This window comes from Triturus cristatus, chromosome 7 (genome assembly GCF_964204655.1).
Source record: "Triturus cristatus chromosome 7, aTriCri1.1, whole genome shotgun sequence".
Classification (NCBI taxonomy): domain Eukaryota; kingdom Metazoa; phylum Chordata; class Amphibia; order Caudata; family Salamandridae; genus Triturus; species Triturus cristatus.
This window is the reverse complement of record NC_140590.1, coordinates 1,323,550,478-1,324,703,910: the sequence shown is the minus strand read 5'-3', so window position 1 is coordinate 1,324,703,910 and position 1,153,433 is coordinate 1,323,550,478. Positions and strand designations below refer to the sequence as shown.

Genomic DNA, 1,153,433 nt, shown 5'->3' with positions numbered 1-1,153,433 from the left:
ACCATGGGACTCTAGTCCCAACTTTTTTCTAGCTCTGTAGAGCTCCAGGGCCTCCTTATCTAGGGCTACCTGATTTCTTCTGATTTCAAGCTGAGCTTGCTCATACTTGAGCAGTCTCTCCCTCCTCTCCTGAGAGGTTTCCCTCCTATGAGAGGAGATAGGGGTCCCTTTAGATGAGTAAGAATGGTTAGACTCCACTGAGAGAGATCTTGACCTTCTAGGCCCACTACCAACTCTTCCATGAGGGACAAAGAGGGGCCCATTGTGGCCCTCTCCATCACCTTCTAGGGAATTGGATTTTCTAGGTCCAGATCATTGCCATCTGCCTGGTCAGCATCAGAGGTCAGGTCATGGGGAGTTTCACCCCTAGGCCCTTCCTCATGTGCTGTACCACCCACTCTGCCTGCCCCTCCAGACCCTATAGGTCTTCTGAGATCATCCAGCCTGAGTAACTCTATGAGATGCTGGGAGGTTGGACTTTTGCCTGTCTTCAGTTTCCGAGCTGTGCATAATGCTCTCAGTTCCAAGAATGAAAGGTTATCATACTTGGAAACTAGAAGCCCATTGGCTTCTGGCAGGGACCCACTGGTTCCTGGCCTTAAAGACATTACTAGTGAGGTGTGGTGTTTTGCACTACCTACTCCAGTGTGGCCTACTAAACTCTCGTGAGTTGTAGAAAGGGTGCGCTAAGCCCTTAACACACAACTCTAAGTTCAGTAGAACTTAATGTATTCCAAAGCTTGTATTATATGTACCTAGGGTACCTTTAGTGGTTTTCAGTTAGTCACTCAATTGAGATTATCTGGTAAAACAATAGCAAGCTGGAATCCCAACGCTGCACACCAATGTGAGAAGTTAGCCTGGTATATGCTGTCCGCTAGTTATAGTGGGCACCTTGTACCAGTCCAAACAACCCCTTATTGGTTATAGGTTAAAGACAACCTTTATTGAAAGCTATCCTAGTGGTAGCTATGGAGAGCAGCCTTCAAGCTAAGTCTTGAAGGATTGTAAAGCAGCTTGTTTTACCAGTCTATAATCTCTTGAATGGCTAAATGAAAGACAATCACACCAGGTATATATATAAAATATATGTATTTATTTCTAAACACACCCTCCTAGTCTCTTTATGAGGCTAGAGGTCAAAACACATAAGTTACACTTCAAAATATGACAGTAATAAGCACAAATACACGTCAGGCCCTAGGGGCAAGCCAAACCATATACTAAAATAGTGGTATAAGAACCACGACTTAAGGCACAAGGCCTAGAGCCTGTAGAATCGCTGGGACCCCAAGGAACCACCCAAGGTAGTGACACAGGGGACCCACGGGGGCCGTGTGCAGTGCGGGAACACTACCGCGAGCTCCCATTAGCTTCTATGGAGCAAGTCGCGGTCGTCACTTAGAATTGAGTCAGGACCAAACCCTTAAGACATAGCAAGTTCTAGGGCCAACACCCATGGGAGCACCAGAGTACTCGTGTTACCTCACCCAGGGAAGCAGGGTGCATAGGTGTCAAATAGTGTCGTGTCATGTCGTCGATTTCAATGGGAGCTGGCGAAGAAGTGCTGCTGCCGAGAAGATGAGAAGTGTCCGAAGAGATCCAAGCCTGGATTGAAGATGAGTAGAACCTGAAAGCAGAGGGGACAGAGTCTGGGTCACTAGCCAGTGACGAGGAAGGCGATAGGCAGATGCCCACCGATGTCGGGTGCTTCAGGTGAAGAAGGTGAAGCTTGACTCTTCAGCCACGAGGACCAGCAGGTGTCGAGGATGACCAGGAGCTGGATTCGAGCTGTCTCATGAAGGATGTCGAGTGCTGCAGCGTCGGTGCCCGGATTGGACACAACAAGCCTTGGCAGCAGCAACCCATGCAGAAAAGAGAAAGATGCTTTGGTGAAGACCAGCAAGGTCTGTGGGACTGACCACTTGGTAGGGAGTCAGGGCATGTCTGGAGCAATAAGGGAAGCCCAAGGAAATTCAAAGTTACCCCCTCAGGGATCCAGCAGTCGATGGACCAGGGATTGCGAAGGTACCTCGTGACGAAACACAAAATGGCAGCCCACAGGTCACTCGAAGTGACAAGGCTGACAATCTTCAGTGGATTCAGTGCTTGACATGGGGGCTACAAGTCAGCCTAAGCATGGCTTCAGGAGATGTCAAGAAGTCAATGCACTTGCAAAAGTGCACAGTGAGCAGGAGTTCCGGTTCCATTCTATTCACGAGGGCTGCGGGTCTCAGCTTTGCTGGGGACTCGGGTCAGCATCTGAGATGTCTGGAAATCCTCTTCCTGGGCTGCAAATACTTCAGAGTCTGGCAGGAGCTTCAGAAATGCAGACTGGCAAATTGCTTTGTTGGTGCCTGCCAAGCAGGGGAGTCACTCCTTGACCCCAAGGGAGATTTCTTCAGTCCTCTAGTCTTGAGTAGAGCATCGAACTTCCAGGATTCAGCTTGAGAGTTTCGTCCAGGGATATCTAAAGTTCTGGTTACAGGGTTTCCTGTATGTTATAGGAAGGGGTTGGACTAAGTCTGGGGACCCACCTATGGGAGGGTTTGGAAAGAGGGGTGGCTACACCCATTTCCTTTGTCCAGTTTCGTGCCAGAGCAGGGGCTGTAAGCCCCTGAACCGGTTTGAGCTGGACTATGAACAGGGACACCAAATGTGCCCCTAGTGCAGGACTTCAAAGCACTCTGAGAGTGCTCCCACCTAGCCCCAATACAGATCAGCCTGTCTGGGAGGTGGTTACACCTCCCTGTGACAGGAAACCTATTGTCCAGGCCTCCCCTGCCGGCGTTTCGGTCAGCAGCAGGAGGCCAGACTTGTGTCTGTGGCTGCTGCATCAATTTTATGATGCCAAGGCTCTATTAGATTTCTACCGGGTATACCAGTGCTGCCATGTCACTCCCTCTAGAAGGTTGAGATCATACTCCCACACCAGTTACTGGTGTGGGGGTATGATTCCAAGGTGTTTGAACAAACAGGACATGTTTCCGTGCAGCCAGTCCAAAGTTAGCATTTACCGTTTGGTTATAATGCACTTAAGAGTATATGGTCAGGCTGCACCACTGACAACGCCAAAGAAAAGATTCCGAAGGCTGCAGAGGGGCTCAGCTCATGCCTGGGCACCCTCTTACATATAACCAAGCACTCTGCCTTCAGGATTGTTAAGGCCTGCCATAGCAGTGACTTATAGGTTTGTATGTGCAGTGGTAGGTGAGGTATAGTGAACCTATACAGACAGACAGGAGGGGTACAGAAAAGGGCAAGATGGGTGCAGAAAGAAGCAAGAGAGGAGCAGAAAGAGGCAAGAGGGGTGCAGAAAGAGGGAAGAGGGGTTCAAAAAGATGAACGAGAGGTGCAGAAAGAAGCAGAAGAGGTGCAGAAAGAAGCAAAAGAAATGTAGAAAGAAGCAATAGAGGTGCAGAAAGAGGGATGAGGGGTGGAGAGAGAGGCAAGAGAAGTGGAGAAAGAAGCAAGCGAGATGCAAAAAGGGGGAAGAGGGGCGGGGAAATAGGCAAAAGGGGTGCAGAAAGAAGCAAGAGAGGTACAGAAAGAAACAAGAGAGGTGCAGAAAGAACTAACTGAGGTGAAGAATGAGGCAAGAGGGGTGAAGAAAGAAGGAAGAGAGGTGAAAAAAAGAAACAAAAACGTGCAGAAAGGAGGAACAGAGCTGCAGAAAGAGGAAAGAGGAGTGCAGATAGAAAGAAGAAGGGTGCAGAAAGAGGCCCAAGGGGTGCAGAAAGAAGCAAGAGAGGTACAGAAAGAAACAAGAGAGGTGCAGAAAGAACTAACTGAGGTGAAGAATGAGGCAAGAGGGGTGAAGAAAGAAGGAAGAGGGGTGCAGAAAGAGTCATGAGGGCTGCAGAAAGAAGCAAGAGAGGTGCAGAAAGAAGAAATATAGGTGCAGAAAGGGGGCGAGGGTTGGAAAAAGAAGCAAGAGTGGTACAGATAGAAGCAAGAGAGGTGCAGAACAAAGCAACAGTGATGAAAGGGGGAAGAGCAGCTGAGAAAGATAGATGTAAGAGGGGTACAGAAAGAAGCAAGAGATGTGCAGAAAGAAACAAAAGAAGTGCAGAATGAAGCAACAAAGGTGCAGAAAGAAGCAAGATGGGTGCAGCTAACTATAACGGACGAATTTCTCTGGTTTTGTACGACTGAAATGTCAGGCTAACTATAACGTCTGTGAAACCTGTGTTTTGTTTCAGTGAATATATTTATATATTCACAGAAAAAAAACATAGGTTTCAGGGGTGTTATAGTCAGCTGGCCATTTCACTCGTACAAAACCATAGAAATTCCTCTGTTATAGTTAGTTCTGCTAACTATAACTCGCGCGCCCGCAATGCACTGCTGATGATGTCACATATTGCATCATTCATGACATGGTCAGTGACATCACTGATGACATCTCAAATGACATCCCTGATGACATCACTGATGACATCATCCAGTGAATGTGGTTTAGTTTGAAATTTAAATATGTATTATATATATACCAATCTGTATTGAAGATTGAGTGGATATATAACTGTCTGGACGGAGGATTTAGTAGCTGTCTGACTGTCTGTTTAAGTGAGTAATTAAAAGTGTCTCACTTAATACATGGATTACTAACTAAACTATGTGAAAGTGTGCATCACTGCGTCTGTTGTTGTATAACATGCTGCATCAGTTGGTCACTAACTACATGAGTCTGTATATTAGTTATTGATTAGTAGGATGAGTTTTTGTATGGGACACTGAGTTTGTGTGTGGTTGGATGGGGTAAGTGTAACTCTATGAATAGATGTGTGAATGGTTGATTGACTAGGTGTATAGGTTTAAGAGTGCATGTGGAAACAGTTGTTTGGGTGACTGAGTATATTTATTTGTGTGTTGGTGAGCGAATATATGTTTTAGTTGTACATCTTCAACAAAGTAAAAAAATAAAAGGCATTGTATGTGAGAGTTGGTGTATATAAATAAGTATGTGTAAGAGTCAGTGATTGTGAGAGTAACTATATGAATGAGTGTATAATTGTAATGGTGATTTTTTAACATATTAACTATGAGTTACTATGTGTTTGAATAAATGAGGTGTTGTTGGATAATTGTGTAAGTGAGTAAATGTATGTGTGATTAATTTTTTTCATGAGTGAGTAGGATGACTGCATAACCGACTAAGATGACTGCTGATGTGTCACTGTCTACATATGTGTATAAGTTCATTTGATAGTGTTCTATTAATTAGTGACTGCATGTATAAATGATTCAGTTGTTGAATGGGGAGTTGTGTGTGTAGACTTAGGAATCAGTGAGTGGGTATGTAGTAACTGGTATTGGTATGTCAATGGATTCAAATATGGTACTCTGTATTTTACAATGAGTGGTGAAAGGTTATACTAGTGTAAGATGAGGTGTATCAGATTGGCACGCGGATGATGTCATCAGTGATGTCATTTGAGATGTCATCAGTGATGTCATCAGTGATGTCACTCATCATGTCATGAATGATGCAATATGTGACATCATCAGCAGTGCATTGCGGGCGCGCGAGTGATAGTTAGCAGATCTAACTATAACGGAGGAATTTCTATGGTTTTGTACGAGTGAAATGGCCAGCTAACTATAACACCCCTGAAACCTATGGTTTTTTCTGTGAATTTCTAAGGTTTTTTAAATGCTAATTTCTAACTATAACGTCTCTGAAACCTATGTTTTCTTCAGTGAATTTCAAAGCTTTTTTAAATGTTAATTTCTAACAATAACGTCTCTGAAACCTATGGTCTTTTTTAGAGAATTTCAAAGGTTTTTTAAATGCTAATTTTTAAGTGTGATAGTAGCTATACCTAGTTTTTTGTACTGATTTTCTAGTTTTTTAACTGTTTATTAATAAATATTTTATTCATTAAATAACATTATATATTTTTCTGAAATTTGCAAAAAAAAAGAATTTAAAAAAACAATCAAACTGAAATATTGATTCATTTTTTTGTTTTCATTTTTTATTTTAATATATGTATATTATTGTCATTAAAAAAAAATTCCAAATTTTTTTGGAGTCGCGCACTCAAAGCCTACACATCACGGTGAGTGTGAGGATTCTAGCCGCCATTTTAGAAAAGTTGTGAAAGATCCGCGTACGGTGTGCGACGGCTGCGTGTTTTTCAGTTACATCATATACATTTAATATGACGTGATGGTATGCGACCAGTCCGCGACTCCTGCTCCCGCGCATTCGCAACACATGCGCATTATGGTACGAGATGCTTGCGCGGTGACGTCATATACATGCTGGGGGCGCACTAGGTGTGCGGCTCCCGCAGAAAAATGTTATGTTCCAAAATGATATGTATGTGTCTTTAACCCCTTCGCTGCTAGGCCTTTTCCCCTCCTGTGCTAAGCCTTTTTTGGGGTATTTGGGGTAGTGCGCGCTTAGGCCCCTGTAACTTTTTGACCACATTAGGTATCCATGCCAAATTTGCGTCCTTTTCTTCCAACATCATGGGGATTCTAAAGGTACCCAGGGTTTGTGGATTCTCCTAGAGGGTTCCCAGAAATTAGTCAAAATACAGCAACATTTTTTTTTTTTTTAAATGGGGAAAAGTGGCTGCAAATGAAAGCGTCTGGGTTTTTCTCTGCAAATGATATAAAAAAAGGGTTTGTGGGGCTGAAATCACCATTTCTCCAGCTTTTAGGGAATGACAGATTTTTGTCAGAAATCCAACATTTTTTACACAGTTTTGACATTTTTCTGGGACATACCCTATTTTTGCTATTTTTTGTGCTTTCAACCTCCTTCCAGATAACGGTAGAAATGGGTAGAAAAGCAATAATGGATCCTGGAAAGCTATACATTTTTGAAAAGTAGACAACATTCTGAATTCAGCAAGGGGTCATTTGTGTAGATCAATCAAGGTTTCTTTATAGAAACTAACAGTTAAATATGGGAAAAATTAAAAATTTGTTGAAAAAAGCAGCCTTTTGAGTCAACGTTTTCACCTGTAACTTCTTCTAATTATGACATCTCTTTGAAAGCAATGTACCGTTACATCCGGTGGACCTTCCTGGTTGTGGGGATATATAGGACTTGTAGGTTCACCAAGAGCCCAACGAACCCAGAGTAAAAAACTGAGCAGCATTTTGTAATGTTTTTTTTTTTTGTTCCGGGTATATAGCAATTATTGTGGGAAAATGTATACATGGAAAAATCGGTATGAAAGACACCTATGTATTTCTGAAATGGGAACAAATTACAGAGTTTAGAAACAGTGCATAATTGCACATTTTCGAAATTGGGAATACTCATACTTGCATGACAATTATTGGTCATTTTTCAAAATGACTTTTTTTTACACAATGTCTTTCATTTGGAAGGGAGAAATGCATCAAAAATCAATAGGTAATAACAGTTGCTTTACAAATCTGAACTACCCCAAGTCTCCCGATAAAAATGGTACCTCACTTGTGTGGGTAGGCATAGTGCCCACGACAGGAAGTGGCTCAAAACCTAAGGTGAACACACCACATTTTCACACTGAAAATTTACACCTTTTTTGCGAAGAGTCTAGCTGTAGTTTTTGAACCCTAGCCCTGCCGGAACCTAGGGAAACCTAGCAAACCTATACATTTTTGAAAACTATACACCCAGGGGAATCCAGGATGGGGTGACTTGACTGCCTTTCACCATGGTCTGTTACCCAGAATCCCTTGCAAACGTAAAAAATTGACAAAAAAAACACATTTTCCCCACATTTCTGTGATGGAAAGTTCTGGAATCTGCGTGTATCCACAAATTTCCACCCACCCCGTGTTCCCCAAAGTCCTACGAGAAAAATGGTACCTCACTTGTGCGGGTCAGCCTAGTGCCCGCGACAGGAAACGGCGCAAAACGCAACGTGGTCACACCTCAATTTTGCAGTGAAAAATGACCCTTTTTTGGCAAAGTGACTAGCTGTAGTTTTTGAACCCTAGCCCTGCCAGCACCTAGGCAAAACTAGCAAACCTTTACATTTTTGAAAAATAGACACCCAGGGGAATCCAGGATGGGGTGACTTGACTGCCTCCCACCATGGTCTGTTACCCAGAATCCCTTGCAAACGTAAAAAATTGACAAAACAAAACACATTTTCCCCACATTTCTGTGTTGGAAAGTTCTGGAATCTGCGTGGATCAACAAATTTCCACCCACCCCGCCTTCCCCAAAGTCCTACGAGAAAAATGGTACCTCACTTGTGTGGGTCGGCCTAGTGCCCGCGACAGGAAACGGCGCAAAACGCAACGTGGTCACACCTCAATTTTGCAGTGAAAAATGACCCCTTTTTGGCAAAGTGACTAGCTGGAGTTTTTGAACCCTAGCCCTGTCGGCACCTAGAGAAACCTAGCAAACCTATACATTTTTGAAAACTAGACACCCAGGGGAATTCAGGATGGGGTGACTTGACTGCCTCCGACCTTGGTCTGTTACCCAGAATCCCTTGCAAACGTAAAACATTTACAAAAAAACACATTTTCCCCACATTTCTGTGATGGAAAGTTCTGGAATCTGCGTGGATCCATAAATTTCCACCCACCCCGCGTTCCCCAAAGTCCTACGAGAAAAATGGTACCTCACTTGTGCGGGTCGGCCTAGTGCCCGCGACAGGAAACGGCGCAAAACGCAACGTGGTCACACCTCAATTTTGCAGTGAAAAATGACCCTTTTTTGGCAAAGTGACTAGCTGTAGTTTTTGAACCCTAGCCCTGCCGGCACCTAGGGAAACCTAGCAAACCTATACATTTTTGAAAACTAGACACCCAGGGGAATCCAGGATGGGGTGACTTGACTGTCTCCCACCATGGTCTGTTACCCAGAATCCCTTGCAAACGTAAAGAATTGACAAAAAAAAAACATTTTCCCCAGATTTCTGTGTTGGAAAGTTCTGGAATCTGCGTGGATCCACAAATTTCCACCCACCCCACGTTCCCCAAAGTCCTACGAGAAAAATGGTACCTCGCTTGTGCGGGTCGGCCTAGTGCCCGCGACAGGAAACGGCGCAAAACGCAACGTGGTCACACCTCAATTTTGCAGTGAAAAATGACCCTTTTTTGGCAAAGTGACGAGCTGAAGTTTTTGAACCCTAGCCCTGCCGGCACCTAGGGAAACCTAGCAAACCTATACATTTTTGAAAACTAGACACCTAGGGGAATCCAGGATGGGGTGACTTGACTGCCTCCCACCATGGTCTGTTACCCAGAATCCCTTGCAAACGTAAAAAATGGACAAAAAAAATACATTTTCCCCACATTTCTGTGATGGAAAGTTCTGGAATCTGCGTGGATCCACAAATTTCCACCCACCCCGCGTTCCCCAAAGTCCTACGAGAAAAATGGTACCTCACTTGTGCGGGTCGGCCTAGTGCCCGCGACAGGAAACGGCGCAAAACGCAACGTGGTCACACCTCAATTTTGCAGTGAAAAATGACCCCTTTTTGGCAAAGTGACTAGCTGTAGTTTTTGAACCCTAGCCCTGCCGGCACCTAGGGAAACCTAGCAAACCTATACATTTTTTAAAACTAGACACCCAGGGGAATCCAGGATGGGGTGACTTGACTGCCTCCCACCATGGTCTGTTACCCAGAATCCCTTGCAAACGTAAAAAATTGAAAAAAAACCCACATTTTCCCCACATTTCTGTGATGGAAAGTTCTGGAATCTGCGTGGATCCACAAATTTCCACCCACCCTGCGTTCCCCAATGTCCTACGAGAAAAATGGTACCTCACTTGTGCGGGTCGGCCTAGTGGCTCGCGACAGGAAACGGCGCAAAACACAACGTGGTCACACCTCAATTTTGCAGTGAAAAATGACCCCTTTTTGGCAAAGTGACTAGCTGTAGTTTTTTAACCCTAGCCCTGCCGGCACCTAGGGAAACCTAGCAAACCTATACATTTTTTAAAACTAGACACCTAGGGGAATCCAGGATGGGGTGACTTGACTGCCTCCCACCATGGTCTGTTACCCAGAATCCCTTGCAAACATAAAAAATTGACAAAAAAACACATTTTCCCCACATTTCTGTGATGGAAAGTTCTGGAATCTGCGTGGATCCACAAATTTCCACCCACCCCACGTTCCCCAAAGTCCTACGAGAAAAATGGTACCTCGCTTGTGCGGGTCGGCCTAGTGCCCGCGACAGGAAACGGCGCAAAACGCAACGTGGTCACACCTCAATTTTGCAGTGAAAAATGACCCCTTTTTGGCAAAGTGACTAGCTGTAGTTTTTTAACCCTAGCCCTGCCGGCACCTAGGGAAACCTAGCAAACCTATACATTTTTTAAAACTAGACACCTAGGGGAATCCAGGATGGGGTGACTTGACTGCCTCCCACCATGGTCTGTTACCCAGAATCCCTTGCAAACGTAAAAAATTGAAAAAAAACCCACATTTTCCCCACATTTCTGTGATGGAAAGTTCTGGAATCTGCGTGGATCCACAAATTTCCACCCACCCTGCGTTCCCCAATGTCCTACGAGAAAAATGGTACCTCACTTGTGCGGGTCGGCCTAGTGGCTCGCGACAGGAAACGGCGCAAAACACAACGTGGTCACACCTCAATTTTGCAGTGAAAAATGACCCCTTTTTGGCAAAGTGACTAGCTGTAGTTTTTTAACCCTAGCCCTGCCGGCACCTAGGGAAACCTAGCAAACCTATACATTTTTTAAAACTAGACACCTAGGGGAATCCAGGATGGGGTGACTTGACTGCCTCCCACCATGGTCTGTTACCCAGAATCCCTTGCAAACATAAAAAATTGACAAAAAAACACATTTTCCCCACATTTCTGTGATGGAAAGTTCTGGAATCTGCGTGGATCCACAAATTTCCACCCACCCCGCGTTCCCCAAAGTCCTACGAGAAAAATGGTACCTCACTTGTGCGGGTCGGCCTAGTGCCCGCGACAGGAAACGGCACAAAACGCAACGTGGTCACATCTCAATTTTGCAGTGAAAAATGACCCTTTTTTGTCAAAGTGACTAGCTGTAGTTTTTTAACCCTAGCCCTGCCGGCACCTAGGGAAACCTAGCAAACCTATACCTTTTTGAAAATTAGACACCCAGGGGAATCCAGGATGGGGTGACTTGACTGCCTCCCACCATGGTCTGTTACCCAGAATCCCTTGCAAACGTAAAAAATTGACAAAAAAAACACATTTTCCCCACATTTCTGTGTTGGAAAGTTCTGGAATCTGCGTGGATCCACAAATTTCCACCCACCCCGCCTTCCCCAAAGTCTTACGAGAAAAATGGTACCTCACTTGTGTGGGTCGGCCTAGTGCCCACGACAGGAAACGGCGCAAAACGCAACGTGGTCACACCTCAATTTTGCAGTGAAAAATGACCCCTTTTTGGCAAAGTGACTAGCTGTAGTTTTTGAACCCTAGCCCTGCCGGCACCTAGGGAGACCTACCAAACCCACACATTTCTGAAAACTAGACACCCGGCGGCTTCCAGGGAGGTATGGCTTGCGTGGATCCCCCAACGTTTCCTTACCCAGAACCCCCTGCAAACCTCAATTTTAGCTGAAAAAATCACTTTTTTCACACATTTTGGAGTGGGAAAGTTGTGGCATCACCGGGCTCACACAAATTTACCACCACCCAGCATTCCCCCAGGTCTCCCGGTAAAAATGGTGCCTCACTTGTGTGGGAGGCCCAAGTACCCGCGGCAGGCAAGGGCCCAAAACGTAGTGAGGTATCGCGATAGGCCATTTTGATGTCGCCTCACTACGTTTTGGGCCCTTGCCTGCCGCGGGTACTTGGGCCTCCCACACAAGTGAGGCACCATTTTTACCGGGAGACCTGGGGGATCGCTGGGTGGTGGTAAATTTGTGTGAGCCCGGTGATACCACAACTTTCCCACCCCAAAACGTGTGAAAAAAGTGATTTTTTCAGCTAAAATTGAGGTTTGCAGGGGATTCTGGGTAAGGAAACGTTGGGGGATCCATGCAAGCCATACCTCCCTGGAAGCCGCCGGGTGTCTAGTTTTCAGAAATGTGTGGGTTTGGTAGGTTTCCCTAGATGGCCGCTGAGCACCGGGCCAAAAACCAAAGTGACTCCTCTTGCAAAACCAGATTAACTAGTGTTCCTTCAGCGTGAGAATTTTGGAATAATATTGCAAAGAGAATGTGCCAGACATTTTGAGGTTTGCAGGACATTGGGGCTAAAAAAACTTTTTGAATTCACAAGAGAGACATCACCATGAACTCCCATGGGTTTTCGACAATATCTACAGTTGGTGGGTTATTCTTACATGGAAAGTGTACCTTGGCAGAGAAACTAAAGACAAAGGGCCCGATTCACAGAACTAACTTAAGACAAAATCCTAAACTTTCTACCATTTTGGTATTCACAGAAGGCACTTACTCATTTTGGTATTCACAGAAGGCACTTACTCCTTTCGGTATTCACAGAAGTTAGGAGTCCTAACTTTAGGACTCCTAAATGTCTTCTGTGAATACCGAAAGTCTTAAAATTAGGATTTTTCTCAGTTTAGTAGTAGTATAGTTAGGACTCCTAACTTTAGGACTCCTAAATGCCTTCTGTGAATACCGAAAGTCTTAAAATTTGGATTTTTCTCAATTTAGCAGTAGTAAAGTTAGGACTCCTAACTTTAGGACTCCTAAATGCCTTCTGTGAATACCGAAAGCCTTAAAATTAGGATTTTTCTCAGTTTAGCAGTAGTATAGTTAGGACTCCTAACTTTAGGACTTCTAAATGCCTTCTGTGAATACCGAAAGTCTTAAAATTAGGATTTTTCTCAATTTAGCAGTAGTAAAGTTAGGAGTCCTAACTTTAGGACTCCTAAACTGAGAAAAATCCTAATTTTAAGACTTTCGGTATTCACAGAAGGCATTTAGGAATCCTAAAGTTAGGACACCTAGCTTCTGTGAATACCGAAGTGAGTAAGTGTCTTCTGTGAATACCAAAATGAGTAAGTGCCTTCTGTGAATACGAAAATGGTAGTAAGTTTAGGATTTTGTCTTAAGTTAGTTCTGTGAATCGGGCCCATGGATTCCTGCACAACCATCTATTCCTCAAACACACACACATACTGGTTGGATTTGGCACGAGGGCGAGTCATGGTTCAGTGTATTACATTTTATTAACAAGAGATTTCACAAAAATGAAATGCACTTTCAATAATTAAATTCACAAAAAACCAAACCAATGACTCACAGCTTGTGAGCAGTAAAGCCACGTCAAGGCACCAACCACTTTACAGGCCATTCACACACCTTTCATACGTGATACAAACAAGACCATTCGCACCACCAGGCACAAAAGCAACACATTACAAAATTCACCAAGAAGGGACAAGGTACACCCTGCTTCAGAAAGACAAATATTACTGCACAGCCATCTAATCCTCAAGCACACACACATACTGGTTGGATTTGGCACGAGGGTGAGTGATGGTTCAGTAGATACAATTGTATTAGCAAGTGATTTCACAAAAATGAAATGCACTGGTAATAATTGAAAGGGCGAGAAACTGAACCATTGACTCACAGCTCGTGAGCTGTAAAGCCACGACAAGGCACCATCCTCTTTACAGGCCATTCATACACCTTTCATACGTGTGAGACATACAAAACCATTCACACCGCCAGCCGCGGGCCCATCACATAACAAAACTCACACCAGCACACAGCGCCATTCAAGGGCCCATCACTTTCACACGCCCACAATCCAGACACAGCAACTACACAGCCTGATGGATTGCGTGGAGTGGCACTCAGCTAGCAGTGTGTGGAGTGACCAGCAGAAAGTCACTACTCACACACAGCCAGCCGAGCACCAGTCCACACACACCGCTAGCAGAGCACCAGTCCACGCACACCGCTAGCCAAACACCAGTCCACGTACACCGCTAGCCAAGCGCCAGTCCAGGCACACCGCCAGCCAAGCGCCAGTCCAGGCACACCGGCAGCCAATCGCCAATCCACGCACACCGCCAGCCAAGCTCCAGTCCACGGACACCACCAGCCAAGCACCAGTCCGCACACACCACCAGTCCACGCACACCGCCAGCCAAGTACCAGTCCACGCACACCGCCAGCCAAGCACCATTCCACGCACACCGCCAGCCAAGCTCCAGTCCACGCACACCACCAGCCACGCACCAGTCCACGCACACCGCCAGTCCATGCACACCGCCAGTCCACGCACACCGCCAGCCAAGCACCATTCCACGCACACCACCAACCAAGTGCCAGTCCACACACACCAACAGCCAAGCGCAAGCCTACACACACCACCATCACATTTAGGATTTTTTTAGAAAAAAATAAAAACACAAACAAATCGCAAATAGATACAAATCTTCTAACAGAAAATCAGCAACTAAATACATTGCACTAACACCAACCTTGAAACAGAATCAAATTATCCAAAGAATACAGACCAGGCAGTTCACTTTACCACTCATGAATGCTCCCAAAAATTATTTCGCATGTGGTACGCTCTAAAACAAGCAGGGACACACAGTGCAGGATGAGAAGGACAGTCGGGGCAGTACATACGACTCTCAGTCCGCGTACCTCTTCGCCAACAGACTCTACATCTCCTACTAAATCTTTTGAGGGTGTGGGAGGAATGTGATCTGGAAAGTGGCGATCTTTCAATCTAGCAACATCCTCCACCACTCCAACTCTAGGAACACTTGCCTGTTCCACTACAACAAGGCTGCCTATTACAGACTCCTGAAACTTAGCAAAAGTCATCTTTGACTCAGGGCAAGAATCCTGGAACACAACAAAAGCATTAAACATTGCCAAGTGGAAAAGATGGATAGCCAACTTCTTGTACCAAATGTAAGCCTTACGAAGAGCAGTGTAAGGTTCCAACCTCTGATCTACTCTGTCAACACCACCCATGTGCCTATCATAGTCTAAAATGCACACAGGTTTGTGCGCTTCAGCGACCTGACCCCAAACAGTCACAGGTGCAGTGCTTTCATCATGGATGGTAGTCAGCATGTAGACATCTCTCCTGTCTGAAAACTTCACAGCAAGAAGCTCCTGGCAACGCAACGCACTGCACTGTCCCCGCACAAGCTTTTGACAAACAAGTTCTTTCGGGAAACCTTTACGGTTAGAGCGGATTGTGCCACAAGCAACAGTGTCCACTTTGGCCAATTCCCTGAACAACCGCACACCAGTGTGGAAGTTATCTACATATAAATGGTGGCCTTTGTTAAAAAATCCTCTACCAAGTTCCCAAACAATTTTCTCAGTCACTCCAAAAGTGGACAGACAACCAGGGAGGTTAATCCTAGATTCCTTACCGGTGTACACCCTGAAATTAGAGACATATCCAGTCCTACTGTCACACAGCATATACAGCTTTATTCCATAGCGTGCCCTCTTACTAGGAATGTATTGCCTAAAAACCAAGCGGCCCTTGAACAACACCAAAGACTCATCCACTGCAATTTCTTTGCCAGGGGCATAAATCTCAGAAAATCGATCAACAAAGTGATCAAGGACAGGCCTAATCTTAAAAAGACGGTCACACTCAGGGTGATCTCGTGGCAACGCTAAACCATTATCAACAAAATGCATCATCCGAAGCAGAAGCAAATACCTGTCACGACTCATGACTGACGGAAAAATAGACGTTGCCATCAAGGGACTGCTAGACCAATATGAAGACATTGATGGCTTCCTTAGCAAGCCCATCAAAAAAGTTAAACCCAAGAACTTCATCTCTTCAACATTTGTGGGAGTCCACCGGGTAGCTCTAGAGTATGGCTTAAGACTGGCACTGTTGTCCCTCAAAAACTGTTCGGCATACAAATTAGTCTGCTCAACAATCTCTGCCAAAAACACATCGTCCATAAACAACTGAAAAAAATTTACCGGCAAAAAGTTTTCAGTATTCACTGTAGACCCTGGAACACCAGTAAACTCTGGCAATGCCGGCTGCACCATGCCAGGGGCAACCCAGAGGTCATCACTTTCAAAGGGAAGCCTTGCAGCCCCAGCCTGCAACCCAGATGCCTCTTGCCGCACTACACCAACGGGAAGCCTTGCAGCCCCAGGCTGCAACCCAGATGCCTCTTGCCGCACTATCGGCACATCAGTCTCCTCCTCTAACACAGGCACTTCATCCGCACTAAGAGTATCTTCATCATCCGATGACTCCATACGGAGAGAAAACTCACTGCCAGAATCGTCCCCTGCCTCCTCTCCCTCAGATGCAGAGTCAGTCTCTGAACCATGGTCAGAGCAAGACTCAAACAGCAAACCAACAACCTGCTGAGCAGTAATCCTGCGGCTAGCCATTATACTTACTAAAATAGAAGACTGCACAAACAAGTCAACAACAACCAACAATGTGCAAACCAAGTAAGTAAAGAAATGTGTACCTTTATCACAAAGATCAATGTACTCAAAAACTATACAATTCAATTACAAGAGACAGCTGCACTCACCAGAAACCAACTCTGCAGTGACACAGCAAAAACCAACGATATCCAACTAGAAAGAAGAAAAAAAAACAAATTACTCACAAGACAACAAAATACACATCGAGCACCAAAGCAAAAAGTTTTTGACACTCAAAAAACAAACATACTGCTATTATTACACCATTTGCAAAAAAAATTCATGCAGAGAAATCAAACACATTTACATTGTACAAAAAAAAGTCTCTTACCAAACTACACAAACATCAGAACCACCAGTAACAACACGGCAAACTGAAAAGAGCAAAAGCCTTCACCTAGAACAAAAAAGTAAAAAAAAAACATTACTATTGCAATTCACAAAAAATATAACAATATACATTATAACATGCTATGTTACTACCCAAATGGTCAATCGGGTTGTGTGCCAGGTGGGGCAGAAAACAGCAGGAAAAAAAAAGGCTACTCTGTCCCGGGGCGGGTGGGCCTAATACATATTGTAAAAATTGCACCCTGGAAGCGACACTTGCCAAAGGGGTCACTTCCATTTTTATTTACACTAATTACCTGGTGTCTAGTGGGCTTTTCTGCCCCCCCCCCCTGGGGCCAGAAAAGGCTACACAAAAAACCGATCTGCCCCTACGGGGGGGGGCAGAAAAGTCTTGAAAAATATTTGGGCCCCCAGGAAGCGACCCTTGCCCAAGGGACCGCTTCCTTTACTCAAAAAAACACATCCCTGGTGTCTAGTGGGCTTTTCTGCCCCCCTGGGAGCAGAAACAGGCCGAAAGACGGCTGATCTGCCCCCAGGGGGGGCAGAAAAGTCTTCCCATACTTTATGCCGCCAAGGAAGCGACCCTTGCCCAAGGGGTCGCTTCCTACATGAAGATAAAGACATCCCTGGTGTCTAGTGGGCTTTTCTGCCCCCCCCCGGGGGCAGAAACGGACCGAAAGTCGACCGATCTGCCCCCAGGGAGGGCAGAAAAGTCTTCCCGAAAATTATGCCCCCAAGGAAGCGACCCTTGCCCAAGGGGTCGCTCCCTAAATGAAGAACAAGACATCCCTGGTGTCTAGTGGGCTTTTCTCCCCCCCCCCCGGGGGCAGAAACGGACTGAAAGTCGACCGATCTGCCCCCAGGGGGGGCAGAAAAGTCTTCCACTAAATTATGCCCCCAAGGAAGCGACCCTTGCCCAAGGGGTCGCTTCCTAACTGAGGATAAAGACATCCCTGGTGTCTAGTGGGCTTTTCTGCCCCCCCGGGGGCAGAAACGGACCGAAAGTCGACTGATCTGCCCCCAGGGGGAGCAGAAAAGTCTTCCAGAAAATGATGCCCCCAAGGAAGCGACCCTTGCCCAAGGGGTCGCTCCCTAAATGAAAAACAAGACATCCCTGGTGTCTAGTGGGCTTTTCTGCCCCCCCTGGGGGCAGAAACGGACCGAAAGTTGACCGATCTGCCCCCAGGGGGGGGGGGCAGAAAAGTCTTACTATCAATTATGCCCCCAAGGAAGCGACCCTTGCCCAAGGGGTCGCTTCCTAACTGAATAAAAACACATCCCTGGTGTCTAGTGGGGCATCCCTGCTCCACGATCGCGACGCTGTGCGCGATCGTGGGACAGGAATGCCCAGCATTGAGACATCAGGGGAGAGGAAATACTCTTTCCTCTCCCCGATGCCTCAAGGCCTCCCAATTCCGCCCCCCCCCCCGCCACACGGGAGCCAAACACTCACCTTCTCCGTTGGACGCGCTGGAAGAAATGAATTCCAGCACGTCCAACGCTTCCTGATGACGTCGGCGCGCGCTGTGCGCGCTGACGTCATCAGGAAGCGTGGGGGGGGCCCGGGGGTGGCAGCGGAAACTCTTCCGCTGCCAACCCCCCAATTGGTGCCAAGATCGCGCACCCAGGGGGGAGCGCCAGCGCTTCCCCCAGGGGCTGTGCTCATGACGGAGCGGTTCCGTCATGAGCACAGCCCAACCGATGCTCATGACGGAACCGCTCCGTCATGAGCATCGAAGGGGTTAATATACATATTAGGGCAAGAGATTATCTAAGATATTCATAAAAATAATATATTTGTACTTATAATAAACTTATATTATTTTTAAATATATTTTCGCGAAGTCGGGTGATTGCATCGTGAGCGCAGAGAACCAGGTCAGCAGAGCTCCTGTAGACCCAGAGAAACCAGGTCAGCAGAGCCGTTGTAGAGCCAGAGAACCAGGTCAGCAGAGCTGCTCTAGAGCCTAAGAAGTAGGTCAGCAGAGCTGCTCTAGAACCAGAGACCCAGGTCAGCAGAGCTGCTCTAGAGCCAGAGACCCAGGTCAGCAGAGCTGCTCTAGAGGCCGAGAACCAGGTCAGCAGAGCTGCTGTAGAGCCAGAGAAACCAGGTCAGCAGAGCTGCTTTAGAGGGAGAGAACCAGGTCAGCAGAGTTGCTTTAGAGCCAGAGAACTAGGCCAGCAGAGCTGCTTTAGAGCCAGAGAACAAGGTCAGCAGAGCTGCTCTAGAGGCAGAGAACCAGGTCAGCAGAACTGCTTTAGAGCCAGAGAACCAGGACAGCAGAGCTCTTTAGAGGGAGAGAACCAGGTCAGCAGAGCTGCTTTAGAGCGAGAGAACCAAGTCAGCAGAGCTGCTCTAGAGTCAGAGAACCAGGTCAGCAGAGCTGCTTTAGAGCCATAGAACCAGGTCAGCAGAGCTGCTTGAGAGCCAGAGAACCAGGTCAGCAGAGCTGCTTGAGAGCCAGAGAACTAGGTCAGCAGAGCTGCTTTAGAGGCAGAGAAACCAGGTCAGCAGAACTGCTTTAGAGCTATAGAACCGAGTCAGCAGAGCTGCTTTAGAGCCAGAGAACCAGGTCAGCAGAGCTGTTGTAGAGCCGGAGAACCAGGTCAGCAGCGCTGCTCTAGAGCCTAAGAACTAGGTCAGCAGAGCTGCTCTAGAGCCAGAGAACCAGGTCAGCAGAGCTGCTGTAGAGCCAGAGAAACCAGGTCAGGAGAGCTGCTTTAGACCGAGAGAACCAGGTCAGTAGAGCTGCTTTAGAGCCAGAGAACCAGGCCAGCAGGGCTGCTTTAGAGCCAGACAACCAGGTCAGCAGAGCTGCTTTAGAGCCAGAGAACCAGGTCAGCAGAGCTGCTCTAGAACCTAAGAACTAGGTCAGCAGAGCTGCTCTAGAGCCAGAGAACCAGGTCAGAAGAGCTGCTGTGGAGCCAGAGAAACCAGGTCAGTAGAGCTGCTTTAGAGGGAGAGAACCAGGTCAGCAGAGCTGCTCTAGAGGGAGAGAACCAGGTCAGCAGAGCTGCTCTAGAGCCAGAGAACCATGTCAGCAGAACTGCTTTAGAGCCATAGAACTGGGTCAGCAGAGCTGCTTTAGAGCCAGAGAACCAGGTCAGCAGAGCTGCTCTGTAGCCTAAGAACTAGGTCAGCAGAGCAGTTCTAGAGCCAGAGAACCAGGTCAGCAGACCTGCTGTAGAGACAGAGAAACCAGGTCAGCAGAGCTGCTTTAGAGGGAGAGAACCAGGTCAGCAGAGCTGCTTTAGAGCCAGAGAACCAGGTCAGCAGAGATGCTCTAGCTGACACTGACTGATTGACACTGACTGACTGACACTGACTGATTGACACTGACTGACACTGATTGACTGACACTGACACTGACTGACTGACACTGATTGACTGACACTGACTGACTGACACTGACACTGACTGACTGACACTGACTGACACAGAGTGACACTGACTGACTACTCTCTACTACTCTACAACTCTCTACTACTCTCTCTCTACTACTCACTCTGATACTACTCTACTACTCTCTAATACTCACTCTCTACTACTCTACTACACTCTACTACTCACTATCTACTACTCTCTACTACTCTCTACTACCCACTCTCTACTACTCTCTACTAGTCACTCTCTACTATTCACTCTCTACTACTCTCTACTACTCACTCACTACTACTCTCTACTACTCACTCTCTACTACTCACTCTCTACTACTCTCTACTACTACTCACTCTCTACTCACTTTCTACTACTCACTCTCTACCACTCACTCTACTACTCACTCTCTACTACTTTCTACTACTCTCTCTCTACTACTCACTCTACTAATCTCTACTACTCACTCTCTACTACTCTCTCTCTACTACTCACTCTCTACTACTCACTCTCTACTACTCTCTACTACTCACTCTCCACTACTCACTCTCTACTACTCGCTCTCTACTACTCACTCTCTACTACTCTCTCTACTACTCACTCTCTACTACTCTCTACTTCTCTCTACCACTCACTCTCTACTACTCTACTACTCACTCTCTACTACTCACTCTACTATTCTCTACTATTCACTCTCTACTACTCACTCTCCACTACTCACTCTCTACTACTCTCTACTACTCACTATCCACTACTCACTCTCTACTACTCACTCTCTACTACTCGCTCTCAACTACTCTCTACTACTCACTCTCTACTACTCTACTACTCTCTCTACTTCTCACTCTCTACTACTCTCTCTACTACTCACTCTCTACTACTCTACTACTCTCTCTCTCTACTACTCACTCTCTACTACTCTCTCTCTACTACTCACTCTCTACAACTCACTCTCTACAACTCTATACTATTCACTCTCTACTACTCTCTACTACTCGCTCTCTACTACTCTCTCTCTACTACTCTACTACTCCCTACTACTCACTCTCTACTACTCTCTACTACTCTCTCTCTGCTACTCTCTACTACTCACTCTCTACTACTCTCTCTCTCTGCTACTCACTCTCTACTACTCACTCTCTACTACTCACTCTCTACTACTCTCTACTACTCACGCTCTACTACTCACTTTCTACTACTCACTCTACTACTCACTCTCTGCTACTCTGTCTACTTCTCTCTACTACTCTCTACTACTCACTCTCTACTCTCTACCTCTCTACCTCTCTCTACCTCTCTCTCTACTACTCTCTACCTCTCTACACCTCTACCTCTCTACCTCTACCTCTCTACCTCTCTACCTCTCTCTACATGCATATATATATATGCATATAAATGCATATGCATTTATATATATGTATGTGTATACATATATGTATACATACATATATAAACATATATATAATCTGCATATCTATATAAATACAAATATAAATGCATGCATACATATACATACATATGCATGTTATGTACATGAAAGTTTGAAAAACACTAATAGAAGCAAAGCTAAAAAGCCACCTAATTACAAACAGAATTGTTTTAACTTAAACGACCTATTGCATTTTCAATGCTTGTTTACTTTGGTTCCATCAAGAAGGCATTCAGATGTGTCACACATTTGTCATAAATTCTGAATGTTAGCACTCTAGTTGCTCATTAGATCACTGTAGTAAAGCTACTGCTCACCAGGGAAGTCTGCTGCTAGTATTCAAAGTGCATGTTTCAGTCTGCATGTCAGAATTTTTTAATAAAATAGAAGAGGATTTGAGAAGTCAAAATGTGCCCTAATTTTTCTTTCTGCAGCACTAATCATAATTTCTATGGCAAAATGAACCCCCTCATTTTGTTCCTTTGCAAATCAAATGTTTTAAGTGTTACCACTTTATTCCAATCAAGATGGCTTCAGGTGTGCCATACCTTTGTCATAAGTAAGACTGTTAGCGCTCTAGTTGTTCTTTAGAACACTCTGGGACATTCTGTCATTATATACTTTGGCTACTGGGTGATATTTGTGCTACATTTGGGCTCTTTTGTCTCTGGTGGCCATCTTGGGAGACTTATTTGTTATGAAGTTTCCTAATTTCCTCATTTACTACAGTCTCCTCAGTAGGAAATACTTTCAGTTTTTTACTTTGATTCCATCAAGAAGGCATTCTGATATGTCACACATTTGCCATAAATTCGGAATGTTAGCACTCTAGTTGCTTATTAGATCACTGTAGTAAAGCTACTGCTCACCAGGGAAGTCTGCTGCTGGTATTGAAAGTGCATGTTTCAGTCTGCATGTCAGAATTATTTTATTGAAATAGAAGAGGATTTGAGAAGTCACTCAAAATGTCACTAATTTTTCTTTTTTCAGCACTAATCATAATTTCTATGGCAAAATGAAACCCCTCATTGTGTTCCTTTTAAATTAAACTACTCACTCTCTACTACTCACTCGCTATTACTCTCTACTACTCACTCTCTACTACTCACTCTACTACTCTCTACTACTCTCTACCACTCACACTCTACTACTCTACTACTCACTCTCTACTACTCTCTGTCTACTACTCCCTCTCTACTACTCACTCTACTACTCTCTACTATTCACTCTCTACTACTCTCTCTCTACTACTCACTCTCTACTACTCGCTCTCTGCTGCTCTCTACTACTCACTCTCCACTACTCACTCTCTACTACTCTCTACTACTCACTCTACTACTCTCTACTACTCTCTACCACTCTCTACCACTCACTTTCTACTACTCTACTACTCACTCTCTACTACTCTCTCTCTACTACCCACTCTCTACTACTCACTCTACTACTCTCTCTACTACTCTCTACTACTCACTCTACTACTCACTCTCTACTACTCTACAACTCTCTACTACTCACTCTCTACTACTCTCTACTACTCATGCTCTACTACACTCTCTACTACTTGCACTCTACTACTCGCTCTCTACTACTCACTCTACTACTCACTCTCTACTACTCACTCTACTACTACTCGCTCTCTACTACTCTCTACTACTCACTCTCTACTACTCCCTACTACTCACTCTACTACTCACTCTCTACTACTCTCTACTACTCACTCTCTACTACTCCACTACTCTTTACTACTCACTCTCTACTACTCTACTACTCCTTACTACTCTATCTCCACTACTCACTCTCTACTACTCTCTACTACTCACTCTACTACTCTCTACTACTCACTCTACTACTCTCTCTACTACTCTCTACTACTCACTCTACTACTACTCGCTCTCTACTACTCTCTACTACTCACTCTCTACTACTCCCTACTACTCACTCTACTACTCACTCTCTACTACTCTCTACTACTAACTCTCTACTACTCCACTACTCTCTACTACTCACTCTCTACTACTCTACTACTCCTTACTACTCTATCTCCACTACTCACTCTCTACTACTCTCTACTACTCACTCTACTACTCTCTACTACTCACTCTACTACTCTCTCTACTACTCTCTACTACTCACTCTCTACTACTCTCTACTACTCACTCTCTACTACTCACTCTCTACTACTCTATCTCTCTGCTATTCACTCTCTACTACCCTCTCTCTACTACTCTCTACTACTCTCTCTACTACTCACTCTACTCACTCTACTACTCTCTACTACTCACTCTCTGCTACTCTCTCTACTACTCGCTACTACTCACTCTCTACTCTCTGTTACTCATCCTCTACTCTCTACCTCTCTCTACCTCTCTCTCTACTACTCTCTACCTCTACACCTCTACCTCTACACCTCTACCTCTACACCTCTACACGCACACATATGCACATATATATATGCATATATATGCATATATATATGTATGTGTATATATATATATATATATATATACATATATATACATGCATGTATAAACATATATATAATCTGCATATTATCTACTGGCGGTCGCCGTAGATAGTTATAGTTAGGACCTATTTTCAATAGGAAATCCGCAACATTCTATTTGGAATAACTTTGGCCAGCTGCGGTCTGCTCCTATCCTGAAAGTTTCACGGTGATTCGTCAAGCGGGGGCCGAGAAAAAATGGGAGTCCTAAAACACGTTTTCCCCATGCAATTTCCCATAGGACCTTTAGCCGCAGCTACAGCCCGAACTGCTGAACGGAATTACACCAAATTTGGCAAAGAGGTAGTCCTTAGTTCAGACTCGTGCCTTTTGCTTAAATGGTGTAAATCTGTTCAGTAGTTCCTGAGAAAATGACATTTAAAAGTACATATATATTTATGGCCTCGGAGGATCCGCGCACCCTATGCGCACCCAGTGCGCACCCTGCCGTGCACGAGCTGTATTCTAATTGGCTGTCAACACTCCAAATCAGGAAGTGTTGGCAGCCATCTTGTGCCTCGGTAGAACCAAGGCACAAGAAACCTAAAAAACAAACACAAAAAGGGGGCAGGGTAGAAACACCCTGACCCCCTAGGCCTGCTCAGGGGGTCCCACAAGGACACCCATGGCCAAAAAAAGCATTTTTTGTAAACAAAAATCGGCGCAGGTCGCGCACCCAGCGCGAATTTCGGCCGAAAAAAAAAAATGAAGCGCTTCTTTGGTAATTGGCCCCCGGGGGGCCAAATCCCGGGGGCAATAGTTATGTAAAGGGGGCCCGAAGGGGGCCCCCAGCCCCGGGGACCGCCACCCCAGGGGCTTTATTTAATTATGTGCGGGGGGCTCTCAGGCCCCCCCACCCCGGGGACTGCCACCCCTGGGGCTTATTTCAATTGTGTGGGGGGGCTCTCAGGCCCCCCCAGCCTCAGGGACCACCATCCCCCGGGGCTTCTTAATATTCATTGGGGGGGTCTCAGGCCCCCCCAGCCCCGGGGACTGCCACCCCAGGGGGCTTATTAATATTTGTTGGGGGGGCTCTCAGGCCCCCCCAGCCCGGGGACCGCCACCCCTGGGGCTTCAAGTTCTTTGTTGGGGGGGCTCTCAGGCCCCCCCAGCCCCGGGGACTGCCACCCCGGGGCTTAAAAAAATTAGTGGGGGGGCTCACGGCCCCCCCGCGGCCATGGGGACCACCACCCCCGGGCCTTTATTTTTTAAAAATATACCCCCACACGTCTGGGGATCGCCACCTCTCCGGGGCTCTAAATATGTAAATTGGGTGGTCTGTGATGGACCCCCCAGCCCCGGGGACCACCAACCCCCAGGGCTTTGAAACAGGTGGGAGGGGGACAGCGCCGCCCCCGTCCTGGAGCCCTTGATGGCCCTGGGGACCGCCACCCCCCAGGGCCGTCTCCTGCAGTGTCCCGGGGTGCCCACCCCTGGGACACTGCTGTTTGCAATGACAGGGCGAGAGCCTCGCAGCTCCCACCCTGCCATTGCAAACTGCTTTGCTATGTGGAAGAGAGAGCAGGAAACCTGCTTTCTCTTCAAAATAGCAAAGCAGATTGCTTTTCCACATGGGGAGCAGCATGTTAGCTGCTCCCCATGTGGAAAAGCAATGCCGGCTCCCGCAGGATGCGGGGAGCCGGCTGGGACCGTGGGGGGATTGGGGACCACCCCACGGTCCCCAACGGAGTGGGCCAGCCCCGGGGGAGGGGGACCCGGGGCTATTAGTGGCCCGGGAGGGGGGCCACACGGCCCCCCTCCCCAAAATGATTTTTTTTTTAAATAAAAAAGTGCCGGCCCCGGGGGATGGGGCCCCGGGGCCATAAGTGGCCACAGGAGGGAGGCAAGGCAGCCCCCCTCCAAAAAAATAAAATAAAAAGGGCCATGCCCCGGGGAATGGGGTCCCTGGGGCAAATTATGGCCTCAGGAGGGGGGCCACGCGGCCCCTTCCCGATTTTTATAGTTTTATTTAAAAAATTGGGGGCAGGCCCTGGGGGATGGGGTCCCCAGGGCTAATAAATTAGAAAAAGAAGGGGGGCTACACAGCCCCCCTTCTTAAAAAAAGCCCCAAAAAAACGGGATCGGGCCGGAGGCCACGCCCCCTTCTTGCACCACTCTGCAAACGCGCCCCCTGGCGCGTTTGCAGAGAGGGAACAAATTCCCCTTGAATACTGGGGGTCCCTGGGGGCCAACTAGCCCACCAGGTACCTCCAGTATACGTCAGGGAGCTGCGTTGCAGAGAGGTGTTCTGAGGCCACGCCTCTTTTTACACCTCTGTGCAACGCAGCTCTGTGGCGCTTACTGGAGGTAGCTGGTGGGCTAGTTGCACCCCAGGGACCCTCAGTTTTCAAGGGGAGTTAATCCCCCAACTTAAAACGCACCACGGGGCGCATTTGCACAGTGGTGAAGGGAGGGGGCGGGGCCTGAGTTCACATGTGTGCAAACACGCCCTGTGGCCCGGTTCACGTTGGGAAATTAATTCCTTGTCAATACTGAGTCTCCCTGGGGGCCAACTAGCCCACCAGGTACCTCCAGTAAGCGCCACGGAGCTGCGTTGCAGAGTGTTGTAAAAAGGGGCGTGGCATCTAAGCACCTCTCTGCAACGCACTCTCCTGGCGCATATTGGAGGTACCTGGTGGGCTAGTTGGCCCCCAGGGACCCACAGGATTGAGGAGGAATTAATTCTCTAACTTAAAACGCGCCACAGGGTGTGTTTGCAGACATATCACCTCAGGCCACGCCCCCTTCCTTCACCACTGTGCAACCGCACCCTGTGGCGCGTTTTAAGTTGGGGAACTAATTCTCTTTCAATACTGAGGGTCCCTGAGGGCCAAATAGCCTAACAGGTATCTCCAGTATGCACCAGGGAGCTGCGTTGCAGACAGGTGTTCAGAGGCCACGCCCCTTTTTACACCTCTCTGCAACGCAGCTCTGTGGCGCTTACTGGAGGAACCTAGTGGGCTAGTTTGACCCTGGGGACCCTTAGGATTGAAGGGGACTTAATCTCTCAACTTAGAACGGTGACAGGACGTGTTTACACAGTGGTGAAGGGAGGGGACGGGGCCTGACGTGATGTGTGCAAACACGTCCTGTGGCACGTTTTAAGTTGGGGAAAAAATTTCACTTCAAACCTGAGGGACCATGGGGGCCAAGAAGCCCACCAGGTGCTTCCAGGAAGCGCCACTGCGCTGCGTTGCAGAGAGGTGGTGCAGGCCGCGCCCCTTTTGACATCTCTCTGCTACGCAGCTCTTTGGCACTTACTGGATGTACTACGAATTCCGATTTACTTACCTGTTATCAGGAGAGACCTCAGTGCTGCATCTTCGAGCTCAGTACTGATCCTGAAAAGTAATTCTAACCATACTTACCAGTAACTTGAATTTCCTTCCATAGGCTAACATTGACTGGTTTCACTTGGAAATTCTCCTAAGTGTGGAGTTTTGGAACTTTAAAATATTCACCTAAAATCATCCGAAGAACGAATTCCGATTTACTCACCTGTCAGGAGAGAACCCAGTGCTGCATCTTTTATCACAGCACTGACCCTGAAAAGTAATTCTAACCGTACTTACCAGTAACTTGTATTTCCTTCCATAGGAATCCATTGTCTGGTTTTCAGCAGAAAAGTTTCCAAGTGTCTATTTTCACAAACTAAAATTATTCCTTAAAGATTGCATGTATGACTTAAACGCATTCTTTCAACTGTTTACAGGAGATGCACCAGTGCTGGATCCAGGATCCACCACTGAGTAAGAAAAAGTGACGATAACACTACTTACCTTCTAAGTGAATTTCCTGCCATAGGATAACATTGGTGATTCTATGTGAAAATATTTGTCACCTTTTAAAATACAATAATATTCCTTAAAAATCCAAAACGCTTTTACTCAACTGTTTACAGGAGATGTCCAAGGACTGAATCTAGGATCCAGTCCTGTGGTTAGAAAAGTAATCCATAAAGTAAATAATTGCATTTAACTAGAAATTCACATTGAGCTCAATGGTGCATTGTGTTTGAAATTGTGTTGCCAATTGCAACAACTGTAACTACTGTACTTAAAAGTCTATTGCCTATTTGCAGAGTATTTAAACTAAAGTAATTCATTCTGAGAAAGTATATTTTGTAATGTATAATGTAAATATTATGTAATTTAAAAAATAAAATATCTAAAAATATATAGTTTAAAAAAATGTAGGAAATCAGTATAAAAAAATCAATATACATTTAAAAATTGTCATTTACAAAACCTTTGAAATTCACAAAACAAAACATAGGTTTCAGGCACGTTATAGTTAGGAATTACCATTTAAAAAACCTCAGAAATTCACTGAAAAAACCATAGGTTTCAGGTGCGTTATAGTTAGTTGGACATTTCTCTCAAACAAAACCATTGAAATTCCCCCGTTATAGTTAGTTCAGCTAACTATAACTCGCGCGCCCGCAATGCACTGCTGATGACGTCACATATTACATCACTCATGACATGGTCAGTGACATCACTCATGACATCACTGATGACATCTCAAATGACATCACTGATGATATCATCCTTGTGATAGAGTGGCAGACAGCCTCTCGCCATAATAGAACCTTTGATACACACACTCAAAAATAGAAACTAACATTTTCAAAGGAATGGACATAGCAATACCACTTACAACACACCAATTCAGTAATTCCAAGATCTACACACATATCCACTCATTCACCAACAGTCCTATACAGTCACTCATACATGTACTCACTCATCATATGTACTTCTACACCTATACATCCTGTTACACAGTGATACTCATCCATAGAGTTACTCAGACACATAGTCACACATGCAAACAAAGTATCAAACATCCATTAAATTGCATGTATACAGTTATACACACACCACCACACTTACTGCTACAGAAACTTACACATACTTACTCTCTTAAACAATCACTTATAGAAACACAGACTAATTTATACAAGAACTCTTCCAATCTGTCACTCTCATATATACTCACTTATATACACCAATACTCACAGATACTAGTTTAAAACATATGTAGTTACTCATAAAGACATTATTGAGACAGTCATTCACTCACTAACACACCCATACACACACTCATCCACCCATACATGCTGTCTTCAACACATACAAACAGTGAGTCACTCATTCATGCATCTATGCACTATGTAATACCCCCACCGAACCATACAGACACTCAGACACTCACACTGATACTCAAAAAAACAACTAATAACCTAGATAGACACTCATGTAGCTACTCAACAACCCATGCAGACACTTATACACAAAGTGAGAGACTGATACAGATATTTACATATTTAAAGATTACTTACTAACCCATGTATTCACTAAGATACACTTAATCAGTCAGTTATTGAATCAATATTCCCCCCAAAATTAATCCATTTAGATACTTATATACCCATTTATTCTTCCATCGACCTTGAGATATACATATATAAAAAAAATTTGATTTTCAGAAAAACACACATTCAGTGGATGATGTCATCAGTGATGTCATCAGTGATGTCATTTGAGATGTCATGAGTGATGTCCTGAGTGATGTCACTGACCATGTCATGAGCGATGTAATAAGTGACGTCATCAGCAGTGCATGCGGGCGCGCGAGTTATAGTTAGCTGAACTAACTATAACGGGGGAATTTCAATGGTTTTGTACAAGAGAAATGCCCAACTAACTATAACGCACCTGAAACCTATGTTTATTTCAGTGATTCTATATGAATACAAATATAAATGCATGCATACATATACATATACATATATGCATACATATGCATGTTATGAACATGAAACTTTGAAAAACACTAATAAAAGCAAAGCTAAAAAGCCACCTAATTACAAACAAAATTGCTTTAACTTAAAAGAGGGCGAGACCTATTGAATTTCCAATGCTTGTTTACTTTGGTTCCATCAAGAAGGCATTCAGATGAGTCACACATTTGCCATAAATTCTGAATGTTGGCACTCTACTTGCTCATTAGATCACTGTAGTAAAGCTACTGCTCACCAGGGAAGTCTGCTGCTGGTATTCAAAGTGCATGTTTCAGTCTGCATGTCAGAATTTTTTTATGAAATCGAAGAGGATTTGAGAAGTCAAAATGTGCCCTAATTCTTCTTTCTGCAGCACTAATCATAATTTCTATGGCAAAATAAACCCCCTCATTTTGTTCCTCTGCAAATTAAATGTTTTAAGTGTTACCCCTTAATTCCAATCAAGATGGGTTCAGGTGTGCCATACTTTTGTCATAAGTAAGACTGTTAGCGCTCTAGTTGTTCTTTAGAACACTCTGGATCATTCTGTCATTGGGCTATACTTGGGCTACATCTGGGTGATATTTGGGCTACATTTGGGCTCTTTTGTCTCTGGTGGCCATTTTGGGAGACTTATTTGTTATGAAGTTTCCTAATTTCCTCATTTACTACAGTCTCCTCAGTAGGAAATACTTTCAGTTTTTTACTTTGATTCCATCAAGAAGGCATTCAGATGTGTCACACATTTGCCATAAATTCAGAATGTTAGCACTCTAGTTGTTCATTAGATCACTGTAGTAAAGCTACTGCTCTCCAGGGAAGTCGGCTGCTGGTATTGAAAATGCATGTTTCAGTCTGCATGTCAGAATTTTTTATTGAAATAGAAGAGGATTTGAGATGTCAATCAAAATGTGCCCTCATTTTTCTTTCTGCAGCACTAATCATACTTTCTATGGCAAAATGAACCCCCTCATTTTGTTCCTTTTTAAATTAAATGTTTTAAGAGTTACCACTTTATTCCAATCAAGATGGCTTCAGGTGTGCCATACGTTTGTCATAAGTAGGACTGTTAGCGCTCTAGTTGTTCTTTGGAACACTCTGGGAAGCTGCAGTAGAACACAAAGGAATCAGCTGACAGTCTCTGCCATTGTTGGATGTGCATGTTTTATTGAGAATGTCAGACTTCATTCTCACATGACTGAGAAAGATAACGTGAATTTACAGAAAATATGCTCTCAGTTTAGCTTCTAGATCACCTTCCAAACCTCTGTGGGAAAAGCATGAGAAAATAGTTTTCTCTCAAACATGATTCATGATATCCCAGCAGAAGGCTTTTTCACATGGTAAAATCCCACAGAGGTTTGGAAGGTGATCTATAAGCTAAACTGAGAGCAGATTTTCTGTAAATTCACATTATCTTTCTCAGTCATGTGAGAATGAAGTCTGACATTCTCAGTAAAACATGTGCATCCAACAAGGGCAGAGACTGTCAGTTGATTCCTTTGTGTTCTACTGCAGCTTCCCAGAGTGTTCTAAAGAACAACTAGAGCACTAACAGTCCTACTTATGACAAACGTATGACACACCTGAAGCCATCTTGGTTGGAATAATGTGGTAACTCTTAAAACATTTAATTTAAAAAGGAACAAAATGAGGGGGTTCATTTTGCCATAGAAAGTATGATTAGTGCTGCAGAAATAAAAATTAGGGCACATTTTGAGTGACTTCTCAAATCCTCTTCCATTTCATTAAAAAATTCTGACATGCAGACTGAAACATGCACTTTCAATACCAGCAGCAGACTTCTCTGGTGAGCAGTAGCTTTACTACAGTGATCTAATAAGCAACTAGAGTGCTAACATTCTGAATTTATGGCCAATGTGTGACACATCTGAATGCCTTCTTGATGGAATCAAAGTAAAAAACTGAAAGTATTTCCTACTGAGGAGACTGTAGTAAATAAGGAAATTAGGAAACATCATAACAAATAAGTCTCCCAAAATGGCCACCAGAGACAAAAGAGCCCAAATGTAGCACAAATATCACCCAGATGTAGCCCAAGTATAGCCCAATGACACAATGATCCAGAGTGTTCTAAAGAACAACTAGAGCGCTAACAGTCTTACTTATGACAAAAGTATGGTACACCTGAACCCATCTTGATTGGAATAAAGTGGTAACACTTGAAACATTTAATTTGCAGAGGAACAAAATGAGGGGGTTTATTTTGCCATAGAAATTATGATTAGTGCTGCAGAAAGAAGAATTAGGGCACATTTTGACTTCTTAAATCCTCTTCTATTTCATAAAAAAATTCTGACATGCAGACTGAAACATGCACTTTGAATACCAGCAGCAGACTTCCCTGGTGAGCAGTAGCTTTACTACAGTGATCTAATGAGCAACTAGAGTGCTAACATTCAGAATTTATGGCAAATGTGTGACACATCTGAATGCCTTCTTGATGGAACCAAAATAAAAAACTGAAAGTATTCCCACTGAGGAGACTGCAGTAAATGAGGAAATTAGGAAACTTCATAACAAATAAATCTCCCAAGATGGCCACCAGAGACAAAAGAGCACAAATGTAGCCCAAATATCACCCAGATGTAGCCCAAGTATAGCCCAATGACAGAATGTCCCAGAGTGTTCTTAAGAACAACTAGAGTGCTTACTGTCTTACTTTTTTTTTTTTCCAAAACCTTTATTCAGCAGATACCATCAGTACACGGCAGTTTGCCTACATCCACTTCGGGTCGGCAGCATATCATAATAGGCAGAGGAGTAGAAATTTACACAGCGGATTGCCAACAACCCAAAAGGGCCGGCCGCGTAACAGTATATATGGGTTTTGCAGTTTAGTGGACCAAGGATGCGTTAGCCCAAGAGTCAGAAATAACAACCACATAACACATTACCAACTAGCCTCCCGGTAAGAAAAAATAGTCCGAGAGTGAAAATCTCATATCGAGCCAGAGAGTATCTGGGTCAGCAGACCTCAGTCTTGAATGCGGAAGCGTTACCATGCATATCTCAACAGTATAATCAACTCTTTATGTAGCCCCCCTAACACAGCGAATTCGCAGCAGGCCGCGCGATGTCCCCAAATATCCCAGTACCCATTAACCCGCTGCAGGTGACCGGGCACTAGGAGCCCGTGAGAGCAGTGTGTGGTCTCGTCAGCCTAGGATGCCAGAAAGAGTCACATTTGTTAGCCGGCTTTCCTGGTTTCAGAATGGACATGATAATGGCCTCTCTCATTGTGAGCGGCAGTGCCTGTGTCTCCTGGGCCTCTGCACACACCTCCCGCAGAATGGGGGCCAGCTGGTCAATGAATAATTTGTAAAAGTCACTCGGCAGCCCATCCGGCCCAGGCGCCTTACCAGATCGCAACTGGAGAATCGCCTCTATAAGTTCCTCATTCGTAAAGGGGACACATAGGAACTCTCTCTGATTGTCCTCTAGGTATCCCAGCGTGATATCCCCAAAAAACTGCGGGAAATTCGCTGTATTGGTCCCCTTTGAGCGATAAAGCTCTGCATAGAAGTCAGTGAAGGTCTGCAGTATCCGATCACTATCTTTCTGGCAAGTACCTTCTCCGTCCTCCACCTCTAGTATGTAGTTAGCATATCAAGGCTGTCTGATATCCTGCGCCAAGGCTTTCCCGGGCCTCCCCCCCTCTCCGTATCGCCGCACCTGGGCGTATTTCCCTCTAAACTTCACCTCTCTGTCCGCCGTGTCTGTGTACTCATTCAATAGCTCCCTCATCTTGGCCCTGCCCTCTCCATTACCCTTCCGCCAAATATCCGCTTCGAGATTTTTGAGTTCCTCCTCCAGCAGGTGTAGCCTTCTGCGGATGTCTCGCAGCACTCCAAAGCTTTTGGCCATGCATACCCCTCGTATGGTGACTTTAAACGCTTCCCATAGTGTGCCCACATGGTCAACCGACCCCCTATTCTGTTCGAAGAAGTCTGTAATTGCCTCCCCCAGTTCGACTCTAAATACCTCATCAAGCAGCGCCTTCGGGGCAAGTCTCCAGCACCTGGGACTATTAGTCAAAGTCGGGACGTCAACCTCCAGGCATACCGGGGCATGGTCAGACAGGGTTCGAGCCAGGTGAACTACACTCCGTACCCAGGAGCACATTCCCCTGGACCCAAGCCAGTAATCCAGTCTCGACCAAGACTCATGTATCGTCGAATGAAATGTCCCTTCCCGCTTCGCTGAATGTCTGTGTCTCTACAAATCCACCAGCCTGCCGTCCTCCAACAGTCCCCTTAATGCATCCTGGCTTCTCGTGTAGTGATGGGGCATATGTGAAGAGCGGTCCACTACCGGGTCGCAGACTGTGTTAAAGTCTCCCGCCCAGAGTATGTGAGTGGCCCCTACTGCAAGTATCTGCCCCCAAAGTACATTTAAGGTGTCCGGATTGTCGATATTGGGACCATAATAGCTGATAATAACCACTGACTGTGTGCCCAGGGCTCCCCACATCATGCAGAACCTACCCTCCCCATCGCTCCTCGTACCAGCGCATCTAAAGGGGGTCCCTCTCTTAACCAAAATGGCCGTGCCTCGCGCATACGAGGAGTAAGCAGAAAATATCCTATCAGAAGCCCATCTGCTACCAAGGGTGGGGGAACATCTGGGGTCAGTGTGAGTTTCCTGTAATGCCACTATGCTGATGTCGTGTCGGTCGAGGTAAGAAATTATCTGCCGTTTCTTCCTGGGATCCCTCAACCCCCTTACGTTCCATGATAAAAGTTTCAGACTATTCCGTCAATCTCCCTCCATGGTCGTGTAGCAGTGTCCAGGAGGAGTGTCCATGTTAACCCAGTGCATGGTGCGCCAGTCCCCAGAGTTGTGGAGTATGTTGTCGTATTAGCTGCTGTAATGCAGTGTGGCAACGCTTCTAAAGTGTATCCAATTCTATCTCTACCGTGTCCCACTCTCATTTCTCCGTGAAGCTCTCCCGCATCCCTCCCGTCCCTCTTCCCCTCCCACATCGGAGCCCCAATTGCGCCGGCATCCCAAAACCCTCCCTCGTCAACCCCCTTCCATAACATTATTCGAAAAAAAAAAAAAAAAAAATGCAAACAAAATAAGAGCCGTTCAGTCGCAAGACCTTTCCTAGCCCTTAACCTTTGGGTGCAGGGGACCTCCCTCAGTGGGGCGCTAGTGTGCCTCTTAAGCCCTCGTGTCCCACCGTACAGTAGAACTCTCTGCTCCCTCCCCAGTGAGGCTGGTATGGAGAAGGGTTAGAGTCGAGGGTGCCCGTCCCAATGAAGCAGACCCCTTCGAGCCCAGTGCAGGCCAACAGTCAGGCTAATTTGACATTAGCTTGAACAGCGCAGCCTATGCTGCTCCATGGGGCCCACCAGTTCAACATCTTAAAAGGACTACCCAAACATCATGCAAGGTACTCATCTGTCGACGGTAGCTCAAGCACAGGATATCTTCCGTTCAGGCAGTTGTCTGGCGGCCCAGAGCATCTCTCCGGCATCCGCCAGACCGTGTAGCGACAGTCCTGCCCCAAGGTGCCACGAGGGTGTCTTTTCTCCTAGCGCCGTTGTAGCGCGTAGTTGTGAAACACTGTATCTGTTCTAATCCATCAACGATGTTGGTGCACGTCATTCAATCCTCAGCCATGGGTGAGTGCGATCCTGAATGTACAGCATTATTTCCGTGTGCCGGAGACTGCCGTCTCAAGGTCTTGAGGAAGTCCTCCGCCTGCTGTGGGTTGGTACAGATGATTGTGCGATCACGGTGTCGTATCCGCAGTTTGGCTGGGTAGAATACTCGACGTTCGCCTGGCGCAGCTTCTGTTTCACCGATAAATATTTCCGTCGAGCTTCTTGGACCGCCAGGGTAAAATCTGGATAAATGAAGAACGGATTTCCGTCGTACTGTAGTTTCGGAATATCCCTCGCTCTGCGCAGAGCCACGTCTCGGTCCCTATAATTAAGCAGTCTTGCCACTATGGGTCTCGGCGGTGCGCCAGCCGTAGGTCGCGGGCCCAACGCCCTGTGTGCCCTCTCAACTATCAAATGCACTGAGAAGGAGTCCGCTCCCAGCAAGGATGTGAGTAGTCTCTCCACGTAGTCTTCCATCCTCCCTGTGGCCGTGAATTCCGGTATTCCCACCAGGCATATGTTATTTCGTCGACTGTGTGCCTCCAAGTCTTCGCTTTTAGCTGCAATCACCTTCAGTAGTTTATCCATTTGAGCCATTTGTTGAGCCATTTCTGTGGAGCTGTCCTCAGTGGCAGAGATTCTCTTTTCCGCCTCTTTGATCTGCTCGTCGTGCTTGTCCACCTTCAGCACCAGAAAATCCTACTGGGTGTTCATAGTGTCCATTTTCCCCAAGAGGGCATTTAGGCTCTACTGCATTGCGATAAGCATGGTTTTTAGTTCAGCACTTGGGGCAGCCTCAGGAGGGGTCAGCGGCCCAGGGGCAGACTCGCCCGCATCTTCAGTAACAGGGCGTGTAGTCGATTTCTTCTGGTCAAAAGGGAGTTTGGACTGGCGTGCCTCCGCCTTTCCCATGATGACAGTCTCTCAGGCTGCCCGCACAGCAGTGGGCCTCAGTCCTCGTCTGCTCAGCTAAGCCTCCGTACCGGCCCTTCAGAGCTCTGTCTCCCGGTGCCAGCCGCTCGCCGCTGTTCCTGTCGTCTATGTGAGCTGCGTCCCCGCGATATGTTCTTACTTAGGAGAGGTTCTGGTTCTGTTGCTGTGCTGTTTCCTCCTCTGCATTCAGGGGGGTGCGGATATGTCACATAGCGCCAGCATCCGCTGGTAAGTGCTTCGCCTATCTTCCCCCACCAATGCGGTGCCGCCTGCTGGTCAGTCAGCGTTCCTGTTAAGTCCAAGGGGGGGCCTCCTCTCATGCAGCAAATCTACCTTTTCCAGCATATAGATCTAGGCCCAGCAGCGCATCTCGGGCTCGCAAGGCATCCATCGTGCCGGGTCTGCTACGCCCACTATGCCCCTACTATGCTCGCTGTGCTGGCCCGTAGTTTTGCGGTTCTTGAGGTTTACACTTTGCACGCCTAGGCACTCAGGTTTGCCGGTATTGTAATCAGGGGGTACAGATGTGCAGTATCGCCCCACCACGCACTGTTAAATTCTCCCCGGTACCTTCCAAGTCTGTGTCTTGTTGCCCGATGGCCAGCAACGCAGTCTCTGCGTCCTGCTTGGGTCCCGAAAGTTAATCAGGGCGGGCACGCTCTGATCGCAGCAGTCCCTACTCACGATTCGCTGTTCGGGGCAATCCGCTCTTCGTCGCCCTTCCAGGCCAGCTCCGTCATATGCCTGACCCAGGCCGTGCATCCAAGAAACTCTTTCTCTCTCACTTGCCGGAACCGCGTTCCCCGATGCTCCGAGCAGCTGCGATGAGCTCCATCACATTAGGGTGCCATTAACGGAGGCTCGCCACTCTCAGGGCGCTCACCAGCATTGCTCCGCCATTCGCCCATAGTCACCTGTCCATTTCGTCAGCGGGCGCTTCGTCCGTGAGCCTAAAGCCGCATGGCCGCACTGGCTCTAAAGTTGTCTCCGCAGCCGCAGTGTTCGTCCGTCAGAGAGGTACGCTGCTCTCCCAAGACGGGACCGGGCTCAATATCTCCTCCGTAAATTGACAGAGCGCTACCAAACTTTCAGCGAGTCTTCCTTAGCCCGAGGAGTCCACTTTGCCATGCAGTGCACTCGTGGGCGAGGGGTCTTTACGTGGATTATTGTCGGATATCGGGGTCGGGCGTCCAGAGCCTCACATCAGTGCGGCCATCTTGGTTCGGCGCCACCTAGCGCCCCCCGCTTACTGTCTTACTTATGACAAACGTATGACACACCTGAAGTCATCTTGGTTGGAATAAAGTGGTAACTCTTAAAACATTTAATTTAAAAAGGAACAAAATGAGGGGGTTCATTTTGCCATAGAAAGTATGATTAGTGCTGCAGAAATAAAATTAGGGCACATTTTGAGTGACTTCTCAAATCCTCTTCCATTTCATTAAAAAATTCTGACATGCAGACTGAAACATGCAGTTTCAATACCAGCAGCAGACTTCCCTGGTGAGCAGTAACTTTACTACAGTGATAGCAACTAGAGTGCTAACATTCTGAATTTATGGCAAATGTGTGACACATCTGAATGCCTTCTTGATGGAATCAAAGTAAAATACTGAAAGCATTTCCTACTGAGGAGACTGCAGTAAATGAGGAAATTAGGAAACTTCATAACAAATAAATCTCCCAAGATGGCCACCAGAGACAAAAGAGCACAAATATCACCCAGATGTAGCCCACATGTAGCCCAATGACAGAAGTGTGCAAAATATTTATTTTTTGTGTATTTGCAGTTTTATATAGTGCAGACTTGTCAGTATTGGAGTGCTTTACATGAGCATTGGTTACATCACACAAGATCAAATTCATTTTGGTTGTAGACATGGGGAGATTAAGTGATTTGACCAGAATCACAGAATGTTGAGCTGAAGCATAAACTCCAACCTGGTTCCCCAGTTGCAAAGTCTGCAGCTCTGGAAGTAACACCACATCCTCTCCCCTAGGTGCAACATTTAATCAAGTGGTCAAATGGATAAAAAAACATAAAGATTACAAATAATTTAAAAGTTCTTTGTCGCTATTTGAAAACTCAGAAAATTTGTCCTCATTTTAGTTTTTTAGAGCACTAACCATAATTTTGATGCAAATAAGACCCACTCATATATGTAATTTCTAAAGGAAATACTCTAGGTATTACAATTTTTATTACATCAAGATGACGTCAGGCGTTCCACACTTTTGTAATAAATATAGAATGTTAGCAATCTAGTTGTTCATTGGGATACTGTTGAGAGGCAGAGGCCAGGGGCACGGACTCTGAAAATTGAAGGCAGGTAGGAGAGTGCAGATGCAACAATTTGACCACACTGGGCAGGCGGGAACGGCAGTGGCAGCACAACAGACTATGGAGGGCAGTGGAAAGGGGGGCAGGGGCAACAAACCAACAATACAGGACTGGCAAGAGAGGCTGTGGCAATATATTAGACCATTGTGGGCAGAAGGAAGAGGCAGTGGTAGTACAACCATACATGCCAACAGACCTGTTTCAGCCAGGAAACGTCCAATGTTTTTAAGCTCAAATGGGCTTTATTTGATCTGTCTCCTATCTACAATCTCCTCTTTTTCAATGTAACTCAAAGGGGAAAATCAATACCCCAGTTTTTTTTCAAAATCTCCCTCTTACCAAGATCAAAATGTTCGCAAGTATGGTACATTGGATCATAGTAGGAAGGAGGAATTGGGGTAGGGACATGGAGTCGGATAACAGAGGACAGGAGGGACATGGAGAGGTGCACCAAACTGACCCTACAGGGCAGGCATCAGGGTTTGCAGCAGCACAATACACCACACAGCGCATGCGGGATGGAAGTGCAGCACAACAATCCATAGACAGCAATAGGGAGGGGACAGGACCATGCACATGGACAACAGAGAACAGAGGGGAAAGAGGCAATGATAGCTAGCTAACCATAATGGACAGACAGGAGAGAAAGCTGCAGCATAACAGACCATAAAGGGCAGGAAGGACGGATCAGGGGCATTACAATGGAACAGACAAGCCAGGAGGGAGGGAACAGGGGTCTGCACATGGAAACAGAGGGCTGGGGGCAAGGGGGCAAGGGGGCAAGGCAGGTGCAGCAAGATGACCATGGAGGTCAGGCAGGATGGGCACTAGAAACAAGACACACCATGGAGAGCACCAATGAGACTATGATGGCATGCACACAGACCATGGAGGGAAGGTGGGAGGGGGTCAGGGGCAGCTAGCTGACCACAGAGGAAAGGTGGGAGGGGCCATGGCAGCACAGAAGACCATGCATGGCAAGTGGGAGGGTTAGTGGCAGCACAATGGGTATGATGGGCAAGAAGGAGGGTGCAGGGGCATGCACAAAGGACCATGGAGGATAGAAGGAAGGGTCAGGACCTGGGCACAGACAAGAGAGTTCAGGGGAAGGGGACTCACACAGACCGCGCGGGGCAGGCAGGAGGAGCAGTTGCAGCACAACAGACCAGGGAGGGCAGAATGGTGTGGCAGTAAAATGGACCATGGAGGACAGGATGAAGGGGGTAGGGGCATGGCATGTGGACAGGCAGGGTGGAGGTGGCAGGGAGAGGTTACAGTCATCTGACAATGCTAGGCAGGTGGGAGGGGAGTGGCAGCTCAACAGAACACTCAGAGTAGATAGGAGTGGCAGGTCCATGGAACATGGTGGGCAAAAAGGATGGAGCAGGGGCATGGAGGGCAGGGGGAAAGAGACTAGGGGCAGCAAGCTAAGCACAGAGGCTTAGCAGGAGGTCAATGATGGGCCATAGAATTGGGCAATGGAGGGCAGGAGGAGTGGACTGGTACATCATGCTAAATGGAGGGCAGTGGCAGCACATCAGACCATACATGGCAGGAGGGAGGAGGCTAGTCCATGGATTCAGACAACAGAGGATAGGGAGGAGGTGGATGGGGCAGCAAGCTAACTGTTCAGAGAAGGTGGGTATTAGGAACTTTATTGTTTTTAAAATGTGTGTCTGTGCGAACTACTTAAAATAAGAACAAGTATGCAGCATAATGTCACTTTTATTCAGGAAGAAGAGGACATTTGTGACTGTGACTCCGGGCTCACTTGGCAGAAACACCCCCTGACCCTCCACCCCCCATCGCAAAATGTAATGCCCGTGAAAAGGGTAGGTGGACGCAGTGTTATATAGAACATAGTCCTGAGAGCAAGATTGAAAATGAAAACTAGATATAGTATATGGTATAAACTATGCACCAAATAGTGTGGCATAAGATGAACCGGGGCGTGAAATATAATATGCAATACTTTGTGCGCAATGACAGATTCATTGAAGAGCGCAAGATAGCACAGGCACTAGCGCGTGCTATGCGATATGCGCCATGGAGTGTAATATGCACAGGGCAGTGTTGTGTAACCTAACTAGTCTCTAAAGTTGTAATATAAAATATGTGCTGGGGAGTGTAACGTTGCAAATGCACTGTGACAAGGATATGGATCCCAGATTGTAATATGTATGGCATTGCGCTGTGCGTTATAACATAGGCATCGAGGAAGGCACGTTAGATGGGGCAATATAACCTGTGCGAAGGCAAGTGTGGCATGACATATTCACGGGGTGGTGTTACAGTGCACATGGGCTAGAGAGTGTCATAGCATACGCACTAGCTGATGGAATACAACACAGAGGTGTGAGGCACTCGGCGGGCACTGGTGGGTGTAACACAGCATTGGGCTCAGCCAGGAGCACGCTGTGACTCTCAAGTGAGGTTCGTCTCCTTTCCAGAGAGTAAAATAAAAAGTATTACACATCCGGCGGTGGATGTGTGTTTTATTAACCGTGAGGGGGGTTTCTTGCATAGTTTGGTCGAATTTTTGTCGAATCCCCTTTTAATGGCTTGGTGTGCGTGTATATTAAATGTGCCCGTCAATAGCTATCCATGTTTGTATAAATAAACGACAAGGGTGTCTACTTGGAGAGTACCCACCGGCGGGGGCGCCGGGATTAGGCGCGGTAGGGCGTCAGACACGTCAGAGCTTCACTAGCGGTGTAAATACATTCCATGTGGATTCAGTCTATGCATGTCGCCTTTTAATGAATATCATGCAAATCGTCATGGTGATAGGTACATACGGTTTGTCCAGCATGTCCTAGGTTTTTCTATAAATATATATATTTTTTAAATAATAAAAAACAAAGGCCGGCCCCGGGGGATGGGGTCCCCGGGGCCATAAGTGGCCTGAGGAGGGGGGCAACGCAGCCCCCTCCTAAAGATTTTTTTTTTAAAAAGGCCATGACCCTTGGGGTCCCCGGGGCTGATTAAGGCCTTGGGAGGGCCACATTTATTTTTTTCAACAAAAAAAATTAGGGTGCAGGCCCTGGGGGATGGGGTCCCCAGGGCCAGCAAATTAGAAAAAGAAGGGGGGCCACACAGCCCTCCTTCTTAAAAAATAAAATAAATAAAATACCAGCATCACGCCGGAGGCCACGCCCCCTCCTTACAGCACTCTGCAAACGTGCCCCCTGGCCAGTTGTAAGTTGCAGAATTAATTCCCCTTCTATACTGAGGGTCCCTGAGGGCCAACTAGCCCAACAGGTATCTCCAGTATGCGCCAGGGAGCTGCGTTGCAGACAGGTGTTCTGAGGCCACACCCCTTTTTACACTTCTATGCAACGCAGCTCTGTGGCGCTTACTGGAGGTACCTAGTGGGCTAGTTGGACCCTTAGGATTCAAGGGGACTTAATCTCTCAACTTAGAACGGCCACAGGGCGCGTTTACACAGTGATGAAGGGAGGGGACGGGGCCTGAGGTGACGTGTGCAAACACGCCATGTGGCGCGTTTTAAGTTGGGGAAATAATTCCCTTTCAATCCTGAGGGACCCTGGGGGCCAACTAGCCCACCAGGTGCGTCCAGTAAGCGCCACTGCTCTGCGTTGCAGAGAGGTGGTGCAGGCCGTGCCCCTTTTTACACCTCTCTGCAATGGCGCTTACTGGACGTACCTAGTGGGCTATTTTGCCCCTAGGGATCCTCAGGATTCAAGGGGACTTAAGCTCCCAACTTAAAAAACGGCCACAGGGCGTGTTTACACAGTGGGGAAGGGAGGGGACGGGGCCTGAGGTGATGTGCGCAAACACGCCCTATGGCGCGTTTTAAGTTGGGGAAATAATTCCCCTTCAATCCTGAGGGCCCCTGGGGGCTAACTAGCCCACCAGGTGCTTCCAGTAAGCGCCACTGAGCTGCGTTGCAGAGAGGTGGTACAGGCCGTGCCACTTTTTACACCTCTCTGCAACGCAGCTCTGTGGCACTTACTGGAGGTACCTAGTGGGCTAGTTGGACCCTAGGGACCCTCAGGATTCAAATGAACTTAATCTCCCAACTAAAAACGGCCACAGGGCGTGTTTACACAGTGGTGAAGGGAGGGGATGGGGCCTGAGTTAACGTGTGCAAACAAGCCGTGTGGCGCGTTTTAAGTTGGGGAAATAATTCCCCTTCAATCCTGAGGGACCCTGGGGGCCAACTAGCCCACCAGGTGCTTCCAGTAAGCGCCACTGCGCTGTGTTGCAGAGAGGTGGTCTAGGCCGTGCCCCTTTTTACATCTCTCTGCAACGCAGCTCTGTGGCGCTTACTGGAGGTACCTAGTGGTCTAGTTCGACCCTAGGGACCCTCAGGATTCAAGGGGACTTAATCTCCTGACTTAAAACGACCACAGGGCATGTTTACACAGTGGGGACGTGAGGGGACGGGGCCTGAGGTGACGTGTGCAAACACGCCCTGTGGCGCGTTTTAAGAGGTAGTTTTAATCCCCTGCCCTATTATATACTAGGGGCTTACAGAGGAGGTCATGCTGTTCACAGGGGGACCCCAACGCATAGTGTTCCCTAGTGTATGTAGGTGTTTTCACTGTATTCTGAGTGTCTTTTAACATAGCACTGGCTCTAGGACTGGTTAGTCAGACTCAGTTACCACCAGTATCCGTCTGAAAAAGTTGAGGGTACAGGATGATTTTGCAACAAGGCTCCTTTCTGCTCTTCTGTTTGTTCTTACTGCACGTTATCCTTCTTCCTGCACTTTTCTTCGTCTTTGAGGACTTCTGTTGCTTCTTTCTGCATTTCTTTTTTTTCTTTCTGTGCGTATTTTCTTCTTTCTTCACATGTCCTATCTCTGTAGGCATAGTTAGAAATTAGCAAATAAAAAACCTTTGAAATTCACTGAAAAAACCATAGGTTTCAGGCACGTTATAGTTAGGAATTAGCATTTAAAAAACCTTAGAAATTTACTGAAAAAAACATAGGTTTCTGGGGCGTTATAGTTAGCTGGACTTTTCACTCGTACAAAACCATTGAAATTCCCCCGTTATAGTTAGTTCAGCTTAATCTATAACTCGCGCGCCCGCAATACACTGCTGATGACGTCACATATTACATCACTCATGACATGGTCAGTGACATCACTCATGACATCACTAATGACATCTCAAATGACATCACTGATGACATCATCCTTGTGATAGAGCGGCAGACCTCCTCTCCCCCTAATATAACCTTTGATACACACATTCAAAAATAGAAACTAACATTTTCAAAACAATGGACATACCAATATCAGTTACAACAACCTATTCAGTAATTCTAAGATCCACATACACTCATTCACCAACAGTCCTCTACAGTCACTCATACATGTACTCACTCATCATATGTACTCATACACCTATACATCCTGTTACACAACGCCACTCATCCATAGAGTTACTCACACACATAGTCACTCATGCTAATAAAGAATCAAACATCCATTTACTTGCATATACAGTTATACACACACACCACCACACGTACTTCTACAGAAACTTACACATACTTAGTCTTTTAAACAATCACTTATAGAAACACATACTTATTCACACAGGAACTTTTTCAAACTCTCACTCTCACTTATATACACCAATAGTCACATATACTAGTTTAAAACATATGTAGTTACTCATAAAGACACTATTGAGACAGTCATTCACTCACTAACACACCCATGCACACACTCATCCACCCATACAGTCCTGCACACATGGTGTCTTCAACACATACAAACAGTGAGTCACTCATTCATGCACCTATGCACTACGTAATACCCCCCACTGAACCATACAGACACTAAGACACTCATACTGATACTCAAAAAACCAACTAATAACCTATATAGACACTCATGTAGCTACTCACCAACCCATGCAGCCACTTATACACAAAGTGAGAGACTGATACAGATATTTACATATTTAAACATTACTCACTAAGCCATGTATTCACTGAGATGCACTTAATCAGTCAGTTATACAATCAAATTTTCAAAAACAAATCATCCATTTAGAAACTTATATACCCATTTATTCTTCCATCGACCTTGAGATATACATATATAAAACATATGTAATTTTCAGAAAAACACACATTCACTGGATGATGTCATCAGTGATGTCATGAGTGATGTCATTTGAGATGTCATCAGTGATGTCATGAGTGATGTCACTGACCATGTCATGAGTGATGTAATATGTGACGTCATCAGCAGTGCATTGCGGGCGCGCGAGTTATAGTTAGCTGAACTAACTATAACGGGGGAATTTCAATGGTTTTGTATGAGTGAAAAGTCCAGCTAACTATAACGCCCCTGAAACCTATGGTTTTCTCAGTGAATTTCTAAGGTTTTTTAAATGCTAATTCCTAACTATAACGTGCCTGAAACCTATGGTTTTTTCAGTGAATTTCAAAGGTTTTTTTAATGCTAATTTCTAACTATGCCTACAGAGATAGGACATGTGAAGAATGAAGAAAAAACGCACAGAAAGAAAAGAAAGAAATGCAGAAAGAAGTAACAGAAGTCCTCAAAGACGAAGAAAAGTGCAGGAAGAAGGCTAACATGCAGAAAGAACAAACAGAAGAGCAGAAAGAAGCCTTGTTGCAAAATCATCCTGTACCCTCAACTTTTTCAGACGGATACTGGTTGTAACTGAGTCTGACTAACCAGTTCTAGAGCCAGTGCTATGTTAAAAGACACTCAGAATACAGTGAAAACACCTACATACACTAGGGAACACTATGCGTTGGGGTCCCCCTGTAATTAGCATGACCTCATCTGTAAGCCCCTAGTATATAATAGGGCAGGGGATTAAAACTACCTCTTAAAACACGCCACATGGCGTGTTTGCACACGTCTCCTCAGGCTCCGTCCCCTCCCTTCCCCACTGTGTAAACACGCACTGTGGCCGTTTTAAGTTGGGAGATTAAGTCCCCTTGAATCCTGAGGGTCCCTAGGGTCCAACTAGACCACTAGGTACCTCCAGTAAGCGCCACAGAGCTGCGTAGCAGAGAGGTGTAAAAAGTGGCACGACCTGAACCACCTCTCTGCAACACAGCTCAGTGGCGCTTACTGGAAGCACCTGGTGGCTAGTTAGCCCCCAGGGGCCCTCAGGATTGAAGGGGAATTATTTCCCCAACTTAAAACGCGCCATAGGGCGTGTTTGCACACGTCACCTCAGGCCCCGTCCCCTCCCTTCCCCACTGTGTAAACACGCCCTGTGGCCGTTTTAAGTTGGGAGATTACGTCCCCTTGAATCCTGAGTGTCCCTAGGGGCAAAATAGCCCACTAGGTACGTCCAGTAAGCGCCATTGCAGAGAGGTGTAAAAAGGGGCACGGCCTGCACCTCCTCTCTGCAACGCAGAGCAGTAGCGCTTACTGGAAGCACCTGGTGGGCTAGTTGGCCCCCAGGGTCCCTCAGGATTGAAAGGGAATTATTTCCCCAACTTAAAACGCGTCACAGGGCGTGTTTGCACACGTCACCTCAGGCCTTGCCCCTCCCTTCACCACTGTGTAAACGTGCCCTGTGGCCGTTCTAAGTTGAGAGATTAAGAGATGCCGGTCTTTTATTTATTTTATTTTTTTCAGAAGGAGGGCTGTGTGGCCCCTCTTCTTTTTCTAATTTATTGGCCCTGGGGACCCCATCCCCCAGGGTCTGCACCCTAATTTTTTTGTTAAAAAAAATTAATTTGGAAGGGGGCCGCGTGGCCCCCCTCCCAAGGCCTTAATCGGCCCCGGGGACCCCAAACCCCGGGTCATGGCCTTTTTTTTATTTTAAATTCTTTAGGAGGGGGCTGCGTTGCTCCCCTCCTCATGCCACTTATGGCCCGGGGACCCCATCCCCCGGGGCCGGCCTTTGTTTTTTATTATTTTTAAAAAAATTATATTTATAGAAACACCTAGGACATGCTGGACAAACCGTATGTACCTATCCCCATGACGATTTGTGTGATATTCATTAAAAGGCCACTATGCATACAATGAATCCACGTGGAATGTATTTACACCACTAGTGAAGCTCTGACGTGTCTGATGCACTACCGTACCTAATCCCGGCGCCCCCACCCGTGGGTACTCTCCAAGTACACACCCTTGTCGTTTATTATACAAACTTGGGTAGCTATTGACGGCCACATTTAATACACACGCACATCAAGCCATTCAAAGGGGATTCTACAAAAATTCGACCAAACTATGCAAGAAACCCCCCTCACGGTTAATAAAACACACATCCACCGCTGGATTTACTCTCTGGAAAGGAGACAAACCTCACTTGAGAGTCACAGCGTGCTCCTGGCTGAGCCCAATGCTGTGTTACACCCACCAGTGCCCGCCGAGTGCCACACACCTCTGTGTTGTATTCCACCAGCTAGTGCATATGCTATGACACTCTCTAGCCCATGTGCACTGTAACACCACCCCGTGAATATGTTATGCCACACTTGCCTTTGCACGGGTTATAATGCCCCATCTAACGTGCCTTCCTCGATGCCTATGTTATAACGCACAGCGCTATGCCATACATATTACAATCTGGGATCCATATCTTTGTCACAGTGCATATGCAACGTTAGACTCCCCAGCACATATTTTATATTACAACTTTAGAGACTAGTTAGGTTACACAACACTGCCCTGTGCATATTACACTCCAAGGCGCATATCGCATAGCACGCGCCAGTCCCTGTGCTATCTCGCGCTCTCCAATGAATCTGTCATTGCGCACAATGTATTGCATATTATATTTCACGCCCCGGTTCATCTTATATCACACTTTTTGGGGCATAGTTTATACCATATACTATATCTAGTTTTCATTTTCAATCGTGCTCTCAGGACTATGTTCTATATAACACTGCGTCCACCTACCCTTTTCACAGGCATTACATTTTGCGATGGGGTGGAGGGTCAGGGGATGTTTCTGCCAAGTGAGCCCGGAGTCACAGTCACAAACGTCCTCTTCTTCCTGAATAAAAGTGAGATTATGCTGCATAGTTGTTCATATTTTAAGTAGTTTGCACAGATACACATTTTAAAAACAATAAAGTTCCTAATACCCACCTTCTCTGAACAGTTAGCTTGCTGCCCCATCCACCTCCTCCCTATCCTCTGTTGTCTGAATCCATGGACTAGCCTCCTCCCTCCTGCCATGCATGGTCTGATGTGCTGCCACTGCCTTCCATTTAGCATGATGTACCAGTCCACTCCTCCTGCCCTCCATTGCCCAATTCTATGGCCCATCATTGACCTCCTGCTTAGCCTCTGTGCTTAGTTTGCTGCCCCTATTCTCCTTCCCCCTGCCCTCCAATGTCTTTGTGCATGCCCCTGCTCCATCCTTTTTGCCCACCATGTTCCATGGACTTGCCACTCCAATCTACTCTGAGTGCTCTGTTGAGCTCCCACTCCCCTCCCACCTGCCTAGCATTGTCAGATGACTGTAACCTGTCCCTGCCACCTCCACCCTGCCTGTCCACATGCCATGCCCCTATCCCCTTCCTCCTGTCCTCCATAGTCCATTTTACTGCCACACCCTTCTGCCCTCCCTGGTCTGTTGTGCTGCAACTGCTTCTGCTGCCTGCCCCGCGCAGTCTGTTGTGAGGCCCCTTCCCCTGAACTCTCTTGTCTGTGCCCAGGTCCTGACCCTTCCTTCGATCCTCCATGGTCCTTTGTGCATGCCCCTGCACCCTCCTTCTTGCCCCTCATACCCATTGTGCTGCCACTAACCCTCCCGCTTGCCATGAATGGTCTTCTGTGCTGCCATGGCCCCTCCCACCTTCCCTGTGTGGTCAGCTAGCTGCCCCTGACCCCCTCCCACCTTCCCTCCATGGTCTGTGTGTATGCCATCATAGTCTCACTGTTGCTCTCCATGGTGTGTCTTGATTCTAGTGCCCATCCTGCCTGACCTCCATGGTCATCTTGCTGCTCCTGTCCCCTTGCCCCCAGCCCTCTGTTTCCATGTGCAGACCCCTATTACCTCCCTCCTGGCTTGTCTGTTCCATTGTAATGCCCCTGATCCGTCCCTCCTGCCCGTTATGGTTTGTTATGCTGCATCTTTCTCTCCTATCTGTCCATTATGGTCAGCTAGCTACCATTGCCTCTTTCCCGTCTGTTATCTGTTGTCCATGTGCATGGTCCTGTCCCCTCCCTATTGCTTTCTATGGATTGTTGTGCTGCACTCCTGTCCCGCATGCCCTGTGTGGTGTATTGTGCTGCTGCAAACCCTGGTGCCTGCCCTGTAGGGTCAGTTTGGTGCACCTCTCCATGTCCCTCCTGTCCTCTGTTATCCGAGTCCATGTCCCTACCCCAATTCCTACTGCCTACCATGATCCAATGCACCATACTTGTGAACATTTTGAACTTGGTAAGAGGGAGATTTTGAAAAAAAACTGGGGTATTGATTTTCCCCTTTGAGTTACATTGAAAAAGAGGAGATTGTAGACAGGAGACAGATCAAATAAAGCCCATTTGAGCTTAAAAACATTGGACGATTCCTGGCTGAAACGGGTCTGTTGGCATGTATGGTTGTACTACCACTGCCTCTTCCTTCTGCTCCCAATGGTCTATTATATTGCCACAGCCTCTCTTGCCAGTCCTGTCTTGTTGGTTTGTTGCCCCTGCCCCCCTTTCCACTGCCCTCCATAGTCTGTTGTGCTGCCACTGCCCTTCCTGCCTGCCCAGTGTGGTCAAATTGTTTCCTCTGCACTCTCCTATCTGCCTTCAATCTTCAGAGTCCGTGCCCCTGGCCTCTGCCTCTCAACAGTATCCCAATGAACAACTAGATTGCTAACATTCTATATTCATTACAAAAGTGTGGAACGCCTGACGTCATCTTGATGTAATCAAAACTGTAATACCTAGAGCATTTCCTTTAGAAATTACATATATGAGAGGGTCTTATTTGTATCAAAATTATGGTTAGTGCTCTAAAAAACTAAAATGAGGACATATTTTCTGAGTTTTCAAATAGCGACAAAGAACTTTTAAATTATTTGTAATATTTATGTTTTTTTATTCAGTTGACCACTTGAGTAATTGTTGCACATAGGGGAGAGGATGTGGTGTTACTTCCAGAGCTGCAGACTTTGCAACTGGGGAACCAGGTTGGAGTTTCTGCTACAGCTCAACATTCGGTGATTCTGGTCAAATCACTTAATCTCCCCATGTCTACAACCAAAATGAATTTGATCTTGTGTGATGTAACCAATGCTCAAGTAAAGCACTCCAATACCTGACCAGTCTGCACTATATAAAACTGCAAATACACAAAAAATAAGTGTGGGCTACATCTGGGTGATAGTTGTGCTGCATTTGGGCTCTTTTGTCTCTGGTGGCCATCTTGGGAGATTTATTTGTTATGAAGTTTCCTAATTTCCTCATTTACTGCAGTCTCCTCAGTAGGAAATGCTTTCAGTATTTTACTTTGATTCCATCAAGAAGGCATTCAGATGTGTCACACATTTGCCATAAATTCTGAATGTTAGCACTCTAGTTGCTCATTAGATCATTGTAGTAAAGCTACTGCTCACCAGGGAAGTCTGCTGCTGGTATAGAACGTGCATGTTTCAGTCTGCATGTCAGAATTTTTTAATGAAATAGAAGAGGATTTGAGAAGTCACTCAAAATGTGCCCTAATTTTTCTTTCTGCAGCACTAATCATACTTTCTATGGCAAAATGAACTCCCTCATTTTGTTCCTTTTTAAATTAAATGTTTTAAGAGTTACCACTTTATTCCAATCAAGATTGCTTCAGGTGTGCAATACGTTTGTAATAAGTAGGACTGTTAGCGCTCTAGTTGTTCTTTAGAACACTCTGGGAAGCTGCAGTAGAACACAAAGGAATCAACTGACAGTCTCTGCCCTTGTTGTATGTACATGTTTTACTGAGAATGTCAGACTTCTTTCTCACATGACTGAGAAAGATAATGTGAATTTACAGAAAATATGCTCTCTGTTTAGCTTCCAAACATCTGTGGGTAAAGCATGAGAAAATAGTTTTCTCTCAAACATGATTCATGATATCACAGCAGAAGGCTTTTTCACATGGTAAAATAACCTTAGAACACACCACAATTCCTAAAATTAGTATGGTACCATCAACAAATGATTTATAATGTAACTAAAGTCTTAAAACCTTCTATTAACTGCAATGCTTTTTAATGAGGTGCTATCATGTATATCGGTCCCAAGATGGCTGCCACCACTTCTTGGATGAAGTACAGACAGCCAATCAGATCTCACGATGAGATGTGTGGATAGGCTCCGCCCAGATATATCTATATTTTTAACTCTAATTTTCTCAGGAACTACTGAATGGATTTACACCATTTAAGCAAAAGGCATGAGTCTGAGCTGAGGACTACCTCTTTGCCAAATTTGGTGTAATTCCGTTTAGCAGTTCGGGCTGTAGCTGCGTCAACAGGTCCTATGGGAAAATGCATGGGGAAAACGTGTTTTGGGACCCCCCCTTTTTTCTCGGCCCCGCTTGACAAATCAGGATAGTAGCGGACCGGAGCTGGCCAAAAGTTTAGAAAATTTCGCGAAGATTCGTCAATCGGCGCCAACGTTATTCCAAATAGAATGTTGCGGATTTACTATGGAAAGTAGGTCCTAACTATAACTACCTACTGGCGACTGCCAGTAGGTAATATACATATATATATATCTTATCTACTCGCGGTTGCCAGTAGATAGTTATAGTTAGGACCTAGTTTCCATAAGAAAAGTGTTTTTTGTTTTCCCAATAACTTTGGCTCCGGTTGACGAATCTTCGCGAAATTTTCAAAACTTGTTGGACACTCCAGTCAGCTCCTGTCTTGAAAGTTTTGGGGTGATTTGCCAAGCTGGGGTCGAGAAAAAGGGGGGTCCCAAAACATGTTTTCCCCATGTTATTTTCCATAGGAAAGTTTAGACTCGGCTACAGCCCGAACTGCTGAACGGAATTACACCAAATGTGGCAAAAAGGTAGCCCTTGGTTCAGAAAGAACTCATTTTGTTAAATGGTGTAAATCTGTTAAGTAGTTCCTGAGTTATTCAAAAAATAAAAAGTTTCGATATCTGGGCGGAGCCTAACCCTCCGAGCACGAGCTTGGCTCTACTTGGCTGCCAACACTTCAAACCAGGAAGTGTTGGCAGCCATCTTGTGCTCGGACCGAGGGAGAAAGAAAAGGTGAGGAAAAAGGTTAAAATAACAAGAAAAGGAGGCAGGGTAAAAACACCCTGACCTTCCAGGTCTGCTCAGGGGGTCCCATAGGGACCCTTCCAGGCCCAAAAATTGCCAGGAGTTTAATAGGCACATCCGCTTCATACATTCAGGATTAACGGAAAACAGTCACTGCACATTGGTTCCTCAAAAGGTGCCACCAAATTGACATTAAATAGTTACAGCCCGAACTGAAATGTTTAAAATTGAGCCCAGGTGAAACTTCAATTACGCAGGTTTAATTTATATAATTCCCGAGATTTTGTTATAATTTTTCAATGCCATATTCTGCGATATAACGCCACACGGAATTTCTGCGGGTTAAAAAAACAAATACTATTGAGAGCCCCGTAAGAGCCGTAACAACATGAAAGGACAAATACGAACAGCTCTTCTTTGCGACGCTTGTATTTCTTGTGCTTTTTAGTGCGAAATATGTAATTGGCTTAATTTTGGTTGCGATGACACAGCACTACAAATATTTTTCCGTATGTACATATTAAAAAAGGGGGAAATTAAGCAAATGTCACACCCCTTCTTAAGACATGAGAGAAAAAAAAGCAGTCGCTGCATATTCATGCCTATTTGCAGATTAAAAGGGGCCCTGAGCAAATCAACTGTGCGACTATGCACTATTCCTGGGGTTTTCAGACAGCAGGACCTCTCATCGCACAATAAATCACAATCCACTACTTTTTGGTTTAGCAAAAAAGGCCACTTTATTAAGACAGGTGTCAAAAATTATATTTTACTCTGAAACACAATTGCCATCATGTGAATAAACCAAATCCCAATTTATCTTGACCTATCTATGAAAGCATAAACCCCCAATATATCCCCCCAAACAGAAACCTGTAAATTTGATACTTGTATAGCGCACTACTCACCCGCAAGGGTCTCAAGGCGCTTGTACGAATACCGCTGTGGAACCCATCCTGGCTTTCCCTGTGAGGCGTCCACTCCTGGGCACCCCCAAGGTGGAGGCCAGGCATCCTTAGCGTTGTGGGTGCCGTTGTGGAGATTAAGCAAGCTATTGCCCAGAGTTGCACTCCATGATTGGAATAGGCACTGAGGCGAGAATTATCAGGTCCGTGGAATTTTTGAGCCCAAGACCCGCCGAGGCGGGGAATTGAACCCTGGTCCCAGGCTAGACCTCTGCATCAGGGTCTGCCGCTCTAATCATTGAGCCACACTTCTCCAAACAACAAATGACTCCTGTTGCTAGATCCCCCTCATTCTCATTTCCGAATCCCCGTGACCGAGTCCCCCACCTCCCCCATTTGAGGATGGGCAATCCCGCTCCAGTCTGCCCACCCCCAACCAAAAAACCCGCAATCCAGGAAAACCGATAGCGTTTTCCTGCCCCACCCAAGCAACACTCCAAACTCTGGTTATGCACACCAAATACTCTCTTTCCAAATTTGAGATATCAAATCCCGTAATTCCAGTAAATAGAACGCTTGCGCCATTGTAGACAAATGCACCCCATCTTCCCGAAAAAGATGCCCTTCAGTGCTCCGTATGTGAGAATGTGAAAGCACCGTTATTCCCATGCCCTCACAATAAAGTCTCATGGCTCTATTAAGTTTCCTCCGCGCTTTCTCCATAGCTGCGTGGTTTCGTGCTCCTTTCCAATGCAACCGCGTTATGAACTCTGTCCAAACCACCGTGGTACCTTTCCTAGTAGCCAAGATGACTGTCAAATCACGCTGCATCAACTGTATTAAAGTCAGGCCAGATAAGGCCACTAGGTCATTTTCACCCAAATGAATAATGAGCAGATTTGGACGGCCCATGTTGGAACACATCCTGGATAACATGGAGAATAAACCCCCCCAGCCCATTTCTCGCAACATTTGGATTTCCATCTCCCAATACGATGAATTTTGGACCAGGACCACCCCAATCTAGCCGCCTCCGTTGCTGCCCCAATACGGAAAGAGTGTGTACCAAAGCACAAAGGGTTCTCCCCCAATAAAACGAGCACCTTCCTCATCACTGCCAACAACTGTGCTACTGAAATCAGAGTCCCCTCACCATGACGAAATATTGCCCCAGGAGAAACATAACTAGAAGCCTTGAAAACCTCCCATTCCCTCACCGGGCAACACTGACCCACCCCACTCCTATTTAAGAAAACCCATTTGCCCCTGTCCAACTGATCCGTTTTGGATACCCTCAACCAGAGACGCAACCTGTGCTCTTCCAGGAAAACTTCCTCACTCTGTATACCTGCCCTGTGTCGCAAACCCAAAAGCTCAGATGCCCTGAAAGCCCCAAAACACAGCCATACAAAACAGAGCCGAAACAAACCACATTCAGACTCATTATAGCAGTAAAACGGCAGCTGCAATAGCATCCTTTGCAACAAGTCAAACGTCACAGGCCGGCGCAACTGTTTGTTGCCAGCCTGAATCCTACTCAAACCTCTGAGTAACCTCTTCACTAACACCCCCTTTACCGGGTCCCTCCCCCACCTCAACTGCCCATAAAAAGAAATCCCAGCCAGTTTACCAGATATTTGCAGATTAAAAGGGGCCCTGAGCAAATCAACTGTGCGACTATGCACTATTCCTGGGGTTTTCAGACAGCAGGACCTCTCATCGCACAATAAATCACAATCCACTACTTTTTGGTTTAGCAAAAAAGGCCACTTTATTAAGACAGGTGTCAAAAATTATATTTTACTCTGAAACACAATTGCCATCATGTGAATAAACCAAATCCCAATTTATCTTGACCTATCTATGAAAGCATAAACCCCCAATATATCCCCCCAAACAGAAACCTGTAAATTTGATACTTGTATAGCGCACTACTCACCCGCAAGGGTCTCAAGGCGCTTGTACGAATACCGCTGTGGAACCCATCCTGGCTTTCCCTGTGAGGCGTCCACTCCTGGGCACCCCCAAGGTGGAGGCCAGGCATCCTTAGCGTTGTGGGTGCCGTTGTGGAGATTAAGCAAGCTATTGCCCAGAGTTGCACTCCATGATTGGAATAGGCACTGAGGCGAGAATTATCAGGTCCATGGAATTTTTGAGCCCAAGACCCGCCGAGGCGGGGAATTGAACCCTGGTCCCAGGCTAGACCTCTGCATCAGGGTCTGCCGCTCTAATCATTGAGCCACACTTCTCCAAACAACAAATGACTCCTGTTGCTAGATCCCCCTCATTCTCATTTCCGAATCCCCGTGACCGAGTCCCCCACCTCCCCCCTTTGAGGATGGGCAATCCCGCTCCAGTCTGCCCACCCCCAACCAAAAAACCCGCAATCCAGGAAAACCGATAGCGTTTTCCTGCCCCACCCAAGCAACACTCCAAACTCTGGTTATGCACACCAAATACTCTCTTTCCAAATTTGAGATATCAAATCCCGTAATTCCAGTAAATAGAACGCTTGCGCCATTGTAGACAAATGCACCCCATCTTCCCGAAAAAGATGCCCTTCAGTGCTCCGTATGTGAGAATGTGAAAGCACCGTTATTCCCATGCCCTCACAATAAAGTCTCATGGCTCTATTAAGTTTCCTCCGCGCTTTCTCCATAGCTGCGTGGTTTCGTGCTCCTTTCCAATGCAACCGCGTTATGAACTCTGTCCAAACCACCGTGGTACCTTTCCTAGTAGCCAAGATGACTGTCAAATCACGCTGCATCAACTGTATTAAAGTCAGGCCAGATAAGGCCACTAGGTCATTTTCACCCAAATGAATAATGAGCAGATTTGGACGGCCCATGTTGGAACACATCCTGGATAACATGGAGAATAAACCCCCCCAGCCCATTTCTCGCAACATTTGGATTTCCATCTCCCAATACGATGAATTTTGGACCAGGACCACCCCAATCTAGCCGCCTCCGTTGCTGCCCCAATACGGAAAGAGTGTGTACCAAAGCACAAAGGGTTCTCCCCCAATAAAACGAGCACCTTCCTCATCACTGCCAACAACTGTGCTACTGAAATCAGAGTCCCCTCACCATGACGAAATATTGCCCCAGGAGAAACATAACTAGAAGCCTTGAAAACCTCCCATTCCCTCACCGGGCAACACTGACCCACCCCACTCCTATTTAAGAAAACCCATTTGCCCCTGCCCAACTGATCCGTTTTGGATACCCTCAACCAGAGACGCAACCTGTGCTCTTCCAGGAAAACTTCCTCACTCTGTATACCTGCCCTGTGTCGCAAACCCAAAAGCTCAGATGCCCTGAAAGCCCCAAAACACAGCCATACAAAACAGAGCCGAAACAAACCACATTCAGACTCATTATAGCAGTAAAACGGCAGCTGCAATAGCATCCTTTGCAACAAGTCAAACGTCACAGGCCGGCGCAACTGTTTGTTGCCAGCCTGAATCCTACTCAAACCTCTGAGTAACCTCTTCACTAACACCCCCTTTACCGGGTCCCTCCCCCACCTCAACTGCCCATAAAAAGAAATCCCAGCCAGTTTACCAGAAATGGTATTGTGGGAAACACCTTTGTCAATCGGATGTAACACAAAACTTAACAAGAACTGCTCATCATCCATCCTCCCCGTAGTCCCAGCACACATGTTACTATAGCATAAGAACTCGCTCCATGCTTGCTGGTAGCTCCGCCACGTAGAAGCTGCTACTGATTGCTCTACTAGGTCGGCAATTCTTAGTCCCCCCACTCCCAGATACACTGCGGGACCTGAGTCTTGTGGGGTTCGGCCCCAGGAGCCAGTCTGCGAAATTGCTCCCACTGCAAACGAGATAGAGAATCTGCTATACAGTTGTTGACTCCTGAAATATGTCTTGCCTTAAACACAATGTTAAGCTGTAGACATTTGAGCATAAAGGCCCGCAATAAATGTAACACTCTCAAGTCCCTTGCTTTCTGGTGATTAATCAGTGCCACCACCGCTAGATTGTCCACATTAAACAGCACTGAACGGTTCTGAAATTCCTCACCCCAGACATACAAAGCCACTAGTAGAGGGAAGAATTCTAAAAAGGTGATACTGCGCCCTTGCGATAACCAACGCTCAGGCCACTGTTCAGCGCACCAACGCCCCTCCCAGTAAATGCCAAAACCTTTTGCTCCAAACGCATCCGAGTAAATCTGTACCTGCCAAATCATGTCTTCGTCCGCAAAAAACAGAGACGCTCCGTTAAACTGTTCCAAAAAAGTCAACCAAATGGCCAGATCAGCCCTAATGGCCGCAGAAAGCTGCACTCTATGATGAAGGAGAAACGCCCCAGACATAGACATCCCCTGCCTCCTACAGAAGGTTCTCCCAGCCCTGACGACCCTACAGGCAAAATTGAGGTAACCCAACAGCTTTTGCACCTTCCTGAGCTCCAATTTGCGTTCCCCAATCACCGAGGACAAAAATGTGGAAATCTCCTGCACCTTCTGAAGTACTGGGTTTTTCAGAACCAACCCAGCGGTGCCAGGGGACACACCCGAAGACTTCGAGTTCTTCCTGTTTCGGACCACAGAAACACAGAGTCTTCTAGGTGAAGTCAAAGATCGTATTTATTGGCTGCAGACCAATCACAGGTATCCGAGAAGTACAACACGGTGTATGTTCTCAGGAGACTGCTCCCAACCAAAAACCAGTCTTTTCTTATATACAAAATATTACGCTCTGGGCAACACCGCCCCTATTTTACAAGTGGTCGTTCACATATTTTCGCTTCAAAGAAAGAGCACAGTCATGATGATAATCCCACATTTCGGCTCGGTCAGCACATAATTATTTACCCAGCGAGGCTCAGAACCCTCATCAGATATCAGCAGACCCCAATAAAACGGACACCTCCTACTCGTAAAACAAGCCATAAAGTAGGAAACAGAGTCAGGTGTGAAAGGGATTAGTCAGGAGTCGCGTGGGATACGCGACTTTATGATGTGTTGGCCCCTGATGCTAATCCCATAAGGCCGCAGTAAAAGAAACCGGCCGGGCAGGACTGACCTAGGGCAGCGGAGTCAGTTTGCATAGGTCACAAAGAATTCAGAGAAAGATTGCGTGTCCTTTAGGCCCAGGCATGGCCTCAATGCGCAGCCTATGTGAGGGCAACCACAAAATGGTTACCCTTTTAAAATGGAACCCGAGGGTTCGACATGTAGTATCGTATACACGGTGAATTCATCGGTGAAACATGACGAAAATACTCAAACATACCGCATTAGTCATTTGCGGTTCGCTGATACCAATATCGGCAGGGTAGGACCATGCTACCAACATGGTTCCGAAATTTACAGTACCACAGACCCTCCTTTTGCCCTTACATAGGCAATAACTATACTCATACTAATCTGAGTCCAGGTCTATATTCATAAGGCCATGGAGATGTTGCTGTAGCATCATCCTATTGCTTAGTTCGTCCCTTGATACAGGTTTCCTTACACATGATGTAACACAGAGGCTACACACTACAGGAGCACACTGTACACATAGACAGAACAGGAAAAGAATGGCTAAGATCGTCCCAGTGACTATTAGAATCTTCCATCCCCAAGCTGATATCAGTTCCCAGAACCACCCCATCATCGACCAGTCTCCTTTATCCACATGAATGGATTCGGAAATCTTATGCAGTTTGGAGATGGCTTGATAGACCGTCGGAGCGCTATCTGGTATGCAAATACAACAGCTTGATTGGATAACCTTGCATACCCCACCACAGTCTGCAAGTATGACATCTAGAACCATACGGTTCTGCAACGTCATGAGGCGATCCACTTGGAGCTCAGCTGTCAAGTTACCAAGGGCACCAGCCGTAACATTAACAGTGGTTTCAACTACACGAGTCAGTTGTCTCAGGTTCCTACTATTTACCATTGGTCCCCAAAACGTCAGTAAACCCAGGAAAAAGTCTCCCGCTTCCTGACCGGCAGTATCCTCCTTACTAACAACGCCTCTCACAACTCTGGTCTTGTGATAATCAGAGGCGGCAGTAAATGTCGGCGGTAGCAAATTTGCAACATAACACGTGCCCGAGAAATCAGGGGGCAACCATGTATATGCCCGATCACTACAAACAAAGTATGTACCCTTGGCAGCCAAAAATGCAGGGGAAAACTGTGATGGGAAAATGTACGTTTCAGCACAGTCACTCTTCCCTAACTGAGCTCTTGGATTCTGACCATTACCTTGTAAACAGAACCGACCTATGTGGGGTACGACCCAAATCGGGGATGAACTTTTACGCTGTTTCTCGCCCAGACTAATGCTATACCCCGTCGCGTTCCAACCCACATAAGCTCGCAACTCATCCTTGGGAATAGATGAATATGCGTCGATATCTCTGCTCATATCAGCAATTCCTCTCATCAAGGCTTTATTGTTCGTGCTAGGTCTAGTGAAACGCGGTGGTCGCGGGGAGTAGGTTTCAAGCGCAAATAGAAACATAGTCTGGAATGCCCATGATGACCCATTATAGCTAAACGGCAGCACTAGATATGGGATACCCTTATTAATGGTATGCGGCATCAAACCACACACCCAGCAATTTGTCGTATTCATAACTAGTTGGTGCTGGTGCAGAAGTTGAATAAACAAATTGTTTACGAACTCAGAACGTCTAGCTTGTTCGTGTTCAGGCAGAGGGTGGAAAGAGTGTGAGGAAACAGTAGGAGGAGGTATGGGCTGTATAGTGGGTGCAAACGGCACTTGAAAAGACAATAATACATAACCTACAGAAAACATCATCATGCAAAATAGGACAAACAGGCATAATATTACAAAACGTTTGCTATTCATTACTTTACATATTCTGCTCTTAAAATTTATTTCCTCAGCGGGTCTCTTCATCTCGAAAAACTCCATCCTCTAATCGTGCTGTCCGCGGCGGATGAGTGTCTTCTGCTAAGGAGTACACCTGTCAGTCCAGGGAACGCCCTAGACCAACCAGACCGTTGACCTAACGTCTCCGGCTTGTACCCCAAAGTCTTGGCACCGCGGCCCTGCAGCTGAACCCGGATGGTGGTTCGAAAAAGCAAAAATAAGAAAGTTTTTCAGATGGAAGAGAGAGCTGCACTTCTCAAAAAAATATCAAAGAAAAAGAATTTTTATTTGTCCATAGTTCTCGGCCTCAAATTGTAGCGACTTCTTGTAGGTACTGTTTGGTCTTGAAACAAGAGTTCAGGCTCTGTAGTGTCCAATTGAATTGACGGTGGCACAGTTTCTTGCAAGATATCATCGCTTTCCTTCTGAGAAAGCGTTCCTTTTACTCGTGCATCGCTAAACGGCAGAAAACGAGGCACAGTCTCAGTCTCTGAGTCAGCGATCCCTTTCTGGACCCACTGGTCGTAAGGCAAAGGCAAAGGGACCCTTTTGCAGTGAACGCCGTGAATCCAGTTCTTTTTCCCTTTTACTCGAACAGCCGATCTCGTGGAAAGAAGGACGAGATGGAGGCCGGTCCAACAGGGCTCGTCATTTTTCGTCCGCTGAAAGTTTTTGACCAGCACCCATGACCCAGGATTAATGGGATGTCCTGGAGCTTCAGAGGCCTGAGGCAGAGTATCATGCACCTGTTGGTGTAAAACACGCAATTTAGCCGTCAATTCATACAAATAATCAAGCAGTACTGGGTGTTCGATCTCACTGAATTTTGTAGGCCTTGGCACTCCCCATATGTTGGCCGGGCGGCCAAACACGATTTCGTAGGGACTAAGTCCCACTCGTGAATGCACAGTCATTCTTGTTGATAGGAGTGCTAAGGGCAGAGCGTCAGGCCATTTAAGACCAGAACTCGCTTGGATCTTGGCTAATTTGAGCTTCAATGTGCCATTATAACACTCTACTAGTACAGCTGATTGGGGGTGATTTGCAGCGTGGAACGTCTGCTTTATACCTAGTCCCTCACATACATTCTTCATCACTCGTCCCACAAATTCACTCCCATTATCACTCCATACCATTCTTGGCATTCCAAACCTAGGGAACAATTCCTTGACAAGGGCTTTAGCGGTGGATAAGGCAGTATTGTCTTTTAGGGGATATGCTTCTATCCACCTTGAAAAAGCGCAGACAATAACAAGTACATATTTCAAATTGTTGCACCTTTCCATGTGGAGGAAATCTAGCTGCAAAACCTCAAACGGATACGTTGGAGGCGCAAAATGACCAGCTGGAGTTGGGGTTCCCCTACCAGGATTGTATTTCAAACATACCATGCAATTTTGACCACATTCTCTGCACACTTGGGAATTCCAGCATTCTGCCATACTGGAGCTAACAACTTACAAATCCCTTTCACACTGATATGCGCCATTCCATGTGCCATCGTGACCACTGGAAGCACATATGCATCAGGTAACAACCATCGCCGGTGTTCTGACACATCAATCCAACAACCATTTTCATCCAATTTACCCTTACTTTCTTTCCACATGCTCAATTCTTTCTCTGTGGCTTCAGCTTGAAGGGACTTCACACTCTCTATCGTGTCTTCACACATTCCAACATCACCCACCCATCTTGCAGGGCCTGCAACATACATTCGATTCGTCACATCTTTTGCCGTTTCTTTCGCGATTTCATCAGCAAATGCATTACCACGACCAACATCACATCAATAATCTTCTTGTGTGCACTGCATTTCACAATCGCAACTTGTAATGGTAAGGTCAGTGATTCAAGGAGATCATTCACCAACTGACCATTCTGAATCTTAGTTCCATGCGAAGTCAGGAACCCACGTTCTTTCCACGAGCGCCCAAAACTATGGGCCACGCCAAAGGCATACTGACTGTCAGTATATATGTTCACTTTCATTCCTTTCGACAACACGCATGCACTTGTAAGTGCAATTAATTCCGCTGCTTGAGCCGAATTATGTGGTATACGTGCAGTTTCAACAATCGTGTGCAAAGTCGTGACAGCATATGCAGCAGTCGTATCACCATTCGGAAGCTTGAAACACGAGCCATCCACCCATAAGATACCATCACACTCAACCAGGGGAGTATCTTTAAGATCCACTCTCCCTTTTGTTTCTTCATCTGTTCTGAACAGACAATCATGCTGTTCAATCTCATCTGTGTCTGCTGAAATCGGTAATAATGTAGCTGGATTCAACGTGTTGCACCTCTTTATGTGCACATGACTCGCTAGCAGTGTCAACTCATAACCTGACAATCGAGCACTAGTTAAGTGCTGTGTCTTGGTCCTGTTTAATAACGTGTCCACTGCGTGTGGCACCATCACAATCAACGTGTTGTTCATTACTAACCCAGCAGACTGTCGAATAGAAACAGCTGCTGCCGCTGTGGCTCTCAAACAACTTGGCAATGCCTTGGCTACCGGATCCAAAGTCGACGAAAAATACGCACATGGACGCTGTCTGTCTCCAAAAGACTGTGTCAGCACTGACAACGCACAACCTTCTTTCTCGTGAACATACAATGTAAAAGGTTTACTGTAGTCGGGGGTACCCAACACAGGAGCTGAACATAATGCCTTACGTAATTCCGAAAAACTTTTCTGACACTCTTCAGACCACGGGACGGGTTTCGGTGTATCTTTGCATGTTAATGCTATCAAAGGTTTTGCCAGCAAAGAAAAACTTGGGATCCACTGCCTACAGTATGAAGTAATACCCAAGAAAGCACGCACTTCTCTCTGTGTTCTTGGCACGCTCAATTGTGCAATGGCCTGAATTCTTTCTGGGGTTAGTTTCCTACCCTCCTTTGACAAGAGATGACCTAAGTAGGTCACTTCTTGTCGACAATATTGCAGTTTTGAGAGAGACACTTTGTGATGGAAGGCAGACAAATGACGCAACAATGACAATGTAGTTTCTTTACAAATCTCTTCAGTATCCACGGCGATTAGTAAATCGTCAACATACTGAATAAGGGTAGCACCACTAGGTAAGACAATTGTATCAAGCTGCGCTTTTAAAGCCTGACTGTATATTGATGGACTTTCACAGTAGCCCTGCGGAGCGCGTTTAAAGCGGAAGCTGCGACCTCCTAAACTAAAACCAAAAATATCCCTGCTTTCCTCTGCAATCGGAATGCTAAAGAAAGCATTCTTTAAATCAATCACTGAGAACCAAGCAGCGGAAGCTGGGATCATAGTTAACAAGGCAGTTATGTCAGGGACAACTGGAAACTGTGGCACAACTATCTTATTTACCTCTCTAAGATCGATCACAAATCTGTAAACAGGTGGCTGAGAAGGGTCAGTACGTTTTAAAACAGGCAAAACAGGACTATTGCAAACGTTGCCTCTTGTCTCTTCGATTACATCCTTTTCAATCAAGTCATAGATGTTCGCTTACAACGCTTTCTCACCTTCATTAGAGATCTTGTACTGGGGAATGCATGGCAATTTAACATTGGCTTTCAAAGTGACCACATATGGCGGTATTTCCAAGCGACCCACATCGTTAGGACCAGTAGCCCAAAGGACATCCGGAAGAGACGAAAATTAAGCTGGCAGTTTATTCTTCGACAAATACATTGGAGAAATAACTTCCCTACCCAGTGTAAGCTGTACTCCCGAGGGGGAACAATACAATGTCGCATGTAATCTCTTTAACAAATCCAATCCTAACAGATTTTCACCACAACCTGTCGTTAGGATAAGGGGTGCTTTCAGCTCACAAGGTCCAACAGAAAGGGGCATAGGACTAGAGATCGGGTTCCTAACCGGGGCGCCAGAAAAACCTACTGAAACATTCATTTCGCCAGACAAAGGCGCGCCAGGGAGTTTTGAGTGCATAATTGAACTCTTTGCAGCACCAGTATCCAATAGAAAAGGCTCTGATACACCCGCTGTAGTCACCTTGACATACGGTCCACTCTGGTTCACTGGCACTGAAACAACTCCCTCTCTCTGTCTATGGCTGTCCTAGTAATCATCACCTTCCGCGTTTCCATCTTCTGCATAATAGTCGTTATTATAGTACTGAGCTGTCCCACCAGTTACATTGGCCTGCTGATCAAAACTGTTCATCGTATTTTGAGGCGGAAGAGGACGCGCGTTCTGGGGAACATTCCCACGCCCTCTACCTCTAGGAGCTTGCTGACCACCTCTACCTCTCGCGCCATAAGCATTATTCGTGCGCTGCAACAATATAGGACAACTATACTTAAAATGACCTTCTTGTTTGCAATACGAACACTGATTGGGACCCACAGGAACACGCGGTTGGGAATACCCGAACCTTTGCGAGTTACTCTGAAACTGTTGGGGTTGTTGGTAGTTACTCTGACCTTGCTTATAGTTATTCTGATCTCCACGTGGCGGGTAAGCCTGCTGTAGAAGAACCTTTGTCTTTAATTCTTTTGTTTTCTTGTCTACTCTATCCTTCTCATCTTTATCCCTATTTTCGTAATACTGTGCAGTAGCCAGTATTTGCGCTGATGAGGAAACAGCCCAAGAACTCTCTGAATCTTTTAATTTCTTACACAACTCGGGAAACAAATTATGCACAAATTTATCAACAAATAACCGTTGACCACCTTCCGTACTCATGTCTTGACCACTGTGGTCGATAAATGTTTCTTCAAACCTGGTGAAGAAATCAGACACTGTTTCGTCTTTCTTTTGTTTGCATGCGGATAATTTATCCCAATTCACACGCATTGCTGGCATTAAAGTCTTCATGTAGGTAATAATTCTACCAGGGAGTTCTGCTACTAAGGGCTCAGGTTTCGCACCACCAACTTGTCTAGTGTCTGTAGCAATGATATTAGCCCATGTGCCACCTAGTTCTGCAGCATGATCTGCATTACGAATCAACCCCCATAAAGGCTGCGGAACGACATTCCCGAACATCATATCTATGTCAGCTAGGTTCATGACACACGATTCTGCAGTCTGTGATAACTCCTTATAATATCCTGCGGGGTTTTTACGGGGGTCAGGCAATGTCTGCTTAAGCGCTATTACTTCACCTCGCTTCCATGGCACGTGTACCCAAACACGCTGAAAATGTGGCTGAACAGGTGGATTAGCATTTAATTCACCAGGTCTCCAAACTGGAGGAACCACACACATCGGATATTGGTGCGCTTTTACCTTTTTCCCTACAGGGAGCTCCTGTTCGAACGACGACTGATGACAATCCCCATTCCTGAAGGACAACAATGTCGTAACTGCTCTATCAACATCGCGTCCCACAATCGTGCCTTTCTCAAAATCGAACCGTACATGACACAACTCCTGCGGGCTTGAATCTAGACCATGATCTTCCAATTCCTCACAGACGAATTCACACATTTTCTCGAAAACGTATCTCTGTTTTGGTGCTTCCCATTGATGAAAAACATTTACAACAGATTCCACATCATATCTTGAAGGAAAAACAATCCATTTATGTGCCATGCGGTTTAATACTTCTTTCTCTTCAGAACCTGGCAGCTGACTACGCAACTGCGTACGTTGTGAACCAGGGGTCGTACTAGATGACCCGAAGAGAGGCGACATAAAACTAGTGACCGCACTAGCTATTCGTTGTCGTGTAGAAGGAGAAGTTGAGGTAAGAACAGGGGGAAAGACAGAGGGAAGAAAAACGGGTGCAGATACAGGTACAGGGGTCGTATCAGGAAGAGCGCCGAGGGAGGCAGCTGATGTACTAGGTAAAGTCGCAGGAAGCGCAGAAGAGATAGGCAGCGAAACCGGCGGCCCTTGAGAGGGCTGCGCCGTAGGCATAGGAGCCGGCTGAGGAGGAGCTGGCGGCTGCGGGAAAGCTTGCGGCAAATTAACTAGAGGCCGTACATTTAAAGGCTGCGGAGGCGCTGTAGCGCTCTGCGCATACGGGGGTGGCGAACTCAGCAAATGTGACATTAGGGGATCTTTCTACTTTTCTTCTGACGCATCTTGCTGAAGGGGCGGCAAAACTGGGTAACATTCATCAATCACTAGTTGACGTTGCCTGCGCAACTGCTCATTCATTTGTTCTTCCTCATTATCTTTAAACTGTAAGGCTGCTTGCATTATCGACATACCTTTCTCTCTTTTATTTTTCTTCGCTAATTTAATTTCTTTCTGTTTGGCTTCTTTTCGCCATAGGCGGAAAGAGTCAAACATCGCCGGCCGGGCTTTCTTTTTAAATAATTTAACTTCTAAGTTATCTAGGATTTCTGTGTCGAAACTACCATTTTGGGGCCATTTTAGAACACCATCCTTCCTGGTGTATCGAATCCATACTTCATTATACGCAATGGGGCCCACGCCATGTTTCACATAAAGCTCATACGTTGGAGTTCCAATTGGAGGAACCGGACACGAATCCTCTAATCGGGAGTCCCTCTTACAACCCAAACAAAACAAATTTCCAACTATACTAGAACCAGGCATCGTCGCTCACTAGTCTAGTTTCAAACTTCAAAGGATTATCGAATACGATAGTCTCGTGAATACACGAGTCCTTCGGCTTTGGCACTTGCAAGTTCCAAATCAAAGCGATCCCGAAGGGATACCAAACCAAACTAAGGACTGGGAGACGCTCCACTTATACTTAACTGAGGTATCGATGACGTCACCAGAAGACTCGTTAAATCGTTTCGCTCTACCAAATCATCAAGGGTCCAAAACAGGGCGATAGTCAGGGCAGCAGTCCTTTGTAGCCGTCGGGACGCGGAGAACCTCGCAATAAAGACTTTCGGACCACGTCGACATGCAGGGGTCGATGAAGTGGCGGCCTTCCTCCAGAATTTTCACACAAAGCTCCTCACGAACCTCTGGCTTGGACCGGTACCGCTGAAATCGCCCCACGTTGGGTGCCAACTGAAGTACTGGGTTTTTCAGAACCAACCCAGCGGTGCCAGGGGACACACCCGAAGACTTCGAGTTCTTCCTGTTTCGGACCACAGAAACACAGAGTCTTCTAGGTGAAGTCAAAGATCGTATTTATTGGCTGCAGACCAATCACAGGTATCCGAGAAGTACAACACGGTGTATGTTCTCAGGAGACTGCTCCCAACCAAAAACCAGTCTTTTCTTATATACAAAATATTACGCACTGGGTAACACCGCCCCTATTTTACAAGTGGTCCTTCACATATTTTCGCTTCAAAGAAAGAGCACAGTCATGATGATAATCCCACATTTCGGCTCGGTCAGCACATAATTATTTACCCAGCGAGGCTCAGTACCCTCATCAGATATCAGTAGACCCCAATAAAACGGACACCACCTACTCGTAAAACAAGCCATAAAGTATGAAACAAAGTCAGGTGTGAAAGGGATTAGTCAGGAGTCGCGTGGGATACGCGACTTTATGATGTGTTGGCCCCTGATGCTACTCCCATAAGGCCGCAGTAAAAGAAACCGGCCGGGCAGGACTGACCTAGGGCAGCGGAGTCAGTTTGCATAGGTCACAAAGAAGTCAGAGAAAGATTGCGTGTCCTTTAGGCCCAGGCATGGCCTCAATGCTCAGCCTATGTGAGGGCAACCACAAAATGGTTACCCTTTTAAAATGGAACCCGAGGGTTCGACATGTAGTATCGTATACACGGTGAATTCATCGGTGAAACATGACGAAAATACTCATACATACCGCATTAGTCAATTGCGGTTCGCTGATACCAAAATCGGCAGGGTAGGACCATGCTACCAACATGGTTCCGAAATTTACAGTACCACACTTCGCCGCCGGCAACCTGGCTACCATCAAAACTGTGTCAATTTCAATTCCTAAGAAAACCAACGTTGTACTGGGACCTTCTGTTTTATCTGGAGCTAAGGGCACCCCTAGCTCTTGAGCCATCCTCTGCAAAGCAATCAGCGCCGCCTCACACTGCCCTGTGTTCTGACCCCCCAATGAACAAAAAATCATCTAAATAATGACAGATTAGAGCATGACCAGTAAGGTAGGTAAAACGCCACTGCAAAAATGTGCTGAAGGCTTCGAAAAGGGCACACAAGATAGAACACCCCATGGGCAGCATTTTATCCACATAAAAAGCTCCTTGAAAATGCATTTCCAACAGTTCAAAGTCAGAAGGATGAATGGGGAGTAACCGAAAAGCAGACTGGATGTCACTCTTAGCCAATTGTGCAGCCCTCCCGGCGGAGCGTACCAGGAGCAGGGCATCGTCCACTGACGCATAGGTCACACAAGAGTCAGCTGGCGATATAAAATCATTAATTGAGGAACCTTCTAGCCACGACAAGTGGTGTATCAAACGAAATCCCCCATCCTTCTTTTTGGGCACCAACCCCAGTGAAGAGACAATCAAATTGGGCATGGGACATTGCATGAATGGACCAGCCACCCTGCCCGCGACCACTTCGGACCGCAAATTCTGTACAACAACCTGAGGGAACTCCTTGGCCGACTTCAAGTTATCTGACCACCTGCTCTGACGCGGGCCCTGGTAACCAATCTTAAAACCCTCCTTAAAGCCCCACCATAGTCTGCTGGCAGCAGCATTGTCCGGATACTCCCCCAGCCACTGTCCCAAAACATCCAACTTAATTGGGGCAGGAGCCTTTAGACACAAACCGGAAAGCCTGTCCTCTACCACACTGTCCCTTTCCTTGGTCACCAAACCTCTGACCAGCAAAGCATTGCGTGAGGGGATGTCTGCCACCACATTGCGAGCACTCGTGATTGTACTTGCAAAACTGTCTGCTGCAAAAACCCCTGTTGAAATTCCAACAGGCCCCAAAAGTGACTGACTGACCTCTGCCAGCAAACCCCGCCCCAGGCTGAGCGGGGCGAGATGGAACGGGCCGATAAGAAACCGGCAACCCACTGGCGGTATGCGTGGTAGCCTGCGGCTGAGAAGACGCCATCCATTGCAACCAGAGTTCAGAATCCACATCACCCCCGGGTCTATCAGGTGAAACACTTATACGAGCTCTGAATTCCTCGTCGTAAGACAACCAAGCATAGCCCCCGAAGTAACTCTGAGCCTTCCTGATAATATCCATGTACTTAAAAAGTGCTACCGCTCTATCCTGAAATTTTTCACAATATATGCTAGCAAAAATCAAAAAAGCAGAAGTCCAGTTCTTAATTGTTTTGGGGACCCTAGGCCGCCGTGCCAACTCCCACTCTTCCTCTTTGGAGCCTTCCTTGGCTTGAATATCCCGATGCAACAATTTAAAAACATCGACAAATTCGTGACTCCAAATTCTGCTTTTTGTCCTGTCCGATAAATGTGACCCTAAAGACATACCAATTCCCATGTAGGGCAACTTCTTGTGGATATTCCTGTCTTCTACTCTGGCCTCCTTGACTCCCCCACCCTTCACCTGTACGTCCGCAGCGCCAGTGGCAGAGGCGCCCCCCACCCATAACGCCCCTTGCACATTACCGGGGCGCACATCCCCAGAAGGAACCGTCTCCATCAAAGCTTCCCCCCCAACTCCAATGGACCTGGTAGCTTTTGGTAGGTTACCCCCTTGTTGCCAAGCAGCCCACCACCCTGACGTACCTTTTTGCAACTGAGGCGCTGTGTGTTTGCTGTCTTGCGGGTCGACCCTTGGGCGAGTGCCAGATGTAGGAGCCCGCAGCAATGCTTGGTCCGCACTTGACTAAACACATTGTGTTGCCCCGAAACACCCCTCTTACCCCCAATGCGGCCCCAAAATGTTCTCCTACGGCCCCATCATCCCCTTCTCGCAGTTCCCCTTCTTCCAGATCCTCGCTGTCAACATCCAGTAACAAAGCATCTCCCCCGCTACTGCAATGTGGCTCAATGCACCCCCGTCTGCCCCAATCACCCCGTCCCTTAGCACCAATACTCTGGGTCACTGGTGCTGCAAGTGTTGGGTCACCTTCACGGGAAAGGAAATCAGCTCCAGATCGCCCTCCCTCCAGAGGCCCCCCAGACAGAGCCGCAAATTGCTCCGACCGCGATATACTCCTGCCAGCCGCCTTTCGTTTTGACTGAAAAGGCATGGTGTCGCTGCAGCCGCTCTGACTGTATGCTTCCTGAACTCCTAAGGAACTCCCAAGGACACCAAGCGTGCCACCCAGAGTCCCGCCAGATGACCCACCAACCCCCACCCATACCCAATGACCCGCCCGTGGCTCCTGAACCGCCGGCTGGGCAGACCCCACCAAACGCACTTCCGGGGTGAAAGACCCAACCGCAGCGCTGAGCAACTGCCGCACGGCCTGGCCGCTGCCCTCAGCACCCGACGGTACTGGGCCCTGACCTTGCAATTGAGGAGGCCCTGTACTCCCTGGAACCCCCTCCGCCTCACTCTGCGCTCTGACCTGCTGCCCTGCATTGCCCGTCAATGATGTCCCGGGCACCGGGGTACCCTGGCCCCCTAAGCTGGTTTCTAGTGGAAATAGCCCTGACTGCTCCACCAAGCGAGGGCCCAAAGGCAAATGGGAGGGGTAACCACTGGCTGCAGGCGGGGCGGGACTCAACAAATAATTCTGACCGTGTACCTGGACCAGCTGTGCTCCCCCTGCCATGCAATACTCACAGGCTCCGGGGCTACAGCAGTGTCATGTCCTACAAAGGCTCCGGAGGGCACAGTCACCCCTGCACTGCGCACCCGCTTCCCCGCCCTGCCACTCATAGCGCGCGCCTCTGACCGGCTAGCAGTGCCTGTCCCCCGCCTCCCAGGTGCACTGATAGACTTCCCCCGCCTAGCGCCCACGGCAGTGCGCCACCTGCCTAAAGCGAGGCAGGCGGACGCACATACCTTGGGGGCATCTGGTGAACGCTCTCTCTGTAATTCGTGCTCCTGCAGGCCAGCCGCCCTGCCTTCCGACGTCCCATCCGGCACCTCCGCTGCCTCCTCCGTCTCTACCACGGTGTTGGGGGACATGCAGGCCGCCACTGCCCGCACGACACCGCCAGCCGACTTCCTGGGCCGACGCTCAAGGCCAACCCACGCCTGCCCCGGGACGCCGGGCTGCAATAAATCTGCTCTGCCCGCCGCACAGAGCACCCGGACCGTCTCCCTGACTTCCTCATGTGACGCCATACCAGCAGTACGGAGCGAGACGCAGGACAATCTAGTCAGCAACCCCTCCTCCGGGCTCCCCTGGGCACAACCTCCTTCCCGCCCTAGCCCACCTTCTATTTCTAACCTCACCTCCCGCCTCCCTGATCACCCCCTCCCTCACCTGCGTGGCCGTTCCATTGTGCAAAACACCCAGGGGGAGACCGGCTCGCGCCCAGCTCCCCCTGGGTCCCCCCTTCAACATTTTCCTTATGGGCTTGAAGCACATTGTCTTAATTGCAGGGCGATCTGAAGATGTTTACACATTGTCAGCTATGCAGGTGTATTAGTGACATCCTTTCTGCAGGGTTACCCCTGGTGCCAACTACGTGAAATACAAATGCTGGTTTGCCGACTTTTGGAATCTCTGATTCACTAAGGGTCTTAAGTTCTTCGTCATATTCCGACCCAAGGGTAAACTCCTGTTTATACTGTGGGTCGGAATTACACGTTTGAAGGTATTCAACGCATCCCATAGTTTTATGGATGCACTAAATAACTAATTCTTCTCATTTTCGACAGGTGAAACCTGCAAAATGTAACGGGTAAACATATGATATTCTACCGTATCATGCAGGTTTTGGTGCGCTAAGCACCAAAATCCGCATGTTATTCGACATGTACTCATAATAGGTGTTATTTGTCGCATCCTATAAACAACATACTCTGTGGTATCGTTATTTATCAGGGTTATACATAAAGCCTTAGATCGTAAGCTCTCTTTCATTTGGTTTTAGTGTATTTAGGCCAGTGTGAACATCTTCCACTTTCAAGAATGAGTCACACCCCTGCCATTGTGTGGTTGTGTTTTGGCGCCATTTTGCAGTATACAGTTCGATTTCTGCATCACAGGATTTTAAATGTGCACTTTACTGCTTTTGCGCGGCTGCAAGTTAATTTTTAATCAAACTCAAGGTATCCAATGCGATGCATGTTAAAATAATTTCTCGACAGGTAATGTCCTTGACAGAGGTGGGAACTCCCAGACGTGCAATGTTGTGATAGTTATAATACCTGCCCCCCTCCCCCCACACCAACACAACCCGTACAGAGACGGGAACTCCAAGAGAAGCCCCATATTTTCATTTTTCTGTTTATTAAAACCCCTATTAAAACCCCTCTGTCTGATTGGAAAGAATTCAATACATCAACCACCTGTGCGGACAATACCAATGTTATGGATACTACAGTAGAACAGCAGACATAGCCGACAGACTATTTACATGAATTATCACATGCTGAAATAGCAAGACATTCAAGCCCAATAACATATATTGAGGAGGCGAATTACCATTTCTAGAATATATTTTACACTTTAGAGTTATACTGTAATACAAATGTATAGTTCTGTTTGTGCATATGTTTAAAAAATCAGTTTTACCAGAGTATTGACACCCAGATTCAACGTCTGACCGGGCTTTACCATCAAGATCCATTGATCCATCAATAAATGGTGCATAGTAAGTGGACTCGTCACCCCTTCTCCTGGTTCTCTTGACCCAGCTGCCATGCTCTCCACCAGTGGCGTCACGAAACTTGAGGCCCTCCCCATGAAAAGTACAAGCAGCCCCCCACGCTCTGGACTCAGTCCAGAGCTCTCAAGGCAGGGAACAGGCCGGTGCTGGAGGGGGGCGCAGGAGCTCGCCCCCGCTCCGCCGGGGCCGTGTAGGCTTTTGTTATGCCACTGCTCTCCACTTATTCCTTCAAAACCAAGGCAAGCACTAAAAGCACCTCCGGCAGGTGTCCCAGAGTAAACTACGTAGCAACCTTCACGAACTCCAGAACCTCAGTTTTCGGCCATAAGCAGACTGATGACATCCCTCAGTCCTACATAACATCCAGTGTCTGAAAGGATGCACTTCAAAATACACTGCATTGCTCTAAAAGCTCCAGGCTACCACAGTTCTTGTGATCTAGGTAAGATTCTATTACATGACAACGAATCATGTGTAAGGTTGGCCCTCCATGAGTTGCACAGTGTTCCCTGGTGAAGCACAAGGGGTTGCGAGAGGTTAAAATACATATAAGGCACGACCCTCAGGAATGCCCACCACCAAAGATATAAAAGAGACTTTCTGTGACTCCAGCGTAGGGTAAAACCATTTCTCGACACATTAGAATGATTTCCTAAACATAGAAAAGGGCAGTTACAGGGTTCTCCAAAATTTCACCAATCCCGTTTGTCATTATTTTTTGCCTTCCTGCTAATAAAAACTTCTTAAATGGCAGAAAAGCATCTACAATGCTAGATTAAAAATTGCACACATTAACAAATATGTATAAAAAAAAATGCTTGGCATTATTCTGTTTTCCGACCACAATCTCACATTGTTTCCAGCTGATGCCTGCCCTAAACTCAACCAGTAGCCCAGCATTCAACATGGTTTGAATGACTTCAAAGATGTGTGAGAAAATCACCAGTGGCAGCCACACGCAGGGCCACTTTTTCTTCAACAGGGTGACAGATATCTACACTACACAATAAAATGCTGGCCCTGTGACCTATGGCCTTTCCCCTTTCACCAGCTTTGTAAAAGTTGGTATCCTTCTACAAATGTAGGCACATTTGAGGGAAAACCGCTCCGCACTCCATGAGGGCACTTTTGTGACAATCGTGGGCTGCATCTTGCAAATGGAGATGAAAACACGTTATTCATGGCATCAAAGATATTTACCCACCAACACGGAGTCCATGAGTGTTAAATACAAATGTAATGCCGAGAGGAAAGAATCTCGGACTAAAAATGTAGAAAAATGATTTTTTGGGTTGCAAGACTAAACATTTTTTTGTATGCTTGCCATGAGTAAGAAGAGTCTGCCAATAAAACCAGGCTACCTGTACCAAAGCCGTACGACTAAAGCAGTGTTAGGATGATTATCTTGTTGTGTAAACATGTAGTGAGATCACTGAAAAATATGCAAAGGATTATTCACAAAGCATGAACCAGAAGGTACAAAAAATCTAACTGGCTGAGCTGTGTTCTGTGTCTTGCTTATGAGGAACTAAGTTATCTAGGACCTTTTTTCCCAGGTTTTCCGAGGTTTCCCCAGGTGGCCAATTTTTCCGCCCAGTTTTCCCAGGAGTGAGCCAAACGAAGGGATGAATGGATCGAACATCAAATGTGAAAAACTGCATCTCCCCTTGCAACAAAACTTTTCTTCATTGTAAGAAACAACAAACGAATATGTCAAAATAGAAGGCGCGCACATCCATGTGTACGTGCTTGTGTATGTATATATATATACATATATATTATCTACTGGCGGTCGCCAGTAGATAGTTATAGTTAGGACCGTGTTTCCATAGGAAATCTGAAAATTCTATTTTGAATAACTTTGGCGCCGGTTGACGAATCCTCGCGAATTTTTCAAAATAGGTGGGGCGCTCCGCTCCTACCCTAAAAGTCTCGGGGTGATTAGTCAAGCGGGGGCCGAGAAAAAAGGGGTCCCAAAACGCGTTTTCCCCATGCATTTTTCCATAGGGACCTTTAGTCCCAGGTACAGCCCGAACGGCTGAACAGAATTACTTGAAATTTGGCAGAGAGGTAGTCCTCAGGTCAGGGATGTGCCTTTTGAATATCTGGAGTCAATCTGTTCTGTAGTTGCTGAGAATATTTTCAGTTAAAAGTACATATATATCTATAAGCGCGCACTGTGCGCGCACCGTGCGCGCACGGTGACGTGCGCGAGCGCAATTCTGATTGGTTGTTAGATGTCAGTAAACATTCGAATCGGTCGAAATCAGGAAGTGTCGGCCGCCATTTTGTCTCTCGCAGTCTGAGGCAGTGAAAAACAAAGGTGGAGAATGTGAAAAGGGGGCAGGGTGGACAGTTCCTGACCCCCTAGCCTTTGTCAGGGGGTCACTGAAGGACCCCCAAGGGTGAAAAAAACATTTATTTTTTTGACGAAAAAGCGCGGGGTGCGCGCACCGTGAGCGCACGGCACGCACAACGCATCGTGGGTGCTCGGTGCGCGAAGCGCACCGAGTGCCCACAGCGCGCGCACGGTGCGCGAAGCTCACGGTGCGCGCACGGTGAAAAACCTGAAAAAAAAAATATTAATAAATACATAACTTGGCATTTAAAAAACTGTACAAATTCACTTAAAACACCATAGGTTTCACACACGTTATAGTTAGGAATTAGCATTTAAAAAACCTTGCAGGGGGGCGTGGCCAAGATGGCGAGGTGAGCGGACGTCTCCTCGACCGGCTCCTGCTCCTCTGAGCCCCTGGACCTAGTTCTGGCGCAGATTCTCCCCCAGCTCTGCGGGAGAAGTAGCAGCGAGGCTGGCGGAGCACTACCGGAGGCGACTTGGTAGCCCGGAGCACTCAAAATGCGCTGACGGCGCCCTCCGGACCAGCGGGCAGGACACGCCGGGAGGAGGCGGAGCGCCAGGCCGGACTAAGTGAGGGCGGGCCCGGACGCGTGCGTACGCGAGTGCCCAGGCCCGGTGAGGCGTCCTTCTGTGTGGTGGGGGCGAGGTCCGGCGCTCGTCAGCACAGGACGGTGGGGGACGGAGCGGAGTGACCGCGACACTGGTGGAAAGCAGAGGAGCGGATCGGCCCCAGAGCGCCTGCACCCTCCCTACGACTGGCCACGAGGGCCTTCTGCACGTGGGGCCCGGACTTGTGCGCGGGGTCCCTGGACCGCTGCGGAATCTTGGAGTGAGAGAGGGATCTCCGGACCGGCTGAGTGGATCGGCACCGGCGCGTTGAAACACCGGGGGGAAGCCCAATTGCGACAGAGGCGGCCGGAGAAGGGCCGCGCCACAGAGCACCAGGAGGGGCAAGTTCTACGGCGGACCGCCGCGCGCCCGACAGCGCTGGGATCATGAGGTGAGCCGGAAGGCGGATTTTCAGAAGAGGTGCTGGGCAGATCGGCCCCCTCCCTCCCCCCCCCAGTACTAGCAGAGCGGGGCGGGGGTGCGGTTGAGGCCAAGGAAGAACGCCGGGGGGAGCAGCGGCTCACGGACTGGGGGACCTGGAGGTGAGGAAGCGACACAGCGACCGGAGCGGGCCCGGGGTCGGGGCCCAACAGAGAGCCGGAGCAGGGCCAGCGGAGGGTGGACGGTGCAGGGCACACAGCCCCGGTCACGGTTGGGCTCTGCTGAGCGCAGGCTGGAGAAGTAGACGCCTGACTGACGCTGGTCGACATCTGGTGCCCCGCTCATAGCGCCCCGGCGGCTGGAGGGCCTGGCTTACGAAGCAGCGTTACTGCGGGAAGGCGGAGAAGGCCACGAGGCAGTGGGAGGCACGGCCCAGTGAGGGGAACGCGGAGGTGCGGGGTCTTGGTGCCGACCCCGGCAGAGGACCGGCGGCACGGCGGCCGCGGGTCATGTCCCCGCCTCACGAGCATGGCGGGCAGCAGAGGAGGAAGGAAAGGCACTCTCCCCAAACTACTGGGTCGACACCCGCAAAGAGCGGAGAGGGGGCAGCAGTCGCCCCATGCCTCCGGCGGTGCTTCGGAACCTGACGATAGGGAGGCCCCGATCACCAGGTCCTTTATGGAGTCCCTCTTTGGCTCTCTGAGGGAGGACTTCCAAGCCCTGAAGAAAGAAGTGGCCAGGGAAGTACGGGAGATCCGCCGAGACGTGGACGGCCTGGGTGAACGAGTAGCCACAGTGGAAGATGCAGGGAAAAGGAGAGATGAGGAGTTCGAGCAGCTACAACAGGAGGTGTTGCGACTCAGGGACCAACAGATTGATCTCCAGGCACATGCCGAGGACCTAGAAAACAGGTCTCGGCGGAATAACGTACGGGTTCGTGGTGAGCCGTCGGCGGAGGAGGGATCGGACGTAGCAGGCTACCTGAGAGATCTGTTCCGAGAGGTGTTGGGGGAGCCGGAGGAATTCTCCATTCGAATAGACAGGGCGCATAGAGTGGGGGCGCAACGGAGGGCATCGATGCCGCCCCCAGACATTCTGGCTTACCTCCCGGACTACCCACTCAAAGAACGTATCATGACAGAAGCAAGGCAACCCTTGACCTTTCGGGGGCATGCAGTGGCGCTATATCAGGATTTGTCAGCTATCACGCTCCAGAAACGGAAAGCATTCAAAATAGCCACAGACTTCCTGAGAGAACGGGGAACACCCTATGCCTGGGGCCATCCCTTTAGACTTATCTTCCGCTGGAATGGAACCTTGCACCAACTACGCTCCCTGCAGGAAACGTGCGGGGTCCTGGGCATCACAGCAGTGGAGGACGACTCGGCTTCGCAGCGCCGGGGGCGCCCCGGAGGGGACGGATGGCGGCGCGTGGCCGGGCGGCGCTCCAGGGATCGACCGGCGCGGCCGGACTCGCCCACCATCAGGGCTAGCATGGCCGATGCAGTAATGGAGGTGGCCGAGAACACGGGCCCCAGCGACAGTGCGCTGACGGCGTAGGAACACTCCGGGGGGAGAACACTACAGCTCACTTTAACTCACAGGTTTGGGGGCTGGGGGGGAGGGGGCGGGCGGGGGGAGAACGGAGGCTGAACGTCCAGTGGAGGGATTTACCAAAGACTTGTTCCCTAGGGAACCGGGATTGGACAATGAGGACTCAGGTGTGGGAGTGGGGGAGAGATGTACAGGAGGGGAGGGTCTCGGGGATGGGGGCTCGTTGCCACGGGGTAAACTAGAGACTGGGAGGGGGAGGGAGTTTCTGTTGAGGTTGGGAAGGGAACGGGAGGGAGGGAGATCTTACAGGGAGGGGAACAGGAGGCAGGGGGTTCGGGGAGGGGGGGGCATTGTCCAGTGCGGGACCGGCATTATGGTTTAGACTACGACTCCACTGATATGGTATATGGGTCCTCGAAGGGTCAGCGCGAGCACCACTATCTTTTCACATGACACCCACAACCCTTAAAATAGTCACGCTTAATGTGCGGGGCCTTAACAATCCGACTAAACGGCGTGCGGTACTGTCCCTGTTGGAAAACACTCAGGCGGATATTTGTCTGCTCCAAGAAACGCACCTTCTACCTCGAGACTGCGCCAGGCTGCGCTCTCCCTCATTCCCCACACAGTTCTTTTCCTCCTGTACCACCAAAACAGCAGGTGGGCGATCCTGGTGGCTCAGCGCTTTCGGGGAGAGGTTCTTCACAAACAAGCAGAGCAGAAAGGCAGACTCCTGGTCTATAGATTCAGGGTAGCGGGTCTCGCCTTCACGATAGGGTCGGTCTACAGTCCGAACGAGCGGCAAGAACGCTTTCTTAGCTCGGCGCTGGGGGAGGTAGCAGCTACCCAGGACAGGCACCTCATCATAGGAGGAGACTTCAATTTAGTATTTGACTCGACACTTGATCGATCCGCCCAACGTTCACCGCAGGCGGGGGAGTTCTCGACGGGGTGCAAGGCTCAGCTGGCAGACATGGACCTGCTCGACCTTTGGCGTTGCCTACACCCTGGGGAAAGGGATTATTCCTATTACTCACACGCACATAAAACGTATGCACGGCTAGACCACTTTTTGGTCACCGGGCCTGTCTGCGCCCTCGCCGCAGCAGCAGACATAGGAGTGATCTCCATGTCGGATCACGCTCCAGTGACGGCTACTTTTTCATTACCACCGGTCTCCCGTGCCCCACGGGTGTGGCGTCTCCGGGACTCCTTACTGCACAGAAAGGAAGTCATCAAACAGGTGACGGCTAAGATTCAGGAATACCAATCCCATAACGAGAACCCGGCGACCTCCAGGGCTACCCAGTGGGCCGCTCTGAAGGCGGTGCTCCGAGGGGAATTTATCGCACTCTCAGCGGCGGATAACGCACAACGACGGTGTAAAAGGGAGGAGCTCACACAGAGGGTCTGGGAACTGGAGCACATACACCGCCGGACGGGGGCCCCCCGGATTTGGCGGCAACTCCAGGGAGCCAGAAAGACCCTGGTGGCTTTAGATATGGATCGCGCAGAATACGCGGCGCTCCGGCTCAGGCACGCCTAATATACAGGGGGGGATAGGTGCGGCCGATTGTTGGCAAGCAGGCTCCGAGTAGCGAGACAGAAACACCTGGTGAAGACGATCACGGACTCCACGGGGGCAGCGGTTACGGAGGACGCCCTTATTACAGAACGCTTCCTCAAGTACTATGCTGACCTGTATGCTGGGGAACCCCCAGATGCACTAGCAACGCAAAGGTACCTAGACTCGGTCTCTCTGCCATCATTGACACCCCTACAGGCGGAGGGTCTGGACAGGGAGATACGGGTAGAGGAGGTTATCTCGGCCATTGCCAATCTTAAACATGGTAAATCCCCGGGACCGGATGGCTACACCTCCCTCTTCTATAAAACGTTCTGCGCAACACTCGCACCGATACTCACGTGCCTTTTTAACACTTTCGCAGAGCAGGGGGCCATACCGCCGGAGCTGCTGCAGGCGTCCCTGACGGTCATCCCTAAACCAGGGAAGGACAGATCGCAATGCGGCTCTTACAGGCCGAGATCTCTCTTGAATGTCGACCTCAAACTCTACACTGGGATCCTAGCAGCTCGCTTGGTTCCCCTCTTACCGGGACTTATAGACCCAGATCAGGCGGGCTTCGTGCCGGGACGACAAACGGTGGATAACACCAAGCGGATTACACACATCATTGAGAAGGCGTCACGGATCCGGGGGGAGAGAATGTTGATGGCAGTGGACGCCGAAAAAGCGTTTGACCGAGTGCACTGGCCATACCTGGAGCGGGTGCTGGAAGAGGTGGGGATAGGGGACAAATTTCGCACAATGATTTTCAATTGCTACAGAGCCCCTACCGCGGTGGTGAGGGTAAATGGATGCACCGCTGGGAGTTTTGCTATTGAAAGGGGTACGAGGCTGGGGTGCCCGCTGTCACCTTTACTTTTCGCCTTATACATGGAACCATTCGCACAGCGCATTAGGAACAATCCGGCGGTGACGGGAGTGAAAATGGGCGGTTTTTACCATGCAGTTAGCTTATATGCGGATGATGTGATCTTCTCCTTGGAAGATCCTCTTACAGCCCTGCCGGCTTGTATTGAGGAATTGACCGCTTTTGCGACGGTGGCGGGATTTAAGATGAATATGGGGAAGTCCGTGGCCCTGGATCTCTCCCTAGCGCCGGCGACCAGAACCCTCCTGCAGAGGCAAGTCCCGATAGTGTGGTCAAGGGACCTGGTGCCCTACCTGGGGATCCAACTGGCTCCCACCCTGCCCGCAATGACGGCAGCTAATTACACTGCGTTGGGAAGGAAGATACGGGAGGAATTGACCAAATGGGACCGCACTACTCTCTCGCTGTTGGGCAGGGTGGCGGCCGTTAAAATGACCATTCTGCCTCAGGTGCTCTATCTGTTTCGGGCGCTTCCGCTGCAGCCCCCGGCCGGGTGGCTTCGGCGGATGCAGTCCGACCTGGGGCGTTTTATTTGGCGGGGTAAGAAACCCAGAATGAGGAGGGCACTCTCACTGCTGGCGCCGGAGGCCGGAGGCCTCGGCATTCCTGATCTCCGCAAGTATTTCCAAGCGGCACAGTTGCGCTATCTCGTAGAATGGAGCAGGTGGGGATCAGATAAGCCCTGGCTTTTTCAGGATCAAGCGGTGGCGGGCAGGCCACTGCAGGAAGTGCCGTTCCCACGCAGGGCCCACCGCCCAGCGAACCTCTATGCATCCTTCGTCACCAGAGTGCCACTGCGGGTTTGGGATGCCACGAATCTCGCACATGGGTTGACCACATTTCCCTCCACGTTGACGCCTTTGGTAGAGAATTCGGACTTCACCCCAGGAATGGAGGGAGGCAGGTTCGCTCGCTGGCGCACGGCGGGATGCAGGGCTTTGTGCCATCTGTACGCTCCGGAAGGGGTCATACCCTTCACGAGCTTCCGACAAGACTATGCCTTTCCAGAGACGGAGAGAATGAGATACTTGCAGGCCCGCCACTGGGCGTTGAGCACGCAGGTGCGTGAAACGGCGGACAGACGACTGCTCCCTTATGAGCGCTGGCTCTTGACTCGTACATCCGACACCAAGCTCATAAGTGATCTCTATAAATTTATCCAAAGGCCCGCTTCACACTTCTACCACCCGGGACGGGAAAGATGGGAGAGAGAACTTGGTAGGACCCTGAGCCATAAAGAATGGGAACAGGTGGCGTACAGAGCTAGACACTCGGCATATCATACGGGCCTAACAGAAACCCTCACAAAAATCTCCATTTACTGGTACTACACCCCGGACCGCATACACGCCATAGATAGTAGCAAAGAGGCCACTTGCTGGAGGGGCTGTGGGCGGGTGGGAACGCTGACCCATATACTGTGGGAATGCCCCCTTCTGGACGCCTACTGGAAGGAGGTGTTAGACAATGTAGACGCCCACTTCAAGATTGAGCTGCCGCGCTTCCCCGCCTATATCCTATTGGGTCACCCGAACGCGCTAATGTACCCCTTAAAATCTCGCAGAGGTAGGGAGATAGCAATAGCGCTAGGGTCGGCCATCCAAACCATACTTACACATTGGCGAACCCCTGCACTCCCCACCGTCACCGGATGGCTGCACAGACTATGGCATGTGCTTGGAATGGAGAAGATGACATTGGCGGCGGCGGGGGAGGTAGAGCAGTTTCAAGATATCTGGCAGCCATTCCAATCCCTTCTGCCCACAGAATTTAGAGAACTGACCTGCCCGAGATACCTTAGACTCTTGCGGCTTCCAGGGAAGGAGGGCTCGCCTTCTTGACCACACCAGAGTAGGGGTGCGCTGGGGAGGGGAACGCGGGACCACGGGAGATCAAGCATAGGCCGCACTGGACAAGGGAGGGGGGAAGGGGGGACGCGGGGGATCGGGGAGTTGGGGAGGGGGGGGGAGGGGGGTGTTGGGGATAGCCATTGTTTTGTTTGTTCCTTTTCTAAAAACTTGGGAACGGAGAGTGTCCTCAGGAACCGGTCTTGGCTTCGGGACCTACCACCCCGCCGGAGCCCTTACAGCCAAGGGATGACACTCGGTCAGGCATGTACTGGTGGGCTCGCTGGCATGAGATATACCCCTCATGGGGTAGGACACTGCGGGTAAGTTTCCCAACCCTAACCCATAGCCAAGAGGGGATTCTGTGATTCCCCTTAGATTCAGACGTGGCCGGCCCCGAGGGGTTGTAGGCGACATGCTGTGTATCACATTGACTTAGCAACAGCACCCGGGAAGGGCTTCAGATGTGCTGATACTTAAGTATGAAAAATTGCCGGCCCGAGGGGTAGTAGGCTGTAAAAGCGGCTGCCGTTGATGATCTTTTATTAATGTCAATAAAAAGATTCAAACCTAAAAAACCTTGCAAATTCACTTAAAAAACCATAGGTTTCACACATGTTATAGTTAGCTGGACATTTCCCTCGTAAAAAACCAATGAAATTCCCCCGTTATAGTTAGTGCAGGCAACTATAACTCACGCGACCGCAATCCTCTGCTGATGACGTCAGATATTACATCACTGATTACATATTATGTGTCTTTCTGAAAAATAAATATTTGTAATATATGTATAGCTAAAGATTAATGGAAGAAGACATGGGTAAATAGGTGTCTAAATACAGTGATGTAATATCTGACGTCATCAGCAGAGGATTGCGGTCGCGTGAGTTATAGTTGCCTGCACTAACTATAACGGGGGAATTTCATTGTTTTTTTACAAGGGAAATGTCCAGCTAACTATAACATGTGTGAAACCTATGGTTTTTTAAGTGAATTTGCAAGGTTTTTTAAAATGCTAATTCCTAACTATAACGTGTGTGAAACCGATGGTTTTTTAAGTGAATATATATATATATATATATATATATATATATATATATATATATATATATTACCTACTGGCGGTCGCCAGTAGGTAGTTATAGTTAGGACCACGTTTCCATAGGAAATCCGCAACATTCTATTTTGAATAACTTTTGCGCCGTTCCACGAATCCTCGCGAATTTTTCAAAATAGGTGGGGCGCTACGCTCCGCTCCTACCCTGAAAGTCTCGGGGGGATTCGTCAAGCGGGGGCTGAGATAAAAGGGGGGTCCCAAAGCGCGTTTTTCCCATGCATTTTTCCATAGGACCTTTAGACACAGCTACAGCCCGAACGGCTGAACAGAATTACTAGAAATTTGGCAGAGAGGTAGTCCTCAGGTCAAGGAAGTGCCTTTTGTAGGTTTGGTGTAAATCTGTTCAGTAGATTCTGAGAAAATAGCCTTTAAATCAATATATATATCTGAGCCAGCTTACGGTGCGCTTACGGTGCGCTTACCGTACGCGTACGGTGGCGTGCGCGAGCGCGATTCTGATTGGCTCTCAGATCTTAGTAAACATTCGAATCGGCCGAAACCAGGAAGCGGCGGCCGCCATTTTCTCTCTCGCACTGAGAGTGTGGATTAAAATACAAAGCACAAAAACATGTAAAGGGGCTGTTTGGACAGCTCCAAAGCACATAGCCATGTTGAGGGAGTCCCCAAAGATCCCCCAAGGCAAAAAACGGAATTTTTATTTTTTCGCTAATTTCGCCGATTACGCTTGCCGTACGCGTACGGTAAAAAAATATTAAAAAAAAAAAATTATCCACACTCTCCCCACCCCGTGTGCAAATGGTGCCCGAAGGGCCCCATTTGTGCATGGCTTATAACTGATGTGAAAAATTAAAATATTACATTTCAAAACGAAGTGCATCATATGTCCTCCATGTGAGCACGGTGCGCGAAGCGCATCGTGCGTACATGGCCCATCTAGCGTAATGTGGGCACGCGGTGCGCGTAGCGCACCGCGTGCCCACCGTGCGTGCACGGCACTAACTGCGTAAAGTGGGCGCGCACCGTGCGCGCACGGAACGAACTGCGTTAAGTGGGCGCACACGCCACGAATGGCGTAAAGTAACTTAGCATTTAAAAAACCGTACAAATTCACTGAAAAAACCATAGGTTTCACACACGTTATAGTTAGGAATTAGCATTTAAAAAACCTTGCAAATTCACTGAAAAAACCATAGGTTTCACACATGTTATAGTTAGCGGAAATTTTACTGATAAAAAACCAATGAAATTCCCCCGTTATAGTTAGTGCAGGCAACTATAACTCACGCGACCGCAATCTTCTGCTGATGACATATGTGTCTTTATGAAAAAAAAATATTTGTAATATATGTATAGCTAAAAATTTATGGAGGAAGACATGGGCAAATAAGTGTCTAAATACAGTATTAGCATCAGCAGAGGATTGCGGTCGCGTGAGTTATAGTTGCCTGCACTAACTATAACGGGGGAATTTCATTGGTTTTTTATCAGTAAAATTTCCGCTAACTATAACGTGTGAAACCTATGGTTTTTTCAGTGAATATATATATATATATATAACCTTTGAAATTCACAGAAAAAACCATAGGTTTCAGGCACGTTATAGTTAGAAATTAGCATTTAAAAAACCTTAGAAATTCACTGAAAAAAACAGGTTTTAGGGAAAGTTATAGTTAGTTGGACATTTCACTCGTACAAAACCAGAGAAATTCCCCCGTTATAGTTAGTTCAGCTAACTATAACTCGCACCCCCACAATGCACTGCTGATGAAATCACATATTACATCACTCATGACATGGTCAGGGACATCACTGATGACATCACTGATGACATCATCCAGTGACTGTGTGTTTCTGTAAAGTTTAACCTCTTGAGTGCCCATGACGAGATGGTCTCGTCATGGGCCGCGGTTGCGCTGTGCCCATGACGAGACTATCTCGTCATGAACCCCGCCCGCTAATGAAAGGGCCGGCACAGGGCGGGGAAAGGGCGGGGCACTCAAGGGGTTACATATTTTTAATATATATATAGGGAAAGGTGTATTGAAGAATGAGTGGGTGTATAAGTGTCTGAATGGATGATTTAGTAGGTGCGTGACTGACTATAAGTGAGTGATTAAACGTATCTTACTGAATGCATGGGTTAGTGACTAAACTGTGTGAATGTCTGTATTCGTCTGTCTGTTGGTGTGTAAGCGGCTGCATGGGTTTGTGAATATCTACATGAGTGTCTATATGGGTTATTGATTGATTGTCTGAGTATCTGTATGGGTGCCTGAGTGTTTGTGTGGGTGGGGTATATGTGACTCTGTGCATAGATGTGTGAGTGGCTGATTCACAGGGTGCATGGTTTCAAGAGTGCATCTGTGATGGACTGTATGGGTGGGTGAGTGTGTGTATGGGTGTGTTAATGAGTGAATGTATATCTCAGTGGTACATGTGTGAGTAACTACATATTTGAAAGGCAGTATATATGTGTGTTGGAGTATATAAATGGCTATAAGTGTTAGTGTGTGATTGTGAGAGTGGCTGTATGGATGAATGTGTGCTTGTACCAGTGATTGTATAAGAGCGTAAGAATGTGCTAGTATTTGAATGAGTAAGTGAGCTGGTGTGTGTATAACTGTATAGGTGAGTAAATGGCCATGGGAATAATTATTTGCATGACTGACTAGGTGTGTGAGTACCTCTATGGATGAGTGGCGGTGTGTGAGTGTCTATATAGGTGTATGAGTGCATATGATAGTCCTGTACTGAGTGACCATAAGTATGAGTGACTACGGATGAGTGAGTGGATGTGTGTGTAAGCCTAAGAATCAGTGAGTGGGTATGTAGTTATTGGTGTTGGAGTGTCTATGGTTTTGAGAATGTCGGTCTTTAATTTAGAGTGGGTGTATCAAAGGTTATATTAGGGTGTGAGAAGATGCATCAAATTATCACATGGATGATGTCATCAGTGATGTCACTGACCATGTCATGAGTGATGTAATATGTGACGTCATCAGCAGTGCATTGCGGGGGCGCGAGTTATAGTAAGCTGAACTAACTATAACGGGGGAATTTCTCTGGTTTTGTACGGGTGAAATGTCCAACTAACTATAACTTTCCCTTAAACCTATGGTTTTTTCAGTGAATTTCTAAGGTTTTTTAAATGCTAATTTCTAACTAGAACGTGCTTGAAACCTATGTTTTTTTCTGTATATCTATATATATATATTTAAGATAGAAAACAATTCTGCTGCCTCACGACAGGTCGATTTTCTTTGGAAGGAACGCACTCACTCGTATTTTCAGAAGTTCAAGGCGGCTTTATTTTACAATCATTGCCGTACCCAACGCGTTTCGCCTTGCCCTTTAGGCTTGTTCATGGGATACTGCACTCTCAATATTGACATCTTTTATTTCTAGTTACAAACATTCACTTCCTGTTTGTATGTGTGGTGCATTATGGTGATTGTAGTTCACTTCTACAAGAAGCTTACAAATACGTAAGTTTACAAAAAGAGAAAAACACCTTAAAGTGCATGTGTTAATTCAGTGCATTAATACAAAAATTAATAATTGATTTGATTGGCCATACATGCTTTATGTCCGTTTTAAATTCTATGTGAATTCCGTTCAAGCTCTCTAGTGAGCATTCATGGGATTTTGTTCACACTTCACAAATATCTTCATGTCGTTCCTTTTCATTTTAAATTGAAGCATTTTAACCCCTTCTGTGCCCATGAAGAGCTGGACTCGTCATGGAGCACAGTCGCGCTGTGCCCATGACGAGTCCAGCTCGTCATGAGGCATTCCCTGGGGAATCTCTCTGGTGCGGGCACCAGTGGCATTCCCTTTCACTAAAAATAGCCTCGGGAGCTGGGGAAGACCTTCCCAGCTCCCGAGGCCCCCCCCTGCTTTCAGTGTAATGACGATGGCGCGCACGTCGCGCCTACGTCATGACACTGAAACTGAAATGAGCCAAGAGGCTCATTTCAGTTTCACTTTCGACGTGCTCAGGGGGCTATCTCAGCCCCCTGAGCACGTAGAAAGACGGAAGAGGTATCGTTGGAAAGGGGAGAATCTCCCCTTTCCAATGGTACCCCTCCCCAGTGGATCCCTGCTTGGGGATCGCCACAGGAGGGCGATCCTAAGCAGGGATCCACCCACTAGACACCAGGGAGGGGGGAGCGGCCCCTTGGGCAAGGGCTTTGCTCCCCCCTAATTATTTTGGCACCATGGAGTCTTTTTGCCCCCCCTGGGGGACAGATGGGGGCAGTAGCCCCCAATCTGCCCCCGGGAGGGCAAAAAGCCCACTAGACACCAGGGAATTTGAAAAAAAATAAAAATATAAATAGGGGTGGGGGCTGCCAAAAATGGGCAACCCACCCCCCAATTATCACAGTCTTTCTGCCCCCCCCCCGGGGGGCAGATGGGGCATTGGCCCCTAATCTGCGCAGAAAGCCCACTATACACCAGGGATTTGTTTTCAGTTTTTTTTAGGGTGGGAGCTGCCTGAAACGGGCACGCCAATGCCCCCACCCACCCGCCACCATTACAGCCTTTCTGCCCCCCCTGGGGGGCAGATGGGGCATTGGCCCACAATCTGCCACCCGGGGGTGGGGGGGCAAAAAGACCACTAGACACCAGGGAATAAAAAAAAATAAAAAAATAGGGGTGGGTCTGCCCAAAATGGGCAGGTCATGCCCCCACCCCACCCGCCATCATTACAGCCTTTCTACCCCCCCTGGGGGAAGATGGGGCATTGGCCCCTAATCTGCCCCTTCGGGGGGGCGCAAAGCCCACATGACGCCAGGGATTTTTTTCGCGCACTTTTATTTAGGGTGATGGATTTTATTTAGGGTGGAGGCTGCCCGAAATGGGCACGCCAATGCCCCCACCCCTCACCACCATTACAATCTTTCTGCCCCCCCCAGGGGGCAGATGGGGCACTAGCCCCCAATCTGCCCCCCCAGAGGGGCAGAGAGTCCACTATCCACCAGGGATTTTTTTTGCCCAATTGTTTTTAGGGTGTGGGCTGGTCGAAACGGGCACGCCAATGCCCCCACCCTCCCCCCCACAAAAATGACAGTCTTTCTGCCCCCCAGGAGGCAGATGGGAGCTGTAGCCCCCAATCTGGCCCCCCCTGGGGGGCACTGAATGCCCACTAGAAACCATGTCTTTTTTTGTTTTATTAGTGTAGGGGTAGGGGCTCCCCAAAACGGGCATGACAATACCCCACCCCACCCCCAGAGAAATTCCAGTCCTTCTGCCCCCCCGGGAGGGCAGATGGTGGCAGTGGCCCCTGATCTGCCCCCTGGGGGGGCAGAAAGCCCACTAGGCGCCAGCGAGTACGCAGGCTTTTTTTATGCGTGGAGGTGGGGCTGCCCAAAATGGTCATACCAATGCCCCCACCCCCACAAAACATAGCCACAGTCTTTCTGCCCCTTTAGGGGCATATCGGGATAAAAGCCCCTTCCCCGATTCCCCCCCCAGGGCGGCAGAAAGCCCACTGGGCTCCGATTTTTTTTAGCAATGTGCATACCTGTGGATTTTGGGCCCTAGCGCAGTTGGCACGTAGGCAAACCTAGCAAACCTGTACATTTTTGAAAACTAGACACCGAGGGGGATACAGGATGGGGTGACTTCACTGGCTCTCACCAGGTTCTGTTACCCAGAATCCACTGCAAACCTAAAAATGTGTCCAAAATAACACATTTTCCTCACATTTCTGTGGTGGAAAGTTCTGGAATCTGCGTGGGTCCACAAAATTCCACCCACCCTGCGTTCCCCAAAGTTTTCAGAGAAAAATGGTACCTCACTTGCGTGGGTAGGCCTAGTGCCCGCATCATTCAAGGGCCCAAAACCTATTGAGGAGACATCAAAATTACCGATCACAAAATAACCTGGTTTTGCAAAGGGGGTCCCCATGAGTTTTTGGCCACGGGCTTGGCAGCCATCTAGGGAAACCTACCAAACCCACACATTTCTGAAAACTAGACACCCGGGGGATTCCAGGGAGGTATGGCTTGCGTGGATCCCCCAACGTTTCCTTACCCAGAATGCCCTGCAAACCTCAAATTTAGCTGAAAAAATCACCTTTTTCACACATTTTTGTGGGGGAAGTTGTGGCATCATCGGGCTGACACAAATTTCCTACAAACCAGCATTCCCCCGGGTCTCCTGATAAAAACGGTGCCTCACTCGTGTGGGAGGCCCAAGTACCCGCGACAGACAAGGGCCCAAAATGTAGTGCGCCTCAACAGGCAAGGGTCCTGAACGTAGTGCGCCTCACTACATTTTGGGCCCTTGCCCGTGGCGGGTCCTTAGGCTTCCCACACGAGTGAGGCACCGTTTTTATCAGGAGACCCGGGGGAACGCTGGGTGGTAGGAAATTGGTGTCAGCCCGGTGATGCCACAACTTTCCCACACAAAAATTTGGGGGATCCACGCAAGCCATACCTCCCTGGAATCCCCCGGGTGTCTAGTTTTCAGAAATGTGTGGGTTTGGTAGGTTCCCCTAGGTGGCCGCCGAGCACTGGGCCAAAAACCCAGGTGACCCCCCTTGCAAAACCAGTTCGTTTTGTGGTAGGCAATTTTCATGTCGCCTCAATACGTTTTGGGCCCTTGCCTGTCGCGGCAGAGCTAGGGTTCAAAAACTACATCTAGGCACTTTGCCAAAAAAGGTTCATTTTTCACTGCGAAATTGAGGTGTGTCCACGATGTGTTTCCTGTCGCGGGCACTAGGCCGACCCACACAAGTGAGGTACCATTTTTTTGGAAGACTTTGGGGAACACGGGGTAGGTGGAAATTTGTAGATCCACGCAGATTCCAGAACTTTCCACCACAGAAATGTGGGGAAAATGTGTTTTTTTGGGCAATTTTTTAGGTTTGCAAGGGATTCTGGGTAGCAGAACCTGGTGGGAGGCAGTCAAGTCACCCCATCCTGGATTACCCTGGGTGTCTAGTTTTCACAAATGTATAGGTTTGCTAGGTTTCCCTAGGTGCCGGCAGAGCTATGGTTAAAAAACGACAGCTAGGCACTTTGCCAAAAAAGGGTCATTTTGCGCTACAAAATTGAGGTGTGTCCACGTTATGTTTTGCGCCGTTTCCTGTCGCGGGCACTAGGCTGACCCACACAAGTGAGGTACCATTTTTCTCGGAAGACTTTGGGGAACGCGGGGTGGGTGGAAATTTGTGGATCCATGCAGATTCCAGAACTTTCCACCAGAGAAATGTGGTGAAAAGGTTTTTTTTTGGCAGTTTTTTAGGTTTGCAAGGGATTCTGGGTAACAGAACCTGGTGGGAGGCAGTCAAGTCACCCCATCCTGGATTCCCCTGTGTGTCTAGTTTTCAAAAATGTATAGGTTTGCTAGGTTTCCCTAGGTGCCGACAGAGCTAGGGTTAAAAAACTACAGCTAGGCACTTTGCTAAAAAAGGGTAATTTTGCATTGTGAAAATGTGGTGTGTTCACATTGGGTTTTGAGCCATTTCTTGTCGTGGGCACTATGCCTACCCCTACAAGTGAGGTACCATTTTTATCGGGAGACTTAGGGTAATTCAGGTTTGTAAAGGAACTGTTATTACCTATTGACTTTCGATGCATTTCTGCCTTCCAAATGAAAGACATTGTGTAAAACAGAAGTCATTCTAAAAAATGACTGATAATTCTCATGCTAATATGAGTATTCCCAATTTCGGAAATGTGCAAATATCTACTGTTTCTAAACTCTATATTTTGTTCCCATTTCAGAAATACATAGGTGTCTTTCATACCGATTTTTCCATGTACACATTTCTACAGAATAATTACTATATACCCGGTACATAATAAAAAACCATTGCAAGTTGCTGCTCAGTTTTTGGCTCTGGGTTCGTCGGGTTCTTGGTGAACCTACAAGTCCTATATATCCCCACAACCAGTAATGTCCAGCGGATGTAACGGTATATTGCTTTCAAAGAGCTGTCATAATTAGAAGAAGTTTTTCAACACATTTTCAATTTATCCTATATTTAACTGTTAGTTTCTATAAAGAAACCTTGATGGATCTATACAAATGACCCCTGCTGAATTCAGAATTTTGTCTACTTCTCTAAAATGTATCGCTTTCCAGGATCCATTATTGCTTTTGTACCCATTTCTACCATTAACTGGAAGGAGGTTGAAAGCACAAAAAATAGCAAAAATAGGCTATGTCCCAGAAAAATGCCAAAACGGTGTAACATCTATTTTGACAAATTGAACAACAGCTCAATGAAATTAAAGTTCACCTATGAAATCAATTCAAAACGAGTGGTATTTCTGGACACAGAAATATATGTGGAAAACAACTGCATCCAGACATCTTTGCACAGAAAACATACATCAACAAATGCAATACTACATGGAGAAAGCTTCCACAGCGAATCCCTGAAGTGGAGTATCCCCTATGGGGAATTTCTAAGACTGCGAAGAAACTGCTCAGAGGACACAGAATTTCTGAAACACAGCCAATTAACAGAAGATCGATTCCTCAAACGCAAATACCCGAAAAAGGTTATCAAAAAAGGTCTGCAAAACGTGATGAACCAAAAACTAACAGAAATTTTGCAGAAACCACCAAAGAAAAAAGAATCAGATACAACAAAAATAAGATTAATAACTATACATTGTGCAGAAAACAAAAAGCTAACTGCTATAATCAGAAAACATTGGGGAATCCTAAAACTAGATCCTATTTTGTCAAAATTAATTGGTGACCATCCCTACGTAACATATCGCCGAGCGAAAAACATAGCGGTACAAAAGGGGGTGGTGATGGACGGAGCATCAGAACCAATCAAACACCCACACCCAGTCAACAGATCTGGGTTTGATCCATCACCATTCTTTAGCCCACTCTGCCACCCCAGTTCAGACATGGCCATATGCAAATCAGTTTGACCCTGTGCCTCATGGGAACAGTCCAGCCCGAACTACCAAGCCATGTCTTCCCTGGACCGGAAACAAGCTTCCTAGGACCGGTTTCTGGCATTTCAGCCGTCTTCAGCAAGGCTTGCTTGAATCCAGTAGCAAAGTGAGCAAGGGACTCACGTCTGAGCATACCCTGCCAACTTATGGCGAACAAAGCGGTACAAAAGGGCGTGGGCTGAAATGCCAGAAACCGGTCCTAGGAAGCTTGTTTCCGGTCCAGGGAAGGCATGGCTTGGCAGTTCGGGCTGGACTGTTCCCATGAGGCACAGGGTCAGACTGATTTGCATATGGCCATGTCTGAACTGGGGTGGCAGAGTGGGCTAAAGAACGGTGATGGATCAAACCCAGATCTGTGGACTGGGTGTGAGTGTTTGAATGGTTCTGATGCTCCGTCCATCACCACCCCCTTTTGTACCGCTTTGTTCGCCATAAGTTGGCAGGGTATGCTCAGACGTGAGTCCCTTGCTCACTTTGCCACTGGATTCAAGCAAGCCTGGCTGAAGACGGCTGAAATGCCAGAAACCGGTCCTAGGAAGCTTGTTTCCGGTCCAGGGAAGGCATGGCTTGGCAGTTCGGGCTGGACTGTTCCCATGAGGCACAGGGTCAGACTGATTTGCATATGGCCATGTCTGAACTGGGGTGGCAGAGTGGGCTAAAGAACGGTGATGGATCAAACCCAGATCTGTGGACTGGGTGTGAGTGTTTGATTGGTTCTGATGCTCCGTCCATCACCACCCCCTTTTGTACCGCTTTGTTCGCCATAAGTTGGCAGGGTATGCTCAGACGTGAGTCCCTTGCTCACTTTGCCACTGGATTCAAGCAAGCCTGGCTGAAGACGGCTGAAATGCCAGAAACCGGTCCTAGGAAGCTTGTTTCCGGTCCAGGGAAGGCATGGCTTGGCAGTTCGGGCTGGACTGTTCCCATGAGGCACAGGGTCAGACTGATTTGCATATGGCCATGTCTGAACTGGGGTGGCAGAGTGGGCTAAAGAACGGTGATGGATCAAACCCAGATCTGTGGACTGGGTGTGAGTGTTTGATTGGTTCTGATGCTCCGTCCATCACCACCCCCTTTTGTACCGCTTTGTTCGCCATAAGTTGGCAGGGTATGCTCAGACGTGAGTCCCTTGCTCACTTTGCCACTGGATTCAAGCAAGCCTGGCTGAAGACGGCTGAAATGCCAGAAACCGGTCCTAGGAAGCTTGTTTCCGGTCCAGGGAAGGCATGGCTTGGCAGTTCGGGCTGGACTGTTCCCATGAGGCACAGGGTCAGACTGATTTGCATATGGCCATGTCTGAACTGGGGTGGCAGAGTGGGCTAAAGAACGGTGATGGATCAAACCCAGATCTGTGGACTGGGTGTGAGTGTTTGATTGGTTCTGATGCTCCGTCCATCACCACCCCCTTTTGTACCGCTTTGTTCGCCATAAGTTGGCAGGGTATGCTCAGACGTGAGTCCCTTGCTCACTTTGCCACTGGATTCAAGCAAGCCTGGCTGAAGACGGCTGAAATGCCAGAAACCGGTCCTAGGAAGCTTGTTTCCGGTCCAGGGAAGGCATGGCTTGGCAGTTCGGGCTGGACTGTTCCCATGAGGCACAGGGTCAGACTGATTTGCATATGGCCATGTCTGAACTGGGGTGGCAGAGTGGGCTAAAGAACGGTGATGGATCAAACCCAGATCTGTGGACTGGGTGTGAGTGTTTGATTGGTTCTGATGCTCCGTCCATCACCACCCCCTTTTGGAGCGAAAAACATAGGCGATAGGAGTGTTCACAGCCACTGCCAGGAAACACCAATAACAACTTGGCTTCAGCGAGAGGGCTTTTTGCCTTGCAGACAATGTAAAGTATGCAAAATTGCATCAACAACAAAAGAGACCGGAATTGTCAAGGGAAAGAAATGGAAAATTAAACAACATCTGACATGCAAAAGCACCCATGTAGTATACTTAGTAGAGTGTCCCTGTGAAAAACGCTATATAGGGAGTACTATTTTTGAAGTGAAAAAGAGAATCCTGGAACATGTTCGAGCAACCATACATAAAGATCGATCAAACGCTATGGCGAAACATATGGAGAAACACCACGAAGGAAAATGGAAGTTATTGAAATATTGTGCCCTGGAACAAATAACACAATCTGAAAGAGGAGGAGACCGTATCAGAACTCTGAGACAAAAAGAATCCTGCCATATTGTAACATTCAGATCCTTGGATCCAAGAGGCTTAAATCAAAATGAGGAACTGTATGTACACTTGTAATCAAACAAATATATTTCTCTGAGAATAAAACAAATAAATACTCACCAAAGAGGATAAATGAACGTGTAAATAAGCAAAAGAAATTTAAAATGCTGTAATTTAAAATAAAAAGGAACTACATGAATATGGAAACAAACTGAGATATTTGTGAAGTGTAAACAAAATCCCATGAATGCTCACTAGAGAGCTTGAACGGAATTCACATAGAATTTAAAACGGACATAAAGCATGTATGGCCAATCAAATCAATTATTAATTTTTGTATTAATGCACTGAATTAACACATACACTCTAAGGTGTTTTTTTCTTTTCGTAAACTTACGTATTCGTAAGCTTCTTGTAGAAGTGAACTACAATCACCATAATGCACCACACATACAAATAGGAAGTGAATGTTTGCAACTAGAAATAAAGATGTCAATATTGAGAGTGAAGTATCCCGTGAACAAGCCTTGAGGGCAAGGCAAAACGCGTTGGGTACGGCAATGATTGTAAAATAAAGCCGCCTTGAACTTCTGAAAATACGAGTGAGTGCGTTCCTGCCAAACAAAATCGACCTGTCGTGAGGCAGCAGAATTGTTTTCTATCTTAAATACAAACCGGCGTGGCCCTGCCGGAGGCAAACGCACCATCTTGAAATTGAGCGCCAGCGTCAACCTTTGGGCTTAAAATGTGGCAATATAATATATATATATATATATATATATATATATATATATTCACTGAAAAAACCATAGGTTTCAGGCACGTTATAGTTAGGAATTAGCATTTAAAAAACCTTAGAAATTCACTGAAAAAACCATAGGTTTCAGGGGCGTTATAGTTAGCTAGACTTTTCTCTCTTACAAAACCATTGAAATCCCCCCGTTATAGTTAGTTCAGCTAACTATAACTCGCGCGCCCGCAACGCACTGCTGATGACGTCACATATTACATCACTCATGACATGGTCAGTGACATCACTCATGACATCACTGATGACATCTCAAATGACATCACTGATGACATCACTGATGACATCATCCAGTGAATGTGTGTTTTTCTGAAAATTACATATGTTTTATATATGTATATCTCAAGGTCGATGGAAGAATAAATGGGTATATAAGTGTCTAAATGGATGATTTGTTTTTGAAAAATTGATTGTATAACTGACTGATTAAATTTATCTTAGCGAATTCATGGCTTAGTGAGTAATGTTTAAATATGTAAATATCTGTATCAGTCTCTCACTTTGTATATAACTGGCTGCATGGGTTGGTGAGTAGCTACATCAGTGTCTATATAGGTTATTAGTTGGTTTTTTGAGTATCAGTATGAGTGTCTGTATGGTTCGGTGGGGGTATTACATAGTGCATAGGTGCATGAATGAGTGACTCACTGTTTGTATGTGTTGAAGATAGCATGGGTGTGTTAGTGAGTGAATGACTGTCTCAATAGTGTATTTATGAGTAACTACATATGTTTTAAACTAGTATATGTGACTATTGGTGTATATAAGTGAGTATATGTGAGAGTGAGAGATTGAAAGAGTTCCTGTATGAATAAGTATGTGTTTCTATAAGTGATTGTTTAAAAGACTAAGTATGTGTAAGTTTCTGTAGAAGTAAGTGTGGTGGTGTGTGTATAACTGTATATGCAAGTAAATGGATGTTTGATTCTTTATTAGCATGAGTGACTATGTGTGTGAGTAACTCTGTGGATGAGTGGCGTTGGGAAACTGGATGTATAGGTGTATGAGTACATATGTTGAGTGAGTACATGTATGAGTGACTGTATAGGACTGTTGGTGAATGAGTATGTGGATATTAGAATTACTGAATAGGTTGTTGTAACTGGTATTGGTATGTCCATTGTTTTGAAAATTTTAGTTTCTATTTTTGAATGTGTGTATCAAAGGTTATATTAGGGGGAGAGGAGGTCTGCCACTCTATCACAAGGATGATGTCATCAGTGATGCCATCAGTGATGTCATTTGAGATGCCATCAGTGATGTCATGAGTGATGTCACTGACCATGTCATGAGTGATGTAATATGTGACGTCATCAGCAGTGCATTGCGGGCGCGCGAGTTATAGTTATCTGAACTAACTATAACGGGGGAATTTCAATGGTTTTGTATGAGTGAAAAGTCCAGCTAACTATAACACCCCTGAAACCTATGGTTTTTTCAGTGAATTTCTAAGGTTTTTTAAATGCTAATTCCTAACTATAACGTGCCTGAAACCTATGGTTTTTTCAGTGAATTTCAAAAGTTTTTTAAATGCTAATTTCTAACTATGCCTATAGAGATAGGACATGTGAAGAAAGAAGAAAAAACGCACAGAAAGAAAAAAAAAAATGCAGAAAGAAGCAACAGAAGTCCTCAAAGACGAAGAAAAGTGCAGGAAGAAGGATAACGTGCAGAAAGAACAAACAGAAGAGCAGAAAGAAGCCTTGTTGCGAAATCATCCTGTACCCTCAACTTTTTCAGACGGATACTGGTGGTAACTGAGTCTGACTAACCAGTCCTAGAGCCAGTGCTATGTTAAAAGAAACTCAGAATACAGTGAAAACACCTACATACACTAGGGAACACTATGCGTTGGGGTCCCCCTGTGATTAGCATGACCTCCTCTGTAACACCTAGTATATAATAGGGCAGGGGATTAAAACTACCTCTTAAAACGCGCCACAGGGCGTGTTTGCACAGTCACCTCAGGCCCCGTCCCCTCCCTTCCCCACTGTGTAAACACAACCTGTGGCCGTTTTAAGTTGGAAAATTAAGTCCCCTTGAATCCTGCGGTCCCTAGGGTCCAACTAGACCACTAGGTACCTCCAGTAAGCGCCACAGAGCTGTGTTGCAGAGAGATGTAAAAAGGGGCACGGCCTAGACCACCTCTCTGCAATGCAGCGCAGTGGGGCTTACTGGAAGCACCTGGTGGGCTAGTTAGCCCCCAGAGGCCCTCAGGATTGAAGGGGAATTATTTCCCCAACTTAAAATGCGCCATAGGGCGTGTTTGCACACGTCACCTCAGGCCCCGTCCCCTCCCTTCCCCACTGTGTAAACACGCCCTGTGGCTGTTTTTTAAGTTGGGAGATTAAGTCCCCATGAATCCTGAGGGTGCCTAGGGGCAAAATAGCCCACTAGGTACGCCCAGTAAGCACCATTGCAGAGAGGTGTAAAAAGGGGCACGGCCTGCACCACCTCTCTGCAACGCAGAGCAGTGGCGCTTACTGGAAGCACCTGGTGGGCTAGTTGGCCCCCAGGGTCCCTCAGGATTGAAAGGGAATTATTTCCCCAACTTAAAAAGCGCCACAGGGCGTGTTTGCACACGTCACCTCAGGCCCCGTCCCCTCCCTTTACCACTGTGTAAACGCGTCCTGTGGCCGTTCTAAGTTGAGAGATTTAGTCCCCTTGAATCCTAAGGGTCCCTAGGGTCAAACTAGCCCACTAGGTACCTCCAGTAAGCGCCACAGAGCTGCGTTGCATAGAGGTGTAAAAAGAGGCATGGCCTCAGAACACCTGTCTGCAATGCAGCTCCCTCGTGCATACTGGAGATACCTGTTGGGCTAGTTGGCCCTCAGGGACCCTCAGTATTGAAGGGGAATTAATTCCCCAACTTACAACTGGCCAGAGGGCGCATTTGCAGAGTGCTGCAAGGAGGGGGCGTGGCCTCCGGCGCAATGACGGTCTTTTATTTATTTTATTTTTTTAAGAAGGAGGGCTGTGTGGCCCCCCTTCTTGTTCGAATTTATTGGCCCTGGGGACTCCATCCCCAGGGCCTGCACCCTAATTTCTTTTGTTGAAAAAAATAAATTTGGCCCTCCCAAAGCCTTAATCGACCCCGGGGATCCCAACCCCCGGGTCATGGCCTTTTTTTTGTTGTTAATTCTTTAGGAGGGGGGCTGCGTTGCCCCCCTCCTCAGGCCACTTATGGCCCCGGGGACCCCATCCCCCGGGGCCGGCCTTTGTTTTTTTTTTTTATATATATTTATAGAAACACCTAGGACATGCTGGACAAACCGTATGTACCTATCACCATGACAATTTGCGTGATATTCATTAAAAGGCGACTATGCATACAATGAATCCACCTGGAATGTATTTACACCGCTAGTGAAGCTCTGACGTGTCTGACGCCCTATCGGGCCTAATCCCGGCGCCCCCGCCGGTGAGTACTCTCCAAGTAGACACCCTTGTCTTTTATTTATACAAACATGGGTAGTTATTGATGGGCACATTTAATACACACGCACATCAAGCCATTCAAAGGGGATTCGACAAATATTCAACCAAACTATGCAAGAAACCCCCCTCACGGTTAATCCACCGCCGGATGTGTAATACTTTTTATTTTACTCTCTGTAAAGGAGACAAACCTCACTTGAGAGTCACAGCGTGCTCCTGGCTGAGCCCAATGCTGTGTTACACCCACGAGTGCCCGCCGAGTGCCTCACACCTCTGTGTTGTATTCCACCAGCTAGTGCGTATGCTATGACACTCTCTAGCCCATGTGCACTGTAACATCACCCCGTGAATATGTCATGCCACACTTGCCTTCGCATGGGTTATATTGCCCCATCTAACGTGCCTTCCTCAATGCCTATGTTATAACGCACAGCGCTATGCCATACATATTACAATCTGGGATCCATATCTTTGTCACAGTGCATATGCAACGTTAGACTCCCCAGCACATATTTTATATTACAACTTTAGAGACTAGTTAGGTTACACAACACTGCCCTGTGCATATTACACTCCAAGGCGCATATCGCATAGCACGCGCCAGTCCCTGTGCTATCTCGCGCTCTCCAATGAATCTGTCATTGCGCACAATGTATTGCATATTATATTTCACGCCCCGGTTCATCTTATATCACACTTTTTGGTGCATAGTTTATACCATGTACTCTATCTAGTTTTCATTTTCAATCGTGCTCTCAGGACTATGTTCTATATAACACTGCGTCCACCTACCCTTTTCACGGGCATTACATTATGCGATGGGGGTGGAGGGTCAGGGGGTGTTTCTGCCAAGTGAGCCCGGAGTCACAATCACAAACGTCCTGTTCTTCCTTAATAAAAGTGAGATTATGCTGCATACTTGTTCATATTTTAAGTAGTTCACACTGACACACATTTTAAAAACAATAAAGATCCTAATACCCACCTTCTCTGAACAGTTAGCTTGCTGCCCCATCCACCTCCTCCCTATCATCTGTTGTCTGACTCCATGGACTAGCCTCCTCCCTCCTGCCATGCATGGTCTGATGTGCTGCCACTGCCCTCCATTTAGCATGATGTACCAGTCCACCATTGCCCAATTCTATGGCCCATCATTGACCTCCTGCTTAGCCTCTGTGCTTAGCTTGCTGCCCCTATTCTCCTTCCCCCTGCCCTCCGATGTCTTTGTGCATGCCCCTGCTCCATCCTTTTTGCCCACCATGTTCCATGGACCTGCCACTCCTATCTACTCTGAGTGTTCTGTTGAGCTGCCACTCCCCTCCCACCTGCCTAGCGTTGTCAGATGACTGTAACCTGTTCCTGCCACCTCCACCCTGCCTGTCCACATGCCATGCCCCTATCCCCTTCCTCCTCTCCTCCATGGTCCATTTTACTGCCACACCCTTCTGCCCTCCCTGGTCTGTTGTGCTGCAACTGCTCCTCCTGCCTGCCCCGCGCGGTTTGTTGTGAGGTCCCTTCTCCTGAACTCTCTTGTCTGTGCCCAGGTCCTGACCCTCCCTTCTATCCTCCATGGTCCTTTGTGCATGCCCCTGCACCCTACTTCTTGCCCATCATAGCCATTGTGCTGCCACTAACCCTCCCGCTTGCCATGCATGGTCTTCTGTGCTGCCATGGCCCCTCCCACCTTCCCTGTGTGGTCAGGTAGCTGCCCCTGACCCCCTCCTACCTTCCCTCCATGGTCTGTGTGTATGCCATCATAGTCTCAATGTTGCTCTCCATGGTGTGTCTTGTTTCTAGTACCCATCCTGCCTGACCTCCATGGTCATCCTGCTGCTCCTGCCCTGCCCCCTTGCCCCCAGCCCTCTGTTTCCATGTGCAGACCCCTATTCCCTCACTCCTGGCTTGTCTGTTCCATTGTAATACCTCTGATCCGTCCCTCCTGCCCTTTATTGTCCGTTATGCTGCAGCTTTCTCTCCTGTCTGTCCATTATGGTCAGCTAGCTACCATTGCCTCTTTCCCCTCTGTTCTCTGTTGTCCATGTGCAAGGTCCTGTCCCCTCCCTATTGCTTTCTATGGATTGTTTTGCTGCACTCCCGTCCCGCATGCCCTGTGTGGTGTATTATGCTGCTGCAAACCCTGATGCCTGTCCTGTAAGGTCAGTTTGGTGCACCTCTCCATGTCCCTCCTGTCCTCTGTTATCCGAGGCCATGTCCCTACCCCAATTCCTCCTGCCTACCATGATTCAATGTACCATACTTGCGAACATTTTTTCAGTTCAAAAGATTTTTATTGGATAAGTAAAGGTGTCAGTACATAAGAAAAAATAAAAACATAACTTCATAAGAAAGAAATAGGAATGCATGGCGAGGAAAATATACAATGAATCAGAGGGAACAAAGATTTGAGGCTATATGCCAAAAAACAGCGCTGAAAATAATGAGCAATGAAATAGGATGTAAAAACAGAAAAGTGCGAATGAACAACAAGGTCAATCAGGGAGGCTTAGAGACCTCTTGCTGAAAAGGAGACACATGAGAGGAACGTTTAGCACAAATATCTAGATACAAGGTTACAGGAAGCCATAGATCATGTTGTTTAACAGCTAAACTAAGGGGGTGCACAAAAACAGTATCTAGCCTGTGATTATGGCAAACATTGTACCACCATGCTCTGAAAGAAATGTTAGTAAAATTCTTACAATTAACAGTGATTTGCTGGAATGCGACAGCTAGCAACAAATCAACAATCTGCGTATTAAGGTCATTGTCATCCCAGCAGGGAGAGAGGCTCCCTAAAGAAATATTTACATAGGAGAAGGGGGATGTAGTGTGGAATATGGTGTTGATTTGGGCCCAAACTTGTTTCCAGAAGGTGTGCGCAAGAGTGCAAGAAAAAAGCATGTGAAAAAGAGTGGCCTTAGGTGTCGAACAGGACCAACAGAGATCCGGAACAGAAGAAAACCTCTTATTCAACATCTGGGGTGAGAAGAGAAGTCTGTTATAAATAAAGAAAAGGGCTTGTGTGAGAGAAGCAGCCCTAGATGTCTTACGAAGTTTGGTCCAAAGTTTATCCCAAAGGGAGATGGGCCAGGAGATGCCAAAATCAGATTTCCATTGTTCCTCAACCTTGGATTTTGGCCTAGGAGTGAGGAGCGTATGAAATGAGTGGTATATTGAGGAGGCTGTGGGATAGGTGCGCAGCAAGGAATGAAGCTGCAAAGTAGGATTGGGAGAGTGAGGCCGGATGGGGGAATTAGAAAGAAGGGCATAAGTAGACATAACTGCGTTCTTAAGCATGAGATATTTGCAAGCAAAGGAATGGGGGAGATGAAAATTTTGGCTAAGAACAGAAAAGGATAAGAAATCAGACTTAGAAAAGAGTTGAGATACCCAGATCAAACCTCTTTGTCTCCAGGTTTTCCAATAGAGGGGCTTGCGATTGATGGAGATACTATTATTATACCAAATAGTGGAATTGAGAAATTCGGCTACAGAGGAGGGGGGGCTTGGGTGAGTGGAGAGAAGCAATTTGGTAGTAAACTTGTGAATAGGGATGGAGGTAAGCTGGGGCTTACGAGAAAACGAGAGGTATTCAGCAAAAGAAAAAGGGGATAAAGAAAGACGTTCAATGACAGCCCATAAGGGGGGTGACTCACCAGGATCATGCAACCAAAGAGAGGCTTGTCGCAAAATGAATGCCTTGTGGTAAGCGGGAAAATCCGGAAAATTAACCCCACCCTCTGATTTGGGGAGTTGCAATCTGAGTAAGGACATACGAGCTTTTTTGCGGGACCAAAGGAATAGAGAAAGAATAGTGTTGATTTTCCTAAAAAACTTAGCAGGGATAGGAACTGGGATGTTGGAAACGGTGTAGAGGACTAGCGGAGAGAGCATCATTTCAATTGTGTCAAGACGCCCCCACCAGGAAAGGTATAGCGGGTTCCATCTAGAAGTGAGGTCAGATAATTTCTGGATACATTTGTTAAGACACAACGAAACAGTATCGGGAAGGGAGGGGGTAATGTGCAGACCAAGGTATTTGATGTGTGTAGGGCTCCAAGTAAAATTGGACGCCGCAAAATCCGGTTTAAAAGTAAATTTAGTAAGGGGTAAAATTTCACACTTGTCATTGTTCAGCTTATAACCAGAGATCTGGGAGTAATCATGAACTTCAGCCAGGAATGCAGGAATAGAAGTGGCGGGATTTGACATGAAGAGTAGAATATCATCTGCATAAGCAGCAAGTTTAATAATTGTTTGGGAAATTTGGAAACCGTGAATGTTAGGGTTCTGACGGAGTTTTGAAAGAAAAGGTTCCAAGGCCAGATTAAAAAGGAAAGGGGAGAGAGGGCAACCCTGACGGACCAAACCCAAACCACTTTAGGGCGGAGAAAAGGAAAGTCCACTCTACCCTATCAAACGCTTTTTCCGCGTCTAGGGCGATTGCTGCTAGCGAGTCTTGGAACTGTGGGGATTTGGAGAGGACATTAAACAAAAGTCTGGTGTTATCTGTGATGAAACAACCTTTAATGAAACCAGACTGTTCAGGGTCTAGCAGTTCAGGAAGAAAGGGGTCCAGTCTTATGGCGAGAGATTTGGCGTATAATTTGTAATCGATGTTAACCAAAGAGATTGGTCTATAATTCTTGCAATACTGGGTATCTTTCCCTTCTTTGGGTATAACACAGATGTGAGCGTCTGAAAATGTACCCGAGGAAGAGCCACTAATTATGAAGGAGTCAATAAGGGAATGCAGCCTGGGTAATAACAATTTAGAAAAATGCAAATAAAATCAACTGTGAATCCGTCTGGACCAGGGGCTTTGTCCTTCTTGAGCGACTGAAGTGCGGTAAGCAATTCGCAGCTAGAAATGGGTGATTCGAGGGCAGACAAATCAATAGGAAAATTGGGAGGTGCCTGAATGCTGGAAAAGAAAGTAGCAAGAGACTGAGCAGTGGGATGTGTTTCAGAGGAGTAGAGTGTGGAATAGAACTGAGAAAATTGCTCCAAAATGTCAACATCTGTATGCTTTAAAACAGAATTAACATCATAGACAGACTCAATATTCAACTTGTTTTGCTTGACTTTTAAATAATTTGCTAAAATCTTTCCCGCTTTATTCCTACCCCCATAAAACTTTGAACTGGATTTCAACAAATACAGTGAAGCATCTTCGGTGGAATGTTTATTGAATTGCATCTTGGCATCAATGAGAGCAGTCAAACTTTCCTGCGAATGAGACGTGTAGAAAGAATGCTCTAATTTTTTAATCGTAGAAAGGAGATCGCTAGTGAGTTTGCGAGCATTCTTGCGTTTACTAGCCACAAAACTAATGATGAATCCCCTGGCTGCCGCTTTATAGGCGTCCCAAATAACGTGTGAGGGCATGGTGGGAGAATCATTAATAATAAAAAATTCTGTGGTGAAATCAACAAAGGAGGCGGTAAATTTGGGATCAAGAAGTAAAGCATTATTAAAACGCCATCTTTTTGGTCCAGTGGATTTGGGTAGGATGTCGATGTTAATCAAAACGTGGGCATGGTCAGAGAGTAAGATGGGGCCAATGTCAGCATGGGTGAGGGATTGAGACATGTGATGAGAAAGAAAAATGTAATCGATGCGTGATTGCGAGTGATGAGTCGGGAAATAAAAGGTAAACTCTTTAGAAGTAGGATTGCAGAGACGCCAAGCATCAATGAGTTTGTGTTGGGATATCGCTTGAGCAAAGAGCTTATGAGATTTATTAGGGACAAAAGAAGCTTTAGAGTGTCTGTCTAGAAACGGGTCAAAGGGTAAATTGCAGTCTCCCGCCAAGATAAAATTATCATCAATGTATTCAGTAATACGAGAGGCCATTGTGCGCCAAAAGGCAGGATCACCACCAGTAGGGGCGTAAATATTAAGTAGGGAGATGGGAACGCCCTTCGAGGAAAGTTTGACATACAACCATCTACCGTCAGGATCTGACTCAGAAACCAAAAGCAAATGAGCGAGAGACTTGCGGACTAATACAACCACACCGTTCCTCTTACCATCACCAGGAGACGAAAACACAGCGCCTACCCAACCTCTTTTGAGCTTAGCAGCTTCAATATCAGATAAATGAGTTTCTTGTAAAAAGGCGATGTCTACATTTAATTTGGCTAAGTGAGAGATAATTTTTTGTCTCTTGATAGGAGAATGAAGACCTTTAACATTCCAAGAAACAATTCGGACAGACATCAAGGATTAATAAAAGAGTAAACTAGATAGAGAAGAGGAGAGGAGAAAAGAGCCTCACACAAAGTAGGGGCACATGGAAAAGAGAAGATGAAGTAAGGATAAAGAAAATGCAGCGCGAGCAAAAGAAAAAGAAATAGGAGAAGAACCAGAAAAGCCATGTAAGTAGAAAAAGACCCATAAAATACTAAGAAAGATAAGAAGATAAGGCAGAATTCAGAAATAATGGTAAGGAAAGGCCAAGGGGAACTGAGATATGTAAGAAGAAATAAGCATAGCCAAGAGATCCAATATATAATGAGAAGAGGAAAGACAAGGGGAAGAAAAGAGAAGGGGGGCAATGAAGAAGGTAATGACACCAATAAACCTGAAAGTATTGAGGGAAAGGGCAGAATAGGAAAGTATAGAACAAAAAGAAACACGATAAAAAAGGGTTGAAGGGTACTTACGGGGGGTATCATGAGAGAAATACAACCAGGGACTAGGACAAGCGATAACGTACGTAGAGACGAGGGGAGGGAGGTAGGGCCAACTGGGAGAGGCAGGGCACTCGGGATGAATGGAACGTCCAACCAGAGAGACAAGACGGAACGGAAAACAATGATCTGTGGAGGGAGAAAAATAACAAGGTTAAGTGACCACAAAACAATAAAGGCATACAACAAACAAACGACCAACTGAAGAACCAAGACTGCAATGTCAGAGGCTAAAATAAAAAATGTAAGCTTGAACAGGAAAACGTGTAAGCTGAAGAACCTGTGAAAATGGAAAACGGCAGAGCATAACAAACTAGGGAATCAAAATACAGCTACAGAAAAAGTCATGGTGGGATAGAAGATGAAGGACCAGACAGCTCCATATCAGCATGACCGCAGGAATTCAGGAAGCTCCGAAGTCGCACCGGGTCTTCATATGTTGTAGTCTTGTTATTGTGAGTGACTTTAAATAGGCAGGGGTGAAAAAGACCATATCTAGCACCAATGGAGCGGAGGTCCGGTCTCATGTCTAGGAAGGCCTTGCGACGGTTTGCGGTGGTTCTGGCATAATCCTGTGCAAAGAACAAAGTGGAGCCCGACCATGTAAGACGAGGAGAGGCTCTGGCAGCTGAAAGAACTTTCAGCAGGTCTGTGTATTCTAGAAAATACATTATTACACCTCTAGGCTTCTTTGGCACGGAGAGAGAGGAGGACGCTCGACCAAGCCTGTGAGCACGCTGGATATTGAGTGAGGTATCATCAGGTAAGTGCAGAAGCTTAGGAAGAAAGGACTTGAAAAAATTGATTGGGTCATTCCCCTCACAACCTTCCACCAGTCCGTAAAGACGGAGGTTATTGCGTCTGTTACGATTTTCAAGGTCCTCCACCTGCTTCTGAAGAGAAGAAATCTGCACCTGCATATGAGAGACTTTGGTCACAGAGTCCTGAAGAGATGAGACATCTCGCTCTACTGACGACACTCTCTCATCCATCGAAACCCAGTTATCAGTGAGAATCTGTAGTTTAGCGTTAGTCTCTTCCATGTAAGGGCGTAAGGCCCGAATCTCTTCAAGGAGTAGTTCCATAGAAATGGTCGAAGAGGACTTAGGAGGTGAAGGTGGGTCTTTTTTTAACCTCTTAGAATTCGCTTTTACTGAGGGTTGTGAGGAAGGTTCCATATTTGACGTCATGTCAGTTGGAGGGAGAGATTGAGATGCTTCTAAGTGTGCCAATGCCGTGAATAATTTGGAATTTTTTATATAATTGCGCCTCTGAACTTTACTTGAACAGTCCGCCATCAACAGGTCTGTGGGGCGTAAGGTGGTTAATAATTCAGTGCGCGACTAAACAAAAAAACAAGAAAAAACTCCAAAAATCGGATTAAGTTAGAAGTGTGCCAGGTAAAAAATTGGAGTCATGAGTATCAGAAGCTAAAGTCACAAAATGGCCGCCGTGTGTGAGAAGATTCAAAAATTCCATTCAAATCCATGAGAAAAAAAAAAAGAAGAAAAGTCACCTTAAAACGCTGGTCAGCAACATCTGTGCTTCAAGGGATGCTGGAGTCACTTCCATATGACGAGGTATCCAGAGATCCCAAACGCGGTAAAACGCGCTGGTGCGGCAGTTGCGGGCAAAAATAAACAAAATGGCGGTCGCGGCCGATGACGAGCCGCGACCGGAGGTGAAATGGGCTGTAAAGCCTGAAATAACGAAGCCTCAGCGTCGGAAAAGGAACAGGAGTGAGCCCGTCATGTTCCTACACGAAGAGCTTCCCTCCGTTGCTCAGAAGAGGTGCGCGGACCGCCGGTACACTCTGGGGTGGACGGAGCCTCTATCCGAACGCCGCCATCTCCCGCGGGCGCCTAGCCACGCCCCCACTTGCGAACATTTTGAACTTGGTAAGAGGGAGATTTTGGAAAAAACTGGGGTATAGATTTTCCCCTTTGAGTTACATTGAAAAAGAGGAGATTGTAGATAGGAGACAGATCAAATAAAGCCCATTTGAGCTTAAAAACATTGGACGTTTCCTGGCTGAAACGGGTCTGTTGGCATGTATGGTTGTACTACCACTGCCTCTTCCTTCTGCCCACAATGGTCTATTATATTGCCACAGCCTCTCTTGCCAGTCCTGTATTGTTGGTTTGTTGCCCCTGCCCCCTTTCCACTGCCCTCCATAGTCTGTTGTGCTGCCACTGCCCTTCCTGCCTGCCCAGTGTGGTCAAATTGTTGCCTCTGCACTCTCCTACCTGCCTTCAATTTTCAGAGTCTGTGCCCCTGGTCTCTGCCTCTCAACAGTATCCCAATGAACAACTAGATTGCTAACATTCTATATTTATTACAAAAGTGTGGAACGCCTGACGTCATCTTGATGTAATCAAAACTGTAATACCTAGAGCGTTTCCTTTAGAAATTTCATATATGAGAGGGTCTTATTTGCATCAAAATTATGGTTAGTGCTCTAAAAAACTAAAATGAGGACATATTTTCTGAGTTTTCAAATAGCGACAAAGAACTGTTAAATAATTTGCAATCTTTATGTTTTTTTATCCAGTTGACCACTTGATTAAATGTTGGACCTAGGGGAGAGGATGTGGTGTTACTTCCAGAGCTGCAGACTTTGCAACTGGGGAACCAGGTTGGAGTTTCAGCTTCAGCTCAACATTCTGTGATTCTGGTCAAATCACTTAATCTCCCCATGTCTACAACCAAAATGAATTTGATCTTGTGTGATGTAACCAATGCTCATGTAAAAAACTCAATAACATGACAAGTCTGCACTATATAAAACTGCAAATACACCAAAAATATGTGTTTTGCACACTTCTGTCATCGGGCTACATGTGGGCTACATATGGGTGATATTTGTGCTGCATTTGGGCTCTTTTGTCTCTGGTGGCCATCTTGGGAGGTTTATTTGTTATGAAGTTTCCTAATTTCCTCATTTACTGCAGTCTCCTCAGTAGGAAATGCTTTCAGTTTTTTACTTAGTTTCCATCAAGAAGGTATTCAGATATGTCACACATTTGCCATAAATTCTGAATGTTAGCACTCTAGTTGCACATTAGATCACTGTAGTAAAGCTACTGCTCACCAGGGATGTCTGCTGCTGGTATTCAAAGTGCATGTTTCAGTCTGCATATCAGAATTCTTTTATGAAATAGAAGAGGATTTGAGAAGTCAAAATGTGCCCTAATTTTTCTTTCTGCAGCACTAATCATAATTTCTATGGCAAAATGAACCCTCTCATTTTGTTCCTTTGAAAATTAAATGTTTTAAGTGTTACCACTTTATTCCAATCAAGATGGCTTTAGGTGTGCCATACTTTTGTCATAAGTAAGACTGTTAGCGCTCTAGTTGTTCGTTAGAACACTCTGGGACATTCTGCCATTGGGCTATACTTGGGCTACATCTGGGTGATATGTGTGCTACATTTGGGCTCTTTTGTCTCTGGTGGCCATTTGGGAGACTTATTTGTTATGAAATGTCCTAATTTCCTCATTTACTACAGTCTCCTCAGTAGGAAATACGTTCAGTTTCTTACTTTGATTCCATCAAGAAGGCATTCAAATGTGTCGCACATTTGCCATAAATTCAGAATGTTAGCACTCTAGTTGCTTATTGGATCACTGTAGTAAAGCTACTGCTCACCAGGGAAGTCTGCTGCTGGTATTGAAAGTGCATGTTTCAGTCTGCATGTCAGAATTTTTTAATGAAATAGAAGAGGATTTGAGAAGTCACTCAAAATGTGCCCTAATTTTTCTTCCTGCAGCACTAATCATACTTTCTATGGCAAAATGAACTCCCCCATTTTGTTCCTTTTTAAATTAAATGTTTTAAGAGTTACCACTTTATTCCAATCAAGATTGCTTCAGGTGTGCAATACGTTTGTCATAAGTAGGACTGTTAGCGCGCTAGTTGTTCTTTAGAACACTCTGGGAAGCTGCAGTAGAACACAAATTAATCAACTGACAGTCTCTGCCCTTGCTGGATGTACATGTTTTACTGAGAACGTCAGACTTCATTCTCACATGACTGAGAAAGATAATGTGAATTTACAGAAAATATTCTCTCAGTTTAGCTTATAGATCACCTTCCAAACCTCTGTGGGAAAAGCATGAGAAAATAGTTTTCTCTCAAACATGATTCATGATATCCCAGGAGAAGGCTTTTTCACATTAAATCGCCTTAGAACACACCACAATTCCTAAAATGAGTATGGTACCATCAACAAATGATTTATAATCTAACTAAAGTCTTAAAACCTTCTATTAACTGCATTGCTTTTTAATGAGGTGCTATCATGTATATTGGTCCCAAGATGGCTGCCAACACTTCTTGGATGAAGTGCTGACAGCCAATCAGATCTCACGATGAGATGTGTGGTTAGGCTCCGCCCAGATATATCTATCTTTTTAACTCTAATTTTCTCAGGAACTACTGAACGGATTTACACCATTTAAGCAAAAGGCACGAGTCTGAACTGAGGACTACCTCTTTGCCAAATTTGGTGTAATTCCGTTCAGCACTTCGGGCTGTGGCTGCGTCAACAGGTCCTATGGGAAAATGCATGGGGAAAACGTGTTTTGGGACCCCCCTTTTTTCTCGGCCCCCGCTTGATGAATCACTGTGAAATTTTCAGGATAGGAGTGGACTGGAGCTGGCCAAAAGTTTGGAAAATTTCGCAAAGATTCGTCAATCGGCACCAACGTTATTGCAAATAGAATGTTGCGGATTTCCTATGGAAAATAGGTCCTAACTATAACTACCTACTGGCGACTGCCAGTATATAATATATATATACATATATATATATATATATATATATATATATATATCGATATCCGCAGATTTCTCAGCTTTGCCATGTCATACACGGACACGGACCACAAAGTAGGCGCAAGTTTTATATCTTTATTTTCTTGATGCGCTGCGTTTACATATATTATTTTTCCGAGCACTGTCATTCTGGTTTCCGGCAGGCACAGCAGCGGGTGCAAGCATTGGGGTCGAATCCAAGTCCTGAATTCAAATTTCAAAACAAGGACGCTGCACTCTAGAATCCAATATTCAATATTTATTCACATATGTAACACTTCACCGACACGTTTCAGCCTCACAGGGACTTTGTCACAGTAAGTCTTTCTTCCATAGCACTATTTATACATATCACATTAGCCTAATATGCGGCATTGTGGGTATTGTAGTGCATTTTAACCGTTCACAATATATTACAATTATTTACAATAATTTACAAAATCGACTGTTGCTAGTATGTAATGTGATGGCCTGCTGAATCAACCAGGATCTTAACGATTGTTAGTCTAGTACGTGACATGTTTAGATCACAATTGTCCTTTATTGGCAGTCATCAGCTTATTTCTAATACTGCTTTAATGGTCTAGGGGTCAACTTTGGGATTATTTTTCGATTTGTGTGTGGTTCTTTACCATGTTATTTCGTAATTCCATGGTTACATATTTAATTCTCCACAATTTCCAATTCCGTTTAAGTAAACTTGCTCAGTTCTTTTAATACCCTTCATTACCATTGTTTACCCAATGTCTTTCAATGTCCTCCAGTTTCGCTGATCTACTTGATTTTCTACTCTATCCAACATGTTGAGTATTGATTTTTTCAATTTTTGATGATATTTTAGAGCTGTTTTCCTTGGTAGGATGGTCATCTCATTTTTAGTTGGACATTATCTCCTTGCTACTGCTTTTTGCTTTCCAGTTTGAGTCCAGATGTACATATAATTCTTCGTCGTTGTTGTTGTTGATCCCTGATGGTACCTTCATTTTTCAATCTTATTATGTAGCTTGATTTCATTTGTCAAAGTTTTTTATTCTGTCCCCACCACCTTCATTAGTTGCTACTGCATGGATGCCAAAGAAGCTCATTGCCCCCCAGTTGCTATTTTGGCATTGTGCCATGTGTTTTGCTGTAACATGTCATGCTTTTGTTTTTCACCGCTCTTATATGTTCTAGGATCCTTTTCTTTAACATGCAGATTGTACATTCTACATATCTTAGTCCACAATTGCGTGGAACGACATATATCACGATTTTGGTGATACAGTTGATCTTTTGGTTTATCTCTATTGTCTTTTTTATCTTTGTCGTGTATGTTTTTCTTTTTTATTCCAATTTTGCATGCTTGGCAAGTATTGCATTTCAAAAATCCTCTTTGTTTTCCCAGACCCAATTTGTTTTTGGTTTTTGCCTGACAGTGGCTTTTTACCAGCCTATCCTTTAGTGATTTTGTCTTCCTATATGTTACCAATGGTCTGGGCCCCAACATGGAGCTAATGTCAGGATCATTTCCAATCAAATGCCAATATTTTTGTATTTTATTCACAATTCTTCCACTTTCTTTACTGTAAGTGATTATAAATCTTGAAGTGACTATTGATCTATTAGAGACTGGAAAGTCTCCCTCTCTAATGCAGGATCAAGTTGCTCCTGTATCTATGAGGAATGCATACCTCTTGTTATTGATATCTACTGTCACAGTAGATTTCTCATGTGGCATGTGCGTCACTGACAATACTGGACAAATAGAAATACTTTGTGGGTACCCTAATTGTATATATACTCCCAGGAAAGGATTTCCTCCCCTCACAATGACACCTTCCTGTCCACATTGAGGTGGAGTCACAATTGGGGGTGTTTGGTAATTCTGCTTGTTGTGCTTGAGACAGGTAGGAAACAAGTTTATTTAGACAGCTGTCCATACAACTTTCTAAAAACTCAATTGACAAATACCATCATTAAAAGGATCCCCGCCTAACTACCCAGCACCCCCTACATTTCATCATTAAAATTCTGTTTTACAAACAGTAAAAACCGAGCAAACCCAATGGCCACGTCTAAATAGCACATTTCTGACAATAGCTCCACAGCTTTCCTCCTATGGAGAACATCATATTTAAAAAACAAAGGTCTTAAAAACGTAATGAGTTGCATGATAAAAGACACAGTCCATAAGTATAAGCAGAAGGGAGCATTTAACTTTCAAGGGGCAGGGGCAAACACCACTATTATTCTGCACCCTTGTCCTGTGTGGGCAGGATGAATAGATTGGATTGGATTGCATCCCACCCTAACCCTTAATATTTAATTTCTCAATCCTGGGTCTGGTAACAGCGATACATAGGAGAAAACATTGTCCTGGCCCAGTGTAGAGATTGAAAAGCTGATATGTTGGTTCCTTGCTTGGATACAATAGGTCAATTGATTCAGACACCAGAGCAACAGATTCTCTCAATGCATGCTTGCCTGGGAAGGGGAACCAAGATGTAATTGTACCACTATCTGAATAGTATTGTTCTTCAGCCTTTATCCACATCCTTTCACTGAATTGAATCTCTTCTCAGCACAATTTGGAGACTTTAACCACCTCATCATCCTCCAAAAATGTGTTAAAGTATCTTAGAGCCAGAGTAGAAGCCGCCATGTTCCAGGAGACCAGGTTGCACTCTCTCCTTATGGCCTGAACCATAGTGCCTTGGGGGAGTGATAAGAGTCTTTTAAGCACTACCCATTCTAATCTATCCCATTCACAGGTAGGATCAAGGGAAAAAACATCTCCTCCATACAGACCTAGCGGAGATATCTTCCCTTCATAGGCCCTTAGTAATGGAATATGGGATAGCCCCCCGAAACTACTATTAAATTTGGATAGACAACTAGCTTGTAATAGGGTCTTCTGCTTGGTGCCATCCCAGTGTGAACCCCAATTCAGATTCCTCCTAAAGGTGGAGCCCAAGTATCTATATTGATCGACTTGCTCCACCTCCCCTGTGTCTAAGTGCCAGGTGAAACTCTTTACTTTTTTAACGAAGATCAAAATCTTGGTCTTTTCCAAATTAATGTGGAGCTGGTTCTGCTTGCTGTTGTGCTTGAGGTATTACTGGTTGTTGCACATTTTGGAGTGGCGTCTGAGGCACTTATATATTTTTGGGGGGTTTGACTGTGTCTATACTGCTGTGTTTCCTGGCTGATTTTAAACTCCTATCCCTCCATTTTGCTCATCCCATCTCCCAGTTCTGAAGTTTCTAATAAAATGTCCCTAATCTCTGACAATAATGACATACTTGATCCACACTCTGGGGACCTATCCTACCTCTTCCTATTCCTCCTACTCCTCTACTACTTCCCTGTGCAATTATACTATCCTTTTGCTGTGGGTACTTTTGTTGGGTGGTCCCTGGGATCGATCCCACAGAAACTGAAGTCATCTGAATGGTGGCTCTTACTACAGCTCCTTCCACTGTTCCTTTCTTTTCCAACTTTTGCTGTACTAACTTTGCAGCTGCTTTCTCTGTTACATCCTGTTTGTTTCTTTCTTTTTCTGGCTTTGGCTTACGAAAATGGATTATGTGTCCCTGTGTCTCTGTCCAGGGTTTGGCTTCTAATGCCACTATGTAATCAAGATTATCCTGCACATCAGACGGTAACCCTTTCTATACTACGTTGTAAAATAACACAGAATTTCTTCCTGTTACTTCCCAACCCTGACCTATTTCTTGGGTACATTCTTCCTTCATTCTACTAAGAAACTGAGAGGGGTCCTCATTTGGCTGCATTGACTGCGCCATGCAGGACACAATGTCTGGCCAGTCAGGATACATTTTTCTCAGGGGATCCCAAACTACCGTCCAAACAAAGTTAAAGGGAGATCCATCATATCCAGTCTCAGTGAGGGTAACATTTCTCAATCCAGCTTTCTGAAAGACAGTGTCTGTTTCATCTCCCATGAGAGAGCTAAGCAGACTCTTTATATCCCCTACTGCCAAGGTGATGCCTGCAGTTTGCTTTCCAAAAGCTCTCATCCATTTCCCTGCTCCCTCTGGAAGCAGTGGTAACCATTTCTTGAGATTTTCCTTGTCCATTTGTGGCCAAGGAACATAATGAGGTGCCCCAGGACCCTTGCGTATCAGGTGCATCTGATGTAAGGGAGTGACATAATGCTGGGGATTGTACTGTCTAGCATATTTCTGCACCACGTGCAAACATTTCCGCATGTAGGGATAATCCTAGTCTGGATCTCCCTCACCATAAAGAATGAAATCTTTAGCATTTACCAAATCGCATGGATCAAAGAACCCTTCTTGTGGCCATGAACTCATTTGTGGAGCTAACCTTTCAGTACAATCCACCAAATTATCCTTCTGTGGCACAACACTGTACCAGCTATTCTCTCCTTCAGCAGCTATCACAGTAGGGGTGAGAACTGCCCTACGCAGAACTGATTGTGCACTCATCTGCTGCACTGGTCTATAATGTAGTGTCAATCCTCCCATAGCCTCACAAAATACCATCCCGGAGTCTGGCTGACCCTATCTTTCCTGAAACAGCCACCACTCAAGCCCAGTCGCTCGGGGTTTCCTAACTCTAGAGAACATATCCCGCTCTCTTTTTCTACTGTCAGTATGATTAGGCAATCCCATTGCATCCCCTTGTGTGATCAAAATTGATAAGGGGTCTTTCTTGAGTGCTAATATCATGAGTGAAGTGCCTTGCCTTTGGAGGTTGAAGTATCTCACCCATGTCATCTAAACGTTTATATATAAACTCTATTCTATTTGCCATCCTCACAAAACGTCCCTGAATCTGTCCTGAAAGGTTAAAATAATACCCTTCTTATCATACTTCTCTCCTATCCTCGCAACAACCAAAACCTGAACACTTTCTAGTGAAACTATTGGGTTCCCTTTCTCCTTCTGCCAAGGTGGTAGACTACCTTCAGTTCTATCTCTTTCTTGGGATACTGTCCATTGCACCATACTAGCAGCCCTATCCACATAGTCATTCCATCTAGCATCATCTGCATCTCTCTGCTGTGGGGTAGACATTTGCTCCCCAACGACCCTTCCTGTTGTGTCTCTTCTCTGCAAAAAGTGTGCTGTTGCTGATAAAACATGAGATTGGTCATTACTATCTCCTGGGGTGAGGCTGAATCTAAATGCAATGTAAACTGTGCTTATAGATGTCCTGAAAACTGTGAGTCACCCACCCTTACTTTCTGTCTGGCTGTCCTCGTGTGCTTAAGTTTACACATCTGTGGGCGACATTAGGAATTTGTCTTGGGTATTGTGAAGGTGTATCAACTTCAGGGCTCTCAAATCCCACTGCAGCTTCCTTTAGCTGCGTCAGTGAATAAATACCAGGTACCTTGGGAGAAGAACTCATAGTATCATATGAGGGTAGAGGAGCAGACAGGGTACTAGGGATATCAACTTTTGAGGAGTTCTCAGACTTTTCACAAAAGACTTGTCATAAGGCTAAGGTGGCTTCTCGCCTCTGCAATTTGGCTCCTGTATATTTACGTTTAAGATGCGTACTAATATGCTCTAATATTTTGTCATCAAACGTCCCTTAATTTGGCCAGGGATATGTGTGTTTCTGAGTAGCTTCAAACCATTCTAAACAATATTTTTGCAATTTTCTCTGCTAATTTGGAAATGTCTTTTGCATATGCTCTAAGGGAGTCTCCATGATCACTTGTATTTCTAACACTTCTACAATTTCAACTTTTATTTATCCTCTTTTAAACTATATACTAGTCCGCATAAAGAAGAAAATTCAACAATTGTATTTTGTCAATCGCATATTAAACATTATACATTACAATAACATTACGTTACAACATTACACGGATGTATGTCGTTACAACGCATACTTTTACAACGCATGCACTTACAACGCATTTTTTACAACGCAACATCCACTACAACGCATTCCATTACATCGCATGACACTACAACGCATTTTTAAAAACTACCTTTACAACGCATTCCATTACATCGCATACTACCTTTACAACGCATAATATTACATTGCATTTAAGGTAAGTATTGGATAGTATAGGGGTAAAAATTACTATTCTTACTCCAGGGGGTGCAACAGTAGGGTAAGTGTTGGATAGTATAGGGGTAAAAATTACTATTCTAACTCCAGGGGGTGCAACAGTAGGGTAAGTGTTGGATAGTATAGGGGTAAAAATTACTATTCTAACTCCAGGGGGTGCAACAGTAGAATAAGTGTTGGATAGTATGGGGTTAAAATTACTATTCTAACTCCAGGGGGTGCAACAGTAGGGTAAGTGTTGGATAGTTTTGGGGTAAAAATTACTATTCTAACTCCAGGGGGTGCAACAGTAGGGTAAGTGTTGGATAGTATAGGGGTAAAAATTACTATTCTAACTCCAGGGGGTGCAACAGTAGGGTAAGTGTTGGATAGTATGGGGTAAAAATTACTATTCTAACTCCAGGGTGTGCAACATTAGGGTAAGTGTTGGATAGTGTAGGGGTTTTAATGTAATATTATGCGTTGTAATGGTATGCGTTGTAAAGGTAGTATGCGATGTAATGGAATGCGTTGTAAAGGTAGTTTTTAAAAATGCGTTGTAGTGTCATGCGATGTAATGGAATGCGTTGTAGTGGATGTTGCATTGTAAAAATTGCGTTGTAAGTGTAGTGCGTTGTAATAGTTGTGTTGTAAAGGTTGTTCCCCCATTACACATCAACATTACTCTGTGGCCTATCTCCATTTACACGCATTTACCATCAACATTTAAAAAAATGCTTCAACTGCTTCTAAATATTAATCACCATTTTTGTAACTCTAAACAGAAAATGCAACTAGCTACTCTTGGCCATTTCCCTCTGCACTTAGAGAGGATAACCTTTTCAAACCATGCGTCTCTCAGACTATTAAATGACATCTGGGCATTAGGTCCAAGATAGAAATTTAGAGTTTTCAGATCGTACCTGGAGGTAAGGTTTAGCTATATCAGTTTTTCAGCTGTCACTCTATGTCAAACATAGGAATACATATTGGCACCCCCAATTAATTAGAAATAACAAGTTATCCAGCTACATAGCACCATTCCTGATATTGTGCAACACATGTACACAATCTTGCATGTGATACCCTTATGTCTCTTATATCCTTATACCTCTTGTATGTACATCTGTGTTTACCATTGCCAAAGGAAACAAGTCAAACAATAAATAAAAGAAACATGGAACATAGTCCACATTGTCCTCACCTTTTAAAGATGACTATCCCTCGATCTCACCTGTCCCCTGAGAACAGGCAGAACTTCAGAGAACACAGTGTCTGCTTACCTCATCAAAAGTGTGCAATAATCTATGCAGTGGAGGGTAGGTGGTATTCCAGTGTCAGCAGTCAGGTGAGGGCAAGAGGGACTCCAAGGCTGTCTTGCCAACTGTTGCTGGGTAATTTTAAAAATGAAGATAAAGGCAGACTCCTCTTTGGCATTGTAAAAACAGCTCTTTACTACTGAGACAGAGAGAGTAGCAAGTCCACACGAGTAAACAGCTGGTCTTAATCTGTTGCTTCGCAGGCAGGTTCTTTTATAAGAGTTAAACAATGGGGGTTACAAAAGTTCAGAAAATAGATTACTAGATCGGAACATATTGATACACATTAATTATTAAAAAAAATGAAAAATGAGAGTGACCCTAGTCTTTAACCTAATTCTCTACACATCCTTTATTGCAGTTTCCAACAATTTTAACAAACTAAGTATTATTCTACTTTTTAATGCATGTGTATTTGGGTTGAATTGATGTTTATTGGTTAGTGTGCTTTATCATTGTGCCCCTAAGACCTCTTATCAGATTCCATATGTTCTTTGCTAATTTGGTCACCTGCTCATATTCTTCAATCATCTTCAATCGCATTCTTTTTTAACCAGGACAACAGAATACGTGCTAGTGTGCTAAGGCCATAAACAACGTTAAGCTTGCTGAACACAAGCTTTCCTTTAACTATGACCTTACAGATCATGCACTCTATTCTACAGTAAACTCTTCACTTCTACCTCATCAGCACACATTTTTTGGACTGCACTGTTCTTTTCCCACGTATAACTGTGTGATGCTCTATACTGATGTTTGCTGTTGTGCCATGTTTTCCCATAACAGTCTGTGGTGGCTATTTTGTTAGAAAAGCTTCCCAGGCCTTATTTTGTCCAGAGTAAGATTGAAGCAGTACCCTGGGATATTTTTACAGACATGGTTACTTGAGCTATTTTCCCCATCCTCACCAATTGCAGAGCCATACAGGGGGTTTAATTAAGCATTATACTCTTCCCATCACCAAAAGTTATTCCCCACTTGAGGGACTCAATGACATCAAGTGACTTCCTGGGGTGCATCAACTATAACACTACCTTTTAATATTGCGGCTGAAGAGAATTTAAATCCCGCATGGACAGACCAAAGGGTCTATAATCAGATTAATTGAATCATCTGGAATTTGGCAGGAATGATTGCAAAAATTGTAAATTCGGATTGGATTTCTTTGATAAGCAATTTCAATCTTTTATGTCTCCAGTAGACTTGAGCTTTAGACCTTTTCCATGTTAATGGGTATTTAACCATTCACTAATCTGAACTTCAATCTAAAGAAGGAAGGGCCAAGAGTGGCCTGATATACTAGTATCCACTACATTTCAGGCAAAAATCTTCTAATTGGAGTTGAATTCCCCGTATTGCCAGATTTTGTGGTTGGCACCTCCTGGGGATTGTGATTTGATGGTGATAAACCATTACCATAACTTGTTTTGCTCACACAGTGCTGCTGTTATTAAAGAGCTGGAGTTATCTTTGGGGACCTTTTTACTGAATAATGACAGGGTGTGTGCAGTATAATTTGGGCGGGAGATTTTAATGCCCGTTTATGTCCCTTGCCATCTAAGCAGGTATGTGGTTTGACTGATTTTTGGGGGAGGTATCAACTGTAATTTACCCATGATGAGTATGGGGCAGCTCTTAATAATTTGATTGTCAAATTTAGGCCTCGATAACTCTTCTCACCATTCGCAATTGCAAGTAAAATGTTATTAGATCAAGCTATTTTTAGGACCTACTAGTCCCATCTGGCGAGTAAACTTAGGCTGGTAAGGAAAGGTGTTCTGTTCATTCAGAAAGTGAATGAGTAATAAAGATGACATTACATTATTGTTTTTATCTTGACACATTTGCTGTCTGTTCAAGGAAAGAGGTCAAATGACAGTTTGTTTTTTAAATAATTGCTGCTTGGAAAATAAGGGTTTATTTTTCTCTCGCTTACTAGAGTTAGAGGTTTTTGTCAAGTGAGCGGTCTGAAGATGTCAGTTATTTTTCTCTAACACATAACATTTAAATAAATAGCATGTATATTAATATTTTTTTATTTTTTTTGTTAGTCCTCATTGTGTAATAAGCGGGTAAAGAAAGATTGTAAGATACCTTTGTCGAGTATTCTCAAAGCTGCTCCCCCATGTGAAAGCAGAGGTGGAAATCCACCTTCTATGAAGGGCCCAACTCTCTTTTTATTAGCCTTTTCCAGTGGGAGGTTCTTTTGCAGGAGAAAACCTTAACAGCTCTCCTGTCTCATTGCTTATTGCCATTGTATGTAATCATTGGACTTCCCACTCACCGATCTTCTTCTCCTTACCTAGTTAATTTCTTAACTGTCCCATTCCCAAATTTCCCAAAAAGCTGTTCTTTAATTTTGCCCCCTCCTACCGTCTAGGTTCTGAATCCTCTGAACTGACAATAGCCAGTCAGACTGCAATGGGGGGCCTTTTTGTATCCACCTGATACATATTTCCCTCCTTGCAAGCAAGATTAATACAAATAACAGTCTTTTTTGTGCATTATTTAGACGTTGCAAACAGGGTTCCCAGGTACGTTCTAAGAAGGCCCCAAAGAAAATTAATTCTGCGCTTACCTCAATTTCTTGTCTCATCGCTTTATTTAGAGCCTTAACCACATTAAACCAGAACCGTTGGAGTTGAGAACACTGCCAAAACATATGGATGTCGTCAGCTCTCACTTCCCCACATTTTGGACAAAAAGTTAATTAATATTGCAAATATTAATATTGCAAATATTCTAAAATATATCAGAAATTATGAAAGCAAATCTTTTTGTAATTAAGAAGTGTGATGCAAACAAAGAGTTAAATAGTAGCCAAACAAACCAGAGCACTTGGTGATGTGAAAATGACACAAATTTGCAGAAACTCTATTTCCAGACATCATTATTTGTACACTAAATATATTTATCTGTAAAGCCACATGTCAGTGGGAACGTTTGGGGCCATTTCAATGTAAAACCTGTTGATTACAAATGACAGTGTGCTACCACTTCATATTTTTAGTTATGTATTTATTCAAAGCGAGTTTTTAAACATGATTTGAGAAACATTCCTGGTCCCGCCCAGATGAAGATGGGGTTAATGCACTAAGATGCAATTCAGGGGTCATGTGTATCCTATATGTGGCTAGATTTGTATTATATATGGAAAAGGGTTTAGTCTATTAAATCAAACAAAAAAGTTCTTTTACAGCCGACATGCTGAGCTCGCACATTTGAAGGAACTCTCATATGTTATAATCATGAAAATGGTGGTTCAATGAATTACATTATTTGCCCACGATCACATCATTTGAAACCAGTTTATGGGTCAAGAGCATTACAAATAGGTCGAGTAGATTATTTAAGTCACTAGACCTGCAGGTCTAGTAGCATTTTTATAATTTTTCGAGGCCTTAAATTTATTTTCATGTTTGCACATAATGTGGGCCTTTTACCTGGCTCTGTGTCATTTCCATCAACATGTCAGTAGAAGACTTTCTAGAACAATAGGTCTTAACTGTATCAGTGACAATAAACCTTTAATTGTAAATCTCTTATTGAATTTTAAAGTAGTTATTTCTTCTGGTTATTCAACAGATATTGAGTTATCTGGAAATGGTGGCTATTCGATTTGTTGGAGTGACATAAATAATACATATTTTTAAAGGGATCTTATCCAATTAGATTTTCATGAATTTGTGATGTGTTTATTAGCAGGATAGAAAGTTATCTGAGGAGTATTTGTTGCCATTGCTAAATCTATAAAGAAGCTACTGACAGTGCAGAAACGCCCTGTGAGGGGAAAAACATGTGGCCTGGTTTGCATGCAAAAAATCAAAAAGGGAGTGGACCACTTGTCCTGTGTAGCCAGGGTCTTATCACTGTTATTTCCTTCGTAAAAGAACCCTCATAACTATACACAGGTACTGGAGGCGGCATGAACTGGGTTACCGCTTAAGTGTAAAAGTGCAGCATCATCATAGGGTCTTTTTCGAATGTACGCTGCCCTCCACCCGGAGGAAGACCTTCTGGTTCAACAGTAGTGTCCAGACATGAAAAACAAAAAATGTGAGAGGGTTCGTATTTAGTGAGTTAAAATCTCTTGGTCATTGTTTCCATAGTGACTTTATTCTTGAAAGCTTGATCAGAGAGTTAAAAGAAAGAAGTGCGGGGTGAGACGGAGTTACTGGTCTGCCGTACTTTTCATGATATAGGGGTCAACATGTTTCAGCCTTCTGCAAGGGTCTAAAGGCTTTCATCAGGACCGTTATTTGTAGGAAGGCGCTCTGTCGCTCCTAAAGTGAGAAAACTTGTCACTTGTTCTGAGTAGAGGGGTCAGATCAATAGTATCTGTACCTCAGACAAGGTTAATAATATTCTTACGTGGATGCCCGGAGGCAGGCCGAGAATTCATTGCGATTCTCGCACGTTCGGTGTCTGCATCTGCCTCTTCTCGCGGTACACCCCTGGTTTGCATGCTCCACACAGAACAGGAACTTATGCAAGGCCTGGCTAGATCTCCCAGTGATCTTGAGTAAAGTACGCAGATGTAGACTTAAGTAATCACTTGCCTTAAAGACTAAGAGGGCACTATTAGACATAAGACCTGAGATTCTTTATTAGCTGCTAGCTTTAATATATATAGTACATCTTGTTCGAGAGTGAACACTATGCCCTAATTCAATGAGGCTTCAGCCCCCACAATAAAGGCTAATATTCTGGCTAACAGTGGGATCAATCACATCGAAGAAATTTCCTCCCAGACTAATTGTGAATTAGCTAATTCTTTTTTTGACATTATTGACATGGTTCTTACAAACCAGTTGGTAATCTTTCAGTTTAAATAGGGCCTTTTAATCTTAAATAGGAGTCGAAGTGGTAAGGCCTCCAGCCTGCAAGGAGTTTCACTTAACATGTTTGAACATTGAGATATTGGCACCTCTTTTGACTAATGTTCTCAACTCGGAGGCTACGTTTGGCCCTCAAAATGCCTGGTCTGAATCGATAATCATCCAATTTTCAAGAAAGGGAACAGTGCCTTAATGTATATCTTTTAATTCATAAATATACTGTGGCAAAAGGGGGCCCTTTTTATTTTGCTTTTATGGATCTGGCCTGCACTTAGACGTCAGATCAAAATTATGGGAGGTTCTTTTATCTTTAGGTATGGACCATGGCCTGGTGTCTTTTTTATGAGCCCTGCATTTTGATCTTAGTGGCGACGAAATATGTGAGCCAAACAGCGAGTACACCAACAGATTTTCCCTGGTTCAGGCTGGGCTGCGTTCTTGCCCCTATACTTTTTCTTTTGTAGATCAATGGCTTGGACAAGGCTCTGGTGGATGGGGATAGAGACATGCTGACCATGCGAGGACGGCGTGCCCCAATTCTTTTATATACAGATGATGCAATCTTGATGTTGCTTACACAAAACGATCTTCAGTCATTGTTAGACTCTTTCGTTAATTTCAGGGTTGGTCTAGGTCTACAAAGGAATCTTGCCAAGACTTCATCATGTCCTGTGGCCCTAGGAATCTGAAACTGCGCTGTTTTGCTCTTCAGGGATCGCCCATTGGTAGAAGTTTTTTCCCATACTTGGGGGTTACTTTTGATTCCTGAGGATCTTGGGGCCCATGTCTTGAGAAGATATGTTCTAAGTTCTATAATCCAATGGGTTTTTTGTTCAGCTTGCCCTCACAACTGGGCTTCAGGCCTGTAGTGGCTCTTGTTGAGATTTAGAAAAGGAAGTGTGTAGCAGTTCTCACCTATAGCTCTAGCCTATGGGTATACAAGGCTGTAGAGCAACTGCAGGATGAGGTAAATAGAGTGTGCAGATGCATTCTTGGGGTGTCACCAGGGTTGTCTACTTATTCCTTCTCTTGAGGAACTAGGTTTGTCATATGTTGCTGATGCCATCATCCCGGCCCCTCTGATGTTATTGTGTTCCATCTGGCATAACTCAGAGGCTTCCCTGAACAGGGAAATAATAAAGGACTATCTTGCTTGTGACAGCAGCCTTCATAATCCCTGGCTCATTAAAGTTACGTCTGACTCCTTGAGACTTTCAGAGATATTTTAACGCCTATTGACATCACTGCAAGGGATAACAGCTGTCTTAAACTCCATTTTGGTGACCTTAGGGGTAGGAAAGAGAGCTCTGTGACCTGAGGAAACATGCTGTTCGAGATTACCTGCTGGTACAAACATCACCTGGGCCTGAACCCGACCTGGCCATGGCCCTGAAAGATAGAGACATGGTCATTTTAACAAGATTCAGTATGGGACAGATAAGATGCCAGTTTTCTTTTCCACTGGTTCCATTTGATCGGAAAGGAATTTTAGCTTGTCCCTGCGATGAAGGTTCATTGCAGACTCTGGCACACTTTGTGGTTTTTTGGGGATTTTATGTTAACTATACCAGTTAGTTCCACTTTTAAGGGACACCCTTCATTCTCGTAATATTTCTGCTCTTTTATATTTGCCATCGCTTCCCTCACCCGAGGTTTGTGCAGGTGTGGTCACTTTCTTCAAGCATGCATTATGGTTTAGGCATACTTTATTGTTTTAAATGCTGTATGTTTTGTCCCTTATGACCACTGGATGTGTTCTGGAATGGATATGAACTTTACTAACTGATGAGGGTTTTGATTGCTTTGTACAATATATGCGGTCCTGGTTTTATTCTTTGTAATGTTTATTGTCTGGATGACTTTTAATGTTATTGCATTGTTTAAATGACATGACTTATTCTGTTTTTTTGTTGTTTTTAACTTACTATATGTTTGTGCTTTTATGGTTTTCATAAACCGAAAAAAGCTCATAATTGATAATTGAAGAAAGGGCACAGAGAAGACCAGAAATGTTCTTAATAGATATCACATTTAGACCCCCATGGTGAAAGTTGTAGTGTTTATCTTACTTGCTATATTGGAAACTTGGGCAGTGGAGAATGTCTTGTCAGAATTACAATATGGTTTTAGGAAAGGGCTAGGCACAGTTGAAGAATCCTTCATCTTATAACCTTTAACTAGCAATTATACTCTGGTGAAACATGGAACACTGCACCTAGATTTTAAGGATTTGACCAGCACTTTTGAATGCGTCTCACATTCTAAGATCTGGCCAACCATGATAGATTGAGGGGTGGAAGAGGGTATAGTCATTTTAATGAGACCATTGTATTGTAATGCCTCAGTGAATGTGAGATTCGGCCGTAATGATGAATGTTCCAAGTCGTTCAAGATAGGAAGGGGTGTCAGACAGGGGTGTGTATCAGCACCTTGTTGGACTTGGCCCTTCTGGCAGGTTCACCCCTAAACTTTTTGCAATTATCCTAGCCTTTTTGCCTATGTAGTGTTGTTGGTTTTAGACCCCTAGGCACTTTAGCACAGTGTCCCCGTGTAAAGTGCGTGCGCTCTGTGTTACATTTAGTGAGACCGGCCTGCCTTCCCATAGGAATGCATGGGGGATATGTGTATCCATGGTAATTCCTGATGTAAGAGGAGTGCAGGGTCAAGTTTAGTATGTGTGAACTCGTAAGAATAAATGCTGCGCAATGATGTGCGCAGATTTATTATAACTATAGAAGTGCCACTTCTAGAAGTTGGCATTTCTGTGTTCTGTGTGTCTGCCTGCCTGATGTGTAGTGCATGTCTGGCTTGTGATTGGCAGGTGCTGGATGGTGTGGGGAATTCCAGGAGCCAGGGTGAGTCAGCCCAGTGGTGAATAGAGAGATCTGCATGCAGATGGGAGGGAGGAGTTGCACCTGGGACCTGAATAGGACTGTGCCTTCCCTCCACAATGCTGGCTCCGCCCCCTGTGGTGCGTCTGAGCACCTAGCCCCCACCTGACAAAGGGGAGAGGAGCTGAGCACAACAAAGTGCTCCAAAGCTTCCCTAAACCAGTTGCATCTGGTTTCCCCCCAGCCCGGTGCTGTGTGAACAAAGGAAACCTGTGTATAAGAGAAGGGGCTGTGACCCCATGAAAGTTGTTCTCTGTGGTGCTGTTCTAATTTGAGGGGGGCCTGTTGCTGCGGCTGGGCTCCAGGAGGAACCGCCACTAGGGACTGCCTCCCTGCTGGAGGGCCCTGTGAGCTGGCCTGCCTGGGCCCAGCCCTTGCCCCCTTCTTCCTAAAAGGCTCCCCTGGACTTTGGACTGCAGCGCCTCGCAGCGCTTTCTTTTACATTGGGAAGAGCGCTTTACTTATCTCTGAAGAGCGCTGGACTTTTGCCCCCTTGGGAGTGCTGTATTTTGGCCCAGGAGGACTGCTGGTGGCCTACAGCGCGAGGCTGCCTCGTGCGGGATTCCCCTGCTTAGCGTGGGGAAAGCGGGAGCCCACCCCGCATTATTGTCACGTTTATGCTGCACCTTGCTGCCTCGTAGCGGGTGCCTACCCCGCCTTTCGCAAGGAAGCGCGGCGGGTGCCCACCCCGCATCTTGCCGCTTGTGTGTTCATTTGGGAGAAGCGGGTGTCCACCCCGCGTAGAGGCACCGACTTTTATTATTAATAAGAAGCGGGTGCCCACCCCGCGCATGGTGGCCAATTTCCATTATTGATAGGAAGCGGGTGCCCACCCCGCGTTGCCCCCGCACTTAGAACTCACAAATGGATCACCGCCGCCAAGCCCGGCAAAAGCAGGAAGCAAGGCGGGCCGCCTGACTGTGGGTGGGGCCGCGAGACGGAAGCTGAAGTCCGGCCGGGGCAGCCCCAGAGCGACCAAGGGATCTTCGAAGCGGGACCCCCGTAGTGCGGAGGGAGTCCCGCCGGCAGCCTCAGCGCAACCAGGAGAGGAGGAAGCAGCGCCGTGTCCGCCCGAGCCCCGCGACGCGACCAAAGTTCTGCCGGCAGTGGAGGAAGCTGAGACGTTGCTGCATGATGAGGCCCGGTGAGTGAGGGCTGGGCGGGATACTCTGGGGCAGCTCCTGTCTATGAGCGGGCCCGCCGTTGCAGGCCGCTCCCACGTGGTGTGCCTAGTTGTCCCTAGGGCCAGTGTTGCCCGTTCTGGCTGACTGAAGAGGGCTCCGCCTCCTGCTGACTGAGCGGCCCCGCACCTGCAAGCCGGCTGCTCCAGTGGTGCCCAGGCCTATTTGCATTTTTCTCCAGCTGCCCCGTTTTGGCAGTGGGCAGCTGCAACGGTTGGGCGCAATTGCAGGGACCACATGAGGGTTCCCAGGGCACCGTAGTGCCAAGGCTTATCCCCCAGCTGCCCCACGTGATAGAGGGAAGCTGCAACGTTGCGCAGTCCTAAATGGGGCACAGTGAATGCCCGGGCCCATCTTTGGATTTCCCAGCTGCCCAGCAATTAGAGGGGCAGCTGCTACGTTTAGGCAAGTTCATTGCGCCCACTTATTTTCGCTGCTTATTTGCAGCCAGCCCTGACATTCTGGACATTGGGTGTTTGAACCCCCCTGGGGGAGGCCAGTTGGCCTGGGATACATTTCAGTGTGTGAAGCCCTGATTACTGCTTAATTTGTCTATACTGATGATACCTATGCCTAATGTGATTTAGTGTTTATGAGGTTGGTGCAATATGTTTAGGCCTAACGTGAGTGAATGAATGAAAGGAGTTTTTATAAAGCGCGATGGCAACCCTGAGGCGTCCCAGCGCTAGCGAACTGAGTATACATGAGTGGGAGGAGGGACCTAGTCAGTGGTGGTAAACAGCAGCGTTTGTAACCCCTTGCGGAAGGAGAGATGGTTGGGCTCTGAACGCAGATAGAGAGGGAGGGAGTTCCAGAGTCTTGAGGAATTATAGGAAAACAGCTGTCCGCCCGCTCTAGATCTGTTAATTTTTGGCACCAAGGTCAAAAACAAAGACGCCGACCTAAGATGCCTGGTTGGGAGATAAGGGGAGATCAGAGAATGGTTAATGGTGGCGCCAGTCTTCCAGAAGGCGTGGTGGGCGATACATAAGCTTTTAAAAGCAATTCTTTCCCTAATTGGGAGCCAGTGCAATTTCCTTAGGCCAGGTTTTATAGAGACAAGACGGGGGACTTGCAGGAGCATTCGTGCTGCACAGTTTTGGATGACCTGCAGTTTATTGATGGTGGAGACTGGGGTGCCCCTAGATAGAGGGCGTTGCCATAATCCAGACGAGAAAGTACCAGTCCTTGTGTCATGATCTGTCCGGCTTTAAAGGGGAGTCTGGAGAGAATTTTTTTGATAAGCCTGAGCATACCGACACAGGTGGCTGAAAGCTTAGCCGCCTGGTGAGAGAAGGTAAGGGTCTTATCCAGCCAGAATCCTAGGCTCTTAATTGAATCCTTGGGAGTAGGAATGGGGCCAAGGCAAGATGGCCAGCGGAAGTTATTGATGGCATTTGAGGGGTTGCCCAAGAGCATCATCTCTGTCTTGTCTCCATTTAATTTAAGACAAGAGGAGTTCATCCAAGAAGCGACTGCTTCCAGGCAGTCCCTCAGGTTACTAGTAGTCTGTGTCAGGGTTTGATCAAGAGCGACTACTAGCTGCGTGTCGTCTGCATAGGTTACAATTTTTATCCCGAAAGGGCGGACGATTGCAGCTAGCGGGGTCATATATATATTAAAAAGTGTTGGACTTAAAGACGAGTCCTGCGATACTCCACACCCTAGGGGTTTGCGAGGGGATATAGCCTCATTCTCGAAGACCTGAAAAGAGCGGTTGGACAGAAAGGACTTAAACCAGTGGAGAACCTGGGTGGAGACTCCCAGGTTAGAGAGTCTCTGAAGAAGGATGCTGTGATTAACAGTATCAAATGCAGCACTTAGATCAAGGAGGAGGATGGCCACAGTCCCTCCTTGATCAATAATCTTCCTAGCCTCTTCCGTCACTGCAACCAAGGCGGTCTCAGTCCCGTGTAGGGGCCGGAACCCGGTTTGGGAGGGATCTAATAAATGGTTGGTTTCGAGAAACTCCGTCAATACCTTGTTGACATGTTTCTCGAGAATCTTGCTCAACCAAGGTAAGAGAGAGATTGGACGATAGTTAGACGGGTTGTTACTATCTAAGTTAGGTTTTTTCAACAGAGCCTTTACCATAGCCTGTTTCCAAGGTAGCGGGACTATGCCGGTGGTCAGAGAGGCATTAAGCAGATCCCTGATAATCGGCATGATGAGTGGGCTGACCGAGATCAAAGAGCACAGGGGCGCGGGGTCATTAGGCGAGCCAGACTTAACCTGGGACATCAAAGCCTGTAGGGTGGCCAGATTCAATAGAGGAAGCTTTTCCAGAGTGGCCCGGGACAGTTCCTCCGACCCGGCATCTTTAGTCGATGTTAAAAAAGATTGGGTATTTGGGAAGGTGGAGTAGATCGCTTGGATCTTACTATGAAAGAACTCTGCCAAATCGTTACAACGACGTTGGGCGTCCGAAGAGTTGGGAGTTTTTTCTGGGAGTTTGAGAAGAGTTTTGGCGATGTTGTAGATCTCTTTAGGCTTAGACGCAGCTGCATTAATTTTTGTTTCGTAGAAAGCAGCTTGTGCCGTTATGATTTTTTGTTTATAGGTTTTTATGGCAGCTCTATAGGCCCTTTTCCTGGAGGGTGAGAAATCTAGCCGCCATTTCCTCTCTAGTTTTTTACAGTGTCGCGTGCTTTCTCGCAAGTCTTGGGAATACCAAGGGGCAGTTTTTGTGGCACGTTTAGGTTTACTACTTTGTAAAGGAAGTATTACATCTAGAGAGTTCAGAATCCAGTTGTTGAAATTAAGGTTGGCCAGGGTAGGGTCCGATATGGGGGGTGGTCTTGATGATCCGAGGGCCAAAGTCCAGTCCACTCGGGAAAGTTTAGACCAGTTCCGCTCTGCCCGAGTAGCAGTAGGCGGAGGAGGGGGGCTGTGCACAATAAGCAGCTTGAACGGGATCAGAAGGTAATCTGTCCAGGGAAGTGGTACAGGGTTTTCCACCAGGAGGTCAGAGCAATTGCTAAAGATAGGATCTAACAAATGACCCTTACAGTGAGTGGGTTTAGTGACTAACTGTAGCAGTTGTAATGCAGCAAGGTTTTCGGACAGATCAAAGGCATTATGGTCCTCGGAGTTGTCAAAGTGAATGTTAAAATCTCCTAACAGAGAGTAGTTGGCCGAGCTACACACTGAGTCGGCTAGTAGGGGAGGAAGGCCCTGGAGAAATTGCCCCATAGGTCCCGGTGCACGATAGATAAGTGTCCCAGAGAAGGTGTAGGTGGCAGAGAAATCTAATGCGAAGGATAGGCTTTCACAATCAGGTATGGAGTTGGATGAGCTCCGACAATTGTATCCTTCCTTATAGATAATGGCCAAACCACCTCCTCTCCTAGTGGGGCGATCTACCCGTAAAATCAAATAGCCCCTAGGAAGGGCATTAATAATATCAGGGTCAGATTCAGAGTGGAGCCAGGTTTCCGTCAGAAATAAGGCGTCCGGTTCGATTTCCTCTAGGAGCAATGAGATCTCAGTACTATGTTTGGGGAGAGATCTGCAATTCAGTAGGTACATACGGACTGGAATAGCTTGGCCCGTAGGAACCCCAGGGAGTTGAAAACCACAGTGGGGACAGGTCACTCCTTGATCTATGGGATTGCAGAAGGGGGCACACAGAGGAGAGACCTTCCCTCTAAGTGAGAAGAGGGCCTGGGAGCTATACCTCCATATAGTGGACAGAAAAGGAGCAGGTTTCCTGGCCCCGTGCCCCGGTTGGCCGCGGACGGGCGCAGACGGGCTTGCCTTTGGCGCGCCTTCGGCGTGCCGCCGGCGCACCCGCTGCGCGCGTCTACTGCGCGCTCGCCCCATGCCCCTCTTTTGTAGCGTGAGGGGAGCAGACGCTAGACTGCTCCCTGCGCTACTACTAAGATGGCGGCCGGGCGGGTGATAAAGAAAGTACTGGGGAGCGAGGAGCTAAGGTTGCACAGGAGGTGAGTGCCAGTAAAAAGATCGTGACAATATTTATAAGAATGCTTTTTAAAAACACAGGTCACAAGAATAAAATCAGGTTTAAAAGCTACCTGATTAAAAACCACTCTTCGTATCCCTCCAACCTCACGCAATACTCGATAACGCTGCAGCGACTATCTCCCGGCTCAAGCCTCAGGAGTTTACGCCGCTGCACGCTCGCACCATGCCCCTCTTTTGTAGCGTGAGGCGAGCAGACGCTAGACTGCTCCCTGCGCTACTACTAAGATGGCGGCCGGGCGGGTGATAAAGAAAGTACTGGGGAGCGAGGAGCTAAGGTTGCACAGGAGGTGAGTGCCGGTAAAAAGATCGTGACAATATTTAAAAGAATGGTTTTTAAAAACACAGGTCACAAGAATAAAATCAGGTTTAAAACAGGTTTAAAAGATACCTGATTAAAAACCTGAGTATTATTGCATAGGGTGTTCCTAACTTTTACCAGTAGTTACTGGTTGTGCGCTACATTTACTATATGTTCTACATTTACAATTGGTGATTTGTGATGATTCTGACGGTGGTACATTGGCCCTGTCTTGTGTAAATAGTCCCCTGTAAATTCTGCCTAGTGCCGGTTGGCACAGTGTAAATTGTGTGATTATTATCTAATGTTCTTATTATAATACAAAGGCTATTTTTATATATAACCTTGTGTGGAGTTCCTTTTGTGGTGGGCCTAGGGTGTTGTTGCTGTGTGCGCGTGCAAACGCTTTACACATTGCCTCTGGGATAAGCCTGACTGCTCTTGCCAAGCTACCAAGGGGGTGAGCAGGGGTTATCTTTGGTGTGTAACTTCCTTGCCCTGACTAGAGTGGTGGTTTCTGCCTGGCTTTGGCGCAAGCCTTAGCCAACCAGAAATCCCATTTCTAACATTGGTGATCAGTGGTGGGATTAGGACTTGCGTTTGCGCAGTAGCATAGCGACGACTGGCTACACTACAAAACTCTGCATTTTAGATAATCACGTGTTTGGGGATTATTGTTCTGAGTTTTATTTTAATTCTTCTCCTAAAAGTGCCATTTGAAAATTGTGTACTCTAGCTTCAGCTCAGACGCCTAGGTCTCTTGTGTTGCACCTGTGCTTTAAAAACCTTGCCAGAATGGAACCTACCTTTAGTGCATATAATCTGTTGGAATACAGTATGTTTGAGTTAAGGGGGTTCTGTGATGAGAGAAGTTTAGCAGTGGGTGAGGAAGACACTCGGCTATCCCTTAGGACAGCCCTGCTACACTGGCAACAGGATAGATGGAGACAGATAGGCAGGGACCAGGCCGCACTCCAAGAGGGTGGTGGGTCTGAGGGTGACCCTGAGGAGTCTGAAGAGGAGGAAGAGAATGACAGGACAGGGATGCCCGTAGATAGTGAGGACCCCATAGATAGGGAGTCCCTTGCTGGGTCCAGTGTCAGGGGCAGCGCCCCACCCCTTTCCCTATCCCCAGAGGAGTGGGTAGATAGGAGGGAAGAAAGGGAGCATCAGCTGGCTTTGGAGAAGCTCAGGTTAGAGCATGCCAAGGAGATAGCGCAGCTGAATGTGGAGGAGAAAAAGTTTGATGCCAAGAGGGTCTTAGCGCAGGAGAGGATGGCGGAGGCTGAGAGGGCCTTCACCAGGGAGAAATTAGCTCAAGAGGGTAGAATATCCCCTGAGTGCAGTTGTGGTTTTCTGGATTCACCAGTAAGGGTGGGATCCAGTGGTGGCAGCAATATAGAGTCCAGTTCAGAAAGTCCCATCCCCAGTTCCCAAAGTATGGTACCTTGTTCCCCAGAGTATAGGTTGAAGTTCAGGGACAGTAAGAAACTGTCTCACCAGTCTTGGGTGGATTTTGCGGATGATTGTTTTGATGCACTGATGGCTTGGCTGATGACTAACCCGGAACATGATTTTGATGGACTGCTTTATATGATTATGAAAGAGCAGATGCTCAGTCGTTGTTCTCCAGGGTTGCGCCAACACCTGTTGAGGTGTGACTCCTTTTGTCCTTGGGACCTTGCAGAGGAAGCAGACCGCTGAGAAGGTGCCCGAGGTTCTGAGGAGGCATGGGAAAGCGATTCCAAAAGTAGTGGCTCAAGTATCTTCCCGTCCTGTATTGGGGAAGAGGTTCAGAGTAGCCCAGCTAGGTCCCAGAGTAGTGAGAGGGGTGTAGGGGCTCACGTCCTGTCTCAGTGGAGTAGGAGTGAGTGGGTGACTGAGTGTCCCCAGGTGCCCGAAACCCAGTCTCAGAACCTGGATGGTTTCTTCAGGGAACACCAGGTTGGGAGCCTAGGCTGTCCTGTTAGTCCATTTGAGGAGGATCACCTAGTGTCTGGAGAACCTGGAGCATCTGTAAATAGAGCTCCAGTGGTTCTGGTGTCTGGCAGTGCCGCTCCAGTAGGGAGGGCACAGAAGTCCGAATTGAGGGGTGAATGGGGGATGTGTTCCCCAGTGGAGGAACCAGTGGGCCAGGGACCATCCAGCAGGGCTGAGTTCCCTTGGAGTGACCATGGTGACACCACTTCTGTTCTGGGGGATCTTCACGCACTGTCGGGTGGATAGGGGACAGGAGATCTGCGCCAGGCAGACGGTCACGCAACATATGAGTCATGTGTTACCCTCGGGGGGATGGTGTGTGAGTCTCCAGAAGTCCTGGCGTGCCAGGCAAGTACTCAGCCAAAGGGTTTAGACCCACGGTTGGGAGGCCAGGTTCAGGATCTGCCCGACCTGGAGGGAAGGACAACTGTAAGCAGTGTCCTGATCGATGTAGCTGCTAGCGGCACCACTCCAGTTGGGAGGGTGCCGAACTCTGGAAGGAGGTGCAGAGGGAGGGAGTCCCCACCTCTGACCCCGGTGCAACCTGAGGGGTTAAACCCTAGGTTGGGAGGCCAGTTCTTGGAAATAGGTCCTGAACTGGTGGGAGAGTTGTGTTATAAGGGTACCTCTCAGAAGAAGAGAGGGCGGAACCCTAGAAGAAGAGGTAGGGGGAGGAGAGCCTCGCCCGTGACTTTTGGTCAGCTTGAGGGTGCAGACCCTAGGCTGGAGGATCGGTGGCAGTCTAGAACTGCCCTGATGAGGGGTAGAGTGGAGCATGGTTACTATGTGCCCGGGGTTACTACCCCCCACTCTGTGGATAGGCAAGGACCAGTGGCGTCTGGATGGCCTAGGGCCTGGTCCTGGCCGCGGACAGCTAGGGAGTACCAGTGGGGTAGCCCAGTTGGTCCGCAGAGCTTTTACAGAGGAAACCACATGGGTTCAGAGTGGCGTAGAACAGGAGGGTGTCCCTGCCGTTGCGGGCCCGCATCCTTGTTCTATCGCCCAAAGCAGGGAAGCCCATCACGGTGGTGATTGGTCTACCCTGCGTTTTGGCTGGAAGGGGGTTGTGTTGGACTTGGCCCTTCTGGCAGGTTCACCCCTAAACTTTTTGCAATTATCCTAGCCTTTTTCCCAATGTAGTGTTAGTGATTTTAGACCCCTAGGCACTTTAGCACGGTGTCCCCGTGTAAAGTGCGTGCGCTCTGTGTCACATTTAGTGAGACTGGCCTGCCCTCCCATAGGAATGCATGGGGGATATGTGTATCCATGGTAATTCCTGATGTAAGAGGAGTGCAGGGTCAAGTTTAGTATGCGCGAACTCGTAAGAATAAATGCTGCGCAATGATGTGTGCAGATTTATTATAACTATAGGAGAAGTGCCACTTCTAGAAGTTGGCATTTCTGTGTGCTGTGTGTCTACCTGCCTGATGTGGAGTGCATGTCTGGCTTGTGATTGACAGGTGCTGGATGGTGTGGGGAATTCCAGGAGCCAGGGTGAGTCAGCCCAGTGGTGAATAGAGAGATCTGCATGCAGATATGAGGGAGGAGTTACACCTGGGACCTGAATAGGACTGTGCCTTCCCTCCACAATGCTGGCTCCGCCCCCTGTTGTGCGTCTGAGCACCTAGCCCCCACCTGACAAAGGGGAGAGGAGCTGAGCACAACAAAGTGCTCCAAAGCTTCCCCAAACCAGTTGCATCTGGTTTTCCCCCAGCCCGGTGCTGTGTGAACAAAGGAAACCTGTGTATAAGAGAAGGGGCTGTGACCCCATGAAAGTTGTTCTCTGTGGTGCTGTTCTAATTTGAGGGGGGCCTGCTGCTGCTGCTGGGCTCCAGGAGGAACTGCCACTAGGGACTGCCTCCCTGCTGGAGGGCCCTGTGAGCTGGCCTGCCTGGGCCCAGCCCTTGCCCCCTTCTTCCTAAAAGGCTCCCCTGGACTTTGGACTGCAGCGCCTCGCAGCGCTTTCTTTTACATTGGGAAGAGCGCTTTACTTATCTCTGAAAAGCGCTGGACTTTTGCCCCCTTGGGACTGCTGTATTTTGGCCCAGGAGGACTGCTGGTGGCCTACAGCGTGAGGCTGCCTCATGGGGGATTCCCCTGCTTAGCGTGGGGAAAGCGGGAGCCCACCTCACATTATTGTCACGTTTATGCTGCACCTTGCTGCCTCGTAGCGGGTGCCTACCCCGCCTTTCGCAAGGAAGCGCGGTGGGTGCCCACCCCGCATCTTGCCGCTTGTGTGCTCATTTGGGAGAAGCGGGTGCCCACCCCGCGTAGTGGCGCCGACTTTTATTATTAATAAGAAGCGGGTGCCCACCCCGCGCATGGTGGCCAATTTCCATTATTGATAGGAAGCGGGTGCCCACCCCGCGTTGCCCCCGCACTTGGAACTCACGAAAGGATCACCGCCACCAAGCCCGGCAAAAGCAGGAAGCAAGGCGGGCCGCCTGACTGTGGGCGGGGCCGCAAGACGGAAGCTGAAGTCCGGCCGGGGCAGCCTCAGCGCGACCAAGGGATCTTCGAAGCGGGATCCCCGTAGTGCGGAGGGAGTCCCGTCGGCAGCCCCAGCCTGACCAGGAGAGGAGGCAGCAGTGCCGTGTTCGCCAGAGCCCCGCGACGCGACCGAAGTTCTGCCGGCAGTGGAGGAAGCTGAGACGTTGCTGCATGATGAGGCCCGGTGAGTGAGGGCTGGTCGGGATACTCTGGGGCAGCTCCTGTCTATGAGCGGGCCCGCCGTTGCGGGCCGCTCCCACGTGGTGTGCCTAGTTGTCCCTAGGGCCAGCGGTGCCCGATCTGACTGATTGAGGAGGGCTCCGCCTCCTGCTGACTGCGCGGTACCGCACCTCCCAGAGGGCCGCTCCAGTGGTGCCCAGGCCTATTTGCATTTTTCTCCAGCTGCCCCGTTTTGGCAGTGGGCAGCTGCAATGGTTGGGTGCAATTGTAGGGACCACGTGAGGGTTCCCAAGGCACCGTGGTGCCAAGGCTTTTCCCCCAGTTGCCCCACGTGATAGAGGGCAGCTGCAACATTGCACAGTCCTACATGGGGCACAGTGAATGCCCGGGCCATCTTTGGATTTCCCAGCTGCTCAGCAATTAGTGGTACAAAAGGGGGTGGTGATGGATGGAGCATCAGAACCAATCAAACACTCACACCCAGTCAACAGATCTGGGTTTGATCCATCACCGTTCTTTAGCCCACTCTGCCACCCCAGTTCAGACATGGCCATATGCAAATCAGTCTGACCCTGTGCCTCATGGGAACAGTCCAGCCCGAACAGCAATTAGTGGGTAGCTGCTACGTTTAGGCAAGTTCATTGCGCCCACTTATTTTCGCTGCTTATTTGCAGCCAGCCCTGACATTCTGGACGTTGGGTGTTTGAACCCCCCTGGGGGAGGCCAGTTGGCCTGAGATCCATTTCAGTTTGTGAAGCCCTGATTACTGCGTAATTTGTCTATACTGATGATACCTATGCCTAATGTGATTTAGTGTTTATGAGGTTGGTGCAATATGTTTAGGCCTAACGTGAGTATTATTGCGTAGGGTGTTCCTAACTTTTACCAGTAGTTACTGGTTGTGCGCTACATTTACTATATGTTCTACATTTACAATTGGTGATTTGTGATGATTCTGACGGTGGTACATTGGCCCTGTCTTGTGTAAATAGTCCCCTGTAAATTCTGCCTAGTGCCGGTTGGCACAGTGTAAATTGTGTGATTATTATCTAATGTTCTTATTATAATACAAAGGCTATTTTTATATATAACCTTGTGTGTAGTTCCTTTTGTGGTGGGCCTAGGGTGTTGTTGCTGTGTGCGCGCGCAAACGCTTTACCCATTGCCTCCGGGATAAGCCTGACTGCTCGTGCCAAGCTACCAAGGAGGTGAGCAGGGGTTATCTTTGACGTGTAACTTCCTTGCCCTGACTAGAGTGGTGGTTTCTACCTGGCTTTGGCACAAGCCTTAGCCAACGAGAAATCCCATTCCTAACACACCTTTCCTATTCAATTTGCTTAGCAATGGTTTAGAAAGCTATTTAGTCCAAAAAGGTCAAGACATGTCCCAAGTGGGTAATTGTCCACCCCAATTCTACTTTACGCAGATGATACAATTGCCAATGGTCTGCAAATTTTATTAGATGCTTTGCTACCTATTTGGACAAGCTTGACTTAAAGACCAATTTGGGAAAAACCTTTTTCATGATATTTGTTCCCATGGATAAAAACATTCTGCTCCATGCAGTACTCGGTACTACAATTAGGAAACTTTGTTCCTTCTCTTACCTTGGTATTCAGTTTTACTCAGCTGGGCATTAGGTTCAGCAGAGAGCCATTAGGTAAGAATGGTTTAATAGCTCTATTGAGTCTATATTTAGACAAGCCCTTAAGAGAGATGACTATGGTGGTTTACAAATCTAAATGTCTCTGTGGTTGGTTATGGAGCAGGGACTAGGCAGGCCAACCAAGGGAACCATCAAAAGTCAGTAAATCTTTTTTTTGAAGAGCACACTGGCGGTACCACCAAGTTGCCTCAAATGATATGTACCACTGGGAAATGACTTTATGTTATTTGGATGACTTTATTAGCTTCTATCCCCTCTTGCTGTGGTATGCTGTTTGGACAAAGCTAGAAGGACAAGTTACTTCCCTTCAGTAACGCTTTATCTGGTAGAGACATGATCTAGCTGCATATTCCTTACCTGTGAGCTTCCAGGCGTCAGGCTGGATCTGGAAGATTTTTGAGATGAGGACCCCAGCGCGCCGATAGGTGACGTCGACTTTGCATGACGTCGTAAGCATCGGGTTTGTCGTCATCGTGATGTCTGCATTGTCTATATAAAGGCCACCCGGCAATCTCACGTTGGTACTTTTCACAAATTTCCACGCCAGAAGTGCGGAGCCATGAAGTGACTGACTAAGGTGTGTTAAAAACAACTAAGGCCCTCAAAGGAAACAGCCCTGACACTAAAAACTGATTCACAGTGCGGGGAGAATGGGCGGGTTGGTAAGGAATCTGCGACTAGATCAAGTCTCTCTCTACCAGATACGGCGTTACTGAAGGTAAGTAACTTGTCCATCTGATAGAGACATCTAGCCATAGATTTGTTACCTGTAAAAAGATACCCAAGCAATACCATCCGCGGAGGAGAGACTGCAGGAAAGTTTCAAGCCAAAAAGTTCTGCAGGACAGAATGGCCAAAAAGGCCCTCCCTGCAAACCCGATTGTCCAGGCAGTAATGCTTGGCGAACGTGTGCAGAGATACCCACGTGGCTTCCTGGGAGATGTCAAGAACCGGAACACCATGCAGAAGAGCCGTGGTGGCTGCCTTAGCACTGTTTGATTAAGCTCTAAGGCCTTCAGGAGGCTTTTTCTTTGCCAAGGCATAACAGATCCTAATGCAGAGGATGACCCAACGTGAAATGGTTCTCTTCTACACAGCATGTCTCTTCTTTGCTCCAAATACCCTACAAAGAGTCAGTCATCCACCCGGAACTCTTTAGTGCTATCAAGGTAGAATGAAAATGCTCTTTTTGGGTTCAGATGGTGGAGATGCTCTTCTTCCTCACAAGGATGCGAAGGAGCATATAAGGAGGGCAGGGTGACAGATTGCCCTAGGTGAAAAGGTGTCATCACACTAGGCAAAAAAGAAACCCTAGTACAGAGCACTACTTTGTCTGGAAAGATGGTCAGGTAAGGAGGCTGAGATGATAGAGCCTGCAAACAGATCTAACCAAGGCTCTCCCTACTGGTGAAAGAGACCTTGCGCCACCTCCGGATAGAGACATCATTCGTGATCCGCTAGGCATCAATGGCTGAGATCGTCCGCTCTAGCATTTAGGGAACCAGCCAGGCGTTGAACCAACAGGGACATGCTCTGTTGTTCCAGCCAAGTCCAAAGACGCAGGGCCTCTTGACAGAGGGTCCATGACGCCACCTAGCCCTGTTTGTTGCAGTACCACTTGGCGGTAGTGTTGTCTGTGAACTCTTGAACCAGCCTCTCCTTCAGGGACAGTAAGAAGGCTTTCAGTGCCGAGTTGAAGTGGAGTCCTGCTTCCGCTGGAGAACAGACTCCTCTAATCTCCACCTCTCCCAGATCGCCTCCCCACCCCAGAAGTGACACATAATTCACCACTGTGAGATCCGGGTGGGGAAGAGAGAGGGGTCTGCCTCTGACCCAATCACGGGTTGTCAGCCACCACTGCAGATCGTTCGTTGTGCCCTCTGATATCTGAAAGAGGTCGGTGAGATTTCCCTGATGCTGCCCCCACTGGAACTTAAGGTCCCACTCCAGAGCATGTTTGTGCCATCTGGCATGATCCACTAGCCGGATGCAAGCGGCAATGTGGCCCAGCAGTCTCAGAGTAATTATCACCGAAATCCAGGATAGAGGCTGAAACATCGGTACCATAGCCTGAATTTCCTGGATTCGCCGCTTGGGAGGATAAGCCCCGAAACTGCACTGTGACCAGAACTGCTCCGATGAAAGGTAACCTCAGGTGTGACTTTGGCACATTGATAGTGAACCCTAGCGAATCCAGGAGGTTCACTGTAGTCTGGAGGTAGGAGATGACTACTTGGGATGAGCCTGCCGTCAACTTCTAGTCATCAAGATAGGGGAAGACTGGAACCCCTGATCTCCGTAGATGGGTTGCGTAGATGGGTTGCGACCACTGCCGTCACCTTTTGAACACCCTAGGGGCACTGGTGAGACGAAGAGGAGCACGGTAAACTGAAAGTGCTTGTGGCCCACTGTAAACCGCAGGTAGCGGTGATGTTCAGGCTGTGGTAGCCACGAAAGGAGCGAAAGGAGCGAGAGGCCCAAGGAAATGTTAAGGAGCTCTAGCACTGCGTTCCCCCTGTCTCCAAAGAGATGAGAGCCATCAAGAGGAATGTCCGTAACGTTGGCTTGGACATCACTTGAAAAGCCAGACATTCTCAGCCAGGCATGGTGCCTAACGGTCACCACCGAGGATATCACTCAGCCCATTGAGTCTGTTGTATCTAGGCCTCAGCGTATGGCAAACTTTGCTTCATCTCTCCCATCAGCCACAGCCTGGGAAAGGACAGCCCGGGTCTCCACCAGGACTTGTGGCTGCACTTGTGCAACCGTTTCCCATAGCAAATAGGAATAACGGCTTTAGAGGCATGCAGTGGTTACCGACCGCAGTGCTAGGCTGGTGGAAGAGATCTTCTTACCAAAGCTGTCCAACCTTTTGAATTCCCTATCCGCAGAAGCAAATGCACCACAGGAAGTAGAGGCTTGGACATCAAGCTCTCTGGGGTGGGGTGGGGTGGTTGGAGAGGAAAGCTGGGTCGCCCGGTGCAGGGCGATGGCAGCAGGTAATAGTTCTGTTCACAGGAGCCCCTGTGGTGGGCTTGGACCAGGTGCCCAGTAGAACATCTTTCAAGGCATTGTTAAATGGTAGCAAGGGTTTCGGGGTAGAGACACTAGGCTGCAGGACCTTCGTCAAGACATTGGTCTTGACCGCCACTGTAGGAAAGCTGCAGGTACAAGACCTCCACGGCCCTACGCACCAACATTGGAAAGGAAGCTTCCTTCTCCGTACCCATGGTAAAGAAGAGACAGCATGCCATGCATTGGGGAGGTTTTCAACCCACTGGCATCACCCAGGTCCTTGCACCAGTCCATTTCCTTGTTGTAAAGCAGGATTGCTAAGGGATCCTGCTGCCCCTCCCAAATTGTGTCCAGTCTTAGCCTTTCAGAATAAGGCATGGCCACACAGGCTCATTGGTGCCGGTGGAAGCCCAGCCGGCTGTGTCATCCAGAATGATGATGGGGGAAAAGTTGCTGGTGGGGGCAGTGACCTTGAGGGTTTTGGTGTTGGATGCGGCACAAGGGAAGGTTGAAGTGGACCTTCCTCCAGACCGCTACCATGAGCGAGATCTATGGGGAGATATTCGTGGCGCTGAACGGGCCACAAGCAGCTCTAGGGGCCGCTCTAGGAGCCGCTCCCTCAAAGCTGTCGGCGCCATGGCCCAGCATTCGGAGCATGACTTTGGGTCATGGTCACGCTCTAGGCACCAAAGACATACAAGATGGGGGTCTGTGACCGACATGGCGCCACGCGGTTTGAACCCCGCTTTACAGCAATAAATGCAACAAAAAGTAAAAAAAAAAGCCTGTCAAAAAATGACAGTGGGTAGCTCTCTTTGACGGTTCTGCGCTGGCTGGCGTGGAAAGAAAAGAACTGTCATCAGCCCGCCGGGGTGGCGCCTATATAGATGATAAGGACGTCACGATGACGACGAACCCACCTACGACCACGCAGAGCTGACCGACACCACATATTGGCACGCAGGGGTACTGCTATCAAAAATCTTCCGGATCCAGCCTGACACCTGGAAGTTCACAGTAAGGAATCTGCGGCTAGATGTCTCTATCAGATACTTATTTCAGTAGGCTAGCACTCTGGGAATTTCTATCTCTAGATCAAGCTCTCCATATCACCTTTTTTGACTATTTAGCAAACGTGTAAACGAGTAGGCAATTTTTACATTTTTAACAATACTGGCTCTCTCTGTTCTATGTACAAAAATTATATTAATCTTTCTTCTTGGATTCATGCTGAGCGAAGCGTGCTCAGTGGGAAGCAAGCAAAGCTATCAACATTTCCCATTCTTTACTTCTAACCTCCAAGTGTCTGCAATTTTATTTGTCCGTTCTTGCCAACTCCAAAACACAGGAATATGCTGACTCACTTTCAGCTAACAAAGTAAATTTCAAGGTTGGTTTTCCAGAAATGGGGGCATGGTTGAGAGATCACCATCTCGGTCTGTTGATGAAACCTCACTGCAAAGCACTCGACATTGTGCGTTATTCTCAAAATGTTATAAAGAGGCTAGATTCTGCTGTCTCCGACATTATTGATCACATTTGGTTTAAGACAACATAGACCTGTCTTGATAATTCTGCAGCAATTACAATTCTATTGAAATATGTTCCAAAGAGAACGGGTTGCAGCCATTTTTTTAATTTGCTGTATTTGATTACCTGAACTTTTTGTATTATTGATAGATTATCTTTTATGATGGATTGCCCAAATAAGCATTGAATGATTACGTCCTGGTACCAATTAATAAAACAAGACAAGGATTCAAGTCAAATCCATAAAGGTTTATTCAAAAGTAGAATCATTACAGGAAACAAAAAGTAATTAGTTAGTCAATATGAATTAGCTCAAATAAAAATAGTCAAAGTCGCAATGAGCTTGTGAAAATAACCTAGAAAATGATTGCTTATTTTCCATTGGAAGGAAGCTAGCAACACTTTTACTTTAAACAAATACACACACACAGATGATGATGTGCCTCTGAAATAAAATTATTTTCTGAAAGAGAACAGACACTTACACATGCTCAGCCTGTGCACAGGAAACGAGGAAAAATACTATTACATTTGTATAATGGAATATAACAACGGTCAGTTTATTCTAGTCACTGACTACTCTCAAAGGTTTAAGCAGGGGCCTTTAATGTTAAAATGAGAAAAACATCCTGGAAATGGCTCCCACTAGAAGGCAAATTAGTGCAATTGTATTTTATCATTAAACAGACACAGTGGAAAGAGCTTATTTTTTCTAAAATGGAAAAGCACATGGAACACTGAGTGGAGAGGCTCAGCTTGACTACCTAATACCTTCTGTGAGAAGGTGGTTCTGACCATCTGAGCCGCGCGATGTTTCACTTTTTTGACACCTAATTTTTTTGCTTTTACTGTGGGAGAGACTTATAAGCTGAGACTCACCTACAGTGAACTCATGATGAAACAGACTGCATGTGGATTGCACCGGTGTCCACTTTGTGAGAGAAGGCCGCTGCGCTGCAGCCGGGGGAACATGTAGACACGTGTGAACAAACAGGTGCACCCGTGGAAGGACTGCCGGGGGAGATTCCTGTTGTGCGCAGCCCAGGAGTAGGTACAGATAGAATGGTGTGTCAGGAATTATGCAGAGTTGGGTGGTGACATGGAATAGGCTTTATAGTATGGGAAGACACATGTAAGGGAAAGTCAGTGTGCTTTACTGTTTACACTGTTGGAAAACAGTATTGACAGGTTAGACATCTTCAACTACAAATCAATTGGTCTGTGTTACAAAACATTCCACACTAAATTAAAAAGTTAGACAGATCATCAACTCAAGCTGGCACATTTTAAACAGTGATCCAGAAGAGCAAAAGAAATTACCAAAGCCCATGTTTGCCCATCGCCGTCACAGAAATATAAAAGATATTGTTACAAGATCTAGATAGGTGGAAGGTACTGCATTCATTCAAAAAACCATCGATGGAACACTTCCTATAAAAGGAACACTTAAATGTTCAAAATGTAAGTCCTGCGAAAATGCTGTAGAGGGAAATACTTTCACCCTTAATGGTTACCAAATTATAGCGAGGAAAATGTTCAATTGCAAAACCAAAAACGTGATATATCTTCTATTATGCCCATGTGCCATGGGTTATGTGGATGAAACTTCGCAGGCGTTTAACGTCTGCCATACGGAACACCGTTCAGCAATACACACATCTAAACCCAATGCCCCACAGGTTAAACATTTTTTGGAGCAAAAACATACCCCAAATGACTTACGATGGTTTATCATTGAAAACATTGAAATTCCTCAGGGAGAAAGAAGTGACGAAGTCCGAAAAACACGCAAAGTTTTTTTAATTTTCGTTCTGGACACACATAAACACGGTTTAAACAGTGATTGAAAAACTTTATTCGGTAAGAGAATGACATACCATAAAAGTGTTTACACATAAAAATACATTGATATTTGTACACGTATCATTTTTACAAAATTAATTTGCTTGGTTTAAACAAGTGGAGATAAGTGCAAAGATGGCAAGAGCAAGTTAAAAAGGATAATGTAAGATTAATTTAAAAATGGTAAAATAAATTAAGAGAATTGGGGCAATGTATGACAGTGCAAAAACAAACCCCCCGGTGGCAGTTTTAAGATGCATAGGGGGGCTAATCCCAGTTCATCGTAGGGTATGTTTAAGTGGATTCGCAGAAAGCATCTGTCAGGGTGTTATTTAAACAGAGATCTCCATCTAAAGGTTAGCTCTATGGCGTACACAAAATTTTAAAAACATTGCCATATTTTTTGCCAGTGATTCTGTTTCTAGCATTTGAAGGGCCATAAAAGCTGGGCGGCACTGATTTAAGCCCAAGTGTTTCAGAAAGGGAATCAGGTATAGCTTTCTTGGCTCAGCATAAAATTTGCAAAACATTATCGCGTGAATGGTAGTTTGGGGGGAAAGGTCATCACAGGGGCACGGCATCAATTGGGTACTCCAATCGTTTTGCCCAGGGAAAGTGATTAAACGATGGAATATGTTCAGTCGCATTCTGGTCAGTAAAAATTTCTCGTAGTTGCTCAGGTTGGAGTTCAAATATGGCTCGATTTGATCTGTTGTCTGTATTGAGGAGAACAGTGGGACAGAGTTTTTATTTAGTTCGAGAGCCAGGCGCAGATCACTTAGATGGGTTAAACAAATGTCTCGCAGCCTTTTTCTGGGGATTGATGTGTTATTTTGGGGATTTAGGAAGAGATGCTCAAGTTCTAAGTCCGTTAAAAACTTTTTGACGTATGCTAGCCAAGTGATTGATGTTCCGTGGTCCAAGTTCCTGCAATCATTTATAAGTTCCTGGGTAAATTTTAGTTCTGGTGTCGTCCAGATACGATGCCATAGAAGGATAGGCTGCATACGAATCACGTCCGTTATGTATGGAAGGCCCAGTTCATTGTGAATGTTAAAAGTTGGGGTGGACGATGGGACTCCCAACAGGAATTTCATAAAGGAATTTTCTGTCTTTTGGAGTAAAGTGACGTGTGCATTTCCCCAAATTCCGGCCCCGTAGATAGCTGTACTGAGGCATTTTGAGTTATAAATATCTAACACTTCCTTTGATGCTCTTTTGCCCAGCCTCCGAGCAAACACTTTCAGGGCCGTTGTTGCTTTTAAAAACTGCAAATTTCTGCTCTCTATTGCGCTTTTCCAGGTAGATTTATTGTCTATCACGACTCCTAGATAGGGATAGGTGGTGGTGTCCTCTATTTTGGTGTCGTGTAGATAGATGTTTTTCTTGTTACGTAGGTGTTTCCCTGATGCCATCACAAAGGTTTTTTTGATGTTAATGTTTAGATCCAGTTGTTTCATAAAATCTGTATATCTGATCAGGGCCCGTTGTAGCTCTAGGGGGGTGCGGGCGAGTATGACTGCGTCGTCCGCGTATAGGAGTGCGGGGATTGGGCGTTGTTTAATATGTGGCTGGTCCTGGCTGCCTTTTAGCAAAGCTGCTTCTAGTCCATTAGTGTAAATGTTAAAAAGGAAGGGGGCCAGGACGCAGCCTTGCCTTACTCCCCGTTCAATTGCAAATGATGATGTTAGCTGCCCCCCGATGCCATATCTTACTCTAGTGATGGTATTCGAGTAGTTTTCCCTTATATAGTTAACCAGATTGAGATCAATGCCCAGTTGTGTCATTACGGCCCAGAGCTTGGTGTGATCTACGCAGTCGAAGGCTGCGGATAGGTCAACGTATGCCATGTAAAGACTGCCACCCTTTACGTGGACATACTTCCCTCTCAAGAGTGTAAGATTGAGGACCTGCTCTATGGTGCCTCTGCCTTCCCTAAACCCGAACTGAAGGTCGGATAGAGTATTGTTCGATTTGGCCCAGTTTTGTAAACGTGCTAAGAGAATTCTACCTACTACTTTGCCGAAAGAATCCAATAATGAGATGGGTCTATAGCACGTAGGGTTATTCCTATTACCCTTTTTAAATATGGGCACTAAGATCGAGTCAGACCAGGAGGTTGGTAGTCCTACGTAACCCAGTGCGTTTAAGACGTTTAGTAACAGGGGGGCCCAGAGGTCGATGTTTGATTTGTATAAGTCCATAGGGACGGCATCAGGACCCGGGGCCTTTCCTGATCTGCTAGCATTCAGGGCTTGCTCAACCTCTGCAAGCTCAAAGTTCATATTTGGGGGGATGATTCGGGGTGTAGATGCGTAATGATTGTGTGATTGGAGCCCGTCTGGTTTTGAAAAGATTTTTGAAAAATGGGTGACCCACTCTTGTTCTGAGATGGTAGTCTCAAGTGTGCCGGTTGCTTTCGGTCCTGACAGAAAAGAGGAGTTTACAATCTCCCAGAATGTTACCGAGTCTTTATTTTGGCAGCTGCTATGTAGAGCAGTCCAGTGTTCTTCTTTAAGTTCTCTTTTCCTGGATGCTACTGCCTTGTTGTAATTTTGTCTAGCTGTTAAAATTTCGGAGACATTTCTTGGGGATTTTTTGAGGGCAATCTTGAGGATTTTATGGGCTCTTGAGCATACTGAATTAAACCACCTGAACTTGGGTTTATCCTGAGGTGTTTTCTGTGCCCGGGATTGGACTGTCAGGGCATTCTTGACATGTAATGTTATTAGGTCGTAGTTAGCCACAATCTCTTCGGGGTTAGTTGTCTCAGTTAAACAAGCTTCAAAAGCAGGGCGGGCTGCATTAATTATAGTTTCAAGGATAACAGTGGGACTGATTTTTGACCATTTCAATGCATAACCGTTTGAACGGGGCATAGAGATGAGTTCTGCACGGAGTAGTGTTTCTGGGTTTTTTTTTGGGGCAGTGGTTTGGATTATGACTGTCAGTGGGAAGTGATCACTGAATGCACTGTCGTGGGTATGGACGTCAGTGATCAAGTTGGGGAGGGTATTCCCTACTAAGATGAAGTCGATGCAAGAGGATAGGCCTCTGCCGTGGAAAGTTGGGGCAAAAGGAGTTATAGGAGTGGTGAATTCATTTGCAAAGGCCAGTTGTAAATGGATCATGTTCTCATTCAAGACAGACCCATTTTGCGAGTGTGAAAAATGGGGAATGTTGTTTTGTGTGTGATCCAGGTAGCCACAGTTACCGTTTAAAGCGTTCTTGCATAGTGCTGAGTTAAAGTCTCCCCCCCAGATTATTATTGGTTCCCTACCTTTAACAGAGGTTAGTTGTTTTTGTAAGGAGACACGGATTTCTTTTATAACCCCTGGGAATCTATCTTCCGGGAGATTATTATAGAAATTAACAATTAAAATGGGTGGCATTCTACTTATAGTGATAGGTATAATCTGGTATTGTGGTTCAACTTTAAGGGTATGGGACTCCAAGGTTGGTATTAAGTTTGTGACATATATTGTTAATCCACCCTTTGCTCTACCAGATGTAGAAGGGAGTGCTGGGCTGAAAAAAGTCTTATAACCGTTTATGTGTAAAGGAATTATTGACCATGTCTCCTGGAGAGCGATAATTTCAGATCCTTTAATGAGTTTTATCCACTCTTCGTTTTGGATCTTTGAGCGAAGGCCTGATATATTCCAAAAAGTTATTTTTAAGAGTAAGTTTGTTTTTTTGCATTTAGGGTTTGTCCTACGAATGTTTTGATTATGTGCAATAGGATCCATAATGGTACTGGTGTCACCCTCCCTGTGAGATATAACTGTCAGGGGGGAAATAATTTCGGGAATGTTGATCTGTTCAGCGTTGGGTGTGATCCCTTGGTGTTTTGTAGGTGTTAAGTGGGTTGAGGAAGGGAAAATCTGTTGTTTCCTTAGGTGTAACTCGGATTCAACAGTTGGTAGAAATAGAGAAGGGGCAGTAGTCAGAGTTTCAGGGTTACTCATTGATGATAACTGTCAATCCACCTCTTCTAGTGTGTTGAGCTGTTCAAATCGATTTTGGGTAAGGATGCACCCATTCCCGTTGTAAGTATTTATTTGCTCGCTCTGATAGAAATAGTCAAGTGACACCATATCAATATGGTTGATTTCATATATTGTTGTCCTATTGGTTCTCAGTAGGGAGCGGACTAAACCTGGTGATCTGAAATTTACGACTATGCAGTCGCCAGGACTTTTTTTTATGGAGTCACCGATCCAGCCCACTCTCCTCACCATCAAGATCTGATTTGTGTGTCTTGGGTGGAAGTGGGTATTTTTAGCGAGCCAGTGGGTGACCTTGTTCCTTAACGAGGCCCAGGATTCAGTGGAATCTTTTTGTAGAAAGGGGACGTTTGTCAGGACCAAAACATATGGCCGGGCAGCTGGTGGTAAGTGCAAATGATCGTTGTTAGGGATAGTAGTGTGGTCTGCCCTCTTGCTTTGGCTTGAAACTGCATTAGAACTCGGAGATGGATCAGGTTCAGTGTTTGATCTTAAAGTTCCCTTTGTTACATGGGTCTTCATCGGTCTGGTTGTCGAATGGAAAGTAGGAGTGTTTGCACTGGGATTGTTGGAGTGGTTAGTTGGAAGTAATGAGTTCCGATTTGGTTGTGGATTGAGGTGACTGGTTGCCAGCGATGTATTAGTCGAGTTTTGTTTGGTTATACCGTCAAGTAGCGTTTTAGTCAGTTGGACAAATTTATCCTCGAATACCGAGGAAAGTAAGGAGATCATTTCCCCTAGTTTTATTTCAATGTCCTGACTAACAGCTAACTGTAATGTCTTTGCACTACTTTCCACTGATAGCTTAATTTTCTCGCCAAGGGTAGATAGTTGGTCTTGAGGGGTTGGGTCGATTTCCTCGGTTTGTATGCCTATGTCACGGGTGGTTGGATTTGATGTGGACTTTCCCCCTTTGCACGGCTGGCCTTTTTTGTGTGTCCCCATCCCAGTACTCGTTTGAGTTTTACCTTTCCCTCGTGTTAAGGGGCCCTTTGATTGTGATGCGTCTGCATTCAGCCGAAGTCTAGTTCGATCAGGTGAGGTTGGGGAGTGATTAAAAGAAGTATTACTGGGGGCGTGTTTTTTTTTTACTTTCTTTGCATTTTTGATCGGGATCTGTTCCGTTATTGAATTGTCAATTGTGTATAGGGTGTCAGAAATATGCCCTGTAATATCGTTCGGCGTTTGTGATGTGTCTGTGGCACCAGAGGTCTGGGGGATGGAAATTTCATCAGAAGCGGGGACTATAGTGGAGATAGGTATGGAAGTCGTAGGGGGTGAAGGAGCGTTTACAATGTGTCCTAACGACGAACGTTTTTGAAAAAGGGGCTCCATAGATAAGCGGCGCTCAGTAATAGCTATCTCCTGCTCCAGGACAGAGGCAGCCCTGGTGATAAAATGGTCTAAAGTCCCCCTGACTGACCCCCCCACCGCTGGTTTCTTAGTGTGGCTTACGCGGTTGGTCATAATGACTTAGTGATGTACGAAGCCGAATAGGGCAGCTAGCTGATGTGGTAATAGCAAACAGAAAGTTATCACAAAAGTCAGTGAATTACGGACAGTAATGACTTAGCTGGCCTGCGTACAATCAATTAGGAACAGGATCACTCCCTAGGTTAACCGATCCGGAGTGGACCCCGCCCTTGCGAGAAGTGGGGATGGTGGACACAGGTTAGTGATCACAGGTCACGTGTTATCAGATAGCAGCGGGACTGTCACTTTCCGTCTCCTGAAAAAGCGCACAACTAGTGTCCACAGTAATAGGGTAATTTCTTTACATCGGTCTTCTTACTGACATTGGGCAAGTAGGAATTAGTGTCGTTTTACAGTACCTCCAGGCCAATGACAAGGGACGTGGCTCTGCTCTGCTTCTTCCTGCCTCTGACGGCCACAGACGGCCCGCCCTCTGCCCGGGCTCAGCCCGGCGACGCCCGCGCGCGTCCCGCGACGCGGGGGAGCCTCGATTGAAGTAGCGCCTCTGGGCGAGCTTTCTGCCGGATGTGGGCGGATCACAGAATGGCTGCTGGGGGCTGTAGTCCTCCTCTACAGCGGCCTCGGTGCAACAAGAGGCGGCGAGGGAGACTACCAGCAACAGTACCAAGAGGTAAGAGGGACTCTGCCCCCAAGCCCAGGAGCCAGGTACAAACTGCTGCGTGGCGCTGTGTAGGCTGTGGTTCAAGGTACAGTGAAATACCCTGGGAAAATGTGAACCGATACAATTGCCAATAACAACTTAAGCACTATATCTTAAGTCCCAGTTTTATCTGCTTTAAGCACAATAGCGTTTATTCTCATTTCTAGATACCAATTTAACAACTCTAGTGACCATCTACTGCATTCAGCCTAAATTCTACTATATTATCCGTCGATAGAGTAGTGCTGGTTTAACTATCTCAAGTTCTAAAAATGTTTTTTTTTTAAACAAAACTTTCCTGAATCGCATTTACATGCTTATATCTAATTTGGTGTATACTTTCTATAAATATTTATTGCCGCAGTCATTCTGAGTTATAGACGATACCAGTCTGTCTTCAGTTTGCTCTATAGTGTGGCACTCTCGCTTTTCAAAGCATTCACCAGTGAAGTTATTTTAGCTATAGGCGATAACATAGCCTGTCTTTAATTTCTATCGTTTTATGATGACTTCTGTGCGTATGGCGTCACTTTGTTATTTGAATATGCAAGACATGTCCGGTTTAGACGTACATCTGCCTTTTTAAATGCTCGTCCCTCCTACTCCACACCCAGGACCATCCCACGTAAGGTTGCACGGCTGCTCGTTTGGAAGCGTTGACCCCAAGTAAGTAACTAGCTATAGTCCGTGCTGCTTACATGTCTACCGCTGGGTCCGTTAGATATAAATCTCTAGGTATATATAGCTCTCGCCAAAAGAGTGTTATAGTAGTGCAGCATAACAGTGGGCCTATTTAGATTGCATGTTTTGCATTAGCTCTATTCACATTCTATAGGCAGTAAAAGTTATACTTGTCTATTGCCAGCGTTTTTAACTACCATCGGAACTAACCGATATTTATGTGACATGTTCAGAAATTAAATGCGCACAGTCATGCTAATTAGCTGACTTTAAACACGAGTGCGGCACACGCATCATTGACCTTCAGTATTGCGCACCGGATACACCTTAAGTGTAAATAGGTTCTAGGCTATAATTCAACGCTCCAGGCTCATTTTTATAAAACATTTAGTGCGATTTCAAACGCATGTTCTTCCTTTAAAAGTTCACGATGTATTATAGCTTTTGTGCCATAGCAATACATCACATCCTTGAATTACCGAACGTACAGGCACACCTTAACATATATATATTTTCAGTGGCACAGTGTTTTTCACAATACGCTTGGGTCATTTTTGCGTGTACTCATTTCGTCTTTCCATCTTCACAGTGATCATCCTTTGTTACATCTTGAGACGACCATATAGTTTTGACAACTATATATGTGATTATTTTGAACAACTAACAAAGTGAAGTAAATATCCACACATATTTAAATGTCTAAGCATATCTTTATACATCTCTGTTTAACAGCAATATAATGTGATGCTGTTTTTATTATAGTTTCAATATTTCCGCACACAACAGACCTATCAGCCTGGATGGTCGCTATTCTGGACACTTGGGAGCAAGTACCAGTACCTCCTTGATTGACTTATATAAGGACCCCTTATTTATATTGGTTTCAGGTAATTGCTGTCCCTTCATTTAACCCTAAAATTTCTATTTAGGAGCCATATATAGATCTCAATACATTAAAAAAAATTCTCTACATCATTTACAGAATATTATATCTTAAAGAAGTCCTTATTTATTCATAAACGAGCAACCTGTCTGCCTTTGAAAGTAGGTAATGTAATAAACTAGAATAAATATCTATTCATAGTTCTAGTTTCAAGTGCTAACCTCCGATGTCATTTTCTCTTTTTAGTTTAGGTAATTTATATACCTTCTTTGGTTCCAAATATCCTTTTTGGTTCCATCTGTAAACTAATTTAGGTAAGCTCCATGTGTAATCTGTTGGACCCACTTTTTGTCACATCATGTTACTGCTCTGAGTTAACATGAGGTTTGAAATAATTTGGTATCAATGGGGTCCCAAGGGGATCGCTGCACGAGCAGCTGTCCCCTTGGGGAATTTCGCGCGGTGGAACAGTCCACACAGCGCGTGAGGGCTCTAGGCAGGCAGGGGGCGAGGCTTAGCAGCACAAGCAGAGCAGGCAGCAGTTAGGGAAAACTGTGTTTTTTTCTGGGAGGAGATTGGGAGGCTGTCGTTTTTGTGACCCACCCACCCTCCCTATAAGAATAAAATACAAAAAAAAAATACAAAAAAAAGATAAAGTCACGTTAGGTCAGGTAGCATTTTCCTGGTTCGCTGATTTTCCTTTGGGGGCGTTTTTTCTTGGGGGTTGGATGGTCTGGAGCGGGCTTATCCTTCCCTCTGGGGTGGGGGAGGGGCGTTGGAAAGGTTTATTGGGATTGTGCATTTCATGGGGTATTTTTGATGAGAAGTCTTGTGGGGAATATTTGGTTGGATAGCAGAAAGTTTCAAGAGTAATGACAATGGGGTTTTTGCTCCAAGAATGTTTATTGTAGCAAGATTCTAATTTATGTTGCCTGGCCTAATAAAGTGACCTTTTATGCTAAGTGCAAATATTTGGTGTGGTTGTTCTTATTGCGCGAGACACCTTTGGCTTCTAAGCTTTCGCTCACTTTTTTGGTGATGATGAAAGGTCTATGATTTTATTAAAATAATAACTAATATACATCTATCATACCTGATTCACTTTTGCTTAATTTTGTCTGTACACACCTTCTCTATCTTTTCTTTCGTTCTTTTTAAATTTACACATAGATTTATTTGTTGTACTTTATGATTATATGCTATATAGCAAGTAACAATGAATATGTATGTTACCAAGACTCAGTGTACACTGTATGTTTGTAAATTGTTATATATATGTCTATTTGTTTGTTTAGGAAATTTCTGTGGCTGTCCTGAAGAAGGCGCTTAGCACCCTGAAACGCGCGTAGAGAAACAAATAATTTTTCCATCATTAAGCCACTACGTTTTAACATGAAACAAACCCTTATATCCAAGTTTGTTTTTTTGTATTAACGTTTGAATTACCTGGATTGAATTGTTTTATATTTGTCTGTATAATACACATATGTCTGTTATGTTGTTAAGTATAGTATGTCTCGTTTGTCTCACAAAAACTTTTTTATCATGAATTAACATTAATAAAATGAGATTTTTAATATAAATATTGAGTACACTGAGTCATGTCCATATCAACGTAGTATAGGTCAATACATGACCAGTTTATTGACTAGGTTTCCTTTTCTCAAATATACACTGTAGGAACACTCCATTACTCTCCTATGAAGATGGTGACCGCATGGGGTAGTTTCACTTCCCTAGGGCCTACAAATTCCAGACATGCACCAAAGTACACTGTAAGTTGTGTAAAAAGAAGTATTCTGCTGAGTCCAAAGCCATATCTGTACTGCTTATGGGTCATCCAGAACTGTCATATTCTTATGACTCAGCTCATTACCAGTGCCTGCCTGGGAGTGATCCTGCCAGGCTGGATTAACTATCTTCCTCCCCAAGCTAAGGCATCAGAGGCCTAGCCCTTCACTGCAAGCATTCTAAGGGCGAAGATCTTGTCTTCAAGAGGGAGAGATGGGGTGGAACTGCAGTTTATCCATCAGCAGCTGTCGCCCACTGCCAGGCACCACATCTGCTCCAGGCCATGAAGGCAGCCAGGGGGGAAGGGAGCTTTTCAGAGACAATGTGGCACAAGACCCCTGGATGACACAATTTTGAACTATCCCAAAGGCCTATGCTGGAAGGAGGGAGCAGGGGTGGAGAGGTGATGTGTCGTTGCAGGATAGGGCAGAAGAGCCTTCCTGCCAGCCCCCTCTAAATTCTTTTTGAAGGTCTTCAACAGGAAGAGGAGCACTCTCTAGGGTGTGGTCTTGTGGAGAAAGACTGATGATGGAGCCTGGCACCATGGGCAGTTGGAAGGAGGAACCCCCTGACTGTCCCAGGACCCTGGACTGCGTTTGTGGGGGAGTCTAGGACCAGTGAGGATAAGCCTGGGCCACTGCACAAGGAGAAGAGAGGCCTAGGAGGAGAGCCAGGTGAAAGGCTGGCACAGGGAGCCAGTGAAGACAGCTCCCTGCTGAGTTCACCCTCTCGGAGGTGAGGAGGGAAGCGAAAAGTGATCCAGATGGCTAGGGCTGCCCATCAGGAGTGAGAATTAGTCAAAATGGTGCAGATTTGTCCCCCGGGGGCTGAGATATGCCCCCCAGAAGGTAGGTGACCTTTGACCTCTAATGGGACCGACGCTGAAGCGTGTGGGGCTCCACCGCTGGTCTTAGATGTGCCCCCGGTGTGGGTCAGGTCCCGGGGGCTGCCCCCCAAAGAATAAAGTTGAGGAGTCCGTCGCGCTCCCTGTGAAATTGCCCAAGAGGGGTGCCAGGAGCCCATCTTGGCCCCCGATGACACTGGAGTATGGGAAGTGCAGTTGCGCCCCTGCGAAGAGATCTATGGGGCCTGGGATTCCCAACTCCGGGCCCCGATGTCTGCAGCGGGAAGGCGGGGGGAGTGCCATCGCACTTCCCCCCTTGCGGGAGAAGACAAGCCAGGGAATGCCGCTGCGCTCCCCGCCGAAGATTTCCCAGGAGCCGGGGACCCCAACTCCAGGCCCCAAAGCCAAGGCAGAAGCTGGGGAGCGCGGTTGCGCTCCCCATGAAGGTTGGCCAGGGAGGGGCCCGGGATCCCCAACTTAGGGCCCCGGTGTGCGTATGGAGGAGTGGGGAGTGCCACCACAGCAGCGGGAAGGCATGGGGAGTGCCGTCGCACTCCCCCCGAGGACTCACCAGTCCAGAAGCAGCCTCCTCCTCCAGAATGGAAGGCCGGCTCCAGCGGCAGCACGCGAGGGTGCTGGGCCGTCGGGCAGCCGGCGAGGGCAGCCAGGGGTGGGCTCAACGTACCCTAAAGGAAGGGGTCCGGGTAGGACCGGGCCCCCAACGAAGGTTAGAAGCAGCTGAGGCCGCCAACGAGTGCGGCTCTCTCCGAGCAGCGGGGAAGCCACTGCTATGTTATGCATCAAAAGAGGAAAAGTGCCCCATAATGCCTAGCGGGGCAGGTGGAAACCTGCAGGAAAACCTACGTTTTCGGCGTGTGGTGGCCCCAGGGGGATGGGGCCACCACTGTTGGTGTGTAAAGGTGCAGGGGGAGCGGCAGGAGCAACGCAGACTCCCCAGCACAAAAGATGAAAGTTCCTCCCTAAGTCTCTGGGGGACTTGTAGGAAACAACCCCTCCAGGATTCAGCCATCCTTCAAAGACAACCTTTGGCTGGAACTTTCGTTCTATAGCTGAGTGTAAGCGGGTGAGACTGCACCAAGGTGTGAAGGGCTGAACTGGGGATGTCTTGAGAAAAGAATACCCTAGAGGTGAAGAGGTGTAATAGCACAAGAGATGCATTTTCATGATGTTGTTTCTTGTGAGGGACTGGATGTCACATATGTATTGTGAAACCATAAGCAAAGTGGGGTTATGTTGCTTGACATGCCTGCCAGGGTGTCTGGCTGTACATACTTAATCCTGTGATTATAATAGTGATGCCTTTTGGGGGCTTTAATTGCAATGCGTTATACCTGTTATCAGAAATGATATGTACCTGCCATTCTAAAGGGATGCTTAGACATGTATTCTTTCTACTGCATTAAGTGATGAACAACCCAGATTGTTAGCCACTGTGATTCAGGGGTGTATACTTTATGGTCAGTATAAGATGCTCAGTCAGGGTTATGTGTCACAAGGGCCGGTGTTCCCTTTATAAATGCTTGTTGAGATAATGGGGCGGGTCGCCACTGGTATGGTGCCAGTGGGCAGGGCCCTCACACCAGGTTATGGTCAACCTACTGCATTAGGAGGCAAGATGATGTGCGGACATGGGAGTGGTGGTACTAGACCCCACCCCCTGGGGGAGGGGTGGGAATGTTATGCAATGTCACAAAGTAATTCCAACAGCTTATGTATATTTGTAAATTGTTGCATGGTATTGAGTAGTGTGCATGTTTAATAAATGTACTCTTCCTTTTGTAAAGAAAAGTACAGACTGGACAATCACTTATTGAGTGTTATTTCTGCGTGCCTGCAAATGGCGATTACTATCCCACACCACCTCCCTTGAGTAAGCCTTTGACTGCTCTACAACGCTACCCTCTGAGAGTCAAACACTACACTGGGGTGTTTTGTTCCCAGTGAAGGACAAATGTAGACATGTTATTTGTGCAGGCCTCACGTATACTGCCTTGTTTTCCAACACCTTACCATCTATATAATGTAATGTATCCATGGGTAATTATGGCTTTTTCACTTTCTTTGATTCCAACTTAATACTGGACTGTATTCTTTTTAGCTTGCTTCTTTCACTTTGTTCTTTTTGTGTGTAGCACTGTGACATCGGTTTCCAAATGGTCAGCACAAATAATAGGTGATGGAATCAAACTCAGACCAGTTGACTTTCCATGCTTGAACTGTGGATCAACATAGATCAGACGTCCAAGAATACATCTTGTACTAGGATTGAAGGCAAGGCAGGTACGCTGAGACTCATCTCCATCCTGTGTTCCAGAATTTAAGGAATATGTTAACTTAAAAAACACAGAGATCCATGTTGGTGAAATGCAGTTTCTCTACATCTTACGAACCTTAACGGAAAAGTTACCTACCTTCAGTATCAATGTATCTATAAGAGACATATATAGTTATACATTTCTTACCTTAGAATTACCCCCAGGTGTCAGACAAGGTTTTTGTAGCAGTACTCCTGCGCTTTGGTAGGTGGCATCGGTCGACTCTGCGTTCGTCGGCGTCGTGGTCACCCGGATGACATTGCAGTGTCTACTTAGACGCTGCCTCTGCGCACCAATGTCAGTTCTGACACGACTTTCCACGCCAGAAGCGCAGAGCCATGCAAGACATTGACCACTGGTGCACACAACTAGGAGTTCCTATCCCTAGAAGTCAGTTCGAAGGATGGGTGGGGCGGTAAGGGATCTATAACTACATATGTCTCTTACAGATACATCGTTACTGAAGGTAAGTAACTTGTTCATCTGAAATAAACTGTAGTTATAGATTCCTTACTTTAGAATAGATACCCCAGCAATACAAACCGAGGAGGTGGGTCTGTGAACTAAGTTCACACCAGGAAATCCAGGAGAACAGAACTGCCATAAGAGCCGTCTCTCTGGACTTGGCTGTCCAGGCAGTAATGCTTTGTGAACGTGTGCAGGGATGCCCACGTGGCCGCCTGGCAGATGTCAACCAACGGAACTCCATTTCCCAAGGCAGTAGTGGCTGCCGTCGCCCTGGAAGAGTGGGCGAGTAGTCCTACTGTAGGTTCCTTTTTTGCCCAAGAATAGCAGATCTTAATGCATAAGACAACTGATCCAGAAATGGTACGTTTGTGCACTGCCCGACCTTTCTTGACGCCCTCATAACCCACGAAGAGTTGATCGTCCACCCGGAAGTCTTTAGTGCGGTCAAGGTAGAAGGACAGAGCATGTTTTGGGTCCAGACGGTGGAGTCTCTCCTCCTCTTTAGAAGGGTGCGGAGGCAGGAAGTAGATGGTCAATGTGATGGTCTGGCCTATGTGGAAAGAGGTAAATACTTTGGGCAGAACAAAAGGCCTAGTACGAAGGACCACTTTGTCCGGATGGACAGCAAGAAAGGGATGTTTGGAAGAAAGATCCTGACGCTCACTCACCCTGCAAGCAGATGTGCTGGCAAGCAGGAAAGCAGTCTTTAAAGTTAGGAGGCGAAGAGGACAATTATGTAGTGGCTCAAAGGGAGCACATATATTATAATTGAGGACAAGATTCAAGTCCCACTGAGGCATTACGAAAGGAGAAGGAGGAAATACATGAGTAATGCCCCTCAGAAATCTATTAACAACAGGGGACTTGAAAAGAGACGGCTGATCTGGAAGGCGAAGAAAGGCAGAAATGGCTAAAGATAGCCTTTAAGAGTGCCCAGAGCAGAGCCCTGCTGGGCCAAGGCGAGAATGAAAAGTAAAACCTCTGAAAGAGGGGCAGAAAGGGGATCCACAGCCTTTGCTGTGTACCATGCCACACATTTGTTCCATCTACAGGAGTATACTGTTTTAATGGAGGGATGCCTGGCTGCCAAGATGATGTTACAGACTTCGGGAGGAAGATCGAAAGCTGTCAACTGTCGCCGTTCAATCTCCAAGCAAGGAGGTGGAGACTGGACAGGTTCGGCTGGAGGACCGTCCCCTTGTGGTAAATATTTAAATTACCTGTACTATTTTTTATGCGGAAAAGTCTAGTAAGAATAACTCAGTCAAAATAAGAGGCAGAATCCGTGGTATTAGAGGTTCTGAAAAGGGCTTTATTCCTTACAAAGGAATTATGGTTCGAACCAGGCAATCTTATTCCATCACCACGAAGGTTCAGGAAGGGATAGGCAATACATTATTGACAAGTAACAATATATATATGAAAAGCATTGCATTAAGACAGATGCAGGAGGCGTAACAGCTGATAATACAGATAAGAATACACATACGTAATGAAAATGGGCGTAATAACAGGCGTATACTAGAAACGTCATTTAAAATGATGTCACAAGTGGGTGGATCCATAAGAGAATCCTGCAGTGTCAGCAGAAATATTTGGCAGAGATGCGCGCGCAGCCGCATGACGTGTGATTGACGTGCAACTAGAGGGTGAAGGGGAATTGACATTTAGCTCTACATGTGGAGACAGAAGTCTGGGGGGTCAGGTCAACCTAATCCCAAATCTTATCTAATATCTTTGTTTAAGGAACTGTTTTATCCAAAAGGAAAGGTCTCTCGGACGGAATCTATTCTATACTGACTGTTAGTGCATGTACAAGCGTCTATGTGTCTACATGGGATGCGAGGGGGCAGGAATCTTCCATGGTAACAGGGGCTATGAATTACTTGCATAAAGACAGCGAGGCCGAGCTCTTTGCTCGGTAGCTGGAAGGATGTTTACCTAAAACTACTAGACAGGAATGCATTGGATGAGGAGCGAAGCAGATAACTTGAAGGCTGAATACAGTTTTTGGCAGGCAACAGGCCGCGTCAGGCACCGTTGGCCGCGCAGGGAGTAGGACAAAGTTCATGGATACGGATGCAGGTCCAAGCTGGAGCATTTCAGAGGCAGAAGCAGGAAAAGGCTTGATGGCAGAATTCAGGGCCTGCTCGCCTGAACTGTAAAATGTGAAAAGTGAACCATATAAAGTCGGTGGCCAATCATACTTAGGAATGGAATATTCGACCCATTCATGGCGGATCTGAAAGAGGACATGTTGACGTTGGACGCACATGTATTTGCGTCTTCATAGCTGGAACTGGAGGGAACATACATGTACTTGTAGCATGTACATGGAGCCGTTGGGGTCTAAGATAGGGGACACAATTGACCATAAAAATTCATATTTCCTCATTCCCTCCTTGTCCCCTACGGACCCTTATGAAATATCCATCTTCATCAATCCATCAATCTGTTCATATAGCATCATTTGTTCTTCTTTCTTCTTCCGGGATCTTGAATGAAAATTCGAAGGCCCACATTGTAGACACAAGCAGCAACTGAATAGAATGAGAAAGCCAATACCTGGAAGGATAGGATCCTCCATCCCCAGGCTGACAACACGCTCCAGAACCAACCGGACCAAGTCCAGGTGCCTGGATTCTGGTGTATCTGGCTTACGATCTTATGAAGTCGAGTTATGGCTTTATATACTGACGGCGCGTTTTCTGGTATGAAAACACAGCAACTTGATCCGATGACCCTACAAGCTCCGCCCCTATCGGCTAGGATGACGTCAAGGACAAGACGATTTTGAAGAACAACAATCCGCATCGCAGACTGCTCCTCTGTTAAGTTGCCTAAGGCGGAAGTAGTTTCATTCACTACTGCTTCAAGGGTTCTAGTTAATCTACGTATCAACTTACTATTAGTGACTGTACCTATGTAGGGAAAGAAACCTTTATTAAAATCTGTGTATTGCTCCCATGCTGTTTCGGTGTAGTCGACAATCGGGAGATCTCTCTGCTGTCTATTGTGTACTAAATGGGTATTCCTATGGTAATCAGGCGGGGCTAGGAAAACAGGTGGCAGAAGGAATGCAATGTAACAGGTACCATCCCAATCTAGGGGTAGGCGTATGTATGCGGTGTGACCACAGATGAAGTAGGAGTGACGAGAAGCTCTAAATGTAGATTTGCCTTTATCACTAAATTCTATTACAGTGGTACATTTACTATGGCCCATGTGTATTGAACCATTCTTTCTTACACATAATTCGCCTCTAACTGGAAATACTGACATAGCGGGCAAGATTGGTGCAGCTTCGGATTCAACATTCAGGATCATGAGATTAAGTGTAAAGTTACCTAATCCATATACTTCATTTTCTAGATCAGTTCCTGTTCTTTTGGGAAGTCCCTCCTTGTTAGGGTAGCAGACTTTAAGTAAAACTAGGTTCAGGTTTCCCCAAACCCAGTTGTCTTGATAAACTACTGAATTTGAATCTAGGGAATTAATCAAACTAAACCATGCTCCACAGGAGCCATTGTGTGTGAATGGATACGGAAAGAGAGGCAGAACTCCCTTGTATTTCTGATAGGGAGGGAGTCGGCCACATATCCAACAATTTGTAGCATTGCTGGTCTGATGAGAATGATGTAACATACTAATGAATGTGTTGTTGCGCAGCGCAAATCTATAGGACAACTCATGCGGGGGTAATTCGCTAAAAGAATGTTCGGCAGTAGCATTGAAAGCACGCTTGGAAATAGGGTAATACATGTGTAATAATATACTGGTAATGATAATCAGAAGACTTAGAAAAAACATAATTAACAATGTCACTATGCAGTGACTACGAAGTGATTTACAGTACGCATGTTTCTTGAGCTGTTTCTGTCTATTTCTCTCTCTATTTCGGTCTAGAGGATACATGTCAGAGACAAATTCAACCGATTCACCTTGGAGAGGACTTAAACAATCAAATTGTCTGACTTGCTAGACCTTAGTTTCAGTTTATAGTTTTCCTTTTCTGTTTTGTCAACCAGGGGGAGTTTTGAGTCAGTCTGTGAGGGAATGCAGGGCTGATAATTCAAGTCGGATGATAGTCCATGAAATTTTTTGATATGACTCGAGTGCAACCACCCTTTACGTCCCTCAATCTTCACAGCTGTCCTTGTGGTCAATAAGACGAGTTTAGGCGACTGCCAGCGAGGCTCCAGCGGGTTCCTTCTGTCGAAGTTCCTTATAAGTACAAGATCTCCCGGAACCACGTCATGGGGCTTCACCTCAGTGTTATCGGGAAAAGCTGCAGCTACCTGTGAACGACAAGATTGTAGTGCAGACATCAAGGAAGCCAGGTAATCTGTCAGCATATTACAATCAACATCAGTTATTTTACGGGGTATAGGCGTCCCCCACATATTTGGTGGTCTACCGAAGATCACCTCATACGGGGATAGCCCTGTTTGAGAGTGTGCTACCATTCTCATGTAAAAGAGCGCAACTGGTAAAGCTACTATCCAGTCGACACCTTTTTCTCTACATACCTTGGACAGTCTAATTTTCAAAGTTTGATTATGCCGCTCCACGAGACCTGCTGCCTCGGGATGTCGGACACAGTGGAATTTCCATTGATAGCCTAACAGAAGTGAAACATGTTTCATTAGCTCAGATGAGAACGGTTGGCGATTATCTGAGTACACATCACGGGGCAAACCATACCGTGGGAAGAATTCTCGAACTAACTGTTTGGCAGTAGTCGGAGCAGTGTAATCTGAGACGGGATACGCCTCTGTCCACCGGGAAAGAGCGCATACAACTACGAGGACATATTTGAATCCTCGACATCGTTCCATCTGGATATAATCCATCTGGAGGACTTCAAAAGGGTGATCGGGGGGTTGAAATCCACCCTGTTCTACAGGTACGCCTTTTCCTGGATTGAACTGACATCAAATCATACAGGTACGTACTTTCTGTTTAGCTGCTGCTCGCAAGTGTTTATTGAACCAAATGTGTTGAATACTGTCTAGCATAGCTTTCTCTCCTAGGTGCGCTGGACTATGTATTGTGTTAATGATGACTTGAACCATGGAGTCAGGAAGAAACCATATAGATTTTTCCTTCGTCATCCATCCTTGATCCGTTTGGATCCCTCCTAATTCAGTCCATCTCTTTATTTCTTCTGGTGTAGCATGTGTCTGTATGTCAATTACATCAAGAGCGGGATCCTTAACTGTCATGCAGTGTGTTGGTGTCGGAACTATTGTCTTTGTCGTGTCAGTTGTATGAGTCTGATTCTGAGCAGTCTGTTTAGCTGTCCTGTCAGCTAGGTCATTACCCTGAGAAATAATGTCAGTCACTTTTGTATGGGCTTTACACTTCATAATCGATATTGCAGTCGGCAGATGTATTGCATCTAACAGAGCTTGAATAAGGGGACCGTGCTGAATGTGGGCACCGTGAGAAGTTAAATAACCTCTCTCTCGCCAAAGCACGCCGAAGTAATGGACGACTCCGAATGCATAACGTGAATCTGTGTATATGTTGACTTTCTTATTTTTGGCTTGAATACAGGCTTGTGTCAGAGCGATGAGCTCTGCTGCTTGAGCTGACAAGGTATCGATACAATTTGTTTCAATAATTTCAGTGTCTGTTGTGACTGCATAAGCGGCCACTAACTCTCCTGTATTTGTTCTCATGCATGAACCATCTACATACAAGGTTAGGTCTGGATCTGATAATGGAATATCTGTCAAGTCTTGTCTGGGTTTCGTCGTAATAGTAATAACTTCAATACAATCATGTGCCAATGGGTCTGTTCCACTTAATGGCAAAAGTGTGGCAGGATTTAATGTACTACAACGTCTGATTTCTATGTGTGGCTGGAACAATGTCAATTCATAACCCGTCAGTCTTGCTATAGTCAAGTGTTGTGTTTGGGTCCGGTTCAAGAGAACCTCTACTGCGTGTGGTACTTGTACTGTCAATTGATGTCCTAACACTATGGCATCGCTTTGTCTGATTGCTAAAGCTGTTGCCGCGACTGATTTCAGGCACGCAGGAAGAGCCTGAGCTACGGGATCTAATGTACTGGAAAAATAAGCACATGGCTTGTGTGATCCTGCTTGTTCCTGCGTGAGTACTGACAAAGCAGTACCTTCACGTTCTGTAACAAAAAGTGTAAAATGTTTGCTGTAACATGGTGTTGCTAAAACAGGTGCTTGACATAAAGCTTTCTTTAAGCTTTCAAAAGCTTGTGTATGTTCCTGAGTCCAAGGGAGGACAGTCGATGTCGCTGCCTCCTGTGTTGTCAACTGAATGAGTGGTTTTGCTAGAAATGCATATTGGGGGATCCACTGCCTACAGTACGAAGTGAGGCCTATGAATGCCCGTACCTCCTTTTGTGTCTTGGGTGGCGGCATGTTAACAATTAACTGGATACGGTCGGGTGTAAGCTGTCTTCCCCCCTTGGACAGCAAGTGCCCAAGGTACACAACTTGCTGGACACAGAATTGCAGCTTTGAAGGGGACACTTTGTGCCCCTTGTCGGCTAAGAAATGTAAAACCGTCAGTGATGCTTTTTCACATTCAGGTTCGCTTCGGGCGGTGATCAGCAGATCATCGACGTATTGAAGCAGGGCAGTGTGAGCTGGCATGTGGATACTGTCAAGTTCTCTTTTCAGTGCTTGGCTATAGATGCTGGGGCTTTCTGTGAATCCTTGAGGTGCGCGTGCGAATTTAAAACTTCGTCCATTTAAACTGAATCCGAACAAATATTGGCTTTCCGGATCAATTGGGACGCTAAAGAAAGCGTTCTTGAGGTCAATTACAGTAAAGAACGTTGCTTCTGAATCTATGGCTGTTAGCAATGAAGAGATATCTGGGACCACGGGGTATTGTGGTACAATGCATTTATTTAATTCTCGCAGATCAATAACTAATCGATATACTGGTGGTGCTTTTGGATCAGTTCGTTTAAGAATCGGAATTATCGGGGAATTACATATATTGGAGTCCGTTTCTACAACCACTCCTTGTGCAATGAGCTCGTCAATGATTTGCAGTAAAGCCACAACAGCATCTGGCGGTAACTTGTATTGTCGTATTCGTGGTAATACTACTCCTGTTTTGAGTGTGACTCGATATGGTGTAATGTGCATACAACCTACATCAGTGGGGCCTTGTGCCCATAAATGTGCAGGTAGATTCTGTAACCGGTGATCCATGTCTCTAGACACGTAGTGACCTTTAAAGTCTCGCAAAAATAGTCGTACTCCTTCCGGAGAACAACATATTACAGCTCCTAGAGCTTTCAATGTTTTTATACCTAACAAGTTTTCTGGGCATGATTTTGTGAGCAATAGATCTGTAGTCCGTGTTAATGGACCGACTGTTAATGCAAGCGGTTGCGATACTTCGTTAATAGTGGGCTTTCCTGAAAAACCAAGGGAAATATTTTGTGAGCCTGAGAGGGGTACCCCTGGGACTTCGCTGTGACGGATAGTGGTTCTGCTTGCCCCTGTATCGAGTAGAAACTTTCTGTCTTTCCCTAATACTTGACTCTGCACATAGGGACCCTCTTGATCTACAGGAACCTCAATAAGGGGTAGGCCAACTTCCCTCTCTAGGCTATTTCATGTGTAGCGCTGATACTCTGGATAGTCATTTTGTGCATATTGGTACATCTGTTGTGTCGTGTTTTGCGTTGCGGCAATAGGCTGTGGCTGTTGTTGTGGTTGTTGTTGTGGTTGTGGTGCGGTCTGTTGTGGAACTGGCATAGGTTGCGCATGCTGAGGGACTTGTTGTTGGATCTGATCCTGTCTAGGCGGACGTGGTCTCTCTTTCGTTATACCCGTAGAGATATTATGTTTCAGAACTGCGCAATCGTGTATATAATGACCTGGCTGTTTACAATAGTTGCATGTCCCTCTAACAGGACCTACTGAATCATTGGACTGTGTCGTACCCTTTTTATGACCGTCAGCTGGAACTGACTGAGCAACAAGCATTTTCATTTTCGTGTCTTTCATACGTCTTTGTTCATGTTCTTGTTCTTCTCTAATTCTATTGTGATGATATTGTAACATTTGTAACATCTGTGACGGTGTGTTACCTTGCCAGGTACTCTCGAATTTTAATACCCTATTCTTAACTTGGGGCAGGGAATTCTCAACTAATTTTGTCACAAACAGATGTGGATACGACTCACTACTTGCTTTTATGCCACTATTAATACCAAAACATTTTTCAAATCGGGAATAGAAATCACTAGTGTCTTCATCTTGTTTTTGTTTACAGGCTGAAATTGCACCCCAGTCTTCCTTTTTCGTAGTTAATAAACGTGGTAGTACCTGCACTAATAATCCTGGCAATGCTGTAGTCTTTTCCCCAAGCCCTGAACCTGCAGCTCGGGCTTTTTCTTTGGTTTCTAGTGCTGTCCAATCTATCTTTTGGTCTCCCACCTCCCATTCCTTTTTTTTGAGTTTCTCGTAAATACCGGCAGGCAATAAAACTTTTAATATTTTCATAATGTCAGGATAAGTATACTCTCCCATGAGTAACATGTCTTTTATTTCACGGTGGAAACCTGCTGGGTCTTTGTCATGGCTGGGTACTACTTTCTTCATTTCTAATAATTCAATTTTAGTTATGGGCGTGTACACAAACACACGCTTAAAAGTATTGTCCTCACCTCTGATTGGGTGCACTTCGCGTAAGGGATTCTGTCTGTCTATGTGATACGTTTTTCTTTCCTTGGGGGGAACTGAAACATGTTCTGGGCATACGAAGACAATGTACTGGTGTCGATATTCTAGAATTTCTTTAATTAAATCAGTACCTGAACCTCTCCATTTATTCGTGAGTAATTCTATCAGTATATCAGGTAGGGGACCAGGATCGGAGTGTTGGCTTCTATATAATATAACGAGGTGTTGTATCATGTATATACCAGCTAAACGCTGTTCGTCTGGGGTAAGATTCAAAAACGTGTGTGCTAACGCATCATCACTGTATTTTTCAGAACTGTCAGCCCATTGTACTGCTGACCTGGCTAATTCTTGTTCATCCATAGAATCGAGCATATGATACCCCCTTCGGTCTCGGAGTAGTTTATCAGCAGCCTGGAATAAGTGTTCAGGGGACTTCGTATTTAGCATAGGGGCTTGAAAATGTCTGTTACATTCTGGACGTATCGGACGTATCGGGTCATTAAAGTATCTGGTATTGTTACAAGGTCTTCCCCTACCTACATAAGCTATCGTTTCTAATTGTCCAGTGGGCATTTCTGATTCTTCCTCCTCCTCTCCCTCTGATTCAGTTTTGTCTGCCTCCAATCTGGCTTTATGTATTCGTTCTACTTCTTTGCGGATCTTTCGGCACATAGCTACTATACACGTCTGTTTATCATGTTTTCCCTCAGATATATTCTGACCCCATCTGGTAAGTACTTGCATTTCATCCTGATCTACCTCGGACCTATCTCTGTCTCTGATCAAGCAGTTTATGAAGAAGCGTAACAGTAGTCTCTGTACATCCACTTTCTGGTATTCCATGGCTTCGTCAATACTTTCAGGGCCTTGCCCTGTTTGGACAAAGCGATATATATTGTCTAGATGTGTAATCATTCCTGGTAGTGTCGTTAAACACATTGAAGCTCGTCGTATACGTAGTGATGATAGCAGCATTCTGTCATTTTTACCGGGCACTGGATCATATCTACAATCTACAAGATGTTCCTTAAACATGTCGGACGTTGCTATTTGGGGTGTACGTTGGTTTGCTAAATCTCTAAGAGACGATTTACTTCGTGATGGTGGCGTGGCGAAAATTGCGGCCGCACCTCCTGTCGCACCTTCTGAGGTGCTAGGCACAAAAGGATTTGTGGGATGTAAGGTAGAAACTGTGGATGCAGGAAAAGCGGTGGAAACAGATGGACCTATTGGAATATGTGGAGGAGTTTGTGGTTGCGGAGTTGGGGGCGGATGATCTCGGGGTCGAGCACCATCGACAGGTGGCGTGTGTGGTGGAACATTAACATATTCGGGAGCTACATCGTCTAAATAGGAGGAAAGGAAAATATCTTTTGCGGTCTTGGGATGTGCTTTAATCGGGAGTAATGGGGGTGGCAAATCTTTCGGTATTTCCGGGGTGGCCTTAGGTAAACCTTCGGCCAAAAGAGGATACATACCATTCATAAGAGTGTTTCGTTGTCTGTCTACTTGTTCTGTTTTTACTCGGATACCTTCCTCAACTAATATGTTTTCTCGGGCTTTATTTGAGTTCTCCCTACTTTTCTCTTCCAGTCTGAGCGCTTTCTCTGTGCGCCTATGCGATTCTTTACGCCATAGTTCAATGGCATCTTTCTGTGACTGTCTGGCTTTCTTTTTCCATAATTCTTCTTCTACTCTCATGATGCAATCTGCATCCCATGTCCCAGCTGCGGGCCATCTTTGACTTTCTGCTAGATCCTTGGTGTAGTCCACCCATAAGTCAAGATATAATACGGCATCTAGGCCATGTTTATGATACATAAAGTACCCCGGAGTGTCCCTAGGTGGAATGGGAACAGCTTCTTCGAGTACTCCTTTTCTAGTTTTGATCTGTCTTAATTTTGAAAAGAACGGCATCTTTAAACCTTGCTACTTGATTCTTACTTGAACTGGACCTGAACACAATTAATACAATAAACACAATAATGAACACTCATTCATACCACAATTTTAAACACCGTAAACATTTAACATTTAACATTTAACGAACAATAATAATTAGAAGAAAACTAGTTACTGACATAATACTAATACTAGATAATACTGAATTATATACAACACATACTGGATATACTGCTAAACAGTACAGATACACTGCTAAAACAGTGCAGACCGGATCTGTGTACCCAAACCCGTCAGGACCGGCACAAACCAATGTGCACGTCTAAATGCCTCCCCAGCAATGGTACTCACCGGGTAGCACGGAACGGAAGGCCTCGGAACTGAACTGAACTGGACCGGACTGGACTCGACTCGACTCGGAACTTCGGAACCTGGTGGGCCTCTGTATACCTCGGATCTTGCTCTCTCAGCTAGGCTCTGGTCGGGATACTTCGCACTTCTCACCGCCTCGTCTGGGTGTTGATCGCAGCCTCAGTCACCCCCGCTTGGCCGGAGGGAGATACAGGAAATCCTGCGGGTACGCGTTTTTATCCGTTCAGCTGTGGCAGGGGACCGGGCCTGCAACGCACCTCCGGCGCGTGAGATGAGAAAGTGTCCCTATTCGGGCGCCAAATTATGTGGTAAATATTTAAATTACCTGTACTATTTTTTATGCGGAAAAGTCTAGTAAGAATAACTCAGTCAAAATAAGAGGCAGAATCCGTGGTATTAGAGGTTCTGAAAAGGGCTTTATTCCTTACAAAGGAATTATGGTTCGAACCAGGCAATCTTATTCCATCACCACGAAGGTTCAGGAAGGGATAGGCAATACATTATTGACAAGTAACAATATATATATGAAAAGCATTGCATTAAGACAGATGCAGGAGGCGTAACAGCTGATAATACAGATAAGAATACACATACGTAATGAAAATGGGCGTAATAACAGGCGTATACTAGAAACGTCATTTAAAATGATGTCACAAGTGGGTGGATCCATAAGAGAATCCTGCAGTGTCAGCAGAAATATTTGGCAGAGATGCGCGCGCAGCCGCATGACGTGTGATTGACGTGCAACTAGAGGGTGAAGGGGAATTGACATTTAGCTCTACATGTGGAGACAGAAGTCTGGGGGGTCAGGTCAACCTAATCCCAAATCGTATCTAATATCTTTGTTTAAGTAACTGTTTTATCCAAAAGGAAAGGTCTCTCGGACGGAATCTATACTATACTGACTGTTAGTGCATGTACAAGCGTCTATGTGTTTACATGGGATGCGAGGGGGCAGGAATCTTCCATGGTAACAGGGGCTATGAATTACTTGCATAAAGACAGCGAGGCCGAGCTCTTTGCTCGGTAGCTGGAAGGATGTTTACCTAAAACTACTAGACAGGAATGCATTGGATGAGGAGCGAAGCAGATAACTTGAAGGCTGAATACAGTTTTTGGCAGGCAACAGGCCGCGTCAGGCACCGTTGGCCGCGCAGGGAGTAGGACAAAGTTCATGGATACGGATGCAGGTCCAAGCTGGAGCATTTCAGAGGCAGAAGCAGGAAAAGGCTTGATGGCAGAATTCAGGGCCTGCTCGCCTGAACTGTAAAACGTGAAAAGTGAACCATATAAAGTCGGTGGCCAATCATACTTAGGAATGGAATATTCGACCCATTCATGGCGGATCTGAAAGAGGACATGTTGACGTTGGACCCACATGTATTTGCGTCTTCATAGCTGGAACTGGAGGGAACATACATGTACTTGTAGCATGTACATGGAGCCGTTGGGGTCTAAGATAGGGGACACAATTGACCATAAAAATTCATATTTCCTCACCCTGCTGCTGCGACAAAAGATCTTCCTGAAGAGGCAGTCTGATCGGAGGATTGATGGCCATGCTCAAGAGCTCCTTGTACCAGACTCTTCATGCCCAGTCCGGAGCCACAGAATTACTTGGGCCCGGTCGCGCTTGATCTTCTGCACTCTGGGTAGAAGTGGTACAGGTGGAAAGGTGCACAGGAGGCCGCAATTCCACAAAGGCGTCTCCAAGCGAATGCCGGCTTGGAAACTCCAACGTGCAGAACTGCTGACATTGCACGCTCTCTTCAGTGGCGAATAGATCTAACCAAGGCTCTCCCCACTGCTGAAAGAGACCTTGCATCACCTCCAAGTGAAGATTCCATTCATGATCTATCATACACCAGGGGCTCAGTTCGTCCACCCTGGCGTTCAGAGAACCCGCCAGGTGTTGAACCACCAGGGATTTGTCCTGATGTTCCAGCCATGTCCAAAGGCAAAGAGCCTCTTGACATAGGGTCCACGACCCCACCCCACCCAGTTTGTTGCAGTACCACATGGCGGTGGTGATGTCCGTGAACACCTGCACTACTCTTCCTTTGACAGAAGGAAGGAAAGCCTTCAGTGCAAGACGGATTGCCCGAAGCTCCAGAAGGTTGATGTGGGGCCTGGACTCCACCGGAGACCAGAGATACTGATCTCCACCTCTTCCATGTGGCCGCCCCATCCCAGGAGTGACCCATCTGTCTATATTAACACAACGTGATGCTGGGGGTACTCCCAGTATCGAAAGGGTTAGAGAGGGAATCTTACTTGGAGTATATCCTCCCTTCAAAGTATTATTCACACAAAAAATACTCCAATTTACCAAAAAATGGTCAGGGTTGTTAATATGTTGTTTGTGTTGGAGAACAGAGAACAAAAGAGGGGAAACGTGTGGGGCCTCTCTGGTGAGAGGTTGTGCTAAGCACAAACTTGTGTCAAGGAGAGAACGTTTCTTGTTTTAGTTACCCTCACACACCCTAGTGGTGTCATGCTTCATCATCGGGTCACCCCGACCCCTATAAGTTGGGGTGGGTTCGACCACAATGTTGGGAGCTCTTTTGAGAGATGAAGATAGGGGGGTTAAAGATAAAATACCTCAGGCAGACCCCCGGTTTCCCTTTATTCTTGGGTCTGTCTGGGTCAGTCGAAAATTTGAAAAACGAGTCTTTGTGGGGTATTATGGTCCTAAGACCCTAGTGCCGACATGTTTCAGTCCAGAGTGGCCAGAAAAGGTCCCGGACTTTCTTCAGGGCAGAAGGTCAACCCCTATGTGAGGGCTCTAACAGAAAGGGGATTCCCTATACTTTCTGTGAGGCGAGGGCAGAGTAGCTACTCCTCGCTGTATGTTTAATGTATGTGTATCTGTAAATAGCCAGTCTCCATCTGAAAAATTATAAAGGTGGATAGATACACCTTAAAAAACATTTAAAAAAAAAAATCTTTTTAAGCAACGTTCAATCCTAGTCATACCCTATAAGTGTATGGTGATTACATGCTGACCTTTATGTGCACTCATACTGTATAGCTCTGTGACATACTAGTTATATGTGACAGATCTAATGAAGTGGCGATTTTACTTGCATTCTAACACTATCTGTGTGTTAGTCGCAATATCTTTACCAGTAACAGTGTCGCACCAATTTAAAAACAGTCTCAAGCTATAGTAATAACTCCACCGTTTTTTACAAAAAAAAAGGCTAAATAAACCTCCTGCATGAGTTAATAACCAAATAAACACCATGCATGTATGGACACACTCATTCAATGCGTACACAAACTCTTCATACCGTCATTCAGACTCACCAAATGTGGGAGGGCTCCGCGATTCACATAGGACCGGAGCGATAATGTGGGTAGTCCTATTGTAGAAGATAGAGGTATTGGTGAGGGACAAGCCAGCCATTGGGAAAGGATTCCCCTGGAGAGTATAAAGGAGGCTAAGATCGGGTATGCTGACACCGAATGTGTCATGAGGCTATATGAGCACTTACTTCACATGAAGATCTCACCCAGCATTTCAACCTGTTGTGGTTCCGGTCCTCGGCTCGTGCGAATAATGAGCCTCGAGAGCCGGTATTTAAACAAAATAATGGCACCATGGAGTACGGGAGCGGAGTACGCCTTCCCCGGATGAACCGGAAGTGCTGCTGCCGCCGTGACCTTGCGTGGTGAGAGTCACAAGCATGATGGGAAATGTAGTTAGAACGCTCAGCAATCGGTTTGAGCGTTCCAGAATAAAAGACAGCTATAATTACTAACGCCCTACCCAAAGTGTGGGGAGGGAAATTAACAAGAAGTCTAGGGTGCCTGGGCAACCACATGTACTTAATAATTCGAGCGGAGAAAAACCAAAGGCGGGGACAATGATCCGCTTGAGATGGTGTGTCAAAGTGCGTTGTTAATAAAACGGTGGTTTTACATCAGAAGGTGTTGACTACAAGTTATCAATAAAGTACGAGAGAGAGGGGGGAAATTATTGTGCAGCGGGTGTAAAAAACTCACGGTGCAGATCTATCGGTTAGTGATCAATAAAAACCGAGTTTTTGATTATTTGGAGTCCTTATTATACAGATTGTAAATACCCATTCTACGCCGTAGATTAAACGGCATAGGGGGGTGTTTTACAGATTCCATGGTGCTAGAAGAAGTGATCAGTTGAAATCACAGGGTTAAAAGAAGTTGTTAGTACATCCCTTCAGATAATTAATTTATTTTACAGGGGAGGTACGTTCTAGATTGAAATACTGCACTCATGTATGAATGGGATGTCTGATTCATTTGTTAAGTTGGCTCCACGGGATGCCGTCGTTCATCCCCGTCTGATGGGTTTTCAAACGGTATACCCACCAATTGTTCTCTGTCTAGTAGTCTTTTTTGTAGGTTCCCACTACCCTTCACTTTCTCAATAACCGTCCATCTTATGTCAGTGTCTTTATGATGTTTCTCCACATTGATCAGGTAAATGACTGATTCTGTGTTGCAGTTAGTGTGGGATCTTTGTTCCCATGGCGTGCGTAGGCCTAGATCGATACTTTTGGTAGGTTCAGTGAATTCACATACTACACATGTCCCACATGGGAAGTGGTCTGTGACTGGTACGGTATTCCACAACATCATTTGGCTGTCACTTCTTGGTTTGTATGTGTCTGTATGGAAAAGGGAGTCTTTTAGGCTCCTGTTTCTCTTAAATGAGAACATCGGTTTCTCATATGTTAGCTTGTTGGATGTGAGTATTGTCCATTTCTTATTGATTATTTTTTTTGATGCTATTAGATGAGGAGTTGAAGGTGGTAACACAAATCATTTGTTGTGGTTGAATTTTCTCTGTGGTTTCCAAAAGAGCCTCTCTCGGGGTGTTCCGTGATCTTTTCTTAGCTTTCTCAATGATTTTTGTAGGGTAGTTCTTATGCTTTAGTTTTTCTGTAAGTACTTGAGCTTCCTTCCTGTAATCATGGAGTTCGGAGCAGTTCCTGCGTATGCGTAGGAATTGTCCCACCGGTAAGTTCTCTCTCAGAGACCGCGGGTGTGCGCTGTCAAATCTTAACAGGCTGTTTTTGTCCGTAGGTTTTGTGTATAAGGAACTGCTCAATGTGCCGTTGGAGGCAGAAATGTTGATGTCTAGGAAGGAGATCTTCTCTCTATCTTTGTTCAAAGTGAACTGCAAAGGTGGGTTCAGCTGATTGATCCAGTTACCGAACTCTACCAGAGTCTCCTCTTCTCCTTTCCAGATCAAAAGGACGTCGTCAATATAACGGTACCATTTACAAATGTTACTGCTGTATGGGTTCAAGGTTCATATGTGTTGATCTTCGAAGTGGCTCATGTAAAGGCAGGCAATGCTAGGAGCAAAGGTGCTGCCCATAGAAGTACCATGGACCTGTAGGTATAGTTGGTCTTCAAATATAAAGATATTTTCAGTGAGTGCTAATCATATCAGAGTGATGATCCACTCAACAGGGGCTGTCCATTGCCAGTCTTCTTTTCTGGGTACTTCTTCTATAACTGTAATGCTCTCATTTTGAGGTATACTGGTGTATAGGGCCTCAACATCGAGACAGACCAAGATGTTATCAGCTGGATTATACTCACTGTCTGTAAGAAGGTTGAGTAAATGTTTGGTATCTTGTACGAAGGATGTTATATGTTTCACTAATGGTCGTAAGAACCAATTGGTGTATTTGGACAGTGGTTCGAGGATTGATCCAATGCTGGATACTATCGGTCTTCCAGGTGGCAGTATTTTCCCTTTATCAATTTTGGGAATAGTATAGAAAAGGGGAGTCCGCGGTTCAACCTGGTTTAGGAACTCATGTTCTTTTTTGGAAATCCAACCTTTTTAAAGGGCGTCTGTTGTCATAGAGGAGATGGTTTTCCTTAGTCTTTGTGTAGGGTCTCTGTTGATCTTCCTGTAGAGCTTGTCATCAGTCAGGAGGGTGAGACACGTGGTCTGAAAGGTCTGGGTGTATTGAATCACTGTGGCCCCACCTTTGTCTGCCGGTTTTATGATCAGGTCTGTCCTGTTACCCAATTTCTCCAGGGCATTACGTTCCTTGTTACTCAAATTATTGTAGGCGTTCTTCTGTGGTTAGAGTTCCTCAATCTCTTTAATTACTGCTTCCTCAAAGGCCAGTGCTTCCGGAGGCATCAGATTTGATGGTGGATAGAAGGTGGATTTAAGTTTCAGATCTGTATAGTTCCCATCTGTTGTAATGACTTCTTTGTTGAGAAAGAAAGTTTTTAGTCTGATCTTCCTGAAGAATTCCCCCAGTTCACACCGTAGTTGGAATTTATCCAGATGAGTTGTTGACAAATCCCAGACCCTTCTCCAGGACGGTCATCTCGTCACTACTAAGGGTGATATCTGTAAGGTTGACTATCAGTCCCTCATTGTGCTCATTCCTGGTAGTTGTTGGTCTCTGGTGTTACTTCTCGTGTGTGGTCCTGGTCTGTCTTCCTCCCATTGTATTCTTCTGTTGCCTCGTCAGCCTCGTTTGCCTCTCCTTCCGCCCTGTCCTAAAAAACGTTGGTTAAATTCAGGTTGGAAGTAGGGTCCTGTGGGGTACTGTGGTGGGCCATGGTATGGTATTGGACCAAACGGGCCAGGCCAAGGGTACATCTGTGGGGGACCATAGTTCTGATTGAAACCGCCTCGTCGTGGTCTTCTGGGTTTATTATGCCAACTCCTGTTAGATCCCTCACTAGACCAATCGCCCTGTTCTGAGTCAGATGACACAGACTGGCCGCTGCGAGATGAACCGGTGTCGGAGAGTTCTTGTCCTTTACAGTCATCTTTTATGTATGGGTATATTTTCTCATGACTAAATTTTTTGAGATCCTTTTGTAATTTAGCGATTTTATTTTGCATCAAGTAATCTTTATGTTCTGTTATCTCCTTATTGACTTCTTCGAGTTTCTTCTTGTAGAGTGTCAATTTGATTTCTGTAAGTAGATTGTCTTCAATAGTCTTGATCTTTACTAGAATGGCATCTGAGAGGCGCTTGGCGGTATTGATGATCAGGATTAGCCAATCCAAGGAACATCGCCATGCAATCAGTGACCATTCCTTTTTGAAAAGGGGATCGTCTAGGAAAATCCTAGGTGCGTTCGTGACCAACAGTCCTGTTGGTGTAGCATTTCCCCGAAGGTACTCAGTCATGATGGCTCCATGTAGAAGGACACGCATCTGGCAGCGTTTCAGTTCTTTCAGCTCATCCCGATTTTGTGCTTGGGTGAGACTTTGTCCAATATTAGTATCAGGTAGTAGGGATGGGCCTACTAGAATGGCGGATGCATCATCATCCGTGTAACCAATTCCAAAATGTTCAGCCATGGTAAAAGTGTAGTGTGCTGTGGTGTGCGTTAAGTGGGTGCAAAATAAACTACCACGAGAAACTATAAAACAAAAAGATGCTGTACTCTATCTGAGAAAGAGCTGGATCTGTATAGATCCTGGTCTGACTCTGAACCCACAGCTGTGCGCTGCTCAAAGTATATTAACACAAAGTGATGCTGGGGGTACTCCCAGTATCTAAAGGGTTAGAGAGGGAATCTTACTTGGAGTATACCCTCCCTTCAAAGTATTATTCACACAAAAAATACTCCAATTTACCAAAAAAAGGTCAGGGATGTTACTATGTTGTTTGTGTTGAAGAACAGAGAACAAAAGAGGGGAAAAGCGTGGGGCCTCTCTAGTGAGAGGTTGTCATGCTTCATCATCGGGTCACCCTATAAGTCGGGGTGGGCTCGGCCACAATGTTGGGAGGTCTTTTGAGAGATGAAGATAGGGGGGTTAAAGATAAAATACCTCAGGCAGACCCCCGGTTTCCCTTTATTCTTGGGTCTGTCTGGTTCAGTAAAAAATCTTAAAAACGGGTCTTTGTGGGGTATTATGGTCTTAAGACCCTAGTGCCGACATGTTTCAGTCCAGAGTGGCCAGAAAAGGTCCCGGACTTTCTTCAGGGTAGAAGGTCAACCCCTATGTGAGGGCTTTAACAGAAAGGGGATTCCCTATACTTTCTGTGAGGCGAGGGCAGAGTATCTACTCCTCGCTGTATGTTTAATGTATGTGTATCTGTAAATAGCCAGTCTCCTTCTGAAAAATTATAAAGGTGGATAGATACACCGTAAAAAACATTTAAAAAAAAATCTTTTTAAGCAACGTTCAATCTTAGTCATACCCTATAGGTGTATGGTGATTACATGCTGACCTTTATGTGCATGCCTCCGGTGGAGGAGAAATCTCCTCAATGTGCCACTCATACTGTATAGCTCTGTGACATACTAGTTATATGTGACAGATCTAGTGAAGTGGCGATTTTACTCGCATTCTAACACTATCTGCGTGTTAGTCGCAATATCTTTACCAGTAACAGTGTCGCACAATTTAAAAACAGTCTCAAGCTATAGTAATAATTGCACCGTTTTTTACAAAAAAGGCTAAATAAACCTCATGCATGAGTAAATAACCAAATAAACACCATGCATGTATGGACACACTCATTCAATGCGTACACAAACTCTTCATACCGTCATTCAGACTCACCAATTGCGGGAGGGCTGCGCGATTCACATAGGACTGGAGCGATAATGTGGGTAGTCCTATTGTTAGTGTTGTAAAAGAAGATAGAGGTAATGGTGAGGGACGAGCCAGCCTTGGGGAAGGATTCCCCTGGAGAGTATAAAGGAGGCTAGGATCGGGTATGCTGACACCGAATGTGTCATGAGGCTATATGCGCACTAACTTCACATGAAGATCTCACCCAGCATTTCAACCTGTTGTGGTGCCGGTCCTTGGCTCGTGCGAATAATGAGCCTTGAGAGCCGGTATTTAAACAAAATAATGGAGCCATGGAGTACGGGAGCGGAGTACGCCTTCCCCGGATGAACCGGAAGTGCTGCTGCCGCCATGACCTTGCATGGTGAGAGTCACAAGCATGATGGGAAATGTAGTTAGAACGCTCAGCAATCGGTTTGAGCGTTACAGAATAAAAGTCAGCTATAATTACTAACGCCCTACCCAAAGTGTGGGGAGGGAAATTAACAAGAAGTCTAGGGTGCCTGGGCAACCACATGTACTTATTAATTCGAGCGGAGAAAAACCAAAGGCGGGGACAATGATCCGCTTGAGATGGTGTGTCAAAGTGAGTTGTCAATAAAACGGTTGTTTTACATCAGAAGGTGTTGACTACAAGTTATAAATAAAGTACGAGAGAGAGGGGGGAAATGATCGTGCAGCGGGTGTTAAAAATCACGGTGCAGATCTATCGGTTAGTGATCAATAAAAACGGAGCTTTTGATTATTTGGAGTCCTTATTATACAGATTGTAAATACCCATTGTACGCCGTAGATTAAACACCATAGGGGGGTGTTTTACAGATTCCATGGTGCTAGAAGAAGTGATCAGTAGAAATCACAGGGTTAAAAGAAGTTGTTTGTACATCCCTTCAGATAATTTATTTATTTTACAGGGGAGGTACGTTCTAGATTGAAATACTGCACTCATGTATGAATGGGATGTCTGATTCATTTGTTAAGTTGGCTCCACGGGATGCCATCGTTCAGTCCCATCTGATGGGTTTTCAAACGGTATACCCACCGTTGTTCTCTGTCTAGTAGTCTTTTTTGTAGGTTCCCACTACCCTTCACTTTCTCAATAACCGTCCATCTTATGTCAGTGTCTTTATGATGTTTCTCCACATAGTGTGCTGTGAGTCTGGTTGCTGTGATGGCCCTCCTGATTGTACTTCTGTGTTCGCTAATGCGGATCTTGATCTTGCGGCTGGTCATACCTACATAAAGTAGGTCAAAGGGACATTTGATCAGGTAAATGACTGATTCTGTGTTGCAGTTAGTGTGGGATCTTTGTTCCCATGGCGTGCGTAGGCCTAGATCGATACTTTTGGTAGGTTCAGTGAATTCACATACTACACATATCCCACATGGAAAGTGGTCTGTGACTGGTACGGTATTCCACAACGTCATTTGGCTGTCACTTCTTGGTTTGTATGTGTCTGTATGGACAAGGGAGTCTTTTAGGCTCCTGTTTCTCTTAAATGAGAACATCGGTTTCTCATATGTTAGCTTGTTGGATGTGAGTATTGTCCATTTCTTATTGATTATTTTTTTGAAGCTATTAGATGAGGAGTTGAAGGTGGTAACACAAATCATTTGTTGTGGTTGAGTTTTCTCCATGGTTTCCAAAAGAGCCTCTCTCGGGGTGTTCCGTGCTCTTTTCTCAGCTTTCGCAATGATTTTTGTAGGGTAGTTCTTATGCTTTAGTAGCCATGAAAGGGGCAAAAGGCCGACTGACTGGGGCGAGAAGTTGCTGCGAGGCCCAAGGATCTGGCAGTGGCCCTGGAGTCCTTGAAGCTCTCGAAAGCGTTGTCCAACTTGTCACCAAACAGGCAATGGCCATCAAAAAGCATGTCCAAAAGTGTGGATTGGACATCCCTAGAAAAGCCAGATGTTCTTAGCCAGGCATAGCGCTTCAGGGCTACCGACATGGAAACAGTCTTACCCAGCGAGTCGGCGGTATCCAGCCCATGCCAGATGGTGAACTTAGCTGCGTCTCGACCCTCAGCAACAGCGCGGTCTACTCGGGGCACTGTGGCCACATTTGCGCGACCGTATCCTACATCTGTGTATAACGGTCCAAGAGACATGCAGTGTTCACCGACCTCAATCCTAAACTGGGGAAAGAAAACATCTTCCCCAGATTGGCCAGCTTCTTGGATTCCCTATCTGGGTGAGCAGTAGGGAATGCGCCTTTCGAGGATGAGGCTTGGACCACCAAGCTCTCAGGTGTAGGGTGTTGGGAGAGGAAAAGTGGGTCACCCGGGGCTGGGCAGTGGCGTCGGGCAATCATATTGCCGACAGGAGCCCCTGTGCTGGGCTTGGACTAAGTGCCCAGAAGGATGTCAGTGAGAACCTCATTAAAAGGCAGCAGGGGCTCAGAAGAGGCTGCTGCTGGCCGAAGCACCTCTGTCAGGAGGTTAGTGCTGACAGCCACTGTAGGAAGCTCGAGCCCAAGGCCTCAGATGCCCTACGCAACACCACAGCGTAGGAAGCTCCCTCCTCTGTAGCCACAGTAGGGGGAGAAAGCATTTCAAGGTCTGGGGAGATATTCAGACCACTGGCATCCCCCAACTCCTCTCGCCAGTCCGGCTCCTCAAGTTGGTCTGCTAGAGGGTCAACAGACCCATACCAGTCCTCCTCACCCTCCTCTGGCTACCACTCAGTACGGTAGGGAACGCCAGGGATGAACAGCTGGATAAAAGTACCCTCCGGCGCCGGTACCGACGTTGGTCCGGCAGCGTGATCAAATCGGGGGTGAGGCGGGGGTCGATGCTGGTTGGGGGCACAAGTGACGTAGGGGACGTCGTCACTGGAAACGGCACCAGGGAAGGTACAGTGAGGTCTACCAGTGCAGATTGAGATCCTGGTCTGGGTCCTTGGGGACCCCCCCAAGGCCGGAGCTACCGGCATCGAAGGCCTAGGGCACCCAGCCAAGTCTGTGGGTACGAAGGCATGCTTGCGTAGTCGGGCTGCCCAAAGATACTGAGCAGCGCTTCGTAAAATGCATGGAGCTGGGCAGGGGAGGCTCCGGGGAAAGGAGGTAAGCGTGGAGCCATCTCAGCAGCCTCCGAGGAAGGAGCCAGAGAGCGACGACGCTACAGGTCCCATGTCGTGTCGGCCGACAGATGGGGAGAAGCCAAAGAGCGACAATGCTTCTTGACTTACCCAAGTAGTGTGAAGACTTTAAGGACGAATGGTGGTGACTCCGCGACCAGTCCTGTGACCTTACCCTCGACCGGGACCTTGAAAGGCACAGAGCGGAGTGCCAGGCCTTTCAGATCTCGGGACAACTTCAGCAAAGACTTCGGGTTCAGGGCCTGGCAGTTGGAGCACAACTTCGGGTCATGGTCACGCTCCAGGGACACACAAGGTACAGATCGGTGACCCACATCAACTTGAGACAGGAGTCATAGGGCTTGAAACCGGGCCGACGGCTGGAAATTCCGCGTACACCAGGAGTCGAAGACTCAAAAAGATGTCGAGAAAAGTCAAAAAAGGGTTAGTCAAAAAGTGACTAAGGGGCACTCTCTCTCCGGATCTGAGCTGGCTGGTGCGGAAAAAGAAAGAACTGATGTCAGCATGCAGAGGCACCGTCTAAGTAGACACCGCAACATCATCCCGGCGACCATGATGCTGAACGCAGTCGACCAACGCCACCTACCGACGTGCAGGAGTACTGCTACAAAATAAATTCTCTGGATCCAGTCTGACACCTGGGGGTTAATTCCAAGTTAAGGATTTTATAACTACAGTCTCTTTCAGATTATGATTTATGTGTGTATAAAAATACCCAACCCTTTTTATCTGATAAGTCAGAGCAGTGGGCACTGACAATTCAAAAGTCTGCACCTGTGTTATTTTTTTCTTTAATATCTTTTTATTGGTAACATAAACCAAAACAATCGGCAAAGCATATTACAGGAACATAAAATCTTGTTCATATGACATAAACATTGGGGCATTTTTGACATTGTGGGCACACTGCAAATATTGGAATGGGTTTTAGGGAGACACGGGTTCATCTTCCATGGGGGCCACTGGGGCGGCACATATATCTCCCCGATAGGTGTTCCAGTTACCCCATACAGCAGACCATTTTTTGGGGCAACCCCGTGCCACATAAACCGTTTTCTCCCGGAACATACACCAGTCCAGATTCTGTTTCCAGGTGTCAAGAGTCGGAGACGATATCGCCCCCCACATTTGCGCTATGTCGCGCTTAGCTACCATTGCTCCCAGTGTGGCCCAGAGTCTCTCCGCTCCGGATAAATCAGTGGGTTCCCAAACGTTGAGTAGACACCTTTTAACCTCTGGGTGGATATCTTTATGTAGAACTTCCCTCATGACATTATGTATCCCCCTCCAGTACCCCTGGATCCGCTCACACTCCCAAATGATGTGTAGGAAAGTGCCTGTCTGACTACATTGCCTTCTGTATTCTCCCCCCCTTCCCATATGGACCAGCTGGGGCCCGTAACATAGGTTCTGTGCAGAATTTGCAGTTGCACCAGACGCAGCCGCGCTGAGATTGCCTCCTCTCGGGGAGATGCCACCGCCTCGCGCCAGTCCTCATTGTCAAGCTTTAGGCCGTCTTTCCCCCAAGTCTCCCGTAACTTGTCAAGAGGATCCGGGGTGTTATTAATCGTTTTTTTGTAAATTAATGATATGGCCTTCTGTGGGAGCAACCCGTCAAGCAACATGTCCTCGAGTGGGGAAGACTCCGGGAGGGAGGAGCCCCTCTGTAAGATTGTTACCAGGGCATGGCGGACCTGCATGTAGTGAAAAAACTCAGTGCCTGCGAGCTCGAACTGTTGCTGTAGTTTGTCAAACCCAATTACGTCACCCTTCACCCAGAGGTCCCCCACCCGAGAGATATCAATGAGGTCCCACTTGTCAAATCCCCTAGAGGAGCGTAGACTGCCGAGCTGTTCCGAGTCCCACAGGGGTGTCGCCAACGTGAGCCTCCGGTCCCAACCCAGACTTTTACTCGCCGCATGCCAGGCCTGAACTGAGTGCTTGGTCGGCCCAGTTAAGGGGAGTTTCCTGGGGTTCGCATACAGGGCTCGGTTAAAGTTCCCGTCCAGCGGGAGGCGTGGCCGAGCCGAGCTGCAAGATGGCCGCCGTGTAACGGGGCTCTGCCGGCCGAACGCCAAATCCGTCAGCTCATCTGTCTAATACCGACATCCTGTACCGACAAAGCTGAGGCGGAGGGTGCCCGGACGTAGAGGCATCGATTCCTGCAATCCGGACCGAAATCGGTGGCGGCGATCCGGAGCTCTGTTCCCTTGATGCCCAGACGGCGGCTCTCCTGACTCCCGGCCGGGGCTCCCAGCTACGCAAGTCCCGTGTCGCGGGCCGGAACACGACGTGGAACGGCCGCGGCTGCCGGAGGGAGGCACATCCTGCTGTTCCTGGCGCCCCGGACGGCCCGGGGGGCCCTAATCTTCGGCGATCACCCCACATCCTGCAGTCCACATGAGCGCCGACTGGGCGGCCGGGGGAGCTGCCGGTGCGGCGCCAATCCTGCTACCCTCGACGAAACCCCGAGTGGTGAAGTGCGCCTTCCTCCTGCCTACGCCGGGTGCACAATAACTGCGGGGATCTAACGACTACGAAGTGAGTGCCTGCTGGGCGATCGCCCCAACTGCTGGTCACTAGCTGTGTGCCCATTTGGAGGGACAGCCCCGGCCGCGGACCCGCGCCTGGGGAGAACTGCAGGCCTGCTGGGCCCGATTGTGAGTTGGAGATTCCCGCTGGTGGCGCAGGCGGAAAGGCGGCCTTGAGTGAGAGCAGATTTGGCATGGTAGGCCCGTGAATTTGTCCGGGCCCCCTTTTCCTCCCCCCCCTCCCTCTGAGCCTCTGATGTGGTGACCCCTTCGCTGCGCCATGGGGAAGACGGACGCTAAGCAGAGGAAGCTCCAGTTTGGGAAGCACATGGCTCAGGACACTGAAACTGTCCCAGCGTCCCAGACGGTGGTCCCTGAAACACAGCTGGCGCCGACGCAGGACGGCGACGATGTCAAGAGCATGTTTCGGGAGCTGAAGGGCTGCCTAAAGGAGATTGACGGAAAGTTGGACTCCATGGCCCGGCGCCTGGACGGAATATCGCACAAGGTGGATCAACATGAAGAGCGACTGGCGGCGGTAGAGGCGCGGGTTGCCGACTGCGAAGAGAGTAACGGTGATACCCGGGAGAAGCTGCTACGCATGGACAAGGTCCTGGAGGTGATAAAGGGTCGAAACGAAGATTTGGAAGCCCGCTCTCGCAGAAATAATGTGAGAATTATTGGTATTGCGGAATCCACGAACATTGGCAATATGGAGCACTTCGTCGAAGGGATGTTCCGCGACCTGTTTGGTGAGGCCCTGTCGGCCATGTTTCTGGTTGAGAGGGCGCATCGCACATTGGGGCCGCGGCCGGTGCCGGGGGCGCTGCCGCGCCCGATCCTAGCCAGGGTCCTAAACTATCGAGACAGAGACACGATCCTACGGCTGGCACGTGAACGAGGTGAGCTTACATTCCAAAATATGGCGATATCCCTATTCCCCGACTTCACCCAGGCTGTGCAGGCTGCCAGGCGAGAATTCTTACCGGCTAAGCGGATCTTCCAGAAAGTGGGGACAAAATATGCGATGTTATATCCTGCTAAGTTACGGGTCCACCACGGGGGGAAACCGATGGTTTTCACGGCGGCGGCGGAAGCACTCAAATTTGCGAGGCAGGCGGAGCGGACGCTGAGAGACAACCGTGCTGGGCAGGGGACACCACCGCACGACCAGCTAAGTGACGTTGAATAACCAGGCCTACATTTTATGTACTAGTGAAACTGGAACATATAGAGACGCCGGACAGCTTGGTTATACCGTATATCACTTGATGTTCTATTACGGGGACTCTGAACTTATAGCATGTTGTAGCTGCCGGTGGGAACGGAGAGGCTCAGGGATACGAGGTTCGGGGAATATTCCTGAACACTGGCAGAGAACTTGCGAAGGGATCGGTGTTGGGCTTACCCCGCCGCAGGCAGATAGTTTATATGTCCATAGGCGGTAATGTTCGGCCACCCTGTCGCCTTTTGGACAGGGGAGTATGCCGGTGACCCACGCCCTCACAGGGATGATTCCCATAATTTCACTGATGCAATGTTGTTGTTGGGTTAGGTGGAGGGGGGGAAAAATGTCTCAACCTGATTGGGGGGTTGGAGTGGGTGGTAAGGGGATTTTGTTAATGTTGTTTGGTTTTCTTACACTGCACGATTTGTATATACCACTACAGGATGATGTGGCCCTGCCGCTGGACGCTGCCATGTTCTTATTATTGGTACACTATCCAGAGCGAGAGCTCTCCCTGCGAAACCAGAGCGCGCTACCACTGCTGACCCCATTGCTGCGTAGGATCCACCACCGCACACATACCTGACCGCGCTGCGCTGTTTCACATGGAATATTCGTGGTCTGAATGACCATCGCAAGATCAGACTGACCCATGCATATCTGACACGACACCAAGTTGACATCTGTTTCCTTCAGGAAACGCACTTGCCCCAAGTAGCCGGGGTGAGGCTTCAACATGCTAGATGGGGCGAGATACACACGTCCGGCTACTCCAGTTACTCCCGGGGAGTGGCTATTTTAATACGGCGAGGCCTACCCTGGCAAACATATCGGGTGCATGCCGACACTGAGGGACGCTACATAATACTGCAGGGGAAGCTTTTTCATATGCCGGTGACACTAGTTAACATCTATGGCCCAAACTCGGATGACCCTGATTTCTTCCGACATGTCTGGCACAAGACGCAGTCGCTGGGAGAGGGTGCATGCATGTGGGGCGGCGACTTCAATGCGGTGATCTCGCAGGAACTAGACAGGGAGGGAGCGGCTCGCGTACATCACCCACATGTGGCCGACCTCCTCCGTGGCCTAATGACGGACTATCAGCTATTGGACTCGTGGCGAGTGCTGCACCCCGAGGTACGGGAGGGCACCTGCTTCACCCCACACAGGGGAGCTTGGTCCAGGTTAGATTTTTGGCTTTTAACCCCACAGGTGCACGCATGGGTTTCGGACGTCGGGCACAGGGCGCGCACCCTTTATGACCACTCGCCAGTGGAACTGCTGCTACGTGTGCCACAGCCATATGTGACGCCCTTTGCGTGGCGCTTACCAGCGCAGGCCCTGACCAATCCGGTGTTTCGGGACGACATATACCAACGCGTGACGGAATATTTTGAACAGAACACTGGCTCTGTCGCGTCGGAGGGCACCCTGTGGGACGCTTTCAAGGTGGTGATAAGAGGTCACTGCATCGCGGGACAGGCCGCGGTGCTGAAGGCCATCAGGGGAACGCTGAAGCGGCTGGAGGACAGCCTACATAATCTAGAGGTGCAGTACTGTTCGGACCTATCGGCGACAACTCTGGCGGAAACACGCACCAAACTCACCGAATACCAGGCTGAAGCAGATAGGGAGCTTAAGTTTCTGACTAAACAGGCTGTGGCCCGCAGATATGGCGAGGGGGACCGGCCGGGCAGGACGCTGGCTCTGCTGCTGCGCTCGCAGAGGCCATCCCCCTTCATCTCCTCAGTGGCAACACCGGAGGGTGGGCATGCGTATACTCCTCCAACGATTCTAGATACGTTTCGGACTTTTTATAAAGACTTGTACCGTGCCCGGGGTGCGCCGTCGCTGACGGAGCTGTCGGGATACTTTGATACGATCCAGCTCATTTGGTTCAATGCACACCAAAAGGGGTACTTTGATCGCCCCTTTGAGATAGAAGACGTTAAAGAGGCGATAGGCGCATTGGCGGCCGGGAAAGCGCCGGGACCGGATGGGTTACCGGCGCAATTCTACAAGGAATATGCGGACCTGCTGGCCCCCAAACTACTGGCAGTATATGATGAGGCCGTTGAGGCGGGTGAGCTCCCGGAATCGATGAGGGAGGCGGTCATTATCGCCCTCTTAAAACCGGATAAAGACGCGCAACACTGCGATTCCTATAGGCCGCTGTCCTTAATTAATACGGATGCAAAGATCTTCGCGAAAATGCTAGCATTGCGATTGCAACCGGTACTGCCACTAATGATACGCCCTGACCAGTCGGGCTTTGTGCCGGGCCGCTCTACGTCTCACAATCTTCGAACCTTATTTGGGGTGCTACACTACTTAGCCCCGCATGTAAAAGCCGTGGCGGTGCTGTTGGACGCAACGAAAGCGTTCGATTCCCTGGAATGGGGATTCCTGTTCCCATTGCTGCAGCGAATGGGTATGAGTGAGGCATTCATTGGCTACATTCGCTTGCTGTATACCAACATCACTGCCCGGGTACGGGTGAACGGGCTCGTCTCTGCGCCCTTTGCCATCGGGAGGGGTACGAGACAGGGCTGCCCCTTATCGCCCCTGCTATTTGCCATCGCCACAGAACCCTTGGCGGCTCGTATCCGACAGCACCACGCAAACCGGGGCATTGGTTTTTCATCGAGGGCACTGACCGTGTCTCTATACGCGGATGATATTACTTTATATGTAACTGACCCGCAGGACAACCTTTCGCCCATGACCGGAGAATTGATAGAGTATGGCTTGCTATCGGGTGTAACCATTAATTGGGAGAAGTCGGTTATTCTACCTTTGACGGCCGGGACGACTCGCTTTTCCCCGAATTGCCCGCTGAAGTGGGCGGACGGCCCGGTGCGAAACTTGGGGGTCTGGATCAGCACCGATATGCAACAAATATGGTCAGAGAATTATGGGCGGGCACTGGGCTGGGTCGAGGAGCGGGTGGGCCGCTGGAAGCATTTGCCCCTTTCGCTGGCGGGCAGGATTGCAGTGGCCAAGATGGTCATCCTGCCGAAGTTCTTATACCTCTTCGGGAACATTCCGCTGCCCCTGACTGCTAGTTTTTTGCGCCAATTGCGCTCGCAGATGGTGGAGCTGGCGTGGGGTGGTGGGAAGCCGAGAGTGGCGTGGGAGACCCTCACTGTCCCGCAGCGGCAGGGAGGCCTGGCGGCGCCGGATTTCTCACTCTATGCATACTGCGCGCAGGCACAGTTTTTACACCACTGGGTCCACCCAACGCCGTTCCAGCCACATGTGGCGATAGAAACGGATAGAGCGGCGCCGTTGCCACTCGCCGTGGCCCTGTATGCGCCGCACAAGAGGAGATGCACCGACATAGACCCGGTGCACGCACTTAGATGGGCCTGGGATGGGCTGAGGCGCAGGGCTGGACTGGACCTCTTGCATGCCGGATCGATACCGCTGCACAATAACCCGATGTGGGCCCCGCTGCACAATATGCGCACTGGCGAGCGGGCTGCGGCGCACGGCCTTCGCACGGTGGGAGATTTATTCCCGGGTGGTTCCTTCATCACGCTGGAGCAGATGTGTGGCGAGGAAGCTCCGACGCTGTTGGACACACTACTCTACTACCAATTACGCCACACAGGTCAAAAACTGTTTCCTACGTTTCCGGCTCCTCCGCCAGATTTACCAGCCCTGGAGAACGTACTAGCGGTGGAGTCAGGACGCAAGCTTATATCCAGATTGTAGCAGCGTATGCAATATAGCCATCCAGTGGCGATCCCAGCGGCCCGTGAGCTGTGGTCTGCGGAATTGGGTGCCGACATTTCTGATGAACACTGGGATCTCTGCTGTAGACTCCTGGAGGTCCTATCCCCCAATTACCGACTTCGCCTAATACATTTTAAATATATTCATATGGTGTATCGTACCCCACACCGGCTCCACCGCATGGGCTTGAGAGAGTCCGATGCTTGCTGGCGGTGTCACGCGGGCGGGGCGACCTTCATACATATGGCATGGGACTGTCCCCCGCTGGCGGCTTTCTGGGTCAAAGTGCTGAACATAGTAGGAACAATCACTGGTCTGCAGCTCCCATGCACCCCGCAAGTTACACTGCTAGGTATATTACATATGGTCAAACCCAAGCACCGGAAGTTGCCAGCGATGCTTCTCCTGCTGGCCAAACGCCAAATTGCGATGCACTGGGGGGTGGCTACAGCGCCTAGTATTAGGGACTGGGTTCGAAGCGTAGTATATTGCCAGTCACAGCTAGCGCTATATTGGGAGCTGATGCCGACGCGATCCAGGCCAAAGGATATCTGGGAGCCCTTTACTCACTGGTTGGCGCAGACCACGCTTCAAGCACTGTAATTCTCATGTACATGTCCTGATATTGCTGGGAGACGGATGCGGGTCGGATTGCATGTAGGTCACGCTGGATTACATAGATGGATCATGGGACAGGGCGGCGGGGGGGGGGGTGGGTGGATGTTTGGGTCAAGCGCATGTTGCGCGAACACTTTGCGAGGGAGAGTATCTATGGTATTACTGGCGGTGGATTGATGAGCGGCTGTATCGTCCATAACATGTTATGTGTACTCAGCAGTGAGTTGTGTTGTTTTCTGTTGTTTAAAAATGCAAATAAAAAGATTTAAAAAAAAAAAAAAAAGTTCCCGTCCAGCAGCAGTCACCTGTCCATGGCAAAGCCTGGGTCACCCGGTCTGCGGTAGGTACTTTGGTTAGTGGCGGCAAGGTGGGCTGCCCAATAGTATTTCTTGATGTTGGGGAGACTTATACCACCATTGTACGAGTTAAGGACTAGTTAAGTGCTATTCGGAGCCACCCATCCCATAACAACTCCCTCTGCAAGCCTTCGATTTCTCTAAAATATCTCGCCGGGACCAGGTCAGGGTAATTTTGCAGGTCGTAGAGGAAGCGGGGCAGGGACATCATTTTAAAAAGGGATGCTCAGTCCAGCAACGAGAGTGGGAGTGCCTTCCAGTTGGCAACATCCCGCCTTAGTCGCTGCAGTGGCGGGGCAGGTTTTTCTCATAACGGAGCTTGGGGTTCGCAGTGACAAAGATTCTCAGATAGCGAAAGCCATCCTTCACCACTTGCACCGGCCAGTCTCTAGGGAGATCAGGTGTGTCTCCTTCCAGGGGATACAGGAGAGATTTGTTCCAATTGATTGATTGATTGCCAGAATATCTACAGAAAGTCGTGAAGCTGTCCAATACACATCTGAGGGACATTTTGGGAGAGGCCAAATAGAGGAGTACATCATCCGCATAGAGTGAGAAGCGGTCCTCCCAGTCTGCCAACCACCGGAGTCCTCGTATGGCCGGGTCCCGACAAATCCAAGCCGCGAGTGGCTCCAGGGAGAGGGCGAAGAGCAGGGGCGACAGCGGACACCCCTGTCTGGTACCCTGATTTAATCCGAAGGAGTTAGATCGTTTGTTAACTACCACCTGTGCCAAAGGCTCCGAAAAGAGGAGTCTAACCCATGCTGTAAAGGCAGGCCTAAACCCCATCTTGGAGAGAACTGCGAAGAGATAAGGCCATTCAATGGTGTCAAACACCATGGAGGCATCTAGGGACAAAATCACAGCTGCCTCCTGGATGATATCCACCCTTCCCAGCACCCCATGCACTCTTCGCAGATTCAAGGCCGTATTGCGTTGGGGCATAAAGCCCGAGTGGTCCGGGTGCACTAGGTTAGTTATTACCGGCGACAACTGGGTGGCCAAAAGCTTGGTCAGGATTTTAGGCTCTGCATTAAGCAGGGAAATGGGTCTGTAGGAGGCGCATTGACTCCTAGGTTTGCCCTCCTTATGTATGACAACCAGCGATGCTAGGCGCTGGTCTGGTGGGAGCGATCCCACTCTTCTACTTTCTTTAAACATGGCTCGTAATTTTGTCCGGTCGTAATTTGTAGAGTTCGATCGGTAGTCCATTAGGACCAAGCACCTTCCCTGGGCGGAGGCTCCTAATCGCCTGTACGATTTCATCGTTAGTGATGTTGCTGTCCAAGAAACTCTTGTCATCCTCTGAAAGGTCTGGGATTTGGATGTCCCGTAGGAGGTCGATAGAGTCTGGCTTGAGGAAGGATGTTTGTGTTTGATATACCGCGCTATAATGCGCAGCAAACTCACTAGTGATTTTGATGGGATCTGTGATAGTTTCGCCCGTGTCGATCGTCAGCTCGGGAACAAGTCTGTTGGCCCTTTCTTTCTTGTCTTGCCAGGCCAGTAGCTTCTCGGCTTTGTCTCCCCATTCATACACCCTGCCATATCTCTCTCTCTCCCACGATTTGGCCCTGTAATTGGCGATACCCTTATATTCATCTTTCTTCAGGTGCAACAGGTGTAGTGTGTCTGGAGTCGCCTCCTCCCCCAGTTCTTCCTCCAGTCAAACGATCTCTCCCTCCACAGTTTTGAGCTCCTTGTGTTTTTCTTTCTTGAACACCGCTATAAGGGAAAGGGCTGTCCCCCTAATAACCGATTTAAACGCCTCCCACAATGTTTGGAGGAGTCGACAGAACCCTGGTTCTCCTGGAAGTAGTATTCGATCGCTGACGACAGCTCTTTGCGAACCACTGGGCTCCGCAAATACCAAGGATTAATGGGTGCTATTGTGCCTACCCGTAAGTCTCCGAGGACCAGCTTGGCACACATGGGGGAGTGGTCAGAAATGCCACGCGCCAGGTGTTGGACCTCTTGAATATGAGTACGTTGGGAGGCTGGCGTGAGGAGGTAGTCTAGAAGAGAAAAGATATGATGTGCACCCGAAAAGAAAGTGTGGTGTATATTGCTGGGGTGGAACACTCTCCATACGTCCGAGAGGCCGAAAGCCTCCAGGAAATCAGGGAGCCAGCGACTCGATGGGCCTATGTCGCGCGGGGGGGGGGGTGACGGTCCAATGAGCCGGAGGCCACAGCGTTAAAATCATCTCCCATCAGAAAGAGACCTTCAGGAAGTGAGAGCAGTTGGGTACCCAAATCTCTGAATGTTTGGCTCTGTAGCCCAGGCGGGACATAAACCGAAATTAAGGTTAGTGTGTTGCCCTCCCACTGCCCAGTAATTGCAATGTATCTCCCCCATTCATCGGAGCGCGCACCCTGGACTGAGAAGGGGAAAAAGTTTTTGATCATGATTCCCACGCCCCTGGCGGTGAAGCCGGAATGGAGCATAAGTCTATACCCCCATCTGTTCAAAGCTTTACACGTGTTACCAACAAGATGTGATTCCTGAAGGAAGACCACATCTGGAGAGTGGCGTTTGAGATACGGTAGGACTAGGGTACGTTTCACCTTGTCCCCGAGCCCATTCACATTCCAACTCAATAGGGTGAAACTCTTATCCCAGTGTGTACCCATGACAGTGTGTCTTGTGGGAGTCCTCCTCCCAGTGCCATATTAAGCATTTTTGCCGATTGAACTGCAACAGACAAACACCCCCCACAACTCCCATCCCGAACCCCCCCTCCCTGCTTCCCTGCACTCTGGGCCTGAAACTGCCCATGAGACTAACTTTGCAGAGTGTCTATCGCCCAATTGGAGAACTAACAGTAGCCAAATGAGGGGAAAGAAGCTCCACCCCCTGCGCACCACCCATACCCCAGAAGAGACAAAAGTAATTCCCAAAGCGGAACAGTCACCAGTGTCTTTGTATACAGGAGACTTGGAATGCTTCGCCCAGTACAAACATTCCAGCACAAACATTACAGCACATTATCATCGCCGTCCAGTTCTTCTCATCGCCACTCTCGGTGGGGGCAGAAAGTCAGCGGGGGTTATGTTCCCCGGCATCCCTCCACCCCTCGAGCCAATCTGCAACCACCTCCGGATGCTCAAAGAACCAGGCCTTTCCATCCGCTTCAACCCGAAGCCGGGCCAGGAAGATCATCACATATTTCAGACGTTTGTCTCTCAATTTCTTCTTTACGGCTGGGAAGGACCGCCTTTGCTTCTGTACTGCCTGACTAAAGTCTGAAAAGAAAGAAATGACAGAGTTCTCGTACTTGAGCGGCGGGGTGACTCTGGCACTCTGCAATATCACAAATCGGTCCCGAAAGTTAAGCAGTCTGGCCAAGATGGGACGGGGAGGAGCTCCAGGCTTTGGATGCCCTCCTGGGATTCTGTGGGCCCTCTCAACCACAAAGAATTTCAATAGGCCCTTGGGACTGACGGATAAGTATAGGGTCCTCCACAAACAGATCTGGTGCCTGCCCCTCCGTTTCGCCGGCACCCCAATGATGCGTACGTTGTTACGTCTGGAAAGCCCTTGTAGTCATCCAACTTGCCTTCAGCGAATTTTCTAAATGTTTGGAGGACTTGGATCTCATTTTGGAGTTGTGAGACATTGTCGATGAGACTTTTGGTGGTCACCTCCAATTGTTTGATTTTTTCGTGCGTTTTGGTGAGATCTGCTCTAATGAGTATCATTTCAACCGTGATTGCATCTGTTGCTGCTCCATAGAGGTTCGCACCCCTGTGATTGCTTCCATGACGTCTTTCAGGGTAAGTTCGAGGGGGTCTCCCTCTGACGAGAGAGGTGTTCTGGGACAGCCGCCTTAGGACAGGTGTAGCGATCCAGCTTGTTCTGCTGCGTGACTTTTGGGCCTCTTTCCCCCCGACATCGTGTCACAACGGGGTGGGCCTCCCTTGCTCCTCTCTGCCCCTTGGGTCTCGCCGGCATTATCACGGTGTCTCCCGTCAACTTCGAGGGGGGGGGCCACGGGCGAATGATCTCTCCCTCGCTTATTCCTGGACTGTGCAGTGGGATGGAGACGGTGCCTTCCTCCCCGTCGCTGCAGTTTAGGCAACACCACCACTGGTCGGGAAACACTCGGGGGCACTGGAAGGTCTTTGACACCCACCCCCTCGGAGACTGCTATCTCCTGTCACAGAGGCCACCGCCTCAGGAGGACAAGCCACGCAGCGGCAGGGAGGCGCGAGTTGCCACCAGCACACCCTTCCCCGCTGCGGGCTCCGGGGGCCACTACACCTTGACGCGCTATCACCGTAGGGGGGGAAATCCCCGGACCTGTCTCTGGCAACACCCGCTCCTCGCGGACCAGGCTGCGATGTCGAGTGGCGCTTCCCGCATGCTCACACAACTTCCTCGGCCTCAGATTCACTCCAGGCCCTGGCTTTTGGTTGCAGGGAGGCCGCAAATCGCGACGCTCGGTGTTCATGGTGTGTGGCTCGGCGGGTCCAATTACGGGCTCAATCGGGTCCGCGGCCCGTCTGGCAACTGTACCCCTGCTTGGGTCACGGATATATGTGGCGGATCAGTGGTTTTTAGGCAAAGGGTCCTGAGCTACTCTAGATCGCGGCCATCATGCTGTATGGCGTAGCCACGCCCCTCTGCACCTGTGTTATTGACAATTTTCTCATATGTGCATTTTCCTTAGATGCGGACTCATATAGCCCTCTAATCCCTTTAATTAAATAAGTATTATAAAATTGTCTCTGGATCCAAAATATTTACAATGTTTAAGAACACGACTGTCCTTCTAATTGATCACTTGTGTACAAGCTGAATAAAAAACAGGTAGTAGCAGCAGCAAAGCCTTTTCAAACTTTTCTGCCCAAAACGTAAACCATTATACTGAAAAAAGGAGAATGCTCCATCAGAAAGCACAATCATTTTTATTGGAAACATATTATTAAATATAAAAAAAATTACAAAAATATATTCTCTTTCTTTCAACATTTTTTAGATTACATTCGTAGCACATCTGATTAGGAAAAAACAATATTTCATGAGTTTAAAGGTTTTTTCAATGGTATTACATTACGTTTCAATAGAACCACAGTACATTTTAAATAACAAAGGGGCAGATGTACTAAACGTTTCTCTGGTTACAAACAGTTTTCTTCACCGTTTGCAACCGCCAACTTGTTTTTTAGAAAGTACTTAAGCCATTTTATAAGTCTGTAAACTTTTACCAACTCCTAAAACGGTTTTGCAAATCGGTAAAAATTCACAATTTGGAAGGGGAATGTAGTAGCAATGTTTGCCAAACACAAAATATTGAAAAAGAAAAGGTTACTTGAGGCTTATTTACAAGCCCCTTGCACCACCCACACACGCCCCTTTTTACCCATGTTAAAAGTGACAGCGGCACAAGGGGCTTGAAAATAAACCCCCTTATTTGTAGCCTTAATTATCCATCGTGGGTGACTTCATTGAAGGCCTAAACGCTAGAATAATTCCTTGATGCATATGTGGACCCAAGAAGACATCAATTTAATGTAATTGTCCAAAAATGTCTCTTATGGGGTGTGTAGGTCCATTTGATGTACAGCCCTCCTTGGAAACCTACTCGAGGCCTTATTTTTCCAAAATGTAGACTTCTATAATCCAGTGTGCCTATTACAAGATTCTATAGCAGAATCCCAAATCATTAACGGCTTAAAAACATTTAACATGAAAGGGTAAATGCATCCTAATAGGCTTGAAGCGAAAAACTGAAGAAAAGTGTCATGTTTCTGAGATTTCAGGAGTTGTCGATCCATGGTGCATTGTACTAGAAGTTGTTTCCCACCGCCATATATTGTTTTTATGGTGGAATAAATATTAGATGTTGTTTATACAACTCTACCTTATCCAGCCGGGGAGGAGGGCAGGTCATTTGTTCCATCAATGAATATTCCTACAATGCAAAACTAGGACTGCAAGTAACCTTTTCTTCAGCATAGAAAGATCTTCACTGAGTCAAATATGTTTGAATAGAGTAGGAATCAGAAAGTTTTCATCTGTAGCAGCAACAGGGCTGCAGAAACAAACTATGTTAATACATTATAACCATTACAGAGCATGTCTGGTTATTTGAAGAGATTTCACAGTGTCTCTTGGCGGACAGCAGCCTCAGTTTGAGTGTCTGAATCTAGATAATAATGTTGGGAATTAAATGATGTCCATGCAGCAGCATCACAGATTTCCTTTACAAGATTTCTATTAGTTGTGGTTGCTTCACCCTTTGTTGAGTGTATTCCTGGTTTTCCTGGGAGAGGTTGATTTGGTAATTGGTAATACCATGAAATGCAAGCCACAATTTATCTTGTAATAACCTGTTTAGATGAGACTAGGCCTTGCTGAAGAGGACCATAACTGACAAAAAGTTGCTTTGATTTTCTTGGGTCTTTTGTCTTGTATAGATAGAAGTCCAGAACTCGTCTGACATCTAAGGAACAAAGTGAATGCTCTACTGAAGAGGATGAATTGGAAGGAAACAGAAGATAAAAAGTTTGATAGTTCGATTTATATAAAAAGCTGAAACTACTTTGGGTAAAAAGTATAAAATATTGAGCACCCATTTGTCTAGGTTGCTAGGACTCCACTCTTCCTGAAGACACACTGCTTCCTCTACTGCTGTGGTCGACAAAAGGGAAAGGGGTGGTTGGAGCAAAGTCTGTCAATGTCTATTGCCTGATGAATGTCTCCCTCTGGAGTTGGATGTCTGCAGTTGTGTGGGCTTTATCTTGGTGTTCTTCCATTGATATGGTTGTTTCTGGCCTTCCTACTGTTGGTTCTGCGACTCGTAAGGCTGTAAGTATCTCCTGCCTTTATGCTGGTGCTGAAGTCTGTAAGTGGTTCTGCGCTACTCTAGGCTCAAGCCTTAAAGGTCTTAGCCTCACTAATTTTCATCATTTCTTCTTCAGTATGCTGACTGAATAAGGCGGATCTCGTGAAGGGAAAGTTCAAGATCTTTAGCCGGGCCTATGGCTGGAGGATGGTTGAGCAAAGCCATAATGACCGTTTCAAAGATATTCCATGGTAGTATACAGTTGCTGGTAGGTCTGCTGAGATACAGCAGCACTTACCTGGTTGGACACCAGGGAGCACTCGTTTACCATCTCCAAGAAATCCTGCAGCTGATATTTGATTGGATGATTGGTGAAAGATGTCATACCTTCCCATATTTCCATCTGATATCTACCTTGGAGGGAAGTTGTGTTGGCATTTTTAAGGTGAGTGGCAGCAGATTTTTCTACCAGCTGCTTCCAATGTTTCGCTCTTCTGTTCTGGAGAAGCTGTTTACAGGTGCTGATGCGGTAACTAGTCACAATATCGAAAAAAATATATTGGCTGGATAGAATATCGAGGTTTTTATATAGAATGGACAAAATAACGAATTGCAAAAATATAGTGGTGCAGAATATCGAAATGCAGGTAAGAAATATTGATTTCCATAATATCGAAGTCAGTAATATCGTTTTTTTTTGTGTGTGTGTTTTAAGTGTTAGTATATGTGTTAAAGGTATGTATTATTTTTGTAATCTATGTTAGAATTTTGTAAAAGTAATTCATTTTATGTTAATTTTTTTTTTTTTAATTTAATTCCGTAGCAGGAAGTAATTTATTTATAATATATATTTTTAGCATTATTAAGAATTAGTTAATTATATGTTAAAATGTTTTTTGCGTAATTTAATTCTGTAGCGGGTTGTGGGTTTATAGGGGAATAGGGTGGGAAGTAATTTAATTGAAACTAATTAATTTTTAATTGTATTACTTAATACATTACTATGTAATAAATTATATGGTTAATTAAGTTAATTAATTTATTATTAATTATTTGATTAATCGCAATTAATTAATTGGTAATTATGGTAATTGTGTTTGTTTATTAATTAGCAATTTAGATATTGATTAACAATTAATGTGTAACTATGTTAATTATATGAATTCTAATTAGTTAATTAATTGTTAATTAATTATATTAATTTATTAATATGTTACAGTATTGTAGGTGATGTTTAGAGGGAAAATAGTGGGAGGTATATTAATTTTTACAAAATAATGAATTGTTAATTATTGTTAATTATATTGCAGGAGTGGGTACATTAAATAATTCCCCTACGCTATCCAACACTTTCCTTACTGTTGCACTCACTGGAGTGGGAATAGTAATTTTTACCGTCCTGCTATCCAATGCTTTCCCTACTGTTGCACTCACTGGAGTTGTAATAGTAATTTTTACCCTCCCGCTATCCAACGCTTTCCCTACTGTTGCACTCACTGGAGTGGAAATAGTAATTTGTACCCTTCCACTATCCAACGCTTCCCCTACTGTTGCACTCACTGGAGTGGGAATGGTCATTTTTACCTACCCGCTATCCAACGCTTTCCCTACTGTTGCACTCACTGGTGTGGGAATAGTAATTTTTACCCTCCCGCTATCCAACGCTTTCCCTACTGTTGCACTCACTGGAGTGGGAATAGTAATTTTTACCCTTACGCTATCCAACGCTTTCCCTTCTGTTGCACTCACTGGAGTGGGAATAGTAATTTTTACCCTCCCGCTATCCAATGCTTTCCCACCTGTTGCACTCACTGGAGTGGGAATAGTAATTTTTACCTACCCGCTATCCAACGTTTTCCCTACTGTTGCACTCACTGGAGTGGGAATAGTAATTTTTACCCTCCTGCTATCCAACGCTTTCCCTACTGTTGCACTCACTGGTGTGGGAATAGTAAATTTTACCCTCCCGCTATCCTACGCTAAAAATATTGAATATTTTTTAATAATATTAAGTTAATATATGTATAAAAAAGATAAAACGCATGTTTATTTTTTTTAACTTACATTAATTATTTATTAATTTTAAGGTTATTTAAGTATTTTAAGTATGTTTTACTTAATTATATTTATTATTTCATTAATTTTACATTACTTTTAAGACATTTAAAAAATTCGATATTTTCACAAACTATCTTACTTACAACGATATTTTGGATTCAATATTTTTGTACTTACCTATTTGTAGATAGGAATTCGATATTCTGGTAGTCGATATTTTGGCACCGATATTTTTGCAGGTCGATATTTAGCTCCTCGATATTCTGTCAGTGATTCTGCTGATGCATGTCTGCGCTGTACAGATGTGAAAATAACCCAGATCAGGTTTTGGGTTTTTTCCTGGAATTTAGCATCCTGCCGACAAGGCCCCTTTCTTTTTTAAGAGGGGTGGTGTTGCCATCCTCACTTTCTCTTCAGCTCTATATAACATTCACAGCACTAATGGCAAAAGTGACTTTGGAAATTATCTAAGTTGCAAAGTTTCAAAGATGACGGACACCAGAGGTTGAGGAGTATACTTGAATATTAAGTTTTGACACTGTCCATGCAAGGACTCCTGAATCATAATATTGTCAACAAGCGATACCTGGGATGGTGAGGCAACTGGAGAGGTAGGTATCTATGAGGGAGTTTCATCAGAGTCTGTATAGGAGATCTTGATCTTGAATGTGATCTTTGCCTTGTCCTTTTTTCAGGCATGGTCTAGGCCTCCTTAAATGTGATATAGAAGTAGGCCTGGGTACCATCCTTTTAGGGGATAAGCAGAAGTCTTAACAGCATCTGCACTGTATTTACAAGAGAAATGGTTGGTCTTGTGGGTCGATGGAGGAAGTGGTGCTGGATCAGGAGAGAAAACTGGCCTTGGTGTACTTTCCTCTTGTGCAGCTCTCTGTCTCTTCCAAGGCTAAGGCGGTACTGAAGACGAAAATAACCTCAGTGTGACTTTAGATGAGGCCAGACAGCGTGGAGATACCATTCTGAGTAAGTGAACTGTAGATGTCAAGGGCACATAATGGACTGAAGAATAAAGATAGGACCATTAACTTCAATGGGGAGTGCTTCGATGTCATATATGGCATTTGTCTTGACATCGATGAGGACTGAGAGTGTGCTGACATTGGGTAAAGTCTTTTCTTCAACGGCAATGGATCATGCTGGATAAAATGCCAGACGTAATCGCTGCATTCAAGTGCAGCATCTTACATTAGGAGCGGTTCCGAAGAAGAGACGCTGGTTCTAATGCACCAGTATCTCCATTATATATTTGTGGTTATTATATCATAAGAATCCACTGACTTTGGCATGATCTTCGGTACTTGGAGTTTCATAGGAATACGTTGTTGACCCCCATTACGGCTCTACTCCTTGAAATACAAATTGAGATTACTGTCTTTGTCTGTTACGAGACTGGCTGATTAGCCTAGTACCATTTGGATTGTTTCATCTGGTGGACTCATATTGAGGAATACCCTGAAGAAATCCTGCGTTACAGGACAAAACGCGATGGCTGTTTTGCATTATAAAGAAATAAATATTAAAGAAGAAATTGTTTCAAGTCGCGCATGATTGAACTATAACTTTTTCTATGGACTTGTGATTTCTGAAGTGGTGCAACTCTGATCTAGTTCTTTTGGGCAATGGGATGTATGCTGATGCTGTGAGACCCTTCTTTGTCTTCGACAGCGAAGGTGGATTTTGAGTTTGCGTGCATCGAAGACCTGGAGTGTCCCCTATGACAGTATGGTACCGGTGGCAACTTCATAGCTTTTGATTTTAAATTCAAATTACGTCAAGAGTAGTTTTGTCTGTGGTGTGACTTACCACAAGTTATTCTTTCCCTGGAGCTCTGTCTGTGGAATTCTTTGCTAGCAGAGGCTGCTTTTTACAAGCCATTTTAGAAGCCGATCTTCCGGGTTTTTCCTTTTTTTGTCTTTCTTTTATTGCCCTCATGTCTTGCAGGATTCCTCTCAGTCTTATTCTTTTCCAGTCCTTCAAGGTTCTCTTAGACATTTCTTTGACAAATGTCACAGTCTTTTACAGAGTGGAAGGTAGCTTCTTTCTTCCAGAAGATGGACATTTGGAGAATAGAGAAGGCATTGCTTACAGAAAAAGTCTACTAAGAAACAGTAAAACTTATTTTTGCACTAAACAGGTTTAAGCCTTAAACTGTTGAGTAAAAAGGGCAGAAAAAACTTTCTGACAGAAATTGTAAGAAAAAACAAACAGGTGGAAAGCCTCCCAAGTGTTCTGAAATTCTTCCACCATGAGCTAGAACAAAGAACTGGTATTGAAAGGCAACTGCCAGTACAATGCATCATGGGTAGGGAGCCTCCTGGGGACTTGAAGATAGAAGACACTTTTACTCATTTTTTCAATCCTGGCCTATTAGCCTGAATTTCCTTTCATGTTACACAGTTTTAAGCCATTATTGCTTTGGTATGCTGCAAAACAGTTATGAATAGGTATGTGGGATTCTAACAGTCTACATCTCGGAAAAAATAGGGCCTTGGGTATGCTTCTAAGAGGTGCTGTACATCATATGGATTTAGGCACCCCATAAAGAAAATCTGTGGACAATTACATTAAATTCATGTATTCTAGTGTCCAAGCATGCAGCAGGCAATTGTTTGAATATTTATGACTATCAATCAAGATCCTACAATGCAGAATTACAGACTTCCGAGTTGGGATGCTAATGTATACGCGAAAGGAAAGGAGTCCCCTTAACACTCCTTCCCCTGAGTGAATATAAATAAATGTCTGCTGGGGAGGAGGCAGTGATCCAATGAACCACTGCCAACTCTCAAACTTTTCACAAAAAGAAAATGTGTTTTTAAATGAAGCACTGTTTCCTTTGAGGAAAAACAGACTACATTAAAATAAAAAAACGTTTATTATAAGGCTATCAGTCATGGGGGTTTGCTGAACCTATCAGGCCACCATTCCTACGCTGGCCACCAACTGGAGGCAGTAGCAATTTGCAGCCAACCTCATTAATATTTCTCAGGTATTCCAGATTGCGACCCATTCCAAATCAGAATTTAGCAAAACCAACATGTTAGAACATAAGTCAGACTGTTAAATAATTTACTGGTGGCAAAAATACTGGTGACAAACTGCCACCACATGTTCGCAACCAGTAATTAGTACATCGGGCCAATAATTCATAAAGACATTTTAGAAACATGAAATTATTTTTGGCATGCAATATATTGGTCCTACTCTTACTTGTTGTGTGACCAGAGCGTTAAGTGCCTTTACCGGATGGGAACAGGTAGATGTTGCAGTGGTTAAATGTTCCCATGGCCTCTGTGGTTTTGTGGGACTTGCATAGCATCATTTAGTGCTTCTCGGTGTTTAGAAGCCTCCAGTACCATCAGTTACTGTGTGACCACAGTGATACTGTCAAAAGACACTAGTGCCCTTAGTTGTGATAATGGGCCACTATTCCTCAAGTGCTTGCAGTTAGCAGTCTTCACTCCTCTCAGTGAAGGGGTGTCACTAGCTGAGTCAAGGGACAGACTCCCTTCAGCTTGTGATTGGTAGATCCTGTGCAGAGACAGTCACTGGTTTTCCTGTGCTGGAGAACCCTCACATCCCTATGCACAGAGCCTTTCAGGGACAGCTGGGTAGAACTGGACATCATTCACAATGAAGGTGTTGGATCTGCAGGGACTCCTTGGTAAGGCTGTATCACACCATTACCGAGAGCGAACACCTTCAAGCAACTCCTTGACCAGGTGCATGTGCTTTATCTGTTCTCCAAAAACAGTAAACAGTAAAAGTTACTAGATCGCAGGAATTACAGTGCGAGAGACGTCGATGTACCACAGGTCCCTGGAGCCCCTTTGGTGTAGGGGGCACACCCTTCAGGGGGCTCTCAGTGAACCTAAAGATTCTAAATATCTGTAATTTATGGAGACTCAGGAGCCCATCACCACTCTTTTCAAGGAGGCCCTATCATCTTGTGGTATGCCACTGGACCACCATATTTCACGCCAGTTCCTGGAAAAATTACTGATATGTAGCTTTGACTCTTCTTTATTGATTTCTTGCATAGCTTTTCAAGCTGTGTCCTGGGATTAATTAGGAGCAACAGTTCAGAAATCTGTAGTATTCATTTATAGGCCTTATACCTTTCTTTATTCTGCACTGAAAGCATGCCTCCTTCATGCTGAAGAAAATGAGTGGAGTGCAGGTCAGGAGATTTTCGCCTCTGAGATGTTCCCTATACAATATGCCCACTCAATCAATTAATTCGGCTACAAAAGTATCCATAGAAGTACATTTAAAAACCACAGTGAATATTTTAAAAACATTTTAAACAAGCATTTCATAAGAATCAATATAAAATTCAGAGAGTGACATCCACAGCCTGTCATCAGTCAGGAATAAAACTATAAAACAGTTCTAATAGGAGTTCATTGTAAAACGAGCCCGGACAGCAATTTTCAGAAACGTGCCCACATAAAAGATACACTCATCATTAAGTTGTAGCAGTTTGCTATATGCTTTTCTAAAATCGATAAGGCTGAGCCTCTTAATTAGGGTAACAACATTATCTTTGTGTATATGGAGTAAAAACCGCAAAAGAGTAGAAATTTAACATAGATTAGCCTGAACTCCCATCACACGGGCAGGGAGACGTATCTAGATTTGCCTGAAAGCCTAAAGGAAAACATAAATATCTAACAGTGCCCACCCTATAACGAAACAATAAACTACGCTCCCAGTGCCCAAAGGTTTTGTTAAATATCTTGCGATTGATCTATTTGCTCCAATATTCATACTCGACTTTGAGGTCTCGATCACCAATCTTTCAGACTGAGGGATTTTAACAAATCTGCGTGCAGCTGTTTTTTGCTAATAGTATGTTCCTACTCATAGGCCCTCACACAGCAATTATCAAAATAAATATGACCGTAGTAAAGCTGAAGAGGAAGGTGCATGACACATCTCTTCTTTCATGCATTGATACCCCATTCACAGCCACTCTGAATGGGAAATAGAAGTCAAACGGCAATTTCCAAAAAGTTGCAGGTTGGCCACGTGGATCCTGGGGATACACTGTAGTGTCAATAAAAGAGAGTATAGTCTCCAAAATAACTGGACTCTGGCACTGTAGAAAAAGATAAAGAAATGATTAGTCGACCACTTTCCCATCCCTAAACATAATGCTATGATAATTACAGACTCAGTAAACCTCTCACTGCTATGCTTACAAGTAGGTGGTCCACTGATTGGATTAATTCTGCATGCATCTTCCCAATGTGCTTCCTGTGGCATAACGCACCTAATGGAGGCCTCCTATCTCCCGTCTGTCCAAACACATGGTGAACTGAGTGTGTAGAACCATTCCCTCTCCTTCACAACCTGAATAAAAGGCTTTGCAGAAGGCACATTTGGACATATTAATTCAGTTCAGCAAGAAGCACTGCCAAATCTCCAATAATTCCTGGACTGCTGCAACTGAGCAAAGACCCTTACATCCAGAGCCCTCCAAGACGAACGAAGTGTTTAATGAGCTCCTATCACCAAACATGTCTGATTTACAAGTACAGGGGTAATTAATGGCCGTCAGAATTATCCCTTGGTAAATTCTAGCAGATCAAACCTGCTGCAATTAACCTGGGGAAAGTGGCCGGTAAATACTGTACATGTGTAATTCGACACGGTAAGCAGTGGAATTTACAGGTTATTCCCCATTTTCTAACTGAAAACTCTGAACCGGAGGTTTTTACCGCAACTGGTATATACCCCACCCTACAGTATCGACATTTGTCAATGTGGTAAATACCTCGTCCCCCATCGATCCCATTCGGAATCAGGGCCAGAGTCATGTTAAATGTGAGAGAACCCTCTTTATTATAAAAAAATATCTTAACGATGTGATACTATGTTCCAGTTCCCAACTATCAACGAACTTGTTACACTGTGTTAATATAGGTCACATTTACTAGTCCACAACTTGAAGGCGTAGGTGGCTACTTAGGTTAATAGTGCATCCACTGCTAGTAGTCACTTAATCTACAGTAGTGCGAGTATTTCCTAGGCGAAGATGGGGTATGCAATTGAATAGTCTAAACCGCTTCCTTTTTGTAAGATGAAGGTAAATCTGTATTTCGATAGTCAGAAACTGGCTTTGTCCTACTGGACAGTGATTTTCCTGGAATACTGAATGTATTTACATTGCTTTCAAGAATTTTAAAATAAGGAATCAGGGAAAACCTTTCCACAAACTGCAGAGAACCCAGGAAAAAACAGACGTACGTCTATGGAAGTAGGCGCAAGCGGTTGCAGACTGAATCCATCATATCTTCTCCACACACAATACTTCCCGAGACCTGGCTGTCCTGTTGCAATACGTTCTGGTGCTTCTCTTCCCACCAGAGACTTCAAGGAACATGCAATACTTTATAATGCATGCCTCTCCACATCATCAGAAGTCTGAGATAAGCCTCCACCACTATGAAACTTGCCAATGCACACCTCTGATGCAGCTCTCTACTAATGCAAGACTTCATGGTCCATGCCCCTCACTACAAGCTTTCACGATAAACTCCTTCCCACTGAAGGCCTTCCTGAACCTTGACTCTCCCACTGCAAGACTTAATGACTCCTGCCACAGCTATTGTGAGATTTCATGATGTGCTTCTTCCCAACGAAGAACTTTCTGAACCTTACCTCTATCATTGCTAGACTTTCCATTGAAAGCCTCTCACACTACAAGACTTTACAAAGCATGCACCTTTCCCACCCCTCTCCCGCCTTGTTACTTACTAATACATGCAACACACTGTGTAGTGCGGCACACCTTTCTGAGAACCAGACAATCTCACACACTTCTCTAACACTGCAAGACGTCGTGACTCCCAACCTTGCCATACTGTAACTTTGAGATGCACTTCTTCCCATAGAAGGACTTCCTGAAAGTCATCTATCCCACATCTACAGTCCAGTGCATTTCCCCTTCCTATCGATGGACTTCCTGAAAGTAATCTCTCCCACTGCAACAGTCCAGTGCATTTCCCCATCTACCCCTCTCCCTCAACTTTATTTTCTGGAGGATGTCTTTCACAGGGCGTGTTCAAATGCATGTCTCCTCCGTACTTTGCTTACCGTCAGCAGTGAACAGTGACTTTTGACCCGAGCTCCAAGCACCTGGGCCTGTGGGTTGGACCTCAGCCCCACTTCTGCCCATAGCACCTGTATTTCCAAGGACACAGGAACGATGCAACCAGTTGAGCAATCACCCTGAGTCTAGAGAAAAAAGAAAGCATAAAAGTAATTTCAATTAGAGAGCGGGAGACAACACCACTTTTAATTCCCCCTTCCCAACGGAAAGTTCCTCTCACTGTTTTGTTTTTCAAATGTAACATTATTAGACAGGACATGCCAATAAAGCTATAGATTAGTTCACCGATGAAGATCAATTAAGCAAAGGCCACCTAAAGTGTCCTTTGTAAGTCAGCCACGAGCCTACCTTCAAGACTGCACTGTATTGGTTGCAGGTGGCTAGCTTATATTTGAATATTTGACTGCATTGTCAGTTTGCGGTATCTCAAAACAACATCAACAATGCAGAATACGAAAAAGGATTCCCTCACGCCTTGGAAACAAGAGTCCATTGTCTGCATCTTTGGGAGCCAATTACTTCTAAGCCTTCCTGTCTCAGGTGTGGCTCAGTAAAAACATAGTTTTTAGATGTGCTGGTGGAAAGGCCAGAGACACGGGGGGACATATATTGGCCATGTACTGAGATGACCGCAGCTAGAATTCCCACATAACTTCTGGTAGCACGAGGGGCAATTTATCTTAATTTTTTCTGGGATAGGATTATGAATTACAGTTATGTCCGGAGGAAACTTCTACAATATTCAGTTGTTCTCTGTTGGGTAAAAGTGTAATGCGCATTTTCTACTGTCATTTTCATTTTGATAATGCGTTTGTAATATGGTTATACCTTCCATGGTATAATTCTACTGATGAACAAGTTACTTACCTTCGGTAGCGCTTTTTCTGGTGGATACAGTATCTGCCTGTGGATTCCTCACCTTGTGAATATCCCCTGCGCCAGCATTCCACGGAACTTTTTTCCCCAGCTCTCTACGCCGACGTGGACGACGTCATAAGGCATCGGCTCCGCTCGCGACTCCGTATGACGTCACCGGAGCCATAAGAGAGCCACGTCGGCGTGATGACATCAGTTCCACCCATTTTTTCCGTGCCCCCGAGGCGCACAGGTGGACCAACGACAAATTCAAAGTATACACAGTATACAACATACAATCAAATATACATAGTACATAAACAAAAGGAAAGCTAAATAAAACAAGCATTTCCTACCAATGTACCAGAAAGCATTACAACATCTCAAATAAGACAACTTTTAAGGTATACAAAGGTGGACAACGGGGAGGCGGGTGGGCCAGTGAGGAATCCACAGGCAGATACTGTATCCACCAGAAAAAGCGTTACCGAAGGTAAGTAACTTGTTCTTCTGATGGATACATCTGCCAGTGGATTCCTCACCTTGTGAATAGATTCCCACAGCAGTCCCCACTCCCGGAGGAGGGTGTCCACCTTTCCTATACCAGAAAGTCTTGCAAGACAGAGCGCGCAAAGTGGCCCTCCCTCCTCATCTCGGAGTCCAAGCAATAATGCTTTGCGAAAGTATGGAGGGAGGCCCAAGTCGCGGCTTTACAAATATCTGCCACAGGAACACCCCTGGCCAAAGCAGATGTAGATGATTTAGCTCTAGTTGAATGAGCCCTAATACCCTCAGGAGGAACCTTACCAGCCAGGGCATAGCAGATCTTGATGGTAAGGATGATCCATCTCGATAAAGTGCGCTTGTGCACCGCTCTTCCTTTAGAATGACCAACATAGCCCACGAAGAGCTGATCGTCCAGACGAAAGTCCTTCGTTCTGTCCAAGTAAAAGCTCACAGCTCTCTTTGGGTCCAGGCGATTAAGTCTTTCCTCCTCTTTGGAGGGATGAGGAGGTGGATAAAAAACAGGGAGAGTAATAGACTGCCCCAAATGAAATGGAGTAACTACTTTAGGCAGGAAAGCAGCCCTGGTCCTAAGTACCATCCTTTCAGCATGTAATGTTAGAAAAGGGGGTTTAGAACTAAGAGCTTGAAGCTCACTCACCCTCCTTGCCGAGGTTATGGGTACAAGAAAGACCGTCTTAAAGGACAAAAGCCTCAGAGGACAGCTATGAAGAGGCTCAAACGGGGACCCCATCAGAAAAGTTAAGACAAGATTAAGGTCCCACTGTGGCATTACAAAAGGAGAAGGTGGAAACTTGTTTGTAAGGCCCTTGATAAACCTTAGTACAATCGGAGATTTAAATAATGACGGTTGATGAGGAAGACATAGAAAAGCCGATAAGGCCGAAATATAGCCCTTGACCGTGGCCACAGCACAGCCCTGCTGAGCCAAGGAAAGAGCAAACTGAAGCACATCAGAAAGATGGGCTTTTAAAGGGTCAATGGATCTCTCTCCACACCATTTAGCAAACTTAGACCACCTATATGAGTAAATGGACTTGGTGGAGTGTCGCCTGGCCGATAAAATAACATCCACCACATCTGGCGGGAGAGAGAAGGAATTCAGGTTGCCCCGTTCAATCTCCAGGCATGAAGGTGTAAGCTCTGGAGGTGGGGGTGTAGAACCTGCCCCTCCGACTGCAAGAGGAGGTCTGCCCTCAGAGGGAGACGGAGCGGAGGGCACACGAGGAGAGGTGGAGAAGATCTGTATACCACACCCTTCTTGGCCAATCCGGGGCGACCAAAATAACTTGGGCCCGGTCTTGGCGAATCTTCCTCAGAACCCGAGGAATCAAGGGTATGGGAGGAAACGCGTAAAGGAGTTGTGAGCCCCAACTCAACTGAAACGCATCCCCCAACGCCCCCTGCATCGCATACTGGAGACTGCAAAATGTCGGGCAGTGCGCTTACTCGTGGGTGGCGAACAGGTCCACCCGAGGGGTTCCCCACATCCGAAAGACGTAACGAACCACCTCCGGATGGAGCCTTCACTCGTGGTCGGCGGAGAACTGCCGACTGAGACTGTCCGCACGTACGTTCAGCACCCCGGCCAGATGATTTGCCATCAGACAAATCTGATGGTCCTGAACCCAGGACCATAGACGCAGAGCCTCTCTGCAGAGACAATGCGACCCCACTCCTCCCTGCTTGTTGACATACCACATCGCGGTAGTGTTGTCCGTCAGGACTTGAACAGACTGACCACGAAGGGAAGGGAGGAAGGCCTTGAGCGCCAAACGAATCGCCCGCAATTCCAGAAGGTTGATGTGAAGCAACCTTTCCTCTGGAGACCAAAGTCCTTTGATCTCCAGATCCCCCAGATGCGCACCCCACCCTAAAGTGGATGCATCCGTTATCACTGTGGCCACCGATGGAGGTAGATGGAAGGGCTTTCCTTGGGACAGATTGCCCTCCACGCTCCACCAAGATAGATCCGCTGCAGCTTCTCTGGAGATCCTGATCGACTCCCTGAGATCCCCGTTGTGTTGATACCACTGCCTGCGGAGGCACCACTGGAGCGCCCTCATGTGCCAGCGTGCATGGTTGACCAACAGAATGCAGGAGACGAACAGACCGAGCAGGCGAAAGACCTTCAGAACTGGAAAAAACGCTCCATTTTGGAATAAAGGGACCATCTCCTGAATGTTGAGAATTCTTTGAGGTGGAGGAAATGCTCGACACACAGTAGTGTCCAGTACTGCCCCTATTAACAGGTTGCGTTGAGAGGGCACCAGGTGAGATTTGGGCACTTTGATCGAAAAACCCAAGTCGTATAACAGTCGAGATGTTACCTGCAGATGATGTTGCACCATCTCTGGGGACTCTGCCTTCAGAAGACAGTTGTCCAGGTAGGGGAAAACCGGATTCCCCGACCTCCTGAGATGGGCTGCCACCACTGCCATCACCTTCGTGAAGACTCGAGGTGCGGTAGTAAGACCAAACGGGAGGACCGCAAACTGGTAATGTTGCGACCCAACCGTAAAACAGAGATACTTCCTGTGCGACTTCAGGATTGGGACATGGAAGTACGCGTCCTGCAAGTCGAGCGATACCATCCAGTCTCCTTGCTGCAACGCTTGAAGAACCTGCGCAAGGGTCAGCATCTTGAATTTCTCCTGTTTCAGGTAAAAGTTCAAGACTCTGAGGTCCAGTATCGGACGCAATCTGCCGTCCTTCTTGGGAATCAGGAAATACCGGGTGTAGCATCCCTGACCCCTTTCCTGCTCTGGAACCACCTCTATCGCACCCTTTTGAAGCAAAGCTAGCACCTCCTTCTGCAGAAGAAGTAGATGGTCCTCTGAGCAGTAACCCTGGCAAGAAGGGTAAGGGGGAGCAAACTCCCGAAAGGGAAGGGCGTACCCAGTCTCCACGAGGTTTAAAACCCAAAGGTTGGTTGTAACTGATCTCCAACCTCGCAGAAAGTGGGACACCCGACCCCCCACAGGTCTTACATGTTCCAGGATGGGGGATCTAGGGCTGCTTCCCTGAAGCTTCATTGGGAGCAGAGGAGGCAGAAGATGAAGAGGGGTTGCAGCCAGAACCTCTCCGACCTCTTTGTCTCCCTCTATAGGACCTATAGAGGGGATTCTGCTGCTGCTGTTGCTGCTGAGGCTGCCGGAAGGAGCGAAATGAAGACCTCCCAAAACCTCTGAATTTCTTAAGCCCAAATCCTTTAGCAGGAGCCTGCAGACCTAAAGAATTAGCCGTCACCCTGCTCTCTTTAAACCTCTACAAGGCGGAATCAGCCTTTTTACCAAAAAGTCTCTGTCCGTCAAATGGCAAATCCACCAATGTGGCCTGAACGTCCGTAGAGAAGCCAGACGAACGAAGCCACGCTTGCCTCCTAGTGGCTATAGATGACCCCATTATCCTTGCCACGAATCAGCCGTATCAAGCCCCGACTGAATCACCTGCCTTGCAGCAGCCCGAGTGTCCATGACCACTTCCATAAAGGACGCCTTATCACCTTCTGGCAACTTAGGGGCTAAAGATTTCATTGAGTCCATAAGAGCATGAACATAGCGCCCTAGCAAGTAGGTGGCATTAGTGGATTTAAGCGTCATGCTCCCAGAAGAAAAGGTCTTTTTAGCCGCCTGATCCGCCTTCTTAAACTCCCTATCCGCAGGAGTCTGAGGAAAAGCCCCTGAAGCATGCTTCGAGCATGACGCCTGTACCACCAGACTTTCTGGAGAAGGGTGTGAAGATAGAAAACCTGGATCCCCAGGTGCCACCCTATATCTTCTCGCCACCTGCCTGGAGACTGCCGGCGAAGAGAGTGGCTTACGCCAGACGTCCATAACTGGCTCCAAAATAGCCTCATTAAAAGGCAGCAAAGGCTCACTGGTCGAGGTAGGCGAATGTAACACCTGAGTCAGAAGGTTAGGTTTATACTCCGCAGAGGGCAACTGCAAGTCCAGCAACTTTGCGGCCTTCTTTATCACAAGATGGTAAGGAGCCAGTTCCTGCAGTGGAGAGGACCTAGAGGAAGAATGCTCCCACTCCGGAGTCGTATCCAGGCCACTAGCCTCTTGAATGCCTTCAAATTCGTCGGAAGATGTAACCACCTCTCCTTCTTCCGCCTCCACTCTATAACGCTCCTCTTCCAAGACCCTCTGGGCCTCTCTCCTTGAACGGATCCGAGGAGCTGGCGTCGGTGGCGCCGTACGCGGAGTCTGTGGAACCGAACGTGGAGCCGGAGGTGACGGGGTCGGCGGCGCCGGCGCCGAAGGAGTCGGCAACGGCGTCGAGGAAGGCACCGTAGAAGGTCGATCCAATCGAAGTCGAGATGGATCCCCAGACGGCGCCGGAAACTGCCACGAAGGCGCCATCGGCAGAAAGGGCATAAACGGGGCCTGAGCATAATGCTGAGGCACTCCCAGAGTATATGCCATAGGGACCAGTAGGTGCGCCGGATGGGAAGGCAGCCCGTTGGAAAATCCCATACATCGCATTTAAAAAATGCGTCGAATCCGCATCCGGAGTCGGGAACTGCGGATAAGGGAATAATCCTGGATCCGGCTGAGGAGTACCTGGTACCGGAGCCGCAGTGTCCTCAACAGGCGCTGTAGGATCATCTGGCTCTGAAGAAGGCTCTTTTTCTTGCTCTTGCTCGGCCTCCGAAGCCGAAGTCTCCACTGGAACCGGTGACTGCGCCGGTGACTGTGCCGGTGACTGCGCCGGGGACTGCGCCGGGGACCGCGCCGGGGACCGCTTCGGCGAAGGAGATCCCTCTGGAGACTTAGATGGAGAAGGAGACACATCCTTACTTCGACCTCGAGGCGAAGTCGATCTCAACGCCTTGCTCTTCGAATACCGGCGCCGAAAGGAATGCTTCCTCTTCTTATGATGTTTCTTCGATGACGACTCCGGTCTCGATCTTTCCTTCTTCCTACCTCTCTTCTCCTTCTTAGCCTTGGCCATGAAGAGCTTCGCCTCCCTTTCTTTCAAGGCCTTGGGATTCATCCTTCTGCAGCTGGAACAATCTTCCACGTCGTGGTCAGATGAAAGGCACCACAAACAATCTTCATGGGGGTCTGTCATTGACATGTGGCCCCCACATTCCCTACAGGGTTTAAAACCCGACTTCCTAGTCGAAGACATGACAATTTTCTCCAACAGTAACACACTACACAACTACAAAGTAGCAGGAGAGTGCTGGAAAAACCGTTGCGCGTCGACGGCGCGGAAAAAAGGGAACTGACGTCATCACGCCGACGTGGCTCTCTTATGGCTCCGGTGACGTCATACGGAGTCGCGAGCGGAGCCGATGCATTATGACGTCGTCCACGTCGGCGTAGAGAGCTGGGGAAAAATGTTCCATGGAATGCTGGTGCAGGGGATATTCACAATGTGAGGAATCCACTGGCAGATGTATCCATCAGAAAGATTAAGTACAGTGGCATATTCTCTGGCACAATAATTCTATTATCATATTTCTTTTTTTTAATTAAATATTTTTTTATTTTCACCATTGCACAGTTAGCACATTTCATCGCACAATCTCCAATAGTACATTTAAATTCTTATAACATATTACATATCAAAACGTTTCCATCATAAACAAAATTCATCAGAGCATCCAACTTATTTCAATAAATTAATATCATCTCGAGTTTCTACAACAGATGCCAGAAATTCATCCAAAGCTGTCCTAACTTAATCCCTCAATCCCAGACCCTCTCTCCATCTTATAATGGGGTCCCATATCCTTAACCCCAATCTCCTCCCTTTTCTACCTTTCCGGGCATATATATTTTTTTCCAAATTATAAGTTGATAAAAGGTTAGACAGCCAGACTTGCATTACTGGGGGGGTTTTATCCAGCCAGGCCCTGGCTATGCAGAGCCTATAAACTGCCATTGCGACAAAAATAAACTCCCTCTGGTTAATATTGGTATCTGTGACTATCCCTAACAATATTTCTGGGGGTTTTAAGATAATCTGGATATTCAGGGAGGCATCGAGAAACTTCTCTATCTCTTTTATGACTGTTTGTATTTGCGGACATACAGCAAATACATGTATTAGGTCTGCATCAGGGGAGCTACATCTTGGGCATGTGATACCTACGCTACCCCCCCATTTTGCTATCTTTGCTGGTGTGAAGTATAGCGAGTAGAGGGTTTTATACTGCTGTGATTGCAGCGGCGCTGAGCAGAGCAGAGTACGCCCTAGGTCCAGTGACTCTTTAAACCAACTAGCCTCACCTGCCAGCTTGTCTGCCCACTTTCCACTATACTTGTCCATATCATCTGATTTTCCTGCTAACAGGTTCGCGTAAAAACTCCGAATAGAACAGTCCCCCCCTAGCCTTATTTTCTCCAGTATTTCTACCTTACCAAACCCCACACTCCCACCCTGCTTATTCCCCAGAAAACTTCTTAACTGCAAAAATTTTAAAAAATCCCTCCTGTCTAATCCAAATCTGCTCATTAAATCTGTAAATTGAAACACCCCCTCCGTACTCCTCACATCCCCAATCTGTCCTATCCCCTTCTCCATCCAGCCCGCCATTGTGACATCCCCAAAAATCTGCATTGGGAGGGAGACATTTTTATACAACCTGGTGTACCAATTATATCGGCCCAGGCCAATTTTTTTCGTCACAGCATTCCAAATCTTAATTGCGGCTTGGACTGTCTTAGATCTGGTTCTTTTGTAATATGCGAAGTCAGTACATTTAAGAAAAGAATTCTCCACCTCCGATCCCAACACTATAGAGTATATCCTAGATGAATCATTTGATGCTCTAACGTCCAAAGCGCCCCCACCTATCAGCCCCCGCATATATTGGAGTGCAGATGCCCAGTAATATAATCTGAAATCAGGCGCCCCCCAACCTCCTCTCTCTCTAGGCAAAGACATGAAACGATATGCCCTACGGGTCTTGCCATGGGCCCAAATGAATCTATTCAACATATTTTCTAGATCTTTAAACCATTTCACCTCAAACCACAACGGTATTGTCCTAAAAAAATACAAAAATTTTGGCAATATTAACATTTTTATAACGTTGGTGCAGCCCATTAATGACAAATGCAGATTGTTCATTTGATCCAGATCCGTCTTAACCTTTAGCATCAAGGGCGCAAGGTTATTCTGTATCAGTGAGTCTAAGTCAGCTGTGATTGCAACCCCCAAATATACCGCTGAGTCCACAACTCTGTGATCATTGAAAACAATATGATGGTTACATACTATTTGAGTTTTGGAACTATTTAGACTGTACCCCGATATTTGCCCAAATCTTTGTGCTTCGGACTCAATTTCCCCTATGGCCATGCTGGGATTGGGTGTCAAAATGGCCACGTCGTCGGCATAGGCCAGGGTCTTTACCTCACATCCATTCAATCTTATTGGAAGGATCCTTTCATTGCCCTCCATTTTCCTTATCAATGGATCCAGGTAAAGAGCGAATAGTAATGGGGAAGATGGGCAGCCCTGTCTAGTCCCTCTCCCAATCCTAACTGCTGCCGATTTACCTCTATTAACTCTAATTCTTCCTGACGGATTCTTATACAGAGTCTGCATTGCAGTTATAAAACTGTTCCCCAATCCATTCCACTTTAATGTTTGCCAAAGGTATTCCCAGGAGACTCTAACGAACGCCTTTTCGGCATCCAAAAATAGTGCCGCGATAGGGTCCCCCAGGACACCCGCCGCGTCAAAGGTTGTAATCACCTGCCTAATGTGTTGTGTAGTGCCTTTGCCTGGAATAAACCCATGCTGAGTGTGGCTTACTAATCCCTCTATTACCTCTGCAAGCCTTCTTGCTAATATCTTGGAGTACACCTTAGTATCTGCGTTCATCAGTGTAATAGGCCTATTCGACCCTGGGAGTGTCAAATTTTTACCTTTTTTTAAGATGAAAATGATATCCGCTTCCCCCCATGATTCAGGTATCTTGTCCCCCTTCTGCGCCTCCAACATGACATTAAACATATCGATTCCCATAACTTGATAAAACACTTTGTAAAACTCCACGGGGAGCTGGTCTGGGCCGGCTGCTTTACCTGATGGTAACATACTTAATGCCATAAGAAATTCCTCCAGACTAAAGGGGGAATCCAACCTATCCTTTTCTTCCACAGATATACCCGGAGGAATAATATCACTAAGGTAGCTTTCAACCTCACTTGTGGTTCCTACCCTGCCCCTGGTATATAGCTCTTCATAAAACTGCCTGAATACTTCCCTTACTTCAGTTGTTTCAGTGACCATAATTCCGTTCCCATCCGTAATCTCCACAATGTCTGATGCTGCTAGTCTCTGTCTGGTACGTACTGCTAATAAGTGGCCTACCTTCTCGTTTAGCTCGTAAGCAGCTTCCCTCTTAGTTAGATAATTCTCTGCTGCTTTTTTTGAGATACTTTCTGCCGCCTCCGCCCTAAGAGCCACTATTTTTAGCAGATGTTCTTCTATTGGTGCCTTGTCTCTTAAATCCTGCGCCAGTTCCTCCTCAACCCTTATCAACTTTTGATAAACTTCCTTGTTTTTAAGTCGTGTCCTTTTCTGGGCTGAAAACACATAGCTCATTGTCTCACGCCTTACACCGGCCTTAAAGGCATCCCACACCACTCCCAAGGGAGCCGTACCTTTATTAATTCCCCAATAGGCCCTGATCCATTCAGTCATGTAGACCCTGTATCCTTCATCCTTCAAAAGGGCTCTATCGAATGTCCACTGCGTATCTTTTCGCCGTGCCTGGCCCAATCTAATAGTTAAAATCAGAGGACTATGATCCGAAACAATTCGAGGTTGTTTTTCTATTTGTGCCTCTGACAACAAGGGGGTTGAAATCAGAAAGTAATCCAGTCTAACGAGTATCTTATAGGGGGCCGAATAGAATGTACTACCATCAATACCTGGGTTCAACTTAACCCATGGATCCACTAAAGAATTATTTGAGACCATATCTGACAGTGCCCTATGGGTTCTCTTTTTTCTCCCTGCATATACCCTCCCCGTCTGTACAAATGAGCTACTGGGATCATGAATATTAAAGTCCCCACAACATATAATTGGCTCTGGCCATAGTGCCAACTCAGTATCTAGAAATTGGAAAAGTTCAGGATCGTCTTCTGTCGAACCATACACAGAAACTATGGTACATTTTTCCCCCTTAAATTTTATTTCCAATATTACCCACCTTCCCCATTGGTCCTCCATTTTCCTTATCACCTCTACATCAGTGGATCTCCCTAGTACAGCCACCCCCCTATGCTTCGTCCCTTGCTTAGTATTTGCCAGCACGACGAACCCTAGGTGGTCCATAAGATAACCCTTAGAGGCTTTGACGTGTGTTTCTTGGAGGCAAACCAAATCCAACTTAAGTGTCCTAAGTAATGCCGCCACCCTAAGTCTTTTACCCGAATCGTTGAGACCGCAGATATTAATAGTAGCAATCCTACAAGTCATTAAAATACATCATAGGTTTTGTCCAACTCTGCATACCTTACCCGATCTAACACTTTGCTTTGATAATGTATCCGATAGTTATCGCGTAACCTCCTCCTTATGTCTAGTGCATACTGTAAAATGTGAACTCCCTGCGCGCTGGACTGTGCTTTCCTGTGCTTCTTCTTACACCCTACCTCACCTTTGTTTACGTTTTTAACCCTCTTTTTACCCCCTATTCCCCCTAATTCCACCCTGCCCCCCCTCTGTCTCCCCCCCCCCTCCCCCCCTTTACTGGCAAATAGGTCCGTGAGACCTATGTGTAGCCGCAATAGCTTGTGGGGATCGCTCCTCTCTCCCCCCTTCACCCATCACCCTGTGTGTCGTATACCCCTCCTCTGTGTCTTTATCTTAAGTATTTCACTATTTTGTATGTGCTGTCCCCTTGATAATAGTCCAAACAGCGGTATACCAAAGTCTAGAGTCTTCCTCTACCAGTGCATACACCCCGCTTCATCTCATTCCAATCCTTGGATTTTAACAGTTCTATGTTTCTCAACCCCCTTTCTGTGATTTAATCTCCTCCAAGAACTGTTGGGCCTTAATCTCGGAGAGGAAGATATTTGTTCTGCCCCTGGTAACCACCTTTAGCCTTGCAGGAAATAAGAGAAACGCCTCGGAACCTAGGGCCTGGAAAGGTTTAATGAGCTGCCTGAGTCTCCATCTTCTCTCAACCGTTACGTGGCAGAAATCTGGCCTGGCGAAGAAGGTGGTTCCCTCAAAGGATCTTTTCCTGTCAGGTCTAGCCTTATCCATTATTTACTCCCTGAGCAGGTAATTCCCAACATATATCAAGATGGCTCTAGGCAATGCATGTTGACCTGCCTGCCCCTCGCCCCCTCTGCCTTTTCTGATGGTGAAGGGAAATCTGTGGGCTCGTTGAATCTCTCTTTCCCACTCCCACTGTGATTTGGGGAAAGCTCCTCTTAGCAAGTTAACCACAAAGTGCATAATGTCATCCCCCTCTGCTCCTTCCGCCACGCCCAAAATGCGAATGTTGTTCCGCCTCTGGCGGTTTTCGAAATCCTCCAACTTCCATTGCAAATCGCTAGTCAATTTTTCCTGCTCCAGTTTGAAATTCTGCCATGCCCCAACATCATCCTCTAGCTTCCCGGTCCGCTCCTCCACCTCAGTCACTCCCTCGATGACACCTTCATACAGTTTATTAACCTTCCTGAGGGTATTATGGATTTTTTTTGTGGCTTGCCTAGCCCTTCGACTTTCTGACCTTGCTTCCCCTTGCATCTGCTTAAGTGTGGTGCAAATCATATCAAAGGGGGCCAGATACTGCGCTGGAATGGGGGTATTACCTGAGGTCTGGGAGTTACCTTCCTCTAAGTAGGTTTGTGACGTTGCAGAATAGTCCCAGTCTAACTTCTTCCCCCCTACTGTAGGTGATTCCAATCCTCCACCATGCCTTCTACCCTTTACACTTCTCTTTTTATGCGTGGTTTCTTTCATTGATGAACTTGATCCAGAGCTTGTTTCTCCGTCTAACTCCCCCTCCTCTGAGGTGTCGTCGCTTGACCGGGTAGTATCGGTGTCTTCATTCACTGAGAAAAAGCATTCTCCTTCCAATGAGGCTCCCTCTCTTTTCTCCAGTCCCAAAATTTTATTATCTGCAGCCAGTGAAGCACTTTTTCCTGCTAAGCTAAGATTGCTGTCCTCATTGTTTATTTCTTTTTCCCTTTTATCGCTCATCTCAGCTTCTAGTTGAATTAGCGCCTCCATCATGTCTGCGCTTCCAGCTGACCCGGGTCTATATGGCCCCCCGATTGTGTCTGGTATTAAGTTATTACTAGGCCCCTTGGTCTCCTTCAGCCCGCTGTTGTTGAGGCATGTAGTCTGCATTACCTTAAGTGCTGTGGCTCCTGCGTTACCTCCGTCTCCGCTGCCGCTGCCGCTGCAGCTACTGGCGAGTGTTGCTGCCAAGTCTCGGGGTTGCCTAGCGACCGCTGCCTCCGCACCGGGAGCGTCTGCCGTTGCGTCCTCGAGGACGTTTCTGTTTACGATTTGCTGCGTGTCCGGCTGGGAGCTTCTTCTGGATGTGAACGCCTCCATCAAGGTAGGCTGCCTTAGTGCCGCTTCTTTTCCTTTGCTTAAGCCTTGCCTTGCAATTGTTGAAGTATCCTCGGTGAAGTGATCCGGGTCTTGCCCGGGCCGGGGTCGATCGATTCTTTCTGCTGTCGCTGTCTCTGATTTTGAGCGCACCTCAGCCTTCTCCGCTTTCTCCGCTTTTTCCGCTTTCTCCATTTTCTTCCCCTTTTGAGCTGGGGGTATTATTTTCCGTATGGCGCCAGGCCCCCGCTGTTGTAATCCCGGGGGTACATCATTGCTGCTTCTTTTTGCATTTGCATGGACACCTCTACCACCCGTTCCTTGCTGGTTTGTTGGCGTATCCTGATGCGCTTTTGTCTTCTCCTTATCCTTATCCTTGTCGGCTTTAGTTAAGCGTGCCGGCATCCTCGCCAGTTGTGCTCGAACCGCAGCTTTCCACTCAGTTAATTTTAGCAATAACCAGGTAATTTGTACTTTAGTTGCAGGGTATTTTGAACGGACCCTGGTTAGTCCTGGCTGCAGCCAGGTAGTCAATATAGTCCTTATTCCACAGCCATCAGGGTATCACGGGGAGAGAGGTCTGGAGCGACTTCTCACCACAACCTCACGGCGGCCACCTTGCCCCCATCCTCTCTATTATCATATTTCTAGTGGCATCTTAATTCTAATGGTATGGTTTCTTGAAAACTATAATTATGATAATCTACTCATGCTCACGGCAACTCTGCATGATCTGCTGTATAATAATTTATTAAAATATTTATACTTGCACACTGCCCTTTATGGCATCATTTCTCATGCCACTTAACTCTTTTCAGAATTTCTAATGCAAAAGTTGCAAAATGCCTTATTGCAAAATATATGAAATATTGTTTTTCCACTTGGCACTGAAATGCTTATCGAACAAGAATAGAGATACCTTCATGGTAACTCTTAGGATATAGACTCTTTTCCCATTATGACTTGTTGGTGCCTTTCTACCTTCTGGCAGGATCAGAACCACTGCGTCTATGGCTACTTTATTACAGAACCTTCTGTTGTCATAGGCAGACACCCCACTCTTGTGGCATGCCCTCCGCAGTGTGCTTCAATTTGAAGGGGGGGGGGGGTTTGAAATATAGACATTAGGGAGCTATGACTTGGAAGGATCACCCACTTTTTCTGCTCAGAATGCCTTCTAAACCTAAAACTATGGCTAGAGAAACACAGTCTCCTTACGTTTACTTGATGTTAGAGACTACAGTTCCTGGAGAACGTCATGTGTCCTGCGTTGCCAACATTTCCACAATAGAAACTTTACCCATACCTCACAAGTGGATTTGCATATTGTATGGGAGGGGAATGGGTCAAAACCGGAACCATGTCACTACCCTTGCAATATGTACTATACAGGGGATTAGCTTGATATTCTCTCACGCGATGTGTGCATCCACATATGTACCTATGCTTTCTTTTTGGTTTTCCCTCTATTCTTTTCTCATAGTATTATTTTTTAGGTCTCGCCTAGCATTGCAGCGTGCATGCGGTGCTTGCTCTGCGAGACATATTGTGAACGAAGAGATTTGGGAAGGGAACTTGAAGCCCCGCCACTCTTTCATTGGCTGGCATCACAGTTTATGTAAAACGGTGGCCAGCGATTGAAACTGAGGCTTTTTGGTTGCCACCCTTTCCCCTTTTCGTTCGGCCCATCCGGACAGGATTGTCTGCTTCACGGCTGTCATGAAGCAATTTCTTTATAGGGGCCATGTGTTTCTAATTAATTCATCGCTTGCTTAGTTCCGCAGAACGAGCTTTAGGGGCCATCTGTTTCTAATTACACCTCGGGATGCAACCTTCCAAACGAGGCGCATTTACATAAACGCGACTAATGGTATCGCCTCGGCTGCCTCTTTGCCAGGGTCCCTTGTAAACATCGCAAATTAGTGTGGGGTTTTTTGCCTCCTGTTTTATCCTGCCTCTGGAAGGTGAAGCATGTCGAGCAGGGCGCCCTGTCCCGGGGCCTCAAAGAGGAAGGGGACGGAGGCGTTTGAATTTACGTCTAGCTGGACAGCTGCTGCGTTCTCCACAGAACCGGCCCGCGCCGCCTGAGTCACTGCCATTAAACCGCTTCCCACAGGCCGAGAGGAAGCCGAGCAGCCCCGCCGCACTTCTCGCTGGAGGAGGACTAGCCACGTGCCGCACAGGACGAACACATCTCCGGAGGCACCCACCGCCACAGCCTCTCTTCATGGAGCTGTTGTGCTGCGAGGCGCCAGCGGTGAGGCGAGCCCTGGCAGACCCGGCGCTGCTGCGGGATGAGCGTGTGCTGCTCAACCTCCTGCGGGTCGAGGAGAAATACCTGTCGTGTTGCTCCAACTTCAAGTGCGTGCAGAAGGACGTGCAGCCCTACATGCGCAGGATGCTCGCCACATGGATGTTGGAGGTTTGTTTCCTAAAGACCACCTGCAGTCCACGCTGAGGGACCCGGATACCTCACGGTGTGCCCCCAACCACACAAGGAACCTCTCCCCAGCACTTGCATATTTTTGCACATTTTGCCCTTCTCTACCCTCCCTTCCTGGCTGGCGGCTGCTGCTCTTCTAATACTTAAGAAACGTTTCGGAAAGTCCCCTCAGGGAGGGCTGGCTCGCGGCCCAGAGGGGGGCATCCTGCATTAACTTTTACCTCTAAGGAGGATAATACCATAAAATGTTAACATTATTGACACACAAGCAGCTGTTTCTTCCTATTAAAGTGGGTGTCTACGTATTGTAGATTTGAGCTGTAGGGCGGGGGTGTCGATTCCAGAAAGTGTTTGTTGGGTGCCATGAGTGTCCCAAGAGTGGGAAGGATTGAGGCCCCTGGCTCACACCCGGCAAAATACCTTGGGGTGTCCATCCTCGTGGAGCTCGGCTGTACTCCGTGAGACCCGTCCACTTCAGCCTCTGAGACGGGAAGAACACCCCAGCCCTCCTTTAGAGGCTCTGTACGCCCCCCTCTTCATCCCTCACCCGCCCGGAAAAGACATCCCTTGGTAGCCCTTAGCCCCAGCTTTGTTTTCATGTATCGGGCTTCTCTGTCCAACCTTCCTTTCATTTTTAATGATTTTTTAAAACTAAATGTCGGCTTGAGCATGCGAGACTTTTGCTTCTCCGTTGGTCTTTCTCTGCCCCCCACATGTGCCTGGTCTCTCTCCCCCTCTCTCTGTTCTATCTCACTCTGTACCTTTATGTCTTTCTGCCCCGTCCCTCTCTTTTGTTTCCATTCTCCTTCATCTTTAGCTCCTTTCATGTGGTTCTCTTATGTCACACTCTTTCTCGCTTTCCTTTTTCATTCTTTCTTCTCTCCCATCTCCCGCTCTTTTCTCTCGCAAGTTCGCTGTCTCCCGCTCTTTCCCACCGATTTGTTAGGTAGTTTCTCTCTCCTTTCTCGTTCATTCTCTCCCTCCAGCTCACCTGCTATTGATCTTTTCTCCTCCACTCTAACTCTACGTTCCTCAATCTATTTTTCTCTTCTCTTTCATTCTCTCTCACTCTTCGCTTCTTAGTAAGCGTTATAAAAATGCAAATACTTACCTCTTCGCCCTTTCCCTGGCTTTCCTCGCCCTTGTTTCGCCTTCCATTCTACCATCTACCGACCCCTAGAACTCTTGCAGACTTTCGCTCTTTCCTTCTCACTACCCCTCTACCATCTCTATATCTTTCGGTTCCTTGTCCCCTTCTCGCTTTCATTTATGTTTTTCACTATTTCTCCCGACCCCTTTATCCTTCCCTTTTTTCTTCCAGTCGCCCTTTTCAGGCACTGCGGCACTGCGGCCTTCAGGAGCCCTCCATGGTGGCGCCCAATCCTGGTGGGCTCGGCTCAGGTCTCCGGGGGCCCCGGCGCAGTACCCGGCCGTGAGCAGTATGCAGGGTAAGGCCGGTCAGTGAGCTTTATTCCTTTCGGTCTGTGAACGTGCGGGGGGCACAGCTCATCTCGCTGTTTGTATATAGACATGGTTGCAGTTATTCTTACATAGTATAAACTAACCTCTGGGTATGCCGATCTGTGGCACTCTTTTTAGGTCTTCTCTCTCTGCCCACCCCAACACACTCTTTTTTATTTATTTTTAACTTTAATAAGCGTGGCGCCGTCTTCACAGACACTGCGCTATGCAAGGCAATAGGTGTTGCTTTTGGTATTATAAATAACAATGCCTTTTAGTTTTTTAAAGGCATTGCCATTTACAATGTCAATAGCTCAAAATAATGTCATTGCGAGACCTATTGCATTGTAAATGCTTGTCATTGTTTATTGGGAAGCATGATGTTCACTTTGGTAATTCAGACACTGAAATCAACATTTAGGGGACTGATGTGGCTATCTTTGAGACAAATGTCTTGTTACTCAATAACAATGGTGAGAGAGGGAAGAAAGCCCTGGAAGACTGGATAGATGTCAGCTTAAGTATAGGTTTTGAAGAGAGAAAAGCTAAAACCTAGAGACACGGGTAAGTAAACAACGTGAAATACATCCGCAGGATGGAGACTTCTGTTAATAGGATGAAGACATAAAAATACAGATATTTTATTACAGAAACAATAAATAATAATCAGTGTTGTTAGTATGTTGATTGGTGGAAGACACTCATTTAAAGGAGAGCTTGCTTGAGGTCAAGTGGAAAAGGTGAGGTGGTGCAGTAGATTTAATAGGCCTAGAAGAAAAATATGTTTACTCTGATGTCTAGCGCTTGGAATTCTTAAAAGTGCTAGTAAAAAGCCTCAAATGACCCTACTTTTACGGCGTTTGGGATCTGCAGATTGGCGGCCATACATAAGTTTCTTTGTTGTATTTATAATATTGTCCGCAAAAAATGTGGCCTTCTTTCTGTGAGTCTCACCCAGGCTGAAAACATACTACCTTACGGTTCTTTCCTATGTAGTCCTGTACTAGAATGTCTGCCAAATTATACAGATTTGCAGATCATGGCAGTGCAATTTTCTTAAAGCTTAACCTTTCAGATGATTTTTTGGGCTGGAGGATCAAGAGGTTTTTCTTTGTTATTTCGTTTTGGTGTACAAAGAAGAAAGGGCGCATCCTTTAATACGACTTCCCAGAAACAAACCCCGTAGGACAGCTTAAGCATTTCTTATTTTTTTGCCCTGCCTTCAAAAATGTTCTGTTGAAATTCTCACTTGAGGTGAGCAATACTGTTGGACCTGTCAGCCCTAGGGTGGTCTCCCCATCTATTTTTGATCGTGCCTCATTTTTTCCACCCTCATTTTGATGTTGGACTTAGGTCTCCGGGCGCCTTTTCATTGCCAATCAGTGTTAAGGTGCAGGTGCTCCCTTCTCCCAAGATGGCTGCCACAGGCCCCTGCTACTGCAGAGTGGTCTTTCTTAGTAGCACCCTAGCTGCCAGGAGCTGGCTGGAACCCCACAACAATGTTGCGACACCAGCCCGCCTTTTGTTTGTCCCATAGGTAGAATAGGGAAGCTCCTGGAATGTGCTGGAACCTTCTAGAAGGGAGGTGTGGTTTTACTTTTGCCGCCTTGGCTAGAGGTCACCTGACCTAGGGCTACATAAGTGAGGGAGGGAACTTTTTCCAGTCAGTTGGCCAGTTGGGGTGAAGCAGAGCTGGAGAATCCATGCCGGAGTGTAGGCGGTAGGACCTAGCCAGGGACTTATGCCTCTGAGAGTGACAGGGCTTAGGTGATGCCTCTTAAGTGAGTGAGGGATCCTGTGAAACCCACTGATCTTGCCCAGCAGTAGGAGGACCCAGGGAACCTCTGCCCAGCCTGACTAGGAAGGACCTAGTCGCCAACTCATCCCCTACCCCCCAAGGAACAGAACCCCAAGGGCGCCAGTATCATCTGCGCCACAAAGACTGAATATTGAAACTGCAGAAGCGACATCCTGAAACTTCATGCCAAAGCTGAATATTGTAACTTCATGAAACGACTGATTGCCTGACTGCTGGGGATCGACCAGGTACTGGCGCTGTGTCTCCTGCGCTGCCAGACCTGACCTGGGACCCCCTGCGTGGATCTGCTGTCGAGCGCGGAGCTGGCCGAGCTCCCGCTTAATTTGTGACCCGGCCTGGTGCGAGGACCCGCAACGCGATCACCGCCGTGGCCCGTAGGCCTCAGGGACATGTCAGTGTCAAGTCGGGGCCTGCGGAGAAGCCCGGGGCCCCGCCGCTGCCATCGCAGCGTGAGACGGAAGAGCGAGTGTCTGGGAGTGTCCCGCGCCGTTGCGCGCATCAGACGAAGGGCCCGGAGCGGAACCGAGCGACGAGACCAAGGTAACCCCCGGGGGCTGGGAGGTAGCGCGGCCGTGTGGCGGCCTGAGACTCGCCCCCCCCTGCTCCCCGGGAGTCGTGGAAAGGCCCGGTGCGCCCCCTGCCAAGTGGGAGCGACACCGCATGCAGAGACTGTGACTTTGCCCCCTCCGTGGGATTTTCCTTCGTAATTGTGAGTCTCCCCTCCGTGGGATTACCCTCTCCTGGGGACTGCCGTTCGCAGGACTCACCAGTGCTCAATGCGTTCTATGTTGGAGTAGCGCTGATCATTCAATTATATTTACCAGCGCTCAATACGTTCTATGCCTCAGTAGCGCTGATCATTCCTTTGTATTCAACAGTGCTCAATGCGTTCTATGTTGGAGTCGCGCTGATCGTTCAATTGTATTTGCCAGTGCTCAATGCGTTCTGTGTCTAAGTAGCGCTGATCATTCCTGTGTATTCACCAGTGCTCAATGCGTTCTATGCCTAAGTAGCGCTGATCACCCATTTGCATTCGCCAGTGCTCAATGCGTTCTATGTTGCAGTAACGCTAATCTGTCCTTGGTACGCACCCATACTCAATGCGTTCTAAGTCTAAGGTGCGCTGACCCCACGTGTTTCATTCACAAGCGCTCAGAGCGTGCTAAGTCCAATTAGTGTGTAACCTCAGTTTGTGGTCCCAAGCGCTCCATTCTCCAGTGGAGGTCCCAAGTGCAAGGCGCTTCCTGTACCCACAACGCTTTATCCTCAGGGTAGGCTTGGAAATGCTCATGGTACTAGGCAAACATTATACGACCCCAAGTTATGCTCATGTGCCTTTGTTTCTTCGTAGACACCAGTAGCGCCACGTGTGCAGGCCCCGGTCCTCAGCACTAGGGAAGTTCATACTGCAGGGATTGCTGAGGTAACCGTAATGAGATGCTGTAATGCACATGTTAAAGTGTACAGGTAATGAGATGCTGTAATGCACATGTTAAAGTGTACAGGTAATGAGAAGCTGTAATGCAAATGTTGATGTGTACAAGTTAAGATACATTGCCCTCCAAGATTACCGTGTGTGCTCCTTTGATTAGATAAAATCTGATTAATTTGCATTCACCTTATTGTGTGGCGTCCATTATTGTGTGCGTTTACTGCTTCAGAGGATGCGTGTGTTGTATGGTCGCTTAACACACAGGCCTTTGGGTGCCCAGCCGCTCGTGTCACGTTACCCCCTTAGGGCCTGGAGACCCCAGGTCTTACATTGGTGGCAGCGGTAGGATATTAGGACCTGTGACCATACAGCACCCTTCCGTGAAGTGGAGGGCGCCACAATTAAACGCCTGTTGTTTCAAAGCTCTGCAACTATTATTTGCTGCATTTATTTAATTCCACTGTCCAGGCTGAGAGTGTAAGAGAATCCTGGTTAGCTGGTAACTGTCACCCATATCCTAGGAATTTCTTCCTTAGTATCTAGGTCCCCACCTGTCAAGATGGAATTCCGGTTAGCTGACCTCGAGGGGTACTCGGTGAAGCAACTGAGAGAGTTCGGGCAGGGGATGGGGGTGCCTGGGGTGCGGAGGGCCAAAGGACCGGAACTCCGTACCGCTATAAGGGCATGGGTAGAGGCCCACCCAGAAGGGAGAGAGGATGAGGGACAGGAGGCGCCAGATGCACCTCAGGAGGAGAGCGCCCAGGAAGTACTATGTGGATATGTCTGAAAATGTGCCCCCAGGGAGACGTTCTGGGGCCAGTAGTAGGACAGGATCTAGGAGGAGCGCGTCTCCAGAGGAGTACGAGGACAGGAGGGAAGAGAGGCAATTAAAGTGGGAGCTAGCGAAACTGGAACATGAAAGAGAAAGAGAAAGAGAGAACAAGAGATGGGCAATGGAGGAAAAGAAGCTGGCGCACAAGCTTCAGCTGAAAGAGTTGGAGCTGCGCGCCCTCCAATTGAATGCGTCCAATAAGGACAATGGTGGCAGCATACCTAAAGAGTCTCACGAGTCAAAATTCTACCTACCTAAGGAAGTCATTGCCAATTACACAGTGGGGGATGACATTGCTAAATGGTTGGAGGCATACGAGGTAGCCTTGACTGCCCATGGGGTACCCGAGAGTAATTGGGGAGGTGGTTTATATCGGTATATACCTCCCAATGTCAGGGACACCCTGCTATATTTGGCCAAGGCGGATCAGGTCAGGTATGCCCCCATGAAAGAGGCTTTACTGAAAAAATTTGGTCTTAACCCCGAGAGGTACAGGCAGAAGTTCCGTGGCAGCCATAAGCTGTCCACACAGACATGGGTGGATTTTTTTGATTATGCGAGAAAGGCACTAGATGGTTGGGTGCGTGGCAGCGAGGTGCAGGACTACCAAGGGGTGTATAATCTTTTTTTACGGGAGCACCTCTTGGAAAAGTGCTTTCCGGAGCTGCGCCAACATCTGGTGGACCGCAAGTTGATGGATCCCTGTGAGCTTGCGGAGGAGGCAGATATCTGGGTGAGCACCCGGGTGTCTCACAAGGGCCCCGGGGGAGATGGCTCGAAAGGCGGACAGGGTTTCCCCCAGAAGAAAGAGGGGGAGATAAAAAGGTGGAGTTCTCTAAAGGCCCCCAAAATAAGTTTGGGAAGGGAGTAGGAACCCCACCCCCGTCCAATTCCACAAGACCCACTTACCCTGACAGGAGTCAGCAGCCAAGGATTGTGCGGTGCTACGAATGTGGGGAGATTGGACACTACAAGGGAGATCCCAAGTGTCGCAAGTGACCCCCAGCCCCAACGGGCGGGAAAAGTCCCGGGGTGAGTAGTATAGCGCTTGGGGTGGAGCTGCCCTTAGATAGGGAAGGGGAGTGGACAGGCCTGACCCTGGTTTCACTCGGGGATAGAGAGGTGGTCCCCGTAGTGTCCCTGCCCCCGAACAATGCTAAATATCAGCAGAGGGTGAGAATTAATGGGGAGGAGGTGGAGGCTCTGAGGGACACAGGTGCCAGCATGACCACTGTAGTGAGGCGGCTGGTGTCCCCAGACCAAGTAGTCCCCGAGGAGTTCCATCCGGCCGTATTGGCTGACGGCAGTGTGAGTCACTATCCAGTGGCTCGTGTTCCATTTGAGTGGGGAGGAGTCAAAGGCCTACTAAGAGTTGCGGTGAGCCCTGCCTTGCCTGTGGGGTGCTTGCTAGGGAACGACCTGGAGCACACCAAGTGGAAAGATGTCGAGTTTCGAGCTCACACCGAGATGCTGGGATTACCAGGGTGGACTTGCGTAGTCACGCGGTCCATGGCTGCCCAGCATGGAACTCACCCTGGGTTGGAGCCTGGAATTATGGCCCAACCCAACACCAGAAGAGGAAAGAAGAAGGTGGTATAGGACACGCCCCGTGAGATGGATGGGAAGGCCGCAGAGGTGCCCCCGGAGTCCGTGGAGGTGGCTGTCGTTCCTGTGGAGGACTTGCCAACCCTTGCTGACTGGCATGTGGGAGGAGGGCCTACCCGGGAGGAATTTTGTCAGGCACAAAGGGCGTGCCCCACGCTTGAAGGCATGCGGCAACAGGCCGAAGCCCAAGTGGCCAGTCAGGAGATGGGAGGATATCATGTGTATTGGGAGGATGGTTTCCTATACAGTGTGCCCAGGGTGCCGGTACATGGATCTTCGAGGGCCATAGTGGTCCCCCAATGTTACCGGGCCTTCCTGCTGGAGTTAGCCCACGAGATACCCTTAGCCGGACATCTGGGTCAGGACAAAACCTTTGCACGGTTGGTCCCTCATTTTTATTGGCCCAGGATGAGAATCGCCTCAGACACCTTTTGTAAGACCTGTAAGTCTTGTCAGGCAAGTGGCAAGACTGGGACTAAATTGAAAGTCCCATTGGAACCGCTCCCCGTGGTCGGGACCCCTTTTGAGAAGGTCGGTATCGATATTGTTGGGCCATGGGACCCTCCAACCGCAGCGGGACACCGGTTCATTCTGGTTTTGGTGGACCACGCCACTAGGTACCCAGAGGCTATTCCTCTGAGGACCATCACTGCACCGGTGGTGGCGCGGGCACTATTGGGGATTTTTACCCGAGTGGGATTCCCCAAGGTCGTGGTGTCGGACAGGCGCACAAATTTCATGTCGGCCTACATGCAGGCCATGTGGAAGGAGTGTGGGGTGACCTACCGGTTCTCCACTCCTTACCACCCCCAGACTAACGGACTTGTAGAGCGCTTCAATAAGACATTGAAGGGAATGATCCGGAGCCTGCCAGAGGGCTTGAGGCGTAAATGGGACGTCCTCCTCCCCTGCTTGTTATTCTCCTACCGGGAGGTACCGCAAAAGGGAGTCGGGTTCAGCCCGTTTGAGTTGCTCTATGGCCATCCCGTTAGGGGTCCCCTCAGTTTAGTGAAAGAGGGGTGGGAGAAGACTTCGCAGAAGCTTCCCCGTGACATTGTCAGCTACATGCTGGCATTCCGCAGCCAGATGCCCAAGCTGTGGAAGGCGGCCTCAGAGAACATAGAGGCTAGCCAGACCGTGATGAAAGAATGGTATGACCGCAACGCTCGGACGGTCGAGTTGGACGTTGGACAGAAGGTGTGGGCCATGGAACCTGGGGAGCTTTGTGCCCTCCAGGACCGGTGGACTGGTCCGTACGACATTGTGGAGCGACGAGGCCAGACCACATACGTAGTGGATTTGAAGACCCCCCGACAGCCCCTCAGGGTGTTCCACGTCAACCGCCTGAAACCGCACCATGAGCGATCAGAGCTTGCTCTCCTGATGGTGACGGATGGGAGCGAAGAGGAAGAGGAAGAGAGTGAAGCTCTTCCTGACCTTCTAGCGGTACAAGAGAAGGATGTTTCGGTGGAAGGTGTAGTCCTCTCCCCATCCTTGACCCCAGAGCAACAGAGGGACTGTCGCCATGTCCTGGGACGGTTCGCCTCGTTGTTCTCCCTCACGCCTGGAATCACTCATCTGTGTACCCATGATGTGGACACAGGGGACAGCCCCCCGGTGAAGAACAAGTCTTACCGGCTCTCTGACCGAGTGAAGGATAGCATCCAGCGTGAGGTGTCAAAGATGCTGGAGCTGGGGGTGATAGAACCTTCCAGCAGCCCGTGGGCTAGTCCAGTGGTGTTGGTGCCGAAAGCGGCCCCACCGGGTACGACGCCGGAGCTTCGGTTCTGTGTGGACTACCGGGGGTTGAACTCTGTCACGAAGACAGATGCTCACCCCATCCCACGTGCAGACGAGCTGGTGGACCGGCTGGGAGCAGCCCGGTACCTCAGCACCATTGATCTGACATCCGGATATTGGCAGATTGCCATGGCCGAAGGAGCAAGGGAGAAGACAGCGTTCTCCACCCCCGAGGGCCACTACCAGTTCCGAGTGATGCCCTTTGGGCTCAAAAATGCTCCGGCCACATTCAAGCGGTTAGTGAATCAGGTACTATCTGGTCTGGAGTCCTTCTCAGCGGCCTACCTGGATGACATAGCTGTCTTCAGTAGCACCTGGGAGGACCATCTGCAACACCTCCAGGAGGTATTGCAGGCGCTGCAACGCGCTGGCCTAACCATTAAAGCCAGCAAGTGCCAGATTGGACAGGGATCTGTCGTGTACCTGGGACACCTGGTGGGCGGAGGTAAGGTGCAACCCCTCCAGGCCAAAATAGAGACCATCTTGGCTTGGGAGCCCCCCAAGACCCAAACAGAGGTCCGAGCTTTCCTCGGCCTCACTGGGTATTACCGCCGGTTCGTCAAGGGATATGGTACCATCGTAACCCCATTGACGGAATTGACCTCGAAGAAGCAACCTCGCAAGGTCATATGGACAGCTGCATGCCAAGAAGCCTTTGACACGCTGAAACATGCGATGTGTACCGCTCCAGTACTAGCAACACCGGATTTCAGCAAGGAATTTATTGTGCAGACCGACGCCTCAGAGCACGGCATAGGTGCGGTGCTCTCGCAACTCAACACCGAGGGCCAAGATCAACCAGTGGCCTTCATATCCAGAAGACTCCTCCCACGGGAACGGCGATGGAGCACCATTGAGAGAGAAGCCTTCGCGGTGGTCTGGGCCCTGAAAAAGTTGAGGCCATACCTCTTTGGAACTCACTTCCTTATCCAGACCGACCACCGCCCCCTTCGCTGGCTCATGCAGATGAGAGGCGAAAACCCCAAGTTGTTGAGGTGGTCCATTTCCCTACAGGGGATGGATTTTCGGGTGGAACATCGGCCAATGCTGACGGTCTCTCCAGGTTTTTCCGCCTTAGCGATGAGAACTCCCTAGAGGTTGGGTAGCTCTCCCCTCTTTCGGCTGGGGGACACGCGTGTTGGACCTGTCAGCCCTAGGGTGGTCTCCCCATCTATTTTTGATCGTGCCTCATTTTTTCCACCCTCATTTTGATGTTGGACTTAGGTCTCCGTGCGCCTTTTCATTGCCAATCAGTGTTAAGGTGCAGGTGCTCCCTTCTCCCAAGATGGCTGCCACAGGCCCCTGCTACTGCAGAGTGGTCTTTATTAGTAGCACCCTAGCTGCCAGGAGCTGGCTGGAACCCCACAACAATGTTGCGACACCAGCCCGCCTTTTTTTTGTCCCATAGGTAGAATGGGGAAGCTCCTGGAATGTGCTGGAACCTTCTAGAAGGGAGGTGTGGTTTTACTTTTGCCGCCTTGGTTAGAGGTCACCTGACCTAGGGCTACATAAGTGAGGGAGGGAACTTTTTCCAGTCAGTTGGCCAGTTGGGGTGAAGCAGAGCTGGAGAATCCATGCCGGAGTGTAGGCGGTAGGGCCTAGCCAGGGACTTATGCCTCTGAGAGTGACAGGGCTTAGGTGCTGCCTCTTAAGTGAGTGAGGGATCCTGTGAAATCCACTGATCTTGCCCAGCAGTAGGAGGACCCAGGGAACCTCTGCCCAGCCTGACTAGGAAGGACCTAGTCGCCAACTCATCCCCTACCCCCCAAGGAACAGAACCCCAAGGGCGCCAGTATCATCTGAGCCACAAAGACTGAATATTGAAACTGCAGAAGCGACATCCTGAAACTTCATGCCAAAGCTGAATATTGTAACTTCATGAAACGACTGATTGCCTGACTGCTGGGGATCGACCAAGTACTGGCGCTGTGTCTCCTGCGCTGCCAGACCTGACCTGGGACCCCCTGCGTGGATCTGCTGTCGAGCGCGGAGCTGGCCGAGCTCCCGCTTAATTTGTGACCCCCCCCTGGTGCGAGGACCCGCAACGCGATCACCGCCGCGGCCCGTAGGCCTCAGGGACGTGTCAGTGCCAAGTCGGGGCCTGCGGAGAAGCCCGGGGCCCCGTCGCTGCCGTCGCAGCGTGAGACGGAAGAGCGAGTGTCTGGGAGTGTCCCGCGCCGTTGCGCGCATCGGATGAAGGGCCCGGAGCGGAACCGAGCGACGAGACCAAGGTAACCCCCGGGGGCTGGGAGGTAGCGCGGCCGTGTGGCGGCCTGAGACTCGACCCCCTGCTCCCCGGGAGTCGTGGGAAGGCCCGGTGCGCCCCCTGCCAAGTGGGAGCGACACCGCATGCAGAGACTGTGACTTTCCCCCCTCCGTGGGATTTTCCTCCGTAATTGTGAGTCTCCCCTCCGTGGGATTACCCTCTCCTGGGGACTGCCGTTCGCAGGACTCACCAGTGCTCAATGCGTTCTATGTTGGAGTAACGCTGATCATTCAATTGTATTTACCCGCGCTCAATGCGTTCTATGCCTCAGTAGCGCTGATCATTCCTTTGTATTCAACAGTGCTCAATGCGTTCTATGTTGGAGTAGCGCTGATCGTTCAATTGTATTTGCCAGTGCTCAATGCGTTCTGTGTCTAAGTAGCGCTGATCATTCCTGTGTATTCACCAGTGCTCAATGCGTTCTATGCCTAAGTAGCGCTGATCATCCATTTGCATTCGCCAGTGCTCAATGCGTTCTATGTTGCAGTAACGCTAATCTGTCCTTGGTACGCACCCATACTCAATGCGTTCTAAGTCTAAGGTGCGCTGACCCCACGTGTTTCATTCACAAGCGCTCAGAGCGTGCTAAGTCCAATTAGTGTGTAACCTCAGTTTGTGGTCCCAAGCGCTCCATTCTCAGTGGAGGTCCCAAGTGCAAGGCGCTTCCTGTACCCACAACGCTTTATCCTCAGGGTAGGCTTGGAAAGGCTCATGGTACTAGGCAAACATTATACGACCCCAAGTTATGCTCATGTGCCTTTGTTTCTTCGTAGACACCAGTAGCGCCACGTGTGCAAGCCCCGGCCCGCAGCACTAGGGAAGTTCATACTGCAGGGATTGCTGAGGTAACCGTAATGAGATGCTGTAATGCACATGTTAAAGTGTACAGGTAATGAGATGCTGTAATGCACATGTTAAAGTATACAGGTAATGAGAAGCTGTAATGCAAATGTTGATGTGTACAAGTTAAGATACATTGCCCTCCAAGATTACCGTGTGTGCTCCTTTGATTAGATAAAATCTGATTAATTTGCATTCACCTTATTGTGTGGCGTCCATTATTGTGTGCGTTTACTGCTTCAGAGGATGCGTGTGTTGTATGGTCGCTTAACACACAGGCCTTTGGGTGCCCAGCCGCTCGTGTCACGTTACCCCCTTAGGGCCTGGAGAACCCAGGTCTTACAAATACCAAAATGATACCCACTGCAGGACTATAGTCCCTTCTGGGGAAGAGAGACATGAGTGAAAACATGTTCTACTGAGCAAAGAATATAGCACTATGATAGGGGACAGAAAATAAAGCATAATTTTGCTTGGATTTCTGTGAGGAATCCAGTGTGACGTGGAGACTATTTTAATAACCCAGGGGATATATGCGGAGGAACTTCTACTTTTTTTAACAAACCAACCATCAGTCTAAGGGAGGGGAACATTCCCAGGTATGGTTGTGAATGTGACAGACATAAAATGTTCACCAGACGACATAGGCAAAGATATTCTTCAAATAGCCTTATCAGCCTGTACATTAGCCTGGGAGCAAATATCCAAAGTCCAGTATTTGCAGAATGCCCCGTAGTAATATGATTGTGGTTACAAACATCGAGCATCATTTCAACATTTGTATAGAGCTGTATTCCGACATTCGGCTGTACCTGGGGATCAACTACACTAGGTTTTCTAACTGTGAACACAGTAGGGGCAAGATGCTAATGTATCAAGGGGTAGTCTAAGAAAACATAGATTTGGCATCATAAGAGTAGAAAGGCGGAAGACAGATAGAAGAGACTAACACAGGGACTGTGTATTGTCACAGTTGCAGCATGATGGACTTTGAGAGCAAATTGGAAGTATAATGCATAAGAGGAGGAGTGAAGTGTGAGTGCAATATGCCAACATCCCGTTTACCGTGGAGCTGTTTTAGGGATGGTTTGCACATCTCTGATGTACCTTAGATATCCCCACCAGGTGTAGGTGGAAACCTTGCTTAGTTCATTCCAGATGTTAAGAATCGTTTTGTGGGTCAAAGGTAAATATCGTGTAAAGGAGGCTTTCTGGAGGTTGGAAATCAAAAATGGCGTTCATGGGGTCGTTTCTCCACACAGTGTGGACCTGTACGGCTCTGCAACACTTCTGGTCGGGCATAAGATCCTGTTTGGGGCAGGTGCTGGCATGGTACATTCCTGCCGACCCCCGTTTGATACTCCTACACAGTACCGAAGACATCGGGGGGAACAGATATAAACAGCATTTATTGTTTCTAGGGCTTACACTAGCGAAACGCGACATTGCACAACACTGAAAGGCAACACTCCCACCTAGCATTGGTACCTGGAAGAAAGCAATGGATAGGTGCCTGTCCGCTGAAGTTGCAGTATTTCAGGCTAGGGGTTGTCCGCAAAAACACAAAAATATCTGGGCAAGATGGGCCGCGTATCGTGGTATAGACCTGTCACTTCTGGGGTCAGTGGCTCCCTCTGATCCAATAGATAGGTTGGTTGTGAGCAATTCACCGATATAAGACAATGGTGTAGTTGTAGAGGTAAAAGGGGCATGATTGCAATACAATTACAAGATAATGTAATGATGATGTATGGTGCGTGGTTGGGGAAGGGGAGGGGGGGTTAGGGTCTGCTGCTCCGCAGACTTCATTGGGGATGATATATGGTGCCTTGCTAATGTATATTGTTTTCTTACATGCTTGATGCTCGCTGGGCTTGCCCATATGGTACCTTGAAAACCAATAAATTTGTTGTTAAAAAAAAAATGGCATTCATGCATGCAAGTATTGTGCCCCAAACGTCTTTTAATAGCGAGCACCCAAAATCATGAGCTAGACCACCAGTTTTTGACTGAAAACTACAGCATTTGTTATTTTAGTTGATACCCAGTTTATGTAGTAGCCTGCTGGGTGTTCAATAGGCTCCATGGAGGGTGAAGAATTTCGAATGTGATAGTTATGGGGTAATTGTTTTGGTGAACGAAATATGACATTTTTTTCTGTCAACTGACTTGTGTTGGACTACGTGGGGTGGGTAGAGGACCATTCAATTGGCTATTTCTGATGAGTTACATGTATAGTTTGGAACTCGAAGGCTTAAGTAGAGAGATTTTTTATAATTTAGCAATTGAAACAGGAGAGATGGACCTTCTTGATTGGTAGAATTACAAGTTCTTGTGATCGAAGCTCTAAGTTTAAAAAAGTTGTAGAATTCAGTATTATTCTGTTCATAAATGCTTTGTATTGCAGCAAAGTAATGAGGGTTATGTTTTTTTAGCTCAGATCTTCGAGAAAGAGGGTTGCTTTCTGACACAATTCCTCCCACATGATGGGCATTCCATTTATCTTGAATTTGTAATTGAGCCATAGAGAACTTCTATCAGAGTCCTTGACTTTGATAGTTGGATTTTTTAAAATCACTTCTTAGAATCACTTCTTTAGTATTTTTTAATATAATCTTGTAGCGAGTAAGCTTAATTTGGGGTATCGAAAGAAACAAGACTAAGGATAGGTGTTCAATAGGGCTTCCTCTAGAGATATTCAATGGGGTGATGATTACTCTTAGTAATCAACCAGTGTACTCCTTGGTTTAATAGAAATGCTGATTGATAATTCTTAACCTCCTCGCTGCTAGGCCTCCCCCGTGCCAAGTCTTTTTTTGGCTATTTGTGGTAGTTCGGGCTTAGGCCCCTGTAACTTTTTGACCACAGAAGGTATCCACAACAAATTTGCGTCCTTTTCTTCCAACATCATGGGGATTTTAAAGGCACACAGCGTGTGTTGATTCCCCTGGAGGAGACCCAGAAATTAGCCAAAATACAGCTACATTTTGGTGGGGGTTTAATTGGAAAAAAGGGCTGCAGAAGAAAGCGTCTGTTTTTTCCCTGCACATGGTATCAACAAAGGGTTTGCGGTGATGAAATCACCATCTTCACAGCTTTTAGGAATTGACAGACTTTTGTCACAAAACCAGCATTTTTTACACATTTTTGCCATTTTAATGGGACATAGCATAGCTTTGCTATGTTTTGTACTTTCAACCTCCTTTCAGTTAATGGTAGAAATGCGTATGAAAGCAATAATGGATCCTGGAAAGCTATTCATTTCAGAAAAGTAGACAACATTCTGAATTCAGCAAGGGGTCATTTGTGTAGATCCTTCAAGGTTTTTTTTTAAATAAAAACTGACGCTGAAAATAGGAAAAAATGAAAATGAGTTGAAAAAACAGCCATGTATGCCAACGTTTTCACCTGTAACTTCTTCTAAGTATGACAGATATTTGAAAGCAACATGCGGTTACATCCGCTGGACACCTCCGGTTGTGGGGATATATAGGACTTGTAGGTTCACCAAGAACCCGAGGAACCCAGAGCCAATAACTGAGCAGTGTCTTGCAATGTTTTTTGTTGTGTACCGGGTATATAGCAGTTCATTTGGAAAAATAAAAATAGTGAAAAAAAGCGTTATGAAAGATACCTATGTATTTCCCAAATGGGATCAAAATATAGAGTTTAGAAGCAGTAGCTATTTGCACATCTCCGAAATTGTGGCTACCCATACTAGCATGTGAATTATAGGACTTTTTTTCGTTTTTCAAAGTGACTTCTTTTTTGCATATTGTCTTACATTTGGAAGGCAGAAATGCATCGAAAGTCAATAGGTAATAACAGTTGCCCTTTTTATTTATTTTTTTTATTTTAGAAACTCATAAAGCGCACAGCTACCCCAACGGGGGTGTCCTGGTGCTAAGACAGGTGGCAGATGCAAGTACCAGTAGGGGGCTAAGGGCTGGAAAACAGCCATGTCTTCAGCACACGTCGGAAAATACTTTCAGACTTGGCCAAACGCAGGGAGAGTGGCAGAATTCTGTGTTGCCCTAAGTCTGCTGATAAAAATGGTACCTCACTTGTGTGGGTAGGCCTAGTGCCTGGGACAGGAAATGGCCCAAAACGCAATGTGGACACTCCATACTTTTACTGTGAAAACAGACCCTTTTTTTTTTTTTGCAAAGTGCCTAGCTGCGGATTTTGAACCATAGCTCAGCCGGCACCTAGAGAAACCTATACATTTTTGAAAATAAGACACCCAGAGGAATCTTGGATGGGGTGACTTGAGTGGCTGTCACCAGTTTCTGTTACCCAGGATCCCTAGCAAACCTCAAACTTTGTACAAAAAAACACATTTTCCTCACATTTCTGTGATGGAAAGTTCTGTAATCCCACATTTTTGTGTGGGATCACTGTGCCAGCACAAATGCCCTACCACCTAGCGTTCCCCTTGGTCTCCCGACTAAAATGATACCTCAATTGTGTGGGTGGACCAAAGGCCTGTGACTGTGAAGGGCCAAAAACATGATGGCTACTGCCCCCATCTGCCTCCTGCGGGGGTCAGAAATACTGATCCATCTTTTTGGGGAGTCGGGGCACTGGCATATCCATTCTGAGCAGCCCCCACCCCTGAATTAAAAAAAAATATATCCCTGGTGCCAAGTGGACTTTCTGCCCCCCCCCCTCTGGGGGCAGATAAGGGGCTACTGCCCCATCTGTCTCCCGGGGAGGAGGCAGAAAGACTGTGGCCATTTTTTGGGGGTGGGGGCATTGGAATGCCAATTCTGAGCAGCCCCCACCCATACGTGCAAAAAAATCCCTGGTGCCAAGTGGGTTTTCTTCCCCCCCCCCCCCCCCCCCGGGGGCAGATCAGGGGCTACTGCCCCATCTGCCTCCTGGGGGGGACAGACTGTGGCATTTTTTTTGGGGGGGGCATGCCCTTTCTGGACAGCCTCAACACCTACGTATACAAAAAAAATCCCTGGTGCATAGTGGGCTTTCTGCCCCCGAGGGCAGATAAGGGGCTACTGCGGCAGACTGTGGCATTTTTTTTGAGAGGGGGATTGGCAAGCCCATTCTGGCTAGCCCCCACCGAACCTTGGAAAACAAAAAATCCCTGTAGGCTTTCTGCACCTCCCCGGGAAGGGGGGGGGGCAGATGCAGGGCTATCTCCACATCTGCCTTCCAGTGGGGGGCAGAAAGACTGTAGCATTTGTTTTGCGATGGAGGCATTGGCATACCCTTTCTGGGCAGCCCCAACGCCTACGTATATAAAAAAAAATCCCTGGTGCATAGTGGGCTTTCTGCCCCCCGGGCAGATCAGGGGCTACTGCCCCTTCTGACTAATGAGGGGAGGGCAGAAAGACTGTGGCATTTTTGTTTGGGGGGGTGGGGGCATTGGCATGCCCAATCTGGGCAGCCACCCACCCTGGACTTTGGAAAACAAAAAATCCCTGGTACCTAGTGGGCTTTTGCCCTCTGGGGGGCAGAAAGACTGCAGCATTTTTTTGGGGGGTGGGTGCATTGGCATGCCCATTCTGGGCAGCCCCCACCCCTACCTATATATATTTAAAAAACAAATGGTGCCTAGTGGGCTTTCTGCCCCCCCCCCCCACACTGGTGGGGCAGATTAGGGGCTATTGCCCCCATTGGCCTCCTGGGTGGGGCAGAAAGTATTTTGCCTTCTCTGGAGGGTAGGGTGGGGGCATTGGCATGCCCATTCTGGGCAGCTCCCACCCCTGGCCTATAAAAAAAGAATCCCTGGCATCTAGGGTGTTTTCTGATCCCCGGGGTGGGGGCAGAAAGACTGTCTCTGTCAAATGTTTATGGGGGGAGCCGAGGCCCTTGCCCAAGGGTCTGCTGCCCCCTCCCTGGTGGCTAGTGGGTGTATTCCTGCTTGGGAATCACCCTCCTGGGGCGATCACCAAGCAGGGATCCACTAGGGAAGGGTATTATTGCAAAGGGGAGATTCTCCCCTTTCCAACAATACCTCTCCCAAGTTTTCAGTGCTCAGGGGGCTGAGATAGCCGCACGAGCACCAAAACATTGAAACTGAAACTTAGTTTTAGTTTAGTTTTCAAGGCAATGATGTCAGTGCGCCATGTGCGCGATTGTCATTGCATTGAAAATTAAAAAAAGGCCTTGGGAGGTTGGGGACGCTCTTCCCCGCCTCTCGAGGCCAACAAAAAATAAAAAAGGCAATCCGTCTGCTGTCTGCAGCAGAGGGATTTAGTGCCCCTGTACTCATGACTGCGAGAAGTTGGCCTGATATATGCTGTCCACTAGATCTAGTGGGCACCTTGTATCAGTCCAAACAGCCCCTTATTGGTTATAGGTTAAAGACAACCGTAATTGAAAGCTATCCTAGTGGTAGCTTTGGAGAGCAGCCTTCAGGCTAAGTCTTGAAGGAATGTAAAGCAGCTTGTTTTATCAGTATATAATCTCTTGAGTCACTAAATGAAAGATATCCACACCAGGTATATATATATCAAATATATGTATTTATTACTAAACACCCCCTCCTAGTCTCTTTATGAGACTAGAGGTCAAAACACTAAGTTACACTTCAATAATCACAGTAAAATAGCACAAATACACGTCAGGCCCTAGGGGCGAGCCAAACCATATACTAAAATAGTGGTATAAGAACCACGACTTAACTAGACATAAGGCCTAGAGCCTGTAGAATCGCTGGGACCCCAAGGAACCACTCAAGGTAGTGACATAGGGGACACACGGGGGCCGGGTGCAGTGTGTGAACAGAGCCGCGAGCTCCCGTTAGCTTCTATGGGGAAAGTCACGGTTAGGTTTTTAAAGATTAGGGACATTTAGAAATGTGTCAGGACCAAACCCTTTTGGACTTAGGAACTTCTAGGGCTAGCACCCACGGGAGCACCGGAGTACTCGTGTTACATCACCCAGGAAAGCTGGGTGCATAGGTGTCTTTTGGTGTCGGGTCGCGTCGTCGATTTCAATGGGAGCTGGGAAAGAAGTGCTGCTGCCGTGAAGATGCGAAGTGTCCGCAGAGATCCAAGACTGGATCGAAGATGAGAAGAACCTGAAAGCAGAGGGGACAGAGTCTGGGTCACTTGCCAGTGACCAGGAAGGCGATGAGCAGATGCCCACCGATGTTGGGTGATTTCAGGTGAAGGAAGTGAAGCTTGACTCTTCAGCCACGAGGTCCAGGAGGCGTCGAGGACGACCAGGAGCTGGATTCGAGCTGTCCCACGAAGGATGTTGAGTGCTGCAGCGTCGGTGCCCGGATTGGACACAACAAGTCTTGGCAACAGCAACCCACGCAGAAACGAGAAAGATGCTTTGGTGCAGACCAGCAAGGTCTGTGGAACTCACCACTTGGATGGGAGTCAGGGCACGTCTGGAACAACCAGGAAAGCCCAAGGAAATGCAAAGTTACCCCCTCAGGGACCCACCAGTCAATGAACCAGGGATCGCGAAGGGACCTCGAGACGAAACACAAAATGGCGGCCTACAGGTCACTCGGAATGACCAAGTCGACAATCTTCTGTGGATTCAGTGCTCGAGGTGGGGGCTACAAGTCAGCCCAAGCACGACTTCAAGAGACCTCGAGAAGTCAATGCACTTGCAGAAATGAACAGTGACCAGGAGTTCCGGTTCTACACTACTCACGAGGGCTGCGGGTCTCAGCTTTGCTGGGGACTCGGATCGGCCTCTGAGATGTCTGGAAATCCTCTTCCTGGGCTGCAAATACTTCGGAGTCCGGCGGGAGCTTCCAGGATGCAGACCGGCAAATTACTTCGTTGGTGCCTGCCAAGCAGGGGAGTCACTCCTTGACCCCAAGGGAGATTTCTTCAGTCCTCTTGTGGAAATATAGATTTTTCTGGTCAGTTATGTCCCCTATCTTGGACCCCAACGGTTCCATGTGCATGTCACAAGTACATGTATGTTCCCTCCAGTCCCAGTTATGAAGACGCAAATACATGTGCGTCCACCGTCAACATGTCCTTTGACAGATCCGCCATGTATAGGCCGGATATCCCCTTCCTAAATATGAAAGGCCATCGGCTTTATATGGTTCACTTATGCCACTTTTCAGTCCAGGCAAGTAGGCCCTGATTCTTTCATCAAAACTCCTCTTGCCTTCTGCCTCTGAAAGCTCCAGCCCGAGCCTGCATCTGTGACCATGAACTTTGTCTCATTCTCTGCGCGGCTCACGAAGCCTGACATCAGCTTACTCTCTGCCAAGAACTGTATTTCACCTTCGAATTATCTGCCTCCCCCTCAGCCGATGCATTCCTGCCTAGTAGTTTAAGTAAACATTCTTCCAGTTACCAAGCAAAAAGGCCCATCTTCTCTGTCCTCATGCAAGTAATTCATAGCCCTGTTACCATGGAATATTCCTACCCCCTCGCATTCAGTGTAGACACTTAGACGCTTGTACACGCACGCACAGTCAGTATAGAATAGATTCTGTCCGAGAGTCCCTCTTTTATGGATAACATAGTTCTTTAAACATAGGATGTTAGATATGATTTGGGATTAGGTTGACTTGACCCCCCAGACTTCTCGTCTCCACATATAGAGCTAAATGTCAAGTCCCCGTCACCCCCTAGTTACACGTCAATTACACGTCATACTGCTGCGCGCGCATCAATGCCAAGTATTATCTTATAGATCCACCTATGTATTACATCATAACCAATCATGTTCCTTTTTACTCATTATTACACCCATTTTCGGTTACGCAGACCAAACGTCCATGTCCTTATCAATTGTTGCGCCTACTGTATTCACTTCATTATAATGTATGTACTATAAAAGTTACTTCTTGTCAATAAAATATGTACTTCACTTCCTGAACCCCCGTGGTGATGGAACTTGAAGCATCCGATTATAATCGATTATTGGAATAAAGCCCATTCCGAAACTCTAATATCACGGATTCTGCCTCTCATTTTACTGAGCTATTTTATAATGTTTCTGTATCAAATTCAGTCCCGGTAAAGGAATTTTTATTTACCACATGATGGCGCCCGAACAGGGACACTTTCTCATCTCACGCGCCGGCGGTGCGTTGCAGGCCCGGTCTCCTGCCACAGCTGGACAGACAATAACGCGTACCAGCAGGATTTCCTGTATCTCCCTCCGGTCAAGCGGGGGCGACTGAGACTGCGATCAACACCCAGACGAGGCGGTGAGAAGTGCGAAGTATCCCGACCAGAGCCTAGCTGAGAGAGCAAGATCCGAGGTATACAGAGACCCACCAGTCCGAAGTCAAGCCCAGTGTCCGACGAGTCGAGTCGAGTCGAGTCCAGTCCGGTTCAAGTTCAAGTTACTGAGGCCTTCCGTTTCCGAAGCTACCCGGTGAGTACCATTGCTGGGGAGGCATTTCTGACGTGCACATAGGTTGTGCCGGTCAAGACGGGTTTGGGTACACAAATCCGGTCTGCACTGTTTTAGCAGTGTATCTGTACTGTTTAGCAGTATATCAAGTATTCCGAAGTATTCCGAAGTATCTAGTTATTGTCTAGTTATTGTCGAGAATTAAGCTTGGTGATTAGTTATGCAGACGATCATCATTGTTGTTTCAGTTAAAGGTTTAATGTTAAATGTTTAAAGTGTTTAAGTATGTTCTGTATATCGTGGTATGAATGACTGTTCATTATCGTGTTTATTGTATTAAGTCTGTTCAAATTCAAGTATCAGGTCAAAATCAAGTATAAGGTCAGTTCTCAATATGCCGCTCTTTTCGAAATTAAGACAGATCACCACCAGAAAAGGGGTTCTCGAAGAAGCCGTCCCTATTCCTCCTAGGGACACTCCAGGGCACTTTATGTATCACAAACATGGCTTAGACGCTATATTATTTCTTGATTTATGGGTAGACTATACCAAGGGGTTACCAGAAAGTCAGAGGTGGCCCACAGCGGGGACCTGGGATGCAGAGTGCATCATGAAAGTCGAGGAAGAGTTATGGAAAAGAAAAGTCAGACAGTCACAGAAAGACGCCGTTGAATTATGGCGTAAAGAATCACATAGACGAACAGAAAAAGCACGTAGACAGGAAGAGAAGAGTAAAGAGAATTCCAATAAAGTTCGAGAGAATCTATTAATTGAGGAAGGTATCCGAGTGAAATCAGAACAAGTAGACAGACAAAGAAATGCCCTTATGAATGGTATGTATCCCCTTCTGGCCGAAGGATTACCTAAGGCTACTCCAGAGATATCGAAAGACTTGCCACCCCCATTATTCCCAATCAAGGTACATCCTAAGGGGCATTCTAGAACCGCAGAAGATGTTTTTCTTTCCTCATATTTAGATGACGCAGCTCCCGAGTATGCTAATTCCGCCCCACGTAGACCGCATACCAGGGAGGTCCAACGCCAAGATCCAGCACCCGGATCCCTGCAGCAACAAATCGAGTCACAAGTTCCGGCAAGCACATCTGTTTCTGCATCTGTTCCTACAAGTACTTCTATAGCTGAGTCCACACCTATAGTTGCTGTGTCACGTTCGACGAATCCTTTCACACCCGACGCCCCAGACGGGGCCACGGGAGGTGCTACCAATATTTTTTCTACGCCACCTAGAATAAATAAACTTATTTTCCAAGAGTCAGCGCATTCACGTACACCCAAATTCGTAAGTGATCGTACGCTTAAGGAACTTCTTATAGATTGTAGATATGACCCGGTGCTCGGTAAAGAGGACGAAATGATCCTGGCATCATTACGTATCAGACGAGCCGCAGGGTATTTAGCGAAGCTACCAGGAATGACTGCGCATCTAGATAAAATATATCATTTTGTTCAAACAGGGCGAGATCCAGAATGTATTAACAGAGCTATGGAATACCAGAAAGTAGAGATACAGGGGGAACTGTTGCGTTTCCTCATAAACTGTGTGATCAGAAATCAAGACCGACCGGGGGTAGATCCGGAAGCAATGAAAATTCTTACAAAATGGAGCCAGAATATATCAGAAGGGAGACACGATAAGCAAAATTGTATAATAGCCATGTGCCGAAAGATCCGTAAAGAAATAGAACGCCTACACGAAGAGAGATTAGAGACAGACGAGTTCGAGCAAAGCGAGGAAGAAGGGTCAGGACTGCCCGCCGGACAGTCAGACACCATAGCCTATGTAGGTAGAGGAAGATCTTGTAATAGGAATCAGACTAGATGTCATACTGACCCAATACGTCCAATATGTCCAGATAATGACAGGAATTTCCAAATACCTATAATTAACATAAGGCCTAACGAGCATTCGTTCCAAACCGCCGACAAACTACTCCGAGAACGAAGGGGTTATCATTTTCTCGATTCTATGGATGAACAAGACTTAGCGAGGGCAGCTGTTCATTGGGTGGACAGTCCCGGAAAATATAGTGATGAGACAGTAGTACGCACATTTTTGAATCTCACCCCAGATGAGCAGAGGTTAGCTGGGATTTATATGATTCAACAACTCATTATACTATATCAGAGTCAGCATTCGGACCCTGGTCCCTTACCTGACATATTGACTGAATTGCTTATGAATAAATGGAGAGGTCCAGGTACCAAATTAATTAAAGAAATTCTAGTATCTAGAAAGCAGTATATTCTTTTTGTATGCTCAGAGCATGTCTCATTGCCTGTCAAGGAAAGAACGACGTATCACCTGGATAGACAGAATCCCTTACGAGAAGTACACCCAATAAAAGGCGAGGACAATCAGTTTAAACGTGTATTTGTATATACGCCTATATCGAAAATAGAATTGTTAGAAATGAAGAAAGTAGTACCCAGTCATGACAAGGACCCAGCGGGTTTTCACCGAGAAATTAAAGACATGTTACTCATGGGAGAGTATACCTACCCCGACATTATGACAATATTAAAGGTGTTGATGCCTGCTGGCATTTATGAGAAACTCAAGGAAAAAGAGTGGGAGGTAGGTGATCAAAAGATAGAATGGTCAGCATTAGAAGCAGAAGAAAGGGCCCGAGGTCCAGGTTCGGGGCTTGGGGACAAAACTAAAGCACTACCAGGTCTACTAGTACAGGTACTGCCACGTTTATTAACTACGAAAAAGGAAGATTGGGGTACAATTTCAGCCTGTAAACAGAAGCAAGATGAAGACACTAGCGATTACTATGCCCGATTCGAGAAATGTTTTGGTATAAATAGTGGCATAAAAGCAAGTAGCGAATCATACCCGCATCTGTTTGTAACAAAATTAGTGGAAAATGCCCTGCCCCCAGTAAAGAATAGAGTATTAAAATTCGAGAGTACCTGGCAAGGTAACACTCCAACACAAATGTTACAAATGTTACAGTACCACCACAATAGAATTAAAGAGGAACAAGAACATGAACACAGACGCATGAAAGACACGAAAATGAAAATGCTAGTTTCCCAGACAGTTCCAGCCGAAGGACATAAAAAGGGTATGACACATTCCGATTCAGCAGGACCTGTAAAAGGGACATGCAATTATTGTAAAAAGCCAGGTCATTACGTACACGATTGTCCAGTGCTAAAACATAATATCGCCATAGGTAAAACACAAGAAAGATCACGGCCACTAAGACAAGATCAGAATGAACAAGGAGCTACGCAGCATGCCCAGGCCATGCCAGCCGCACAACAGCCAATACAGTTTGTGCCAGCTGCACCACCGTTGCCTGTTGCTGCCACACAGACAACAACACGACAAATGTATCAGACTGCACAGTATGAATATCCGGAGTATCAACGTTACGCATGAACTAGCCTAGAGAGGGAAGTTGACTTACCCCTTATCGAGATTCCTGTAGATCAAGAAGGACCTTATGTACATAGTGAATTATTAGGTCAAGATAGAAAATTTTTACTCGATACAGGGGCAAGTCGAACAACTATAAAACGAAGTGAAGTCCCAGGGGCACCCCTCTCAGGCTCACAGAATATTTCCCTTGGTTTTTCAGGAAAACCTATTGTTAATGAAGTGTCGCAGCCTCTTCCACTTACGATAGGACCTCTGACCCGAACTACAGATTTATTGCTTACTAAATCATGTCCAGAAAACTTGTTAGGAATAAAAACGTTGAAAGCCCTAGGAGCCATAATATGTTGTTCTCCGGAAGGAGTAAGGTTGTTTTTACGTGATTTTAAAGGTCACTATGTATCTAGAGACATGGATCCCCGACTGCAGACTTTACCTACACATCTATGGGCACAAGGCCCTACTGATGTTGGTTGCATGAATATTACACCATATCGAGTCACACTAAAGGCAGGAGTGGTGCTACCACGAATGCGACAATACAAGTTACCACCAGATGCTGTAACGGCTTTACTACAAATCATTGACGAGCTTATTGCCCAAGGAGTAGTTGTAGAAACAGATTCCAATGTATGTAATTCACCGATAATTCCGATTCTTAAACGAACAGATCCTACAGCTCCGCCAGTATATCGATTGGTTATTGATCTGCGCGAGTTAAACAAATGTATTGTGCCACAATTTCCTGTGGTCCCAGATATCTCGTCATTATTGACAGCTATTGATTCCGAAGCAACATTGTTTACTGTAATTGATCTCAAAAATGCCTTTTTCAGCGTCCCAATAGATCCGGAAAGCCAATATTTGTTCGGATTTAGTTTAAATGGGCGTAGCTTTAAATTCACCCGCGCACCTCAAGGATTTACAGAAAGCCCCAGCATCTATAGCCAAGCACTGAAACGAGAACTTGACAGTATCCACATGCCGGTTAACACTGCCCTGCTTCAATATGTCGATGATCTGTTGATCACCGCTAGAAGCGAACCCGAATGTGAGAAAGCATCACTGACAGTTTTACAATTTCTAGCCGAAAAGGGGCACAAGGTGTCCCCTTCTAAGCTGCAATTCTGTGTCCAGCGAGTTATTTATCTTGGTCACTCGCTGTCCAAGGAGGGAAGGCAGCTTACACCCGACCGCATTCAGTTAATTGCTAACATGTCAATACCCAAGACACAGAAGGAGGTGCGGGCTTTCATAGGCCTCACTTCATATTGTAGACAGTGGATCCCTCAGTATGCATTTCTAGCAAAACCACTCATTCAATTGACAACACAGGAGGCAGCCGCACCGACTGTTCTCCCTTGGACTCAGGAACACACACAAGCTTTTGAAAGCTTAAAGAAAGCTTTATGTCAAGCACCCGTTTTAGCAACGCCATGTTACAGAAAACGGTTTACACTCTTTGTTACAGAACGCGAAGGTACGGCCTTGTCAGTACTCACACAGGAACAAGCAGGAGCACACAAACCATGTGCTTATTTTTCTAGTACATTAGATCCCGTAGCTCAGGCTTTGCCTGCATGCCTTAAATCAGTAGCAGCAACAGCTTTAGCAATCAGACAAAGCGATGCCATAGTGTTAGGACATCCATTGACAGTTCAAGTACCACATGCAGTAGAGGTTCTTGTAAATAGAACGCAAACACAACACTTGACTGTAGCGCGACTTACAGGATACGAGCTTACATTGTTTCAGCCACATATAGAAATCAGACGCTGTAACACATTGAATCCTGCCACACTTTTACCAGTAGTCGGAACAGACCCACTAGCCCATGACTGTATTGAAGTTATTACAATAACAACAAAACCCAGACAAGACTTAACCGATGTCCCATTGTCAGATCCAGACCTGACCTTGTATGTAGATGGTTCATGCATGAGAACAAGTACAGGAGAGTTAGTAGCCGCCTACGCAGTCACAACAGATACTGAGGTCATTGAAACTAATCGTATAACTACTTTGTCAGCTCAAGCCGCAGAACTTATCGCTCTGACACAAGCCTGTATTCAAGCCATGAATAAAAAAGTCAACATATACACTGACTCACGTTATGCATTCGGAGTTGTACATGACTTCGGCGTGCTGTGGCGAGAGAGAGGTTATTTAACTTCCCACGGTGCCCACATTCAGCACGGACCCCTCATTCATGCATTATTAGATGCAATACATCTACCCACTGAAATATCAATTATGAAATGTAAGGCTCATACGAAGGTTACTGATATCATTTCCCAAGGCAATGATCTAGCCGACAGAACAGCTAAACTGATTGCTCAAACTCAAACCCCCGATATGACAAAGACAATAGTCCCGACACCGACACATTGTATGACAGTTAAAGATCCTACTCTTGACGTAATTGACATACAGACACATGCTACACCAGACGAAATAAAGAAATGGACTGAATTAGGAGGGATCCAAACGGACCAAGGATGGATGATGAAGGAAAGGTCTGTATGGTTCCTTCCTGATTCAATGGTCCAAGTCATAATTAACACTATACATAGTCCAGCACATTTAGGAGAAAAAGCTATGCTAGACAGCATTCAACACATTTGGTTCAATAAACATTTACGAGCAGCAGCAAAACAAAAGGTCCGTACCTGTATGATCTGTTGTCAGTTCAACCCAGGAAAAAGCGTTCCCGTAGAACAGGGTGGATTTCATACCCCTAATCATCCTTTTGAAGTACTCCAGATGGATTATATCCAGATGGAACGATGCAGAGGATTCAAATATGTTCTGGTAGTTGTCTGCGCTCTGTCCCGTTGGACGGAGGCATACCCGGTTTCAGATTACACTGCCCCGACTACTGCCAAACAGTTGGTTCGAGAATTCTTCCCACGATACGGTTTACCACGTGCTGTTTACTCAGATAACGGCCAGCCGTTCTCATCCGAATTAATGAAACACGTTTCACTTCTGTTAGGATATCAGTGGAAATTCCACTGTGTCCGACATCCCGAGGCAGCAGGTCTCGTAGAAAGACATAACCAGATACTGAAAATTAGAATGTCCAAAATATGCAGAGAGAAAGGTGTCGACTGGGTAGTAGCGTTACCAGTTGCACTCTTTTACATGAGAATGGTAGCACACTCTCGAACAGGGCTATCCCCGTATGAGGTGATCTTCGGTAGACCACCAAATATGTGGGGGACGCCTATACCACGCAAAATAACTGATATTGACTGTAATATGCTGACAGATTACTTGGCTTCCTTGATGTCTGCACTACAATCTTCTCGTTCACAGGTAGCTGCAGCCTTTCCCGACAACACTGAGGTGAAACCCCATGACGTTGTTCCGGGTAATCTTGTCTTTGTGAGGAATTTCGACCGAAAGACTCAGCTGGAGCCCAGGTGGAAAGCACCCAAGTTGGTCCTGTTGACCACAAGAACAGCCGTGAAGATCGAGGGCCGCAAGGGCTGGATTCATTCAAGCCACATCAAGAAATTTCATGGACTATCTTCGGATATAGACACTGTGCCCTGCACTCCCTCACAGACTGATACAAAACTCCCTTTTGTTGAACCTAACAAATCTGAAAATTACAAACTAAAGCTTAGGCCCAACCAGTCGAGCAATTTGATTGTTTAAGTCCTCTCCAAGGTGAAGCGGTTGAATTGTCTCTGACATGTATCCCTTGGACCTGAGTAGAGAAAATACCCGAAAAATGTTGAAACGACAGGCGTATTGTAAATCACTGCGTAGCCACTGCATAGTGACATTATTAATTTTGTTTTTATTGAGTCTTTTAATAATTATTACAAGTATGTTGTTGCACATATATTACCCTATTTCTAGACATGTTTATAATGTTGCTGCTGAACATTCTTTTAGTGACTTACCTCCGCATGAATTGTCTTATAGACTTGCGCTGCGCAATAACACTTTCATTAGTATGTTACATCATTCCCATCAGACTAGTAATGCCACCAATTGTTGGGTGTGTGGCCGACTCCCTCCCTATCAGAATTATGAAGGAGTCCTGCCTTTCTTTCCACATCCATTTACACATAATGGCTCCTGTGGAGCATGGTTTAGCTTAATTAATTCCATAGACTCAGACACAGCAGTTTACCAAGATCATTGGGTATGGGGAAATCTGAACCTAGTTTTACTCAAGGTCTGTTACCCTGACAAGGAGGGTCGCCCCAAAAGAACAGGAACTGATCTAGAAAATGAAGTATATGGATTAGGTAATTTTACACCTAATCTCATGATTCTAAATGTCGTATCTGAAATTGAACTAGTCTTACCCACCATGTCAGTATTCCCAGCGAGGGGTGAATTATGTGTAAGAAAGGTTGGTTCCATACATATGGGCCATAGTAAATGCACTACTATGGTAGAATTCAGTGATCAAGGAAAATCTTCATTTAGAGCTTCTCGCCACTCCTACTTTATATGTGGTCAGACTGCATATATGCGTCTACCTCTAGATTGGGATGGTACCTGCTACATTGCATTCCTTTTGCCACCTGTTTTCCTAGCTCCTCCTGATTATTACAGAAATATTCATTTAGTACACAACAGAGAACGGAGAGATCTCCCCATTGTCGATTACACTGAGACGGCATGGGACAAGTATGTAGATTTTAATAAAGGCATCTTTCCCTATATAGGTACTGTTACTAATAGTAAGCTGATACGTAGATTAACTAGAACCCTTGAAGCAGTAGTGAATGAGACTATTTCCGCCTTAGGCAATTTAACGGAAGAGCAGTCTGCTATGCGGATTGTTGTGCTTCAAAATCGTCTTGTCCTTGACGTCATCCTGGCTGATAGGGGCGGAGCTTGTAGGGTCATCGGATCAAGCTGCTGCGTATTCATACCAGAAAATTCGCCATCTGTATATAAAGCCATCACTCGCCTTCATAAGATTGTAAGCCAGATACACCAGAACCCAGGCACTTGGACTTGGTCCAGTTGGTTTTGGAATGCGGTATCAGCCTGGGGATGGAGAGTTTTATCCTTCCTAGGTATTGGCCTTCTCATACTATTCAGTTGCTGTCTATGTCTACAATGTGGACCAGCAATTTGTGGTCTGTGTGCCACATCGTGCATTCCACATCAAGATTTTCATTCAAGATCCCGGAAGAAGAAAGAAGAACAAATGATGCTATATGAACAGATCAATGGATTGATGAAGATTGATATCTCTTGAAGGGCAAGTAGGGGACAAGGAGGGAATGTGGAAATATAGATTTTTCTGGTCAGTTATGTCCCCTATCTTGGACCCCAACGGTTCCATGTGCATGTCACAAGTACATGTATGTTCCCTCCAGTCCCAGTTATGAAGACGCAAATACATGTGCGTCCACCGTCAACATGTCCTTTGACAGATCCGCCATGTATAGGCCGGATATCCCCTTCCTAAATATGAAAGGCCATCGGCTTTATATGGTTCACTTATGCCACTTTTCAGTCCAGGCAAGTAGGCCCTGATTCTGTCATCAAAACTCCTCTTGCCTTCTGCCTCTGAAAGCTCCAGCCCGAGCCTGCATCTGTGACCATGAACTTTGTCTCATTCTCTGCGCGGCTCACGAAGCCTGACATCAGCTTACTCTCTGCCAAGAACTGTATTTCACCTTCGAATTATCTGCCTCCCCCTCAGCCGATGCATTCCTGCCTAGTAGTTTAAGTAAACATTCTTCCAGTTACCAAGCAAAAAGGCCCATCTTCTCTGTCCTCATGCAAGTAATTCATAGCCCTGTTACCATGGAATATTCCTACCCCCTCGCATTCAGTGTAGACACTTAGACGCTTGTACACGCACGCACAGTCAGTATAGAATAGATTCTGTCCGAGAGTCCCTCTTTTATGGATAACATAGTTCTTTAAACATAGGATGTTAGATATGATTTGGGATTAGGTTGACTTGACCCCCCAGACTTCTCGTCTCCACATATAGAGCTAAATGTCAAGTCCCCGTCACCCCCTAGTTACACGTCAATTACACGTCATACTGCTGCGCGCGCATCAATGCCAAGTATTATCTTATAGATCCACCTATGTATTACATCATAACCAATCATGTTCCTTTTTACTCATTATTACACCCATTTTCGGTTACGCAGACCAAACGTCCATGTCCTTATCAATTGTTACGCCTACTGTATTCACTTCATTATAATGTATGTACTATAAAAGTTACTTCTTGTCAATAAAATATGTACTTCACTTCCTGAACCCCCGTGGTGATGGAACTTGAAGCATCCGATTATAATCGATTATTGGAATAAAGCCCATTCCGAAACTCTAATATCACGGATTCTGCCTCTCATTTTACTGAGCTATTTTATAATGTTTCTGTATCAAATTCAGTCCCGGTAAAGGAATTTTTATTTACCACACTCTGGTCTTGAGCAGAGCGTCGAAGGTCCAGGATTCAGCGTCAGAGTTTCGTCCAGGGTAATCTAAAGTCCTAAGGACAGGGGTCCCATACTTATACTAAGGTAGGGGGTTAGACATACTCTGGGGACCCACCTATGGGAGGGTTTGAAAAGAGGGGTGGCTACACCCATTTCCTTTGTCCAGTTTTGCGCCAGAGCAGGGGCTGGAAGCCCCTGAACCGGTTTGAGCTGGACTATGCACAGGGACACCAAATGTGCCCCCAGTGTAGGACTTCAAAGCACTCAGAGAGTGCTCCCACCCAGTACCAATACACATAAGCCTGTCTGGGATGTGGTTACATCTCCCTGTGACAGGAAACCTATTGTCCAGGCCTCCCCTGCCGGAGTTTCGGTCAGCAGCAGGAGGCCAGACCCGTGTCTGTGGCTGCAGCATGCATCCTGTAGCCCGTCCGTCTCGTTGGAGGGAGCAATAACGGCTTAGTGGCGGTTTAAAGGCTGATTGTGAGCTCGCCACCTGACGCTAGGATGGCGGCGAGCAGCACATACAGGAACAGGAGGCCGAAGCAGCAGCACCCAGAATGCAGCACACTTCAACTGCGGCAGTGAGGAGGCGCTGCTGGGAGACCCAGATTCTTGCCCTTCGTGCCTACCGCACAACCAGGCAAGCAAGTGCCTAGAGGTGGTGTGGAATCGAGGACGTATCCCTGGAAGTCAGACACTGTCCGGAGCTCTGCGGCGGGGGGTGGAGCGGTCGCATGAGGAGCAAACCAGCACGATGCAGCGTATGGCCTAGCTGCAGCCTGGGCCTCGAGAGAAGTGAGCGGGCGCATGGGATGCTTCACGTCCGCTAGCAGCCTAGGAGACCTGAGGGGCTGTTCCTATACCACAGCCTCCAGCTGACTTAATGCACTCCGATCCCCCAGTTGAACTGGTGAGTGTGGGATGTCGATTGCAGCCACAGGATGGGCGCTGAATAATTCTTACACTGTTGCTCGCTCAGTGCTTCCGCCCCCTTTCAATTCTTGCTAAGGAATACAACCTTGAGGGTCGAATATATCAGCACTGGGTGACTGGGGGAGCAGATAGGGGCAAGCGGATGGGCCTTCCCCCACACCCCTCTTAACACTTGTTAAATGCCACATAAGCCCAGCAGACTGTGGATAGAGACCGGCTGAACAGGCAGGGGAACCCACATGAAGGCACAGCCCTCACAGAGTAAACACCCCTACTTTAGAGCTGCAGTTGAGCCCAGACCTAAACAGAACTCCCAGGGAAGCAAGCTGTGCTGCAGCCAGACAAGTACAAAGTCAAGTGGTGTGACGGCTGGGAAGAGTGCGCCGAGGATAGTTGGCACTATACAAACTGCGGACTTGTTACCCTGAACTGCCTCTCCCCCACAAAAAAACTGCGTGTGAACTGACCTAGTCCAGTGCTGGTCCGTAGGTGGGGTACACAATGACGTCAACTAGGTCCAAAAAGGAGACCACAATTAAAGACATCTTTACTAAACCCACGACTAAGAAAACAGGGGCGAACTCTGGTGCTTTGTCCCCTGGCCCGGTCAACCAAATGGAGAGACTTGATGAACACTAAGAGGCTCCCTTACCCGTGGATTCATGGAGACCCTCTTTGGCTCCCTACGGGACGATATAGCGGCCCTGCGCACAGAAGTCTCGAAAGAAGCAAAAGACCTGCGCCACAACATGAACGAATTGGAGCAAAGAGTGGACTTGGTCGAACTGTCAGGAAATGCCTGAGAAGAAGAACTCAAAGAATACCGTAAGGAAATTTTGGAACTCAAAGACTGTAACACAGACCTCAATTACCATCTAGAGGATTTAGAAAACAGATCCCGCAGATCTAATATACACATCAAGCGTGTTCCATTGCAGGCCTATGCTGGTCACTTGGAAGACTACGTGCTGCACCTGTTTGGCCAGGTCGCCCCAGAACTAAAAGATAAAGAGATATCACTGGACCGCACTCACAGAGCTGGTAGACCTACCTCAACACCTGGTACTCCGCAGGATATCCTTACAAGTCTTCATAACTACAAACAAAAGGAGCTCATAATGTCTGCAACATGTGACCAACCCATGTATCCTTTGAAAGAAATAAAATTCGTCTTTTTCAAGATCTCTCCATTATCACTTTACAGCGCAGACGTGCCATGAGGCCCATAACAAACTTCCTGAGGGATAAGGGAGTGCTATACAAATGGGGATACCCCTTTAGACTGGTCTTCCCCTGGGAAAGGCAGACATACACGGTACGGACACCACCTGAAGCGGCGCAGATCGTGGGACTCGAACTGGAGCAGGGGGCTTCGTCACAGCGGGCTGATTCCCGGGCAGCATCAGTGGGGTCACGCAGGCGGCGTGGCCCAGGAAGCAACTCACCACAACAAATAAGTAAACCTACCAAGACTGAAAGCATCAAGGAACGCTCGGCACTTCTGCAGCACCTTACAGTGAGGAAGCAGTCGCCAGATCAAACAAACAAATGAAGATCATGGACATTGGATCGCGGTGAAGGAACACCAGCTACAACCAGAGGACCTATGTGGACCTGGAATCTTTGCAAATTGAAAGGATGTCAACTGATGGTGCCACTGGGTTGATGCGGTAATGGATATCTCCCTGGGTCACCATTTACATGACTGAGAAGCTGGCGGCGCCAGAGGCTTCCGCATCCTCGGTACTAGTTAGACATTGGCACGGATGGCGGACAACATGGACCCCTATCACAAAATCACAAGTTGTGCACCATTTGGTGCTTGTTGTTTATTCTGTTTCACTGTTTATACTATATTTTTATGTCTCTTGCACTGTAATTTGTCAACTGTCATGTTTTGCCACATCACTCTGATATACAATCCCAAACCACCACGTCGGAGACTCAAATGGCGACTTTCACCATTGAATGGGTATGGTGAGAACATTTAGTTTAAATGCGAGGGGTTTAAACTCTCCTACTAAGAGAATAGCACTATTGTCCCAGTTAATATCTGTGCACTGCGATATATGCCTTCTGCAAGAAATACACCTTATTAAGAGAGATTGGGGCAGGGTGCCATCTAAATGGTTTGATCGACAATATTGTTCGGCAGGTCCAGGGAAAAAAGTGGGAGTCACTATAATGCTTGCTACGCACTTCCAAGACCAGGTCCTGCACGCCAGAAGTCATTGGTTTGGTTGCTCCCTCGCTATATAGCATTAAAACCCTGGGACCGCTATGTTCCTTATCAAGAGACCACCCCCTTTTGACTGAGGCTAATACGACATCTTGACCCCTTGGGCTGTGAAGCATACTCATCGCTGCAGCCATATAATTATGTATATACACATGAATATAATATGATACAGAGCCCCTCACACCACGCTATATAAATTGCTCATGATCTACAGATGAAATTCTGACTACAAAGTGAATTGTATCGGCTGCGCCCTGACGAAGGAACTGTTGGCAAAGGTTCCACACCGAATCGCGCGTCGGCGCTGCTCTCAGTCTTGAAACTATTTTTGTATTTTGTGCATGACAACTGTTTCTTGTTAGTTAGTGTGTTATGTACAATCTATGTCCTGCTCAGTTGGGTTATGTATGGTATGATTGATGTTCGTGTGGTTTGTGGTGTCATATTGTTTTAATATATCCTCTGCATTGTTTTTGCTTTGGAGTTTCTCTGTTTTGAATTCTGTACAGCAAATGTTTTTATATAAATGAACTTACATATATTTTTAAAAAACAAGACTTTTTGATACAAGAAAAACAATTATAAATAGTTACTTTGTGGGATAATGTTGCTGTTTCTCATCTAGGATGTATGACCTATGTATTAATTAATGATTAGGGAGAGGTTTTCGTGTTTGTTTCTGGTTTCTTCCCTGCCCTCCTCTCCCTACATTTAGAATCCCAGGGACCCTCTTTAGTTTTTAGTTTTTTGAGCAGGTCCTGCACGCTCATCAGCCGTAGCAGGCACGGGGCGATTTCTCGGTGGGCCATCAAGGTGGGGGCCTGTTTTGAGCCCCCGGGGGTCCGTTTTTGTTACCTGGGGCCGGCAATATCGCCCCCCTGAATCAAAATCAGCCAAAACTGGCCCTAAAAAACAGCTCAGCCGCACATCCACCCTCCCCACGGGGGGCCGGCTGAACAGTTTGCCAGGGCCGGTTTCGGTTCCCAGTCCGGCCCTAACGCTCATTCCGAAATTACGGGTCATATGCTCTCACTACGCCTTTCATACTGACGTTACCTGACCCTAAGATAGTGATAGGGGGCGACTTCAGTCTCGTCTCTGACACCTCATTAGATAGATCAACACAAAGGAAGGGATCTACTGGAACTTTTTTCCCGCAGGGTATTAGATGGTTAGCAGATGCGGGGCTGGTAGATGCTTGGAGGAAATTGCACCCCACCACACAGCCATATTCCTTCTTCTCAGCTGCCCACCAATCATATGCTAGAATTGACTACTTTTTAGTGTCAGCCGCATTGCTTTTAATGGTGACACGGTCCGAGATTGATGTAGCTTCTATTTCAGATCATGCACCCATTCATAGCACACTTAGTTTTCACTTGCGCGACCCACGAGGCAAAAACTGGCGTCTCAATCCTAAATTACTATCTTATGAGCCGCAATCAAAGAGGTAGAGAAAACCATTACAGGTTATTCAATGACAAACAACGACTCACACATAAAATAGACGCACTATGGGATGCACTTAAGGCACTGGTGCAGAGGACATATATTGCCATAGCTGCATGGCTTAACAAGGAACGCACAACGAAACGAGCAGAATTGGAGAGGTAAGTAGGGAATTTGAAGAGGAAGCATTGGACGACAGGTTGGCACCGCACGAGGCGTCAGTTGACCATAGCCGGCAAACAACTTAAGGCCCTGGATATGGATGCTGCCAATTCACTATTCCTATGTAATTTCTTGAAGATTACTTTACAGATTACTTTTTAGAGTACTTGTTACATTACTTTTCTACTCAATGTGAAATGCCTAAATATCACACTGAGACATTTCCTAGCTAAAAGGGAAGTAAAACACTTTTGCAATAAAACAGAGTCCCTATGTTTCCATACAAACACCCTCAAAACGTAGAAGTTAATGCAATCCTATGGAAAAAATGAGGTTATAGGTTTGCAGGTAAGTAAAAGGTCTTGAGGGTTGAGTTTCTGAGGTTAGAATAAGGGTTCCCCAGGGCCAAGGATGCACTCAAAAAGCACCCTCAGCTGCACTAGGGCGGCCAGGTTCAAGGTGCTGCAGCCCAATGTTAGCGTACTGGGCTAGGGCGGGTGTCGGTTGGTGGCAGCTCACAGGCAAGCCACAGGGTTTGAGGGAGCAAAGCTACTAGGGTTAAGATCAGGGCAAAGAGGGATCCAAGTTGGCACACAAGGTGCACCCACAGTGGCACAGGGGCAACAGGGTGCTGGATCGGCGTTGGAGCCCTGTTATTTTCAATGGGAGATCTCTGGTTGGAACAAACACTGCAGGTTCGGGCAAGGAGGCTTTCTGGAGGCAACCACCAGTTGGAGAGGTAAGTTTGGATGCTGGGGGTTGTCTGGACATCGTTGGTTCGGCTAGCCAAGGTCGTGGGGCGTCGGCTGCAGGGGTGGCTTTAGGCATTTCTTTACCAGCTCTGGTCGCAGTCAGGGGGACCCTCCAGGTAGAGGCCGCAGGCATCGTAGGGAGGCTTGAGGTAGGTCAGGGGTCACCAGAGCCAAAGTCAGGATTGCTGGGGGTGTGGGGCCACTTTAACTCAGGCTGTGGGCATCGGCTGCAGAGTGGTGAAGACTGGCAGATTCAGAGTCTGGTTCTTCAGCAAGTTCAGTGCTCACAGGAGACAAAGTCTTTGTAGACAGGGCAGGGCAGGTTTTCCGGGGGCTGCTGGCTGCAGGACACACTGGGATTCCGCTGGAGGTCAGGACAGGCCGGTAGGGCTGGGGCCACGGCAGTTGTTGTACTCCGCTTCTTCCTGGAGCACAGCTCTCCGGTCCTGAGGGTCGGGGTTGGCAAAGGTGGGCACACCTCTCCTCCTATCTTGGTTTTCCTGCTGATTCTCCTTCCCAAAGTGGGGGTTAGAACTGATGGGGACTAGTTGCTGGGAGCAGCAAACGGTTGGGTCAGCTGACAATGTGGCCAGCCTTTGAAGTTTCTCCTTCGTCGACCCTGTCCATCCTGGGGGAGGAGGATTGTCACCTCTACCCAGGATGTACTTTGTTTCAAGACCCCGAGAGGGGAGGCTCTCGACCCAGGGGTCCAGAAACATGTCTTGGGTGGCAGCTGGCGAGCAGCCAGTAAACCAGGACACAAGAGTTAGGTCGTTTTTCAGGGACCATCTCTAAGATGCTCTTTGAGTGCATTTGGCATTAAATCCTACACTGGCATCAGTGTGGGTTTAATGTGCGGAGAAGTTTGATACCAAACTTCTCAGTATTCAGTAAAGCCAATATGGTGCTGTGGAGTTCGTAACAACAAACTCCCAGACCATATACTCTTTCTGGCTTTACTGCATTTACATTGTCTAAGAATGGACTTAGACACTGTACAGGGCTCATCACCTGTACCCTCACCAGTGGTATAGTGCATCCAGCTAGAGGGGTGTCTTACCTATACCATAGGCAGTGGATTGTAGGCATAGAACACAGGCATGTGTTCCATGTCGACTGTTAACTTTTCTCTGCACCAAAACACACAGCCTGCAATAACAGTGTGTGTGTAAGATACAGGGCCTCTAAGTGTGGCCCAATAGGTGCTGCAGTCCTTAGAGGCCTTTCCTAGTCACAGTGCCCTTGGTACCCATGGTACTTTTTACAAGGGACTTACATGTGGGCAGAGAGGTACCAGTTGGGGTTGCAAATGTACAGTTTTAGGGAAAAATATAGGCCCTGGGTACCTGGTTAGCAGGAACTCAGAGCGCACTTAGTTAAAGAGCATCAACATCAGTCAAAAAGTGGGGGGCAACCATGCAAAAAGGGGCACTTTCCTACAAACATCATATGCAAAATCTATTCCAGTTAAAGGCATATGTGGAACATGTTGAAGGCTGCTTAGCCTCTTTCAGGATATCCATACAGTCTTGTGGCAGATTCAAGGGTCCGTACTGCACTAGCTCAAGAGCCATGCCGCCAAATTCAAAGAAGAGAGATTAGGCTGTACCATCTGGCCTCTGAACTTCGGTGTGGTCTGCGTGGCAGATGTGGATGGAAGGACTGGTAAAAGAGGTCCGTGAACGACCATTTATGTGGCCACTCCGGAGCTAAGAGGATCATCTTGGTTCTCAATAGGGACAACTTGGAGGAAATTGCACCCCACCACACAGCCATATTCCTTCTTCTCAGCTGCCCACCAATCATATGCTAGAATTGACTACTTTTTAGTGTCAGCCGCATTGCTTTTAATGGTGACACGGTCCGAGATTGATGTAGCTTCTATTTCAGATCATGCACCCATTCATAGCACACTTAGTTTTCACTTGCGCGACCCACGAGGCAAAAACTGGCGTCTCAATCCTAAATTACTATCTTATGAGCCGCAATCAAAGAGGTAGAGAAAACCATTACAGGTTATTCAATGACAAACAACGACTCACACATAAAATAGACGCACTATGGGATGCACTTAAGGCACTGGTGCAGAGGACATATATTGCCATAGCTGCATGGCTTAACAAGGAACGCACAACGAAACGAGCAGAATTGGAGAGGTAAGTAGGGAATTTGAAGAGGAAGCATTGGACGACAGGTTGGCACCGCACGAGGCGTCAGTTGACCATAGCCGGCAAACAACTTAAGGCCCTGGATATGGATGCTGCCAATTCACTATTCCTATGTAATTTCTTGAAGATTACTTTACAGATTACTTTTTAGAGTACTTGTTACATTACTTTTCTACTCAATGTGAAATGCCTAAATATCACACTGAGACATTTCCTAGCTAAAAGGGAGGTAAAACACTTTTGCAATAAAACAGAGTCCCTATGTTTCCATACAAACACCCTCAAAACGTAGAAGTTAATGCAATCCTATGGAAAAAATGAGGTTATAGGTTTGCAGGTAAGTAAAAGGTCTTGAGGGTTGAGTTTCTGAGGTTAGAATAAGGGTTCCCCAGGGCCAAGGATGCACTCAAAAAGCACCCTCAGCTGCACTAGGGCGGCCAGGTTCAAGGTGCTGCAGCCCAATGTTAGCGTACTGGGCTAGGGCGGGTGTCGGTTGGTGGCAGCTCACAGGCAAGCCACAGGGTTTGAGGGAGCAAAGCTACTAGGGTTAAGATCAGGGCAAAGAGGGATCCAAGTTGGCACACAAGGTGCACCCACAGTGGCACAGGGGCAACAGGGTGCTGGATCGGCGTTGGAGCCCTGTTATTTTCAATGGGAGATCTCTGGTTGGAACAAACACTGCAGGTTCGGGCAAGGAGGCTTTCTGGAGGCAACCACCAGTTGGAGAGGTAAGTTTGGATGCTGGGGGTTGTCTGGACATCGTTGGTTCGGCTAGCCAAGGTCGTGGGGCGTCGGCTGCAGGGGTGGCTTTAGGCATTTCTTTACCAGCTCTGGTCGCAGTCAGGGGGACCCTCCAGGTAGAGGCCGCAGGCATCGTAGGGAGGCTTGAGGTAGGTCAGGGGTCACCAGAGCCAAAGTCAGGATTGCTGGGGGTGTGGGGCCACTTTAACTCAGGCTGTGGGCATCGGCTGCAGAGTGGTGAAGACTGGCAGATTCAGAGTCTGGTTCTTCAGCAAGTTCAGTGCTCACAGGAGACAAAGTCTTTGTAGACAGGGCAGGGCAGGTTTTCCGGGGGCTGCTGGCTGCAGGACACACTGGGATTCCGCTGGAGGTCAGGACAGGCCGGTAGGGCTGGGGCCACGGCAGTTGTTGTACTCCGCTTCTTCCTGGAGCACAGCTCTCCGGTCCTGAGGGTCGGGGTTGGCAAAGGTGGGCACACCTCTCCTCCTATCTTGGTTTTCCTGCTGATTCTCCTTCCCAAAGTGGGGGTTAGAACTGATGGGGACTAGTTGCTGGGAGCAGCAAACGGTTGGGTCAGCTGACAATGTGGCCAGCCTTTGAAGTTTCTCCTTCGTCGACCCTGTCCATCCTGGGGGAGGAGGATTGTCACCTCTACCCAGGATGTACTTTGTTTCAAGACCCCGAGAGGGGAGGCTCTCGACCCAGGGGTCCAGAAACATGTCTTGGGTGGCAGCTGGCGAGCAGCCAGTAAACCAGGACACAAGAGTTAGGTCGTTTTTCAGGGACCATCTCTAAGATGCTCTTTGAGTGCATTTGGCATTAAATCCTACACTGGCATCAGTGTGGGTTTAATGTGCGGAGAAGTTTGATACCAAACTTCTCAGTATTCAGTAAAGCCAATATGGTGCTGTGGAGTTCGTAACAACAAACTCCCAGACCATATACTCTTTCTGGCTTTACTGCATTTACATTGTCTAAGAATGGACTTAGACACTGTACAGGGCTCATCACCTGTACCCTCACCAGTGGTATAGTGCACCCAGCTAGAGGGGTGTCTTACCTATACCATAGGCAGTGGATTGTAGGCATAGAACACAGGCATGTGTTCCATGTCGACTGTTCACTTTTCTCTGCACCAAAACACACAGCCTGCAATAACAGTGTGTGTGTAAGATACAGGGCCTCTAAGTGTGGCCCAATAGGTGCTGCAGTCCTTAAAGGCCTTTCCTAGTCACAGTGCCCTTGGTACCCATGGTACTTTTTACAAGGGACTTACATGTGGGCAGAGAGGTACCAGTTGGGGTTGCAAAGGTACAGTTTTAGGGAAAAATATAGGCCCTGGGTACCTGGTTAGCAGGAACTCAGAGCGCACTTAGTTAAAGAGCATCAACATCAGTCAAAAAGTGGGGGGCAAACATGCAAAAAGGGGCACTTTCCTACAAACATCATATGCAAAATCTATTCCAGTTAAAGGCATATGTGGAACATGTTGAAGGCTGCTTAGCCTCTTTCAGGATATCCATACAGTCTTGTGGCAGATTCAAGGGTCCGTACTGCACTAGCTCAAGAGCCATGCCGCCAAATTCAAAGAAGAGAGATTAGGCTGTACCATCTGGCCTCTGAACTTCGGTGTGGTCTGCGTGGCAGATGTGGATGGAAGGACTGGTAAAAGAGGTCCGTGAACGACCATTTATGTGGCCACTCCGGAGCTAAGAGGATCATCTTGGTTCTCAATAGGGACAACTTGATGAGGACTGTTGAGATCAGGGTTGCTGGCAGAAAAGCGTAGAGAAATCTGCCAGATGATTTGACCCATAGCGCCTTCCCCAGCGACCTTGGCTTGAAGTACCTCGAAGTGAAGCTTTGCCATTTTTTGTTTTATGCTGCGGCAAACAAGTTGATGGCCGGAGTTCCCCCCCGTTGAAAGATATTTTGAACAACATCGTCATTTAAGATCCACTCATGGTTTTCTTGCAGGAGTCTGCTGAGGGATCAGCTTGAGCATTCTGGACTTGGAAGGTGAGTTGCTATAATCATACGACCCATGGCTAGAAGCCATTTCCGGATTGTCTGGAGCTCGTGTGACTAGGGACTGGACCTCGTCCCTTCCTGCTTGTTGAGGTAGAACATAGTTGTTGTATTGTCTGTCTGAACAAGCAGGGAGTGGCATCTGCACATTGGATGAAAAATATAGTATGTCTATTCTCTCTGTGACAGCTTTCCCTGGATTTGGAAGTGATCCATGTGGGCTCCCCATCCCAGTAATGAGGCATCCATGACTATAGTTTGAGGAGGAATTTCCTGATTAAATGGCGTACCTTTAAAAATTGGTTAGAAAGCACCACCATTTCAGGCACAACTTCGCATGAAAGGATAGTTGTATCCTGTCTTCCCAATTGCCTGCCAGTTGGTCCCACTGGTCCTTACGACATTCCTGTAGAGGTCGCATTTGGAGATGGGCATTCGGTACGAGAAAGACGCAGGAGGCCGAGGAGGGAGAATACTGTTCTCACCATTGGATGAGGGGCTTTCATAAAAGCATGACACTTCATTAAGCGTCTCTCCTCCGAAAGACACACTTTTGCCCGTATTGTGTTGACGGAAGATCTCAGATAATATAAGGTTTGAACTGCGACAGAGGTCGACTTGTGGTTGACCTGACTGCCTAACCTTTGTAGGAGATTGCAAGATCAATTGTAATAAAGCTGAGCTTCCTGAGACGTGGACGTCCTGATTAGCCAACCCTCTAAGTATGGGTAGAAGAATATTTTGTGTCTCCTGAGATAGGCATACATTACTGCCATACATTTGGAGAATGTCCTAGGTGCTGACTTCAGGCCAAATGTAAGTACTTGGTACTGATAGTGGTCCTGCCCCACTACAAGCCTCAAGAACTTTCTATGCTTTCTGGCGAATGGTGTATGAAAGTATGTCTATTGAAGATGGATGGAACAGAGCCAATCCCCCTGGTGTAATTGGGGGTATAATGCCAGCATCCGGAACTTTCCCCACCGAATCCACTGGCGGGCTGTTTTGAGGTCAAGAATGGATCTGAATTAATTCTGGTCTTTCTTCTTGACAAGAAAGTACCTGGAATAAATGCCTATATCTCGTTGTTGGTGAGGAACAGGTTCCACTGCCTGCTTTAGTAAGAGGATGTTGACCTCCGGTCGTAACAGAGGGAATTGGAAACTGGATGATTTCGGAGGTATGGAGGGTGGAAGACTGGTGAGTCTCAGACAATATCCATTACGAACAATATTAAGAACCCAGGCATCTTGTGTTATGTTTTGCCACTGTGCCAGACATTGGAGGCTTCCCCCTACAGGAGTGGGTAACAGAAAAAGGGGAAGTAATGATTCAGAGTTTTGTCCTGGTTGGTTGCTTGCCTTCTTGAGCCAGCAGCTCGGCAGATCTTCCTCTAAGCTGCTTGGTTTGATATGGTTGATAGGGACGTTGGTGCTGTTGTTGTGCACCGCTTTGCTGGCGCCCCTGTTACCAGCGAGGGGTTTGAACCCTCCGGGAATAGAAGCGGCGTTTGTAGGGTTGGAATGATATTCTGTGTTCCCTGGTTCTCTCTAAGCTGACTGCCTTTAGATTTTCCATTTCTGCCTTCAACCTTGCCATCTCATTGTCAGTATGGCTTTCAAATAGAGTGCTACCAGAGAATGGCAGATTAATTATCCCCTGCTGCGATTCTGGCTGGAGAGATGTAAGGCGGAGCCAAGAGTGCCTTCTAAGATCGACACTGTGGCAGCACTTATGAGCTGCTAATAGAGACAAGTCTGCAGCATCACTAATAACTTGATTACAAACCATTAATCCATCATTTAGGATTTGCATGAAGTCTTGTCTCTAGGGAGATGTTCCGCAAACTGGTTCATGGATTCCCACAGTGCCCTGATGTCTTGACCGAGATCTTCGTGGTGTATGAGGAAGATGGCGGGAGCTCCTGGAAGAGGTAGAAGTGTACCTTGGGCTCAGTCGATGGAGCCTAGAATGATGGTGCGACCTAGACCAAGATCTGTTATTTGGACTTGTGCTGGTGAAGTTGGAGGCAGTGGTGGAGGAGATGGAGTTGGAGGCCATGCCAGAGATGGCGGAGGAGATGGGGATGGTGGTGGTGGAGAACATGACTGGGGAATATGTTCTAGAGTACTCCGAATCTGGGGAGAAGTAGATACATCTTGTCTTCTTTTTTGCCTCCTGTAGCCTAGACAACTTCAAGAGTTCTCGGTGTCGACCAACCACGATGCCTCGATGTTGACTTGCTTGTCGACAGTGATCGCCGACGGCATCCTCACATCGGAGTGTGCCTCGACATCGAACTTAGAGGTTGCCTTGACATCGATCGTCTTGATGGCTGCATAGTTGATGGGCTCCTCGATGTTGAACTAGGACTATAGGTCGACGGTGTAGTTATCGACGTTGATATTCCTTGCCTCAACGCTGATCTGTGGCGCTTCTTTGACGTCGAACCATGGATAGACATGATCAGGTCTGCGCCATACCTCTCCTTGATGTCGATCAGACAGAAGGCGTTATTCTGCCATTTTCTTCCTCGCACTCACTCCAGAGCCAGATGACAGCCTGGTAGACGTCTGACCCTCTCCTCGCCCTGAGGTACCACCGTCAGACTGCACCTGTTGTCTTTTTTATTTTATTTATTTAAACCACTTGTAAAGAGTATTTGTCACCAACTGGTGTCCTGGCACTAAAGTGAGTGGGTAGCTACCGCTGCTGGTGTGAAATCATCCAGGGAGGAGCTACATATGCAGGAAGGCTGTTGCAGATCTAAGAGATGGTGACAGCTTATTCTAAAGTTGGGCCACTTCAACTGAGAAAGCCCAGCCCCCTGTCCTGTCTTCCGAAACTTATTGACACAGACCAGGTGTGCGGTGCTGGAGAGGAGGTGTTGCCCTGGGGTATAACACTTCAATATCCTTTGTAGGGATACCGCACAAACACCCTTTAGAACCTTGAACACAATGCACATAGCCTTGAATAAAATCCTCTGCTTTAGAGGTAGCCAGTGCAGTTCTTTCAAGGCATCAGTGGCTGATGATCTGTGAAATCTGTTTAAGGCAAGTTTTGCTGCAGCCATTTGAACTCTATACAGTCTGTTCAGCAGATACTCAGGCGCCCGAGTAACAGGGTATTAAAGTAGTCCAGCTTACTGAGTATAATGCTACGTACGACAAGCGCATTGGCTTGATGGGATAACAATAGTAGCACTTTTTTTGAGGCTTTGTAATAGCGCAATGCATATGCCAGCTACTTTTGTAATATGGTTCTCTATAGATAGCTTATTATTGAAAGTGACCCCCAAGTTACCGAACATGTCGGCTTGTGCTATCTCATCACCAGGTGGGATGGGTCAAAGGTTGGGGGGGGAGTCATGGGGTTCTTGTTCGCCGAACAACACAGAAATTCTGTTTTGTCTCCTTTTTTTTAATGAGTTTGATTCAACCAGCTCACTATTTACAATTTTTGGAAAGCTGTTACTATCTCCTCTTGGTTATTATAGAAGGATAAGATCAGCTGAGTGTCATTCACATAATTAACCACATTAATGCTGTGCTTCGTTATCAAATGGACAAGTGACCTCAAATAGATATCAAACAATATCAGGATGAGCCTTGCAGTACTCCCTATCGCAGCATTTTAAATGCAGATAAGTAGGGCGGCAGAGAAACCACCTGACACCTGTCTGGAAGGTAGGCCTCCAGCCAATTGAAATTAACCTGGACAGCAAGACTTTGTGATCTACAGTGTCAAAGGCAGCGGACAAGTCAAGCATGATCAAAACTGTTGACTGTCTACGTGCATTCGTAGATCATCCAAAGCAATAAGTAAGGCTGACTCTGTAACATGTTGTACCATGTACTGGTCGAAAGCCAAATTGCCCATCCTCATGGAGGGACAGAGATTCGGCGGTACCATGAAGGTAAATCTTCTCTTGGTCTCTCAGTGTGCCTCTTGAAAAGTTCCTGCAGTGATGGCAAGACTCAAGAACATGATCTTCTGGGATGCAGAGTATGAGGGTCTGTCTTGGCCTTTTTTCTCCCACAGGCTAGGCTTTTTAAAAAATAAAAAAAAATGGCATTTTTCTGTTAAAAGCCTCTAATTTATGTCAGAAAAAGACAATAAAAGCCAGGGAGAGACCAAAGATGCAGAATGAAAACCAAAATTCAGTTGTGAATTTTGAGGAGAAAAGCCAAAATTTGGCTGAGGCTCAATGCTCCAGGGTCCTGTCAGCAGGAGCCGGAAAAAGAAACTGAAGCAACTGCCACCAGCTCAGCATGATGGGATACTGGCAGTCCCTCGGTTCTTAAAGGTGCAGCCTCTATTTTTAACTCGTATAACGACAGCCTAGAGGGCTAATCTGTCCTGCTTTCCTTCATCTTTATGTTCTATCAAAAAAGGGTTGGCGAAAGAGATTTATGCTGTTATATTAAAACATCATGAAATTATGCACTTACATAATTCTCCTAGCCCTTTTTTTAAGTACAAGATGAAGAATTGGGCCCTTGTTGCCTAGTCCTATAGGCAGCATCATATTTTTCTTTCTTAAGTGACTGCAGCCCTTACAGAAGAAAGGTGAACATCCACACTTAAAAAGAAATACGTTGAAAAAGTGCTCTGGAGTCCCCACATGTGGGTGGGACTGTTCAGTGCTTATGACTATAAATGGAAATCCCTTACGAGAGAAGTAATGCTTGCATCTGTTGTGAGCGCTCTGCTACATCTGAGATGCAATACTGCATCCTAGTGTCAGGACAGTGTGGATGCTGAACAATTTATTGAAGAATTGCTGGCAAAATTCGAAGTTTACAGTAATACTCATGACCACATAATTCACACCAGCTTTCCTCACAGCCCCTTAGCCAGCAAAGCATAAATGCTTCAATGATACAGACTCTCTGAAAATTCACAAGATAGTCGTAGAGGCCAAACTGAATTCACTTCGAATGAGTACTGAGGTAGGTGCCTACAATGGCTCCAAGAAGCCTCTGACAGACTGGGCTGCTGCCCACAGTTTGAAGTGCAGAAACTTTTGTAGACAGTAAAGGTACCTAGCAAGGGTCTGGCTTTTTTCTAATCTCAGAATTAATTTTGGGCCACACTTACATTTTAGTTTATTGACCTCTTACCAGCCACACACTGCAAGCTGTTAGTAATTTGTGCCTTTCTCTAAGCTAGAGCTTTGAGAACACAAACTGTGAAAAAAATCTTTGAGAACAAAGGCAAAAAGGCTTGTTCACTCATATTGCTTTCTCTTTTGTCTCCAAATGTTAGAACAATTTCTGTCCTAAAGATCTCTGACATTGATCAAATTGAACAAGATTAATTTGTCTCTAATGACACTGTAAGGTGATCTTTGACTAGCAGATTGAGTTCCTTAAGCACAAGAGGCATAAAGAAAGAGTTGAGGAGATGAGACCATTGGAGCATTTCAAAATGTTCAAGACAACTTGCAATAGAAGTACTAAAATAAAGGAAGGCAAGAAAGGGGTAGAAATAGAAGCAAAGTCTAGCAAAGATTAGAGCATTCCAGCTAAATGTATTAATCTAAAAGTAAAGCAACCCTTAAAAAAGGTATTAACTTAAATTTCTATACAGGTCAGCAAAACCAAAAATGTTAGCACATTTTCCAGGGAACCAAAGAGGGGCAAGAATAGCGCTGTTACAACGAATCATCCTATAAAAGGGAGGCCAAATACTTAACGATATTCATGAGGTAACCACAAATATTCAATTTGAACACTCAAACCATATACAATTGTAATAAGTCGAGATAACTGATAAAACGAAGGGAACACTTGGGAGAGTGACATCATTCTGCAGAGTTAGAAAGCATGAAGAGAACAAGCATTGGCATAGCCAATAGGTCTTGCCTTTGGGACCTTATAAGTATTTAGTTATGCAGGAGGTCCCAAAGGCGTGACCTATTGGCTATGCCAATGCTTGTTTGTTTCGAGAATATGGTAACCCAATGCACAGGGCTGACACAAACCCTTTCAATGTATGTGCAGACATCTGAGGTGATTGGTTGACAGTGTTGCTAGTGTTGAAGATTCACTCCATATAAAGTATATAGGAACAGCTCTCAACCTAAGTTCTGGGAACTACCTGGGCTCACCTGCGCGCACATATGCTGGAGCCTATCTGTGTGTGTTTGCGTTTAATTTCAAGTGGTCCATCAGAAATACATATACTTAAAGAGCCAGTCAATTAACACCACCTCTATCGATTGGTCAACGGAGTTCAATAGGGTTCTTGGACCCAGAATGTCCACTTTATAGATGTTGGAGGGGCTACTAACGCCCCTGATTGCACTCCATACTGAAGCAAGAATACTTGTGAACACCCTTGCTAATTCCAAATTATATGATTTTCCCAAAAATTGCGTAATTTCCATCTACTGTATTTGTTGACCTACTCGGAAAATCGGAAGCAAGCTTAAAATAAACTTGCCCAAGCCAATGGTGGGTGTGTCCTGATCAATAAACTGGGACTGGATGAACCTGTGGTTGCTGTGCACTTGTTTAGTAAACGGGATTGGCTAAATAAGTGGTGACCTTACACTGGCGTGACTTGCTCCTCCATTGTATCGCACGGCGAACGCGTGAGACGTCGGAGCTCCATGCAGGCCCATGCTGGATGCTGAAGAGCAGAGGCGGGAAGGGAGCAGCGTGCGCCGTGACTCAGGTCTGTGTGATGTGAGTCACTTAGTCACCCACCCTCAGCCAGATGTGCAGAGTCACTGGCCAGCAATGCAGGACTCACTGTGACTATGCTGAGCCCACTAGGAGCAGATGAATGCGGGCTTGGACCCCTGGCCTCAGGGAAGACCACAGGCCTCGGCATCCTCGATCAGATCCCAGGGAACGCTCAGGCCCCAGCCCCCCAGACTCGGGCTGGGCACCATAAATGCGAGTGTGGAAATACTGTTGGCGGTGGGAGTAAGTGACGGGAAGGGAGAGAGTGGGCAGGGACTGAGGCAACATCGAACAGTGCATTGGAGAGGATAATAAAAGACGAGCGAGGAAGGAAAGGGTCGTCGGTGTGGAACAGATAAAAGACAGGAGAGAAGTTGAAACAAAATGTAAGACAATGACTATGTAAGTTAAACAAGGATCAAAGTGGATACGAGAGAGGGAGAGAGTGGCAGGAGCTTGAAACAAGACCGGGAGTGAGCAGCAGCCGCGGCAGAAGTGTCATGTGACACGGCATGGCCTGATGGAGTGGGAAGGGGAGGAGTGTAGTCCTAGGGAGCTCGAGAGCGAGCAGCAGCCAGCTGCCAGCCTGTGCGCCCCTGCTTGCTCCCGAGAACTATAGGCTATGGGAGGGAACATTTAAAGAGAAGGCGGGACAAATCCGAGCCTTTGGCCATTTGCTTGATTTCTTTTGTGGAAGCCTTAAGCAAATGGCCAATCAAATGCGTGGCCGATGGCCGAAAAAAAAACAACACAAGCAAAAAAAGTGCCAGATGGAAGTCCTTACTAGAAGCCTCGCAGAGCAGCGCATGCGCGCTGGCTCAGGCGAGACCTAAAAAGAGTCTTTACCAGTGAAGGAGTTTATAAAGTACTCAAAGTCAAGAGTAAAGGAACCCGGGTAATAAAGGTATGAAACCTGAACACTGTGGAAGATACAAGAACAGGAAAAAATAGTTACTGAGAGAAGCCTACAATAGTGTACTGGTAGACTGAAGAACAGGAGACAAAATGTAGGGAAAATCATTATGACTTTGGAACATTCTTTGTTATGCATCCTTAACTATTATGTTGCACCGTAGAAAGAGGAAGCAATATAAAGAGCATCATTGTAGACAAGTTAAGACACTAGCACTCAGAGACAAAGATTGTAAGCAGAAGAAGGTTAGAGTTTTGGGAATGAATAAGAGGGGTGAACTCCTTGTTCAGGTGAAGTATAAAAATGTGCGTTTTTATTTTTTTACACATGGAAAGTAGATCTTCATTGCAATTGATGTCTTCTGGAAACAAATTCCAGATTAAGAGAAAGATGATTAGCAGTCCAGTGAAGCAAGAACTTCTTCATGCCTAGTCAAAATATTTATTCGCTTCTCACTTATCTCTTAATCCACCAGACATATCTAACGGGTTATGTAGGTGATATACCTGTTTTTCTGAGTGGTTTGTGAATTATACAAGCCGCTTTAAATTTAATTCTCACTTTCAAGGGAACTCGATGAGTTTTGTTTAATAAAGTGACGGGTTCAAATGTCTTTATGGCTCAGGTCATTTTGGCTACAGAGTGAAAAAATATCTTACCATTATGGTAAATCCTTTCTGGCGGGTACAGAAAGCTAACTGAAGTGAAGGAGAAATGCTTAGCATGACCTTATCAGTGCGTTACTCTCCCCACGCACAGCTCCGCCTGAAGACTATTGCCCCTTGCGCTTCCAGGTCTCATGTGTTCAAGGTCCTCCTCCAACCGCAGGCACCTGCATGCGCTTCATCCCTGGTGGTCCAGTGGTGAGTCTCTCTGTTTTCCTGTTTCCCTCCTGTTTCTGCTGTGTTTGCCTTTTGCTTTAAGGCTCTTTTCCTACTTTTTGCTATTTTCCATTTCCTCTATTTCTCCTCTCTGTGCCTTTCTGTTCTTCCCGCCCTTGGAGCAGCTCGTCTCCCGTAGCCCATCTCCACTCCAGAACCGCTTTTCGCCTTCCAGATGTCTGGATCTCCCACTCCCCAACACCACTTAATGGTGGCTGTTGTTGGCCGCGCCAAAGGCAAGCCCGTCTGCCCCTGGACCATGCCCGGCGCCACAGACCCTGGTTCTTGGTCTGCCACCAATACGTCGCCAGCACCCTCCACCATGCGCAGCCGAATGACACCCAGGGCCCATTCACCTGCCGCAACGGCAACCTCACCTTCGCCTGCCTCCGCACACCAGACCCACCAACTGCACAACCTACAAGAACCTGACCCGACCACCTCAGCTATATCTTACTCAACACCCGCTCCCTCAATACACACACTGTGGAGCTCTGGGACCTGCTCGACTCCATCTCTCCCGAAGTCTCCTTCTTCACAGAAAAATGGATGAACCCCACCTCAGCCCGAACATCGGAACCACCATCCCAGAAGGCTACAAAATCATCCACAAGGACCGTGCCAACTGACCAGGAGAAGGCATTGCCATCATAAACAAAAACACCCTCCGCCTCACAACAAGCTCCGAAGACCACTCACCTGACATGGAACAACTCCACTTCCAGATCCAGACCAACCCAAAGACAACCCTCCCAGGCACCCTCATCTACAGACTTCCTGGACCCCACCCCTTCAGAGAAGCCATAGCCGACTTCATCGCACACCACGCTCTTGCCTCAACAGACTACATTCTCCTCGGCAACCTCAATTTCCACCTGGACAACCATGACGACCACAATGCCCCATACCTACTGGAGAACCTCACCACCATCGGATTCAAACAACTGGTCACCTCTCCAACCCACTCAGCAGTGCAGGAAAGTAGGATCTGCTTCTTATGGTTACCCGCACTTTTTTCTGGATGTTACACTGTTTTTGACTAGTCTGACTGGGATACAGCTAATCACGACCCCAGTCTATCTGCTTTCTCCTTTAAAACTGTTATTCATGTACTTTGGTACACTCCAGATTGGAAAATGAGGTACCCTTATGAGCCCCTAGTATATGGTACCCATGTACCCAGGGCATAGGTACCACAGAGGCCTCCCATGTGCTGAAGAATGTATTATGCCACCCCTGAGAGGCCATGGAAAATGGAACTACTGGTCTGCTACTGCACCCTGTGTAAATTGGTGCTTTCACCACTTACTTTAGATATAGGTTCACTATAGCTATAGGTCACTACACTTAAAACTTATAAGTCACCTCTATTCCAAGGTTATTTCGCCCGGACCAAATGGCGGTCAAAGATCAGCCTTTGCAGATATGATCCCGACGCACAAGTTACTTACTTGTGTAATGATATATCTGTAAGAGACATTAGTTAGTGATAGATTCCTTACCTTAGAATACCCCCAGGCGTCAGACTGGAACCGATCCGGAAAGTTTTTCGTCAGCAGTACCCCCGCGCGTCGGTAGGCGTCATCGTGTGGCTCCGCGTACGCCGCTGGCATCGTAGCTACGGAGATGACGTCGTCGGAGCTACTTAGACGCACCCATGTGCGCTGATGTCAGTTCTGTATACTACTTTTCCGCGCCAGGAACGCAGAGCGATTCCAGAGACCGACTACTGGTGCAATAGAACTAGGGCCCTGAAAGGGATGACCTGAACCCTAGAGAACAGTTCGCAGAACGGGGAGTATGGGCAGGCGGTAAGGAATCTATCACTAACTAATGTCTCTTACAGATATATTGTTACACAAGTAAGTAACTTGTGCATCTGAAAGAGACACATTAGTGATAGGTTCCTTACCTTAGAATACATACCCAAGCAATACCAACCTCGGTGGTGGGTCTGCGAAGTAAGACAACACCAGAAAGTCACGGAGAACCGAACGGCCAAAGAAGCGGTCTCTCCGGACTTGACTGTCAAGGCAATAGTGCTTAGTGAAAGTATGCAGCGAGGCCCAAGTGGCTGCCTGACAGATGTCCTGCAGGGGGACACCGCGTACCAATGCAGTAGTAGCTGCCATCGCCCTGGTAGAATGTGCGCACAGCTTTACCGGAGGTTCCTTTTTAGCCAGAGAGTAACAGGCTTTAATGCACAGGACAACCCAGCGGGAGATAGTCTTCTTGTGCACAGCCCGGCATCTCTTGGCGCCCACGTAGCCAATAAAGAGCTGGTCATCCACCTGGAACGGTTGTGAGCGGTTGAGGTGGAATGAAAGCGCACGTTTTGGGTCCAGACGGTGGAGCCTCTCTTCCTCTCTGGAAGGGTACGGAGGCGGAAAGAAAGTGGACAGAGTGACAGTTTGCCCCAGATAAAAGGCAGTGACTACTTTTGGTAGAAAGGAGGGACGTGGCCGAAGCACGACCTTGTCCGGATGAACCCACCAGGAAAAGAGGTTTGCATGAAAGAGCTTGGAGTTCACTCACGTGCCTAGCGGAGGTGATAACCACCAGGAAGACAGTTGTCAAAGTCAGTACCAGTAAAGGACAGTTATGAAGAGGCTCACAAAAGGAATAGAAGGGAAAAGGTGAGTAATACCTTTGAGAAATCTATGGACAACAGCCTGAAAAAGGCTGAAAGAGCAGAGAGGTAGCCCTTAACAGTGCCCAGAGCAGAGCCCTGCTGGGCCAAAGAGAGAAGGAACAATAGGACCTCAGAAAAAGGAGCAGAAAGGGGGGTCCACAGCTTTCGCTGTGCACCATGCCACAAATTTGTTCCACCGGCAGGCGTATACAGTTTAGGTGAGGGACGCCTGGCTGCCAGAATCACATTACAAACTTCAGGAGGCAAGTCAAATGGAATCAACTGTCGCCGCTCAATCTCCACTCAAGGAGGTGGAGGCTGGGCAGGTTCCGGTGGAGGATTGTCCCCTGATGCTGTGACAGAAGATCTTCCCGAAGAAGCAGTGGGATCGAAGGATCCACGCTCATACTGAGTAGCTCGGGATGCCAAACTCTTCGAGCCCAGTTTGGTGCCACAAAAATAACTTGGGCCTGGTCGCGTCTGATCTTCTTCAGCACCTTGGGTAGAAGTGGTATAGGTGGAAAGGCGTACAACAGACCGCAACTCCACTCACGACGAAAAGCGTCTCCGAGCGAGTGCCGCCTTAGAAGCTCCAACACGCAGAACTGCGGACATTGCGCGTTCTGTTTGGTGGCGAATAGATCCAACCAAGGTTCTCCCTATTGCTGAAAGAGACCTTGTGCCACCTACGAGTGAAGACGCCATTCGTGAGCCATGATGCACCAGCAGCTGAGCTCATCTGCCCCGGCGTGCACAGAACCTGCCAAGTGTTGAACCACCAGTAGAATGCCCTGGCGGTCCAGCCACGTCCAGAGGTGCAGAGCCTCCTGACATAGGGTCCACGACCCCACCCCACCTCGCCAGTTGCAGTACCACATGGCGGTGGTGCTGTCCCAGAACCCCTGCACTACTGTCCTCTTGACTGAGGGAAGGAATGATTTGAGTGCAAGCAGGATCGCCGTAAGCTCCAACTGAATGATATGGAGCTCGGACTTCGTCGGAGACCAGAGGCCTCTGATCTCCGCCTCCCCCATATGGCCGACCCATCCCTGGAGGGACACATCTGTTACCACTGTGTGCTCCGGTTGGGGAAGGAAGAGGGATCTGCCGCTGATGGACGCGCTGTTCGGGAAGATAACCCGAAATCGCGCCGTGTCCAGAACCGCTCCGATGAAGAGGAGCTTCTGAGAAGGAGTCAGATGTGACTTCGGCACCTGGACGGAGAACCCCAGCAAATGCAGGAGGTTGGACGTAGTTTGGAGGTGTGAGACGACTGCTCGGGGCGAGCCTGTCGTCAACAGCCAGTAGTCAAGATAGGGGAAGACTGAAACCCCTGATATGCGTAGATGAGCTGCGACCACCGCCATCACTTCTGTGAACACCCGAGGGGTGCTGGTAAGGCCGAAGGGGAGTACGGCGAACTGAAAGCGGGAGCATTTTGAACTTTTCCTTCCGAAGGAAGTAAGTGACGTACCGGAGGCCTAAAAGAGGATGCAGGCCCTTGTCCTTCTTTGGAATCAAGAACCAAGAATAACAACCACGACCTACTATTGGCGTCGGACCGTGCTCGACGGCCCCCTCGGACCAAGAGGGCCGGAACGTCCTGCTGGAGAAGAGCCAAGTGATCCCCCGACATGCGGTGGTACGGAGGGGGCACGGCTGGAGAGGCAGTCCGGAATGGGAGGAAGTAGCTCCTTTGGACTATCTGCAAAACCCAACTGTCCGAAGTGATGGTGTGCCAGTGGGGGAGGCGATGGCGAATTGTGCCACCCACGAATTTTGCCGCCCACAGACGTTTGGGGGGCCCGAACACCCCGGACTAGGAAGGTTTGGAGGCCGTGGTGGCAGGGGCGGCGGCGAACTGACCCGGCCGCTGGCCCCGCGACCCACCTCTGCAGGTCCCCTTTCAGCGGCTGCGCCGAGAGTGCTGATGCGCAGGCCTGCAGCTTTGACAGGAACGTGTTTGGACGCATCGTCCCTGCCAGGAAAGGAACGAAAGGCAGACCCCGAGGGAGTGCACGTGGTGGAAAGGTCCAAGGACTGGGCCGTTGCCTGGGAGTCCAACGTGACATCCGGGTTGTCACCAAAGAGGTGCGTGCCATCAAAGGGCATGTCCAACAAAGCATTCTGGACATCCCTGAGAAGCCAGTGGCTCTGAGCCAGGAGGAACGGTGGAGCGCCACAGTTGTGGAAATTGACAAGGCTGCATCTCTCCCCTTGGTAATTGCTTGGGAGAGTACCGTCCGAGATTCTGTCGGACACTGAGGCAGCAGCAGCGCCACTGTGTCCCACACAGAGTGGGAATAGCGGGCCAAAAGGCATTCTCCGCAGTCCCAAAGTGGTAGAGGTAAAACCTTGTTCCCAGATGCCATTGTGCTACACTCCTATCCACAGGAGTACCTGTGGGAGGCGTGGACCAGGCGCCTCGAGGACATCTGTAAGTGCGTCATTAATGGGCAGCAGCGGCTCCTTGGAGGAGGCCCCTGGCCGAATCACCCCAGTCAGGAGATTGGTCCTGAGAGACACCGTAGGGAGAAAATGTACCATCCTGCTCCGTAGCCACGGAGGAAGGGGACAGTGTACCGGGGCGGGGAGATAAATCCAGATCGCTCGATCCTGCATTCTCACACTGAGCTGCGAGAGGGTCCAGAGCCAGAGGCCAGAGCCATCAGTGGGTCTGAGGCCAGGAGCCAACGGCGGGGCTGAGGCCGGAGCCAACGGCGCCCCAGGGTATCTTGCCAGCACTGCCGTGGCGTGGCCAAAGGGGGCAGAACCACCCAAAGGTTCCACGGGCCCGAAGGCGCTCCGGAGGGACCCGAAGGGGCAAATAAACGGCCCATGGCCGATAGGAACAGTTGTATTCCTTCCGGAGTCACGTACGGCCCCAGGGAAAGCGGGTAGGCTGCCATAGTAATATCCAAAAGTTGAAGAGCGATAGTGACAATCTGCTAAATTTAGCTAGGGCTGAGGGCTGGATAGGTGAAGATGAATATAAGTTTCTGTGCACTAGCTCCCCCATCACACCAGCCATATATGGACTGCCGAAGGTCCATAAAAATCTAAAAAATCCTCCGATGAGACCTATCCTGAGCAGTATTGGCTCCCTATTAGAGCCTTGAGCCTCTTAGCAACTTGTACAACAGCAAAAATCATATCTTAAGGACTCGGCTCATGCGATTACGGTGTTCGAAGGGAAGGGTATCAACAGGGTGACCCAATTTTCGGTCACCCTGGATATTGAAGCCCTTTATACTAACATACCACAGGATGACACCGTTAGAGTGATCAGGTCCTTATTAGAGGAAGCAGACCTCCATGGTGGCAGCATGGACTTTATTGTACCATGTATAATCATGGTATTAAAAAACAACCTTTTCCTTTTTGAGGAGGATCTATTCCAGCAGGTGAAAGGGACCAGCATGGGAGCCACGTGTGCTCCCAGTCTGGCCTGCCTCTTTGTAGGAGAATTTGAGAACAAACACATCTTCATTGACAATATTATTTTTATCTGGGAAGGATGCCAGGAAGAATTGGAGGATTTTATCAGTTCGATAAACTTAGGGGACCCCAACTTGAAATTCACATCCAAATTTAGCAAAGATAGGGTCAACCTCCTAGATATTTGCATCAAGGAAAGTGAGGGCCAGTTGGAAGTTGAACTTTATAGCAAGCCTACCGACAAAAACACCCTACTACACTATAGTAGTTTCCAACCTAAAGCGCAAAGGGACAACATCCCCTTTGGGCAATTCCTGCGATTATGCAGGAACTGTTCTTCCATGTGTGACTTTAATAAACATTCAGAAGTTCTTAAACAGAAATTGAAAGATCGGGGCTACCCGAGGAGATTAATCAATCAATCTTCCAAAAGAGCGAAATACTATGATCGCAAGTATATGCTGGATCAAAACAGGGTCAGAAATTAGGACCAAAAGAAAGATAACATTGTTTTTGTAAGACAATTCAGTGAGAACAGTAATCAGATTAAAAACACCTTAAATAGGAACTGGAAGATTCTTAATGATGGGCAGAATTTGAAACTAGAAAAACCATTGTTTGCCTACAGAAGGAATAGTAGAAATAGTTTGTTAAGACTAATAGGAATTGTAACAAAGAGGGGCAAGGCACCCTATATGGCACAGGGGCGATTGCTAACCATAAATGTGGTACCTGTTCTATTTGTGAACACTGTATAGTAGCTAAAAACATTGTTGTCAATGGTCTGGAGATTAAGTGCAGCAGTCTTAATTATTGCCGTAGCAAAAATCTAGTGTACCTACTGATCTGCCCATGAGGACTGGGTTACGTGGGCGAGACCGGTAGGGAACTTAGGTTCAGGGTTCAAGAACATAAATCGGCATTAAGAACGGGTAAAGAAAATGCACCCGTAACGGAGCATTTCTCGAGTCTAGGACATGGCTGTAATGATTTGCGGTGGTTTATACTTGAGAGAATATCCAGAAACATGAGAGGGGGTGACATAAACAAATAAAGAAAATTGAGAGAACAATGGTTCATTTGCAAACTAAATACTGTACAGAAGGGGCTAAATTCTCGTGAGGAGTGGATTTGATAATCTCTTCAAAATCTGTATATATTAGTACGAGTCAACTGAGAAGCTCTGGACCATACAGCAGATATAGGATTAGTCTGTAAAACAGGTAGATTTATATAACCCACCTATGTTTATTGGAACAGAAGAGGTCTTATACAATAATATATATATATATATATATATATATATATATATATATATATATATATATATATATATATATATAATATCTACTGGCGGTTGCCAGTAGATAGTTATAGTTACAACCTAGTTTCCATAGGAAATCTCAAAATTCTATTTTGAATAACTTTGGCGCCGGTTGACGAATCCTCGTGAAATTTTCAAAACTAATGGGGCGCTCCGTTCAGCTCCTACCCTGAAAGTCTCGGGGTGATTCGTCAAGCGGGGGCCGAGAAAAAAGGGGGGTCCCAAAACGCGTTTCCCCATGCATTTTTCCATAGGACCTTTAGACACAGCTACAGCCAGAACGGCTGAACAGAATTACTTGAAATTTGGCAAAGAGGTAATCCTCAGGTCAGGCATGTGCCTTTTGCATATATGGTATAAATCCGTTCAGTAGTTATTGAGAAAATCAAAAGTAAAATCATATACATATCTGCGCGGAGCCTAACCACACATCTCATTGTGAGATCTGATTGGCTGTCAGCACTTCATCCAAGAAGTGTTGGCAGCCATCTTGGGACCAATATACATGATAGCACCTCATTAAAAAGCATTGCAGTTAATAGAAGGTTTTAAAACTTTAGTTACATTATAAATCATTTGTTGATGGTACCATACTCATTTTAGGAATTGTAGTATGTTCTAAGGTGATTTTACCATGTGAAAAAGCCTTCTGCTGGGATATCATGAATCATGTTTGAAAGAAAACTATTTTCACATGCTTTTCCCACAGAGGTTTGTAAGGTGATCTATAAGCTAAACTGAGAGCATATTTTCTGTAAATTCACATTATCTTTCTCAGTCATGTGAGAATGAAGTCTGACATTCTCAGTAAAACATGTACATCCAACAAGGGCAGAGACTGTCAGTTAATTCCTTTGTGTTCTACTGCAGCTTCCCAGAGTGTTCCAAAGAACAACTAGAGCGCTAACAGTCTTACTTATGACAAAGGTATGGCACGCCTGAAGCCATCTTGATTGGAATAAAGTGGTAACATTTAAAACATTTAATTTAAAAAGGAACAAAATGAGAGGGTTCATTTTGCCATAGAATGTATGATTAGTGCTGCAGAAAGAAAAATTAGGGCACATTTTGAGTGACTTCTCAAATTTCATTAAAGAATTCTGACATGCAGACTGAAACATGCACTTTCAATACCAGCAGCAGACTTCCCTGGTGAGCAGTAGCTTTACTACAGTGATCTAATGAGCAACTAGAGTGCTAACATTCTGAATTTATGGCAAATGTGTGACACATCTGAATGCCTTCTTCATTGAATCAAAGTAAAAAAACTGACAGTATGCCTACTGAGGAGACTGCAGTAAATGAGGAAATTAGGAAACTTCATAACAAGTCTCCCAAGATGGCCACCAGAGACAAAAGAGCCCAAATGTAGCACAAATATCACCGAGATGAAGCCCAAGTATAGCCCAATGACAGAAATCCCAGAGTGTTTTAAAGAACAACTAGAGCGCTAACAGTCTTACTTATGACAAAGGTATGGCACACCTGCAGCCATCTTGATTGGAATAAAGTGGTAACATTTAAAACATTTAATTTGCAAAGGAACAAAATGAGGGGGTTCCTTTTGCCATAGAAATTATGACTAGTGCTGCAGAAAGAAAACTTAGGGCACATTTTGACTTCTCAAATCCTCTTCTATTTCATTAAAAAGTTCTGACATGCAGACTGAAACATGCACTTTGAATACCAGCAGCAGACTTCCCTGGTGAGCAGTAGCTTTACTACAGTGATCTAATGAGGAACTAGAGAGCTACCATTCAGAATTTATGGCAAATGTGTCACATCTGAATGCCTTCTTGATGGAACCAAAGTAAACAAGCATTGAAAATGCAATAGGTCTCGCCCTCGTTTAAGTTAAAGCAATTCTGTTTGTAATTAGGTGGCTTTTTAGCTTTGCTTTTATTAGTGTTTTTCAAAATTTCATGTAAATAACATGCATATCTGTATATGTATGCATGCATTTATATTTGTATTTATATAGATATGCAGATTATATATATGTTTATATGTGTATGTAAATACATATATATACACATATAAAATTACATTTGAGAAGGAACCAAACTGATGCACAAAGTATGTGAAAGGGGCAGTTACATAATTTGCGAAATTTTGCACATTTGATCTATTTTGCACAAATGATTTGTTTACATATATATTAAGAATGTTTACAAGTGACTATGCCCTACATTGTAGTTTTAAGTGGTTTTATATTTTTTTATACAAAAAAATATATATATATTTTTATACAGAAAATGTTCTTAGCGATATTTCTATGTATTTATTATATTTATATTATCCACTATAAAAATGTATTTTACAATACTGCATTTTACGCAGTTTAAAATAACAGTTCACAAATGCAATCAAGTTTGTTTTACCTCATGAATGTTACAAACACCTACCTCGTAACAACACATGATGTGAGAAGCGAAGTATCTCTACTATGTTTATTTGGTGATGGTCACGTGATGTATGATGCAATAGGTTAAAAACAGTGGCGGATGTAATACCCTGTGTGTGATCAAGGGCACTCAGTGCTCGAAACGCGTCGCAGAGGGAGTTAAATGAAATAAAATCTTCCTGCCTGAGCCGTTAGGGTCCGTTTCTCCTTTTCTTTCGCGTTGGGATAAGCTGTGAAAGCAGAAACTTCGTGATAGTGTGGAGACTGTACTATTTACATATATATATACACATACATATATATAAATGCATATATGTGCATATGTGTGCGTCTAGAGAGAGGTAGAGAGAGGTAGAGAGGTAGAGATGTAGAGGTAGAGACGTAGAGGTAGAGAGGTAGAGGTAGAGAGGTAGAGGTAGAGAGGTAGAGGTAGAGAGGTAGAGGTAGAGAGGTAGAGAGTAGTAGAGAGAGAGGTAGAGAAAGGTAGAGAGTAGAGGATGAGTAATAGAGAGTAGAGAGTAGAGAGAGAGTAGTAGAGAGAGTAGTAGAGAGTAGTAGAGAGAGTAGCAGAGAGTGAGTAGGAGAGAGTAGTAGTGAGTAGTAGAGAGTGAGTAGTAGAGAGTAGTAGCGAGTGAGAAGTAGAGAGTAGTAGAGAGTGAGTAGTAGAGGGTGTAGTAGAGAGTAGTAGAGAGTGAGTAGTAGAGGGAGTAGTAGAGAGTGAGTATTAGAGAGTGAGTAGTAGAGAGTGAGTAGTAGAGAGTGAGTAGTGGAGACTGAGTAGCAGAGAGAGAGTAGTAGAGAATGAGTAGTAGAGAATGAGTAGTAGAGTGAGTAGTAGAGAGTAGTAGAGAGTGAGTAGTAGAGAGTAGTAGAGAGTAGTAGAGAGTGAGTAGTAGAGAGTAGTAGAGAGTAGTAGAGAGAGAGTAGTAGAGAGTGAGTAGTAGAGAGTGAGTAGTAGAGAGAGAGTAGTAGAGAGAGTGAGTAGTAGAGAGTAGTAGAGAGAGTAGTAGAGAGTAGTAGAGGGTGAGTAGTAGAGAGAGTAGTAGAGAGTAGTAGAGTAGTAGAGAGTGAGTAGTAGAGAGTGATTAGTAGAGAGTAGTGGAGCCGTAGAGAGTGAGTAGTAGAGAGTAGCAGAGAGTGAGTAGTAGAGTGAGTAGTAGGGAGTAGTAGAGAGTGAGTAGTAGAGTGAGTAGTAGAGTGAGTAGTAGAGAGCAAGTAGTAGAGAGTGAGTAGTAGAGAGAGTAGTAGAGAGTAGTAGAGTAGTAGAGAGTGAGTAGTAGAGAGTGAGTAGTAGAGAGTGAGTAGTAGAGAGTAGTAGAAAGTGAGTAGCAGAGAGAGTAGTAGAGAGTAGTAGAGTGAGTAGTAGAGAGTGAGTAGTAGAGAGAGAGAGTAGTAGAGAGTGAGTGGTAGAGAGTAGTAGAGTGAGTAGTAGAGTGAGTAGTAGAGTGAGTAGTAGAGAGAGTAGTAGAGTGAGTAGTTGAGAGTGAGTAGTAGAGAGTAGTAGAGAGTAGTAGAGAGTGAGTAGTAGAGAGTGAGTAGTAGAGAGAGTAGTAGAGAGGGAGTAGTAGAGAGGGAGTAGTAGAGAGAGAGAGTAGTAGAGAGAGAGTAGTAGAGAGTAGTAGAGAGTGAGTAGCAGAGTAGTATAGAGTGAGTGGTAGAGAGTAGTAGAGAGTAGTAGAGAGTGAGTAGTAGAGAGTAGTAGAGTAGTAGAGAGTAGTACAAAGTGAGTAGTAGAGAGTGAGTATTAGATAGTAGTAGCGAGTGAGTAGTAGAGAGTGAGTAGTTTAATTTAAAAGGAACACAATGAGGAGGTTCATTTTGCCATAGAAATTATGATTAGTGAGGAAAAAAGAAAAATTAGGGCACATTTTGAGTGACTTATCAAATCCTCTTCTATTTCATTAAAAAATTCTGACATGCAGACTGAAACATGCACTTTCAATACCAGCAGCAGACTTCCCTGGTGAGCAGTAGCTTCACTACAGTGATCTAATGAGCAACTAGAGTGCTACCATTCAGAATTTATGGAAAATGTGGGACACATCTGAATGCCTTCTTGATGGAATCAAAGTAAACAAGCATTGAAAATGCAATAGGTCTCGCCCTCGTTTAAGTTAAAGCAATTCTGTTTGTAATTAGGTGGCTTTTTAGCTTTGCTTGTATTAGAGTTTTTCAAACTTTCATGTACATACCATGCATATGTATGCATATATGTATATGTTTGCATGAATTTATATTTATATAGATATGCAGATTATATTTATATGTTTATATATTCACTGAAAAAAACATAGGTTTCACACACGTTACAGTTACGAATTAGCATTTAAAAAACCTTGCAAAGTCACTTAAAAAACCATAGGTTTCACACATGTTATAGTTAGCTGGACATTTCACTCGTAAAAAACCAATGAAATTCCCCCGTTATAGTTAGTGCAGGCAACTATAACTCACGCGACCGCAATCCTCTGCTGATGACGTCAGATATGGTGTTTTAAGTCAATTTGCAAGGTTTTTTAAATGCTAATTCCTAACTATAACGTGTGTGAAACTTATGTTTTTTTAAGTGAATTTGTACGTTTTTTTAAATGCTAAGTTATGTATTTATTAATATTTTTTTTTTTTCAGGTTTTTCACCGTGCGCGCCCCGTGCGCGCGCTGTGGGCGCTCGGTCCGGTTCGCGCACCGAGCGCCCACGATGCGTTGTGCGTACCGTGCGCGCACCGTGCGCGCATCCCGAGCTTTTTCAGCAAAAAAATAAATGTTTTTTTCACCCTTGGGGGTCCTTCAGTGATCCCCTGACAAAGGCTAGGGGGTCAGGAACTGTCCACCCTGCCCCCTTTTCACGTTCTCCACTTTTGTTTTTCACTGCCTCAGACTGCGAGAGACAAAATGGCGGCCGACACTTCCTGATTTCGACCGATTCGAATGTTTACTGACATCTAACAACCAATCAGAATTGCGCTCGCGCACGTCACCGTGCGCGCACCGTAAGCGCTTATAGATATATATGTACTTTTAACTGACATTTTCTCAGGAACTACTGAACAGATTGACTCCAGATATTCAAAAGGCACATCCCTGACCTGAGGACTACCTCTCTGCCAAATTTCAAGTAATTCTGTTCAGCCGTTCGGGCTGTACCTTGGACTAAAGGTCCCTATGGAAAAATGCATGGGGAAAACGCGTTTTAGGACCCCCCTTTTTTCTCGTCCCCCGTTTGACTAATCACCCCGAGACTTTTAGGGTAGGAGCGGAGCGGAGCACCCCACCTATTTTGAAAAATTCGCGAGGATTCGTCAACCGGCGCCAAAGTTATTCAAAATAGAATTTTCAGATTTCCTATGGAAACACGATCCTAACTATAACTATCTACTGGCGACCTCCAGTAGATTATATATATATATATATATATATATATATATATATATATATATATATATATTCCAAACGACATTGCACTCCCCTCCAGGGTTCAGCAAATCAAGCCACACCACCGTCCTTCGTGACCAACTTTATTCAGGCAGTACCAAATACCATGCATTACGCGTTTCAACTCTAACGAGTTTTCCTCAGATGCAAATACCAGAGTGGCAACCTCAACGTTTCTTTATGGAAGTAGATGAAAAAACGGGAGGCAGTGATGAGGGTCACGTGATTAACTCGATTTTTCAAATTATTAAAGAGACATTGCTCATAATAGCGGCCCCTTTCCAAGAAATGTCTCATAATCGATTTGGAATCAGTGCATAATTCATTTTTATAGTTCTTATATACGTCTTCATAAGAATTCATTAATTATATTCACGATTACTTGCACTGATTAATGTTCCACAATATTAAGGGACCACATTATCCAGAATGCAACAGTGATGTTTAAACAGGTCCGTGTTCCCTCATTTTTCTCAATTATAGTTCTTAGTTGAATACATTTGACTTGAGCTTACTTGCTGTTCCTCTTTACTGCCTTTCAAAGGATTCAATTCCACATAGGGCTGAGTCGAACTGCAAGCAAGCTACGGTCTTGCCACTCGGTGTAAACTGTCAACTTGATTTAAAATCCTTTTGCCTTTCACTCCTTTTTCTTGAAGGCACGGTGTGCAAGGATAAAATACCCGCGCAAATCCTGGCTGATACTTCCAAGTTTCCAGAATCAAATCGTGCGGGCCTGCATCTCTTGCTGGCCCAGCTTCAATCTTTGGTACTGCCTGAATAAAGTTGGTCACGAAGGACGGTGGTGTGGCTTGATTTGCTGAACCCTGGAGGGGAGTGCAATGTCGTTTGGAGTATTTGGGGAAATAACGCGTCCCAACCGGCCCCGGTCTGATAGGCTGAGGCATCCTGCAGCGTTGCTTTTCGTATGGAATATATATATATATATATATTTGTAAAGAATGACCGATTGTTTTAAAATCAGATAAGGATTAGTCTATGGAAGATTTGGTCACCATCTTAATCGGGTTAGAGATAGAAATAGGGAGAACGGACATGAAAATAGATAATATACAGGTTTTTGTACTACCACAAGTTGTTTAGGGAACGATCCCTATAATGACCTAGTCTAAGTTAAAAAAGAAGATAATTATTGACACAGAAACAACGATGTTTCAAAATAACAGAAATCAATATGAATAATTAAGCATGGTATAAGTACGCGCCGACATAGGTGCCGATCACGATCCGGTAAAAACCGGGTACGAACCGTCGGACGGAGCATATTCTCCGTCCGACGCGTACCCGGTCTTAAAAATATACAAACATGGAATTACGATTCGCACGGAAACACCATTTCCGTACGAATTGTACAAAACCCCGACCGACGAAAATAAACATACAAATGTGATCCGGGAAAGCGCCGACGTGACGTCGGGACGCACGCAGCCTGCCATTCACGAACCAGGAATCACGATTCGCACCGACGTCATCGCGCATGGTGAATATTTTCCGGCAGCCAAAAACTGCCGGGAAATCAGGACGACGCGAACAAGGAGTACCTGTACGCGACGGACAGACATGGACCCGAACCTACGTGTCATCCCGGCCCTCATAGCAGTCGACCTCCTCCACAGGTTACAACGCAGACGCCGCAGAAGGTCAGAACAACAAAGGGAGGGGGGAATGGGGGGGGGCAGGACCAGGGGCAGGCCACAAAACCCCCACCAAAGTCACACAGCACACATGCCCTGGACATACCTGACCCCCAGGCCCTGGTCACTACGAGGGGGTGGGGGCGTGTCCAGCAAAGCCAGCGTCCGCCACAACGGAAGTGCTTGACGACGCGAACCGGCAACACAACAATACAGGTACGTCCCGTACCCACGCCTTAAGAACGTGGGTACGAGTCGTACCACGCCCACACCTACGTCATCCCAACTATGGCGGGACGGCTGTACCCACGTGGCAAAGGCCTGGGTACGGCCCGCACAAGCATCACATAGCGTGGGGACGCATATGTACGGACCGTACCCCCACCCCCGTATGCATGGAGCGTACCCCCAATCGCAACAGTGTAAGTACGACCCATACCCCCACCCCAACAGTGTATGTACGACCCGTACCCTCACCCGCGTACGTATGGAGCGTACCCCCACCCCAACAGTGTATGTACGACCCGTACCCTCACCCGCGCACGTATGGAGCGTACCCCCACCCCAACAGTGTAAGTACGACCCGTACCCTCACCCGCGGACGTATGGAGCGTACCCCCACCCCAACAGTGTAAGTACGAGCCGTACCCTCACCCGCGGACGTATGGAGCGTACCCCCACCCCAACAGTGTATGTACGGCCCGTACCCCCACCCCAACCGCGTATGTACGGCCCGTACCCACACCCGCGTATGTATGGAGCGTACCCCCACCCCAACAGTGTAAGTACGACCCGTACCCTCACCCGCGTACGTATGGAGCGTACCCCCACCCCAACAGTGTAAGTACGACCCGTACCCTCACCCGCGTACGTATGGAGCGTACCCCCACCCCAACAGTGTAAGTACGACCCGTACCCTCACCCACGGACGTATGGAGCGTACCCCCACCCCAACAGTGTAAGTACGACCCGTACCCTCACCCGCGGACGTATGGAGCGTACCCCCACCCCAACAGTGTAAGTACGACCCGTACCCTCACCCGCGGACGTATGGAGCGTACCCCCACCCCAACAGTGTATGTACGGACCCTACCCCCACCTCGTATGCATGGAGCGAACCCACACCCATGTATGTTCTAAGCGTACATATCCTGAAATAGGAGGGGTGGGTGCAGAGTCCTCCCAGCAGTGCCCAGAGACAGGAGGGGTGGGTGCAGAGTCTTCCCAGCAGTGCCCAGACACAGGAGGGGTGTGTGCAGAGTCCTCCCAGCAGTGCCCAGAGACAGGAGGGGTGGGTGCAGAGTCCTCCCAGCAGTGCCCAGAGACAGGAGGGGTGGGTGCAGAGTCCTCCCAGCAGTGCCCAGAGACAGGAGGGGTGGGTGCAGAGTCCTCCCAGCAGTGCCCAGACACAGGAGGGGTGTGTGCAGAGTCCTCCCAGCAGTGCCCAGAGACAGGAGGGGTGGGTGCAGAGTCCTCCCAGCAGTGCCCAGACACAGGAGGGGTGTGTGCCTATCACTCCCAGCAGTGCCCAGAGACAGGAGGGGTGGGTGCAGAGTCCTCCCAGCAGTGCCCAGAGACAGGAGGGGTGGGTGCAGAGTCCTCCCAGCAGTGCCCAGACACAGGAGGGGTGTTTGCCTATCACTCCCAGCAGTGCCCAGAGACAGGAGGGGTGGGTGCAGAGTCCTCCCAGCAGTGCCCAGACACAGGAGGGGTGGGTGCCTAACACTCCCAGCAGTGCCCAGACACAGGAGGGGTGTGTGCAGAGTCCTCCCAGCAGTGCCCAGACACAGGAGGGGTGGGTGCCTAACACTCCCAGCAGTGCCCAGACACAGGAGGGGTGTGTGCAGAGTCCTCCCAGCAGTGCCCAGACACAGGAGGGGTGGGTGCAGAGTCCTCCCAGCAGTGCCCAGACACAGGAGGGGTGTGTGCAGAGTCCTCCCAGCAGTGCCCAGAGACAGGAGGGGTGTGTGCAGAGTTCTCCCAGCAGTGCCCAGACACAGGAGGGGTGTGTGCAGAGTCCTCCCAGCAGTGCCCAGACACAGGAGGGGTGGGTGCAGAGGCCCGCAGCAGTGCCCATGGAAAAAAAAGGGTGGAGTACCCACAGATCCAATTGCCACAATTGTCAGTCAGGTGCACAAAGACCCTGCAGTACATGTAACACATGTGTGCGAGGCTGGGAGTACACACATGCATACAGCCTAAAAGGGAACATGTCCACATGAAGTCATGTCAACAGACTACATACACAAGTACAGTGATCACCAAGGATGCCACGAATGATGCAGGTGGAGACATCGCTCTGCATGCATGGCCAAAGTTGAAGGGGTCCGTCACACACCCAGCTAATGTAGACACAGCTCAGCGCTAAATATTGGGAACACCCTGCAGGGAAGATGTCAGGGTACACAGAGGAAGGAACACACCTTGGGACAATTTCACCATGCAGGAACTGCTTACATGAACAGAGAAACCTAGCTAACACCTTGTGATGGCACACAGATACCAGGGTACCCCCTATGACCAGCACACTACTACATTTCCCACACACCCAACACATGATCACCACCCAAAAACATGTAGCAGCCCCACCAACAGCAATACCACCAAAGCAGTAGTGTTCTAAGCAAAAAAAAAGGCTTTATTCAGCATTTCCAAATAAAGTGTGTGTGGATAAAGTTCAATATTTACAAAGCCCATAGGGCAGTCCATGAGTCACAGCTGGATGGGGGACACAGTGGGACGCGTGTCCCCTAGCTTGCCTGCACAGTCAGACCCCTTCGTCTTCCACAGCGGGGAGGGCATCATGTGGGGGGAAGGACCAGGCACCACAGGGACATGAGGGCGAAGGGTAGGCGTGCAGGGATGGAGGACTCCACCACAGGGGGTGGGGCAGGGCCAAAGGCGGAGGCCAGGATGTCGCTGCACACCTTAGCAAGGTCCTCCAGCGTCTCCCCTGCACCCGAAGGAACCACAGGCCCCAAGGAGGGGGGGGGGTCAGAGGGATGGGTCGCAGCGCCACTGGGGGAGGGTGTGGACAGGGGGGGGACTCAACCACCCTGACCGGGGACTCCCTTGACCGCTTGCGGGGTGGTGTCACAGTGGGGCTCAGGGACAGAGCGGCCATGAAGGAGTCCTTGCCGGATATGTGGCCAGGAGAGCTGAGGGGGAGGGGATTTAGAGGGAGTGGATTTGGTGGAATGCGGACTCCCACTCTGGCTGCGTGACTTACGTTTGCCCCCCGACCCAGTGGGTGTGCCTACTCCACCCTGTGCGTGCGTGCCAGGAGGTGTGCGTATGACCTTCCCTGCTGGTGTGGTGCCGGTGTCTGTTGTGGTGGGTGCATGCTGACAACTGGGTGTACGTGGGACAGGCATGGGAGTGGGAAGTGTGGATGGGTCAGGGGTAGGGGGTTGGACGTAGCGCTGCAGGAGACCCACTGCTGCAGTCAGTGTCGAGTCAATGGACCTCAGCAAGTTGTGTTGGTCAGCCTGCGATGAAAAAATGCCATCCAAGTATGCCTCCATGTTGTTCAGCACTTGGCTGTGGCCATGGAGGACATTAAGCATCGCAGCCTGACCAACCTGCAACTGCCGCTGGATGTCCACAGACTCGGCATTGGCGGCAGCAGTGGAGACAGGGGCAGGGGGTGCGGTGCCTGGCAGGAAGGAGACATGTGGTGACCGGGCACGCTGGGAAGGGACACGAGCAAGTGGGAGGCGGCTGGTGGCAATGGAGGGGGCGGGGTGAGATGTTGTGCCGCTGTCAGCTGCTGGTGCAGCCTCCGCCCACTCGGAGAGATCATCCTCGGACCCGTCAGCTTCATATTCTGTCGTGCCAGTGGACAGGTCCTCGGCCTCACTGTCCTCCGCCTCAATTCCACTCAATGTGCCAGCCACGATGTCAACGCTGGCACTGGTGCTCGGTCCCTCCGCTCCGTCTGTGCTCATGTCTCCCTCCGTGTCCCCCGACGATGCTGTGGGCAAGGTGAAGAGACAGCAATTAATCACACACCTGTATACATATGTCACATGAGTCCAATCTACATAGGTTACGGTGCATAGCCTGAAAAAAAAGATCAGTAACATCTACAAAACAAGGTACAGATGTAGGGCATGCAACACACAGTTGGTTGACCCACCATGCCACTGAAAAACTATGGAGAGCATGACACAATAGCAAATGACATGAAATGGAGTTTGACAGAGGAGCCAGGCCCTGGGGACAATCCAGCACTGCATCTGCACCACACAGCGTTCCCGAAAATAGGGATGAGCAGGGACCATATCCATGAACTTGAGGCACATGCTGCATAGGTAATACTGAAAACATGCCCACCATGACTGGCTCACTGCACCTTGAGTGTATGTCCAGACAAACATCACACACTGGCCAGACCTAGAAAGGAGAATTCTGGTTTTGACATGTAGGCTTTGCCCGCACCAACCACCCCCTACATGAGACAATTTGTTGAGACACAGGTGGCACTTACATCTCTTAGTCTGGGTGAAATACACAGGGGCTGCATAAATGCAAGATTGGACGCCAAATACCCAAGGTGCGCCTGTCCAAATACTCATGTACAAATGGCCATCATCAGATGATTGTAACAAGACACACAGGCACTGGCCACCGTGAGTATGAACAAGGCTGTACAGTGGACACTTGTACTACATTTTACGTCAATATACATGGTGCCAGGGGACAATGGCACAGAGCACAACCTATGCTGTAGACACTGAGAGTGTCCACGTTTTGTGATGACACACATGACACCTATGAAAATATGCCCCAGGGGACAGTAGTGGCCACACAACTCCATGGTCCTGAATGGGAATGACTGCAACACACGCCACCATCCCTGCACTATGCGTATCGCACACTCATGCACATCATGTCACAGGCCACAACATAGGACATGCGTGCTGTAAGGCATGACACTTGAGAGACTAACTCCCATGTCTGGACTCAGCATCAGTGCCAACTGACATGGAACCCACATGTACTGAACTGGACAGGGCACAGGCAAGGTCCCAAAACCTGTTACACACCACCCCCACACATGATGCTACGGGCATAGTTCACGTGGAGAAAGCGCCAGCCTACATTACCTTGTGAAGGAGTGACTACACACAGACCAGGGAACACATTGCAAGGAGGGGAAGGGAGGCAGGAGAGCACCGCTATACTGTGGGTAACTGGATCTGCACAGCACCTTTAAACCCTGGCAGTGTATCCATGCAACTGTGCACTTACAAATGCTGGTGACACACAACAAACACACATGTACCTACCCCCTTCCTGCTGCTGCTTCTCCTGTAAGCGCCTGTCCAAGTCTGGAAATACCACCGCCAGCACACGCTTGTGGATGTGGGTCAGACGGCGGCGCCCGCGGTTCTTATGGGTCTCAGGTGAGTCCCCCAGCAGGACCCGTGCGATCCTCCGCATCCAGCACCGGATATCCTGCCAGCGTTTCCTCACCTGGGCCAGGCGCCGCTTGCGACCATCCGCACTCCTCACGGCACTGACGGCGGTCATCCATATCTGCTTCTTGGCAGAGGCGCCTACCTGTGAGGATGAACAAGTGACACTACATCAATACACCAGGCACATGTCACAGAGAGACATATTAGAACAAATTTGCTGTTTACAACAAGGCATAGTATGCATCCAACGCATTGCACCTTTGTCATAGGGACATGATCCTCTGGGGAAGGGCAAAAGCAGTACGTGCCATTGAAAGTACACAGGTGGAATGAGGGCAACGACACAATCAATGATCCAGGCTCACACTGTGCATCACAAGCTACACCAGGATAATGTGCAGCATCTCTAAGCAGTCACATGCCACAGGCCACTGACACTACCGCAGCAGAGTACACAGACACACACAGGCACAGGACATTCACCTGCCATTGCCAAATGCGGCGACAAACCTCACTCTGCACATGTGCCACTAGACGGGGGGGCTCACAGGTGTGGGGCTGGCCCTGCACATCAGACACACAGCACTGCTCCCTGCTCACATCACATGGGCAGGGTATATCCATCCCTCATGCAGCCCGGGTGCCACACTCCACATATGCACCCACCCACATGACAGGGGACTTACACACACACCGATGTCCAGGGTACGAACACATCATGTGGACACTCTCAGCACAGGTACACAGAACTAACACACATCTGTGGGTACAGTCACCTGTCACACTGGGCTGACCACATAATAAAATGAGGACTGTAGAGGCTACATTCCCAGGAGGACAAGACAGGCAGAATGTGGCATGCACCATGCAGTGATTGTCACAGTAAACAAAATGCAAGTGAGGACGGCAGACATGCACCACAGCATGCACTGGCTGGGAGACATCAGGCATTCCCCCCCCGGGACCCCCCCTACAGTACATAGCATGTGTGCCACACCTGGACACAATGCCAGAAGTCAGTCACAAACAAGGGACACAGTCTGTGCTAGTAGACTCTGCACTCACCTGATACCCTGGTCGGCCATACAGCAGGGGGTACTGTGGGAGGATCACATCCAGCAAAGCCAGGTTCTCCTCCAGGGTGAAAGGCTGTGACCTCTCCACAGACCTTGACATGGTTCCAGGGAATCAGTAGCAGCAGCTGGGTCGTCGAATACAAAGATGTGCAGGCAAGTGCTCCCTCATGGGACCTGGCTGCCTTATATCTGCCTTGCTGGCCTGTTTCATGCACAGGAGTACAGAGTGATTGGTCACTCACATTTGCATCCTATGTTTCCTCCAATCCCTTCAAACCTAGCAAAGTCAGTGGGTTCTTATTGTGTTTTTTTCTTGAGCATGATGTCAACTCCAGAACCACATTGCAACAAAGTAGATTCATTCAAACTGACTACTGCTGTGCACCTGCAGAAAAAAATTCAAACTTTAAACTTGGTCTCCATGACAACCAGCATGCATGTAGGCCTTTATACTTGTCCCTCATGTGTCCCCTATGTAATTTGGAGTTTCACACACAGGTACGGTGCGTACCGGGGCCCTAGGGCACCACAAATGCATAGCAACGGCCCGTACAGGCGTGTGTACGGTCCGTACCACTATGAGTACGCATACGCGAGAACACCCATAGTGATAGTGAGCGTACAGGCGTGTGTACGGTCCGTCTCACTATGGGTGTTCTCGCGTATGCATACTCATAGTGATAGTGAGCGTACAGGCGTGTGTACGGTCCGTCTCACTATGGGTGTTCTCGCGTATGCGTACTCATAGTGATAGTGAGCGTACAGGCGTGTGTACGGTCCGTCTCACTATGGGTGTTCTCGCGTATGCGTACTCATAGTGATAGTGAGCGTACAGGCGTGTGTACGGTCCGTACCACTATGAGTACGCATACGTGAGAACACCCATAGTGATAGTGAGCGTACAGGCGTGTGTATGGTCCGTACCACTATGGGTGTTCTCGCGTATGCGTACTCATAGTGGTACGGACCGTACACACGCCTGTACGCTCACTATCACTATGGGTGTTCACGCGTATGCGTACTCATAGTGATACGGACCGTACACACGCCTGTACGCTCACTATCACTATGGGTGTTCACGCGTATGTGTACCCATAGTGGTACGGACCGTTCACACGCCTGTACGCTCACTATCACTATGGGTGTTCACGCGTATGCGTACTCATAGTGATACGGACCGTACACACGCCTGTACGCTCACTATCACTATGGGTGTTCACGCGAATGCGTACTCATAGTGATACGGACCGTACACAAGCCTGTACGCTCACTATCACTATGGGTGTTCACGCGTATGTGTACCCATAGTGGTATGGACCGTACACACGCCTGTACGCTCACTATCACTATGGGTGTTCACGCGTATGTGTATCCATAGTGGTACAGACCGTACACACGCCTGTACGCTCACTATCACTATGGGTGTTCTCGCGTATGCGTACTCATAGTGATACGGACCGTACACGCGTGGGTACGCTCACTATCACTATGGGTACACATACGGCAGCACTCCCATAGTGATAGGGAACGTACACCGGCCCTCTGAGCGAATGTACGGTGCCTTTCACACATCACAGTGGTGACAGGCAGCACACCGGAAGGAATAGGGCTGACATACCTGTCCATGGATGGACATCAAGGCATTGTCTGGGCAGTACTACATGTGTGGGGCACAGGTGTGAAAGGCTGTGATTTGGCACCGAGAAGGCACCAGATGTATGATGAGATGTGTACAGATGTTATGTGTGACGGTGCAATGTGTGCCAGGCATGCCCTTAACTCCTTTGACATGTGTGCATGTGGTACTGCACACTTGGGATGAGCGTCACTGGCATGGCACAGTCAACAACACACGCAAGTGTCCCCTGATGCCCGCTACGGGGGTTACCACACCAGACATGTCACTACCCACGGTGCACGATGTGACTATGTCATGTATGTGTGGGGTGTCCCCATTAGCTTGATGTTGGTGCTCCCTCAAAAGCATCAGCTGTTGCAGCAACCAACATGTGTCTGTGTGTAGATGGGCATGGCACACTGTTACGCACACCAGGCCACAAGTGGTATCGGATGTGAGGTGCGTATGTATGCATGTGACACGGAGTAGCGTCACAAGGACATGTCTGCATCCTCTATGTGAATGTGTGGTGAGTCATTACATGTACACCTTATTGGCAAGGTGTGTGGGCTGTCCTAGTGTAATGTCATGTGACCTGTGGCTCTAGTGTTCCGCTACCAGTCTCTGAAATCGACAGCCTACTTCTGCTGATGTGTTGATGTATGTCACTCCTGTGTTGCGTCTGGCTGTTCACTTACACTGGGACACAGCTAATCCCATGCCATGGCATGTGGAGGTTTACAATCTCCGTGTGTAGCTGGGTCTTGGTAGGAGTGTCACCTGGCAGCCATACGTGTCCAGGGCATGTGGCACATACCTGACTCCGTATGTCGCATATGTGTATTGACAGATTAACATGTGCTCAGCACCAAAAAATTGTTGTTGTAGTGCACTCACTCTTCCTTGTCACTTCCAAATTACTGCAGAGCGCCGCCTCTTCCCCGATCAATTCCGGACTTGGCTGACATGCGGGAGAATGACTGTATCCGGTGCTACCGCTTCCCCCAACCGTTGATTGAGGAGTTGACGGCGAGGCTGGCACCACACCTGCAACCGCTGCACAGGTATCCTACGGCACTGACACCCAAGCTGAAGGTAATGGCAGCCCTACATTTTCTTGCCACGGGTACCTTTCAAAATACCATAGCTCATGTTGGTGGCATGTCCCAGAGCATGTTCTGCCGTGTGCTGCATGATTTCTTAGAGGCCATGTTGCTTCACCTGGATGAGTTCATCCATTTCCCAACCCCTGAAATGTTGACTGGGGTCAAGCGTGGATTCTATGCCCTGGGAGGGATGCCCCATGTCATTGGGTCCATAGATGGGACACATGTGGCTTTGGTACCACCACAGGCACAGGAGGTAGCGTACAGGAATCGCAAGCACTACCACTCCATCAATGCCCTTGTGGTGTGTCTGTCCAACATGGTGATTTCACATGTCTGTGCTCGTTTTCCAGGATCAGCACACGATGCCTACATCATGAGGCGTAGCAGGGTGCCTGAGATGATGACGCAGCTGCGCAACGAACGAGCATGTGTTGTTGGTGGGTACACTCTGTCCTGTATTTTGCGTAGACTTCCAGCACGACCGCTTCTCCTGTCCTACTTATGTCCATGTGCTTCCCATGTAGGGGACGCTGGCTATCCCAACATGCCTTGGCTGCTGACACCTCTCCGCAACCCCATCACGCCGGCCCAGCTCCGCTACAACACCGCCCATGGCCGGACAAGGCGAGTGATAGAGAGGACATTTGGCCTCCTGAAGAGCCGATTTAGATGCCTCCACAAGACCGGTGGCGCCCTCCCATATGCCCCGGCGAAGGTCTGCAAAATCTTCATGGTCTGCTGCATGCTGCACAACATGGCAGTTGAGAAAGCTGTGCCACTCATCCTGGATCAAGATGATAAGGACCATCCACCCGTGGAGGACGAAGGGCTTGGCAATGGGGCTAGTGATGTGGAGGATGTGGTTCCGCAAGAGGACATCCGGAGTCGGCTCATACACGACTTCTTTGCTTAGTGGTGAGTACCAGTGTCTGTGTGTGCACGCATTGGTCCCCGTGTGGCATGTGTTGCCATGTGTGTGTCCATCTGCATGTATGGCACGTGAGTCAGAGGTGTGTGTGGATGTGTCACTCGAGTGATGGTGCCAGTGATGAGTGTATTTCCACAGTCATAATTGTGACCTAGCATGTTGTCATCCTTACATGTGTCGCGTACATGCACATGCAAGTGGCTGTGCTTTTTGTGGCTGACTTCTTGTGTGTCTCTCATCCCCAGGTACTTGCGCATGCTGTCTGCTGGTTGCATTGTTGTGGCACTGCTATTCCTCATGGACACGTCATCGTGTGCTGACTCAGCGTTACACGCACGGACAAGTTTGGAAGTCTCCTTAGGGTAAGGGATGCATCAGGGGTGTATTGGGTGTGGCAGTTGTTTACGATGTGTGCACACTGCCCCTGTCGATGTTTGGTTCCTCTGCAGACATGTCGCATCACCATGGGACACATGACATGCAGCTGGGTACACCTGAATAGATGGTCAGACTTGTTGACAGTCATCAGTGATGGGATTGTGGATTGTGATGATGGCATCAATGTGTGTTACACTGCCCTTGGACACATACGGTTTGCATTGGCTTGACATGGTGTGGGACTTCCACATCAGAGGATCAATGGTGTATGGCAGCCTCTCCGTGAGCAGCAGGGGGTGTTTAGCTGTTAGCCGACACTTGTGTGCCAGTTCCATGGCTATCACGCATTTGTGCTGCAGAAGGGGGGTTCCAGTGTTGGATCCACATGTTACTCCACATGACCTGTTCATGTGTACTCCGAGTTGCCTCTGCATTCTCAAATACATGCATAATAAAGGTGTCCCTATGCCTCCAAGGTGCCTCTTCTCAGTCAATGCTGGTGTGTTGCCACGGTGCATCCGGCATGTCTGGCATGGTTTTCCGTGATAATGGCTATGTGTCTATGTGTAGAGTAGCAAGATGCAAGCTGTTTGTGTTGGATTAGACTGTGTATTGTGCATGATGTCCATGACTGTGTGTGTATTGTGACATGTGCCATCCCCATGCATCCAACGTTGGCCAGGCCACCATTCTCTGCATCCACCTGACTCAAGCTTGCAGGACATGGTTCTGCAACCTGTCCACACATACCTGGGTGCCCCACAGGACACTCCACATGATCCCTGACCTCTGCGCATGGCTGTCGCTGTACTCAAAATGTCTGTCGGCACGGTTGTGCGGCCACCCCCTCAGCTGGTTGGGCCCATCACAGGTGTGTATGGTGCTCCATGTCTGTCTTGCCTAATACAATGTGACCCATGTGTGTCCTGTGCCAGACTCAGGCCCCAGGGTGTGGATGGTTGAAGTCAAATGAGAACTCCGGCATGGTTAGACTTTACAAGACACATGTAGGTAATAATGCAAAATGTAGGCATCTTCTCTTTATGGTGTAACTTTTTATTTTGGTTGGTGTACGTGGGGGGGGGTATGACATGAGGGGCTTTCCGGGTGTGTGGAATCCAAAGTTCACTAGGGGAGTTGGTGTCCTTGCCATTAGAAATCCTCAGAGTCCATGCCACAGTCTTTGTCAACATTGGTCAGACAGTGACCAGCAAGTCCATGTGGCAGAGAATGTCTTTTGCTGCTGTGCTGCTGTTGGTCCAGTGGGCCAGGTGCCAGGCCAGGTGTCCTGGGAGATGGTGCTGTTGCGCCGACCCTCACATTCTTTTCCGTGGACGACCCGCCCTCCTGCGGGGACCCTCAGAAGCAGGCCGTGACAATGTTTGGGATGCTCCATCGGATGTTTCCTCCTCCTCCTCCTGATCCCTCCCTGTGGGTGGTGATGTTCTACGCCTTCTGGCACAGGGAGGGTTGCCCATGTTGTCGGCCATCCGACAGAGTGTACTGTGAATTCCCGTGAACACCGTCACGAGCTCAGCCTGTCTGTCCTCCATCCTCCGTTGGTGTTGCAGTAGACAGGCATGTTGCTCCGCATGTTGCTGGGCCTGCTGGGTCTTGATCTCCTCGAGGATGGACACAACCTGGGCCATGCCCGTGGTGTCCTGCCGGTATGTGTCCAGGATGTTTCGGACATGGGAATATACCGGTTCCCCAGCCAACAGGTCAGGCTCGCGCCTCCGCCGTCCTCCACTCCCACCACCCCTGCCCACTTGCACCCGGACTGCCCTTGTGGGCACATCGGGTCTCCGGGACCCCTGAGGTGTGGCATTGGCGTTGTCGCCTGCCTCCTCCTGGGTGCCCGGTACACCGTGTCCCTCCTGGCCAGCCTGGCTGCATTGTGGTGGTGGGGCAGGGATCCTGGGTGTCTCCTGGGATGTGGCAGGAGTGGGGGTGGTGGTTGGCCCAGTTGTACCTGACGCAGGTGCTGCAGGTGGTTGGACACCAGAGGGGCCAGGTTGGTCGGGGTCGGGTTCGTCCACAGAGTGGTGAGAGTCGTCGCTGCAGGTGGGTCCGTCATCCCGCCGAGCCGGGTCCTGTGAGTCTTCCCCCCCCAGTGTTGGGGGGTGATCCACGACGTTGACCTGTGTGTGAGAGAGACAATGTTAATTTTGTTCCATGCAACATCCATGTTTCATTCGTTTCTAAGTTGGCACATTTCCTCTGGGAATTTGGATATGTCTTGCATTCCACTCACAGTGCACTTGTGCATGGGTATGTCCCTTGGCCACAGCTTTTGCGACTTTACCTATGTGTGGCACAGTCTTACTTGCTGCATCAATTGTGACTGCAGTCAGCAGTGGAATGAGCAGGTGTGGCGAGCCATGCATTGGCGCCTTTCGTGTTGCACTGTACGTGGGCACATGGAGTTGTTCCACACACTTAGATAATGCAGGTAGCTGGTGTTGTGCTCGTGCACAGGTTGACACATGGCCCAGTGTTTTGCCATGGAGAAGAGGGAAGATTCAGGCACTGGCCACCCTTGTCTACATGCACGCAGTCCACCTGCTGACGAGCAGACATTCCCACACCCCCCACGGCTGAATTGGTCTCCCTGTGTGTCCCTTTCTCACTCCCTCTCTGTCCCCCTCTCCCTCCCTCTGTGTGTCAGCCTCCTCCCTCTGTCCGTCTCCCTGTGTCTCCCTCCCTCTCTCTCCCCCTCTCCCTCCCTCTGTGTGTCACCCTCTGTCACCTCAGCCCAGCTTCCTAGGCACACACTTTTTGCAGATCTTTGACTGGCCCTTGGCTTGTTGATGTGAGTTTGTTTCTGATCAGCAGGCACCCATTGGGTGTAGTGTGTGTGTCTGCGCTGCTGCTGTGGTGGTGTGTGCTGCCACTCTTTCACAGTGTTGGCTGTTCATTAGCTGCTGTCATGTGCAAAAACGTGCCGTCACCCCCATGTGTTAATGCAAGGCGTCCGCCATTTGCTGGCAAGTCTTTCCTGTGTGGGGACACACTGTTTGTCTGGCTGTGACCTAGGCCATATGGGCAGGGGGCATTGTTGTCTGCTTCTGAGTTGCACTATGTGATTTTTGTGACCCACACTCCCGCCATCCGGCTTACCGTGTCTTGTGTTGTTGTTTTCTGTGGCCTGTGACTTTGCATTGTCCAGCTGGGTGCATGGGGCATGGTGGCGCCAGTGGCATGTGCGTGTTCATGGAGTGTGGTTGAGTCATGCGATAGCTTGGGGTGGTTGCGTGCCTGTTTGTGAGTTTGGTTGTGGATGACGTTCCCCCCATGTGAGGTGAGTTGTTTGTGTACTCACCCGGGTCTCGGAGTCCGTCTAATCCGTCCACTGCCACCACCGGCAGTATGGCCATCATCCTCTCCTCCCAGGGATGGTAGTGTACGGGTCTGCGGGGCGGCCCTCCTCCAGTGACGTTGGCCTGGTTGTGGTCGTCAGTCATTTTGGCTCGGACCCTCCTCCGCAGATCGTACCACCTGGCTTGGCATTCATGCCTGGTCCTTCTGGTGGCCGCAACAGCATTCACAGCATCAACAATCCTCTGCCACATGGCTGTTTTTTCGGTCATGCAGGTCTGTCTGACCAATGTTCCAAAGAGGTGTGGCTCGACTCTGAGGATTTCGTCGACAAGGACCTCCAACTCTCGGCTAGTGAACTTTGGATTCTTGTTAGTGGGCATGGTGTGGGTGTGGATGGTGGGGGGAGGGTGTGGATGGTGGGGGGGTGTGTGTGGATGGTTGTGGGTGTGTGGGAGTGGTTGTGCAGGTGTGTGTGTGAATGTGATGAGGGGGTGTTTGTGAAGGTGTGTGTGTGAAGGTGTGCAAGTGTAAGGTGTAGTTAAGGTTCAAGTATGGTGCTGTAGGTTGTCTATGGGGTCTGGCAGCAGTGAGTCTGTTGCAAAGGCTCATGGTTTGTGTGTGTGGGCCCTTTTTATTGGTCCATTGGTGGGTGTGGCTGTGTTTGAAGTTTGGGTGGGTGTGTTATAAGGAGTGGTTGTGTTTTGGGCCTCTGTTTTGGATTTTGGCAGTTGCAGGTCAGTGAATGTGTTGTTTTTGTGCTTGTTGGACATGTTTTGTGGCTTTGTGCCATTCGAATGGTGTATTCTTGTGTTGTTTTGCTTTGTCCTGGTTGTGTACGTGCGTTTTTAGCGTGTGTACGGTGTGTACTTCGGGAATTTCGTTGTACAGTGCTGTCTTTGTGTCTGGCTTGGTACGACTCGTACATGCGCGATGTTGTGTGAAGGTGCTGGTGTTGGGGCCTGGGGTGCGCTCCGTACTTACAATGTTGTGGTGGGGGTACGCCCCATACGTACGCGGGTGAGGGTACGGGCCGTACATACACGGTTGGGGTGGTGGTACGGGTCGTACTTACACTGTTGGGGTGGGGGTACGCTCCATGCATACGCGGGTGGGGGTACGGGTCGTACATACACTGTTGGGGTGGGGGTACGCTCCATACGTACGCGGGTGAGGGTACGAGTCGTACATACACGGTTGTGGTGGGGGCACGCTCCATGCATACGCGGATGTGGGTACGTGTCGTACATACACGGTTGGGGTGGGGGTACGCTCCATGCATACGCGGATGTGGGTACGGGTCGTACATACACTGTTGGTGTGGGGGTACGCTCCATACGTACGCGGGTGAGGGTACGAGTCGTACATACACGGTTGTGGTGGGGGTACGCTCCATGCATACACGGGTGGGGGTACGTGTCGTACTTACACTGTTGGGGTGGGGGTACGCTCCATGCATACGCGGGTGGGGGTACGTGTCGTACATACACGGTTGGGGTGGGGGTACGCTCCATGCATACGCGGGTGGGGGTACGTGTCGTACATACACGGTTGGGGTGGGGGTACACTCCATGCATACGCGGGTGGGGGTACGTGTCGTACTTACACTGTTGGGGTGGGGGTATGCTACATGCATACGTGGGTGGGGGTACGTGTCATACATACACGGTTGGGGTGGGGGTACGGTCCGTAAATACACGGTTGGGGTGGGGGTACGCTCCATGCATACGCGGGTGGGGGTACGTGTCGTACATACACGGTTGGGGGTACGGTCCGTACATACACGGTGGGGGTACGCTCCATGCATACGCGGGTGGGGGTACGTGTCGTACTTACACTGTTGGGGTGGGGGTACGCTACATGCATACGCGGGTGGGGGTACGTGTCGTACATACACGGTTGGGGTGGGGGTACGCTCCATGCATACGCGGGTGGGGCTACGTGTCGTACATACACGGTTGGGGTGGGGGTACGCTCCATACGTACGCGGGTGAGGGTACGGGCCGTACATACACGGTTGGGGTGGTGGTACGGGTCGTACTTACACTGTTGGGGTGGGGGTACGCTCCATGCATACGCGGGTGAGGGTACGGCTCGTACTTACACGGTTGAGGTGGGGGTTCGCTCCATGCATACGCGGGTGGGGGTGCGTGTCGTCCATACACGGTTGGGGTGGGGGTACGCTCCATGCATACGCGGGTGAGGGTACGGGTCGTACTTACACGGTTGTGGTGGGGGTACGCTCCATGCATACGCGGGTGGGGGTACGTGTCGTACATACACGGTTGGGGTGGGGGTAGGCTCCATGCATACGCGGGTGAGGGTACGGGTCGTACATACACGGTTGGGGTGGGGGTACGCTCGATGCATACGCGGGTGAGGGTACGGGTCGTACTTACACGGTTGGGGTGGGGGTACGCTCCATACATTCACGGGTGGGGGTACGTCTCGTACATACACGGGTGTACATACACGGGTGGGGATTCGACTCGTACATAGGAGGGCTGGGGGGTGTTGGGCGCGTATGCGGGCACATGTCTCCATGGTTGCTATAGGAGTTCGGTGCGGACGGTGTTTTTTCCATACGGTTGTAACATCGGACGCACGGGATGGATCGTAATTCCGCGGTCGGACTTTACTTTTTACATTTGTACGGTAAATCCTCCGGGGACGTGTCGGACACATTTTCCGACCCGAGGACGTGTGGGGAATGATTCCCAATGCGATTCGTATGGACTTTTTCCCATGCGAATCGTGATTGCCAGTTTGTACGGCACTTGTACGATTCGTACGGTAAAAAGACCGGATACGAGTCGTACGGGGATTTTTTTTACCGGATCGTGATCGGCACCAGAGTGTTTATCTACAAGAGCTATGAGTGGTTATTAGCCCCCAGATTCATGTATTGTTTAATATGGGACCAATTTTTTTCCCGGTTTTGATGAGGAAAAAAAAGGAATTAGATGAGAGTAAAGAGACCCACGGGTCAACTAGAGTAATGTACTCGAACGAAAAAGCCTAATAAAGTTTTTCGTGTTGACGAAATACACTCAAAAAGAAAGACAAAGAAACGATGTGGAGTGCCTTTTTGGAAAACATCAATCATCCGGTGACGTATGAATGATCTAGGATGGGATGCAGGCACGTACCGACGTTCAACAAATTACGCTGGAAAGAGTGCTTTAAAAATAGGCGACAGGCATGGCGCACAGATATTGAAAGAAAGCACCAGGACGGACGTACTGAGACGCCGCCGGCTTCGGCTTGAAAATAAATAGGTGAGCGTGTGTCCAACGGTCGGGTTCCTGATTTTTCAATGGGGTTAGGAGGATCTAGAGAAGTAGTACGAATCGTCATACTCTATTAGGTATGAGGAGGGGAGCTATAGGCATTCAATATTTTAAATAGAATATCTTTGCTATTATCGTAACATCGTAAGTGTGGGAAGTAGCGTTGTTTATAAATATAGAAGAATGTTAGTAGCGTTCGTTTAATCATTGAATAATAGGCTGGGTCACGAAACATTGGGTCTAGATAAATGTAATTTAAACTTGGTATTTAACACTTGGCGTAATAATAAGGTGTGGAGCCGAGTTTAATGTATAACCTGCCACATAACACTCTGCAATTTTCTTTTATCCGCGTAGTAGTAACACATTGAGTTAAATAAGTGGTGATGTAGCGGTGTGTGACTTAAAATATGCCACGTAATATTCGGCATTTTCTCCTCCTTCCGTATTGGAAGAAACATATGGATTCATAAGTTTAAATGTTGGTAATAGAGATGTTTAGTCGCTCCCATGTCGCAGGATAGGTGGGTAGGGGGCCCTAATTAGATTGCTATGTACATTAAATGCAGGAATTATATTTACACAGATCCATTTTCCATTTCAGAGCCTGATATTACGAAAGTAAAGCTCTATTGGAATTAAAATTCTTTGCGGGCCCATCAGAGGAACAGTTGAAACAAAAAAGGCTGGTTTAATATTTCTCATAATAAATAGAGAAAGTATACCGAACTGAGTATCGGAACTTTGTGTTTAATAAAAAGGTAGGTATATAAAAAATAAGGAAATCAAATCATTATGAAACCATAAATAATATCTAGAGGATAAAAGGTTACCAAATGGCATTTATGTAATTAAATACAGGGCTGAAGCGGAAGCTGTGACTCTAAGGCCAGGTTGCCGCTCTACACCAGGTGCCCAAGTTATACATGACAAGTAACAATCTGCTGTACCTATATGTTTCAACTAGATGCAATTGTCAATTTATAAAAAAAGCCACTCTTGCTAGACCATGCGCTCAAATATATTATATAACTGTCAAGTCAATATTTTATTTTTATTTTCAAATTAATCAAAACAAGAAATGAATGCATAAATCATGTATTTGCATAATAATTAATGTACATAATTCACTGAGACCCAAAACACAATAATTCCCATGGACAATCTTTCACACAAATCATTCATACATTCTCAATCTCATATGGACCCATTCAAACCGTGAACACACACTGGACATTCGCCCCAAAATATACAAAGTTGTAATTCGTTGCCCCTAAGCATATGTCACAACAGACAAATGTTTTTCTCGTAAAGAAGTCAAATTGTTGATATGCAGTTCAGAATTTGTGGCTAAATGAATCCAAAAGGTGAAAAGGAACTTTTGTTCAGATGCATAAATGACAAATCTTTGTACATCTACACAAATTAATCAGTGGAGTATAAGGCTAGGGGACAAATAAGATCAAGACGCCGACGCTTGTTTCGGTGTTAAACCCCCTTTCATGGGGTACCACCTTCTTCAGGGTGTGAGGGCTTATTCATATCCAGAGTCCATGGGCCCAGGCAGACGTAGATAAAACTTCAAAGACGTCCAAAAATCGAGTGGAAACGATTAAGAAGATACACGGGCCTCAAATAATGGATATCGATGAGGTTTGCCAAAGGGATGTTGCAGTCACTAGCAGCGAGCAAGTTAATAGAAGAACACTCGTCCACCAGAGGGAGTCGTTGGTCTGGGAAAAGAGTTCACCATTCTCAGTGTAACGTGCGCTTCTTAAGTGATAAGTTTCATGGGAGGATAACCGGGTGGTCTGGTCGTGAAATTGATCGGCTGATAAAAACTCAAATTCAAAGGGGCAAACAAGCCTAGCAAAATCGGCAACAGCGACAGTTGGCCATACGGTCCGTCGGGCTGATATGACGATATTCAAGAGAACAGCATCTCCATCTGACAGTTCGCTCCCACACAAGAAAGGTTTGAAACAGCCCAAGTTATACATAACATAATATATGAGGTAAGACATGAGGGGAAGATTCCATTGGAGATCTACTACGAATAGAATTAGTAGTGAAAGAAAGTATAACAATACACAGATCAAACAATATATAAAATAGATTTCTTCTCGTTTTTCCTCTCTGTGTCCTTAGACAAAAAATGGAGTAACCGGGATTCATTTCATATTTTTCATATGATTTTGATACCTCGGGGCCAGTTCTATCGCCTCAAGTAAGTTATTATATATTATTCCTTATAGCTCTTGAATGGAGAAATGTAGATATTGATGCACTAATGCGTACATGATTGGTTAGAGGTAGAAGCTACCCTATGACCTGCGTGAATGGTGTTTGGCAGAGTAAGTGGAACTGATTGTTCAAGTGGGTTGAGATCATGTGGGTTTGTGGTATTGGCATAAAAAATATCTCTCTTCGATGTATGATAGATATATGTAAGGTGTTAGTTGACTGATGATATTATATTACAAATATGGCTGTAATAGAGATTGAAATGATGTTATTGTATTTTAAAACAAAAATATTTGTTTATGTTTATAGATTTTAAAAGAAAGGGAGTAACAGTGCCCTCTCTCTTCTCTACTATTTGCCTTGGCCCTAGAGCCTCAAGCGGCTTGGATCCGGAAGGACCCTGTCATCCGCGGTTTGCGTGGTCCCCAGACTAGGGAGACCGTATTTCCCTCTATGCAGACGATATTCTGTTGTACATGACCTCCCCTAGAAGATCCCTGATTGCAGTGCTTGATATCCTAGCAATTTTTGGCAGGTACTCTGGATTCAGCATCAACTGGCAAAAGTCCCTTCTCTATGTCCTAAGGGAAGAGCCGCCCCAGATACCACGTGCGTGCCCACTACAAATCGCAGCGGAAGGTTTTAAATATCTAGGGATCTATGTTTTCCTTGACCGTTCGCTCCGATATACCCGCAATCTGGTCCCTCCGTTACTGAGACTTAAACGAGACATATTGCACTGGAAATCGCTCCCTCTCTCACTGTTGGGCAAAGCAGCTCTTTTTAAAATGATGTCGTTACCCCGGTTTTTGTACGTATTGCAGAACTCCTTTGACCCGGTCCCTAACCCCTATTTTAAAGAAATTGAGGGGCTGCAGCGAGACCTCTTATGGGAAGGAAAACCATGAATAGCGCTGCAAAAATTAACCCTCAACTGGTATGATGGTGGAATTAGCCTACCAGACATTAGAAAGTATTATTGGGCATCGCACCTTGCAGCAGTCAACCATGGTATCTATGGCAGACCGGATGACCCGGGCTATAACATGGACAGGTGGCTCCTCCCTGGAGGGAACTACAACCATGTATTGTATTCAAAACCAGGTAGATATCTTCTTACAGGCCCCACTAAGCATGTTTGGCACACAACCAATAGATCGTTGGGGTGGGGGAAGGAACTTACTCTAGCTACACTTCAGAGCCCGCATAGAGGCTATTCCCGTAATCGAGACAGGAGAGAATCATTGCCAAAATAATAAGTTTGAGAGCATCGGGGGAAAAAAACGGGACACTTTCCGAATAATCCGGAGGGAAAGAAAACAAGAGGAAACAACTGAGCTAATCTGGGCATGCATGGAGAGGTCCCGACTGACTTTGATGCCCAGGGTCTTTGCAGAGGCCGCCGATACTGGCGAGGGGCCTAAGGTGGAAGGCCAAAAGGCGGCAGACCAAGGGGAAATGGTGGGGCCAGTCAGGACTAACTCCGTCTTGTCCAGATTAAGTTTAAGTTGGTTGGTGTTCATCCACTCGGAGATGAAAACTAGGGCAGAGTGGAATTTAGGCAGGGAGTCCAAGGGAGAGGAAAGATCAAAGACCAACTGGAGGTCATCCGCATAATTATATACGGAGACCCCCATGTCAAGAAGAGAAAGAATACGGGGATAAATGTAAAGATTAAAAAGAAGAGGGGATAGGGAGGAACCCTGGGGGACCCCGCATGAAACCAAGCGGGTGGGGGCAGAAAAGCCAGAGAGATGGACCGCCTGAGTCCGTTCTTTAAGAAAGGAGGGGAGCCATGAGAGGGCAGTGCCCCGAACGCCCGCTGCGCTGACACGGCCAAGAAGGATGGAGTGATCGACCGTATCAAACGCAGCGGACAAGTCAAGGAGCACCAAGGCTTGGGGAAGGTTGGAATCGGCTTTACTCTTTAGCTCATCTAGGACGGACAGGACCACTGACTCAGTAGAGTGGGCCGGGCGGAATCCCGCTTGGTGGGAGGCCAAACGATGGTTGTCCTCAATGAAAGTGGAGAGACAAGAAGTGATGTGACTCTCCAAGATCTTCCCTAGGTATGGAAGAAGCGAAATGGGTCGAAAGTTAGACGGAAGGGAGGGGTCTAACCCAGGTTTCTTTAAAATGGGGAAAACTATGGCCGATTTGAAAAATTTCGGGACTAGGCCTGAAGAAATAGAGGCATTGAGGAGGGAGAGGGGAGGGTCAGGGCAGTGAATGAAGAGCTCTCTCAGAATGCGAGCTGGAACGCAGTCAGCTGGAGAGCCTGACTTCACTTTCTGGAGTAGAGCAAGAAAGGAATCCAAAGAGATAGGGGAGAACTGGTCAAGAAAGGAAGAGGACGGAGAAAAGACAGGGGGAAGAGATGGCGAAGAAGCTGAAGGGATGTTGGATTTGATCTTCGCAATCTTCTCTATAAAGAAGTCATTCAGGGATGAACAGAGAGCTTGGGACGGGATGAGATTAGGGTTGGCCCTGTCAGAAGCAACTAAATTGCGAACTATAGAGAAAATCTCTTTGGGCTTATTGGCGGATGATGTGATTTTATCCGAAAAGTAGATGGTTAGCTAAGAGAGACTTGTATTTAGCTCGCAAGAGAGGACAGTAGTTGCGCCTCCAGAGGCGTTCGGAACACCTAAGGTCCAATTTAAGAGTTTTCAGCTTGTCCGTAAACCACTTTTGGGCATCATGGGGGCGACAGGCCTTGACTTTTCTGAGAGGGGCAACCAGGTCACAAGAGGAGGACAGCCAATGATTCACGGCGTCAACTTGAAGATCAAGGGGGAGGTTAGAGAGATCAGGAGGAGAGGAAGTGAGGGAAGCACGGAGAGAGTTAAAATCCACCCGGTTCCAATTACGAGCAGAAATATTCTTGGGTAGGAGGAGTTTCTCTGGTACGCCGAGCTCAATGGAGAAGGAGATCAGAGAATGATCGGACCATGTGCATGGGAGAATGGTAGGGGAAAGAATAGTGCGGCTGGCTGACCATATTTAATCTAAAATATGACCATGAACGTGGGTAGGGGAGTGAACATGAGGAAGGAAGTTAAGGCACTGAAGAGTGGCCGAGAAATCCTTAGAGAACTGGTCTTCTCTGGGGTCGCCCGGCCAATAATTAAAGTCGCCCAAGAGGAGCACAGACGAATTATTGACCACAAGCGTAGCCAGGAGTTCCTGCAAAGCAGGGACAAAGGAGGGCATGTTCTGAGGGGGGCGATACACAAGAACTATTGTAAGGGGAACCAAAAGATTAACAGAACGTGCAACTAAGAAATCAACGCCAAGCATGGGAGGATGAGGTAGAGGCTGAAACTGAAAACTGGAGCGGGTGATCATAGCCACACCCCCACCGGTTTAACCATCAGGGCGGTCCGCCCGAAGGGCGTAGTAAGAGTCGGGGAGGGTGGATAAAAGATCGGGGAGGGAGTCGGCTGAGAACCAAGTCTCTGTAAGGAACAGAAAATCAGGGGCTTCAGTGTCCAGTAGATTGAAAAGCTCAAGCTGATGCCTGCCTGCTGATCGAGTGTTTAGAAGGTAGGCAGTAGCCACAGTGGGTGGAGGAGGGGGAGGTGGGGCAGGGGGAGAAGGAGCGTTTAGCAAGGGGGCAAGAGAAGCAGAACCAGACGAAGGGGGCGAAGGCGCAGAGATGCCCAGAGCGGCTATATGTTGAAGCAGGGGAGGGGCGATGGACTGGATCGAATTAAAGGACAGCAGTTGAGCTGGGGTGTAGACAGGAGCAGGAGCAGGGTGCGTGGCCCCTGGTCCCGGCCGGTCGCGGACGGGCGCAGACGGGCTTGCCTTAGGCGCGCCAGCTGCGCTCATCCGCTGCGCGGCCGGGAAATGCACATTATATCGGAAAGGGAGGCGGGGCGGGGCCTGACGTCAGTGGGCGTGGCCTGTGGGATCAGGGAAATGGCGTCAAGAATGTAGCCCGCGGCAGCGATAATATCGGCTGCGTGGGGATGCCCAGAGCGAGGTGAACAAGAGTGAGTGCCCAGGGGAGGGGGGGGGGAATTAAAAGTAAAACACAGTATCACAACAAGTTTTTAAAAATAATTGCAAGCGTTCTCCCGGCTGCGCCTCAGGAGATAGAATGTCCACTGACTCGCGCTAGTAGTCAGCGCGCTTTAAATACCATCGGCGGGGGGCGGGGCCTGACGGCAGTGGGCGTGGCCTGTGGGATCAGGGAAATGGCGTCAAGAATGTAGCCCGCGGCAGCGATAATATCGGCTGCGCGGGGATGCCCAGAGCAAGGTGAACAAGAGTGAGTGCCCGGGGGGGAGAGTTAAAAGTAAAACACAGTATCACAACAAGTTTATAAAAATAATTGCAAGCGTTCTCCCGGCTGCGCCTCAGGAGATAGAATGTCCACCGAGAAGCAAGGCTGGAAGTAAAAGAGGTATACAAAGGCGAACAGGTGGATATGCTATCTCGATCTGCACATCATCATATGTACATAAGTCATGAAAATTAAAATGTGTCACTCTCCATCCATTTAGTACTGGGTGCTAGAACGGTGCTAAATACTCATCCACCTGGAGTATTATACCTTTGGATCTACAGAGTAGTCCAAATCAAAATCCACCTCACAAGCACTCATCATTTTGCATTTATAACGATTGAACTGTTTGAGGAACTTTCACAGTGACTTTGCTTTGGTGTGCTACAGTGTCTGGAAGTAAAAAAAAGGCACAGATACAGCCAGCCTTCATTCTCAAAAGCAATGACTATAAGTACAAAGTGCGTGTTTACGCACCACTTGCAGGTTTGGAAAACACAAATGAAAGGTATTGTCATTTACAATGTCAACAGCTCAATCGCTAACAAATGCGAGACCTATTGCATTGTAAATGCTTGTTAAATACAGTGCACCCTGCCCTATGTGCCTTAATGGTCTTCCTTAGGGTGACTAATATGCATTAAAAAGTTTAGGCCTGGAAAAGATTTATTTTGCCAGGTTGAAATGGCAGTTTAAAACTGCACTAAAGGCTGCAGTAGCAGGCCTGAAGAACAAGTTACTTACCTTCGGTAACGCTTTTTCTGGTGGATACAGTATCTGCCTGTGGATTCCTCACCTTGTGAATATCCCCTGCGCCAGCATTCCACGGAACTTTTCTTTTCCCAGCACTCCACGTCGACGTGGGCGACGTCACAATGCATCGACTCCGCACGCGACTCCGTACGACGTCATCGGAGCCATAAGAAGCCCACGTCGGCGTGATGACGTCAGTTCCACCCATTTTTTCCGTGCCTTCAAGGCGAACAGGTGAACCAACGACAACTCCAAGTATACACAGTATACAGAATACCAATACATATACATAGCATACAAAGCAAAAGAATGCTAATCAAACAAGCATTTCCTACAAATGTACAAGAAAGTATCAAAACATTCCAACAAGACCTCTTTCATGGTATACAAAGGTGGACAACGGGGAGGCGGGTGGGTCAGTGAGGAATCCACAGGCAGATACTGTATCCACCAGAAAAAGCGTTACTGAAGGTAAGTAACTTGTTCTTCTGATGGATACATCTGCCAGTGGATTCCTCACCTTGTGAATAGATTCCCACAGCAGTCCCCACTCCCGGAGGAGGGTGTCCACCTTCCTATACCAGAAAGTCTTGCAAGACAGAGCGCGCAAAGTGGCCCTCCCTCCTCATCTCTGAGTCCAAGCAATAATGCTTTGCGAAAGTATGGAGGGAGGCCCAAGTCGCGGCCTTACAAATATCTGCCACAGGAACACCCCGGGCCAAAGCAGATGTAGATGACTTAGCTCTAGTTGAATGAGCTCTAATGCCCTCAGGAGGGGTCTTACCAGCCAGGGCGTAGCAGATCTTGATGGCAAGGATAATCCATCTCGACAACGTGCGCTTGTGCACCGCTCTCCCTTTGGAATGTCCAACATAACCCACGAAGAGCTGATCGTCCAGACGAAAGTCCTTCGTTCTGTCCAAGTACAAGCTTACAGCTCTCTTTGGGTCCAGGCGATGAAGCCTTTCCTCCTCTTTGGAAGGATGAGGAGGAGGATAGAAAACAGGGAGAGTAATGGACTGCCCCAAATGAAACGGAGTGACAACTTTTGGCAGGAAAGCAGCCCTGGTCCTGAGAACCATCCTTTCAGCATGCAAGGTTAAAAACGGGGGTTTAGAACTAAGAGCTTGAAGCTCACTCACCCTCCTTGCCGAGGTTATGACTACAAGAAAAACAGCCTCAAAGGACAACTATGTAGAGGCTCAAACGGGGACCCCATCAGAAAGGTTAAAACAAGATTAAGGTCCCACTGAGGCATTACAAAAGGAGTGGGAGGAAACGTGTTTGTAAGGCCCTTGATAAACCTCAGAACAACCGGAGATTTAAAAAGTGACGGTTGATCAGGAAGGCATAGAAAAGCCGATAAGGCCGAAAGATAGCCCTTGACCGTGGCCACAGCACAGCCCTGCTGAGCCAAGGAAAGAGCAAACTGGAGCACATCAGAAAGATGGGCTTTTAAAGGGTCAATGGATCTCTCTCCACACCATTTAACAAACTTAGACCACCTGTAGGAGTAAATGGACTTGATGGAGTGTCGCCTGGCTGATAAAATAACGTCCACCACATCCGGCGGGAGAGAGAATGAACTCAGGTTGCCCCGTTCAATCTCCAGGCATGAAGGTGTAAGCTCTGGAGGTGGGGGTGTAGAACCTGCCCCTCCGACTGCGAGAGGAGGTCTGCCCTCAGAGGGAGACGGAGCGGAGGGCACGAGGAGAGGTGGAGAAGATCTGTGTACCACACCCTTCTTGGCCAATCCGGGGCGACCAATATGACTTGGGCCCGGTCTTGGCAAATCTTCCTCAGAACCCGAGGAATCAAGGGTATGGGAGGAAACGCGTAAAGGAGTTGTGAGTCCCAACTCAACTGAAACGCGTCCCCCAACGCCCCCTGCATCGGATACTGGAGACTGCAGAACGACGGGCAGTGCGCGTTTTCGCGCATGGCAAACAGGTCCACCCAAGGCGTCCCCCACGTCCGAAAGACGTGACGAACCACCTCCGGATGGAGCCTCCACTCGTGGTCGGCGGAGAACTGCCGACTGAGACTGTCCGCACGCACGTTCAGCACCCCGGCCAGATGATTTGCCATCAGACAAATCCGATGGTCCTGAACCCAGGACCATAGTCGTAAGGCCTCTCTGCATAGACAAAGAGACCCCACCACTCCCTGCTTGTTGACATACCACATCGCGGTCGTGTTGTCTGCCTTGAGCGCCAAACGAATCGCCCGCAATTCCAGAAGGTTGATGTGAAGCAACCTCTCCTCCGGAGACCAAAGCCCTTTGATCTCCAGATCCCCCAGATGCGCACCCCACCCTAAAGTGGATGCATCCGTTATCACTGTGGCCACCGATGGAGGTAAATGGAAGGGCTTTCCTTGAGACAGATTGCCCTCCACACTCCACCAAGACAAATCCGCTGCAGCTTCTCCGGAGATCTTGATCGACTCCCCGAGATCCCCGTTGTGCTGATACCACTGCCTGCGGAGACACCACTGGAGCGCCCTCATGTGCCAGCGTGCGTTGTTGACCAACAGAATGCAGGAGGCAAACAGACCGAGCAAGCGAAGGACCTTCAGAACTGGAACAACCGCTCCACTGTGGAATAAAGGGACCATCTCCTGAATGTCGAGAATCCTTTGAGGAGGAGGGAATGCTCGACACACAGTAGTGTCCAGTACTGCCCCTATGAACAGGTTGTGTTGAGAGGGCACCAGGTGTGATTTGGGCACATTGATTGAAAAACCCAAGTCGAATAACAGCTGAGATGTCACCTGCAGATGACGCTGCACTATCTCTGGGGACTCTGCCTTCAGAAGCCAGTCGTCCAGGTAGGGGAAAACCGGAATCCCCGACCTCCTGAGATGAGCAGCCACCACTGCCATCACCTTTGTGAAGACTCGAGGTGCGGTAGTAAGACCAAACGGGAGGACCGCAAATTGGTAGTGTTGCGACCCAACCGTAAAACGGAGATACTTCCTGTGCGACTTCAGGATTGGGACATGGAAGTACGCGTCCTGCAAGTCGAGCGACACCATCCAGTCTCCTTGCTGCAACGCTTGAAGAACCTGCGCAAGGGTCAGCATCTTGAATTTCTCCAGTCTCAGGTAAAAATTCAAAATTCTGAGGTCCAGAATCGGACGCAATCTGCCATCCTTTTTGGGAATCAGAAAATACCGGGAGTAGCATCCCTGACCCCTTTCCTGCTCCGGAACCACCTCTATTGCACCCTTCTGAAGTAAGGCTAGAACTTCTTTCTGCAGGAGAAGCAGATGGTCTTCCGAGCAATAACCTTGGCAAGGAGGGTAAGGGGGAGGAAACTCCCGAAAGGGAAGGGCGTACCCAGTCTCTACGAGGTTCAAAACCCAAAGGTCGTTTGTAACAGATTTCCAACCCCGTAGAAAGTAGGACACCCGACCCCCCACAGGTCTTACATGATCCGGGATGGGGGATCTAGGGCTGCTTCCCTGAAGCCTCATTGGGAGCAGAGGAGGAGGAAGAAGAAGAGGGGTTACGTCCAGAACATCTCCGACCCCTTTGCTTCCTTCTATAGGACCTATAGAGGGGATTCTGCTGCTGTTGTTGCTGCTGCTGTTGGGGCTGTCGGAAGGAGCGAAAGGATGATCTTCCGAATCCCCATGACTTTCGAAAAGCTGAACCCCTAGCAGGAGCCTGCAGACCCAAGGACTTCGCCGTCAATCTACTGTTCTTAAATCGTTGAAGGGCAGAATCTGCTTTCTCCCCAAACAGCTTCTGTCCGTCAAATGGCAGATCACCCAACGTGGCCTGAACATCCGCTGAGAATCCAGAGGAACGGAGCCAAGCCTGCCTCCTTGCGGCTATGGACGACCCCATAATTCTCGCCACCGAGTCCGTCGTATCCAGCCCAGACTGGATCACCTGCCTGGCAGCCGCCTGAGTGTCCGCAACAACTTCCAAGAAGGACGACTTATCCCCCTCAGGCAACTTAGGGGCCAAAGATTTGATAGAGTCCATCAAGGCATGAACATAACGCCCCAGCAAGCATGTGGCATTAGATGACTTCAGCGCCATACTTCCTGAGGAGAAGGTCTTCTTGGCCGCCTGATCAACTTTCTTTGACTCCCTATCAGCCGGAGACTGAGGGAAAGCACCCAACGCATGTTTAGAACATGAAGCCTGCACAACTAGGCTCTCCGGAGATGGATGTGTGGACAAAAAATCCGGGTCTCCTGGTGCAACTCTGTACCTCCTTGCCACCTGTCTGCAAACCGCCGGAACTGAAAGAGGCTTCCTCCACACCTCCAACACTGGTTCCAAGATGGCCTCATTGAAAGGCAACAAAGGCTCCGAAGCCGATGTCGGAGAGTGTAACACCTCCGTAAGCAGGTTAGATTTGTACTCCACAGAGGGTAGCTGCAGATCTAACAACTCTGCGGCCTTCTTAATCACCACATGGTAGGGTGCCAATTCCTGTGGAGGAGAAGACCTTGCAGAAGCATGCTCCCACTCTGGGGTCGTATCCAAACCACTTGCTACCTCTATTCCTTCAAACTCATCCGAAGAAGAGTCGACTTCACCTTCTTCCACCTCTGCCCGATATCTTCCTTCCTCCAATACCCTTTAGGCCTCCCGCCTCGACCGGATCCAGGGAGCCGGCGTCGTCGACGTCGTACGCGGCGTCGGTGGAGCCAAAGGTACCGGAGTCGGAGGCACCATAGGTGGAGTCGGCGGCGCCGGACGCGGCGCCGATGGAGTCGGCCTCGGCGTCGAAGAAGGCTCCGAAGACTGACGGTCCATCCGAGGTCGAGCCGGATCCCCAGCCGGCGCCGGAAACTGCCAAGAAGGCACCATCGGCATAAAGGGCAGAAAAGGGGCCTGAGCGTAATGCTGCGGCACCCCTAGCGTAAACGCCATCGGACCCACGGGACCAGTTGGTGCTCCGGATGGGAAGGACGCCCTATTAAAAACACCATACATGGCATTCAGAAAGCCTGAGGGATCCGTACCTGGAGCCTGGAATTGAGGATAAGGGACCGTCCCTGTATCCCCTTGTGGAGTCACCGGCGTCGGCTCCGCAGAATCATCCACCGGAGCCGCAGAGTCATCCGGCACCGGAACAGCCTCCTCCTGCTCTTGCTCATCCAAAGGAACATCAGACTCCACTTGACCCGGAGTCGAGGCCTTGGACGGAACCGGTGACGGCGTCGGGGAACGAGCTGGAGCCCGCTTCGGCGAGGGAGACTTCGGAGACTTAGAAGGAGAAGGTGACAAGTCCTTGCTCCGACGTCGACGGGGCGAAGCCGACCTCGACTTCCTGGACTTCGAGGACCGACGCCGAGAAGAATGCTTCCTCTTCTTGTGGTGTTTCTTCGACTTCGACTCCTCACCGATTTTCTTCATGAAGAGCTTAGTCTTCCTCTCCTTCAGCGCTTTAAGATTCATGCTCCTACAGCACCCGCAATCTTCCATGTCATGATCAGAAGTAAGACACCAAAAGCAGTCCTGATGCGGATCCGTCATGCACATCAGGCCTCCGCATTCCCTACAGGGCTTAAAGCCCGACTTCCTCGTCGAAGACATACTGAATTTAACACAGTAACACAGCTAAACTACAAAGTAGCTAGAGAGCACCGGAAAAAAACGTTGCGCGTCGACGGCGCGGAAAAAAGGGAACTGACGTCATCACGCCGACGTAGGCTTCTTATGGCTCCGATGACGTCGTACGGAGTCGCGTGCGGAGCCGATGCATTGTGACGTCGCCCACGTCGACGTGGAGTGCTGGGAAAAGAAAAGTTCCTTGGAATGCTGGCGCAGGGGATATTCAGAAGGTGAGGAATCCACTGGCAGATGTATCCATCAGAATCATAGCTACTTTAGTGGGGGGTACAATGAGTACTGCAGGCCATGAATAAAGGTAGTACGACTTTTCTATGGACTTACAAGTAGATTAAATCTGCCAATGAGGTGTAAGATAATGATACCACGTTTATAGGAGACAGCACAAGCACTTTAGTAGTGGTTAGCATTGGTAAAGTGTGCACAGTCCTAAAGCCAAACAAATAACACAAATTCACCAAAACAGGCGGTATGAAGGTAAAACATTTTGGGAAATACCAGACCACGGATTATGTCAGTTCTAATTGCCTCAGCCTTATAATGTTCCACTGTGCACCATGTGATCCATTGCAGGAATACGCACAATTCAGCATGCTGCTTTTAAAGCTTTCCAGAAATTTAAACAGAATTGTTTGTGGGAGTGCTGATGTAAGGAGTGTTTTTTGTGAGGGTCAAAATGCCAAAATGTGTTCCCTACCTCCTGTCAGGAAATCTTGAACGGATTGCGGGATGGCGATAATGGCGTGGCGAGCATGCGTTGTCTCATTTTCTAGGAATTCTCCCTCTCCCTCTCCCTCTCCCTCTCTCTCTCTCTCTCTCTCTCACTCTCTCCCGCTCTCCCGCTCTCCCGCTCTCCCGCTCTCCCTCGCTCTCTCTCGCTCTCTCTCACTCTCTGAGTAAATCAAGTCAACAAACTCTATTTGGTTAGAACCATAAAAGTCATACAAACAATAATAAAACTCATGTGTGCAAAACAGCAATACAGTTCACCCATTATAATCTAATTACAGGATAGAGTACATTAAATCCCACTATCAAGGTTAATCACAGCTTGACCTAAGCCTGATGGCGGGCCTTAAAAAGCTAAGAGTGTACAGTACAGTGTCATTTGAAAGGAGTTGTAAAAAGATAAACGCAGGCCTCACCCTACTAAAACAAGCCTTTTAAGAATAGGAACAATAAAAGACTCCTACTAAAACAAGCCTTTTTAAGAATAGGAACAATAAAAGACTTTCTAGGGAACTCATAAAAAGTACAAAACATTAAAATCTTTCAACATGTCCTGAGGAGACTAGTAGTCACAGCCACAGGGCATGAGACACTGCCCTCTATGAGCACCACGTGGTTGGGCCAGCAGGTAATGGAAAAGGTTAAGCCGAAATCTTGTCAGTAATAAGCGATCATGATTACTTTTAATAGCTAAGAGGTATGGTTCAGTAGTTGGGACGGTTTTTAATATGATATACCTTCGCACGCTAGGCTTACTCAGTTCTGTTTCCTCTCTGTCATAGTGGCGCCTTCTTAAAAAACACTCTTTTACCCAGGTAAAATCCTTCATACGAATGACTTCTGGTTTATCAAATCAGTCCACCCTTCCCTGACTGCAAAGGTCTACTCTTACATGCGATTAACATGATCAAGGGAGAAACAGTCCTTTTGAATATCCTTGCTAAGTGAATTTTATTTCTTTGCCCAAATGTTTATCCACAAGGCCAATGGGCAAAAAGTACCCGTCTCAAGAAGGTATTTTCAGCGATTTGCAGGGCCTCCAACGGGGTATGACCCTATAACTCGCTCCCATAAATGGCCTTCGCAATGCATTTGGCTCTATAAATCTTGAGACGGGCCCCTACCGATTTTTCCCCCATTCTGGAAACGAAATTAAAGACGGCTACAGTCCCTCTTACCAGGTACCCTTTCTTACCTGTAATCAGGGGGGCACCAACTCAGGGCGTCGTCAAAAACCACTCCCAAATACGAGAAGACATTTGTCTTTGGGATTGATAAGGTCTTACAATCTTGAAGGTGAACTGCTTAGCCGAATGAGGTCCCACCTGAATGACAACCAATTTGCTTTGATTGACTAACATGTCCAAATCCTTCATGAAGTGAACAAAGGAGTTAAACAATAGTTGCAATCCCTTGGCTGTCCTCACCATGAGGACAGCATCATCTGCATATAGGACTGGCAGGCTACGCCTACCCACCTGTGGGCAATCAGCAACTCTCTGAGTAAAAGGGATGTTGTTTAGTCTCTCACATTTATTTGGGTTTTTTTTCTGTGATTATTGTCACAAACAGTGCTTACAGAATTATAATATGTGACATGCAGAAATGGTGTAAAGTGAAATGTACATACGCACTCTTGACACCCAACTTGGCTGAGAGCATCCCAATTTTGGTTGAATCAAGGAGTAACAGTGAGGGAGCATAGAAGTGGTAGACATATGATTTACGCATGCTGACATGTAGACGCAACGCAAACACCTGGTGTAGCTGCATAACTGTATAGAACGCCCTGTGTTCTTGAACTCTTTGGCCCGCATAACCGAATAATTTGTTTTCAAAGTGAAACTCAAAACAGTCATTTTTAGAAAAGGTGAATACATCACTCCTCACCTGAAGTAAAGATTGACATTTGTGCATTATACAGAGTAGAAGAAAGTTACAAATAAGTAGCCATATTAGTGAATATTTCATTTATGGACATGCAATGTACGTCTCTTTATCATTGACAGTTTGGCCTATTCAAAATAGTTGTTCATGGAGTGTATTTTTATGCGTAGTAGCAGTGCGGGACAGAGCGACTAAAAACTGATATGCATTTCAAAATGGCACCGATCTTACAAATCAGCAATCTAAAAGGCTATTTGGCAGTTTTATCATATCTCCCAAGTTCTCCCATTTGACGTGTGACAGCTTCGAACTGTCCTAAATTTTAGTTACTAACCCTTTGCATTCTGGGATTTTGAGTCTCAATTCTACTACAATAAATGTGGGTTTGAAAACAGATCGGCACAACACAATAAAAAATTATTTTGTATTAATGTAACCGGGAATTATAAGAGCGGACACAAGCTTATGCGTGAAGAATGCATCTATAAACTCCTTGGTGGACGCGTCATCAAGCCATACTGGATTTCTTACAATATAGCTGCGTTTACTAGTTTGATTATTCAGATTTAAGATCTGATGGATATTAAATAAACAGCAGGCAATCTGTGAAGCGGGTGCCACGGTGATAGCCCAAAAAATAAACCACGAAACCGGGCGCCATGCTGGGCGCCGTGATGGCACAATACAAAATAAAATAAATAGTCCCTAAACATTACAAATGACAACTTGCTGCGTAACAAAACTGTAGTTGGTCGGTGCTCCTTGTGATACAATGGAAGTGATGTATCGGGAGCACCAACCAATAAGGAGCCAGCAAATAAGACTGATGCAGGGATCGGCCTATTGCAAGCAGCAGGTGGGATTACATGCCCTCTACTCACTACAACAGGTCTTGCAGACAGAGCATGGGCACTGATGCTCGACCTAAAAAGATCTATTGGTGTGTTTCTCCAACGGCCTGGCATCCTTCTCACCTTTCAAGTGGTTTAAAAAATGTTCCTTGAGGAGGCTCCAATCTCCTGTTTTAAGAAACTGTGGGCTATTAAAAAGGTCCATATTACCTAAGGAGCGGGCGGCAGTTTTGATATAATTGAACCATGATATCTTGTGACCATACATACATCCGGGACAATCCTCAATCAAACTCCTATTAAAATTCAAACTCTTGTCACACCACACTGAGATCCAAAGTAACAATGGGGCAAGTTTAATTTGATCCTTCACATACTCCAATCCCAGTTCTTCATCAACAATCATTGTGCCATCCAATGACGAACTGCTGTAAAACAGCCAAGAAGGTGTACTTGAATATTAGATGGGAGTTTTGTAAAGGAGAATGAAATCTGGGTACAACCTGCGAAGAGTTGATATGATAAACCTAAGAAGGAGACTATATCCTCAAGAGAGATACTATATAGAGAACAGAAGATATCCAAGTACTGAATCTTGTGGAACACCCACAGTGAGAGGAGTGGGCATAGAAATCATAGGATCCCAGGTGATTGTGAATGAGTTAGCTACGTAGGTGGGGATCTAAGGCTTTGCTGATACAGTGATGCCTAGTGAATGCCGGGATTAGGATAATGTGCAACACTGACAGTATAATTCTGCAGAAAGGTCAAGAAGATGAAGACTGTGGGGAATGACTGGTCGGCTAAGGTGGCGGACGGACCATAATTATGCTCCAACACTAAAGCCCAAAATCATCCTACATCAACCTGCTTTGTAGTCCGCTACCCCTGCTTGATCTACCCATTGTCCACTGAAGTGGCGGTGCACAGGGCAGCATGGGAAATATGAGACAGGAGACAGTTATGGAGTAGGATAGATGGGCACAGCCTAGACACCCAGCTGTAGTGAGAGAGGTGATGAAGGCCAGGGCCAAAAAAGGAGGCCAAATTCAGAGGTAGAGAAAGGGTGCTGGAGAGACCACCGGGGTGCTGGATGTACATTAGTGCCTGTAGGAGAGGGCTAAGCTGGGTGAAGTTTGCTGGCTGCAGGGGGATGCGGACAGACAGCATATCGTACACCTGGGAGAAGGAGTGGGAGGAAGTAGGCGAGAGCCTTCCCCTCCACGATTGTTTATCTCAACCATTCGAGGGGACTCACAATGAGCAGGGGTGCTGGGCCTAACATCAAGAGGAGAGAGTAGTTCCAGTGAGGGAGGGCCGCTGAAGCGATAACACACCACTGGGGCCTGCTCGGTGGCGAGACATAGATCAGGGTCCATAGATATTTGGAGAGACCTGGGCTGGGCCAAGGGTCCCAGTCGAAGTGAATACAGACGGACAGAAAGAAAGGCTATGTGAAGAGGTTCTAACCTCTCAGTTTGACTACAGCTCACACAAAACTTTATGGTGTGCACAGTTGCCCCCTTGACTCCCAGGGTGGGTGCCCAATGGATCGTGGTGGAGCCATGGGGAATGTGGTGGTTGAAGGAGGCTCCCTTAGCCAGTTTGGGAACAACTGGGGCAAGATGCACAGCAGTAACAGCTCAAGAGCATGTGGGCAGGGCCTTTGTGCCCACATCCGGGAGTCATCAATAGCAGATAAAACAGCCCTTAGGTAAATTTCAAATCCTGGTGGCTGAAGGATATGGTCTCTGGAACTAACGAGGAGGCTTTAATTTGCATGAGAGTAAGATAACACCCCACAGACTGTTCCCCAAGGGAGAACACCGTAGAGTGTGAGGGGTGGACTTCTTGAGTTGAGTCCCTTCTTCCGTCCCTCTGAATGCCTTGAGTGAACTGACATTGGAGCAAGAATTCCACTGACCACAAGCACTGCCTCCATGGATACAAGAGCAGATGGATTGGCTTCATCCCCCTCAAAAAAATTAGCCTGGTTCTTTGCAAGTGAGCCAAGGGTCAGTCTGGTCTGGGGGTAGGAGTGGGCTCCAGTCTCTTGAGCTGCACATCACATCCAAAGATAAACCACACTCGGCAGGCAAACAAGCCACATTAGACAAATTTACCCACACTAAAGCTCCAAAATCCCTTTCTGCTGGAGGGGAGACCACTGACCCTATGTTTATAGGGTCATTCATGATGGACAGGGCTGCAATTCTCCTACTCATTAATGCATCCATGGAGACACTGGAAGCTAAGACTGGGGCCATGGGCTCTAATGTCAAGCTACTGAGGCAAGACCTAGGACTGTAGGCTGAATAACTGAAGCCGACCTGGAAGATACTGTGCAGGGGCGGCCGCCCTGTAAGGGCGGAGGAGCGCCGCCCTCCTGCCACCAGCAGAAAATAAAACGATAATAAAACGGGTTTTAAACGCATTTAATTTTAATCCCTTGGGGGCGGGTCCAGGGGATGAGTGCTGGTGGGCACTCCCTTCACTGCGCATAAGGTGTCTGCCCAGCCGTCTCAGGCCGACCAAACACCTCCTGCGCAGGGAAGCTCTCTCCAGTACCAGCTGTGTTGCTGGGGCTGGAGGGAGCAGGCACAGTCTTCCAGTCTGCCTGGGAGCGCAAGTTGCTGATGCTCCAGCGAATCCTGAAGCTGCTCTCCTGCGAGAGCAGCTACAGGGTTGGCCGTAGGGCAGGCTGGGAGCCTGTGCCCAGGGCCAGAAGGAGGATGATGCGATTTGCAGGAGAAACGGCAGCCGCAAGGTAGGTTTAGTTCGTTTTTATTCTTTATTTTTTTGTCCCCCAAACCCTCCCCACCTCTCTCCTATGGCCCGGCATGCCCTCCCACTTTGGCAGGGTGTGGGCCCCTACTTATACTTTACAGACTTTGCAACAAAAGATTACCCACCAGTCAATCATATTTAGAGATCTAGAGGATGGGGTGGGCCGGACCCACAGATATAATTTGTGTGTTGTGGGGTTCCCAAGGTGTGTGAGTGGGCGTCCCCTGAAAAGGTCTTAGACCATTGGCTATGATCCCTACTCCACCAAGAAAGGTTCACACACTGCTTTGTCATTGAACATACACATAGAGCACCTACACAAAAACTGCCCCAGGAGCCCTGGCTCACCTCAGGATCGCCCGATTCCTGAATTATAATGATAGGGATGAAATCCTGCATTTGCTTACACTTTGGAAATGTTGATTTACAACTCTCACAGAATTATGATCTTCCTAGATTATACAAGGCTTGTACAACATCAATGAAAATCATTTATGAAAGTCAAGCAGAAACTGCAATTGCTGAATATTAGATATATGGTCCTGTTTGTGTCCAAACTGAAAGCAAAACACTAGGATAAACACTTTTTTTTTTAGTTTCCCGAGGCAGTGTGGGAATGGAAGGCAAGGCAAACCATCTGATCAAATGTACAACAACAGTTTACAGAAGCCTTGCAACGAGATGTCGGACATCGATTGCCAGAGGAGACTTGCAATTGATCCACCACCATGCAACTTTGTCATGATGATAATGATAGATACGAGTCAGTTTCAAGCCTACTGAATGGAGATCCACTGTTGCTAGTCAGTGCTTACAGTACGAGTTACTTACCTTCGGTAACGATGTATCTGGTAAAGACGTTTTCTAGCCGCAGATTCCTTAACTTAGAATAACCCCACGTGTCAGGCTGGATCCGGAAATATTTTTGCAGCAGCACCTCTGCGCGCTGGGGGACGGCGCCACACAACCCCGCCCTGACGCCGTCCACGTACGTGACGTTAGTAAGGTCATATAAGTCCCTCCTGGCGCGCTGACGTCAGTTTTCTTTGGAGAAACTTTTCCGCGGTACAACGCGGAGCCGCCAATAACAAACTGTGAAAGTATGTGAACAGTGTGCGAGGGATGAAAAATCTGTGAATAAAGAAGGAGGATGGTGCAAGGCACCATCGTAAAAGACAGAATTAGACACTGCCTACATGCAAGTGAAAAAGCTGTGAGAAAGAACCCCACAAGCTAAGCGAAGACCCTTCCCGAGTGCAACAAGGGAAGAATATCTCAACAGACAGAAACAGACTGTCATTACCATGTAGAACAACAGGCAGAAATAGACTGTCATTACCATGCAGAACTGTGTCGTCTAGCAAGAACGGAGCACAGAGAGAACAACAGTCCACTGCAAGAAGGTATGAAAAGAGTCGCACTGCCCCTATAGTAATGGAGGTCTGAAACATAGGCAACAGATCCCCAAAGTAGACGACTGTAGAGGAGACCAGAACCCTGAGCCAATAGAGAGGGCGGGAAGGAGGGAAGGCAGCAGGAAAAGAAATGAAAATGAAGATGAATCTCCTGGTGAAGGTTAATCAAAAGGCATGATTTTACAAGTAAGAAACCCCTGAGAGGAAGTCAGCTGTATTATAGCAATTCTCAAAGGGGTGCAACAATGTGAGCACCTGTGAGATAAAAATCAATAGCAACTGAAAGAGGCCAGCGGAGAACCCCACTTGGCAAGGTCCTCGCACAACGGGGAGGCTGGGTAGGCGTTAAGGAATCTGCGGCTAGACAACGTCTCTACCAGATACATTTTTACCGAAGGTAAGTAACTCGTACATCTGATAAAGACATCTAGCCGCAGATTGCTTAACTTAGAATAGATACCACAGCCACACCCCAGGAGGGAGATTGGTCTGCGACAGAACATCAGAAAGCGCCAAACACTTGAGCCGGCAGCAGCGTGACGGACAATGGGGAAGGCTGTGGCGGAACAGCCAGACAACAACCCAAATAGCTCGAAAGAGCAAAAGATAACGGGATGCAAGACATCTCAAAAATGCCAGAATGGCACTACACCATACCTGTATAAGTATGAGAGGTAGAAACGGCACCAGCCATATACCAGAACAAAAGAAAGAGAGAGAGAGAGATGAAGAAGGACCACTCTCAGCTTAATGGTGCACTATGTGAACACCGATCAAAGGTTGAGAAGAAACATGAAGAGATGCAACCAGAGCCTACCAGGCTAGCCCACGGAAGGAAGGCCGGAGAGGCTACAGCCAAGAATCAAAGTTCAAGAGTAGAAATCAGCAATGTTTTTAGAATTGCAGGCGGGGACAAGAAACACGCCAAGTGCATACCTAGTCCCAACATAAATAAAAATCAGGTGCCCTTATGTCGAGATTTAAATCCTCGTTTACTAAGCCAATTTCTCCAGTTTTAGAAATTTATGGGACAAAGGTCCTGAGCTCTTGCCTGTATGGTGCCGAGCTTTGGGGCCTCGAAAATCTGAATAGCTTGAAGACACTAGAAAATGCGTTTTTGCGTAAGGTTACAAACCTACCTTCAAGTACACCAATGCGACCTCTACTTCTGGACCTTGGCAAAAAGCCACTTGAACATTTGGCGAAGCTCCGTCCAATACTATATTGGCGTCGACTTTGGTGTACAGATGAACTTGTCCATTACAGGAGTGGCTTTGTGGACTTAATTGAATCTGACAGGTCCCAAAAAATTAAAGTGGTTAAACGGGATCAAACTCCTCCTGGGTAGTTTAGGCTTGACTGAACTTTGGAAAGATCCCGCAAATGCTGTTTTCCCATCTAAAGAAAATTTGAAAACATTATATTGGGAATGGGTTTACAAGCTGGAAATTTCCCAAGGTCTTTCCTCCCAGCTATTGTGCCGTTTTTTCGATCTAAAAACCTACCCTCTCCTAGAGGAGTATTGGGATATTATCGAAAAAACTATAGATCGCAAGCTATATTTCCAGCTACGGGTGGGTACTTTACCCGTTGCAGAATTTACTTCTAGATGGGGGGGCAAAGGAAGTAAGAATGATAGGTGCTATAATTGTCTGGAAGAATGCGAGACTATAGGACATGTATTATTCTTCTGCCCAAAGTATGTAGCACCCCGGGAAAGATGGATAAAGCCAATTTGTAAACTCCTGGGTATCAGAAGGTATGCTATAGCTCTTCGCATTCTAAGTACAGACCCTGCACCCCCGATCTGTATAGCTGTGGCCAAATTTTTAGGGTGGGCCTGGGGCATAAGGTCAAAAACCTTGAGGAATGCTGTAACCCTCCCCACTTAAAATCTAACGTCATTATTGAACTCTATTCGACGTAAATACCACATACAAATAGATAGGCCATGTGTCCGTAAAACTTAATCTTGCTAATTTCCATGTAACACAAGTCTCCCTGGGCTGACCCTATAAAGAATGTTCCCTCTTTTTTGTTTTGTTGTTTTACACAAGTTTTAAACAAATTTGTTAGCTTGACGGTTGTCCAAATTTAATTGTATTTTAACTCTTTTTTAGGTAATTTATTAACTACCATTTTATGTAATTACTGTAAATGTGCTTTTATGACTTAATTGCCGAATAAAGCTTATTGATTGATTGATTGCATACCCAGTCCCAAAAGGGGGAACAGGGGCGAACAGTAACAATCTTAAGCACGCTGATGCAGGCCACCACAGAAACATGCACAGAGCAAACAGCCACACAGACCATAAGGTGGCATAGCTAAAATAAGCGTAAAACGGCCACAGAGACCATAAGGTGGCAAAGCTAAAATAAGCATGAGGCTGCTCGACCAGGTAGCCGGAAGACCAAGGTGAGAGCCAACACATGAAATGTAGATATGCAGGGTGTAGACCTAGGACTTTTGACATCAGAAGAGCCGTCCCGCATGCCCAGCTGATATAATATAGGGTGAACTTAAAGAAGGAGGCACACCAGAAGGAAGGTGCAGCAGAGGCACCAAAGTACTAAGGTGTAGAAACGGAGGAAGAATCGCAGAATTTCAGACGACACCCTCCAACTGGAAGGAAAGTAACCCTTGTCCAGAAGAGAAAATCGTTCAGTAACTGAACACGAAGAAGGGAGCAGTTTAAAACCCCCCAGTAAGTGGAACGCAAAAAGGGGCCTTATCGGTAATTCCGCATGCCGCACTGAAACATGGTGACTTCGAACCTCGAGGAGAGGTGTAGAGTTAGGAAGAAGAGTACCCATGGAACTTGTATATATACATAAATACATATATATAGCAAAAACGGGTAAACCAGCCACAACTATGCAACATGGTTGTAGAGGAACACACCTGGTGCAGTAACGGCAGACTGAAGCTGCCTTTAAAGCGTGATGAAGTACCCGAAAAACCTCCCAAGGAGGAGAATGAAGCACATAAGCAACATGATCCATGACGTATAGAAGATGACGCTAAGGCACAACATTGAGCACCGTACAACGGCAGATAAGATTGAGCACTGTACAGTGGCAGAAAAGGGCACCAGAGGACGCATAGAAGCCAAGGGATCTGTTAGTCCCAGTTGACATAAACAGAGCTATAGGATAGCAAACAAGTACCCCACACGGAGTATGTACACCCCAACAATGGGGAACACCTATTAGGACAAGCCACAGTCAGAGGAACAATCTGTGGAACACTGCCACAGTAGGCTAACTGCCAGTTTAAAACGCATAATGCATCCAAAGGAGGCTAAATGGAAGGGTAATCACCCCTGACCATGGGAAAGGAAGACCTGAGGCTTACTACCAGCCTAAAACACATACCGCATCAAAAGGATGCTGAATGAAAAGGCACCACCCCAGAACAAACGACTGAGGAACACAGGCCTAAGGGGTGGGCAAAGGCCCGCAAGGAGGCGCTGATCAGCCGGGTCGGCGTGAGCATCAAACAATAAAACCCCATCAAAGAATAAATCAACAAGTCTCTTCCAGGTATTCTCCGGAAGACGCTATCCCGTAACCAAGCATGGTGCCACAAGGCGACTAGACCAGCCATAGCCCGGCCTAAGGAATCAGCAGTATCCAAGGCGGAGCGGATTGTAAACTCAGCAAGGTCACGGCCATCATGGAGAAGATGAATGAGGTCAACAAGAGCGCCTTCAGTACTGGTGGAGACCAAAGACTCTGCAGAGTCCCACAGGGCAGAGGTAGCCCGAGCCAGGACACACACAGTATTTAGTGACCGTAGTGCAGCACTAGTGGAGGCAAAGATGTTCCGACCCCATGACTCAAGCCATCTGGACTCCCGGAAGGGAGGAAGCATTAGCCAGGGCAAGGAAGGGAAGGCAGTTTGTAAAACTAATCCCTGAACGTCTGGATGTACAAATAAGAAGACCGTATCAAGTGGAGCAGGACGGTGGCGGTGCAAGACCGAACGAGCCACCGGATCACCGGAAGCTGGCCGAATCCAGGTACCCAAAAGGGCATCATAAAGAGAAGCTTCAAAGGGCAGAAGCAGCTCCACATTCCCTGACCCACAGTGAAGGACATCAAGTAAAGGGTCCACAGACAAGGGCGCCGAAGGGGGTTGCATGTTCAAAATCCGAGTGGCCAAGGAGACCACTCTGAGAAAAGCCGCACCAGCCTCGGTAGCCCTCCGAGGAGGGGATAGTAGCTCATCAGTAGGTGAGGGCTGTAAGCTAACCCTCCCAAGACAGTGAGGGTGCGACCAATGCCCAGCTGAGGGGATCCACATTGACGAATGGGGGTCCTGACGAGGCTCTTGATGAGGCGAGGAGCCTGCTCGGTGCGGGTGCTCTTGAGGAGGCAGGGATCCTGCCGGATCCACATATTCTAAGGGAGGCAAAGGCAAGAATACATCCGGCATGGCCGGGCGCGAGGCCGACGCCAAACTTTCTCCGGACGCTTCCGGAGAAGAGGCAACAACCCGGCATCGATGTGGCGCCAAAATGACTTTCGTCGGCGCCGATCGAGCTTCGTCCGGTACCAACTCAGCTCCATCCGGCATCGAGTCGGCCCGTCCGGCGCCAAATCTCCGACAAGCTCCCCCTCCAAAGAAGGAGGAGGCGCTGGAGCCGGGGATGCAAGCCTCCGGTGCCGTACCGGCGCCGACTCATCCTCCACCACAACCGGCTCCAACACCGAAGGAAGAAGCGGAGGCAGAGCCGGGGAGGCGACAAGCTCTCCTTCCGAAGAAGGAGAAGGTGCCAGAGCCGGGGAGGCAAGCCTCTGGCGCCGCACCGGTACTGACTCAGCCTCAACCACAACAGGCACCAACTCCGAAGAAAGAAGCGGAGGCAGAGCTGGGGAGGTGAGTCTACGGCGCCGGAACGGCGCTGAACCTGGCTCAGGACAGGTGGCCGCCTGCCCAGAAGGCTGGGGCGTGCACAAAGCGAGGATTTGAGCACCAGCAACCACCTGTTAGGGAGCCCTATGGGACTATGCGGTGCGGCAGAGGTGCAATGGGTTGTAGAGGGGGACCCAGCCGGACCGCGCCCTAACGATACCACATCTCCGACGGGTCTGGAGGGCAAGGGCTTATTTGATGCCGGGGGCAAACCCACCGGCGAGTCCGTCGGGGACCCCACAGGTAGCGGAGGCCTCGAGGACGCCCCAGGGACAGGAGAGGACCCAAGGGAGGTCTGCAGAGCCTTGGCATAGGCCTCCATCTGGGCCCGAGTCGCCCCTGCACCCGGATAGGGTGGATAGAGGGGAGACTGTCGGGGCGCACGGCCGGAATATTCCGGGAACCAGTGCCCTTGACAACAGATGAAAGTGAGGTTGAGTACCTCGGGAACATGCGACTTACCAAGAAGTGGTGAACGACGGCCCCGGGCCCCAGATGGCGATCGACGACGGAACTGCGTTGAAGAGGCCGGGGGACGAGACGACTCCGACCGGGACAGCCGTGCCGAAAGAAGCTTCGGCTTGAGGTGTTGGCAGGCGTCACAGTCTGTGGAGTCGTGGGACTCGCCCAGACACCACATACAGATAAGATGTGGGTCCGCCGCGGAAATTTGCCACAAACAGGAAGTACAAGATTTAAAGCCCTAAGGCATCGCACACTGTTCCAGATGCGAAGCGTCGGAAAAGGACCGGGAGGGACTTATATGACCTCGCTGATGTCACGTACGTGGACGACGTCAGGGCGGGGTCGTGTGGCGCCGTGCCCCAGCGGGCAGACGTGCTGCTGCAAAAGAAATTCCGGATCCAGCCTGATGCCTGGGGATATTCTAAGTTAAGGAATCTGCGGCTAGATGTCTCTATCAGATACCCTGCAGTCAGTGACGCGACATTCTGGAGGTTATTATGAGCTTATTATTGTGACTCCTTGAGGATTCAGTGATTTGGGGGTTAGGGGATGGATTGGAATGGGGTGGTCAACACATACCGGGAAAGGTTGCGAAGTACTGCCAACTCAAGAGGTCAGAAGACAGTGATGGCTAGCTTCACACAGGCTCTAGACCTGTTCAGTGTATAGCACACTTTTCATCCTTGCCAAAGCAGCTTCACATTTTATTCAGGGACTCACAAAATATTCTCCAGTTTGGACTATTTCCTTCTTCCAAAGACAGAGACACAAGGTTATTGGGACACAGATGCTGGAAAGAAGCAGTTCAGAACACACTCCTCTTGAGATGCACTTTCGCGCAGGTGTATGTTGCCCCAAGCTATGATGGCTGTTAGGAGTGTGGCCCCTACAAAACAAACAATGCAGAATGTTCAACAGGCGGTTGAAAACTTATTTTTTTTTCTTCTATAAATAAGGGAACAGTGGAGTCTCAAGAGACCCATTAGGAAGCATTCACGACTGCATTTAGGGGTGACATTATTAGTTTTCAGACAGAGAGCAAACCTAAGAAGCAACAGGAAAATGTCAAAGTAGAAGCTCAGATCCTGGATCTAGAGCCCCAATACACACACTCCCAAAAGTCCAAGACACAAAGTAACTGGTTACACACTAACACAACACTACAGCAGTTATTACATGACTATGCTTGGAAGGCATGCCTCAAAACCCTGCTGCATTTATTAATAGAGGGACAATGCTAGCAAAATGCTCCACCGCCTTTGTCAGGATCTACACCGTCACAACCCCATATATCTTGATGGAGGATGGCTCAGTCATTACAGGGGGGAGAAAGATAGATAACAGATTTACATAATACTACACTGATATATACTGTCTAGAGTTGGTGGTGCCAGGGAAAGCAGTGAAGGGTTTCTGTGTCAGATCTTCTGCTGAGAAGACTTGCAGCGGAGGAGAAATCCTTCTTTGAGGAGGACCTTACGGGGGCCGAAATAATTGAGGCGGTGAGCCAACAGCACCCTGAAAATGTGCTGGAGACTGTGGTGGGAGATGTGCGGTGGTTGATCATTGTTCACCGGGCCTGCACACTGCGAAAAGAATAGCTGTAAACAAGCCAGCTTGACCCCGGACCTCTATTCCTCCTACTGCCCCATATCCTTGCTTAATTCATATTTTAAAATAATTGTGAAGGCTTTGGCGAAAGTGATCTCTTCAATCGTATCCCTGGATCAGTTTTGATTTTTGCTGAAATGTGCCACATAGCACAATAAACAGTCATACACAATGCTTTGGCACTATCTGACCTACTTGACAGGCCTGTGGCTGTGCTCGCCAAGACACAAAAGAGATTTGATTCTGTGGGATGGAATTATTTGTCCACCTTACTGAGAAAACTGAACGTAGGTCCTGAATTGATTAAATATGGTATGCTATTATAGATAGGGCTGTTGACCAATGTGAGAGTGGGAAGTGCAGTATAGTACTCATGCCCAATGCAGAATGGCAACAGACAAGGTTGTCCACTGATGCCGCACTGATGCCAATGACAATAAAGCCATGATAGAATGGATCACCGTATTTGTTCAAATGACAGGGTTTGAATAGGCACCCAGGGAGATCAGAAAGAAATGCATTATATGCTGATGATGTCTTGGTATTCCTTGGTAAATCGTAATTGTCCAGGTTAGCGAGGAACACAGAGACATCATCAGACATACCCTCACCCTATTCATTGCAGATTTAGAAAGTCAGGCCAATTTCAACCCTCTGGAAGCCAAGCTGCTGTCTGGGGAACTCACTGCTCCACAAAATTACATTTATCTACAGGTCATTGGTAAAACGCACGCTGGATTCCTTTAGTGCTTTGAGACAGGCATCGGAGGGCGATCTAGAATTCCTGTCCGATACGAAATTGGCAGAAGGCCTTATATCCGCGAAGGGAGTTAGCCATTTCATCCAGATATGGGTTGTTACAACTAAAAATATTTCACAGTGCACCCTTTACTCTCAATAAATTATAGAAAATGGGTGCAGTGGCCTCACCGACATGTCTCAGATGCTACTCTCAAGAGGGGTACTTAATACCCTATGGGACTGTCCGGTCCTTAAGGGTTTTCTGAAAAAGCATTCTTTCCACTTTGGGTGCAGTGCTGGGATGGAGGATTCTTGAAGATACCAAGATGATTATCCTACACATTAATACAGGGCTAGATAATAATAGGTACAAGCTTGTTCTGCTGCGATTGGACTCAATAGTAGCCAAAGGGGACATCACATGTAGATGGAAAGAAAGCAACCCCTGCCCCCCTCTCCACCCCACCTTAGCAGCAGAGGAATGGGGAAGGGCATAGACCAGTGCATGAGTATGGAGTAGCTTATCTTTGTATACAGGAGCTGCCCACAAAAACAATTCAACATTTGATCAAAGGGGCTTTAATATCGGGGGCAAGCATTGAGCACAGCTATTGATACATTCAGTTCAGGTTGGTTGTAGGGCATGGTGTGGAAGGGGGTGACATCAGCACAACAAAGAAGATAAAAAGAGGTGAGCACGGGCTGCTTTTGTTCATTTGTGTAATTGCCTTTTGAAGAATTTTCTTTTACATTGTACTCTTAAAATCAATAAAATGTGTTGTTAAAAAAAGAGCTGAAGAATGCTAGTTATGGCACCAAGTTGTGATAAAGTTAGATACACAAGTAAGAGTTCTTTTGATGCAATGATGAGGACAAAACCCAATTTTGAGGAGATTGAGGACAAGTTTTTCTAAGAGTTTTGAAAAGATAAAAGGTTGAGATGCCAGGTGGTAGATTGCTAGGAATTATGAAATCATTGTTAGGGTTTTTTAAGAAGAAGCAAGACCAAAGCTGGTTTGAAGCAGCCATAGGTAACAAGGCTTCTCTAGGCAAGTATTCAAAACATGTTTCCTCAGCACAAAACCTAGAAATCCTTCTTAGAGACCACGCTGACCTTAGATTCTAAGCCATTTCTAAGTCCTGCCCCTTCCACTTAAAAATACTAAGCTGAATATTCCCTTTTCTGCCCATTTCACACAGTGTCACTGTTGCAAATACTTTCTGCCAGCCTGTATTGAATTTTGGCAATTCAGTCTCCCTAGGCTTACCTAAAACAAATGACAGGATCAGCTGGAAAAGGCTTCAGAATGCCACTGTGTAAATAAAGCTTAACTTGAAATTGTGTGTCTTTTGTTAACTTGAAAAATGTGACCACGTACTTGCTTATCACAATCAGCCTCACTAGCTCCCTAATATTAAATGAACAATTCAAATATGCTTGCTTAATGCATAAAGTTTATTGTGGTGTGAGTAATTCATTCTTTTCAGAAAATTCAACAAGTGTATTCCAACACACTGCCTGAGAGCTTATGGCGAACATGGATCCCGTAGCAAAAAAATCCAGACTTCAATCCTGAGGAGCATGCTCGTTTTAAGTTCAAGGTGCCTTCCTTCGGAACTCCTTACCTGCTCATGTGAGACCTGAAGCCATCTTTATTAAATTCATAAAGGTCCTTGGAACCTGTTTTTTTAACCATCAAATTAACTGTGGTCTCTAGTCACATTCCTGTATTTTCTCTGTGAACATTCATTATGTTTAGTGCCAAAAGACTCTATATAAGAGTATTTGTGTACTTTATACTCATAAATAAAGTAAATGAACAAAACCTTTGGCAAATGGAAAACGTCTTGGCCCATTTATTTACAGCCTGTATATTTTTTATTCTCTGGTGCATCTAAGAGCTCCATGGGTATTGCTACATGATTAAGAGACTGGTCAGTTTCAGATGATACAGTTTGTAATTTATACTAGTTTTACACTACATGTGTAAGCGTCCCTGTTTAATCTACCTTACCATGGGAAAATGGTCAAAGCTTGCATATTTGTTAAAATCAGGTCAATCCTGGGATTTGATGACTGGCTACTTAGGAACTCCTATTCACTGTGCTAGCTCAAGCCAGTGAATTGAAAGCTGAAGTCAGAACCTGTCCTTAACTGACTTTCTTGCTTCTTTGCTGTATAAGAATCCAAAAGAAGTAGTAAATATTTGTCAAACTAGAAATGTTCACGTTTGCGCATTGCCCAATGTAAGTTAGCATTCACTGCGCAATTTTCTTAGTAAGCGTCAGTTTAGGCCGTTCGAAACTGATCTAGTTTAATTCAGAGAAATGCTCCATTATAAGTTTTGTTTTCTGCCATGTAGGTCTGTTGCCATAATGAGTACATTCTTCCAATTAGCGCATACCTTTCTCACTAATTAAAGGCCCTCTCCCACTTGTCTGGTGGCGGGCCCGTATGGAACAACGCTAAGATATGAGCGCTGAAACTGTTTTTTTCTGTATTCAAATGCTTAGCTGCACCTGCCTGGAAAATTCCACTGTGGGCGTGTTTTAGCCCAATTACGAAATGTACATAATGTATCTCTATGCTTGTTGGTTTCAGTCCCTCTGCAGCACTGCTAGTGACTGGGCCGACTGGGCTCCGCTCTGAGAGTATATGAATAAAAAGTTATTGGTTAGTATTTTCTACTGTCTGACCGACTCTTCATTAGGTATGGAAGGTTGAGGGGTGGCCATTAGTGACCCGGGTGACCCTAATTGGGCCACTTCCTTCAGTTGGCGCCCGAACAGGGACTCTTTCAGGTGATTGAGCCAACCCCTTTCCGCAGACGGGGGGAGGCTGAGGACATCGTCGGGTTGGACTGACAGTCCAGGGATCTTTGCACGAAGAGTACTATTTGCTCACAGCTGCTACTTCTGTCCTGCAGGATGGTACCTCACCCAGTGGTCACCCCGACTGGTGCCTGAACGGCGAAACCCTTGGATCGGACCGTTTGGTCTGAAGAGTCGGCAGTGGAGAACTGGTCCGTTTGTGCTACTGATATCAGGTGAGTTTGTTTTCGTTCTTTGGGGATATGATACCATTGTGGTTTGAGTTTGGTACGGTCTGAGGACTGTTTTTGCAACTACTTTACCAGGTAAAAATAACAAACTTGTTTTCCGTTTAAAATGCCTGATCTCAGTAAAATCGTGTTGTCGTTGTTGTTCTGCAGATGCTCGATTGGAAGAAGCTCTGCCGGCGCCTCCGGAAGGTAGCCCTAATTTTGATATGTATGTGAAGCATGGTCTTGGCCCTATTATGTTTAGTATATTATGGCACAAATATACAAGGGACAATGCCGAGTTGCAGTGGCCGTTGACGGGCTCTTTTGATGAACAAAAAATTATTTATTTACAGGAGCAATTATTTAAGAAAGGAAGTACACAGTCCATGTGTCGGATGTCAGTAGCTTGGCATGAACGAAAGTCACTAACCTCGGAAGATCGTCAGCAGGAACAATGACATGCAGACAGGCCTCTCTATTCCCCTGAGCGCAGCCCCAAATAGAGTGAAGTAAACACTGCTATGCGCAGATGCACCCTGGGGAAAGGGGAAGTGTAAAAAACAATAAACACAGCTGCCAAGCCGGGTCCTTCTAGTCCTACTTCATTTGTCCGTAATATAGTGTGTCGTGGGACGTGTAGGGGTCCCTTGATGATAACTGAATGCACAGAACGAGAGAAGAACCATGGGATTAGAAGGAGACAGAACAGTAATCAACTCCCACCAGTCTGTTCTAAAGTTAAACACACCCTTTACTTACTACTGGTACCCTTGTAGTCTCTCTGTTGAGTCACAGCGAGCAATCCTGAACAAAAAGGAGTTGCTGCGGTTACCTCACAGCAGCGGTGTCAGGAAACAATACCAAAATCAGCAGCAGCAAGGAAAAACAAACAAAATAAAACAGACCAAAAGGAGTTGCCAAGAAAAGCACACCTGCGCGACTTTATCTTTTGGGCACACCTAAATACCTGTTTCACAAGGCGCCTTGGAAATGTTGAGAGCCGTAGCATCCACCTGAGGCCAAGGGGAAGCAGTTCACGGAGCCTCGGCAGTCCAGCGGGGAATACCTTCCGCTCTGCCTAGCTCCAAAACATGCGGAAGTTCAGGAACCAAAGGTAGGATTACAGATAGCGGGAGAAGCGCCCCTGCGCTGTTCTCCCGTTAGCGTCGTAATGTCGGTGATGTCCGGGGATTAGGAGAAGGCTTTTAACACACCCAGGCAACACAGCAGATTCGCCATGATGGGGAGAGGTCTCTGAAGGCCGACGGCTTCGCTCTGTAAATTTTCTTTCCAGGGACTCCGGGCATAGCAAAGTAGTTTCCCTGAAGCAGTCTCCTAAGCAGCTGGGAAAAAACAGGCGGGAGGAAATGTTCCGCTCACTCGGAACGCTGGAAGCAAAGAGATTGCAAAGCCCCGAGCCTCTGCAGAGGCGGGGCTTTGTAGCTACCGCGCGGGCCGTAATGCCGGAGTCTGCTTCCGGTGCGCCAGGAATAGGACTGCTGGGAATGGTAGTTCCCTGTGCTCCGTGTGCCCCCCAGTGGTCGCGCGCCTTCCACACTGTCACAACTAGTCTCTCGCTTGGCAGCTCTATGAGGGGAATGCGTGTTTCGCATACCCTGCCCCCCATACGCAGCCCACGATCGCTACACCATGTTTGACTCCCTCATAACTTGGCAGAAGGAGGCTAGACAGAGACAATTAAAGATGGAAAGAGATGCACAGAAGGGGAAAAAGCAAATATTAACGCAAAAAGCTGTGGCATATAATAGAGAAAAACAAGAGTCTGGAATTGAATGTGAATATAGGAGATTTCAATTGCATATTGATAAGTCTTAGTTGGTTTATAAAGAATTGACAGAGGCTGCCTCTTCTACTGTAATGACTCTTGCTGATAATGAAATGTTTTTATGTCTCCTCGTTCGGGTTGATGTTTGGAGACAGGTTCATACTCAGAACCATGTCGAGGAGTTGGGTGGTCCGTGGGATGTGATTAAAAGATAGGATCAGGAAAGGAAGCTAGGTGATAAACCCCAAGCCAATATACTTGCTTTGCCAGGTCGTATTATTACATATATGCATTCCCTTATTTCGCCTAAGATGGTAAGCTGGGACAAATTGACGGCTTGTCGCCAGAAGAAGGATGAAAGTGTGTCTGATTTCTTTACCCGGTTTGAAGATAAGTTTTAGAACTATAGTGGTCAAGATATGTCTGTTGAGGGTGGAGTTTGATTGCTCATTGACAGATTCATTTCTAATCTTCTTCCTGAAATTACGACTCGTTTACAGGCATCTGAGAGTACTTGGTCCACCTCTTCCCCTTCCGTTATTTTGACTATGGCTCCGTATTACGAACATTGAGATCAGGAGCAAAAGGATAGGACTGATAAGAAACCTAAGGATTTAAAAACAAATGAGTTGTTGCAGTAAACGTTTAGGGAAAACAGTAGGGGGAAAAGTGGTCCTTCTAGACAACTTCCTTGTACCAGTAGGCAGCCTTCAACGACACCTTTAGGGCCAAATCAGTGTGTGTATTGTAAGGAGAAAGGTCATTGGGGTAGCCAGTGCCCTGTGCTTTTACAGAAAGTTGCAGCTCCTAGAGGCCGAGGTTCTGGTGGGAGAGGTAGGGCAACTGAGAGAGCTCAGAATGCCATGGTTTCACTGGGTTGCTCAGATAATAATTACATTGATGACCCTTGTGATGGCCAGTACTATCATCATAATTACGATATGGATGAGGTGAAGGGTATGTCCTATAGCTAGGACAGCCAGGGAGAGGGACCAGTTCAGATACCTGTCGATCAGCGTGGCCCTTATGTCCCAGCAGATTAGCAAGGCTCGACTAAGGACTTTTTGGTGGACACATGTGCGACAAAGAGTTCTGTTTCTCGACATATGGTCCCTAGGGCAGCCCTATCTGGCCACAATAATGTTTTGGTAGGGTTTTCAGGTGTACCGGTTGTAAACCCCATTTCACACCCCCTTGCATTGACTGTTGGTCCTTTTATTGTGCAATCTCTGTTTTTGTTGACATCCAACTGTGGTGAGAATTTGATGGGTTTGGATTTGCTGAAGAAGTTGAATGCTCCTATCTTTTGCTCTCCTGCAGTTGTCTATATCACTATGGGTCTGGATGTGAGTACTAAACAGCGTTTGTCTCAGGATGCACCCTCCCAGCTGAATTTGCTGATGTCCCACCCACTCTATGGGCTATAGGTGACAAGGATGTATGGCTGTTGCATATACCACCAGTTTCTTTACAAGTTAAAGAGAATGTTGTTTTGCCTCACATTCCTCAGTATAAGATACCATAGGCAGGAGAATGGGCTCTTCTTCAGATTATTCAGGATTTGATACAAAAGGGAGTAGTTGAGGAAACGTCTGCCAATATTTGTAATAGTCCTATTCTTCTGATTCTTAAAAAGGCACCCTCAGGCTCCTCTGAGGACGCTGATAATGTTTATCCCTTTGTGATTGATCTGCGCAAGATTAATAAAATAGTGGTTCCACAGTTCCTGGTGGTTCCTGATATTACTACGCTTTTGACAATAATTCCTTCTACCGCTAAATTCTTCTCTGTTATTGATTTGAAAACTGCTTTCTTTAGTATCCCTATCCATCCAGACAGTAGATGTTTGTTTGGGTTCACACTGGCTGGTAGGAGTTTTAGATTCTGTAATGCTGCTCAGGGCTATACTGAGATTCCTAGTATTCATAGTCAAGCATTAAAGAGTCAATTGGATTCACTATTGCTTCCTCCAGGTAATTTATTAGTGCAGTATGTTGATGACCTCCTTATTGCTTTTGATACGGAACAGGGTTGCAAAGACTGTCCAGTCAAATTGTTGTTGCATTTGGCCCATCATGGACATAAGGTTTCCCTTTCTAAATTTCAGTATTTTCGACAGGAGGCCACCTATTTAGGTCATCTACTGAAGAAGGCGGGTAGGAGGTTGAACGCTGAGCGCATCAGCATCATGGTTAAAATGCCCATTCCACAAACTCAGAAAGATGTGTGTGCTTTTATAGGCATCACTTCCTATTGTCGTCAGTGGATACCTAACTATTCCCTACTAATTAAACCTTTGCTTGCTTTAACAAAGAAAACAGTGAATGAGCCTTTGCCTTGGATGCCTGAATGCCAGCAGTCTTTTGAGCAATTGAAAACTGCACTTTGTTCGGCTCCAGTGCTTGGATCACCTAAGTATGGCAAACCGTTTGTGCTTTATGTCCACGAGATGGCAGGCTGGGCGCTTTCTGTTCTAACACAAAAGTTGGGGGTAAGCAACGGCCATGTGCTTATTTCTCGGCTGTGCTTGATCTGGTCGCAAGGGCCCTCCCGAGTTGTCTGAGACCGGTAGCGGCTGTGGCCACTTCAATCAGACAATTGGCTGGGCTCGTGCTTGATACTGACCTCACAGTTATGTTACCCCATGCTGTGGATATACTTTTGAATAAGACAAAAACACAGCACCCCACCAGTGCATGTCTCACCGGCTATGAATTGACCCTCTTTGCTAAGCATATTACAATTAAGACATGTACTGCTCTGAATCAGGCCAGATTACTACCCCTCCCTTCTGAGAACGATGAAGTCGATAAACATGATTGTATCTTCCGGATTGGAAGGAGAGGTGAAGGGACGGGTAGATCTGACTGATTCTCCTTTATCTGACCCCCAAGGAGAACTATATGTCGATGGCTCTAGTTTTAAATTACCAGATGGCACCACAACGGCAACCTATGCTGTCACTACATTACACACAGTGGTAGAAACATCACAAGTCCCCTATCAGTCAGCTCAAGCTGCTGAGCTCGCTGCTCTTATTTGAGGTTGTGAACCGAGCGTGGGACTGGTTGTCAACATCTATACTGACAGCCAGTATGCCTTAGGGGTCGTGCACAATTTTGGACGACTCTGGGCAGAGAGAGGGTTCCTTACTTTCCATAGCACCAAGATTCAGCATGGGCACCTCATATAGAGGCTTTTGTCCGCTTTTACGCTCCCCAAGAAATTGGCCATAATTAAATGTAGAGCCCATTGGAAGGTTACTGATGACGTGGGTAGAGGAAATGCTTTTGCAGATCAGACATGTAAGGAAACAGCCCGAACAAAGATGAAACGTATGTTTGTAGCAGGTCCAGCTAGGTGGGTACCTTAAGTTGTCATGTTTGAGAATACCTTTGAAAGTGTAGCCACAATGGAAGAATTAGTGAAATGGCAGGAGAGTACAGCACAGTTTAATAAGGAAGGATGTTGGATCGATAAATCAGGGAAACAGAGATGGATGTTGCCAGATGCATATGTTCTTCCTGTGGTTACTATGGCACATGGTTCAGCTCATATTCGCGCCAAGGGCATTTGTAAGCTGATAGCCCCTGTATGGCAGAATGACAATAGCTCTAAGACAGCTGCACATTTAGTGAAATATTGCATGGTCTGCATGATGCATAATCCAGGGAAGGGTACCCCAACACCATCTGGTAATTTTGCACCACCCACTTTTCCTTTTGAAGTCCTTCAGATGGACTATTTACTTAAGTATATTTTAATGGTTGTATGTGCATTTAGGTAATGGGTTGAGGCTTACCACAATAAAGCTAATACAGCCATTACGACTGCAAAGGTACTCCTGAAGGAGTTCTTTCCTCGTTTTGGCTTGCCACAAGTTATCTGGAGTAAAAACAGAAGTCATTTTAATGCGAAAGTGATTCAATTGATTTGTGAGGGTCTCCATGTAAAGTAAAAATTCCATGCTGTCAATCATCCACAGTCAGCGGTTTGGTTTAGAAGTACAATGGTACTCTCAAACTGAAATTGTGGCCAGATGCCTTACCATTAGCTCTTTTGTCAACAAGAACAACAGCACATTCTAGGACAGGATTGTCTCCTTACGAGGTCGTGTTTGGGCGCCCGGTATTGTCTGGGGCGTTCTGGGTTCTCGTAGGTTTTCTGATCTTGAGTACCCTGTATTGCTCGATTACCTTGGCCAGTTAACAGAAAGTTTACGTTCTATTCACCAACAAGTGCAAGAGTCCCTACCTTCCACACCAGAAGGACCCGGCCATGATATCCAGCCCGGTAACTTCATTGTGTTGCAAAACTTCCAGAGGAAGAAAAGTTTGGAGCCGCGCTGGAAGGGTCCTGAGCAGGTTTTATTAGCGAAGCGGCCTGCTGTGAATGTTGCTGGCCATAAGAATTGGGTCCATGCGACCCACTGTCGGAGGATTCCCTTACCATTACCCTACGACCAGTGGGTCAAAGACGGAATTGGGGAAACGTAGTGCGAACAGCTGCCCCGGTATTTCCCTTTCAGCGATGCCCAGTTAACGTAGACACAGACGGATAAAGAGAATGAGGATGTGTTGAAGAGGCTGTTCCTCCGGAACTTTGAGCTATCCAAGAGCCTTTGTTCACTGATCACACGGTGTCTAGGGCTACCAGGTACAATTTGCACCCTCGGTTGAGGGAAACTGCCTCTAAGGAGAAAAGAGATAAGGGATTGACTGCGTAAGACAGGTTGTACTGAGTTATAGTACCAATGGAATTAGTTGAGGTTAGTGAAGGATTTCTGCTTACTTTATTCTAGTTGTTTGAACATTAGATAGGGAAGACCGAAGTATACCCTGAAGGTATACCATCTTGATCGACGTGGGATACGAGCTTAGGACAGAGCAAGCTCCACCACCGGTGCTCAAGAGCGCCAATGAATTGATGGACAATAGGAGCCTGTACCAGTAAGGCTCTGACAGACACTGGGAACTTGTATATTTTTCCTTGCATTTTGATCCCATCCCTATCATCCGTTATGCATCCCTTTGGTAGACAGGTTGTGAAGGAAGACCAGCTAGTGATTCTTGTTGCTCAGCATAATATGGTGTGGTCATGCGAACAGAATGCGTGTTGCTTTTATGGTTTTGTTGCTAATAATATTGTGTGGGGTGTCATGGGTTTTGGAAAATGATTAGGATGTACCTTTACGTAGCAAGGGTAAGGTTATTCATCCGACCAGAAAGAAAAGGACAGCCCGAGTAATATTTTTCTAGATACACACAACAGATTCTTTGGAGAAGGGACAGCTTGCTACCCCAGTGAATCTGTCACTAGTTTATGGACTGCATATCCATTGTCACTTGTAAATTATACATATACTCGTCCACCGCAATTTACAGAAGTGAAGTGAGTTTTTGGTTTTGGCTGTCCAGGACCGTGCTTATATTTTATAAAACCATTGGGATTGGGTTTTCCAGGTTGTGATAATAATACATATTGTGACAATTTTTATATGGAAGCATAGAACGTCACTTTGGTGGGCTGGCATTACAAGGAATTGATAGTCACCTGGGAGGCTGGTAATTATTCTGCTTGTTGCCCTATTCTGAATACCACAGACACTTCTCTGTATATCAATTGTTCTGGAATAGTGTTAATATGATCCCTTTAGTGAATGACAAAGATTCGAGTACTTTCGGAATGAACACTAGATATGTTGAAGGACCGATTTATGCACACCCAGGGTTTTTCTTTTTGTCTAACGGTACATATTCCAACGTGGATAATGGTACAGACGATGTGGATCTCGGGATGGTGTTGACCTTAGGTGTGCCTTGCAAATATACTAAGACTAATGTCCACTGGGTTAAAAGGACTTTGACCAAGGAATTCTGTGAGGGAGTGACCGATAAAGAGGTCAATAATTATTGTAATGGGATCACTTTTGGATACATAATTTCTTCCATTTTCACTTTGGGTGGTACTTCAATGGCCAGGTGTGAAAAAAGCTAGAGAATATTTTGGGTGCAAGATGCAAATTTTATCTAATACTACCGTAGCAGCTTTACGCGACATCACCACTCAGTTGGAAAGTATGCGAATACATTCAGAGCAGACTAGATACGCAGTTGATTTTATCTTAGCCAAGAGTGGTGGTGTATGCGCGGTAGTGGGAGACCAGTGTATGGTCAGGATCAAGAATATGGAAAAGAATATTACCAAGCATATTCTAGGCATCCTCGAGAATGTCAAGGGAATGGGAAGTGGAAATTGGAGTTAGTCTCTTTTTGGTGGCTGGGGCTGGATTCTTGAAAAGGTAATGTACCCGATTGTGATATTGCTGCTTTGCTGTGTTCTTATTCAGTGCCTCTCCTTCTATTGCTCCTATTTTTCTCACCCCTTAACGGAAAATATCGATTCATGATACCAATGTTGCAATTATGGTACAGAAAAAAATAGTGGACCTCATGAATATAGATGAGGGCATTTTCGAGACTTCTTCCCTCCTTACAGTCTCCTTTCCCGATACTGAAAACATGGAATGCTCATAAGGATTTCATTGTTATTTTTTGTGGTTTCCTGTTTTCCTGGTTTTTTGTTTTCCTTGTTGCTGTTAGAAAGTGTTCTGGCTCATGCTAAAAGGGGGGGTCTGTTAAACTACAAATGTTCATGTTTGCGCATTGCCCAATGTAAGTTAGCATTCGCGGCGCCATTTTAGGCCGTTGGAAACTGATCTAGTTTAATTCAGAGAAATGCCCCACTATAAGTTTCGTTTTCTGCCATGTAGGTCTGTTACCGTAATGAGTACATTGTTACAATTAGTGCATACCTTTCTCACTAGATAAAGGCCCTCTCCCACTTGTCTGGTGGCGGGCCCGAATGGAACAGCCTTGGACTTTGTAACTTTGTGCAAGATATGAGCGCTGAAACAGTTTTTTTCTGTATTCCACTGCTTAGCTGCACCTGCCCGGAAAATTCCACTGTGGCCGTGTTTTAGCTCAGTTACAAAATGTACATAAAGTATCTCTATGCTTGTTGATTTCAGTCCCTCTGCAGCACTTCTAGTGACTGAGCAGACTGAGCTCCGCTCAGAGTTTAAATGAATAAACAGTTATTGGTTTGTATTCTCTGCTGTCTGACTGACTCTTCATTTGGTTTGAAAGGCGGAGAGGTGATCATTAGTGACCCGGGGGACCCTAATCGGGCCACTTCCTTCATATTCCAGGGTTGAGGTCAGAGAGACTGAAATAACATACCTCCAAGTGAAACTGCATAATTTGTGCAGATTACCTACCACGGAATTCTTGAACCCATGATCACTCACTCATTCATATACACACAAACACACACAAGGTTTCAGTTGCAGGATACCCTCCCGGTTGATAATGTACTCTGCAAATTTGTGTAACATAACACACACACATGCGTTTGTTGATGTATAAATAGTGAAGCAAAAGCTTAGTCGTCCACAACTTTCAATAGTTCACTAGCATGGCTTTTCAAGAGGGTATGGCCAGTATTGTAGTTCCATTTATCTACATCCTTGCTCTCCCCTTTCTCCTTCATCCATCGCATTTTAATATTACCTGGCTGCAGTTCTGATAAATGACCTGGATGCTCCAATCAGTGGAATTGCTTGGATTTGCATTGCCAAACATGGCCAGATTTTGTGGCGGTTGTGTCCCCAGAAGGGTCTTCATTAGGTCCTCAGCAAAGCCTGTGCAGGAGTTTGATGCCACCTCACTGAAAAGAGATTGAAATAGGAAATGCATGAAGTCCCAGGAGGATGAGTAAAAGGCGAGGTTCCAAGAGGGTAGGTGTGATAATCTAAAAGGATAGGGGTTAGTTTCCAGTCTGGCAGGGGGAGATCCAGAAGGTCCCACAAGAAAAGAAATGGCCCCTGGGTGATAAAAACAAAAATGTAATTGGTTGACAGTGGTGATGTCCCAAAAGTGCAGGAATCTGGTTACAATGGGGAGGGGTTAAAGAGTGGAAGATGGCAGTGGTGGGGGCCAATGGATAATGAGTATGGAACCTATGGGCAGAGCAGAAATCTCAGGAGGACATAATACAAATGCCAGACAACATAGAAATGAGACCATCTCCATCCCCAGGAAAAGCCCCAATCCTCCCCAGTTTTTCTGCTTGTCCCTCATCATATGCCACTATTTACACTTTATTTTAGAGAGGCTTCATGCCCCTCAGCCCCAGAGGACTTCTTGACTTACCTAAACCTGCAGCCTGTCCTCATATTCACACCGAACAGAGCGGTGGACCGACTGTGAGCAGAGCAGGTCCCATCGTTCTGGCTCTGCATGATTGTCACCTGGGTGTTTGATGTTAAGAAGACATCATGAATGTAGAGAGTCAGGAAGCAATGCGTGGGGGTATAGCCTCTGAGAGGTGTGCCACTTTAGGATTTGCAGACTCCGAAATGTAGCTTATGGGGTGCAAATCTAAGAACAAGGTACTAGGTTAAGTCTGTGGAGTGCATGGTCGGCCTAGTGGGAGCATCTTTAGTAGGCAAGGACTTGGAGGGTTTGTAGCTAGAAGTACGGATAGCAGGTTGAGCGAGCAGTGGGATAAATGACTTCTGCACAACTGTAGTGGAAGAGGGTCACAGGCTACTTTGCAAAATTATTTATCCGAGAATGCATCTGCATAGACATAAGTTATAACTCTCATTGGAGATCCAGTACTTAGCCAAATTGGGGTATTTTGCAGAAGTAATTATACAATTCAATATAAAATCCGGTCAGTTTTGAGCTTGTGGAGACAGGTAATGTCTTCGCATCTCCTTTGATCTACGAAAGCATAAGTAAATTCTCCCATGCTATCCCCATTTCTTTCCTCAAAACAAGGCTTAGTTCCCGCAACTACCTCTGCCCAGCAACTGGTTGTTCTTATAACATACAGTTCCTAGATGTACTAACATTTTTATTTCTTCTGCTCTGGAGCACCAATAGGAGTTTTTAAAGAGCAGAAATATGAGTGTTTAAAGAGTATGTTATTCTTTGTGTCACAAAAGGGTGTCTTCAAATGATTCATTTGCAGTGCCAGAAGGATACAGGAATTCTTGTGTAACCAACAGATGTCAAGAGAGCAGCCCCTACGATGTACCCTGGGTTTCCACTCCTCTGCACAGCTCCCTGGACGATCTGAAGTGAAGACTGGAAGGGAGAAAGAGGTAAAGCATAAGACCTACAAACATTAACAACCTTGAACTGGTTTACCCTGAGCTTAATAGGCGGAAATTACAGGAAAAATCTCAGGATGAAGAACAGTAAATGCTTAACAGTTAAAGGCATCAGACAAAACAATAACCATTCAGTCTCAGCACAGGTAAGGGGTGGCATCACCCAAGAAATTTGTCCTTCCATGTTTAGCACAGCAAAAGTGCAACAACACTGCCTGAGTACAAGAAAGTTGCAGGTAAAATACGAAAAATGAATCACAGCTCAGTATGGAGCTCTTACAGTTAAAACACCTAAATTGCTGAATCATCTTACAAAGGACAAGGAAACAAAATACTGGATCAATCTTCGTATAGAAGAATGAATGTTTATTATAGGGAAGAAACATACAAACGTGCAAGCACTGCATGAGACCGTGCTTACAATGGGAATGTTGTTGGGAATGCTACATGTTGGTCAAGTTGGTGTTCGGTATGTGGAAGTTGCACCTATCAACACCCAAATAATGGAATCAACTGTTAAGTAAGGGGAGGGTACTGATTAGCAGCACAAAGTAGATCACACCAAATTGTTCAAGGCTGCAATGGGTTTGAAACTTCCAAAAGCGTCATAGCTTGTTCAGAATGGTAAGAGGGAGACTGACAACAGCTCCTAATAGTAAATTATTCCATTCACTACAACAATGGCGGCTGGTGATATCTGAAAATGGTGAGGCATTTACATATGCCATGACTTTTATATAGCAAGCAATGTGAACAGGTTTAATGGACAAACCTGGGATCCAGGGTGGGTCCCTCTCCAGAGAAAGAAATGAAAAAAAGATTGCCACATGGTACATTTCAAAGCAAATGAATGTAGCAATAAAGCAATGTGAAAGTATAGTCTTGAAATATTAATGACATTAAAAACTGTCCCATATCTCACTGCAATAATATGTTGATCTGTTAATGTAATGTGTAAATTGTACAGCGTGACAACTTTTGCACTTTAAAATTTATGCGTGCTCACTTTCTTGCACTGCATGCAACATTAACTTTGGAAAGAAATTCTCTAACCACCAGGCTTCGGGAAGCACCTAAATCTACTGGCTGCAACCAGTCACATAGAAATATGTGCAGACAGGTCTTTAAGTGAGATGAAAAAAGTACAGGCTCTCTATAAAGAAACATGTCAAATAATTGTCTGTGATTCCCATAGTGTGCCAACTGACAAGTATTTTGGTTTACTGGTTTCTCTCTGAGATGTAATTGTATCCGCATAAATGACATAACAACTAAGCTACACCTAAAACCTTTCACTACGATTGAGTTTGTCAAAGGATGTTAGTTGTTTAAAATAAATGAGTAACAACAACGATTTGTTGTAAATGATTAACATTGGACATTTTTTGTTAGAAATGGGGGTCTCTAGTTGGCAGAGGTAGGTACTTTTGTCCAAGTAGGGACCCTTCTTCCTAGTCAGGGTAAGGGAGTTACACTATCAAAATAACCCCTGCTCACCCCCTTGATAGCTTGGCACGAGCAGTCAGGCTTATCTCAGATGCAAAAAGAACAATTGATGGACAGAATGCAGAACAATGTCATACATTCACCCAAGTATAGATATCTGGGCCTAAATCCATTGTGTTTTTGCTCACCATGCCATTCCAGTTTGAACTCAGCCATCTGCAAATCAGTGTTGATCCTGTACCCCATGGGAGGTGAAACCCCGAAACCAGTCCAAGGATGCTTGTTTCCAGTCCATGGAGGACCTGGCCTGGCAGTTCAGGCTGGACACAAGCATCCTTGGACCGGTTTCGGAGTTTCACCCTTTATCAGTCAGGATAGCTCGACTCCAGCGGCATGGAGAGCACGTGACCCACGTCTGGGCATACCAGTCCCACTCAGTGTGACAAATGCAAAAAGAACAATTGATCGACAGAATGCTGAACAATTTCATACATTCACCCAAGTACAGAGATCTGTGCCTAAATCCATCATTTCTTTGCTCACCATGCCATTCCAGTTTGAACCCAGCCATATGCAAAACAGTCTTGACCCCAGTTCGAGCTGGACTGTTCCCATTCTGTCCATCAACTGTGTTTCTTTTACTTTCTCGCCCTAAGTGTGCCGGGTATGCCCAGACGTGGGTCCTCAGCTCACTGTGCCACTGGATTCAAGCTATCCTGGCTGATGAGGGGTGAAACCCCAAAACCGGTCCTAGGATGCTTGTTTTCGGTCCAGGGAGGACCTGGCTTGGCAGTTCGGGCTGGACTGTTCCCATGAGGCACAAGGTTAAGAATGATTTGCATATGGCCAGGTCTAGTCTGGGGTGGCATGATGAGCAAAAGAATGATGGATTTAACCCACATCTATTGACTGGGGGTGAATGTTTTGATTTGTTCTGCATTCCGTCCATCAACTGTGTTTCTTAGGCTTATCTCAGGGGCAGTGTGTAAAGCATTTGCACATAATCACAGTAATACATTGAAGACACTACAAAAGGACACCACACCAGTTAAAAAAAATATCTAATTTTTTATATATCCGAAACAAGACCAAAAACGATAAAAAGCCACATTACAGTTCTCAGAAATCTTCAATAATTAAAATAGACTTGAAATACAGTTCCTTGAAGTCAATAGCTCCGTCTGGGGCTATCACGGCATCGTGAAAAACAAATCTAAACTGTTCTGGCTGACCACGGCGTCCCGAGCCAGCTACGGTGTCGGGAAGACCCACAAAACAGTACCTTTAGAAATGTAGGTTGTTGGTGACCTCCCGACGAGCCCCGAAGGGCTGGCGTCCACTTGCGTTGGTTACGGAAGTCGGTGCAGGACTCGTCCGGCCCTTGAAGTCACACGCGTTGCAGATCGAACTCCTCGCGGTTGAAGTCGGGAGCGCTGGTGTTGGCAGGCATCGGGGCTGCAGTGCAAAGTGCAGCAGTGCGTGGCCCTCAAGTCTTGGCGCAGGCAGCGGCTTGGTGAGGGTCGTCTAGCGGCGTCGGTGAGAGCAGGGCTGCGGTGATCATCGCGGTGCTGGCAGGTCACGGTGCAAGCAGCGGCGTCATCATTTCTGAAGCGCTGTCGTCGGCTGACAAACTGGAGTTGATAGTGTCGGAGTCGGTGGGCCAAGGCTGTGGTACGGGATGAGGATGGTGCGTTATGTAACTTACGATAAGTGCCCTCGAACCATGGTGCAAGCAGCGGCATTGAACGTCGTCATCGGGGATACCAGGGTGATGGTGTGAAGCGAGGCGGTGGGGAGTGTGGTGCCCACAGGTCTCGGTACAAGCAGCGGCTTGGTGGTGGCAGCAGGTGGCGGCGGTGAGACCAGGGTTGCGATGCAAAGTGCGGTCGTGCCCTCTCCAGTGCCTTCAGGACACGGAGTTGGCAGGGGCGTTGTTGACGGCGTCAGGTTGCTTTTTTTCTGTTGGAGCACAAAACACACAATCCCCATTGCTGGTAACAGATGAACCTGAACAGGTCTGTGCTGTTCCTGAGACTTCTTGAACAGCAAGCTCTACCTCAGGCCCTTTGAGAAACTCACAAAATGAAAGTTGTATAAAGTTCAGTACAGTCCTTTCACTGCGCAAGATAGAAGCAGCCAAGCCACTGCAGGCCAACAGAGCAAAGCACATTGCAAAGTAGTAGTCTCTCCTCACAGCTTCACCAGCTCTTCTTCTTGGCAGTCTTCTTCGTTCCAAAAGAGTTCTAAAGTTCTGGTCCCCAATATTTATACTCCAAATTCTTTTGTCCTCTCAGGCAGAGTGTGTCTGTGCTTAGTCCAAACCAGTTTGGTCCTCTCTGTCCCAGCTTCCCAGAAGGAGGCAGAGACAACATTGTCTACAGCAGACCAGGCCCATTCAGGTGCAAGGAAATCTCCCACTACTCTAAATGAAGGCCAGGTCTATTCAGCCCAGCCCTGACTCATCCAGACTCTCTGGAGCCACTGCACATCCCCAGCCCCTGTCACTCTAAAGTCAGACAGTCAGTACACATCCTAGCAGAGGCACAAAGGATGGCTAAGCATGAAAATACCTACTTTCTAAAAGTGGTATTTTCAAACACAGAATGTAAAAATCACCTTTACTAAAAAAATGATCTCTAGATTCTGAGTTCAGGCATACTAAACTTTATGTTCTCATCTGGTCTCAATGGGGAGTTATATTTATAAGATGTTATAAAGTAACTCCCATGCTTTCCCATGGGCCAGATAGCCTTTCAATAGTGAAAAATTAAATTGGCAGAATTTCACTATCAGGACATGCCACACACATATGGGCATGTCCTTCCTTTCACATACACGCCACCCTGCCCTCTGGGGTACCTTGGGCCTACCTTAGGGGTGCCTCACATGTAAGAAAGGGGAAGGGTAGGGCCTGGCAAGTAGGTGCACTTGCCAAGTCGACATGACAGTTAGAAACTGCACGCAGACCCTACAGTGACAGGTCGGAGATACCTTTTCAGGGCTACTCCTGTGGGTGGCACAATCAGTGCTGAAGGCCCACTAGTCTCTAACAACGGAGGGTTTGGATCTAATCAGCAAGGCTGAGCCTTTTATCAAAATACAACAAACACCTTGCCTGTACTGATAGCTTCTTTCAAGAGGCAAATCTAAAGGAAACAAAAACCAAATTAATGTCACCCAATTCAACATTTGTCACAAAATATATTTTTAATTTCAAAAATCATTTTACATACATCTTATCACGTGTAACATGTATCACAATTCAAAAAGTTTTTGGACAAAACACACCACAGAACCAATGTTTGACCTACCAAAACAATGAATGACTTTGGGTCATTATAACATAAATGGACAACATCAATATGACTGACTCATAGACAAGGTTCATCTGAGCCAGTTTCCTGAAGCGGGCAGTTTGGTTCCTGAAGACCAGCATGTAGCTAAATACATCCTGGGGGGTGTTCCTGGGAGCTACCTCCCAGCCTTCCATGAACAAACTAAGAGGTCCTCTCACAAGGTGCCATACAGAAGCTCAAAGGAACTGAACCCTAGAGACTTCTGTGGTACCTCCGTGTATGCAAAGAGAAGGCATGGCACGAGGACATCCCACTTACACGTCATGGGTTCTGTTAGACCCTTGATTATGCCCTTCAGTGTTTGGTTGAATCTATCCACCAACTCGTTACCTTGTGGGTGGTAAGGAGTGCTGAACTTGTAGGCTACACTACACTCCTTCAACAGGGATGCCATATACTTGGATATGGAATTGGTCCTACGGTCAGAAACAACCTCTCTGGGGAACCCCACGCAGGAAAAGATCCCCATTAACCCCCGGCCAACCACTGGCGCCGTCGTAGTCCAGAGAGGGATTGCCTCCGGTTACCAGGTGGCATGGTCCACCAAGTCCAGGATGTACGTGTTACCCATGGCTGTCTTGGGATCGAGTGGCCCCACAATGTCCATTCCAACCCTTTCAAAAGGGTTCCAACAATTGGAAAAGGTTGGAGAAAAGCTTTACCCTTCCTCCCACTCTTACGGTACAGAGACAGAATATCGAGTACAAAATATCGAGTTGCACAAATATCGAGTCATCAATATCGACTTAAGGGAAGTAATGTCTATTTTAAAAATATCTAAGTGTTTAATATCGTTTACAAAAATATAGTTGCTAAAAATATTGATTTTTATCATTATGTATTTTAGTATATATTTTATATGTATGTGATGTATTTTTTGTAAAAGAATTGTTTGTATTTTTAATATATGTGTTACATTTTTAGAAGTTATAATTTTACTTTTATTAGAATTTTGCGCTTTTAGTTCCATAACGGGTTGTGGGTTTCTAGGGGAATAGGGCGGGAAGTAATTTAATTGTATTCAATTTATCTTATTTTTTTTATTGAATTTTGCGCTTTTAGTTCTGTAGCGGGTTGTAGGTTTATAGGGGAATAGGGTGTTAAGTAATTTAATTATATTACATTTATAAAAAAAAAAATTTTGAATTTTGAGCTTTTAGTTCTGTAGCAGGTTGTGGGTTTATAGGGGAATAGGGTGGGAAGTAATTTAATTATATTGAATATATTGATTAATTTTTATTTTTTAATATTTGTTTAATTGAGATGTTAAAGTTAAATATGTAAAATAAATTATTATTTATTCATTATTAATTGGTTAATTAATTCTAATTAATTAATTGTTAAACAATTATGGTAATTGTGTTATTAATTGTAGGTGTCTGTTGTGGTGTTTATAGGTGTATATGGTGGGAAGTAAATTATTTTTTATTTATGAATTAATAATTGGTTGTTAATTTTAATTAATTAATTGGTTATGAATTTTGGTAATTTTGTAATTAATTTTAGGTGAGTGCTGTAATGTTTATAGGTGTAAATTAGTGTGAAGTAATTTTTTTAATTTCTTTTATTGAACTTTCCGTCAATGACATACAATCAATATACCAGCAATTACAATAGGCATGCAGCCAGATCGTGAACAGTAATGAAAGAAAAAAAAAGGAGAAAAAGAAGAAGTGAACAAGCATCAAATGACATCTGTAGCAATAAGAGCAGTCAGTCAGTCAAAAATACTTTATTTGGCAACTTAATGTCATAAAAGAACACAGTACATTCAAAATTACATTTCATTTATAAAAAAAAGTCCTATCATAGTATTGACTTGGTGGCCTGCTCATAAAAATCCAAACGTAAGAAAGAAACTTTGTAAACCGGGTTCAGCGTGCAAATATGCAAGTAGAATTAAAGTGCATAGAAACTTTGCTAAGCATACAGTACATATTTTATGTAAAGTGCGAAATGCAGTCAAATAGACTCGTCTTAAAAGTAACACATATTCGTCCTCATGATTAAGGAGTTTAAAATACAAAAGAAACAGGCCTCCTGGACCTCGTGGCTGAAGAGTCAAGACACCCATCAACTCACCTGAAGCACCCGACATCTGTGGGCATTGGTCTATCGTGCCCTCGGTCACTGGCAAGTGACTCAGACTCTGTCCCCTCTGCTTTCTGGTTCTTCCATCCTAGATCCAGGCTTGGATCGCTTTGGACACTTCTCCTCTTCACAGCAGCAGCACTTCTTCGCCAGCTTCCAATGAAATAGACGACGCGACCCGACACCAAAAGACACCTATACACCCGTCTTCCCTGCGTGAGGTAACACAAGTACTCCGGTGCTCCCATGGGTGCTAGCCCTAGAACTTCCTAAGTCCAAAAGGGTTTGGTCCTGACTCGATTCTAAGTGTCCCTAAACTTTAAATTTCCAACGGGAACCCGCGGTTGTGTTTACACACTGCACACAGCCCCAGTGGGTCCCCTGTGTCACTACCTTGGGTGGTCCCAGCGATTCTACAGGCTCTGGGCCTTGTGTCTAGTTCAGTCGTGGTTATTATACCACTTTATTGGTACATGGTTTGGTACGCCCCTAGGGCCCAAACGTGTATTTGTGCTATTACTGTTGATTGCTAACTTGTAAATTAAGTACTTCGAACTCCAGTCTCATAAAGAGACAAGAGGGGTGTGTTTTATTTTAAATACATATATTTTAAATATATACCTGGTGTGGTTGTCCTTTCATTTGGTCATTCAAGAGATTATAGACTGGTAAAACAAGCTGCTTTACATTCCTTCAAGACTTAGCCTGAAGGCTGCTCTTCATAGCTACCACTAGGATAGCTTTCAATAAAGGTTGTCTTTAACCTATTCACCAATAGGGGTTGTTTGGACTGATACAGGGTGCCCACTATAACTAGTGGACAGCATATATCAGGCCAACTTCTCACAATGGTGTGCAGCGTGTGGGATTCCAGCTTGCTATTGTTTTACCAGATAATCTCAATTGAATTGATCAACTGAAAAACACTAAACGTACCTTAGGTACATATAATATCAAGTTTAGTATACAGTAAGTTCTACTGAACTTAGAGTTGTGTGTTAAGGGATAGCACACCCTTTCTACAACCTAAGAGAGTTTAGTAGGCCACACTAGTGTAGGTAGTGCAATACACCACACCACATTAGTAATGTCTAATCAGCTAGGAACCAGTGGGTCCCTGCCAGAAGACAGTAAGCTTCTCCCCTATAGATATGAGGATCTCTCCTTTGCTCATCTTAGGGCCTTATGTTCCATTAGGAAGCTGAAGACAGGCAAAAGCCCAACCACCCAGCATCTCATAAAGATAGTCAAGCTGGATGATCTCCCTTGACCTAATGGTTCTGGTGGGGTAGGCAGAGTGGGTGGGGCAGCAGCTGAGGGTGGGCCTAGGGACGGAAACTCCCCTGACCCTACCTCTAATGCTGACCATACTGATGACAATGATCAGGATCTGCTGAACCCAGTTCCCCTGGATGAGGAGGATGACAACAATGCTCCCCTCTTTGTTCCTCCAGGAAGAGTTGAAAGTAGGGCTAGAAGCGATAGATCTCTCTCAAGGGGATCTGTCCAGTCTAACTCCTCTATAGGGACCTCTGTCTCTTCTCACAAAGGGAGGGAAACCTCCCAGGAGAGGAGAGAGAGACTGCTGAAGTATGAGCAAGATAGGTTCAACCTCAGAAAGCAGCAGATGGCCCTAGATAGGGAAGCCCTAGAGCTCTACGGAGCTAGTAAAAAGGAGGGACTAGAGTCCCTTGGTGGCAGCAATTTCCCTAGAGACAGGGAGAGGTCTTATGACCATAGAAACCTAAGTAAGATTGTCCCTCCCTACCAGAGTGGTGATGACATCCACAAAAGGATAACTGCCTTGGAGAGGACCTGTAAAGTACAGAAGGTCCCTCAAGGTCAGTGGGCAGCAATCGTATGCCTCTCCTTTGCAGACAAAGGTAAAGATAAGCTCCTGACTGTAAGAGAAGAGGATGCTGATGATTAGCAGGTCTTGTAATGTGCACTAATAGATGGGTTTGGCCTAACCACTGAACAATACAGGTTAAAGTTCAGAGATACCCAAAAAGCACAAAATCAAGACTGGGCTGACTTTGTTGACTGGGCTGCTAAGGCTCTGGAAGGTCGGTTATTGGGCAGTAAAGTGTGTGACTTCATAGGATTGTACAATCTGATAATGAGGGAGTAGATTCTTAATAACTGTCAAAATCAGCTGTTGCACCAGTACCTGGTAGACTCTGATCTGACCTCTCCCCAAGAATTGGGAAAGAAGGCAGACAAATGGGTCAGAACCAGGATGAGGCAGAAGGTACAGAACCAAGGTGGTGACCCAAAGAAGCAGGATTCTAAGAACTCTGACAAGGGTGGGGACAAGGGTAAAGACCAGAAGTCTTCTCAAGGGCCCCAAAAATCTTCTTCTAATGGGGAGTCACAGTCAAACAAGGGAAAAGGCCAAAAGAAACCTTGGTGCAAAATCTGTAAACAGAAAACTCATTGGACCAGTGACTGCACCAAGTCCAAAAAGCTACTTAGGCCACCATTGCCCCTAAGGCAACTGTTCCCCCTAGTACAGCTACAATAGGGGATGGCAATGTCCAGAATAAGGGTATAGTAGGGTTGACCCTGGGTTCTGAGCTGAACTCTGGCCTAGTCAGAGTTCCAACTCAGGGTGTGCTCGTCTGTGATGGGGGCATGGATATGTCCCCCTGTGTGAGTCCCAGTAATCTGGGCAAAAATAAACAAAAGCCTTTGATAAATGGAGTAGAAGCTTGGGCATTCAGGGACACAGGAGCAAGTGTCACAATGGTGACAAAAGATCTTGTGGATCCTGGGCAGATTATACTTGGTGAAATGTACCAAGTGACCATTGCTAGCAATGTCAGAACAGACCATTCTCTGACAGTTGTTAACTTCTCCTGGGGAGGGGTAACTGGCCTTAAGAAGGTTGTGGTAAGTCCAGACCTACCAGTGCAGTGCATGCTTGGCAATGATCTAGAGACTTCAGCTTGGGCTGAAGTGGATCTCAGGACACATGCAGAAATGTTAGGGATCCCTGCTCATGTCTTTGCTGTGACTAGGTCACAGGACAAAATGTCTAAAGCTGGACAGGCCCTGGATTCTGGAATAATGGACCAGGTGCCTCACAAGAGGAGAAGCAGTAGGGTTAAGGCAGAGCCTTCCCACCTGACTCAGAATGCTGATCAGTCTCCTCAGGGAGATGATCTTGAGCCTGAAGAAGGAACTGTTCCAGAGGAGCTTGAACCTGACCAGGTTGAGTTCTTGGGGACAGGGGGGCCTTCCAGGTCTGATCTGAGCCAGGAGCAGAAAACCTGCCCCTCTCTTGAACCCCTCAGAAAGCAAGCTGCCGATGAGGCTGCTGGGAATGCTAGTGGGACCCATAAAGTTTATTGGGATGATGGACTCCTTTACTCAGAGTAGAGACCCCAAGCCTGGTGGATCCAGGTGGTTGGTTATACCTCTGAAGTTTAGGGGCTTCCTATTGACACTAGCCCATGGTATTCCCCTAGCAGGACACCCGGGCCAGAACAAGACTTGGGACAGAATTGTCCCTCACTTTCACTGGCCCCACATGTCTGAAGACACATGGGAGTTTTGTCGCTCCTGTGTAACCTGCCAAGCCAGTGGCAAAGCAGGTGGCACTACAAAGGCCCCCCTGATACCATTACCTGTGGTCGGGGTGCCCTTTGAAAGGGTAGGGACTGACATTGTTGGTCCCATGGATCCCCAAACAGCATCTGGGCACATATTTTTACTGGTGGTAGTGGATCATGCCACCAGGTACCCAGAGGCAATTCCCCTAAGGACCACTATAGCATCTGTGGTGGCAGGCGCTCTCTTTAGTGTGTTCTCAAGAGCAGGCTTTCCTAAGGAGGTAGTATCTGACAGGGGGGCAAACTTCATGTCTAGTTACTTGACTGCTATGTGTAAGGAGTGTGGAGTGAACTACAAATTCTCCACACCCTATCACCCACAATGCAATGGTTTAGTTGAAAGGTTCAACAAAACCTTATAGGGCATGATTAAAGGACTCCCAGAGAAGCTTAGGCAAAAATGGGACCTACTCTTACCCTGCCTTTTATTTGCATACAGGGAGGTGCCTCAAAAGGGGGTTGGCTACTTTTGTTTGGTAACCCTGTCAGGGGTCCATTGTGTTTGGTGAAGGAAGGATGGGAGTTACCTCTCAAACCCCCAAAGCAAGAGATAGTGTATTATTTACTTGGTCTCCGTTCCAGGATGGCTGAATACATGAAAAAGGCAAACAAAAACCTTGAGGTTAACCAGGAACTGCAAAAAGCCTGGCATGACCAAAAGGCTGTACTGACTGTTTACCAGCCAGGACAGAAAGTGTACGTGTTGGAGCCTGTGGCCCCAGCAGCCCTCCAGGACAAATGGAGTGGCCCCCATACAATAGTTGAACAGAAAGGGGAGGTTACCTACTTGGTAGACCTTGGAACCCCTAGGAGTCTCCACAGGGTACTTCATGTCAACAGACTCAAACCATATGTTAACAGGGCAGACATGGGCTTGCTCATGGCTACTGATGAAGGACAGGGGGAAGAGAGTGACCCACTCCCTGACCTGCTTTCTCAGAACCCTGATGATGGGTCAGTTGATGGTGTAGCCTTGGCAGGCAGCCTCACTGCCCAGCAGCAAACTGACTGCAGAAACCTTCTCAGCCAGTTTAGACATATGTTTTCTCTGACTCCAAGTCAGACCACCTGGTGCACTCATGAAGTGGACACTGGGGACAGGCTACCTGTGAAGAATAAGATCTCCAGGCAACCTGACCATGTCAGGGACTGTATAAGGACAGAAGTCCAAAAGATGTTGGATTTGGGTGTGATTGAATCCTCAATTAGTCCTTGGGGTAGTCCAGTAGTCCTGGTACCTAAATCTCACACAACAGACGGCAAGAGAGAAATGAGGTTTTGTGTAAACTACAGGGGTCTCAATGCAGTCACTAGGACTGATGCCCATCCCATCCCCAGGGCAGATGAGCTAATAGATACTTTGGCCTCAGCCAAGTTTCTAAGCACATTTGACCTTACAGCTGGCTACTGGCAGATCAGACTAGCTGATGATGCAAAGCCAAAGGAAGCATTTTCTACCCCTAGTGGGCACTATCAGTTTGTGGTAATGCCCTTTGGTTTGAAGAATGCACCTGTCACTTTCCAAAGGTTGGTGAATCAAGTCCTTACAGGCCTGGAAGACTTTAGTACAGCATATCTGATGATATTGCTGTCTTTAGCTCCACCTGGGGGGATCACCTGGTCCACCTGAGGAATGTTTTGGAGGCCCTGCAAAAAGCAGGCTTAACTATCAAGGCTACTAAGTGCCAGATAGGGGTGAGTCAGGTTGTGTACCTGGGCCACCTTGTAGGTGGAGGCCAGGTTCAACCATGACAAAGCAAAATCCAGACCATCATGGACTGGGTTGCTCCAACTACCCAGACTCAGGTGAGAGCCTTCTTAGGCCTGACTGGGTACTAAAGGAGATTTGTCAAGGGGTATGGATCAATAGTGACACCCCTGAATGACTTAACTTCTAAAAAAGATGCCAAAAAAGTTTCAGTGGACAGCTAGCTGTCAAAAGGCATTTGATGACCTGAAGCAGGCCATGTGCACTGTTCCCATTCTACAGAGTCCTGATTACTCCAAGAAGTTCATTGTCCAAACAGATGCATCTGAATTGGGGGTAGGGGCTGTACTGTCACAATTGAATGATGAAGGTCAGGATCAGCCAGTTGCTTTCATGAGCGGAAGGCTGACCCCTAGAGAGAAACGTTGGTCGGCCATTGAGAGGGAGGCCTTTGCTGTGGTTTGGGCTCTGAAGAAGTTGAGGCCATACTTGTTTGGTACTCACTTCCTAGTTCAGACAGACCATAAGCCCCTCTGATGGCTAAAACAAATGAAGGGTGAAAACCCCAAACTGCTGAGGTGGTCCATTTCCCTACAGGGGATGGACTTTACAGTGGAACATAGACCTGGGAGTAACCATGCCAATGCAGATGGACTCTCTAGGTATCTCCACTTAGAACATGAAGACTCAACTGGTCAAGGTTAGTTTAATGTCCCTGCGTTTGGGTGTGTGTGTGTGTAGGAGAGTAGGATCTGCTTCACATGGGTACCCCCACTTTTTGCTGGTGTTTCACAGTTTTTCGTCCTTAGTCTGGCTGTGGTCCTGCCAATCAGGACCCCAGCCTAGCTGCTTCCTCTCTAAAATGGTTTCCATGTACATTAGGTACATATCTAATTGGATTCTGGAGTGCCTTATAAGCCCCTAGTATATGGTATACTATGTACCTAGGGCATAGGTACCTCAGAGGCCTACCAGGGGCTGAAGCATGTATTATGCCACCCCTGGGAAGCACTCCAAAATGACACCACAGGTCTGCTACTGCAGTCTGGGTAAGGTGGTGCTTGCACCCCTTACAGTGGCATAGGCTACCTATATCACTACCATTGCACACACATATAAAACCTATAAGTCACTCCTATGGCAGGCCTTGACAATCCTGAAGGCAGAGTGCTTGGTTTTTATGTGAGAGGGTGCCCCTGCATGAGCTAAACCCCTCTGCAGCGTTCGGAGTACCTCCTCTGATGCTGTTTGTGGTACAGCCTGACCATATTCTCTTAAGTGCATTATAACCTCGCGGTAAAGGTTAACTTTGGGATGGCTGCACGAAAACATGTCGTGTTTGGTGTCAAACGCTTTGGAATACTATCCTCCCACCAGTTTTGGAGGTGGGGGTAGCATTCCACCCTTCTAGAGGGAGAGATATGTTCACACTGGTCTAACCCGGTAGGACTTTCTAAAGACCTAGCATCACAAAATGGAAGCCTCTGCCACAGGTTTGGCCTCCTGCTGCTGACCGAAACTCTGGCAGGTGAGGCCTGGACAATAGTTTTCCTGTCCCAGGGAGGTGTAACCACCTCCTCAGACAGGCAGATGTATATTGGGGCTGGGCGGGAGCACTCTCAGGTGCTTTGAAGTCCTGCTCTGGGGGCACACTTGGTGTCCCTGTGCATAGTCCAGTTCAAACCGGTTGCAGGGGCTACCTACCCCTGCTCTGGCGCGAAACTGGACAAAGGAAATGGGTGTAACCACCCCTCTTTACAAACCCTCCCATAGGTGGGTCCCTAGAGTATGTCCAACCCCCAAACTTACTATAAGTATGGGAACCCAGTCCTTGCGACTTTAGATTACCCTGGACAAAACTCTGCAACATATATCCTGGACCTTCGACGTTCTACTTTGCTTAGAACACTGAAGAAATCTCCCTTGGGGTCAAGGAGTGACTCCCCTGCTTGGCAGGCACCAAAGAAGCAACTGACCGGTCTACATCGCTGAAGCTCCCGCCAGACGCCGAAGTCTTTGCATCACCAGATGTGGATTTCCAGACTTCCCCGAGGCTACCCTGAGTCCACAGCAAAGCTGAGGCCCGTGGGTGACGTGGAACCGTGACCCCTGGACACCATGAACTTTTGCAGCAACACTATCTTCTTGGTCTTCCTCGAAGTTGTGTTTTGGGCTCTGAGTAACCCCAGCCTTGAGCATCTCCTGCACCGAAGATTGCTGGCCTCCACTCCACGAGTGACCCGTGGGCCAGTTTCAAGAGCGACCGCTCGAGGCTCCTTCGCGATCGCTAGCCCGTTGGCTAGTAGGTCCCCACGAAGGAAAATCCTCTTCTAATTGGGCTTTCCTGGTTGCTCCAGACGTGCTCCGACTTACCCTCGCTGGGTGAGTCTCCCAGACATTGCTGGTCTGCACCGACGTCCTATCTCTGTTTTCAAGTAACTTGCCGTTGCCAAGGCTTGTTGGGTCCAATCTGGACGCCGACACCGCAGCACTCGACAGACTTAGTGGGACAGCTCGAATCCAGCTCCTGGTCATCATCGGCGCCTCCTGGACCTCGTGGCTGAAGAGTCAAGACCCCCATCAACTCACCAGAAGCACCCGACATCTGTGGGCATTGGTCTATCGTGCCCTCGGTCACTGGCAAGTGACCCAGACTCTGTCCCTTCTGCTTTCAGGTTCCTTCCATCTTAGATCCAGGCTTGGATCGCTTCGGACACGTCTCCTCTTCACGGCAGCAGCACTTCTTCGCCAGCTTCCGTTGAAATCGATGACGTGACCCGACACCAAAAGACACCTATGCACCCCGCTTCTCTGGGTGAGGTAACACGAGTTATCCGGTGCTCCCGTGGGTGCTAGCCCTAGAACATCCTAAGTCCAAAAGGGTTTGGTACTTGGGACCAGCCTGTTATACAGATAGGATTATGGTCACAAAATTCACTAATCTGGATGAAAAATCTGTGACCAAAGAAAATAAGGGGGTAGATACGAAGGTAAAATATATAAAAGTCTCCCACCCTTTGCCGATAAAAGTGGGAGCGATGTCAGTTTTCCCCAGGGGCAACTTATTCATGACTGATGTTAAATCAAATTCAGGCAGAAGAGAGTTAAGCTCAGTGCCCTGAGGGGTATGTTCCATGTGCAAGCCTGATTGACGTGCACAACCCATGGCTTCCACTCCTCTTTTCTGATATCCCCACACATGTGGATTTTAAAGTCCCCTGTTAAGAAGATATAATGACAGTTCTGAACAATCAAAATGCAACCCCGTAATACTGACCCCAACTGCGTTATGTTACCCTCACCCTTGTGTATAGTTCACGCATTGTAAACATTTACCAAGAGGAGCCTGCTCTTGCCACTAGACAGCAACATCACTTGTACATTGGGCGAGGCATAAAGTACAGACACTGAGATGTCAAGGACGGAATTGCTGGGACAAAGAAGGTTTTATAGCCGTTCAGGTGATAATTGTTCACAGTGGCCCAGGTTTCCTGGTGACAAATCGCGTCAAAACTTTTCAATAGGGCCAACCACCCAGGGCTGTCTATCTTACTTGCCAGCCACGCGATGTTCCAGGAAAGGAACTTACACCCTCCATTCTTACTCAATGCCAGTTCCAGGGGTGGAACATTCCACTGTGATGCAAGGACAGTGGGTTCCAAAGGGCCCGCACAGCTTCAATTGCAATCTTCCAACGTGCTCAACGGGGCAAATCTATTTGCAGTGCTTACCCCTAAAGTCCCCTCAGGGCTGCCCCCGCAAACCCCCTCACGCTCATGTTCGGGACCTGAATAAGAATTACCGGGTCGGTAAAAGAAACCCAACGGGAGTGCCAGAATTGCAAAATTCCAACCCCTGTACTTGGACTGCGCTACTAAACTTAAAATGTGGTTTACAATAAATGAGTTATTAAAATTTACAATAATACATTCCCCTTGCCAACATTTGTTGTTTCCCCCAACTCACTCAGTCCGACCCACCATAAGAATTTGGTTTTTCACCCTAAGACAAGGGTCAATGTTAGAACTGAGCCAGTGCACCACCTTGTTCTTTAGCTGTCAAAAGTCTTCCTTGGAACCGGGTTCAAGACGCGGGTACGTTAGCTAGCACCAGGACAAGTGGGGTGGACTCAGGAAGGAGGTAGACAGAGCCCACACCACGAGAAGGGAGTATAACATCAGGCCCATCTCGCTTGACCGCGTAACGATGCAGACCGCCAACAATGGCACTCTGGGATTGGCGAGGCAGAAGAGAGACAAAATTCGAAGTGTTAACCCCCCTATTGGTGTTTGAGCACTCAGGAGGCTCGGGCCTGATCATGGTTGGTACTGTGGTGACAGCTGCTACAAGCTTTGGGTGCTGTTTAGCAGTAGACACCACCGCGTCTCTTGCCCCCAAGCCACTGTCGCTGGAACTAGGGATTGCAATCAAGGTCGAAGGCCTTATAGGGGGGAGGCTTGTGGTAAGAGAAGCACGGTCCCTTTGCAGGGAGGCTGTTAGTTCACTGAGGGTCTTTTCCAGTACGGCAAGACAATTTAAAATAGGGTCCAATATGATGTCCAGAACTGACAATAAAGAAGCTTGAAGTGTGTCTAGCGAAAATGCATCTGTGCATCTGGGTTGGGTGTTGCCGGGCGTGCTGCTGGAGTTAACTGAGGTCCAGTCTTCTTACTACGTTTGCATGACCCCCCTCCCCCCCCCCCCGCCGAAGGGGGATTCCTCTTTGCACCTCCAGCACTCAGGCCATTGCCAGGAGGCTTTCCCGGTCCCGGTATAGACCCAGAAACTGGAACTAGCGATAGAGCACTGCGTCGGGTGATGACTATCAGGGAAAAAGGAACAATACCACCCGCATGAGATGGAGACAGATCAACCGGATCTGCTAAAAAAGACTGAGGATGAGTGAGTGTCAACCTGTGGGGTGGACGGGGAGATCAATGTGGGACGGTGGGCAGGTGAACGAGATAGACGTCTGACAGCCAGTTCAATCTCCTTGTCCAGGAACCCCGGTGCACGCTGGAAAAATGCAGCCACAGTGCCACCAATGAGTGAAGGCTCTTTGCTTGTAGGCCCTGCCACCACCCTGCGCCTACTCATTGTGGGTGTACTTGGTCTTATGAGAATGAGGGTAAGGAGCTCAAGTCAGTATTACACCCGGCACACGTAAAAATCAGAATTTCAGCTGGGAAATGATGAAACAGTTCAATCCATAGGGGGGTACAAATTTCCAGGCTGACTTAACCCAAATGCTTCAGGAGATCAGCTCCATAACCAATGAGAGACTAGTAATCCAGCAAAATAGTTAGTGCATGAGTAAGGAATAGCAGTGGAGATGGTAGTGAAAAAGGAGTTTGCTCCCTACCTGATCGTCCGCGACTTTCGTGGAGAAAGAAACTTGACTTGAGGAAAGGCGGGAGATGGATAATCCTGCTGAACGGAGATCTAGAAAAAACGAAGAACGAGGCCAAGTGGGTAGGCCATGACCGGCCTCCTCCAGTCTCGGACATGGAGCCCGCGGTAGAATTTAAAGTGCCTCCTGCCGCTTGCAATGACGCCTATGGTGACCAGCCGCAATAGAGCTTGGAAACTAGTGTCCTGGTGGCAGCCAAACAGCAAAGGGAGCAGGTGAGCAAAACGGTCGTCCTGCGCTGCGGGAGCCCGCGGTAGAATTTAAAGCGCCTCCTGGTGCTTGCGATGAAGTCTGCGGCGACCACCTGCAATGGAGCCTGGAAACTGGAGTCCTGGTGGCAGCCAAACAGCAAAGTGAGCAGGTGTACAAAACGGGCGTCTCCGCTGAGGGATCCCATGGTAGAATTTAAAGCGCCTCCTGGTGCTTGCGATGACGTCAGCGGTGACCAGCCGCAATGGAGCCTGAAAACGAGTGTCCTGGTGGCAGCCACTCAGCAAAGTGAGCAGGTGAGCAAAACGGGCGGCCCAAGCTGCGGGAGCGCGCGGTAAAATTTAAAGAGCCGCCTTGGGCTTGCGATGAAATCCGCGGCGACCAGCCGCAATGGAGCCTGGAAACTGGTGTCTTGGTGGCAGCCAAACAGCAAAGTGAGCAGGTGAGTAAAACGGGCGTCCCGCGCTGCGGGAGCCCGCAGTAGAATTTAAAGGGCCTCCTGGTGCTTGCGATGACGTCCACGGCGACCAGCCGCAATGGAGCCTGGAAAGTGGTGTCCTGGTGTCAGCCAAACAGCAAAGTGACTGGCCATGTGTAGTCAATTAATGTTTATTAGTTTTTTTATTAATAATATTTTTTAATTGATTATTACGTATGTTAATTATGTAAATACATTTAATTAAAAATGTTGAAGTGTTTTGTTATTGGTGTGGTGTTATAGGGTAGGAAATAGAATAAATACATTAATGTTTTAATTAATTTTTTGTTTGTAAATATTTTCTAGTTTAAAAGAATAGTTTTTTGTAAATATATTATTTTATTATCTACAGTATTTGTAGGTCTTTGTTATATGTAAATAATATTATATGTGTTCTTTTTATATGTTTAATATATATTTTTTGTAAATATTGTTTATTAATTTAAATGTTTTTTTATTTTTAATGTTTTTGAGTGTGAATAGTCATTTTTTTACGGTATCAAACACTTTCCCTAATGTTGCATTCACCAGAGTTGGAATAGTAATTGTTATCCCTCCGTTATCCAGCACTTTCCCTACTGTTGCATTCACTGGAGTTGGAATAGTAATCTTTACCCCTCAGCTATCCAGCACTTTCCCTCCTGTTGCACTCACTGGAGTGGGAATAGTAATTTTTATGTTTCCGCTATCCTGCACTTTCCCTACTGTTGTACTCACTGGAGTGAGAATACATTTTTTTACCGCTCCGCTATCCAGCACTTATCTTACTGTTGCATTCACTGGAGTGAGAATAGTTATTTTTACCCCTCCGCTATCCAACGTTTTCCCTACTGTTGCACTCTTTGGAGGGGAATAGTAATGTGTGCCCCTCAGCTATCCAACACTTTCCCTACAGTTTCTCTCACTGGAGTGAGATTATTAAATTTTACCCCTCCACTATCCAACACTTTCCCTACTGTTGCACTCACTCGAGTGGGAATAGTAATTTTTACCCCTCTGCTATCCAACTTGTTCCCTACTGTTGCACTCTTTGGAGTGGGAATAGAAATGTATACCCCTCTGCTATCCAACACTTTCCCTACTGTTGCACTCACTGGAGTTGGAATAGTAAATGTAATTATTTTGCTATACAACACTTTTCCTTCTGTTGCACTGATTGTATTGGGCAATTTAAGTTTAAATGTTTCTTATTGTTTAATGATTTCATTTATTCTAGAGTTTTTTTATATTTGAAATTATTTATATATATAAATATTTTATTTTTATACAATTTTAAAGTTTTTAAATAAATGAAAGATAATAGTTTATTAATTATTTTAAAGGTAATTTATATATGTATAAATTATGTTTGTGTGTTTATTTCTTAATTAAGTTTATTTGTAATATTTTGTAAAACAGTATATTAATTTAATTTATTTAGTTAACATTAATATTAATAGTTAATATATTATATATATAATATTTTAGTATATATATATTTAAAGCAATATTTTTTACATCTATATTTTTCACATTTATATTTTTGATTCAATATTTTTGTTCTTACCTGTGTAGGTATGGGATTTGATATTTTTGTAGTCTATATATTTTTTTCGAAATTTTGAACATCAATATTTTTAACATCGATATTCAATCAGTGAACCCACTCTTACCCCTTGCCTGGCAAGCTTGGCAAGACCTTCAATTTGGGGCCAAAAGTTGTGGGTGACACGCCTGTCAAAGGTCTTGTCCTGCCCCAAATGTCCTGCCAAAAGCATGTTGTGAGCCAGACTCAGTAGGAAGGTCCTGAAGAGCTGGTGTACCCCCCGACCTTAGGCTCGCGGTACTGGAGACCATTCTACCAGTAGATCTATTGTGATCCAGACTGATCGCCAGCTGCCTGGTTTGAAGCCTGCTGCCGCAAACCTTCCAGAGAAGGGCGTTCTTTCTGCTCCCTGCAAAATTCCTCCCTGGTGGAACCACCTACTTGCTGCCAAGGGTCAGCTCAGATAAGTCCTCCTGTTCGGCTACCTGCTTCCCTGTAGGTACAGGGGTCCCCCTCAAGGTCAGCCTCCTCTCAGATTGTGGGAACCTCGGGGTGGGTTTCCTGCGCCCCCTGCCCTTTCTCTTGGCAGGAATCTGGGCCACTGTTTCAGGCTCCAGGTCTTTCTGATCACCTTTTCTGGCCGCCATTGACTGAGTGGTCACGCATACCCACTCTGGCAACCCAAGCATCTCCAAGTGAGACCTGAGCTCAACATCCTTCCACAAGGACTGCTCTAGGTCATTTCCTAGCAGACAAACTATAGGCATGGTAGGGCCACCCTCAAGGGACCTGAGACCCCCACCCATTCAAAGGGAAAGGGAACCTGCGCCACCATACACTGGGGTTTTAAGTTGTCCACGGCAACTACTTTGTGGAATGCCCCGGGGACTACTTGCTCCTCAGAGACCAGGTGACACCAGACTGAGGTCACACCGGCTTCAGTATCTCTGAAAACCTCTACCCTTTTCCAATTGATGGTCACCAAGGTGCTGTATTTCTTTGTGTTAGGGGCCACCTGGTTACCAGGGGCCATCTCACGGTCCCCTGGTGAGACGAGGATCATTTCTGCGGGATCCCCACCCTCCTGTGGGAACACCTTATCCCCAAGCGCTACACTAGCCAACACCTTGGTCTGCCCACCGGTGGGCCGCTGGTCCCTCTTGGGGCTCTTGGGATCCCCCCTTTTGTGACCCACCTGCTTACAGGCGAAGCACGTTCGGGGGGCGGTCTTAGTAGGCTTTCCTGAAGAGACGCCTTGCTTTTCATCTCCTGGGAGATGGGAACCTTTACCCTGGGTATTAGTTTGGGGTCCTTTAGAGAACTCCTGTGCTTTTCCTTTGTACCCCCCACTTTTCTGCTGGGGACCCTGCCCACCTTTGGCAGAGTCTCCCCAAAATGCTTTCTTGTGGACCCTGGTACACACCGAGCGTTTCGCCTCCATAGCAAGCTTCCTGGGGTCAGTCAGCTTACTATCAACCAAGTGCTGACGCAACTCTGCAAAGCATAGACTAGACATGGTCTCCCATGCAATCAAATTGTAAAGCCCCTGTAAGTCGGTCACATTACTGCCCTACACCCAGCCATCTAGTGACCTACAGAAGGAATCTACACATTCCAACCACGTGTTGGCATCCGTTTTCTTACTGGACCTAAACTGATCCCTTTTCAGGAGTGAGACCATACCTTGTGAGAAGTGCTTCCTTCATGTCAGCATAGGTGAGGTTACACCTCTTAATTAATGCCACTAAAGTATCCCATTTTTCTTCTGGGAAAAGAGGCCACAATCCTGCCCCCCAATTCTTGTCAGGGACCCAATTCATGTGTATAGATGCCTCATAACCCTGAAACCATCTTTGTATGTCATCCCCTCTTTAAATCCGTGCCTACATTCTTGAGGATGTGCACAAATCTATCTGACTGTACTGATGAATTGCTGCCACAATCAGTGCTGGATTTGCTCTTCAACTCCAGCTCCTTGAGCACACACTCATGGTCTGATAACATCCTCTGTGATTCCATCTTGAGCCTCTCAAGCTCTATCTCATGCCTCCTAGCTTCCCTTCTGTCCTCCAGCTCCTCTGGGGACAAACCACTGCTACCTGGCCTGGAGGGACCCCCCCTCCCAAAAGCACACCTACCCTAGGAGTAGGCTCCTCCGCCTCCCAACTAAGATCTTCAGACTGCCCACTGTCATGTCTGGCTGCTACCCAGACCACAGAGCCTTTTGTAGCTCCTCCTTCCTGCTGAAGCCTCTAACTTGGACCTTCAGGTTTTTACAAATAGCCTTTAACTCCTTGACGTTGTAGGTTTCCAACCTTTCCTCCTCAAAGGCCACCTCTAGAGATGCAATTGATGATGCTTCTGGATCAGGCATGATGTTCTAGGACGTTGAAGTTCCAAAACGATAGGATCACAAAAATAGACCAGATAAAAAAAGTATTTGGCACGTTATGGTCTGCGTTATGGGAGTAGTGAACACCAATCACTGCAAGTCAAGTGCAAACACAAGTCCTATCCTCACCGCTGACAACCAATGTTAGAAATAGGGGTCTCTAGTTAGCAGAGGTAGGTACCTTTGTCCAAGTAGGGACCCTTCTCAATAGTCAGGGTAAGAGAGTTACACTCCTAAAATAACCCTGCTCACCCCCTGGGTAGCTTGGCACGAGCAGTCAGGCTTACCTCGAGGGAGTGTGTAAAGACACCACAAAAGGACACCACACCAGTTTAGAAAAATATCCAATATTTTATATATCCAAAACAAGACCACAACCGATAAAAATCCACCATACAGTTCTCAAAAATCTTCAATAATCTAAATAGAATTGAAATACAGTTCCTTGATGTCGATAGGTCAGTCTGGGGCTATCACTGCGTCGTAAACAACAAATCCAAACAGTTCTGGCTGACTGCGGCATCGAGGGCCAGCTACGGTGTCGGGAAGACCCGCAAAACAGTACATTTAGAAATGTAGGGCATCTGCGGACTCTCGATGAGCCCCAAAAGGCCGGCATCCGCTGGTGTTGGTTCAGGAGGTCGGTACAGGTTTTGTCGGGCCCTTTAAGTCACACGCATTGCAGATCGAACTCTTCGCAGTTGAAGTTGGGAGTGCCGGAGTTGGCGGGCATCAGGGCTGCGGTGCGTAGTGTGGTGCCCCCAGGTCGCGGTGCAGGCAGTGGCTCAGTGATGGTCGTCCACCTGCATCGGTGAGACCAGGGCTGCGGGGCGAAGTGATGCAGTGCTCGTTGCAGTGCTGGCAGGTCACGTTGCATGCAGCGGCGTTGTCGTTGCTGAAGCACTGGTGTCGGCTGACAAACTGGAGTCGATGGCACCGGCGTTGATGGGCCAAGGCTGCCGTGCGGGATGAGGATGGTGCGTTGTGTAACTTACGAGCAGTGCCCTCAAACCACGGTGCAAGCAGCTGCGTTGATGTTGGCGTGGAGCGGCATAGTCAGGGATACCAGAAAGAAGGCATGAAGCGAGATGGTGCAGAGTGCGGTTCCCACAGGTCGCGGTGCAAGCAGTGGCTCGGTGGCGGCATTAGGTGGCGTAGTTAGTAAGACCAGGGTGGCGGTACAGAGTGCGGCGGTGCCCTCTGCTCTGCATTCAGGACACGGAGTCGGCAGCGGCACTCTTGACGGCATCCAATTGCTTTTCTTCTGTGGCAGCACAAAACACACAGTCCCAGTGCTGGTAACAGATGAACTGAAGTCTTTGCTGTTCCTGAGACTTCTTGAACAAGGGGAAAGCTCTACCTCAAGCCCTTGGAGAAACTCAAAAAAAGGAAGTTGCAGAAAGTTCAGTCCAGTCCTTTCACTGCCCAAGATTGAAGCAGCCACTACACAACACAGGAAAGCACACAAAAAAGTGGTAGTCTCTCCTCACAGCTTCTCCAGCTCTTCTTGCCAGTCTTCTTGGCTCCAAAAGAGTTCTAAGGTTCTGGAGTCTGGGTCCCAATATTTATACTTCAAATTCCTTTGTTCTCTAAGGCAGAGAGTGTCTGTGCTTAGTTCAAACTAGTTTAGTCCTCTCTGGCCCAGAGTCCCAGCAGGAGGCGGAGACAGCATTGTCTACAGCAGACCTGGCCCACCCAGGTGCAAGGAAATCTCCTCCCACTACTCTAAATGCAGCCCAGGTCTATTCAGCCCAGCCCTGACTCATCTCGACTCTCTGGAGCCACTGCACATCCCCAGTCCCTGTCACTCCAAAGCCAGTCAATACACATCCTAGGAGAGACATGCAGGATGGCTAACCAAGAAAATACCTACTTTCTAATATTGGTATTTTCAAACACAGAATGTAAAAATCACCTTTACAAAAAGATGCATCTTTAGATTCTGAGTTCAGACACACTAAACTTTATTTTCCTATCTGGTCCCACTGGGAAGTTATATTCATTAGATGTTATAAAGTAACTTCCATGCTTTCCTATGAGCCAGATACCCTTTCAATAGTGAAAAACGAAATTCTCAATATTTCACTATCAGGACATGCCACACACATCAGGGCATGTCCTACCTTACACATACACTTCACCCTGTCCACAGGGCTACCATGGGCCTACCTAGGGGTGACTCACATGTAAGAAAAGGTAAAGGTAGGGCCTGGCAAGTGGGTGCACTTGCCAAGTCGACATGGGAGTTACAAACTGCGCGCAGACCCTGCAGTGGCAGGTCGGAGATAACTTTTCAGGGCTGCTCCTGTAGGCGGCACAATCAGTGCTGCAGGACCACTAGTAGCATTTGATTTACAGGCCCTGCCACACACAGTGCACTTTACTAGGGGCTTACCAGTAAATCAAATATGCCAATCATGGAAACACCAATCCATACTAACAATTTACAACATGAGCACCTGCACTTTATCACTGAACAGCAGTGATAAAGTGTGCAGAGACACTATACCAGCAAAAAGCGAGAGGTCAGAAAAAAAAGGACAGGGAAAACACACCAAAAGATGCCAAGTCTAAGGTGTTCCAATTCTGAAGTAGTGACTCTGTGAACTAAATAGCATGGAGGCCTGTGGAAGGAGTTTTGGCCTTCAGTTATGTGTGCTTTATGTTAGATATGTATCCTCTTTTTCTCTGCATATCTTGTCCTTCTGCACATCTACAACGACCTCTTTTTCATCTTCACCATCCGCTTTTCACTCGTCCCTGATTGAACTTCCTGGCATCTCTATCACTTTACTGCCCCCACGCTGTAGGAAAGTAGGATCGGCTTCTTATGGTTACCCCCACTTTTTGCTTGATATGGCACTGGTTTGACAAGTCTGACTGGGATCCTGCTAATCAGAACTCCTGACTATCTGTTTTCTCATTTAAATTGTTATGCATGTGCTTTGGTACACTCGATTGGATACTGGGGTACCCTTATAAGTCCCTAGTGTAGGAGAGTAGGATCTGCTTCACATGTTTACCCCCACTTTTTGCTGGTGTTTCGCTGTTTTTCGACTTTAGTCTGGCTGGGAGCCTGCTATTCAAGGCCCCAGCCTAGCTGCTTCCTTCCTAAATCGATTGCATGTACTTTAGGTACACCACAGAGTGGATCCTGAGGTACCCTTGAGAGTCCCTAATATATGGTATACTATGTACCCAGGGCATAGGTACCCCAGAGGCCTACCAGGGACTGAAGCATGTATTATGCCACCCCCGGACAGCCACCCAAAATGATATCACAGGTCTGCTACTGCAGCCTGGGTAAGGTGGTGCATGCACCCCTTACAGAGGTATAGGTTCACTATAACTTCACCTATAACTGCACATACAAACCTATCAGTCACTCCTATGGCAAGCCTTAAAATTCCTGAAGGCAGAGTGCTTGTTTATATGTGAGAGGATGCCCAGGCATGAGCTGAGCCCCTCTGCAGCCTTCGGAATCTCTTCCCCGGGGTTGTCAGTGGTGCAGCCTGACCATATACTCTTAAGTGCATTATATCTTAAACGGTTAATGCTAACTTTGGACTGGCTGCACGGAAACATGTGGTGTTCGGTGTCAAACACCTTGGAATCATACCCCCACATCAGTTCTTGAGGATATGATCCCACCCTTCTAAATGGAGAGACATGGCAGTACTGGTATACTCAGTAGACACTTAACACGGCCCTGGCATCACAAAATGGATGCTGCAGCCACAGACACAAGTCTGGCCTCCTGCTGCTGACCGAAACTCCGGCAGGGGAGGCCTGGACAATAGGTTTCCTGTCACAGGGAGGTGTAACCACCACCCAGACAGGCTGATGTGTATTGGGGCGGGGTGGGAGCACTCTCAGAGTGCTTTGAAGTCCTGCACTGGGGGCACATTTGGTGTCCCTGTGCATAGTCCAGCTCAAACCGTTTCAGGGGCTTCCAGCCCCTGCTCTGGTGCAAAACTGAACAAAGGAAATGGGTGTAGCCACCCCTCTTTCCAAACCCTCCCATAGGTGGGTCCCCAGAGTTAGTCCAACCCCTTCCTTAGGTATAAGTAAGGAACCTCTGTAACCAGATTTTTAGATATCTCTGGATGAAACTCTCAAGCTGAATCCTGGACTTCGATGCTCTACTGAAGACTAGAGGACTGTAGAAATCTCCCTTGGGGTCAAGGAGTGACTCCCCTGCTTGGCAGGCACCAACAAAGCAATTTGCCGGTCTACATTTCCGAAGCTCCCGCCGGACTCCGAAGTATTTGCAGCTCAGGAAGAAGATTTCCAGACATCTCAGAGGTCGACCCGAGTCCCCAGCAAAGCTGAGACCTGCAGCCCTCCTGAGTAGCGTGGAACCGGAACTCCTGGTCACTGTGCATGTCTGCAAGTGCATTGACTTCTTGACGTCTCTTGAAGTCGTGCTTGGGGTTACTTGTAGCCCCCACCTCGAGCAGAGAATCCACCGAAGATAGTCAGCCTAGTCACCCCGAGTGACCCGTGGGCTGCCATTTTGTGTTTCCTCTCGAGGTCCCTTCGCGATCCCTGGTCAATCGACTGGTGGGTCCCTGTGAAGGTAACAATGATTTTCCTTGGGCTTACCTGGTTGCTCCAGATGTGCCCTGACTCCCAACCAAGTGGTGAGTTCCTCAGACCTTGCTGGTCTGCACCAAAGCATCTTTCTCCCTTCTGCGTGGGTTGCTGTTGCCAAGGCTTGTTGTGTCCAATCCGGGCACCGATGCTGCAGCACTCGACACCCTTCATGGGACAGCTCGAATCCAGCTCCTGATCATCCTCGATGCCTCCTGGTCCTCGTGGCTGAAGAGTCAAGCTTCACCTTCTTCACCTGAAACACCCGACATCGGTGGGCATCCGCCTATCGTCCTCCTGGTCACTGGCAAGTGACCCAGACTCTGTTTCCTCTGCTTTCAGGTTCTTTTCGACTTCGATCCAGGCTTGGATCTCTTTGGACACTTCGCATCTTCACGGCAGCAGCACTTCTTTGCCAGCTCCCACTGAAATTGACGACGCGACCCAACACCATTTGACACCTATGCACCCGGCTTCCCTGGGTGAGCTAACACGAATACTCCGGTGCTCCTGTGGGTGTTGACCCTAGAACTACCCAAGTCCCAAAGGGTCTGGTCCTGACTCAATTCTAAGTGCCCCTAATCTTTAACAATCTAACCGCGACTTTCACCAGAGAAGCTAACGGGAGATTGGAGCTGTGTTCTCATACTGCACTAGGCCCCCGTCTGTCCCCTGTGTCACTACCTTGGGGGGTTCCTTGGGGTTCCAGCGATTCTACAGGCTCTAGGCCTTGTGTCTAGTTAAGTTGTGGTTCTTATACCACTATTTTAGTATATAGTTTGGCTCGCCCCTAGGGCCTGATGTGTATTTGTGCTTATTACGGTCATATTTGAAGTGTAACTTATCTGTTTTGACCTATAGCCTCATAAAAAGACTAGGAGGGTGTGTTTAGAAATAAATACATATATTTTATATATATACCTGGTGTGATTGTATTTCATTTAGCCATTCAAGAGATTATAGACTGGTAAAGCAAGCTGCTTTACATTCCTTCAATACTTCTCTCCATAGCTACCACTAGGATAGCTTTAAATAAAGGTTGTCTTTAACCTATAACCAATAAGGGGTTGTTTGGACTCTTACAGGGTGCCCACTATAACTAGTGGACAGCATATACCAGGCCAACTTCTCACACCTAGTATATGGTACCCATTTACCCAGGGCATTGGTACCCCAGAGGCCTCCTATAGGCTGAAGCATGAATTATATAACCCATTCGAGACCATGCAAAATGGAACTACAGGTCTGCTACTGCAACCTGTGTAAGCTGGTGCTTGCACCACTTACTGTAGCTATAGGTTCTCTATATCTATAGGTCACTACACTTAAAATGTATAATTCACCCCTATAGCAGGCCTTATCAATCCTGAAGGCAGGGTACTGGGTTTTTAGGGAGAGGGTGCCCCTGCATGAGCAGAGCCTCTCTGCAGCCTTTGGAGACCATTCTCCCGGGTTGTCTGAGGGTCAGCCGGACATATAGGTAAAGGTGCATTGCAACCTCGCAGTAAATGCTATCTCGAAAACAGCTGCATAGAAACATATCGTGTTTGATATCAAACACCTTGAAATCATACCTCCACACTGCCAACCGGTGTGGGAGGTATGGTTCCACCCTTCTGAAGGGAGCTTCGTAGGGTCACTGGTCTATCCGGTGCCAGCCTTCTAGACCAGGTCAGCACAAAGTGGATGCTGCCGACAATAGACACATTTCTGCCCTCCTGCTGCTGAGCCAAGCTCGAGCAGAGGAAGGCAGCAAAATAGGCACCCTGTCACAAGGAGGTGTGACCACCTCCTAGACAGGATTCAGTGTATTGGGGCTGGATGGATGCACTCTGAGAGTGCCTGAAAGTCTGCACTTGGAGCACATTTGGTGTCCCTGTGCATAGTCCAGCTCACGTCAGTTCTGGGAGCTGTTGGCTCCTTCTCTGGCACGAAACTGGACATAGGACATGGGTGTAATGACCCCTCTGTCCTATCCCTCTCCTGAGAGGGTTCCCTGAATCTGTCCAACTCTCTCTAGTGGGTAAAAAAGGGCTTACCTGGCTGTAAGACTTTAGATTTTACGTGGACAAGATTCTGCAAGAAGAAACCACTGACCTTCGACCGTCTGGACACTCTGGACTATGCGGGACTTCGACTGGGCCCGACTTCGTCTACCTCTCCGTCCAAAGCTTCGTCTGTGCCCTTGCTCCATACAGGCTCTGTGCAGGACCTGTTGTTCACTAAGGACAACTGAAGAATTTCCATTGCAGGGAAGGAGTCACTCCCCTGCACTAGCAGGCACTTCAACGCAACTGACCGGTCTGCTGCTTCCGAGCTCCTGCGGACTCCGAAGATTGTTGGCGATTCCCGAGCTTTTGCATTGGACTCCCTGAGGTCCTAACCCTGAGCAGTATTTGCACCAAAGAAATCCGGCCTCCTCGCGTAGAGTGCTCTGTGGGCTGGTACTTTGCAATCTTGCTCGAAGTCCCCTCGCGACTCCTGGTCATTAGGCCTGTGGGTCCTCCTGAGGGTCCTCTTGATTTCTGTTTGGCTTCCCTGGTTGCTCCAGATGTCCCCATTGCTTGCTGAGTCCCCTGGACCTTACTGGTCCACACTGTAACCTGCTTGACCTTCCTGCGTGGGTTGCTTTTGCTAAGGCTTGTTGGTGCTCCAGACGGACACCGACCCCTCAGCACTTGACATCCTTTGTGGGACAGCTTGCATCTGGCTCCTGGTCGTCATCAACGTCTCCTGGTCCTCGTGGCGGCAGAGTTAAGCCTCACTTCTTCGCACCCAAAGCACCCAACATCGGTGGGCATTCGTCTACTGAGCCTATGGTCACTCTGAAGTGACCCAGACTCTGTCCCATCTCCTTTCAGGTTCCTTTCTTCCCGAATCCAGGCTTGGATTCCACCGGAACCTTTTCACATTCACGGCAGCAGTACTTCTTCGCAGCCCTCCGCTGAGAACGACAGCAGTTTCTGACCCAAACTCCAGACCTATAGACCTGGTTCCTCTGGGATAGGTAATTCGGCTACTACAATATCCACGGGTGGGATGGCTCTCTAATCTCTTAAATTCCAAAGGGTTTCCTTGAAGTCCTCCTAGAAGGGTCCTTAAACTGTGAAATTGCAACCACGACTTCCCCATAGAATTATACAGAGCCCGCGGTCGTGTTAGCACACTGCACCCGTCCTCCGTGGGGTCCCTATCAACTCACCTTGGGTGGTTCCTTGCGGTCCCAGCGATTCTACGTGCTCTAGACCTGGTCTTGACCCGAGTCATGGTCGTTATACCACTATTTTAGTATATGGTTTAGTCTCCCCCTGGAGCCCACTTTGTATTGTGCTACTTACAACTGTTCTATTGATGTCGTATTGTGTGCTTTGTTTTCTATCCTCATGTAGAGGATACTAGAGAGTGTTATGTCAATAAATACATATTTTTATATAACTACTGTGTGGATCTCCTTTCATTTAGTCAGTTATTTAGTTAAGCTTTATTCGATTATAAAATAGTCATAAAAGCATATTTATACAACGATAAAATCGCATGTTACAGAAAGATGGAAAACCACAAAATTATAGGATAAGTTAAACATCAATATAGTATTTTCTACAGTTAAAAACAGATTTTAAAAACAACGAAACAGATAAAGTTACAAATTCTTCCCCAAGGGATTGCATGACTATGAATGCAGGTCGGCATTGTCGCAGGCCTAGTGTTCTAAGCATCGGAAGAATCCACCTTTTCTTCTGGACTGTGTAAAATTTACAAAAGAATAAAACATGCATGGTGGATTGTGCTGACAAATCATCGCATGGGTAATTAGACAGCTGCCTAGACCAATCGTTATTTGCTGGAAAACTAAGCGACCTATGGACAATGCCCATCCTGAAACGTGTTAATAAAGATCTTTCGGAGTCAGAGGACACAAAAGTTAAATACAACTGCATCTTAAAAGTAGTCAGGATGTTTTGGTGAGACAGAAAAGAGATTTTTAATATCTCTGTATTTAATATAATATTTTCAAGATACTGCAAACAGCTAAGTTTAAAATCTTTCCTATTTACTTTAGTCAAGGCATTGGGGTTATCAAAATATTCTTGGTATCCTAATGTACAAAAGAATTCCTTGGCATACCTGTGCCAACTTATATGTGATGCCCCAGGTAACCCACAACAATCAGTAATCATTTGACGATTTAAAATGTGTGAGAAGTTGGCCTGATATATGCTGTCCACTAGTTATAGTGGGCACCTTGCATCAGTCCAAACAACCCCTTATTGGTTATAGGTTAAAGACAACCTTTATTGAAAGCTATCCTAGTGGTAGCTATGGAGAGCAGCCTTCAGGCTAAGTCTTGAAGGAATGTAAAGCAGCTTGTTTTACCAGTCTATAATCTCTTGAGTCACTAAATGAAAGATATCCACACCAGGTATATATATATAAAATATATGTATTTATTACTAAACACACCCTCCTAGTCTCCTTATGAGACTAAAGGTCAAAACACATAAGTTACACTTCAATAATCACAGTAAAATAGCACAAATACACGTCAGGCCCTAGGGGCGAGCCAAACCATATATTAAAATAGTGGTATAAGAACCACGACTTAACTAGACACAAGGCCTAGAGCCTGTAGAATCGCTGGGACCCCAAGGAACCACCGAAGGTAGTGACACAGGGAACCCACGGGGGCCGTGTGCACTGTGCGAACACAGCCGCGAGCTCCCGTTATCTTCTATGGGGAAAGTCGTAGTTAGATTTTTAAAGATTAGGGACACTTAGAAATGAGTCAGGACCAAACCCTTGTGGACTTAGGAAGTTCTAGGGCTAGCACCCACGGGAGCACCAGAGTACTCGTGTTACCTCACCCAGGGAAGCCGGGTGCATAGGTGTCTTTTGGTGTCGGGTCGCGTCGTCGATTTTAATGGGAGCTGGCGAAGAAGTGCTGCTGCCATGAAGATGCGAAGTGTCCGAAGAGATCCAAGCCTGGATCGAAGATGAGAAGAACCTGAAAGCAGAGGGGACAGAGTCTGGGTCATTAGCCAGTGATTAGGAAGGCGATGAGCAGATGCCCACCGATGTCGGATGATTTCAGGTGAAAGAGGTGAAGCTTGACTCTTCAGCCACAAGGACCAGGAGGCGTCGAGGATGACCAAGAGCTGGATTCGAGCTGTCCCACGAAGGATGTCGAGTGCTGCAGCGTCGGTGCCCGGATTGGACACAACAAGCCTTGGCAACAGCAACCCACGCAGAAACAAGAAAGATGCTTCAGTACAGCCCAGCAAGGTCTGTGGGACTCACCACTTGGTTGGGAGTCAGGGCACGTCTGGAGCAACCAGGGAAGCCCAAAGAAATACAAAGTTACCCCCTCAGGGACCTACCAGTCGACGGACCAGGGATCGCGAAGGGACCTTGAGACGAAACACAAAATGGCGGCCCACGGGTCACTCGGAATGACTAGGCCGACAATCTTCGGTGGATTCAGTGCTCGAGGTGGGGGCTACAAGTCAGCCCAAGCACGACTTCAAGAGACGTCAGGAAGTCAATGCACTTGCACAAAAGCACGGTGACCAGGAGTTCTGGTTCCATGCTACTCACGAGGGCTGCGGGTCTCAGCTTTGCTGGGGACTCGGGTCGGCCTCTGAGATGTCTGGAAATCCTTTTCCTGGGCTGCAATTACTTAGGAGTCTGGCGGGAGCTTCGATGATGCAGACCGGCAAATTGCTTCTTTGGTGCCTGCCAAGCAGGGGAGTCACTCCTTGACCCCATGGGAGATTTCTTCAGTCCTCTGGTCTTGAGCAGAGCGTCGAACATCCAGGATTCGGCTTCAGAGTTTCGTTCAGGGTAATCTAAAGTCCTAAGGACTGGGGTCCCATACTTATACTAAGTTAGGGGGTTGGACATACTCTGGGGACCCACCTATGGGAGGGTTTGGAAAGAGGGGTGGCTACACCTATTTCCTTTGTCCAGTTTCGGGCCAGAGCAGGGGCTGGAAGCCCGTGAACTGGTTTGAGCTGGATTATGCACAGGGACACCAAATGTGCCCCCAGTGCAGGACAACAAAGCACTCAGAGAGTGCTCCCACCCAGCCCCAATACACATAAGCCTGTCTGGGAGGTGGTTGCACCTCCCTGTGACAGGAAACCTATTGTCCAGGCTTTCCCTGCCGGAGTTTCGGTCAGCAGCAGGAGGCCAGATCCGTGTCTGTGGCTGCAGCATCCATTTTGTGATGCCAGGGCTCTATTAAGTTTCTACCGGGTATACCAGTGCTGTCATGTCTCTCCCTCTAGAAGGGTGGGATCATACTCCCACACCAGTTACTGTTGTGGGGGTATGATTCCAAGGTGTTTGACACGAAACACGACATGTTTCTGTGCAGCCAGTCCAAAGTTAGCATTTACCGGTTGGTTATAATGCACTTAAGAGTATATGGTCAGGCTGCACTACTGACAACCCCGGAGAAGAGATTCCAAAGGCTGCAGAGGGGCTCAGCTAATGCCTGGGCACCCCCTCACATATAACCAAGCACCCTGCCTTCAGGATTGATAAGGCCTGCCATAGGGGGTGATAGGTTTGTATGTGCAGTATATGGTGAGATATAGTGAACCTATATCTCAGTAAGGGGTGCATGCACCACCTTACTCAGGCTGCAGTAGCAGACCTGTGGTGTCATTTTGGGTGGCTTTCCAGGGGTGGCATAATACATGCTTCAGCCCCTGGTAGGCCTCTGGGGTACCTATGCCCTGGGTACATAGTATACCATATAGTAGGGACTTATAAGGGCACCTCAGATCCAATCTGAACTGTACCTATAGTATATGGAATCATTTTAGAGAGGAAGCAGCTAGGCTGGGGCCCTGAATAGCAGGGTCCCAGCCAGATTAAAGTCGAAAAACAGTGAAATACCAGCAAAAAGGTGGGGGTAAACATGTGAAGCAGATCCTACTCTCCTACAAAATGGTCTTCTCTGAAGTCCAAATATGATGCCAGAGGAGAATTGGTTGAATGGCAATGACATCCGCTATATAAGATATACTTGGCTCCAACTGGCAATTGAAAGTAGAGACACCAACCGGGACAGCAAGCAGGTATCTAAGAAATCTGTTTTCGGCCCTCTGTAAAGATGTCACGTCTACATGTTCCCAAATACCCGCTCCATAGGTCACTATTGCGACACATTTAGCCTTGTAAATTTGAAGTAGTTCTGAAGGAGAGCGTCTGCCCAATTTCTTGCTAAAATTAACCAGGGCTGCCAGTGACTTTGAGAATAACAGTCTCCTTAGGGTAACAGCCTGTGTTCACGTGCCAGTATGATCAAATAAGACACCCAAGTATGAAAAGGTATTGGCACACTCGAGACGATTCTTCTCTAAGAAGAACGGGCGACACTTTTTACTCTCAGGTCCACATATTAAAATGAATGTTTTGGAGGCGTTTACTGTAAGGCCCAAATTGGATATAAAGTTCACAAAACTAGCTAATACCTTCTGGAGTGCGGGCCATAAGCACCGCGTTATCCGCGTACATGAGCACAGGAAGTGAGCACTTTCCTACCGCCGGGAGGTCCTGGCAATCATCTCTCAGAACCCGATCCAAGTTGTTAATATACAAGGTAAAAAGAAAGGGTGCTAGGACACAGCCCTGCCTTACACCTCTTCCGACAGTAAAGGAATCAGTGCACTCACCCCTTGTCCTGAATCGAACCCTGGCCCGATATACAATTGTCTCATTAATGAGACTAGGGATGGTTCCATGCCCATCCTCTCCAAAATCGGCCATAGTTTTTTATGGATGACACAGTCAAAGGCCGCGGACAAATCCACAAAGGCCAGGTAGAGAGGGCCCCTTTTCGCCTTAGTATATTTGGCATTAGAGAATTCTAAATTTAGGCACTGATCTATAGTGCCCAAGCCCTTACGGAACCCATATTGTATATTACTGATAATAGAATAATTATCAGCCCAGTCCTGCAAACTAAAAAGGAGTACTCTTCCAATTATTTTGACCGTGGAGTCTAAAAGCGAGATAGGCCGATAACACACTGGGTTGTGTCTATCCCCCTTTTAAAAATTCGGAACCAGAATCGATTCACTCCAGGAAGGAATAAGGCTGGTCGAAATACAGGCATTAATGACTTTTGTTAAAATGGGTCCCCAGAAAGTAATATTATGTTTGAAAAGGTCCACAGGAATGCCATCAGGGCCTGGGGCCTTACCACTCTTGCTCATTGCGATTGCCTCCTCAATTTCATTAAGATCTATTTGGAGATGTGAATGGTAATTTACAGTCTGGTAGTCTACCCTATCCCCCACCAAGTCATTACTACTTGTTTCAGGACGGGGTGCAGAATATAATTTAGAAAAGTGATCAACCCATTCGCCCTTAGAAACTGCTATCTCTAGAGTTGTCCTCCCTGCATCAGCTAAAAAGGGAGCATTGACCACTTTCCAGAACGCTGAAGAATCTTTCAATTCTGACACAGCTCTCAGGGCATTCCATGCCTCCTCCTTTAAAAATGCAGTGCAAGTTTGAGTTTGGAGTGGGCTTTAGAGCAACTAGAATCAAACCATCCTTTATTTTGAAGGGTTTTCTTGCTTGAGTTTACATGAAGGGTTTTACCAATGAAGTCTGCTATTTCAGAAAAACCCTCCACTATTTCCGACGCAGGATGGTCATCTCCTAAACATTTTTTAATGGCATCGCTACAGTTAGAAGACACCTTTCTCATAAACGACTCCGGATCAATTTTTTTTCAACTCAGCGCATAGCCATTTTGTCTAACCAATGTAACATGATTAGCAAGGTGAGTGGATGAAACCTTCCCTTTAACTAATCTACAATCAACCTTGACTCCAATACTCTGCGGGAAATGATCGCTAAGGGAAATGTCATAAGTTTGGAAATTTGTGACTCTGGAGGCATGTCTGGACGAAATTAGGATAAAGTCTAAGGTAGAAGACAGCCCTCGTCCATTAAACGTTGGGCTGAAGGAGACCGGGGTGCTGAATAAATTATTTGCAAAACCCATGTCTCTAGTGAACATAATATCATTTATAATATCCCCAGGTCCTGAGTGATTAAAGTGAGGGCAGCTAATTTCTTTGTTATAGCCCAGACCACAGACACCAGTGTCCCAGTAGTGGCATAAATTGATGTTAAAATCTCCACCCCAAATTATAAACAAATCTTTAGTGAAGGCCACCTGGATCTTTGTATTATGATGGGATATGGCCCCCAACACTCCTGCCAGCTCTTCACATGGGGCATTATTATAAAATTTCACTACAACTATACCAATTGTTCTGTCCAAATCCGCCCCTATTATTTGAAAGCAACGATCAGCTGTCAGTGTTACAATATTCCCTAGGTTTAAGTAATGTGCTATATAGATGCACAGCTCTCCCATGCGATGATGCAGCTGAGGGTACGTGAAAGGTTTTAAAAACGTTAATGTGGGTCGGTTCTTCCACCCAAGTCTACTGTAAACATAGTACGTCAAACCCAGGCACAAACTCTGCCCACTGAGGATTCACAATCTTTGACTTTGGGCCAGCAATATTCCAAAACCAGAAGCAACAAATACTGTCTTTAGTAATTCCCTGTGCAACCCTCGGACTTAATCCGGAGACGGTATCAGCTTCAGGAGGGGTTATTGGGCTATTGCCCAAGCTATGGGAGAAAGGGACAGCTACAATTCTCCTCAGTTGCGCATTCTTGGGTGGTCAATCACAGGTCTCTAACCCCGAAAGAGGTGCAAATTGGTCCTCCAAAGGGATTCCCTGGCTAGGTGCCTGATTGTAATTATCCAGGGTTTTACCTGGATAAGATGGCATTTCTGAACTCAGTAATGGGAGAGGCCTAAAGAAATAACTCAGGGGTAGTGCTGTGATCAGCGTACCTACAGGGGGAAATCGATACAGGTAGTCAAGAATGGTTTTGGCAGCATATGGATTGTTAAAATTGATCACAATACCCTTTCAAGGACACACCCAGCCATCCTGACCTTCTAGCCATAATCATTTGGTTTGCTAGATGCCCCCCCCCAACCAGAGCCCATTACATGTCGATTCAGCCAATGAATTGCCTTATCCATCAGCTGGACAGTAGTTTCCATTTGGCCCTCCCTCAAAATGGGATTTTTTTTTAAACCAGTACTAACGGTATTGCTGCCGGAGGAAGCTAAAGGGAGGAATGCACTTTATTTTGAAATTGACTTTGGTTAACCGTCTTGCCATCATGCCCCCCATGGGTTGTTTGAACATTGTTAGAGGTGGAAGAACCGGAAGGAAGTTGGGCCCTACTAATTTCCTGATGGTCAGCATGCTGGAGGTTAATACTATCATTGTTAAGGGTAGGACCCTGATGGGGACCACCCAAGGTCTGAAACTGGTGCTGATGCATTACAGCTCCCCCCCCCCGTTGTTTGCGGGCGGTGCTACCCCCTCCGAGAAACCTCATGCCTGTGAACCTGGTGGGGGTCAAGTCTAGCTGTTTCATTCTCTATTTCCGCAGGTGTCACCTAAGACTGTCCCTCTACACCGTTCAGCTGAGAATTTTTTGCACAGGAATGAGGTACTTTGCAGCCAGCATCTAACAGCGTCAGCCTCTCCTCAATTCTAGATAGCTTATAGAGGACAGGGTCAATCAAAACGGAAAATATAGTTTATACCCTTTCCAGAAAAATCTCATCACCCAGATGCGATGGTAAAGAACTAATCTCTGAGACTTTACAGATAATTGGTTCCGCATGGACCACTTCCAGTTCGTCAGTCCTAACACGTTTCCCAGCTCGTACTCCTCTAGTTGCGTTGTTCTTAGCGGATCCAGCCCCCCTTCTTCTTTTAGCTGGCAGCTCAGCACGTCCACTAGTACTGGGAGCAGGCACAGACACAGCCTTAGCCCGCGTCACTCTATCGCTGGGCTGTGTCGCACTTGTAGGAGGGGATAGAACAGGCATTATGACTCCGCTCTCGTGAGGAAAGTGTCCAGCGTGCCCACTACGCCACCGTTCCCTTTACTCATATTTCGATGCGTGGAATAAGCCCCAGAAGAATCCACTTATGCAGTACAGAAGAGACCTAAGCGGAGAAGCAAGAAGAGGCCAAAGGAAAAGCGGAATACCTTCAGAATATGCGGATGTTAGAGGAAGACTCAAGCCTCCTTCGGGCTCCGCGGGCTCTTGTGCGCTACGGTGTGACCGGTGGCAGCCCAAGTGCTGCTGGGACTCAAGGTACGGTGCTCCCCACGGGAGTTCAGCAGGCAGGAAAGCTATGTGAGATGATGTCGGGTCTATCTGATCTGAGCTCTCTCCAAGACCTACACGTCTCCTGCCCTGCTCCTCTCACCAAGCTCTCACTGCGGCTCCTGATGCTCCTGATGCTTGAGGTGCCCTGCCCCCCCCCCGCCCGCGACACCGCCGGGGGTTTCCAGCAGCCTCCTGCAGCTCCTAATGCGGCTTTTCACGGTTCGGCTCCTGGTTCGCGAAGCCCGGCTCTTGGCCCCCCGCGACTCTTCTCCGCTGCCGGTAACCGCTGTTCTCCCGCTCTCCTGCTCTCCCGCGCTCACACTCGGTCCCTTACAAGACCAGGACTGGAATCAGCCAAGCGGTTAGAGTAGAGACGTGCAGGCCTCAGAGACACACATTTAGTCAATATATGAGGTGATGTTTCTGGTAAAACAAGCTGCTTTACATTCCTTCAAGATTAAGCCTGAAGGCTGCTCTCAACAGCTACCACTAGGATAGCTTTCTAAAGGTGATCTTTGACCTCATACATCATGAGTCGTTTGGACTGGTGCATGGTCCCCACTTTAATTAGTGGACGGCATATACCAGGCCAACTTCTCACATTGGTGTGCAGCAGTTGGGATTCAAGCATGCATTGTTTTACCAGATACATCTCTTTGTATTTATTAACTGAAAACCACTAAAGTATTAGGCACATATAATACTTAAGGTTAGAAAATGTAAGTTCTACTGAACTTAGGGTTGGGTAATTCAAGGGTCTGGCACACCCTTTCTCCAACCTAAGAGAGTTTAGTTTCCACTAGGTTAGGAAGGTGCATACACCATACCACACTTAGTTATGTCTTCTAAATAAGAAGCCAGTGGCTCTCTGCCTTCTAGGTACAATGGATTTGCATTTCAGGAATTGAAATTCATGTGTGTGTCTAGAAAGCTGAAGACAGGGAGAAATGCCAACACCCAACGTCTCATTAAGGTATTGCTCTTAGATGACCTTAGAAACACCCCTGGGTCAGATGAGGTAGGAGTGAGAGGGGCAGGGAATGAAGATAGGTCAGGAGGTGACAACTTTTATGACCTAGACTCAAACATCGGCCAAGAGGATCAAGATGATTCCCACCTGGACAACTGAGATCTTCAGGAAGAAGGTGGGGAAGGCCCCAGTGGCCCTCTCTTTACTCCCCCTGGAAGAGTGCAGAGTTTACTTAGGAGATCAAGATCTCCCTCTGCAGAATCTAACCATTCAGGACAGTCTGCAGGGACCTCCATATCTCATAAGAGGGACCACACTTATCACAGACAGTGCCAATTTCTAGAGCTTGAGAAAGTCAAGCTTAGGCTCAGGCAAGAGCAATCGGCCCTAGATAAGGAATCCCTAGAACCCCAGAAGGCTAGGAAAAGATTGGGACTAGAGTCCCATGGTGGCAGCAACAGTGTCCCTAGAGCTAAGGAACATTCTTTTGACAATAGGAACCTGACCAAGATAGTTCCTCCCTACCATGGTGTGGATGACATCCACAAATGGATAACTGCCTTAGAGAGGGCCTGTAAAGGACAGAGGGTCCCTCAAGAGCAGTGGGCAGCTATCTTGTGGCTCTCCTTTGCTGAGAAATATAGAGCTAAGCTCCTAACTGTTAGAGAAGAGGATGCTGACAACTATTCAGTCCTGAAGAATTTCCTCATTGATGGGTTTGGCTTAACCACTGAACAGTACAGGATTAAGTTCAGAGAGAAACAGAAGGCACAGACTCTGGTCTGGGTAGACTTTGTAGATTGTTCTACTAAGGCTCTGGAAGGCTGGTTACTTGGCAGCAAAGTGAATTATTCCAAGGGATTGTACAATTTGATTATGAGGGACCAGGTCCTTAATAATTGCCAAAATCAGTTGTTGCATCAGTACCTGTTTGACTCTGATCTGACTTTTCACCAGGAATTGGGAAAGAAGGCAGACAGGTGGGTCAGAACCATGGTGAAACAGAAAAACCAGACCACAGGTGGTGACCAGAAGAAGCAAGCTGCTTAACCTTCAGATAAGGGTGGGGAAAAGGGTAAAGACCAGAAGTCTTCCTCAGGGCCTCAAAAACCTGCATCTAGGGGGAGTCACAGTCTAACAAAGGTAAAGGCAAAAATAAAACTTGGTGATTCCTGTGTAAGGAGTAAACCCATTGGACAAAAGATGCCAATTGTTCAAGGGCCAAGGATCCTCCTACCACCACCACTGCCCCCAAAGGCAACTGTTCCCCCTAGTTCAGCTCCAAGTGGTGGTACAGGGAACAAAGGTATAGTACGGTTAACCTTGGGATCTGAGGTGGGTTCTGGCCTAGTCAGAACTCCAGCTCAGGCTGGACTTGTCTGTGATGGAGGCATAGATATTGCCTCCTTATTTGTAAGCCCCAGTAACCTGGGCAAATACAGAAACAGCCTTTGATTAATGGTAAGGAGGCCATGGCATATAGGGACACAAGAGCAAGTTTCACAATGGAGACAAAAGATCTTTTGGATCCTGACCAGATCATACTTGGTGAGAAGTACCAAGTGACCAATGCTAACAACGTCAGGACAGACCATTCCTTGGCAGTTGTTTTTTTAAAAACTTGATTAGTTTTCAACAAAAGACAGACAAATACTACCTGATGTCTCGTCAGCCACACAAGGAAATAATAATATTAAATGTACTAAAATCTCAGAATTTGTAGCTGGAATACAACAGTTTGGCTAAAGACCATGCTCGCAGGTTACATGTGCTGGATAATGTTTACAACTTTGACTTTACAATTTACTACAATCCCATCTGCTTCATTTAAATCCCTGTGCTGGAAGCGAGGCCTCAATGTCTACAGTGGTTTCCCTTGCTTCCGCTTCTGCAGCCGATTGCTCCCTCAGATATGCACGCAAAGGTTCCCAAATGTCTCGTTGGCGAGATGTGGGTGGCATTAGCTCAGCATACACCGTCAGTTGCTCTTGGCAGAAGACGAGGTCGTGAAACCAATCCTTAAACTTTGGTGCCCTCCCTCACCCCCATCTACTAGCCACCCTGCGTTTAGCCAGGTGCAGCTCCAGCGATATGTACCACCTGAATGGTCCCTTGAGGTCTTTAGTGTGCCCCAATATTGTGATAAGTGGAGTGTTAGATATGTGTAGTCCTGCCATCCGGCCAAGGGTTGCAGTTATTGTGGTCCAATATGATTGTATGGGGGCGCATTCCCATGCTAGGTGTAAGAAATCAGATGCCTCCCTCCCACATCTTTCGCAATTATCATTTTCCCTAAGCCAAAACCGGAATAGTGGTGCCGGAGTATAGTAAAGGCGGTGAAGGTATTTGAAATGTATTATTCGCAATCTACTGCTTGCCGACTTTGCTGGCAGCAGATTTCCCATTGGTCGTCGTGATAGGGGATTCCAGATCAGCCTACCATCTTGATCGCAGTACATGAGAAGCATGAGGGCTGTCTGCTTGGGAGGCTTGGTAGAGCATAGATACCATGTTTGTTGGGGAGAGAGCTGTAGTAGCGTGTATAGCGGGGCCAGTGTGGGTGGTTCGGCGGAAATATCAGGGGTAGCGGACTTATCATCATACCTAAGCCGTAGGTACATAAATAGTTCCATGGTAGTGGGTTGGCAGTTTTTAAAGAAGTGTTCCTGTGACCGGAATGTTCCATTTTCATATAGTGCACCCCAGGTGTGAATGTCAAATTTGCAAAGCATTTGTCGGCACCCTCCCGCGCTCGTGACTGGAATGTCTGGCCTGCCTGGTAGCGGCAGTAGCGGGGAGTATAATGTGTCTACGTTCAGGCATTTGGCTATCGCCCTCCAAGCTCTGTTTGTGCATTCCACAGTGGTTGGGTCGGAGTCTTTGGGATTGATAGGAGTGCTTATGTAAGCCGAATATGGGGTCGGCACCATGGGCCAATGTTCTGCTGCAAGATGTGGCATGTATAGTGGTGGATGTATCCAAAAAGCAGCGAAGTGTGCCTGAGCGCAACAATAATATAGCTCCATGTCAGGTACTTCAAAACCTCCCTGATCGAAGGGTAGGGTAAGGACTTCCCATTTTTATCAAAGCTATCCAGCTGGCCATCGAGAGAGGCATTGCTATCCATCTTGTGATAGACTCCGTTAATGTGTCCAGCGCGGTGCCACAGTTTGCCCTTATGAGGTGTACCCTGTCCCTAGTGATTGCTATTCCTAGGTATTTTATCTCATCATCACACCTGGTTAAGAGGAAGTCTGAGGTGTATCTTTTTACCGCGTCTGTGAGGGGTAAGATTTGTGACTTACTCCAATTAATGTTGATCCCAGAGAGCCTGCAGAAACGCCCTTAGTATAGAGTTTAGACTCTCCTCAGGATCACATAAGTATAAGGTAAGTTCGTCGGCAAACAAGGATATGAGGATTTGTCTTTCGGGGTATATGAGGGCATGTTCCCGGTGATGTTGCCGGAGCTTAGCTGCAAATGGCTCCTTAGCCAGGGGGAATAAATGGGGGGAGAGCGGGCACCCCTGCCTAGTCCCCCCGGTGATATGAAACCTGGATGAGCACATGCCATTGTTAAGTATTTTAGCCTGTGGTTTGGTGTACAATGACTGGATCCACGCTAAGAAGGGGGTGAGGAGCTCATTCTTGTCAGTACAAAAGCCAGATAGTCCCATTCGAGGAGTCAAAGGCTTTGGTGGCGTCCAAAAGGACCGCCACCGCAGCCTGGTCTGGGTCGATGTCCTGCATGCGGACAAAGAGGGTGCGTAAGTTGTGCGACGTTGCCCTACCAGGTATAAACCCAGATTGGTCTGGGAGGACCAGCGCTGTCATCAGAGGGCTTATTCGGTTAGTGAGCAGTTTCGCCAAAAGTTTGGCGTCGCAGTTTATCAATGAAAGTGGCCTACAGGAGTCGCATTTATCCCCTGGTTTCCCTGGCTTCAGTAGAGAGATAAAGTGCTTTGCGCATTGTCTGCGGGAGCATGCCTGTTTCCCTTGCCTCTTCATACACGTGTCTTAAAATCGGAATGAGAGCCTTACTATATGTTTTGTAAAATTCCACAGGCAGGCCGTCTGGGCCGGGGGCCCGGCCAGACTGCAGCTGCATGATTGCTGTGAGTATCTCCTCGTCTTCAAAGTCCGCCAGTAGAAATTCCCTCTGAGTGTCCTCTAACCACCCCAGCGCTACATCAGCAAAGTACGGCTCGAAGTCAATCGATTGCACCTGGTGAGTTTTGTAAATAGTTGTAGAAATCAAGGAATATGTCCAATATATCTGGAGTATCCCTGTGCACTCGGCCCATTTGGTCCGTGATTTCCAAAATAGTGCCTGAAAAACACGGTTTCCGGGTTAACTCTGCCAGAGCCTTCCCGGGGCGCTCCCCTTTCCCATATTGGCGGACACTGTGGTACTTCCCTCTGAATTTGCCTTCCCGTTCTGCAGTTTCTTGGTAATCTGTCAACTTATCTCTAATCTGTTCCTGTATGGCAGCACTGGGAGTAGAGCTCAGTTGTTCCTCCAGTTTTTTTAGGTCTGTTTCTAATGTACGAAGCATGTCCTGGATGTCTTTTAACATGCCTCCCCCTTTTGCGATGCAGACCCCTCTAATAGTCACTTTAAACGCTTCCCAGACAGTGGAGATCTGATGCACAGTGTCTATGTTGCGTGGAAAGAGGTCTGTGATCTCTTGTTCTAATTCTGAGCGAAATAGGGGATCGAGCAAAGCATACACAGGTAACCTCCAAGTTTGGTGAGGTGACACTAAGCAGGGCGGGGTAAGGGTTATCAGCACGGCAGAGTGGTTGGAGTAGGTGCGCGGGATGTGTCTCGCTGTCATGATCCATGATTTTAAACCTCTGGTTAATAGCCATCTATGAGCAACCATGTGGAGTGTGTTGAAGATTGACATGTGCCCTCTCTAACTGTGGGGTGTAGACATCTCCATGCGTCTATCAGTCCGTGAGTGGTAACTATCTCTGAAAGCTGGCGTTGGGCCCCTGTGTAGTGATATGGTAATGGACGTTGTTGATCTATTGTCGAATCTGGACATTAAAGTCTCCGCCACAAGCCACATGAGTGGAGCCTGTATCTTAGAGTTTACCCCATAGGACGTTGAAAAACTCAGGATCGTTATGATTGGGTTTGTAGCAGAAACCAATAGTTATGGACTGAGACGCCAACTGTCCCAATATAAGGCAATAACAAACCAGGGGGTCGGCGAATGCTCCAATAGGTACGTATGGGATTTTTTAAAAATTAGGATTACTGTCCCCCGGGCATAGGTGGAGTACATCGAGAAACATCTATATGAGGCCCACCTGGCAGCGAAAGTGGTCGGGCCGATATGAGTCTCCTGGAGCATGGCGCAGTATATGTTGTGTCTATCCAGGTAAGCTAAGACGTGTCGCCGTTTCCTGGGGTTTCCCAGGCCCCTCAAGTTCCAAGTGAGGAATTTGTAGCTAGAAGGGCTTGGTAGAGTAATTTACAGAGTAAGGGAATTGCATTGCATAATAAGTCAACTGAAAAAGCTCTACCTGAGCAGGACGGTAGTCTGTGATTGTGTCTGTGCATAAAGTGTTGTTGAACATTTTCAACAGTCCCTCCCACCTCCCCGATCGGCAGCCCAATCCTGCTGTGCTGTATAGTCCCTCCCTTCCCACCCCGCTCAATATAACAGGAAAAATCAGCCATTACAAAATAGGGGAAAATGAAAAAGAAAGGAGGAAAACCGTAAAATGTTAACATTCTGGGGATGACCCTTTGGGAAGAAGCGCCTGAGGGCACAGCAGTCTCCCCTTGTCGGCACGAGGGTACCCAGGCTCTAGTTCAGTGCCACTTACGCCTTGAATACATGTCCATGTCATGTGTGGGGAATACAGTTTTAATGTCCAATGGTATCTATGGCGGGCTAGGTCGTCTACCAGGCGATGTCTCGTTGCCAGCTTTCGATGCACAGTTGAGCCCCATGTGACTCTACTGCCTGCTTCGTACATCAGCTCACCATGTCAGGGGGCGAGTCGAAAGAGCGAGTTCTTGGGGAGAGCATCTCAATCCTGGCAGTGTCACTCTATGTCATATAAGACTGTGCTTGAGTGGGTCAGGCTCAGCGACTGATTGTTTCGGGGGGATCTCCGGAGAGTGTTTTTCAGGAAATCGGTGACATGTTGCGGGTTGGTGAAGTAGTGCTGCTTGCCCTGGTGTGTTACCCTGAGTTTCGCTGGGAATAGCATGGCGTAGGTTATGTTGGCCTGCTGTAGTTTCTTTTTAACTGGCAGGAACTTTTTCCAGGCTTCCTGGACTGCCAAGGTGAAATCCGGGAAGATGGCTATTTCATAACCCTCAAAGGAAATTGTTTTGCGTTCTCGTACTAGTCTCATGTCTGTGTCCCAATCCTGATTGAGCATTTGAACGATGATCGGTCTTGAGGGAGCCCCAGGCAGTAGACGAGCACCCAGGGAGTGGTGGGCTCTTTCCACTACGAACATCGTGGAGAAGGTGCTTCTTTCAAATATCGTCGCAAGTAGGCGTTCCACCAATTCCTTCATCCACCCTGTGTTGGTAGATTCCGGAATGCCAAGAATTCTGATGTTGTTGCGGCGCAATCCCGACTCCAAATCGTCATTTTTCGCCACTATATCTTTCAGCAAGCGCTCCATGTTGTGTTGTTGGTCCGTCCATCCTACGGATGTGTCCTCCAACTGGGAAATGCGCTGTTCAGTCTCTTTGATACGCCCGTCATGTTGGTTAAGCTTATGGGTGACGTTGTCTATGCGTGTATTCATTGCGTTCATCTTGGCTTCAATTGATGTGAGACTATATCTCATAGTTAGGAGTAGTTCCTTAAGATCATCTGTAGAAGTTTGGGAGCCGGAACCAGGGCCCTCCGCCATTGCGTGCTCTGGATCACTTGAAGCTCTGGTGGATTTGCATGCCTCAAATGGTAATTTGGACTGTCTACCGTCCGTTTTACCCACAGCTTACTCTCTATCTGATATGTTTCCGCTCGCTGCGCCAACCAGGAGAGCAGGCTGTGCTGTTCTGGTATGTTCAGCGCGCTACGCGTCAGTGTCAGGTCCTGCCGATTGGTCTTTTAAGTGAGGATAGACCAGGGCTAGCTCATGAGGCCCTCTCCAAAATATATCGTTCTTGTTAGGGTGCTCCAGGACCGCACGCAAGGACGGCCTCCCACAGCCCTACAGGGGCGCAAAGCGCACAGTGTGGTCCCGTCCGTGAATGATTCTCGTTGTAGCCTCTCTTACTGCTTACTGCTGCAGGTTAATCCGTTCTTGGTCCACCACAGTGTCATGGTTCGTCTGCTCTGTTTGCCTGTGCGCGTCAGGGTTTCTCATGTAAGACGCGATATCCTCACTTCCGGTGCCTGCCATGAGCGGTCCAGCCTTTCGCTGGAAACATCAGGACGTCATCAGCGCTTCCGGGGGAAACCGCTTATCAGCTGCGGCTTTCCCCCGGTCCGGCGCTTCGGATTATCGTTACCGCTGCCTGTCCCCGGTGTCTCCTTCAGACGCTGTCCCTTAAACCTTCCCAGGTAACCATTACGCCGCGCTGGAGCGCTAGACAGTTACTGCTACTGCCGCGCTGGAGCGCTTGTTAGCTGTTGATCGTGAACAGGGCTTACGCGCCGGAGCGCTAGACAGTTCCTACTACTGCCGCGCTGGAGCGCTTATTGCCTTGCCATGTCCTTGTATGTCGCGCTGGAGGCCTTGCTGATTTTTCCATGTCCTTGTTTGCCACGTGCTGGAGTGCTTGCTGATTTTTCCATGTTCTTGTTTGCCACACGCTGGAGTGCTTGCTGATTTTTCCATATTCTTGTTTGCCACGTGCTGGAGCGCTTGCTGATTTTTCCATGTTCTTGTTTTCCACGCGCTGGAGCGCTTGCTGATTTTTCCATGTTCTTGTTTGCCACGCACTGGAGCGCTTGCTGATTCTCCCATGTTCTCGTTTGCTGGGCTGGAGCGCTTATAGAATTTGCCTGTGATTATTTTGTACCGCGCTGGAGCGCTTATTGGATTTTGCCTGTGATGTATGTTTACCGCGCAGGAGCGCATAACTACGCACTAGGGATTTGTTTACTGGCAATCCTACCTGTAGGGCTGGTGAGCTTGTTGTTCCTGTGCTGGCACCTAGCCCTTATACAGGAACGTCTTTACTTTGTTCTATAGTGCAGGAGCGCTAGCTACTTGGCAAGACTTCAGTTCCTTTCCTTTCGATGGTGGCAGACCTTCTGAAAACTATACCAGAGGTAATCGCTGTCTCACACATGAGTGCTTGTTTGTGAATGGTCGCAGGTTAATTGTGTTGATAGTAACAGGTATCCCCTTGTCTTCCTGTCCAGTTGGCGCCCACGGTTCTCTACACAGAGGGACTTCCACTACTCCACCCTGACACCACCCAGATCGTTAGCTACCATCCCTACTCCCATCTTCATTCTAGTTCGTTGCCCATTCGAGTGCGGGTAAGGTGGGCATGGGGACAATAGCCCATGTCGTTTCTGCAAGTTCTCTCCGCAAGACACAGGTAACTTGTGGGGGAGCCTGACACACAGCCGGGCACCCTCTGCATCCCTCTTAATTGTTGTCTAGGTCCAGTAGTGGCAATCAGCAGCCCTGCCTTCTCTCACCGGAGCACGGAGCAGGATTAAGTCATGATACCCAACAATACATTTAGAAAGGCACCGGTTCCTTCCCGTGTGGCACGCAGTACCTCCTCACATTGAGCCTCAGCTGCGCGGGGTCCACCAGACAGAACCCAGCCTGCAGATCGTGTTACGCCATTTCCATTCCTCCCTGCTGCTCACACAGTCTCCACGGACTGTTGTCTCTTATTTAGCGGCAGCGGTGTGATCAGCGCAGGTCCCTGTCACAGCAATCCCAGTGTGCCGCCGCGTAGCAGAACACTCAGGGGAGCCAGGCCAATTCTGTGTACGTGCAGCCTTTCCACCCTCTTTCGCTTCGCTCTCGCAGTTTACTCACAGTCGTTGGCAGGTACGGGGCCTCGTGGTCTTACCCTTGTTTCACGTCGCTGTTAGTGGGGTCCCTCTCAGCAGTGGCATGTGTTGTCACGCGTTGTTAGCGCATCAGCAGCTGGGGGTCCCCCACAGCAGTCCCGTTACAGGGAGCCTCCGGGAGGTCGGATAGCAGACAGTCCCCGTCTGGAGTCAACAGCGCCCCCGCCGCCAGGAGGCGCGCTGTTATGGCAGTTGCTCGGTCGCCATTTTCTACGCCGTGGCTGAAGCCAGCAGTTCACTCGGTGTGTACAGTAGTTTTAGTGTCTCACGAAGCTTTTTAACGAGCAACAAAGCTGCAGCAGGGATTCCGGTGCCTGTTCTCACGCTGTAGCATTTCTGGAACAGACGTTAGGGCAGGATTAAAATGGATCTTGTGCCTAGGCAGCAAGGAGCCTCAAGCAAGTGCGGCCATCTTATATGCGCGCCCTCTTGCGCCCCCATTCCTTGGCAGTTGTTAATTTCAGCTGGAGAGGGGTAACTGGCCCTAAGAAGGTTGTGGTTAGCTCAGACCTCCCTGTGGAATGCTTGTTGGGCAATGATATGGAAATTTCAGCCTGGGGTGAAGTGGAACTCAGGACACATACAGCAATGATGGGCATCTCTGCAGATGTGTTTGCTCTGACTAGGTCTCTGGCCAAACTGTCTTCAACTGAACAGGCCATGGATCCTGAAAAGATTGACCGGAAACCTTCCAAGAGAAGTAGAAGGAGGGGTAAGGCGGTTTCTTCCCCCCAGACCAAGAGTGAGGATCAGTCCCCTGAGGGGGATGATCCCAGTCCTTGTGAAGGAACTGTCTCAGAGGGACTTGAACTTGATTAGGTTGAGTTCTTGGGGACAGAGGGCCTTCTAGGGTAGAACTGAGTTAGGAGCAGCAAACCTGCCCCTCTCTTTAACCCCTCAGACAGCAAGATGCTGCTGAAGCTGCTGGGAGTGCCAGTGGGTTCCACAGGATCTACTTGGATGAGGGACTCCTTTATTGAGAGGGTAGAGATTCCAAGCCGGGTGCCACTAGGTTGGTCATACCTCTGACATTTAGGCGCTTCCTCCTGACACTGGCACATGATATCCCTTTAGCAAGACACCTAGGCCAAAGCAAGACTTGGGACAGGCTCCCTCACTTTCCCTGGCCTCATATGTCAGAGGACACAAAGGAGTTTTGTCACTCCTATACCACCTATCAAGCCAGTGGTAAGTCAGGTTGTACCACAAAGGCCCCCCCCAATACCACTACCTGTGATGGGTGTTCACTTTGAAAGGGTTGGGATTGACATAATTGGTCCCATGGATCCTCCAACTGCATCTGGGCACAGATATATTCTAGTGGTGAAAGACTGTGCCACTAGGTACCCAGAAGCAATACCCCTTAAAACCACCACAGCTCCTACGGTGACCAGGGCCCTCCTGGGAATTTTTTCCAGAGTGGGATTCCCTAAGGAGGTCTTAACTGACAGAGGTGCAAACCGTATGTCTAGTTATATCACTGCAATGTGGAAGGAGTGTGGAGTAAGTTACAAATTTACTATACCCCATCACCCACAATGCAATGGGTTAGTTGAAAGGTTCAACAAAACCCTGAAGGGCATGAACATGGGCCTCCCAGAAAAGCTTAGGCGAAATGGGATGTTGCCCTGCCTTCTCTTTGCCTACAGAGAGGTCCCTCAGAAGGGGGTTGCCTACAGCCCTTTGAACTTCTGTTTGGGCATCCAGTTAGGTGTCCCTTGTGTTTAGTGAAGGAGGGATGGGAGTTACCTCTCAAACCACCTAAACAAGTCATAGTGGACTATGTACTTGGTCTCCGCTCCAGGATGGCTGAGTATATGAAGAAGGCAAGTAAAAACCTTAAGGCTAGCCAAGAGTTACAGAAAGCTTGACATGACCAAAAGGCTGTACTGACTGTCTACCAGCCAGGACAGTAGGTATGGGTGTTGGAGCCTGTGGCCCCAGCAGCTCTCCAGGACAAATGGAGTGGACCACATATCATTCTTGAGCAAAAGGGAGAGGTCACCTACCTGGTGGACCTTGGAACTCCCAGGAGCCCCCACAGGGTGCTACATGTGAACAGGCTCAAGCCATATGTTGACAGGGCAGACAAGGGCTTGCTCATGGGTCAGGACAGGAGGAAGAGAGTGACCCTCTCCCTGAACTCCTCTCACAGAACCCTGATGATGGCTCAGTTGAGGGTGTAGCCTTGGCAGGCAGCCTCACTGAGCAGCAACAAACTGATTGCATGAAGTCCTCAATCAGTACAGACACATGTTTTCCCTGTCTCCTAGTCAGACCACTTGGTGTACCCATGAGGTGGACACAGGTAAGAGTAGGTCTGTTAAAAATAAGATTTACAGGCAACCTGATCATGACAGGAACTAAATCAGGACTGAGGTCCAAAAGATGCTGGAATTGGGAGTGATTGAACCCTCAGATAGCCATTGGGTTAGCCCAGTGGTCCTGGTACCCAAACCTCATACCCAGGGGGGTAAAAGAGACATTAGGTTTTGTGTAGACTACAGGGGGCTCAATGCAGTCACTAGGACTGATGCTCACCCTATTCCTAGGGCATATGAGCTCATTGATACTTAGGCCACAGTCAAGTTCTTGAGTACGTTTGACCTTACTGATGGTTATTGGCAAATCAGACTAGCTGAAAATGCCACACCCAACACAGCATATTCAACCCCTAGTGGGCATTATCAATTTATTGTGATGCCCTTTGGCTTAAAGAATGCACCTGACACATTTCAAAGGTTGGTGAATAAAGTTCTCACAGGCCTGGAGGACTACAGTGCAGCTTATCTAGATGATATTGCTGTGTTTAGTGACACCTGGGAGGATCACATGGTCCACCTGAGAAATGTTCTGGAGGCCCTGCAGAAAGCAGGCCTTACTATCAAGGCCATTAAGTGCCAGATAGGGCAGAGTAAGGTTGTGTAACTGGGCCACCTTGTGGCTGGAGGCCCGGTTCAACCACTGCAAAGCAAAATGCAGACTATCATGGACTAAGTTGTTCCAACTACCCAGACTCAGGTCAGAGCTTTCTTGGCCCTGAATGGGTATTACAGGAGGTTTGTTAAGGGATAAGGATCTATAGTGACCCCCTTAAAAGATGTGACTTTTAAGAAAATGCCTAAGAAAGTTGAGTGGACAGTTAGCTGTCAAAAGGCATTTGATGACCTGAAGCAGGCCATGTGCACTGCTCCCATTCTACAAAGTTCTGACTATTCCAAACAATTCATTGTTCAAACTGATGCATCTGAGTTGGGGGTAGGGGCTATGTTATCACAACTGAATGAAGAGGGTCAGGATCAGCCAGCAGCTTATATAAGCAGAAGGCTGACCCCCAGAGTGAAACGTTGGTCAGCTATTGAGAGGGACGCCTTTGCTGTGGTATGGGCTCTGAAGAAGCTGAGGACATACTTGTTTGGCACTCACTTAATTGTTCAGACAGACCATAAGCCCCTCTTACGGCTAAAACAGATGAAGGGTGAAAACACTAAACTTTTGAGGCGGTCCATTTCCCCACATGGGATGGACTGTACAGTGGAACATGGACCTGGGAGTAACCATGCCAATGCAGATCGACTCTCCAGATATTTCCACTAAGAAAATGAAGACTCAACTGGTCAAGGTTAGTCTCATGTACTTTCGGTTGGGGTGGGGGGGGTGTAGGAAAGTAGGATCTGCTTCTTATGGTTACCCCCACTTTTTGCTTGATGTTGCACTGTTTTGACTAGTCTGACTGAGATCCTGCTAATAAGGACCCCAGTCTATCTGCTTTCTCCTTTAAATTGTTATGCATGTACTTTGGTACACTCTAGATTGGATATTGGGGTTCCCTTATAAGTCCCTAGTATATGGTACCCATGTACCCAGGGCATAGGTACCCCAGAGGCCTCCCATGGGCTGAAGCATGTATTATGCCACCCATGAAAGGCCATGCAAAATGGGACTACAGATCTGCTACTGCAACCTGTGTAAGCTGGTGCTTGCACCACTTACTGTAGATATAGGTTCACTATATCTATAGGTCATTACTCTTAAAACTTGTAAGTCGGGGTGTGGCCATGCAAGATGGCTGAGTGGACGTGATCCACATCAGCTCCTGAGCCCCGAGACTGACACACGCTAAAAAAGCGTATGTAGAGGACCATACCACGTCTGATCCGGTCCAGCCTGGAGTTGTGCCGAAAAGAAACACCGGGAGTCGCAGATTCCTTGAGGTCAGAGCGGTAGAGAGGCGAAACCGCTGTGGGACCGAGAGCGCGGAGCAGACCCAAGATGGCGCTGAGGATCGCAGCCGAGGGGGGTCAGTGGTGGCCTGACTGAACACGGACCCAGCAAGACTCGGGACAAGGGCGGGGTAATCTGAAACCGCATATCCGACTGCGTTGGGAGGCAAGGTGGAGCCGGCCGAGGCTCAACGCGCACTAACACTGCTCCTGAGGCAGATCGGAGCTGCAGACCAAGACATGGCCGTTCGGGAGAGTGCAACATTCCTGCAGCAGCGACGCGGCCCAGAGATGAGCGGGGCCCAGAGGCGGTGAACGCTTGCAGAGTACAGGCGGTCCTGGGGAGTCATTCCATACGGTGAGCTGATACTGTGAGGCTGGGAAAGACAAGCCTTAGATGGAACAGTAAATGGGACCACAAGCCTGACCTTAAGATGGCGCCCGATCAGGGGAGGCTCTCTGAGGCGGCTATACGGACCTCGGCAGTCATATGAACACTGTCTGATGGGGCAATTCTGGCAGAGCCACACTCGCTGCATGCACCCTGGCAATAGCAGCAAAGACCCTGACATCCCGGGCTGGCTGACATAGCAACACTCCAGCTGCCTCATCCTAAGATGGTCCCTACAGAGTGATCCTTATAACAGGCCGGGCTCCATTTCGGCACATAACACGCGTGCCAAGACAGCACCCAAGAGGTTACTATCCTGAGGGGCGACCCGCGGCCCGGCTGAAGTAGGCACATCTCACTGCCCTTATGCCACCAAAAAAAGCGACTAACAAGGTCTCCAGCTACTCTGCACCAACAGAGAAGGGCCAATCTCACGTCGAAGGGGAGCAGACACAGAAGATGGCGCTCACCAGAGAAGACCTAGTGGCTTCCCTTCGGGACATTAAAGCAGAATTTTGCCTGGAAATTAATCAGGACCTATGGTCTTCCATAGACCAACTGAAGGCCGATATTACTGAGCGTATGACAACACTACAGCAAGACGTTGATGCCTTAGAGTCCAGGGTATTGGAAGTGGAAGAACAGGCCCAGGAATTGGACACTTGCTCCTCTAAGTTACAGGATACGCAGCAGGCTCTCTAGGCGCAACTCCATCAAGTACTCCTGAAGGCAGAGAACTTGGAAAATAGGTCCCGAAGTAAGAACATTCGGATACAAGACCTGGAGGAAGGAGCGGAGGGGCCTGATCTGGAGGCCTTTGTGGAGGGCCTCTTCGCCAAGATCCTGAGCCCCTGTCAGATGAAGCTCAAGATAGAAAAAGTCTATCGTGTAGAGACCCCACAGGCAGGTAAGCACAGACGCACCCGAGATATGCTCGTCAAGATGCATTTCTTCAAAACAATAGAAGCGATCTTGAGCGTCGCAAGAAAAAAGAAGAGACCTCTTTCCAAGGTTACAGGTGTGCCCTCTTTAGGACCTGGCACCTTCTACACTGGCATGCAGGCAGCTGCTGCGTCCAATTACCACTAAACTGCGAGAGGAAAATGTGCGCTACCGATGGACTTTCCCCCTTGGACTCGCTTTCGAACATAATAATAAATTCCATCACATCTCGGATTTGACAGAGGGCCTTCGCATTCTGGGTCTCCCGATACCCGACGACAAAAGTGGCCCAGACCCTCAGAAAGGAACAGGAGAGACACAGAGACCTGTTCGGCCCTGGGACAATGTTTGGAAAGGCAAGCCAAGCCAAAAATGTTAATGGAGTGATTAATTCGTACGCAAGAACTCGGTTGGTTTCTGGGGCAGCACTACTCCGGGACACTCGCTATAAGGGACACGTCGTAGCCGAGAGGGCTCGTACCCACTCCTGGTTAAAGACTTGATACCAAAGGAAATGATGGATGGAGTGTTGAACATTGCAAGCACTCACCCCCAGTCAACTGATCTGGGTTTAATCCATCACAGTTCTTTAGTCCACTCTGCCACCCCAGTTCAGACATGGCCATATGAAAATCAGTCTGACCATGTGCCTCATGGGAACAGTCCAGCCCGAACTGCCAAGCCATGTCTTCCCTGGACCGGAAACAAGCTTCCTAGGACCGGTTTCTGGCATTTCAGCCGTCTTCAGCCAGGCTTGCTTCAATCCAGTGGCAAAGTGAGCAAAGGACTCAAGTCTGAGCATACCCTGCCAACTTATGGCGAACAAAGCAAAAACCAAAGGAAATGATGGACGGAGTGTTGAACATTGCAAGCACTCACCCCCAGTTCCTTTGGTTTTTGCTTTGTTCGCCATAAGTGATGGATTAAACCCACATCAGTTGACTGGGGGTGAGTGCTTGCAATGTTCAACACTCTGGCCATCATTTCCTTTGGTTTTTGCTAAAGACTTGATACACCAGACTATTACTAATCTTGATGCTTTCCAAGGGTTCTCTATACACACAGCATGCGGCAGTCAGGGGTCCGGACCCTGTCCGTACCGCCCTGTATCATACAACTCTTCATTAAGAAGAGCGGCGCTGGGAGCCCTTTGGCTCTACAGCGAAAAGTTTCAAAGGGGTTTTGGGGTTCTTATTTTAAGGGGCTGGAGTGAACCTGGTGGTAGTGAAGGAGAGAAGTCGGCCAATGTATACACAAGGGGGCTTCAGGCATTCTTTTTGGACCAGCTCAGGACACGGGTGTACCCAGAGGGGGAGGCTCAAGAGGATGGGCGAAGATCAGGGTGGGGAGACAGAAGAGATGGGGAGGTTGGTCATTTTTTCCAATGGTTTCCATAGCATCATGGAATGTTAAAGGTCTAAACTCACCCCTCAAGCGGCAAAAAATCTGGAAATACCTTAATGATCACCAATTTGAGGTAGTGGCGTTGCAGGAAACGCACCCCAAAAAGACCAAAGAGCTACGACTCCGTCACAAAAGTTATCCCTTAATTTACAGTTTGTTGGGCCTGTCAGCCCTAGGGTGGTCTCCCCTTCTATTTTTGATCGTGCCTCATTTTTTCCACCCTCATTTTTATGTTGGACTAGGTCTCCGGGCGCCTTTTCATTGCCAATCAGTGTTAAGGTGCAGGTGCTCCCTTCTCCCAAGATGGCTGCCACAGGCCACTGCTACTGCAGAGTGGTCTTTCATAGTAGCACCCTAGCTGCCAGGTGCTGGCTGGAACCCCACAACAATGTTGCGACACCAGCCCGCCTTTTTGTCCCATAGGTAGAGTGGGGAAGCTCCTGGAATGTGCTGGAACCTTCTAGAAGGGAGGTGTGGTTTTTCTTTTGCCGCCTTGGCCAGAGGTCACCTGACCTAGGGCTACTTAAGTGAGGGAGGGAACTTTTTGTGTTGAGTTGGCCAGTGGGGTGAAGCAGAGCTGGAAGAATCCACCAGGAGTGTAGGCGGTAGGGCCTAGCCAGGGACTTATGCCTCTGAGAGTGACAGGATTTAGGTGCTGCCTCTTAAGTGAGTGAGGGACCCTGTGAAACCCACTGATCTTGCCCAGCAGTAGGAGGACCCAGAGAACCTCTGCCCAGCCTGACTAGGAAGGACCTAGTCGCCTTCTCCATCCCTACCCCCCTGTAACAGAACCCCTTAAGGGCGCCAGATACATTTGCGCCAACAAGACTTCACCTAACATCTGAGAACAGAAACTTATATGCCAAGCACTGGGACTGCGTGTCCAGATTGAACTCTAAACTTATATGCCAAGCACTGAGACTGCGTGTCCAGATTGAACTCTAAACTTATATGCCAGCAACTGAGACTGCGTGTCCAGACTGACCCCTGAAGCCGTATGCAAAGCAGATTGAAGAGCCACCGGGGATCGACCAGGTATTAGCGCTGTGACCCCTGCGCTCCCTGACCTGGTCTAGGACCCCCGGCAGCGTGCTCCGCTGAGCGCGGAACCCCCATCCTTAACTTGAGCACCCCCCTGTGACGTGGAAGCCAGCGCGCTCACCGCCGCGGCCCGGAGGCCGGAAGAAGTGCCCTGCAGAGTCGCGAGGCCCGCGGAGAAGCCCGGGGCCCCGCCGCTGCCGTCGCAGCTATGTAAGAAGGTGCGCGAGGCCTGGGCCGAGTTTCCCCATCGTCGCTGGAGCAAACGCCTTCCGACGCCGAGAACGAGGTAAGCCCGGAGGCTGGGATTGTCCCTGGTGCGCCCCCTACTGGTTGGGAGCCTCACCGCACCCTCAGCCTGGGTTCCCTCTCCGTAGGAGTCCCCCTTGTCTTCGCGACAGAGAGACCCCGCCGAGGGATCCCTCCCTGGTGCCCCCGTGACTGCACTGAAGCGCGGTGCCCTACGAACTGCACCGGAGCCCGAGAGACTCGCTCCGCAAGTCCCGTGCGCTCCCTGCTGACAGCCCCGTGGGAAGCCTTGACTGTCCTTGAGCACGAGTGGCGGTCTGATATCCCTGCTCCGTTCTGAAGTGCTACGTGCTATTGATTACGAGTAGCGCTCTGTTATTCATGTGCCATTTTGAAGTGTTTCGTGCTATTGATTACGAGTAGCGCTCTGTTATTCATGTGCCATATTGAAGTGCTACGTGCTATTGATTACGAGTAGCGCTCTGTTATTCATGTACCATATTGAAGTGTTACGTGCTATTGATTACGAGTAGCGCTCTGTTATTCATGTGCCATATTGAAGTGCTACGTGCTATTGATTACGAGTAGCTCTCTGTTATTCATGTTCCATATTAAAGTGTTACGTGCTATTGATTACGAGCAGCGCTCTGTTATTCACGTCCATATTGAAGTGCTACATGCTATTGATTACGAGTAGCGCTCTGTTAGTCATGTTCCATACTGAAGTGCTAAATGTCATCTATTACGAGTAACTCTCGGTGCTAGATGCCCCGTTCTGAGGTCGTCACCAGTTAGCGCGCACAGCGCTGTAGTCACCCCCCTAAGGCGCTACAGGAAAGTGAAGCGCGCTTGGACACCTACGTGAATAGTAGTTGTCCCTCAGGCAGTACTGATATTTTATGAATTGCATTTAGGGTACGACCAACTTTTATAGCTCCTGACTGACATGTATATCGCTAGGAATTGTGTTATCAGCGTATGAAATGTACTGCTACCTCATGAACTGCATCTAACGTGATCTACTTGGATAAACTTGAGTATTTACATAACTCCTACAGTGTGGCGTCACTTATTGTGTGTGTTCCTCGTCCCATGTGAGGTGCGTGTTGTATGGTTGCTTTACACACAGACCTTTGGTGGCCCGACCGCTCGTGTCACGTTACCGCCCCATAGGGCCTGGAGACCCCAGGTCCTACACAGTTCGTCTGTCAACACCAAGCAAAAGGGAATTGCTCTCCTCTTCCACAGTTCGGCAAAGTTCCAACCCGAAGCCATAAAGACTGACCGGGAAGGCAGAGTAATTATGGTAAATGGGAAATTGAGGGGCAGACTGCACTTTTATCTCTTTCTACGCCCCCAACTCTGGGCAAGCGTTGTTCATGAACTCCCTGCTGGACTTGATTACAGAGTTAGCTGAAGGTCCCGTAGTACTTCTGGGAGAAGTAGACAGTTCCCACTCTCAAAGGGCGGCTATCAATAATTTCACTAAAGGGATTAAACAGAAAATATAGACCCTTGGCCTATGTGATGCATGGCGCACGCTACATCCCACCACCAAAGATTATACCTTCTCTTAACATGTACATCAGTCGTATTACAGGATAGATTACATTTTTATAAGTCAATCTCTGCTAGGTCCACTACGGGCGGCTTAGATACTCCCAATTTCGATTTCAGATTATAGTCTAGTGACCATTAATCTAGAATGGGGTAGCACAAAGCCTGATACGTCCAGATGGTACTTTCTGATCTCGATCACCAGGGACAAAACCCTTCAAGATGAACTAAGGGCCTCCATTCTGAATACTTTGAATTAAATCACCCAGAGGCCACTTCCCCCCCAGAATAACTGGGACGTGTTTAAAGCAGTCCCACGTGGTAAATGCATCCAACTTAATGCTGCTCTGAACAAACAGAGGACTAAAGAAAGAGTAGAACTCAAGGGGGAACTAGAGAAAGTGGAGAAAGCCCACAAGGCAGCGCCATCTCGAGTACTGCAGCGACAGCTTAGCGCATTGAAGGGTAAACTTAAATCTATTTACAATAATAGGGCCAAATATACCCTATTGAAACTTCGGCAGATATCATATGACCATAGAGACAAAGAGGGGTACCATTTAGCGAGACAGCTGCGGGAAAAAAAGGGAGCGTGAATACATAGCCGGTATTCAGGATGGGGATGGTCGCATAACCCATTCAGATGAGACAAAAGCCAGTATCTTTGATACATTTTATGGGGATCTTCACACAGGCACACCTCCAGATACAGCCCTGCAGCAACACTATTTAGACTCTCTGGATCTTCCCTGCATCCCATCAGTGGAAAATGACCGATTAAATGGGCCAATCACTGCCGAAGAAGTCGGGCATGCTATCGCCAAACTCAAACTGCACAAAGCTCCAGGGCCTGATGGCTTGACAGCGCACTTTTATAAGATTTACGCGTCAGAGCTTATGCCCCACCTCACCGGGCTCTTCAACGCAATAGCTGAGGAGTCCACTGTTTCGCCCTCTATGGCTGAGGCAGTGATCGCCGTTATCCCTAAACCAGGGAAAAATCCCCAAAGTTGTGCCGCTTATAGGCCCATTGTGCTGCTGAATTTAGATGCAAAAATCCATTCTGCAATCTTGGCCGCTAGTATAGAAGACCTAATGCCCACACTAATCCACCCTGATCAATTAGGCTTCATAAAGGGAAGGCAAAAGCAAGATAATATTCTAAGAAACCTCTAAATGTAAACTTCCGGCAATCCTGGTGGGACATGTTGCTGAGAAAGCCTTCGACAGGGTGGATTGGTCTTTTCTCTTCCTTACCATGCAGAAGTTCGGCTTTGGGGATAGATTCCTTAACATGGTCAAGGCCAATTATAAACACCTGCACTCCCGAGTACAGGGCAACGGATACCCGTCACTTTCATTTGCCCTTAGCAGAGGCACGCAACAGGGATGCCCACTCTCCCCTCTCCTATTTGACCTTAGTATCTTACCCCTGGCTGTTCAATTTAGAGCCAACGCAAATATTAAGGGAATACGCTTTGGGGGTACAGAGCATAAGGCATCATTATTAGCTAACTATATTGCTAACGTTCACGAATCCAGGCTCCTCACTACAGGCACTACGGGTAGAACTAGGGAAATTTGAAGCAGTGGAAGGATTTAAAGTTAACCTATCAAAATCCTCCATACTAAATCTCACACTCCCTGAGGGCGAAGCGAGGAGACTGCGAGGCAAGACCTCTCTACATGGGCTAAACATTCCATTCTATACCTAGGCATCCAACTAAGCCCGAGAATCGAAGATCTGTACAAGTCCAATTATCCCTCATTGGTGTTGCAACTCCTGGCTTGGATGAATAAACATCGTCAAAATGACGGTATTACCAAAATTCTTCTACCTATTTCAGGCACTCCCAGTTGTCCAAGACTATGATCAATTACCTAGATTACGTTCTCTCATTACTAAATTTATTTGGCAGGGTGGAAGAGCACAACTTCCCTTTCACGTGTTACGGCGCTAAAAAAACAGAAGGAGGGGTGGCTTTACCAGATTACGCTCTTTATTACCAAGCAGCACAGTTAAGGGTGGTTGTAGAATGGTCCATGAGGGAGTCCGATAAACATTGGCTCCACATCGACAGGGCGATAGTGGGCAGAACGATCCGGGATGTCCTTTGGAAACGGAAAAAAGGTAGGCCAGCAAATGCATGTATCAGCACCCGACATGAACCACACTTAAAATTTGGGACGAGATCATGAAAAAAGAGGGTTGGACTGCTTTCCCGTCCCCTTATGCTCCTATTCATTTCAACCCTGATTTCCCTCCAGCATTACGCGAAGGGCCTTTTGACCGATGGCGAGAAGGGGATGCCTGATGGTGTCAGACATGTTCCACAACTTTGACGTGCTCTCGTTTGAGAGCTGTCAAAGGGAGTACCAGGTCCCAAAAAGAGAGCACTTCCATTACCTCCAAATCAAACACTGGGTATCCCTGCCGCAGGTGAGAGACGCTGCCACTAGAGAACGTAAACCGATAGAGCAGCTGGAACAGAGGGCGGGCACCAAGAAAGGGGCAATCTCATCACTGTATGCCATGTTATTATCAACAGTACACGCCCCACGGGCACAATACATGCTTTTCTGGGAACAAGTGATCTGAAGAGATATTACGGAGGAGGATTGGAAACATATATGGGGGGACCTAGTCCGGCACAACCATTCAGTGGCCTTGAAGGAGGCCCACTATAAGACACTTTTTGACTGGTATATTTATCCCACTAAACTCAAATAGATCTTTCCAGACACCTCCGACCTCTGTTGGGGAAGCTGCAGCCTGCAAGGGGACTTTCACCACATATGGTGGGATTGCCCCGGTATCCACGCTTTTTGGGAGGAAATCCTTTCACATATCAAAGACGTACTTGGTTACCCCATTCCGACAACTATAGAGGGAGCTCTTCTGGGTATCAGGGATCCTGATCTTGAACACCAGACAAAAGCAGACAAGGCGATAATGTAGGCATGCTTAGGGGCGGCCAAACTAACAATAGCAGAAGCCTGGAAGAAGGAGGACACGGCAGCCGTATCTTTGTGGCACTCCCGACTATGGAGAATTCTCACCATGGAAACGTTGGCCGATATTTCTGGAAATGATTACAAGAAATTCAAGTATAAATGGGGCCTACTATTAACCTTTCTGTCCCATGGCCTGACATCGGCAGTCTGCCCCACTTCAATAAGAGCCATGCACTTATTCGAGTTCTGAAAGTGTCTGGATGGCGACCCCATACAGAGCCATATGGAACAGTAGTGTCCCATTGGGGAAAAATTGATAAGCTAGCAGTACCTTGCCTCTAGGACACATCTGAGGGCCCAACAGTTGATTTCAGAGGTACCACCACCACCGGGGAAGGCTAGGGGGCGTTTGTTTACTGTTATAGTTTGGGGGGATGGCCCTACTTTTTGATTCAAGAAAACAGGCATGCTTTGTAACATGGGGTGCGACGGGGCTTCTCAACGTGAAAAACTGGACTCATATTAGCAGCATGTATATGTACGAGGTCCTGAGCACTTTCCTGTGTAATCTGTGTTAATTGATTGACATGCTGAATAAAAAGACCTTTGACAAAAAAAAAGTATGTCACCCAATAGCAGGCCTTATCAATCCTGAAAGCAGGGTGCTGGGTTTTTAGTGAGAGGGTGCCCCTGCATGAGCAGAGCCTCTCTGCAGCCTTCAGAGAGGGTCTCCTGCTTCAGAGTGAGGCAGGACACACAGCCCAGACTTAAATACATCGATTTACTTCGAGATTCAATCGCATCACTAAATAATCGATCTATTTAATATGTTATGTAAATGTGCAGTTATTTCCGAGGAGAGCAGCCCCACAGTAATAATGGAGAAACCACCCGTGCTCTACAAAGAAAATACAGTATATCAACCTTAAAATGTGAATCAGGACATGCTTTCTTTACTTTAACAAAACATCCAAAACATGAATCAATTCATATCCACTAAAGGTGGAAATACCTTACATTAATCAGCTAGTGCTTAACTAAGGTGGGATGTCTTCTATCATCAATCATGCAGTCCTTTAACTAAGCAGAAAACATATTTTAAGACACAAAACATATGTGAAAAGCCATTAACTCAAATGTTTTAAATAAATTACTTTTCTCACCCGGAAGAACACACTGAACCTTTGAAGAAATGAAGCCCCTGGGTCACCTGACAGGTTGGTCAAAGTGAAGAAAACAGACACATTCTGGATTCCTTGTGTTCCGTTGTAATCTATCACATAGCTCACCTGTAAAGTCAAGTATAGGAGTCTTAAGAGAGGGTGAGATCCACCATGAGCAAACGTCAGATCTAAGCATAGACAAGCATTCAAGGAATGAGGTACATCCAACACGGCAAGTCTTTGCACAATGCACCTTCCAAGCACAATGCAATGTAAAATTCATGTGAGAATTGTTTATTACAACAAAAACAAATATTAAATGCAAAATGACCACTCCAACAAATGAATCGTTTAAATTATTTCAATCTACTTCTAAGAGACAATTAAAAAAAAAATCTCTATTTCCCCATGACATCAGAAAGAGGCTTCAACATTATTAGATCCTTAGTAAAGCTGCTGTAATGTGGGAACAAAGGTTTAACCAATTTTTTTTCTTCTGAGATGTAAACATACCAGAAAGGTTAAAGTCTGCCAAATTATGTCATACATTCATTTAAAAAATTTACTTTCCTTGTTCAGTTTTCTTTGTTGCATTGTACCCTTTATCACCCAATCAGGCCTTAGCCTACAACTTAATAAGCACATTCTAAAAGATGGCTACGCCAAATATTACCCAACATGAGCTCAACACGCTGGTTCATTTTCAAGAGGAATCACTATCCAACATCTGCACTCAATGGTCCGAGAATGGGGCGTGACCGGGCAAGATGGCAGGATAGACATTTCTACCAACGCGCCCGTCGACACAGGCTGAATCCGGTCATTATCCTGCAGTACTCAGGCAACAATTCCCCACTGATCGCCTAGGATGATGACCCTTTTGCCCTGGGGCCCAATCTACTCGCCCAGAGCGAGTGGTGTGCTTTGGCAGGAAGGTGGCCTTTGGGACAACAGCGCCATTTTCCCTACTCCGCGTAAGACTGGGTGGAGCGATGCCTAGAAGCTGGAGACGGGACAAGAGCTTGAGAAACGGAAGAGCAGATGCACTAATGGGTCCCGCCGAAAAAGATGATCCGGTGAGGAGTGACAGCCCGGCTGCCTCGCTGTGATTCCCGCTTGCATGGAGGGGAGCCGGCTCCTGCGTGGAGTCACCACTCTGGGGCAGCTAGCCTGGGACAGTGAAGTCTACATTGGGGGTGGAAGTGAGCTGAATACCCTGCGTTCACAGCAGAGACTGTCCCTAGACGGTGCGGGGAATCCTGCTGAGAGCTTAACCGGATGTCCATCGGAGTGGTGAACCCTTCATCTACCGAGCTTCCGTGGTGAGGGGGTGGTCTCAGGCATGTGAGACCGCAGTCGGAGGTCCCACGCGGTTGACCCTTGGTTACACTGCCTTTGAACTGGGGCGCCTTGAGGGGCAGCAACCTGATGTCTGGAGTGGAGGATCCTGGCTGGCACGACTGTAGATCTCGAGGCGGCCGGAGCCACACACTGCGGGGCCGGCCAGGGCAGCATCTTGTGGTGAAGATGTGGTGCACGGCAGGGGAACGGAGAGGGGCAATCTGCGGGCCCGAGGTAGAGATGACCCAATGAAGGCTGCCTGGCGGCCAGATGGCTGCCTCCGAGTGACTCCTGCTGACCTGGAGAGCGGCAAGCTCACGCGGGGGGCTACAGTTCTTGGTGGCTGGCCCATGAAGACCAAAGCTTGCAGTGACAGCAGAAGGTGTGCCGGGGTCCCTATGCGTGGAATTGATCCTATAGTCGAAGTGTGTGGAGACGTCTGTTGGGGGCTGTCCGGGCGCCCAGTGGAGTGAGAGAACCTCTACTTACTGGACTCTCGAGCTGAGAAAGGAAGGTTTGGGTTGCACCAAGTCAGATCCCTGCAGATATAGAGACTTTATGCAAGGTAGGTGTGTGACTGAGGTGGGGGGCTGGCTTTCTCCCCGGCATGAACAAACACATGCAGTGAGTGACGAGGGCTACCTGGTGGACCCGGTGATGTGGACCCGGTGGGAGTCGGGACACACAGTGTTGAGGAAATCCAGAGTCCCATATCCAGACAGGGTCGGGGGGGCTGTGGGGTTGCTCCTGCATGTGGTGGCCCGCTGGGCGATCGGGAGTCCCACCCCTGGCCAGTGCTGATTCCCTGAAGTAGAGTTGAGGCCCCCGTTGCCTGCACTGTCTTGACGGTGCCCCCGGGAGACCTCGGAAGGACTAAGAGAAGGGGTGGTTGCCCACTGAAGTGATCTCCCTGAGATTTGGGGACAGCGTTTGACTGAGGTGGTAGAAGACACCTAGGCGGCTGCTTGCCCAGCCTGTGAGGTGCGACACCCCTGGAGTGAAGATTAGGACGTTGTCAAGAATTCCTGTCATGCGAGGGGAGGAAAACGGTAACCAGCGTAAACGGACTACATCTCCCAGGATGCTTAGCGGTTGAGAGGTTATGTAAACAGGAGAGCTGTTACATAACTCAAGGAAAACACGCCCTTATGTAAACAGGAGAGCTGTTACATAACTCAAGGGAAAACACGCCCTTATGTAAACAGGAGAGCTGTTACATAACTCAAGGGAAAACACGCCCTTATGTAAACAGGAGAGCTGTTACATAACTCAAGGAAAACACGCCCTATAAAGGGAGGAACCGGGAGGTACAAGGCTGTCGGATATTGTGTTTACACCGACGTACCTGCTTCGTGAAGAGCAGTGTTCCGGAGTGGTGCTCCAGTAAGGCAAGAACGGAGGTAGGTCGAGTCGTTACTCCCTGGGCCGTGTCTTGCCCCATCATCCCCTGTGAAGGACCCGGAAGCCCTACCGGTCAACCATTGAGCTTCGCTTTTTGACTCGGCTGAGTCAAAGCGCAGTGGCGCTTTTGCTGGTTGGAGTCGTAACTCCCAGCCCGACCAGAGATACAGGGACTGCCAGCTGTAACGCACACCAGGAGGTGTTTGCCGCGTTACAGACTCGGAAGTCCACAGGATCGATCGAGCGGCTGCTCTCGGTTCAGTCTTCTTGCTTTTGATTGGGGTATCGGTGACGCATCACCAGGAGGTGACTCCGCGTCCCGGTGCAATCTGAGGAAGAGGTTGAGCGGCTGCTCCCTTCAGGTAGAGACCCCGGCTGGGTGTTTCCCTGACTCCTCGATTCTCCCCAACACTCGTCGTGCCCCTCACAGCCTACCGATTGGCATTGTCGGCCATTTCATTTCTGCCCTCTGTTGGCATACGCCGGGATCGGCGTATATGCAGAGGACGGTTAGGACCATCCGTGCTGTGGGCTGGTAACGTACTTAGCCTGGAGGATTCCAGTGACTATAACTTTTGTTTATTCGTTGTATTGTTTTTGCCTTCATTAAAATAACTAACCCTTCACAAGTGGTTGCGTCCTCATTATCGTGTCTGTTAAACGATCCTGAGACGTTCAGGGCGTTACAAAATATCCGACCGTAATAACACTAACTGTCTCCCGGTCGATAACAGACATGGCAACACTTGATGATGTGCTGGCTGCTTTAGCGACCGTGCAAGTTGAAGTGGCTGCCTCTAGGCAAGAAACAGCCGATGTAAAAGCCAGACTGGATGCTATCCAATTGGACCCGCTCACGCCCAGCACCTCCCTCACGAACCAGACCCCTGCGGTAGTAGTGGAAATGCCGGTAGCCATCCCCTTGGCAACACCAGAGAGGTACAGTGGGGATCCTAACACAGTGCAGGTATTCCTCACACAAGTGGCGCTACATTTATCGTGCAAACCAAAGGCGTTCCCCACGAGTCAGGCTCGTGTGGCTTTCCTTATTTCCTATTTGGCTGGAAACGCGGCACAATGGGCCGTACCTCTGGTGTGCAGGGACGACCCCATCTTATGTGATTGGGGTGCTTTTCGCGAGGAATTCCTGAAGGTATTCGACAGAAGGGCTGACTCGTACACGGCGGACCGTGAAATGCTTGAGTTGAGACAGGGATCCAACGACCTGGTGCAGTATCTCAACGCGTTCCGACGGCTAGTTGCGGAAACCAAGTGGCCTGTTGCTAAACAGACGGCGCTCTTCCATCACGGGCTGTGCGATGAGCTCAAAGACGCCGTGGCTCATATTGACCCTCAACCCAAGACATGTGAGGGCCTTATCAACCTGGTATTACGGCTGGAACATAGGCTGAGTGAAAGAAAAGGGGATCATGGGAGAAAAGGAAAATCCCTTCCATCCTATGTGCCGGTGGGAAGTCCTGAAACTTCCACCGCATCCAAGGGAGAACCCATGGACATCAGCGCAATACGAGCGAGCCTCACAGCCACGGAGAAAGAGTCACGCCGTAAACAAGGATTGTGCCTATATTGTGGCAAAAAAGGCCACTACGTACGTGAATGCCCTGCCAAACCGAAGACGTCACGTTCACGGGCCAACCGGTCGGTAACAGCTGTGGTGGACATACCGGCGGAAAACTAGAGGACTCCCAGACCAAAGAAGGGGCATCTCGGAGTCACTCATCCATCCCTTCACTCTCCAACTCGGTCACTAAGGGACACCGACACCTGTTTCTCACGGTGCACGTGGGAGTGCATGACCAGTGGATACCCGTTGTGGCCATGGTGGATTCAGGGGCCACTGGCATGTTTATGGACCACAACGAGGCATGCAGGCTAGGGCTAGTGCTTCTTCCCAAAGCTGTACCCGAAGACGTCTATGCTGTAGACGGAAGGCGATTGGTGACGGGGCCCATCGGGCAGCACACGGGGGTCCTTCCGATGAGATATGGGAGGAACCATTTGGAACAAATCGATTTTAACATCATCCGAGCGCCCCAATATGGCGTCATATTGGGATTGCTGTGGCTACAGAAACACAACCCCTCTGTGGATTGGCCAACACATCGCGTCGAAATGACGTCACCGTATTGCATCCTGCATTGTGGAATAAGAACGGAATCCCTTGACGCAGATGAGAGCGGGAGTCAGACGGTGGCTACAGCGGCAGAAAAAGATGTGGCTCTCCCCCAGGCTTATCACAGTTTTGAGGATGTATTTGATGAGGTGAAGGCGGAAGTGCTACCACCACATAGACAGTTTGACTGCCAGATCGACCTGGTGCCAGGGGCCAGCGTTCCCAGCGGCAGGCTGTATGCCCTGACGGAGCCTGAAAACGTGCATCTCCGGGGGTACCTGGATAAACTCCTCAAGCTAGGATTCATCCGCCCGTCCAAGTCTCCGGCCGCCTCGCCACTCTTCTTCATCCCGAAAGCTAATGGGGAGCTGAGAGCCTGTGTGGACTTTAGGGCATTGAATGCGATAACCATAAAGAATCGGTACCCCTTGCCTCTCATCAGTGTACTGCTGGAACAGGTCAAGAAAGCTCGTATCTACACCAAGTTGGATTTGAAAGGGGCATACCATCTGGTGCGCATGAGGGACGGAGACGAGTGGAAGACCGCCTTTAAGACCAGGTTCGGCCTTTTTGAGTACCTCGTCATGCCGTTCGGTCTGTGCAACGCCCCGGCAGCCTTTCAGTACTTTTTGAATGAGGTATTCAGAGAGGAGTTGGATATCTACGTGGTCGTATATATCGACGACATCCTCATCTACTCGTCCAGTGTGGAGGAGCACGTACACCACGTCAAAGCTGTGCTCCAAAAGCTGAGGGAAAACAAGCTGTTTTGTAAACTCAGCAAGTGTGACTTCCACGTCACGTCCGTGGAATTCCTCGGAGTGATGCTGAGTCCAGAGGGACAGGAGATGGCAGAACGAAAGATCAAGGCGGTGAAAGAATGGCCGGTGCCCCAAAGCGTGAAGGACGTCCAAAGTTTCATTGGCTTCGCCAACTTTTACAGGCGGTTTATAGATGGATTTTCAGGATTGGTGGCCCCAATCACACAGCTACTGAGGAAGTCCAAGGAGTTTGTCTGGTCCCCTGAAGCGAACACAGCCTTTGAGGCCCTGAAAAGCGCCTTTGGTAAGGCGCCGGTGTTGGCTCACCCCGATCCGGATCTCCCCTACGTGGTGGAAGCGGACGCTTCGGATGTGGCGCTGGGGGCTATCTTGTCCCAACGCAACCACGACACAGGGGTGCTTCATCCCGTTGCGTACATGTCCCGCAAACTCAACGACGCCGAACGCAACTACCATATTGCGGAGAAGGAGCTTCTCGCAATCAAGGACGCCTTTACCGAATGGAGGCATTGGTTGATGGGGGCAAGACATGTGGTATCGGTGTACACGGACCATCGGAATCTACAGTTCATGACGGCCACAAGACACCTTTCTCCCAGGCAGCTGCGGTGGATGATCTTCTTTGCGGGGTTCAACTTCCGCATCACATATCGGCCGGGGACGGAAAACCGGAAGGCGGACGCCCTGTCCCGTCAATCTGCAGTTAAGGAACCATTGCCTGCGACCGAGCGTTCCATCATTTCCCCGAGGATGGTATTGGGGGTTATCCAACCGGATACTTTCCTGAGGGGAATAAAGAGAGGGATCAGGTCATTCGCATGGCGGAGGTGGCTCCTCAGTCACAGAGAATGGCAGCTGAAGGACGGGATACCCCTGAAGGGCAGGTGCCTGTTGATACCCACGCCTAGGCTAAGGAAACAAGCATTCATCTGGTGCCATGACTCTCCATGCGCAGGTCATTTGGGCTTTGAAAAAACGGTGGCTAGCATGGGACGGCATTTCTGGTGGCCAACCATGAGAGTGGATGTCAGGAGGTGGGGACAGGAGTGTCCTACGTGTGCTACCATGAAGGCCGACCATGGCCGAACCCAAGGGCTCTTACATCCACTTCCGACCCCGGATAGACCATGGGATAGCATATCACTGGACTTCGTGGTGGGCCTACCGGTAGACCAGGGGATGACGGCAATACTGGTGGTGGTGGATTACTTGACGAAAATGGGGCACTTCATCCCCTGCAAGAGAGTCCCTACGGCCGGGGAATTGGCGTCACTACTCCTAAAGAATGTGGTACGACTGCATGGATTACCTGGGGTGATCGTGTCGGACCGGGGGTCGCAGTTTACTGCGCAATTCTGGAAGACTTGGTGCACTGCGCTGCATGTTAAGACCGCCCTGTCCACCAGCTACCACCCTCAAACGGACGGCCAAACCGAGCGCCTGAACCAAACGCTCAAACAGTATCTGCGATGTTTTGTGGACCAGGGCAGGGAAGAATGGGTCGACTTGCTATGGGTTGCAGAGATAGCCTATAACAACGCCACTCACAGCTCCACACAGTCATCTCCGTTCTATAGCAACTATGGCCAACATCCCAGGTTCTTGCCATTTCTACATCCGTTCAGAGAGGACAGGATTCCCGCCACAGCGGACAGGGTGGCACACATAAAAGACACGTTGATGCGCTCAAGGGCTGTCCTAATAGAGGCCAAGAGACGATACAAGGCTGCGGCCGACAGGAAGAGAAGGCCCGGGCCACTGTACCGCACTGGAGACTACGTCTGGATATCCACAAGAAACATGAGGTTTCGAAAGAACAGTGTGTTCCATCCCAAGTACATGGGCCCATATCGCATTACCAAGTGTATGGGTCCCGTGAACGTGAAGGTGTGCTTGCCCCAGTCATTGCAGATACACCCTGTCTTTCATGTATCATTGCTCAAACCAGCACCCTCCAAGCCGTCTGGGACACCTAGGCCGGTATGCGTGGAGTCGGAGGTGGAGTATGAAGTGTCGGGCATACGGGCGTCCAAATGGCGCAGGGGGAAGCTGTGGTACCTGGTTGCGTGGAAAGGCTATGGCCCGGAGGAGCAATCATGGGAACCGGCTGAAGGGGTTCATGCTCCGCGCTTGGTCTCCTTGTTCCATCGGCGTTTTCCTGCCAGCGCTGGACCCGTGGGGAGCCGCTGAGAGGGAGGATGTACTGTCAAGAATTCCTGTCATGCGAGGGGAGGAAAACGGTAACCAGCGTAAACGGACTACATCTCCCAGGATGCTTAGCGGTTGAGAGGTTATGTAAACAGGAGAGCTGTTACATAACTCAAGGAAAACGCGCCCTATAAAGGGAGTAACCGGGAGGTACAAGGCTGTCGGATATTGTGTTTACACCGACGTACCTGCTTCGTGAAGAGCAGTGTTCCGGAGTGGTGCTCCAGTAAGGCAAGAACGGAGGTAGGTCGAGTCGTTACTCCCTGGGCCGTGTCTTGCCCCATCATCACCTGTGAAGGACCCGGAAGCTCTACCGGTCAACCATTGAGCTTCGCTTTTTGACTCGGCTGAGTCAAAGCGCAGTGGCGCTTTTGCTGTTTGGAGTCGTAACTCCCAGCCCGACCAGAGATACAGGGACTGCCAGCTGTAACGCACACCAGGAGGTGTTTGCCGCGTTACAGACTCGGAAGTCCACAGGATCGATCGAGCGGCTGCTCTCGGTTCAGTCTTCTTGCTTTTGATTGGGGTATCGGTGACGCATCACCAGGAGGTGACTCCGCGTCCCGGTGCAGTCTGAGGAAGAGGTTGAGCGGCTGCTCCCTTCAGGTAGAGACCCCGGCTGGGTGTTTCCCTGACTCCTCGATTCTCCCCAACACTCGTCGTGCCCCTCACAGCCTACCGATTGGCATTGTCGGCCATTTCATTTCTGCCCTCTGTTGGCATACGCCGGGATCGGCGTATATGCAGAGGACGGTTAGGACCATCCGTGCTGTGGGCTGGTAACGTACTTAGCCTGGAGGATTCCAGTGACTATAACTTTTGTTTATTCGTTGTATTGTTTTTGCCTTCATTAAAATAACTAACCCTTCACAAGTGGTTGCGTCCTCATTATCGTGTCTGTTAAACGATCCTGAGACGTTCAGGGCGTTACAGACGTGTACGCTCCTAAATTATCCAGAGGTGCATCTGGTGTGTTTCCTCAGATAACATGCTCCTCGGTGAGTGGCAACAATGGTGAAGGAGAAGGGAAAACGGGCGGCCCAGACCAACAAAATCCTGAACTATGTACAGCCCATAACACAGGGTCCCGGGGCACAGGAGATGACCCTGACTGACCAGGTTGACGGGGTTCAGCAGACTGCAGAGATGACCCCCTCCCACGCAGATGTGCTGGCTGCGATCCAAACCACACGTGATGAGATGGTCCATAAGATAGACTCTGTTACCATTGATGTCAAATTGCTGCAGTGTGATCTACGCAAAGTATCGGACTGGGTGACTACTACCGAACATAATGTAGACACCCTACAACCACAGGTCAGTACACTCTGTGACACTGTCCCTGACCTCCAGAAGCTAGTGATGCGCTTAGATGACCGGGCGGAGGACTCTGAAGGGAGGTCACGAAGGAATAATCTATGTTTTGTAGGATTCCTCCAGAAAGCGGAGGGGTACTCTGCCAAAATATTAATGGAAGATTACAACTGTCCTGGTCCCCAAGAGGCTCTCTAAATTTTTCACCATTGAGCGAGCACACAGAGCACTTGTTCCTCCGCTGCTAAGAGCTATTATAGCCCGGCTATTCATTTTCAGGGACTGGGACACCATCATACAAACTATCTACACCAGAGGGCCTTTGCTGTTTGAGGGGCACCCTAGTTCAATCAACCTAGAAAACACGCAGCGAGTACAGGACCAGCGGAAAACTCTTCTTGATCTAAAAAGACATCTTTGGGATCTTGAACTCAATTACAGTCTCCTCTTTCCTGCCAAACTGTGAATCGAAAGCCATGTGAAAGCCTTGTCTTTTTCTCGCCCGCGGCGGCAAGTGACTGGCTGGACTCCCGTGGACATCCATGTGCCTGTCTGGTACCCTCGACAGAGTTGTCACGATCGTCAGCATCGGGCAGATCTGCTGAGATCGAAAGTGAATGGATCAGTGGAGGTCCCATGATAAGACTAGGAGCCCTGGATGGATCTGAGTTTGCCCTGATGGGATGTAACGTGCCATGAGGGCAAACTCAGCAGAGCAAACTCAGCAGGGCAAACTCATCAGGGCACCCAAAGAGGCTGTTCCTGATTCAGATGGGGCATCTCAAGACTAACTGGTAGACCAGAGCCCGAATGAGGACACTGCCATTAAAGGCTGGTGGTGATCCAAGCAAAGAACTGAAAAAAATATTTGGGCCAGCTAAGTGGAATGATATGTATCTGTGGTGATGTGAGGGAGCTCTGGAACTGATATGTGGGGGATGTTTGCATGGAGTACTGTGTAAGGGGGTACCATAGAGAATATCTGAGCGGTGTTGCTGGGGGTCTTAACCCCTCAGAGGTTGGCACCTGGGTGGTGGGCTGGAGGGCCTTGCCTTGCACCCCACCAGCTGACCAACCACTAGCGCAGCACAAATGTTTGTGAAAAGCAAAGAAACAAAAATAAGACAAGCATTGGCATAGCCAATAGGTCTCGCCTTTGGGACCTTATAAGTGTTTAGCCATGCAACAGTTGCATAACTAAATACTTATAAGGTCCCAAAAGCGAGACCTATTGGCTATGCAAAGCGGCCGCGAAAGTGAAAGTAATCGCGGTAAAGCGCGGCGCGCGCGCCCGCGCACATGCACTGTAGCTCTAGGCTGGCCTGGTAGCACTTTTTGGAACTCTCACAAAATGTCTCGCCAGACCAGCGCATGCGCTGGGTCAGGCGAGACCTAAAAAACAGAATGAGGAATAAGAGCTTGTTGTTACTTGTTCTTTTTTGTTCTTATTGTAGTTGGGCTGTGGGATGACACTCGCAAATCCTTATCCTGTCTGATCTTAGACCAGGTTTGATGGTGGTACTGCCCTAGGGGAGGGGGGAGTTTGGGTTGGAATATGATTTACCTGTTGCAGTATAGTTGGGGTTGTTGACCCTGCTTCCATGTCCGAGAAATATGTTTGCAATGCAAGGCCAGTTGGGTCCCCCTGGCTGAACCGGTTGTGCAGGGCTGTCCCGCTGATGATGGGCAATGTGAGAGTAATATGTGACCCATGGCTGCCTCCCTAACAAAGTAGATTACCTGGAATGTCCGTGGTACCGCTGCCTTTGAGAAACGCAGATGTGTGTTTGCTTATTTGAAATGGTACGGGGTGGCAATGGCATGCATGCAAGAGATGCATATTTAGGCGGACTCCCTACCATGCCTGAGGAAACGATGCTGAGGGCAGCTTTATACCACCTCATATTCAGGCTTTGCATGGGGGGTCATTATTCAGGTGGCTCCAGGGGATCCCTTTCAATATTTGTACCATGTGGCGGATCCCAAGGGGAGGTATGTTATTTTACATGGGAAGATGGAGGGGCGGGACATATGTATCATTAACATGTATGCCCCTAATGTTGACTGCAGTGATTTCTTCCCTGCTGTGATGGCAGCAGCAACTCCCTATTTGGGTGCTGCGATAATATTGGCAGGAGACGTTAATTGTGTCCTTGGTGGATCGCAAGCCTCTTCGTGCCCATAGCTAAACGCCGCTTGACTGGGACACATAAGAACATTCTGGATGGCATGCAGTTATGTGACATCTGGACAGACTGTCACCCTGCAAAGAGATGTTCTTTTGCCATTCCCCGGCGTCTGGGAATTTTAGCCGCTTGGACTACTGTTTCCTCTCACCTGAACTCACACTCAAAGTTGAGATTACCTACCTACCCAGATACCTCTCGGATCACTCACCTGTTCTGTTGAGTCTTGGGGGAGTCACACGACCGCCTGGCATTAACAATGTGGCGCCTTAGAGCGCCTTTTGTAGCTACGGTCTCGGATGCCCATACAAATTACTTTGAGGAAAATTGGGGGTCTGCTTTGAGCCGGGCGCTAGAATCCCACTAAGGAACTTCACATCCAGATTCAAGAGCGAGATTGGCCTGTAGGAGCTAGTGAGCAAAGGACCCCTATCACGCATGGAGGCCGGCAAACAGTTAACCTCGAGTGCCTCATTGTAGACCTCCAAGAGGCGGTCAACCAGCAGAGGGGCAAACCTATGGTAAAACTCTGCCTGTAATTGAGAACATCCAACATGCATCAATCTACCGGACAATGTATGCAATGCACAGGTACACCTTTTAAGGAGTGACAGCTAATATATGCCTGCCTATACCCAGAGCAGACAAAGTGGCTGACACTCAACATAAGGCAATCCTTGTCAATGCACAGGTAGACACGCAAGAAGCAGTGACCTGCAACATCAAAACATCAAAGCCCATTCATGAGTGGACAACATTCTTCATGGCTCAATCTTCAATGCACTTGTTGCTGAATGTGCACAGTTGAGAGGTGGAAGTTTTTTTGGGGGGACAGGCAATGTTTAAAGGCCATGACTCTGAGCGGGCAAATAAATGTACTCATGGTGTATCAGGGCCGAACTACTAATGCACTCCAAACCAGATGGGCAAGGGACTCCCTTAAGGAACAAGAGCTTCAGGATAGGGAGGGAGAGCAGTCTCTGCTTACCTGAGAAGGCACATAGACTAACAGGCTGAAAGTCATAAAGGCACAATAGATAACACTGAAAGACTTAATTGTTCAGTCAGTACTTTACAAAAAGAAAATAAATGTAGCAATTATGTTTAAAATAAGCAAATAAAACCATAGAGTACCTGCCAGGCCAAAGGTTACACCCACAAACATTCATACAGCTATAAAGATGTTAAAGATTGTCCCACTGAGCGTTATGACTAAATATATCCAATGGGTAATCAATCCTTTGCGTAGGCTCGGATCTTTTTTAAAGTGACAGGGTTCACTAAAAAAAGTGAGCGATAGAAGGGATACAGGGAACAATACCAATATTCAGCATACACTTTCATGTAGTCGCTCTCCTGCCAAGGATGACCTTGAATAAAAGTTAGCGCTCCTAAAAAATAGTATAAGACCTGGATTAAAATAAAGGACACCTACAAATAAAAATTGCCAACCCAAAGCCGTATCCAAAAATCAAAGAGCAAGGATTTTTCTTGGGTGCAGTCAGTGATGCTGTTGGTGACCCAGTGTATCGCTGAAGAATACAGCCCAGTTACTGGAGCATATCCCTCTGGCTAGTGAAAGGGATAGTTAGAAAACAGTTGGCCAACTCCCACTATATGGTACAAGATGCCCTTATTCTCTAGGTGTTTGTATCTCAGTTGCAGTAGAAATTTTCTGTTGGCCTTGCACATACAAGATAAGGGGGCAGCACTAGTCACTACAAGCTAGGAAAATACTAATATATATTGGGACTAGTGCGGGCTTAACATTAGAATATTCATTTCTGTATATTAATTACTGTTATGTTTGCTTTTGCTTAAATTGGGATTCGGGCCTACTAGGCCGCAGTACTTAAAATGGAGTTCAGAAGTGGCCACCATCATGTGAGCGCGATGTCGACTGCGCAGACTCGGATGGCTCTGAAGATCTCCAAGCGATCTCCGACGAGAACCGAGATGTTCCTTGTCAATGATAGGAACATGGAGGACTGCTAAGATAAGAACTAGTGTGAATGACCGATGGACAATGAGAGACCTGTACAAGAAAGCTTACATGTTGTTACTTCTGAACTTTTGCCTGTGAAACTACCAAAAAGAATACAATTGAGAAATGTCATGCCCGGTCTCATGGGAAACAGGCAAACATGGGAATATTGAAGAGACTTGCAGTTATCAGAGGGTTTAGCCAATCAGAACACTTTTCTACCCCTAAATTGTTGCACATTATCCTAAAGGTAAGGAGGAAAAGGGTATAAAAAGAGAGGGATTTGGAAGAGAGGGTGGCATTCTCGCTGTCGGAGGCTGTTGGTGTGGCGAGTCGATTTGCGGGATTATTGGTTCGTTGGTGTGATCGCCTGGTCCCTTGGCAAAATCCTGGGGACTGCGTCGTGCTGAAGGAGATTTCCTGGACTTACCTGGGTTTTCTTTGATTATAAAAGGACGATTCCATCTGAAGGGATTTTGATTATTGCTGTGGGCTGACGGGTTCTTCTGGAGGTGGTCGCCAATATTCAAATTTAGGTGTTATGTCAATTTATGTTCAAGTTCAAGGATTGGAAATCGTTCTATAGAAATAAGATTTGAACTGTAATCCTGAATATGCCAACACAGAGTGAACTAATTTAGATAAACTAAACTTTGATTAATAAGAAATTAGTTTGTGATTTCTTTTATTAGGCATTAAGAGTTAAAAGAAAGGTTCCGAAGCTTTAATGTGTTTTAGCTGGTTCTAAATCACCATCAGCCAGTCCAACTAATTGGTCCATCGAGCAAGTGGTGGAGTGCCTTGATGCTAAAGTTAGGATTCGATAGGTCCAGATATATATAATGTATATAATATAAAGGAATTATTTCCGATAGGTAACAAAGTACCCCCACATGTCCAGCACTTCTTTTCCTCCTGTGTGCAGACTAGAGTGAGACGTGTGAGTGTTGGTGTTATGGGCCCCACCAATGAATGCGTGTGTGTATGAATAAGTGTGATGACGGGTCTGTGACGCAGGGAGGATATGTAAATTTGCCCTTTTCCGCTGGAGCAGTTTTCTGGTAGCAGAGGATGGTGTATTGCATTGGTTTGGTGATTATTGATTTATGTTCTAACATTCTATGTTGAGTCGTGTTGTGTTTTATGTTGTCAATTGGTTTGAAGGCTTCCGGGACGTAGGAAGTTGGTTGCCCTGTATGTAGACGGGGAAACGTGTGACAAGTGAGGTCGCACGGGGTATTGTCTGGTTGCCCTGTATGTACACGGGGAAATGTGTGGCAAGTGAATTCGCACACCGCATTGTCTGGCTTCGAGTTGGTAACATTGTTGTGTGTTATCGGTAGGGACATTTCTGTGTGAACGTGCGTGAGTGCAATAGCAACAGGTTCTCTTGTGAAACTCTGGCCTTAATTCTCAGGAGCAGTGTAGTCTCCACATGTATTTTATCCCCAGAGAAACAGTTAGCCTTTTTCCCTGTTAGAAGAGTAAGGTAGAGGGAAGTGCTACTTTATCGGCGAAGCAGAATAATTCTGTGGTAGGGTAGAGGTATGCGCTGCCTACTGGAAATACAGAATTCTTGTGTAAATGAACAAAACTATCACTTTGGTTTAGTGAAACAGGCAATGGTGGTGTTTTTATGTAGTTACTAACAGATTTTGATTAAAGAAAACGCAAAGAAAGTTTGCTGATAAAATTTGTGAATGAGGGGTCAGCAGAAGCAGGAGTAGCGAGAAACGCTGACGTCAGAAAGACCGCGCTGGGATTGACCAGCCGTAGAGAGACGAAGTTTTCACGGATTGGTGCGTTGGTATGAGCTGCGCTTGGAGTGGAGAATTTGCCAGTGTGATGTAGACGCCCCGGATTGGTGCGTTAGTGTGAGAGTCGCGCTGGGATTGGAGAACTTCAGGAGTGACTTAGACGCACAGGATTGGTGCGTTAGTGTGAGTCGCACTGGGATTGAAGAACATACGGAATTGTCGCAAGGGAAGTGATTTGAAAAGTCTAGTGATACAGAACTAGGAAAGACAAAATGATGCACTACGATCTACCTGAGAAAGAGAAAAAATCACGGTTGGGAAAAATTTAAAGTCTATTTAAAAAGGATAAGCCAATTGTGACTAGGGAAGGACAGATACTTCCTCCTCTGAAATCGCCTGCCTCTTTTATGGTAGCGAAATATGGGTACCATACATGTATTTGGCTAGAGAATTGGGCAAAGTATACAAAAGAGGATGGAGTGCTAGCGTTTCCAGAAAGTGGCTTGTTTAGTTTAGCTGCATTAAGAAACTTAAGGGAAAGAATGATGAGGCTAGAACCGAGACCTAGACCTACTCAGTTCGAGGCTTTGACGGAGTGGGAAGAAGAGATGTATGAAAGGGAATGACATCGGAGTGGAAGAAGGTATAATTACATGTTTGGTAGACATTGTGGTCAAGAAAGTCATGAGGATCGAATGAGAAGATGGCGGAACGCAAACATGACTGATGGTATGTTTCCGTTGAGAAATGCTGAAGAGACAAGTGGCAGAAAGTGTACAGAAAAGAGAAACAATACAGGGTCAGAAAGTTATAAGTATAGTGTGAATTAATTGGAGGATGAAGTGCTAGAGGACATGTTTTATAAAAGTCCTCCCCGTATCAACCAAATTCAACGTTGCTGATGCTGAGTGCGCTGGTAAAAGAAACCATGTAAATAAAAGTCTTGAGCAAACGCCACCTGATTTAGGGAAAAATAATCCATTTAGAGACTCTGAAATGTCACAACCTGTTAGGACTGGAAATGAAAATTCGGATGAACTAGCTAGAACTACTCAGAAATTAACTGAGAAAATTAGAGAATTAACCAAAAATATGGAAGCAGTAAATGTACCTGTAACTATAGGACCGGTAATGCCTAACTTTGATAAACAGAAAGATAGTGAGCATTGTTTAACTGTTCCCTACAATAGTAGTAAACGAGTCGAGACAGAAAGAAGTGGAGCTGGATGAAATGCATGGGGAAAAATGGCAGGCACATCAGGTTTAAGTACTCCTAAAAATCTGACTATAAATCAAAGTCCAGCAAGTAAGACGCTGATGACAACAGAATCGGCACCCAAAACCCCAGAGAGAAATACGGAGAGAATAACAAGTGAAACAATCCCTGTAGGTCCCATTTCTGAAGAATTAAGTGATTGGTTAAGGAGTTTACAGCGGAAAGATACAGAACCTCAACCTTTAGATGTGGCAAAATTAAAAGTAACATTGGAAGAATTAATAGTAGGGACTATTCCAACTGAAAAAATAAAAACATATCAGGATGAGGAGCTAATGTTTCTCTGCAAAAGTATAACTTGGAGAGCAAGGAGTTTGCATGAGAAACTTGAAGAGACAGCGAGTGAAATGGGTATTGACTTTGAGAAAATAAGGTCATTACAGAAACCATATAGAGTAGATTTTTCTGAGAAAGATATTGAAAATCTGAACACTGCAGGGAGATTGACTCAAATTAAAGAACTGATTGCCTTGTTAAGGAAATGGGGTGATGTAGATAGATGGAAAAGTAGGTGGTTTTGAAAGAGAGAGGATACGACAGATAAGACTTTTTCGGCATTTCCGGTAAGAGAAAAGGAGCCAGTAGTAACTGAATGTCTCATGAGGGAGATCCCAGGAGGGGGCTATGTACATGTTCCCTGGACTAGGCAAGATATTTTGTCATTTACCAATGATTTCCCGAGGTTAAGAGAAAAACCAGTTGAATGGTACCGACAGGTGGAAAGGTTTGTTAAATTATCAAAAGTGTTGTGGATAGATCTGAATGGTCTTTTTGATATAATTGTACCTGCAGATGTTTGGGCAGAATGTAAAATTACAATAGGTTGGCCAACTCAAGAGTACCCAAGGGATCCTAAGAAGGGAGCCCCTGATCCAGAGGTTATGAGGAAATATGAACAGATAATTACTTTTTTGAAAAACAAAGTGCCGCCAAAGGAAACGGATTGGGTAAAAATTGATAGAACTCACCAAGAGGTTAACTAATCTGTTCACGCCTACTATGAAAGGTTGCTGTTAGCTTTTAAGCAATACAGTGGTGATGAGAAATTGAGCAAGAAGGATTTAAGTAATTTTGTATATCGATTTGTTTATGGTTTAAGACCTGAGGTAAGCGAAATGATTAAACAGCATACAGTGGCTTGGCAGAATAAAAAGATAGATGAAGTGTTACGACATGCAAAATATTTTAGTGATGAAATCGAAGCCAAACAACGCAAATTGAAAGAGGCGGCGATGTGGGCACAAGTTAAGGTAGCGGAGAGACAAGAAGCCCAGCTGATTAAACAGGCTAATGGCATGGACCAAGTTAGACAAAAACCTAATATTGGAAAAGGAAAGGGACAAATCAGCTTAGAGGAAGCAAAAAAGAAATGGCCATGTAATAATTGCGGAAAATTAGGGCATTGGAAATCCGAGTGTAAATTGCCCCCGAGTGCTAATGGTGATAATGCATCATTGAATCCACAGGTGCAGAATGAGGTGAGTTGTCAACCGCCGCGACAGCAGCAGGTTGTTACCCAACAGTGTCAGGTGCCAAAGCCACCTTTTCCACAGAGCGTAAATCCTCAGAGATGCAGTAATGAGACAGGATTCTACACCGAGGAACAGGTAACGAAGCTACTGCGCGCTAGTGCTGTTTCGCAGTTGTGGCTGCAGCGCGATGAAAGTGAGTCAGAAGAGAGTTATTGACGGTGCCTAGGAGAGGAGTGCGTACTTGGCACAACTCTAGAGGTAGACCAGACAGGACCCTTTGTGGATGGAAAGGTAAATGATGAAAATATTACTTTCCTCGTGGATACTGGTGCTACTCGTTCAACTGTTAGATTAGCTGACATTAAAAATCTTCCTCTCTCTGGTGACACAATCCAAGTAGTAGGAGTCTCAAATAGACAGATAAATCTTACTGATCCTGTTAAAGTTAAAATAGGGAAATTCACCGACATGCATCGATTTGTCGTGTGTGACACTAGCCCCGTGAATTTGTTAGGGAGAGATTTGCTATGCAAAATGAATTGCACTATCTTCTGTACCCCTGATGGTATAGCTTTTTAAACTCCTGATGAAGATGTACTGTATAGAATGACAATGGCAAATTCGGAACTTGAACCTACTGAGGCATTTGTTGTATTTGATCCGGAGGAATTGCCTCAGGAATTGAAGAAGACAATGAAACCCGAGGTTTGGGATTTCACGGAAGAAGATATGGGATTGATGAAAATAGTATATCCTTTGAAAATAACTGTAAAAGAAGGAGTAAGCTACCCGAATATTCCCCAGTATAAATTGACACCAGAAATAATTGCAGGAGTGACGCCTGTAATAGACAAGATGATTGAACAGGGAATTTTGAGAGACATAATGAGTAGTCCATGTAATTCTCCGATCATGGGTTTAAAGAAGCCTAACGGAACTTTCAGGATAGTACAAGATTTGAGAAAAGTGAATAAAAGTGTTGTACTCTGCTGTCTCATTGTACCGAATCCTTCGGTAATCCTGTATCAGATTCCCCATGATGCGGAATGGTACACAGTCATCGACCTGTGCCATGCTTTCTTTTCTATCCCATTGCACCCCGATAGCCAACAAATTTTTGCTTTCCGGTTCGGCGAACGTACTTTGGCATGGTGCCGTATCCCACAGGGGTAGACAGAAAATCCATCGATATTTAATCAAATTCTAAAGAAATCCTTAGAAGATCTGAAAATGCCCGAAAGTTCAGTGCTAGTGCAATATATCGATGACCTATTGGTGGCATCAAAGTCGCGAGAGGCATGCGTAGTGGACACAGTTGCATTGTTGAATCATTTGGCGGATGGAGGTCTTGAGGTATCCCCATCAAAATTACAGTTTTGTAAGAAGGAAGTACAATACTTAGGGCATAAGATTGAGAAAGGCCTGAGAAAAGTGACTGCAGATAGGATCAGGATAATAAAAGGAATGAGAGCACCAATGACTCAGAGAGAAGTGAGAATGTTTCTTGGAATGGTGGGATATTGTCGCCAGTGGATCAGCAACTTTTCACTGATTGCGAAACCTTTGGTACGCTTGACAAAAAGCGATGTGAAAGACCCCCTTGAGCTGAATAAAGAGGAGATGAAGGCTTTTAGACAACTGAGAGACAGCTTGTGTGAAGCACCAGCTCTTGGAATGCCTGATTACGAAAAGGAATTTGAGCTTTATTGCAGTGAAAGAGATGGATGTGCACTCTCTGTGTTAGTGCAGAGGCATGGAAAATTAAGACGACCGGTTGCATACTTTTCAGCTGTACTAGATCCTGTAGCTGTAGCTTTGCCTGGTTGTTTGAAAGCAGTGGCTGCTACCTGCAAGAGTCTGGAGCAGAGTGAAGGAATTGTGATGGGATATCCTGTGAGAGTGTTTGTTCCCCATGATGTTGCAATCCTTTTGACAAGAAGCCGCACAAAATTTATGACACATAGTCGTCTAACTAAATATGAGAAGGTCATTCTGGGTGCTACAAATGTGAGCCTTGTAAGGTGTCTTAATGTAAATCCATCAACATTGCTACCTGATGCTGTGAATGTGGAAGTGAAGGATGATGTGGATCATGATTGTTTGGAAGTGCTTGATTTTTGCACTAAGTCGCGTCCAGACATAAAAGATGTGCCTCCGAAAGAAAGTGACTATGTGATGTTTGTGGATGGGTCATGTCTGAGAACTGAAGAGGGAATTCTGAGTGCTGCATATGCAGTATGTACTGTAGCGGCTGTGTTGGAAGCGTCTTGCCTGAAAGGAGTAAAATCAGCTCAGGTTGCGGAATTGTTTGCACTGACCCGAGCATGCAAGTTGGGAAAGAATCTGCGAGTCACTGTGGTTACTGATAGTCAGTATGGGTTTGGAGTGGTACATGATTTTGGACAGATTTGGTCTCAAAGAGGGTTCTTGACGTCGAGTGGTACTCCGATCAGGAATGCTGAAGTGGTTGGAAAATTGCTTGAGGCGATACAGCTGCCTAAGCAAATTGCAGTTGTAAAATGCGCAGCCCATTCAAAGGGTACAGACTATGTGTCTGCGGGCAACGAATTTGAGAATGACATAGCACAGTATTGTGCGCAAAACCAAAACTCCTTGAATCGGAATCGAGAAAAGGAAACTAACTCATGCCCCTTGCTTTTTACTAACATTGTGAGTACCTGGGATTTGGTGAGGCAGCTACAGGAAGAGGCAGGAGAGGAAGAAAAGAAACAGTGGATAAAGTCAGGATGTGCACCACGCGAGGTAGACAAGGTTTGGGTTTATCGTGATGGAAGACGAGTAATGCCTGATAGCAGGATCTCTACCATGGCACGATGTACCATGGACAGGCACATATAGGTAGGGATGCCATGATTAGACTTTTCAAACAGACCTGGTATAACGCCAACTTCCAGCTTGTAGCTGAGAGCCTTTGTCAAAGATGTCCTACATGTCAGCAATATAATCCAGGAAGGAAAACAGTGGTGAGTTTGGAAACTATAGGACGGGAGAGAGGTCCCTTCACCAGAATACAGATTGATTTAATTGAAATGCCCCCATGTAATCGGCTAAGATATGTTCTAGTAGTTGTCTGCTTGTTTTCACGTTGGGTGGAAGCTTACCCGACTAGAAGGAGCGATGGAGTTACTGTAGCGAAACTCCTATTGAGAGAGTTCATTCCTAGATTTGGTTTCCCAGTAACGATTGAATCAGATAGAGGAAAGCATTTTCAGAACGAGATTATAAAATTGATTTGTGAAGCACTGAATGTACAACAGAAACTACATTGTGCCTATCGTCCAGAGGCATCTGGAGTACTGGAACAAATGAATGCCACCATTAAAAACAGATTGGGAAAAATGTGTTTGGCCACAGGTCTAAACTGACCAGATGTCTTGCCTCTGGTGCTCATGACTATTAGGTCGATTCCTGATAGGAACACTGGCCTGAGCCCCCATGAATTTATTATGGGTAGAGCGATGAGACATGTTTTAATTCCTGTCAACAAACTACTGCCTATATCTGATGACTTCGTTTTGGATTATTGCAAGGGGTTGGCTGATTCCGTTCATTCTGTGATTCCTCAGGTTGGACCGGATGCAACCACCCTTGAAAAGAAGCCAGCTCATGATTTGAGTCCTGGAGACTGGGTGCGAATCAAAGTGCATAGAAGGAGAAATTGTCTGGTCCCACGCTGGGGGAAACCACGTCAAGTGAATCTGACAACGACGACTGCTGTGAAGTGTGCCAAGGTAAAGAATTGGATTCATGCTAGTCATACTCTTCGAATCCCTGGTCCTATAAATCGATCTGAGGAAGAGTATTTGGAAGAGTCTGATACCAGTTCTGAGTCAGAATCAGAGGAAGCAAGAACAAGACAAACTCCAAGAACGGAAGAAGCGGAGTTGAGCCAAGTTGCGGAGCCAGAGAACATACCACCGAGGAGACGACTGGAAATGTCTGACACTAGCTCCGAATCAGAGACTGAGCAGGTGGGGATACAATAAGGGATAAAAGAGAATATTGAAGAAACTGAGCAAGAAATTCTTGATAAAGAAGCACCAAGTTCAAGCACGAGAGAAATTCCGCCTGAAATCATAGAAATAGAAGGTGAGGAATTAGATACAGAGAGAGAGGGTAAGATTATTGCGCAAGACCCCGCAGGAGGTGTAGGGACAACACACATCCAGGTAGAAGAAGGGACAGTTAGTCAGCAGGAAGACTGCGTGGAAGAAACACGAGGAGGGAAAAACATAGATAGTGAACCTGAGGTCCTGAGAATAAAATCTAAGGAAAGTAAAAGTCAAACCGATACAGAATCTGAAGAAAGTGAAGGAGAAGGCCAAGGAGGACGTATTTTGAGGAAAAGAGCTTGGAAAACAGAGCGAGGTGAGAAGGGGAACAGGTTGAAAAGACCATCAAAAGAGGAAATTCGGCCTAATAAAATTAAAAGATTAAGATACCGACTAACGAGAGTAAGATCTCCTAACGCTGAACAAGTGAATGAAGTGTCTAGTCAAGAAAAATCAGAAGACACTGATCAGGCAAACTTGAAAAAAGAGAAGAGAATAAAGAAACCCAACCAGAAGTACAAGTCACCAGAGTGGACATATGTGGCACTTCCTGATATACAAGAGGAAGCATACAGCCAAGGAAGTCTAGGAGTGACTGTACCGGAAGTGGTTGAAGAAGAAGATTCGGAAATCCTGAGAGTTATCTTATCTGATATCACAGAAGAGACGGATGATCAGGAAGTTCTGAACCAAGATTGTGAAAACGGAGACAAAGACGATCCATGCACGGATTGAAGTGACAAAGAAAGACGCAGAGAATTTAAAACATTGGACAAGACAAGTAACTGAAAGAACCAAGTAGGCCCCAAAGCCTTAGGTTTAGATAAAATTAAGTTGTGAATGAAAAGAGGCTAAGTCAAAAGACACTGATCATTTCCGAAATGGCAAACCTACATGTGGGTTTCTCCGAAGATCGAGCAAAGTGTGTTGTTGTTGTACAGGATTAATAATGCTTCTATGGATTATATTAGCAATAACAATTTCATTTAAGGTGACGTTTGAAAGGGTAGAAAACCACACCGCGAACAGGACTAATAGAGAAGAGGTTTATGATACTCATGATACTAAACTGATAGGTAGAACAGATTTCCACAAGGATAGGTCTATAAATGATTTTTCTAATAATGATTTTTTTCAAAGTTGCTGTACGAATATGTAAAGACTATGGAAGTTAGAGATTGCTATGTTTGTATGCAGTTACCTGCATCGGTGTCAGAAGGTGTCACCTATCATCACCTTCCTTTGACATATGGGATAACTTGTAGTGTATTAGCAAGCTTGTTTTATAGAACAGGGAAATTAGAGTATTATTATACTGATGTAGGTAATGTTTTCTCACAGATACCTGTAGTCCCTGAACTAAATAAGGTGATTCCTGGTAGAATTGTAGGTGAATTTTTCTTAGAAACTAGAGAATTAACGTTAGAAGAAGTGTTTAAGAATAATCTTACTTGTAGTTTGAGAAAAGAAGAAAAAAATGTTTTTTGAACATGATAGAAGAAAGGAGGATTAAGATGCAAAGAAAGGTATCTGGGGAAAAGATGGAAACAACATTTTGGGATGCTGAAAAGGAAAACGATTTCAAGGGAGAAACAAATCCTGCAATGGCTTTGGATTGGCCTCAGAGAGGGAAATTGTGCATCAGTAGAGATAACACTGTTTATGATAATTATTTTGTAGGTGCAAGTGAATGCCATGATGTATATAAAATCATGGGAGGATGGTGATTCAAAGGAGGAAATGATCCGGTATTCCCTGGAATAAATTACATCTGTGGGAACAGGGCTTATTATAGGTTACCGGACCATTGGTATGGTACATGCTACCTAGGCCTGGTCTTCCCAAAAATATTTCATGTGGGAAGGGGAGAGGACGGATTGCACGAAATAGATAGACAACTAACGCGTAGGAGGAGGGAAAGTTGGTCAGAAATTGTAGGGGATATTTTTGGAGCACGGATACCAGCCATTGAAATATCTCTGAATGCTCATAAAATTAGAAAATTGTCTACAGTTTTGGTTTGCTTATCGACAAGCACAGCTGGAGGGTTCTTAATGGTAAATACCGAAATGGTTGCCATGATTATGCAAAATCGACTTGCCCTTGATATTATATTAGCCAAAGAGGGAGGAGTCTGTGGAATGCTGCAAGTACAACATTGCTGTACTTACATTCCTGACGAGAGCTAAAATTTAAAGAAATACATTAAGAATATAACTGATTTGCATGAGGAAATTGTTCCATTGGAGGTTGAAAGTGTTTGGGAGAAGCTTGGTAAAGGTTTTTCTACAGTAAAGGGTTTATTATCAAAATGAGGTAGTTCATTTGTAGGTAAAATACTAATACCAGTGACTTGTGTGGTAATACTGATAATGATCTTAAGATTAGGGTGTGTATGTATAAAAAGAAGAAAATTACAAAATAAAATAAAAAGAGAAATTGTGAAAAGAAAGGAGAAGGAAATAAGAGAAAGAGAAGTAGGAGATATAGAACTAGAAGAATGGAAAGAGAACATGTACAAGAAAACAAGAGAAGATGAGATGGGAGATATTATGATGTAACGAAACAAAATGTAAGGCAACTGAGTAATAATTTCCGCAAATTCTTTTGACATTTATTGGGATTTGTGGTGATGTTAAAAATCACCAAAGGGGTGATTGATGGAACAGGTAAAGCAAAATTTTGTATACCTCCTCTATTTTGCATGAAATATTAATTACATAATCATTCTAAATATTAATTTGTACTAATTGTGTGGAGTGGTATAATTAATCAACAAAGTGCACCTTAATAAACACGAGCTACACGTGGGAATAAAATGCTAATTGCATGGCAACTAATTAAATGATTAACTGTGGTACGCAAACTAACTTTAGGATGTGTTGAAATAGATAATTACATGATTCATGTTGCTTTTGTGATGGTTTGTGCTTCCAGTGCTGCAGAATGGTGAGTATTATTGCTTTGAATGTTGCCACAAGCTAGGAAAATACTAATATATATTGGGATTAGTGCGGGTTTAACATTAGAATCTTCATTTCTGTACATTAATTACTGTTATATTTGTTTTTGCTTAAGATGGCATTCGGGCCTACTAGGCCACAGTACTTAAAATGGAGTTTGGAAGTGGCCACCATCATGTGAGCATGATGTCGACTGCACAGACTTGGATGGCTCTGAAGATCTCCAAGCAACAAGAACTGAGAAGTTCCTTGTCAAGGATAGGAACATGGAGGACTGCCAAGATAAGAACTTGTGTGAAAGACCGATGGACAATGAGAGACCTGTACAAGAAAGCTTACATGTTGTTACTTTGGAACTTTTGCCTGTGAAACTACCAAAAAGAATACAATTGAGAAATGTCATGCCCGGTCTCATGGGAAATAGGCAAACATGGGAATATTGAATAGACTTGCAATTTTCAGAGGGTTTAGCCAATCAGAACACTTTTCTACCCCTAAATTGTTGCGCATTATCCCAAAAGTAAGGAGGAAAAGGATATAAAAAGAGAGGGATTTGGAAGAGGGGGTGGTACTATCATTCTCGCTGTCAGAGGCTGTTGGTGTGGAGAGTCGATTTGCGGGATTATTGGTTCGTTGGTGCGATCGCCTGGTCCCTTGGCTAAATCGTGGGGACTGCGTCGTGCTGAAGGACATTTCCTGGACTTACCTGGGTTTTTTTTTATTATAAAAGGACGATTCCATCTGAAGGGATTTTGATTATTGCTGTGGGTTGACGGGTGCTTCTGGAGGTGGTCGCCAATATTCAAATTTAGGTAAATATAAGTGTTAGGTCAATTTATGTTCAAGATCAAAGATTGGAAATCGCTCTACAGAAATAAGATTTGAACTGTAATCCTGAATATGCCAACACAGAGTGAACTAATTTAGATAAACTAAACTTTGATTAATAAGAAATGAGTTTGTGATTTCTTTTATTAGTCATTAAGGGTTAACAGAAAGGTTCCGAAGCTTTAATGTGTTTTAGCTGGTTCTAAATTACCATCAACCAGTCCAACTAATTGGTCCATCGACCAAGTGGTGGAGTGCCTTGATGCTAAAGTTAGGATTCAATAGGTGCAGATGTATATAATATAAATGAATTATTTCCGATAGGTAACAAGGTACCCCCACATGTCCAGCGCTTCTTTTCCTCCTGTGTGCAGACTAGAGTGAGACGTGTGAGTGTTGGTGTTATGGGCCCCACCAATGAATGCGTGTGTGTATGAATAAGTGTGATGACGGGTCTGTGACGCAGGGAGGATATGTAAATTTGCCCTTTTCCGCTGGAGCACAAGCAATGATGAAAGGAAGCTGTGACTTTGAATAGCAATGTCTCCAGAAACATATGGTTCAGAACAATGCTGCAAACTGTTAGGGATTCTGTATTATCTCCTCCAGTCAGCAATATTTTACCTCACACAGGACATGCAAAGACTGTCTACTTCTATCTAACTGTTAGGCTGAGAAAAGGTTGGATAGGAAACTTCCAGGCATAGGGCATGGTGGGGGAATTATGCATAGTGACCCTTCTTGATGATGGAGGCAATGTAACAGGTCCTTGACCCATGATACGCTTTCTTCTTCTTGAGCAGCTGAGTTGGGTGACCCCATGGCCCCTGGGCAGACTCAGTTCCTCAAGTTGTCCTTACAAGGGCCCTTTCAATCAGCAGGGTCTTGTGTTAACTTTCCGGAGATCAGTTTACTCTTCCTGTAAGGCCAGGTTGAACAGCTCTAGCAGACAAACTGGTCTTCCTTATTTACTTAAGTCCAGCAGCAAGGAGACGTTGCAGGCTTTCCCACACTTTGACCAGCCTGGAGGGAAAGTAGAAACTTAGTACATTGCCCTTTGATCATGCACTTTTGCACAGACCTCCTGAATGACAGGACAGAATGAACAAACCAATTAATGGCTTAGGGTGGGGGGAGATACTTGTACTCTTCTGGTGGTTCAGATAGGCTGCTAGAACCAGAGGATCTGCTACATGTAAGAGCTCAGGGGATCCTCCAATCCTGGTAGAACATGCTACAGCCATGTTTTATGCACTCCTTACCCAGTGTCTACACAAAGAATAGTTTGAACTGCCTCAGGTGGTATGTGTATTGGCTTCCGCTGAATGCACCATTATCAGGGAAGAAGACCACAACACAAGAAATGGGTAAAAGACAGAATACTCACCCCTAGGACAAAAGAAGTGGACTGAGATCTCTTCTACCCAAAAATAAATATAGCATTTCATCTGGCAATCCTTGTTTATGTTAATGGAATTAAACAATACCAGGGTGATCAAGGGTGTGGATGAAGGCTCTGAAGCACATGTTTGAAAGCATCTTTGCTGGTCACTGCCCACAGCCGCTGGTGGAACAATATAGAACCACTGTGAATTGACATTATGATTTGTTTGTTTTACGGGTCACTAGATAATAGGGGTAAAATGACTGACAGTTGTCTTGAAGGGTAGGTTAGTCACTGGGAAGCTGCAGCTGTATGGGTAAATGGTGAAGGTTAGGTTTCAGTGGCGGCTGGTGACATTTGAAAGTGATGTTGCATAAACATCAGGCATGACTTTGATATAGCGAGCGATGGGGACAAGGTTAATGGAAAAACATGGGATCCAGGGTGGGTCCCTCTCCTGAGAAAGAAATGAAAAAAGATTGCCAAATGGTACATTTCAAAGCAAATGAATATAGCGATAAAGCAAGGCTTATAAAATAGCGTGAAAGTATAGTCTTGAAATATTAAACACATTAAAAACTGTCCCATATCTTACTGCATTAATATGTTGAGCAGTTAATGTAATGTGTAAATTGTACAGATTGACAACTTTTGCACTTTAAAATGTATGCTTGCCCACTGTCTTGCATTGCATGCAGCATTAACTTTGGAAAAAAATGCTCTACCCACCTGGCTTCGGGAAGCACCCACAGCTGCTGGCTGCAACCAGTCATATAGAAATATGTGCAGACAGGTTTTTAACCCCTTCGCTGCCAGGCCTCCCCCCCCCCCCCCCGTGCCACGCCTTTTTTTGGCTGTTTGAGGTAGTTCGTGATTAGGCCCCTGTAACTTTTTGACCACATAAGGTATCCATGCCAAATTTGCGTCCTTTTCTTCCAACATCAAAATGGGAAAAAAGGGCTCGAGATGAAAGCGTCTGTTTTTTTCCCTGCAAACGGTATTAAAAAAAGGGGTTGTGGGGCTGAAATCAATATCTTTCCAGCTTTCCGGGACAAGCAGAATTTTGTCAGAAAACCAAAATTGTTTACACAGTTTTGGCATCTTTCTGGGACATAGCCTATTTTTGCTATTTTTTGTGCTTTCAACCTCCTTCCAGTTAATGGTAGAAATGGGTATAAAAGCAATAATGGATCCTAGGAAGCTATATATTTCTGAAAAGTAGACAAAATTCTGAATTCAGTAAGGGGTCATTTGTGTAGATCCTTCTAGGTTTCTTTGTAGAAACTAACGGTTAACTATAGGAAAAATTGAAAATTAGTTGGAAAAAAACAGCCATTTGTGTCAACGTTTTCACCTATAACTTCTTCTAATTATGACAGTTGCTTGAAAGCAATATACTGTTACATCCACTGGACCTTTGTGGTTGTGGTGATATATAGGACTTGTAGGTTCACCAAGAACCCGACGAACCCAGAGCCAATAACTGAGCAGCGTGTTGCAATGTTTTTTTTTATGTACCAGGTATATAGCAATTATTCTGGAAAAATGTATACATGGAAAAATCGGTATGAAAGACACCTATGTATTTCTGAAATGGTTACAAAATATAGAGTTAAGAAACAGTAGATATTTACACATTTCCAAAATTGGGAGTACCCATACTAGCATGAGAATTATAGGTCATTTTTCAAAAAGAATTCTTTTTTACACATTGTCTTTCATTTGGAAGGCAGAAATGCATCAAAAGTCAATAGGTATTAACAGTTGCTCTACAATTCTGTGTTACCTTATGTCTCCCGACAAAAATGGTACCTCACTTGTGTGGGTAGGCCTAGTGCCCGCGACAGGAAAAAGCTAAAAACGCAACGTGGACACAACATATTTTGACAGTGAAAAATTACCCTTTTTTTGCAAAGTGCCTAGCTGTAGTTTTTTAACCCTAGCTCTGCCGGGACCTAGGGAAACCTAGCAAACCTATACATTTTTGAAAACTAGACACCTAGGGGAATCCAGCATGGGGTGAGTTGACTGACTCTCACTAGGTTCTGTTACCCAGAATCCCTTGCACCCCTAAAAAATTGTCAAAAAAACAAAATTTTCCTCACATTTCTGTGGTGGAAAGTTCTGGAATCTGCGTGGATCCACAAAATTCCACCCACCCCGTGTTCCCCAAAGTCTTCCGAGAAAAATGGTACCTCACTTGTGTGGGTAGGCCTCGTGGCCGCGACAAGAAACGGCGCAAAACGCAACGTGGACACACCACATTTTCACAGTGAAAAATAACCCTTTTTTTGCAAAGTGCCTAGCTGTAGTTTTTGAACCCTAGCACTGCCGGCACCTAGGGAAACCTAGCAAACCTATACATTTTCCAAAAATAGGACACCCAGGGGAATCCAGGATGGGGTGGCTTGACTGGCTCTCACCAGGTTCTGTTACCCAGAATCCCTTGCAAACCTAAAAGATTGTAAAAAAAAAACATAATTTCCTCATATTTCTGTGGTGGAAGGTTCTGGAATCTGCGTGGATCCACAAAATTCCACCAACTTCGCGTTCCCCAAAGTCTTCCGAGAAAAACAGTACCTCACTTTTGTGGATAGGCCTAGTGCCCGCAACAAGAAACGGCGCAAAACGCAACGTGGACACACCACATTTTCACAGTGAAAGATGACCCTTTTTTTGCAAACTGCCTAGCTGTAGTTTTTGCACCCTAGCTCTGCCAGCACAAAGGGAAACTCAGCAAACCTATACATTTTTGAAAACTAGAAACCCAGGGGAATCCATGATGGGGTGACTTGACTGGCTCTCACCCGGTTCTGTTACCCAGAATCCCTTGCAAACCTAAAAAAGTGTCTAAAAAAACAAATTTTCCTCACATTTCTGTGGTGGAAAGTTCTGGAATCTGCGTGGATTCACAAAATTCCACCCACCCTGCATTTCCCAAAGTCTTTCGAGAAAAATGATGCCTCACTCGTGTGGGAGGCCAAAGTACCCGCGACAGGTGAGGGCCCAAAACGTATGGAGGCAACATAAAAATTGACTATCACAAAACAACCTGGTTTTGCAAGGGGGGTCACCTGGGTTTTTGGCTCCGGGCTCGGCGGCCACCTAAGGAAACCTACCAAACCCACACATTTCTGAAAACTAGACACCCAGGGGATTCCAGGGAGGTATTTGTGTCAGCCACGTGATGCCACAACTTTCTCACTCAAAAATGTGTGAAAAAAGTGATTTTTTCAGCTAAATTACAGGTTTTCAGGGGATTCTGGGTAAGAAAACATTGGGGGATCCACGCAAGCCATACCTCCCTGGAATTCCCTGGGTGTCCAGTTTTCAGAAATTTGTGGGTTTGGTAGGTTTCCCAAGATGGCTGCCGAGCCTGGAGCCAAAACTCATGGGACCCCCTTGCAAAATCAGGTTGTTTTGCAATAGGTAATTTTGATGTCGCCTCCATAGGTTTTGGGCCCTTGCCTGTCGCGGGTACTTGACCTATCCATGTAAGTGAGGTACCATTTTAATTGGGAGACCTAGGTGGAATGCAGGGTGGAAGGAAAATTGTGGTTTTTCTGACAACAGATTAGTATGACACAGTAATGCAAGGAAAATGAGTGACTGTAGTCACATTTTGAGGTTTGCATGGCGTGAGTAAAAAAACATGATGGATCCATGAGAGGCACACCACCCAGCACTCCCCATTTCTTTTTTTTTCACTTTACAGAAATATCTAAAGTTGGTAACTTTTCCCTTGAGACAGACTACACCTTAGCACAGAAAGACAAATGAGACAAATAAATCTGCCGGTCCACCTGTTCCTCAAGTACACACACATACTGGTTGGATTTGACACAGGGTGAGTGAAAGATTCAAAATGTAAATTTTTATTAAAAAGAGATTTCACATAAAGGAAATGCACTGATAATAATTTAAAGGTTAAAAACCAGAACCAATGACTCACCGCCCGTGAGATTTAAAACCACGGCAAGGCACCAACCTCTTTACAGGCCATTCACACACCTTTCATACATGACACACAAAATCATTCACACCGCCAGCCGCAGGCCCAGCACATTACAACATTCACATCACACAGCGCCATTCAAGGGCCCATCACTTTCATACGTCGAAATGACTGACACCACAATCACACTGGCTGGTGGTGGACATAGTGTCTGCAGTGGTGTTTGACTAGCAGAGTGTGTAATAACCAGCAGCAAGTCACTACTCACACTCTGCCAGCCAAATGCCAGCCCACGCACACTGCCAGCCAAGTGCCAGTCCACGCACATTACCACCCAAGCGCCATTCCACGCGCACCCTGCCAGCCAAGTGCCAGTCCACACACACTTCCAGCCAAGCGCCAGTCCACACACACCGCCAGCCAAGGGCCAGTCCACGCACACCGCCAGCCAAGTACCAGTCCACGCACACCGCCAGCCACGCGCCAGTCCACACACACTGCCAGCTATGCGCCAGTCCACGCACATCGCCAGCCAAGCGCCAGTCCACACACACCGCCAGCCAAGCGCCAGTCCACACACACGGCCTGCCAAGCACCAGTCCACGCACACCGCCAGACAAGCACCAGTCCACGCACACCGCCAGCCAAGCACCAATCCACGCACACAGCCAGCACATATTTTATGCAACAACAAAAAACACAAACCAATTGGCAATAGATCCAAACCTTTAACTACAAGCACAACTGCTCTAACTGAATACATCACACTTTTGCCAACCATGAAATCTGAACTAAAATATAAAACAATACAGACCTCTCACTTTACTTTAATGCTCATGGTTGTAACCAAAAACTCTGTTGTGTTTGGTATAATTTAAAACGTGGGCACACACAGCCCAGGATTAGAAGGTGAATAGGGGCAGTACATACGACTGTCCTTCCGCACACCTCTTCGTGCACACACTCTACATTTTTTAGCGGGAAAGTCCTTTTTAGCCGTGGGAGGAAGGTGATCAGGAAAGTGGCGATCTTTCAATTTAGCCACATCCTCCACCACTGCTTCTCTAGGCACTCCTGCCTGTTCTACTAAAACAAGCTGCCTATCAAAGACTGCTGAAACTGAATAAATGTCATCTTTGACTCTGGAGAGCAATTCTTAAATACAACAAAAGCATTGTAGCTTGCTAAATGGAATAAATGAATAGCCAACTTCTTATACCAAACGTACGCAGTACGAACAGCAGTGTAAGGTGTCAACCTTTGATCTACTCGATCTACACCACCCATGTGCTTATTGTAGTCTAAAATGCACATAGGTTTGCGCACTTCAGCAACCTGACCCCAAACAGTCACAGGTTTAGTACTTTTATCATGGATGGTAGTCAGCATATAAACATCTCTCCTGTCAGAAAATTTCAGAGCTAGAAGCTCATCACTATGCAAGGCACTGCACTGTCCCTTCACAAGTTTTTACAAACCAGCTCTTTTGGGTAACCGTTACGGTTAGAGTGGATTGTGCCACAAGCAACAGTGTCCACTTTGAACAATTCCTTGAACAATGGCACAGCAGTGTAAAAGTTATCTACATATAAATGGTGACCATTGTTAAAAAGTCCTCTGCTCAGTTCCCACACAATTGTCTCTGCATCTCCAAAAGTGGACGGACAATCAGGGGGGTCAATACTGGAATCACTACCAGTGTAGACTCTGAAATTATAAACATATCCAGTACTACTCTCAGACAGCATACACATCCTAATTCCATAGCGTGCCCTCTTGCTAGGAATGTACTGCCTAAAAACCAATCAACCCTTGAACAGGACCAAAGACTCATCCACAGCTATTTCTTTCGTGGTCACATAGATCTCAGAAAATCGATCAAATAAGTGATCAAGGACAGGCCGGATCTTAAAAAGACGGTCACAATCAGGGTGATCGCGGGGCAATGCAAAAGTATTATCAACAAAATGCAACATCCGAAGAATAAGCAAATACCGATTAAGACTCATGGTTGCAGGAAGTCTAGCTGTTGCCATCAAGGGATTAGTAGCCCAATATGAAGACAGAGATGGCTTCCTAATCAGGTCCATCAAAATAGTTAAATCCAAAAACTTCTTAAGCTCATCCAGATTTGTGGGAGTCCACCGGGTAGCTCTAGAGTGGGGCCTAAACCTGGCACTGTTGTCCCTCAAATACTGTTCAGCATACAAATTAGTCTGCTCAACAATCTCAGCCAAAAATACGTCGTCTATAAACAACTGAAAGAAATTTATAGGCAAAAAATTTTCACAATTCACTCTACACCCTGCAACACCGTTAAAGACAGGCAGTACCGGTTGCACCATGTTTGGATCAACCAATAGTCTAGCACTTCCAATGGGAAGCCTTGCAGACTCAGGCTGCAATCCAGATGCCTCTTGCTGTACTTCAGTGTCCTCCTCTAAAACAGGCACTTCATCCGCACTGAGGGTAGCTTCATCTGCACTGAGTATAGCTTCATCATCAGATGATTCCATTAGGAGAGAAAACTCACTGCCTGAATCTTCCCCTCCCTCCTCTGCCTCAGATGCAGAGTCAGTCTCATAATCATGGTCAGAAGAAGACTCAAAAAGCATCCCAACAATCTGCTGAGCGGTCATCCTGCGGCTAGCCATAATCCTTTGTTATACAAGTAAATTGACAAATAAGTCAACAGTGCCCAAAGTGTATACAAAAGTAATAAACAAAGTGTGGATTTATAAAACTAAAAGAAAAACTAAAAGCATATAGCAGTAGCAATGCAAAGTCTATCAATACAAAGCACACAAAGACCTATATCCTGTAAAACAATACCACTCACTTGCCAGAGGCAGCTAGATTCACCAGAACCTACTCTGCACAGACACAGCAAGCACCAATATCCCACTAAAGAAGAAAACACAAAAAGGTTACACAAAAAGCAACACAATACACATTGTGCACAAATACAAGGAAAATGGCAAAGACACTCAAACAAAAGCTAAATAGGCTTCTAATATTACATCATTTCCAAAAAAACACATTCAAGAAGGTCACATTTGTAGTAAACAATATAAAAAAATGTTTCCTTGCCAAACACTTGCAACTCTACCAGTGCCGAAACCACAAGCACAATTTTCAACAAACCTTTGCCCTAAAAGGAAAAGGAGAAAACAAAATGTTACAATCACAAATAATGGCACACAGACCATCAGCCAAACACACAAAATTTCCCCGGGGGCACATGGGCTTAAAAATACAAGGCCTATGGGGGTAAAAACAGCCAGAATATTCACCCCCAAAAGGGGCCACTCCCCAAAAATTTTGCACCATAAACAATAAAATCCCTGGTGGTCTAGCAGCTTTTTCTACCTTTTGCCCTAAAGATATATGGCCGATCTGCCTCAAGGGGGGGGGGGCAGAAAAGGCCAAACCAGTCATCCCCAAAAGGGGGTGACCCTTGCCCAAGGGGCCACCCCCCAAAACATATGTATATAGATTTCAAAAGTCTGTTTAAAGACGCTCTCCCGCCTGCCAAGATGGTGCATTCTGAGGGTGGCAGTCTTCCGATGCAGGCTGCCATGACGTCTTAACCAACAGGGCTCAGCTGGGCCTCCTCCAATGGGAGGTTGACTCCTTGTATGAATAGTAGACCGATGCAGACATCTAGCTCCAAGCATATGATCAAGGCAATACTGCCGAAACGCGTCATGCTGTTGCTGTCTGTCCTGCCATAAAGCATTTTTCTCCATGGAATCCCCTGCCGTGTACCCTCCGGTTCTTCGATTGAAGTAATCTTTTTTTGCATACATATGTATATACATACATTAAAAAAAAATCCTGGTAGTCTAGAGGCTTCTACCCCCCTTGGGGGTAGATGGGCCTAAAAATAGAACGCCAATCTGCCAAGGGGGGCAGAAGTAACCAAAACATTCATCACCAAAAGGGGAGCAATCCTTGCCCAAGGGATTCCCCTAAATTACTAAAAATGATGAATCCCTGGCATCTAGTGGGTTTCAAGCCACCCCCCCCACCCAGGGGCTAGATCAGCAGAAGAAATGGAGGTAAAAAAAAAAAAAAACATGGGAATGACCCTTGCCTAAGGGGTCATTCCCAAAATGCACATAAATAAATTCCCTGGTGCCTAGTGGGTTTCTGGGGGGCTGATTGGCCTAAAAACAACAGAATCAGCCCCCAAGGAGGGGGGGGGAACATGGACAAAAATAATCACCCCCATGGGAGCGACCCTTGCCCAAGGGGTCACTCCCAAAATGTGCAAATAAGAATTCCCTGGTGCCTAGTGGGTTTTTGCCCCCCTGGGGGGCTGATCGGCATAAAATCGGCCAAATCGGCCCCCAGATGAGGCCAAAACATGGATATATGTGCCCCCAGGGGGGCAAGCCTTGCCTAAGGGGTCGCTCCCCTAACAAACTAAAAAAACATCCCTGGTGGTCTCACCCGCGATCGTGGAGCAGGAATCCATTAGAAAAAGGCACAGGGGGGGAAGGAAAAACTCTTTCCTTTCCCCCTGTGTCAGTTTTCCTCAACCCCCCCCCCCCCCGAGAGAAGGACTTACCCTTTGTGTCCTCTCTCTGGACGCGCAGGTGGCTAATGGCTTCCAGCGCGTCACCGGCAACCTATGATGACGGCGCGCCGACGTCATCTGATTACCGAGGGAGGGGTTGGGGGAGGTAGCGGAAGGGCTTCTGCTGCCTTCCCCAGTGGTGGCATGTAGGGGGGTGACCCACGGGGGGAGCGACAGTGCTTCCTCCATGGGCTAGGGCCAGGACGTGATGCTTACGTCCTCGGCACAGCTCCACCGTTGCCGAGGGCTTAAACATTATGTCCACGGCACCAATAGGGTTAAGTGGGATGAAAAAAGTAGGGGCTCACTATAAAGAAACCTGTCAAATACATTTTTGTGATTCCCATAGTGTGCCAAACGACCAGCATTTTGGTTGACTGTTTTCTCTCTGAGATGTAATTGTATCCAGATAAATGACATAGGAAATGATCTACACCTAAAACCTTTCACTTTGATTGACTTTGTCAACGGGTGTTAGCTGTTTAAAATAAATGAGTAACAACAATGATTTGTTATAAATAATTAACATAGGAAATGTTTAAATTATGAAATAGTGTGTCTGTGAATTAAATAGCATTGAGGCCCGAGGAAGGGGTTTTGGCCTTCAGTTATGTGTGCTTCGTGTTAGGATATGTGTCCTCTTTCTCACTGCATATCTTGTCCATCTGCACATCTACAACCACCTCTCTTTCCTTTTCAACATCCTCTTTTCACTCTTCCCTGAATGCACTTCCTTGCATCTCTGTCACTTCACTGCCCCCAAGCATACACTGCACTCCCCCAAATGTAAGCACTTTATTTTCTCTTACTTTTGTCTTGCAAATATTTTACTAACTGTGTACCCCTTTACACACACATCCACAGATTTTCAGTTGCAAATTGAATACATAAACATTGTTCTATGTGCTCTGCAGAGAGGCCAACACACTGACATGCACTTTGTTTGGCTTCAGCCTTAGTGCCTGCACGCTCAATCAAAGCACCTCATAAACACCTGGCATGGCTCAAGCCTCAAAGTATGCACAGAAAAAAATACAGATAAATAAGAACATTATAAAATAGCCCGGTTTAGGGATGAGCGATAGTTCTGCAGCCAACATTGTGGGTGTGAGGCCCGTACTATGGATGAGGGAGTAAATTAACCAGAGCATGTGATACTTCAAATAAAGGAAAAAGATCTTAAAGGTGACTGGCAGGCCCCCCTCTCCCTCCCAAGAGCCATTTTAAGTTTGGCAGCCAAAAAGGACAGTTCCATGTCCAGGGTGAGCTTTGGTTCCAAAAGCACCCCAGGACAGTCCTGAAGATAAGAGTGGATAGCCATCTGATCTTCCCCCTGCAAGTGTAGAGGGCCCGGTAGTAGGCGCTAAAAGTCTCCTTCTTGTCGGATTCTCTGACCGCATAGCCCGAGGCCTCAGTGTGTATTTCAGCAATGTGGGAGTGAGCATTCTGGTGGCAAAGCCTACGAGTCAGCAATGTGCCTACTTTGTCTCCCCATTGCAGTAGTTTTTGCTTAAGTGCCAAGAAGGAAAGTTACGCTTGTTGACCCAATGTGCATGTAACGGACCTTGAAGCAGTGCAAGCTGCTGTTTATTACGCCCCAAGGGATTACGTTTGTCAATTCCCTCTAGAGTACGATTCTCTTACGTGAGTTTAGTTTCGAATAAGCATGCTTCACGCGATCTGGGTATCACATTGGAGAAAATGACGCCTCTTATGGTCGCATTGAAGCCCAAAGCATATGAGGAGGGGTGTCAGGTAGAGCAAGGAGTTCAAAATACTCCTGAATTGCATCCTGGATGGCAGTCCTATCTACAGGGTCATGCAGCAGTGCACAAGCTTTTTGTGATCACTGACTGTAGATACAATTATCTTTCTTTATCTATGGGTCTGGTTCCATTGGTCTACCTGAGCAAGAGAGCTCCCCGTGAAGGTAGCCTCTATGATCAAGAGATATACTCTTCTATTGGGTGGATGACCAAATGAGAATACTGATCACGATAAGAATTGATGGGAATCCAGCCTCTGCTCTAGATTTCCTTGTTTTGACTTTTTATACATACTCCTGTCTTCTCACATGCTTCTTTTTATTAGTATTAGACCCCCACTTCTTGTTGTGGTTTATATAGTAATTTTGGGAAACAGAACTAGGGCAGGTCGTTAAAATATCCCTTAGACCCTATCTCTCTAAGTGCGTTGTTGTTAGACATGAAGACTGCACAGAAAAAGTTAGTCTGCAATAACATTTCTAGTTAACATACCCAACTTTTTGGACCAACAGGTACGGCATCCCCTGCAAGGGGGGTTGCATAGCACCCGACCAATGTCTCAGGCGCAGTTTCTTTGTACAGGTATCTCCTGTAGTGTCAAGATCTCCAACGCGACCAGCTCAATACTCCTCAGTCCACCCCTTCTGCACCATCCTCTACTGGTTCCCGGCAGACTTGGGGAATTCCCATTCGTAGACTACCTCCGTTCAGAGGAGCGCGATAGGTCGAATCAGAACCCCTTTTGCCTCCTCTCTTTGCAGTGCTCTTCCCTCGGCCTGAGCCAAATGAATGACCTCATTCACCCAGGTTTCCAGGCAAGGGGTTCAGGGCGTCTTCCAAGCCATGGCTACACACCGTCTGGCCAAGGCCAGAGCTAACTCTATAAATCTATTCCTCACCTTCTAGGAGGCCGGGCTGTGGAAGAGGCCCAGGAGGCAGATCAAAGGTGCATTATCAAGTGATCTATTCCTATTGAGTCCAGCTACAACCTCGCCCCAGAACACCGTGAGTCTGGGGCATCCCTAGGTCATGTGGTCAAAGTCTGAGTCCAGTGCTGCCCAGCAAGGACATCTCCTAGGGTCCCCACCATTTACAATCATAATCCTATGAGGGGTAAGGTAAGTCCTATGGGTATAGATGTACAGTAAATATTTAAGGCGTAAGTTGCAAGAAGCCTTCTGAGGATAAGTAAGTACCCTCTTCCAGTCAGCGTCCAACATGTCCCAACCCAGTGCAATCGCCCAGCAGGCCAGGAAGGCATCTAGTGGTTTCAAGACTAGTCCATTGGGTGCCCTGTAAAACAATGTGACCAGGAAGGTGCCCGCTCCCAACGTCACGAAGAGCCAAAGGAGCGCATTCGTGGGTGGCTCCACTTTCGCAGTGCCCCACAGGTCTCGTAAAGCACGAACAAGTGCTTCGTAAGTAAGAAATTGACCTGGAGCCTGCTCCACCAGCTCTCCGAACGAAACTATAGCATTCACCTGGAAGCAGTCTCCCAGAGTCACCAGGACCACCTCTGTCCATGAATCCAATTGCCCTGCAGTTAAGAGGCTCACCATGGGGGGAGTCCACCAACGGGAGCTCAGGGGCGTTAGAAGTTGGCACCCCAGTGTGTCGCAGCCCTCATTTTCAGCAGGTCAGGGCAGAACACAGCAGGATACCCGAGCGGTGAGCTCGTATTGCCAGGCTTCACAACAACAGCTCTTGGTCGCGCTCAATGTCTATCTAGCCAATTTTTGAGAGGCCTGGGCCATCGAGCCACCTCATGATCCATGGAGTTGGACCAGAAGGAAGTACAAATCAAAATATGGTACCACCCCAATCCTCCCTCCAGTGTGGAAGGTGTGGAGGGTAGCCAATGCGACACTCTGCCATTTCAAATCAACTCCCGGAGAAGTGCGTTGAGTCCCCGAAGCCAAGTCACCGAGATCCTCACCAGGAGGTTTACATAGAAATAAAAAAGTCTTGGGAGCATGACAATTTTAGAAAGCGCTATTCAGGCCTTGGTGGGCATCCTGAGGGAGCACAAGAAAGTTACCATGTCAACTTAAGGGCTATTAAACCACTTGGGTTTATGTGAAGTAATCTAAAAAACGAATTATATAGTGCAGAGGAGGACCATTCCACCTCCTTTTGCTTGACTCAACTTAATGGCTATTAACACTTAATGGGTTTGTGTTTAGTTATTTAGAAACCCAATTAGAGGAGGTGCTCAGGAGGACCGCTCCACCTCCTTTTGAATTACCTTTCTGTGAAGAAGCAGCGGGTACAATATAAATATTGTATAATTCTTAAGCTCAAAATAACGGATCAGGCATGCTTCTTACAATCTATGAACCAATGGCATCGATAGCATGAAATAATGTGATCTGTTTTTATGAAACAAGTAATACCAACTATATTTAATCTAGTGCCAAAAAACAATCATTAATTGTAACCGTTGATTCAGCATTTATATGGAGAGCGACCGCAACCCATGCAAAGCATTGGTGCCCTCCGTGGTAGATAAAAGGGTGTCTCCATTAGACAGTTATTGTAGCAGCAGAGCTCCTCTCTTCTGTAATTATACAATTATGTATAAGTCTTTTGTTGGGACACAAAATTTCGTTTTCCTTACAAACATTACTACTTTTCCCAACCACTCGTCCTGTAAGGCAGAAAGTAGGTCTTTTTTTAAATGTATTAATGAGCCATCCACTCCATTAAAGCTTAGTTCATCTGTGTATTACGATAGCAAAGTTAATGACTGTGGTGAAGAAAAGGAAACAACTGCTTATTCAACATCCTAAATTCCCTTCGGGCTTCCAAATACATACAACAAGCCTGAGGTCACTGCTAGCTGATACTCTTAAATGCAATACGGAGCGTGATCTACTCATGTGTGAATGGTTCACTGGAAAGCAATGCTGGATATTAAGAAACAGAACAGTGAAAAAACCCACAAAATTAGAAAAACAGGTTATTAGGGATCTATACTCAGGTTCCGCTATCCAATACTGTCTTTGTAACATAGCTCTTAGTGTTGTTTGAGTACACTGTGCCTTGGGATAGAATGACTATTTCATAGTGGGAACCAGTGGCATGTTCATGATCACCTGTGCTTGGGTAGCTTCATTCTTAAGTATTGTTCTGAGACCTCAACAACCTCTTGGTCGACATTTTCTGGGGGTCAGGGCAGGTGTAGAATTTTGCTCCATAAACTATATTTACCTCTGCCAAAGGGTGGACCTTTTCACCTGACTTTGAGGCTTATTATCTTGTAGTCCAGCTTCGTGGACACTGCAGTGACTGCAAACTGTGGGTGAGGTAGCAGGGGATGTACAAGGTTCCTTGGTGTGGCCATGATTACAGAGGCCTTCATTGACTATTGTAAACTGGACACCGAAAGCCCTATCTCGTGGAAGGTATACGAGTACTCCTGGGGCAAGTATTCAAAGATTCGCTCGTATGTGCCATATGCACCAGAGCTGCCTCTCTGGTGTCTCCTCAGACTCTAAGAAATGTCTATAACAATGCACCTAAAGATTACGTTAGGTGCGTGCATAATGCATGTGTGTGGCTTATATGACCCAAGATTGTTGACAGATTTTGTGCGGCTCAGAGAAAAATCCGATCTGTTGATGGGCTTATGTTCAGAGAATTAAACTCGCATGGGGAACAAAAAATAGGACTCCTAAGACTGATGGTGGGCTTTGGTGACTCTCAGAAACGAGTTACAGAACTGTATCAACCTCTTAGAACTTTATTTAAATGTGTACTGAGTAACCTGAGAACGAGATGGGGAACGAATTCTGTATGAGCATTTACAGATAACGATTAGACCTCAGCACTGAGTTTTGCAGCAAAGGTTTTGCTAAATAGAAAGTTAAACTACTTCAATTTATACCTAGGTGTTTACACAACATTTATTTATCCTGGTGACCTTCATTCCTGTTCTCGATGTGAGTGCTTGCCTTTTCCAGCAGGAATTATGGTTTACTTTAGTGGAGTAGGTCAAGGCTCTCACAGTAAGAAATGTCATATTTGAGGCCAGGGTATGCCGTTTAGGCTGATATCTCGGGCCCAAGGCTGAGAGGCCTGCCTACAAATGTATCGATTTGGCTTTGCTATCGGTCAAACGCTCGACATCCATGGTTTAACATCTCCTAGTGCTGCAAGCACGGCGTCATGGAAGTCTGAACCCTATAAATGGGAGACCGCTGACAACAAATCATACCTTTCCCGTAGGAGACTGTGGACAGGCAATATACATAGACTGGGATACCTTTTTTATTCAAACTCTACAAGAAATCTTTCACCATAATTACCCTGGAATACCCTTTGTCCCCTCTTTCTCGACATGCTATAAGTAAAGGCAACTACTAACTGATTTACCACAAATTTGCCCAGTCACTCTATGTAATCAAAACCATTCTCCTTTGTAGGGCATGGTGGCTAGCTCCTCTTCACCTTCTGCTTGTGTACACGCTCCCTAAAAGTAACTTTATGCATATCACTATTGACTCCGTCTGTTCTGTTAATTGATTGTTTTAATTGGAACCCATAATGAAACAGACACCCTGTAAGAAGTATCAGCATCAAGTATTTCCACAAATTGAGTGCATTAAAAAAATCAAATGGTTTGATATAGATCTTTAACCCCCAACTCTAGAAGAGGACTACAAAGTTTTTCTATGTAAAATCCATTCTGCTCCTATAACTGCCTGACTTCGGCCATGTCTGTGCAATCCAAGTGCTGCACAAGACAGAAGTTACCTACACAGGGGTTGAAGCCTGCCTAGCTACATTTGTACGTAGAGTTGCATTTGGGGCTGCAGCAAAGATAAAGTACCCGCACTTCTATATTTCCATTCAAAACACTCCTGGAAACATACGTGTGACATTCTCCCTGCTGAATAACTCTGTGTGCAACCGATAATCTGCATTTAACATGCTCCAGTTCCCTTAACAACATTATTAAATCACGAAGCAGCATCCCATGTACGAGCCAGAGAAGCCTTTGTTTGGTTGCGTCCCTATTTCCAGTTTGAGTGGTGCGTTTGTGGTGTTGGAGAACTATAGCAGGAACACTGAATCTATGTCAGAATACAGTATTCCTAAATATTGTGGCATAAATGTTGTTTGCAAAAACATTATTAGCTCCAATGTTATGAATTACATCTAGAACACAAGTCTTATGTCAAACGATATATTGAAAATTATATTCTAATTCCAGAGTTGGACACTATTTGGTGGACATTTTGCTCCAAACACCTAGTGATTCAGAGAACTTGCATAAAGTCATACAGATAAAGATATGTGTTACAAGACGGAGCTGACACCTTCATTAATTGTATGTATATTTGTATGTGTGCTTTCCGTAGTGCAAACCAAGCCAAAAGGTAGTAGGGAGCTGTACAGGGTCTAAAACATGCATAATATCAATGACTGATAGGAGACGTGTCTGGTTTGTGAGCTACTAATGTGTTGTCATGGAGTGTTCTTTAAAGAAAGGCAGCTTCTACTCTTCATAAATTGGTCACAAAAGGTGGGTGGGAGGACTTTGCCTGGCATACCTGCCCACAATTGACCCAGATGCACTGTGGTAAATGCAGTGCATGATAACACTCACTTTAGTTTAAAGTGTATACTACTCATCTTTGTTGGAGCAGCCAGTGCTGGGTATCTTTAGACAAGCATTTTAGGATATTTGTCCTTCTCCTGTAGAGTAACGCCTTAAATTTGAGGGCACTGGCAATGCTGCACCCACTCTTCTCAGGTTTCTGTACCACTCCCAAAGCATAGGGTTTTCCTAAATTGGAGAAGCGTTGAGGTGGTCCTGGGGGAATTGGGAATGTTGTTCTAGATCCTAATTGTGTAGATAGAAAAAAAACCTGCTCTCTTGTTTATTATCTTCTTTTTTACGCTTCTTAATCTTCAGTCTCATGGTGTGGTGTTCTGGCTGTGGGAGCCAGGGATGGTAATCTTGCTTGCAAGATAAGCAGATGTGCTGGACGTGTAGCTGGTTATGAAGATTGGGCATGCCGGCAAGGGTAGTCAATAGAGTTCCACCAGGATGGGAGTGATGTGATCATATTTCTTTAGACCCTGGATGAGACTTGGTGAGGCATGTAGGATGCCCTTAAGGAGTGACAGTGTGGAGTCTGGGGAAGTGATGGATCAGGGCGTTACCATCATTCAAATGCAAGATTACGAGGGCTTGAAATTGCTTTCAGGAAGGAACTGTTTCACTTTCTTTAGTGGCACTAGGCCCTCTCCTTTTTTGGCAATATGTTCCTTGAGGGCGAGGCAGGGGACCGGGGTGCATTTAAGTGACTTCGCATTCAGTAAGAGTTGCGGTTCAAAGCCATCAAAGTTCATGTTGTTGAGGCAGGTTTGTAATGTTTCTGGATTGTTGCTCCTAGCAAGTCTGTTGATCTTGACAAATAACAGGAATTCTGTCTTGGTTTGGCTGAGCTTCAGACAGGTACTGGACATCCAGGTCTGATGTTGTGGAGACGTGGTTTTGGGCATTGCATGTCTAAACCAGTGGAGACTTTCAGGCAGAATTGCATCTCATCGGCATTTTAACCAAATCTGAATCTGCTATCTGTGAGTATAGGACCGAGTGGCTTCACGTAAAGGCTGAAGACGAAAGAAGACTGTATGAACCCATGTGGAACACCTAAGGGACATAGATATTTTGGGACCTAGAGGTATCATATGTCCCATACAGGCCCATTGTTGTTAGCCTGGGCACATGGTAAGCTGCTCTCTGCTTTGCACACGTTATCAATTAAATGTAGCTTGCTTTGTGCCATGCTGCACTTTCACACAGAACCTGCTGTTTGCGTCCTGTTCTTGTCTGGGATTTAGTTTGAACACTGTAGACAAGGTCAAACTACAATGCCCCTTGTTATCCTGTCCTGGTCAGACTTTAGCATCTAGACACAACACACAAGTGCAGCTGTTGTTTGGGAACACATACTCTTTGTCATATAGGTAGCCACAAACATGAAGCGACACAGATGAGATTGTGACCGTACCTGAGATGTAGAACCTTCATCTGTGTATGATAAGGTAGGGGGTCTGCTGAAAACACCCAGAGATCGTCTGATATATAACCACTTTACTTCTATAGAGGGGGAGGGGGTTAGTCCACCCGGTCTAATATCATGACAGCTTCTTTTATGATTTATGGATTTTCTATGGACCCAGTTGCTCAAACCTTTCTAAAGTCATATTCTTAATACTTGTATGTTGGATTTTTGTCATATTGGTCTTGTTGAGTTTAGATAAAGATACTTTATTTTTCTAAACTGGTGTGGTGTCCATTTGTGGTGTTATCACTGTATTACTGTGTGTTTTGAGTACAAATACTTTACACATTGCCTTTGGGATAGACCTGTCTGCTCGTGCCAAGCTACCCAGGGGGTGAGCAGGGGTTATCTAAAGTGTGTATCCCCATACCCTGACTAGAAGCAAGGGTCCCAATTTGGACAAATGTACCTACCTCTGCCAACTAGAGACCTCCATTTCTGACACCAATATCAATATCCTAAGAAAAAAATTCAAGACAACGCAGTATATTTCCAAAGTTTTTTTCAGTCACAACCTGGCTCCGGAGAGCCGTGACTGGTCTGCATTTACTACCCTTGGTTCCCAGCGTCGATACGCACGTTTACCAATGGGGTATAAGAACGGCCCCAGTGTTTTTGCGGCGCGTATTGATTCCCTTTTACATGACATTGATCCTGAAGCGTTGTCATATGTCGATGACATATACCTCACTGATGATTAACTAAATCCTCATTTGCCGAGAGTGGATCGCATTATTGGGCGATTCCCTGAACAAGGTTACAGGCTACATTTTGTCAAGTTCCACATTGCGTTTCCTGGGGTACTATATCTTGGTTATGAATTGAGCAATGAAGGTAGGGGTTTAACTGCAAATTATTTGGAAACGTGCACAATTGCAACCCCCTTCTTCCATTAAAAAACTGCAATCTTTGCTTGGTGTTTTGAATTAAGGTAGAACATAAAATGCCGATTATGCTCAGTGAATTGAACCTCTCACTCTCTTCGCTTCCCGAACATACTGCGGCCTTACATGATTTGCAGGCAGATCTGCTAGCAACGCAGTTCCTACAGACCAGACTTAATATCACAAATTTGTTCATCCAGATTTTTCCGGGTACAATTGCTTTCACATTCAATGAGAGTGACACGGTCCCCATCGCTTATAAATCACATTTGTATACTTCTGCTGAAAGGCGTTTTGCTTCTACTGAGAAAATTCTGACTGGGGTGCAAATGACCATCCTTAAAGAACAGTCACATGTTCAAGGTAAACGCATCTTTGTTGTTTCCCCTGTGTCTGCCTTAGAGGTGGTCATAAAGTCTAGTGTTCCTAATTCAAAAGACCATCACCCCAATGGATTCAATAGGCTACGTCCTTAACATCTGCTGATGTTTTCTTTGTTTTTGACCCCTCCTTGCAAACGCAGGAGTTTCTTCAATATAAACATGTTATTTCTGCCTTCTTTGCTTCTTCCTCTTGATCAGTATAAATGTATCATTTCTAAGCAGACTTATTCTGCAGCTTTTGCTGTTGTTGTAGGCAATATGAGCAATGGGTTTTTTAACTACAGTTTGATTCATACACATTCTCTAGGAGACTGTAAGGCACAATAGGCTGAGCTGAAAGTTCTGCTTACCTGGAAGCAGTCGCACTGATTGTTAGAGGACGCTTGAAGTAAACAAAGACAATGAGAAGGATTTCACGAGATTGATTCCCGCGCCCACCAACAAGGAACGGCTGTAACTTATAAGCCTTTTACCACAATTTACAGCGTCCACATGTAAATGCCATCAAAACTAATTACCAAGGCTACCTACCATCCACACCATACCACACCACCGCAGACAGCATAAATCACAGCCCTGAAACATAAATCCATAGGACAAACACAAGACCTACTTTTTGGCAGAGATTGGCTAATCTCAAACTAAGCTCTTTTAAGTTCCAGGTCCTGAGGAGAACCCCACCTAACTATTTTTGGGGGGTTTGAAACGCGTTGACCACATCATAACTAAACAAGTGGTTAAAAACATACTATCAGGCTTACTCTCTTTTGCATTTTGTAATTTTTTTTTTTTTTTAAAGAATTATGAAATTGCTTGGGTACCCTGAATAGTACACTGTTTGGTCAATGCCCAGACCAGGGTTGTTTTGTTGCAAAACACTGTTTTTCCAAATAATTTGCACCGATTTGAGCCTCTTTTCCCCTTTTTGCCTTTTCACTGTCTTTTTCACGTCTTTAACATTTTTTTTTTTTTAAATCTTTTTATTAACTTTGCTCATGTTCTCATTCAGTATACAGCTGTGTTCACAAGGCATGAAGGAAAACCACAGTACATGGTACAATCGCAGGCAATCTTGACAGTACAATGGTTCGATTACATTTTTTTACGCAGCCCCTGGACTTGTATATCGTTTCCTCTGCCCTCTGACACCAGTCCAGATCTCGGAGCCATTGGTCCCATTGCGGGGGCGCCTGCGCTCCCCAGCAACTGGCAATATTACGTTTCACCACCCTGGCTGTCATGGCCAACCAAATCTCATTATATCTGGACCAGTCTGTGGGTCCTTTAATCATAAGTAAAAGCCACCTAGGCTCCACCGGGACCGGCGAACCCACCACTGTATCCATCATGTGTGCTACTTTCGTCCAGAAGGGTACTATGTTCTGGCATTCCCAGAGGATATGGTAGAATGTCCCCTCCCCCTCGCACATAGCGGGGACAAGCTCTTACCCCATGAGAATAGGTGTGTTCGCGGGTAATACACCCGATGCAAAATTTTAAATTGTACGAGGCGGAACCTTATCCGGATTGCAATTCTGCGGGGGCTTTGCAGGGCATCCTGCCAATCTTCTTCCTCCAGGTCTCCAATATCTCCCTCCCATCTGTCCCGCAGAGACACCAGTGGATCAGGCATATTATTTATGAGCTTATGGTAGATAGTGGACATCGGTTTTTCGAGAATGGGATCAAGGAGGAGCCTGTCCTTCATGGAAGAGTAATCTGGGATTGAAGTGTCTGAGTGTATGTGAGAGCGCAGGGCGTGTGTGAGGCGCCGATAGTGATAATGTTGGGAGTCGTGTAGTTGGTATTCTTGTTTGAGATATTCACAGGATTTAGGGGCATCCCTTTTCCATACGTCGCCCAGGTATTCAATCCCAATTAATTTCCATCCCTTGAAGCCTGTTAGCCTCTTTACCTCTGTTAGCTGCTAGTGGGGTCCTGCCTCTTAGGGTGCCTGCCCACCCCAGAAATGTATTGGCCTCCCGCCAGCATTGGAGCACCACCCCGTGTGTGAGGGTAGATCCCCGCGCAACCTTCGCGAGTATAGGAGCGGCTCGCAATTGCCTCCTGGCATAACATACCTATCGACTCTGTAAGCTGGTTCCGAACCCAGCGCGTAAACCCAGTCGTTGATCACTTGCAGCTGGGAAGCCCAATAGTAGAATTGGACATCCAGGAGGGCCAGCCCTCCGTCATACACTCCTCTTGTGAGCTTTCGCATCGCTATCCTCGGGCTCCCACCCTCCCATAGCAACGTTCGCACGGCCTTGGATATACACCTGAACACTCCGCCTGGAACCGGGTACGGTGTATTTTGTAAGATATTCAGGAGTCTCGGCAATGCCAACATTTTCAAAAGCGCAGCACGCCCCATTAGGGAGAGAGGCAAGGACCTCCAGTGGGTCACGTCCGATGCCAGCCGCGCCAGATGGGGTTCAAGATTTTTGGTGAAGAACTCCGCCCTGTCCCTGGTGACATACACCCCCAGGTACCTGAATCCATCTGCCGCTATTGAGGCTGAGCAGCACCTCGGGATCCTTGGTGGCGGGCCCGATAGGGGATAAATGAGGTATTTGGCCCAATTGATCGTATAGCCAGAATAGCTACCAAACGATTCGAAGAGGTGAAGCGCCTGCGCTATCGAATGGTAGGGTCTGGTCATGTAAGGGATGATATTGTCTGCGTACAGAGATATACGCTCCTCCCACTCATCATTGAGCGCCAGGCCCCAGAAAGACCTGTTCCTCCTAATCCAGTGCGCCAGCGGCTCAAGGGCCAGGGCGAAAAGAAAAGGGGACAGGGGACACCCTTGTCTAGTTCCCCTGCGCAGGGGAAATGCTCGGGACATCGCTCCATTAACTCTCACCCTCGCTACCGGCTGTTCATACAGCAGTCGCACCCAGCTACAGAAAACCGTGCCGAAGCCCAGTCTCTGGAGAACCATGAACAAGTATGGCCACTCAATGCTATTAAAGGCCATTGAAGCGTCCAGCACCATCAAGGCCGTTTGAGTGCTGCCCACAGCCTCCGTCATATAAAGGACCCCGTATACCTGTCTCAAATTGTGCAGAGTGCTCCTATGGGGCATGAAACCTGACTGATCGACGTGGATCAAGTCCGGTAGAACCGACATCAGTCTCGTCGCCAAGGCTTTGGCCTAAATCTTGGCCTTCACGTTATGCAGCGAGATGGGCCGATAAGAGGAACACTGGTCAGCCGGTTTCCCAGCCTTATGGTGTTGCAGGGATTCTGCTCATGCACAGAACTATGCGCAGGAAACCAGGACCTCAGTGAATTGGGGTGTACCAAAAACTCACCTCAGTACCCAGAACTCCTATCCGACTAGCATCAGTGTCTCATTCGTACTCCGTATCCTCTCGAAGCTACCAATCATTAGACAACCCAGAACAAGCGACTTAGAGTACTCTCAGGAATGGTGGGAATCAGAAATACCTGTTCGTTATTATTCTCATATCAGTCCACAACAAGAGTAATCAGAGACACAGTAAAGTTTAAAATGTTTATTTTATAAACTACGTGTCCTAAGATGCAGTAGTTTGGCTAACATAAGCAGACAAATAATTAAAAATAAAACCATCAGCATTGTTACAATACCATAGAAAATGAAGGGAGAAATCCTATTACAAATGATAGTGGAATACAACCACCCTCCCTTCGATAGTAAGCTAGTATTATTAAACTAATAGAAGGTCTCTATGTTTGAATGGGGAACCCCATACCATAAATAACAGCGTAGGTGAATCACATCACAGGATCAGCTTTGCTCTGTGTCTGGAAAAGGTCTTCTCCAGAATGTGTATCTCATGCATGCAAACTGCAATATTAAAGGCGCTCGAGTTTCAGACATTTGCAGCTGTGTGCGTGTTATGGCTAGAGCGTGGGCCGATCAACCTGAATTCAAAAGCATACATTGTTTGTTGGCCCTGACTGTTTCTGCACACAATGTTCAGACCAAGGTCACGGTGCACGTCTAGGGATGTGAACAACAGACCGTTCCTTTGTGAAGAAAAAGCAAGCAAGCAGTTTTCATAAAATAACATCTATCTACAGTGTCATTGTGACAGGTGTGTAAGGCTAGCACGGGAGTCCGAAGGAAGAAGCAAGATTCTAATGGCTTTTAACTGCTCTTTTATTTCGTTTTGTATGACTGTTTCTTTGTTCAAGTCTTTACGTGACTACAATGGAGGGTTTTCCAAACAAAATACTGTTCCTCGGGAAGGTATCCGGGAATAGTCCGTCGGTTCACTCTTGTCCACTTCGGGGTTCCGAGTTAACTTCACTGGAGAATAGGTGGACCCTTGTCGTTGGCTCCTGGGTTGGACTTGTCACTTCAGTCGAATGGGGCGGTATGTAAGATAAACAAAAAAATAGTCAGGAGTCAGGCGGGGATATATCTTTTACACGTAGTGCGGGAAGGGGTAGTGAGGATACACCAGTGAAGAGCCTTAGAGCGGGTGACTGAAGGGTGTGCACGTGAAAGAGGGAGGGGGATGGAACCTTTCACCCCGCCGGAGTTTTGCACCGACGTCTCGGCCCTCAGGAGTCTCTTTCTCTCCCCCTCCTCCTTCTACGTTTTCCCGACCCAGCCCGCTACCCGGCTCCGTACCTGAGAGAGCCACACCCCTCCTGAGGTGTGGTTGGGCGAAAAACCGGGTCGTTGGCCTCCGGGCTCTCCTTCGTCCTCGCGACCTCTGCTACCGCCGTCCGTACTCCTCTCGTCCTCTGCTACCGCCGTCAGTAATCCTCTCGTCCTCCTCGCTCCTTCTCCCGCGTTGTCCTCTCTCTCCTAGTCTCTCTCTTCCGGTTTCTCCCTCTCGTCGTCGTCTCTGCTTCTTCTATCTGCCTCGCGCTGTGGGATTGGTTCCCTCCGGTTGACGTCTCCTCCGGGGGCGTGGCTTATTGCTGAATCCCTGAAGTTAAAGGTGCAGGGAGCCGGATTGGTGCTCTCCCCTGACCACACTGAGGCATCACTGGAGTCCCAGTCAAAAGGCTGTAATGTAAAACAAATCGTCGTTGTCAAGAGGAGGGGACCACCACTCTTTGCTACCGCTGTACCCCTTTGTTGGGAAGCTAGGAAAAGCGACGTCCGCCTGGTCACAGTCGTGAGCAAAAGCAACAAAAGTGGCAAGATGGCATTTTAATGTCTAAGACGCTTATGCTAACATAGCAATGTGTGTACCTGTAGTTCCGCCTCCACTACACCCTCCCTTGATCAGACCACGAACAAATAGGGATAAAAATTAGGAATGCAGAGTTAAAGTTCGACAGAGACAGAACCAAGTGCATGTATTGGTCATTATGATTGGTAGTGAAAGTTCGAAAAACCAGCTTGAAAAAGAAAAAATACATAACAACACGCAAAGGCTCGACAGAGCCCAGTCGTTGAGTTAACGGGGGAAACGAAAAAATTGAAAGGGGGGAAAGAGAGAGAAAAAAAAAACGTCAAAACGTTTGGAAAGTTCCACATTGTCAGAGACAGAGTCAATCCATCAACGTATAAGCACAAAAAGTAGCAACAGCTTCCAAAAGGAAATCATTATAATGTTCTGCAAAAGATTCCGCCATCCAGTCTAGCAAAGTAAAGGAACATACATGTTCTTCGATAACTGGAGCCTCTAGTACAATCAGAGGACAACTTGCGTGTTCTTCAAGATAACTTCCCGCCAAGAAGTTATACGCCGCCGTATAGATATCCCAATTCCCTAGGACTCCATGTGCCGCGCCACAGGCCATAATCCCGATACCAGAACAGTCCAACTCATGAGCCACTAAGGGACTCATCAGTCGATCATAATCCGGGGCAGGAGACACCGAGTTTGACAGGCACAAATCCAGAGCCCATTCGAAAGGACTATCTAGGCAATGAAAAACAGGTTGCACGCAAGTAAAGTAGGAAAATCGGAAGGACAGTCCATAGGCCACGCTTAAAGTGGTCAGTGGCAATGTTCCATAATATTCAAGCATCCGGTTACAAAGTTGGAGCAGCCGGGGTAGGCTGTTGTGTGACACATAATGTGCAGCCATTGCGCAGCAAGCAGACCAACAGGAGCACAGCAGCCGTGAGGGCGAGAATCAACGGGAGCCCGCCGAAGACGCTGGAAAAAATAGAATGAAAAAATGCCGGTATCACACCAAAGATTGTTTAGAAGGAGGTCACGAGGCCGGAGCCCACAACTTTGAAAAAATGCGCCAATCCAGATGTTGACGAGGCATTGAATATAGTATGAATCAGAGCACCCAAAAGAAGGAGGAGATCAGTATTTAAAAGCGCATGAACCTTGGTGCGGGTATTGGCCACGTGAAGGACGAATGTTTCACGGGAGGAAGTCAGAGCGACTTCTTTTTGAGACAATAGAGCCCTTATTCTGCTCATCTTGTCGAACTCTGCTTTCAAGGTTGGAATGGAAGGCCAGATGGATACATCCAGTCTCCCATGCGGGGGTGGGAAAAGGACATTTTTACAGCAGACCACTCGTTGTGAGACAGTCACAATGTAGGGAATTCCCACCAGCATCCCACAGCAAGCCTCATTATTCAAAAGCAAATAACTACCGTTAGCTAACAATGTAAAAGTGGGCGTGATAGCTGGTACAGGAATCCCTTTTAGAACGCAAGCCAAATTCGGCGCCTGAACGTTTCATGCACCATGCAATTGGATGTGCCTAAAGACTACTGAGTGATCAGGTGTGGAAGTGCATTCCTCACCTTTCAAATAAACCTCCTTACCATCTCTCATGCATCTGTATGTAAATGGGAGTGACCAAACTTCATGCAGGAAGGCGGTACCCAATGGTTCATATCTGCCTAGGGCATAGTGTTTCATACAGGAACTGAACTTAAACAAGGGAAACGGCAAGGTGATTAACCCGTGGATAAGCCACACAGCGGAGTTCAATTTGGCCACAGAGAAAGGCAAAGGTTCCAACTTTTCAATATGCACTGAGTATGTTGCATCTTTCATGGACATGAACTGTTGTTTTGTAGTCAGAATAAACGTCAGGAATAAAGATGACGTATTCATGTAGTCCCAGGGAACCTTCCCAGCTTTCAATGTTTGCAAAGTCCATGCAAACTGCATTATAGAACGCAATTGATTTTGACCATGCTATAAAACAGACATATCATCCTGTACAATATCCACAACAGATGAAACAATATTATCTAATGTGTAAATTCTGGAAGAAAGGGTGTTAATGCTATAATGGATGACAGCTAGCACTTTTTCCAAATTTGCTTGATCAATAGCTCTCAATCTGGAAGCAGCTTCAATTTGCGATAATTTCCAAACTTCGTTATAAATAGCATACACCCACCCTTTGGATCTGCCACCCACAGGACCCTTAACGAAATCATTCAAATCTATTTTGTCATGTAATTTTGATAAATGAAGTTTAACAGATGTCAAGGTGGAATGTTGCAGCCAGTTCTGACATACCTTCCCCACAGAATAGGTTGTAACCGAATGGGAAGATTCAAACGGGGGTCCACTCTAACCTCTGTATACCCAGGGTATAGACCCAGAAAACGATGTTGACAGGAATCTGAGGTCTTTTGCCATATCAACCATCCTTCGTGATCTAAATCGGAAATGTTGAAGGATGTATTAGTAATGTATGACTGCAACGCATCAAGGGACAGATATGTGTGATTATCCCATCTTGGATAAGCACCTAGATCAGGAATAGAGGGGGAATTCATCTTTTTAGAAGTAGCCAATCCAAAGCAGGTGGTTTGAAAAATGGTAGAATTCAAAAATAACATGTGGTTTGGGATAAGGCAAGCACGATGCAGAGCTTCGGTCCCTTGTACCTGCCATGTCTTAGAACCCCAAACAGAGTTAAGATCAATCGTATCTTTCCACAGCTCATATCCCCCAATAGCCAATTCATCTATAAAGGACTTAGAATACAATAATTTAGTATGTGCCAGTCTAACTTTGGAAGCCGACTCCGCCGCCACCTTAAAATAAAAGGCTTCAGGTTCAGAAACGCTGAAATCAGTAAAATATGTAAATTTGTTCACTAAGGTTCTGGAGCTGCCTTCAACCGGTGACGGACAATGTTCCCATTGCGTATAATTAACAACATTTCTAAATGTATTTGCTTTATGAAGGAAATGATTGCCACAGTGTTGGTAGCAAAATAGCTCCCCATAATTAGCAGTGTCTAAATACAGATCTTCGCGGTACAAAAGAGAGTGATGATGGACGGAGCATCAGAACCAATCAAACACTCACACCCAGTCAACAGATCTGGGTTTGATCCATCACCGTTCTTTAGCCCACTCTGCCACCCCAGTTCAGACATGGCCATATGCAAATCAGTCTGACCCTGTGCCTCATGGGAACAGTCCAGCCCGAACTGCCAAGCCATGCCTTCCCTGGACCGGAAACAAGCTTCCTAGGACCGGTTTCTGGCATTTCAGCCGTCTTCAGCCAGGCTTGCTTGAATCCAGTGGCAAAGTGAGCAAGGGACTCACGTCTGAGCATGCCCTGCCAACTTATGGCGAACAAAGCGGTACAAAAGAGAGTGGTGATGGACGGAGCATCAGAACCAATCAAACACTCACACCCAGTCAACAGATCTGGGTTTGATCCATCACCGTTCTTAAGCCCACTCTGCCACCCCAGTTCAGACATGGCCATATGCAAATCAGTCTGACCCTGTGCCTCATGGGAACAGTCCCGCCCGAACTGCCAATCCATGCCTTCTCTGGACCGGAAACAAGCTTCCTAGGACCGGTTTCTGGCATTTCAGCCGTCTTCAGCCAGGCTTGCTTGAATCCAGTGGCAAAGTGAGCAAGGGACTTACGTCTGAGCATACCCTGCCAACTTATGGCGAACAAAGCGGTACAAAAGAGAGTGGTGATGGACGGAGCATCAGAACCAATCAAACACTCACACCCAGTCAACAGATCTGGGTTTGATCCATCACCGTTCTTTAGCCCACTCTGCCACCCCAGTTCAGACATGGCCATATGCAAATCAGTCTGACCCTGTGCCTCATGGGAACAGTCCAGCCCGAACTGCCAAGCCATGCCTTCTCTGGACCGGAAACAAGCTTCCTAGGACCGGTTTCTGGCATTTCAGCCGTCTTCAGCCAGGCTTGCTTGAATCCAGTGGCAAAGTGAGCAAGGGACTCACGTCTGAGCATACCCTGCCAACTTATGGCAAACAAAGCGGTACAAAAGAGAGTGGTGATGGACAGAGCATCAGAACCAATCAAAACATTCACACCCAGTCAACAGATCTGGGTTTGATCCATCACCGTTCTTTAGCCCACTCTGCCACCCCAGTTCAGACATGGCCATATGCAAATCAGTCTCACCCTGTGCCTCATGGGAACAGTCCAGCCCGAACTGCCAAGCCATGCCTTCTCTGGACCGGAAACAAGCTTCCTAGGACCGGTTTCTGGCATTTCAGCCGTCTTCAGCCAGGCTTGCTTGAATCCAGTGGCAAAGTGAGCAAGGGACTCACGTCTGAGCATGGTATAAAGATAGAATATCGACGGGAAAATATCGACTAGCGTTAATATCGTGGTAAGAATATCGACTGTGAAAAATATCGTAATAGAAAATATCTTTGTAAAAAATATCGTTTCGTGAGAATGACAAAAATATCGTCATAAAAAAATATCGATGAACAGAATATCGTTGATCAAAATGTCGTTTTATATAATATCGACAGAAAAATATAAGTTGTTATAAAATTTATAAAAAAATATGTATTATGTTTTTAAAAAACTTACAAAACTCCTACTAGTAATAATATGTGTTAAAAAATATTTTCTACAAAAGAATTGTTAAAATTTTAGTAGCGGGTTATTGGTATTATAGGGGATAAGGGTGGGTAGTAATTTAAAATTTGGTTTTTAAAATATTTATAAAATATAAACAAATTAGAAAATATTTAAGAAATCCAAATTTTAATTTGAAATTTCGAATTGTTCACGAAATTAAATTTGTAAATAAATTTTATAATTTCAAATAAAAATTTTAGGAGCGGGTTTTTGGTATTATAGGGGATTAGGGTGGGTAGTAATTTAAAAATGTAGTGTTTAAAAATTGTATAAAATATTAATAAATTAGAAATTTATAATGAAATCAAATTTTAACATCGAAATTTAAAATTTTACACGAAATTTATTTTTTAATATTAATAAAAAATATTAGATTAATATTGAAGAAGCGTTATTTTGGTATTATAGGGGAATAGGGTCTAAAAAATAATTTAGATAGAAAAATGTATATTGTTTACTAACCTGCACATTTCCTGACTTATGTTGGATTGGAGTTAGAATAGTAAATTATTATAAAATATAAACAAATTAGAAAATAATTAAGAAATTTACAATTTAATTTTAAATTTCTAATTGTTTACGAATTTAAATTTGTAATTAAATGTAAAAATTTCAAATAAAAATTTTAGGAGCGGGTTTTTGGCATTATAGGGGATTAGGGTGGGTAGTAATTTAAAAATGTAGTCTTTAAAAATTGTATAAAATATTAATAAATTAGAAATTTATCATGAAATCAAAATTTAACATCGAAATTAAAAATTTTACACAAAATTTATTTTTTAATATTAATAAAAAATATTAAATTAATATTGAAGAAGCGTTATTTTGGTATTATAGGGGAATAGGGTCTAAAAAATAATTTAGATAGAAAAATTTATATTGTTTACTAACCTGCACATTTCCTGACTTATGTTGGATTGGAGTTAGAATAGTAATTTATTATAGTTTACTATCCAGCACTTTCCCTGAGTTATGTTATGTTTGGAGTTAGAATAGTAATTTATTATGGTTTACTATCCAGCACTTTCCCTGACTTATGTTGGATTGGAGTTAGAATAGTAATTTATTATGGTTTACTATCCAGCACTTTCCCTGACTTATGTTGGATTGGAGTTAGAATAGTAATTTATTATGGTTTACTATCCAGCACTTTCCCTGACTTATGTTGGATTGGAGTTAGAATAGTAATTTATTATGGTTTACTATCCAGCACTTTCCCTGACTTATGTTGGATTGGAGTTAGAATAGTAATTTATTATGGTTTACTAGCCAGCACTTTCCCTGAGTTATGTTATGTTTGGAGTTAGAATAGTAATTTATTATGGTTTACTATCCAGCACTTTCCCTGACTTATGTTGGATTGGAGTTAGAATAGTAATTTGTTATGGTTTACTATCCAGCACTTTCCCTGAGTTATGTTATGTTTGGAGTTAGAATAGTAATTTATTATGGTTTACTATCCAGCACTTTTCCTGACTTATGTTGGATTGGAGTTAGAATAGTAATTTGTTATGGTTTACTATCCAGCACTTTCCCTGAGTTATGTTATGTTTGGAGTTAGAATAGTAATTTATTATGGTTTACTATCCAGCACTTTCCCTGACTTATGTTGGATTGGAGTTAGAATAGTAATTTATTATGGTTTACTATCCAGCACTTTCCCTGACTTATGTTGGATTGGAGTTAGAATAGTAATTTATTATGGTTTACTATCCAGCATTTTCCCTGACTTATGTTATGTTTGGAGTTAGAATAGTAATTTATTATGGTTTACTATCCAGCAGTTTCCCTGACTTATGTTGGATTGGAGTTAGAATAGTAATTTATTATGGTTTACTATCCAGAACTTTCCCTGACTTATGTTGGATTGGAGTTAGAATAGTAATTTATTATGGTTTACTATCCAGAACTTTCCCTGAGTTTACAATTTATTTTTGATCAAAAGGGTATTTAGTCCTCTGGAACGCGTAGACCCTCAGTTTGAGTCGTCACATACTGTAACTACATATTCTGTGGTAAAGTTATGTCAATCCTGGCTGCGACATTCCACCTTAGCATCTGTCAAAGTTCATTTATCGAAGTTACATGACAAAATAGATTTGAATTATTTTGTTAAAGGTTCTGTGGGTGGCAGAACCAAAAGGTGGGCGTATGCTATTTACAACGAAGTGTTGAAATTTTCGCAAATTGAGGCGGCTTCAAGATTGAGAGCTATTGACCAAGCAAACATGGAAAAGGTTTTAGCCGTTATACATAACAGCATTAGCACTCTCTCTTCCAGAATTTATACATTAGATAATATTGTTTCGTCAGTTGTTGATATTGTGCATGATGATATGTCTGTGTTATATAATGGTCAAAACCAGTTGCCTTCTGTTATGCAGTTTGCATGGACATTGCAGACGTTAACGGCAGGGAGGGTCCCTTGGGACTATTTGAGCACTACATCGTTATTCATTCCTTTTAACCTTACTGATAAGCAGCGATTTATGTCCATGAAAGATGCTACATATTCATTATTACATATTGAAAAATTAGAACCGTTACCTTTCTCTGTGGTGGAAATCAATTCAGTCACGTGGCTTATACACGGGTTGATAACTCTACCGTTCGCACTTCTTAAGTTTACGTTTTGTATGAAACATTATGCTCTGGGTAGATATGAACAGCTGGGCACCGCTTTCATACATGAGGTTTGGTCCCTCCCCTTTACGTATAGATGTACTAGGGACGGAACTGAGGTTTATCTGAAGGGTGAGGAATGTACCACGACACCAGATCATTCCTTGGTATGTAGGCACATTCAATTACACGGTGCATGCAATGTACAAGCCCCGATTTTGGCCTGCGTCCTACGAGGTGTCCCAGTGCCTGTGATTACGCCTTCTTTGACGCTGCTTGCAAACAGTAGTTATTTAATTTTGAATAATGAAGCTTGCTGCGGGATGTTAGTGGGAATCCCATATATAGTAACTGTATCGCAGAGGGTTGTCTGCTGCAATAATGTTCTCTTTTCACCCCCGCACGGGCGGCTGGATGTTTCCATCTGGCCTTCGATTCCAACCTTGAAAGCAGAGTTCAACAAGTTGAGCAGAATAAGAGCTGTATTGTCCCAAAAAGAGGTGCCATTGACTTCCTCTCGTGAAACATTTGTCCTTCACGTTGCTAATACGCGCACTGAGGTACAGGCGGTTTTGAATACTGACCTCCCCCTACATTTCGGAGCTTTGATCCAAACTATTTTCAATGCCTCGTCCACGACCGGCCTGGCTCATTTTTTTAAATTTGTAGGCTCAGGCCTCGTGACCTCTTTCCAAACTATTTTTGGTGTGATTCCGGTATTTTTTCATTCGATTTTCTCGAGCATCTTTGGAGGTGTTCCGCTGCTTCTGGCGCTGGTGGCAGGTGTGCTGCTTTTAATTTTCATACTACGGAATGGCTGCTGTTTCTGTGCCACACGAGCACCTGTCCCGTCTGCATCTTCTTCGTGATAGGATGCTTGACTTTTATGGTACTCTGCCATTGGAGACTTTAAGCCTGGCATATGGATTATCCTTCAGGTATTCCTACTTCACCTGCGTGCAACCTGTATTTCACTGCCTGGATTGTCCCTTTGAATGGCCTCTGGATTTGTGCTTGACCAACACGGTGTCTCCGGTGCCGGATTTCGATCGACTGATGAGGCCCTTAGTGTCTCACGAGTTGGCCTGTTCTGGTGTCCGGATTATGGCTTGTGGTGCGGCGCATGGTATCCTGGGTAATTGGGACATATCAACGGCTGCCTACGACTTCTTGGCTATGAGCTATTTAGAGGAACATTCCGGTTGCCCTCTGATTGTGCTAGAGGCTCCGATGGTTGAAGAACACGTATGTTCCTTTTCTTTAATTAATTGGATGGCTGAGACTTTTAGTGGCCCTGCAAACGATTTTTTGTTGGAAGCAGTTGCCACGTATGCTGCCTATACATTCATGGATTAACTGAACTATCGTCCTTTGCGCCTGTGCTACTGGACAGCAACCTAGCGCAGCATTCATTTTTTTTTTCTAATCATTGTGTTACTTATAGTATTTGGATGATAGTAGTTGTTAATATATGAAGTAAATTGTACATTTACTTAGCAAGTTTAAATATTTTTTATCAGCTATCTAAGTAGACATGGATAAGGTAGTTAATAAATGTTTTTACATGTAAGTTTCTGGTCGTTGTTGATAAGTTCAACATGTTCTTTTTTCACTCTAAAGAAGAACACTTTTTAATTTAGGGAGTTTATCTACTTTATGCTAAGTTCGAATGAAAAAAGCAATGGGATTTTACTTACTTCAAGTGTAGTATGACGTTTTGTAGTTGTAGTCTTAGGTTTGTATTCTCTTCTCTCAGCAAGGTAACCGTTTTTCTCCAAGTTTGGCCCAAAAATGGTAAATTACGTTAAGTGTATAATTGTTTTTATATTAGTGAGTTAATTAATGGTAGCTTTTGATTGGTTCAATTAGTGAAATTTCAAAATCATTGGTCGAGAACGTTATTTTGAATTAGAAAACCGTTAAATAATTATATGTGTGAATAGTTTTGTAAAGTAAAATAGTTTAAAAAAGTGTGTAAAATAAAAGAATAGTGCATATCGAGTTGGTAATAAAAAGACGATATTTTTTGTATATTTCTATAAGCAGATAGGTTGTCGATGTTAGTGTAGTCGATATATATGTCTAAGGTCATGTTATTTAAAATAAAGTCGATCATGTAGTAGTCGATATTTATGTTGTCGATATTAGTGTGAACGATATTAGGGTTGTCGATAAAAAAAAAAATCGATATTTGTGTGAATCCTTGTTTAAGTATAGGATGACGATATTTATGTAAGCGATATTTTAGTGACGATATTTATTTCTGACGATATTTATGTTAACGATATTCCATCATGGAACCCTGAGCATACCCTGCCAACTTATGGCGAACAAAGCGGTACAAAAGAGAGTGGTGATGAACGGAGCATCAGAACCAATCAAACACTCACACCCAGTCAACAGATCTGGGTTTGATCCATCACCGTTCTTTAGCCCACTCTGCCACCCCAGTTCAGACATGGCCATATGCAAATCAGTCTGACCCTGTGCCTCATGGGAACAGTCCAGCCTGAACTGCCAAGCCATGCCTTCTCTGGACCGGAAACAAGCGTCCTAGGACCGGTTTCTGGCATTTCAGCCGTCTTCAGCCAGGCTTGCTTGAATCCAGTGGCAAAGTGAGCAAGGGACTCACGTCTGAGCATACCCTGCCAACTTATGGCGAACAAAGCGGTACAAAAGAGAGTGGTGATGGACGGAGCATCAGAACCAATCAAACACTCACACCCAGTCAACAGATCTGGGTTTGATCCATCACCGTTCTTTAGCCCACTCTGCCACCCCAGTTCAGACATGGCCATATGCAAATCAGTCTGACCCTGTGCCTCATGGGAACAGTCCAACCCGAACTGCCAAGCCATGCCTTCTCTGGACCGGAAACAAGCGTCCTAGGACCGGTTTCTGGCATTTCAGCCGTCTTCAGCCAGGCTTGCTTGAATCCAGTGGCAAAGTGAGCAAGGGACTCACGTCTGAGCATACCCTGCCAACTTATGGCGAACAAAGCGGTACAAAAGAGAGTGGTGATGGACGGAGCATCAGAACCAATCAAACACTCACACCCAGTCAACAGATCTGGGTTTGATCCATCACCGTTCTTTAGCCCACTCTGCCACCCCAGTTCAGACATGGCCATATGCAAATCAGTCTGACCCTGTGCCTCATGGGAACAGTCCAACCCGAACTGCCAAGCCATGCCTTCTCTGGACCGGAAACAAGCTTCCTAGGACCGGTTTCTGGCATTTCAGCCGTCTTCAGCCAGGCTTGCTTGAATCCAGTGAGCAAGGGACTCACGTCTGAGCATACCCTGCCAACTTATGGCGAACAAAGCGGTACAAAAGAGAGTGGTGATGGACGGAGCATCAGAACCAATCAAACACTCACACCCAGTCAACAGATCTGGGTTTGATCCATCACCGTTCTTTAGCCCACTCTGCCACCATACAGATCTTCAGCATCAAAAGTAGCATAATATTTCAAATCAGAAAAGAGTGCCTCTATAGCCTGAACGTCCCAATCATCAGAGCGGATGTTTTGTTTCACAACATCTCCCATAGAAACACAAAGTACATTGGGGATATTAATCACCTCTGTGGGACCATGAATTTGAAATTTAACAGCATCCCACACAACCCCATCCAACACAGGCCAGTCAGTAATATTCACAAAGTCTAGTCTCTTTTCATGATGTGTGATGAGGAGTGGGGGGCCAAAGTTCCATCAATTAGTCTAATTGCAGATCTTTCGGTGAGATAGTGTCCATTTACAAGACGAAAAAATACCACCACAAATCCAATGGACATAAACAAAAAAATACTTATGAGCAATGTAATGTAATGTAAGTCCAAGGGGCTATTAAAAAATGTCTCTTAACCCCTTCGCTGCCAGGCCTTTTCCCCTCCTGTGCCACGCCCTTTTTTGGCTATTTGGGGTAGTGCGCGCTTAGACCCCTGTAACTTTTTGACCACATAAGGTATCCCCGCCAAATTTGCGTCCTTTTCTTCCAACATCATGGGGATTCTAAAGGTACTCAGGGTTTGTGGATTCTCCCAGAGGGGTCACAGAAATTAGCCAAAATACAGCAAAATGTTGGGGTTTTTCGGAAAAATTGGAAAAACGGGCTGCAAATGAAAGCATCTGGATTTTTCCCTGCAAATGTTATCAAAAAAGGGTTTGTGGGGTTGGAATCACCTTTTTCCCAGCTTTTCGGGGATACCAGACTTTTGTCAGAAACCCAACATTTTTTCCACAGTTTTGGCATTTTTCTGGGACATAGCCTAATTTTGCTATTTTTTGTGCTTTTGACCTCCTTCCAGTTAATGGCAGAAATGGGTACAAAAGCAATAATGGATCCTGGAAAGCTATACATTTTCGAGAAGAAGACAAAATTCTAAATTCAGCAAGGGGTCATTTGTGTAGATCCATCAAGGTTTTTTTTTATAGAAACTAACAGTTAAATATAGGATAAATTGAAAATTAGTTGAAAAAAAAAAGCCTTTTGTGTCAACGTTTTCACCTGTAACTTCTTCTAATTATGACAGCTCTTTGAAAGCAATATACCATTACATCCGCTGGACATTACTGGTTGTGGGGATATATAGGACTTGTAGGTTCACCAAGAACCCGACGAACCCAGAGCCAAAAACTGAGCAGCAACTTGCAATGGTTTTTTATTATGTACCGGGTATATAGTAATTATTCTGTAAAAATGTGTACATGGAAAAATCGGTATGAAAGACACCTATGTATTTCTGAAATGGGAACAAAATATAGAGTTTAGAAACAGTTGATATTTGCACATTTCTGAAATTGGGGATACTCATACTAGCATGAGAATTATCAGTCATTTTTTAGAATGACTTCTTTTTTACACAATATCTTTCATTTGAAAGGCAGAAATGCATCGAAAGTCAATAGATAATAACAGTTCCTTTACAAAACTAAATTACCCTAAGTCTCCCGATAAAAATTGTACCTCACTTGTGTGGGTAGGCATAGTGCCCGCGACAGGAAACGGCGCAACATGCAACGTGGTCACAACTCAATATCGCAGTGAAAATTTACCCTTTTTTGGCAAAGTGCCTAGCTCTAGTTTTTGAACCCTAGCTCTGCGGGCACCTTGGGAAACCTAGCAAAGCTATAAATTTTTTAAAACTAGACACCCAGGGGAAACCAGGATGGGGTGACTTGACTGCCTCCCACCAGGGTCTGTTACCCAGAATCCCTTGCAAACCTAAAAAATTGTCAAAAAAACCACATTTTCCACACATTTCTGTGGTGGAAAGTTCCGGAATCTGCGTGGATCCACAAATTTCCACCCACCTTTCGTTCCCCAAACTCTTACGAGAAAAACGGTACCTCACTTGTGTGGGTCGGCCTAGTGCCCGCGACAGGAAACGGCGCAAAACGCAACGTGGTCACACCTCAATTTCGCAGTGAAAAATGACCCTTTTTAGCAAAATGTCTAGCTGTAGTTTTTGAACCCTAGCTCTGCGGGCACCTTGGGAAACCTAGCAAACCTATACATTTTTGAAAACTAGACACCCAGGGGAATCCAGGATGGGGTGACTTGACTGCCTCCCACCAGGGTCTGTTACCCAGAATCCCTTGCAAACCTAAAAAATTGACAAAAAAAACACATTTTCCACACATTTCTGTGGTGGAAAGTTCCGGAATCTGCGTGGATCCACAAATTTCCACCCACCCCGCGTTCCCCAAAGTCTTACGAGAAAAGCGGTACCTCACTTGTGTGGGTCGGCCTAGTGCCCGCGACAGGAAACGGTACAAAACGCAACGTGGTCACACCTCAATTTCACATTAAAAATTGACCCTTTTTTGGCAAAATGTCTAGCTGTAGTTTCTGAACCCTAGCTCTGCTGTAGTTTCTGAACCCCGTGTGCTTCCAGGGAGGCATGGCTTGCGTGGATACCCCAACGTTTCCTTACCCAGAATCCCCTGCAAACCTCAATTTTAGCTGAAAAAATCACATTTTTGTGTGGGAAAGTTGAGGCATCACCGGGCTGACACAAATTTCCTACCACCCAGAGTTCCCCCGGGTCTCCCGATAAAAACGGTGCATCACTCGTGTGGGAGGCCCAAGTACCCACGACTGGCAAGGCCCCAAAACGTATTGAGGCGACATGAAAATTGCCTACCTCAAAACGACCTGGTTTTGCAAGGGGGGTCACCTGGGTTTTTGGCCCGGTGCTCGGCGGCCACCTAGGGGAACCTACCAAACCCACACGTTTCTGAAAACTAGACATCCGGGGGATTCCAGGGAGGTATGGTTTGCATGGATCCCCCAACGTTTCCTTACCCAGAATGCCCTGCAAACCTCAAATGTAGCTGAAAAAAATCACCTTTTTCACACTTTTTTGTGTGGGAAAGTTGTGGCATCACCGGGCTGACACAAATTTCCTACCACCCAGTGTTCCCCCGGGTCTCCCGATAAAAATGGTGCTTCACTCGTGTGGGAGGCCCAAGTACCCGCGACAGGCAAGGGCCCAAAACGTATTGAGGCGACATGAAAATTGCCTACCTCAAAACGACCTGGTTTTGCAAGGGGGGGGGGTCACCTGGGTTTTTGGCCCGGTGCTCAGCGGCCACCTAGGGGAACCTACCAAACCCACACATTTCTGAAAACTAGACACCCGGGGGATTCCAGGGAGGTATGGCTTGCGTGGATCCCCCACCGTTTCCTTACCCAGAATGCCCTGCAAACCTCAAATTTAGCGAAAAAAATCACCTTTTTCACACATTTTTGTGTGGGAAAGTTGTGGCATCACCGGGCTGACACAAAATTCCTACCACCCAGCGTTCCCCCGGGTCTCCCGATAAAAACGGTGCCTCACTCGTGTGGGAGGCCCAAGTACCCGCGACAGGCAAGGGCCCACAACGTATTGAGGTGACATAAAAATTGCATACCTCAAAACGACCTGGTTTTGAAAGGGGGTTTCACCTGGGTTTTTGGCCCGGTGCTCGGCGGCCACCTAGGGGAACCTACCAAACCCACACATTTCTGAAAACTAGACACTCGGGGGATTCCAGGGAGGTACGGTTTGCGTGGATCCCCCAACGTTTCCTTACCCAGAATGCCCTGCAAACCTCAAATTTAGCTGAAAAAAATCACCTTTTTCACACATTTGTGTGTGGGAAAGTTGTGGCATCACTGGGCTGACACAAATTTCCTACCACCCAGCGTTCCCTCGGGACTCCCAATAAAAACGGTGCCTCACTCGTGTGGGAGGCCCAAGTACCCGCGACGTTGGGGGATCCACGCAAGCCATACCTCCCTGGGATCCCCCGGGTGTCTAGTTTTCAGAAATGTGTGGGTTTGGTAGGTTCCCCTAGGTGGCCGCTGAGCACCGGGCCAAAAACCCAGGTGACCCCCCTTGCAAAACCAGGTCGTTTTGAGGTAGGCAATTTTCATGTCGCCTCAATACGTTTTGGGGCCTTGCCTGTCGCGGGTACTTGGGCCTCCCACACGAGTGAGGCACCGTTTTTATCGGGAGACCCGGGGGAACGCTGGGTGGTAGGAAATTTGTGTCAGCCCGGTGATGCCTCAACTTTCCCACACAAAAATGTGTGAAAAAGGTGATTTTTTCTGCTAAATTTGAGGTTTGCAGGGCATTCTGGGTAAGGAAGCGTTGGGGGATCCACGCAAGCCATACCTCCCTGGAATCCCCCGGGTGTCTAGTTTTCAGAAATGTGTGGGTTTGGTAGGTTCCCCTAGGTGGCCGCTGAGCACCGGGCCAAAAATCCAGGTGACCCCCCTTGCAAAACCAGGTCGTTTTGAGGTCGGCAATTTTCATGTCGCCTCAATACGTTTTGGGGCCTTGCCTGTCGCGGGCACTATGCCTACCCACGCAAGTGAGGTACCATTTTTCTCTGAAGACTTTGGGGAACGCAGGGTGGGTGGAATTTTGTGGACCCACGCAGATTCCAGAACTTTCCGACAAAGAAATGTGACGAAAAAGTGTTATTTTGAACACATTTTTAGGTTTGCAATGGATTCTGGGTAACAGAACCTGGTGATAGCCAGTGATGTCACCCCATCCAGGATTCCCCTCGGTGTCTAGTTTTAAAGAATGTACAGTTTTGCTAGGTGTGCCTACGTGCCAACTGCGCTAGGGCCCAAAATCCACAGGTATGCACATTGCTAAAAAAATAAAAAATCGGAGCCCAGTGGGCTTTCTGCCGCCCTGGGGGGGAATCGGGGAAGGAGGTTTCATCCTGATATGCCCCTAAAGGGGCAGAAAGACTGTGGCTATTTTTTGTGGGGGTGGGGGCATTGGTATGACCATTTTGTGTAGCACCCACCCACACGCATAAAAAAAGCCTGCATACTCGCTGGCGCCTACTGGGCTTTCTGCCCCCCCAGGGGGCAGATCAGGGGCCACTGCCACCATCTGCCCTCCCGGGGGGGCAGAAAGACTGGAATTTCTCTGGGGGTGGGGTGGGGTATTGTCATGCCCATTTTGGGGAGCCCCTACCCCTACACTAGTAAAACAAAAAAATCCATGGTTTCTAGTCGGCATTCTGCGCCCCCAGGGGGGGCCAGATTGGGGGCTACAGCTCCCATCTGCCTCCTGGGGGGCAGAAAAACTGACATTTTTGTGGGGGGGAGAGTGGGGGCATTGGCGTGCCCGTTGCGGGCAGCCCACACCCTAAAAACAATTGCGCCAAAGAAATCCCTGGTGTTTAGTGGGCTTTCTGCCCCCCCCGAAGGCAGATTAGGGGCCAATGCCCCATCTGCCCCCGGGGGGGGCAGAAAGACTGTAATATTTGGGGGGTGGGGTGGGGTGGGGGTATGGGCCTGTCCGTTTTGGGCAGCCCCCACCCCTATTTCTTTTTTTAACAATTCCCTGGTGTCTAGTGGGCTTTTTGCCCCCCCGGGGGGGCAGATTGGGGGCCGATGCCCCAGGGGGGGCAGAAAGGCTGTAATGGTGGCGGGTGGGTGGGGGCATTGGCGTGCCCGTTGCGGGCAGCCCCCACCCTAAAAATAAAACTAAAAACGAATACCTGGTGTTTAGTGGGCTTTCTGCCCCCCCGAAGGGGCAGATTAGGGGCCAATGCCCCATCTGCCCCCCGGGGGGGGCAGAAAGACTGTAGTAATTGGGGGGGGGGTGGGGGCATGGGCCTGCCCGTTTTGGGCAGCCCCCACCCCTATTTTTTTTTTTTTTACAATTTCCTGGTGTCTAGTGGGCTTTTTGCCCCCCCGGGGGGGGGCAGATTGGGGGCCGATGCCCCATCTGCCCCCCAGGGGGGGCAGAAAGGCTGTAATGGTGGTGGGTGGGGGCATTGGCTTGCCCGTTGCGGGCAGCCCCCACCCTAAAAATAAAACTACAAACTAATCCCTGGTGTTTAGTGGGCTTTCTGCCCCCCCGGAGGGGCAGATTAGGGCCCAATGCCCATAATCTGCATTGAAAGTGAAAGGGGTGGGGCCTCGGGTGCTGGGGAAGCTCTTCCCCAGCTCCCGAGGCTATTTTGCACGAAAGGGAATCCCTCTGGTGCCCGCACCAGAGGGATTCCCTAGGGTATGCCTCATGACGAGCTGGACTCGTCTTGGGCACAGCGCGACTGTGCTCCATGACGAGTCCAGCTCGTCATGGGCATACAAGGGGTTAAACCAAGTAGCAAAAATAGAAACTTTCGATGGGGGATTGGAAGTTATAGAGTTAGTGTCAAATGAAAAACGTGACTGGTCAACTGCAGTAGATTATAAACCAGGCAACGACACATCTGTGGGATAAGCATACTCTGTATCTTCAGATTGACCACCAGCCGGTGGAGGCAACAAAGGATTAGTAACTGTATGCATCTCGATGGCAATATCATGCCTGGTTGTAGATGCCGGAGCCAAAACAGAATTTCTCAGCATCGCTGGACAAGAGACCGCTGGAGTCATACTAAGAAGAATCGGCTACTCGCTGTAGTTTGACATTGACATTGTCAATGGAGATGTACCTGTTATTCTTGCGACCAGGGAGTGGAGGTAAAATTACTGTTCTTGTACCCTGCACGCCAAGCACTGGTACTGGTGCACGATAAGAGGGGCCAAACTCCTTCTTGTTCTCCATCTTCTCACGGACCAGGTCACCAACTCGAGGTACCCAGCTGACTACCGGTATCCGAAGCGCAGCATCAGTTGTGGAGGGCAAGTGTTCCTTTGCAAGACTGTCTCTGGTCTCTTGTAGATTCTGCAATACAGCACAGTGATCATCTGTGTCAAAGGGTGCGGCTGATGCCGCCATGTCTAGGCCATCAAGGTCCGGGACAAACATTTTTATGCCAAAGAGCATTTCGTATGGGGTCCGCCCACCCAGAGACCTTCTAGGGAGATTATTAAGTGCACGTTGTACGTTATACAGGTGGGCTAACCAGTTCCTGCCAGTGCCTAAAACCCTAGCTGTCAGGGATTGCTTTTAAGTCACGATTAATTCGCTCCACAACACTATTGCCCTCAGGCCTGTATGGAGACGAAAATTTGACTTGGACCCCCAAAGAACTCATGGCTTCTTTGTACGCCTTAGAGGTGAACGCAGGACCTTGGTCAGAATGAAGGGTTCCCCATGCACAAATTCCCACAAAGACACGCAAATCCCTGATGACAGTTCGAGCATCAATACTCCTTTGCGGCCATACCCAAAGAAAACGTGTGCACGAATCCACTACAACTAAGATGTACTTATACGCAGTATCAGAGGAGAAAGGACCGCAGTGATCTAAATAAACACACCCAAGTGGTTTATTAGATATGTACAACTGTGTCTGTGGTGGACGCGCAGCTGTTGAAGGTTTAATCTGCTGGCATATGTCACAATCAAAACATAAGCACAAGTCTGTTTATACAATCCGCGCCACCAGTAACGTTGTTGTAAGAGTAACAGTCGCTGAAATGCTGGCATGCGCAGAAGCAATGCCTTCGTGAGCCGCTGTTATCAACGATAGTCTGCAGTCCGCGTTGGGAATCAATCTGTCACCAATGTCGTTAATTCTCACATAAGGAACTTTATCAGGACTTAAATGATAAGAGTACCTAGAAGGGAAACCTCTAGGGTAATTACTTCCCTTCTCTGTTGCAGCTATCGCTGCCAAGATGTCATCATCAACCTTACTTTTGGATCTTGTAACTGCTGCAACTAGATATGTCGCCACTGCTGTTTTCGCTGCTTCATCACCTAAGCTGTTCCCGACAGCGTGGACACCAACTCGCTGGTGCCCAAGAGTATGAATTATATTCACGAGAGGCAGATTCTGTTTAAGTTCTGCTACTCAAACCCAAAGCATTTTATGCTTGATTGTGCTACCCTTGGAATCACGATATTCATTTTGAGACCAAAAGAATAAATTGTCATTAAAAGACTGAGCACAGTAAAACGAGTCACTCACTATAAGAGTTGTAACTCGTGGATCAGCAAACTCCAGTGCAAGCACAAGAGCACGTAGCTCTGCCAACTGTGCGGTACAATCACCCAATGACTGTGTATGCACGACATCAGACTTGAATTCACCATTGACGAAAGTACCAGTTACAATTGCGCAGGCGGCTGAATAAGCATGCTTCGATCCCGTCGCCGGTTGCGCCGAACCGTCTGTGCAAATAATACAATGGTAATCTTCAAGCGGGCGCAAAGACAGAGGAGCTGGATGAACTAATTCATACTGCAAGTACTCCTGAGTCTGCAATGAGGCATCAAAGATGTAGGTGACATCCGGTGATGTCAAGGAAGTGGCCCATTGTATCCAACGTGGATGCAAAGCTTTAGAATTAGGTACACTGGCTTTCGTCACAGCCTCTAGGGCAGGATACGGTGTGACAACCAACATGCGTTTCCCCTGTGACAGCGCACTCTCTTTAAGAATCGCCATCTGCACCGCAGTCAAAACTTTTTCGACCATTGAAAAGCGCATTTCAGCCGAAGGGTACAGGTGTGATTTGTAAGCAATGGGGACTGTGTCGCCCTCATTGAACGTTAAGTACGTGAAACCCACTGCGCCAGGCACAATTCTTATTACCAGGTTAGTGTGGTTATCACGTGTCAGTAAGTATTTCGAAGCAAGAAGGTCAGCCTGCAAAGATTGCAAGATAGCTGAATGTTTTGGCAGCCAGCTCGATTTGGAAAAAGTAGGTTGTACCAATGCATATAGCGGCTTGATACGCTGGGCATAATCGGGAATGTAAGTACGCCCGAAATTTAGAAAACCCAGCAGAGATCGTAGTTTTTTCAGCGTTGTCGGAGCACACAAACACACACACTTCTCCAGGAAGTGAGGGTCTAATCCTTGACCTTCATTGTTAAGCTCATAGCCCAAAAACAACACTGTATATTCTGCAATGTGAGACTTCGCAAAGTTGAATTTGTAACTGAAGTCCGCAAACATAACAATGATGCAGTCAACGCGACACAGATGCAGCCATAATTCGTCGTCTGTGAGATAGATATCATCAACATACGAGTACGCATCAGGGTCAATGCTCTCCAACAGAGAGACTACACGTGCGGCAAAGACGCCTGGGCTGTTTTTATAGCCCATGGCTAATCTCTTAAACTGTTTTTGTTTGCCGCCAGAAGTAAAGGCTGTCCATTGACTACTAATAGAGGACAGATTATGGCTGAAAAAGCCATTAGATATGTCAAGTGTGGTCTTAAACCTTTTTCTCATGAGACTATCAACGAGGGCAGAACTCTGGGTATTCTGTACAGCACAAGTCCGACAATGAGAGTTCAAATGTCGATAATCCTAAACTAGGCGGGACGGCCCATCAGGTTTAGTTACAGTGAATAAAGGATTATTCATGGGTGACACACATGTCTCAATTACACCTTGATATTCCAATTGTTCAAGGATTTCTGCGACGTGAGATCTAGCTTTGCGGCGCATGGGATATTGGGGTTGCGGCTGGGGCATAGACCGTAAAGGAATTTCATGGCTTGGCGACAATTTATCCCACCCAGCCTGAGTACGGTGCAAGCACCTGAGCCCATCTTCTGCAAACTTTTGAGCGTGATCCTTTGGCACTGTGTGCGCGAAGGACGGGAGGATTACCTCCTCTCCTCTAGGAGCGGCCAAAATGAAAGATGGGGGCCAGTCTGCCTCCGCTAACAGAATGTCATATGTAGAGGTCAGATTTTCCCCAAAAATCCCTTTTATATTACGTTGTATGTCACCTTCTATAAAAAAAAAAGACTATGTCATATAGTCTATCAGGGGGAGCCACACTAGTATCCGCAGTTTCTACAGTAGTGAACGTATCAGTTGCCGCCGCCTCCAGATATGGACACAGTGCTTGCCACACTACTGTAACCTCCACTGCGCTGTCGAGCAGCGTTAGTGACCATGTCAAGTTCCGAAGCTGCGTTCTCACTATCTGTGGCATACCTCGCTGTTAGTGCAGCAACTTTCTTCTTCTGAAACGGGGGACGTTGACATGCAAACTCGTCCTGCTTGCCTTTACTGTCAGGCTGACGGGGTTGCTCACGTCCTTGTCGGGCACCCCGACCTTTGCCACGTTCTCCGCCACCGGACTGCAAGACCGAGGTTTCCTGTGAAGAACGAGGAGAACGTTGTTCAGTAACCTGAAATCTATCAGGTGACCAAATTCTAGTACGATCGCGCAAATCGTATGTGCGTTCTCTAGTCACCTGTACAGGTGACGTGGGACGAGACCCCTGTTTCTGCTGCTGCTTTCCTTGTTTCTTAGATCTCCAACTTTGTTTAGGAAAAGCTGGACAATCTTCTTTGAAAGACGAACTCACCTTAGTTTGCTGTTGCACATCTGCGTTTTGAACAGAAGGCTTAGTCCCTAAACTACTGCGGCCTATGGTTCTATACACCTCCGTAATAATTTTCGAGAAAAAAGCAGAAAAACAGTTGATGGACAGAATGCAGAACAATGTCATACATTCACCCCAGTACAGAGATATGTGCCTAAATCCATCATGTTTTGCTGTTCGCCCTATGTGGGAAGGGTATGCCCAGACGTGGGTCCCGTGCTCACTACGCCACTGGAGTCAAGCTATCCTGGCTGAAGAGGGGTGAAACCCCGAAACAGTTCCTAGGATGCTTGATTCCAGTCCAGGGAAGACATGGCTTGGCAGTTCGGGCTGGACTGTTCCCATGAGGCACAGGGTCAAGACTGATTTGCATATGGCCATGTCTGAACTGGGGTGGCGAGCAAAATAACAATGGATTATACCCAGATCTGTGACTGGGGGTGAATGTTTTGCCAATGTGCAACATTCCGTCCATCATCTTGTGTGTTTTGCTGTTCGCCCTATGTGGGAAGGGTATGCCCAGGCGTGGGTCCCGTGCTCACTACGCCACTGGAGTCAAGCTATCCTGGCTGAAGAGGGGTGAAACCCCGAAACCGGTCCTTGGATGCTTGATTCCGGTCCAGGGAAGACATGGCTTGGCACTTCGGGCTGGACTGTTCCCATGAGGCACAGGGTCAAGACTGATTTGCATATGGCCATGTCTGAACTGGGGTGGCGTGGTGAGCAAAATAAGGATGGATTAAACGCAGATCTGTGACTGGGGGTGAAAGTTTTGCCAATGTGCAACATTCCGTCCATCATCTTGTGTGTTTTGCTGTTCGCCCTATGTGGGAAGGGCATGCCCAGACGTGGGTCCCGTGCTCACTACGCCACTGGAGTCAAGCTATCCTGGCTGAAGAGGGGTGAAAACCTGAAACCGGTCCTAGGATGCTTGATTCCGGTCCAGGGAAGACATGGCTTGGCAGTTCGGGCTGGACTGTTCCCATGAGGCACAGGGTCAAGACTGATTTGCATATGGCCATGTCTGAACTGGGGTGGCGTGGTGAGCAAAATAACGATGGATTAAACCCAGATCTGTGACTGGGGGTTAATGTTTTGCCAATGTGCAACATTCCGTCCATCATCTTGTGAGTTTTGCTGTTCGCCCTATGTGGGAAGGGTATGCCCAGACGTGGGTCCCGTGCTCACTACGCCACTGGAGTCAAGCTATCCTGGCTGAAGATGGGTGAAACCCCGAAACCGGTCCTAGGATGCTTGATTCCGGTCCAGGGAAGACATGGCTTGGCAGTTCGGACTGGACTGTTCCCATGAGACACAGGGTCAAGACTGATTTGCATATGGCCATGTCTGAACTGGGGTGGCGTGGTGAGCAAAATAACGATGGATTAAACCCAGATCTGTGACTGGGGGTGAAAGTTTTGCCAATGTGCAACATTCCGTCCATCATCTTGTGTGTTTTGCTGTTCGCCCTATGTGGGAAGGGCATGCCCAGACGTGGGTCCTGTGCTCACTACGCCACTGGATTAAAGCTATCCTGGCTGAAGAGGGGTGAAACCCTGAAACCGGTCCTAGGATGCTTGATTCCGGTCCAAGGAAGACATGGCTTGGCAGTTCGGGCTAGACTGTTCCCATGAGGCACAGGGTCAAGACTGATTTGCATATGGCCATGTCTGAACTGAGGTGGCGTGGTGAGCAAAATAACAATGGATTAAACCCAGATCTGTGACTGGGGGTTAATGTTTTGCCAATGTGCAACATTCCGTCCATCATCTTGTGTGTTTTACTGTTCGCCCTATGTGGGAAGGGTATGCCCAGACGTGGGTCCCGTGCTCACTACGCCACTGGAGTCAAGCTATTCCTGGCTGAAGAGGGGTGAAACCCCGAAACCGGTCCTAGGATGCTTGATTCCGGTCCAGGAAAGACATGGCTTGGCAGTTCGGGCTGGACTGTTCCCATGAGGCACAGGGTCAAGACTGATTTGCATATGGCCATGTCTGAACTGGGGTGGTGTGGTGAGCAAAATAACGATGGATTAAACCCAGATCTGTGACTGGGGGTGAATGTTTTGCCAATGTGCAACATTTCGTCCATCATCTTGTGTGTTTTGCTGTTCGCCCTATGTGGGAAGGGTACGCCCAGACGTGGGTCCCGTGCTCACTACGCCACTAGAGTCAAGCTATCCTGGCTGAAGAGGGGTGAAACCCCGAAACCGGTCCTAGGATGCTTGATTCCGGTCCAGGGAAGACATGGCTTGGCAGTTCGGGCTGGACTGTTCACATGAGTCAAAGGGTCAAGACTGATTTGCATATGGCCATGTCTGAACTGGGGTGGCGTGGTGAGCAAAATAACGATGGATTAAACCCAGATCTGTGACTGGGGGTGAATGTTTTGCCAATGTGCAACATTCCGTCCATCATCTTGTGTGTTTTTCCGTAATAATTTTAGGCAACTCTCGGGGTTTATCGTCCCTTGAGGTTACCAAGGATGAGAGTGGCAACCACGTCGAACACACCGACAAGCCTCATTCCCAACTCGAACGCCGCCTCCGGACAGTGTTGATCTTGAACACGTTTGATCACGGAAGGAAGCACGGCCATAGATGGGGTGCCGAAGCACTTCGAGTAGACTGCTGCAAAAACCTTACCCCAGTTCTCACAATCGGCCACTTCTGGGACTAAGTCTTTCTGCAAACTAATGGTGAGTATCCTATGTTTCTCCACAGGAGTAGTGTGCGGAAATACTGTTTCCAGCTGGTCAAATTTCTCAGCAAGCCAATAAGGCAAATCATCCTTATTTTGGGGGCGCTTACCCATTACCGAATAAACCATGATGGGACTAATTACAATCCCGGCCGGGCCAGCTGGCTGCCCCGCGACAACAGGTGCCCCTACCTGCACATTGCGGGAAGTGTATTGCTCTAAAGCCCGATGTACTATAATCAGGGCTGTATTTAGTTGACGTAACTCATCCACCATAGCAGTTAAATAATGAGGATGAGGTGTAAATCCGGCCAGTACCGGCCAAGTGGCCCCTGGAATGGACAAAGGGCCCAAACGAACCGGTGTAACCGTGTGGGGGAGGGCGCCATTAAACCATATACGATGCTGCCAAGCCGAAATAGGAATCTCCCTTGTCCTATATGGAGTGAAACGTACTATCGTCCGCATACACCGCCGGCATAGTAACCCAAGAGTAAAACAACTCATAGGGATATGATGCATCGGCATTCACCACAAAGATATCAGCCATCCCATCGTCCGGCACCCCGAACTGCGTCAAAGGTCGCCGGAGAGGTGCGCCGCAATAGCGACCGCAGCCATAAGGACACAGAAAAGAAAAACAATCTATTATAACAGTAGCAAAAAAACGGGTTCAAAAAAATAAAAACCTTTTTAATTGACAAGCTTGTTTTAACCTATAGAGTAACTATTAGGTAGGTTAAAACCGTCACTCCGCCTATCCGGAAACAAGAGTGAGGGCGTCGTTGTCTAATATAAGCACTACTAAGGCGTCTCAAATCATAAGACCAAACGTTAGGTGCGCCATGTTGCAGGGATTCTGCTCATGCACAGAACTATGCGCAGGAAACCAGGACCTCAGTGAATTGCGGTGTACCAAAAACTCACCTCAGTACCCAGAACCCCTATCCGACTAGCATCAGTGTCTCATTCGTTCTCCGTATCCTCTCGAAGCTACCAATGATTAGACAACCCAGAACAAGCGACTTAGAGTACTCTCAGGAATGGTGGGAATCAGAAATACCTGTTCCTTATTATTCTCATATCAGTCCACAACAAGAGTAATCAGAGACACAGTAAAGTTTAAAATGTTTATTTTATAAACTACGTGTCCTAAGATGCAGTACTTTGGCTAACATAAGCAGACAAATGATTACAAATAAAACCATCAGCATTGTTACAATACCATAGAAAATGAAGGGAGAAATCGTATTACAAATGATAGTGGAACACAACCACCCTCCCTTCGCTAGTAAGCTAGTATTATTAAACTAATAGAAGGTCTCTAGGTTTGAATGGGGAACCCCATACCGTAAATAACAGCTTAGGTGAATCACATCACAGGATCAGCTTTGCTCTGTGTCTGAAAAAGGTCTTCTCCAGAATGTGTATCTCATGCATGCAAACTGCTATACTAAAGGCGCTCGAGTTTCAGATATTTGCAGCTGTGTGCGTGTTATGGCTAGAGCATACATTGTTTGTTGGCCCTGACTGTTTCTGCACACAATGTTCAGACCAAGGTCGTGGTGCACGTCTAGGGATGTGAACAACAGACCGTTCTCATATGAAGAAAAAGCAAGCAAGTAGTTTTCATAAAATAACATCTATCTACAGTGTCGTGTGCAAAAGCAGCAAAAGTGGCAAGATGGCGTTTTAATGTCTAAGACGCTTATGCTAACATAGCAATGTGTGTACCTGTAGTTCCGCCTCCACTACAATGGATGACTACAATCGTAGCTTCTCGCTGATCAGGTGGGAGCTTCCCCACTTCCTGGGCCTCGAGGAACATCTGTCGTAGAGGGTCAATGACAACGTTGGCCTGTCTCTTATATATTTCCACTGGGAGCCCGTTGGGACCTTGCGCTTTCCCGGCCTGCAGGGAGTTGAGGGCTTCTCCCAGTTCCGGCCCCGTGAGATCAGCCTCAAGACGGTCTGTTTGTTCCTGAGACAGTGTGGGAAACGCGAAGTCGCATAGGAACTCCTCGCAATCCAGCTCTGTCCTGGTGCAGACCTGTGTGTAGACCGTCTCATAATATCACGCAAAGGCCTCCGCTATGTCAATGCCGGTAGTCGCCAAGGACCCCGACCCATCCCTCACCTCCGCCACCCAGGATCACTCCCTATCCCGGCATTCAAGCCACGCCAGCAGTTTCATGCACTTGTCTCCCGCATCGTAAATCCTATGTTGCGTGGCGAGGGAGTAGGCACGGGCCTCACCCTCCGCCAGCGACCGAAGTTCCTTTTGCTTGAGGGCGAGATTGTGGTCCAGCGAGGGTGTCCCGCTGGCCCGTCGCTCCAAATCCCCAATTTACCTTTCCAATTGCCAAATCTGTAGCCATTCCTCCTTCTCCTGGGCTCCAATCAGCGCTTGGGCCTGGCCTCTCAGGACCGTTTTATAAGCTTCCCACAAGGTTAGCTGGGAGTCGACCGAGCCCTGCTTCTCAGCGAAGTATTGTTGGGAACACTCTCTTAACTTGTCGGTTATGGAGTCGTCTCTAAGGCACCATGGATCTATCCTAGGCAAGGCTGTCCTGACAGTTGTCGCCCCTTTGAGGACCACGCCCACCGAGGAGTGGTCGGAGATTCCCTGGGCCATAATGAAGGGTTCCGCAAAGTCCCCCAGTTGGTCTCCCCTTGTGAAAATGTGATGTAATCTGGAGAAGGACCCATGTCTGGCGGAGTAGAATGTGTAGTGCCTTTGGGAGGGGTAGTGTGTGCGCCACATATCACTAAGTCCCATTGCTGTAACAAAGTCCCGTAGGCCCATTTCTCCCTTATTGCCCTGCCTCACCCCTGAGTGATCGAATTCGGCATCCATGACGCGTTTGTGTCTCCCCCAGTACGAGCATTCCCTGTGGAAGGTTCGTGAAGTGGGAATCCAGTTTTTTAAATGTCGGGGCATGCAGGCCGGGTGGGATATAACACGAGCTAAGAACTATTGTTCGCCCCTCCCATCTGGCTGCCACGGACGCCAAACACCCAGAATCCTCCGTCCATGTGCCTGTGAATACCGCAGGCAGGGCATTGCGGACGAGAATCCCCACTCCCCTGGATCCAGACGTGAACCCCGAGTGGGCCACCATCTTGTAGCCAAATCGGTCTAAGGCCTTGCATCTGTTCCCACGCAGATATGTCTCCTGTAGGAGCACTACCTTCTGAGGAGTGGCGCTTCACGTGCTGCAGCACTAATGTCCTCGTGACCTTATTGCCCAAACCATTGACGTTCCACGTCCAAATCTTTATCTGTGCCTGGTCACCCATTCCCATACATGGGCCCGTGATATCTCGGATCTAGCCCCATCCTTTGCATATCCCCCTGCCGAAACAACCATACATTTGAATTTGAGTCGCCATGAGCCAAACATAAACTTCCCCACAAACCAAACCTCCCTTCCCCAGCCCCAACCCCCCTCCCTTCTAAGTGGGCCCCCAACCACCCACCAATTAAACTCGCAGAGTGCCTGTCGCTCCATCATCCCCATGTCAACCAAAAGAGCCTGCAAGAAAGAGACATACCAGATTGCCGGAGTGCACACCCCATGGACGGAACAAATTAATGGACCCCACCTCACCACTCCAGGCCCACCCCCCCCAGCCCCAATAACTATTTACAACAATGGGAATATTCTTATACAAGCCTATAACGATAATCTCGATATCATTGACAGGCTCTTTCCTACAATCAAGAAAGCAGTAAATAATAAGAATAGCACACTCACCACACCATCGCATCCCCAGGATTTAGTGGCTTCCCTAACTCCTCCCCAAAATACCACATCATACTCGCCCATTCTGTACTATGTCGACCCTGACATTCTTTCTAGCCCCCAAGACATGGCCGACCCAAACACGCAGGGGCTTCCTGTCCCAGTTATGACTCAGATGCTTCCAGCCTCTATCCTCTGCAATGCAGAAACCACCAGTAATCACTACCAACTAGACTGTTTGGACAAGTCCTCTCCCGGAGCCCCCAGATCAGAACAGTCAAGGTTAGGCTTTGCTACTGATACCATCATGTCTGACGCAATATTGCTAGCCCTGCCTTTTTCGCGGGATGGCACCAAACGAGATGCCACTAACACAGCACTCTACTCCCTCCGTGCACTCTTAGCTGATCGCTTAGACCCCCCACACTCACTGTCCTCTTCGCTACTTGAGGGAATTCTTACACCAGACACTATCACCCCTCCCATCCATTCACTGAATACAGTGACCTTTCCCCAATTTCAGGAGGAATCCCCCTCCCGGCTGTCTAACCATTATTCCACTCCACCCAGGGATGTGAATCCTTCATTCAAAATGGATCGCTTGGACTCCTCCCATCCACTGTCCTCCTCGTTACATGAGGGAACTCTTTCACCTGATACAATCACCCCGCCCATCCACTTACTGAACATAATGACCTTTCAGGTGGATGCTCCGTCCCGGTTGTCTAGCCTTATACCACCCCACTCATGGATGTGGATTGCACATTAAACATCCTGGCTCAACCTCCTTCATTGACATCCAATGACTCTATCCCAATCCAAATGGAGAAAATGTCTTTGCAATCAGAACACACTGGAAATTCACCTTCCATAACGGGCCTTACACCCAGACCTAATATAGATATCCACAAGCATTTGAAGACCATGCATTATGACTCTACGAGTGGCTCGTCCTCTATAATTGATCAGACGTCCTCACCGTCTACTTACCCTCCCAATTCAGTCTGGAGCACACAACTTAGCGAGCTAGCCACTGGTCTATCCCATCTCATGGATGAAATGCATAACCTTTCTACTATCACTAAAAAACTGCTTATCCTACACAGAGCCACCAATGACACCATGAACCAAATCAGTCTCCAAATGAGAAACTCCACCCCAAAGAAGGATCATTCGGAGAACAGTAGTCAGTATAATGAAATCAACATCCAACACGCCAGATACATCCCCAAGGTCACACTCTCCAAAAATACTAATCCGGGTAGTTTACCCCCTCTATGTGTCCTAGGAGGTCATCCGATGTACTATCTGATAGTGACATTGACGACCTGCTCTCATCCTATGTCCGGGATTCTGATAGCAGTAAGTCCCATTGTGACACCATCCAAACCATTGTAACCAATCCCCTCAGAGAACCGACTCAACAACAGATCTATAAATAGAGACAACCTCGCAAATATCAACCTAGAACAGACTACCTTAAACCATTCTATTAATAAGTTAAAGTGTGGGCGTAGCATGTTTGCTAGCAGATCTGCTAGCAAACATGCTACGGAGATATTCAATCTCATTCTAGAAAATGATTTAGATATTATGGTCCTCACTAAAACCTGGTTGAATAGTTTCTCCTCACCCATCCTCGACTTACTTGTTCCCCCTTCCCACGACCTGATACGATTAGATAGAATTGGGAAACTAGGGGGGAGGGGTAACCAGCATTTATCGTAACTCAATATCAGTCAAGCAAGCGGACTCTATTGGGCTTTCTTCCTGTGATTATCTATGCATTAATATCTCTGATACTAAGCGCATCGCCAACAAGCTACACATATTCTACCACCAACCTGAGGATAACTTGACTTGTATTGATGAGATAATGGAGATCATGGCTTCTAATGTCAATTCACAAGTTCATCATATCTTCTTGGGTGACTTTAACCTCCATTGGAACAACGCAAACAATCATATTGTAGGATGTCTTAAAGAGTTTCTGTCAGTACAGGAGCTATCTAAATTCTGTGACAGCCCAACTCATAAACAAGGGTGAGAAATTAGACCTCATCATTGCAAAACCAAACATCGTCTTACTAGAATCCATCACCCCATGCGATTGGAATGATCATTATTGCATCCTCTTCTCCATCATTAGCAAAGTTACTCAAAAAAGGGGCCAACCATCAAAAATAAGGCAATGGAAAAGGAACTTACAAAATATCAACCCCATCACCCTGTTAAACCGGTGTAACTCCGCCCTGACCCCCAGGATGGACATTACTGATGTACATGACCTCACAACCTTCTACAATGTGTTGTTGCTTGAAATATTGGACTCCACAGCTTCCCTCCAGGAAAATAACGTATCCACTAAGATTTCCAAACCATGGTTCAACAAGGGTCTGAACGGGGAGCGTAGACACCTAAGAGTTGCAGAGCGTCTATGGAAATCGGCTCCTACCACTGATAATCTTGAGCACCTGAGAAGACTAAGGAACTCTTACAATAGGAAGATTCTTAAGGCAAAGGCAGACCTTTTCATAACTCAGCTGAACCAAGCTAGCAACCGGCCAAAAAAACTCTTTGAAATCGTCAAGCAACAATCATGCAATACAACTAACTCTGGAATCAAACGACTTGGCCATACCTACCTGTGATGTGCTTGCCAATTATTTCCACGAAAAGACTAAGTCCATCGAACTTGATATACAATCCAAGTTGGCGCTACCGCAAACTAAGGGTAAAGATTCTAACTGTAGCGATTTATTCAAAGTACTCTTTGATAATCCAGGGGAAGTCACAAAAACAATGCCTCTTGGCACACCTTTTCGCCAATCTCTCAACAAATTATAGACAACACTCTTCAAGCAATCAACCCCTCCAATCATTTCTCTGATCCCCTGCCCCCCGCCTTGTTCAAAATTTTAAAACCATCTATTCTACCATTATGGGCTAAAATTGTAAATGCCTCCCTAATTCAAGGAGTCATTCCGGACTGGCTTAAAATAGGGCAGGTCACACCTATACTTAAGAAGGCTGACGCCACTCCATCTGATCTAAACAACTACCGGCCCATAACTAACATCCCTACTTTGGCAAAACTATTGGAGAAATGTGTACAAATCCAATTATACAATCACATTGAACACTATAACCTCTTAGATATTAACCAATCAGGTTTCCGTCAAGGGCACAGCACAGAATCTGCACTCACCCATATTATGGATGACATCCTCAAAATACTGGACTACAATGAATCATGCCTACTGATTCTTCTTGATTTGTCCTCTGCCTTCAATACGGTCAAGCATGACAAACTTCTGTCCCTACTGGAACGAAGGATGGGCCTCTCGGGCACAGTGCTGCAATGGTTCTCCTCCTTCTTGAATAACAGAACTCAAAGATTCAAGATGAGGAACTCACTCTCGCAATCCTCTTTGGTCACCCTTGGTGTTCCTCAGGGATCTGCCCTATCACCCATTCTTTTCAACCTCCTAATGGAGCCTTTGGCGAACGCATTGATATCTGCGAACATCCTGTATCATTTATATGCTGATGACACCCAACTGTATCTGAAAATCACCTCGCCAGAAGATTTCGTTGCCCTCAACTCTATTCTACTGAACACGCAAAGCTGGCTCACTAACAACCACCTCATGCTGAATACCAAAAAAACTGAATTCATCCTTATCTCGCCACCGAGCCACACACCAAAGTTAGACTTATGGTTAAAACACCTAACCTCCTTTGACTGCGTCCCCCTCATCATTGACTCAGCAAAATCACTAGGAATCACCTTAGACAAACATCTGAATATGCAGTCGCACATTTTTAATGCCTCCAAGGGAGCTAATTACAAGCTGAGTATACTAAGGAAACTCAAACCCTTCCTCCCTCAGGCTGATCGAAAAATGGCAGTACAAGCCCTTGTGTTACCCAGTTTAGATTACGGGAGCACCACCGTCTGTGGTCTTCCTAAATACAAGCTGGCTGGATAATGTCACATCTCTCCAACTTTGAAAGCCTTGAATTGGCTGCCCTACGAGGCAAGAATACACCTTAAAGTGGCCTGCATGACACACAAAGCAATTCACAACAATACGCCTAGTTATCTGGCTTTAAAGTTGGAAAGGTCTGGAGGCTGCAGACAACTTCGAAGTGCAAGCACCCTCCTTCTGAAACCCCAATCCTTCCATAAGAAGAGAACCGGCTGTAGAGCTTTTTCAGGGATCGCACCAAGGATCTGGAACTCCCTACCTCCAGCAGTTCGTGGAATCACTTCCCTTGCCGCCTTCAAAAAAGAAGTAAAAACACTACTAATTAACAAATACATACCATAAGTCTGATTTCTATGATGTCACTGAGTCATCTTAATGATTGGAATACTTTTGCCGACTTCAAGTGGAATGATTGAGTCCTTATTATGTATGACGAATATCACTACCCTTACTGTTCAATTGCTGTATGTAGTGTAAAGCTTAGCTAGTGGTGGGTCTCCCTTGGGTTTATCCATACACCTCTTATCCACTGGGATCTGATCATAGTTATAATATGTATGTTTGCTAGCATACTCATCTAAGGTTCTTTAACTGTATATTGTTCTACGTCCTACAGTATCATGGTCCTCTATGTTTGTTAATAATATATCTTCTATTCCTTTTGTACGAATTGACACTTTTGAATGTATGTATACTACCTCAACCAATTTTTGTTCTTATACTGTAAAGCGCTCTGATATCCTCGTGGGTCACGTTCGTGCTATATAAACTTTATAAATAAATAACTAATGCTGAGACCTTATATCTTCACAGGTGATAACTGTGAGACCCCGACCTTGCAACATTGGAGAGGGCCACATTCCCGGAGCGTCCTGCCCGTCACCCAAGGAAATACCAGGAGCCATGTAGCATGCCGCCCGCCCCCTCTCGCGGAGGAATCACCCCATGCAACCCTTACGGCAATAGTCACTTAATTGGAGTCTGCTCGCTCTCTCGGGTCTCTCGTGGTGGCGTATGTTTATTCTGAACTTCCTGGCCAATGCGATTATGGGTTGATCGCCGCGGACCACTCTGACGGCCCCCGGTCCGCCAGCCCTCCATCCAGTCGTTCGCCTCTGCCGGTGAGTCAAAGATATATGCCTTCTCGCCATCTAGGATCTTAAGTCGCGCTGGGTTCAACATCATATACCCTCTCTTGACCCCTTCGAAGGATCTGCGCAGCCGTTGGACATGCAACGTGAAGTCCAGGAAGAAGCGAATTGTGGCGTTTTCCAACTGCAAATCTCCGGACACTCGCGATGCCTGCAGGATGGCGTCCAGATCCCTATAGTTCAGGATCCGGGCAATAATGGTGCGTGAAGGGGCCCCAGGCTTGGGCCTCCCCCCAATGTGCGGTGAGCCCTTTCCACTGAGAAGAAGTTAGAGAGGCGTTTCGGCTTCAGATGTTTAAGGATCAGGTCCTCCACGAAGCAGTCCGCAGGACAGACCCTCCATTCCCTCCGGAACCCCTACGATGCGGCTATTGTTGTATCGTGCCCGACTTTCTTGATCTTCCAGGTGAGCCACAATGTTCGTTTGATTTTTGGTAAGTATGGAAACCTGCTCCTCAAGCCTCTTCGTTTTGGACTGTAGGCTCCCAATGCCGCTTTCCGCCTCCTTGTCTGACACTTTCCTGAAGTCTGCGCGGAGTAGGTTGACTTCCTCAGTGACTGAGCCCAACTTGGGTTCCATATTGCAGCGCATTTCCTTTATGACCATCAAAATGTCCCTAAGCGAGGGGTCAGGCCCGCTATCCTCTGCCCCGCTTTGCTGGCTCCTCCGTGGTGGCCCTCCTCCCTGCCCATGGCGACAGTGTATTTGTTGATTTGATCTGTTTGGCCTTGCGCAGTCAGCCTGTTGCGTCCCATGACTTAAGCCGTGCCTCAGCAGTCTAATCGGTCCGCCAGTCCCCCGGTATGGAATCCACGCACTTGCGGGCCACCCAGACTCCTCTGCCGATCACGGTGTTCTCAAGCCTCTTGTTGCGTGGCTGGCGCCCGATCGCGTCTGGCTCCCAGGTCAGGAAGTAACCTCTGGTCCCGCGACTGGCTCCTAGTTCAGAATATAGCCGAGCAGCCCACAGTGCTCTCCAGGCGGCCTCTAGGACCTCACCCTCACTTCCCACAGATTGGAGTACAATTCTGGCCCAGTCGCAGCTGGGGGTCCCCCGGTATCTCGGTGTGCGCCGCTTTTTTGACTCCTCCGCTGTTCTGGTCCGACGATTACAATGCGGTCCTTCACTGAGCCCTGTACCGCAGTTTCAATCTAGTCCAATATGTGCCTTATGGGGACTCAGGGCCGCCCGCTGGACAGGCCACAGCCCCCTCTGCAGTCCTCACCAAACGCTGGACGCAACCCGCTGCACTCTCAAGGCTCGCCCCTGTCCAGGGTAGGGCCAGATTTCATCAAGGCTTGAATACTGAGGAGCGCCTCCCGTGCCCCACTTACTCCAGGCTGGGGGGCAACAACAACAGGCCTGTCACTCGCTGGGTCCGTATGTGCCGAGGCCTCAGCTAAGCCCATCACTCTAGGCCCTGAGGTCGCTGCTGCCACTCTCCACACCCAGCCTTTCAGCGTCACCAATGGACGCGTCAAAGTTGGGCCTCAGCTCCGCCCGCTAGGCCAGCCACGGTGCTCCTGCCTCTGCCGCGCCCGACTCGTCACTGTCACTGCGCGCCCCAGGACGCAGGTTTGTTACCGAGCCCCAAGGCACTCAGCGGGCCGTAACTGCCAGGGCAGCCCAAGTCTCCAGCACACAGGGCTTTCCTCGGGGCCAGTCGCAGCCCCCCCCCTTTCCGCAGCCCTCCTCAGTGGCAGTAGCTCCGCGCCGCAGCCGCCCGCTCACAGCTCCCCAGGCCCGCCGCCAGTCGCCCTCGTTTAGCAGCGGCGCTCTGCGGCGGCGGGTGCCATTTTCTCACCGCAGGATTCAAAGCCCGGGCCACCGGGCCAACGGCAGGCAAACACTTGCGCTCGGCTCCTGTCATCCCCAACTGCTGTCCGCCACAACTCCACAGCCACACGAGCCAGTAGCCGCCTGCAGCACTCCTCAGCGGCAGAAGCTCGCCAGCAGCACCCCAGGCCTCACCAGCATTCGCGATCCTTCATTACTTCAGGATGTACAGCCCGGGCCTCCAAACAACTGCTGTAAAACTCTCATGCTCGGTTCCTGACGTCTACGACTGCTGTCCGCCAACTCTCCTCCGCAACACGAGCTGGTAGGTGGCCTTTCTATATCGGATAATGACGGATTTCGGGTGTTTTGCTGCGATCTGCTAGCGCAGCTTTCCAAGTGTGCGGCCATCTTCCTTGGCTGCAGGCCACGCCCCTCCACGTCTTTAACATTTTGGAACTTGAGCTTGTTTATTCGTTCTTTGAATTGTATAATTTGTTGTCTACGTCATGTCTAGTGTCGTCCAATATATGTGATGAATAGTACACGGAATACATGTAATGTATGTGCTTTAATATATGTGGTCTATGAAACAATTGGTTAGTGTACATTTGTGTTAACCATTGAGATTTTCAAAAAATTGACTTTGCAATTTTTTATCAAAACAAAAGAATAAAAAATAAATGTTTTTTCAGTCACAATAAGTGTCACATGTGATCTGATGGAATAAATGTTGACCAAATATTAGTATTGGCATGTGTGTTGTTTTGAGCTTTTAGCTCTTGAGCATTCTGATCCCGATTCACTCACACTTATAGTGTGGGATTCCTTTTACTGTGTCTTTTGATGACAATTTACATTTCTGGAAACAAAATTATCTTCAGGATTCTAAAGGTAGCACAATAAAGCATAAAATGCTTTAGATCAAGGTGGCTCATCTTAAAGTTCACCTACCTCTTAGAAATGTAGTACACACATTGGGACATCAACATGTGGGAACGCATGCTGTTGGGAATTCAATGGCTAATGAAGCAGCAAAATCTGCAGTTGCCACAACTAAAGTAGCCGCGGCTACACGTCCTTTGACTACAATTGATGATGGCATTCTAACTGCCATTGCTGCAACTCAGGATGGTACGCCATTTCCAAAGGGATATCCTTCTAAATACACATATCAGTTAAATGCAGGGAAAGTTCCCTTTGTAACCATTCCTGGATTAGGTGATCGCTTGATACCCAACTTGGAAATCAGACACTCCTTGATAGTAGCCACTCATGAGAGTATAGCCTCTGCGCATGCAGGGGTTGCTGCCACGGTTTCACTTTTACAGCAAAGTTATTGGTAGCGAGGCTTACACCAGCAAGCTAGTTGTTATGTCCTGTGTTGTGATGTCTGCCAGCAAATTAAATGTTCAACTGTATCCACTCCACCTCAGACACATCTCTATACATCAAATAAGTCTTTTGGTTGTATTTATCTTGATCATTGCAGTGCCCGTGTTTCAGATAATGCATTCAAATATATTTTAGTTGCAGTTGATTCATGCTCCAGATTCCTTTGGGTCTGGCCACAGTGCTCGGCCAACACTTAAACTGTTATTAAGGATTTTCAGGTCTTTGTCGAACTTATGCCTGTGGTGCTTTCTATTAAGACCAGGGTCTGGCATTTGCCTCTAAGGTGTACCGTGATCCAATGGCGTCGATGGGGGTGCAGGCACGTTTCTCGTCTCCATATAGGCCCAAGGGCAATTCTGCTGTGGAGCGGATGAACCAAGACTAAACGCAATCTTTAACAGCAAGGGTATTAGGTATGGGTTGTGGCTGGTTATCTCAGCTGTATGAGGTTCAGCGGGCACTTATTAACCTCCCTAAAAGATCTCTGGGTGGGGGACCCTGTACGAAATGCTCTGTGACATCAAGATGTATGTTCCAGACCTTGATGGTTTAGACGTTGTGGAGGCAGCCGCAACCTTTGACGTAGTTAACCACTGTGCAGTCTTACAGGATCTACAAAAATGATGTAATGCTCTGGCTAACACCCAATTGCCTTTGTCTCTTTCATCGATGCTGCTGTTCAGACTCCTGTTTCTGGATGGCCTTTAGTTGGTGATCTAGTTCGTGAAAAGGTGGTGATCAAGAAAGAATTTGGTCCCTCCTACTGTGCTCCTGTTCCAGTGCTTGGTCTTCAGGGTACCCGAAGTGTGATTTTACCTCCAGTTCCAGGATATAAAGATAATTGCTTCCGTTCTATTGGACATGCCAAGCTACAACCTATAGCCAATACTAAACAGTATGCCATCAAGTTGTTCAAATACAGAATGTCACTTTACAACCCATGAGCACCATCCTTCCTGACTCTCCCCGGTTGCAGTAGGGGGATGTTGAATCTTTCATTGACCTGGTACCTGTTACACCTTCTTCACACTCTGTTATGGATATTATTTATTCTCATCCTCCAGTCGAGGTCCCTACTGCAATACAAGACTCAAGTCTATATGTAAAATTGCAGCCTCCTTTATTCCAGCTGAATTATTCTGGTTACTATATCGATCTAAATAACTTTTCTTCGGACAGTTCTTCGTTGTCTTCAGTTTTGCACACACAACCAGCCCGAATTTGCGTTTTCATCTCCTGGTTAAAGCCAACTCATCTAGTCCCACCCTGGATATATATCTGGATTGTGTTTTCAATGGTATGTTTGTTCATGTGGATTGAATTTGTGACTGTTTTTTTTCCTTTTAATCAATGGCCATTACCTCTGAGAACATTCTGCTGCAGAACTGGTCGAAGGGGTGTTGGCCCCACATTCTTCCTCACATAAATTAAAAAGAGACCCGCTTGGGATGTTGATACTGTGAATTCCATGTTTTCTGAATGTCAATACTACACTGTCTTTGAATTTCAAGATTTATATTTAAATTCCGCCAACTATGCTGATTTATTCTGTTATCAACATTGTTTACATCATTATTTGCATAGAACGAATATACAGCGTCCCCAATATAATTACGCTCAATGGTAGCATTGCCAAACTCCACTTTGGGGTAGCTCAAAAACACAAAGGATGAAATATACATATTTCACCAGTTATGTTTCGGACCTGAAATCATAATATTTTAAATAGGTACCTTTTCACTCAAAGAAATATATGCTTACTCAAACCAAGCTAATCTATACAGCGTCCTTCATTGAGGAACTAGCCCTAAAAGGCTATTATTATAGGAAAGACAATATCAATTTAAAATCAATTTGGACCACTAGATCCTGGTATGTCCAAGGTACAGAGTCCCTGTTTGGTGCATGTATCATACCGACACAAATAATTTTTCTAAATAACACAATCCAACAGACTACTTAATGGAATTGGCAAAAATTAAAGACTTGAATACTCCTACTATTCCCTCCTTTGCCCCTTTTGACGATTGGCAATCTTATACAAATTATACTAAAGACCAATTAAATAGTATGATACAAAAAGGGTACATTTAATTCTTCATTTATGGCTCCGGGTGGGTGGTTACTATGGCAGATAGACACTCATTTTTGTTATGTTTTTTTTTTAAACTCCACACAGGATTCAAATCAAATCGACCTGATCCTTGATAGTTACAATCCACACACCCTAACACTGTTACCACTTACTCCATGGGTAAATTATGTCAACAATGGTTGGAAATTCCACATTATCTGCCGTAAAACAACATATTTCTCTCCTGTCCAAAGAAATGAAATTGTCTGATTTCCTTTTGGGTCCAAAATCCCCCCCGTTCTAATGAAGTTTAGAAATGGTCACAAATGGAAGCTGCCGTGTATTTAAGCCAATTTGATCAAGATAATTTGGATAAAGTACTTGCTGTAGTAGACAGCAGTATTAATACCTTGTTAACTCACATTTATACCTTAGATAATATAGTATTGTCTGTTATTGATATTGTGCACAATGATATGTTTATGTTATATCTTGGCCAGAATCAACTTAGATCCATCACGCAATTTAGTTGGACTGTCCACACACTTAAGATTGGCCGCATTCCCTGGCATTACCTCAATTCCACTGCTTTTTTCTTATCATTAAATTTGACAAGTAAACAACAATCAATGGCTATGAAAGATGCTTGTTATACCACGTTACACATAGAAAAACCTGAACAGACACAATCTACAATAGCAGAAACACCATCCGCAGTCTGGTTAATGCACGGGTTTACTCTACTTTTCAGTTCACTGCCTGTATGAAACGGATGTATGATGATACAACGCAATCATTTAGATCGCGGTACATTACATCGCTGTTTTTACAACGCAAGTCGTTACAACGACTTGCGCTGGAGGGCGCTGGACTTAGGAATAGTATGATTTACTATTCCAACTCCAGCCTACGTAACAATAGGGAAGGTGTTGGAATAGTAAATCACACTATTCCTTAGTCTAGAGCGCCATCCAGCGCAAGTTGTTGTAACGACTTTCGTTGTAAATGTATTGCTGTGTTTTGACTGCGTTGTAAAGGTCGTTTTCTGTATTAAACAATTCTGGGTGGGTACATATGAATCTCCTGGGAGCAGTTACATACATGAATTGTGGCCCTGCCATTTACATATCGTTGTCAAAGGGCTGAGGGAGAAGTTTTTCTTACAGGGGAGAAATGTGACTCCCTCGACTATTCCCTCGTTTGTCAAATGTAAAGATCCATGGCACCTGTAATGTCTCTGCCCCTAATCTGGCTTGTTGTTTAAAAGGACCTCCAGTTCCTGCTATTATTCCCTCTCTTACATTGCTTTTGAATGGAAGCTATCTTGTTGTTAATAATCAAGTCTGCTGCAGTCTGCGGGCAGGAATCCCGCATGTGGTGTCCGTTTCCCAGTTAATCACTTGCTGCAACAACGTCCTGTTTCCCTCTCCACACGGGAATATTGATAGTTCATTATGACCTTCCATTCCAACTCTGAAAACAGATTTCAATAAACTAAGCAGAATCAAAGCTTTATTGTTTCAACAAGAAGTGGCTCTAACTTAAGCTTGCGAAACCTTCGAATTGCAGGAGGCGAGAACCTCTAGTGAATTGTTAGACACAAATCCCCCCCTACATTTACATTACAAATATTTAATGCATCTGATACCATGGGCCTGACCCACTGTTTTTAAGTTGTGGGCTCCGGCCTCGTGACATCCTTTCAAACTATTTTTAGAGTAACACCAGCATTAATACATTTAATTTTTTTCAGCGTGTTCAGTGGGTTCTCGCTGCTGCTCGTCTTGAATTTGGGCGTTATAGTGCTGTTCCTACTATTCCGTAATGGATGCTGCCTTTGTGGCCCTTCCCAGGCAGGCATCACTGCAGCTGTACTGGGAATGCATGCTCTGGCTCTTTTGAGTAATGGCCCTAGACGCTCTGGATGGTGAGTTTTGTTCAAACTTCCACTATGCTTACTTCACCCTTGTGCAAACTTTCAATGGCACAAGCTGCCCTCGATTTCAAACTGCTGATGAGTGCCTTAGTGGACCATTACCAGGACTGTTCCTTGGGCATGCCACTCATTCATAACCTGGCATTATGGTCATTGGCCGGCATTGGGTCCTGTGCAACGGCACAGCATCTTTTGGATCTCAGTCTCAACGACAACTGGTACTGAGAAACATGCGTGTTCCTTAGCCTTTCTCAACTGGATGGTAAATATCTGTACCTCGGAAGGTTCGGATCTTGTATTAGAATCGCTGATTTATCAGTTAGCATCCTACATTTTGTGTACCCACGATACGTTTTAATTGACTGCTACGATTTGACAATATTTTTTTTAACTCAGATTTCAACAACATATGTTTCTTTTTGTCTATGCCCTCACATTATTACATGACTGAACTACTTTTCAAACATTTTGGTTCTACTTATTACCTGGATTCTGTCATCATGTAGGTGCTAACATCCTGACCAAGGCGAGGATGTCTTATATTCCGTACAGGCCTATTGTCGTTTTCCCTTATGTTAGCCTGGGCACCTAGTAGGCAGCTCTTTGCTTTGCACACGTTACTATACAAACATATCTTGCTTTGTGCCACGCTGTACTTTCACACAAAACCTGCTGCTGTTGGCATCCTGTTCTTTCCTGGGATTTAGTCTGAACACCGAAGACAAGGTCAAACAACAATGCCCCTTGTTATTCTGTCCTGGTCAGGCTTTAGCACCTAGACACAACACAAAAGTGCTTCTGTTGTTTGGGAACATGTACTCATTGTCATATAGCTATGCATAGCAATGAAGGAACACAGATGAGATCCAGACTGCACCTGAGATGTAGAACCTTCATCTGTGTATGCTGAGGTACGGCGTGAGCTGCAAACACCCAGAGATCTTCTCATATATAATCACTTTGCTTCTTTAGAAGGGGAGAGGGGTTATTCCACCCTGTCTAAATTCATGAAAGCTCCTTTTATGATCTATGGTTTACTTACTATGCTGACCATATTTGTGGCATCTTCTTACTTGCTGTGGCATGTATACTGCATACTAGAGCACAATAGTTAAAATAAATATTTTAAATGTTTCTTGTATCTCTGTCAGATCTTATTGTGGACAAATATGAGTGTGAGAGCGAAAGGGTGTTTTCTGTCACCGTGATTCCTGAGAGTGTCTGGAGTATTGCATTCTGGGGTGTCTAACCACTTGTTCCTCTGTGAGTGAGTAGACGGGCAAGTGAGACACTTTAGCTAGTCAATCCCCGGCTCATGGGTACAAAGGTGGTAGGATAACTTAATCCGTACCTACTAAGCTTCTATGGTCCCAGGCATAGTTCTGTGATTCCGCAGAATCCCTGCAACAGAGGTGCCCACCTGAACAAAAGGTCTTGGTTGGAGAGGTAGGGCTCTGTTTTTGTTTTGTGCATGACTGCAAGTAACATACCCCGGAGATTCACCAAAGATATCTGAATCCTCCATCACAGCTGTTAGACCTGGCACCTTGGCGTGAGTCTCCCTCCCACTTTTTGCCGATGTGCCTCAGATGTTTTGCTGGTGTTAGCTGCTCAGGGCACTGTGCCACTGCCAATCAGTGCCACAGTGCAAGTGCTCCCTATGAAAAGTGTACCTGTAATTGATTTCCATGATTGCCTTATTTGGTCTACTGTCAGCCCCCAGTAAAGGGCACCAGGAGTGCCAGGGTTTGTAAATACAAATGCTGTTAGTGGGCCTGCAGCACTGGTTGTGCCACCCACAGAAGCAGCCCTTTAAAATATGTCTAAGGTCTGCCATTGCAGAAACTGCGTGCAGTCTGGTACTGTCATGCTAGCTGGGCAAGTGCACACACTTGCCAGCCCCTAAAAACCTTCCCTTTACTTCATGTGAGTCACCCCTATGGTAGGCCCAAGGGCAGGGTGCATTGTAAGCATAAGGTAGGACAAGCCCTGATATGTGTGGCATGTCCTAATAGTGAATTACAGCCATTTTCGTTTTTCACTATTGTAAGGCTACATGTTCTTATAGGCCAGAATGGGCTGCTGGAATTATTACACTCTATAATCCCAGCAGGCTCAGGGAACATGGTAGAAAGTCAAGTTTAGTATGCCTGAATTCAGAATAATAAAATACTCCTTTTAGTAAAGTTTATTTTAATATCCTGTGTTCGCAAATGCTACTTTTAGAAAGTTAGCATTTGCTTGCCTGCTTGTTCAGCCCGCCTCTGCTAGGATGTGTTTCTGCTGTGTGGTTTCTGTGAGTGGCAAGGCTGGGGGATTCCAGGGGACAGTCTGGGCTGCCAGATGGTGAATAAAGGGATTACCCCCAGGATAGGTGGGAGGAGTGCCCCTTGACTCTGAATAGGGCTGTGCTCTGCCACCTCGCTGCTGGCTCCACCTCCTGCGGAGCGTCTGGTGTCCCTGCCCCGCACCTTCAAAGAAACCTCAACAAAATGCTCCGAAAACGGGGTGAACCCAGGCCCCCTGGCCTGCAAACACAAAAGAAACTGGGTATAAAGGCAGGAGCCCTGCTCCTAAAGAGAAGTCCTGCTGGTGAAATTACGAAGAAACCGCCGTCAACACCGAAGAAGAAACCCCCCCCAAGGACTTGCTGCTGAAACTGCGAAGACATCGCTGACCTCTCCCCCTGCTGCTGGAACCGCACCAAGTGCCTCCCCGTAACGCCAGACTGCCGTGAAGCTGACATGCGCCTGCCCGCCCCGTGTGACCCGCTCTGCCAACGAGCCGTGTCCACACCGTGCCGCCGGGCTGCCCACACCCGCTTCGCCCTCCTGTGAAAGGGACACCGTATTGGCCGCCGTATCCCCACTGTGGGGGAGAGACCTATCAGAAAGCCGCGCAGCACTCCGGGGACGCGCCGTACATCTGAAGCGTACGGCCTCACAGCTGATCTACACGGACGCGCCGTACATCTGAAGCGTACGACCTCACAGCTGATCTACACGGACGCGCCGTACATCTGAAGCGTAAGGCCTCGCAGCTGCTTTTTGAGTCCGCTCCGTACCTCTGAAGCGTACGGCCTCGCAGCTGCTCTTTGAGTCCGTGCCGTACATCTGAAGCGTACGGCCTCGCAGCTGATCTTTCAATCCACGCTATACGCCTGAAGCGAACGGCCTCGCAGCTGACCTGAGAAGCCGCATCGTGCGCCTGAAGCGTACCCCTTTGCAGCGGACCTGCCAGTCCGCGCCGTGCACTGAAGTATACTACTCAGCCCCTTTGCCACAGAGGCCGCGCCGCACGAAGGGAGCCGCACTGTACGTTGGGTACAGGCCGCACTGTGCCTCATTGCTGCCTCTTGAAAGACTAGACCTCTGCCTTGTGCTCCCCGGACCCGAGAGTCCCTCCGTAGCAGAGCTCCGCCTGGTTGGTGGTGAAAATTGGCTACCGTCCCGTCCCGCTCCATTGGGACGACGCGCAAGAGCGCCGAAGCACCGCTCTCGCCCCCCTCCTCCTTGAAGGAGAAGAAACCTACAGTCGCGAGCAGGACGAGTTGGGGGCCTCTTCAAAGCACTGTCCACGAGCTAGAAACCCTACTCAGGGAAGCCACACATCCCCGCTTAAAGAAGGTATTGTGTGCGCCAAAAAAAAATACGTTATTTATGGTCTTGTATATAAGCCTGCCTAAGAAAGTATATTTTCATATAAAGGTTACATATTTTGATATAAAGCACAGCCTGGTGTCCATTTGTGGTGGGGTCATTTGGGTTACTGTATATATCTTACAAATGCTTAGCCTATGACGCCCAGAGATTAGCCTTGTCTGCTTGCGCCACACTACCTAACGGGTGAGCAGGGGTTATTTGAAAGGGTGATCCCCTTATCCTGCCTAGAGGAGAGGGTCCCTGTTTGTCACAAGTGCCCACCTGTGCCAACCAGAGACCCCCAAATCTAACAATAGCTAAATGATAACATTGGTCACAGACTGAAACATAAATGCAAAACAATGAAATGGCATATTACCTTTATAACGTATAGAACTGACTCGGAATTCTGTGAAATATCATATCATACTTCAGACCTATACCACCTTTTTGAGTAAGCCTTGCATACTCCACTATACTACCGCTTCAACAGTCTAGTTTACAAAGGGAGTCATGGCCAATGGAGTGCGAAAATGCAAAAGCCCCTGGGACATTAGCTGTAAACAAAAGTGCCCACCAAGATTAATAACCAGTAAATACTAGCTGTTTAAGTTACTTGGGAACATGCTTCACAATATTTTCATGTGGTCTAGAGGGAGGCAGTCCTTTGACTGGGACTTGAAAATGTAAATAGGTCAATGAGTTGGTATTGAGGTTGACTGTTCTAGTGGATCTTCATATGTTCTTTCTCAAACCCTCCAAATGTGGTTCTGACGAGATGGACTTCACGACAGAATAAATTCTATTTTTCCAGATCACTGCTTGTTCCAAATTACCTGGCACAGTCTTTTATTTCAGAAGCTGCTAAGTCCTTAGAAGGCAGTTCAAGCACTGCAGAGAAGGAGGGCAGTGAAGGGCCTGCACTGTGACACATGAAATATGTCTTTCTTGTCATCCTTATCATAATCAGGCTGTTTGAATAGTGAAATAAAAACCTTTCATTGTATCCTATGCTGCTATTATTCCTGACTAGAAGTAACCTCTTTTGAAGATTCGGGGAGAGTTGGGAAAACTGTGCAGAAAATGAAAGCCCACCTGCATGCGAACCTTTTAAGTTGGAGGGTTAGAAAGTAGTTTAATACTGTATTGTAGAGCCATGCCTCTATAGCCCTTTGAGCATGGTCTTCAGATAATGAGGTGCATAACCATATACAGTTTTCTGGGTCAACGTTAATTGCTTTAAATTATATTGGAGTAACTAATGTGGCTGTCTGAGCACAGGCATAGTGTTCAGTTTTCTCTGAATTGATGATTGCCTGAGCGTTGCAGTTTTATAACAAACTTGGACATTTCTTGTTAGGCAAGTTTGCATTCTGATCACTGAGGTAATTAAATAATCCTTAATGGGACTATAGACTTTACAATTGTAGGCATATGGGAATCAGACAGGAATATTATTTTGATCGTTACAGCTCATTTTAATGAATAGAAGTAGTCACTATTCAATTAACCAGTTACTCATTGACATGGTAAAGTAAAAAAAACACTCTTGCAAGGCTAAATGCCAATCCCTGTGCTAACAGAATTTTCTCGGCAATTGGAAGTATGAGTTCTGTGATAATTATCAAGTCCTCACAGTTTACTTCTAATACAATCCAACAGGTCAATCCCAACCAGAATAATATCCCGAGGAAAAGGCCCAGAAAAATGCAACATCATATGGAATTAGAAGTGTTAAAAATAGATTTTTTATGTTATGCATCATTTTCAAGTTCAAAACTTGGAATAGGAAGCATTTACCCCATCCAGTAAATATCTCACCCTGGGGTAATCATATTTAAGTTGTTTGGTAAATGTCCCACCCTATTCCACGCAACTTGGCATTAGCGGCCAAGAGTCTTAATTTTTTCGAAGGGAACAAAAGTGAGTATCCATTAGTGATACTTAAAGATTTTGAAATGTTTCCACGTTATTCAACACAAATTAAACACTCTGCTGGAGAGTAGGGATAAACCTAACTTATCGGACATAAACTGATGGAAAGGATTGTCAATCATCAGTACATTGTTGGCAAACAACTCTTCAGGAGTGACAGAGTACACCTGATAAACTTAACTCTATTTCTGAACCTCATATATTAAACTGAACCGAAATCAACAAAAACAATGTTGACAAACAACAACTGTACCAGAGAAGACCATTCTGAAATAATCAGTACCCAACAAAACCTTAGGAAATGGACTGTAGACTTGTCTTTCACCTTTTCTCTTCTCCTCTTTCCTGTGTTTCTTGTCCTTACATTTAGGAGGAACTTTCTAAAGCAAACTACTAGTTGGTTGCCATTTTTTAACATCTTACTCTCCACCTCCTTTTGATGTACCTTGAGTGGATAGGGTGGAGTAAGAGCATACTTTTTTTCTGGTGCAGCGACTCTAGACTTCACTTTAGAAGATTGAATAAAACGGAAAATACAATGTCCTTTCAGGCTGGAAAAATGCCGAAAGAGAAGCAAGACCCAAAGAAGATAATAAAAAGTCTGCATCTTGCCCTATAGGCATGAAAAAATAGTAACTGGGTCGGGATTCAAGTATGCGGGTGGCCTAGGGTTCAAGATGACTCTTGCACTGTAGATTCCATCTATAACTTTTAAATGACAGATATAAATGACAGTTGTTCCACTGAAACCTTTGTGTGATCTGTAACTGCACAAACAATCAATTGTAGAATCTCTTTCTTTACGAAAGTGCATTAATTTTTACTGTGCAGGTGGACCAAAGAGAATTATAATCAAAAGGGAAGATAGGTCTAAATACAAAAGCAACCCACATATCAGCACGCGTGATTAACTTATATCTGTGACAATGAAGCACTGAGAAATCAAATATAAAACGGTGGCTATAGAAAGTACAAATGTTTTTCCTGAAATGGATAAAGAAATTTACTAATGTACAAAAAAAGGATAATTTTAGTTTTTTGAACCATCATGCCAATTTCAATCAAAAATTGATAAGAGAACATGGCTTTCTTTCAAACATGAGGCACCAAATCAAGCATGAGAATCAAAATGTTTGATATGGTGGAATCACTTCAAAAATTCACATGTCCTAAAATCAGTGGTGTTATCAATACATAATTGAAACCGTGCCTAAAAGCTGTCATTTGTACAGATTCTGTGCTGTACCTCTCATAAATAGTCATCCACTCCAAACAGTAAAATTCATTTGAAAGATCATTTTATATCCATTTTTCATTGTCTGTATTACTTTGGAAATCAGGAAAATGACAGGGCCACCAAAACAGTTCAGATGTTATACTTGATGTAACATTCCAACTAAAATAGAACCATGACCGTTATTGATCTGCACAGTAGAGTAAGGCCATTGCCTTCACTTATGGCTCTTCGACTCCCCCCTGATCACTAACTACATGGGATTCCCTTCATTTTTTATTATACTGCATAGATTAACAATATATGCAGAAATGTTCACTGGTCAGTGGTGTTGGCTATTAGAAACGTTTTGTTTTAAAATAAAAGCTGCTGGTCTTCTACCTTGGACACTATATTGATGCAGCTACTGCCAAGCAGGGATGGACTTGCGGCGGTCGAAGCAAGAGTGATTGGCACCTGAAAGTGGGTAGAATAAAAACATGGAGTTAGACAATGGGCTTTTAAACATCGCATAAACGGTTTTAGACACAAAACACTGATTTTAATGAAGGTAAAATGGCTTAATCCATAAATGAGTTGCCTGTGATATGCAAGGAATGATGATTTTTCGAATTATGCAAAAAGAACAAATAATGTATGGAATGCTGAACAAATCAAACATTCGCCCTCAGTCACAGATCTGGGGTAAATACATCGTTTTGTTTTTGCTCGCCATGCCATTCCAGTTTGAACCCAGCCATATGCAAATCAGTCTTGATCCTGCTCCCCATGGAACTCTTCCCATGAGGAGTAGCGTCAAGACTGATTTGCACATGGCTGGGTCCAAACTGGGGTGGCATGGTGAGTATAAGAAAGATGGATTTAACACAGATCTCTTCACTGGGGTGAGTGTTTGAAATGTTTCAGCAATCCATCCATCCTCTTGCTGTGTTTGTGATTATTCTACTCATGACAAGAGAATGTAGATTTTATTACAGACATATAGGCTAACATTAGGCATGCATTACTCCTTTAAAGCTCACTCCTCACAGCATCTTCAAAGTACAACCAAAAAAGCACTAACATTAGCTTGTAAAATAGAAATATTCATTGCCCTTATCTTCCTTCTCACTAAATTATCTCTATAAATGCTCCAAAATGAGTTTGCCAACACGGTCCATGAAATTCCTATGCCATACGTTCCATTCACCATTTATCAATTTATTTGTATGGACGTATCAATATGGGAAATCTAGTATCTACTTAAAATAAACTATTTCTGGATGGATATTATTAGCTTGCATTTTGTGTGCTACTGGAAAACAAATAGGACGCTTGAGACAGCTTAAAGCACTCATCTAAAGATGCCATGTTAACTCATGTGCCAGTGGTAGAGATATGTAGACCTGCTACCCTGAGATCATTTCATATGCTTGCAAAGCACTGTTATCTAGATTCTGACTACAGAATGGAAGCGCAAGTTGGCCAAACCTCTTTGCGTAACTTGTTTGTCTAGCACACTCCTTCAGTGTCTTGGCTGTTTCCTTTATTACATTCTTTAGATTCCACTTATCGAAGGGAGCTTACCATTCTAATCAACATTCGTGAGTATCAGCAAAGATCCTGTGACGGAGAAGAAACCATTTCTTAGCTATAATACTAGTTCTTCATCATAGGAATCTTTTCTGAATTCATGAACAACTCTCCTTCCTCCCCAGAAATCAAGAGAGGTCAGGCTTACAATTTTATTCTACCTCTTTATTGCCTGCATAAATTCAAGAAGAACTGAATGCAAACTGCCTGGAACATTGACTCATGGGTTTCCAGGCCAGAGAAAAACACATAGTGCAGTTATTTCTTCATAGAACTCTCCTACATATTTTTCCCTTTTATTTTTATGGACATATTCCCCACTCTGTTTTTTAACAATTCTGGGAAAAGGTGAGCCAGATAATGTCAGTGTGCCCCCAGAATATAGAGGTATGAATATCAATGGAACCAAATATCATGCACACAATAACAAAGGACAAAATATCATAAGGTAAGAAATATATATCTTCAAGATGCATATATGTGGAGTTAAAAATAGTAAATCTATGCTTACTCTATATGCACTTACCTTTCAATATTTTGTCCCTCTTTAGTCTGTCCACAATATTAGTATATCACAGTATTCTTAGCCTCGATATTTCATAGCAGTCTGCATGTCATCAGTAAAATCTAAATTATGGCTGGCCGTCACACAAGATGCGTGGGTTCTTCAAACAGTGAGAGGTTTTCACATAGAGTTCATAGGGAAACCAGTTCAAAAAGTCCCTCCACGTCCCATTCATTTTTCTACCCAAGATGCGGCCCTTGTGGACGAGGAAGTGGCATTCCTCCTCCACAAAGGCGCTGTCTCCCTTACTTCCTCTCACCCCCAGGGGTTTCTTAGCAACATCTTCTTGGTCGACAAGACAGACGGTGGCAAGAGGCCTGTCATGAATCTGAGCGAATTCAACGATAGGCTGGTATACCGCCATTTCAAAATGGAGGGGATTCACCTCCTTCGGGGCGTTCTCCGCCCTTTCGATTGGATGGTCCGTCTGGACCTCAAGGACGCCTATCTGGTGATCCAGATCTTTCCACCTCACCGTCGTTTCCTGCAGTTAACCTGGCGCAACCGGTTTTACGAGTTCACAGCCCTTCCTTTCGGGCTCTCTTCCGCACCCTGGTGTTTCACCAAAGTACTCAAACCGGTGGTGGAATTCCTAAGCGCGCGGGGCATCAGGTTGATTGTGTATCTCGACGACCTTCTCCTGATGGCCCCCTGTCCCAGTCAACTGATGGAACATCTTCAGATGGCAGTGACTCTGCTCCAGGATCTCGGCTTTGGGATCAACGAGAAAAAGTCACTATTACAGCCAACTCAGTCCGTTACCTTCTGTGGGTTCGTCATCGACTCCACGGCTTCCACTCTCAGTCTGCCAGCCAGAAAGGTTGCCAAAATTCACCACAAGTTGCGTCGTGTCCTGGCCAAACAGCAGGTATCCCTTCGGCAGCTAGCCCGGTTGGTGGGTCTGCTGTCAGCTTCAATTGAGGCCATCTTCCCCGGGTCGCTCCACTACAGGGCCCTCCAGCGCCTCAAGACATACTTTCTCCAGAAAGGGTATCCGTACTCTCACAAGGTCGTCTTATCCGACGAAGCGAGGAGCGAGATCCAGTGGTGGTTGACCCATATGGAGGCCTGGAACGGCAGAGCGATCTTCGGGTCGGCTCCAGATCTCTTTATCGAATCCGATGCCAGCAGGCTCGGCTGGGGGGCATGGTGCAGAGGCCTCTCTACGGGAGGGTTGTGGTCTCCCGAAGAACAGAAGCGACATGTAAACTGTCTAGAGCTCCTGGCGGGTTCCTTCGCCGTGCGGTGCTGGACGAGAGATTCAGTGCAGTCGTGTGTACTCCTGAAAATGGACAACGACTCGGCAGTCCGCTACATAAGCCATCTCGGGGGCACCAGGTCGAAAGCCCTCTCAGACCTGGTGGCGAGTTTTTGGCAGTATTGTCTACACAGCCAGGTTTCAGTCACAGCGGAGTACCTGCCGGGTCGGGACAACGTGGAAGCGGATTTCCAGTCTCGCCATTTCCGAAACTCCAGTCTCTGGAAACTAAACCAGCCGTTTTTTGCATCTCTCCACGACCTCTGGGATCCATTCACAGTGGACTTATTTGCGTCCAGGCTGGACCATCAACTTCCGAGGTTTTTCAGCTGGAGACCCGATCCTTTGGCGGTAGCCACGGACGCATTCCTCCAGGATTGGAGCATGGAACAGGGCTATGCGTTCCCTCCATTCGCGATGATCACCCGGTCGACTGCTCAAGTCCGCAGACAATTGGCAGAACTAGTCATAATTACACCTCTTTGGAGGTCTCAAGTGTGGTTTCCGGTTCTTCTGGAACTTTCTTGGGATTTCCAATCCTACTCCCCCGGTTTCCGACTCTTCTCACGAGTCCGGACGGGTCTCCACATCCGCTAGTGTCCACGAATTCACTGTGGCTCATGGCGTGGTGGATTTCAGTGGCAGATGGCAAGCTCTGGGCCTTTCGCGATCGGTTGAGGTCCTCATCTCCAAGGCTTGGGCAGACAGTACCGTCAAGATGTACAAGTCTGTGTGATGGTCCCGTTGGCGTTTGCGAAGGGGTGCCGATCCCTTGGTCGCAGACGTGGTTCACGTTGTGAATTTCCTGGCGCAACTTGCGTCTGACGGATTGGCCTATCGTTCTAACAACACCTTTAGGTTGTCCATTTCCTCGGGTCATGTCCCGGTTAGTGGCTCCCCCAGGGGCGAACACCCCATGGTTTGTAGACTCTTGGTGGCATCCGGCTTTCTTTACCTCCGGAGCCGCGGTATTCTGCATTGTGGGACGTTAACCAGGTTTTGAACCTTTTTCTCTCCTGACAACCTAACAGGTTCCTCTCAAGGAAGGAGCTTTCTGCGAAGCTAGCAATGCTTTTGTGTCTGGTATCTTACAGGAGGGTCACTGATGTGTGAGACCTTGATATCACTGGCCGGGTATTCACTCCGGATGGAGTAACGTTTACTCTACTTCGACTTACAAAATGCCACGGTTGTGGGCAAGCTTTGAACAAGCATAATCCTCGCCTCCAGTCCTGACATAGAATGAAAAATTTCCTAGCTAACATAACGGAAAGTTTCAATTCTATTAAGGACTCGGAGACGAGGATTATCCCGCCCTGTGCTCCTGGAGGAGGACCCTCCCCGTACTGCAGTAAGTACTTGTTTCCATCAGTTCTATCTGTGAGGTATTATGAGTACTGTTCCTGTTCTCATTTGACATGCTTAAATTGCAGGTAATACGTCCTTGTCGTTGCAGGTTCTGATGCTCACAAGAGGACACTAACAATGAACTATATGGGTCTTGGAGTGCCCTGATTGGACATTGGTTCCCTGTCTCGGATTGGTTGTTTCATGTGTTTTGTTTGACTACCTTTTTCCCTATGGTTCATGGGAAATGTAGTCTTTTGTTAAACCTTAATGCTGCTATATGCCTATAAAGTGAAGAAAGAAGGCATAATCCTCGCCTCCGAGTCCTTAATAGAATTGAAACTTTCCGTTACGTTAGCTAGGAAATTTTTCATTCTCTTCTCATGCCTAAGGGAATTAAAATTCTATGGGTTCAGATTTTCGCTTTAAATTTTATATTTTAGCACCATCAATGAAGCCGGCGGAGGAAGTGTACGAGTCTAAGGCTGCACTCAGGAGTGGCTCGGATACAGTTTAAGTATTTACTTTGGCCATCTGTTTTCATCCCATAATGCATCACATTGGTGTACACTCTAGCTCTCTGAAAGCCACACCCCCTGCCTACGGCGAGCTAATTCAAAGACATGGCAGCTGTCCACATCATTACTGGCTTTACTGTGACTACACGCTTCCTGACCTCCTCTCAAGACTAGCTTGTCTCGTAGAGTCGCCCAGCTCCTGTCTCACATCGGATTGCTGCTTTTAACTTGTTTTATTTCATTTGTTCACATTTTTATTAGAATTTTTTTTTTTATGTTCCCAGTAGAGACAGGTCGTGGAGAGTCAAATGGTAAGCTCAGAAACGGGTGGGATCCAGTTAAGTATTTACTTTGGCCACCTGTTTCAATTAAATAATGTGTCACATCAGTGTGCCCTCTAGCTCTCCTGTTCCCACACCCCTTGGGTATACCAGGCTATTTTAAAGATGCAGCAGCATGTCCGCGCAGTGGGCACACTAAAGATAAGCTCCCTCTGTGAACGTCTGCGCTAGGTGCCAGGACTCCTGGACCTGTGACACAAAAAAGGTGTCCCTTACTCGTACATCAGAAGAAAAACTGTTTCTCCTACCACCTTCCCAGTTAAATGCACCAATCCCCACTCTCCTAATCTCTGTTCTATTACTGGACTCTGTCTCAACTGTCCTCTTCCCCCCCCCCCCTTTTTGATCTGAGAGAGACATTCCTTCCTTGCCTGGTCAACAATACACAAATCTGTGCACAAATAAGACTAGCTCAAAAACTACCACACTTAATGTTTCCTACTAAATTCTAAATCGCTTAGTGAGCATCAAATGAGAGTTCACCAGTTCATTCTTCAGTCATCCCGATCTGCTAACCTTCACCTTGCAGCCCCGAAATTGCCTCATCTGTTCCTCAAAATGATAGCAATCAGTGACTCAACAGACTTCATAAAGCTGGAGGTGGCATAACCATCTTTTTACTGATCCTCCCTCCAGTGCACTATTCAAGTATATAATACCAAGTATCCAAGTGAAGAGCTGTTCTTTCCCATCCAGGTGTCACCCTCTTTCTGTATGTTGGGTGTGCTGATATACCGCCCTATGGGTCCCGGAACCAATTTAATTGACAACATGATAGAGCAGCTGTCGCCCCAGAAACCTAAAATTGCTAACTCAACAGTACTAGGGGACCTCACCTTTCATTCTGAAAACAAGACCTATCCATATTTTGAAGACGTAATTGACAGATTGTCCAAACTGTGCGTTGTTACTCAACATGCTCCCCACTCATACTGGAGGCCACCAACTTAACGCAGTATTTTTCAACTGCTGGATACTCACGACCCCGCATCTTTTACCCCTCCCTTACAGCAGTCACTTTTGCAATATCCTTTGAAGGGTACTACCTGTCAGAAGAAAATCAGAAACTCAATGGGCTCAATATTGAAAATAATCATGCTGTTACAAACATCAATCCCTACAAACATCAATCCCCCAACATTCAACTCTGCTCCATTACAAGATTGCTAGTGCCGTCGCCATTTTTAATACTTTGATATCCACAGCACTTGAGGCTCTTGCCCTGGTTAAGACCTCTCTCAGTGTCACCGTCACATGTCGACCTTTCCCTTGGTAAAATGCACAGCTTTGTAATGCCAAGCATAATTGCAAAGCCTTAGAAAGGGCTTGGGAGAAGACCATCACCAATCAGCAAAAAAGGCTTATAAAACAGCCATAAAAACTTTCCAGCATCTGGTCAGGAAAGCCTGCATTAAGTACTACTTTATATCCATTGAAACAGCGGCAAACACGCCCTGAGCAGTCTTCTCCATTGTTAAATCCCATCATTTGCTCGCTTTCCTTATGGGACAATCTCTCACTTTTTTCCATGTGGTAAATAATTTTCCTTTACCTGGACTGAATTTGATACAGAAACATAATAAAATAGCTCAGTAAAATGAGAGGCAGAATCCGTGGTATTAGAGGTTCGGAATGGGCTTTATTCCAATGAACGATTATAATCGGTTGCTCCAAGTTCCATCACCACGGAGGTTCAGGAAGTGAAGTACATACTTTATTGACATGAAGTAACCTTTATAGTACATACATTTACAATGAAGCAAATGCAATAGGCGTAACAATTGATAAGGAAAATGACGATTTGTCTACGTAACCAAAAATGGGTGGAACAAGGAGTAAAAAGGAACATAATTGGTTATGATGTCACCTATAGGTGGATCTATAAGATAATACTTGGCATAGATGCGCGCGCAGCAGTATGACGTGTGATTGACGTGCAACTAGGGGGTGAAGGGGACTTGACATTTAGCTCTACATGTGGAGACAAGAAGTCTGGGGGGTCAAGTCAACCTAATCCCAAATCATATCTAACATCCTATGTTTAAAGAACTATGTTATCCATAAAGAAGGACTCTCGAACAGAATCTATTCTATACTGACTGTGCGTGCGTGTACAAGCGTCTAAGTGTCTACACTAAAATGCGAGGGCAGGAATCTTCCATAGTAACAGGACTATGAATTACTTGCATAAGGGCAGAGAAGCCGGGCCTTTTGCTCGGTGGCTGGAAGAATGTTTACTTAAACTACTAGGCAGGAATGCATCGGCTGAGGGGGAAGCAGATAACTCGAAGGTGAAATACAGTTCTTGGCAGAGAATAGGCTGATGTCAGGCTTCGTGAGCCGCGCAGAGAATGAGACAAAGTTCATGGTCACAGATGCAGGCTCAGACTGGAGCTTTCAGAGGCAGAAGGCAAGAAGAGTTTTGATGACAGAATCAGGGCCTACTTGCCTGGACTGTAAAATGGCATAAGTGAACCATATAAAGCCGGTGGCCTTTTGTACTTAGGAATGGAATATCCGGCCTATTCATGGTGGATCTGACAGAGGACATGTTGACGGTGGACGCACATGTATTTGCGTCTTCATAACTGGAACTGGAGGGAACATACATGTACTTGTGACATGCACATAGAACCGTTGGGGTCCAAGATAGGGGACATAACTGACCAGAAAATACATATTTCCACATTCCCTCCTTGTCCCCTACTTGCCCGTTAAGAGATATCAATCTTCATTAATCCATTGATCTGTTCATATAACATCATTTGTTCTTCTTTCTTCTTCCGTGACGAATGAAATCTTGGTGGTGGAATACACGATGTGGCACACAGACCACAGATCGCTGGTCCACATTGTAGACATAGACAGCAACTGAATAGTATGAGAAGGCCAATACCTAGGAAAGATAGAACTCTCCATCCCCAGGCTGATATCATACTCCAAAACCAACTGGACCAAGTCCAAGTGCCTGGGTTCTGGTGTATCTGATTTACAATCTCATGAAGGCGAGTTATGGCTTTATATACTGATGGCGAATTTTCTGGTATGAATACGCAGCAGCTTGATCCGATGACCCTACAAGCTCCGCCCCTATCAGCCAGGATGACGTCAAGGACAAGACGATTTTGAAGCACAACAATCCGCATAGCAGACTGCTCTTCTGTTAAATTGCCTAGGGCGGAAATAGTTTCATTCACTACTGCTTCAAGGGTTCTAGTTAATCTACGTATCAGTTTACTATTAGTAACAGTACCTATATAGGGAAAGATGCCTTTATTGAAATCTGTGTATTTTTCCCATGCTGTTTCAGTGTAATCGACAATTGGGAGATCTCTCCGCTCTCTGTTGTGTACTAAATGAATATTTCTGTAATAATCCGGAGGAGCTAGAAAAACAGGTGGCAAAAGGAATGCAATGTAGCAGGTACCATCCCAATCTAGAGGTAGACGCATATATGCAGTCTGACCACACATAAAGTAGGAGTGGTGATAAGCTCTAAATGAAGATTTGCCTTGATCACTGAATTCTACTATAGTAGTGCATTTACTATGGCCCATATGTATGGAACCAACCTTTCTTACACATAATTCCCCTTTTGCTGGGAATACTGACATGGTGGGTAAGACTAGTTCAACTTCGGATATGACATTTAGAATCATGGGATTAGGTGTAAAATTACCTAATCCATATACTTCATTTTCTAGATTAGTTCCTGTTCTTTTGGGGCGACCCTCCTTGTCAGGGTAGCAGACCTTGAGTAAAACTAGGTTCAGATTTCCCCATACCCACTGACCTTGGTAAACAGCTGTGTCTGAGTTTATGGAATTGATTAAACTAAACCATGCTCCACAGGAGCCGTTATGTGTAAATGGGTGTGGAAAGAATGGCAGGACTCCTTCATAATTCTGATAGGGAGGGAGCCGACCACACACCCAACAATTAGTGGCATTACTAGTCTGATGGGAATGATGTAACATACTAATGAAAGTGTTATTGCGCAGCGCAAGTCTATAAGATAATTCATGCGGAGGTAAGTCACTAAAAGAATGTTCAGCAGTAACATTATAAACATGTCTAGAAATAGGGTAATATATGTGCAACAATATGCTTGCAGTAATTATTAAAAGACTCAAGAAAAACAAGATTATTAATGTCACTATGCAATGGCTACGCAGTGATTTACAATATGCCTGTCGTTTCATCATTTTTCGCAATTGTCCATGATTCAGGTCTAGAGGATACATGTCAGAGACAGATTCAACCGCTTCACCTAGGAGAGGACTTAAACAATCAAATCGTCTGACGTTCTAGGCCTCAATTTTACTTTATAGAGTTCGGTTTCAGTTTTTTCAACCAAAGGGAGTTTTGAATCAGTCTGTGAGGGAGTGCAGGGCACAATGTCTATATCCGAGGATTGTCCATGAAATTTCTTGATATGACTTGAATGGATCCAGCCCTTGCGGCCCTCAATCTTCACGGCTGTTCTTGTGGTCAGCAGAACCAACTTGGGTGTCTTCCACCTGGGCTCCAGCTGAGTCTTTCGGTCGAAATTTTTCACAAACACGAAATCACCCGGAACTACGTCATGGGGTTTCACCTCAGTGTTGTCGGGAAATGCTGCAGCAACCTGTGAACGACAAGATTGTAGTGCAGACATCAAGGAAGCCAAGTAATCTGTCAGCATATTACAGTCAATATCAGTTATTTTGCGTGGAATAGGCGTCCCCCACATATTTGGTGGTCTGCCGAAGATCACCTCATACGGGGATAGCCCTGTTCGAGAGTGTGCTACCATTCTCATGTAAAAGAGTGCAACTGGTAACGCTACTACCCAGTCGACACCTTTCTCTCTGCATATTTTGGACAATCTGATTTTCAGTATCTGGTTATGTCTTTCTACGAGACCTGCTGCCTCGGGGTGTCGGACACAGTGGAATTTCCACTGATATCCTAACAGAAGTGAAACATGTTTCATTAATTCGGATGAGAACGGCTGGCCGTTATCTGAGTAGACAACACGTGGTAAACCGTATCATGGGAAGAATTCTCGAACCAACTGTTTGGCAGTAGTCGGGGCAGTGTAATCTGAAACCGGGTATGCCTCCGTCCAACGGGACAGAGCGCAGACAACTACGAGAACATATTTGAATCCTCGACATCGTTCCATCTGGATATAATCCATCTGGAGGACTTCAAAAGGGTGGTCAGGAGGATGAAATCCACCCTGTTCTACGGGAACGCTTTTACCTGGGTTAAACTGACAACAGATCATACAGGTACGGACTTTTTGCTTTGCTGCTGCTCATAAATGTTTATTGAACCAAATGTGTTGAATGCTGTCTAGCATAGCTTTTTCTCCGAGATGTGCTGGACTATGTGTAGTGTTAATTATAACTTGGACCATTGAATCAGGAAGGAACCATACAGACTTTTCCTTCGTCATCCATCCTTGGTCCGTTTGGATCCCTCCTAATTCAGTCCATTTCTTTATTTCGTCTTGTGTAGCATGTGTCTGTATGTCAATTACGTCAAGAGTAGGATCTTTAACTGTCATACAATGTGTCGGCATCGGGACTATTGTCTTTGTCATGTCGGGGGTTTGAGTTTGAGCAGTCTGTTTAGCTGTTCTGTCGGCTAGATCATTGCCTTGGGAAATGATATCAGTAACCTTCGTATGAGCCTTACATTTCATAATTGATATTGCAGTGGGTCGATGTATTGCATCTAATAAAGCATGAATGAGGGGTCCGTGCTGAATGTGGGCACCGTGGGAAGTTAAATAACCTCTCTCTCGCCACAGCACGCCGAAGTCATGTACAACTCCGAATGCATAACGTGAATCAGTGTATATGTTGACTTTTTTATTCGTGGCTTGAATACAGGCTTGTGTCAGAGCGATGAGCTCTGCGGCTTGAGCTGACAAAGTATTTATACGATTAGTTTCAATGACTTTAGTATCTGTTGTGACTGCGTAAGCGGCCACTAACTCTCCTGTACTTGTTCTCATACATGAACCATCTACATACAACGTCAGGTCTGGATCTGACAATGGGACATCGGTTAAGTCTTGTCTGGGTTTTGTCGTTATAGTAATAACTTCAATACAGTCATGAGCTAGTGGGTCTGTTCCGGTTACTGGCAAAAGTGTGGCAGGATTCAATGTGTTACAGCGTCTGATTTCTATGTGTGGCTGAAACAATGTAAGTTCATACCCTGTAAGTCGTGCTATAGTCAAGTGTTGTGTTTGCGTTCTATTCACAAGGACTTCTACTGTGTGTGGTACTTGAACTGTCAATGGATGTCCTAACACTATGGCATCGCTTTGTCTGATTGCTAAAGCTGTCGCTGCTACTGATTTCAGGCATGCAGGCAAAGCCTGAGCTACGGGATCTAATGTACTAGAAAAATAAGCACATGGTTTGTGTGCTCCTGCTTGTTCCTGTGTGAGTACTGACAAAGCAGTACCTTCGCGTTCTGTAACAAAGAGTGTAAACTGTTTTCTGTAACATGGCGTTGCTAAAACCGGTGCTTGACATAAAGCTTTCTTTAGGCTTTCAAAAGCTTGTGTATGTTCCTGAGTCCAAGGGAGAACAGTCGATGTGGCTGCCTCCTGGGTTGTCAACTGAATGAGTGGTTTTGCTAGAAATGCATATTGCGGGATCCACTGTCTACAGTATGAAGTGAGGCCTATGAAAGCCCGCACCTCCTTTTGTGTCTTGGGTATTGGCATGTTAGCTATTAACTGAATGCGGTCTGGTGTAAGCTGCCTTCCCTCCTTGGACAGCGAGTGTCCAAGATAAATAACTCGCTGGACACAGAATTGCAGCTTAGAAGGGGACACCTTGTGCCCCTTTTCGGCTAGAAATTGTAAAACTGTCAGTGATGCTTTTTCACATTCGGGTTCGCTTCGGGCGGTGATCAGCAGATCATCGACGTATTGAAGCAGAGCAGTGTTAACTGGCATGTGGATACTGTCAAGTTCTCGTTTCAGTGCTTGGCTATAGATGCTGGGGCTTTCTGTAAATCCTTGAGGTGCGCGTGAGAATTTAAAGCTACGTCCATTTAAACTAAATCCGAACAAATATTGGCTTTCCGGATCTATTGGGACGCTGAAAAAAGCATTCTTGAGATCAATTACAGTAAAGAATGTCGCTTCGGAATCAATAGCTGTCAGTAATGACGAGATATCTGGGACCACAGGGAATTGTGGCACAATGCATTTGTTTAACTCGCGCAGATCAATAACCAATCGATAGACTGGCGGGGCCTTTGGATCTGTTCGTTTAAGAATCGGAATTATTGGTGAATTACATACATTGGAGTCTGTTTCCACAACTACTCCTTGGGTAATGAGCTCGTCAATGATTTGCAGCAAAGCCACTACAGCATCTGGTGGTAACTTGTATTGTCGCATTCGTGGTAGCACCACTCCTGCCTTTAATGTGACTCGATATGGTGTAATATTCATGCAACCAACATCAGTAGGGGCTTGTGCCCATAGACGTGTAGGTAAAGTCTGCAGTCGGGGATCCATGTCTCTAGATACATAGTGACCTTTAAAATCACGTAAAAACAATCTTACTCCTTCCGGAGAACAACATATTATAGCTCCTAGAGCTTTTAATGTTTTTATTCCTAACAGGTTTTCTGGACATGATTTAGTAAGCAATAAATCTGTAGTTCGGGTCAGAGGTCCTATCGTAAGTGGCAGAGGTTGTGACACTTCATTAACAATAGGTTTTCCTGAAAAACCAAGGGAAATATTTTGTGAGCCTGAGAGGGGTGCCCCTGGAACTTCACTACGTTTTATAGTTGTTCGACTTGCCCCTGTATCGAGTAAAAATTTTCTATCTTGACCTAATAATTCACTGTGTACATAAGGTCCTTCTTGATCTACAGGTATCTCGATAAGGGGTAAGTCAACTTCCCTCTCTAGGCTAGTTCATGCGTAACGCTGATACTCAGGGTATTCATACTGTGCGGTCTGATACATTTGTCGTGTTGTTGTCTGTGTGGCAGCAACAGGCAACGGTGGTGCAGCCGGCACAAACTGTATTGGCTGTTGTGCGGCTGGCATGGCCTGGGCATGCTGCAGCGCTCCTTGTTCAATCTGATCTTGTCTAAGTGGCCGTGATCTTTCTTGTGTTTTACCTATGGCGATATTATGTTTTAAAACTGGACAATCGTGTACATAATGACCTGGCTTTTTACAATAATTGCATGTCCCTTTTACAGGTCCTGCTGAATCGGAATGTGTCATACCCTTTTTATGTCCTTCAGCTGGAACTGTCTGGGAAACTAGCATTTTCATTTTCGTGTCTTTCATGCGTCTGTGTTCATGTTCTTGTTCCTCTCTAATTCTATTGTGATGGTACTGTAACATTTGTAACATTTGTGATGGAGTGTAACCTTGCCAGGTACTCTCGAATTTTAATACTCTATTCTTTACTGGGGGCAGGGCATTTTCTACTAATTTTGTTACAAACAGATGTGGGTATGATTCGCTACTTGCTTTTATGCCACTATTTATACCAAAACATTTTTCAAATCGGGCATAGTAATCACTAGTGTCTTCATCTTGCTTCTGTTTACAGGCTGAAATTGTACCCCAATCTTCCTTTTTCGTAGTTAATAAACGTGGCAGTACCTGTACTAATAAACCTGGCAGTGCTTTAGTTTTATCCCCAAGTCCTGCTCCTGCAGTTCGGGCCTTTTCTTCCGCTTCTAACACTGACCATTCTATCTTTTGGTCTCCTACCTCCCACTCTTTTTCCTTGAGTTTCTCATAAATGCCAGCAGGCATCAATACCTTTAATATTGTCATAATGTCGGGATAGGTATACTCTCCCATGAGTAACATGTCTTTAATTTCTCGGTGAAAACCCGCTGGGTCTTTGTCATGACTGGGTACCACTTTCTTCATTTGTAACAATTCTATTTTTGATATGGGCGTATATACAAATACGCGTTTAAACTCATTGTCCTCGCCCTTTATTGGGTGCACTTCTCGTAAGGGATTCTGTCTATCCATGTGATACGTGGTTCTTTCCTTGACGGGCAATGAGACATGTTCTGAACATACAAAAAGAATATACTGCTTTCTTGATTCTAGAATTTCTTTAATTAATTTAGTACCTGCACCTCTCCATTTATTCATAAGCAATTCAGTCAGTATGTCAGGTAAGGGACCAGGGTCCGAATGCTGACTTCGATATAGTATAATGAGTTGTTGAATCATATAAATCCCAGCTAACCTCTGTTCATCTGGGGTAAGATTCAAGAATGTGCGTACTACTGTATCATCACTATATTTTCCGGGACTGTCCACCCAATGGACAGCTGCCCTGGCTAAATCTTGTTCATCCATAGAATCGAGAAAATGATAACCCCTTCGTTCTCGGAGTAGTTTGTCGGCGGTTTGGAACGAATGCTCGTTAGACCTTATATTAATTATAGGTATTTGGAAATTCCTGTTATTATCTGGACATATCGGAGGTATTGAGTCAGTAAGACGTCTATTATTATTACAAGATCTTCTTTTACCTACATAGGCTATAGTTTTTGACTGTCCTGTAGGCGGTCCTGACCCTTCTTCCTCGCTGTGTTCGAACTCGTCTGCCTCTAATCTCTCTTCGTGTAGGCGTTCTATTTCTTTACGGATCTTTCGGCACATGGCTATTATACAATTATGCTTATCATGTCTACCTTCTGATATATTCTGGCTCCATCTTGTAAGAATTTGCATTGCTTCCGGGTCTACCCCCGGTCGGTCTTGATTTCTGATCACACAGTTTATGAGGAAACGTAACAGTTCCCCCTGTATCTCTACTTTCTGGTATTCCATAGCTCTGTTAATACATTCTGGATCTCGCCCTGTTTGGACAAAATGGTATATATTATCTAGATGCGCAGTCATTCCTGGTAACTTCCCTAAATACATTGCGGCTCGTCTGATACGCAATGACGCCAGGGTCATTTCGTCCTCTTTACCGGGCACAGGATCATATCTGCAATCTATAAGAAGTTCCTTCAGCGTACGGGCACTTATGAGTTTGGGTGTACGTGAATGTGCTGACTCTTGAAAAGTAAGTTTATTTATTCTGGGTGGCGTAGAAAAGATATTGGTAGCACCTCCCGTGGCCCCATCTGGGGTGTCGGGTGTGAAAGGATTCGTCGAACGTGACACAGCAACTACAGGTGTGGACACAGCTATAGAAGTAGCTGTAGGAGCGGATGCAGAAACAGATGTGCTTGCCAGAACTTGTGACTCGATTTGTTGCTGTAGGGATACGGGTGCTGGATCTTGGCGTTGGACCTCCCTGGTATGCGGTCTATGCGGGGCGGAATTAGCATATTCGGGAGCTGCGTCATCTAAATATGAGGAAAGAAAAACGTCTTCTGCGGTTCTAGGATGCCCCTTAGGATGTACCTTTATTGGGAACAATGGGGGTGGCAAGTCTTTCGGTATTTCCGGGGTAGCCTTAGGTAATCCTTCGGCCAGAAGGGGATACATACCATTCATAAGGGCATTTCTTTGTCTGTCTACTTGTTCTGTTTTTACTCGGATTCCTTCCTCAATTAATAGATTCTCTCGAACTTTATTTGAACTTTCTTTATTCTTTTCTTCCTGTCTACGTGCTTTTTCTGTTCGTCTATGTGATTCTTTACGCCATAATTCAATGGCATCTTTCTGTGACTGTCTGACTTTCCTTTTCCACAACTCTTCTTCTACTTTCATGATGCACTCTGCATCCCAGGTTCCCGCTGTGGGCCACTTCTGACTTTCTGGTAATTCCTTGGTGTAGTCTACCCATAAATCAAGAAATAATATGGCGTCTAGGCCATGTTTGTGATACATAAAGTGCCCTGGAGTGTCCCTAGGAGGAATAGGAACGGCTTCTTCGAGAACCCCTTTTCTAGTAGTGATCTGTCTTAATTTCGAAAAGAGCGGCATATTGAGAACTGACCTTATACTTGATTTTGACCAACTGACCTGATACTTGATTTTGAACAGACTTAATACAATAAACACGATAATGAACAGTCATTCATACCACAATATACAGAACGTACTTAAACACATTAAACATTAAGCATTAAACCTTTAACTGAAACAACAATGATGATCGTCTGCATAACTAATCACCAAGCTTAATTCTTGACAATAACTGGATACTTCGGAATACTTGATATACTGCTAAACAGTACAGATACACTGCTGAAACAGTGCAGACCGGATTTGTGTACCCAAACCCGTCTTGACCGGCACAACCTATGTGCACGTCAGAAATGCCTCCCCAGCAATGGTACTCACCGGGTAGCTTCGGAAACGGAAGGCCTCGGTAACTTGAACTTGAACCGGACTGGACTCGACTCGACTCGTCGGACACTGGGCTTGACTTCGGACTGGTGGGTCTCTGTATACCTCGGATCTTGCTCTCTCAGCTAGGCTCTGGTCGGGATACTTCGCACTTCTCACCGCCTCGTCTGGGTGTTGATCGCAGTCTCAGTCGCCCCCGCTTGACCGGAGGGAGATACAGGAAATCCTGCTGGTACGCGTTATTGTCCGTCCAGCTGTGGCAGGAGACCGGGCCTGCAACTCACCGCCGGCGCGTGAGATGAGAAAGTGTCCCTGTTCGGGCGCCATTCATGTGGTAAATAATTTTCCTTTACCTGGACTGAATTTGATACAGAAACATAATAAAATAGCTCAGTAAAATGAGAGGCAGAATCCGTGGTATTAGAGGTTCGGAATGGGCTTTATTCCAATGAACGATTATAATCGGTTGCTCCAAGTTCCATCACCACGGAGGTTCAGGAAGTGAAGTACATACTTTATTGACATGAAGTAACCTTTATAGTACATACATTTACAATGAAGCGAATGCAATAGGCGTAACAATTGATAAGGAAAATGACGATTTGTCTACGTAACCAAAAATGGGTGTAACAAGGAGTAAAAAGGAACATAATTGGTTATGATGTCACCTATAGGTGGATCTATAAGATAATACTTGGCATAGATGCGCGCGCAGCAGTATGACGTGTGATTGACGTGCAACTAGGGGGTGAAGGGGACTTGACATTTAGCTCTACATGTGGAGACAAGAAGTCTGGGGGGTCAAGTCAACCTAATCCCAAATCATATCTAACATCCTATGTTTAAAGAACTATGTTATCCATAAAGAAGGACTCTCGAACAGAATCTATTCTATACTGACTGTGCGTGCGTGTACAAGCGTCTAAGTGTCTACACTAAAATGCGAGGGCAGGAATCTTCCATAGTAACAGGACTATGAATTACTTGCATAAGGGCAGAGAAGCCGGGCCTTTTGCTCGGTGGCTGGAAGAATGTTTACTTAAACTACTAGGCAGGAATGCATCGGCTGAGGGGGAAGCAGATAACTCGAAGGTGAAATACAGTTCTTGGCAGAGAATAGGCTGATGTCAGGCTTCGTGAGCCGCGCAGAGAATGAGACAAAGTTCATGGTCACAGATGCAGGCTCAGACTGGAGCTTTCAGAGGCAGAAGGCAAGAAGAGTTTTGATGACAGAATCAGGGCCTACTTGCCTGGACTGTAAAATGGCATAAGTGAACCATATAAAGCCGGTGGCCTTTTGTACTTAGGAATGGAATATCCGGCCTATTCATGGTGGATCTGACAGAGGACATGTTGACGGTGGACGCACATGTATTTGCGTCTTCATAACTGGAACTGGAGGGAACATACATGTACTTGTGACATGCACATAGAACCGTTGGGGTCCAAGATAGGGGACATAACTGACCAGAAAATACATATTTCCACATCCATTATACATCTGCTATGATTTACGCAAGCTTTCAGTCTAACCCATCTTTTACCATGGCAATTCCTCTGCAGAGTTGGGCCCTAATGATTCTAGCTTCCAACATCAAGAGTTATGCAATCTATTGTTACAATTGAGCACGCTTCCAGAGTTCTCAAAACATGCAATGGTCATACCACTTTAAAAAGGACCTCTGCCCAAACAGTCAGTGCTCAGCAATTTCCACCCTATCTCTCTTTCCTTCCCTTTCTCTCTAAATCATAGAAACTTGTGTCAACAAAACTCTTTGCAACTTTCTGGAAACTAACAGCCAACTTGATCCATCCCAATGGGGCTCCATTGACCATTATAGAACTGAATCAGCTCTTTTTATGGTCACAGGAGATATTAAATCCTAGATTGGGAATCAGTCATTTACACTGCCACCTTACAATTCTAACACCCTACCCAACCTTCACGGAAGTCCGCAAGACTCCTCCTTAAGTCATACTCTATTTAATGTCAACGCCATTTTGCTTGCTTTTCTAGTTAGATCAGTCAGTTTTCAAATTGCTTCATACGCAGATGATACTCACATCACCATCCATATTTCAGAAAAATGTGCTTCTACACAACCCTAGATAGATTCTTTGAATGCATGAGTGAAGTTTCCGAATGGCTGAAGGCCAATGCCTTAACCTTTTGGATGGTATGGATGTGCTGAACACATCAGATGCTAAGGATGTATCCAGCTCGTGCTGGCACTAGAGTCAGAAAATCCATCAGGTGCTTAAACCAGAGGGATTTCCTTCATTTATTTTCAGGTCGGACTACAAAAGAAGAGTTTCTCCAGCAGCTTGAGGCTGATTTTTAGGTGGAGCTTAGACAGCGCTTGCACTGTCAGGGGAGCCTTTGAATTGTTAGACCCGGTGGGCCTTTGGTGTGTTGGTGGCGGTGCTGCGGTGAATGGAGGTGCATCGGAGGGCAGGAACTACATCTCCCTGCAGCCCTCGCGGTGCGCACGCCGCCTACGCTGTCCACACGTCAGCAGACGCTATAATCGGGGCCAGGACTACCGCAGCGCGGGAGCCTTTGAATTGTTGGACCCGGAGAGCCTTTGGTGTGTTGGCTGTTGGTGGCGGTGCTGCGGTGAACGGAGGTGCATCGGATGGCAGGAACTACATCTCCCTGCAGCCCTGGTGGCGCGCACGCCGCCTACGCGTTAGGAGACGCTATAATCGGGGCAAGGACTACCGCAGCGTGGGAACCTTTGAATTGTTGGACCCGGTGAGCCTTTGGTGTGTTGGTTGTTGGTGGCAGTGCTGCAGTGAACGGAGGTGCATCGGAGGGCAGGAACTACATCTCCCTGCAGCCCTCGTGGCGCACATGCCGCCTACGCTGTCCACGCATCAGGAGATGTTATAATCGGGGCCAGAACTACCGCAGGGCCGGTCGTGACCGGGCTGGGACCCCCTTTTTCATTTGTTGTTTGGAGATTCCTGTTCGATACGGACCATGGTGGTCTAGCACATTGAAACAGTGGTGCTTTGCCCCAGTACCTTTTTCCTGTTACCCTGTGATATCATCAGAAGCAAAGTAGGTAGGATTGTTCTTTGTGGTGGACTGGTCTTGTTTTATGACTGCCTGGACCTGAGCAACAGTTTGATAACATTGTTCGCTTGTCTAGAGGGTGAGGAGGTTCTATTTACCCCCTTCTAGTCAGCGTTATTTGGCATTAGAGTTTTTTGTTTCCATCTCCTGATCGTTTAGTCATGGTGAGGCGCAAGGCTGCGCCAGAGCACTGTCTCGGTGAAGCGAAAGATTGGTTCTACGGCTCCGGTTTCTACTATGGATTTGTTTTTTACAGAGAGCGGCAGCAGTGATAGACAAGGAGATCGAGTTGGTTAACAGGCACCTCTCGAGGTCTCCAACCAGCATTTCTCATCTTCACCTTGTCGATACTATTGTGCCCCAGATAGAGGGTGACAACGAACTGTTGAGCCTGTCCAGTAGCTCCGGAATTCTTGTGGATTCGCAGATCGGCGCTGGGGAAACTAGTGTGCTAAATACCCATTCTAAGCAAACACGAACGCCTCTCTTGTCTGCCAATATAATATGTAAAAATATCTCTATACAGGGAAATGCTGGTCCCATGAACAGTAAGTCGATGGTATTGTCTCCAGCCTCTAGAAGCATAAATGTAAATCCGGTAGCCAAAGGGAACCTGCGGTCGGGTGTTGGCTTCAAAAGGAAAATTCTATCTACTGGGGATAAAGCGAAAAAAACAAAAATCAACATGGGCTTTAAACCCCCGGAACCCACTAGAGCACTTCCACCTACTATTTCTCCTACTATTCCTACCTCGGATTCTTCCGGGACATTGGATGCTTTTCAGGCAGCGATGACTAGTTTGCTGGACTTAAAACTGGGCCCTATGCTGGAGAGGCTGACTCGGATCAAGGACCATAGTATCCCGGGATACTAATCTCATATCGTCCGTATTAGGAGAGCCAAGTGTTTACTTGGAGCAGAGAACTGTGTGGGACTCCGGTGTGCGGACTAATATGACGAACAGCATCGTGGATCAGCCACAAAATCAACCACAGAAGCAGTCTGTTGTACAGTGGGGGTTTGGAGCAAAGAACATAGGCGCAAGCGAGAGAAGGGATACCTCTGCACACGTTAGAGCTACGGTTGAAAGCCATTGTTCAAGGGCTGGGATGTTGGTTAGCAGAGAGGACTAGCTATCGAGTTTACCAATATTTGACTTACCGCCTGAATCTACCCCCTATGTAGTCGTTCTGGGGAATGTCCCATCACTCGCCCATGGGAACAGTGAGGATTATGGGCAGTTAAAAAACAAAATACTTCATTGGCTATCAAATAATACCGTTCTGGGTGCACGGGTGGCTAATAATATCATTATGGTCCGTAGAGTTAATTGGATTGGTAGCTCCTGTAAAGTGGGTACGGGCGATTGTGTTATCATTAATTTTGATAGTCCTCATCTTGGTGGTAGGATATTGTCCAAGGATACATATCCTGTCTTTCCCAAGTCCAGATCTGCTGTTAGGGCCTTACCACTAGGCTTTTTTTATAAACCCGATTCCCCAGGGGATATTTACAGGAAAGGTCCCATGGAAGCTCCCCGGGGTGGGTGGCTGCAAAGATTTCCGCCTACATCTGCGCAACCGCCTATACCCGATGTTCACACAATTTCCTTGTCAGGTTGTCAGTATACTGTCCCTCCGTTAGATTTAAATAATAGATGCTCCCCATTAGTAGGGTTGGAGGAGTGTGATTGACTCGGGAGCCCTCCACTTTCTGGTATTGAACTTGATTCTATCAAGCAGAAGTTCTCTAGTGGTAGCCGCGGAGGAGTCTTGCGTGTCTGCCAACAACATTCTCTCATGGAACGTTGCAGGCCTGGCTAACAAGTTTCACGATCCAACCTGGCTGCAATTTGTGAGTCAGTTTCTGGTCATTTGTTTACAAGAAACATGGTTGGTGGCCTGTGATTTTTTGGGAAGGATGTAAGGCCTTTTTTGTGCCAGCCTCCCACTCAGTGGGTGGAAGACCCAAGGGTGGCCTTGTTACTTACATATCTCTGGCAGTTGACTGCCAGAATCAGGTTGTGACTTCACCAAGTTCAGGAATATTTGCGTTGATATTAAAAAGGGGGGCTACTAAATTGGGCCTCATCAATTTTTATAATTCTGTGGCATGCCCTTTAGGTGCCTGTAATATTACAGTCCTGGGTTCCTTTATAAAGCAGTCCTTTGGTTCTATTCTACATAATCTCCTAGTTCTCTGTGATTTTAATATCCATCCTTGTGGAGACCCAAGGACAACCAGAATTTCAGAGCTAGGCTGCCCTCGGATGAGGGGGATTCAATTTGAACATCTTGCTGAGGGAGAACTATTAAATAATTTATTAAATGAACTTGATTTGATATCCCTCTTGTCCTTATCCAATCCGCATAGTACATCTTCTGTCCCCACTTTCAAAGGGAGAGGCAGCGGCTCTTTTATAGATTACATTTTAATTTTATCCTCGTTACAAGCTTTATTTTGTGGTTTCACCATTGAGGAAAGCGCCTATAGTGACCATAACCAGCTCTGTGTCGAAAAGTGTGGTCACCTTTTATCGCGTATTAGCAGTGTGGTAATTAAGGGCACGCTAAGACCAACAGATGGTCCCAGATCTCTCCAGATGACTTTTTTTGTGCAGTAAGTTAACCCTGTGCCTCTGAGTTAGCAGTGTGTACCTCTCCAGGTACTTGCCCATGCGAGGTTATCAGTGCTTATAATTCTATTGCCACCAAAGTTGGTGAACTCTTAAGCGTACTAAAACAATAGGAGCCACAGAGGGAGAAGAAACGAGCAAGGCCGCCCCCCACTCAATACACTATAACATCCAATGGCCTGCTCTAGGATACACCGATTTATATACTGATCAACAGGGTTTCCAATTTTTTATAATTCCCTAGTGTATGTTTCCTATCACTATTCATAGGTTATGGTGTATCAATTTAAAAGTGTCAAAAAACCATCATAAACACCAATTCTACCCCAAATTGACTAAAAAAAGGTGAGGAGGGAGAAAGAGCACCTCACGGTAGTAACACCAATGGGGGTTGCTGGTTGGTACTCACCAGCATGCCCACTTATCATCATCGGTTGATCTTACTCCATGTGAAAAACAAAGAAATTATAGCATACTAATATATAATTTCAGTGTATTAAAGTGGTGAAAATAATAGTGCCAAGTGTTTTCATATGTGTCCAATGACCCCAGTGAGAACATAATAGTTTTTAATTCTCACAATTAAAAAACAGTGGTGCTTACTAGCTTATCGTGACTTTATTGAATGCTGTAAGCTCCCACATTAAAAATGGTTTCAATCAAACCATACCCAGTTCTATAATGCCAACATGTTTCATTGCCGACCCATCACGCAACTTCTTCAGGGCTATGGGGTTTCAAATCACCTTCACAAATGATTCACCTAAAACCTCTGATGGTATGATACAAAAGACACAAGGAAAGCCAGTTTAAAAGAACCGTCCAACATTCCGGACGCACTCATGAACTCAACAATGTTAATCTGTAAGAATGTACTCAATTCCGTTTTTACCAGAAGGTTGCGAAGTCTTCTCGTACCAGCAACCGTCTCCAAAATGGAACACGTGTCTTCTAATCACGTGCCCCTGGGGTGACTACCAAATGACTCATCCCCTATGAATATTTAAAACAAGGAGACATTCCTTACATCTTTACTATTGTTGTATTTTTTCCATTCAGGACATTTCCTGACACATACGTAGCGCATCTATTCTTAGTACACAAATTCGGAGGGTGGCTTGAACACGTAGTGCTCAACCCGCTAATCATCCGTAAATCGTATGGCGATGCTCATGTGTAAATATGCCACTAATCACGTCACGGCAAAAACACGATCTTTTATAGCGATCTTTTCTTGCCTTCCGCTCTATTGGTATGCCTCAAACCAATCTCAAGAACTCATGGCTTCACCAAACATCAGCTGCTCAATAGTCAACTATACCCCCGTATACCATAACATTACGCTTCAGAACTTCTAAATCTGCAACGTACTGAGCCCAGGTGATGTTTCAAAACACACCGCCATTCCATCAATCACTCAACTCATCCATGCCACGTCCCACCAGCGTGTGTGCAGCTTCCTCATTGAGCTCACACTACGCACGGCTTAAGGGACGTGGTAGACCACGCCCACTTCCGGCGCGTCATTCATTCAAGAATATGTATATGCTTTCCCGATTTGGTGGCCATCTTGGAATAGAATGAATACCGGGAAAACAGCCATATCCGGATATATCTCCACGGGACTCGTACTCAATCAAGTCTCTTATTATCACATATCGCAAGGGTGTTTTTACCTAAAGATCATAGGCAACAAACTATCCAATCCTGCATTACCATTGGATATTGTATAATCCATGTTTGTAACAACAATTGAGTACATTCTTACAGATTAAAATTGTTTTTAATGTGGGAGCTTACAGCATTCAATAAAGTCACGATAAGCTAGTAAGCACCACTGTTTTTTAATTGTGAGAATTAAAAACTATTATGTTCTCACTGGGGTTCATTGGACACATATGAAAACACTTGGCACTATTATTTTCACCACTTTAATACACTGAAATTATATATTAGTATGCTATAATTTCTTTGTTTTTCACATGAAGTAAGAGCAACCGATGATAAGTGGGCATGCTGGTGAGTACCAGCCAGCAACCCCCCTTGGTGTTACTACCGTGAGGTGTTCTTTCTCCCTCCTCACCTTTTTTTAGTCAATTTGGGGTAGAATTGGTGTTATGATGGTTTTTTGACACTTTTAAATTGATACACCATAACCTATGAATAGTAATAGGAAACATACACTAGGGGATTATAAAAGATTGGAAACCCTGTTGATCAGTATATAAATCGGTGTATCCTAGAGCAGGCCATTGGTTGTTATAGAACTCTTAAGCGTACCGGCTCGCAGAACCGTGATTTCTACTCCCAGATGGCTTGATTCTTCCTGCTCTAAGGCTGCGAAAAAGTTGAAGGAAGCCCTGTCAGTTAACCCGAGAAACCAACTTCAGGTTTGCGCGTGTCGCAAAGAGTATAAAATAATATTGGATAAACGGAAGGCTATCCTGAAGGAGGAGGCTTGGAGGGAGTTGATAAAGTCTAGTACCTTGAGGAACAGCTCCAGGTTTTGGAGTATTGTTAATAGACCACTCTTTGAATATGAAGCAAGGGGGGCTCTAGATTCACACATTCTGGAGGAGGAATGGGTGCTCCATTTTAAATCAATATTTGACAGCCCAATGGAGCAAATTGGTGAGCCTGGCCATGATATGAACGCCCCTGTAGTGATTTTTTAACAAGGAGAGGTTGAGGTGGGTATCGCCGGCTTATCCAGCAATAAAGCTCCAGGACCAGACGGTATTCCCCCGGATTTGTTTAAAAGTCTGAACCATCTTTCTGGGCACCGGTCCTCGTGGCTGTGTTTAACGCAGCTGCTTCGAACGGTTGCCCTGAGTCCTGGGCCACCTCTACCAAAGTCCCTGTTTTCAAGAAGGGTGATCGGAATAGCACTTTTTGCTATAGGCCAATCTCACTTCTTGACTCAGTGGTCAAGGTTGTGGGCCATGTACTTTTAGAAAGATTATCCACCTGAGCGGAGGAGCATAAGATCTTGTCTGACGTTCAGTTTGGATTTCGTCCTGGGCGATCAACTGTAGCTCAATACCTTAATTTAACTATGTTATTAAGTAAATATACAATTGAGCGTTCAGGTACTGTCTACCTAGCCTTCATGGACTTGTCTTCCGCATTTGATTGCGTGAACAGGGTCAAACTATGGCAGTCCATGAGGGTAATGGGGGTAGAGAATAACATTGTTAATTTTTTAGAGGATCTTCATAAGTCAACAAAGGCCAATGTTAGATTTTCCCAGGACCTTCGTGTCTCACGGGACTTTGGCATAAAGAGGGGAGTACAACAAGGCTGTATTTTGGCCCCATTTTTGTTTAATCTTTATATTAACGACCTGGATAGAGCCTTAAGAGATACTGGGGTAGACTACCCGCATGTACGGCGGCATGGTCTCCCCGTCCTACTTTATGTGGATGACGCTGTCCTCTTATCCAGGACTGCTTTAGGTCTGCAATCCCCGTTAGATGCATTTTCCCACTTCATGGCGGATCGGTGCCTATCAATCAATAACTCTAAGTCATATATAATGCAGGTGGGGTCTCGAACAAAAAAACACAACACCGGGTCAGTTCAATTGAAGCGGGATGTCTCCAGGCAGTTGGAAAAGGGAGTGAGGGAAGAAAACAACTAAATCCCCGCACCGAGTAAGTCCTAGCGTGTCCTCCCTCTAAACGGATTCCCTTCCCTGTGCGTTCCCTGACAACCCCTGGAGTTTCACCCGTACCTTGTGAAGCCACCCTCCTCCAGGAGAGTGGCAGGGCGATGAGCAGTCTCGTTGGCCTCCTGGCTTGACGTCTGTCTCAGTGTTCGCGTCTTTGGATAGACCTCTCTCCATCTCGTCTGCTTCTTTTGGCGTCCACTTCCCTGGGTCCTCTTCGTCTCGGGAACTTGCTCCCGCCCTCGTTAGATTTTCCCCTCCTCTTGAGGCGGTGTGCGTCGTATCCGATAGGCCGGGTGAGGGACACGTCATCATCCCCACCCCCTGAGGTCCGTCGGGCAGGATCCTGTTAAAGGGTAAATGTACCAGTGGGGAAACAGGGGAGCTCAGTCCAGGATTCGTCATCGGAATCCCGACATACGCCCACTTGTGTTCTGGCTGAAGTGTTGGTTGAATTAAGAATGAATCCTTAATCACCTGATTTTAAAAAAGAGTGCATGTCTCTTGAGAACGTTTTCCGAATACTGTGGCTTATGTATATTAAAAGTAGCCTTGAAGGGTTAGGGCGTGCTGATTTATACTTTAAGCCTGAAACCACTGTAAAAAAGGACGTGGAGTTAATTAGGGAATCCTTTCTCACTCTAAGGAAATTGGATAGGGACGAGCGGGAATTACGGAAACCAAGTGTTCGCACTTTTTTAACGTTAAAAACAACTCCTCATATAAATAATCATATAAAGATGTTAACAGTGTGGGAAATTGCAGGGGCGTGGCTAGCTGGACAAGATGGCGGACGCGCTTTACTGCAGTTCCGCATTGAGGCCCGGTTATCCGGCAAGAATTAATGGTCCCGGGTGGCATCCAGACCTTATTGCAGGCGACACGGACTGAGAAAGCCGCGCTGCACACTGCGGTGGCGAGACTGGGGGCTGAAGCGTGCCGCAAGCCGGTGAACGGACCCATGCTGCCCCTGGACGGGTTGCGGCTGGCAGACATCTTGCAGGCTGGGCGCGGCATCTCTGAGGAGGCTGGTGACCTGGGGTCTGCTGCAAGGCGGAACTAAAAACGGCAGCTGACTGTGGACGGCCCGGGCGAGGAGACACCGGTGGGCGGAGGTGACACCCCGACACCAGATGACGGAGGCCGGAGATGTAAGAGCAGTGTGCCGGAGACGAAGGTGAGGCAGACTGTGTGGGCCTAGAGGCGAGGAAGCCGGAGTTGCGGGGCCCTGCCTGTGGGTATCGACGTGTGCACTTGACCCCGTGGAGCAGCAGTGAAATGCGAACCGGAAGAGTGCGTTGCATAGCTGGGGTATGGGGGCTGGATCGAGCCTAGTCCCAGCAGGGGAGAGTACTTGCATATGGGACCGCAAAAGCTCCCCTAAGGTCCGCCCAAAGGGGGACGAACTAGGCTACTGCTAAGGCCGAGGCCCGGGGAAGTGTGTATCCTGAGAGTGCCAGACTGGGGCACGGCCAGCGGGAGTGAGGTCCGGAAGTGCCATCTACCCGGGCTGCACCCCAGACCACGAAGGGGGGTGGCGTGTGGAGTATGGGAGCCCCCACTGAGATGGGGTATGAACACCCCAGGCTACCGTATCGACCCTGGGCGCTGAGGTGGCGGACATTTTCATGACACGCTACGCCGCAGAGGATCTCGCTCACATCAACAAATATTGCCACAATTGGAGACCGGTGTTAGGCAGGAGCGCCCCACAGATTTGAATCCAGAGGCGGTGAAACGGCTACCTGAGTAAGCGCCAACGCTGTGAAACTAGCTGCGGCGTGGATGAAGGGCGATAACAAGTGAACCACACTGCCCTTCCGCATGATTGATCACAGCTTTCTGGTGGTGGCCCGTATCAGAGGCCGCTGAATGCCGGTAGCAACCGCAGATCAGAGAAACGGAGGGTTCTGTGGCCCCTGAAGTGAGTCACGCAAAGTGCGCTGTCCGTTACTGGGGACCGGGTCGAGCCTAGGCCCAGCAACAGGGCACAGGATAGTACAGCAAGCGGGTCGTACCGCCCTGACATAGGATTGGATCCAACTCTGTGGTGGTGGCCCAAGACAAGTGCTACAGTCGGTTGCCAGTATCCACAGATAAGGTGAGCCAGAGGCCCTGGGGCTGACACGACTAAAGCCACGGTGTTTCTTCTGACGTGTACACTGCACTTCAGAGAAGTATGACTGGTGGCTGGCCCAGCGCACACCTACACAGCTGACCTAGCCCCTACCAGTCTGACAGCAATAATGGGCAGACAACGAGCAGCACAGGCACGCAGTCCACGACGTCCTCGGCGCCACCCAAGCACCCAGAAAATGAACTAGAGCCTGACAACAATGCATACAACGCCACACTGGAATCTAAGATAGACAGTGTGTTGCAGGCGGTTACGCAATTGAGTGTGTCCCTGTTGCAAACGCGCACATCACTGGAGGGACGAATTGATAAGGTCACATCAGACTTCACAATATTGGACACAGATCATCGCAAGCTGGCTGAGGGGGTTGACGAGATGGAGGCTGAAATTGAGGAGATCCTCCCCACCACCAACGCATCTGCGGCTGAAGTGCGGACACTAGCATAGAAACTGTGCATTCTGGAGAATAGGATTGACTATGCGGAAGGGCTCTCCTGCCGCAATAATGTACGCTTCCTGGGACTCCCACAGGGAACGAAGGGACAAAATGCTGTCACTTATCTTTTGGGGTCTTTATCAATACACAAGCGGTTTTTATTGACCAGGTTTCGCATGAATCTTTTTCATCTCCTGCTAGCCAGGCCTAAAGGGAGCAGTAGAGGTTAAGTGTTGGCACCCTGCGGCTGCGACGGACAGTCTCTGCAGGACCTGCTACATTTTATGTTTTTCTGTAATTTTTTTGCGATTTGTCTTAGGTATTTTTTAGTCCCTATTTTAAAGAGGATGAATTTTACCCAGGCTCGTCCTGCCCTCATGTATCTTCAATTGTTGAAGGGGGATTGTATATTTTTTATCGTTGGATACTTAAAATCTACTATGAAAACCAGGGTTTGCTTGGATAAGTAGCCATCTGTTTGTAGAATTATTAAGGACCTAGAGGTTAAGGAGGACCAGCTCATCCTTTAAGGGTATTAATAATCCATGGGAGACGTTTTTTAAGGTACTATGCACTGTCATTGATTAAAATGGGAGGCTGTGGAATGGGTTCACCTCATATTTTAAAAAGTGTGTTACTTAATGAAATCATGTTTTAATGTATGATAGTTTTTATGCAACTTTTATGGTTTTATTTTGTGAAACCGAATAAAGTTTAACTGATTGATTGATTGATCTGTTGTATGTACTTTGTGGGGACCTACTCCTCCTACCAGTTTGAATTCGCTGTTGTCTATGTCATTCAAAAAGGATAGCCTATAAATGGCTAACGGCTGGTGCATATCTTACCTTTTTTCAAAGTTAACTCCCATGGACTATTGCCTCGTGTACGCTGCCTGTTCTCATTTGTTTAAATTACATTATGCTTGTCTCCCTTTGCCGTCTTGCCCGCCCCACCAGTCCTCCTTGTCTCCCTGTGCCGTCTTTATTTAATTTAAATTAGTAGAGATCCCCCGCTCCCGAGTCTGCCATTCTGATTGCTTTTAACCGACCCAACCAACGCAAATAAACGTAAGCAAAAACCAGCGGGATGAGGGGGTACATGGGTTAAAAGGAGAGGGGCGTACAACTGCTTGTGAGTTCGCCTTTTGTTTTTTTAAAGTATGATTTTACGGTAGAAATGTGTGAAGAAATGTTTTTTCTTTCTTAGTGTGGTCATTGTGTACATTTGCCTACTTTTGGATGTTTTTCAATGGCTTGTTGCCCTTCTTTTTGTGTTGACGATTAGACGCTCCGACTCATTATGCTGCGCCTGTGGCCGCCTTTGCATGTTGTGCGGGTGGGGCTGCTCCATGTTTCCTACATGCATGCTGATAGTGACCCTGGCTGCCCTGTGGCTACAGAGCAAACACTGCAGGGTGTCAGCAAATCCTCTCAAGAACTGCTTGTTTTACTGTTTGCATGGAGTATCCAGGGAACAGAAAAACCTCATATCCGTGCATTGTATGAGGTGGTTATGATGTGTGCCCCTGTATGTGCAGAACAAACAACTGCAGGGTTGAAAGCTCCACTCTGCCCTACGTAAACAGGGCCGGCCCACTGAACATTTAGGGACAGATGCTGACATTGCAGGCGGGTTAAAACAGTGATTGTAGACTCAGCGGGACGCGAGTAAGCCCACATTAAGCAGAAGTAATAACAAAAGGAGAGCCTTCAAGGAGGTATTTTGTGAGCTGGGGGGATAACATGGCACAGGGGCCGGAATTCGCTCCCCTCTGTATGTGCAAAGCAGCAGTCTAGCCCAAGATGTGAAGCGTTTCATTGTACCCTCAAAAGTGTTGCCCGATGATTGGCAGCAGGAGATAAAATGGCCCGGGTCAGAGCAGGTTACAGCCGGTAACACGTCCCAGTATCTAAAGCTGAGTGAGATGGTGAAGGGCACTTTATTTACAGGAAGCCTAAAACAAGAGCAAATAATCATATAAAGATGTTAACAGTGTGGGAAATTGCAGGGGCGTGGCTAGCTGGACAAGATGGCAGACGCGCTTTACTGCAGTTCCGCATTGAGGCCCGGTTATCCGGCAAGAATTAATGGTCCCGGGTGGCATCCAGACCTTATTGCAGGCGACACGGACTGAGAAAGCCGCGCTGCACACTGCGGTGGCGAGACTGGGGGCTGAAGCGTGCCGCAAGCCGGTGAACAGACCCATGTTGCCCCTGGACGGGTTGCGGCTGGCAGACATCTTGCAGACTGGGCGCGGCCTGTGTATCTCTGAGGAGGCTGGTGACCTGGGGTCTGCTGCAAGGCGGAACTAAAGACGGCAGCTGACTGTGGACGGCCCGGGCGAGGAGACACCGGTGGGCGGAGGTGACACCCCGACACCAGATGACGGAGGCCAGAGATGCAAGAGCAGTGTGCCGGAGACGAAGGTGAGGCAGACTGTGTGGGCCTAGAGGCGAGGAAGCCGGAGTTGCGGGGCCCTGCCTGTGGGTATCGACGTGTGCACTTGACCCCGTGGAGCAGCAGTGAAATGCGAACCGGAAGAGTGCGTTGCATAGCTGGGGTATGGGGGCTGGATCGAGCCTAGTCCCAGCAGGGGAGAGTACTTGCATATGGGACCGCGAAAGCTCCCCTAAGGTCCGGCCAAAGGGGGACGAACTAGGCTACTGCTAAGGCCGAGTCCCGGGGAAGTGTGTATCCTGAGAGTGCCAGACTAGGGCACGGCCGGCGGGAGTGAGGTCCGGAAGTGCCAACTACCCGGGCTGCACCCCAGACCACGAAGGGGGGCGGCGTGTGGAGTATGGGAGCCCCCACTGAGATGGGGTATGAACACCCCAGGCTACCGTATCGACCCTGGGCGCTGAGGTGGCGGACATTTTCATGACACGCTACGCCGCAGAGGATCTCGCTCACATCAACAAATATTGCCACAATTGGAGACCGGTGTTAGGCAGGAGCGCCCCACAGATTTGAATCCAGAGGCGGTGAAACGGCTACCCGAGTAAGCGCCAACGCTGTGAAACTAGCTGCGGCGTGGATGAAGGGCGATAACAAGTGAACCACACTGCCCTTCCGCATGATTGATCACAGCTTTGTGGTGGTGGCCCGTATCAGAGGCCGCTGAATGCCGGTAGCAACCGCAGATCAGAGAAACGGAGGGTCATGTGGCCCCTGAAGTGAGTCGCGCAAAGTGCGCTGTCCGTTACTGGGGACCGGGTCGAGCCTAGGCCCAGCAACAGGGCACAGGATAGTACAGCAAGCGGGTCGTACCGCCCTGACATAGGATTGGATCCAACTCCGTGGTGGTGGCCCAAGACAAGTGCTATAGTCGGTTGCCAGTATCCACAGATAAGGTGAGCCAGAGGCCCTGGGGCTGACACGACTAAAGCCACGGTGTTTCTTCGGACGCGTACACTGCACTTCAGAGAAGTGTGACTGGTGGCTGGCCCAGCGCACACCTACACAGCTGACCTAGCCCCTACCAGTCTGACAGCAATAATGGGCAGACAACGAGCAGCACAGGCACGCAGTCCACGACGTCCTCGGCGCCACCCAAGCACCCAGAAAATGAACTAGAGCCTGACAACAATGCATACAACGCCACACTGGAATCTAAGATAGACAGTGTGTTGCAGGCGGTGACGCAATTGAGTGTGTCCCTGTTGCAAACGCGCACATCACTGGAGGGACAAATTGATAAGGTCACATCAGACTTCACAATATTGGACACAGATCATCGCAAGCTGGCTGAGGGGGTTGACGAGATGGAGGCTGAAATTGAGGAGATCCTCCCCACCACCAACGCATCTGCGGCTGAAGTGCGGACACTAGCATAGAAAGTGTGCATTCTGGAGAATAGGATTGACTATGCGGAAGGGCTCTCCTGCCGCAATAATGTACGCTTCCTGGGACTCCCACAGGGAACGAAGGGACAAAATGCTGTCACTTACACGGAGAACTGGTTGAAGACTTTGATGCCACCAAACACACTCTCCCCCTTTTATGCAATAGAAAGGGCGCACAGAGTCCCGGTGGGGCAGCGACAACCAGGAGCTGGACCCCATCCGTTCCTAATTCGACTCCTGAATTACAAAGATCGAGATGCAATATTGCAGGAACTATGTAAGCTGGAAGAAGTCAGAGTTGACAACTCTAAGGTGATGTTCTGCCCAGACATTTTTCTTGGTGTGCAGCAGCAGAAAAGCACGTTCCTGTCAATTAAACAGAAGTTGCGGGAATTAGAAATCAAATACTCACTTCTCTTCCCGGACCGGCTTCGAGTGGTGAAGGATGGAGTCACACATTTCTTTAATGCAGCAGAAGAGGCGTGGGACTGGCTTGAAACAGAGGGACACAGCGTGTCACCGGGAAAACGGAATACAACCACGAACTCGCAACACAGCAACCGCAGGAGCTGGCAAAGGCCTCGCAAACGCATCAGGAAATGCCCACCGCAATTCAAGGCTGTCCCTGACTTACAGCAGCGCCTACAGAAATGCCATGCTGCCCTGCAGACAGCGGCGACAATGAGAAGGAGCCCGGACCGTACAGACACAAATGCCTCATCAGAACACTCAATGAGCGCAGACAGGGCGTCGGCGACCTGGCCGTTAGGTGAAGACTCGCAGCCAATGCCTGAAGCGAGGCCCTAAAGAGCGGATGACATTATGTAATGTACACATGGGGTGTCAACATACTTATTAAGCAGTGATTAGAGAGGTCAGTTATCCTAGAGAAAAGAGTGTAGTGTTGCGGGGTGGAGATTTGACAATATGACTTGAGCACTGTTGTAAGCGTAGCTCTGCTGCCTTCCCTCCCGCTGCCTTCTCTCCCGCCATGGGTCCGGCGGCATTGCAACGCCAACAAGAAGAGGCGCAGGGACCATAACAAATTGTTGTCATAGGGCCAGAGCTTCAATTAGCTCATTACGCATTCAGTTAGGGCTACCCCACCCTCCATACACCAAGTAGTACGGCACACAAAGCCGATAGTTGCCGCGAGGCACACTTCAAGGTTTGGGCAGATACTTGTTGTCCCTCTGCTCTGTCCCAGTTATACCACAAAATGTCTAATCCCCCATATAGCATCTCACTATCACATCACTGGAAACTGCGAGCAGCGCGCTGGCGGAATAAGCCTAGTCCACATGCGTGCGCCACCCGCCCCTCTTGCGGAGCAGCAAGCCGAAGAGCCATACATGTATGCTGCATAGCTAAAGGATGCCACCAACAACAATAATAACCTGGAATGTCAGGGGTATGCACACGCCAGCGCGCCAATATAACACAAATGCATACTTGAAGAGACATGCAGCGCACTTCGCGTTATTGCAGGAAACGCACATATCGCAGCCCGAGATATACAGGCTACAGCGCAAATGGAGGGGACAGATATTTGCCACAGGGTACTCATCTTATGCATGGGGAGCACTAGTTTGGGTCAGGCCAGGCACACAATATGTTTCGGAAGCAACGGAAATAAATGGATTGGATACAGGATTAGATAGGTTCTTGCCGCCACTACAGCAGACAACTGCAGCGACTAATGCCAAAGGCTTGAATGAGTGCTTCGTAGTTGGGGGCTTGCAGATTTATAGAAGACATTAAATCCAACACACGCCTTTACTCATACTACTCGCACCCCCAGGACCTACACGTGCGAATCAACAGATTTGTGGGAAGCATGGCACTGGTGGTGGATTGCGTGAACGTGGACTACCTGGGGCATCACATTCTGATCATAATCAACACATAATACAACTAAGTGGGGCAGATCCAACGCCATCGACTAAACTATGGCGTCTACAGGCAGTAGCACTGGAGGACCCACCCTTTCGTGACTGGTTGGGTTGGCCATAGCCACATACTTTGACACAAACAAAGGCTCGGTGACTGATCACGGGACACTATGGGGCGCTTACAAAGTGGTGGTACGGGGACAATGCCTGAGCCTGACTTGGAGTATATGACAGCAGTTAGACCGTGAAGCTAAATACATTGAGGACACCCATATCAATTTCGAAACCGACTTAGCAGGGGGCATTGCCGTGCAGCAGGCGCTAGACGATCAAAGACAAAAACACTCTAAGGTAATGGAAAGACTACGCTGTCTGAATTATGCAGCGCATTCTGCCCGTACTCATGCTTCAGCTGACAGAGCGGGGAGACTATTGGCACGTCTTATACAACAAGACCGCGCGCAGCACCTGACGCTGAGCTTACGATCCGGAGCGGGTCAACTGCTAATGCGGCAATGCGAAATACATGCCGAATTTACTGCCCACTACACCTACATAAATAAACAAGAATTTGCAATGCAATAGGTCTCGCAATTGCGAGATTTTGAGTTATTGGCATTGGCCTTTTATTTACGTTTTAAAAACTAAAACATAAATAAAAGTAATTGTAATTTATAATGCTAATAGCTCAAAGTTGCGTAAATGCGATACCTATTGCATTGTAATTGCTTGCTGTTGTTTATGGGGGGTGCTGCGGGAGGAAAGTAAGTTAGGCGGAGCAGTGTGCCTTTCTGACGCCGGAGCCAGCTGGGGCTTTGCTCATGGAAAGTGGGCAGCGCTGGCAGTAAGACCATGAGACTTGTTTTTAGAGTGTTTTGAGTCAGTAAAAGCGCAGTAAAAAAAGCGGTGTTAAAAAAAAAACAGGCAATTATTACTTATACAACAGACGAGAACATTTTGCAAATGAAAGTGGTTCAATAATAAATATAGCTGGAAATGACCTTTGGGCCTTGTCAGAAGACAGGGGGTGGGTCCTGACCAACAGGGTCTGTGGGAAGAGCCTCAAGGTAATAGAGGGAGCTGGTCCCTGTTTGAGGTTACGTCAAACCTTAAAAAAGAAGGCCCTGATTACTGGTGGCCTGGGGCGGGGTAAAGTATTTATTGGACGAAATAAAATATGAAATCCATGGGTGCCAAATGTATTACCAGTTTGACACCAAGGTAGAGGAAAAACTACTGTATTACGGTGCTTATAGCACCACAATCCGCATGTCCCAGTTTTTATTGGCATTTTCCCCTTTTTAATTTTTGGCAGGTTTGAGAGTTGGTGAAGGTTAAGGACGGTGCCGTGTTTATGGCACCCCGTGATTACAGCGAGGGATAAACAACATCACAACATTTATTAATGCGATTTTTGAGCGATTGCAATTTACCGTACGGGACATGGAATAACATAATCTCTGGGTGATGTTCTGCCTTCTGTTTTTCTACTGGAAGAATATACTTGTGAGAGTGCTCGGTTTCAACAATGTCTTATAATTGCATAGAGGTTACTGTACGGGAAGGTCACCCCCAGAAGAAACTTCACAGTACCAGTAAAACAATCAGAAAAACACAATTTCTGAAGTGTTCAAGAAACGGGTGAGCCATAACATTCCAATAATGCGTCTGTTTTGAGAGAGGCCCGCGTTTGAACAGATTATTTGTAAGAGTATCCCAGGTGTGCGAAGGAGTGCACGCGTGCATTAGTGACCATTGTGCAGGGGGCTTTAGTGCAAGTGATAAACCGGGCCAGCCGACTCCTGTATAGGCAGTAAATTATAGCTATAATTATAATGCACTGGTTCCCGGTGCCACTGCACCTGATGCACCATTGGCAACTACGCCCCTGTCTAAAATACGGTGTGTGGAAGTCTGGTGCACTGTACACAGATCAGTGAGAGCATAAGCTGGGCAGAACAGGGTGTCTGAAAGCAGGAGTTATGGAGAACGAATGTCTGTGAGCGAGCTCGGGACTCTGCACGTGTTTGCGGGGCTGGAGTGTGAGGAGGACTATGTGTCTGCGAGCGTGGGTGGTGAGCTGTGGAGAATTCCACAGAGGCGGACGTGTGGTTCCAGCCAGACGCCGCACAGACCTGTCCGAAGGCAGCAGTTGTGCGCACGTCCTGGGTGTAGAATATTAATGTTTGTGAGTGCAGCTAGGGCCTGTCTCTGACCGAAGAGGGCGAAGGCAGGCGTGTGCAGCATAGGGTGAATGCGAGCCTTTGTAACTGTTCCTCAGTAACAGCGCATGTGTGCAACATGGCGTCTGAGTACAGAGGTGAGCTGATCAGAATTGTGTGTGAAATCGGCAACTGTAGGAAGTTTGGTTTTGGATGGGGGGGAAGGGAAGGGTGGAGCAGCCAGTAAACAAGCTACCAGCACACCCTCATACGTCATGGCAAAGAAAGATGGCGTCGGCCTGTCCAGATGCGCAGTCTGAAAAATGGACAGGGCGGTAAAAAAGAAGCCCAATTCCAAATGACATGCCAGCGTTTACCCTAAACGATGACGGCAGCCAATGGAAAAGAGGGGCAGGGCTTCAAGTCCCCTTTCGAAACCATATCGATAACAAAAGCCTCGCAGAGCGAGCAGTGCGCATGCGCTGCAACGCAGGTCTGCGAGACCTAAACAGTGGTACAGGCAAGAAGCGTATCTGTCCCAGCTACCCATGCCAACGGTAGATGACTCTTAACGAGCTGAGCTGAATGAGCCACTAACGCTGTTAGAAGTGCAGTTAGCGATTCAGTCATTGGCCACGGGCAAGGCGCCAGGTCCGGATGGACTGCCGGCAGAATTTTACAAATGCAAAAACAACAATTGATGGACAGAATGCAGAACAGTGTCATACATTCACCCCAGTACAGAGATCTGGGCCTAAATCCATCGTTTTTTTGCTCACCATGCCATTCCAGTTTGAACCCAGCCATATGCAAATCAGTCTTGACCCTGTGCCCCATGGGAACAGTCCAGCCCGAACTGCCAAGCCAGGTCCTCCCTGGACTGGAAACAAGCATCCTAGGACCGGTTTCGGGCTTTCAGCCCTCGTCAGCCAGGATAGCTTGATTCCAGTGGCATGGAGAGCAAGGGACTCACGTCTGAGCATACCCTTCCCACTCGGGGTGACAAATGCAAAAACAACAATTGATGGACAGAATGCAGAACAGTGTCATACATTCACCCCAGTACAGAGATCTGGGCCAAAATCCATCGTTTTTTTGCTCACCATGCCATTCCAGTTTGAACCCAGCCATATGCAAATCAGTCTTGACCCTGTGCCCCATGGGAACAGTCCAGCCCGAACTGCCAAGCCAGGTCCTCCCTGGACTGGAAACAAGCATCCTAGGACCGGTTTCGGGCTTTCAGCCCTCGTCAGCCAGGATAGCTTGATTCCAGTGGCATGGAGAGCAAGGGACTCACGTCTGAGCATACCCTTCCCACTCGGGGTGACAAATGCAAAAACAACAATTGATGGACAGAATGCAGAACAGTGTCATACATTCACCCCAGTACAGAGATCTGGGCCTAAATCCAACGTTTTTTTGCTCACCATGCCATTCCAGTTTGAACCCAGCCATATGCAAATCAGTCTTGACCCTGTGCCCCATGGGAACAGTCCAGCCCGAACTGCCAAGCCAGGTCCTCCCTGGACTGGAAACAAGCATCCTAGGACCGGTTTCGGGCTTTCAGCCCTCGTCAGCCAGGATAGCTTGATTCCAGTGGCATGGAGAGCAAGGGACTCACGTCTGAGCATACCCTTCCCACTCGGGGTGACAAATGCAAAAACAACAATTGATGGACAGAATGCAGAACAGTGTCATACATTCACCCCAGTACAGAGATCTGGGCCTAAATCCATCGTTTTTTTGCTCACCATGCCATTCCAGTTTGAACCCAGCCATATGCAAATCAGTCTTGACCCTGTGCCCCATGGGAACAGTCCAGCCCGAACTGCCAAGCCAGGTCCTCCCTGGACTGGAAACAAGCATCCTAGGACCGGTTTCGGGCTTTCAGCCCTCGTCAGCCAGGATAGCTTGATTCCAGTGGCATGGAGAGCAAGGGACTCACGTCTGAGCATACCCTTCCCACTCGGGGTGACAAATGCAAAAACAACAATTGATGGACAGAATGCAGAACAGTGTCATACATTCACCCCAGTACAGAGATCTGGGCCTAAATCCATCGTTTTTTTGCTCACCATGCCATTCCAGTTTGAACCCAGCCATATGCAAATCAGTCTTGACCCTGTGCCCCATGGGAACAGTCCAGCCCGAACTGCCAAGCCAGGTCCTCCCTGGACTGGAAACAAGCATCCTAGGACCGGTTTCGGGCTTTCAGCCCTCGTCAGCCAGGATAGCTTGATTCCAGTGGCATGGAGAGCAAGGGACTCACGTCTGAGCATACCCTTCCCACTCGGGGTGACAAATGCAAAAACAACAATTGATGGACAGAATGCAGAACAGTGTCATACATTCACCCCAGTACAGAGATCTGGGACTGGAAACAAGCACACTAGGACCCGTTTCGGGCTTTCAGCCCTCATCAGCCAGGATAGCTTGACTACAGTGGCATAGAGAGCACGGGACCCACGTCTGGGCATACCCCCACTCGGGGTGACAAATGCAAAAAGAACAATTGATGGACAGAATGCAGAACAATATCATACATTCCCCCCCAGTACAGAGATCTGGGCCTAAATCCAGGGAGGACCTGGCTTGGCAGTTCGGGCTGGACTGTTCCCATGAGGCACAGGGTCAAGACTGATTTGCATATGGCCAGGTCTAAACTGGGGTGGCATGGTGAACAAAAGAATGATGGATTTAACCCAGATCACTTGACTGGGGGTGAATGTTTTGATTTGTTCTGCATTCCGTCTATCAATTGTGTGTCTTTTGCATTATATATCAGTGCACAAAAGACGGCCATTTTACCTCAGTCGTTGTGTGAGTCCCTGCCTGTTTCGCTGCCTAAGCCGGACAGAGATACGGAACTCCTGGGCTCCTACCACCCACTGGCACTGCTAAACTCGTACTATAAAATACTTGTCAAACTATTGGCAAGTAGACTGGCCCCGATGGCCCCGCGACTAGTGCATGAGGACCAAAACGAGTATGTACCGCCGCGCAGCACGTCTCTCAACTTACAGCATTTTTTCAGAATCGCCCACTACTCTAGAGAAGGCTGGCCACACTCGGGGTGCCTAGTGTTGGACCTAGAAAAAGAATTCGACACGCTCGAGTGGGACTTTCTCTTTGCCACCCTAGCCAAATACGACCTAGGGGACAGCTACATTGGCCTAGTTAGATTGCTCTACACGTGTCCTATGGCAAAGGTTAAGACAGGCCCATATGTTTCTGAGCCCATCTCGACTGGATGAGGAATGCAGCAAGGTTGCCCCCTTTCCACGCTATTGTTCGCACTGGCCATTGAACCGCTGGCGATAGCCTTGCGTAGCACGATGGCTGACTGGGAAATACCGCTAGGCGATGGGGTGCACGCTGTGTCCCTCTATGCCGATGACCTTCTGATATATTTGAGTGATCTCCAACAGCCGTGTGACGCAATAGCAAAGGCACTTTCAGACTTTGCCGCTCTGTCTGGGTTACGCGTTAACTGGTGCAAGTCATGCCTTTATCCCTTTAATGACACCACCCAAGATTCTGCGCTAACAGTCAATGTCACACTAGTACGCTGTCAGCAGACTGCATTTCTGTACCTAGGGATTCGGAAGTATAGAGAACCACTGGATCTTCTTGAAGGTAATTACACCAGAACAGTGACGGCGCTTGGGTCGCAGGTGGCGTTTTGGCGCACACTGCCTCTGGCCACTATGGGCAGAGTGGCGCTATTGAAAATGGTGGCACTCCCACGATTGTTATACCACTTTGCAAGCCGGTATACATCAAGCCTGCGGTGTTCTGATCGTTTGAGGCGGACATGCGGCAATATATTTGGAATGGCAGCCGAAATAGAGTGGCGTTAGCCAAAATGTTCTTACCCGTGGATGGCGGTGGGATGGCAGTCCCAAATATGGAGCACTATTATCTGGCAGCACAGCTGCAGTGGGTGGCCCGCTGGATCAGTGAGAGGCAGCTCACTGACACTGCTACACAACAACCGGGCTATACCAAAGGGCAGATAATGTCCCTGTATCACCCGGGTAGGAGGAGACAGGGTCCTACTCAGCAGCTGGTGATAGTGGAGTATGCCTGCTTCCGGCGAGTCCTACGACTCACCAGAGAGGTCACCACATATGCACCCTCACTTCCGCTATTGGGCATGCCGAGGCAGTGACAAAGGACTACAGTGGTGGAACTAAGTGCATGGGAGGACGCGGGACTCCAGACTGTGGGGGACTTATATCAAGACGGGCAGCTACTAGCATTTGACACGCTTGTGAATGACTATGAACTACCGCAGGGCCAGTTTTTACTACACGCAGCACTCATTAGATCGTTGCGGTTGCTCTGGGGTGACATGGCGGACGAACCAAAAGCGCACTTAACACTTCAATATCTGCATTTAATGGGGACCGGACGGCATCTCGTACGGTGGTTGGCAGGGTCGCTACGGACACATGCAGCGGTCCCACTAGTGAAGTTAAGAGGGCACTGGGATGCAGATCTGCAGAGACAAAGCACGGACAGAGAATGGGTAACAATATTAGAAAGCCCCGCTTACAGCAAGGAATGCCAGGTTTAGGCTAATACAATATTTCATAACACAAAGAGCATACATGACACCGGCTTCAATCAATAGAATATTCAACCGAGTAGATGCGCTGTGCCCTCGCTGTGAACTGGTGGGAAGTGACCTGATACACATGCTGTGGGCATGCAACAAGCCGGCCAGCTACTGGGAAATCACCACAACACACCTAGCAAGCTGCACAGACCGCACACTGGAATGGAACTGGGAGGTTTGCTTACTGGGGCTGTATCAGAGGCAGAAGAAACACAAGGTGACAACCCGCTTTACAGATCTGGGACTTATAGTGGCAAAGCGCCTCATTACTAAACGCTGGAAATCCCCTGACCCCCCCATCAGTGGAAGCATGATATCACTCCATGATATGCTGGGCACAGGCGGAAAGCGCAGCGCTTAGGAGAGAAGATGCCATTGAAATACGTAAGAAACCCCTAGCTGTAGCCTGGGACACAATACTCACGGACCTCCGAAGCGTGTGGCAGGAACACTCGGAGACACAGGGTTTATCCCAAGCAACGAGTGGGACGCAAGAACACGCGGAGGGATCCCAACGATAGCTAGTGCCCTTCCCCCCTTCCCCTTGCTCACAACGGGCATTAATCCAGGCCTAGACTATGGACAGTATGCACACAGCAACCCCTGACACGTATCCAAGGTAACAGGCATTGACAATAGGCATAAGTTAACGAAATGTTGTCGACGAACAATGTTGCAGGATTTATATCGTACACAGCAGCAGCAACACCACCTGCGCTTAATATACCAATTCAGAGAGATGCAATGCCCTCACCCCTTCACCCCCTATCCTATTGTTCTCCCCCCTACAAGCCAATATGTTATTAACAGCAATGTTGTGTACATTCTAGTGGTATGTTTTTTGTCGTAATATTATGTTGCTATAAAAAGTTCTGTACCCTGTTTATCTCCGGTTCCAGATATGAAACTTGCAGTCCAAAGGGGTATTATTTGTGACAAGAACTGCCTGTAAGAGATGTAAATATGCAATTTCCGTTGTCCGTAACTGCTGTAATACATGAAAATTCGTAAAACCAATAAAGAAAAAAAAAAAAAACAGAGTGGGAAGTTGCAAGGTCTGTGGACTTACAACCTTGCATTTGTGTTTTTTCAAAGTTCGGGAGCTTCTTTAGTGAGAAGCAACCAAAGTTTAGATCAGAAATAGGAGCAGCTTTGGTGCGGCGTAGCAGCAGGAAATGGGCCGCTCAAAAGCACTGGGAGGAATGGCACTGTTAGCAGCCATATGCCCTGCCTCTTGCTCTGAGCACCCGAGCACACACACACATTTTCTCTTGCCTAAACATCCGCCCTCGCCTGCAATCCTCTTCCCCACACCCAAATTTAGTTAAGGCACTCAAACACCCTAGCACCCTGTATCCCTGGCCACACTCTCCCCTCTGCCAGCCTTTTCATTGGTGATTTCAGGAGGGTGAAGCTTCAATCCCCTAATTTTTTTGCTCCTCGATGTCCTGCCCAAGTTTATCTGATCAAATTCTTAATAGTGAAGGTCTTGGCTAACAAAGAGGTCCCCTAGGAGTAAATATATTATACATTAAAAGGTCTTGGCTAATGACAGACCTAATATTAACTATAAAATATACATAATTTGACTAACATCAAAAGGACTTTCACACCTGAAAACGAATGGCCTGCGTCCTTATGACCAATTGTTACAGACTTTCAGCCAGTCCTTTGCATCCATTGTGTTTTTGGTGTGTCATTCATAGTTTAAATATACCCACGAAAGCCTAAGGCCAACTACGGCCATTGTCTAAATTCACTGCGAGTGACGGCTCTTTCACGAGGAGGATATTCTTTTTTTGTTATGAAATTGGGTGTGGTCACAAGCAATAATAAATGCCATCTTAGCATATAGGGGCAACTATAAAAAATTGTTTTTTTTAAATCAGTCAAAAGTTTAATAAGAACACTTGGCAACACACAGGGTTAGGCACATGAGAGATAGCAAAGTAAAGTCTAAAATCAGTGCAAAAACACAGCTGTCCATATCGTATTAAAACTCCTTTCCCCCTTATTTCTTTTAAGCCTTAGGATGGCAGCCTCGGTTTCATATATTTAAGAGAGACGTGTCCACCCCTCACGTGCTGAAGACCATCTGACTAATCCATTACAGCAGTACACAAGAGGGCAACTGTTGCAATGGAGATAATTACAGAGATTCGGAAGCCAGCCTCGGGTTTGAATCCCAACATAATATTCCTTATAGAGAGATAGACATCTAGTGATAGGTGTTGGATTAACAACAGGGCAATTACAAACCTGTAGCTATTTAAATGCGCACAGCTGGTAATCAAATGGATAACATCTGCACCATGCAGCCATACTTCGGGCACATGCTCCTGTTGTTAGTGTTAATGTTAGCCCACTTATCAATCTTCTCCGATGTGTAGCACACATTCAAAGGGTTTCCAGCCCTGGGCTTTCCCCACAATTAGCTCCAAAGACAACAACTCAGAGAGTGCACGATGTTCTTAAATGCAAGCCCAGCACTGGATGCACAGTGCCTTGTAAACATCAGGCAAGTTGGCATCCTACCCAGTGGCAGAGGCCAGCATTTTAATCATGTCTCCGCATGCCTTTGATGGGGCTCCTGAGCACTCTCAGGGAATGTCACTGACCTTTTGGATGATTGGCAAGAAGTGAGCTGGAATGCTGCACAGAGGTGCACAAAGTTCAATGTGATGATGCAGTTTCACTGCTGATGAGGAGGGAAGTAAAGGAACAGAGCCAGACTGAGAGAAACCACTGTTTACTAGAGGCATGGATTGCTGGTGAAACCCTAGTGTCACCACATTATAATAATTATAGTGCTGTTTAAAAATAGCATTATGCGTGTGGCCCTGGGAACGTCCGTGCAGGCTGACGGGAACATCTTTATTACCCCCAGGTCCCTACGTCCTCGACACCGTCATGGACAAGTGAGATGTAACTATCTCACTGATAGAAAAAAGAACGCAGGAATGCTGGACCTATCCTCCCCCCTCCCATTGGGAGTACATAAGGAGTACCGGTCCCAGCATTCCTCCTGTTCTTTTTTCTGTCATCCTGACAGTGTGTGGACGCGGCAGGAGCGGGGGCGCTCCTGCCTTGTTTCTGGACTTACGTGGTGGCTGCTGGTTCATACCTTGTGCCGGCGGCCCTTCGTTGATGGCCTCTCCCTCCCTGCCGGGCTTGGGGGGAGTGGCGCGGGCTTCTTTGGATCCTTAGCCGCGCGGCGGTGTAATACCGCGTTGGCTCTTTCATGGCCCGATGGCCGCCCCTCCTGGCCTGCCGGGCTTGCTAGGGGGCGCGGCCGGTGTGCTGCTCGTTGATTGGATTGCAGCTCCTTCCCCTTCCGGGTTTCGTCCTGCCTGACTTCCGGTTTTTGGACGTGGGGACAGAAGTCAGGCACCTCGAGGTTCCTGGCTGTGGGAGGCTCGTTTAAAACGAGCCGATGGGGTGAGTACCGCATAGCGGTTGTTTGCTATTGAGTTTTGGCTGTGTTTGGTGTATTACTCTGCGATGGGGAAGCATTCTAGGAAACGTCATCACCGGGAGAGGTCTTCATCTTCCTCTTCCTCTACTGCTTCCAGGTCTCCTTCCCCTGCCAGGTCCAGGCGCCGTGATGCTGGTGGTGATTCGCATATTAAACGCTTGATCAGGGAGACTTTGACCGAGATGGGTGATGTTGGGTCCCGTCGCAGGTGCCCTGCTCCTGTTTCTTCGGACTCTAGTGGCGATGAGTCTGCGTGGTTGGGGGACGGAGAATTGAAGGGCAAATATGTGGACAAAGACGCAATGCCCAGTATTCTGAAGCATGTTAAGGTGAACATGGGGTTCCCTGACGAGGACGCACCTAGTACCTCTAGGGGCCCTTTGTTGAGGCAATTTCAGAGTGCTGCCACAGTCGATGTTCCTGTACATCCCTTCATTAAAGATGTTTTGAAGCGCAAGTGGGCTGATCCTGATCGCATTTTGATTCCGCGATTCATGGCTCGGCTTTATCCTCTGCAGGATATGGCTTCTGATCTGCCGGATTCTATTCCTATTGACTCCTTTGTGGCTAGTTGGGTGGGGCGCTCTTCCCTTGCTGAGGACGCTGTGCTGAAAGATCCTGTTGACAAGAAAGCGGATGTCGCACTCCGAAAGGTGTATTCTGGTTCCCACTTGGCCTTGCGGGCTGGCATCTATGGGACTTATGTTTCGCAGTCCCTGCTGTCTGACCTGAAGTCACTCTATCAATCTATGGACAATGCCACGGACTGTTCGGGTTTGCTTGAGCAGATCGAGCGTCAGGTGGAGCTTCTGTCTGATGTCTCCTTTGACGTTGTGCGTGCTTCTGCTCTGTCCGGAGGGGCTTGTGTGGCTGCACGTCGCAGTCTTGTCCTTAAGGACTGGAAAACTGACTCTGCACAGAAGGCATGCGCGTTGAGGTTGCCTTTTCAGGGTACTATGTTGTTTGGGGGGGAATTGGAGGCCAAATTGCACAAGCTATTTAAGGAGAAAAAGCATTCTTCTTCTTTTAAAGTTTCCGCTTCTGCTCCTGTCCCTTCTAAATCCAAATCTTTCTTTTGTCCTGCCTTTCGTAGACAGTTTGTGAGGGGCCAGGGTAGGTTTGCTTCTGGCCGTGGTCTGGATCGTAAGGCTAAGTCCCCTCCGCCTGCCAAGCCGCGTTCCTGACTCTTTGGCTGTGGTTCCCGGGTTGTTGGTAGGAGGGCGGCTGCGCTTCTTCCTGGATGCCTGGGTTCAGTCTTGTTCCGACGTCTGGGTGTTGGAGATCATTCGCCAGGGTTATACTCTGGAGTTTTCGGTTCCTCCTCCAGACTCCGGTGTGCGGCCGACTCCCTGGCCTTCGAGTCGTGTGAAGCGGTCTCATCTTTCTCAAGGGATTCTGGACCTTCTTTGGAAGGGTGCCATTCAGGAGGTTCCTCCGTCAGAGAGAGGGGTGGGATTTTATTCCCTTATCTTTCTGGTTCCCAAAAACACGGGGGGTTTCCGCTTGGTTTTAGATCTGCGGGTTATGAACAAGTGGGTGACCAGGATTCCTTTTCGCATGGAGACGTTGCAAAGGGTGATTCCTTTGGTGCTGCCGGGTCACTTCATGTGTACCCTGGATCTTCAGGATGCGTATTACCATGTACCGATCCATCCTCGGTCCCGCAGGTTTCTGCGGTTTTGTGTTCTGGGGCGTCATTACCAATTCATGGTGTTGCCATTCGGTCTCCGGTCGGCGCCGAGGGTGTTTACGAAGGTGGTGGCGCCTTTGGTCGCGTGGCTTCATCTCCAAAGGGTGATGGTGTACCCTTACTTGGACGACTGGTTGATCCATGCACCGTCTCGGGTCCTGTTGCTGGAGGCCAGGGAGGTGGTGTGCTCGGCGTTGCGGGCCCATGGTTTCCTGATCAACTTGCCCAAGTGTCAGCTGACGCCGTCTCAGGACATGGTTTTCATTGGGGTCCGCTTCCGTTCGGATCTGAACCGTGTGTTCCTCCCCGAGCCTCGGATTGTGACGTTTGTGTCCCTTGCCCGGCGTTTCAGGGTCGGGGGTGCTTTTCCGGTGCGCCTTTGGTTGCGTCTTATGGGTCTGATGGCGGCGACTGTTTTTACGGTGGCATGGGCGCGTTTTCATCTGCGCCCCCTTTGGGTGTACCTCCTGTCTCTCTGGGATCCCCTGTCCCGCGATTTGCATGTTCTGGTTCCTGTGTCTCTGGTGGTCCTCCCGGTTCTTCTATGGTGGTCTGTGAGGGGTCATCTGTCGCTGGGTCTGCCCCTGCAGTCTTCTCCTTCTCTGGTCTTGACGACGGATGCCAGCGCCTTGGGTTGGGGTGCGACCTTGGGGTCTCGCTCCCTTTAGGGTCATTGGTCCCTCCTGGAGAGTCGCCGGTCATCCAACTGGAGAGAGCTCACGGCGGTGTCCCGGGCTGTGATGGGTTTTCGGGGTCTGTTGCTCGATCGGAATGTGTTGGTGCGGTCCGACAATATGGTGACGGTGGCTTATCTGAATCATCAAGGGGGGATTCGTTCGGCCTCTTTGAATGCGGTGGTGATTCCCCTGTTTTGTTGGGTGGAGGGCCATCTGCTGTCTCTGACGGCGGTTCATCTTCGGGGAATGGACAACTGTGTGGCGGATGTCCTGAGTCATTGCTTCCGGGATTCTCTGGAGTTGTCTCTCACCCCGGTTGCGTTTCGGCTTGTGTGCGGGAGGTTTGGGCGTCCCTTTCTGGACCTCTTTGCCTCCCGGCACAATGCTCAGCTCCCTCGCTTCTGCTCCCGGTTTCTGCAGGAGGGTTGCTGGGGGGGTAGACGCGCTGTCGCTTCCTTGGCCGTCTCGTCTCCTCTATGCCTTTCCCCCTCTGGCTCTGGTTCCCAGATATCTGGCCCGTCTGTGTCAGGAAGATCGGGAGCTGATGGCGGTCCTGCCGTTTTGGCCTCGGAGGTCCTGGTTTCCGACGGTGCGTCTTTTGGCGGTTCAGGGTCCCTGGTTTCTTCCCCTGTCTCCGTCTCCCCTGCAGTCTTCCCCGTCCCTGTCTCTTCTCCGGTTGAGGTTGTCGTGTGGAAGTTGAGAGGCAGGGTTGGAGACGGCGCGGTTTCCCGGAGCATTTAGCGGTGGCTCTTCAGCGTTCCCGGTGGCCTTCTACCCTCAAGGCTTATGATCGGCATTGGGGTAATTTTGGTCGTTGGTGTTCGGCGTTGGGCGTCTCCCCTTTGTTCTGTTCCTTGCAGGTTGTCCTTCAATTTTTGTGGGAGGGTTTTGAGAAGGGTTTGGCTGTGTCTACTCTGCGTGCCCAGTGGGCCGCTGTTCGGGCATTTCGTTCCCCGTGGGGGAATCTTTCGGATATTGAGGACTTGGTCTCTCGTCTTCTCCTCAGTTTTTCTATTTCTCGGCCTGTGCCTCGTCCTTCTTTTCCCCTGTGGGATTTGCCTTTGGTCCTTCGGGTTTTGATCAATCCTCCTTTTGAGCCTTTGGATGAGGTGGATTTGAAATTTCTCACTCTCAAGGTGGTGTTTCTGGTGGCTGTCACATCTGCTCGTCGTCTTGGGGAGTTGGGGGCCTTGATGGCGTGTGCTCCTTTTCTGTCGGCGGGTGGGGTGGTGCTCCGCCTTGATTCTTCTTTTGTGCCGAAGGTTTCTTCGCAATTTCACAGGTGCCAGGAGTTGGTGTTGCCTGCCCTGGGGTCTGTTTTGGATTCTCCTGGTGGTCCACAGTGGTCCTTGTTGGATGTTTGCCGGGCTTTGCGCATTTATCTTGCCCGCACGGCGGTGTTTCGCAAGTCGGACTCCCTTTTTGTCTCCTTTGGGGAAGCTTCGCTTGGGGGTAAGGCTTCTTCTGTGTCGATCGGCCGTTGGCTGAAGCAAGTCATTTCCTTGGCCTACTCTCTGTCTGGGTCTCCTCCTCCTTTGGGGGTGCAGGGTCGTTCTACGAGAGGGGTGGCTGCATCTTGGGCGGAGGTTCGGGGTGTTCCTCTCTCTGAGATTTGTAGAGCTGCCACGTGGGCCTCTTCTAATACTTTCATCAGGCATTATCGGCTCCTCAATCTGTTGGGGGATGATGGAGGTTTTGCATTGGGGGTGTTGAGCTTTGTTCGCTCCTGATGTTTTTTTCTTAATTGTTTCCAATAAATCTCTGGGTTTGTTTGCTGTCCTGGTGGTTTGTTGTGTTTTCTGGTATGAATGCCGGGGTTTGCTTTGGTATTTCTCACTTGTCCATGACGGTGTCGAGGACTACGGGACCCGGAGTAATGAAGATTACCGGTAAGTAATAGGACATTACTGTTGGCAATGCTTGTGTCCCCCTGCCTGGTCTCCACGCACACCCATGCGATTGGCACTGGTTGCATGTTTTCTCACCATTGCCCGCTCTCTTATCTTGTTTCACTGCTGCTCACTGTTAAAACAAGCATTTACAATGCAATAGGTCTCGCTATAACATTATTTTGAGCTATTGTGATTGTAAATGTCATTGTTCTTTCTCCCTTCGGTGTAATGCAAAATGGCAATAGCTCACTTTGTTGTAACTGCGAAATCTATTGCATTGCAATTATACTAGTGTGAGTTTTGTATTGTAAATGGTACTGCCTTTATTAATGTGATATTTTTTTTTGTCACATTAATCTAATGCATTAAAAATTTAAAACCCACTCATTTTGGAATAAGGACTCTGAGTGGATATTACATATACCCATTGTTACTATGACTGCAGTTACAGGTGTGAGATTACGGTCACTGCAGCTATAGGTGTGATGTTACCATTGTTGTGCTTATCAAAGGCTAGTTAAATATTATTCGTCAGTGATGGGGAAAATTAGATGGGTGAAGTAAAATCGGGGCCAGAGACCAGAGCATGGGAAAAGAAGCTACCCACATTGAGGGCTCCAGGGTTTACAGGCCCAACTAGCCGACCTATAGTGTAATTAATGGCTGTTCTTTAGGGACAGCAGCCATGTCATATTTAAGGTATTTCCTCTTAGGATACATTTGCACTGAAAGGTTCTAAACGGTCACAATCTTTGGCTGTCTAGAAAACCTGGTGCCACTGCAGCCCCTGTGGACCGGAGCTGGGCACCCCTGTGGACCGGAGCTGGGCACCGTTCCCCCACCCGCCCCCCACCCGTAAAGCGGAGCTGGACACCTCCCCCCCTGGACCGGAACTGGACAGTTACACCACTTCCACTAATTATACACACCCTCCCTCACTGCTGATAAACCCGAGTTTGAGAGATGGACAAAGGCTAAAGCCTCAGTAGGGGTCAAGGGGCAGCTCCTGGGTTAGATGTGATAGAACGGGAAGGTAAAAGTCCAGCATCTTCCAGCTCGCAGCACTAGGAGCAGTTATGAGCTCCAGACTCAGCCCTGGCACTGCCCCATTTCCCCCGGCCCTCTCCACGCCGAGGCGTGTGAGACTCGTATGTGCAAGGACAGCCTCAATGACTAGCGCCGACCCACTTAAGGCTGATGAAGCGGGGCTCGTAGCCCCAAAGCCGGGTAACTGGAGCGCAGCCTCAGCAGAGTGGCCCTGGAGGCGACCAAGTGCAGATGTCCTAAAGATAACAAACCCCAAAAGTGCAGCCGTCTGGCATCCTTGACGCCAGAGGTCGGCGTTCCTCAATCTGGCTTCCGGATAGAACATTTATTCTGCTTTCCAGAACCCGGGGCTGTATGTGAAGAAACTGACGACGGACTGACTGCTGTGTGGTTTACAAAACATTAATGGGAGATTAAACATCTAGGCTGAACTGTGCTGCTAATGAATGGATACACATTGTGCAAAACATAAGCATTAGATGGTTGTCTTGATCTGATAAGATAAGATTGCTTGTAAATTAGCTTATTGATTATTGATCTATTTTGACGTTTTTGGTATATGTACTAATACTAAATGTTGGAGTCGTAATGTTGAGTTATATGTAGTGCTTCTGGAACTTGGAAGCTGGAAGCAGTTCCGTAGTAGGGCAGAGGAAAGTGTATATGCTGCTCTCGGGAAAGACGGGATTGTAAGGAATTACGTGTGACAATTGAAGTTGCGCGTTCACATTGTCTGGGTTCGGAATCAGTGACATTGTATGTTACTATTTAGACATTTCTAGTATATAAGGAGTGTGTATCGTAGTGAAGGTTATCTGTGAAACTCTGGTCTTAAGTCCCAGGGATCCGTAAGGATTGCCGTTAAAGCTTATTGCGGGAGGAGTAATAGGTATTCTCTGGGCTTGTTTGCAGAACTGGGCAGAGGTAAGCTGCTTAGTTGGTGAGTTATAATTTTGTACAGAGACAGGTTGTTCTCGAGAAGCAGGATTCTGTGTGTATGTACTATATTTTTCTCGTATGAATGTGCGTGAATGCATATACATTTATTGATTGTAAGACTCTTTTGGATACGTCCTAGAGGAAACAGTTATAAGATGTATGTAAAGTTGTTGACTCTTGAGAAATAGACACTTTTTTACTATTCTGTGGTTAGCGAAGCAGACAATGGAGATGTTTTCATGTCGTAACTAATAGATTTGTAGAAATTTTGACACACGAAGTCTACTGAGAGTTTTTTTTTGTAAAGGAGGGGTAGACGAGTGACAGAGACAAGAGACAGAGACTGCAGCGGTTACTGACGTCAGAAGGTTCGCGCACTGATTGAATAGTAACTCAGAATAGGGTTCACGCTAAGATTGGTGCGTTAGTGTGAGTCGCGCAGGGATTGGAAGAACTGTTTAGTGACGTAGACGCTCCATACAGAAAGAGTAGAGAGTTTGGTAAGCGTTAAAATGTATTACCAAGAAGAGAAAAAGAAGAAAACCTTCTTTGGAAAGGTTAAAAAGTGGTTTAGCAAGGATAAAGAGGTTAAGACAAGAGAGGGTGAGTTGCTACCTCCAGCGAAAACACCTGCATCCTTCATGGTTGCGAAATATGGATTACATACCTGTATATGGTTGCAGAATTGGGTTGGCTATACTAAAGAAGATGGTGTTTTAGCATTTCCAGAACATGGTTCATTTAATCTGGCCGTGTTGAGAAATTTACGGGAAAAGATGTTATGCTTGGACCCGAAGCCGAGACCTACACAGTTCGAGGCTTTAGTGGAATGGGAAGAAGAAGTATTAAATCGAGAAAGACAGAGAACTGGAGGTCAGTACAGGTATATGTTTGGGAGGAGACATGATCGTGAGACACATCAGGATCGAATGAAAAGATGGCGAGATGCTACCATGTCAGAAGGATTATATCCTATGAGAACAGTTGAAGCTTCGGCTCCTTCAGAAGAAAGGGTTTCTGAAACAGATAGGAGAAGATATGGAGAGTACGAGGATGAGGTCTTGAATGATATGATGTACAAGAGACCACCTCCGTATAGATCAGAATCGGAAGAGAGTACACCAGTTGTTTCTCCGATAAGAGATACAGTTGAGAAAGAAAAAATGACACCTGAATCAAGAAATAATAGTTCTTTCAGAGAGGAAAATGCCAGAAATGCCAGACAATTAGCAAAGACAACAACAGAACTGACTGAGAAAATTAGAGAGTTAACGATGAATATGGAAGCTGTTACAGTGCCTGTTACTATAGGTCCGGTAATTCCTATGTTTGACGGACAGAGAGCAAGTGAAAATGGGCTGGTAGTTCCATATATTGCAAATAATTCAGCTGGTCCTTCAGGAGATTCAGGTAAAAGAACAGGGAGAAATGACCTGAGACAAACAGGACATGATGCAGGTAATGAATTCATGAATGTTAGTGATTCTAGTAGTTTAGGGATGCCAATTTTAGAACCGCAGAGAAAAATAGTTACAGCGAGAAAAACTGCGGAAATAACAGTTGATGACCTAAATGACTGGATGAAGGTTCTTCAGAAAAAGGATAAAGATTCACAAGTTGTTGATGGGGTTAAATTACGTATAGAATTAGAGGAGCTTGTGACAGGAACAGTTCCGACAGAAATCCTGAAAAGTCATCATGATGGTGAATTATTGTTCATGTGCAAGAGCATAACATGGAGGGCAAGAAATACACATGATAGACTGAGAGCGATAGCAAATGAGCAAGGAGTTGACATTGATAAAGTAAAGGCTTTACAGAAAACGTACAGGATGGATTTCACAGAGAAGGACATGGAGAATTTGAATAATTCTGGTAGAACAGGACAGATTAAAGAAATGGTGGCATTATTGCGTAGATGGGGTGATGTGGAAAAGTGGAAGGATAGGTGGTATAAGAAAAGGGATGAATCTGAAGATAGAACAACTTACTCAGCATTTCCAGTGAGAGAAAAAGAGAAACCAGTGGAGCAGTTTCCCATGAGAGAAATACCTGGAGGAGGATATGTACATGTTCCATGGACCAGACAGGATATTTTATCATTTACGAATGATTTCCCTCGATTGAGAGAAAAGCCCGTCGAGTGGTATAGGCAGGTAGACAGGTTTGTGAAATTGTCAAAAGTGCTGTGGGTTGACCTGAATAGTCTGTTTGATATAATTGTTCCAGCAGACTTGTGGACAGAGTGTAAAATAGTTGTGAGTTGGCCTAGTGAGGAATATCCAAGAGATCCAAGAACAGGGGCACCAGATCCAGAAGTGATGAGGAAGTACGATCAGGTGATGGTATACCTGAAGAGTAAAGTTCCTCCAAAAGAGACAGACTGGGTTAAGATAGATCGAACACAACAGGAAGCAAAAGAATCAGTTCATGCTTTTTACGAAAGGCTAATACTGGCTTTTAAACAATTCAGTGGAGATGAACACCTGGGTGACAAAGATTTGAGTCATTTTGTATACAGATTTGTATATGGTCTTAGACCTGAAATTAGTGAGAGAATTCGTGAACACACAGTGGATTGGCAGAGTAAGAAAGTAGATGAGATTCTGAGACATGCAAAATATTTCAGTGATGAAATTGAAGCAAAACAAAGAAAGCTGAAGGAAAAAGCAATGTGGGCACAGGTGAAAGTTGCAGAAAGACAGGAAGCACAGTTAGTGGAACAGGCAAATAATCCAGGAAATAATGGAGGAAATAGACCGAGATTTGCAGGAAAAGGAAGGGGAAGTCTAGAGGAAGCCAAAAAGAAGTTCCCTTGTCACAACTGTGGCCAGCTGGGACATTGGAGATCTGAATGTCCTAATCCACCATTAGCGAATAATGAGGGTAAATCCTTAAATCAACAGGTGCAGAATGATGGGAATAACCAGCAGCAACAACAGCAGAAAGTTGTGAGACAGCAGCAGAGTCAAGAGCCAAAACCACCTTTACCGCAGAATAGAGGGGTACAAAAGTACAGTCAGGATTCGGGATTCTTCAATGATGAGCAGGTAAACAAACCAAGACGTACTAACAAAGTACAGCAGTACTTGTTAAAGAGTGAAGGGAGTGAGTCTGAAGGTGATTATTGACGGTGCCGAGGAGAGGAAGAAGAGTGCATACTTGGTGCAACTCTAGAAATAGACCAGGCAGGACCATTTGTGGATGGGAAAATAAATGAAGAAGGTGTTACTTTTTTAGTAGACACAGGTGCGACAAGATCAACTGTCAGGTCAATAGATGTTAAAAATCTTCCTCTCTCGGATGAAGCAATCCAAGTAGTTGGTGTAGCCAATACACAAATCAGAACACGTCTTACTGAACCAGTGAAAGTACAGATAGGGAAATTTTCAGACATGCACAGATTTATTGTCTGTGACACAAGCCCAGTGAACCTGTTAGGTAGAGATTTATTATGCAAGATGAACTGCACAATTTTCTGTACACCAGATGGAATAGCTTTTGAGACACCAGATGATGATGTTTTCTACCGGATGACTTTAGAAAATAGAGAAAGTGAATTAATTGGTACATTTCCAGTGTTCAATCCGGAGGATCTGCCTCAAGTGCTGAGAAACACAGTAAAAGGAGCAGTTTGGGATTTTACAGGAGAGGATGTGGGATTGATGAATAATGTAGATCCAGTGAAAATTGCAGTGAAAGAGGGAATTGCATATCCTAACATTCCTCAGTACAAAATGACACCAGAGATAATTGAAGGGATAACTCCTATAATTGAGAAAATGATTCAGCAAGGAGTCCTAAGAGAACTACTGAGTAGCCCGTGTAATTCACCGATAATGGGACTGAAAAAGCCTAATGGCAAGTTCAGGATCGTGCAGGACCTGAGAAAGGTTAATCAGATTGTGGTGGCATGTTGTCCTATCGTGCCGAATCCATCGGTGATTCTGTATCAAATTCCACATGATGCTGAGTGGTATACAGTGATTGATTTGTGTCATGCATTCTTTTCAATTCCATTGCATCATGACAGCCAGCCGATTTTTGCATTTAGGTTTGGCCAGCGCATTTTAGCATGGTGTCGTATCCCACAGGGGTATACGGAGAGTCCTTCGATATTCAATCAGTTATTGAAAAGATCGTTGGAAAGTTTGATCATGCCTGAAAGCTCAGTGCTAGTACAGTACATTGATGACCTACTGGTGGCATCAAAGACACGTGAAGCTTGTGAAGTGGATACCATAGCTTTACTGAATCATCTGGCAGATGGAGGGTTAAAGGTATCCCCAGCCAAATTACAATTTTGCAAGAAAGAGGTGCATTATCTTGGACATAATATTGAGAAAGGTCTGAGAAAAGTGACTACTGACAGGATTAAAATAATCAGAGAAATGAAAGCTCCAAAAACCCAGAGAGAAGTGAGAATGTTCCTGGGTATGGTGGGATATTGTCGTCAGTGGATAATTAATTTTTCCCTGATAGCAAAGCCATTGATTAAATTGACAAAAAGTGACATGACAGATCCATTGGATCTAGATGCAGAACAATTGGCAGCATTCGAAGAGCTCAAAACAAAAATGTGTGAAGCTCCAGCTCTGGGTATGCCAGACTATGAAAAGGAGTTTGAGTTGTACTGCAGTGAGAGAAATGGATGTGCACTTTCAGTGTTAATCCAGAAACATGGACAATTGAGAAGGCCTATTGCGTACTTCTCATCGACACTTGACCCTGTAGCTGTGGGTTTACCAGGTTGTCTAAAATCTGTGGCTGCAACATGCAGAAGCCTGGAACAGAGTGAAGGAATCATAATGGGATATCCTGTAAGGGTATTCGTACCTCACAATGTGGCAATTCTTTTGACAAGAAGCAGAACTCAGCATATGTCAAATAGTCGGTTGACTAAGTATGAGAAAGTGATTTTGGGAGCATCAAATGTGACTCTTGAAAGATGTACGAATGTGAATCCAGCGACACTTTTGCCGGATATTGAGAATGTGGGTATAAAGATGGAAAATGATCATGATTGTTTGGATGTGCTTGAGTACTGTACGAAACCAAGACCAGATATCAAGGATGTTCCCTTGCCTGAGAATGATCATGTGTTGTTTGTGGATGGATCATGCCTGAGAAATGATAATGGTGTGCTTTGTGCAGCATATGCAGTGTGCAAAGTTTCAGAGGTTATGGAAGCATCACCATTGAAAGGAGTAAAATCTGCGCAAGTTGCTGAATTAGTGGCATTGACAAGAGCTTGTGAGATTGGGAAAGATTTGAGAACAACTGTGTTGACTGATAGTCAGTATGGATTTGGAGTGGTGCATGATTTTGGCCAACTGTGGCTACAAAGAGGTTTCTTGACATCGGGTGGAGCTCCGATAAAGAATGCTGAGCTGATTGGAAAATTGCTTGAGGCGATACAGCTGCCTAAAGAGTTAGCAGTTGTAAAATGTGCAGCACATGTTTCAGGAGAGGATTTTATCACTGTTGGCAATAGATATGCTAACGATGTGGCACAGTATTGTGCGAAACTAAACCAATCAATTAACAGGGAAAGAGAAAAAAAGGAAATGTCTTTCCCTTCTGTGATGTTTACTAATGTCCTAGAAACGTGGGATGAAGTGAAACAGTTACAAGATGAGGCAGGAGAAGAAGAGAAACGAGATTGGGTTAAGGCAGGATGTGCTCCAAGAGAAACAGACCATGTTTGGGTCTACAGAGATGGCAGACCAGTGATGCCAAACTCAATTTTGTCGTCAATGGCAAGGATGTATCATGGTCAGGGACATCTGGGGAGGGACGCGATGATTAGGTCCTTTAAACAGACCTGGTATAATGTAAAGTTTAGGACAATTGCGGAAAGCATCTGTCAAAGGTGTTTAATTTGTCAGCAGTTTAATACCGGGAAAAAGACAGTGGTGAGTTTAGGGACAATTGGCAGAGAAGGAGGTCCTTTCACAAGAATGCAAATTGATTTCATTGAAATGCCCCAAGTGAACAGACTGAGGTATGTCCTAGTGGTAGTCTGTTTGTTTTCAAGGTGGGTGGAAGCTTACCCGACAAGGAGGAATGATGGATTAACAGTGGCAAAATTACTGTTGAGGGAGTTGATTCCTAGGTTTGGGTTTCCAGTTACAGTTGAATCTGACAGAGGTAGACACTTTCAAAATGAACTCATTAGTTTGATTTGTGAAGCATTAAAAATACAGCAGAAGCTACATTGTGCATACCGACCAGAGGCTTCTGGTGTGGTTGAGCAGATTAATGGCACAATCAAAAACAGAATTGGAAAAATGTGCTTAGCCACTGGCATGAAATGGCCAGATGTTCTGCCTCTAGTCTTGATGACTATGAGATCTACTCCAGACAGAACTACAGGATTAAGTCCGCATGAAATCATTATGGGACGTGCAATGCGTCATGCATTCGTGCCTGTGAATAAGTTGATGACAATAACTGATGACATGATTTTGGATTACTGTAAAGGCCTGGCTGACGCAGTTCATTCTGTGTTTCACCAGGTTGGAGAAGAAGCTACCACACTTGAGAAGAAGCAAGCCCATGATCTGAGTCCAGGTGACTGGGTGAGGATTAAGGTGCACAGAAGAAGAAATTGCTTGATTCCAAGGTGGGGAAGGCCGAGACAAGTTATTCTGACTACAACGACTGCAGTAAAGTGTGCTGGAGTGAGACACTGGGTACATGCAAGTCATACTCTGAGAATTCCAAGCCCGAGAGAGGGAACTGGTGAAGAGTATTATGAAGAGTCAGATTCCAGTGATGGTGAAGATCCTGAAGATACAGAATCAGTGAGAAAAGAAGCAGAGAAAGCTTCAAGAGATTCACTGCGAGTATCAGAAGGAAGATCAGATTCTGATTCTGTGAAAGAGCCTGAAGTTTCGAATAGCAGTGGAGGAAAAAGAAAAGAAAAGAGAAAACACATTGAGACAACTCCTGAATCGGAAGAGGAGGAGATTGAAGAGCCACTTGAGATTATTCTTGAAGAAACAGGGTCAGAAGAAAATAGAGAGGGACAGATTGCGGAAGACCCCCGAGGAGGTGTAGGGAACATTGATGAGGAGCTAGGTAAAGGGATAAATAGACAGCAAGAAGATTGCGTGTCGGAGACCCGAGGAGGGACAGAAATAGGGAAGTCTCAAATAGTGGTGAAAGAATCTGTGGAAGAAAAGAAAACTGCTAAGAAACGAAAGCAAAAGGCAATTGAAACAGAATCGGATGATGAGAATGAACAAACAGAAGGTCGAGTTCTGAGAAAGAGAACTTCGATTGGAGAAAGGAATGTTAAGGAAAAGCCGAAAAAGGTTGTGAAAGGAGATCGTTGGCCTAACAACAGAGTGAAAAGACTGAGATACAGGATAATAAAAGCAAATACATCGGGAGCTGAACAAGTGAATGAGGTATCCAGTCAAACTTCAAAGGCTGAAGAAGAAGAATCAAAAAGAACAAAAGAACCAGTAGAAATAAAAAGAGTTAAAAGACCCAACCAAAAGTACAGATCACCGGAATGGTCTTATGTGACACTGTCTGAAGAAGGAAAAGAAGAAACAGTGACTCAAGATAATCCGGAAGTGGTCTTGAGAGAAGTGGTTGAGGAAAATACTGGTGAAATTCTGAAAGTACTCTTGACTGACATCAGAGAAGAGTCAGATACTGAGGATTCGAGTGTTGGAGATCTGATACAATTTGATGTTGAAGAAATTGGAGTGAAAAACGATGAGTATCCAAACTGAGTAAAAGAAGGATTCACTTGGACTGAGTGAACAGAAAGATCTTTGAAGAAGCTGAAGAGTTTGGAATAAACGTTGGAGATTTGAAGAGTTCTAATTTCAGTAGTGGAGTAGTAGAAGTTAAAGCAGAATGGCTAACATAGAGGATAATCAAAATAGATGTGCCTTCTTAAAAAGGTGGTGCAAGATGTGCTGCTGTTGTACTGGAATATTAATGCTTCTATGGGGTGTTTTAGTTTTATTAGTTACTTTTAAGGTTGAATTTGGGATGGACACAGAAAATATGACTAATATAGAGAAGAATTCACAAAAAGAAATTCCAATTAGAAATAGTTACATACACAAAGATAGGTCAATTAACAATTTTTCTAGTAATGTTTTTTCTAGACTGTTATATGAATATGTGAAGACAATGGAAGTGAGGGATTGCTATGTCTGCATGCAGTTACCTGCATCCGTTTCAGAGGGTGTTACTTATCACCATTTACCAGCTACATATGGTATTTCTTGTAGTATTTTAAGTAGTGTTTTTTATTTGTTAGGGAAAATAGATTATAAGATGTCTAACAGAGATAGTATTTTTGGGCATTTGCCAATGAACAAAGAGCTGAATCCAGCTAAAGAAGCTAACACTTTTGGTGAGATTTTTATTGAAGAAAAAGGACTAACATTAGATTACATTTTTAAGAATAATTTAACTTGCAGTTTGAAAGAAGAAGAGAAAGCTTTCCTGGATATGGTAGAGGAAAGGAGAGTGAACATGCATGAGAAAGCAGGGAAATATGAAGTGAGTGAGACTATTTGGGACATTGAGATGGGAAAAGAGTTGAGAAATGGGGCTAGTCCAACTTTGGCTCTAGATGCACCGCAGAAGGGTAAACTATGCATTACCAGAAGGAGATCCCAATATGATACGTATTTTGTGGGGACTAGTGAGTGCCATGATACATACTTCGTTGCGACTGGTTGGGGTTTCAGAGGTGGAGAAGATACTATTTTTCCAGGAGTGTACTATGTGTGTGGGAACAAGGCTTATTACAAGTTGCCTGACCATTGGTATGGCACATGTTATGTGGGTTTGGTTTTTCCTAAGATTTTTCATACAGATAAAATAAGTGATGTAGAAGATATTAACCTATTAAAACGTTTTAAGAGAGAAACTTGGTCTGAAATTGTGGGTGATATTTTTGGGGTTTTGATTCCAGCAGTGGGAATTTCTTTAAATGCTTATGGAATTCGGAAATTGTCCACAGTGGTTGATCGTTTATCGACAAATACCGCAGGAGGATTTCTTTTGGTAAATACGGAGTTAAGTGCCGTACGTGCCATGTCTATGCAAAATCGACTTGCCCTTGATATTCTTTTGGCTAAGGAGGGTGGAGTTTGTGGAATTTTGAAAGTTCAACATTGTTGCACTTACATTCCTGATGAAAGTAGAGACCTGAAGGTCTATATCAAAAATATTACTGATTTACATGAAGATTTAGTACCACTTGAAACTGGGAGTTTATGGACTAAACTAGCTAATAAGATGATAGCTGTTAAGGATTTTATTGCAAAAATAGGTAGTACTATTATAGGTAGAATATTGTTTCCCTTGTCTTGTATAATTGTTGCTTTGCTGATACTGAGATTAGTGTGTGTGTGTTGTAAAAACAGGAGAGGGAAATTAGAGAAATTGAAAAATGAAAAGAAAAGTAAGAATTCGAAAAATTCGAAAAGAGAACCAGAAGAGATTGAATTAGAAGAATTGAGGGAGAGTGTTTATTTAGAGACTAAGAGAGATGATGAAAGAGTGACTGGTGTTTAATGTTGTGTAAGGGGAAAAGACATTTCTGATTTCTCCTAAAATGGGACTAAATTTTCACTAATTTTTTTTTGGGTTTATTTGGTGATAAAATCACCAAAGGGGGGATTGCTGGAGCAGAGTTTTCTGTTAGAAAATTCTGTTTTTTTTTTGAAGCTCTGGCATGTCTATGCGTTTTATTAATTTATTAATAATTAACAACTAATTATTTGTCTTGTGCAAGTGCGTTCTATTAATCAACCTGTTTGTCCTAACACAAGAGAAGGTTACACGAGGGTCAGCATGTGTGTGCTGTTTATGTATTCACAATAACGTGCAAGTTTTCATGTTTAAATGTTGCTGTGTGCTATTTATTTTGAGCACAAAAACGCTGTCTGAATTAATGCTCTATATGTCGCAAAGCTAGATAAATGCATACACATAAGGGTGTTAGTGGGGTTAACACTGTCTAATCATTATGATGTAGTAATCTTTATTTTATCTTTTTAATTAAAGATGGTCTATTGTGGCCTATGGAGGCCTTCATGAAATAACTGAGAATAATTTGAAGCCTGGCTGAGCTGTGGTGCCGGCAAAATCTGTGATGTGACAAGGGAGACCTCTGCTGGAGTTCAGTTAACAGAAAAACTGACGGTAGTCCTTATATGGAAGTTTCCGGGAGGACATCAGCAAGCTTGGAGGATCTCCAAAAAGAAATGTTCGTCCTTGGTGAACAATAGAGCCTTAGAAAGAACTCTGTGCAAAAGCTGGTTTGCCGAGGGAAGTGAACTTTAACAGTTACAAAACTTGATTCCTTTTCCGAGGATTGCGTATTAAGACTTTTCTTGAGCGGAGATTTCAGGATGTTGCAGAGTTACATCCCTTCCTTCTCGTTCTGCTCAGTGATACAATTTTTGCTTGATTAATTCATGTGGGTATTCATTGTATTTTGCATTATAAAATGTTAGCTTAGGGAGGGCTCTCCCCACACTTTCTTTCGTCACCTTGCTGCGTGAACTAGCGTTGCTGAGGACTGATGCTGAGGACCTTATCCTGAAAAGACTTTTGAGAGACTGGTCCTGACCCGTTCTGACACTAGTTAGAATAGGTAACTATGAGAAATGATTTATTCTGATTTACTCTGATTAATTTTAGATAAAGCAATATAACTTTTAAACATGGTGTTGGTTGTTTCTTTCCTTGTCATTTATTGAAGACTTTATGATTATTGTTTATAGATTGTTTATATTATGTTAGGCAACCACTAAACTGGTCCTATCGCCTAGATATAGATGCAGGGTGCTTTAGGAGTTTTCTTCCCACAGGTTTGCTGCTGGTAGAGTATTGGAGCGTATGTTAGTGAAATGGGCCCTAGCGTATGATGAATGTATGTGCGTGCAACTGTGAAATTACTCTATCTGTGGTAGTGGGCATATTTCTGATACCCTGATCTGTATCAGTGGTAAACCCAATAACTTACTTTATCAGCACCATCAGATTGTCACTTCCTTTGGGAGAAAAGGTTTTACTTTCAGCAGGAAAAAAAAAGGCAACGGTGTGCTTAGCAGGGACTTCTAGGCACGACTGTAGACGAAAACGGTAGCCAAAGCAGAGAGAGAGCTGGAGAGTGCTGCCTGCCCAGGATCACACAAGGTGATCACTAGTGAAATTCAGTCGCAGAACTCGGGTCTTCTTGCATCCTGGACCATCAGCTTAACCATGAGCACACACCCCCTTCAATGGTTTAACACAAGCTGAAATGTCTTGTGAATAGACAGGTTTCAACGTGACTTAACACTCTGATGGATAAAAGGCAGGAATCCAACTTGAGTACTCAGACAAGCCTTTCTCGAAAACGGAAAACACATTTAAGAAAAATAGTTTTTTTTTATTAGAAAAAGTAAATAAGGGGCAGGTGGGTCAGAGGGTTATTCCTGCAACCACATCAGGCTCCAGTAAACACAAGCCGAAATGTCTTGTGAATAGACAGGTTTCAACGTGATGGATAAAAGACAGGAATCCAACTTGAGTACTCAAGCAAGCCTTTCTCGAAAACGAAAACCACATTTAGGAAAAACTGTTTTTTTAATTAGAAAAAGCAAATAAGGGGCAGGTGGGTCAGAGGGTTATTCCTGCAACCACATCAGGCTCCAGTGACAAGTGCAGGCAAAAGCACAGACGACGCAGAAAGAGTAATAAAATAATGCTGCTCTACAGGTGCAGAAAGTAGGAGATACCGGAACTCAACACACACAACAGGTAGGAACATCTTATATAAAAAGAAATGTTTTCAAAACCTTGTGAAAAATTAGAGAAGTATAAACAAATCAAGCGCTCGCCATTGCGGGAAGGCAGCCGCTTGTTTATATTTGCATTGCGCCTTCACTTTCACTTTAAGTGAAAGTGCGATGCAAAAATAAACACGCGGCTGATCTTGAGATTAGAAATTGCTTCACGACAGCCGTGAAGCAGATGAGCCAGTCCGGATGGGCGGGACGAAAGGTAGAAAGGGCAGTGGCCAAAAAGCATCATTTTCAATGGGAAGCCAGATTTAGCATAAATGCTGACGCCACCCAATGAAAATGATGGGCGGGCTTCAAGTCCCCATCTGAAATCTGCTCTCTCACTATATGTCTCGCAGAGCGAGCAGCGCATGCGCTGCAACGCTAGGCGAGACTGAAAAACAAACACATTTTTTAAACTGAACTACCAAATTTTCTACAAACACACTGTAACATCATTCTCTAAATCTAGATTTTCTCCTAAAAAACATTACATTTTCGCATGTTTATGCTCATGGTGCATATGAATTCCCGTAACACAAGTCATTTCTCTATTGCACAGCAGCATCGCACTCCAACATTCTATTCTTTTTGTCGTGATTTGCAACTTCAGGCCACAAGGCTAACAAGTTTGCTCAGACGGATTTAAAACTCCCTAGTCCTGTGTTGTAAATGGGTGAGGGAGGGGAGCATTTTTTCGTTTCTACTCCATTTAGCTAATTGCCAGTTTGGGTAGCTGCAGAAGTGTAGTGTAGTCCTAATAGTACCCTGTCATGCAGGACCTATGCTGTTTACGGAAAACATATACTGTGGGTCTGGTGGCAGACTGACTCCATGCACCCCCGCCACATATGTTAGCCTATGGTTTGCATTAGCTAGCTCGCAGTGCCAATAGAATCTTCTGTTATCAGAGAGATTAGTTTTTGGCAACATTAGAACACAATAGCCTCAGACTTGTTAAAACAATATACTACTTTTCACCCAGTCACTCGTACATGCTTGTTTTGTTCTCAGAGAGATACACAGAAGAAACAGTCAAGCGTTTTTACAATAAGAATTTATTGTACCGTAGTTTTTCTCATGTAAAATAAGTGCGCTGTTACGACTGTAACACAGTAGCAGAGATATAGAACCAGCAGTACAGTGAATAAAAAGGAATAGTATTGTTCTACCATTTTTCAATAGTAATGAACACATACATGAATATGAAATGCATTTATAAAATAAAGTGCGTACTCCTAAGATGCCTGACTAGATGTACCTAAGTGTACCTAGCATGTGAGTAGGTGCTACAGAGCCTAAGCCTGAGAGCCTATGAGCCAAGAATCCCACTAGGCTTTAGTCGGAACCCCATACCTGAATAGTGAAAGTGTGGGACTTCGTCCTGGACTTGAGCTGTACACCCCGCAAGGGATTGTCAGACCACTGTCAGCTGGAGCGATGGCATGCCGGAGCCGCAGCGTCTCTGGTCAGTGTGTCGGTCTTGAAGTCTCGGTTCCCTCCTGCTTTCTGATAGCAAGAGGTGCTGTATTTATACAGCCTATGTACGTGTGTTACCCATTGTTCAGTATGAGGATGACGTTGGGGATTAAACCTTGTGCGTCGATGGGAGAGGTGAAGTATACCTCCTGGAGAGTGTACTCATCAATTATTCATATGTGCTAAGGATGACGTCTTAGCAATATCGATTGGGAAAACCCACCCTCGGCATGGAACTAGGCGAAAGGTTTAGTTCATAATAGGCTGCAGTCCTTATAAGGCGTGATGTCCCTATAAGGCATTCTGTCCTTATTTTGAGTTATGTCCTTATAAGGCTCGTTCATATGAAATAACGGGAGCGGATGTAGGGAAAGTGTACGATGTTCCCTGGACCTATATTAGGGTACCGATATGAAATATAACACCCACTTATACTTAAAAATAATAATAAACATTTTTGAAATACACATTTTTAACAGGGTCAGTGCATAAAATTATCAAGTACTCATTTAAAATGTTTCTAAAAATGTTTAAAAAACGAGGAAAAATGTTCTTTGGTAATGTGTTGTAAAGTTCCGCAAATCACAGTTCTAAACGAGTTCGATCACACAAGTTGAACTACTGTAAGCGTACCTAGAAGGCCAGGCTTTGAGATAGAAAGTGTCAATTTGAAAAGTCTCTTAAGTGAGAGATGAAAAAAAATTGAATGGGAAGGAAAAAGTTCCATATTTGTCCCCAGCACACGGTGAGCCAGATTCAGATTAGAAGTCCTGGCTGGGAGACATAACATTACCGCTGCCTGCTAAAGCAGGGGACAAACATTGCAGTAACTTGCATAGCACGTCAACTGTGCATAGATGTAACTCCTCATTGCCAACAGCTGGTGTGTAGGCTTCCGGTACCGGATTCGAAACCTCGGTCTCAATGCTGGAGCTGAAATTTAATTCAGTCGTGAAAGGCAGCTGCGGTTCCTCAAGGAAGGCATGCGTCAAGATGGGAATACGCTGGGGACAGAGTTGTGCATGGGACCATAAAGGTTCCAGCCTGGAGTCTAAGTCCGCTGGCGTCTCCGTCAGAGGTGTCAGACAGATATCCAACTCGCATTCGCAATCTCGCTGGCGGTAGACGATAGACAATGATCAGGATTCCAGCTACAGCGAGCAGTATCAGAGGTAGACCCCCGAAAATGCTTCCAAATATGGAGTGTATGAAGTTAGGAATAACTCTGTGGATAGTCTGGAAAGTGCCAAGGAATCCGGACCCTATGGTTATGTTATGTTAAATTAATTTTATAATGCGCACAGCTACCCAAAAAGGGTTTCCCTGCTCAAACCTGGAGGAACCATAAAGTGTAAAAAGTGAAGATTATTGATTAAACAGCCAGGTGTTTAGTAGCTTGCGAAAATTAGAGTAGAGTGTTTCTTGCAGATCATTGTGGGAAGAGAGTTCCATAAGAGTAGGCCGAGATAAGAAAAAGAACGGCCACCCATTCTTGCGAGTTTGATCCTAGGAATCACAATTTTTTCCTGAGTCGAGGAACGTAATGGGCGGGAAGGCTGATAGGGGCGGACTAGATTTTGTAGGTACTGAGGAGCAGTGCCAGTCTTGATCTTGAACATATAGTTCAGAGCTTTAAATTTCGTCCGATTTTCCACTCTAAGCCAATGCAGCTCTCTCAAGGCATTTGAAGTAGAGAACATTCTTGGGATTCTACAAAGTAGTCTAGCGGCAGAGTTCTGCACCACCTGGAGCTTACGTAACACATCCCTATTAGCCCCCCAAAAAAGAATATTTCCATAGTCCAGTCTAGATGTTACAAGTGCCTGGACTATAGTCTTTTGGGTAGCAATCGGGAGCATCCAGATGATTATCTTCAACCATTTTAAAATGGTGAAGCAGGTGGCTGCAGTTTTTACCGCATGGTCTTAAATAGGTGTATAATGCCACGCGTATCAGACATATTAAAGATACGTCACACCATTTCTACGAAATGTAGGGGGCAGTTGGTGCGGATTAGTGCCTGTATCTCTGTCGAGGTCCTTGCAACTTAAAGTTCAAAGGTTTCTCGAGCGGAGGTTAACGGCACGGTTTGTTGTAAAAGTATTGGCTTTCATTGTGCTCAAAGCATCAAACTGTATCAACGAAACATTCAGTGAATGCCATATTAGCGCCTTCCTGACTGTATTTGTCGGAGGAAACAATACTTGCATACAGCAAGTAACCCTGGTGTTCATAGTGACCAGATATGCAATGCCTGGAAGCATGCCACAACAACCTTGATCGTTCAGCATCAAGTAACTCCTATTCGAAAGTAACTTGAACACTGGCGTTATCACTGCAGCTGGTGTTCCTTTCATGTGGCAAGACAGATTTGAAACTGAACCATTACATGCTCCGTGCAAAACGTTATCTTGGCATATGAGGGAACCGCTTAAAGCGCTCTTGCAGTTGGTACCACTAAGAAACACTTCTCGATCCCCACTCCAGCATCGAAATCTATATGGTAAATCCAAGAATTTCTTAATGTACTCTTTACCCAATTTTTCATATGTGCCTGCCTGCCTTTGCGCAAGGCAATAGTGAAACTGAAATGTAGTGACCGGGAGAGTGATTTGGCCGTGGATTAGCCACTCAGTTGATGGTAATTCAGCCACTGTAAATGGTAGCCTGTCCAGTTTTTCAATTTGCAGCATTGTATATTTAGCTCCCCCTTGTGCCATTTCTATCTGTGTATCAGTTAGATTGTATTCTGAAAACAGAGAGGTAATGTTTGTAAAACACCAAGGCACAAGGCCTGCACGCAAAGATTGTAGCGTCCAGCTCAATAACATAATAGAACGTAACTGTGATTGGCCGTGTTGTAATATGGCTAAATCCTGTTCCAGTATGTCAATAGCAGAAGATACAATGTTGTCCAATGAATATACTCTGGAGGTCAAAGTTCTTAACCCATTATCCACCACAGCAAAACCTTTTTCTAAGTTTATATGGTCTATTTCCCGTATTCTCTCTGCGGTTTCTTGTTGGGAAATCTTCCAGATTTCATTATAGGCAGCATAAATGCCTGCATATATGAAACGTTTTTGATGTTGTTTCCTAGGTCCTAGTAGAAAGTCCCTAAAATCCATGTCCTGTGAGAGTAAAGGTAAGTGTTGTTTCACTTCTATAAGTGTTGAGGTCTCTAGCCATTGTAGGCACAACTTCCCAACACTATACAATGTCACTACCCCTGGATGTTCTCTCTGTACATAACGTGGGTCTGGCCTATGCTTATTGAGTCCCTCAGTGATGTGTAGGAACCTTTATGACATGTGTTTGTGTCTAAGGACCAAGCCGCCCACTCCTTCCAATTGGGGTCTGTTCTATTGTACTTTAGTATGCTATCAATTGTTGCCCCTTCCTTTGTAGACGAATTCTGCCACCCATGTGTTGGTGTAGGAAACTTTGGAGAGTTCAGGTCCTTTGTCTTGGCTATTCCAAGACAAGATGTCTGTTGCACAGTATCATTTAAAAAGATCATCTGCTGTGGAATGAGGCATGCTCTAAATAGTGCCTCTGTACCCTGGACTTGCCAGTCCTTTGACCCCCAAATCGATTTTGTGTCAATTTCGTCTTGCCATAGGTCGAAACTCTGTTCAGACAATTGGGCCAAAAAAGAAGCAGAGTAAATCTGTTTAGTGTTTGTCAACATAATTTTCAGTGCTGATGTTGGTGCAACCTTATAGTAAAATGAGGCTGGATCTGTGATGTAAAACCCTGAAAAGTATGCACATTTTTGTGCAAACGCTTGTGAACTACTTTTTGGTGGTGTTGGGCAATGTTCCCACTGATTGTATTCAAATACATTACTAGGTGAAATGGATTTGTGCTGAAAATGATGACCAAAATGTTGGTAACAGTACAATTTGTCGTAATCTGATGAATTTTCTAACATTTCATTATTAGAAAATGCAGCAGTTTTCTCTAAATCAGATAACATGTTATTAACTGTTTCAGTATCCCAATCATCAGAAAATGTACTGGAGGTAGTGAAATCATTTAATGAGATTTTAAATACATGATTAATTTTTAAAAGTTCGGTCGGTTCAAATATGTTAAAATCAACCTTGTCCCATATTATACCATCCGGTATAGGAACAGCTGTGATGTTCACTGATGACACGTGTCTTTGTTCACGATGTGACGATATGTGTGGCTTCAGGAGGATGTTGACCTTTCGGGCTGTGGAATCTTGTTGTAGATAATGTCCATTAATAAGCATACTAAAAGTCAATACTAAACCTAGTCATAAAAGAAAAAACATTATCCCAGAAATTACGAAGAGTTCAATTCAAGGTGATACCAGGCATGTCTTTTGAAGAAAGAGAAGAAAGTTCTTGAATTCTTGCTTGAATGGTGTTTTGGTTGGCGTCGTTTCCGATTCGCTTGGATCCAAAGAAAACGTAACAAAGTTAATGAAATAGCCAGAAGCAGTTCAATCAATTGTTGGAAGTACATCGGGATTGTTTGAAATGTCCTTTTCCTCTCGACGAGGCATGTTGATGTAGACATCTGTGTTGGGTCTAATTGCAACTTGTGAAATATTCTGATTTTCATTTCGAATTTGAATGTTTGGTTCAAGTAGAACAAGTTCCATAGCATTGTTGCTTAGTCCTTCATTCCTTACAGGTGGCTCTTCAAACATGATGAGTCTTTCTGTTTGAACTTCTTGTATTGTAGCTAGAGGACGTCTACTACAGCAGAGTCCACTAGGCCTACTGTTTTGTATCGGCCACATAGAGTGGTTTGATTAAGTCGCTTGAGACAAATCTTTTCTCCTTTTTTCCCCGCAAGAGGCAGGAGCAGCACAGTTCTTGTTCCGTGGACTGCAAGGACTGGTACAGGGTTTCTGTAACAAGGTCCAAATTCCTTTTTGTCTGCAATTTACTCTCTGACCAGATCCCCGACTTTTGGGATCCAGACAGGTCTTGCCGTGACTACCTTGACTTCTTCAGTGGCGGTCTGCTTAAGATGGACATTGCTTTGTTTTGTCCTCGATTCATTTAGATCATGTAAAACAGCCAAACAATCATGGATATCAAATGGTTTTTCATTCGCCACTGCGCCTTCACAATCAAGATCAGGTACCCACATTTGTGTCCCAAAGAGGACTTCATATGGAGTGACTCCCCCTAGAGAGTTTCTTGGCTGGTTATTTAATGCCCCCTGTACCCCATAAAGGTGTGTGACCCAACTACCGCACTTGCCTAATACCCTAGCTGTTAAAGATTGCTTTAAGTGCCGTTTTTTTCTCCCCACAACAGAATTTCCCTCAGGATGATACAGAGATGAGAACAGCAATGCTAGGCCCATTCCTTCCATGGCCTCTTTGTAAGCCCGAGAGTTAAAGCCAGGGTCGCGGTCAGAGTGTAACGTGCTAACTGCGTATGTACTGATAAATACTCGCAAATCTTTTATAACAGTTCGAGCGTCAGCAGAACGCTAAGGCCATACCCATAGGAATGTCGAGCAGGAATCCACTGCCACCATGATATACCTGTAAGCCCCGTCCGTTTGTAAGGGGCCGCAGTGGTCCAAGTACACACATGCGAGAGGTTTGTCTGACTTTAGTAATGGCATCTGTGCTGGATGTGTAACGGTGGAGCCTTTCCTCTGCTGACAGATGTCGCATTTCAAGACATAGCCTTTAGTTTGCTTAGATAACCCTGGCCACCAATAGCGCTGTTTCAGTAAAGAAAGAGTCGCAATTACACCAGTGTGCGCAGAGCCTAAACCCTTGTGTGCAGCTAGTATTAAACCTTGCCTATGATCCATATTTGGTATTACTCTATCCCCCACTCCAGGAATCTGAGCAAATGGTAAGTTTTGTGCATCTAACTTGTAGGAGTATTTGAGTGGAATTGTTTTAGGTACTGCCGTGCTGCCTTTGCGTGATGCATTGACAGCTACCGTTATATTTCCGTCTATTCTCGGTTTTGAACGAGTCAGCGCAGATACGGAAGCTGTGCGTACAGCCCCCTTTGCGGCTTCATCAGCCAATGAATTCCCTGCAACGTGCACTCCATCACGTTGATGACTCAGTGTATGGCTCACGTGAGTCCTCGGTAGCTCGGATTTCAACTCTGCAACCTGTTCCCATAGCATTTTGTGCTTAAATGTGCCACCTTTTGCGTCTTCAAAACCGTCTAGTTCCCAATGTTGTAAGTACTCATTGTACAACTGTACACAGTAAAAAGAATCACACACGATTAGTGTGGGGAATTCGTGATCCGTATTTACAAGTGCCAGTATTCGTGATTTTAATTCTGCCAATTGAGCCATGCAGTCTCCTAGAGATTGCGTTTTTGTGCAACTAGGATGGAATTTGCCATCACACATGCGTCCTTTAACGATAGCACATGCTGAAAAATATTGTTGTTTACTTCCTATGGCTGGTTGCGCAGATCCATCAGTGTAGATAATATATTGATACTGTTCAAGAGGCAAGATTTCATTAGGTAGAGGATATTCTTGTTCATATTGGAGGAATGCCTGAGTTTTTAAACTGGGATCAAATCTGTATTCAATGTCTGTTGCAGTAAGAGAATTCGCCCATTGTATCCACCTAGGATGTAACGCTTTCGCATTTTGGAGGCTGGCCTTTGTAACAGCTTCTAAAGCTGGTACTGGAGTCACGACAATGATGCGTTTCCCCTGAGCCAGTGCTCTTTCTCTTCTCTTGCTACAGCAGTCTGAACTGCTGTCGGGATTTTTTCTGTTGAAGGGAATCGCATTTCAGCATTTGTGTACAGGTGTGATTTGTAAGCGATTGGTACGGTTTCTCCCTCATTAAAGGTCAAATAAGTGTCCCCGCATTGACCAGCTATTATTCGGATCACTAAGTGGCGTACGTTTACACATGTCTGTAAGTGTTTGGAAGCAATCATGTCTTCCTGGAGTAAACAAAGAATATTAGTATGTTCTTGTGTCCAATCTCTGGCTGAAAAGTCAGGTTTGATTAATTCATAGAAAGGTTTTACCCTTTGTGCGTAATCTAAAATGTATGTTCTGCCGAAATTTAGGAATCCTAGTATTGATTGTAAATTTTTCAATAGTTTTGGAGGCTGGAGCAGCGCACACTTTTCTAAAAAGTTAGCTGTAGACTTTTGCCTTCACTTGAAAACTCATATCCCAAAAATAGGACATTGAGGTGGCTATTTTTGACTTATTAAAGTTGAATTTGTAGCCTTCTGCTGCCAATCCCATAATAATGGCGCTTACCCTGGTCAAGTGCCTCTCTAAGTCATCGTCAGTCAGATAAATATCATCCACATAGGACAACACTTCTCCATCAAACTTTTGAAGTAACTTTTTTACTCTTGCAGAAAATACACCTGGGCTGTTTTTATACCCTTGTGCCAAACGACAGAATTGTCGCTGGGACACTAACACACTGAAGGCGGTCAGATACCTGCTTTCAGGTGCTATATTGTGTCAGAAAAATCCATTTGAGATATCAAGTGTGGTTTTGTATTTTTTGAGCACAATGTTATTCATTAGTGCGGCACTGTGTGCATTTTTGGACAGCAAATGTCTTTGTGCATGAGTTTAAATGTCTGTAATCTAAAACTAGACGATATGTATTGTCAGGTTTATAGATGGGAAACAAAGGATTGTTAATTTGTGAGGTACATTTTTCAATGACCCCCTGGTATTCAAGTTGATCTAAGATCTCCCTGACCCGTTTTTTAGCTTCTTGCTTTAATGGATATTGCCTCTGAGCATTAGGTGAAACCTTTAATGGGATCACGTGGTAGGTTGAGTTCTCATCCCACCCTGCGTGATTTTTATACAACGCTGGAGCTTGGGCTACTGCCCACTCCTGTGCATATGCATGTTTTACGGGAACGTAGTTGGAAAACGCAGGAAAAACTATACTTTCTCCCTAGGGGACTCAATTACGAATGCAGGCGGCCAATCTTGTTCTGCTAACAGGATGTCAAAACCAGGTGATAAGTTCTTCCAAAAAAGAGCTTTTACTTTCCTGGGCTTGTCCCCCTCCAGCCGGAGTGTTACTTCATATAACTTATGTGGGACACTGACCCTGTTTTCTGGTGTTTCCACCATGATGTAATCATTCAACTCCGCTGTCACCAGAAATTTCTTCAGGTTCAGACAAGCTATTGTTACTTCTGCCACCCTGTCTAGCATCGTCAGAGCCCATTCCCCGTTCAGAAGTTGTGTCCTCAGAATTCTGGGCATGTCTGATTTCAGACCAGCAACTTTCATTTTAAATTAAGGTTTTGGATTTTGCTTATCTTCTTTTTTAGAAGTAAAGTCTTGATTGCGCTGCTTGTCTCTGGACTGTCTGCGCTCCTTTCTGTGTTCTGACCTTTCTTCGAGCCTTGAAAGGAATGAGAGGAACGTGTATAAGTATCCTGATACCGGTCAGGTTTTCTAAGATTGTCCCTATTCCTAAGGTTGTACATCTTTTCAGAGTACTCCTGTTAAGGAGAAGTACTTCGGGACTGAGATCTCTTGTCTTTAGAATGTTCTTTTTTTCCCACTTCTTTTTAGAAGTAGGTGTCTGTTTAAAAGTGTCCTTTTCAGGACTGCCCTGTAGTTAAGATGCAACGCTTTTACCCCCAAACTATCCCTGCCTAATTCTGCATACACAGTTTCAATTATTTTGGGTAGTTAATTCTCCTATTCTAATGGAGTGAACTCCCTTAGGCGTTGGCAGATTGCCACTGATGCTGCTTCCCCTTTAATGTTAGCTAGTATCATCATCATCATCATCATCATAAGTCTTTATTCGATTTAAAAGAAAAATCATAAAAGACAAGCATAAATACAAACATTACATGTGAGATACATTAAAATATTTTGAATAAATAGTTTACAAATTCTTTTTAAAAGACATTAAACTAGTCAGAATGACAACGAGTATGACAATACATAGTAAAAAAAAAACCTTCAACTAAAATAATTTGAGGGAAGAATTAATTCGGGTTTACACTAAGTAACAGCAGTTAGCTAGTATTATGGCTGATACCTGGTCATAGTTGTTTAACAACTAAATCCCTAAGTTTGTTCATAGTCATTTTGTATTTGTCTTAATACATCTGGTACTACTGCTAATGAAGGAATACCATGTGTTCTGGTATATATGGCAGCAAAGACTGTACCCCATGAGGTGTAATCTTCTAACTGTGGTGTAATCCCCATGGGCAAACAGATTGTTAACATTCTGTATTTTTCAAATGGTGTATTTGGGAATACTGCTTCTAACTGGATTATTTTCTGAGCTACCCAGAAAGGAATTTGTTCACTTTTTGTGGGCACTTTGCCCATTACCGCATGTAATGTTTGTGGAGTAATTGTAGTACCTGAGCTCTGTGTAGGAGCTGGATTTGGTGTAATTACTGTTGGTTGGACTGCGAGTGTCCTTAAGACAAAGTTTGTCATGTTTCTGTAGCGTTTTATCAACTCTTTGTATTAAACAAGTAGTTCATCCTGTGCCATTGTGTCAATGTCTGGATGTGGTGCATAGGTCGCTAATATCGGCCATGTTGCTCCTGGAATCCCTAAAGGACCAAGCCTTGCTCTTGTTTTTATGTAGGGTACGGCGCCATTAAACCAGAAAATATGTTCCTGGAAAGTAAGCAGAATCTCAGTCTCCTCCAAAGGAGTGTAGACCGCTGGAATGTCATCATGTAATAATGAAAAGTTTTTGTTACAGCATCGGTTGCTGGTAATATAACCTATGAGTAGAATACCTCTGTTTTGAAATCTTCGTGTGCCTCTATCACGAATATTACTACACCTCCTCTGGGTTGTAACCCATGTTTGAGTAGTTTAACTGTTAAAGTTTGTCTTACTTTGGGTGCAATTTCTATTGCATCCGCGTCGACCTCACCAGTTTGATTAGGTCCTTGGTTTAAAACTCCTGCCTCTCCTTCCTCGTCCGCCATCGTGTTTAAGACACGGAATTATTGTCCAAGGACAGTGTGAAAAAGGTTTTATGCACAATTTTGGGAAGGTTTCCTTTCAAGCTTGATTAACCAACAGCCAATCCATAGGATGTCTCGCCTACTCAGCTGTGACAAAGTTTTTTCCACTTACTCCAGACGTCTCTGGGTTTTGTAAGTAGGGTCTCTGAGATTAAGCACGACTGAGCTACTCAGTTTCTACTGTTGAGTAAGTGCGCCACCAATATACCACGTTGGGCACCATGTAGTGTAGTCCTAATAGTACCCTATCATGCAGGACCTACGCTGTTTACGGATAACATATACTGTGGGTCTGGTGGCAGACTAACTCCATGCACCCCTGCCGCATATGTTAGCCTATGGTTTGCATTAGCTAGCTCACATTGCCACTAGAATCTTCTGTTATCAGAGAGATTCGTTTTTGCCAAACTTAGAACACAATAACCTCAGACTCGTGGAAACAATATACTTCTTTTCACCCAGTCACTCGTGCATGCTTGTTTTGTTCTCAGAGAGATACACAGAAGAAACAGTCAAGCGTTTTTACAATAAGAATTTATTGTACCGTAGTTCTTCTCATGTAAAATAAGTGCGCTGTTACGACTGTAACACAGTAGCAGAGATATAGAACCAGCAGTACAGTGAATAAAAAGGAATAGCATTGTTCTACAATTTTTCAATAGTCATGAACACATACATGAATATGAAATGCATTTATAAAATAAAGTGTGTACTCCTAAGATGACTGACTAGATGTACCTAAGTGTACCTAGCATGTGAGTAGGTGCTACAGAGCCTAAGCCTGACAGCCTATGAGCCAAGAATCCCACTAGGCTTTAGTCGGAACCCCATACCTGAATAGTGAAAGTGTGGGACTTCGTCCTGGACTTGAGCTGGACACCCTGCAAGGGATTGTCAGACCACTGTCAGCTGGAGCGACGGCATGCCGGAACCGCAGCTTCTCTGGTCAGTGTGTAGGTCTTGAAGTCTCGGTTCCCTCCTGCTTTCTGATAGCAAGAGGTGCTGTATTTATACAGTCTATGTACGTGTGTTACCCATTGTCCAGTATGAGGATGACGTTGGGGACTAAACCTTGTGCGTCGATGGGAGAGGTGAAGTATACCTCCTGGAGAGTGTACTCATCAATTATTCATATGTGCTAAGGATGACGTCTTAGCAATATCAATTGGGAAAAACCCACCCTCGGCATGGAACTAGGTGAAAGGTTTAGTCCATAAAAGGCTGCAGTCCTTATAAGGCGTGATGTCCCTATAAGGCATTCTGTCATCTCCTTATAAGGTTCGTTCATATGAAATAACGGAAGCTGATGTAGGGAAAGTGTATGATGTTCCCTGGACCTATATTAGGGTACCGATATGAAATATAGCAGAAGAAACTATAAATATTTCACTTCCATGAGTAATACTACAAGTCTGTAACTCATTATGTTAGACATTACTATTTTTTTATTTTTCATAGAAGAAAAGCTTAATTCAGTTCTAATGGAAGAGCTACTTTGTCTTTCAATATTTACTGTAGGCAATCTCTGTACTACACTTCTCCTATCTACACAAAGGTGCAGTGTCATATTAGACTCCTATGCTCTTTTTCGGTTCATTGAGACTTAGAGTGATGCCTTCCTTCACCCATCTAGATGTCTTTGCGTCCAATTGAATCTCTTTCCTTTTAAATGCAATAGCACCTCTTAGTTTCCTCCACGACTCTTCTGCCTATTGCCCTAGTTGTACAAGTTTGTGCAGCTGAAGTTATATAGCGGCATGTCGTCTGTTGCCAGTTTACAGACCTGTACTTAACATTGCTCAAATGTTTCAGCAGTATCCGAGTGATGCAGCTGAGTCCCGCTTCCCAGTGGTAATTCCCCATTCTTAGGGGCACATGCATCAAGCAATTTTGTCTTCACAAAGAATCGGCCCGTTTGCGAACGCAAAAAATGCTTTTCAGATACATCAAACCCTATTTTGTGATTTGGTAACCTGTGTTTGCGATTGCTAATAGGAAGGGGCGTGTTTAAGGCATCTCTTCCTAATACCGAATTGCATCGGCATGTAGGAATGTTTCTGACAGAAATGCAGTTGCAAAACATTTGCATTTTACCACCTACTTTAAGTAAGTGGTAACCCGAATGGGAAGGGGTCCCTTGGGGAACCCTTCCCCTTTGTGAATGTTTGTTACTGCGTTTTGTAAGAGCAGACAGTGGTCCCACCGGCCACTGTCTACTCTTAAAAAATGAAAAAAATATTTAAATTTTTGTTTTAGAAACGTGTTCCATTTTACTTTAAGGAAAATGGGCTGCATTTAAAAAAATTGCTTACTTAAAAAGCAATCACAGACATGGTGGTCTGCTGACCCCAGCAGGCCACCATCCCTGTGATTTTTTTGATTCCTAGGGGGTTGCAAATTGCGACCTACCTCATTAATATTCATGAGGTAGGTAATTTGCAATCCCCTACGAATCACAAAAAGAGTACAACACACTTTCATACATGCCGTTTTGCGATTTCCTAATTGCGAATCGCAAGGATTTACAATTAGGAAATCACAAAGCGGTTTCTTCATGCATCTGGCCCTCAGTGCTCTAGGCAGTGATGCACCTGCTTCTCTGGTCCCAGTGGTGAGTCCTCATTCTGACTCATCTAGACAGTGCTGCTAGCTTCTTCTCGTATTCCGTCAGTAATTCATCATTCTAAGTCCTCTACACTGTACTGCTACCTGCTTCTCTGATTCCAGTGGTAATCATCATTCTAAGACCTGTAGGCAGTGCTGCTGTGTCTCTGTTCATACATCCACTACACTCCAAACCAAACCAAAACACATAGGTAACAGACATTATCTTTTACAACGCCAATGGCTCTAACTCTAAAACATGCAAGACCTATTGCATTGCAAATGCTTGTTTTTGTTTGTAGTGAATGTCATTACATTTAAAGCGAAATAAGCTGATGGGATGCATCAGTGCTTGGAGCATATCTCAGCTCCCTGAGCACCGATTTGCATAGGGGAGGTATCGTTGGACAGGGAAGAATCTCCCTTTTCAAATTATGCCCCTCCCTAGTGCATTCCTGTTTGGAGATCAACACAGTAGCGTGTCCCCAAACAGGTATACACCCACTGGGGACCAAAGATGACTTTCAGAGAGGAGCTGGGGCACCTCCCATGGTAATGGGCTCCACACCATCTCCAAGGCACAACAGACTTTCTATCGACCCCTGGGGGAAGGCAGGAGGTCTTAACACCCAATCTGCTGCGAAAACAAACTAAACGTCAAGGTATCGATTGATTAGCAAAGTTGAGGGGGGGGGGGTCAGCTCCCCTACACAAGTCCCCACTCCTAAAAATGCCAAAACATTTCACCCCAAACTGCCCCAATTGGGCAGAACTCTCACAAGAAACAAGGGAAATCTATGTGCCAAAAACGGGGCAGCTCCGGGCTAGTGTTCCTCCTCCTCTTAGGCACAACAGATTTTCTACCCAGACCTACCGTTGAGGTAAATATGGGGTTTTTACCTATCTGCCACCCTGGGGGCAGAAAGCCCACTAGACCCCAATGGTAAGAATAGGCCCAAAAACAAAAGGAGGAATGCTCACCCAGGCATTGTGTTGTGCCCCTACCCCAGGAAGGATGCAGCAGTCGTTCTGCCCCGATTAGGGCAAATTGGGGCTGCTTATCCAAAATCTGTCCGAGGTGGGGCAGAAAACCCACAATACATCAGGGAAAAATATGCTCAATGAAAAAAAGAATCCGGGAAAAATAAGCTAAAAAAAAAAGGCACAGTGGTTTCCCCCAGGCATCGCATCCTACCCCTAAATCTAAACAGGTGCAATAGTCTTTCTGCTCCCCTCGGGTGGATTAGGTGATTACCCAAAATCTGCATCCTGAGAGAGGCAGAAAGCTTACTACACACGGGGGGCGGAAAAAGCAAGTCCCAGGGAAAAAGGAAAGTGGCAGCTCATCACACTGTGCCACCACCCCAAAACGGGCACAACAGTCTTTCTGCCCAGCAGTTCGCCGTCCCGGTGGGGGCAGAAAGCCCACTAGACACTAGGGAAAATAGGTTCAAGAAACAGGGGGGAAGAGGTAAATGGCTGTAGCTCACAAAACCATCGAGCTGTGCGCTCACCTCAGAACAGTTGCATCAGTTTCTCTGCTACCTTGGAGGTGGATTGGGATAATTACTCAAAATCTTCCCCTGGGATACAAAAAGACAACAGGGGAAATATTGTGCCAAAAAAGTGTTAAGGTGGTGACAACCCTGGCATTGGGTCATGCCCCTGCCCTAAGCCAGGAAACCCAGTCTTTCTATCCACCCTCAGGTGGCGGAGAGGGGTTTGCCCCAGTTTGCCCTGTGGAGGATGTGGGGGTTCAGGGCTATAGAAAGCCCATTGGACACCAGGAATATATTTCTTTCAGAATATAATGGGGTGGGGTCTTGCCCATCCTAACATCATGCCCCTCTGCTAAAACCTCAACAGTCTTTCTACTCCCCTGGGGACTAAAACATCCCCATCCTTATGGCAAGAGAGAGGAAATGGCAATACTGTTAGGTGCTGTTTTTACATAAGGGCCAGCAGAGTGAGGCTAATTTCCAATATCATCCTACTTGTCATGCTGAATGGCTGCACTTTTCGGGATTCAGGCAACTACCACCTGGGGATATCTACCAAACAGACATTTCTGAAAACTACACACCTAGAGGAGTCCAGGGTGGTCCTACCACTCAGGATTCCCCCCACTTGTCCCGATAAAAAACTCTACCCCACTTGTGTGGCCACATTAGTCTTTCATTCCCTCCTTTTTTGCTTGCTTCCTTTGGAAAAATGTGAACCTGTCTACAGACAGCCCTCAAATTTCTCAAGTGTGTGTTCAAAAGCTTTTCCAGGTCCTGGTTCTCTAGGCTTTTTCTCCACTCTTTGAATACTTTCAATCCTCCTAGACCCAAACAATGCAATAGAATATTTTTATTTTTCTCAGGACTAAATTCTTCGTCTTCAAATGCTGAAATGTAGTTTAAAAAATCTTTCCACTTTATAGCAGGATCTAAGTCGGAGATCACAGGTGGTTGTGGAGATGTCAAGTTTAAAGGTTTGGGTAGCGCTCTGTGGTGTTCAGATATTTAAGTCCTACCTTTATGTTGTTCACAATTTAGTACAATCTAGTACATGGTCGCACACTATATTTATATTGATTCAGAGCTTGTCGTTCTGTGTTCCTTCTCCATGGTTTCCAACTCCAGCTGAGTCAGTTGGCGTTGGGATTTCGTGGAGACAGGATCTGCAGGACATGGGCTCCCACTGCTTTAATAAACGTATTCCTCGATCTTACACCTGCTTATGCCTACTTGATGCTGCATTTACTTACTTCAAATTTGTTGACGAGAAAAATTCTTTGGGAGTCCATCACTAGTAACATTTTACAGAACCTGGCTACCACTTACCGCTTTGTGTCGAGATTCCTGTGGCTGTGGTCGTGCATGTTGGATTTAGCATTTTCTTAGAGCTCGTGTCCAGTCTACCGCTTGTGGCGAACTACTCCACACATCCAATCAAAAATCTAGTGAGAACCTCATTTTGATAAAAGTATCAACCAATGATAGCATGTCATGCGAGCCATCCCTCTAGCTCGTTGATGAAGCGTGATTGCTTCAGCACGCGATAGCAATCGATCAGCGCATGCAGCACGAGCCATCTCCCTAGCTCGTCGGTGAAGTGTAATTTGCTCTGCCCTTTCAAAGGACGCAGACATCAGAGTCTTGCATGACTGTCTTCATTTGGAAGATATCAGACAGCGCAGTGACATCATCACATCACGTTTTTGGAAGCCATATTGAATTGGGAGGAAGTACCATTATATTGATTTGAAGGTGTGCCGCTCGGGATCTTCGTTTGTTGCCGCACAGGGAGTCAGCCCACAGGACTGCGAGGACCAGCAGCCAGCAGCCTGCTAACACACACCTGTTGCCTCTTCCTCTGGGGCTCCGCCTCTCCCTTCTGGACACTACAAGACGCCTCACGGCCCCCGCTTCGCGGGAGCCGCTCGGGATCTTCGTTTGTTGCCGCACAGGGAGTCAGCCCACAGGACTGCGAGGACCAGCAGCCAGCAGCCTGCTAACACACACCTGTTGCCTCTTCCTCTGGGACTCCACCCCGTTTTCTCAGGTAGATTACAACGTGCCCATAGTCACGCAGCGTGGGACACAGCGTGGGACGCAGCGCGGGCGAAGCCCGGGCCAAGGGCGGGCCCGTTTTAGCCCGTTATAGACCGTGCAAGACCGGACCGGGCCATATCTCTTGGTTGTACATGTATTTTATCTCCTCCTGTTTGTAGCCTGTCCCCCCAGAGATACTTTATTCTCCCTATTTAGAATATGTCGACTAGGGAGACTAGAAGTAAAGCTCTTTCCTCTAGTACCTCAATATAGGGGACTCTGGATTGCTTTTTACTGAGAGCCAACTCTTTGATCTCAAATGAAATTACTATCCTGGAAAGGCGTCTCTCGCATGGTATTGATAATGCTAAAAGATCATCTCTTGGCCATTTAGCAAATGCGAGAACACCTGATAGCCACGAAATGCAGCTAGAGTCAGTATCTCCTAGTGATTGTTTACAGGCAAATATGTCCTTGGCCCCAGTGTGCCAAAAATGATAAAAACACCGATATCCTCTCCCCTTCTAACAGTCCTAACCTCCCATCTGCTCCTAATTAACGGCTTTATAGTGCTTCAAAAATTAATAACAAGCAATCGCGAGCTATTCGAGAGGGGGCTGTTTCCAAAAGAAAGCGGGGAGCACAGGTTGGGGGCGGTAAAAAGAGGCTAAGGGTGGCTGATGATCTATCCCATACAGGCACCTCTCGAGGGGTAAAAGACAAGGCAGTCTCCATTATACTAAATGATCCAATTATTCCACCGGCTCCCCTTTTTACTCTGAGCTCTCCGATAGTCCACCCACATACTACGAATATTAGTGATGACACACCGGTTAGGGTCGATACTCAAATCCAAGTTTCTGTAGATCTTTTGAAATCTCTTTTGAACCCTCTTATTGCCAGACTGGACCAAATAGATCTCAGGCTGGCAAATATAGAAGGGCTCATTAAGCCAAGGTCTGAACTTCTCCATACCACGCAAATTACAGAAAGAGTCACGGGTGTCACTGTACCGATAGAGTCTTCATCTATCCCCTCTTCTATAACAGCTGTCTCAAGTCTGGCAAATCCTCCTCCCCAATTATCGGCTGTTCGTGAAGTACCAAACCATGTTGTCCCCCCTCCTACTCTTGAGGTGACAGACAAACCTATCTTGGACATAGAGCAAGACAATCAGGAAATCAATGGTCCAGGGAAGGGCCAAATACTACATCTCCCTCCAGAAGCAGCGCCTCTGGTAGTCGTCCTAGTTGGAGTCCCTAAACTTACTAACACAAAGGATGAATCATTTGTTTCTCTAAAGAACAAAGTAGTAAGCTGGCTAAATAAGCATAGACCTCTTCCCCCAAAATATTTGGGTGAAATAATAATGGCTAGAAGGGTTTCATGGCTGGGATCGACTAAGAAAAGTATCCCCGGAGACTGTGTTGTTGTAAACCTAAGGGATTCTGTAGCTGTTTCTTTTATTCTTGGCTGCCCCCACCTAGAGGAAGAATCTCTGATTCGAACGCTCCCATTGGCATTCTTTTACCCACCATATGTTAGGAATCTCGGTGAGGTCTTGGAATCAGGGTGGACTCGGGTGGGTCGGAGAAGTCATTCTAGAGGGGTTATGAGCAATTATCCTCACCCAAGCACTCTCCCGTATTTTAGGGACAATAACAGGTTTAGATGCTTGAGTGAAATAGATTGACTAAACACTAACCCACCGAGTATTCCGCCCTTTGTCCCTATGGACAGTGATAACATTTCTTACACATATTCTAGACTTACATCAGCCAGTAAGGGTGGTTTTGAGGGCTTTGATGTTCCCAAGAATTTAGTAACTAGAGCTCCTCTTGCTAAAATAACCTCAGGTGACTTGGATAAGTCTATTCATAACAGCTTGGGGGATGCAAACCTCATAGTCACTGCGGACATCGTAGGCCCAACCTCGGAAGCTTCACTCACTCTTGCACCAATAACAATTTTATCATGGAACTTAGCTGGCATTGGCAACATGTGCCCAGATTGGGGTCTGTTTATAGATAAGTACGACATATGTCTTTTCCAAGAAACTTGGGCAAGGGACGAACATCACCGTAGTGGTTTTGCCTCTTTCTCGATTCCTGCTAGATGGGCGGGGAGGGGCAGACCATCCGGAGGTCTGACAATTTGGGTTCGTACCCATTTGGGATGCCAGGCGACAGTGGTGGATACTTCATCCTTGGATGTGCAATGTGTGACCTTGGCATGGCCGAATGATCTTAGGCTCACTCTGATTAATGTCTACTCTAGACCGGTAAACATTACAGCGGAGTCTAATACCATTGATGAGCTCTCCGCATTTTTAAATACTATTCCTCAGGGCTTTATTACTCTAATATGGGGAGACTTTAATTGTCACTTTGAGCCGTTACCGGGTTTGATAGATGGTGATATCCTGGAGGAGGATGCATATTGGGCAATACCGCCAGTGGTGGGCTTGCCACCCAGATCATGGACGCCTCTTGTTGTTCAGATTATGGCCCTAACTCTAAAACACTCAATTAGGGCGTGCAACGGTCGCTTCCAATCTGATGTCCCCACCAAGTGTACTTATAATAAACCTGGCAAAGAGTCTAGGTTGGATTACATATTCGTTGATACAGGTGCTTGGGATAAGGTTCTGGACTTCAGGGTTGAATCAAGGGAAGATAGTGACCACAACCCTTTGATTCTTCAGCTTCTGTCCCCGGGGAATCTAACTGACTCAAACATTGGAAACAGCGACCCCGATACAGGCTGTGATTTATCCAGCAACAGGCGTAGGCTGAGGTGGGAAAAATTAGTTAACCACCCTGCCTTATTACCTGAATTATATGGAAAGATAACCCCGGTCCTTGAAGTTGTCGCCTCTCTACCATTGCATGTCCCTACCTCTGAAACCTATAAAAAACTCGAGGAGTTAAATCAGGAGCTAAATACTATTCTGGCCAATGTTTTAAATCCTATAGTGGATAAAGAGCGTAGGAGCCGCAATACACCTACTTGGTACAATACTGCTTGTAGAAAATCAAAAACAGAACTCCTTGAAGCTATCAAATTTAACAATAACAAGGCACTAGTTAGACAAAAACGCTGGGACTACAAGCAATTAGTTGAACATGCAAAATCTGAGTGGGATAGTGATAAATGGGATAATCTAATTGAGGCTCTCCATAACAAGCATTTGCAATGCATTAGGTCTCGCATTTACGCGAGTTTGAGCTATTGACATTGCAAATAACAATGCCTATTGGCATTGTCATTTACAATGCCAATAGCTTTAACTCGTGTAACTGCGAGACCTATTGCATTGCAAATGCTTGTTATCTTTACGCCCACTGCTGTCAGTAGGAACAAGCATTTATGGCAAAACAACGCCGGCACTGTGCAGCTCTGTGCACTCAACCCCCACGCACTTTATCCTACCCCATGTCGCACTTCCCCCCATGTGATTGAATATAAGCCTAAAGCCCAGGTCACATTGTGTCAGGAAAGCAGGGCATTGTGAAACATAAGTGAACGCACACAGAAAATAAAATCGAAAAGCGGCGGCCGTTGCTCAAGGGCAACGTCCCGAGAGTGGTGTTTGCGAATCAAGTGAAAGTGCACACGGCATGCAGAAAGTGTAAGTGTGTTAGCATGTGGTGAAAAGCAATCAATGCTTAGGTTGGGGCTCCTGCTCCTAGATTAACAAAAGATGGTGACGCAGATAATGATCAAAGTCCTTCCTGCCGGACTGTTAAACGGATTGCTTGAGGGAATGTTTCCCACAAGGAAACAAATCATGGCAGCTGTCTGCTGTTTCCCACTCCCAGGACTAAGCAAACGTCTTTGAAACGCACTCTTTATTTTATATATAGAACTTTCGTTGTAGTTGTGCGCTTTTGAGCACTCGTGTGACTTTTCATTCCTGTGTCACTAGTGCACACGTATCATTTAATTAAGTAACAGCGCTTAGACACATTAGGAATGTGGTATGAAGTGTTATATAAAAGACGAGTTATTGATATTATAATTTGAAACTCAGCCTTTGCTCTCACTTTGTAAAGACCCGGCAGTATCAAATCAGAGCCACATTTCAAATCTGTTCTTCGCATTTCCCAAAAAAACACAGAATAATCAACAAGGCTATATATATAACCCCTGTACAGATCTTGGCGCTCAAAAATTCATTAAACTGTTCATCATTCCACTTGTATACCTTTCGTCTTCACAGTAATAGTATTAATGGCATATTTTTACAAACTCCAGAATACTGCAGACCTTGGGATGTCAACACGCTGTAATAGCCTAACAATGTCAATGTATCAACCTCAGAATGATAAAAGGCAGATTCGGCGCTCACGCGATTCAACCCGTCCACACCAGATGTCAGCAACGAGTGTTGAAGCCACTAAGCAAACTACTTTGAAACGCACTCTTTTTTTTATATATAGAACTTTCGTTGTAGTTGTGCGCTTTTGAGCACTCGTGCGACTTTTCATTCCCGTGTCACTAGTGCACACGACCCTGCCCTCTGCCGATTTTCTGAAAGAGCACTTGGTGGGTGAGTGGGCGTTTGGAGTGCCAAAGGGTCCGTGCGGGAGTGAGGTGGGAGGGCACTGCGGGCATCGCTGGAGGTGGGAGGGCACTGCGGGCATCGGTAGAGGTGGGAGGGCACTGTGGGCATCGCTAAAGGTGGGAGGGAATCGCTAGAGGTGGGAGGGAGGTGGGGGGGCACTGTAGGCATCGCTGGAGGTGGGAGGGCACTGCGGGCATCACTGGAGGTGGGATGGCGATGCAGGCATCGCTAGAGGTGGGATGGCACTGCCGGCATCACTGGAGGTGGGATGGCACTGCGGGCATCGCTGGAGGTGGGAGGGCACTGCGGGCATCGCTGGAGGTGGGAGGGCACTGCAGACATCGCTGGAGGTGGGAGGGCACTGCAGACATTGCTGGAGGTGGGAGGGCACTGTGGGCATCGCTAGAGCTGGGAGGGCATCGCTGGAGGTGGGAGGGAGGGGGGGGCACTGCGGGCATCGCTGGAGGTGGGAGGGAGGTGGGGGGGCACTGCGGGCATCGCTGGAGGTGGGAGGGAGGTGGGGGGGGCACTGCGGGCATCGCTGCACTTTGAGGGTCGGGCTTCTTCGAGACGGGCAGGGCTCCTAGGCCACGAAGGCACAGAGGCCTGCGCAGAAGGCAGGCCTGGATCGGGATGAAGCCATCCTGTGCCAGGCAGAGCCAGCGGGTTTAATTAGCTCGGGGGCTGCCCCAGTGCCATCACCTCGAGCCCCGCGCACAGAACTTGCTCAGTTGCTAGGGCAACTATGCGCTTTAAACAAGTGGTCTCTGAATGGCTGTTGTTATTGAGTGCTTTTACATGTTTAATTATAAAACTCAGATGATCGACTTGAAAGACCCAGTCCTGTGTGCCCCGATCATGAAAGGAGGTTGGTTCTGTGCAGAGGTGCAAGTCCTGCCCGCTCAGTCCAACTGTCATCATTGTGTGGGGACTTTGACACCTAGAGACGGAGCTACTTTGATCTTAGGGGGTGGGAGGGTGTCTCCGCATGGGGCATGACATGGACAATGGATAAAAAGCAGAGAGGGAGGGCGGCGGAGGGCCAGTCGCCCCCCAGAGAGAGATTGCCGGAGGCACCGAGAATGAGAGACGGGCGGCTGGGATGTGCGGGGAGGGAGCGCCCCTCCGGGGACGAATGGGGGAGGCTAATGGGGGGTGGAGGCGTGGATTGAGCTGGGGCCTGAGGGCAGGGCAAACACCCTTTGTGGGTGAGGGGGGGGGGGCAGGGTGCTTCCATGCAGGTCTCAGCAAGTCTACGCAGGGTGGGCGGGGGGAGGGGGGAGAGATTAAGGAAGAGGTACTGAGGCCGCTTCATCTGTACCAGTGCTTTCCAGAGCTTTAGATGGGTTAGAAGGTTGCTTCTATAGAGCGAAGACCCCAGATACACAGCATTGAGGGGAATGTCTCCTCCAGAAACGCTGTGGCTGGACGTAGGCGAATGTGGCACTTCTGCGCCAAGGGGCAGAAGTGTGTGGCAGCGCAAGTCACACCAAGCACTGAAGCCGGTGGTACTGTCAGACACTATGGCTCAGAACGATACAGCGTCCGCAGACACACTTTGCCAGAGCATTGTCGAGTGTAACACCCAAATGCTACCACTCCATAACCCTGAACACAGTGACACTGTAATTCACGCACCACCAGACATTTTGCGCCACGGCAAAATGTAGAGTGTGGCGCTGCAAGACACGCAGGTGGCATGACACTTAAGAGCGTGGAGCCGCTGAGCCGTCTGCACACTGTAGATAGAGCCTGGCTGGCACTCGGGGACCCACCAGGCCCTGGCATTAAATGTATGCGGCTTGCATGCTATCTGCATCAGGGCATTGCTGAGTGCAGCGCTGCCAGACACACTTCCTGATGCCATTGGACCGTGTGCCACCCGCAAGCCATCTGCATTGAAACGGTTCTGAGTACCGCACTGCAAGAAAATGCACTGTTTTCTTAGAGCACTCAAGTAGGGAGAACTGTCCTTCAGTCAGGGCACAAGTCCTAAAAAAAGAAGTGGGGGGGACGCTGACGTCATGAAAGGTGGCTTGCACCATCAGCATGCACTGTGTCAAAGCGGCCGTGCGGCCCGCGAAAGTGAAAGCAAACGAGTGCTTTGAGGCCTCCAAATGGTGCGCGCGCCCGGCCGACGCACATGCACTGTATTTGGAGGCCTGAAAGCACTCGTTTTCACTTCCAAAACTCGCTTACTATAAGTCTCGCCAGAGCAGCGCTAAAGCGCTGTCTCAGGCGAGACCTAAAAAAGACTCTCGCAAATTTTGGCAAATTGTCAATACGGGCTCGTCTGAACCCGCATCGGCTATAGCTCCTAACATTGCTGCTAGTGTGTGGGAAGCCCACTTTTCCTCCCTCTATGGTAGCGTGCCCTCCACCACTGGTATTGAAAAAAGGACCACACTTCCCCCAGTCCAATATGGGGACGACTTTTTGGAACAGGAAGTTCTAGATATAATTTCTAGTCTTCAAGCCGGTAAAGCACCCGGCTTGGACAAACTCCCTGGTGATCTTTTTAAAAATGAACCAACGATTTGGGCACCATATTTAACGGCGCTATTTAATGCAGTTCAAAAGGGTATGGCAATACCCAGTACTTGGTTGGGAGCAGAAATAGTTCCGATTTTTAAGAAGGGCTCCCCCCTACTTCCGGCAAACTACAGGCCTATAAGCCTTATTGATGTTCCTCAAAAGATCTTTGCAAAGTTGATTTTAGAGCGCCTTGTGGACTGGATAGAGGAGTTCTCTATCCTGAGTCCTTACCAGGCAGGGTTTAGGAAGAACGTCTCAACTCTGGACCAAATCTTCCGCCTCATGATGTTATATTGGAAAACTGTAAAGGTCGAGGGTGGTTCTTTGTATATCGTATTTGTGGATTTACGTGCGGCCTTTGACTTGATCCCTAGATCAAAACTATGGTCCGTATTATCTCAGTTGTGGGTATCCCTCCATCTTTACTGAACATGATTATTCGCCTTCATACGGGCAACTTTGCGCAAGTCAGGTGTGGGAAGAATGGGGCATTATCATCTAGTTTCTCTGTTGACAAGGGAGTCAGACAGGGGTGTGTTTTGGCTCCAACCCTTTTTTGTTTATATGTCAACGGAGCTTTCTCACATCTAAACAAGGTTATAAATAATGATGCCCCCAAACTTGCCGGTAAAAGGGTACCAGCGATAATGTTCGCAGATGATACGCTATTACTCTCTAAATCCCCGATGGGTTTACAGCGAGTCCTGAATGGTTTCGAATTATTCTGTTTGGAACTGGGTTTAGAAATCAACACCCTTAAAACAAAATTTATGATTTTAACCCATCCACTACGACTCGCTCAAATCCACTTATAGGTGGAACTCCTTTGGAAAGGGTCCATACCTTTGAGTATTTGGGGCTCACTTTAAACGAAACAATGTCGTGGGCCCCGCATCAAATTAAGGCCCAACTGAAATTAGTCCAAGCAATTGGGGGGATTATGAAATTTTTCAGTACATCAACTGTAAAACCGCTTGCCCCGCCCCTTGAAATTTACAAAGCCCAGGCAAGGGGTCGAGTGGCCTATGGAGGTGAACTCTGGGGGACTAAATGCTCCTCGGAGATTACATCCATAGAAACCAGGTTTCTAAGGCAATTGCTTGCCCTCCCCTCAAGCACTCCTTTACTTCCACTGAGACTCGATCTGGGCTTGCGACCAATTGATGAAGTTCTTGGTCTCAAACCACTATTATTTTGGCGGAGGATCTGGACTACTCCAGAGCTTCAGGTATATAGAAATGAACTCACAGAAATTCTGAGCCTACCAAATGTAGGGAGACACCCCTGGTTTAGCTATGTGAAGAAGGAACTAGGATTATTAGGCCTACCACGATTATGGTCGGACCCGTTGATAACATGCTCTACTGTTCCCCGAAAGCTTCTTATCAACTCCTACTATGAAGCCAAGTTAGCAGCCCTTATTCGTAAATCTCAATCTTCTATACACGTACTATTTTTCTGTCCTGCTTACAAAAAAATTAGGAAATGTTGGATAGTGCCTGTTTGTAGGAATTTGGGGTTTATTCTATGCATGCCTGCCTATCGGGTCTTCAAAACAGATCTATCCACTCCTATAGTTTTTGCTGTATCTTCATTTCTTGTGTCTATGTGGAGGAAGAGAAGATCTTGTGTAACTACAGCTTGAATTTTTAGGTATTTAGTTCAGGTAAATAATTTTTATATGCATTGTGATGTATGTGTATGTGGACCACTAATTGTACTTTTAGCTAAATTGTCTGTACTTTTATGACTATGTGTCGAAATAAAGATTGAGATGATGATGATAATTTGAAGAAGCATTTTCACAAACTTTGAATGCATCCTGAGGAGAAATCTTTACTGATTCAATGATTGTTGACAAGACGCTCAATGATTACATTTATCAGAGAAACCAAACTTTACACTTGAGTGGTATGTGCTATCTAAAAACATTGTTTTTTTCATATTACTGAATACAATAATAATACTGTATTTTTCAAGTTACCTAGTGTAGGAAAGTGCCCCTTCTTACATGGTTATCCCCCACTTTGTGCCTGACTTGATGTGCCCTGGGTCCCTGCCAATCAGGTTCCCAGGGCTGGTGTTCTTTCCCAAGACTGAACATTTTTATCCACCATTGGCACATCCCTGGCCACAGGCCCTTGTAAAGGGTACCAAGGGCACTGTGATCAGGGAAGGCCTCGAAGGGCTGCAGCACATATTGTGCCAACCTTAGAGTCCCTGCACCTTAACACACACACACACACTGCCACTGCAGGCTGCATGTTCTGGTGCAGAGAAAAGTGAAGCGTCAACATGGCACACATCCCTGTGTGCCATGCCTGCAATCCACTGCCTAAGGCCTAGGTAAGTCACCCCTCTAGCAGGGTGCCCGAGCCCTATGGCAGAGGTCTTCAAACTTCTTTGCTGTGAGCCTCTTTAAGCAAATGTTTTAAGGTTAGGCCCCCCTCCAAAACTTTACGGCAAGGATTGAGTGAGTGGGAAGGAAAGGGCTGCGCGCAGGAGGCATGGCTCATGAGATCATTTCAGGAGTACTTTTTCTGAAGTTCATAAACCACACTAAATATGAGACTTATAAAACAGCAAATTAATCAAACAAAAACAGCTATTGACCCAAACATACTGCCCCCTATAATTGAGGTGTTGTGAGCCCCTCGCACTCCCGGTCCTCAACACAACTACACTTGCTACACAAATGAAAACTTAAGTCCCGAGTAGCAAGCTATCTCCTCTGTCTCTTATACCCCTTCAACACCATGCCGGACCATCACGCTAATCTTGAAACGGGCATTGCAGGGAAAAAAGCACCCACATGTTGTCTTCCTTTATCTGCAATGGTGCCCTTGGTCCTAATGTTAGAAAATAAGCTCCCATGTATCTTTTTTAAAGTGAGACAGTCATAATTGTGATGCAGTGGGCCCTCTGACCACTGGGCCCCATACAGCTGAACCTGCTTCACTAATGTTAGCAATGGCCTTGCAAAGAGGGCAGTCTCCTCTGCACTTTGTTAAAAAACATGGACTCCCATCAAGCCACACACTCTTCCCTGCCATCTCCCTGAGGACTTCTCCACTGCTTTCATTTTCCCCCTCCCGTGGGCTATTGCTCTTAGGCCCAAATCAACACTGGCAAGTGTACAGTGGGCCCTAATACTAAGAAGGAAGGATAGTAAACAGCCATAATTAAGGTTTAGCTGGCTCCATATACCTCTGGTTCCTGGTGCCACTATACCTGCAGAACCAGTGGTTCGTTCTGCCCCTTTATGTTAAAATGCAGCCAGGGTAACCTGGGCTCTGATACTAGCAAGGAAAATGGGCACCCACTCCACTTCAAGGTAAGACGGCCATAATTGAGCAGCAGTGGCCACTTACACACCTGACAGCATTACCTGCTGCATTAATGGATGGCCCTTTTCTATATATAAATAAAGGCTCCCTTATATCGTCCCCTTCCTTGGGGAATCTCTCTGAGGAAGCAGTCTCTGGTTATTTGTAACCATAAAAATGAAGACCCCACACAGTGCTTTCTCTTCTGGGCCATCTCGTAGACTATATTTATGAATCTCACTCTTTTCGTCTTTCTCCTGGACCATTACTCTGAAGCCCTAGGGGTCAAGAGGACCAGAAATCTGCATCTGAATGGAAACCAGCAGACTTCCTCCCTGCTACCTCCTGGACTCACCTTTTACAAAAACAACTGCCCCTGAATGGTTAGTGCTGACTTTGAGGTGCCTCTGCTGGACAGCAAGAGTGGGGTGGTAGTCCAAAAATGTAAAGAAGAAACAAGGCTTTATTTTTTGTATTTTTATATAGCGCGTACTAGGTATCAGAGCACTTTAAATGAGCACCAGTTGCATTACAGACAGCCACGTTAATTGCTTTTCACGTGCTGAGAGATTAAGTGATTTGCCCAGAATCACAGGATGCTTGAGCCTCCCATCAAGACTCGAACCTTGTTCCCCAGCTTCAAGGTCAGCCACTATGGCCGTTACACAACATCCTCTTACAAACCATCCCAAGACCCAGAAGGAAAACATACCGTTTGGGCAGTTTTTCTAGTTGAGGCAAAATTGCACCAGTTTGAAAGACTATGATACAAGATCCACCATGCTGAAATCCATGTTCACATCTAGAGGGTATCCTAGAAGATTGGTACATGGGGCGTGCAAACGTGTCCGGTTCTACGATAGAGATTACCTACTGGGAAACCATCCACCTAAAGGGGAGCCTAAATTGGTCTGTGTAACCAGACATTCAACTCTCAATGAGAGAGTTTGCAAGATTATATGTGCCAATTGGCACATTTGGAATGTCAATGCGGATCAGAGCGCCCCGCCCTATGTTTGCCCATAGGAGTAACAAACATTTAAAAGACCATGTAGTCCACTCTCGTATGAGCACTAAGACACCCTACATTCAGAAAACAATTGACAGCCAAGATGCAGTAGTTGGTAATTACAAGTGTTCACAATGCAAAGCATGTGAAAATGCCATTATCACTGCAACTTTTGCACAGAATGTGCAACACATTGTTATGAAATTATTTACCAATTGCAAGACTAAGAACATTGTATATCTCTTATTGTGCCCGTGTGAATTAGGATATGTAAGGGAAATATCTAGATCTTTAGCTACACGACTCACGGAACATCAATCCGTCATTCATACTAAAAAAATCATGGGTCCCCTTGTGAAACATTATCTTGAGATAGGGCACAAACCTGAGGAAATTGATTGGCTTATACTGGAAAAAAATAAACCACAAATCAGGCTGTGATCCCGACGCTACAAGAAAAAGCAGAGAAGTATACTGGATTTTCACTTTGGATACGGTGTCCCGTGGCTTAAATCAGGAAATTCCATGGGAACAGGCCATACGTTATAATGCTGGTTGAGTTACAAGCCATATGTTATAATGCTGGTTGAGTTGCAGGCCACATGTTATAATGCTGGTTGACTTAACCTTTCTCTTCTTTCAGCATTGAGTTTAATTGTCTGACTGACTGGGCTCTATGCCATTCCATCACATATCAGATACATTTACTCTCGGGAGATGGTCTTGCCATTGTGTCCCCGTTATCATCTGTCCTGATAAGCATTGCATTGATAGTAGGTATAGTTTTTTTTATCTTTTTACTTTTTTAGCCACTCATCTCTATACTTCCCACTTCATTAGCAGATTGTGGCTCTTCTTCATATAATCGTTTACCCGCATTTTGTAGATTAATTATTTTTGATGGTCCTATTAATACACTTGCTGGGAATAGCTGGACCAACACATGCAGACCAACACTAATGGATGGCCATTTTTATATATAAAAAAAGGCTCCCTTATATCGTCCCCTTCCTTGGGGTATTTCTCTGATGAAGCAGTCTCTTGCCATTTGTAACCATAAAAAATGAAGACCCCACACAGTGCTTTCTCTTCTGGGCCATCTTGTAGACTATATTTATGAATCTCACCATTTTCCTCTTCTCCTGGACCATTAGTCTGAGGCCCTAGCTGCTGCCCCCGTGGGCCCTCCTGCTCCCGTGCTCTCTCTCCCGATCACGCTTCCTGCCTCACAGCTGCCCTGCCCTCCCCGACCTCTACTTATTGGAGGCCCCTGTGCGGCCGCGCAGCCGGCGTCCCGAAGGTAAGCCCGTCTGAGCCCGTCTGCGAACCGACCGCGACCAGTGCCAGGGACCCTGGATCTCTGACCTCCCACCGCTACAACTCCGCTGCCCTCCTCGCACTTAACCCCGGAAAGATCAACAACTGCCAGCTATCCACGCCAAACACCACCCACGGCAATTCTCCTGCCGCCAGACCATTTTCACCGCCCCCGCTGCCAACACCGCTGATGCCTTGAGGTACATCCTCCTTAATGTGCACTCCCTGCACAGACACACCGTAGAGATCTGGAACCTCCTGGACACCCTCTCACCAGACGTCGCCTTCTTTACGGAAACATGGACCAACGCCTCCTCCACCACCGACATCGCCATCCCGGACGGATACAAGATCCAAAGGAAGGACCGCCCCAACCACCCAGGGGGAGTACTCGCCATCGTACACAAAAGCTCTCTCCACCTAGAGTGACGCCTTCTTTGCCGCCGAACATTTGCACTTCCAGGTCCAGACAAGCCTCAGAACCACACTTCACAGCACCCTCACCTACAGACCCCCCGGCCCCGGTGCCCCATTCACCACCACCTCACTGACTTTATTGCACCCCACACCATCGCTTTCATGGACTACATACTTATCGGAGACCTCAACTTCCACCTCGACAACCCCAGCAACCCCAACTCCACCTTCCTCCTGGGCAACCTCGCCAACATTGGACAGAGACAGCTCGTCACCACGCCTACCCACAAGGCGGGACATAACCCTCAACCCCATCTTCACATTAGAAAACAACATCCAATTAAGCCACGCCATGCAACCCCCTTGGACGGACCACCACTGCATGCACTTCCTCGTCAACAAACCCACGCCGCCCAAACCTGCCCAGTGCCCTCAGCGAAGAAACTGGAGCAAAGTCACAGAGGATCAGCTCAACTCCACCTTCAACTGCGACACCCCCACCTCCTCGACCAACGCAAACATCGCAGCCAGGGAACTGCATAAATGGATCCTAAATCGTGCAGACAAATTCGCACCCCCTACACTGCTCCAAAATACAGCACCCCAGGAAGGCCACCTGGTTCACTACCGACCTCCAAGAAGCCAGACGCTTCTGCAGACGTCCCGATAAGAGCTGGAGGAACAGCAAAACGCATGAAGACCACACCACCTACAGGAACGCATGACGGAATACCACCAATGCACAGGAACCATTAAACCATTAAAATAGAATCTTCGCCAACTCCAAAAAGCTCTTCAACATCATCCAGGAATTCACCAATCCCCCAAGCGAAACCACGGACATCACCCCCTCCCAGGACCTCTGCGACAAGCTTGGATCTTACTTCCATCTGAAAACCAAAAGCCTCTATGACAACTTCAATGACCAGACACCGCACTCCGCAGCCACTCCCTCCACCGGCAACGCCAGCCACCCCACCATCTCCACCTGGACGCTGGCCACGAGCAAAGAGACCGCCTCGACCATGAAAGGCATCCACTCGGGGGCCCCTACAGACCCCTGCCCACCACACATCTATCACAGAGCTGCCACCACCATCGAGCCAGAACTACGATGCACCATCAACCCCCCCTTCAAGACAGGCACCTTCCCCGATGACTGGAAACACGCAGAAGTCAGACCCCTGCTCAAGAAGCACTCAGCAGATCCCACGGACCTCAAGAACTACCGGCACCTCGAAGCAAAATTTACTGAGAAGACTGTCAACGCACAACTAACAAGGTTCATAGAAGACAACTCTGTCCTTGACCCCTCCCAATCCGGATTCCGCAGCAACCACAGCACCAAGACCGCCCTGCTCGCCGCTACAGACGACATCTACTCCCTCCTCGACCAAGGACACACCGCGGCCCTGATCCTGCTCGACCTCGCTGCAGCATTCAACACCGTCTTCCACCGCAGCTGCCAGACACCGTGACGCTGGCATTCAAGGAACCGCCCTCGACTGGATCCGCTCGATCCTCACTGGCAGAATCCAAAGAATGAGACTGCCACCCTTCCTCTCCGAGCCCACGGAAATCAACTGCGGAGTCCCCCAGGGATCATCGCACAGCCCAACCCTCTTCAACATCTACATGCCCCCCCTTGCCGCCATCGTCAGACAAGATGGCCTCAGCATAGTATCCTACGCCGATGACACTCAGCTCATCCTCTCCCTCACCGAAGACCCCACCACCATCAGACTCAACTTCCAGGAAGGAATGCAGGGCGTCGCATCCTGGATGAGAAACAGCTGCCTCAAGCTCAGTTCGGAGAAAACAGAAGCCCTCACCCTCAGAACCTCCCCGTCAGCTTGGTGGCCCACCTCCTTCGGCAGCCCCCCGACCCCCACGGACCACGACAAAACCTCTGCATCGTACTCAACTCCTCACTCTCCATGAACCGACAGGTCAACGCCATTGCCTCCAGCTGCTTGAACATCCTTTTGCATGCTCCGCAAGACTTTCAAATGGATCCCCCCCGAATTAAGGGAGACCGTCACCCACGCATTCATAACCAGTAGACTGGGCTACGGAAACGCCCTCTACGCCGGGCTCAAAAAGTCTCTACTCCGCAAGCTCCAGACAATACAGAACACCGCAGCCAGACTCGTCCTCCGCATCCCTCGACACAAACACATCACCCTACACCTACGGACCTCCACTGGCTCCCCGTCGAGAAGTGAGTAATTTTCAAGTTACTCACACATGCCTACAAATGTATCCACAACATCGGACCCCGATACCTTAACAAGAGAATCTCCTTCCACGTACCCAAAAGAAACCTCCGAAATGACAACCTTGCCCTCGCCAAAACCCTGCGCATCCACAGAGCCAGAACAGGAGGAAGAGCCTTCTCCCACATCATGACCAAGACCTGGAACGAGCTTTCGATCGACATCAGATGCACCCCCTCCCTGAGCATCTTGAGAAAGACACTCAAGAACTGGCTTTCGGCTGAACGGAGCAGCTCGTCCCCCCAAGTGCCTAAAGACCTTCACAGGTGAGTAGCGCACTTACAATTCCCTGATTGATTGATTGAGAGCTCTGCATCTGAATGGAACCCCACTGACTTCCTCCCTGCTACCCCCTGGACTCACCTTTTGCAAAAACAGCTGCCCCTGAATGGTTAGTGCTGATTTTTGAGGTGCCTCTGCTGGACAGCAATGTAGTGCAAACAGTTAAAGAAGAAAAAGGCTTTATTTTTTGCATTGTTATAGAGCGCATACTTGACCCGAAGGTATCAGAGCACTTTACATGAGCACCAGTTGCATTACAGACAGACACATTAATTGTTTTTCACGTGGAAGGAGATTAAGTGATTTGCCCAGAATCACAGGATACTTATAAAAATGCTTACATTAGGTAAAGTCTGATCACTTATTACTAAAAGCTATATTTTGTAGGAACTTGTTTTTATTTCAAACACTGCATCATTTTGAAGCAGTCTATATTAGACTTAGTGTAATGCAACTATAAAATAATAACTTACATATTCACAGAGCTTTCTGTCACAAGTTGGGACCTTGCAGCACTATTAGTACAAAGGTCACTATTTACATTTATTGCAGAGGTATTCGTGCCCCCCCCAGGAAACCATCCACGGACCCCCAGGGGGGCGCGCCCCACAGTTTGAAGACCTCTGTCCTAAGGTGAAGGTAAATAGGCATGATCCCTGTACCCCTACAGTGTCTAAGTCCATTCTTAGGCTTTGTAAGTTGGTTATTACGAACTCCACAGCTCCATAAAAACTTTACCAAAAGCTGGGAAGTTTGGTAGCAAACGTCTCAGCGCACACTGTGGAGAAGTGTGGCTCAATGATTAGAGCGGCAGACCCTGATGCAGAGGTCTAGCCAGGGACCAGGGTTCAATTTCCCGCCTCAGCGGGTCTTGGGCTCAAAAAATTCCACAGATCTCGCCTCGGTGCCATTCCAATCATGGAGTCCCACTCTGCAACTCTGGGCAATAGCTTGCTTAATCTCCACAACGCTAAGGATGCCTGGCCTCCACCTTGGGGGTGCCCAGAAGTGGACGCCTCACAGGGAAAGCCAGGATGGGTTCCACAGCGGTATTCGTACAAGCGCCTTGAGACCCTTGCGGGTGAGTAGTGCGCTATACAAGTATCAATTTACAATTTAACCCACACTGATGCCAGTGTGGGATTTCATGTAAAAAGCACTCAGAGGGCATCTTAAAGATGCCCTCTGAAAATCGACCATCCCTGGTGTGGTTCCTGACTGCCCCCCATTTGCCTCTACCAGACAGGTTTCTGGACCCCTGGGTAGAGAGCCTCTGCTCTCTGGGTACTGAAACAAAACACATCCTGGGCAGCAGTGCCTTCTCCCTCACGATGGGTTGGATGCACATAACATGTGTATTTACAAAGTGCACGTTCACCCCTAACGGGGTATCTTGGCACTGAATAACAGATGTTCATTGTTACCCAATTCAATGGTACTCATTTTATCAACCTCAGATGGATGAAAGGCTGAGTGGACCCACCGGGAATTGAACCTGTGACCATGAGGTCGAACACAGGCCCCTGCAGTAGATGCATTAGTCCACTGAGCCACCAGGCCCGGTGAAAGGGGAAGCTACAAAGGCCTGCTGCCTTTGGCCACTGTCCCTGCCTTTTGCTACCTCCCGCCCCCTCCCCCCAACTGGCTCTCACCAGTTCTGGGTGGGAGAATCAGAGAGAAATCCAAGGTAGAAAGAGAGGTGTGCCCACCTTTGCCAAACCCACCCCTCAGATAAGGAGGCGAGGTGAAGAATACATCTCAGTCCCCTCCATCTTGAAGATAGACTCAGACAATTAGGAAGAGGCTCATGCCCCCTCCTACTGGAGGGTGGCATAACAGGAGGTGTACCCACCCCAAGGAAGGGACCCATTCGTCCCGACCATACACCTTTTTTTTTTTTTTTTCTTTTTTTTGAAAAAGTTTTTATTGAACAATAATTCGGTTACAAGTATGGGCCTACAACCACCCGGGCCGGCCGCTAGGTACATAAGGAAATATACACATATCAAGGCTGCAGTTCGTTCCCAGGGCACTGCCCCGCAGTGGCTCAAGATAGTTCTCGAAGAACAGCAAGTGTCAGTCCAACAAGAACAGAAACAAAAGGAAAAACAATAAAAACAAAAGGCGAGTTACGAGGGATACCAGTGCGGTTCATGCTCCCCCCGGGAAATTCCAGTCAGAACATTTGAGCAATCCGCTAAAGAGAGGAGTACCGGGAGGCCGGGGACGGAGGGGGGGGGGGAAGGGGGTCAAGGGAGATGAACGTCCATATGTAGTTGTTACAAAAAAGCGCCAGGAGCCGTCAAGGGTCAGGGGGACATGGCGATATCAGTGTCTACCAGGGGGGGCGTACAGATGCCTCCGCGATACGCATTCCATTGACCCCAAATTCTACCCCATGCCCCCGGCTTGCCACGGGCCACATACACTGTCTTCTCCCGAAACATACACCAGTCCATATTCTCCTTCCATACTGACACGGTGGGCGGCCGTTGAGCGCCCCAAAGTTGCGCTATATCCCTCTTGGCAATCATGTTCCCTAGGGCCGCCCACCGAGTCTGAGCCGCGTTGTAGTCATTGGGCTCCCACACATTCAGGACACAGCGACGCACCTCCGGCAGCAGCACAACCCCGGTGACCTGTCCCATAACCGTGTGGACCCGGCGCCAGTAGTCCGCCACCTCGCGGCACTCCCAAAGGATATGAAGAAAGGTGGCGCTGAGCCCGCAGCCTCGTTTACAGAGCCCGTCGTCGGAAAATCCCATCGCGACCAAGCGCGGACCCGTAACATACACCCGGTGGAGAATCTTGAGCTGTACCAACCGGAGACGAGCCGGAATGGCAACCTCCTTGGGGGACGACAGTGCAGACTGCCAGTCTTCGTCGTCCAATTCGACCCCATCCCCAGTCCAAGCCTCCCGAAGGCGCACCAGGAGATCCGCCCGGTGATTAATCAATTTTTTATAAATTAAAGAAATAGTACTATCAGGGACATGTCCGTCAAGTACGCGGTCCTCGAGGGGCGAGGAAACAGGGATCTTGGTCCCCTCCCCGAAGACCGAGAGCAGGGCGTGTCGAACCTGGGCGTAGCGGAAGAACTCCCTGTCGGTCAGCTCGTATTCGGCCTGGAGCACCGCGAAAGTCTTGACCGCGCCCTTGTGCCACAGGTCTCCCACTTTGCTGATACCAATCGTGTCCCACTGGTCAAACCCCTTGGTGGTCCACAAGCTGCCCAGGCGGTCGGAGGCAAACAAGGGAGTAGCACATGTCATTCGCTCACTCCAGCCCATGGCCGCAGTGGCAGCCCTCCAGGTCCGCACAGCAATCTTAGTAGGACCCGTAAGGGTCCGGTCAGCCAGGCGGGAATAAAGTGCCCTGTTGTAGTTCCCGCCGGGAAGCAGGAACTTGTCCATCTCATACGCCGGATTCAAGCCGGGCGCATACGTGGCGTGGTTAATGGCAGATAGCTGCGAGGCCCAATAGTACCTGCGAATGTCAGGAAGCGCGATGCCCCCGTCATACCAGGGGAGAGTGAGCTTGGCAAGAGCAATACGCGCCCGGCCGTTCCACACCAGTCTCCTCTGCAGGCTCTCCACCTCCCGAAAGTAGGCCACTGGGATAACGTCGAAGGAGTTCTGGAGTGCATAGAGGAACCTGGGAAGGGACATCATTTTAAACAGCGCGGCCCGACCCAGCGGGGACAGGGGCAGCCTGCACCACCGGGCCGTGTCCTCACGCAGTCGCCGAAGTGGACGCAGAAGATTCTGCTCGTAGCGAGCCACCGGGTCCAGCGAAACGTATATCCCCAGGTACTTAAAGCCGCTCAGAGATATTTGAATCGGGAGCCGAGGCGGCAGGAGAGGAGGACCACCAGCGATGGGATAAACGCAGGATTTAGACCAATTGATCGTGAGACCCGAATTGTTCCCAAAGGAGGTCAGAACGTCAAAGAGGACGTTGAGTGACTGCCGCGGTGAGGTGAGATACAGGAGAATGTCGTCCGCATACAGCGAGACCCGATCTTCAAAGCCCGGGCCCCACCGGATCCCTCTAAGCGAGGGCTCCCAACGGAGCCAGGCAGCGAGTGGCTCCAGGGCGAGAGCAAAAAGCAACGGGGACAACGGGCACCCCTGCCTCGTGCCCCTGCCGAGGGCAAAGGGCCGAGAGACCCGCCCATTCACCACCACTTGAGCCATGGGTCCCGTGTAAAGGAGCCTCACCCAGCCAATAAATCCCTCTCCAAAGCCGAATTTATCCAAGACGGCCCAGAGGAATGGCCACTCAATAGTGTCAAATGCCATCGTGGCATCCAAAGAAACCAGCACGGCCGGTTCGGTGAGGAGCTCCGCCCTGGCGAGGACCCCGTGCAGACGCCGCAAGTTAAGAGCGGTGTTGCGGTGCGGGATAAAGCCGCATTGGTCCGGATGAATAAGGTCGCACATGACACTCAACAATCGATTGGCCAGGACTTTCGCCAGGATTTTAGGCTCCGCATTGAGCAGTGAAATAGGCCGGTAAGAGGTACAGCGGTCACGCGGCTTGCCCTCCTTGGGGAGAACGACTATAGTGGCCAAGCGCTGGTCGGCCGGGAGGGAACCCGCCGCAAGAGAGTCGCGGAACATGCGGCTGAGGAAGGGCGCAAGCTTATCAGGACGCAATTTGTATAGTTCAATGGGCAGACCATTAGGACCCATAGCCTTGCCCGAGCGAAGGGAACGAATCGCGGTCGCTATTTCATCCGACGATAAGGGGGCGTCCAGCCGCTCCCGGTCCTCAACGGACAGGCCGGGCAGAGCAATATCTCTCAGTAGGAGGCGAGAGTCATCCTCGTCCCTGTCAGTCACCGGGGAGTACACCGCCCGGAGGTGGTCAGCGAAGCATTCCACAATCTCCTCCGGCTCAGTCACACACACACCATCCGCAGCACGCAACTCGGGGACCACACGATTCACTCTCTCCTTTTTGTCCAGCCATGCAATCAACTTTCCCGCCTTGTCCCCCGCGTCATACAATCGGCCCTGCTGCTCCCTATACATAGTTTTGGCCGCGTCAGTGACCAGGGACCTATATTCGAACTGTTTCAGGCTAAGGGCATGTAGCCCGTCCGGAGTAACATTCGCCTCCAAGGCCGACTCCAGCCCCGAGATGTCAGTCTCCAGCTTCACCACCGCCTCGCTCCTAACCTTCTTGGCCACCACTATCTGGGCGAGGGCGTGTCCACGTATAACAGTTTTAAAGGCTTCCCAAAGGGACAACGCAGACGACACCGACCCCTCGTTTTCACTGAAGTATTGGTCCATGGCCTTAACCAGGCTGTCACGAGTCACAGGGTCCCGCAGGTACCAGGGGTTAATGGGAGCTATCCGCCCTGCGGACCGCGACCCGGTGTCAAAGACAAGCCACAGCGGAGAATGGTCGGAGATACCACGCGCCAGGTGTCTGACCTCTCGAATCCGACCAGTCTGCGCCGCGGGCATAAGGAAGTAGTCTAACCTGGAGAGACTCCCATGCGCCCCCGAATGAAAGGTGAACTGGCACTGGGTCGGATGCATTAGTCTCCAACTATCCACCAAGCCGAAGGTCTCCAACATCCCACCCAGCCATGACTGGGCAGCGGGGAGGGTCCTCGGTGGGTGACGGTCCAGTTCACCCGAAACCACAGAATTAAAGTCCCCGCCCATGAGCAGGAGGCCGTCCGGGAGGTCAAGCAGCATTCGACCCAAATCAGTAAAGGTGGAGGTCTGGAGGCCCGGGGGGACGTAGACTGAAACCAGGGTAAGGGGCTGCCCCTCCCACCTCCCAATCAGACACACATAGCGCCCTCTGTCATCCGAGACTATCCTCGTGATCTCCACCGGAAGGGAGGCTCGCAGGAGAATGCCCACCCCCCTGGAGCCAGTTGTGAAACCAGAATGGGCTACGAGGCGGTATCCCCCCCTGTTCATCGCATGGCAGACATTGCCGACCAAATGCGTCTCCTGGAGAAACACCACATCAGGGGTCAAACGACGCAAATATTGCAGTACAACACCCCGCTTAATACGGTCCCCCAACCCATTGACGTTCCACGACATAAGCCTCAACCCGTCTCCCCCCATCCCCTCCAATAGATCAAGAGGCCCCCAGCCCGCAGCACCGCTCCCAAATATGGATAAAAATCAATACCTCGCCCTGTAAACAGAAAACACACAACTAAACAACCCCTCTTCCCCCCCAACCCCACCCCAAGTCCAACGCCCCCCACCCTGCACCCCTGCGGGCCAAAGACCCCCCCCAACTTGCAGTGTGCCTGTCGCCCCACTAACCCCATTCTACAAAAAGACCCCGGAGGAGGAAAGGGACCCGAACCCGCCCGCACCCCTCACGGGTCCTGGTAAAACACAGTATGCAAAAGAAGTAAGACCCAACTGTACAGTGCAAAACCGCAAAAGCAAGGACCAAAGGTCAGTCTAAGGGGACCCGTCACCTGCGGTGCCCCCAGAGGGCCCGGGCCGGCCACCCCCGTCCGGCAGCGAGTCCAGCCAGTCACTTGCGGCCACAGGAGTGTCAAAAAAGGCTGTCCGCTCTCCATGCTCCACTCGAAGTTTCGCCGGGTAGAGCATCGAATACTTCAGGCCTAGCTCGCGGAGACGGCGCTTCACCCCCTGGAATCCCATCCGCTGTTTCTGGACCAGTTGCGTGAAGTCCGGGTAAAAGTTGATGGTCGAGTTCTCGTAGCGGACCGGGCCACGGGTCCGTGAAGCCTGCAGAATAGCATCGCGGTCCCTGTAGTGGAACAGTTTAGCCACGATAGGCCTCGGGAGGGCCCCCGGCCGCGGCCGGCCGCCCGGAACTCGATGGGCCCGCTCCACAGCGAAGAATTTGCTTAGGCCAACCGGGGACAACTGTTGCAGGATAAGTTCCTCGACCACGAGGTCCACCGGGCGGCTGTCGGAGGACTCCGGTACCCCAATGATGCGGATATTGTTGCGTCGGGCCCGGCCCTCGAAGTCCTCAAGCCGCCGGGCCATATGGTCGTTGACCACTCTAATGTCCCCAAGCGCGGCCCGCAGATCCGACACCTCCGCACCCAGGGTGGAGGTCCGTGTATCAAGGGCCTGGACCTTCTCGTTGGTTTTAGAGAGGTCGGCCCGAATCAGGGTGACGTCGATCGCGACAGTGTCGATCTTACGGGCCAGGGCCTCATATTGCGTCGCGATAGTTTCCCTGATGCCCTCGATGGCACCCATAATGTCCTGTAGGGAAGGTTCCGCAGCGACGGTCGTGCCTCCCCCCGCAGCATCCGGGGAAGGGCCAGCAGCGCTAGGGGACCCCCTGCCCTGGGTATAGCGGTCCATGTTGTTGCTCTGGACCGCTCCCCCGCGCAGTGAAGCCTTGGTCTTGCGCCCCTCCGGACCCCCTTTGCCCGCCATGTGAGCGCAGTCACTCAATGGGACCTCCGATCAAGGGGTGCGCGGGTGCCAGCGAAAGGACCACAAACTGTCGGTGTAGGGGTCGGAGGCGTCAGACCCGCCAGTAGCAGATGGAAGCAAACCTCGGGCAGAGGCCCAGGAGGCACCTCGCCACCTCGAGCACGCACGCCAGCTGATCTCCTGAAGGCCAAAACCGAAACCGAAAGTGCTGAATCGGTAACTGGCACCGCGCTGAGGCCGCTGTTGTTCAATTGCAGCCCGGCCCCACGGGTCACCTTCACCCCGGCCACCTCCGTCGGGTGGGTCCCAAAAGTTCCGGCGACGATAGCTCAGGATTCCCAGGTCCGATTAGAGTTTTGAAAAGAGATATATAGTCAGCTGGTCTTCATCTCTCAGATTCCATACACCAAATCAGGATATTCTCAGGATTTATTCCGAGGAGCAGAAAGGGTCCGGGGAGCCCTGTGCTCACGCGACCATCTTGGATGCGCGCTAGGCTCCTCCCCCGACCATACACCTTTAAAAGAATCATGGGTGTTTTGAAAACAATCACAATGCTTTTCCAAACAAATGTGATCATGCACAGCTGGTTATTGACCAAGGATGAAAACAAGTGGTGACCCTTATACAGAATAAATCTGCCGTGCCAGGGGACATGTTTATGTAAGTCAGGTGCAGGGATTATGATAAGAGTACCGAGAGCCTGGTTTCGAAGAGACAGGAGCAAGCGACTGGGTAAAAAGTTGCCTGTTTAGAATCGTTATTGTCATGTGGATGGGACAAATGTATGTAATAGGGGTATACATGACAGGGCAAGCCGAGGGTGAAACAAATGGATACTGAGGAAGGAAGATGGCGGACTAATGCCGCCGTGTCTCGCAGCACTGCAGGGTCTCTAGCCCCGGCTGGCTGGCTATCCTAACACGATGATGAGAGGCACCAGATGAACGGGGGATTATTCACGCTATAAACTGCAATTGCTCTGCTTCCCTTACGCGGCTCCGTATTTGCCGTATATGTTTGGACCTGGCTGTAGTCTTTGGCGGCATTGGCGGAACTCGAGGCGGGTCTGCTGGCGAGTTTGCTGGTCGACTGGCTCCCGCTACTCCATTGGATCGGGACTCGGCTGGCCACGCCTTACCGCTGGAGAGGTAGAACCAGGGAAGGGGATGGCGCCGCCGAAAAGCACGGCGAAATCAATTTGCGCCACTCGGATAGCAGGCTTGCAGGGAGAGGACAATGCTAAAAATAGAGCTAAAGCTGTCCAGATGAGAGCCGGCTGACCCGCACTGCGGATTTTAGAGGCAGGTAAGACCGCTGAGCTGATTTCAGAGGTGGAATTTCGTGCTCAAACGGCAGATACAATTGCATCGATACTATGTAGCGCAACAACTAAAGAAACTCTAGAGACTTTGGAGACTGATTTGGCTAATAAGAGATCATTACCGCTATTGTCCCAGGACACTGGAGGGTGCACTGAGGAGGAGCCACAGGCTGGCGAGGATCTACCTTTGGGGCTGGAGCACAGGGAGAATTGGGAGAGTGGAGAGCTGAGGGTTTCTCCGGCAGCGCAAGCTGATGACATTATAGAACTCTCTGTTGTGAGGGCTAGTGACTTTGACGAGCACGGATTGGAGATTAATGGGGAGATTAACAGGGGGAGCCTTGGTAGCATCTACCAAAGCTATGATGTGTTTAGCCCGGAGTTTGATGGTTCTAAGAGTACTCAAGCGGGTCAATGCAATGCTTCTGGACATTCGGAGACTTAATCCACTTAAAGCGACTGGGGCTCAGGTGTTTTTGCAGGAACCTGACAGACTGAAAGTTATTAAAGACGGGCAGTCATTATTTTTTGTTTCAGATCAGGAGGGTAAGCAGGCTTTAAGTAAATGGCAGACCGCCTGAACATTTGGTGGGACTTCTGGGCTCATGACGAATGTTACAATGTTGTATTTCTGAATTTTGGTGTTCTGTCTTTCTGTCTCGGTTAAAGTGGCAGGGGAAGGACAGAGTAGAATTATAAAGAGACCGGGTCCTGATGGCCTCGGCGTAGAAAGGGGTTCCTGCTCATATCCCCTCTTTCTACTTTTCCTCCTTTTCCCCCTTTTTTTCTTTCTTTTTTTGAGGGGCAGCTGGAGCCTGGCCTTGTGGCGTGCGGAGACGTCAGCTGCCATATCGAGCAGCAGCTGTTGGGGCAGGTGATTCCTTCTCTAGGAAACAGGGTGGGGGTGGATAGTTTGTTTTTGCGGGGGGGGGGGGTGATGGGTACTACAGGGAGGGAGTGGGGTATAAGGAGAAAAAATGTCAAGAAGAAAGTGTACAGTCCTATGTTAAGTGATGGAATTTGGTTGTTATTGCTACTTTTGGGTTGAGGTTTTGCAACTTAATTAAACGGGCATTGCACTGATAAGGTGTTTAGCTTGGAACGTGTCTGGATTGAATGGGAGATCTAAAAGACAATTAGTGCAGGAGGAGCTTAGGGCATATAAACCTAATTTAGTATTTCTAACAGAAATGCATATAGCATATAAAGATCGGGGCTTTCTCAACCAATTGGGATTTCAGAATGTCATGTGTACCACTTAAAGTGTGTCGATCAGAGGGGCTGCCATTTTGGTATCTAAAACATTAGTCTGTCAAGTCCATATGGTGCTAGCAGACCAAAGAGGGAGGTGGGCTATTGCTCAAATCGAGATTAACACCGTGAGATATGTCTTTTGGGTTCTTTATGGCCCCAATGTTGATGACTCCACAATATTTGATGATATTTGTTTAGAATTAGTGGGATGGCAGGGCGTGATTATTTTGATGGGAAATTTTAATTGTGCCATGAACTATGGCTTGGATTCCTCTAGCCGGCCACTTGCCCCTAGAATGAAGAAGGTGAGAGCTTCAATTTCAGAACTAGGCCGATTAGACTCACTGCAAGATGCCTGGCGTTATCTTTTTCCAACCACACCGAGATGCACGTATTATTCTGCACCACATCGGCAGTAGTCTAGGATTTACATGGTCTGGGTTTCAGATACCATCTTGACGGGGGCGGATATGGAGATTTGTCCCAGGATTACTTCTGATCACAACCCCATAATTTTTTCCTTTATGGCAAACTCTACTCCTAGAATAGCTCGCCAATTTTCCCTCTCTACGGTATCTGGTTATGGATTCTGAATATTTGGCTTTCATCTCTAGAAAAATTTTGGAAGTTTTTATAGATAATATAGAGTCTGCCCCGCTCTGGGTTGTATGGGATGCTATAAAAGCATTTATTAGGAGAGTCACTCAGCAGTTCATTCGACGACAAAATCGAGAACGGGAGAGACAAACCAAAGAGGCTTATCTAAAGCTTATTGGCCGTGAGCTTCTGCTTTCCGAGGCTGTTCGGCTGAAAAAGCTAGATCAGGACTCTTTGTATATCTCCCTTCTGGAGCAGAGAGCAGCGATAAATAGAATACTAAGAGAGAAGGTAGCGTTTTGCTTTACCAAGCATAAGACACTACAATATGAATAAGGGGATAGGATGGGGAAAGTCTTAGCTCATCAGTTTATGGATAATCGCCTTAAAACTAAGATTAAGAGTATTAAAGGGGCAGGCGGCGTTATTTATAGGCGCGCCTAGGAGATAGCTGACCAGTTTTCTATATTCTATCAGCAATTGTATTCCCCAGATCCAGCACAAGACTTGACTGAAATGCAGAGTTATTTACAAGGCAGTAATCTGCCGACTTTGTCCGAAGAGGACTCCCTGCTACTAGAACAGGGGATTACTGTTGAGGAAGTTCTGGAAGCAATCGGGGGGCTACCATCAGGAAAGGCGACCGGGGATGATGCCCTCCCGGTAGATCTCTATAAGTGCTGCAAAAGTCTACTGGCCCCGGTGCTCCGGGATGTAATCTCCCAAGTGGGGATCACAGGACGAGTTCCAGACTCATGAAATACGGCCAATATAATCTTCTTTTAAAAAAAAGATAAAGCGAGGAACGGGCATCTTAGCGCCCAATTTCTCTACTAAATGTAGATGCAAAGGTGTTTGCTAAGATACTGACCACCCGGTTAGCTCTAATGATGACCAGCCTAGTTTCTCCCCAGCAGCATGGGTTTATTCATAGGAGAGATACCAACGCCCATGTCAATACGGCAATAACTGCTTTTGATGCTGTGGGGAACTAAAAACTAAACTGGGCCTGGTTTTAGTGGATGCAGAAAAGGCATTTGACCGGGTGGCCTGGGAATATCTCTGGGCAACACCTATTGCAGTCGGGGTTATGGAGAATTTTCGAAAAATGATTGAGGTTTTGTATCGTAACCCGATGGCCAGATTACAGTACTTAAATATTCAAACTACCCCTTTTCCCATACGTTGTGGTACGAGGCAGGGTTGCCCCCTCTCTCCTCTTCTATTTACTCTTTATATAGAGCCATTTATTCGGGCATTGCTGGCTAACAATTTTATTTGCCCGTTGAATATTGGTCAGCGTCCCCTTAAACTCACGGCATATGCCGACTATATAGCTATTTTCGCTGAAAAACCAAGGGAGGCTATAGAAAACATTAATAGGGAAGCAAAGAGGTTTGGATGTTTTTTAGGCTATAAGCTGAATAGCAACAAAACTCAAGTTCTTCTTAACTTTCAATCGGAACTTCTGATTGAGGGGTTTGTCCGAAGGCCACATATTTGGAGGTACAAATTTCATCTAAAATTGAACTTATACACTCATTAAACTACGACTCTCTACTAACTAATGTTACCAAACAACTGAAGTTGTGGCATAAACTTCCATTAAGCATTTTAGGCAAATGCAACGTCATAAAAATGAAGATACTCCCTAAATTTCTTTATCTTTTTAGATCAATACCCTTACGAATTCCAAATGAGTTTTTTAAGAAACTGGATGGGGCTCTGAGCAGCTTCATCTGGGGCTATAAGAAATCAAGACGTGCCATTGGCTTGATGAAGCTTCCATATAATCAAGGTGGTTTAGACCGCCCTGATTTTAAACTTTATTTTTGGGCCACTTTTGTTGGCCGATTACGTAGCCTTTTGAACCCCGAGCAAATGGATTTTAGGCACTGGCTGGTCCTGGGAGAAAAGAGCCAGATGTTTTTATATCGAATTAACAACCCTAATTATTTTAAACGTGTACGGTTCAAGACCATTAGAGATTGTGTACATATTTGGCAGGGTATTAAAATTTGATCTTCCCTATCCCTTGTACATAGTAAATTACCTCTTTGGGGTAATCCAATGCTGACTGGAATATTTCAGGATGGTACGGCCCGTCAGTGGGCTAGTTATGGGGTGCACTATCTTGGGCAATTTTATGACTGTAATGGCTTTAAGAGATTTGAGAACCTCCAGCTGCTGCATGATATCCCTCAACGACTGTTTTTTTAAGTATAAACAAGTTAGGGATTAATTTATTACTTAACTGTTCAGAGCGTCTCTGGGTCAGATATGTTGGATTGTATGTATACTCAGAACCGGCGTGCCACCATTAGCAAGGCGTATAAAATTCTGTGCCAGAGCAGAACAGAGGGTTGCAAGAAATTGGCTAACAGGTGGAGCGAGATTCTGGGGGAAAATCTTGCAATTGAAAACATGAAGATAGCTCTGGATACTATTGCCCGGTCTGTACACTCTGTGAACCTACGGTTGGAGCAATTTCGGACACTTTGTTTACTTTATTATACCCCTGAGAGGATTGCCAGATGGTCTCAAGGCAGAGTGGGGGGGGGGGGGGGGGGGGGCAATTATGGAGGGACACGCCAGAACTGTCCCAAATGTGGTTTATTTGCGGCTGGCATTGTTCATATGTTTTTTTTTTTTTTTTTTGGAAAACCTTTATTACAATTTCAGAGACATACAAATATGGGCCTACAACCAACAGGCCGGCCGCTAACGCACAGTATAAACCTAGGCACAGCTTTACATTCACTTCGATGAAGCAACAAAAGAGCTACTGGGGTGCTAATCAACCCCGCCGGCCGCAGCCGTAGTCCATAAATAAGCAAAGAAAGGTTTCATATTTTGAAAAAACAAAAAACATCACACACACAAGGCAAAGGGGGTTAATGGCAATAACGTGTGCTCCCCGCATCGAAGGAGTAAACAAACCCAAGGAGATAGAGGGGGGGGGGGGCAGGCAGAAGAAACCAAAGTCGCATATCGCAGGAGCATATAGGAATGCGCGGGCTAGGGAGACAGAGCAGCATCCATCTCACGCGTCTGGGGCGGGGCGCAAATACCTCCACGATAGGAGTTCCAGGGACCCCACACCTTAATCCGCTTCCCAGGCTTGCCTCTCGCCACATACACCGTTTTCTCTCTGAACATACACCAGTCCATGTGTTCCTTCCACGCTGAGACCGTTGGCGGCCTCTGGGCGCCCCACAGTTGTGCAATGTCCCGCTTCGCTACCATATAGCCCAGAGTCACCCACTGCGTCTGCATCACATTGTAATCAGTCGGCTCCCAGACATTCAGCAAACATCTCCGTGCCTCCGGCAACAAGGCAATATGCGTGACTTCTTCTAACACCGCATGCACTCTACACCAAAACCGAGTCACTTCCGGACATTCCCACAGGATATGGAGGAAAGTCCCCAGTAATCCACAGCCTCGCTTACACAGTCCATCCACCGAGTACCCCATACGCATCAAACCAGGCCCCGTGACGTACACTCTGTGAAGTATCTTAAGCTGGACGAAACGCAAACGGGCCGGGATAGCCACCTCTTTCGGGGAGGCCACCGCGGACACCCAATCTTCATCGTCAAGTTCCAAGCCGTCGGCAGTCCATGTCTCTCGCAATGAGGTCAGCAAACCCATTCGATCATTGATAAGCTTCTTATAAATCAGCGAAATGGTGCTGTCCGGCACATAGCCGTCCAATACTCTGTCTTCCAACGGGGAATACTCTGGAATAGCCGCGACGTCCGGGAACACGGAACACAAGGCATGGTGAACCTGAGCATACCGAAAGTATTCCCTGTCGTTCAGCTGATATTCAGTTTTCAGCATGTCGAACGTCTTAAATTTCCCTTTCGTCCAGAGATCCCCTACCTTGCTGATACCAATCATATCCCATTTCTCAAAGCCTTTCGTAGTACACAGATAACCCAGACGCTGGGAAGGGTACAATGGCGTTGCCCGAGTCAAGCGATCCCTCCACCCCATCGCCGCATTTGCTGCATGCCACACCTGCACCGCGACCCGCGTCGGGCCAGTCAACCGCGCATCAAGGGACCCCGAGTATAGTGCTCGGTTATAATCCCCGCTGGGCAATAACAATTTGTCCATCTCAAATGCCGGGTTCAAAGCAGGCCCATACATCCCGTGATTGATAGCAGACAACTGGGAGGCCCAATAATATCGTTTAATGTCGGGGAGAGCGATCCCCCCATCATACCACGGTAGGGTTAGTTTAGCGAGAGCAATTCGCGGCCGCCCATCCCAGAACAATCGACGCTGAAGACACTCCACCTCCCGAAAATAGCGGGCCGGCACTGCGTCCATAGTGTTCTGCAGGGCGTACAAAAAGCGCGGCAGCGACATCATTTTGAACAACGCCGCCCGGCCGAGCGGCGAGAGCGGCAGCCGCCGCCAACCCGCTATATCCGCCCTGAGGCGCTGAAGGGGGGGGGGGAAGATTCCGTTCATACCGGGCCACCGGGTCCAGGGTTATAAAGATTCCCAGATACGTGAACCCCGACTGCGCAACCTGGATAGGGCACCCCCGCGGAAGGGGGGGGGCCTCCCCGGAGAGAACGTACACACAAGACTTGGCCCAGTTAATGACCAATCCGGAGTTGCGACCAAAGGAGCTCAACACATCCACCAATACAATAAGCGATTTGCGCGGAGATGCAAGATACAAGAGGATATCGTCCGCATATAGGGAGACACGATCCTCGTACTCCGGCGTCCATCGAAGGCCACGCATCGAGGGGTGCCACCGCAGCCACTCCGCAAGGGGCTCCAAACAAAGCGCAAAGAGAAGAGGCGACAGCGGGCATCCCTGTCGGGTGCCCCTACCCAAAACAAAGGGAGCCGACACCCGTCCGTTGACCACCACCTGTGCCAGTGGGTTATCATAAAGCAATTTCACCCAACCGATAAACCCCGGGCCAAACCCAAACTTCGCCAATGCTGCCCAAATATACGGCCATTCCAAGGTGTCAAACGCCATGGTAGCGTCAAGAGACGCCAAAATGGCCGGCTCACGGATGAATGGCGCTCTAGCGAGGACGCCATGCAGTCGCCGCTGGTTCAAAGCGGTATTGCGATGGGGTATAAAACCGGATTGATCTTGATGAATCAGGTCGCCCACAACCCGGATCAGACGATTGGCCAGTACCTTGGCAAGGATTTTGGGCTCCGCGTTTAACAAAGAGATAGGCCTGTAAGAAGTACACCGATCCCGCGGCTTCCCTTCCTTATGGATAACAACAATAGTAGCAAGACGTTGGTCAGGGGGGAGGGAACCCGCCGCCAGAGCCTCAAGGAACATGTCCCGGAGATACGGCGCAATCTTATCTGGGCGCAACTTATATAATTCGATGGGAAGGCCATTAGGACCCATGGCCTTACCAGAGGCAATAGAGCGAATGGCCAAAGCAATCTCATCCGGCGACGGGGCCGCATCCATCAATAATGTATCCTCATCAGATAGAGATGGCAGAGCAATGTCTCGAAGCAGTAGTCGAGAGTCTTCCTCTGATCGCTCTGAGACCGGAGAGTACACCCTGTGAAAATACTCCGCAAAGCAATCAACAATATCCCCGGGGTCCGTCACCCGCACACCATCCACCCTCTCAACATCCGGCACCACTCGACTCGCTCTCTCCCTCTTATCCAACCAAGCAATCAACTTCCCGGCCTTATCACCCATATCGTACAAACGCCCCTGTTGCTCCCTGCTCATACTCCTAGCAGATTCGGTAACCAGCGCCTTGTAGTCGGCCTGTTTAAGTGCCAACACATGCAGTCTGTCATCCGTAACACCTTGCTCCAAATCAATCTCCAACTCGGTGATCTCATTTTCTAGCCGAACAACCTCCTGCGCCGCGCATTTTTTGGTATGGGAAATGAGAGACAGAGCCTGGCCCGGAGCACCGTCTTAAAGGCCTCCCAAAGGGAGATGGCGGAAGACACCGACCCCATGTTGTCATTAAAATAGTGTTCCAGGGACTTAACCAGGTCTGCACGGATCGTGGGGTTTCGTAGGTACCAGGGGTTGATCGGCGCCACCCTCCCCTCCTCCCCCAAGGCGATATCTAGGTGTAGCAAAAGAGGGGAGTGATCAGATATACCGCGTGCCAAGTGTCGCACTTCCCCGATCATCCCAGCTTGGGCCGCAGGCACTAGCATATAGTCAAGCCTCGAAAGACTACCGTGGGCCCCAGAGTGGAAGGTATATTGCGCCTGTCCAGGGTGTTTCAACCGCCAGCAGTCTATCAGTCCCAGGGTATCCAGAAAGCCCCCCAGCCAGTTCTGGGCCCGAGGGAGGTCCCTAGGGGGGTGTCGATCCTCAACTCCGGAAACCACCGCGTTAAAATCCCCCCCCCAAGACCAAAACCCCCCCTGGAAGCCCAAGTAGCAGGCGCCCCAAATCAGCAAAGGTGGCTGTCTGCAGGCCCGGCGGCACGTAAACCGTGACCAGCGAAATCAGCTTACCCTCCCACCTCCCCACCAGCGCAGTGTACCGCCCTCTGTCGTCATGGAGCACCTCATCCACCACCAACGGGAGAGAGGTCCTGACTAAAATGCCCACTCCTCTCGAGCCAGAGGTGAAACCAGAATGGGCCAGAAGGCGATACCCACGTCTGTTCATGGCGTGGAAAGAGTTCCCTATGAGGTGTGTTTCCTGCAGAAATACGATGTCAGGCGAAATACGTTTCAAGAACTGCAGGACTACCCCCCGCTTTATCCTGTCCCCCAGTCCGTTCACATTCCATGAAAGAAGTCTCAGCCCCTTACCCCCCATCCCTCCCAGCACAAACTATCCCCCTCCCGGAGAGCACAATCATAATAGCACAACAAAAAACATTACCCCGCCTTGTGAAACAAACAAACAAACCCCAACCCCACCCCATCAACCCCAACAGAACTCCCCCCACCCTGCACCCCTGCGTGAGCCCGAACAGCCCCCCCAACATGCAGTGTGCCTGTCGCCCCAATATGAAACTCACTACAGAAAGGACAAAAAAAGGGGGGAAAAGAAAAAAAAACCCTGAAGGAGGAAAGGGCCCCAGCTAGCCCCCCGCAACCTCCAAATACCACGGGGCAAAGAGTTACAAACTGGAGTCCAGTGGAGCCACAGGTGCAAAACGTTACCAGTCCAGTCCATCGACAGGATCACAGTTCCATTCCTACGCCGTCAAACCCTCTCCGCTCTCCGCCATCCGACCTTCCCGACCTCGACTCCTGGGTAGGGCGTCCAGCCACTCTCCCACCGCCTCCGGCCGGTCGAAGAAGTGTGAGCGACCATCTAACTCGACCCGCAGCTTAGCCGGGAATAGCATCGCATACTTCAACTCCATGTCTCTCAAGCGCCGTTTGATGGCCGAGAATCCCATCCGTTGCCTTTGAACCGCTTGCGTGAAGTCGGGGTAAAAGCTAACATTAGAATTCTCAAATTTTACTGGCCCAGTCACCCTCGATGCCTGAAGGATAGCGTCTCTATCCCGAAAATTAAAAAGTCGGGCAATGATAGGCCGCGGGGGGGCACCCACCTTCGGTGCACCCCCTGGAATCCTGTGGGCCCGTTCCACGGCGAAGAACTTGCTCAGCCCTTTGGGTGCTAGATGAGTCACCACTAGATCCTCCACAAAAAGATCCACAGCAGACTCCTCCGATCGTTCGGGCACCCCAATAATACGGACATTATTCCGCCTGGCCCTGCTTTCGGTGTCCTCAAGGCGACGATCAGTCAGGTCACTGGCGAGCTGCAACCTCCGCACCGTCGTCTGCAAAGCGGCCACATCTACCGTTAGACTCGACGCCGCTTGAGTCAATGAGTCGACCCGGTCATTAGTTTTGGACAGGTCTGCTCTGACCAAAGTGACATCAATCAACACTGAGTCCAATTTATTAGCCAAGGTATCAAATTGCTGGTTCACAGTCGCCTTCATCTCCTCAATGGCCCCCATGACATCCAGCAGAGTCAATTCGGATGATGCGCCCGAGGCCTCCTTGGGCGGCTCAGGCGATTTACGTGATCCACTAGGGGATCCCTTTGGCTGCGCATAGCGGTCCATATTGTTGGCCTGGGAATAGGCTCCCCTCCGGGTAGACTTGGGTTTCAGCTTATCGCCGTCCACTCTAGTCGTCATCGTCGGCGACCACCAAGGTCAGCCCCCTCCAGCACCCGGAGGAAGGCCAGGAGACCAGGGCCACCAACTGAAATAGGCCCGCTTACAGTTCAAGAATCAGGCTATGCACCCCGTCCTCGGCGCTGCTCACCCAATGTCCCGACGTCAGTTTCCGCAGATCAACACGAAACCGAAAGTGAAAGCACGGGGTCCGGGGCTGGGCCAACCTGGCACGCCGCTGTTGTTCACTTCGCACCCGGACACTTCACCAACTCGAGTTCGGGATCACGGCCGAAAAAGGCCGCAAACTTCAGATCGCCACAAAACCGGTTCCCGGAGTCCAATTTCGATTTAAAAAACGAGTGGCACCTTAGTGCAAGATCATAAACAGAAGCCCATCGAGAAAACCAGGATTATGACAGGATAGACGTGGGAGGTTGCGGAGGCCCTCGGGAGCCACAAGCCTACGCGGCCATCTTGGTTGCGCGCTAGGCTCCTCCCTCGTTCATATGTTTGTTAAGTGTCCTGCTCTAAGGGTATTTTGGGATAGGATATCAACAGTAATTAAATGTAGACTTGGCGGCAACCTTCCGGTCTCGACAACTGAAAAGATGTTAGGGTACAAGGAAGACTGCGGACGGAATAGGTCTAGATTGTCAATTATGCTTGTTGCTGCCCGGCTTACGATTGCTAGAGCCTGGATCTCTCCAAAACCCCCTACTGAGATCGAATGGTGGCTAATTCTTAAAGAAACTGGGGAAAGGGAAAAAGCGCTGGCCAAAGCAAGGGGTTTACAGGCTCTGCGAAAGTATAGGTCCATATGGGGCTGCCTAGAAGAGTCATAAAAAATATGTTTAAAGTTTATTGATCACCATATGAACATATGGTTGCGAAATACTTTAGGCCATTTCCCACCCTTTTGATTTTTAGGCTTCTGTTGTCGTCTTGTTCCTTCTGATTTTTTTTATTATGTTTGTTTTGCTTATACAACTGTACTTCTTCTTGACAATGAAAATATATAAAAAAAAAAAAAAAAAGACAGGGCAAGCCAAAAAGACATGACAAGATGAAAAACAAGCATTTGCAATGCAATAGGTCTCGCATTTATACGAGTTTGAGCTATTGGCATTGTAAATGACAATGCCTTTTATTTATATTTTAAAAACCCACACATAAATAAAAGGCATTGCCATTTACAGTGCCAATAGCTCAAACTCTTAACAACTGCGAGACCTATTGCATTGCAAATGCTTGTTATGGTGAGTTCATGTTTACTATGCGAGCAAAATAGTGAGTAAAGCATTCTGCACTTGCATTTTTACATGTAAATGTTTGTGTAAGCAAAATGTAAAACGAAAGCTAGCAAAGGCATTGAATTAACTTTAGACGTTGTTTTAGAAAAAAAGAAAGGATAAAAAAAAAAAAAGGAATATGCTGTGAAAGGAAACAGCAATCCTACAATAAACTGAAAGTTAGCCTCCTAATTAAGATAGTTATCAGTGTTGCCGTGGCACCCTTTCAGCTGAATGTGTTTGAAAAGCGTTCACACCTCGGTTTGGGAAGAAGACCGAATGATGCGCCAAGAAGTCTGGAGTGGTGTGAAAAGTTTGAATAGTTTGTAGATGTGTTTGATGTGGAGTCTGCAGTGGTACAATACAGAGAAACGTCGCCTCCTGGTTAAGATCGGTATCACTGGTAGGAGCTGTATATGCGGCTTTCATCAACTTGTACATATTGATGGAAACAACAAAGTGGGAAGTTTCAAACTGAGACCAGAATGTTGTTTTAAAGTTCCCTTTCCGTTCCCGCTCTAACAGTTGCACTTTCAAAACGTTAAAATAGGACGGAAGAAAAAAAAACTATGAAATTATACAAAGTGTTGTGCGGTTAAGTGGACAAAAAGTGTAATTACTTCTAACTATATGCACCCTATGGAAACCAGTGTGTTTGTTTGTTTGAGCACACACACAAAAGCACACATACAGAAACTACCAAAAACACAAGCACTCTTACAATCACATGCTCCAGAACAAAAACACCCAAGGACATAAACACAAGTACATGCAAACACACACACACAGACACACACACCATCACACGCACAGACATGCACAAGCACACACACATGTGCGCGCACACTCTCATACGCGAACAGAAGCGCGCACACAAGTACGCATACAGAAACATCCACAAGCACGCATACAATCCCATGCTCTAGTACATAAACACTCAAGTACATGCACACACTATTACACGCACAGACATAAGCACACATACAAAAACATCTGCGCGCAGAAGCACACATAGAATCACATGCTCTAGTACAAAAACACAAAAGTACATGCACACACCATCACACGCACAGACATGCACAAACACACACAAATGTGAACACAGTCTTTGATACACGCACAGACGCACACACAAAAGCACTCATGACACATTTCTCCAGGACTGCCGCAGCATTGATGGCACACAATGGCAGGTTTGGACAGACTAATGAAAGACATCTGCTGCCGGTTCCGAAAGTGAAAACAGTTCTCGGATAATTTACCAGATAGAAGGGGGCGCGGGGTCACGAGCAGCGACGGGAGAGAGGGAAGATGATAGACGCAAGGCAATAATGGGTAGTAAGCTGGTTAAGAAACAAACGACGTCGAACCGTGCACATGCGGTTTAAGTAAGGTGTATGTTTATGTAAAAAGCCTGTAGTTTTGCAGAAAGGCGACATTGACATTCCCGGGTGTTTCAACCCTCCGGAAAGAAGCAAAGAAAGATACTCGTTTAAACTGATCGGCAAATAAAAACAAGGATCGGAAAAACAGAAGTGTACATATAAAGGCACTGTGGAGGCTGTGACACAGGGCCCGTTGCCCCGCTACGCCTTACGTCACAGCGTCGTTGGTATATCTGTGTCTGTTATTCTTGTAAAAGGATACCTTTGTGTACCAATTGCGACAGTGAAACTTTTCCTAATAGGGTTTCACTTGTTTTGGACCAGATGTTTTAGGGCTGTGAAGCGTTGTCACACCAGCCAGAGCTTTAAGTAATTATGTGCTATCTTTTTCAAGCAATTCGGCAGCGGAATGTGAACAGAGGAGCTCGGCTCCTTCCTTTCATAGACACAAGCCCCCCGCCACGAAAGTAAATGGTACCGCTCTGCGTGCCTGGAGACAGCAACACCCGTCTCCAGAATGGAACAAAGCTTCAGAGGGGCGGCACTGCGGCGGGCAATCGAGTAAATCTCTCGCAGGAAGTGGGATAAGGGAGGGGGTAGGGGAGAGAGGCAATGCAGGCTGGCAAATGGTGAGCACTTTTCGCGGGCGGCCGTGAAAGTGAAAGAAAACGAATGCTTTCAGGCTGCCAAATGGTGCGCGCGCCCGGAGCACATGCACTGTAGTTGGCGGCCTGAAATGCACTCGTTTCCACTTCCAAAAGTCGCTTACTATAAGTCTCGCCAGAGCAGCGCTAAAGCGCTGTCTCAGGTGAGACCTAAAAAGGGAGATGCGATCAATTACAATACCAACAGAGGGAAGGAACCCGTGTGGACTGAAAAGAGCACTGCAATGGTGTTGAACCAGAGCATAGGAACACACGTCCGAACCAGACGGCAGAAAGAACACAATCTAACAATGGAGTCAATGACCATGCACATTACCAGCAAGAGGAGGAGTCACAGTACCTTGTGACTCTAAAGACTTCTTCAAAGAAAAACAAATTGCACACATCTGGGCCCAACACTAGATGGCAGGAGTATGCACAGCATGTGAATCTGCAGCCACACGTGCCTCAAACAAGTTATTTCTAGATTCAAGTTTTTGGATAACAGAAACTGTTCATTTTATCTATAGTCAAGAATCAGAATCAGAATCAAAAATTGCTTTATTCGGTTAAAATTTAAAACCATCAAAGCACATAACAATAATTCATGGTACGGGTAAATACAAAAAAGTTCACAAAAAAAATTAAATACAGTACATTGGCACTAAACACAATAAAAGTATGTCATTTAAAAAATGTCTATATTATCCATAAAACCATTTCTACTTCAACATTCCATCTTCAATAATTTAAAAAAAAAAAAAAAAAACAATAGTCCTGAGACCTGTGGAGAATTACTAATAAAGTTGAAATTGTGCCCTATTTCTACACCTAATAGCCCCTGTAATGAAGCTAGCTACCCCAAAACATACCAACGGAGTCTCAAGCATTTGCAGATAGGCCAGTGCAGGCCTCACTTGCTCAAAGTTTCTTGAGGATAGGCAAATTATATTTTTTACGCTGTAAAGAGTAAAATTTACAAAAGAAAACCATGTGCAACATATTTTGTTCAGAAGTATTATCAGAAGGGCAAGGCCCCAGGGTTCCCTCTTTGAAAAAACCCTTAGGGTAAGCCAATAGCCAGGGAAGCATGCCATGCTTAAACCTTATTAACAAAAACAGATGGAATGGTTTGTTTATATAGGTCAGGTATGACTGAATCTCCCTACCTGTACTTAGCATGACAAACCTCCTAACTGCCGGCTTTCCCAATTCTTCTTCTTCCCCCAATAGCATCGCTTTACTTAAAATTGGCTCTTAAAGGCCTTTATTTTCATTTTACTCAGTGCACATGGACTATCGAACAATTCAGGACAGCCGAATGACTCCAGGTTACTTTTAATATATCGAAACCATGGGATAGACATTGCTCCATCAAGGGACAAACGATCTTGAATAATAAGTTGGCTTAAATTTGGAGGTTGTTGTGCCCACACTCAAAGCCAGCCTAATAGCGGCGCCACAGCAATTTGATCAACAAGATAGCCCACCCCCAGATCTTCGTGTATATTAAAAATTGGTGCAGAAAAGGGAAGTGACAACAATTTGCGAAAAAAGGTATTTTCAACTATTTGAATTTCGGGGGAGGCCTTATAACCCCATACCTCGCTACCATATAGGGCCATAGGTACACACTTAGCTCTATAAATTTTCATAAGAGCGGGTAGGGGTTTACACCCCAAACGTTTTGCAAAGCCCAACAGCGCTCCTGTAGCTCTAGCAAGAATGTTCTTTTTCTGTGCGCGTTGCATAACCCAAGATCTTCTATCATCAAATAAGATCCCCAAATATGGGAAGGACTGCACTTTTGTGAGCTCCTGCCCGTTACAGTAGAATTTAACCCTTTTCGCCCTCCCAGCACCTATTGACATGGAATGTGATTTTTTGAAATTTATTGATAAATCTAAAGAAACCATAAAATCATGAAATCCATTTAAAAGAGCTTGTAACCCTCTCGCGGTTCTCGCCAATAAAACAGTGTCGTCGGCGTATAATAACGCGGGAATCAATTTTGAGCCGGCTTTAGGAATATCTTTGCTAGTCAAACTTAAAACCTCACCCAAATTATTAATATAAAGCGAGAAAAGCAGGGGGGCAAGAATACACCCCTGTCTAACCCCACGCTTTACCTGCCAAGCATCTGACAGACTCCCGTCTTCACTATAGCGGACGACAGCGGTAGTGTCCTCATGGATAACAGCCAGAAAGGATATCAATACTGGGTCAAGCCCCAAAACAACTAATAAAGCCCATCATTTTTGATGGGTAACAAGGTCGAAAGCAGTGGACAAATCCATAAATGCTAAATGAAGGTCCCCCTGCTTAGCGACCGTGTATTTCCCGATTATAAGATGCAAATTAAGGCTTTGCCCACTGTACCCTTTCCCTGTCTAAACCCGTATTGTAGGTCAGAAATTAAAGATTTATCTTCCAACCAATTTGTTAGTCGAGCTAGGACAACTTTACCCATTATTTTCATAGCGGAATCCAAGAGAGAAATGGGCCGATAACATGCCGGATCTTCTCTTAGCCCTGTTTTAAATAATGGGACAATAACGGCTTTGCCCCATGATTTAGGAGCACCGGCCTTAGAAGCCGCATTAAAAACAGCTGTTAAAAGTTTTGCCCAGAACCCTGGATCTGCCCCGTAAAGGTCCGCGGGCACACCATCCGGACCAGGGGCTTTACCTTTTGCCATTGTCTTGATGGCCTCCAGGACTTCTTCCTTAAAAAGGATTTTTGAGGCTAAATTACTGTCCGCATAGTTCACTCGGTTAGGATCTTGAATCTCCGAATAAAGGCCACTAAATTGGGCCACCCAACTATCTGGTGGGATGAGACAATCCTTATTAGTGTTCTCCAGCTCATTGAAAAGTGGACTATTAATCACCTTCCAGAACTGGGTACTATTTGTCAAAACACTAGCATCTGACAGTTCGTCCCATACCTTATTTCTTAACTGAGTTTTCCTATCCTTAATTGCTTTTTTATAGGACCTTCTTGCCTCTGCAATCTTCTTTGAATCTTTGTCTCTTTCTTTCAGAGCCAACATAAGTACAGAGTGAGCACTAGAACAAGCATGGTCAAACCAATTTTTGAATTTCTTGGGCCTTGGTTTCCCATGAATGGTGAGATTGCCCACTACTTGTTTAGTTATCCTATCAAAGGCACTGAGAATTTCCAATGGTAGCGCCACAGACGACAAACATAGACTAAGATCCTCGTTATTATCATTATGTAGATTCTCAAGGAAGTCAGCCGGGGTGATAACATCCCATCTCAGGCGTCTACCTTGACTAGTAGAAACTAAGTTTGTATTAGAAATCAAAGGCAGTGAGATATCCTTCGGTAAGGCCCTCACTTTGATTTCCATCATGAGAGGATTATGGTCGCTTAAGGCATTTTGAATAACACAGAGGGAACCTATTAAATCCCTCAAAAGGCAAGATACGAAGATATAATCAATCGTACTATAATGACCTTGACCAGTGAACATAGGAACACAAAAGAAAGAATCTTGAGCAAGGGAATATAAATGAAGGGCAGAAACAATACTCTCCAGATATTTCCCACCCTTGGAGTGTTCAAAATGGATAGCCTCTTGCCGGCAAAGATCATGATTATTAAAACCATAACAATTAAGATGACATACGTGAATGTTAAAATCGCCAAAAAGTAAAAGGAAATATGGTGTGACATTTTTTGCATCATACTCGTCCAGGAATATGAACAATGCTTTTAGGTGTTCTAATTCATCACACCTGGTAAATGAATTATAAAAATGTACCACTAAAAATAAGGGCAGATTAGGACCTTCAAGTTTAACTACCAAAATGTGTGGGGAATTAGTCACTATCAGTTCAGCACTATATAGTAACTTTAAGCTAAAATAATAACAAGAGGCCCCCTCGAGCTCTTCCCATAGCGGAAGGCACAGCATATTTAATAAAAGACTGATACCCATCCAAATAAAAGGGGTCGTTCGCCTCCCATGTTTCTTGAAGGGCAATTATGTGGTAGGTAGTAACGAAGTCCCTCCAGTTTTTATCGTCTCTTTTAGAACGCAAACCAGCTATGTTCCATGATAGTGTCATAATTTTATCCATTACTGGGATACCCCCCACCCGCCCTAACTCTTGTGTTACAGTGTTCTCCAAATTAAGTGGAAGGGATTGAAAATCAGCTTCCACACTAGAAACGGGAAATACAACATTCAAATTACCAGTAACGTTAGTAGGAACTAGACCACTCCCAGCCTGCGGAACATCCTCAGTGTTCATCTGAATAATTCCTTTCTCATATGCTGACTGTAGGGGTAGAATAATATCTATTAAGTCACTACAATTAGCCCTATGTTCCGTAACAAACTCCCTGGAAGATGAAGGCCCAGGGTGATTAGAAGGGACTACACTAGTTGCATAATTATGGGTGTGAACACTATCCACACTGAGTCAGTCATTTGCATCTAAAGTGCTAAGGGCGTCATATCTATTACTTAATGTCAATGATTTGCTAGCAGGGACGAACTGAGGAATATGCTCTCCAGTTCTTACAGGCCCTTGTTTGTGAGGTGGGTAAAAGAAACCCAGCGGAAGGACATTAACATACTCCTGATGTATTCTAATCGACCCTGCCTGCCTCAAAATATGGTCTACTATGTCGGGGGAACTAAAATTCACTACGACACAATCACCCTTAAACGACTTGTTTGACTTCCCCACCCATGGAACCCTTCTTACCATTTTAAAACAATCATAAAGATGGCTCCCCAAAACTGTCTTACCCGCCAAATAGTGAAGGGCTTTATTTTTTAATGAGGACCAATGCTCTTCCCTGCCATCACAAATTTTCGGAACATTAGCTAAAATAACAGTGTATGGACAAGCCTCCGGCGGCAAATGCAAAGGATATTCCTTTCATGTGTTCTCCCCAGGAGGACTTGGTTTTTCGATCTGCCCCTTCATCCCCACATTAATACCACAATTTGTTCCCGAAACCAATAGTGGACGGTTTATATCACCAACAACAGGGACCGTCATGGACTCGACCAACTCCGAAACTCTAGAAGTAACTACACTTAAAGGACGGAGTTCGGATATATTTTGCCTCAACAACGGTGCGTTCTGACCCGCTATGTGACGTTCGATCAGAACAAGTCTATCATCTATCTTGTTGAGTCTATCCATGACTGGCGATATAATCGCTCTCAATCGCTCTTCCATAAGCTTAATCAAATCAGCCGACTTATCCCCCATTATGACAGCTTCCCCTTGGTCAATACACTCAGTACAGCCAATGCTCTTATCCGCCACTGGTTGTACCGTCAAACTACTTTCCTTTCGTTCGAGCCCGTGTACAGAATCTTTAAACCTGGGTTGCTTAGCTTGTTGTCGGCTTCCTTTAGAGGCATTATTAGCTTTTCTCTTACCCTTAGATGTTTTAACAGGGGCAACAGAAGAAATCCTTAACTGCCTAGTTCGTGTAACTGGAGGAGAAAAAGAGGGGGTAGGGACATTCGTGAGAAGGGGCGTGATAGCAGGACTGGACTCTAAAACAGAGCCCAAAGGAGGAAGATGTATAGCATGCACGGCACCTATACCTAGTGTAGGATCACCAGATTGTGACTCCAAATTAAGCAGGGTTAATGGCTCTAGGGATAACCTCCTTTCCACCATTTTTATTTCCCTAGAAACGGCATTTTCTGCTTTTTTTAAATAGGCATCTAATGACCTCGTGGCCCCTGTAACAGAGGCCTTAATGTTGTTTTTTGCCATGGCTTACACAGCTCACAGTCCTGAATGCGCTTCTCGCAACAACAACCAATTCCAAATGTTCCAAGGAAGGTGAACCTCAAGGTCCCGCTGCTTAGGGGTTCACCCCAACTCTAAGTTGAACTCACCAATGTTAGGGGGATGGCCCAGCCCAGCCTTGTACAGCCCCGGACGGCCACAGACGGCCCGCCCTTTGCCCGGGCTTAGCCCGGCGATACCCGCGCGCGTCCCGCGGGGCGGGAGGCGTTCCGCAGTTAAGTAGCGCCTCCGGGCGCTGGTGGTGACGTCAGCGGCGCGCCGGTAGCTGCTGGGGCACCTGGGGGATGTGATCCGTGGCTGCTGCGGCGTTTCTATGCCTCGCGCCACTGCCCCAAACCGCCGTTTCGTCCCCGGCACGGCAAGTGGCTGGGAGAAGTGGCGACATTGGAGGAGTTTGTGCGTTGGGATACTATTGGTATTACTCTACTCGGTGACGTTTGGTTGGGATCCCATACTGTCTCTTTTCAGGAGCTGCAACAGTCCTATGCATTATCTAAGACTCAATTCTCTAGTAGTAGTAGTAGTAGTAGTAGTATTAGTAATGTACTTTATTCGGTAATGATTGAGCATCAAAGTGTACACAAACAAGATACAATAACACTAAAACATGCTTTAAAAGTACAATTAAATACAAATAACAGTCCATATGTACTTTATCCTGCTCTAAGAAATTTATAAACAAGGAATAATCCTATTGTGTTCCATAATGAAATAGAGTACAAATTCATCATCACCCCCTAGAATAAAATACATCCACAGCATCATACCAATTCATAATACAACATTTTCAATTGGCAGGCATAAAACAAGAACGGTGCAATACTACCAACAAGTAACCGTGCATAATACGACCAGCAGTCATGTGTAAAAGAGCAAAAAGGTTTACACTTTACTGTATTCCAGTAAAGATTATCACTATAAGAGAGAATTTAAGAAAATATCCTGAACAATTTACAGGGACAAGTTACAAAAAGAGTTTAAAAAAAGGCAACTATGAGTACTTGTGCAATTCACACAGCTTAAATGGCGGTTTTTAAAATGTTGTTCCTCATTAACCAGATTGCTTGTAAAAACCTGCTCACTGCAAATACTATTTTTGGGGTAGTGTTAAAATGCTAAAAGCTACCTGGTGTCTATGAGTTCCCATATCACAGCAGATTGGCACAATCCATTTACTGCGGGATTGTAGTACTCAGGGCAGAAAAACATTATGGGTAATTCATTTTAGTCATTCAAACCAGATGCTGGACACAATAGAATCTTGGTTCTTGTGCCATTTATGGGTAAAGGATCTTAAAGGAAGGGTTCCATGTCGAAATTGTATATACAAACCTCTAGCTAGAGGTGAGAAAATTAGATCAAGGAATTGCTCTAAGATCGGTGAAAGCTTAAAATCTAAAAATGAGTTAGTCAAAGCACCATTTGAGCTATTTTTTATATATCCCTTATTTATATAAGCCCAATAGCGAGCTTTCACAATCTTTAGATCGTCTTTGCAAATTTCCCCACACAAGCCAAGATGAGTTTAACCCAAGGGAGAGTCCTGGCTCTTGGAAATTTTACTAAGTCTATAAGAGTCTTTATAGACTCCTAACTCAGGTGAAGACCAAAGACGGACCCAAAACATTAAAAAACATTATTTAACAAATCTGTTTATTGAAATTTTTGAGGAGAAGCATGGGAAAAACAAAGGAAAGCAAGCATCATCAAATGTTGTTTCAATCGCTGACAAGGCAGTGTAAGCTTACGTATCCTCCCGCTGTAGATGCAGGCTGGGCATCATATAATCAATAGGCATCATAGAGTACACAGAAGCTAAGCATAAAAAAACACTGCGCTTTCAAGATGTCAAACAGTCATTAAATATATCTGATACCTTGTAGGATACAATTGAATAGGGGGTTCGGGTCGTCCCCGAGAACTTCAGGACAATGCCAGACATTCCACAGTGATGATTAAAAAATAAAACTCTTGAAGTAACCAAAAGTGGGAGATTGCAAGGAAGGGTGATAACCGGAAGGGTGGACGAGAAGGTGTTGTTTAGTTAATAGCAAGTGGGGAAGAGAGGGGGCCTTATTGCCCAGTCCGAATGTCAGGGGAAGCTGTCTGTGGGAGATCTCGGGGATATGGCAGAAGAGGGTCCTCAAAGAGCTGGAGGGCTCGTAGTCAGGAGGGGGGCATAACAAGCGTTTTCTATCTGAGAAAGGTGGTGGACTAGGGGTAGCCAAGTATGATTGAATTTGGTATCCGTGTGCGTAAGGCGGGCTTCTCAGTAGTTCCATTGCCATGACCTGCCAGTGGCTTAGGAACCATGTAGAGATTGTGGGGGGTGTTGTGTGTAGATTTAGATTCCGTATATAGGTTTCCCGATTTATGCCCTTATATAGGTACAATTCATATTGCCCTTATTTAGGCATAGAAAATCCAGTTCTTATTTAGGCATTGTCCATTCTACCCAAATACAGGCATGGTCTCCTACATCCGACAATCCACGTCACAACAAGTTCTTGGAAAACCAGACTCTTAAGCCTTTAGGAACTTCCCTTGCTTGGATATTGATTTCTCCAAGAACTCATTATTATGCATGAACATCTATTCCTTAGGGGTTCATTCATGACGTTCCGATGCCTGACTTTTACGTCAATACTGGCATTCCTAAATACCTTCAAGGTATAAATATACCTGCACTTGCCCTGGCAAACCACGGTTCCGGCACGATTCAGCACGACTGCCTACTTGCAGTTCGCCACGACAAGTTCGGAAGGGGATCGAGTTCCAGCCTGATGCACTGACCAGCCGCTGTCATCCTCGTCGCAGATAATCCAGCTCCAGTGTTTCTGACTCCCCTTGCGGGGTGTTAGATATCGAGTCCCGGAAAGAGATTCCAACCTCACAAATTCTAAAGGTATGGAGCAGACTAGAACTTAGAGAAACTTTTGGCAACTCTTGGCAAAACTAAGACTATAGCTATAGTTAGCTATACTTTAGAAAACAGCACCTACTTCTTACCGCGTACTACACTTAGGTTAGGTACACTGGGGTAGAACAATTTAGAAGCATCAGATGAGTATTCACATTTTTAGCCAGTGTTATTTATGTATGTATTTTAATTAATATATGTCATAGCTACAAACCATGCTATTGCAGTATTATTTTATCTTACTGCTAACTCTGTACATATTGTAATTCGCAGCCTGTCTTACGATTGTAGCAGTTCATATCTCTTGCATGAGAAATAAGACTGTTCAATGAACCCTTTTTATTGAAACGCCCTTCTCTCTATTTCTGTGCAACTCTGTAGAAACGAAGCATGCACGATTGACTGAGTGAAACTGTTATCTATTGTTTCCACGGTTCTGAGATTGTTCCGACTCCAAGGGAAACAAAGTTGTCATGTTTACGCGGTTGTCAGAAACTAATCCCTTCTTGTATCTTCGAGAAGTTTCTAGTGACCTCTGAGTTAGCTGGCACACACAAGTAATTAAGTTTAATGTACTCGCTCAAGACATACTGACCTCAGTCCTATGTCAAATCTATAGTGTATATTATTCCAATGCGCAGAGTCCATCAGGGATATAGGAACTACACTACATGGCGCCCAACATTTGGTAAGGCACTAATTTAACGCTAGACACTGAAGTAACTCAGTCGTGCTTTTCTCAGAGACCCCTACTCATAATACTCCATAAGACATCTGGAGTGGGTAGGGCTAATATCCGCCATAGCTGAGTAGGACAAAAATCCTATGTATTAGCTGTTGGGTTTGTTCAACGTTGAAGGATACAGTGTTCCAAAATATTGTGCACCTTATCTTCGTTCCCTTGAAGCTTGCTCTGAAAACTTTCATTAAACAATGACCGAAAAACGGCACAAACACCAATACTGGTTGAACTGCGGCTGACCAAGTCACAGCAGCTTTTAATCGTACAGGTTTTCATGAAACCGACGAGGATGCTATAATCATCCATCCAAATTTACGGAGAGCCTTCACTCTAAAACTTATAAAACATGGCCTAACACCAAGTGGTGGTAGAGCAGTTTTTGTGATAGAGGCACATGAATCTCACCAGGCAGAGGTATTCTATTCATGGATGGTATTCCCAGAATCAAATCCAGTAACACACTTGTTTCACTTCTACAAAGAAGATGATCCACCTGAGGAATATATTCCTTTCGAGGATATTGAAATTCCACTAACATACCAGGAGCATGATTTCTGGTTTAAAGGCGCCCTAAAACATTACAATCACATTACCAGGCTCGGTCCACTAGGTAGACCAGGAGCAACATGGACGATTTTAGCCGGCTACACACCTGACCCCGACATTGAATCAATGTCGGACGAGGAATTACTTAATAATATACAAAAGCTAATAGAAATATACAGTTAAACAAACAATCCTACCTCTTCTAAACAGAAATGGGAAAATAACAAACAACATTCAAAAGAGAAAGATTCTCAATCCCGAGGTAGGTCTCCTCAAAAGGAGCCCTCTGAAAGGAGGTACAACCTCAGGAATAGGGAGAATTTGAGAAAACCTGACAGGTATCAAGAATACTGATACAAGTTCCTCTCGTACCTTTCAGATATCGTCACAGACATACGAAAGAAGAGGACGGTCAGAGAACAAAGAATAACGCGTGAAGTCCAAAGACGATCAACACGTTCAGAAAAACGAACAAAAACCTAAATTCTCCATAAAGAAGGTAGCAGGTCTTAAGATCAGACATGCCGAGGATACTGAGAACACAACTTAAGAACGGAGAATGGGCTCAGACAATGTTGTGGACAGTGCAGCCGAAATTACAGTAGCTCGCCAGAACCTGAAGGGGCTTCTGGAGACAGTGGACATGAATGAAGACATTCAAGTGGAAACTGCAGACACCAGGGTTAGTTCTCCGCATAGGTTATATGAAATAACACTCTGGATGGAGGGAGACATTCCAAGAAAAGTAAAAGCACTCTTGGGAGCATCTTTGAAGGGGTTATGATATACTTCTAGCAGAACAAGACTGGCCAACAGAATTTGTCAGGGAGTGCCCACATGGCGAAGACATCATTATGCACGCCTTCTCTAACCATGCTCCAGTACATTTAGAATATACTTATGCCAGGAAATGGGCAGTGGCCCAAGCACCAGCATTATACAAAAATCATGTAGGATGGGATGAGGACTCACCTCACCACAAAATCCAGTTCAAAAAATCAACCAACTGCACAAAGGCAGTACCCAGTTAAGCAAGAAGCAAAAAAACAGGTCAGGGAGATCTTAGATCAACTTGAATACCAGGGGGTGATTGAAACATGCACCTCATCAATGAACAATCCTTTGTTTCCTGTTTCCAAACCAGACAATACATATCGTCTAGTTTTGGATTACAGACACTTAAACTCTTGTTGTAAAACATTAGCAGTGCAAAATGCACACAGTACAGCATTAATGAATAACATTGTGCGTAAAAAGTACAAAACCACATTAGACATTTCAAATGGTTTCTTTTGTCAAAATATTGCACCTGAAAGTAGATATTTGACTGCTTTCTCAATAATGGGGACTCAGGGTCAATTTTGTCGACTCCCACAGGGGTTCAAAAACAGCCCGGGGTTATTCTCCGCAAGAGAAACAGAGTTACTATAAATTTATGATGACGAGGCATTGTCATATGTTGATGATATATATCTGACAGACGATGACCTGGACAGACACTTGAACAGGGTGAACACCATTATATTGGGCTTCGCCTCGGAGGGTTATAAATTCAACTTTAAAAAGTCCAGAATTGCCCATTTCAACGTCCTGTTCCTTGGATATGAACTTTGAAGTGAAGCCAAAGCCTGGCAGGCAACTTTTTAGAAAAGTGTGCGCTGCTCCAACCTCCAAAAACGCTGAAAACTTACAGTCGATTCTAGGTTTCCTGAATTTTGGAAGAACTTACATTCTAAACTACGCAGAGAGGGTTAAACCTCTCTACGAAATAATGAAGCCTGATTTCAAAGCCACAACTTGGACAAATTCACTTCTACAGAAAAGATTCTGACAGCAGTTCAAACCGCTGTACCAAAAGCAAGAGCTCTAGCACAGGGGAAATGAATAATGGTCGTGACTCCTGTACCAGCCTTAGAGGCAGTTACTAAAGCTAGCATTCCGAATGCAAAAGCTTTACATCCAAGATGGATACACTGGGTTAATTCTCTTGCTGCAACTGATGTTGAATATGTTTTTGATCCTTATTTGAAAACACAAGCATTCCTGCAATACCAACACGAATGTCCTCTGCCTATTGAAATTCTCCCTCTTGATCAGTACAAATTTATAATTTATACTGACGGATCTGCACAACTCGCTACGGCGAGTAAACAAGCTTACAGTGCAGCATGCACGATCGTTAAAGGTTGTATGCGCGATGGCAAATTCAGACCAATGGTCACAAAAACACAATCTCTAGGAGATTGTTCAGCTCAGCGAGCTGAACTACAAGCATTCAAGATGGCACTTGAAAACACGGATCGTGAATTCCCCACACTCATAGTGTGCAATTCTTTTTACTGTGTTCAATTTTACAATGAATATTTACAGAATTGGCTTCAAAATGGTTTCAAGGATGCAAAAGGTGGCACAATCAAGCATAAAACGCTTTGGGAACAAGTAGTTCAGTTGCGAAACGGACGACAAAACACTCACATGATACACACACTCAGTCATCAACGTGATGGCATTCACGTTGAAGGGAATTCATTGGCTGATGAAGCCGTGAAAGGGGCTGTGCAAACGGCTTTCGTAGCTGCAATCACTCGTTCAAAAACAAAAATAGACAGTGAAATAATGCTGGCTGTCAATGCTTCAAGCAAAGGCAGCGGTGCAGCGTTACCTAAAAAATGTCCACTTATATATAATTGATGCAAACAATGTTCCGTTTGCTCGAATCCCTGGAGTGGGGGATAGGGTAATGCCAAACATGGAACATAGATTAGGACTAATCCTAAAAGAACTTTTAAAGAACAAGCAACAGACTTTTTTCATCTCCTGAAAAAGACTTATCTGGTTTCACCATGGATTGAACTATGGATTGTTTTGGGAATATTCTTCTTTCTACTTTGGTTAGCTTTGGTATTACCTCTGGGTATGCTGAGAAATGGAAGGTATATTCAACTGGACACAGCAAGTAAAAGAGTGAACTTACTTCTCCAGCCACATAATCATCCCATCGTGAAGCAAGAGACTTATCAGCAATGAACATCACAGCCGTTCCTATACATGATGGTATAGTTCGGGACCAAACTCAATATGAAATTTTTGGCCCGTCGGAGCTTTTGAAGATTCCACATTTATTTAAGGTTTCATTAAGTGACTTTATTACCTCTAGTACCATTTCTGATGATTTTGATGATAGGCATTGGTATCTTCCTATCGTTCAGAAACGGAGAATCATTCCCACATTGCTCCAAGGCCTCTATAACATAGTTAATGTATAAGGAGAAAAGCGTAGATGCAAGAACACAGCCCTGGAGTACACCTCGCTCAATGGGAATACGCACGGTTAATTCTCCATTGTGACCTCAGCATACTTGAGCATAATTTTTCTCGTGCAATTTGCTAATTAGTTGAACAAGATTACCTGGGAGCACCCATATTTGTGAAAACTCACCATAAGCTTGAACATGGAATAAGCGACTCTTAAATCAATAAAAGCCACATAAAGCTTTTGGTTTTGTACTAAAACATATTTCCAATACAAAATTGTAAAACTAAAAATCTGATCAGTTGTGCTAACCTTTGCTCTAAAACCTGCCTGAAGAGGGGACAAAATTATGTTTGCATCAACCCAATCATTGAGTTTCTGTAAGATTTGTTTTGCAGAGATTTTTTTTGTGTTATCAATCAGGTCGATCAACCTATAATTTGAGTGAAAACTTGCATCTCCCTTTTTGTGTATTGTTATAATCTCTGCCCTGAGCCAAGAATCGGGCACCTTGCCCCCAGACGCTATTTTATTTGATAAAAAGTTTAAATAAGATGTCCAGATCAAGAGCTCTGTTTTATATAAGTCTTCAGGATATTTATCCGGACCTGGAGCCTTAGTAGATCTTAAGGAATCAATAGCTCTATTTGTATCATCAAGGCCAAAGACAACAGGGACATTAGCTTCTGTAGGGGTTGTAATATGCAAATTTGTAAAGGCATCTGAGTTGTTATTACTCCCCAGGACATTACGGTCTCCTGTGGCATAAAGGGTAGAAAAATGTGTCACCCATTTATCAGGCAAGATACTATAATGATGTGAATTATCATTTTCAGACTTGGTTTGAGCCACAAGACCCCAAAACAACCTAGCATCATTTGTTTTACTGGCGGCTAACAGATCCTGCCAGAGTTTCTTGTCCCAATTCCTTTTTGCCTTATTCAAAAGTGCATTATAAGTGTGTCTTGCTGCACTAATTTTAGACCGATGCCCATCTATAAAGGCCATTCTTAGTGACAACTTGACTGATTTGCAAGCTTGGTCAAACCACTTTGTCTCTTTAACAGAATTAGGTTTCGCATAAAGTACATCTTTATAAAAAATCCTTTGCAAATCTTTAAACAGCCGATTGTGTATATTTTAAAATAGGAATCTCTGTTTCATTAAATCCCACATATTTCTCCATGGTTTGGTCTTGTCCGATTATAGCATGGTACTGGGAGAAAGTAATAGCTGATGTTTTAGGCCTATCAATAGAGCCTTCTCCCCATCAAGTTTTATTGGAAGTATACTATGGGGTGAGTGGCTCTCGGGCAGACAAGGTATTCCTGGGCACTGCCCTGTTGGTTGCTAAAAGTGACATTGCCTACCACTGGAAGGCAACTACAGCACTAAAGTTGTCGAAATGGCAATCCGGAGTGGATTGGTGCGTTCAACAAGACAAAACTTTATGAGGCATGTGGATGTCGGACCACATACAACAAGATTTGGGGCAAATAGACTGGGGGTTTGGGACGGGACATGGAGTAATTGTGATTTTTTGGGTTGTGTGACCCTTGACCCCTTATTACGTAATGTGTTCTCTGCAGTATTGGCTCTCATCCTGATCGCATGTGATGTGGTTGGTGTCCTAGTCAGGACCATTTCCGTGACTTGTTTTATTCCTCGCAACAAAAATATTAAAGTTGTTTATCAAAAAAATATACGTTGCTAAAATGATCGACCTACGCTTCAGCTGAAATCACGGAGTCTAATGTAGGTTTATTATATCCAGTAAAAAAAGGTTAGTTAACCACGTTCCAAAAAGAGGCACTGTCCCTCAATTTGGCGGCCTTACCCTGTTCTTTTAAGGCAGTCCTCCTCAACTCAGATCTCAAGGCTTCCAAAATAGCTTTGTAAGACCTTTGTGCTTCCAAAATATCTTCTCTGACGCGAGGAGTTTTAGGTAGAAATACTTTTAACTTATGAGCCATAGTACACTCATGATTAAACCAACAAAGAGCAGATGATGGTTTAACTGCTCTATTACACCTGAATCCATTATCAACTACCACACAAAGGAAACTATGGGCATCTATAATCGACTTTGTGGACTTCTCCACCAAGGTCAATATTGAAAAAGTTCCTTAACCAGATTAGCCAAAAAGGTTCCCTTATTTATTATCTCCCATTTAATTCTTATACCTCTATTATGTAAATTGGATAGTGGTAAGGTCTCCTTACTTCCATCCTTACTCCCTGAGTGCAAATCAAGAGCCAGTAACAAAGGGTTATGATCAATAATACAAGAGGCCTTAACCTCATGACCCAATATATTTGCAGCCAAATCCAAGGAAAGGATGAAGAAATCAATTTCATTTCCCTTGGAGGCTCCTGTAAAGAAGGGGAGTAAAGGGAACCCATCCACCCTAAATTATTTTACGAAGACCACATTTTTAGATACCATAAACCTATCCATAGGGTCCCCAATTGGCGAATGTTGAAAATGCAGGGTGCCACCTCCATCCTTATCTTTAGCTCCACAGGGTGAGGGTTCATTAGTACCACATAGCTCAATGTTACAATCACCTGCCCAAACTATGAGTTTCTCTATTATAACCTTTAGTGAAGGATTCTAGACCAATCTCCAGGCCCTCAATTACCTCCATTACTCTGGTGTCAAATACATTATACAGGTTTATCAAAATTAAATCAAATGAGTACAGGGTCTGTAAGAAAATGAACTGAAAATGTGTTGAATGGGTAATGATTCTAGATGAAATGCCTGTGCGTTTGACAGAAATTAAAATAGCTTAACCCCCCCTCCCGCCCTTAGCATGCCTTGAACTAGTTGGTAAAGCTCTGCTACAGAAGGAGTAATACTCATCCTCACTAAAGTCATCCTAGGACCATGTTTCCTGCATTAAAATAATATCTGTTTTTTTCGGAAATCCAGTCCAAATTTGTAAGCTTATAACGGATACCAGCTATGCTCCATGACAGGAGCCTTACTCCCTGCCTTTCTGCCCCAGAACAACCAGGGTTATCCAAAATGGGTATAGAAACCCCTGATGACAAACTAGGGCATGCCTCCAAGAGCCCCTCCAACCTCTCGGACACATGAACCCTCCACCCAATTGTGCCCTGATAAATTCCAGACTGCATGACTCCCTCCAATCTGTGGGAAAGTCAGTCCTGATCTTCTAAAGCAGCAATTGGCACAAAATAGTTCCAGATTTCAACATTAGTGGGCCTCTGTCTCCATTCTCTTGCTCTGCTTTTTCTCTCCTTTTCACTTGTTTTTTTCCCTCACTTCTATCTCCCCCTTCACTCTCCTTCTGTGTCTTTCCACCCATTTTTTACCCTCATCTCAATCTCCCCCTTTCACTCGCCTGTGTCCTCTGTGTCTTTCCTCCACTCTTTCTTGCACTTTTGCCTCTCTTTTTGCCTTTTTCAGCCCGTTTTTCCCCACAGCTGCTGCCCCTGCGGCCCCTCCCCCCAGCATTACCAGTGCGACCGGCCCAATCCAGCTCCCCTCCCCACCTCCCAGCTGTCCAGTCCTCCCCGACCACTACTTAATGGCGGCTAGGGCGCCAAAGGCAAGCACGTCTGCGCCTGTCCGCGACCCGACTGCGACCAGCGCCAGGAACCCTGGATCTCTCCCAGCGGCACTCCACGCTCTCAATCCAGGCCACAACAACAACTGCAAGCTAGCATTACCAGCCGACACCCACGGACCCTTCAGCTTTCACCGCTGCTGGCACACCTGCAGCACCGCCAAGACCACTGACCCAGCACAATCCGCCCGCAAGAACACAACCGAACCGAAGACTCTGCAATGCATCCTCCTCAAAGTCCGATCCCTCCACAAGCCCGCCACTGAAATCTGGGACCTCCTCGACAGCACTACCCTGGACGTAGCATTCTTTACTGAAACCTGGACCAACACCACCTCGGGACCGGACATCGCTATTGCCATTCCCCAAGTATACAAGATCTCCAGGAAGGACCGCCCCACCCACCCGGGAGGAGGAATCACCATCGTCCACAAATCCACCCTCCGCCTGAGCACACTTCCCGACAAGCCTACAGACCTGATGGCACACCTTCACTTCAAGATACTGGCCAGCCTTACCTCCACGCTCCTAAGAACCCTCATCTACCGACCCCCTGGATGCCGCAGACTTTTCGCCAACTCCATCACGGGCATCATCTCGCCGCATGCCATCGCGTCCACCAACTACACCCTACTGGGAGACCTCAACTTCCACCTCGACAACCAACTGGACCCCAGCACAACATCCCTCCTGGACAACCGCCACAACATTGGACTCCGCCAGATCGTGACTGAACTCACGCACTCAGCAGGACACACCCTCGACCCCCTCTTCACAACAGGAAACTCCATCACCTTCAGCCACACCATCGAACTCCCATGGACTGACCATCGATGCGTCCACTTCACCTTCAGAACACCCACCATCCACAGACACCAGCACCTGCTCCCACGATGAAACTGGACCAGAATCACCGACGACCAGCTAACCTCATCACTCAGCAACTCCACCCCAACCATCGCGGAAAATGACGACGCCAACACCGCAGCCCGAACCATGCACAGATGGATCTCCGACAGCGCCAACACCATAGCCCCCCTCAAGAAAAACAACACCCACGCCAAGAAAGCTAGATGGTTCACCACCGAACTTCAAGGGTCCAGATGCACTTGCCGCCACCTCGAAAAGGCCTGGAGGAACACCAAATCCACAGAAGCCCACAACAACTTCAGAGCCGCCACCAATGCCCACCACCAACTCATCAGAAAAACGAGGAAAAAAGCGATTGAAGACAGAATCTCCACTCATGCACACAACAGACACGAACTCTTCATCATCATCAAGGAGTTCGCCCAACCCACCAGTGAGTCCACCGACATCCATCCCTCACAGACCTCTGCGACAAACTCAGCATCTTTTTCCACCACAAAATCAAGAGCATCTACGACAACTTCGATGAAGACAACCAACACACTGAACCCTCACCAACCACCCTGACACCCTGAAGCCAGCGATCGACAACTGGACAGCCCTCACCACCGAAGACAGACTAAAGACAATGAAGTCAATCCACTCCGGGGCCCCCACGGACCCCTGCCCCACCACATTTTCAACAGAGCAGCCGACACCATCGCACCCATGCTCTGGCACAACATTAACCGCTCCCTGGCAACTGCCTCATTCCCTGACGACTCCTTTCAGATAGTGTGGAGCCCATTTCTAAAACTGCTCTCCACGGGTTCAATGAAATCACCCAACCAAAATATTTTGAGTACTGAGACTGTCAGAGCTAGGGAGAGACCAGGAACTGGCCGCAAATGAGTAGCACGAGTCACCAACGACACAGGAATGAGACACAACATATACGATTTGGAGGATACCGGAGGGGGAGGGGGGAGGAGTTAACGTTATTGGTTTACTGCACAAAGGTAGAGCTACGACATAATGCACTCCACTTACTGTAGCGAAACTGCTTAAATTGTATACTATATTACAATTGCAATATGTTTGTATTGGTACAAGGTGACACGTGGAATGAACACTGTCTTACATTCTACTGCTTTAGCCTTTGGATTGTTCTTCAATATTAAAAATACTAATAACCAAATTTAAACATAAAGAAACTGATCAACCACCATTGCTGGTTGAGCTATAACATTCTCAATCATAGTGGTCTTAATTCTCTATTGTTTACCAAATGGAGGAAAGCTTTTGGGCTCAATACTTTGAAGATTGTCATTAGGCTGCATTTCATTGCTTACTCCCATATCTAAGATAGTAGTACTTGAGTCATTTACTACTTTGGCCTCTGAAAAATGTACTAATCCAGCAACCTGAGAGGCAGATATACCTTTTGGGGGCGGTATGGTTAAAGACATCATTCAACTTTTAATAGCTGTTTCATTGGTTTTGTCCATATCTGGATTTGATATAGTTATTTTTGGGGAAATCAAAAATCCTTCTTATATGTAGGCTTTTCTTGCAAGAGACACCTTTTTGAACCAGCACGTTTTTTCTTCAGTGTCCCTGAGGAGGAGGTCAAAATATCTTTCTGAGGGGACCCACACGAATGATGAGACCTCATTGATTAAGATACTATTTATACAGTCACTGTTATATTCTTATAGTCTCTGTTCCAGACAAGAAAATCAATTGGACCCAACAAGCAAACTTCGCCTAGGGTAAAAAGCCTGGAAAGTGCTAATGAAGCATGGTGCAAGAGCAATTACATGCCCCAACTCTTTCAGGCATGAGAAGCACTCACCTCTATATTCTAAGTCAGCCTTCTGCTTACACCACCAGGCTGTCTTCACTAGGTTTCAGGAGCAGAGCTTCGCCTCATCAATTTCTTGGACCTTGAAGTTTTGCTGCAGATTTGATGCCTTGAATTCTCAATCAGCCAGCTCTGCAGTGGCGGCTGGTGACATTTGAAAGTGGTGGGCGTAACATTGTCGTACTGCACTGGCTACGGGGGGCTTGGGGGGGGTTAGAGGAAGGTTTGTTGCATTTTCATAAACTAGAACACATATCTAATGTTGTTCTAGAATCACTTGTAGCATGCTCAGGATGCATAATTACAAAATGCATAATTCAGAAGGAGATTGACTGAGAGAAAGCTTGAAGCAGATGTGCTTTCCGTGGTGAGACGTTTTTCCAAGGAATAAACTGTTAACTTCGCAACCGTCTCCTGACGTGTTTCTTCCACATGCTGTCATATTGTAAACCTGCTCATACTTAAGCAATCTGAGCCTATGGCATATATGACTTACCGCCCGCGGTATAAACACGCACACCTGGCTTGGCAGTTCGGGCTGGACTGTTCCCACAAGGAACAGGGTCAAGACTGATTTGCATATGGCTGGGTCCAAACTGGGGTGGTGTGGTGAGCAAGAGAATGATGGGTTAAACCCAGATCCTTGTGACTGGGGATAAATGTTTGCATTGTCCAGCATTCCGTCCATCAATTGTTTCTTTTGCATAAACACGCACACCCACATACACAAGAACAACCTGGCTAGGGCACTCACAAGTTCACGTGCGGAGTCCCTTTCATGCTCAATCGCTGCCTGGTTGTAAAGACCAACACAAGACGTTGCCTTGTACTCTGTACTACACTAAGGGACCCACCCATACGTCAGTCTGGCCTCTCACACAGTGTGGTTGTACCTATGCCTCACACGTGCACAGTCGCGGCCGGCATGACGGGTGGGTTTGGGGGTTAGGTAATGGGGTCGTCGCGGGGGGATGGGGAGAGGCGGGAGGGGTTTAATTAAAAAAATATCTAAAATAAAACTCACCGTCCCGCGCCGCCTCAGCGTCTGGACGGGTCCAGACTCCCGCTGTCCTGCGTTTTCCAATTCCTGCAGCCCAGCTCTCATCGTCATCAGGTAAGGCAGCCTCCCCCTCCCGCCAATCACAACGCTGCAATGGCAGAGTTGTGATTGGTGAGGAGCAGCGGAGAGCGCCCCAGCCGGGCCATTTTCCCTGTGTAGGCTGCATGCGGCAGCCTACATAGAGAAAAAAGGAGGAGTGCGCATGACTGCTGTGTTCGGCCCTGGGGCCGACCAAACACTCAGTACCCACAACAGCAACTCACCCCCGCGCTCGAGCAGGACCGCCCACCTGCCTGCCCCCAACCAGGCACTTCTGCTTTCTCGCAGTGTGAGAAGCAGAAACATAAAATGGTAGTTTTTAGGTCTCACTGAGCCAGCGCATGCGCGGCACGGAGGGACATTTAGTAGGTGAGTTTTCAAAGTGCTACTGGCTGGCATAGCGCTTGCGTTCACGCGAGTGTGCACGCGCGCTGCCGCCATCTGTCTTTCACGGGTCATTAGCACCACTCGGCCGCACATCTTTCGCTTTGATCGAGAATGGACTACAAATGCAGCCTTCTTCTCCAGCCTATTACCAAACTCCTGACTTTGATGACATCTTTCGCTTTGATCGAGAATGGACTACATATGCCGCCTTCTTCTTCAGCCTATTACCAAACTCCTCACTTTGATGAGGGCTCTAGTAAAACTCCTCACTTTGAGGACGTCTTTCGCTTTGATCGAGAATGAACTACAAATGCCACCTTCTTCTCCAGCCTATTACCAAACTCCTCACTTTGATGAGGGCTCTAGTACAGCCTATGAGAGCCCGCCTTTTCTTGCAGCCTATCAATACTTACTTCCGCTGTGGTGAGGTCTTCCTAGCCTATCGACGCTCCCCTGTCTGTAGTTCGCGTTATTCCACTCTGGAAGATGTCTGCTCATCTTGCATTTCCTTTGCTGCTCTGTGTGTCTGCCGTCCTATTGCTGGCCGTTGCCTATGAGACTCAGTGCTGCAAAAAGAAGGACGTCCAAGACTACAATGATGCAGACATGGCGCGGTTGCTTGTAGTTAATGTAGCTTTTTGCGGATTTCCCCAATGTCAGGAATGTGTAGTGGTGTGCTAATCTTTGTGTGTGGGCCAATGTGTCTGTGTGTTTGCCTGATTGTGTGTGTTTGTTTTTGTGTATGTGTGTATCTGTGCGTTTGTTTCACTGTGTGCCTGTTTTTCTCGGGGTGTTACCATCTGTCTGTGGTTTATGTGGGTGTCTGTTTACGTATAAGCGTCTGTGTGCATGTATGTGTCTTTGTGTGTTCGTGGTGTGCATGCCTGTTTGTGTGTCTCTGTCTCTTTCCCTCAATCTGTTGTGTCTGTGCGTGTGTGTATGGGTGTTCGCTAGTGTGCATGGCTGTTTGTGTGTCTGCGTCATCTTGCCTTTACCTGTTGTGTCTGTGCGTGCATGCGTATCTCTGTGTTCATAACACTGCGGGTGTGGGGGCATCAGACGGCGGGGGCAACGTTCGCTCAGTAATACCATACTTAGGGCCTCATGTAGGTAGCGAAATACCGGTCGGTAACGGCCGATATTCGGTAAATATGCCGTTACCGACCGGTATCCAGACAAGTGAGATGTAGGAGTCCAAAAACCACTTTTCGGTAAATATGAGGCGGTAAATACCGATTCATAGTTACCGAATTCTAAAATACCAATTCATATTTACCGAATACATAATTAACGAATCGGTAAATATGAAGTGGTAAATATGAAGTGGTAAAAATTTAAAATGACATGTAGGAGCAGTCGGTAATTAAGAAATCCAGGAAAATCGGTAAATAAGAGTCGGTAATTAACACGGATTGAAAGCAGGTGGTAACCATCAACAGTGCACATAAGCAATCCCAAAATGCAACAGCGTGGACAACATGGCCGCCATGTACGTCATTGCAAGGCGCCTACGTCTACAGGCAGCAGGACTGAGGGTGTGGCGACGGGAGGAACAAATCTACAGACAGCGCATCACACTACTCCAGCTGACTGATGCAGAGATACATGAGAGGTACAGGCTACACCCCGAAACCATCATGGACCTGATAAGGGACCTGCACCCACTCCTGGACCAGCCAACAAGAAGGGCGCACGCCATACCACCACATGTGCAGGTGATCTGCAGCCTACATCTACTGGCATCCGGCAGTTATCAGGTGGTGATAGCTGCGGTGGGTGGTGTATCCCAGAGTTGCCTGTCCCGTTTCTTCAGGAAGTTCCTGGATGCCATGATGCAGAGAATGCACCACTACATAAGCTTCCCAAACACACAGGCTGCACTGCAGAAAACAAAAACAGACTTTTATCACATGGCACAGTTCCCCCATGTCATCGGCTGTATTGATGGTACACACATCCCAATCTGTCCACCAGCTGATACAGAGCACATCTACAGGAACAGGAAGTCCACCCACTCCATCAATGTGCAGGTGATCTGTGATGCAGGGAACATCATCACAGATATTGTTGCAAAGTTTCCTGGGAGCACCCACGACTCTTACATCTTCCAGAATAGTGGGATCTACACACGACTGAGTGCCGGAGAATTCGGAGAGGGATACCTGCTGGGTAAGTAACAGTGACGCCCCTTGAAACCTGCAAATCAGAGTGTATAGAGGCATGTAACTGATGGTTCCCTTTTACTCATCCAGGCGACAGTGCATATGCATGCCGTTCATTCATCCTCACTCCCTACCTACACCCAGCAACCCAGAGTGAGAGACGATACAACGTGGCCCACAAAACAACACGCAATGTGGTGGAGCGCACGTTTGGACTACTGAAGAGCAGGTTCCGCTGCCTCCACAAGAGCGGAGGCGCACGCCAGTACAAACCCATCACCTGCTGCAAGATTATTGCCACTTGTGCAATGCTGCACAACCTTGCCACGAAAAAAGGTACAGATGTGGAACTAACATATTTTGAGGACAACGAGGATGAGTCAGGCCAGCCAGAGGGCAGCGCAGCTAGAGTGCCAACTGCAATCGATGGGAGAGAGAGACGGGCAGAGATCACATGCAACTATTTCTGAGTAAGTGAGGGGACACAGCGAGTTGTGAGAAGTCATGACGTAGTTTAATGTGGCACCACGCCATGAACACATGAACAGGCCAATCTGGCAATATACCATCTATACAAGGAGTATGTCCAGGGTTACGTCACCCAATGGGAAGTGGCTAAGCAGGGCCACATCAATGTTTGCGCATACGCGCTGCAGTGGTGGATTGCACGGCCTGTGCATCCTCACTAGAGCCAACCCCAAGCCCCCTGCTGCTCCTGCGTGCTTCGGGGACGGGGGGTGTGATGCTGCTGCTGGTGTCGATGCTCTCCGCAGCATCCCCTGCAGCAGTTGTCGACGCCTGACTAGTCAATAGCACCCCTAGTGCACTTGTCACCTGCACCATCCCCCGAGACAGGTCGCTGCAGCACTGTGTTAGGCCCTCCTGCATCGTCACAGAGCGCCGGCAAAGTAGGGAAGTCGCAGTTGCCAGACGGTTGAGTGCCCTGCTGGTAGTGTCCCTTCTCTGGCGTTCCCGGCGCCGTGCTTCGATGTCAGCATCTAATTTGCTGCACAACTGCTGGATTGACTGGGACATGTCCCGAATGCCCGCAGCCATGCCGCCGATGTTTGTGTCCATGTTGACTAAGCTTGTCTTCATCACCCGCATGTGCCTCTGGACTGACATAACTGCCTTTGATTGCAGGCGCTGTTGCTTCAACATTTGGCCCTCGAGCCCCAAGAAGACACCATGGCCGTCAGTGGGTGCTGGTGGACTCTGGACACGCGACCTGCGGCGCCCTCTTGCTCCCGTCTGTGCTGCCTGTGAGGTGTGGGGCACAGTGGGATGGCTCCCTTCCTGGGGCCCGGTGCGGTCTTCTGGGCCCATGCTGTCGTCTGACGAGGTGTCGAAGGCTCGTAGCCTGGCTGCTGGACGCCTCCTCATTCTCACACCTGCAAGCGGAGATGTGGCCGGTGATTCGAACATGAGTGGCGATGCTGGCTGTGGTTGTGGTGATGCTGGCTCTCGGTGAGGTGATGCTGGCTCTGTGTGCGGCGAGGCTGGCTGTGTTGGTGGTGCGGCTGCAAGTGGGCCTGCTCCCTGGTCTGAACTCGTGCTGGCTAGAGGTGATTTTTGTGGCCGGTGTGCCGTCTCCCCTGCAGCATGCCCTGTACTGCATGATGTCACATCTGTGGACAGAAAAACAACATTGGCTCAGTGTCCCCGAAGGGCTGCATTGCAAGCGTCACAATAAATCATTTCACATTCCAATCTGTCCTCTGTCTCCTTGTGCCTCGAGTGCGTGACATGCCTTGTTGCCCTGTAACATTTACGTCATGGTTAGTGTTGCCCTGACTACATCTCCCGGAATGCAATGCCTGTCTGCACTGACACGTGTGGACTGCAGTGTGATTCTCGTTTCACAATGGGGAATGTGGGATAGGGGTAGGGGAGGCTACATTGCTGTGCTTTCGTCTTACCTTGGTGTGTTGCGGCTCTGGCAGAGCTGTCGGCGTCCCCAAGACCCACGACGCTCTCTTGCTCGATTGTGGCCGCCACCAGCTCCTCCAGTTCGGTGAGGGCAGGTGCCCTGTTGGTTCCACCTCCGGTCTGGCTGGCCTCCTTCTGGATGTCGCCCATCTTCCTCTTGGTCACAATCCTCAGGTCATACCAGCGCTTTTTGAGGACCTCAATGTCCCTGTGGGTCACTCCCACAGCATTGACCTGCGCCTGGATGGCCAGCCATATGTTGCGCTTTTCGGCCTCAGGCACTTGCAGGGATTGCCTCCCAAACAGCTTCTGGTGCTGCTTCACCACCTCCTCCACCAGCACCTGGAGTTCCTTGGGGCTGAATTTGAGCTTCCTCCTCCTTTCCCCTCCGTCTTTCTGTGTTCTCTGGCTGGACATGCTGTTCGTTTCCCGCTCGCACATGCAACTGCTCCCTGCCTCTCCTCTGCACTCCAAGCCTCTCCAGGGTCGGCTAATTATGTACACCTGCCTGGGTGTGGCCACTTCGGCTAATTGTGTACACCTGCCTGGGTGTGGGCAGTTCCTGGTTGGGTGGGCTGTCGTTGCACAGGATTAGCTGTTTCGTCAAGTCATGTGATGTTATTTACCGAATCCGTACATACCGATTCGGTATTTTCCGATTCGGTAGATACCACCTCGGTATTTTCGGATTCGGTAGATACCACCTCGGTATTTTCCGAATCGGTAATTATCACCTCGGTATTTACCGAATCGGTGAATTCCGATTCGTATTTACCGAATGTTACCGAATCGGTAACTGTTACCGAATTTTTACCTACATATAACTTACCGATTCTAATTTACCGATTCGGTACGGCTCGGTATTTAAGAACCGGTAAAATTTATTTACCTACATGAGGCCCTTAGTATTCGCTGTTGACCCTTGAGCAGTCCTCGTGGAACTCTGTTTGTAGTGTTCTGTTCCTGTAAGTTTCTTGCGCTGTGTGTTTCTCATACAGGTACCTTCAGCCGCTATACAGAAGGCTATGCACAGCCAGTCCCTTGCCATCGCCCTCTTTGGTGCTGTGTTAGCTTTCTGCGTTGGCAGACCTGCATATCCGTTTGTGGACGCAAGTTGTGTGTGCGCGTTAAAATGAAAGGATCTTTTTTTTTATGTAGGTCTGCTTTCCGAGTCTAAGCGCTGTACAGTCGGCATTCATGCCTATTTTATATATGGTTGTCCAAGCTCACCCAATGTGTATGCTGCATGTTGTGTGGGAATGCTGTGTGTTTGTGTGCCCCGCTCGTTAAACACATCATATGCAGGATTAGCTTTTAAAGGATGTTTTCCAGGGTAGATATTAAGACAGTTCTATTTATGTTTGTGTGTTTATGTGTAGTGGTGTGCATATCTTTCTGTGTGGGCCAATGTGTCTGTGTTTGCCTGATTGTGTGTGTTTGTTTTTGTGTACGTGTGTGTCTGTGCGTTTGTTTCACTGTGTGCCTGTTTGTCTCGGGGTGTTTCTGTCTGTGGTTTATGTGGGTGTCTGTTTATGTATATGCGTCTGTGTGCATGTATGTGTCGTTGTGTGTTTGTGAGTGTGCATGCCTGTTTGTGTGTCTGCGTCTTTCCCTCAATCTGTTGTGTCTGTGCGTATGTGTGTTCTCGAGTGTGCATGGCTGTTTGTGTGTCTGCGTCATCTTGCCTTTACCTGTTGTGTCTGTGCGTGCATGCGTATCTCTGTGTTCATAGCACCGCGGGAGTGGGGGCATCAGACGGCGGGGGCAAGAGTCGCTCAGTAATACCACATTTCTGACAGCAGCATCTCTGATACAAACCATAACGCGCGAAGTGAGTGGCCCTCCGGGGGGCTGCGGGGCCTGGAAGCGGACTCACTCCGGCGCATCTGCTCTGTGTCTGTGGTTTGTCTTCCCAGGAGACTGATTCATCCCAGCCGGGGCCGATTCAAGCGTGAGTCTCTTATCAAGTCTGAGACCAACAGATTGCCAATGTCCTATCTGGACTTGAGAATTCTGGATGAAATCCCGCCCACCTGTGTGCCCTAGCTCATACCTCACTATTGAAAAGGTTTGTTATGGAGGCCCGCCAAGAGAAAAATCATTGTTTGGTGTAAAGCATTTTCTCTCTGTCTTGAGTCCTAAAGGAATCACCGATGACTGGACCTTTTCTGTGGTTGTTACTGTTGCTTAACACTGAGGGTAAGAGGCACAGGTACTACTGCAGACCAACTAGAAACCGAAGTTTAGTGTAGAGCATTGCTCCCCTGGACCATTGAGCCAGCGAGCAGCCTCTCTTTTGTATTTTAACAAGGTGGATTACCACTTTATTAAACTGTGAGATTGCTGCTCTTCCAGTTTAGCGATCTCCGTCTGCAAGGCAAACCGAAAGTGAAGGGTCCTCCAAGAAGCTGAATACTTACGGCCGGGCATGACGGGTTCCAGCCATCCCCTGTGCTCTCGTACTACACATTATATCGGATTTTCACATAAAGCAAACAATAGCCTCAACTCTGTCCGGCTGATATATATGGTCTTCATCCAAAAAATCACTCCGTGCATTTTATTGCCGAGACACTGGCCGAGCGAATTCCAAGCAATGTAAAGTCAAGGAGACAGTTTCATCTATCACCACCTGTTATCAGAATGCTAACAAATCCATCCCCCAGATACCAAGAACTTATTGTACCATTGGAAACAAAGTCAAATCTGCCCTTGTTTGAAAAATGATTCATAAACAGAATTTGCGAGCAGTCTCGTGGTTATAACATAACACCTCTGTCAAACATAACTGGTTGGATTCATGCTCGGTAACACACACACTGGTCAGAGTTCTACAGAATGACGTTAACATTCCATGCTCATTTACATTTTTTCTGTTTTCTAAGTCCAAGTTTATTGATAGGTCGAAAATTTAAAAGTACTTATATACAGAAATCCAACCAATATTCATCACCTCAGCCACACTGTAAACTTAACCTGGCATGTTACCTAATATCTTTCCCCTTGTTATTCAGGCTGTGTGCAAAAACTTCGACACCACCACTATCGTAGATGTGTAACGTTTCCAAATTCAATAGGATTCGCCTCTCTCTGCTAGACTAAGGGGTCGGCACAGAGGCACTATCTACCTACTTTTGGCTTTAGCATATGAGGGGCATATGAATAACAAATGTTCATCTGCTACTGTGACAGTTTCGCAACAGAAACCGTAGAATGACCCCTGCTTCATACCCCCCCATTAGGCGTGAAAGCTGCTACTTGAAGTGTCCCATACCTGAAATGTAAAAACAGTGATCGTGCACATGCCGGGCTTATAAAATCTTAAAAAGCCTCGACCTTGCTTGTGGATTTATGGAGTAAGAAAGAATTTATTAAACTGCCTGTGTTATTTTGATGCTCTCTGCAAGTGGAACTTTCTCATAAACCAGCTTTTTCACAATGTGTGCACCTCCTTGGTGGCAGCAGCAGAGCTCTTCGCCAAATTTTTGCAAGCCCGGGTTGGTCAATGCGTTTTCATGAATCCCAGCCATTTTATTTTTGCCGTGAAATTCGTTTTCAAAATGTCTGCCAGCCCCTTTCTAAATTGGCACAGTTGATTAGTGCTCCAAATACATATCCAATATAGCAAAGGTCTTAATGCAGCCAACACGGCTATTTCATGAATATCTAGGTCCAAACATATTGGTACAAGTGGTGTCCCTTCCTTAGATGAGTAAGGGCTCTAAGGAAATTATTTTCCGCAACACTCAAGGAGTCTGTGTTGATGCGGGCCCATAGTTCTGCACAGTAGAGAGCTGCTCTCCTTGCTTGAGCCTGATACATTTCCACAGCTGGTAAGATAGGGTTCCAGTGGGCATTTTTTGCAAATTTACGTATTGCCCCAGCTCTGTGCTTCACTTTGATTGAACGTTTTAAAATCTGCGGTTCCCAAGACCCTGTTTCAGCTAGTCTGATGCAAAGGCAGTGAAACTCCCATACTCTTCCTAATGGTTAATTCCGTACTGTGATGGCCCCCCTCTCGCTGCCTCTCTCAAGAACAAACTCAACACAAAACTGATTGAATCTATCAATCAGATTTTTCAGGCCCCTCTTGGTTTTAGACAACAAAAGTGTGTCAACCGCAAAAAGGAGCACAGGGATTTTGTGCTCTGCCAGAGAGAGAGGTGTCAGTCAGTCAAGTATCTTTATTCAACTGACTTGCAGCCATAAAAGAGTACATCATAAAAATGATTTAAAAGCAATTAAAATATGATGCAGACAACGTATGATAAGCTTCATGACAGTGGTAATTTATAATCAGAAATGTAACAATGATAATTAAGTCAATGTTTCAACATAATAGCAGCATGACATACAGACAACGTATATTGAGCCTTATGGCAAACCCGCATCCCATAAACCCATAAAAATCCCAAAATTGTTCATTAAAAGCCAAGTGCAAAAGAGTCACTTCCCAACCACATTTCATAAATGGACAGCTGTGGAAATGTATCTGTAGACCATTAAACAAGTATATTCATCATTTAAAAGCTGAAAGTGATATAGGGCTGGCCGACGCTTCCTAATATTTAAAATTTTTAAAAGGGGATGATAAAATCCCGCCTCGGCTTGTAATAAAGTTGACAGAAAAACAGGAATGCAGCATATTCTGTGTAGATTTGGAGTCAAAGGGCAAAGTTCCAGTTTAGCATCACAGTAAGCTTTGCATGGATAGGAGACCAGAAGGTGTGCAATGCCAAACCTGAATCTGATAAAACATTTTGACATGACATAAATAAAAAGAGAGATAAGGCTCAACGCTTGAAGGGCGTACCAGAAGCAAGTGTTCAGAGACCCTTTTTTTCCCATCTCCAAGCGCTCACTGGACAACCTTAGACAGGATAAAAAGTACTTTTTCAGCTGGATTTCTTGAATCTTTACAACGCGCTCTGGGTTGTGAAAACAGTCCACCAGCCCCAATGTCTCTAACAGTTTTTTTTATGTAGCTAAACCATGGTATCTTCAACATGTGATCAAGTTTAAAACAGTCCAAAATGATTGCGTGATTAAGGGCCGGCTCATCTTTTGCCCAAATTGAAAGCCATAGTAAAAATGGTGCAGTTTGTATGCGATGGGTTAAAGGAGTCAAACCAAATTCATTATGATTAAAGGTAGTGGGGAGCCTACCTGGAACTGTTAATAAACGTCTCAGAAAATTGTTCTCAGATGCTTGGAGGCAAGCCAGATTGCAAGATCCCCACACTCCAGCCCCATACAAAATTACAGAACACGAGCAGGCCTTATAAATATTAATTATTTAGTTAATCCGTCTTGAGCCTAATTTCTTCGCAAACCTAAATAGTGCCTCCAGGTTTTGATGAAAACTTCTGACCCTTGTTTCAACTAGATGGTGTCAAGTGCTTTTCTGGTCAAAAGGGATTCCCAAGTACGAAAAAGTTGGGACACAAGACAAACTTTCATTATTAATAAAACATGATTTTAAAAGAAGGGGGGAGATTTACCTGCCACCATGATGTTAGTCTTTAGGGCCAGTTTGGTCATAAAATCATTGAATCTAGTCACAAACTTTTGCAGGCCCACACTGGTTCTGGACATTAACACACAGTATCGGCATAGAGTAATGCTGTGAGATTTCTAGTGCCTATCTTGGGGACATCAACATGCCATTGATTATTATAACTTTCTAAGTCATTAATGTAAAGACAAAGGGGGGTGTCATTAACACTCTTCAGCATCTAGCTGACACAGTTATTAATAGAAAAGATAAAGAGTGTTGGTACAAGAAGACAACCTTGGCGCACACCTTGTTCAACTGGGACGGCCTCGGTCAAATCCCCACTCGTGCTACACTTTGACAAAGTTGCCCTGGTAGAGTAGCATAATTATGTGCAATAGATTAGGGAGGAGCCCATCCCTCGAAGCACCTCCCACAATTCCGCCTAGGCACCAGCTCAAATGTGGGGGGCTCTGTCTACTGCTGTTTAAAAGGCCCAGGCTACTATACCTTGCTGCTCCCTTCGCCTGCCGCCTGTCTCCCCTGCCGCCGCTGCCGTTCTTGCATCCCGGCGCGGCCGCAGTGAGGGGAGGACTACATCTCCCACCAGTACTTGCGGCAGGAAGCCGCACACGCCTCCTCGGCGGCCGGAGGTGTACTTAACTTGAGGAGAGCCCCGGTGGAGCGGGGACTCTGTCTACTGCTGTTTAAAAGGCCCAGGCTACTATACCTTGCTGCTCCCTTCGCCTGCCGCCTGTCTCCCCTGCCGCCGCTGCCGTTCTTGCATCCCGGCGCGGCCGCAGTGAGGGGAGGACTACATCTCCCACCAGTACTTGCGGCAGGAAGCCGCACACGCCTCCTCGGCGGCCGGAGGTGTACTTAACTTGAGGAGAGCCCCGGTGGAGCGGGGGCTCTGTCTACTGCTGTTTAAAAGGCCCAGGCTACTATACCTTGCTGCTCCCTTCGCCTGCCGCCTGTCTCCCCTGCAGCCGCTGCCGTTCTTGCATCCCGGCGCGGCCGCAGTGAGGGGAGGACTACATCTCCCACCAGTACTTGCGGCAGGAAGCCGCACACGCCTCCTCGGCGGCCGGAGGTGTACTTAACTCGAGGAGAGCCCCGGTGGAGCGGGGGCTCTGTCTACTGCTGTTTAAAAGGCCCAGGCTACTATACCTTGCTGCTCCCTTCGCCTGCCGCCTGTCTCCCCCGCCGCCGTTCTTGCATCCCGGCGTGGCCGCAGTGAGGGGAGGACTACATCTCCCACCAGTACTTGCGGCAGGAAGCCGCACACGCCTCCTCGGCGGCCGGAGGTGTACTTAACTCGAGGAGAGCCCCGGTGGAGCGGGGGCTCTGTCTACTGCTGTTTAAAAGGCCCAGGCTACTATACCTTGCTGCTCCCTTCCCCTGCCGCCTGTCTCCCCTGCCGCCTCTGCCGTTCTTGCATCCCGGCGCGGCCGCAGTGAGGGGAGGACTACATCTCCCACCAGTACTTGCGGCAGGAAGCCGCACACGCCTCCTCGGCGGCCGGAGGTGTACTTAACTCGAGGAGAGCCCCGGTGGAGCGGGGGCTCTGTCTACTGCTGTTTAAAAGGCCCAGGTACTATACCTTGCTGCTCCCTTCGCCTGCCGCCTGTCTCCCCTGCAGCCGCTGCCGTTCTTGCATCCCGGCGCGGCCGCAGTGAGGGGAGGACTACATCTCCCACCAGTACTTGCGGCAGGAAGCCGCACACGCTTCCTCGGCGGCCGGAGGTGTACTTAACTCGAGGAGAGCCCCGGTGGAGCGGGGGCTCTGTCTACTGCTGTTTAAAAGGCCCAGGCTACTATACCTTGCTGCTCCCTTCGCCTGCCGCCTGTCTCCCCCGCCGCTGCTGCCGTTCTTGCATCCCGGCGTGGCCGCAGTGAGGGGAGGACTACATCTCCCACCAGTACTTGCGGCAGGAAGCCGCACACGCCTCCTCGGCGGCCGGAGGTGTACTTAACTCGAGGAGAGCCCCGGTGGAGCGGGGGCTCTGTCTACTGCTGTTTAAAAGGCCCAGGCTACTATACCTTGCTGCTCCCTTCGCCTGCCGCCTGTCTCCCCTGCCGCCTCTGCCGTTCTTGCATCCCGGCGCGGCCGCAGTGAGGGGAGGACTACATCTCCCACCAGTACTTGCGGCAGGAAGCCGCACACGCCTCCTCGGCGGCCGGAGGTGTACTTATCTCGAGGAGAGCCCTGGTGGAGCGGGGGTTCTGTCTACTGCTGTTTAAAAGGCCCAGGCTACTATACCTTGCTGCTCCCTTCGCCTGCCGCCTGTCTCCCCTGCCGCCGCTGCCGTTCTTGCATCCCGGCGCGGCCGCAGTGAGGGGAGGACTACATCTCCCACCAGTACTTGCGGCAGGAAGCCGCACACGCCTCCTCAGCGGCCGGAGGTGTACTTAACTCGAGGAGAGCCCCGGTGGAGCGGGGGCTCTGTCTACTGCTGTTTAAAAGGCCCAGGCTACTATACCTTGCTGCTCCCTTCGCCTGCCGCCTGTCTCCCCTGCCGCCGCTGCCGTTCTTGCATCCCGGCGCGGCCGCAGTGAGGGGAGGACTACATCTCCCACCAGTACTTGCGGCAGGAAGCCGCACACGCCTCCTCGGCGGCCGGAGGTGTACTTAACTCGAGGGGAGCCCCAGCGTCGCGGGACCGTGCGCAGGTGGCGCCGGGCTAAGCCCGGGCAAAGGGCGGGCCGTCTGTGGCCGTCCGGGGCTGTACGAGGCTCGGCTGGGCCTACTCTCTGTGGTATATTGGGCCCCTGGGTAACGTTCCAACCATTACGGGGATATTCATCTGTGTTGTACTTCTCCTTTTGTCCTTGTTTTCTTCTCCTGGTTTGGTCACCTATTACGATTTTCTGACACTAACATTGTAAGTTATGGGCAAGAGGAAGTTGCTAGATGTCACTGGAGTGTCTCAAGCAAACACAGGTGGGGCAGCCAAACGGAAAAAAGCTAAGAAGTCCTGTAAGAAAGCCCTATCGAATGGCCCTGCCGCAATGGACCGTATTGAATCTTTGGTTGAGGACTGTGAACTGATACTACAAGTTGCCCCGGATGCAATATCCACATCCGTGACGGAACCTCTCACATCGAGAAAAAAACGATCTGGCACTAAGTCCATCCCTCAAATGTTCAGCAAAATAGCCCCTCGTCATCCAGCACCCCAAAATGAGGAGCGAGGGAGTGATGAGGGAAGCGCTCTGGCGGCCAATCCTGGACCAGATTTTATGACAATTGATGTAATCCCAGTACCCCTTGACCCTGTAGTGATTGTGTGCTCCAACCGCTATGCAGCCCTAACTGATAATTCTGATTTGGCCGCACTACCTGAACCGGACCTAGAGCCTGACCAACGACTTCTGACTAATATGACAAAGGAATGTGAGCCCCAAGATCGAACGGGTGGGGGGGCATTAGACGTCAGGCAAACTGTTGATTTGTTAAGACAGGAAATTGGTGAAATGAAAATACTAATCTCTGAACTGATGTCGATTATCAAAAAATCTGTCCCACACTTTGTATTAACCCCTACTGACAAACCTCTACATCCTGCATCTTGTATTCCAACTCAGCCTGCCACCTTAAGATATATTGAAACTCACACTTCCCCAGCCATTTTATCTGAATGTAGCAGAATAGAACCAAGGGCAGCGCACAGAGTAGGCCCTAACTCTGTTAACCTTCCTAAGAAGTCCCATTTGATCCCCACCCTACCCAACCATCTTAGTCAGACCAACCAATTGCGTAGTAATCTTGACTCTTGTCTACCTATACCCTCCAATTTAGCCAAAACATCTCTAGCCCCTAACAAGCCCACGGTCTATATGGTTGGGGTTCCGCTAGCAAAAGGTAGAGAAGATGAAGGATCATTAAAAAATAAGGTCACCCATTGGATACGTTATGTTAGAGGTTGTCGATCCCTAATAAGGGATGATATTATTCGAGCACAAAGACATAGATCTGAGGATAGTCTCACAGAAACTGTTGAACTTACTCTGGCTAACCACTCCTTCGCTGAAGGCCTCTTAGCTTTAGAGTTTAGAACTTCTTCTTCAGGTTCATCTGCCATCCAATTTAGGCGATACCCCCGTCAAACTTAATAGGAGAAGGGGTGTAGAACAGGACCTAAAAGAGGCAAACCACTCTGTGCTTGATAATATTGACTGACTAATTCCTGATGTGATGTCAAGTAATCTAGGTACTTCTTCTGGTTATGATATGCAAATGGCCCAATCCCAAAAATCTTCTGTTACAATTCATAATATTAATGCGATCGATGTAGGTGGAGCGAATACACCCCAATTGCATCTATCCCATGTTAACGCTACTGACATCTCACCGCCCCCTCTCCCAAACCTTAAAATAATCTCATGGAACATTGCCGGCCTGCGAACCAAACTTTCTCTTCCAGATTGGAATGAGTTGATTGCAGGCCATGATATATGTATCTTCCAAGAGACCTGGAGCCTTGTTCCATTACATAAACATGGCTATGCCTGTTTTTGTGTTCCAGCAACCTCGAAGGGGCGAGGACGCCCCTCGGGAGGACTTATAGTCTGGGTGAGTATCGCCCTCAATCTTGAGGTTTTTTCAACATTTCCCCTGATATAATGAGATTGACGCTGAGAGGGTCCAGGGGCGGCCCTGTCATTGAGCTTTTTAATGTCTACATTAGAGGAACAAGTGGTGGCTCCAAATCATCGATATTAACAGATTTGGTAAACAAACTCTCTTTGTGTTCACCTGATTCTTTTATTTTGGTGACAGGTGACATGAACTGTACGTTCGAACCCTTGGCTACAGATGATTTTCTTGAGGTGGAGAATGAGGATGCCAGGTAGTTTATACCAGCATTAACACTACCTCCAATTAAAAAATGGACACCAGTAGCAATCCAACTAAATGCTATAACATTAGAATTTGGCCTAAGAGCAGCTAATGGACGTTTCCCATCCGATCTCCACGGTGCTAATAGATTCAATAAAATGTCTTGCCCATCGCGAATTGATTATATCTTGATTGATCGACGACTATGGAAAAACGCAGTGGATATGGCCATAGTTCCATCTATCGAAAGCGACCATAATCCTCTGTGCTTAACTCTGAAGAGTCCATGGTCTTCTGTCCCATCAGGCTTTGGTGTTGATGCCATTATTCTTTCCAAAGAAGTAGTTCCATCAAATTGCAGGAGATACCTCAAATGGCCTAAAATTATTTGTAATGAGCAGAAAATGATAGCCATAAAGGAGGTCCTGCTAGCTAATATCATGGAACTGCAAAAAGCATGTAGTGATCCAGATGGGTGCTTAAGGGTGGGGACCATTCATAACGACACAGTCACGAAGATAGGTTCACTTTTTTCGATATTCTGTCCTTTGAGAACCTCTAACAAATCTCATAACGTAGCAGGCTCATGGTATAGTCCAGATTGCAGGCAAAAAAAGACTATACTAATATCCGCCGTTAAAACCTCTGACTCTTGCCTAGTGCAAAGAGCTAGAAAAGAGTATAGAAAGGCAGTGACGCAAGCAAAACGCGTATGGGAGGAATCCCATTGGCAGGATCTTAAAGCCGCTAGTCTGGCTAAGGACGGAAATTCTTTTTGGAAATTGTGTAGAATGTCCTCAGGTTCGGATTTTGACACCATACCTAATCATATTTCTAGTCAAGAGTGGTTTACACATTTTAAAAAACTTTATTCTGGGGAGGATGCACAAAGCCCTAGACTTTTACATCATCCAATAGTAAGCACCTCCACTATAGATACATGTGATCCTTTTGTTGAGTCTGAGGTTTTGATTGCCATTAATAAAATAGTCCCTGCTAAGGCTTCTGGCCCAGATGGTCTCCCTGGTGACTTGTTTCGAGCTGATTCTCGAAATTGGGCAAAGTATTTTACTCTTTTGCTCAATGCCCTCATTAATGGATCATCTGTTCCGGACTCATGGAAAGGAGCTGAGGTGGTCCCAATATTTAAAAAGGGCTCTAGGGGGGACCCTGCAAACTACCGACCGATCAGCCTCATTGATGCTGGTCAGAAGGTGGTTGGCAGAGCTTTGCTGGAGAGAATCCTGCTATGGGTTAATGAGAATAATATTCTGTCTCATTACCAGGCAGGATTTAGATCAAATACAGGCACAATTGATCAGGCCTTTAGACTCCTCCTCTTGCACTGGAAGGTGGTCACGATCGGCAAAGGCAGTCTTCATCTAGCTTTTATAGATTTGAAGACTGCCTTTGACCTGGTCCCACGCGACCGCCTGTGGTCAGTCATGAGGGAAATGGGCGTGCCCAAGCCGATCCTTGACCTTCTGATTCGCCTGCATGAGGGCAATTTTGCCCAGATTAGATGGGGAACCCAGAATCAAAAAACAGTAAAAATCCCTGTTAATAGGGGAGTTTGCCAGGGCTGCGTTTTGGCACCCACCCTATTTTCCCTATTTGTGAATGGGGTGGTAAAATGTTTACAAGATATTCCAGCAGATGCTCCGGCCCTGGCGGGCGATAAGGTTCCCGCCCTCCTTTTTGCAGATGACACCCTGCTAATTTCTAAGACCCCGGCAGGGTTGCAGAAGCTCTTGGACAGATTTCACCTGTTTTGCAATTTAAGAGGACTGATCATAATCACCCTAAAGACCAAACTTCTTTCGTTTAACTCACGTAGGCCATCTAAATTTATTCTCAAGTTAGACGGAGTCCCTCTCGAGTTTGTGAAAACTTTTGATTATCTTGGCATTAGAATCTCTAATAACATTAGTTGGAGACCCCATTTAGATAAGATGCTTCTTAATCACAAGCGGGTTGCGGGGGCCATTATCAAAGAACACCGCTCCTCACAGAGCAGACCCATCGCACCCGCCTTAGTGATTTACCAAGCAAAAGCTGTCAGCTCAGCCCTGTATGGTGCTGAGCTTTGGGGCTTCGGTGACGTCAAAGAAATTTCTGGGTCAGAAAACAAATTCTTGAGGGAATTGGTCTCAGTCCCAAGGTGTACTCCCCATAAACCTTTATTTTGTGACTTGGGCAGGCGTGCAATTAAGGATTTGGCAAGACTGCGTCCCCTGCTTTTTTGGGCCCGCTTATGGCGAACCCCCGAGTTATCAAAGTACGTAGAGGGCCTTAGAGAAGTGATAAACACTCCGGGCTCACATAGAATTGGCTTGGCTTCTTCTACAGTTAGGATTTAGAGAAGCTTGGGAGTCCGGCAAACCAATAAACAAGATCGATCTTAAAAGAGTTTACTGGTCATGGATTGATACCCAAGAGATTAGTAAACCTAACCAAGGTAGATTAACAGAAGCCTTTTACTCACACAAACAAATAGTCAGCCTTGAGCCCTACCTTGACCTCATCCAGAAACCAAGAGACAGAACACTTTATGTTCAATTTAGAATGGGCACATTACCTACCCGAGAGTATACTAACAAATGGAAGCCTCCCCTCCAGACCAAGGCATTTTGTCCGAGCTGTAGTGAGAAAGCTGAAAGCATGGCACACCTTATGTTCGAGTGCCCGGCTTATAAAAACCCAAGAGGCAGATGGCTAAGCCCAGTCTGCAGACAGCTGGGCACATCGAACTATCGTGTAGCCCTCAGGATTTTGCAATCAGATACCAGCACAGTACTGGTTTGTGGTGTGGCCAAATTTCTAGGGTGGTCTTGGATAATTAGGGTTAAGAATCTTTGCCCTGATATGATTTCTTAGCTTTTTTTAAAAATTCTTTTTTACCTTTTTAGCTTGTTTATTATCAAATCAAAAGCTTTGGGACATATATGGAAATTTAATCTTTTTTACTCGAATGTAAATATTCTGCATCAAATGTATTTATTTAACTTTTTAACATTCTCTCCCAATCGATAAATTGCATTTCTTATGTATGTATGTTGTTGCTTTTATGATACAATTTTTATCGAAATAAAGCTTTGATGATGATGATGATGAATGTCACAAAAAGTTCACCCATCCTCCACTTTGCAACAAGGAAACTGAAGGCCTGATCAACAGCACTAGTCTTGTGCCTAAAGCCTTCCTGCAGGTTTGAGAGGATATGGTTCTGCTCACACCAAACTAGAAGCAGCTCCAAGACCTATTTACAAAAAACCTTTGGCAAGTTATCCATAATGCTGATTGGGCAAACACCTGGATTCCCCCTTTTTAAAAATTGGCAAAATCTCATCAGCCCTCCAGGATGTAGGGATGAACCCCTCTGTCATGATTGCATTTGAGATGGCGTTTATGTAGGGCACCCAAACAGCAGTGTCAGACTTGAAGAGATCTGCAGGGATCTCATGAAGCCCGGTACTTTCCATTGTCTAAATGAGGCCACAGCCCAAGCACTTTCCTCCAACGAGGAATCTATTGGAGGCAGGTTGTGATTCAGCGGACAGCTAGCATCCCGGAGGGGGGGGGGGGGGGGGGGGGAGGAGGGGGGGGGGGGGAGAACAGCTCTCTCTATTTCGTGAGATGGTATATATAATTTTCTAAAATGGACAATCCATTCACGGGGTAAGATTGTAGACTTGGCTGGCTTACCCATTTTCCCGCCACCTAGATTGACGAAAGACCAGAATTTCCTTTATTGGTTGTTGCTGCATCCAAAAAATTCAGGCAAATACCATTTCCACATTTTGCTTTGGCTTCCTTTAAGTTAGCTCGGCAGGCAGCCCTGTTTTCTCCGATATCCCAAATGACTCCCATTTTTATAGCTTCCAGAAACTTTGTCTTAGCAATTTTACAGACTCTATTAAACTAGCCCTTTGGGGCAGTTAGTTTTGGTATCCCCAAAGCTTCCTTGGTGAAAAGATCCCTTAACTTTGAAAACACTACATTGTGCTCAACTAAAATGATGGATACATTGTTCCCCAAGATAACTAACATTCATTCCATGTGGGTGGCAAGAATTAAATATAGATCCATCCCTACATTATGTGAAGAACTCACTGCCTCCCACTTGGCATCCCTCCTACTGTTTATTACTTCTAGATGGTCCTGGTGGATAATTACTCCTGTTTTCCAATTTTCCTGGCTTCCCACTACCAATTTTCAGCAGTGAGCTTGTGATTCTAGTCTTGTGTCAATTAGTAAACATGGTGCAATCCAGAAGAAAATTTTGTTTACTAGCTCTCAGTTGTAGGTCTAAACAAACAACACAAATGTCTCCCTTCTAAAGGCAGGAGAATGAAAATGGAAATTGGGAGTAAGATCCTTTCACCCTCCCAGCTGTCAGAATGAAACAAGGGCCAACTTCACTAAATGGTTTATTTTGGGGTGATGTGGCAGTCCTGCCTCACTGACAGGGTCAAATGACTATCAGGCTGCTGCCAATCTGTTCCTGTTTTTAGAGGTCTTGCGCAGCTCACTTGTTGTTAGACCCTATGAGCAAATCTAAATGATATTAAAAAAACAAATGCCCAGAGAAGCATTTTAGAAAAAATTTCACTTTAAATTAAACATTCCAGTGTCAGAATATAGGAGGCTGATGGCTTTCCACTTACAAATTTAAAGAACAAACCAAAATAAAAAATTATGATCACAAATAAGTATTTTCCTTCTGCTTTAAGGTATAATAAACAACTGGATAGTGACTATAACCTTGAAAATATGTTTAACCACATCAGTAATCTTCATAGCGATAAAGTACAGAAAATAGGTTTATGCAGTCGCACCCACTTTACCTGTTGTGATATAGAGCCATTCACCGCATTAGGAACCTACAAGAATAGAAAATAATTTCTGTGTATTAATAGGTCATCCTTGTATGCAAAATGTAGAACAGAATAAATATCTATCAATCTGAAGGCTCCCTGTTCGCTCTTTGTATGTTTTATCACCTCCCCTCCCTTCTCTACACAATGCCCCTCTCTCCACATTTGTTTTAAACATGTGCTAGGTGCATTCAATCTCGCTTATCCGCTAACAACTATGGCCCATCTTGCAATATTGCTCTAGTACCAGTAACATAGTTCAAAAAACAAAACTATTTTAATTTTGATGCCAGAGGTCTTAATTTTTTTGCCACATTGGCGCATGGAATTTACCAATATTATACACAATAATGATCTTCAGCACTGGGATCAGCTGCAGTCCTGGCCCCTTCAGATGAGACTGGGCATATGGTTGCTTCCCCATCCAAACCACTCAGCCTGCTGCCAAATGCAAACAAGCATTTGCAATGCAATAGGTCTCACATTTGCGAGAGTTTGAGATATTGGCATTGTAAATGAAAATGCCTTTTATTTATGTGTTGTTTTTCAAAACAGATAAATACATGCCAATAGCTTAAACTCTCGCAAATGCGAGACCCACTGCATTGCAAATGCTTGTTGAACACAGTAACAAAGTGCAAACCCACCTCCTCAAAACAAAAAAGCCAATGGAAAATGAACAGCTTCAAAAATATCTAAAAGCTTTTGTCAGCCAGGCACATATGGCAGAGTATATCTTACATATCACTGCAAGCATCGGGAGAGCCATATCATAACACCACTGCTTTCTTTGTTAAAAGGTGGCCCATGCTGACAGACTATAACAAGCATTTGCAATGCAATAGGTCTCGCATTTGCAAGAGTTTAAGCTATTGGCATTGTAAATGACAATGCCTTTTATTTATGTTGTAAAACCAACACGTAAATAAAGGCATTGCCATCTACAATGCCAATAGCTCAAACTTTCACAACTGCGAAACCTATTTGCATTGCAAATGCTTGTTTTTTTAGCTATCTGCTTCGCTGATAGGGGCTTCTTTCATTTTGGTGGCCAAAACTATTTTTTGTCCAAATCCGACCCAGGACAGAAGTCAGTACCACGAACATCCCCTTTGCTCAGCTCATGCAAGCAAGCGGACGCCTCGTGGCCTGGTGATGACAATTATGCTTTTATCGGGATAATCGCACGACCTGTACAGAAGGTCTGGTCTTCAAAATATGTGGACCAGGCTCTAAATCGCAGTGCACTTTACATCTCATTGTTTAAAAAAAACAGCATATTAGGAAAAGATCTAGAGCAAAGTGTGTTTAATGTTATGTTAACTCATGAGATTTGAACCTACATCACTCGTAAATGTGGGCCTTGCTGTGCTCTGAGGCCGACTGGCCAATAGGGAGAGTACCATAAGGTATGTGGTTAGTTTGTGTGTGTATGCCTTGTTTTTGATATGCTAGAGTAAAAATCACACGTCTCATATTTCACTCAACCAGACCAGTCCACTCAAAAAACGCACCAGCCAAGGTTTTTGTTCACACTTTTAAATAGGTTGCATCTCGTAAAAAATAGATATTTTAGAGGAAGAGAATGGGCCGAAAGCACAGCAGCCACTTTGTACAAAAAGTCTGCTATCTCTCGTGATGTTTTCCATGCGTTTAGCTTTCAAAATAATGTGATGGTATGGGAGTGTTGGGCAACCCTGAAACGGAGCTGGGGAAATCGGAGGATTTGTGCAGAGAACAAAAACAAAACTAAACTAAACCCCTACGGAAGAGGGCGCCTCTGACGAACAGCGCAAAACACATTTATTTTGAGGACAGATGTTGTTAGTCAGCTAGTGATATACTGAAGGGGGTTGGGGGAGCTGATGACGCAAGCGCCTGCGGGGTGTATGCCGAGGCACTACGGCTCTGAGCTTAGTTGGTAACGGGACAATCTGTGATTCTAAAAAAGCAATTGTTTGTAGCGCACTATTATTCCACGCCGGCCCTCGAAGCACTCTCCGGAGCAGTGCTTGCAGAGGCAGATAAACATTTGGAAATGTCCCTTCTTGATAGCAGCAGCTTCCTTTAACTAGCGTTGCGAAGCCAAGGACTGTTTAAACAAGATGTCGCCATTGCGCAAATTAAAAAAAAGTGCTTACCGACTTAATGAAGGAGACAGGATAACGCCGCAAGCAAACGATCGAGTCCGGATGGGCCGGTCGAGAAGGAGACAGGGTGGTAACAAAAGAGCCTGGTTTTCAATCAGAGGCCACCGTTCAGCATAAATGATGACGCCAGCCAATGGGACTGATGGACGGGGCTTCAAGTCCCCTTCTGAAATCTTATTGATCACAATAAGCCTCGCAGAGCGAGGAGCGCATGCGCACTCCAGTGCTAGGTCTGCAAGATCTAAAAATGACATACAGAATTAGCTATAGGTACTTAAACACAACAGCTGTTTGGGGAAGTGTAGGAATGCGCTTGTCGGTTACTTGCCACAAAAGAAATGCACCAAACAGCCTCGCCATATAGTGTTTAACAGCAGCAATGAGACCAGGTTTCTGGACCTCCAAGTGAAGAAACAACTCCCATCCAGTCTCTGTAGGCAACCCTGCCTCAAAGGCAGGCTGAGTGAGAGCAGCATTCTGCCATCACCCAGCGCTAAAAAGGCTGCCTTTGTGTTCCAAAGTCTAGGCTTTCATGCAACATGTCGATTACTGGAGATAACAGAAAACACCGGATACGTGTGCTGTTTACTCAAACCTGGCATAAATATACCATTTGTTGTGCTTTTACGAATGAGCTGGGAGGGGAGAGGGAAAAAGACTTAAGCGGGGGTGTGAGTTGTAAGCAGGGCTTTGGGAGAGCAGGAAGACACATGCACCCAATGTAGTGCTTAAAGATAAATAAAAATGTACCCTGAGGAGTGCTGTGCAAGGATACAAGTCATCCAATCAAAAGGATGGTAAGAAGCTATGCTCCAGAGGAGGGACAATCACAAGAAGAGGAATAAAACCCATTGTATAAGAAGTAAGCAAATGAGCAGCGAGAGAGTCAAATTATTATTAGCAGTGAGCTGACCAAAAGTCCATTTTGTGAATTGGATATGTACACAATAGAGGTCTGAAAACAGACAGCTAAATCTAGTAGGTAGGTAGTGCAGAAAGAGCAATGGTGGCACAATATATATATAAATAATTTCAGTTTCAGTGAATAAGAAAAATAAAAGCGGAGACGGGCACAGGAACCACCGGAGGAGCTCAGGAATGGGGGAAGGCAAAGGTGAGGAAGCAAGAAGCGGCACCAAAGGAAAGAGCGAAAACACATGCACCTCTGGTACAGTGCTGAAAATAAAAGGATAAAAAAAAAAATAGGTGCCCGATTGAAGCAACATCGGCAGTGGAATGGTACCATTTAACTAATCTGAGCAATGTGAGACAGAACTGCTTCTGGGCAGGACAAACAAAAGGATGGGAAGGAATGTGACAGAATCAAGAAAAGATAACTGAGACAGACAGAGGACTCCAGTCTTGCGCAAGGACGACCTGACCCAAAATGCACTCTATGTACATTGGAAAGAACAAGGCTGGCCATCTGACAGTTAAAGGTGTCTGTAGCCGAGATGTAGAAATCAAAATAGCAATATAAATAAATTCAACAACTGCCAGTTACTGTGTTTAACCACCACGGCTCATTGGTCTATATACTGTCATCTTTGCTATGTAAACGGTTTCTGTTTAAAATGTTACATGAAATAAGTTACAAATAAATTAAATAGTAAATAATCACAACTGTTACATTCCAGTGATTTCTAAAACAAACAAAAACAAGACAAGCCCGGCGGAGCGTGGGGGCGCGCGCTTGGCGGGGGATCGCATTCCAGGCGGGGGAGCGGACCCTTTGAAGTGCGATGCCAAACGCATTGCATGGCGGCACGATGCGCGTGATTGTGCGCGTCCTCGCCATGCAATCCGCTTTTCGGAGCACTTTTAAATGCCCCTTACAATAGTCTCGCTTTGCGATCGCTTACGCGATAGCAAGGCGAGACCTAAAAACACTGTGGCCTCCTACATCACTGTGCACAATGCATGACTGACTTCAAGCAGGCACACAATGACATCCAGGGAGAGGGCTGTGACGTAACACACTGTAACAGCTTTCAAATTGAATTTTTAAATGCTTTGCAAACTTTCTCCGTCTTTTTCTTCAACGTAGACTTGACTGCTTGAGAAAACCACAAAAAGTACTTTGCAGAAACTAGTTGAGAAAGATTTTCTCTCAATATATTTAATGCACAAAATAATATAATAGAAACTATCACAATAATTTGAAATACATATCACATTAATTTGAGTAGGCGCAAGGTCTAATGTCAGGTCAAAACAGAATGGTCGAACTTTTCCCCTCCTCCCCCTCAATTATAATATCCTCCCACCGCATGGCGGAATACACTTGTTTGGCATCTGCCAACATTCTAGGTTACTAACTGCATATCAGCTTTCAGTATTGCAAATATTGCTTTCAATATCACAGCTGTGTAAAGACCTGAGAGCAATCTCGATAATGCAAACGTATTTTTTACAGCAACATTGTGTCCTTACAATGGTTATTCAAAGAAAACTGCAGCAAATCTCAATTCCTTTAGCTCACAATCCATCCAAATAGTACTATTCGTAGTCTACTCATCCAGCAAAGGGCTGCCCCCACTGAGACATCTCTTCTCTAGGATCGTCCCATGGTTTGAGGAAAGGTTTGGAGGGAAATATGACAAGTTACTCCATTACTGTGGCGCCCTGACTTGCACAGCTTAAGTTCACCTCTTCAGACAGCTAAACAGGGAACTGTTCTTTAAAGGGAGGCTGTAACTTTAAATTAAATTAAAGGATACCTTCTGCATGGGCGTGTATTAACCCGTTCCCCACTCATGACGGAACCACTCCGTCATGAGCCACGGGCGCCGTGTGCTCATGACGGAGTGGTTCCGTCATGCTGCGGCCGTTGGCGGCCGCTCCTCCCACGCGGCGCTAACTCCACGCTTGTGCGGGCGATTAGCGCAGTGGGTGGAGTCATGACGGAACCACGCCGTCATGAGCACAGCTCACCCGTGACTCATGACGGCGTGGTTCCGTCATGAGCACAGCGGCGCCGTCAAGCTCCCAAACCCCCCCAGCGCTGCGGCGGAATTCGCGCCGCAGCGAAGGGGTTAAGTGAATTGTCCCACATCCAGCCATGCATCTCCACGGTTTTCTCCATGTGTACTCGCACTCTTACTCCATGTTTCCAGCGAGGAGCACGTGCTAATGAGGATGGACTAATGACATCTGAGTCACCATAATAATGGTACATTTTAATGACTTTCGCCGGCGCCCTGATCTCCCGCCCGCCTTCCCAACCGGTTGGGGGAGATATCCCACCATAAACAACTGAATGTAGGAGACTGCTTATGCGTAACCAGGAAACAAACATAAACAAGCATTTGTAGCACACGGACACCGGTAGAAAGGACTTGAGAGCAAAGCAAATGAGCAGCCTGAGAAGATTTATGGCCCAGAGGAAGACAAGGTATGCGCGGCATGTGGTTGTTGTGAGGGCTTGCAAGAGAGACTCTGGATGCCTGGCTCTGCGAGTTTGGTGCTCAGCCATGGGAAACAAAAGAGAGGAAGGGATTAAGGGTGGGTGCTTGGTGGGAGGGTGACTGAGGAAGACGGATTATATTGTTCTTTACCATGCTACTATACGCATCGTGTTGCATAATTAATTGCAACGCCAATAGCTCAAAATGTTAATAATGAAAGACCTATTGCATTGCAAATGCATGTTTTTTTGGGTTTACATTAGATTTTGCTGACAGCACATCCACTGTTTCAAGTGAAAACACAAGGGTGTTTAATGGCCCCCGTACCACCCCATGTAAAATTAAGATTGGAAGGAATGGTTGAATTAACTAGCAGGCCACATTTTATGGATTGAGCAAGTTGGGCAGCAGTGTGATTAATAATCTAATTTAGCAACAAGAAAGCTCCTGCGATGGATGTTTACATGGTTTATATTGTAACTGATGATCAGGTTCCTGCAGTGCAGCCTCGGAGCTAATCAGATTTCCCAGGGGATCTGTGGCATCTCTGCAACCAAACACGAATCCTGCAGGAAGAAAGATTTATTTGAATCCCTGGTATGCAAAGCAGCCACTTCCATAAAGCAACGGGGAACTAAGTGAAATCTCCTGAACCCCATTTTGTATCCCTGTGAAAGGCGTTTGATTGTTTAAGTCCTCGGGCTCTGCTGACGGAAGACCAGAAACACCAGCATCGGGGCCCTTCACGAGGACTGCACCGGTGATGGCGCAATCTGCACTGTCGCCTGCAACAGCTGACTGCAGCAGCAATGATGTTAGACCTGGCACCTTGGCGTGGGTCTCCCTTCCATTTTTGCTGTTGCCTCATGTGTTTTTGCTGGTGTTAGTTGCTCAGGGAACTGTGCCACTGCTGTCCAGTACCACAGTGCAAGTGCTCCCTATTGTAAATTGATGTATGAATTTGTCATTCCATGATTGGTTGATTTGGTTTACCTGTCAGACCCTAGTACATTGCACCAGGAGTGCCCAGGGCTTGTAAATCCAAATGCTGCTGGTGGGCTTGCAGCACTGGTTGTGCCACCCACAGAAGCAGCCTGTAAAAGAGTGTCTAAGGTCTGCCATTGCAGAGCCTGCGTGCAGTCTGGTACTGTCATGCTGACTGGGCAAGTGCGCCCACTTGCCAGTCCCTAAACCTTCCCCTTTCTTCATATCAGACACCCCTATGGTAGGCCCAAGGGCAGGGTGCATTGTAAGGATAAGGTAGGACATGCCCCGGTGTGTCTGGAATGTTCTAATAGTGAATTACAACCATTTTCGTTTTTCACTATTGCAAGGCTACCTGTTCTCCATAGGCCAGAATGGGAAGTTTGATTATTACATTTTATAATCCTAACTGATTCAGGGAACATAGTGGAACTTTTAATTTACTATGCTTGAACTCAGAATGATAAAATACATCATTTAGTGAAGTTGGTTTTAACATTCTGTGTTTGAAAATGCCACTTTTAGAAAGTATTTATGAAGAAACCGAGCACGATCCTTGTGCTCTTTTCCTGGTGCACTGCGCCAAGTGGGAACAACTCCCTCCAATGAATCATATTCCTCCAAGTAATCCACAGTAATCTGTTAATCAATCCAGTTTTCTTTCTCCTTATTTCGGTTTAATTAATTTTCTTCACCACAACGGAGACAGTAAGATGCAATCTGTAATCTTTATTAGTCATTTCAAATACATACTGTAGGCCATTTCAAGCTTCGTACAGCAGTACGCACAAACTGATCTCTATGTAAAAATGAGCGCGATATAAATTATCCCAATGCATTTCGAGCATACTGAGCTCTTCGTCAGGGGAATCTAAAACGTAAAATAGAACAGTGTCACTTGATTATGCCATTATAATTCATGTATGTTACCTCTACTATTTCTGAACATAGTGAAAATACAAATATAAACCACTTAATGAATCATGCCCCCTCCCTTCATCAAATCATTATAAAAGGAACAGTGATAGTAACTGCAGCTCTCTGGTGTCCTCCCGCCTTGTCCATGTATGCTAACTCTACTATTTCTAAACATTGTGAGAATACTAATACAAACAGCTTCATAAATCGAGCCCCCTCCCTTCGTCAAGTCATTTCAAAAGAAACTGTGATAATAACTGCAACTCTCTGATGTCCTCCCACCTTAACCAAACATATGTATAACCCGATTCTTTAAGCGAGCCACACTCATTTACTTCCTATGAAACCACAATTCCCATTCCAATATTCTCCTGTTTTCACTCATGAATAACTTTTACTCTAAGCCATTCATTACCATGCTCCTTCCCTTCCAATCACACTAACCTACTAGTTCACTCGTACCTTCAAAACACTGCCTTCCTTTCTTATTATCCCTCGCTGTAACGTTGATATACCCACATTCCCTACCTCACCCTTTTTCTTTCCTATTCGCATCCACATGCAGTCACTCCAAACAGCCTCATCTGCTTTCTCTCCTCTCCATGAAAAGGTCACGTCCTTGTGCTTGCTGTTAATGTAATCCATCCCTACAAGCTCGCATCCTCTTAAATAGCCGTCAAACCTGCTCCTAATTACTAACACGTGACTCCTACCACCACACCCGTTGTTATCAGAAACCTCCCCCTAAAATCTCCACCTCACCGACTACAACTCCCACAATGCTCTCTTCAATCCCCCCCCCCCCGCAGAAAAGGACATCAGACACTGTCTATAATTGAGTTTCTAACTCCCAAGTGTCATAATAAATATATGCAATGAAATAAACCTTTTTAACCACCCTCAAAGTAAATGGTCCTCTGCAAATTAATAGCGGTGACATACTATACTGAGTCACTGAAACTAAAGTCAAAATCAACGTTTCTAAACAAAAAAAATCAAAGAGTTAAATCAAACTCCATGATTGTGTCCATAAAAATACTATAATTATCAAACACCTATTTAAACTCAAAAATGCGATGAAAAAAGTTGTGACAAAATGCTTCATGAAAAAACGACATGTCCATATCAAATGTTTGGTAATGTTACTGTTCCAATTTGTACGCTGTCTCCGCGAGAAACAGAAAGAACCGCTCGGGTTAGGTTTTCCTCTTCTGTTTGCAGTGATAGGCCCAGTTCAAGGTGTGACAACACACCGAGAAACAGGATGAAAATGGAGAGCGCGAGAAGCTAAAAAACATGGAAGAAGATAACCTTTCTGTGGCCGAGTGTCTTGAGAAACTAGTGCACCATTGAAGATCAAAGAATCGAAGACGCGCTTTTAATTTCCTTGACCTCTGCAAGGCGATCGGCTCACATAATGCTGCTGTGAGGGGAATGGCTTTTGGGCACTGAGACAACTTTCTTCAATCCGCTGCCGTGAGGGGAACGGCTTTTGGGTGCAGAAGGACTACTTCTCCCATAAGGCCCTGCTCTGCGCAGAGAATCGGCATCATTAGAGGGCGCCAAAAGCCCGGGGCACACGCAGCGCGGGACACGCGCGGACGGGCTTGTCCGCGCCCGTTGAAGCCCGAAGGAGTCCGGGCTGGGCCACCTCTCTAACAACTCCAGATGGGTAAGCGCAAACATCTGGGTAACTCTGTGTGACGGGGCGTTAGACACTGTAGGACCACTCACCCATGAACGGAACTGCTGTTCAAAGGACGCATCGTTGACCCCTTCTTTCCCCCTGCAGCAACCCGAGGTGCCAGGACAATCGGAAGAGAGGTATCCCTATTATTCACAGGACTGGCCCGTGGAAAACGAACAGGGCTCCTTTAATTTCGCCTTTCGGGACGACGAGACCCCGCCCACTGATGACGTCACGTTGCTGGGATACACAAAACCCGTAGAAACCCGGAAGACGACGGACGGCGTTTCCCTGGAGGAGGAAGGTGATTCTGAGCGGAGAAGAAGGACGATTTGTGAGTGGAGAAGAGGAGGTTGCAGCACGTTGGAGGAGAGAACGGACGGAGACGACCCCGACAAGCCAGGAGGCCAACGATACCACGAAGCGCCCGGCCACGTTCCCAGGGGAGGAGCGTGGCTCGAGCAGGTACGTGGAAGGGTAGCGGGCTGGTTAGGGAAAACCGCCTCACCTCCTCTGTTAAACCCAGACTCGTAGTACCTGTATTGTATTCTGTACCCTGCCCTAGTGTACCCCTCGCACGTGCACCCCTTCACAGCCACAACCGAGAGAGCGCACTGAAAGCACTGGGTTTCCTTCACTCCCGGCCCCTTTTGCCCCGGCTCACGAGACCCCGTCCTAATTCCTGGTTCTCATTTCTTTTGTTTCCACAAACGGAGTGCCATCTCTCTGAGGGATCCCCATCGCGTACTCGGCATCAGCAAAAGAGGACTGGCCAGAAGACCGCCCAGAAGCCCGCAGATGAACATATCACTAAGTGCGTCCCAGACAGCGAGAAACGCCCGGAAGACCCCTGGACATCATATCGTTGTACAGGACTGAGTTGAGAGAACCCCTGCATAACGTTGAGAATAAAGCACTCAACCAAAACGTCATCCACTTGTTTTGTCGTCTCTGTCTCACCGGCCCCACCACACTGGTGTCAGAAGTGGGATTTACGGTCCGTCTGTAAGACAAGATGGAAGCCCTTATCCAGCATCTTATCAAGGGACAGGAAAAATTGGAATGGGCGGTGCAGAAGCAGATGACGTCAGCCCAAGCAGACCGGGACCTTTTTCAAAACACTATTGCGGCCCACATGGAGAGCCTGCAAAAGCCACCTCCGGTCGCAATAGTCCAAACACCCCTGGAGACTCGACCCCTTTCCGCTCCTCACCCCTCGGGAATAGCCTTACAGAAATATACCCCGGGGGAGGACCCAGACGTGTTCTTGATGAACTTTGAGAGGGCCGCCAGAGCAATGGGATGGCCGGAGGAAAAGTGGCCCTTCTTCTTGGCGCCGCTCCTGTCAGGGGAGGCACAGTTTGCATATCAGGTGGCCAACCCAACGGGCAATACGCCCTATCCAACAATCAAAGAAGTCATCTTGGATCATCTAGGGCTTGATAGTGAGGCCTACAGACTCCACTTCCGGAAAGAGAGGGGTACACCTGGCGAGAACCCCAAAACTCTGTTTTTCCGATTGAAGATGGCCGCGGATAAATGGCTAAGACCGGCCACCAGCACTAAGGAGGAAGTGATGACCAAAATATACTTAGAGCAGTTCATGGAGGCCTTGCCGTATGCCTCTCAGAGGTGGCTCAAACAACACCCCGGGTTGTCACTGGAGCAAGCCATCGAAATGGCAGCTAACTATGCCCGAGCACAACCTAAAATCACGGGGTGGGACTATGAGAAGGGGACAAAGACACATACTCCCATCAAAACCGAGAAAAAGAAAGCGGTACCAGATACAATGAAACCTAGAACCCTAAGACTTGATGGGCCATCGGTCCGAGGGCCCCAGTGTTTCGAATGTGGAGAGTGGGGCCACATAGCTCGACTATGCCCCAAGAAACGAACGACCGAAGAGCCCATGGAGGTTGGATATCTCCCCAAAACCATAATGTATGCCGCCGAAACAGGACCCTCATTTTACGTGAGTGTGTGGCTAAACGGTAGAACAGTAAAAGCCCTCTTAGATTCGGGATGCAGACAATCTGTAGTCCAGAAAAGGCTGATACGTCCCCATCAATATGTCCGGGATGTTCTAGTACACATAAAGTGCGTCCATGGGGATGTTAGGCCCTACCCTCTTGCACAGGTCACAATGAGACCCTATGATAAGGACTCGTGCACAGTAAGGGTAGGAGTGGTTGATTCCCTGCCGGAGGATGTAATTCTGGGGGTGGATAATCCGGGGTTTTTGTCCCTCTTTAATAGATCGGTATCCACTGCGACAACCCCTAGGACAGTAACGACCCTTATCTCTCCCGAGCCATGGGTCACGGACCGCAGTTTTCGTTTCGCCCAAGCCAATGACTCCACTCTATTCAATGCATGGGAAAGCGCACACATGTCCCGGGATCAGGACACCCCGAGATATCCGAGATTCCTCATAACCAAGGATCTCCTATACCGGGAGGGGGTAGAGGGGGGGGGACCCTCAGTTAGTGGTGCCCGTGTCTTTCCGAGACCAGGTTCTCTTCTTTGCCCATACCCATCTCACCGCCGGACACAGTGGGACAGAGAAAACCACACTAAAGAAAATGCTTTCGGCTGAAGGGCCTGAGTGGGACCGCCTCCTACCGTTAGCCCTCTATGTCTTGAGAGCACAGAAGCAGAGCAGCCTGGGATGTTCAGCCTTCGAACTCCTATATGGCAGACATCCAAGATCCTTATCAGAAATGACCAAGGACGCATGGGAGATGGAAGGCGAACAAGAACAAAGGGCCCTCCTCGACTACACCCAGCAGCTCCGGTCCAAAATAGGAAAATTGCGGAGCTTGGCATATACCAATTTGGAGTTACAAAGACAGAAGCAAAAACGATGTTATGACAAGGGAAAAAAACTACGGACACTAAACGTAGGGGATTGGGCATTGATCCTGCTTCCGGCCTACGCCAGCAAAGAACAAAATGAGTGGAACGGGCCTTATGAGGTGGTTGGTACGATTGGAGATACCACCTATCGATTACGACTTTCACCATCAAAAATACAAACATATCAAATAAACTTATTAAAGAAGTGGATAGGACCTCCCCCAACAAGCGCCCACTTGCTCCTACCCCTACCACAAAAAGAACCCTCCACCCTGAACGAACTAGTTATAAGTGATGAACTTCCACGAATACGACAGCAGCAACTACAGGAAATTCTCCTCCCATTTCAGGACATATTTTCGAACAGACCAGGGAGAACATCATTAGTGGAACATAATATCGAGACCCCGGCTGGACAGAAGGTAAAACAAAAACCCTACCGCATCCCGGCGGCTCGAAGAGAGGCCTTAAAAAACGAAGTCAGAGAGATGCTGAATCTCGGGGTGATTCGACCCTCGAATAGTGACTGGGCATCACCTATTGTTATGGTGCCGAAACCAGACGGCTCGCGTCGTTTCTGTATGGACTTCCAAGCCCTGAACGCCATCTCTACGTTTGACGCCTATCCCATACCGCGGGTAGACGAGCTGATCGAAAAGCTCGGAGAAGCCACCTTCATAACCACGCTAGACCTGACAAAGGGTTATTGGCAGGTACCCCTCAGGGAAGCCGATAGGAAGAAAACAGCATTCATCACGGACGAAGGGTTGTTCGAGTTCACCGTGCTACCCTTCGGCCTTCATGGGGCCCCGGCTACCTTTCAAAGACTTATGAATGCGATTCTACAACCCTTCCCGTCATTTAGCTCGGCTTACCTTGACGACATCGTCGTATACAGCGACACTTGGGAGGAGCATCTGGAACACCTAAAAACGATCCTCACCGCACTACAAAAGGCCGGATTACACATAAACGCCAAGAAATCTAGAGCAGCGTTTAAAAAAGTCAATTATCTTGGCTTTGTGTTAGGTGAGGGCTCCATCACACCCCAAACCTCCAAGGTCCGAGCTATTCAGGGAACCCCCTTTCCCCGTAACAAAAGAGATCTGAGGGCATTCCTGGGGCTTATCGGATACTATCGTAGATTCATCCCCAACTTTGCAGACACTGCTGCCCCTCTTACGGATCTGCTGCGCAAGGGGGTAAAACAACGGGAGTTCCTACAGCAGAATCCTATGGCTTTGCGCGCCTTTTCAGATTTTAAAGACACCATCACAAAACAGCCGGTGTTATTATCCCCTAACTTCTCCAAGCCCTTTATACTGGCCACAGACGCATCAGACCTGGGTATAGGGGCGGTGTTGTCTCAAGAGGGAGGGGATGGGCTCGAACACCCCATACTATTTGTCAGCAGGAAACTATTCCAGAGGGAGGCCAAGTATCCAACTATTGAAAGGGAATGCCTGGCCATAAAATGGGCCATAGATAAGCTCCAATATTACCTGGAAGGGAAACCATTCATCCTATATACCGATCACGCCCCCCTGCAATGGATGCATAGAAATAGGAGTCAGAACCCCAGAATCCTACGCTGGTTTCTAGCCTTGCAGCCATACGCTTTCACCATCAGACATAGGAAGGGCAGAGATAACGGAAACGCGGATTTCTTATCGAGGGTCTTCCCTCTCCCCGAACGGGAGAATCCAGGGGGGGAGGAGTGTGACGGGGCGTTAGACACTGTAGGACCACTCACCCATGAACGGAACTGCTGTTCAAAGGACGCATCGTTGACCCCTTCTTTCCCCCTGCAGCAACCCGAGGTGCCAGGACAATCGGAAGAGAGGTATCCCTATTATTCACAGGACTGGCCCGTGGAAAACGAACAGGGCTCCTTTAATTTCGCCTTTCGGGATGACGAGACCCCGCCCACCGATGACGTCACGTTGCTGGGATACACAAAACCCGCAGAAACCCGGAAGACGACGGACGGCGTTTCCCTGGAGGTGAAAGGTGATTCTGAGCGGAGAAGAAGGACGATTCGTGAGTGGAGAAGAGGAGGTTGCAGCACGTTGGAGGAGAAAACGGACGGAGACGACCCCGACAAGCCAGGAGGCCAACGATACCACGAAGCGCCCGGCCACGTTCCCAGGGGAGGAGCGTGGCTCGAGCAGGTACGTGGAAGGGTAGCGGGCTGGTTAGGGAAAACCGCCTCACCTCCTCTGTTAAACCCAGACTCGTAGTACCTGTATTGTATCCTGTACCCTGCCCTAGTGTACCCCTCGCACGTGCACCCCTTCACAGCCACAACCGAGAGAGCGCACTGAAAGCACTGGGTTTCCTTCACTCCCGACCCCTTTTGCCCCGGCTCACGAGACCCCGTCCTAATTCCTGGTTCTCATTTCTTTTGTTTCCACAAACGGAGTGCCATCTCTCTGAGGGATCCCCATCGCGTACTCGGCATCAGCAAAAGAGGACTGGCCAGAAGACCGCCTAGAAGCCCGCAGACGAACATATCACTAAGTGCGTCCCAGACAGCGAGAAACGCCCGGAAGACCCCTGGACATCATATCGTTGTACAGGACTGAGTTGAGAGAACCCCTGCATAACGTTGAGAATAAAGCACTCAACCAAAACGTCATCCACTTGTTTTGTCGTCTCTGTCTCACCGGCCCCGCCACACTCTGATAAGGGGGGTCTAAAAGCTAAAATACCCAGAAAGTCACCATCTATAATCTCTTACCTAACCTCTGCCGTGGGTGCCTTGAATAAAGAAATAGCAAATGCGGAAGAGGAGCTAGGCTTGGACTCAAGTGAAGCATCTAGGGAAGGGATCGAGGTGACAGCACTCTTGGCATCTGCCCCCGTACCCCTGGACCCTGTGGTATTGATTAATGCTCCCAAATCAAAGACCGGTGCTCCTCCCTCTGCTTTGGCCAGTATAGATGGCATGCCTAGCCCCCAGAGCACTTATACTTTACCATGTGGTAAATTAGAAAGGGCTCCCCTGGAGGGGCCTACTGGAGTAAAACGTTCCCACAAAAAAACTATAAAGCGCTCCAAGGGCTCTAAGAACAGCACCTCTAAGCCCGTCCAGGGAATTGATGAATCTACTCAACAGTCTTTGCGGTCCCTTATTGAGGATATTTTTAGCACAAGATTCGAATTAATGCTGACCACTATTGCTAAGAACATTATTGACACTATGAATTCTTGAGTGGCTGATCTAAAAAAGAAATGTGAACATTTAAACACTATTATGGACTCCCGTCTGAGAGAAAAATCGTGTCCCATGTTTAACAATATTCATGTGTTTCCAGCAGCATCTGGTTTAGCTAATAGAGGGAACAACCAATCGAGTGATTTGCTGCCATCCTTGGGTAGGGGTGGTACCCTGAAGTCAGGGGATAGGATGGATGTCCCTCTTACCGTGAGCCAAAGGGATCCTAATGTTACTCCCTGTAACGACACGAGGCAACCTAGAGGGCAGCCAATAGCCATGAGGGAGAATTCTGAGCAGTATAAGAATTCTATATTTTATAACTACATACTCAATGGAAGTTGCAGTTGCAATTTTAAAGAAGGACCCTTCCCAATGGACCCTGAAGAAACCCTGTGGAAGTTGGAAGGTTGGAGAGTCACCCCACGAGTGGATACCCCAGGAACCAGGATACCTACAACCAGGGAGAATCGACTACGTGCATTGTAGGGGTGTCCTGCTCATGTAAGTTCACCCTCACACCTAAACCCGAGCACCCTGCATTCAGGATTGAAAGGCCTGCCTTAGGGGAGACTAATAGGTTTTAAGTGCAGTGACCTCAGATATAAGGAAACTTATATCTGTTGTAAGTGGTGCTAGCACCAGCTTACACAGGCTACAATGGCAGGCCTGTAGGCACAATTTGAGTGGTCTCTCATGGATGGCATAGTACCTGCTTCAGCCCATTTGAGACTCCGGTGGACCTATGCCCTGGGTACCTTAGTACCATATACTAGGGACATACAAGGGTACCCCAGTAGCCAATCTGGAGTGTACCTAAGAACTCACCATGTCCAAATTTAGGGGAGAGGCACAGATACTGGGGTCCTGATTAGCAAGATCCCAGTCAGACTAGTCACTAAAACATAATGACACCAGCAAAAAGTGGAGGTGAACATGAAAGCAGATCCTACTTTCCTACAGTCGCGCTCCATTCCAATGGGAGCTCCCAAAATGGATTCTCAAGCCTCTCAGACAGATGTCACTCAATATGTCCTTTCAGGAATAGAGGGAGGAAGGATGCGACCAATGGGGGAGGCACTTTCCACTTGAGCACTACACCTCCTTTGAGGATGCCCGAACGGAGTTTAAATTAGGCCAGGGTAACTTCGTGAAACATGCTGGGCTGGTGGAGGTGGCTAAGCATGCATGGTCAAGCTACCCTGCTGCCCCACCGATCTCCCACACCCTCGAGATCCTTCTTACGTGCGGCTTGAGCAGATACTTAATCACGTTTGATACAAAGCTATGCGGTCGGACACAAAAAAATCTCCTCAAAGAGCTCTGACAGCCTGGAATCTCAATCTAGAAAACCAGACAGAAGAAGCCGACGGATAGCATATGCAAATTAATACATACTGTCGCTAGTAATGCCCGCTTTCGGCACATACACTATGACTTTTTGCAGAGACCTTATTTAACACCAGTGCATTTCCATAGAATAGACCCAGCTCGCCCAGATACATACCTATGGTGCAATTCCGGCAAAGCAGACTTCCTACACCTGGCGTTGTCATGCGGAGCCGTGCACTCCTTTTGGCAACTGTAGTCAATGAACTAACACGAGCTACACAGCGACATATTGAATTGACCCACCAGTGCTGCCTTCTGGGATTGTTTAAATTCCCACGGAAATGGAAGATGACCTATAAATTTTGCCAGTTGGCGATGGGTTTGGCCCGGCATAGGGTAGCCATTACAACGCTCCCAAACAATAGACATGTGGCATAAAGATGTGGCGGAGTAGTCCCTAGTGGAAGAAATGCACATACATTTAAGGAGGAAAGATGACAAACTCGAAACACTATAAGCACGTGGCAGGCATTGACAGCCAATCTCCCAGCCTCTCCTTCTGACAATGACTCTTTCTGGTCACTCACTTGCTGTGCAGAAGGGAGCAGAGGGGAGACTTGTGCACCATCTACTGTACTAAGGGGAGCAGAGGGGAGTGCGGTGCTTCACGGAGCACCGCTGGGGAGTGTACTACAACTCTCATCTCCACTGACATCATTTAGGGTTTCTGCTCCCCCCTCCCAGGACCTTCAAAAGCACGCTGCGCTCCTGTGGCACGGGACATGCCAGGGCCGCACCCGTCGGAGCCCGGAGGAGGATGGTCTGGGCCACCCGTCTAACGACCATCTTCCGAGAGGGTTCCAGTATCATTTCTCTGCGGTAAGGAGTGCCTCCTATAATGGGTAAGAGAAAGGCAACAAGTGAAGCCCAGAGGGGAGGGGGGGGGTAGTGAATATACTAGATGCCTTTTTGCTAAGGGCTGCTAGCGCACTGTCACATGAGATAGACCTTACAGAGCTTTGACTTTAACTGGAAGAAACTAAAGGTCTCCAAGCCCCACTACCTTTGTTAACTGTGACTGGTCCATTACTGCCGCACCCGTCGGAGCCCGGAGGAGGATGGTCTGGGCCACCCGTCTAACGACCATCTTCCGAGAGGGTTCCAGTATAATTTCTCTGCGGTAAGGAGTGCCTCCTATAATGGGTAAGAGAAAGGCAACAAGTGAAGCCCAGAGGGGAGGGGGGGTAGTGAATATACTAGATGCCTTTTTGCTAAGGGCTGCTAGCGCACTGTCACATGAGATAGACCTTACAGAGCTTTGACTTTAACTGGAAGAAACTAAAGGTCTCTAAGCCCCACTACCTTTGTTAACTGTGACTGGTCCATTACTGCGCAAAACATCTTCCTTTGAACCTCAAACCTGCGATCAGTCGTATTTGGCTTCGGCCTCTGCAGATAACCAAGCCCCCAGGGAAGAGTTCAACACTGAACCAGCTGCTAAAAGGAAAAATGGCGGGAAAAGAGCAAAACCAAATCCAATAAAAAACTCTAAATCAAAGAGACTCCAGATAGCGAGTGAAGGAGCACCAAGTTTGCGACATTCTTCTTCTGCTAAATCAACCCCTGTAACGATTTACGAAAAGGGATGGAATATACTGGAGAATGTTGTGTCTCTTTTTCTACAGCCGTTAATAGATAGACTCACTAAGATAGAAGATTAGGTCTACTCAGGCCACCGGACACTACAGGGGAAGAGAAGGCAGCGATAAAACCGGGAAATCCTAAAGACTTGATTCGTTTGAGAGCACAAGGAAAGGGAAATATCCTTATGGACCCAGCGCTGCCCCCTGCAAAAGGTACCCACACTTTCTGCCTTATGTCCTACCAGCCTCGAGCAAGCCCCCTGGGGCTCTCTCAAGGGACCAGCTATAGGGAGGTCATCACAGCCAGACAGAATATTATCTTATACTCCTTATACTGATGAGAGGGACACAGTACATGGGGCGGGGGCAACATCTCATATGGGAGATACGAGATTTAATAAAGGCCATCAGCTGTTCTTACTGGTAGATCTCTCTCCTGCTTCCCTACCTTTAGTCCTGGTTTTAGCAAATGTCCCAGAACTGAGGGAGGACCAGAAGGAATCCACAGTGCAAATGATGGATAACTCACTGTTCTGGTAGAATAAGTACGGAGGTTTGGGGTTAAAAAGTAACGGGGGCCCAGCTCATAACATCATAACGGCAAGAAGAGTGAGTTGGGTGGGTACCACACATAACATTTTAAAAGGAGACTGCATTGTGGTTAATTTTTTACAACCCCGAGGTGGTGAGCCTTTTTCGAATGTCGCCTATGTGACGCACCGCTCCCTGGCACTCAGATTTGAGCCCTGTTGTTGGATTTCTTTTATGCCTCAATTGCTCTGGGGAAACCAGAACCATATATACACGCATAGGGAAGGCATAGACCTCATTACAGACCACATCAAACGATCATGAACCCTTTGGGTAACTTGGGAACCTCTAAATGGGAAACAGGAAATAGATTTGCTTCTTTAAAAGGGCTTGATAGTTATACCTATAGCGGATCTATCTAGTCAAACCGCAGAACATCCGGAGAGCATAACAAACAAGGAGGTAACTCGCCCAGGGGTTACAGATGGGGGCGATGGTAATTGGATAAAACTAGCTTTCTGGAATGTCGTAGGCATTAAGGGGAAGGTGGCCAATATGAACTGGTTAGATGTTTGGCAAAAGTACAACATAATTTGTCTACAGGAGACCTGGGCAACCGATCAAACTGCCATAGATGGGTATCGTTCTTTCCAAACAGAGGCAGTACCTGCATGTGCAGGCCGAGCGAGGGGAGGTCTTTTAATGTTAATATATAATACCCTCCCAATAAGCCTAAAGAAATTCTTGAAGGTGTCTCAATTTTATCATTTTTTGTTACTAGAAGGTCCACGGGGGACAGGACTGGTTATTGATACATTTTTACAATAACAACTTTGGAGCTAATATGCACTTGGTGGTGACACAATTGGAGAATGAGCTCGATAAAATGGGGTTTGGAACTAGAGAGAACTTTAATATCGTGTGGGTGGATGTTTTTAACACACAATTGTTTGTGGTATTGTGGATGTGGATAGGGCCCCGGCAATCCATTTCGCTCACCATGAATACGGCCAGAGTCTGAACAGAATACTCTCCATCAGAAACCTGGAGATAAGGAATACTCGGACTGAGTCTTCTAGGGAGTTCATAAAGACTTTTATACGCAAAGACTACGAGTCAACCATTGACTTCTTATTGACCTCTGAAACCCTTGGTGGGAAATTGACACAAGTGGAGTCAACATTAACCCCTTTTAGCAAACACGCCATCCTCTCCCTCTCTATAGCACTAGGTCTCTAGTGTGAGCGGCTAATTAAAATCATAGAGACACCGGTCCTAGGAAGAAAGAAAGGCTATCAATTAAAATGGGCTAGCGTAGATAAGGTACATATAATTTATGAAATAGTAACAAAGAACATAGACTGTATACAAAACTGTTTGTTTACAAATCTTTCCAATAACCTTCTCATTTGTGATTTTACCAAACTACCAGAGGCAGTAAAATAGGCCCTGTTTTGTAATAAAAGCTCAAACAAGGCTCCGGTTGGGCTGTGGTTTGATCGTGCCTGTTTTCACGCGTTAAAAGCTCTCCATGAGGCCATAAAAGAAGCCCCTAGAGACCAAGGGAGGATAAAGCTACTCCGTAAGGCATACAAAGATCCAGGCAACAGAGAGAAAAGGCCCTGAAAGAATAGGCCTGGGAACAATTAGAAAGGGCAGCTCTAACTAATAATAACAGGGATTTCTGGAGGGTGGTAAACAAGCCCTATTTTAAGGACGCCAGCGATCCAACTCTGGAATCCCATGTGGAAGAGGACACCTGGGTGGCTCACTCTGAGACAATTTTTAGGTCAGGGGGAACTCGGATGACTGAGCAGTCTTCAGTCCCTCAGGTCCATTTAGACCCCCTTGTGTTTACTGTTGAGGAAATTATAAAGGGTCTGGAATGGTGCAGCAGGGCGAAGGTCCCAGGCCCAGATGGGGTCCCAGTAGACATTTTTCTCGAAGATCATGTTTGATGGGCCCCTTTACTGCAGAACATATTTAATGCTATAGTTAAGGCTGGCCCCCTGACATCGTGGAGCACAAGCATCATTGTCCCGATCTATAAAAAGGGAGCCAGAGGTGACCGAGGCAATTATAGGCCCATATCTTTGTTAGATACCACCTCAAAACTAATGAAACAGCTACTATTACATCGGCTGGAAGAATGGGCCTGTGATAAAAATATATTGATGCCGGACAAATATGGCTTCCAGTGGGGAAGGGGTGTAGGATCTGCTTCACATGTTTACCCCCACTTTTGGCTGGTGTTTCACTGTTTTTCGACTTTAGGCTGGCTGGGACCCTGCTATTCAGGGCCCCAGCCTAGCTGCTTCCTCTCTAAAATGATTCCATGTACTTTAGGTACAGTTCAGATTGGATCTGAGGTGCCCTTATAAGTCCATAGTATATGGTATACTATGTACCCAGGGCATAGGTACCCCAGAGGCCTGCCAGGGGCTGAAGCATGTATTATGCCACCCCTGGAAAGCCACCCAAAATGACACCACAGGTCTGCTACTGCAGTCTGAGTAAGGTGGTGCATGCACCCCTTACTGAGATAGAGGTTCACTATATCTCACCATATACTGCACATACAAACCTATCAGTCACCCCTATGGCAGGCCTTATCAACCCTGAAGGCAGGGTGCTTGGTTATATGTGATGGGTGCCCAGGCATGAGCTGAGCCCCTCTGCAGCCTTCGGAATCTCTTCTCCGGGGTTGTCAGTAGTGCAGCCTGACCATATACTCTTAAATGCATTATAACCAAACGGTAAATGCTAACTTTGGACTGGCTGCACGGAAACAAGTCGCGTTTGGTGTCAAACACCTTGGAATCATACCCCCACATCAGTAACTGGTTTGGGAGTATGATCCCACCCTTCTAGAGGGAGAGACATGACAACACTGGTATACCCGGTAGAAACTTGAGCCCTGGCATCACAAAATGGATGCTGCAGCCACAGACACGGGTATGGCCTCCTGCTGCTGACCGAAACTCCGGCAGGGGAGACCTGGACCACCTCCCAGACAGGATTATGTGTATTGGGGCTGGGAGGGAGCACTCTCTGAGTGCTTTGAAGTCCTGCACTGGGGGCACATTTGGTGTCCCTGTGCATAGTCCAACTCAAACCGGTTCAGTGGATTCCAGCCTCTGCTCTGGCATGAAACTGGACATAGGAAATGGGTGTAGCCACCCCTCTTTCCAAACCCTTTCATAGGTGGGTCCCCAGAGTATGTCCAACCCCCTAACTTAGTATAAGTATGGGACCCCAGTACTTAGGACTTTAGATTACCCTCGACGAAACTCTGAAGCCGAATCCTGGACCTTCGATGCTCTGCTCAAGACCAGAGGACTGAAGAAATCTCCCTAGGGGTCAAGGAGTGACTTCCCTGCTTGGCAGGCACCAAAGAAGCAATTTGCCAGTCTGCATTGTCGAAGTTCCCGCCGGACTCCGACGTATTTGCAGCCCAGGAAGAGGATTTCCAGAGATCTTAGAGGTCGACCCGAGTCCCCAGCAAAGCTGAGACCCGCAGCCCTCGTGAGTAGCGTGGAACCGGAACTCCTGGTCACCGTGCATTTCTGCAAGTGCATTGACTTCTCAACGTCCCTTGAAGTCGTGCTTGGGCTGACTTGTGGCCCCCACCTCGAGCACTGAATCCACCGAAGATTGTTGGTCTGGTCATTCCGAGTGACCCGTGGGCCGCCATTTTGTGTTTCGTCTCGAGGTCCCTTCGCGATCCCTGGCCCGTTGACTGGTGGGTCCCTGAGGGGGTAACTTTGTATTTCCCTGGGCTTCCCTGGTTGCTCCAGACGTGCCCTGACTCCCAACCAAGTGGTGAGTCCCACAGACCTTGCTGGTCTGCACCGAAGCATCTTTCTTGTTTCTGCGTGGGTTGCTGTTGCCAAGGCTTGTTGTGTCCAATCCGGGCACCGACTCTGCAGCACTCGACATCCTTTGTGGGACAGCTCGAATCCAGCTCCTGGTCATCCTCGACGCCTCCTGGTCCTCCTGGCTGAAGAGTCAAGTTTTCCCTCTTTCACCTGAAATCACCCGACATCGGTGGCCATCAGTCCATCGCCTTCCTGGTCACTTGCTAGTGACCCAGACTCTCTCCCATCTGCTTTCAGGTTCTTCTCATCTTCGATCCAGACTTGGATCTCTTCGGACACTTCGCATCTTCACGGCAGCAGCACTTCTTCGCCAGCTCCCATTGAAATCGACGACGCGACCTGACCCGACACCAAAAGACCCCTATGCACCCGGCTTCCCTTGGGGAGGTAACACGAGTACTCCGGTGCTCCCGTGGGTGCTAGCCCTAGAACTTCCTAAGTCAAAAAGGGTTTGGTCCTGACTCATTTCTAAGTGTCCCTAATCTTTAAAAATCTAACAGCGACTTTCCCCATAGAAGCTAACGGGAGCTCGCGGCTGTGTTCACACACTGCACCCGGCCCCCGTGGGTCCCCTGTGTCACTACCTTGGGTGGTTCCTTGGGGCCCCAGCGATTCTACAGGCTCTAGGCCTTGTGTCTAGTTCAGTCGTGGTTCTTATACCACTATTTTAGTATATGGTTTGGCTCGCCCCTATGGCCTGACGTGTATTTGTGCTATTTTACTGTGATTATTGAAGTGTAACTTATGTGTTTTGACCTCTAGTCTCATAAAGAGACTAGGAGGGTGTGTTTAGTAATAAATACATATATTTTATAAACATACCTGGTATGAATATCTTTCATTTAGTGACTCGAGATTATAGACTCGTAAAACAAGCTGCTTTACAATCCTTCAAGGCTGCTCTCCATAGCTACCACTAGGATAGCTTTCAATAAAGGTTGTCTTCAACCTATAACCAATAAGGGGTTGTTTGGACTGATACAAGGTGCCAACTATAACTAGTGGACAGCATATATCAGGCCAACTTCTCACAAGTGGCACGATCGATCAGTGCTTAAACCTGAGCCTTGTCATTGAGAAATACACCAGGGCTAAGGGGGAAATAATCTACATGGCCTTATTGGATTTCTCAGCCGCATTTGATTACGTAAACCACCGTAAGCTATGGGAGATAATGGAGGCCATGGGGGTGGACCCACCCAATTCTTACATTTATCGGACAGCTCAATTCCCAGACCACCGCTTCAGTGCGGTATGGTAAGGACGAGGCTTGCACCCGCTCGTTCTGGATCTTACGGAGGGTTAGGCAAGGATGCGTTCACGCTCCATTCCTGTTTTCATAATACACGAATGGGGTTGAGGCAGCATTGGCGGGCACGACTCCAGGTATCCCGAAATTTGGGTCTTTAACTCTGCCACTACTCGCATACGCAGATGACACTGTCCTAGTGGCCAGAACAGGCAGGGCCTTGCAACACACGGTAACGTCTTATGCCTTCTTTTATGACTTCCCTTGATTTAAGTATTAACAAATCAAAATAGTTTATTTTAATAGCAAACCCCACAGGGTGTGGAAAACACCATCCTTCCACTTAGGGACTCACAAATTAGTGGTAGTAGATTATTTCCCTTACCTGGGAATCATATTTAATAAAGGTCACACCTGGGCCCATATGGTCAAAAATAGGGTATTAGCGATGGAGAGTAGCAATGGCAGCAATTATTAAATGTGCCAAGAAACTGGGAACCAAACCTATAGAACAAGTTACTTACCTTCGGTAATGCTTTTTCTGGTGGATACAGTATCTGCCTGTGGATTCCTCACCTTGTGAATATCCCCTGCGCCAGCATTCCACGGAACTTTTCTTTCCCAGCACTCCACGTCGACGTGGGCGACGTCACAATGCATCGGCTCCGCACGCGACTCCGTACGACGTCACCGGAGCCATAAGAAGCCCACGTCGGCGTGATGACGTCAGTTCCACCCATTTTTTCCGTGCCTTCGAGGCGAACAGGTGAACCAACGACAACTCCAAGTATACACCGTATACAGAATACCAATACATATACATAGCATACAAATAAAAGGAATGCTAAACAAACAAGCATTTCCTACAAATGTACAAGAAATTATCAAAACATTCCAACAAGACCTCTTTCATGGTACACAAAGGTGGACAACGGGGAGGCGGGTGGGTCAGTGAGGAATCCACAGGCAGATACTGTATCCACCAGAAAAAGCGTTACCGAAGGTAAGTAACTTGTTCTTCTGATGGATACATCTGCCAGTGGATTCCTCACCTTGTGAATAGATTCCCACAGCAGTCCCCACTCCCGGAGGAGGGTGTCCACCTTCCTATACCAGAAAGTCTTGCAAGACAGAGCGCGCGAAGTGGCCCTCCATCCTCATCTCTGAGTCCAAGCAATAATGCTTTGCGAAGGTATGGAGGGAGGCCCAAGTCGCGGCTTTACAAATGTCTGCCAGAGGAACACCCCGGGCCAAAGCAGATATAGATGACTTAGCTCTAGTTGAATGAGCACTAATGCCCTCTGGATGGGTCTTACCAGCCAGGGCGTAGCAGATCTTGATGGCAAGGATAATCCATCTCGACAACGTGCGCTTGTGCACCGCTCTTCCTCTGGAATGTCCAACATAACCCACGAAGAGCTGATCATCCAGACGAAAGTCCTTCGTTCTGTCCAAGTAAAAGCTTACAGCTCTCTTTGGGTCCAGGCGATGAAGCCTTTCCTCCTCTTTGGAAGGATGAGGAGGAGGATAGAAAACAGGGAGAGTAATGGACTGCCCCAAATGAAACGGAGTGACAACTTTTGGCAGGAAAGCAGCCCTGGTCCTGAGAACCATCCGTTCAGCATGTGAGGTTAAAAACGGGGGTTTAGAACTAAGAGCTTGAAGCTCACTCACCCTCCTTGCCGAGGTTATGGCTACAAGAAAAACCACCTTAAAGGACAACAGCCTCAAAGGACAACTATGTAGAGGCTCAAATGGGGACCCCATCAGAAAGGTTAAAACAAGATTAAGGTCCCACTGAGGCATTACAAATGGAATGGGAGGAAACATGTTTCTAAGGCCCTTGATAAACCTCAGAACAACCGGAGATTTAAAAAGTGATGGTTGATCTGGAAGGCATAGAAAAGCCGATAAGGCCAAAAGATAGCCCTTGACCGTGGCCACAGCACAGCCCTGCTGAGCCAAGGAAAGAGCAAACTTGAGCACATCAGAAAGATGTGCTTTTAAAGGGTCAATGGATCTCTCTCCACACCATTTAACAAACTTAGACCACCTGTAGGAGTAAATGGACTTGGTGGAGTGTCGCCTGGCCGATAAAATAACGTCCGGGAGAGAGAATGAACTCAGGTTGCCCCGTTCAATCTCCAGGCATGAAGGTGTAAGCTCTGGAGGTGGGGGTGTAGAACCTGCCCCTCCAACTGCGAGAGGAGGTCTGCCCTCAGAGGGAGACGGAGCGGAGGGCACGAGGAGAGGTGGAAAAGATCTGTGTACCACACCCTTCTTGGCCAATCCGGGGCGATCAATATGACTTGGGCCCGGTCTTGGCGAATCTTCCTCAGAACCCGAGGAATCAAGAGTATGGGAGGAAACGCATAAAGGAGTCGTGAACCCCAACTCAACTGAAACGCGTCCCCCAACGCCCCCTGCATCGGAAACTGGAGACTGCAGAATGACGGGCAGTGCGCGTTCTCGCGGGTGGCAAACAGATCCACCCGAGGTGTCCCCCACGTCCGAAAGACGTGACGAACCACCTCCGGATGGAGCCTCCACTCGTGGTCGGCGGAGAACTGCCGACTGAGACTGTCCGCACGCACGTTCAACACCCCGGCCAGATGATTTGCCATCAGACAAATCCGATGGTCCTGAACCCAGGACCATAGACGTAAGGCCTCTCTGCATAGACAAAGAGACCCCACTCCACCCTGCTTGTTGACATACCACATCGCGGTCGTGTTGTCTGTCAGGACTTGAATCGACTGATCGCGAAGGGAAGGGAGGAAGGCCTTGAGCACCAAACGAATCGCCCGCAATTCCAGAAGGTTGATGTGAAGCAACCTCTCCTCTGGAGACCAAAGTCCTTTGATCTCCAGATCCCCCAGATGCGCACCCCACCCTAAAGTGGATGCATCCGTTATCACTGTGGCCACCGATGGAGGAAGATGGAAGGGCTTTCCTTGAGACAGATTGCCCTCTACGCTCCACCAAGACAGATCCGCTGCAGCTTCTCCGAGATCTTGATCGACTCCCCGAGATCCCCGTTGTGCTGATATCACTGCTTGCGGAGACACCACTGGAGCGCCCTCATGTGCGAGCGTGCGTGGTTGACCAACAGAATGCAGGAGGCAAACAGACCGAGCAGGCGAAGGACCTTCAGAACCGGAACAACCGCTCCACTGTGGAATAAAGGGACCATCTCCTGAATGAAGAGAATCCTTTGAGGAGGAGGGAATGCTCGACACACAGTAGTGTCCAGTACTGCCCCTATAAACAGGTTGCGTTGAGAGGGCACCAGGTGAGATTTGGGCACATTGATCAAAAAACCCAAGTCGAATAACAGCTGAGATGTCACCTGCAGATGACGCTGCACTATCTCTGGGGACTCTGCCTTCAGAAGCCAGTCGTCCAGGTAAGAGAAAACCGGGATCCCTGACCTCCTGAGATGAGCAGCCACCACTGCCATCACCTTTGTGAAGACTCGAGGTGCGGTAGTAAGACCAAACGGGAGGACCGCAAATTGGTAGTGTTGCGACCCAACCGTAAAACGGAGATACTTCCTGTGCGACTTCAGGATTGGGACATGGAAGTACGCGTCCTGTAAGTCGAGCGACACCATCCAGTCTCCTTGCTGCAACGCTTGAAGAACCTGCGCAAGGGTCAGCATCTTGAATTTCTCCTGTTTCAGGTAAAAATTCAAGATTCTGAGGTCCAGTTTCGGACGCAATCTGCCGTCCTTTTTGGGAATCAGAAAATACCGGGAGTACCATCCCTGACCCCTTTCCTGCTCCGGAACCACCTCTATTGCACCCTTCTGAAGCAAGGCTAGAACTTCTTTCTGCAGGAGAAGCAGATGGTCTTCCGAGCAATAACCTTGGCAAGGAGGGTAAGGGGGAGGAAACTCCCGAAAGGGAAGGGCGTACCCAGTCTCTACGAGGTTCAAAACCCAAAGGTCGGTTGTAACAGATTTCCAACCCCGTAGAAAGTAGGACACCCGACCCCCCCACAGGTCTTACATTATCCGGGATGGGGGATCTAGGGCTGCTTCCCTGAAGCCTCATTTGGAGCAGAGGAGGAGGAGGAAGAAGAGGGGTTGCGACCAGAACCTCTACGACCCCTTTGCTTCCCTCTATAGGACCTATAGTGGGGATTCTGCTGCTGTTGTTGCTGCTGCTGTTGGGGCTGTCGGAAGGAGCGAAAGGATGATCTTCCGAATCCCCTAGACTTTCGAAAAGCTGTACCCCTAGCAGAAGCCTGCAGACCCAAGGACTTTGCCGTCAATCTGCTGTCCTTAAATCGTTGAAGGGCAGAGTCTGCTTTCTCCCCAAACAGTTTCTGTCCGTCGAATGGCAGATCAACCAACGTGGCCTGAACATCTGCTGAGAATCCAGAGGAACGGAGCCAAGCCTGCCTCCTTGCGGCTATAGACGACCCCATAATTCTCGCCACCGAGTCCGCCGTATCCAGCCCAGACTGGATCACCTGCCTGGCAGCCGCCTGAGTGTCCGCAACAACTTCCAAGAAGGACGACTTATCCCCCTCAGGCAACTTAGGGGCCAAAGATTTGATAGAGTCCATCAAGGCATGAACATAACGCCCCAGCAAGCATGTAGCATTAGATGATTTCAGCGCCATACTTCCTGAGGAGAAGGTCTTCTTGGCTGCCTGATCAACTTTCTTTGACTCCCTATCAGCCGGAGACTGAGGGAAAGCACCCGAAGCATGTTTAGAACATGAAGCCTGCACAACTAGGCTTTCCGGAGATGGATGCGTAGACAAAAAATCCGGATCTCCTGGTGCAACTCTGTACCTTCTTGCCACCTGTCTACAAACCGCCGGAGCTGAAAGAGGTTTCCTCCACACCTCCAACACTGGTTCCAAGATGGCCTCATTGAAAGGCAACTAAGGCTCTGAAGCCGACGTCGGAGAGTGCAACACCTCCGTAAGCAGGTTAGACTTGTACTCCACAGATGGTAGCTGCAGATCTAATAACTCTGCGGCCTTCTTAATCACCACATGGTAGGGTGCCAATTCCTGTGGAGGAGAAGACCTTGCAGAAGTATGCTCCCACTCTGGGGTGGTATCCAAACCACTTGCTTCCTCTATTCCTTCAAACTCATCCGAAGAAGAGTCGACCTCACCTTCTTCCACCTCTGCTCGATATCTTCCTTCCTCCAAAACCCTTTGGGCCTCCCGTCTCGACCGGATCCGGGGAGCCGGCGTCGTCGACGTCGTACGCGGCGTCGGTGGAGCCAGAGGTACCGGAGTCGGAGGCGCCATAGGTGGAGTCGGCGGCGCCGATGGAGTCGGCCTCGGCGTCGAGGAAGGCTCCGAAGACTGACGGTCCATCCGAGGTCGAGTCGGATCCCCAGCTGGCGCCGGAAACTGCCAAGAAGGCGCCATCGGCATAAAGGGCAGAAAGGGGGCCTGAGCGTAATGCTGCGGCACCCCTAGCGTAAATGCCATCGGACCCACGGGACCAGTTGGTGCTCCGGAAGGGAAGGCAGCCCTATTAAAAATACCATACATGGCATTCAGAAAGCTTGAGGAATCTGTACCTGGAGCCGGGAATTGGGGATAAGGGACCGTCCCTGTATCCCCTTGTGGAGTCACCGGCGTCGGCCCTGCAGAATCATCCACCGGAGCCGCAGAGTCATCCGGCACCGGAGCAGCCTCCTCCTGTTCTTGCTCATCCAAAGGAACATCAGACTCCACTTGACCCGGAGTCGAAGCCTTAGACGGAGCCGGTGACGGCGTCGGGGAACGAGCTGGAGCCCGCTTCGGCGAGGGAGACTTCGGAGACTTAGAAGGAGAAGGAGAAGGTGACAAGTCCTTGCTCCGACGTCGACGGGGCGAAGCCGACCTCGACTTCCTGGACTTCGAGGACCGACGCCGAGAAGAATGCTTCCTCTTCTTGTGGGGTTTCTTCGACTTCGACGACCTCGAAGTCGATGACTCCCGCCTCGACTTCTCCTTTTTTCTCCCTCTCTTCTCACCGATCTTCTTCATGAAGAGCTTAGTCTTCCTCTCCTTCAGCGCTTTAGGATTCATGTTCCTACAGCACCCGCATTCTTCCATGTCGTGGTCTGAAGAAAGACACCATAAGCAGTCCTGATGCGGATCCGTCATGGACATCAGGCCTCCGCATTCCCTACAGGGCTTAAAGCCCGACTTCCTCGTCGAAGACATACTGGATTTTACACAGTAACACAGCTAAACTACAAAGTAGCTAGAGAGCACTGGAAAAAAACCGTTGCGCGTCGACGGCGTGGAAAAAAGGGAACTGACGTCATCACGCCGACGTGGGCTTCTTATGGCTCCGGTGACGTCGTACGGAGTCGCGTGCGGAGCCGATGCATTGTGACGTCGCCCACGTCGACGTGGAGTGCTGGGAAAGAAAAGTTCCGTGGAATGCTGGCGCAGGGGATATTCACAAGGTGAGGAAGCCACTGGCAGATGTATCCATCAGAAAAAGTCATATAGAGCATCTATAAGGCTAAGACAGTTTCAGCAACTACCTACGGAGCGGGGGTGAGGGGCACGTCTTAAATCGAACAGTTGCAGATTACTGAGGATAAATTCCTAAAGCGGCTGATTTCCCTCCAGGTATGCTCCAACTTCAATTGCCATATGGAATTGGATTTCCCTTATATTAGAGGCTTGGTAAAGGTAGCCCCTTTAGTTTTATGGCATTCAATTTGGAGGAAGAACACGCTATTCTTAACACAACATTTTATAAAGGATTGCCTTGAGTTAGATAATGTGCATGAAATATAATGGTAGCATTACGTAAGGTCGACCCTGAGCACTTTGGGTCGGGAGGATTTGTGCAGAAACCCTAGTGAATGCCTCCAAATATCTAAGAAGGTTTCAAAATAATTTTTGGGGTTATGTTGGTACGAGAAAGCACGGAGATAAACAAAGTCAAGCCAACTGTGAGGAATTGTAGGAAAAAAAACTTTTTAGGGGTTCACTGATGCAACTGGTCCTTAAACCAACAAAGAAGAGAATGGCACGGAAGCTGGAATATCAAAATAACAAGTTTATTAACCTCACATGAGGGAGACTGCTTCAATACAGTACCCTCAGGCCACTGTATGAGACAGTCTAAGGAGTACAGAGATCATGGGTCCTTTATACTGTATTTACCGCTGAGCATGCAGGGAGACTCAAAAAGAGGCAGTACAAGTGTGCTCATAAATAGCTAGTTACATATAAGGATACATAAGAATCGCTTAGTCAAAAGAGTGGGAGGGGTTACAATATAGCCTGACAGTTCTCTAAGAGCAGGTGCAGTCTGGCAGCTACGGGTCTTTCTGAGCATGTGCAAGGCTCTGGCTCAGTGCTGAAGGAGTTAACTGTAACAGATGACACAAGCAGAATACAAGGGCAGGCAACAGTGAAGAGGGAGAAAGCACATGGCGAGCACATGGCTAACTAAAATGGCTGCCAAAAACAAAATGGCTTCAGCTGATGCTAACAGCCATTGCAGCTAGTTTCCACAGATATACCGAAACCTCCCGACTCTAGCAGAGGGCGACTACCACTATCTAGAGGAACTTCAGAACTTATGAGCACAGATTCATCCTAGTGAGATTTCGTATAGATCTTTTTCCCCTGATGGTGGGTTATCCGGCGGGAAAACATAAGCTTTGTGACCTGAGCGCTTGCCCATGTGATGGAGTCTCAAAACAATCAGACCTCCATATCATCCTTTTATGTGAATTGTATAAAATGGAAGAGCTAGATATATATTACCAGTGCTGAGACAATACAACTTCAGACAATGTAGAGTAGCCCTCAGATTTCTTAAAATACTTGGTAACCCCTTTATTTGCTTTGTAGTAGCCAACTTCCTTTGGGCTTGTATGAAGAGAAGGAAAATGTTTAGCCATTTATAATAATATTGAGATGTACTTGGAATTTTAGGGGTTTTAAACTGTACTATATGATGAATTTTATGTTTTTATTACGGATGTATTGTGCTTTTATGATCTTTGTTTTGCTTAAGATTGAATAAAGCTTTTATGACGATGATGATGATGATGATGACTCAGATACGGAATCAGACCCTCGGAAGGGCGGGATCACCGAGAATCTTCCTATTGCCAAATATGTATGCTTTTTAATGATATGAACATGTGTGGTTTCTTAGACTGCCGGTTGTATTTTTTGGTAAAACTGAAAATAAAATTTAAAAAACAAACAAAAACAAAACAAATGTATCCTGCAAAAAAAGACGTTTGTTGTATGACTTTGGTGTTCCAAAGAGTGTCGCAAAGCTGCTTCCCCAAAGCAATGCAGGAGGTAGAGACAAGAGGGTCAGTCACTGCAGGATTTGCCAAGTCAAGCAAGACATTGTCTGCATATAAGGCTATACGATCTTAATGGCCGTCACTCCATTTCCTGTGCATCAATGCGGATGAGTTGAGCCAGTGGCTCGATAGCAAGTATGAAGAGGAGCTGAGACAGAACAACCCTGTTTGGTCCACCGACCGATGGGGAAAGCGTGAGAGAGGACTTCATTACTCTGGATCCGCGCCGTAGGATTGAAATAAAGACCCTTGACCATTCCACTGAAGTGAGGTCTGATGCTGGCCGGTGCCAGCACCAGCTGAAGGTATCCCCAGCCCACTCAAAGCATTTCCAAAATCAATGAAAAGCAGGGCTAAGTCAGGAGGCAATAGATGATGCTGGACAAGGGCCACAAGAAGCCGTCTAAGGCAGTGTCTTGTGCTACGGGTCGGCATGAAGCCATACTGATCAGGATGTATCCATGTGCATAGAACCTGTTTGAGCTGGGTGGCCAGGAAGGTCGCAAGGATCTTAACTTCCCCATTGATAAGGGATATTGGACAACTATCTGCACATGCTGGGGATGATGGCAGTGCTTTGAGGTTCACCACTATCGCGGCAATGACTATCTCTGCAGGAAAGGCCCCAAACTCCTCAACCTCCTTATAGAGGGCTAGAAGTTGCAGGGTAAAGACATCAGTAGTATTCCGCAGGAAATCAATGAGGACAGGGAGTCTTCCCGGGAGGCATCTCCAAGGCTGCCCCAATCTCCTCAGCCAAAAAGGGCTTGTTTAATACTCTGGCCTCGGTCGGAGACAGGTGGGGGAGGATAACATCTTTAAGGAACTGAGCAGCGTAGGCTGCGTCTCTCCCGGAGGGAGTGGTGTATAATTGATGATAATAGCAGGTAAGCGCCTGTGTAATCTCAGGTAGGAGTTACTGTGTTTGTCGACGATTTCAAGCACACCCCTCTGTACTTGCTGGTAGGAGGCCAGCCAGTATAGCAGCTTCCCATTCTTGTCTCCCCACACGTAAATCCTGGCCGTCATAGCACACCAAAGATATTTAGCAGCTTCCATGGATTGGAGGCAACTTTCTTCACGTAGAAGATGCAGTTGTGGGAAGATATCGCCACCGGGATCACTGCGAGATTTCTCTCTAGCCGGAGGGCACGCGCCTGCCACTGAGTGATGTGAAGGAAGCGGGCGCGCTCTGGTACACGGATATGTCCTCCCCAGGCAAACCCATATATAGTGGCCTTACTGGTGGCCCAGAGGGTGCCAACAGCACCAATGGAGCCCTTATTATTTTGGAAGTACAATTGTAGTTCTTCATTTAAGGTTTTGACGTCAGTGTGGTCTTGGAGATAACAGGCATTAACACGCCAAATGGGTTGTGGACCACCTTTTGTGGAACCAAGAGGGAAGAGAGGAGGAGCATGATCAGATATGCCTCGAGAGAGAGAATCTGGGCAAGGGAAATGGAACGACAATCGAGGGCAGGCATTAAAACTAGGTCTATTCGCGAATTGGAGCGATGTGCAGCCGATGTGTCTGTATATTGTCGGTGCCTCTGGTTCCGTATCCTCCATATGTCGCAGAGACCCAATGTATTTGCCCAGTTAGGGAGAACATGGTTCTGGAACGCCTGGAAGTCTAGGGAGGTCCCATGGCATCATCCTCTGGGACAGGGACTGCGTTGAAGTCCCCGCGATCATTGCCAGCCCTGTGGAAGATTCAGGAGGATCTTGGACAGGTCGCAGAAAAAGGTGCCCAGGGCCGCAGTCGGAGCATACCTACTCACCAGATTGATGGTCTAGCCTTCGAGCATTCCAGTAAGGACAAGAAGGCGGTCCTGTGGGTCGCAGACTTCGTGGGAACCCGAGAGGGGGAAAGAAAAGTGCAGCGGAATGGCCACTCCACGGGATCCACGAGTAAAGCCCGCATGAAAGACCCTATTGTATCCCTTATGTGACAGGACAGGGCAGCGGTCACCCCTAATGTGGGTTTCGTAGAGCAGGAGAGCCTCTGGAGGTGTTGGTGAGCAGAGGTAAGGACTGCAGTGTGCTTTACCGAATCCAAGAGGCCATTAGTGTTCCAGGACACGATGCAAAAGGGTGCGATCACGGGAGTAATAAGTGACTTGTGTAGCAAGGAGGAAAGGAAGACACCCTGGCCGCTATGCGGACAGGTGCGCTCGCTCGCAGTGTGGTAGTGGAAGTCGGGCCTTGGAAAGTGCTGCATGGAATATAACACGGGTGTGTGTCTGTAAGGAAAGGAAACATAAGCAGGCAATAAAACAAGCTAATACTAACATTAACAACAGTAACCTTGTACTGAATCCCCACCCCATACTTCTATCCCAGAAGCATCTGTAACCCTAAAAGGGGAAATTAGAAAGGAAATCAACATATACAGAGGGGAAATCAGGAGTACTGGACCCCTCAGCAGTTCACGGATAGGGGTTACTCCTCTAGGAGCTACAAACAGGCTGACTCTGGAGAATTGAAGAAGTGGGATTTGTTGGTAGAGCCTGGCAGGGAACAGGAGACGGTATTTTAAGCCCATGACCCTAAGTTTCTGCTTGACCTCGATGTAAGAGTGGCGTTGTTGCTGCACCTTCCGGGTGTAGTTAGGGAAGAGGAGAACCTTAGCGTCTCAACAGCAATTTTCTGGTCGGGAGCAGGCTTCCCTCACGATCGCATCTCTGTCCCTGAAATTTAAGATACGTATCCTCATTGGTCTCGTGGAGGATCCTGGCGGAGTTTTGGGGGTCAAAGACCAGTGGGTCCTTTCTATGCTGAACCAGGAGGACAATTGGTCTGCGGGCATCCATGATTTAATCCACATCTCCAGAAAGTTACCAAACTGCTGAGGTTTATTGCCTTCTGGGATGCCGATCACGTGCACATTATTGCGCCTAGAGCTGCTCTCAGACTCTTCAGTGTGGCTGTGCAGGTCTGATGTATACATGAGAAAACTGGAGACCTGGGTCTTAAGGCTCGTGACATTCTCCTCTACTGTGGAGATCCAGGACTCAGCTTCAGTGATCCGGGCAATGGTATTTCTGAGGTCTTGGCGGAGTAGCGCCATATCCATGCGTACCTGTCTAATTTTAGATTCCACAGCCACTTGTGAAGTTTGGTTGGTTTGAAGAACTGTGGCAAGATCTCCGGCAGATGAAGAGCTGTTGTCCCTTCTCCCAGCGCCTCCATAATGGCCATTCACAGGTCCAGAGGTATATTGCTCTATTTGGTCTGTGAGGTGGCTGGGCGGGTAGGCTTGTCTTTAACCACGTCGGTGGTGCAGGGGCTCTACACAGCACTACTCACGGTAGAGACACAGCCCCCTTGACACGACTCAGCTGCAGCGCGAGCAGCCACTCTTGTAATGATAGGGAGTCTCCTCCACGATTTGGAGAAAGGGCAAGAGGTGAGGGCTTGTTGGGCATCATTGAAGGCAGTGATGAACATGCCGTCGAGAGTTTTCCCACAGTGAAGCTGAAGTGGAGCAGAGAAGGCCCCAGTATGTGTGGTGGGAGGTTCAGGTCGAAGTATAGGCTTTCCAGAGTATGTCAGGAGAGGCAGGTCAGTATGAGGCCCCGCAGAGGTAGTCAGATAATGATCACCACCACCCATCACTGCTGACGGCCAAGGGGAGCATGGATTTCTGCTATCATCTCCGGGCGTAAAATTGCAGATAGCTGAAGGAGGCGGGGGTGGCATGCACAGGCAGAGCTTGCGGCTTGTGGATTAGGAGACAGAGCAGGACCAGGTGCCGGATGGGGAGCAGTTGTGCCCTTCCTAAAACCTGACCCAGTCCTCTCACTGCCCGGCACTCACTCAGGCCGCTCCGGGGACCAAATAAATTAGTGAAGAGGGCTCTGGGGCCACACGTTCCTACCCATAGTCTAATTACAGGCTGTTGAGCTCAACTAGCATGCCTCAACGCCACATAGCCGGTGGCCACCAGTGAAAAACAGGTCCTTCAATCTCAGTTCCAGGGCCCTGGGTTGCCCCAGCAGTCGGCTTCATCCAGCAGGGATATTTGAAGTATCTGACCCCTTGAGTTGCAGGCAGTTGTGAACAGGGATGCAGAGCCCCTGAATCACACTTTCAGTGTGCTTGACCAGGTCACGTTCTCTCAGGGCTCCAGTGCCCCAGGCGGTCGCGATGACACCTCCTCCTCGCCAGGCTCCCTACAAGGACCTACCCAGGCGGCACTTAACTGATCTTCACACCCCGGTGAGTCTCCCGGTATTCGGGCCAGAATGCAGGCTTCGGGGGGTGAGAGGTGGGGGTCAGAGGAGGGTTTTCAGCATCAACCACTGGTCCCTCATCTCACGCTTCGGGCAGCCAGCGTCAGCAGGGGTGAGCAGGTCACCCCCAGGGCCTCTTCACGGTGCGAGGTGGTCGTAGGAGGCGGACAATGCCTTCGGAACCTCACTTTCTTTTAGCACGGCCACCTCTGCTCCAGAAGGCCCAAGCCAAGGAGCGGCCTCTCCCCCTGGCAAATGCAGCCCAACAGCACAGCAGACACCAAATTGGCACCGCAGGATGCTCTGCGTCTCTTATCGCCTCTGCAGCTTTGTCCTGCAGTGTAAGCCACAGAGACTGTAGAGGGACGTCCGATGGCAGGTTCGTTGTTGGATAGTCGCAGGATTATAAAGGGTCTATGGACAGCTCCATTAAGGAGCGTCCGCCATGGAGGTATATTTTAATGCAAAGATTGTCAATAGTATCACCTTTATTGAACTTTCTTTGATTAAGTTCTCTGGATTTCCCCACAGCAAAAAGGATGCCAGGGGCGGAGTCCCATATGAGTAACTCTTGACTCTCAACCTATGCAATCCTAGGGAAATTGTAGATGATTCAGGTAATTGCCTAGCCACCTGTAAAAGGGCATGCCAAGGGTTCTGTAATCGAGTATATATTTGTTCCAATGACAGTTAATTATCTCGAGTCCGGGCGAGGTAGGAGGGATTCATGCAACTGCCTTTAGTAACCGTAATCCCTACATGGTCACTGTATATATTCCTAGCTATAGTATTGTATCATATTCAAAGCGTGCAGTCTGTTTCACTTAGAGATGAGAGGTTACGTTATAGTTAAAAAAACATTGTTTACTAGAGGGGAGTGGCTAGGTGGAACAAATTCCGATGCTTTTTATTTAACTTGGGATGTTGCATTCGGTATCTTCTTTTATCCACGGGCTGGAACTGAGGACTTACAGTCCAGTTGGTTCGATACTTCCTGTAGGGCAGCCAATAAGTTACCTACATTCTGCTCTGAATTCGTACCCGAGGTGTAAGGAGGTTATAGCTAGAAGTAGGACGGTATATAAAAATACACACAAAATTAGGAAACACGCCCTTAGAGAGGAAACATGGGCTACTCTTGTTTCCTTCCTGGAGAACCTTGATTCTAGAATGTTTTGGGAAATCGTTAAAAAGACCATTCCTATAAGACCAAATTGCCAAGTTCTTGTTAATCATATAAAGGTGGAACAATGGGTTGCCCATTTTAGTGTAATACATGCATCTGATTCAACTTTTTCATTCAATGTGCACCCGCTAATGTCAAAGGTGGGGGAGAGGAGATGGCCAAACGGCTAGGGCAGTCGACCTTGAATCTGGGGAACTGGGTTCGAGTCTCGGCAATGACACTGAACATCATGTGATTCTGGGCAAATCACTTAATCTCCCGTGCCTAACCAAAATGAATGTGTGTCCTCATGAAACATAACTGGTGCTATGTAAAGCGCTCTGATACCCAATTCGGTTCAAGTTCGCGCTATATAAACCTCTGCACAAAAAAAAAGTGAATGTTCCACTGGGGATTCAGTTTGAGTTTCGGGAGGTTGCCCTTGCTATTGCCCAGGGACCGAGCGAAAAAGACCTGCAGTCCTGATGGGGTACCCCTGGATCTGTACAAGAACAATATGGAGTTCTAGGCCCCTCTTATAATGAAGGTTTTAAAAACTCTGCTAGTAGATGCATACTTCCATCTTCTTCTTGGCACTCCGCCATAATCATACCTGCTTTCATGAAGGGAGATAGCCAGAACCTCCTATCTTATAGGCCCATATCCCTTCTTGATTCAATTGTAAACGTTATTGGGAGAGCTAAGCTAGATAGAATCCAGTCATAGTGTGATGAGGCTAATATCTTGTCGAAAGTACAATATGGTTTTAGATCAGGGCTTGGTACGAGTGAACAGTGCCTCAACCTCCACATGCTGATGAGCATGGTGCTAAAAAGGGGTCTTTATTTTGTCCTTCATGGACTCAAGTTTGACGTTTGACTGGGTTAATAGAGCCAAATAATTGTTCAGCTTTTTGACTTGGGCATTGATCCATCTTCCGTTGATTTTCGCAACATATTTCCTTTGGATAAGTCTGTTTCAGTGAGATTTTGGGAGAGTGGGGAAAGTACAAGCCCTTTTTCCATAAATAGAGGAGTTAGACAAGGGTGCATGATGGCTCCTGTTCTATTTTTTACTTTACATCAACAGCCTTTGTCCCTTTTAAAAAATCAGATGGTCAAGATATGTGTAGGAAAGTAGGATCTGCTTCTTATGGTTGCCCCTACTTTTTGCTTATGTTACAATGTTTTTGACTAGTCTGACTGGGATCCTGCTAATCAATACCCCAGTCTATCTGCTTTCTCCCTAAAATGTTATGTCATGTACTTAGGTAGACTCCAAATTGGATACTGAGGTACCCTTATCAGTCCCTAGTATATGGTAAACATGTACCCAGGGCATAGGTACCCCAGAGGCCTCCCATGGGCTGAAGCATGTATTATGCCACCCATGAAAGGCCATGCCTCTCATGGCAGTTTCCAGAGAAAGTGGGTAGGACATGTAATGAGGACAGGTCAGGAGGTGACACCTTTTATGACATAGACTTAAACCCTGGCCAGGAGGAACAAGATGGTTCCCACCTGGACAAATCAGATCTTCAGGGAGATATTGAAGAAGAAGGCCAAGACGGTCCTCTCTTGACCCCTCCTGGAAGACTGAAGAGTTTACCAAGGAGATCTAGATATCCCTCTGCAGAGTCACATCACTCAGGACAGTCTGTAGGGACATCTGTATCCAGCAGGAGGGACCACTCTTTTGATAGGGATTACCAATTTCGTGAACTTGAGAAATCTGGCTTAGGCTTAGGTTCCGGCAAGAGCAATTGACCCTTGATAAAGAGTCCCTAGAAGTCCAGAGAGCTAAAAACAAGCCGGGACTAGAGTTCCATGGTGGCAGCAACAGTGTCCCTAGAGTTCAGGAACATTCTTTCGACAATAGGAACCTGAGCAAGATTGTTGCTCCCTACCACGTTGGGCATGACTTCCATAAATGGATAACTGCTTTGGAAAGGGCCTGTAAAGTTCAGAGGGTCCCTCAAGAGCAGTGGGCAGCTATCTTGTGGCTCTCCTTTGCTGACAAAGGTAGAGATAAACCCCTCACTGTTACAGAAGAGGATGCGGACTATTACTCGGTATTGAAGAGTACTCTCATTGATGCTTGGTTTAACCACTGAACAATATAGGATTACGTTCAGAGACACCCAGAAGGCACAGAATCAGGACTGGGTAGACTTTGTGGCTAGTGCCTTTAAGGCTCTGGAAGGTTGGTTGCTTGGCAGCAAAGTGAATGATTTCAAGGGATTGTACAATTTGATTATGAGGGAGCAGATCCTTAATAATAGCCAAAATCAGTTGTTGCATCAATACCTGGTTGACTCTGATCTGACTTCTCCCCAAGAATTGGGAAAGAAGTCAGATAGGTGGGTCAGAACCAGGGTGAAGCAGAGAAACTAGAATTATGGTGGTGACCAAACGAAGCAAGATGCTAAAACTTCAGATAAGGGTGGAGACAAGGGTAAAGATGACAAGTCTTCATCAGGGCCCCAAAGACCTGCATCTGGGGGGAGTTACAATCCAACAAAGGAAATGGCAAAAAGAAACCTCGTGTTATTTATGTAAAAAAAGACCCATTGGACAAAAGATGCCAATTGTCCAAAGGCCAAGGATTCAACTCCAACCACCATGCCATGAGGCTGTGTCATCCCCCCACACTCAGAGAGAGGGTCAATCTCTTGAGGGAGATGATCTCAGTCCTTGTAAAGGTACTGTCTCAGAGGAACTTGAACCTGTTCTGGTTGAGTTCATGGAGACAAGGGGGCCCTTCCAGAGCAGATCTGAGTCAGGAGCAGCAAACCTGCCCCTCTCTTGAACCCCTCAGACAGCAAGCTGCTGCTTAGGCTGCTGGGAGTGTCAGTAGATTCCACAAGATCTATTGGGATGAGGGACTCCTTTACTCAGAGAGTAGAGACCCCAAACCTGGTACCACCAGGAGGATGGTCATACCTCTGAAGTTTAGGGGCTTCCTACTCATCTTGGCACATGATGTTATGTTATGTTAAATCCATTTGTACCGCGCACAGATACTCAGCAGAGTGTCCCGGCACAAACTCAAGGGAGAGGGACCACTAGGTAAAGAACTTTTCAAAACAAGAAGGTTTTAAGCCTCTTTCTAAAGATCAGAGGATCAGGAATACTGCGTAGGGTCAGGGGTAAGGCATTCCATGCTAGAGCAGCTTTACGCACGAAAGAGCACCCACCCAGCCTCTTGCGTTTGAATCTCGGGGTCAACATCAGGAACAGGGAGGAGGACCGCAACTCTCTCCCTGGTTTATAAATAACAAACCTCTTCTGGAGGTAAACAGGACCCAGCCCGTATAAGGCCCTGTGGGCAATCACCAGGGATTTGAATTTAATTCGTGCCTCCACTGGAAGCCAATGCAAAGAGGGCAAATGAGCGCGTATACTACACCTGCGAGATAGACCCAGCAGAAGTCTGGCAGCCGCATTCTGAACAATCTGTAATTTGTTCAGAAGGAAACCAGGGATGCCGACATAAAGTGCATTGGCATAATCCAAGCGAGACAAAATCAGAGCGCGGACCACCGTTTCTTTGGCATGTCTGGGTAGAAAAGGCAAAAACTTCTTCAAGGCTTTTAATATGCCAAAACAAGACCCTGCCAGCTTTTTAACCTGAGTGGAGAAAGACAGATTCTCATTGAACCAGACCCCCAGATTTTTTGTAGCCGTACCCATAGCCTTAGGCATGGGAAGGCCAGGGGGCCAAAGCCTCTCCCGGAAGTTATTGTAGCGATCGCTAGTACATTAAAGAGGCTCGGGATGCGATATACGCGGTCCCGTGTCAGGATTGCCCTATCGAGAGTCAAAGGACGGCGTGAAACCGTCTAGGGGCCCTCGAGGTGCTGGGGACTACAACTCCCAGCTGCCCGCCGGCCGGAGAACCGGAAACGGATACTCGCCTCACGGCGTGGACAGACGCTACAAAGCCCCGCCTCTGTTACGGCGCGGGGCTTTGCAATCGTCTTCCAGCCTGAGTTCGAACGGAATTCCTTCGCTGCTCTTGTTTACGAAGCCACAGGTTAGACACCGCTGTTCCTTGTTGACTGCTCGTCCAGACGCTTCCTGAGCACCCCGCTGCCCTCACCTTCGGTGCTCCGCTGAACGGACCAGGGATCTGGTCCTCCTAGCTTCGCTTCCTCCTCCCCCATCTTGGCTTGTTGGAGAGGAGTTCCTGGGAGCTTTCTCTACGTCGGAACCCGAACCCTCAGTGTCCCGGAGTTAGGCAGAGCGGAAGGTAATCCCCGCAGGACTGCTGTAGCTCCACGAGACGCTCCCTGGTGGACACCGTCGAAGCTCCGGATATCCTGTGATTATTGACACTTTACAATTCAGGTATTTAGGTTGAACTAATAACTGTCCTGGTGCGCAGTTGCGCTCACTCTAAGGTTTTCCTTTGGGTTCTTCGTTTACCAGTACTTGCACTTATTTTTCTCTGCTGCCATTATAACGTGCCTAGACCCTGCTGAGGTGCAGCAACTTCCAAACACCTCATTGAGGTTGCACTGGTCCTCAGAGCCTCTATACAGAGTTTTAAGTCGCATCCTCAGTAAGTACAAAACAGGTGTAGGAGTAGTCACATCTAGGAAACGCTACTGTACTGTCTCTCCCTAACCCCATGATTCCTCTCTCCTGTGTGCATACAGTCCTGCTCCCTAGATCTCTACACGTCCCCCAACACGCTAGAGGGTGAACAGGAGAAGGAGGACATCGATTGGCAGCCACGTTTATTGTTTTCTCCACTTCCCCTTTCCCCGAGGTGTAGTGTTGCATAGCAGCTTTAGAGTAGCTCTATTCGTTGCTACGCTCTGGGGAATAGAGAGGCCATTCTGCAAACCATTGTTCCCGCTGACGATCTTCAGAGGTTAGTGGCTTTATTACATGTTGTACGCCATTGACATCCGACAGATTGCAAAGCCCACGAAAAGTGGTCAGCCTGAGCAATGGATACTAACGTGGTTCTCGCCTCACTGGTGGAGAGCCTCACCGCTCTTCAACAGGAACTACACACTTCTAGAACATAAACCCAAGAGTTAAAAAGCGAGGTAGGATCCCTGCGAAGAGAGGTAGCGGGTATCTCCAGAGCAGGGAAAACGTATGCCTTTGGTAAGGGCTCGTACATCAAAGAAGGGACTCTTCCCCCTCCTTCATCTAGCGGGGTGGGTTCACAGGGTGCAAGTTTCTTATCCAACCCCGCAACACTACCACCTTCCCAAGGCACCTCACCCACCGTCCACATTGTACAGAACCCTGGTGTCCCTTTAGCGCCCCCTGAACGTTTTTATGGGGACCCAAAGAAGTTCGAGATATTTCTCAATCAAAGCAGACTCCATTTCCTGTGTAAGCCTGTCATCTTTCAAGATGATGCATCAAAGAAGTCGTTCATGATGTCATACATGGGGGGTAATGCTGCTAGCTGGACTATTCCCTTAATGGAGCGGAATGATCCCGTTCTCCACAACTTTCCGGAATTCTGCATCGAAATGCGCAAGCTCTTTGACAGGAAGACGCATATGATGGCACTGGATAAAGAACTGATTACCCTTCGGCAAGGGTCTCAAGACCTGCTCACGTACATCACTACCTTCAACCGTCTCGTGGTAGAAACCGATTGGCCACAAGAAAAACGGACAACTCTCTTTTATCAAGGGCTACGTAGTGAGATGAAGGATGTCCTCTCTCAAGTAGTACGACTGCCAAATACTTGTGAAGAATTGATAGAGCTAGTGGTCCAACTTGACCATCGGCGGCAAGAGAGAAAGGGAGATAGAAAGATAGAAGCCGTGGGGAATCCCGTTTCTCTGTACCCAGGTCCCGTACATTCCCAGAGGAACATGTAAAGACTTCAAACGGAGTAGAGCCTATGCAGATTGGGGGAATCAGAGGTCCCCTTACCCCAGAAGAGAGGGAGAAAAGGCGCCAACAAAAGCTCTGTTTGTATTGCGGCAAAAGCGGACATTTCATCAGGGACTGCCGAGCCAGAGCAAGAGGACCAGACCGAGGAGTAGTGGCCAAACCGCAGACACCCGCCGTTCCGCGGACGGAAAACTAAAAAACCCAAGTATGGACGGGATCTCCTCCTTGGGTTATGGATCACATCAGATCCCTTCTCTGCTAGCCAACACCATTCAGCCCTCTGTGGCTCACATCAATGTGAACGTTACCTTATGGGTCTCCACCACCAAGTCTCTTTGTGTCTCTGCCTTAATCGACTCCGGAGCCACCGGGAATTTCATTGATCAACAGTATGCCCAGAATATAGGAGCGCCTTGTGAACGTAAAGACACCCCTGAGATTGTAAAAGCAGTGGACGGCAAGGCGCTGACTTCTGGTCCTGTTCGTTTCCACACTACCCCTTTGGAAGTACGAGTGGGTGTAGACCATTACGAATTTATCCAATTCGATTTGATAGACGCCCCGCAGTTTCGCCTAATCCTCGGAATGCCATGGTTAACCCTGCATGACCCTGTCATCAGATGGACTGATCGCACCATTTCATTGAATTCCCCTTTTTGTCGAGAACATTGTTACAGGAGGTCCTTTGTGCAGGACGACGCCATCAACTCCCAAGCTGCGCTGCTGGCCACAGGATGCGAAGAAAAGAAGTTCTGCTGCTCGACGTCCTTACCCGATGAGTATAAAGACTATCAAGAGGTCTTTGACAAACAAAAGGCCACCCAGTTGCCACCTCACAGACCCTACGATTGCCGAATAGATCTCATTCCCGGAGCCGACATCCCATGCAGTCGGGTGTACGCTCTCACGGAACCCGAAACACAGTATCTCAAGACTTATCTAGAAGAGAACCTTGCCTCCGGTTTCATTCGCCACTCTACTTCCCCAGCTTCATCTCCTCTTTTTTTTATTTCTAAGAAGGACTGTGACGAGCTCAGAACATGCATAGACTACAGAGCCATAAATAAGGTAACAGTCAAAAATCGATATCCGTTGCCTTTAATACCCGTGTTGCTGGACCAATTGAAAGGAGCCCGAATCTTTACCAAGTTGGACCTCCGAGGTGCCTACCACCTAGTAAGGGTCAAAGCGGGCGACGAGTGGAAAACGGCGTTCCGGACAAAATTTGGGTTATATGAATACCAGGTGATACCTTTTGGTTTATGTAACGCCCCCGCGGCATTCCAATTTTTTATGGACGACGTGTTACGTGGATTGCTGGACACCATATGTATTGTCTGTATCGATGATATTCTGATTTACTCTGCTGACCTTCAGGATCACATTATACACGTGAAGACGGTGTTGAACAGGTTACTAAAACACTCCTTGTTCGCCAAGTTGGAGAAATGCCTGTTCCACGTCGAAGAAGTGGCCTTCTTGGGCTATGTCATCAATGCCGAAGGCTTCCAAATGGACAAGAACAAAGTGACAGCAATTACACAATGGAAAGCTCCGCTAAACGTAAAATCAGTACAGAGTTTTTTAGGATTTGCTAACTATTACAGGCGTTTTATAAAAGACTTTTCAAAGATCATACACCCTATTTCCAGTTTGCTGAGGAAAAATACCCCGTTTGTGTGGTCCAAGGAAGCCGACCACGTGTTTGAAACACTGAAAGAACTTTTCACCCAGGCTCCCATCTTACGTCACCCAGACCCTTGCTTACCATTCGTGGTAGAAACGGATGCCTCGCAGTATGCCCTGGGAGGGGTTCTATCCCAACGACACCCGAACACCGGTCAACTGCACCCAGTTGCATTTTTTTCAAAGAAACTCACCCCCTGTGAGGTGAACTATTCCATCACAGATAAAGAACTGCTGGCCATTAAACGCGTGTGTGAGGAATGACCTCATTATCTCTTAGGAGCACATCACACTGTAGAAATCTACACCGATCATCGAAATCTTCTCTTCCTCAAAACCGCTAGGGCCTTAACTCCGCGCCAGTTGCGTTGGTCTTTATTTTTTTTCTGATTATGATTTTATCTTTAAGTACAGACCAGGACCACAAAACGGTAAGGCAGACGCCTTATCTCGTAGAAACGAGCCCGGAAATCCACCAGTGGAGGACATTAAAGAACCTCCTGCCATCATTCCTGTCTCCGCCTTCCCAGCACAAGCTCTCGCAACCACCCTCTCACAAGATTTCCTCGAGGAGATAAAGGCTAATCTCAAACAAGTGGATATTCCCTCTTGTATTCAAACAAACCCAGAACACCGGAGCACGACAGGAGATTTAATGTACCAAGATCATGCCTTGTACGTGCCTGTAACATCTCTTCAACTACAAGTGTTGGCCTGGGCCCATGACTCTCCTCTAGGAGGACACTTGGGAGAAAATAAAACCATCGCCTCAATGGAGAGATCTTTCTGGTGGCCCACATTGCGGAAAGACACTAGAGACTATATCAGGAATTGCGCTATTTGTGCCCAAGGAAAGGCCAGACACACCAAACCAGCTGGCTTGCTACAACCCATTCCTATCCCTCCTTTTCCGTGGCACACTGTATCTATGGATTTTATAGTTGAAATGCCACCATGCAAGGGGTATAACACCGTTTTAGTGATAGTGGATCATTTAACAAAGATGGGACATTTCATTCCACTCAAACATCTTCCCATTTCGCCTGAACTCGCCAATCTCTTCTTGCAACATGTAATCAGGGTTCACGGAATCCCCAGAGCACTTATAACAGACAGAGGAACACAGTTCACTTCACGGTTTTGGAAGGAGATGTGTACCACGCTAAATATAGAAGCCCGTTTGTCTTCCAGTTATCACCCCCAGACTGACGGAAAGACGGAGCGTCTTAACCGACGGAGCGTCTTAACCAGACCTTGGAACAATACCTCAGATGCTTTATACTCCAAAACACCTCTGATTGGTTTCCCCTGATCTGGATGGCAGAATTCGCATACAACAATGCTTAACACTCCACCTTGGGTTGCTCCCCTTTTTTTTTGTATGTACGGGTCTCATCCAAACATTCTCCCCTTTGACTGGCCAGTCGTTTCCAATCACCCCAGCATACAAGAGCACCATGCTCACCTAAGAGCGGTGCTCCTCGATGCCAAACGCCAATTGGCCCTGGCACAAAATGAGCAAAAACGACATGCAGACACAAAAAGGGCACCAGAACCCACATATCAAGTAGGGGATAAGGTATGGCTGTGCACAAAAAATCTGCACCTTAGAGGGGCGGGCAAGTTGGCTCCCAAATACATCGGGCCCTACACCATTGAGAAAGTGGTTAACCCTGTAGCGATGCGCTTATCCCTTCCTAGTTCATGGCACATCCATCCTGTCTTCCACGTGTCCCTACTCCTACCTTGTCCAATATCTACAAGATTACCCTCCAAGCCCCTTCCCATTGAGATAGACGGGGAGGAAGAATACAAGGTCAATAAACTTCTGGATTCTCGAGTGGTTAGAGGAAGGGTACAGTACCTTGTGGATTGGAAAGGTTATGGAGTAGAGGATCGAATCTGGGAACCAGCAGACAATCTGCATTGCCCTCTCCTGTTGAACAGGTTTCATGCGGAGAATCCCGGGAAACTAGGGCAACCGCCGAGACGGCGGCTATTAAGAGGGGGTTCTGTAGCGATCGCTAGTACATTAAAGAGGCTCGGGATGCGATATACGCGGTCCCGTGTCAGGATTGCCCTATCGAGAGTCAAAGGACGGCGTGAAACCGTCTGGGGGCCCTCGAGGTGCTGGGGACTACAACTCCCAGCTGCCCGACGACCGGAGAACCGGAAACGGATACTCGCCTCACGGCGTGGACAGACGCTACAAAGCCCCGCCTCTGTTACGGCGCGGGGCTTTGCAATCGTCTTCCAGCCTGAGTTCGAACGGAATTCCTTCGCTGATCTTGTTTACGAAGCCACAGGTTAGACACCGCTGTTCCTTGTTGACTGCTCGTCCAGACGCTTCCTGAGAACCCCGCTGCCCTCACCTTCGGCGCTCCGCTGAACGGACCAGGGATCTGGTCCTCCTAGCTTCGCTTCCTCCTCCCCCATCTTGGCTTGTTGGAGAGGAGTTCCTGGGAGCTTTCTCTACGTCGGAACCCGAACCCTCAGTGTCCCGGAGCTAGGCAGAGTGGAAGGTAATCCCCGCAGGACTGCTGTAGCTCCGCGAGACGCTCCCTGGTGGACACCGTCGAAGCTCCGGATATCCTGTGATTATTGAGACTTTACAATTCAGGTATTTAGGTTGAACTAATAACTGTCCTGGTGCGCAGTTGCGCTCACTCTAAGGTTTTCCTTTGGGTTCTTCGTTTACCAGTACTTGCACTTATTTTTCTCTGCTGCCATTATAACGTGCCTAGACCCTGCTGAGGTGCAGCAACTTCCAAACACCTCATTGAGGTTGCACTGGTCCTCAGAGCCTCTATACAGAGTTTTAAGTCGCATCCTCAGTAAGTACAAAACAGGTGTAGGAGTAGTCACATCTAGGAAACGCTACTGTACGGTCTCTCCCTAACCCCATTATTCCTCTCTCCTGTGTGCATACAGTCCTGCTCCCCAGATCTCTACACGTCCCCCAACACGCTAGAGGGTGAACAGGAGAAGGAGGACATCGATTGGCAGCCACGTTCATTGTTTTCTCCACTTCCCCTTTCCCCGAGGTGTAGTGTCGCATAGCAGCTTTAGAGTAGCTCTATTCGTTGCTACGCTCTGGGGAATAGAGAGGCCATTCTACAAACCATTGTTCCCGCTGACGATCTTCAGAGGTTAGTGGCTTTATTACATGTTGTACGCCATTGACATTCGACAGTTATCTGGAAAAACCCCGAACAAGAGAACCTCTGATTTCTTCTCCTCATTACATTGTGCCTGAGCAAGCCAGCCAAAGACTGCGAGAAGACAGTGTTGTGCTTCAAGGACTGAGTCTTCCGCCTTATCCCAAGAAAACAGGAGCTGGGTATCATCCGCATAGGCCATCACCTTAGCCCCTAGGGACTCCGCCAAATAAATCAACGGAGTCACATAGATGTTAAATAAAAGGGGACTAAGGGATGACCCCTGGGGGACACCTGTAGCTACCTGCTGAGCCTCAGAAGCACAGGGTGGAAGCCAAACCTGCTGTGAGCGGTCCTCCAAAAAGGATTTAACCCAATGCCAAGCCGAACCCGAAATCCCAATCTCTGAAAGGCGGGCAAGAAGCAGGGAATGCGGCACAGTGTCAAAGGCCGCCGACAGATCGAGCATGACCAAAATCGCTCTCCCGCCGGCGTCCAGACACCCGCGGATTGCCTCTGTCACCTCCAACAACGCAGACTCCTTGGTAAACAGCGCACGGAATCCTGATTGAGCCAGATGCAGCAGGCCTGACTCCTCAACAAAGTTAGTCAGTTGCTTGGAGACAACCTTCTCACACACCTTGGCCAAGCTTGGAAGCAGTGATATGGGACGATAATTACCCAGTGTCATTGGGTCAGCGGACGGCTTCTTAAGAAGGGGAAGGATTTGAGCCTGCTTCCAAGATGACGGAACCCGACCTTCCAACAATGACAGATTGACAATTTTGTTAACTTTGGGATTAATTATGTCTGCCACCGCAGCCAAAAGTCTAGCAGCACAAGGGTCGGTCAGAGAACCCGACTTCAAGGCTTTAAGAATTTTGAGTGAGCAAGCTGGCTCAATAGGGTCAAAAAGGGAAAGAGTGTTAGTTGGAGTGGCGGCCAGCCCACCCAACAGACAGCCCGAGAGTGCTGGAGTGCCAGGCGGAAAACTAGCTTGTATAGTACGGATCTTATCTGAAAAAAACTTAGCAAGAGTGTTGCACCAAGTTTCTGAAATTGGTGTAGCTTGAGCTTGGGCACTCGGAGACATAAAGCTTTGTACGATAGAAAACATTTCTTTAGAGTTGTTATTGGCTTGAACAATCCGTAGAGAAAAATAGCAACTTTTAGCAGCTGCTATAGCGATGTAATAGCTTCTTTGTTTGGCTCTAAGAGATTTTTTTCCGAGAGGCCATAGTTGCTAGCGCGCCATGCCCGTTCCAGTACTTTACACTCATGTTTCAGAGTTTTCAATTCGGGGGTAAACCATGGTTTAGAAGGAGAGTCTCTGGCCAACTTAGGCCGGCTTGATACAGAAAGAGCCACCACAGAGGCAGCTATCCAATCCGTGAAATTGGACAGATTACCCCCAAGATCTTCCTGGAGAGTAGGCCGAGACGCAGCCAGAACCATAGAAAACTGAATCGGGTCAATTTTTCTAAAAGTTGGAGGATAATGGTGCACTGCTTATCTAGTCTGCTGGGTAATATCCCAAGAAAAACGAACAAGAAAATGGTCAGACCAGGAAACCGGTAAAGGCTTAGTCACCAAAATAGAGAAAGTAGAACAAACAGGGCCTAAAATATGGCCCCCCAGATGAGTAGGGTGGGAGACTCATTGAGAGATATGAGCCAACTGAAGCGAACTAAGGAAATCAGCTGAGTCGCCTAAGTCAAATTGGTCAAGATGGAGATTAACATCACCCAGAACCAAGTAGCGAGAGAAGCGAAGTACTCGCTCTGCTAGCACATCCCCACAAGATTTAAGAAAATGACATTCCCTTAGCAGGCCCTCACTTTCACTGGCCTCGTATGTCAGAGGACACCAATGAGTTTTGTTGCTCCTGTACCACCTGCCAAGCCAGTGGTAAGTCAGGTGGTACCACAAAGGCCCCCCTTATAGCACTACCTGTGGTGGGGTTTCCCTTAGTGAGGGTTGGGAATTACATAATTGGTCCCATGAACCCTCCAACTGCATCTGGGCACAGTTATATTGGAGTGGTGGTGGACCATGCCACTAGGTAGCCAGAGGCTATAACCCTTAGAACCACCACAGCTCCTGTGGTGGCCAGGGCCCTCCTAGGATTTCTTTCCAGAGTGGGTTTCCCTAAGGAGGTCTTGACAGACAGAGGTACAAACTTCATGTCCAGTTATATCACTGCAATATGGACGGAGTGTGGAGTGAACTACAAGTTCACCACACCCTATCATCCACAATGCAATGGGTTGGTTGAAAGGTTCAACAAAACCCTGAAGGGCATTATCATGGGCCTCCCAGAAAAGCTTAGGCGAAAATGGGATGTCCTGTCGCCCTGCCTTCTCTTTGCCTACAGAGAGGTCCCACAAAAGGGGGTTGGCTACAGCCCTTTTAAACTTTTGTTTGGGCATCCAGTTAGGGGTCCCTTGTGTTTGGTGAAGGAGGGATGGGAGTTACCTCTCAAACCTCCCAAGCAAGACATAGTGGACTATGTACTTGGTCTCCGCTCGAGGATGGCTGAGTACATGAAGAAGGCCAGAAAAAACCCTGAGGCAAGTCAAGAATTGCAAAAAACTTGGCATGACCAAAAGACTGTACTGACTGTTTATCAGCCAGGACAGAAAGTATGGGTGTTGGAGCCTGTTGCCCCAGCAGCTCTCTAAGACAAGTGGAGTGGACCCCAAACTATCCTTGAGCAAAAGGGAGAGGTCACCCACTTGATGGATCTTGGAACTCCCACGACCCACCACAGGGTGCTTCATGTAAACAGGTTCAAACCCTATGTGGACAGGGCAGACATGGGCTTGCTCACAGCTACTGAAGAGGGACAGGAGGGAGAGAGTGACCCACTCTCTGACCTCCTCTCACAGAACCCTGGCGATGGCTCAGTTGATGGAGTAGCCTTGGCAGGCAGCCTCACTGAGCAACAGCAGATTGATTGCAGGAAGGTCCTCAATCAATACATGCACATGTTTTCTTTGACTCCTAGTCAGACCACTTGGTGTACCCATGAAGGGCACACAGGTGAGAGTCTCCCTGTTAAAAATAAGGTTTACAGGCAGCCTGACCATGTCAGAGATTGCGTCCGGACTGAGGTCCAAAGGATGCTGGAATTGGGAGTAGTTGAACCCACAGATAGACCTTGGGCTAGTCCAGTGGTCCTGGTACCCAAACCTCATACCCAGGATGGTAAAATAAATTAGGTTTTGTGAGGACTACAGGGGGCTCAATGCAGTCAATAGGACTGATGCTCACCTTATTCCTAGGGCAGATGAACTCACTGACACTTTGGCCTTAGCCAAGCTCTTGAGCACATTTGACCTCACTGCTGGATATTGGCAAATCAGACTACCTGAGGATGCCAAACCAAAAACAGCATTTTCAACCCCTAGTGGGCATTATAAATGTATTGTAATGCCCTTTGATTTGAAGAATGCACCTGCCACAATTCAACGGTTGGTGAACTAAGTCCTTACAGGCCTGGCAGCCTATAGTGCAGCATATCTTGATGCTATAGCTGTCCACCTGGGAGGATCACCTGGTCCACCTACATAATGTTTTGGAGGCTCTGCAGTGCCATATAGGGCAGAGTAAGGTTGTGTACCTGGGCCACCTTGTGGGTGGAGGCCAAGTTCAACCATTGCAGAGTAAAATCCAGACCATCATGGACTGGGTTGCTCCCACTACCCAGACTCGGGTCAGAGCTTTCTTGGGCCTGACTGGGTACCACAGAAGATTTGTAAAAGGATATGGGTCTATAGTGACTCCCTTGAATGATCTTATATCAAAAATGATGCCCAAGAAAGTTCAGTGGACAGTTAGCTGTCAGATGGCATTTGATGATCTCAAGCAGGCCATGTGCACTGCTCCCATTCTGCAAAGTCCTGACTATTCCAAACAATTAATTCTCCAGACAGATGCATCTGAGTTGGGGGTAGGGACTGTGGTGTCACAACTTAATGCAGAGGGTCAGGATCAACCAGTAGCTTTTATTAGCAGAAGGATGACCCCCAGAGAAAAACGTTGGTCAGCCATTGAGAGGCAAGCCTTTGCTGTGGTTTGGGCTCTGAAGAAGCTGAGGTCATACTTGTTTGGCACTCACTTCATTGTTCAGACAGACCATAAGCTCCTCTGATCGCTAAAACAGATAAAGGGTGAAAACCCAAACTTTTGAGGTGGTCCATTTCCCTACAGGGGATGGACTATACAGTGGAACATAGACCTGGGAGTAAACCATGCCAAAGCAGATGGACTCTCCAGATATTTCCACTTAGAAAATGAAGACTCAACTGGGCATGGTTAGTCGCATCTCCTTATGTTTGGGGGGAGGTTTAGGAAAGTTGGTTTCTGCTTCTTATGGTTACCCCCACTTTTTGCTTGATGTTAAACTGTTTTTGACTTGTCTGACTGGGATCCTGCTAATCAGGACCCAAGTATATCTGCTTTTTCCCTAAAATGTTATGTCATGTACTTAGGTACACTCCAGATTGAATATCGGGGTACTCTTATCAGTCCCTAGTATATGGTACACATGTACCCAGGGCATAGGTACCACAGAGACCTCCCATGGTCTGAAGCATGTATTATGCCACCCATAAGAGGCCATGCAAAATGGAACTAAAGGCCTGTCATTGCAGCCTGTGGAAGATGGTGCATGCGCCATTTACTTTAGATATAGGTTTAATATATCTATAGGTCACTACACTTAAAACCTATAAGTCGGGGCGTGGACAAGATGGCGGCCAGATAGGACGCATGATCGTGTCCCTCCGGCCCAGCCATTCCCTAGCTTTGTATTGCAGCCCATCCCCGGTTCCTCCTAGCAATTGGGAAGAACCGGGTGCTTGTGAGGAGTGGCGGAGTGCCGGCAACGGGCATCTCGAGTGATCAGGCTGCTTCAAGGAGCTAATTCAAGAACCATCCGGTGCGGAGCTCAGGGCGAGTGCATAGCGGGGGGGGGGGGGGGGGGGGGGGGGGGAAACGCCCGTGCACCGGAGTGGAGGAGCAGACTGGGCTTGCTGCGGGAATCGGAAGTGCAGCCTCAACTATATTTCGTTCCTAACTGGAAGTGCCCGATGAAGAAGCTGAGCGAGGTCTGCGAAGGCAGACCGGAACAGCCCAGAGGTAGCGCCCACCATCTTGTCTGCTAGCGGAGAGGCCGCAACGTCCCTGGCGGTGGAGTCAGGACCGCAAAGGCGCTGGGGGGGGGGGGCTGCTCCTGGGCCCCGATCTAGCCGCACTAGCTGTGCCATAGATGAGCCACACTCCGGCGACTGCAGCAAAGTTACTGACCCCTATGCTGAGACTGACTGCAAAAGTGGGAAGAGACCGGCCATTTCACCACTACTGGTGGCGGGCCGGTGCCGCGCCCTACGGAACTGCTGCCTCTTAATAGCCTTGTTTCTGCCCCATCCCCGGCCCCCACATATGCACACAGGTACCGGACTGTAAACGCGCTGCCTCCGGTGCCAGTACGGAGGTCGCTGACGGCCGCCTTGGCACTCACTGCTCCGGTGCCTGGCCGGGCCGCAATGCTGCTAGAGCGGTAACGGCAGCAGACGCTGCCGCGCTACCAGATGGACCCAGGTGCTGCCCACAACGGCGCTACATGGAAGAACACCTGTACCAGCACACAGATTGAATGCTGATCATTGAGATTGAAGAGACCTGCAGCCAGAGAGCCTCCGGGGCAGCGCGGGCATGCAGTGACTGCTCTGCTGGAGGCCCACTGATCGTCCGCCATTTTGTCTCCTTCACTCCCCTGGACAGGCCCACGCTCTGAGGGCCTCTAGGCCTGGGGCTTGCGCACACCACCCCACAGGGCCCAGGGAAGCAGCTGGACCGGTAGCCTGTCTGTCCTGGCGCAGGAGTCGGCGCTCAACGCAGTTGCAGACCTTCCGGGAAGCACCCGATCCTGCCCGGGGCGGGGGCCCGGTTGCGCAACGGCTGCTTTGCTGGCCTGGCACTGACTTTGGGTGGAGACCCAGCTGATCATCAGGATTTCCCCCCGAGCGCCCCCCGCTGCTGACAGGGGGCGCAAGCAAAGTCTGAGGGCTCGCTATCTTTGCAGGAGGGAGAGCTGAGCCGCTGCTAGAGATAGGGGCCACGAGCCACTAGTGTACTCTATGAAAGACCGCCCGTCCCGCGACGCACTATGGCCTGGGATTGCACCAGGCCCCTCATTCGACTGCCAGCACGAGCGGACCTTGGCCTCCCCACGCACCATCCTGCCACGAGGGCGCTGAGGTCTCTGAAGAGTAAAGGGCCACCTGGAAAACGCAGGATCCAGTCAGGGAGGACTCGCAAGCCCGGGCGCAGCTTCGCCACTCCCTACAGACGCACATTGGCCGGGCACCAACCCCGTAGTTTGCATCCACGAACTTCGGTCTCTACAGCGGAGCTGTCGAATCCTTGGGCTCGGTGGGCTACTGGGCTACGTAATCATGGTCCTTCGGTAGCTACCATCTCAGGCACAGCACATCGCCATGGCATCGGCCTGAGCGAAGAGGGAGAAATCCCTCAAGGACTTGCTGCTTAAACAGTCAAGCGGCCCTGACACAGCAAACACAGCACCCAGGACACTCGGAACACCTGGAAGGGACTGACGGCCTGGCTACGAAGGTCTTCATGATGGAGCTATTCTCCGCCATCAAGGAGGACATCCTAGACCTGAAGGGTCAACTCTCTGCTGATTTCAAAGATGTCCAGCAGGACATAGACAAAGTAGGCAAAAGGGTGGCTGTCCTTGAGGAGCACGAATTGAGCCAGGAAGACAACCTTCACCAGCTACAGCAGAAAGTACTCCGGCTGCGTGATCAAAACCTGGACCTGCAGGCCCCCACAGAGAACCTCGAGAACCGCTCACGGAGGAACAAAATCCGCATCCGTGCGGTGCCCTTGCGAGCGGAGGGAGACGACCTTAGATCTTACATCCTGGCCCTCTTTCGGCAGGTGTTGGGAGATGACGGCCCTCGGGAGGTGCAGATGGACCGTGTGCATTGTGTGGGCCTGCCCAGGGGAGAGAAGGCCCTCCACCCGACATACTCGTCTGCATGCATGACTTCCAGCTCAAGGAGCAAATCCTACGCGAATCCCGTGCGGTCCAGCTGATTCAGTTTCAAGGACACTCAACGGCCCTCTTCCAGGATCTTGCTGCATCCACGCTAACCAAACAGAGAGAATTTAGAGTGGTCACCTTCCATCTTCGCGACAATGAAATTCCATATTCATGGGGCCATCCCGTTCACATCATCTTTAAGCACCAAGGGAAATTACGACAGATTCGCTCGCTCGCTGAGGCTCTTTACTTGCTGGGGTTGGACAGCACTATGACTACAGAGCGGAAAGAAGGCCCTAGAGACCGGGCCACACGGAGACTCCCAAGATGGCAAGTTGTTGGCAAACGGTCAACCTCTGCGAAACCAGACCCGGAGGAAATGACGAAAGAACAGGAAGCTGTGCTCTCCTCTCTCTCTCTCAGCCTCAAGATCGTGCGAGTTCCCCTTGAACATCTCAATCAATCTCACGGGGATGGGTGTCACGGAGTGAAGCCGGGGGGGGCAACTGGGACTGTCACTTCTCCCAGATCAGAGGTATGCCCCTCCACAATTCTTGGCTTTCAAGACTCTTTGTTCTATGGCTCACCGCCAAAGTCATGACCCCTTATGGTCTTTCTTCACTGACGGATTTATGTCTATTGTTCTTTTTTGGGGTTGATTTATCGTGGGATGTTTTGTTATTTGTAACTGTTGGTGTTCCTTTTAGGGGTTTCCCATACCAGGCCCTGCAATTCCATCTCGTTCTCATGGACCCACACTTACTTCAGCTCAACATTTGTGCTTTTCTCCTTAACTTCGATGGCTGCGCCCTGCACGCTAAACCCCACCCATTATGATTAGGGACCTGAAAATTGGGAGCCTTAATGTCCGAGGCCTGAACCACCCTGCAAAGCGCTCTGCAATCCTCTCCTTACTGGAACATTCTGAGGGGGATATCTGTCTGCTTCAGGAGACCTACTTGCTTGCTAAGGACACCCCTTGTATGCGTACGCGGCGCTTCACTTGTCAATACTGGTCTTCGGGAGCAGCGAAAAAGAATGGGGTGGATATTCTTCTGGGGCAAACTTTGACGGCAAGGTGCTATCCACTTTTTATGAGTCCAAGGGCAGGGTCCTAGCTCTCCGAATTCAATAGGGGCCACGCTTCTCACTTTGATTAATATTTACGCACCTAACGCACATCAAGAGCCCTTTTTACGCAGGCATGTCGCAGAAGGTCTGGCCTCCCCGGATTCTGCTTTAGTGGTGGGTGGAGACCTGAAACTGGTCATGGATAACTATGTGACCAGTCGGGCCAGCGCTACACACAGGTGGGTGCCCTCTCTTCGGAGGGTAAGCAATGGTTGGCAGACAGCGGCCTACACGATGTCTGGCACCTTAACCGCTTGTATGCCCATGACGAGCTGGACTTGTCATGGAGCACAGTCCCAGAGGGATTCCCTTTCTGCCAAATAGCCTCGGGAGCTGGGGAAGAGCTTCCCCAGCTCCCGAGGCCCCCCCCCCCCAAACACCTCATTGAGGTTGCACTGGTCCTCAGAGCCTCTATACAGGGTTTTAAGTCGCATCCTCAGTAAGTACAAAACAGGTGTAGGAGTAGTCACATCTAGGAAACGCTACTGTACTGTCTCTCCCTAACCCCATGATTCCTCTCTCCTGTGTGCATACAGTCCTGCTCCCTAGATCTCTACACGTCCCCCAACACGCTAGAGGGTGAACAGGAGAAGGAGGACATCGATTGGCAGCCACGTTTATTGTTTTCTCCACTTCCCCTTTCCCCGAGGTGTAGTGTTGCAAAGCAGCTTTAGAGTAGCTCTATTCGTTGCTACGCTCTGGGGAATAGAGAGGCCATTCTGCAAACCATTGTTCCCGCTGACGATCTTCAGAGGTTAGTGGCTTTATTACATGTTGTACGCCATTGACATCCGACAGATTGCAAAGCCCACGAAAAGTGGTCAGCCTGAGCAATGGATACTAACGTGGTTCTCGCCTCACTGGTGGAGAGCCTCACCGCTCTTCAACAGGAACTACACACTTCTAGAACATAAACCCAAGAGTTAAAAAGCGAGGTAGGATCCCTGCGAAGAGAGGTAGCGGGTATCTCCAGAGCAGGGAAAACGTATGCCTTTGTTAAGGGCTCGTACATCAAAGAAGGGACTCTTCCCCCTCCTTCATCTAGCGGGTTGGGTTCACAGGGTGCAAGTTTCTTATCCAACCCCGCAACACTACCACCTTCCCAAGGCACCTCACCCACCGTCCACATTGTACAGAACCCTGGTGTCCCTTTAGCGCCCCCTGAACGTTTTTATGGGGACCCAAAGAAGTTCGAGATATTTCTCAATCAAGCAGACTCCATTTCCTGTGTAAGCCTGTCATCTTTCAAGATGATGCATTAAAGACGTCGTTCATGATGTCATACATGGGGGGTAATGCTGCTAGCTGGACTATTCCCTTAATGGAGCGGAATGATCCCGTTCTCCACAACTTTCCGGAATTCTGCATCGAAATGCGCAAGCTCTTTGACAGGAAGACGCATATGATGGCACTGGATAAAGAACTGATTACCCTTCGGCAAGGGTCTCAAGACCTGCTCACGTACATCACTACCTTCAACCGTCTCGTGGTAGAAACCGATTGGCCACAAGAAAAATGGACAACTCTCTTTTATCAAGGGCTACGTAGTGAGATGAAGGATGTCCACTCTCAAGTAGTACGACTGCCAAATACTTGTGAAGAATTGATAGAGCTAGTGGTCCAACTTGACCATCGGCGGCAAGAGAGAAAGGGAGATAGAAAGATAGAAGCCGTGGGGAATCCCGTTTCTCTGTACCCAGGTCCCGTACATTCCCAGAGGAACATGTAAAGACTTCAAACGGAGCAGAGCCTATGCAGATTGGGGGAATCAGAGGTCCCCTTACCCCAGAAGAGAGGGAGAAAAGGCGCCAACAAAAGCTCTGTTTGTATTGCGGCAAAAGCGGACATTTCATCAGGGACTGCCGAGCCAGAGCAAGAGGACCAGACCGAGGAGTAGTGGCCAAACCGCAGACACCCGCCGTTCCGCGGACGGAAAACTAAAAAACCCAAGTATGGACGGGATCTCCTCCTTGGGTTATGGATCACATCAGATCCCTTCTCTGCTAGCCAACACCATTCAGCCCTCTGTGGCTCACATCAATGTGAACGTTACCTTATGGGTCTCCACCACCAAGTCTCTTTGTGTCTCTGCCTTAATCGACTCCGGAGCCACCGGGAATTTCATTGATCAACAGTATGCCCAGAATATAGGAGCGCCTTGTGAACGTAAAGACACCCCTGAGATTGTAAAAGCAGTGGACGGCAAGGCGCTGACTTCTGGTCCTGTTCGTTTCCACACTACCCCTTTGGAAGTACGAGTGGGTGTAGACCATTACGAATTTATCCAATTCGATTTGATAGACACCCCGCTGTTTCGCCTAATCCTCGGAATGCCATGGTTAACCCTGCATGACCCTGTCATCAGATGGACTGATCGCACCATTTCATTGAATTCCCCTTTTTGTCGAGAACATTGTTACAGGAGGTCCTTTGTGCAGGACGACGCCATCAACTCCCAAGCTGCGCTGCTGGCCACAGGATGCGAAGAAAAGAAGTTCTGCTGCTCGACGTCCTTACCCGATGAGTATAAAGACTATCAAGAGGTCTTTGACAAACAAAAGGCCACCCAGTTGCCACCTCACAGACCCTACGATTGCCGAATAGATCTCATTCCCGGAGCCGACATCCCGTGCAGTCGGGTGTACGCTCTCACGGAACCCGAAACACAGTATCTCAAGACTTATCTAGAAGAGAACCTTGCCTCCGGTTTCATTCGCCACTCTACTTCCCCAGCTTCATCTCCTCTTTTTTTTATTTCTAAGAAGGACTGTGACGAGCTCAGAACATGCATAGACTACAGAGCCATAAATAAGGTAACAGTCAAAAATCGATATCCGTTGCCTTTAATACCCGTGTTGCTGGACCAATTGAAAGGAGCCCGAATCTTTACCAAGTCGGACCTCCGAGGTGCCTACCACCTAGTAAGGGTCAAAGCGGGCGACGAGTGGAAAACGGCGTTCCGGACAAAATTTGGGTTATATGAATACCAGGTGATGCCTTTTGGTTTATGTAACGCCCCCGCGGCATTCCAATTTTTTATGGACGACGTGTTACGTGGATTGCTGGACACCATATGTATTGTCTGTATCGACGATATTCTGATTTACTCTGCTGACCTTCAGGATCACATTATACACGTGAAGACGGTGTTGAACAGGTTACTAAAACACTCCTTGTTCGCCAAGTTGGAGAAATGCCTGTTCCACGTCGAAGAAGTGGCCTTCTTGGGCTATGTCATCAATGCCGAAGGCTTCCAAATGGACAAGAACAAAGTGACAGCAATTACACAATGGAAAGCTCCGCTAAACGTAAAATCAGTACAGAGTTTTTTAGGATTTGCTAACTATTACAGGCGTTTTATAAAAGACTTTTCAAAGATCATACACCCTATTTCCAGTTTGCTGAGGAAAAATACCCCGTTTGTGTGGTCCAAGGAAGCCGACCACGTGTTTGAAACACTGAAAGAACTTTTCACCCAGGCTCCCATCTTACGTCACCCAGACCCTTGCTTACCATTCGTGGTAGAAACGGATGCCTCGCAGTATGCCCTGGGAGGGGTTCTATCCCAACGACACCCGAACACCGGTCAACTGCACCCAGTTGCATTTTTTTCAAAGAAACTCACCCCCTGTGAGGTGAACTATTCCATCACAGATAAAGAACTGCTGGCCATTAAACGCGTGTGTGAGGAATGACGTCATTATCTCTTAGGAGCACATCACACTGTAGAAATCTACACCGATCATCGAAATCTTCTCTTCCTCAAAACCGCTAGGGCCTTAACTCCGCGCCAGTTGCGTTGGTCTTTATTTTTTTCTGATTATGATTTTATCTTTAAGTACAGACCAGGACCACAAAACGGTAAGGCAGACGCCTTATCTCGTAGAAACGAGCCCGGAAATCCACCAGTGGAGGACATTAAAGAACCTCCTGCCATCATTCCTGTCTCCGCCTTCCCAGCACAAGCTCTCGCAACCACCCTCTCACAAGATTTCCTCGAGGAGATAAAGGCTAATCTCAAACAAGTGGATATTCCCTCTTGTATTCAAACAAACCCAGAACACCGGAGCACGACAGGAGATTTAATGTACCAAGATCATGCCTTGTACGTGCCTGTAACATCTCTTCAACTACAAGTGTTGGCCTGGGCCCATGACTCTCCTCTAGGAGGACACTTGGGAGAAAATAAAACCATCGCCTCAATGGAGAGATCTTTCTGGTGGCCCACATTGCGGAAAGACACTAGAGACTATATCAGGAATTGCGCTATTTGTGCCCAAGGAAAGGCCAGACACACCAAACCAGCTGGCTTGCTACAACCCATTCCTATCCCTCCTTTTCCGTGGCACACTGTATCTATGGATTTTATAGTTGAAATGCCACCATGCAAGGGGTATAACACCGTTTTAGTGATAGTGGATCATTTAACAAAGATGGGACATTTCATTCCACTCAAACATCTTCCCATTTCGCCTGAACTCGCCAATCTCTTCTTGCAACATGTAATCAGGGTTCACGGAATCCCCAGAGCACTTATAACAGACAGAGGAACACAGTTCACTTCACGGTTTTGGAAGGAGATGTGTACCACGCTAAATATAGAAGCCCGTTTGTCTTCCAGTTATCACCCCCAGACTGACGGAAAGACGGAGCGTCTTAACCGACGGAGCGTCTTAACCAGACCTTGGAACAATACCTCAGATGCTTTATACTCCAAAACACCTCTGATTGGTTTCCCCTGATCTGGATGGCAGAATTCGCATACAACAATGCTTAACACTCCACCTTGGGTTGCTCCCCTTTTTTTTTGTATGTACGGGTCTCATCCAAACATTCTCCCCTTTGACTGGCCAGTCGTTTCCAATCACCCCAGCATACAAGAGCACCATGCTCACCTAAGAGCGGTGCTCCTCGATGCCAAACGCCAATTGGCCCTGGCACAAACTGAGCAAAAACGACATGCAGACACAAAAAGGGCACCAGAACCCACATATCAAGTAGGGGATAAGGTATGGCTGTCCACAAAAAATCTGCACCTTAGAGGGGCGGGCAAGTTGGCTCCCAAATACATCGGGCCCTACACCATTGAGAAACCCTGTAGCGATGCGCTTATCCCTTCCTAGTTCATGGCACATCCATCCTGTCTTCCACGTGTCCCTACTCCTACCTTGTCCAATATCTACAAGATTACCCTCCAAGCCCCTTCCCATTGAGATAGACGGGGAGGAAGAATACGAGGTCAACAAACTTCTGGATTCTCGAGTGGTTAGAGGAAGGGTACAGTACCTTGTGGATTGGAAAGGTTATGGAGTAGAGGATCGAATCTGGGAACCAGCAGACAATCTGCATTGCCCTCTCCTGTTGAACAGGTTTCATGCGGAGAATCCCGGGAAACCAGGGCAACCGCCGAGACGGCGGCTATTAAGAGGGGGTTCTGTAGCGATCGCTAGTACATTAAAGAGGCTCGGGATGCGATATACGCGGTCCCGTGTCAGGATTGCCCTATCGAGAGTCAAAGGACGGCGTGAAACCGTCTGGGGGCCCTCGAGGTGCTGGGGACTACAACTCCCAGCTGCCCGACGACCGGAGAACCGGAAACGGATACTCGCCTCACGGTGTGGACAGACGCTACAAAGCCCCGCCTCTGTTACGGCGCGGGGCTTTGCAATCGTCTTCCAGCCTGAGTTCGAACGGAATTCCCTCGCTGCTCTTGTTTACGAAGCCACAGGTTAGACACCGCTGTTCCTTGTTGACTGCTCGTCCAGACGCTTCCTGAGAACCCCGCTGCCCTCACCTTCGGCGCTCCGCTGAACGGACCAGGGATCTGGTCCTCCTAGCTTCGCTTCCTCCTCCCCCATCTTGGCTTGTTGGAGAGGAGTTCCTGGGAGCTTTCTCTACGTCGGAACCCGAACCCTCAGTGTCCCGGAGCTAGGCAGAGTGGAAGGTAATCCCCGCAGGACTGCTGTAGCTCCGCGAGACGCTCCCTGGTGGACACCGTCGAAGCTCCGGATATCCTGTGATTATTGAGACTTTACAATTCAGGTATTTAGGTTGAACTAATAACTGTCCTGGTGCGCAGTTGCGCTCACTCCAAGGTTTTCCTTTGGGTTCTTCGTTTACCAGTACTTGCACTTGTTTTTCTCTGCTGCCATTATAACGTGCCTAGACCCTGCTGAGGTGCAGCAACTTCCAAACACCTCATTGAGGTTGCACTGGTCCTCAGAGCCTCTATACAGAGTTTTAAGTCGCATCCTCAGTAAGTACAAAACAGGTGTAGGAGTAGTCACATCTAGGAAACGCTACTGTACGGTCTCTCCCTAACCCCATTATTCCTATCTCCTGTGTGCATACAGTCCTGCTCCCCAGATCTCTACACGTCCCCCAACACGCTAGAGGGTGAACAGGAGAAGGAGGACATCGATTGGCAGCCACGTTCATTGTTTTCTCCACTTCCCCTTTCCCCGAGGTGTAGTGTCGCATAGCAGCTTTAGAGTAGCTCTATTTGTTGCTACGCTCTGGGGAATAGAGAGGCCATTCTACAAACCATTGTTCCCGCTGACGATCTTCAGAGGTTAGTGGCTTTATTACATGTTGTACGCCATTGACATTCGACAGTTATCTGGAAAAACCCCGAACAAGAGAACCTCTGATTTCTTCTCCTCACTACATTGTGCCTGAGCAAGCCAGCCAAAGACTGCGAGAAGACAGTGTTGTGCTTCAAGGACTGAGTCTTCCGCCTTATCCCAAGAAAACAGGAGCTGGGTATCATCCGCATAGGCCATCACCTTAGCCCTTAGGGACTCCGCCAAATAAATCAACGGAGTCACATAGATGTTAAATAAAAGGGGACTAAGGGATGACCCCTGGGGGACACCTGTAGCTACCTGCTGAGCCTCAGAAGCACAGGGTGGAAGCCAAACCTGCTGTGAGCGGTCCTCCAAAAAGGATTTAACCCAATGCCAAGCCGAACCCGAAATCCCAATCTCTGAAAGGCGGGCCAGAAGCAGGGAATGCGGCACAGTGTCAAAGGCCGCCGACAGATCGAGCATGACCAAAATCGCTCTCCCGCCGGCGTCCAGACACCCGCGGATTGCCTCTGTCACCTCCAACAACGCAGACTCCGTGGTAAACAGCGCACGGAATCCTGATTGAGCCAGATGCAGCAGGCCTGACTCCTCAACAAAGTTAGTCAGTTGCTTGGAGACAACCTTCTCACACACCTTGGCCAAGCTTGGAAGCAGTGATATGGGACGATAATTACCCAGTGTCATTGGGTCAGCGGACGGCTTCTTAAGAAGGGGAAGGATTTGAGCCTGCTTCCAAGATGACGGAACCCGACCTTCCAACAATGACAGATTGACAATTTTGTTAACTTCGGGATTAATTATGTCTGCCACCGCAGCCAAAAGTCTAGCAGCACAAGGGTCGGTCAGAGAACCCGACTTCAAGGCTTTAAGAATTTTGAGTGAGCAAGCTGGCTCAATAGGGTCAAAAAGGGAAAGAGTGTTAGTTGGAGTGGCGGCCAGCCCACCCAACAGACAGCCCGAGAGGGCTGGAGTGCCAGGCGGAAAACTAGCTTGTATAGTACGGATCTTATCTGAAAAAAACTTAGCAAGAGTGTTGCACCAAGTTTCTGAAATTGGTGTAGCTTGAGCTTGGGCACTCGGAGACATAAAGCTTTGTACGATAGAAAACATTTCTTTAGAGTTGTTATTGGCTTGAACAATCCGTAGAGAAAAATAGCAACTTTTAGCAGCTGCTATAGCGATGTAATAGCTTCTTTGTTTGGCTCTAAGAGATCTTTTTTCCGAGAGGCCATAGTTGCTAGCGCGCCATGCCCGTTCCAGTACTTTACACTCATGTTTCAGAGTTTTCAATTCGGGGGTAAACCATGGTTTAGAAGGAGAGTCTCTGGCCAACTTAGGCCGGCTTGATACAGAAAGAGCCACCACAGAGGCAGCTATCCAATCCGTGAAATTGGACAGATTACCCCCAAGATCTTCCTGGAGAGTAGGCCGAGACGCAGCCAGAACCATAGAAAACTGAATCGGGTCAATTTTTCTAAAAGTTGGAGGATAATGGTGCACTGCCTATCTAGTCTGCTGGGTAATATCCCAAGAAAAACGAACAAGAAAATGGTCAGACCAGGAAACCGGTAAAGGCTTAGTCACCAAAATAGAGAAAGTAGAACAAACAGGGCCTAAAATATGGCCCCCCAGATGAGTAGGGTGGGAGACCCATTGAGAGATATGAGCCAACTGAAGCGAACTAAGGAAATCAGCTGAGTCGCCTAAGTCAAATTGGTCAAGATGGAGATTAACATCACCCAGAACCAAGTAGCGAGAGAAGCGAAGTACTCGCTCTGCTAGCACATCCCCACAAGATTTAAGAAAATGACATTCCCTTAGCAGGACACCTAGGCCAAAGTAAGACTTATAGACAGGCATGTCCCTCACTTTCACTGGCCTCGTATGTCAGAGGACACCAATGAGTTTTGTTGCTCCTGTACCACCTGCCAAGCCAGTGGTAAGTCAGGTGGTACCACAAAGGCCCCCCTTATAGCACTACCTGTGGTGGGGTTTCCCTTAGTGAGGGTTGGGAATTACATAATTGGTCCCATGAACCCTCCAACTGCATCTGGGCACAGTTATATTGGAGTGGTGGTGGACCATGCCACTAGGTAGCCAGAGGCTATAACCCTTAGAACCACCACAGCTCCTGTGGTGGCCAGGGCCCTCCTAGGATTTCTTTCCAGAGTGGGTTTCCCTAAGGAGGTCTTGACAGACAGAGGTACAAACTTCATGTCCAGTTATATCACTGCAATATGGAAGGAGTGTGGAGTGAACTACAAGTTCACCACACCCTATCACCCACAATGCAATGGGTTGGTTGAAAGGTTCAACAAAACCCTGAAGGGCATTATCATGGGCCTCCCAGAAAAGCTTAGGCGAAAATGGGATGTCCTGTCGCCCTGCCTTCTCTTTGCCTACAGAGAGGTCCCACAAAAGGGGGTTGGCTACAGCCCTTTTAAACTTTTGTTTGGGCATCCAGTTAGGGGTCCCTTGTGTTTGGTGAAGGAGGGATGGGAGTTACCTCTCAAACCTCCCAAGCAAGACATAGTGGACTATGTACTTGGTCTCCGCTCGAGGATGGCTGAGTACATGAAGAAGGCCAGAAAAAACCCTGAGGCAAGTCAAGAATTGCAAAAAACTTGGCATGACCAAAAGACTGTACTGACTGTTTATCAGCCAGGACAGAAAGTATGGGTGTTGGAGCCTGTTGCCCCAGCAGCTCTCTAAGACAAGTGGAGTGGACCCCAAACTATCCTTGAGCAAAAGGGAGAGGTCACCCACTTGATGGATCTTGGAACTCCCACGACCCCCCACAGGGTGCTCCATGTAAACAGGTTCAAATCCTATGTGGACAGGGCAGACATGGGCTTGCTCACAGCTACTGAAGAGGGACAGGAGGGAGAGAGTGACCCACTCTCTGACCTTCTCTCACAGAACCCTGGCGATGGCTCAGTTGATGGAGTAGCCTTGGCAGGCAGCCTCACTGAGCAACAGCAGATTGATTGCAGGAAGGTCCTCAATCAATACAGGCACATGTTTTCTTTGACTCCTAGTCAGACCACTTGGTGTACCCATGAAGGGCACACAGGTGAGAGTCTCCCTGTTAAAAATAAGGTTTACAGGCAGCCTGACCATGTCAGAGATTGCGTCCGGACTGAGGTCCAAAGGATGCTGGAATTGGGAGTAGTTGAACCCACAGATAGACCTTGGACTAGTCCAGTGGTCCTGGTACCCAAACCTCATACCCAGGATGGTAAAATAAATTAGGTTTTGTGAGGACTACAGGGGGCTCAATGCAGTCAATAGGACTGATGCTCACCTTATTCCTAGGGCAGATGAACTCACTGACACTTTGGCCTTAGCCAAGCTCTTGAGCACATTTGACCTCACTGCTGGATATTGGCAAATCAGACTACCTGAGGATGCCAAACCAAAAACAGCATTTTCAACCCCTAGTGGGCATTATAAATGTATTGTAATGCCCTTTGATTTGAAGAATGCACCTGCCACAATTCAACGGTTGGTGAACTAAGTCCTTACAGGCCTGGCAGCCTATAGTGCAGCATATCTTGATGCTATAGCTGTCCACCTGGGAGGATAACCTGGTCCACCTACAGAATGTTTTGGAGGCTCTGCAGTGCCATATAGGGCAGAGTAAGGTTGTGTACCTGGGCCACCTTGTGGGTGGAGGCCAAGTTCAACCATTGCAGAGTAAAATCCAGATCATCATGGACTGGGTTGCTCCCACTACCCAGACTCGGGTCAGAGCTTTCTTGGGCCTGACTGGGTACCACAGAAGATTTGTAAAAGGATATGGGTCTATAGTGACTCCCTTGAATGATCTTATATCAAAAATGATGCCCAAGAAAGTTCAGTGGACAGTTAGCTGTCAGATGGCATTTGATGATCTCAAGCAGGCCATGTGCACTGCTCCCATTCTGCAAAGTCCTGACTATTCCAAACAATTAATTCTCCAGACAGATGCATCTGAGTTGGGGGTAGGGACTGTGGTGTCACAACTTAATGCAGAGGGTCAGGATCAACCAGTAGCTTTTATTAGCAGAAGGATGACCCCCAGAGAAATACGTTGGTCAGCCATTGAGAGGCAAGCCTTTGCTGTGGTTTGGGCTCTGAAGAAGCTGAGGTCATACTTGTTTGGCACTCACTTCATTGTTCAGACAGACCATAAGCTCCTCTGATCGCTAAAACAGATAAAGGGTGAAAACCCAAACTTTTGAGGTGGTCCATTTCCCTACAGGGGATGGACTATACAGTGGAACATAGACCTGGGAGTAAACCATGCCAAAGCAGATGGACTCTCCAGATATTTCCACTTAGAAAATGAAGACTCAACTGGGCATGGTTAGTCGCATCTCCTTATGTTTGGGGGGAGGTTTAGGAAAGTTGGTTTCTGCTTCTTATGGTTACCCCCACTTTTTGCTTGATGTTAAACTGTTTTTGACTTGTCTGACTGGGATCCTGCTAATCAGGACCCAAGTATATCTGCTTTTTCCCTAAAATGTTATGTCATGTACTTAGGTACACTCCAGATTGAATATCGGGGTACTCTTATCAGTCCCTAGTATATGGTACACATGTACCCAGGGCATAGGTACCACAGAGACCTCCCATGGTCTGAAGCATGTATTATGCCATCCATAAGAGGCCATGCAAAATGGAACTAAAGGCCTGTCATTGCAGCCTGTGGAAGATGGTGCATGCGCCATTTACTTTAGATATAGGTTTAATATATCTATAGGTCACTACACTTAAAACCTATAAGTCGGGGCGTGGACAAGATGGCGGCCAGATAGGACGCATGATCGTGTCCCTCCGGCCCAGCCATTCCCTAGCTTTGTATTGCAGCCCATCCCCGGTTCCTCCTAGCAATTGGGAAGAACCGGGTGCTTGTGAGGAGTGGCGGAGTGCCGGCAACGGGCATCTCGAGTGATCAGGCTGCTTCAAGGAGCTAATTCAAGAACCATCCGGTGCGGAGCTCAGGGCGAGTGCATAGCGGGGGGTGGGGGGGTGGGGGGGGGGGAAACGTTCGTGCACCGGAGTGGAGGAGCGGACTGGGCTTGCTGCGGGAATCGGAAGTGCAGCCTCAACTATATTTCGTTCCTAACTGGAAGTGCCCGATGAAGAAGCTGAGCGAGGTCTGCGAAGGCAGACCGGAACAGCCCAGAGGTAGCGCCCACCATCTTGTCTGCTAGCGGAGAGGCCGCGACGTCCCTGGCGGTGGAGTCAGGACCGCAAAGGCGCTGGGGGGGGGGGGGCTGCTCCTGGGCCCCGATCTAGCCGCACTAGCTGTGCCATAGATGAGCCACACTCCGGCGACTGCAGCAAAGTTACTGACCCCTATGCTGAGACTGACTGCAAAAGTGGGAAGAGACCGGCCATTTCACGACTACTGGTGGCGGGCCGGTGCCGCGCCCTACGGAACTGCTGCCTCTTAATAGCCTTGTTTCTGCCCCATCCCCGGCCCCCACATATGCACACAGGTACCGGACTGTAAACGCGCTGCCTCCGGTGCCAGTACGGAGGTCGCTGACGGCCGCCTTGGCGCTCACTGCTCCGGTGCCTGGCCGGGCCGCAATGCTGCTAGAGCGGTAACGGCAGCAGACGCTGCCGCGCTACCAGATGGACCCGGGTGCTGCCCACAACGGCGCTACATGGAAGAACACCTGTACCAGCACACAGATAGAATGCTGATCATTGAGATTGAAGAGACCTGCAGCCAGAGAGCCTCCGGGGCAGCGCGGGCATGCAGTGACTGCTCTGCTGGAGGCCCACTGATCGTCCGCCATTTTGTCTCCTTCACTCCCCTGGACAGCCAAGAGGCTCATTTCAGTTTCACTTTCTACGTGCTCAGGGGGCTATATCAGCCCACTGAGCACGTAGAATGACGGGAGAGGTATCGTTGGAAAGGGGAGAATCACCCCTTTCCAATGTTACCCCTCCCCAGTGGATCCCTGCTTGGGGATCGCCACAGGAGGGCGATCCCCAAGCAGGGATCCACCCACTAGACAACAGGGAGGGGGGAGCGGCCCCTTGGGCAAGGGCCTTTGCTCCCCCCATGTAACTTTGGCACAATTTAGTCTTTTTGCCCGCCCTGGGGGGCAGATGGGGGCATTAGCCCCCATCTGCCCCCCCGGGGGGACATAAAGCCCACTAGACCCCAGGGAATTTTTTTATTACTAAAAATAGGGGTGGGGCTGCCCAAAACGGGCAGGCCCATGCCCCCACCCCCCAATTACTACAGTCTTTCTGCCCCCCCGGGGGGCAGATGGGGCATTGGCCCCTAATCTGCCCCTTCGGGGGGGCAGAAAGCCCACTATACACCAGGGATTTGTTTTCTGTTTTTTTGTTAGGGTAGGGGCTACCCGAAACGGGCACGCCAATGCCCCCACCCACCCGCCACATTACAGCCTTTCTGCCCCCCCTGGGGGGCAGATGGGGCATTGGCCCCCAATCTGCCCCCCGGGGGGGGGGGGCAAAAAGACCACTAGACACCAGGGAATTGTAAAAAAAAAATAGGGGTGGGGCACCATTTTTATTGGGGGACCCGGGGGAACGCTGGGTGGTAGGAAATTTGTGTCAGCCCGGTGATGCCACAACTTTCCCACACAAAAATGTGTGAAAAAGGTGATTTTTTCAGCTAAATTTGAGGTTTGCAGGGCATTATGGGTAAGGAAACGTTGGGGGATCCACGCAAACCGTACCTCCCTGGAATCCCCCGAGTGTCTAGTTTTCAGAAATGTGTGGGTTTGGTAGGTTCCCCTAGGTGGCCGCCGAGCACCGGGCCAAAAACCCAGGTGACCCCCCTTTCAAAACCAGGTCGTTTTGAGGTAGGCAATTTTTATGTCGCCTCAATACGTTGTGGGCCCTTGCCTGTCGCGGGTACTTGGGCTCCCACACGAGTGAGGCACCGTTTTTATCGGGAGAGCCGTGGGAACGCTGGGTGGTAGGAAATTTGTGTCAGTACGGTGATGCCTCAACTTTCCCACACAAAAATGTGTGAAAAAGGTGATTTTTTCAGCTAAATTTGAGGTTTGCAAGGCATTCTGGGTAAGGAAACGTTGGGGGATCCACGCAAGCCACACCTCCTTGGAATCCCCCGGGTGTCTAGTTTTCAGAAATGTGTGGGTTTGGTAGGTTCCCCTAGGTGGCCGCCGAGCACCAGGCCAAAAACCCAGGTGACCCCCCTTGCAAAACCAGGTCGTTTTGAGGTAGGCAATTTTCATGTCGCCTCAATACGTTTTGGGCCCTTGCCTGTCGCGGGTAGTTGGGCCTCCCACACAAGTGAGGCACCATTTTTACCGGGAGACCCGGGGGGACGCTGGGTGGTGGGAAATTTGAGTGAGCCTGGTGATGCCACAACTTTCCCACACAAAAATGTGTGAAAAATGTGATTTTTTTCAGCTAAAATTGAGGTTTGCAGGGGATTGTGGGTAAGGAAACGTTGGGGGATCCACGCAAGCCATGCCTCCCTGGAAGCACACGGGTGTCTAGTTTAAAAAAATGTATAGGTTTGCTAGGTTTCCCAAGGTGCCCGCAGAGCTAGGGTTAAAAAACTACAGCTAGACATTTTGCCAAAAAAGGGTCATTTTTCACTGCGAAATTAAGGTGTGACCACGTTGCGTTTTGCGCAGTTTCCTGCTGCGGGCACTAGGCCGACCCACACAAGTGAGGTACCGTTTTTCTCGTAAGACTTTGGGGAACGCGGGGTGGGTGGAAATTTGTGGATCCACGCAGATTCCTGAACTTTCCACCACAGAAATGTGGGGAAAATGTGTTTTTTTCTGTCAATTTTTTAGGTTTGCAAGGGATTCTGGGTAACAGACCCTAGTGGGAGGCAGTCAAGTCACCCCATCCTAGATTCCCCTGGGTGTCTAGTTTTAAAAAATGTATAGGTTTGCTAGGTTTCCCAAGGTGCCCGCAGAGCTAGGGTTCAAAAACTAGAGCTAGGGTGAGGAGGAGCCAAGATGGCGACCGGAGCAGACGCTTGAGCGCCCGGCTCCGCCGGCCCTTGGCCTCGGACTATCATCCTGATTCCTATCCTGGCCGATTTTCGAGGTGCAACGTGCGCGACGACGCGCTGACCGCGCCGCCGCTTTCCCGGAGTCTGAGCCCGCCCGGATGCCGGAGTTCTTGGTGCCTTTGTTCTCCGCGCTGGACCCCTGCTCTATTGTGGCCTTGGCCGGCCCCCTGGAAGCTCCGCAGTCACTGGACCCCCGGCGCAAATCTGAGCCCCGCGGCCCCGATCCCGCCTCACACCACGGATTGTCACCAGATGAGCCGGGGGAGAGACGCCCGGACACCTCCTTCACCTTTCGCCTGACGGGCTGGAGCTATAGGGTAAGCCCCGGTGTGGCGGGTCTCCTGCTTCGCTCTGTGGCCCGCGCTGTGGAAGGCTGCGGACCCCCTTCTTCTATTGCCTAGTCGGCTGCAAAGAGAGTCCGAGGGAGGGGAAGCGACTGTTGGCTTTCACCTGTTGCGGCGCAGACCTGCGTGGAATTGCCTCCTTGTTACGACCCCCCCCCTGGCCACTGTACCGTTCAGCGGTAAAACATGGCGTTGATTGCCTGCTCGCTGCTGGGGGGCGATGCTCCGGTCTCGCCCGCTGCCCGCTTCGCCCTCCCTCTACCAGACTCCAGCTCCACAGTGCCGTCCCGGATTGCTGCCGATGTGGGGGCGCAGCTTCCGCTGACATGCGGCTCCGTTCTGGCTGCCCTGCGGGACCTTCGTCTGCAATTGTGTGTCGGCTTGCAAACGCTGAGTGAGCGGTTCGACTCCATACTGTTGGCTGCGGGTCGTGAGCGCCCCGTTTGTTCTCAACAAGACGTGGGTCTGCCAGTGCTTCTGTCCTCTTGCGGGGACGCAACGACTGTGTATAACCGTGCTACACTGGTGTCGGCATCTGGCTTTCCCGGCACCCAGGATCAATCGATCTCCTGCTCAATTGTGGACACTTTGTTTCCCCGTTCATTGCTGCCTGCTTTGTTGTTGCCTGCCTCACCGCGTCCGCAAGAGTATCCAGCTGAGCGACACCTGACGTCCTCGAGGAACCGTTCACGGTGGCCTAAGGCTTCTTTTATGTGGAACTCCTGTACTTTACAGGCCAGGTCTGGATTTTATATGGTGCACAAGGGGACCTCAATAGATGATCGGCGGCCATTTTGTGACTCTACTTCTCCATCTTCTCCCAAGCGGCCATATTGTCTTTGTCTGCACGGGCTGCGGGGCCTTCATGTGGGGGCTAGTCTAATCTTACGCCCGCGATCGGGCCAGGGCTAGATTGATTTCTATCACCATGGTGTCACGGATGGGCTGGACTGGGACTGGAACTGTCTGCATATGTTGTGCGCACTCGTCGCGATTTGTCTGCCTTCATTTATATTGTTGTGACATGTTATCTTCACACGACCGCCTTTGGGTGTAGTGGGTTCTCAGTGTGTGGAGACGTAGTTGGCCGGTGGTTTCGGGCGCTCCGAGGTTACGTGGGCTCCTCCCCGCTTTCTTCTTTGTTTTCTTATTTTCTTTACTCTATTCCTACTTTCTCTCTTGTCTATATTTCGGGTTCATTGGGCGACAGGCACTATGCCGGGGGGGGGGCAGGCCGTAGCCTCCGCATTGGTGTAGGGTGGGGGGGTAATTTACCTTTTCTTTTTAGTTCTATGGGCCTCTTTCTTCTATGTCTCTGCGCTATACTTGTTTCCGATTCGGGGTCCGGGTGTGGGGTGGATTGAGTGGGGGCGGCTTTGGAGGGGTGCGTATTTACTCATGTGACTATCCTGTTATATAACTGCATCGTCTCACTGTCTGAGATTTTCTATGGCCGTTTTAATGATGCTGCTGCTCTCCCGTGTGATGAAGCCATCTTGCGGACTCGAATCTCCTTGGTTCTATCCTCTACTGACTTTTTCCTCGATAAAATTATTTTGAAAACCTTAAAATTAACCTTTACTTCTCCTTCCCCTGGTATCAAGGTTCTCTCCAGTGTATAACTCCTGAATCGTTGCTAATCTTGACCATTGACGCACAGGGGTTGTAATGTGTGTCTCAGTGCTTAACCGTTTTGTGGCCGGCCTGATGGTTGTAGGCCCGTATTTGTCCTTTTCATATGCACAAATAAAGGTTTAAAAAAAAAAAAAAAAAAAACTAGAGCTAGGCACTTTGCCAAAAAAGGGTAAATTTTCACTGCGATATTGAGTTGTGACCACGTTGCGTTTTGCGCCGTTTCCTGTCGCGGGCACTATGCCTACCCACACAAGTGAGGTACCATTTTTATCGGGAGACTTAGGGTAATTCAGATTTGTAAAGGAACTGTTATTATCTATTGACTTTCGATGCATTTCTGCCTTCCAAATGAAAGATATTGTGTAAAAAAGAAGACATTCTAAAAAATGACTGATAATTCTCATGCTAGTATGAGTATTCCCAATTTCAGAAATGTGCAAATATCTACTGTTTCTAAATTCTACATTTCGTTCCCATTTCAGAAATACATAGGTGTCTTTCATACCGATTTTTCCATGTACACATTTTTACAGAATAATTACTATATACCCGGTACATAATAAAAAAAAACCATTGCAAGTTGCTGCTCAGTTTTTGGCTCTGGGTTCTTGGTGAACCTACAAGTCCTATATATCCCCACAACCAGTAATGTCCAGCGGATGTATATTGCTTTCAAAGAGCTGTCATAATTAGAAGAAGTTACAGGTGAAAACGTTGACACAAAAGGCTGTTTTTTTCAACTAATTTTCAATTTATCCTATATTTAACTGTTAGTTTCTATAAAAAAAACCTTGATGGAGCTACACAAATGACCCCTTGCTGAATTCAGAATTTTGTCTTCTTCTCGAAAATGTATAGCTTTCCAGGATCCATTATTGCTTTTGTACCCATTTCTGCCATTAACTGGAAGGAAGTCATTTCATTTCATTTAATCAGCTTTATTCGGTGCAATACAAGTCACCATAAAAGCAAAACAATTACAATAAAAAGCATGCATAACACATCATTTACACAATTTAAAAAAAGAATACATTTGTGATATCTGTGCAGACAGTTATGATAAAAGACATGCATAACCCGTCATTTACACAATTTAAAAAAAAAAAAAAAAAAACATTTGTGATATCTGAGCAGCTCATAAAATGCATATTTACAAGTACAATGGCCATAGCATACTATCCTGCAGGAATAATTTTTAAAAAATACAACTATGTAACAGCTCACGAGAGTGCTGGTATCATGTCTTTAAAAACTTTAGTTAAAATGGCACATATATGTCAATATAACGAGGTAGTCCACGTACAAATCAGTGCATTAAAATCTAAATCACTTCAATACAGTGCCTTCAACCATTATTCAATCCTGGTTGCCCTCTAGTGTTTCTTATTTTCAATGCAATTTTCAGAAAACTTGTTATACATGACAGGGTCAATGGGTCCTCAGCCCTTTGTAAGTACAATAGAGCGGCCCTGGCTTGTCTAAACTTGCCATTTTTTAATATTCTTACTAAGTAATGACACCTGGGAAAAGAATAAAAAGGGCATAACAATACAAAATGAAGGGAATCCTGCGGAGATTTACTATCGCAGCCGCAGGGTCCTTTCTGCTCAATCGTGTCGGTATAACCCACAGGGTCTGCCAACAAATGATGTATGAGGTTGAGCCTAAAACGAGTAAATAAAAACCTGATTTCTGCGTTATATATCAGACTGAGATATGGTTCCATGCCACCTACTGTTTTGGTGGGGCTGTAAGTGCAAGCTAGGGTCTTCCTACCCTCAGACTCAGATCTACAGTCTGCGGCTTTCCTCAGGAGCAAGCTCTTAATTCTGACCTTATCTTGGGGTATGATTGTGGTTGGGTTAGTAAAAAGGTCTAGACATTCTATTCCTTCTAGTGTCAGTTTTACATATTTAAACCACTGGATACGCATCCCTTTATCCCTGCTGATGCAGTCTCTAATAATTTCCCTCCCCAATTCCGCATCTGGATTAGACCAGATCCTCAGCCAAGCCATAACAGGCCTGGCCTTAATGAGATCTTCGATGTATGGCCTCCCTAGTTCGGCATGGGTGATGTAGGCTGGGGAGCTCTGGGGCGTTTTAAGTATTCTCCGCAGGAATTTATTTTCCTCAACTTGTATTTGTCGTACCCCTGCGAAGCCCCAGACTTCTGCGCCATACATAACTTTGGGGCAGCAAATAGCGCCATAAAGGTGCATAACCTGCTCCGGCGACCACCGACCCAACCTACGGCCATAATTCATTATTGCACCTGTGGAAGAGATCAGTTTTGTGCACCGTTCTTCAATTAAAAATTTAAAATTTAAAAGCCCATCAAATAAAAGACCCAGGTACGAAAATGTTTTTACTTGTTCTAGTGTGTGGGTACCTATCCGATATGTGAATTTTTTACAGGGTTTCTTCCCGGCTATTAACACATAAGACTTAGTTAGATTGGCTGCCAGGTCTAGGGTATCCATAAAGTCAACAAAGCCATCTATCAGACATTGCAGCCCTCTTGGGGTGCGTGCCAGAAGGACCGCATCGTCTGCGTATAACAACACTGGAATTGGGCGAGACCCTACCCTCGGCGTATCAACATTCAATTTGCACAGTGCCTGTTCCAATTCGTTTATATACAGGGAGAATAAGAAAGGAGCTAGAATACAGCCCTGTCTTACTCCACTCGTACAATTGAAAGGTGCAGTTGTGTTTCCCGCCAAATTGAATCGTACTTTGGCGGAGGTGTTCCAATGGAGTGCTCTCATGATATTTACAAGGCCTGGCTCTACTCCTAATCTGATCAACAGACTCCATAATTTTTCCCTGTTCACTCGGTCGAACGCGGCCGAGAGGTCCATGAATCCCAGATATATTGACTGATCACTGGCTATAGTGTATTTTGACACCAGTAAATAGAGATTCAGGCATTGATCCGTAGTTGATCTACCGGTCCTGAACCCATATTGTAAATCCGAGATTATATGGTGCTCCTCTGCCCAATCCAGTAGGCGATTTAGTAACATTCTACCTAAGATTTTTGCGGTTACGTCAATTAAAGAGATAGGGCGATAGCACTGCGGGTCATCCTTTTTGCCCTTTTTAAAAATAGGCACTATAGTGGCTGTTGACCAGGAGCGTGGCATACCAGTGGCCACAGCTGAATTGGTCACACGGGTCAATATTGGGACCCAGAATTCTATGTTGGATAAAAAGAGGTCTGGTGGTATCCCATCAGGGCCTGGGGCCTTATTATGTGATAGTCCCAGAATGCCCGCTTTAGTTTCACCAAGGGTGAATTCAATCACTGTCCTCCACGGGCAAATTTTCTCTTCAACCTCCTGGTATTCATCTAAAAAGTTATATAATTTTTTAAAATGATTAAACCAGCGCTCTGGTAGGATAGTTGTGCCAATTACTGGTGCTGCGGAATCCTGGAAGCATGGGTTATTTATGGTACTCCAGAAGGTCCTTAAATCCCTCCTCTCCGCGGCTTCCCTTAAAGTTTCCCAGGTTTGGGACTGTAAGGCAAGTCTCCTGCGCTTAATGGCTTTTTTATAGACAGTCCTACAATGTGCTATATGTGGTTTGTTTCTAGGTCTCAGTTTTATGCTTTCCTTGAGGTCTTTCTGTGCCCGTGAGCAATCTTTATTAAACCATCTAGGCACATTAGTTTGTTTGGGAGGCCGGGAGGTTTTTAGTAGGCTCTCTATGCGAATGGCCATTGATTCAAAAGCTTTAGTCACTGTGCAACCATCAGCCAGGGGATCAGAGCAAATTTCAAGCTCTTTGCCCCCTTCCTTAATTAAGTTGTTGAAAAAGGCGTTTCCATCAATACGAGACCACTTTAAGCGCCTCCCCTGATCTGTAACCTTCTCGAGACTGCCATCCGGCGTACTTCTTAATTCTTTGTTGGAGGACCAATTTTTAATCCATAGTGCAAGTGGATTATGGTCACTGAATATACTCCAGTCGACTGTAGCCTCTTTTATCCATTCCCAAAATAAGTTGGAAACTAATATAAAATCTATTGTGGAACTGCACCCCCTCCCTTTAAAGGTTGTTGGAGGGCAGGAGCCTTCATCTACACTCACTAGATCAAGTGTGTGTTTTAGTGAGTGAGTTTTCATCACTTTCTCTAGCTCCCGCCCCTCTTTCGTGTGTTCAAAGTGCAGACCTTTTGTCAGAGTGCAACCGGACCAACCCCCCATGCAAGATTTTAGATGTTGGCACAAATGGCAGTTTAGGTCACCCACCAGGATTATATAGGGAGCCACTGTGGATTTGCTCTGCTCTATAACAGCAGACAATTGAATCTGCAAATCATACAATATAGAACCTTCCTTGCTCGATGCTGTAGCGTTATAAAAACTAACAAGGATGAAACTCATTTTATTTCTTTGGTACCTTAAACCCAGGAAGTAGTTGGATTTCCAGTTCAAACTGGACCACACTCCTTCCAGTTGCAGGTCCACATATACAATTAATCCCCCAGTGGGCCTACCTGGAGCTAGTTTTTGTGCGGGGACAGCAAAACAACCATATCCTTCTAGCTGGAAGGGGTTATGGTCCACCACCCACGTTTCCTGGAGACAAATAACATGAAACCTAGTCACATATTCCCTCCATTCATTGTTATCAAATTTGGAGGACAGGCCAGCTATGTTCCAAGATACTAGACCAATGTCCCCCAGCCTTGGCTTTTCGATGGGAGCAGCAATACTGGGAGAGGGAATATGCAGTCAATCGACCCCCTCCAATCCGGAAAGTGAAGTAAAACGGTTGGAAGTGGGGATATTAAAAGTGGGATCTACCATCAGCTGAGCACTCTGATTTGTTGCGCTCACGTAATTTCCTATCAGAGATCTCGGGTAAAAATAGCTTAAATCGTGGGTGGATATACCACCATCATTCCCCTCTGGGAGCCAGTCTCTGATATAGTTTACCACTCTATGGTCTCTGAAATTGACGATTATAACATCGCCTTTTACATTTTTAGGTCTTTGTCCCACCCAGTTCAGCCTTCTTACATGAAGAATCTCACCGTCTAAGTTGGGGGGTAATGGTCTGTTCACTCTAAGCCAGTGCATTGCTTTGTTCTTAAGAGTATAATACCCTTCAAATTTCCCACATTCTAATTCAGGAACCCCAGTGAGCGCCACAACATATGGAACTGCCTCTGGCGGGAGATCAATGTGTGCAGAAGGGCCCCTAGATTTTTTATCTGTGAGTGCTCTCTCAACGCCTTTACTTGACTCATAAGTTTGACTGTTTGGAACACTGCTACACTTTGGCTTCATTGTGTCTGTGTGCTTATTCTGTGGGACTGTCCAATTCTTATTAGGAAAAGAAAGCGTCTCAGCACCTTTTCCGGGGATTGTAGTGTTCGTGGTTGTTTCAGGTGTTGGGCCTGGGGGGTTCAACGTACAGGTTTTCAATGACAATTCCCTCAACAGATTCGTGTTAGTTGTGCCAGTGTCTTGCAAAGACCCCAACTGCTCTGTTAGTCTCTTAACCCTTTCCACTAAAGGAGCTAATAGGGACTTAACTAGTTGTTCTATGTCCCTCATTAAATCTTTATATGGATGCGCTGTCGTACTGCCTGAACCAGTATTACATTCTGGTGAATCAGCTATATTCACAGCACTTGTAGCACTATTTGAGGGTTTAGCGTGGCCTCGTTTTCCCTTATTTGCGCCACGTTTCTTATTTTGTTTTGAGAGACCAGGTCCTGGATCTTTTATTTTAATTATACTTTTCTTTTTGGTGGGATGTTTATTTACTGGGGTTGCTGACTGTTCCTCGAGGGAGAGTTCATTTTGTGAGCTTATACTGTTATCTACGGTGACTGGTTCCCTAGGACCTAACTGCGAGTCAGTTATATCTTGTAGTTGCGGAGGGATACCTATGTCAGCATTTAGTTCTGGATCAACAGTATGTATGTTATGATGTAAGGGGGTATTAGCTAGTTGGATAGCCCCTAACGAGGAGCGTTTCCTCAGTAACTCAGATGATAATCTCCGTTCGGTGTGCACAATTTCTCGTTCTAGCATTGAGGCAGCCCTTGTGATGAACTGATCTAGGGTGCCTCTAACGGAACCCCCCACCGACGATTTTCTTCTCGTACTAGGCCTGGTGTTCATGATAAGCAGTATGATAGTAAGTCTTATCTAACAGGCAACTCCAGTGGGGGCTAACAGATAGTGCTCTTAATTGTTCCACAAATGAGTTCAGTGTCCCACAGCGGGATAAGCCTGCTTCTCCACCTTTTACTCTCACGACACGACTGACTTCAGTTCCTCTTAATGTGCAGGAACCGCAATTAGCAGGACGTAAGGTCTCAGCCTACGTGGTGATTTTGAAGCGACGCCACTCCACCCAGCTCCCAGCAAAGTAGGGTCCACAGACAGACAGGCTCAGGTAAAGGATTTCATCCACACAATGAGGACCAATACTTACTAAATGAAGTCCCACCCTCGATGTTAGAGGGGGTGCCCAGCCCAGCCTTATCCGGCCTTTGACGGGCAAGGACGGGCCCGCCCTTGGCCCGGGCTTCGCCCGGGCGCTGCCCGCGCGCGTCCCGCGCTGCGGGAGGCGCACCGGCCTTAAGAAGGCTAACCCGCCTCAGCTGGTGTTGTGGGCGTGTCAAACAGAGGGTCGCTGGGTATGGTAGTTCCGGCAAAGCACCGCCGTTCCCCTCACGGCTTGTCGGCCAAGTAGAAATGAAATTGACTCAGCCGTTCCCCTCACGGCAGGATTCAGTCTGTTCCAAGCGCGTCCCGCGCTGCGGGAGGCGCACCGGCCTTAAGAAGGCTAACCCGCCTCAGCTGGTGTTGTGGGCGTGTCAAACAGAGGGTCGCTGGGTATGGTAGTTCCGGCAAAGCACCGCCGTTCCCCTCACGGCTTGTCGGCCAAGTAGAAATGAAATTGACTCAGCCGTTCCCCTCACGGCAGGATTCAGTCTGTTCCAAGCGCGTCCCGCGCTGCGGGAGGCGCACCGGCCTTAAGAAGGCTAACCCGCCTCAGCTGGTGTTGTGGGCGTGTCAAACAGAGGGTCGCTGGGTATGGTAGTTCCGGCAAAGCACCGCCGTTCCCCTCACGGCTTGTCGGCCAAGTAGAAATGAAATTGACTCAGCCGTTCCCCTCACGGCAGGATTCAGTCTGTTCCAAGCGCGTCCCGCGCTGCGGGAGGCGCACCGGCCTTAAGAAGGCTAACCCGCCTCAGCTGGTGTTGTGGGCGTGTCAAACAGAGGGTCGCTGGGTATGGTAGTTCCGGCAAAGCACCGCCGTTCCCCTCACGGCTTGTCGGCCAAGTAGAAATGAAATTGACTCAGCCGTTCCCCTCACGGCAGGATTCAGTCTGTTCCAAGCGCGTCCCGCGCTGCGGGAGGCGCACCGGCCTTAAGAAGGCTAACCCGCCTCAGCTGGTGTTGTGGGCGTGTCAAACAGAGGGTCGCTGGGTATGGTAGTTCCGGCAAAGCACCGCCGTTCCCCTCACGGCTTGTCGGCCAAGTAGAAATGAAATTGACTCAGCCGTTCCCCTCACGGCAGGATTCAGTCTGTTCCAAGCGCGTCCCGCGCTGCGGGAGGCGCACCGGCCTTAAGAAGGCTAACCCGCCTCAGCTGGTGTTGTGGGCGTGTCAAACAGAGGGTCGCTGGGTATGGTAGTTCCGGCAAAGCACCGCCGTTCCCCTCACGGCTTGTCGGCCAAGTAGAAATGAAATTGACTCAGCCGTTCCCCTCACGGCAGGATTCAGTCTGTTCCAAGCGCGTCCCGCGCTGCGGGAGGCGCACCGGCCTTAAGAAGGCTAACCCGCCTCAGCTGGTGTTGTGGGCGTGTCAAACAGAGGGTCGCTGGGTATGGTAGTTCCGGCAAAGCACCGCCGTTCCCCTCACGGCTTGTCGGCCAAGTAGAAATGAAATTGACTCAGCCGTTCCCCTCACGGCAGGATTCAGTCTGTTCCAAGCGCGTCCCGCGCTGCGGGAGGCGCACCGGCCTTAAGAAGGCTAACCCGCCTCAGCTGGTGTTGTGGGCGTGTCAAACAGAGGGTCGCTGGGTATGGTAGTTCCGGCAAAGCACCGCCGTTCCCCTCACGGCTTGTCGGCCAAGTGGAAATGAAATTGACTCAGCCGTTCCCCTCACGGCAGGATTCAGTCTGTTCCAAGCGCGTCCCCGAAGGAAGTCAAAAGCCAGTGCTTAATTTGTGCCGGTGCTTAGCACCGGCACCTAATTATCAGGGCCGGGTCTACACACTCAGGTGCACGTAATTGATTTATACAAGTAATTTACTTGCTTCGCAGCGCTACGGCCGGGACTTGGCAGTGGCAAAACTAAGTGTTTTACAGTACTTCCTGACTGACTCCGGCGGACTGTATGACTTGCCTTCTTCACTTGACTTCACTACTTCTGAGTTCTTCTCAGTTCTCAATCAGATTCTACTTTCTGCTCGCTCGCGTTTTCTTTTGCGGTTGATGCACTGTCAGTGGGCGCCGGGCGGGCAGGGCTCGATTTTGTTTCACTTCTCGGGGCCGGGTTGGGGGCGGGAGCTGTACGCGGCGGCGTGCGCACTGCGCAGATTTTTTAAAAATTCTGGATTGATTGCGCACGCCGCACGCCACGCATTCAGTGCCACGCCCCACCATAGCCGCGCAGTGCCGCACCTAGTCTTGTGGTTCTTCGTAATCGTTCAACAGCCGCAGGCTGCGGCTCAGTGCTCACTGACACACTCAGTGACCCGGGCCGGTCGGACGACGTTGTGACTGACTGAGCCTTGAGGTCTGGCAACAGCTGCTGCACCGTGCCACCAGGTGAGCGTGAGACAGGGCCTCCTAGCAGGCGGCAGGCCTAAGTAAGCCCTAATCAATCGGAGAAAGACAAAGAGACAGTTAATGAAGCTGCGCAGCAGCCGGCAGTGAGTGCATAAATCCTTCCTACTGTCCCTCATTCTCCGGCCGCCTAATGTATGTGATCAGTGTGAGTTTCACAGTGTTGTTGTTGCCGCCATTTCTATGGCAACTCAGAAGTAGGAACTACTCTATCAATGAAATAACATCATGATCACACCAAAACGTGAGCGATGCCCACACTCTCTCTCAGCCATTTTGGTATTATGGTCATGAGGGACGATGGGAAGGTCTCCTTTAGGTTGTGTGTGCCACTTTCAGTTTCAGGCCATGTCCATTCCCTTGTTTCACACACCTTTAGGCAGCTGCCTTATCTCACCCTATCCACCCCTCTTCCAGAATGCAGTCCATCCCCCACGCCGGCCATTTTTAGTACCCAAACTACTCATCAAGACTGCGTTTTTGTGGGTAGGTCGGTGGGTCAAATACCTAAGTGAGATTGTGAGAATAAACCGAGGGTGAGTGCTTGGTCAGATAGTGGCATGGATAGTGGCGATGGATGGATCATCTGCATTCGATGGCACCATGGCTGGCCTGGCCATCTGTAATTGGATTGAACGTAATGGCATTGGTTGAAATGTGCTAACATAAATGTGTTCAATCGAGTAGCGTCTCTTGTAGAAACCGGCGGATTGGGCACAGGACAGACGGGTATAATTGTGTTCATATGAGCAAGTTTAATAAGGGAATACCTCTTTTCACACAAAACCGAAATATTAGGTTGACAGCCTTATTTTTGTACTGTTAATCACAAGTTTGTTCTATTGATTTGTTCGTCATTCAGGTGGCCTTATATTGTATGCCAGAAGACCGCAATAAAATGTTGTATATAAAAAAAACAAAGAGTTTCATAAATATGCTTTCAAATGCACATTTTGTTTTTTAACAAGTATTGCATTTCTAATTTTGGAGTCATAAGGAATGCCTACATAAGATCCGTGTTAATAGTGTCAGAGATTCCTAGTTTATCTTATTACAAAGGAAATGTGTTGTCCTGTCCCACAAGTGGTATTTGGTTGGCAAAGCGAGGTTGTACAGTTTTTTAAGTTTCCAACTATAGTATGCACAAGATATTTCATTTCATATACAGTACATGACAATCACCACAGGATTTCATTCATTATTTGTAGAAAAATCGTCAAGGTTTGTAAATACGCATTGATTGAGACAGTCGGACAGTCCTAATTTATCCAGATGATGATATTTCCAGTATTGGATGCAGTAGCGGAGTTCTGCTGTACTGGCACACGAGGCAGTAGTGAGTTTCAATGCTTGGCTTTTCCGAATGGTGTTCCTGAAGTTAGAAATGTTGAAAGCAATTGATTGGTACAATATGTGTGAGTGAACATTGAAATGCCTGCTCTTTGTCTGGGCTTTGAAAGTATCCTCTGTTGTGCAGGGCGTGGACGAACAAAAGGGAGGAGGATGATGATCACAGGGCGTGCATAGGGCCCTGATAGTGTGAAGGGATATGTTGAGAAGGAAGAATGGTGGGTAAGAATGACATTTTGTGAGGTTGGTGTTGTGTAGCTAAAAGTTGGTGAGGGCATTAGAGGGCAAAATTCCTGGTAGGGTACTGAGAGGATTTCACTGATGGCCTGGAACATAGTCACGTCAGTATTGCAGAAGGTGAGCTTCAAGGGATGCCATTGAGTCATCTGGCATAATGTTTGGGCTGGTATAGGGTCATTTAGGGGAATGAAAAGTGAGGAGGTGTGAGCCTAAATGTGATGGTGGTTTGCATCTTTGGAGCAGGGCGAGTGGGAAGTGTTAGGGGTCTTCTGCTTGCTCCAGCAAGGTGAGAAATAGTGTTGGAGGAGTGCCCCGCGGCTGTTGCATTAGGTTATTTGACGGCGTAAGTTGTAAAGAGAGTGCAGACCTCTAGATGTAAATGTAGTTTCAAGCTATCACACAGGTTTACAATCCCCAGATCCGTTTACTGAATCTTCAGGATTGTTTATGTGACTGTGAGTTCATCAGAAAAGATAAATCCGAAAATCCTTCTCCTGGTTACGGGCTTGTGAACCTCAACACAAGTGTGTTCCTGGTGAATGAATCTAGTGCATGTGAATGGGAATTTAAAGAAATCGCTCAATTGTTTCGTATGTCGTCCATCACCATTTCAAACTAGCGTATATCTTGAGAAATGACTCGAACAACAATCCTGTGCGAGACACAAAAAATTCAATCTAGCTAACTCAATGCCACAGCCAGCATTTGGTGGCCTAGACCAGTCCAGAGTGCCAAGGCCACCCACGTCCCAGGTCCCACTCACAGTGCTCACTCAACTGATCCCCGCCACTGTCTCCTGCGCCCGGCTGTCCCATTCTCAACATCCAGTCCACTCCCAGCCAGTTTGAGAAGTGTGTTGTGGCCTGGAAGCGCCTCTGACCTCAACCTGACCTGTGCATGCCCTGGCTGAGCCGAGGAGACAGAGATTCATGAATGATGAATGAATCTCCAGGCAGGCAGGTGGCAGGCCTAATACAGCAATGAGCAATCAATCAGTTAAGAAAGCTGCGCAGTAGCCGGCAGAGTCCCGAGTCCCACAGCCATGTGACACGTCCCAGTGCCTGTCCCCTTCCCAATTCCCATCCAGTCCACTCCCAGTGCGAAGTGTGTTGCAGGCGGTTGGGCGCTCCTCGCCTGTGAGCCTCAGCCTGACCTGCCCTGGCTGAACCAAGGGGATTCATGAACATGAATCTCTTCAAATGAAATCTCAGTATATTCTTTCATTTGATTTTTCTGACTGATATGTTGATCATTGACTGGTGGTGTGACTGGACAGCTGTTAGTTCGGTGTCGGGTTGGGGGGTGGGTTGGGTTGGCCGGTTGGGGCTGTGTGTGCGCGCTGATTTCTTTTCAGATTGCGCATTCGCCGTAAGATGAGGTTAAGGTTGGGCTGGCCCAGCTGGGGCATTATATGTTCCGGTCTGTTTAGATTTCTGGTGTCTGTACTGCAGCATTTTGGTTTTATACTTTCTTAGTACAGCACTGACGGTTTAAAGTGTTTGGTTTAGGGCCCCTAGGGGTGTGTTATTTTAAAGGTTTCAATCTCTGGTGTTTTGGCCTCTGAAGTACACACGGATGGGTGTGTTAGATCTTTATGGTCTCTGGGGGCAGTAAGAGTGTGGCATCACTGATGCAATGCAACAGTCAGCACCACCAGGTGACTTGAGGCAGGGCCGGCCGGTCACCATGTGGTAGTGTAGGAATGATGAGCAGTACTGATGATGAGATGCACTGACCGGCGGCTGACTAGTATTATCCGCTGCTGCCGCCGCCAGCCATACACAGGCACATTGACTGTAGTTCACATAGGTTGTTTTTTTTAATGAAAACTTACTGGAAGTGAAACCCCAGCTTGCAAAGCGTAGAGATAGACTGCTGAAGCCTGCTACTGATGATAGCTCGCCAAGCTCGGGGTGTATACAGCCTGCTGCTGCGAAGATTGGTACTCGAGATGAGGGTCATTGTCATCTGCATCATATAGGTGGTGGTTGGTTCAGGTCCATGCTGAGAGGACTGCAAATCTCCCAAAGTCCCATGTTATCTTTAGCACTACAGCAGTAGCGCGGACGCTATAGACAGCGTATGGGACCCATGTGGATTGCTGTTGATTCCACAGGGCAGGCTGATATTACTGTTTATGCATTGGGCATGCCGCATGCCATCATCATTCACAATGCACTGCCATTGATGGAGCGGCTAGAGATTTTCCACTCAGTGCTGCTGTGCACCATGGTGCAGTACTGCCATGGTAGTGCTAATGAAAACCTGTCAGTGTCACTAAGATGTCTCAAGTTTGGGACTTTTTAGATGCCCCAGCTGGCCCTGCTGAATTGTGGGTGCAGAGCAAATTGCAGCTCCCTCCAAATTATTAAAGTGCTCCGCTAAAGGAGGCACATCATCTCTCTTAATAATATTGAGATACTCTGCTAAACAAGGCCCATATCTTTGTTCACACTTTTACAATGCACTCTTTATCTGTATATGTTTGTCATAACTGTGTAGATAGGTAGGTCAGAATTTCCATAGCAAGAGCTTTGTTGTTAATTCTGGTGGTGCTCAACGAATCTGCATAATATTAATACACTTACCACCACCAGGCACCAGCACAGTGGGCACTGCACAAATCGATACTGACTAATCTAATTCAAAATTGCCCGGCCGGGGTTCAGTTAATGTTAAACTGTCCCGCCCTGCCCTGTCCTCCATTCACAGATTCCTCCCTGGGCCCTGCTTCAGAGTGGCTAATAATGCTAAAGCTGACAAAAAAGGGCCCCAGCCAGCCTGCCCTCGTAATAACCTCCATTCCTCCCCCCCTGCAGAGTGTCTAAAATCAAATGTTAAATCTGTGCAGGCTTGCAAAAAACGGCCTCATCTGTGTCTCGCTATAGCTCCTCTCGCAGTCCTGGAGAATGCCCGCTATCGGGGATGGTGCAGACTGCAGACATGAAATTAGAACCTCAACCTAAGCTCTAACTGTGGGTGCGATGGGCCTGACGGCCCATGGCTCCATTGCCTGCCATTTGAGCAGTAACAAGTTGCAAATTTTATTATTATAAATCCAAGATCAGTATAAAAAATATGATGAGCCATATATAAATAAATCCCATTAAAAGCAGGATGTTAAATAATCTGGTTGCCTTCTTTCCTGTACCAGGCAGTAAGTAAGTAGTTGCACACGCAGCACACCTAATAATGAGCACAGCATAGTCTTAAAGGCTGTTTAAGTGTGCAGCGTGCCTTGCTTTGTGCTTGTACATTTGTAATGTGTAATCGTGCCCAGTGTGCCTCAATATTTATTAAAAAAAGAGATGATGTGCAAAAAGACTGACAGGAGTAGGTCAGCGTCAGCCATAAGCCTCGCAGTGTCCTCCATTAATTTGATTCGAACTTCAAAGCAATCTATAACGTGCGCCGCCTGAGCATTTGATTAAACAGGCAGCCCGTGCACTTTTCGTGACACTGGCTTTCTTCAGTGAGTCGGCCGGATGTATTTTTCTCAAGAATTGTTTGCTTTTATTTATGGCGGAGACTGGCAGAGCTGCAGTTTGTGTCTACTAAGTAGACAAATACCTTGGCCCTCATGAAGTTTATTTATGCCTCTCTACTTTCTTAACTTCCTTATTACTAACAGCCGCAAAACAGAAGCATGGTAGCAAGAGGGAGGTACTATGAGGAAGGCAGGCTCCCTTGCTGAAATTCATCTGACTTTTCGCAGTGCCAGTTGACGATGTGGGTGGAGCTAATAGAGGAAGTGGGTGGAGCCAGTGGAGGAAGTGGGTGGAGCCAAAGAAAAAGTAGGTGTGGCCTCCGACAAAGATTTGAACACCTGCACTTCAAATTTTACAAATTAAGCACTGTCAAAAGCACAAAAAATTGCAAAATTAGGCTATGTCCCAGAAAAATGCCAAACCTGTGTAAAAAATGTTGGGTTTATGACAAAAGTCTGGTATCCCCGAAAAGCTGGGAAAATTGTGATTTCAACCCCACAAACCCTTTTTTGATAACATTTGCAGGGAAAAACCCAGATGCTTTCATTTGCAGCCCGTTTTTCCAATTTTTCCGAAAAAAACAAAATTTTGCTGTATTTTGGCTCATTTCTATGACCCCTCTAGGAGAATCCACAAACCCTGAGTACCTTTAGAATCCCCATGATGTTGGAAGAAAAGGACGCAAATTTGGCGTGGATACCTTATGTGGTCAAAAAATTACAGGGGCCTCAGCGCGCACTACCCCAAATAGCCAAAAAAGGGCGTGGCACAGGAGGAGAAAAGGCCTGGCAGCGAAGGGGTTAAGCATACGGACATGCGAGATTACACCCATTACTCCGCGGCTCACAAATCCTATGCATGTCAAGACATGTTCTTGTTCTCTAATGCGCTCCTCCCCAAGATCAGTGACGCCTCTATAGCCACACACTCCCTCTCTGATCATGCACATATTTCTATTTCCATAAGACCTGAAGGGGTTGCCAGATGGCGGCTGCGCGTAGGTCTCTTACATTTCCCTAGCACTGTAAAGAATGTACGTGCCAAGCTATTAGACTACCTCCAACACAATGACACTAGCGAGACCTCTCTAGCTACCATTTGGGAAACTCTCCAAGTGGTGATCCGCAGGGAATTTATAGCCACCTCCTCCGCTGACACCCGGCAGAGTAGGGAGGCACGTCAGGGCCTGGAAAAGGAAGTGACAGAACTAGAAGCGATACATAAACGCACGGGGGCCCGAGGGTTTGGCGGTCATTGGAAAAGAAGCAGATGCTTCTTAAACGTATAGACCTTGATAGGGCGGAATATGCTTTGCTTCGCCTCCGCCATAAGTTTTATTTGGGTGGTGATAGATCTGGGAGGATGTTGGCACAGAGATTGCGCGCCGAGGCAGTGGCAGGGACTATCCCCTCCCTCAAACGGTCTACAGGCGAGGAAATCCACCTGGACTCCAAGATCGTAGAAGAATTTTGACAATTTTAACAATCTCTCTATAGCGTGAATACGAATGGTCCCACTGACGCAGGAGAGTATCTGGAGTCCAGCAACTTTACCCGCCTCCATATAGAGCTGTCAGAACCCCTGGAGCAACCCATTCGGATGGAGGAGGTTATCTCAGCTATCGCTCGGCTGAAACTCGACAAATCCCCGGGCCCCGATGGCTACCCTGCCCTGTTTTATAAAACATTCTGTCACAAATTAGCTCTCCTCTTAACCCCGCTGTTCAACTCTTTTCTAGACAGTGGGGCGGTTACAGACTCTATGTCCGAGGCGGCGATTACTGTCATTCTTAAGCCTAATAAGGACCCAGGTTTGTTAGGGTCAATGGAGTATCCTCGTACCCTTTTGAGATAGCTAGGGGCACGAGACAAGGGTGTCCACTCTCGCCCCTTTTATTTACCCTTTACATAGAACCCCTTGCACAGAAAATTCATGATCACCCGGGCATCCAGGGTCTCCGGTTCGGAGGCGACACTCACAAAATAAGCCTCTATGCGGATGATGTCATCCTCTCTCTCGTGCAACCTCTAACCTCCCTCCCCACGTTGGTTGAAGAATTCGAGTCCTTTGGACAATTCTCTGGCTTTACAGTCATTCTTGGCAAGCCCCAGGTGCTTAAATTGTCCTTACCACAAGCACAGGTGCAGGCCCTCCGGCAGACCCTACCTTTGCATTGGCCGAGTGAACCTGTGCCCTATTTGGGCATCCTCCTGACCCCCTCACTCCCACGTATGTTGGTGCTTAACTACTCGACGGCAGTGACCCAGACTCGGAAGGCGCTGGACGTGTGGATTAAACTCAATTTGTCTTGGTTCGGGCGCATCGCCGATGTGAAAATGACGATCCTGCCGCGAATACTCTACCTGTTCCAGACCCTGCCTTTGGTACTGCCACCTAAAGCCCTACGAGCTCTGCAGCTTGTCATGAACAAATTCATCTGGGGCAATAGGAAGGCACGCCTTTCTGTGGAACAACTGTCGCGTCCCAAAAGTGATGGGGGGGGGGGGGTGAACCTGCCATTCGTCCACAGATATTTACAGGCTGCGCACCTTCGATATGTGCTGGAGTTGAACCGCCCACTGTATGAGAAGCACTGGGCCTTCAAGAACCAGGCAGTAGCCGGTGCGAATGTCTGGCGCGCAATTTGGCTCCCTTGCCGATCACGGCAGAGACAATGAAGGTGTGGGAAGCGGTAGTGCTCTCGAAAGGCCTCACAACCTTTCCCTCCCCGATGACGCCGATGATTAACAACCCTGATTTTCCCCCGGGATGTAAGTCTACGGTTGCCCAACGATGGAGAGAAGCAGGCTGTAAGCGCTTGGGCCACTTATTCAACCTCGATGGTATCATTCCTTTCGACCGGGTTCGCCAAGACCTTGACCTTCCCCGAACTGACGAGTTCTATTACCTACAGCTTCGACACTGGGCTACCTCTAGGGCCTATCTACCACAATTCTCTTGTAAGCTTACTCCTTTTGAGAAGTGGATAGCGAATAAGAAAGATGACAAGCATCTCATAGCGGAACTTTATGTCCTTGCCCCACACAAGACCGGGAAGCGCTCACAAGGTCAACTCCGATGGGAGGCCGAATTGGGGTGGGCCCTTACGGACAAGGAATGGGACAACATCCATTACAGAGACCATCACACGGCTTACAACACTGCTGGGACTAAATCCGCGTTCAAGGTCGCATCCTATTGGTATCTTACGCCTGCTCGGATACACCAAAGGAACATAAATCACACTGAGGAGTGTTGGCAGGGTTGTGGCCAGACAGGCTCCCTTGCACATCTTCTCTGGCACTGCCCGAGGCTAGAGAGATTTTGGGAGTAAGTGCTCAATGATATTGACATAGCATTTGACACTGAGATTCCTCGCTTCCCGGCATACACCCTGCTGGGACTCTCAAACCCACTCTCTTTCCCATTGCGGTCATTGCAAGGCAGACAGATGGCGTTAGCATTGCTCGCGGCGCGGCAAGCAATATTGGTTCATTGGGGTACTATCACTGTTCCGGACCACAGGGCTTGGCTCCATAGGCTCTGGATGACCCTTGCCATGGAACGACTCTGTGGTTCAAGAGCAGAAGAGCTAGAAATATGCAGAACTTTGGGCTCCTTTAATAACGTTACTATCGAAAGACCTCCGCGAGGTCACCTGCCCTAAACTCCTGCAAGTTCTCCATCTAATACCTCCAGCTCTGGAATAGGGAGTTCCCCACATGGGCTGGCAAGGGGACCGGGGTCAGGCCTGGCGGGTGGAATGGGTCGCTATACAACTCTTGAAGACCTTGGTACGGGTCCCCTTTGTTTTTCCCTTTTATTCTGGGGGGTGGGGGGGGGGGGGGGGGGTTGCTCCCTTTTTTGGTGGGTTCCCGTTTTTGTACCTGCTCTGTCCCTTGCCGGTTTAGGATGTTCTTATCCCTTCGGCTTGATTTTGAGCGCTGCCAGCCTCCGAGATGTCGGCATTAAAGCTGTGGGTTTATTTACACATTCTCTGCACTATCTTTTAGACGCCTGCCCCTGTGGTTGTAGGCAATTGGCTGTGTACAAGTGTTGAGATACCTACCAACTAAGGTGCACATGCATCAACAGTCAGAAAAGCGGTTCCTTATTAGCGATAAATAAGGAATCGGAATTAAGGAATCGCTTTTCAGAATGCATCAACAGATTCGCTGAAAAATAGCGATTCTTTAAAAATCGCTATTATTTACCGAATACACATTTGCGAGTAGTGAAAACACCGATTAGTAATTACCGAAATCGGTCTTAGCGAAATCGGTAAAAGCGAAATCGGTATTAGCGAAATCGGTATTAGCGAAATCGGTAATAGCGATTTCGCAATAAAACGGGTCGCTCGGGAACGTTCTGATGACATCACCACCACGAAGTACAGCTGCCCCACCCTCATTCACACGCCAGAGGAGCACACAGGAGGAGCAACAGGAGCAAGCCTGATCCCACAGATTGACCACTGACAGGACTGTGACCCCACCCTCACCAGGATGGAGAAAGAAGCACCATCCAGCGCAGAAGCTGCACGCAAGAGGAAACGCAAGTTTTTCGACCGGGAGCTGGAGCACCTAATCGAGGGGGTGAGCAGCAAGCACGATCGGCTGTTTGGGAAGCTGTCCCTGAAGGTGCCCGAGTCTGAGAAGCGGCGCATATGGCTGCGCATCCGAGAAAGGGTAAATGCAGTTGGAGTGACGCCCCGCAGCATTGACGATCTTAAAAAGCGGTGGTACGACCTGAGGAAGCGTGCGAAGGAGAGGATTGCGGAGAGGCTCCGGGAGGCATCCAGAACGGGAGGCGGACCTTCCACAGTGCAAGCTAACAACGCCCTGGAGGAGCTGGTGGAAGGGACCATCGAGCCTGAGGCCGTCGTGGGAGTGACCCAGATGGATACCTCCGGCGCAGCCACGAGTGCCCAAGGTAAGATGCATGCCTGTGCCCATACCCAGCATTGCGGTAATCCATTCCAAAGCCCCCAGCATGATCAGAGTGTGCATGCAGCTTTGCCCCACACAACTTTACTCATAACACTAGTGCATCATGGGAGTTGTAGTCAAGTCAGCCCGGTGTGCATGCACAGGAAAAAATAGATGTAAAAATCACCACATCAGTAGAAGCTGGATATAGACTGTTTATTTAGTGGATCACAGAGGAACATGTATGTTAACAATACTACGTAGGTGTAACTATCCCACTAACCATGCACTGTTTCACACACAGATGCATCTCCTGGGGATTCCGACGACAGCGGGCGGCTGATCATTTCGGAGACACCAGCCGATTCAGATGTGGATACCGCGCAAGATACGCATTCACCACCTCCACCAGCAACCACACCACCACCACCACCACTACCAGCAACACCTGCTGCCGCAACAACTGCAACTAAAGATCGGAGGCGCAGGTCACAAGTTCCACCCATGCAGGTGATGGAAACATGCCAAACACCTGCTACACCATCGGGCCAAAGTCTGCAAAGCATCCCACCGCCTGCTGCACCACCAGCACGTGTCAGACCCCGACAGCGCCGCAGGTATCTGCGCAGTTCACAATCCTCAGGCGACGTTGCAATCTCCCCAAATGGTGGCATTGAGGAAAGGATGCTGCGTGTCCAGCGCCTGCAGGGGAGACACATGGCTACGATTAGCTCAAACATAGCGCGCCTTGCCAAAGAAATGCGTGCCATGACAGCGGCAGTGAGGGACATGACCACTGTGGTGGCAGAGGGCAATGGGTACCTGAGGGAGGGCATACATGAGCTCACCCGTGCCATGAGGGAAGGCCATGAGAGCGAGAGGAGGAGGCACCGGCAGAACTTGGTCAAGTCCGCAGCCTCTACAAAGGCCATCACCAGGCTGAGCAACAGCACCGCAGTGTTGGCACGCCGCTCGGTGTCACTGCAGGTGGACCTTGGCCACTTTTGCGGGGATGTAGCCAGGGCTCTAGGACAGGTCACCGCTGCAGTAGAACACCTGCAGAGCGGCATATTCAGTGCAAGCGCATTGGGAGGGGAGGACGGCAGTGAGGCTGCCTCAAGTGTGAGCAGTGTTTCGGTAGCAGAGGCCAGCACCAGGCGGCGCAGTTCCCGTTGCTCCACAGGGACAGGCCGTGGTGAGGTGGAGGAGACACCTGAGAGGAGGCTTGGCGTTCGTGGCAAGCGCCACTAGACTAACTGACAGTCATACTTGACCGTGGTGGGGCAACCATGGTCCTCCCCTATTTGACGCTGCACAGCCGTGACAAAAACGGCCTTTTGTTGTAACAGTTTATTTGGGGATATATTATTTTATTGCTTGTTTGGTCGCATATGCCTCAGTGCTCCTGTGCATTAAACAGTAGCACCACCAATAATTTGTCATCTTTCATTCTTACCTGGTTCAGAAATGATGTTGCATGATGTATGTCCGCCTCCTATGGCCCTCTGCTGTGTTAGGGACGTGTGCCTGTCGGTGTTGGGCGGGTGGTTGATCATCCCGGTAGTCGTGATTCCTGTCCACCTCTATGGGTATCCCCCTTCTGGTCGCAATGTTGTGCAGCATAGCACATACAGCTACAATCCGGCAGCAGGTATCAGGTTTGTATAGCAAGGCACTGCCAGTTTTATGTAGGATTCTAAAGCGACTCTTCAGAACCCCAAAGGTCCTCTCGATGACATTCCTTGTGCTTATGTGGGCCGCGTTGTATCATTGCTCCTGTGGTGTTGCTGGATTGAGGTAGAGGGTGAGTATATATTCCCGCAGGGCGTATGCACTGTCACCTACAAGATAGAAGCAAAGACTTAGCAACGGTGATGTTCATACATGTGTGGTGCTCATGTGTGGAAGAGGTATGTGTACGTACCAAGCAGGAGTCCCTCTCCAAATTCTCCGTTGAGTAGACGCCTGTGGATGCCACTGTGTCGGAATATGTAGGAGTCGTGTGTGCTCCCCGGAAATTGTGCCACTAGGTCCGTGATGATGTGCTTGGCATCGCACACAACCTGCACGTTGATAGAGTGGTAGGACTTGCGGTTCAGGAATATGTACTCCTTGGCAGAGGGTGGACAGATGGGGATACAGTCGATGCATCCAATGACATGGGGGAAATGGGCCACCTGGTAGAATGCCTGTTTGTTGCGGTCCAACTGCTGTGGGGTTGGTGGGAAGCTGATGTGGGTGTGTATCATTGTCAGCATGGCATCTATGAATTTCTGGAAGAAGCGTGAGAGTGCGCTTTGCGATACGCCTCCGGCTACGGCGATTACCCCCTGAAAACTTCCTGAGGCCAGTAGGTGCAGGCTGCATAGGACCTGGACGTGCGCAGGGATTGCATTGGTCCGATGTGTCTGGTGCTGCAGGAGTGGTTCGAGGTCTGCAATGAGGCGCATGATCATGGCACGATTCAGTCGATACTTCTCATACACCTCATCCTCATTCTGTCCCAGCAAGGTGATGCACACTCGGAATACTCTCTCCTGTACCCTTCTCCTGCGCTGTCCTGCTGCATTGATTCGCATCCTCCTTGCAAGCACGTAGAGGGCTGCCATTTTGTGCTAGCCAACAGGGTCTCCTGGGCCACATTTAAGGGTTTGCTGATTGGTACGATCTGTTGCACATGTGGAATTTTTTTTTACATTTTTTTTTCCTTTTTTTTGTTACTTTACCTCCAGGTTCTGATTCCCCTTAATCTGCTCATGCTAAATAGCGAATTTTGGGATTTTCGGTATTTGCGATTTTTGTTGCATTGTGTAGCGATTCGTTATTAGCCATTGGCACTTGCCGGGAGCAATTTGTGATTTCGGTGATTGCGACTTCGGTAATTTGCGATTCGGTATTTTTACGGATTTGTTATTTACGATTAGTTATTTTTCCGGTATTTTTTTTGCGATTCTTTATTTTCTTACGATTTGGGTTGATGCATTGGGATTCGGTTTTTGACACTCGCTAACGGGTGATTTTACCGAATCGGTATTTTACCGACTGGATTTTTGCTTGATGCATGTGCCAGTAAGTCAATAAAAAGATTTGTTCCATAAAACCTACAAGTCACCTCTATATTAGGCCTTGACAATCCTGAAGGTAGAGTGCATGGTTTTATTAGAGAGGGTGCCCCTGCACGAGCAGTGCACCCCTGCAACCTTCAGAGACCATTCTACCGGGCTGTCTGTGACGCAGCCAGACATATAGGTAGAGGTGCATTATATGCTCGCGTAAAATGCCATCTCGAAAACGGCTGCAACAAACCATGTCGTGTTTGGTATCAAACACCTTGGAATCATACCTCCACACCAGTAACCTGTGTGGATGGTATGAATCCACTCTCATAAACAAGCTTTGTGAGGTTCCTGGTATTCCCGGTACCAGCCTTCTTGACTCGGACAGCACAAAATGGTTGTTGCCGACCAGAGACACATTTCTGCCGTCCAGCTGCTGAGCCAAGCTCGAGCAGGAGAAGGCAGCACAATAGGCATCCGGTCACAGGGAGATGTGACCACCTCCCAGACAGGATTTAGAGTATTGGAGCTGGGTGGGTGCACTTCCAAACTGCCTGAAAGTCTGCACGAGGGGCACATTTGGTGTCCCTGTGCATAGTCCAGTTCAAACCAGTCCTGGGAGCAGTTGGCTCCTGCTCTGGCACGAAATTGGAAAAAGGACATGGGCGTAACCTCCCCCCTGTCCTGACCCTCCCCTGGGAGGGTTCTGAATCTATACAACCCTCTCCTGTGGGTACAAAAGGGCTTACCTGGCTGTAGAACCCTAGATTGAACTTGGACAAGATTCTGATCAAGAAACCACTAACTTTCAACCGTCTGGACACTCTGGAATTCGCTGGACTTTGACTGGGCCCGACTTCGACACGCTCTCCGCCCAAAGCATCGTCTGTGCCCGTGAACCATACAGGCTCCGTGCAGGACCTGTGGAGCATCAAGGACAACTGAATTATCTCTCTTGGGGTGAAGGAGTCACTCTCCTCTGTTTGTAAGCACCGTAACGCAACTGAACGGTCTGCTGATCCAGAGCTACTGCGGACTCCAAAAGCTTCAGCAACACATGAGGTGGGTTCCTACTTTCCTTGAGGTCGAGCTGCCTTCTCACCAAGTTTGAGGCCAGTATCCCTTGTGGGGACCGCATAACCCAAACCCCTGTGCACCGCGTACATTTGCAAGTGCATATAGTTGTTGGCGTTCCCCAACCATGTGTATTGGGCTAGCGATAGCCCCAACCTCTGCGCACATTTCATACAAAGGACATCGGCCTCCTCGCACTCTGTGCCTTGCAAGCTGTTGTTTTGTGAAACTGCTAGAGATACCCTCGCGACTCCTGTGCCTTAGGCGTGTGGGTCCATTTGAGGGACAACACTGATTTTCTTGGGCTCACCTGATGGGAAACAACCTTTACTACGCGGTTTTTACACCACAATACTATCACAACGCGGTCATTACTTCGACCGCGTTGTTACCACACAGTGCCTTTACAACGCAAGTCGTTACAACGACTTGCGCTGGATGGCGCTCTAGACTAAGGAATAGTATGATTTTCTATTCCAACACCTTCCCTAGTGTTGCGAACACTGGAGCTGGAATAGTAAATCATACTATTCCTAAGTCCAGCGCGCCATCTAGTCCAAGTCGTTGTAACGACTTGTGTTGTAAAGGCACTGCTGGTAACAATGCAGTTGATGTAACGACCGCGTTGTGATGGTATTGCGGTGTAAAAACCGCGTACTAAAAGTATATATTCTCACCTGATTGCTCCAGGCCACCCTTGACTACCCTTGCTGTGGTGAGTCTCCTGGTCCTTGCTGGGCCAGACCGTGACCTTCCTCGACCTTCTTCGTGGGTTGCCGCTGCCAAGACTTGTTGGTGCTCCCGCCGGACACCAACTCCTCAGCTCTCGACATCCTTCGTGTGACAGTTTGTATCCAGTTCCTGGTCACCCTTGACGCTTTCTGGTCCCTGCAGCTGTAGAGTCAAGGTTACCATCTTCACACCTGAAGCACCAGACATCGGTAGGCATTTGTCTACCGAGCCCCTGGTCACTCCTGAGTGACCCAGACTCTATCCCCTCTGCTTTCAGGTTCTTTCCTTCAAGAATTCACCTGTGGGTTCCACCAGACACTTTTCTTCTTTCCAGCAGTGGCATTTCTTTGAAGACTCCCATTGAGAACGATGGCGGTTTCCGACGACACTTCATCCCTATGCACCTGGTTTCCCTGGGATAGGTAACTCTGGTACTTCGGTATCCACGGGTGGGGTGGCTCTCCAACCTTCCATGTTCCAAAGGGTTTCCTCGTAATCCACTGGGAAGGGTCCTTAAACTTTAAAACTGCAACCGCAACTCCCATTCAATTGCACATAGCATGGGGTCCCTACTTACTCACTTTGCGTCGTTCCTAGGGGTCCCAGCAATTCTACATCCTCTAGACACTGTCTCAACTCGAGTCGTGGTGCTTATACCACTATTTTAGTATATGGTTTGGTGTACCCCTGGAGCCCACTGTGCATTAGTGCTACTTACAATTGTTTCTGTGCTACAGTATTGTGTGCTTTGTGTTTACCTGCATGTAGCAGATACTGTGAGGTATTTAATAGGTGTTAAAATAATAAATATATATTCTTATAACTACTGTGTGGTTCTCCTTTCATTTAACCTATACAATAAGATTGCATTCTGGTAAGACAATCTGCTTAACAATCCTTCAAGACTAAGCCTGAAGGCTGATCTCCACAGCTACCTCTTGGATAGCTTTATAAGGTTATCTTTGACCTCTTAAATCACACTAAGGGTTGTTTGGACTGGTGAAAGGTGCCCACTTTAACTAGTGGACATCATATACCAGGCCAACTTCTCACTATATGCCAAAGGTTAAATCCACTTTTCTATCCACCTTGTTATATGCTGATGACGTGGTATTACTGTCCCGGACACTCAATGGCCTGAAGATCCTTATTGATAAATTCATGGAGTTCATGGATAGTCTTAATCTTGATACCAAAACATCTAAAACCTTTTACATGGTTTACTGCCATAAACACAGTCTTTAGTGTTAAGGGGAAAATGTTTGACAGGATCTTACACTTTTCTAACCTGGTAGTTATTTTTGATTCCATAAGGGATACAGGACACATCTAATAAGTGCAAAAAGAACATTTGATGGACAGAATGCAGAACAATGTCATACATTCACCCCAGTACAGAGATCTGGGCCTAAATCCATCGTTTTTGTGCTCACCATGCCATTTCAGTTTAGGCCCAGCCATATGCAAATCATTCTTGACCCTGTGCCCAATGGGAACAGTCCAGCCCGAACTGCCAGGCCATGTCCTCCCTGGACTGGAAACAAGCATCCTAGGACCGGTTTCGGGGTTTCACCCCTCTTCAGCCAGGATAGCTTGATTCCAGTAGCATGGAGAGCACGGGATGCTTGGTTCCGGTCCAGGGAGGACCTGACTTGGCAGTTCAGGCTGGACTGTTCCCATGAGGCACAGGGTCAAGACTGATTTGCATATAGCCAGGTCTAAACTGGGCTGGCATGGTGAGCAAAAGAATGATGGATTTAACCCAGATCTCTTGACTGGGGGTGAATGTTTTGATTTGTTCTGCATTCCGTCCATCAATTGTGTGTCTTTTGCTTTCTCGCCCTGAGTGGGGCAGGTATGCTCAGACGTGAGTCCTGGGCTCACTGTGTCACTGGAATCAAGCTATCCTGGCTGAAACTCCGACACCGGTCCTAGGATGCTTGTTTCCGGTCCAGGGAAGACCTGGCTTGGCAGTTCGGGCTAGACTGTTCCCATGAGGCACAGGGTCAAGACTGATTTGCATATAGCCAGGTCTAAACTGGGGTGGCATGGTGAGCAAAAGAATTATGGATTTAACCCAGATCTCTTGACTGGGGGTGAATGTTTTGATTTGTTCTGCATTCCGTCCATCAATTGTGTGTCTTTTGCACATCTAATAAGGGCCTAAAGTTTACGTAATCGATAAGCTTGCTGATGAACTTTGAAACAAATACAGAAAACAAGCCTGTGAAGCCCATTTTGGAGGTGTACAAAGATAGGTGTTAGCCCATACTAACCTTTGCCACAGGATTGTGGGGCTACTACAAAACCAAATATATTTAATGGGAAGAGAAAAGCTCCTGCAGGAATTTGCTGGGGGACCGTAACAGCAGCGCTACCTTTTGCATCCATGAGGAATTAGGTTTAGATATATCTTTCAGATCTTATTGCCTTGGCACCCCTGCTGCTCTAGCTGCCAGTTTGGTCGAAGCCCTATACATCCCTCAATCTGAAGATCATTCTAGACTGTCTTTGATGTGACCATGGGCAGTCTATTCCTTGGTTCAAACATATTAAGTATATTGCTGATTTATTGCGGAGAAAGGACCAATATTCTAATCTCTCAGCTGTCAAAACGAGTAAACTACTTTGGAAAAAAAACTAATCAGGGATATATTCACCACCCACTGATAGAGAGGGAGTACAGCTTATTACACCATCTATACGGGACCACATTATAATACAGACCACCTGGGACATTGAATCCCATTTCTTATGAGTCCCCAACCTGTGGGAGAGATCCCTTTTAATAAGATTTTGACTTGGATCAGTTCACTGCCTGCTCAGTTTTCCTTTGTGACAATTTGACTCTAATGCTTTCAGGACCTGCCCTCTTGACGGGGTTTCTCCCAAATCACTTTTACATTTTTTGCTCTTTTGCAAATTTTACCAACATCTTTTATGTCGAATTTTAGTGCTTGCACTTAAATCATATTATTTAAGTCAGTCAGTAAGTCAAAGATACTTTATTCGGCCACTAAAAGCCATAAAAGCAAACATATAAAATATTTCAGGATGAGTTTGACTAGGGCTATATATACAAACAGATAAAGAAAAAACTCATCATTATAAACAGATAATGAAGGCAGCTCTAAAAATAAAATACAACAGATAAAGTGGAAAAGTAATAAGGCATTAGCTTGGTAAACGGACTGCATAATCACACCATATCAAGGATAAAAGTGGGCACATATATTTCCCAAAAAGCATAAGACGAGTACAGCCTAGCTACTGCATAAACATCCTCTTTCTGTGTCTTAGGGCCCCTGTAAAAAAACTTGCAACTCCAAAACAAACCATGGGGGAGGGAAGCATTTGTAGGTATAATGATACAGGCCTTACTTGAACAAATTGGCCATGTCTAAGCAGCGGGAGAATACATTTATTACGCAGGGGGTCATAAAATTCGCAAAAAAAGTGAAATGTAAAATATCTTGTTCAAAGAAATTGTCACAAGGACATGGCTTTAGGGCACCAGGCTTTGTGTAGCCTTTAGGAAAGGCTATTAGGCAGTATACCAGATTCAGTCTGAATCTGGTTAACAAGAAGCAATGATGCGTGTTAGTGACCAGTGACAAATAAGGCTGCATCTCTGGGCTCAGACATACTTTCTCACTGTGGGTTTAACTAATTCCTAGCCCTCTCTTATCCCCTGCTGCTTAGCCAAAAACAGATGTTTGATATTCCTAATGGCTGATGGGCCTAAAGGCCTGGAGTTGGTATACAGGTCAGGGGCAACCTAGCCACCTCATTTGCTCCATAATGTACTTTAACCAGGGGATACGTAGGGCCCCCTCAAGTGCAGTACAGTCCGCTACAAGTTGGTTTAAAGTGGTGGCTGGGCTAGACCAAATTCTCAGCCAGTGCATTAGGGGCACAACAGCAATAAGTTCAGAGATGTACCCCATGCCAAGCTCCTCATGCGGGATAAAAGCTGGAGTGCTGGGGGGGACAGCAAGGAGCCTACATTTGTTTTCTGCCCCTGGATGTCCCTCACGTCTTTATATCATCATACATCACATCCATACCTGGCAATATTATTTTAGTCAATATAAATCTGCATTTTATTTCTTACACACCCGATGTAATCCGTTAGAACGCTTTGCAGTTGGAAGTTTTCTAAAAGGTGTGCTCTCACACCAGAACTCTTTGCTGTTTTAACATTTAGGTATTATATATATTTAATTGTATATCTATGAATTCTGATTCATATCGCTTTTTCAAAATTATTTTTACTAACGTAATAAAAATGATGATGAGTACACAGCAATGATAACAATAACAGATTACTATTTCATATGCCGTCTCATGGCACGTTTGCCATTCATACACATGGCAAATAATAGACTTTACCGAATTTAACAGCAATTGATTTGAAGACGCTGAAAGAAGGAAGGCCGATTTAGCCTTGACCAGATTTGCCCTTGTGACTGGTAATACACAAAAGATTTTGGCGGCAAACATTTAACATAGTCAATAGCTACATTTTAGAGTTTTTACAATCAAAATGCCATGGTGTACCATTTGGCACAGTGCCTTTATTAGGTGGCAATGCAGGGAATAATCGCGTATGTGAACAATGGAAGAAGGAATACTTCGAAATAATTGTAAGCTTCGGATTTACTTTACAAGTTAAGACGTGGCACTGCTTCCCAGCAACACTCATTCACATTGAGCATAGGGGAATAATGTATAAGTGGCACTGCTAGCATCTAACATCGCATTATTCACCGGATGGGATGAATGAGGTAGTGCTGTTTGGATGTTATCATACTTGTTTAGTATAGCTGGGATATGGGTTGTATAATGGGAAATAATGCCACACTTTTAGTGAAATGTAAAAGGTGGCACTGCTGGCATGACAAAGTGTAAAGCAGTCTAGAATATTATCACATATCCCAAATCACGAGATGCTTAGGGGGAACTACTTTGCTATCATTGAACAGGTTTAGCATGGGGAGGGTTACAGCATGAACTGCTGAGATAGAGTTATGCATATAATAATGTGTTGCTTATGGAAACAATATGTGGCAAGGGTAGATGGAAAAACCTGTTTAGATTAAGGAGGTGTGCCTCTTGCAAAGTTTAATATATTCATGCATGTTGAGTATGGTGCGATGCTCGGGTAACACTGCTGGATTCTAATCATAAATGATCAGCACTGAGATAGTTGATTCAATATGCCACTGAGATGCATTACATTTTTTTACCACGGTGAGATGTGTAGGTATTACATCTCTGATACAACATAAAATGTATCAGACTTGTTCAGCACGGTCGGATTTACGTAAGAGTAGTACAGGGATATAAAGAGCTGCTGGATAATTGTGATTCTGCGGTTCCAGCATTTCCCCCATAAAGTTCTGGATTTATAATTTTCAGATGTTTAACAAAAAAAAGTTGTGTCCACTTCCAACTGATTAAAGATTTAAGAAATAAAGCACCACAGATGGTTATGCACGGTGGCAGACACCGCAAAGGTTATCTGCCCACCTTTCAATTGCTGAATTCACATTTTAAACTGTAGCTCAGACTTTATTAAAGTGTGTTAAAATGACAAAATAGTGAAAAAAATATTGCAACATAACAAGCTATATAATTTGCTTTTGCCACATAATTACGTCAGCCATATCGTATAATGTAGATTTTCCATAGCCACGGTGGGCTGAAAATCTGGATTTTATTAAGGACACAGAGGTTAATATTATGCAATAAATCCATTGTTCCATAAAACCAGGTGCCTTGAATATAATCAAATACTCTGGTGAGATAGGTTCTGCCGCTAGGTATATTCATACATGTCTGGCATAGGAAGCACCGCTAGGATGCAATAGCACTTTCAACCTGATGAATCATAGCAGTTGGCACCATTAGATTTGGCCATGCATGTTTAGAATCTAACAGTGTAAAACAATACTGATGAAATATAATTACACACCTTTAGCACCGTGAAAAATCTATAATAGCTGTCTGCGTCTAGTAGTGGATCACGTGTGCAGCTGTGATTCAGATTGGTGATGGTTCGAACACAACTGCTATTATTATTCTCCAGGAATCCTAGAATTCAGAAAACGACACAAATAAAAACAAAAGTTAAGCATCAAAGTCCAAACATGACGAGCGTAGGGCAAGGTTTTCTAAGTTAGCTGAGTACCTGGACTAGGTAAGAGTGTATAAAAACCTTGAGAACTAGGTGTGTATAAATGCTCTTGAGACCTACTAGGGAAAACATGTAAACACCCAAAAGCAAATACACCGAGTTCTAGAAGAAGAGGTATTCATACTCTGACCTATGTCTTGGATCAGCAAGTGTAGTTCAGTTTGTCATACAGAAATGACCCAACTCTGAATCCTAGAACACAGACGTCTCAAACGTCAGTGTGCTGTACCTACAATTTTGATATGCTTATTTATTCCCGCTCCAGCTACACCAGACCCTTCCACCACCGCTTCATCAAGAAGTGCCAGTGGCACCACACAAGTCAAATTATTTGGAATGGGTGAGGTTACCTGCAGGGTTTGTATCTGCACAACGTCCTCCTGGTCCCTGTGCCACCAGCTGGTGAAGCACACCGAGAGTTGATGAGTTACTAAGAGTAAGAATTGGGTCTCCAACCTACACAGAGAAGTGAAAAGCATATCAAAGCAGGAGGAAAACAACACCAATGTACTGTCTCTAATCTGTCACTTTGGAACCCCAAAAATATCAGGCACAATATATTCTACTTTCTGCTCATTATTAGAAAACATTTCCACAAGGTGGTCATGCAATTTCCAGAACAAAGATCTGCACTAGTGCTCCGTCCATCATTTCCATTTTTGTAAAATATATTGTCCGTCATAGGATCCTGATTAATGTTCATGAAAATTAAATATCCCAGGTAGTGTGCGACATTCCAGAAAAACCTATTTCGCAGAGCTTTCAAAAACAAATAATTCCACAATGTCTCTGTTTAGGCAATGTTTCCGTCATTACTAAAGGTGATTATTAACCAGAGCAACAAACACCATTTTGAACTTCTAGAAGTAATACAAATGCAGGAACTGTGGCTGAAGCCTGATACTAGAGCAATTTTGGTATTGTCACAAGGCAGCAGGCTCCTGCAGCATCCCACAATGTAGCATGGTGACACTTGGAGACAGTCATTTTTTGCAATATACGACGCAAAGATCTCATAAACAAAGCCTCTGGACTTCAGCTATTTTTCCTTCAAAAAGGTTTTCGGCAAATGTTTCAATTTACTAGATGTTCGATCTTTTCTGTCAATATGGCACGCATATGGTTGCCTGTTTCCCTCTAATCTGTTTCCAGGGGACTGCATGCAGGTGTAAGAAGGTTGGGGCCAAGTATATTTTCCACTGGCCTCTTGTACTCTGCTGACTTTTGGTTTTAAAACATTTCTGTTTTGTGGCTGGTGAGGGAAGGGGAGCAAAGGTGTGACAGTGATGGTGTAAAGGCCCTCCACATTAAGAATAACTCTGCATCAGAGGATTGCCATATGGGAATCGAAATGACAAGAGATCCCCAGCTCAAACAAATTATAAGCCTCAAAGGGACGACATTTGAGCCAGGACACAGCGAGTATTGATTCCAATATAAAGTAATTATCAAATACAAGAGTTACCAATAGTCGGAGTACCCAAGGGCAGGACAGATTTAGCTCAGGGGGAAGCAGCACCAAAGATAATTCTAGCAGTAGAGAAGACAATGTATATGGCTTTAAATAAAGGATTTTCAACAAAGGTCCCTAGGGGCAAGATTCATGTCAGTTTTTAAGGATATCTGCTTAAGATAAACTGAAAATCAGTAACATAAATGGAACATATTTACTGTGCTCATTAGAAAAGTTAAATTAATGTATATTGCATAGCAGTCACAAGCTGCCCATCCTTACCTATATAAAATACTAAGAGCTGGAATCTTACTCAAGTTCAAAACACAAATATGATATTTCACTATTTCTATCTGATTTTGGATAATTGCTTACCATCCCCATAGCCCAGTAGAGGACTGAGCTTATTTACCTGTATTCCAGTTCCCCCTTTTGGGCCATCTTTAAAGTCCTAAACTAGCCACTTTTCTTTGATAGGAAATAATTTATAGTTCTATTAACACTCTCACATGTTGCACCAGCTCTCCCAGAATTCTGTTATATTCAATTTATACTCAAACTAGTTATGTTATGTTATGTTAGTCGTTTTTATAAGGCGCGCATTCAATTCAGTTACAATTCAGTCAACTCACATTCCAACTATTTCAGCAAAGTAGTTTTTGCTATTCATCTGAGAAGAGTATTAGTTCCATCTAGATGTGCTTACATGCTGCTTATAGATTACTGTAGTGGATTACCAAAATAAGTATAGGGCCTGCCACCAGTTCAGAGAACCGAACATTCCTCTTCCTCAAAAGGAGCCATTTTTAACACTTCTACGGAGTAGTCTGGCCTCATACATGTTGCACCAACCTTCCCACAATGCATGATGGTAGATGAAGTTCCGTGTATTTACAATTCAGTCGTTTTGCAAAAGTAAGTTCAATTGACTATTCGAGGCAGTGGGAGACACCAACACTTTCTTCCCTGCTACTTAAAGTAGCATAAAAGCGGTCCTAAGTAAAAAAAACTTGACTGTTGAAATTATTAAAATGTCAATAAAATTAACTAATTGAACTGCATAAATCATGATGCCTTGAGAGAACTGAGGCAACATGTTCACTGGGTGAGCTACAAATATGAAGTATTTTGAACTAGTGAACAAGTTATTATCGCTTTCTCGTATATCGTTCAAAATGAAGTGACTTTTTCACTGCACTACATTTTGGGATAATGCAAAAACCTATTGCCTCTGTGAGGCAGGCTCTGATTACTTGTATATTATCATTTTAGGGAGAAGAAAATTACGAAAAGAAAAGTTTTTAATTCAGGCTTAACTTTATTTATATTTCAAAGCACCAGTTTTCCTTTCTTTATGAGGTACAATGCCTTTTCCTGTGATGTGCAGTATTCATGGCAGTTAATGTTGTTTATTATTGCTAAGTTCCTACAGTTATATTGTTCTCCAAATGTATGGCCACGTTACTGCTTTTATCCCCGGACTCTTCGCGGGTAGAGCAGACAAGGTTTGCTCTAAAAAGTGTGTAGTAACCTGTGTTGTATGTATCTGGTTACTAACTCCCTAGCTGCTCAGCCAGTGTGAATGTGATGCATGGAATGTTGGCGTGAGAGTCTTGAATGGAATGTTTGGGTGCCTGGATGCTTGAGTATGTCAGATGGAATATGGGCTGAGCAGCAGGCAGACTGCTCCTGGTGGGGCTGCATCTCTACAACTCAACTACCTGTAACTGAAGTTAATAAATCTACTTAAAACTACATCCTGGCTACGGACCTCATCACTACAAAGTGGTAATGGGATAAAAACTCAGATACAGCATTACACCCTAAATAACAAAATGCTTCAGCGCAATTAATTTAAAATCCATAAATATATAGACAAAATAAACAGAGGTGCTTCACCTTCTGACGCAGATATACCATTGCAAATACCATAGTGTGCCAGGACCGGAGGCGGAGATTATGCTTTATTCTCTCCTTGCTTTATTATAACAACAGCCCTCATAAAGGCCAAACTGGGACATCGGTCATTCAAGTCCAGAAAGAAATACAGGTTGTCATAGGGCAGCTCAAAAATACCCTTGGTGTACAGCTAATGGAACTTCCAGGAACTTATAAGTTGGAAGGATTGAGGCTGAGGAGTAAGTCCAAATACTAGAGGAGTCAGTTAGCCGAAGGGCGGGGACACAAGTGAAGGGCTCAACTTCAAACAATGACGTGACGCAATATGGAACTCCCAACTTCAATGAGGTCTCTTAGGGGGCCTAAAGTGCTGTTGCCTATATCATGGGCAGCTATGGTCAAATATTCAGTCATCTGATGCACCCACGTGAGCAGCGGCATATACAGGCTTGAGAAGCAGGAACTGGCACTTATTATGTTACAATACTGCCACTATTACACTCCTGTAACACTACATAACGTACCACTACACAAACCAGGTACTTTTTATATGCATTTTGTCATTACATCGACCACCACTACATTAACCATACCCCAACCTATTTTTACATTGCATATTTGGAATAATTATTTCCTTATTTGTAGTTGTAACTCATTTCTCTAATGCATATTTTTTTTAAATCTAACTGTGAGGCCCAAGTATATTTAATTCACACGTATTTATAAATAACATCTAAATAGATGCAACTAATATAAATATATTTAATAATATATCCATGATCCTTTTTGTTCATTTTAAATCAATTTGTGAAATTGTTCATTAATTCGCATAAATCACCTAACCTTTACTCCTTTACTAACATGTTTTTTTTCATTTTTATATTTAATATATTTATTTGAAATGAATCGTCATCGGGGGAGGAGTACCTCCTCCTCAAGAACCTTAATGAATCCTCATCGGGGGAGGAGTACCTCCTCCCGAAGAACCTTTATTTCATTCACTTTTTTATATTATAACTATATTATTAATTAGATTTATTTTAATTTAATTTTAATAGAGAAATTAACCCCCAAAATATTTTATTTAAATTCAATTTGTTTAAATTGTTTAAAACCAAACTTTATTGGGGATTTCACCAACTGGTGGAAATATGAGGTTTACTGTAAGTAAGATTCCCATGAGGCAGAAGTATGTTTAAAGGTCAGTAACTTTCCTTGCAAGGTGGTCTCTGTGAAAGTAAATTCCCTAGAGAGTATCCTTCTACTCACACCTGTTCTACAAACATAGTTCAGAGATGTCCATGACTAATACTGCATGATAACCTCCGCCACTGTGAGCATTTTTGGAATCAATGGTTCTGTGAGATGGAGGACGGGAGTGAGGGAGAAGAACCTGAACACCTCTCGTTCGAAAGGGAACCACAAGGTGACACCACTATACAAGTCAAGAGAGCAATACTCTGCACTTCGCCCAATGTGCATCTTATGAAACGAGTGTTAACTGTACTTTTGTAGCAATTATCACCAGTTTCAAATTGCCGTAACAAACTCCCCTTATCATACAGTTCAAAGGAAGACAATCTACTAATCTGCGAGCCAACCAGAGAGAAATGGTAGGATTTGTGTTAAAATCGCCAGTATTCCTCGGTCACTTGCCTTGTAGAAAGAAGGGTTTGAGGGATCAGGCTCATTAGGCTGCATAAACGATGGCCCCCCGTACTCGGCTACGATCCCTGGAAAGCCAGATTCTGTAACGTTCCGCTGATTTGAGAAAAAGTTTAAACTTGCTGAAAGAAGAAAAAATAATTAACACATTTACATTTAAAAATGCACAACTTGTTTTTATGGCAATGTGCTTTTCTCTTTATGTATACACGATTTTAATAATGCAATGTTGTTTTTGACATACAAGGTGTGTTAGGCCAATCAGCCGTACACATGTTTCTTTTCTTCTAGCACAGATTCTCATTTAAGTCTTCGCAACACATGTGAGTATCACAAGGACCTCTCCAGCAAAATACTCTGCATATATGGAGAGTGCTGTGTCTCTGGTTCAATCAATCAATCAATCAATCAATCAATCAATCAATCAGGGGATTATAAGTGCGCTACTCACCCGTCAGGGTCTCAAGGCGGTGGAGTGGGGGGTGCAGCTCAGGGTTGGCCGAAAAGCCGGGTCTTGAGGCTCTTCCTGAAGGTGTTCAGAGTGGGGTAGCATCTGATGTTGACTGGTAGTTTGTTCCAGGCTTTGGCTGCGACATGGGAGAAGGCTCAACCCTTGTCTCTGGTTCTGCAGCTGCTTGGGGTCGTTGCTAAGGTGAGGTCGGCAGAGCAGAGGTTTCTTTCGGGTGTGTGAAAGGAGATTCTTTCGTTTAGGTATTTGGGTCCGATGTTGTAGAGGGGTTTGTAGGCGTGGGTGAGTAGCTTGAAGGTTACTCTCTTTCTGACAGGGAGCCAGTGGAGGTCTTGCAGGTGTTGGGTCATGTGCTCCTGTAGTGGGGTGCCGAGGACGGGTCTGGCAGCGGTGTTTTAGATGGTATGGAGTTTCTGTAGCAGGGATTTGTTGATTCCCGCGTAGAGGTCGTTTCTGTAGTCCAGTCTGCTGGTGATGAGGGCGTGGGTGACGGTCTTTCTGGCTTTGGGTGGGATCCACTTGAAGGTCTTGCGGAGGGAGTTGAAGGAGGTGACGGCGTTAACCTGGTGGGTCATGGTGAGGGAGGAGTCTAGAATGATGCTGAGGTTTCAGGCGTGGTTCTTAGGGGTGAGTGGGTTTCCAAGGGTGGAGGGCCACCATGAGCTGTCCCACGCGGAGGGGGAGGGTCCAAGGATGAGGACCTCCGTCTTCTCAGAATTCAGTTTAAGGCAGCTGTCGCTCATCCAGGCAGCGACGTCCTTCATTCCTCCTTGGAAGCTGAGTTTGGTGTCTTCGGTGTTCTTCATGAGGGAGAGGATGAGCTGGGTGTCGTCAGAGTAGGATACTATGCTGAGCCCATGTTGTCTGATGATGGCGGCAAGGAGGGCCATGTAGATGTTGAAGAGAGTGGGGCTGAGTGAGGATTCCTGGGGTACTCCGCAGCTGATCTCTGTGGGCTCAGAGAGGAAGGGTGTTAGTCTGATCCGTTGGGTTCTACCAGTGAGGAAAGAGCGGATCCAGTCGAGGGCGAGTCCTTGTATGCCGGCGTCGTGGAGTCTGGTTGCAAGAGTGCAGTGGGAGACGATGTTGAAAGCCGCGGAAAGGTCTAGCAGGATGAGGGCCACGGTGTGTCCCTGGTCGAGTAGCATGTGGATGTCATCGGTGGCGGCAAGGGGGGTGGTCTCGGTGCTGTGGTCGCTGTGGAATCCTGATTGGGAGGAGTCAAATATGGTGTTCTCTTCGATGAAGGTGGTTAGTTGTGTGTTGATGAATTTTTCAGCGACTTTGGCTGCAAGGGGAAGGAGAGAAATGGGCCGGTAGTTTTTCAGGTTTGTCGGGTCGGCCCAGGGTTTCTTGAGGAGGGGCTTGACCTCAGCCCGCTTCCAGTCATCGCAGAAAATGCCGGCTTCGAAGGTGGCGTTGATAGTGCGGTGGAGTTTGGGTGCGATGGCAGTGGCGGCTCTGTGGAAAATGTGAGGCGGGCAGGGGTCTGTGTGGGCTCCTGAGTGGGTGCTTTTAATGGTCGTGGTGGTGTCTTCGGTGGTGACTGGTGTCCAGGTGGTGATGGTAGGCTGGCTGTAGTTGCTGGAGGGGACTGTGATTTCAAGAGTCTTATCGTTGAAGTTGTAGTAGGGGGCCTTGATCTTTCGGTGAAAGTAGGAGCAGAGTTTGTTGCAGTGGTCTTGGGATGGTGTGATGTCCGTGGCTTCGCTTGGGGGTTTGGTGAACTGCTGGCTGATGTTGAAGAGTTTTTTGGGGTTGCTGGTGTTGGTGAGTATTTTGTTTCTGATGAAGTTCCTCTTAGTGGTTCTTTTGAGATGGTTTTGCGATTTCTCCATCGTTTCTCGAGCCGTCAGCATGTGCGTCTAGCTTCTTGGAGATCGCTGGAGAACCGGGCGGCCTTCAAAGCGCGTTGTCTGTCGGGGCGGCGGAGAAGAGCGAGCTTGTCGGCGCAGCTGGAGATCCAGTGGTGTAGTTCTGTGGCTGCGGAGTTGGCGTCGGTCGTGACGGGGGGTGTGGAGGACGAGTGTAGAGTTGGGGTCCTCTTCTGTGACCTTGCTTAGGTTCCTTTGTGGCTGGCGTGGGCGGGCTTGCGCACGGTAGTGGTGCTGAAGGAGAAGTGTACGCAGTAGTGGTCTGTCGAGAGGGGCTACGAAGTGTGGCTGAAGTGGATGTTGGTCCCTCCTGCGAAGATGGGGTCAGGATGAGCTGCTTCAGTCTGAGTTTGGTGAGGTTGTCCAGGAGGGCGGCAGAGTCGGGGTTTCTGCAGTTGTCGAGGTGGGAGTTGAGGTCTCCGATGAGTATGTAGTTTGTGGAGGCAATGGCGTGCGATGAGGTCGGCAATGATGGGGGTGAAGTGAGCGCGGGTCTGGAGGGGTCTGTAGGCAATGGTGCCTCGGAGCGTGGTTCTGGTCCGAATCTGGAAGTGAAGGTGTTCGATGTTGGAGAGTGTGTCGCTCGTGCAGGATGCGGAGAATTGGAGGGAGCGCTTGTGTACGATGGCGAGTTCTCCTCCTGGGCGGTGGGGGCGGTCTTTCCTCTGCATCTTGTAGCCATCGGGGATTGCGGTGGCAATGTCAGGGGGGGAGGTGGCGCTAGTCCAGCTTTCCGCGAGGAAGGGGACGTCTGGCGCAAGGGCGTCGAGAAGGTAGCAGATTTCTATGGCGTGTCTGTGCAGGGAGTACACGTTGAGGAGGATGCACTTCAGGGCTTCCTTGATGCGAGCGTCCGGCCTTGGTGTGGCGGTTGGAGGGGGCTGTGGATGGTGAAGGAATGTCGGCAGTGTCGGCAGGAGAATTGGCTATGGGTGGTGTTTGGCAATGCCCACTGGCAGTTGCTATTCCTCCTGTGGATGAGTGCGAGGAGGGCAGCAGAGTTGTAGCGGCGGGAGGTCGCAGATCCAGGGTTCCTGGTGCTGGTCGCGTTGTGGACGGGTGCAGACAGGCTTGCCAGCGGCGCGCCAGCGGCGCGGCCGTGCGGCGTCTGCCATTAAGTAGGGAAGGAGGGAGGGAATCGCAGCTGGGAGGTGGGAACGTGGAATCGGCGGGGGAGGGGCCGCGGAGGAAGCAGCAGCGGGAAGGGGGAAGCGGGCAGGAAAAAATAACAAGCCACAAAAATGGGGCAAGAACAAGACAAAATAGGCAGCAGCACAATAAGGCAAAAAACAAAATACAAGAAGCACTTACACGGGAAGCAGAAGCAGGAAAAAAAAAAGACGGGGCAGAGCGGAGGAGGAGGGCCTCGAACCCCTAGCAATGCAGAGCGCGGCACAGCACGGGCAGGGGCACTCACCAGAGGAGCTGCAGGGGGAGAGGGCAGGTCCCTGACCAGGAGGTCAGAGGTCTTCAGGGGATTCATTTGCTCAAGGGAGAAGTATCTCAAACGCAGTTTAGAACTCATTATGGATAGTGCCTCACCCTTGCAAATGTTATGCTGCTTCTCTTTCAAGCTCTGGCAATGACAAACGTTCTAGTTAGCAATGCATAAGGGTTTTGTAGGAAGAGTTGTTAAGTTTCTCCATTCTGTTCACCTTACTTTTTTCCTATAGTCACCGATATTGTGATATTTGACACTGTTCCGTTGCACTTATTCTATACTAGGTTGAATTATAATAAGAGCTTCTAAGAGTCCAAATGTCTTCTGTACATGCTGCTTCGGGTGAGAGGAACTCATCTACAATCTGTCAGTTTGTAACAGAACTGATTGCTATCCCAAACATGGATCATTCTTTAAGCACACTATGGTGGAAAGTTTATGTGACATCTGGCTGTTTTCTCTGCTCCACATGGTAAGCGGTATATTAACTACTTGGGGCCCTAGAGAAGACTGCTGAGTGTGACCAAAACTCACCGGCATGCATCAGGGAAGAGTATGGCCTCTGCTAATTTATCTCTGAGACTGCCTGTGACATATTCCATTTATCCAGGACAAGTAGGTCTGCTGGCATCCTCTCCGAATCCTGGGTCAATTACTGTACCCAGTAGCACGTTGAAAGAATGCATGCTTCATTATTTTAGTAAAAACAATATTTTATTAAACAAGGCAGGCTAAAAGAGATTGTAAATACTGAGAAGCAGAGTGCATATAAAAACGGTTAAAATGTGTGTTAAAATAGTAGGGGGTTCATGGCTATCCTGAAGGACACATCTGAGTTCCAGCCAGAATGCAGGACACATGGTAAAGTGGCAGTTTTTCTCGATGGATTTGTGTTTGTCCATCCGTTGTAAAGGGGCTGCTATAGTCGGTGTTTCTGGTGCTTCTAGTTAGTGAGACCTGTCGGGTAACTAGGAGTGTGCTCACCAACCTTGCTAATATAAAGGGAATAAGAAAGAACCATAGTTTCCGCCCCTTTGCCTCCCCTTACAATATTATAATTAAAGTAACTTACAGTCATTGACCTGGACGCAGAACTGGTTGGGTGTCGCAGTGTCATTGTTGGTGTTTGTTAGTGGGGTGTTGTATCTGAAGATCAGCGTGCTATCCACACACCTCTGGCTAACCGCCCTAGAAAAATGAAGAGACACAAATAAGCATTGCGACGAAAGGCTAAATACAACGTCCTCTGGAGCTACTATTAATCCCAAAAAGTTGCACCCCTCAAAAATCCCGCCAACCTCCAGGCAACCTGGGAAATCAATCACACCTAAAAAAAACCAGCTACATTTATCTGGAAGTATCTGAAAACAATCTTATCGCCCGTGTGATAAACCCCCACTAATACAAAAAAACAGTTTCACCTAACCTGGAACCTAGTTTGCTTCTGAAAACTGGTCTCTAACATGAAAGGTAATCATATTGTACACAGGCTGCAGGGGTCTCATTCTGCCATCTGGCTGAGTGGAGCAACCCCCACTGTTAGTTCTGCCACTCTAGACGGGTCTGGGACGTCTCCATATGGGCGGCCGTGGAAGGAGCGGTCCCACATTGTGGACCGCACCATGGATCCTCGGCACTGCATGGAGAGCGGCCCGATCCTGCTATATGAGTGTGGCCGGTACTGTTCCTAAACCTTTGGAGTCTGAGCAGAGGTGCAACTAGAGCCACATTTTGAGGGGGGGGGGGCTAAGGAAAAAATTCGGAGGGGGCTAATTCTTTCAGCAACAGGCAGAATGGAGATGCAGGGGCTCTTAGAAGGAGTGAATAGGAGTGCACACGCGGCGCAAACCAAGATGGCCGCCTGACGGAGTGCTCCGTTCCGCAACGGGAGATGCCGCGGTGATTTCTGCAGTTCCAGCCCCTTTCTGCACCTGAAACGGTGTTCTGCTTTCATCGGAAGACTCCCTGACAAATTTATGGGTATTGGCATGGCTTTTTCTTCTCCTGCATGGAGATATTTTGAAACAACGTATCTCCACAGTTTTGGATGCCATTTTGTTTTTCCTGCAATGGTGTTTGTTTTTTACCTCAACCACATTATATTTCAAAGAAACTCCAACATAATTCTCCTTACTATGTATTTTCTTGCATAGTCATGGATTATTTGTTTTTCATCTGTCATTTTTGACCAGCGGACTTCTATAGTTGTTTAATTTGGATATTTTTGCGCAAGTGGAATTTTAATCCTTGTCTGCTGCCTTTTTGCTTTTGAAACGCAGATAACAATATAACAATAGTTTTCTCTGCATTGAAGCGTTCTTCGCCTGACTTTCTGCATACTTCTGGATTATTACTCTGCTCTTTGCTTATGGGAAGGAGTAAGAAATTACTTTTTATCAATAAAAAGTCTACTATTGACGCTCCTGGGACTTCCTCATCTCATACTAATTTATCTTTACAAACTACTGGCAAAATGGCGCAACCTAACTCTTCTAGGTCATTGGCTTCGCCAACTTCTTCAATCAAATTGTTAACGCCATCCTATGCCACCAAGCGTCTTAAACAGGATCCTCCTTTTCCGCCGAAGTCTGTCTCTCCGGTATCCTTGGATACTGTGCTGGATGAAATATGTGCCTTACATCCATTTATTGAGGAAACTAATTCTCGTCTGCAAGTCTTGGACACTAAATTGTCGTCCATGGAATCTTGTATTTCTACGGTGGAACAACAAGTTGGAGAGTTACATGATATGTCTGTCAAGGTTGTTAACTTAGAGAAGGAGGTCCTCCTGGTGAAGAAATCTGCTGAAGATCTTGAGAAAAGAAACCCACGCAATAATCTTCGATTATATGAACTTCAGGAGGGCTTGGAGGGTGATGACCCTGTTCATTCCTTCACCACCTTTCATCCAAAGCTTCTGGATCTTCCTCCATCTACAAACCTAAGTATTCAACGGGCTCATAGACTAGGTCCTCCTTTGATTCTACATCAACTCCTTCGAAACCACGGGGTGTAATTTTTCTTTTTTTGAAATTTATCACCCTCTTACAAGTTTTGAACGCCGCTAAAGCCAAAAAACATGTTACTTGGTCTAGTTCCAAGTTATTCATTTTACAGGACGTTTCTTCAACAACTGCTAAACGTCGAAAGGATTTTCTTGACCTTCGTCCTGCTCTACGCACATTGGGCGCAAGATATGTGTTATTTCATGCATGCTTATTTGAGGTCACTTTTCAAAACAAAACTTCCACCTTTGAAGACCCGGCAGACTTGAGGAAATTCATCCAATCTCATTCCACAATGTCGCTGGTCCTTCTTCTGCAACTCCGATACCTTGACTTATCTCGTTGTAACATGGTTAAACTATGTAACCTCATTTGATATTTTTCACTTGCAGGTTGTTTATTGATATCTGTTTGTTGTATCTGTTTTCCAACATGGTACTCTTCTTTTTATCTCCTGCTTTTACCTTCTCACAGAATGTATCTTTGGAATATACTTATGTATCCGTTTCCTGCTCGTTTTATATACTTCCCTGTTGGGGTTCGTTCCTCCTGATTGGATGCGCCGTCTTCACTTGTGTGTCGCCACTCCTTGTAATTTTCTTCTAGTTACCCCTTAAATGTACGTATTACAGTCGTCAATCCCTTTTTTCTTTACCCGTATTGTAACTATATATTTCCTTCTCTTCAATGGTTGACATGTACTGTCTTCTCCTATTGTCTTTTCTATTTTTCCCTTTTCTCTCCTCTCTTTCTTCTTTCCTATCCTCTCTTTCTATATTTCCCTTCCCTGTCCTTTCTAACTTCCATTTCTCCTTGTTCATTACTGTTGATCGTGTTGTTTTATATATTGTTCAATTGATCTTCATTCAGGGTTATATCCTGGAATGTGAAAGGTTTTATTAACTCCATTAAAAGGAAGAGAATTCTTTCTCATTTAGCCGCCTATGATCCAGACTTAGTCCTTTTACAAGAGACTCACTTAACAGAAGTAGAGACTTTGAAACTTAAACGGAGTTGTGTGGGTTTAGCTCTTGCTTCCCCTACCTCTAATAAGAAAAAATGGTGTAATTAACCTTTGTCATAAATGGATAAAGTGTTCTGTTGTCTCTCAGGAGAGAGATTCGGAAGGTAGATGGTTATTAGTTAAGCTACTTATTAGTAATATTTAGTTGACTGTTTTTAATGTTTATGGTCCGACTCAACCAGACTATTCCTTTTGGCCTAACATTAGAAAAAATGTATCCGGTGTAAAGATGGACTTTTTGTTTTAGGAGGTGATTGCAACCAAATTTTAGTTCCATTTTATAGACCATAAATCCCAGGTTTGCTTTATTCCCCATAAAACTCACAAACAATTCCACAACACCATTTCTCAATCACACCTTATTGATGCTTGGAGTCTATGCAACCCAGATGTAACAGAATTCTCCTTTTTCTCCCCCCATCAGGGCTCTCTTACGCGGTTAGACTACATTTTCCTTTCTAAACAGTTATCTCAAAATCTGATTTCCTCTTCAATAGAACCCATTGTGATTTCTGATCATGCCCCGGTGATTGCAGATTTTGATTTGCTCCAACCACAGCCCAGATCTTCTTGATGGAGATTCCATAACTTTCTCTCACAAGACCCAGTTTTTTTTTCTTCCTTTAATTCTTTTGCTGAAGATTTTTTTCTCTTGAATCAAGATCCCAATTTATCTCCTACATTGATATGGGACGCGTTTAAAGCTGCTGCTCGGGGTTTTATTATCAATTTTGTCTCCAAGAAAAAGAAAAAATCCCTTGCTCAACATAAATCCCTACTAGCTAATATTAAACGAATAGAACATCAATTATATTCTTCCGCATCTGATCCTAACTTACAAAAACTTAATCGTGCAAAATTAGATTAACAAATTAACCACTGACAATGCTTTGTCTATTCTATAACGAAGAAGTGCCCGCTATTATGGCGGTTAAATAAAAATGGTAAGCATTTAGCTAATTACCTTAAAGTCCAAAAGGAACGTATGTCAATGAATTCTATTCAAACTCCAGAAGTGAAACACCTTTTTAAAGAACAGGATATATTGGGAGAGTTTGTGAAATCCTTACACATGCCGGAATCCATTGCTTCTCCTTCTTTCAGTGATACCTATCTTGCCCAAGTTACCCCTTCTTCCCGGGGAAATCTCGATTTCGATGCTCTTGAATCTGACCTCTCGACTATAGAAATAGTTAAATCCCTAAATTCACTTAAAAAACAGAAGACTCCAGGTCCAGATGGATTTATTGTAGAATTTGATTTACACTTCTCAAATTTATTACTACCAAACTGCTTCACCTCTTCCAACACTTTTACAATACTGGCAAAGCAAAGGGTATGTTTTTAGAGGCTACTATTTGTTTAATTCATAAGGAAGGTCGTGATCCAAAGCTTTGTAAGAATTACCGCCCAATTTCCCTTGTACACGTGGATTATAAAATGTTCGCTAAATTGCTTGCCTTATGTCTCGAACCCCTTCTACCTACCCTAATCAATCCAGAACAATGTGGCTTTGTGAAAGGCAGATTAACCTCTGATAATCCTCGAATGTTTTTTAATGTCCTGAATCAATTATCCACCCTCTCTTATTCTCTTGCCGCAATTACTGTTGACGCGAAGGCTTTCGATAGAGTTGATTGGTCTTTTTTATTTAAAACTCTATCCCGGCATGGTTTTGTCCCCAAGTTGATTTCCCTTATTTCTTTACTGTACTCGTATCCTACTACCTCTGTTTTAGTCAATGGCCTTATCTCATATTTTTTTCCATTGCAATGGGGTGTTCGCCAAGGTTCTCCCCATCCCCTCTTTTATTTGTTCTATCTATTGAACCCTTCTTGTCTCGTATTCATCAAAATTCCTCTATTTCAGGTTTTGCTTATGGAGATTCCCACTTGAAATTGTCAGCCTACGCAGATGATATTTTGCTTTTTACTTCCAACCCTGAAACCTATATCACCTCTCTTTTGCAAGAGTTTTCAGATTTTTCTTTGGTTATAAAATCAACCCTGAGAAGACGGAAATCATGCCCATAACCAAATTCTGTCAAACATCAATTTGATTTGACTGGTTTTTGTTGGAACAACTGTAAAATTAAATATTTAGGAATTTGTTTTAACAACTCCATCTTAAATACAGTTAAACCCAATATGAAGGAAAACTTTAACAGTGTTTCTAGCCTTCTTTCATCCTGGAATCCTCTTTTTCTCTCATGGTGGGGCTGTCAAAATTATGATCACCCCTATTTTATTATACGTGCTCTCAATGATTCCCACCCGTATCCCTTCTACGCACTTCAAAAAACGTGACTCTCTTTTATCTAAATTTTTATGGCATAATAAGAAATCTAGAATTGCCTTGAAATCCCTCAAGAAATCAAAAGTGGATGATGGTGTGATGTTTACTGACTTTCGACTTTATCATACAGCTTTTTGTTTGAAACATGCCTCCAAATGGCTTCTTACAGTTGATACACCTTATACTCCTTTGTGGGTTAAAATGGAAAAAATATTGCTAGGTCCTTTCTCCATAAAGGAAAATCTCTCTTTTTCCGCAAAAACTTGCATTACGTCTCTTCCATTATTTCATTACACTTGTTCTTTACTAAGACCTTATTACCAACCATCACTCTCTCCTAGAGAATCTTTTCTACAATCTCCCTTAGGGTATAATCGTCTTATTACTATTAACAATAGGACTCTATATTGGAAATCTTGGAGATGTCGATGTATTGTATGGGTCCGAGACATGCTTGATGGTTTGACTCCTTGTTCCTTTCCTCAATTTCAAGTTTCCTTTAATTGTTCACGCTCCTTCTGGCAGAAGTTCTCAACTCTCATGGGAATCATTCTAGACGTCTTCTATTCTCTCCCCTCCGAAGCTTCCCCACACTTAACTGATCCTGATCCTTTTTTTAAATTATTGTTGCTGTTTCCAAAGGCTTCTTTGATCTATAATTATCTTTCCTCTCCGGACCCTTCTTGTTCTAAAAGAATTTGGAGCTTGCTTGGGAAACTGATATGGGCTGTACTTGGAGCATGGTTTCTGGAATAAGATTTGGGTAAGATCATTAAAAATGTCTAGGTCTGCTTACTACTCAATCTATGCTTTTTCTTTATCATCAACTGTATTTCACTCCTGTCTCAATAGCTACATTTTCTCCTACAAATAATGACTCTTGCTGGACATACAATTCCCCTTCTGCTGATTTGTTTCATCTTTTATTCTATGTCCCACTGTAGCCTCCTTCTGGGTGGAAATTGCATCTCTTATTTCTAAAACATTACCTGAGTAATGTTATCCTTTTAGCAGGTAGTTTAATAGAGTCTTTCGCTCTGTCTTCACATGAAAAAAGATTGCTTGATCTTATGTTAGCTTTGGCCATTCAGCAAATCACATTACACTGGCCGTGGATTCTCGCCTGGCGACCACTGAGTGCCGGTGTTTGGTCACCACCGGGGAAAGTACGGCGCACCATACTGTCATCTGCTGGGCCTCAGGACTTACCTGCGTGCCTGCTCCTTCCTCTCTATCCCTGGGGCTATCAGAGAACAAGCGGAGACCACCACTAGCTTCGGTGGACCCAGGATGCTGTTGCAACTTAGGGTGGGTCCGCTTCTGCGTAGTTGCGCATCCTGTGATACCTGCATTTTGGTACAGTTATCCTGCATCTGCACTCTGAGGGCCTGATGGAGGTAGTGCCTGCCCGTTGACACGGTTCGAGACAACACATGAGAATACCATATGTAGCGTACTTTTGGAGCTTTACTGGGCCCCTAACACGGGGATGAACTGAGTGGACTTGTGTGATTGCCTGCCTGCTGCGGGGCCCCTAAGTCGTTGCAGGGGAGGTTCCGCCAATGTGATGCTGCACACTGTTGGGTGTAGACTTCTATGTTGATCTTGATGCCCCCTCCCCCCCTTGCCAGTGTGCCTGCCCCCAAGTGCCTGTGAATTCTCCATGTCCCGGGGCCCCTGCCTCTCAACAGGTGCACTCTTAATGACATTGAGTCTTATAGCAATAAGAAATATGCAAGGGACTGTGCACTGCTATAAGTACCAAAGGGATATCTATGGAAACGTTGTAAATACGCAAACATTATTAGTGAATTTTATGAATGTTAGCCAAAGAGTAGAGAGGTGCAACCGATATTATAAATAACATTTTGTATACACATGGAGGAATGGTATATTAATGTAAGTTTTATTGTCATTTTCAGTTTCCCCTGACGAAGGGCCCCCAGTGGCCCGAAATGCATTGGGTTCTAATAAACTGCTTTGATGAACTTGCACTTGTACGTATTCTTGAATAGAGGTTCGGATGGCCCATCTCGAATATGAGAAACCTTGGAAAATGCATTTCCTTGCATGCGGATTTGAACTAATTTCTAATGAATGAATGACTGGATGATCGATGGAGAAAAAGTAGCTAAATGGAGATCAATGAAATAAGAAATTAAGCAGAGGCAGTATTGGCTGTGCCATGGGTTTGGGGCGAAAAGGTCGCCCCATAAAGATGTTGGGCACTCTGCAACAGAGCCATAATCCCTGCCTGGGTCTTGCTGATGGGACGTCCCCATCTCTTGGCCCAGAGAGAGTATCAAGATGAATTAGCGCTTTGGCTTTCCGGCACTTGCTTGTTGTTGACTGCCCCCCGTGCCCGATTACTCATCACTATTGTACCCCTGCTCCTTCAGCTGCATTCTCCTGAGCAGTGGGGATAGTATCGATTTTTCCACTCCTGCTGCCCTGGGACCTTTGCTGCTCTTGCTGGGAAGGATACAGCAGTCCTTCTCCACCACACCACACTATAATGGGGAAAAGCCGATCCAATAGTGCACTGTCCATAAAACCCCTAACGGCTGGCCCTTTTTTGCCTCCTTCATTCCTGGACATGGCCGCTCTGCAGCACCTTGAATCTATACTCGGACAATCTGAAAAGGTTCTGAATGCCATACTAGGCACGAAGACCTCGCTAGAGGCAAACATTGACGCAGTGTCCCTTGATGTGTGGTCTATTGAGGCCGGATCACCGTAAATTAGTGGATAGGGTCGATGAGAAGAAAGCAGTGCTATATAACCTTAGCCCATCGGTATGTGATCTAAAAGCCAGGCTTAATGCCGTGCAGGCCGAGGTGGCATCTCTAAACTGAAAAGCGGAAGATACAGAAGAGCACTCCCGGTGCAATAATATTTGCTTTATTCAGTTTCCGTAGCACTCTGAGCTGCCCAGCGTGGAGTTCTTTCTCGAGGAGTGGCTCATGGACGCTGTGTTAATGGACAGGGTTCCCACGATGTTCTCTGTGGAAAGGCACACCAGGTCCCGGGATGTCCACCCTCGGCTGGGGCACCCCCTTGACCCCTCATTGCACGTTTTCTCAGCTTTCGCGACCCCGTCCTACAACTTTTCTGCACGAAGGGCCCCTGGCACTTCAAAAACACATCCATTGTGGCCTGCCCTGATTTTACCCTAGAGGTTCAGCGCAAGCGTAGTTCCTATATGAAAGTCAAGCAACTCTTAAGAGAGCTGCAACTTCGCTATGTGCTTTTGTTTCCATCGAAACTCAAGGTCATCGATGGCAAATCTTCTCATGTTTTCTCTAGGCTTCAACAGAACAAGAAGAGACTTGGGTAAAGCCTCAACCCAGGTGTCCGCGTCACAGGGCCCCACAAACAAATCCGAACCGAGACCAAGTGGCCGCGGAACAGGCTGGCGTCATGGAGGTAGCTGCACTCCACCATCAAGACAACTAATTTGCAGCTCTCCAAGATAACCCGCACGAGGGATCCGGCTTGGACGCCTGCACCTTGGATGGCTCCTCCACCACCAGCAACATTGTTACTAAGATCACCTCAAGATCTGCAGATTACCTCATATGACTAGTCCACTCAGTCTGTTGACTCACCTTTTTGCCTTCCTCTTGGAATTGGGTGCCACCATGTCTGTTGTGCTTCGTTGGCTGCTCCCACTTCGCTTTCACAGGGGCCCGTGCGATGGGCCGTGACCCTTTGCCACTATGCCACATTCCGCCAAGACACCCATGCGGACTGTTATTATTGTTTTCTTATTTTGTTTCTGTTTCTGTTTCAGAGGTGGGATGTTATGGGCCGGTCCTTTTAGGGTTACTGACCTGGAAGGGGGGGGTGAGAGGATTGGCTGGTTAATGTTTCTGTTTACAAGTTTTGCTCTGAGTCTGCTTCCCACGGAAACTGTTGGTTTTGTACACTCTTCGTATGGGTGTCTGTACATGTCAGGGAGGGTTTATATGGGTGGGTTCTGGCCCTGCTGGTGGGGAGCGAGGTGTCTTTCTACATACCTTGTACATTTTAGCATTTCTATGACTCTTGCCTGGCCTGACACCCGATTGCCACGTCCCGCAGTATCAATTTCTCACATGGAATGTGCGTGGAATGGCTACTCCAGCCAAGCGTTACTGTGTTTATGCGTACCTCAGATGCCGGCATACCCACATCGCCATGCTTGAAGCAGGGACCAGTTTTATCATATAGTGCCCCAGGCCCATTCTGTCTACATCTGTAGCATAAGTCTCATATGTCTCTGCCAGCCCATAGACAGGGTTGTGCTAACTAGTCCACACTGCCATGAGCGTCTACAGAGGCAGTAGGCCTCATGCCCTTCTGTAACCTCAGATGTATATCTCCTGTGAAGGTCAATAACCTCAGATCACTGCTTTTCTGATAAACAAGTCCCCAAGCCCCTGTCCCCTGCATGCACATCTTACTGTACACTGAAATCATGAAGAGATAAACAGGATGCATCTGTCATCTAGAAGAAGATGGGCTAAGAGTAGAGGTGGGGACTAACCGCAACTTCACACCTGATGTTTTGCTAGATTTGGAAACGAAGATAGCGACATAGCTCGAAATAATTTGTGATCTTTTGTACCTTTATGTCACTTCTGCTTTCTTAATTTTCCAAGACGTGACGCAAATGGTTTTCAATAAAATGTCCAGCTTTTGTTATGTTCTGTGGTCAAGCACCTGCTAATGTTTTGATTCTGTAGTCACCGGTTTCTCATATCAATTGTATAAAAGGTCTGTCCACTGACCAACTCATTGATCACCTCATACATGTCTTTCACGAAGAGATGTTCCCAGCTAGCTGATTGATGTATTATTAGATAAGGTTATACGGTCTCATTGCATTTTGCTATTCAATTGTCCCCTCTCTCTCTCTTTGAACTGTTGTGATTTAATATTTGCTAGATTGCATGTTTTTATTCTTGATTAATGATGCATCTTTGGCACTTGTTACTTATGTGTTTGAATAAAGTGCCACTCCTAACTCGATTCCTGCTTCTCAAAGTGTATCTATGTTATTACGGATAACACAGTAAATGTTGGCTCCTGTTTGGTAAAGAACCACACTCTAACATGCTTCAAGAAACTCACCTCACTATGCCCGAACTCCTCAAGGTGCATGCTAAATGGAGGGGACAGGTGTATGGGACAACCATGTCGGCTTATGCGAAAGGTGTGCTTGTTTGGTTCACCCAAGGATTTCCTTTGTCTTGGGTGCTCAGAGGTTGGACACGGACGAGCGGTAGGTGATCCTGGAGGGTCACCTGGCCGGGGATCCACTCGCATTGGTGGCACTCTACTCTCCCCCTCACACTAAGCAAGCAGGGTTTTTGGCTATGCTTACCTAAGCACTCTTTCAAGACCCGCTTAGTCCCGGAATCGGAGGAGGCGACTTTAATTGTATGCCTAATTTAAAACTGGATTGTTCCACTCCCCCCTACGCACAGCTGCTAGCGCTCACATCACACATCACTTTGACCAATGGCTTGCGCACATGCACTTACACGAAGCCTGGTGCCTAGGATACCTACACAACAGGAAATACTCTTATTACTCCCTTGTACATGATGTGCACACCAGGATAGATCTCATTTTATGACCTGCCCAACTTGCCCCCCTGCTTACCCCGTCAGAATATTTGGTATGCTCATTGTCGGACCATTGTACTCTATTGCTCGCCATGCGTCGGGCAGACAATGCCCCACCATACCCACTTGGTGATTGCAGGTTGAGACTCTCTCCAATCCCCCCTTTTGCGAGGACCAGGAGCAATGTCTCACTCGATACTTTGAGGAAAACAATGTCTTTGCTGAGACCCGAGACCCTGAATGTGATGCTCACAAATGTAGTGGTCCAAGGCCATTGCCTGGCGGCCTCCTGGAGTATATGCAGGCACTTGATTGGTGACTTCACCAATATCGAGAGAGACCTTCGCTAGCTGGAATACAGATCGCTAGTCAAGTGGCGCAGCCCGAACGACTTCTGCATATGCGCGAACTGCGCAATGAGGTGGAGGCATCCTTGAGTAGACATGATTACCGGAAAAGATTAGCCCTCTAGCACGCCCAGAGCGATCGCTCTGGTAGACTGTTGGCGCAGCTTGTTCAAAAGGAACTCTAGTGCGGCCCCATTGAAGAACTGCATCTCTCCTATGGTGGATTCATTAAGTAAGTTTATTTCAGTCAAGAAACCATTAAAGTACAATTGCAGCAAATACATCATGATGGTAAAAAGCATAAAAACAATGATAACAGGGAGAAGAAGAAAACTACATAAAAACATTCTAATAACATTAAATCCATAGGACGGGCATGATGGTAAACCTCAGGGAAAACAATTACCACTATCAACATCAACCTCCATAATGCCCTTATTTTATGCCAATATGTGGTCCGCCTTATTGAATGGCTCAGACTACCCTATCTGGTTTAATCAACAACAATATTCTCTCATTTCATACTAGTCAATAGCAGTAGATATCCTATTCTAGGGTAAAGGTATTAAAAAGTAGTAAAAAATATCTTACAGTAAAATCAACTTAAAAATACTTCATGGGACAGATTTTGGCTGATGATGCTGTAATCAAGAGGCCATAGATTTTATATACATAGCAGCAATGATATTTACAAGTTTGCAGATATTAAACCTTTCATACGTATTGCCCATGCCCACCCATGAAAAGCGAGCAACCGCACATACTAAAGCTCATTTGTGTCACTTTTCAGAATACGCATTGCCTCCCAATAGTGCCTTACACCCTTAAGTTTGCATCATGCTAAAATCAATTTTTTTCGTAGAATGGAATATCTAGGGCAGAATAGCAAGAAATGAACCTCTGTTTCCTTTAGTAGCGAGCAGAGAGGGCAACTCTCCAGAACACAATCAGTTTTACACCAGCTAGATGTAAATCTTCTTAGGGGTAGGAAACAGAGTCGGAACTGTATATACATCTGTTTTACTCCTGTTGGATATATTCTGTCCATGTAGGGCTCGAAGCTAGGCAAGCATTTGTGAAGTAGAAATTGCCCTGTAGTTGAGCTCTCGCTATTCTCAGCCCAGATTCTGGTCAGGTTACGTTCCCAGTAAGTTTTGTTTAATAACAGCTTATCACCTTTGATAACTTCTTCACAAATGTGCTAAATTAAGTGATTCAAGCTGCTTCTTAACATGTTTTAACCAGGGGGTGCGAATAGTCGTGTCACAGTTCATCAGATCCCTAAGTGCCTCTCTATATAGATGGTTAATTCTGGGGTGGTCCATATCCTCACCCAATATACCAGTGGTTTTAAAGAGGATACCCGTAGGATGGGATAGAGGGCTAGATCAGATCTTAGCGGCACCAGTGATGCACTTTTCGGAAGATTGAGGAGGTCTTTAATACATTTATTCTCCTCGATGGTTAATCTAGATGCATCTTTGTAGCCCCAAATATCGACTCCATACAGGGCAGCCGACGCTGCTGTGGCTTAAATAGATTTTTATGGCCGGTGACACAGCCCCACCTGCAGTCGACTTGTGTTTCCTACTGATTAAAAGTGCACTCTGTTGGGGACCGCCCTTGCTTTTCTCAATTTGCTTCCACCATTTTAGAGAGTCTGACATTCTAATGCCGTGAAATCAAACTGAGTTGTCTGTTCCATCAATGCACCTTATTATTATTATTATTATTATTATTTTAAACATTTATAAAGCGCGGCTGACACCTTGCAGGTTTCCTGGCGCTGGTGAATACTCTTAACTCAGGGGAACAGATAGCGAGGAGCAGGAAGAAGGGGTTGTTTCTAAGGGAATAACCACGTCTTGATGCGTTTCCTGAAAGGGAGGAGCTGTGAGATTTGACGGATATCAGGAGGCAGACTGTTCCACAGTTTAGCCGCTGCGACTCTGAAAGATCTGCCCCCCGTCCTGACTTTGTTATATTTAGGAACAATCACCAGACGGGCTGAGGCTGAGCGTAGAGCTCTGGAAGGGGTATACCATGTGAACATGGCCTGCAGAGGTTTAGGTCCAGCTCCATGGAGCGCTTTAAAAACAAGGCAGAGGGACTTGAAGGCCACACGTTGTTTAAGCGGAAGCCAGTGTAGTTCAGCTAGGGCCGCTGAGGCTGAAGATCTCCTAGTCCAACCCAGAACTAATTTGGCTGCGGCCGACTGAACTCTTTGAAGTCGGTCAAGCAGGGCAACTGGGGACTCAAGTAACAGCGCGTTGCAATAGTCCAGGCGACTGAGGATGGTGCACCTGACTATCTGCTCCCGAGCTTGTGCGGGTAGCAATGGCATAATTTTGCGCAGGGAGCGCAGGATAGCTGTGCACATTCCCACCGTTTTAGCAACTTGGGTTTCAGTGTTCATTTTATCATTCAGTGTGGCCCCAAGGTTGCGAACCGATGTAACTGGCCGAGGTTTATCTGCTGTTTCCGGGGGCCAAAAGTCGCAGGGGAATTGCCGAGGAATGCGACTTCCTGCACAATACAGAACCTCCGTTTTGGAGGAATTAAATTGCAGCGAGTTATTGTGTAGCCACCCAGCCGTCTCCCTTAAGCAGTCGTGAAAGGCTGCAAGGGGGGTAGAGTCTTCTCCCTCCCAAGAGAGGATGAGCTGGGTGTCATCCGCATAGTTGATTGTTTTTAACCTGTGCGCCTTTATCAACGTGATCAGAGGTCTAAGGTACACGTTAAAGAGAATGGGGCTGATGGAGGAGCCCTGGGGCACCCTGTGGGGGACAGAAGAGAAGATAGATTGATAAGGGGGGAGAGACACCGCCTGTCTCCTGTCCCGTAGGAAGGAGTGGAACCAAAGTAGGGCAGTGCCGTCTACCCCAGCCGTCCGGAGTCGCTCCGACAGGACCCCATGATTGACCGTATCGAAAGCGGCAGACAGGTCCAACAGGATCAAGGCTACTGCCTGGCCCCTGTCTGCCCGCATACGAAGGTCCTCCAGAGCTGTCAGGACAGCTGTTTCAGTCCCGTGAGCAGGACGAAAGCCAAACTGAAAATCGTCCAGAATCTGATTTTTCTCCAGGTGAATGGAGAGACAGGTGCTAACCCATCGCTCTACAATTTTTGCAGGGAAAGGCAGGAGGGATATAGGCCGGTAATTGGACAAACAGTCAGGGTTCAAGGAAGGTTTTTTTAACAGTGGGGTGATGAGGGCCTCCTTCCAGGAGGATGGCACAAGCCCGCAGTGTAAGGATTGATTGCAGATCCTGCAGAGGGTGACAAAGAGGTCAGAACCAAAACTCTTACAGACTTTAGAAGGCACCGGGTCAAGAGGGGATCCGGAGGTGATCCCAAGTGCCAGCCTTTCAAATTCAGGTTCTGGGATGGGGGGAAACTCCCGCAGCTTTTCCATGAGAGGAAAATCAGAGTGCACCGAAACAGGATCACTAGTACAGGCTCTAGGTGTAATGAGACCACCTAGGGGAGGGGAGGAGTTCAGATTAAGAATAATGGTGTCGATTTTGTTTTTGAAAAATAGCGCAAGGTTATCGCAGAGGGCTTGTGTAGGAAGGGTAGATGTTATGGCACAATCAGGGTGGGTAAGGTTTTTGAGAATCTGAAAAATGCTTTTAGAACTGTTGGGGGCATTGCTGATCGTAGTGCAGAAATAGTTGGCTTTGCTCTGATTAATGGCAGTTTTATATGCTTGGAGATGGTTTTTCCAGATTACTTTATTCGAATCGGAGTAGCCTTGTCTCCATTTCCTCTCTGATTGTCTGCAGGCTAGTTTAAGGGATTTCAGAGAGTCGTTAAACCAGGGGGCAGGAGCTCTGCTTTTTGCTTTGCCTTTCTTCTGGGGGGCAAGAGAGTCTACGGTGGAGGTGATTGCTAGACAGAAGGCTTTGAAGTTGTTCTCAACCGAGTTGGTGGGGGAGAAACTGTTTTCAACATTGAATACAGTGCCCGCCGCTCTTAGTTTGTCAAGGGCTTTCCAATCTCTATACAGAAAATCTGAAGTAGTGCTACGTGGGGGCCTTTTAGCTTTGTCACATAAGATGTGAAATGTAATAAGTGCGTGGTCGGTCCAACACATGGGCAGGATGTCACCCAGGTGTACCAACTGGGGAGAGGCAAAAATTAAATCCAGTTGGTGCCCGGCAGTGTGGGTGGGTTTGTTAACCAATTGTGAGAGGCCGACTCCATCGCAGGAAAGCACTAAGTTGTGCAGTGCATTATCCAGGCTGCCGTTGGGCCAGAGATTAAAGTCTCCTAAAATGATTAGTTTGTGGTGGGAAGTGGCCAGATTAGTGAGAGTAGTGATTAGCGATTGTTGCTGCTGGGCGTTGAAAACCCCAGGGGGGCGGTAGCAGATAATGGCTGTCACGGTGTCTCCATGGAGACAGTTAATCGAAACGCCAAGGAGTTCCGTTCCGGCAACCGGGTCTATGTCAAGAATGGCAATCGACCAGGATGCTCGGAAGATGACCCCCACTCCCCCGCCACGGCCCTTTGGCCTGGGGAGATGCAGTATTTTAAAATCTTGAGGGCACGCGAGACCGAGGTCGACGTTGCAATCTGCATGCGTCCAGGTCTCAGTGAGAAATAGCGCGTCCAGGTGATGGGCGTCAATGAGCAGTTGGATTTCATTGGCATGTTTTGGTAATGACCTGACATTGAGAAGGCCGCAAGTTAGAAGGCCCTGACTGGTAAACTCGTGCAGGGGGAAGGCGGTATCAAGAAATGATAACTGACCCTTATGTGCGAAGTCTCGCAGACGGAGAAGGGACTCACGCGCCAAATGTGGGAGGGGGGCGGCGGCTGGCGGAGGGATCAAGGCAGGGAGAGTTGCCCCAGTTGCGTCCGAGGCGCGGACGAGCGCAGACGAGCTTGCCTTAAGCGCGCCTTCGGCGCGCAATCGTCGCGCCCGCTGCGCTCGTCCGCTGCGCTTCCGGCTGGTACTCATGTTTTGTAGAGTGGAGTTGGCAGTGGGAGGGGGGGCGTGACCACCCGAGGTGGGCGTGTCCCTCACGCAGGGAATGGCGGCAAGACTCGGGTCAGGGCAGAGACAGCAAGCGATCTGCTTCCCTGCGCCGACCAGGTAAAGACCAGGGAATTGTGCAAATAAGCTTTAAAAAATACAGAGTACAGATTAAAACACAGTATCAATCACAGTTTGTTTAGAATAAAGGAGCTCCCGGCTAGTTCGCCTCAGGAGTGTTCACGAGTGAGTGGGAGCGGCGCTTGCAGTCAGCGCGTAGTTATAGCGTCCTGGGAGGGGGGGGCGTGGCCACCCGAGGTGGGCGTGTCCCTCACGCAGGGAATGGCGGCAAGACTCGGGTCAGGGCAGAGACAGCAAGCGATCTGCTTCCCTGCGCCGACCAGGTAAAGACCAGGGAATTGTGCAAATAAGCTTTAAAAAATACAGAGTACAGATTAAAACACAGTATCAATCACAGTTTGTTTAGAATAAAGGAGCTCCCGGCTAGTTCGCCTCAGGAGTGTTCACGAGTGAGTGGGAGCGGCGCTTGCAGTCAGCGCGTAGTTATAGCGTCCTGGGAGGGGGGGCGTGGCCACCCGAGGTGGGCGTGTCCCTCACGCAGGGAATGGCGGCAAGACTCGGGTCAGGGCAGAGACAGCAAGTGATCTGCTTCCCTGCGCCGACCAGGTAAAGACCAGGGAATTGTGCAAATAAGCTTTTAAAAATACAGAGTACAGATTAAAACACAGTATCAATCACAGTTTGTTTAAAATAAAGGAGCTCCCGGCTAGTTCGCCTCAGGAGTGTTCACGAGTGACCTTCTATTCTCATATTGCCTCTGAAGGTTCTATGGGGGTTAATTCCCATCAATTTATATTAATAGGGGTTTATTTCTAGGCCTCTATTTTTACAGAAGGCTGCAAATGGGTCCAGTTCCTTCTAAAGGCCCATCAGGGTTCTGGAGACGAGTATGGAGTCATCTGCCAATATTACAATCGGAACCGATGTGGCAGCGAGATTTGGGGCAGTATGTTAAAATGCAGAGACCCAGTTCACAGCACCACTGATGAACAAAGTAAATAGGGTTGGGGCAAGCACACAGCCCTGTTTAACGCCCCTTTTCGTGGGAATTTTATCTATGAGATTGCTGATGTTGCTTCACCTTACGTGTGCATAAGTATTAGGTGGGCTTATTACTTCCAAGCTTGCCATTATTACAGCCTTCTGAGGTTTCTACCAGGGGCTGTACTCAGGGCCTGATCCACAGACCCCAAATTGTGTATCTGGGTTCTTTCATGGGATTTTCCTACCTCGGGAGAACCCCCTACAGTATGACACACTCAAGGCGCCCCTGCAGCTGGAGGAGATTCAAGTGGCTCTTAGCCAGATTGCCCGGAACAAGACCAACCGGCTGTAGGAAAGTAGTATCTGCCTCTTATGGTTAACCCCACTTTTTTGCTGATGTCACACTGTTTTTGGCCTAGTCTGACTGGGATCCTGCTATCCAGGACCCCAGTCTATCTACTTTCTCCCTTAAATTGCAATGCGTGTACTTTAGGTACACTCCAGATTGGGTTCTGGGGTACCCTTATCAGTCCCTAATATATGGTACACCATGTACCCAGGCCATAGGTACCCCAGAGGCCTCCCATGGGCTGAAGCATGTATTATGCCACCCGAGAGGCCATCAAAATTGACACGACCAGCCTGCTACAGCAGACTGTGTAAGCTGGTGCTTGCACCACTTACTGATATGTAGGTTCACTATATCTCTCTAAATCACTACACTTAATTACCTATCAGTCACATTTATGGCAGGCCTTAACAATCCTGAAGGCAGGGTGCTGGGTTTTATGTGAGAGGGTGCCTCTGCATGAGCAGAGCCCCTCTGCAGCCTTCGGAGACTATTCTCCATGGTTGTCGGTGATGCAGCCAGATATTGAATATGCTACTTACCAGTATGCATCTGTTCTTGGCATGAAGGGCTGCTGACATTCATATCTGTGCATAGATCGCCGCCTAGTGTTGGGTCCGGATGTTTGCACGTTGTTGTCCTGGAAGAGTCTTCGAAGTATCCTGAGATAGGTGACTCCTCCCCTGGACCACAGTGCGCATGGGCATCCTCTCCATCCTCAGATTGTTTTTCGCCATTGTGGCAGTGATGGGGTAGATACAGAAAGTGATGACCATGCTATACAGTAATTCTGAGAGCTGCAGCTGCTACAGGCGCCGGGGAGGAGGGTGGGCGATATGAATGTCAGCAGCCCTTCATGCCAAGAACAGATGCATACTGGTAAGTAGCATATTCAGTTCGAGGCATGTGGGCTGCTGAATTCATATCTGTGCATAGAATACATAGCAGTACCTCCTATTAGCAGCGGCCACCAGTGCCAGCTGCAGCGGTCTGAAAAAGAGTTTTGAGAACAGCCTGTCCTACAGCTGCCTGCTGTTTTGAGTGTACATCTACACAGTAGTGTTTGGTAAATGTATGTATAGTGGACCATGTGGCTGCTCTACATATTTCCTGTAAAGGAATGTTTCCCAGGAAAGCCATGGACGCCCCTAACTTACGTGTTGAGTGGGCTCGTGGGGGAATCGTTAATGTGCGTTTAGCCTTTTGATAGCAAATTTGAATGCATTTAACGATCCATATGGCTATATCTGCTTTAGAAATGGTGTTGCCCTTGTGTTGTGGAGAAAAGGCAACGAAAAGTTGTTTTGTCTTCCTAAAGACTTTAGTTCTGTCTATATAGTACATGAGGGCTCTTTTTACATCTAGTGTATGGAGCATTCTCTCTGCTACATTTTGTGGATTTTGAAAGAAAACAGGCAGTTCGATAGTTTGATTCATGTGGAACTGCGATATTACTTTAGGCATGAATTTGGGGTTGGTACGTAGTACGACCCTGTTTGCGTGAACCTGTATGAATGGCTGTTGAATGGTTAGTGCCTGGAGTTCACTAACTCTTCTTAACAAAGTGATTGCCACTAGGAAAGCTACTTTCCAGGTGAGGAATTGAATCTCACATGAGTGGAGAGGTTCGAAGGGTGGACCCATCAGTCGGGTGAGGACCAAGTTGAGGTTCCAAACCGGTGCTGGTGGGTGTCTTGGGGGAATTACTCGTTTAAGTCCCTCCAAGAAAGCTTTGATGGCAGGCACTCTGAATAAAGAGAGGTGCTGCCTGTTCTGGAGATAGGCTGCTATTGCGGTCAAATGGATACGTATTGAGGTGTATGCCAGATTGCATCGGTATAGGTGTAAGAGGTAACAGATTATATTTTGAATGGATGCGTCTAGCGGGTTAATGTCATTATTGTTGCAGTAAATGACAAACCTTTTCCATTTAGCTGCATAGCAAGCTCTGGTAGTGGGTCTCCTGGTCTCCTTAATGATCTCCATACAGTCAGGTGGCAGGTTTAGGTAGCCAAACTCTAGGACTTCAGGAGCCAGATTGCCAGGTTCAGCTGTTGCGGATCTGGGTGCTGAATTTCGCCATGGTTCTGCGTTAAGAGTGCAGGTTTGATCCGCAGCTTTGATGCGGCACCACGGAAAGTTCTAGAAAGGTGGTGTACCATGGCTGGCGCGCCCATGTGGGAGCAACTAGGATGAGTGTCAGTGAGTGCTGTCGCAGTTTGCGTGCCACTAGCGGTATCAATGGCGCTGGGGAAAAAGCGTACGCAAATCTGCCGGACCGGTTCATCCATATCGCATTGCCCTGCGACTGTGGATGTGGGAACCTGGCGGCAAAGCTTTGGCATTTTGCGTTTTCGTGTGTGGCGAATAGGTCTATCTCTGGATGACCCCACTGTTGGAAGTACGGGTGGAGTGCTGACGGGTGTAGCTCCCACTCGTGCATCTGGTGGCTGTGTCTGCTGAGCAGATCCGCCATCTGGTTGTCCTTGCCGGGGAGATGTTCCGCCATGAGGAATATGTTCCTCTGAATGGCCCACTTCCACATGCTCTGAGCCAGATGAGACAACTGTGGAGAGTGTGTTCCTCCCTGCTTCTGTATGTAGTACATGGCAGTCATGTAGTCCGTCCGGATCAACACGACTTTGTTGCACAAGTGTACTTTGAATGCCTTCATTGCCAGGAAGATTGTCATCAGTTCTAGAAGGTTGATGTGCATCTTCTTTTGTTGTATTGTCCATAGTCCCTGCACTGTGTAATTGAGTACATGAGCTCCCCATCCCTGGAGAGACGCGTCCGCCGTCAGTATTATTTGTGGAACAGGCTCTTGGAACGGTCGGCCCTTGCAAATGTTTTGTGGATTCCACCAATGCAGAGAGTTGTATGCCCGACCGCTCACCAACACTAGGTCTTTTAATTGCCAGTGAGCCTGATTCCATTGACGTGCCAAGCACTCCTGAAGCGGGCGCATATGTAGTCTCGCGTGTGGGACTATGAAAATGCAGGAGGCCATCATGCCTATCAACTGCATGAACACTCGCGCAGGAAGGGAGTGTTGGGGTTTGAACTTGGAAATCAGCATTTGCATGCTGTTGATCCTCACTAAATTTGGCTGAGCTGTGGCTGCCAGAGTGTCTATGGTCGCACCTAGGTACTGTTGTACGTGTGCGGGTTGGAGATGTGATTTTGGGTAATTTAGTGAGAATCCCAGACTGTGAAGAAGGTGAATGGTGAGGGACATGTGGCTGGCACATTGCTGGGCTGACTTTGCCTGAACAAGCCAGTCGTCCAGGTAAGGGTAGACGTGAATGTGTTGTCTCTGTAGATGTGCAGCCACTGTAGCTAGGCACTTGGTGAAAACTCTTGGTGCTGTTGTCACACCGAAGGGGAGGACTTTGAATTGGTAGTGCTGCCCCTGAATAGTGAACCTGAGATATTTCCTGTGTGACGGGTGTATGGGGATGTGGAAGTACGCATCTTTGAGGTCTAGTGTGGCTAGGAAGTCTCCCTGGCTGAGCAGCGGGAGAACCTGCTGTAGGGTGAGCATATGGAAATGCTCTGAGAGAATGTAGTGGTTGAGGGGTCTCAGGTCTAGTATAGGTCTGAGTGACCCGTCCTTCTTTGGTATTAAGAAGTACAGAGAGTACACCCCTGTCCCCTGCTGGTGGACGGGCACGACCTCTATTGCACCTTTTTGCAGCATACTTAGCACTTCCTGCTGCAATAATGCTAAGTGCTCTGAGGACATAGGACGGTGCTTTGGCGGTATTGTGGGTGGAGTGGAGGTTAATTCGAGACAGTAACCGTGCTGGATAATATCCCTGACCCACCTGTCCGTGGTGATGGTATTCCACGTGGACAGGAACCGCTGGAGCCTCCCCCCGACAGGTGTTATGTGGTCAGGGGGAAGGGAGAGGGCGTCACTGTTTGTTCTTGGGTGAGGACCTGGTGTTGCCGTAACCGCGTCCTCTGCCCTTGGTGCTGGAGCCACGATATCCACCTCTGTTGTTTTTATCGTAGGTACTCTGTGTGCCCCCTTTATTGTATGTCTGCTGTGACCCCTGTCCTCTAGACGCTCCCCTATTCCCGGGGCGACGAAAGGAGCCACTACGAAATGTCTGCGTTTGCAGAGCCCCCATTGACTTTGCAGTGTCAGTGTCCTTTTTGATCTTTCCTAAGGTGGTGTCAACTTCTGGTCCGAATAAGTAGTCGGGGTTGACAGGCTGATTTAGGATGTTATTTTGAATCTTAGGTTTGAATCCGGAGATTCTTAACCAAGCGTGTCGGCGTAACATGACGCTGGTGTTTATCGCCCTTGCAGCTGTGTCGGCAGCATCTAGTGCGCACTTAATGGATGCGTTTGTAAGAAGTTGTCCCTCTCTGATGAGCAGCTCCGCTGCCTCTTTGTACTCGTCTGGTAGATGTTGGAGTAGTGACTCTAGCGTGTCATAGTGTGAACGATCGTAGCGAGCCAGGAGTGCCTGTGTATTGGCAATGCGCCAGATGTTTGCTGCTTGGGCTGCAATCCTCTTGCCTGAGGTCTCCAGCACCTTGGACTCCTTGTCTGGGGGAGGAGCATCACCAGTTGTTTGCGAGTGCGCTCGTTTGCGAGCGTTAGCAACCACCATGGAGTCCAGAGGTAACTGACCTCTAATGTACATAGGGTCCCCGGGCGCAGGTTTGTATTTTTTTTCAATCCTGGGGTTTATCACCCGTGCCCTGGTTGTTTCCTTGAAAATGTCCTTTGCTGGCTTGAGAACACCTTTTAACATGGGCAGAGTCTTGACAGTCCTCTCAGAGGAGGCGAAAGTGTCCACCAAGAAGTCGTCCTCAACTGTGTCAGAGTGGAGTTGCACTCCATGATTGGCTGCAGCACGTTCTATGAGGGCATTGAAGGCAGCAGTGTCCTCTGTGGGAGATGTTTTTGCGCCGTAAAGCTGCGTGTCCTGGGTATCTGTTGTGGCACCCGGGTCTGCAGGGTCATCCCAAGCTTGATCTGGGTCCTGCTGCTCCTCAGGATCTATATCCCTGGGGTAGGTGGTATCATCACCCATGTAATCCTCCATTGCGTCCGTGTCGGAGGGCGTCGGAGAAAAGGACTGGGGATCCGGATAGGAGGTGTGCAGGCGTTCGTATAGAACCGGTTCCGATTCTGCTGGCAGTTTCTGCTTTAGAGGGATTCTGTAAGAGTCCAAAGCCTGCTCTGGTGTGACCTTCCGATTTCGGAGCATGAGTCTGCCGGTGTCGGCGTCGATGAATTGGGACGGTGAAGGCCCAGTAGGAGAGTGTCCAGTAGATGGGGACCTTGTCTGGCTGACACGTGTTCGGATCTCGAACATTTTTGGCGCTGTGGACGGCGGCAAACCAAAGGTGATGTTGGTTGGTGCCGAAGGTGCCTTTGGAGCCTTTTTCGGGTCGGGGCCCGATGCGGACTGGAGGGCTGCCTGTTCTCTGATGCGTTGCAATGACGCCGCAACTTGTCGCACCGAGAACGCCGAAGGATCTTTGGTGCCGAGTGGTTCTACAGAGGTAGGCGTGGACTGCTTCGGAGCCACAGGGTCATCGAGTCGAGGAGAGGTAGTAGCGGTCGACGGAGTCGATGACTTGACCTTAGTCGCTGCCTTCGAAGTGGACTCCGATGGAGCGGCCATTTTAACCTTGGTGGTTGGGGCCGATTGCTTCGGTGCCGGGGGCCGAGGCGCTTTTGTGGTACCGATGGCCTTCCTTTTCGGGTCGGTACCGACATCCGCTGCAGCGAGTTCAGCGCCGAAATCCCTTTTTGTGCGTTCGGAGCCGATGGTTTTGGCTGGCGTCGAAGGAGTGGAGGTCTTCGAGCCGACCACTGCCAGTTTCACTTTCGGTTTCTGTTGAACCGGTGCGACAATTGGTTTCGGTTTCGTAGAAGGAAAACCAATCTTTTTCGGTAATAATGGCTCTCGCTGGATGTTCGAGGCCGGGCCTGAAGGCGGGGCCGAAGAACTGCGGGCTTGATCTCGGGTAAGGCCCGGAGGCGATCCCTCGACCGGAGCCGTAGAATGACGCACTTTGATAGCCTCCGTTTCGACGGGTAGGCCCTGCTCTTCACCAGAGCTATCTTCTTCGGCCCCAAAGGCCTCACCGTAGTCTCCTACCTCATCGTCGGCTTCTTTCCTGTGAAAAAGCGCTTCATCGGCGTCTTCCGATCGGGAATCGTGTTCGGAAGCGGGGCTGGAGTTCATGTCTTCCACGCTTTCAACATCTTCGTCCTCGGTGCTGAAGATGTTGGTCGGGGCCGGTGCCGATTGCTGCGCTTCTAATCTCGCTGCTCGTCGATTCCGGAGAGTCTTCTTGGATCGGAATCGGGCACAGGCCATACATTTCGATTCGTCGTGATCCGGCGAGAGGCATTTGTTGCACACCGGGTGGACGTCGATATGTGGATATTTGGCGTGGCAAACAGGACACCGTTTGAATGGGGTCCTCGATTCCATCGTCGATGTAAGGTCGATGGTCGGATTAAACGGATCCGAAAAAACTTGAATAAGTTTGCTAAACTAAGCAAGAAAGCAGTCGATACCGAGCGGGAACTGTACCGACGAAAACTAAAGGCCTTTTGGCCTTAAACTAAATTTTCCTAACTTGAGCTAAGATAAGCACATCCGAACCCAATGGCGGAAAAAAACAATCTGAGGATGGAGAGGATGCCCATGCGCACTGTGGTCCAGGGGAGGAGTCACCTATCTCAGGATACTTCGAAGACTCTTCCAGGACAACAACGTGCAAACATCCGGACCCAACACTAGGCGGCGATCTATGCACAGATATGAATTCAGCAGCCCACATGCCTCGAACATATGTTTAAGTGCATTATAACCACGCGGTGAATGCTAACTTTAAAACGGCTGCTTAGAAACATGTTGTGTTTGGTGTCAAACACCTTGGAATGATACCTCTATGCCAGTAACTGGCAGGGGAGGCATGATTCCACCCTTCTAAAGGGACATATGTGGGTCACCAGTCTACCCGGTACCAGCTTTCTCGACCTGGGCAGCACAAAATGGATGCTGCCAGCCACAGACACGGGTCTGCCCTCCTGCTGCTGAGCCAAGCTCGCGCAGAGGAAGGCATGACAATAGGCATCTTGTCACAGGGAGGTGTAACCACCTCCCAGACAAGATTTAGTGTATTGGGGCTGGGTGGGTGCACTCTCTGAGTGCCAGAAAGTCCGCACTGGGGGCACATTTGGTATCCTTGTGCATAGCCCAGCTCAAACCAGTTCTGGGAGCCATTGGCTCCTGCTCTGGTGTGAAACTGGACAAAGGACATGGGTGTAGCCACCCCTCTGTCCTGCCCATCCACTTGGAGGGTCCACAGAATCTTTCCAACCCCTTCCCATGGATATAAAGTGGGATACCGGACTACAGGACTTTAGATTTTATCTGGACAAGATTCTGCTAAGAAGAAGCCAAGGACTTTGACTGCCTGCACGACACTGGACGACTGAAGAATCTCCCTTGGAGTAAAGGAGTTACTCCCCTGCAAAAGCAGGCACCTAAACGCATCTAACTGGTTTGCTTCTCCTGAGCTCCTGAGGACTCCGAAGATTTCAACAACACAGGAGGTGGGTTCCCGAAGGTCCCGGAGGTCGATCTGCCCTCTCAGCAATTCTGAGACTAGTATCCCTCGTGGGGGCCATGCAACATGAACCCCCATGCACCGCGTACATTTGCAGGTGCATATGCTTATTGATGATTCCTGAGCCTGTGCTTTGGACTCCATGTGGTCCTGACCCCGAGCAGTATTTGCACCAAAGATGTCCGGCCTCCACTCTCCGGGTGTCCTGTCGGCTGGTTCTTTGCATACTTGCTTGAGGTCTCCTCGCAATCCCTGGTCCGTTGGCCTGTGGGTCCTAGCAAGGGTCACCTTGTTAATTCTTGGAATTACCTGGTTGCTTCAGACGTGTCCTGATTCTCCATTGCTTGGAGAGTCCCCTGGACCTTGCTGGTCCACAACGTAACCTGTTTCCTCTGACCGCGTGGGTTGCAGTTGCCAAGGCTTGTTGGTGCTCCAGCCAGACATCGACCCCTCCGCTCTCGACATCCTCGTGGGACAGCTCACTTCCGGATTCTGGTCATCCTAGACGTCTCCTTGTCCCCGTGGCTGCAGAGTCAAGCAACCCTTCTTCTCACCTGAGGCACCCGACATCGGTGGGCATTCGACTACCGAGCCCCTGGTCACCAGAAGTTACCCAGACTCTGTCCCCTCTGCTTTCAATTTCCTCTCACCTTGAATCCAGGCTTGGATTCCACCGGACACTCTTCACCTTCCTGGCAGCAGTACTTCTTTGCAGCTCCCCACTGAAAACGACAAAGGTGGCCGACAACACATTGTCACCTATGCACCCAGCTTCTCTGGGATAGGTAATACGGGTACCTCTGTACTCACTGGTGGGTTGGCCTTAGAACCTCCTATGTTCCAAAGGGTTTGCTCGAAGTCCTCGTAGAAGTGTCCTTAAACTTTAAATTTGTAACCATGACTTTCCCATAGAGTTGTATGGAGCATGCGTCTCCTCACGGCACCCGTTTATGTGGGCTCCCTGTGTCACTCCAGTGGGTGGTTCCTTGGGGTCCCAGCGATTCTACTTGCTCTAGGCCCTGTTTCTAGTCAAGTCGTTGTTGTTATACCATTTTTTTAGTATATGGTTCGGTCTTCCCCTAGAGCCCGCTGCGTATTGTGCTATTTACAAATGTTCTATTGATTCAGTATTGTGTGCTTTATGCCCTAGTTTCACATAGAGACTAGTAGAGATTGTTATATTAATAAATACATATTTTTATATGAACACTGTGCGGTTCTCCTTTCATTTAGTAATTTAGGAGGTGATATTCTGGTAAAACAAGCTGCTTTACATTCCTTCAAGATTAAGCCTGAAGGCTGCTCTCCGTAGCTACCACTAGGATAGCTTTCAATAAGGTTACCTTTGACCTGATACATCATAAGGGTCGTGTGGACTGGTACAAGGTGCCCACTTCAATTAGTGGACAGCATATACCAACCCACCTTCTAACACGGGCTGCCGTTCCAGTACTATACTACCTTCTCTACGTAAACTGCCCAACACCTACTGCCCATGTTTAACGAGATCAGGGACCGGAGGCAGTCTTCTCGACTCCCTCCGCAAGGCATTGATAGTGGTCCTTCCCAAAAACAGCTGTGACCCGCTGGACGTTAGGCCTTATCGCTACCCTCTCATTGCTGAACCTGGACTGCAAGATAGTATGCAAAGTGTTAGCCAATTGCTTGCTACCCTCATTCATTCGCTTGTACAAGAAGATCAATCCGGGTTCATACCAGGACGCAGCACGATCCTTTATATCCGACAAGTTCTGCGCCTTATGCATAATACTGCCCCAGAGGCCTTGAATCGTGGCAGCATCACTGGACATTGAAAAGGCCTTTGATACCCTGAGCTGGGATTTTCTATTATCGACCCTTACTACTATGGGATTTGGGCCTAGATTTCGGAGTTGGGTCCGTACCCTGTATGCTAGCCCATCCGGGCCGGTGCAGACTGGCCAAGTGATCTCTGACACCTTTCACATTCAGCGGGGCAGCCGTCAGGGCTGCCCTCTGTCTCCGCTCTGTTTCGCTCTGGCCATGGAGCCCATTGCTTGTTGTATGTGTGACCGGGCAGGGGAGTGGGGTGTCCAAAAGCTGGGCGTCCATCCGATCATATAGCTAAACATGGACAACGCTTTAGTTTTCCTTCGGAATGCGGAGGTCACCCTCCCTGACATTATGAGATTGTTCAATGATTTTGATGATGTATTGGGCCTGCGGGTGAACTGGCCCATATCCTGTTTGCTCCCCCTAGCTCCCCATCCAGCCCCCGGCATCGCGCGGGGCAGTAATGCGAGGGGGGCGTGCTAGATAGAATGCAGTGCTACCACAGCCTCTGCCGGACAAGGGATGTACTCTGGCACTTCAGCTAACCAAAGAGGTATTCTGTAACCCTAGGTTTCGCTTTACTCAATTTAACTTTGTCCATCAGTCATACCTTGCTCCTTAGCACATCCAACGCATGTTTTTAAGCTCTCCCCTGCTTGTGCCCACTGCATGTTGCAGACAGTGGGGTTTTACCACATGGTGTGGGATTGCATGGTGTTGCAAATTGCCTGGCATAAGGGGACTGCGGAGGTGGCAGAGATGGCAGCACATGATCTCATTCCTACGCCTTCTTGCATGCTGGGACTGCGCCCCCATGTGAAGAGGGACAGAAACCTACATAGGTTTATTGATTCAGCTATTGTTCGGCTCAAGCACCGGGATAACGCTTGATCTACAGTGCTGGCTCCATGATCTGTTGACATGGACTCGGGCAGAGGCTCATTCCCTCCGCTGGCTCCACATGAGGGGGCGATCCCGCACCGGCAGCGAATGTTGGGAGACCTTTATGACTGAAGCTAAAAATTACGTGTGTCCTTCTTGAGCCCACATCAACGAGCAATACACTTATGGCAGTGCATGCACACATATGCACAGTGAATGTTCTCGAACACCGAGTGGGTACTGCTGGAACCCGCAGTTGCACAATTAGCGTTCCATACACTTATTTGTGCATGCAATTGTTTTTTCGACCCCACTAGGCTTCCATTGAGTGTTCCCTCAGGGGTTGTATGTTCCCACGTGACATCCCCCCCGCTTACATAGTGTCATGCTTTCATACCTATGGGGCAAACCCATGGGCTTGTTTGCTTTGTTTTTATGTTCTGATTTGTTAAATGTGTGTTTACTATTGCCACTCTCGCCATGGGCATGCTTGTGCCAACAAATACACTGTTCAGAAAGTTCATATCGTATATTCCTCATGCTACTGCATTATTATGTATTAGGATATGACTGTAGAGGTTGTCTAACTTTATTAAACAAAACAAATAAACACATAAAAAAACTGGTGAAACGAGAAAGTAAGATGGTGATGATTCAGGGCACCATACACTCACTCTGTGCTGCCTGGGAGGCAGTAAGAGAAGACCACTAGAGGGTCAGACAAATTGCAGTCGGGATCACAGCAGCAGTTAGTGTCACAGGTGCCAGGTGAGAGATCACAGGTACAATACGGCAGAGTTGTCACTAAGAGAAAAAAAAGCAGTGTTAGACAACAATCATTAAAAATGACTGCTTCTCATTGTACATGAAGACAACATTGGTCTCTACTTTGAAATCCATAGCATTTGTGCAAGCTCTGAAGAATACCTATATTTGCTTGAGACACAGGCACCAGTCTCTCCACCCCTAGACTCTACGTATTTCCACAAATTGCATGCAGTGCATACTTGCACACTCACCGGATGGAAAAGTGAATGTAACTAGGTAGTTTGGTGATGGGTATTACAGGAGTGTTGGGGGGAGTGCAGTGAAATGCTCTGCATTTTTAGGTCTCGCCTGAGCCAGCGCATGCGCTGTCTCAGGCGAGAAATTGAGTAGGTGGGTTTTCAAATTGCTACCCCATGCTTTGGCTGGCCTAGCGCATGCATTCACACGAGCATGCACACGCGCAACCGCCAGCTTTCAGCGCCCGATCAGGCGCCACCTGTCTTTGCTCTCGCTTGCTCTCTGAACACTCCTCCGCCCCTCCCCCGCCGCGTCTCGCGGCGCTGTGAACCTGAACCTAAAAACAAGCAACTGTAACCATTTACAAGAATCATGAAATCCCTAATGATGAAAGATTTAGGTCTGTAGTTTTCTGATCTGGTGGACGACTTGTACTTTCTGAGCAGTTCGATGAGGCCAAGCCCAAAGTTCCAAAATTTGAACAAAAAAAGTGCTTTTCGAGTACCTCCCTTATGCGCTAAATAAACTGCAATTTAGAATTTAATTAACGAGGATGCACATACTCCAGATGTTTCTACAATTAGCATGCTTGATGTTTCATATATTTTCTGTAAATTGAACTTTATATAATTGCTGTTAGTATTTTGCAGTTTTTCGCTCTGATCTAATCGGGTGACATTCACGTCTAAGGAAACATTTTAACAACTAAAACACTTGGTAAATTACTACGCAGGAAATCGTTCACTCGGATTACAAAGAAAATAAATGAACCCGAGTCTGCAGGGTTAATGTGCGGGAGGGACTTTACACACTTTCCCTCTTCCATCATGAATACGCGAAACCGGACATCTACTGTTTGACGGAGGGCAGCTGACACAGCAGCACTCAGGAGAGGCAGACAGCACCGTCAAGCAAACTCTACTCGGCACCAATGCACGCACCGTGGAACCAGCAACCTAGACAGGGGATTTTCAATTAATAGGGGATACATTTCAGGTCAATACAGGGTACTGGCTGCTATTAAAACATCTCATGCCCTTGAATACGTGGTTTGATGGGGGCCTGGCTTTGCCATGTTTCAAACTGCAACTTTTAGCAGCAATGCGAACTAACGCACATTTATTTGCAGGGCTCCCCTTAATGTTCAAGTGACGACCTGTGACTGTCACCTTTACAGCCTGAGCTGTAAAACCCTCAATTCTTCCTTTTAATTACATCACACTGACGAATATCAAATATGGTAAAGTCTTGGGAGCGGCGAAGTGCAAAGGGAAATGACCATGAATAATAAAAAATTAAAATTCCTCCCCACCCATAGCCAATAGGTCTCGCTTTTGGGACCTTATAAGTATTTAGTTATGCAGCACAATATCCTTGGTGCAACAACATCAGCTGTTGCATGGCTAAACACTTATAAGGTCCCAAAAGTGAGACCTGTTGGCTATGCCAATGCTTGTTAATCTATTTAAGGGTTGTAAGGGTTCTATGGAAATGGGGTTGAGAGTGACACACAGGATGGCTTTTAAATGTGCCAGCTTATGGGCTCTTATGTTCACTCAACATATTCTGCATTGAAGGCCTTCAGGTAGCAGCACAAAGAACACCATTCCCAATTAAAATTGTGTGATGGACAAGAGGCACGGGGCTTTGGCCAAGCTGTTGGTCACTGCCAAGGACAAACGCCGAGACTGGGATTAAGGACGGAAGTAGAAAGTCCAGAGCACACTTTTCACAATAACAGTAACAGAGTGATATGGTGCACATTTTGTATTGCTGCTAGTCCACTGTCCACAGTACCCCAATGAGAAATATATTCAAGGAGGCCTACCCCTAACATGACAATGTACTCTTGATCTTCCCCCAATAACTGTATCTTCCCAGGGCCTATGTCCCCTGTTCAGTGCTCTGTTGCTCTTGAAGTAGATTTCCGCCCTGGAAATGCCAAAACATATATACATCATGATCCCCCTCACATCACAGATAGGCAGGGGTTGGCACCAAGTCTAAATAAATTAATCAATTTTCTTTGACAGTGCACACTGAAAACAAACCTATAAACACTCTTAAAATGCTGACAGACTGTAGAACAAAGCAAAGGGAGAAAGGGTTTTGAAACTAGGGACGCAGATATTGAAATCTGTAGAGCCCGGGTTTGAATTATATAATTGTACCGGTAAATTATACAGTCTTCAACATATCTCCAAATAATCATTAGTGCCTACCCAGCGGTTTTAACAGTCCATATACCAGTTACAGATCTTTTGGAAATTTACAGATTGATAACTAGAAAGGGTCAATTTGTAATTGTTCAATTCCAACCACTTGCATTCAATATTTAAATTCCATCTCCACCAGGCTGTGGCAGCCCCAACTTCCCAACCTCCATAGAATTTATTATACTGCTCACAACCATGGAGAATGGGTAAGAAACCCTTGCCTGACCGTAACAGATGTCACCAAGATGGGGAGATTAAAAGATTCATTAGGAGAAATGGGACTGAGTCTTTCACAGACTTAGTCCCAAAGCTATTAATAAAACCTGTATGACAAGATTCTAAAGTTAATAGCCTCGTGGGTTTAGTCAAAGAAAGCAAAAGATTAATTATTAAATCATAAGAATTAGCATAATTATAAGTATCTAAATAAAGATGCAAAATATACTGATATTGAAATACTGATATGGAGTCCGAATCCCAAGAAAGCCAAAAAGATTACTGGTTCTTCTCCAAAATAACACGTCTTTTATGTTTTTGGGACAGAAGACACACACATGTTCATAGCCTAACATTACGTAGAAGGGTTGGATTAAAAAATGTTCGTTCATGACAACCAATCAATCTGTTAGTTGGTACAAAACTCTTAGTAACTCCTACTCACTAAAGCATCCTATTAGCTTAAACTGTGCATATCTAATTAAGGAGATAAAAGCATATATTATAAAACATAGGAATAAAATAGCTTGCTCAACTACAGCGGAACTCAGCTAAGTAACCTTGAATTTGTAACAGAAACCCACCCTTCCCTCCAGAGAGAACAGATTAGTATACATTTGTAGTAGGACAGATCACTGCAGAGGCTATATTTTCATTGATTCTCTGAAATAATGAAGCATGCAGGTAGAACGCTCATACACATAAAATAAACATGCACTTTTGTGCAGAATTTCATGAATGATTGTCAATGCGGCCTGGTATGGTCTAGTTATGATAACTAAAGCATCCCTAAATTAATCATTACTTTTTATCAAGTTAAAAGGCTGCTCCCACATAATTTATAGATTTTGGCACATTACACGGATGCTAGCACAAGCGCTGAGACAACCCATAGACTTATCTCCTACGTTAATGCTTCTAGGAATCCTCGAGGGGCATGTCTGGTACAGAGGGGAGAAGGCTTCAGTGAGCATGGCCGAGAGGGATAGACAGGTGCTCACGCAGAACCTAAATACAAAGTTTGTGGACGCCCCCACAAGCACCAGAAAGTGTTGGGCCTATAGTGGAACCATTTACAAATGAAGTGGGTATTAATAAGACAGGTTGTAAGATTAAAAATATTGTACCAGTTACGTTACTGTATGACACGTCTATCTTAGTGCCATATCATGCTAGACAGATGTAAATATGTTATGTATTAGTTTTGAAAAATTAATAAAAAGAGTTTACTAAACCCAAATAGTTAAATTCTATAAAAATACAAGGCCAATCTAGAGTAGCTAAATTTCAAAGTCTCCATATTTCAGCAGTAAATGTTAATTACCATAATACAAAATGTTTCTATTGAGGATCTATATATTGTTTAACTATAAAGTATAATTTTCCACCATTACAAACTCTTGCATTTCTGAAAGAACTTTGACCCCAACAAGACATAGATTCAATAAAGAGAGAAATGCAAGAACAGGAACACATAAACTACTGCAATCTCATACAAATAGGACCTAATCCTTCAGGTGTCCAGACACTCACTTTAGTATGGTTAAGAACCAACTGCTGCAAATACGCAATGCAGAATCAGACTCACCCGTTACAAATAAGCATCCAACCTGCAGTGACAACATCTTACAGCACTCTAAAATGTGTGCTGCACTATTGCAGATTAGTTGCATGACAAATAACTGAAATTAGAGGCACCACGATTGATAATGATCAGGAGATAGGGCTCATGGAAAACATGGCTTAGCAGCTACTCTCATCCATTAATTTATCTTTTGCTACCACAAAGAATTTTCATCTTTAGATTAGACAGAAAAAACTAAAACAGGATGGTGCGTTGCACTTATTCATAGGGACACACTCAAATGGGTGAATGTTCATATGCTCAACTTCTAACACACCGAGTGTCTTATAAATGAAATCTGATCAAACACCAAGATTTCAATCATCGCAATATTATTTACCACAGTCGTGGCCAGAACACCACCTTTCTATAACTCACAGAATTTATACTCTCTGAGACTTTGGCAGACTCTAAGAAAGTTCAGCTTGGAAATTTAAATATATAATTATGCTTATGTTCTAATTATTTTAATAGTTTGCTTTTTGTCAATATATTTATAAATAGTTTAGTATATAGTTTAGAGCAAGTATTTTCTTATATGGATATTTTCAAGTAAGACTAAGAATGTCCATAAAATTCTACACACACAGCATCAGAAACCAAGGGGACACCATTCTCACAGATCCTCTGGAAAACAGCACAAACAGCTGGTCTTCAACTTTCCGAGAAAGGCGGTGCATATGCTTGCACCCAGGAAGCTCGTTTTCTTAGAACAGTGGATAATAACCAGTGACAATCTCACAGATATGATTTTGCAAGCGAGTGCAGACTGCTCCTACGAAACAGGTATGCTTTCATGTACTACACCTCTCCCAACGGCAGACTTTTTGGGTGCTGATACAGTAACAGAGAGTCAGTAGGAATAGGTATTTTCAGAAATAATTTTACCACCTAACATATTAAGTTCTGTTCATTACTTGTTGCCACTATATAACATAATCCCTCATAGTTAGCCTCTAATAATACTAGTCCAAGTGTCTACTGTGTGTGCTCACTCTGGATTAAGTGTGAGGGGAACTGTAAAGAAGACACTCGCAATGCGGTAAATTTACCAGTCTTCTTTATTGCATCCGATCACCCAGGTTCCCGGCAGCAACTGCCAGTGCCACAGCATTCCATGTTCAACGCAGGGAACGCAAGAGAAAAGGAATGCAGTACAAGTGGCACGAGATCCCAACACACACCCCCTTCCTTCACATGGAAAACAACGAGATGATGAAAACATTCTTAACAAACACGAGAGAAACAGAAATTAAAATAAATTGCAAGGATGACAGGTTAGCCAACAAATCGCGAAAATTCAATACCTAACATAATCCCGGAATGTTGTGGAGCAACCCTTGTTCTAGAAGAGGATGCCCAGGGAATAACATCCTTGGCAGGAACAGAAACCTTTGAACTTCCCCCCATGGGAGGCAAACCCGTGCAAGGAGTGTGAACTCCAAATTTTACTCTCACAAACTCAGCTTTCGACTCCGGCACCACCGAGACAGCACATTTGTCCCAGAACTTCCAATTCTCCGGCACCACGACATGGTCTCTCACCTCCCTCACTCTAACTGGAGCAGAAAATCGAGAGGATCCTTTGAGAACAAGAATAGGTTTCTTAATTCTCACCCAGTCCCCTTGACACACCGGAGACTTCCAAGTCAAGGAAAGAGTACTTATGGTTGTGAGACTGTGTGACACTATCAGGGTCAAAGACTAAGACTATCAGGATTTATCACCTGCTATCCTGCCACAATGCAAACAATTCTGACTAATCACATATAAGCTATGAAACAAGAAAGTACGCTATATCACTCGTCGTATCCATTTGGAATCACTTTTGAGTATAGGAATAAATCCTATCAGGTAACCAGACTATTGGAAGCACTTGGCTTGCAGCTTGAGAAGACGTCTTAAGACGGTGGGCCTGGTCACATAGGAGGAAGAGGAAAATTCCACGCACCCAACATGGATAAATGGAAAACACCTAGGCCTCAATGGTCACAGGGTCGAAAGTCCCCAATAAAAAGTAATCCTCTGGTCAAAGCTATCTGACTAGTTTTACTACTGTCCACATTGCGAACTCTCATTGAAAGAAACTATAACTCCGACAAATGTTGACACTGAGTGCTGCTGGGTGTAAGGTGGAGGAGATTTGTGGGGTGTTACTGGTTGTATGAGCTGACAGGCGTGGGTCAATTTTCTTAGTTCTAAACACTGATTGCTTCTATCAAAAGTGATCATGCCCAGGTTTTATTGGGGAAGGGTGTGTACACTGGCATGATGCGTGTGGGAGGTGTGGAGACAATTTATCCACATGGCAATCGTAACACAATCCAGTGGTGAAAGTTTCAAACAATGGTTGGTCTTGGTGGGTATCATGTGGAGGGGTGGGTGGAGGGGGGATTCATACAAATATTATGCAAACGTTCATATTACTGTTTACTTTTTCTTCTATATTTGAATTTTTTTTCCCCAGAAGGGATTATTGTTTTGGGTTTTGTAAAGCAGCGTAGATGCTGGTTGCGACATGTATACAGGTGGAGTTCTTTGTCACTCCTTTCATGCCATAGAGCTAGCTCATGTAAAACTTCTGCTTGCGTATAGAGTATTAACCTCCGTTCCTCGTTTTAACAGTTAAAATTGTTATATTGAATGACAAGGGTCTAAATTCTCCCAAGAAGAGATAGCAAATTTGGACATTCACTTATGACAGGAGATATGATACCACCGTCACAAGAGCACCAGGAGGCGCTTCCTCTGCAGCACGGGAGCCTCTCACAGCCATGGGGGAGCGGAAGACTCCAACCCCTAGTCTTCCGTGCGGCAGACGCATGCCGCCCCCATCACAAGCGTGCCAGGCGGCGCTTCATCTGCAGCTCAGCCGTCACAGATCCCGGGGGAGCAGAAGACTCCATCCCCCAGCCTTCCTTGCAGCAGACGCACGCTGCCACCATCAGAAGTGCGCCAGGAGATGCTTCATCTGCAGGTCAGGGCTCCTGCAGCGGGGGACGTGCACGGGTGTGCCCATCTCACCAGTCAGTGCCTGGAAGAGGCGGGGCGGGGCCACCCCCCTTGGTTGTTGTTGGTTCAGGCCCGATATTTCTTCCTGCCAGCTGCTCCAGAGTGCCCCCTGTTGGAATAAGGTACTGAAACAACCACTTTGGTGTTGACCTGTTAGACAGTGTTTCACTATTTTCTATTAATCTCTCCAGCTACAAATACATTCCGAGACACTGACTTTTGCGTAATTGGTGTGTGGGTTTTGAGCAGGTGGATGTGTGCTCTTTATGTCTGTCTTACCAGTTCTTCAACCTGCTTGTCTTGTTCTACCCATTCGCAGGGCTAAACTCCTATTTAGGGTTTTACCGAGGGCTTATAGAGGCATGGATAAAACAAAGGGTCAGGACAGGGCCCAGGGCACAACTCATCCTAAAAAGAAGGCCACGGGTGCTGTTTGCCATGATACAATGGACAGGATAGAGTTGATACTGACTGAATGCCATCAAACAGCTCACCAAGGGACATCTTTACAGCCTTCCCAACTTGATAGCCCCTCAAGTTCAGATTCTAACTGTGGAGTCCTCCTGACAGATATGTCTTTTTTTTTTTTTTTTTGTCCTCATATGACGTCAGATAAATAAGCGTCCTCCCGGTCTCTACAATCCCAATTTATATCTTGAGCTGACCAAGAGATGTAATTATTGGACTCCCTAATTCTATTGTTCATTATCCAATAAGTTCCAAAATACCCTGAGCTCTGTTCTTTTTCTAAGCCGATTAGCCTTTTGATCGAGATCGCTAAAGAATCTCACAGAATTCCACCACTAATTCCATGTGGGGGGAGCTGCCTGGCGCCACGTTTTACATATTTCCCTTCTTGCCAGCAGAGTCAAGTAGAATACAAGCTTGTTCTGCAGCCCCAAAAGATCTTCTAAGCCATCAGTTGGCTGCATAATGCCAAACAAAATTAAGGAAGGTCTTACCTATACTTCTTTGCCCAAAGTGTCTGACATGGTCTTATCCACACTATCCCAAAACTATTTCAGCGCCGGGCAGGTGGTGAATATGTGGATATCGTCTGCTTCCTGGCCGCCGCACCTTTTACATTTGGCATCTCCACTGCCTCTTATTTTGTCCAGCTTAAGTGGAGACCAGTAGATCCTATGAAGGGTGAAGAAATGGTTTCTCCTTAGTGCAGGGTACTTAATCAAAGAATAAAGCATGTCTAAAGATACTTGCCATAAATAGTTCAGCTCCTCATCAGGCAAGCAATCTTCCCAGACCAAGTAAGGGGGGTCTCAAGCTCTCTTCCATTGCAGCAAGCAGATATCCAAACCAAAGGGCTACCTCCTTCTTTCTCAGTCTTAAGTCTTATAGGTCTTTCTCCATTAGATTGTCAGATGTAAATTGCCACTGCTGGTTTCTATACCACGCTGAGATTTTGTAAAACTTAAACCTGGATAACGTGCCATTTGTCAAATTTCTCCAGATATCCAAGGCAGGCATCTATCACCTTCTATTATGTCCCCCCAGCATGAGACACCACCTGTTTTCAGCGGTTTTACGAGGGCATATAAGAGGCACTCTGGGGTTCCCGGAGAGTCCCACACTGGGGCCCATTTACTGTAGGAAGGGATACCCATGCGTGAGCGGCATTTAAACCATATTTTAGCTGTGGCATACAAACCTTCAGGCGGACTTTTTTAAACAAATTTCTGAGCTCCAAATTTATACATGAAACCCTCTTCTGCACTGCTCACCAACACAGCTTTATACATACGGCCCACTGAATTGGCATCTGGCCTAAGTAGAAGCATGCTACAGCTTTTTAACTGGTATGCCCAACAGTACAGTTGAAAATCTGGAAGGCCTAAACCACCATGTGCAAGCTTCAGTCTTATCTTTTTCCAGGAAAGTCCAATCCCCTTGCCTGTCCATATGAATGCGGAGATTCTTCCCTGTATTTTGACAAGAAGTCTCTTATCGAACTCCAACGGTATGTTGTTAAACAGATAGCCGAACTTAGGCAGGACACACATCTTAACTAGGTTAGTCTGCCCATACTGCGTGAGGGGGAGGTTCTGACACCTTTTTAGCAACTTGTCGACTTCCTCAGAGACTTTCATCAAATTCGCTTTGGGGTGCTTTTTTAACTCTTGTAGTATTGTTACACCTAAGTATCTATTTCTTTAGAAAAACTGACATTATGAGCGTCTAAGTTTCAAGCCATAACTTCAGTCTTGCTGTTATTAATCACATATCCAGACATCTTCCTGAATGACTGCACTTCAGTAAATAGTTCCGGCAGGGTCTGATTAACATCGTAGGTGAACAGAATCAGGTCATCAGCATAGAGAGCCAACTTCCTAGAGAAACCGCCCACCGTGAAGGGGGTTATTTCTTTATTCTGCCTTAAACCGTGGGCCAAAGGATCAATGTATAAATCAAAGAGGATAGAAGATAGGGGGTACCCTTGTCTTGTGCCTCTCCCTTTCTGCACGGGAGCCGGGAGATTGCCATTTACCAGTATTTGAGCTCAAGGTGCTGTATAGATTTTTTTGAGGATCTCCCTGAATATCTCACCAAAGCCGTAAGCCTTCAAAGTCCCGTTCAGATATTTCCAGTTGACCCAGTCAACGGTCTTTGCCGCGTCTTGGTTAATTATTGATAACGGAGCTCCCTGTATCGTGGCAAGGTCTACTGAGCCTATCAGGGTTTGTACAAGTTCTTTCATCTGCCTCTCCGAAAGGAAGCCCTTTCGATTCTCATGAATTAAGGGCCCAACAATTTAATTTAAGCGGGCTGTAACTATCCCTGTGAAGATTTTATAGTCACAGTTCAATAAAGATATTGGGCCGTAAGACTGACATTGTCTGGGGTCCTTACCTGGTTTTAGAATAAGGTAATAACAGCCTCATTCCAAGAGTCCGGAAATGGAAAGGTACCCTTCAACACTTCATTAAATAACTCTAGCCGCAATCATTTCTTCTGCTAATAATACATAGATTTCGTTTGGAATCAAAACTGGTCCTGCTGCTTTCCCTTTCTTAATTTTTTAAGAGCAATCAGGATTTTATTCCCTGATAAATCCTGGTTAAGATATAATTGACTTTTAATAATCAGCTTTTGAAGTTGTTTTTCAGAGAGCCAGTGATCTAACGCAACCTCATCAACCACCAAGTCTTCAAGATGTAATTCCTGAAAGAACTTAGTAAAAGCCAACTCAATACCTTCCCTGTCCTTCACAACCTGATCCTTACGTTCCAGTTTGATCCTCCTATTATAATTACTTGCCCTATCCTTTCTACTCTTCATTGCTAACAATTTGCCACAGTTCTCCCCTTGATCGAAGTCTCTCATCTTATCCATTTCTGCAAAAGATTCCCCTCCATCATAAGTCTGAATTTAAGTTGCAAGTCCTTGCCTTTTCCGCCCCCTGGAAATGCCCTGACTTCAGATTGGCTTCTGCTATCGCTAGCTGATCTTCAAGTGAAGCAATCTGCCTTTTTTCTGCTCTAACCCAAGTAACCGAGGCACCCTTCAAGGACCCCCTTAGCCAGGCCTTAAAAGCATCCCATACCATAAGTGCGGGGGCAGACAAGTTCCATTTAAAAAAAATCTACTGTGCCCCTTTCTATCTTGCACATACTATCTGATTGCAAGAGTAACCACATATTTAGAGTCCACCTTCTCGATTTTTAACCAAATTGAAGCGTGATCGGATAAACTGATAGGCAGTTCCGATTTCTAACACCGCCACAAAAAAATAATCAATTCTAGAATAGTGACCATTCTTTTTGCTGTAGAAGGAATCATTTCTAGAATCCCCATTAACCTTACTACACACATTGCATAAATTTACATTATCTAGCATAGAAAGGAGGTAGGCTTTAACTTGTGGCGAAGTAATTTGAGTACAGGGGGGCGATCTATCCAAATTGTTTAAAAGGACACTGAAGTCTCCGCCAATTATGAGCTGGGCTTCAAAGTCTAGCAAACTAGAGCAAAGATTATTCAGGGGTGGCGTATCATCTTCATTCGGGCCGTAGTAGCTATCCAAGGTATATAAAGAGCGGCAAATTTTAAATTCCACTACTACCCAGCGCCCGCCTTCGTCAGCCTGTGATCTTCATAGCTCTATTGCTGAATTTGCTTTAATTATTATAGCAACGCCCTTAGAGCAGTATTGCTGATCTGTAGCTATAACCTTGTCTACCCTTCTTTGCCTAGTAAATAATGCTAAACATTCAGGCCGTAAAAGGTGTGTTTCTTGGAGCAAAAGCACCCTAGCAGGGCTTTCTTTCAAGTATTGAAGGACCAGATGCTGCCTTCTTTTAACTCTTAAGCCATTCACATTCCAACTCATAACCTCCAAGGACTTGCCTCCCAGTGGTCTCCTCTTAGCCCCCATCATCTTCTGTCATCGTCGCACAACATCTCTTGACCCACATTATTCTGAGTGAAGACAATTGTTTTATATTTTTTACCCTATGCTCCCCACCACATGTGCTCCCCCCCTAAAACTCCTCCCTCCCCAGGGAACCCTCCCTTGCTACCTATTGGCATTTGCCAATTTGAGCTGCTATCCACAGAATCCAGTATTTACAACTTAACCTAACTGTCACCACCAATCACCTTCTATCATGGGTGCCTTATCTATTTACCAGCCTTACTAAGGGCCATAAAATGATCTACTTCTTCTGGAAATTGAGAATTATGCATTTTGTTGGCCCACATCTTTAAGAAATGCTGGAAACCTTAGCTGCACTTGGGCACCCATTTCCCTTTAGAAGTTCTATTCACTTGCCGAGTTCCCACCGTCTGTCTTCTGTCACACAAGAGATATCGGACCTGATTTTAAATGTGCAGTAAGGCTTTGGTCAAAAGATGTATTACAAATGACTTAACATTGTCTCCTTCCACCCCCCTTCCTTGACATCCAGGATCCTGATGTTATTCCTCCTAGAGCTATTCTCCAGTCTTTCTAACCTTTCTGACAGGTCTTTCTACTTTTGTTTTAGTCTAACCACTTCCTGGGTGTTATTCTTCATGTACGACCCTAGCTCCTGAACTTTGCTTTCCAGTACCTACGTACGATGAGTTAATGCTAGTAGGTTTTCCTCGAGGCTGCTACATGTATCTTGAATCCTCCTCTGGTTAGTCTCTGAAGTTGAAAAAGGTTCCTTAATTTCAGTAGAGAGTTGACTCAACATCCCTTGAACCATGGCCAAACCTGGTGCATCGTGGCTAATCTTAAGAACCTCATCAACTTGTTGACTTGATGTTGGATTTTGCGTCCGGGTTTTAAGTATATCGATTAGGGTTTCTTTCTCTCCTCTCCCTGCATTGCTGCCTGGTGGCAGGACAGAGTCATCCAGTAATGAGAATCTATTTGCGGTGGGAATTGCTGAGTGGGAGAGAGGAGCTCCCCCTACTCTGAGCGCATTCTCTAGTGAGGCAGCTGTCCACTATGAAACTTCCATGTTAAGCTGAGAATTCAGTTTAATGTACGATCTAAGAGAGGGTGTCACTTTGGGACCCTTTAGGGACGGTCTCTTCTTTCTCTCTTTTAGGGCCATATTTTTCGAAGGTAGCAGAGAAGGTGGTAAATAAGCAGCTAATGAAATATGTGGAGGACAGTAACCTTCTTCATCCGACTCAATTCGGGTTCCGGCCACGCCACTCCACCGAGTCTGCCCTTCTTAGGGCCTCCGAAACTCTCAGGCAGGGTGCTGACGAGGGTCAAACCATGGCTCTCATCCTTTTAGACCTTAGCGCGGCGTTCGACACTGTGGCACATTCCATCTTGCTACAGTGTCTGAGCAAAGGTGGGGTGAGAGGGGCAGCGTTGAAATGGATTTATTCATTTCTCGCAGGCCGAGGCTTCCAAGTGAGGCAGGGTGACTATTACTCTGAGCGAATTGCTCTGGACCAGGGGGTGCCGCAGGGCTCGTCCCTGAGCCCAACACTTTTTAATCTCTACGTAGCCCCGATTGCCTCCTTGGTAGAGAGCTACGGCCTCCGAATGGTTTCCTATGCCGACGACACGCAGTTGGTGATCTCCCTGTCGCGCGCACCCGATCTTTCGGCGGACATCTTCAGAGCCTGTATGCAAGACCTAGCTGCCTGGATGTCCGCAAACTGCCTTAAGCTTAACGGAAATAAGACCGAGGTGCTTGTCGTAGGGGGAGACCGATCGGCGTGGACGTCGGCATGGTGGCCTCCATGCCTTGGCTCAACACCTATCCCATGCCTGAAAGCAAAGAACTTGGGCATTTGGTTCGACTCCGACCTGACCTTCGGCCCTCAGATCAACCGGGTGGTCGGATCATGCTTTGGGACCCTCAAAAGTCTCAGGAAGGCATTGAAGTTTTTACCTGTAAAGGCCCGTCAAACCCTTGTGCATGCACTAGTCACCTCAAAGATGGACTATGGCAACCTCCTCTATCTAGGGACTCCGAAGAAGAATCTGAGCCGTTTACAGGTCTTACAGAATGCCGCTGCTAGGCTAGTACTTAGACTACCCAGAAGAGCCGCATCCTCGGTGGCCCTTCGGTCCTTGCACTGGCTCCCGATCAGAAGTAGGGTTGATTTTAAAGCACTCTGCATGTGCCATCGGATCATCAACGGGAGGTCTCCTCTCCCTTTGAAAGGACTGCTGACACCTTATGAACCGTCCCGCTCCCTCAGATCTTCTGGCTCGGGACGCCTTGTTGTCCCCAAGGTGTCCAGAGCACGGATGGGCGGAATATCCTTTAGGTACCTTGCAGCCGTCAGATGGAACACATTACCCTTAATATTGCGTCTCGAACCATCTGAACTAATCTTTAGAGCCAAGCTCAAAACTACACTATTCGAACAGTAAAGTATTCCACTTCTGTAGGTTCCAGTTAGCAGCCGCTCCTTAGCGCGGGGACACGCCGCTGTGCGTCACCAAGCGCTTTACAAAACTCCCTAAATAGAAATAAATAAATAGAAATAGGAAGTATCCTTCGATTGCAAAGTTTAGTAGAAAGGCCTTTAATTTTACCAGGGGAGGGTTCTGGAGGCTGTGTGCGCTGCTTAGTTGCTGATTCAGCTTGTGGTTTTAACTTCCTAAAAATAAAGGTATTAGATCTAAGCTTATATCTTTTGCCAAGGGATGAGTCATTAGCTGGTTGCACTAACGGGCCCACAAGCTTGCGGTCTATTGCTAACCTCCCCCCTGGTCTGCACACTTCTTACCCTCAAGTAAGTGGGTCATGGGTTCCATAAGTGAAGGGCATGTACCATACTTCTGCCTCTCATCCCTTTCTTGCTTACAGTAGCTGAGTTGGTAGCGGGGTTCTACTGCAGGCTCCTCTCCACTATGCTGCCTCCCCAAACCCCCTGAACAGCACCAGTGGGTTTACACGGTTCCTGGAGCCAAAACCTGTGCTGCCTCCGCTTGCCTTTTCCCCAAAGCTGTAACTGGTGCTGACTCTGCCAGGCTTCCCCCTGAGGCTGCTTCCAGGGTGGGGGAGGGAGGACTCAGAGAGAACGTCCGCAGCCCTAAGCAAAGCTGAGCCTCCACACATCAACGGGAGAGTCGGAGGCCGACAAAACAGAAAATGACTCAAGGAACGACCTGCATGACTTACGGAAAGGTGAGGGGCTCGGTGTGCGGTATAATAGGCGTTTACGTATGCGTGTAATGACGGTTTTGCAGCGAAGTGTAGAGAGCAGCTCCCGACCAGCTACCTAGCAGGCCGCCATGTTCCATCCCGAGAATCCCTCAAAAACATCTGATGGATATGTCTCCCATACTCTCACCGGCTAAAATATCTGTTAGGCAAATCCCCAGAGGTTTAAAAATCATACAAAAGGAAGGAGTAAAGGCCTTGGAAGTAGGCCCATTGATTTTGAGCCAGAGCCAACCACCACTCCGCAGGGGATCTTCCCTTTGAGGTGTATGTTACACAAGTAGAATGCCACAACAGATTTGAGGTTCTTGCTGATGAGGAGGTTGGGGCAATAGGGGGTGGGTAGGTTGGCAATGAAAAGAATTGTAAAATCCTTGCTGGTGAGATACAGGCCCTAAAAACAATCATCGAGTCCCTGAGGAGGAGTGTGACTCCCGGAGACTGGAGGTTGTTGATTTAAAAGGGAGAGTGAGTTGCAAGAAGGCTGTTCCAACAGAGGCCAGTACAGCATCACTATCCATTGCCACTAAGGGAACAGATGTTAGGTGTTCGGGACCTTCCGGGATAGATGAAGTTAGACCAGCGCATAGTGCTACCCACGCTAGACCCACTCCCCACCACCCACACAAGAGGCCACTGTTCCAGTGACCCGTACATTAATATGTCAGTAGCTCTACTAGAGGCCGGCCAAGGCAGAGGAGGGGGTAGAGTGATAGATGGAGGCAGGTTACACTAGATGAAGGGTGCTCTCCTAAGACTGCCTCTGGGGGTTCTTTTGGAAAGGGGATAGTGAGGGATGGTGTCTACACTAGATCAAAAGTCCAGGGTACTAAAGCAGTGATATACCTTTGTGAGAAGTTGGCCTGTTATATGCTGTCCACTATTTAAAGTGGGCACCTTGCACCAGTGCAAACGACCCTTATAATGTATGAGGTCAAAGATAACCTTTAGAAAGCTATCCTAGTGGTAGCTGTGGAGAGCAGCCTTCAGGCTTAATCTTGAAGGAAGGTAAAGCAGCTTGTTTTACCAGAATATCACTTCCTATATCGACTAAATGAAAGAGAACCACACAGTAGTTATATAAAAATATGCATTTATTAATATAACACTCTCTAGTATCCTCTACACGAGGATAGAACACCAAGTACACAATACGAGATCAAAAGAACAGTTGTAAGTAGCACATTACACAGTGGGCTCCAGGGGGAGACCAAACCATATACTAAAATAGTGGTATAACAATCACGACTTGGATCAAGACACAGTCTGGAGCACGTAGAATTGCTGGGACCCCAAGGAACCACCCAAGGTGAGTAGATAGGGACCCCATGGAGGACGAAGGCAGTGTGCTAATACGATCGCAGGCACCGTACAATTCTATGGGAAAGTCACGGTAACAGTTTTAAAGTTTAAGGACCCTTCTAGGAGGACTACGAGCGGACCCTTTGGAACTTAAGAGTTTGAAGAGCCACCCCACCCGTGGATACTGTAGTACCCGCGTTACCTATCCCAGAGGAGCCGGGTGCATAGGTCTGAATAGGAGTCGGAAACTCCTGTTGTTCTCAATGGAGGGCTGTGAAGAAGCACTGCTGCCGGGAAGGTGAAGGGGGTCCGGTGGAATCCAAGCCTGGATTTGGGAAGGAAGGAACCTGAAAGCAGAGGCGACAGAGTCTGGGTCTCCTCAGAGTGACCAGGAGCTCGGTAGACGAATGCCCACCGGTGTCGGGTGCTTGAGGTGCGATGAAGGGATGGTTGACTCTGCAGCCACGAGGACCAGGAGACGTCGAGGATGACCAGGAGCCAGAGGTGAGCTGTCCCACGAAGGATGTCGAGTGCTGAGGGGTCGGTGTCCGGCGGGAGCACCAACAAGCCTTGGCAAAGGCAACCCATGCAGGAAGGTCAAGCAGGTTATGGTGTGGACCAGCAAGGTCCAGGGGACTCACCAAGGAATGGGGTGTCAGGGCACGTCTGGAGCAACCAGGAAAGCCCAACAGAAATCAAGATGACCCTCAGAGAGACCCACAGGCCGAAGGACCAGGAGTCGCGAGGGGACCTCAGGCAAGATTGCAAAGTACCAGCTCACGGAGCACTCGGTGCAGGAGGCTGGAGTTCTTTGGTGCAAATACTGCTTGGGGTCAGGACTAGACTGAGTCCAATGCACAAGCTTGGGAATCGCCAATAAGCCTATGCAACTTAAAATGGACGCGGTGCACAGCGGTTCGGGATATGCAGTCCCCACGAGGGATACTGGCCTCAAACTCAGTGAGAGGGCAGATCAACCTCAGGGACCTTCAGAAACCACCTCCTGTGTTGCTGAAATCTTCCGAGTCCGCAGGAGCTCAGGAGCAGCAGACCAGTCAGTTGCGTTTAAGTTGCCTGCAGTTGCAGGGGAGTGACTCCTTCACTCCAAGGGAGATTCTACAGTTGCACCACAGGTCCTGCATAAGCCTGTATGGAGCAAGGGCACAGACAAAGCTTTGGATGGAGAGGGAGACGAGGTCGGGCCCAGTCGAAGTCCAGCGAAGTCCAGAGTGTCCAGACGGTCGAAGGTATGTGGTTTCTTCTTGTAGAATCTTGTCCACGTAAAATCTAAAGTCTTACAGCCAGGTAAGCCCTTTTGTAACCACGGGAGAGGGTTGGACAGATTCAGGGGAACCTCCTAGGGGAGGGGCAGGACAGATAGGTGGTTACTCCCAGGTCCTTTGCCAAGTTTTGCGTCAGAGCAGGAGCCAATGGCTCCCAGAACTGGTTTGAGCTGGACTATGCACAGGGACACCAAATGCGCCCCTGGTGCAGACTTTCAGGCACTCTCAGAGTGCACCCACCCAGCCCCAATACACTAAATCCTGTCTGGGAGGTGGTCATACCTCCCTGTGACAGGATGCCTATTGTGCTGCCTTCCTCTGCTCGAGCTTGGCTCAGCAGCAGGTGGGTAGAAATGTGTCTCTGGTCGGCAGCATCCATTTTGTGCTGTACGGGTCGAGAAGGCTGGCACTGGTTAGACCAGTGACCCCAGAAAACTCACTTCTGAAGGGTGGAATCATACCTCCCACACCAGTTACCGGTGTGGAGATATGATTCCAAGGTGTTTGATACCAAATATAAAATATGTTTCTATGCAGCAGTTTTCGAGATAGCATTTACCGCGAGGTTATATTGCACCTCTACCTATGTGTCCAGTTGAGTCACAGACAACCCGGGAGAATGGTCTCCGAAGGCTGCAGAGGGGCTCTACTCATGCAGGGGCACCCTCTCACTAAAAACCCAGCAACCTGCCTTCAGGATTGTTAAGGCCTGCTATAGGGGTGACTTATAAGTTTTAAGTGTAGTGACCTATCGATATAGTGATGCATGGCCTCTCATGGGTGGCATAATACATGCTTTAGTCCATGGGAGGCTTCTCGGGTACATATGCCCTGGGTACATGGGTACCATAAACTAAGGACTGCTAAGGGTACCCTAGTATCCATTCTGGAGTGTACCAAAGTACATGTATGACAATTTAAGGAAGAAAGCAGATAGACTGGGGTCCTGATTAGCAGGATCCCAGTCAGACTAGTCAAAAACAGTGCAGCATCATGCAAAAAAGTGGGGGTAACCATAAAAAGCAGATCCTACTTTCCTACACACCTTACAGAGGTACCCTAACTCCATAAGGATGGGTACGAAGACCAGGACTCACTCAAGAATAAAGTTATCCACTGGTTTAGGACTACTCAACACTGCTACTCAATCATAAGGGATAACCTTCAACATGTTAAAAAAGATTGTCCCATTCGGGGACACAAACGGACGTGATCAAAGTTAGTTTTTTCTATACAGACACAGTTGTTGATTTAATGTCAATTGATTTCGGCACCATTCCTACTGTTAACTCCTCTATTATTATTAGATGTAGAACACCAGAAAGGCCAGATATAGTGCTACCCAGGCCTGTCCAGGAAAGGTATCCCCCAGTTGATATGGGTGACACAAGAAGGCGAAGATGTTTTTAGGCAGGAGGTTTGTCAATGTTAGACAAAAATGTAGGGTCCCTTGGGTCACCCTCAATCTCGCACCAGTCGGAAGTCTTTAACCACCCAGGGTTGGCCACCAATCTTGAGGCCTTTTGTGAGCCACTTGATGTGGGCTCAAGGAGGGAAAGGGTTCCTACTCGTCCCATAATTGAGGAAAGGGGGGAATTCACGGATGCTTGTAGTGACCACAGCAACACCAAAGTATGCCATCGTCATCTAAGGGTTCTTGTCTGGAATGTAAATGTAAATGTAAATTGATACTTGTATAGCGCACTACTCACCCGCAAGGGTCTCAAGGCGCTTGTACGAATACCGCTGTGGAACCCATCCTGGCTTTCCCTGTGAGGCATCCACTCCTGGGCACCCCCAAGGTGGAGGCCAGGCATCCTTAGCGTTGTGGGGGCCGTTGTGGAGATTAAGCAAGCTATTGCCCAGAGTTGCAGAGTGGGACTCCATGATTGGAATGGCACCGAGGCGAGAATTATCAGGTCCATGGAATTTTTGAGCCCAAGACCCACCGAGGCGGGGAATTGAACCCTGGTCCCGGGCTAGACCTCTGCATCAGGGTCTGCCGCTCCAATCATTGAGCCACACTTCTCCACCAATGTGGCAGTCATCTCACAGTTGCTAGATGACCCAGACTGGTGTACCTTTGTAGACTCACATGATGTGATTTTATTCCAAGAAACCTGGAGCTTGTGTACTCCCCATAGAAGTGGGTTTTCCACATATGGTATAAATGTCACCAGGAAAGAGATGGGTAAACCATCAGGAGACTTAGCAATCTGATTAAAACTGCACTGGGGTCCAAAGTCGAGCTGGTCCATGTTGAATCCCAAGATATATTAGCACAAGAGTTGTCACTCTATAGTGGTTGGAAAATTAGGATTTTTAATATTTATAGCAGAGTTGTGCGGGGCTTTGAGGAAACCAATATGATCAGTATCCTAGAAATTCGGCCACAATAAGGGAGGCCTAGCTACATACAGCTCCACAGTAGCATTTATGCAGTAGAACCTTTACCATACAACTTAGAGCTACCAAATGAAATGCAAGTAACTCGAATTACCCTACAGGGGAGGAGAAGTAAAGAACATATAATACTTGTAAACCTCTATCTGCACCCACGCGATAAAAACAAAGGGAGTCAACAACTAAAAGAGGAACTGGTGAAAATAATAACAGAAGAGAAAACAAATAACTGGATAATCACAGGGGACTTTAACCTAAACATGCTCAGGAAAAGAGCTGATGACATCTATTCAGAGGAGGATCCATTTGTCTGGGAGGAAATGTCTCAAGACATCAACACAGATGGAAGACTTACAAACATCTCGAAAAATCTATTATCGCTCTTAGAGCAACTGGGCTCACGTGCATTAAACGGCAGATTTCCTGGAGACCGCCCACAAACAGCAACATTTAACAATGCAGTAACAAGGTCCACAATTGACTATACGTTCTGCTCTCGCTGCATGTTCACAAAAGTAAAAAACTATCGCATTGGGAGCATAGATTTCAGCGATCACTTACCCCAGGAAATCACGGTAGAAGAGCCATCAATATACAAATTGCCCCCAGCAAATACACTCTGCTCAGAATATACCAACAATGAGAGAAGAGTAAAATGCAGCACCATCGATCCTGAAGGCCTCCTCTCTTTTGCGAAACAACTCTGGTCTGGGAAGAAGGGGAAGCAGCCAACCTCGGCATAATTGGAGGCTGGGAGGCATTCACAAAAACCCTACGAAACAGCTATGGAGATAAAAAAGGACACTCTCAAAACAGGAGAATAACGTGCCATCAAAACCTACGGTCAGGCTCCAACCTATGGAATAACGCCAAATTAAAACAGCTAAAAGCACGGATAAACTTTACATTACGGAGGTTGAAGAAAGTCCCCTCGGCATTACAAGAACTGAGGAAGTTAAAAGCCACCCGTAAAAAACGTATTTGGCAAAACAAAAAGGACGCCGAAGAATCTCTTTGGGCCAGACTCCTGTATGACATCAAAAACAACAACAGTGCACAATTTTGGAAGAAGATTAATGCCCTATCTAACCCGCAAGGTCAGTATATCAGTTCCAACGTCACAGAAGAGGCATGGATAACTTACCTCGAACCACACTTTAACAAAGAACAGACTCCCCAAATCAGCCTAAATAACCCTGCGACTAGAATGGAAACTCAACCATTCCAGCCAAACTCTAATGCAGAACATGGACAGAACTTCACAATCACAAATACCCAAGTCCGAAAAAGAATCTCGAAAGGCAGACGTGAGGGAGCTCCAGGCCCAAATGGGATTCCGCCCATACTATTCAAACAAGACCCTGAATTTTGGGCTACAGTCCTAAAACCGATCTTTGACAGAATCCTGCAGACATCAACAGTACCATCATCATGGAGGGGCTCAATAATCTCTCCCATCTATAAAAAAGGCAACAGGAGTGATCCAAAGAGCTATCGGTTGGTAGCTCTTTTGGAAAATGAAGCCACATACTATGCCGGGGTAATCCTCCAAAAACTAACAACATGGGCCACAGAAATTAAAGCAATACCCTACAATCAAACCGGTTTCTGCAGAGATATGGGCACTGCCACTAACATCTCCGCGCTCTCACTAATGATAGACGCTGCACTTGTAATTAAACAGCCCCTGTACATCTGTTTCATTGATTACAGCTCAGTGTTTGATCATATAAACAGAAATATCCTGTGGCAGAAACTAAAAACGTTAGGTATTCCATCATTGCTCCTAAAACAACTAATCCTTCTGCATAGTAACACCTGGGTACAAGTAAAGCTGGGGGCAGGAGACCATTTAACGAAAAAGATGAACACAACTTCAGGATTAAAACAAGGGTGTGTACTTGCCCCGACACTTTTTAACCTATTTATGGCCGAGCTTTCAGTTCAACTTAATGGAAGCAATTTGCATGCCCCGAAGCTAGAAGGCCGTCAGCTATCCAACCTCCTACACGCAGACGATTTAGTACTTATCAGTCGGACACCCATAGGATTACAACGCCTGCTGGACATTACATCTCAATACTCAGAGACCAACAAACTAAGTATTAATCAAGGTAAAACAAAAGTCATGTGTGTAAATCACCGGAAAATAAAAACAAAATACAACTGGTCCCTGGCAAAAGTCAAGCTTGAAGTCGTACAAGACTACAAATATCTGGGGGTCATGATCGACAATAAAGGCAATTATAAAGCACAATGCAAGGCAATAAAAAAGAGGGGATTAACAACCGCGGTAGCATTAAGAAACCTGAAAAATATGACCGCTGGACCAAGCTTTCTCCCTCTGACCAAGGTGATACAGGCTAAACTGATTCCATCAATCACCTATGGAAGTGAAGCCATGAGAGGGAGGGACGCGGAAACATTGAACGGCACCATCGCAAGAGCACTGAGAATAATATACGGGCTCCTGGATATACATCTCCGGCGCAAATGAGGCTTGAATTTGGGACACAAAGACAAGAGCTGGCCCGAAAAAGAGACTTTGTTAAAACCTGGTTTAAGATCTAAAAAGGGCAGCCAGAAACGTTAATCTCCTACTTGTGGAGAGAAGTAGAAACTTCAGAAACCTGCCCAGCTAGACACTTTTTGGACACTGCATTGGACCAGTTGGGGTTACGGCAACTCTGGGCAACGTCGGGGACCATGGCAAGCTTCAAAAAAATTGTAAATAACATTGTCAAAAAAGAATCTATCTTACAAGACAAAGCGGCCTTGACAGAACGCTCACATGGCTGGCTCACTATACAATCTTACAGTAAAGCGACTCCTCGAGCTTACCTCATCTCGAACTTCTCCAGAACCACCAAAGAGAAGTTTTTGAAATTCAGGTTAGGTTTATTACCATCTGCATACCATCTGCCTCCGTGGCTGCGCCCTCCGAAGCCCGCAATGTGCCGTCTCTGCGGGAAGGAGAGGAGGACATAGTCCATATCATAACCATTTGCCGTGAGCTGATACGGTAGCGCCGGTTACTAATCAGACCAATCTTTAACAAAAACCAAAACGGTCGTGCAGACAAGCGGTGCTTGCAAGCTTCTCTGGCAAAGACACTCAACTAAGCTGCTGCCTGGTAAAATTTTTAACTGCAGCTGATCTTCGTTTAAAACAGATACCGCCGGATCATCAAAGAAGTTGAGTGGAACTGAATTGGAGACGTCTTGTTAACCCTTTGCGTAACAACCGTAACAGCGTTTTAAGCATATAATTTTAAGCATCTTTGCACATGTAAGCCTCAAGGAAAAGCATCAATAGGCTAACCACAGGATATTTTTGCACAAATTAATGGATGTTGATGCGGCACTATGCACTTTAAACTTGTACCTATTTGCCTGCCCTCACTTTGTAGCCAAGACTCTGACAAGGGGGGTAATCTTTATCTCATGAACTGCTGCTAATCTCGGTAAACAAAAATGAAGAAACAGGACTATGGGACACTAAGGCCAGGGGAGTGGATCTTTTTCGCAATTTTAATGTGCGTTTTTAACTGTGGCTAATAGCCTTTTAAATCGATGTTTTATTGTTCATAAGAGATGGTTGATTTTTTGCAATGGTTTTAAATAACTACACAATAAATATATTACTTACGTATCCTAGATTATGCCCTGTCCGAAGTATCAGATAACGTTCCAGTGCTTGTAACGGGGGATTTCAACTGCACCTTTGAACCTTTCGCCCTCACCCTGTCATATTTGACTGAGGAGTGGGATTGTGAGTGGCAAATCCCACAGTTACTCTTCCAGCAGTTAGGTGGTCCAAGAGAGGAGGCCAGTTGCTGACCCTCACATTTCAACATGACTGATATAATGGGTAGCCCTGATTTGGGTGCCCTATCCATCATGAATAATCAGGGAACAATTAGATAGGACTGGGTGGAGGAATACCCAGGGCTTTTGGAAACAGTCAAATGCAAAGTTCGCCTGCAGCAGGAAGAGCTCGCCAAATACCCCAAAGATGAAGTAGCCATTCAATTGGGCATCCGTCATGAACTTCTCTATAACGAGATCGGGGACTTATTGGGTAAACGGCGCAAGGTGCAAAAATTGGAGGCAAACAACAAACAATTGAGGCCCAATCCCCAAGTAGCATAGTACAATCCAGACTGCTGGAAAGCAAAGGGGATTGGTACGTGCAGTAAAATCTAATGTGTGCCCAGCTGTGGTGGCATGCAGAGCGAAGTACAGGCAAGCAATGGAGACCGCCAAGAACAATAAGCAATGCTCCACATGGTCCTCTCTACAGAGGGCATTGACAGCCAAGGACCCTATAATGTTCTGGAACAAAGCAGAGCACTGGCTCAAGGGTAGAAAACCGGTACTGGAGTTCACAGTCCAGCCAGAGGAGTGGGTGTCTCACTTTGGGTGCCTTTATGAGTCAGGCACCACAGGGACAGAGGAAGCTAGTGATAGGAGAGGGGAGGATCAAACCAGAACTAGTGAAGCGCTGGTATTCCCCTTGGAAGAACCACAAGCAGCGATCCGCTCGTGTGTTCCAGCTCGTGCCCCATGTCCTGATGGAATCCCAAATGATCTGTATAGAGGGGACATAACTCTTTGGGTCTCCTACATTAATATGCTCACTAATACCATTACATCTGGTGCGAATATTCCCCATCGTGGAAAATAGCAGAAATTATCCCCATCTACAAGAAGGGTGATAGAGTCAGCCCGGCTAGTTATAGGCCCATAAGCCTTCTTGATTCCCTGAAGAAAATGTTCTGCAAGCAGATATTGGCAAGGATCCAGGACTGGATACTAGAGTCCCGAATTCTGAGTGACTACCAGGCAGGATTTTGAGCTAACATTAGCAATCTGGATCAGACCTTCCGCCTCCTTTGTATTTACTGGAAGGAAGTGGCCATAAAGGGTAGTAAGTTATATGTGGCTTTTGTTGATTTATGGTCTGCGTTCGAACTAGTACCCCGAGCCAGACTTTGGAGAGTTTTAAAAGAGATGGGCTTACCCTGTAATCTTTTAGATATTTGAATCTGATTGCACTCATCAAACACAGCCCACGTTAGGTGGGGGGGGAGAATGATCAATTAACGGAGCAATTCCCAATCCAACGTGGAGTGAGACAGATGTGTGCTAGAGCCCCCACTTTTTAGTCTTTTTATTAATGGGGTGGTAGACTTTTTAGATCCAGGTGGGTGTGATGCCGATGATACCTTACTCACCTCCAAATATCCGCAAGGTCTCTAACAGTTTCTGAATGACTTTACACGGTTCTGTGATGAGCGGGCCTGGTATTAAATGAGGCCAAAACTAAATATATGATTTTTACAACAGGGATGGTTAAACCATCTAAAAGACGTCTGTATGTGGGTAGCAGCTACTTGGAGCAAGCAGATGTTTTTTATTATCTGGGTATCCGCCTGACTTCTAATCTACACTGGGCTCCCCACATTGAGAAAGTGAAACTGTTGTTAATCTGGCAGACGGCTCACATTACCAAAATCCACAAAACTACATTGTCTAGGAAAGTGGCCCCAGCCCTGGAAATTTACAATAGCAAGGCACAAGTGGGGGTGGGGGGGAGGGGGGATATGGAGCAGAACTCTGGGATATTGGTCAAACAAACAGTTTGACCACCATAGAAAACAGTTTTCTGAGATCTCTCCTACATTTACCTCCCAGTACTCCTCTGACCCCACTTTATCAGGACTTTGCCCACAGACAGCTGGCTTGTTAGTTAGACTACAAATTATTTATGTTTTGGTATTGATTGTGGTCTGTTGAAGAGCTTACCTCCTACTGAGAGGCTATGACAGGTCTCTTGAAACTGCCCCGGTTAACCTCAATCACATTGTTTAGCTCCCTGAGAAATCTACTCAGGAGGCTAGGGATGGAGGCATTCTGGCTTAATCCTGAAAGCCTGCCTCTTATACCTAAGACCATGGCTAAAGTGATGTTCTGGGAAATAATAGCTGTGAAGACGTTGGCAAAATCAGAGAGTAGTTTGACCCAGGATTTCCTAAAGTTTACATTTCTTTCTTGTTATGAAGATACCATTGATGAAATTGCTCCCCCCAGGAAGTAAACTTGTTTTACAATTCCGTTATAAGACTCTACACACAAAACTGATTTGTATATGGTGGCGCTGTAATGCTTTTACTGATGATCTCTGTCGATCGTGCAAAGCCAGTCCAGAATCCATTGTGCATTTATTATTTTTTTGTCCAAATTACACAACCTTGAGGGGAAACTGGATAATTCCATAATGTAGATTGGTTGGCCCTGGCCACTACCTCAAGGGTTAAGAATTTTGTTTACCGACACAAGCAGGGTAATAGTTTCTGGCTTGGCAAAATATTGCCATGCGCTATCTACTCCTTGACGAGTAATTGTTAGATAGAACATATCAACAACACAGCCTGTATCTCTTTCCAGAATACGGTGTGCCACACTTGTGAAGGTGTCCTGTAAAGACACTTGTTAATAATAGTCCAACTAAACTGAGTGAGTTCTGAACCCTCATTTTCTCCATATAGTCCTTATTTCGTACCTTGATACTCAACACACACATGACTATCACTTTTCTGGGTGACTTCCCACCACAACACGTGGAGATTAGAATTAAATATCTTTCCCCTGATAGGCTCCACGCCATTGACCCCGCGCGCCCACACACATGCTGGAAATGCGCTGCACCACACGCACCTGTCCTGGACATGCCCCAGACTGCAATCCTACTGGACGCAGATACATGAGTTCCTTGGCGTTATGTTGGGGCTCACGCTGGTTCCCACTCCGGAGGTAGCTTTATTGGGCTACACAGTAAATTTCCCTAAGAATGTTCGCAGGCTTGCCTCCCTGGGCCTGCTACTCGCCAAGCGGGAGGTGGCAAAACATTGGAGCGGTAGAACGGCCCCCACGGCCGGGACGTGGCTCACGTCTATGGCTTATTGCAGCACAAATAGCGAGATCTACGCCAGTCTCCTCCCTGCAGTGGCGCGTCCCAAAGATATCTGGGGCCCCTACAAGACCTATATCGCTACCCTCCCGAGCTCTTCCCCACCGCGATCCAGTTCCGGAATGGTGCCTACGGGAGTAGGGTAGTTCTGGTCTTCCTCCCTGTTGGGTGTTGGGGGGCTGTATTCTCTCGGTGTGGGCTGCATTGGGGGATGTGGGCCGAAGATGGGGGTGACCGCTGAGCATGCTTGGTGGGTCCTGATTGCGTCCTTTTCCTTTAATGGGCACAGGCGGAAGAGAATGGTGGGCTCTTGATTGGGGTCTTTCTATGGTCCGATGCCTTGATAATGTGCTGCTTTTTGTATACGAGGGGGGAGTGTAATGTTGTATCTCCGTACTTGCTATTAACTGTCTGCACAGCCGATATTTTCATATTGTTATGTTTTTCAAAACTAAATAAAGCTTTAAAAAAAAGAATTAAATATCTTTGCATGCTTGAGTTAGAGCACACTCTCTATTTCTAGCACGTTACTAAGTGGATGTCTTCCCACCACAATATGTAGTGAACTTAACAAATATCACTGTACAATCCACCAAGGTACCTGTAAAACAAGTAGTGAACTTTTGGGGGCATCTGACCTAGGTGGTGGATACTGTAGGAGAGGAGGATCTGCTTCTTATGGTTACCCCCACTTTTTGCTGATGTATCACTGTTTTCAACTTAGACTGACTGGGAACCTGCTATTCAGGACCCCAGTCTATCTGCTTTCTCCTCTAAATTGATTGCATGTACTTTAGGTACATTCCAGATTGGATACTGGGGTGCCCTTATCAGTCCCTAGTATATGGTACTCCATGTACCCAGGGCATAGGTACCCCAGAGGCCTCCCAGGGGCTGAAGCATGTATTATGCAACCCCTGAGAGTCCATTCAAAATGGCACCACAGGTCTGCTACTGCAGCCTGTGTAAGGTGGTGCATGCACCCCTTACGTAGATAAAGGTTATCTATATCTATTCTAAATCACTGCACATATAAACCTATCAGTCACCCCTATGGCAGGCCTTATGAATCCTGAAGGCAGGGTGCTGGGTTTTATGTGAGAGGGTGCCCCTACATGAGCAGAGCCCCTCTGCAGCCTTCGGAATCTATTTTCCAGGGTTGTCTGTGATGCAGCCAACCATATATATTTAAGTGCATTATAACCTCGCGGTAAATGCTAACTTTAAAACGGCTGCTTAGAAACATGTGTTTGGTGTCAAACACCTTGGAATCATACCTCCCTGACAGTAACTGGCGGGGGAGGTATGATTCCACCCTTCTAGAGGGACTTATGTGAAACAACGGTACACCCGGTACCAGCTTTCTCAACCTGGGCATCACAAAATGTATGCTGCCAGCCACAGACACGAGTCTGCCCTCCTGCTGCTGAACCAAGCTCGAGCAGTGGAAGGCCTGACAATAGGTTTCCTATCACAGGGAGGTGTGACCACCTCCCAAACAGGATTTAGTGTATTGGGGCTGGGTGGGTGCACTCAGAGTGCCAGAAAGTCTGCACTGGGGGCACATTTGGTGTCCCTGTGCATAGTCCAGGTCAAACCGGTTGCAGGAGCCATTTGCTCCTGCTCTGGTGCAAAACTGGACAAAGGACATGGGTGTTGGCACCCCTCTGTCCTGCCCCTCCCATAGGTGGGTCCCAAAAGTTTGTCCAACCCCTTCCTTGGGTATAAAGTAGGAACCCTGACTACATGACTTTAGCTTTTACCTGGACTAAACTCTGCAAGCAGAAACCACGTACATTGACGGTCTACACTTCACTGGACGAAAAAAGAATCTCCCTTGGAGTAAAGGAGTTACTCCCCTGCAGCAGCAGGTACCTTAACTCATCTGACCGGTTTGCATCTCCCGAGCTCCTGAGGACTCCGAAGATTTCTGCAACACAGGAGGTGGGTTCCCGAGCGTCCCTGAGGTTGATCTGACCTCTCAGCAGTACTGAGACCAGTATCCCTCGCGGGGACCGTGCAACCCGAACCCCTGTGCACCGTGTACTTTTGCAGCAGCTTATTCTTTTTGGTGATCTCTGAGGCTGTGCTTTGGGCGACGCGTAGTCCTGACCCCGAGCAGTATTTCCACCGAAGATTTCCAGTCTACACTCCACAAGTGTTCCGTGGGCTGGTATTTTGTGATTCAGCTCGGGGTTCCTTTGCGATCCCTGGTCCGTTGGCATGTGGGTCTCTGTGAAGGTAACTTTGAATTTCCTTGGGCTTCCCTGGTTGCTTCAGACGTGCCCCGACTCTCCATTGCTTGGAGTGTCCCAGGACCTTGCTGGTCCTCACCGTAACTTGTTTCCTCTGCCCGCCCCCCCCCCCTCCCAGCACTCAACATCCTTCGAGGGACAGCTCACCTCCGGACTTTGGTCATCCTCGACGTCTCCTGGTACCCGTGGCTGCAGACTCAAGCATCCTATCTTTGCACCTGAAATCGGTGGGCATTCGTCGAACGAGCCACTGGTCACCCTGAAGTGGCCCAGACTCTGTTCCCTCTGCTTTCAGGTTCTTCTCACCTTGGATCCAGGCTTGGATTCCACCGGACACTTTTCATCTTCCCGGCAGCAGCACTTCTTCGCATCACACCATTGAAAACGACGAGGGTTTCCGACACCACTTGACCCCTATGCACCCAGCTCCTCTGGGATAGGTAACACGGGTACCTTGGTACTCACAAGGGCGCTGGCCTTAGAACCTTCTATGTTCCAAAGGGTTTGCTTGAAGTCCTCTCCGAAGTGTCCTTAAATTGTAATTTTCCAACCGCGACTTTCCCATAGAGTTGTTCGGAGCTTGCGTCTGTGTTCTCACACTGTACACGTCCTCCGTGGGTTCCTTGTGTCATTTTGGGTGGGTCCTTGGGGTCCCAGCGATTCTACGTGCTCCAGGCACTGTGTCTAGTGAAGTCGTTGTTGTTATACCATTTGTTTAGTATATGGTTCGGTCTCCCCCTGGAGTCCGCTGTTTATTGTGCTATTTACTGTTGTTCTATTGACTCAGTACTGTGTGCCTTGTGCTCTAATCTCATAAAGAGGTTAGTAGAGAGTGTTTAGTAATAAATACATATATTTTATATAACACTTGTGCGGTTCTCCTTTCATTTGGTCATTCAGGAAGTTCCGATCTGGTAAAACAAGCTGCTTTACATTCCTTCGAGACTTAGCCTGTAGGCTGTTCTCCATAGCTACCACTAGGATAGCTTTCTATAAAGGTTGTCTTTAACCTAATCATCAATAAGGGTTGTTTGGACTGGTACAGGGTGCCCACTTTAATTAGTGGACAGCATATACCAGGCCAACTTCTCAAAGATACTTTAATTCATTTAGATGCTCCTCCTGAATAGAGTGTGCGTATGTTGTAGATGTAAAACCCTAATGAAGTCTGCTGTGACTGGAACAGCCAGAGACGAAACACGTGTTGGTGAAGGGGCGTGTAAAATAGGAATGAAATAAAAGGACTGTTGAAACCACAACCTCAATTTCAAATTTCTGTGAGCTCGGAGACTATTTTTTGATGATCAGGAATATGCTTTTTCCCCACATACACTAGGATCAATAATATATTAGTGAGAAGCTCCCTAATACCAGTGATAACCTATATATTTGACCATATGCTGGTGTCATTTCAGCTGGATTGGGGTGTGCGACCCAGGGGGGTTGGAAGTTGGACACTTCACTCATCCCTGCTGTGCGACCCAGTTTTAAAGATGAACTTAAGACAAACTTTAAATTACTTGAGCGAGAATAACAGAGAAGTGACACTTGCAATTTTGTGATACCCTTTTAAAGCGGTTCTTTAGGTGAATGCATTGGGTTAATGGCCAACATCCATAGACTAAGACGCCTGAAAAAGAGCACTGGAACACAATCTATAAATAGCAGACTCTAGCTAGAGGGCAACACCACCTATGTCTCTTTGTAGAAAAGTCATCATGCTTGGAGGGAAGTAGAGAGCACTAGAAATAAATTGGCCTAATTTAACCCTTCTACGCTTAGAATTTATCCATTAAGTTCAGGGGAACAAAGTTGGCACGTCAACTCCAAAAATAAAAAAAACAGAAGGGCTATATCAGAGAGATTCGGGGAGACGCCAGGGAAATATTTCTAGCAGAAAAGGGCAAACATAAGGCATTTCATGAATTTTACTCTACTCTTTTTTCTGCCAAAACACCTGTGAGTCTTTAGAGGGAATACCTTGAGAAATACCAACCTGAGCTTTTGCAAACAGACGAATAGGCATTCCTTGAAGTCCCTATAAGCGAGGATGAGGTCAAAGTGGCCATAAAATCCCTTAAGACAAATAAAGACATGACTGGCTTTAAAGAAGCATTCCATAAATCGTTCTCCCCCTTAAACTCTCACACCTTACGAGTCTGTTTAGTTCTTTTGCAGGAGGGCAGGGAGTCACTCCTACGATGTAGGTGGCAATTATGTCCCTTATCCATAATCAAGTAAAGACCCCAAACGTTGTTCTTCACAGTGTCCTGTAGCACTTCTTCACCTATATGTTAAAGAATAAACCAAAATATTGGCAACACAGCTAAATGATATCCTGCCAGAAATAATACACCCCAATCAGTTTAAATGTATTAGAAAATGCCAACACATGTTAACCTACGTAGAGTTATGTTATGTTATCTTAAGTAAAATTGTAGAGCACAGGAATACCCTTGGGTGTCTAGACGCTGACTGAAAGCTGAGCATGCTAGAAACTGACACATTAATTGTTAAAAGCCAGGTCTTAATCGCATTCCTAAATACCAACAAGGATGGAATGTCTCTAATATGTGCTGGGAGGTCGTTCCATAGTTTTGTTGGGGAGGATTGAATACTCCTGTCTCCCCAGTTTGCCTTTTTGATCTTGGGGACTACTAAAGTTTTTGAATTTGCAGATCGTAAGGCTCTCTTAGGAATGTACCATTTAAACGCCTTCCTAAGAAATTCTGGGCCTGTGTTATGGAGTCCCTTATGCAAAAAGGCATAAGGCTTTAAATTTAGCATGGTTGTGTATCGAAAGCCAGTGTAGCTCTCGAAGTCCCTGAGATATAGGATGAATTTTTGGCAAATTCAGAATCATTCTAGGTGCAGAATTCTGCACACAAGTTGCAACATATTTACATGCTTTTCTTGCGTAGGTAGATAAAGACTGTTGCAATAGTCCAATTTTGAAAGGACTAGTGAAGGAATCACATTTTCAACCGAAGTTGTCCGGAATATATGGTAATATTTTTCTTATCCTTTTAAGGGTGTAGTATGCTGATGAAACCACCGAGGACACTTGTTAAGTTTGTCATCAATGATGACTCCCAAGGATTTAGCATGAGGGACAGGAGGAGGAGATTGATTCAGTCGTTCTGGCCACCAGTTAGGGGACCAGATTGGGGAGAGATTTCCAAATATAATGACCTCTGGTTTTCCCGAATTGTGTTTCAAGCAGTGTCTGCTCATCCAGCTGCTGACTGCCTCCATACAGTTTTGACATCTTTGCGGCCCCGAGGAATCTTTACTTGAGGCAGTGACTACCAATTGGGTGTCGTCGGCATACAATGTTAGCTCTAGGTTGAACTTGTTAATGAGTGGTGCCAATTTGGCTTCATAAATATTAAAAAGGGTTGGACTCAATGACTATCCCTGTGGCACTCCACACGGTAGAGTATATGGTGTTGATTCAAATTTTCCTAGTGCCAAAGTTTGTTTCCTGCCTGTGAAAAAGGAGGTGAGCAGCGCCAGGGCCTTATCCTTAATCCCTATCTCTGCTAGTCGGTGAATTAAGATTTTATGTTCCACGGCATCAAACGCAGCCGCTTGGTCTAAAAGGATAAGGACTGCGGATCCACCTCCATCTAGTGTCGTTCTGATCTCCTCTGTTGCTTTGACCAGTGCAGTCTCAGTGCTTTGTCCAGGTCTAAATCCGAACTGTGTTGGATCTAGGATTGAATTATCCTGAATATATTTAGGTAATTCTATATTCAAGATTTTTCAATGTTTTTGGAAGGACATTTTTCAATGATTTTGGAAGGAAATGGGAGGCGTGATATTAGGCGATAATTGTTAGGGTCCATACAGTGCAGGTTAGGTTTTTTTTTAGGTAAATACACAATGGATGGAGGGTCTAAGGGAGTTTAAAGACCAACACGGGCAAATCCCCAAAAATCAGAACTAGAACAACAAAAGAGCCCGTGGGTCTAGGGAGATCTACCTAGCGATAAAACCTAGAAACCAGTTTGCATACCCCAGTAGAGGATCCTATCTACAAGAACCAAGTCCCATCACCCACCGAGGTGGCATGCTTCATCATCTGGGACCTCCCGTTAACCACACCTGGTGTGGTTAAAGAGCTGCTACTCCTTTAATTACTTAAAAAAGGAGGAGCTCAGGGATGTTTTTAACTATCCAACAGGGGGGGAAAACACTACCCAAATGGAAGAGAGCTGCCTATGGTGTGGTGAAATAAAGTGCAGTGTGTGAAAAATGTGAGTTAAAATTGATTATCACGGGACAACTGTTTTATTAAATATCCAGTGATATCAACAGTAAAAAGACGCAGAAATAATAGAGTAAAGCGTGTACACCAAACAATACGGAACACGTACTCTGAGTGTAGGTCTACATGTTTCAGCCAACTGGCGTCTCTGAGAGATGACCGTGGCTTTCTTCAGGACCAAAGTAATACACTACTGCAAAGTGATAAAGTGTGCAAAGGGATAAAGAAAGGGAACGATACACCCAACAGTGGTACCTGCTTGTCATTGATCTACGGCACCATCTGGGGGTATTCGGGTCACCTGTTAAAAGACAGAATGATCTCTGTTCAAAATGAAACTGCTATTGACCTAAGGTAAACACACAAATTGTTGCAAACTGGATCAACAAGACATAATGGTAGATCTACAACACACGTTAAATAAATAAACGTTTGTCTAGAAAAGGATCAAGAGATGCCTCCTTACCCGTCAAGAGATCGGGGAACGTCCCACACTCCTGGTCACAACTCAGGGCGTGAGGCAACGCTCTAAAAACAACAAGAAGAACAGATACAACACAATGTAATCTGCTCACTGATGTAAACATTAGCTGTGGTTAGCTCTAAGACTCAAACATTATAATACAGGGTGTATTGACTATAACTCCGAAAAACTGAGAACCCCTCACAGGGAATTTTGCACTGGGGCCATTTTAAGAAACTGAATTGGTACAGCTGGTCACACAAATGGGGTTCATATGGGCATTCACGCCCATCTGGAGTTGACTATGGGGCTGTTATTAAAATGCCACAGAAGCAAAACGTTTCTAGAGTCTGCCATTTTCGACTCTCACTGCTAAGATCCAAAGAAAATGGATAGAAGGACCTCAGCTCTTCTCGAGTGGAGCTCAAGGGTAAAGCAGAGCCGCTGACACCATAGAGCCGAGCTAGTACAGTCAGCGGCTGCAGGCTAAACGTTCACTTAGACAACGCAGTGGATATCTTCAACTAAACAGCCCGTGTAATAAAGAGGCTACGCTAGTGCAAAATGCAGGGAACTTCGCCTACCTGTCCGTCGCTACCCCGGGCCTCCTTCCTGGATGTGCCGAGTGGTAGCCGGAACTCTGTGGATGCCGCCCTTAAGGTTACGCAGAAACGCATACGCCAATGACAGCCTTGCCCCCAGCACGTGATCTGGGAGTAGACATGTTAGGAGGGGCATAAAGGCGGAAATCGATAAATGAACCAATCACTAAGCCCGGCCGTCTACCCATGAGATGAGGGTTGACCCGCATGGGGGGAGCGGGGGTATGCGCCTATTGACGAATATCAGGGCATGTTGGGTAATGTAGTCACATAGACGCCCCGGCCCGCTACAAGTGAATCATTGAAACTACCGAATACACGAACAGTGTAAAGGTACGTGTGGCTGCTAAGATGGTCTGGAAAAAGCGTTCAATCTGCTACCAGACCGCACCAAATAATTAAAAATAAAAAATAATTTCCGACTCAAAGTGCCCACAAAAAATAGCTTTATTAAGAAGTAAGTGGAACCCGACTCGTCTACGCAACAACCAACCGTGTGTGTGTGATTCATATAGGAGGGTTGTTGTGGCCACAGCAATTATGCTAAATACTATTCATGACTAATAATCGCCCATCCAGCGTGGCAGCAGTATACACAAGGGTGGACATGCCAAAGTACATTCTGTCAAGATGTTAAACTCACTACTCTGAGACAAAAGCACCAGCACCCCCATTATAGTATGAAGCCAAGCCGCACAACAGATAGAGCCAAGATAATTAAATCTTAAGAATAGGTTCATGTTGCCATGACGATCGTTACGATGGTGACAACAGACCATAGGAACCTAGCGGACCTGGCAACAGTATATATAAGGGTGAACATGCAAACCAAAGACCTCCGGGTCTGTCATGATGACGAGAGGACTCATGCAAAGGGCAAATGACCCTTCATTATCGTCACAGTGAGGACCACGGGATTGCTTCGTTGAGCCCTGATTGATCACTCTGCAATTTAAAGACCCAGCGCTGTTCAATTCTGAACAGGAATTTAGAAACATCTGAGACATAGGAGGGGATCAAGGGTTGTTCCAAAACCGTCCACCTGATGTCATCAGAACTATGTTTCAGATCCAGAAAATGTTTTGTTAGACGTGTCGCCTGTCTATGGCATCTTATGGTGCTTCTATGCTCCATGATCCGTATTTTGACCTTTCTGATGGTCATCCCCACATACTTCTTGTGGCAGGGACAGTTAATCATATAGATCACTCTCTCGCTGTTGCAATTGGTATGTTTAAGTTGTTTCCAGGGTTTGTTACTGCCGATGTCGATCTCTGTGGTATGTTGTGTGTAAGCACATACACCACAGTTGCCACAAGCGTAGTGCCCCTGAACTGGAGGCAAGTTCCAGAGTGTGTTAGCTGTGGCAACCGGCATATCTTTCGGACGTGTGTGAACCAGGGTGTCGCGCAAATTAGCGCTTCTCTTGAACGAAAACAATGGAGGAGCTAGATGTAAATGCCCTGCGTTCAGAATGCGCCAATGTTTCCGTATGATCTTCTGAATATGGTTCGACCGTGTGCTAAATGTTTGCACACAAGTAAGTCTTTCCAATGGGGGCTTCGGTATAGATGGTTCAAGTAAGGCCTCTCGATTGTTATTCAGAGCCCGTTTTGATGCTCGTCGGACCAGACTAGAAGGATACTGGCGGGCCTTCAAATTCCGAGACAGGACAGCAGCATGTTGTTTGTAACTAGCAGTAGTGGAACAGTTACGCCGCAGTCTCAGGAATTGCCCAAACGGTAGACCAGTCCGGAGAGATTTTGGATGGAAGCTGTCAAAGGACAACAGAGAATTCCTAGCCATCGGCTTAGTGTATAGCTCACTAGCCAGTCCATTGTCTGAAGGAAAAACCCGTAGGTCTAAGAAAGGCAAGCTGGATTTGCTGGCTTCCATAGTGAAATTCAAAAACATGTTTTGATCATTAAGCCACGAGTGAAAGATGTTCAGGGTGGCTAGATCACCTCGCCAAATGACAAAAATGTCGTCAATGTAGCGCTTCCATACGACTATTCTGTCGTGAAAGGGATTGGTGGCATTAAGGACAGAACCTTGTTCAAACAAGTGAACGTAGAGATTGGCCAGGCTGGGGGCGAAAACACTGCCCATAGAAGTACCAGATGTTTGGAGGTAAAACTGATTCTCAAACTTGAAGAAGTTTTCAGTCATAGCCAGCCTGGCACAATTCATGATGAAGGCTACTGGCGAGCTCAACTCGGCGGTGTTAGCTTCGAGGAGCCCTCTGATGGCTTCCAGGGTCTCAAGCTGAGGGATGCAGGTGTATAAGGATTCCACGTCAAAACTGACCAGAAAATCAGTGTCAGTGTTGAAATCCAATTCTGGAAGAAGCTGTAAAACACTTTTGGTGTCTTGCAAATAAGTAGGCATGGTACTCACCAAAGGCCTCAGAAAAATGTCGACAAAAGTTGACAGGGGTTCGAGGAGTGATCCCAAACCTGAAATAATGGGTCGACCCGGCGGGGGACGCTGTTCCTTGTGGATCTTGGGAAGGACGTAAAAGTAAGGGGTAATGGGATGTTCAGTCACCAAGTATTCCGCTTCACGAGCAGAAATCCAGCCTTCTGCCTTTGCTTCAGTGACTAGCTCAAAAATTTCTTTTTTGATACGTGTTGTTGGATCGATATCCAGACGCTCATAGAATCTCTCATTGCTCAGTTGTCTCAAGCATTCTGTTCTATAATCTTGGATGTCCAGAATCACCGTAGCTCCGCCCTTGTCCGCGGGCTTAATGATGATCTGAGGGTTGGTAGCCAAGGAAGTGAGGGCCCGTTTTTCAAGGTTGGGTAAGTTGACAAAATGTCTGCTAGGTTCACTCAGAAGGGCTGCGGTATCTTTATTCACCGCAGTCTCAAATGCCAGGACGTGTGCCGGTACCAAATGTGACGGTGGATTGAAGGTAGATTTTATCTTCAAGCCACTATCACTCTCACCCTGTGTTGCATCTGTGATGACATCAACCTTTTCCTTAAAATAGAAATGTAGCCTAATTTTTCGAAAAAAAATTTCCAACTCAGAATGTAAGGTGAAAGGATCTCCTGAACTAGTTGGCACAAAGCCCAAACCTCTGTTAAGAACGATGTCTTCCATCGCCGTCAAAGTGTATGAACTCAAATTGACCACTAGCTGCTGCTTGGTCCTGCCGCTGTCTGTGCCCTCGTCGCACTGCGGAGACTGCGGGGCGATGGTGGGGGGCTCCAGTGGACTCGTGCTTGGTTCTGTGGTTGGTTGCTTTGGCCTCTTCTGCGCCCTCTCGAGCGGCCACGGCCCTGCCCTAAAAAAGGCTGGTTGGAAAAAAACTGTGGTGGCGGATTGAAGGGCATCATATTGGGAATGAAAGGGGGATTAGGGTATTGCCAGGGTGGCGGTTGCCACCACTGTGGTTGTTGACTGCCACGCCAGTTACGTCTGGATTTATTGCCTCTACCTCTGGTCGTGGTTGGCTCATGAGTATTGGAGTCAGAGTCGCTAGACCAATCCTCTGAACCGGAGGAAGAGTAGTTGGAGCCATAGCGTTTCCCTTTCTTGTTGAAAATTGGTGGTATGTAATTTTCTTGGGTGTAAGGGTACACTTTCTCCATCGAGAACTTAGCCAGGTCTTTTCTGAACTTGTCAATTTTGGAGGAAAGGATGCCATCCCTAAAGTCTTTGTTAGATTTATTACTCTCGTCTAGATTTTTCTTATAGAGTGAGTTAGTCAATGTAGTTTTGATCTGACCCTCCATAACCTGGATCTCAATTAGGAGAGCGTCGGCGATGCGCTTCGCTGTGCTGATAATTAAAATCAGCCAGTCGCGTGCGCACCGCCAAGCTATCAACGACCAGTCCTTCAAGAAAACCTTGTCCTGCAAAAAGAGGCGCGGGGTATTAGTGACAATGAGACCAGTTGGTGCACAATTGCTCCGTAAATATTCGGTCATAATCGCACCATGAATACCCGTCCTAGTGTGTGATTTTTTAAGAATTAAAAGTTGAGCCCAGTCATCACCTGAGGCCCCTCCCTGGTTTACTACATTCTCAAGAATGCTGGGAGTAGTAGTCAAGATCTGTCTAGCAATGTCGTCATCGAAGGCTAACCCAGTAAACTCGGCCATCTTGGAACCCTAGAAATGCCGAGGTCTTACAATTCAGTGCAAACTGAAGTTCGCAAATAACGTACACCAGAACTCCTGCGTGACGAACAACAAATGACCCGCAGCCGTAGCTGCACAAATACCGGTAAATACACAATGGATGGAGGGTCTAAGGGAGTTTAAAGACCAACATCTCTCAGAGACGCCAGTTGGCTGAAACATGTAGACCTACACTCAGAGTACGTGTTCCGTATTGTTTGGTGTACACGCTTTACTCTATTATTTCTGCGTCTTTTTACTGTTGATATCACTGGATATTTAATAAAACAGTTGTCCCGTGATAATCAATTTTAACTCACATTTTTCACACACTGCACTTTATTTCACCACACCATAGGCAGCTCTCTTCCATTTGGGTAGTGTTTTCCCCCCCTGTTGGATAGTTAAAAACATCCCTGAGCTCCTCCTTTTTTAAGTAATTAAAGGAGTAGCAGCTCTTTAACCACACCAGGTGTGGTTAACGGGAGGTCCCAGATGATGAAGCATGCCACCTCGGTGGGTGATGGGACTTGGTTCTTGTAGATAGGATCCTCTACTGGGGTATGCAAACTGGTTTCTAGGTTTTATCGCTAGGTAGATCTCCCTAGACCCACGGGCTCTTTTGTTGTTCTAGGTTTTTTTTTAATCAGAGGAAGGATGGAAGCTTGTTTTCAAACAGACGGAAATATGCCTGTGGAAATCATGCTGTTAAAAATGTAGGACAGGTTTGTTGATATAATATCAAGTGGTAATTTGTTTTTTAGGCGGGCAAGGATCATTAGGAGAGCCTGATTTGTTTTGCATGAGGAAAATTGCTATTTGTCTGGAGTGCTAGGAGTGAATTCTAGCAATGGTGCATAGTCTGGTGTTGGGGTGTGGTCTGCTCACTCTCAAGGTGATTATTAGTTTTATCAAATGTTTTAAAAATATCATTAACCTCTTCTTTAAACGTGCAGGCTAAAGTGTTGCAGAACTGTTGACTATGATTGGAGGCATTGTTATTAGGGGTTGATGTGAGTTTAGTTACGACCAGGAAATGTTCGTTTGAGTTGTAAGCCTTCTCAATCAGAGGTAAAATACTTACTTTATTCCTAAGTAATAAGATTTTTATAGCTCGTTAGTTCCAGTCTATAGGCCAGTTTAGCTTGAGCATTATGTTTTTTCCAGCTCCTTTCAATCCTTGTACAGCATGGATACTCACAAACATTTCCCCGGGGGCCAAAAAGTACTGTCTGCGGCTTCCTGAGGGACGCACAAATGCCAGCAAGACAAGGGTCAGGGTGTTGAAAGGTGGGTGTAGGGAGATGCAAAGCAAATGCATGCTAAAGGCAAGTAGTCTAGGAAACATGCTTTGCTTTTTTACCTTTAGTTTAGTTAACGTGCAGATAGCGCATGCCTGTTTCACAGCTTTCTGAATGTTTCTGCCCAGTCAAGTGATCAACAGCCCAGGGCTGCTGTTCACCAGGGGGCCGCAATTAAGGTAAGGAGGGCTGCATGTGGCCCTCGGGCTGTACTTTGACTCTTTTTCTAGCCTCAGGGCTTCTGTGAGCCAGGGAGCTGATGGTTCCTTTCTATTTGGATAGATGCATTTAGTGGGAGCCACATCTCGAAAGGTATCAGACAGCCACTCTGAGAAAAAGTTTGATGCCAATTCAGCATCAAAGGAATTATGGGTTGATTTTGTCGTAATAGTTGAGCTAGTGTTTCCGTAGTAATTTTGTTCCAGGCTCTGGCTTTAATGCGTTCTGCTGATACGCTTGGTTGATGCCGCCTGCTTGGGTTTTCAATGTTAAAACTTATTACATAGTGATCTGACCATACCATAGGAAAGGAATTTAAAAATTTTAAGAAAGGATTATTTGTAAAAAGACCGTCTAGAGTATGACTTGCTGAATGTGTGGTTACCATTATTATCTAATTGAGTCCTAATGACTTCGCAATATCAAGGAGAGCGGCTGTTTCTTTATCATCTGCTACGTCCAAATGGAAGTTGAAATCACCCAGAATGGCAACATTATCTGAATGTAAGCTGTTTTCAGCTAGTAATTGAAAGGTATTTAAAAATGTGTTTTTGTTTGCCCCGGGAGGGCGATATATCAGTATTTCAGGGAATGCTATCTGATTTGATCTGCTTAATTGAAACGGAAAAGCCTTGCAATCTATATTAGTAATGGCTTAACACAAAGCTGTTAATTTATTGCGGAAATTACAGCTAACCTGCCCTCTCTCCTAAACTGTCTATCACACCTGAAGAGGGAGTAGTTCTTGGGGACCGTTACCACGAAATCAGAATTAAACGTGATCGTCCCAGGTTTCTGTAATGAATAGCCCATCTAGATGTTCAGTGTCAATTAGTTCCACAATTTCTAATTTGTGCATAGGAAGGAAGAGGGCATTAATTAGCTTGAGATGGAGGTTATTCATTTTGTGTTTAATATATGAAGGACCTTGAGTATTTGCGTAGGGCCGGAGGGCTGGTTTTGAAAAATTGCTATTCCAATTTGGGCATATGGATATGGCTGAATCTACCGAGGCCATTAAATCAAACTGCACGCAACATGCTTTGCGTGGCTGACTGAGCAAGAACAGCGTCTTACCCGAGTACCTCATTGGATCTTCCTGGCCGTTAGAAAAGATATGCAGCAGTCTGGCCCTGGGCCCGGTTCAGGCGTGGACGGGCGCAGACTGGCTTGCATTTGGCACTGAAGAAGCGCATCCGCACATCAGAAGCGAAGTCCCAGGTTTAAAAATCCTCCTAGAGAAGGGGACATGTCCCAACAAGCGTCGTGCCAAAGAGTGATAAGCATGGCTAAAATAAAAGGGGCTTTTAACTGGGGGTCCAGCAACCCCTATTGCACCTCCAGGCTCCCTTGTAGGTGCTGCTACTGGGAAAACAAAGGTAGGAAATCAAGTGTGAGAACAAACCAATAAAATAATTGAAAGCGAGCTGTGTCACCTGACAGGCGCCTGTGTCTCCGGGAGCCAGGCACCTCCCTAAGAATACAAGGAAAGTAAAATTGTTGCGCGTTCTGGCATGCTCTAGCAGAGAGAAGAATATTTGGTTGAAAAAGCCCATAAAAATCAAGTCCTCTCAGCAGTTTTAGTGACCCTTGATGCTGAGGAGGTATTAGACTGGGTTGACTGGGATTTTCTAACGTAGACAATACACAGGGCAGGCTTTGGCCCAACATCCACCAGTATGGTACCTGTAAGATATCAAAAATCGTTCTCTAGAATCGTTCTAAATGGTTACCTTTCAAGACATTTGGCATGGGGCACCCGACAGGGTTGTCTAATGTTGCCTCTATTATTTGCACTCACAATAGAGCCATTGACTTGCAGCATTCAGGAGGATGAGGATATAGTAGGGTTGCAGTTTGGAGGAGATAACCATATGGTGATGTTTTTCGTAAACTGCATTCTCTTAACACTTCCTCCGGAGACTAAAGGAACTTCTAAACGAGTACGAGGAGGTTTCAGGTTTTAAAGCAAAGCTAGCTAAATCTGAGATATTGAACCTCACACTATCAAATACAGAAGTAAAAGCAATGAAAAGCAGTACTTGACTCAGTTCGTCTGCAAGATCAGTCAAGTACATGCGAGTCACGGTCACATCAGATCCCAACGACCTATTTAAAACAAACTTTCTGCCACTTTTGGATGGACTGAAAGGAGATCTAACTAGGTGGAAAACCCTCCCATACTCCTGAAAAAGGAAGGTGAACTCTATCAAGATGACAGTTCTCTACTTATTCTACGTGGTACCTATAAATATTTGAGGTCTTTTTGTGGATTTCAACCGGGGCTTGCTCGGGTACACCTTGAAGGTATGGGTGGGGGGCAGAAGGGTGTGGATCAACCTGGGATTTCCTGTACAACTTTTGCCAGCAGTGATGATGGTGGGCTGGCCTTTCCTGATATAAACACATATTACGGGGCTTCGCAGTGGCAGGTCCTGGTAGAGTGACTGCTAAAGCAAATGAGAAATATTGGATTCACATGGATAGAGCAGTTGTTGGTCCATCATTATGGGACCTTATTTGGAAGCCCAAGAGAGAATGCCAACTCAATGGTCATTTCAACACATCATCATTTATAACCCATAAGTCTGGGATAGGATACACCAACACTTACAGCTGAACATCTATCATTCCCTGCACACTCCAATTCATTTCAATCACTATTTCACTCTTGCATTACAGCCAGGCCCGTTTTTGGGAGTGACGGAGACTGCCTTATAATTTCCGTCATGTTTCAAAATGGTGAGATCAAATCTTTTGACGATTTAAGAAAGAGTTTGGGGTTCCTGAGGGGGGACAGTATGTTATAACCAAATAAGCGATTGGACAGTGCAACAGGGGAGGAAAGCGACAGCGAACTAAGATTTAACACCTAACAAAAAACCCAAAGGTGCACCACATACACAATATAAGAATAAGAAAGTCCTTTGTAAATAACAATTTTCTTCAGAGGTCACTTATTGTAAACATTTTAATTTTCATTTAAATAGAAATTCAAAACATATAATCAATCCATCAGTGTGATTTAGTGAACAGTCCAGCCGACGCGTTTCGTCCTGTAACAGGACTTCTTCAGGGCTGTCAAACAATGAACAGAGAGATATATACATATAAATAACATATATACACCAATACATAAATATACAATTATAAAAACACTAAATACATAAATATAAACACCCTAAGAGCAACAACAAGACAGAACGACATTTTTACTAAAGTGTATGGAAAATAGTTCCGATATGGGGTATATTCAATCCTATTGAACATTGTAATTTATTGTAACATAGAGCATTCGCTTGAGGTAGCCCGAGCGACGTGTTGGATCTATTGATTGTCCAAACAAATTTGCAAAAGGGAAGAGGGTAAGACAAGAAGAACAAGAAGAGGGGGCAACGGAAGAGAGAACCTCACCTACCATAGATTGATGACGTAATTCATAAATGGCAAAGTCCTTATGGATTAGTTTAATCCTTGTGAAGAGTAAGCAAGGGTCCAGTGTAAGATTCTATCAGCTGTACAGTCAAAAAAAAAAAAAGGAATAAACATGAAAAAGGGGAAGGGGAGGAAAGTGGGAAAGGGAAGGGGAAAAAGAGAAAGAGACATGACTAAAATCAGTCATAATCACAGAATAATAACCAAAAAAGGTTGAAGGTAAGGGACTAATGCTATCATTATGATAAATATAAACCAATTGGGCTAGAAATGACTTACATAAAGGCGTCAAAAGCAAGTGAAAAGCTCCTCGTGGATATGTATCATTCCAAAGCCTCTTGTAATAGATGGAAGTGTTGTACTGACAGGGCTTGAGATTATTACTAAACAAGAAAAAAGGAAGAAAGAGGGGGAGACACGTATATATAACTATCAAACAAAAGAATGCAGCAAGAAAAACAAGCGGACTTTAAAAAACCCTCATTATAAAAAATTATACAAGGGAAGAAGATAAGTACAACTTACAAAAGACCGCCACGTCAAAGTAAGCAATGTAGCTGCCAACATCTGGGGGGTAATAATCCCAGGGGTTCCACAGTCAAAATTAATCTCAGGCGGACAACATGTTTGTATTAAACATCATTCCAAGGTTCTAAAAAAGGAATGAATAATGTGTATGTATAAGAAAATAAAATAACGAAGTCAATTGATTACATGAGACAAAACATGAATATGTCTAACTGAAAACTACTTCCCAGATGGAACGAGGAGGCAGGAAATCATGAAATAAACAAAGACTTGTCATAAAAACAGAAATACCCAGGGTTAAGATAACCCGAGTGAAAAGGAAAACAGAACCCGTGAATATGCAATTGAAAACCCTATCTGTAAAGTGATACAAAGAAGTAAGAGACCCGGAGCCGTAAAGTGGTACAAACAAGCAAGAGACCCGGAGCCACCAAAGCATGTATATAGACTAAATATATAGTAGTATCCAGAGAGAGGGGGGGGCCCGAGTCTGGGGGAATGCGGCGCCCGACACAGTGTGCGCGAGTGCATCGATTAAAAACTAACTAACTAATAATCTCACCGTATATAAGAAATTGCCGATAAGCAAGATTGCAGGCATCCAACACCGCAACGGGGCAGCGTCTGATAACGCGTTGAATAACCTTGGCCATATTGCCGGAAACTTTAAATAGTGAAACGGGTGGCGGGTTAAACAAGCCACGTGGGTCGTTTCCATGGTAACCAAACGCACTGAGCTTTAACTGTCAAAAACGGCGGCCATTACGGAATGGCTTATAATAGGTCTAGGAAGTATCCCAAACAAAGTAATATCAGTATATATGATCAAAATGAGATCGGGTAAGCCATAGGAAAATTATGAAATCAACATTTTAAAAATGATGGTTAATATCTATGTGTGAACTCAACAATGGGCAATCTATCACGTACTAATGTATAAGTCTTCAATAATTGAAATGGACAGTTGATATGTGTGCGGAAGCTCAAAGTAAGGGATATATTTGTCTCATAATTGTGCGATATATGTCTATAAAAAACCGCAAACGAGAGCAAGGCAATTCACGTAAGTGGTTGTCTTAGAAACCAAAATATAACGGATTCTGCGCGTTCATTGGTTAGAACGGCCATTTGAACAAAAAATAAGACTGAGTATCTAAAAAATAAGTAAATTGTAATTATTGAGCAACCCGTATTAGAGGAGGCATAGAAAAACAGTTCTATGCAAAGAGCACAGCGGGAAGAATAAATGACTTATTCTGATTCATGATTCCACACTCTATGAATACCGCGAGAGGAGCTGGGAAACACATGATTATAATCCGTTTGTCAATGACAGTGGCCACAATACTCAAACATATACTTGCATAGATACTGTGGACATCGAAGAGTTTCCGTCCCATAATGGCCTATTTAAGCATAATTAAAATATAATTAAACGGAATCTCAGGGGCAATCACCACCTAGAGAATAAATATCAACCACTGAGTGGTGATGATCGTGGGAGAAGCAGTTAAAGTATATTATTGACCATATACCTGCGGTCCTATCAAAAATGGGCCCCGTGGGTGGTTGTTATAGTCATATAAGAAAGGGAACCACTCACATATGCCGATGGCCAGTATGAAGATAAAATAATTCCTATAGATAACAGGGCATCCAAAGAATGATTGTGCTAAGAGAAAATCTAAAACCATGACCGCCATACCGTTTGTAAAAGAGCATATTTGTAAAGAGAGGTGTACTTAACCCTAATTAAGATCTATATTGAAATGCACACAAAGTGCATGATGTATACATGTTCAACAAAAAATTGGTTATGATCTCCATGGAATAAGAGGTATATATCCCTGTATTTGGGGGGAATGAGTTAGATCCACAAGAGGGAAGTATTACAGTATAACGATAATGTATGCAGCTCAGCACAAGGAAAAGAGGATAGGGTGAGGAAACGGAAGAGGTGAATACACTAACCATACTTTTTCGTGATTTTATCGAATTATTTTATATAATATCAGATCAAAGTCAATCAATGTTGGCATAACACGCAAAGTGGAATCAATGCTTTTTGCTCTAATGAAGGACAGTAGAGTTAGTTAATGAAGTAAAACAAACATAATTCAAGGAACATATGGATAACATAACATCAGTAAAGAACAAATGCAGAGTATTTATACATTTGTCCCTAATAGTCCAACTAATTTTTTCATTTACGGCGAAACAGGAGCCGATATCAGTTTACAGTTTCATTGATGATCACAGAACAGGAAACCATTGATTATTCAAGAAAATAATGCATCTCATCATCGCTGTTGAACCCAAATTCCAAACTACGCAGTTTACAAATCCACCCTGCCTCATTTCTTCTTAACAGAAGTTCCCGATTCCCACCCCTCGCATTAATAGGTATGTGATCTATTCCCATGAACCATAATTCCTCCTCCTTTGCGTGATTTTCCTGCATATGGTATGTGAGTGGGTATTTCAAGTCACCATTTCGACGGGCCCGAACATGTTCCTGCATTCTGATTTTCAAAGCCCTTTTAGTGCTTCCCACATAAATCTTATTGCAGGGGCAACCTAGCACATATGTTACGTATTTGGAATTACAATTGATTAGGTGGTTTATCGAGTAACTTCGTTTGGTATTAAAGCTGAAAAGTTTAGTTTTATTTCTCCCCAGTTTACACATATTGCATTGATTACATGTGTAAAAGCCAACCGTCTTAGATTGGAGCCAGATTTGGGGTTTTTCCGTAGTAACGTAGCTAGGGCACAAGATGTTACGCAGGTTTTGCCCTCTTCTATATGTTACTTTGGGTTTTAACGGTATAATGTCCTTAAGGTCTGGTATATCGGTTAATAAGTGCCAGTGTTTCCTTAGGACATTATATACCCTATTGCTGCGATCATCAAATTGGGTTGCAAAAGCAATAGGAGCTTTTTGGAGTTTCCTCAATGGTTTTGTTGTTAGGGTCTCTCGTCTTGGGATCTTCAATGCCTTAGTGTAAGCTTTCTTTAGCACTGCTTCTGGATATCCTCGATCCCGGAAGCGTTTCTTGGTTTTCTCTAAATTACAGGCAAAAGTGTCATCTGTACTGCAATTACGGCGCATACGAATCATTTCCCCATAGGGGATGTTGGAAATAACATGTTGGGGGTGTGAGCTTAGGTAGTGCAGTGTGCTATTGCACGCCGTGATCTTCCTGTGAGTGCGACTGTGTATATAGTCATCTTGGATAAAGAATGTGATGTCCAAGAAGTCTATTTCCTGCTGATTGTAATCTATGGTTAATCCTACATTGTAGGGATTATTATTCAAGTAGGCATGGTATTCCATGAGAGAGGCGATAGGTCCATCCCACAACATAATTACATCGTCGATGTACCTACCCCAGAAGATGACATGTTCCATCCATTTTGCCGTGTGTCGGCCCCAGGCATGCTCCCGCTCAAACCAGCCCATAAAGAGCCCGGCGTAGGCGGGAGCAAACCTGGAGCCCATGGCCGTACCCTGAACTTGATGAAACCATATTGAGTCGTGCAGAAAGAAGTTTTTGGAAAGAATGATGTCAGTCATTTCCACTAGTACCTCATTATGGGCATAATGATCAGCTGTTCTTTGTCCCAAGAAGGATTGAAGTGCTCTCATCCCAAATTCTTTTTTAATACAGGTGTATAAGCTGGCGACGTCCATTGTCACAAAGACAAGGGACTCCGACCACTTGAAACCTTCAAATTTACCCAAAATATCTTTGGAGTCCTTAATATATGCGGGCAAGTTCTGCACTAGTGGTTGAATAAAGGAATCCACATATTCGGAAAGTCGTTCCGTAGGTGAGTTGACTCCAGAGATGATTGGGCGGCCCGGTGGAAACTGGCCGCCCTTGTGTATTTTTGGGAGGATGTAAATGCACGGGAAAGTTGGTTCTGAAACTGTTAAGTATCTGAGTTCTTCCTCACTAAGCAGTCCAACTTCACCCCATTCATTAAGTCTCATATTTATATATGTATTAAGGGTGTTGATAGGGTTTGTGCGTAGCTTAGTATAGCAAGATGTATCAGCCAATTGACGATCTATTTCCTTCAGGTAGTCTTGTTTTCCCATAATGACTACGTTTCCCCCTTTGTCAGCCTCACGTATAACAATGCTAGTGTCTGATCTAAGATTTTTTAGCGCCGCAGTCTCCATAGAGGTGAGATTGAAGTTTCTTTGATTGGGGGGTATAGGGTGCTCCAAAAGACGGTAAAAGCCTTGGGTAACTCTTTGTTTAAAAATGTCTATGTTGGGGTGGGTGCCAGCAGGGATAAATTTGGACTTTGGTTTTAAGCCACTATTGACAGATACATCTTCCACAATTTCAAGCTCATGTCTGACAAGTTCAATATTTATAGATGTTTCAAATTCAACAGACATCATGCTTTGAATCGCATTTATTTCATGAACAGTGTGGGTAGGATGTGCAATTTCAACATTAGGCATGTTACAGGTAGACGGATTCCGTACAAAATGATCCTTCAGTTTTAACAAACGAGTAAATTTGTACAAGTCAACAAAAATATCAACCTCCCTACATACCTGATTGGGGCAGAACCCAAGTCCCTTACTAAGTACAGAGATTTCATCATTAGATAGAGTCCTAGTTGACAGATTAACAATCATAAGTTCCTTCTCTGCGCTATTCGTTTCTTTTTCCAAGTTTGTTAGTTCTCTGGTTTCCGTGATCTCGTTACTCTGTTTACTGTTTCTGGCCTCGTCTTTTTGTTGGTGTTTCTGTTTAGAGTCCTGCCATCTCCTCCCGCCCCTTCTGGTTTTTGATCTTTTACTCCTACTATTGCACCTAGTCTCAGACTCTCCATCTCCAATAAAAAATTATTGGGCCTGTTTTCAGTTTCCGTTGCTTCCACGGGATCCTCAGTTACCACTGAGCTGGCCACAGATGACAAAGAGTTTATACTGCTAGAGGAAGTCAACTCCGAGGTGTCCTCCCCTTGGTCTTTTACCCTCTCCTGGGATTTTGACATTATCATACTTATGGGAAAAAGTATACACTCTCCCATCCCTGTAGTCCTTGTCATCTCTTCTGATCTTTTTTACCTTTTTGTCCCTCAAGTATGTTTGATATCCCTCCAAGATCTCATCCAATATCACATAATTTTTCTTCACTGTTTCTTTTAGGTCAGAGTTTGCTATTTCCTTCTCTAGAACTTCAATCTCTTCTTGTAATTTGAGTCCCTTTTTCTCTGCGTTTTTGATCAAGATACGCATCATATTTATAGAGGCATTACGGAGGTTTCCCTCCCAGTCCTCTAGTTGTTCCTTGTCTAAATCCTCAAACGTTGGAAAAATCAGGATTCGCAAGCCTCGTGGTATTTTGTCATTTTCAATATACTTGCCCAAGGTGGTTCCGTCCCACCACCTGGCCATCTCATGTTTTTTTAACTTTTCCAATCTTTGAAATTTTAATTTTAAGCCCTCTGTTTTAGGGGGATTGGTATCTGTACCTTTCGGTCTTGAACTTGTGGCAAACAGGTCCTGGGCCAGTTCCTGTCGTCTGTCTTTAAAACCAGGCATTGCTCAACTCTAACTGTAATGTCAGTGACTGAGCTTATGTTGAAAAATTTGGTCAGAGTGGGTTAGTGCTATGGAAGGGTAAACAAACTTGGAAGACAAACACTCACAGTGGAACCTTCACTAAGCCAGCACCTAACCCTGTATCACTCTCCCTATCAAAGCCCTATATATTTAGGAAAGACGTGTGCACACTCTGTGGCACCCACTGCAACAATGCCTATTCCCGTAGGAATCAGAGTATATAACAAAAAACCCAAAGGTGCACCACATACACAATATAAGAATAAGAAAGTCCTTTGTAAATAACAATTTTCTTCAGAGGTCACTTATTGTAAACATTTTAATTTTCATTTAAATAGAAATTCCAAAACATATAATCAATCCATCAGTGTGATTTAGTGAACAGTCCAGCCGACGCGTTTCGTCCTGTAACAGGACTTCTTCAGGGCTGTCAAACAATGAACAGAGAGATATATACATATAAATAACATATATACACCAATACATAAATATACAATTATAAAAACACTAAATACATAAATATAAACACCCTAAGAGCAACAACAAGACAGAACGACATTTTTACTAAAGTGTATGGAAAATAGTTCCGATATGGGGTATATTCAATCCTATTGAACATTGTAATTTATTGTAACATAGAGCATTCGCTTGAGGTAGCCCGAGCGACGTGTTGGATCTATTGATTGTCCAAACAAATTTGCAAAAGGGAAGAGGGTAAGACAAGAAGAACAAGAAGAGGGGGCAACGGAAGAGAGAACCTCACCTACCATAGATTGATGACGTAATTCATAAATGGCAAAGTCCTTATGGATTAGTTTAATCCTTGTGAAGAGTAAGCAAGGGTCCAGTGTAAGATTCTATCAGCTGTACAGTCAAAAAAAAAAAAAGGAATAAACATGAAAAAGGGGAAGGGGAGGAAAGTGGGAAAGGGAAGGGGAAAAAGAGAAAGAGACATGACTAAAATCAGTCATAATCACAGAATAATAACCAAAAAAGGTTGAAGGTAAGGGACTAATGCTATCATTATGATAAATATAAACCAATTGGGATAGAAATGACTTACATAAAGGCGTCAAAAGCAAGTGAAAAGCTCCTCGTGGATATGTATCATTCCAAAGCCTCTTGTAATAGATGGAAGTGTTGTACTGACCGGGCTTGAGATTATTACTAAACAAGAAAAAAGGAAGAAAGAGGGGGAGACACGTATATATAACTATCAAACAAAAGAATGCAGCAAGAAAAACAAGCGGACTTTAAAAAACCCTCATTATAAAAAATTATACAAGGGAAGAAGATAAGTACAACTTACAAAAGACCGCCACGTCAAAGTAAGCAATGTAGCTGCCAACATCTGGGGGGTAATAATCCCAGGGGTTCCACAGTCAAAATTAATCTCAGGCGGACAACATGTTTGTATTAAACATCATTCCAAGGTTCTAAAAAAGGAATGAATAATGTGTATGTATAAGAAAATAAAATAACGAAGTCAATTGATTACATGAGACAAAACATGAATATGTCTAACTGAAAACTACTTCCCAGATGGAACGAGGAGGCAGGAAATCATGAAATAAACAAAGACTTGTCATAAAAACAGAAATACCCAGGGTTAAGATAACCCGAGTGAAAAGGAAAACAGAACCCGTGAATATGCAATTGAAAACCCTATCTGTAAAGTGATACAAAGAAGTAAGAGACCCGGAGCCGTAAAGTGGTACAAACAAGCAAGAGACCCGGAGCCACCAAAGCATGTATATAGACTAAATATATAGTAGTATCCAGAGAGAGGGGGGGGCCCGAGTCAGGGGGAATGCGGCGCCGGACACAGTGTGCGCGAGTGCATCGATTAAAAACGAACTAACTAATAATCTCACCGTATATAAGAAATTGCCGATAAGCAAGATTGCAGGCATCCAACACCGGAACGGGGCAGCGTCTGATAACGCGTTGAATAACCTTGGCCATATTGCCGGAAACTTTAAATAGTGAAACGGGTGGCGGGTTAAACAAGCCACGTGGGTCGTTTCCATGGTAACCAAACGCACTGAGCTTTAACTGTCAAAAACGGCGGCCATTACGGAATGGCTTATAATAGGTCTAGGAAGTATCCCAAACAAAGTAATATCAGTATATATGATCAAAATGAGATCGGGTAAGCCATAGGAAAATTATGAAATCAACATTTTAAAAATGATGGTTAATATCTATGTGTGAACTCAACAATGGGCAATCTATCACGTACTAATGTATAAGTCTTCAATAATTGAAATGGACAGTTGATATGTGTGCGGAAGCTCAAAGTAAGGGATATATTTGTCTCATAATTGTGCGATATATGTCTATAAAAAACCGCAAACGAGAGCAAGGCAATTTACGTAAGTGGTTGTCTTAGAAACCAAAATATAACGGATTCTGCGCGTTCATTGGTTAGAACGGCCATTTGAACAAAAAATAAGACTGAGTATCTAAAAAAGAAGTAAATTGTAATTATTGAGCAACCCGTATTAGAGGAGGCATAGAAAAACAGTTCTATGCAAAGAGCACAGCGGGAAGAATAAATGACTTATTCTGATTCATGATTCCACACTCTATGAATACCGCGAGAGGAGCTGGGAAACACATGATTATAATCCGTTTGTCAATGACAGTGGCCACAATACTCAAACATATACTTGCATAGATACTGTGGACATCGAAGAGTTTCCGTCCCATAATGGCCTATTTAAGCATAATTAAAATATAATTAAACGGAATCTCAGGGGCAATCACCACCTAGAGAATAAATATCAACCACTGAGTGGTGATGATCGTGGGAGAAGCAGTTAAAGTATATTATTGACCATATACCTGCGGTCCTATCAAAAATGGGCCCCGTGGGTGGTTGTTATAGTCATATAAGAAAGGGAACCACTCACATATGCCGATGGCCAGTATGAAGATAAAATAATTCCTATAGATAACAGGGCATCCAAAGAATGATTGTGCTAAGAGAAAATCTAAAACCATGACCGCCATACCGTTTGTAAAAGAGCATATTTGTAAAGAGAGGTGTACTTAACCCTAATTAAGATCTATATTGAAATGGACTATGCTATCATTATGATAAATATAAACCAATTGGGCTAGAAATGACTTACATAAAGGCGTCAAAAGCAAGTGAAAAGCTCCTCGTGGATATGTATCATTCCAAAGCCTCTTGTAATAGATGGAAGTGTTGTACTGACAGGGCTTGAGATTATTACTAAACAAGAAAAAAGGAAGAAAGAGGGGGAGACACGTATATATAACTATCAAACAAAAGAATGCAGCAAGATAAACAAGCGGACTTTAAAAAACCCTCATTATAAAAAATTATACAAGGGAAGAAGATAAGTACAACTTACAAAAGACCGCCACGTCAAAGTAAGCAATGTAGCTGCCAACATCTGGGGGGTAATAATCCCAGGGGTTCCACAGTCAAAATTAATCTCAGGCGGACAACATGTTTGTATTAAACATCATTCCAAGGTTCTAAAAAAGGAATGAATAATGTGTATGTATAAGAAAATAAAATAACAAAGTCAATTGATTACATGAGACAAAACATGAATATGTCTAACTGAAAACTACTTCCCAGATGGAACGAGGAGGCAGGAAATCATGAAATAAACAAAGACTTGTCATAAAAACAGAAATACCCAGGGTTAAGATAACCCGAGTGAAAAGGAAAACAGAACCCGTGAATATGCAATTGAAAACCCTATCTGTAAAGTGATACAAAGAAGTAAGAGACCCGGAGCCGTAAAGTGGTACAAACAAGCAAGAGACCCGGAGCCACCAAAGCATGTATATAGACTAAATATATAGTAGTATCCAGAGAGAGGGGGGGGCCCGAGTCAGGGGGAATGCGGCGCCCGACACAGTGTGCGCGAGTGCATCGATTAAAAACTAACTAACTAATAATCTCACCGTATATAAGAAATTGCCGATAAGCAAGATTGCAGGCATCCAACACCGGAACGGGGCAGCGTCTGATAACGCGTTGAATAACCTTGGCCATATTGCCGGAAACTTTAAATAGTGAAACGGGTGGCGGGTTAAACAAGCCACGTGGGTCGTTTCCATGGTAACCAAACGCACTGAGCTTTAACTGTCAAAAACTGCGGCCATTACGGAATGGCTTATAATAGGTCTAGGAAGTATCCCAAACAAAGTAATATCAGTATATATGATCAAAATGAGATCGGGTAAGCCATAGGAAAATTATGAAATCAACATTTTAAAAATGATGGTTAATATCTATGTGTGAACTCAACAATGGGCAATCTATCACGTACTAATGTATAAGTCTTCAATAATTGAAATGGACAGTTGATATGTGTGCGGAAGCTCAAAGTAAGGGATATATTTGTCTCATAATTGTGCGATATATGTCTATAAGTTAGTTAGTGTATTCACCTCTTCCGTTTCCTCACCCTATCCTCTTTTCCTTGTGCTGAGCTGCATACATTATCGTTATACTGTAATACTTCCCTCTTGTGGATCTAACTCATTCCCCCCAAATACAGGGATATATACCTCTTATTCCATGGAGATCATAACCAATTTTTTGTTGAACATGTATACATCATGCACTTTGTGTGCATTTCAATATAGATCTTAATTAGGGTTAAGTACACCTCTCTTTACAAATATGCTCTTTTACAAACGGTATGGCGGTCATGGTTTTAGATTTTCTCTTAGCACAATCATTCTTTGGATGCCCTGTTATCTATAGGAATTATTTTATCTTCATACTGGCCATCGGCATATGTGAGTGGTTCCCTTTCTTATATGACTATAACAACCACCCACGGGGCCCATTTTTGATAGGACCGCAGGTATATGGTCAATAATATACTTTAACTGCTTCTCCCACGATCATCACCACTCAGTGGTTGATATTTATTCTCTAGGTGGTGATTGCCCCTGAGATTCCGTTTAATTATATTTTAATTATGCTTAAATAGGCCATTATGGGACGGAAACTCTTCGATGTCCACAGTATCTATGCAAGTATATGTTTGAGTATTGTGGCCACTGTCATTGACAAACGGATTATAATCATGTGTTTCCCAGCTCCTCTCGCGGTATTCATAGAGTGTGGAATCATGAATCAGAATAAGTCATTTATTCTTCCCGCTGTGCTCTTTGCATAGAACTGTTTTTCTATGCCTCCTCTAATACGGGTTGCTCAATAATTACAATTTACTTATTTTTTAGATACTCAGTCTTATTTTTTGTTCAAATGGCCGTTCTAACCAATGAACGCGCAGAATCCGTTATATTTTGGTTTCTAAGACAACCACTTACGTGAATTGCCTTGCTCTCGTTTGCGGTTTTTTATAGACATATATCGCACAATTATGAGACAAATATATCCCTTACTTTGAGCTTCCGCACACATATCAACTGTCCATTTCAATTATTGAAGACTTATACATTAGTACGTGATAGATTGCCCATTGTTGAGTTCACACATAGATATTAACCATCATTTTTAAAATGTTGATTTCATAATTTTCCTATGGCTTACCCGATCTCATTTTGATCATATATACTGATATTACTTTGTTTGGGATACTTCCTAGACCTATTATAAGCCATTCCGTAATGGCCGCCGTTTTTGACAGTTAAAGCTCAGTGCGTTTGGTTACCATGGAAACGACCCACGTGGCTTGTTTAACCCGCCACCCGTTTCACTATTTAAAGTTTCCGGCAATATGGCCAAGGTTATTCAACGCGTTATCAGACGCTGCCCCGTTCCGGTGTTGGATGCCTGCAATCTTGCTTATCGGCAATTTCTTATATACGGTGAGATTATTAGTTAGTTAGTTTTTAATCGATGCACTCGCGCACACTGTGTCGGGCGCCGCATTCCCCCTGACTCGGGCCCCCCCCTCTCTCTGGATACTACTATATATTTAGTCTATATACATGCTTTGGTGGCTCCGGGTCTCTTGCTTGTTTGTACCACTTTACGGCTCCGGGTCTCTTACTTCTTTGTATCACTTTACAGATAGGGTTTTCAATTGCATATTCACGGGTTCTGTTTTCCTTTTCACTCGGGTTATCTTAACCCTGGGTATTTCTGTTTTTATGACAAGTCTTTGTTTATTTCATGATTTCCTGCCTCCTCGTTCCATCTGGGAAGTAGTTTTCAGTTAGACATATTCATGTTTTGTCTCATGTAATCAATTGACTTCGTTATTTTATTTTCTTATACATACACATTATTCATTCCTTTTTTAGAACCTTGGAATGATGTTTAATACAAACATGTTGTCCGCCTGAGATTAATTTTGACTGTGGAACCCCTGGGATTATTACCCCCCAGATGTTGGCAGCTACATTGCTTACTTTGACGTGGCGGTCTTTTGTAAGTTGTATTTATCTTCTTCCCTTGTATAATTTTTTATAATGAGGGTTTTTTAAAGTCCGCTTGTTTTTCTTGCTGCATTCTTTTGTTTGATAGTTATATATACGTGTCTCCCCCTCTTTCTTCCTTTTTTCTTGTTTAGTAATAATCTCAAGCCCTGTCAGTACAACACTTCCATCTATTACAAGAGGCTTTGGAATGATACATATCCACGAGGAGCTTTTCACTTGCTTTTGACGCCTTTATGTAAGTCATTTCTAGCCCAATTGGTTTATATTTATCATAATGATAGCATTAGTCCCTTACCTTCAACCTTTTTTGGTTATTATTCTGTGATTATGACTGATTTTAGTCATGTCTCTTTCTCTTTTTCCCCTTCCCTTTCCCACTTTCCTCCCCTTCCCCTTTTTCATGTTTATTCCTTTTTTTTTTTGACTGTACAGCTGATAGAATGTTACACTGGACCCTTGCTTACTCTTCACAAGGATTAAACTAATCCATAAGGACTTTGCCATTTATGAATTACGTCATCAATCTATGGTAGGTGAGGTTCTCTCTTCCGTTGCCCCCTCTTCTTGTTCTTCTTGTCTTACCCTCTTCCCTTTTGCAAATTTGTTTGGACAATCAATAGATCCAACACGTCGCTCGGGCTACCTCAAGCGAATGCTCTATGTTACAATAAATTACAATGTTCAATAGGATTGAATATACCCCATATCGGAACTATTTTCCATACACTTTAGTAAAAATGTCGTTCTGTCTTGTTGTTGCTCTTAGGGTGTTTATATTTATGTATTTAGTGTTTTTATAATTGTATATTTATGTATTGGTGTATATATGTTATTTATATGTATATATCTCTCTGTTCATTGTTTGACAGCCCTGAAGAAGTCCTGTTACAGGACGAAACGCGTCGGCTGGACTGTTCACTAAATCACACTGATGGATTGATTATATGTTTTGGAATTTCTATTTAAATGAAAATTAAAATGTTTACAATAAGTGACCTCTGAAGAAAATTGTTATTTACAAAGGACTTTCTTATTCTTATATTGTGTATGTGGTGCACCTTTGGTTTTTTTGTTATATACTCTGATTCCTACGGGAATAGGCATTGTTGCAGTGGGTGCCACAGAGTGTGCACACGTCTTTCCTAAATATATAGGGCTTTGATAGGGAGAGTGATACAGGGTTAGGTGCTGGCTTAGTGAAGGTTCCACTGTGAGTGTTTGTCTTCTAAGATTTAACACCTGTTGAGAAATGTGTGAGACAAGTCACAGGGTCGAAGGGGATAATTTCAAAGCTCAACACCCTTCTTCTAGAGTTGCTGCCCTCCACTGGCATGCAACATAAAGTTAAGTGGCAGGACAGAATAGGCAGGGGCTTTTCTGAAGCAAATGGTTTCATATTTGAAGGGGTCTCCACCAGAGTGTACATAGCGTACTGGAACGAGAAACACACTATACAGTCCTCCAGGATCGGTACCGATATCCAACCACACTCCATAAATTATATCTTGGAGTTAGCCCTAATTGTTGGAAAGGGTGTGAGGCACTGAGAGACGGCTCTACACAACTATGGTGGTGCTGTCCTTGGATGGTTGCATTCTGGATGGAGATTATGGGGTGGGAGCTCTGAAGCACTTTAGGGTACCCCATCCCTAAGGAAGTTTCCACAGCCAAAATGGGGTATGACCATAGATGCTGTGATATCAATCTAGGGCTGATAGAATAATTATGTGCAACTGCTTAGTTAAATTTTTCTTTCTTTTTTCATTTTTTCCTAGTATGCAAGAACTCTGGGTCAGTTGTGCAACTGGGCTATATTCTGGATCTGTACTGTTTGTGTTGAATACCAGTTTTTGCAATACCAAGTTTGTGCTTATTTTTCCACTCACTATAGTTCATTGCGGAAAGATAGAATCTCTGCACGTTTCTGCACAATCTGAGCCACACCATTGTTTAAGATGTATTCTAATTTTGTTTTCAAAAACAACTTTTTTTTATTTGCGTTTAATTTCACAGTACATGTTCTGCTTTTATTGAACATGGAAGAAGGATACCAAGGATTTAAGTGGTTTGGGAGAAGAGTTACATGTAATAATGTATTATAAGTCACCACAGAGTTTTGTGATCCTATAATAGAACTCTTATGGTCATGGAACTCCTCAGTGACTTGCAATATCCTTCTAATGTATGACTGGATATAGTATATCCAATATATATCTGGATAGAGGCACTGCTTGTTATTTCTTTTGTACTGACTCTCCGCTCTCAATGGAACATGCAATACATTTGCTTTGTTTAAGCGAAAATATTATGTTTGAGATGAAAGCATGTTGAATTTGAGGCTAATAGCTAAATGAGTGTGCATAACCTTCAACCTGCTTTTAAGAGTGAAGTCAGACTTTTAGAAAGGCAATCCCATTAAAACAAACAGAGAATAATCAATTTTTGGGAGGGTGATACAGGCTTGAAGCGCGTTACCAACATTAAATCTATAGAGGCATTTATCAGGAGGCAGAACATGAGTGAAAAGAGTGTGACACCCAAAAAATGAGGACAATTTGATGGTGTGGTTGGTTTGAACGTTTTGACCTGATTGGGAGGTGGTTATGAAGCTAGTTCCTCTATAAAAAAGTGCCCCTTTTGGTTAGGGTGGCCAACTCCTGATTTCTGCTTCTCTTTCATGTGACTGAAGTTTGTGTCTATGGTGAGCTACTGCAGTATGCCAAAAGTTCCACTTTCTGCTTGTTAAGGAAGGATGGGAAACAAACTGAAAGCTAGGAAGTCTGGACCAGCCCAGCAGCATAGTCCACCTTTACCTGAAGGTACACTCAATATATATTGCAGGTCTATGGCTGCTCCGTGTCCTCACACTGGTAGGGATTAGCATACATAAACCTACATGTGTTGCTACAGCAGCAGTGAACAACAACGACACTGTTGGACTTGGCCCTTATGGTCCTAACATTTTTTGCTTTTCCCCCTGGCCTTTATACTGACAAGGTGTGTCTGAACTGAAAATATTAAATGTTGTGCAATGGTGTTCGCACCTTTATTTCCACCATTGTAGAAATGCACCTTTGTAAAATGTCACTTTTAAAATGGACGCCATTTCTGTCTGCTTGTGCCGCCTGCCTGAGGTGGGTTGGCGGTCTAGTGTTTGAAGTGACAGAGTGCCCTACACCTCCCCCACAGTGACAGTTGGGACTGGAACTGCCAGGAGCCTTCTAGAAGGTTCTAGCCCTTTCTGGTAGGTGGGGTGAGGGGTGTATAAATAGCGGAGCTGGGATGCCATGTGCTCAGACTGAGCGTGGACCTGAATGAGAGGGGACACTCTGCCAGGAGGTACCGCCGCATGAGCCTGTGTGCTGGCCCCTGTGCCCAACTGCACCACTCTGCTGTCCACAGGGCTAGTGAGAGCCCCCTGACTGGAGTGAGGACCGCTATGGCAGGAGGAGTGCCACTTTATGGGAGATGACTGCTTCTAGGAGCTGAGCTGCTGTCCTGTACTGATGAGTGCCCACTGTCTGCTGATCCTGCCCAGCCTTGCCTGCCTGCTCTGCTGCCCTAGCACCTCGTGAGCGCTATACTGGGACTGCCTGTACTTCAAGGAGGTGAGGAGCGTGGGCGCTACCTTCTTCTGTGGGACCCTGGAATTGTGAGGTCCCTTGCGCCTTTGGAGCGCTATATTCAAATGGACTGTGCTTTACTGCCGCCCTCCAGCGCCGTGTGGGCACCATTCCCTATATTGCCAGAAGAGGAGCACTGTCTTTTGTCCCTGAAGCTGGTGGTGCTGTCTAGCGCCTGTTGAGCGCTATATTTCATTACCCTGAGAAGGTGAGTAGTGTGGGCCCTGCAGCGCGTGTTGCCTGGGAACGCTGTGTACTAAAAAAAACAGCGGGAGCCTACCCCACTTTTGTGGTCCCTTGCGGGTGCCCACCCAGCGTTATTGCACCCTTTTCCTGTTTGAAATACAGCGGGAGCCCATCCCGCGTGATGGCCGCATTTCTGCATATTCAAGCAGCGGGTGCCCACCCCGCATCTGGCCGCCTTTGCGGGTGCCCACCCCGCTTCTTCCATTAGCTTTTAAAACAAGTGGGTGCCTACCCCGCGTTTTGCCTGCCCTTGAGCACAGCGGGTGCCCACCCCGCTTGTGTGCACTGTTGATGGTGTGAAGTGAGCGGGAGTCCACCCCGCACTCTAAATTCGCCGCAAATCACCGCTGCAGCCCGGGGCCAACGACAAGAGAAGAGCCGCCGTGCTGCCCGCGGCTACCCGGAAGTAGACGGGACCTCGCCCGAGCCGGCCGGAAGTGGGTGGGGGCTCTCCGTGAGCAGAGGAGAGCCCCAAGAGGAAGCGGGATCTTCGTTGAAGTCCCAGGCCCCAGGAGGGGGCCCGGGTGTAGTCTGGTGAAGCACTGCTGGTGGCGGGGCTCTCATGCGCTGAGGAGAGCCCCGAGTGTGCCGAGCCTGCAGGAGGAGACCGGAGCGGTAGAGGAGGAGCCGCCTGCCAGCCTCTTGGGCCTGCCTGGCAGGACTGCCGGTGAGTGGGGCGGGGATCCGGCTGCCGCCCCAGAGTGGGGGTGTCAGTGCTGCATTCTTCCTCAGCGGCGCTGCAGTTGCAGGGTGCTGTAACGAGGGGTGGATGACTTTTGTTTTGTAGAGCCCCAGAGCAGGGCTCTTTTCCCCTCCAAGGCACCGTAAGGGCCAGCGCCAGTGCTCGTGGTCTCCATAGCGGTCCGCCAAACAGTGGGCGCTGCAACGGTGGGCATTTTGAACTTCCGAGTCCCAAAGAGGGACTCCCACCTTGCCAGTACTCTGGTGTGACTGAACAGGGACGCCAAGGACTAACCCACAACATTGGGCACGTTTGGGTTTGAAGCCAGGGTATGCTGGTACACAGCTTATGATGCCCTGATGTGATGCATAATGACATGCTCATGATGTTGCCCACTGCTAAGGTTAAGGTAGCGCATAGGGTGTTTAATGCCCAGTATTAATGTCAGGCAGTGGTATTTTCATTCTAGGCCTATCGCCAACGTGGTTTCGTGCTAATGTGATGCATAAGGGATTTATGCCTAATGTGGTGTTATGCCTGAGCTAAGGTGCTCCATGCCTTATGCATTTCTGCTAAGAAGGTGATGCCTATGATAATGCCATGATGCTTATCTTTATGCCAAATGGTTATGGTTTCTTTTCCCATAACGCTGACCAGGTTGGTGTTCTGCATAATGTGCCATGCCCCCGGCTGCTAATGAGGTGTCACATGCCAATGTGTCTATACCCCGTGACCCCTGATGTTATGATGCCTAATGGGCTGTTCTACTCTGACCTAGGCCTAAGGAGGGCACATGATATGTTTTATGCCTAATGAGGTGCTAAGATGTTCTAGATTTATGCCCAATGCTAGCATGTTTAGGCCTAATGCTTTTCCCTGAAGTGAGCACGGTGGATTTCATGCCTAAGGTACTTATGCTAATGTCATGCATAATGTGTTGTTTATGCTAAGGGAATGCTCACACTGCTGATGGTGTTATGCATGAGGTTCTAGGCCTGATGTGTTCTGATGCCTCTATGCTCACATGCTTGCCTAACGCTTTTATGCCAAGAATTTCTACTAAGGGCATGGTCCAGCCAGTAACTACGGGCTGTTATACATTTACTGCTTATGGACTTCCATCTATCTGTGTACTTTGTGATGATGTTGGCAGCGGCCGATTGGACCTGCCTTGTAAATAGTTCCCTGTGAATGGTTACCCGGTGCCGGCTGGCCCGGAAGATATGCACCTGTGTTCTGCATTCCAATGTGTTTTATAAATACACAAGTTATTTTTCATGCAACCTGGTGTGGAGTCTCTTTTTGTAGCGAGCCTTAGGTGTGGCCTGTGTGTGCTGCGCGGATGCTTTACACATTTCCTCTGGAGTTTGGCCCACCCGCTCTGCACCACGCTACCCGTTTCTAACAGACACCAATTCTACCACCATGATCGACAACCTCGGACTCAGACAGCTTGCCACAACGCCCACCTACTCCGCCGGCCACACGCTTGACCCCATCTTCTTCGCAAGCTCCCACGTCTCCTTCAGCCACACCACCGAACTCCACTGGACCGACCATTACTGCATCCACTTCACCTTCCGGAAACCCACCACGCACCACCGCACTCAACAGATCCCCCGCCGCAGCTGCATCACAAGATCAATACCCCATGCAATTTTAGTGTATTTTGGAAACTTTCTTTTACGTCAAGCTCTCGTCAATTCAGCCAGACCCACAAGTAAGAAGGAATTTAATGGCGTCACCTTTTTCACGAGGCCAGACTTCGCCCATGCCACGGTGGAGCATCGATAAGGGTTGAGGCAACTACTTGCACTATTTCAACAAATGAGAGCTACGGTTTATCTACAGAATCCAGCACGTCTAAAAATTATTTTTAATGGGGTCACTCGCAGCTTTATTTCTGAAGTTCAGGATCAAGCCTATTTGCAAGAAATCACAGGGACAAAAAGAGACAGAACCAAAGTTTAAATTGCTATAGATACAATGCTCCACGTTTAGACGTAATGCAACGAATTGGGGATATTACAAAATGAGCAGACATAGATAGAGTGGGCAGTTTAGGGCACGGGCCGGACCGGGGGGAGATACGGGACTCAGTCTCCTCAGATGTCCTCATCCTGGCTCTTGCAGAACCAGGTAGCCTCAGTGGGTGGTGGTGGGGGGGAGGGCCTTAGTGGGGTGGGAGAAGGGGCTGGGAGGGGGAAGGGGGAAGGGGGAAGGGGTTGGCACTAAGAGCATTGACTATACTTTTTTTTTTCCTCTTATTATTTGGTCAGGAGACAAGCGATTCGGTTGAATGAGTAAAATACGTATCGCAACTATTAATGTATGTGGCCTAAACGATCCAATGAAACGTCGTAATACCGCAGTCACGCTTAGATTTCTTAAAGCCGACATGTTATGCCTCCAGGAAACACACATCGATAGGACACAGATTCACCTACTTGGCTCACTCGGTTTCACAGTAATTGGGGCTACAACACAAAGTGCCAGGACACGGGGTGGCAATTTTAAATGCCAAAGGATCACTTCAATGTATACGTACATCTGCTGATCAAAATGGGAGGTGGGTCATTACAGAATGAATCCATCACCATATGTACGGTTTACGACAGTGTTATTGATGACCCTTTCATTTTTGATTATCGGAATAATGAACTGGCGGAGTGGCCTCTACCTATTATTATCTGGGGCGGTTTTAATATAAACTTAACTGCCACTCAAGATATATCCGCAGATAAAAATTGGAGCTATAGCAGTAGGAAGCCCAAGGTCTTTAAGGCCTTGAGGACTCTAAGTCAAGAACTGGCACTTATGGATATTTGGCACTCACAACATCCCAAAGATCCCGGCTATACTTTTCAATCCTTTCTACACAATAAATTGGTGAGATTGGATTATATTTTTACATCTCACTCTATTTCTCACACGTGTACAATGGAAAAGACCCCACGTATAGTGTCGGATCATAACCCCCTAGTTCTTGAAATTAGAGGGGAAACTATAGTCAATTTAGATAATGGTTAGTTGGACTTTTGAACGGTCTTTACTTTTAAATGAAGATTATTGCAACTATATGAGGCATTGGCTCCCACAATTCATTAAGGAAAATCTCGCCAGTACTGGGATTGAAGTGGTCTGGGATGCACTGAAAGCTGCAAAAACGGGAGAGACATTGAGTTTTTCGCATGCCTTAAATAGGAAAAAACGCCAATTGTTGGAAAATTTGCAAACTCAATTGGCAGCAGCAGAAGAAAATGTAATTACGGTATATAGAGATGGCAACGACTCTGCCGATGCTCTGGCCAAAATAATGTCAGCTAAATCAGCGGTTATGGAAGTAATAGCCAAAAAAGCTGCAGATAGATTGGAAACCTGGAGAAAGGAGGCATATGAGTGTAGCGAGCAGGTCGGCCATCACCTCGCGATCAGGGCCAGACAAAAAGTCACAAGAAATACTATTACTGCAGTGATGGATGCTACCCAAGCTATAGTTTCAGACCCAGCAGGTATTCGTAAAGATTTTCTTTCTTACTACCAAGATCTATATTATGAAACTACCAAAAGATATTATGAATTATTTCAACCAGATTTCCATAGAACAGATATCGCAAGACGATCAGATTCAACTTGACGAGTCCCCCAAATGGGTTGAGGCTTTGCTGTGCATTAATAGTCTCTCTAACGGTAAAGCCACTGGATTAGATATTATCCCTGTAGAATTTTATAAAAAATTCGCTACATCCTTAGTAGAGGCTTTATTTCCCCTGCTCATACATGTTTTCAAGGGAGGGAAACCACCCGCATCATGGTCACAATCCAAAATTATCGTCTTTTTGAAAAAACATAAACCAGCTACGGATCCTTCTTCCTACCGTCCTATAACACTAATAAATGCAGACAGTAAAATCTACTCTAAAATATTAGCGGTTCGATTAGCTGGGGTAATTCATAAAGTTACATCACCAAGGAAGCATGGGTTAATTCCTGGACGGAGCACCACAGATCATATTAGACGAACCATCTCACTCTTTGATGCAGTGCATATCACTAGCGACCCTATAGCACTCATTTTACTCGATGCCGAGAAGGCCTTTGACAGAGTCTCCTGGCCATTTCTCTGCGAGTCTCTGTCAAGGATTGGGATAGGCCACTGATTCATACAATCATTTAAGATGCTATATTTTCAACCCACCGCAAAACTATTTATCAATGGCGCACTCACTGATTCTTTCAAAATAACTTGATGTTAAATCTCACTACGCCTTTGTACCTGACCTTGATGCTATCCAACCCATTTTAGCAAAGAAGCTGTACTTACAGTTCAGATATGGAACCCTCCCTCTTTATTCTTTTACTGATCGATGGGTGGGCGGTTCCCAGCATATTTGTCCTGGCTGTTCATCTGAACTGGAAACTACGATCCATGTTGTGCTTGTTCTGCTTTTATTGAACATGAAAGAAGGATACCAAGGATTTAAGTGGTTTGGGAGAAGAGTTACATGTAATAATGTATTATAAGTCACCACAGAGTTTTGTGATCCTATAATAGATCCTATAATAGAACTCTTATGGTCATGGAACTCCTCAGTGACTTGCAATATCCTTCTAATGTATGACTGGATATAGTATATCCAATATATATCTGGATAGAGGCACTGCTTGTTATTTCTTTTGTACTGACTCTCCGCTCTCAATGGGACATGCAATACATTTGCTTTGTTTAAGCGAAAATCTTATGTTTGAGATGAAAGCATGTTGAATTTGAGGCTAATAGCTAAATGAGTGTGCATAACCTTCAACCTGCTTTTAAGAGTGAAGTCAGACTTTTAGAAAGGCAATCTCATTAAAACAAACAGAGAATAATCAATTTTTGGGAGGGTGATACAGGCTTGAAGCGCGTTACCAACATTAAATCTATAGAGGCATTTATCAGGAGGCAGAACATGAGTGAAAAGAGTGTGACACCCAAAAAATGAGGACAATTTGATGGTGTGGTTGGTTTGAACGTTTTGACCTGATTGGGAGGTGGTTATGAAGCTAGTTCCTCCATAAAAAAGTGCCCCTTTTGGTTAGGGTGGCCAACTCCTGATTTCTGCTTCTCTTTCATGTGACTGAAGTTTGTGTCTATGGTGAGCTACTGCAGGATGCCAAAAGTTCCACTTTCTGCTTGTTAAGGAAGGATGGGAAACAAACTGAAAGCTAGGAAGTCTGGACCAGCCCAGCAGCATAGTCCACCTTTACCTGAAGGTACACTCAATATATATTGCAGGTCTATGGCTGCTCCGTGTCCTCACACTGGTAGGGATTAGCATACATAAACCTACATGTGTTGCTACAGCAGCAGTGAACAACAACGACACTGTTGGACTTGGCCCTTATGGTCCTAACATTTTTTGCTTTTCCCCCTGGCCTTTATACTGACAAGGTGTGTCTGAACTGAAAATATTAAATGTTGTGCAATGGTGTTCGCACCTTTATTTCCACCATTGTAGAAATGCACCTTTGTAAAATGTCACTTTTAAAATGGACGCCATTTCTGTCTGCTTGTGCCGCCTGCCTGAGGTGGGTTGGCGGTCTAGTGTTTGAAGTGACAGAGTGCCCTACACCTCCCCCACAGTGACAGTTGGGACTGGAACTGCCAGGAGCCTTCTAGAAGGTTCTAGCCCTTTCTGGTAGGTGGGGTGAGGGGTGTATAAATAGCGGAGCTGGGATGCCATGTGCTCAGACTGAGCGTGGACCTGAATGAGAGGGGACACTCTGCCAGGAGGTACCGCCGCATGAGCCTGTGTGCTGGCCCCTGTGCCCAACTGCACCACTCTGCTGTCCACAGGGCTAGTGAGAGCCCCCTGACTGGAGTGAGGACCGCTATGGCAGGAGGAGTGCCACTTTATGGGAGATGACTGCTTCTAGGAGCTGAGCTGCTGTCCTGTACTGATGAGTGCCCACTGTCTGCTGATCCTGCCCAGCCTTGCCTGCCTGCTCTGCTGCCCTAGCACCTCGTGAGCGCTATACTGGGACTGCCTGTACTTCAAGGAGGTGAGGAGCGTGGGCGCTACCTTCTTCTGTGGGACCCTGGAATTGTGAGGTCCCTTGCGCCTTTGGAGCGCTATATTCAAATGGACTGTGCTTTACTGCCGCCCTCCAGCGCCGTGTGGGCACCATTCCCTATATTGCCAGAAGAGGAGCACTGTCTTTTGTCCCTGAAGCTGGTGGTGCTGTCTAGCGCCTGTTGAGCGCTATATTTCATTACCCTGAGAAGGTGAGTAGTGTGGGCCCTGCAGCGCGTGTTGCCTGGGAACGCTGTGTACTAAAAAAAACAGCGGGAGCCTACCCCACTTTTGTGGTCCCTTGCGGGTGCCCACCCAGCGTTATTGCACCCTTTTCCTGTTTGAAATACAGCGGGAGCCCATCCCGCGTGATGGCCGCATTTCTGCATATTCAAGCAGCGGGTGCCCACCCCGCATCTGGCCGCCTTTGCGGGTGCCCACCCCGCTTCTTCCATTAGCTTTTAAAACAAGTGGGTGCCTACCCCGCGTTTTGCCTGCCCTTGAGCACAGCGGGTGCCCACCCCGCTTGTGTGCACTGTTGATGGTGTGAAGTGAGCGGGAGTCCACCCCGCACTCTAAATTCGCCGCAAATCACCGCTGCAGCCCGGGGCCAACGACAAGAGAAGAGCCGCCGTGCTGCCCGCGGCTACCCGGAAGTAGACGGGACCTCGCCCGAGCCGGCCGGAAGTGGGTGGGGGCTCTCCGTGAGCAGAGGAGAGCCCCGAGAGGAAGCGGGATCTTCGTTGAAGTCCCAGGCCCCAGGAGGGGGCCCGGGTGTAGTCTGGTGAAGCACTGCTGGTGGCGGGGCTCTCATGCGCTGAGGAGAGCCCCGAGTGTGCCGAGCCTGCAGGAGGAGACCGGAGCGGTAGAGGAGGAGCCGCCTGCCAGCCTCCTGGGCCTGCCTGGCAGGACTGCCGGTGAGTGGGGCGGGGATCCGGCTGCCGCCCCAGAGTGGGGGTGTCAGTGCTGCATTCTTCCTCAGCGGCGCTGCAGTTGCAGGCCGCTGTAACGAGGGGTGGATGACTTTTGTTTTGTAGAGCCCCAGAGCAGGGCTCTTTTCCCCTCCAAGGCACCGTAAGGGCCAGCGCCAGTGCTCGTGGTCTCCATAGCGGTCCGCAAAACAGTGGGCGCTGCAACGGTGGGCATTTTGAACTTCCGAGTCCCAAAGAGGGACTCCCACCTTGCCAGTACTCTGGTGTGACTGAACAGGGACGCCAAGGACTAACCCACAACATTGGGCACGTTTGGGTTTGAAGCCAGGGTATGCTGGTACACAGCTTATGATGCCCTGATGTGATGCATAATGACATGCTCATGATGTTGCCCACTGCTAAGGTTAAGGTAGCGCATAGGGTGTTTAATGCCCAGTATTAATGTCAGGCAGTGGTATTTTCATTCTAGGCCTATCGCCAACGTGGTTTCGTGCTAATGTGATGCATAAGGGATTTATGCCTAATGTGGTGTTATGCCTGAGCTAAGGTGCTCCATGCCTTATGCATTTCTGCTAAGAAGGTGATGCCTATGATAATGCCATGATGCTTATCTTTATGCCAAATGGTTATGGTTTCTTTTCCCATAACGCTGACCAGGTTGGTGTTCTGCATAATGTGCCATGCCCCCGGCTGCTAATGAGGTGTCACATGCCAATGTGTCTATACCCCGTGACCCCTGATGTTATGATGCCTAATGGGCTGTTCTACTCTGACCTAGGCCTAAGGAGGGCACATGATATGTTTTATGCCTAATGAGGTGCTAAGATGTTCTAGATTTATGCCCAATGCTAGCATGTTTAGGCCTAATGCTTTTCCCTGAAGTGAGCACGGTGGATTTCATACCTAAGGTACTTATGCTAATGTCATGCATAATGTGTTGTTTATGCTAAGGGAATGCTCACACTGCTGATGGTGTTATGCATGAGGTTCTAGGCCTGATGTGTTCTGATGCCTCTATGCTCACATGCTTGCCTAACGCTTTTATGCCAAGGATTTCTACTAAGGGCATGGTCCAGCCAGTAACTACGGGCTGTTATACATTTACTGCTTATGGACTTCCATCTATCTGTGTACTTTGTGATGATGTTGGCAGCGGCCGATTGGACCTGCCTTGTAAATAGTTCCCTGTGAATGGTTACCCGGTGCCGGCTGGCCCGGAAGATATGCACCTGTGTTCTGCATTCTAATGTGTTTTATAAATACACAAGTTATTTTTCATGCAACCTTGTGTGGAGTCTCTTTTTGTAGCGAGCCTTAGGTGTGGCCTGTGTGTGCTGCGCGGATGCTTTACACATTTCCTCTGGAGTTTGGCCCACCCGCTCTGCACCACGCTACCCGTTTCTAACAGACACCAATTCTACCACCATGATCGACAACCTCGGACTCAGACAGCTTGCCACAACGCCCATCTACTCCGCCGGCCACACGCTTGACCCCATCTTCTTCGCAAGCTCCCACGTCTCCTTCAGCCACACCACCGAACTCCACTGGACCGACCATTACTGCATCCACTTCACCTTCCGGAAACCCACCACGCACCACCGCACTCAACAGATCCCCCGCCGCAGCTGCATCACAAGATCAATACCCCATGCAATTTTAGTGTATTTTGGAAACTTTCTTTTACGTCAAGCTCTCGTCAATTCAGCCAGACCCACAAGTAAGAAGGAATTTAATGGCGTCACCTTTTTCACGAGGCCAGACTTCGCCCATGCCACGGTGGAGCATCGATAAGGGTTGAGGCAACTACTTGCACCATTTCAACAAATGAGAGCTACGGTTTATCTACAGAATCCAGCACGTCTAAAAATTATTTTAATGGGGTCACTCGCAGCTTTATTTCTGAAGTTCAGGATCAAGCCTATTTGCAAGAAATCACAGGGACAAAAAGAGACAGAACCAAAGTTTAAATTGCTATAGATACAATGCTCCACGTTTAGACTTAATGCAACGAATTGGGGATATTACAAAATGAGCAGACATAGATAGAGTGGGCAGTTTAGGGCACGGGCCGGACCGGGGGGAGATACGGGACTCAGTCTCCTCAGATGTCCTCATCCTGGCTCTTGCAGAACCAGGTAGCCTCAGTGGGTGGTGGTGGGGGGGAGGGCCTTAGTGGGGTGGGAGAAGGGGCTGGGAGGGGGAAGGGGGAAGGGGTTGGCACTAAGAGCATTGACTATACTTTTTTTTTTCCTCTTATTATTTGGTCAGGAGACAAGTGATTCGGTTGAATGAGTAAAATACGTATTGCAACTATTAATGTATGTGGCCTAAACGATCCAATGAAACGTCGTAATACCGCAGTCACGCTTAGATTTCTTAAAGCCGACATGTTATGCCTCCAGGAAACACACATCGATAGGACACAGATTCACCTACTTGGCTCACTCGGTTTCACAGTAATTGGGGCTACAACACAAAGTGCCAGGACACGGGGTGGCAATTTTAAATGCCAAAGGATCACTTCAATGTATACGTACATCTGCTGATCAAAATGGGAGGTGGGTCATTACAGAATGAATCCATCACCATATGTACGGTTTACGACAGTGTTATTGATGACCCTTTCATTTTTGATTATCGGAATAATGAACTGGCGGAGTAGCCTCTACCTATTATTATCTGGGGCGGTTTTAATATAAACTTAACTGCCACTCAAGATATATCCGCAGATAAAAATTGGAGCTATAGCGGTAGGAAGCCCAAGGTCTTTAAGGCCTTGAGGACTCTAAGTCAAGAACAGGCACTTATGGATATTTGGCACTCACAACATCCCAAAGATCCCGGCTATACTTTTCAATCCTTTCTACACAATAAATTGGTGAGATTGGATTATATTTTTACATCTCACTCTATTTCTCACACGTGTACAATGGAAAAGACCCCACGTATAGTGTCGGATCATAACCCGCTAGTTCTTGAAATTAGAGGGGAAACTATAGTCAATTTAGATAATGGTTAGTTTGACTTTTGAACGGTCTTTACTTTTAAATGAAGATTATTGCAACTATATGAGGCATTGGCTCCCACAATTCATTAAGGAAAATCTCGCCAGTACTGGGATTGAAGTGGTCTGGGATGCACTGAAAGCTGCAAAAACGGGAGAGACATTGAGTTTTTCGCATGCCTTAAATAGGAAAAAACGCCAATTGTTGGAAAATTTGCAAACTCAATTGGCAGCAGCAGAAGAAAATGTAATTACGGTATATAGAGATGGCAACGACTCTGCCGATGCTCTGGCCAAAATAATGTCAGCTAAATCAGCGGTTATGGAAGTAATAGCCAAAAAAGCTGCAGATAGATTGGAAACCTGGAGAAAGGAGGCATATGAGTGTAGCGAGCAGGTCGGCCATCACCTCGCGATCAGGGCCAGACAAAAAGTCACAAGAAATACTATTACTGCAGTGATGGATGCTACCCAAGCTATAGTTTCAGACCCAGCAGGTATTCGTAAAGATTTTCTTTCTTACTACCAAGATCTATATTATGAAACTACCAAAAGATATTATGAATTATTTCAACCAGATTTCCATAGAACAGATATCGCAAGACGATCAGATTCAACTTGACGAGTCCCCCAAATGGGTTGAGGCTTTGCTGTGCATTAATAGTCTCTCTAACGGTAAAGCCACTGGATTAGATATTATCCCTGTAGAATTTTATAAAAAATTCGCTACATCCTTAATAGAGGCTTTATTTCCCCTGCTCATACATGTTTTCAAGGGAGGGAAACCACCCGCATCATGGTCACAATCCAAAATTATCGTCTTTTTGAAAAAACATAAACCAGCTACGGATCCTTCTTCCTACCATCCTATAACACTAATAAATGCAGACAGTAAAATCTACTCTAAAATATTAGCGGTTCGATTAGCTGGGGTAATTCATAAAGTTATATCACCAAGGAAGCATGGGTTAATTCCTGGACGGAGCACCACAGATCATATTAGACGAACCATCTCACTCTTTGATGCAGTGCATATCACTAGCGACCCTATAGCACTCATTTTACTCGATGCCGAGAAGGCCTTTGACAGAGTCTCCTGGCCATTTCTCTGCGAGTCTCTGTCAAGGATTGGGATAGGCCACTGATTCATACAATCATTTAAGATGCTATATTTTCAACCCACCGCAAAACTATTTATCAATGGCGCACTCACTGATTCTTTCAAAATAACGATGTTAAATCTCACTACGCCTTTGTACCTGACCTTGATGCTATCCAACCCATTTTAGCAAAGAAGCTGTACTTACAGGTCAGATATGGAACCCTCCCTCTTTAGTCTTTTACTGATCGATGGGTGGGCGGTTCCCAGCATATTTGTCCTGGCTGTTCATCTGAACTGGAAACTACGATCCATGTTGTGCTTTTCTGCCCTGCATATGTCGGTATCCGGAAAAAATGGATTATACAATTATGTTTAAACTTGGGCATTAGGAGTTATCTTGATTTTTTTAGGATCATGCGAAGCGATTTAAATCCAGTTGTTGTGGCTGCAGTTTCTAAGTTTCTGTTCACGATGTGGTCAATTCGTAGGAAACTAATAAGCAACAACACTGATTGATCTATTGGTTCTAAAAGGGGTTTGCCTACCGATTAATTACCATGACATCCTGTTTTTTAACATGGGCTATTGTATTAACTGGAATATGTATTCTAAATGAATTGTTTTATATTGTACTTTTATGATTTTAAACAATCGCAATAAAGTTTTTTGGATTGGATTGGATTGTAACATTGCAATCATATAAATATTTTTTTTTAAAACACCATCAAAATCATGAACACCATCCACTCCCCGTCAGACCCGTGCCCACACCACATCTTCAACAAAGCCAGCGCCGCCATCGCACCCCATCTCCGCAAGGCCATCAACATCTCCTTCGAGACCGCAACCTTCCAGGAGTGCTGAAAACACGCCGAGATCAACGCCTTGCTCAAGAAACCCAAGGCAGACCAGAGGGACCTCAAGAACTTCCGGCCCATGTCCCTGCTCCTGTTCCCGGCGAAGGTCATCGAGAAAACGTTCAACAAACAGCTGACCTGCTACCTTGAAGAGAACAACATCCTGGACCAATCCCAGTCCGGGTTCCGCAGCAACTACAGCACCGAAACGGCCCTCATCGCCGCCACCGATGACATCAGGGCCCTGCTGGACAACGGCGAGACAGCGGCCCTCATCCTCCTGGACCTATCAGCCACCTTTGACACGGTCTGCCACCGCACCCTACGCACACGCCTCCACGACGCAGGAATCCGAGACAAACCACTGGACTGGACCACCTCCTTCCTCTCCGGCAGAACCCAGAGCGTCCGCCTTCCCCCTTTCCGATCCGAAGACTCCAAGATCATTTGCGGCATACCCCAAGGATCATCCCTCAGCCCGACATTGTTCAACATCTACATGGCCCCACTCGACCACGTCGCCAGACTACACGACCTCAACATCATCTCCTACGCCGACGACACACAGCTAATCCTCTCCCTCACTAAGGACCCACTCACTGCCAAAACCAACCTCCACGAAGGAATGAAAGCCGTCGCCGAATGGATGAAGAACAGCCATCTGAAGCTGAATTCGGACAAGACTAAGGTCCTCATCCTCGGCTCCAACCCTTAGCGTGGGGCGACTCTTGGTGGCCTACCGCCCTGGGAGCAGCACCAACACCCACCGACCACGCACGCAACCTGGGGTTTATCCTCGACTCAACACTCTCCATGACCAAGCAAGTCAACGCCATCTCATCCTCCTGCTTCAAAACCCTACACATGCTCCGCAAGATCTACAGGTGGATCCCCACCGACACAAGAAGAACGGTCACCCAGGCCCTCGTCAGCAGCAGGCTGGACTACGGAAACGCCCTCTACGCGGGAGCCCCGGTCAAACTCCTGAAACGACAGCAACGCATACAGAACGCCTCTGATCCTCGACACAGCCACATCACACCCCACCTGAAAGATCTGCACTGGCTGCTCATCAACAAGAGGATCACTTTCAAGCTCCTCACCCACGCACACAAAGCACTCCACGACACCGGACCAGCATACCTCAACAGACAACTCACCTTCTACACCCTGAACCGCCAGCTCCGCTCCACCGACCGCTTCCTAGCTACCGTCCCTCGCATCCGAAGAGCGACCGCCGGCGGCAGATCATTCTCCTACCTCGCTGCCAAGACCTGGAACACCCTCCTACAGCAGACCCAAGACCTACTAACCTTCAGCAGACTACTCAAGACCTGGCTATTCGAGCAGTAGCAGCACCCCCCCCCCAGCGCCTTGAGACCCTTACGGGTGAGTAGTGCACTCTACAAATTTCCTGATTGATTGATTGTGCAGTGCCCTTCCTATGCAGCAAATGTTCCCTCTCAATTACTGTGTAAAGATATACTATCCTCCAATGTGCTGGGATATCCTGCCTGCTGGGCTCACTTCTTTATCAGTGACAAAGAATGACAAGAACTTGTTGAACAACAGGAGCACATTGGCATTACTGAATTTTTTGTGTGCGGGAGCAGTGGTGAGACTCTTGACTCAATAGTATCCAAAGTTTTCTTCCTCACCCGATTTGGATGCTGCTCTATTGAGCAAAACATGAGCGGTCCCAAGTGAAAACGTCACACAGGCTTTTCCACAATTTTCGAGTTGCCTACATCATTATTATACGGAGGGGGTGGTTCTGAAGACAAGGTTCAGAGAGTACCATCCAGGAGAAATGGCACAGTGTTTGGGACCCTCCCAGTTTTTAGTGCAATGTTTATTTTTTATTTTCGTTTAGTACATCTTGTAAATCTATATGCAGTACTTAACTACTATTTGTTCTTGCCTATATTTATTACAGCTGTTAGCATTATTTGGGGGGGCGTGGCTTGGCAGGGCAAGATGGCAGTCGCACTCTGAGAGTGCTTCAGACCCCTCTACAATCCGCCCACATCCTGAACCTCCGATAATCATCAGCCAAAGAAGACACCGCTATCTTTAGAGTGTTCACATCAGTGGCAGTCCTGATACCCTGAACAGGGGCTCAGCGGAGCGGTGGAGATGCCAAACGACCACCCACGAAGTTCCCGAGCCTGTGACAAAATGGAGCCTACCTGACCTGTGCCTGGGAGACCAGCTGGGTGAAGATGGAGGCGTTCTTACAGCTCCTCGCCGCCCGGCTGGTGTCATCTGAGCAGGAGCTTGATCCTGTGATGGCGGGCGGGAAAGCACTGAAATCACCAGCTGTCCTGAGACTCCTGCGGCACCTGAGACGGGCGAGGTGGCCCTCGCGGACAGTCAAGGTGAGGAGGGGGCATCACAATGAGCAGCTAGGCCGCCGCGCCGTCTCCTGGGGTGACGATAGCACGCGATGAGTGGACTGGGACCAGCTGCGGGATGCCGGTGAGGGTGCTCGACCTGCAACCAGCAGGACGCCTCACGAGTGCCTGGTGGGGCCACAGTCTGTGGCTAAAGCACGGGGCCTTTGGCAGTCAGAGCGTGTCTTGCATGTGGCCGGGCTCCGTCTCCTGGGCCCCAAACCACGGAAGTGATTCTTTGAGCAGCGAAGCCTCCCGCCGCCGCTGGCGGATATCGACGGCCGGAGGGCCTGCAGTCTTAACGAGGTCTTCCCACCAGGAAGGGGAGTTCCCGTGCGCCAGTAATTGACAGTAGGGTGGCCTCAAAGGATCCGGGAGCATTGAATATCCCACAGAGACCATTTAACCTCGCCGATGACCATCCGTGGGGGTCCTGAGCCTGAGACAAAATGGCGCCTACCTGACCTGTGCCTGGGAGACCGGCTGGGTAACGACCGATGCATTCCTCGAACTCCCGGCCACCTGACTGGTGTCATCTGAGCAGGACCTTGATCCCGTGCCTGTGGGTGGGAAGCACCAAAATCACCCGATGTCCTGAGACTTCTGCGGTGCCTGAGACAGGCAAGGTGGCCCTCGCGGATACTCAAGGTGAGGAGGGGGCGTCACAATCAGCAGCGAGGCCGCTACATTGTATCTTGTGGCAGTGATAGCCCCTGACGAGCAGACTAGGACCGGCTGCGGACTGTCAGTGGGGGCGCTCGACCTGTGAGCGGCAGGACACCTCACAAGGTTCCGGTGGGGCCGCGGCCTGTTTGGCATACGGAGCGTGCCATGCATGTGGGCAGGCTCCACCTCCTGGGCCCTAAACTACGGAGGTGATTCTTTTTGGCCCTGAGTTGCGAAGCCTCCCGCCGGCGGCAGCAGATACCAACGGCCAGAGGGCCTGTAGGCTTAACGGGGTCTTCCTCCTTGGTAAAGGAATCCCCATGTGCCAATAATCGACGGTGGGGTAGCCTCCAGGGACCCGGGAGCAATGAACACCCCATAGAGACCCTCTAACCTCGCCGACAGCGGCCACTGTCGCAAGGGGCAGACCCAATCAATCCACGCTCGGTGGACTGACACTCTCGACCCTGGGACTTGGCACCCCACATGAACTTGCTTCTGTGTCCCGGGGACGGACAGACACCATCAGGAGCATCTGATGAACTACTCGCTGCAAATTACTGGCTCACTGAGAGCGACGGAGGGAGGCATTGACCCCTGGTGTGGGCCACAGATCCGCATTAGAGTGGGTCCGACTGCAATGAGAGGGCCGGTGAGAATCAAGGCCCCGCTGCCTGGCCGGCATCCACTGGAAGAAGGCAATGGGACACATATCCACTTGTACCGGAAATCGCTGACAGGGAACCCAGTGCCACCCTCACCTGCCCTACACCCCTTCCATCCTCAGACCATTGGACCACCTACACAAGCTCCAGAACCTAACCTCTGAGATCGTGCCAGACCAGACAGACCAATCCTTACCGTCCTGCCTGGCTGAACCAACCACGCTCCTGCAACCCGAACGGGCGCACAATACGTGCAGTCGAGCTGAAACCCCTCTTGGGAGTCCGTCCCATCATGGGGAAAGACAAGGGAGCGAAGACCTGCCCGACTCAGACGGAACAATATACTCTTAATGGCCCCACCCAGGATGGAGCTGTGCCCTCCACTACTGGCCGACCTGAAGGAAACCTGGCTACCATATTACAAGCCATTAAGACATGTCAATAGTCAATGGAAACCAAAATAGGAGAAGCCTGAATGGACATGGCTCTCATCCTTCAGGACCTCTGCAATACAACGGCCGGCGTAAAGGCTGCGGAATCCCGCCTGTCAGAAGTGGAAGATGATGTCTCAATGCTAAAAACACAAGTTGCTTAACTTCTATCCCATACGTCGGATCTCCCACAAACGGGCTGAAGATGCGGAAAACCGCTCCCACCAGAATAATCTCTGCCTGGTCGGCCTTCCCAAGGGTACAGAACCCACCCAAGTCAACACCTTTGTTGAAGACTGGTTCAGATCTTGGATGCCCGCAGACGCCATGTCTCCCTGGTTTGTTGTGGAAAGGGCCCACCGCTCACCCGCCCCTCGGTCTCCGCTGGGGGCTCCGCACCGACCAATAACTGTGAGGATCCTCAACTTCAGGGATCGCGACGCCATCTTGCAAGAGGTCCGCTCTTAAACAGAACTTCTCTATAAAGGAACCAGAATCGTGATCTTTCCTGACTACACTAAGGAGGTGCAGGCTCACAGAAGATCGTACACCCAGGTTAAACTAAAGCTGCGAGCCCTCACCCTGCCCTTTAGGCTCCTCTTCCCGGCCCGCTTCAAAGTGATGTTTCAAAGCAAATCTTACTTCTTTGATACACCAGAGGTGGCTTGGACTTGGGCCACCGAGGAATGCCCAATCCGCCCAAAGAGGAACACCCCACCGGCGATCCCCCCAAAAGAGCCACAGTGGAAAGACTCTGTAACCTTCCGTGGGTGACGCGCATGATCCCGTAGAGAGCGCGGGACTCGGGGAACAGCGTCTGCCTCGCCCAATGGCTCACCCCAAGGAAGAAATGGATCGCCTGCAGGGATGTGTAATTCCTATAGTCCGACGCCCAGGACATATTTTTTGGGGTCAAGGGCAATAAGTTTTCATGAGCATTTTATCCTTGGGACAAGTAGGCCCAACCCCCTGCAGCACAAACCCTCTGGCTGCCAGTTAGCAGTACCACATTATGGATCAGAGAAGGGCACGGTCTGCAGTTGAGGTAATATCTTTATCCATATGTTAATGATGTTCCAACTTGTATTTATGGTTCATTAATTGAAAGCCTTTATTATTAGGGTAAGCGCACTACGTAAATGTTGTAAGCTCCGACTGCACTACGGATAGTGGTTTCAGAATAAAAATGTGTTTTCAAAGCTTAGCAATATAATTCTCCCAGAATCCTCTCTGATTTGATGCAAATATTTGCAGAAGCTTGAAAGCAAAATTGGATTATTCTTTGCTTTTAAAATAAAATGATGATAAAAAAATGAAAGCAGGGAAAAAAATTGCTAAACTACTATAAAGCTACTATTTCTTTGCAGCATCATGTACTAACATGTGTTGATGCATGCTAGTATTTCCCAAAAATATTCATAATAGAAAATCAATGTAACCAGTTTCAATAAGATTATGGGAAAGAAAAATGAACAAACCTTGGCAAAGCCAGTAGATCTGAAATTGGTGGTCAGCTTTTTAGTTTTGTCAATGCGTGGCTTGTTTTGGCATGGTTTTTGTAAAACTTTATTGGTGTGGGAGCTGCCGGACCCTCACCGTTATAACAAACATTGGCAAAAGCAAAAATAGTTTTTGGTCTCAAAAAGCACACACTGCCACAGTAGTTACTGGCCCTGAACAAAACTACTTTGTGTGCCGATATGCTCCTAGTGAAACTCACAGTGAAGCCAGCTAATACAGAGAGAGGAGAGAGACAGAATTTTAATAAACGCAAAAGGTTATGGTCAACGCCAGACCAAATTGGGGCCCAATTACTGAAGAAAGTCTCAAAAGTGCACCCATGGTATATGTCCTTCCATCAAGTGCGGGTATACGGCTTTCGTGAATTCCCAATAATTTACAGAAGTAGGACAAGAAATAGGACTCCTAGAAAATATTTGTGAACTGCATTTTACCATGAGCAAATTTGCATGTGTAGATTTGCTCATGCGAAAATCTGAGTATTTGCAAGTTTATTTTTCCCTCCAATCACTATTTTCCTAACTCTGGTGGAAGGTGTACGTCTGCCATTGTCAAGAGTACATTTCCAACATTTCTCAGTATGGGAAAAGATTAAAGAAGAGTTGGTGACCCTTAAAACATGCAAGTTAGTAGGTTTCCACAGACTCAAAAGGGCATTCTAACCCTAGAATTATTGCTTACCGCTACCTTCAGCTCCAGTATGTAGATCTGTGGAAAAGTGGCAACATAAGGGGATTGCAAGTATTCAAACATTACTATGGCACGAGCCCTGGCATAATCGGAGAGGCTATATCAGAGCTCTTGTATAATAAGAGTGCTGCCATAATTAGTCGCTGCACTACATGACACCAAAAGGACAAGTGGATTTTGTTACAGGACAAGTAGATTTATGAAGCAACTTGCCCCATGGACAAGTAGATATTTTATTAAATTCCACACCCCTGTGCCTGGAGTCAGAGAAACCTCAGATGATATAGACCTGTTGATTGAGGCAGATCCCGGCGGCTCTCCCGGGCCCAGCTCGGATGACACTGACCTGTCTCGCAGCCCTCACATCTGAACCCAAGTACTGTCACTGCAAAGAATTCGCACCAGAGGAACGCTAATCCCTGAGCTCAGAGGGGCTCACCAAGTAGCCATTTACTACGACCCATAACTAACTTGTTCACACCTTAAGCCTTTGTTGATTGGGCGACAGATGTTCCATTTGAGGAATATGGGGTGGGGGGATGGTTGGGGTTTTCAACTGGGAATGTTCTCCCAGCCATTGCTTATTTTATTATGTTCTATAGTATTACCGTGCACCACATTCAAGATACTCCCTCAAGCAGCCCAAACAGCGAATCTGAGTACACACAGGTTCCCGTAAGACGCATCTAGCTGATCCACTGGAGATTTCCAAATCACCAACCCCAAACATCACCACTCTGCTACAATGCCAGGTCCATACAATGGGGGTGAACCCATGAGAATCCTCTCATGGAATGTTAATGGCCTCTTAGATAAAATCAAACTAACCTACATTTTAAAATATGCCCAAAGGGTTAACCGAGATGTCTTACTATTACATGAGACACACCTAGTGGGGAATCGTTGTCCTTTCCTGGCGCGTCAGGGATTCGACAGAGTATGGCGCTCCGGGTTCTCTAGAGGAGCTCGGGGAACAGCAATCCTTTTACATCACTCCCTTCCCTTAACGATGACCCAGTTGACTGACGACCTCCTGGGCTGATTCATTGCTCTCTCTGGTACCCTAGGGGATTCCACTATTAATGTAATATCACTATATGAACCTCCGGCAAATTTAGAGCTCACCCTTAAAACTACGCTGAAGACAATATCCATTCTCCCTCAGGGACTGACTGTAATTGGGGGTGATTGTAATGCTGTCCCCGAACCCACTGAAGATACCATGGGTCCACCACCCTCTCACAGAAAACTAGGGGCCAAGCATCTTGGGGATTGGGTCTCCACACTGGGTCTTGGTGATGTCTGGCGCAACTGGCACCCTAAAACACGACAATAGACGCACACCTCTATGGCACACCACACTCACTCCCTTATAGACCTCATGCTTTGCCTGCCCCGGATTGCCGGACCACCTCTGAAGTCCAGATCCTGGCACGCCGAGTGTCAGACCACTCCCCGCTCCTTTTAGAATTGGGGGGCCCCACAAATTCTCTAAGACCCGTATGGCGACTAAATGCTTGGTTCCTCTAGGACCAAGATTACAAAAAGAACATTGGGGAAGAACTAAATAACTACTTTTGCACTAATGAGGGCACAGTGCAACGTCAGGGTACATTCTGGGAAGCGGGCAAAGCCACGATCCGGGGATAAGCCAAGGGAGTCCTCAAACGCAGCCGTCAGATCCAAGACCACCAACTCTCTCAACTCAAAGCTAGGACCCTCCATCTGGAAATGGTTGCCGCAACAGTGTAGGAGGAGGCAGAACGCCGACAGCTACAACTAATACGTGACAAGATCAAAAGTATCTCCATCGAATCAGCTAAATTGATTTGGAGGTCCCCGGTGCCCAGAGTTTACAGCTGGGGAGACAAGAACGGCAAACTGCTCCACTGGCTCGCTACTCACCCCATGGCCAACAGAAAAGTCCCCGAAATTCGTGACATGCGGGACAAACCCCCGTACGCCCGCAACATTTGCGCAGACCTCCGCAAACTACTATAAGGCACCGTACTCAGTGGATCCCACACACACCCCATATGATAGCTCCTCTTTTTTATAAAATATCCCCCTCCCAGGGCACTCAGAAATAGAATGTAAACCCATGGACAAGCCCATCACAGTTGAGGAAGTTGGTGAGGCGATCTCCTCACTCGCCACACACAATACCCCGGGCCCAGATGGGCTTCCTGCGAGTACTATGCAGTATTCTGCAAAACTCTGATCCAACGACTTCATGTCCTATTTGAAGAAGCTATAGAGAACAGCACATTCTCCTCGGTTATAGACACAGCCACCATCATGGTCATACCGAAGGTAAACTCTCCCCCACTTTCCTGTGCTCAGTATCGCCCAATCTCGCTCATCAACCCCAACATTAAAATATACACTACGATTCTTGCCACCATTATAAAACGAGTGCTCCACACCCTCATAAACCCGGACCAATGCGGCTTTATGCCACACACCACCTACATGTAGCCCTCGCCCACTGTGGCCTCCTTTTGCCATATCTGGTCTTAGTTCTACTCAACTTCGAGAAGGCCTTTGATACGGTCGACTGACACTACATGAGGAGTGTGTTGGAAAGAGCAGGCTTCAGCCCCCACTATCGGAATATGGTGGGAGTTCTTTACTCTAACCCATCAGCCAGGGTCCTTATAAACGGAGCATTGTCTGAGGTCTTCCTGATTGCAAGGTGAACCCGACAGGGATGTCCACTCTCCCCTCTCCTCTTCACCCTTGCTATCGAGCCTTTGGCTTGCTGCATCCGTACGGACGACCAGGTGCAGGGGTGGTGTTGGCAGGACTCTCACGGGGACCAAATCACCTTATACGCAGACGATGTCCTCCTGTACCTGTCTGACCCGGCCCAATCCGGACCGAGATGCCTTCAGATCCTTCACTCTTTTGAAAGAGTGTGAGGTCTACGCCTCAACCAGGTCAAATACACTGTGGTGCCCCTCCATGTCTCTAGAGAACGCTTTGACCGGCAAACAACCATGCCCATACGACGGCTTTCATTTAAATACCTTGGTATCTGGGTGGCGCTTCTCGCTGAGCTGACTTGGTCCCTCAATGTCGGCCCACTTCTCAAGTGTACAAAAGACGACCTCCGTCAATGGCAAAAACATCCTCTCAATCCCCTTGGGAGAGGCGCTCTCTTCAAAATGATGGTTCTCCCCCGCCTCTTATATGTCCTTCAAACATTCTCGCTCCACCTCTCTCGCAGCTGGTACCGCAACTTCGATGGAGTGATCACCACTTTCCTTTGGGGGAAGTTCAAGAGCGTGTCTGGCTCTCACAACCTGCCAACGAACCACATATGAAGGAGGAATGGGGATGACAAACCCCTTCTTATACTATTTAGCCACTCGCCTTTTGGGGTTCATGATTGGTTTAACAGTGAGTGGTCGGAACCAGCATATCGGCTGGAGCTGGGGCGCCTTGGATTCTCTCAGGCCCAATCTATGCTATATGGAGCCGCAATCCCTCAGGCCCTACCAATAGTCCCACGTACAGCTTTCCTTGCATGGCGCTCTGCACTGCGACACATCCACTGGGACTCTAAACTCACATTACAAATGCCGCTGTGGCACGGCACTTGGCTGCGGGAGGTCAGGACCTTGACAGGCTTTCAGACATGGGATCTGATAGGCATAAATTGCCTGGGGGATGTATGAAAGGCAGAACACTTGTCCTCCTTTCAAGATCTACAACAGACATACTCCTTACATTCCACACAATTCTTCAGGTATCTCCAACTACGTCACGCCCTGGCCCTCCATATTCCTAATTGTATTGCATTTCGTGAGTTTAGCCCACTGGAGGCCAAGCTCCTCATGGGAAACCTAGGGACGGGAGGGATATCACAAATATATTGATCCCTGATAAACAATACTCCACGCTAGACCCTCTCAGAAAACACTGGGACCGATGGATAGGCCCATTAGAGGATGAAGACTGGAGGGATGCTCTGATGGCTCCCAGGTCACTCACTATATCTGCCAAGCTCCGCCTCATTCAAATGTATCTTCACTACGCATATCTTACACCAGCGCAGCTCCACAAAGTGAGATTTCTCCCAACCCCGCAATGTCCACACCGTAGGGGAGAACCAGACGATTTCTTCCATATGGTCTGGTTCTGCACCGTCCTAACCAAATACTGGGCATCAATCGTATCTGAACTGAGTGGCATACTGAGGTGGGAAGTCCCTCTTAATCCCCTTGCCCTTCTCCTGGAGGTGATGGACGGCTTCCAGGCCGACAAGTTGTTTCTAGGAACAGCCATTTTGATTGCTAAAAGAGACATTGCAGCGGCCTGGAAAAACTCAACACCTCCCTCTATTGCAAAATGGTATAGGGGAGTGGACTGGTGCGCCATCCAAAAAAAAGCGGTATACGAAGCAAGGTGGGTGCCTTACCAAACATGAACATATATGGGGCAAATGGATGGATCTACCGGACTGATTACTCACAACCTTGGGGGCTTGCCTTTTTCTAACCAACCAGATTGGGGGAGAACACCTGCAAACGCAATGAAAATGTCTTACATGTCACAATGGTTACCTTGTTTACTTTGTAATACAAAATGGCAATAAAACTAGTTATCGAAAAAAAAAAACATTATTTGTTTGAATTTCTATGATAGGCTTTGCTTTCATGCAACTGCACACGGTCTATCTTGTCTACATAAATATACATCGTTTGACATTTAATGTTTTAACACACTATGAGCATGAACTGCCTTCTGACTTCACCCTCCTCCCCATTCCCTATGGTGGTCTGTGGTTCGTACGGCAGAATCATGTAGTATCGTATTTGTACTCTTCTCCATTTGTGGAGGTGCCTTTAGCAGACAATGCCATCTTTTCGGTGTGTGTAGTTATATCATGGGGTTAGAGTCGATCTCCTGCCTGATGTTGAATGTATCCAACATTTGAGGGTAGGCAATCGTTTCCTTGCTAGTTTTGTGCTGTGGGTCCCTGTGGTTATGCTGACCTAGCCCTTAATATGTTTGGAGTTTTTATTGCTCTGGTATTTATCTGTATCTGTTTGGATTAATTATCTACGTATCAATTTCTTTATGCATTTGAGCTATGTCTTGCCATTGTCTCACTATTGGGCTTTTCCTGAGCCCTCACTTTTCCTCCCTATACATTGCTGCCCCTTTTGCTGATTTCCATTGTGCTAGTTCATATCTCCAGGCAGTTCGTGTTGATGTGTACGGGGACTTCTAGCTCATTGTTAACGCTCTTTAGCTAACAGAAGCACAAGGTGTAAGTATTTCGTCCCAATCATGGGTTTTTCAGCCTAGAAAAGAGCCCCAATAAACAACTTTGTGTGATCTAGGTCGTGCACCCTACTATTTGAGTTAGGTCGCTCAACAATTCCATCCAGAATGGTCTCACTAAATCACACTCCCAAACCATATGCCTAAAGTCTGTTTGTGGATGATGATACCCGAAACAGTATGTGGTTCTACTTGGGTAAATAGCGTCCCATTTCTGTGGTGTTAAGTATTCTCTGTGCGGTATGTTGAAATGGATATATCTGTAGCAGACATTACATTATATTTTGTGCGGGTATTCTAGCACTTGTTAGGTCTCACCTGAGCCAGCGCATGCGCTGCTCTGCGAGACATTTAGTAAGTGGGGTTTTCAAAGTGTTACCCCATGCTTTTGCTGGCCTAGCGCTTGCGTTCACACAAGGATGCACGCGCGCAACCGCCAGCTTTCACTGTCCGAGGCACCATCTGTAGCCCGATAACTTTCACTTCTGCTGCGCGCGCACCACTCACGTGCTTGCAGCGCGCGCTTGTTATCGTTTGCAGTAGCGCTACGGGATCTCGAGCGGTTTTCATATTTTCATCATTCAAAGCAGGAGATATTTTTGTACCTGCTCCTCCGACCTACTCCCACGGGCCCGAAGGAGCATTTCTTACTCTTGATGAAAGGACGCGCCTACAGGTGACGCACAAAGTATATACACAAGTGCACACCCGCATTAACTCCACCATTTATCCAATACGCGCTGGTCTCTTTGATCTGTTTAGACGGTTCATGTTTTTTAGAGTGTGTTTGGGGGATGTTTTGTGTTGTTCGACTGTCATTCACTGCATCGCTTTTTTTCATAGTTGAACATCCGGTTGTTGAAGCACGCTTTCAGAATCTCCGCCTCTCGATTGCTAAGGAAATCTATAATTAGAATAATAAATGTAATTCTACTACTGCTAACAATAGCGAACTCTTACTGAGTAGCGCTTCGAACTGTAGTCTATCTTATCTAAGTGCCGTAAATTGCAAGTGGTGCTAAAAGCCAGTGATATAGTACTCAGTGCACACACCTCAGAAGGGTAGGTGACTGAGTTGGTTTTGTCGAGATACAAACTTGCGATTGGAATAGCACAGCAGTTACTGGCAGCGAGCGTTTCACTCGTCGAGCTCCATTGTCATTATACGTACTCAGTAAATAATTAGAACACAAACTCACATCTGCTACTTGGGGATATATAGATTATGTTTCTTCAGAGTCCTATTTAAATGATTATTCTTTATAATGCGGTGGGTGGGGGAAGGGTTTGCGCCACGTGATTTTGTGGTGCCCTGCGCCACACCCCACCCCCCCATTTTCCTGTAATGATGGCGATATATGGAAGTCCTTACTCACGGTCCTCAATATACCTTTCACCAGAAGAAGGATAAAACGTGTCTGCCCCAGCTTTACAAATTGCGATATATTTGCAGCTATTCCTGACCTCGGTCGTCCTGTCAGAGACGCGTCTTCAGTATTTCAGTAACTGTTGAAATTTGCGCCTTGAGAATGAGTAGCGACGCCACATTGTTTGGTTGAATGCAAAAATAACACGGTGGCACAAACAATAGTGACGTCGGATGGAGCGGCTTTTAGCACCAACACACAGATATTATTGAGTGAAGGAGATGCCGACTGTACTTGGACACTACAGGCGTCCCGGCAAACAAGCATTTGCAATGCAGTAGGTCTCGCAATTGCGAGATCTTGAGCTATTGGCATTGTAAATGACAATGCCTTTTATTTATGTGTTTAAAAAACCTACAATAATAAAAGGCATTGTCATTTACAATACCAAGAGGTCAAAGTTTATAAAATGTGAGACCTATTGTATTGCAGATGCTTGTTACTAGTCCTTGTTATGTAGGACTTTCCCAGTCTCAGCTTCCCATTTGTCATGTAGGGGTTTAAGAGATATTCCTGTGTGTTCCTGAATGGCTCTATAAAGCCTTGTGAGAAGTCTCTTTCCATTCCCCATCATTCATACTGTTTTGGGCTCTATGTGTTTTCCGATAGTGCCTGTAGTGCATGGATTATAAAATGATACAAGAGGAACTGACCAGTGTGAAGTCTGCTAGGGTTTGAAAGCTGTGGAGTGAGTTTTCGTCACAAATATCTTTTGATGTTGATCCTTACCTCATGACAGTTTATAGGTTCCTAGATATGAGTACACTTCCTCTTGTGTGTAGGCACTTCAGGGGTAATGCCAGTGCATGTGTAAGGGTTGGTTGCGTATGAGTTTCCAAGCAGCCTGGTGCCATATCAATCAAGAGTGGGAGGCCTCTGAGCATCCCTATGCTAGGCAACTGGACTGTATGCTGGTCCCTGATTTGAAACTGCATATCTGTGTACCCGGTTTCTGCTAAATAGCACCTCGCTCACCACTGTGCCAACCACTGCTCTATAAGGTAGTTACCCTGGAAGTCCTGGGCTCCCAGGCCCCCTTTGGTCGTCAGATGCTTCAGATTAGCTACGGCAACTCTATGCCATGTATTCTCTATATTAGGTTGCCATGGTGGATGTCTAATACACAGAAGATTGTCTGTGGGATCAGAAGGGGCAAATTCACAAAGTAATACAAGTCACCATTTTTGCTATTGTAATACAGCCCATTACAAATTAGTGGACCACAATCCAATCTGAAAAATGAGAGAATACATTGCTCTCTTCACGTTGCCCTCTAGCAAGTCTGCTTCAGTGTGGTACATACTGATCCATAAGTATTAGGAAGCATCCGGTTCCCACCACAGTGTTTCTCCTCAGAAGATCATGTCATGTGGGGTGTAACAATTTTGCAAATTGGAATATACAGGTTTGGTCCCAAATCAGTCAGAAGCAACTTTATTTGGTTGAGCTAGACCATAAAAGTATAAAAGCAATAAATCCATACAGAAATAAAAATGAGCAATACAGACATACACCAGGCGGATTGCAATTAAAAGACAATAAAAAACAATAAATAAAAATGATCATAAACTATAAGAGACCCATGTAGACACAAGCAAATAAGAAAAAGTGCATCAATTACTACATAATCAGTGTCGCCCTCTGCTTTATCACAATACACAGGTTTTGTCCAAATTAACTTTCAGGCACGAAAGTTTTCAGAATGCCATCAAAATATTGGCCACCAGTTTTAGATCCTTAGTGATATCACAAATGCATAGTAGCATATCACTGGCATATAAAGAGAAAGTATGCCTTGTCTCGCCCCTAGGGATAACCCAAGCACCCCACATGACCTCATAAATGTTGCTAGAGGTTCAACCGTCAGGGAAAACAAGATTGGGGATAGCGGGCATCCGTGCCTTGCCCCCATTGATAGATACCCTTACACCTCTGATATATGGCCACCCATTCGAAATCTGGCTGCTGGTTGGGCAAAAAGTGTAACCCATCTCATCATTTGTCCTCCAACACAAAATCTTTCCAAAACTTTTGCTACGTACTTCCATTTAAGCATGTCAAATACTTGATCCTGGTCTACTGTCAAGCAGATTGATATGGGCTAGAAGTATGGGGATTCAGGGATTCTGCTTTTGCACAGAACTATGCGCAGGAGACCAGGACCTCAGAGAATTGTGGTGTACCAGAAAATTCCCCTCAGAACTCAGAACCCCTTATCCGACTAGCTTAGTATCCCATTCGTTAACCTAGATCTAGCTAGGTGGTCCCAATGTATAGACAAACCAGAACAAGCGACTTAGATATTTCTCAGGAGTGGTGGGAATCCAAAATACCTGTTCGTACTTATTTGTTAGTCCACAACATAATAATACAGACACGGTAAAGTTTAAAGAGTTTATTTTATAAACCTCGCGTCCTAAGATGCAGTACTTTGGCTAACACTAGCAGACTAACAGTACAGATCAGAACCATAAGCATTATTACAATACCATATAAAATGAAAGGAGCAATCATACTATTAATGACAGTGGTATACGGCCACACTCCTTTCACTAGAATCTAATACATTATTATTATTAGACTATTAGAAGGTCTCTTAGGCTAACAGGGGGGGACCCCATACCGTATAGATCAGCTTAGTAGAATCACATCAAAGGATCAGCTCTCGCATGCATCAGCTCTTCCGTTCGAATGAATGTAAAACCAAACTGTTCTGCAATATTAAAGACGCTTGTCCTTCAGATATTGGCAGCTGTATGCATGATATGTCTAACAAGTGGTACGATCAATCTAAACACAACACTCTGTACCTTCTAGTGACCCAGACGCGTTCTTTGCATGATGTACAGATCAAGGGCACATTTCACGGTTAAGAATGTGAAACAACAGTTTGTTATCCTGTAAGGCAAAGTCGAGTCAGCATTTCTAAAATGAATAACGCATAACAACAGTGTCGTGTGCAGCGCAGCAGAAACGACAAGCTTGCTTGCTAACCATGATCTCGTTTATGCTAACTTAGTGTTGTAAATAGGGCGTGGCTTAATCCATCTCACACCCCCCCCCCATGATCGGATCACTAACCAATAGGGATATACTTATCAAGAACGCAGAGTTCAAGTGATTCAGAACGGAACCAAGGGCATATAAGGCAAGTGTAAAGTCCGAGAAATAAAAAAAATGTTCGTTTAAAAAATGAAAAAAATGATGTGTTAAAAAAATAAGCAAAACTTTCGTAGAAAATTAACAATCTTGGATGCACCCTGCATTGACAATGTCAATCAGTCAATCCATGAAGGTATATGCACCGTAAGTTGCAACTGCTTCCAAGAGGAAATCACTGGAGCGTTCCGCAAAAGTTTCTGCCATCCAATTTAGCAAGGGAAATGAACACACATGTTCATCAAGTATCGGAGCATCCAGCACCATGATAGGACAACTGTCAGTCTCCTCAATATGACTCCTTTCAAGGAATTCAATAGCTGCCTCTCCGATATCCCAGTTTCCAAGGACTCCGTGTGCAGCACCCAAAGCCATAAACCCGACACCAGAACAATCAAATTCATGAGCCACTAAGGGACACATTAATTCATCAAAATCCGGGTCAGGTGACGCCAAGTTTGACAGGCACAAGTCCAGAGCCCATTGGAAGGGACAATCTAGGCAATGAAAAACAGGTTGCACACACGTAAAAAAGGGAAACCGGAAAGACAATCCATACTTGACGCTTAATACCGCCAGTGGTAAGGTGCCGTAGAAATCAAGCATGCGGCTACGAAGATGGAGCAAGCGCAGCATTCTGTCTTGCAACTCCCGGTGTGCAGCCATACCGAAGTGCGCAAATCAACAAGAGGATCCCAGCCACCAAAGCGAGGAGCAAGGGGAACCCTCCAAAGACACTTGAAAAAATAGAATGTAAAAATGCGGGGATCACACCAAAAACAGTCTGGAAAGATGTCACGAGGCCCGAGCCCACAATTTTAAAAAAATGAACAAGGCCAGTCGTAGACTAAGCATTAAAGATAGTTTGAATCAAGGTTCCAAAATGGAGGGGGAGGTCGGTATTTAAAAGAGCTTGTACCTCAGTGCGTGTGTTCGCCACATTAAGAAGAAATGTTTCACGGGACGAAGTCAACGCAACCTCTTTTTTAGACAAAAGAGTCCTTATTCTGCTCATCCTATTGAACTCTGCGTTCAAGGTTGGAATCGCTGGCCAGATGGATATGTCGAGTCGGCCTTGCGGGGGTGGGAAAAGGACGTTATTACAGCAAACTACTTTTTGCGAAAAAGTGACTATGTAAGGAATACCCACTAGCATTCCACAGCAAGCTTCACTATTTAAAAGCGAATAACTCCCGTTGGCAAGCAGCTTAAAAGAAGACGTTATAACTGGCATTGGAATCCCCTTTAGGACACAAGCTAAATTAGGAGCGTGTATATTGCAAGCGCCATGTAATTGTATATGTCTACAAACCACAGAGTGATCAGGAGCGGAAGTGCATTCTTCACCCTTTAAGTATACTTCCTTGCCATCCCTTACGCATCTGTAAGTGAACGGAAGCGACCAAACTTTGTGCAGGAACGCATCACCAAGTTGTTCATATCTGCCTATGGCATAATGTTTCATGCACAAACTAAACTTGAACAAACTGAACGGTAAAGTGACTAATCCGTGAATAAGCCACACGGCTGAATTTAATTCAGCTACAGAAAAAGGTAAATGTTCTAATTTTTCAATGTGCAGTAATGCATAAGTTGCATCTTTCATGGACATGAACTGCTGTTTTTCTGTCAAATTAAACGGAAGGAACAATGACAAAATATTCATGTAATCACAAGGGACTTTCCCTGCCTTTAACGTTTGCAATGTCCATGCAAACTGCATAATTGAACGCAATTGGTTTTTACCATGATACAACACAGAAACATCATCTTGCAAAATGTCTACGACAGAAGAAACAATATTATCTAATGTATAAATTCTAGAAGACAATGTATTAATACTATTATCTACCACAGCCAATACTTTTTCCATATTGGCCTGGTCAATAGCACGTAACCTAGAAGCAGCCTCAATTTGCGACAATTTCCAAATTTCATTGTAAATAGCATAAGCCCATCGTTTAGATCTACCATTTACAGGACCCTTAATGAAATCATTCAAATCTATTTTTTCATTTAAGCGTGACAAATGAAGCTTAACCGAAGTTAACGTGGAATGTTGCAGCCATGACTGACATAACTTACCTACAGAGTAGTTAGTCACCGTGTGTGAAGTTGTGAAACGAGGGTCAACCCTAAGTTGTGTATACCCCGGAGCCAAATCCAGAAACCGACGTTGACAGGAATCTGAGCTTGTTTGCCATACCAACCAACCCTCAGGATTCAATGTTGAAATATTGAAGGTGCCATTGGAAACAAGGGACTGCAACATAGTAAGGGACAGGTCTGAGTGATTTTCCCAACCAGGATAAGCACCCAGATCAGGGATCGAGGGGGAAATTAATTTTTTAGATATTGCCAATCCAAAACAGGTGGTCTGAAAAATAGACGAATTTAAAAATAAAATATGGTTTGGGATAAGACAGGCACGATGCAAAGCTTCTGTTCCTTGTACCTGCCACGGTTTAGTTCCCCAAACCGATTTAAGATCGATAGTAGCTTTCCATACATCATAACCTCCAATAGCCAATTCATCCATAAAGGATTTGGAATATAATAATTTTGTGTGTGTCAGTCTGACCTTAGAAGTGGGTTCTACCGCCACCTTAAAATAAAAAGAATCAGGGTTTGACACACTAAAATCCGAAAAGTATGTGAATTTTTTCAATAAAGTGGCAGAGCTGCCGGGCATAGGGACAGGACAATGTTCCCATTGAGTGAAATTAACAAAATTTCGAAAAGTATTTGCTCTGTGTAGGAAATGTGTGCCATAATGTTGAAAACAAAATTGCTCATCATAGTTTGCAGTATTTAAATACAGATCTTCAGCATCAAATGCAGCATAATATTTTAAATCAGAAAACAATGCTTCTATTGCTTGTACATCCCAATCATCTGAGCGGATGTTTTGTTTAACTACATCACCCATAGAAACACGAAAAACAGTTGGCACATTAATAACTTCGGTGGGACCATGAATTTGGAAGTTCACCGCATCCCAAGCAATCCCATCACGTACAGGCCAGGCGGTGATGTTCACAAACGTCTGGTCTCTTTTCATGATGTGTGATGAGGAATGGGGGGCCAAAGTTCCATCAATTAATTGAATTGTAGAACGCTCATTCAGGTAGTGCCCATTGATAAGTCTAAAAAACACTACCACAAAGCCAATTGTCATGAATAAAAAAATACAAATTAGCACCAACCAGATGTAAGTCCAAGGTGCAACCAAAACATGTCTCTTGAACCAGGCAAAAAATATAGAGATTTTGGAAGGGACAGTGGAAGTCAATGATTCAGTTTCAAAGGAAGAATGTGACTGGGTAAGTGTTGTTGTATTTAATAGGGGCAAAGCGACTTCTGTAGGATAAGCATACTCCGGATCACCAGGCAAACCACCAGCAGAAGGAGGCACAGGAAGGTCTGAAACTGTATGCATCTCAATGGAAACCACAGGCACGATGATAGAGGGTGGCAACACAACAGAGTTTCTCAGCATTGAAGGGCAGGAAACCGAAGGTGTCATACTATGGAGAATCGGCCACCCTGCGTAGCTTGACATTTTCAATTGAAATGTACCTGTTTTCCGTGCGACCAGGAAGTGGTGGTAAAACAACTGTACGTGTACCCAATACTCCAAGCACCGGGACTGGTGCACGATAAGAGGGGCCAAACTCCTTCTTGTTCTCCACCTTCTCACGGACCAGGTCACCAACTCGAGGCAGCCAGCCGACCACCGGAATCAGGAGCGCTTCTTCAGATGTAGAGGGCACGTGTTCCTTCGCTAGAGTGTCTCTTGCTTCTTGTAGATACTGTAATACAGCACAGTGGTCATCGAGGTCAAAAGGCGCGGCAGCCGCCGCCATGTCTAGACCATCAAGGTCCGGAACAAACATTCTCACTCCAAAGAGCATCATGTACGGGGTCCGCCCACCCAGAGACCTTCTAGGGAGGTTATTAAGTGCACGTTGGACGTCATACAAGTGGGCAAGCCAGTTCCGGCCTGTACCTAACACCTTGGCTGTCAACGATTGCTTTAGGTCACGGTTCATCCGTTCCACAACACTATTGCCCTCAGGCCGGTATGGAGACGAAAATTTGACTTGGACCCCTAAACTTCACATTGCTTCTTTGTACGCCTTAGAGGCGAACGCCGGGCCCTGATCAGAGTGAAGGGTACCACACGCAAAACTCCCTATAAAGACACGCAATGCTTTGATGACAGTCCTGGCATCAGCACTCCTTTGTGGCCACACCCACAGAAAACGTGTGCACGAATCCACTGCAACCAAGATGTACTTGTACGCAGTATCAGAGGTAAAAGGACCGCAGTGATCTAAATAAACACACGCTAGTGGTTGATTAGATATATGCAACTGCGTTGGAGGTGGACGCGCAACAGAAGAATGTTTAATCTGCTGGCAAATGTCACAATTAAGCACATAAGCCTGCGCTTGTTTATACAAACCGTACCACCAGTAACGTTGCTGTAAATGAGACACAGTTGCTGACACTCCAGTGTGCGCAGACGCAACACCTTCGTGGGCAGCTGTTATCAAATTTGGTCTGCAGTCCGCGTTGGGAACCAATCTATCACCAACGTCGTTAATCCTCACTAACGGGACGTTATCAGGACTTAAGTGATAATGGTATCGAGAAGGGAAACCTCTAGGGAAGTTTGTCCCTGTCTCAGAGGCAGCAATAGCTGCCAAGATGTCAGCATCTATCTTTGATTTTGATCTTGTAACTGCTGCTACTAAATATGTTGCCACTGCTGTTTTAGCTGCCTCGTCAGCCAAACTGTTACCGACAGCATGGACACCAACTCGTTGGTGACCAAGAGTGTGAATTACATTCACAAGTGGCAGACTCCCTTTGAGTTCCGACACTCGAGCCCAAAGCGTTTTATGCTTCACTGCGCTACCTTTGGAATCACGAAAACCATTCATAATCCAAAAAAGCAAATTGTCGTTGTAAGATTGAACACAATAGTAAGAGTCACTCACTATAAGAGTAGTGACTCTGTGATCGGCAAACTCAAGTGCAAGCACCAGAGCTCCGCCAGTTGCGTGGTACAATCACCCAATGACTGCGTATGCACTGCATCAGATTTGAACTCTCCATTCACGAAAGTACCGACTACAATTGCGCAAGCCGCTGAATAAGCGTGCCTTAATCCAGTTGCGGGTTGCGCCGACCCGTCTGTGTATATGACACAATGGTATTCCTCGATGGGGCGCAATGACAGAGGAGCAGGATGAACGAACTCATACTCCAGACTCTCTTGAGTCTGCAACGCCGCGTCAAAGATGTATTTGACGTCAGGCGAAGCTAAGGAGGTCGCCCATTGTATCCACCGTGGATGCAAAGCCTTAGAATTTGGTACACTAGCTTTAGTGACTGCTTCGAGAGCAGGAAACGGTGTTACCACCAGCATGCGTTTTCCCTGTGATAGCGCTCGTTCTTTCAGGATCGCCATCTGAACTGCTGTTAAGACTTTTTCAACAGTGGAAAATCGCAGCTCAGCAGAAGTGTACAGATGAGATTTGTAAGCAATGGGGACTGTGTCACCCTCATTGAACGTTAAGTACGTGAAACCTTCCGCGCCTGGAACAATTCTGATGATCAGGTTGGTGTGGTTGTCACGAGTTTTTAGATATTTAGCTGTAAGAAGATCAGTTTGCAAAGTATACAATGCCAACAAGTGCTCTGGCAGCCAGCAAGATCTGGTAAAAGTTGGTTGTATCAAGGCATAAAGTGTCTTGATACGCTGGGCATAATCAGGAATGTAGGATCGACCGAAATTCAGAAAACCCAGCAAGGATTGTAGTTTTTTCAGTGTCGTAGGGATACGAAGGTTTGCGCATTTCTCAAGGAACTGCGGTGCCAAGCCTCGACCTTCATTATTGAGTTCGTACCCCAAGAACAACACTGTAAATTCAGCAATGTGGGACTTCTTAAAGTTAAACTTGTAACCGAAGTCTGCAAACATAGTCACTATGTTATCCACACGAGCAAGGTGTGGAAGCAACTCGTCGTCTGTCAGATAGACGTCATCAACATACGAGTATGCTTCCGGGTCTACCATCCCCAAGAGAGAGACCACGCGAGCGGCAAAAACTCCAGGGCTGTTTTTATAGCCCATCAGGAGCCTCTTTAACAATTTTTGTTTGCCACCCGAGGTGAATGCTGTCCACTCATAGCTAAGAGGGGCCAGGTCATGGCAATAAAAGCCATTTGATAAGTCGAGCATTGTTTTGAAACGTTTTCTCACAAGACTATCTACGAGAGCCGAACTATGAGTATTTTGTACCGCACACGTCCGGCAATGCGATTTTAAATGCCGGTAATCCAAAACTAGGTGGTACGACCCGTCAGGCTTCGTTACAGTGAATAAAGGATTATTCATGGGACACACACATGTCTCAATCACTCCTTGATATTCCAATTGTTCAAGGATGGACGCGACGTGAGGTCTTGCCTCGTGACGCATGGGATATTGGGGTTGAGGCTGGGGATCGGATCGCAATGGAATCTCGTGATTGGGAGAACATTTATCCCAGCCAACCTGATTACGATATAACGCAGGCGCAAGCACCTGCGCCCACTCCCTGGCCAACCTGGTAGACTCCTCCGTGGGCACCGCGTGCCCAAAGGAAGGAAGTATAACTTCCTCTCCCCTAGGGGCGTCCAAAATGAAAGCCGGAGGCCAATCTTTCTCCGCCAAAAGAATATCATATGTGGTGGTAAGATTATCCCAAAAAACCACTTTAATTTTGCGTTGTATGTCACCCTCAATATTTAGGACTATCTCAAATAATCTTTCCGGGGGGGCTACGCGAGTATCAGCAGTTTCAACTGTCACATAAATGTCAGTTGCTGTCGCCTCCAGAAATGGATGCAATGCTTCCCGCACTACTGTAACTTCCACCTCGCTGTCTAGCAGCGTTAGTGCCCATGTCAGGTTCCGAAGCTGTGTCCTGACCATCTGAGGCATATCTCGTTGAGATAGCAGCAACTTTCTTTTTCTGAAACGGTGGACGTGGTCTGGCAGTGTCTTCCTGCTTGCCTTTACCGTCAGTCTGGCGGGGCTGGTCTCGACCTTGAGTGCCCCGTCCTCTCCCACGCTCTCCACCACCAGAGTGTGAAGTCGATGTTTCCTGTGAAGAACGAGGAGAGCGTTGTTCAGAAACCTGAAATCTATCAGGTGACTTAATACGAGTACGATCGCGCAAATCATAAGTGCGTTCACTATACGACTGAACTGGTGAGGCAGGACGAGAAACCTGTTTCTGTTGCTGCTTCTCTTGTTTTTTGGCTCGCCAACTTTGTTTAGGAAAGTTGGGCTTTTCGTCTTTTGTAGACGAACTCACCTTAGTTTGCTGCACTACATCAGGAATTTTGATGGTGGGTTTCACGCCTAAGGCACTACGTCCAACCATCCTATAGGCTTTCGCAATAATTTTGGGGAACTCCCTTGGCTTATCGGCATCAGCCACAAGCTCCAGCATATTACCAACTTGGAACTGCATGGCATCTCCTTTGAGGTTGCCCATTACCATGGAACAAACCACATCGAAACTGTCGTCAAGCCGTAATCCCAACTCAATAGCTGCCTCCGCACCATGACTTTCTTGGACTTTCTTGATGACGGAGGGTAGTACAGCCATAGACGGAGTGCCGTAGCACTTCGAATATGTCGCAGCAAAGACCTTGCCCCAATTGTCACAATCAACAAGTTCAGGGACCAGTTCCTTCGGCAAAGTAATGGTGAGTATCCTGTGTTTATCCACAGGTGTAGTGTTTGGAAACACGGCTTCTAATTGATCAAATTTTTCCGCAAGCCAGTAAGGAAATTCATCCTTACTGAGGGGGCGCTTGCCGACAACCGCGTTAACCATAACAGGGCTAATCACCACCGCGTGATGGTGATCCGCCCCGTGTCCAGCAACCGCAGGTGCTCCCACCTGAACTGTGCGTGACACATACTGCACTAAAGCCCTATGGACTGTAATCAGGGCTGTGTGTAGTGTTCGTAAATCACCCACTCCCACCGTCAGGTAGCGTGGGTGTGGAGTATATCCGGCCAGTACCGGCCATGTAGCCCCTGCAATTGACAACGGGCCCATTCTCGCCGATACGACCTCATGGGGGAGGGCGCCATTAAACCAAATTGTATGCTGCCAGGCAGAAGTAGGAATTTCCAGAGTCCGATATGGGGCATAAGCCGCAGGTACAGCCGAGGCTGTATATTCGTGGAACAAATTATTGTCTGTATCCACCTCCGCAAAGGTCACCCATGAGTAAAACAACTCATATGGGTAGGTGGTATCAGCACTGACCACAAAGACTACGGCCATCCCGTCATCAGGTACCCCATACGCCCTCAAATGAGCGCGCAGAGGAACCCTACTATGAGCGGGAATATTAATCGCCATAAGGACACCTTAAAGAGTAACAACGATATTTACAGTAGCACTTGGGCTCAAAAATTATAACCTTTTTAATTTTCAAGCTTGATAGAACCTTTAGTCTAAACCTAGGTAGGTTAAACCGTCACACAAGTTTTCCGGAAAAAACGAGAGTGAGGGTAGTTGTGGACTAAAACTAGTACTACTGAAGCGTCTCAGATCTTAAGACCAAACGTTAGGTGCGCCATGTTGCAGGGATTCTGCTTTTGCACAGAACTATGCGCAGGAGACCAGGACCTCAGAGAATTGTGGTGTACCAGAAAATTCCCCTCAGAACCCAGAACCCCTTATCCGACTAGCTTAGTATCCCATTCGTTAACCTAGATCTAGCTAGGTGGTCCCAATGTATAGACAAACCAGAACAAGCGACTTAGATATTTCTCAGGAGTGGTGGGAATCCGAAATACCTGTTCGTACTTATTTGTTAGTCCACAACATAATAATACAGACACGGTAAACTTTAAAGAGTTTATTTTATAAACCTCGCGTCCTAAGATGCAGTACTTTGGCTAACACTAGCAGACTAACACTACAGATCAGAACCATAAGCATTATTACAATACCATATAAAATGAAAGGAGCAATCATACTATTTATGACAGTGGTATACGGCCACACTCCTTTCACTAGAATCTAATACATTATTATTATTAGACTATTAGAAGGTCTCTTAGGCTAACAGGGGGGGACCCCATACCGTATAGATCAGCTTAGTAGAATCACATCAAAGGATCAGCTCTCGCATGCATCAGCTCTTCCGTTCGAATGAATGTAAAACCAAACTGTTCTGCAATATTAAAGACGCTTGTCCTTCAGATATTGGCAGCTGTATGCATGATATGTCTAACAAGAGGTACGATCAATCTAAACACAACACTCTGTACCTTCTAGTGACCCAGACGCGTTCTTTGCATGATGTACAGACCAAGGGCACATTTCACGGTTAAGAATGTGAAACAACAGTTTGTTATCCTGTAAGGCAAAGTCGAGTCAGCATTTCTAAAATGAATAACACATAACAACAGTGTTGTGTGCAGCGCAGCAGAAACGACAAGCTTGCTTGCTAACCATGATCTCGTTTATGCTAACTTAGTGTTGTAAATAGGGCGTGGCTTAATCCATCTCACAGTCTCGCCCCTAGGGATAACCCAAGCACCCCACATGACCTCATAAATGTTGCTAGAGGTTCAACCGTCAGGGAAAACAAGATTGGGGATAGCGGGCATCCGTGCCTTGCCCCCATTGATAGATACCCTTACACCTCTGATATATGGCCACCCATTCGAAATCTGGCTGCTGGTTGGGCAAAAAGTGTAACCCATCTCATCATTTGTCCTCCAACACCAAATCTTTCCAAAACTTTTGCTACGTACTTCCATTTAAGCATGTCAAATACTTGATCCTGGTCTACTGTCAAGCAGATTGATATGGGCTAGAAGTATGGGGTTTTCGGCAGTATCTGCTAAAACCTACAAATGTTCAGGGATGTATTACGTTGTGGTTTGAGCCATTTTTGGACGTGCCAGTGAGGCTCTCCAATAGACTATCGGCTAGTATCTTTTTAGGTCTCGCCTGAGCCAGCGCATGCGCTGGTCTGGCGAGACTTATTGAGAGGGCTCCAAAAAGTGCTACCAGGCCAGCCTAGAGCCACAGTGCATGTGCGCGGGCGCGCGCGCCGCGCTTTACCGCAATTACTTTCACTTTCGCGGCTGCACAGCCGCTTTGATGTTTGATCGCGATCCCGATCGCAATCACTTTAACTTTCGCGGCCGCACGGCCGCTTTGCATAGCCAATAGGTCTCGCTTTTGGGACCTTATAAGTATTTAGTTATGCAACTGTTGCATGGCTAAACACTTATAAGGTCCCAAAGGCGAGACCTATTGGCTATGCCAATGCTTGTTTTAAATGATTTAATTGGCATTTAGCAATAACAAACAATACAACATCAACAGCCATACTGAGGGATGAATTGCCACAACGCACAAATAAAACCCCTAATAGCATCACATTTGAAACAGAACAGGTGCGGACCCTAGAGCACTATTACAATGTCAGCAGGAACATTTTAACATAGCGATCTGACATAGAAAAGTAGAGGTGGCAGGCATCTAGTTGGAGGCATCTCCAAATGATCGAGGGCAACTTGCTAACAGTGTATCCACAATGCCTTAGAGCAACAGTACAAGTGGTGGCTAGTCAACCAGACCAGCATCTCCCCCTCTCCTGCAACCCATGCCACCAGCAAAGCGGAATACCTCTGACAGAGGAAAGAGATGAAAGGCTCCCATATGTCTTTAGGTCGAGATCGTATCAGCATGCGCTCCAAGTAGTAAGCTAATTGCTGCTGACAGTATGACACATCAGTCAGCCATGCTTTAATGGTAGGGGCTAGTTTCCTGCCCCAGTGCATTACCATACTGCGTTTGACCAATAGAAGCAATATAGCTGTAATTAGGCGGGGAGTGGTGAGTGTATCTTTCACATATCCCAGCAAGCCAACCATGGGGGGTGTACGGGAGTGTGGAACCAGTGATCGTGTGTATTGTAGCGTAGACCTCCCCCCAGAAGACCGCCACCATTGGACAGTACCATGCAAGGTGGATAAAGGTGACCTGAGCCCAGTGGCATTGCTGACATTGTGGGTCAAGGAAAATCCCATTTTGAAAAGTTGAAGTGGCGTGCGGTACAATCAATGTATAAATTTGAAGTGTATGAGGCGCAACTTATAGTTTGGGGAGACAAGTTCTAACTGGCTGCAACAGAAGGACCACTGTTTGTCCGTTATGGGATGTTCTACATCTGCGTTTCATGTCTCGTGCCTTTGGGGAGGTGAATGGTGAGGAGAGCTGCATGTGAGTGTATTAACGAGTTACAAGTTTACGCAGAGATGGGGAGGTGAGTACATATTCTCAGGAGGGTTAGTGGGGGGGAATATATCATGCAACATGTGGCGCTTAATTGATAAAATAGTAATGTGTCCAGTAAGGTGGGGGTTGGGGATGAAATGCCATTGAACGGCGGAATTAACTGGTCTTCAGGATAAAGGTTCGAGAACACTCTAATGTTGCACTTATGTGGGCGTGGAATGGCACCCTTGTCTTGCAATGGTGGTAAAGTGGAATTGTTAGCAAGAGGGACAGAGTGAGCATACAGGAGTGATAGTCCTGCCAGCTTTTTCACACCCTCCCATGCACATACTTGACCGTGTCAATCTCCGCCCTAGGCACTTTATATGGTAGAAACAGCACCATTGATAGCAGCCATGGTGGAAGCCTGATCTATCTCTATGGCTAAATGCGGCTGAAATGATGTTGGGTGAAGCCAGTAGTTGAGGAAGTGAGCCCGGGCAAACAGTGTATATAGCGTCATGTCAGGGGCTCCCAGTCCACCCAGTGAGTGTGGCAAAGTAAGACACTTATATGAGGCCTGCGGTTGTTTGCCCACCCAGATCAACACCAGGTTGGATTTCAGACGCTTGAAAAATTGAGCAGTGAGTGGGAAAGGCACTTTTAATAGGTAGAGGAATTGTGGAGCATGATCATTTTTGCTATTACAATGCAGCCAGCAATGGACAGGGGCAGTCTAGACCACGTATCTAATTAGATCCACGGCCCATTTCAGTGGATTCTCAGTGATGAATAGCTGTGTGGCCTCTGTGAGCAGAAAAATATTAGTTTTGGACCAGTTTATTTGAATGCCTAAATAGCACAAAGAACTGTACTACCCCACGAGTCAGTCAGAGAGGCCAGGTTCTCTTGCAGGTCGCACGCGTGGAGGGTCATCCGCGTACATAGAGACAGCCAGCCCTCTGGTGGTAAAGTAGATACCTGTGTTGGAACCCCTAGTGCCACGCCACTAGGGGTTCCATAGCGATAGCAAACAGGAGCAGTGATAGCGGGCAGCCCTGCCGCTTGTCTCAGGTGATCGGGAAGAGATTGGAGATAAGCCCATTCAGGGGCACAAGAGCGGGGAGAGTAGTGGAGAAAAATCTGTTTAATGAATTGAGGGCTTAAAGCAATAAGTTTGAGCAGCGGTAAGAGGTATACCCATTCTAGCAAATCAAACGCCTTTGTGGCATCCAAAAGGGTAGCAATTGCGGAGACCTTGGCTATAGGTGATGCATGACTGCAAAGATGGCATAGAGATTATGCAATGTGGTGGAGCCAGGAATGAAGCCGGATTGATTTTGTTTTACGATTAATGGTAGCAGGTGATTGGCGAGCACCTTTGCGCCGATCTTGTTGTTGATGTTTATTAGAGAGAGAAGTCTATAAGAGTCGCAATATTCAGCTGGTTTGTCCGGTTTTAGGAGCTATAAAATGATTACCTCTCTTAATGAGGGGGTGAGTGAGTGAGTGTTCAGGGAATCATGGAACATCACCAGCAAGTGAGCTTCCAGCAGGGGGACGAACTCTTTGTAGAAGGCAGTGGTCAAGCCATCAAACCCAGGTGATTTGTCCCCAGGTAGGCTCTTAATTACCTACTCATTTTCCTCTGTGGTAATGGGCTAATCTAAATATGCACAGTGGGCCCGGTCCAGCCAGAGCAGTTGTACAGTGTCAAAATATGCAGAGTTCAGCTAAGCCAAAGATCGGGGTGGCGTTATATAGTTGGGAGTAGAAAGAGGACATTACGCCCAATAGCTTACTTAGACTAGGAGGAAAAAAGGTTGAATTCCACATTTAAAAGTTTTGCCACATAAGTTGACGCATGCGGTTCACGAAGTATCCCTGCAAGGGTCTTGCCCGGGAAAATACCCCTTCCTCAAACCGGCAAGCCAGAGCATATCTGTGCAGATAGTGAGTCCTACGAGTGGCTTTCTCCTGATATTCCGATATTTTGTCCCAGATATTGGCCAGAATGGTGGCGTCTTTGGAGCGAGAGTACTCCATTTCTAGGGTTCCAAAGTCTTTCTCAAGTCTAAATAGCATCCTGCGGAGCGCTTTAAGGACTCCTGATTGTTTAGCAATACAGACACATCATATTATCACCTTAAATGCCTCACAAACTGTGTACGACGATTTTACGGAGCCCTCATTGTATGCGAAGTAGTCTATTAGTTCCACACAAATTTCTTCGCGGAATGCTGCTTCACGAAGTGCTTTCTGCAAAAAGAACAAGTGATGGACATAATGCAGAACAATGTCATACATTCACCCCAGTACAAAGATCTGGCCCTAAATCCATAGCCCGAACTGCCAGGCCAGGTCCTCCCTGGACTGGAAACAAGCATCCTAGGACCGGTTTCGGGCTTTCAGCCCTCATCAGCCTTGATAGCTTGACTCCAGTGGCATGGAGAGCACGGGACCCACGTCTGTGTCACCCTGTCCAACTCAGGGAGACAAATGCAAAAAGAACAATTGATGGACAGAATACAGAACAAGGTCATACATTCACCCCAGTACAGAGATCTGGGCCTAAATCCATCGGTTTTTTGCTTACCATGCGATTCCAGTTTGGACCCAGCCATATGCAAATCAGTCTTGACCCTGCGCCCAATGGGAACAGTCCAGCCCGAACTGCCAGGCCAGGTCCTCCCTGGACTGGAAACAAGCATCCTAAGACCGGTTGCAGGCTTTCAGCCCTCATTAGACAGGATAGCTTGACTCCAGTGGCATGGAGAGCATAGGACCCACGTCACAAAGTGCTTTCAGCAGCAGCCACCAGATGAAGGCATGAGGTATTGTCTGGGGGATCTGCAAAATCACTTTTACCGGTGCATGATCAGAGGGTGCAGGGCAGGTGAGTCACTGTAGCAGTCCAAGTCTGGGTGTCTTTGGACAAAAATCTATCCTGGACCAGGCATTGTGGTGTGCTGAGAGACAAGTGTCTTCAAAGAGTCTCCTTGTGTGCACTGCCATACGCCCTACATGCAGTTGTCTTGAATTATAATGGTGAGGGTCTGCTCGGCTTGGGGGTGTAAACGCTTGGAAATACCAGATAGGTTTAGTCAGTTGTCAAGTACAACATTGAAGTCGCCACTCCATAGAATGGCCCGGGGTCTGAGGCCAGACATCAGCCTCCCGACAGGGTCATCTGTGTTTGGCCACATATAACCATTAGAGGCACTGGTTGTCTGTACAGTGTGCCTGCTAGTATGACGTAACAGCCATTCTTATCAATGAGGGAGTGAGCCGCCAGGGAGGCACCCTGCGCAGCAGTACTGCGACTACTCTGGCATAGTTTCAATGAATTGAAGAGTAGGTTTCCCCACATCAACGAGCATGGAGCCCAGGGCAGTATCGCTAGTCAGGTGAGTCTCTTGTAGAAAGCAGAGGCCTATTTTGTGTCTGTTTCGGTAAGTGTGTACTAGACATGTTTTTTGTAATCATTAAGTCCATATATGTTCCAAGTGAAGCATGTCATGGTGGTCATGCTACCTTAGGGTGAAAGATACATTACTGGAGTGTCCGAGCTGTTTGTAATGTAAAGTGCAAGTAGGGGCGGGGAGCATGGTGGCTGAAACCTGAAAGGGAAAAACTAACATGACAAAAAATAATCATCAAATTAGACAACCCGGGGCGTGGCTTGGAGCGTCAAGATGGCGGTCGCACTCTAAGAGTGCCCTGGACCCCTCCGTCATCCGCACCAAGATCCACCAGCATCCACAACCATCCAACCCTATACTCTGCACCCTGCACTCCGCCGCAGCCTGAGCTACCTGTCGGTGGTGACAAATGCCATTAATTGTGTGTGTGGTGCTCGTGTGCCACTCACATCTTTCCTTGCCACACCTAAAATGGCAGCACCTGCTCCCGGATTCCCGGAGGCCTGACCTCTTGCCTGTGGTGGTGGGGCCAACAGCGGATCCAGCCCACACGCGATCTGGTGACCAGCCATGGTGGCCGGCAGGCCGGCAGCTCAACTAGTGGTGACGAGCTCCGGGATGACTCCTGCGACCCAAAACGAGACATCAGGCTGCACGGCCCAGGGTAGGGTGCCCTCCCGGGCCGTGCTCTCGAAGTTACTATGGGCACCCTGTGTGTACCACTGTTGCCGGCGACCTCGTGGGGGTGGCGCTGAGGGTCCCCCCTCCTTCCCTGTAGGAGAGTGGCATCGACTGCATAGTTGCCCCCAACTTTTTGCTGATGTTTTTGCTGTTTTATGACTCTAGCCAGGCTGTGGCACTGCTATCCAGGACCCCAGCCTATCTGCTTCCTCTGTTAAACGATGTGAGTACCCTAGGTACAACCCAATTGGATGCTGAGGATGCCCTGACAGTCCCTTGTAGATGGTACCCTAGGTACCCAGGGCATGGGTCCCTCAGTAGGCCTACCAGGGCTGCAGCACTTATTGTGCCACCCTGGGACAGCCATACAAACTGACACCACCAGACCACTACTGTAGTCTGGGTAAGGTGGTGCTAGCACCCCTTACAGGGATATAGGTACCCTATATCCCACCCCATTACAACACATATACTCTCATTGGTCACCCCTATGGCAGGCCTTGGTAATCCTACAAGGCAGGGTGCTGAGGTATGTGTGAGGGGGGACCCCTACGTGAGTAGGACCTCCTTGCAACCTTCATAAAATCATTGCTGGGTTGTTTGTAGTGTAGCCATACCATATACTCTTAACCGCATTATAATTATATCGCGATAACGCGATAACTTGGGAATGGCTACACAGAACCATATCGTGTTTTGTGTCAAACATGTAGGAATCATACCCCCAGTCCAGCCATGGGCATGAGGGTACGATTCCCCCCTGCTAGAGGGGCGATATGGGAAAAGCGGTAGAATTTGGACACCAATTTAAAAGTGCACAAGTAACACAAAATGGCTACTGCCCGCCACCTACACGACCATGGCTGGCTGTTGCTGGGGAAAACCCCAGCCTCGCCAGCTGGACAGTAGGGCTCCTGTGGCAGGGAGGTGCTAGCATCTCCCCAGACAGGATAATGTGGTTTGGAACAGGGTGGGTGCGTTGCACGTAGGCAGCTGCAGAGCCCTCATTCTGCATATACCGCTTGGAACCGGTTCAGGGGCATCCTGCCCCTCGCCCAGGCGGGAAACACACAAAGGGGAGAGGGTGTAGCCACCCTTTCCCGCCTCACCTCTCATTGGTGGACACTATTATGGACCCTCCCCTAATCTTGGGGATAAAGGTGAATAACGTGGCCCCAGAGCCTCAGATTAATCTTGAACTTTACAGTCTTGACCTTCGACTTGCTGCTGCCCAGCTGACGGAAGAAATCTCCCTTGGGATAAAGGAGTTATCCCCCTGCTTGGCAGGCACCTGAAACACTGCAAGTGACCCGGTTGGAACCTCGCTGCTCCTACGGACTTCGACGACTTCCAGCACCCTTGAGGTGGGTTTCCAGCGCATCCCAGAGGCCAGTGAGTGTGCTCAACGAGTTTGGGCACCGTGGACCGCGTGGGTGCCGAGATCCCCAATACCCCAGCACACCGGCCACCTCTTGCGTTGCACACGACCCTGACCAGTGGGGAAGTTGTGCTTTGGCCCGTTTACGAGCCAACCACTCTACAGCAATTGTGCCAAAGACCAGCGCCCTAGCCCCCTCCGGTGGCCCGTGGGTGCCCTTTTACGCACTCCAAATTGCCGCCTCCCGCGGTCTTTTGTCTCTTGACTTGTGGGCCCCAGCGGAGGTCTATTTCAACAATCAAGAGTTCCCCTGGTTGCTCCAGGCCTGCTCTAGAGTCTCCTCAAAGGAGACCTCTCCCAGACCTCGTGGGTCTGTACTGTAGCAGATTTGTTCATCTTGCGTGGGTTGCGGTTGCCAAGGCTTAGTGGATCCAATCCGGACACTAACACCGCAGCGACCCTCATCCGACGTGGGACAGTCGCTCTCCAGAAGCTGGCCTTCCTTGAAGCCTCCCGGAGCCCGTGGCAGCAGATCCAAGCTACACCACTTCCCACCTGAAGCACCCGACATCGAAGGGCTCTTTGCTTTGAGCCTCCTGGTCACTTTGCCGTGACCCAGACTCTGTCCCCTCTGCTTTCAGGTTCTTCTCTACAATCTTCACATCTTTGATCTTCACTGCATCATCGATGCTTTTGGCTAGCAGCACTTTTGAACATTTTCCTATAGAAAATCAGCCTGAGACCCGACATCGAAAACGACCTATGCACCCGGCTTCCCTGGGGCAGGTAACAGTGGTACCTCGGTACTCTCATGGTAGTGGGCTCTTCAAAAGCTTAAGTCTAAAGTTTTAACTTTGTACTCCTGCTAGAAGTGACTTTAATCTGTGTAATTTCAACCGCGACATTCTCCATAGGCTATAATAGAGATCCCGATAGCAGCTATTTCCACTGCACGCGCCTCCCGTGGGTCCCCTTCCTCATAACCTGGGGTGGATTCTTAAGGGGCCAGTGATCCTAAATGCCCTAGGCATTGTCTGTAGAATTGTCGTGGTTCTTATACCACTTTTTTGATATATGGTTTGGTCCCCCCCTGGGGCCCTGTGATTCATGTGCTATTTATTGTGTTTATAAATGCTTGTTTGAATTGTAACTTTGCCACAGCTTCATAAAGAGACTGTGGGATTCTGTTTAGAATAAATACATATATTTTATATATATTCCTGTGTGGGCTACTCTTTCATTTGGTTATTCAAGAGGTTATCTATGGTAAAACAATAAGCTTAACACTCCTTCAAGACTTAGCCTGAAGGCTGCTCTCCATAGCTACCACTAGGATAGCTTTCTTTAAAGGTTGTCTTAAACCTATCATCAATAAGAGTCGAATTGGACTGGTGCAAGGTGTCCCTATAACTAGGAGACAGCATATGCCAGGCCAACTTCTCACATTCCCCCTCCGGAGCGTGGTTCTCCTGTGACTGGGGACGTCCGGGGCCTGGCCAGGCCTGCGGGGGCCAAGTGTGCTGGAGTCTACTGGCGGTGCACACCGGTGCCTCGGAGGACAGCGGAGCGACACCCCCTCTGAGTCAGGTGCACAAAGGTGCGGGGCCGTATGGTAGGAGGTCCCTGGCCTGCTGTGCTACAGAGGCCGCCTTGCGGTAGGACAGTGACGGAGGCATCAGCTGCATGCACCGGGCAGCGGGGGTCCCGGACGGAGGGCATCCAGACTCCATCTCCTTCTCCTCCCCCCTCCTCCTTCACGCTGCCTTCATGGGTCTCTGGCGGCCCGCCGCTTGACCAGGCCTGATCCCGTGGTGTCCCTGATGTCTGCAACGGGCTGGGCGGCCCCTGGGGCCCATGCCTGCACCGCCGGATCCTGCCATAAGAGACCCTGTCCAGTGTATTCTATGAGGGCAGAGGCCGTCGAGGCCTGGACTGCGCGGCCCCCAGCTACTCCGGTGGGTGGCCCCCACTCTGGCCTGGATCCCCCTGAAGACGCCGGTGAGTGCCGTCTCCCTGCGGCACCCTGCAGGAAACCAGTCCGGGGGGAACTTTGCTGCGGCAGCGCTTGCAGGAGTGCCCCTGGCCGGCCCTGCATATACCGGAGGAACCCACCCCACCTCCCGCTCCTTGGCAGGCTGAGAGAAGAGCGGCTGCAGTACCTGCGTAGGCCGAGTGTGCAGGAGTCTGCTTGCGGTGCTTGCCGGCACTTCGGGGGACGGTGGAGCGACACCCTCTCTGGGCCCGGCGAGAGAGGGGGCTGTATGTTGCATGGTCCCTGGCCTGCTGCAATACCAAGGCCGCTTTGCAGTGAGACAGCGACTAAGGGATCGGCTGCACGCATCGGGCAGCCAGGTCCCAGACGTAGGGCTTCCAGGCTCCATCTCCTTCTCCTTCTCCTGCCCCCTTCTCCTTCCAGCTGCCTTTGTGGGACTCCGGCGGCCCGACGCCCAACCAGATCTAATCCCGTGGTGTTCCTGCCATCTGCAGCGGGCTGGGCGGCGCCTGAGGACCCTATCGGCACCGCCGGAGCCAGCCGTGAGAGATTGTCCAGTGGATTCCCAAAAGGCGTACGCTGTCGGGGCGCGGACCCTAACTGCTACGCGGGGTGGCCCTCACTCTGGCCTGACATCATCCACCTGAGGACTCTGGTGAGTGCCTCTCCCTGCGGTGCCCTGCCAGAAACCAATCTGGGGGGGGAACTTTGCTTTGCGAGCGCTCGCGGAAGTGCTGCTGCCCCCGGCTGGCCCTTCGCTCCCCCCGCCACCCCCAGTTCCCTGGTACGCGAGAGAAGACCAGCTGCAGTACCGCGTAGTGGCGGCCTTTAGTGGCCCTTAGAGAACTCCTTCCCACCTGGCGGGGCCTGCACCGAGCGCTTTGGGGGGTCTGCTGTGAGGCTGCGACCCGCCGCCCAGTAGGGAAGTTATTCACCTGAGCCACGACGGGACAGGTCTGGGTGGTGCTTTGTGGAGGAGGAGGAGGAGGAGGGCCACTGGAACGGCGTCCCGCGCGGGCTGGGTGCCTTGAGCACGGCCCGCTGACTATTGCGGGCCGCCTGAGCCGTGGGGCCCGTAGAGATGGCCCCAAGTTCTGCTTCGCAGTTCTGTCGTGTCTCCAGACGTGAGCAAGACCCCGGACACAGCGGGGCGAGCGGGACTCTGGCCGCAGCTCCGCACCTTGAAGCACTGGGGTCCCCCCGCGATTCCATTTGGTCCTGATCAACAGCACTTGCATAAGGGGTCCCACTCATAGCAGAGTTCCCTTCCGCAACTACTGGGGGACGCACATTCCCGGGGCCCTGGGACACAGACCCTCACGGACTTTCGCTTGAGACTGGGGGTGCACACCTTGTCCCAACCTGTAAGGACCCGCCTCGGAATTACCCTGCTTCTGGCCCCTGCTGGTACTCTCGCCAACACTTGCCATGGGGAAGGACCAGGGCCCTAAGTCTTCTGCCTCCCACACGTATACGGAGATCGACCAATTCACCACCACGACCCCCCGGGGAGGGCGGAAGGCAGCCCCTCTCTCCAGGGCAAGGAGTAGGCCGCTATCATGTAGACGATTAGCGCGTCCTAGGCCTCGGTGAAAGGGAAGATCGGGGAGGTACGGGTCGACATATCTCTTATCCGACAGGACCTAAGCAACGCTACAGCCCGAATCATGGAAGCCGAGTCCCGTCTCTCCACGGGGGAGGACGATGTTCACCACTTGAAAGCAAGTGAACCATCTACACTCACTCCCCCACCAAGAAACTCCACAGACGAGCGGAGAAAACCGCTTGCGCCGCAATAATCTCCGCTTCGTGGGCATTCCGGAGGGAGCCGAGACAGACCAGATGTCCACCTGCATCGAAATCGGGCTCTCCCCTTGGATGCCCAAGGACACTCTTTTGGCGTGGTTTACGGTGGAGAGAGCCCACAGGTCCCTTGCACCTAAACTGCCGCCTGGTGCCCCGCATCGTCCCATAATAGCCTGGATCCTCAACTTCAAAGACCGGGACGCGATCCTGCATGAGGCAAGGACCTTGGGACCTCTGAAATTCCAAAACCACACCATTATGGTGTTCCCTGACTACACCAGGGAGGTGCAGGACCAGTGACTCTCTTACATAGACCTCAAGAAGAAGATGCAAACTCTTGGCCTTCAATATCGCCTCCTTTTCCCGGCACGCCTCGGTGTCATTTTTTCAGGGCAAATCACAGTACTTTGATTCGCCGCAAGCTGCCTGGACTTGGTTGATGGAGGAGCACCCCATTGGGCTACGACCGTTGTCCTATTGTTGATGTTGTGTTATTGTGTTACCACGCCAGTCTTCTTACTGCACATTATGAAAGTCCCACACACCGCGTACGTTCCACAGTCAAATTTACTGATTTACACTCTCACCAGACCTTTGTTGCACTCGCAGCCAACTTGGGTCTTGTGGCCCTCTGGTTCCACCCACACTCGCCATGACGTGTGCAAGTGATAACGGACCCTCCCTCCTCATTCTATCCTGGAACGTTAATGGGCTCCTCGACAGGGTCAAACGGATGGCTATCCTCCGCTTTGCCCAACGCCAGGCATTCTCCTCCTCCAGGAAACTCAGCTCATGGGCAACCACTGCCCCTTTCTAGAGAGGAACGGGTACGACAGAGTCTGGCATTCTGGGTTTGTCCGAGGCTCTCGGGGGTAGCAATCATCATACGGCGTACCCTCCTCTCGATGCTCACAGCAACCCTCAACCATACTACCAACCTCATTATATCCCTGCCCCTAGGTACAACAATAGTGGGGGGTGTATTTAATGCAGTTCTCAATCCCAGCCTCGACACTACAAGTGAAGAAATCAAAACCTTCTCAGAGGTTTCACTGATACACCTGGTCCTTTTAAACCAACAAAGAAGAGATTGGCACAGAAGCTGTAATATAAAAACAATGCATTTATTAAACCTCACATGAGGGAGATTGTGTCACACAGTACCCTCAAGTCACTGTAGGAGGCATTCTAAGGAGTACAGAGAACAGCGGCCTTATATACCCACACAGGGGCTCAAAAGAAGGCGGTACAAGTACACATGAGAAGAGTTACACACATAGATGGTCATACAGAAAATGCACAGTCAACAAGTAGGAGGAGTAATGAGTTGCTGACATCAGTTAGAACAGCCTGACAGTTCTATACTAGGAGCAGGTGCATTCTACTAGCTAGGCCCTTCTGAGCATGTGTGAGGTTCTGGAAGAGGGAGAAAGCAAATGGCTAGCACATAGCTAACTAAAATGGCTGCCAAGTACAAAATGGCTTTCAGCTCATGCTAACAGATCCCCGCAATCTTTAATACAAGCACACAGTCCGCTGCCAGAACCACACAAGCCAAACGCCTGACTAACTGGGCAGACTCACTGGGCTTGTGCAATGCTTGGAGAATCTGGCACCCCCAGAGTAGACAATTCTCTCACACATCACCTGCACATTGCACCCAGGCCCGGATAGACATTATATTTGTCCCCCCCGCTGACTGCCAAGCGATTAGAGACATCCATCTCCTCCCCAGGGGCATCTCGGACCACTCACCTGTACTTCTAAACATCGGGGATCCCCCTAACTCGGCACGCCTGACATGACGGTGTGGGAATGTGCCTAAAAGTGAGAACACTGGTGCAGGGTCACCCTCTCGTCCACGGGTCCGAAGACTAACAAAATAGAGATCGGCACTGGAGTTGGAGTAAATAACACGTTTATTAATCACTCGTGAGTGGGACCACTTCCACACAACACTCTCAAGTGCTGCAGGAGGTAGTACACTGAATTCACAAACTATCGTCCCTTTTATACCATTTTGTTGCAATGTAAGCATGTGAACAGAAATGGAAAGAACACGTTTAGAAATAGCTATCAGCAAACAAGGGCAGATGGATGACTACGTGGTCAGCAAAGAGGAGAGGGGGAGCAGGAATGCTTATGGCAGCAGTAAATGGTCAACAGTTAACATGTGAGACCAGGTGCACTGGCAGCTACAAACCCCCAGCACGTACATTGCTTAGCCATGTCAGGAGGTCAACTAAAATAGATAACACAAGCAGAGTGAAAAAGACAGCAGCAGAGGACGGAAAAATTACGAAGGAAACGAAATGGACACCACAGCCAAAATGGCTGTTGCTTATGCTAAGTAAAATATTACACGTTTCCACAGACGACCCCTTTAGCATAAGCTTATGCTTCAAAAGGGGTACGTTAAACATCATGGATGTCAATTAACATTGTATCACAGATTTCTCATTCCATTGCTGAACAGGCATTTACATTTTGGACATTAGTTTCAAGTAGTACAAGTGGAAATACAAGGGAACAAAGCATTGGCCCACACTGAATACATAGGCAACAAGAGAAGAGAATTGCAATAATTCTGAATAAGGCTGACAATATTTTCACACCCCATACAGAAAATATGTTCCAGAACCATCCAGTCCAAGTCCATGTTCCTCAGTCTTGATGTATCTCAGTGATTATTTTATGCATTTTGGAAATGGCATCATAGACAGAAGGGGCGTGGTCAGGGATGCAGGGTAGCAGCTACTACTGATAATGCGACATGCTCCACTACGATCAGCTAAGATAACATCTAGCACCATTCTATTTTGCTAAGTCACAATTCTCGCAATTTGGAGTTCTTCTGTAATATTTCCAAGAATCATTGCTGTTTGATTAGTCACAGCCTCTACTACACGGGTTAAGTGTCTGATTTTCCTGCTATTTAAAGCTGCAACAACGAAGAAAAAGAGTCCCAAATTAAAGTCAACATATTGCTGTCACGTAGTGTCAGTTTGATCCACTTCATCATTATTTATAGTTCTTTTGAATCGGTTCAAGGAAATGTCATTAAACAGTTTTTGATCTTTATGATAAGATGCAGGTGCTAGGAACACAGGAGGAAGCAAGAAGGACACATAACATATTCCAGACCATCCAATTGGTAGATGATAGTAACCTTTACTTCCACAAATGAAGTAGGTGTTGTGTGAGGATAGAAAACTGCTATGGTTCGTTCCAGTAATGTTCAATACTGTAGTACAGTCACTTTTTCCCACTGGGATACTGCCACAACTGCTCACACAAAGATTTGCTCGGGCTCTAGTAACAGCGATAACAGGAGGCCAGTTACTCATGGCTGTTCGAGTGTTGGGGAAAACATAGCTTGTGGAGGAATCTCCTTTGCGATACGCCTCCATTTCCCATACAGTTCCTTTGGCTTGTGGGTCCCCTTCCTCATGGGGGTAACAAACCTTATTGAGTTTCGCATTAAGTCCTCCTACATCAGCTAGAGTAATATTACTGATTTCAGAGGTCCACAACAGTGTGAACCAGGCTCTACAGGAGCCATTAAGCGAGAATGGCAGAGGAATGAAAGGTGTTCCTCCTTTCTTCTGATGGGCGGGCATCATTCCACATACCCAGCAGTTGGTAGTGTTCGTAGCATTACAAGTATGATGCAACATTTGTATGAAAGTGTTATTGAGAAATGACATTCGGTGCTTCTTTTCATGATAGGGAAGAGTGAAATAATAATGTTCGGTGGGGACAGGAGTAGTAGCAGTCAGTAAGTTTCGAGCTGGAGCAACTTCCTCCACAACCCACATTATCACAGCAATAATGACAGCAGTCAAAGTTAGTCCAATAACGAACATTGCACTTTTGCTACAGACTTTTGTAGCATTCGATTTCTTCTCCTCAAACATGTTCATCTCGTTGGCAAACAACAAAACAGATGGTGTCCTAAGCTCCTGGGCAGGCGTTGGATTCTTCACTAACGTTGAGACGAGTAGTCACTAAAAGGCTACCCCCCTTTGTAGTCAGTCTTTAACCACCCAGGACAGTAGCTCAAACAATCTCTTTCTGCGATGAAATGTCTTTCTTCCTGGATCGAAGCAGATATCTAGATGCACCAGGGATTGTGTGGTCCGGGAACACTTCCTCAGGTCCTTCGGGTGATGCAGCTCGTCCTCTCTCGGTGACCAGGATGTCGCAGTAATCTGTCAGCACAGCTGGGCTCACGAGGGCATGTGGAACCTTTCGACAATGGGTGGCATGCACCTAGTTCTTCCGGTTGGTCACTCGCACTGCAGTTCTGGTAGCCAGGAGGACCTGCTCACGGCCACGCCACAGAGGTGCCAAGGAATTTGTCCGTTGAAATGATTGTCAGCACGAAATCACCAGGCCGCAGATCGTGGCCATCACCGTGCGACCTGTCTGGAAGAGCTTCCCGCACCTGCTGATAAATAGAAGACAAGTTGTCAGTTAACTGAGACAAATAGTCACTCATCAACACATGGGGTACATCATGTATAGGGCGAGGCTTAGGGACCCCCCAAATATTCATGGGCCTGCCAAAGACTATTTTATATGGTGTAAGGCCAAATCGTGTATGTGGTATCGATCTGATGGAAAGCAAGGCTAGGGGCAGTGCATCAGGCCATTTCAAAGACGTGGAAGCCTGTATTTTAGCCAATTTCAATGTGGAGTTATAATGCTCCACCAGGCCTGCTGATTGTGGATAAAAAGCGGCATGAAATTTCTGCTTAATCCCCAACCCTTTCTTGACAATTTTCTACAACTTGCCCAATGAAATGAGGTCTGTTTTCACTCCATAAGACTCGACAAATGCCGAATCGAGGAAAGAACTAATTTAGGAGAACTTTCGGTGTCGTGAGAGCTGTATTATCCTTCGTAGCATATACCTCCACCCATTTACTGAAGTCACAAACCACTACTAGGACATATTTTAGGTTATTACAGCGCTCAAACTGAATGTAGTCCATTTGCAGGACCTCAAAAGGTGCAGTTGGTGTTGCAAAGCCTCCTCTTGGAGTTCACGTTCCCTTTCCAGGATTATACTGGGGACAGACCAGACAAGACTGGACTATCTTTTTAGAAGTGCCGGCAATATCGGGATGATCCCAAACTTCCAAAAGTTGTTTTGCCATTGAGTATGCACCAACATGTGCCGGCCCATGTGCCATGTGAATCAAGGGGTATAAGTAGGCTGCGGATAACTTCCATTTGGTCATATCTTTATTCCTCCAGCAGCCCTCATCATCTAGTGTTCCCTCCTTAGACCATTGGTCTAGTTCGTCAGCGGAGGCAGATTGTTGCATGTCCAGCACCTCTTGCCTGGCATCATGCCAACGTTCAGCTTGTGACTTCACCACATACATGGATGTGGTACTCCGCTGCATCGCGGTCTCACTGGCTGTGTGATCCGCAAAGGTATTACCTGCTCCTATTTTATCAGTCACTTTCTTGTGTGCACTACATTTAACAATTGCCTCTTTCTTCGGATAGGTTAGGGCAGTAAGTAGATTATGCACTAATTCTTCACGTACTATCTGTGTCCCATGTGAGGTGAGGAAGCCCCTTTCTTTCCACAAGCGACCAAAATTGTGTGCCACCCGAAAGCGTACTGGCTGTCAGTAAAAATGTTAATAAGTAAGTCTGTACTAAGCTCACATGCTCTTGTCAGTGCAATCAGTTTGGCCGCTTGGGTCGACTTCAGTGGGATCCGAGCTGTCTCAACTACTGTCTGAAGTGTTGTAATCGCATAGGCAGCAGATGTAGTGCCATCAGGCAACTTCAAACACGAGCCATCAACCCATAACTCCTCATCAACACGACCCTTTGTTTGTTCTTCAGTGATGAATATACAATCATGTAACTCTTACGAATGAGGCTGAGTAACTGGAAATGGTAATAGTGTAGCAGGGTTTAAGGTCAAACATCTTTTCAATGTGATATGAGGGGCCAAAAGTGTCAATTCATATCCTGTCAAACGAGCACTAGTCAAATGCTGTGTTTTTGTTTGATTTAGCAAAGCATCAACTGAGTGGGGTACTAACACGAGTAGTTTGTGTGACAAAACTATGACTTATAGATACAACCGTTGCTGCCACTGCTCGGAAACATCCAGGCAACGCGCGAGCGACTAGGTTAAGGACAGCTGAGAAATATGCACAAGGATGTTGTTTATCACTGTGCGTCTGTGTTAAGACTGAGAGGGCACAACATTCCCTCTCGTGTATGTAGAGTGTGAAAGTCTTAGTGCAGTCTAGAGTTCCTAATACTGGTGCAGAGCAAAGAGCCTCACGTAACTGCTGGAAGGCATTCTGACATTCAGTAGTCCATGGGAGGGGCATTGGAGTGTCTTTAGTCAAAAGGGCCAACAAAGGTTTAATAATGTGCGAAAAACTGGGGATCTATAGTCTACAAAAAGAAGTAAGGCCAATCGGTGCACCGACATCCTTCTGAGTACGGGGCACAGGAGTATGTAAAATAGTCTGAATGCGGTCTGGTGTGAGTGCACGTCCCTCCTTAGACAGGAGGTGACCCAAATAGGTAACCTGCTGTCTACAAAATTGCAATTTCTTTCTAGAGACTTTGTGATTATGTGATGCAAGAAATGATAACAATAACAGTGTTCTTTCTTCACACTGCTCAGGAGTATCTGCAGCTAACAAGATGTGGTACTGGATAAGAGCCACCCCTTTTGGTACAGGAAAGGACTCAAGCTTCCTTTTTAATGCATGACTGTAAAAGCTAGGACTCTCTGTATAGCCCTGTGGAGCTCTGCAGAACCGGAAGGATCCATTTTTCAGGGTGAACCCAAACAAATAACGGCTTTCAGGGTGAATGGGTATTGAGAAGAAGGCATTCTTCAAATCGATCACAGAAAAGGTAGTGGGAGTGGGAGGGACCATAGTGAGAAGTGTTGTGATATCATTAACTACCGGATATTGGGGCACTACAATTTTATTAACCTCTCTCAAATCAATATTGAATCTATAGATTTTAGTGTCAGTGTCTTTTTTCAAGATAGGAAGGATAGGGCTATTGCAAGTATTATAGGGGACTTCTTCCACTACCCCCACTTTAATCAAATCCTGAACAATGTGTACTAATGCTTCTTCACCTTCTCGGGATATTTTGTATTGGGGCAGTCGAGGCAATGAAACACCCTTCTTTACTTGGATATGCACAGGTGGAATAACCATTTGACCCACATCAGTATCTGATCTAGCCCACAAAGTACTAGGTAAGGATGCTAGAGCGGCATCCTCATTGATAAGACAGGATCTCTCAACCATTGGATAATTGTCATTCAAAATAACACGCACTCCTTCCGGAGAACAATGTATTGTAGCAAGAAAATATTTAAGCATATCGATACCCACAATGTTGTCCGGTGTGTTTGGGGAAAGCAAAAATGGACATGCTACAGTGAATTTGTCAAGTTCGAATTCAAGTGGCTGTGAAAGTGGGCTAGGTGTAGGTGTCCCATTGTATCCTATCGATGTTATCGTTGTGCCGGACAGGGGAGCCCTAGGAACCAATCTTTTAGACAGAGCACTACGGGTAGCCCTTGTATCAACCAGAAACCGATCAGTAGATCCCAAGACATTTGCGTCAACATAAGGACCCATTTGATCTACTGGTACCTCAACCGGTTCCTTATCCCATCCTAGGCATCCCTATGCGAAATCCGAATCTGCAAGGACATCAGCAGAATAATCAGACATTTGATATTGTCTATCAAAAGTATTAGAGTAATTTGGTCCTTGTTCAACTGCTTGAAATCTGGGGTAAGCTCCAGTACCTCCCCTGTTTCCTGAATTTCCTGTGCATCCTCTGATACTTCCCCTTCCCCGCTGGTACTGCTGACCTCGCAAAAGAGGGCACTCAGAATGCCAATGCCCAGTCTCTTTACAATAAGCACACTGATCAGGGGAGAAATTTGCTCGAGGGAGAGGAGGGACTCCAGGTGTATACATTGCACGTCAGCCTCTTCCACCTTCCCTAAATGGTGTACCATATACTTGAGCCAACATAACTTTTGTCTTTAATTCTTTAACCTTCTTATCCTCCCTGCCTTTCGCTTCCTGCTCCTGTCGCTCATAATATTGGGCCATAGTCAAAAGGGAAATTGGGGAAGACGTGGTCCAAAAACTCTCACTGGCCTTTAAGCGACTAGCTATTTCTGGTAACATATTAGCGACAAATTTGTCAACAACCAAATGCTTACCCGTATCATTGGCCAATGACTGACCACTGAAGCATGAAATGTCTCCCCAAATCTTGAAAAGAAATCAGAAACTAACTCATCCTTTTTCTGTTTATAGAACACTAACGTAGTGCAATCTATTTTCTTAGGGGGGATGAGAGACTTTAACTTAGTCACAATAGCTTTAGGAAGATCTAATATCTCCTTCTGAGGTTTCTGCGCAGGCTTCCTTTCCGCATCTATTTCTTCTAAATGTTTCCAAGTATCACCATATGCCACATTATCATCTATTTTACGAATTGTTCTCCACATATCAGGGGGCAAAATAAGCCCAAAGAACATATCAATATCTGGCAAGGTCATAGTGCAGGAGCTAATGGCTCCTTCCACGTCCTCATAGAAGGCGGCAGGATTTTTCCGGGGGTCGGGCAAAGCAGCCTTAAGAGCTATAACGTCTGCTCTACTCCAAGGAGTGTAAACCCCATTATATATAAAATACCCCTTTGCCTCATCCGAAGTTTTTTCATCATCTGTTCCCGCACCCTTCGGAGGAACATACAAGAGTGCAGCTTCACACATTGGTTTCATAACAGCTTCACTAATACTGGGTTTGTCCGCATCTGCTGAAGCATCTACTTTGTTTGCCTGAGATTGAACTGCTACTGCAACTTTATTTTTCCTTGCTAATTCTTGCTCCTTTCGTAAACGCAATGTTACGTCTCGTATTTTAACCACTGGTCTAATCATATCAGATAAGTCAGAAAAAGGAAAAGTCACATCTGTTAGTCGTTTATAATCAGTATTTATATCAGCTGGCTCTAGTTCTTTAGAAATGTGTCTAAAATCAAATGTTACCTCCCAAGCAAATTTTTCTACAAAATAAAATTGCTCAATATCTTGCCACTGTTGAACCATAGCTAAGATGATAGATGCGGTGTGAGGCCGACGAGCTTCCTCTCTAGCAGCGGTTTTTTATTTTTTTCCCCTGTTTTTAGTCAAAGTAGGGCGAGTCTGCCGCCCACCTTGCTTATCTTTATCTTTTTCTTCTGAAGACAAATGCTCCTCGTCAGAAACCTCATCCTCAGGGGCACTTAGATGAGGAAATTTACACGAGGGTGGGGGTCGTTCCAATAGGATGCAATCATCCTGAGGCGTATTAAGTAGCGGATAGTACCGGCGACAGACAAGGGCCCAAAACCTATTGAGGCAACATCAAAATGACCTATCACAAAACAACCTGGTTTTGCAAGGGGGAACACTTGGGTTTTTGGCCCCGGGCTCGGCGGTCATCTTGGGAAACATACCAAACCCACACATTTCTAAAAACTAGACACTCGGGTGAGTCCGGCCAGGTATGGCTTGCGTGGGTCCCCGAACATGTTCCTACCCAGAATCCCCTGCAAACCTCAAATGTAGCTGGAAAAAAATCACTTTTTTCTCAAATTTCTGTGTGGGAAAATTCTGGACTCTGCATGGATCCACAAATTCCCTCCCACCCAGCCTTCCCTCAGGTCTCCCGATAAAAATAGTACCTCACTTGTGTGGGTAGGCAAAGTGGCTGAAACACAAAATGGTCCAAATAGTATTGTGGAGACTTCAAAATTACCTATAACAAAACTACCAGGTTATTTGGCCCCGGGCTCGCCGCCATCAATGGAAACCTACCAAATCCACACGTTTCTGAAAACTAGACACCCTGGAGAGTCCAATGAGGTATGGCTTGCATGGATCCCCCAACGTTTCCCTACCCAGAATCCCCTGCAAACATCAAATTTAGCTGAAAAAAATATTTTCTACATACTTTTGTGTGGAATGACTGTGCTGGCACAAGAGTCCTACCACTCAGCGTTCCCCTTGTCCTCCCGAGTAAAACGATACCTCACTTGTGTGGGTGTCCAAAGCAGAATTGGCTAAAAACTTATTTTTAAAAAAATGTAGCACTTAGAATTCTCGGTGCTATACTCTAAATCCCTATGTTTTGGGATCTTCATAGTCACAGGCCTTTGGCCCACCCACAAGAGTGAGGTATCATTTTACTCGGGAAAACAAGGGGAACGCTGGGTGGTAGGACATTTGTGCCGGCACGGTGATCCCAGGCAAAAATGTATGGAAAAGTGATTTTTTCAGCTATATTTGAGGTTTGCAGGGGATTCTGGGTAGGAAAACGTTTGGGGACCCAAGCAAGCCATACCTCGCTGGACTCCCCGTGGTGTCTAGTTTTCAGAAATGTTTGGGTTTGGTAGATTTCCAAGATGGCCACCGAGCCCGGGTACAAAAACCCAGGTGCCCCCCTTGCAAAACCAGGTTGTTTTGTGATAGGTAATTTTGATGCGGCCTCAATAGGTTTTGGGCCCTTGCCTGTCGCGGATCCAAGACCAACCCACGCGAGTGAGGTATCATTTTTATCGGGAGACCTGGGGGAACGCTGGGTGGGAGGAAATTTGTGGATCCACGTATATTCCAGAACTTTCCCACACAAAAATTTGAGAAAAAATAGATTTTTTTTCAGCTAAATTTGAGGTTTGCAGGGGATTCTGGGTAGGAAAACGTTAGGGGACCTGCGCAAGCCATACCTCGCTGGACTCCCCCGGGTGTCTAGTTTTCAGAAATGTGTGGGTTTGGTAGGTTTTCCTAGATGGCCCACGAGCCCGGGGCCAAAAACTCATGGGACCCCCCTTGCAAAACCAGGTTGTTTTGTGATAAGTAATTTTGATGTCGCCTCAATAGGTTTTGGGCCCTTACCTGTCGCGGGCACTAGGCCTACCCACACAAGTGAGGTACCATTATTCTCGGAAGGCTTTGGGAAATGCGGGGTGAGTGGAATTTTGTGGATCCACGCAGATTACAAAACTTTCCACCACAGAAATGTGAGGAAAATGTGTTTTTTAGAGCAATTTTTAGGTTTGCAAGGGATTCTGGGTAACAGATCCTGGTAAGAGCCAGTCAAGTCACCCCATCCTGGATTCCCCTGGGTGTCTAGTTATTAAAAATGTATAGGTTTACTAGGTTTCCCTAAGTGCCGGCAGAGCTAGGGTTCAAAATCTACAGCTAGGCACTTTGCAAAAAAAGGGTCAGTTAGAAAATGCGGTGTGTCCACGTTGCGCTTTGGGGCGTTTCCTGTCGCAGGCAATATGCCTAACCACATAAGTGAGGTACCATTTTCTCTGAAGACTTTGGGGAACGTGGGGTGGGTGGAAATTTGTGGATCCACGCAGATTCCCGAACTTTCCACCACAGAAATGTGAGGAAAATGTGGATTTTTTTTTACAAATGTTTAGGTTTTGCAAGGGATTCTGGGTAACAGAACCTGGTGAGAACCAGTCAAGTCAACCCATCCTGGGTTCCCCTGGGTGTCTAGTTTTCAAAAATGTACAGGTCTGCCAGGTTTCCCTATGTGCCAGCTGCGCTAGGGCCCAAAATCCACAGGTAGGCACATTGCTAAAAACAAATCCGTGCCTAGTCGGCTTTCTGCCGCCCTGGGGGGGTATCGGGGGTGGGGTTGCCCTGATATGCCCCCAAGGGGGCAGAAACACTGTGGCTATTTTTTTGGGGGGTGGGAGCATTGGTATGCCCATTCTGGACAGCCCACCACGCATAAAAAAAAGCCAGCGTAATCATTGGCGTCTAGTGGGCTTTTTGCCCCCCCTGGTGGGCCGATTGGGGCTACTGCCACCATCTGCCCCACAGGGGGGGGGGCAGAAAGACAGACATTTCTCTGGGGGGGCATTGCCATGCCCTTTTTGGGCAGCCCCCACCCCAACGTCAATAAAAAAATCCCTGGTTTCTAGTGGGCTTCCTGCCACCCCGGGGGCAGATTGGGGGCTGCTGCCCCAGTCTACCCCCTGGGGGGGGCAGAAAGACTGACATTTCTCGGGGGGGGGGAGACTAATTGTGCATGGGGTGGGGGCTATGGCGTGCCCATATTGGGCAGCCCCCACTCCTATTTTGCAGTAAAAATACTGCCTGGGTTCAAGCGGGCTTCCTGCCCCCCCCCCCCCCCCCCCGCGGGGCAGATTGGGGGCTACTGCCGCATCTGCCCCCGGGGGGGCAGAAACACTGAATGTTGCCCAAAAACATGGGGGGGAGCAAAGGCTCTTGCCCAAGGGGCCGCTCCCCCCTCCCTGGTGCTAGTGGGTGGATCCCTGCTTGGGGGATCGCCCTCCTGGGGTGATCCCAAAGCAGGGATCCACTTTGGGAGGGTAGTATTGGAAAGGGGAGATTCTCCCTTTTCCAACGATACCTCTCCCAAGTGTTTCGGTGCTCGGGGGGCTGAGATAGCCCCACGAACACTGAAACACTGAAATTGAAACTAAGTTTCAGTTTCGTTTTTGTTTCAGTGACCATCGCGCGCCATGCGTGCGATCGTCATTGCAATAAAAACTAAAAATAGGCCTGAGGAGGTTGGGGGAGCTCTTCCCCACCTCCCCAGGCAAAAAAAAAAAGGGAAATCCCTCTGCTGCCTGCAGCAGAGGGATTCTCTGAGCATGTGCTCATGAAGGGATGGTTCCGTCATGAGCACTGAAAGGGTTAACCCAGGCTACCGGGGACTGAAGAGTTTTTGAGAACAGTGTCTGGCTCACAGTTGGTTCCCTTTCCTTCAGCTTTCGAAACGCTGTCAGAAGAGATTATTTTAGCTTCCGTTTCAGTTGATTAGCTTCTTGGGCCAACCAGCTAACCAGGGGGCTGTTTTGTACCATATTAGCAGCCCGGGAAGAGCCTCAGAAGACCAGACCGCCATTACCACTGACTTAAGCTTGCTTGTAACAATAAGGAAGCATATATATTGTCATCCCCACATCCTGACTCTTCCTGAGAGAAGCAAGTGAAGGCTTACGTGTCTGGCAGTGCACTTCTCTCTCCTTCACCCCTTTCATCTTCAACTTGATAGGAAATCGTGTGTTGGAAAAAAATCAGCTCGTTGTAATTTTACGCTCACCTGCAGGAAAGTTCACTGTTGCAGTCCCTTCCTCAAAGTTTATCTTTCAATAGTAGAACACAACTCTAAACTATTTTCGCCAAGGGCACCAGTTACAATCTCTTTCTTGCTCTAGAAGATGTGCTTCTAGTGCATTGATTCCTATGGCTTGTTCTAAAGTATTTTGTATTTAGCTTTAGCTTATGATGAAACCAAAGCAAAAGCTAGAGCTTGCTCTGGGGATTAGCGTCTCAGATGTTAGGTGTACTTTTTGGCTGGATGATGTAACTTTTTGAAAAAGGAATTAGGCACTCAACAAGGTGACAATTAGCAGAGGCAACACTTTTCTTGACGCCGAGGACTATTTCCCAGCTGCTTGTGTAGAAAAAAATAGAACTTTATATGAAACAATTTTTCTTGGGTCTATTTTAACCCCGTTATACCTCTAATTACTGGCATTATTACAGTATAAAGTGCTATATTAAAAGAAGCATTTGCAATGCAATAGGTCTCACATTTGCGAGAGTTTAAGCTATTGGCATTGTAAATGAGAATGCCTTTTATTTAAGTTATAAACACCAACACATAAATAAAAGGCATTGTCATTTGCAATGTCAATGGATCAAACTCTCGCGAATGCGAGACCTAGTGCATTGCAAATTCTTGTTTCTCTTCTCAGCATCAGACGGATTCTGGCCAAGCTCCCCACCTCCTTGCAAGTGCCATGACAAGTACTGTATATCTAAAGCTGCAAACCCAGGGCACAAACATGTAACTCGTTAAACTCCGCACAGGAACAAAGAGAAGACAAGCATTGGCATAGCCAATAGGTCTCGCTTTTGGGACCTTATAAGTGTTTAGCTATGCAGCACAATATCCTTGGTGCAACAACATCAACTGTTGCATGGCTAAACACTTATAAGGCCCCAAAGGCGAGACCTATTGGCTATGCCAATGCTTGTTCTGTTTGCTTTCTTGCCCTGCCCCAGAACCTGGCATGGATATATACATTTACTTGTTTAATTTCAAAAACCTGCCTTTGAACCGAATGCAATTTTGTTTAGTTTTTGTGGTCACACTGTTTTTTTGTTTGTTAATGTTCAGGCTGATTTAAAATCCTTAATTAGTGAAATCACTATTTCTATTGCTTCTAGTATCAAAATGTTTATTTTCTTGTCATACATTTTTACAGGTATTAATGGCGTGTTACTGTTAAAAATATGCTAGGTGCACCTTTGAGACATAAGATGAGAAGGCAGAACATATCGCTCTCTATCTAGGTGTGCAATATGAGAGAGGCAAAAGGGAGTACGTTTTCAAAAATCTATTGGGGACCAACACATGCACATGTATTCTTTTATATCGGCAGTACATGCAGAGCAGACCCATAATACTCAAGAGCTTTCCCTGTTAGGTGGCATTGAATTCATTGGCATATTTTCGAATAAGTCATATGGTGAATAGAAGATGTGAAATTCACAATCATTTTGACCTCCTGAGGACAGCACAGGAAGTGGCACTGTATTACCTTTGACCTCAATGTAATCACAGGAAGTGGATAAATGAATCCTACAGTAAATTGTAAAACTAAGAAATAACTTTTAAAACTCACTGAAATATGTAGAAAAAAAGGAATGCATACATTACTCATAGATGTCCCACATGATAACATGCAAGAGACCCAAATATGGGCGGATCCATTGATATTTGCATGGATATTATGCCAGAAGGAGTAGCGAGAGGGATTTCATTTTTATGGGTTTGCAACCTACATTCCCTATACTGAATGCAAGAAAGGTGCATGACTGGAAATAGAGTGTTGTAAACGTGGCCCAGGGAGAACCTGAAATGTTACACTAGGTTTACTCAACAGGCATTCTTGAGTAACAAGCCGCTATCATTACTTTTTGGGAAGCTGGTCCCCGAAGACCCGGCGGAGGCGAGCTGCTTTACGGAAGCATCTGCGGCGTAATGCGCATTTTTAGGTCTCGCTGAGTCAGCGCGCTTGCGCTGCTTGGAGAGACTTTAGTAGGCGAGTTTTCAAAGTGCTGCTGAAGGCTGGCGGTTCGTGCGTGAACGCAAGCTTGTCGCCAGCCAGCAGCACTTTGAAAACTCACCTACTAAAGTCTCTCCGAGCAGCGCATACGCGCTGACTCAGCGAGACCTAAAAAAAGGAAAGCACAAGGACTGAAGAAGGATACACTGCAGATGGAAGAAGAGGAGAGGTAAAGGCTCGGTAGAAGGGAATGGAGAAGAAAAGCACTAGTGAGAGGCAAAGACATTGGGAGAGGATTGAAAAAAAAAAAGCTACATGGGGAGGAAAAGTTGCAAGAGAAGAAGTAGAAAGAGTGACTGAAGAAATATGGATAGAGATTAATTTATATACAGTGGTTTTTAGAGAGATAATGGGTTAAGCATGGTAGGGGAAGAAAGCAGGACACTGGGGATGAGTGGTGAATAGAGAAACTGAACCAAGATGAAGCAAAAGCAAACCATACTACAATGGAGAAGCTAGGTGGAGAAAAATATAGCAAAGAGACACCGAAGAGAGAAAGCTTGAGAAAGATGAAGAAAATAGAGACTGGAGAAAGAAAAAAAAGAAATGTGACAAAAGGGAATCACTGGACAAATAAGGAGAAAGATAACCTATAATGAGTAGAAAAAAAGATAGATGCTATTGAAAAAGAACAAGGGAGAAGGAGAAGGAATGAAGCTGTTGAGAGGGTGAGAAATGAGAGAGTAGGAAGGGAAAAACAGAGAACTTGAAACACCCAGAGAAGGGGTAGGATGATAAGAAAATACGCAGGAGATAGAAGGAAAAAGAGCCATAATAGAGTGGAAAGAGGGACTGCAAAAAAAGTAAGCAAGAAACAATAGAGAGGAGAGGATTAACAAATAGTGAAAAGACAGACAAGAGTAAAAGGTGATTGGATAGTGCAGGAAAAGACAGACATTAGAGAGAGGTGGTGGAGAAAGGCATGGGAAAGCTGAAGTAAAAAGAGGACCGGTACCCGAGAGGAGCTAGAGAATTAGTGAGGCACTGGAAAGAGAGGACCAAGGATCAGAGACACTATTGTTGTAGGGGGCAGAATGAAATACAATGGAAAGTGAGAGGCAGACGAAGGCAGAACAGGTGGTGGAGGAGAACATGATGCAGTTGAGAAGGAGAAGATGGAGAGTTGAGAGATAATGGGACGAGAGAAAACTGTGACCAGAGGACGAAGGAGCAGCTGGGAGAAAAGAAAGAACATAACAATGATGAGAATGGACGGCAGGAGAAACTAGAATTTCAAGGAAGAGTAAAAAGAGAACTCAAGAGTACTGTTGAGAATAAGGAGGGAGAACAAGGTAAACGTGAGAGTGTGAATAACACAGTACTAACTAGTTAAAAAAAAAGAAAAAAGTACTGAATCAAAGAGCAACCTTTTGAAGTGGAAAGAGAGAGTCCCTTCCTCCAGTGTGTGTTCCGCCCAGCTCACACAAATAGAGCAAGACACACACACACACTGTACAATACAATAGACATGTTGCAAAACAACAGTTAGTGCCCTAAACTCAAGGGGATTGTGCTATTGCTCATGAATGTTGTTAGTCCTTTGCATGTGTAGAGTTAGAACTAAAATACTTCTTTTTCTTACAAAAGTAAGTATTTGTCTGAACAATGATGTATTGTTTGTATTGTGTATAGTTTGAGTTATGAATCGTTCACTTACCTGTATGCACACTGCCCCCCCCCCCCCCCCAAGAGGGAGCCTTTGACTGTTTACCACAACTACCACTGAGAGTCAAGTGCAGAAGGTGTGCTTGGTCCAGTTGCTCAGGATTCGTAGTAGGTCGAGACCTGGGACAACAGGAGTAGAAGACCTCAACAACCACAGTTGGGCTCCGTCCCCTTAGCCGACCCCCTCCCCCAGCCGCGGGCATGTGGTTCCCCTGTCCCTGATCTATTCCCATTCCCCTCTTCAGAGTTTGGCTGCTGGTTGGGATCCCCCACTTAAGGAGCACGTGCCGTCACTTTGGATGGCGGGTTGCCTTGCGGGTGTGGTTTTTTGTGTGGTTCTGTTTTGAAAAAAGGAAACCGTATTGTGGGCTTGGAGTTATGGGGCCTGCGCTATTGATATCTCCTGATTTACCGATCTGCACCGCCAAGAGACTCTTACTGTAGGTATGTCATATGCTTCTGCCACTCTAGCGGCCGGCCGGATGGTTGTAGGCCCATACTTGTAACCTTTTTTAACATGTAATAAACGGTTTCAAAAAAAAAAAAAAAAAAAAACAACCACAGTTGGGCTCAATATACTCTTCATGCCTTGTGGCCCTCTGCAAGAGGTTCTGATAATTGGAGGCAAACGATAGAGCACCTAGCATTTAGGAGCCAAAGTTACAGAGGTTGCATAGACCATTTCCAATCTGCAGCAGTAGTACAATAAGTTGAAGTTTGTTTTCTTCTGCGCACAAAGGTGACATGCATAGGAAATGAGGAATTGACCTCAGCAACATATCCATAGATCAGAAGAAGGATTAATGCAGGGTAAGTGGGTGGAAGATTTCCAGGACTATGGACAAAGAGGTCCTTGCTAATTTAATTAGGGAGCAGTCTGAGATACTGGGTGAAAGGAATAATGCTGTAGTTGACTCTAGGGAGGGAAGCAAGGTAGGAACTTGGGAGGAGAGAACTGCAGATACAGGTTCTAGGATCCCCTTTGCACACATATATTCCAGACACACGAAGAGAGTGTCCGCTAATGCATTTTCCTAAGTTTCACAAAGACACTCAACACCTTTAGTTTCTAGAATATCTCAGATGTGTACACCACCTCAAATTTCTAGGGTACCACTGTCACCACTTCCAGGGTAAAATACCTTGGGTGAGCTGAGTCTTGCAGAGACCCTGAGCTTGCAGTTGGCACGTCAGAAAGCTAAGGCTGAGGAAAATGTGAAAGCCAAATAGTTCGAGTGGGAGGAGCTAAGACTAGCTAACTGGGAAAAACAGGAGAGGAGACAGGAAGAATGAGACCATGGAGACAAATTGCGAGAAAGAAGAAACAGAGACAAAGGTAGGAAAAACAGAAAGAGTGGGAGTAGAAACAGAAGGAAAAGGAGAGGGCTAGAAAGGGAAAGTATAGCCATTGACAGAAACTTAGGATGGCAGCTGTGAGGAAATGGGGTGTATTAACCCTTTCGGTGCTCATGACGGAATGGTTCCATCATGAGCACCAGTGCTCCTGTGCTCATGACGAAACCATTCCGTCATGTGCACAGGTGAAATAAATAGCTCTGCAGCAAACAGCAGAGGGATTCCTTTTTTTTGGGGGGGGGGGGGGGGAGAGCTCTAGAGGTGGGGAATAACTTTCCCAACCTCCTGAGGCCCGTTTCTTATTTTTAATGCAAGGACGATCACGTGACAGGTGTGATGTCGTCATTAAATTGAAAACAAAACTGAAATTTAGTTTCAGTTTCAATGTTATGGTGCTTTCTCAGCCCCCGAGCACCGAAAAACTTGGGAAAGGTATCGTTGGAAAGGGGAAAATCTCCTCTTTCCAATAGTACCCTCCCTAGTAGATCCCTGTAGGGCGATCCCCAAGCAGGGACCCACCCACTAGCCACCAGGTAGGGGGCAAGGGCCTTTGCTCTCCCCGTTAAATTTTGCCACAGACAGTTTTTCTGCCCCACGGGGGCAGAAAGCACCCTAGACGCCAGGAATAATTTTTTTACAGGCCAGGGGTGTGGGCTGTCCAGAATCAGCATGCCATTGCCCCATCATACCCTACAAAGAAGGCAAAATACTTTCTCCCCCACCCCCCCCAGGAAGCAGATGGAGGCAATAGCCTCTGATCTGCCCCGGGGGAGGGGGTGTCGAGAGCCCACTAGGCACCAGGGATTTGTATTTTTTTCATACGTAGGAGTGGGGCTTCCCAGAATGACAATGCCTATGCCCCCACTCCCAAAAAACTGCAACAGTCGTTCTGCCCCCCCCCGCCCCCGCCGGAGGCCGATAGGGGCTTCAGTCCCTGATCTGCCTCTAGGCGTTAGCGATTATGCTAGTTTTTGTTTTTACTTGGGAGACCAATGGGAATGCTAGGTGGTAGGACATTTGTGCCGGCACAGTGATCCCACACAAAAATGTGTGGAAAAAGTGATTTTCTCAGCTAAATTTGAGGTTTGCATTGGGGGATCCACGCAAGTCATATCTCTCTGGACTCCCTAGGATGTCTAGTTTTCAGAAATTTGTGGATTTGGTAGGTTTCCCTAGATAGCCGCTGGGCCAGAGGCCAAAAACACAGGTGCACCCCCACCTTTGCAAAACCAGGTTGTGATGTGGTAGCTAATTTTGATGTCTCCAAAATACGTATTGGGCCCTTGCCTGTCGCAGGTACTTGACCTGCCCACACAAGTGAGGTACCATTTTTAACGGGAGACTTTGGAGAATAGGGGGTGGGTGGAAGTTTGTGGACCCACGCAGATTTCTGAACTTTACATCACAGAAATGTAGGGAAAATGTGTTTTATTTGACAAAGTTTGAGGTTTGCAAGGGATTCTGGGTAACAGAACCTGGTGAGAGCCACACAAGTCACCCAATCCTGGATTTCCCTGGGTGTCTAGTTTTAAAACAATTTATAGGTTTGCTAGGTTTTCCTAGCTGCCAGCAGAGCTAGTGTTCAAAATTTACAGCTAGGTACTTTGCAAAAAAGGGGTCAGTTTTCACTGTAAAAATGTGGTGTGTCCACATTGCGTTTTGGGACGTTTCCTGTCACGGGCACAAGGCCTACCCACACAAGTGAGTTACCATTTGTATCAGAAGACTTTGGGGAATGTGGGGTGGCTGGAATTTTGTGGATCCATGCAAATTCCAGAACTTTCCATCCCAGAAATGTGAGGGAAATGTTTTTTTTTATTTTTACAAAGTTTGAGGTTTGCAAGGGAGTCTGCCGCTGCCCGCGTCCCAAGCAGTGGGACATCAGCAGGGCAGCCCTCTAGTGGCCGCCCGTCGGAGCCTTCCCCCTTTCTGCCTCGCGCGCGAGGCTACGCCCACGAAGGTTATGACCTCCCAATAGTGTGTAGGTGGAGGCGGAGGCGGGCCGGTGGGGGCGAGGCTTGCCCCCCTACTTAGGAGGCCCTCTCGCCCAGTTCCTCCTCTGTTCCCTGCGCGCCGCTCCAGCCTGGACACGCGTAATTTCGACCGTCCCACACCGCGGTACCTGATTGAGGCCCCCCTCCAGCGACGTCGTGCTTCCGCGAATTCTTCTACGTCCGGTGAGTCTTGCTGACCTCTCCCACCCCGGCCCTGTCCCTGGGCATGACCAGGTGTACAGGGCCCTGTGGCCCGGGAGGCCATGGGTGTGGGGGGTGTGGGGGGCGCAAGCCGTGGCCCGCGCCCCTGCGGGGCAAGGCGGGTGTTGTGTTGGACGAGGGGGTCACGGGTCGTGGGGCTATTGCGGGTGGGGTAAGGCACGGAAGGCACATACTCGAGTGCCGTCCCGGCGCGCTCCCGTCCCGAGTGCAAGCGTGCATCCACGCTCGGCCTTTGTTCTGAACAGATGGTAGGGGCTGGGGGCCATGATTACCTCTTAAGCGCAACAGAAGTTAGGGGGCACTAGAGTGTAGTCGTGTTGCGGCGCGTGCCTGGTCGATCGCTTGAGTTTAGGCCCCATCGGATCACGGCGACCATTTGGGGTGTCTGGGATCGGCGTGGCTGTCGCGCCCTGGGAGATATTTGGCGAGCAGGGAGCAGAGGCCCGCAGGCAAGAGCACGTTGGAGCCCGGTTCAACGGTATCGTTCCCCCTTTCTGCCTACTGTTATTTTCTGCGATACGCAGCAGAAACGGGGCTTCCCCCCCCCCCCCTTTTGGTCCCGCGTTGACGCGGGTCTGGCGGCTACCTTGGCGCGTTCACGGGCCGCGTGTGCGGTGAGGCCGTTTGTTGTCATGTCAAAAAAAAAAAAAAAAAAAAAAAAAAAAAAGGGGGTGGCTCCTGGTGAGGCAGATGCTAGTAAAGCCGGCGTCCAACGGAGCACAGGAACATACCGGGGACGGGGGGAAAGCCAGTTCGCGCGTTGCGGGTGCATTGTGGGAGGGATGGCTCACGTCCTTCTACTCAACGTGTAAGCAGGTGCGGTGTGGGGGGCTGTGAGCACGCGTTCTCTGCAGAGCAGGGCCACACGGCATAGGTAGCTACGCGAAGGCGATAGGAGTACTTGGTCCCCCCCACGTTAGGTCAGGGGCCAGCAGCCACGTGCCGGGTTGAAACGGATATGGGGGATCTGTTGTGTGTTGTCGTCGCACCCCCATTCGGTGGATAGTTTATGTACGAATCGGGATAGGTTGTAGCTTGTACACGTAACGCGAGGGGTTTGTCGGGTTTGACGCATTAATATTCGTTTATTTGTCCGCATCTGTTGCATTCGTAGTCACAACAATATGGGAACCTACACCCCCCCCCCCCCCCCTGGTCTTCGGTTTTAAGCCACTCGGGAACGTTGGTGGATTGGCGGTGGCTGCGTGTGGGCAGGGACGTGCCGTATGTAAGGGATCGACGCGCACGCTCCTAGTAATTAAATGTGTGCCAGGCGACGGTGATTTTGTGCAGCGCGCCATGTCCGGCGTTCGTGTCCACGCGATAGGTTAACACGCGATGCAATAACAGGTTTAACCCCCCCCCCCCCCCTTGTGCGGGCTATCATGCTGGGGCGCGCTCACTGGACTGCGTGTTGTACGATTGAGGGAACGCCGAGCCGCCCCTTCGTGGTGCTGGTCTCACCGTAGCAGGGAGTTGTGCGTTGGCCGTGGACGGCGCAGCCATACCTCCCGTTTGTGACTTCCGGTGGGTTGGGTCCGCGTACACGAAGCGACACACTCGACGGAGGCGCGGGCCAGCATGCCGGGGGGCGCGTTCACGTGACTGGGTGCGTGCAATTGATGGAGCGTCGAGCCGCCCCCTCGTGGTGCGGGTTGGAAACGAGCACCGGTAGTGCCTGAGTGTTGATGTAAATACGGCGCTCGTGTGCTGCGCGCCTAGACTTAGCGGGCGGGGGTCACGCGAAGAGCACTACAACGGTAATGGTAGAACCCGTTTTTTTGGCGCAGCATACACATGGTAAGTCGCCTCCTGTTGCGACCGGTGCTTGGGCCAGCAAGATATGATCGGTGGGGTGCGCGATGGTTGGACGTCACGTCATTATCCCGTGCTTGGCACTCACTAGGGAGCGCTTCAGCGGCCTACAGTCATTTCGGGCGAGAGTCGGGGGTGGCTCGCTGCGTCTCGGGGCGCGAGTCCTTGCAGGATGGCGTCGTTAGGTGTCTGGTTCCTGGCTATGTTTTCAGGCCAATAGGCATTTTACCCGGAGGCGGGTTTCCCTGCTGCAATCCATCAAGGGCGCCGCGGGCGGGTAGCTTGCAGCCACGCAGCCCCGGCCCGGGCAGGTAGGATAGGTGTTATCCAGGGTGGGTGGGTCTTTGGGAGCGAATGCAATGACTGTCTCCACCCTGAGGGTGGCCGCCAGACCTGAAGCGGTGCACTGGTTATGCACGGATGCGTTTAGCCATGTACCCTGAGAGTGTAATTTTGCGATGCGCATGGCCATAAGACAAGCCGTGCGTATTGGGTACTAGCGGTGGGGTTAGGGGATAACTAGTGCATCACTTCCCATGGTCGCAGGTTCAATCACTGTACCTGCCAAGCTTCTGTGTGTAAGAAAGATGCTTTTCCATTGTACTAACTCCGCTCCTTTCCCCAATTTCAGATCCGGTGAGGGACCGCCCGCGAGTATAGGGCTAGGACCGGAGGCGAAGGCGCTAAGGGACGCGCATAGCTGTACTTTCGGAGTAGCCCACCCGCCATGGAGAATATCGGGACACCGGGTCCACTGTTCTCCCAAGAAACGTCGGTCGAGGAGACGCAGTCGAGCGCACCACAGGAAGGCGTTTGGGCGGACTTTATGGCGTTCGCCCGAGAGAAGGGCACGGCGTGGGCCCAAGGTTTTCTGGAGGGCCGCAGGGTGGAGGATTCGGGCGTGGTCGTAACTCCCCCCCTTCCCTCCGAGGGCGCCCCAGGCCTTTCGGGGGCAGAGCCCTGGAGGTCCACCAGGGTGCGTAAGCCCACGTCAAAAGACATGCCAGAGGCCCAGCCGGCCAGGAAACGGCAGGCGACCGCAACACGTTCCGGCCTCCCGGCAGTCGCAACAACGCCGATACACGATTCTGCCACAGGACTCACTGACTTGGCCCAGATGGGCAAAGCCATGGACCAGATGCTTGGCCTCATGTCTGTCTTCCAGAGCCGCCTCGACGCGCTGGCCGCACCGCCACAATTGCCCCCGGCGTCGGCCCCCGCACCCGCTCAGGCGCCCGTGCTCCAAGTCTGGGCTGGGCAGAGTACAACCGTTGAACGGCGCAATGGTGAGCTGGGGGGAGCCTTGGGGTTGTCAACACCAGGGGATGCTGGCCCCTTCACAAGTATTGCAGCGAGCACCCCCCCGGCCGGCGCACTGGCGTCACCGCCACCCGCACAGGCGATTGCCACACCCCCATCCCTGCTGCTGCTGAGTCTACGCCCGCCATAGCAACGGGTGTTGCGGCGCCGGGAGGGGAGGGTGTAACTCAGGTCCCGAAGCCCCTTGTCACCCAAGCACCGCTGGCATCGGGCCGCTGCTCCCTGGCATGGCTGGTGCCGCAGGCCGCGAAAGAAGGGATTTGGAGGAGAGAGTATATAGACATCCTGACATTGCTTATGCATGGGTCGGCTGGGGTGGACACGAGAAAGATGGGCCGCAAGGAAGAGGAAAGGGTCAGGTATCAGCGATGGCCGGACAAGACGATCGAAAATTGGACATCTGCATTTAATATATTGGCAGCGGTCATAGTGCAGAAATTTCCGGAACAGAGTGAGGCTCTAATGCAGTATGCCAGCACGATACAAGAGGAGGCTAGGCTCTCTGGGGGGTTAGGTTGGTTCTACTATGACCAGGATTTCAGGAAAAGAATGGCCATATGCCCGGACCTGGGGTGGGACCAGAAGGAAATTCAGCTTTGGGTGGAACACATGTGCCGCCCCACCAGGGAGAAGAAGGACCAGGCATATAAAGGGCAGGGGGAGGCATTTGATAAAAAGAAGGACCAGTTCCCCAAGCGCCCATTCAAGCAGCCTTTTCGGGGTGGCAGGGGGCGGGGGCAGCGGCAGGGCAAGCGATTCAATTCTGGGACGTGCCGCCTTTACAATGGGGGAAACTGCACCTGGGGGAGGTCATGTAAGTTCGCACATAGCTGCAGCAAGTGCGGCGCGCAGCACCCTGCCACTTCTTGCTCCTCCAGCCAGAGCGCACCGCAGCCCACAGCACCCACCAGGACTGATGCCCGACTCTGAGACCACACATGGGCCCCCTCCTTCGTCAGTCCCCCCCCCCCCACACCAGTCACGCCCCCCGCATTTCTGGGTGCACCACGGAGCGCCACGGCCCCTGTCAAAGGTCCTTCACCCATCATCCTTGGAAATATCCTCCCACTCATTAGGCGGTATCCACTGCTCCGGGACAGACCGCTCCTGGCGGGGGGGTTCATCGATGGCTTTAGGATTCCCTACAACGGGCCGCTGGAGTCCAGAGATGCGAGGAACCTGAAATCCGCTAGGGATATGCCCGGGGTGGTGGACCAAAAGGTGAGAAAAGAGTTGTCAGCAGGAAGGGTAGCTGGACCTTTTAGCAGCCCGCCCTTGGACCATTTTTTGGTGTCACCACTGGGAGTTGTGCCGAAAAAACAACAGGGAACCTACCGCCTAATCCACCACCTGTCATACCCTGAAGGAAATTCGGTGAACCACTGGTTGGACGAGGGTATTTGTTCTGTGGTATACTGCTCCCTGGACATGGCCATTGACATGGTCAGGAGAGTAGGGAAGGGGGCGTGGCTGGCGAAGGCGGACATTGAATCCGCGTTCCGCCTGCTGCCGGTTCATCCAGCTAGTCAACATCTGCTAGGCTTCAAGTGGGCAGGGCAGTTCTTTTATGATCGCTGCATGCCGATGGGCTGTGCTGTCTCCTGCGCCTACTTCGAAGCCTTCAGTTCGTTCCTTCAGTGGGCCTTGGGGGAACTTCATGGGATCACACAGGTGACCCACTATCTAGATGACTTCCTATTTTTCGGTGCGAGTGGGACGGACGAGTGTGCAGTAGGCTTGAGTCGGTTTGAGGAGCTGGCAGAGTTTCTGGGGGTTCCCCTTGCCCCAGGTAAGACCGAGGGGCCTGCGCAGGTACTGACCTTTCTTGGCGTGGAGCTAGATACGGTAAAGGGCGAGTCGAGGCTCCCCGCCGAGAAGGTACTGGGCTTGTTACAGGATATCCAGGCGCTGCTGGGCAAGGACAAAGCGACCCTCGGGGCTGTCCAGAGCTTGATTGGCAAATTGAATTTTGCAGCAAGAGTGATTCCAGCAGGCAGAGTGTTTTCAAGGAGACTGGCGGGGGACACGGCAAAGGTAACTCAGAAGCACCATTTTGTAAGACTGACCACCGGCTTGAAGGCTGACCTTGCCATGTGGGCGGAATTCCTCACGGGCTTTAATGGGACGGTGATTTGGAGGGCCCCATGGATAGCCAGTCAGGAGCTCTGCTTGTTTTCTGATGCATCTGGAAGGGAAGGTTTTGGTGTGATTCTGGGGGAAGAGTGGTGTGCGATGCGATGGCCCAATGCATGGCGCAAGAAGAAGGTGACGCAGAACGTTGCAGTGTTGGAACTCTTCCCAATTGTAGTAGCACTGCATCTCTGGCGGGCCACACTGAGCAACATGAAGGTTGTCTTCTGGTCAGACAACATGGCGGTGGTGCACGCCATTAATGGCCTGACTGCCTCGTGCCCGCTAGTCCTGAGCCTGCTGAGGGAGTTAGTCAGGGAGGGTCTGCGCAGCAACGTCGAGTGTAGGGCGCGGCACATCGCGGGTGTACGGAATGTGGCAGCTGACGCTCTTTCTCGCTTTCAGTGGCTCCGGTTCCGGGAGGCCTGGCCGCGGGCAAGGGCGGAGATGATACCATTCCCGGACCACCTCTGGCGCTTGCTTCAGTGGGGGAGAGACTGAGGAAGATGGGGGAGAGGTCCCTGGCGCCAGCGACGCGGAGGAAGTACGACTCGCAGCTAGCGACGTTCAGAGCGGTAGGGGAGGCACTGGGTGCCTCAGCCTTGGGGGCGGAAGAACAGGTGGAGGCCTTTGTTGTGTGGGCCAAGGAGAATGGCAGATCGCACTCCTGGATTAGTGGTCACCTGGCAGCAGAGCGCCACAACGCCAGGCTAGATGGTAGTGGCGACCCCACGGGATCATCCAAGATTAGGGCGGCCCTGAAGGGCTGGGCCAGGGAGGAGGTTAGACAACCTGACACCAGGGCACCCATTGAATTCAGAGACCTCCAGCTCCTCCTAGACGCGGTACCCCTGGTGACTTTCTCCCCGTTCGAAGCCAGGCTGTTTTCAACGGCCTTCTGCCTGGCATTCTTTGGCGCTTTCAGGGTCAGTGAGCTAGTGGCAAAGTCAAAAGCTGACCTGTCTGATTCTGCGCTGGGGATTGCGGATGTGGCCCTCAAAGCATCACTGGAGCTACGGATTCGCAGATCAAAGACAGACCAGGCAGGGAGGGGGAAGACGGTGGTGTTACAGACCCTAGGGGACAACAGGTACTGCCCGGTTCACATGGTCAGGGAATACCTGGCTTTGCGCCCAGCATCCCCGGGTCCCTTCCTGGTTCATGCGGACGGATCCCCCCTCACCAAATTTCAGTTCGACCGTCTACTAGGAGCCTCGCTGGCTAAAGCTGGTCTAGCGGGGTGTGGGCGCAGGTTCTCCTCGCACTCCTTTAGAATTGGTGCCGCTACTTCAGCGGCCAAAGCCGGCCTGGGTCCGGAAAGGGTAAAAGGGGTGGGGCGATGGGAGTCGGACTGTTTTAAGAGGTATGTCCGCCCTTAATGCTGTGGTGCAGCCCCGACTTTTGTTCCCGCTCTGGGTTTTGTCCATTATGATGAACGTATCGAATTTTGTGTGTGTAATAAAGATACGACTACCTAAAAGCCGTTTCATCGTTTTATTGACAGGTCACCAGGTCTGGTTGGTGGGCCATTCCTACATCACGAGGCTGGAACGCTGGGCAGCGCACAGGAACTGGTCGCAGAACTTTGCTAATACACAGCTTGTGTGGTTGGGTTCCCCGGGCATGAAATGGAGTGAAGCCCGCGGCACAATTGAACAGCGCCTGGCAGTCGTAGGGGTTCCGCCCTCTGTTATCATCTTGCACCTAGGGGGTAATGACCTGGTTGCCAGGGGGAGGAGGGCTCTGCTCCTGTCAATGCAAACTGACTTGCAGGCCATTAGCCAGGCCGGGGGGTCATGCGAGGTTTGGTGGTCTGAAATCGTCCCCCGCAAGATTTGGAGAGGGGCCAGGTCCCCGGCGGCAGTAGAGCGGTCCCGTAGAAGGCTCAATAGGTCCATGCAGAAATTTATGGAGCGCAGGGGCATGGGCTTCATCAGACATGCTTTGATCCAGGAGAGGGTTGAGGGGTATTATGAGGCAGATGGGGTGCACCTGTCCAGGGTAGGGATGGACATGTTCCTGCTTGACGTACAAGAGGCACTGGCTAGCAAGGGACATCAGTAACACCTATTAGGAGAGGGGGGCTCTGGCAGCGACGGTAGCCTCCCCAGAGCTGTGGCGGAGTTACAGGGCGATCTGGAGGCAGACGGGTACAGTAAGGGTACCTCTGCGACAGGCGGTACAGAAAGGGTACCCCTGTCCGGCACAGTAAGGGTGCCCGAGCCAAGGTCCAGGAGCCGAAGGGGGTTCTGGGAAGACCGCGACGGCGCCCCGTTAGTCCTTCGGGCGGTTGGGGGGCCTGACCAACCGGGGGTGTGCCACAACACGCTCCGCCCCTGTCGGAAGGGGCGGGAGTAGGAGACAGATCACGTGACCCAGTGGATGATCTGTAAATAATTATGTGCCACACTGCCGGGCATCGACCCACCGTGTGTGCTGGCTCACCAGGCGGGCGGAGCAGCAAGGGGCTGCTTGCCCTGGATCGCCCGTAAGATAACCCAATTTTATTATCATACTATGTTGTATGAAATAAACCTGCAGCAGTTCTTCACCCACAAAGAAAGTGTCAGTGTAATCATTGGGTGACGTCTGTGTATGCGTGTTGACTGAAGCGGATGACGGTGTGGTCACTATGCCGCTGCCCGCGTCCCAAGCAGTGGGACATCAGCAGGGCAGCCCTCTAGTGGCCGCCCGTCGGAGCCTTCCCCCTTTCTGCCTCGCCCACGAAGGTTATGACCTCCCAATAGTGTGTAGGTGGAGGCGGGCCGGTGGGGGCGAGGCTTGCCCCCCTACTTAGGAGGCCCTCTCGCCCAGTTCCTCCTCTGTTCCCTGCGCGCCGCTCCAGCCTGGACACGCGTAATCCCACCCTTTCCACTTACCCTACGTGTCAGACACAGCGCGTTATTGGAATGTTTTAATGTTTTCTTTTTGCGTTGCAGGCGGAGTTACAGGGCGATCTGGAGGCAGACGGGTACAGTAAGGGTACCTCTGCGACAGGCGGTACAGTAAGGGTACCCCTGTCCGGCACAGTAAGGGTGCCCGAGCCAAGGTCCAGGAGCCGAAAGGGGTTCTGGGAAGACCGCGACGGCGCCCCGTTAGTCCTTCGGGCGGTTGGGGGGCCTGACCAACCGGGGGTGTGCCACAACACGCTCCGCCCCTGTCGGAAGGGGCGGGAGTAGGAGACAGATCACGTGACCCAGTGGATGATCTGTAAATAATTATGTGCCACACTGCCGGGCATCGACCCACCGTGTGTGCTGGCTCACCATGCGGGCGGAGCAGCAAGGGGCTGCTTGCCCTGGATCGCCCGTAAGATAACCCAATTTTATTATCATACTATGTTGTATGAAATAAACCTGCAGCAGTTCTTCACCCACAAAGAAAGTGTCAGTGTAATCATTGGGTGACGTCTGTGTATGCGTGTTGACTGAAGCGGATGACGGTGTGGTCACTATGGATAACAGAACCTGGTGAGAGTCACTAATGTCACTCCATCCTAGATTCCTCTGGGTGTCTAGTTTACAAAAATGTATAGATTTGGTAGGTTTCTCTCGGTACAGGCTGAGCTAGGGTTCAAAATCTACAGCAAGGCAGTTTGCAAGAAAAAGGGTACCTTTAAAATCCACATGATGGGGGGTCAAGCCAATATGGCGGCGGAGTAGCAGGGACTCCCAAGAGCTCCACTCGCCATGGCCGAATAAAGCTGAATTAAGGACATTCCGGGACCCCCAAACAGTCTAACAGGGTACACATCCCTTGGCCAGTGAGCAGTGGAGGCGGATGGCACCCAGGTGCCCGCAGATCCAGCCAAGAGATGGTGTGGAGGGACGAGGCTCCAGCCTGCAGCCGTATTGGAACCCCATCGAACGGCCGAAGGGGGAAGAGGCACTCGAAGTGCAGGCTGGCGACCGCAGCGACATAGGAGGGGCTCCAGCTGAGGAAGCGGACGTGTGGCGAGAGGAGACCAATCGACGAGATTAGACGTAGGAGGAGCGGCGGAAGTTTGCGCCGAAGTGAGGCAGCACCCGGTCCGGCAGAGCACATCACCGGGAGCCACAACTGGCAGGCTCGTCTCGGAGGCCGCGTGCGTTGCTGCAAAGTGGCAGCCTGACTCCTGGGCGGGCGGTGCAGGAATAAACCTGGACTGCGCAGAAGTAAACCTGGACTGTGCAGAAGAGATCGGGCATTAAGAGCGCTGAGCCAACAAATCCAGGGTCCAAGACATCCCGAAGCTGAGCGCGGGAGTTCGAGAGGGGAGAAGTGTGAAGCGCCCCCTCTCATTGGCCTCACAAGGCCTTTTTGTGACTGAGCTGAAACAGACTTGGCGCTTGGCTATACCACTCGCTAGAAAGCAGGTGAGCGGCGTTTCCTATGGGCCGGGGCGAGTCTGATCCAGCAGAGGCCAGGCTACGGCAGTGAGGAGAAGGGATTCGGCGGCGGCCATGTTAGGTGCAAAGACCGGACTGGAACCATAAGGCCTGAAGCCGGGGCTAGCCTGTAGGTGGGGTCGGCCACTGCCCAGAGTCTTGAGAGGAGCTGGGCAGTGAGGGGCAGCACAGATCCACAAGGAGCGACTGGAGCAAGGTTTGGCCTGGGAGGGCCCCGGATGTACAGAGGCCTACAATGAAAGCAACAAGACAGTGGCTGGAATATATGGGTGTATGGTGTATCAGCTGACCTCGGTCGCGAATACACCCCCCGGGTGCATAATGGCAGACTTAGGGCTAAAAGGGTGCAGCTGGCATAGAGTGGAGAGGCTGGGGCCTTGGACTGGGGAGAGGCGCCGGAGGTCCCAGCTGGTGAAAGGCTGACAGGAGGAAGAGGCGCTCACGCAGCCTAAGCTGCTTAGGAGGGCCCGGAGTCAGGCTGGTGGCTGTGTCCGCTCCCCCTGGACCTGAAGGCAGTGGTCCACCAGGATGTCCACTCACAGGGAACAAAAAGGAGTCAACGATCAAGGATCTCCTACAGAAACCAAACTCTAAAAAAGCAGACGCTCAGGCGCCCGAGCACTCGACGGAGCAGCCCCCAGAGAAAGATAAGGGGGCGCTGAGTGGACAAACGGCGGAGCCGATCACACAGGGTTCTTAAAGCAGTATTTCGGCACACTAAGAGAAGACTTTGCAGCCCTCAGGCAGGATGTCGCTTTGGACATTAAGCAACTCAAGACCGATGTCCAAGAAATTGGAGACCGTGCGGATTCCCTGGAACAACAGGGTGACCCCAGAGATGAATTCACGGAACAAGTCCAAGAGCTACTAAAACTTAGGGACCGCAATGAAGAACTGCACCTATGCTTGGAAGACCTGGAAAACCGCTCAAGGCGGCCCAACATTCGTCTTAAAGGTGAGCCACTCCAGGCAGATGGTGGGAAATTGGAAGACTGGGTGATTCGTTTCTTCAGACATGCAGCCATGGGGGACAGCGAGATCGTACTAGATCGAACACATCGGGCTGGGGGCCGGTGTCTGGCCTGGGTCAGCAGCAAGATATCCTCACCTGCCTCCACTCGTTCAGATAGAAAGAAGTCATAATGTACGCCACTAGAGACCAGGCAACCAGGCCTGGCAACCATCGAGTTCGAGGGCCTCCTGGTCGGATTATACCAGGACCTTTCGCCCCTCACCCTCCAGCGTCGCAGAGCCCTAAAACCAGCCACAAGCTATCTAAGTGAGAAAGGAATTCGCTATAAATGGGGGCACCCCTTCAGGCTAACTTGCGTCTGGAATAAGGAGCTGTGGATGGTGTGTTCCCTGAAGGAGGCCCAGGAGGCCTCGGAGTGGACCTGGAGGAGGTAGAGCCTGGGAGTGACCACCTGGAAAACAGGTCCTCCCGGAGACCGGCGAGTCCGAGATGGTGTCAGAGGACTGGAAGAGGGAAACACACAAAGCACGGAAGAAGAACACCAGAAAGAAAGGGAAGCCCTGCTCCGACAGCTACAGAACAATGCAGACCAGTGGACCCTAACAAGGACTGACCCTTGTCAACCTGTAGGCAAATTGTGCCCCCTGACCCTGCAATATGACGATGGGGTCCCGAAGATATCTGAAATAGGCCTGAGGCAAGGTGCTCACTCTTCCGAAGATGTCAATTGGCCGTTGGCCACATGGACCAAAACACAATGTTTGGTTAATATTCATTGGAGAGCACCCTCCTGGTCTGATCAAACTTCCAGTTTCATATTTCTATCTCCTTTTCTATTCTATTCTTGGGGCTCCAACTAGGCATAGCGAAACCACGGACAGGGAGGGGGGGGGGGGGTAGAGGTGCAGCAGGCTAGGGGTAAACATTGTGGGGTGGAGGGAGGGGGAAGTGGAGGGAGATCGGGGGGTGCGTCACCTGACACACCCATAACAGGGCTTCAAATAGATCCTACAGCCAGACCACATGACAGCAATTAGAGTGCGGATTTTAAGCCTTAATGTGAGGGGCCTTAATTCACCGGCCAAGCAACACATGCTTCTTGCCATGTTGAAGGAGTCAAATTGCGACATCTGTCTCTTGCGAGAGACCCATTTACTAAAAGCTGACTGGAAGCGCCTCGGCTCCAGGTGGTTTGGCAAGCAGTATTTTGTATCTACAGCGGGGAAAAAAGCAGGGGTGGCAATCCTATTCGCAACACACTTTGTGGGCTCAGTCCTGAATGTACACACAGAGGTACCTGGTAGAGTACTAGTGTTGAGGATAGCTGTAGGAAATCATTCATACACATTTGCATCCATATATGGCCCAAATGATCACCATGAAATCTTCCTTAGAGACACACTGAACACGGTCTTAGAGTCACTAATTTTGGGGGCAGATTTTAACATAGTTCCAGACGCACAACTAGACAGATCCGCGCAACAACCGGGTCACTCCGGGGCTCTCTCAGACTCCCTGCTTCAAAAATTGAGGGATCTAGGGTTGACGGATGCCTGGAGACATCAGTATCTCACCGATAGGGAGTATACATATTTTTCGGCAGCCCATCAAACCTATGCGCGCATAGACTTGTTTTTAACTTTCCCACAGGTTACAAAGGACACTCAAGAAGTCGTGATTGGGACAGCTGGGTTGTCAGATCACTCACCGATCTCCCTGGTGGTCCAACTTGAGGGTGGCCCCCAGAGACAGAGAAGATGGCAGCTGAATCATAAACTGATCACATATGAGGCTAATATCAAGGAGATACGTGCAACAATAAATACATTTTTGGAGATCAAGGACGACTGCTCGACTTCGGTCTTCCTGCTTAGGGATACTCTGAAGGCCATCATTAGAGGGTGCTTTTTAGCAATTGCCCCAGGCCTGAATGAGGACAGGAGAGAAAAGCGAGAACACTTGGAATCGCAGATCAGGGAGTTGGAAGGGGTGCATCTCTGCACAGGTGCTGTCCAAATTAGCCGACAGCTCAATGTGGCTAGACAGCAGCTCAAAGCACTGGAGTACGATTGAGCGGAGTACGATCGAGCAGTGTTCTCTCTCCTGCGCACTTAGCAGTGCTACTACAAGGGGGGAAACAAAGCTGGGAAACTTTTAGCAAATATGCTAAGCGAGATCCTTCATGCGGACTCGGACATAGCAGCGGCGTATTACACTGATCTATACTCGGCGGACAGTTTGGAACCGGAGGCGGCGGTGGCCTATGTGGGGGATGCGCCGGTGTCCTCCCTCACCCCACAGATGCTGCATAATTGGACACTGATGTCCACTTAGATGAGGTTCTACGAGCTATCCGAGGGCTCACTTGGGGGAAGGCTCCTGAAGAGGACGGATTCCCGACTGACTTTTATAAGACCTTTGCCTATGACCTAGGCCCGCTCTTGGTCCGCCTTTTTAACTCTTTTAGCGACACCGGAACTCTGACACCTACCATGACCATGGCAGAGGTTGCCGTAATACCGAAGTCGGGCAAAGACCCACTGGACTGTGCCTCCTACCGTCCCATATCCTTACTTAATGTCGATTTGAAAATCTTTACAAGAATATTAGTGGCTAGACTGGTTGGTGGACCCAGATCAATCTGGTTTTATTCCAGAGCATAGCAGCAGCGATGGGACGCGCGGATGTGTCATCTCCTAGATAAAGCCCAACGCACTCAACAGCCCGCGGTGCTACTCTTGGTGGATGCCGAGAAGGCATTCGACCGGGTCCACTGGCCATACCTGAAACAGGTGCTAGGCAGATTTGGAATCGGGGATCAATTTTTTAGATGGGTGGACTGCATATACAGCAACCTGCAGGCGCAGATCAGGGTGGACGGGGTAGCCTCAAGACCCTTTCAGATAAGGAGAGGGACACGGCAGGGATGCCCTTTATCACCCCTGCTCTTTTCTCTCTATATGGAGCCATTTGCACAGAGAATTCGCCAAAACCCGGACATAGCAGGGATTAGAATGGGAGACAGGGAACATAAAATATTGCTTTATGCAGACGATGTTGTACTCTTCCTTCTCAAACCAATGACCTTGTTACCCCCCTTGCTGAGTGAGACCGAAACTTTCAGTTGGGCTTCGGGCTTTAAGGTCAACATCCCAAAAACTCATGCCCTTAGCTTGACGCTCCCTAAGAATATGTAACAGCAGCTGGCGATCAAGTTCTTATTCAAGTGGGCCCCTGAAGGCATCCCTTATCTAGGGCTACAGATATTCCCTGCGCTCGACAAAATAGCACAGGTGAATTACACAACCCTCCTACCTGAGATCAGGGGGGAACTTTTGAACTGGAAAAGGCACACTTTATCATGGGTGGGTAGGCTGGCGGCTATTAAAATGACTATTGTATTCTATCCATAATGCAGACACTCCCGCCACGGCCCCCACCTAGGCTGGTGGCACAGCTACAGCAGCGCAAAAAGCATGGATGGCCCGACATCTGACATATCTGAGGCAGGAGGATGAGGTTCTTGGTGTCCCGCACCTGGAGCGCTACTTTCAGGCGGCACAACTGCGGTATATGACCAAGTGGCATAAGCTGGAGTCGCAGAAACATTGGTGCTTTATCGACCACTCAATAGCGGGTATACATATTTGGAAAGTACCGTGGCTCCCGAAGCAACACCATCCACCAGGAATATATGTGTCTTCGGTCCTGAGAACTACCCTTGGAGTGTGGGATAGAGTGCAGGAATCGTGTGGTCTCTTGACCTCTATGTCACCGTTGACCCCCTTTATAGGCAACCCGGATTTCCCCCCAACAAGAATGGGAAATGGCTATAATCGCTGGCAAGAGGCCAATTGTAAAAGAATTGGGGATCTGTTTGACGAGAAGGGGGTGATGGTGTTCATTAGCTTGGTCTCTAACTTCAGGGTACCTGGGAACGCCTACTGGCATTACCTCGCCCTTCGCCACCGGGTTACCCTGCCACAGGCCTACCCTCATGCTAGCCACCTGCTAACCAAGTTTGAGCGGAGGTTTATTACTCGGACCTCAGAAAAGCGCCTGTTGTCGGATATATATGCCTTCCTGAACTCTCCCAGACAGAGTAGTAAGTCTTCTGCGCACCGCCGGTGGGAATCTGAACTCGAGCGAGAGTTCTTCCCCAGGGAGTGACATGACATCACACACAGAGCAAGAGCCTCCGCTTGCAGCACAGCGGGTAAGGAAATGTTTAAAAAAATTGCGCACTACTGGTACTACACCCCCCACTAGGGTTGCGAGGTTGAGGCCGGGAGGGAACAACCTGTGTTAGCGCAGATGCGGGATGCTGGGCACCCTCTCACACAAATCTTTGGCACTGCTCAAAGATCCAAACATTCTGGGACTCGATCTTACAAGATGTAGACAGCATACACCAAACATTCCTAGATTCCCTAGCTATGGTTTGTTAGGGTTTCCCAATGCTATCACTTACCCTCTTAAATCCTGCCGGGGGAGAGCTATCACCTTAGCGCTAGGCGCGGCTAAACAGGTGTTGTTATCCCGATGGGGTACAGAAGAGATACTGACACGACTGGATTGGTTGCACAGGCTGTGGGAGATGCTGGGTATAGAAAAGATTACAGCAGGCATTACACACTCACTCCCCAAATTTGACAAAACCTGGGCTCCACCCTAGAATTTTTATCCACAAAATTTCTGGAGCTTACATGCCCGAGATACCTCCAGGTGCTAAGACTCACCAAAGGGCCTCCCCCGTAGACAACTCAGTACTCAGGCACCGGGAGCCCCCACGACAGATACAGCAGACTACAGTGGGTCACTGTCCCCTCTCACTCGACTACACAGGCTCATGTCCCTTTTCTTCTTTATCTTTCTTTCTTGTTTGTGTTGAATATGTTTTTTTTCCCCACCGGCCAGTGGTTGTAGGTGGCGGCTATTGTTCTCCTCTAAATCAATAAAAAGATTTAAACCATAAAATCCACATGAAGTTGGAAGAAATGGACGCTAATTTGGCGTGGATACCTTATGTGGTGAAAAAGTTACAGAGGCCTAAGCGCAAACTACCCCAAATAGCCAAAAAAAAGGCTTAGCAAGGGGGTGAGGCCTAGTAGCAAAGGGGTTAAATGGTGTGATTGTGTGTCAAATCTTCAGCTCAACCCTAGGTAGCTGTGGCCCTGAGCGGCAAGGCTTACACAAAGAAACAATTGTAAAGCATTTAACCAGCACCAAAACAACTGAAGAAGAAAATTGACAAGACACTACAGAAATCTGGCACCAATTTATAAAAATAGACTGTATTGTTATACACCACAACGAAAAAGATCCAAAGGAGGGTTTCTGAGGCATAGGATTTACAAAGTAAAGTAAATCAAAACATTCCAATCAACTGCGAACAAGCTGTGGCAAATTCAACGAATTTGACGCTGAAACTTTTAGACGAAAAATGTTTTCACTGAAACATTTAGGCGAGGTGTAATGATACTCAATACAAATGAGGGAGAAGGGGCGCATATAGGTCCAGCATACAGGCCCCAATAAATACAATGTAGCACCAAAGGAGTATGCAGTTCCTGTAGGGTGGAGAAAGAAGAGAAGGAGGTTAGGTTGGTCAACACCCTTACTCAGCAGTGGAGTGGGGTTGTCTCTCAATTTGGGAAGTGGGGCCCTCACACACCCATTTGGGTGTCATGCTTAATCATAGGGCTTGCTCCTCGTCGGGCCCGTGCTGCAATGCCTCACGGGCATCCATTGAGGGGCTCTTTGTCGGAGATCTTTTTCCGAAGCTGTATAGGTGAGGTGCGTGTGAGGGGCCTAGTGGTGTAGATGTGAGGTGATGTGAGGAGAAATAAAATGAGTCGAGGTGGTGCCCCAAAATGAATTTTAATCTGCGAGCCCACTCGTCTCAATTAAAACCAGAATAGGGATACCGCCGAGTATAATGGTTGAAGGTGTCTATATGTGTGTAGTCCTGGTCAACATGTTTCATGCCTTATGTGTGTAAATCACACAACAATTCTTTAGTGTAGGAAGCTTGCTCTGTAAATACTAAACCAAAGTGACTTATAGTGTGCACAGAGTCAAGTGCAACCCCAAAGGTAGGCAGAGATAAAGTTAGATAGCACCTCACTCACTAATTGTGGTAGTGTGGTCGAGCAGTAAGGAGGTACCAGAGGACAGTGTTAAGCATTCGTTGTACACACTCAGTCAGCAAATTAATTCACACACTCAAAGACTGAACTACAGACCAATTGTTTTTGTATGAAAATATTCTTTTAGTTATTTTATTTTCTAGAACCAAGCACGCCTAGCCCAGGTAAGCAATTAATGCTTTACAGTAGTAATGCAGTTTGTAAACAGATTGAATTGTAATTGTATATGCACTTTGTTTTGACTTACAGTATGGTGTCAGAGAAATGCAATACTTTGTAAATACAGTACATAGACTTGAATGGGTTTTTCAGTAAAATTACAGGTAAGTTACTTTTTAGATTACATTTCTTACTCAGAGTAGTATACCTGGACACTACTCTGGGACATTTCCTGTAAACAGGAAAGTAAAATCGTTTTTGTTAGTTTGTGCTATTTTAAAGAATTTCTTTAGGTTTTAAAACTCCACACAGAAAATTTTCCAAGAAAAAAGTCAATGTGATCCTATGGAGGAAAATAGTGTTATCGGTTTTAAGGTAAGTATTTGGTAGTGGGAGTTGAGGTTCTGGGGGTAGACACGGGGGTCCACCAGGGGTCCCTGAGGATCAAGGATGCACTCTAGTTACACCCTCTGTGGCACTTGGGCGGCCGAGTGCAGAGTACTGAGGCCCAATGTTATACAATGGGGGATAGTGGGCCTCCGGTTGGTGGCTGCTGACGAGCAGGCCACTTGGTTGTGGGAAAAAAGTTCCAGGACTTTAGCTCAGGGCAAATGGGGAAACAAAGTACCACCAAAGGTGCATCCTCAGCGGCACTAGCGCGGCCGGGTGCAGGGTGCGGTTTCGACGTTGGGCGCCCTGTTTTCAATGGGGAACCTACAGTTTGCAAAGGCACTGCAGGCTTGGGGACGAAGGTCTTCTGGGTGCGACCACCACTTCGAGAGGTAAGTTGGGAAGTTAGGGGTTGGTTAAGCACCCAAGGCCGTGAGGCGTCAGGTGCAGGGGTGCCTTTTGGGGTTGGATCTTCTTACCAGCTCCTGGTCACGGTTGGGGGCACATTCTGGATTTAGGCTGCAGGTGTCAGGCTGGAGGCTTGAGGCAGGTCAGGGGTCGCTGGATCTCGGGTCAGGATCGCCAGGGGGACTTCCTCGTGGTGTTTGCCCACTCAAGTTCAGGCCTCGGACGGCGGGTGCAGAGTGGGGCGGATTCGCGGTGTCCGGCCAGAGCCAGAGGTTGCAGATGAACAAATGCGGTGTTCACGGAGACAAAGTCTTTGTGGTTGAAGGTAGGCAGGTCCTCCGGGGTTTTCGAGGTTGCTGGCTGCAGGACACAATGGGATTTTGTAGTGGCAGGTTCGAGGGGGAGACAGGCAGGTAAAGCTGGGACCAAGTCAGTGGGCGTCTTCCTCTTGTTAGCTGCTGCACAGCTGTTCAGTCCTTCTTCTTCTTCTCCTTGTAGTTTCTTCTTGTCTGAGGAAGCAAGGTTCAGGGGTGCCCCTAAATACTAGATTTAGGGGTGTTACAGGTAGGTAAAAGGCAGGGACCAATGGATCCCTTCCCTGGGGTGGGTACACCCCCTATTATGCCACCCCCCAGTGGGAGGGGAGCATGAGCCTGTCCCTGGTTGGCTGAGTACCCCCATCTGCAAGATGGCGGGAACTGAGAGTTGCGCTTCACCTCGCCTCCCCCACCTGAGGGGTGGAGTTGGCAGAGGTGGGCCCACCTCTCTTCCTCACTTGTTTTTCCCGCCGGTTCTCCCGCCGAAAGTGAGGGTCAGAACCAGTGGGGACCAGTTGCTGAAAGCAGTAAGTGGCCTGGGGAAGCTCACAAAGGCGGTAAGCCTTTGAAGCTTCCCCTTCTTGAACCCTGCCCATCCTGGGGGAGGCGGCTTGGCACCTCGTCCCAGGATGTGCATTGTTTCAGGCCCAAGAGAGCAGCAGGCTCTCGACCCAGGGGTCCAGAAATATGTTTGGTGGTGGCAGCTGAAAGCAGCCACTCAGCCTGGGTTAGTTTTCAGGGGGCATCTCTAAGATGCCCTCTGTGTGCATTTTTCATTAAATCTCACACAGGCATCAGTGTGGGTTTAATGTGCTGAGACGTTTGATAGCAAACTTCTCAGTTCTCAGTTTTCACTGTAGCCATTATGGTGCTGTGGAGTTCGTAATGACAAACTCCCAGCACCATACACTGTTAATGGCAGCACTACACTTACAATGTCTAAGAATGGACTTAGACGACTAGTGCCATGGCACGGAGCAGGTGGTGTATCAAAGCCGAGGCTGCCCGCGCAAGTGGGAGAAAATATGGAGGCCGTGGACATTATATAGGGGTCTTGTGATGAGACTTGTGTGGAGTACTGACTGGTTTCCACAGGTGGGTTAAGAGACGTACTCCAATGGGTGTTGATGGGCTCCTCGCTTACTTTCAACATAGATAATGTGTTACAATGCCTGAGAATTGTCACGTTTGATAAATATTTCTTATTGTATACTGTAAAATGCGTATACCTGAAGTTTGTTTTGTTTAATAAAAATAATTAATAAAAAAACAAAAAAACAAAGATTGGCCTTAGACACTGTAGGGGTACAGGGCTCATGCACCTGTATCCTCACCACTGGTATAGGGCACCCAGCTAGAGGGGTGACTGATCTATACCAGGGCAGTGGGTTGTAGGCATGGCACACATGGATGTGTGCCATGTTGACTCTTCACTTTGTTCTGCACCAAAACACACAGCCTGTAAAGGCAGTGTGAGTGTGTAAAGGTACAGGGCCTCAAAGGGTGGTACAATAAGTGTTGCAGCCCTTAGGGGTCTTCACTGGTCACAGTGCCCTGGGTACCTGTGGTATCATTTACCAGGGGCTGACCTGTGGCCAGAGATGCCAATTGGGTTAGTTTTGGGGAAAGAACACAGGCCCTGGGAACCTGATTGGCAGGGACCCAGGGCACATCAAGTCAAAGTGCATCAGTAGTCTGGCAAAAAGTGTGGGGGTTACTGCAACAGAAACGCACTTTCCTACACACAGTGGTTATGGCATGTTTTTAATTGCATTTTGGAGGCATTATTACTGTATGTGCATACCTTATTCATGTTCCGTTGTTTTTTTCTCTCTGTTGTGAATCTCATTAGGTTGGTCCCATGATTTGTATTATTAAGGTACCTCATTGTAAGGTCATCAGATTGATTGGTTCATTTTCCATAACCAACCACCCATGTAGATAGTGCATCAAGATAGGTCCCGAAGAATTGCCGAGTGATTTACACACATAAGGAAAGAAACATGTTGACCATGACTACACACATATAGACACCTCCGACCATTATAACCGATGGTATCCCTATTCTAAATGCAACAGTAGATAATTTTCAAGTAGAAGTTTATAAGGGGGCCTTGGAGCTGCATCTTGTTAACTTTTATAACAACGACTTTCATAATGTTTCTAACAAAATATTTCCCATTGTGTTTGATAATATTTATTTTATCTTGGAGCAGAAAGTAAACACGAGTCATCAAATGTATATGTGTCTTGCTGGGCACTTAAATGTTAAACTTCCACTTTGAAGTCAATGTCATATTATTAATGGTGATGTTGGAGGGGATGCAAGAGGTAAGGAGCTGTAGTCGTACTTAGATTTATTTGATTTATCTAATGTAGCAGAGATGATAGGTAATATCAACCCAGGGGTGTCTATTTTCAGAAGTAGAAAATGTTCTTCTGTAATAGATGACATTTTTGAGTCTCGGAATTCGAACAAATATCTATTGTACGGTACGTCATAGCTGCTCATTTTGGCGACCATAATCCTGTCGTAACAGCATTAGACATTCCAGCTAGGAAAGTCCCTAAATTAGCAGCTGGCCATAGCAAATTAAAACCATCTGCGGATAATTGGAGTCTTTGTTGGAAGCGACTAACCACTTGCAACTCCTGAAGAAGGTAGTAACAAGAATAAAGAACTGATAACGGGGTGCCTAGTGGAGTCTGCGTATCATGGGACATTAATGAGCTCCTTTACAGGGCTTTGTAAAGAGATTAGAAAGTCACTCTCTAAGCCCCACACACCACTGTTGCAAAATCCATGCTGGTTTGATCCTGAGTGTGCCCTGTCCAATTGCCTATTATGTGAAGCCCTATCTGAAAAACTGAGCCCAAGCTTAAGTGTCCTTACTGAGGAAGCAGTACATCACAGTAACAGCCCAAAGACTAAAAGTCATCGCGAAGAAGTGGGAAATCTTAACATCCAGAGCTGATTCTAAGGACAACCAATACTTTTGAAAAGCAGTAACCAAGTGAAGGGAGCCCTTGATGGGATTGGACTCCTGCATGCATTTTCGGATACAACCTCATGTGATGCTATTAATAAACATATGTCCGCACTGTTATTAGAACAGCTTCACGCGAAGAGGGTCAGAGATGAATCCCAGAAAATAACCATTGTAAACTATCTGCCTATAAACACGGGTTAATTCGGATAGTTATTTATGGAAATTAGGATAGAACTGGGAACACTCTTTTAGTTCAGTTTAGAGCAGATACTGTAAACTATTTACTATGTTTTCCCAAGGGGGGACCAGCCTAATTTAGCTATAAGAATCTCTCCATGTAATAATGAGTCCAAACAATCAATGATCCATTTTCTTTTCTGTTGTAATTTTTATAAATGATACACAAAAAAGTATTTGGTTCCTCTTATGAGATTAAGAAATATAAGGCACTGTATATTATTAGAATGCAATGGAATACACGTTTCTCAAGTAGCCTTCCTTTATTCTGGTAACTTAAACCCCCAACAGCGAAGAAGAGCCCCACACAACCGTCCGCTCCAGGCTCCGTACCAAGACCACCCTCAACAGATTCCAAAGCCGACCGCAGCCCAAGCTCTAAAATATCATGAGCCCAGAGGGGCTCAAGCACCAACACTTCCCCCTCCTTACAGAAAAGACTTAAAGAGAAAAACAATGTAAAATACAAGGTGAATAAAAATAAAACATCACTGAAAGATGCAATAGAGCATACATACAACAATAAAACTAATAATACATATTAAAAATAAAACAGCATTGAAATATGCAATGAAATATACATACTAACAATGTAGCTTAATTGTATATGTGTGATGTAATGATCAAATCTCTTGGGTTTCACACACATGCGTCTTACCCAGGTAACCACTTCCCCCTTACAATGTTTCCCATTAAAATGCACGTTTGCTTCACCCTGACTACCTGCTGCATCATTGAAACACACTCCTTGAGTGGGACACTTAGAATTGGGTTCATAACTTGGATTGTCCGGTAACTGTACACGTGCATTGAACAGTGTATTGGGTTAACGCACCTCCTTTGTAGATACCACATCTTCAACCTAATCATACTTACTAACCTGTGCCTGTTTACCTAACACACCTTCCTCCTTAACATGTCCCTTGAATAATGCAATCCTATCAGCATTCCATACTTTGCCATCACTTAACAGAGTAGAATTGCATAGGATTGTCACTACCTTAAGGGGAGAGGAGTACTTGCTCTCCCCCTTGCGTGTCAATCTCCCTTTCTTAATTTTAACGATGACACCCACTTGCAGGTTCACTTTTCTCCCTTTATGTGCTTCCACATGCTTATCCTTAAAAATTACTTTGCTTAAATTCAAGAGACTGCTTCACATCCTTCACAGATCAAGAGACAATTCTAGTACACTTCAACCACCCCATATTATCTTTGGTGCGAGGAGATCTCCTTCTCATAAGTTCAAATGGAGAATGTCCCATGGATGGACACTGGGTGATTCTGTATGCACTCACCATCTTCCTTAACTCATCTTCCCAATCTTTTCCATTATTGTACGCCGATTCAATAATTCCTTTTATCACCCTGTTGAAGGGCTCAATGCTTCCATTACCTTCTGGGTGGTAAAGAGAAGTAGTCCTTTGCACAATTCCAGTTTCTCTTATACATTTCTTGAAGTAGTCTCCAACGAACTGTCCTCCATTGTCTGACATTAAATCTTTAAGTAGACCTTCCTATCCAAATACTTCTCATAAGAAACACAACAAGTTCTCTGTATCAGCCTTTTCTACTATCTTGAACTCTGGCAACTCTGCTCCACAAAACTGGACTGTTCTAATCCTTTCTCTCTCTCTCCGGCCTACTGCAGCACCTCCACAGTGCGGAGATACACCTTTGGGGCTGATTCGGGCGCTTTATAAATAAATATCAAATATCAATCATTACCAAAATGTATTTCTGTATTCCATACATGCCCCTCACAGAATAAAAAATGTAAATGTCAACCCTTTCCCATGGCATACTGGGAACCATAACAGGATGTATCGTTGACTTAAAAGTGATCAACACTTTTGTCTGAGTTGAAGCACTCAACACACTCACTCACGACCCTTTCAACATCCTTGTCCACACCAGACCACCAGTAGGATTGTTTAACTCAACACTTGCTTTTCACAATGCCTAGGTGTCCTTCGTGGCAAAGATTGATTACCTTGTCACGGAGAGTTTTTGGTGGAACCAATTTGCCACGTATGAGTAACAATTCTTCTTCAATAGATAATTAATTTCTTACTTGACAAAAAGAAATCAGTTGATTACGTAAGCTAGACTTCTCAGGCCATTCCTTATGAATGACCTCAATAACTGCACACAAATCCTCATCACAAGAGAAATGTTACTAAATCCAGTCTTCAGGAGCAAATGCTTACTAACTCATTCCCAAATATAGTTGCTACTAACCATTCATCCCATTCATTTTTTGTTTCTTCACCGACTGGCAAAGGACATCTGCTCAGGAGGCTGCGATTCTATTATGAACCCCAGGTACATATTTAATTTCATACACAAAATCTAAGAATTGTACCGAGAAATCTTGGGAGAAATATTGTTCAATCCTTGGGATGTGAGGACTTTGGTGACCGGTTTGTGATAGGTTGTCACTGTGACACATGTTCCCCATACACATTGTCTAAAGTACTTTAGTTCCCAGACACACCCAAGAGCTTCTCTCTCAATCACAGAATAATTTTCCTCAGTGGGTGTAAGGGCTCTAGATGGGAATGCAATCACACTTTCTGTTCCATCTTCCTGCATCTGGGACAATACAGCTCCCAGGCCTTTCCCACTTGCATCTGTTGTGATAAATCTTTTAAGTTTGAGGTCAAATCCTTGGAGTGCAGGACAGAACAAATTTCTTTTTTTGATACAATCCATACTCAACTGACACTCTTTAGACCATTCAAAAACACTTCACTTTTTTAGTAATTGCCTAATGGAAAATATTTTGTCAGCAAAGTTGTAAACAAATTTCAACTAAAATTCAGCCAAACCTAAGAAAGACCTGACCTCATCTGTATTTTGAGGTGCAGGTGCTTCTTTGATGGTGTCAACTAATTCAGACTTTGGGCAAATTCCAAACGAGCTTATCTCATGCCCAAAGTATGTTACACTCTTCCTTGCAAGTCTGCATTAGGACTTTTCTGCCGTTAGACCCTTCTTATCTAAAGTACTCATGACTTCCGACAAAACTTTATTGTGTTCCTCTTTGTCTTTTCGCATGACAAGGATATCATCCTGGAAAAACACTACGTTCTTCATGTCCTTAAATATTAAGTGTGTGAGACGCTGGAACTTGGCAGCTGCTGATGCCAAACTGAAAGGAACTCTCCTAAACTGGAATGTACCAATCAGGGTGACAAAAGCGATCAAATGTTTACTACGTTTATGGAGAGGCACTTGGTGGTACGTAACGGTTAGGTCTATCGTGGATAACCATTCCATGTTCTTAGTAGCGGATAACAATTCAGAAGTTCTTGGGAGGGTAAATACAACCACAAAGATATTCCTATTAAGTTCCCTAAGGTCCACACAAGGTCCACACAAAAACGGACCCGGCCATTAGCCGTGCATGCTACGACAAGGGGGGCGACCCAGTCAGATGACTCCACATGCTCAATTATCTTGTTGTCTACCAGTTTCTGGATCTCATTGATTACTTCATCTTTGACACTTATGGGGATATTCCTTACTTTGTGGATGCAAGGGTACACATTTTCCTTCAAAGGACCAGACACTTTGCAATTTGCAACACCTCTGACCTATGGCTGGACATTTCTTTTCATGTGCCAAACGTCAAGAGCTACCACAGTGGTAACACTTCTGTTGTATCTTATCAGATGTAGCCGAGTTGTATTTTCAGTATTTCTTTATTGCCTTTGATGGAGCAGGGTTTTAGCAAAATAAAACCTGCTCGGATTGAACTCCCAATGTGTGAAATCATTAAACATTTGATGTGCAAAGTAGATGCGAAAAGAGCTAACAGAGGGGAAAGGGAAAACTGCATAGGCAAAAACTAAAATGCTGGAGGGAGTAGGCTGCAAATGCTTATGACTAATGGAAAATAATACTAATGCTGCCTGCTTTTCTATACTAATATGGGATGGAAATAACATAACCTTATCCTGGGATGAGCATGGGCAAATGAGTGTGCATTTATGGTATGGCATTATAAGTGATTAATAATAATTGTGTTTGTTTTCCTTAGAAATATGGTTTTCTGCTCTGCAGAAAAGGCCCAAGAGAGTCATTTTAGAAAATAAATGCAGGTCTGAGCGAGAAAGGGAAGGTGGAAAACTGTATGCCTGCCAAAGTTTGCGTGGAGAAACAAAATAATCTTCGGACGCGGAACACTTTTTTAGAGAGCGGCGCAATTGAACAATCAAGGCACAAAAGTTGTTACATGACCGAGATGGGAGGAAATGTGTATTATGACAGCAGCTTGAATTTGTATTTCCTGGGTTGGAAGTTGATAAAATGAGTAAAGAGGACAATGGACAGTTTTGCAGAAGCATCATGACGAGAGTGGTGTGACGGTACACCCCCTTCCTTAACCAATCGAATGAAGAGAAATTGTGTGTTATGATACAATGTGGGTTGGTCTTTTGGGGTTTTAGGGTATAATATTAGGTACTCGGTAGGAGGGGTTTAGGCGTTTGTGTTTTCCTTCTGTGCGAGAGGAGAGGGCTGCATTGCTGTCTCCTATTTGGGCTGGCTGTTTCCTGTTTGCTAAATCCTGACTTAGTCTTCGCTTTTCAAATCTTCTTGAGGGGCCTTGCTGCTCTCATGGCCAGAAAGTAGTTTTCTCAATTTCCTTTTTGGGCTAGTATGGATATCTGGATTTGCATAACTATTTTGCAAATGTTTTTTGTCTCTACGCCTATCCACTCACTGAATGCAACGTTATGAGATGTTATTTGTCATTTGTCATTTATTGTTTCTTGTATGGTGATCAATGATTCAAGCTGTATTGTACTTGATGAGCAATCCAATTATTGAGATAATGCATTGTAAATATACAAGTGAGTTTGTCTTTATTAGCTATTGAATTTGGTTTATAATGACTGATACTAGTTCCAAATATTAGTTTGCCAAACCCTGATTACATAAATAAAGATCGCATCTCCACAAAAGTATATCCGGGGATGATAATCTAATTGGAAATTGGTAAGTTTGGTACTTCACTCACCCAGGGTGAAGGGGCTTATTGGGTAATGAATTGAGCCCAGGTAATGGAATTTTGTTTGTCCCGGATAGCTGGATCAGTTTTGGTAGCAGCTTGATGGTTTTAATTAATTTCAGAAAATTAATGGTTGGAATTAATGATTTTGGTTACTAACATACTGTGCTATTGCTTTATGTAGTCTGGAAGAAACAGGTACGGAGTTGCCTAAATCCTGGGATGATGTTTTAGCCGCAGGGGCAGAGGAAGAGTGTGGAAAGTACACACTAGAGAAGTGTTTTGTATGCTGGTGTGATATTAAGCAACAAGAGAGGTCGTTAGTAATAGTGGGAGATTATTGGAAAACTTTAGAGAGTGTACCTGAAGAAGTACCAAGAGTTGTTTCGCTTGATTGAGAGTGGAGTAACGCTGGTCGATATTCCGCTGGATGTAAAAGGTTTTCTTTGAGTGTTTGAATCTATCTCTTTTTTAGTGGGGCAGACAAAGCAGCAGTGTTTCGTGTTGTTTCTAATAATTTTTATTTAGAAAAGACTTTGTAAATTCATTGCAGTAAAATTTTGTGAAGGGAGGGTCAGTTAAAAGCAGCTTTAGGCCTCAGTAGAAATACAGGCCCAGGCCTCTGCACGAGAAATAGGTCAGAAAATAGCATGTTACAAAGGACAATGGGTTTAGCTGAACTTATCAGGTCACACAGTTCATTGAAAGGTCAGGAAATGGCCTGCAGTCACAAAGATAAGCTACTGCATGAAGCGTAGATCATATCTTCTTTCAGACTCGGGAAGCCAGTAGTGTTTTAAACGTTGGAACTACAAAACCACAAGCCCATCTGATAGAGAGACAAACTGAAAGGTGTCAATCATGTCTTTTGTAATCATGTTACTAATGCATACACACATAGATTAAGCAGGCACACAGGATGGACTGGCCCAGGTGCAAGCCTTGCCACTGCTCAAAAGTCGCTTCAGTTGAAAACCACATGTCACACTTACACGATGCTAGACATGATGGATCAAACCACAGGCCAGAGGTCAGATAAGTGCAGGGGAACAGATGTATGTAAAATGTTGTTAATAACAGTTAAAGTCTGAGAATAGAAAAACCACCAAGGGGGTTTACGCCAATATGAGATTCGAGGGCCATGTGGTCCATCTCTATATGTACTTTGTTTCCAGGAAATTGTTGTATCTGCTGATTTCAATCTACTCATTTGGACGTAAATCCTATGCTTGTAACTTTTTTCTCTTGTGGTTTTAAAGTATGTAAGCCACCGCTTTTGAACTGTTTGTTTGGACATCAGATTCCAGTCTCAGCTTAGCCTGACTGATCTACCCAGCTGATTAATGCATTAAACCATATTGTACTGTCAACCTGCTCCTTTGTTATTCTTACAGAGATTTTTCCCTCCAAGATCGTGGCGAGCCTGAGGCAGGACTTCCACTTCTTCTTGCCTCCTGCCACACCCTGGGCACCGCCTGTCCTTATGGAAATGGTATTGCGCAACTAAAAGAAGGTAAGAAGACGCTGGTTAGAAAGTCTTCACATTTCTCTGGGACAGGTGTGGCTTGAGAGTTGGCATTCTTCAAAGGTGAGAACAATACGAATGTCGTCCCTTAAACCTTAGAGGTAGCATGTTGACAGTATAATGTGTCCTATGGAATTACACAATAACAAGGACTAGAGTTCTGGTGGCAAGTCCAGAAGGTACTAGGGGACCTGGCTAAAAGTGGTCAGGAAAGAGTAGGACTTGAAGCTGGACACCCAGCGTACGTTCTGACGTTGTGGCAAAGAAACAGGTGAAAACCCGGTGTTCATTGGAACTTTATTCTGAGTAAGAGCAGAACAATTCAAGTCATCTCAGACTTTAATTCTGAAAGTCACAATCTGTAGTTACAGGCAGTTAAGTATATCCTCCTTGTGAGTTTGAGAGAGGCGACCAGCTGCAGTAGCAGCAGTAGTAGTAGTAGTTTTTACCCCAGTATGAAGTTTTAGAGTACATTAATATGCCTATGCAGATGTGAATAGAAGTAAGGACACACATCAATGTCATTTTGTACCTTGTGCTGTTTATACTTAGGATTTCTTAATTGTGGGAAATACTGTAGAGTTTTAGGAAAAGGATTTTTATTTTTATTTAGACAAATGTCTAAAGGGCGCACAGGTACCCAACCACAACTGATTCCCAAATTAATCATCCATTTTTATAATGCTCTTCCTGTGGCCCTTTCTAACGGTACTGACCCCGGTTGGCCAGCAAACCCAATACCATCCGATAACCCTTTAATGTCAGGGGTTTGTGAGCGCCTAGGTATTGACTATAAATCACCGCTGGGTCTCCTGACAACATACATTGATGTGACAGTAACACTCCCGTTCAGATAACTAAAAGATCGGTCCCAAAGAAGTAAACATAAAGACATTGTCCTCCACATTACAGTGATTAAGATTAGTGTACAGTAACCTCATGAAGCCCACAACAAATACTGAGGCTATCAATTATTATCCCTATATTCAAACCTTAGAGCCTCCAGATTTGAGGCTGGAAGAATTATCAAATAGTATAGATGAGGACCTAAATAGCTACTTTCAAGGTACACATACCATAGAAGAAATAACAGACAGACTTGATAGAAACATCCTTAATTTTCTTGCAGGTGATTCTGAACAGGACCTTTCCACACTTAAGATATTGGAAGTGGTTTTGAATTCTACAAAACCTATAGCAGTAGTTCACCCCATAGTGAGACACCCCCAGAAGGTCCCCCAATAAATTAACTTATTACCTATGTGAGTAGCAAGGAGAATAGCCTGAAGGAAATCTACCATAATGCCCCATGAGGTAGATAAGGGTATCAGGTGGAAAGTATAATAGAACTAAGAATAAGCAATATCATTAGGAAGAGTTAACACTTATAACAGAGAAAGGTTGGGCCCAAATATAAGGCCAAACAGAGGCCAAGTGCACCGCATAAAGAATGGGGACCCCTTTAGAACACATGGTTAAGGTGTTCCCTGGCGACAAGGACAAAATAGAGAAATATTGTAAGGAGTGGCATAAGGCAACAACAAAACTTGAACATGCATTGCCTGAAAAGGGCTCACTTGACAATATAACAGATCATATAGCCACCCTTTTACGAAGCAAATATAAGGGGAAGAAATTAGAAAAAAGGAAGACCATCTTAGATCAGTGGATGGTATTTTGTGAAACACATGAGAAGGAGACTTGGATAAGGCCTCAGTCCCCCTCCTTCAGCCTCTCCACCCCCGTAGCGAGAGGCACAAGCAAGTTTAAACATTGCAAAGGTACAGGGCATGTATACAATGCAGGCTAATACATCAAACACACTTCCCACCTCCTCACATCTGCCTGCTGTAGGATATTCAGAGCCTGAGTGTAGCCCACCATCAGAATCATTTTCCAAACACAGTGAATATGTCCGGCTAACGCCACGTCCACGAATGGCTAGCACACCTCGGGAGATGTCAGGGGGAGAAAACAATAAATATGTTCGAACAGTGGATGCTACCTCTACACTTCATTTAGCGCCTACAGAGAAAGATAAAAGTGAAGGTCAGCACCCACAATTAGATTCAAAGGACACACAGAGAGGAGGTGTTACTGGGAAAACAGTCAGAGGTCCAAGGAATTCAAGCCCTGAGAGTGAGAGGAGGACAGGAAAATTAGCCTTTACACCAAAAACACCGCCTGCAGCACGCTGGAGGCTGATCGAGGAGGATGGTGATAGCAAGTGGGTCAAGATAAGGGAAGATGGACATATGGACACAAGAACAACCTGAGAAAAAGAGGAGGTGCCCTTGTGGCATCGTAGGACACTAGACAGATCACAAATGATGGCACACCAAAGCTTGGAGGACTTCCTCCATGCACATAACCTCTTAGGTGAAGAAGACATGAGCTCAGACAGATCTTACATAGGATCAGAGGGGGCATTAGATGATGTTACAGAGCATGTTAATAGAATGTCCATCATTAACGACTATGATAGAGAACAGTCACAATTTGCCTGAGTGGATAGACACCAACAGGGTTGCTCAGGCCTTACAGAGGAGGCAGCGAGAGTTAAACAGATAGAGATTTGATGGAACGCATGCACGCCCTTATGAGAAGCAGAGAACCACCCTCCTGTAAGGTAGAGAAAAGTACAAATGGAACCAAACTCCATACCTGTCCCTCATGTAAGGGAGTGTAATGTGAACACCACCCACTAAAAGACAAGAACCTCCCTTGCGAAAGGGTACAAATGCTACCACAATAAATGGGCAAATAAACCCAATACATGATCAAACAATCTGCAAGTGGTAAACATTACTATAATGTGAACTTTAAATCATGCAAAATCTTTTCCCTTGACTCTTGAGTGTTTTTTTAAAAAACTGTAACCAATCGCTGGTGAGCGACCTCTCACCCGAGAAGTATTACTCTGGGCACACTCTCGACTTGTGTACCCCAGATACAGAGTCAAGCTCTCAAAATAAATGACCCAAAAAGGCCTGTACCAAAAGCCTTGTTTTGAAGCAAAACCTAAAAACTTGTACGTTGAAGACAAAAAACCTACAAAAGAGGATACTCCAAAGGCCACACTGAATCTGCAGTCAGAGGACCTCACTAATTTGCAAAACACACCAGTGCAAAGTCAGTGCTAGCGACCATTTGCACCACTTCCACGTAATGACAAACACATTGTGATGTTCGCCCACAGGTGCATTATGCTAGAATACACAATTCGTTGCAGGCCAGTGCAGGCACCATCGATACGTGTAGGAGCATCCACTAGGCTACAGGACATATTGAAAACCACAGTCAATTGGATGTCCGAGAACTCCTTGAAAGTCAATCCGGATAAGACGGAAGTATTGCCCATTTCCATCTCGGGCAACCCTTGGAGTGAGAAATTTTGGCCTAGGGAGTTGGGTGCACCACCTAAACCGGCAGCTGCGGTTAAAAGCTTAGGCCTATATGTGGATAATAAATTATCCATGGAAAAACAAGTTGCCACTGTAGTAGGCACCAGTATATGCCTTTTAAGGCAACTAAGGAAGATCTCTGCCCTACTTTCTTTCCCTACTCTGAGACACGTGGTCTCGGCCACAATTCTGGCTAGGCTGGACTACGGTAACTCCCTTTACCTAGGTTTGCCACAGCGGTTGCTGGACAAACTACAGGGAGTTATGAATGATGCGGCTAGGTTAATATTCAAAAAACCTAGGACTGCCCATGCTTCTCCCCTGATGCAGGAGTTGCATTGGCTGCCAACTCGGCAGAGAATTGTCTTTAAAGGACTGTGTATCGCTCACAAGGCTCGGTATGGCAAAGCACCAAAATACCTTAAATCCCGACTATCCCCCTACATACCGGGTAGGACTCTGCGTTCGTCGGACGCCACTCTTCTGTCTCAGTCCCGTTTCAAATTGTCCACGGTGGGCGGCCGCGCTTTCTCCAATACGCTCCCAGCTATATGGAACAAATTGGACCCAAAGCTCAGGAAGGAAAGTAATCTACTTTCCTTCAGAAAAAAACTAAAAACGGTACTGTTCAAACAAGCATGGAGCAGATCTTAGGTACATAGTTGGTTTTTCAAGTGAATGCAACATCTTTCACGCTAATTTGGTCAGACTGCGCTTAGAGACCCCTGCGGTTATAACGCGCCATACAAATTAAATAAATAAATAAATAAAGCTGTGAGCCTCAGGCAGCGTACTCTTTAACCACGTAGTTGAACCGGCGAGTAGGAAAGATAAAGCTGTCGAAATCCATATGGACAAACCAACCTGTATAAATGTGGAGAAACCAAGAATGCCGCTCCAGTAGAATGCCGCTCCAGTAGGCACACGTAAAGCATTCCACCGGTTATAAAAGAGAAAAACCCTGGAGATGCGTAGCAACCAAAACGTTGATGAAAATGAAGGGAAACCTCGTGAAGGTAAGAATGCGCGTGCTATACACGACACGCGCCTCTTTTTCAAACGGCACCACTGCGGTTAAACCGCCATTTGACCAGGGGACTACCAGTGACAAATTAATATCAAAAACAAAGATAGGCTCACCCTGAAAGACCACAACAGCAACTGGAATCTGGCCAATTTTCCCTTGTTGTACAATGCGTCTAGATGTATACTCCACTGTAATTTCCTTAAAGGAAAAGTCTCCCTGCGGCCGCAAGCACCATGACTAATTTCCGAATAAAACTCTGTGCATTCCAAAACAGAGGTAACACACGAAGCAAAAATAGTGCAGATAAAGTCAATATCATGAGCATGAAGACATATTGTGTAGCAAAATCCCAAAGCAGTGTACACACATTGTAAAGTAATGAACATACTGATGGCTACAACCCCGGAAGACACATGAAAATTGCAGCTCCCATACTCAGCAAGCAAAATACTCTTTGTAAGACTCTGGAGATCGCTGGTAGACCACGGTTCAAAATGTGTAAGACTGTAAACATCACAAAACCAGTAGATTCATCCAGATATGGAACATAACCAAATTGAGTTGTGGAAGTAGTGAAGGTCACAACACTTACTCACTTGAATCAATATCATTTAAAAAAGTTAATGGAGCATGTCCAGGCTAGGGCTGTCCGTTGACAAGGACACTGGTGGGGCATGTTTGCCTGGAGCTCCATTCTTGACGCTTTACTCTTTTTTTCTGTTGGTTTCTTTGGGTTCTTAATTTCCATAACAAAGACAGGTTCTTTAAAGCTTGTAGCACGCTGGAGTCTTGGTCCAGGTCGTCGCCAAAATATGTTGTATCTTACCAGATGTATCAGAGTTGTATTTTCAGTATTTCTTTATTGAGTTCATGTTACAGGGAAGTAATTATGTACACCAGTCCATAGGCCTGGTGATCCTGTTATGCCAGTCCCTCAAGGAGCAGCCTGCCTGCTGCTCAGCCCATCTTTCAACTGTCACCACTCATCCACAAAGGCACCTCAGCATTCCAAGTATCACAGTCACACCAACATTCCACTGTCAACACTCACACTGGCTGAGCAGCTAGGAGAAAGGTAAACTGGAATACATATGATTACATAAGCAGATATAACAACTTCCCTTTTAAATCAGAGAATTTCTCCATGCGATCTTGTTTGTATCCCCCTTTCTCTTTTACAGGTTGTTTCCCAGATTTCTTTTTAGACTGGTCATTCATACGAGAATAATTTACCTTTACCAATCTTACGATGTCTTCACTGTTGTCAAGTTTACTATTTGCTACAACAGTTTTAGCACATCTCGTAGTTAGTTCAGCTTTGCTAATAATGGCACTAATTTCACAAAAGCTTGCGTCTCCGTTAATCTAAAGTTTGTCCTGAAGATTCAAATTGTTGCAATGCATAACCAGTTGATCGCAAACCAGTTCTTCTTCTATTAAACCAAACTTGCAAGATAAAGCTAGTCTTCTCAACGCTGCTATTTAATCTTAGACTTTTTCATTAGGCCCCTGTTTCTGGTGATAAAAGTTTAATTTGTGCACTGCCTTACGCGCTGTAGGAGCAAAATACGAGTTTAACTCTACGATAGCTTGTGTGAACACATTCACCTCACCTCCAGACAAAGGCATCTTCACAATCCGGCTGTACACTTTTAATACTCCAGGACCTAATGAATGTAAGAGTATTTTTTTTCTCTCAGGCAGTAATTCTTTACTTTCAAAGGTGTCTAAATAGTTTATGAGGTAATCCCTCCACTCTTCCTATCACTGGCTTGTTTTTTCGCCATCCTTTATCATGAATGGCTGTGGAGCAGGAAGATTCATGGTTGCCATGGCCACAGTAGTTATTTACTATGGTACATAAATAATTACTTTGAAAAGATTAAAAGGTGTACGTTGTAAATTGAGAGAGAAAAAAGGAAATCTAAAATTTATTCAAATTATAACCATATAAAGTCTTGTAACAAAGCTCTCAACATGAGTAGTTTCAAAATGAGAGGTACTTAAATTATGCAAATGTAGAAGAACATCCAAAATGTACCTCGGAATCTTGAAATGGAAGAAAATCACCAGGAACTGATGTAACACGATGGGTATCACCGCGGATGATAGCTAAATTTTTCTTTTTTACCAGAAACTGAAATAATACGCTGGGTGTGTGCATCACCGCTGACAAAATTGGTAAAATTATGTTGCTGGTGGTGCAGCGCGAACTAGACCAATCTAAAATGGCCGCTCCGACGTTGCTATTGTATTTAAGATGCAGGCTCACATGAAGGTAGATTTGAAAGAACAGCTTTATTCTCCAATAAAGATCCCATCCAACCAGTCTCCCAGAATAGCTCCAACTGCTACAGTTCAGATCACAACAATGACCTCCCAACCTTGTACAATGTCATACAATTCTAATCATGTCACACATGGTAACTACAATACTGAGAAATAGGAAGATACCACACATCTCCCTTTCCTCAAATGAGATAAATAAATAGTAAAAAACAACGGAAAACTGTATAGTCCAAAAAAAAATGAAGAGAATACAAAAATATTAAACATATTCCTTGAGATAACTAGGACGTTCTGAAACTCTCGACGAGCGCCGGAGATCCAAACCAGGAGCAGCTTGATTCTTCCTAGATGACATTTTGGAAAATTTGCAACCAAGATCAAGATTCTTCTTCTCCATGTTCAGGAGTCCATTTTTTAACACCACAACTCTATTGAGGTTCCACACTCGATGAGCTCGAGTTTTCACTGCATTTCTGAAAACTTTAATAACAGCCACGGGTTTAAAATATTTGAGATTTGCATTCCCACTAGCCCAGATCTTTTGACCGCCACCAAATCACCAACATTGACTTTAAACAATTTACCAGAATTCCTCTTATCAAAATTAATCTTTCTTTGAAGAAACTTCCCTTTTATTGAGATCATCTTCATTGCACACATTTTCTTTACCCTTGCTCAAACCATATACTTAAGGGTAAAAGAATACTCTTAAAGACCAATTATCCATGTGGTTATGCGACTAGATATCCTATCCAAGCCTTTTTTTTCAAAGATCTCCACTAAAGGCTTGTGGTCTGTTCTTATTTCGAAATCAGTGCCCCACAAAAATGTCTTCAATTTTTTCACAGCCCAGAAAATAGCTAAAGATTCACGCTCCACAACGGAGTACCTAGTCTCAGGCTCTCTCAAGCTACGGGAAAGAAACATAACGGTCCTCATTCCATGCGGACCAATCTGTTGCAAAACAGTACCAAGGCCTTTCACGCTCGCATCAGTAGTTAGTATTGATTTGAGATTAGTATCAAAACTCTGTAAGAACGGGGCATTGGATAGCTTTTCCTTAATGATCAAAAATTCCTCCTGACATGAATTAGACCAGAAAAAACTAGCTCCTTTCTTTAAAAGTGATCTCATATTTGAGGTCAACTCTGCAAGTCCTTTAATAAATTTTGCATAATACTCGATCAAGCCAAGAAAACTCATAAGCTCTTCTTTAGAATAGGCAAAGACAAATTATGAATGATACCAACTAAGTCTTCTTTTGGCCTGACACCATTACCAGAAATGTTATGTCCAAGGTAGTTCAATGAATCTGATCTGAATTTGCATTTTTTGATTTTAACAGTTAAATTACCACTACTCAATTTTGTAAGAACAGCTTTAAGACGAGAATCATGCTGCTCTATATCATCACCAAAGACAAGTATATCATCTTGATAAATGCACATACCATCAACACCCCTGAGCAAACTTTCCATCACCCGTTGAAAAACCGAAGATGCAGAAACCAGCCCAAAAGGCATTCTGATGAAGAGGAAAGTACAAAACGGAGTAATAAATGCCGTGAGGTCCCTGCAAGATGGTTCAAGGTCAAACTGGTGGTACGCTGACGTCAGGTCGATGGTGCTAAAAACCTTCGCACCACCCAATAAGACCAACAATTCATTAATATTAGGAAGGGGATACTTGTCCACCACTATATTTTTGTTTAATTGGCGCAAGTCTATACACAGACGCAAATCACCATTAGCTTTCCTAGCAGCGACCACCGGAGAAAGCCATTCGGTTCCTTCCACTTCTTCAATTATCCCATTCTTTTTCAGTTTATTTATCTCCTTCTCCATCTCGTCCTTAACAGATAAAGGAACCCCTCTGACCTTGCAAGATATAGGAACGGAATTGTTTTTGAGTTTAATCCTATGCTGATAGCCCTTCAGACAACCTAGACCGTCACTAAATACCTTGGGAAATTCCACTTTCAAGTTTCTTGTAAACTCACAGTCGTCAACTTTTTCTACAATGCACACAGTGTCCCTTAATACAATCTGTGGATCAGAATTGGGATCCAAGTAAACGCCCAGGTCACCCTGATGTATCCAACTTATTAAACGGTCTCCTTTTTTTGACACGTAAATTTTCCCTGAAATCATCCTACCTCAGTACTCAATCAACCCCAAAAATTTCCATGCAACTTTATTGGTTCTCCACCATAAGCTAAAGGAGTGATGTCAGGTTTGAACAATTTTACTTTATGCTTTAACTTATTCATATATACAAATCATTTGACACAATGGTTATTTTCACACCGGAGTCAAATAAAACACGAGTTGAAGCACCCTCAACCAGAATTTCATCAAACGGGCAAAACTTCTTAATACAAACACTATCAATTTCAGAAACAATCTGACCACACTCAAAGTCATCGGAACTCGCATTCACACTTTCATCATCGTAAATATCTACCCTCTTGACCCTTGGAGGGGGCTTAGTTTTACATACAGATGGATAATGACCCTTTTTTTTACATTTGCTACAAATGTTACAGAGTGCCGGACATCTTTTATCATTGGCTAGATGACCACTTTTATCACACCTGTAACATCTCAAAGAGACTGAAATATTACCTAACTTTACCTTGTTATTAACAAACTTCTCCCTGTCTTTTGTTTTGGGAACAGATTTCTTCTCATTTACACTTTGTACCTTAACATCACTCATTTTGTCTTTGTTGATGATAGCCACACACTTCAACGAGTGCTCCATTCTTTTGGCTACAGCTACAACCTCATCCAAAGTGGGCTCATCTCTAAGCCATAGCTCTTCTCTAACTTTATCCATGTTGCAGCCCAACATAAATTGATCTCGTATGTGTTCATCAGTTAAACCTTCAAACTTATGTGATGAAGCTAACTTCCTCAAATCAGTTAAGTAACTCTCAACAGTTTCTTCCTCACGTTGCATTCTCTTACCAAAATGGTACATTTCTAGAATTGTACTAATTTTAGGAAGGTAGTGTTTATCCAATTTACATATACTAATCTCATAATCATTTAAACCCTCTGCTTCAACTGTAGATAACTCAGGTAAATGATCAAAAACATTCTGGCCTTCTGAGCCCAAGCAGTGAAGTAACAAAGATGTTTTCCTTTCAGCGCTTAATGATGCACCACATACTCTTGCATACCTTTCGAAAACTTTCTTCCATTTTTTCCACTTTATTGGTGGCTCACCCGGGGAAGCTAAAAAAATGGAGCTGCAGTAACATTTTGAACTGCACCAAACATTAAAAGCAGAATCAGAATAAAAGGAATATAATTAGAATGTCTAATCCGTAAATAAAATAATATTTCTTATGTCTGAGAATATTATTCACAGATTATACAGAATTCTATCGTAAGTAATATTTGTGAAAGCATAATGATAACCACTTGCAAGGATTACATGCAAATCTTCATACTAAGGTGAGAAATCATGTAACTCGTTGTTTTACTTTAGTGTTTAAATTCAAGCTGACATTCAAAATATATCAACACCATTTAAGAGTGTGTATCGAAGTGATTGAAAACGACACGCCCAGCTAAATTATTTCAAAATATAAGCGTGCATATCGCCGTGAAAGTAAAGCAACACGCAGTTATTGTGAGACTCGAACTTCAGCGTGCGTATCGCTGTTCTTTCAAAGTATGAGCGTGCGAATCGCTGTGGAAATAAAGCAATACGCCGTTATAGTGAGATTCTAACTTCAGCGTGCGTATCGCTGTGAAATTAAACGACACGAAGGAATAATCCTATTCTGACTTTAGCGTGCGCATCGCTGATCTCAAATGAACACACAAGTGTTGTTTTAATGATGAAGTGCAAACACCATTGTGTCTCAATCCAGGAGAAATGACGATTTTAATAATGAAAAAATTACGTAGGCAACCAGGAGCACGAAAGCAAAAGGCACCAGAACAGCGTGAATCAGTAAGCAAATCCACGTAGCTAGGCAACCAGGCGCACAGAAGGAAAGACGTCAGCACAGCGTGAATCAGTCAGCGCTGCCTACGTGCTGCTATGTCAACGCTGAATACGTGCTGCTTCTCCGTGATCCTTCACTGTGACGCTCGAAACCTTGGAAGCTTGAAAAGGAACGCCGCGTGAGTAAATCCAGTTACTTGTATACTTTTAAACTTCAACTCGTTGCGCATTACCACAAACTCTACCACTATTAAAATTATGTCAAATCCGACAAAGTCAAATGAGAAAAGAGTCACTCAACACTCCAACGAAAGTGGCACACACCGATTGCTCCCAGCCCCAATATCATTTAAATTACTAAAGCGAGCACTGTGTGTCGATTAATCCACACTCATTAAATAGAAGGTTTAAAGATAAATAGCGGAGGTACATTAAACTGAGCATACAAGATAGAAAGCAAGCACGCAATAATTGTGGGTCCAAAGGAAATAGACCACGATTTGTAAACACAAAGTCTCACCACCGGCTTGAAATTGAAAGGTGTTAGGATCTTCTTCTTGGAGTATCCTGCCGACTACGCCAGTATTGTATTTAAGATGCAGGCTCACATGAAGGTAGATTTGAAAGAACAGCTTTATTCTCCAATAAAGATCCCATCCAACCAGTCTCCCAGAACAGCTCCAACTGCTACAGTCCATATCACAACAATGACCTCCCAACCTTCTACAATGTCATACAATTCTAATTATGTCACGCATGGTAACCAAAACTCTTGCATTCTAATCATGTCACACATGGTAACTACAATACTAAGAAATAGGAAGATACCACAGTTGCCTTGCGTAACATTGAATGTTTCCATAGATATGCACTGAGAGAAGTGTTTCCAGCGCATCTGGTTGACGGTTGCAAAAAGCTTCCTCGCACTGTCAAGATGGAGTCCTTGCGCCATACAGTTGAGTCCTTCCGCTGTGACAGTTGCTCGTACGTCACACTCGCAGTCACAGGTACTCAGTAAACTTTTGAAGTCATTCATACTCCCATGTACCTTTAAATGCTCCGCATAATCTGTAGGGAGTTTGACGGAATTCTTCAATAGCTGTCGAGTACTTCTTCAGATGTAGTCATGTGTGGTAACGATAGGCAATAAATCATTTTACTTGTGGGTTCGTGGGGTGTAAGTCGCTCATCGCCATTGTTGGAAAACAATGGAATACACGTTTCTCACGTTGCCTTGCTTTATTCTAGTAACTTAAACCCCCAACAGCGAAGAAGAGCCCCGCACTACCGTCCGCTCCAGGCTCCGTCCCAAGACCACCCTCAACACATTCCATAGCCTGAGCGCAGCCAAAGATCTAGAATACCACGAGCCCAGAGGGGCTCGAGCACCAGCACAACATATATCAGCCTATCATTTTCGCCAACAACTTTCGGATGTTGAGACATGTTCAGATGTAAGCTGATTCCTTTGTGCTGCTGTATGCTTATGGGGCAATATGCAATTTATTTAAACCTTGACTAGCTAGGATTTAAGTGTTTTAAAATGTTAATACTTTCTAATTTCGGTTGTATTCATTTATATTTGTACACATTGTATTGATCTTATGTGGGTATGTATACGTATATGGTTGTATTTTTAAGCCGAATAGTTATTTTTTCATTCATACCTCTTTCTCGTTTACTACCCCATAATGTAGTTCTCTAGAAGGATCAAGGCCGAAATTAAGATACATATGGCAACTGACAATCCTCGTAGTTCACTAGCATGCATCCTTATCTGGGTGGGGACATGAATGTTCCTCAGTTCATGTTCAAAAACGTCCACTTTCAACTAACACAATTCTAATAATCTGTACTAAGGAGAAAGACTGTGTGTGTTAAAGAAATACGCTGTCGTGAACTTTGAAGAAACATTATCATATTTAACACGTTGTTTGACGCCTGCTAACGTGCCTAATATTTGTGGGCTTGGCTCGTGTCGTGCATGGGGTTCTAAGAGCCAAGCCAGGTCCATGGCTCTGCACTTCCAGCTCGCTTGCTGGCTGGCCCCCTCTAGTACTCACCACTGGCGGCCCTTGCTTGCCCTTGGCTCCTGCCTGGTACGGCTGTCGCAAGGCCTTTGAGGTGGCTTGTGGGGCCGGTTTCTTCATTGCCAGGTGACGACTTCGGGTTCTCGGTCGTTGGTGATGCTGTCGCATGTACGATGTCTTCGATGTCCCTTATGTCTTCGATGTCCCTTAAATTCCAATTTACAGCACCCCCTACCTCTTTTTCAGCATGAACCCTGGAAGTCTCATCCGCGGGGTCCACCTCCAAAAAGGCCACCTTTGCAGTGCTCTCGACTCCGGGTGCCCCCTGATTCCCTGATGGGGGATGCCCAAGGGTCTTCGCATAAGTCGTGACACCGGGAGCTACCCGATACCCAGATACGGTTGCCTCTGTACAATGCAGGACAGGCAAAACGGCAGATATCCACAGCGCCAACAGGACCCACATCAACCCCATTACTAAATCAGCAGCTTCGACCGTTGCTAGGAACTCTCGTTTCTGGCAACGAGCCCGTCCGTCTTCTATGTCGGAGTTCGACTTAGAGGAAGCTACGATTTGTGTCCGTCTTCTCTGTCTAGAGGAACCGAGAGCATGGGAAATATTTTTGTGTGGCGGATTCACCGGTCTGCATCTTAAGTCGTTGAGTGACAGCGCACTTAAGGCTGGAGAGACAGAAAATCACAAAAGTAAAGAAATCTATGTTTGAATGGTAATGATAGCGAGATTACCGTGCAGTGGTCGAAGTGCATTTAAAAAGGTATGGGAAGTTGGGAACTGTGATGCTCTACGCAATGGGGGCGAGGTGAGTGAACATGGGGGCGTTGCCAAAGGCTGACTAAAACAAGCATTTGCAATGCAATAGGTCTCGCATTTGCGAGAGTTTGAGCTATTGGCATTGTAAATGACAATGCCTTTTATTAATGCGATTGAAAACCTGCAAACTGTGCGTAAACAAGCACTTTGTACTTGTAGTCCTAGCTTATAAGAAGCAAGGCTGGCAGTCTGTTCTACTGCCAGCTTTGCTTTTCGTAAGCAAGGACTATATGTACAAAGTGCGTGTTTATGCTCCGGTTGCAGGTTTTCAAAACAAATTAATTCAAGGCACTGCCATTTACAATGCCAATAGCTCCAACTCTCGCAAATGCGAGGCCTGTTGCATTGCAAATGCGAGGCCTGTTGCATTGCAAATGCTTGTTGGGAGTTAGTCACATAAGTGTGAATTAGTGTAGGGGACAACCTTCTGCTATGAGACACACTGATGGGTGGGTGTGTGAATGAGAGGTGACTTTGTACATGTTAGGCACTCAAGTGTGAATTAGAGTAGGGGACAAACCTCTGCCATGAGTTACGCAGTGATGTGTGGGTGTGTGAAGGAGGGGTGCCTTTTTCGGGAGTTAAAGGGAGAAGTGTGAATTAGTGTAGGAGGCAACCCTTTGCTATGAGTGAAACACATGTGTGAGTGTGTGAAGGAGAGGAGACTTTGTTCCGAGTTAAACACTGAAGTGTAGTGCAGGGAACTCCCGTTCCTTGTGTCCTGTTCATATTGCCAATCTCTCCCCCCCCCACGGCCTGCTCACTCATTGTGTGCACTCAGTCATCCAATGCGCACTGAATATCACTCTCATTTACCCAAGTCATTCTATGTGACTATTCATTTTACTTGCCCGAGCCACCTCTCTTTTCGCTTAGAGTGCTTCCTCAGGCCTAAGTGCCAGCTTCATATTATTTCTGATAAGTCTGACTGTGACTCATGTGCTTTTTTTACTTCAATTGCACCACTATAGAAAAAATAATCCTATCCGCTTGATGTTGGAAAACCGTTTTACCTCAAATGGATCACTTGAAACACGTATTTTTTTTATTGGTGAACTGGAGTGTTTGATTTTACTTAGCAATCGTGGGCAATCAAAATTGCCAAACTGGTTACAGTAAATATGTTTTAACTGCCAGGTTTGAATTCCCATCCATCCCAGCAGTTTCCTTTTGATGGGATTACTTTTAATTTTACTTTGAACGCTTCAAACAGAGACGTTTGCAACCTCCACGCCCTAAAAATGGCCCTGGCAGGCCCTGCGTGTAGAAAGGCGGGGGTTAGTTGTTTGGATAAAGTTATGCCAAACAATCACATTGCCGCTGGTGCCAGGTGTGGTGACAGACCCCCACCCACCCCAGTGTGTTCCACCCACCTGTACTGGGTGTCACCGAGAAAGCCAAGGTGTCAACTGTACTGGCTGGAGTTAGCAGAGGATGGCTGGGCCAGCCGGGGTTCGAACCCATGACAGTGGGGTGAAGCGTGCACCCTAAGGTGAAAGCGTGGCGTCCACGGAGGCACCGGACCCGGAAACGAGCGTCTGTGTACACGGCATGATATGCAATTACCAGAACCTAAACAAATATTTGTCGGATTTTCTCGCTGTCAGTTGTTTGATAAATTCACATGTTTTTTCGGAGTGCAAAAAATTAAATTGCCATACACCCTCTGGTGCGGCCCACCATGTAAAGTAGGTGTGAAAGCACCAGTGAGTGGGAGTTAGGGGGTAACTTAAGGGGTGAAGTGGTGACTCTCGGGAATACGTCAAAGAGACATAATAGCCTATTTCATAGTTGACGTCCACCTGTCTTTAACGCAGGTGTGTAATTGTTGGCTCACGTACGTGCACCTTTGAATATTCTGCTCAGACAGTCAGTGAAGTCTCAGACACACTACGAACCACTTCGAAACAATTTTGGAGCTGAAATATTTGAAAAGAGCAATCCGCGTGGGAAAAGTGAAGGACAGAGACAGGAGAACAAAGAAGGGAGAGGAAGTGAAGGGGAATGGGGGAAGGCAGGGAATGCCGTAGAAAGGCAGAAGAGACTGGGTGATAAAAGGGGACGCGTTCTAAAGAGAGGGGCACAAAGGGGGCTCTGGAAGAGGAGGGAAGTGAGCAAGAGGAGAAACAGAGAGAGGAAGCGAAAAATTTATATGGCCAGGATTAAGGAGAAAGACATGAATTTGTGTGTGCAGAGCTGAAAAGTCACCCCCCCCTCGAGCGCCTCCTGCCTACAACAGTGGCACCAAAGCACGGCACATATGATGAAGACATTACAGCGGAAACAATAGTTAAAGGGAAATCGGCTTAAATGTATTTTCTTTAGATTTTTTAAACTCGTAATGTTCTGGCTTGGACAGAAAGCACAGCAGCAGTGAACAGACAGATTCAAAATGGCATATTTTTCCTTTAAAGATAAAGTGAGCAACATTCTCAACAAATAAACGGTTCACCTCAAAGAGATCAGGCATCGTTGCCTGTAGTTTCAAGTTTCGATACACAGCTGGTGTTACTGTTTAAGACTTATTAGTCTGTGGACATGTCATATATTCAGTCCCAAATCCTGCTTGCGCGAGAGTTTGAACTCAAGGCCCTGCAGAATTCTCATCTCATCCTGTTCATTTAGTTGTTAACTCTGGGTCTTTTGTACAGCGCCAACATGTTGATTTTTGGCTTCTGGGCGCTATAAACGGCATTTGGGAGAGAAGGAAGAGGCGGATCAGGGAACAGTGGGGAGACCAGGTGTGGAGGGGAGAGCGCGAAGACTGGGAGAAACTAGGAGAAGGAGCGAAATGCAGGGCAAGGAGAAGGGAAAAACAAGGCTATTGGAAAAGAAGAGCAGGAGTCAGAGCAAGGCTTTTAAAGAGTTCATTGCTCCTTTCAACGGAGTGCCGCGCGCGACAAGACCAAAACCTGCGAATGCCTTGGGCGCACCCATGGCCTCGCACAGCGACAAACGAGACCGAAAACAAAAAAAAGTGAAAGTGATCGCGATCAAACATCAAAGCGGCCGTGCGGCCGCGAAAGTGAAAGCAAATGGTGTGCAGGCTGCCAAATGGTGCGCGCGCTCGGCGCACATGCACTGTATTTGGAGGCCTGAAAGCACTCGTTTGCACTTCCAGATCCCCCATTTACAAAAGCTCTCGCGAGAGCAGCGCTAAAGCGCTGGCTCAGGCGAGACCTACAAACGAAACAAGTATTTGCAATGCAATAGGTCTGGCATCTGCGAGAGTTTATGCCAGCCGCGGCCCGTGGAGGGAGTTCCGTGGGGCGGTAAGGCGGGGCGGGGGGTTCTAAAAACCGGAATATGGATAATTGCAGGTAAGTAAACAATTAAATAAATAAAACGAATTTCATAGCGCGCGCTATGAAATTCGTTTTATTTATTTAATTGTTTACTTACCTGCAATTATCCATATTCCGGTTTTTAGAACCCCCCACCCTGCCCCTCCCCCGCCCCGTCTTACCGCCCCACGGAACTCCCTCTACGGGCCGCGGCTGGTTTATGCTATTGGCATTGTAAATGAAAATGCCTTTTATTTATCTGTTTTGATAATTAACACGTGAATTAAAGTAACTGTCATTTACAATGCCAATAACTCAAACTCTTGTAAATGCGAGACCTATTTCATTTCAAAGAAACAGATGCCATTGTCCCCGGGCTGCTAGGAAAGTGAAATCACGCATGGCGCACTGAATGGTGCAGGAAAGCATTGCGTGCCTGCTGTAGGAGAAACTCGTTAAAGAAAATAGTGCTTACAGACAAAATAAGACATACTGTGCAACAACAGCAGTAAAAGGGCCAGTCCTCATGGGAGGATACAAATAAAGACAAGGCGGTACTAAGGAGGGCCTTTCAAGCCTATTAATGAATAAAAAATTAGCTAGCATTCGCGCCAAGAATTTTCAATTCTATTAAGGACAGGGAGGCGAGGATTATGCTTCTCTTTCTATTTATTGCTACTCACAGCAGCCAATGAAAACGTGTATCATGTAAACAAAAACTACATTTCCCATGACGCATATATTTCATCACATCCTGCAATGCCCCATAAGAGCCACCATCCCCGGAACTTGTCCTCTTTCTTTGCTTCGAACATTAAAGTCCAACAATATAACTAAAGTCCAAACATTAGCTTCCAACGTGGAAGAACCAGACCAGCTGGGAGGTACGTCGTCTTCAACCAGGATTACACTTAATCCATCTTCTTCCCAGACCCTGAAAGAAGGAGAGAGAGAACAAACCGTAACTTATGCGTAACCAGAATATAAATACAAACGGGTGGGCAATAATTACAATACCGTAATGTAACCGGGTGGGATAATCCTCGCCTCCGTGTCCTTAACCCCTTCAGTGCCCCGCCCTTTCCCCCTCCTGTGCCGGGCCTTTCATTAGCGGGCAGGGTCCATGACGAGATAGTCTCGTCATGGGCACAGCGCAACCGTGCTCCATGACGAGACTATCTCGTCATGGGCATAGAAGAGGTTAATAGAATTGAAAATTCTTGGCATGAATGATAGCTAATCTTTTATTCTATTACAGGACCGGAGGCTTCGTATTATGCTAGTTTAACGCTGATTAAAGACTACAGAGGATATATAACCCACCGGTTTATAATAAAACTGTTTAAAAGTCGACTCAGAAGACCAATCTGCAGAATGCATGATATCTTGAACAGTAGAACCCAACATGAACGTCTTAGAGGCCATGGCGCCTCGGACAGAATGTGCACCAAAGACTTGTGTATTAATACCTGCTTCCTGCATAACATATTTTAACCATCTGGCTATAGTAGCCGCAGTGACAGGTTTGTAGGGTTTCTGCAAGGCAATTAATAATTACACCACACCATCAGGCCGGATAGACCTGGTACATTCTTCATAGGCCTTAAGACATTGAACCACACAAAACTTAGCATTATCAGGAAAAGCGTGATATTCTACATTACGTGACATAGTTTTAGTCCTGGACGTGATATTAAAAGAAACTCCTTCAGGAGTAAATACTCTACCTGTAATGTCTAGAGCCTTAACATCCGACGAACGTCTACAGGCCGCCAGGCATAACAGCATAGCCAATTTGGATGAAAGTTGTTTCCTTGTCAACATATCATTGCTGGGCCATTGATTAAATAAGGAAAGAACTAACGAGACATCCCACAAGGAGGAATACTTTGGTTTGGGTGGATTAGCTATTCTGATACCTTTCAAGAATTTACATATTAAAGGATGCATCCCTACTGGTTTGCCCTCAACATGAGAGTGGCCCGCCAAAATGGCTGAAGGAAAATTATTGACAGAACGATATGCTAAAACCTCAGACGCCTTTTCGGACAAAAAATTTACAACAGGGGGTAAGTCTGCCCCCACGTGTCGTTCCACGCACCAACGAACCCAACACTTCCAAGCTGAAGAATACATTTTCTTGGTAGAGGTGGCCCAAGCTTGGTTGATAAAGTCTGAAGCCTGTTCTGAAAATCCTGGCATTTGCCAACGTTGCCAGAAAGTCTCCAGGCCATCAGGGACAATTGCCCCGATATTACCATTGGGCACATTTCTCCATGAGGGCCCTGGAGCATCGTTGAGGACCATGGGATCCTCCTGGGGAAGTCGCAACTCGCCTCCAACAGTATCGGGAACCAAGGCTGCGACTTCCACAAGGGAGTTACTAAAATCACCTCCGCCTTCTGACGCATCACCTATGTGAACACGCGGGGAATGAGAATGAAGGGTGGAAAGACATAATTCAAATTCGGGGTCCAATCCTGTGAAAAAGCATCCATCGCCAGAGCTAATGGATCCGGCCTCCAGCTGAAAAACTTGGTCATTTGACGATTCAGTCTGGAGGCAAACAGGTCGATCTCGCAAAGACCCCAGATCTCCTGCAACCACTGGACTATCTGTGGGTGGAGCTGCCAGTCGCTGTAATCCTTGAGATGGCGTGAGTTCCAGTCAGCCACTACATTGGACTGACCCGGAATGTACTCGGCTATGACCGAAATCTGATGACTCAGGCAATAATTCCAAAAGTCCTTTGCTATTGCCACCAACATTGAGGACCTCGTGCCCCCCAGTTTGTTGATGTATTGAACCGCCAAGATGTTGTCCATCCGCAGGAGGATGCAACACTAGACTTGTTTGGGTGATAGTGTCCTGATCGCAAACGATCCTGCAAGAAGTTCTAGGCAATTGAAGTGGAGATTTAGCTCGTTTAGGGACCAACGTCCCCCTGTGGAAATATTTCCGCAGCGCGCTCCCCAGTCCCAACGACTGGCGTCGGACTCTATGACGACCTCCGGCAGTGAGCCGATAATGGCTCTGCCGTTCCACGCCTCTACGTGGGCAAGCCACCACTGGATCTCCTCCCGTACCTCTTGGGAAAGAGGTACTAGGTCTGTGTAAGAGAGACCCTTCTGCAAGTGTTGAATCTTGAGCCTCTGAATGGCCCGGTAATGTAAGGGTCCCAGAAAAATTGCTTGAATGGACGACGCTAGAAGGCCCACTATCCGGGCGATCACCCTGAGTGAGACCATCTGTTTGGATAACAGGGAGCACAGCTCCTTCTTGATGTCTCGAAGTTTGGAGCATGGAAGACTGAGCTGAGCCGTCTGAGAGTTTATGACGAACCCCAGAAAATCTATTGTCTGGGTAGGGCACAGAATAGATTTGGGTTCGTTGATCACAAACCCCAGATTTTGTAAGATACGAATGGTCATGCGCAACTGCTGAGCTGCCAAGGTTGGAGATTGCGCCATGATGAGAATGTCGTCTAGATAGACAATCATGCGTACCCCCTGTTCCCTGAGATAAGCTATCACTGGCTTCAGAACCTTGGTGAAGCACCACGGTGCCGAGGAAAGTCCGAAAGGAAGGACCAAATATTCGTACCACCGGTTCCGCCATTGAAATTGTAGGAATCTTCGATGCGGGGGAAAAGTGGGAGCATACAGATAAGCGTCCTTCAGGTCCAGACGGACCAACCAGTCCCCTTGTTTCAGGAGATCCGCCAAAAGATGGATGCCCTCCATCTTGAAATGCTTGTAAGTCATGTAATGGTTGAAGTCCTTTAAATTGAGTACCAATCTGTAACCTCCGCCTTTCTTCTGCACCAGAAAAATATTGCTGCAGAAACCGCAAGGGCCCTCTTCGCAAGGCGCTATCGCGTGTTTCTGCAGCAATCCTTCGATTTCTGAATCTATAAAATCACACTCTAGTCGGGAAAAAGAAAGCTCTTTGGGCTGGTGGACCTGATAGGGAGTCTGGAAAAAATCTATCTGGAAACCCTGAATTGTTTGCAAGACCCAGGCATCCTGAGAAAGTTGAACCCCATTGTGATAGTAAAATTGAGTACGTCCCCCCAAGGGTAGAAGGAATAGGTCTGGGGCACTCACCTGTAGATTCGGTGCTCTGGACGCCTCCCCGATAGGATCCTCTATTAAAGCGTCGCTTGTTGAAGTGCTGCCTGGTGGCGTATAAGGTTCCTCCACGGGTAGAGTCCCACTCTCCCCTGCCTCGACCGAAGTCTCCTCACTGAGGACCTTGTGAAAACTGACGGCCAAACGAGCGTCCCCGGCCTCGCCCGAAAACCCCAGCCTGAAAGACTCGTTTTATTCCTGACTGCGCCTTATCCAAGGTCGTGAATGTGCCCACATATTTGGCCACATCCTTGACGAAACGGTCCCCAAAAAGGTTTCCGTCCGCCAAGGGTCCAGGTTCTGCCGCTGCCAACTCAGTTAGGTTAGAGTCCATGCGCATGAGTATGGATTTGTGCCGCTCCGTGGAAATGGCGCAATTGGCATTACCCAGAAGACATATGGCTCGTTGGGTCCAGCCTGCCAACACATGGGAATCTATTGTGGTCCCCGATTCTTGTGCTTCCAAGGCCATCTCCAAAATCTTGGCCAGCGGGCCGACGGCATCTAAAAGCTTATCCTGGCACCCTCGCCAGGCGCGATCGATACCTTTCTTTGGGTCCTTTGCAAACTTTTTTAGCAAGATCAAAAGGCTAGAGTCTATTTCAGGGATTTCAGCCACTTTATCCAAGATGTCTGGTCGAGGGCATTCAGAGCGTAGTCTGTTGCGCACCTCCTTATCGAAACTTTTGCGGAGATTTTCATGCAAATACGCCGCCACCTCGGGGACGTGCAGCCAATCCGATGACCTGGGATGGACGATGTCAGCGGGGTTAAATGTAAAAGGAGTAGGGGTTGTCTGTGGAACTTCCACATTCTTGGCCTTCTTCGTTCTCTTCTTGGGAGTGGAATCATCTGGGGTATCAGAGTCGGTCGTACCGGGATCTGTATCGGTATCCGGAACCTTATCTTTCTCAGCATCAGGGCGACGAAGCAAAGAGTAAGAGGCAGAGTGAGGCCAAGGCTTAGGCTGGGAGCCTTCTGTGGGAACACCAGCCGGGGCAGTGAAGCCATGGCGCTTCGCAAACTTCTCAAGTTGTTTCGTTATAGGTTTCAACGCAGTAGCTAGCGCTTGCTGTACAGTTCCCGGAACTGCTTTCTCCAGGGCCTTGTTGACCGACTCCTGGACCGAGGCGTCCAGGGCCTCAACAATGTTCTCTTCAATGGAAGAGGTACCCACTTCCTCCTCATATAAGGTATCATCCTCCTCATAATGGACCCAATTCTCCATTGCTGAACCAAATTTGTAAATATATTTGCTCATGAGGCCAGTATTAAGGAGGAGTAGAGGGGGGGAGCCAACCCACAGAATAAATCAGAAAAGGTACCTAGCTCCTCAGCATAAGCTGTATCACCGTTCTTTCAGCCCTCAGGGTGTAATGGAGCCAAAGAGCCAATATTGTCCAAGGAGGTGTGCTCCTTCCAGGCCCAGATCGTTTTTACAGCCAGTCAGACGTAGGGCAATGCTCAGTGGTGAAATCCCCGGTGGAATAAACAAAAAACGAAAGAAAAACGAGCAGTATCGACGTGCGTAGCCCAATCCTACCAAAATATAGCCCAATGATGAAAAACGAAAGTGAAAGGTTCCAAGCGCATCAGCTGACAAGGGGAGCCTTTGCGCTATATTTCTTATCTATTTTAAACACCGCCGTAGGCGGAGTGGTACCAAAACACTTGCAGGCTTAATTTATGCAAAGCGCTCGTAGCGCTAACAAGAACGAAGCGGGCAGCGCGCCCGGAAAGCTTACAGACACCAGCGCGATACACGCGCCCCCAACAGTACTCGCACAAGCCCGAGCGAGCCGCCGGACATGTAAATTAATCAGCGTTCCCAGCGGGAGCGTCCCAGCGCCTCGGAGGACTTCATTTCACTCGCACAGCAAAGCGGAAGAAATGTGCACAGCAAAGCGGAAGAAATGTATACCACTTAAACATATGCAAATGACGCAGCACATGCTGTAGCAAATAATAAAACATCACATATCAATCTCAATCAATATAAAGATCTCAAGCACTTAACTTTCTGCATGAGCAGCAAAGAAAGAGGACAAGTTCCGGGGATGGGGCATTGCAGGATGTGATGTGATATCTGCATCATGGGAAATGTAGTTTTTGTTTACATGATACACGTTTTCATTGACTGCTGTGAGTAGCAATAAATAGAAAGAGAAGCATAATACGAAGCCTCCGGCTCCTGTAATAGAATCAGACGCCAGCATTTACAAAGGACAATGACACAAGCCAATGAAAAATATGGGTGGAGAGTAGGCGGATCTTCAAGTCCATACTTGAATACATCATGTCTTGCAGAGCAGCGCATGCGCTGCCCAGGCTCAACCTAAAAAAATCGTTTGTTTGTCAAAGAGGAGACCTGGCAACTACACAGAGGAGCGCTGAAATACAGTGAAATATATTTGATAAATTCAGGTGATGTCACAAAATAGAAGAGATCATGTTATTTAAACTGTATACTATTGTAATCTAGCTGTAATTCTGCTCAACCTACTACCGGGGGCCTACGAACGGTCCCTACAGCTCCTGTCATGAAGGGGTGTCCCTTAACCCTTCAGGAGACGCCCAAACCTTCATGGGTCCCCCATTCAGCTCAATGCCTATGAATAGCTGTGCTGCGAGATATGGGAGAGTCGGGCACCTTTCATCACATTATAGGGGGAGGCACCATTTTTCATTACACCACTCTGTGGTAAATAATTTAATTACCGGGACTTAATTTGATGCGGAAAATCTATAATAATAGCTCAGTAAAATAAGAGGCAGAATCCGTGGTATTAGAGGTTCGGAACGGGCTTTATTCCAAAATCAATTCGAATTGATGGACTCCATATTCCATCACCACGAAGGTTCAGGAAGTGAAGGACCAACTTTATTGACAAGTAATCATTTTTATACAATAGGCATTACAGTGAAACAGATGCAAGAGGCGTAACAGTTGATAACAAAGATAAGAACATACATGCGTAACTAAAATAGGTGTAACTGGGCGTAACTTAAAGAACGTCATCAGGTATGATGTCACAATAGGGTGGTTTCATGAAAGAATTTCACAATGTCAGCAGAAATACTTGGCAGAGATGCGCGCGCAGCAGCATGACGTGTGATTGACGTGCAACTAGGGGGTGAAGGGGACTTGACATTTAGCTCTACATGTGGAGACAGAAGTCTGGGGTTATGTCAACCTAATCCCAAATCATATCTAACATCCTATGTTTAAAGAACTGTGTTATCCAAAAAGAGAGGTCTCTTAGGATAGAATCTTATTCTATACTGACTATACTGACTGTTAGTGCGTGTACAAGCGTCTAAGTGTCTACACTAGATGCGAGGGGGTAGGAATATTCCATGGTAACAGGGCTATGAATTACTTGCATAAAGACAGAGAAGCCGGGCCTTTTGCTCGGTAGCTGAAAGAATGTTTTACTTAAACTACTAGACAGGAATGCATTGGATGAGGAGCGGAGCAGAGCAGATAATCTTGAAGGTGAAATACAGTTTTTGGCAAGCAGACAGATCGAGTCAGGCACCGTTAGCCGCGCAGGGAGTAGGACAAAGTTCATGGGTACAGATGCGAGCTCAGACTGGAGCTTTCAGAGGCAGAAAGCAGGAATAGGCTTAATGGCAGAATCAGGGCCTACTCACCTGGACTGTGAAATGGGATAAATGAACCATATAAAGCCGGTGGCCTTTCATACTTAGAAATAGAATATCCGGCCCATTCATGGCGGATCTGAAAGAGGACATGTTGACGGTGGACGCACATGTGTTTGCGTCTTCATAACTGGAACTGGAGGGAACATACATGTACTTATGATTTATACATGAAACCGTTGGGGTCCAAGATAGGGGACATAACTGACCACAAAAATCCATATTTCCACATTCCCTCCTTGTCCCCTACTTGCCCTTAAGAGATATCAATCTTCATCAATCCGTTGATCTGTTCATATAGCATCATTTGTTCTTCTTTCTTCTTCCGGGATGAATGAAATCTTGGTGGTGGAATACACGATGTGGCACACAGACCACAAATCGCTGGTCCACATTGTAGGCATAAGCAGCAACTGAATAGTATGAGAAAGCCAATACCTAGGAAGGATAGGACCCTCCATCCAAAGGTTGATAATACACTCCAAAACCAACCGGACCAAGTCCAGGTGCCTGGATTCTGGTGTATCTGGCTTACAATCTTATGAAGGCGAGTTATGGCTTTATATACAGATGGCGAATTTTCTGGTATGAAAATGCAACAACTTGATCCGATGACCCTACAAGCTCCGCCCCTATCGGCCAGAATGATGTCAAGGACGAGACGATTTTGAAGCACAACAAACCGCATAGCAGACTGCTCTTCTGTTAAATTGCCTAAGGCGGAAATAGTTTCGTTTACTACTGCTTCAAGGGTTCTGGTTAATCTACGTATCAGCTTACTATTAGTGACTGTACCTATATAAGGAAAGAGACCTTTATTGAAATCTGTGTATTTTTCCCATGCTGTTTCAGTGTAGTCGACTATTGGGAGATCTCTCCGTTCTCTATTGTGTACTAAATGAGTATTTCTGTGATAATCAGGAGGAGCTAGGAAAACAGGTGGCAAAAGGAATCCGATGTAACAGGTACCATCCCAATCTAGAGGCAGACGTATATATGCAGTCTGACCACATACAAAGTAGGAATGGCGAGAAGCTCTAAATGTAGATTTGCCTTGATCACTGAATTCTATTACAGTGATGCATTTACTATGGCCCATGTGTATGGAGCCATTCTTTCTTATACACAATTCACCTTTAACTGGAAATACTGACATAGCGGGCAAAATTGGTGTAGCTTCAGATTCAACGTTCAGGATCATGAGGTTAAGTGTAAAATTACCTAATCCATATACTTCATTTTCTAGATCAGTTCCTGTTCTTTTGGGAAGTCCCTCCTTGTTAGGGTAACAGACTTTAAGCAAGACTAAGTTCAGGTTTCCCCAAACCCAGTTGTCTTGATAAACTGCGGAATTCGAATCTAGGGAATTAATTAAACTAAACCATGCTCCACAGGAGCCATTGTGTGTGAACGGATATGGAAAGAGAGGCAAAATTCCCTTATAGTTCTGATAGGGAGGGAGTCGGCCACATATCCAACAATTTGTAGCATTGCTAGCCTGATGGGAATGATGTAACATACTAATAAAAGTGTTATTGCGCAGCGCAAATCTATATGACAACTCATGCGGGGGAAATTCACTAAAAGAATGTTCGGCAGTAACATTATAAACATGTTTAGAAATAGGATAATATATGTGCAATAATATACTTGCAGCGATTATTAAAAGACATAAGAAAAACAAAATTAATAACGTCACTGTACAATGACTACGCAGTGATTTACAGTACGCATGTTTCTTCAACTGTATTTGATTATTTCCTTCTCTATTCCGGTCCAGAGGATACATGTCAGAGACAAATTCAACCGATTCACCTTGGAGAGGACTTAAACAATCAAATTGTCTGACTTATTGGACCGTAGTTTTAGTCTATATAGTTCTGAGTTCGTTTGTTCAACCAAAGGAAGCTTTGAGTCTGTCTTTGAGGAAATACAGGGTTTAGTCTCTATATCGGATGGTAGTCCATGAAATTTCTTGATATGACTTGAATGTATCCAGCCTTTTCGACCTTCGATCTTCACGGCTGTCCTCGTGGTTAACAGTACGAGTTGAGGCGATTTCCACCTAGGATCCAGCTGAGACTTCCGATCAAAGTTCCTCACTAACACCAGGTCCCCGGGAATTACGTCATGGGGTTTCACCTCGGTGTTGTCGGGAAAGGCTGCAGTTACCTGTGAACGACAAGATTGTAGTGCAGACATCAAGGAAGCTAGGTAATCTGTCAGCATATTACAGTCTACATCAGTTATTTTGCGAGGTATAGGCGTCCCCCACATATTTGGTGGTCTACCGAAGATCACCTCATAAGGGGATAGCCCTGTTCGAGAGTGCGCTACCATTCTCATGTAAAAGAGTGCAACTGGTAAGGCTACTACCCAGTCGACACCTTTCTCTCTACATATTTTGGACAATCTAATTTTCAGAGTTTGATTATGTCGTTCCACGAGACCTGCTGCCTCGGGATGTCGGACACAATGAAATCTCCATTGATAACCTAACAAAAGTGAAACGTGTTTCATTAGTTCGGATGAGAACGGCTGGCCGTTATCTGAGTAGACAGCACGTGGTAAACCGTACCGTGGGAAGAATTCTCGAACTAACTGTTTGGCAGTAGTCGGGGCAGTGTAATCTGAAACCGGGTATGCCTCTGTCCAACGGGAAAGAGCACAAACAACTACAAGAACGTATTTGAATCCTCGACATCGTTCCATCTGGATATAATCCATCTGGAGGACTTCAAAAGGGTGATCAGGAGGCTGAAATCCACCCTGTTCTACGGGAATGCTTTTACCTGGGTTAAACTGACAGCAGATCATACAGGTACGAACTTTTTGTTTAGCTGCTGCTCGTAAATGTTTGTTGAACCAAATGTGTTGAATGCTGTCTAGCATAGCCTTTTCTCCTAGGTGGGCAGGACTATGTATTGTATTAATGATAACTTGGACCATTGAGTCGGGAAGAAACCATACAGATTTTTCCTTCGTCATCCATCCTTGATCCGTTTGGATCCTTCCTAATTCAGTCCATTTCTTTATTTCGTCTGGTGTAGCATGTGTCTGTATGTCAATTACGTCAAGAGCGGGATCCTTAACCATCATGCAATGTGTTGGTGTCGGAACTATTGTCTTTGTCATGTCAGATGTGTGAGTTTGAGCAGTCTGTTTAGCTGTTTTGTCAGCTAGATCATTGCCTTGGGAAATGATATCAGTAACTTTCGTATGAGCTTTACATTTCATAATTGATATTGCAGCGGGTAGATGTATTGCATCTAATAAGGCATGAATGAGGGGTCCGTGCTGAATGTGGGCACCGTGAGAAGTTAAATAACCTCTCTCTCGCCACAACACGCCGAAGTCATGTACAACTCCGAATGCATAACGTGAATCAGTGTATATGTTGACTTTCTTATTTGTGGCTTGAATACAGGCTTGTGTCAGAGCGATGAGCTCTGCTGCTTGAGCTGACAAGGTATTAATACGATTTGTTTCAATGACTTCAGTGTCTGTTGTGACTGCATACGCGGCCACTAGCTCTCCTGTACTTGTTCTCATACATGAACCATCTACATACAACGTCAGGTCTGGGTCTGACAATGGGACGTCTGTCAAGTCTTGTCTTGGTTTCGTCGTGATAGTAATAACTTCAATACAATCATGTGCTAATGGGTCTGTTCCGTTTACGGGTAACAGTGTGGCAGGATTCAATGTACTACAACGTCTGATTTCTATGTGTGGCTGAAACAATGTTAGTTCGTAACCAGTGAGTCTTGCTATAGTCAAGTGTTGTGTTTGCGTTCGGTTCAAGAGAACCTCTACTGCGTGTGGTACTTGTACTGTCAATTGATGTCCTAACACTATGGCATCGCTTTGTCTGATTGCTAAAGCTGTCGCTGCCACTGATTTCAGGCACGCAGGCAGAGCCTGAGCTACGGGATCTAATGTACTAGAAAAATAAGCACATGGTTTGTGTGATCCTGCTTGTTCCTGTGTGAGTACTGACAAAGCAGTACCTTCGCGTTCTGTAACAAAGAGTGTAAACGGTTTATTGTAACATGGTGTTGCTAAAACAGGTGCTTGACATAAAGCTTTCTTTAGGCTTTCAAAAGCTTGTGTATGTTCCTGAGTCCAAGGGAGGACAGTCGATGTGGCTGCCTCCTGTGTTGTCAACTGAATGAGTGGTTTTGCTAGAAATGCATACTGAGGGATCCACTGCCTACAATATGAAGTGAGGCCTATAAAAGCCCGCACCTCCTTTTGTGTCTTGGGTATTGGCATGTTAGCAATTAACTGGATGCGATCGGGTGTAAGCTGCCTTCCCTCCTTGGACAGCGAGTGACCAAGGTAAACAACTCGCTGGACACAGAATTGCAGCTTAGAAGGGGACACCTTGTGCCCCTTTTCGGCCAAGAATTGTAAAACCGTCAGTGAGGCTTTTTCACATTCAGGTTCGCTTCTAGCGGTGATCAGCAGATCATCGACATATTGAAGCAGGGCAGTGTTGACTGGCATGTGTATACTGTCAAGTTCTCGTTTCAGTGCTTGGCTATAGATGCTGGGGCTTTCTGTGAATCCTTGAGGTGCGCGTGTGAATTTAAAGCTTCGTCCATTTAAACTGAATCCGAACAAGTATTGGCTTTCCGGATCTATTGGGACGCTGAAAAAGGCATTCTTGAGATCAATTACAGTAAAGAATGTTGCTTCGGAATCAATGGCTGTCAGTAATGAAGAAATGTCTGGAACTACGGGGTATTGTGGTACAATACATTTATTTAATTCGCGCAGATCAATAACCAATCGATATACTGGCGGGGCTTTCGGATCAGTTCGTTTAAGAATCGGAATTATCGGTGAATTACATACATTGGAGTCGGTTTCCACAACCACTCCTTGGGTAATAAGTTCGTCAATGATTTGCAGTAAAGCCACTACAGCATCTGGGGGTAACTTGTATTGTCGCATTCGTGGTAGTACCACTCCTGCCTTTAGTGTGACTCGATATGGTGTAATGTTCATGCAACCAACATCTGTAGGGCCTTGTGCCCATAAATGTGTGGGTAAAGTCTGCAGTCGGTGATCCATGTCTCGGGACACGTAGTGCCCTTTGAAATCACGTAAAAACAATCTTACTCCTTCCGGAGAACAACATATTATAGCTCCTAGAGCTTTCAAAGTTTTTATACCTAACAGGTTTTCTGGACATGATTTAGTAAGCAATAAATCTGTAGTTCGTGTCAAGGGACCAATCGTAAGGGGAAGAGGCTGTGATACTTCATTAACGATAGGTTTTCCTGAAAAACCAAGGGAAATATTCTGTGAGCCTGAGAGGGGTGCCCCTGGAACTTCACTTCGTTTTATGGTTGTTCGGCTTGCCCCTGTATCAAGCAAAAATTTTCTATCCTGGCCTAATAGTTCACTGTGTACATAAGGTCCTTCTTGATCTACAGGGACCTCGATAAGGGGTAAGCCAACTTCCCTCTCTAGGCTGTTTCATGAGTATCGTTGATAATCAGGATAGTCATACTGTGCGGTCTGGTACATCTGTCGTGTCGTTGTTTGTGTGGCAGCAATAGGCTGCTGTGGTGGAGCTGTCATAGATTGTTGCGGAGCTGGCATGGACTGTGCATGCTGCGGAGCTCCTTGTTGGTTCTGATCCTGTCTAAGTGGCCGTGGTCTTTCTTTTGTATTACCTGTGGCGATATTATGTTTTAAAACTGGGCAATCGTGTACATAATGGCCTGGCTGTTTACAATAGTTGCATGTCCCTTTTACAGGACCGGTTGAAACACTGGACTGTGTCATACCCTTTTTATGACCGTCAGCTGGAACTGTCTGAGAAACTAGCATTTTCATTTTCGTGTCTTTCATGCGTCTTTGTTCATGTTCTTGTTCCTCTCTAATTCTATTGTGATGGTACTGTAGCATTTGTAACATTTGTGACGGAGTGTTACCTTGCCAGGTACTCTCGAATTTCAATACTCTATTCTTAACTTGGGGCAGGGCATTTTCAACTAATTTTGTCACAAACAGATGTGGATAAGATTCGCTACTTGCTTTTATTCCACTATTTATACCAAAACATTTTTCGAATCGGGCATAGAAATCACTAGTGTCCTCATCGTGCTTTTGTTTACAGGCTGAGATTGCACCCCAGTCTTCCTTTTTCGTAGTTAATAAACGTGGCAGTACCTGTACTAGTAAACCTGGTAGTGTTTTGGTCTTTTCCCCAAGCCCTGAACCTGGACCTCGAGCTTTTTCTTCGTTTTCTAATGCTGTCCAATCTATCTTCTGGTCTCCCACCTCCCAATCCTTTTCCTTGAGTTTTTCGTAAATGCCCGCAGGCATTAATACCTTCAATATTGTCATAATGTCGGGATAGGTATACTCTCCCATGAGCAACATGTCTTTAATTTCACGGTGGAAACCCGCTGGGTCTTTGTCATGACTGGGTACCACTTTCTTCATTTCTAATAGTTCTATTTTAGATATGGGTGTGTATACAAACACACGTTTAAACTGATTGTCATCACCTTTTATCGGGTGCACTTCGCGTAAGGGATTCTGTCTATCCATATAATACGTCGTTCTTTCTTTTATGGGCAGTGAGACATGTTCGGGACATACAAAAAGAATGTACTGCTTTCTGGATTCTAGTATTTCTCTAATTAACTCAGTACCTGAACCTCTCCATTTATTCGTGAGTAATTCAGTCAATATATCAGGTAATGGTCCAGGATCGGAGTGTTGACTTTTATATAATATAAGGAGTTGTTGAACCATATAGATACCAGCTAAACGCTGTTCATCTGGGGTGAGGTTCAAAAACGTGTGCGCTAATGTATCATCACTATATTTTCCGGGACTGTCAACCCAGTGAACGGCTGACCTGGCTAATTCTTGTTCGTCCATAGAATCGAGTAGATGATAACCCCTTCGTTCTCGGAGTAATTTGTCAGCGGCTTGGAACGAATGTTCGGGGGACCTTATATTTATTATAGGGGTTTGGAAATTTCTGTTATTATCTGGACGTGTCGGACGTATCGGATCAGTAAAGCATCTAGTATTATTACAAGATCTTCCTCTACCTACATAGGCCATTGTTTCTAACTGTCCTGTCGGTAGTTCTAATTCTTCCTCCTCCTCGGTTTGTTCAGGCTCGTCTACTGCTAATCTTTCTTCGTGTATTCGTTCTACTTCTTTGCGGATCTTGCGGCACATAGCTACTATACATGATCGTTTATCATGTCTCCCCTCTGATATATTCCGACTCCAGGTGGTAAGAATTTGCATTTCTTCCGGATTTACCCCTGGTCGGTCTTGATTTCTGATCACACAATTTATGAGGAAACGTAACAGTTCCCCCTGTATCTCCACTTTCTGGTACTCCAAGGCTCTATTAATACTTTCGGAATCTCGTCCTGACTGGACAAAGTGATATATATTTTCTAAATGTGTAGTCATTCCTGGTAGCCTCCCTAAATATATTGCAGCTCTTCGGATACGTAATGATGCCAGCAGCATTTCGTCCCCTTTTCCGGGCACCGGGTCATATCTACAATCTATTAGAAGTTCCTTAAGCGCGTCGGGAGTTACTAGTTTGGGCGTACGTTGGTGTGCTAATTCTTGAAAGGAAAGTTTATTTACTCTGGGTGGCGTGGAAAAAACGTTGGATGCACCTCCTGTAGCACCGCCTGGGGTGCTGGATGTGAAAGGATTCGTTGAACGTGATATAGCAACCATAGGTGTGGGTACAGCTGTAGAAACAGATGTGCTTGCCGGAACTTGTGTCGGAGTTTGTTGTTGCGGAGGTACAGACGGAGGAGGGTCTTGGCGTTGAACCCCCTCGGCAGGCGGTCTATGTGGCGCAGCATTAGCATACTCGGGAGCTGCGTCGTCTAAATAAGAGGAAAGAAAAACATCTTCTGCGGTTCTGGGATGCCCTTTGGGATGTACTTTTATCGGGAACAATGGGGGTGGCAAGTCTTTTGGTATCTCTGGAGTAGCCTTAGGTAATCCTTCGGCCAGAAGAGGATACATACCATTCATAAGGGCATTTCTTTGTCTGTCTACTTGTTCTGATTTTACTCGAGTACCTTCTTCAATTAATAGATTTTCTCGAACTTTATTTGAATTCTCCTTACTCTTCTCTTCCTGTCTACGTGCTTTTTCTGTACGTCTATACGATTCTTTACGCCATAATTCAATGGCATCTTTCTGTGATTGTCTAGCTTTCTTTTTCCATAATTCTTCCTCTACTTTCACGATGCAATCTGCATCCCAGGTCCCAGCTGCGGGCCACCTCTGACTTTCTGGTAGTTCCTTGGTGTAGTCTACCCATAAATCAAGAAATAATATGGCGTCTAGGCCATGTTTATGATACATGAAGTACCCTGGAGTGTCCCTAGGAGGAATGGGAACAGCTTCTTCGAGTACCCTTTTTCTAGTTTTGATCTGTCTTAATTTCGAAAAGAGCGGCATTTTTGAGAACTGATCTGATACCTAATTCTGAACACGTTTTAATACAACAAAACACAATACTGAACAGTCATTCACACCACAATATGCAGAACGTATTTAAAACATTTTAACATTTAACATTTTTAATACTCGGCACTAACTAGGTAATTCTGGATTATATACTAGACATACTAGATATACTGCTAAACAGTACAGATACACTGCTGAAACAGTGCAGACCGGATTTGTGTACCCAAACCCGTCTTGACCGGCACAACCTATGTGCACGTCAGAACGCCTCCCCGGCAATGGTACTCACCGGGTAGCTCGGAACGGAAGGCCTCGGAACTGAACTGAACTGGACTCGGACTCGGACCGGACTGGACTCGACTCGAAACTTCGGAACTTCGGAACCTGGTGGGCCTCTGTATACCTCGGATCTTGCTCTCTCAGCTAGGCTCTGGTCGGGATACTTCTCACTTCTCACCGCCTCGTCTGGGTGTTTGATCGCAGCCTCAGTTACCCCCGCTCGGCAGGAGGGAGATACAGGAAATCCTGTGGGTACGCGTTGTTGTCCGTCCAGCTGTGACAGGAGACCGGGCCTGCAACGCACCTCCGGCGCGTGAGATGAGAAAGTGTCCCTGTTCGGGCGCCATATATGTGGTAAATAATTTAATTACCGGGACTTAATTTGATGCGGAAAATCTATAATAATAGCTCAGTAAAATAAGAGGCAGAATCCGTGGTATTAGAGGTTCGGAACGGGCTTTATTCCAAAATCAATTCGAATTGATGGACTCCATATTCCATCACCACGAAGGTTCAGGAAGTGAAGGACCAACTTTATTGACAAGTAATCATTTTTATACAATAGGCATTACAGTGAAACAGATGCAGGAGGCGTAACAGTTGATAACAAAGATAAGAACATACATGCGTAACTAAAATAGGTGTAACTGGGCGTAACTTAAAGAACGTCATCAGGTATGATGTCACAATAGGGTGGTTTCATGAAAGAATTTCGCAATGTCAGCAGAAATACTTGGCAGAGATGCGCGCGCAGCAGCATGACGTGTGATTGACGTGCAACTAGGGGGTGAAGGGGACTTGACATTTAGCTCTACATGTGGAGACAGAAGTCTGGGGTTATGTCAACCTAATCCCAAATCATATCTAACATCCTATGTTTAAAGAACTGTGTTATCCAAAAAGAGAGGTCTCTTAGGATAGAATCTTATTCTATACTGACTATACTGACTGTTAGTGCGTGTACAAGCGTCTAAGTGTCTACACTAGATGCGAGGGGGTAGGAATATTCCATGGTAACAGGGCTATGAATTACTTGCATAAAGACAGAGAAGCCGGGCCTTTTGCTCGGTAGCTGAAAGAATGTTTTACTTAAACTACTAGACAGGAATGCATTGGATGAGGAGCGGAGCAGAGCAGATAATCTTGAAGGTGAAATACAGTTTTTGGCAAGCAGACAGATCGAGTCAGGCACCGTTAGCCGCGCAGGGAGTAGGACAAAGTTCATGGGTACAGATGCGAGCTCAGACTGGAGCTTTCAGAGGCAGAAAGCAGGAATAGGCTTAATGGCAGAATCAGGGCTTACTCGCCTGGACTGTGAAATGGGATAAATGAACCATATAAAGCCGGTGGCCTTTCATACTTAGAAATAGAATATCCGGCCCATTCATGGCGGATCTGAAAGAGGACATGTTGACGGTGGACGCACATGTGTTTGCGTCTTCATAACTGGAACTGGAGGGAACATACATGTACTTATGATTTATACATGAAACCGTTGGGGTCCAAGATAGGGGACATAACTGACCACAAAAATCCATATTTCCACAACTCACCGCTACATTTACTAACTTTGCAGAAATCCACATAGGTCATTTCCTCTTAAGAAGGGTTGGATTTGCTTTGTTCCTTAGGTGCCTTAAACAAAGCGTTGATATTTTATTTGTAAAACCAGGCATTTTGCTAAAGTGTTTTTGCTTTGTCATATATGCAGCCCCAGTTTACATGTAACAGATTGCTAAGGGGCATTCGAGAAACAGAAAGCGAGATGAAAAGATAGCATGCAAGGTGAAGGTTTTAAGATTTATCTTCAGAATAAATCTCACTATTGGCTTTAAAAAACATACCTAGTGCACAGCTCCTAGTGATCTGAATAAACCTCAGGCTTGTATTATCTAAGCAGCATTTCAGTCGGTTTCCACAGATCGGTTGAAAAGAAAAGAAACTGCTTCCAGCAAACGAAAATATCTGCAGTTCATCCAAACAAAAACATTTTCCTTGAAAGATGTAGACTATTTGTGATTCTGTTTGTGCCACAGCTGTCTTGGCCTCTTGTATTATCTGCTGGTTACGTGAAGAACACTCCTGCTACCCCGCGGCCTTCCCACCTCTTGCTCGGCATCTGCGTTTAGTGGATATGTGCGCCATTGATCTAGTGAAGCACTCCTACACTGCTATTAAGCAGCTGTCTAATTGGACATGACGTAAATAGATTAGTCTCCACCTGCAGGGCTGAGCAGCATTGATAGTGCTTTTTATCAGAAAGATTCCTCATGGAGCTAGACACCAATAGGCCCACTAGTAACTTAACAAGAACAAAGAGCCAAAATAAGAAATATACTTGCATATGCTTCTGATATTTCTTATTTTTTCCAGTGGCATGACATTTTCTTCGTCGGTTTTCACACCTCATTTCTGTCTTGGATCCACAAGTCACGGAATACAAAAATCCAAACTGCTTTTCAGTCTAACCTCAGTGACTCTGTAAGAGGTCACATGACAGCTGTTGAATGTAGAAATGGGTGAGACAACAAATTAACAGGGAGAGCTGAGCCGAAATAGGTTCTGCATTGTAAATGCAAGACCTATTTCATTTCAAAGAAGCGGCCGCCATTGTCCCGGGCTTCTTGGAAAGTGAAAGCGGGCATTGCGCGCTGAATGGTGCAGGAAAGCATGTTGTGCCTGCAGTAGGAGAAACTCATTAAAGAAAATAGTGCTTACAGACTAAATAAGACATACCATGTAACAACAGAAGTAAAGGGCCCAGTCCTCATGGGAGGTTACAAATGAAGACAAGGCGGTGCTAAGGAGGGACTAACAAACCTATTATTGAATCAGAAGCCAGTATTTACAAAGGACAATGACACAAGACAATGAAAAATATGGGCGGAGCTTAAAGTCCATACTCAAATGCAGCATGCCTCCTAGAGCAGTGCATGCGCTGCCCATGCTTGACCTAAAAATCTGTACTTTTTTCGGTCTTTCACTTTAACTACATATAAAGTAATGTACAGCTTCAATGAAAATTAAATGGAAATTATGTTAATCAGTGGAAAATGCAGTATCGTACATTATGATACCTCTATTAGTTAATGCACTGCCTCAGAGAGCCAGAGAATTGAATCCTGGTTGGTGCAGTGGAGAATAGTGACCTGTGTACTTTTAGTGTTACAAGATCTGCGACCGAAAGCACTCTGAACATGTAAGTCATTATTTTTAACTTGCATTACACACAGTTTAAGCTCCTACAAAATGTGCAAAAAGGATTAAGATAAAAACAAGCATTTGTAATGCAATAGGTCTCGCATTTGCGAAACTTTGAGCTATTGGTATTGTAAATGGCAATGCCTTTTATTTATGTGTTTTGAAAACCTGCAAGGAACGACTAGAAGTACAAAGTGCACATAAATAAAAAGTATTGTGTTTTACAATGCCAATAGGATAACGTTTCTAAAATGCGAGACCTTTTGTATTGCAAATGGTTGTTTGGTTAGGCTATAACTTAAAATAAAAAATAAGGGCTCCTTTTCAAGTATAAACAAGCACTGGCGACAACTTAAGCTGTGTAATTAAATTTCACACAATATGAAGCAGCAAATGACAAGTGTAAATTATGTATAGCCTCGGATAAGTTTGCCTATAGAGCATTTGCATATATTTGCGTATGTGTACGCCAATATTTCAATTTTGTACAGGGACTGGATCAGACTTTGGTGCTGAGGGGAAGGGAACAGAGAACAAAGGCTGAAACGGGTGCAGCAGACGTCGGGGAGCTGTGGACAGAAGTAGGAGTGAAGAGCTGGAGTAGCTGAAGCTAGCAGGGAGAGGCCAGGATGTTCAAATGAGACCCCGAGGGGTGACACACCTCACCTTTTATAAACTCTGAAGATCTGATTAGATGAATACATTTTGCCCTGCTGCCGGGGGAGCGTTCCCTATCATCATTGGGGCAGTGCCTAGAAGTCAGGCCAAGCACTGGAGCCCCAGAGCTGGTCTGCCGACTAGGGGCTGTAGAGGCTAACGTGTGTTTTATATCCCACCCAAAGACCCCTTCCTGCTGTTTCTAATACTGCTTGGACCCAACATCTATAGCACCTATGACTTTGACAAGCAGCCTCCAGGTGTTAACATTCGCACTTTAGGAGCATTTTCTATATAAAAGGATCAGCACACGAACAAACCGCGAGAGGGTGTGTTAAAGGAAAGTGTGTAGCGCCGACTCTGAACGACCCCATTCAACCCCAACGCACCTATTAAAATATCTATGAACAAGCAGCGCCGGTGGGTGTCGGGGCAATTGCAAAAATCAAATGAAACATGCTGACGAGTAAGATATATTAAACGCAGGTTTTTAACAGCTATCCTTATAAATCCAAAGTGGTCAAATGAGGGACCATAGACCTTTCATTCGATGGGTTGTTACTACACTAGAAGCCGGAATGGTGGGCGGGGGTTGTAGCGCCATTCTTTTAGATGCAATTTACACTCCCGATCTGCCAAATTTAGGGCGGTCGGTAAAGTGCCAAAACCTGTTCAAAAGCTGTCCAAAGTCCCACTCAAAGACAAGCCTGGCTAAAACAGTAAAAGTACTTCCGCTACTTAATTAGAATTTTGTAACCATAACAAGGTAGGAGAAAATTTTTTTTTCTAAAGATACCCTTTCTAACAAAATACGTGACACTGCCTGGTGTTTGCTGCTGGCACAAACGTCCTCCTCCCAGCCCCCATGTTCCGGCCCCACTACTGGACTCTCCCAGCCTGGGGCTCCACCTCCATGGAATTCTTTTGTGGGGGGAGGGCTAGGAATTAGGAATGCTCAGCTTGTTGGGTTTAAAGGCCCTGGGCAGGGGGGGATGGGCATGCACTCTTCAAATAACAAGCAGTGGGGAAGGAAGAGGCAGCCGAGAAAAGGAGCAAATGGCAGCTGAGCGCGAGTGCTGCTCGAGTGTTGTTAAAAGGTGCGTTCCTCACCGAGTGCCTTGGTGCACTTACTCCTCACCCTAAAGACATGCACCCAGGCAGACTTCGGCACTACGGTGGGTCGCATGCATACATATGTGTGCATTTGTAGTGGATTAATTAAATAACAGAACGAAAGTAAAGCACCTGAAATGTAAACCGGAATAACATGGTTACTTTAGCACACTCCAACCGGGCCAGCAGAGCAAAGAATAAGACACTGATACATGGAAAGACAAAACGCGGCATGCCGCGTTAATATGCAGAACCAAACAAAAGTTGGCAGCCACCATATTCTTGCAAGGACGGGGTGGAGGTAGGGCAATAATGAGGCCGGCATTGTAGTGTGTCCGGAGCCCTCCGGGGCCGCATGGACTTCTTAAGTAAAGCATGAGAAATGTGTTTCTTGACAACAAAGAGTTGGTGACATCCTGGCTATGAACAGGGGGCCTATCGTCCGTGTGTAGTCCCTTGATCAGCCTGTGAGTGGCCATGACCTTCTCAAACTTCTGTATGGTTTCCTCCGCTGATGTGGATGACACAAATTCCACTTCAGTGTACTTCAAAAAACCGTCAATAATGAGTAAGAAATAATGACCCTCTGGAAGCCTTCCAAAATCTGTTCTCACACGTGGCAAGGGGTGTACAGGATTGGTTCTGTGACAATGGGAGGCGGAGGATTGGGGACACCTGTTGCTTGGCACAAATCACACTGCCTGACGGTGCGCTCTACTATGTCATGTAGCCCCGGAAACCACACTTTACTATGCAACCTACTTTAGGTTCTGACCATTTCTTGATGGGACTCATGGGCGAGATCGACCATACACAGTGTTAGACATGACAGTATTACCAAATGAGGCTCCCTGTGGAGACATCCCTCCTCAGTCACTGTGAGTTCAAACCTCACATTGTGTAAGGACTGCAATATGTATCGGTCCTCAACTGTGTTATAGGCCAGGTTGGCAAGTATGTTGACTAGTTTTCCTGAGCAAGTGGCACCGATAGTGGACTGGAGACAGTCATCGGTCCCTGTTGCCGCTATAATTTCAGCCTGGGAGACTGCGAGGGACCTTGAGCGCTCCACGATCAGTATCACATACTCCTCCATATCCACTGCTTACCAAGCTTCTTGAGGAGTAACAGGCCGGGCATATTGCGATAAGTATTCCGCAGGATTACAGGACACTGACTTAAACTTAGCTGAGAAGATCTACTTCTCAATCCTTGGTTAAAGCTTGGTTGCTGACCCCTTGAACTCTGGAATAAGCAGCTTGTGGTCAGTGTTCAATTAGAAAGGAGTCCGTACAAGTATATATGAAAGTGAAGGCACCCCAATGTATGGTGATTGCTTCTTTTTAGGTCTCGCGTAGACAGTGCATGCGCTGTCTCTTTGAAACATTTTGTTTACTGTTAGTGGGTTTAGAACCATCCCATTACTTAAAACTGGTGGGCTTCAAAGGCACTCTTGATTGCTTGCTTCCTGCTGGTCAGTCCTGTGGACGTCATCTTCCATTTTTTTTAATGTGACCCTCCCCTAGAGCATGGTCAAAGTACTTGTGTCCTTCCACTCCTTATACTTTTGGAAGACATTTTTTTTAATTTTGTTGAGCCACTGTAAAGAGTTCATCTATTGTAGCTTGCTCTGTTGCCTGCTCCATGCCACCCTCCTACTGGCAGTCCGCTTGTTTATTTAGCTTTCACCACTGTTTGCAACTGCATCTCGGCCACATCCCTACTGTGTTTTATTTTAAGAGAAGATTAACCCAGTCCTCCACCCTTAACAAGTGAAGGCAGTACAGGAAGTCTATTTACTTACCTCAAATAAAATGAACCTTGCATGTAAGGGCTTGTTTGTTTACCCTTATTCCACCTGGAACAATGCTGCCTTCCAATTCTTTTGTTATACAGCTTAAACATTTTTTTTTATTTTTGTCTAACTTTTTTTATTAAGAGTGTGCAACCACAGAGAGACAGTACATCACATCATCAATGCGTTTTCCCAAGTTTTAATAATGTGTCCCAGCCCTCGCCCTGTGTCAGGACTTGATTGATTGTGGTGTCTCCCAACAGTAAAGGCCCCTGCCAATATTTCTGCTTCTGCATCTTCTCCAAATGACAAACCCTTATCTTCTGCCATGGATCTATCTTAGTAGTAACCTCCTATAGTTGTAGATTAGTGCTAGGATGACAAATGGAAACGTAAAAACAAAACCTGCGATATATAATGATCAGTGGCATACACTACCCTTGCTGCTAAGCTGCCGCTCTAACTGAATCTCACACACTCAGAAGGGGGAGAGGTAAAATTCCACTACACAGACCTCCCCAAACCACATAACTATAACACACACACGGAGGAGTAGGGAAATGTAATCCAAAGGTGGCACGTGCTCTGTGAGAAAATATAAACAAAGTTGATCCTGATCGGGTAATAGTGGTACAGGCTCAGGCTATTGAGTGAAACTTGTGAGCGGGGTCACCTCACACGTTGTTTCAGGAGTTGACTACTGTTGAGGTAGATATTTATAATGTGATGTGTCCTGTGTGATGTACTTTCCGGGACGATGTGCTGTCACCATGTGTCCTTTGCGTGCTGAAATTCACAATGGGTCAGCGCCAAATGGAGTGTCTGTTTTCCTCTTCTGTCTTAGTTTAACCAGAACCCAATGTCCTTTGTTCTTGGGTGGGCCGGTGTCTATGTTTTCATTTTGCTTTTCTGAATTGCATCAGTGATATGAACCTTGTCTGCATTCACTGATCGATCTGATGTCCATTGAGGAAGTTTTGTTCTGATGGCTCTCTCAAATAGCAAGGTGACTGGACTCTCACAGGTGGTGGAGTGAGGAGTTGACACAGGGCTTGATTCAGATCGATTCCTTCCATCGACCCTCTTGTCATGAATCGCTTAACACCACCATTGGTTTGGGACGAGAGTGGTATACTCCTTTGATGTTTTATATTGAGTTGGCCAAGACTTTTTTTGCACTCTTTGCTATTGAGCGGGGGGGGGGGCAGTGTCAGATTTGAGGTCTTTGGGAATGCCCCATGCTGCAAAGATGTCCTCTAGCCATTTTTTGACTTTGTGTAATGGCTTAGGTGGTGTTGCCATGGCACCATGAATGTTCTATGGGCTCCAGGGTGATGGAATGTATGTGCTTGAAGCACAAGCTCATTCCCTGGAAGCTGTTGTTGAGATGAGCAGCAATAAACCCGACTTCTACCACATCCTGCTGGTGTCTGTGGCTACTTCAATTGGCGACAAGTTTTGGGATCTACTGCTCATTCTCAGTACCCACGTGTGTACAGTTGGTACTGCGCTATTTTCTATTTTTTTTTTACCTCTGAATTTCTACAAGAAATTATTCCTATTTTCAATGGAGAAATAATTTGTTTTAATCCATCCGTGTGGATCTAGACTGTCATCCTACCGATGGGACATTCGGTCTCGGTTCTGATCGTGCTTGCAGCGTTACTGGACAAGTAAAGACTATTGTAGCCGACGTTTGGAAATACAGCGACGTGCCAATCCTGTGCCAATCTCATGACAGCATCACCTCATCACTACGGTGCTGACAAGCGCATCAGCTAAGCGTTATCTCGATTTATCGCTAGTAGTGTCGTCGAGTGCACTGACCAGGTGCATTGTGATCGATGTTTCTGCGTGAGTGGCATGGTTGACGTCTAACAGTGCATCTTGGTGATTTATATATTCATGGTGATCAAAATTTGAGCTTTCGGCTACATTTGTGAGTAACGTCAATTTCACTTGTTATATTTTGAATGTGCTCGCGTACTCACCGCCGTTGCTCTGCCGCGCACGCCATTCACCTCCAAGGTTCCATGGTGTTTGTTCTCTGCTGTTTGTTCCTTCATGCAGAGCGTACAAAGCAAGAGCGTGCCTTGAGCCACACAGCACACTATTAAGTGCGCGCTGACGCACTTAAGCAGTTCACCAAGGACTCCGTTTTTTTTCTCTTCACGTCAAATTGCCACGGAAGCAATCGGACGCTTCGTTTCAAAAGGAAAGTGTCATATGACAGTCTACTACGTCAAGGTGCCTGTCTACGTTGTGCAAGTTTCAGTTCATAGACAATTTTATTACCATCACTTTTATGTGTTTTGAATTCAAAGAGTAATACTCTAGCACCATCTTGTGGATGTTTTTTTTGTTTGCAGTGTGTTAGAGTTCATAACAATTTGGTCAAATACAAACAACGATTTTAAGGATTTAAAAAAAAAAGGGAAATACATAGTATGTACAGTAACAAAATATATAGTGATATATTTATGTTACTCTAATAGTCAGGGAGAACAAGGGAATTCACGTTTTTGCAGTGAAAATTCTGTGGTACCTTTTGTTAATTGGGTGATTGTTGTTTATAGTTTAATTGTCACTATGCAAAATGTACAAGCCCCTTCTCCTTTTCTACAGCTTCCAGGGGATCCACCAGTAGAGTGGAAAGTATGGTATAGAGCCTTTACCAAGTATTTAGGAGCCATTGGAGGTCTCAGATTTAGCGCCGAACGTAAAAGATTTATGCTTGAACATAATTTAGGTTTTGAGGGTCAGGCCGTTCTTGAGCACTTACCTTTGCCAGAGCTAGCAGAGGGGGACGAGCCACTCAATGAGTTTGACCAAGCTATTCACATGCTAGAAAAACAATTTGATGTGGAAAAAAGCTTAGTAGTAGCTAGACATAAGTTTTTCACGAGGGAACAGCAAACCTCGGAGAGCATTGTATCATATGTCGCATCTCTACGCATTTTAGCATCTGACTGTGAATTCGAAATGTTTACATCACAACTCATAAGAGATCAAATTGTGGTACGTTGTAGAGACAAAAAAGTGCAACAGAAGTTACTAACTCTGAAAAACCCAACTCTTGAAGAGACAATTTCTATTGTCAAAAGCATTGAATTATCGCAGTCATCGTCCAATGAGCTGAGATCTGATAAAACAACGGTGGGGGCTGTAAGTGATAGTAAAAACAGTGCAGACAAAAATGGCTTGCCTGAGAAAAATACTGGTGAGAAAAATGGAAATAAAGTTAAACAAAAGTCGCAAAGCACAAAACAAGATAAGAAACAATTCTATCTACAGAAGAAGAATGTGTGTTCAAAGTGTGGTTATTCTGCACATTTCCCTAACTCACGAGTGTGCCCTGCTCGTAATGCTATGTGCAGGAATTGTGGTAAACAAGGTCACTTTGCAAAAGTATGTAACTCTAGAAGAAATGTCAATGTTGTGTGGGAAGAGAGTGACATCCTAGAAAGTAACACGGAGGTTGTGAGTTCTATGAGAGACCTCATGTTAGTTGTGAAGGATGATTGTGAAGATTGTGCAGATCCTATTGTGGACATAGTTGTGGATGGCAAAATCCTAAAATTGCTGGTCGATTCTGGTGCTCGCATGACAATGATCACGGAAGAGTTGTTTGAATCGGTTTGGGGCGACAGACATTTGGAACCTCCTGATAGAAGTCCTGTATCTTATGAGGGTAGGAGGATTCAACTTAAAGGTTTCTTTGAAGGCACATTGATGTTCAAAGAAAAAATCATCAAGGGAAAAGTTTATGTAGCTATCAAGGGACTAGACATCCTGGGGTGGTACCACCAAGCTTTGTTTAAAATGACTCTTAGTCCAGGCACTAAGGAACCAGTTTCTATTGTTAATGAGTCAAGGAGTGAGAAAGATGTTTCCGTGTGGGGAAGCAATTTTCCAAAAGTATTTTCAGAGTCATTGGGATTAATCAAAGGCTTTAAACATCTCATTAAGGTAAAAGAGGGAGCCATTCCCTGTAAACATAAGCTACGCAATGTACCTTTGAGTGTTCGGGATGACCTGGCAAAGGAGTTGGAGAAAATGTGTGAAACTGGGGTGATCGAACCAGTTGAATCATCTCTTTGGTTAAGTCCATTGGTCGTCGCACGGAAAAAAAATGGAAATCTTAGAGTCTGCATTGACTTACGCAGTCTCAATAAAAATATCTGGGTGGATTCTCACCCGTTACCCCGTATTGATGACATAGTGTCAAAGTTTCAAGGGTTCAAATGGTTCTCAAAGATAGATTTGTCATCAGCATACCATCAGGTGGAGTTAGATGCATCATCTAAACACTTAACTGCGTTTGTTTCACCATCTGGCACTTTCCAGTTTAGACGGATGCCGTTCGGGTTGGCTTCCGCTGCCTCTGTTTTCCAGCGTGTCATGGAAAAAGTTTTGCTGGGTGTACAGGATACTGTAGTGTTTCAGGATGACATTCTTGTTGCTGGGGTTAGCAAATCTTCTCATGATGAGAACTTATCTGAGGTGTTGAACAGGTTACAGGATAAAGGTATTGTGGGGAACTTAAGTAAATGTGTATTTGGGGTACAGTCAATAGAGTACCTGGGTCATTGCATTTCAGGTGAAGGCATTCTTCCTAGAGTGGGTCTGATTGAAGCTATTGTCAATGTTCCGTCTCCTAAATCCAAGGAACAAGTATCATCTTTCCTTGGTATGTGTGAGTTTTATGCCAAATTCATTTCCAACTTTGCAGCAAAGACCGCTCATCTTCGGGAACGTTTGAAAAGGGGAACTGTGTTCATTTGGGATCAAGAATGTCAAGATGATTTTGAAAAAATCAAAAATGAATTGAACCATTGCAATATTTTAACTCCTTATGATCCTTCTCTGGAATCCATTGTGTCGGTGGATGCTAGTTTGGATGGTTTAGGTGGCATGTTGACTCAGATGAGAGGTGGGTCAGAACATACGGTTGGATTTATTTCCAGATCACTGCGTCCTAGTGAGAAAAACTATTCTGTGATCGAGAGGGAGCTTCTTGCTTGTTGTTGGGCAGTTGAAAGGTTCAAAGGTTTTCTTTGGGGGAGATCGTTCAAGCTTATGACTGATCATAAACCTCTCATTCCCATTCTTAATGGTGTGCTTGTGAAGGATCATACGCCCAGGATAGCTAGGCTAAGCTCAAAGCTTCTTCAGTATAATTTCATTGTTGAACACATTCCTGGTGGGAAAAACATTAGACCAGATTTTTTGTCTAGATTGCCGTTGCCGGTTAGACAAGAAGAATGTGTTGCAGAGGAAGATGAAGAATGTTTGATCGCAAGTATTGATGTTTGTAAAGAGGGGTGTTTCAAGGAGGATGAATGGTTTGAGGCATTGAAAGCTGACTCTGTTCTCAAAGAAGTTAGGAAATGTATCATTCAGGGTTGGCCAAAGGAGAAACATTTGGACTTTGAGTTGCAACCTTTTGCTAAAGTGGCCGATGAATTATCATTGGAGGAAGATGAAATGATTTTGCGTGGGGACAAGTTTGTGCCTCCAGCGTGTTTGAGAGATCGCATAATCAAGGCAGGACATGAAGGTCATCTGGGGCAGACATGCACTAAGCGCAGGGTTCGTTCAATTTATTGGTGGCCCTCAATGGATCGGCATATAGAGAGTATGGTTGAAAATTGCTACACGTGTTGCTCTAGTGACAAAGTAATCAAGACTGTGTCTCCTCCCAAAATAAGGGTTGAGTTACCTTCAGGGGCGTGGATGAAACTGGCCTTAGATTTCATTGGCCCGTTCAATGTGTTATCCAGTAAATACAGGTTTGCATTGGTGGTTGCGGATTACTATAGCAAATGGTGGGAGGTGTGTTTTATGACTGAGCCTAATTCTACCAAGGTTATCACATTTTTGGAAAGCTTGTTTGCAAGGGAAGGTTTTCCCAAAGAGTTGGTGTCGGACAATGGGGTGCAATTTGTCTCCAAGGAAATGTCTGGTTTCTTGAGTCAATCTGGCATTGTCCACAAACGTGTGGCTCTCTATCACCCACAGGGGAATGGTTTCATTGAGCGCATGAACCGCATTTTAGTTGATTGTGTGCAATGGGCTGTTGCTGGAAATATGGATATAGGGGGAGCGGTTCAGAGCATGTTGTGGGCTCATCGGACTACACCGGGTTTGGAGTTTGGAAAGAGTCCTTTTGAATTACTGAGAGGGAGAGTTGCCACGTTCAACATGTGTCCAGCTTGGATGAGGCAGTGGGGACTTTTAGCTAATTCAGGCTTGTCCTCTTCTCAGGTAAACCATAAAGGTGGTCTTGGCCATGATTCTTCTGTATATCAAGAGGAGAGAGGCTCAGAAGAGAAGTGGTCTCACAATATCAAAGTAGGGGATTGGATTAAGATTAAGATCCCACACAATGTACCTAAAGGTTTTTCTAAATTCAGTCAACCTGTGTGTGTAGATCTGGTTTCGCGGCATGCTGTGAGAGTCAAGGGGAAAAATTGGTGGAATGTGTCCAGAGTTTAAAGAATCCCAGATAAGGTTGCATGTCGAATGGGTTTGCAAGACAATTCTGTTCCGGGTCCCAGTAATTCTGTCCCTGTGGGTGGGAATATTGGGTTGAATGGGGAAAATCGTTCTTGCAAAGAAATGTCTCCAGAGGGATCTTCTGTTCCAATCAGAAGAAGCACACGTAAAAGTATTGTTCCTAAACGTATGGATTTGTGACATCTTACAGTATTTGTAGGGTGGTTCAAATCTGTTTCAATTAGAAGAAGTACATGTAAAGGAATTGTTTTTAAATGTATGGATTTGTGACATCTTACAGTATTTGTAGGGTGGTTCAAACTTTTCATTGTGTTTCTAGCAAATCTATTTGTTATTATTCTTTTCTTTTGTTTGAAATATATTTATTTTGTTTTGTTGTTCTTATTTATGTGAAGAAGGGAGATATTGTAATGGCTTAGGTGGTGTTGCCATGGCACCATGAATGTTCTATGGGCTCCAGGGTGATGGAATGTATGTGCTTGAAGCACAAGCTCATTCCCTGGAAGCTGTTGTTGAGATGAGCAGCAATAAACCCGACTTCTACCACATCCTGCTGGTGTCTGTGGCTACTTCACTTTGTCATGGGTTGTCGAAGAGAGGTCTTCCACCAGAGGAAATGTGAATGTTTATGAGTGACTACCATGAGATGATGTCCATTACCAATGACTGAAATTCGCTCCCAGACATGAGCAGGAAGGTCAGACATTGTCAGTGACGGCTGTGGAGACAAACATTTACAAATGTGACACAATTTCAGATCCTTGTCAACTCACCAAGCCGAGGGAACCACACTCAATTCCTTACAGATCTCTTGGTGGCTACTATACCACATACAATTCCTCGAATACCACTTCAATTATGTGCGGTCATGGGCTCTTCGATATGACAATTCTCGAGACTGTCAATATTATGCCTTCTTTAGTGACTGCTAGCATATCTGGCACATTCTTGAAATTTTGGAATTCAACCTCATTGGAAAGAGGTTGAGTACTCTTTCTCCAAGATTGTAATGAGGTCTTTGATGATAAGCATGTATTTGTCTGTATTTATGGCAGCAATGATTTGTTCCACAGATAGAGCCGCTGGAGTGCTTCACCTCACAATAAAATTGAGATAGTCTTTAGCCGCCTTGAATGTTGAACTGTGTCGATGTAGCAGCACCCGTGAAAAGTAGTCTTTGATCCTTCCCCAGTTTGTCTATGATGTCATAGTCGTACTCTTGCAATCTTAACCCCCACCTCTTGATGCAAGGGGCACCTTGGCTTTCAGATTTCCAAAAATAGTAAGCAATGCCTAGTGGGCAGTTATGCCAGCAAATCCTTTTCGATAGAGTAATATATGAAAATGTTTGCAGGCTTACACTACAACCAGATTTTCCTTCTCTGACTGAGAATAGGCACATTCTGTTTCAGATAGGCTTTGACTGGCATAAGCCACAATTTGCTTCTGAGCATTTGGATGACCGTTGTGTTGAGCAAGGATTGCCCCCAGTCCCACTGGGCTCGCATCTACTGTGATCTCAGTATGTAATTTGGGGTTAAAATAGACCATTTCAGTTGCATTCTCAATTGCATGCTTTGTCTTTGAAACTTTGGTCACATTCATGAGACCACTGGCACGGAACATTTCTCTTTGTCAAGTCCCACAAAGGGGCACTTACTGTAGCAAAGGTGCGTATGTATCTTGAGCAATAACTAGCCAAGCCTAAAAAGGATCGCAGAATTGTAACATCTTGGGGGTGGGGTGGGCAAGTGGATGACCAGGCTTGCACCATGTCCGGGTCTGGAGTCATCACCCCATCAAAGAATATGTGCCCAAAGAACTTGAGTTTCTTTTTTTTAAATTCACACTTTTCTGCATTCAGAGTGAGACCTGCAACAGCAAGTAGCTGGCACACTTTGGAAAGGGTCTTGTTGTGTTTTGTGTTCTCCCAAAAACCAATATGTCATAACTGTAATTGAAAGCATGCATGACAGGTTGAATCACTCAGTGAGTAACATCCTGAAATATCTCAGCAACTGAAGATCTCTGTAGGAAAGTGCCTCTTTTTGCATGGTTAGCCCCACTTTGTGCCTGATGCCTGGTGTTAATTTCGAACTGTATGTGCACTGGGTCCCGCTAGCCAGATCCCCAGTGCCAGATCTCTTTCCCATGGCCATGGTGAAAGCCTCTATATTTATTGAAGTAAAAAGATATCTTAACGTCAGCCAGGAAGGAAACGGGCATCCTTGGCCAGTTGCAAGTCTTCATGTCGTGGTTAGAGCAACAACACCATAAACAGACCCAGAAAGAGGCCTGTAATCACTATCAAATTCATAGAGGTGACCCCATCTAGAAGGTGAAAACAAAATCAGCGTATCTATTGAATCCACACTCCTTGGGCAAGAACAACTTCCAATCCCCATAAACTACATCGTCAATAACACCGTAACACCATACCGGTGTCAAGGAAGTGGTCAGTTAGCATTGGCAATGTCACTAAATCAAAAAAGAATACATGGCAACAGAAAAAACGAAATGTTGCATATGTGACTACATTGCACACGCTAATATCCTTTGATTACTATAGATTGAAACTAAAAATCATCCAATAAGTAACTAATAATTGATGAAGGTATAGCCAATCAATATTTCACAATGTTACAAAAATAGTGCATCTCATTTTCTAAATTGAGTCCCATTGCCAGTGTTCCTAATTTTCTGCTCAATCTAATCTCTGCCTGATAAAGTCTATATATAGTGTCTCCCCCTCTCATACCTTTCTCTACTCTTTCTATTCCATGAAATTGAAATTCTGTTGTCTAAGGCTAACACTTTTAGATATGTTGGGCTAACGGAAAGCTTGCATCCTGATTTCTTACTGCCCTTTTGTGCTCAAGTATCCGTAGCCTAAGTATTCTTTTCATACTGCCTACATATACTTTGGAACAACTACACACAATGAGATAAATTACAAATGGGCTATTATAGTTAATAAATTGCTGTACATGATATACTTTCTTGGTGTTATAGCTACATTATTTTGTCCTGTTAAGATCCTGGTGGCAAATACTACAGTCACCAAAGGTGTAAAACCCACTAAGTAGTAAGGGTAACCAATTACCACTATTATCTCTAATGGGTTCAAGAAGGTGTCTTGAAACTCTATCTCTTACTGTCTGGTTTTTTTTGGAAGCAATTAAAGGTTTTCCTGAGAAGAAATCAGCCAATCGTACCCCTGTTAGTAGAGACCATTTGTTTTGCAAAATTTTGCAAATCTCTGCATGTTCTCTATTATATGTAGTCGCCAGAGCTAATCTATTGTTGTATCCTTTTCCTTTAGTTTTTTTCGACAAGGGTGACATTCCTATCATTCTCCTCATAACCACATGCATTCAATCTTTTCTTTAGATCCTGTAGACCGGCATAAAAATGTTGGTCCTGGTTGCAACTCTCACGCTATCGCACCATTTTGGCATATGGTATTCCCCTAATCACTGCTTGTGGTTGAACGCTATCACCTCTGAGTATGTTATAGGTAGCTGTAGCTTTGCGAAATAGTTTAAACTGAATACTGTCATCTTTAATTAACAGTTCAACATAGAGGAACATCCATCCTCTCTGTATTGCTACGCATAGTAAACTGTTAAATCAGATACATTATTCTTTAAATGTTGTAAGTATGAATCTAGACTCTCTAGTCCAAATAAGCAAAACATCATCAATAAAACAACCCCCAAAAAATATTGAGTTGATCCAGCCACTAGCTACAGGGGCTACAAATGTACCCTCTCAAGCAACCTCATGAAGAGGTTGGCATAAGAGGGTGAAAACCCAGAGTCCATTGCAGTCCCTTGAGTCTGATGGTATAAATCCCTTCCATGCAGAAATAAGTTATTGGTCAAAATTAACTTAGTCATCTCAGTCAGCATTTTTGAACCAGCTTCAAAACAGACACCAGATCAAGTCCCCTCTCCTCAGGGAAAAGACTTGTCAGCCCCAGAGGGAACTGAGCCTAGGGTTGACTTTCCTAAGGAGTTAGTCAAATCAAATCAAATCCAGTCAAAAAATGACTGAGAGTTTATTAGTCCTATTAGACGACAGAGAGTATCATCCGACTTAGCCAAATCAGATCCAGATGTGGTCCTACTTCAGGAAACTCATCTTACTGAGTAGGCGATATATTTTTCTCCCTTACTACTAATAAGAAGGATGGTGTTATCATTTTGTGTGAAAAAAACGTAAATCTTGTAGCACTTTCACAAAAAAAGACTATAAAGGCAGATGGGTTATTCTAAAACTTTTAATCATTAAGATTCCCTTAACTGTTTTCACTTTTTATTCCCCTACACAACCTGATTATCCTTTTTGTCCCACAGTCGCTCAAAAATGCATACAATATAGTGATGCCTACTTTATTTTAGGTGGTGATTGTAACCATGTTATGGACCGGTTCCTAGATAGTCAATCCTCGGTCCATTTTTTCCATCATAAAATACATAAGCAATTCCATTTCACTATTTCCCATGGCTCTTTTATTGATTCATGGAGGCTCTCAAGACTCACTTCCTGAGACTATACTGTTTATTCTGCTACATATAGTACCCTTACAAGACTGGATCATATTTTTTTTCTGAGCCTTTGGCACAACATATAGTTCAATCCTTCATTAGTCTCATAGTGCTTTCAGATCATGCCATGGTGGCCACGGGTTTGATTCTCCCTGGATCAAAATCTCATAGATAGAGAAGGATACACAATTTTCTGCGTCCTTTACCCCATTTTATGCAGAGTTTTTCTAAATTAATGATTCTCCCATCACCCCTCCTTTCTGGTTTGGGATTTGTTCAAAGTGGCTGCTCATGGCTTTATCATCGACTATGTATCCAAGAAAAAGAGAATTCGAGATAAGGAATATAATTCTTTATTATCCTTCATTTAGACCTTGAAACACAAATGTTTCCCTTCAGAATTGAATACTGATCTTCAAAATTAGCTTCAAGACAAATCGCGCTTTAATATTCTCTCTGACACTTCTTCCATTTTGATAAGGAGTAATGCTTGTTACTGTGGTGGGAGAAATAAAGTTGGTAAATTACTGGCCAATTATCTAGAAAAGAAGAAACAGTAATTTACAATAGATTTGTTGGTCGATTCACACGGCGCTTCTTTGACTAAACATAAAGCTATCTTGAACTAATTTGTTAACTTCTATAAAAAGTTATATACTCTCGACATCCCTGTACAACAATCTCCTATTGACAGCTATTTACATTAGACTAACAATTTCATTTCTTCTCAATTAGACTTTGCTTCCTTGAAGGTAATTCTTACTCCATTGAGATTTCCCAAGCTCTAAGCTTATTTGAATATGGGAAAAAAATGGGACCGGACGATTTTACAGTAGAATTTTTCCTATAATTCTCGAATATTTCTTTTTCTCGCTTGGTACACTTGTTTAATCATTTCATAGATTCAGGTTTTACTTCAGGTACTTTTCAGGAAGCCAAAATATGTCTAATACACAAAGAAGGGAAAGACCCCACTCCTTGTAAAAATTGCAGTCCTATCTCATTAAGAAATGTAGATTACAAGAGTTTAGAAACGATTCTTCCATACCTTATAGGGAAAGAACAACCAGGATTCATAAAAGGTTGATTAGCATCTAACGATACTAGATTATTTCTTAATGTCCTCAGTAAATCTCCTCTCCTTAAATCTCTACTTGCAGAGATAACAATAGATGCATAGAAAGCATTCAATAGGATCAACTGGGATTTTATGTTCAAATCTTGAGCCTGGCATGGTTTTGGTCCTTAGATGATTGCTCTTCGATCCGTATTATATCAATCCCCATGGGCATCTGTTCTGGTTAATGGTAAAATATTACCATATTTTCCTTTACAAAGTTGTGTTTGACAGGATTGTCCTCTTCATTATTATTTGTTCTTGATCTTGAACCTATCCTTTCCCGTATTTGTCTCAAATCGTCATCTCTGGTTGTCAGTATGGTGTTCCTCATCTAAAACTAGCAGCTTACACAGATGATGTTCTCTGTTTCTTTCATTCCCAGAGAAGTCCTTACCTGCACTATTTAATGAAATAGCCCTTTTCTCTAAGGTATCAGGTTATAATGTCAACAAAGACTAGACGGAAGTTCTTCCTCTAAATAAATATACTTTTAAACATTCCTTCATAGAAGCTGGGTTTCAGTGGGTGTCCTCCTCTAAGATTAAAGACTTAGCTATGTGGTTAACTAATTAAGTGCAAGACTTGGTTACTATTAGTTTAAAGGAACTCTTTACTAAATCAAACATTTGATCTCTTCATGAAATCCCCTATATTTATCTTGGTTGGGTCGTCTGGACTCTTTTGCTCTATTCTATTTCTATTCCCAAAGCTACCTTTAAGAAACAAAATTCTATGCTTTCTATTGTGGAACAACAAAAAAGCAAGGGTTTTAGCTCTCCTGCAATAACCTAAATTGGAAAGTGGTGTAAACTTTCCAAATTTCAGTAAATATCATACAGTGTTTGGTTTAGGCAAAGCTTCCTTTTGGATCTCTGACTCTACCTCACCTTTTTCTCCTTTATGGCTTCAGATAGAAAAATCTCTTCGTAACCACATTTCTTCAAAAGAAGTCCTCTCTTCCTCTCCTAAATCTTCTATCCTTTCCTCCCCCCTTTTCAAATATACTAGTTCCTTGATCAGATCTACTTTCACTTCCCTTTCATCGACTCCTTTTACTTTTTGTCAGTATGTCTATCTGTTATAATAAACTTGTTAAGACCAATAACAGACTGATCTTTTTGCATTCTTGGAATAATAAAGGTATTATGTGGATAGCGCAATTATTCGAAAATGATGTTCCTATCTCTTTTCTTCAATTTTGACAGACATTTAAACGCTGTATTGGATATGATTTTCTCCCTCAAGACACTCCTCTCTCTATATTACATACGTCTGACTTAACTAATCTCCTGACTTCTTACCCTTAAGCATCTGTTATTTATAAAGTTATTTTATCATCAACTCCTTCTCGAACCAAATCGCAAACTAAACTTCTTTGGGAAAAAGACCTGGGTGTGAACTGGCATGCTACTTTTTGGAAGACGATATGGTCACGTATATATAGAGTTTCTAGAACAGCTAGTATTACTCAAACCGTTTTGTATTTACCATAGACTCTATTTTACCCCCACATATTGTTCAACATTTTCCACATCCACACCTTCTTAATGCAGGTCTTGTGAGTTTCCTAAAAGTGATATTGTACATGAGTTGTTCTGGTGCCCCAATACGCTCTCCTTTTGACATAAAGTCTGGTCAGAAAACACACAAATATTTGGATTCCAACATTCCTTTAACACTCTACATCTCTTTTTAGGAACTTGGACATTGAATTTTCCTCTACCTTCCCAGATTGTAAACTTATAAATATTTTCTTAGTTATTGCCTTTCAACCAATTGCTTTTAACTGGAAATGTTCATCTAAACTATCATATAAGGTTTTGTGGGATTGTGTTTGTTCCCATCATAAGTTGGATACTATTTATATGTCTCAATGCTCTAATTCTCATAATGCTCAATTGTTATGGTTGCCTCTGATCTCTTTTCTTAACAATACTTTTAATGGTGTATCATCTACAAATTGTACATTGTTGTAAATCTTCCAATGACCATGAATATGATATCTCTCTGTTGTTTCTTATCTTTACAGGTTATTATTGTCTATTGTTGGTATTATTTCAGTGATGCAACTCTTTAGACTCTTTGTATTGGGTTTATGAAGACAAATTCTTAGATTCATATAAATATTGTTTCTTCTTAATATTCTTCCTCCCTCCTTCTAAAAATCATAAAAGGTGTTTGTTGTTTTACTGATTTTTATCCTCGAACAGATTGATGTATTACCTCTGTTATTAATTTCTTTCTGTTAATCTAGTTATTTCAATAAAGTCTTTTTAGACAGTAGCTCTACTCTCAGATCAGCGGCGGCTGGCCAGAAACAAAAGAATGAAACGACCTCCAGTGCGACTGCACATTGACACGTCGGTGAAGCCCGTGGCCTTAAGGCACGGACGCATCCCATGCCATCTACGGCCGTTGGGGGAGCAAGAGTTAATCAAACTTGAACAGCAAGGGGTGATAGAGAAAGTAACCGGACCAACCCCCTGGGTGTCCCCCATGGTAATTGCTGAGAAGCCGAAACAGCCTGGACAAATCAGGCTCTGTATAGACATGCGCATGCCTAACCAGGCGATACGACGGGAGAGACATTTGACACCAACCGTGGATGACATCCTTGCTGATCTAAATGGGTCCCGGTGGTTTTCTAAACTAGACCTCAACGCAGGATACCACCAGTTGAGGTTGGCAGAGGAAAGCAGATACATAACTACTTTTTCAACACACCTGAGGCTCAGACGGTATAAGAGACTAAATTTCGGAATATCATCGGCTGCCGAAATCTTCCAAAACGCAGTCCGAGAAGTCCTGTCGGGGCTCCAAGGGGTATTAAATGTCATTGATGACATCTTAATTCACTCAGCAACTTTGGAAGACCATCACCGGCGGTTCAGGGCCACCCTCCAATGCCTCGCAGAACACGGGGTGACTCTCCATAAAGAAAAGTGCCAGTTTTTAAAAAAGACTATCGAATTCTTTGGATACGTTTTCAGCCGGGAGGGTGTTAAAGTGGATCCCGGAAGTCGCAAGCAATTCAACTAGCTCCAGCCCCCACAACAGCGTCAGAAGTTCGAAGTTTTCTAGGTATGACAACATACTGTGGGAGATTTATACCCAACCTCGCAACAGTCGCAGAGCCATTGCGAAACCTAACCAAGAAAGACAGCGTGTGGAAGTGGGGCCCGGAGGAACAGGAAGCCTATGGCATATTTCGACACAAGGCGACCAACTGAGCTAATAGTGGACGCTAGCCCCGTAGGCCTTGGAGCGCTGCTGTCCCAGGAAACAAATCCAAGGACATGGGTCCCACTAGCATTCGCCAGTAAATCACTAACGGCAACGGAGACAAGGTACTCCCAAATTGAACGGGAAGCGCTGGCCATCAAGTGGGCCTGCAACCATTTTCATCTATATCTGAGCGGACATCCGTTCCGCGTGGTAACGGATCACCAGCCCCTCGTCCCGCTATTCAGAGGAACTACATCCCACCCACCGCCACGGATCGAACGGTGGGCGATCCAACTCCAGCATTACCAATTTGATCTAGTATACAGGCCTGGTGCCAAAAATCCAGCAGATTTCTTGTCACGCCACCCAGCCGTTGCCCCAGAAGAAACCCACGACCAAGAGCAACTGATGGAGGAATATGTCAGCATGGTCACCCAGTGGGCGTACCCAAAAGCCCTAACTCTGTCAGAGATTGAAACACATACCCAGTCCGACAAGGTTCTGAAGAAGGTGCTGGAAGCAATACAAAAAGGCTCGTGGGCTGGGTTTCTCCATGACGTCAGTGGATGGACCGAAATAGACCGAGCTCGCCTCGGGAAGGTGTGGCGAGTCCATGGAGAACTAAGCGCCGCAGCTAACGGGGTGGTGTTAAGAGGCTCGCGCATTGTCATGCCCCTGACCCTCCAGAATCAAGTGACTGCCCTAGCCCATGAGGGTCATCAAGGCACCAGACGGATGAAAGCCAGGTTGAGGGAGAAGATCTGGTACCCAAACTTAGAGGAAACTGTAGAAGAGTTTGTACGCAGGTGCCGGGCTTGTCAACTGACGGGGTGCTCGGAGGCTCCAGCTCCGATGATCACAGACGAGCCAGCTCCGTCACCCTTGTCATGGATCAGTCTCGATTTTGGAAGTTTCCCCGATGGGCGAGTGACCGCCATTCTGATAGACGGGCACACGAAATACCCCGTGGTGGAAGTACTACCGTCGACCGCGTTCGACCACCTACTACCAATGCTGGACAAGACGTTCGCACTCTTCAGACTATGGCACGTTGTCAAAACAGACAATGGACCCCCATTCCAAGGGCACGAATTCAGGGACTTTCTGGTGCGCCTAGGCGTCAAACATCACCGCATCACACCGCAGTGGCCTCAAGCAAACGGAGAGGCCGAAAGGTTCATGCGGACGCTGAACAAAGTGTTACGCATATCTGTGGCTGAACAGTCCGACCCGGAAGTCGCGCTTCAGAGGTTCCTGCGGGAATATCGGAGCATTCCACACTGCACCACTCAAAGGTCCCCGTGGTCACTGATGCTAGCTGGGCAAAGGCGGGACAACATTCCCGTAGCAAATAACTGGGAACCTGAACCCTATGATCCAGCAGGCAAGGAGGCTAGCCAATAATGAAAGAGCGCCCAGGAGGAGAGGAGCACAGGTTCGGCCGATAACACCAGGGTGTGTCGTTCTTGTGAGAAATCGTCGTAGCGGAGGAAAGTTCCGCACACCATATGAACCAGGACTGTGGCGAGTCAAGGGCGTGAAGGGAACGGCGGTAACAGCCGAAAGAGATGGGGAAGTCATCACTCAAAACATATCGTGGTTCAAGAGAGTGCCTGACTCAGGAGTAGAGAGACCAATGGTCGAGGAGGTCCCTGCGGAGACTATGGTCAGCTAGGCGGAAGCCATAGCGCGACAACTAGCCCGAGTATGAACGTGGTGGGTCAGGAAAGTCCCAGGGATCTTAGAACAGAAGAAAGGTCACCGGTAGAAGAGCCAGCAGACCCAAGAGATGACAGCCAACGACATTGGTACAATCTACGACCCCACCTGAAGCCCAATCAAAGGCTCACTGACTATGTGTGTTAATATCATTTTGTTTATTCAAACTGATTAGGGATGGGATGTAGCGGTCTAGTTGTTGGCCGCTTCGAATAAGTGGAGACCCCAACCTGGAACCTCACATCTACATTGTATCACCTTCTGGCCAGGCGTGGCCAGAAGGCTTTAAATAAAGGGACCGGAGTCGCTCGTGACTTGCGGTCCATACCAGTGGCCCAAGTGTCTGTGTCTGTTATTGCGACACCCTAATACATGCACACACACACCCCTCCCCCTTTTGCAGGACCCAGCAGTAAGCAATCTGTCCATATTTATTGTTGCACCTTACTCAAGAAGCTTGAAGGAAGAACATATGGCGCCCCTCGTCCCTAATGGCAGCTTGATCCCTGAAAGGCAGTCCCTGTATCTTGTTTTTAACAAAACGCAGAAAGATTTTCTGTGATGATCTACAATAAAATTCATTTCTGGTGAAAGCAAGGTTCCTTACTAAAGAGTCCAACAACAGCAGAAGGTCAACTGCTGAGTTTTTAAAATGATGACTCGTGACTTAAAGTAAGCTATCTCCCGGCACGCTTGACAGTTGTGACCATCTCAGCCCCCCAGTCCCAGGACTCCCACCCCCATGTGACGCATCGACTGAGCCAGTCTAGATGCTGCTCCCTTGCTGTTTATGTTAGTAAACAGCATGAGAGCAGCACAAGGATTGGCTTGGTCAGGCGAACCCAGTGCTCCTTAGGAGACGTGAGGGCTGTAGCTATCGTCCCCTGGGCTCCTAACATTGTGCAGGTAAGAGAGGGTTCAAGCGCACATGTTTCACTGGTCACAGCAAGGCACCCATCCAACCCAACAAGTGCACTACAGCCCAGGGCCCAGCTGAACTTGGCTGTGTCAATCATTCAATTAAGCTCCACCCCAGTACCCACGCCCACCCGTCCTCGACGATGCAGAAAGGCATACTCTGCCTGGGCCATGATGAAGTAAAAGCAGTGCACTGAAACTATGGAAACATTGAATCAATCAATCAAAACATTTGATACAGGCCCAGGAGCAACAAAACAAACAGGGAGGTGAATCCACCACACCCCAATAAAGAAACTGCCGCTGGAGATGGGTAGAACAAAATTATTCCATCAATGGAACTCCTGATGGCTCAATTGCCTCAAAATTTCCCCTGTTTGCCTAATGGAGGAAGGGCCATCAGAGTAATGACATTACACCATCCGCCCTATTAAGGGAGGACAATGTAATGCACTTTTTTACAGTCAGAAAAAGCGTGGTAGTGAGGGCGGGAAACATACAGTTAAGACCCCCGCACATTTTTGTATTTTCAGTATTTTTTAATTTTCTGTAGAAAACTCACACTTTGGTGGACAACCATCAAAACCGACATTGGCCATCCACCAAACCTTCGGGTATATCGAAAGCAACTGATATGATTGTGGTTCTCTTTAAAGTACAGAGATGACTTCTGGGCCGGCATCATCTCTAAATTTGGAAGGCTAAGTACTGTTAAGATTGCGGAGTTAATTTCCACATCGACTGATACTACTCTGTCGACCAAATGGTAAATCAAGCCCTAAGTAGTGTGAAGAGCACAGCGAGTGGTGACCAGTGTGTACTGAGCAATGAAGCATTCAAACAGTCCAGAATGCAATGACCAGTGATTGTGTTCCCTTTCTCGTCTTATCTCCAACTCTCCTTTTTTTTCTCCAAATTACTGGTATTTCGTCCACACTTATTTGCAGTGCCCTATTTTTCTGTTGACTTGTCGTTCAGCCTATGCCAAGTTACCGCTTTCTGTAATTGTTGGCTGTAGCATACCGTCCAAGAGCAAACTTTTGACATTGGTGCCCATTGCATCCTGTAATAATCCTCTAAGCTTCTTTTCTTGATAAAGGTTTATTTAAATACAGCACGGCAAAACACATCTGTCCATCTGTGGTTCCAGGTGCAACTGCAGCCCAGATGGAATCTACAAACTGAAGCTCCAAGAAGAACATGGAACACATAATGAAAATATACAAGGCGCTTGCCATGCAATCCAAAGCATGAGATAATGTTTGTTAAAGAGAAAGCTACACAATAAAAGTATAGAATGTAACACATCCCCTTCATTAAGTAAAACAATGGAAAGAGAAAAAAGAACAAAACAATCCATTTATTTATTTGTCGAATTTATATAGCGCATAGCTGCCCCACCAACGGGGCGTCCCAGCGCGACCAAAGACAGTGAGAGTTGCCGGAGGAGAGCAGTTTAGAAGTGAACCGGAAAAAGCCAGGTCTTAATGGCTTTACGAAAAGCAAGATGACTCTGAATCCCTCTGATCGGAACCGGAAGCAAATTCCAGAGTTGCGCCGCAAGACTGCGGAAAGAGCGGCCTCCGGCTCTAGCTCTCAGAACACGAGGGACACTCACTAACGCTTGGTCAGCCGATCTGAGGGAACGCCGCGGCACATGGAGCTGTAACAAGTTGGACAGGCCCAAAGGAGCATGTTGAGTGTCCTGTGCAAAACACAAAGAGTCTTAAACTGCATTCGCTTTTCAACAGGCAGCCAGTGTAACTTAGGCAAGACATGGGAAACTGAACAAGATCTCGGCAGTGCCACCAGAATACGTGCAGCAGCGTTCTGGATTCTTTGCAAGCGCCTAATACAAGACTTGTTGGCCCCAAGATACAGAGAATTACCATAATCCAGTCTAGACAAAATTGTCGCTTGGATAATGGTCTGACGCACCCTGGGGGAAAAAAAAACGGACAAGAGGCTTCAAGCCACGCAGCAGCCCAAAACATGTCCCTGCCACGGCTTTTGATTGTGTATCGAAGGTGAGCCCACTATCGATCCACACCCCCAGGTTCTTAACAGCCTCTTTAGGCACAGGGGCCGGTTTGAAGCTATCTGGCAAACACTGCTCGGACCATAAGTCACGGTCTTTCTCAAATAACAACACCTCGGACTTACAGGCATTCAACTGCAAGCAGTTGGTTGACATCCAGCCCGCCACCTCTAACAGGTCCTCCTTGAACTTTCCCAAACTGACACTATGTCTCTTGGAGAAGGCGATCACCAATTGGGTGTCATCAGTGTACGACACCAACGACAACCCTCTACCCTTAGTCACCAATGCAAGAGGTTGCATGTAAATATTGAACAGAAGGGGGCTCCAAATAGAGCCCTGAAGCACCCCCTGTTTCAAAGCGAACTCCTGCGATTGAAATGGTGGCACCCAGACCTGGAAAGATCTACCCGTCAAGAAAGACCAACACCAATCCAAGGCCAAATCCCTCACTCCGATGTCCTGCAAGTGCCTCAACAACATCTCTTGGGAAACAGTGTAAAAAGCGGCACTTAGGTCCAGAAGAATTAAGGCCGCAGAATCACCCACATCAAGAATCCCTCGGATTTCCTCCGTCACAGCCAACAGAGCAGACTTTGTGCCGTGACGTGCTCTAAAACCATTCTGTGAAGGGTCAAGAATTGCATTATGCTCGGTGAACTCAGTGAGTATAGTATTCACATGCGATTCCACCAGCTTTGCCAGAAAAGGAAGTTGGGAGATAGGGCGATAGTTGCCTGGCTCACCAGGATCCAGAGATGGTTTCTTTAATAGAGGAGTGACTTTCGCATGTTTCCACGCTGCTGGTAACGCGGCTGAGGACAAGGAGAGATTAACCAAATCCAAGCTTACTGGCGTGATCATGGAAAAAAACTGGCGAAAATGATTAGGGGTCAATTGGCGAACCTGATTTAATTTTCGTACAGAGGGTCTCAAAATCAGCAAGGGATAGCAGAGGAAAAGATAAACTATTAGCCCCTTGGGGTCCAGGAACACCAGGCCCGCCCTTACCGCCTGACCTGACCACGGGGGGAAGACTTTGATATATCTTCTCAACCTTGCTCACAAAGTACCTGGCCAGGTCATTGCACTGGCTGTTCGATGAAATAGGGGAGTTCCCGGACACACCTCCATTCTTCATATTCTTAAGCAAGGAGAAAATTGTCTTGGAGGGGTTTGGACTGTCTAAGATTTTTTTAGCAACATACTCAGCCCTCGCTCTCCGATTATAACAAAATCTTGCAGGAATGAATACTAACAACTATAAGGAGAATGCATGGTGCTAAAAAAAAATCATCAAATGTTTTGGGAAATTGTCTCGACCGATTAAAAACCTTAACTCTAGGCCACAGTATTATTTCCACATTCACTGTGAAAAATATCAGATTGCACTGCAAAGTGCTCATTACTGAGATTATTCTCTTCATTGTCAATCTCATGTGCTTTTGCAAATAAATTATTCGGACATTTAGCAACCCTTCTTATGTTCCACACGTTTCCATCTTGGATTACAATGCTATTAATAAAAACCTTCTTAATTTGTATAGCTTTACTAAATTTGCTTGTACCCTTATTGATCCGATCAGGTTTCAAAATCCTGACCCAATCGCCAGCTTTACATGAAGGTAATTTAGTCCTCCACTTGTTATCAAACCATGTCTGAGTTTTGCATTGCTTAGTTTTAACTCTCAAAGCAGTGTCTTGTAGGCACTCCCTCTCAAAACAATCCTTCCTACACATTTCCTTGAACCACCACGGACAAATACTGGAAGCCGGGTCTCTTCTTTTCAACAATTTAAAAGGACTAATTTCAGCTGTTTTATGTGGAGTGATATGATACAACCATAATCTTTCTCTTAAAGCACTCAACCAACCACTCCCTTGTTTAATTGCTTCAACCACAAAACTTTTCAACGCACGTTTAAAGTGTTCAACTTGTCCATTGTCATGTAGTTCATATAATGATGTAAAAATATGTTTAATGCCACAATCATTTAAAAATACTTTCATCTCTGATGAGGTCAATTGCACACCATTATCTGTGACTAAAGGGGAATTACAACTTTCACGTGCAAATACTTCTTTTAAAAATCTTATGACAGCAGAAGTGGTTGCTTGCACCACAAATTTCACTTCAGGCCACTTGGAATGATAGTCAACTAAGACCAATGCAAAGCGTGAATTTTCTGGTAAAATGTTAAAAGGCCCTGATAAGCAATTTTTTGCCTAGGTTCCTTAGGCCATTCAACCTTTTTTAATGGAGGAATATTCACCTTCAACATTTTTTAACGAGAAACAGATACTTCACACTCCCTGACAGTACGATCAATAAATCTATCCATTCCAGGCCACCAGAAATAATTTCTAATCAACCGTTTCATGGATGAAATACCTGGATGTGTTTTGTGAGCAATTTTAAGAATACCATCTTGCATTCTTTTTGGAGGAACACATTTGCCACCTTTAAACTCCAGTTTTTCTGCCACAATAAATAATGGTAATAATTCAGATCTGGTGTCATTCTTCTTTGGCCATCCTTCTATTACAATTTATTTTATGTCTTCCCAATCACTATCGTTGCGTACACATTAATCCCACATACTTTCAGTAATATCATTGAACTGCACTAGTACCACATCGTTGATATTAACCACAAAATCAGACTCTTTGACTATGTTCACCTCATTGTGATTACAAGGTAAACATGATAAGGAATCTGCAGTAAATTTTTCTTTCCAGGAACATATTCTGTTTTGAAGTTGTATTCCTGGAGCCTAGATGCTAACCTAGCAATCCTTGCCGTAGAATTCCATCCTCCTCCAGAAGATAGAATGTTAACTAATGGCTTATGGTAAGTCCTTAAGATGAACTTGCTGCCCCACACATAGATACGATAATGTTCAATAGCCCATTCGTACAAACTTGCATCAACCGTAAAAATGCATTCTTTCCACATACAAAAAGGTTTTCAAGTGGGTGCACCAACAATCTCTAATTTGATATCATCAGCAGGTTTTTGTTGTTCATTTGACCATACAAAAGGCGTATTATGTCTTACTAATTTTCTCAAAGGCTCCATCTTTGTAGCAAAACTCTCCACACCTTTGCTGTAATATTCACACATACCAGCAAACGATAATAATTGATACTTATTGGTTGGAGCTGGAGCATTTAGTATGACATTTACATTAGATTTCTTGGGAATAACACCATCACCAGACAAAGTGTGCCCTAAATAGTCAACTGATTTCCTGTACATTTTGCATTTGTGTGCTTTAAGGGTGAGACCATGTTTTTCTAATCTCTTGCAAACTTCATTTAAATGTTTCCAATGTTCTGTTTCATCCTTTGAAAAAATCAATATACCATCTTGGAAACATTTTACATATTGATCAATGTCTCTGAAAATCTGAAACATTACCCATTGGAAAAGGGACGTGGCTGAGCGCCAAACCAAATGGCATTCTTGTGTATTGATTCAAACCTTGAGGTGTAGTGAATGCAGTAAGTTTTTTTTAATCTTCCGTAAACTCAGTCTGGTGGTACGCAGACCTTAGATCCAATATTGATTTTTTTTCGCACCTTCCAGCATGGACACCACTTTGTTTATATTTGGAAGAGGGTGGCAATCTAAGACAATATTAGAATTCAATGCTCTTAAATCAACACATACCCTCAATTTTTGATCTTGTTTGCGCACCTAGACAATGGGAGAAAACCAGTCAGAGGACTCAATGTCCTCAATAATGCCTTCCCTAGCTAATTCCTTGAGCATGTCTCTTCATTCTTCTCTTACATTAATTGGTACACCCCTCAACTTTTGTTTCACAGGACATGCATTTTCTTTTAAATTATTTCTGGGATAATTTTTTTGAAAGTTTTCCCAATTTGTTACAAAACACATTTTTGTAGTAATTTATTAATTGTGCTTCTTTAACACCACCACCCACAATTGCAATTTGTTCTGTATTCATATCATCACTTAAAATCACTGGTTCCTTTGATCGTGGATTCAAAATGGTGCCCAATTTCCACTGATCACGCCAGCGTAAAACATTTACTCCTTTTTTTTTTTTAAATAGTTTATTATTTTCCTTAGAACAAGACATATTATTATTTGAGTATACAGTTTTTCCATATCATATAGCAGTATAGCACATGACACTACATCCAGCCCGTTGAAAACACTTCTATACAGTTTTACATTTCTGATATCAACGCCCCATACGCCCACCTCAAAGTCTCTCTCGTCAGTCTGTGTCAGAGGTTTCATCTTCCTGCATTGGTGGTGGATCGCATATGTCTCCTCTGAATTTATTCCATGCCCCCCATACTTTACCCCATTTACGGGGCATCCCCGCCTGACGAACGCTGATCGTTCAGCCAGCATGGCCGCATCCATGTCCCTTCCCCATGCGGACAGCGATGGTGCTTCCCCCGTCCCCCATTTTTGGGCTATGTTCCGTTTAGCTATTACGATCCCCAACGTAGCCCAGCTCTGAGCCTGGCGGTTGAGGTCATTAGGTTCCCACACATTTAACAGACAGCATCTAGGTTCCGGCACCAATGACACTCCCTCCGACTGTGACAGCGTCCGCATCACCCGCTTCCAGTATTCTTGGATTATAGTGCACTCCCATATGGTATGAAAAAAGGTACCCTCCTCCCCGCAACCGTGTAGACAGAACAGGTGTGGTGCTCTACCTATGCCATGTAGAGTGTGTCTGGTGTAGTATGAGCAGTGCAGAATCCGGAGCTGTACCAGTCTAAGGCTCAAGGGTATACCCGCCTCTCACGGCGAAGCTTGTGCCTCCCGCCATTCCGGGTCGTCAAACTTGCCTACATCGTGGGACCATTTCTCTCGCAGGGGTCCCATTGGGTCCGGCAGGTTGTTTACTAGTTTACGGTACGTGAGTGATGTGGCCTTCTTTGGCATATAATCTATCAGCAACCTGTCCTCCATGGGAGATGCCTCCGGAACCTCAGTGCCGGATACTAGTTTTGATAATAAGGCGTGCTTAATCTGCGTATATCGGAACCATTCCGAGGGCGCCAGTTCATATTGTTGTTGCAGGCGTGCGAATGGGACTACTGCACCTTTATGCCACATGTCACCCACCGTGGAGATCCCGATGAGGTCCCAGTTGTCAAAGCCCTTGCTGTTCCTGAGCCTCCCGAACCGCTTTGTATCCCACAGAGGCGAGAGCTGGGTCAGAACCCCACGCCATCCCAGTCTGGCCTGGGCCGCATGCCAGATGGCAACGGTCTGTCTCAGAGGGCCGATTAACTCTAAGGGCCAGTCTTCCGTCGTATAGGGGTGACAGCGTACCCCTCGTGCCCAGTACGTCCCTGTCTGCTTTGAATGCTGGGTCAGACTGCGGAGCATGGAGCCATTGATTGATTACCTTCAGCTGTGCCACCCAGTAGTAAAGCTGGATATTGGGGAGCGCTATCCCTCCGTCATACCAGCCACGGGTCAGTTTGGACTGCGCAATATGTGCCGGCCCGTTACTCCATAAGAGGCTAGTTACCTGCGCCGCAATTGTACGAAAGTACGTGGGTGGTATTTGGTACGGCGTATTTTCCAGTACGTATACAAATCGCAGCAGGGCCATCATTTTAAAGAGTGCTGCTTTCCCCAACAGGATCCGCGGTAGCGCTCCCCAATGACGCACATCTCGTTTGAGGCGGTCCACAGGGAGCCGGAGATTCCGTTGGAAGAAGTCCGCTTGATCCGCAGTGATGTATATACCCAAATTTTTAAACGACCCCTCTGCCGTCCGGAGCGGGCAGTCCGTGGGTAGTTGCGGTGGAGGGCCGTGCAGCACATACATAACAGATTTGGACCAGTTTATTGTGTATCCTGACGCTCTACCAAAGACCTCACAAATGTTGAGTAGTGTCAGTATGGAGCGTCGCGGGGAGAACAGGTACAGCAATACATCGTCTGCATATAGGGAGACTCGGTCTTCCCAGCCGTCCGACAATTTGAGTCCCCGTATCATGGGTTCCCAGCGTATCCACGCCGCTAGAGGCTCCAGCGCCAGGGCAAAGAGCAGCGGCGATAGGGGACAACCCTGACGTGTGCCACGCGTCAAGGGGAAATCTTCGGACATATGTCCATTAGCAGTAACGTGAGCCATTGGTTTGGTATAAAGGATTTGGATCCAGGCACAGAATTTTGGCCCAAAGCCCAGGTGCAGTAGTACTGCAAATAGAAAGGGCCATTCGACCATGTCGAACGCCATTTGTACATCTAGTGAAAGGAGCACCGCTGGTTCTCGCAAACGATCCGCCCGAGCCAACGCGCCGTGTTAGTGCCTCAAGTTGTGGGACGTGCTTCTGCCGGGCATAAAACCAGACTGATCTGGGTGTACGATTTCCGACAGGTGCGGTGTTAGCCTGGTCGCCAGTAGTATCACGAGGATCTTAGCCTCCGCAATGAGCAGCGATATGGGGCGATAGGAGGTACATTTATCAGCTGGCTTGCCCGGTTTCGGTATAACCACTATGGTGGCTGTGCGTTGATCAGGCGGGAGTTCGCCCATCTGGAGACTGTCAGTAAACATGTTAAGCAAGTGAGGGGCAAGTGTCCCGACCGCCCTCTTGTAGAGTTCGACCGGTATGCCGTTTGGTCCTAACGCTTTACCGGACTGCAGCGCTCCGATTGCCGCCTGTATCTCTTCTACCATGAGATCGGCTTCCAGGGCGTTCATTGCCTCAGGGGTAAGTTTGGGCATATCAAGATCCTTCACATATGTCAGTGCCTCCTCCACTATCATGGAGGAGGCGGAAGAGTAGACCGCTTGAAAATGTCTTGCAAGGATGTGCACTATTTCACGGGGTTCAGTTGTTACTTGTCCCCCCTCGGAGCTAATCTGCGCTATCCACCTAGTGCCTCTATCCCTTCTATCTAACCATGCCAGCAGCTTCCCAGTTTTATCACCGACGTCATAAATTTTGTGCCTTGTGGCTTCCAACTGCTGTCTGGTACGCTCCGTAAGTGCTCCTTATACCTTGCCAGCTCTACTCGCACGCTGTGAGAAGCCTCAGGAGTTGGGTCTTGGGCCTGTTGAGCCTCTGCCGCGTGTAGCTCCAGTTCTAACGACTGCAGTTCTAAGTGTTTTTCGCGCTTGTGCGCCGCAATAGAAGCTATAGCCTGCCCTCTAAGGACTGTTTTATATGCCTCCCAAAGGACAGTTGGGGAGTCAACAGAGGAGGCATTTTCCTGAAAGTAAAGGCTCGTCGCCTTCGTGATTGATTTATGGACTGCAGGGACCTGGAGATACCCTGGGTGTATTGGATAGATACGGCGTCGTGTTAGGTGGTAGTGCATGTATTGATATTCTTGAGACTACCAGCCGAACCCAGAAAGTAATCTATCCGTGTTAAGCTATTATGTACCCCAGAGTGGTATGTGAACTGTTGCATTGTTGGGTGATGTAGCCTCCATAAATCTGTTAGCCCGAGCGCTTCGATAAAGCTCCCTCAGCGGGATACTCCCTTGCCACCCGCCTGTGCCGGGTATCGATCAGTGAGGTCGTCTATAACAGCGTTAAAGTCTCCGCCCAGTATAAGCTCCCCCTCTGGCAGGTCAAGCAGAAATCCACTAAGCGCCGGGAGCGCCGTGGCATGTAGTGCGGGGGGAATGTAAACAGAGACTATATTTAGGGGCTGCCCCTCCCATTGGGTGACGATCACTGCAAACCGCCCTGATCCATCAGTTTTAACTTTGTGTATTATTAAAGGGGACTGTCGTCGCACCATTATGCCCACCCCCTGGGACCCTGAAGAGAATTCGGAGTGTGCTACCATCTTGTACCCCCATCTATCCATCGCTTTACTAGTAGTGCCGGTTAGGTGGGTCTCTTGCAGCAAGACCACCGCTGGGGCGCACCTCTTGAGACCATGCAGGACCAGACCTCGTTTAATCTTGTCTCCCAAGCCACGCACGTTCCACGTGAGCAGGGAGAGAGGCTGTACTGGAGTTAGAGGGTTCTCAGCGGACGTCCCTTGCGTTACATCAGCCATTACAATGGCTGGGGTAGTAGGTAACTAGCTTTGCGGATATAACGGTGTAGGTCGTGTGTTCTATATTAGGTGCTTGTACTGCGTGTCTAAATACCACTTTCATCATTAACGTAAACTTTTGAATAAAACAGTTAAACAACTCCGTTCCCCCCAACCCCCTCCATGCCTCCCTGCCATACGGACTTCGAACTGCCCGCCACCCCAACTCAGCAGAGTGCTCAGAACCCAAACCCCAAAACATTACTTGCATGTAAAGGAGCGGGAGGTCCGAGGAAGACCAAGTACATCCCCTGTCCCAAAGTCCAGCTGTCTATACGTTATAGCATAACTGAGTAGGCACCTCCAGCCCCGGTAGGCCTCCAAGTCCACTGCACACCTCTGGTCCAGGAGAGGCACATATCGTTGTCCTATCCAGCTTCTCCCTGCGACTGGTCTGCTTCCTCCATCCTTCGGTCGTGATCGACGAGGTCCTCCGTCCCTCCAGGGTGTCGCCTCCGCCTGTCCGAGCGTCCAGAGCTCTTCACCTGTTGCCATCCCTCGAGCCAGTCGTGAGCGTCCCCCGGCATCTCGAAGAACCACGTCTTCCCATCCGCTACAACTCGCAGTCGCGCCGGAAAAAGCATGGAATAGGGTAATTCTCGGGCTCTTAGTTTCTTCTTGATCTCCAGGAAGCTCCTCCGCCGCGCCAACACCAACGCCGTATAGTCCGGGAAGAAGGACACCATTGTATTCTGTATACGCAGGGGCGGCGCCGCCCGGGCTGGTTGAAGAATGGCATCCCTGTCGCGGAAATTGAATATGCGAGCCAGGACCGGCCGGGGGGGCGCCCCAACTTTAGGCCTGCCCCCAGGTACTCTATGTGCGCGTTCCACCGAGAAGAAGGTTGAGAGTCCCCTAGGTTGCAGTCTGGTTTTTATCAGCTCTTCCACGTATAGGTTCATGGTGGGGTTCCCCTCACTTTCGGGAATTCCCGTAATTCGCACGTTATTGCGACGGGAGCGCCCCTCCTGATCGTCCCGCTTCATCGCCATGCGCTTATTCTCTGCCTCTAGCTGCGACACTTTTTGGAGCCGGAAATTAGTGTCTTTCGTCAGGGTTGTTGTCGCTTGCTCAACGTCTGCGACCCTGGCAGACATTTTCTGGAAGTCCGCTCTAAGGAGGGACACCTCCGTGGAAATTGACCCCACTGTAGTTTGCACTTTATTAAGGATAGCCATAATGTCCTCCAGCTTCCTCCGCGACCTTTTCCGTGCACCCATTTCGCTCCGGCAGTGGTGACGAGTCTTTACTGTATGCAAATTTGTCCAGTTTACCCTGCTGGTGCGCACGATTCCCTTTCCCACTCATTTCTGGGCAGGTAGATGTACTTCTGTGTTACCTCTGCGCACTGTGGGCCAGTTGGTGTTGCAGGGAGCTCTGGATAGAAGCCCTCGCTCGCCGCTCAGTTCAAGGCTCAGCGTCTCAGTCCTCGATCGGTGGCACCATTCCCTGGCAAGAAGCACGCCTGCAGGCTCACCCCCGAGTCATCTCAGGCCCTAAACTCTCACTCGCTGCTGCTCATGCCCGCTCAAGCCGTTCTGAGCATGCAGCACAGCTTAAATGGCTCACCTATGGGTGCCGTCGCAGGAGGTGTATGGTATCGTCGTCTGGCGTCACCACTAGTTGTGTCTCGTCCACTCCCCACGCCTCACGAGACCCAGAGGTAATGCGGGCTATCAGCTCTCCCCCGGAGTGTGTCTTCGCCGGCCCCCTGCCACCGTCGGACCCGTGCAGCTATCGCAGAGGAGTCCCCCGTTGCTCCGCCTCGACGCCGTGCCTGTCCCACCCTCTATTTACAGCGTCTATGCAGTTGTGACGTGGCCAGGGTATCAGTGCCTCGTGCGTCCGCCGGGCCCCCCGCCGGGTTGCAGAGCCTCCGGCGCACCACTCGGGTGGTTCCGAGCTTCCTGCACCGCGCCTGGGTCACTCTGCCAAATCGAGGCCCCGGTCTCAGCCGTCAGTGCAGGCCACAACTGACGGGACAGGGCTGACCATGTTCCGGGCCGCGGGGAGACCTCAAAGTCGGATCAGACGGAGTCGCTACGTCAAGACTCCCAGCCTACGGTCCTTGGGCACAGTTTATGCCGCGGATTATTAGACGGATTAGAGGGGAGTCGGCCTCACCCTCGGAGCTCCTTCAGGCTGCGGCCATCTTGCCTGGCAGCTCAACATTTACTCCTTTCACTGCAATATATAGTTTTACATCTGCACATCTTCTTTTAAAACATAACGGTACATTAAAATAACGCTCCATATTGATCTTTGAACCGTCAAAACCTTCAGCGATAATATCAGACGTTTGCAATTGTCTACCTCTACATATCTCACGAATTTTTTCATTGTAATCCTGTTGTGTGATTATGGTCCAAGGAGACCCTGAGTCAGCCATTCTGCTCCCAATACTTGTACCACACATTTTGGAGACCTCAGGATAGTTTCTTCATTTGATTCTACACCATTATTGATAATGGACACTACAAAACCCTTGTCACATTCAGATATTTCTTTGTACTCACTACCATTATTTACCTTATTGGTTTCGGAAATACTTGAAACCATACCACGTGTTTAAGGAAAATTCCTTCTATTATCTATGTAAACATTACCAAAATGGCCCATTCTACCACATTTCCTGCATTCTCTGTTGATGGCAGGACATCCCGTGAACGATGCCATATGAGATCTACTACCACACCTGTAGCATGAATTTTGATTAACATAACTATCATATTGTTTAACTGAATTGCTATTGTTATATTTACAAACAGTAAATTTTGCTTGTGGTACCTCAGTCTTGTGTTCGTTTTTGTTTTTTACCACACATACTTCCTCCACCACTTCTGTCTTAACAATGTTTTGTCTTACCGTTTGCATCCATTTTTCTGATTGCTCTACCGTTTTAGCTGTGGCTGTAGCTTCTGATAATTTTGGATCCCCCATTACCCAAAGCTTTTCTTGTATTTTCATATTTCTTACATGCACAATAATCTGATCTATTATCATTTCATCTGCCATTATGCCAAAATTACAATGCATACTTAACGATCTCAAAGCAGTTAAAAAATCATCAAACGATTCCTCTTTTTGTGCCCTGGTGTAAAATTTAAGTCTGTTTAGAGCAATGTTTGTGGTAAGGTTTAAACCTCTTCTCCATTCTTAACATTGCCTCTACATATGCATTTATATTTTCTTCTCCCTCTTGTGCTGTCACTTGTGGTAGTGCTCTAAACACTACCTGTCCTTCTGATCCTAAACAATGTAAGAAAATACTTTTCTTTCTTTCTGCTTCCATGCGTTCACCATCAATGGCCTTCATATATGTAACAAACTCTTCCTTCCACATTATCCACGGTATAGGTGGGTTGCCTTTATGTTGTAAAAATGTTCCTGGCGGTTCAAATTGCATGTTGTTCCTTTCTGTGAAATTAGTTTTAGTTATTTTCTTTTTTTTTATCTAACAAAAATCCAACAAAGCTTTTGTACTTAGTTACTTTTTTGCACAATGTAGATGAGTACTACTGACTTGTCTTCCTCAATCACTCTTTTGATGCAGTAAAAGAATGTCACAAAGCGAAATTTCAGTCAAAATAATATATTATTTAGATGTCTCCTTTTTACTCAAATAACTCACCAAACCTTCCTCTGTGCTTTTAATTCTTGCCACGTGAAGCGCTCACCATAATCTCCTTCAAATTGTATTTATTTAACCTCCGGTAGTGTTGCACATAACTTGTTGATGGTTGTCATGGTGATATTGAAAATGGCCGCCACGTCGCGTTGCACGTATTCAGGCATGCGTCATGATGTGATAATATGACGCGCCTGTTTACATGTTTTCTCCATGTCTTCTGAGCGTTGTGGACGTCTCTCTCCTTTGCTGCATTCCACGTTGGAATTTGATTGTGGACGTTACCCTCCATTGCAGCGTTCCACGCAGAGATGCTTCTTTTTTTTTTCCTCATATGACCTCTGTAGCTATAGCAACCTCTCGACCTGATCCACCTCTGGTGCATATAACTTGGCGGTTCCACTCTCAGCTGGTGTTCTTACGGGGACCGCCCGTTACGCACAACCTGAGCTGACCCAGAGGTTTTAATCATTGGAACTTATCCTATACCTTGATCTAACCTAGTCTAATCAAAAGATGAATCATCCAACAAGTTCCAAAATAACCCAGACAAAATAACCCTTTCTCTATATACATTTACCCTCTGGTCTAAGGCTCTAAAATATCTTGCAGAATTCCACCAGGCATTCCAAGTAGGGGGTACCACCTGGCGCCACAATTTACAAATCTCTCTCCTGGCCAGCAGGATCAGATAAAACACCAATTTGTGTTGCAACCCCATCGGGCCTAGTGCCCACCCAGGCATGGATACAATACTAAATAAGAGATGGGCTTACCTCCACAATGGTACCAAGGACCCTGGAGATAGTCTTACCCACGCTTCTCCAAAATTCTTGTATCTTGGAGCAAGAGGCGAATACGTGGACATCATCTGCATTCTGGAAACCACATCTCAGACAGCTAGATTCTCCACCACCCTTTATTTTGGATATTTGAAGAGGGGACCAGTATGTCCTGTGGAGTGTGAAAAAGTGGTTTCTCCTGAGTGCGGCAGATTTAATCAGTGGGTAAAGAATGTCTAGAGATACTTTGCAGAAATTGTTCAGCTCCTCACTCGGCAAGTAGTTCTCCCAGACCCGGTATGGCTTTTCCATCTTTCTGTCTACTGCAGCCAGGAGATGATTATACCAATGAGCCACTTCTTTCTTCCTCGCGGCCAAATCTTGTAGTTCATTTTCCATGGGATTATCTTCCAAAAGGGACCAGCGTTGACTCTTACACCAGGATGAGATCTTATAGAACTTAAACCTAGACAGAGCTCCACTTGTAGTGTGGCTCCAAAAGTCACAAGGATGACATTTATTACCCACTACGATGTCCTTCCAGTGTGAGACTCGGGCCTCTTTTAATGGCTGAGCTAGAGCGTCTAAAACACACTCCGGAGTTCCAGGGGAACCCCACACTGGGGCCCAATTGCTATAATAGGAAAGTCCCAAGAAGTCTCGACAGTCCGACCATAGCTTGGCCGCCATATGCAACGTCTTCAGACCTTTTTTTAACAAAAATTTAGAGGAGCCGAACTTATACATGAATCCTAGCTCCTCTACGCCGACTAACACACCTTTAAACATGCTGCTTATGGAGCAGGGGAAAATACAAAAAATATTTGTACCCCCTTCGAAGTTAATGACCTCATAACCTTAATTTTGCTAATTGTTTGAATGAATGAACTAATCAATCAATGCACCTTTAATTAGACACTACACGAGGGAAAACTAACTGGCATATACAAAATCAAATTTATTTACAGATGTGATATTAAACTAACATAGCTTTGTGCTTCGTGTAGAAAATAGAAGTAAAATTGCTTGTATTTTATGTGTAGTTAAATATATTGTGGCAAAGAATGCAGATGGTAAGTAAAATTGCTTTAAATGTCGCTTATGCTAGGTAACACCTAACACGGGTTATTAGAATGGTGGGGGGCAAACAGAAGGGCTTATTTTCTATGTCTAATTTCTGCTATGTTGTTTTCAAATTAGTTCCGTTCAGGCCTGCTAGGCCTCGCTGAGAAAATGGGCGCTGTCAAGAGATGTGATCACGTGTGATCAAGATGGCCCCTGCGCATTTGCAGAATGGAAGTTACAGTCACGAGTGTGGCATGTGCCTGGAGTGAGAGATGTCAAGGTCGCAATGGCCTGGGACAAGAGTGGATGCCAAGATTTCTTTATACAAGAGCCTGGGAACGGATGGAAGAATTTGGACTGCAGCATTTATTAATAATAACAGTTGTTACAAATGGTGGAACATGACAAGTCATAAGGATGCATGAATATGTAATTTACGGAACTGGTTTAGGCATGGAGGACATTGAGGTGACCATCACCACCCCTCCAATGGACCAATGGAAATTAACCACAGCCCCTAAAAAGTTTAAATTCTGGGTATAGCAAGTTAGTCAAAGGGTATACAAATTAGTGCTTATGATGACGTTGTGGCACTTGCTGATTTTCTATTCAACACGACACGCTGTTTGTTGAGACGATTTATCTCCCCGATGCTGAAAAGACTTTGACAGATTCTAAACTTCCAACTTTGATGGGAGAAAGGAACGAGACCGTCGCGGGATTCAATCCTGGGAGGGAATACGTCCGAGGAAGTTAGAGGGACAGTCAGTCAGTTTGGGAACCTATCCTATGATCTGCTGTTCATGCTCCGGTGAACCATTCTCGTCATCGCCCTAAGGCCAAGGGCAATGAGTATTTTCTGTTGCTTTCTGAATCTTTACTTGAAACACTTGTGAAATTAATGATTTTAAATTGTCTAATAAATTTTACTTATTCAATTTATTCAATGAATCTAGATAAAATGTAATTCTAACTCAAACTGAGTCTGTGGTTACTAGAATTAAAGTTATGATCTATAAACGTTAAAGGTTTAATTGTGATTGAGTTGGACTTAATCGCTTTCAACTGATTCCTACTAGTTGGTCCATCGATCCAAAAATAACGGAGTACCTTGATGTTCAAACCTGAAGAATCTAGAGTTAAATGTATATAAAGTATATAGATATTATTTAGAGAAAATAATAGTAATAATGTACCCCGTGTTGTCTTGCAGCTCGCCAGCTTGTCACTTATTCGGAAAACTGAGTGAATGTGTGGTTATCGGTGTTATGGGCTCCACCGATGAATAAGTGGTGTGTGAGTTTTCCTGGGTTGAGTGACGTTTGTAAAAGGTTTGTTTTAGTCGCGCTGCATGAGTTTTCTTGGTAGCAGAGTTATGGTTTCTATAGGTCAGCTAAGCGGATTATTGATTATGGATTATTAATCTCTATGTTTAATACTCCATGTTGAGTCTGTGTCACGTTATATGTAGTTGGAATTTGAAGCTTCCGGGAAGTAGGAAGTGGATTTGTGTGACAAGTGAAGTCACATAGAATTGTGCATTGTCTGATTTCAATCTGGTGATAACACAGGATTGTGTTATGATAGGGAAATTGATGTGTGAATAACGTTGAATGGAATAGCAACAGGTGTTCTTTTGAAACCCTGGCCTTAATTCTCAGGAGCAGTGTAGTCTCCACATGTGTTTTATCTCCAAAGAAACGGGGTTACTTCTTGCTTGAGAGAAGGGTAAGGTAGAGGGAAGTGCTACTTTATCGGCGAAACAAAATTCTGTGGTAGGGTAGAGGTAAGCGCTGCCAACTGGAAAAACAGAATTCTTGAATGTTTGGGAAACTATCACTTTTGTTTAGCGAAATGGAAAACGTGTTTATGTCATAACTAACTGACTTTGTAAATTAAACGAGTTATAAAATTGTGCCGATAATATTGGTAAAGGAGGGTTCAGCAGAAGCAGGAGTAGAGCTGACGTTAACAAGAACCGCGCTGGGATTGGTCAGTTGCGGAAATACGAATAGTTTTCCGATTGGTACGTAGGTGTGAGTCGCACTGAGATTGGTCAGTGTGAAAGGTGATGTAAAAGCTTTCTGATTGGTGCGTTAGTGTGGTTCGCCCTGGGATAGGACAGAATAGTTAAGCATATTGGAGAAGAGTTGTGTGAATTGTTTCGACAAATAATTGTGAAATATGGCTTATTATGATGGACGAGAGATAGAGAAACCTTCATGGTTCAAGAAATTCAAGAGTTTTTTTAAGAAAGATAAAAGGATTGTGATGAGAGAAGGAGAAGTGCTTCCTCCACCAAAAACACCCGCATCTTACATGATGACGAAATATGGTTATCATACTTGTATTTGGTTGGAAAATTGGGCAAAATATACTCAAAATGATGGAGTATTGGCATTTCCAGAAACTTGTTCATTTAGCACAGCTATAATACGAAATTTAAGAAATAAAATGATGAAGCTTGAACCGAGACCTAGACCGACACAGTTTGAAGCCCTAGGTGAATGGGAAGATGAGATGTATGAAAGATAGAGACACAGAGGTACAAGGGATGATGGTTTTGTTCCTGGAAGAGTATGGGGTTGGATTCATGAGGACAGGATGAGATGATGGCGGTACGCTAATATGATGGATGGTATGTTTCCTGCTAGAACAGTTGAAGAGGGAACAGGGCAAAAGTGTAAGGAGAAAAAGAAGCATACAATAACAGAAAGATGTGGATATGGAGACAGTGATACAGATGATGAGTTGCTGGAAGACATATTAAATAAAAGACCCCCCTCCATATCAACAGGTTTCTGCGGTGGTGACACCAAATGCACTGCAAATGGAAACTGGGATAAATCAAAATCTAGAACGATTTTCTGAAGTAAATAATTCATTTAATAGACAGAAAATACCACAGACTGTAGAACATGATAATCATAATGCATCTGAATTGGCAAAAACAACAAAAGAATTAGCTGAAAAGATAAAAGAATTGACAAAGAATGTAGAAGCTGTAACTGTGCCAGTAACTATAGGTCCAGTGATACCTGTATTTGAAAATCAGAAGATAGATGAACATTCCTTAAAGATTCCCTTAAATTCCAGTATGCAAAAAGTACGAGAAAATATGTATCCTGAAATTAGGGAAACAAAAGATTCGATCAGGTTAACTCCACCTTTGGATTTGACAATAAATCAGAGTCCGATAAATAAAATTCCTCTGGGAACTGAATCAGCAACAGAAACACAAGAGAAAAATGTGAATAAGGTAGATTTAAATACGACCCCTGTGGGTCCAACGGCAGAAGAATTAAGTGATTGGCTCAGGAATTTGCAGAGAAAAGATACAGAGCCACAACCTTTGGATGTAGTGAGATTAAAAATAGACATGGAATAATTGATTATAGGAACCATTGGTACAGATCGGTTAAAAACATGTCAAGATGAAGAATTAGTGTTCATGTGCAAAAGTATAACGTGGAGAGCTAGGAATTTGCATGAAAAATTGGAAGAAACAGCAATTGGGTTTGGAGTAGATTTTGCAAACGTTAGGGGATTACAGAAACCTTATAGAGTAGACTTTAGTGAGAAAGATATAGAGAATTTGAACACTTCAGGACGGTTAACTCAGATAAAAGAACTAATTGTGTTACTGATAAAATGGGGAGATGTAGATAAATGGAGAAGTAGATGGTCAAAGAAAAAAGGAGATATGACTGATAAAATGACTTTAGCTTTCCCAGTAAAGGAATAGGAGCCAATAGCGGCAGAATGTCCAATGAGAGAAATTCCAGGAGGAGGTTATGTACATGTCCCATGGACTAGACAGGATATATTGTCATTTACAAATGATTTTCCGAGCTTGAGAGAAAAGCCTGTAGAATGGTACAGACAAGTGGAAAGATTTTAAAGGTTTCAAAGTTATTGTGGGAAGATTTGGATGGACTGTTTGAGATTGTTGTACCTGCTGATTTATGGACAGAATGTAAAATTACAATTGATTGGCAAAAGGAAGAATATCCTAGAGACGCCAAAACAGGAGCTCCAGGTCCAGAAGTAATGAGAAAATATGAGCAAGTAATCACATTTATGAAAAATAAGATTCCTCCAAGAGAAACAGATTGGGTAAAGATAGATAGAACAACACAGGAAGCAAAAGAGTCTGTGCATGCTTATTATGAAAGATTGCCTCTAGTTTTTTAGCAGTACAGTGGATATGAGAGCTTGAGTGAAAGACATGAGTCACTTTGTATATCGATTTGTGTATGGTCTGAGACCTGAGATAAGTGAAATGATTAAACAACACATGTTATGTTGGCAGTCTAGTACAGTGGATGAGGAGTTAAGGTATGCAAAATATTGTAGTGATGACAGAAGCTAGGCAACGTAAGCTTAAAGAAAAAGCAATGTGGGCACAGGTGAAGGTCGCAGAACAGCAAGAAGCTCAAATACTTAACCAGATTAATAATGCAGAGCAGACAAAGATGAAACCCAACATTGGTAAGGGAAAAGGTCAGATGAATATAGAAGAAGCTAAAAAGAAATGGCCATGTCATGATTGCGGAAAATTAGGGCATTGGAGAAACAAGTGTAAATTACCTCCAAAAGTTAATACCGAAAATAAATCATTAAATCCACAGGTGCAGAATGAGGTGGGTTATCAACAACCGCCAGAGCAACAGGTAGTTACTCTACAGAGTCAGGTGCCACAGCCAACTCTCCCAAAGAGTGTAAATCTTCAAAGATACAGTGCAGAGACAGGATTCTACGGTGGAGAGCAGGTAACAAAATTGCCGCGCGCAGCTGCTGTTTCACAGTATTGGCTACAACCAGATGGAAATGAATCGGATGAAAGTTTATGACGGTGCCTGGGAGGGGAAGAGGAGTGCGTGCTTGGCGCAACTCTAGAGGTGGATCAGTCAGGTCAGTTTGTGGATGGAAAGGTGAATGGTGTAAATGTTACTTTCCTTGTGGACACTGGCACTACCCGTTCTACTGTAAGATCAGTTGAAATTCCAAACCTTCCACTCTCAGGTAATTTCATCCAAGTTGTAGGTGTCTCCAACAGACAAATTAAAGCCCCTCTTACTAAACCAGTAGAGGTGGAAATTGGTCCCTTCAAACACATGCACCGTTTTGTAGTGTGCGATTGCAGTCCCGTAAATTTACTTGGACGTGCTATCCTTTGTAAAATGAACTGTGCCATCTATTGTACCCCCGATGGTAATGCATTTCAAACATCAGATGACGATGTTCTGTATAAAGTGACTATGGCAGCACTTGAACCAGAAAATTGTGATACATTTCCTGTATTTGATGCAGAGAAAATCCCTACTGAACTGAAAGGAACAGTGAAGACTGATGTATGGGATTTTACGGGTGAAGATATAGGTCTAATGAAAGGAGTTGACCTTGTAAAAATTACTGTAAAAGAAGAAGCAATTTACCCGAATACTCCACAGTACAAATTAACACCAGAAATTATTGAAGAAATAACACCAGTAATTGATAAAATGATTGAACAGGGAATTTTGAAAGAAATAATGAGTAGCCCATGTAATTCACCTATAATCGTATTGAAAAAGCCTAATGGAACCTACAGGATAGTGCAAGGCCTGCGAAAAGTGAATAAAATTGTTGTTCCTTGTTGTCCAATTGTACCAAACCCTGCTGTAATACTGTATCAAATTCCACATGATGCAGAATGGTACACAGTCATTGACTTGTGTCGTGCATTCTTTTCAATTCCATTGCACCCTGATAGCCAACCATTATTTGCTTTCCGGTTTGGTGATCGTATTTTCGCATGGTGCCGAATTCCTCAAGGGTATACTGAAAGTCCTTCCATTTTTAATCAGCTTTTGAAGACGTCTTTAGAAAGTTTGGGAATGCCAGAGAAATCTGTTATGGTCCAGTATATTGATTACCTGTTGGTGGCATCAAAGACCAAAGAGGCATGTATTACCGACACCATTGCACTGTTGAATAATTTAGCAGAAGGAGGACATAAAGTGTCTCCATCCAAACTGCAGTTCTGTCAACAAGAAGTTCAATATTTAGGTCATAAGATTGAAAAAGGGATGAGAAAAGTAACAACAGAAAGAATCAGGATTATCAAAGGAATGAGAACCCCAATGACACAGAGAGAGGTGATGGTTGGTTACTGTCGACAGTGGATAAATGGATTTTCATTGATTGCCAAGCCTTTACAGCGGTTAACAAAAAGTGATGTAAAAGATTCAATTGTGTTGAATGAGCAAGATATGAAAGCTTTTGAGCAACTGAGAAACAGGTTGTGTGAAGCTCCAGCGTTGGGAATGCCTGATTATGAGAAAGAATTTGAGTTGTACTGTAGTGAAAGAAATGGATGTGCACTTTCAGTACTAGTACAAAGGCATGGAAGAATGAGACGGCCCATAGCATACTTTTCAGCTGTTTAAGCCCCAGTAGCAAAGGCATTGCCTTGATGTCTAAAAGTAGTAGCAGCCACTTGTGTGAATTTGGAACAGAGTGAAGGTATTGTGATGGGATACCCGTTAAAGGTGTATGTCCCACATTCAGTAGAAATCCTTTTGACCAGAACAAAAACCCAATTCATGACACATAGTCGTTTAACCAGATATTAGAAGGTGATTTTCGGTGCAGACAATGTAACGATTGTGAGATGCAAAAGAGTGAATCCTTCCACTTTATTACCTGATGCAGTAAATGCAGAGGTCAAAGATGACGTTGATCACAATTGTTTGGATGTACTTGAATTCTGTACAAAGCCTCACCCTGACATCAAAGAGGAACTCTGGAACAATCAGATTATGTGATATTTGTGGATGGATCATGCTTGAGAACAAAAGAGGGAATTTTGAGTGCCGCATATGCTGTATGTACAGTGGCAGACATCATGGAAGCATCTTGTTTGAGAGGAATACGTTCAGCCCAAGTTGCCAAGCTGATTGCTCTGATTCGAGCTTGTAAACTGGGAAGAAATTTCCGAATCACTGTGATCACGGATAGCCAGTATGGCTTTGGAGTGGTGCATGATTTCGGACAGATCTGGTCCCAGAGGGGATTCATGACTTCTTCAGGATCTCCAATTAGAAGTGGTGAATTTGTGAAATTGTTGCTTGAGGCGATACAGCTGCCTAAACTAATTGCGGTCGTGAAGTGTGCTGCACACAAGAATGGTGATGACTACATTACAGAGGGCAATAGGTTTGCTGACGAGATAGCTCAATATTGTGCCAGACATACAACCTCAATGAATCAGAGAAGGAAAAAAGAACATGTTTCATGTTCTTTGATGTTTACTAACACAGTTGAAACGTGGGAAGAAGTGAGACAATTGCAGGAAGAAGCAGGTGATGAGGAAAAAGAGATATGGATAAAATCAGGCTGCAGGCAAAGAGAAGATGGAGTTTGGGTTTACAGGGATGAAAGACCAGTTATGCCTGATAGCATGATCTCTAACATGGCACGGATTTACCATGGACAGGCACACATAGGTAGAGATGCAATGATCAGACTCTTTAAACAGACTTGGTACAACCCAAAATTTAGGGTTATAGCTGAAAGCCTTTGTCAAAGATGTCTTATATGTCAACAATTGAATCCAGGAAGGAAAACAATAGTCAGTCTGGGAACAATAGGACGAGAGGGAGGTCCTTTCACCAGAATGCAACTAGATTTTATTGAAATGCCCCCAAATATCAGATTGAGATATGTCTTGGTAGTTGTCTGTTTGTTTTCTCGTTGGGTGGAGGCATATCCAACAAGAAGGAATGATGGAGTTACTATAGCTAAACTCCTGCTGAGAGAATTCATTCCTAGATATGGTTTTCCAGTCACGATAGAAACAGATAGAGGAAGTCATTTTCAAAATGAGGCTAATATGTGAAGCATTAGACATTCAACAAAAGCTGCATTGTGCCTACAGACCAGAGGCTTCTGGGGTGGTTGAGCAAGTAAATGGCACAATAAAGAATAGACTAGGGAAAATGTGTCTCACCACAGGACTCAATTGGCCAGATGCCCTACCTCTTGTGCTTATGAGCATGAGAAGCGTACCAGACAGAAAAACTGGTTTGAGTCCGCATGAAATCATAATGGGACGAGTAATGAGACAAGCATTCGTACCTGTCAACAAACTGCTGACTATAACTGATGATCTTATTCTAGACTATTGCAAAGGATTGGCTGATGTAGAGCATTCTGTGTTTTATCAGGTTGGACTGGATGCGATCACACTTGAAAGAAACCCAGCTCACGATCTGAGTCCGGGAGACTGGGTCCGCATAAAGTACACTGAAGAAGAAATTACCTGGTTCCTCGCTGGGACAGACCACGACAAGTGATCCTAGCAGTAAAGTGTGCAGGTGTGAAAAATTGGGTTCATGCCAGTCATACGATCAAAGTCCCAGATCCTGGAGATCGACCTGTGAGCCGACATCTGGAAATATCAGACACCAGTTCAGCATCTGAGACAGAAACTGAAACAATCAGAGTTCCAGATCCTGAAGATCGACCTGTAAGTCTAGATCTGGAAATATCAGATACCAGTTCGACATCTGAAACAGAACAATCTGAATCTGGTGAAAACCAAGCTGAGGACATTGAAAAGCAAACTGAGGACATTGAAAAACAGACAAATGATATTGAAACAGAAGAAACAGAAATAATACACAGTGATGTCGAACAACCAAGTACAAGTTTTGAGGAAATCCCTTCAATAGTAATCGAAAGAAATCAAAATTCAGATGGTGAATCAGGGATCATAAAGTTCAAATTTAAGGAGAACAAAGTAAGGTCTGAAACAGAATCAGAAGAAAGTGAAGAAGAACTAAGACAAAGGAGAGGACCAGGAAAGAGAGCTTGGAAAGTGGAACGAGAGGAAACAGAGGCTGGACTAAAAAGGCCACGAAAAGGAGATAATTGGTCCGACGTATATAAAAGACTGAGATACAAGATAATAAATCTGAATAAAGAACAGGAAGAGCAAGTGAATGAAATAACAAGTCAAAGGAATCAAATAAATTTGGAGAAAGGACAATTGCAGAGACCGAAAAGAGTAAAAAGACCTAATTTGAAATATAGATCACCTCAATGGACTTACATAGCACTCCCTGACATTAACCCCTTGCATGCCCGCCCCTTTCCCCGCCCAGTGCCGCGCTTTTTCTTAGCGGGCGGAGTTCATGACGAGCTGGACTCGTCATGGGCACAGCGCCACCGCAGCCCATGACGAGTCCAGCTCGTCATGGGCACTGAAGGGGTTAAAGAGGTAGATAGCAGTCAGGAGAACTCAGAAGAAAATTGTAAACAGGAGGGTGAAAGTGAATTGTGCCCATCCTGAAGAGACTGAAAAAGCCAGAAATAGGACAAACGATGAACTTGAAAAAGATTTGAAAGGACCAAACTGCGCCAAGGGCAATTGGTTCAAAGGCCATATACTTTCTGAGTATGGAGAAATACATTTTTCTGTACATATCTTAGATTATAGTTTATCATGGCAGAAATTGAAAATAGAAGATCTAGGTGTAGTTTTCTACACAGATGGTGTAGAATGTGTTTTTACTGTACAGGTTTACTGATGTTTATTTGGTTCATTTTACCAATAGTTATCCCACTTAGATTAACTGCAGAAAATACATCCGGAATGATCAATAAACCAAATAGTGATAAGGCACATAACACAAAGGATACTATACTGAGACACATAGAGACAGGTCAATAAAAATGAATTTTCTAAGAATGTTTTTACAAAGCTTTTATATGAATATGTGGAAACAATGGATGTTAGGGACTGCTATGTCTGTATGCAGTTACCTGTGACTGTAACAGAGGGTGTGACATATCACCTTCCCTTGACGTATGGAAAAACTTGCAGTGTGTTGGCTAGTTTATTTTATAAGACAGGCAAACTAGAATATTACTATACTGATATGGATGCTGTTTTTGCTAAAGTTTCTGATCTAAACAAGGTGAAGCCTGGTAAAGTATTTGGAGAATTTTTCCTAGAAACAAAAGCACTAACACTAGAATATGCATTTAGACATAACCTCATTTGTAGATTGAGAAAAGAAGAAAAAGTATTTTTAGACATGGTAGAGGATAGAAGAGTTAAGTTTCAAAGACAAGTGGCAGGAGAAAAGACGAAAACACCACCTTGGGGGTTTGAGGAAGGAAATTATGATGTAAATGTAAATGTAGTTGAGCTTATATAGCGCACAGCTACCCGCAGTGGGTTTCCCGGCGCTTGCTTAGGGAACCCGTCCTGGTATTCCCCTGTGAGATAGCAGGGTATCCACAAGGTGAAAGTCAGGCATCCCGCCGCGAGGGGCCGTTGTGGAGATTAAGCAAGCTATTGCCCAGAGTCGCAGAGTGTGAACCTGTGAGTCGAGGAGGCACCGGGGCGAGAATTATCGAGTCCGTGGAATTTTTAGCCCAAGACCCGCCGAGGCGGGGAATTGAACCCTGGTCCAGGACCGATCTCAGCTTCCGGGTCTGCTGCCTCTAACCCCTGAGCCACACTTCTCCACATGATAAGAGTGATACTAATGTAGCTATAGGACTGGATTTGCCTCAACAAGGGAAATTGTGTATTCGTAGAGATAACACTATGTATGATAACTATTTCGTAGGTGCTAGTGAATGTCGAGATACAAATAAAATTATAGGGGGATGAGGATTCAAAGGCGGTAAAGATCCAGTATTTCCAGGGATCTATTTTATTTGTGTAAACAAAGCTTATTATAGGTTGCCGGACCATTGGTACGGAACATTTTATCTAGGTCTGGTCTTTCCAAAGATATTTCATGTAGATAGGGGAACTAGAGGAACTCATGAAATAGGTAAACCACTAACACGTAGAAGAAGGGAAAGCTTCTCGGAGATAATAGGTGACATTTTTGGAGCATTGATACCAGCAGTGGGTGTATCTTTTAATGCATATAAGATTCGGAAATTGTCAACAATAGTAGATCGTTTATCAACGAATACTGCTGGAGGGTTCTTGATGGTTGCCATGAGAGCTATGGTGATGCAAAAACGACTTGCCCTTGATTATCTTTTGGCAAAAGAGGGAGGAGTCTGTGGAATGCTGAAAGTACAACATTGTTGCACTTACATTCCCGATAAAAGTCAGAACACACAAAAGTATATAAAGAATATTACTGAATTGCATAAAGAAATTACCCCACTGGAGGTTGATGGTGCTTGGGAGAAATCTGGTTAGAGTTTTTCCTCAGTAAAGAAATGGTTCACAGAAGTAGGTAGTTTATTAGTTGGGAAAATATTAATACCAGTGACAATAGTTATATTAATGACATTAATATTGAAATTAGCATGTGTATGTATTAGAAAAAGAAAAGGAGAAAATAGGGTAAAAGACAAAATGAGAGAAATAAAAAAAAAGAACGAGAAATGGGAGAAATAGAACTAGAAGAATTTAAAGAGAAAATGTACAACAAAACTAAGAGACAGAATGTGAAGAATACAACTGGTTGAACTAACAAAATAAAAAGGACACGAAACATGACTTCTGATAAATTGGTAGAGATGGTTTTTGTGGTGATATTAAAAATCACCAAAGGGGGGATTGATGGAGCAGGGGAAAATACAAAAAAGTTTTGTACCCCCTTCGAAGTTAATGACCTCATAACTTTAATTTTACTAATTGTTTGAATGTATGAAGTAATCAATCAATTCACCTTTAATTAGACACTACACGCAGGAAAACTAACTGGCATATGCAAAATCTAATTTACTTACAGATGTGAAATTAAACTAACATAGCTTTGTGCTTCGTGTAGAAAATAGAAGTAAAATTGCATGTATTTTATGTCTAGTTAAATATATTGTGGCAAATAATGCAGATGGTAAGTAAAATGGCTTTAAATGTTGCTTATGCTAGGTAACACCTAACAAGGGTTATTAGAATGGTGGGGGGTAAACAGAAGGGCTTATTTTCTATGTCTAATTTCTGCTATGTTGTTTTCATATGAGTTCCGTTCAGCCCTGCTAGGCCTCGCTGAGAAAATGGCCGCTGTCAAGAGATGTGATCACGTGTGATCAAGATGGCCCTTGCGCATGAGCAGAATGGAAGTTACAGTCACGAGTGTGGCCTATGCCTGGAGTGAGAGATGTCAAGGTCGCACTGGCCTGGGACAAGAGTGAATGCCAAGATTTCTTTATACAAGAGCCTGGGAACGGATGGAAGAATTTGGACTGCAGCATTTATTAATAACAACAGTTGTTACAAATGGTGGAACATGACAAGTCACAAGGATGCATGAACATGTAATTTACGGAACTGGTTTAGGAAAGGAGGACAATAAGGTGACCATCACCAACCCTCCAATGGACCAATGTAAATTAATCACAGCCCCTAAAAAGGTTTAAATTCTGGGTATAGCAAGTTAGTGAAAGGGTATAAAAATGTGTGCTTATGATGACGTTGTGACACTTGCTGATTTTCTATTCGACACGACACGCTGTCTGTTGAGACTATTTATCTCCCTATGCTGAAAAGACTTTGACAGATTCTGAACTTCGAACTTTGATGGGTGAAAGGAACGAGACCGTCGCGGGATTCAAACCTGGGAGGGAATACGTCCGAGGAGGTTAGAGGGACAATCAGTCAGTTTGGGAACCTATCCTATGATCTGCGGTTCATGCTCCGGTGAACCATTCTCGTCATTGCCCTAAGGCCAAGGCTAATGAGTATTTTCTGTTTCTTTCTGAATCTTTACTTGAAACACTTGTGAAATTAATGATTTTAAATTGTCTAATACATTTTACTTCAATTTATTCAATGAATCTAGATAAAATGTAATGCTAACTCAAACTGAGTCTGTGGTTATTAGAATTAAAGTTATGATCTATAAAAGTTAAAGGTTTAATTGTGATTGAGCTGGACTTAATCGCTTTCAACTGATTCCTACTAGTTGGTCTATAGACCCAAAAATAACGGAGTACCTTGATGTTCGAACCTGAAGAATCTAGAGTTAAATGTATATAAAGTATATAGATATTATTTAGAGAAAATAATAGTAATAAGGTACTTGCAGCTCGCCAGCTTGTCACTTATCCGGAAACTGAGTGAATGTGTGGTTATCGGTGTTATGGGCCCCACCAATGAATGAGTGGTGTGTGAGTTTTCCTGGGTTGTGTGATGTTTGTAACGGGTTTGTTTTAGTCGCGCTGCATCATTGCCAATCAGCGAGTCATCTGGAGTAAGCAGTAACATCCTACAGTTTTTTAATTGGTAGGCCCAACAATACAGCTGGAGGTCTGGAAAGCCCATACCCCCACGCGTTAATTTGCACCTTAATTTTTTCCAGGACAGCCTGATCCCTTTACCTGCGCAAATAAAGGAGGATATCTTGCCCTGAATATTAAGCAGATCAACTTTTGCAAATTCTAGGGGGATGTTATTAAACAGATAAGGATATTTCGGTAGCACACACATTTTAATCAAATTAACCCATTTGTAATGAGAGAACGGGATATTCTGCCATCTTTTTAATAGAACATCAACCTCTTTCGATACTCTGTCTAAATTAGTTTTTGGAATTTATCTGAGATCCTGAGTTATTATAAGTCCAAGATATTTGAGCTCCCTGATGAAAATCCCCTCCTGGTCAGCGATCTTCCATGCCATAATATCAGTTTTGTCATTATTAATTTCATAGCCAGAGAATTTCCCAAAGATTTGGACTTCAACAAGACGCTCCGGAAGTGTAATGTTGAAATTTGAGGATAATAAAATTAAGTCAACTGCATATAGCGCTAGTTTCCTCACAAACCCATTTACTGCAAAAGGAGCAATCTTCTTATTCTGTCTTAAACTCTGGGCTAAATGCTTGATGTATAAATCGAAAAGAATGGGGGACAATGGGCAGCCCTGCCTAGAGCCACACCCTATTTTAACAACAGGAGAAAGGCTACCATTGACCAGAATCCGAGCCCGGGGGGGAATTTATAATTTTTTTTAAGAACTTCCCTAAAACCGTCACTGAAGCCAAAGACCTTCAAGGTCCTATCCAGGAAATGCCAATTCACACGGTCGAAGGCTTTGGCAGCGTCAACAGTAATAATTGAAAGAGGGAGACCCTGTGACAATGCCAGATCAATCCCCCCAATTAAAGTGTACACCAGTTCCGACATCTGCCTGCCCGGAAGAAAACCCTTTTGATCTTCGTGGATTATTGGCCCTATGATCTTACAAAGCCGGTTATTCAAAATCCCAGCAAAGATCTTATAGTCGGCATTTAATAATGAGATTGGCCGATATGACTGGCACTGGGTTGGATCCTTACCGGGCTTCAGAATCAGTGTAATAACTGCATCACTCCAGGAGTCAGGTAAAGGTGAGGTACCATCTAAGATCTCATTATACAGTTTCAACCAGACCGGGATGACCTCCTCCCTCAATAAGGCATAAACCTCAATCGGGATCGCATCGGGGCCTGCTGCTTACCCTTTCTTGGCTCTGTCTAAAACAGTTAATATCTCACTCCCTGTTATTTCTAGTGTAAGAATTTTTTGACTGTCCTAGATTATTTTTGGAAGTTGTTTCTCTTTGAGCTAACTATCAATGTGTTCACCAGCAACCTGAAGATCTTCTCAATATAGCTCCTGGAAGAAATGCGCGAAAGCCTGTTCTATATTCCCTTTATTATTATTATTTTATCAATTTATAGGGCGCAACAGCTACCCAAAAAGGGTTTCCCGGCGCCTAGACACAGCTAGATTGAGGACAGAGAAGGAGGTGACTGTTAAGTGGTTATTGTTCATACAGCCAGGTCTTTACAAGCTTTCTGAACCTACAGTAGTTTTCTTCCTTCCGGATACCGGGGGGAAGCGTGTTCCACAGGGAGGGTCCCAGATAGGCAAAAGATCTGCCACCTGTTCTTGCACGTTTAAACCTTGGTATGCAGAAACAGGCTGCTGTCTGTGACCGGAGGTTTCTCTTGGGCGTATAGAGGCAGGCAAGAGATTGGAGATATTTTGGTGCTATTTATCCTCTGTGATATGTGTGCCAACTTTAATCTTACTAATGTAGTTATAAGATCTATCGACTCTACTCTTCATGGCGAGAAGCTTGCCACAGTTCTCTCCTTGCTCAAAATCCCTCATTTTACTTGCCTCCCATTTTTACAGTAAAATCTCTTCAGACTTAAGTCTGAACTTCAGCTGCAGCTCTTCTACTCTCTTTATTAAGTTATCATTCTCTGTTCCGGGAGGACACCTAGCCTTGAAATATGCTTCTGCCCCGCTAGCTGTAGTTCTAAGTCAGCCAGCTCTTTCCTCTTGGCCCTAGCCCAGCCCACAACTGCCCCTTTTAGTGTCCCTCTTAGCCAGGCCTTAAAGGTATCCCACACAATGTACAAAGGGGCCGACCCCAAATTGTCTTGAAAGAAGCTAGCTGTTTCAAACCTCAGAAAACCTGGAGTTGAAGATTGCAGAAGAAATATCCTATTTAAAGTCCATCTCCTCAGGGGGAACTCTAGAGGGAGTTCCAGGTTGAGAGCTATGGCACCATGATCAGAAAGATGTATGGGCAAATATTCGATTAAACTTAATTTATCGAGTTCTGAGTGCTCCATAAATATATAATCAATTCTGGAGTAATGAGAATTCTTCTTACTATAAAAGAAGTACTCCCTAGTCTAACCCATTTTTTTCTGCCATACATCACAGAGGTAAACATTTTTTAGTATTATCAAAAGATGGGCTTTAACGCGTGGAACTGCTACCTGTGTTCGAGGGGAGGACCTATCTAGCTTGTTATTTAAAAGCACATTGAAGTCTCTTCCCAATGTCAGAGGAGCCTCGTAATCGGCCAAGGCAAGACAAAGATTGTTCAGAGGCGAGATGTCGTCCTCATTAGGACCATGATAATTAGCTAGAGTGAATTTAGACTCCTGACATTTAATTTCCGCAATAACCCAGCGTCCTATCGTTTACCTGGGACTTAATGAGCTCGACTCCTGAATTCACTTTATGTATAACAGCAACCCCCTTCGAGCAGCACTGCTGGTCCAAGGCTATAATCTTATCAACCCATTTTTGTTTACCAAATAATGTTTTACATTCTGATTGCAAGAGATGGGTCTCCTGGATCATAAGGATCCTAGCTGAGCTATTTTTTAAGTACTGGAGAATCAGGCGCTGTCTTCCTCTAACTCTTAAACCGTTAACAATCCAACCTAAAAATTCAAGATGCTGATTCCCTCCCCGAGTGGGTCTAGCCCCTGCCATTGTTCTGACTCCACCATCTGCTGTAACTACTGGTGGTTGTTATGTCACATGAGATTGTTGTTACGTCTTCTTTTCCCCCCCCCAATGCTCATCCACCAACAAACGTGAAAAACCCCCCAACCCCCCCAACCCCCGACCCACCCACGGGAACCCTTCCTGACTACCCATCGGCAATGGACTATTGCCTTTCGAGCCGTAGCCGTCCAGCCTCCTACATAAATAGAGAAACCAAAATAACAATAGACGCTGAATTCCCTTAATCTGTAAGCTATAAATTGGATTTAGTTTGTGCCAAGAAGCTATCTACTTCCTCCGGGAACCTAAAGTTATACATCTTATATGAGCCCATACAACTTTTAGAAAGGCAGGAAATTGCAGCTGAACTTGAGCTCCCTGGTCCCTTAATGCATCCACTTACCCAATTCCCATCTCCTATCTTCTGTAACCCGAGAAATATCAGACCGTATTCGGAAGGAGGCATCCTGAACCTGTATAGTCTTTAGTTTAAAGGCCGCCCCCAGTAGTTGCTCCTTAAGAAGATAGGATTGTATATATATTAGGATTTTCCTAGGCTTTTTCCAAGTGGAATTCAACTTAAAGGGGTTCCTATGGACTCGCTGAATCTCAGTTTCCCAAACAGGGGCTGCAGCGACCTGGGGGAAGGCTTTAGTCAAAATGTCTATAACATAAGACTTTAAATTATCACCTTCCAGCCCTTCTTTTAAGTCTAAAATCCTGATTTTGTTCCTTCTCGAGATATTTACTAGCCTCTCCAATCTCTCAGCCAAGTCCCACTCTCTTTCTTTCAGTCTAAGCACTTCCTGGGTGTTATCTTTAACCTCCAAACCCAGTTCCCCAACTTTATTCTCAAGGGCCTCCATTTGATGCGTCAGTGCCGACAGATTTTCCTCTAAGCTGGTACAGGTATCTTGAATCTTCTTCTGATTTGTTTCGGAGGTGGAGAAGCAAACTCCAATCTCCACCAATAGCTGCCTTAACATCCCGTGTTATGTATCCGGGCTCTGTGCTGCTACCACCGAAGACTTATCCCTTAACTCATCTCGTTCATCCTGACAGCCCCCCCCCCTCCGCCATAGTGGCTGTCTCACTTAACGGAGAGAATGGGGTAGAAAGAGAAATGGCAGGATTTAATTCCAGGGATTTGCCTGAAACTGACGCAGGCTGTTTTATGGATTCAATATTGCCCTGAGTGTTAGCCATGAAGTACGACCTAAGTGAGGGAGTCACTTTTGATAGGACTTGGTTCTTATTTTTCTTCCTGCCCTTCACAGGAGTAGAGTTCCCAGATTTATAGAGAGGCTTCCTATGCTTGTGATTATTTACTGAAGTCTGGGTGGCTTGACAAGGTTGTTTAGGTTGTTGCGCAAGAAGTTCTCCTCCCAAAAAGGTACGTGATCTTTACTTGTATCTTTTGCCCAGTGGTACCTCAGTGGTAGGGGCACCAAGTACAGATTTATTTGGCTTTGGTAGAGCCTCCTTGAAAGGCTGATTCCCTTTTTTCACAGATTGCCCAGATTGCTGTGTGATTAACTGCATGGGGTAAGGGGCGATCTCATACCTTAATTTGCTTATTGTGGTTGACTGATCACTAAATGTTACAAGACTGGCCGCTGAGTAGCTCCTTTCTGAAACACCTTTAAACACAGTGCTTAGCTCTGTGTTCAACCCTAAATGATACCTAGAAGTGGTGTAGGACTTCGTTTCAGGATAAGATACACCACAGAAACTGCCCCTACAATAGTCTGCCAAGGAATCAGAAGGCTGGTCGTGAGAGAAGCACCGGGCACGACAACATTCAGCAAGTGCCCCCACTGCCCTACATAGTGCAAATACTGAGCCACCACACATCCAAAACCCAGAACTCTTTACTCTGCCCTATAGGAAAGAACGAAAAAATATCCAGTGACTATACAAAACTATACAAAACAGTTCAAAGAGAAGATCCAAAACGAGGTCCGCAGATAACAAACCAAATTGTTCCCCCCTCCCCCTTACCACACCGTACCGGAGCGGCAGCCTTCCAAATCCTTGTGTCGAAGTCTCTCGTTTCACAACACACACTGCCCAAGGTGCCTCGCCTCCCCAAGCTACGGAGAGCCGGAGGCGCCACACACTGCCTGCAGCCGTCCAGCGAAGTGAAACTGTGTCAGCTCCTGGCTCTGCCTCAAGCAGTCGCACCGCACAGGAAGGCAATGAAACTCGGTGCACTCACAAAGAGGCCAAAAGAAAAGCCGGAAGACGACACCCAGCAGAAGACCAATGGTCCCGTCCTTAGCTAGTGGTCGGCGATGAAGGTATGCACAAACTCGGGGAAATCCAGCCCTGGGAGCCCATAACGGAGGCTAGAGGGCAGACGATTCGCCACCGGCTACCTAGCTGGCCACCATGTTCCCTCACTCCCGATGCTTCTTACTGGTTCACTTTGTTTTCTTTTAAATTCCTTAGTTGTAAATTATTTGTTTTCTCCAAGAAAATAATTACAGCATCTTAACTCCTTTGCAGCCTTCACCTCTCTCCAAACGGCAGTAAAAAGAAATGACAATACGATGCTCCTTCGTCAAACATGATACTGCTTTAAAAATGTTAAATTCAAGTTTTCCTCAAATCCTTTTTGGGTTCTAGAAACACTCCGTACCCATGCTGTGATAATGACAGAAGTGTGTGGTGTTGGGGCCCTAGGCCCTCATGCTGGGAATGACTGACGCAGACACATACTTAGATGGTGGGTTAACTGGCCACGAGCACGTGCGCTCGGCCCTTTTATTAGCCTAGTCACCTGACCCAGTGACGTAGGTGGTGGGTGGGTGTAAAGTGTAGAGCATACACTTCTGAACACTAGAACGTGTCCATGCTAGGACACTACATTCCTCCCAATTTTTAATAACAAAAACCCGGAGTCAAATGTCCAACCTAGGGGAGAAAGAAATATATATACAGACGTAATACAGTGACTAAACTTCTGCAGAGTCGCTCACGCTTCAGCAGCCTGGAGTCACAGACGATGTTCTTCCTGTCGCGGACGATGTTCTTCCTGTCGCGGGCGATCACCAGTTCACTGTGGCACCAGTCAGGGGTGCTCGATGGATCTAGTCTGTTTGACGGCTCTGCCTTGAAGTTGCTCTCACAGTCTTTCTTCGCTTTACTTTCTTGGCGACAAACGCAGTTGTTGAGTTCTTTTGGTTCAGCGCTAGATGTTGCCATTTATCCTTTTTTAGTCCAGTCCTTTTCTTTATCTGTGGCGTGTGTTCTGTTTTGCAGAAAGACGGGTTATTCGCAAAACACCCCTCTCACCAGGGTGCCCCTCTCACAGGTGTTCCCCTGCCACGGGATATCCTTGAGGCCCTCTTCCTCAGATCTGGCCTGGGTTAAGTGTCCTGTATCGTGTTACTCCCATGCCGATAAGTACGGGTGCGGAGGAGACGACAGGTCTCACCTCAGATTCCGCAGTCAGACCTGGAGGGTGGCTGTTGGCTCCTGTCTTTAGCACGCGAAGTCTTCATCCTCCTGAGACCTTTGCTGAAAGGCGGCTGATGACCATCTCTCGTCGCGGGGACACTCTCTCTCACCGGCATCCCTGAGGCCTTTGCCCCTGAGTCACCACGGCTGGCATTGACCAGTGTCCGTGTAACCCCAAAGGTGGGTGTTTCGAATGGTCCGGCCTGCTCACCTCTGCAGATCCCAGGTGTGCTGAAAGCATCATCAAACAGATGGTCTTTTCTCCGTGCCACGGGTGTTCTTCAGGACTTGCGCACTGTGTTCTGACGCTTGTCACCTTCCTTGTCTTTGAGGTGTGAGTAGTCTTGCCACACTCTTCTCTCTGTCCTTGTCTTTGAGGTGTGAGTAGTCTTGCCACACTCTTCTCCTTCCTCTATTTCTTTCTCCGTGAGGATGTCATGTCACTCTGACTTCTTCTCCTTCTTGCAGTGGCAACCGTGCCACTCAGATCTATCTTTCCCCTTTTCCTATTAGTGGCAGACGTGCCACTCTGATGTCATCTTCCTTCTTGTAGTGGCAAACGTGCCACTCAGATATCTTCTTTTCTTGTAATGGCAAACGTGCCACTGCGATATCTTCTTTCTTCTTAGTGGCGGACGTGCCACTCTGGTCTCTTCATCTCTTCGCTTCACGACCTACTCTGGACCGTTTCTGTTCTCCTCTTATCTGGCCAGGCTTCTCCATGCAGCGCGCGCACTCTGCACGTGTTCCCCCTGGTCTTGTCCTCGTCCGAGAACACTCTCTTCATCTTCCTCAGCATTCCGAGTTAGGGTCGTGCCCTTCTCTTCATCTTCTCCTTTTCACCAATTACTTCGGTTCTTCTTGAGCTTCTTGGACCACTTGTCGGTCCGCGCTGCCGATCACTAGCAGGATATCTTCGGTCTTGCGTCAGACCTCTTTGTGCAACTCCTGGCGAGTCGGCTTCTTTGGTGCGACCATGTGGCAGGTCGGCTGGGCCTTTGTGGTGCGACCATTTGGCTGGTCAGCTTGACCTTTGTGGGGCGACCGTTTGGCAGGTCGGCTTGGCCTTTGTGGTGCGACCATGTGGCTGGTCGGCTTCACGAGGTGTGTCGCGTCGTGTGACTACCTTTGTCCGCTGCCTTGTCAGGCGCTGGTGCGTGCTACTCTTCGTACCGTCGTGGTACATCTTCAGTGTAGCGTTGCTCCTAGTATCATGATCACTTGATGTGGTGGCTTCTTGGCGCCACTGGGTGGGGCTCGACATCCTTGCCCGCCAGTGTTGGATACTTGCTGCGCCCATCCTCTTCAGTGGGTTCCTCTCGTGTAGGCGCTGCAGGGTACTGTCCACGTCCGGGGTACCTCTGCGCTGAGTCCGTTTGTTCTCTCGAGGGTTCGCTCCACTTGATGCGGCGACAGCGCAGTCCTCGCTGGGGTGGATGTGGCTCGACACCGTTCTTCTTTCTTCCTCCTTGTTGCTGCGGGATGGCGCTGCATCCCTGTGACACACCGTCTCTTCACCCTTGCAGTTTTGTCGCATTCCTGCGCCTCTGGCACATTCCTGTGCTTCCGTCCCGTTCCTGCGCTTCTGGCACATTCCTGTGCGCCTCCGTCGCACTCCCGTGCGCTCACCATCGCGCATCCGTCTGCCCTTGCGGTACATGCCTTGCTGCCTCTTCTTCCTTGCGCTGCGATCCGTCGGTCTCCTGTAGCTGCTGGACTTCCTTGGCTTGCTGTGTGCTTGTTGATTTTCTTGGTGTCTGCAATACCACCAGTGGCCACTGGGTGGCAGTGTTGCTTTTGTTTGGCTTCAGCAGCAACCTTCTGTACTGCCAGAACTCTATCCCTTGTTTTCCTTTTCTCCAGGCTTCACTCGGGAGTAGGAGAGCTGGAGGGGAGCTGGAGCCAGGCAGACCAGTGGAGTCCAGATGGGGCTGGAGCAGTGGAGTCCAGGACATGGCAGCAGGTAAGTCTCTTTTTCTACTTTTATTTATTTGTGTACTTAAGTTTATTGAGAGGCATGGGGGGCTCAGGCATGGCCAGTAAGCTGCACAGAGGGCAAAACAGCACTCTGCTGTGCGGGAGTTGGGGAGACATGCTCCGTTGTCACGCTGGGTTTTCCTTCATCTTCGGAACTCCTAGGGGCATGGTGACAGGTAGTGCCATCGCGCACTCAGTTTTAAGTTAGCTTCCGGCGGCGCTGGCCGCTTGCTACTTGTGGGAGCACTGCTGGGGGTCCGGCGAGGCGGGGCATATCTCCCATGGCCGGTGGCGGCCGTTCTTTGCCTTCTTGATCGCCCTCCCTGCCCGCGGCAGCTTCCTTCAGTCTTCGCGCGGCAGGGAGGGGGTGGGGGTGCACTCACTGCACTCCTCGCAGCTGCGGCGATTTATTTATTTACTTTGCCGCGAGCGGCGCTGGCCGCATGCAGTTCTGGGCCTCTCTCCCTCCCTCCCGCGGCAGCCTCGCACACTTCTCCTGCTGCGCGGGGGGGGAAGTTTTGGTGCTGATTACCGGCACTGGCCAGCGGTCTTGTGTAGTGCTGCGGGTGGGCTCCGCTGTTGCGTTTGTTCCGCCCCCTCCCCGCAGCCGGTCTCCTCACTTCGCGGGCTGCGCAGGGAGGGGGTGCCAGTCCCTCGCGTCTCTCTGGCCGGACCGGGAGCTTCCTTTCTCGGGCTCACCTTCAGCCCGGCTGGGCTTCCTCGTGACGCGGGTGGGCTCCGCTTGACACAGGCTCCGGTGAGGGGGTCGTGGCCGACGCGGGTGGGCTCCGCTCGGTCCACTCATCGAACCGGGCACAGCGGCAGGCTAGACAGGCTCGGGGTGGGCACCCGACTTTCTCCGGCTCAATCTCGGTGTCGCGGCCGGTGCGGGTGGGCTCCGCACGGTCGTCACTTCCCCTCCTTCACCGGGCAGGTCGCGGCCGATGCGGGTGGGCTCCGCACGGTCCGCTGGTCACCACGGACACTCTCCTCCCAACCCAGGCGGTTCGACGGGGTCGGGGTGGGCACCCGACTTCCGCTACTTCTCTTTGGGGGCACAGCGCCCGCCCGCAGGTCGTCGCGGCGGTGCGGGGTGGGCACCCGGTCACCGCGGGGCATGCTGCGGGCTCCGCTCGCCTGGCTGACTTGGCGCCGTCACCCGGGGGGTGTGCTCACCGGGCAGTCCTCTTTTCCCCTCAGTCATCGATGGTGCGCCGATCGGGGGCTGCACACGCGGGGTAGATTACCCGCCTCGTCGCCATTGTGGTGTTGGGGCCCTAGGCCCTCATGCTGGGAATGACTGACGCAGACACATACTTAGATGGTGGGTTAACTGGCCACGAGCACGTGCGCTCGGCCCTTTTATTAGCCTAGTCACCTGACCCAGTGACGTAGGTGGTGGGTGGGTGTAAAGTGTAGAGCATACACTTCTGAACACTAGAACGTGTCCATGCTAGGACACTACAGAAGTGTTTCCTTATCTCGTCGCCATTGTAATAATCCTCTAAGCTTCTTTTCTTGATAAAGGTTTATTTAAATACAGCACGGCAAAATACATCTGTCCATCTGTGGCTCCAGGTGCAACTGCAGCCCAGATGGAATCTACAAACCGAAGCTCCAAGAAGAACATGGAACATGGAACACATAATGAAAATATACAAGGCACATTCCATGCAATCCAAAGCATGAGATAATGTTTGTTAAAGAGAAAGCTACACAATAAAAGTATAGAATGTAACACATCCCTTCTTCCTGGTCACACTGATGAAATGAAATTTTGTACTTGTATAGCGCACTGCTGCCCCAGCGACAGGGCGTCCTGGCGCTTGTACTCATACCGCTGGCTTTCCCTGTGAAATGTCCACTCCTGGGCACCCCCAAGGTGAAGCCAGGCATCCCCACCGCTGTTGGGGCCGTTGTGGAGATTAAGCAAGCTATTGCCCAGAGTTGCAGAGTGGGACCCATCATTAGAGTAAGCACGAGGCGAGAATTATCAGGTCCGAGGAAATTGAGCCCAAGACCCGCCGAAGCGGGCATTGAACCCTGGTCCCGGGCCAGATCTCTGCATCAGGGTCTGCTGCTCTAACCATTGAGCCACACTTCTCCACAAGGCGGGCAAAACTATCAAACTCTTGATCAGATAATTTGGCATTCTCATCAACTGGGGCCTGAACAGACACATTAAACTTCTTGAAGTACATGATGACATGCTGAGGTGTGCCTGTTATAGACCGATATCCTAGCTCAACGTGGACCCAAGAATACAGGCCAAAATATTGGCAAACAGACTCAAACAGGTTCCACCCTCCCTCATTCACAAGGATCAGGTGAGCTTTCTACTTCAGCGTACTTTGGCATATCATCGCTTTGCCCTTTTACATGTCCTTTGGAGAGTGAACAATGACAACATGAGAACCTGGCAGTTTCCCTAAATACCAGAAAAATGCATTTGACACGGTTGAATGGGGATAACTGTTTCGTTTCAGAGGAGGGGGGACTAAAACCGGCGCTCTATGCTAAAATATAGAGATTTTTCGCACACTTAGAGGCGAAGGTCACCTGCAATGGCCACACCTTCTCAACCTTTGACATAAACAGAGACACGAGGCTGGGGTGCCCCCATACCCCTTGTTATTTATCCCTGCATTGGAACGTATGGTGATAGCAAGCCTAGATTCTCCGGACATCCACAGTATACTGATACCAGGAAGCATACATAAAATATCATGCAATGCTGATGATATACAGGTGACTCTCACAAAACTGGCTTCATCCCTAAAGGCCCTTACAGGACTGATCTCCCATTACTCCACTCTATCCAGATACGGGGTAAATTGGGACAAGTGCAAGGCCTAGCCACTCCCTGATTGTACTACCCTGATGGCAGTAGATCCTCCTGTTTTGATGCTCAGCTACTAAATTGAAATACTTACTAATGGAGGTCTCCCAGATCTGAAAAGCATGGCAGAACTTAAAATCAAACCACAACACACAAAAATCAAAGCAGACTTGCATCGCTTGTCCCAACTCAATTTCTCGCTTTGGGGGAAGATGCAGTAGGAAAGTAGTATCTGCTTCTTATGGTTACCCCCACTTTTTGCTGATGTCACACTCTTTTTGGCCTAGTCTGACTGGGATCCTGCTATCCAGGACCCCAGTCTATCTGCTTTATTCCTTGAAATTGCAATGCATGCACTTTAGGCACACTCCATATTGGATTCTGGGGTACCCTTATCAGTCCCTAGTATATGGTACCCATATACCCAGGGCATAGGTACCCCAGAGGTCTCCTATGGGCTGCAGCATGTATTATGCCACCCATGAGAGGCCATCCAGATTAACACGAAAGGCCTGCTACTGCAGACTATGTAAGATGGTGCTTGCACCACTTACTGAGATATAGGTTCACTATATCTCTCTAAATCACTACACTTAAATACCTATCAGTCACCCCTATGGCAGGCCTTATCAATCCTGAAGGCAGGGTGCTGGGTTTCACGAGAGAGGGTGCCCCTGCATGAGAAGAGCCCCTCTGCAGCCTTCGGAGACCATTCTCCTGGGTTGTCTGTGATGCAGCCAGACAGATATGTTTCAGTGCATTATAACATTGCGGTAAATGCTAACTGTAAAACGGCTACTTAGAAACATGTCGTGTTTGGTGTCAAACACCTTGGAATCATACCTCCACACCAGTAACTAGTGTGGGAGGTATGATTCCACCCTTCTAAAGGGACATATGTGGGTCACCGGTCTACCCAGTATCAGCTTTCTCGACCTTGGCAGCACAAAATAGGTACTGCCAGCCACAGACATGAGTCTGCCCTCCTGCTGCTGAGCCAAGCTCGCGCAGAAGAGGGCATGACAATAGGCATCCTGTCACAGGGAGCTGCAAACACCTCCCAGACAGGATTTAGTGTATTTGGGCTGGGTGGGTGCACTCTCTGAGTGCCAGAAAGTCTGCACTGGATGCACATTTGGTGTCCCTGTGCATAGTCCAGCTCAAACAATTTCTGGGAGTCATTGGCTCCTGCTCTGGTGCGAAACTGGACAAAAGACATGGGTGTAGCCACCCTTCTGTCCTGTCCCTCCCCTAGGAGGGTCCACAGAATTTTTCCAGCCCCTTCCCATGGGTATAAAGTGGGTTATCTGACCAGAGGACTTTGGATTTTACCTGGACAAGATTCTGCTAAGAAGAAACCAAGTACTTCAACTGCCTGCCCGATGCTGGACAACTGAAGAATCTCCCTTGGAGTAAAGGAGTTACTCCCCTGTAAAAGCAGGCACCTAAGCACATCTACCCGGCTTGCTTCTCCCGAGCTCCTGAGGACTCCGAAGATTTCAGCAACACAGGAGGTGGGTTTCTGAAGGTCTAAAGTCGATCTACCCTCTCAGTGATTCTGAGACCAGTATCCCTCGTGGGGATCGTGCACCCCGAACCCCTGTGCACCGCATACATTTGCAGTTGCATATGCTTAGTGATGATTCCTGAGTGTGTGCTTTAGACTCTGTGTAGTCCCAAACTCAAGCAATATTTTCACCGAAGATTTCTGGCCTCCACTCTCCGAGTGTCCTGTGGGTGGGTGCTTTGAAGACTTGCTTGAGGTCTCCTCGCGATCCCTGGTCCGTTGGCCTGTGGGTCCTGGTGAGGGTCACCTTGTTAATTCTTATGCTTACCTGGTTACTCCAGAAGTGCCCTGACTCCCCATTGCTTGGAGAGTCTCCTGGACCTTGCTGGTCCACACCTTAACCTGTTTCCTCTGACTGCGTGGGTTGCAGTTGCCAAGGCTTGTTGGTGCTCCACCCGGACATTGACGCCCTCAGCTCTCGACATCCTTTATGGGACAGCTCACCTCCGGATCCTGGTTGTCCTAGACGTCTCCTGGTCCCCGTGGCTGCAGAGTCAAGCAACCCTTCATCTCACCTGAAGCACCCGACATCGGTGGGCATTTGACTACTGAGCCCCTGGTCACCTGAAGTGACCCAGACTTTGTCCCCTCTGCTTTCAGGTTCCTCTCACCTTGAATCCAGGCTTGGATTCCACCTGACACTCTTCGCCTTCCAGGCAGCAGTACTTCTTTGCAGCTTTCCATTGAAAACGACGAAGGTTTCCGACACCACTTGACACCTATGCACCCGGCTCCTCTGGGATAGGTAACACGGGTATTTCGGTACTCACTGGTGGGTTGGCCTTAGAACCTCCTATGTTCCAAAGGGTTTGCTCGAAGTCCTCGTAGAAGTGTCCTTAAACTTTAAATTTGCAACCGCGAGTTTCCCATAGAGTTGTACGGAACACGCGTCTGTGTTTACTCACTGCACACGTCCTCCGTGGGCTCTCTGCGTCACTCCTCTGGGTGGTTCCTTGGGGTCCCAGTGATTCTACGTGCTCTAGGCACTGTGTGTAGTCAAGTCATTGTTGTTATACCATTTTTTTAGTATATGATCCGGTCTCCCACTGGAGCCCGCTGTGTATTGTGCTATTTACGAAAGTTCTATTGATTCAGTATTGTGTGCTTTTTGCCCTAGTCTCCCATAGGGACTAGTAGAGAGTGTTATATTAATAAATACACATTTTTATATAAATAATGTTTGGTTGTCCTTTCATTTAGTCATTTAGGAGGTGATTTTCTGGTAAAACAAGCTGCTTTACACTCCTTCAAGATAAAGCCTGAAGGCTGCTCTCCATAGCTACCACTAGGATAGCTTTCAATAAGGTTATCTTTGACCTCATACATCATAAGGGTTTTGTGGACTGGTACAAGGAGCCCATTTTAATTAGTGGCCAGCATATACCAACCCACCTTCTCACAGATGCTGTTATTCAAAATGAATGTGAAGCCCAGACTTAATTACCTGTTCATCATTATCCAGTACTAAATGCAACAACTCATGCTTTGCACAAGGCCCATAAACTGCTAGGAGTGAACTCAAGACTACATGCCTATGCCCCTCTCTCGTGCAATGCCTCCTTACTATTTGGAAGAAGAGAGTCCTACTGAAAGTGATTTTATCCAAGGGAATTTGCTCATTTGCTGACCTCCTCAGCGGCCAGGTGCCTTTCCATATGCCCAACCTAAACTTTACCTGCGGTCAGACCATTTCTGGGGTTACATTGCGAGGAAGGCGCTGGCCTAACCCACAATACACATACAGCCCTCACTGATTTGAGACTACTAGAGGACATGGGTCATGTTTAAAGGGAAGTGTTAAGCCTCTACGAGATCCTGATAGTCTCAATATTCTATCCCAGTCTCAAAGCATTTTAAAGACGAGTCGTCGATAGAGTACAGGTCACATACTCTGGTGACGACTGGTCAGACCTTAATGCCAACAATGCCAAACTTCTTAGAGAAGCCCGTCTGAAGTTTAGTTATTTTAAAGTACTGAACAGGTGGCATGATGTTGGAGATGCAGATCACTTGACGATACATAGTTCATTTGCTGTGGGAATATTCTTCACTGCCTCCCTACTGGGCCTCCAGCGAAGCCACAATTAAAAGACGCTGATGCTGGCATGTTATCTAAAAGCACAAACAGTCCTCCTCCACAATTTCGGTGAATGTTCAAACATCCCCAACAGTCATGTTGGCTTGCGTCTGCCCTGGCCACGGCCAAAATTTGTATCATGAGGCTTCGGTCGCAGTCACGTGCACGGCCAGTGAAACGTGGAACAAAGCGGCCACTTTAAAACCGAGAGACAAACCTGGATCGTTGCGCAAGCCCGGGGTGTAGGAAAAACCAGGTGTAGGAGTGGGGCAGGACCCTTGATGACGTGAGTACTCATAGGCGTGATGGCAATCACGGCCTGCAAAGGTATGTGGGGACAGGGAGAAGTATCAGTAATATTACAAGACTCACCCAGGCTTGTTTTTGACTCCTTTTGTTTCATGCTGGTATGGTACCATTTTATCATTGACAAACCAAACACAACCAACAGTGTCTGACTAGAGGGCTACCCCTCCGACTACATTCCCCGTGAAGTGTTACCTCTCCCACATCGGGGTAAGGGAGAGGTGAATGTATAAAAAGTATGAGTGCACGATGGATGTTTGTGTTTTAACCTTGGCGTGGTTAGAAGTGAAAGGCATGCCGATATTTCTCACGCACTTATTTGTACACTAGTACTAATAAGGATAGAATGCAATGTATATCGCCACTACACGGTATACATCACAAACCCATCACAATAGTGATATTGATATGAGATAACAGGAAGGAGTGTGCAGTTGACACTTTTTAGGATTGATTACTTAAATCACCCAGAAAAACGGAGGAGCATGGGTGAATTTTGTAAGTACATCACCTCGGGGATACAACGATGATTGCAAAAAAAAAAATTGTTGTGTTGTTTTGTCTTTTTTCTCCGCTTTTGTCTTTTTAGATGGAGAAGAAGGAACATGATCCTTAACATTAAAGATACATGTTTCTTTATTCATGCAAAAGGAGCAGCTATCTGTCCTTTTTTTGTCACTGGAGCAGTGCGATACGTTTTCTGCACACACCAGGGAGGGAACCTCTATATTCATTTAGGCCTGAAGAAAGCCTCGGACCTTTGATAGGCCAATAGACAGGCTGAAACATGTTGGCACAAGGGTCATAGGACCAATAAAACATCCAATTGATCCTTGTATATGGTTAATTACTTTAATATCCTATGCTGTTCCAAGAATAAAGGGATACCGGGAACAGCTTGAGGATTTTTATTCTATAAGACCCCCTGACTAGATCTTTCAAGCGCTCCTTGAGACATGGTTGAGCCCACCCTGACTTTTAGGGGACAGAGTGACCTGATGATGAAGCATGACACCACTAGGTTGTGTGAGGGTAATTAAAACAAAAAGGATTTTTTTCCTTTCTCACAACCTAGTGGGTAACATCTAGGTCACTTCATCAATCATGTCCCCAGGGTTATTTAATGTTATCTCGACATGTAGTGGGGTACCATTTGTGATGACAAGTTCTCCCAGCCCCCATTACAACTCTTTCCCTGTTAAGACAAGATCTTGCAGATCCTACATCCTGAAAGCTTGACAGGAATCCCTGGTGGAGTGGAGACTGGTAGGTTAGACTTTGCAATGTGTCACTAAACCTAACTGTCCCGTTTGCTTTGAATTTCGCTGTTGCTAATGTGTTTAGTAAACTTTTTTTAACATAGAAACCTGCATATATCAGCAATATCTTGTTTGGCTTGTTTGTTTGAATGTATTGTGTTGCATGTAAGATAACAGGTTTCAATATCCATTATGGTGCTTGTAAGTGTTTTCAGACCAAATAACATATATGTATTTCATATAGTGTTTGTTCTCCTTTTACTCATGTATGTTCAAGTTACAATTTTGCAAGTGTTGTGAAAGTTTCATCGTAATACCTACAACTACCATGATGTCTTGTTTCTGTTTTGTGAAAATAATATTGCAATATAATGTTGATCCTTCTCCCTTTTCTATCATATTTTCACAGATGGTAAAGTGTCATTTATTGATCAATCACTATTTAATGCTCTCTTTTGAAAATTGTTTGTCTTGATTTTTGCATGGTGTCCATCTCTTTTCATGGAATTGAATTGATGTCATTAATTTCACAAATCAAAGTTTGTTGATCTACATAATTAAAGGTATGTAAATTTATATGCTGAATGTAAGTGATATGTGTGAAAAATTCACTCTACATTGTTTATATGACTGATGCTAAACATCCTTCTGAGTTGTGTAAATGTCTCTGTTTTAGCCTGCAAGGCCTTGGAATGGTCAATTTCACATTTCTCCTTCCTACTGTGTTATGTTGAATTGTTGGTACATTTCATGTGTAGTTACTATTTTCCCCCCATTTCAAGACATCTTTTTACCTGTTTATTTGAAGTAGTTTTGTCTGAAATTTAAACTGTCTGCGTAATTAGGTACAATACCACTGAAAGGTATAATCATGATATCCACTTCCTTTTCCCTTTTAAGTTGCTAAGCTTTTTGCTTAAAACTCATTGGATGTGTAATCCACACTTTTACAAGAGGAGCGGCCTGGTCCGTCTGGTCTGCCTGGGCAGGCAGCTCCAGTGAGTCTCACTCACCCCCACACCAGCTGTTACAACACCTTAGCTTATGGATAACTCAATTTCCTGTGTCCAAACCAACATCACATCAATCTTGTGCCTCCCCCAGTCCTGGTTGCTTTTGAGACAACACCACCACTACCTCCAGTTCAGCCGGGGCCCAGTGGGATGTGGCACACTGGGTCAACAGTACAGGGTACAAGGGGTAGGGGTCAAGGGAGGGAATCTGTGAGTCAGCATAGTGAGGCTACTGGGTTCACTGTCACCCAGGCCACCATTGACCAAGTCTTGGGATCCAACCATCAGTCCCACAACATGATGGGCTAGGTCTTTACAGAGCGCTGGGAGATGAGGCAGTTGGAGAGGGATCACAATATATGAATGGAAAATCTGAACTACAATTTGGGCTCCCTGACTGGGGTGCTGCATGGCATTTACACCCATATGTGCAGGGCTTTTCCTGCACCATATTCCCCATTCTGTGGTACAACAACATCTGTGCTAACTACATCTGCCTCAGCCACAGAAAGGGAGGCTCTGCCACAAGAGGCAACACCTGCAATAACCTCAGTCCCTGCAACTGTGGATCCACCAGCCCCCCAATGGAGCACACATTCATCTGGACCACCAGTAGAGGATGGCAAGACCACCGCCACCAAGAGCCGCAGAACCTAATTTTCTCCAGTGTGTGACTACCGTTCACTCTTTAGATTATTTTCTGGACACATTTATCTTTCTGATGGCAGTTGTCTTTTGGACAATGGCTTCAGACAATTTTATTTTTTCAATAAAGGTTTCATTCACCATGACTGACTTTTTCAATTTTTGTTTGCTACTTGGTTTTTATCCGGTTTTAGTTTATAAAGCAAAAATAAGAAAGTAAATGCAAAGACTGGTGTTGTATTTCTTTGCTCCATTTATTCATTATTTTCCTTTCATTATACATTTCAAAATGTAAAAAAGAAAATGTCTGTTAAATAAATAAATTGCAAGTGGGCAATGTTTCTCTCAATTTTCAACCATGACAACAAAATACAAATACTAAGAACTCATCAACTAAGTAATAAGTTAAGTAATCAACTAGTATTTGATTACATTTGAAAAATATTTGTCTGGCAAATTGCTCTTAAACATAACAAACCATAAAGAACACAAATACTCAGTGCCATTTTTTACATTTCAAAACCTTGCCCCATGGAAGAAGGGGATATAATCAAAACAATCATATTCAATAGGCAGAATATATTTGATTTATGTCATCAGCTGTAGCCAAATCTTCTGCCTCACAATAGGAAATGCACAACAATAACACCAGGAGTCAAATCCCTTGGCAATACTCAATTTGGTGACCACAGGCTCTTTCCAATACACTGTTGCAGTATCTGGGGGAATGTCACAACCAACTCGTAGTGGTGTGCTACAAGATGCTCTTTCTTCAATGATGAAGCATTCATCAGATACTGCCACAGTGTATTGGAATCATCCTTTGATTCTTAATTTACTTTCAGTAAGCTGTTCATGAAAATGTTATGTTTTATTGCTTACTTTTGATTCTTAAATTACTTTTAGTAAGCTGTTCATGCTTTCTATGCATGTTATGATGATTCATTGAATTTTCTTCGCAGGTTTCACCGTTCTTTAAATGATATAATTTTAAGTTTGTGAAGTTTCTTAGCATCCATGTCTAACTCCTGCATTTCATTAATGATTTATTATTTAAACTCTAGAGTTTTTATTCACAGCGGTTAAGTGCACGGAATCCTGTATTTAATTAAATTTGTTGCCAGACTTTATTCTGATATACGCATAATTTCTTATTACTTATTACTGGCAAAATTAATTCACCTTTTGTAATTGCTTAGTTGTACTCCTGTTAGGTGTAGTTTTTTCTCGCCTTTCTTTTCACTTTTTGTGCTGGAGTTTTCTTTTGAACTGTCCTGTTTGGAGTACTTCTCTTGTTTTTGTAATTGCTTGGTTGTACTCTTGTTGGGTGTAGTTTTTCTCACCTTTCTTCTCACTTTTTGTGTTGGAGTTTTCTTTTGAATTCTCCTGTTTGGAGTACTTCTCTTACTTTTCTTTTTAGTGTTTTTGTTCGTTGGTTACTTCTCCACTCCGGTCCGGCCAACTGGCGTGTCTCGACGTATCCGTGAACATTTCACTAACCTTCCACTTTATCTTATCCTCTTGTCTGATTTTTCTCATTCTCTGTTTTCTTTGTATTCATTGTACTCTTCTCATTTTCTTTTCGTCATTTAAGGAGAAGATGTCTTGTCGTCCTCTTATTCCTCTTTTGCTTCCTAGTATTGTTCTTTGTTATTTGCTAGTTCTGTCCTTGTGTTACTTACCTGTTTCACCCTATGCTTATTCTACCTTTCCTATTCTTATTCTTACTGTTCGTACTTGTATTTTTTGTTTTCATTGTAAAAGGAGTGTGTAGTGTCTGTGCTTTTCTCTTTTTCTTTACCTGACCTCTTCCTTAGCTCATTGGAATTCTGCTATGCTTATGATGTAATAGAATGCTCCCTGACTTGGAGAGTCAGTTGAGACTTGGGGCTGAGCTGAGATGATCCTGCTCCTGGTCGGGTTCATTACTGACCTACTGAATTCAATATATCTTTTACTTCTCAACTTCTGTACTATTACTTATCCCTGAATCTACCTTGTACCATCATACTTCAAATAAATTACTTCTCCAAGCAACTACTCGGACCTTGATCATCCTTCATCCATCACCACAGTCTGCCAACAAGAAACTCACATCCCGTGGCAGAAGAGAGGGCTTAACGTACAGGTCCCAGTCCACTGCGACAAGAGGTGTTGCGATACATGTGTCTAATTGATTCCCTCCCGTAAACAGGACACTTTCAGATAAATGGGGCCGCTGGGCAATAATATCATTACCATGTGGGCTAACAGTATGTACGGTATACAGGTCGAATTTGGACGACTCTGGAATTCTAGAGGAATTAGAGTTAGAGCTAGCATCATGGCCCTCCCCTCTTATTATGTGTGGGGATTTTAATATTCGCCTGGAAGCACAGGGCCCCTTTATTAATGAATATCAAGGGAGGAAGCCACAGGTGTTCAGAGCATTAGATGCACGGATCACAAGCCACGGTCTAATTGATATTTGGTCCTCGCGGAAGCCAGGAGATGCAGGGTATACATAATTTTCATGACCCCACAGGAAATATGTTTGGTTAGATTACTTTTTTGTTTCAGCTACCCTTACGTAAGGCGCAGATATCAGAAAATTGCCTAAAGTCTTGTCTGATCACAATCCTCTGATGCTTGAAGTCAGGGTAAAGGGGCACGAACTACCCTGTCCGAAGTGGACCTTTGATAAGAAACTTCTGCTTACGGAGGGGTTTATTGAGCATATCAAGGCATCGACTCTGCAATTCTTTGATCTAAATAGATACAGTGCATCCATAGAAATAGTTTGGGACACGTTTAAGAGGGGAGATAGCTAGGTTTGCTGGACATTGAAGAAAGAGGCATAGAGGGGAGCTGTCTCACTTAACTGACCAACTGGCAAAATGTGAGGAGGAACATACAGCAGCTATTGCTAAAAAACAGGCGGAGCGACAAACTCTGTTAGAGCAGAGGTTATAAAAATAAAGGTAGAAATTAATGGATCGTACAGTAAACCAGTAGCAGAAGCCTTCCAAACCTACACTAGGGATAATTACGAGTATGGGGAGGCTACAGGTAAACACTTGGCATTACGGTTAAGACAAAGGGCTTCCGCAAATAATATTGTGAAGCTGAAAAAGATGAATGGGTCCCTAGCCACAGAGCCCCAAGAAATCCTAAGGGTATTTGAAGAATTTTATAGGGACTTATATCAGACTAGGGAAATTGAATCCCCAGAGGCTGCTAGGCCTGAAAACCCCGGGAATGTCCCTATATGGCAGGATCTGAAGGCTGACTTTTTAATTATTGAAGTTACAGAGGCTCTCCAGGGGATGGCCTCTGGTAAGGCGGCGGGCCCAGATAGAATTCTGATGGAAATCTATCAAGCCCTTCAGTCAGAACTAACTCCCCTTTTGTTAGATCTATTTCTGGCCGTGCAGTATAAGGGGATTCCACCTCAATCCTGCCAGGAAACTAATATCATTGTTTTTTTGAAGAAAGGGAAAAAGGCCCAGGACCCAGCTTCCTATCGACCTATTTCCCTAATTAATGCTGACAAAAAATTATATTCTAAGATTATTGCGCTCCGACTAGGTAAAATCATCGCCTCCCTGGTTAGTCCTTGGTAGCATGGCTTTATACGAGGGAGAGGGACCACGGATCACGTATGTCGGGTCATCTCCTTGTTTGATATTGCGGATGCCACGGGGAGCAGATGTCCTTGATTCTCCTAGATGCTCAAAAAGCTTTTGACCAGGTTGAGTGGGCGTATTTATGGGACAATCTAAGATCTAATGGGTTTGGGCCTCGCATTTTAACGGCTATAAAAGCCATGTATGTACAGCCTTATGCTAGGATTCAATTGATGAGTAGGGAGTCCGAACAATTTTGGTCGCTCACGGCACAAGACAAGGATGTCTCTGCTCACCAATACTCTTCGCGATGTATATTGATCCATTCATCAGGTCAATTATTCAGGATCAGGTAATCAAACCAATAGTGGTCAGGGGATTTAGTACTAAGGTGTTAGCTTATTCTGACGATATAGCAGTTGTCACCCCTGACCCATTGGGAGCAATCGCAAGGATTTAAATTTTGGCCCTGGATTTTGGTAGACAGTCGGGTTACAGCTTCCACTCGGATAAGACTAGGATTGTCTGTACTAAAACCACGATTTGACAGGATCCACGTAAGACTGAGGTAGCTACCTACCTCGGGATTGATATCTCGGCGGATGTGGGGTCCATATGGGATATTAATTCGGCTCCACTACTAGAGAAGATAAGTAAAGATCTAAAGAGAATGGACAACTTATGCCTGTCGATAATAAGAAGGTACAATGCGCTAAAAATGACGATGTTCCCCAAAATGTTTTATTTATTCCGTTGTATTCTGCTACAGCCAGAAAACAATTTTTTAGGAAATTAGACGGAATATTTTCACAATTTATCTGGCACTATAAGAAGGTCAGGCCTTTTTTGACCCTTCCACAAGATCGCGGGGGGCTGGCGGTTCCTAATCTGCTTTATTATTATTGGGCTATAACAATACAAAAATGGGCATGCTGTTTAAATCTGGTGCGGGCAGAGACAGATGCTGGTGGGCTGGAAAGAGAAATTTCCCCTTCAATATTTGAGTTTGCCATAGGTGGGGCAGCACCAGGGCTTTAATTAAGATAGTTAGAGGGCAGTTATTATTAAAAAAACATGCTTTAAGCCTCTTAGAGTGGCCTGGAATGTTTGGCACAAAGTATGCAAGCTTTTAGAAATACCTAGACTGCAGAGATACCTGCTTTTTTGACGCTCACCAGTTTTTCCAGCTCCTCTCTATGATGCAATAGCCAAACTCTGGGAACAGGCAGGAATTTGTAGGCTAGGTGATGTTATTGATCTGAATGGAATTATCCCTTTTGTAGAGCTTCAGGGCAAGGAGAAGGGGTAGGAAAATTTGGGGCCCCGTGATGATTAGGCAGTTAATACTACCTTAACTTTAATGGTAAACACATAGACTTGCTTAACGTAGTATCTTAGTTAACTTTCTTTCCTACTGTTTTCGTAAAGCATAGATGTTTAAGCTTCATGTCACGGGGTAAAGTGAAAACCCCTTGTTCTCCCCTTCAGGTGTAGGATATATGTGTATAGATGTAAGAATTTTTGTATGATATTTGTTGTTTTATGTTTGTACTTTATTGATTTTTTTCTTTTTTTCTTGTCTTGTTGATATGCGTACAAGTATTTGTATTTCGTTTTTTTTGTATTTACTGTGCTTTTCTGGGCTGGAAAAAAAAAAGTTATGAAAATCGGCAGCAACTTGGAAGTTTGGAGTGACGTGTGTTGAATGCACCATAGATCAATGTCTGCTGAATTGCACAATAGAGAGTTCAGGAGGAGCTCTGCTTAAAAGATGACCCTTCTTTGAATGAGGCTTTGAGTGTGGCAAACAGAGAGAACACATGATGAAGTGCGTAAGATAGATCAAACAGGATACAGTGCGGAGAGTGGAAAACTTGTGAGTGACGAGTGAGTTGATGTACAAGTGGTAAAAGGTGCATCTGGGATAAAAGAGAAAAGAATGATAAGCATGTTTACAAGACTGTGCTACAGGTGTGGAAAAAGTGCACACCTGACAAACAATAAAGACTGTCCTGTTTGAGAGTAGTTTGCAACAAGTGTAGTAGGAAAGGACACTTCATAGTATGTTGTGGGAGTGGGAATACTAATAAGAAACTTGAAAAATATATGTCGGAGGTGTGTGAGGATATTTTTTTGCGTCGGGCGTGGTTTAGGCGCCGTAGGAAATGGCCGCCTCTCTGGGACGCTCCGAGAGTCCGTGAGCTGACGGGACTTCTCCGGGCGCGTATGCTGCTTTTCCAGACTCGGCGCTTCATTTAAAGGCGTCGGAAATGCTCCTCCACGCGATGTTTAGGAAGCGGTGATGCGGGGTGAGCTAATTTGCCTTATTTCGGAATTGTTTCTCGGACGTGGCTCGTTCGTCAATAGCGGCTGCCATTTTGAGTGCCTGCAGTCCTGTTTCTGAATTACATCTTTCTTCTGCTGAGCTTAACAATGATTTGGAGTCTAAACAACGGTTATTTTCTTCATGTTCTCCTCAAAAACTATATTTTTTGTACCTTCCTGCGGCAATAAATATCCTGTGGCATTTTTGGAGAAATTTTTCTTTTGCTTATCTCTTCAGCTTATACATACATTAATTGACTCCATTTTCACTCTGCAGCTTCTATTTCTTCATTGTTGGCTCTAGGATTACAATTTTTTTTTTTGGGCAAAGATTTTATTTTGAAATCCACTGACTGAACTTTTTAATTTCTCTTCACCTTTGAGACGCCATTTTGGATCTTGTGATTGCTTGCTGATATCCTTTTTACTCACAACTGTGGTAATAATGGCTCGCTCTAATCGCAGCAGTGCTCATCATACTACTGATATCTGTGTACCATCTGATGACGTCAACCCTTTTAGTGTATTGCAGGATAATATGGATGATGCAGTTATTGACTCTCTTGGGGCAAAACATTCTTCTCCTAATTCGTCTCGCTCAAACACTAAGCCTAATTCCAAAATACCTTCCACATCAGGAAAGCGAGTAAAGGCGAATCCCCCATCTCCCACTAACACTTCTTCAACTGTATCCATGGAACTTCTCCTTGATGAGATACGATCACTTAAACCTTATATGGCCGAAACGAACGCTCGTCTTCAACGTCTAGAGGATAACTGGTCCCACACAGAACAACAAGTTGCGGACCTTGAAGGGAAAATGACTGAAGTACAATTAATCTCTGACCAAGTGCTGGGAATACACAGAGAAATACAATCCCTTAAACAACAGGTTGAAAATTTGGAAAACTGAAATAGACGAAACAACCTATGTATTTACGGTCTGGCGGAAGGTCTTGAAGGGTCCAATCCTATATCCTTCTTTCAATCTTTCTTGCCCACGCTACTTGGTCTTCCGAGTTCCCCTCCTCTGAATATTCAACGAGCACATCGTTTGGGTCAACTTTCTTGTTCTGCCAACTTCTCTTCCGTTTTGCTGAAATCTAGAGGTGTCATCCTGTATTTCCTAGAGTATACGGACCTACTCAAGGTTATACTAGCTGCCAAACAAAAAGGGAAAATCACATGGCAGGGCTCGAATCTCTTTTTTGCTCAAGATTACGCAAAAGTTACTGCTGATCGCCGCAAAAAATTTCTGGATATGAGACCTGCTCTTCGTTCCTTGAATGCACGTTACGGATTGTTCCACCCTTGTCTCTTCAAAGTGACTTACAACAACAAAACAACAAACTATGAAGATCCTGCGCTTCTCCAGCAATTTCTCAATTCATGCAGAGAGGAATCTATGGACACTCCCAGATCATAATTTGAATTGATTGTCTCCTGATGTCTTTTGTCCCTTTTTTGCTTATATGTATTTTATGTTTTTGCTGTAGTTGTGATTTCCTGCATTTCCCTCTAATGTTTTTCCTTTTCTTGTTATCAGGTGCAGTCTGGTGATCCTTTTTGATGTTTACCCGTGTAGTTTATTGCCCGGTGGATGTGTCTCCCTTCTCGCACTCGCTCGGAGTTTCCCGTTTGGTGTGCCATTTTCCTTATGTGGTTCCTCCATCCCCATCCTCATGGTACTTTTGTGGTATTTCTTTTTGACATTCGTGTAATGTTTCGTTTAATATTTGATCTGTTTTGCTCTCTTCTTTCATGTTTTCTTTTCTTCTATCCTTTTTCCTTCATCTCCTCTTTTTATCTTTATCTTTCCTTTCTCTTTTCTCTGTGTTTTTTTATATTTATTTTTCTTGATGGCCTCTTTTTTCTAGCTTCTCTTCTACTTCTATTCTGGCTTTCTTCTTTTTCCTCTTGTTGTTCTAATGTTCATTATTTGCTTAATATTACAGTTACTCTTTTTATTATTCATAAGTTACTGTTTCGATTTAATGTTTTTCTGATGCATGTTTATTCTCATTTTCAAAAATTCTCTAGCATCATTTTTCGCTTTCTCAATATCTGCCTCTCAATGCTCGAATTAAGTTCTGTCGGTTTCATTTAGAGTTGTTACATGGAACGTTAAGGGAATAAACAATCCTATAAAAAGACAACGCATATTAACCCATTTGGCTAAGTTAGATGCGGATATAGCTTTAATACAAGAAACAAATCTATCTGACGCTGAGGCATCTAAGTTGAAGAGAAGTTGGGTAGGTGATGTTTTTTCTTCTCAAGCTTTAGGCAAAAAGAATGGAGTGTCTATTTTATGTCATAAAAAATATCAATTATCAATTACTCATCAAGAATGTGATCTGGAAGGTCGTTGGATACTAGTTAAGTTGCTCATTAACCAAATACCCTTAGTTCTTTTCAACATCTACGCACCAGTTATTTCTGACAATGACTTTTGGCCACATATTTCCGAAAAATTACTTTTGTTGGACGATGATTATATTGTTTTTGGGGGTGATTGCAACCACGTTTTTGATCCCATATTGGATAGACATTCTTCTGTTAGATTTTCCAACACCAAAATGCACTCTCAATTTACTTCCACTATACGACGCAAGGCCTTGGTTGATATTTGGAGACTTTGTAATCCTGACATTCAAGAATACAGCTTTTATTCCCCCCTCATCACTCACAATCTCGCATAGATTACCTCTTTCTCAGTAAGTCCCTTTCCCAACAAGTTTCCCACTCCGAAATTAGTTCCATTTTAATTTCTGACCATGACCCGGTTTTCGTTGATTTTGATCTGCTGCCCCCTACTTCACATACCCGCAGATGGCGTTTTAATAATATTTTACTATCTGACCCCAACTTTACAAGTCAATTCAATGCTTTTGCTTCTGAATTTTTCTCTCTCAATTCTGTCCCTCCTTCCTCTCCTGTCATGGTTTGGGATTCCTTTAAAGCGGCTGCCAGAGGTTTCGTTATAAATTTTGTTTCTCACAAGAGAAAATCCTTTCAGGCCAGAAATTCTCAAATGCTAGCAGAAATTAAAAAACTTGAATACGATTATTACCACTCGAATTCAGATTCTTCCTTAAAAAATCTTATTGCCGCAAAATTCAAATTTAATAAATCCTCTACTGAAGCCGCATCTACTTATCTTTTAAAGAGTAGTGCTCGTTATTATGGGGGTCAAAATAAGATGGGGAAATTATTGGTAAATTATTTGAAAATACGACCTGATCGGACTAAAATTGAGTCCATACAGAATAGCGCTGGCATTTCTTTATTTAAAGATTCTGATATTTTAAAGGAGTTTGTTTCTTTTTATCAAACTGTATACTCTCCTGAACAACAACCGACTCCAGCTAACCTCTCCACTTATTTTCAAAATCTTTCTTCCCCTTTATCTCACGATATTGACTTTTCCTCTTTAGAGAAGGACATCACTCTGTCAGAAATCTCGCATGCCATTTCAGTACTAAAGCGGGGGAAGGCCCCGGGTCCGGATGGCTTCACTATTGAATTTTATGCTCACTTTGCTACTATACTTCTTCCTCGCCTTCTATTACTTTTCAACTCTTTTATTACAAATGGTACTTCTTCTGGCACCTTTCAGGAGGCCATGATTTGTTTAATCCCCAAAGAAAATAAAGACCCCTCTTTTTGTAAAAATTATCGTCCCATCTCCTTAGTTAATCTTGACTATAAATGTTTTGCGAAACTTCTTGCTCTTCGTATTGACCCCATCTTACCTCATTTAATCGGATCAATCAGGTTTTGTAAAAGGTCGCCTATCTTCCGATAATTCCAGAGTCTTCTTTAATATTCTCAGTAAAGCCTCCTCTCTTTCTTATCCCATAGCCGCCATTGCGTTGGACGCTGAGAAAGCATTCGACAGGATTGGTTGGGATTTTATGTTCCACGCACTTAAGTGGATAGGGTTCCCTCCTAAGTTAATTTCCTTTATTTCTTTATTGTATTCAGGTCCTACGGCTTCTATTTTTGCTAAGGGTAATGTCTCAGATTATTTCCCCCTTCGGAGGGGAGTACGTCAAGGATGTCCTCTCTCTCCCCTTTTATTTATAATTGCTTTAGAACCTTTTTTAACCAAGATTAGACAGGATCCTCAAATTACTGGTTTTCAACTTAATACCTCCCAGGTTAAATTATCTGTTTATGCAGACGACATTCTCTTATATTGCTCTAATCCTTCTTCTTCCGTTCCAGCCTTTTTGGAACAAGTTGCTTTCTTTTCCCAAGTATCTGGCTATCGTCTTAACTCCGATAAATGCGAAATACTTCCCCTAAACGTGCTATGCCTTAAACAGGATTTCATTTCTACCGGTTTCTCTTGGCAAACTTCTAAGATAAAATATTTAGGCTTGTGGTTCTCTTCAAATATTCCAGAAACACTTAAACTTAATTTTGACCATGTAATTAAAACCTTATCTGACTCCATCGATCGCTGGCATCCACTTTTCCTATCTTGGTGGGGTCGTCTTGATTCCATTAAAATGATGCTCTCTCCCATAATTCTGTATATTATTTCTATGATTCCTGTATGTGCGTATTCCTGGTTTTTATTTAAAAAAAATTGATACGTTATTAATGAAATTTCTTTGGAAAAATAAGGTACCCCGAATAGCCTTATCCTCTTTAAAGAAAGCCAAATCTTCTGGCGGTCTCCAGTTTCCTAATTTCAAACAGTATCATCATGCGTTTTCATTAAAACATTCCTCTCGTTGGCTATCTTCGGATCAGGTTATACACCCGCCCATATGGTTGACTATAGAAAGACACTTTTTATCACCATTTACCTTTAATGAATCTCTTGCCTTTACTAAAGATATTTCTTTATTACGGTCCCCAATCATATCTCACACTTGTAAAATTCTTGCTCCATTGTTACCCTCCTACGCTCCTTCCTTTTCTTCTTTTTGTCAACAGCCCATTTGACATAATAATTTATTACGTATTAATAATCGGTCCCTTTACTGGAAAGTATGGAGAAACAAAGGCTTGCTTTGGATCTCACAATTAGTGTTCAACAATACTCCTTTGTCCTTTTCAGAACTTCTAACACAATTTTCCTTGCCTTCTTCTTGTAAAATTCAATATGATCATCTATATCCTGCGCTCTGTCAATACCTTCTTTCTTTACCAATAACTTCCATTCCGTCCTCCAAATGCTCCTTGCTTTACCCTTTAATATCTAGCTCGTCCTCTGCCTCATCTCTCTATAAAGGTTTGTCTTCTATCTCTGACAGAAACAAATCAAAGGTTGAATTGGCTTGGGAGAAGGAGTTGTTGGTCTGTTGGACAATCCCTTTTTGGGATAAAATATGGCTCAAAATTCATAAAACGTCCAGAGCGGCTAACACTTCTCAATCCCTCTTTTTTGTGTATCAGCGTATTTTATACACTCCCGCAAAATTATCCTCCTTTAACTCGGATTGTACTCCTGCCTGTTGGTCCTGCTCTTGCACACATGCTGACTTGTTTCATATGCTTTTTACCCATACTCCTGTAAAATCCTTTTGGCAGTTAGTTTGGTCCCAAATAAACAAAAATTTCAAAACAAATGTCCCCATTTCCCCTTCTACTATTTTTCCAGGTTCTCTATCACCTCATTGGCCTCAATCACCTTCTCATTTTAAGTTGATTGATTTATTATTAGCGATAGCTTTTCACTTAATTACTTCAAATTGGAAACAAGCTGATAAAATCACCTTCAGAGCATGGTGGAACGCAGTTTGCTTTCATCATAGACTTGATACCAATTTTGTCACTCCTATTTCTGTTTCCATTAAAAGAGATCGTTTATGGCTCCCTCTTTCCTCCCACTTAACTTCTATTGTCACACCCAAGACTCCATTTGTTCACACTGCTGATGAAGTTCGGAAGCCTCCATGAAGCATTGTTGTCTTTTTCTATTTTTAGATTATTTTTTCGATAATTTCCCTGTTATGCTTTTCTTTTATTATTTATATGCTTAATAATATTGTCTTTTCTACGTGCAGATATTGATATTTTGTACTATTTTTTCTTGAAGAATACGATTTTATTATGGTCATATTAGTTGTTTTTCTCTCTCTTTGTTCCCTTTTTCTCTGTCTTTCCCCTCCCCCTGTAATATTTTCTTGATTTTTATTACTATCCCTGTGCATTATATTTCAATAGTCTTTGCTGTTTATTTCTGCTATGTATTGTTTTGGATTTTGGATAAATAAAATTCTACATTTAAACTTAAGGATATTGTTTTGCAAATGACTGACGCTGATTCAGGTAAACCCAAAGATATAATAAGGAAAGAAGATCATGAAGTGGAGGCCATGTTTGATTAATGTTCAAAATTACCCATAATTTCAGAAGAGATCTTGATTAGAATGTTTGGAGCACATAAGTATTTACACAAGATGGACATATGCCTGGGAGGGTATGGCGGACAACCTATAAAAATGAAATGCTATTTTATGTACAGTAATGAATAAATGAGAAGATTTATTGTCGGCAAGGTATATGTTTCTTGTACAGGGGACAACAATTTGGGATGGCCATCTCGAAAGCAGCTGGGTGTATATGTAGACCCCAATGCTAATCCACAAATCTTAGTCCAAGGTGCCACCAGGAATGAGGATATAATAGCCAACTTTGAGAATGAATATCTGGACATGTTCACAGATAGAATATGTTGTCTCAAACAATATATTCACAAGATAAAACTAAAAGAGAATGCAATTATGATGTCAGATAGAAATTAAATCTATTGTTGAGTGTATATGATGCAGTGAGAGAAGAGTTAGAAAAACTCAGCTAGTTGGGTGTAATAGAGCCTGTCGAAGCAACAGAGTAATTGGCACCAGTTGTGCTCACAAGAAAAGCAGATGGCAAGATTTGTCTATGTACAGATCTTAGAGCTCTCAATAAAGAGGTGGTGGTTGACAAATTCCAACTACCTAATATTACAGAGAAGGTAACCACAGTGGCGGGAGCCAAGAATTTCTCAACCTTAGACCTAACCTCAGTGTATTATCAAAGCTGCCTAGACCCAGATTCCCAAGACCTTACTGCATTCATCATGCCGATGGGAGCATGTAGATTTACGCATATGCCGTTTGGACTAGTTTCAGCTGCCTCAATATTTCAGAGTGTGAGTTTATTCATGCTTTCATGAACCCCTGGGGTATTTTGGCATCAAGATGACGTGTTAATTTTGGGGGACTCACAAACACAACAAGGTGAGAGGGTTGGACAAGTTTTACAAAAATGTAAAGAATACGGTCTCACAGTGAGAAAGGATAAATGTAAACTTCAATGTACAGAAATAAATTGCATGGGGCACAAAATGACTCCTCAAGGGATGCAACCCAAGGCAGCACTCGTGAACGCCATTCTGAAGTTGGTTGCACCAAAAAATAAAGCTGAGTTCAAATCTTTCTTAGGAATGATAGAGTTTTATGACAAATTCAATAATAATGTTGCCAACCGAAACTACCGTATGTGAACAAATAGAGTGAGTTTTGTTTGGGATGAGATCGTGAAGGAGAATTTGTAGATGTAAAGAATGCAGTGACCATTGTTCCAAATTTGAAGGAGATTGTACCAGGAAAAAAACTATAGAGACAACTGATGCCAGCTCGAAAGGGTTAGGGGCAGTTCTCTCATAGGAGAATAAGAAAGGTGAGGAGACAATAGTGTTTGCATCAAGGGCTTTGAGACAAACTGAAACAAATTATTCAGTGATAGAAAGGTAAGTTTTGGCAGTGTACTGGGTGCTTCACAAATTTAAGAATTTTATTCGGGGACAGTTTTTAAATTTAGAACAGATCATATGCCACTCAAAGAGGTTTTTACTAAGAAGGGACTAGAGGTAATATCCAGCAGATTTAAAAGATGGATAGTTGACTTACAAGAGATTACCTAGAGTACATTCCCAGTTTAAGAAACTTTACAGCAGATTGCTCGTCCCAGTTGTTCAATGATACTATAGAAGATGAAGTGGCAGGTGAATATAATGTTGAGGATATTAACTTAGCCAAGTAAGATATTTGTGTTATCACTAAAGAAATTGTTGAAGAGGAGAACTGAAGGCAGAAGATGGAGGCTGATCCAGTCTTAAGTGAAGCACGTAAGTTATTAATACAGGGCAAGGACAGTACATTAAAGCAGCAACTGAGGCCGTTCTGGATGGTCAGGAAAGAGCTATCATAGATAGGTGGGATTCTGTTTGGAGGTGCCAAGCTGATACCTCCGGTACCTCATTAAAAAAATTAATTGACATTGCACATAAAGTTCATCTTAGCATTTCAAAAACCAAACAAAGATTAAGACTACATTTCTGGTAGCCAGGCATGGATATGCTCATAGAAAGAGTGATTACAGACTGCGTACTTTGTTCAACCAGTGACAAGGTAATTAAGCTACACACATCACCTATGTATTGTCGTTATTGGATATTATTGGAACATTGTCTGGAGAAAGACATTCCCCATGCATTCCAATATTGGTGGATTTATATTGACAATGGCTGGAGATTAAATTGGTTTCTGACATCAGTTACACGGCAATAATAACATTTTTAGTAAAGGTTTTTATATGTGAAGGTTTACCCAACATCATTTTGACAGTCAATGAGGTACACTTTTGCACCAATGAAAAGAAAGGATTTCTGCAATGTAATTAGTGGCGTGCTTGCTGCGCCTCATTTGGCAGCATGCACGGTCGCGAGATATAAAGGTCCTTGCTCCAAACACCAGAATGCTTCGCATTCTTGTGTTTTGGCGGAAGGTAGAGTTGTGCACTTCTGGTTTTCAGACGGCGGGGTCCGGCTGTTTCTCTGGCATCCTGCGGCTATTTCCGCCGGTGCTTGCCCGATCATGGCGGCTGCAACTGTAATAATTCCCCGCTGACGGTGGTGAAATATCGCTACCTAAGTCAAAACGGTGCTCTCCCAGGGCCAATCTAGCAGCAGCAGCATCTCTTGGCAACCCTGACGGAAATCTCCATTTTGGTTTTGGTGATGGCTGCGGTGGTGAGTTTCAGTCAATTTCTATTGAAATTAACCTTGGGATGCGGCGGTGATATCTTCTTGAATCCGGCGGCGGCAGCAATCCCTTACAACTACAGTTGCAACAGTGAGGTACAGTTCTCCCCAATAGATCTTGGGTCGCGGTGGTGCATGGGACACCTTATTCAATATGTCCTGAAATAAAAAAGGTTAAAAAACAAAAGACAATACTAAAGTACCCCATTTACACTTGTAGGGGTGGGGGCTGCCCAAAATGGTCATGCCATTGCCCCCACCCCTCCTCCCCAAATTCCACAGTCTTTCTGCCACCTCCAGAAGGCAGATGGGGGCAATAGCCCCCGATCCCCCCCCCGGGGGGCAGAAAGCCCACTAGACACAAGGGATATTTTATTTTTATGCATATAGGGGTTGGGGTCTGCACATAATGGGCATGGTAATGCCTCTGTCACACAAGAAGCCCACTAAGTAAGTCAGAGGGGCGTGTGGATAGAACAAACCATGCTGGGAAAGGGGATCCCTTTTAAGGAAAGTTCCCCTCACACACCAAAGGTGTCATGCTTCATCAAAGGGGTGCCTCCTCACGTCATGAGCCTAGTTGTGACGCGGGCTACAACCCCCTCACTGCGAGGGAGGAGCTCAGGAATGTTTTATTGAGAGAGGGGGTTATCCTAAAACCCTATGTGAGCGCAGTGTGTTGTGTGGGGAGTGCAGTGCTGGGGTAGATAGTGGTTAAAACTGACTACAAGGTTAGCCAGACAAAATGTATTATGCTACCTTGTGACGGGATTAAAAACAAAAAGCAGAAAATGTAACTGCCACCATTAGAGACAGCTGCATTTAGAAATGATCAACATGATTCGGCCTTCAAACCTATACAAGTGTTGCAGCCTTCATCAGGATCATATGTAAGCTACTGCAATTGGAGTGACAACAACTGTGAAAACGTGTGAGAAAATAATTTAAAAAATGGCGGTGTGTAATACTGAACCAGTGATCCTGTAGTTCAGCAGATTAACCGAAGGAACCTGTGGTGAAACAAAGAGACAGCACACCGCGCCATTCATTTAGTGGTAAAAACATATATATAGCGCATGGTTGAGCCACAGCACAAAAGACAAACATAGATGCTCAGAGTGGGCATGCTAATGCCCCCACACCCAAAAAAGTCTTTATGCCCCCCTGGACAGCAGATCTGGGCAATGGCCCTTTATCTGCCCCTCTTGGGGGGGGGGGCAGAAAGCCTACTAGGAGCCATGTATATGTTTCTGGGCATGTCAGGGAGAAGCCCCATAGGCAGGGGTCACTCCTCTTTTTTAGGCACTCATTTTGGCTGTTTCAGTGATGTTTTTAGTTTCATCTACCCCTAAGCGGGGGCCCAAAAACCATTAGAAACCAGGGAGAGATTGTGTGTGTGTGAACTGGAGTTTGGCTGATGGTCTGCGTGTACTGACCTTTGGCTGGGATTTTGCTGGTGGTGTGTGTGGGCTTGCATTTGGCTAATGATGTGTGTGGACTTGTGCTTGATGATGATGTGTGTAGATTGGCGCTTGCCTGGTGGTGTATGTGGATTGACACTTGGCTGGCAGTGCACATGGACGGGCACTTGGCTGACAGTATGCATGGATGGCGCTTGGCTGAGTGTGTAGATGGTGCTTGGCTGGTGGATTGCGTGGATAGCGCCTTGCTGGCTGTGTGCATTGATGGCACTTGGCTGGCAGTGTGCGTGGATGCCACTTGGCTGGTGGTGTGTATGGATGGTGGTGTCCATGTACTGACTCTTGGCTGGCGGTGTGGCTTGCATGGATCCCCCAGTGTTTTCTTACGTAGAATCCCCTGAAAACCTCCAATTTACTTACAAAGTCACATTTTCCTTACAATTCTGTGTGGGTAAGTTGTAGGATTACAGCAAAAGCACAAATTTCCTACCACCCAGCCTTCCTCTTAGTCTGCCATGAAAAATTATACCTCAATTGTGTGGGTGCCCAAAGTAGCATCAGCCTAAAAACGTATTACCAAACAGCCCTTTTGGACCCGCCTTGGGCCTCCCTCAATCTCTACATGTTTTTGGCCCTTCCATGGCATAGGCATTTGGCCCATCCACATAAGTAAGGTATCATTTTTATCGGTAGACTGAGGGGAACGCTGAATGGTTTTAAATTTGTGCCGTGCAGTGATTCCACAACTTCTCAACACAGATATTAGATGAAAATGTGACTTTTTAGCTAAATTTGAGGTTTGCAGTGGATTCTGGGAAGGAAAATGTTGAGGGATCAACGCAAGCCATACCTGCCTGGACTCCCACGGGTGTCTAGTTTTCAGAATGTATAGGTTTGCTAGGTTTCCCTAGGTGCCCGCAGAGTTAGGGTTCAAAATCTACAGCTAGGCACTTTGTAAAAAAAAGGGTCGTTTTCACTGTAAAAATGTGGTGTCCATATTGCGTTTTGGGCCGTATCCTGTCACGGGCACCAGGTCTACCCACACAAGTGAGGTACCATTTTTATCGGAAGACTTTTAGGATTAGGTTAGTAGAATTTTGTGGGTCCAAGCAGATTCCAGTACTTTCCATCACAGAAATGTGAGGAAAATGTTTTGTTTGACAAAGTTAGAGGTTTGCAAGGGATTCTGGGTAACAGAACCTAGTGAGAGCCACACAAGTCACCCCATCCTGGATTCCCCTGGGTGTCTAGCTTTAACATTTTTATAGGTTTGCTAGGTTTCCCTAGGTGCCGGCAGAGTTAGGTTTCAAAATCCACAGCTTTTCACTGTAAAAATGTGGTGTGTCCATGTTGCGTTTTGGCCAATTTCCTGTCGCGGGTACTAGGCCTACCCACCCAAGTGAGGTACCTACCATTTTTATCTGGAGAGTTAGGGAAACACAGAATTGTAGAGCAACTGTTATTACTAATTGACTTTCTATGCATTTCTGTCTTCCAGATGTAAGAATATGTAAAAAAGAAGTCACTTTGAAATATTTCCTATACTTCACATGCTTTTATGTGTACCCACAATTTGTGAGATGTGCAAATAGCTACTGTTTCTAAACTCTATATTTTGTTCCCATATCAGAAATACATAGGTGTCTTTGATACCTATTTTTCACTCTTTATATTTTACCAAATGAGTTGCCATGTACCCGGTACAAAATGAAAAAACATTACAAGCTGCTGCTCGGTTATTGGCTCTGTGTTCCTCTGGTTCTTGGTAAACCTACAAGTCCTATATATCCCCACAACTAGAAGGGTCCATCAAATGTAACGGTATACTGCTTTTAACAATCTGTCATACTTAGAAGAAGTTACAGGTGAAAATGTTAGCACAAATGGCTGTTTTTTTCAACTCATTTTCAATTTTCTTATTTTTAACTGGTAGTTTCTTTAAAACAAACCATGAAGGATCTACACAAATGACCCATTGCTGTTAATTAGCTCCCCACGAATTGAACCCTATCGTTCCTTCTATTTCAATCAAGCTAAGATGTTTTACTTGATTAGGTTCAGGATGGGAATTGTCCATGCAACTCAACTTCTGCACAGAGCACACTGCACTTTATGTTCTTTTGTAAACTCTATCTTAAACCGAGACACACTTTTTTAAATCCTCTATTAAGATTTTTAAACATTAGAAAGTGTCAACCTGCATTATGTCACCTACTTCTTTTAAATGATGAATTCACTTGTTTTATGGTTTATAAGTACATTTCCACTGCAGTTCGGCTCCGCAACATCATTGGAAAATGAATTCCTGGGTATTGATTATGTCTGCAAAACTTTTATCATTTTCGTTTTTTGTGTGAAATAATATCTTACTTTGCTCTTTTATGGCTATTATTTGGCTGAATAAAGATTTTTTAAATGAAATGAAATGACTCCTCGCTGAATTCAAAATGTTGTCTACTTTTTAGAAATGTATAGCTTTTTGGGATCCATTATTGCTTTAACACCCATTTCTGCCACTAACTGGAAGGAAGTTGAAAGCACAAAAGGTAGCAAAAATAGGCTATGTCCCAGTAAAATGCCAAAACTATGTGAAAAATGTTGTTTTTCTGGCAAAAGTAGGCCTGTCCCAGAAAGCTGGGAAGATAGTGATTTCAGCAGCACAAACACTTTGTTGATACCATTTTCATGGAAAATAAACAGATGCTTTCATCTGCAGCACCTTTTCCCCCTTTTTAAAAAACAAAACAAAATGTTGCTGTATTTTGGCTAATTTTGGAGTCCCTTCCAGCGGAGTGCACAACCCTGGGTACCTTTAGAATCCTCATGGTGTTAGAAAAAAAGGGCGCAAATTTGGCGTGGATACCTGATGTGGACAAAAAGTTACAGGGGCCTAAGTGCAAACTACCCCAAATAGGCAAGAAAAGGCTTAGCACAAGCGGGGGAAAGGCCTAGAGGTGAAGGGGTTAAAGTCTGCTTATCTCATATTTGAAGACTCTCCCTCCAAAAACTATTCAGTAGACTGATTTAGCTGTGTTCCTTTTTTTTACATAGTTTACATTATCTTTCTTGTTGTTGTTTAACCTTCAGCCTCTAAAACGCTATCACACTATTTCTCTTTTCCCACAGGAGATGCCAAATACATTCACAAACCAGTAGAGCAAGAATAAGGCAGAAGAAGGGAAATTTTGAGGTAGTTTAGTAAACATAAATCCTTTATTAATATTTTCTCCTCCTCTGTTTGTCAAATACTTATGTTATTTTCTCCTTTCCTTTTAGAGCATCTCTGAAACCCTTGAGTTTTGTGCCTGAATTGAGAACGCTGGTCAATACCTCCCTTTTGTTTTCTTCCCTTCTTCCCCTAGTCTACCACTGGTGCTTTGACATAGTTTTCTTTTTCTTTTTTTTTCCTCCCATCGCCTCAGCCTGGAAGCTGTCTGAGCTTCTCCTTGTTCTCTGTCAATAGCCACTAACTGCCTCTCAATTCCAGACAGGGTATTATGCAGGTCCTTAAGTATTCCGTCCCCCTTCGATATACACACCCCACTTATGTAGGCTTTAAATGCTTCCCATAGCATCACTTTAGTGTCCACTGAGCCCTAATTAAGTTCATAGTAGTCATCAATGGCCTGACCCAGCTCGCTTGCAAATACTGAGCCACGCAGTGCCATCTCGGGGTACCGCCACTGTTAGGCTCTAACACCTGGGCCAGGGATTCTCAATGCTACTGTAACCGGGGCATGGTCCGCCAAAGTATGTGGTAGATGCCCAGCCTCAACCAGCCGTACAGCCACATCAGGGGTAAGGAACCAATAATCCAATCTTGTCCATGTATTACGTGGTGCTGCATAGTGCGTGTACATTGGCATGTCTGTATGTAAGTGACGCCATGCATCAGTAATTCGATACGCCTCTAACAATCCCATCAAGGTTTGCCTGGCTCTTGGCTTCGCATCTGAAGTGTTGGCTGCACTATCCAGCCGTGGGTTCAGTTAAATATTCAGATCCTCACTCATGCTGGCATGTAGGTCAATAAAATTCTTTGGGTCGTCTATGTTTGGAGCGTATACATTAACAAGTAGAATTGTGCTCCCTAATAGCCACCCCATTACTAGTAGGAATCTACCCCCCTGATACCTCTACAGCTTTAAAGGGTATTCGCTTGTGGATTAAAATGGCAACCTCTCTATAAAAAGTGCTATAACTAGCAAAGTAACGATTTGTGCCCTAGCTAGAGGCATAATTGGGGGGATTTTATGGTGACAAGTCGGTTTCCTGCATGAAGGCAATGTCAACATTATGATGCTTTAAATAGTGTAGTACTTGTTTCCTCTTCCGAGCGTCATTGAGTCCCCGCACATTCCAGGACATCAATGCCATGGTGTCAACAACACTATTACCATGCATTATTCTTCAATTTTGTATCTAATCTACTATTCGGTTTCACGAGCAGTACATATAATCCGAGCACGTGTCTACAAGTTCGCAAAGAAAACAAATCTATGAATTAAAGCCATTCCTCACCCCCCCCCCCCCCCCCCATCCCCTTAGTCTTGGCTAGGGGAAAACCCCAGTTCCTAAACAATCTAATAATCATAACACTGAAATTCACAATACACAACAATATACAACAATATAGGTGCCTAAGCACTGGGGGGCGAGGGGTGACAACGCTACACCTTGTCCCCAATTGCATGCTATCAATAAAGAAAACATATTTAAATCGGCCTCCCCTCTCGACAGCAAACACCCAATATTCAACAACGGTAGTAAAGCTCAGGTAATACTCATCACATATATTTATAGCGGGCAGTCCATCAGCTGGCCGAGAACAAATCGGCGCTGGCACCAGAGTCTGGCATCCCAGGTGAGCGATCCGGTGTTGGGGACTTCCTTTGACATCCATTCACCTCTCGGGTTCGAAGAAATTCTTGCACTGTAGCTGGTGTTTCAAAAATGTGGGACCGACCATCCACATCCACTCTGAGACTTGCAGGGGACAACATGTCGTGCCTCAGACCTGCTTCCCTCAAAGCAAGTTTGACCGCAGCAAATTTCTTACGTGCATCCTGCACCATTACCGTAAAGTCTGGATACAAAGCTATAGTCGATCCCTGCCAGTCCAACGTTCCTTTCTCTCGGGCCATACGCAATGCAGTGTCTCAGTCTCTAAAATTGAGGAGCCTCGCCATTATGGGGCATGGAGGACAGCCAGGATTAGTCTGAGGGCCTAGGGTGCCCCAAAGCCAGCCCAGGCCCGCGCCTTTGTGCACAGCGCCGGCTCCAGGCAAATTCGAGCCCCCAGCTCCTCGCTCACCACGCCTCACCTAGGCCGGCAGTGACGGGCGTTCGTGGCTCCGGCTCGGTGCCACGCTTATTGCCAGGGAGGGGTCATTGCGACGCCCTTAACCAGGGCATTTGCCGATGCTTCCATTTGCCTACTAGGGTGCTGCTACCTGCCAGGAGGCTGACGTTTGTTGGGGATTTCGGCAGAGCTCCACAGCTACGCTGCCCTCTTGGTCCACAGCTAAGCCACGCCCCTCGCGCTTTGACATAGTTGGGTGCGGTGAGCGACTGGTGGGGTGTAGTAACCTGTCATGTGTCATATTGCTCCTGCAGAATCGTAAGTAATCTTAACAGAACACGAAGCACACATATTCCTTTCCGCCCGAGTCACATGGATGAATCTCAGGTATCACTTACTGACTTAGCACACATGATTGGAAACTTGCAGAAAGAGACTCAGGCTCTGGCTTAAGGGTAGACTCGTTACAACAGGAACTAAGACCTTAAGCTAGCTTGGGGAGTATGACCGATGGCACTAAAAATCAATTTCTGTCTCCTACCACCTCTTCTAATTTCAGCACCCCAGTGATACAAGTAACAGTTTCCCCCACTGTCCCATTGGCCCCTCCAGAACGTTTTATGGGAGACCCTTCCAAGTTTTCCACTTTTATTAGTCAATGCCAGCTACATTTCATGCGTAAACCTTTTTCTTTTCCCTCCGAACAGGCCAAAGTGGCATTCGAATTATCCAATCTGGGGGGTACTGTTGCAAGCTGGGCCATTCCATTGAGAGAAAGATATGACCCACTATTATACAATTACACAGCATTTAAAGAGGCTTTAAGGAAGTTGTTTGATAAACATTCTTACATGCACTCGATAGACACTGAATTGGTAAACCTAAAGCAAGGAACAAAATATTTGATGACGTATATTACTACTTTCAACAGACTAGTAGCTGAGTCTGGATGAACAGAAGAAAAATGTAGTGCCCTATTCGATAAGGGGCTCAAAGATGAATTAAAGGACTTTCTGGCTCAAGTAGTAGTCCCCCCTGAGTCCTGTGATGCCCTCATCAACCTAGTGGTGAAGTTAGATCACCAAATTGGTGAGTGAAAAAAAGAGAAGGGTCATCCAGAAGTGCGTACACTGATATACATGGAGAAAAGGCAGGAGACCGAGAAAACAGAAGAACAAGAACCTATGCAAATAGGCAGTATAAGAAGTCCCCTCAGTGAAGAAGAAGATAAGAGAAGGCTTGAGAAACATTATGCCTAGACTGCGGAAAGCAAGGGTACTTCCTTAGATTTTGTCCAGTGAAACCACAGAGAAATGAAGGGCCGGCAAACTCCTAAACTCAAAGTCTGACAAAGCAGAGACTTCGGGTGGTTCAGGGTTAATTGTCTCACAACATGCAGTTCAAAATCATACCTTATCTCATCATTTTTTCTTGTCATCATAATTGAGATGGGAACAAATGTCTCTGGATGTACAGGTGATTCTAGACTCTGGTGCCACTGGTAATTCATGGATTTTTTTCTGGGCTAAGAGCGATAAGATTCCTTTTGTCAATAATCCCTCTTGGGAGCATGTTAAACCTATTGATGGCAGCATCTTAAATCAGGTCCCATAAAGTATGCTACCATTGACATAATTCTTGTAATACAAAATTCTCATTGTGAAACGATTTATTTTGACCTAATCCAGTCCCCTCAGTTTCCTATCTTGTTAGGCCTTCCCTGGCTCTGCCAGCATAACCCTTTCATTGATTGGACAAACTTATCAGTATCCTTCCCATCAGCATATTGTGTTAAGTCATGTCAACAACTCCAAGAACTTCCTAGCAAAGTGGTGGTAGTTGATTCCACTACAATCCTCTTGTTATCAAGACCTAAAAAGCGTTTTTGATATAGAAAGGACTCTCACACTCCCGCCACATAGAGCAAATGACTGTAAAATGTATTTGATAGCAGGAGCCCGTATACCAAGCAGTAGGATTTATGCTCTAACTGAGAAAGAAAATATATACTTGCGTGAATATATTGATGAGATGTTGCAAATTGGAGTCATCCGTCCTTCCCGATCACCTGCATCTTCACCTTTGTTTTCCATTCCAAAATGGGATGGGGGTCTTCGTTATTGTATAGACTATAGAGCCCTCAATGAGGTAGATATAAAAAACAAGTACTTGCTACCCTTAATTCCTTCTTTATTAGATCAGGTTAAACATGCCACGATTTTCCCGAAGTTGGATTTGTGAGGAGCATACCATCTAGGGTTAAAGAGGGAGATGAATGGAAAACAGTGTTTTGTACTAAGTACGGTTTGTATGTATACCTGGTAATGCCCTTTGGTTTGTGTAATGCCTCGTCTGCCTTTCAGTTTTTTATTAATGAAGTACTGAAAGACATGCTGGATTCGTATGTCATTGCATACATTGATGACATCTTAATTTACTCTTCTTCGGTGAAAGAACATATAAAACACTTGAGCGTGCTTGAGAGATAATCAATTGTATTGTAAGTTAGACAAATGCCAATTTCATACTGCACTGGTGTGATTTTAGTGTTTGTCTTGTCCCCCAAAGGTATCAGCATGGATCCTCAGAAAGTAGTTGCCATAACCCGCTGGCAATCACCACGATCAGTTAAAGAAATACAACGTTTCTTGGCTTTGCCAACTTTTAAAGGCTTTTATTGAGAACTTTTCTGAGGTAGTGTCCCCCATTACCCATGGACCACAGCAGCCGAAGAGGCTTTCTGTAAGTTAAAGCAAGCTTTTACTCAGGCTCTATCTTAAGGCACCCTAATCCATCTTACCTCTTTATTGTAGAAGTGGATGTCTCTCAGATGGCGGTTGGAGGAGTCTTATCCCAAGCAAATCCGAGCTCTGAGCAATTGCGTCCTGCAGCTTATTATTCAAATAAACTAACCTCCACTGAACAGAATTATGCTACTGGGGACAAAAAATTACTTGCCATTAAAAAGGCTTTTGAGGAATGGTGTCAGTACTTATTGGGGGCACTCCATAGAGTTACTGTTTTGACAGATCATCGCAATTTACAATCCTAATTCGGCCATAGCTCTATCAATGAGGCAGCTGCGTTGGACACAGTATTTTAGCGAATACACCTTTATCATTCAATTTCAGGCTGGAAGGAAAAATGGAAAAGCAGATGCCCTATCTCGATTAAGTTACGAGTTTGAGTAAACAGTAACTGAAACCCCTCCTATAATAGCCAGAGAACGTATTATAGGTGCTGTTCTCTCTGAAGAAGATTTTATGAAGGCAGCTACAGAAGCTCAAAAGACCACAAACATTGAATTATTAGCGAAAACTCACAATGGCACTATGGTTAGCAATCTGTATTATTTATTCAAGGGGGGTTAGTGATACCTACACGATCTCCACAGCTACAAGCCTTAGAATGGTGTAATTTTACATCTGCTTTCTAGACATCCAGGATATAAAAAAATCACTGGCACTCTTACGCAGATATGTTTGGTGGCCTAATATGACTAAGGATACCAAGCAGTATAATCAGACTTGCTCTGTGTGTGCCCAGGGAAAGAATTCCCATCAAGCTCCTTCAGGTCCATTAAACCCATTACCTGTACCTCCTATTCCTTGGCACATAATTTCTATGGACTTTATAACTGATTTGCTGAAGACCACGCAAGGGAAAACAACCTTTTTGGTTGTCATGGTTCTGTTAACCAAGATGGCTCATTTCATTCCATTGATGCCAATTCCTACCTACTTCTAAACAACTATCTCTTTTGTTTGCACAGCACATAGACTACATGGCCTTCCCACTGTTATAATTTCTGATAGGGGTTCCCAACTTGTCCTACATTTTTTGAAAGGCTTAGGAACACTTACAAATTGATGTCCGATACTCTTCTGCCCATCGCCCTCAAACTAATGGCCAAACTGTGAATCAGTGTCTAGAACAATACTTGTGTTGTCAACTTCTGCATTCCATGTCAATTTGGGATACATTGATCTGGATGATTGAATTTTCTTATAATAATAGCAATCATTCTTCTATCGCTTATTCCCCATTCTATTGTAACTATGGGCTCCATCCTCAATTCCTTTTGTCTCTCCCTTCTGTTGCTAACTCTGTTCGTGCAGCTGCTGACTTTGTACAACATCTCTGGAACACTCAAAAGTCAGATATCACAAACTTAGAGAGGGCAAAGGCTTTGTACAACATGGAGGCAGATCTTCACAGACGGGCAGAACCAAAGTATATAATCGGAGGCAAGGTATGACTGTCCACCAAGAATCTTGCTCTGAAGGGGCCTTGTAAGTTTAAACCTCGCTTTATCAGTCCTTACCCAATCAACAAGGCTATCAATCCAGTTGCCATGAAATTAGATCTTCCTGCTACCTTGAAAATACATCCTATCTATCATGTCTCACTGTTAAAACCAGTAGCAGTGGGTACACAATTACTTGTTCAACCTCTCCCCGTGGAGGTTAATGACAATAACGAATATGAAGTAGAAGCAATTATTGACTCCCAAAGGGTGAAAAAACAGTTACAATATCTAATACATTGGAAAGGCTATAGGGTTGAGGATCGCACTTGGGAACCTGCAAATCATGTTCATGCCCTTTGTTTGCTACGTGTCTTCCACAGACGTTACACTAGGAAACCCAAACCAGTGGGAGGGGCTATGAAGGGGGTGTATTGATGCGCTTTCCTCTCCTCGTTCAGCAGCACGCACGGTCAGAAGGTATAAAGGTCCTCGCTCCAAACAGCTGAATGCTTCGCGTTCTAGTGTTTTGGCAGAGGGTAGAGTTGACGCACTTCCGGTGTTCAGACGGCAGGGTCCGGAGGTTTCCCTGGCGTCCTGCAGCTTTACCCCCGCTGCTTCTCTGATCTTGATAGCTCTGGTGGTGGTAATTACCCATTGACGGTGGTGAGATCTCGCTATTCCTGTCACAGCGATGATCTCCCTGGGCCAATCCAGCAGCAGCGTCTTTTGGCAACTCCAGCGGTAATTTCCCTTTCGGTTTCTGCAACAGCTGCGGTAGTGAGTTCCAGTCACTTTTATTAAAGTTAACCTTGGGCTGAGGCAGGGATATCTTTTTGAATCCGGCAGCAGAAGCAATCCTTTGCAACTCCGGTTGCAGCAATGAGTTACGGTTCTCCCCGATAGATCTTGAGTCACGGCGATATGTCCTGAAATAAAAAAAGGTTAAAAAAACAAAAGACAATATTTCAGTCCCCATTTGCAATTTGAACTCAATATATAAAAAACACGATACTTATCTGCAGAGTTGTTCTTATCTGCAGAGTGGCCTTGTTCTGTGAAGACCAGCCTCATTTTGTTGCCTTCATTGTTTTACCCCCGCAAATAAAAGAGGACAACGTTATATTATCAGTTGATATTTCATATCAACCAACACATTCTCTCTCAACCACCTATGCAAGACCCCCCCAAATGGGTCAGAAACCTCTCCCAGATTCCCATGGAAGTCCTCGAAGAAAGGATAAGCTCGCTCCTTCCCTGCACCAGCGACCACCTTTCCACTACCGAACTCACCGCGTGGTACACCTCTAACTTGGTGACTATGCTTGCTCAACTCGCTCCTTGAAAGTTGAAAAAAAGCCGAGCCATTCTGTCCAGTTCTTGGTTCAACACTGACACTAATTCCGAAAGGAGAAAACTAAGAGCCAAAGAAAGAAGCTGGAGGAAGAACCCTTCCTCCTCCCTCCGCGAACAACTCAAAACAGCTCGCAGGAAATACAACAATCACATCAAAAACAAGAAATCCTTGTTTTTCCGCTCTGCACTGGACAGTGTAAAAAATAGACCCAAAGAGCTCCATAGCATCATCAGGCAACAAACTTCCAAGCCTGTGACCTCCTCAATACAGGCGTCCAAAGAACTCTGTGACAACTTTGCCAACTTCTTTAACGACAAGATTACAAAAATACACTCACTGGACACCGTCAACACTCGACCCACTAAGAGCACCACGCCCGGGGCGGTCATTATCGCTCCCTGCCCCTCCTCCAAATCTTGGCTAAGCTTCTGCCCCATTCAGGAACATGAGATAATCACGCTGATCTCCACCTCCAAACCCTCTTCTCATGTCCTTGACCCCATTCCGCCCCTACTAACAAAAAAGCTGAAGCACTCCCTAGCACCGCTTTGGAGCATTATAATAAACAGCTCCATGAAAAATGGAGATGCTCCAGACTGCCTTAAAGTAGGACAAGTCACACCCCTGCTGAAAAAACCCGGCCTTGATACAACGGATTTGAATAACTTTAGACCTGTATCTAACCTTCCCCTTCTGTCCAAAATCCTAGAAAAGTGCGTACTCCAACAGCTAACCCAACACCTGGATAACATCAACCTCCTGGAATCCCACCAATCTGGCTTCAGAAAAGGCTGTAGCACAGAAACGGCGATCCTCAACATCATCGACGTTATCCACAATTCCCTAGACACTGACCAATGCTCATTCTCCTTGACCTATCGGCAGCATTCGACACAGTAGACCACAAACTCCTCATTAGGGCTCTCCAAGAAAGAGCCGGTCTTGGTGAGGCGGTCCTCCAGTGGTTTTCCTCCTTCGGGCACAATCGCACTCAAAAAATAAAAATCAAAAAGTTTGCCTCTGACTCGCACCCTGTCAACAAGGGAGTCCCTCAAGGCTCAGTGCTTTCCACGCAACTCTTTAACATCTACATGGAACCTCTCACCAAACTACTCAAAGCAGCCAACATCCGTTTCCATCTTTACGCAGACAAAACTCAGATATATCTGGAAACCACCTCCCTCAGTGACATTCAAAGACTTAATGACGTACTGAGAGATGTCCAATACTGGCTGTCATCGAATCACCTTAAACTAAACCCCGACAAAACTGAGATACTTCTCATTTCGAACAAGGAGGAGAACCCTCAAATTGTTGAATGGCTAAAGGCCGTGGATGCGCTCAACGGGAATCTCACCCTAGCTGACTCTGTCAAATCACCAGGCATCACACTAGACCCGAAACTAAACATGACCAGACACATCAAGAATTCGGCCAAGAGCGCCTTCCTTAACCTTAAACTACTGAACAAAATAAAACCTTTCATTCCGCCCAGTGATCTCAAACATGCCGCTCAAACACTGGTGCTGTCTGTCAAGACTGGACTATGGGAATGCAGTCCTATCAGGAATTGCAAAGTCACACCTAGCTCCCATCAAAACCACTCTGAATGCGGCAGCCAGAATGGTCACCGGAATCAAGAAATTCGACTACATCTCCCCTGCACTCAGAGAACTTCAGTGGCTCCCAGTTGAAATGCAGTTCAGCTTCAGAACAGCCTGCCTCACTCATAAAGCCCTACATATCGGCAAAACCGAATACCTGGCGGCCAAACTCAAAAAGCCGGTCAGGCCAGAAACCACAGAAGCTCAAAATCCCTCCTACTCATCCCGCCAAAAACTTGAAAATTAAAAACTGCGGCTCGTCCCTTCGCCGGAAGCGTGCCCAAAATCTGGAACTCCATTCCCCCTCACATCAGAACCATTCCCTCTTTTGTAAAATTCAAAAGCCAACTCAAAATCCTATTCCTCAACCGCTCCCTAGGGAGTCGATAGGAGGATTCGGAGCGCTCCGATACCCTCGGGTCAGGTCAGTGCTATATAAAACTTCTAAAAAATATAAAAAATATATGTTTTTGATATTAGTTTTAAAGTCTGCTTATCTCATATTTGAAGACTCTCCCTTTAAAGACTATTCTCAAGACTGATTTAGGTGTGTTCCTTTCCTTTACATAGTTTACGTTATCTTTCTTGTTGTTGTTTAGCCTTCAGCCTCTCAAACGCTATCACACTATTTCTCTCTTTCCACAGGAGATGCCAAATACATTCACCAACCAGTAGAGCAAGAATTAGGCGGAAGAAGGGAAATCTTGAGGTAGTTTAGTAGACATAAATCCTATATTAATATTTTCTCCTCCTCTGTTTGTCAAATACTTATGTTATTTTCTCCTTTCCTTTTAGAGTATCTCTGAACTCCTTGATTTTTGCACCTAAATTGAGAAAGCTGGTGAACACCCCCCTTTTGTCTTCTTCCCTTCATCCCCCAGTCTACCACTCGCGCTTTGACGTAGTTGGGTGCGGTGAGCGACTGGTGGGGTGTGTGGACCTGTCATCTGTCATATCACTCCTGCGGAATCATAAGTAATCGTGACAATTAAATTACACAAAATGATCTGCCCTTTATCAACCAGAGGCAAATGAAATAGTAGAAAGATTTACGAAACTCTTAAGAAGGCATTTACCTAGCAAAATCTAATGAGTTGTGCTGGAAGGAAGAAGTATTAAGACGATTAGAAGCTTATAATTTATCCCCTCATCAGTGCACTAGTATGACTCTTTCAAACTGTTGAAGGAAATAAAACCCAATTTTAAATTACTTCCTGGGTGGGTGAAGTGGCACAAAGGATGGGTGAGGGTTGATACTGCCAACAATGGAAGAAAAAAGAGTTGGAATTGCAAGATACCAGCAAGGTGAGATATGATAAATTGCACAGGACCAAGTCAACAGATGATTTCAATGTAGGTGATTGGGGTTTGCAGAACCCATGAAGGTCACAAAACTCTTTAGCAATGCTGTCAAGACACAGGATACTAGAATCTGGAATATGGGGAGAGTGGTGAGATATTCTTGGCCTAGTCAGAATAATGGCACCAGAGAGAAGAATGAAGAAACACTGACAGAAAGTGAACTTATGGGGAATAAGCCAGGAGCAAGTAAAGGTTTGAATATCAAAGCCAGTATCAGATCTAGTGGACGTGTGACTCGTCCTCCAAGTGTCTTGGAAGATTATCAAGTCAACTATCTGGGGTGTAGCGGTGGATACATTCCTTCAGGTGTCACCTTTACTCCCCACAAACAACACTGCGTATTGTGGATCTTAAGCTGATACAATAAGCTTTGTATAATAGTGTACATATGTAGTTTGTGAGCTGTTGTATATATTATACTGTGTTTTAGTACACCTTCCTGCTAGTAATATTAGTGTCTGTTTCATTTTCAACACGCACTGTATAACAGAATAACAAGTTTTGAGTTCTCCAATGAAGGGTGGATTTGGGGTATATTGTAATTATGAAAAAAGGAGATGTGTGGTATCTGTCTATATTGTCACTACTATCTCTGAGTCAGGGACTTGGAGCTTAGAACCATGACACCACCAAGTTCTAGAATGGACTGCTGTAAGCACAATTATCTCTGAGGTGACAGTTGAAGATAAGCTGGGGCTGAGGTGTATACAATAAATCTTCTACTCTCCTCCCTTACCTGACTCTGTCCTGTTTGTGGGTCTTCATCCCATTTAACACAGACCTTCTTCTGTGACTGATAATTCCTCTTGTACATGATATAGTGCTTTGAGTCTCGATTTGGCCTCAGGTGTTGTGCGTGCTAAAGTCTGAACCAAAGATTGACATTTGTTGTTTTCACAGCCTCCTTGATGATTCTCAATCAATCAGTTGACTTGCAGAGCGCATCATGTCACCCGTGAGGGTTTTCAAGTGCTGGCAGGTGTAGGAGAGTAGGATCTGCCTCTTATGTTGCCCCCACTTTTTTTCTGATGTTTACACTGGTTTCTGGCTACAGTCTGGCTGGGGACCCTGCTAATCAGGGCCCCAGCCTCTCTGTTCTCTCTAAACAACATGGAGTGCATATTAGGTGCACTAGTGATTGGATACTGTGGTGCCTTATGAGTCCCTAGTATATGGTACCTTAGGTACCAAGGGCATAGGTACTTCACAGGCCTACCAGGGGCTGATGCATGTATTATGCCACCCCTGGGAAGCAGACTAAATCTGACATCACAGGCCTGCTACTGCAGCCTGGGTGAGGTGGTGCTAGCACTCCTCACTTAGATATAGGTTCACTATATCTCTCCTGCACACACATTTAAACCTATCAGTCACCCCTAAGGCAGGCCCTATAAATCTTGAGGGCAGGGTGCTTGGTTTCCATATGAGGAGGTGCCTCTGCCTGAGCAGGGCCCCTCTGCAACTCTCAGAGTCTATTCTCTGGGGCTGTTTGTGAATGCGGTCAAACCATATACTCTTAAGTGCATTATAACCTTGCGGTAAATGCTAACTTTGGAATGGCTGCATCAAAACATGTCGTGTTTGGTGTCAAATGCTTTGGAATCCTACTCCCACACCAGTAACTGGTGTGGGAGTATGATCCCACCCTTCTAGAGGGATAGACATGTACCTACTGTGGAAACGCGGTAGAATCCTGAAGAGCCCTGGCATCACAAAATGGATGCCACCAGTCACAGACACTGGGCTGCCTTCCTGCTGATGACCGGAACTCGCAGTGGAGGAAGCCCAACAATAGGTATCTTGTCACAGGGAGGTGTGACCACCTCCCAGACAGGGCTTAGTGTATTGGGGCTCGGTGGGTGCATTCCTAGAGTGCTTTGAAGTCCTGCACTGGGGAGCAGTAGGCTCCTCTGTGCATACACCAGTTCAAACCGGCTCAGGGGCTACCTGCCCCTGCTCTGGTGCGAAACTGGACAAAGGGAAGTGGGTGTAGCCACCCACTCCCCTGACCCTCCCATAGGTGGGGTCATAGAGCTAATCCCACCCTTCCTTCCAGTATAAGTTAGGGAATCCTTGTCATTGCAAACTAGATACCCCTGGACGATGCTCTGAAGATGAATCCCAGACCTTCGACATTCCACTACCTCTGGAAGACGGAAAATCTCCCTTGGAGTCAAGGAGTGACTCCCCTGCTTGGCAGGCACCAAAAATTAGAAACTACGGTCGCAAACTCCATCACTCCCATAGGAGCCCGAAGTCCCTGCAGCCCAGGAAGAGGATTTCCTGACTTCTCCAAGGCCATTGTGAGTCCCCAGCGACGCTGAGGCAAGTGGACCCTACGAGTGACGAGGAACCGCAATCCCTGGGTACCGTGCACTATTTTCGAGTGCAACCCCTTCACGACGTTCTACGAACCTGTGCATTGGGCCACGAGTGGTCCAAGCCTCTAGCAGGGATCCCTCCAAAGATCAGAGGCCTACCCCATCCCGAGTGAACGTGGGCCCCTGTTGAGTGGATCCTCCTGAGGCGTCTTCGTGATCCCTTGCCGGTTGGCTTGTGGGTCTCCTGAAGACTTTTCTACAGTTCCAAAGGGCTCTCCTGGTTGCTCCAGGCCTGCCCTGACTTACCCTTGCTGAATGAGTCCCTCAGACCTTGCTGGTCTGCACAGCTGACTTTTTGTCCTTTCCACGAGGCTTGCTGTTGCCAAGGCTTGTTTGCACCAATCTGGTCACCGAAATGACCCGACGACTGTGGGCATCCATCTTTCTTGCCCCGGGTCACTGCCAAGTGACTTTGAACACTGTCCCCTCTGCTTTCAGGTCTTCCTTCTTCTGAATCCAGGCTTGGATTCCACCGGACACTTCTTCTGTCTTCACAAGCAGCAAGTCTTCATTGGCTCCCATTGAAAACGACGCGACAACAAAAGACACCGATGCACCCGGCTTCCCTGGGTGAGGTAACTCCAGCACTACGGTGCTCCTGTGGGTGTTGGCTCTAGAACTACTTACCCTGTAAGTGACTTGCTTGTAGACTCTCCCGAAGTATCCTTAAACTCTTAATTTCCAATCGCGACTTGCTCCATTGAAGTCAATAGGGATTCGCGGCTGTGTTAACCTTTACTTACCTGCCTTGGGTGGTTTCGTGAGGCCCCAACGCTTCTGAAGGCCCTAGGCCTTGTCCCTTTGCAAGTCGTTATCTCTAAGTCTCTTTTTTAGTATATGGTCTGGTACGCCCCTAGGGCCCCAGCCATATTTGTGCTTAATTTATTGTGAAACGTTGATTTGTGCATATGTTCCTGCCTTCTAATCTCATAAAGAGATTATTAGAGAGTTGTTTAGCAATAAATACATATATATTTGATATATATACCTGTGTGGTGTCCTTTCATTTGGTAATTTAAGAGATTATATGGTTAAACAAGCTGCTTTACATTCCTCTAAAGACTTAGCCTGAAGGCTGCTCCCCACAGCTACCACTGGGATAGCTTTCTTTAAAGGTTGTCTTAAACCTACTACCATAAGAGTCGAATTGTACTGGTGCAAGGTGTCCACTTTAACTAGTGGACAGCATATACCAGGCCAACTTCTCACATTGGTGGGCAGCGTGTGGGATTCCAGCTTGCCATTGTTTTACCAGAAAATCTCTATTTGAATTACTAACTGAAAACGACTATAGGTACTCAAGGTACATATAAAGTCAATCTTGGTATCAATAAGTTCTACTGAACTTAGAGCTGTGTGCCAAGGGATAGCACACCCTTTCTACAGCTCAAGCTAGGATCAGTAGGCCACAAACTAGTGTAGGTAGTAGAACACTGCACAACACTAGATGGTCCTTAAGGGTTGGAACCAGTGGGTCCGCCCAGCCTCAGTATAAGGACATGACTTTCTCTGACTTGAAAGTCATGTGTGCTGAAAGGGACCTGAAGCTAGGACAGAGTCCCTCCACACTACGCCTGATAGATCTGCTGACAGCAGATGATCTTAGATTAGCTCTAGGAGCTAATGGGTCTGAATCAGGGGGTAGGTCAATTACAGTATCTGGGTCAGATGATGAAAATCAAGATGACCAAGACTCTGTGGTTGAAGGGCCAGATCCCCAAGGGTCTGAAAAGGACAGATAATTCTCCCTAAGAGAACTGACAGAGTGGAGGAAAACCATAGGTCCCTTTCTAGGGAGTCTGACCACTCCTATCACTCTGGCAGAGAATCTGTCCACCAGAGGAGCTCCTACTTCCCTAGAAGGGAGACCTCCTCTGACAGAATGTACAAACTGCTGCAGTATGAGGAAGCGAGACCAAACCAAGCAGTTGGCATTGGATAGAGAAGCCTTTGAGCTCCAGAGAGCTTCTAGAAGAGAGGGGTTAGGACCCCCTGGTGGCAGCAACAGTGTCCCTAGAGGCAGAGAAATTATTCCAGACCATAGGAACCTGAGCAAGGTTGTTCCTCCCTACCAGAGTGGGGATGATTTCCACAAGTGGATAACTGCTATGGAAAGGGTCTGTAGAGTACAACAGGTCCCCCAAAAGCAGTGGGCAGCAATCTTGTGGCTCTCCTTTTCAGAGAAAGGTAGAGACAAGCTCCTCACTGTTAGAGCAGAGGATGCTGATGACTATGAAGTCCTGAAGAGTGCACTGATAGATGGGTTTGGCTTAACCACTGAGCAGTACAGGTTGAAGTTCAGAGACACCCAAAAGGCACAGAATCAGGACTGGACTGACTTTGTAGATTGTGCAACCAAGGCTCTGGAGGGTTGGCTGGTTGGCAGTAAGGTTACTGATTTCAAGGGATTGTATAATCTACTGATGAGAGAACAGATCCTTAATAATTGCCAGAACCAGTTGTTGCATCAATACCTGGTGGACTCTGATCTTACCTCTCCCCAAGAATTGGGAAAGAAGGCAGACAAATGGGTCAGAACCAGGGTGAGGCAGAAAATCCAGAACCAAGGGGGTGACACCAAGAAGCAGGATTCTAATGGCTTTGAGAAAGGTGGGGATAAGTTAAAAGACCAGAAGTCTTCACAAGAGCCCCAAAAATCTGCATCTAGTGGGGATTCACAATCCAACAAGGGAAAAGGCCAAAAGAAGCCCAGGTGCAAATTCTGTAAGCAGAAAGGGCACTGGACTTCTGATTGTAACAAGTTCAAAGACCAAACCACCACCACTCCTGCCCCTAAGGCAACTGTCCCCCCTAGTTCAGCTACTGGTGGAGGTGGTACACAGAATAAGGGTGTAGTAGGGTTGACCCTAGGTTCTGAAGTGGACTCTGGCCTAGTCAGAGTACCCACTCAGGCATTGCTGATTTGTGTGGAGACATTGATATGTCCTTCCCAGTGAGCCCCAGTAATCTGGGCAAATACAAACAGCAGCCTGTAATAAATGGCAAACAGGCTTTGGCATTTAGGGACACAGGTGCTAGTGTCAACATGGTGGCAGAGGATCTTGTGGACCCTGGACAGATCATCCTGGGCGAAATGTACCAGGTGACCAATGCAAGCAATGTCCGGACCGACCATAGTCTGGCAGTTGTGAATTTCTCCTGGGGAGGGGTAACTGGCCTCGAAAAGGTTGTACTCATTGCAGACCTCCCTGTAGAATGTCTATTGGGCAATGATCTTGAGACTTCAGCCTGGTCTGAAGTAGATTTATGGACTCATGCTGAGATGTTGGGCATCCCTGCAGGGGTATTTGCTGTGACCAGGTCACAAGCCAAAATGCATAACACTGAACCAGCTCTGGATCCTGGAACCATGGATCAGATGCTTCCCTAGTGGGCACTATCACTTTGTGGTGATGCCCTTTGGATTGAAAAATGCACCTGCCACTTTTCAGAGGTTGGTGAACAAAGTTCTGGCAGGGATGGAAACTTATTGCTCAGCTTATCTAGATGATATTGCTGTCTTTAGTTCCTCCTGGCAGGATCACCTGGTCCACCTCAGAAATATTTTGGAGGCCCTGCAGAAAGCAGGCCTCACTATCAAGGCCACTAAGTGCCAGATAGGGCAGAGCCAGGTTGTGTATCTGGGCCACCTTGTAGGTGGGGGCTAGGTTCAGCCTTTACAGAGCAAAATCCTGGAACCATGGACCAGATGCTTCCCAAGAAGAGGAGCAGTAGGGTTAAGGCAGTGCCTTCCCCTCTGTCTCAGATCACAGATTCACCTCTTGAGGGAGGAGAAGCAGATCCTGAAGAAGGAACTGATCAGGTTGAGTTCTTGGGGGCGGGGGTCCCTTCTAGGGAAGATCTGAGTAAGGAGCAACAGTGCTGCCCCTCTCTTGAACTCCTCACACAGCAGGCTGCTGCTATGGCTGCTGGGAGTGCTAGTGGGTCCCATAAAGTTTATTGGGATGAGGGACTCCTATATTCTGAGGGTAGAGATCCAACCCCTGGAGCCACCAGGAGGCTGGTAATACCTCAGAAGTTTAGGGGGTTCCTCCTGACCCTAGCACATGATATCCCTTTGGCTGGTCACTTGGGCCAAAACAAGACCTGGGACAGGCTTGTTCCACACTTTCATTGGCCACATATGTCAGAAGGCACCAAGGAGTTTTGTCGCTCCTGTGTCACCTGACAAGCCAGTGGCAAGTCAGGTGGCACAACAAAGGCCCCCCTAATACCACTACCTGTGGTGGGGGTACCGTTTGAAAAGGTAGGGATTGACATTGTTGGTCCCCTTGACCCTCCAACTGCATCTGGGCACAGATTTATCCTGGTGGTAGTGGATCATGCCACAAGGTACCCAGAGGCAATTCCCCTGAGGACCACCACAGCCCCTGTGGTGGCAAGAGCCCTCAGAGTTTTCTCCAGAGTGGGTTTCCCAAAGGAGGTCATCTCTGACAGAGATACAAACTTCATGTCAGGATATTTGAAAGCAATGTGGAAAGAGTGTGGTGTAACTTATAAATTCACCACTCCCTATCACCCACAATGCAATGGGTTGGTTGAACATTTCAACAAAACCCTTAAGGGAATGATTAAAGTACTCCCAAAGAAGCTTAGGGGAAAATGGGACCTTCTTCTTCCCTGCCTTTTGTTTGCATACAGAGAGGTTCCACAGAAGGGGGTTGGCTACAGCCCATTTGAGCTTCTGTTTGGACATCCTGTAAGAGGTCCATTATGTTTGGTAAAAGAGGGCTGGGAGTTACCTCTCAAACCCCCCAAACAGGATGTGATGGACTATGTACTTAGTCTCCGCTCCAGGATGGCCGAATACATGAAGAAGGCAACCAAAAAACTGGAGGCCAGCCAGGAATTGCAAAAAGCTTGGCATGACCAAAAGGCTGTGCTGACTGTGTACCAGCCAGGACAGAAAGTGTGGGTGCTGGAGCCAGTGGCCCCAGCAGCCCTCCAAGACAAATGGAGTGGCCCCCATACCATTGTTGAGCAAAAGGGAGAAGTTTCCTATCTGGTGAATCTTGGAACTCCCAGGAGCCCCCTGAGGGTGCTCCATGTCAACCGATTGAAACCATATGTTGACAGGGCTGACATGGGCTTGCTCATGGCAACTGATGAGGAACAGAAGGAGAAGAGTGACCCTCTCCCTGACCTGCTCTCACAGAACCCTGATGATGGGTCAGTAGATGGTGTTGCTATGGCAAGCAGCCTCACTGACCATCAACAAACTGAATGCAGACAAGTTCTGCAACAGTACAGACATATGTTTAGCCTGACCCCTAGTCATAGTACCTAGTGCACCCATTTAAAGAAAAAAAATAATTTAATCTGTTTTTATTGCTTTTTTCAATTACATTTGCATGAGCACGGCTCGCTTCTGTACTGAATCATACATCATAGCACGTATTGCTGATAGAATTACATGTCAAATGTGAGAAGGTTGACCTTTGCAGCAGTTCCTGAAGTACTTTCCGCACCAGATTGTACATAAGTCCCATGAACAGCTCAGACCATGAACATAGCAAATTACAGTACATTGCAATGAAACACAGTTACATCAAAATGTCGCTTGAGGTCTCCCAACCGGATCCATACGGGCTTCTAAACAGATATCAATGGAACGAAACGGGTAAAAACCCAACAACCTCAACCTAGACCAGTTCCATTATGAATGTACCTATCCCCGCTACCCTTCTGTTCCCCCTCCCCCATGTCACTGTGCAGTGGCTTAGCTGTTGCTCCCAACCATGTGCCTAGGTGCGCTTTCTCATGGTGCCTGTTTTAGGTATTGGTCGTACGTGGAACACTACGATCCTGCTCCGGCAGAGCTTCCATTTCCTGTCCTGGATGTGTATCCCTCCCCTCAGGCCGTCCCCCCAAGTCTGCCTCCTCAACTTGCCTGAGCGCCTGGAGCAATTCCTCCCATTCTGCAGCTATGGGCGTCTTCCTCAACCCCAGTGTCTCCTTCCAACGAATGGCGGTACCCTACGCTCCGGCCCACGCGGAGAGCGAGTACCTCCATGCCTGTGGGTGGGGTGGATCCTGTGCTTTCCACCTCCTGGTCAGAAGGCGCTTTGCGACCGCAAGCCCCAGGTCTAGAAACCTGGATGTCACTTTGGTGGTCGGGGTTCTGCGGAAGTGGTGCAGCAGGTAAACTGTCCAGTCAAAGGGTATGTCGCGACCTGTACTAATGCGCAGTGACTCACTGATTGTGTGCCAGTATGTGTGTAATTTGCAGCAACTCCACAGCATGTGAACTAGATCAGCCCCCGGCTCAGCGCATCTAGGGCATATCGCGTCAGTGCGGTGAAAGTACCTGTAGAGAGCCGCGGGGGTGAGATACGCCCTGTGCACAATGAACAACTGTATCTGTCGGAGGCGCATGTTTCTGGGTATGCGCACCGGACCTTTCAATATTCGTTCCCACTCTTTATCCGCCATCTGTCTCCCCAGATCTTGTTCCCACTTGCGTCTGAGCGGCTCTAGGGTGATCGCCGTGTGTGTGCGCGTAGTGACGCCGCGAACCAACGGACCAGGCGTCGGCCTCTCCCCATGACGTGTAGATACTGTATGGTAAGGTGTTGGCTGGTTTCTATGGACATGTCTCCCCACTTAGAGTCAGGGTCCTAATTAATGAATGATGAGTTAAGAATTGTCCCGTTGGCAATCCCCCGTCCTCGACCAGAGAGTCGTACGGGAGGAGCACGCCATCTCGGTACAGGTCGCCCAAGGTCTGTATATCCGCATCCCGCCAGTGTGCAAGCGCAAGGGAGGTGAGCGATCCCGTCCCTCTAGGGGAACCCTCCAGCAGTATTGCCGGCGCGTATGGGACCACATCTCTGGTGAGGAATAAGCTCCTACGGTAACATCGATATGCCACAGCGAGGAGGAGCGGGGTCGGCGACACAGACCTGGTGGCTGGGTGGAACAGCACCAGCAACTGCTCCAAAGAGCGTGGTGGCAGCGCGGACGCGGTGTCCTCCCGATCCCTATCTGCCAACCAGTGAGCTATCCACTGCAGCTGGGCCGCTAAGTAGTAGTGCTCAAAGTAGGGCGCGGCCAGGCCTCCCTGGTCCGTAGGGAGATAGAGTTTCGTTAGCGACATCCTATTTCAGCTGTTCCCCCAAATGAAGTCTCTAAGTAGTTGCGACAATTTAGCAAAAAAGGCAACCGGGATATATAAAGGCAGGTTAGCGAAATAGTACAATAACCGTGGAAGGATCACCATTTTGGACAGCGCTACTCTACCCGTGACTGTAAGCGGCAATGTGCTCCAGAAGCGCACCTGTGACTTAATGGCCGTGAAGGCCCTGCCCAGGTTACCGTCAAATAGGTCTGCCGGCTGACGGTAGATCCGGAGTCCCAAGTATCGAAAGGTATCTCCTCTCCACTGTACCCTAGTGCCATTTAGGATGTATCCGGGGTCCTGCCGCCCCTTGCCGAACTCGTAGAGGCAGGATTTACTGGTGTTCACCCGAAGACCCGAGATAGTGGCAAAGTCGTGCAAGGTACGGGCTAACTGAGGGGGGATATCGTCTATGTCCCTCACATACACCAACACGTCATCGGCATAGAGCGACACCTGGTGCACTGCATCCCCTAGTGGTATGCCAGCCCCCAGTGCCTCTCGTAAGGTCGCCGCCAGAGGCTCCATCGCCAAAGCGAATAGGAGCGGCGAGAACGGGCACCCCTGCCGGGTGCCCCTACAGATTGGTATGGCGCCAGAGATGTACGGACCCAATCGCAACCTCACCGTGGGGTTCTTGTATAAAAGGCCCACCAATTGTAGGTAGCCCAATCCAAGGTCATAGCGCAACAGCAGCGCCGAAAGGTAGCGCCACTCCAGGCAATCAAATGCCTTTTCCAGGTCCAGTATAAGGCAGCCCGCTTTGGGCCACTCTTGTGTACTATCCGCAGCTACCCTGAAAATCCTCCTCAGGTTCAACGACGTGCTGCGCTTTGGCACAAAGCCGCTCTGGTCCCCGTGCACCAGGCGAGAGACCACCGGCGCCAACCGCTCCGCCAACACCTTAGCGAGGATCTTACAATCAACGTTAAGGAGCGCCAGCGGCCGATAGAATCCCAGGTCCGTGGGGTCCCTATCTGGTTTTGGCAGAGACACCAGATAGGCTTCGCGCATCGAGGGGGGTAGCTCACCCGTCTCAAGCGCCGCTGTGTACAACTTGTGGAGGCGCGGCACCAGGGGTTCCCAGAAGGCTTTGTAGAACTCTGTGGGCAGGCCGTCCGGGTCCGGTGTCTTCCCAGACGCCATGGAGGAGATCGCGTCCCCTATTTCCTCCAGGGTGAGGGGGCAATTAAGGGCCTCTTGGTGCGCGTCGGAGGCCGTTGGCAGCTGGGCTTGTCCGAGGAACCGCTCTAGGTCATCCCCCGAGCAACGGACTTTTGCACGGTACAATTGTGTGTAGTGGTCCACCATAAATTTATGAATCTCCCTTTGAGTATACACAAGGTCTCCCTCCGATGTGCGCACCGCTGCGATCGGGGTGCGGGTGCCTTCTTGTTTTAAAAGCCAGGTGAGTAGACGTCCTGCCCTGTCCGCCGCGGCGTGCGTGCGGGCTGTGTGTGCCGCATAATTCAGACACCTCAAGCGCTCTAAAAGTGTTGTATGTTGCGTCCGGAGATCGACCAAGTGATTTGTGTGTCTGCTGTTGCCCTCCCGCTCGTACTGCAGCACTTGGGACTCAAGGTGGGTGAGTGACTGCACCAGCTGCCTTCGCATACTCCACGTGGCCCCTAAGCAGTGACCCCGGAGCGCTGCTTTAAGTGCGTCCCATTCCACCATCGCATTGCTCGCTGTGCCTTCATTAAGCTCAAAATATGAAAGGATAGCATTCCCCACTGAGGAGCGGAATTCAGGGTCCTCCAGCGCAGTAGGTTGGAGCCGCCATGTGGGTATGGGAGGCCGATCCGCGTCCCAGCTGAGCTGGAGCCACAGGGGATTGTGATCAGAATGCGTCCACCCCAAGTATTCTGCTTTCACCACCAGCGGTAGCAAAGCCTGAGACCCCACCACTCTATCCAGTCGCACATGTAGGTCGTGCGTCCTTGAATAGTAGGAGTAGATACGGTCTGCGGGGTATAGGGTCCGCCAGATATCAAGTATCGCCCAGTGTGAGAGCCAAACAGTCAGTGCCCGTGCCGTGAAGGCAGCTGACATTGTGCGAAGAGGAGGAAAGGACCTGTCCAGGTGCACGTCGAGCACAGAGTTGAAGTCCCCTCCTATCAGCCAGGGGAGCCTGGCGTAAGGGGTCAGTTCCAGCGACAGTTGTGTGAGGAAGGGTATTTGGTCGACATTTGGGGCATAAATGGAAGCCAGCAATACAGGTTGACCATTAAGTGTGCCCCGTACAAGGGTGTACCTGCCGTCAGGGTCTATTGTCACGCCCATACTGACGAACGGGACTCCCGCCCTAACCCATACGAGGGTGCCCCTGGCATGCGCCGAGTACACGGTACCATACACTTGACCTCTCCAACGCCTCCGCAGCTTATCTAACTCCGGCTATGTCATGTGTGTCTCTTGTAGGAGAGCGATTCCGACTGAGTGTCGCTGGAGGTAGGCAAAGATGGAATATCTCCGTGTGGGGGTATGCATGCCTCGTATGTTCCACGTGAGCATGCTAACGCGCGTCATGATTGAAGTGGGTAGTCACTAGGGGAACCAGAGGCGGGACATGTGCCAGTACACATGCACTACGATGAATTGTGGAAGCTCTGGTCTGAGGTAACAATAACAACGTGTTAACGGTGAAAAACATAACGGCTGAGGCGAACTTTGCGAGTGTGTCCGTCCAAACTTACGCTACCTTGCGCAGGTGAAAACTAGGTCAGGGTGTGACCCGGAGGGGTGTGCTTGTAGGTAGCAGCTTGCTGTCGCTATCCCCCTGTGTCCCGTGTGTGCAGTGCGCCATTAATGAGTGTCGTCAGTATTGGCCTATGCAGTTAGCGAGATACAGGTGAGGAGCAAAGGGGACCGCACGCGCTATCTACTGCCTCACGTAGGGACCCAAGGGATGTACGACAGTAGACCGGGTGGCTCCCCCAACCAGCCCGGCAGGCCCACACAGTTGACTGCACCGCCAAACCTCCCCCGCCCCCCGCCGGTTACAGCAACAGACAATGAGATACTTGCATGAGCGGTGCGGCATGAGCAGCCTCTCAGTACAGAATACCGTCTGCAGTTTGCGGGGTAACCTCTGGCCTGCAAAAGTCCTCAGAGTTTGCCATTGACGGCGACGATGAGCCGCTCACCACCACCTCATGTCGCTCGTCGATGTCCAGCTGGTCCACGGGACCTGGGCTTACGATTGTCGTAACTGCCTTCAGCGCATTTTGACGTTCCAGTCTCATTTTCTCCGGTGTTGGGCTGCTGCTCTCGGCGCCGCCTCGCGCATGGCCCCGCGCCGTCTGCGCCGCCTGTCCCTCTTGCCCGGCTGGGTGCCATCTCCTAAAATCAGCGGCCTCGGTCCCGTCCACAGCCCGGACTCCTCAAGCCAGTTCCATACCTCCGCTGGCGAATCGAAGTAGCGGGTTTTACCTTTCTCCACCACTCACAGTCTGGCGGGGAACAAGAGCGAGTACGGCAATGTCAGTTCCCTGAGCTGAAGTTTCACTGCCATGTAGTTTCTGCGACGTTGCACCCAAGCAGTGTAGTCCGGGAAAAACATGACTTGACTGCCGCCCACAGAGAGGCCGTTCATATCTCGAACCTCTCGTAGCACCGCATCTCTGTCCCTATAGTTGAGAAGTTTGAACAGGAATGGGCGCGGTCTGTCTCCCGGCCGAGGCCTCTGGGTGGGTACCCGGTGGGCTCTTTCCACGGCGAATTGGGCCGACAACTTTCCCGGCGGCATGAGTGAGTGAAGCCAGGTCTCCACATACTGTTCCGGATCTCGCCCCTCTTCTCCCTCCGGCAAACCCACAGCGCGGATATTATTGCGGCGGGAGCGCCCTTCCGCATCTTCTGCCCTGTCTTCTAATGCGTGAATGCGGTCCAACATATCCTGCAAAGCAGCGGCGTGAATGCGGGTGACTGGCTGCAGTTCTTTGAGTGTTTGCCCTTGGGTGGCAACTGTGTCCGCCAGCTTGCGGTGGTCCGCATGCAGAAGCGTGAAATCCGAGGTGACTTTGTCGATTCGGTTTTCCAGAGATGTCCTGGTGTGATCTAAGGCTGCCCCTATTTTCTCCACCGCGGTAAGTACAGAGTCCATCTTTGCCGCGAGCGCCGCGGACGTCAGCCCTTCATCGGTCTCACCTCGCAGGTGCGTGCGGTCGGGAGTAGTCATGCGCAGCAGTCCCTGCTGCATCTTGGCACGCATGCGGCCCATCACCAATTGCTGCGCCGTGGGCATCTGCCGCCAGCACCTAGCGGAGTGGACGTGCCTGTAGTGCGGTCGCGTCAGCCGCGGCAAAGAAAGGACGACTGGCTGGCAGGTGGGGTCCGCCCGGTCGATGCACGCAGAGGGAGGCCCCCAGGCACCACCCCAGCACGGGAAGCCACACGCACACGAGTCCGTGCGGGCTCCGCGGGTGACGGTCCGCAGCAGCCCCCAGCAACAGGTCCGCACTCACAGAGATCCTCAGTCACGCCACCGTAGCGGCAGAAGTGTGCGTCCGGTGCGGACACCTACCTGGTGCACCCATGTGGTAGACACTGGGGACAGTCTGCCTGTCAGGAGTAAAATCTACAGGCAACCTGACCTTGTCAGGGACTGTATCAGGACTGAAGTCCAGAAAATGTTGGAATTAGGTGTGATTGAGTCTTTAGATAGCCCCTGGGCTAGCCCAGTAGTCCTAGTACCCAAGCCTCATACCCAGGGTGGTAAGAAAGAAATGAGGTTGTGTGTAGACTACTGAGGCCTCAATGTAGTCACCAGGACTGATGCCTATTTAATTCCAAGGGCAGATGAGCTGATTGATACTTTGGCCTCAGCCAAGTATCTTAGCACATTTGACCTAACAGCTGGCTACTGGCAGATCAGGTTAGCTGATGATGCAAAAGCCAAAACAGCATTTTCAACCCCTAGTGGGCACTATCACTTTGTGGTGATGCCCTTTGGATTGAAAAATGCACCTGCCACTTTTCAGAGGTTGGTGAACAAAGTTCTGGCAGGGATGGAAACTTATTGCTCAGCTTATCTAGATGATATTTCTGTCTTTAGTTCCTCCTGGCAGGATCACCTGGTCCACCTCAGAAATGTTTTGGAGGCCCTGCAGAAAGCAGGCCTCACTATCAAGGCCACTAAGTGCCAGATAGGGCAGAGCCACGTTGTGTATCTGGGCCACCTTGTAGGTGGGGGCCATGTTCAGCCTTTACGGAGCAAAATCCAAACCATCATGGAATGGGTTGCTCCAACCACCCAGACAGAGGTGAGAGCCTTCTTAGGCCTGACTGGGTACTATAGGAGGTTTGTGAAGGGATATGGATCTATAGTGACCACCTTGAATGATCTTACCTCAAAGAAAATGCCAAAAAAAGGTTCAGTGGACAGCTAGTTGTCAAAAGGCATTTGAAGACCTAAAGCAGGCCATGTGCACTGCTCCCATCTTACAGAGTCCAGACAACACCAAAACGTTTATTGTCCAAACAGATGCTTCTGAGCTGGGTGTGGGAGCTGTACTGTCTCAACTGAATAATGAAGGTCAAGACCAGCCAGTAGCTTTTATTAGCAGAAGGCTAACCCCTAGAGAGAAACGTTGGTCAGCTGTAGAGAGGGAGGCCTTTGCTGTGGTGTGGGCCCTGAAGAAGCTGAGGCCATACTTATTTGGCACTCACTTCATAGTTCAGACTGACCGCAAGCCCCTCCTATGGCTTAAATAGATGAAAGATGAAAACCCAAAACTTTTAAGGTGGTCCATTTCCCTACAGGTTATGGACTATACAGTGGAACATAGACCTGGGACCCAACACGCCAATGCAGATGGACTCTCAAGGTATTTCCACTTAGAACACGAAGACTCAACTGGTCAAGGTTAGTTTAGTGTCCCTGCGTTTGGTGGGGGGGGGGGGTTGTGTAGGACAGTAGGATCCACCTCTTATGTTGCCCCCACTTTGTTTCTGATGTTTACACTGGTTTCTGTCTATAGTCTGGCTGGGACCCTGCTAATCAGGGCCCCAGCCTCTCTGTTCTCTCTAAACAACATGGAGTGCATATTAGGTGCACTTGTGATTGGATACTGTGGTGCCTTATGAGTCCCTAGTATATGGTACCTTAGGCACCAAGGGCATAGGTACTTCACAGGTCTACCAGGTGCTGAAGCATGTATTATGCCACCCCTGGGAAGCAGACTAAATCTGACACCACAAGCCTGCTACTGCAGCCTGGGTGAGGTGGTGCTAGCACTCCTCACTGAGATATAGGTTCACTATATCTCTTCTGCACACACATTTAAATCTATCAGTCATCCCTAAGGCAGGCCCTATCAATCCTGAGGGCAGGGTGCTTGGTTTCCATGTGAGGGGGTGCCTCTGCCTGAGCAGGGCCCCTCTGCAGCTCTCAGAGTCCATCCTCTGGGGCTGTTTGTGAATGCGGTCAAACCATACACTCTTAAGTGCATTATAACCTCGCGGTAAATGCTAACTTTGGAATGGTTGCATTAAAACATGTCGTGTTTGGTGTCAAACGCTTTGGAATCATACCTCCACACCAGTAACTGGTGTGGGAGTATGATCCCACCCTTCTAGAGGGATAGACATGTACCTACTGTGGAAACGCGGTAGAATCCTGAGGAGCCTTGGCATCACAAAATGGATGCCACCAGTCACAGACAGTGGGCTGCCCTCCTGCTGATGACCGAAACTCGCAGTGGAGGAAGCCCAACAATAGGTATCTTGTCACAGGGAGGTGTGACCACCTCCCAGACAGGGTTTAGTGTATTGGGGCTGGGTGGGTGCAGTCTAGAGTGCTTTGAAGTCCTGCACTGGGGGAGCAGTAAGCTCCTCTGTGCATACACCAGTTCAAACCGGCTCAGGGCATACCTGCCCCTGCTCTGGCATGAAACTGGACAAAGGGAAGTGGGTGTAGCCACCCACTCCCCTGACCCTCCCATAGGTGGGGTCATAGAGCTAGTCCCTCCCTTCCTTCCAGTATAAGTTAGGGAACCCTTGCCATTGCAAACTAGATACCCCTGAATGACGCTCTAAAGACGAATCCCGGACCTTCGATGTTCCACTACCTCTGGAAGACGGAAGAATCTCCCTTGGAGTCAAGGAGTGACTCCCCTGCTTGGCAGGCACCAAAAACTACAAACTACGGTTGCAAACTCCATTGCTCCCACTGGAGCCCGAAGTCCCTGCAGCCCAGGAAGAGAATTTCCTGACTTCTCCAAGGCCATCGTGAGTCCCCAGCGACACTGAGGCAAGTGGACCCCATGAGTGACGAGGAACCGCTATCCCTGGGTACCGTGCACTATTTTCGAGTGCAACCCCTTCACGATATTTTACGAACCTGTGCATTGGGCCACGTGTGGTCCAAGCCTCTAGCAGGGATCCCTCCAAAGATCAGAGGCCTACCCCATCCCGATTGACCGTGGGCCCCTGTCGAGGGGATCCTCCTGAGGTGTCTTCGAGATCCCTTGCCGGTTGGCTTGTGGGTCCCCTGAAGACTTTTCTACAGTTCCAAAGGGCTCTCCTGGTTGCTCCAGGCCTGCCCTGACTTACCGTTGCTGCATGAGTCCCTCAGACCTTGCTGGTCTGCACCGCTGACTTTTTGTCCTTTCCATGAGACTTGCTGTTGCCAAGGCTTGTTGGCTCCAATCTGGTCACCGACACCGCAGTAAGCTGCAGACTTCGTGGGACACGCCGAATCCAGCTCCTGGTCATCGCTGAAGAGTCAAGACACCCGTGAATCACCTGAAATCACCCGACTACTGTGGCCATTAATTTCCTTGCCCCGGGTCACTGCCAAGTGACTTTAAAACACTGTCCCCTCTGCCTTCAGGTCTTCCTTCTTCTGAATCCAGGCTTGGATTCCACCGGATACTTTTTCTGTCTTCACAAGCAGCAAGTCTTCATTGGCTCCCATTGAAAACGACGCCGCGACCCGACACCAAAAGACACCTATGCACCCGGCTTCCCTGGGTGAGGTAACTCCAGCACTACGGTGCTCCTGTGGGTGTTGGCTCTAGAACAACTTACCCTGTAAGTGACTTGCTTGTAGACTCTCCCGAAGTATCCTTAAACTCTTAATTTCCAACCGTGACTTGCTCCATTGAAGTCAATAGGGATTTGCGGCTGTGTTAACACACTGCATGCGTCCCCCGTGGGTCCTTTACTTACCTGCCTTGGGTGGTTTCGTGAGGCCTTAACGCTTCTGAAGGCCCTAGGCCTTGTCCCTTTGCAAGTCGTAATCTCTAAGTCTCTTTTTTAGTATATGGTCTGGTACGTCCCTATGGCCCCAGCCATATTTGTGCTTAATTTATTGTGAAACGTTGATTTGTGCATATGTTCCTGCTTTCTAATCTCATAAAGAGATTAGTAGAAAGTTGTTTAGTAATAAATATATATATATTTGATATATATACCTGTGTGGTGTCCTTTCATTTGGTAATTCAAGAGATTATATGGTAAAACAAGCTGCTTTACATTCCTCTAAAGACTTAGCCTGAAGGCTGCTCCCCATAGCTACCACTAGGATAGCTTTCTTTAAAGGTTGTCTTAAGCCTACTACCATAAGAGTCGAATTGTACTGGTGCAAGGTGTCCACTTTAACTAGTGGACAGCATATACCAGGCCAACATTTCACAGCAGGGCCCTGGTGATCAGCCGAAGACCCAGGTCTTTAACGAGTTTTGGAACTCAGGAAGAGAGGGGGAGGTTCAGAGATGGAAGGGTAGTTTTTTCCATGTCTTTATCGCCAGGTAGGAGATGGAGTGTCCTTCACTCCCGCTATGTTGGAAGCGGGAGGTGCAGGCTAGGGAGAAGAAGGCTGAGCGGAGGTGTCTGGCGGGCTGATAAACGTTCATGCAGTGGTTCATGTAGGCGGGTCCGCAGTTGTGTAGTAACTTGAATGAGTGGGTCTGGTGTTTGAGCAGGTAATATTTCTATACAGGGATCCAATGGAGTGCCCTGAGGTAGGGGGTAATATGGGGTTGTCTTGAGAGGTTGAGGACAAGTCTGGCTGCGGCATTCTGTATGGTCTGTAGTTGGCGGAGGAGGTGGGCTGCGATTTCTGCATTTCTGCATAGAGGGTATTGTCGTAGTCCAGTCGGCTGACAATGAGGGCCTGGCTGATTGTGTGCCTTAAGCTCAGCGGTAGCCATTTGAAGATCTGGCGAAGCATGCATAGGATGATCAAGCAGGAGGAGGAGATGGAGTTGACCTGGGACATCATGGTTAACTTATTGTCCAGGGTGATACTAGGTTTCTAACGTGTTCGGTCAGGGTCGGAGTAGGTCCGAGTTGTGTGGGCCACCAGGAGGAGCCCCACAGGGACCTTTTGTTGCTGAAGAGCAGTACCTTTGTCTTGTCTGTGTTGTGCTTCAGGATTCCTAAAAACCGTTAGTAACTTGTCACTGGAGATGAGTTTTGGCTGGCAATTGCAGCCAACAATTCTAACAATTCTCATCAGTTTCTTGTGCTTAGTCCTCTACCTTGTTGGCCTGACAGGGGGGATGTAACAAATAGTTTGCATGATTTCCTTTCCCAGAGTAGTTTACCATCACAAAAGAGAATTACTGCAGGTGCAAGATCCCTTTTTTAAATCAGGGAGGAGACTTAGATGCAAACCCATGGAAGAAGGGTATTTGTAGTCTATGCAGACCTGAAATATATTCCCATACAGCTAGACATCAAAATATTGACAGCCCATAGTTGCTTCTCTTTCTATTTGCAAATAGCATTGCTCTGTTAGCATAACAGATGTACTCACAAAGGCCTGTTGTACCGATTGCCCATTACTCTGAAACTGTAACAGCTTTTCTCCATGGCCGGTGGGACTGACATCCACTGATAATTCTGTAGATTAGGAGGGTTGGTAGAACTTTAAGGTTATCTCTGCCAACAGGAGCTTTCTTGACATCTTGTGTTCCTCAGACCATTTCCCCACAGCATCTGCTCTTGTAAGCTAACTCATAGGCTCATTAAGACAGTCAGGTTAGGTATGAACCAGCCACAATAGTTGACCATTCCCAGAAATCGTTGATCATCCTCTACTTTCTGGCATGGTTCTGCTGCATGGCTAGCCACTTCTTTCTCTGAATCCAGTGAGATCCTTCCCACTGCGAACCAGGACCTAAAAACTCAGTCTCTTCTGGTTTGGGACCTTCCCCGCTCGCCGAAACTTGTCCTTTTACATGTCATGGAGGGGATAGGTGGCAACATCTACAAACGACACTTATTGCTGTTGGGCCTTACATTGGCGAAAAGGGACATAGCAAGGGTGTGGAAGGCACCGAGGCCTCCTTCAGTGGCTGCGTGGAACAATGGTTTGGATTTTTGCATGGGCCTGAAGAAACCCACCTTTACGGCCAGGGGATGACCCCCCAAACATTTTAAAATATGGAAAAGATGGACAGACTATCAGGGATTGCTGCTGGAGCCAGTTCCAGTGGCGCGGAACCCTCATCTATAGAGGTCCGGTTTCTCCTGAGAGGATCCAGGGAGTGGGGCGTGATTTGGAGCTCCGGTGGATAGCTCTACTGTATTATCAAAATGGCTCTGAGTAGTGCGGGTGTTTCGTGCGATTGGGGGGAGGGGTTTGGGGTGGGAGGGAGTTAGATTTTATTTGTATTACTCTTCAGTTTTTCTTTTATGTTTCAATATGAAAATGTCAAAGTCAGTATAATATGCCCTGATTGTGCAGACGCCTCTGGGGTACAGGGCCCTGCTGTATATGTGCCATTCGACAAATAAAATGTTCAAAAATAAAAACAAAACTCAGTCTCTTTCTTCAGAATCATCTCATCTTAGATCTATTTGAAGTAAAACCACCCTCTCTGATTCTTTCCAGCAAGCTCTCAATGGGTGTTGTGCTGTTCTGTGCATTCGGGGTACACCATAATGTTACCACTGACATTAGGTACTTCATACAAACCAGTGAGTGTTTCTTGAATACAGATTTGAAACACTTCAGATGCACTGGAGATACCGAAATTGAAGTGTTCATGTCTCCTGAGGCCAACATGTGTGGAGAAAGTGGTTATGTATCTTGATGATTTATGAACGGGTAGTTAGTGATTTCCCACTTTCAGATCGATGTTCGAAAACCACTTGGCCCCATTAACTTCAGCGATGCATCCACTACAGGTTGCTCTCTCAAAATGACTTTTTTGTCACTCATTTACTGACTCATATGCGTATCACACCCAGCTGTTAGGGTTTGCATGCCCCCACAATCAGTGAACTAGGGGGTGGAGTGATCAACAATCCTAATGTTGCCAGGTTTCACTAGTTTATTCTGTTCTTGTTCCATCTGATCAATGGAAAGGAATTATCCAGCATTGTATTGCTTCAGTCTGAATCAACTTGTCATCTATGTGTAACTTCACATTTTTGTAAAAATTTCAACATATTCTTCCAACATGCTACTGAGACTATACATTTTAACATCTAGTGAGAATTCCATCGGTTGAAATGATTCAGCTGCACAACAAGTGATAAGAATAATGCCCACTGTTCTAGTTACAAAGAATATAGATGTGTTTGTTTTATTTCAGTAAGATATCTCTGTGGTAAATGTGCCAACGTCAGCTGGAGTGATGCTGCCATAAACATATGCTTTTGTGGTTGTTGGTTTGAGAGATGCTGATGGTCTAGGTCTCCAAACGTCTTTAAGACACATCGGGCCCGATTCACAAAGAAAAAACAAAAGTCTAAGTTTAGACCACAAGTCTAACTTTACGGAGTAAAGTTACACTTTTGGTCTACATTTAGACCAAAAGTGTAAACGAAGACCAACAGTCTAACTTTACTACTAGTAAAGTTAGAATTTTGGTCTAACTTTACCTCCAGTTAAGTTAGACTTTAGGTCTAGGTTTACCTTTGTGAATCAGGCCCATACTTTAGCTCCAGTGCCAGTTAGACTGACCACGCGATTCCCATGGATGCTTAGCTGTGATTTAATCAACACTTTTTTCTGTCATCAAGCGCAGATATGAGGTGCATATGCGTAATGTCCATGTCCTTAATGTCAGCTGACTCTGCTCTTTCGCTAGTCTCAACTTGATCCTGCAGTTGTTTCACCATCTTCCAATTTGAAATTGCCTTTAGATGTTTCTTTGTATTTTGTCGGCTGCCTGGCAAGCCACAACACACTCTGGCAAAGTGATTTGCCTTTCTGCATGAAGAATGTTTTTCTTTCTTTTGCAGGGCATGTGGAGCTGTGCGAAAAAGCCATCCCACAATATACACAATTCTTCAGCTTCTTTCTGATTGAGAGCTTCTGAGCAGCACCTGCTAGTTCATTCACCTACTCCACAGGTTCTGTCTTTAAGGAGTGTGCTGTCAAAGATGCCTCCATGTGTGATGCCTGGGTTCTGAAAATGTATGTGACATTCCAGGCATAAACATGGCTTCCAGAGTAATTTTGTCTTTTCCTAGAAACAATCTTCTCGATATTGAGGAGTAGAATCCTTAAATAATTTGAGCACTGGTGCAAATGCATCTACTAATTCACACATGCTGGGCAACTTCCAGACGCATGCCTAGAAGCATCAATGGTGTAGGAACCACAGATGCAGGATAAGTATAAGAAGAGTTTATTATATGATAAATACAGGTACAACCACACTCCATCACGGCCAGCAGTAACTGACCTTATCTCTCAACACTCTAGAACAGGTAGCATCCAGTTACCTAGAAACAGGTAACTAGGATACCACATCCTCCCTCTTTAACAGAATATAATAAACCGAAGAAAAATAATAAGGTTATAACAATTATAGAGAAAGGATACACAATAATAATAATACAGAATACATAAGTGAGAAAATGAAACTAACAGAAGGAAATGCATTAATAAGCAATGCAAGCAATAAGAAACAATGCATTATGCAACATTAATAATAAGCAATGCAACATTATTAATAAGCAATGCAAGCAATAATGAACAATGCATTATGCAATAAACAATATCTAACCACCCCCTCTTTTACACAAATCAAAACGAAACAAAACCAAGTTACATTACAAAATCTTTAAATTTCTTAGGGAGAACAATTAGTCTACTTCTTGAGGAAGAAGCAGCAGAATTCATAACATGACGATCTGCAATATCAGCAGGTGAAGATATTCCATTTTGAGTATTTGAGGATGAAGTACCTTGAGTACTTCTTGCAGTATTTGAGTTAGTAACCTCATCCCACAACCAATTAGTGGAAGGACTGACTTTGTCCTCATGAATACTGCCCCAATTCAAAACTTTGTTGCACCTTGACATCCTGCCAAAATGCCACACTTTACCATCACTTAATTTGGCTGATTTAGAATACACATCAATTACTCTTAGTGGATTGGAAAATTTGCTATTACCTTTCTTGATTTTGTGTGCAAATTTTACTCTTACCCAATCGCCTTTCTTAAGAAACACATCTTCCGTATTGTGTTTCTGATCATACTGAGTTTTACACTTTTCCTGTAGTTTTTTCAAATTAGATCTTACAACAGCAGGTGACCACTTGCTACAAATTCTCTTTTGGTTCCAAGCCACATTATCTTTTGTAAAAGGTTCCCTACCTCTTAAGATTCTGAATGGACTGTAACCAGTTCCTGTGGGTGTAATCCTGAATGCCCAAATGGTTTTGAACAGTTCTTTCTTCCAATCCTTACTAAAACTAATTGAAGCTTGAATACTACCCATTATCACTCTATTGAATCGTTCTACGATTCCGTTTCCGCCAGGATGATAAATAGGTGTCTTTTTTCCTTTAATACCATTCCTAGTCAAGAAACAATTGAACTTCTCTGCACAAAATTGAGTACCATTGTCACTTAAAATGACTTTGGGGATTCCTTCTCTTAAAAACAAACTCTCCAAACAATCAATGATGGTATTGCTTTCAATGTTATCAATCAAAAACACTTCAGGCCATTTTGAAAAATTATCTACAATAACAAACAGATACCACGGTTTCCCATCCGTATCAGACACAGGACCTAACAAATCAACACTCAACTCTTCCCAAGGACCATTTGGAATATTCCTCTCACCTAAAGATGGTCTGAATGGTTTCTTCTGCCCTTGTTTCACCTGCCTCAATTTGAAACATTCGAAATCTGGAACCATTTTCAGGCCGATGCATTTGGTGGAATAAGGAAAAACGTGTGACTCTCCTCATCTACCAAGTACATTAAAATTGAGCATTTTGTAGCCGAGTATATTTCCGTCGCGCCTGGCAAGTCATTTTAAAATCTTGCTAGCCACATTTTCACTCTCAATGCAACAAAAGAAGGACCAGGTATCATTCTGAATAATTATATTTTATCAACAGAATTATGTAACATGTTGTGTCATAGACCACTTTCACCCTCAGTGAATGAAACCTACGTAGTGCACTCCACCACTTGCCACCGCTTTCTCATTCTAAGTGTGGTGAACTCCTTCAAACGTCACAAATCTCTTGATTAGTATTTAATGTTTTTCAGTCCTTTCTTCCACTACAAGTATTGCTATTTTAAAAACAGAGACAGGGTGCGCAACTCACATTGTGGAGTCATTTTTTTCAAATGTAGACCTCACACATAAAATATCTCATCTCACAATAACCACATTTTTCTCCACCAGCACAGGACACACTGAGCTACGCAGAATGCTTGGATGTATGGACTGGTCAGGGCCTAACAGCACGGTCTTCAAATGCAACTGATGGAGGACCTGTCAGGCCGCTGAAAGGGGAGCTTACGTCCTCTGCACACAGCTATGGTGACCACCTGCCATGGAGGTAAATTCAGGACAGGACTGTAAAAATTCAGGACAAAGAGTCAAAAATTCACATCCAAAGAGTGACCATATCCTGCTACTTTATTAATGCATCTATTTACTATTTCTCATATTGCACTATTTATGCACTGTGCTCTATACGAGATTGCCTCTAGGTATGCTACATTCAGATAGCACATTATGTCCTTGTTCAATGGTAAAGTGATGCCCTTCAGCACAGTGTCAAGAGCATCACCCCCTACTCAAATCTACGAATCTTTTCAAACCCATGGCAAACAGTTTGGGAAATATTAGGGTAAGTGACTTTTTCACCTTCTGCTAATTTAAACAAGTTAATGAAAAAAACTCAACCAGACATCTAACCTAAAAATAATTATGAGGCAGAGCAGATGGTTTATGCAACAGTTTCTCACCTAATGTCAGGATGTGAGGTCCCCACAACTTATCTGCACAAAGAAGGCCCGTCTGCAGCATTAGGGTGTGTGTCAGGGACTCTACGTTTATCTCAGAACTGGGAGCCCAGACCACCAGACAAAGAGAAATACCGAACAGGATGAAGTTGAGATTAGATGGGAAATCCACAGGACTTGATTTAAAGGCCATTGCTAAGAACCAGACAGATAGGGAAAAGAAGAACACGGTAGAACAATTCTTAAACATAAGACAAAATGGGCTCTCCATAGTTTTAGAAAATATTTCGTACCTGGAGACTAGTCTCAGCAGAGAGACAAGAAACAGAAGAGGCACTGTCATATGCTTGAATAAGCAGCATTCACACACCCTAGCAAACTCTGCCGGTGCATTAGTTTGTTGACAGTGCTTGCGGAGGGCGGGCAGGGGCCAGGACCCTTGGAAAGTAGGGCCCTGGGCATTTGATCTCTCTGTTCATGTCTTAAAATGGCTCTGTAGTTGAGCCAAGCCCCAGCCAGTGGCCTGGCAAATCAGTAAAGGCCAAAGAGCATGCATGCAGGACCTTCAAACTATTTGAGATAGAAATTAAACAACAAGTAAAGTATAAGTACACAATAAAGACTTTAAAATGTAGAAAAGTTTCTTTAACATATGGAAGTTTTTCAGTTTAGTACATTAGATCACAACATTGCACTTAAATTTATTTGAAGTGAAAGTTTCTAAGCATGAACTTTAAAACGTATATTAAACCTCCCTCCTGACAAAGTCATGATTGAACACAGTGAACCAATTGCCTGCCGTCCCTCACATCATGGGCTATATTATTTTTATGGATGGTGATACATTACAGGCAATTAAAGCATATACAAGTGTAGTTTTTGTACAGTATCCATCTTGTACTGAATTACTTGAAAATGTTCTCAAATGTCAGTATTAAGTAAATTGGACAAAAAGTGTAACTTGATTTTACTCAGTTCACACAATTCAATCATGTAGGGAAGCTGGGATTGAAATCCAGGTTTTCTGGTTGTACATTAAGTCACTGACTATAATTTCTTTTTCTCAATCACCTTTAACACCAGAGAACAGTGTTTATGTACACTTCTGTTAGATGAATAGTACACTGTGTTAAGTAAACACAGATCATGGGTTAATTTGACATAATATCTAACAAAAAGGTATATAGTGAAGGTGAGGGACTACAGGACACCATATGCTAATATCAGTGGCTTCCTCTGACTTTTTTTTAGAGCTATTCAATCTGGTGGTCTAAGTTCACTGAAAAAAGTATGAATACTGTGATCCTGAGTGCAGTGCAGACAGGGTCAGTGAGCATGGAGGCATAATCAAAAGTGTGGCTAAAAAAAACAAAGCATTCTTTAAATAGCTTGTTGATCTTTCACCATCAGGTCACTGTAAATAAAATAATGCACACCTTAAATGAAAAATACATGCAAGTTGTCAGTGGGAAATGCATTATATTATGTTACAAAACTTCTGCTGGTTAATGTGATCCCTGCAGATGTATGTGTGTGCAATTAGCAGTACACAGAAATCAATCTTATTTGATGCACCTAGGAACACTGACTTGTGCTAGAAGTTACCTACCTGTCACAGAAAGCACTGTAAATGTGTATGTCATTGTTTTACACACAGTATAAGATAAGCTGTCACACAATTAGAAAATAAAAAGACAAAAAATTTCTCCAAAGTGTAGATTATAGTAATATGCAGATTGTACCGAGTTTTTATAACGGTCCCTAGAAAGCATGCACTCCAGAGCTCAGCTTCGAACACTCTTAAAATATCTCTCAAAAAGAGAAAATCTTTGTCATGAGGAAGCTTAAAGTGACTCCATCAATTGACACCTATATCAGTTACCAAGCAGCCTTTACATTTGCATATTAACCAACTGCACACATTTGCATTTCATTCAGACACCAGACACCATCGCAAAATGGTTAGCTTCCTGTTTAGCTGTCTGCCCCTCCCTGGGGATTACAGCAGAGGAGACTCCCTCCTTTCCACTTTAGCTGAGCCATCTCAACTGTCAGAATTAACATTTTTATTTGAGCACAAAGACAAAGGCTAAAATTACAGGCAAATGACGTCTGTGGAAAGCTCCATCACAGACAAGGACATTTGAGTTAATAGGATCAACATACAGAGGGGCAGCCGGGTTATAGATAACTGCACTACCTAGGTCCCTCACGTGGTATATTAGGTCTTTGTAATGCCCACCTCAAATGGTCAGCTGCCACATGACCACAAATAGACATACAAAAAGATAGATGAGAGGCAATACACATGAGCAGTAAATTACAAATTGCAAGTGTATACGTAGATAGAAAATCAATAGTCGTTTGTTCATGCCGTTGTATGTCTTTATTTCACACATGCTTGGTGTATATCTTTAGAAACAGCCAACGCGTTTCACCCTAAAAAGGGCTTCTTCAGGACTATAATAGCAGACAACATAAGCATAGTTTAGACATCTGTGGTGGAAAATCATAACTTCCTTATTAGAGAAAGAGTAAAGAAAAAGTCAAGATTTAAGACTGGACAGTCTTAGTCCAAGTGAGAAAGGACCACGCCTCAATATTTTTTATGAAAGGAAGGAAAAGTCGTAGTGTGAGAGAGTAATGGTTCAAAGGAGAGAAAGGCTATGATACTGTGAGAAGAGGAAGAAGCAGGAATGTTTAGGCCAGCAGAACTCAGCAGCCATGGTATAGTCCCATAGTCAAATCCAATACCCAAGTGCCAGTCCTGTGATGCAAGTGCTTTGAAAAAAGGGTAAAAGGTCCCTTAGTTGGCCAGCTTAACAAAAGTTATAATGGCATAGTATGTGTGCCAAGGAGATTCATTCTGGTAATGTGTGGTTGGTATCGAGCGTTGAATATTAGGACGTAATGTCAAGGTTAGATCCCTGTATGGAAGAAAAGGTGATGTATGTGGTCTGTGTGCTCACTAGTGTGTAAATGAGCACATAAAGGAAGGGTCACGAGGTATGATGGTATGATGGTAAAACATACCTTAGGCCAAAAGGAACCGCCTATGTGTCCTTATTGGAGAGATACCAGACTGAGTTAGTGAGTTAGAGGCCAATTGCTTCCAATGTTCTTCATAGGAGTGTCTGTTGGAAGGGTTAAGAGTGAAATTAGGCAAAAAGGATCAAGAGGGTCTGATATGTCTGACAGTAAAGTGCTACGGTGCTGCATTATTTACGCTAGCGCAACAGGCAGGAAATCCATAGTTAGTGAACAGGTCAAGAGGGTTGGAAACAAGTTAAACGCTAAGATGATCGTGACAGTGTAGAATAAATTGAAGAAATACACTAAAGAACTGCGTCAGTTTGGCTTACGCAAATATCATAGATGAGTCACATAAATTGGAATTTCTTGCAATACTGGTATTCACAGGTTATATGCCATAATGTATCTCAGATCAGATAAATCCAGCTGATCTTAAAATGTCCGATCCCTCCCCTTAGTAGTGAGTAAGGACCTACGAGGTAAGTCTTAGCTCTTGAAACGGTGTGTTTTGATCAAGCACCGAAGAGTCTGACCCCCCGCATAATCGGTTGCAAGTTAATCTACGAGGTAGACTAAAACACTAAAATACCCCCAATGAGCCCTGTACCTTATCACGTAAGTTGCAGTGCAGCGATTCTTGATCTGTGTCCAGTTGGCGTGAATGGCACGGAGATATGTCCAGTATCTATAGCTCCACCGGGTTGTCCCGCCACAAGAACATAAGTTACATGCCCCATACTTCCTGGTATCTGGAAAACTAGATGGCTGACTGTCTCGCAAGTGTCAGTATGCACGTGATTTCCAGATTCAGTGAGAGGCAATAGACAAGGAAGTATGTCCGCCTCTAGTGATCTCAATTACGTGAAAAAGCCGCGGCCCGTTATGCGGAAGGAAATTAGTTGAGAGATGCATTATTTATTGGTTAAAGAGTTGTGCTGTCAGTTATGGAAGTAATTCAAATTAATACAATTATGAATTGCTTCGATATGGCAAACATAAAAAGGGTATCCAGCTTCGTAAGCAAGAAAAGAAAAAAGGTAATAAACCTCAATTGAACCATTATAGAAGACAAAGTCAGAGAATGAAAATGAAGCCTTCTGTATTAATGGTGCATAGGAGAAATAACTATACTGTTATTGCCGGTAGGGGCAAAGAGTACGGTGTATTAAAAAGGTCCCATAGTTGTTCTGTTTAGGGCGGGTGGAGACGGGGAGTTGAGTTGGGGATGGCTAGGGTAAAGGTTTCTGTCACACAAATGGGGTCACACTGTCGCTAGCAAAGTATAGCGTAATAGACGTTAAACAGTGTTAGCAGTTAAGGTACCAAAAAGATAGACGAGAACGTGAGACTAGGCCAAATGGCAAAGGAGAGGAGAGAAATGTCAAAAGTACCAAGAGACATGAAATAATGTCTTAGCAACACAATCTCAGTGAAACAAAAGTGAACCACGATAAGAGAGTGACCTGAAAGTGGGGTATGTATTACGCAAAAAACTTAGGGTGTCCTATTATTAAAGGATAAATGGAAAGCACGAGTGAAAGGTAAAGGGTAAAGAAGCTTGTACATTCTAAAATTCTTTAAAAACTTTATACTGCACCAACGTCAGAATTCGATCATAGTTTAGGAATATAGAAACAATTGACAGCTGTAATGTTTACCTATCCCTATGCATTCCATCTAGGGCAATGGGGTTTCAGTGTCCTCGGTGCATAAGTACTACCAGAGTCTTTTCTCGGGCAATAAGGTTACAGTGCCACATGTCCAATGGGGTTATAGTGTCCTGGGTGCATGGGTACTATCACAGTATCATTAGGCTGGCAATCAGAATACAGTGCCACAGGTCCAAGGTTAGAAAACATAGTTGGTTTAGTCAAAGTTCAAAACAGGTGATTGCGGACAAGTCCAGATTGTTAACAGGGAAACATAGAGTTAGAGGAGGTTCGTTATACAGGAAAGACTATTACAGAAAAAAGCGCATCTCCTTGTCAACATTGAGACCACGCGTTGTGGTAGGCAGAGTACATATCTATCTCGCTTCCACCTGTCTGAGTGTCAGTTCTCTGTCACCACCTCTTATGTTGCCCTGGGGAATATCTATGCCATGGAAGTGGAACTTGGTTCTATCTACCCCACTCCTGCACTCGTGAGAGACCAAGGCATATGCTGAGTCTCCATTGAGAACTGCTCTGCGATGTTCCTGAATGCGTGTTTTAAGCTGTCTCGTGGTGCTCCCTACATAGATCTTGTCACATCCACAGATAAGTACATAGATTACAAAGCTGATGAGACAGTTGATAAACTGACGTATCTTATGCTGTATCCCTGTGTTGTAGCTGATGCTCGTGGTTTTGTTGCAACCTAAGTTACAGATGATGCAAGTGCCACAAGTGTAAAAGCCCAAAGGTTTGTGAAGCCAACCTTGTCGTTGTGGTGTCCTGCAAAGTGTATGGCTTGGACACAGAGGATCTCAGATTGTTCTGCTAATCTTGAATGTCAGGGATGGTCTCGCTGAAACGATACTGTTAACCCCAGGTATACCCGTGAGTAGTGCTCAGGGTTTGCCAAGTACTTTGAAGACTTCATGGTTTAATGCGGAATGTGTTGGGATGAATGAGAGTCTTTGTTTGCCTATGTCAGGGTCCTTCCGCTTGCTCACTAGTGTGTTTTTCCTTTTTATGGACCTGCCCCTATTTTCTGCCACATTAAGGACACTCTGGCCGTAGCCTCTCCATTTAAGTCTTTCTGTTGCTAGCTTGGGTTGTGTTTCAAAGTTGGCTTCCTCGCTGCAGTTTCTACGGATTCGCAGCAGCTTTCCATAGGGAATAGCCTTTTTGGTTGATGGTGGATGTGAGATACTGTATTGCAGTATACTGTTCACTGCAGTTTCCCTCTGTGTAGCGTGCTTTCAATTCTGTTGTTCTGAATGTTGTTATTAAGGAAATTGAAATATTCCCTAAGTTGTGGTCCAGTGCGTGTCCATAAGATGAAGATGCATCAATGTAACGGCCCTAGAACTGGATATGCCTAGTCCAGTCCAAAGCCACTCTTAACCATGCATGTGTGTGTTCCACCCACCCCATGAAGAGGTTTGCATATGAAGGGACAGATTTGGATCCCATCGCAGTCCCCTGTTGTTGCTTATACCATGTCTTATTAAAAAGAAAGAAGTTGTTATCAAGGATGAGATCAATCATTTCAAGCAGCATTAGATTATGGTCAAAAAGGGTCACCTGTCTCTTCGAAAGGAAGAAGTCTACCGCAATCTTTCCTAGATCCCTCCTGATGCAAGTGTAGAGCGATTCTATGTCTAGCGTTGCAACCCACATCCTCTCATTCCATTCCAGGTCCTCAAACTTGTTCAGTATGTCCGTACTGTCCCTGACATAGGAGGGCAGGTTGACCACTAATGGTTGTAAAAAAGTGCCAACAAATTTGGAAAGTGCTTCTGTCATAGAGCCAATGCCTGAGATAATCGGACACCATGGCGGGAAAGGTTGTTTCTTGTGTATCTTCAGTAGAAGATACATACAGGGAAATCTTGGATCTTTAATTGTCAGAAAGTTGTGTTCTGTGTCCGACAAGAGGCCCACTTCCTTCTAGTGTGAGAGCTGGGTGTTAATTTTGGTGGTGGCTAGCGTACAGAGGTTGTGAGTGAGTCTGGCACAGTGTGTTGGATTGCTGAGTTGTCTGAGTACCTCACCCTCATAGTCACACCTATTCATCACCACAACATTTCCCCCCTTGTCTGCTTCCCTTATCACTAACAAATCATTTGTGCACAGATTTTTAATGGCTTTCCTCGCTTCGGATGTCAAATTGTCCTTCACATATCTTTTGTTCTTGTTTGAGAGTCTATCCTCTAAGAGGTGTAAGTCTTCAGTCACTAAGTTGGAAAACACCTCAAGATTATTGAGGTGTGAGCCCTGTGGTGTAAACTTGCTACGTGTGTGTAGGCCACTGTCACAGCTGTAGTCCTGTGTGATGTTCATGCTATCAAGTACATGTTCCATTGAGGACTCATTGTCATTGTTCAGAGATTGAAGTGCGGAAACATCCTTAATGTGTGACACTGTGAAATTAGTATGTGGTACAACATTTGTAATCGCAGCATGTTCTAAACTGTTAATGGCAAAATGACATTTGAGTTTGGCTTTCCTCACAAATTTGTATAGATCTATGTGCAGATCAGAAAACACACCCTAGGATACAGGACAATAGCCAAGTCCTTTATTCAAGACATTTTTTTCATGCACGGTTAGTGAATAGTCAGATAAGTTCACAACAAAATCATCAAAAATTATATCAGCAGACAAGTGGCTCATATTAACATGCATATTCAGCACTAGCGTTTGTTCAGTTGTTTCTTCTGAAATCTTGTTAGCACCCTGTTCTTTTCTACAAATTTTCCTCCTCCCCCCATCCTGGTTTGTCTCTTTGTTTCTAATCCTGAAACAGAGTACCTCCTCTAAAAAGGCCGAGGAGCAGGCTCCCTGTACCCCTCCGTCCAAGCCCCCTTCCCTATTGGGTTTGTCTATTGAGGAGGCATCTGAGCTTGTGCTAATGCTAGAGATGCTCCCAGTGTTAGATGTGGCTGGTGTAATGCCTTTTGGTACCTGTATATCGTCAAATCGTGTTGCAAATGTAAAATTCCGACCATTGTCGTAGTCACGATCATCTCTCATGATCTTGTTAAGTTTCCTACTTTTAACTGATGCTTAGTGGGCTGAAATTTGTTCTTTCCGGATTGCGTAGTTCTTGGCGGTTGCTTCAACAAGGTTAAGGTGCCTGATTTCCTCCTCTAGAGCCTCTATCTCAATCTGAAGTGTGGTACACTTTCTATCAGCATGTGCAATGAGTATTTTCATCATGCTAAAGGAAGAGTTATGCAGATTATCCTCCCCCTCAGAGAGTAGATCTGGGTCAAGGTCATCAAAGTTGGGAAATGTGGGGATCCTCAGTCCTCTGGGTACTTTTTTGTTTTCTAAATAGGGTTTAAGGGTGACACCGTCCCATCACTTGGACAACTCATTCTTTTTGAGTCTCTTAAGCTACTGGAACTTCAGTTTTAACTCTTCATTCTTGTTACCGACATTAGAGACTACCTGTTTGATCTCGCTGTTGGGTTTGAAGAGATCCTTCGCTAGTTCCTCCCTATCATTGTCAAAGCTCATCATGGGTATTTGTTTTATTGTGTGCCTGGTGTGCAAGTAAACCCTTATAATAGGATCAACATACAGAGGGGCAGACGAGTTATAGATAACTGCACTACCTAGTACAGTCACGTGGTATATTAGGTCTTTGTAATACCCACCTCAAATGGTCAGCTGCCACATGACCACAAATAGACATATAAAAAAAGAAAGATGAGAGGCAATACACATGAGCAGCAAGTTACAAACTGCAAGTGTACACGTAGATAGAAAATCAATAGTAGTTTGTCAATGTTGTTGTATGTCTTTATTTCACACACGCTTGGTATACATCTTTAGAAACAGCCAACGTGTTTCGCCCTAAAAGTGGCTTCTTCAGGGCTGTAATAGCTTTACGCTAGCCATCCCCAACTCAACTCCCCGTCTCCATCCGCCCTAAACAGAACAAATATGGGACCTTTATAATACACTGTACCCTTTGCCCTCTGAGTATTGGCATATAACCTCTGATTACCAGTATTGCAAGAAATTCCAATTTATGTGACTCATCTATGATATTTGCGCAAGCCGAACTCACGCCGTTCTTCAGCTTATTACTTAAATGTATTCTACACCGTCACCATCACCTTAGCGTTTAACTTGTTTCCCACCCCATGGACCTGTCCACTAACTATGGATTTCCCGCTAGCGTAAATCATGCAGCACCGTAGCACTTTACTGTCAGACATACCAGACCCTCGTGATCCTTTTAGCCTAATTTCACTCTTAACCTGTTGTGTAGTCCCTATATATTCCTATACAGATTCTACACGTTTGGATAACATAAACTGTGCATTTGGTGGCAGACTGACTCTGAGCACCCCTACCGGAAATGTTAGCCTGTTTGCATTAGCTAGCTCACAGTGCCACTAGTGTCTCCTCTTATCGGGGAGAGAATAGTTTCTGGCAACCTTAAAACATGACAACCCTGATCCCTTAGGATCGTGGAATCAATGTACTACTTTTCGCTCAGTCACTCGTGCTTACTTATTCGGTCTCAAAGAGTTACACAGCAGAAACAGTTGGGTGGGTGTTAGAAATGGGATTTCCGGTTGGCTAGGGCTTGCGCCGAAGCCAGGAATAAACCACCACTCGAGTCAGGGCAAAGGAGTTACACGCTGAAGATAACCCCTGCTCACCCCCTTGGTAGCTTGGCACGAGCAGTCAGGCTTATCCCGGAGGCAATGTGTAAAGTGTTTGCGCAACAAACACATACAACAGCAACACACTAGGCACACTACAAAAGAAACTCCACACAAGGTTATATAACAAATAGCCTTTGTATTATCCTAAACACATTAGAATCATAATCACACAATATACAATGTGCCAACTGGCACCAGGCAAAATTCACAGGGGATTATATACATGGTAGGGCCAATTGGGCCACTGCCAACACCATCACAAAGCACAAGTAGCAAATGTAAAACACAACCAGTAACTACTGGCAGAAAACTGTACTCAGCATTAGCATGGGCAACATAAACACATTATGTCTGCATCACAATTAGGCATAAAACACATGGTGCATAAACCTCCTAAGCATAAACACATTATGAAATCACAGTATGCCACAATCATATTAGTCATTACCATCCAGCATGACCCCCAGGTCAACTGGCCTTCCACTGGGCTCAAATGCCCTCTGTCCAGAAAGTCAGGGCATAATTAGAGGACCTCCCACGGGCCCCCCGGCTGCCTCGGCAGCAAAAACAATGCGCACCAAGCACTGGCACACTCGGTGCCGGGTGAGCCCCACTCCGGGACCCTGAACACAAGATTGCCCTCTGGGGCAGCTGCCTGCAACTGAGGTACAGCTGGGAAATCAGGCACTGTGTGCCTTGTGAGCCCCGTTCACTGGGCTCTTCGGGTGCCTCCTCTGTCAGGGGGGGAGGCACCGACAACATGCAACACAGAACCCCACTCACCCGGATCTCCTGACTGCCGGGGGGAAGGCACCTACAATGTGCCTCAACAGCCCGTGTTCTAGGAACCAAATGGCCCCCCGTTGCAACTGCCCGTCACTGCGGAGCAGCTGTGACCACAACTCGGCACCACTGTACCTCAGTGAGCGCCAGCACCGCTCCGCTCTGCCCCACTCCCTGGGGCTTCTCCTGGTGCCTTTGCGGATCAACGAAAAAGAAAGGCTCCAGCACAGCCCCACTCACCGGGCTGTCTGGGGCTCCTCTGGACTCCGCTGGCTGGAGAAAGGCACCGGCAATGTGCCTCGGTCGACCCTGCTCCTGGGGCCTCTCCTCACTTGTCGGGCAGCATGCAGGGCTCTGTTCACAGAGGGAGGGGCTGCTGGAGTCAGCCAAGTGGTGCTCGTGAGGTTCCGGGCCCTTCCTCCGGCGTCGGAGCAACCCGGGAAGCTCCATCCTCCTCTGGCTGGTGTGCAGGGCTCTCCCCGGTGCCTGGGAGCCCCGCCCACGCTCAGGGACAAGACGCCTGACTTCCTACCGTCACTTCCTATCTGCCGCAACTCTGCCCACAACCAGGCAGCTTTGCCTGACTTCTGGATCACGTTGGCAGTGGCCCGGCGGCACCACAATGTGGGGTAGGCTCCCGCTTCCTTCTTGGAACGCCGCAGGGCAGGGTGGGCTCCCGCTTTCTTCTTGGAACGCCGCAGTGTGGGGTGGGCTCCCGCTTTCTTCTTGGCCGTGTGGGGGATCCCCACGTTGGGATCTCCCCCAGAGACTTCTGCAGCTCAGCACTGCAGAGCATAAACGCTCTTCTCGACCTGGAGCAGCGCAGCAGGGGCCAGAAAAATGCAGCGTCCACGAGGCCCTAGACCCCCAGAGTTCAGAGGAACAAAGCTGGGCAAAGTAACAGCAGGCTGGCCAGCACGCTGGTGTTCCTTGGACAGCAGACCCCACTGCTGCCAGGCAGGGCAGCAGGTCAATCCCCAGAGGTGGTTCCTCCTGGCAGGCTGGCAGCCCGCCGGCCGCAACTCCAAGTAAGCACAAGGAAGCACCCCTCTGGGGTCATAGCCCCACTACTTATACTCCCAAGTCCTTTGATCTCCTAGGCAGAGAGTGTCTGTGCCCAGCCGGAACCAGTTCTGCCTTCTCTGGTGTGACTTCCTGGCAGGAGGTGGAGACAGCAGAGTCAGAGGAAGACCAGGACCTTTGAGGTACAAGGAAATCTCCTCCCCCTTCCCCGATTGCAGCCCTGGCCTATTCAGCCCTTTCCTGACCCCCCTAGACTATCTGGAGCCACTCTGGCTCCCCAACATTCTGTCATCCAAAACCCAGACAGGCAATCCACATTCTAGCAGAGGCACACGGGATGACTGAGCAAGAAAATACCTACTTTCTAAAAGTGGTATTTTCAAACACAGAATGTAAAAATCACCTTCACGAAAAGATGCATCTTTAGAGTCTGAGTTCAGCCATACTAAACTTTACCACGCTGCTCCTCTTATATCAGAAATTACCACTGAAACACCTATTAGGGAATCCCCAATGCATCCCTATGAGAGGGCAGCATCACAGCAGTGAGAAACCAAAATGGCTGTTTGTCACTACCAGGACATGTCACGCACTTAAGGTGCATGTCCTACCTTTTACCTACAATGTACCCTGCCCATAGATCTAGCTAGGGCCTACCTTAGGGGTGACCAACATGCAGTAAAAGGGGGGTCACAGACATGACGCACACTTTAGGTGCCTTGTCACAGCGGCAGTAACACAATGCAGAGGCCTGAGACAGGTTTGAAAGGCTACTTTGGTGGGTGGCGCAATCAGCTAAGTTTAACCAGAAAAGAAAAAATAGTATCCCAGTTTTCAGTTTTACCCAGTGTTCTAACCAAGGCGATACCAGGTAAGTCTTTTTGAGAAAGTTCAGAAAGTCTTTAACTTGCTGCTTGAGTGATTTTTGGGCTGGCGTCGTTTCTGGTTCACTTGGATCCAAGGAGAACGTATCAAAGTTTATGAAGTAGCCAGAAGCGGTTCGATCAATTATAGGAAATGCGTCAGGATTTGTTGAAATAGCATTTTGCTCTTGTCGATGCATGTTGATGTAGACAACAGTATTTGGTCTAATTGTAACTTGTGTGCTACTTTGAGTTTGATTTTGAAGTCGAATTTCTGGTTCAAGGGGAACGAGTTCCATAGCATTGTTGCTTAGTCATTCATTCCGCACAGGAGGCTCATCAAACGTGATGAGTCTTTCTGCTTGAACTTCTTGAATTGTAGCTAGAGGAGGGAGTCTGCTACTGTGGAGTCCACGAGCCCTACTGTTCAGTATTTGCCACATTGTGTGGTTGATTAAGTCGATTGAGACAAATTTTTTCTCCTTGATCCCGGCTAGAGGTGGCAAAAGCACAGTTCTTGTTCCTTGAACTGCTAGGACAGGTACAGGCTTTCTGTATGATGGCCCAAATTCTTTTTTGTCCGCTATTTTCTCCCTGACCAGATCCCCCACTTTTGGGATCCAGACAGGTCTTGCCGTGACTGCCTTGACTTCCCCAGTGGTGGTCTGTTTTATGTGGCCATTACTTTGTTGTGTCCTGGATTCATTTAGAACCTGTAAAACAGCCAAATGATCATGGATATCAAAAGGTTTCTCATCCGCCATTGCACCTTCACAATCAAGATCAGGTACCCACATTCTTGTCCCAAATAGGACTTCATATGAAGTGTCACCCCCTAGAGATCTTCTTGGCTGGCTATTGAGGGCTCTCTGTACCCCATATAAGTGATTGACCCAACTACCGCCCTTGCCTAATACCCTAGCTGTTAAAGACTGCTTTAAGTCCCGGTTTTTCCTCTCCACCCCCAAATTTCCCCCAGGATGGTATGGAGTGGAGTAAAGCAATGCTACACCCATACTTTCAATGGCCTCTTTGGAAGCCCGAGAGCTAAACACCGGGCCACGGTCAGAATGTAACGTGCCTACTGTGTATGTCCCTATAAAGACTCGCAAACCTTTGATAACAGTTTGAGCGTCAGCCAAGCACTAAGGCCATAACCATAGGAATCTTGAGCATGAACCCACTGCAACCATGATATACTTGTAAGCCCCATCAGATTGTAAGGGGACGCAGTGGTCCAGATACACACATGCAAGAAGTTTGTCTGATTTTAAAAACGGTGTCTGTGCCGGGCGTGTTATGGTGGATCCTTTCATCTGCTGGCAGATGTCACATTTCAAGACATACTCTTTAGTTTGCTTTGCTAGACCTGGTCACCAATAGCTCTGTTTCAGTAACGAAATAGTCACTGTAACGCCTGTATGTGCCAAGCCCAAACCCTCGTGGGCAGCAATAATTAAACTTTGCCTACGATCCATATTCGGTATTACTCTATCCCCCACTCCAGGAATCTGAGCATATGGAATGTTGTTTGCATCTAACTTGTAGGAGTACTTGAGTGGAAATTTCTTTGGTACTGCTGAGCTGCCTTAGCGCGAAGCAATGACAGCCACCATAATCTCACCGTCTATTCTCATTTTAGAACGAGTGATTGCAGCTCTGGAAGCTGTGCGAACAGCCTCCTTCACGGCTTCATCAGCCAATGAATTCTCTTCAACATGAATGCTAATACGCTGATGACTCAGTGTGTGTATCACGTTAACCTGTGGTAGTTCATTTTTCAATTCCACTACCTGTTCCCATAGCATTTTATGCTTAATTGAGCCTCCTTTTGCATCTTTGAACCCGTTTTGTTCCCAATGATGTAAATATTCATTGTATGACTTCACACAGTGAAAGGAATCACACACAATTAGTGTGGGGAATTCGTGATCCATATTTACAAGTGCCAGTATCAGTGCTTTTAAGTCTGCCAACTGAGCCGTGCAGTCCCCTAGAGATTGCGTTTTTTGTGCAACTCGGATGAAATTTTCCATCCTGCATGAGACCTTTAACGATAGCACATGCTGGGCTGTATTGTTGCTTACTCCCTATGGCCCGTTGAGCGGATCCGTCAGTGTAAATAATATATTCATACTGATCTAGGGGCAATATTTCATTTGGACGAGGATATTCTTGTTCGTATTGCAGAAATGCTTGTGTTTTTAGACTTGAATCAAATCTGAATTCAACATCTGTTTCAGTAAGAGAATTAGCCCATTCTATCCATATTGGATGTAATGCTTTTGCATTTGGAATGCTAGCCTTTGTAACAGCTTCTAAAGCTGGTACTGGGGTTACGACAATTATGCATCTTCCCTGAACCAGGGCTCTTTCTCTTGCTACAGCAGTCTGAACTGCTGTCAGACTTTTTTCTGTTGAAGTGAAACGCATTTCTGCACGTGTGTACAGGTGGGATTTATAAGCGATTGGTATGGTTTCGCCTTCATTGAAGGTTAAATAAGTGTCCCCGCATTGACCTACTATTACACGGATCACCAAGTTGCGTACATTTACGTGTGTCCGTAAGTGTTTGGAAGCTATCCTGTCTTCTTGTAGTGAACGCAGGATGTTTGTGTGTTCCTGTGTCCAATGTCTAACTGAAAAGTCAGGTTTTATTAAGTTGTGGAAAGATTTTACTCTCTTTGCGTAATCCAAAATGTATCTTCTGCCGAAATGTAGAATCCCAGTATTGATTGTAGATTTTTCAATGATCTTGGTGGTTGAAGCAGCGCATACTTTTCTAAAAAGTTAGCTGCCAGGCTTTTTCCTTCACTTGAGAGCTCATATCCTAAAAACAGGACATTGAGATGGGCTATTTTAGATTTCTTAAGATTAAATTTGTAGCCCTCAGAAGCGAATCCCATAATAATGGTGCTCACCCTGGTCAAGTGCCTTTTTAAGTCTTTGTCTGTCAGATAAATATCATCCACATAGGACAATGCTTCCTCTTCAAAATTTGGGAGTAACTCAGTTACTCTTGCTGGGAATACCCCTGGGGAAGGTGGCAAAATTGTTTTGTAACCCCATAGCTGAGAATGCAGTCAAATACCTGCTTTCAGGTGCTATATTTTGGCAGAAAAATCCATTTGAGATATCAAGTGTGGTTTTGTATTTCTTCCGCACAATGTTATTCATTAATGTGGCACTCTGTGCATTTTGGACCGCGAATGTCTTTGTGCATGTGTTTAAATGTCTGTAATCTAAAACTAGAACATATGAGTTGTCCGGTTTTGATACTGGAAACAAAGGATTGTTCATTGGCGAGGTGCATGTTTTAATGACCCCTTGATCTTCAAATTGATCTAAGATCTCCCTGACCTGTTTTTTAGCTTCTTGTTTTATTGGGTATTGCCTTTGTGCATTTGGTGAAACTTTTAATGAGATCACGGGGTGGGTTGAATCCTCATCCCACCCGGCATGATTTTTGTATAATGCTGGAGCTAGGGCAACTGCCCACTCCCGTGCATATGCATGTTTAAGATGTATGGGAACGAGGTCGGAAAAAGCTGGAAAAATGATATCTTCCCCCCTAGGATACTCCATAACGAATGCTGGCGGCCTATCTTGTTCGGCTAATAGGATGTCATAACCAGATGATAGGTTCTTCCAAAAGAGACCTTTTACTTTCTTGGGCTTGTCCCCCTCCATTTGGAGTGTTATCTCATGTAACTATGTGGGACGCTCATCCTTGAATCTGGTGTTTCAACCGTGAATCATGCAAGTCCACTGTCACCAGAAATTCCATCAGGTTCTGGCGAGCTATTGTTCCTTCTGCCGCACTGTCTAACATTGGCAGAGCCCATTACCCCTTTCAGAAGCTGCGTCCTCAGAATTCTGGGCATGTCTGATCTTGAGGCCTGCAACTTTCTTTTTACTATATTGAGGTTTGGTTTTAATTTTGGCTTTTCTTCTTTTTTGGAAGTATAGTCTTGTGTGTGCTGCTTGTCTTTGGACTTTGTACGCTCCTCTTTGCGCTCTGACCGTCCTTCTCTCTCTCAGTTTTTGGTCGAGCACTGAAAGGAACGAGAGGAATGTGTATCAGTATCCTGATACCTGTCAGGTTTCCTAATATTATCCCTATTCCTGAGATTGTACCTCTTTTCAGAGGGCTCCTGTGGAGGAGATCTACCTCTGGATTGAGATCTTTTTTCTGTAAAGTTTTGTTGTTTTTTATTACTATCCCACTCCTTTTTAAAAGAAGCAGGTGTCTGCTTAGAAGTGTCCTTTTCAGGACTTCCCACCAGTTGAGGTTTTAAAGCTTTCCCACCCAAACTGTCTCTGCCTAATTCTGCATATGCAGTCTCAATTATTTTGGGCAGTTCGTGTTGTTGATCCAACGGACTATCCTCCCTTAGGCTTTGCTGATTGCCACTGAAGCTGCTTCCCCTTTAATTAGCAAGTATTATGGCTGATACCTGGTCATAGTTATTCAGTAACCTCATCCTTAAATTCAAAGCAGGCTCTGCTCTGTACTCATTTTGTATTTGTCTTAATACGTCTGGTATCACCCCTAATGAAGGAATGCCATGTGTCCTGGTATATATGGCAGCAAAGACTGTACCCCAAGTGGTGCAATCCTCTACTTGTGGCGTTATCCCCATGGGCAAGTAGATTGTTCGCATTCTGTGTTTTTCAAAAGGGGTAGTATTTGGGAATACTGCCTCAAGCTGAGTTATTTTCTGAGCTACCCAGAATGGCATTTGTTCACGTTTCGTGGGCATTGTGCCCATTACCGCGTGTAATGTTTGTGGAGTTATTTTAGTTGCTGTACCCTGAGATTGAGTTCCAATTGTTGCAACTGTTGTTGGTTGGACTGTGAAAGTCCTCATGACGAATTGTGTCAGGTTTCTGTCCTTTTTTATTTAATCTACGGTGTTATGCACAATTTTTAGGTTCACTATGTCCTTCAAGCTTGATTAACTAACAGCCAATAAATATGATATTTTGCCTACTCAGCTGTGGCGGAGTTTTGTGCCCACCCACTCCAGACGTCTCTGGTGTTTTGTGAGTAGGGGTCTCTGAGAATAGCGCAACTGAACTACTCAGATTCTACTGTAAAATAAGTACCCAACCAACGTTGGTGGCACCATGTCATGTAGTCCCTATATATTCCTACACAGAATCTGCGCGTTCGGATAACATGAACTGTGGGTTTGGTGGCAGACTTATTCTGAGCACCCCTACCAGAAATAATAGCCTGTTAGCATAAGATTTATTTCACAGTTGTTCTTCTAGTGTAAAGTATATGTGCTGCGACAACCATTAGACAGTAGCAGAGAAATATGATCAGCAGAACAGTAAATATAAATGAATAGTACAGTTCTACCATTTTGCAATAATCATAAATACATACGTGAATATAAAACGCATGATAAAAGAAAGTGCATACTCCTACGATGCCTATCTAGATGTACCTAAGTATCCCTAGAATATGAGCAGGTGTAAAGCCAAGAATCCCTCTAGGATTTAGTCGAACCCCATTACCTGAAGTGTGAGAGTGTAGGAGCCCTTCTTGGTATCAAGTTGGACACTGCGTGAGGGATGTTCAGACCAGTGTCAGCTGGAGCGTCTGAATGCAGGAGCCTCAGCGTCTCTGGTCAGTGTGTCGGCCTGTAAGTCTCGGTTCCCTCTGCCTAACACTAGCAAGATGTGCTGTATTTATGCAGAAAGTATCTAGGGCCCCTTTGTCCCTTGTCTCATGTATTAGCCATTGTTAGATTTGAGGATGCCGTATGGAATGAACCGTGTACGTTGATATGGTGGGGAAGGTGGTGTAGCCCCTGCCTGGTTTCCAAGAACCCTTATGAATATTCATTCATACTGTGTGAGTCTATTGATGGAGTTATAGGACTCTATTGTTTATGAGAAACCCTCCTTCTGCACCCAGGACTAGAACTAGGTAAAGGTTCAATCCTAAAATGCTCGTTACAGTGTAGTGTAGGGGAGGTAATGCCGGAAGGGGTATGATGTTACCCGGGCCTATATTAGGGTACCTATATGGAGCATAACAAACTCTTCCAACATATACTCCTATGAGACCATTGGAAGCAATTGGCCTCTTACTCAATAACTCAGTCTGGTATCTCTCCAATAAGGATACAAAGGCGGCTCCTATTGGTCTAAGGTATGTTTCACCATCATACCTAGCAACCCATCCTTTATGTGCTCATTTACACACTAGTGAGCACACAAACCACTTACCTCACCTTTTCTCCCATACCGGCATCTATCCTTGACATTATGTCCTAATATTAGACGCTCAATACCAACCACACATTACCAGAATTAATCTCCTTGGCTCACAGACTATGCCTTTATAATTTTTGGTAAGCTGACTAAGGTACATTTTTCCCTTTTTTAAAGCACTTTCATCACAGACTGGCACTTGGGTGTTGGATTTGACTATGGGACTACACCATGGCTGCTGAGATCTGCTGGCCTAGACATTCCTGTTTCTTCCTCTTCTCACAGTATGAACTAGCAGAAAGTGCTCACTGTGTTTTAAAAGAACCCTCACTCACCAACCTACTTGGTGACATGCTTCATCATTGGGTTCCCACCAGAGAGGCCGAGTGCCTCTCCGGTGTGCTACGATGCCTGAATTACAGCGGAGCTGGATTTGGTGAAGACAGTGCAAGTTGTGAATAGTGTAGGGAGTGATGTTAAAATGGTGCCGCAATTTTATCCAAAATAATTTTAATGGTGGAAAACTGGACACAGTTAAAAAGGTGTGTCAGATGTCCTGAAGGCTACTTAAGAACCGTGAGCTTAAGCGCTCCTAGACTCCACAGGTTAGGGTGCGCCTTAGCGAGCGCATACCGCCGTGGTAGTCCTCTAAGGTCCTGACAAATGCTTCGCCTAATACTTTTAGAAGCAGAAACATGTTGACCACTTTCACATATATTAGGATGTAACTGGTCTAGTAAAAACCAGCTTTTACACATCCGACACACCTTTTTATCTGTGTCCAGTTTTTCACCATTAAAATTATTTTGGATAAAATTGCGACACCATTTTAACTTCACTCTCTACACTATTCACAACTTGCACTGACTTCACCAAATCCAGCTCCGCTGTAATTCAGGCACTCGGCCTCTCTGGTGGGAACCCAATGATGAAGCATGTCACCAACTAGGTTGGTGAGTGAGGGTTCTTTTAAAACACAGTGAGCACTTTTTGCTAGTTCATTTCCGTTCCAGGATACACTCTTTCGTTGTTTGATCTATAAATCACTGTTTGACAGCTGCTGTGACAGCTCTCCTTCTGTCGATTACTTTGGTACAGCGGGTAGCAGCTTCAAGGCTTCCCTTGCTACCGACTGTCTGGCATTCGTGGCTCTGCCTGGGCTGCAAGTGCCATGCCCACAAAGCACTAACTATTTTTTACCCCTTTTGTCTGCCCTGAAGTGTCCCTGCCATGAGGTATCCCAGGGACCTTGTTCGAGCAATTGTCCTTTTAAGTCCCTTTTGTCTGCCCTCAAGTGTCCCTGCCTAGAGGCATCCTAAGGACCTTGTTCGGGCAATTGTCCATTTATGTCCTTGTGTGAAGCTTATTTATTGTTAAACCTTGTAGCTACCGGCCACACTGGAGGTGATTTACCAACCTCCAACAGCTCTCCCCAAGCCTAAGAGAAACCCTGTAATTCCAATAGCCCCACGATGTTCAGGAGGAACATTTCGATCATTACGTTAGACAGGTGAACCTTGTTGTCTACATAATACCCCAGCCTCCTTAGGTTGAAGAAGACATGCCTCACAGATTTCCAGCCCATGCCTTTCCACAACTTGCTCAGACAAGACCGAAGTCCTCATCCTGGGCTGCTCCCCCTCCACCTGGGATGAATCTTGGTGGCCCGCAATGCTCGGAATGCCCCCACAGCCACGGACCACGCACGAAACATTGGCCTCATTCTGGACTCCTCGCTCTCAATTAACCGCCAAATCAACGCCATTTCGTCTTCCTGCTTCCACACACTCCACTTCCTTCATAAGATCTTCAAGTGGATCCCCACCGAGTGCAGGAAAACAGTAACCCATTCACTCGTCAGCAGCAGACTTGACTACGGCAACTCACTCTATGCCGGCACCACCCAGAAACTCCAGAAAAAAACTGCAGACTGTACAGAACGCCTCCGCCAGACTCATCCTGAAATCTCAAGCTGCAACCACATCACCGGCCGTGTGAGAGACCTTCACTGGCTACCTGTCAAGCTTCTCACAAAATACATACAAAGCCCTGCATAGCTCAACATCCGCCTCTCCTTCTACACTCCCACCAGATATCTCCGCTCCACCCAACTGGCCCTGGCCACCATCCCACAGATCCCCAAGACCACGCTGCGAAGAACTGGAACTCCCTGCCTCCTCACATCAGGCAAACACCATCGCTCCCACAATTCAGGAAGGACCTCAAGACCTGGCTCTTTGACTGAACCGCAGACCCACCACCCCACCTAGCGCCTTGAGACCCTCACAGTTGAGTAGTTGCACTTTGCAAAATTGCTGATTAATTGTTATGTTCAACTTCTGTATAGATGTTTCTACCGCACCTTGGCTCACTGCCCCCCACCACTCGTATTGCACTATGATTTCTGACCATAATTTATTGTAGGCAAGGAAAGATTAACTGATTTCCCTAGAATCACAGGATGCCGTGTGGATGTCGATACCAAACCCAATTATCCAGTGCAAAAGTTGCCGCATCCTCACCACTTTATTTTCAGTTAGCTCCCCCATTTCGTTATGAAGCACATGTTGCTACATGTGAGATCACTAGCCCCGGCGATATTTTGGAGCCACATCCCCTACCAACCCAAGAGATGGACCTTATCTTTTGAGTAAGAACTGTACTCTGAAGTTAATGAGCCATTGCCTGACACCCTTTCCTTCATGCCCTTGCACAGTGTACTAATTGCAATCGAGAGCTTCCTTCTGGATGATCAGGTATCTTCTACATGTTCAAGGTGTGTTTACTACTCTTGCCTTGGTTTATCGACTGGGCCTCTTTTGCAGCATGTGGTTTTACCCATGGCTTAGTCCTTTCTCTCCTTTGCCCTTAGAACAAATTGTTCAACCCCCATCCCATGCGTCTTTGCCTGCTGGTTGTTACTTAGTTCCGAGCTTTAACTGCTACTACCAGGCTCGCTCAGCTTTACTAACTGAAGAGCTGGATTTTCTTTTTAGTTAGGTTACAAAGATCTCCCGGAAAGGGAAGTGAGGGAGGAGGGTATGTGAAAAATCAGTGTTGTACCCCTGTGTCTCTATAGACTCTGGACTACTGGGCAGTTAACCACCACTCCTGCTATCTTCTATTATTTGCTAATTTGCCTGGTTATTGGATATTATATCCCAATCATATTCCTTAAGCCCAAGTGCCCGTGTGTGTGGCTATGGGCAAACAACTGGTGAGTTCCTTAAATTTGGTGATCTCAAAATGACTTTGTACCGCCAAAGGGTCTTCAGTTTAATATATATATCTTTTTGAAACTTCTTTTTATTGGCATTTATTTTTCATTTACAATCATTATTGTCTCGCATAGTATTATGTAGGCAACATATTCTGTATCTTCACAGCGTAACTTAAGATACTTTTTGTTTTTTATCTGTCCTCTTACGTTATCTGTGTTTACTACTACTAGCGTGCATTTATGTTCGTACATGGTTGGTTCTCTTATACATCAAAATTATTGCAATCAGTAGGTGTGTCTTTATGACATAGTCCAATACAGTGTAACATTCTTTGGTGGAATCACAGTTACATTCGTTGCATGATGTATGAATTGGTATTATGCAGTTTCTTGCGTTCATGTTGCTTCAGGTATCATATATCTCAAAGCCTTTTTTTTTTTTTTTAAAGAAAACCCATAACAGAATAAACAAAGAGAGGAAAGGGAGGCAGCAGTTAAAATGGAGTAAAATTCATAATTTAGTGGAGTATCGGTGGTGCTGAGGGACTTTATACCCTTATCCTGCAAAGCATTATGTGTCAGGAGTAGTGTGGTGGCCACAGGGAGGTCTGGTGGACCAGGCGGCATCCTTTAGTACATTCATAACGGCTTCAGTCTTGTGTGGCCGCTTCTACCCCTTAGTTGATCAGTATATCACCTACGGGGTCTGTTGGCAACTCATTCCCTTCATCATCCATGGAGTCTGTATCTATACCTGGTTCACTTCTGTCGCCCTTTACTGGGTGTTCCCACATAGACATAGTCAGTATTTCTGTTCACAAATCTGCTATTGGAAGGATTCTGACCCCCCTAGCTTCTTCCCTCTTCAAAGCTCTTTTCCCGGCTTTCGCCAATTGTGTTACATCTGTCTTCCACCTTTTTAGGTCTCGTCTGAGCCAGCGCTTTAGCGCTGCTCTGGCGAGAGCTATAGAAAACGGGGATTTGGCAGTGCAAACGAGTGCTTTTCAGGCCCCCAACTACAGTGCATGTGCGCCAGGCGCGCGCACCATTTGGCAGCCTGCGTGTACATTTCGGGGGCGCTTTGATGTTCTCAGTGAGTCGCGCGGCCACTGAGAACATCAAAGCGCCCCCGAAATGTACACCATTTGCCACCCCCTCCCTTATCCCACTTCCTGCTTGTTATCACATCCTTGTTCTTCTAATCTTGCTATTTAGTTCGCTTTCAATCCCCCCTCGCAGGTTTAGGATTTCTTCCCTTGTCCACCCTTGGCTCAAGGTTTGCTGGCTTGGTTTGCTCTCCTGTGTTTCAAAATAAGTAGCGCTTAGAAACAGAGCAAATGCAGCACTCAAAACACTTGCCCATTACCCTCCCAGCACTGCATGCAGGATTCCGTTTGCCTTCACTTTGCCTTTCCCTCTACTTTCTTCTGGTTCCGTCTACCCCTAACACTTAACTGCTGCCTTTTCCCGCCTTCGTGAAGAGCGGACAGACAGACGTTTCGTGGCCTGGACAGCAATCTCGTGTATGAGCGGAAGGTAAGTGAGCAAACGAGTCAGATATGATCCTTTGTTTAGCAATTAACCATGTATTTTTTTTTCTTCACTAAATTTGGTTACAGCAGCGTAAACTATTGTGCGCGTTTTCATAGAAATACCGCAAACTATGTTAGTCATTTTGATACAGCACATACTGCAAGCTGAACTGCCTGTTGTCAATAGAATAAACGCGTTACCATTACCACACTTTAGTGGACACTTTGCATCCACCATGGGGAGATAAAGGTGCGAGCTGGCCCTACTGGGGCCCGCTCCTGTGGGCTTAACACAGACATCAACAACAGGCACTCAATGCACGGTACTATCTAACCTGCTGAGAGTGTCACTACTTTATGTATCACGTTCTTCGTGTGACCCCAGGACCCCTTACAGAAGTAGGGAGCGAGGAGCGGCTGTGTTGTTTGCTTTGAGACAAATGCACTATTCACTCTTATCATTTTGATCAATCCTGATTTCAGACATGGTTTAGGAGAGTTGTAGACTGAGTTTAAGAGCTCGTAGGATTGTAAGATCTGGAAGGCAGATTGGCCTTGAGGCTGAGTGTGTGTTCCGATGGGGATCACCTTCCCAGGCTCTGGTTTTCATACTGCTAAGGGATGTAAGTGGGACGACCACGGTGGGCCGCAGGTGTTCCACACGTTATATAAGCACATAGCTCATTCAGATCGGATTTTTGCAAGAAATCATAACAAGAACCGCTTTTAGAATCCTGAAAAGAGACGTCACGGGTGCGAATGTGCACTCTCAGTCGGAGCCCCGGGCCAACCAGCCTTCCCGTGCTTCCCTCTCTGCCCCTGGGCGGTACCAGTTTCATCCTTGTTTAGTCTGTGCCATTGTTTCCTTGTATTGTAATCCGGTACTTAATTGATTTTGGACGGTTTTGGCTTCACCAGTTCTCGTGGGCCAAGCTACCCTGCATTCACCACAATTCAGGAGAAAATATCCTTTTCAGAACGCACTTCGCCCCATGTGGAAAATAAGTACAGCACTGTTTGGAACTGAAAAACCTGTTATTTGCAGCGCTTCAAATCGGCACTGGATGCATCAACCGCTACCTAAAGCTTCGTGTGTGTCGAGCAATGAATGTCCAGCAGCCACTGTCTGACTGAAATGAACATACGGTTGGTGTAAACATTCTCCACACTTGTCATAAAGAGTGAAACACCATTTCAAATCCTTAGCGTTGAATCCAGCAGAAACAATGTGATTCTTTTAAATGGAAGTGTTTGGTCGGACACGGAATCTTTATACCTGGGCTAGCATTCCAAACACAGGACATCTAGGGGTGGAGGAGAAGCCCGCCCTCTTGTGCTGAGACTTGTATATAAAGGCAGAGGGAGACTTTTGTTTGCTTTTTGACTAGCTTGTATCTCTGAGGGAGAGATAATTTATAAAGCGCCAACAGGAGTAACTCTTCGCGTGAGGCGCATAAGGTGAAATGACTGTGCACAGTGCAGACACACACAATACACAATAACACTGCATGAATACACTTGTTAGGCACGCAGAAGGAGTGCATCCAGGCGCATACACACACATACAAAGAGCCGGTTACACAATCATGCTCACTGAACACAAGCACTTATTGCCAGGACACAAGTCCTAACAAGCATTGGCATAGCCAATAGGTCTCGCCTTTGGGACCTTCTAAGTGTTTAGTTATCCAGCACAATATCCTTGGTGCAACAACATCAACTGTTGCATGGCTAAACACTTATAAGGTCCCAAAGGCGAGACCTATTGGCTATGCCAATGCTTGTTACTCTAGGGCCTTCTACTGACTTCCAGTCTAACGCTTTTCACCTTTTGGCTAATCCCAGCGCCAGATCAAGAAATCTAGTGCCCACTTTCTTGTAAGCCTGCACATTTTCACACCATATGCACGAAGTCTGTGTGTATATGCCGACATCGTGGGCATAGGTGACGCTCGCCACCCTAAGTAATCTGAAGCCTGTGTGGTGTTATGTAGGTCATATGTGCATAATTGAATTGGTTATATTTTAACCTGGTGCTCCTGGAAATCTTCTTGGGGTATACTAGCACTTTTTGCCATTCTGAGTCTGTTAATTCTCGTTTAAGGGCTCGTTCCCATATTCTCCACAGCCCAGTTAGCAGACTGCGGGTCATCCTTGCTAGGGATCTATAAAACCAAGTCACTAAGTGTGTTGTGGCCCCAATGGAAATCACCATCAGCAAAACTTCATACTTCACTGGCTCTGTCTCCTCTCACCCCCACAGTCCCGTAAATGCTCGAGATTTTGCTTCATATACAAAAAACTGACCTGGGGGTAGTTGGTAGCAGTCCATTAGGTTCCCCTTCGGAAATAGTGCACCCTGTTGATAACAATCTCCAACCGTAATCAATCAATCTGGCCTCGGTCCAGGCAGATAATTGTCTGTGCGTTAAGTAAGTAAGGGGGTCACCTTGCGGCAGCCCTGCTAAGGGTAATGCTGCTGCATACAAGGTCGTTCCTACAGTTTTCAGTACACATCTGTGCCAGGATTTTAGCACCATCACCAACAGTATCCCGGGTTTGGGCATCACTATGTAGGGATTAAGCAATTTAGCCTTCAACCGGTCAATTTGTGTCACCTGTCCCATCTGCCTTATCTCTTCCTGGTTGATACCATCCAGCCACAATGTAATCCACTGAAGTTGGGACGCTATAAAATATTGTTCAAAGTCTGGAGCCCCGAGACCCCCTTCTTCAATGGGACATTTAAGCATTGCCAGCGACACCCTATGGCGGTTCCCATCCCAGATCAAATCTCTCAGAAAATGATCTAGTTGTTTAAACCAGGAAGCCGCAATACATACTGGCATGTTTGTAAAAAAATACAGGAGCCTCAGCAACATCACCATCTTGAGACTGCTATCAGCCATAATGGGTAGTTTCAATGAGCGCCAAAAGGACACACATGATTTCAGTGAACGTAGTGCTCCCCCCACATGATTTCAGTGAACGTAGTGCTCCCCCCAGATTACTGTCTCTTTAGTCTTCTGTTGAATAGAATATCTTTATTCCGAAGTACTTAAAGGAAATGAGGAACCAAGTCAGTTCTGCTAGCAGTTCTGGTGGTTTCTTCAGTCCCCAGAATAAGGGAAGTAAGTGTGTTTTGGATTTATTAACTCGTAGGCCAGATACAAGTTCAAAGCGTTGCAATTGCTCCATGGCTTTAGGGCCATCCCCCATGTCGTCCCTGAAATACAGGTGGATATCGTCGGCATATAATGAAATATTGTGCTATCGCCCTTCGAGCATCAGTCCCCAGCCATGTTCCACCTGCCTAAAATCTCTGCAAAGGGTTCAATTGCTACAGCAAACAATAGCGGGGAGAGGGGATATCCCTGCATTGTGCCCCTGTGGACCTGATACTGCGGCAACAATGTTGAACCCGTTCTAACTCTTGCCATCGGGGCTGTGTATAGTAACCTAACCCACTTGATCCAATCGTCCCCCAGGCCCATTCGTTTCATCACTGCAAACAGAAAATCCCACGAACTGTGTCGAAGGCCTTCTCAAGATCCACCGACATCAGCATCGCTTTTTGATCAACTTGTGTTACCCGGTGATATATTACTTGATAAAGCCTCCTGAGGTTAAGGGAAGTATTGCGTGTAGGGATGAACCCATTTTGGTCTGCATGTACCAGCTCATTCATATGTGGGAGAAGTCTAAGAGGCAATACCTTACTGAGGATTTTAAAGCCTAAATTTAGCATGGACATAGGATGAAATTCGAGGACTTGGCTCCTTGCTCTTTACTTTTAGGTAGGGGTATAACTACCGCATCTCTGGTGGTTTCTGGGAGGGTTCCCAGATGCCAGGAATCAGCATATAGTTGTTCAAGTCGGGGGGCCAGGGTCCCTAAATATGCGGTTGGAAGACCGTCTCGGCCTGGTGTTTTACCTGTGGCCAACCCTTTACCGCTATATGGACTTCTTGGATGGTGATAGGGGTTCCTAGTGCTTTACAGTGCTCATGCTTGCTGTTTCAAAGGGATTTGCTTCAAATATGCATTTAGCATATCCTCCAGAAGAGAAGGGGTCTCTGTATATAAAGATATGTAATAGTTACAACATTCCTGATTAATTAGTGTGGGGGAGTGTAGGGGCTGGCCTTCTCGAGTTTGTATCCTGGTGATAGGGGCACCTCTGCACTCCGGTCTGATAAGCCATGCTTACAAACGTCTTACTTTGCCTTCTTCTTCGTGTGCTTTCATTATAAACTGTTTATAGTCATGGTTTCTTAATTTCTGTAGGTTGTCATTGTATTGTTTCCTTGTGTCTTGTGGTTCTGTCAGCCATGTTATCTAATGGGCATACTTTTTTCCAGAGTCTGTAACTCCTTGCTGAGCTCTGCTTGGATTCCTACTGTTTGGCCTATACAGTGCCCTCTCGTCACTACCTTAAAGGCTTCCCACTCGTGCAGTCTTCTAGATGCCGATCCTTGATTATTGAGAAAGTAGTCAGAAACCACCACGCTGTTGTGTTTCGGTAGCACACATCTTCTAGTGAGGCTGGGTTAAGCTGCCACATCGGGGCAAGTGGTCACTGCTTATAGGGGCAAATTGCAATAGCAGGGGACTATGGTCCGAGATAGTTCTTCCCAGGTATTCGGACTGCGTGATACTCTGGGTCAGTTTGTGGGAGCACAGAATGCGATCTATTCTAGTATGTAATTTGTGCCTGTATGAAAAATAGGAGAAAGTGCCGTCTGTACTGTGCTGCGCCTGCCAAACATCTATTAATCCCAGGTGCTCAACCCAGTCCCTTTCTTAATCCTCCAGCCAGTTTCATCCCCCAGTCCCTTTTAAAGGGGAAGGGACCAATTCAGATGTATGCTTAAAACACAATTAAAATCGCCACCCAACAGAAAGGTGTCTGGGGGGGCACTTGCCATGTATGGAGAGAGTGAGTAAAGGAAAGTGAGTTAGTCTTGATTAGGGGTGTAGATACTCCCCAGAATAATCTCTTTGCCATATAGTCTGCCTTCTATTTAAACATATCTGCCCTCTTTGTCTATGGTGGAGTGGATTCATTCAAATGGCGTCCCAGCTTTAATCCATATTAAGGTCTCCCTGGCATACGCTGAGTAGGATGTAGCGTAAAGTTGGCTTTGCCATTTCCGTCTCAGTCTTTCTATCTCAGACCCTGCCAAATGTGTTTCCAGGAGCATGGCGACCTGAACCCCTTTTGCCTTTGAGATACCTGAGTATATTGTGTCTTTTAGAAGGGGATCCATACCCTTGACATTCCTGGACAAAAGGGTTGCTGTTAATGTTGAGTTAGATATGTGTGCCATGTTCGTGTTTCAGCCCTTCTACTCTCCCGTGGCCTTTCTCCATTCTTCCCTCCACCTCCCGGATTAAGCTTGGGCTCCCCACATAAATTAAGGTGTGAGATAAGAAAGGGAAAAAGAAAAGAACGAAAGGGATAACGAAACCCCAACAACAACTCCCGGATCCCTGGGCAGCACAACAACGGCCTACCGTCCAAACCATGTGCTGCAACCATACAATTTAAGAATATCTCCTCTGGCCAGCCTATAAAGGGTTTGACACAAGGGGTGTGGCAAGAGGGGTGCATTGACTGATCTGGTACTCCACACCAGCCCAGTGTCTTAATGAACAGTTTTCAGTTGTCTCATTTCAAGTGTATGAAGTGCATACAGATGTCCCTTCTTTCGGCCACATCATTATCTCAGAGAGCTCCCAGGAAGCCTGACTTTTCTCAAGGTCTACTCCCCCCCCCTTTCTTCCCAACGTACGGAAAAAAGGATATTATATTATGCCATTTGCAGCTTGGGGCATTACCCCTGGCAGTGCAGTTTCTTCCCCCTCTGAGGAAACAGAGTCCGATCTCTTTGATTTCTGGTCAGATGAGCAGTCTAGGTCCTTAGAGTTCAGTTGGGCCAATCCTATCTCTGCTACCTCCTGCAGCGCTGCTGCCCTCTCCATTTTTGTCTGCGATGGTGAAGGACCACTTCTGGTAGTGTTCTGCGTCTTCTTGCGAAAGAGTCCTTGCCTCTCTCCGCTTTGGGGGAGTACATTTTGGTGTGGGTCTGTGGGCTCACCCCAGCTTTGTGGGCTTCCAGCCATGCCCACGCCAGATCAGGCGTGTCACAGAAATGCGTTAAGCCATCTGCAATGATTCTGAATTTTGACAGGAACATTAGGGAATAGTGTATCCCCTAGTCTCAAAGCGCTCTCTTGACCTCCACATGGGAAGCTCTCTTGACCTGCACCATCGCCGTGTAGTCCGGATATATGAACACTTTCTGGTTGATCACAGTAAAGGGACCATTTGTGTGGGCTTTCTGTAGTATATAGTGTCTCAGTCCCTATAATGCAGCAATCTGGCTACCACAGGTCTAGCTGGTCTGCCTGGGGCCAACAGTCGCAACGGGACTCTGTGTGCTCTTTCCAGGGCGAAGAAAGGGGTCAAAGACCCCGGGTCACTTCCGCACGCAGCCAGTTCTCTAAGAAGTCTACCATGTTCCCTGATTCGGTTCCTTCTGGAAGGCCTACTACCCTTATGTTGTTGCACCTGTTGCAGATTTCTGCATCTTCGGCACGCTTTTCTAACTCGTGGACCCTGTTTCTCAGGTCCAACATTTGTTTAGAGAGCATTGTGCATTCTGGCTGTAAATCATTGAACTTGTTTTGTACTCTTTTGACACGGTCAGCTAATTTGTGGTGTTCTGCCCTCAGCACACCCAGTCCCACAGATACCGCTCCTATATCTTGTTGAAGAGCATTCCTAGTATTTGTGATGGCCACCAGTATCTTGTCCAGCTGCAGCTTTATTCGGTCTGCGAGGGGGAGGCGCTTTGTTCCGAAACAGCTTGCATGCCGTGGGCCTGGTATTGGGCCTTGTTTGGTGCTCCCCCAAATTTGGTTCTAGGCTTCCCCACTGTCTCGGTGGTTCGTATTCTTCACATGTTATCTGTTCACGGTGGCCCTCCGTGCATGTGGGTTTTAGCAGGTGCTACCTAATGTAGATGTAGCCTTTGTGGAGAGTACAGTTCTGGCTCCACTGGAGGGAATCGTGTAGTAAGCATTTGTTTCAGGTGTGGCCCTGGCGTGTTCTTTTGCTAGTAGGCCTGTGCGCTGCCTCAGTTAAGGGTACCTTCTTGTCCATCGGGTGTACTTGCCTTGTGTACCCCCAGGCTCAACTCCTAAGAGCCCTCATTTTTCCCATTGCGTGGCCGCTGTGAAGGGATGTGGTCTCAGCCTGTTCAATCTTAGCGCACTTTGCTATGTGTTTCTATTCCCAATAAGACTTCTTTCTTGTTGTGGGGGAGGGGGTATTGGCAACCCCTACTTCGTAGTGGCTTGTTTTTGCCCTTTCTTCCTTGGGTTATTCTGTAGGCTCTACGGTTTCCTTGGTGGGGCTTTGGAGGGGGCATGCCAGCTTTTGTTTTTATTTTTTCCCCCCACTTTGCTCTGTATTTGGGAGTGCCCTTGTATTTGGGGTCTCAGAATGACACCCTGCTCGTATTTCCAACCTCCTGGGGTTTTCTCGACTGAGGTAACTGACTGCAGTATGGGTCAATCCACTGTGCTCCCCTCCACTCCTTACCTTTGGTTTCCCATTCCTCTGGGAAATAGGCCGTCTATTTGTGGTCTGCGTCACTGCGTAGGCCTCTCAGCGCGCTCCCATACCGGGCATCCAGATCCTGCTGTGATGGCCTGTTCAGACCTTGGGGTTGCTTGTCATGTGAGTTTGTCAGAGAGGGGTCTCACTTTGTGCAGCTTTCCCACCTGGTATTGAGGGGGCCAGTGACAGGTCCACCGGCAGATTTCTTTAGTCGTTGTGCAGTCCCCCACTGTGTTTCCCTCGCCTGCAGTGGATGGATGCTCCGGTCTTATGGGTCAGCTTCTGCGTCGTAGCATTTCTTGGGTGGGCCCCTCCGCTGTGCTCCCCTTTGCTCCTTACCACTGGTTTCTTGCTTCCCTGGTGTAATCAGCCGACTCCTTGCAGTCTGCGTATCTGTGCAGGCCTCCCAGCCACGCTCCTCGCGACTGCAGCGGCCTGTTCAGGCCTTGGGATACCCAGTCATTAAAGTTTGGCGGGGAGGGGTCTCACTATGTGCAGCTTTTCTTCCTAGTGTTGAGGGGGCCGGCGGATTTTCTTCATCGCTGCATAGACCCCCTCTTAGTTTCATTCACCGGCAATGGGTGAGTCCTTTAGCCTTATGGGCCCACTCCTGTGTAGTTGTGTTTCTTGCCCCCTGCAGGGAGTTCTCCGCGTTTTCGGATCCTACTTGGGGCCGGTGTGTTCCTTCGGGCCTCCGACACCTCACCACGATGTTTCGGAGATGGAAGGTGGTGAGACACAGGATATTGGTCAGGCTCGGTGCCGAGCTCGTTTACAGAGCGTCCGGTGCGGCCACCATCTTGGCCACCCCCCCCCCGAGTTTTGTATGTGGAAAAAAACACACCGAAGGCCATGATTTTAATGTCATGACTTGTGAACGGAGTAGATTCTTGTTTTTTTGCATGAATCACGACTTCCCCTATACCAGGAATGAAAACAGTGCAGCAATAGTATGAAATTGATGGTGCAACTGAAATTGTGCAGCAAGATAGTAACTATTAGGCAGCAGAATGTGACGTGTTTTGTGTCCATGTAGCTTGATTATTCGCCATCTCACTAACATCAGAGCAGTAATGAAATGCCGCTATTATAGACTGGAGGGTGATTAGTTGACACTTAGCAATGACCTGCCGATGTGAATCAACACTTTATTAATTAATCATTACACAAAAAAGAACAAAGCAGAAATGCCGCTTTCCACATGCACATCTACCCTCTTCTTCTGTCGGAAAGTGATTTCTCCGGAATTTGGTATGCTGTAGTGCTCTCCAAGCAAAAAGCCCCCCTCTGCCAGTAGGAGGCTAGATCAACTCTCAAGGTGGAAAGACACCCCACCTGAGGTTTGTATACACGATGCACAAATGCCGAGGCACAAAAAGAAGTCCAAATCTGTATAACTGGCTTTAGCCACCTAAGTATGCAAAAAGGAAGTCCATAAGACGGTCTTTATTTTCCTTTGTATGTCCTTTATTTCATATCTAACAAGATTTCCGTAACATCCGAAACAGCCAGCCGACACGTGTTTCGTCCGATAATAACTTCTTTGTTCATGATGGCAAATGGTTCAGACAAACAAAGGGTGTGGCTATGGGCGCAAAATTTTCTCTGTCCTTCGCAAACCTCTACATGGGTCTATATTAGAAGGTACATGTTTGGACTCAATGTCCAGCCATTTACACTGAGCACATTATTATATCGACAAGGTACATAGAAGATGTGCTCATGTTTTGGTCAGGCACACTCAGAGCCTAAGAAAATGTAGTTGCTTGCCTTAATGACAACGCATTCAATGTACACTTTACATATCAATCCAGTGACAAGAGTCTTGACTACCTTGAAACCACGCTGTATGTGGCAGAAAACCAGATCAAATCCAAACTATTCCTCAAGAAGACTGCATGTAATGCAGTACTGCATCCGTCTAGTGCCCACCCACAAACACAGATTTCAGCCATCCCGTACGGGAAGATGATCAGGGTGCGGCTCAACTGTAGTATAGACAATGATTTTGAAGCAGAATTGGAGAACTTGGAAAAAAGATTTATTAATAGAGGCTACTCTGGACAGATCATATCAAAAGCCAAACATAGGATCGACAAAGTAAAACGCAAAGATCTTTTACAGAATAGACAAAACTCAGGGAAGAACAACAAGGAAAATAGGAAACAGAAATCTGCTCTTGTGGTTACTTTCAGTGCGGCTTGTCCTGATTTACTCAAGATTTTATACAGGCATTGGCATATCTTAAGAATGGATGAGACCATCATGGTAAAGCCAAACATCATACACAGCCGGGGGAGGACACTCAGACAAACCCTGTGTCATAGCTACTTGAAACCCAACCCAGCTACTACCTGGCTTTCATCATTACCATCTGGCTTTTATAA

General features: G+C 46.5%; 1 protein-coding gene and 1 long non-coding RNA gene across 3 annotated transcripts; one reads left to right on the top strand and one right to left on the bottom strand.

Moving 5' to 3' along the window:
* Nucleotides 1-191,835: 191,835 nt before the first annotated feature.
* TCTN3 (tectonic family member 3) lies at nucleotides 191,836-973,554 on the bottom strand. 2 transcript variants are annotated; one of them, XM_085618937.1, is made up of 14 exons: nucleotides 972,990-973,554; nucleotides 802,444-802,573; nucleotides 773,859-773,974; nucleotides 768,994-769,124; nucleotides 764,336-764,441; nucleotides 763,764-763,882; nucleotides 660,983-661,018; nucleotides 502,706-502,780; nucleotides 404,780-404,905; nucleotides 342,673-342,774; nucleotides 341,833-341,930; nucleotides 341,191-341,347; nucleotides 202,909-203,049; nucleotides 191,836-200,908 (listed from the first exon to the last, which is right to left on the bottom strand). In XM_085618937.1, exons 1-14 carry the CDS (start codon nucleotides 973,429-973,431, stop codon nucleotides 200,681-200,683), a joined length of 2,007 nt encoding a protein of 668 aa, XP_085475063.1. In that variant the 5' UTR covers nucleotides 973,432-973,554; the 3' UTR covers nucleotides 191,836-200,680. The 2 variants fall into 2 exon arrangements, with proteins under 2 accessions (XP_085475063.1, XP_085475064.1); XM_085618938.1 differs by lacking the exons at nucleotides 191,836-200,908; nucleotides 202,909-203,049 and adding an exon at nucleotides 327,120-327,323 and having other exon boundaries at nucleotides 972,990-973,553.
* Nucleotides 973,555-973,558: 4 nt separating this feature from the next.
* LOC146811959 (uncharacterized) lies at nucleotides 973,559-1,073,043 on the top strand. Its single transcript, XR_014966811.1, has 3 exons — nucleotides 973,559-973,732; nucleotides 1,055,617-1,055,716; nucleotides 1,072,913-1,073,043. It is a non-coding gene; the product is annotated as an uncharacterized LOC146811959 (long non-coding RNA).
* Nucleotides 1,073,044-1,153,433: the final 80,390 nt, after the last annotated feature.

Excerpts from the sequence above, each read along its gene's own strand:
- TCTN3 (XM_085618937.1), bottom strand. The coding sequence starts at position 973,431 with ATGGGGTTGATGTGGGTCCTGTTGGCGCTGTGGATATCTGCCGTTTTG. Across the intron at positions 764,442-768,993 it reads CAAACCCTTCTTTCTACAAG|GTTGGAGACCCAATTCTTAC; the intron begins GCAAGTGACCGA and ends TTCTCTGTGTAG. Across the intron at positions 203,050-341,190 it reads TTTATCAGAACTGCAGCCAG|ACTCAGGGTGATTGCTCAAC; the intron begins GTAATATTAAAA and ends TTTTTTCTCTAG.